General features: G+C 48.7%; 51 protein-coding genes, 5 long non-coding RNA genes and 2 other non-coding genes across 133 annotated transcripts in view; 33 read left to right on the top strand and 25 right to left on the bottom strand.

The window, feature by feature from the left end:
* UBC (ubiquitin C) overlaps nt 1-846 on the bottom strand; it is a 3,165-nt gene extending 2,319 nt beyond the window's left edge. For 2 of the 3 annotated variants that reach the window (XM_032707909.1, XM_032707911.1), the window contains exon 1: nt 494-628. The gene's annotated coding sequence lies outside the window, so the exon portion shown is untranslated. Of the gene's footprint in view, nt 1-493; nt 629-684 lie in introns of those variants that run through there. The other variant, XM_032707910.1, reaches the window with a different exon arrangement.
* Nucleotides 847-7,583: 6,737 nt separating this feature from the next.
* CENPV (centromere protein V) lies at nt 7,584-10,844 on the top strand. Its single transcript, XM_032707917.1, has 5 exons — nt 7,584-7,810; nt 8,763-8,861; nt 9,654-9,723; nt 10,122-10,236; nt 10,580-10,844. The coding sequence occupies exons 1-5, from the start codon at nt 7,587-7,589 to the stop codon at nt 10,702-10,704; spliced, it is 633 nt and encodes a 210-aa protein (XP_032563808.1). The 5' UTR covers nt 7,584-7,586; the 3' UTR covers nt 10,705-10,844.
* Nucleotides 10,845-11,546: 702 nt separating this feature from the next.
* Nucleotides 11,547-68,425, bottom strand: PIGL (phosphatidylinositol glycan anchor biosynthesis class L). Of its 2 annotated transcripts, XM_032707914.1 has the most exons (7): nt 68,145-68,403; nt 64,030-64,129; nt 31,874-31,964; nt 26,403-26,470; nt 18,690-18,721; nt 12,852-12,985; nt 11,547-11,762 (listed from the first exon to the last, which is right to left on the bottom strand). In XM_032707914.1, the coding sequence occupies exons 1-7, from the start codon at nt 68,386-68,388 to the stop codon at nt 11,664-11,666; spliced, it is 768 nt and encodes a 255-aa protein (XP_032563805.1). In that variant the 5' UTR covers nt 68,389-68,403; the 3' UTR covers nt 11,547-11,663. The 2 variants fall into 2 exon arrangements, with proteins under 2 accessions (XP_032563805.1, XP_032563806.1); XM_032707915.1 differs by lacking the exons at nt 11,547-11,762; nt 12,852-12,985 and adding an exon at nt 14,903-16,183 and having other exon boundaries at nt 68,145-68,425.
* On the top strand, nt 68,352-69,168 carry LOC116796911. Its single transcript, XR_004360524.1, has 2 exons — nt 68,352-68,901; nt 69,049-69,168. It is a non-coding gene; the product is annotated as an uncharacterized LOC116796911 (long non-coding RNA).
* A 1,192-nt stretch (nt 69,169-70,360) lies between these two features.
* NCOR1 (nuclear receptor corepressor 1) lies at nt 70,361-130,943 on the top strand. 3 transcript variants are annotated; one of them, XM_032707892.1, is made up of 47 exons: nt 70,361-70,375; nt 83,927-84,104; nt 85,531-85,670; nt 87,855-88,050; nt 89,041-89,223; nt 91,074-91,187; nt 92,423-92,479; nt 92,919-92,971; nt 93,704-93,770; nt 93,865-94,037; nt 95,998-96,088; nt 96,613-96,791; nt 97,257-97,311; nt 98,148-98,249; nt 102,949-103,079; nt 103,584-103,801; nt 105,467-105,529; nt 106,213-106,352; nt 107,087-107,213; nt 107,882-108,437; nt 109,338-109,467; nt 109,736-109,931; nt 111,205-111,375; nt 112,097-112,257; nt 112,636-112,756; nt 112,857-112,958; nt 113,499-113,596; nt 114,421-114,589; nt 115,133-115,273; nt 116,597-116,680; nt 117,206-117,462; nt 117,601-117,961; nt 118,471-118,695; nt 119,606-119,815; nt 120,455-120,604; nt 121,137-121,310; nt 121,763-121,928; nt 122,199-122,695; nt 123,131-123,256; nt 123,828-123,985; nt 124,227-124,450; nt 124,884-125,021; nt 126,108-126,250; nt 126,823-126,876; nt 127,216-127,437; nt 127,744-127,926; nt 128,134-130,943. In XM_032707892.1, exons 2-47 carry the CDS (start codon nt 83,997-83,999, stop codon nt 128,319-128,321), a joined length of 7,602 nt encoding a protein of 2,533 aa, XP_032563783.1. In that variant the 5' UTR covers nt 70,361-70,375; nt 83,927-83,996; the 3' UTR covers nt 128,322-130,943. The 3 variants fall into 3 exon arrangements, with proteins under 3 accessions (XP_032563783.1, XP_032563782.1, XP_032563784.1); XM_032707891.1 differs by lacking the exon at nt 70,361-70,375 and adding an exon at nt 70,404-70,453; XM_032707893.1 differs by lacking the exons at nt 70,361-70,375; nt 83,927-84,104; nt 85,531-85,670; ... (9 more) ...; nt 97,257-97,311; nt 98,148-98,249 and adding an exon at nt 101,348-101,464.
* Nucleotides 130,944-132,077: 1,134 nt separating this feature from the next.
* Nucleotides 132,078-136,159, bottom strand: TTC19 (tetratricopeptide repeat domain 19). 3 transcript variants are annotated; one of them, XM_032707895.1, is made up of 10 exons: nt 135,976-136,159; nt 135,803-135,879; nt 135,624-135,734; nt 134,962-135,000; nt 134,437-134,493; nt 134,251-134,312; nt 133,638-133,732; nt 133,196-133,438; nt 132,846-133,094; nt 132,078-132,403 (listed from the first exon to the last, which is right to left on the bottom strand). In XM_032707895.1, the coding sequence occupies exons 1-10, from the start codon at nt 136,157-136,159 to the stop codon at nt 132,270-132,272; spliced, it is 1,251 nt and encodes a 416-aa protein (XP_032563786.1). In that variant the 3' UTR covers nt 132,078-132,269. The 3 variants fall into 3 exon arrangements, with proteins under 3 accessions (XP_032563786.1, XP_032563787.1, XP_032563788.1); XM_032707896.1 differs by having other exon boundaries at nt 132,078-132,400; XM_032707897.1 differs by having other exon boundaries at nt 132,846-133,008; nt 133,284-133,438.
* ZSWIM7 (zinc finger SWIM-type containing 7) lies at nt 136,159-147,307 on the top strand. 3 transcript variants are annotated; one of them, XM_032707901.1, is made up of 6 exons: nt 136,159-136,263; nt 137,198-137,295; nt 139,053-139,074; nt 141,823-141,925; nt 146,333-146,437; nt 147,001-147,307. In XM_032707901.1, the coding sequence occupies exons 2-6, from the start codon at nt 137,220-137,222 to the stop codon at nt 147,115-147,117; spliced, it is 423 nt and encodes a 140-aa protein (XP_032563792.1). In that variant the 5' UTR covers nt 136,159-136,263; nt 137,198-137,219; the 3' UTR covers nt 147,118-147,307. The 3 variants fall into 3 exon arrangements, with proteins under 3 accessions (XP_032563792.1, XP_032563791.1, XP_032563790.1); XM_032707900.1 differs by lacking the exon at nt 136,159-136,263 and adding an exon at nt 136,305-136,413; XM_032707899.1 differs by lacking the exon at nt 136,159-136,263 and adding an exon at nt 136,312-136,418 and having other exon boundaries at nt 137,197-137,295.
* A 539-nt stretch (nt 147,308-147,846) lies between these two features.
* ADORA2B (adenosine A2b receptor) lies at nt 147,847-162,960 on the bottom strand. The gene is made up of 2 exons (XM_032707898.1): nt 162,348-162,960; nt 147,847-151,517 (listed from the first exon to the last, which is right to left on the bottom strand). The coding sequence occupies exons 1-2, from the start codon at nt 162,674-162,676 to the stop codon at nt 150,824-150,826; spliced, it is 1,023 nt and encodes a 340-aa protein (XP_032563789.1). The 5' UTR covers nt 162,677-162,960; the 3' UTR covers nt 147,847-150,823.
* Nucleotides 162,961-171,298: 8,338 nt separating this feature from the next.
* SPECC1 (sperm antigen with calponin homology and coiled-coil domains 1) lies at nt 171,299-263,569 on the bottom strand. Of its 7 annotated transcripts, XM_032707400.1 has the most exons (16): nt 263,461-263,531; nt 252,197-252,300; nt 242,451-242,627; nt 239,452-239,587; nt 207,799-209,366; nt 205,754-205,961; nt 205,030-205,103; nt 204,513-204,691; nt 196,463-196,608; nt 196,165-196,265; nt 195,389-195,470; nt 192,687-192,837; nt 191,804-191,906; nt 177,760-177,876; nt 177,059-177,118; nt 171,299-176,292 (listed from the first exon to the last, which is right to left on the bottom strand). In XM_032707400.1, exons 3-16 carry the CDS (start codon nt 242,595-242,597, stop codon nt 176,203-176,205), a joined length of 3,162 nt encoding a protein of 1,053 aa, XP_032563291.1. In that variant the 5' UTR covers nt 242,598-242,627; nt 252,197-252,300; nt 263,461-263,531; the 3' UTR covers nt 171,299-176,202. The 7 variants fall into 7 exon arrangements, with proteins under 7 accessions (XP_032563291.1, XP_032563290.1, XP_032563293.1 ...); XM_032707399.1 differs by lacking the exon at nt 252,197-252,300 and having other exon boundaries at nt 263,461-263,569; XM_032707402.1 differs by lacking the exons at nt 252,197-252,300; nt 263,461-263,531 and adding an exon at nt 262,872-263,108.
* A 174-nt stretch (nt 263,570-263,743) lies between these two features.
* On the top strand, nt 263,744-267,201 carry TIMM22 (translocase of inner mitochondrial membrane 22). The gene is made up of 4 exons (XM_032707227.1): nt 263,744-264,010; nt 264,404-264,600; nt 265,503-265,575; nt 266,615-267,201. The coding sequence occupies exons 1-4, from the start codon at nt 263,785-263,787 to the stop codon at nt 266,689-266,691; spliced, it is 573 nt and encodes a 190-aa protein (XP_032563118.1). The 5' UTR covers nt 263,744-263,784; the 3' UTR covers nt 266,692-267,201.
* Nucleotides 267,202-268,331: 1,130 nt separating this feature from the next.
* ABR (ABR activator of RhoGEF and GTPase) lies at nt 268,332-307,614 on the bottom strand. Its single transcript, XM_032707869.1, is given in 29 exon segments — nt 268,332-270,659; nt 270,809-270,956; nt 272,590-272,695; nt 272,957-272,992; nt 272,995-273,090; nt 273,578-273,717; nt 273,996-274,029; nt 274,032-274,104; nt 274,200-274,259; nt 281,861-281,992; nt 282,105-282,202; nt 282,339-282,380; nt 282,383-282,412; nt 282,825-282,929; nt 283,080-283,152; nt 283,228-283,262; nt 283,265-283,351; nt 283,462-283,618; nt 283,661-283,667; nt 283,738-283,859; nt 284,197-284,365; nt 284,509-284,536; nt 286,686-286,746; nt 287,440-287,547; nt 287,987-288,172; nt 288,630-288,728; nt 292,575-292,580; nt 293,343-293,527; nt 307,318-307,614. Coding segments are annotated over 29 exon segments (2,745 nt in total). The 5' UTR covers nt 307,550-307,614; the 3' UTR covers nt 268,332-270,569.
* A 2,092-nt stretch (nt 307,615-309,706) lies between these two features.
* BHLHA9 (basic helix-loop-helix family member a9) lies at nt 309,707-312,383 on the top strand. Its single transcript, XM_032707226.1, has one exon. It carries the CDS (start codon nt 311,591-311,593, stop codon nt 312,335-312,337), a length of 747 nt encoding a protein of 248 aa, XP_032563117.1. The 5' UTR covers nt 309,707-311,590; the 3' UTR covers nt 312,338-312,383.
* A 2,201-nt stretch (nt 312,384-314,584) lies between these two features.
* Nucleotides 314,585-328,293, top strand: TRARG1 (trafficking regulator of GLUT4 (SLC2A4) 1). The gene is made up of 3 exons (XM_032707228.1): nt 314,585-315,069; nt 322,032-322,164; nt 322,757-328,293. The coding sequence occupies exons 1-3, from the start codon at nt 314,662-314,664 to the stop codon at nt 322,762-322,764; spliced, it is 549 nt and encodes a 182-aa protein (XP_032563119.1). The 5' UTR covers nt 314,585-314,661; the 3' UTR covers nt 322,765-328,293.
* A 900-nt stretch (nt 328,294-329,193) lies between these two features.
* On the bottom strand, nt 329,194-333,342 carry LOC116796547. Its single transcript, XR_004360411.1, has 2 exons — nt 333,017-333,342; nt 329,194-329,350 (listed from the first exon to the last, which is right to left on the bottom strand). It is a non-coding gene; the product is annotated as an uncharacterized LOC116796547 (long non-coding RNA).
* Nucleotides 333,343-337,868: 4,526 nt separating this feature from the next.
* On the bottom strand, nt 337,869-365,778 carry GOSR1 (golgi SNAP receptor complex member 1). Of its 3 annotated transcripts, none has more exons than XM_032707223.1 (9): nt 365,690-365,778; nt 365,202-365,316; nt 363,517-363,604; nt 363,210-363,317; nt 362,689-362,780; nt 362,426-362,500; nt 347,828-347,857; nt 341,779-341,861; nt 337,869-340,526 (listed from the first exon to the last, which is right to left on the bottom strand). In XM_032707223.1, the coding sequence occupies exons 1-9, from the start codon at nt 365,718-365,720 to the stop codon at nt 340,402-340,404; spliced, it is 747 nt and encodes a 248-aa protein (XP_032563114.1). In that variant the 5' UTR covers nt 365,721-365,778; the 3' UTR covers nt 337,869-340,401. The 3 variants fall into 3 exon arrangements, with proteins under 3 accessions (XP_032563114.1, XP_032563115.1, XP_032563116.1); XM_032707224.1 differs by having other exon boundaries at nt 365,208-365,316; XM_032707225.1 differs by lacking the exons at nt 337,869-340,526; nt 341,779-341,861 and adding an exon at nt 346,720-346,876.
* A 465-nt stretch (nt 365,779-366,243) lies between these two features.
* CPD (carboxypeptidase D) lies at nt 366,244-404,244 on the bottom strand. Of its 5 annotated transcripts, none has more exons than XM_032707217.1 (23): nt 403,028-404,244; nt 402,089-402,227; nt 397,120-397,276; nt 389,083-389,330; nt 381,274-381,416; nt 380,772-380,941; nt 379,838-380,205; nt 379,240-379,431; nt 378,254-378,421; nt 377,135-377,244; nt 376,602-376,704; nt 376,032-376,174; nt 375,306-375,475; nt 374,412-374,723; nt 373,026-373,221; nt 372,623-372,779; nt 371,717-371,866; nt 371,235-371,330; nt 371,078-371,142; nt 370,788-370,919; nt 370,240-370,425; nt 369,854-369,953; nt 368,992-369,218 (listed from the first exon to the last, which is right to left on the bottom strand). In XM_032707217.1, exons 4-23 carry the CDS (start codon nt 389,171-389,173, stop codon nt 368,992-368,994), a joined length of 3,279 nt encoding a protein of 1,092 aa, XP_032563108.1. In that variant the 5' UTR covers nt 389,174-389,330; nt 397,120-397,276; nt 402,089-402,227; nt 403,028-404,244. The 5 variants fall into 5 exon arrangements, with proteins under 5 accessions (XP_032563105.1, XP_032563106.1, XP_032563108.1 ...); XM_032707216.1 differs by having other exon boundaries at nt 397,120-397,273; XM_032707218.1 differs by having other exon boundaries at nt 397,120-397,273; nt 403,244-404,244.
* Nucleotides 398,447-403,195, top strand: TMIGD1 (transmembrane and immunoglobulin domain containing 1). Of its 2 annotated transcripts, XM_032707220.1 has the most exons (7): nt 398,449-398,887; nt 399,150-399,250; nt 400,203-400,481; nt 401,281-401,559; nt 402,359-402,462; nt 402,725-402,756; nt 403,087-403,195. In XM_032707220.1, exons 2-7 carry the CDS (start codon nt 399,172-399,174, stop codon nt 403,088-403,090), a joined length of 777 nt encoding a protein of 258 aa, XP_032563111.1. In that variant the 5' UTR covers nt 398,449-398,887; nt 399,150-399,171; the 3' UTR covers nt 403,091-403,195. The 2 variants fall into 2 exon arrangements, with proteins under 2 accessions (XP_032563113.1, XP_032563111.1); XM_032707222.1 differs by lacking the exon at nt 403,087-403,195 and having other exon boundaries at nt 398,447-398,887; nt 402,725-402,760.
* Nucleotides 404,245-404,697: 453 nt separating the features above from the next.
* Nucleotides 404,698-422,883, top strand: BLMH (bleomycin hydrolase). Its single transcript, XM_032707219.1, has 12 exons — nt 404,698-404,790; nt 405,270-405,467; nt 405,815-405,924; nt 406,560-406,701; nt 407,933-408,021; nt 409,330-409,422; nt 413,091-413,246; nt 413,730-413,888; nt 413,986-414,053; nt 414,473-414,590; nt 416,560-416,629; nt 421,883-422,883. The coding sequence occupies exons 1-12, from the start codon at nt 404,778-404,780 to the stop codon at nt 422,032-422,034; spliced, it is 1,368 nt and encodes a 455-aa protein (XP_032563110.1). The 5' UTR covers nt 404,698-404,777; the 3' UTR covers nt 422,035-422,883.
* Nucleotides 422,884-428,018: 5,135 nt separating this feature from the next.
* SLC6A4 (solute carrier family 6 member 4) lies at nt 428,019-447,474 on the top strand. The gene is made up of 14 exons (XM_032707679.1): nt 428,019-428,363; nt 435,171-435,778; nt 436,524-436,658; nt 437,272-437,491; nt 437,877-438,015; nt 438,396-438,530; nt 440,050-440,153; nt 440,821-440,948; nt 441,273-441,385; nt 442,144-442,275; nt 443,320-443,419; nt 443,770-443,870; nt 445,249-445,416; nt 446,190-447,474. Exons 2-14 carry the CDS (start codon nt 435,316-435,318, stop codon nt 446,262-446,264), a joined length of 2,013 nt encoding a protein of 670 aa, XP_032563570.1. The 5' UTR covers nt 428,019-428,363; nt 435,171-435,315; the 3' UTR covers nt 446,265-447,474.
* A 709-nt stretch (nt 447,475-448,183) lies between these two features.
* Nucleotides 448,184-463,290, bottom strand: NSRP1 (nuclear speckle splicing regulatory protein 1). The gene is made up of 7 exons (XM_032707680.1): nt 463,044-463,290; nt 461,925-462,012; nt 453,929-453,985; nt 453,637-453,768; nt 452,480-452,687; nt 451,776-451,884; nt 448,184-449,825 (listed from the first exon to the last, which is right to left on the bottom strand). The coding sequence occupies exons 1-7, from the start codon at nt 463,094-463,096 to the stop codon at nt 448,784-448,786; spliced, it is 1,689 nt and encodes a 562-aa protein (XP_032563571.1). The 5' UTR covers nt 463,097-463,290; the 3' UTR covers nt 448,184-448,783.
* A 560-nt stretch (nt 463,291-463,850) lies between these two features.
* EFCAB5 (EF-hand calcium binding domain 5) lies at nt 463,851-500,578 on the bottom strand. Of its 7 annotated transcripts, XM_032707675.1 has the most exons (21): nt 500,487-500,578; nt 499,464-499,532; nt 494,516-494,635; nt 492,654-493,229; nt 488,440-488,596; nt 488,101-488,164; nt 486,251-486,321; nt 482,889-483,044; nt 478,121-478,220; nt 476,868-477,422; nt 475,562-475,776; nt 474,223-474,379; nt 471,879-472,168; nt 470,878-471,050; nt 469,909-470,137; nt 469,069-469,221; nt 467,814-467,905; nt 466,787-467,040; nt 466,010-466,239; nt 465,725-465,818; nt 463,851-464,268 (listed from the first exon to the last, which is right to left on the bottom strand). In XM_032707675.1, the coding sequence occupies exons 4-21, from the start codon at nt 493,217-493,219 to the stop codon at nt 464,141-464,143; spliced, it is 3,684 nt and encodes a 1,227-aa protein (XP_032563566.1). In that variant the 5' UTR covers nt 493,220-493,229; nt 494,516-494,635; nt 499,464-499,532; nt 500,487-500,578; the 3' UTR covers nt 463,851-464,140. The 7 variants fall into 7 exon arrangements, with proteins under 7 accessions (XP_032563566.1, XP_032563567.1, XP_032563563.1 ...); XM_032707676.1 differs by lacking the exons at nt 494,516-494,635; nt 500,487-500,578 and adding an exon at nt 500,034-500,181; XM_032707672.1 differs by lacking the exons at nt 494,516-494,635; nt 499,464-499,532.
* Nucleotides 500,389-595,599, top strand: SSH2 (slingshot protein phosphatase 2). Of its 3 annotated transcripts, none has more exons than XM_032707669.1 (15): nt 500,389-500,517; nt 530,550-530,593; nt 561,764-561,867; nt 566,541-566,605; nt 570,768-570,889; nt 573,543-573,611; nt 574,397-574,462; nt 575,517-575,711; nt 577,493-577,586; nt 577,714-577,842; nt 580,566-580,612; nt 582,013-582,159; nt 582,788-582,988; nt 587,340-588,183; nt 589,465-595,599. In XM_032707669.1, exons 1-15 carry the CDS (start codon nt 500,455-500,457, stop codon nt 591,418-591,420), a joined length of 4,146 nt encoding a protein of 1,381 aa, XP_032563560.1. In that variant the 5' UTR covers nt 500,389-500,454; the 3' UTR covers nt 591,421-595,599. The 3 variants fall into 3 exon arrangements, with proteins under 3 accessions (XP_032563560.1, XP_032563562.1, XP_032563561.1); XM_032707671.1 differs by lacking the exon at nt 500,389-500,517 and adding an exon at nt 525,565-525,585; XM_032707670.1 differs by lacking the exons at nt 500,389-500,517; nt 530,550-530,593 and adding an exon at nt 542,966-543,060.
* A 1,781-nt stretch (nt 595,600-597,380) lies between these two features.
* On the top strand, nt 597,381-603,684 carry CORO6 (coronin 6). Of its 6 annotated transcripts, none has more exons than XM_032707742.1 (11): nt 597,381-597,443; nt 599,426-599,625; nt 600,269-600,391; nt 600,831-600,960; nt 601,042-601,223; nt 601,346-601,465; nt 602,208-602,312; nt 602,389-602,534; nt 602,613-602,670; nt 602,752-602,982; nt 603,093-603,684. In XM_032707742.1, the coding sequence occupies exons 2-11, from the start codon at nt 599,428-599,430 to the stop codon at nt 603,213-603,215; spliced, it is 1,416 nt and encodes a 471-aa protein (XP_032563633.1). In that variant the 5' UTR covers nt 597,381-597,443; nt 599,426-599,427; the 3' UTR covers nt 603,216-603,684. The 6 variants fall into 6 exon arrangements, with proteins under 6 accessions (XP_032563633.1, XP_032563637.1, XP_032563634.1 ...); XM_032707746.1 differs by lacking the exon at nt 597,381-597,443 and adding an exon at nt 601,691-601,810 and having other exon boundaries at nt 599,413-599,625; XM_032707743.1 differs by lacking the exons at nt 597,381-597,443; nt 601,346-601,465 and adding an exon at nt 601,691-601,810 and having other exon boundaries at nt 599,413-599,625; nt 603,096-603,684.
* A 119-nt stretch (nt 603,685-603,803) lies between these two features.
* ANKRD13B (ankyrin repeat domain 13B) lies at nt 603,804-612,137 on the bottom strand. Its single transcript, XM_032707740.1, is given in 16 exon segments — nt 603,804-604,985; nt 605,074-605,150; nt 605,338-605,498; nt 605,746-605,898; nt 605,978-606,135; nt 606,229-606,359; nt 606,440-606,504; nt 606,573-606,654; nt 606,745-606,811; nt 606,910-607,099; nt 607,222-607,365; nt 607,616-607,661; nt 607,740-607,864; nt 608,109-608,244; nt 611,635-611,799; nt 611,801-612,137. Coding segments are annotated over 16 exon segments (2,229 nt in total). The 5' UTR covers nt 612,119-612,137; the 3' UTR covers nt 603,804-604,774.
* A 1,552-nt stretch (nt 612,138-613,689) lies between these two features.
* Nucleotides 613,690-622,350, top strand: GIT1 (GIT ArfGAP 1). 4 transcript variants are annotated; one of them, XM_032707736.1, is made up of 22 exons: nt 613,690-613,806; nt 616,754-616,887; nt 616,969-617,081; nt 617,165-617,270; nt 617,347-617,433; nt 617,542-617,672; nt 617,751-617,845; nt 617,932-617,974; nt 618,159-618,185; nt 618,483-618,531; nt 618,612-618,684; nt 619,295-619,392; nt 619,500-619,611; nt 619,690-619,817; nt 619,889-620,041; nt 620,124-620,348; nt 620,457-620,510; nt 620,782-620,868; nt 620,971-621,044; nt 621,138-621,320; nt 621,466-621,529; nt 621,630-622,350. In XM_032707736.1, the coding sequence occupies exons 1-22, from the start codon at nt 613,755-613,757 to the stop codon at nt 621,840-621,842; spliced, it is 2,301 nt and encodes a 766-aa protein (XP_032563627.1). In that variant the 5' UTR covers nt 613,690-613,754; the 3' UTR covers nt 621,843-622,350. The 4 variants fall into 4 exon arrangements, with proteins under 4 accessions (XP_032563627.1, XP_032563628.1, XP_032563629.1 ...); XM_032707737.1 differs by lacking the exon at nt 618,159-618,185 and having other exon boundaries at nt 613,711-613,806; XM_032707738.1 differs by lacking the exon at nt 620,457-620,510 and having other exon boundaries at nt 613,711-613,806.
* A 171-nt stretch (nt 622,351-622,521) lies between these two features.
* On the top strand, nt 622,522-626,256 carry ABHD15 (abhydrolase domain containing 15). The gene is made up of 2 exons (XM_032707747.1): nt 622,522-623,445; nt 624,601-626,256. Exons 1-2 carry the CDS (start codon nt 622,613-622,615, stop codon nt 625,076-625,078), a joined length of 1,311 nt encoding a protein of 436 aa, XP_032563638.1. The 5' UTR covers nt 622,522-622,612; the 3' UTR covers nt 625,079-626,256.
* Nucleotides 626,257-631,144: 4,888 nt separating this feature from the next.
* Nucleotides 631,145-696,464, bottom strand: TAOK1 (TAO kinase 1). 3 transcript variants are annotated; one of them, XM_032707733.1, is made up of 20 exons: nt 696,369-696,464; nt 666,283-666,509; nt 662,263-662,334; nt 659,224-659,325; nt 658,388-658,433; nt 657,404-657,500; nt 656,478-656,591; nt 655,617-655,708; nt 653,030-653,123; nt 651,556-651,637; nt 649,435-649,602; nt 648,398-648,601; nt 647,075-647,209; nt 646,263-646,499; nt 645,370-645,498; nt 643,676-643,879; nt 642,923-643,162; nt 639,164-639,376; nt 637,910-638,092; nt 631,145-634,281 (listed from the first exon to the last, which is right to left on the bottom strand). In XM_032707733.1, the coding sequence occupies exons 2-20, from the start codon at nt 666,412-666,414 to the stop codon at nt 633,820-633,822; spliced, it is 3,006 nt and encodes a 1,001-aa protein (XP_032563624.1). In that variant the 5' UTR covers nt 666,415-666,509; nt 696,369-696,464; the 3' UTR covers nt 631,145-633,819. The 3 variants fall into 3 exon arrangements, with proteins under 3 accessions (XP_032563624.1, XP_032563626.1, XP_032563625.1); XM_032707734.1 differs by lacking the exon at nt 696,369-696,464 and adding an exon at nt 676,037-676,142 and having other exon boundaries at nt 633,820-634,281; XM_032707735.1 differs by lacking the exon at nt 639,164-639,376.
* A 1,070-nt stretch (nt 696,465-697,534) lies between these two features.
* LOC116796663 lies at nt 697,535-715,254 on the top strand. Of its 7 annotated transcripts, XR_004360461.1 has the most exons (4): nt 697,535-697,812; nt 698,089-698,180; nt 703,750-703,964; nt 704,632-707,681. It is a non-coding gene; the product is annotated as an uncharacterized LOC116796663 (long non-coding RNA). The 7 variants fall into 7 exon arrangements; XR_004360465.1 differs by lacking the exons at nt 703,750-703,964; nt 704,632-707,681 and adding an exon at nt 714,629-715,254; XR_004360459.1 differs by lacking the exons at nt 703,750-703,964; nt 704,632-707,681 and adding an exon at nt 712,437-712,832.
* On the bottom strand, nt 698,055-717,348 carry LOC116796664. Its single transcript, XR_004360466.1, has 4 exons — nt 717,267-717,348; nt 704,670-704,837; nt 702,822-702,912; nt 698,055-698,266 (listed from the first exon to the last, which is right to left on the bottom strand). It is a non-coding gene; the product is annotated as an uncharacterized LOC116796664 (long non-coding RNA).
* On the top strand, nt 717,160-740,476 carry NUFIP2 (nuclear FMR1 interacting protein 2). Of its 3 annotated transcripts, none has more exons than XM_032707441.1 (5): nt 717,160-717,366; nt 720,293-722,005; nt 729,670-729,702; nt 730,250-730,304; nt 730,913-740,476. In XM_032707441.1, exons 1-4 carry the CDS (start codon nt 717,183-717,185, stop codon nt 730,300-730,302), a joined length of 1,983 nt encoding a protein of 660 aa, XP_032563332.1. In that variant the 5' UTR covers nt 717,160-717,182; the 3' UTR covers nt 730,303-730,304; nt 730,913-740,476. The 3 variants fall into 3 exon arrangements, with proteins under 3 accessions (XP_032563332.1, XP_032563331.1, XP_032563330.1); XM_032707440.1 differs by having other exon boundaries at nt 730,604-740,476; XM_032707439.1 differs by having other exon boundaries at nt 730,250-740,476.
* Nucleotides 740,477-740,881: 405 nt separating this feature from the next.
* Nucleotides 740,882-747,061, bottom strand: CRYBA1 (crystallin beta A1). Of its 4 annotated transcripts, none has more exons than XM_032707446.1 (8): nt 747,027-747,061; nt 745,457-745,647; nt 744,622-744,686; nt 743,946-744,065; nt 743,582-743,700; nt 741,864-742,005; nt 741,327-741,469; nt 740,903-741,203 (listed from the first exon to the last, which is right to left on the bottom strand). In XM_032707446.1, the coding sequence occupies exons 3-8, from the start codon at nt 744,664-744,666 to the stop codon at nt 741,056-741,058; spliced, it is 717 nt and encodes a 238-aa protein (XP_032563337.1). In that variant the 5' UTR covers nt 744,667-744,686; nt 745,457-745,647; nt 747,027-747,061; the 3' UTR covers nt 740,903-741,055. The 4 variants fall into 4 exon arrangements, with proteins under 4 accessions (XP_032563338.1, XP_032563337.1, XP_032563336.1 ...); XM_032707445.1 differs by lacking the exon at nt 747,027-747,061 and adding an exon at nt 746,789-746,887; XM_032707444.1 differs by lacking the exon at nt 747,027-747,061 and adding an exon at nt 745,899-746,183.
* A 2,518-nt stretch (nt 747,062-749,579) lies between these two features.
* Nucleotides 749,580-787,118, top strand: MYO18A (myosin XVIIIA). Of its 6 annotated transcripts, none has more exons than XM_032707433.1 (49): nt 749,580-749,616; nt 754,529-755,611; nt 760,856-760,912; nt 761,305-761,985; nt 762,190-762,252; nt 762,450-762,527; nt 762,927-762,962; nt 763,591-763,647; nt 764,189-764,276; nt 764,396-764,505; nt 764,582-764,758; nt 764,884-765,094; nt 765,357-765,499; nt 766,196-766,296; nt 766,386-766,449; nt 766,558-766,702; nt 767,076-767,096; nt 768,284-768,295; nt 768,801-768,977; nt 769,056-769,146; nt 769,234-769,426; nt 769,776-769,862; nt 770,467-770,608; nt 770,824-770,983; nt 771,063-771,249; nt 771,339-771,576; nt 772,458-772,567; nt 772,662-772,727; nt 772,984-773,112; nt 773,569-773,712; nt 774,741-774,830; nt 774,916-775,035; nt 775,115-775,226; nt 775,337-775,464; nt 775,607-775,761; nt 776,892-777,015; nt 777,093-777,293; nt 777,572-777,682; nt 778,007-778,111; nt 778,222-778,368; nt 778,458-778,571; nt 778,726-778,842; nt 778,944-779,027; nt 779,247-779,384; nt 780,080-780,265; nt 780,348-780,487; nt 783,104-783,226; nt 784,158-785,324; nt 786,476-786,579. In XM_032707433.1, the coding sequence occupies exons 2-48, from the start codon at nt 754,604-754,606 to the stop codon at nt 785,314-785,316; spliced, it is 8,130 nt and encodes a 2,709-aa protein (XP_032563324.1). In that variant the 5' UTR covers nt 749,580-749,616; nt 754,529-754,603; the 3' UTR covers nt 785,317-785,324; nt 786,476-786,579. The 6 variants fall into 6 exon arrangements, with proteins under 6 accessions (XP_032563324.1, XP_032563327.1, XP_032563329.1 ...); XM_032707436.1 differs by lacking the exon at nt 784,158-785,324 and adding an exon at nt 781,543-781,587 and having other exon boundaries at nt 749,584-749,616; nt 786,476-787,118; XM_032707438.1 differs by lacking the exon at nt 784,158-785,324 and having other exon boundaries at nt 749,584-749,616; nt 786,476-787,117.
* Nucleotides 787,119-787,632: 514 nt separating this feature from the next.
* On the bottom strand, nt 787,633-790,684 carry PIPOX (pipecolic acid and sarcosine oxidase). Its single transcript, XM_032707442.1, has 8 exons — nt 790,487-790,684; nt 790,023-790,171; nt 789,396-789,597; nt 789,095-789,277; nt 788,880-789,032; nt 788,653-788,811; nt 788,428-788,503; nt 787,633-788,343 (listed from the first exon to the last, which is right to left on the bottom strand). Exons 1-8 carry the CDS (start codon nt 790,622-790,624, stop codon nt 788,213-788,215), a joined length of 1,191 nt encoding a protein of 396 aa, XP_032563333.1. The 5' UTR covers nt 790,625-790,684; the 3' UTR covers nt 787,633-788,212.
* A 3,232-nt stretch (nt 790,685-793,916) lies between these two features.
* SEZ6 (seizure related 6 homolog) lies at nt 793,917-809,054 on the top strand. 2 transcript variants are annotated; one of them, XM_032707781.1, is made up of 17 exons: nt 793,917-794,332; nt 801,843-802,412; nt 802,485-802,618; nt 803,530-803,722; nt 804,045-804,230; nt 804,305-804,473; nt 804,862-805,028; nt 805,111-805,305; nt 805,696-805,834; nt 805,918-806,114; nt 806,192-806,386; nt 806,464-806,655; nt 806,735-806,932; nt 807,038-807,076; nt 807,178-807,298; nt 807,383-807,485; nt 808,142-809,054. In XM_032707781.1, the coding sequence occupies exons 1-17, from the start codon at nt 794,269-794,271 to the stop codon at nt 808,169-808,171; spliced, it is 2,892 nt and encodes a 963-aa protein (XP_032563672.1). In that variant the 5' UTR covers nt 793,917-794,268; the 3' UTR covers nt 808,172-809,054. The 2 variants fall into 2 exon arrangements, with proteins under 2 accessions (XP_032563672.1, XP_032563671.1); XM_032707780.1 differs by having other exon boundaries at nt 808,126-809,054.
* Nucleotides 809,055-809,947: 893 nt separating this feature from the next.
* On the top strand, nt 809,948-841,920 carry PHF12 (PHD finger protein 12). Its single transcript, XM_032707541.1, has 15 exons — nt 809,948-810,105; nt 810,390-810,571; nt 824,632-824,704; nt 826,269-826,656; nt 827,209-827,329; nt 828,306-828,438; nt 829,138-829,302; nt 829,915-830,076; nt 831,105-831,921; nt 833,929-834,045; nt 835,359-835,502; nt 837,455-837,553; nt 838,098-838,180; nt 840,028-840,166; nt 840,756-841,920. The coding sequence occupies exons 1-15, from the start codon at nt 810,040-810,042 to the stop codon at nt 841,088-841,090; spliced, it is 3,024 nt and encodes a 1,007-aa protein (XP_032563432.1). The 5' UTR covers nt 809,948-810,039; the 3' UTR covers nt 841,091-841,920.
* A 1,047-nt stretch (nt 841,921-842,967) lies between these two features.
* DHRS13 (dehydrogenase/reductase 13) lies at nt 842,968-845,668 on the top strand. 2 transcript variants are annotated; one of them, XM_032707398.1, is made up of 6 exons: nt 842,968-843,152; nt 843,230-843,348; nt 844,084-844,207; nt 844,282-844,331; nt 844,497-844,593; nt 845,346-845,668. In XM_032707398.1, the coding sequence occupies exons 1-6, from the start codon at nt 843,026-843,028 to the stop codon at nt 845,651-845,653; spliced, it is 825 nt and encodes a 274-aa protein (XP_032563289.1). In that variant the 5' UTR covers nt 842,968-843,025; the 3' UTR covers nt 845,654-845,668. The 2 variants fall into 2 exon arrangements, with proteins under 2 accessions (XP_032563289.1, XP_032563288.1); XM_032707397.1 differs by having other exon boundaries at nt 844,282-844,593.
* Nucleotides 845,669-846,404: 736 nt separating this feature from the next.
* FLOT2 (flotillin 2) lies at nt 846,405-867,571 on the top strand. Its single transcript, XM_032707396.1, is given in 12 exon segments — nt 846,405-846,453; nt 854,618-854,643; nt 854,645-854,700; nt 858,838-858,928; nt 863,222-863,345; nt 863,750-863,868; nt 864,300-864,413; nt 864,506-864,625; nt 865,040-865,260; nt 865,352-865,535; nt 865,712-865,861; nt 866,039-867,571. Coding segments are annotated over 12 exon segments (1,293 nt in total). The 3' UTR covers nt 866,078-867,571.
* A 4,293-nt stretch (nt 867,572-871,864) lies between these two features.
* Nucleotides 871,865-877,127, top strand: ERAL1 (Era like 12S mitochondrial rRNA chaperone 1). Of its 2 annotated transcripts, XM_032707765.1 has the most exons (12): nt 871,896-871,989; nt 872,212-872,275; nt 872,327-872,451; nt 872,541-872,668; nt 872,769-872,846; nt 873,015-873,061; nt 873,402-873,463; nt 873,868-873,980; nt 874,409-874,801; nt 875,280-875,429; nt 875,651-875,731; nt 876,019-877,127. In XM_032707765.1, exons 1-12 carry the CDS (start codon nt 871,905-871,907, stop codon nt 876,139-876,141), a joined length of 1,449 nt encoding a protein of 482 aa, XP_032563656.1. In that variant the 5' UTR covers nt 871,896-871,904; the 3' UTR covers nt 876,142-877,127. The 2 variants fall into 2 exon arrangements, with proteins under 2 accessions (XP_032563653.1, XP_032563656.1); XM_032707762.1 differs by having other exon boundaries at nt 871,865-871,989; nt 872,212-872,451.
* A 1,234-nt stretch (nt 877,128-878,361) lies between these two features.
* FAM222B (family with sequence similarity 222 member B) lies at nt 878,362-914,854 on the top strand. 4 transcript variants are annotated; one of them, XM_032707505.1, is made up of 2 exons: nt 878,362-878,416; nt 910,641-914,854. In XM_032707505.1, the coding sequence occupies exons 1-2, from the start codon at nt 878,392-878,394 to the stop codon at nt 912,203-912,205; spliced, it is 1,590 nt and encodes a 529-aa protein (XP_032563396.1). In that variant the 5' UTR covers nt 878,362-878,391; the 3' UTR covers nt 912,206-914,854. The 4 variants fall into 4 exon arrangements, 3 of the variants coding, with proteins under 3 accessions (XP_032563396.1, XP_032563394.1, XP_032563393.1); XR_004360478.1 differs by lacking the exon at nt 910,641-914,854 and adding an exon at nt 882,849-888,294 and having other exon boundaries at nt 878,390-878,416; XM_032707503.1 differs by lacking the exon at nt 878,362-878,416 and adding an exon at nt 878,681-879,154.
* Nucleotides 914,855-920,651: 5,797 nt separating this feature from the next.
* Nucleotides 920,652-926,488, bottom strand: TRAF4 (TNF receptor associated factor 4). 2 transcript variants are annotated; one of them, XM_032707552.1, is made up of 7 exons: nt 926,308-926,488; nt 923,446-923,497; nt 923,033-923,137; nt 922,796-922,957; nt 922,312-922,473; nt 922,083-922,238; nt 920,657-921,721 (listed from the first exon to the last, which is right to left on the bottom strand). In XM_032707552.1, exons 1-7 carry the CDS (start codon nt 926,448-926,450, stop codon nt 921,089-921,091), a joined length of 1,413 nt encoding a protein of 470 aa, XP_032563443.1. In that variant the 5' UTR covers nt 926,451-926,488; the 3' UTR covers nt 920,657-921,088. The 2 variants fall into 2 exon arrangements, with proteins under 2 accessions (XP_032563442.1, XP_032563443.1); XM_032707551.1 differs by lacking the exon at nt 926,308-926,488 and having other exon boundaries at nt 920,652-921,721; nt 923,446-925,107.
* Nucleotides 926,489-930,627: 4,139 nt separating this feature from the next.
* Nucleotides 930,628-942,068, bottom strand: NEK8 (NIMA related kinase 8). 3 transcript variants are annotated; one of them, XM_032707547.1, is made up of 15 exons: nt 941,911-942,068; nt 941,357-941,562; nt 940,139-940,371; nt 939,324-939,455; nt 938,931-939,139; nt 938,428-938,507; nt 937,710-937,891; nt 937,334-937,484; nt 936,171-936,247; nt 934,893-935,010; nt 934,451-934,601; nt 934,064-934,227; nt 933,700-933,858; nt 933,428-933,586; nt 930,628-931,782 (listed from the first exon to the last, which is right to left on the bottom strand). In XM_032707547.1, the coding sequence occupies exons 1-15, from the start codon at nt 942,051-942,053 to the stop codon at nt 931,754-931,756; spliced, it is 2,193 nt and encodes a 730-aa protein (XP_032563438.1). In that variant the 5' UTR covers nt 942,054-942,068; the 3' UTR covers nt 930,628-931,753. The 3 variants fall into 3 exon arrangements, with proteins under 3 accessions (XP_032563438.1, XP_032563440.1, XP_032563441.1); XM_032707549.1 differs by having other exon boundaries at nt 941,891-942,011; XM_032707550.1 differs by lacking the exon at nt 941,911-942,068 and adding an exon at nt 941,798-941,903.
* Nucleotides 942,069-943,316: 1,248 nt separating this feature from the next.
* On the top strand, nt 943,317-945,384 carry TLCD1 (TLC domain containing 1). The gene is made up of 4 exons (XM_032707554.1): nt 943,317-943,548; nt 943,708-943,790; nt 944,117-944,199; nt 944,616-945,384. The coding sequence occupies exons 1-4, from the start codon at nt 943,352-943,354 to the stop codon at nt 945,009-945,011; spliced, it is 759 nt and encodes a 252-aa protein (XP_032563445.1). The 5' UTR covers nt 943,317-943,351; the 3' UTR covers nt 945,012-945,384.
* A 2,640-nt stretch (nt 945,385-948,024) lies between these two features.
* On the bottom strand, nt 948,025-950,387 carry RPL23A (ribosomal protein L23a). Its single transcript, XM_032707256.1, has 5 exons — nt 950,248-950,387; nt 949,698-949,878; nt 949,229-949,405; nt 948,506-948,575; nt 948,025-948,091 (listed from the first exon to the last, which is right to left on the bottom strand). Exons 1-5 carry the CDS (start codon nt 950,363-950,365, stop codon nt 948,077-948,079), a joined length of 561 nt encoding a protein of 186 aa, XP_032563147.1. The 5' UTR covers nt 950,366-950,387; the 3' UTR covers nt 948,025-948,076.
* LOC116796922 lies at nt 948,647-948,713 on the bottom strand. The gene has a single exon (XR_004360535.1). It is a non-coding gene; the product is annotated as a small nucleolar RNA SNORD42 (small nucleolar RNA).
* LOC116796923 lies at nt 949,476-949,548 on the bottom strand. The gene has a single exon (XR_004360536.1). It is a non-coding gene; the product is annotated as a small nucleolar RNA Z17 (small nucleolar RNA).
* A 244-nt stretch (nt 950,388-950,631) lies between the features above and the next one.
* RAB34 (RAB34, member RAS oncogene family) lies at nt 950,632-953,719 on the top strand. Of its 4 annotated transcripts, none has more exons than XM_032707253.1 (11): nt 950,632-950,698; nt 951,404-951,508; nt 951,592-951,683; nt 952,073-952,138; nt 952,342-952,443; nt 952,516-952,580; nt 952,655-952,706; nt 952,877-952,958; nt 953,047-953,137; nt 953,225-953,332; nt 953,411-953,719. In XM_032707253.1, the coding sequence occupies exons 2-11, from the start codon at nt 951,455-951,457 to the stop codon at nt 953,476-953,478; spliced, it is 780 nt and encodes a 259-aa protein (XP_032563144.1). In that variant the 5' UTR covers nt 950,632-950,698; nt 951,404-951,454; the 3' UTR covers nt 953,479-953,719. The 4 variants fall into 4 exon arrangements, with proteins under 4 accessions (XP_032563144.1, XP_032563142.1, XP_032563140.1 ...); XM_032707251.1 differs by having other exon boundaries at nt 950,645-950,698; nt 951,422-951,508; XM_032707249.1 differs by having other exon boundaries at nt 950,645-950,698; nt 951,422-951,508; nt 953,225-953,328; nt 953,411-953,718.
* On the bottom strand, nt 953,681-955,144 carry LOC116796561 (adenine phosphoribosyltransferase-like). The gene is made up of 6 exons (XM_032707255.1): nt 955,108-955,144; nt 954,803-954,952; nt 954,548-954,641; nt 954,319-954,465; nt 954,149-954,244; nt 953,681-954,049 (listed from the first exon to the last, which is right to left on the bottom strand). Exons 2-6 carry the CDS (start codon nt 954,923-954,925, stop codon nt 953,922-953,924), a joined length of 588 nt encoding a protein of 195 aa, XP_032563146.1. The 5' UTR covers nt 954,926-954,952; nt 955,108-955,144; the 3' UTR covers nt 953,681-953,921.
* Nucleotides 955,145-956,142: 998 nt separating this feature from the next.
* PROCA1 (protein interacting with cyclin A1) lies at nt 956,143-958,128 on the top strand. Its single transcript, XM_032707248.1, has 3 exons — nt 956,143-956,414; nt 957,208-957,475; nt 957,552-958,128. The coding sequence occupies exons 1-3, from the start codon at nt 956,243-956,245 to the stop codon at nt 958,072-958,074; spliced, it is 963 nt and encodes a 320-aa protein (XP_032563139.1). The 5' UTR covers nt 956,143-956,242; the 3' UTR covers nt 958,075-958,128.
* Nucleotides 958,129-959,161: 1,033 nt separating this feature from the next.
* Nucleotides 959,162-986,825, bottom strand: SUPT6H (SPT6 homolog, histone chaperone and transcription elongation factor). Of its 4 annotated transcripts, none has more exons than XM_032707245.1 (38): nt 986,762-986,793; nt 985,225-985,376; nt 981,347-981,466; nt 980,725-980,877; nt 980,475-980,545; nt 979,715-979,910; nt 978,927-979,011; nt 978,266-978,539; nt 976,979-977,080; nt 976,393-976,506; nt 975,851-975,940; nt 975,223-975,365; nt 974,805-974,956; nt 974,220-974,318; nt 973,932-974,061; nt 973,673-973,823; nt 973,118-973,272; nt 972,397-972,592; nt 972,002-972,141; nt 971,805-971,922; nt 971,630-971,706; nt 971,326-971,461; nt 970,762-970,899; nt 970,274-970,441; nt 969,487-969,614; nt 968,244-968,451; nt 967,640-967,787; nt 967,252-967,394; nt 966,348-966,488; nt 965,088-965,283; nt 964,715-964,953; nt 964,316-964,429; nt 964,078-964,202; nt 963,506-963,618; nt 963,023-963,100; nt 962,771-962,937; nt 961,254-961,435; nt 959,162-961,073 (listed from the first exon to the last, which is right to left on the bottom strand). In XM_032707245.1, the coding sequence occupies exons 3-38, from the start codon at nt 981,453-981,455 to the stop codon at nt 960,887-960,889; spliced, it is 5,166 nt and encodes a 1,721-aa protein (XP_032563136.1). In that variant the 5' UTR covers nt 981,456-981,466; nt 985,225-985,376; nt 986,762-986,793; the 3' UTR covers nt 959,162-960,886. The 4 variants fall into 4 exon arrangements, with proteins under 4 accessions (XP_032563136.1, XP_032563137.1, XP_032563135.1 ...); XM_032707246.1 differs by having other exon boundaries at nt 985,225-985,291; nt 986,762-986,782; XM_032707244.1 differs by lacking the exon at nt 985,225-985,376 and having other exon boundaries at nt 986,762-986,825.
* Nucleotides 986,826-986,857: 32 nt separating this feature from the next.
* SDF2 (stromal cell derived factor 2) lies at nt 986,858-988,865 on the top strand. Its single transcript, XM_032707254.1, has 3 exons — nt 986,858-987,034; nt 987,119-987,315; nt 988,125-988,865. The coding sequence occupies exons 1-3, from the start codon at nt 986,875-986,877 to the stop codon at nt 988,410-988,412; spliced, it is 645 nt and encodes a 214-aa protein (XP_032563145.1). The 5' UTR covers nt 986,858-986,874; the 3' UTR covers nt 988,413-988,865.
* Nucleotides 988,866-989,522: 657 nt separating this feature from the next.
* Nucleotides 989,523-1,004,666, top strand: KIAA0100 (KIAA0100 ortholog). The gene is made up of 39 exons (XM_032707508.1): nt 989,523-989,598; nt 990,316-990,445; nt 990,710-990,756; nt 991,037-991,199; nt 991,279-991,397; nt 991,746-991,806; nt 991,988-992,186; nt 992,345-992,468; nt 992,842-992,966; nt 993,052-993,119; nt 993,214-993,362; nt 993,610-993,728; nt 993,935-994,098; nt 994,207-994,471; nt 994,590-994,795; nt 994,961-996,056; nt 996,295-996,486; nt 996,564-996,766; nt 996,846-996,964; nt 997,038-997,258; nt 997,398-997,588; nt 997,673-997,772; nt 997,847-998,049; nt 998,382-998,676; nt 998,797-998,954; nt 999,035-999,241; nt 999,356-999,455; nt 999,651-999,833; nt 1,000,087-1,000,208; nt 1,001,093-1,001,248; nt 1,001,331-1,001,452; nt 1,001,790-1,001,970; nt 1,002,050-1,002,136; nt 1,002,254-1,002,364; nt 1,002,440-1,002,575; nt 1,002,789-1,002,913; nt 1,003,582-1,003,683; nt 1,003,763-1,003,897; nt 1,004,097-1,004,666. Exons 1-39 carry the CDS (start codon nt 989,528-989,530, stop codon nt 1,004,277-1,004,279), a joined length of 6,738 nt encoding a protein of 2,245 aa, XP_032563399.1. The 5' UTR covers nt 989,523-989,527; the 3' UTR covers nt 1,004,280-1,004,666.
* A 593-nt stretch (nt 1,004,667-1,005,259) lies between these two features.
* Nucleotides 1,005,260-1,008,889, top strand: RSKR (ribosomal protein S6 kinase related). The gene is made up of 12 exons (XM_032707868.1): nt 1,005,260-1,005,316; nt 1,005,404-1,005,613; nt 1,006,284-1,006,367; nt 1,006,445-1,006,513; nt 1,006,685-1,006,754; nt 1,007,442-1,007,549; nt 1,007,723-1,007,763; nt 1,007,860-1,007,887; nt 1,007,972-1,008,061; nt 1,008,132-1,008,220; nt 1,008,296-1,008,406; nt 1,008,487-1,008,889. The coding sequence occupies exons 1-12, from the start codon at nt 1,005,260-1,005,262 to the stop codon at nt 1,008,706-1,008,708; spliced, it is 1,179 nt and encodes a 392-aa protein (XP_032563759.1). The 3' UTR covers nt 1,008,709-1,008,889.
* A 321-nt stretch (nt 1,008,890-1,009,210) lies between these two features.
* Nucleotides 1,009,211-1,018,096, top strand: SPAG5 (sperm associated antigen 5). 4 transcript variants are annotated; one of them, XM_032707800.1, is made up of 25 exons: nt 1,009,211-1,009,405; nt 1,009,603-1,009,704; nt 1,010,295-1,011,520; nt 1,011,557-1,011,835; nt 1,011,918-1,012,110; nt 1,012,451-1,012,570; nt 1,012,702-1,012,794; nt 1,012,910-1,013,044; nt 1,013,342-1,013,461; nt 1,013,716-1,013,808; nt 1,013,970-1,014,104; nt 1,014,204-1,014,297; nt 1,014,382-1,014,475; nt 1,014,562-1,014,643; nt 1,015,065-1,015,198; nt 1,015,508-1,015,673; nt 1,015,804-1,015,978; nt 1,016,089-1,016,160; nt 1,016,304-1,016,427; nt 1,016,703-1,016,814; nt 1,017,027-1,017,107; nt 1,017,193-1,017,336; nt 1,017,482-1,017,556; nt 1,017,742-1,017,822; nt 1,017,915-1,018,096. In XM_032707800.1, the coding sequence occupies exons 1-25, from the start codon at nt 1,009,382-1,009,384 to the stop codon at nt 1,018,032-1,018,034; spliced, it is 4,074 nt and encodes a 1,357-aa protein (XP_032563691.1). In that variant the 5' UTR covers nt 1,009,211-1,009,381; the 3' UTR covers nt 1,018,035-1,018,096. The 4 variants fall into 4 exon arrangements, with proteins under 4 accessions (XP_032563691.1, XP_032563693.1, XP_032563690.1 ...); XM_032707799.1 differs by having other exon boundaries at nt 1,009,212-1,009,405; nt 1,010,295-1,011,835; XM_032707801.1 differs by lacking the exons at nt 1,009,211-1,009,405; nt 1,009,603-1,009,704 and adding an exon at nt 1,009,735-1,009,831 and having other exon boundaries at nt 1,010,295-1,011,835.
* A 1,926-nt stretch (nt 1,018,097-1,020,022) lies between these two features.
* On the top strand, nt 1,020,023-1,024,036 carry ALDOC (aldolase, fructose-bisphosphate C). Its single transcript, XM_032707562.1, has 9 exons — nt 1,020,023-1,020,160; nt 1,021,084-1,021,206; nt 1,021,289-1,021,500; nt 1,021,593-1,021,647; nt 1,021,736-1,021,896; nt 1,022,405-1,022,488; nt 1,022,572-1,022,746; nt 1,022,830-1,023,029; nt 1,023,525-1,024,036. The coding sequence occupies exons 2-9, from the start codon at nt 1,021,095-1,021,097 to the stop codon at nt 1,023,618-1,023,620; spliced, it is 1,095 nt and encodes a 364-aa protein (XP_032563453.1). The 5' UTR covers nt 1,020,023-1,020,160; nt 1,021,084-1,021,094; the 3' UTR covers nt 1,023,621-1,024,036.
* Nucleotides 1,024,037-1,024,537: 501 nt separating this feature from the next.
* On the top strand, nt 1,024,538-1,028,649 carry PIGS (phosphatidylinositol glycan anchor biosynthesis class S). The gene is made up of 12 exons (XM_032707560.1): nt 1,024,538-1,024,602; nt 1,024,714-1,024,853; nt 1,024,930-1,025,041; nt 1,025,512-1,025,601; nt 1,025,736-1,025,827; nt 1,025,929-1,026,127; nt 1,026,408-1,026,550; nt 1,026,652-1,026,766; nt 1,027,016-1,027,161; nt 1,027,280-1,027,380; nt 1,027,739-1,027,949; nt 1,028,048-1,028,649. The coding sequence occupies exons 1-12, from the start codon at nt 1,024,569-1,024,571 to the stop codon at nt 1,028,321-1,028,323; spliced, it is 1,659 nt and encodes a 552-aa protein (XP_032563451.1). The 5' UTR covers nt 1,024,538-1,024,568; the 3' UTR covers nt 1,028,324-1,028,649.
* Nucleotides 1,028,650-1,029,236: 587 nt separating this feature from the next.
* Nucleotides 1,029,237-1,048,247, top strand: UNC119 (unc-119 lipid binding chaperone). Its single transcript, XM_032707688.1, has 5 exons — nt 1,029,237-1,029,437; nt 1,039,287-1,039,400; nt 1,040,334-1,040,436; nt 1,041,505-1,041,677; nt 1,042,712-1,048,247. Exons 1-5 carry the CDS (start codon nt 1,029,320-1,029,322, stop codon nt 1,042,822-1,042,824), a joined length of 621 nt encoding a protein of 206 aa, XP_032563579.1. The 5' UTR covers nt 1,029,237-1,029,319; the 3' UTR covers nt 1,042,825-1,048,247.
* On the bottom strand, nt 1,045,861-1,051,951 carry LOC116796786. Of its 2 annotated transcripts, none has more exons than XR_004360504.1 (6): nt 1,051,655-1,051,951; nt 1,049,181-1,049,218; nt 1,049,032-1,049,094; nt 1,048,139-1,048,190; nt 1,047,717-1,047,959; nt 1,045,861-1,046,761 (listed from the first exon to the last, which is right to left on the bottom strand). It is a non-coding gene; the product is annotated as an uncharacterized LOC116796786 (long non-coding RNA). The 2 variants fall into 2 exon arrangements; XR_004360505.1 differs by having other exon boundaries at nt 1,045,861-1,046,743.
* Nucleotides 1,051,952-1,057,263: 5,312 nt separating this feature from the next.
* On the bottom strand, nt 1,057,264-1,075,944 carry FOXN1 (forkhead box N1). The gene is made up of 8 exons (XM_032707539.1): nt 1,075,825-1,075,944; nt 1,073,431-1,073,934; nt 1,071,475-1,071,585; nt 1,066,680-1,066,807; nt 1,065,785-1,065,881; nt 1,061,083-1,061,290; nt 1,059,906-1,060,433; nt 1,057,264-1,058,221 (listed from the first exon to the last, which is right to left on the bottom strand). Exons 1-8 carry the CDS (start codon nt 1,075,942-1,075,944, stop codon nt 1,057,959-1,057,961), a joined length of 1,959 nt encoding a protein of 652 aa, XP_032563430.1. The 3' UTR covers nt 1,057,264-1,057,958.
* Nucleotides 1,075,945-1,110,309: the final 34,365 nt, after the last annotated feature.

The raw sequence follows: 1,110,309 nt of genomic DNA, 5'->3' as shown, positions 1-1,110,309 counted from the left end.
GCACTGCGGCACCAGAGCCCCCGGACCCCCCTTACACACCCCCTTCTCAAAGCAGCCCTGCGGCACCGGAGGCCCCGGACACCCCTTACACACCCCCTTCTCAAAGCAGCCCTGCGGCACCGGAGGCCCCGGACACCCCTGGGCCCCGCCCTGCGGCGGCGGGGCCGCTCCCCCGCCCCGGCCGTGACTCACAACCGCCTTCCGGCCGAGGCGACTCAACCCCCGCCATCTTCCCCACAGCGACACCGCCCGCCCGCCCGGCAGTGATTCTGATTCCCCCCCCCACCTCCCCTCAGCTCTCACTGACGCGCTTCAGACCAACACACAACACTGCGCAGTTCTGCCCGCCCCTCCCTCCCCAACCGCTCGCTCCACAGACACCCCCAACCCGCCCAGCAGCGCCCACCCCGCCTCGTTCGCTCCTGCCCAGCAAAACCGCCCCCCTTCTCACGTTCCACCCCTCCTCTCCCCGATCTCTCCCCCGTGCACTCACGTCTCCGGCCCCGAACGCTAATCACTCTGAAAAAATCTCTTTATCGCTGCAGCTCTGCTCTGCTGAATGACGCACACCCGCCCCTATTTATCGGGTAACAGACACACAGTCCCCGCCCACCCATACCAACGTGTCCATCCGCCTCGCAAAGTAGTCCCCATGAAAACACCGCTGTTATGGAAAATACTCGCCTCCTTTCCGCTCCAATCTCTCTTCTAGGCAAAAAGGGGGTCCCGGAGTCTCAGTGAGGGGGCTCAGACCCATAAAAATCCGTAAATTTCTGAGGGTGCGGATGGATCTGGAAGCGTCCTCCCCCCAGGCGCTGCAGTGAGACGACGTAGGGCGACCGGGAAGTCCGTCGGTGATTGGTGCGGCGTGACGCAGGGCGGGCGCTGATTGGTTGACGCGAGGGGCAGTTGGCGAGGGGCGGGGGCGGCTGTTGCAGGGAAAGCTCTCGAAGCTTCGCCGCCGCTTGGCGCTGATTGGTGCGCGGTGAGGTCACGCTGTTGCTAAGGGGGCGCCGCCTGGCGGGGCAGATTTCGGGGATCGGCGGGGGGGAGAGGGGGGTTCAGGAGGAGGGGAAGCCCGGACTCTGAAGGGACAGAGAGGGGGACAGGGGTTGTAATTGTGTGGCACTGTGGCTTTTTAACCTCTGCCTTAACCCTAGCAGTGCTCAGGGAAGAGCCTGAAAGGGACTTGAGCAAAGGTGCCCCCAAAAAAGGGGGGGCGACCCTTGGTGCCAGCGATTTGTGACCCCCAGCGCCTCTGCCAGACCCCTTCCCTGAGGCGGCTGAGAATTCACGGGAAAGCCCAGAACAGTCTGTAGGGCTGGTCCTGTCCTATGAGGCTGAGAGGAAAAGCTGGGAAAAGCAGGACTGAGTTGGCAAAGCTGGTGAAATACATAATTTAGGAGTTTGGGGAGCGCTGGAGGCTCCCGGTGCGTCACACGAGTGGCCCCAGTCACGCGGCCCAGCTCCTGAGCTGCCCTTGGAACTGGCTGGAACCGGGCTGACCGGTTAATTCTCTGATGTGAGCCTGCAAAACAAGCCCCGTGATGAAATGCTGACATTTGTAATTCAAATGCTTGTTTACTCGCCTCCAGAACAGGAAGCTTTGATCAGTTATGGAGCAACTTCCTTCTGTGAGCTGATTTGGAAATGTGCCCCCAGTTAATTAAGCTTCATCATCCCTTTCAGTCTGTCTCTTAACTCATTTTATGTCATATTAAAGCTGGATACGCAAAATCCAAGACGGTTTTAATGTGTTTTTTAGCAGCTTTACCTGCTGCTCCTTCAGTGAAGGCAGATGACCTTGTTCAATCCTCCCCTCACAAAGCATCAGCACTTGTGTGACTGGCAAGATTCAGCACAGAGCTGCTCTATTTCCCCCTAAACAAAACCTCAAACCTAGACAAAAATACAAAACCACCAAAAAACCTCAACAAAAACAAAACCCTTTTGCTTTCCTTTCTCCTAACGGGGTTTCTAGAACCTCCTGGTTTACAGTAAAAAGGAAATAAATCATCCTACCAGTAATTACTTGCACTGTAGAAACAGGAAGAGGGAAAAATGGTAACTGGAATGTTCAGAGACAGCTCCATGGCAATAGCCAACCTTGGAAATATTATTTGGCTGCATAAATTTAGGGCAAAAGGCAGAGTTGGGCAATTTCCCATTTGTATGCTTTGTGCTGCCAGTTTTGCTCAGTTTTTCCACCAGGCTGGTTTTGTTTGGTGGTGCCAGGGGGACTGAATGTTTGCTCCAAGGCTGGCCTGGGCATGCTGTACATCCCAGGCTCTGCTCCAGGGACAGATTCTGCCATGGAGTCCGGAGAGGATACGAAGAACTAATATTTACAAATGTGAAATGCCACATCTGTAAAGCTGGAGATGAACCACAGGCAGTGGTAAAGCCTGGGCAGTGTTTGAGCACATCAGACTTGTATTAAGGATTTCACTGTGCACGTCTCTCTTTTTAATGTCCTTGTAGGTAGAGAAGAAGAAATTTCTGTCACTTTTTCCTTTCTGTATAAACCAAAAAGCAGAGGAGCCTTCCCTTGTGTTTTTTTTTTCCTAAGAATGGCTAAATATTGTACTGCTGTGCTTGTACAAAGCACATGTATTTAACAAACATTCCACTCTTCCTCCAGTAGCTCTTGGTGAATAAAAGTCGTCAAGCAGCTGACTCTGAACTGTATATAAATAAATGCAAAGCTGATAAAATCCAGAAATCTGTATCTTGTGACTGGCCTGGCTGCACAGGTGGCTCCAGCCTTCGCCAGGGCACGGGGCCTGCAGTTGGGAACACATATTTCTTTCCAAGTGGTTTCAAAAGTAGGTCACTGGGCAGCAGTACAAAGCAACCTACTTTCAGGAGAAGAATCTGGGGTCAGGGAAATGTTTCCAACGAATCTGTACATTCTGGAGCACAAGCTGGGGCTGCTTTTCATGTAGGCTCATGTCCTAGCAACGAGGGATCATTTTTCCATGAGCACTGGGGACTGAAGCAATCTGTTTATCTTTAGTTACAGGGTTTAGCTTGGGACAGCCAGTCAGGCCTTCTGAGGGTGTGTAGCAAGTCCAGTTACTGTTCTTTGTTCAGACAAAAATAGGGCTACGTGCCACAGGGAAAAAAACAACATATATAAACTATATATATATATTCTTATCTCATAACATTACTCATACCTACCTCAGATCTCTCTCACTGTGTATAACACTGGATAATTATATTTACTTATTTACGGTTGTGGAGATAAATATATTCTCCCCAAGCCTGTAACACTGCAATAAGACCCAGACTTTGCTGAAGTTCCACCCACGAGACAAACAAACTCGTGGCATGTTACTGCTTGTCCCTGTGCTGCCAAGTTCAAGGGTTACAAAAATAGTGAGTCATAACTCTAAGTACTGTGAGATTGACTGTAATATTATGAGATTACCAAAAAAAGACAACTCTCTGAGTTTTGTTTGTAAAGCCTTGTGCTAAAAAAACCTTCAATAAACAAAGTTTTTAATAAGCTTCCAACTTCAGGAACTGAAAGCTTAAGAAAAACAAATAGATTGGTAGTAAAAAGAGGGAAATGAGGGATACTCCTCTGTCTCCCTGTTTGTTTAAAGAATATTTTAACTTTGCAGGACACATGGGATTCAGCTGTAAGATCTGTGCTGCCCTGATAAACAGGCTTGGGCACGTCTCTCTCTGCAGGTCTGAATGACCCAGAGGAACACGTGCCAGTTCACTCTGCTCTGATGGAAGGAGACTTAGAGAAGGCATTTTATAAAGCCACCGTTGGGCTAAAATCACAGGCTTGTGTCTGCATGTTGTGCCAGTGAAAGCAACAGCTAATAACTAGGTCTATTCTAAAAATTACTTGTCTGCATGTCTCCAGTCTGCCTCCTGCCCGTGAGCGTTTTGGATCCGATCCAAGCTGCAGTGCAGGGAGGGAGCTCTTTGTTCACGTCCTCTCTGCTGCCTCGGAGCCCTTTGAGCTTGTGGTTTCTGGGGTGAGGAATTTCAGCAGGATAGCAAAGAAGCACCTTGAAAAACAGACAGACAGACAGACAGAAGTAAGTCCTAAAATGTGTTAATCATTGTTGATATGTTCAATAGAACCCCTGTGACAGTGAACAAAACCAAACACTGCCAAGGCTGTTCTGACCAGGCTTTATCCATTGGTCCAGGGGTGATACCTCCTGCACTTTGTTTTCAGATCCAGCTTGGATCCCTTGATGGTGAGGAGAATGTCCAGAGTGCTTCCCCTTCTACCAGAAGACTAAAATCCAAGCACTGACATTTTTCTCCCCTGAACAAACCACATAGTTTTAACAACCTGTTCTTTTCGGTGTGGTGTCAGCTACACACAATTCCTAGTCCTCTGCTTATTAGATAAAAAACATCACACTTCCTAATTCCCCTTCACCCACAAACATGTAGCTGCTTTCAGTGTTGCTTTGGGGATGAAAATGCTCCTACAGACAGAATTTCAATGTGGGCTGTGAGCCAGAGCTGCAGAGCTGAGTCATTGTTATACAAGCAGAGCTGAGATGGCACAGAAAAACCCCTTTGTACTTTAACACTGGAACACATCAACTGTTGGACTTTGAGTATCACAAGCCACCTACACAGAGAACCAACTGTCATTTACTGGACTTTTCCTCTTGTCTATCCCATCATCTGTCTGGATAATTCTTCCTTCTCCATTTTGCTTCACAAGCTTAAGAGCAAATACATTTTTCATCAAGCTATTGGCCACTACTAAAGTCTGGCAAACACTGCATCAGCTTTGGAATAATGAAATGAAAGCTGTTAACTCTCTGGACAGTAGGAAGCACCTGCTGCCCAGGTACACTGACCATACCCTATGTGATCATTGAAATTTAGGGCTTTCAACTCAGAATACCTGTGAAATTTGTCATCGTCCAGAGCTCCACTGTAAAGCTCTTGAACTGATTATTTATGTGAGAACCAATTTTGAGCTCTGAGAATCCTCTGTAATAAAATAAGGAACAAACGAAAAAGGAGGAAGAATTTCTTCACTGTGGCCTTAGGAAACCAAACTGCATTTTGTTCTTCCATTTTTGTCTTCCAGTTCTTCTTTTTGTCTTCCCTGTATCACAGGGGAACAGAATTCAGCTTCTCAAAATGCTTTCTACATTTAAAATAAGCTGAATTAATTGTGGAGGGGCACAGAGTGTCACAGATTTGCAGATATTACAAGGACTGCAAACTCAGTAGAACTGAGTAGGAACTGCTTTTTGAACATGTACGAGTGCAAGTGGCTCCTGTCTTACAGAGAGAAGGTCATTTCTGTGAACTGATCACTAACAAGCTCCTACAATACATTCTGGATTTGGGTAGAGCAGTTCAGTGGTTTTAGGACAGGACAGACCATGTAGGCTGAAACCTGTGCCTGCTGCTGGCTGTCTCTGTGCCAAAGGGAACTGAACCCCTGCTGCAACCTGCACAGGCTCAGTTTCAGTGCGTTTCCAGTTTCACGTCAGCGACTTTTTCCTCCCAAAATATAAAGTGACTAACACGAAATCTAGCGTGACTAAAGGTCTGGGAGTGGCTCAGATCAGGAGCTGCAGATGAACACGCTGGCATAGGTCAGAATTTGTCACACAGGGTGTATTAAAATGGTTCCATTAGAATGAGTAACCAGTGCAGAGGTTCAGAGGGATAACAGGAAATTGCAGCTCGGTGCCCTTTCCTATCATCGGAGAAGTGCTGAGCCACAGGATTGTTATGCAAATCCTGGCATGTGCCATCTCAGGAGGCAGCCTGCACACTGTGGTAGCATGTTTTTAAAGCTCTTTTCCAGACCAGAGAGTGCTGATAGATGTTTCATTCATCATTGTCCTGTTGCTTTGACATATTCCTGGCTGAGACCTGACCTTCTGCCTCTCCACAAACTGTCAGCTCAGTTGTTTACATCTTTCCCCGTTCCCCTTCTTGGAAAGGGCAAGACATTAAGTCCTGTTGAATACAACTCCTTGATTAGAAGTCAAACAAAATAAACGTCCACTCCTGCAACACGGGACACAAAGTTCATCCTTGGAGTGATTTTTTCCCCCCCAACCAAATGTGACTTGGACACCTCCAAAATTTGGACTTTTCCCTGCATTGAATAGTTTTACTTGAGAAACAGCATTGGCTTTCAGATGTTCAGGAATAGCTTTTTGTGAGATATTTACCACTAGTGGAGTGATTTCACATTTTCCTAAGTTTTTTTCTTTGTTGGTTTGATTTGGGCTTTTGATTATTTGTTTTTTGGTTGGTTTTGGTTTGGTTGTTTTTTGTTTTTCAAGCTATGTACTTTCTGGATTGTTTTCCTTTTTGAGACTTTGGTGACAGAATATGTGAAAAGCTGTCCAGCGGGAATCCTGTTAGAAGCCATTTCTCTACAAGGCTGCCACAATGACTTCAAACCTCAGGAAGGACTAAACACTCTTCCAAAGGCACATCCTGATCCCGGGCCTGTTGTCACACAGTGATCTTGTGTCTAAATGAGGGTTGTGCATAGCAGAGATGTGAAACAACAGCAGCCCCTCAGGTCTGCAGAGCACCTTCACATCCTTGAACAGGTGAGGCATCATATGTTCAGAATGAGAGGGAAAACCTCGGGCTCATGCTTGTGGATAACTGGCATGCCTGGCCTAAGCAGGGATTGAGGTGGGAGAAGTGAGCCCTCTGTCCCCCGGGAACACACCATGAGCAGCACGGGCCTTGAACTTCCTGTGACTTCCAGCTTTGCTCGCTCACGGTGCCCACCTGCCCCCGGCCCTGCTGTGCCTGAGACCCTGGAATCATGGAATCATAGAACTGTTAAGGTTGGAAAAAACCTTTAAGATCATCAGGTCCAACCAGTCCCCCAGCACTGCCACGTCTGCCACTGAACTATGTCCCCAAGTGCCACATCCAGTCGTTTCTTGAACATTTCCAGGGATGGTGACTCAACCACTTCCTTGGGCAGCCTGTTCCAGCACCTGAACACCCTCTCAGTTACCAATTGTTTTCTTAACATCCAACTTAAACCTCCTCTGGTGCAACTTCAGACCCTTTCCTCTCATCCTTTCTTGTTCCCTGGGAGCACAGCCCGACTGTCCCCCCCTGCTCCGCCCTCCTTTCAGAGAGTTGTAGAGAGCAATCAGGACCCTGCTGAGCCTCCTTTCCTGCAGGCTGAGCCCCCCCAGCTCCCTCAGCCCTCCTCATCACACTTGTGCTGCAGCCCCTTCCCCAGCTCCCTGGACACACTCCAGCCCCTCAGTGTTCCTCCTTGTCGTCAGGGCCCCAAAACCGAACCCAGGATTCGAGGTGCGGCCTCACCAGCGCCGAGTACAGGGGAGTCAATCACTGCTATGCTCTTGCTGGCCACACTATTGCCGATACAAGCCATGACGCCTTTGGCCTCGCTGGCCTCCTGGGCACACACCGCCCCTCGGCGACCCAGCTCCGCCCCCCTGTCCCGCCGCGTCCCAGCCCCTTTCCCGTTCCCGTTCCCGTTCCCGTTCCCGTCCCCGCTCCCGCCGTGTCCGCGCGCTCTGCCCGAGCTCTCCCAGCACCGGCGGCGGCGCGGGGGCGCCCCCTGGCGGATGGGTCGGCGCATGGGGCGCTGCCGTCAGGGCGGCGCGGCCGCGGGCGGGACCCGCCGGGCCCGGGGCAGGAGCGCGGGGGGATCCTCGCCCAGAGTGAAGGCTGAGCCCCCCTGGTCCCCCGGCCCCTTCGATCTGGGGGCGCAGAGCGGCCGCTGGGCCGCCTTCCAGAAGCGGCACGGGCTGAGCTGCGAGGAGGCGGCGCGGCTGCTGCTGGACGCGTAGTGAGTAGCGGGGCCGCGGTCCGGCCCCGGCCCGCGGGAGCATCGTTCTCCCGGCCGCACCTGCACAGCGGTGCGCGGGCTTCGGGAGATCCGGGGGGATCCGGGGGGCGGGGAGGGGGCGCAGGCACCACGGAGAAAGTTGCTTTTTCTGCTAAAGCTTCCCCTGATTTACGGCTCTCCGGGCAAAAATGCCCTTGGGGGGCACCGCGAGGCTCAGCCTCCAAATCCCCACCCAGTTTCCTGTGCCCGCTCTTTGCAGAGCGCTGCACATCATCGCCGCGCTGTAATCAGTAAGTGTCCGTGGCAGGGAAAATCTGAAAGGAAAATGTTTTTCCTTTGCGTTTTGCGATTGACCCGGCACGGTGAGTCTTGCCCAGCTGCTGAGGAGGCAACTCAGAGAGAGGGAGAGGCACAGGCTGAGAAATTCCCTGATCATAAAGTTCCCCTGCAATTACAATCTGAAATAAAACACGTTTCAAATATTATGTAAAATCCAGCTATCTCTGCTTTTTCCAGCTTTTAAATGGAGCAATATTAGTGGTGCTGGAGGAGTTGTGGGGAAAATTGTGGGAAATTTCGGTTCTCAGTTCCAAGCAGGTTGTCCTGTGGTAATAACCCTGGTTTCTGTAGGGTTGTGCAGGACACAGCTGCAGCCTGGGTGACACTGTGACCCGAACTGTGGTGGGGAGCTCTCTTGTACAGAGTCCTCGAACTGCTGTTCTTCTTTCCTTTTCAACATTTTAATTAAACCACAAAAGAAATTGCTGTCAGGACAAAAGCCATTCCCTACCTCACTCTGACACATGGTATTAAAATACATTTGAATGGATACATTTCCTGGTGTTCTGCAATTGCTCAAGGCAGACCTGAATAATGTTGTGTATAGCCTTACTGCTCTCTTGGCCAAAAAAAGAGAGTATGATCACAAGAGCTCTGTTGTTTCTCTCTCCAGTGAACACAGAGGTTTGGTCAAGCACACAGGAGGCTGTCACTGTGGAGCTGTGCGCTTTGAGGTCTGGGCTTCACCACATCTGCACGTGTTCAACTGCAAGTGAGTTGTTTTGTTTCCCTGTTCTCATACATGAATGTCAGCTTGTCTGCTTTTGCAGCCTCAGAGCTAAAAGATGAGACAGCTGCAGAACACCCTCTGAGCTGTTTCCATTGGATTTACCCTTAATTACGTCCTGATCCAATGTGAGATCAACACCAGGGATTTCAGGTGCTGCTTCTCTGGGCAGGACTTCAGGTCTCACAGCCATGCTCATGCAGAAAGTGTCAGGAGAGATCTAGTGAGTGCAGGTGCTCAGCCATCTGCTTTATATTTCCTCTCAGTCAGTGGGCTCAGAGCACATTGATCCTTTTTTAACTTGGTCTTCTCAAGTGACATTACATCTCTGACCACATGTGCCTCAAACTAAAACACTCTCTGATTTCATTAGTGATCTCCCTTTGCCCGCAAGCAGTTTGCTCAGGGGTGAACTTCTGAACTTTGCTTTCTTGTTTGCAAAGTAATTAACGTTGGCAAACTTGGCCAAGCATGGTCTGAAAGATTTTTCAGGGCTAGAGTATGCCCTTAAAGAGCTGTGTATGTGAAGAATATAATGTTTGGTGCAGGAAGACACCTTATGGGGGTACCTGTGTAGGGTCAGTCTGTTCCATGGGTGTGCTCAGCCAAACACTACTGACACCACGAGTCCACTTTCACCACTTACCTCTGTGAAGCCACCCAGGAGCCATTCTAACTATCAGTGGAGTTTCTGTTGTCAAGAGGTCCCTGCTAGATCTGACTGCTGCACTACAACTTGTCCACTGCTTCCAGAAAGGTCTGCTTTTTCTTTTACAGTTGCAGCATTTGCACAAAGAAACAGAACAGACACTTCATTGTCCCAGCGTCGCGTTTCAAGCTGCTGCAGGTAGAGTAAAACACAGTAAGAGCGTGGCCATGAGCTTGAGCAGTATAACCCAGGGTTAGCCTGGATCCAAGCAACACCCAGTTTTCTATCTTAAGTTCGTGTGTGGCTGTTGGGGGGAAATGGCTGAATTTTGTCCTGTCTGGGGTGGGTGTGTTAGTGCATCTTATTTGGTGAGGTGATGTTGGAGCTCTTGGAGTTCTGAGGCTTGACTGTTATGGACATGTTTACATACAGAGCACAGGGGCTCAGAAAAGGAGCATGAATGCAGAACTCTGTGTATCAAGATAGGAAGGTGGTATTTTAAATTTTACATTTCTTAGCTATAGGCCTAAAGTAATTTATCCATGTATTTATATAGAAAACTTATTTATATAGAAAACTGCTTTTCATTGGCTTAGGGTGCTGATAATTTGACAACATACACCTTCAACACACACCGTGCCCAGCACACGTTCTGCAAGACCTGTGGTGTCCAGAGCTTTTATACTCCTCGTTCCAACCCAGATGGTTATGGTAGGTACAAAGAGGAAGCTGTGGTAACCAAACTTAACCACCAAGCAGCCCTTGGGTAAAGCCTCCATTGGATGCCAGCATGACAGCAGGGAGCAGAATGTGTCTTAAGAGTTTGTCCCTAAAGTGTTAAACATCTGGAACTGCAGCCTGAATCTGTAGCTCCTCCATAAGAAAGTCTTACCTGTGATGTGTGGGCTCGTGCCTGGGACAGGATTCTCATCCAGGCTCCTCATCCTTACAGCAATAGCATTTATATTCCCTGAGATGCCCCATCCATGGAGTGGTGCAGGAATCTCCCTCATTTTCTGAGAAGCAGGTTTCTATGTGCTCTGTCTTTCTTCAGGAATAGCTCCCCATTGCCTGGATGATGGCACCGTGCAGACCATTGTCACAGAGGATATCAATGGCAAGGAATGGGAGAAAGCAGTGGGGGAGCATAAGACCATCAGAGACATGTCAAAACCTTGACACAGCCTTCCAGCAACTGAACTTGGAGCAGTGGAAGTGCAGTCTGGGATTTCCTGGGTGATGGATGGTGAAATCAATTTCTACACTACTGTTATCTGTTCTCTGTTTCTTAAATAAATCTTTCTATGTTGATTGTCTCATTCCTTTGTGACTTTCAGTTGACAAACTGCCTCTGCTCTGTAAACCACTCCAGGGTTGCTAGTTTGGTACTTTGCCTCTAGCTGTGCTGAAGTTTAAGACCTAGTTACATAAAAGACCTAGTTACAGTCTGGGTCTCTTGCACCTCATTCCTACGTCCTGCTGAGACTCTTGTGAGCTGATCTTGAGCCCCATGTTCTGAAGCAAGAAAAAATGCTCATGTTTCGTGAGGGACACTGAGAAGGTGGAGCCTGCAACACAATATGTATAAAAGAAGCAGCAGCAGCAGCAAAGATCAGTGCAATTAGAGAAATTTGTATTATTTCTGATGTTTTATTCAAAAGCTTTGGCTTTTTAAAGTTCTGACTGAATAAGATAGGTCTTTGTAGATCTGGTATCTGTGGAGATAGTGTGTTCTTTGAAAAGTTCCTCCTGATATCTCGATTTTATAAAAGCACCAAGAGATAGTTGCCAAGCAGTCCTTGCAGCTGTATCTTTTTGGGGAAGTAGTTTGTGCCATATCTTCTCCAATGCAGAATGCATTCAACTCCTAATTAAGTTAATCCAAATTTCTCATCCTACTTAAGCTTCTACAGTGAGAAAACAGAGTAGCTGTTAAACCCTGTTCATCTCAAGGTATTGGGCAACCATATACTCAGAAGGAAGTTCACATGCCTGGTTTCTGTAGCCTGGAGAATGCTACGCAAAGAGCATCCCGTCCTCTCCAGCACATAACACAGGAGTTTCCTTTAGTCCTGAGCCTGGCATGGTCCTTTTTTTTTTGGTCATTCTTTTCTCCTGGAGTTGTGAGCCACGTCCTGCTACAGGAGGCGCAGTGAATTGACCACCATGTACCGTGAGAAGAGCACGTAGAGGCGGCGGAACCAGAGGAGTTGGCTGTGATGGCACCGCATGGCCCTCTAGAAGGAAAAAGAGTGGAGAGAGCATTACAAGAACCTTCCAGGCCTTGTGTGATGGCAGTTTCCTAGGCCTCCTGTGAGGATCACTGCCAATTTATAGGACAGCCTGTTTTCAGTGAGCAGTGCAAGGTGGGAGGCTGCCTAATCCACGGGGCCTCTCTGCCCCTGTGTTGCTGGTGTTGTGCTGGCTGATGTTCAGAGGGTCCTGCTAGAAAGGACATTATCAGCTGCAGATTGGTGCTGAGACAGTGTGTTTATCACTTATAACTCCTCCTCCCCACGTGATCTCATGCCTGAGTGTTCACATGCTGGGGAAGCAGGAACCTGATAGGTGAGTATCTGGGAACATCCCTGCATTTGCTTTTGACCACACACTGCCAGCTGAAACCGAATATTTACAGTGCATCAGCAGAGAAAAGTCAGGTTTCAGAAACAAAAAACACATGGGAATAATGAACACCACCTCTATCTAAGCAGTTTCCATGTGTAACTCTCCCTTTTAGCAGCCTCAAAAGCAGGAAAGTTCTGCAATTTGTGAATTAACAGCACTGTTTTCTGGGCAAACATTTTCATGCTATGGAAGGGGAGCTAATCAGATTCTGATACAGGGAACTGTGGAAAAATGTGAGAGATCTCATGCAGCAAAATAAAAAATGCATAGCAAAGAAGGGAACTCTTTGGACCACAAGCTGACAGGCTGTTTCTGTCTTTAGTTAGAGCTGTGGTCCAAGGATGCTGTTCCTGACATGGAGTCATGCCAATCTTTGACAGGCCACTCATATATTGGGAATATTACGTTGGATCCAGTCTCCTCTGAAATGTATCCTGCATCCTGGATGCAGTGTAAAAACTCAGTGCTCTGTGACTACTGGACACCTCTGAGCTGGAAATCAGCTCAGCCCCATCCTGTCACACAGCACACGAGGTCACCTGTCTTGTCTGTTCATGTTTTACAAGTCACTGCAGACATTCCTTAGTGACATTTATAACCCACTTATGAAATTCCCCGTGAATGTGACACTTCTGACTAAAGTCTTCACAGTGATGACGAGCCATTCAAGCAGGTTAAGCAGGTGCCACACGTCTCACCTTGGCTTGCTCAGTCTCCTCCTCTGTGAGGATGAACAGGGCATCCCTGGGCAGGAGGCAGGAAATGGGCACATCCAGGAAGGAAATGTACTTCCTCAAGAGATTCACTGACTCGAGCACGAGCACACGGCACCCTGCACAGAGAAAAGGGGAATTATTTCAAAACAACAGTACTGTAAGGTGCCCTTCTCTCCAGGCTCAGCAGGTCTTTGCAGGCTCCCATGTGCTGCTGGATTTGGGATCCTGTTGCAAAAGAGGAGCAACTTTTCCTGATCTCTTTGTGCCCAGTGCATGTTTATGACCATTTGTACCGGTTCTTATTCAGTATATGACTATTTGTACTGGTTCTTGTTTTGTACAGTCTGTTGAAAGCAAAACTAGCTTTGACTACCACAAAAACTGGGGGGTTTTTTCTGCTTATAATTAAATTCTTCCTACATAATGATGATTCTCTGAATGCTGGCACTATATCACATAATAGAAATTTTAAAACAGCAGTCTCTGGTTCAGCTACCAAAATGAAATTTCACCTTTCTGCTCCAATTCTTAGCTACAGAATAAATATTTACATGTCTCGGGAATGGCAGTATCAAATATTAACTCAGGCAAGCAGTTACACTTTAACAGAGTTCCAGAATACAGTGCTCAGATGTTTGTGATGAAGCAGAGGAAGGTAAAATGTATAAAGATTCTGCTGGTTTGGAAGCTTTTTTTTTTTTTCTGTTTTAAAGATCCCCTTGAACTCGAAAGTTAATTGCTATTTTTTTTACTATGGCTAAATTGTCTTTACTGATGAGCTCAGAGCTACTGATGGTCCCATTTAGAGCCTGTAGCTCTCAAAGGAGCTGCTTTGGGATTTCCTGGGGCTTGGAAGCTGCTGTGATTATGCTCCACACTTCACAAATTGTATTAAAGTTTGACAGAAGAGGCCAAAGTAACAGTTTACACAGGTGGTCAGAGACACAATTTGATTCACAATTAGATTTTCTTCAGTGTGCCCTGAAACAGTGACATTACTCAAAGGAGACACAAGACAAAGCTGAGCTGCTGCAAGGCTCCTGATGCACCATTTCAGTGTGTGAAGCCTGTGCTCAAGTCTAATAACTGCTTGAGCTGGTGGTGCTCAAATGCCTTTCAGCCCTACAATGTCACCAGGACTTGTGTCCCTCTAAGGGCAAAGATTCTTCAGGACAGGAGCAGGAACAAAGAACTTTTACCTACTTTGGACATTTGGTAGATCCCTCAGTTTAACCTCTACCAAGCCTGAGATAGGAAGGGAAAACTTGTTGCTCTACAATTTCCTGGAGACACAGGGGAAGCTCCCACAAGTCTCCAGGGTAGAGTCTGGCACTCCAAGATGTCCCACCAGCACCATTCCTTTCCCAGCCAGGGGGCTGTGACACACTGAACCCAGGGACAAACAGCACACACGGGACCATCCTGACAAATCCCCTCATAAGTGATTTGTGTCCCAGCCTCTTCCTGACTTATTTCACTGCAAAGAAAAGACTTGCTTTTACTCCAGTCAAAGCCTGCAAGGGCAGGACATGGCAGCCCCCATAGACTCCCTCCAGCACATCTCTGAGATCTTTAAATTCCTTTCTTTCTTTTCTCTCCTTCAAGAGAAGGTTGTTCCAAAGAAAAACCGGTAACTCCTTATTTCAGCGTCTCAGAGGGTTCCAGGGCCATGCTCCCTTTCCATTGATCCTGGGACGTGACTCCCCAGCAGGACGGACACAGCACTCAAAGGAGTTCTTTTCTCCCGCTGTGGGCAGCGATGGACAGGGGTAGAGGCCTCAAGGGAAACCACTGGCATTTCTATCCAGATAGAAGCTGACAGGAGTCTGTGCTGTGCCAGGACCTGGAGGAAAAGCCCTCCTGGAACTCCCGGCGTCGCTCAGGGAGCCGCCGGGAGATGGCGGTGTCCGCCGGCTGCGGGAGCGGGACCCGCAGCGCTGCCCGCGGCGCTGCCCGGCCCGGTCGGCTCAGACCCCTCCTGGCACCCTCTGCCTCGAACACCCTCCTGCCTTGACTGTGCCACTGCCGTGTGCCCACCCCGTCCTCCCGCAGCCTCAGCCCCCAGCCCTGCAAGGTCACGGTGCTCCTGTGAGCAGCAGCTGTGCGATGAGCTCTGCCAAGCTCCCCGCGGGGTCCCCCGGACGTGCGGGAATGCAGGGAGCTGTGGGACCAGCACGGATGGCTTGTGCCACTTCCTGACCGCGAGCCTGAGCCCCCGTCTCGCTCCCGGCCCACCCGGACAAGTGACAGCAGAGCAGTTGCTGTTTGGCTGCCATCGGTCTCAGCTGCTCCTGCAAAGGATGCTCTGCAGGGACAAGTGCTGCACTTGCTCACAAACAGAAGTGCCCTGAGGGTTCTTCTACTCCCACTACAGAATTTTTTGTTTCCAAACTTGGAAGGAAACCTGTGATGTGCCACGAGTGGGGGAACTCCTCTTCCCCCTTCTCTGCAGAGACCTTCTGGGCTGCTGCTGTGGATAGTTTGAGAGAGAAGAATTAGTGCTGCACTGTGGCAGAGGAAAGGAATAGATATGGATCCTCTTGCTCTTGTTCTCGGCATTCCCACTGGCCACCTGTTTGCTTTTCAAACAAGGGAAGACAAGGCTAGAGCAAGCACAGGGAAATGGATCTTTCCTTTCCTGGATGGTTGTTAAGGGACTCTGGCAATATCATGTGAATTCCTACTCGCAATGATGGGAAGAGAGGCCTGACACAGGGTTACCCACAACTGCCCTCTGAAGCCTGGACTGCTCTGTTAACAAAACATGCTCTCCCTTTCCTAATTTTTTTTTCCCTGAGAAATATTAATTCATGCAGCAATTACACCTTTTGTTCCCCAAAGCTCAGCAATAGGGGATAAAAACCACTGCAAATGATTTCTGTGTGGATCTATCTGACCTGCTGCACCCTCCTCGGTCAGATCAGGCAAAGTGGTGGCATGGTGGCATTCAGCCTCCCAAAAAAAGGGCACTCTAAGAGCCTTCTGTGCCAGTGATATCACAAGGATATCCATGTGCTGACAGCAAAGCCTGTTCTGCATGGGAAAGTGAGATGAAATGAAGCAGGGAAGGAATGTACAGTCCAGGGAGAGATGAAAAAGGGTTCAGAGAAACTGGCTGCTCCCTGCCAAGCAGGGTGGGAGCAGTGCTGCCATTGAGGAGTCCACTCCTGTGACACCAGCAGGTGAAGCTTTTCAGAGCCTGTTGTGACTGTGTTAGGGAGCCAAACAGGTGTTCCAGCTGGAGGCCCTGAAACAGCAACTTAGCCAGAGGCCTCTGAGATAACGCTGGAATCCACTAAGCGACCTTGGGCAGCCTGGGAAAGAGAGAAAGGAAGCTGCTAATTCCAGTGGAGGAATACCTGTGATGAGTACCTACACCCAAAGATAAAAATAAGAAAGAGAAAACTGTTTTAGGCTAACACCACTTATCAAATATATACCGGTATCTATTTAACTATAGTAGTGTGTTATTAAAAGGTTTGAAAGAAGTGTGTAAATTTTAAAAATGTGTGTAACAGTGCAAAAGGCAGATCCCTGTGTGCCTCCTTTTCTGTATGTAGAGATCATTGTGCTAAGTGTGATGAAAGTATGTTAATGTAAACATTGCGTGACCTTTTCTGCCATTTATCTGGGGACGACGAGGACGAAGAATAAAGCCTCAAACTTATACTGCAATCAGATTGTCTTGCTTAACAACTAAAAGACGTTTCAAAAAGTGCAAAACTGCATTAGACAGATTTTCAGGCGCTGGCAACTGTGACCTGGGCAGGAGGGGATTAGCAGTGTAATACAACCTCTCTAGGTTGGCAGAAAGGGCAGGATCAATATAGCTCATGGATTAGGCCTGGAATAGAAGTGTGTGAAGCCTGCAGCTTGCTCGGCTTGGCTTTCTGCTTCCAAATCACTGAGGCAGCAGGTCTGCCTAGAATGAGGAGCTTCTGGGCAGATCTGTGCGTGCTGCAGGCCTGCACTGCTCCTGAGGGATGGAAGCACACCAGCTCTTTTGGAAGAGCACTGGTTATAGCTGGAAGGGGCCAGTGGCAGGGGTGGGAGCATATCCAGCAGCCGTCTTGACTTCCTGAGACAAGCCCAAGTATCTTGTGCCCAGGCTGGAGAACTTGATTACAGATTATAAAAAGCCTGTTGTGTTTATGCTGGCTAAAGGCATTAGAAAGCAAAGCAGGATATTTAGGGTGCTCATTTGCATATCACTGAGGCAATGCAAGGCTTAGCTGGCTTTTGCATTTGCAGAGAGATTTTCTGTGGATTCCCTGATCACATGGGCTTACACAGGTTCACCCACACATAGTTCCCTCTTACCAACAGCAGAGCAGCAAATTTCCATGGCCTGAACATGCCTTTCAGCTCTATCCAGACAGCCTCAATCCCAGCATCACTCTTGTTTCATTAAGCCCCTCTGATGCACAGCCCTGCACGCCTGCCAGATCAAATTATAAATACTGGGAATTTCAATGAGACTGGAACTATATTTGGAAAGGCTTAGCGTAAGCAGCAGCATGGGAGCTCCCCGTTCCTTTGGTGTTTGTAGGTCATGTCAGATGTGATGTAATCAGAGCAGCAAGGCTTTCACACAGCTCCAGGAGTCTCTTGATGCTGCTGGAGAAATGGAAGTGTTCTCTATACATGAGTTCTGTTTCAAACCTGAATGAATTTGAGGCTCAGCCCATATTCAGGACCATAGTGAATCTAACAGACCTGCATGAATAGCACATGAAAGTGGCTCAGTGTAGATGGGGCCTGACAGCCAGCAGTGACATCAACCACTGCAGGTCCTTGTCCTTTGTGCTGCACACAGAGCTCTGCTGCATCCCAAAGCTGAACAAAGAAAAGGTCCCAGGAAAGAAGTTGGCATTATACTGCTCTTTTATAAATTGGGGAGCTGAAGAGACTGGAGTCAGAACTCAGCTAAAGGGCATTCTGCCATCTTGGCTCACACTCTCTCATTAGGTCTGCAACTTCCTGCTAGCAGAGAATTAAAACTGATTTGCTGTGACTCATTCAAATCCTACAATGATTTGGGAATTAGCATTAAAGGAACACAGCCCAGATGGCTGCTGAGGGAACAGGAGGTTGACTGGGTGGGCCTGGTTGAGCCACCTTCCCATGGTCTGTCCAAAGAGCTGATTGACAGCTTTGTGCCTAAACTAGTTCCTCACATTTGTCCCTGAGTCAGGCACTGTTTGCTGGAGATAAGGGCTGCAGCTCTGCTCTGGGACAGCAGCTCTGCTCTGAGACAGCAACTAGAAAATGGGTCAGAAGCAACCTGCTTCTGTAATTTGTTTCTTTCCTTTACCTACTTGTACAGAGGGTTTCTCAGGGATTCTTGCTCATTTGTAGATGAAAGAAGCCATTACAAAACTTGCTGTGCCACTGCAGATTTCAGGTACCTTTCCTGAGCACATTTTGATGGAAGCTTAACTTGGTACACACAAACATTCTTGGCTAAGCTGGTAATGGTTTCTGAGGCCTTTGTCACAGAAAAGAATAACAGGTTTGTAAGTAAGACGTGACCAAAACCTCTGTGATTAAGCTGAGAAACCTGGAAATAACACTCATATTCACCCAAGACAGCAAAAGGCACAGGGCAGACACTGAATCACAGAACCCCTAAGGACAGAAAAGTGATTGTAGAGAAGTTTGAGTGGGTAAAAACTGCAGGGAGATAAAAGGGCAAGGAAGAGTTGAGCTGCAGGTTTCATTTGCATTGCAGGGGTGAGTTGGGCAGCTGGAACCCTGGACAGAACATTGATGTAAACAATTGCCCAGCGCCTGCAAGGGCAGGGATGTGAGGTGACTTACCTTCAGGTAACTTCCCCTCTGAATGCAGGTACCTGTGAAAGGAGAGATAACATGTGGGTGAACACTCAGTGGAGTTATCCAAACCCTTATTTTACAGGTATAAACTCTGTACACTAAACCAACCCTTTTCTCTTCACACACACACATTTACAATGGCCAGTCTTATGAGAACCTTCAGGAGCCCACTGGATGCACACCTCAGGCAGGGATAAGCCTCACTGCCCACACTGTTCTGCCATTACTTTCCTCATCCTGGCTGCTGGGACACATCACAAATAAGCTCTATAAATCCAATTCACTCTCAAACTTCTCAAGTTGCACTAAGGGAAACTGCAAGAGGCTGCCAAAGGCTATTCACCTCTGGGAGCACTGGCTGTTTAAAGCCCAGGGTCTGCTGGCCAGGGACATTGCCTCAGCAGCTCTTCTTTGGGACCAGCTTCTTGTTTTCGAACTCACACTGGCACTGGGACATCTGAGAAGCTGCTCTGGCTTTTTGCTCACTTTGATCCCTTCATGACTTTGTCCTGGATAGTCTCTGCAACAAAAGTGCTTCCCTTGGAAACAGGATGAGGGGACCAGTGTGGGAGATGTGAACAGTGAAGGCACTTCCATCAAGAAGTGTAAGCAAATGATCCCGGTATGCTGAAAGCATCAGAGGGCATTAGCTTCAATTCCTTGTTAATTCTCTTTTTTTCCTGCTCTAGCCTGTGGCTCATGGCTTTGGAGCAATTGTGCTGACATTCCCATCTGCATCATCCTGGATTTGGCCCATGGCAGGGCTGGGAGGCAGCAGGTCTCCAGCAGATGGCACTCAGGGCTGTCCCAGGCGTGCTCTTCCATGAGGAAAAAAATTCCAAACAATGGAACATTTGCCAAAAGGAGAAAGGAAATATAAAAAAAAAGTTATTTAACCCTGAGTAATATGTAAAGAGATTGTTATCACCTTACAGTGGTGTATTAAACGAAGAACAATGTGCCAGTTCATGTGTAAATCAACCAGGATCAAACATGCATTATATGTAAACTGCTGTGTTTCTCCAGTCACTTCAAACTAGGATTATCTCTGGCTATTGGTTAAGTTCAAGGAAAAGGATTAACTACACAGGCATAGACAAAATAGGAAGCACGGAGTAATGAATATCCAACACAATTCAAAGCAAAAGTCAAGCCAGAAATGCAGGTCATGGCAGAACTCAAACAGCAATCAGAAAACATATGCCTTACACAGATTCTCCTGCCAGTGCTCTCCTCTGCTCCAGGGCCAAAGCTCTGCAAGCAATACCATTTCCTACTAAACAATGGCCTTGGAATACTGACTTGGCCACCTTCTACCCCACCACTCAAGTCTTACTGCTCTGACAAAGATCGTTAAATGTTGCCTTGTAAACGCTACCAGCAATTTTTTGTGGGCAGTGGTGGGGGGAGGAAGGTTTAAGTATCGCCATTAATATCTGCTCTGCTCTTCTGCCAGAGGTTTCTTCCCCCACAAGTAGAATCTGGCCACCCAAAGAAGTGATTCAGCACTTGGTACAGCAGGCGGGGTGGGAACTTTATAGAACAAGCTTGGAGAGATAAAGCAGTGAGTGGTTGTGAAATCTGGCAACTATCTGAAGGCCCAGTGTCTGTTCTGGGTGTGCTGCTCTGCCATGGAGGCACCTTCAAAGCACTTACTGAGCTGCTCCCAGAGGGAACTAATAATAACCATTCCTGCCAACAGAAACAGGAGCGAGAGATCCACTTCATATGGAAACGTTTCAGCAGGAACAGGCAGCATCTTCAGCAGGGAAGGAGAGTTTCATTCAGCAGCAAATTAAGGAGTTTGTGCTGTATAAGGGTTCAGGCAGACACAAACTGTATTTTGGTTACTGAAAGGTCCTCAAAGCTGCTGCCAGCAGACCTGCCACTCATCTGGAAGAACAGGCATGAAGAAACTACTTCTCCGCTCATCCTTTTTGTCCTGATCCAAATGCTTCAGGACTCAGCAAGGCTCAGTGCAGAGCTCTGGGAATGGGCTCCACCCAGCTCTATGTGCAGAGGAATTGCAGCCTTGCTCATTTGTATTTCTCAGGCAAGAGATACTCTGTGGTTACAGAGAAAGAGAGAGAGAGAAACACAAAACTCTACCTCCTGCACACGTTCACAAAATGAGCCAATCCTCTCCCAAATCCATCGTCTCGCTCCCATCTCCACCCTGCTGGAGTGTCTCCATGGGACACTTCCAAGTAGGGGAGAGGTTGTAGCTCTCAGTCGTTGCCATTTTGGGAATGTTGTTTTACAGACTGGACTTGCTGTGGTTTGGGTGAAATGAAAGAGTTTGGCATAAAATCCCCAAAAGTCAAACACAAACATGCTCTTTTTCAGGAGCTTTTTCCATGTGGGTGTTTTTTTTTATTTCCCCCAGAGACACTTTTTATAATTCTTTTTAAACATGAAGTGACCTAAGGTGGCTTGTTCCCACCCACCCACCCACCCACCAAGTGCCAGAGGCTGGTGATTACAGGGCACCTCTCACTGCACCCTCTCTGTTGTGCCTGTGGTAGGTTCAGATCCCCATGGGAGACCCTCTGCAATGAAAAATTTCAAAAGGCCACGAGACATCTGAAGGCTCCAACCATTTCTGCACTGCAAGAGCTCAGCCCCGACTCCTCCCTCAAGGACCAGCTGCTTTGAAGGCTGTTGCTGTCTGCAGCCATCAGCTGCATCTCAGCAGAACCACTGAAATGGCCCAACAGCCCTGACCCTGCAAATTCAGGACTGAGCTCCTCCCAAATTCCCTGCCTTTATTCAGTCATCCTCAAGGAAAGATGTGAGCAAAGTGAGTGGATCAGCCCCTGTGTGGCATCAATCAGTGAAACCTCCACTTGGTGGAAAGAAGAAACGAGTCAAGATAGAGCTGAAAACTTGGTCTTGGGGAACACAGAGCTCCTCTGGGGAACACAGAACTCTGGGGCTGATCCCCTGGTGGGTGTGTTATGGTTTTGGCCATGTTCTATTTGATGAGAAGTTGTTCACTGAATTCAATGACTTCACTCTCCAAACACTCTCCTGTGCCAAAGGCAAAACCCTTCGCTGAACTGACTGTGCTGGCTGCTGTGGAGCACTGGGGAAATACAATTCTGGAGAGCATGGAAAGAATGGATGTCTTAAAGCTGTGCTGGGGCTCCATTTAGAATCCCAAACTCTAATCTGCCTGATTAATCTGATGAAACAGATGTGAAGGAGGAAGAACAGCCAGTCTCCTCGGAGTCACAGAGATATTAGAAGGATATACTTGCCAGATGTTGAATGTTTGCTATCTGGAATGCCTCCTCCCTCCCTAACTGGACTTTCTGGCTCCATTTCCATGCACCCTGAACTACACCAGGTAGCAACATGCAGTTTGTAAAACGCTGCCCAAGCTCTCTGTACTCAGGTGTAGCAGTGGCAAAAGATGGTTCTGCCAGTGGCAATTCAGAGATGTTCCAGCTGCCAGAGCTGTTCCCTGGCTCTGTGCTTTGGGCCCTGCACTGCCTGGGAGAAGAATGTGCAGTGTCACTGCTCCACTCACTGCCTAATGATGCTGGAAGGACATCCCCTGAGGCGGTTTCTTGGGAATAAAAACCTACTTTGGGGGGAATCCCTTCAATGCTGGTGCCCTGTGCTCAACTTTAATCCTAATGGCTCTCAGCAGTGTCATGGAAGGGGGCTGGGATGAATGAATTTAGTCAAATTAAGGAATGAGGGGGTAAATGACGGAATGAGATAAAATCTAGGATAACATACCCAGCCAATGGGATATTACCAGACACAGGGCAGAGTCCTCTGAGGGAAGTCTCCAAGGATAAACAGTAGAGGACCTTATGGGGGCAGTCTGGGTGCAACCACAGCCACCACTCCTAAGATCCCCAGGGACATCTAAGATCAATAGAATGCATGGGACAGCTGCTGAAAGGAGGGAGAGATTAGAGTCCCATTCCAGCCCCACACTGTAAGAAGGCATCAAATAAAACGGTAAATGGGATATCATTCACTATTATCAAGCTAATCACCCAAAAACCAGCTTCCTCCCTGCTCAACACATCCTTTAAGGCCTTGGAAACCCCACACAAGCAGAACTGTGCTTTGTTGGGATGTGATGCAGTTGGTGGCTTTCGGGAACAGTACCCACCGAGTCTGTGGGATTGGCTGGACAGTTCATTGTTTCAATATACAGATTTGAAAACTGGCACTTAACCAACCCTCCTCTTTCAGGGAACCTCAGTGCAGCCCTTCTGCACAATGCCCATGGCATTCAGAAATGGGGCATTCAAGAGCCAGGCTGTGACATGTCAGTGCAACAAGGCATCGGTGGCACTCGGGCTGCATCATAATCAGCTCCAGAGTGATAAAGCACTAAGCTCCCAAATATTACCTCTGCACAGCCTCTTTTACAACCTACCACTGAGCTGGTGAATGTTAAAAAACATCCTGCAGGACTGAGAGGTGTTTTTCCAAATGGAATTGACGAGAATAGGCTCGACTAATGATTCCTTGATGTAGCTTTTTATATGGCATCATTGATAGAAGTTTTATGGATGCAGTTGCTATAACAACATAATGCACAGTAGTTAAATATAGCAGCTCCTATTTTCCACTCAGTTTGCTCTGCCCTAAGCAGACAAGACTATTTTTTTTTCTGTTCTAGCTGGGATGAAATGGATTTGATAGCTCACTGAAGAAAACAAGTGGTACAGTCCTTCCTCCTCCTCACAAAGATGATTCCTTTCCATCCTAAGCAATCAAGCAAACAACAAACCCAACAGCCCCCCATTTGCCAGGTTTCTGGGTAAGAGGGGTTGTTTAAAATCAAAATGCACAGTGACTCATGCAAAACTAAACCCCCTTGATATTCCATGTGATCTCAGTGCAAACACCGTCATTTCAAAGTGCAGGAAAAGAGAGGTTCTCCAATATTCCTGTCACAGAGTATTTACCAAGGTTATTACCACAGTGCCTACAGACTGGCCAAACACTGAGGGAGCAGTAAAGTGACCTGGATGTCACTCAAACCCTGCTCTTCCTTGTGGATGAGTGTAAAGGATCCAGCCTCTCTTGGCCACAGGGAAAGCTCCTGTTTTGGGGAAAAGAGAGAATGATGTTGCCAAATCAAGGTGACAAAGAAAGAAGCAGAGCTACAGAGGATTGCTTCCAATTCCCTCTGTTTTGCTACTGTGGGTTTTTCTTGGGTTTGGGTTGGGTCTCTTTTTCCATTTGGAAGCCAGAACTGAAATAGTCCCAGGGGAGACCGAAATCAAACAGCAATTTATGTTCCTCTCCCACCCTGTTTTTTCTTATTTTTCCCTTGCAGAAGAACAAATCCACCCTCGAACCCTGGCATTTCCCAGTTCCTCCCAGATCTGAAGGCCAGGCAGGCACACACAGCAGCTGGACTCCTGCAAGCTGTCAGGAGGAAGGTTGCTGCAAGGGAAAGGGCTCATTTTTTCTGAATAGTTCCTGCTCCTTTGAACATAACCTCTGCTCCAGACACTGGAAAGAATATTTATGCCCTTAGCAGACAATACTGAGCATCTGCTCAGCTATGACCATTGCTTGAACTGTTTTATTCCTTGAAGCTGTTCAATAATTTGCACCTCCTAAAGTGAGGAGTTGTGGGAGGGGTCACACAGCCTGTTCTCCCCCTGCTCTTACAGAAATAATCCCAAGGGTGGTGGACACAAGTCTATCTCCCAGGGACTGGGAGAATCCAAAAGAGCCAAGGATCACTGCACCAGCCCTCTGCTTCATCTTTTCCACTCAGAGCCACAGTGGAGGCAGAACCTTGCACACCTTGTTTAAAGATGGTTAATAAACACATTGCCCATGATACCTGGAGGGGAGAGTTCATTTGCCTTTTTCTTGCCATGTAGCACTGGGGCCCCTGGGGCACTGCAGAGCTCTGCTGGCACAGGGGGATGGGAGAAGGCTCAGTTTGTGCTCCCAGTGCTGCCTGTACTGGCCAACATGTGAGACCTCATCAGGGCACAGCGAGTCAGGAGTGATACAGTCACGCTCTACTTCCTCCATAACACAAACTGAAAAATAATGAGGGCAAACAAGCCACTAAAAATAAACTTAACCTTTCGGTGGCCACAGCGTCACTCCTGCCACATGCAGATGACAGGGCTACCATGGTTATTTCTGCTGATTCAGGACTGGAACAGAGACAAGACACAAAGCAGCCCTTAGTTAATGAGAACTGCTCGTGCTCTGGTGTCCCTATCAGCATGGATCTCATCAGCCCAGGACTGCTGTAGCTAAGGACTAATGCAAAGGTCTGAGTTCAAGGGGCTTTCAGACAATGAATATTTCCAGTAACATGCTCTGAGATGAGAAGAGGGTTAAATCCCCCCCACACCCACAGGAAACCTAAAGCACAAAGGTAGGAAAGTAATTTCTCCACAACCACAAAGTAGGACAAGATCAAAATCAAGAGTTTTCCTTAACTTTCTCCTACATAACTCAGCTGCCAGCTGGTTTTCCCATGATCTCTTCAGGATGTAAGGGGGACACACAAACAACAACCCGCCCTCTATTCCTATTTGCAGGTCCTACAGCAATGGACTGAGCAAACAGAAGCCCAGGCAGCTGGAAGCTCTTCGGTCCCTCTGTGCCAATAGTATGAGCATCAACCTCTGCACCTGGGTCATCAACCTCTGCTCCTCACTCACTCCTCAATTAGCTGTGCCAGAAAGCATCTCCCAACTCAGCCCAAACAAACATAGTTTGCTTTAACTCTACCCCCTCTCCTTCTTTTAGGCTATTCCAGAAGTTGCTGGGAGCAGCCATGATCCCCTCTAATGCTGAATTCCAGCATCAAATGCTTTCAGCATCTTCCCAGAGGAGCTCAGTAAGTCCCAGTACAGGTTCTGTGGCACTGCAGCTTTTTCTAGGCAAGTGAGAAAGGGAAATCACTGGGATGTTGTCAGCACAGAGAGCCAGAAGAGTTATTTGAATGGCACAGATGATTTGGAAAACAAATGGGTGCTATAAATACAACCTATACTTGCAAAGAGTTCTTCTCATGCCTGGGAAAGGCAGGGGCAGCTCTGGAGGAGATCTCTCTAGGACACAGTGAGGTCTGAATGAGCAGAAGGTTAAAGTAAAATAGAGTAGCTGTCTTGCCAGCAAAATTTGGGTGATTTTAATACAGGGCCTTCTGTCTAGTAACCTTCCCACAGCACAGGGACAGAGGGTCCCATAATGTAAGGAATAAAATGGTGAAGGAACTAATTGGCTCTTCCTAAGAGTGGTAAACAGGGACAGCTCCAGTGAAAGAGCAACGTCCTTGGGTCAGAGAGGTAAATTCAGGGACCTGGACAGGATGGCAACATCCTCTGGAATGGTGGTGCAGAACTTTCCAAAACCCAACTACCGACAGCTCAGGCATCAGCTATTCACACACCCTTCTCAAACCAGAAGTGCAAAGTGATCTGTGGCATATTTTAGTGGGATCAAGGACAGGAAGAGCAAAGAGGGCCCAGTGAAAAGGAGCCTGGCAAAGCACCAGCTGATGGAATACTAAAAGATGCTTTGGTTATTCACAGAGCTGTGGCAGTTTCTCCAAACAGCCTGTGTCCCACAGCCTGGCACTCAATTACAGCAGTGAAATCAATGCTGGTTTTGGTTCTGCTCACACACAAGCACCTCGTTCACTGTGTAACTCCCAGGTGAGGATGCAGTCAGAGCACACTGTACCTGACAGCAGAGTAAAGAGAGATGTGGTTTGTGTGGCCACTCACTCCTCCCGCATCAAAGGTCACCACCTGCAATAAACCACAGAACAAGAACCATTTAGGAGAAGGAGGAGACTGTGCAGTTCCCAGCTTTGACATCTAACACAGCACTGCCCCAGCCCATTGTAACTAACGAGTTGTTTTTGTGTTGCACAAAGAGGCCTTGTGTGTGAACTCATCATGCCACAGAAATACAACTAAACAAACAAGCCACTCTGGAACTAGATGACTACACAGTCTAACAGCTTGAACAACAGAAAGATGACAAAGATCATGTTCCCACTGGCAGGATGCACTTGTTACTTATTACCAGGCCAAAAGGTCACTTTCAAAATGATCTGTTGCAAACATGTTCCTGACCCGAGAGGTCCAGCTCTATGAATCACTCTCTCCTGGATCTGAGAACATCCTAGAATGACAGGGTGAAACTATACTTTGCTGTGCTGTGGATCAGGACACATTGCTGTAAGAAGAGCCCCATGATCATGTACGACTGTCCTGGTTGTAAAGAGGCTTCACCAGAGGATAACACAGTGATAAAATAATCTGATATGAGAATAAGCCTTTTTAAAGAATCAGCTGACTGCACTTTTGTACAAATGGGAACTTCATAATGCAGAAGTAATGTGTGAACACAGCACTAACCACTGTCCAGAACACAGAACACCCCTGGCTGCCTGCCCTCAGACCAGCCAATGATGTGTCAGGGGTGAAGCACCACCCTAAGGGCTCACTCACTCTGTGGTGCTGGGCAGTGGGTATTTAAAGGCTCCCACTTCCAACCTGGCAACCAAACAGGCAGCACAAAGTGTAGAGCAGACAGGGAATGTGTGCTGGTTCTCCTTCTGAGTGGTGACAGTGACAGTCCCTGGCCAGTCCAAAGTTCAGTCTTTGCTCTGAGAGAGGCCCAGCAGCAGAGCCCTCCACAGCTCCCTTCTCTGGGACCAGGGAGAAATGATAAACTCCCCACATTTCAACCAATGTCTGCTCCCTTGCCAGCTTGTTCTCTCTTCAGGGAAGGAGAAGAAGAATGGCACTGCCTGGCTCACTCAGCACAGCTCCCTTCTCAAAATCTATTTTATGTGCAGGGCCTGGGGCACTGGGTTAGAGATCAAGGGAAGGCCAAAAGTCACCGCGCCCTATCCTGCAACTTGCTCCTCCACCCTCCCCACACAGGGGACATTGCTAAAGAGGGAGAGGAAACACAGAGACAGGGATCAGGAACACTTCAAAACCCACAACCTTCAGACAAGCCTGCTTTAAACCCATCCACACAGAACATGTCCACGGTCAGACTTTCCACGTTGCCCAGTGGCTGTAAAGATGCTGCCACCAAGCAGCCCGGGTTGCTCTTGGCTGGCAGGAAGTGGTGGGACCGAATTCGGTTTCATTCAGGTACAAAGAAGCATTTTCTGGCCAACCCTTATTTCATAAAGAGAAACAGGATGTCTTCAGCTTTGGCTGCTGTACATCAGCGTCACCCAGGAGCTCTGCAGGGCCTGCCCTGGTGCTCAGCCCTCCCTATGGATACCAGCTTTTGGAGCAGCTCATCTGGGAAAATCATTAATAAATTCAGCTCAGGGAATGAGCATAGCACCCTGTATTTTGCAGATAAGAAAAAACATGCTCTGAAGTCACTCCTACCTAGAGTGGCACTTTCCTGAGATGACAACGTCCCCCACTCACTGCAGGCAGAATAAATTTCTATTCAGGTGAATAATAGCATGAGTCTGATAAGGGCTGGACTTGCACTAAACCTTTTCACTAAATAAGGATGGATAAAGGGTCTGTCTCTTCTGCCTGGTCATTGATTTTCACGTAACCTGTACAAGCAGAACATTTTTAAGACCGGTACCCTGCGGTTGGAATTGGCCAATGGGCTCTGAAGTCTTTTGAAACTTGCATGTGCACACACGTATAAATACCATTGCATTATTCCTGTTTCCTTAGGAAACCAAGCTAAAAACCCAGGCAAGCCAAAACACACATTTTTTCCTTCTGTGGAGGGCACAAGGGAACAAACCAGAAGACTGAGATAAGAGACTACAGTGAGCAGACTAAATAAATAAAATCGTTGTTTTGACAAAACTGGCTCAGACCAACTGTGGGAGCACAAGGCTGGGTTAGGAAATATTCTTGACATGGAAATTTTCTGTTCAGAAACACCTTTGGAGGTTTTTCTTCTCCACATCTGTTTTGAAACAGAAGCTGCTGTTCTTAGTGCTGCTGAGCTTACATAACATCTGAACTATCTGAAGAGATTGCACAGAGTTCATTTTCTGTTGCTGTTGTCCAGTTTACTGTTGGGACATTTGCACCTGAATTGCCTGTCTCTTCAAATAAACAAATGTGTAAGTACAATTCCCAAGGTATGTGCACACAGACCTGGCCACGGTGGCATTTGCTTTGTCTGCAAAGAGATCACCATTGAAATCCTGGTTCTTCCCTTCAGAGATCCCTCTGAGCACACAGCAGAGATGTTCCCCCGGCCCAGAGTGCAGCTTCTAAGTGTGCTGTCTATACAGGGCACTGTTTCCACAGCACCACTGTGCTGCTCGTGCCTTCAAGCAGGCAGCAATCACATGTAAATATATTCCTCTGGTTTCAGGGATTCATTTCACTGATAATGGATCTGAATTTCTTTCTCACATGCTGCAGATATTTTCACACGGGAGCATTTGCTCCTTCCACACGGTGCAGCTCAGTGCTGTGCTGGCTTTAACTCCTAACCTGAACCAGGCTGATGAGGAAATCAAGCAAACAATCAGGACAGGATGAGAAAACCTGAATATCTTGAAACTGTCTGGGTTAAAAACAGGCTTAGCCAGTTCTGGGATAATAAATATACTCCATGTAGAAATTGTTGCTCAATGAAATCTTTAGGGCAAGAGGGAGTTCCCTCCCCACACCTGTTCTGAAATGGGAGCCACTGCCGTTGGTGTTGCTGGTTTTTCTTCTGGGTGACCTTGGTATTCAGGAAATGGAGCTTTCACTAGTGGAAGCCAGAGCAGCAGCCAAGACAAACAGGTCCAGAAATCCCTTCCGGAGAGGGGAGAGCACAGAGGAAATTACTCAATTACCAGCAGAAGAGAAAACTCCTGAGAGGTCTGGAGTCCATGATCCCTCCTCACACCATGTGCACTGGAGGAAAAAAGCACTCAAAGCTGTGGGTCTCCCTCCTCTTCCTGGTGTCACACAGTGCTTCCAACAGAGCAAACATCTGCTGGGGGGGAGAGAAAGGTCTCTTTCCTTTTTAAGAAGGACCATCCTCTAAAATGCCATAGTAAGCAATTCCATTTCTCATGGCCTTCCTCTGAGCATCATTCTATGGGCCCTTACAGTCACAGAGGCCAGTGATATTCAAACTCCCTTTAAATCTCTCGTGTGTTTGGAAATGTCTCTTTTTAGGAGATTTGGGAGCAACAAGAGCCTGCCTGGGGCTCACACAATACTATGTAACATTTTTTACACACCAAATACTTTCTAATCTGGATGGAGACAGAGGAGCCTTGGCTGCCTCTCCGTGCAACACTGACTTTTGCTTGTAAATCCAGCAGGCAGGAAATAATTTCCAAAGTCTATAAATTAGTTTTGGCTTTGAATGCACCAACCGTTAATTTCTGTGTGTGCACTATTTAATGCAGAGCTTGGATGAAATATGTCCCTGTAGCTCTCAAAAAGATTGAGCCACTCGTGGACTTCCAGGGCAATTGAGCAAATTAACTATGCAATGGAACAACAGTACCCCCACAAGGTGGGACTCCTTGCTTTGTAATCCTTCCTTTTGGATACGCTGGAAGTGCAGCCCCCTCTCCACTGTCACATACTGGTGACCCACATATTCTGCAAATAAAGATACCACTGTTGATATTATGACTACTCAGAGAACTGGTGGAAGTTTTCCCACTGGGATAGCTACAACAACACACGTTTTTTCAATCATGTTGATTCCACTGAGTTGGTCTGTTGTGATGGAAACGCCATCAGTTTATGTTTTGACAAAGCTCTTTGAACATGTTTAGCCAATTTTATCAATTTCAACATTAGTGAAAAATGGGCTCAGTTTACCTTTCAAGGCAAGGCCGTTGTTTTAGGATAGCAGGTGTTCCAAGAGGAGCTCACAGATAGCAAGCTCTGAAGTTTTTAAATTGCAGAGTGTTCAGCAAAGGTAATTAGGTGCTTCTCTTGCTGTTGTTGGCAAACTAGGTCTGCTCCTAAATGAACGGTATTGCAGCAAACATCTGAGACCTTTGTGATTACTTGGGACACTCGAAATAATCTGTGTTTCATTACCACTAGCCCTGAGAAGCTGCTTCAGCTGCCTGTGGTACTGCTGATGTCCTGCTGCAGTAATTTATCCTCTGTGCTGCTCAGGGAAGAGCTGATGGGAATCAGCTCCCATCCTCCCCCTTCCTCCAGCTGGAGCTGCAGCACAGCAGGGACAGCACCGTGATCAGGAATGTTTCATGTTTGCTTTGCAAACCCCACATTTCAGTGTTCATCTCATGCTCTGTTAGTGGCAAACTGCTGCCTCCCCCAGCACAAACAGCTGGAGTTTAATTTTCCCTGAGGCAAAGATCTAATCCTTCCCAACCATCCAGAGGAGTTCTAGTGTTTTCAGAATTTCTACTGGGATTCTGGTGCACTTGTTTTAGTGCTCCTGAGAGTCACAAACATGCAATACAAACCCTCCTGTGTTAGGAGCTTTCAGATCAGATTAAAACCTATCTATTCACGGGGCCAAAAGGCACAAAAGGAGTCCAGGAAAACTGCATTTGCCTCTGTGCACAGCAGTGAATTTCATGGAAAATTAGCCTCAGAATCAATATAAAGCTGGGTGCATGATGCTGGGGTTTGTGCTCATTGGGGCTTTCATGCTACAGGAGATGTGGTTTCTTGTTTTCTGAAGTGCTGAAAGGTTTTAAGAGTTTTGTGATTTTGCTGCTAATCTGTGTTTCAGTGCCTGATCAAAGTAAGGTTCAACAGAGAAGAACAGAACACGACCTTTTCCATGCTTAGGCCTTTATTCCTGTTCTGTGGGGAAAAAACCCCAGTGCTAGGAAATCTCCCCAGTTTAATATTCTTCAATCTCAACCTATAACCCTGCTAATCGAGCTCTCTAACACACACCTGCCAGTGGGCTTCAAAGCTAAGCCTAAACATAAGCCTTAACCCCAGAGGGGCTCCCTTCATCAATTAAACCCAGCAAAAGGGGCAACATGGTTACTTTAAAATACAGAAACCACTTGAGGAGCTAGAAAAGCGAAATTCCACTACTGTTCATTTCTCATTGGGAAGCAAGGAAAGATCTCCAGAGAGAAAAGACACATCCTGAACTCAAAGACTCCAGAGAAAGCTTCCAGAGGGAAGGGAAAAGCCCAGAACAGCAGCTCAAAAGTGATGTGGCTTGTGCTGTAGGAAGTTTCACGTTACCAGGTTGATGTTCTTGGCCTCTATGTGCTCCAGCACAATGGTGGCGAGGAGATGTGTGTCCCATTCCACAGTAGGATTATCTGGAAGATCCCTGAAAATGAGAAGTGCAATTAGTCACTTCACTGCTGAGAACTTTGTACAGGCCATACTAGAAAAGAGAGATCCCCTTATCAGAGAACGAAATCATGATACATTTATTTACCATAAAAACCCTCTGAACCTTATGTCTTACAACACTGGATATTGGAGAGTTGAAAGGAAAACAGCAGTTCCAACACCCTCCTCATGGATTTGCCAAGGTCTCCCTTTTCTCTTACCATTAAGGCAGACTTTCCAACTGCTTTACTTCAAGCGACATCTATTCTGTCAACTCTTGTTCCTGATTCATCCCAAACATATTTCTTTATTTTCAACTTTATTTTAAAAATTATCTCTTTATTCAAAACCCCTTTTAAGTCATACTTTTCATAAAGACTTCACAACCATAATCTACTAGTGAATTACACAGGAAAAGTACCAATCAAACTCCTGCTCTCCTTTATTCAGGAAAAGTCCATTAACCACAACCAGAGGACAACAGAGACATAATTATAGGGCTTGGATTTGATAGTAGTTCTTCATCTGTTTATTTTGTGCTTTGCATACCCAGTTGGTATGCAGAGCATACTGTGACTGAACTCCCTGCTTGGGTATTTTGAATTGCAGGATTCTAGGGGCAGGAACCATGAGCCAAATGCAAAATAGCACCAGACAGCCAAGAGAACATTCCATATTTACACAACTGAGAGCTGAATTTGACCCCCCAGTCATTATGTCTGAACGATGCCAAGAAAACATTGCTCGCAAAGTTACAAAGGTTATTAGTAACAATAGGAGAACACACAGCTGTTAAAGACCAATAATGACATGTTAAACGGGTCTTTTTCTCAGACCTTTCCCTCCTCTGGAAGTCTGGTAATTGCTGTGAGGTGGTTTAGCAGAAAAGTGACTACACAGCATTCTCCCAGACACACGGGCCGGGAACTGAACCGATCCAGCTGTTTGCAGCACGGAGCAGGGGAGGTACATCCCAATTCCTCAGGCCCTGCTGACTCCCCAGACAGCAGGGACGGCAACATCTGCAGGAAAACAACGGGAAAATGTCTCCTTGGCAAATTCCACAGTAAAGCTCAGCCTGGGTCTTCATGAGAGGTTTTCTGGGCACAAATTTTCCCACTGCTGTTAACAGTAGTAGGAGAAGAAGGAAGATCCTAAAGTACAAACTCACCATTGGCTTTTCCCTGTTGTGTTATGTGCTCCTGTTCAGCTCAGGCCAAAATAATGTGAATTAGAAACCCCAGCAGAAGGGAAGGTGTTCCTACACCTGAGCACATGTTCCAGCTCTGGGTCCTGTAGCAATATTACAGCTACAGAAAGCTCCGTGTTGTTCACAATTCCCTCTTGTAAAGACAACACCTTTGACTGATGTACACAACACCTGAGTGTCATCACTGGAAACATTCCCTGGTCCATCTGGTGGCTGTCTCATCAGCTTAACAAACCTGCATCTCATCTGCTCACACACAAACTTTTACATCTCCTGTTTGAAGATGAAGTGGCCCTGTTGACCCCGAAGATATGACAAGTCCCAGCATGTCACAGCAAGCCCTGAACAGAGCACATTTAAAAATACGCTTCAAGTAAAACATCCCAAGGAACACACACACAGAGCAGAGTCCAAGTGCAAGTCAACAGGGCTTCAGTTCTTCAAATGGCACCTTCAAGGTATGTCAGGGCTTAATCTGATAATATGAAAGCAGTAAATTAGTCTAAAGGGGATTCTGCACTGGTTATTTACAATGCAAATATCGTTGCCCTTTCTGGATGGGGGTTAAATGGAGCCGAGGAGGAAGTGAAGGGTCTCATTAAAACAGGAGGGCTGCTCCAACAGGGAGAGGTCAGGAAAAAAAAGCAGGGCTTGGAATTTATGATGTCCAGGAGGCTTTGGTGTCATAGCCACCGTACTCAGCTTTATTGGGCTGTCTCCAAAAAGGCTGCTGGGTAGTGGAGCAGGTTTTAACTAGTTTAGACAGATAAAGATCATCCTCGTCAATGGAAATGAACAGCTGGAGGCAACGGTTTAGAATCCCTGGAAACAAAACAATCTGAAGGCATGAGCAAATTAACTCCATGAACACTGCACTGATTAAGCAGGAATATTCCACAAAAAATCCTGCTTCTACCCACTTTCCTTACCCCCAGTAAGGAAGAGGAAATATTTTTCTTGCCTAATATTTGTCAGGTACAGAAGAGAAGCCGATCTTGCCAAACAAGACACACATGTACACAAGCACATTCATAACTCATTAGTAGCCACGATGGCCCATGGAAGTATTTTCAGCTCATTTTGCAAACAGGAAAAGTTACTCACAGTTAAATGACAAACCCAGAGTCACCCCAAGGAGTCAGCAGCAGAACTGGCAATACATTCATCCAGACTGCTCCAGGAAATGACTTTTTTTTTTTTATGGTAAGAGTTTGTATAATACTTTATAAAGTTGAAGGTGTGTTACCATGATAGTAGGGACCCACAGGAAGCAGGAGACCAGTAATACTCCACCTGTGCTCTGTATATCAATAATTGGGTCCAGGTAAGGATGAAAAGGAGACAAAGAAACCCAAGTCCCTTCACCCCATGCAGCAATGCTCACAGGACACAGTCTTACAGGAGGTCTCTACACGCCCAAGGAACTTTGTAGGGACATACAAACTTTGAAAACTGCTGTAGTTCAAAAAGCATCTATTCAGTTTAAAGTATTATTCCTAACATCATAAACCAGTTCTCAGCAGACCTGAACAACGGTCCACTGACAGTGCTGCACTACTGAAACACGCTGCATTCATTGTGGTTTTACCTTCAGGGCTTCGTATCAGAAACATCAGCACTTAAATGGTTAACTCCCCCCTGCCTTCCCCGCTAAGGCTGATAAAGCCTCTGAGCTCAAGGTCGAAGGGCTGAGATAAAGGACTGTAAAGGAGTGAAAATTAGCACATTCCCTGGAGCAGACTGGAGCTCCTCCCAGGAGACACAGCTCCCCACGGCCCTCCCCATCCTCTGCCCCAGAGAGCTCCTTGTTGCTGCTGTCAGTCACTGCCACAGATCAAGATACAAATCCTGCACCGGAGGCCTCCCAGGTCACGCTGCTGGAGGGGGTTGGTGGCAAGGGCAGAGGGGTTTGGGCACTTGGCTTCATCTCCACCAAGCTGTTCCAGTCTGGAAGGAAACTTTATGGGCATTCCATGTGCCTGATACTGAAGGCAGGTGGCTGTTTGGATGCAGGGGAAAATGGGGAGATGCATAGAAGAAGCAAAAAAGAAAAAAAATGTACTTTCAATGGAGTAAAGCTCCAGAAGAGTTGTTTTCCCAGCAATTTTCAGTAAAAGCCATGCTGTGCACTGTACAGGGAATTTACAGCTGTGCCAGGAGATCTGTAGCCTCAGGAGAGGGAAATGGAGAACTGTGGTGCTGCAGTTGCTGCAATCTGGAGAAGGGTCCGTCTCTGCTCACCAATTCCAGCAGGACCAGTTGTTGGAAACATCGTGTTTGGAAAACAAAACTTTGTACCTTTCTATTTATCCATCCACTCCTGGTAGCAAGAACCAGACAGGACTCCTGGTTTTCTCCATCTCACTCCTTTGCTTTCCCCCTTGCCACGCTGAGCACACAGAGCAGACAGTGGCATCTGCAGTTCCCCTTCCCTAGGTTTGCACAGGAAGAATGCAGTGGGTGTCCTGGATATTCTGGCCTTTGTAGGGAGCTACAAGGGGGCCCCAGCAAATCATATCAGCACATTAAACCACAGTTCACCTTGTGCAGGTCTTGCCCAGCAGCCTTAGAGCTGAATGGGAGACGTCAAAAATCACTGCCTGCTGCCAGCTCCTCTCCAGGCCCCTTCCTCTGCTCCTCTTACACCTCAGCCTGGCCCTTAAAACACTGTGCCTGTTGCCAGCAGTGCTATCCCTGCCAGCAGCCAGGACAACTTTGTAGGGTCGTCTTTCTAGGAACATTTGGGCTCAAGATGGCCAGATTCCTGTCATTTGGAAGGTCGCTTTTGGCCGAGGTAGAGATTTAAAAAACTTCACAGATATACATTGCCAAGTTATACCCTCCTTACATGATATACTGCCCAATCCCTGTCCAATTTTCCACTGCTCATCTTCCACAGGCCTTTCAGCAACAGCCAGTGCCTTCATTCGCACAATCTTCCTTCAAAGCCTGGCACATAATTCATCCTGCTCATGAACTAAGCTCTCATGACTGCTCTAAAGGTTAAGTTAAACCAAACAGTCAGTCTGTGTGATGTCCACGTGGCTCAACGAACAGCAAATGGGCTGCACTTTATGGGATAACCTTGAGATCCACCTCTCCTGGAATCTGTGAGCCAGGAAATCCCCAGGTCCTGGTGCCTCTGGATAGTCTGACAGTCACCCCCATGAGACCATCAGGCTCCATCTCTGCCTTGACATGAAGCCTCTATGGGAGTGGGCAATAGGGTTCCTTCTTGGAGATGTTTAGGTCTCCATCAATTCATTCCAAGACAGCAGAGCAAAACTTTCAAGGTGCTGATGTGATTTTCCACCCCACTACACACCAGAAGGGTCAAAATTAAAGGGTTTTCCCATTTCTTACTGTCTTTTCATCCTGCAGCACGACCCTAATCAGTCCAAGGCTAAGGACCAGGAAACATTTTTGCATATTTTCTCCTCCTTATCCCCAATGAATGATTTTACATCAAATCAGCCCAAAGGTCAGTAGGTTGATGGTGGAAGCAGGTGAGCTGCTGTGCACGAGTTCCCAGCTGGAACAACCATCAGTGTGTTTGCTGGAACAGAGGATGCCCTTTGTATAAAGTTGTAACTGTATAAAATGAACATCTGGGCAATGAAACTGGATCAAAAAGTGAAACATCCCACAGAACAAAATGACGTGAGTGCACAATTAGTGAAAAAGCCATGTGATGACTAGAGGCAATCAGTGACCTTTATATCACAGCATCAAAGTAATTGAAAAAACTGTGTAAACACAAATGATTTCATGCTCTCCAAAGTAGAGCACAGAATTTTTATTTTGGAGATTATTCTGAGATAAGTTAAGACCGGAGAGCCCCAGGTCTCGAAGCAGAGCCTCTAAATCCTGACATTTATAACTATTCATAAATTTCTCTTCCTATAATGGGCAGTTACAGACAGGAGGGAAATATTGCTGTGAGGCTGCACGGACGTCTCTGATTCAATTGAAAATAGCCCACTTAGATAAATGATCAGCATCTTGCAACATCATGTTCTACAGAGAACAGATGCTGTGTGCTTATTGGAATGTAACAACCTACAATTTAGGAAAGAGATGGACTCAAGCAGGATGTTAACTGTCAAATGAAAAGCCACCTACGATAGAGAAGCTCAAGCTGAAATTTTTACACCGGCAGCTTCCTCCCTCTCCTCATAGTAAAGAAACACAGGCTATTCTGAGAGTTGTATTTTAAGACTGGAAATTAAAATCTTAGGGTTTGGTGTAGGTAGGAGGTAAAGGAAGTGGTGAAAATGTTAATGACTGGAATATTATCAATAAAATGCACTTCAGATATTTCACAAAAGGAAAAAACAGAATCGACGTAATCTTTTTCTCCCATCCTCAATGTCTAAGTATGGACCTACTTTATACAAGTTTCAAAGGTAAATTAGGTAAGTTTAAATGCCAGGGAAGTGCTGAGGTCACTGCTGTGGCCATGCCAAGCAGAAGTTGTGGGTAAAGGGAAAGGACACAAAGACAGGCTCCGTTCAGACTGCTCAGCACTCCAGGAGAGTTCTCCACTGAGCTATGGACAGACCCAGCACACCTCTAACAGGTAATATTCCAAGTTCCTCCATAACTCCCAAAGGGTAAATGGTAATTAGGTCTCAAGGGAACACACTCTTTGACTTGGGCATGATCACGTGATCCTGTTTGAGAAATAAGCATCTTTTGGGTTTAAATTCAAAGGAATTATTACAGCACACAGGGCTGGTTGTTTGCAAAGATCTATCCAAATGTCCCTGTACTCTTTTTTTTTTTCAAATGAATTATTGATGATTTCTCAGCAGAGACTGATGTCTATTCACAGAGATAACACAATTGCTTATCATAATTTGAAATCTGGTATTCATTTGACGTCTGTGCTTCAGCGCCTTGTTGATAAATTACAGCACAAAGCTCTGTAGGAACAAGTTCATATTCAATGTCTTCAAACAAAAACAATTGATGGTTCCTTTCAAGACCAGAAATGCATAGAAACTACAGTGGCTAAAGCTAGTTTTAAAAAGTGAGGTTTTAAAGAAGGAGAAGGCATCAGGCCCCGCTGTGTAAGACAGGAACCAAAATTCAACTCATCTAATTCTGAACTGATATTTAGTCACAGCTTTTGTAACTTCTGGTCTTCACACCTGTGAAACGGAAATAATTCTATGTTCACCCCTATGTAAAGAAGTTTGGGATCCTTCTAAGAAAAGTGCTAAGTTCTCTGATTTCTAGAAGGAAATGTAAAACATATGTCTTGGCAATCCTGTGTACTGGGAACCCCATAAACCTGTCCTTTACTCATTGCATTGTCTTCCCATGGGATACTGAATCATGTTCAGTATCTTAGTCCTGGCTTGAAGGTCTAGCCCAAAATATACAAAATACTGCATAAAGCTCCAAAAGTATGACTACAGTGAACAGTTGTGTCCATATGGAGCAGAGGAACTCTGCAACAAGGATAACATCTCCAACAGTCAGGACTTCCTTAGGAGCTGGTGCCAAACAGTGAAAGGGCTCCCAAATCACGTCATCACAAACCACTTTGCTTTCAGCTGCAAACAGCAGGAATACTCCTTGGAACATGTCTTTTTTAGCAGAAACACTGCAATATTTAAAGTTAAATTCCCCAGGCTCTGCAGAGCACGTAAGAAAGCTGAGACATCTGGGCCAAGTGTTATCCCAACAACGGAGACCCCGTTTGCCAAGGCACAAGGCAGGGGTTGGGTGTGTCACTGGGCACCTTGCTGTGGTCACACAGGTGTCACCATGAGATGCTGAAGCTCAGAAGTGTGATTTCTAGGAGGGACACACCACTGGAGAACAATATTCCTGGCATATGTCTACAACTCCTTGTCTGATCCTCGGTCTCACCCACCTGTGGGTGACATGCCCTCAGTCACCAGCACTGCCCCAAAGCTGTGCTGCCAACACAGGACCTGCAAGAGGAGAAACGAGACCTGGGAGTCTCACGTGCAGGTGTCACACTCTGTGGTGTCACACTCCATGAGTGACACTCCTGTTATACCTGTGCTGCTGGCACGTGCTCAGGAATTGGTGTGCAGAACACATCTGACGTGTGCAGTCCTTATCACTGACCAATCAATCACACAGGGCCATGAGCACTGAGTACCTTGCTGCCACACACAGCTTGGAGTCCAGCTGCCAGAGCAAGGACAGGGCTCCAGTTCAGTCTCTCCAAGCTCTGCTGAGAGGCCCCAGCCCCAATTTAAGCAGAAGTCTGCAAAACCACACAGTGCCACGGAGTGTGTCTGAATCCCTGGTGAGACTGGTAGTAACAAAACAACTAAGTTCAAGTCCCTCAAGAGAGTTCTTTAAAAAGTGAAGCAGTTTCCCTCCCGTTACCTTTCACTCTCAAGTTGGGTGCTGTGTATTATGCTACTTAATCCCAACTTTCATTCATGTTTGAGCTGCAGTCATTTTGCACATGCACTACGCCCCAAGCCAAGGCAGTGACAGCCCTTTGTCTCTGATGGCCATTCTGGGACCAGAACACATTCTGTGTCCATTGGCTGAGTGGGGCCTGCAGATCCCACGTCGGTGACACATTTCCAGCCAACATTTAGCCTCTTTCCAGCGCTAACAGGCTGCCAGCAGTGACTTGCCAAGTGCTGGGCAAGAGGCCTCCCTTTCATTTTATAGAAGCTGGACTTGTGTGTGATCTGTTGGGGGCCATTAACAGAGGTCACTGAAGACATCAGTCAGAGGCAGACTTAGCAGTTTGAGGAGATTTGGGGCTGCCATGCTGAATTAGGAGGCAGCAGTTCCTCCTCTGGCCCACTGCAGTGTGGTTTGGGCAGCAGACAACAGGGCAGTGTGAGATGACGTCAATTCCTCTGGCACCTTGGAGAGGTATCCAGGAAAGGAGAGCATTGAAGACCCTACCTAGTTCAGGAAAGCAAGAATACATCAACCTTTTCCTAATTATCTGTTGGCAAAGTGCATTTTTAGCATTTGTCCTAAACAACAGATCCATTAGCAACAACTGGCAATTTCCTGTGCAGCCCTCTAATAAGAGAAACATCTTCAAACACACAGCTGTCAGGGATCTTGGAGCACAGTTGCTGGGCAAAGGGATGTGGAACAGACTCAGTTCAACACCTTCCTAAGGCCAGAAAGATGGGTGGAACTGCTCAGTGGAAAGCCTGAACAGCAGACACAGACTACAGCAGTTGGTGGCCTCTGGGAATTTTGGTCCACATTCCTAGAACAATCTGCTCTTGTCTGTGTCAGCTCCCAGAGCAGGGATAGACTGACCCAAATCCAGAAAAAGGTGGAGTGGTCTCTACTAACACCCAACTCCCTGGGCTCCATCATGTACCACTTCAGGATGTCGCTGGCCACTCTGGTATTTTGGACAGTAACAGGGGAAGAACACAGACCATATATCTCCCAAAGCACCATCTGTACTATAAGGAATGAGCATCACCAGACCTGTATGAGGTGATCAGGCAGATCCCAGAATAGCTCACAGCCATGTTCACTTCCTCATTGTCATTGTTGGCTTTGCCATAGTGTCTAGGAATTCCTCTGGGGCCTGACAGTCTAAGTTGTCCTGAGAACAGAAAGCCCAGCAATCCCACAGTCACAACTGATGTTTTAAAACTGAAATACAAATGACCTGCAAAACCAGGACTCCAAGGAGCAGACCACAGGACTTCACTCCTCCCTTACTTGTTTCTTTTGTTTTGTAAAATGCTTTGGAAAAAAGAACAGCTCAGCAGGGGAGAGCTTGGGACAGGGTATGTTAACCCATACACCAGGAAGCCATGTCTAACTTAGACCAGTCCTGGGACCACTGGACCAAGGACAGACATCCAGTTTCAAAGTGCTGGGCAGGAGGTCTCACTGGACAAGTGGAAAGGGAATACAGAGTGCTCTTAGCCAGGTTTGTACATTGGTATTGTCACACATGCACCATAACATGCCCAGGACCCCGCAGCAGAAAGGATTCAAACCCAAGGAGAAGGAACAGAAAGTCTCTCACAGCAGCCAGCAAAATTTTTCAGAGGCAAATTACTGAAATACCACAACCTGCACATGCCAAATAAACCTGGTGACCCTTCACCACAGCCTCAATATTAAATCTGTTTACTCTTGGAATGATAAATACACCACAGTGTATAGCCAAAACCAGTTCTGACTCTGGCCCAGGTAAGTCAAACAGGACTTTGCCACTGACTCAATGGCCAGACCCTCAAAGAGCAGGGCAGCCAAAAGCATAATCACTTCGACCAAAGAGAGATAGACCTTGGTCTATTCCACATAACAAATAAACTACAGTCAGAAACCCCAGGAGACAGCTTGTAGCCAAATCAATCCGTCAGCCACTTTAATTAATCATCTAGAAAGGGAAAGCACAGAATAGTCACTTCATGGACATTGATTTCTCATGCCAAAACTTATGTAAATGCAGATGCAACTTTAGCAGAGATCTCAAGAGGATGATGGCCTGATTCCAAATGCAGCTTCCCATGTCACAACATTCCAGCTTCCCTCTACCAGTTCCATCCAAAAAAAGTTTCGTGGTTTCTCAGCCTCCCACAAACTACCATCTCCTGCAATCCATTTGATCTGTGCAATGATATGGGAGCTTTACTTCTTGAACTCACGGGGTACCCACCTCTCTAACACCGAGGTTCTGATGCCCTGAGCTCTCCAGCTGGGTGCAAATTTCATTACTACCATCAAATCACTTCTTTCTATAAGACACTGTCTCAGAAGTGAAACACCTATCTGAACTGCGAGCTTGATCCCAGCAAACTTCACTGACATGCAAAGTTTCTGCTCATGCAAACAAGGCTCTTGTAGGCACCGTCTTGCCGGCCCCACTCATGTGAGTGCCCCAATTACATGACCCAGCTCCGGGCCGGCCCCGCTCTCCCTCGGCTGCCAGTGAACCCCCCGCCCCGGCTTCCAGCGCAGCCGGCCAGGAACTACGCCTGGAACTCCATTTGCGACAGCTAAGTGGGACTCGGCAACAATGAACAAAAACGAGCACAAACGCATCGACCTTTATCGCTGAGCCTCGTCTGAGCGCTGGTTCGATGCCAGCGTTATGCAATGGCTTTGCTATGGCAACAGCCGGGCTGCTCGGCAGTAACCCCGGCCCGCAGCCACTGAACTCTGCCCCACTGCGAGCGAGCCTCCCGCTCGCCCGGCCGGGCTGTTTACGCTGCTCACATGACGGCCGGAGGGAGGCTCCTGGCAGCCGCCCGCATCCAGCCGGATTTCGAGGACCAGGCCAAGACCGCCAAAGGCTGGGAGCGATTAACTCTTGCGAGCGGGGGCTTCCCGCTCCGGCAGCTGGAGAAAGGACGGTGAGCGGAGCTTCGTCCCCCCGACATCGCTGCGGGAATTAAGGCGTTCATCGAGGGGATAAGGAAATCAATAAGCTCTAAAGAAGGAACAGTATCTTTTTTTTTCTTAATGAGTGAGGATAATGAACAGGAGCTGGGACATAACACCTTCACCACGAGCTGCACGTACCTGGGTTATATTAGACTGCACAAACCCCAGCAGAGGCACCAGCCCCATGGCCCAGCCCTGAGCTCTGGAGCACTTACAAGTTCCAGAGGCACAGGGGAAGCTTTGGAGACAGGGACTGTGCTCTACTGTGCCTTGCTGAAATGGTTATTTAGCCTTACGGCACAACTCCATAAGAAAAAGCTGCAGATTCCCAACCCGCTGCTGTGCCATCGCTGTGTGAGCAGGACGGCTCCTGCTTCAGCACTTCCACAGCATTTCTTTCCACACATTAACAGATGTTCATTAACTCACCCCCCTGTGAGGCTGGTATAGGGAAGTAAGCGAGTAATAACCTCCACATTTTATAATGAGAGAATTAAGAGCTCAGGGAACTCTCCCTGGAGAGCCCCAGGCACCAGAGCTGAGTCAGGGGCAGAGCCTGGAATGGAGCCTGTGAGCTCCCAGCGCTGCAGCACCCACACACTCCAGGAATATGTTGCACTGCCTGGGGCAAACAACAATCCATTTTTCAACGGGCATTTTATAGGTGCTCTGCAGAGCCTCATGTATTCCTGGCCCTTGGACTGAGCAGAAAACACATTAACAGTCGCACATTATCCACCATTACACCAACATCAAAGGAGCTGCTTAAAAGTCCCCCCCAAAACCTGCCCAGGGCTGAAGTGTTGACCCCTGCATCACCTATTTGTGCTCTGCTATGACACAGCCCTGGATCACTCATTCTGTCAATGCTCTTGGCTACTTTTCCTTGTACTTGTTACTTAGGAATAGTCTAAATAAACTTACGTCTTGCCCTAAAATATTATATTTTTCAGTGAAACCCTGTTATTCCCAGTAAGAGGTTGTATGGATTTCTCTTCTTTGCTACCATGACATTGTAACAAGAATAGACCCTGCAGATACAGCACTGAAAAGCAGTGCCTTGACATCAGAACTTCCTTTGACAGCTTCATCCCCAGTTATCCCTACATCCAAATATAAAAGTGTCATTAAAAACATGGAGAGGAAGTTCGTTAGGTCTGGCTAAAAATTTAAACACTCACAAATTTCAATTTAAGCCAGTGGTTCAGTCTCATTTCTGCAGAAACAGGCTCGCTGCAGTAACCTGTTCTTTGACCCTCCACTGGTAAGACCAGCTGAACTCTGACATTCCTGTACCAGTTCTCATTCAAGCCTCGGTCTATTGGCACCAACCCTGCAAACCCCTCACCTCTCTTCCCCACAGGTCAAACCTCTGTCTGCCAATGTTTTATCCTGCAATATTTACACAATGTCTTTTCCAAGGCAAATGATAAACCAGCCTTGGCAGCCCATCGTGTGGCTACTTACAAGAAGAGAAATGTTGAGTATTTGGCTTATGAAAAAGAAATACAGGAAGAAAATATTTATAACAATGCTACTGTTGAAATAAGGGAGACCATAATTTATTACAGATGTGACCCTTCTAAACTGAAGGGTTTAAATCTTGTTGCTGCTATGCAGTGATATGAAGCAGAATGGACTTGATGAAGAATACATCTAACTTCAGTTGTAAATTGCCCCCTTTTATCCCCTGCCATTTTGTACCCCAAAATATGCACAAAATTTGCTTCTTTCAAGCACTGTTTGGCAGACTATTCAGTGCTCAGAAGATTTAAAAAATGACTGACAGGAAAACATTCATCCTTCATCTGAAAACAGACTGAACACTTTTACATTTAACAAAATTCAGTTACTTATTAACTGAATTAATTATTAAAGAAGAGAAAATGGCACGTAACTCAAACAAGGTTTGTTAAGATTACAGTCACATATAAAGAATGTAGAATGTCTGTGAATGGAGAAAGGATATGTAATGAATTGAATTATTCCAGTGCAAATAGCAGTTGCAGAGAAACAGTCTGCAACACTGACGTGAGAAAGTACTGAAATTACTGAGCCAGGAGTTTGCAGGTACAGTGAGATGGTTTAGACGTGACTGGTTGGAAGAGGTGGCATGACTTGGCATGGAACTGCAATCAAACCATTTTCATTTACTGCTTCACTTGGTACAGAAGTATCAGATAACAAAATATTCACCCTAAATCCCATTTCAGTTTCTGAAAAGGTGTCTCAGTTTCCTGCACTGCAGTAAAAAGTATTTTTTTTTCATTTTAACCAAAATTGATTGAAGAAGCTGCAAGAGGCAAAAGCTGCTTGATGATATCCAGCAAAGCATTCATTTCCCTCCCTCCCGATCTCTCGTGCAATGAAACTGAGATATAAAACACCTCCCACATTTGCAAAATCTCGTGCACATCAGGAAAAAGGTGAATATGTGACAGATGAAAACATTCACTTCCTATTTGCTTCACCACGTTCTGGTTTCTCCTTTTTAAAAGGTTGGTGTTGCATCATCCGGACAGTTTCCTACAGAACAAATTACCAAAAGTGCCCCAAATTGGTCTTCAGTATCTCTGCCAAGAGCAACAGTAGAACTCCATGAGCAAACCAGGAAAACCCATCCCACTACTTTGAGATATTGATTATCTTCTACGGTGTTTTATTCACAATATGAAAATATATGTGTGTTTAACAATTTGCCAGCATGACTTACCTCCTAACAGAATATCTGATTCTTTTGATAGTTGCTCTATGTTGGGAATTCTGCATTGCTGGCACTCTTTGTTGGTGGGTTGGGTTCTCTTAAACAATATTTCTCCTTGGTAGTGGGGTTATGTTAAATGCACTCCCAACCCAGCAAATGTCCCTTTAAGGAATTTATTCTTTTTACTAGTTTGCTCTAATCTGAAGTACCACACCCACCAACTTCTAATTCAAGTTTACACTGAAAAACTTTGTAATTTCATGTATACTGACTGAACTAAGGCCAGGGGGAATAAAACCATTAAGATTTCACGTGAACTCAAAGAAGAAAGGCTTCTTGGGTAATGTAATTACAGAGCACAGACCTCGTAAGAGGAAATGAACTGCAGGGATTCATTTGATTAGACCTTTTTTTCCTTTCCTTTTTAATGACAGCAAGGGCTCTCTTTCCCTCACCCCTCCCAGTCTAACAGTATACATTAAGGAAATTCTTAGCAGGCAGGAACTGGGACTGTTACAGACAGATGTTTCAGTGGGACACTGAAATGGGGTGGAGTGTGTCCATGATTTTTTCACAAGTCCCACCTACCTGCAGCCCTGACATCTTCCTGGAAGTGATTAAAGAAGTAACCAGTACCTGTGCTCCTGACTTTTTGTGGCATGTTAGAGAGATTATGGCTAAGCCCATCCTGTGCTGTTTGGACTCTCTGTGTGGTCCCATCCAGTCCAGTTTTGAGTATCTCATCCATTGTTGCTGGTGAGGAGACCAGAACAACATTCCAGCTGCCTGAAGAGTTTGCACAAGGAACTGAGGCTGTGTCCCATCACATCACCTTTCCAACACCAGGACAAAGCTGGAGAAGGGATCTGGGAGCCACTTCATGCTGCCATATTCAAACACCGGCAGTGCTCTGGGCTGTGCAATCCTCACGGGCAGGGACTGGTTTATTTAGTTGTCTTGGTAACATTGTGGTTGACCTGGGTTGACCAGATCAGTGTGACTTAATCATCCCAAGGAGAAGGAAACAATTGCAACAAGTGCAGAGCTAATTACTGTGGGTTCCCTCCCTGAAGGGACTTCCTCAAGCTTGTGTCTCACGTTCACAACCTTTGCCCTGCCCAAGCATTCCAACAATTCTGACTGTGCATCTACCTGTGACAACCAGGTCACCTACAGCCCTTTGCTGTGCACTCTGCACCATGGATCTGTACATATTGACTACCTGTGCACTCTCTATGGCTCACAGGCTGGTTATCAACACATATTTACGCTGTGTCAATACTCCAGGATCTTATTGACAGCCTGTTAGGTACAAGGTACAATGTAAAGTGCATGTTTGACCTATTAAGTGTGTTTAAACCCTCTTTTTTCTCTCTCTGTGCAATAATGCAGCTGTGGAAATCATCTGAGACAAATGGTCCCCTGATGTAATCATAACAGAGCTGGAGGAAAGGCAATTTCAGCAAAAATCTTGAGAGCAGAATCTGCTCCTGTTTTAGTCTGACCTGTTCTCCTTGCAGAAGCAGCACCACAGAATGTTTTGCAAAGGGATTTGTATTTACATGCTTGGCTGTCAGTTCTAAATGTTGCTCCTTGTCTGTATAATAATTACATGGAATGCTCAGTGGAGATGTTTTCTAAATTGAAATAAATAGAATCAATACAGACTTGAGTTAACTGCATTGTCACATTGCATGAATAAAACACACTGATGGATACTCTTGGCTAGTATTCAATAGGGATTTGGTCATTGCTATTGCTATGCAAACTGCATTTTAAAAGATGTGCTAGCAGTTTAAAAATTGCATTTCTGTCTAAATTTTACCTCCTATTGTTATCAGTAACTCCTAGGATTCCTCAAATAAAAAGAGTCACCTCTACCACACAGTCCAATGGAAGAAAAAGAAACATTTCAGAAAATAGGTATGCACAGCTGTAAAACCATAACACTGGGTAGGGAACTAGGGGATGGACATTATATAAAAATTACTCAGCATATTTTTACAAGTTAACTTCAAAACCTCTGCATTTCTTGCATGTATTTCTCCAACATCAGACCATGCTGCCTGATGAACTGCTACAGTAAAACAGACTCCTGGACCTTCATTTTGCAGTTTATACATCCTTTAGAGGATCTCACAAAATGACTGCCAAACTCTAAACATGGTCCCTTCCTTTATCATCCCAAACAGACCAAGGTTGTTTCAGTTCACTGCTAAGGCACTGAAGCATGTACAGGTCTCATCTGATTACAGAGAGCTATAATGCCCTGAGGCTGTAGGGACTGTCAACACAGCTGTCCCTGTGTGCTAAGACAAAAGTCCTGCCAGGCAATCCCTGAGTCAAAATGGAAACACATCTTCTGAAATGGATTAGGGGTAAGGACAAGGACTGTAAATAGGCCAGGCAGCCAGGAAAGTTTATTTAGGTATTACTAAGGAGATTCTATTGAGCTGTTAGAAAGTACCTTGACCCTGGAGCTGTTTTGCAAATCTAAGTTTCAGTGTTTTATTTCTCTGGTCGCCTGTTGCCAACAGAAGAACATCCAAATGAACATTTTCTGAGTGGGTTTTGCTTTAGACACACAAGATCACACACAATGTGTATAAAGCTCACCAAGAAGGGAAGTGCAGAGACCTGCACAATAACGGCATAATTAGCTCTTGGGAGAAAAGCAGTTCTGCTGCATCAGCACCAAGTGGCTCCCACCCTCAACCCATCCCACACCCTCATCCATCCCACACCCTCATCCAACACACCCTCAACCCATCCCACACCCTCACCCATCCCATACCCTCACCATCCTACAACCTCACCATCCCACACTTCACCCATCCCACACCCTCACCCATCCCACACCCTCACCCATCCCACACCCTCACCCATCCCACACCCTCACCCATCCCACTCTTCACCCATCCCACACCCTCACCCATCCCATGAGAAGCAGCTCTCACTTATCCTGGCACAGGGATGTCCCAACACAGCTTGGGGACCCTGAAGAGTTATCCCTGCACAGCAATGTACACACTCCCCCTTCTCATCCCAGGAAGGACAAACCTTTCTGGAATTTCTCACTGTCTCTGCTGAGTGAGAGGTAAGCAGAGAATTCTTTAATAAAAATGTGCCACTCCATCAAATTTTTCACTGAATGATCTCTTAGTCTTCCCTAAAGGGAAGGAGATCCAGGAGCCACCTTGTCCTAACTTTGAGGTGTGACAGACACAGAGGATGTCCACATCTGTATGGGGATAATAGGACATGGAGAGGATGGAAAACCCTGGCACAGCTGCAGTCAATGGCAAAAATTCTGTTCCCTGACACTCTGCAGCAGAAGCAAACTGGAGCAATCCTGTCTCCCAGTCGTGTCAACCACTGAACAACACTATCTCCTGAATTTAAATCCTCAGGGTTAAACATTCCCAAATAAATTACTGTTAATGCAGATCACTTTAAGGCCAAACTAGTCTGGACTACATTGTTTATTTTTCTAATACCATTTTTTTCTTTCTTTTTAATTAATTTTCTGGTCATCCGTGGCTTAGAAAATGATTGATTCAGTAGATATGTGCTCCCACATCTGGGCTTTCTTTAAACAAAGTCACAGAACTGATAAATCTTCTCCTACATGATACTTTATTGCTTCCTATGTTCATGGTTCCAGTGTTTTAATCATAACTAGAGGCTCAGACACTCCCATCTCAGCATGTACAGTAGGCTGGATGAGCAAAAAAACCATTTTAAGTTGAAGGCTTGCCCAGGCATCTGATATCTTATCACAAAAATCTGAAATTTTCTTTCGCTCTGAGTCACTGATAAAAAATTTAATTCATGAAACATTTGAAGAGGGGGAAAAAAATAAAGCATAAAAGCCCTGTAAATCAGGACTTCAAGCCCCAGCAGGAGCATTCCCGACCCTGGGCCTTGGTGCTTTCAATTCAGCTGCTCCTGTTTTAAATAAGTGATTTAGTTCTTTTTAAAACAACTCTGTATCTAAGGATAGAATTTAATTTTCCAGTTTATTGTATTAAAAAACATGGAGTGATGCATTTTTCCCCACTAAATGCACTTTTAGTCATGGTTTGTGCAATTTTAAGTTGAGGTGGAAGCTGGAGCTCCAAGTCATTTACAATGACTCCAGTCTTTTATAATTGTTTCCTAACAACTGTGTAAATTATATTAGAATTTCTAGAAATACATGGAAAAGCTTATCAAAACACAGCATTAAAAACTAACACATCCAGCAAACAAAGAGAGTGTTAACTGCAGTTAAGGAGATAAAGCAGTTGGTTTTGGATCACACATGCTCTTCAGGCACCTAAAAAATTAGCAGAACAGCTTTCACATCTATTTTTATTCACAGACCACAAGATGAAAAAAGATTTCCTCCTTCAGTTTTGAATGAGCTTCTCAAGCCTGAATTACTGAGTGTCTGAATTAGGTAAGATAACACAACTAAAAAGGAGTCTCTCACTCTAAAAAAGTCTAGTGCTAAGTCAGAGACCTCCATCAATTGTGTGGTTTTACTTTCTCTTAAACATTGGCAGGAAAAAGCACCCTGCCTGCCTCTTTAATTTCATGTAACTTATCTTATTAGACTACTTGAAGCTTAGTTCTTGGCACAGATGGTCATAAAGGCACATTAAATCACAATGCTTTATTTTAAACCATTTAACATAATAAAGTATTCATAATTGCAATAAATTTTGATCCATGCTGCTCCAGTGGCTTTTGGTTTTACAGTGGAAAATCAGACTTGCCAGCTAATTAATTCTTGTGATTGATTGTAGTTATTATCAGTGTCATACATAGATTTTTAAAGCCAGCAGGACCTCGATGGTCACTCTTCTCACACAAAATGCTACATAACATCGCAACAGACCTCATCCACCAAATCTCTTCTCCATGTTGTTCCTCCTGTATGACCATCAAGTCATCTCATGGATAAAGCAAACAGCTCAAGCATTTTTAACATCCATTATTAGGCCCGTTTTTCACTTCTTTCATCACTCTGGTGACAGTTTCCCAGGTATTTTCCAAACAGCAATATCTGGATTCTATACCAAGATACTGAACTAGAACAAGAGACTCTCAAGCAATAACAGCTCCTCACTCCTGCCTGCTATTCCCTTACTCACAGGGCCCCATTCACATTCTGTGTGAGAGCTCTGGCACTGGGAGCTGCTGTTTAACTGCTCCCCTGAGTCAGTCCCTCAGAGTTCCTCAGTGCCACTTCACACACCTGGGAATACCTCAGTGACTAAGTTTTAGCAAAGAATGAGTGACTTTTTACAAGACTGTAAGTGGCTCTACACATTTGTTGATGCAGCCACTTTCCCATAAGAGTTTTTGCTATTTGTAATTCACCAGGTTGCTAATAGGTTCCCACTTTCAAAAACTGGGAAATGCATATGAACATTTGAAGAGATCAGTCCAAGTGACACAGTGCAGTATTCCTTGGGCTGGGCTGGCTTAAAAGAAAGGACTCTTGGCTCCCATTTGCACGTTCAGGTTACTGAATACACTGCCCCAGGCAAATGAGTGTGTAATAATATGTGTAGGAATCACTTCAACCCCTTCATCTGTTCACATGCAGATGGAGAAGAGGAAAGAGCACAAAGCTGCAGCATCAGCAAATTGGGCTGGTACCTCCTGCAGCCATTTAACTGGGACAATAAAGAACTGAGCTTGTACTTGTGCTTGTCCTCAGGTTCTGCTGAGAGGGCAAAAAGAGCCTCTGGTCCTTCCCACGACTGAACTGAGCATGTGGACTCACTCGTACGGGTTCAGTATTCGCCCTTGAACCGGTGGGGGCTGCATTTGGCACTCTGCTTTTAGATCAATATATAACCCAGGAGTAATCTTATCTGGCAGGAACAGGGATATTGGGGGGAGGGGGAGGAACACAGCCCCAGAAGTGAGGAGAGCAGCTCTTCTAAATGTTAATGGGTTAAGAATAGAAAGGTCAAATGCCTGCCTTATCAGAAGGCCCCATGTGCAAACAGGCAGCGAGCTCGGCAATCAGAGCACCAGCTGGGTATAAATGTCAGAGTTAGTTACTGCAGCTGTAAACACCAAAAGCACAATGGTGGAACTGGGAAACCTCTCAAGACACATATGGTTAATATGGATCACTGGGAAGGTCCAACTGCCAAGACTGGCTGGAGATGACTCCAGTCTTAGAGCTGCTGTGGAACCAGAGAGCACTTGTGAGCCGTGTGAGGGCCCCACGGTGAGCCAGTGCAGGAGGGGTATTGAAGTGTTGTGTATCAAACATCCTGTGCTGGCTCCAGATTGCTCTTGCCAGAACACACCTGTTCCCCTGGAATAGGGATACATGAAGATGGAGACAAAAAGTCCTTCCTTACCTCCTTGTAGGTGCAGAGGGCACTAAACAGCAGAAGCTGCATGAAGACTCTACCAAGAGTCCCTCTGAGCACAACACATAAAGGATTGGGATGGAATAAGAGATGAGGCAGGACAGTAAAAATACATCTCCCTTAAATACTAATACATTTTTAGCCCTGTTCTAATTAATCTTCTTATTGGCACCCACGGAAAGAGGCCAGAAGTTGTATTGCATTGGGCAGTAATCTTCTTGCAGATACCAGCAATCGATTTGCAGGAACAGTAAAGAGCACCAGCACACACTGCTGTGCAGAGCTACTGTGAGAAACACTGGGTGGGACCTTTGTCAGCCATTCACTAGTGCTTCCAGTCCAGCACCTTTTGCCTGGAATCAGATTAATCAGCCAACTGATTCCCATTCCCTGAAAAGATGAGCATCCATGTTTAAAAAAACTGCTGTTCCCTCTCTCCTGGCACTGGGGTTGCCCCAGGAGACAGTTACCTGAGTTTGGGATACACACAGGATACAGGATAGGTACCTGGCACAGCTCCCTCCTTACAGCAGAACAAAGAGCACCGTTCTTGTCAGTCTGTTCCCTGCTGTAAACAACTATCAAAGGAGAGGGTTAATTATGGGTAAAACACTAGGAAGGAATAGTAACTACAAATCCAGCAAGGCTAAATATATTTTATCCCACAAAAGGGATAAACAGGATTTGTGCCCATAGCTCGGAGATCATATTCTAACCATTAAATAGCTACTTTAATTGGTAAAGATAGGGTTACATTTAAAAACAAAAAAAGAATGCACCCATGTGAAGCCATTGCTCTCTGAAAGATGATTTTAGTTTAGATCCTTGATGTTTGTACCACAAAGTGACACTCTGCAGTAACTGGACAGGCCTCTAACCCCAGCCATAGGGGAGAACACCATAACCTACTTAAATCTGCAGGCTGCATCCCTTCTGCTGCAGAGCTCCAAATGGGCACAAATGGCTTATTTCGTACACAGCATTACTCGGCATCTGTTTATCCCCCAGTCTCCTGCCAGCATCTGTTCCCTCTCTGACACACAGGCACTGCTCTGCTGCACTACCACCCTCAGCTTCAGTCTAGAAACTGGAGTTCATTCATTTGGAAGAGCACAAATATGCAGCAGCAGACATGTTTCATGCACATGGCATTACTGAGCGCTATTAACAGTTGCTGTTCAACCCTGAAGCTACTGTATTTTCAGTGACAGCTCCAACATGTTAATGACTTGTGATGTTTCCTGAACTCTTTTGGGGAAGAAAAAGCCTTTATAAAAATGCAGGATTTTACCTTTTTTTTTCTTCACAGCAGGAATGACCAAACTTATTTATTCTATGAGTCACATCCCGAAAGCTTCACGCGGCTGACAGCCTGAAGAGATATAATATACATTTTGGAGAGCCACTACAGGAGAGAGAGAGTCTTTTCATCTCTCATTTCTTGAGCTGAGAGTTCAATTTAACTTGGTTCAATTTAGGGATGGGGAAATACAACCCAAGGCTTCCAACAACACAGCGACATTTTCCGAGTCGCTACAAATTCGAACGAAATAATTTGCCGCTGCTGAATGAAGCCACGGGGGTTCTCCCACAGCCCCTCTGTTTCATTATGCAGTGGAGATTCTCCCACAGCCCCTCTGTTTCATTATGCAATTTTCAAAGTGCTGCCTCAGCTCTGCTGGTTGTTGTGTGTACGTGTCTGCCTGCTACGAGTCCTGTCGCTGCCTCTCCCGACGCGCGCTGGCGTTTTCTTGGCTCTCGCTCACAGATGCCAACAGGGGAAGAGCACGAGGGTATTACAGAAACACCTCCTTTCCTCCTCCCTGTTTATTTCACATGTTCATATTTCAAAAGATGGTTCTGTGAGCGTATTTTTTGCAGCCGAAACCGTTCAGAGATTCAAAACCATTGGACAACTAAAATGTAGAGTCTAACGTGACATTAAAAGCAAGTCCAGGAGAGACCATATGCAATTTTCTGACCTGAGTTATTTCTGTGCTGTCATCATTCTGAGGCATTTGATATGCTGCTCATTGGTTTCAACCTAAGGATGGCATTTGAATTTTTACCATAATAAACTTTCTCCACAGACTTTGCATTTTCATTATTCTGTCCAAGCAAGCCACAAGGATATTTTTCCTCCTTAAATGTCCAATCTGCAGGCAATGGTTGTGAAACTCCATTATTTCCAGGAATTGCTGGCAACCTCCTGCTGTCTGTCTTCTCAGTATTGCCTGTATTTTCCTTGTTCAGCCTTAAAAGCCAAACTTGGTTTGCAAAAATGTCTGGGTTTCTTGATGCCAGAACTGAATAAAGACTAGAACGGGACAGAATTAGATGGTTTTATTATGCCGAAAATCCATTAACTCACAATAAAGTCTGCAAAACAACAAGAGCATAAAACTGGAAATAGAGGCTCAGCCTTAAATCCTGTTAGTCAGAAATTTTCCTAGACGTGAGCAATCTTCTTGTAACGTCTTTTTAAGCTCCACCTTAAGTCTTTTTAAGCTCCACCACCTTCATCTGATTCCTACAATCAAAACAAGGTAGATTTTTTTTTTTAAAAGTTATAACTGCTTGGATTTTCATCATTCAGTCAAGTCAAACTAATCTATAAAACCCAGCAGCCTGAATTATGCAACATGCATGATATCTGCCACGCAGAGGTAAAGGACAGACATCTATTCTCTGTTGCCCAGGAAGAGAATACACGCCAGGGAATATGGCCAAGACAGCTGGAAGACGTGAAAAAGATTCTGGATTATTCAAATCTTTCATCAGTCATGATGGTCCAAAAGTTATAATGGAAAACTCCCCAGCTAAAGGTTATCTGCAGGACCACACAGTGATCTCAGCCACACACAGCAGCAGCTTCACAGAAAGCAAGGGAATTACTCCAAATTTACATTGGCAGGGCCAAGATCAGAATCTGACCAGATCCAAAGAAAAACCAAACAATGCCACAGGCTGTAAGAACAATCATCAGTCGATGGGGTGTAAAAACAATGGAGATCTCTGTGATTCCAGTGCACTTCAGTGACTGAAAATATTCCAGCCCTATTGTTCCTGCTCTCCAAAATATCTTGGAGCTCATTCTGTGTTCCTGAGGCACTCATGACTCTGAAAACATAACTAACAAACCCACAAGGGCCTGAGCTTCTAGGGCTGAACATCCATCCTCTTGCAGTGGATTTGGGAAAGCTGGGATGTATGGAGCACTGTCTGGGGCTGCTTTCTGGGAAGGGGAACTCGACCATCCTCGATGTCAACCGAGTTCATTCCTAAATGCAAACCACATTGGGCTGTCGAGCACGATAATAAAAACCTGCTGACCCAGTTTCCTGCAGAACAAAATCCTCTGTCTCCCCTCCTCCTATGCCAAACCTAAATCAGATCTCCTTCTTTGGAGAAAGAAATTAACCCTTTGACTAGCAAGGAAAACTCTCATAATGATCCTCAACACTCATACAGCATCTCACAATGTGAGAACAGTATGTAAACAGCAACTGGTCCATCCCCACAGCTCTGAAAAAAGGGAGGGTTTATTACAGGGTTAAAGGAAGACACAGAGAAGGTCAGAGACATTAGCAGAGTTCAGCAGAAATCTTAAAATTTCTCTTCCTTCCAAAGGATTTTGAAGTGTGAAGCTCTGTGCTCCAACCACTTTGCCTGGTAACAGTTCTTCTATGCAAATATAAAACCTTCATTCATGATGTGGCAGAAAAAATAACAGCACAGCTCAGCTTTTTGAAAAACTGCATCAAACCACTCAAGAAAGGACTATTGTTCTCCCCAAATTTTGCAATGTCAACTTGCAAGTCCATTTCTGGAAGATGAGAGCTGATTGTATTTGCTCCAAGTGTTTGGCGAAAGCGTTCACTTTTAATGGCTTCACTTCCTCAGTGATGCAATGCTGCGTTTGAAGGGATGCCTGGGGGAGCTTCAGAATGGACCCAGAATGCAAAAATAACAGGGTATGTCACAACAAACTCAGCCAAGAAAATACAAGTGGGAATTCTCTTGCTGTAGGATGCTTCCAAAGGCAGCCCTGGGTGATGCTGCTGCAGAGCAGCCCCTCACTGCAGTCAGGTAGGAGCACTTAGGGAGCCTCAGAGTCCAGACTGCTGAGAACACCTTTGCTGGCTCACAGGACACCACTCAATCAGGGCTCAAATAGGGTTTTATTAACAGAAGAGTGGAGATAACAACTGCTGTGCCTTTGCTGTAGAGCTTTACAAGTGGGTTTTTTGCAACAAGGTGGCCAAAGTGCAACCTGCAAGTGAAACTGCTGCCAGAGCCCTGCCCTGCAGCCACAGCTTTCCCTGCTGTGAGAAAGACCCTGCACTAAATACAGTTTCATCATCATTGCTCCTCATGAACTGAGACAGCTTTGCCAACGTCCAGACAGCACCCAGGGCCTGAAGTCTCTCCATCACCAGAAGCTCCACAGGCTCCTGTGCCACACAGTGCAGCTCACAAGTTCCTGACAAGCTGCCAACCTGAAACCTCTACAGCGAAGTGTGAGAGGCTCTGCCACACAAAGCAGCCGAGTTTACTACAACAGGAGTTGAGAAATGACTGAAACAGGGAAGTGACAACTCAAAGGCATGTCAGCAACACCAGTTCACCTGAGAAGAAGTTACTGTCTCTGTCACTTTGTCATTCTGCAGGAAAGCTGTTAGGGATTACAGAGCAAAGACAGCACTTAATATATTGTAACCTCCAGGGAGTTTGAAAGTGAAGAACAAAGAACCTGGATTAGAGAGCACTGCAAAGGTTGTTGTAACTGTGTCTGTGCTCTGGATGCTGCATCTTCACAGGTAAACTCCACAAAAGCTTCTGCTCTTGAAAAGACAAAAGTCTGAGTTCCCACAGACTTACTACTAACATTGGTCAGGGTTAGAAATGTGATGATGGAAAAAGAGCATCTTATTCATCATATCTGGTCCCTGAGGGGTTAAGAGTTGTATATGCTTATTTTATTGATACAAACAAGCTTTAACTTCTATTGTGTTGCAGAGGAAGAGAAGGCTGAATTCAATTCTGGCTCACACATCATCTGCAATTCCAGCCAAATCCCAGCCACACAACTTTTATTACTGGGAGGATGTCAGAGGCAAAAGACACAGCTGGATACTCAGATCCCAGACTGAGCTTTGCTGTGCTGGCAGCTGGACAAACCAGCTTTTGATTTGTATGTAAACAGAGCCAATCTGAATTGGAAGGTCATTAAGAGAAAACACATTTTACACAACATCCATTGTACAGTTGCTCTTCCAACTTTCCCCATACTAACATTTTTTTCTAAAAAAGACTTTGTCTTCTCTTGTTGACTGTTTCAGTGACAATTCCCGGTCCTGCTGAAGTCAATGGCCAACCCCTGCTGGAACTGATGGAACTGCACTTCTTTAGATTGAATCCCAAAGAGGAGTTTGACCAAGAGCAGCTGCAAATCCCTTCCACTCTTTTCCAGCACAGTAATTACCTGACATGCAGAAAATGCAAGTCCATTGCAGATGCAACAGGATGATGTTTCCAGACAGCCTCAGATCTCACAGCTTTATTTTAACTGAGGCACTCGACATTTTGTACTTCAATTAAACACTGTAGCTACAATTAAAATAAGATTATGAGAAGACACAAAGAAACCACACAGTTCTTGTGAACAAGGCGTTAACGCCCAATCCCTTATTGTGAGAAGGCTTTTAAGAGCATTCCCAGTAGAAATAGGGATATATTTTCCCTGAGTAAGCTGGGAGGAATGCAGAGATTCAAAAGCTTAAGCTGAAATCCTGTTAGATTTTTTCCTGCGTGTTCCTCCTCTTTGATTAACTTAGTGTGGACTATTTGATACAATCATTACTCTTTCAGGGAAAGAGTTGAGCATTTTCTCCTCTCTGATAAAAACCTCGGTCTGCCTACAATTACCAGCAAGGGTTTGCAGCTGCAGGTTAAAATGAGGGACTAACAGAGATGTTGCTGGGCTATCAAAGCAGGGAATCTTCGGGGAGCAAAGGGAAAACTCCTGTCATTCTCCATTAGTTCCTCAGGGTCAGTGTTGGCAAAACACACTGTATTGTTCCACGTGTAACCAGCAACATACAGAGACTGTTACAGCTCAAAGGGGACTCCTGGGTGAAACTGTGGAAAACAGCATTAACCTCTCTTTCTAGAGCTTCCCAGCACCATCAAGAAAGTCCATTCAAAATGTTTTAATAGGAAACCAGCAAATCCAAAGGCACTTCCTTCTGCTTGGACACAAGTGGTCTAGTGAGAGAAAGGCTCCAGTCAGCAAATCTCTCTGTGTTCCCAGAACACAACAAAGCTGGGCCACAAAATCTGGGATGGGTCATTGGATGCCTGTTTTAATATCTGTGGAGGACTTTTAAAAACCATTAAGGAAAGAATAATAAAAGACAGTGCTGAAGGTATGAACTAAGAAAGAACAAAAGAAAAATTCCTTGTAATGGATTTCCCTGTTCTCCTGCATTTCCCTTTCTTCAGCCCCAGTCAGTTTTCCCAGACTCCTGAAACACAGTTTTATGCACAGCCTTATTTCTTTCCTGACTATCAGCTTACTGGTGCTGATGGTTTTTAAGTTGAATCAAACTTGCTTCAGGGCATGGCTGGGATCCCCATTCTCATCTTTCATGCTTTAAGATCAGTATTTCATAGTTTTTATTCTGCTAAAATCATCTTGAGCATTAAAAGTATAAATCTCAATGCACAGTACTTTGATTTGATTTCCATAAAACATTTGGTTCTTCAGCTGTACTCCTTCACTTCCCCCCACATTTATTCTGAGCCTTTGGCTTCTCTGGCCAGGCTCTTCCTCTCAATCAAACCCTGCTGTGATTTCCCTGACGTGGTTTGACAGGTCTCTGTTGACATCTGAGGGAGAATCCTTGAATGTTTGCAAAAGTGCCACTGCTCATTGCCCTACAGAGGGAATGTGGGGGACATTTCAGTGCCCCTTTGGCACTGAAAGGATGGATTTCCCTTTCACCACAGACCCTTCCCCCTTTGTGTAGGCCAAGGGAGTTAATTATGCTGGAAAGCTGAGAAAGGACCTGGTTCAGGGAAGCCCCAGGGAAGCAAAAGGGCAGATTTCCTTATTGAGGAAAATACCTAACATGGGACAAAACAGCCAAACCTAACTCACTGCAACACAAGCCTTTGTTTCAGAAAGCAGCTTTCCTGGAGGGCTCAGAGACAGCTCAATCCCCAGAAAAATTTCCTCTTAAATTATTGCATAGAGCAACACTTATAAAAGCAGAAGCCTGAAGGCAGACTTTGATATAATCCTTTTTATAAAGTGTTCTGAGGTCCTAAAATGTCAGCACGAGCTGCCACGTGGTAAAGCATTTTGAACAAATTATCTATTTAGAAATGTAAATAAAAATAGGTGGCCAAATTTCTCAGAAAGAAAACAATTTAAATTTCCAGGATTATACTAAACAGAAGTGAAATCTGGCTACAGTGATTACATGAATATCAAGATCCCCATCTGACTGACAAAGGCTCTGTGCCTTCCTGTCATGGTGAAGCCTGTTACTATTCAGGATGATTTTGAGTATGTTTGGCTGATTCCAGAGATGTAGGTTGATTTCCCTGTAATACACACTGAGCTTGTTGCCAATTTATATCTCAGATTTCTGGTCCCACAGATGCCGTTCTTAATTAAAGAAAATTCTGCAAAAAAAAAAAAAAAAAAGACCTTTACAGCCTTGCTGGGATAAGAAAGATTAAGAAAATCCCATCACTCACTACTGAAATATGCAGCTCTTCCAGAATAAAGCATGGCAGCAATTTTAATCAGCACATAGATCAGCTCTTTAGAATTAGCAATAAAATAAAATGTCAAACTATAATACCACAGGGAACTGACAAAGCCAAAATGTAACTCATTGCCACAATTATTTCACCAGAATCAAAACTATTAAATACTGATCCCAAATAGGACATATGAGAAGAGGAAAGAGGAAATATTGGGGAATAATATCAGCTTTCTGATCAGAAACATGTAGTAAGATAAGTACATTTTTAAAGAATCCCATTCAGCGAGATGACACAGGCCTGCACTCAGAAAGTGGTTTGAAATCACCCAAATTTGACTGAGGCCAGGATTTTATCTCTGCACTTCTCCTGGTGCCCTCAATTCTCATCCTAATTGCAGCTCTGTGCACCCAGCACCCTGCACTCACATCAATAACTCAGCAGTGAACCAGCCAAGCACAGCAAACCCAAACTGGATCGATAGGTTGGACTTCACAACTCTGTGTGTGTGTGTGTGTTTCTAAATTCTAATTAAAAGGCTCAAATTTCCAGTCATATATTTCATTCTCTGAAGGGTCTGAGTGTTTTCATAGCTTTCTGATCATCACAACCAGACACACACACACACACTATTTACTTAGGGGTATATTTTTCCCATGACCTTACAGACTCACTTCTCTGTCATAGGGAGTTCATGGAAGGAAGTTCGTTAGAAGTTAAACATGAGGAAGTGCAATAAAGCCCATTTATCTCACAGGAGTTAAAAAATTAGTCCAACAGCACGGAACTATTATAGGGGAAAAAACTGGTTTTGAGCCTCTCTGCAGCCTCATAAAAATAGCCTGTGATTGTGCAGGGCAGATGTCCTCTCTCCTGTGCAGTGTCTGATCAGAGCCCTTTTGGACTTCAGTGAAATAATAATAATAAAAAAGCAAATGGAGGGCAATTTCCATGGAAACTTGGAAAGAGATGTAACGTTATTTGCCATAAGCCTCAGACTGTGAATGGAAAATTTTCTAGTTTACACAGATCTCAGCTATTATTTTCTTTGCAGTGCAAACTTGGGCCAAATATTTTCTGTCATATTAAAGATGCAAACAGTCAGTTTTATTTTCTGTCCAGAACAACTGTGCACAAAAGCTTCAGAAGCTGCAGTAAAATGCCTGATATTCATCTTTCCATTAATCCAAAACACATATTAGAAAAAAAGAATAATCTGGGCTTCTTTTTTGCTGCTTCTCTTCAGAAAGTGAAAACAGCTTAGAAAACATCTCCTGTTTATGTGTAATGTTACAGACAGCAGACAGCCAGAGCATTGGCAGATGTGCCCAATGTTAATGGGAGCTTAACTTACAAGAAAGTCCATTATTGAAGCACATAAGATGACAGAAACGTACCAAAAGCACAGAGTTTACATTTTCATTTATATCATTAATGAAGTGGCTTTTATCTTACATGAGTTTCAGAACTCACTGTCTTGCTACTCTTCCCTCATCCAGCAGCAGGAAGAATTGTGACACTGCAGAAATTAACTTTGAGCAATACAAGACCAAATTCTGGAATTAAGCCTTGTGTGGGAATGAGAACAAAAGAGGACTGTGAAACTTTCCTCCCCTAAAATCAGCTGTTGAGTTGGTATAGTGTTGGAGCCCTGACAATGACGAGCCAGCTCAGGGGACACCTCTGCAAATCTGGTGCCTCACCTGTACTAGTCACAAGTAGGAAGAGTCCAGAGCTCTAATCTAAGCTAGTCTGGAGCATCTCTGCATGCCCAGACACGGGCACTGCATGGCCATTCCTGCCCCTTCCCACTCCAGGACATGTCCCCTGTAGCAAAGAACTTTTCTGTAGGAGATTCGTGTGGACTTCAGATCTTCAGGGCTGAAATGTGGGTACAGTTTGGGACCATATCTGTGCACATTTGAGTTGTCTTTAACTGAGATAATAAACACAGTGACAACATCAAACACACTCCTGAAGGATCAGTGCAGAGCAGTTGTGTGATAGAGACTGAGCTGGTCCTGCCCTGGGAATCCTGGCTATGCTTGAGAGAGTCATTGTTCAAGGCAAGGACTGCTTAATAAGGATTTGGTCTTTAACAGAGATTTCATCACAGGCTGACTGACTAAAGCCTTCTCTTCACACATTCACAAATGTCATTCAAAATGTCATGTTGATTTTATACCTGCCTGGCTGAGTGAGATGACAGAGCAAGTCAATCACCTGGCTTTGCAGACCTATTTCCCCTTTGACATCTTGAAAATTCTATTCACTCACTTGTAGGTCATGCAAAGAAAGAGGAAGCAGCATGACTCAGCTCCACACTACAATGGCTGGAGCAGATCCAGACCCAGCAATCCTTTGGGCTTTCCTTACCAAAACACAAAGCTGCAGCTGGGATAATGTAAAGCATGCAGTGTTTGTGTAAGCAATGTTAGGTGGGCAGCAGGCCAGCAGCACTCCTTAAGCAATGTGCTAGTTCTTTACATTGATGGCAAATTATCTTCTCAAGAGTTCAGAAGGGAACCAAAAAAAGCCAAAGGGCTCTGATTTAAAACAGTGCCTTACAGAACACAAAATGCTAAGGAGGAACAGCCTCCTGAGCTGTGTTCTGTAGATGTGAATTTACATTGAAATCTAGTGGTTAATAATGTATTGATTTAGTTTTGCATCATGCCATACTGCCAAATATTTTTGTATAATCTGTAGATCATGTAAGCCTTAAGAGACATAGGAATGCTACTGACCTTAAGGAATCCAGGAACTTTGAGTAAGTTTCAAGAACCCTGAGTCTCAGTGTTTTGTCTAAACTCCACCTAAAAATTAGCTACTCTAAAAATCCAGTGTCCTCTAGAAATTAATCCTGATCCTCTACCAGTTTGTTAACACCTGATCCACAGATATCTTTCATAAAGAGCATCCCCATAGTGAGTTACAGCACAGTAAATAATGCACTGCAAACACACTTCACTGTGTAAACTCTGAGCAAAATTCATCAAGAACTTCAGTTCACTCCCCAGCTGTTCAACAAAGGATTTGATGGTTATCTCAAAGCAATCTAACTCAGAAGTAAAGACCTCAAATCTAAACCTGTCTCTCAGAACAATGATGTACATTCTAGCCCAGCTCTGGGCAGAGGGATGGATCTGTCATTTCAGGCACTGCATTCACTGGGGGGAATCACATATCAGTCATTACTTACAGAAATGTGAGATGAACGTGAGAAAGAGGCACCATCCCAGACATTTCTCTGAAATGGCCCTCACCTTCCTACCAAAGGAGGGCAAACCAAAGATTTACTTGCCAAAAGCAGCTCTCTGGGCTGTGTTTGTGAGGGGGGTGACAGAGCAGTGTCAGAACCTGCCTCACACACCAACCAACCTCATGTCGTATTACAGGATGAAAGGCCAAGTGGCTTCTGGGCTCTGTTAACTTCAAAAGATGGTTCATTGAGCAGAATTCATGCTTAACAGCTTTTTTCCTTATTCCTCCCCAAAATGTTTTGGGCATTATCCTATGTTTGTACTACAAAACTTGCAGTTATCCAAAACCAGTTCATGTGAAATGAACGGAAACATCTCTTTTCACTCCAAAGGAAAAACAACTCCTATGCTGTTTTCCTAAGTGAGCTGAAAACTTGGAGAGAAAACTAAAGCTAAAAAAAGCAAAGAACTCAAAAAGATTCATATTCTGGACTGTGGTTTCTGTTGCCTTAGCTCAAGGGAAAATACGTTCATGGGAAAAGGCCCTGCCTGGAGCCAGATTTTTTCAGCTCTGACTCTTCTAGTTGGAGTGGCTTTAAATCAACATGTTGTTATTATTTCCTCATAAACAGATATATTCTTTATGGACTGTGTGATAGCTGTTTACAGGTGAAACAACCACTTGTATCTTGCTTCCTAGCAATCAGTATCTAGTTCAGCTCCTACAGACAGACAAGGCAATTTAAGAGGACTTTATAACACTAGTGCCAAGTTTCACTGATGATTCAAAGTGTTAAATCACCTTCCCAGAAGAGAGTTCCTGAACAAAGAAGTGTCAGCTTTGTCACCTACCTCTGTAGCTACACACAACTCAAGGAAACAACACCACACTTTAGAAAAACAGGAATCTTGCATGGTTTAATTTTGAAGAATCTTACTGTGGACTGTCCTTAGTTCTGCAATTCACTTTTGTCTTTAGCCAGGACTAAGGCAGATTATAAATATAATAGATTTCCACACTAACCCTACAAAGAACAGCCTACAGACAAACCTGCCACAGGCAATTCAGAGAATCTGTAACCGCCTGTATAACACTGCAACAAGTTGTTATACAACGAAATGTGATCATGCTGCCCAAACACATCATGCCAGACCCCAAATGTGGTTGTTATTATTATTGCAGATGCTGGACGAACAGACCTTAACTTAGGAATTATGATCCCCATTACACACTTGAATTGTCTTTTGCATTAATTAATGTGAAGAATTAACAAAATATCTAAAATGGTCTTTCTGGAGATTCCTCAAGGCTTTTTTAGAACGACATAGTCAGCTTTACTGAATGTTGAATGAACTTCATCCCTCTTTAAACCTGCAGTGGAATTATGCTGGAAATGGAAACCAGTTACCTGTGATCAATGACTGTGACATCGGATGCAGGAATCCCCAGGACACAACAACTCTGCTCCAGCTCTTTCTTACGGATCTCTCCTTGATTGTAATAATCTCCTGAAAACAGCAAACACAGCAACACCACCTTAGTTTAGGTTTGCTTGGAAAGAATTCCTCTCTTCTTTCTCAAAGCACAGAACGTGACCATCTCACATTAAATAAAGGGGCCTCAGTTCAGGAACAGACACGTTGCAGGGGACAAACCCAGGGAAATGTAACTGAGGCAGCTGGGAAAAGTTGTAACAGAGACCAACTACTAGCAGGGAAATGGGATTCATCATATTAAAACATTGCCTCCTTCTTCACTGAATTATTTTCTTCTCATCTTGCCCTGACATTCCCTTATTTTTTCTTGGCATGAGCCATGCAAAGTCCATGCCAGAGCTCTGATGCCCCTTCCAGAATGTTGCTCTATGCAGGGCAGTATTCGCAAACCAATTTTAACTTTCAGGCAATAAAATAAAATAAAAATTCCAGTTGAGTATTAATGTGTGATTCAAGTCTGTAGTCAGCTGTCTTGAATTACACGAGAACTTTTTATTGTTGTGGCTGTGAGTCATCTAAATGTAGCATTTCTCTGGAGCAATGTTGCAATCTGAGCCATCACTAGCAAGCTTTGTAAAATTTTCAAAGGGGGAAAGAGTAACTAGAAAAAAAAAAAAAAAGCCTCTTCCTGCAGCCTGTGAGTGAATGGCTTTGGGAGACTGACTGAGTGACTGTGGGTTTGCTGAGGAACACGTGAGCTCAGCACTGGGAACCTGGGATTGCAAGTTCCAGCTTCCAGAATGAATCAAAGTGCACCTTCACTGGGAGGACTGAATGAGTACAGCAGGATTTATGGCAGGCTGGTGTTGTACCAGGCCATTAAAAACAGGAGTGTTTTAAGGTACAGCTTTTGCTGCAATGCAGTGGAATAACTGACTGCAGGTGATGTTTTATCCAAATAGTACCACTGCTCTCAAAATACCTGACTTCTACTGAACTCAGGGGAACAGTTCCACAGCTTGAGAAATGTGTCAGGACATCAGGAATATATAAATGCTAACAAGAAAAGATGGGAAGCTATTGAGAGCAAAACCAGCTGAATAGCTGATGCTGCTGGACCTCATCCATGGAGCACTCACCACAGAGAGTCAGCTACTACAGAGAGCAAAGCACATTTATACTGAGTTATTAATTTAATCTAAGGTTATTCAGTGTGTAAAGACAGATTTTTTTTCACAGTGCTGTAATTCTAATTCATTTCTAAGTCATTTTGATTGATATCTGAAAACTGCAAGTACAATGGTTTTTAAGGAACGATTTTGTCTCGGTGTTGCAATTTGCAGAGTCTTTGATCAACTCACTTGTCATCATCAATCACACAAACAATGAGAGGATGAACCATCTGAATCACCCAAAAGACGAATAAGAGGCTTTTTAAGGAAAAATCTATTAACTCATGAAGGTGCTCTCCTACATGGGCTGCTCATTCCCTCACAGACACGTGAGAGAGTCGACAGAAAGCAACGTCAAACACAATTAATGCTTCGTGTCACTGAATCAGGAGTAAAGAAAAGAGAAAATTCAACAAAACAAACAGGAACACAACACTTCTTTGGGGAGCTCTCTAACAGCAGCAGTGTATGAGTGCCCAAAACTGAAATGGCAGAGTTGCACTTCAGTAATCTTCCCACAGCTGTGGAAAAGCCCAACGGGATCCACAGACCTTTGTCCCTCAGCAGAAGCAACGGAAAGCTTTGCACTAAACCTGGAATGGGAGGTGCAGAGTGATCAGTGAAGCCACCACACCACTGGATTCAACAATAGCTTCATCCCTGTCTTCTCACCTACATGGTCTGCCATGACAGAAAGCTTTGGAAGCAACAGAAAAGCTGGAAGTGAACTAGCTGGAGCTTCCAAAGGCACAGGGGGGGTGTTTTCAGGGTAAGATGTGTTTGTAGCCCAAGATACTCATCTGAACAAACACAAAAAATGTCTTCACTGTGAATTTCACTCATCAATTCTGGTACACAAATAAGGTCTCAAAGATCAGTGCAAATGGGATTGTTTCTTATGCACAAAACCCTAAACAATGGAATAACTGATTAGGTGTCAGTTCTGCAGGAAAAAATCTGGAGCTTTAGCGGATCACAAGAAGAGCACATTAGTGTCATGTGCTGTGAAAAATTCTTGTCCTGGGCAGACAGTGGAGCCTGTAAGAATCTTTCCACTCTGTTCAGCCCCAGCAAGGCCTCAGCAGGAGTGCTGCTTCCAGTTTTTGATCACTGCCCCTCAAAAAAAGATGTGAACCAACTGGAGGAGTCCAAAGGAGAATGATCAGAGGTTTAGAAAACATGATCTATGAGGAAAGATTGCAAGAAATCAGGTTGTTTAGTCTGGAGAAGATAAGGCAAAAAAGGCAGATAACAGTCTTAAAATATGTAAGAGGCTGCTACAAAGGGACACAGCGATTTCCATGTTCCTGGCAGACAGCAAAAAAATAAACAAACAAGCTTAAATTACACCAATGACTCAGGAAAAAGGGATTTGAAGGGAAGCTGATGCAGCTCAGACAGAGACCCCACAGGCTGAGGCACCTCCCCGGGCATTCAGGGGAACGAAGGTTTGTCTGCAGCAGGGTCGGTGCTGCCTCCAGGTCACCTGAGGGACAACACGGCCCCATTCCCTTCCGGCCCATTGTTCCCTGATGGGATTGTTATGCAATGGCTATTTTTAGGAGAGTTACAGGGAATGTATCACGATATTAAACCTGGATCATCCAAGTAGGTCCTCTGCAAGATGACAGAATTACAAGGAGATGGCAAAGGGCTGTGCCAGGCAGCACCTTTTACAGCCCCCTGATACATCCACACGGTTTGAAAGTGCCTCAGCTCTGCCACAGGGGATGGATTGTGAAACCTCTGTGTAGATATTGAGGGGGATTTTGCTACTGCTGAAGCCAGAGCCATGGAATCATGGAATGGTTTGGGTTGGAAGGGACCTCTAAAATCATCTCGTTTCAACCCCCTGCAGAAAGTCACAGTGCCTGACCACCGTCTGAGGGAAGAACCTTTTCCTAATATCCAACATAAACCTCCCCTGGTGCAGCTTCACACTGTTCCCTCAGGTCCTGAGTTCTTAAATTGGCCATAAATTTGGTAAAACCTTTAGTAAATCCCATCTTTGCTGCGGATATTTCCACATACAGACAGGTGGGAAGAAAAAGTCTCACTCTGTAGAGAGTCAGTAATGAATGGAATCAATGCTGAAACATGCCCACCAGTTCCATGGTGAGGAACCAACCTAAAGCTTCCCTGGCACAGCTTCAGGCCTTTCACAGAATCACAGAATCAATCAGGTTGGAAAAGACCTCCGAGATCAAGTCCAACCTTTGGCCAATCACCACCTTGTCCCCCAGCCCAGAGCACTCAGTGCCACATCCAGTCCTTCCTTAAACACCTCCAGGGATGGTGACTCCACCAGCTCCCTGGGCATCCCATTCCAATATCTAATTACTCTGTGAAGAAATTCTTTCTAATGGCCAACCTAAATCTTCCCTGGCACAGAAAGACTGTGCCCTCTTGTCCTTGAGTAATGATCATGGATGGAGGAAGGAAGGATGGAAGAGGAATGGATGGAAAATCATAGAATGGTTTGGGCTGAAAGGGACCTTGAAGATCATCCAGTCCCACCCCCTGCCATGGGCAGGGGCACCTTCCACTATCCCAGGTTGCTCCAAGCCCCATCCACCCTGGCCTTGGACACTTCCAGGGATGAGGTAGCCACAACTTCCCGGGGCAGCCTATTCCAGTGGCTCACCACTCTCACAGGGAAGAATTTTTTCCTAATATCTAAGATCTAAACCTCTCGTCATTCGATTTGAACCCATTGCCCCTTGTCCTGTCACCACATGCTCTTGTAAAGGAAAGGGGCGGGAGGAGGGCGGGCACGGCCGCTCCGCGCCTCAGTTTCCCCACAGCCGGTGTGGGGGGGGTCCTTCCACCCCGCGATGCTACACACGGTAGGGTGGAGGATGGGGAGGGGGAGCATCCCGGCGGGCTCCCCGTGCCGGGGGGGTGTCCCCGCTCACCTGCGGAGCAGCAGAGCACGGCGGGGGCGGCCCCGGCCCTGCGCAGGCCGAGCAGGGCGGGGGCGAAGAACAGCGACTCGTCATCGGGGTGCGCCGTCACCACGAGCGCGCGCACGCCCCGCGGGAGCGCGCGGGACCCCCCCGGGCGAGAGCGCGCTCGGCGCAGGCGGCGCGCGCCCCCGAAGAGGAGGAGGAGGAGCAGGAGCGGCCCCGCCAGCAGCGCCAGCAGCGCCGCCGCTGCCATAGCGACCGCCCGTCGGGCCCGCCGCGCCGGCGGGAAACGGCGGCGACGGCACCAAGGTTCCGGCGCACGAAAGGGTCCCACCCCCCCCCCCCACAGAGCCCCTCCCCTCCGGTCCCGCCCCGAGGCGGGGCCGCTCGGCCGCGGAAACGGGGCTCGGTTGTCCCGCTCGCGGCTCTGCTGATCTAGGGCTGCTCGGGGAACGTGTCCTGGCCGTGCGGTTCCAGGGCTGTCCGAAAAACGGGCCCGGTTCCACCGCTCCCGGGGAAACGGGTCCCGGCTGTGCCGCTCCTGCGTTTCCCGGGAAACAGGCCTCGTCTGTGCTTCCTGGGCTTCCCAGGAAACAGACCCCGGCACTGCCGCTCCAGGGGAAGCGTGTCCCAGCTGTGCCGCTCCAGGGCGGCCAGGCAGGAGCAGGAAGGACCTGCCCTGGCCCGGTCCCAGCCGGGGCGGTGTACGGGGGCTGTTCCCGTGGGGAGGTCGGCGGGGAAAGGCGTCACTGCCCTGACCGTGCTGGTACGTCCAGGGTGACCAATGGTGACTAAAGTTGGGCTTTTCAGCTGTAGTACCTTTTATCGCTGCTGTGGAAGAGCCGTGGGTTAAGGGGAAGCTCAAAAGCAGGGCAGGAGGAGCTTATCTTCAGGCTCGTCGTGCTGTCTGCAGGTCTGTGGGCTATCCCGACTGGAAAACGTTCGGATATGGCTTAGAAGTGAAGACAAGCACTGGAGAAGGCTGCAGAGCAGGAGGAGACAGGAAGTGTTAAAATAAACATGAAAAGGGCAATCGGATGCAATTGGAAAATTTGCTTTTCCAGGCAAACAGGCAACATGGAAGACAAGTGTCCGGAGCAATGGTGGAGTGTGGGAGCTGGGTGGGTTAAAGCATAAATGGTGAAAATAATTCAGAGTTCAGTGTCTGAGGAGCAGCTCAGCCCTCACCAGGTGTGTGTCTGACTGGTCTTCACTGACTCTTAATTGGACACCTTTAACATCCAAGTGAACAGAGGGAGTCACTGGCTTGTGCTGGGATTGGAGACTACAAACAACAGCCTGGAGATGGGCCATGTCACCTTAATTTGGCACTTTAACCACTGTGATAACACAGTCCTTAGTGCAACACGTGTTTTCTGAGGGATCCCGTTTGCCGCAGGCTGAGCCCCTGCTTTAATAGTGGTGTGGGCACCCATCCTGCTTCTCATATTTAATGGCAGTTGTGACAACGTGATAATTTAATCTTGCCTAATGGTATGTTTTTTCCCATGGTAAATCTGAATAGTGATTTATTTGTTATTTTAGCACATCCTGTGATACACGTTTGTAGGTAGGACACAGTGCAGAAACTCTTTACTGAGGATGCAGGGAACGAGTTACACACTCTTCATTCTGGGGTAGGAATAAACGAACATTTAATGAGACTTAAACCTCTCTCACATGTTTCGGAAGTCATTCGTCGCCAGAGAAGGAGCGCGACCTCGGGGACAGCGCGGGAGGCTGTGGCGGAACCGGACGATGCTCCGGGCCTGGGACGGGCTCCTGAAGACGCATTCATGGGCACGGGGCCCGTTATGGGTTATTATCGATTTATATCGAGGCACAGCGGGGCGCTGCGGCTCCCGCCTCGCGGCCGGTCCGTGAAGCCCCTCACGGGCCGGGCCCCGCTCGCCTCATGGCGGCCGCGCCCCCCCCCGGCCCCTCAGCGCGGGGGGGCAGCCCCGCCCCGCCGCACCGGCCCGCGGTCCTGGAAGGGGCATAGCACCCCGTCCTCTCACCGTCGCGCTCCGTGGTGACTTTTCTCAGCCTGTCTCTTCCTGTGCACCGCCACACTCCGGCACGACGAGAGGAAAGGGAGGACCCGCCGCGGCCGGTGAAAGGCACCGGGCGGCGGCGGCGCGGTTTGTTTGGTACCTGCCAGGACCCGGCGGGAGGGGGCGGAGCGCGCGGGGCCGGGGGAGGGGAGGCAAGATGGCGGCGGCGGCGGCGCTGAGGGTGAGGTGAGATCGCCGCGCCCGCCCAGCCCCGCCGGGACCCGCCGACACCCGCCGCCCGGGCCGCCCCTGCGCCGCGCCTCGGTAAGCGCGGGGGGCCCCGCGGGGCGGCGCGGGGGGCAGCGGGCCGGGCGGCTCCGCTGCGAGCAGCAGGAGGAGGAGGAGGTGGAGGAGGAGGAGGAGGAGGGGGAAGAGGCGGGGGCCCGGCCATCCCGTCCTCCTCACGGGCAGCCCTGTGGTCCCCGGGGGGAGCGCGCTGGGGCCGGAGGGGGCCGTGAGGGAGCGGCCGGAGGTGCGAGGGGTGGGCGGGTCAGGGGCGCGGTGCCCGCGGGGGTTCCCCCCATTGAGGCGGTGGGAGCGCAGGGAGGCCCCGGGGGGGGAGACGCGGGGCACGGAGGGGCGGCCCCGGCGGGGGAATTCTTGGAGAAATCCCGGAGCGTCGGTGGTGCTGGGTGTGCATCCTTGAGCTGTGAGGGGAGGAGAAGTGCGAGTTAAAAAAAAAAAAAAATTAAAAAAAAATTAAAGAAAAGGGTCAGTTCTTCAAAACCGGCCCCTCGGAGCGCGGTGGTTCCCGAGGATGTGCTGCGGCCACTGCTCCGTGTCCGGGGAGCATCGCGGCCGCTGTCAGTGCTGGGGAGTTGTTGCTGATGCTGACGCTGAATTATTCATATGGGACCTGTAAACATCCCCGGCTTCTGTCATCTCCGGGCTGCTGCGGGGCACAATGGAAGTGGCTTTTTGCTAGAATTGGTCTGACTTGATGGTAAAGAACTTGCTGATTTTATCCTGTACTTAACAAACCTGTGGGTATCAAGTTGGTTGCAGTTAGACCAGGTTCTAGATGGATGGATGAGCTGTCAGTGTTGGGCTCAAGTGAGCGAGTAGATAGTCTGAACAATCTGTTGTTGTGCAAAACCTGCTTCTTCGTATTTCACAGATATGGTTTTAACCAGTGTGTTTCCTTTTCATGGCTCTAAATATTGGTGTAACCTAACACAACTTATTACAATGGGGATGTCTAGTCCTGAAGACTTGGGTTTGTGGCAGCATTATTGTATTATGCATTAATTTTAGGCACGGCACTATGATTATGAACTGTTAGAGCTCAGATGGGGGTATTTATCCTATACAGCATGATTTGAGAGGGAGAAAACAGTGCTGTTGTAAAAAACCCATTACTGTTGTGATAAGTGGGGTGCCCATGGGCACAGTGTAAGTGCCTGGATAAGTGGACACAGTTATGCCACTGCACACGAGGACTGTGCAGATCTGTTGCAGTTTTGCACTGGAATTTTGTCCTGCAGAATGTTGTTATTCCTGATTAACTAAACAACCTTGATACTTGGAAAGAAAGTGTGTGATATTTCAAGTGAATCTCTAGTTAGCTGAAATCTGGTGTCTCACATTGGGGGATGAGAGACCTTCGTGCTTGTCCCAAGAATTCAGAAGTTCAGGGGAAACAAGCCAACAGCAGGGACCCTTTTTGCCAAAGCAGGCTTAATTTTTTTCTTGATGTGGCTTTTCTTTGTGATATAGGATATAGGCTGCCGAGGAAGAAAAGTTATGCTGTGATTTATGTGCAGTATAATTTGCCTATTTGAAATATGCTCTTTGATACTGGTCGCTAAAATAACTCAATTTATTGCTGAAACATGGGAATGAGCAGTATTTTGGAATCTTCTTTCTAAGAGTTACCATGAGCATTTTTCAACATGTGGAGAGTGTTTGCTTCCACAAGTGTTACTTTTCTCTAGGTTGTTAATCATTGCATGAATCAATTAAAGTAACTCCTCAGACTGAAATTATAAACACAGAGTCAGAGTATATTCACTTTTCTACATTGTGCTGCTGCTGTTTTATTTTACGTACAGTTTGTCTCCTACAACCACTCGTTTTAGTTGCCTCTTCTGTGCAGACACGTTTTTCATTGTGATCAAAAAGGATCTGCAGAGTGCTCTCAAAAACTGTGGTGAAAGTAGGAACAGACCCTAAAGCTTTTTCAGTTTCCCCCCTCGAGTGCCTTCCCCAGTTCTTGTGCCTCTCCAACTTCATCTTTAGAGTTATTTCATTTCTCAGTTACAGAATGAATGAGGGATGCTGCTCACAGGGAGGGAAAGCTGCCTCTGCTTGTGCTACTGTTAAATGCATGAAAGCAACTGAAAGTCATCTCCTGAACAATATTTTCTATTTTTTATCTGTATTACAATCTTAATATTGGCATTTAATTTACTCATTCAAGGCTCTCAGCCAAAGTTTTGGTGAAATGTCTTACTCCTCTTCCTTTAAAATTGCCTACAAAATGATTTGAATGAAGGTTTTCTTGCAGGATTGAAAATACTATTTGGAGTTCTAGTGTGTGTAGCTACTTACATTTAGGATTTTAACAATTGTTGGAGGTGGAAGGGATCTGTTCCTCCTGCAGGTGCAGGGCAACACAGAACGATCTCGAAAACAGACTTGTAACCAGACAGTGGTTTCATAATGCAAACAACTGTTTCCTGGATGCCACTCCTGAACTCTTCAAGTCATTTATGGTTTTTAGTTAAATCTGAATCAGTGTTGTGGATGTCAGGTTGTTAACTGGCTGTGGTACCTTCCCCCTCGACTGTAACTGGCCCAGATGAAATTTGTGACCTGTGCAGGACTGCTGGCTGTAAATATTTACTTTGTGATATTTCTAAATTATGCAAATAGCCAGGGGCGTGCTGAATGTGCCTTCCATTTCAGTTTCTCTCTCCTTCAACCATTCTCCATCTAGTAATGGTTTGGGGTGAGGTTCCCTTTCCCTTCTGTGCTGGTTCAGTGCTTACCCACCATCTGTTAAATCACTGCCACAGCCTGGGCCTGCTGGGGCTCAGCTCACAGAGGGCTCAGTCTTACCCTGGGCTATGTTTCTTCCCAGTATCCTAAGGGAGATTCCTACATCCTTGCACAGCTCCAGAGCTAATCCACTCTGTAATGTTGCCACTCCCAGACTGATTTGATAGGCAGGTTTTTTTCTTCATGCTCTAGGAAGATGTTGGTCTCTGTGGTTTTGATGTCAGTGACTTCACCTGCTTATGATTGCAAAGGTTATTGCAAAATTAAGATACTGTGTTGGTACAAAGATGCATCAGCCATCTCTGAAAAATCTTGTTGTTCATAACTTTCAGCAGCAGAAAACTTAGAAACGAATTTTTTATGCAAACAGATTACCTGGACAAACTGTTGGCCAGGACTTGAAAATTCTGTGCATGTTGAGTGACTACTCATGGGTAAAACTGAAAATGAAAATACAGTCACAGTGATGGGAGGGAAAGAACACCTAAAAATGATCAAGGATGAGGTTAAGTATAAAATATGCTTAAACTAATATGATGTTTCTTTAAAGCCTCCCCTTGTGCCTTGTGCTGTGCTGCAGGGAAGGAGCATTTGGGTAATTCTCCTTTACATCCTCGTGATGTCAGAGGACTCTTGTCCCATCCAGAGCTGGAAACAGGCACAGCATTCCCTGCTCCATGTAAACCCCAGCTGGGCTTCCTGGGCAGAACCCGGGGCTGTTTGAAAAGCAAATGCTCTCCTGAATGGATTAAAATACGTGCAGGTTTCAAGGAACATGTCTAACAAATGTGAATATCAATCAGATTCCTGTCCTGTTTGTCAATGGGAGAGAGTTAAGCACACGTAAGTTCATGACAAGTTCAAGTGCTGCTCAGCGAACCAGACAGGTGTATTGTTACAGCCCAGCTGCACTCTTCACCTCATGAATGGTATTTTGGGGAAAGAAAAAAGAAGGTGAATTAGTTTAAATCAAAAAATGGTATGTGCACTGTAGGGTTTTGTCTCAGGTTCACGTTTTTCAGCTTTTGCTCTGTTTTTATGCTGTCTGAAATACTGGATTGACAGAGAAGGGGTGTCTGGAAGGTGGGGATAATCAGTGTAACTCCATGGTTTAGCTTTCTTGGAATGCTCTTCCCAAAACCTGTCCTGTGTTTTCAGTTGCCTGTTCCATTATGGACATTATTTGTGTGGGTGCTGATGTTTCAAAGATCACAGGTAAACATGTCTAAAACCTTGAAGTTCTGGGTTGGTTTTTTTCACTCCAGATCTAAAGGATTCCTTATATCATTCCTAGTGCAAGACCTCTTCCATTCTATGTCTTTTTCTGTGACCTGGAGGCCGTTGTGTGAGTCCCAGCTGGAGTAACATTTTTATATATTGGTGCATTCCCTATGAAGTAGAACATCCCAGTCAGAAAGGTGGTAACAATCAACTTCATCTCCAGAAGGCCCTGGTGCTTTTCCTGTGGAATATCAGAATGCACTGTCTTAGGTGCAATTAAAAAAATGTTATTTTAACCTTACTGTATTTTTAGTTAAAAATCTAGACTTGATTTTATCTGAACCCAGTCAAGTGAGGAGAATTATGAGGCTGACCCTTTTTTTATAGAATGTTTTCTCCTGCAATACATCACAGTTTGTGGAGCTGTGGATTTAGTCAGCATGGATTAGCCAAGTTGTATTTCCTTTTCCAAACCAAAGCTGCTTTTAAAAGCTGCCATTACAGAGATGCTTTTGATAATCAATGAACTACAAGAAGAGGCTGGAAACTTAAAATGACCACATAATTTCTTGCATGTTAGGTGATGTCAAAAGCAGTTTTACCTGCAGATGGATCAACAGTGGAGGAATAATTCACGTGCAGAAGCTGGTTTTGATGTGCCCGTGCTTTCAGTCCAAAAAGGAGAAGAAAACTTGTTGTTTTGAGAGAATATTTTATGCCCAGTGTGTGATATATCTGAAGTGTGAGACATCATGATTGTTTCTGAATCACAGATGAAATGGGAGAAAAAAGGTGAATTGGAGTGAACCTCAGTGAGTTGTTGGACACTGAGTGGGGAGTGAGGGTGAGGTGCTGGGGAAGGTTGTTGCAGTTTTTATCACTGAGGTTTGTGTAGCATCTCTTGAGCCTCTTGCCTGCTGCCAACAGGGACACTGGAGGTGCCTGGGTTGGTTTCTGTTTCACTGTAAAGGTTTGAGGGTGAAGTTTGAGTGCTCCAGTTGATGTTTCATAACCAGTTGAATCACCTGTGGCAAGGATAGGACCCTTCAAAAGAAGTAAGGTAGATATCTGGCATTGGGAACTGCTGGAATTACCTCAGAAAAAAGATGTCTGCCCTTGGGAATGAGAGTCCTGTGTTTTTTTCCTATTTGGGCTTTGTAGGGTTTGGTTTGGACAGTCAGTTCTGGAGATTTGGTTTCTTTGGCTCATGAATTTTTCTTGTGGTGCACATTAACTGTGTGCTATTTGCCATATTGGGACAACCAGGAATCTGGTGTTCCTTGGAAAACCAAAATATGTTCTAAATGTCTTTAGGAAATAAGCTATCTGTGTTTCTATGATATACTTTTAGAAACACAAAACCTTGTAAGGTTTGTACCCTCCTTGGGTTTAAGTCATCACTCAGTGGTATTTTTAGTCAAGGAAATGTCTACATCCTTGATTTCCATTTCTGAATGGAGAACTTCCTCCTACCTCCTTTGGCTGGTTTTGGTGTTATTGTGACCCTCCTTGGCAGAAGGGAGCTGGGTAGGCTCCTTGGCAGGCAGTGAGAGCTGTTCCTCCATGAAACCCAGAGGAGATTTCCTCCCCCAGGAATCTCATGTATCCCAGTGTGTTATCTGGTGATGGAAATACGTGCTCTGACTGGAAATGGATGTGCTCAGCACCCCTCTTTTTTTTGGGTGAGGCAAGTGGGTGATTAGAAACTTCCTAAAATGTCAGTGTGATCTGAGCTTTTCCTGTGATGTTCCCCCATCTAGTGCAGCAGAGCTGTGTGTGGTGGATTGCCTGGGTCTTGATATCATGTATTAGCTACTTTTCTTCAAGATCATAAATTACAGGAGGGATTAAAATAGAATTTCCTGGAGAAGAGTCTCTTGTCAGCTGAATTTGATCGACCCCGTTTTGGTAGAGCACAAATTCTGTTTGTATTTGTAGTTACAGGAGAGGGAGCAAATTGTTACTTAAAGGTGAGACACAACAATGTGATCCTGAGATTTGGCAACAGTTTGGTCATAAATTACATATTTAAATATACAACCAATATTCACCTTTGGAATGGCAACAAAAATAGTTTTAAATGACTCTTCAATACTTAATATTTAATGTTCCAAAAGCTATTACTTAAGTACTTTAAGGACTTGGTAGTCTGTTAATAGGAATTCTTTTCCTATTAAAATATGAAGTATAAAATAATAGTTTGGGGTTTTGGCTCTTTTGATGGAGATGGAAAAGAGTAAATGTGACATCTTGAACTGACAGCTGTAAAGCTCCTTGACTTCTGTCATGTCTGTAATGGGCTAAATTAAAGTTTACTGTGCTTCCATGTCATGTAGAATATGTCAGACACTGTAGAGCATTGTGAGGCAATGCTTTGGATGTTCAGAAATAAGATTATATTCTACACTAATGGAAATTTCAGGGTGTGAAAAGGGTCAAATTCAGATGTTTGGGGCTTTTCTTAATATTTTTTTCTAATGCTCCCATTTTTGTATTTATGTCTTCAAATATATTAATTATTAATGGAAAGAATATTGTTTAATGTTGGTAGTAAAACACGGTCTTATAGATGTAAGTTTTTTACTGTATTTTTAGCAGGGATAGAAATAGAAATTTTTACCTCAATAACCTTGTGAGCAGAGGAAGTGCAACTGTGTGAGATTAAAGTTCTTGGGAATTTATGGTGTATTTTACATGTCTGTCACAGGAAAAGAAAAGGCATTTGTACATGTGGAATTGTCATGGAAAATTCAGTAGTTTTAGTTGTTCTCGACTTGGAGAAAATATGTTCATTGTTTCCATTCATTCCATATGCTCATGTGCTTTGACTGCAAGCTTTTGAGTATTCTGCAACATAAATCTGAGTGAACAAAGAGTGAAAAAAACGATTAAAGAAAGTGTGCAAGAGGTCCTGAGCTTTGAGGATGATGTCTGTGTTCTGCAAAAATCGGAAGCACAGTGTTCTGGAACCTATTTAAGTGGCCTTTATTAAATTGTCTTTAATTTTAGTGTTGACCTATTAACATTTTTTTTGTACCATGCAAAGAATTTTTCATCTTTTGCAGGGTATGCCCAACAGATTTTCATACTTTGAAGCTCATCTGTAAGCTTGGGTATTGTAGCTGGAATACACTTCCTTCAGTTCTTGTTTTAAAGCACAGAATTATCTTAAATCTGCTCAGGCATCAACCTTCTGGTAGGCTCTTGAATGAAAACCCTCTCTCTTTTAGGATTGTCCTACCTATTGATCTTGAAGCTGATTTTCTCACTTACCCTTCCATCCCACAATACTTTGCAGAGTTTTGTACAGTCAGACTCGAAGGGTTGTCACAGATCAGGTTGAACCCAAACTTCTTTTCTTTGTCACTAGATTTTGTCCTCTGAATAACTGTCATGTGACTTTGCTGAGAACTGGACAGGGAGGAGTGACTGAAGGACTGATAACTGCTCTGGAAGTGTCTGGTGCTTTTTTAGGGAAGGCTTTTCAGCTGCTTAGTCAGTGTGAGCTTGCAGAAGTGCCATTAATGTTCTGGCCATTGGAGTTCTAGATGTTAAGTGATACTTAGCCTTGTACTGTGTCTATTAGTTTGAATAAATAATTTTTATGTGGAAGTTGGGCCCATTAACCTATTTTTAGCAATCTGCCAGTATTTACTTGTCTAAGGCATATCCCCAGGATGCAAAGTTGATGTTTTCGCTCCAGCGTTTGAACAGATTAATGATTATCTGGTAAAATAAAAATATTACTAGGAAGATTTGTTTTGCAAATCTGGCAATACACTGAAGAGTTTTACTTATGTGACTCTGGACTTGTAATTTTGTGTTGTGTCTTGGAGGAACAGACACAGTTCTGTAATGAAATCAAGTGGTTTAATAGGGTTGGTCCTTAAGTACGGCCTGGTTTTGTTTTTTTCCATGAGGTAGTTTCATTACCTTTTTATGAAGTGAAATCACAGAAATAATTATTCACAAGTATTGTTATCATGCTTTGGATAAAGCCTTTCCTACCACTGCTGAAACACTCCCTCCACTCCTCGTTTTCTCACCAGAGTAAACTTTGAATAAATATCCCGGAATTAATTTTGTGCTTCATTGTCGATCCCCTGCGTAAGGCAGAGCCTTCCTTGCTCTGCCACAGGTTAGATACATCACAGCTCAATTTACTAAAGCTGCTGATTTAAAAACAAAATCCCCCAACTCTGTTTAGACTGTAATCTCATTCTTTGCACTCTTTTTATCACACTTAGTTTGCTCAAAAACAAGACGAGGAAAATTCCCAGAAGGATGTGAAATTTAATTAGCGAGCGTTGGTTAAGTACTTCAAGATGGCACGAAAATTACTGTGAATGCAAAAGTGTCAGCTTGTTTTGGATAGCTGGAGAAAAATCGAGGCTGCCCATGAGACTGATCTTTTATCCGTGAGGGTGAGTGGAGGAGTTGGAGACAGGATATTCCAGGGAGCAGGGCGTGGTTCCACGGACACGGGGTAGGTGAGTCCCCTCCCACCAGGGCTCCTGACCCCGGCCCTCCAGCTGCCGTCGGATCTGTGGCCACGCCTTGAACGTTTTTGGGGAACTGGCCTGCTAAAAATAGTCAGGGTTTGTAACCTGCTGTGTTTTTCCAAGTGAAGAGCTGCTTTTCTCTGGCTTTTGCCTCCTCACACTGCTGCAAGACTTGAGTCTGATTTCTGATTCAGACATTAACTGTTTCCTGGGGAGTCTCTGACAGATTTCTTAACCTTTCTGTGACTCATTTTCCCACGTGTCTGCTGAAGATAGTACGGACTTCTGCTTCTTTCTGAAGCGTTCTGAGTTCTGGAGATGGAGCTGAAATTACGCTCTGATTGTTGCCATTATAATATCCAGTTCCAAATTATTTCTGACTTGTTCAAAACTCCCTGCATATGGTAAATGTAAGTGGGAACAGTAGCTTTTAAGGGGAATTCTGAATTGGATCTGTTCAGTAGTTTGAACCAAAGAGAGAAGTATCCTCATACCTTTAGAAATAAATATTGTTAAATCATTTCCTTGCCTGAGAAGCTCAAATTAACACAAGGCCAAGCATCTCTTCACAGTTCTTGAAACTTTTACTCTTGTCACTGCTTTTTCTCAGTGAGGTATCTTCAGACCTAGCTGTTTGTTTTTTGATTCTTTGCTCCTACTTGTCCTGTAGTTTTTATTTTCTTTTTAGTATTACCCATTTGATGCTGCTGGGTTTCCCCATCTCTTACGTGTTTTACCAGAGTCTGTGAATGTCAGTGAAATGGGACATTAGTGCACAGTGTCTGGGTTCTGAACTGCAAACCAAGAAATATTTCTTTCTGCCCTTTCTAATTACCAGTATTTGGTGAGACAGACAATTTACCAGCCTGGTTGGCAGCTGTATGAAAGTATTCACGACCCATCTTTATCTTTGGGAGACATGTAAGGCAGAATTCCAAAGCTTGTAACAGCTCCTGTAAATGTTTATATGAGAAACCTCTGAAATTTGCAGAGTAACATGAAAAGGTATAAAAATACTTGTCTGAAAAATAGGACCTTGCTGTCATTGACTGAGCAGAGCTGGAAGCTGATTTCTAATGTTGTAGGGGTGCTGAAAAGGAAGGTGAGCAGCCTCTGTTCTGGCAGAGGAGAGGGAACCAGTGCGAGGATCAGAGAGGCAGAGAGAGTTAATAACCAGTGAGGAACTTTAAAGGAGGATTCTGGTTGGATTTGGGTAGAGCAGGACGAGGTTTGTCATGACCAATGAAAGGATACAGCCGGGAGGAAAGCCCGGATGAGGTTGTTTACAGTCTACACACACAGTTCCAGTTTTATGCAAAAGGATGGCTGTATTTAAACATGATCAGGATGTATGGAACTTGGAGAGGTTACAGCAGGAAGCTGGCACTGCCCTCACTGACCAAGGAGTGGATTGATGAAGAATAATCTGTGTCTGCTGCAGACATGGGAGCAGATGCTGAAGGGAGAGGCAGATGCTTTTACATGTCAGGTCATGAGGTTGCCTGCAGAGAAATGAGAGCTGAAGTCAAGTACTTACATCCACAATTGCAGAATTAAGGCAGTAAGACAGGGAGAGATGAGCAGAATATTGATGGTAATTCTATTGGCAGATATCAGCAAAAAATTCAACCCCCCTCCCTCCAGTATGGCAGAGAGGATAAACAAGCTCCTGCTGTAGGAGCCTGGGAGATAAAGGGGGGACTGCAGGGGCATGTAGGGAGGTCAAATCAGGAGAGTGGGCAGGCACGTGGATGTGTCTGTAGCAGGAAAAGGAGGCTTAGAGGGAGGGAATATTGTACTTCGGTGTCATTTTACGTGCTGTACTACAGTGGGGATTTTGTCTTGAAAGGAATGAGATCCTACACAGGATCCCCAGCCTTCAGTTCCCTCCACACCTTGTAATTGCCAATATGTGACCACATGTTTTCCTCTACTGATACCCCCTTATCTCTGCTGCCGTTGTGCCAGTTCCTTCAGGGAGGAAGAAGAATGCACCTCCACCATTGATAACTTCATGTTTTCTTTTTTTTTCTCTCTGCATTTCTCACCTCTCATACTGACCACGATTATAATCTCGAATTCTGCTTGTTGCCTTCCTCTATTGGCAACTTTTCTTTGCTTCCCTTTAAAAAAAAAATTCAGTTATGGTGCTTTGAATGTGACCACACTTGCAGTTCTCAGGAGGAAGGTCATTAGACTCAGTGTTTTCCTGTGTATTTGTGTAAAACTTTTTGGTTATGAGGGGGTTTAAGTTGTAATGAGGGGGTTTAAGTTAACAATGGTGGATGGATGAAGGATATTCTTGCTTGTGTTCCATTGCCCCTTCATCCCCCTCATCTTTCCACCTCCAGCACAGAATCTGGAGAGATGGACAGGATCTCTCATTGCAGTTGGTTGTGGAAGCTTCTGTATCAATGAAGATTTCAAGATGAACAGTTGTAACACAAACCCAACACCCTGCACACTTAAGTTCTTGTGAATGGAGAAATGGCCTTTATAGCACCATAGGAAGTGAGAGTGGATTGAACTTTCAGCACCTGGGTTAATGATCAACTTGTGGGTTTGACTGAATGTTGAGAAAATAAGGAGCAGATGTAACTTGACTGAGAGAAACTAGAAAGGACCTTGAATCGTGCAGTACTCGGCCTGTATTTGTGTGTGGTTTTCAAGTGGTTGCTTTCCTGATCCCCTCTGCATCCATTAAGAAATCTTAAACAAAAAAGCTCTGACTCAGGGAATCTCTGAGCCACAAGCTGTGTCTTGGAAGCCACTAGAAGGAAGGCTGGAGAATTTGTTGGAAAAATACTGGTATGTGCTCCCTGAATGCCTTCTGCTGGCCTGTCAGGAACAGCAGAGTGGGCTGGAGGAGCTTTGCTCACATCCAGCATTACTGTCTTTATTCCTCACTAAAGCTTTTGAGGTGGAGCAGATATATATAAATATATTATATATACACGTCTGTATATATATATAATATTTATAAATATATATGAGTGTACATATATATGTATGCATATAAAAAAAGGTATAAAATCCAGTTAGTCACCTTCCATGTATTTATGAAAACTGCACATGAAGCTGGTGAGGGAGCACAGGTTGGGGCGTCAGGAGTTCATCAAACTAAGATTTGTACTTTAATAACCTCAAATTCTTTGAGCATCTCTATACCATGGAGCCAGTTGTTCAGTTAATGATAAATGTTCACCAGCCTGTGACAGGAGTAGTTGTCACATCAATAAACACTTGATTGAACTGACAGCTTTATGCCATAGTATTAATTTCTGTGAAAGTCCATGTAAGAAAGAAAAATCCAATGTTTTCTTCTTGCTGTAGCTGTGCCTTAGGAGTCCACTGGAGTGTTCAGGGGTACCTTGCAGCTCTCACAACGTGTGTTGGCTTTCTGACACTGCTCCTTGATTAAATGGAAAGCACATGACTCAGACCCATCAGACCATCACACAGTAGAGCTGCACTCTAACTGAGGCAGTGTGAATGATGAAGCATAATAAATGTTAATGGGGAAGAATTCTGTGAGAACTTGTCACTTGGATATGAATTATAGGTACTCTAATAGATGTGTGGGTACTATAAAGCACACAACTAGTGATCTGTAGTATTGCTTTGATAGAGAAATTGTTGTTTTTTCTTTGATTTTTCATATCTGAAAATCAGGTTAAAGAGTTAAATTTGTCTCATTATTCTGATAGCTCAACATGTAAAGCTTTGTTTGATGGAGAATTAGGGGGGGGGAAGCCCCAACCAGAACAGGAATGATAAAGTATGTCAGGTAGACTTTAAGATCTGTATGTGTAGCTTGCTGTGTCTGATCCTTTCCTGAGCTGATTTTTGTCTGTTGACTGTTGATGGAAAATGCAGTTCAGAAGTGTAAGTTTACAGGTGATATTTGTGAAAGGCTGCAGATTTATGTGCTTTGAAACATAGCCATTGAGGAGGGGGGTCAACAGTGACTTATTTGAAGGTCTGATGTATCTGCTGGGCTCTGGACAAGAGCTTGAGAATTTGCTCCAGGTCTGATAGGATTCTGTATTTAATACATAGGCTCCCAGGATCACATCTTTTGAGCTATCAGAGAGAAATACTTTCTGTTCAAAATATATTTATGTCCCACGTTTTGCTTAGAGCCATAATTTACCTGCTCAAAGCACTGATGGGGTTGCAGGGTTGAATCAATGTATTCTGATCTTCAGCGGCTGAAAGGACAGCCTCAGGCACACTCTGACTTTGCTAATGAACTTGTCTGGATTTTTGCAGTGTTTAAAATCTTCCCCAGTCAATTTGCAGTTCAGTGTTTGCTCACCTGTAGCTGGACAATGCAGGAGAGGCAAAGTAGTCATTGATTGTCAACAAAGCAGGATTGTTTTAAGACTTCATAGTGTATTCAGTGACATCTGTATGAGACAAACTATGCTGGCAGTAGAAGCAGAGCTGGTTTTCTGCTTTGTAATTGCCTTTTTTACCAACTCCTTCAGTGATGCTGCTGTTAGATGGTGATGGTGTGTAGGGCCTGACTAATCCACTGTGGTTTAGTGAGCCACAGGTGACACTGAGTGAAGCAGCCCTAAGATTACCTGGAAGTAAGAAACTGTTCATAGAATCCAAAAACTCTGTAGAAGAAATGAAAGTGAACTTCATGTTGTGACAAAGAAATTTACTGTAAATGAAGAGTCCAACTGTAGACTATTAAAACCTCTTGAACATTTATTTAAAGTGACCTACTTTTCTTTTAAAATCCTCCTAATTCAACTGGTAACTGGTAAAGTGATGTATTGACAATATAATCCTCAAATCTTTGTGTAGACAATGCTGACATGTCTCATTTTGAGCCCATTTAAGACCCGTTAACATGTTTCAGACTGGAGTAACCTATTAAATAAATACATCGGGGGAAAAAGCTTTTACTGGTAATGGTTGTTTTGCTTAGGTGACTATGGCTGTAATGTATTGTGAGTACATCTGGTACTTCAGTGCTTATCAGTGATCTTTTTTCCTTTAGGCGGTTTCCTAGAAACATGGTCGCTTGCTGGGCTTGATCTCACAGCTTTGTGGAGACTTCTTCCCTGATAATGTCAAGTTCAGGCTACCCTCCGAACCAAGGAGCATTCAGCACGGAGCAGAGCCGCTACCCCGCTCACTCTGTGCAGTACACCTTCCCCAGCACCCGGCACCAGCAGGTAAGGGAGGGGACACGAGGCTCACACACTCGGCAGGGGGATAATTCAGGTGTTTGCTGGGCCAAATGGCGTTATTTTTGTTTTTTTTAATCTGATGTAACACAAGTCGCCTGCCTTCGAGAACAGTGGAGTGGCACATCAGTGTGCCCCGCTGGGGAGAGCTGCTGCCAGGGTTCTTCATAAATACTTATGGGCTGGTTTGCTTTGCTTTGCTCTCCTTTTTTTCCTGAAGCACTGCATTTTGCTTCTTCAAGATTACATATGTGTCTGCTTTTTTACCTTTTTTTTTTTTTTTTTTTTTTTGGGACAGAAAACTGAGTTTTATCATTCCATGATCTTCATCACAGCGAATTAATACAAACTTCCTGGTTTCATCATCTACTTTCTCATGGTTTTATCATTACTTTCTCACCTTTGAATAAATTCAGTAGGGATTCTGTTCATAAACTTTTGTTGCAGTATTGGTCTGGATTCTCTGTGAGTTAAATCTGTTACTTGTCAAAATTGTGTGCAAGGTGGAGAATGTGCAAAAACTTGTGTTACGCTGATTTTTTTTTTTAAATTTTTTTTGTGTGAAGCAGCTGCACTGGTGCTTCCAGCTGTGTTCTGCTGGCCAGAATGGGAGTAATGGATTTTTCAGAGTATCCTACTTGGTCATTTCTGCTGAGCATTTATTCTCCCATCCTGTGCTCTGTGGCATGGTGGGCTGCAGAGGACCAGCTGTTGGCTTTACAACAGTTCAGGTTTCCCTTGTTTTAATGAAATCCTCCTGCTACAGACACTTTAGATGGTTTGTTCTACTTACATGTTTGCAAAAGGAAATTCAAGAATTGCAGCTTTTTGGCTTCATGTTTATTTTTAGATAAACATAAATTTTATGGGTAATGATCTATTATGTGTTATAGAGCTTCTCTTTGTTAATGCCAGCTGCATGTAACTTTTAAAAGTGAGTATATACATATATACAAGTAAATTGTCCTGTACCTCACTCTGTATGTTACATCAATGGAAGATGCATGTCATTTGACTCTTAATCCTAATTAATAATGTCTGATGTAAAAATGTCTTGAGGTGATAACACAAGAAATTGCCTCGAGGTTGCTGAAATATATTCCCGTTTTACCACGTTGCAGTTGGATGTGCAAAACTGATTTTAAAGGGTATTTTTTAGAGGATATTCATCTGCTGCTGACTCATTTGTGTTTTGTTAGAAGTTGTTGATGGGTTGGGTGGAATTCTTAGTGTAAGTATTTAGTCTGTTTAAAACATTCAAAACTTTAGAACTGCCATGCGCAAACATTATTTTTTGAGCTGGAATAAGACTTGGTCGATCTGGTGTTGGTCTGTGTTTAACATCTTTGGAAACGATCATGGTCCTGTCTCCTCACCTTTGTTCTCACTAACCCCGGGAGTGTGTTTCCTTTAGGAATTCGCGGTTCCCGATTACCGTTCCTCCCACCTGGAAGTCAGTCAGGCCACCCAGCTCCTGCAGCAGCAGCAGCAACAGCAGCAGCAGCTTCGGCGCAGGCCTTCCCTGCTCTCGGAGTTCCACCCGGGCTCTGACAGGTGAGGCTGCTTGGGAAGCGTGTGAACACCAGTCTGTGTGTGAACACAGAGCCAGGGCTTTCTGTGGAGTTGGCTCTGATTTTTAAATGCAAAGGTTTGTTGACTTTCACAGTTTTTATCTAAATGCCTGACCCTCATTGGTGCTCCCCTGTTGTGGGAGTGGTGGAGCTGTTGTGTAATTCGGTCCCTCTGGTTTAACTAATACCTTTGTTTCTCGGGCAGGAAGTGACAGTGCTTCACTTTCCCACACCTCTCCTGACAGCACTGTCTGGAAACTGCCGAGAATCCGAGTGCACACTGCAAATGTTTCAATGCTGCTTGGGCTAAAAGTGTGTCCAGTTTGTACCTTTGGATAATTTAATTTTGCCGAGCAGGAGCAACGAGTGCAGGAGTTGTTGCACTGTGATTATTGCCTGTTCTGTTTCTTAAATTAGTCCTGGTTGTTCAACAGATGGTGTCTGTGTGGCTGGACAAGTAAGGAACAACAGAGCTAATGGGGTACTGGAGTTGTAAGAATTGTGAAGCACTGAGATGTGGCACCAAATGGACTTCTAGGCACAGAGAAGTAAATCAGTGTACACTGCTTTTAGCAGGACACTTGAGTGTCAGATCATTTGTTCTCAATGCCCTTTCTGTCAGTCTCATGTACCATTCCTGTCTCATGTAAGGAGAAGCGACTGATCTGGGGCCAGCAGGTTAACTGAGGACATGTGGAGTGGGCAGCTACAGTCAATCATATGTTGTAATTTGCTTTCACTTTGGTAATATCTTCCCTCTCAGTGCAGTGGGTCATTTCACAGTGGATATTGAGGAATATTCAGTGTGCATCATCATTACTGTACTGTTGGTAGGTTCAAGAAAGTTTTCAGACAGAGTGAGTATGTGCTTGAAGAATATTGAATGTACTCTGAACATCAAATTTGAAGAGTAAAAACCCACTACAGATTAGAATTATATTAACTGGATTGTAGTAAATTAGCAATATGTTAGGAATATGCTTCTGTTTAGGGGAGAGGTGAAAATGTGATTTATGCACTCAGTTCTTAAGCGTATTAGTCTGCTGATGTACAGTTGTAAGCAAGTGTTACTGCCTGTAACAACCTCTTTTTTTCTTGCACTCACTGCTTGTAAAAACCTCTTTTTACCTTGGACTCTTAGTAAGTGTATCTGTAGGAGCAACTTTATATGCTGGATTATTGCTCACAGTTTATTTTGGCTATAACTGACTGATCTGGTTCTGAACGAATACCCATGATGAATGTTATGTAAATACTGGTCTGGCTTAAAATCTCATTAGGATATTCCCAGAAATAACTCGATGATAGTGAAATCTGGGGCTTGCATGTTGCCTTCATCTCGTGTCAGCAAAATGTCAGTAAGGCTCTGTTTTAATGCTGAGAGTCGTAGCGGCTTTTAAAGTTCTCAAAACTCGAGTTTATAGCAGTAGTAAATCACCTCCCCAGACTGTAAATTTGTAAAAGCTTATTTGGGCTGCAGGAAGCTGCTGTCATCTCTTCAGTGGCACTTCATAGGAAGACGTGGAAGCATATGAGGCTCTTTTGTGGCCATCCTGTGCATTGCACTGGGAAGCAGCGAGGGATGCTGTTCTTGTGCATTTTTCTGAGAAGGAGGAGCCTTTAAATGACTCATGACTTGAATCAATGACTGTTTCTGTCATATAGTAGCATTTTAGTAGAGCTCAAATTCCAAATAGACTCACGGCTCATCCCAAACGTTCTGTGTATATTTAAAAATTATTTGACTGCAAAGTTGAAATAATGGGGCTGTTGTGGCCATCTTCAGTGGAATATAGTGCTGAATTTTTCTCATGGATTTTTTTTTTTCTGGTGTTTGTTATTTGAATCAGAGCTTTGATTTGAACAATCTCGTAGCAGTGCTGAGTTCTTTAAGGATTTGTAATCTGGGTACGAATTCCTATCATTGTAATGATAGGAGTGCCTTTAAACAAGATCTTTTAAGATTCAAGTTCACTTCCTCTTTTCCAGTGGATCTGAACTGTTGTATTTTTGAAGGTCATACTTAAAAACATTTATCTGCCCTACTGTTTAGAAGGAGCATCACTAAACTGAGTCTCCTTTATATGTCAAAAGGGCTGAGGATCACCAAATACTTTTCTTGTATCAAAAATATATATTTTATTGGTTTATCTCTTCTGTATATTAGGCCTCAGGAAAGGAGAACTGGATATGAACAGCAATTTCATCCAGGTCCATCTCAGACAGATCATGATTCACTGGAATCTAAGCGACCACGTCTTGAACAAGTCTCTGATTCCCATTTTCAGCGTGTCAGTGCAACTGCTGTCTTGCCTTTAGTACATCCTCTGCAGGAAGGGTTGAGATCTGCAGATATTAAGAAGGTAAAGCCACTTTCTGTGTTGATGGTGAAGGTGTAATTTTCTGTGCTGCAGTGAGCTAAGCAATTTTTTCTGTGAGGTGATTTTTTTATTTGTTTAGGTTCTTTCTTTAACCCCAGAAATTTGCTTTTATAAATTATCGGAAGCTGTGATTGTGAGTCACTGTTACTGTTTTTGTACAGTCTGCATCAAACACATTACAAAGACTGGAATTCTGAGTTGCCACTACTCTGTTAAGTCACTCAAACCTCAGTTGTAAAATGATTATAGCATAGTGCATGAGATATTTCTGTTTTTCAGTTGAAAGCTGCTGGCAAATGCATACAAGTCCATTTTTTCTGTGATTAACATTTGTATTGAATAGTCAAAATATTTCCTTCCACCCCCTTTCCCCTTTTAAGCATTTGAAATGAATCTGCTTATTTACATAACACTAATTATGCTTGTCACTGTCTCATTTTGGGTAAATCTAGGACAATCTAGTTTGGGGTGGATATTTTCTAGTGTAGATACTGCATATTAGAGCTAAGTTCAGGAGAACTTCACGTTTATAACCACAACTAACTCCAGATGTGCTTTATCAAGCTGGTCATGGTTATCTTCAAGAATATCCTCATCAGTTTATGAGATTATTGAGGGTGGCTCTTAAGTAACCCTTTCTTTAAAAGCAAAAGTTACTGTTTTCATTTATGAAGTTATATTTTAAAGAGGGAGACGTTTTAATCTTATTTTGCTTCCAAGGTAAATGTTGCAGTGTGGTGGTTTTTTTTAAAAGGTGGACTTTGAAATCACAGTATCATAAATGGGCTGTCAGTTAATTCTAAGGTGTTTAGTGCATTGTTAAAACTTTCACTTGGCTTCTCAACAGAGATATAGATAACTGAAAGTTGTTGTTATTTCCTGGGTGCGGGTTTGGTTACTGAGCACTCATTCCCATGTTATCATGTGACTGATTTTTCCCAATCTCCTCCCTTGTCTCCTGTCCCATGGAAGGACCCAGCTTTTGGAGGAAAGCATGAGGGACCATCTTCTCCAATTTCTGGTCAGCCTTGTGGGGAGGACCAAAATGCTTCACCTTCTAAGCTGTCAAAGGAAGAATTGATCCAGAGCATGGACCGCGTGGATCGTGAAATTGCGAAGGTTGAACAGCAAATCCTTAAACTGAAGAAAAAACAAGTAAGCATAGCAAAGCTGACAACTGCTGTTGGTATCTGCCAGTGCAAAAGGTGTGGAAGAACTTCATTTGGTGGTGGTGAATTTTGTGGTTACATGAACCAAGGGAAGGAGTTAAAAAGAGAAGGTTATGTGCACGATTTTGCCGTTTTAAAGAAGTTGGACATCGTGCAGTTTTAAACATTTTTGAAAGTAGGAGAAAGCCACACAGGAACACCAGCAATAGATGGTTTTATATTTGAAACTGCTGTTAGGTGACTGGTGAAACAAGGGCACTGTGACTGTAATTTCAGCTTTAGAGCTGCCTGCTGGCCGAGGGGAGGGTATCACCTTTCTTCTTTCGCAGTCTGCGCAAGGGGAGAATCCCTTGCCTGCATCTGCAAAACCAGAGCTTGTACATAAGTCCCTGGATCAGCTGCTTTCACAGGAGCAAGAGATCCTAACATCTGGAGCTAAGGTCAGCCTTGGGGGAAGTGTAGTAGGAGGGCTGTGAATAAACACAGAGAGCAGAGAAATAAAGGAGGAAATACCACTTTTTTTTTTTTTTTGTATGGTCCTGACTATGATTGGCATCAGAGAACTGCACTTCAACCATTGGAAGCAAAGGAAATATTTGCTGGCAGCAGTTGTTGCCTTCCCAGTAGTGTTGTGGCCAAGTAAACCCACCCTTCAATCAAGGCATCTGTTATTCATTGACAAAAACAAAGTCCTATTTTCCTTTTCCTTTTCTGACTTTCAAAGATCCAGATAGAAATAGTGCCAGCTTTACTTTTTTTCCTTTGTGTGAACTCTGGAGGAAATGAGAGTTATGCTGTAGGATTTGTTAACTTGTATGTTTTTATGGTCTGGAAGCATTTAATTATGTCTGAATTGTAATGACCTGTAAAGTGACCTCCAGCAGCAAACCAAAAAAGGATGTCACTGAGTACCTGTCTGTGTGTTAATGATGCTTATCTTTTTGTTTGTTCACTTTTCCACAAAATCAGCAAGTGTATCTCATCTCTGAAGGTTCATTTGTGCACATTTGTACGTGATTTGACTTTAAAAAAATTACAAAGTTGCTGTTGCAATAATTGAGCCCGTGTCTTGTGGCATTCTGCTAAAATGTTAGGGTCTGAATTCTTATGCAGCCTTAGAGCACAATCTTGCCAGGACTGTGGCAGAAGTTCTTTGCTGTATGTTTGTGGCAGGTATGGATGAAGGATATTTAAAAAATGGAGGTATTGCTGAACCAGATTTATTTGATGTGGAAGTAAATCACAGCAGTGTAGGAGCTGGGAAAGTATTACAGGGTGGGTTTTTGCTGTTGGTCTTTTTTTGCTTGTTTGATATTGTGACAGTCTTGGAACTTTAATACATGTGGAGTGGTTTATTTTTGCTGTGAAGTACATTTAGAATTATGTTCTCTGTGGAGTGTTAGAAGGACTTTTGTACCTTTTTAAACAATAAGACAGTAGTAATGATGGCACTTGAACATCTGCAATGTAGAAAGGCAGCTCTGTGACTTATTTTCCCTGTGAGAAGGCAGGTCTGGTGTAGCCATTCTCCAAAGGTCATATTTTTGTTTCAAGTTAATCATGATAAATTATGAAGTGACGGTGGCTTTAAATGTCAGGCTGAAACAAGTCTGGTGAGTCTTGTAAACAGTTAATTTGAGTTACCAACAGTACAAAAAATAGCCTTGTTATCATCCCTATGGGCATTTAAACCATTTCATTCATTCCTTGTGAGTGAAAGACCGAAGTAGGAGGCCGTGCTAACTGTTGATCAGATGCATGTTTTATCTCTGGTGACTAATTACTGGTGGGGGTGATGGGGTTTGGATGGCTGATTCTCTTTCTTTGGTCTCTTAGCAACAACTTGAAGAAGAAGCTGCTAAGCCTCCCGAGCCAGAGAGGCCCGTGTCCCCTCCTCCAGTGGAACAGAAGCACCGCAGTATTGTCCAGATCATTTACGATGAGAACCGGGTGAGTGGCCTTTGCAGTTCCCTGAGCGGGGCTGGGACTGACCCCGTGGGCTGCAGTTCATTGGGCCTTCATTTACTTCCCTGGGGCAAGTTCTGCTTCTTGTGTTTTATTGACTTGCCCACCCTTCTTTTAACGTTCATTTACTTCTTTAAATGAAAGACACTTGCATGACATTTTGATTCTTGATCGCAGGATCCTTCTATTTTCTAAGACCCACAGCTGTGGGTCTCATCCTTAGACCCCTGTGCTGAGATAGATATATATAGATACATACACATATATATATGTTTCTACATGTGTGTATGTGTGTAGATATGAAAAATGGTTCAGAAATTTATCCTGAATTCCCTATTCCTCACATCAAGCTCACAAGCTTGGCTGAAGACTCTATGTTTAAATGAGCTGAAGGGAAAAAACTGCACATGTTGTAAGATTCTGTGCCTTCTTTATAAACTCTGACTTCTGGCACTTCAGGTTTGGATAAATGGACAGATAGGCAGAAGTAGTTTAAGTGGTGAGAAAACACACATATTGCCAACAGTAGCAAAGTGCTTCCTACCTCTTTTCCCCATGGTAGTTTGAGATGAGGGAGTTGGGTATCTGGGGGTTTTGAAAGTATTGTGATCTTCTGTGAGAGTGGTACATGTTTGTTTAAGTTCCCAATTTTATTTTGTAGTTTAGAGGAACAGCTAATTTCTATTACAATAGACTACTTTCTAAAATTTGAGGAGGATTTTGTACAGTAGAACTGTGTCCCAAATGTTCCATACAACGTGTTCCCCCCTTCCCCCAGGAAGGGTCGGAATCATTTTGGGGCCTTTCCCTATTTTGTGTCTATATGTACACATGGATTCACACTCCCAGATTTGGCAGCTGGATAATTTTAGTCCCTTAATTCCATTTTTCAAAACTAACTATACTTAGTTTTACTGGATACCTTTCTTCCTCTTTGGCATTATTTGCTGTATTACTTATTAAGTGCATGTTCTTTTTGAGCTGCAGAGGTCAGGTTCTGCTTTTATGCTCTCTCAGCTTCCAGACATGGAGATCAGAGCAGGAACTGCACAATTCAAGTGCAAGTTTCTTTATTTGCTGAGGCAACATTGCAGAATTAGGTTAAGAAGGATCTCATATGGTCAGGCAGGGGTTTAGCAGCAGGCACAGAGTTCTGATACACATTTGACATTAACTTCAGAGGATTTACTCAGACCATACAAAAAAAATCTTATTTGCAGAAAAAAGCAGAAGAAGCTCACAAGATTTTTGAAGGGCTTGGTCCAAAAGTCGAACTGGTAAGTTGTGAACTTCTGGGTTTTTTTCTTTTTTTCTATTTTCTGTGTTGCCAGTTGCTCTAATTCTGTTGTGGTGAACAGCTGTAGTTCTGTGATTATGTATAAAGGAAGTGTGTGTTCAAATACACGGGTGAAATGTTGAGTGAGTTCATTGGCTGCATAAGTGTCATTTTTAAAGTAGATTTGAATCTGTTTGAGAGAATAGTTTGAAACAAAAAAAATTATATACAGAAGACTGCTATATACAGAAGTAGTTATAATCTAATTTTAAATAATGAATCTATGCTTTGTGTTGAATATCTTGTAGTCCCTTCAGATTGCTGCATCTCAGATTGAGTGCACTGTTGAATAGTAAAATACTGTTAAATGTATTGTACATACTTATAAATTTACATGCATTGAAAAGTACTAAGTGTATCTTTCTAATCCAAAATTGCAGCCACTTTACAACCAACCATCAGACACAAAGGTCTACCATGAAAACATCAAAACGTGAGTGCTTTAATATCTTGTCATTGTGCCATTTAAGGGATCTAAACTTAAACATTCACTCACATTTTTCATCCTTGTGTTTTCCAAATAGGATGTGTGAGCTTTAACCATAGTTAAAAGCTTCCAGTCCGTGTAACTGATTTCTTTGCTGTAAAGCAGTTCTGCAGGACATGAATTATATGTACTGAAGGGAGAGGGAGACACTAACTTTTCTTCTTGATTTAAAGACAAAAATAAATCATAAAAGTTGGCTTTAACTTTTTTAAGTCCTTTAAAAACTTCTCTTAAAAAAATTATTCTTGCTCCACTCCATCAAATAGATTTGTTCCAAAGTACTTATTTCTTGAATAATGTATTGTGAAACTCTTAACTTTAGGGCTGAATTGCAAATACTTTTTTCCCCCTAAAAGCATAGCAGCTTCAACCAAATTTACTCATTTTAGCATATTATCTCTCTCGAGGCAAAGGAGAGTAGCTGGCTTGAAATTGGAATCTTTTATGTCTCAATTGCTTATTCCAGCCATCTTCAAGAATCTCCTCTATGAAAAAATACAGTATTAGGTGATTTAGATAACGAGACTTCACTGGGAATTTGCCCTGTTTTCTACTCCTGAAAATACTATTCATAATAATGATCCCCCATCTAAAATTGATAGGGCTTTTGTTGAGGAGTTTTGAAGTGCTTGATCCTCATGAATAGTTCACTTTTTTCCCCCTAAATTTGTTTTCCAGAAACCAGGTGATGAGGAAAAAGCTGATATTATTCTTTAAAAGAAGAAACCATGCGAGAAAACAGCGGGTAAGGCCACCATTCCAGCAGCCTGCCCAGGTTCCATGGACTCATCACTTGGGGTGTTTTGCTTAGTTCAAGGTTTACTTTTGGAATTTAACAGGAACAGAAGATCTGTCAACGTTATGATCAGCTGATGGAGGCATGGGAGAAAAAAGTGGACAGGATAGAAAACAATCCCCGCAGGAAAGCCAAGGAGAGCAAAACACGGGAGTACTATGAGAAACAATTCCCAGAAATCCGGAAGCAAAGGGAACAGCAAGAACGATTCCAAAGGTATTGTCATGGATTTGAAATATTCCTGCGAAGTATCCCTTGGGTGTTAAGTTTTAGAATTATTTATAGTAATATTGTTTCAGTTTAATAGTGAAGTTTTATGCTCATCACTGTGTTCCTTAAAACAGAATATTAGTGGATCATCCAGGATCAAGTCAAATGTTCTTCCATTTGCTCACTCTGTTTCGTGGCATTGAGTTCAAGTTTCACCTCACATCCCAAGGATCTTCATGGCTTTATCTGCCCACTGTTCTACATCTGCCCTTCCCTGTCCCTCCCCATCAGCAGTGGCAGCCCCATCAGTTGGTGTCCTCTTGGGCTGCCACAGTGATGTCCACATTGTCCCTTTCCTATCTCCCTTTTTATATCTTTAAAAGTTTATAGAAGCCCCATATTTTCCAAAAGAAACACAGGAAAAGGGCTAATTAGCAGAGACTAGTTAGGTAGTGGTGCTCAAGAAGAGGTTTGTGGAGTTGGAATGAAGATAACTGGAGCACCAGCTTCACACGAGCCTGTTCATTTCGGGCAGACACCCTAATTTATACTTAATATTTTTCTGTCACTGGGTGTCTGTGTTACTCCTGTATTCCATGATCCCTGTATTCATTAGCCTACACACTCAAACCCCATTTGTCTTCTAAATTAACAGTTTGACTGATCTTTTGTTGTACTTGCCAGGTAATTTTATTCCAGACATTTTTTGCATTTTGAAATATGCAAGCTATGACAATTAAGTCCTTATTACTTAATTTTAATCTATCAGACATTTGTTAGATGGGAACTGTACAAGAAATCTAAAAAGGAATGAAGTGCAATTCATTTGAGAGTTCACTCTATCTGCAGTTCTGTAGGCAGTGCTTTAAATCAGAATTAGGTCAAGTTTGATTCGGTTGTGTTGAAATCTGTTTATCTAATGTTTGAAATCATTTTGATACACCTTGGAGAGTTCAAGCCCCATGAAGATTTAATCTCATCTCTTGTAACCATCTGCCTACAATACTTTATTTCATAAAACATGGGGAAAACAGAGAGTTTGCAATATATTGTGAAGGCTGCAAGATTTGAGGAATTCAGAAAAGAAAGAAGGAAACTGTTAGAATGGGAACAGCATCCTACACACAAGGAGCTTTCACTTCAAGAATATTATCATGTCTTTGTAATTGCAAACTCTTTACATTGTATTTCTGTTCTCTGATGTAATGGCATCTTTGTCTGTAGCTGTGCTGTAATACCATGGCTGTGTAAATACCAAGGGCTTTTTTATCAGGTTTTGTGCAAATGGATTAATTCCATAAAATCTTTGAGCAAATGCTGCAGATGTTTTGTCTCTCCAGTTAGCAGCGATTTTCATCTCTGAAATGCTTTTTTGATCCACATACTGTGATCTACCATTATGATGTTCCTTAAGTGTAAAGATCACAAGCTGAAAAATTCTTCCAAATTACGGCTCTCCCCGTTAATTCAAAATTTTCCTTTGTTGTAACAAGCCTCAGTGCTGTATTAGTAACTTGACCAAACTGATGAAAGGCAACTTTAGTGCGATTTCTTTTAAAAAATAAAAGATAGGCTCCTTCACAGTGTATGAGTTGTACTAATTAAGGTGATTAAGGTGATTTCTGTGCCACCGATGAATGTTTCTCATACTCAGCAGAAGAGCATTAATTTATCTAAAACACCTCCTTGCAGTGGAATTGGTGGTAACACCTTTTTTTTTTGTGTTGACTCAAGCAAGTCCTTCCTGCTGAGCTTTGCAAATTCACCTGTAAAACCGAGCAGTTGTTTGAGATGGCAGGACATGACAGAGTCTGTACTCTGAGACTGAGAAAGAACAGTCCTGCCTGATTTAAGAGAGTGGGAGCAGGATTTTAAGGAATTTTGGAGGTTGTCATGGTGTACAAAATCTGCAGATATAGCTCATATCCACTTTATCCTTACTCTTTCTGTTTTCCCCTCATTCCAGAGTTGGCCAAAGAGGGGCTGGCCTTTCAGCAACTATTGCTAGAAGTGAACACGAGATTTCGGAAATCATTGATGGACTCTCGGAGCAGGAGGTGAGGCTGTTGTCTGTTCTTTGCTATAGAAGCAAAGCCAATAAATATCTTTTTATTGGCAGTGAAAAGTTTCTTGCAGAGGATTTGTTTTTTTGATAAGAGAAACCTCTTGAGGATGGTTTGATAGAATCTGCGTGAAGTTTGGCTTGAAACAGGTCTTAGAAATACTTTTCTTTTGAGGGTTTTGCTTTCTAATTGTATCTGCCCTAGATTTTTCTCATTGCAGGCTTGCTGCAACCTAGTTTTTTTACAGCTGTAACAAACATGTGAAAACCCTTCCTTTCTAAAACCCTGCACCATTTTAGTTTTTCATCATTTGTGACACTGTTCCCTGTAGCTGATTGTGGGAATGTTCATAGCGACAACTTCTACAAGAGTAGTTAAACCGTGTACAAAAAGCAGTTTCAAACTGACTGTGAGTGTGTCCTGTGGGGGAGCTTGAAGAGTTGTGTAATTGAAGAACTGTAAACATCAGTAGCAACTTCTTGTTGTTCTTTACTTTGTCTTTTATTCTTTGCCTGTAGAATAATGAGAAGCAAATGCGTCAGCTCTCGGTCATCCCTCCCATGATGTTCGACGCAGAACAAAGACGAGTGAAGTTTATTAATATGAATGGTCTGATGGAGGATCCCATGAAAGTTTATAAAGACAGACAGTTCATGAATGTCTGGACCGACCACGAGAAAGAGATTTTTAAGGAAAAGTAATGACCTTTCTTATCTTTTATTTTTATTGCATCGTGATGACGATTAAGTGCTGAACCCCACAGTAAATATCAGCCAAATGCTGAAGCTTTTGTGCAGTAATATTGATAATATTTGATAATGTTCTTGGTTGGATGTAAGAAATACTGCAAAAGTTTTTAGACTTTTCAGCAGAAAAAAGCTCACATGTATTTAATCCTTAAAAACAAAATTCTCTCGAAAGTCCTTTAGTTCTGTGGAAAGATTAAAATGAGAAGAGTAGATCCATGATCTCATTACATCAGCTAATGAGTAATTTTAAATGCTTAGTTCTAAATCTGCACAATTTGAGAAGTGGGATTTTTAGACTAATTTCAGCCATGCAAATGAAAGGCTTGTGATGGAACAGATTGTTTGGAAGATTGCTTTGCTTATTTGATCGTGGATTATGTTGTTAAACTGAAATAATTTCTGATTTGTGAAAGGTTTGTCCAACATCCCAAGAACTTTGGTCTAATTGCTTCCTACCTGGAACGAAAGGTAAGACAGTTTTGAATATAAGTAGAGCCTAGGGTGGGATCCCTAATGTTCCAAATGTAAGTCATTCACCCCAGCATCATTTTCTCTTTCTGGAAAAAAAATATAATCCAAAAAAAGTTACTCCTTTGACAGCATTTTATAACCCCTGATCAGTAACACAATCAGTGTATGCAAACATTTAACAGAAGTTGGTGAAATTCCACTATTGGCAAGGAAAAAGGAAAATGGCCCTTTGGAAAAATCCAAAATTGGTGTAGTTTGGATGTTCTCTTGTTGAAGCAGGTAAAACTTTAATTGTCTCACTGCTTAGGGAGGACTTCACTGCCTCTGCTGAGCTGCTGTGCTGACCCAAGGAAATCTTCCCACCACCTTCTCAGTCAGTGGGATTCTACTGCTGGCTCAGTTAGTCTTGGAACTAACTTTGATCTTTAGGACTTGATTTTGATCTTTAGGACATGATTTTGCAGAATTCGTGTCAGAAGTAACGGAGAATTAGGATTTTTTAAGACTTACAGCAGAATCTCAAATGCCTACAGCTGCAGTGGCAAATAGAAGCTTTTAAACTTGCAGATTATCTGGTATGGATTAAATCATGCAGGCAGAAGTAGCTGAGGGATATTGTAAATACATGAGACTTGTGTTTAACACTGTAATTTTATGCACAGTTATGTTGTTATATTTGTGCATGAATTCACTTCCCTGCTGAGAAATCAAATCTAATAGTTATATCTTAGTCTGGGGGCTGAATATTGTAAGTGTTCAGAGAAATTAAAAGCTAACAACTTCCTTTTTCAATAGGAGTAAACCCCTTTTTTCTCCTGCTTTTTTTGCTTCAGAATGTTCCCGACTGTGTATTATATTATTATTTGACCAAGAAAAATGAAAATTATAAAGCCCTTGTGCGAAGGAATTATGGGAAACGCAGAGGAAGAAACCAGGTATCTTGAATTTATTCATCACTTGGGTTTTGCTATTTTATTGTTTCATATTTACAACTGTTTCCCTATCTGATATAGCAATATATTATATACATGGGAGGGAAATAATTATTTTTCCTTTACTGCATTCTTGCCCTTTTAAAATTTAAAGTAATCCTGACTTCAGGGGTGATCTTGGTTAGTTTGGTTTTAATTCTGTGAGGTATCTTCTTCCTTTGCACATTTGTTACTTGTTTTAATATGACAGTTCATTTTCTTTGAGGACCCTGCCATAGACACTGAAGTTGAATCCATCATTAAATCCTATTTGGAGCCGACAGAAATTAGGTTTAGCATGTGACTTGCAGTGGAAAATATATAATCACTTCATAATGTCAGTGTTTGTCAAAAGGCAGAAATTAATAGTGATCTTTATTTGGTGGTCAGGCTCAAAGTCAAACTGGAACTTCACAGGGAGAAGAAAGAGCCCAATTTAATGCATACAAGTAAAAAATTCTGCTGATTCAGGAATTATTCGTTTGGAAGCCTTTGGAGAGGAAAAGAGAAGCATATTATGTACCAAAACCTTATAAATACATGTGCTGGGCTACCAGGGTTAATGTGGATGTTGGAAAACACACACACACACACACACAAAAAGAGACTTTGGGACTGCACAGATCTGCACTGCAAAACAGCAAATGCAGTAAATATTACACCTCAGGGTATGTGAATCCTCTGTTCAGATACTGGAAGTTTTTTGAGTGTCCCAGTAAATGTGTTTTTTTTCATAAAATAGCTGCAAAGAGCTTCAACTGATCAGTTGATCCTGTTCAGTAGAAACAGCCCCTGGGTTGTGCCCCTGTGGTGCTGTTGTACATAAACCTTTTGGATTATGGGCTGATGTTCTACCAGAAGAGTCACCTCATGGGAGACTGACTTGTCTGTACTCACAAATTATGGATTGCTTGGGATAAGGTCACTGTCTCTGTGCACAGGATTTAGTTGGAGCTTCTGCTCTGGCTAATTTGAACTGCTGTGATGGGAGAAATTACTGGAAATAACCTGTATTTTGCCAGGACTTCTGTTAGGTTTTCTAAGCCTTGTAATGCTTTTTAGTAGGAGAAGGGAGTAGTTTGACTAGTGATGGGGCAGGACTGCAGCTAGAGTCTGGATGTTTGGCAAATGCAGAGAATATGGAAATAAAGAAGATTGTCCAGATGTGGACAATCCCTGTGGACCTTTGACACGGGTAGTGCTGCCACTTGAAGTGACTCTGTGTCTTATTCCATTGTGAAGTGAGATTGGTGTGATCACAGGAAATGTCACATGTTGAGTGAGATCTTTACTGGGTGCTGTTCTGCAGCTGTTCTGAGGGTGAGGAGACACAGCTGGCTCAGCTGTAGTGCAGTGTAACTGTAAGTTTTGAGACACTCAGAAGACCACACTGTATATTTAAATGTCTTTTCCACATTATTAAACTTTAGAATATTGGAACTGGTAGAATTCAAAATTTGGTTGGACTTTTCAATCCGTAAGTGGTTGCTTTCCTTGGACAACAAATATAAACCAGAAAGATTTTATTTCCAGCCTCAGACACAAGGGCAGGGATTTGTGAACTTAGCTCATTATAAAGGGAGGCCCAAGGTGCTCTGCCTGACTTTGTGAATGCTGATTTATGTGTGAGTAACTAAATACATGAGTTGGAACACTGAAGGTTCCTTCAGCTCAATTTACTTGCTCTCTGAATTTTAGCAGAGTTGTACTTCTTAATTGCTGGTTGTTGAAGCACATTAAGCACCACAGCAGATCACTAAACTTTGGGCAACTGCAGCAGGCTTAATGTGTGCTCTGCTGAGGGTGCAGGGGAGTGCCAGGCTTTTAGCTCTGAAGAGGGTTGGGGGATACTTCCTAACTCAAGGAAATACCCTCAGTGCTCTGAGTGGGAAATTTAATTGAAATTCAGAAGTCTTGTAGTTGGCATGTTTGTATTTCTTAATTTTATTAATGATTAGTTAGCAAGATCTATAACAGCTAGTAAAAAAGCACTTGAACTGCCTTGCTGGGCAGAACTTTATCTTACAGCTGCAGAATGCAGCTCACCCCCTTCCCCCTCCCATGCCCCAGCTTTGTTTGAAGCTGATATTTTTCATATCTCTCAGTAGCGACTTGAAACTTTCTTGCTGATTGGCAAACTCAAGTCGTGTAAGATTTATGAGGTGCTCCAGGATGGGCTTATGCCAATAACAGGTGCTTCAGCTTAAACTCTTTAAGAGTTCATATATTTTTGTAAATTAGCAAGTGGAATATTGAAGTGGAGAAAAGATTAATCACAGTGATGATGGTGAAATCCTTCAGAGAATGTAGTGAGCACAGCTTGACTCGGGTTTCAGTGTGGGGGCTTTCACTTGAGAGAAGCTGAATGCTGGACTGAGGATGTGAGGAGATGTAAAGCTAATTGAATTCTGATGCATTTTTGTCCTCAAATAGGTCTAGGAAATAGTTTTTATAAAATGCTGCCTGAACTGTTCTAGAATGTCACAGAATTGATTAAACAAGCATGTCTTAACCCAAAATTTGTCAAATGAAGAGCAAGTTTTTAACCTAGAATTGAGAGAAAGCATGACTGTGTGATGGTTTCACTGCCCCATCCCTAGAAGGACTCAAGGCCAGGTTGGACAGGGCTTGAAGCAACCTGCTCTAGTGGAAGGTGTCCCTACACCTGGCAAGCAGCTGGAATTAGATGATCCTTTGGGTGCCTTCAAACCCGAACCGTCCCGTGATTCTGTGATTATGGAGAATTCCTTAAATAACTCACTGGAAGGAGGTTTCTTTTAAGTAAAATTTTGTCTTTAATTTGGTAGGCGAGATGTGCAGGATGTGTTTGGGTGGCTGTGCAGAGCACAGCGTGTGAGGCTCAGCCCTGTCCGCGGGCAGCAGGTGCCGCGGGGCGCTGATGTGAGCAGACAGAAATTCGCCGCGTGTGTGTGACGGGGATCACCTCCGGTGACTCCGGGAGGATTAGAAGGGTGTATGTGAGAGGGGCAGCGCTGCTGGAGGCAGCTTAAGCGGCAGAATGACACCATTTCCTGGAATAAACACGTTGCTGGGTCGGGCAGCCTGCGCTGCAGAGCTGGGTGATGTCGCTGCTGGGGTGGGTTTTGTCCCCGTGCCCCGAGTTCAAGCCCGTCCCCTCGGGTGGCCGGTGGGAGTTTGAACAGCAGATGAATGTGCAGGTACGTCGCTGAGCGAGGCCTCCACTGCCTGAAGGTTTGTGTTTAACCTGCACTAGACCTGTTGATTCTGCATGTTCAATAAATTCACTGCGAAACAGAGAGCCGAGTTATTTTTAAGTGGGATGTTAAGTTAGCCAGGCAAGAGCAGGATTTGCAACAACTTATGTGTTTTGTAAGTGGATTGAATATAAAATACATTTTTACATTTTTTTGAATTAAAATGCATATTTTATGTTTCTTTTTTAAAATTAAAATACATATTTTATTTTTAAAATTTTTAGAATTTGCTTCTGAAAATGCAGGTTTTTTAACTCCCTGCTTTCCAGACCAATCTATCCAGCACAATGGGATTTATTTTAGCCTGTCTCTGACATCTTGCTTGAAGGAAATTTTTGCATTATCAAGTAATGCCACCATCCTAAATGCTATTAATTTGTAACAAAATTATAGTGGTTAGTGTTTGGGGTTTCTGCTCCAGTTCACATTATTAAAATGTCAAAAACAAGTCAGTTTTGTGACTATTTCCAGCCTCATTTTTGTCAGGGAAACAGTGACACCTGCTGCTGCACTCATTGGAAGGTTGATTCCTCTGTGAAAATGAAAAGCCTATTTGGAGGAATTTTTCAGTGGATTGTAAATTCTGAGTTAATGAAGTTCTAGAACAGCAATCTTGTAGTTCTGTCCTTTTCTTTCCATGAATTGCCACGTGTACTCTGGGTATCTGATACAAGCACAGTGCTTGCCGTGCCTGTAAAACTGTCATCCCAATAGAGACGTTTTTGTTTGGTGTTTTAATAATTCTAGGCTATAACTTTCTTTCTGTAAATTCACGGGAAATGTAAGTCTTAAATTCCTCACCCAATATTTTTAACAATTATATTCCTTAATTACTAATGACAGTTTTGAGAAGGTGACTTAGAGCTGGTCATAATTTTCGTGCTACAAGACCTTCTGCTCCCAAGTTGTAAGAGATCATGTTTCACTATTTTAAAATGCACAAAGTTAAAAATAAAATTTGAGAGGAGCGACACCGTTAACTACGTTGTCAGACCTCCCTGAGCACTTTTAAAACGTTCATTTTTAGTGTGGCACAACAGCCAGTGTATTCCTTGTACATGGTCACCTCTGTGCTCATGCTGCAGAAGCAGCCTGTACTTCCAGGGAATTTATAACATAAAATATCATATCTGAGTGGAGCAGAAGACACATAAGAGAAAATAAATGGAGAGGATGTATAGTTAATACATAGAAACTGGACATTCTGTGGCTGAGGGGACTTCTGAAGTCTGTGAGACAGTGCCTTGTGTTTGTTCTGTTTGAGGGTGCAGAGAGGTGTGATGGGTTTTGGCAGAGATATTCCACTGTTACACTGACCACTGTGCAGTGACTGTAACCAGATTATCAAGTGGGAGGTGAGGCAGCATCAGAGTTTGTGCTGCACCTTTCTGTGATCGAGTTACCACCTAAATCCCATTTTGTTTCAGCAACAGATTGCTCGTCCTTCTCAAGAAGAAAAGGTAGAAGAAAAGGTAGAAGAGGAAAAATCAGACAAATCAGAGAAAAAAGAGGAGGAAAAGAAAGATGAGGAGGAGAAGGATGAGAAGGAGGAATCTAAGTAAGTGTATATGTACTGAAATACAATCGTTCCCCCCTAGAATGTAGTTTTTTGCCAAGATCAGAACAGGATTTGCATTAGCCTGATAGTGAAATCTGGACTGAAAACTATTTCTGTTTAGGTTGGGTTTTGTGCATTAAACAATATTTTTTTGGACATACACATTTCTCTGTCTTGTTGACCTAATCAGACTGGTGGAAAAAGCAATGGGCTTATATTTTTTGTGCATGTAATAATCTCTGCATCTTGTTGGTTTGGGCTTTTTTGATATGTTCTATCACAGTGTTCATGTTTTCTTTGAAGTTGATAATATCACGTATCTCTGTTACTCTCCAGCAACTCAAAGTTGTGGGCAGTAAGTGAATTCTCTTTCACTGAAGGCATCTTTTGGGTTCGTGGAGTTTTGCTGGAGGTAGTTTGGGGTATTTTGTACATTGATATTCAGGAATATCGGCCCACAGTGGCTCTCTGAATTTGACTGAATCATATTGTAACTACTCCCAGAGAGAATACCAAAGAAAAGGACAAAACTGAAGTTGCACCAGAGGAAACTGAGGAAAGGGAGCAGGCGGCTCCTCGGGGCCGAAAAACCGCCAACAGCCAAGGTCGGCGTAAGGGCAGAATCACCAGATCAATGACAAATGAAGCTGCACAAGCAAATGCTGCTGCAGCTGCAGCCACTGAAGAACCACCTCCGCCTCTCCCACCCCCACCAGAACCCTGTGAGTAGCATTTACAGGACACGGGGACCCATCTGCTCGTCAGGCTCTTCCCTGGCACGGGGCTGTTTGCCGGGCACGCAGTGCACTTCTTTTTTGCTGTTCAGAGTGACATCTTTATTCTTAGCCCTGTTTATAATTTTGTGACTGTGCAGAACTGTTGAACTTCACGAGCGTGACTTCATGAATAGTGTATGTGTGATCAGATGACTGTCAGAACCGTGTGAGGGGGAGCAAAGGCAGTTCAGCCTTTCTGTGGTAACCACCTTTTCTCTCTGTGCGGGTTCGTGACGGGTCTGTAGAGCTCCAGGTGCCTGTGGCACAGATTGACTTACAGGCTGTAGCTCACAGAGAATATTGTTGAATAAGTAGGTCTGATATTTGAGCACTTCAGGGAGTTTCATAAGCTGAAATAGAGCTTAGCAAGTCGTTGGTTTTGCATTGGATGGCAAAAGGCTTTTTTAGAATAAAATGTTACTTTCTTGGCTCATATGCTTAAAAAAACACAATGCAGTCTCTGGCTGTATTTTGGAAAAGGCTGACTTAATTTGTGGTGGTGCAGAAATACCAGAATACCTTGTGGTTGGTAAATAATTATCCAGGATGGCAGAGCAGTTTTTTTTTTTTTCTTGCAGTGCTCTACTGTGGCAAAGTTTGTTACTCCTTGTGCTTCAGCTGGGTAGTTACAGGCCAGGGCTGTTCTAGAGCTTGTAACAAATCTTTTGTTGCTCAGATATTCAGGATATCCTAAAGAACAGAGTAAGTGGGCAAATGAGTTCTTGTATAACTAAACACCAGAGATTGTGGTGGGCATTCTTGCTCAGTTGGTACAGTGGGTTTTGTCAGCAGCTAGACTGAGGCAGTAGGAGGTTTTGCTTTTAGTTTGTTTCATTTTATAACCATTTTTGCAGGGTTTTCTGGAAAATCCAAAATAGCTTTTTGGTGGATCAGATACTTTATAGTGCCCCACTTTTGCTGTTTGTTAATGGAAGTTGTTGCAGGGTCTGTGTTCCATGTTGTGTGTAATGGTAGATTTTATGGAAAGGAAATGGAGGCTGGTGCAGGTCAGTGCTGTTCAGAAATTTAAACAGGATGATATAAAATCCAGAGGAATGAATGAAAAGCACTTTGCACTGCATCATTGTTAGTTTCCTGCTTGTTTTTACTTACTGGGGTTTTTTGTTTTCTTTTATTTTTCTCCATTTGTCCAACTGGGGACTCAGTGAATACAAGAACAGTAGATTTCTTGACACCCACTCACCAATAAATAACCATTCCAGTCCTTTCTGCAGCAGTCAGTGAAACAGGATTGAACTAGCTTAGAGCATGTTGGATTGCTGCTTTTAATAGTTGATGGTAATTATTGACATTTTAAATAAAATTGTAGTGATAAATACAGCTAAGTCACTTACTTGACAGACAATTAATCATAGTTTTGTAGACAGAACAGTTTTGAACAGTTTTCTCTGCTGAGATTGTGGTAGTTCCTCCTATATCTCTAACTTGGTTTAATGGAGATTTACTGCTTCCCTCTGACAAGAGCAGCTTTCCCAAGTGACTTGAGCAAGCCATAATGTGAATAGATTTGTTGACTATGGGATGCATAATTGGTGCTATAATAGTGAATCCTGTTCTTTTCTCTGCTCAGTGTCTTTGTTTCTCTTTCAGCTTCTGCAGAGCCTGTGGAGACATCCCGCTGGACAGAAGAAGAAATGGAAGTTGCTAAGAAAGGTAAAGCTTGTAAAGCTTTTGGCTTCCTTCTGGATACTTGTATTTACAAAATTTCGAGAATTTACTGAATTACTGAATACAGTCGCTGTGATTTTTGCCAACATTAGGCTGAATAAATGATTTGAAAATTGCTGTTGATTTTTTTCTAAAGAAAAAAGGAAAATCAAACATCTTTAACAGACAAAATAATCTTTTGAGACTCATGTTGACTCTCTTCATGTGGGCTACTTAGAACTGTCTGATATTGTACTTGGTCCACAGAAGACTTTGGAACAGATGTGCAGGTATTTGTCATATGACAATTTTCAAGGTAACAAGTTTGTAAGATACAAAAGAAATTTTTGTAAAAGACATTCTTTTAACAGGGAAGCTATAATGTAGTTTAAAACTTGACTACGCATTTAGCAGACACTGTTACCTGTGAATTTTATGCATAAAATCAGAATTTTTGCAGAAGTGTCACATGTTGGCAACAGCAAAGACAAAAAAGCAGACATCCAGGTTGACACAGCTTTTCTTCACCCCATAAGTCCTTATCAAATACATTATCATGGTGTTGTTCTCTTAAGGACAGCAGTTCTTCTTAATCTTACCTCCCCACAGGCATTGTTGTTCCATTGATTTGGGTTTGGATAGCTGAGTTATTTATCATAGTAACTGTTGGTTCTTATATGTTTGAACAGGTCTAGTGGAACATGGGCGAAACTGGGCAGCAATTGCCAAAATGGTTGGGACAAAAAGCGAAGCTCAGTGTAAGAACTTCTACTTCAACTATAAAAGGAGACACAACCTGGACAGCCTCCTCCAACAGCACAAACAGAAGGTGAGTGCAGTGGGCACTGAATGATTTGCAGGGGAAAACTTGGCACCTTTCTGAAGTCTTTCATCACACTTCACTAACACTGTTCTGCAGTCGCCACTTGTTTCCTTTTCTACTTGTTTTTGTGTTGTGACATAAATCTCGTAGAAAGGGCAGCTGGTGCTCACTGACCTGTGATACTCATCATTTCTTGCTTTAAAATGCAATAGAAAGTTTTCTGTCAGATAAAACAGTCAAGCCTGAAGAGTTCTTTGGTGCCCTGAAATCCACATTCCTCATCAGTACATCAGCAGCTGTAGATGTTCAGGTCATCGCTGCAGAACAGTTCCTTGACACACAGTAATCACTGACCTTATAAAACAGAGCAGGAGAGTTGATAGAAGTCCAGAAACTGAAAGTTTTGGGGCATCTGAAGTAGAATCCTGTGTGTTGGAGTCCTCTAAACTGCAGTGTTATCCTGTTCTTCTCTTACTGAAGTGAAGAGCATCAGTGTCTGCTGCAGCAGTTCTGTTGTCCCCTAGACACACCATGGGACAGTGATTTCTTCCCAAACTTGTTTTTGATCAGGAGCAGCAAAAGCTGGCCTGAAGTTGAAAGAGTTTCCCCTTGTGAATGACTGTGCTAAATAGAGATTCTCTGTCTTTCGTTGCAACCTCAGACTGGTAGATGAGAATGCCTGTAAAAGGCAGTAACACTGGCAAATTCTCAGTACCTTGTCAATGCTGTGTCTTGCTCAGTCTTCGCGAAGGCCCCGTGAGGAGCGAGATGTGTCACAGTGCGAGAGTGTGGCTTCGACTGTGTCAGCTCAGGAGGATGAAGATATTGAAGCATCTAATGAAGAAGAGAACCCAGAAGACAGTGAAGGTAACTTTTCTGGGAAGGAAACTTGTGTGTGCACAGAAAGGAACCTAAACTTTGTGCCCGTTACATGCTCAGAACTCTGGGTTCCACTGCATGATGTGCTGTTCAAATGTTACCTTTCAGTTGGATTTCAGCTACTGGAACTCGCTCAGGGGGAAAAAGCATTCTTAGTATTGAGCAGCCTAAAGATGTTACTCTTTATTGTTTTGAGATGCTTTGATTATGCTGTCATCTAGAGTGTTGAAACAAGGTGAATCAAATGTGTGTAACCTTTGGTAGCTGATAGTCTCAGTAAAGCATCAGACAAGCAAATTCAAGTGGTGTTTTTTTGTTGTGGTTTTTTTATAGATATTTGTTGGCTGCAACTGCTAATAATTATAGGCACTCAACATCAGTCAGTCTTGGCTGATCTTTTGTAGAGCAATAGGCAATAGAATTCGTAAACAAGGAATGAGAGAATATGACTAAGTGTTGGGATTTTGGTTTTCAATTGTTGGTATTTTTTAGTTGCAGTGGGGGTGAGTGTAACTCAGCAAATTGTCCATTTCTTTAAGAAGTCAAAATGAATTGTTTTGCAGATGGGTAGGTTAGAATTGATGGATCCTTATTGCACCCAGTTTGTTAGATCTCACTGACCTTGGATCTTTATACCAAAACATTTTTTTCCCCAGGTGCTGAAAATAGTTCTGATACAGAAAGTGCTCCATCTCCAACTCCAGCAGAACCTGCTAAACCAAGTGAAGAAGCTCCATCTGAAGGTGCTGCTCCGAAGGTAACCACTGAGGCCCCAGCAGAGCAAGAATCTGCCATTAAACCTGCAGCCAGCACATCTCCCTCCTTAACAGCCCAAAGTGTATCAACAGCTGAAACTCAGAACCCTGAGCCACAGGTTAAGGAAGAAATAAACAATGAGGCAGAAGAGCCCATGGAGGTTGACAGTAGAAGCCACACAGCTGAAGCCAAGCCTGTGATTACTCTTCCTGTTCATACCAAAGTAGAACCTGTAGAGACTGAAATGAGGCTACCAGAGAACATTCAAGTGAAAATAGAGAGTGATACCAAAGAGAGAGAGATGGAGAAACCCAAGGAAAAGTCCGAACCGGAGGAGATGGATTACAGTCTGTCACAACAAGTTAACACAGCAAGGCAAGAATCCCATTCTGACAACGATTCGAGTGCCACCTGTAGTGCTGATGAGGAGGTTGATGGAGAACCTGACAGACAGGGGTGAGTTCAACTGTTTAGTGTTCAAATACTGACATCTTTAAGAAATTGTTTAAAAAGTGGTTTTACTTGATAGTGATCCAAAAACTGTCATCGGTAGAGAAAGGGAAAGAATTTCTAAGGGGTCTTTGCTGGAAGTGCAGCAGAGGGAAATACTGATTTACAATTTTAAGGAAAAGGTGAAAGAAGGGTCTGCTAAGGCAGGTAAGGCAAAAGTCTGTGGTGACAGAGTTTTGGAACCATTTATCTTTTGGGAATGGCTGTCACCACAAAGGATATTTGAAGTCTTCTCAATATTCTGTTGGTGCAGTTCCTGTGTATCCCCAGTGCAGCTTTGGAGCCAATGCCCCCTCCCTCTTACTGGTCTTAATATACACCCAGTACTAGGGAGAGATGTTAAATGTCAAAAGTATCCAGTGTCATGTAGTACATGTGGTCTTTGGAAGAGTGCAGGTTTTCTGCGCTCTCTTGCCTCTTCAGACATCATCTTTCCACAAATGTCTTAGCCCTCCATGTGAAATTATTCTGTTGTAGACTGCTGTAGACTGCTTTATTTTCTGTGGACTAAATATATCTAGAGCTTCCTGACTGTAGTGATTTTCCAAAGCATTCTTTATAAAAAAGGTTGCACTGTTGTAGTACTGCATACATAAATTGCTGATTAGGGAGATTCTAACACTTATTTTGGTATTTCTGTGTATTATGAAAATATAGCCACATCTGTTGCCTATTCTACCAGATGTGCTATGGGACAAAACACAACAATCTGATTTTTTTTCAGCTATTTATCCAGCATGTTAAATATGTTGTTTTTTTGAAGTTGAGAGCTGTGCCTGAAATTTTTTTAACGTGTTTAATCTTGGTCCTTTTGGTGATATTTTTCCCATCTATCCCTTTCTCCAGTATCTTCAGCAGAGAGTCAAAGCCCTCACTGTTAAATCCCACTGGGTCAATACTGGTATCATCCACAATAAAACAGGGGCAGATGGACCTGCAACAGCTTCACCACCGAGCTGCCGTCATCCCACCCATGGTACGGGAGTGTTTGTTGTCCCTAAAACTGGAGCAAAAAAAACCCCAAAAAAACCCCATGAAACAAATGAAGAAATATATAATTTGCTTTATTATCATAATGTTGAGGGTAAATTAGGTTAAGTACAACCGAATATGAAAGGAATAGCTTAAAAACAGGGGTGGGCTGTTGGAAACACTCAGACTGCAGCTGCTGCAGTGGGGGAATTGAGCTCCACAGTTGCTCCTGTGTTGATGTGCCTGATGTTAACACCTTCCCATCCCTGCAGGTCTCCTGCAGCCCCTGCCCTGTCCCTGTTGGCACCCCAGTGAGTGGTTATGCTCTGTACCAGCGGCACATCAAAGCCATGCACGAGTCAGCGCTGCTGGAGGAGCAGCGCCAGCGCCAGGAGCAGCTGGATATGGAATATCGGAGCGCTGTGAGCCCCTGTGGCCCTTCCAAGAGCCCTAGTGTTGAGTGGGAAGGTGGGTGTTCTCACACCTGTCCTGGGATAACCCCGTGTTTTATGTACATGTGTTACCCTGGTGCCTCACAGGAGAATGAAAGTTTAGTGTACTGATAATTAACTGTTCCTTTCTGGTGGCTCTTGGCTGAAGGAACCTGTACAATGTCACAGGGAAATAAACTGAGTAAGATTCATGTGCTGAATGTTACAGTGTTAGAGATACCACAGTTGCATAATTCTGCACTTTTAGATTTTATATTCTCACGTGTTGCTGCTGTTGCCCACACAATATATGAACTTAAACCATTGTGCTCTTTGAAACTCAAATATTCTGTATTTAAATGCGTAATGATTTTAAATTATGTTATGAAAATGCTTCACCTTAATTACTTTTACCAAAGTAAAATGAAAGAAAGATAACCCTTTTTTTTTTTTGCCTTTTAAAATAGTGAGAAGGGAGCTTGTAGATTTGTGGAGAGGAGGGTAAGATTGTGGGTTTTGGAAGGTGTTTCTTTAGGTGGAAAGTTTGGAGTTGCTCAGAAGTATCATTTACTGCATGAATAACTCTTGGCATTGGCAGGAGGGTGTTATGAAGTGTGGGAAAGTTCTGGGAAGAAGTTGAATTGGCTTATGACAACCTACACAGGGCTTTACCATGATTAAAATAGTCAAGATCCTTTAGAAGGCTGTTATGGAGTGATTAGTGCCACCTTTCTTTGACTATGGAGGTTAAAGGTGTAACTTTACAGCTGGAGCAGACTTGTTCTGGCTTGTTATTTTGAATTCTTCAATTGTCCATTACCAAATAGAAGAAATTTCTGTAGTTCTGGTACAGGATTTTTAACTTCCTACATTCAAAAAAGAAATGGTTTTTTTCCCTTTATGGGCAATATCGGTATTTGAAATTTGATTTCAAATTTCTCTGGGCAAGCAAACAAAGAAAGGAGGAGTTCTGTCTGGTGGGACTGGCATGTAAGTCTGGCTTACCTTGCATGTAAACCTGGTTGATACACAGGATTTGGAAAGGAATCTTCTTTAAATGAAGTCTTTTTCAACAGTAGAGCCTTCATTTACTGTTTTTCACAGTAGTATGAGAAAGCTTTGGATATAGAAGTATAGACAGAAGAACACATTAAGTTAAATTTAATACTACTTTTTAATGGAAACATTTGTACCTGATGAGTGTCTCTGGCACTGGAGTAGGCCCTGTGTTAAAACTGCTGTAAATTTGACCTTTTGACTCCCAATTTCTAACACAGGGTTCTTCTCTCCTATAACTTCAACCTTCACAGGAAAACCAGTGGCCTACATGCCTTATGCTGAGGTCAAGCGAATAGAGCAGGAAGCACAAGTGCAAAATACAGCAACGAGGTCGGCATCACCCTACAGGTTGTCTCCAAGAGAAGTCAACAAAGCCTCTCCCCAACCTGAGATGAACACAGCCCGTTACAGTGTCCCACCAGGTAAAGATTGTCACGTACCAGAGCAAAGCATCCTCCTCCTTTGGAAGCTGGACTTGATGTAGGATCAGATTGTTCTCCAAACTCTTTGGGAATTAACACAAGAAAACTCATTGTTTTCTGTGCATGTAAATAGGTGCTCAGTATTTTTTTAGCTCCAATGAGGTATTTTTGTTCTGTATTGCTGCCTGAGCTGCGTGACATGTGTTTCATTAAAGGATGATCTGAAAAGTGTTAAACAGCATAAACAGTTTTTTCATCTTAATACAAATACTGTCATATTCCTGGATGACCTTTCTTGTGAAGTTGAGGAAAAGAGAAAGCTGCTGATATCCTTGGCATTAGTGTCTGACTGTAATTGCTCTATATTATAGTCTGAATGTTTTATGAAACAGTGAAATAACTGACAAATCTTAATTCTGAAACTTGGATTATTGCTTTTCCCTTCAGAGTATAATGTCATGACCAGATGAGAGAAGCTTAGATTATATGTTACTCAAGTACCTTCCATTTAGAGAATAAGAACTTTCTTTAAAAATGGGAAAACAACAAAAAACTTGGACATAATGGATTTCAGAGTGTAAATACAGCTTTTGGGTATTGTGAGCCAATTCCACATAGAAACTGTCAGATGAACTGTGCTGTTTCTGTTCTTCTTGCCTCTCTGACAGCTCACAGAACATAAATACACTGTAATATTTAATGTACACTTTTCCTCCCCAAGTTCTCCAGCCAGCACCTCACCAGGTGATAACCAACATACCTGAAGGAGTCCGCCTTCCCACAACCAGACCCACCAGACCTCCACCACCCCTCATTCCATCCTCCAAAACAAGTGTGCCATCAGAAAAACCTTCCTTCATCATGGGAGGCTCGATCTCACAAGTAAGAGAATTATTATTTGAAGATCTGTCTTACATCAACTTTTTTGCCCTTTCTCCAACCTTTAACTTCTTGTACTCTGTTATGGATTCACAGCATTAACCCTTCAGACCTACCTATACATTCCACTATTGAAAGTCCAGGAATTACATATGCCTTAGAAAATAGAACATGTTGCAGTTATTTATATTTAGGGGCATGGTCAGGGATGTCCAGTTTAGGTGACCACTGGCACTGCACTCCTGGTGCTCTGTGCTTTGAGACTTTGCAGTGGGGTGCTGTAACATTTCAAGATAGGATCGTAGTAGTCTTAGCATTCTCTAAACAGAGATGTGAATCTTCATTCCAGAAACAAGAATTAACATATATTTGTTGTTCCAGGGAACACCTGGCACTTACTTAACGTCCCACAGTCAAGCTTCCTACGCCCAAGAAACTGCCAAGCCATCAGTGGGTTCTATATCTCTTGGGCTGCCAAGGCAGCAGGACTCGGCCAAATCTGGTAAGAAAAACAGACATGTGTTTTATATAGACTGTTTAATGACTCATAATTAAAGGAAAATAAAAAACCCCAACCTTTTACTTTTTATTCTCCTGAATAGCTTCCCTGCCCTATATTAAACAAGAAGAATTCTCTCCCAGAAGCCAGAATTCCCAACCCGAGGGGCTCCTGGTCCGGGCACAGCATGAAAGTGTGGTGAGAGGTAAAGGAAGTCACACAGATTAGGAAACTCTGTCAGAGCCTGAGAGAACCAAGAGAATCAACTTCTAGAGCTCAAACTGCTGGAAGTGTTATTTTAAAGTATTCTATGATTATATAAGTATCATAAAATTATAGGATTAATCTGTTCCCAGTTTTCCAAGGCCGTGTGTATTTGTAGCTGGCTCCTCCTCTCTGCATGGCTCGCTTAAAAATATTTGTTTCAAGACATACCAGTTTCAAAAGTAAGTTGTTCACTGGAGCATATGCAGAGCAACACATGGGAAACATCCAAATACATCAAAAGAACAGAAACTAAATAGCATTCATTAATCCTGTAAAATTACCTGAATTAATACTGTAAAGGACTATGTTAAAAGAGGAAATAGCCTATCCGCCTTAAATGCATGTTCTTAAGCTGAAATTTCCCCTATATTTTAGTGTAAACTAACAGTTTCTCACTAGAGTTTTTAATTATTTCAAGTCGAGTGGCCTTTTTTTTTTTTTCTCTTATTTATCAGGATATCTTATTATTTCAAATCAGGTACCACAACGATTCAGGAGGGAAGTATAACGAGAGGAACTCCAACCAATAAAGTTTCTGTTGAGACCATTCCTTCTTTGAGAGGCTCCATAACTCAGGTATTTTTCCCTTTGCTGAGAAGGCTGTAGCAAAAACAGCATCTTTAAACTATCACCGTGAATGTGTTTGCATGTCTGAAAAAGTAAATTGGTATCACAGAGTAGGAGCTGCCTTGAAAAAAGGACTTTAATACCATCAGATGTTCAAATCCCACTGTTGCTGAAATCAGCATTACCATGATTTCATCTTCATACATATGAGTCTTTAAACTTTTTAAATACAAACACCAGAGCCTTTGGTAAATCTAACTGAAGGCTCATTGGCACCTTTCATGAAAACAGCATCACACCTGAGTTCAGATATTAAAATCAACTATAGCCAGTCCTGTGCAGATGCTATTTAAAGCCAGAAAGGTAAATTCAAGCCTTTTGTCTCATCATTTTTTAAATGCTACTGTTTTGGTTGGTTTGGGGTCCTTACTTACAGAGATAATAGTATCAGTTCTGCTCTGAGAAAGAGGGATTTCATTTCTTTGGACAGAAATAAAACCTAATGGCACCATTAAGAATGTGGTATATGTTATCTACCCCCCTAATGGTATTTATAGGGTAAATGTTCTAGGTTGTGGAATACTTTGGTAATATTGTCCTTCTTATTCTTCTTTCTGTATTTTGTAAGAGGGTAGCAGATTGCTTACGAATAATCTTGCTCATATGGAGGTAATAATAGAAGCAGAAGTTTAAGCCATACTGCTTGATAGTAGTTGGTTTTATAGATCTAAAATTTGTTTGGTTTTGGGTTTGTTTTTTTTTCCCTTCACTGCTCCCTGTTTTCTTAAATAAACCCCCATGTTCTGAGTCACATGTGCTGGGTTTGCACACAGGGTACCCCAGCTCTGTCCCAGTCTGGCATCGCAGCCGACGCGTTGCTGAAGGGAACCATCACCCGCCTGGCCACAGAGGACACCAGCCCAGAGAAGTGCAGGGAGGAGGCTTCAGCCAAAGGCCACGTTATTTATGAAGGCAAAAGTGGGCATATTTTATCTTATGATGGTGAGTGTTTGTATCCTGTACCTGATCAAAGTCAAGGCTGCAGCAGGTTCTGCTTTGATGATCCCTGTCTGAAGTGTTTCTGCTTCCGAGTGGGTTGGTGTGAACCTCAGTCACTGGGGTGCTGGTTTTGAGAATTAGTGATCCAGAAATTGTGCCTGTGTTCTGAAGAATCTTCTGCATTCTGTGTTTAAAATATAGTTAAATTATTTAATTTTTTTGCCATTTATTTCCAGTTTGTCATGGAATATTTTTATTGTGAAAGGTTAAACAACCGAGTTTAAAATTGCCTGTATTAAAATAAAAATAGATGTAACATTTAACTTTGAACTTCAATTGAAATACTGATAAATCAGTAACCAAACAAATATATATTTTTTGACAAACTGTAAGGGATCTTTTCAAGACTGAGCTTTAATGTTACAGTATTATATTGAAGTTGTGTTGTTAAAGTATTCATGACCTGTGGTCTCATTAATGTAATATTCATGTGTCCTTTCTTTTATTGTCCACATTTCCTAACCACACTCTTGTACATTTTACCAGCTATTAAAAATGTCCGTGAAGGAACAAGGAGTCCAAGAACTGCTCATGAAATTGGTTTAAAGAGAACTTATGACACCATGGAAGGAAATATAAAACAAGGGATGTCACTGCGGGAGTCTCCGGTGTCTGCGCCGCTGGAAGGTAAAAACAGCTGCTTCCAAGGTGTTTTATCTTTTATCCAAACCTTTTGCATTGATGTAAGAGTATTTAGATTATCCTACTGAGCAGATAAAAGAGAAGTTAGATTTAAATCTTACATTACTAACCAAATCCACGCAGCAGCGCTGCAATTAAAGTGTGCTGGGAACAGGACTGAAGCAGATAGTAGTTTTCCTTTTAGTTTTTCTGGTGTGTTACCACAACTGGAGGTCCAGGTGGCACTTCCTCCTCTCAGCACATGTGACTGACTCTCCACAGTCCCAGTGGGTCACATAGAGCTCAAACTCTGGGTCACACCAGCACAGACTCTGTGACACACCCCTTAGTTCAATATTGGCAGAGTCCCTCGGTATCACACTGGCCTGACCTTTTGCATTCCTGCAATAAACCTCTTTGACTTGCACAGCTGCCCTGTCCTGCTCCAGGGCATCCCTACTACCACTGTGTTTTAATAAACTGTGATCAAACAAAGCCTGCAGAGGTCAAGTCAGGCCATTATATAACTTCTCTGATCGTTTTGTAAAAATACAAATGCAGGAAAATGTTTCATGCCTCAACCATGGAGTCTCACTCTTTAAGTGCATTTTGTCCCATCTTTGGGTAGCCTTAAAGGCTGTTTTGTTTAAATGTTCATCAGATAGAACAATATGAATAAGAGGTTTGTAGACTGTCTACAGAAATTCACTGTGGCCTTTAAGTTGCAGATGCATTTGGCTCATTTTCAGGCTTTTCTGGCACATGAGAAGCTGCTCTGATACTTTTGTGCTGTATCTCATCACTGACACATTTTCTGTCCTCAAACTGTGTAAAATTATGAGGTTTTGAGGGTTTGGTTTGGATTCTTACTGTAGGAACAGTAAATTCAACTCCTCACAGATGATTTAATATGAACTTTGATTAATTTGGAGGATGCTGAGCTATATATTTTTTTTTTCTTATTGTTCCACTTCCCATCATGAACCCCTTTCTTTTTAGGCACAGAAAGTGGAGCGTGAGGAAAGCAGTGACTGCTTTTGGAACAAAGGCTAAGCTTAATTGTAAAAAACACTTTGTGTTTTCTAAATATGTTAAAACTTGCAACAATGCAATAGCACAAATACTTGAACTGAAAGATTTATTTTTTGGGGGCAGGAGGTGTTTATAACATGTTGCTACAATGCCTGACATACTGAGGCTTGGCCCTCTGGGCACTGCCGTGATAGAGATCTCACAATCTCTAAGGTGTGAGAAGGAGGGGTTTTGTTGGTTTGGAGTGGTTTTTTAACACTTTTTTAATTCTCTAAATGATGTTCATTTTAATTTTAGGTTTAATATGCCGTGCACTGCCTCGGGGGAGCCCACACGCTGAACTAAAGGAGAGAACAGTGTTGTCTGGCTCTATAATGCAAGGTAAGGTGTTGCAAGTTTAGAAGCAAACATTAATTACATCCTCAAAAATCTGGATTTCTGAACCTTAAAACTGTTACTACCAGTGGTAGCTGTGTTAAAGGTCAAGATTATTTTATGAAACACGTTATCAGAGTGTAAATCAGCAACTTTCTGATATTATGTGTTCAAAACTAGTGTGTAAATATAGCTTTTCATTTCTTTTTTGAAAATAGACCTTTTTAATATGAATCCTTGGTAATTGGCACTTTTTCCAGCTAACACTAGCAGTTCCCTAGATGTCTGAAGATGTATGCTATTTCTTTTATTTCAGCATTTGAAATAGCTTGGGGTGCTTTCAGTAATATATTGAATGTTTGTTCAGTATTATTTTTGTGGTGATTTCTTTATTCTTCAGGGTATATTGTCACAGACTATAGGAAACCAAAATTCCAGTTTTATGACATGTAGTTAGTTACTCTGCTTGTGGAAAAAAAGAGACTTAGTAGCTGTTAACACCATTAATGTGACCCTTTCTTTTTATAAAAGGCACACCAAGAGCAACAGCTGAAAGTTTTGAAGAAGGTTTGAAGTACCCTAAACAGATAAAGAGAGAGTCACCTCCCATAAGGACATTTGAAGGAGCCATTACTAAGGGGAAACCATATGATGGGGTCACCACTATAAAAGAAATGGGTCGTTCCATCCATGAAATCCCAAGACAGGACCTGTTAAGCCAAGAGAGTCGCAAGACTCCTGAAATGGTGCAGACAACCAGGCCAATCATAGAAGGCTCCATATCTCAGGTAAGTCCAAAAAGCACTGGTGGACTCGTGCAGTTACTCACAGACTCAGTGGTGAGTCGGCTCTGGCCATGAGGGTTTTTTAGCACAAGTGAAACATTGACAGGATAACTTTACCTGACCTTTTTCTCCTCTTTTCAGGGCACACCCATAAAATATGAAAGCAACTCTGGCCAGTCTGCCATCAAACACAACGTAAAATCTTTAATCACTGGACCAAGCAAGCTCCCCCGTGGAATGCCCCAGCTGGAAATGGTGCCAGAGAACGTGAAGGTGGTGGAGCGAGGAAAATACGAAGATGTGAAGAGCGGGGACGCCGTCCGCTCCCGGCACACGTCGGTCGTCAGCTCTGGTCCCTCTGTCCTCAGGTCAACTCTTCATGAAACTCCCAAATCACAGCTGAGCCCTGGGATTTATGATGATACAAATGCACGGAGGACACCTGTGAACTATCAGAGTCCAATGTCCAGGAGTTCACCTATGATGAATAGAGTTAGTGAGGGTATGTTCTTCCTATCCAGAGTAAGACAAAAAGTTTTATTATTTTAATTTAAAACTGCTTTATGAGGTCTGTTCTTCTTTCTTTTATTCTAATGGCTTCTCTCAATTTGTAAGGTGTTAATTAAAGCTGTTAATTAAAATAAAATTAAAATCTACCTTACTGTAATGCAGTACAGTACAGTGGGAAGGCAATTCGCTCTCAATTTTCATTTGATTATGCATCACTGTGAAAGTGTTACCTACAAGGGTAATGTTTTAAGAGCAGAAGCTGTTCCTGAATTACAGAGGTGTCTACATGATGAAGATAATATGATCAAGTGTAAGCAATCTGAGTTTTATAACATAGTTTTTTTCACCAGAAATATTTTGTGATATAAAATATTCTCTGTGCTTTATTGTAGCTGATTGCAGGGTACTCGAGAATGTTCCTTGGGAGCCAGTGTATACTTACAGCTGAATTTTCAGTGGGAAAATAGACATTTTAATAATTTGAATTTTTCATTCTTTTAGCTGGAATATCTTCTGGGAAGCCAGCAAATCACGAAAGGAAGAACACACTCACTCCAACACAGAGGGAGAGTGTGCCAGCAAAATCTCCAGTCCCAGGGGTTGATCCTGTAGTGGCTCACAGTCCTTTTGACCCTCATCACAGAGGAGCAACTCCTGAAGTCTATAGGGGTCACCTCCCTCCTCATTTAGATCCTGCTATGCCATTTCACAGGGCTCTGGATCCTGGTAAGTCCATTTGTGTTGGTTTTTTTAGTTTTAGAAATATTGTGAGCTTTGATGCCTTTAAAAGGCAATTATCAATGGCCAGATATCATTTATGAGGTTATAAATATATATTGTTGTGGTTTGGTATCTAACCAGGAAACTTAGTATTGTATAATACTGTAACTTCCTTTCAGAGCTGCCAACTTGCTTCTGTGTTGTTAAAAAGTTCAGGCATTATTTTTAGTTAAGTACTTGTGAAATATATTAAAAGCTCTCAGGAAAGCTATGCAAAGAAGCATATGGAAGAGGCTACAGAAGTAAAGAATAGAATTATATAGAATTATAGTAGAATTCTATATAATTATATATAGACATGTATTCTGTGTAAGTCTTCTGTTCATGACTGTGATTCATTCTCACAGAGGAATTATCACGTTATTCCTGTTGATGTTAAATACAATAGACTTCCTTTTAACCTATCCATCAGTCTACTTCTGTGAGGTATTTTAACCTTCTTTAGGTATTTCAGCCCTTTATATCTTCAGAATGTCAGGATTTACGTTTTAAATAAAATCTCTTCTCTAATGCATCTCTCCAATCTGGATTATGTAGCATTTTCTGTCTGTGCATAAATTCACTAAAACATCAGTATTAAAATGCTGTTTTAATTTACTTGGCGCTGGCTAGAGAGACTTGACAGCACTTCTCATTGAAGCTTTATAAACACCTGAAAGTTTCATTTGATAGAGAATGACACGAGATGAGCTCAGTTTGTTAGGGCTTGGTGCTAATAACGCCAAGGTCACAGTTCAGTCCCCTGTACGGTCCATTCACTTAAGAGTTGGACTCAATCCTTGTGGGCCCCTTCTAACTCAGACTATTCTGTGATACTGCTTCCTAAATCTTCTCTTCTCCCCTCTGTCACCCCCAGCTGCTGCTGCTTACCTGTTCCAAAGGCAGCTCTCGCCCACCCCGGGCTACCCGAGCCAGTACCAGCTGTACGCGATGGAGAACACGCGGCAGACCATCCTCAACGACTACATCACCTCCCAGCAGATGCAGGTCAACCTTCGCCCCGACGTCACCAGGGGCTTGTCTCCCAGAGAGCAAACTTTAGCTCTGCCCTATGCAGGAGCGAGAGGTGGGCCTGTCTTTTGCTGTAATGCTCTTTCAGAGGGGTTTGGGATGTGCTCTGCGGTGGGCTGAATGCACGCACAGAAGTGCAGATGTGTAGATGTGTTCCGTGTATGACAACTCATTTGCAAACTGCCTTTTGTGGATATAAAGGAAAACTATGTCTGTAATCACTGTTGTTAAGGGGAAGGCTGTAAGACTTTAAGAGTGTTCAAGATCCAGTGATCAGAAGCATATTTAGCTCATCTTCAGACTTCAGAAAAGAGAATTATATCAAAATGAGAACTTCAAAAAGAAAACAAAAGCAACAGCCTAAAGGTTAATGTTTGTGAAAACTATGCTCATTGTTGTATTTTTGGGTAATACCCAAAACTGGTAAAATAGGGAATTATTGAGTAGAGCTGAAGCATATTTTCTTAAAGGGCAATTAAAGGGAGTACTACAAATGCAAATTCTGACTTAGTGTGTTCCTTAATTGCTGATTGCCAGATCCATAACCAGCTGGAGTATAGTTCTACAATTGCCTTATTCTTATATTTTTTCACTAATACTCATTGCTGACTGTTACCAATGAACAGAACATAAAATGTGTAGACCTTTGGTCTGTCCTTGAGCGGCCATTCTTACGTGTGTCACCTCCTAACAGGAATTATTGACCTGAACAATATGGCTCCCACTATCTTAGTGCCTCATCCTGGAGGAACAAGCACCCCACCCATGGAGAGAATCACATATATCCCTGGCACTCAGCTTACCTTCCCCCCCAGGCCTTACAATCCTGCTTCTCTGTCACCAGGTAAGAGCCCTCATGGTTTGGTGATTTCTCTCATTGTCTGACATGCTGAGATAATTGACCATCTTTATTCAGCTTTCATTAATGGCCATGTTTTGTTGTTTTCTCAGGCAATGCTTTTTGCATGCACTTCTGATAGCAAAGGTTTTTTGGTGATATCCTGTATAGTTACAGTAGGAGAGCTGTCAAATTCAGAATTTGCCTCGTTCTGTCAGGTCCTTATTTATAGTAATTTGAATATGATTTCATTAACCTCATTTCACATATGTTGAAGGGTGGAATTTGGATTTAAAAGTTGTCTAGTTTCTAATAGTAGAGAAACTACTTCAGTAAATATCTGTTGAGCCTTCCACTGTTGCTGTATGTTAAGCTTTTGTCTTCCTAGATAAGGGATGGTCTTGAGTGGAATGAAAATGTATGTGGGAAATTTTGCTGTAGGTGGATGGCAGAATATGCTGGCAAATGTTAACATCAAATTATGCTTCACTCATGTATCTCTGTTTTGCTACTTCATTTTACCTTGTGGACCTTCCAGGACACCCCACACACCTGGCAGCTTCTGCAGCTGCAAGTGCTGAAAGGGAAAGGGAAAGGGAGAGGGAGAAGGAACGGGAAAGGGAGAGGGAACGTGAGCGAGAGCGGGAACGAGAACGAGAACGTGAGAGGGAGAGAATAACTTCAGTCCCTGCTGAACTTTATCTCCGACCAGGTCAGTGCACATGGGATCAGTTGTCTTGTAGAACTGCAACTGCTCATTTTCTGTAGCTACTCTTGTGAACAGCAGCTTTCTAACACGTTGCTCACTTCGGTTTCAGTCTGCACTTCAGGCAGGTTCCTGTTACCCAGCAGTTCTGGTCTTTATTGCAACTTCTACAAGTACCAGGCTTGATCTTTCTCTCAGAGCTTTCCCTAGTACCTCAGGTACTCCCCTAGTACCTAGGGAAGGAATGAATCCCAGTTATCACTGGCACAGCATGTAATTTAGAGCATTGTAAACACAGTGCTCTAAACATTTAAACCTTCATACATTCCACCACATCCAGAGTGGTGGAGCTGCCTGGGAAAGGATGTGGAGGATACAGCATTGATACATAGTTCTGCACTGTTATAAGAATAATCCATATATTTTTTGTTTGTTCCCCTCCACTCTGTGTTCTGCAGGTACAGAGCAGCCTGGCAGACCTGGCAGTCACGGATACGTCCGGTCCCCATCCCCGTCAGTCAGAACCCAGGAAAACATCCTGCAGCAAAGGCCCAGTATTTTTCAAGGAACCAATGGGACAAGTGTAATCACACCTCTGGATCCTGCTGCTCAGCTACGTATCATGTATGTTTTATAAGTTACTGTTGCAGAGATACCTGTTCTAATATTTGAGCTTATTAAAAGCTGCATTTAGCCTGAGGAAAATACTACAGGGTTAAGGATATCCCACTCTCTGATTGCTCTTGGATTTATCAGAAGTGATCCAGTGCATTTTTACCAGTCCATTTGGGAGAGAAAGGAGGGTCACTAAAGCTTTGTTTCACTGTATGCACGATCTGGCTCTAGTTCTTTGTTCCTTGTGATATAATTCAGACTATTCAATGTTTCCAACAGGCAGCTCACCCCCGGGGCTCCCTCTATCACTCAAGGCTTACCAGCTTCCCGTTACAACACTGCTGCTGATGCCCTGGCAGCTCTGGTAGATGCTGCAGCCTCTGCTCCTCAGATGGAAGTTGCCAAAGCAAAAGAGAACAAGCACGAAGGAACCAGGATAGAAGAGAACATGGGCCGCCGGTCAGCTGTGGTTACTGACCAGCAGCAGCTGGAACAGAAGACACTGGAGGTAGAAAAGAGGCCTGTCCAGTGCCCCTATACATCTGCAAATTATTCTGGTGGCAAGTCCCAGGGACAGTCTTCATCAGTAGTCTATTCAGAGGCTGGTAAAGAGAAAGGACCTCCTCCTAAATCCAGGTACGAGGAAGAGCTGAGAACTCGAGGAAAGACCACAATTACTGCTGCTAACTTCATAGATGTGATCATCACTCGACAGATTGCTTCAGACAAGGATGCACGAGATAGGGGCTCTCAAAGTTCAGATTCTTCCAGTAGTTGTACGTATCTTAGTCACTATCTACTTCTTTGCTGTCTGTCTTAGCCCTTCAGGGAAATAAGATGTGAAATGATGTGGATGTTTAATGATAAAATATTCAGCCCTGCACAGTAGAAACACTTCATAGACAAACAGTTTTTGCAAATAGTGACTCAAGACTCTTGCAAAATCAGAGTTGTTTGCTTTATTCAGATTCCATGCTACAGCATGAAATGCAGGATCGTAAGAGTAACCTTATCAGAAGTCAGGCAACTGAAAATTATTTGGTTTATGTTGAAACACTGTTTTATGGAAGTGTTTGTGTCACCATGGTTATCATGAGAAAAAGACAGTGTTTTGACTTTCATTCACTGATGCCATTTCAGTGGAAGCTGTGGGCAACAAAAAATTTCTGTGATATTTACCCCTTATTCCACAACCTTTGCTTGACATTCAGTATCCTCCCACCGGTATGAAGCTCCTGGAGATGCCATTGAGGTGATTAGCCCTGCAAATTCCCCTGTACCTGCTCAAGAAAAGCTACAGCCCTATCAAGAGACACCTAAACCAAGCCAGGCAGAGAGTAAGTTTATCTGCATATGCAAATACTCTCTCAGTTACCTTTCTTATATTTACCAGCTCCACAAATTCATAAAAAATTAAAATATCTTTTATCTATTATTCAACATTATCTATAATTATATATCTTATTATCTATTATTTTATCTATTTAAAATATCAAAGTGACTGTATACCATATTTTTCTTGTTGGAAGTATGTTGTTGCAGTGAAAAACTAGAGCAGATGTCTTAGAACTGACACATTAAACACAGTTTCTTTACAGCATCGCTGAATTAATTAGAAATTTTCAATATATTCTTTAAAATCAATGCATGGTGGTGTTGATGCCCACAATTTTTTACCTGTTGGTGATGCTCAAAGTATTGCAGTTGAGAAATGAGCTGAAATTCACCTGCATTGTGGAATGAAGTTTTATTTTATAAATTGTAGAGCCTGTGTATGAAGGTGGAAAAGGTGGTCATCACACAGGATACCTACAGTCTAATGCAGAAACTCTTCATCTTTTACGTTTTGTAAGCACAGAAGTTTCAAACCTTGCAGCTTAACAGACTGGCCTTCTCTTTTTCAACCAGCTGACCCAAACAGGCCCTATGAGGGGCCGATTCACCGCTACAGGACGCAGCAGGAACCCCCTTCACCCCAACAACCTCCACCTCCCTCTTCCCAGGCAGAAGGGATGGCACACGTGCCCAGGACCCATCGGCTCATCACCCTTGCTGATCACATCTGTGTAGGTTTATTTGCTTGCATCTTGTCAGATGTGACAAGTGTTGTATTCTGATTATGTAAACACATGTTTTGGAACTTAATTCTCTAATTATTGGTTTTACTTGAGGATATTATAAAACGTTGTATCTGGATTTATAATCCCGTTTGTTGCAGTCAGTCTCATGTTCATCTAGTTCATGAATACCTACAGTCTGGCCAATATCTGACCAAGATCTGTTTTCTGTCTTTTTGATGACATTCAGCAAATTATTACACAAGACTTTGCAAGAAACCAAGCAGCTTCTCAGGCCTCTTTGCAGCCTCCCACCACTACATTCCAGAATTCCACCCCTGCTCCAACACCTGTTTCCAGCCGGGCAAAGACATCAAATCGCTACAGCCCCGAGGCACAGTCACAGCCTGTCCACCACCAGCGGCCAGGTGCCAGAGTGTCACCTGAAAACCTGTCTGACAAGGCCAGGGGAAGGTAATGCATGTATTCAGTTTGACTGCAACTTTAATTAATGCCCAGATATGGTATTTCTGTAAAAAAGTGCATTAATCTTGATGTAGATCGGAAGTGAAGGTACCTTTTCGTATTATTTTTAGACAACATCTGTCTCATACTGTTTTTGACAATTGCTTGGCTCCAAAACATAACTTAAAACTGTTTTCCCTTCACTATTTCTGCTTAATTTCCAGTCTTTAGAGAGGTGAAGATGTTTAATTCCTTAAAACTTACCGGAGTCATTATGGGTCTTTATTCATAGTCTTTTTTTTGAGGTCACCAAGCAGACTAAAGGCATGTAACATATAACTAGACATAAGTAGTTATGGAGCAACTGGAAAACAATTACATGAATTAACTATTGCTGTCCATGCATTAAGAGTACTTACCTGTCTCTGAATTATGGATGTAGGCCTGGAAAATCTCCAGAGAGGAGTCACGTCTCTTCAGAGCCCTACGAGCCAATCTCACCACCTCAGGTCCCGGTTGTACATGAGAAACAGGAAAATGTTCTTCTGCTTTCCCAAAGAACTGAGCCTACTGAACAGAGGTAGGTGTAAAGCTGACTTTAAAAATATTATTTGGGATCTTTGTGCTGCAAACAGTGTCTTTATTGAAGAGCACTTTAAGTGATCTTCCTCTGGTACCACAGGGAAAGCTGTTAATCACAGGTGATCCTTTTGCACTAACATCCAAAACTTGCTATTGGGAGGTGCCTTGGGAAGGCTGAGTGAAAGGGCATCTGTTCGTGTTCTGTCTTCAGTTTCAGTGTTATATCTGTTATATCTGGTAGAAAATGTTAGAACAAAGTTCCTCATGGGTACCAGTTCTATAAAACTGAGGTGGTTTTTGAGAAAGGTGCATTTTCTACAGTATTTATTAAATAATTCTGTATTCTCCTGCCTGATTGGCTTTTTGGATACTGTCCTGGTGGAGAGGGGAGGAACCCTGGCTTCCAGCACTCATGATTCTGGAGCAGTTAATCAGTTGAAACATCACTAAGCTAAGGAGCTTCACTTCTGGGAGGTGTGAAGGTGGGGTGTCAGGAGGTCCCTGGATCAGGCAGCCCTGTCCCAGAGCTGTTTGTCACTCTGCCACATCTGCAGCATCAAACTGCCCAGGATCCCTGGCACACTGGCAGTGCTGGTGTCTGCAGACCTGTGGCAGATGTTGCAGTGGGTGCTCCTGCCATTTGCTTTGCTGAGGAAGGAGTAGCACCCAATGTACTTATTTAAGGCTCTTCTGGTGACATTGATTCAGTTTTTCTTGGGTTTTTTCCCCCCTCCACTCTGCAGTTGCTGGCAGGGTTGTTACAGTCCATGGTGGAGGTTAGCTAGATCTCAGGGATTTTTGGGAACAGGACTGCACTTTTAGAAATGTAAGGATTTTGGGCTAGGAAACCTTTAGAGTCTTTTTTGCTTTATTTTAGATTATTTTTTAATTTAAGTATGGATTGTTTCTTGGGGATTTTAATTAAGGCTTTTTTGCCAGATTACTGCTGCTTAAACAAACTCAGTTTTTATTGAGCCACCACAGTGTTCATACAACGTTAGTGGTTTCTGCCTGACTGCTTTTGGAAAGATTTAAATGTACATCTTGGATGTTCTGTCTCTTTGACACGTGTTGGTCTTGGCAGGACTGACTCTCGCTCTCCAGGCAGTATCAGTTACCTGCCTTCGTTTTTCACCAAACTTGAGAACACTTCACCAATGGTAAAATCCAAGAAACAGGAGATATTTCGAAAGCTGAACTCATCTGGTGGAGGTGACTCTGACATGGGTATGCAGGACTTGCCTTTTCACTCAATTTTTCCAGCTTGTGCTTTCTGTGACTGCCATCCACAGATGTCCTGACCTAAATATGTTTCAAATAATATGAATTAATCTAAATCTATGAACATAAAACACATATAATAATTTGTGACCAGTAGAATCAGAATATTATTAGATTTTTTTTTTAAATGCTGCTGTATGTAGGACTGTCACATTTAATCTTTTTAACACTTAATCTGAGAGATAAAAACCACACAATTAATGAGAAAGATGTTAAAACCTGACATTATTCTAATTAACTTTGTGTCTGTAGTTTGCTTCATATCAACATTAACTGTTATACATGTTCCTTTTTGGAAAGGTGTCTGGAAACTGAATGGTTTGTGTTTTCTTGGCCCTTATGATTATGTCTGTTAAATGAAATTTTAGTATAGTTTCAGGAATGAACACTGACATGGTGGAATATGATACTAGAACTATATTTTTGGGGTTTTTTTCTTGTGCAGTAGAGCTAGGAGTGATAACTTGAGTGATCATCAGTACTGAAAAATTCAGTGAAATGTTGTGTTTTGATTGCAGCAACTGCTCAGCCAGGGACTGAAATATTCAATTTGCCAGCAGTCACTACCTCAGGTAAGTTTTCAGGTAAAGGAAACAATATGTGTTTCAGAAAAAGTAAACTAATGTAATATCTTAAATTTATACTCTTTGGGGAGTCCGGTAAATGAGGAAGATGACAAAAATGTAAAAGTTAATATCCTACATGAAAATTGGTTTCCTGCATTGTAGAGAAAAGCAAAATGACCAAAGTTTCAGAAAATATTTAAATGGCAACTTAAGCAAGAATGCTTTATTTGTTATTTCCCCACTTTTCTGTCTCTCTCTAAAATGCTTCCCCACATCCCTTTGTAATTTCTCTGAGACGTTTTTTGCCTCTCTTCCCACCTTTCCCTGTTTTCTTTTCTCTCCCAGGTGCAGTCAGTTCGAGGGGTCATTCCTTTGCAGATCCTGCCAGTAATCTGGGTCTGGAAGACATTATTAGGAAAGCATTGATGGGAAACTTTGATGACAAGAGTGAGGAACACGGAGTTGTAATGTCACAGTCCCTTGCGGTCGCACCGGGCGGTTCCGGGGCCGCGGTACCGGCGAGTAACGAGACACGTAGGGAAGAAGCCAATCCATCACCAAATTCAGGTGAGGTATTATTGCAACTCCTAAGTATCCCATGGTCTTAAAATAAATAAATCAAGGGTTTGAATAAATTCAGTGTCACCAGAAATCACTGTCTTTTCTCTGGGAGTGATAGAGGTGGTGTTTGCATTCCCTCCGCGGTCCTGGGTTTTCAGGAGGATTAACCTGTGACAACACTGATGGAATGGGGAAGAGAGAAGAGGGTGTGTTGGATGCCTGAAGCTTCTCAGTGCTGCATGGTAACTTAGAGAAACAAACACACAGAGGCTAAAATGCAGTTTTTGTGAAATCTGTCCCTTCTGTTCCCAGGAGGGGGAGTCAGCAAGCAGAAGCTCATCGGCAAGTCGAACAGTAGGAAATCGAAGTCTCCGATTCCTGGACAGGGATATTTGGGAACTGAAAGACCTTCTTCTGTCTCATCTGTACATTCAGAAGGGGACTACCACAGACAGACGCCAGTGTGGGCCTGGGAAGACAGGCCTTCATCAACAGGTGAGGAATGGGGTTCTTTCAAACTTCACAAATGAGATTAAGTGTCTGTAGAAAGCTGAGATGCCGACACACTGTAACACTGGATATCAGCTTACACAGTGTATGAGGATTTTCTGAAATGGATTTTCTGATAGTTGTCACAACCAAAACCAGCCTGGCTTTACACAGATCTCTCAGAACAGCTCCTGTTTTTGCCTTTTGATCCAGGTTCCACCCAGTTTCCCTACAACCCGCTGACGATGAGGATGCTCAGCAGCACCCCCCCGACATCCATCGCCTGTGCCCCCCCGTCCATGAGCCAAGCAACCACTCACCCACAGAACAGGATATGGGAGCGAGAGCCTGCACCACTGCTTTCAGCACAATATGAGACTCTGTCTGACAGTGATGACTGAACTATGCAGATTATTATTTTTTTTTTAATTTGCGGGTCAAAAAAAGAAATCTATTTTTGACTTGTGCCCACAGAGACTTTCCAAGAGAGCAAGGGCCACACAATGAAGAATTGCTGGAGAGTCTGTTCAATGCCTTCTGCACAGGCTGTGCGTTGGAGGATTGTGGTTGAGAAGGTTGACTTACTAAAGATAAATATGTAAAGAGTTTTTAAAAATGTGGACTATTCCTGCTCTACATCTATTTGTAAAGAAAACCATAATGTCTTTTAAATCATTCTTCTGTAAATAGAGAGTACTTTTTGCAGTGTTTTTTCCCTTGCTATAGTATCTGGTGTACTTATGTTCAAATCATTGCCTAAACTTTGGGGGTCATTTTGTAATTTTTTTTAAGCATTTTCTCCAGTGTAGAATACTCTTCATAACCCTAGCCTCCCTCTCAGCCTAGCCTAACCAGAACCCCAGCCTCCCAACCATCATTGCCCGTTTAATGCCGTGCCACTTCCTGCAGGCATTGTGCTTTTATATAATTTTTTTTTTTCTCCCTAGACACACTCTTTCAGTGGTGTTCAAGCTCTTGTGAAAATGTTGATTTTTAAGACTGACCCCTTAGTGAATTCTGTACATTAACATAGTCCGGTTCGCTGGAATAAGATGATATATTTCTTTGAATTTGAAATTCTGCCACATTGTAAATTTTTGGTGCAGTTGGTTTTATTTAGCAACACTGCAGAAATATTATTGCATGGGTATGTTATGGCTCATTTTTTGAAAGGTTAAAGAAACAAAAAGAACAGCTTCTGGAGGCATACCTCACTGTTATGCACACTGGGAATTTTGACTGTGCCCCAAAAGCCTATCTTAGTGTTTTCTGTTTCTGCATTGTATGCAGTCAAAACAGGCTACTAAATTTTCCTGTCATATTTAACCACAGCAAATGGTTTTTCTGAAGAGGCTCTGGGTGGGTTGATAAATCCTTTAAGAAGAAAAACCTCTACATCCCGAGTTTAAATAAAACAAAGTGCTTTTATAGAATAATTGAGCAACACACGAGTCAGCTACTTGGCTTCTGTTACAACCAGTTTGAAATAGGTACTGTGATTTTTACCTTCCTCCAATCTGATTTTTGTAATAATTATTTTGAAGTCTGTGTCCCAGTCCCTGTAAGCAAGCTTTTGGTGGAAGTCCTTACAAATGCTTGGCTTAACTCCCGAAGTGTGCAATACTTGTTAGGGTGATTTTTATTTTTAAATTGTATATGGTACTAGGAGAGTCTCCTTAATCATTCAGTGCTTGCTATGGTATGCTTGTAGCTCATGTACACACACATCTGGTTAGTGATATCACAGGGTGCCCTGACATCCATCTCCAGAAGCATCTTATTTTATGCTGCACTGACCTCAGGAAGTGAATTTGACTCTTCTGGGGTAGAAGGACTGATTTACAGATAGCACTGAGCTGGGGGGGTGGCGTGGTCTGTCAGATTCCAAACTGCTTTTGCATCTCATTGATCAACAGAGTCTTTGCCTTGAAGTTATTTTCCAGTGAAAATATTTGGACTTTACCGCTGTGTTTGTGATCGTTGTATGGAAGGTGTAATGCAGTGTGTAACCTTAAGCCATGTGAGCTCTGCAGCCAATGGAAGGACTGTGATGGTCCAGTTACAAACAGGAAGAAGCACAGAACTATTTATCAACAGCAAATTTGCTTTCAGTCCTTTAAGAAAAGCCTTTTTGCCCCAAGTGTGGGAAACAAAAAAAATCCAAAGGAACTCATTTGGAAACTTGACACTGTGTTGAAAATACAGAATTATTTTGCTACTTTCTTTAAACACTGCATCAGAGTAGATCCTTTGGCAGTCTTAAATCTCCTTGCAGTCTAAGAAAGATTTCTCTCATCCTCCCATCCTTTACCCTTCTGGCTTGAAGCAGTTTTCATCCTGTTTGTAGACCTGTGCTCTTATTTTAACTCTCTTTTTTGTTCCCACAGCAACATATACTGGAAAACGAGTTGATCTGCCCTTTTTGTAGATTTAAATTTGGAGTGGAGAGTTAAGTTCCATTCTTAAGCTCACTTGTTCTCACTTTCTTAGTGTAACAAATACAATGTGAAAGAGGCATGTACAGACAAATGTCTTTGCTACCTGTACAGTAAGTATAGCATGTTCATTGCAGAGCTTCATGTTACTGCTGCAGCAGCAGCAAGATATCCAAAGTAGGATAGTCACCTTCTCCTAAGATACAGCTTGAGTGGCATTTGCACATAAAATGTTGCTGCTTTTTTGTTTGTTATCTGAGTTTTAACTTCTCCAGTGTAAAAAACCTCTCCAGAGCCTAAGTTAGGGTTTACCACAATTCCAGTAATCTTCAAGTATGGAATTACATCTGCCCTGTTTCAAACAGGAAGGTGTTTGTAAGTCATGTTTACAAAGTTTAGTTTACTACAAATTTTTACCTGATTTCTGATCAGCGCTTTCACAATGCTTTCATCTTGATATGGTTCGTGATTCTGATATTGAAATCATTTAAGACTTGAAAAACCCATGCATCATAATTTCCACACAATGTCTTCAGTAGACAGTGACTTCTGGATTCAGACCAATCAATAAAGGGGATCAGTTCTCCACTTGCTTTTCCTGTGTCTCCCTCTTGTTTTGCAGCATCAAGCCAGACCCTGCCCTCCGGGGCTCTGCAGGGCTCCCAGTTAACACTGCTGCTGTCCAAGGGCTCCCACTTCAGAACTAAAACCAGAACTTTAAAGGTTGGCTTTAATGTCAGAGCTTTTCTGTAGTACAGTCACATTTTTACTTCCTAGAGCTTGCTGAGAACAAAGATGTACATGATTTAAGTTTTTTCAGCTTCAGTGAACTTCTACTCCAGAAAACTCACATGCCTTAGCTCTAAGTTCAGCAGAGCTGAAGCTGCTACTGGAAGTGAACTAATAATGATGCATTTAACATTTCAGCTGGTTGGGACAACTCTCAGTTCTGACAACTGAGAGGTTAAAATTATGCTTGGTTATTGACAGAACTAGTTAATTCTGCTACCCTAACGAAATAGGGATTTGATAATTTCTGGTTTAATTCTCCTCTGTCTTTAACATTAGGCTTCCTGGCAGGGCAGAACTGAAAAATTCTGTTGTATAAAGCAGCTGTTCGTACTTGATTCACATGAAGGGATGTAGCTGACAAAGCTGGGTTTGTACATACCATCTTTTCCAACAGGAAGCCTCAGCATTCTATCACTGACCTATCCAAGGAAGGAGGACAGCTTTGGCACTCCGTGTGCTCTCCACTGGGGTAAGGGAGCCAAGTGTTGTATTTCTGACAACAGCTCTGTTTTGGTAACAGTCTCACCCCTCCCCTGAGAGGGCATGTTCTATCTTTGGATGCTCAATGCTTTGAAGAAATACCCTTGATCTTCAGGCAACCTGTTTGACAAGGACACAGGGCTACAGCTCTGTCACAGTGCAGGTATAGCCTGGGAAACGCTCTCCTGAAGTTCAAACACACTGCACTGTAGCACTGATGAAAGTGTAGCCCCTGTTGTGCTGTCCAGCACGTAAAGAGTGAGACAGTTCCTGCCTGTTCCTTTTCATGACTTGCTCTAGTACAGCCATGTTTTGAAATGGAATACTTCTGCAACAGGCAGGAGGAGCAAACAACTACTCCTTAACTGCAAGTATTAATACCAGGCCAGGCCTGCCCTTTGCTGACCTACTAGCACAGTAGGTCACTCTAACCACACACTGCACCACAAATTCACATAGTTAAGATTTCACACCTTTATTTTAGGATAAGTTGTTGGGCAGTAGCAGCCCTTCCTGTTTAGCAGTCCTTGAACTCCTCCTTGCTGCTCCCCTGGAGAATTGCACTGAGCTGGTCCCAGGCTGCTTGTGCTGACCAGCCCTTGTTGCCCTGGGCCACCTCAAGGTTGGACTCTGTAGCCAAACTTATTTGGAGCCCTTTCTCCTCTTGGCCAGCTCGGCTAATTCTTCCTGGATATGCTGGACAGAAGCAACATCCCCCTTCTGTTGTGCCTGCTTGAGAGCTTCTTTGTACACTAGTTTTGCTTGCAGAAAGTCTTCTGTAGCAAAAGGGAAAAGAGGGATGGCTACCCAGGTGCATCAGCCGTTTTCACAGTCCCCTCCTGAACCTGACCACGTGCAAAGGACAAGGACTGCTTGGAGCACATCAAGAACTAGGGAGATTCAGAAAATATCCTGCTGGGCTGTCACCTGTGATAGCTGGACAGCAACAATGACTGGACACGGTGCTGCATCAGCATTAATATCTTGCGGAAACAAATCTCATGCATGTCTTCTGTCCTTTTGGAGCCAGTTACTGTACACAGAGGACAAGGCAAACAAGACTCCCTGGCAACCTTCTGGGTCAGCAGTTGAATTCAGTTTGAATTGCCTTCACAAAGTCAGACCTACTGCTTAAACTAAAACTAGTCAAGCAAAGCCAACACTATAGTTGACAATACAGTCAAGCACAGCGACAAGCTTGGGCATTGATTTACTGACCTTTGTGCATCAGAATTGCTGCCAGGTTATTCAGCACCATGTGCTCCTCGGGGTGCTGAGTCTCCCTTGCCAGCTCTGCCGCCCTCTTCACGTAGGAATAGGCCTCGTCGTGGTGCCCCTGAGCATCCAGCACAGTCGCCAAGTCGTTCAGCAGGACCACAGTCTGCACCAGGATGGAAAGGGGAAGCCTCAGAGCAAGACTTGTGCAGCAGTCTGAGGCAGCAGAAGCATCACATTCATCCCCTGACACTCTAATAAAAGCAGCATTTCCCAGAGAAGCTTTCAGTAAGAAAGTGCTTTATATTTCTACATTTGCATGCTCGTCCTTCCTGGCAGGAAAACAGCCTTACTTAGTGCTGGGCATGTTGGATGTCGGCAAAGCTCCCTAGAGATCAGCCTTTCTTTCTTTAGTGGTCCAACCACTGTAGTACAAGTCACCTGAGGATGAGTCTCTCCCTGAACATCATTTGCTATCTGCAGAGCCTTCTCATACATTTTCTGGGCCGCTGGGAGCTGGTTCACGCTCAGGAGGTACCGAGCATAGGAGTCCAGGCTCATCCCGAGCAGGAGACGGGTGTTGGCCTTTTCTTCAGCTGCAAACAGAGAGGAGTGAAGTGGTCACTTGTCCAGGATCAAGCACAAGTCTCCATCCTACAAGAGCAGGAAGCTCATGCAGTGTCAAGATAACGGACCGACATGAAGGCGGTGCTTAGGTAATATGGAAAGCAACAACAAGGATATGAAAATGGAGAAAGGATAACGAGGAGCCTTTGGCAGACAAGGCAGTCCCACCTGGTAAGACATCCTCAGGCAAGTCCTTTTGCTTGGCAATCTTCTCCTCTAAGGTCAGGATGCAGAACTGGTATCCAGCTATGGCTAATTTGTCCCTGCAAAGTGCAAAGCAAAGCTCCTTCCATCCCTGAAGGGACAAATGTGAACACCTTCAACCCCTCATTCTAGAGGGCCTGCAAGGCTAATTTTCTCCTTCTGCAGCCCCTCAGTGCTCTCTTTATCATGGCCTGAACCCTTCTCTTGACCCATGGGCAAGGGGATCCAGGGGGTGGATAGGACCCCCTCCCCCCCACCAGGGCTGACTCAGGCCACCCATGCTGAGGCTTCTCTGAAAAATGAGGCTACAAGTCACCGGCCACCAACTGCTCTGCCCAGGGAGGTGTGGATTTCAGTTCTCCATGGCTGCTTCTGCCCTGAGCTGGGCTGGTCCTTACACCCCTTGCTGTGCTACACAACAGTGGGCAGGCAAATATGTGTGTGGGAACCTCTGAGCTGATGGTGTCTTGTCACAAAGCTTCCTCAGGCACTCTGTTCTTAAATAGCCTCTGCTTGGCCACCCCTGCCACTATGAAGCTGAGATGAAAGCCAAAGATGCCTTTAGCAGGGAACTCACTGTTTCTGAGCAGCGTAGATACTGGCCAGCTTGAGGGACATCTCAAGGATTGCATTGTCATCCTGCCAGGAGGACACACAATGCAACTGTCATTCTTCCTGCACCTCCTCAACAGAAACATTACTTTCTCAGAGTGTTTAAGAAATTAAAAATCCCCATCTTGTTGCCTTTCTCAGAAGAACATACCTCCTTCATGTCCCCTGCAAGCAAATAGCTCATACTTGCTTTGTAGAGCTTTTCTGCCTGAAACGAGAATTTTGAAGAGGATACCAAGGAATGATGGCACTTAAAACAGAGGCAGAGAGACTTGTCTCAAAGTGGTGGCATTTACACTGTGCATCAAGTTAGAAGTGAAAGGCTGACCAGAGCCCAGTGGACTGCTATACCAGCCAGGCATTTACCATGTCTGTGTGTGCTCAGGGCTTTCCCAGATTCTCCTCGGGAGAGCCACCTAAATGCTCAGCTGTGGCATTTGACAGTAAGAGGTATTCCTTCCCTTGCACACCATGTTGGAGCTCAAAATTTAACTGTGAGAGCATCTTTCTCAGCATCACGTGGGACTGGCAGTTCTAAGGCAGATTGTTCTGCTTTGCACTGGGGAGTCTCTGCCTCACAGCCCTCAGCCTGCAGCTTGTCCCAGCACACCACAGCTTCGAGATCCTGCATGAGATGCCAACATCTTAAAATTCAGGGGGAAAACCAGTTACTCACATTGTCCAGCTGTCCCTGCATGAAGGCCACATTTGCCATCTGGAAGAGACAAACAGCGCTGAAGCTTCACAAAGGTAGTGATGTCGGGGTTTAGAGATGTAACAAGAACTGGCAGTGCTTAGAAACTACAGATAACTGAGCCAAGAGATTTAAAGAAACAACAAAGAGGGGAGCTTAGGCAGCCAGCAAGGCAACACCCAGTTACTTCTTAACCAGGTGCACTGTCCTGAAGGCAGTTACTTAGAACTTTGGGGGGGCTCCAGACAGACAAGACCACCAAGACCCTCAATGAAGACCCTCAGAGATCTTGTAAGTATATGCATATATGCTAAGAAGTGTTGGGAAGTGTCATGAATATGTAACAGGAGCGCAGGAAAGAAAAAATGAATAATTACATAATGCTGACATATGAGCTGTAGTGGAGATACCTCGGTGTGCCCTTTGGTGAAACAATGACCCTTGGCACCGATTAAAGAATGCCTGATTTCTAAAACTCACAAGTTCAGTTTTAGAAGTTTCTTCCAAGTGCTGCTTTTAGGCAACAGTAGAAGGGACGAGCCTCAACTCAGCTGCTTTTGCTTCTCCCTCCAGCTGCACCGCAGCCCCGGAATCCGGCACAACCCCTCCCTGCCCGGGGGCACCTGTGTCCCGCAGGCCCTTACCACGCTGTAGGTGTAGGCGATGGCCTGCCTGTTGTCCTCCTGGTGCGACAGCCGCAGGGCCTGGTGCAGGAGCCGCTCGGCCTCCGCCAGCTCCCCCTTCATGACGCTGAGCTGGGGGGACCCGGGGCCGGTCAGCGCCGGGCCCCAAGCCCCGACCGCCCGCGGGCCCCGCGCCTCACCTTGGCCTTCTTCAGCAGCAGGATGATCGCGTCCTCGCCCTCCTCCTCCTCGGCGTCCCGGGGGAACAGCGACAGCCCTGCGGGGACAGGGCAACAGGGGATGGAGTCACCGAGGATGGAGTCACCGGGGATGGGTGATGGTCACCGGCGATGGGTGACCGCGGCCTCCTCACCTCCCAGGAAGGCCAGTGCAGCGCCGGCCGGCCGGGCCCAGCGCTGCCGCGCCAACGCCGTGGTGGTGCCGGTGGTGCCGCCGCGCTGCCCCCGGTGGCCGCGGGGCCCGGCGGGGCAGGGCCGGAGCACGGCGGGGCAGCGCCGGGGCCGCAGCCGGGACAGGACCCGCGGCACCGCCGCCATCCCGCGCGGGCCCTTTAAGAGCGCGCGCCGACAGTGACGTCACCGGGAGCGGGACCCGGAGCGGGAGCGGGATCTGCTCCCGCTGGGAAGAGCAGCGGCGGCCGGTCAGGGAGGGGTTCCAGCCCCCCTGCCCAGCCCCGGAGAGGGTCACCTGGAGAGCCGCGCTCCTCAGGGCAGGAGGGACACGGAGCGCCTGGAGCGGGAACCGCGCGGGGCAGCGAGGGGATGGAGAGCTGGAGCGTCTCTCCAACGAGGAAAGGCTGGGGGAGCCGGGGGAGTTCAGCCTCGAGGAGAGACGGCTGAGAGGGGGCCTCATTGATGTGTATAAATATCTAAAGGAGGGGTGTCAGAGGATGGGCCGGGCTCTGCTCGGGAGTGCCGAGCAATGGGACAGGAACATGCTCAGGAAGCTGCCCCTGAACATGAGGAAGAACTTTTTCACTGTGCAGTGACCGAGCACTGAACAGAGACCAGAGAGGCTGTGGAGTCTCCCTCACTGGAGATACTCCAGAACCATCTGGGCACAATCCTGTGCCATGTTCTCTGGGATGGCCCTGCCGGAGCAGGGGGTGGGACCAGACAAGCCACTGGCCCCTTCCAGCCTGACCCATCCTGTGGCTCTGTGACCCGGGGTCGCTGTCCCAGCACGGGTGGCTCTAAATAGCCCCGGGAGCCCCTAGGGACCACAGTGCAGAGCAGCCATTCCCTGAGGGATCCTCCGGGGCAGCCAAGGCCGGGAGGGCTGTGCAGGGAACCGGGACACTCCAGGCACAGCCTCCCCCTGTCCCCATCCCTGTGCCCCCGGTCCCCTCCATGGGACCTGTGTGTGCTTGTGGGCATCTGAGAGAGACCCACGTGTTTGTGAGGAATCCCGTGTTCCCAGAACGTGTGAAAAACACATTTTACAAGTTGCTGAGGATGCCCTTCCTTGGCCTTGTTGCTGGATTGGGGTAGAGCACTGCCTGGATACACCCTCCTGGTTTATGGGATCCACAGTGACCTTAATGATTTCCCACTGTCTCCTGTTCTCACTTCCAGGGATGAGTCCAGTGCCAGTGAGATGGGCAGTACCTTGCCAGCAGTAGCAGAAGAGCTTCTGAAAGAGATCAAAAAGGCTTTTCAGGAGACCTCACACGGTATGTAAAGGAAAAGCAGGATGATCCCAGCAGGCAGTGGCCAGTAATGCCGCTGTCAGACTCAGGCAGTGATGAGGGTCTTTGGCCACCCCTTGTTTGCATCCTCTGCAGACCCCGTTGCCTCAGGGATGGGCTTCACCTTGGTATCCTTCTGTGGAGACAGCACAAAGGGGTGTGAAGCACAGATAATGGGGAGCAGCCCCTTCTCAAAGTCAAATTCAAAAATTAGACTGGTTGGAGCACTTCTTTTGAATGTGGTACTTAAAGTAATGCTGCTTCTTAGAGCTTCTGGTGGATGTGGTTGCACTTGAGGGATGATTATTTACGTCCCTCTATGCAGGAATTTTGCTGTGCCTTCTGTAATGCTGCTTTTAATTTTAATTTCAAAACTGGAGTTGAAAGGGAAGTCTTCATAAACCTGATCCCATTACCTGACTGACCAGCAGAGGGGGATGTGTTGGTGATCCCAGGGCAAGGAACAAACTTCCCATTGCTTGAATGAAACAAGCATAAGCCAACAGTGAAATCCTGGCCAATTCCAGCAGCTAGTTAAGAACAATTACCTTCCCTGCACTTTGGAGCACTGACTGTTTCTGTAATCTGTGCTAAGAGAGTATTAATGTTTGTGTTTACTTGATAAGTAGCACAGAATGGCTCTGATGAAAGTGTCTGTTGAAGGAATATTTTTAACTGCACTAAAACCAACCAAATAAGCCTTCAGAGAAGTCTGTCTGAGCACTACGTGAGAGTGAGGAATGGGCAGAGACTTACTGTCTAAACTGTCAGAGTGACCCCAGTGACAGCTTTTTGGAACACTTGCAGCATGGCTCCTATCAGGTTAGAGCAGATCCAAAATCTACATGTGACTTTTAAAAGAGCTTTTTAAATCCTGTTGTAAATTAAGGGAAAAAAAAAAAGTCAACGTTCCTTTAAAGGTGTATTTCTCCTTAAAGCACAATGGTACCAAGGCACACACACTGAGACAGAGCTGTGGAAACAAACTGATCAATCACTTTGGAGAATTAAAATAAAGTTGGAAAACTCAAACTGACAGTGCAAGTCATAGAGGATATTTTTAATTGTTGGAACAAAAGATTTTAAAGTAAAAAAATCCAGATCTTCCAGTGGGATATGGAGACATAGTACATTGTGTCCCATGGGTGATAACAGAAAGATCATATTGGACAAGCAGAACCTGAGCTGTTAGTACAACAAACAGACTGGGTTTTTTAAGTGTAACTTTCCAGCTTAACAAGAAGTTCCAATAATTGAAGACATGATGTTTCTGTGTGCTGCATTAAAAGCCATAAACTAGTGGCGCCCTGCAAGTCTGTGCTGGGAAAAGAACAACATTTTTAAAGTTGAGTTCTCAGCTCTTGCCAAGAGAATTTCAGGGGAAACAATATATATATATATTTTTAACCAACTCCTTAAAGTGACAGAGTAAGTTGTTGAGGCCCCATGGCTTTTATTGTGTGCTTTTAAAAGTAGGATATCATAAAAGAAAGTACATGTGGGCTTCTGCATTTCTTTTTAAAATTAATCCCTGGGGTGGTGATTGCTGTACTTGGTAAGTGCCTTAGCACTACCATAGCAATAGTTTTGCTGCTCCCTGTTGCTTTCTTGGTGGCTAGAGAGGATGGTTAGAGCCCTGCAGTCCTGTGTGGCCTCTGGGGGTACCTTAGGGAGGCACTGGCCTCCCTGTGATGCTGTAGGGAAATTCAGCAAAATCACGTTTCCTTTTCTTTTTCTTGCAGTCCCTGATGAGCTGCTGCTGAGGTGAGTTAACTTTTGCTTCAGTTCCTGTCCCAGGTATCCTGAAAGGGCAGTTGGTGATCAGCTCTCATCACAGCACTGCTGGTTTTCTCCTGTGTTTGACCACGTGCTGCATGAAACGTGTAACCGCTGCGTGGTTTTGCTGGTGCTGGAAATGCAGGTTCAGAGAGACCATCTCAAGGGTTTTTCCAGAAATTCATGGAATTCCCTCTGTGTCACTGCATCTCCTGTGACAACCTGCTCTAATTTAAACCCAGGATGATTTAACCTGAGCTCTGAGTCCACCCTCAGATGTGGAATGAGTTTTCTGTGAGAGTGGACTGTGTTTCAGGGTGACTCAGGCCGCTGCATCTCACTGTGTCCCCATCACTGTGAGCACAGCAGCACCCTGAGATCACTTGTTCTGAGTCATGGGCACGTGTGATAGAAAGGGAGAAGTGAATGTATCATCTCCCTGCACGAGGGAATTGTTAACCTGAAGATTACCCTGAGAGGTTTCTGCTGTTTGGGGGAAGTCTCAGGTCAGTGTAATCACCCTTGTGTTGATTGAAGCTTGTGAACATTTCAGTCATTCCCAAGCAGTCTCCTAAGAGATCCAAGTTTCACAACATCAGCCCTCACTAATTGGTGTTGAAGGTGGAGAAAAGGCAGTGTCACAGTGAAAAGAGACTTTTCAGATTTATCTTTAAGTGTGTGTTCCTGCCTACCAGGAGAAGAGATCACCAGGAACCCTTTCAGGCCTTAATCCCTTTGTGTTAAAGTTGTCTAAGGTAACACTTGTGAAAGGTGTGCTGGCTCCCCCTCCTGGGACCAAAATGGCCTTTGAAGGGTGGGATTAGATTTGACAAGTCTCTTTTTGTTTCCTTCTCATCACAAAAGAGAAGGAAAGAAATTCCCATGTTAAGTTTAATAAGGGTCAGGTGGTAACTCTTGGCAGTCAGATTTCCATCAATCCCCTGTAACCACCAGATCTGAAGTATTCTGATTTAATTTCTGAACCTCTTCCAAATCTCTGAAGTCCTTGAATTTCTGTTGAGCATTTCCTGTTAAACTGATCAAATTATATACATGAGAAAAGAACTCCCTAAATTTGAAAGAGTTACTGAAACTCATTAAACTCAGCCCCCTTCTAGTCCCAGGCCTAATCATTAAGGAATGTCTTACGTTAAGCGTTCCCCCACCCACCTCCTCAGCCCTCAGATGAAGCCAGTCCTTATTGCCTTGAGTTTGTGCAACTGGAGTTTTGGGTCTTCCTGGAATCAGTCTGTCTGCTTGGCTTGTTATCAGTGAGCTTGACTCAGAGGTGTAGGTCAGCCTTGCTGGGCTGCCAGGGCTCTGCCTTGGTGTGTCCTCACTGGAGCTGGAAACGTTCCTCCTTCTCCTGCTCATGTTTTGTGCTATCTTTTCATCACTGCTGATTTTCTTCTTGTTTACCCTTGTAACTAATCCAGACTACACAGATTTTTCTCAGCAGATGAAAGGTCTGCAAAGTTAACTGAGTTGCCCCTGAGCAATTTGGAACACGCTCAGAGCAGCTGGATTTGCGGGTCTAGAGTTACTTTTAAGCCCACAAGCTGTCTGGACAATAGGCTAGAGGTGCAGATGTCCATATTTAACATACAGCTTATCATATACCCATGCAGGGCATCAGCAGGAGATAAATCCTCCTTGCAGAGATGTGCAGGGAGTGTGCAGATGGAAGTTGCTGTGCCTTAAGGACTCACAGCTCTTTATTTTCCACTTGCTGGTGTGGAATTTTACAGCAGGGAGCACAGCAGTGGCCAGACAGAGGTGAGTGCCTCTGTGGGGCTGCCCCACAGCACTGAAGTCAAGGAGAGTCGTGTGCCTGAGCAAACCTGGCTTAGCCTTGACTGTGCCCCATCCCAGGCACTCTCTGATCCATAAATGCTGTGCAGTAGTGCATTCCTGCCTGGAAGGAAGGGGAAAGGGGTTTTAGGGAGAGTGGAGGGACATGAGCACATGCTGCCCCTGGGTGTTTATCTGGGATAACTTTGCTGTCTCTGAGCCCTGCTTGTAGCTGGATTAGAGATGTAAAACTGCTGCTGTCTGGTGGCTCCACGTGCAGTGGAGTGTCTTACGTCATTCCTTGATAGTTTCCTGCTTCCTCTTGATGCAGTTTGGTGGGTAGAGAAAGAATAATTTATCCCTCAGTTGTGACTGTGATAGAGGAGGCTCCATCACTACAAAATGACTCATTCATCCTCCAGGGTTTAAACCAATTTCCCTGGGATGAGGAAGGAGCCCCATTGCTGCACTTCCTATTGCTCCAGGAGCTCTGTGTCATCCTGGCTCTCTCCTTGCTCCAAGGCATGATGTGTGGACCATGACTGGAGGTGGGATTCAAGGCCAACTGATCAATCACCTGATCCAGGACAATGCATCCAGGATGTACAGTTAAGCTGTCCCAGAGCACAAGCCCCTTTTCCCTTTAGCAAGTCTGGCTCCCTGTGCTCCAGTGCTGCTCCCAGTAAAATCCCTGTTTATGCTTGTTGTGCTCAAGTGACAGTTTCACAGTTACTGCAGCAAGGATAATTGGGCTCTGTGTGTGACACTCCTGTTGTCTGTAACCTCAGCTACATCCCCTGGGATTTCCTTCCTTCTGCTTCTCTTTGCCAGCATGTCTTATTTTGCTTTGGCTGCAGGCTCTGTAGGGCCACATCCATGGACTAGGGCTAAGCCAGGTGGCCTCTTTTTGTGGTGTGACCTAACTAGAGACACATTCTCTTTCAGGCTGAAGTTCATATTTGGCCCATGTGCTGTCCCAGCTTTGGATTTGGTGGATCACTGTTCTGTCACCCGAGTCACGTCCCCCAGTGGAAGGACCCTGTACCAGGTACACACTCCTCTCCAGCCTTGCTTTCTGATGCTTTCCAGCTGGCATGTGAGCCAATACTTTCCTGACTTTGCAGAACATGGAAGGGCACTTGGATAAACACAGAGAGAATGTCAGTATTTTACAAACTCCGAAAGTGATAGTGGAGAGCAGCAGCCACGGACTAGAATTAGAACAGCACAGTACACTGCCATCTTCTTTGTGGCTCCCAGCCAGTCAGAGATAATTTATGTGTTTGTGGGTGTCACAGTCAGAAGGAAGTTTTCCAGGGATTGCTAATTTTGCTTTATTACTCTCATCCTATGCAACAAAGGAAGTTCTTCCTCTTGACCAGTTGTACACAACAGTGTTATCTGCCATCACTGCGTTGCTTTCCCTGTTGCACACCAAACCTCTTGACCTCTGCTTGGCAGGAGGATCCTTGCTGCCTGGGAGGAAGTGATGCAGGCCAAATTCCGTGGGTTTCATTCTAGTTCACTTGTAGCCAAATCTGTGAATCACAGAAACATCTTAATAAAATGGCATTTTAGGGAGAAGAGCTCACCTTAGCCCTGAAGATCAAACTCCTCTTACAGCACAGGATGGGAGGTGGAGCTGAGGCTCATTAGGTGAAAAGAGGAGCCTTTGAGAGATTTGGTGGAGCACCCAATTCCCACTTAGCACTCCTGACCCCCTCAGGTAGCACAGCCCCTCCACTGCTGAACCTGGGGCTGTGCTTTTCACACACCACAGAAGGGGAATCTCTTTGCTCACTGTTATAGCAGCCAAAAGGAACATTTCTAAATATCCTTCTCTCCTCCAATGGAGGTCCTGAGATGCTCTGGGGTCATTTAGGGTGAGAGAAGAGCTGTGAAGTCAAGCCTGGGTAATGACACAAACATTTCTCACATGTTGAGGGCTTGCATTGCTTCATTTGCACATCGAGTCTTTATCGCTTCTGGGGCCCTGGAGAGAGCACAGCCCCTCCAGAGAGTCATGAATCATATACAGTGCTCAAGAACACAGCCTGAGATTTTAATTGAGGGCTTGCCTGTGGGTATTTGATAAAGCCTAAGAAGCTCTGCTTCCAGCACCCTTAGACAGCAGCTGCCTCAATAATTAATTGAATGCTCAAAGGCTTTTCCTTTTTTACTGTTGCCTGTCTGAATATGCCACTGGGCAGAGAATGGTCACATTCCCTTTGCAGAGCTTTGTCAGGCCGTGCAGGCTAAGGCAGAGCTTTGCAGGGCATTGATTAATAGCTACTGATGGCCCCAACAGCTGGATCAACACACTGAAAGAGAGCAAGTGTCAGAACTGCTCTCCTCCTGCCTCTGCAGGGAGAGGGAGCCACGGGCTCCTCTGTGGAGAAGGAACCCCGGGACAGGTAGGTCAGGGCTGGTCACCAGGAGTTAATGCAGGACAAAGCTGTAGGAAGCAGCCCCTGCCTGCAGGTTCCTGTGTGCTTCCCAACAGCATTCCTCTTTGGTGGAGCCTGATTGCTGATTAAGGCCACACTGATGAGTTCATTAGCAGAGGAATCCGGAGAGATATTTTCTCTGGGGGTGTGAGGTTGGTCCCATTGTGAAATTCTTCCTCAGCAGCAGCTGTCTGAGATGCAGAAACAAAGAGCAGAGCCTCCCTTGAGGCCAGTGGCTGGAGCAGTGACAGGAACACAATCTGGGGTCGAAGGAACTGAAACTCTGGGTGGGACACTGCACTGGAGAGCCACTTCATTTGTGTGTGTGGTGGAAACATGTAGCCCAACTCTGTGCACTTGGGGAGAGGGGGGCACCCATGGCTGCCTGGACACATCCACAGTCATCCCTTTTAATTACTCCCCAGAAAGTCATCTCTGCCTTTTGCACCCAGATGTGGTTGAGCTGGAATGTGAGGTGGTGCTTTCACTTGCAGCTGGATCTGGAGAACCGTGCTCTTTGAGGCTGGTCCTGTTGTGAAACTCCTTTGGGTCATTACAGCCAAATCTGAAATGTTGATACTTCCATATCACCCAGCACATCTAGGTAAAGCTTCAGGGGAAGAAGACTCTGCTCAGACAGGCCCTAGGACTGCAGCCTGTAGTGTAGGCAGCTCTTGCCCTCAGGAGCTGAGATGGGAGAAGAAAGACCTCTCAGTCAAGTGAAAGCTATGATTTGTGCTTTAATGCCTGGGCATTAATGCCCTTGCTGCTTAATAGAGGAGTAACACTGATGGAGTGTTCAGGGGCTGATGTTACCTCAGAGTTGTGAGCATCCCAGGAGAGCCTGTGTGACACCTGCCTGTGCTGCAGACTGAATCCAACCCGTGTAACTCCAGCTCAGGGATAAATAACCCTGACCTGCTGCAGAGATGGTGGGTCTGGCTGATGGTGGAGCTGTGCTGGATTTGGCAGAAGTGCAGAGTGGTGACCAGGCAGCATTTGGGGCTCCCTTTAGCTCTGCCCAAGTTGCAGGAATGCTGAGCTGTGGAGTGAAGCCAATGAGCAGGGGGAGAGGCAGTGCTTTAGCCCTCCTGCCAACTGCCACTTGCATTGCTCACATCCTGCACTTTCATGAGGTTCTTCTCTTTCATGTCTTTTTCCATTCGTTTCCTAGAACTGTGTGGGATCTGAGCATCAGGCCCTGGCACAGACTGTGGTGCTGCCTGTCTCTGTGTGTGCTGGTGGCAGCAGGAGCTGCCACGGTGCCTCAGCTGACCCTCCTGTGTCCCCACATGCTGGCAGGGACACCACCAAGGGGATTTTTCCTCATTGTGCAGCCAGCAAATGCCTGGAGATGAGGGCGGCGGAAGGAAATCTCGTGGCATCTCAAGGCCAGGAGAGCACCCCCGTGCCTGGCTGGGCTGCAGCTGGCCAGGAACAGAGGCACCTTTTTCTCTTAGTCTTTGGATTTTAGATTCTGCCTTATTAGGCAGAAGCTGTGTTCTGTTCTTGCCATCTAGGTCAGGATGGGGGAACGCTAAACTCAGCCCAAATCTGGCAGTGTCTGTCTGTGGCTTCCCCCCCTCCTCAAAGGAAAACACTTCTGAAGGAAAGGCACCATTGGAATACTTCATCTTGGAAAAAACAATCAAAGGGGCTAGAGGAAAACAAACTTATCAGAAGTGAAACAAACTCAGCCTGGACTACAGGGTAAAGGCCAGACTGAAAAAAGAATGGTTTCCACTGAAATGGGAATGTGTCCCGGATCTGCTGGGACTAAGAGGGATTTTGAGGCATAGAAACTTTTGTGGGAGAGCCTAAACTGGATGTTACCTATTGGGCAAAGAGCTTCAGGGGGCAGGAGAAGGCTCCCCTTGCAAGTGCAGCTCTGGACTGGGAGGGACAATGTTCCTCTGGAGGGGCTTGGAGTGCCAGGGATGTCCTGGAGGGGAGCAGCACACTGCAGAGCCCCACTGGCTTTGCACTTTTTTGTGTTTTTCTTTGGATTTAGGTGTATGTGAGCCACAGATCCTGCCAGAGTCTAAAGCCTGGTGTGGGAGAGGGGTGTGTTGTGCCCTCAGAGCCCGGGATGTGCAGTGTGCAGATCCTTCCCCTGCCACAGGAGAGGGCAGTTGGCCCTTAAAGTAGCTTTCTAAAAGCAATTTTCCAGTCTTGAAGAAACCAAAAGAGAAATAATAATCCATAGGCTGGCTTTCCTATATCCTGCAGTCAGCTCCAGCAGCTCACAGTTTACTTGTCTGTTTATCTGTGCTGGAACACATTTGCCTGCACCCCATGCCCCTGGTGCAGCAGGAATATGCCTCAGGACCAACCTGGCAGGGGAACAGCATGTGGGAAAAGGAGGCAGTGCTGTTCCCAAACCAGAGATGGAGCAGGGAAGCTTCTTCTCTGGAGACTTCAACTTTGTTTATTCAGACAAATCTGGATTCCAGTAGCTGCAGCTGGTTTTGGGAGCAGAACAGCAAGAGCCTTCGCAGCCTCCAGCCACTGGAGGTGGTTAGAAAAGGAAAGGCTTCACTGCAAGTGCTCCCTGCTGCTCTCCTTCCATCCCCAGGCCCGTGGTGGTTCTGGATCCACAACTGGGCTTTGTGTGACAAGGGAGTCTTTGTCATCTTCACCAGTCTGCCAGTACTGGGGCAGGGAGCTCACTGGAGGGGCTGGCAGCTCACAGGGAGATCAGGGATGGTGCCACTGCCCTTCTCCTGGTCCCTTGGCAGCAGACAAGTCACTGGAGCTGGGGTCTGCAAGCAGAGGTGCAGGAGCACTTCCTTACCTGTCTGTGGGGAGAGAAGCTTGTAGAGGGCATGGGGAACCTGAGGAGTCTCAAGGTTAGCTGGGTCACTGCAGTGTTTGGGGACACTTGTACTGTGACACCTGCCAGCTGTGAGCTGGGAATCATTGGTGGGAGGGCTCAGTCCAGGTCCAGGTTGAGCGAGACAATTTAAAAGGGAATGCTGCCTCTGACCCCTTGGCTGCCTTTGTTTCAGGTCCTTGGGAGCTCAGGCAAACTCTACACCTGCTACAGCTCCTGCCACTTCTGCACATGTCCTTCTTTCGGGTTCTCTGTGCTGCAGAAGAGTGTGAGCCTTCTGGTGAGTTCTCTGCCTCAGCCTGGGGCCAGGACAGGGAGCAGAGGAGAAGGCTGTGCTCTGCTCCATGAGCAGCCTGAAAGTTCCAAGGGAGCAAACACGAATGTTGAGTTGACCATGCAGGCTGAGCCTGACCCACTGTATGACTGGCCTCTGAGAGCTGCAGCCGGTGGGGGGACTAGGGCTGGGGAGGGCTTTTGTTGTTCATGATGCACTCCTGTTCTGACTTTCAAGAGATTTATAATCCCCAATCTCCTGGGACAAGGGCTTGTGCCACGAATGGAACTGCCACATGGAATCTGGCTGATGGAGGGGTGCAGTTCACCTGGTGCCAGTGAGGGAGGGCTCAGCTGGCTGCAGTTGTGGGGAGGGTGTCAGGAGCCAGGACACATTTCTGTGTCACATCCCTGCGTTACATTATCCTAGTGGCAGAACTGGGGCAAACAGAGCCCTGTGCCAGGGCTTGGCATGGCACCATGGAGGGGACCATGTGGTTTATTAGACCCATTCTGGCCAGGATGGATCCCTGGTCCAGGCAGATCACGACATTCCCGTTAACTTTGCAGTGCAAACACATACTCGCTGTCTACCTCAGCCAGGCCATGGGAGCCTGCCAGGAACTCACTGTCTCTGAGGAGCAGCTCACAAGCATCTTGCTGGCTGAGGAAGAGGAGGAAGGATGAAGGATTTGGATCACATGGGGTTGTACTTTCTGTGTACCCTCCTGGAGGTGTAGCTGGCATTTTTCGTATCTGCAAGGCTGTCAAATGCTCGTGGTGGCTGGCAGGTTTCTTACTGTGCTGCCAAGCATGACATTAATTAGCAGCTTTGCACTGATAAATTAATTAATAAATGTTAAGAAACCTGTGTTGACTTCTGTTTCATTAATTAGGCTGTTCTTGGGATTTCTGAAGATGTTTTAACTAATCTGTGATATCCTGTGCCTGTGATGTGGGGATGCAAACGCTCCAGCAGGTCTCTTAGTGATCCTCAAATTAAGGAGCTGCTGTGGCTCTTTGCAGGTGGCTGCTCAGAGCAATTTCTGATCCATCACTGTCAAACCTGTACCAGGGACTAGGGCAGGGGGCCCCCAGCACCTCGAGACTGATGACAGGTCTGTACTTCTGCTGTAACACAGGATCTTTGGAAGCATCACCCTGGTTGCTGTGCTTTAAATTGATCCTTTCCAGACAAGTTGACCACCTCGTGCTGGTGGGCAAGGCAAGGCATGTCAGGCACGGGAGGAAGGACACTGCTGCTTCCCAATCCGCACACCAACCAGGGAGCTGGGAACCAGCTCCTTCCAGCTCTGGGTCCCTGCCCACACCCTGTCCTCCTCGAGTGCAGTGTGGCCTCGTGTGAGACACCGTGTGAACGCGTCACAACGAGAAATAATGGGGCACAGGCTGAGCCAGGTTGTGTGGGTGGTAAATTAAGCATTCTGTATGTAAATAACAGTTACTGCAAATACAAAATCTGAGCAACATGAGGAAAACACATCCATCTATGTACATCAGAGCAGTGAGGAGTGACAGCTGAATGGCTTCAGCTGCACTCGCTACAGAAAGTTCCTCGGCCATTTTTACTTCACATTTTTATAGAAACCTTCAGAGCTTTTTTTATTTTGGGGGGGGGGAGCAAGGGAAGTGTCCTATTTGTATTTTGCCTTGAAATGTCTTTGGCTCAGATCCACAAAGACACTTACTGTGCCTAATGACCGTGGTGACCTGGGCCACAGTTAATGCCCGACACCCCGACGACACAGTTGGATACACCGCACCCGTCTGCAGGAATCCTGGCTCATAAGAGGCAGATGAAGGTAGCAGTCGTGGATGCTGAGCTGCAGTGCAAGCTGTCACATACAACAAGTGTCCTGGGGCCTCCTCTTTTGGTTTTACAGCACTGTGAGTTTCAGTCTGTTCGTGCTGTCCAGAGTTTGGTTCGTTTTCAGCCAGCAGAAGGGAGAGATTACGTCCTTTGTTGTAAGAATAAATGTGGCTCGCATCCACTGTGCAACACTGCCAGACCTGCAGGTGAAACCCTGCTTGTTTCCAGCCGTGATTAACAGGAGGAACACGGCCAAAGATAATACAGAAGGGAAGGAATGAGCAGAGGAGAGAGTCAGACCCTGCCCAAATGGCAGGAGGTGGCTACATGTATCAGCTGGACTGTGACCAAGGCAGATGCAGCAAAGCTGAATGGGGCTGTTAAAGGAAAAGCACTTGGGACAGTAACTTTAACTGTTCAGATTCTTCTTGGAAATGCATATATCTAAGATACTGAGCTGTAGCTAAATTTGGACATTGCATAAACATGTACAAACCCATTCAGAGCTTACTGGTGATTCACCCAGGTTTGGGGTTGGCTCTCAGGGCCGAGCTGCTACACACGGTATTGAAATCCATCACTCCCAGGGAACCATTCCCTGTGCATGGTGGGCCCTAAGTCATTCCTGCAGCTGCTGCCTGCAGGTCTTGCCAGCTGGCAGAGCAGATGCTATGGGAACAAGATTTCATCAGATCAGCTTTTCAACTGATTTTACACCGTATTTGTCATTATATTTGCCAGAGAAGTTAAATTCTTGGGGTCTTGTATTAACCCCCTTTTAGTGCAACACAGTTAAAAAGAAATATATGATTCAAGTACAATTTTTCAGGGACAAACTGCCCATCACACATCACAGTCTGTCCACTGGACCTGTTCTTCAGGAACTGGCTGTGTTTAAACTTCCTTCCCTGCAACCTGGCTCCAGAAGTCCTGCTCCCTCTCTCTCCCTGCGTGAGTTACTGCTGGAACCCACATTTAATACCAGTCCTTGCACTCCAGTTCCTCACCAGTCACATGGTGGTGCTGCTGGCACCGAGTGCTTCGGAGGGAGATGGAACCTTCAGACAAACTCCCATTTGTGAGAGGGCCACAACGTGATGGCAGGTCTGAGCTAGTCAGGAGCAGCTGCATCTCTGCACCACGATCAGCTTGTTCTTCAGAAATTACTGCACTGCTCTCTCTGCCTTTTGTCTAGTTTTGGATATCACAGTTACACGTTAAATTGGTGCAGTAATTACTGAGCTGTGGTTGCAGAGAGTTATTAACCTGCAGTATAATTAAGACTGCTCTGCTGCTGAGTGGGCTTTGGACTCACTCAGAGTGAGGGCCAGGACACCTGGCCAACTACAGAGGCCAGGCTAGACAACCTGTGAGAGCTTTGCCAAAATCAGGTCACAAGCCACAACAATCTAGCTTCTCACACACATTAGCACTTTAGCTCCCTTCCTGTCTCTTTTTTGTTACTGATGCAGGCCAGCATTAGAAAAAAAATAAAAATATAAAAATTACTATTAAAACAAACAAACAAAAAAGTATTCACAGCTTCTGGGGGTTACAGGGCTGCAGAGGATGCCCAGCTTTAGGGACCAGGTGAGCTGCACATCCAGCTCCCACAGCTAAAACCTGCACTTCTGGAAGCACTGCAAGCATGGCAAGTTTTGACTTGGGAGCAAAAATCTGATTGTAGAGGTCATGTCACCAAGTCAGAGTGGCACTGCCTCAGTGACTCTGGATCAGACCAGCCAAGATCACTGGGGCACCTCTGCCTTCTGCATTTTGACATCTGGAAACAGACCTGAAAGCAAACCTGAAGCTTTGGGCTGCACAATCCTGTAGACAGACCAAAGTGATTTAAAGGCCATGAGACTGCTGTTCTAAAACCTTGGTCAAGTCTTTTCTCAACTCTTTCAGTAAGTAGGGTTTTCATGCTGGGGCCAGAAATAGCTGGCCAGTTCTGATCTGGTTTTCCCATCCACACAGTCCCTCCCCTCAGAGCCTGGAACACAGATTCCATTTCACACCAGCAATTGGGCTAAGTAAGACTTTTTCCCATCGGAGAATACTAGCTGCATCAAACAATTGATGGAATAATTAGGGTATCACCAAAGAGCTGTCAAGTATGGACTTAGAGAACAACTCAAAAACAGACACAAAATTATTACTCCTAAATGAATCAAAATATTAAAAAATAATAATAATAATAACAATAATAATAATTAAAATAAAGATCCTATGACTTGACATGAGCAGCACAATTAGGGGAAACACCCCCAGCAGGTGAGTCTTTCCCCAGTCAATGTCCAACCTGGAAAGGAAACACAACATGATCACCGGCACTCCCACCCTGGGGTGATGGTGGAGGGTGAGCTGCACTCAGTGTCCCCCGTCAGGTTACTCCTCCACGAGGCACTGTGTTAATTACAAAAATAAAATAAAAAAGACAGCTGCACAACTGCATAGTGGTCATCTCCGAGCACCCCCTCGGAGCCCGCCGTGACCACTCACACGGGGACGGGGAGCGCTGGGCACGGGCTGGGAACCCCAGGAGCAGGACCTGCAGGGTCAGATGGTCACCGAGGCCATTGGGCAGTTAATGTTGGTGACAGTCAAGTGCTGGTTGTTGTCAGTGGTGCCCTTGGGGAAGTCGTCCGTCTTGCAGAGGATCTTGGAAATGATCTTGCGGAAGGTGTAGCGGAAGTCCCTGATCCTGTAGGCGTAGATGATGGGATTGATGACGGAGTTGGCATGGGAGAGGATGATGGCCATATACATCACCCACTCGGGCTTGGATTTGGAGAAATCCTCGTGGAAGAGCGTGATGCAGTTCAAGATGTGCAGGGGCAGCCAGCAGAAGGCAAAAAGTCCTACAATGATGGCCAGAGACTTGGCCGCGTGCACCTCCTTCTGCAGCGTGGTCCTGGAGTTGCCCATCAGTTCGATCTGGTGCAACTGTTTGCAGGCCACCATGAATATCTTGATGTAGATCCCCAGCATGATGACAAGTGGCAGCAGCACGCAGCCGAAGAAGTTGAAGTACACCATGTAGCTCATCGTGACCACGTTCTCAAAGAGGCAGGAGATGAAGCAGCCATGGTGCTTTGTCCCCGTGTCAGCCCCTGTCTCGTTGGTGGTGTTGGGACAACCACTCATGGCTTTATTCCAGCCCATAAGTGGAGTAAGTCCAATTCCAAAGGACAGGAGCCACAGCACGGCGATGAGTCCTCTCGCCCTCTTGCCAGTCACCAGGCTGTTATACCTACAGCACCCAGAGCAAAACCAGGATAGAGACATTAAATAAATGAGCACTGGTGACTTCTCTGCTGTTAAAGTCATCAGCACTTTGGCTAATGAGACAAAAGCCACACCCACACCCTCACAGGAGCCTCACCTCTGTGATCACCGGAGGGGGTAAAAAATCTCACCTGTGCTCTCCACCTCCGCAAAGTGATTTGGGGGGTTGACTCATTTACTATTCCTGAGAGGCACCAGGCTCTGCCCCAGCCCACAAAGAGCCTTCAATAGGAGGGAAAGGTCTTGGAGTCTTAAAAAAGGCTTTATCATTGCATGAGCCTGAACCACCAATTGCCAGGAGGGCACGAACAGGGGAAGGCTCACTCTCTAGCTGATGTCCTCTCCTGCCCTAAGCTGCCACTGCTCGCATGCCAGGACACGCTGCTGGGCTACACCAACACCTGGGCTGTCCTCGTCCAGCTGAGGCAATGCTGGTGCTCAGATCTGCACTGCAGTACCACATGTGTTGTGGAGAAGCTCTGCTGTGGCCCAGGGACAAGTTGATGCAGAGCTGAGGGGTGCAGTCACACACTGCCCCACACCTTCCCTAACCCCACAGACAGGGTGTCCTCATGGCCCCTCCAGCCCCCAAGATGCTCAGAGACACAGAGGTGGAACCTAAAGCAGCAAAATCAAGCTGGTTTGGGTGCAACCAGAGCAGATGCCAACATCAAAGCATCAGTGGGATCACTCTTTGGAGAGGGGAAGGAGCAGTGGCTGCCAGAAAGACAACATGAGAAACCCATCCCTGTGCCCTGCACAGCCAGTCAGTGTCTGCTGGCTCACACACGTCCCCTCCTTCCCACACCCTTCTCTCAGTGCTTGTTTACTCTGGCTTGGCTACCCTGCTCCTCCTTTGCTAAGAACGTTTGTTCTGATTTTCTTCCGGCCCGTGAGGCAGGAGGGGAGGGTTTTATTCCCACAGAACCACAGCTGTGCCTGTGAATCACAACTGCAGTCGGCTCCGTGTGAGCCAAGCATCCTGCTCCTCCTGGAGATACAGAGACAGGAGGGTAAAGGGAGGGGTCTGCCAGGACATACCAGGGGGCAAAGAGGGGCTGGGGAAGCCCTTGAGTCCTTCTTCAGGCACAGCCAGGGCTGGCTGGGAGGATGCAGGAGCAGCAGCCACATTTAGGCATTACTGAATTGTGACCACACTCCGTGGATAGATGTCTAAAGGGCAGGTCCAGCCACCGAGGGGGCTTCTCCTGCACTTTTCTCTCATTATTACTAAGTTTCACTACTTCAGAAGATGCGAAGATATCAGATAGGGCATCAGTGAGGCCAAGCCTGTTGCTTTTGAAACCTTGTGTTAAGTTTTCAGAAACTGGAGCCAGTTCGGGGTTGTGGGGCCTGAAAACATTAAGAGCTGATTCAGAGCAACTTCCCAGAAATCCAATCTCTTGGCAAAGTCTGAGTCTCGAGCTACAATATTGGCCAGGCTCAGTCAGTGCTGTAGAGGCACCAGGAGCTGCTGCTGTCCTGCAACTCTGCACGTGGAAAGGGAAAACAGCAGCTCCTTGGCTTGTCTGGCTAAGCCATGCTTAGTTGATCTCTTCAGTTGTTCCTCTGCTCCATCCCAAAAACTATTGTAGTGAGACTGGAAAATGTGAAAGGACTATTGTCAGAAACAGAAACTGAGTCCAGGGTTTTGTGTTCTCAGGAACAGAAGGGAAGCCTCAGTGTGCCATGCTGAGGTCGGTGTCCACCGTGTCACTCCAGGCTGGTGACATTCAGTGCTGCCTCTTCCTGACAACATATGACCCCAGATAAGGCTTCTTCCATCTGCTCTTCTCCTGGACTCTTCTGCACGAATGAGTTGGCTTGAAGGTTTACAAAACTGGTTAAGTAGGCACTTAATTTTTCAGTGGCTGTGACAGTGGCCTGTTTATTTTAGTGCCACTCACCGTTCCTGGCACACACAGCAGAGCCAGGATCACATTCAAGCAGGGGCCCCTCTGTGACAGGATGTAAAAATATTCTGGGCTCCCAGTCTGCAGCAGCCAGAGCTGAGCAGTGGGGAGAGCTGGAGGGCTCTCAGCACAGGGCAGAGATGGTGTTCACCTCAGTGGAGATATTCACAGTGAACAACTGCACTCCTCAGATTAGCTCATTATTTTCACGGAATTTGCATTGCAAATTCCTCCCGGCATCTCTCCATTCAGCTGATGGCAGGGACTGAGGGTGGTCACTGCTGTGGCCTCCCAGAAGGGTCTGTGCAAACCCCTGGTGGCTGAGGTGCCAGCCAGAAAAGGCCAAGGTGGGAATAGCCTGATGTTCTAGAATTGCTCACTAGTCACCTTGTTATTACCTTTTACACTTATTTGGTAGGACATTACCTTAAGTGAACAGAAGTTAAGCATGTGCTTAAAATAAAGTGCATGACTGTCACCAGATCCAGGTATGAAGAGTCTCACAAGCCACACAACAGAGTAACCCCATCATAAACCTTCATCAGCAGTGGGCAGGAGCTGTGAGATAGCTGAGCTGGGACTCAGCTCCTCCCTAAGCACTATAAGCATGGTCAGACAGTGAGGAACCAACAGATTTTCACACCTCTGAATGCTCCAGCAAACCTCTCCTTCATTCTCTTTCAGGCTTAATATTATTATGTAAAATACTGCTAAAGTAAATTTGCTCACCTAAGTCTGCTCAACTAATGTATAACAAATATTGAATCACCTCTGTGTTTCTGCCTAGAGGCATCAAATGCTGCTTTAATGTAAATAACAGCTGAATATTTTAAAATGATTTATTGAGATTAAATAACTTGGCAATGCATTAGTTCCTTTTACATCGCCAGGCAAAGCCTCTTTACTGGCTTAATCACCATGAAGGTGCTAATTACGTCCTTGTGACAGGAAGAACTGTACCTTGGCCACCAGTGTCACAGGCACAGAAGCCCCCCTTCAGTCACCCTGGGAAGGTCACCCAAGCAGAGGCCCTGCTGCCCCTGAGCTCCATCAAGCGAGGAGTGAAAGCACCAGCCCAGGAGGAATTTGGCATTTGGGGTGACGGACTTGGGGCAGAAAACAACAACAGCCTGGAATGGGACTGTTATTCCCACATTATTTATCTCAGAGAGCAGGAATGGGGGGCCATCCTGCCTGTCCACAGAAGGGTGAACAGGTCAAAACACTGTGGTGCCACACAGCCACTCTCCTGCCCATCCTTGTCCCTGTGCCCCAGCTGGAGCAGGAGTTGCTGTGCTGCTCAAGGACTTGGGGCTGATTCTCCTGCTGCCAAACCCCAGAGCAGGATCAGCCTCCAGTGGGCAATTTCGGAGCTTTAACTCCCAGCTCACACATGGTTTGTGCTGGGGCCACATTCCATGGGATGGGTGGGGAGACACAGGTGTGAGGGCTGTGCCAGGGGTGCTGCAGTGGGTGCAGGTCCTCCCTTCACTCCCAGTGCCCAGAGCTGTGGAGAGATCCCTGGGACTGGTGCTCCCCACTGCTCTCCCCACCTCCCTCCCCGCTCTGCCCAGGCCTCTGGACACAGGGAGGTGAGCAGATGGAGTTGGCAGAACTCGGACCACGCAGGTGCTCTGATATGATCAGTGACAATTCATACACTTCTATTTTAAGTGTGAAGGGAAATACACAGACACCTCCATTCAAACGGGGTGAGAGCAGCTCGGCTGCCAAGCATTGTGTCCTTGTCACCTCCTCGCAGCTGTACTTTGCATCTTGCTCTTTTTTTTTTTTTTTTTTTTTTTGACCTATAACAGCACGAAATAAGCTGTGCTCTGCTCCACGGAATGGAGATCACACACCGGCTGAAATCTGAATCAAATGAATCGTGAATTGCACCGGGGGGGGGGGGGGGAAGGAAAGAAAAAGCAAAAGCTGTGGAAGGAGTTGGCAGGGAGAGATGTGATTAGCGGTCACGGTATCAGCCCAGGAAGCAGGACATCTGTGTCTGTCCCGGCGCAGACAAATCACTTCCTCCCGCATCTGTCCCTATTGTCACAGGGACAGCAGCAGCACTCCCGGCCTTCCGCCGGGACGGTCACTGTCACCACCCCGCCGGCACCCAGGTGAGCACACAGGGCTCTGTGGAGGGGCAGGAGCAGCGCCTGGGGACAGAACAGCCAGAACCCGGCCGTGCTTCACGCTCAGCCTGCAGGACGAGGAATGCGGGAAGGAGGAACACGGGAGAGCCAAAGCACGCTGCAAACGGCGCCTGGCTGGGTAATGCGGAGAATTAATTAGGGAAAATGCAGCTCAGGCTGCTGCGAGGTGAGGAGCGGCAGGAGGGGACTCGCAGCCCTGCACTTGTTGAACGCTTGACAGCACCCGCGAGGTGGGGGTGTGAGTGTCGTTCTCGCACTCACAGCAGCCCAGCCCCAGGGGTTTGCATTCGCCACCTCGGTTACCGTTTGTAGAAGCCGCCCCCAGGCAGTTCTGGCCCCGGCAGGGTGAGAAAAGGTGACTGAAAACTGAGCTCAGACACCGGGGGTGTGAGCAGGGCGGGCTGGGGGCTGGTGCTGGGGGGCTGCCAGAGGCACACGGAGCCCCGGAGCACAGGAAGGAATGAGCTTTGCTGCCTGCACGTGTGATAGTGGTGTGATACCAGTGTGATACTGGTCTGAAGTCAGTGTGACACCCTCGTGCTCCAATAGGGTGTCTCTGGGTCCTAGAACACAAACCCCCAGTTTTCTCTATTTGAGAGCTGAGCTCTTCCTCAGCATCACCCTCCTCCAGGGCTCAGCAGCCCAACGTTATCTGCCTGGTGGTGCCTGGGGCTGAGAATTTTTGTCACTCCAAAACCTCCCAGGCAGTCAGACCTCAGCTATGCAGCACCAGGCAGCTGAGTTAAAGGCGGCTGTAGGGGTGAGATGGGGACTAGGATTCAGGGCCAGGTGTTTGGGTGTGATCCCCTCTACAGAGCAGTGGTGACCACTGCCCCTCCCAGGCACCCAGTGCCCTGCTCACTCAGGTGACAGGTAAGGGTGGGGAGGTGGCAGATTTCTGCTGGATCACCCTTTCTGCAGTGAAACAGGTGTCAAGCCCTTTCCCAAAGGCTCCAAACTGCAGCCTTTCCATCCGCCAGCCCCAGCAAGCTGCTCCTCATCTGCCCTCGCTGCAGAGTCCTGAGCAGGGGCTGGTGGACATGGCATGGACAGCACTGAGCTCAGCACCACCCACCCACCTACCAATGCCTTATCCCAGCTCTGGGAGCCCATCCCATCCTTTCCTCCCTGCCCCTGCACTGCCAGGTTTGACAGAGCATCCAGCCCACACTCCCACTGATGTACTCCAGGTTATTTGTGGCTCCTGCCCAGGCCTGATGTCATCCATTGGATTAGGAGATAATCCGCTCTTTGGCGTGTACAAATTCCCTGAGTTTGTCATCTTGGACTTTGGGGGGAGGACTGACACATCTGTAGGCACAGCTGGCGTCACTGATTCCTGGCATCTTGTGGGTCAAATACAGTAACAGGAGTCCCCAAACCCCCCCCAGAGTCACTGCCCGAGGGCCGGGGCAAAACACTCCTAAAATACTCAGTTTTGTGCTCTGTGCTCCTTGCTCTGACAAACAGCAAATTTGTAAAAATCCCGAGCAGCAGCTCCATAATTAACAAAGCAAAAACTCGTAACTGCAAAATAAAACAGTTTCTGTCAAAACATTTTGGTTTCATACGTTCTTTTACAGAGAGGTCGGAAGATCTTCTGGATAAAAATTCTGCCAGGTTGCAAAAGCTGCCCTTTTTTTTTTTTTTGGTCTAAAAATTAACTTGTGTTTTTATAGATTGAGTTGGCCAAAATGGAAACAAGCTCCTAAACTTAAAGCTCTGGGTTCTGGCTCAGCCTGGAGACGGGTGCCCTCGGCCAACAGCCCGGAACTGAGGCTTTTGGCTGCTGCTCCCCAGCATCCCTGCTGCTCCTGGCATTCCTGCTGCCCCCCAGCTTCTGCAGGAGCTGCATCAGGGCAGAGGTCTCAAGGACAACTCCTTTTCCTGTCAGGATTTTTGTTTTTTTGGGAGGGAAGTGACCTCTGAGCTGCGGGGAAAAATATAAAGATCTGGGACATGCATTTTTAAGGAAACGAGGCTGCTCACAACTAAAAATAGCCGTGATTTCCCCTCTCCACTTCGTGGCCATGAGGGCACATGTGATTATTCCTGATGTTGTTGTTGTGCTCTGGCTGCATCCAAAGGCCGTGGCAGCCCCTGGCTGAGCACAGCCCCCCACGTTCTGGGTGACACAAAGTTCCCTAAAGCTGTGACAGCTCCACTGCTCGAGTGAACACACCACCCCTCCTGCCCTCCCTGAGTGTGTGACACTTTTAAGTTCATAAATCACTGATAACCTTGGCCGGGCACAGCGTTCCGATGGATGGGGAGGCAGAGCATCCCCTGCTCTGGATTCAGGAATCAGGACTGAGGAATCAGGGCGGATCCCTCCCGCGCTGCCCGGGCGCAGGATCGGGGCTGTGCGAGCCACACACGAACGGCGGGACACGCCCGGCAGTTCAGATAAAGGGCAGTGAGAGGATTAAAGGAAATGAGGCGAGGGCAGAAGAAGAGCAGCTGCAGTTCTCTGTGTTCTGATGGCACAGCGAGTGGCAGGTGAAGACCAAGGGGATTTTCTCTCCTCCCCAGTGACTCCAGTCCTCCCACCTGCCGTAAAAACCGACCGGTTTGCTTTGCTGAGGAAAAAGCTGGGAGTTGAAAGGGATCTGGGAATTCTTTGCTGGGGAACACAGAGGGAACCCCTCCTCTGCAGCAGCAGGGCGCAGTGAGGGCAGGCAGACCCCCAGCATCAGCCAACCCACCTCTGGAAAGGATGAGAAAAGAGCAGCAACAATCCAAACACAATTTGTCCCCATGAGGACAGCAGGAAGGAGCTGGATTGTTGCCTTCACCACGTCAAGCATAAGAGGGGCAGCAGCTCCTGTGGGAGACTGGCAGGAGCAGAGACAGACCAGGGCAGCACCATTAACAGATCCTGATCCCATTAACAGATCCTGATCCCATTAACAGATTGTGAATCTACACATGGATGTTCTGGCTTCAGGGGGGCAGCGAGGTGCAGAAAGGGAGAGGACATGGCCATGGATACCCTGTTCCAGTTCATGGCAAAGCTTCCCTGGAACATCCCTTCACTCCTGCTAGGGATAAAGTTGAAGATGGGAGAGATATAAATCCAGGGAGGAAGGACAAGCACGAGATCAGCTCAAATCACAGGGAACTGGGGATAATTTTCCCTCCACAGGTCCGAGCTGGGATGTTTGCCAGAGAGGCAGCAACAGCAGCACCACACTCACTGTCCTGCAGGAGTTACCAGCAGACAAGGGCGAACACAGGGTGAGGTTGTTCAGCATTTCACTCTCCTGTTGCTCTCTAAATATGCAGATACTCTTCTCCCTCCCTAATTCCTGACACATTTGTTCCAGGCATCCACCCATACCTACAGTTATTAGCCATGCCAAGGGATTTTGGTTAATGCAAATAGAAGGAAACTGTTTTATTCCACCTACAAATCTTCTTTGGCTCGGAGCTATGGGACTGTGGGGTGAAATCCAGCCCCAGAGGAAGCCAGAGAGCAAAAGCCTCGCGTTGCTCCAGTGCCAAGCGCTCTGCAGGACGGATTTGCTGCTGCTGAGAGATGCTCCATCCCCTGGCTTGGATATTCTGCTTGGAGGAAGTGCTGTGGGGGAGTGAGCTTTTGGGGGCTCAGGCTGGCAGAGGAGAGCAGGGATGGTGCTGTGTACCTGGGCAGCACAGGGACGGGCAAACACAGGCGCCAGCACTGCCAGGTTGGAAGCACTGGAGTCCAGGAGGGTGCAGGAAGCAAGGCAGGGGCAGAGCATGTTTGAGGACAAGGAGCTGCATCCTGGTGTGATGGCCAGGGAGAAGGGACCCAGGGAAGGGCTCGGAGCTGCAGCTGCACAGAGTGGGCAGCGTGGGCGGGGGCTTCTCCACAAACAGTAAATTCGTCGAAAACAAACAAACAAAATACGAGTTTCAAGGGACAGAAGGAATTCGTGGCTTCAGGTCAAATTCAGCAAATATTTTTAGCCAGAAGAGGGAGGGTTCTAAACCACCGTTTTTAAATAAGATTTTTGTTCTGCAATTCTCCAGATGAGTTCCTTCCCCAGCGAGGGTGTCCCCATCTCAAAGAGCAGCACAGCCACATCAGAAGGGTTAAACAACTCAACCCAAAATCTGCCGGGTTGGTCAGGATCACTTTGTTTCACTGAAACCTCCAAACATTGTTGTTCCAGTTTGACTGAAACAATTTTCCTCTTCCCCGTGGGATTTTTTGGTTCAGCCACAGAACTGAAAAATCCATTATTAGCCTGGCTGTAATGCAAGTTCTGCTGCTCACCCCTGCCCAGCCTCTCAGCAGCCTCAAACAGCTCTGAAAGAGCATTAAATAATATGGCACAGACAGTTCTTAATGTCTCTGCTGAGGTTTCCATGGGGAGCTGGTGATGCTCTGGATGTGACAGGGACACTTATCTGCTCTGCAACAACCACATTATTTATTGCAATTGCTGGATAGGGCTGGGCACAAATAATTTTCTTAAACGTTTAATACTTCATGGACTGGTATCAGCCTCTGCACTGGCCTCCAGAGTGAGTGTTTGAATGAGAAAAACTTTTCTGACCAGTTTTCCCTTCCCACAGCACAAACCTCCTTCCAGAAATGCCACGTGCATCTACCTGGAGCAGGTGGTGGGACAAGTTCCTCCCCCCTCACTGCCAGCAGTACCATGGAGCATCTCAGGAATAACAGTGCTGATGAGAGCTCTAACCAAGCCTTGGTTGGAAAACCCTGGTGGAGAAGAAAAGTGCTTTGCCTGTGTAGTTTTAGAACCTCTTCTATCCTCTTTTGATCTTGGCTATACAGCTAAAAACAGCCTTTCAGTACCAGTCCCTAAATCTCCTGTTGCCAAAGCAGTGGCCTGTCCACTGCCCCATGTTCCTCACAGGGAGAACCCCCCTCCTTTGAAAGGAGTTTTACTTGCTGGTCCCCTCTGAGAGCAATGAAATGGGCCTCAATGCCAAGACCAAGTTTAATCCAAACTTCACACTTCAGACAGCCTAGGATGGGACTGCTTGGTCTCCATTTGTGTCCAGCTAGAAAGCACTCATAGGAATAAAGATGTTTGTGCAAATGGAATAAAAGATTTGGTGTGAGATGGGGTGAGAAAGTGATGCTGGGAAAGGATCCCAAAGCAAGGCAGAGCTGCCCTGGGATGAACTGCCCTCGTGGAGAGTGAGCAAACCCGCTCGAGATCAGGACTGGGGAAAGAAAAAGGAGAGTGGAGGAAATCCTTGCCATTTTGTCAGCTGGCAAAACCACTTTCCTTCTGCAAACCCATGAACGATCCCCTCAGAGCGTTCCTGATCTGCTGCTTCCCCTCGGATCCCAGCGGAGCACAAACCCCTCTCACAACATTCCGTTTCCTCAGCTGCACAAAGTGCTTGTGGTACAGAGGCAGAGCTGTGGCCGTGCCTGACAGCTTGTGGTACAAAAATAGAGTTACAGCCGAGCCTGACAGCTTGTGGCCAGGGCTATGACTAAACAAACTTGGAAAACCCTGACCTGCTCCCACAGCTGCTGCTGTGCTGCTGCCCCCCATCCCGAGAAAGCCCCAAACTAACTAAAGGAAGAGGCACCAAAGCATTATCCGGTGCCAAGGTGGGTCTACAAGCCCAGTCAGGTGGCTGGGAAGGTCAGAGCCAGGGTTGGGGGTGCTGGAAACAACCTGCCCTGCTCCGTACTCGGCTGCAGATCTGCCCCCATTTACTCTACGTGCCCCGGAATTTCCACACGCCGTGCTCCAGTGACACACCCAGCACACACTTCCACTACCAGTTCTGATCATCTGCCTGGTGACTAATTCATATTTGCTCAGTGTATGGGAGGTCTCAGATGCAAAGTGCCAGAACAGGTGAAGGGGTTTTTTTTAAAGCCATTTTAAGGTGAACCCATCGCTTGTGCAAGGGAGGTGCCAGAGACGAGCGGAATTCAGGAAAGCTGCAGCTAACAGAGTTCAGCTGAGGTCCCCACGCCACATCTGCCCTGCTCCCCCACAGCCTCTGCTCCTGACCAGTCCCTGGAGCCATTCTGGACTCCCCAGGGAGTCCATCAATGTCTTATTCTCAGGGAGGGACAGATGAGGCACCAAGGAGACTGAGACTAACCAACTCGGGTCACTTATAATGCAAAGCTGGGGTTTTGATGCACTTAAGCTTAAGGCAGCTGCTGCACCAGCTCACTGGTGGGGTGCCTGTAAGTTATATTCCATACAGTTTTCCCCATTATAATTCAATTTCCCACGAATTAGAAGGAAACCAATTAATGTCTTTGATGCTGCACTTGGATGGGAGTCTGAACTGCAAAATTCTGAGATCTGACATGTGAATCCTTTCTCTTACCCTTTCACAGTGGGAAGTAGGAGAAAGAGTGGCTGCTCTTGTATTTAATTACCTGGCAGATGCCTGCACACCACAATAAAGGGGGCTGTATGAATACCTACATAGATGAACTACAACTATCCCAAATGCACCATTAAAACACTCCACGGCTCCCCCAGGAAACCACTGGCCCTCCCAAGAAAAACACCCTCAAGAAACTGAGCTTCCAGGTGTATTCTGAGGTAAGAGGCGGGATACTGATCCCAATCCTGAAGCAGCTGAGTGCAAAAACTCTTATTTTCATCACCACCTGTGAGCAGCAAAATTCTTGAGACTAGAAGTTCCTGAACACTAAAACAAGGAAGATCAGACCCTGGGCTGTCAGGGAGTGGGGCTGCTGCATCCACTCCAGTCTCTTACCTCAGTGGGATCTTAATAGCCAGGTACCTGTCGATGGCCACCGCCAGCAAGCTGAAAATGGAGCTCTGTGTCAGCACCAGCACGAAGCAGGCGAAGAAGAGGCAGCTGTGAAAATCCACCTGGAACCCAATGCTGATAGTGATGGCAAAAGGGATGGCCAACAACCCCACAGCGATATCAGCCACCGCCAGGGACACCAGGAAATAGTTGGTGGCGTTCTTCAAGGTGCTGTTGATGGCCACAGCCCAGCAGACCAGGACGTTGCCAGCGATGGACAGCACGGCGATGATGAGCTCCAGCACGATGTAGGTGGTTTGCATAGTGTCCATGGCGAGAGCCGGGGCGAGGAGCAGGAGCTGCTCATGAAGGGAAGGGACTTTCCACCGGGCGCCCTCCCGCAGGTACCAACAAGCCACGGGGCAGCCAAACGCCCATCTCCGGGGCCGTGGGGGGCCGGAGGGGCGCGGTGAGCCCCGGGTCGCGGCCCCCCGCTGCCCGCACCGCCCGGCCCCCGCCCGGCATCCGCCCGCGGGGCTCCGCTCAGCGCCCGCCCGCCGGGACCCGCCGCGGGGCCATCCGGGACGGGACGGGCCCGGGGACGCTGCTCCCGGGGACGGTCCTCCCGGGGATGCTCCGGCCGGGGATGGTCCTCCCGGGGATGCTCCTCCCGGGGATGCTCCGCCGCTGCCGCCGCTCCCCGCGGAAAAGCCGCTGCCGGCGGCGGCGGGGCTATTTCTGCACATGGGGCGAGCGGGGCGGGGAGTGCGCGGAGCGGAGCCATTGGCCGGGAACCCGCGGGACCGGGACGGCGCCCCCGCATCGCCCGGCCCCGGGACGGCTCCTCCGCACCCCCCGGCCCCGCACCCCATCCGGCGGTGCCGTCCCGGGGCCGTGCGTGGGCGGCTCCCCGGTGTTTTCGGGCACACTTTGATAATTTAGGAGTAAAACTTTGCGCTCGCTGTCGCCAAACACGGGGGGGTTCGGGTGCTGCTGCTGCTGCGGCCGAGGGGGACAGCGCAGTTGCCACACCAAAAAAAGTCCCCATCCCCCAGCAGCGCGCTGCCCCAAAGTGAGGGATTTCACAAAAACCCTGACAGCGCTCGGTCTGAGGACGGTTATCGCGCAACGGGACATTTCCTGATGTAAGAAATGGCAAAATACCACGGATTAGGAAATGCTGTTACTCACAGGGCTGCAGTGTTTGAGTTTTGGTCTAAGGAGCTGAGAAAAAATTCAAACCTGATGCAATCACCAAAGAAAAGGGTTGGCTGCACTGGTGGATCTTAGACCAACAGGGAATATGAAGATAAATATAATTTAATAACTGCTTACCTTTCCATCACAGGTTTCACACTTTATATTGTTTGCCATCAAAACACAGAGCAGAAGTTGAACTTCACACCAGTGCTGTAGCATCCAGCAGCACTGAAAAATTCAGGACAGAAACTGGAAAAAAATCCAAACAATTAAAGAAAATAAACTTTCCTCTAGCAAATAGAGAGTAAAGAAATTGTCACTGATTTCTTTTTTTTTTCTTTTTTCTTTTTTTTTTTTTAAGCAAAGCTGGAAACTTCCCTGTGGAAGAGAATACTTTCTGGGGATCCAAAGTTAAGGCAGAGCAAAAACACATGGGAAAAACAGGGACAAAATGATTCCTATGGATGTAGTGCAAATGGAAACACTCCCATTGACTAGCAATGCTTTGGGTCAGACAGACACAAAGGGGAACTCTCAATTTATATTGAACAAAGTCATTTTTATGAAGTTGGACATCTCAGGAGCAGGGTGTTTAAGGTTGACCAGGATGCTGAAGGAAAGTGTCTGGGGTATATTTAACTCGATGGGGACACACAGAAGGTTCCCTTTGCTCCCTTCAGGTATAAGGATCTCCCTTTGCCCTCCCATCAACACCTTTGCACTTTGGATCCCCCAGCACTCTGCTGTCACAGAGAAGGACCAATTCTCATGATGGCACTAGCAGGGAAGCACATAATTCCTGTGATTCAAACCTCAGTGTCCACCTGGGACTGTGCTGAAAGAGCCTTGAGGTGAGCTCAAGGCTGCTGGCTCACAGCCCCTGTGTCAGGCTGCTCCATCAGCACTGGCTGGATCCTACACTTGACCACACCAGTTTGGTTTTATTTATTATTTTGGGATGAGTAGAGCTTCCCCCCTGCAGAGCCTGTTATAATCACTTAAATGAAGGCAAACTATCATGGAAAAGCACTTTTCCCCCCAAAGCAATGGATTTACATCAGGGTTTTTACACATGTTGTTTTCCTAGTGCTGAAACATGTGCCAACATCCACCTTCTGCTGCTTTACAGCACCTCAGGAAGACCAGAATTAACTTTCTGCAGTGGATACAACTTATTAGAAAAAGATCTGCTTTTGTGATCATGGAAGCACTTTTTACAGGCTGAGCCAAGGGAAATTGTGGTTTATCAAGTCAGACACGGACAGAGAAACCATTATTTCAGGTTCTGATGAATACGTTGTTTGGGCAAGGTCTCTGTGAGGCAGGTAGTAAGGCACTGTGAATATGGTGGATTTTGCATTACCCAGAGATTCATGGCTCTCCAAAGCAGCAAAGCCTTTGCCAAGGTCCAGTGGTTTATTCTGGCATTAACCAGTGCAACTGAACTTACTCCCAACACAACTTCTGCAAGTGGAGCCAAGGACAAGCTCAGCTCTGTTGTACCAAACGTGGTTAAATCCTGCTGGCAGCAAGAGCAGGATGAGCCCATTTCCAGACAGAGACACCAATCCTGCCCTCCAGCTGTGCTCTCAGAGCCCTCTTCTAAAACACAAGGCATCACACACCCTACCATGAAACACCAGTGAACGTGCTGGCCTTGTGAAATAACCACCTGAGCGGGCACTGTGAAATCCTGCAGCTCCTGGGGCTCAGAGGATGATGAATCCACGGGTGAGAGAGGGTGCACAGTTATGTTCTGGAGTCTGTAAAGGAGCAAGGAATTCACACAACTATCGAGGTGAACACAGCCCAGAGCCTGCAGCCTGTGGAATCCATTCAAGCACTGGAGTGCAGTAATACCATGGCAGCAGGTCACTGGAGCACCGCTGGATGCTCAGATGTCAGACACAGATGAATCACCATTACTATTATTTTCCTGGATTCCGTTTTACTCCGGGGATTTGCCTCTCAACACTCACGTAGGAAGCAGCACCAGCCCCAATCTGCTGCTTTCAAGTGCGAGGGATAATCTGGCTCTTTTGTTCGGAGGGAAACCGACTTAAACAGATCCCACGTTCTGAATGGCAGTGCAGTGGGAGACAGGAGCAGCCCCCTGGGGTGGCCACAGCCCGTGTCTCCGTGGCTTGGCAGGAGCCCACCGGCCTCGTACGTGCTGTTCCTTCTGTCGCCGCCGTCCCGGGGGAGCGGAGCTGCCGCTTCGGAGGCCGAGCTCTTCCTGCAGCCTCTGTGATCTCTCCTGAGCGAGGCCTCTGCGCAGCCTCAGCCTCGCCGAGGACTTCCCGAGCAGCCTCTGCCTTGACACCTCCAGTGCTCTTGGCCCGGCCACAAAGAGCTGGAGAGGAGCCCCACTAACACACATCTCTCCACACACACCCAAGGAGGGGCCCGGACAGCCGCGGGGGCACGGCTACAGACACAAAGAGAAGCTCCTGAGTCAGTGACAGCCGAGATGTTCTTGCTGGCCCTGCACCCAGATTTGCCATCTCAGGCACTTCTGAGACAACAGCAACCTCAACAGCTTTTGTTCCTCTCTTAAGCCCATAAAGAACAAGCACTGAAGTGGGAGTGTCTCTGCTGCAAAGGGACACAGACATATCCCAGATATCAAAAATAGGGGGGAAAAAAAAGATGGATGCCAGGCAAAAAGTTCATCCGTATTGTTGCTACAGGCACATCCCTCATATTGGCTTTGGCAGCCCTGGGAGCGCTGCAGCAGTGAGCAGAACTGGCTCTTGGGTGGTGGAGGGCATTAGCCCAGCACTTGGTGGCTTTGCAAGCAAAGCATCTGCCAACCATCCCTTCCCAGGAAGGGGCAGCTCCATCCCAAAACCGCCCATGAGAGGGGACACTGGGAAATCAGGAGGGGAGAGAGAGGCCGTTCCCAGGGCTTCCTGAGCAAGCCCTGGTGTGGAGCACAGGCTGTGGCACAGTCCCATGACATGGTGTGTGCCCTTCTATGCCCAGAGGGGCTCGGAGGGTCTCTCTCTCTCTCCAGACCTTGCCAGCACACCCTGAAAAAGCCTCAACACTCATGTCTCCTCAGGAGACACTTGCAGTTACAACCTCCCTTCACTGCTTGTTCCCTCTGCAAGGACTGTGGGCTGAGGGAAGGACTGGTGGCAGAGGTGACAGCAGGGATTGGCAAGGTGGATGTGAGGAGCTGTTCTAAGACCAGCCCCGAGTGCCAGGAACAGACCTCAGCCACAACGTGCTGGAGGAGCTGCCGGCCTGGCAGAGCTGGCACAGCCTCGTGAGCCACATCCCCATTCCCACTCAAGTCTTCACTAGCACTTTTCAGTTGTTTTGCAGGGCAAGACACAGCCTGTCCTGAACCTGACTCCATGAAAGGATTCCCAAGGCACAAATACAACCTCTCCACTACGGAGCAGGTACAAAAACCCTCTTCAAAGTGGGGCTGCCCCTGACGGGCTGAGCTACACACAGTCTGCCCAAGGGAGGCGAAGGGAACAAACTTTTTTCGATAACTTGGTTATTCAAAGGCAGTGACACAAATACTCACCTCTGCCTGCTTGTTGCCCATGTGGCTGTGCTGAGCATTAGCACTTCAAAGGCTCCAGATGAGCTCTGAATGAAAAGATGAATGGCCAAAGGTGAGGTTTGTAGCTCTAAGGCTGTAGGAGTTTTGCTGGAGGAGGAGACTGTGAAAGGAAAGTAGAGAGTGAAATTCCAGGGAAAGCTATTTCCATACTGGAGATTTCAGTCGGTCTGCAAAACCCTTGGAAAACAAAACAGAAAAACTACAGTAAGATCATAAACTGCAGATGACCAAACTTGGATTTTCCATATCCCCAGGGTCATTGCCAGATAATAAGAGTATATTAACCTGGAATCTTAAACTGGTGTTTAAATTATCTGCAAGAACTCATCTTGTAACAATGCAGGTGTGTGAATTCTTTATAAATGGTTTCATTAGAAAACAAAAAAGCCACCACAAGTTTGAAAAAAAAAACCCCCAAACATAAACAGCGGTGGAATTAAAAAGGAAGGATTTGGGCTGAGGGGAGGCCAGGGTATGAGAACATAATTTTGAAGAAATTTTTCATTTACCTCTGTGTTTGATTTTATGTACTAACCAGCTTCTGTGATGAAAAGCCAAGTCCCTCTTCCAGCAGGATTTGTAAAGGAAAGCTGCTGCTCAAGCTCCACGGTGCCGAGCCCTCACTGTAAACTCTCCCAGCAAGCCCTGGGCCCAGTGTCTCCTTTATGTTGGTGAAGCTGGTCCAGCCAATTTCCCCCGAGAAATCAATAGCAAGTGTTGTGTTTCCAGGCCAACACCAGGAGGGGAAAGCCCCGGTGAAGCTGGACTGGCAGTGATGCCCTTTGCAATTCAAACAACCTGTGATCACCTCGTCACTGGGTTCACAGCTGAGCTGCTTCCTGGGCAGAGCCTTCAGACAAGTTCATACCCTCAGAAAGCCAACCTGCTAAGTGCCCTCTCCACTCCCAATCAACACTCCACAGCAACGAGAAGTGATTCTGCTCCCTGCCAAACCCTGACAGCAGGGAAACGTGCTCTCACCCCGAGCCTTTAAAGCCACTCTGCTTTATGCAAAGACGTGACATTTGGAGCTCCAAATGACTGCAATGAGAGGACTTGGACTGCTGCAATACTTCTCTGAATACAGAATTATGCTCAAATTAGAGAGAAAAGCAGGATTTAATTCAAATACTTCAGCCTGCTTTCTCTGTGCAAGATGAGATCAGGATTTATAAATATCTGTTATTACTATTACTGTGATTATCTGCAGCTGTCACAGGACAGCCATAGCATGGAGAGAAACCTGTGGTGTCCCAGGTCCCACCTAGAGCTCTGAAAACCACCCCTGACCTCTAACAACCAGGCTCCTGTCACAGGCAGGGCCATGCAGGTCACTCAGGGGTTAAAGAGCAGCTTAGCTGTGGTGAAGGGAAACTGTAGAATACACACAAAAAATTCAAATCAGCCAATGCAGAGGCAGGACCAGCCTTCCTGTCCACAGGCAGCTGCCAGCAAATACTGAATTTGCACTCAAAACCTGTTGGAACCCAAATATCATTATTACACAGCCCCTATTGTATTGCTGCAGCACAGAAATGAGATTTTTGTTTGGTCCAGGCTCCATAACTACTGGCAAAAATAAACCTGGTGCTGTTAAAGCCCAAGAACTTGGTTCGTGTGGTTTCCATCCTTGCAACACTGTCAGAAACCCTCCTAGGTCAGTCCCTTTGAAAGCAATGTCTAATCACAGCTGAAGGGAAGAACCTGGCCTGCACTGTCCCAGGGCATATTAATTATTATTAATATTACTAACCCCTCTGCAAGCTTCAGACAGAACTCTCCCTTCCCAGAACGGCTCTCCAGGGCCCTGGCAGTGCAATTGCTCTCCAGGGCTGAACTGTGCAGAGGTTGTTTTTAATGCTTTGCTATTCAGACCCGTTGGGCTGCCTGGACTGGAACACTTGAGCAAGAGACCATGCTCACAGCTTTCCCTGTAACTGCCCTGGATGTAGTTTTAATCTGGGCAAGGAAAATAACAGATGTTTTGTAACTGAAAAAAACAAACAGAGTCATGGTTGCAGCCTCGCTTCCCAGGAGCTTGCTCCTGTTGGGAGAATGTTGGGAATGTTGTGAGGAATCACTCACCTGGAGGAGTTCCTTCGCCTCCCCATTAGAGCATGGGAGTGGTTTGCTGGGAGAAAAAGAATGAGCTGACCGAGAAGACAAAAGTTACAGGGCATCAAGGTGGAACAAGGGTTTGAGCTGCTATATATTCTTTTTTTTAAGCCAAGAGAAGTGGTAACATGGACCTTTGCACAGAAGGTGTACAGCTGTCTGCGTGGAGCGGGTTAGGAAAAACACTGGCTCCCACGTTAAGTCTCTTAATCCTGTTACTTTCTCTTTAACCAGCTTAAACTCTTGCTGTGTGGGCAAGGATGAAGCCTCAGTTATTGCTGTGTACTTAAGAAAGGACAGCAGTTCACTTTCTGGATATATGAATAATGTTTACCCACATTGGCATTTTACAGCTTCATTTTCTCCCTGCTCTGCTCAACAAACCCAGTGATTGCCCCCATTACCTGACTCTCTTCTTCCCTGGGTGACATTTAGTCCAGGGTCCTGCTCCCCACAGCTCGTGTCTGTAGTTTTCCAGCACTGAATTCTGAAATACTGTACCTGTGAGACTTCAGCCACCTGGTTCTGACCTTTGCAGCCCATCGAGTTTCCATCTGGAAGACTCTTTATTCTACTCATACTGCTTATGCTTCTCTATCATCTGTTATGGCTTCTCTCTTTCACCAGTCAGGAAGGGAATCATTCTTTCCATGCCAATCCACGTTCTCTAAGCATCAGGAGACACTTGGCACTAAAAGCACACTGAGCCACAAAGCAGCCCTGAATCTTGTCATCTCATCCCATCTAAAACCACCCACAAATCATCCCCGGAAAATACCGGCCTCAAACTTCATTTTCAGTCTCTTACTGAACCACTTGCAATCATATCCATGGATATGTCCACAGAGAATCCAGCTTTCCACAACAAATAAATCAAAGCATTAGGGGTGGATTCTTGAGACAGCAGAGGCTGAGAACATCATTTAATGCCCAGCACTAAAAATCCAAGGCTGAAACACAATACTTAGGTGGGGAAAGGCAAAGTAGTTTGGATTATGCAAATGAGGACTTTTTCCCATAAAGTTTCACCTCCACAGCTGGACACAAAGATCAAACCTGAGAGGCTTGAAGAGATTCAAATGACCACTTCCTTTATCAGCTTGTTTGCTTTGCTGACTCAGTGATTTGATTGCTCTGGTATTGCCCCCACCTTCCTGAGACAAAAGCAGCCTCTGTGAAAGTATTCTGGAATTTGATCTCAGCACCTCCGAAAGCTCTGTACAAAGACTGGATGGTGGCTGGGGCACAGCCTCCAGGGGATCGCACTCCATGAAATCACTGGCATGAAATCCCGTGGGATTTCAGTCCCTGGGGTCTGCAGGAGCACAGGGATCCCTTTCTGTCCCTGTGCACATGCTGTGCTCACCCTCTGCACCCCGTGGGCTGTCCTGCTGCTGCTACCAGGTGGCTTGAGCTCTGTGACCTGTAACTCATCTGCCTCTTCACTTACTGGTGACTCATTTTTACAATTACTCAAGTCACAAGTCCTTCCTTCCAGTTTTTGACGACTCTTTCCTAATCCTCTAGTCCTTTAAGAGCCCCTAGTGCAGAAGACACACGGGTCTCTTCTGTGCCCTTTCCTTCCTTTGCACTTGGATGATTTCCTACTGTCTCGCCAGCACTACTTATTTCACAAACTGAGAGATCTCTTGCACTCCTTTATCCCCAAAACAATCTTCTGAGAGCCATCCAAATGCATGTAAATTAAAAAATGAAACATGATGTATTTGTGAAAAGAAGATTCTGAGCAAAATTTTCTTTGCTACCAGTGCAGGAGAATCAGTGAACCACAGACATCTTAAAAACTCTCCTGGGAGTCCTTCTTCCCAGCAGACTGAGGAAGAATCTGTTTTCATAGACTCAAGAGAATCCCAGAATGGTTTGGGTTGGAAGGGACCTTTAAGATCATTCAGTTCCAACCCCCATGCCCTGTGCAGGGACACCTTCCACTAGAGCAGGTTGCTCAGGGCCCTATTCAAACTGACCTTAACACTTCCAAGGATGGAAAATATCTTGGATTTTGTATTGTATGTAGATAACTGAAACATTACAATGAACATCAGAAACAGAAAAAGATTTATTAGAAATATTACACAGATTTTTGCATCATACATTTTAATAATGTTAATATTTAAATATTAGCATGTCCAAATCTGGCAATGCCTAGTATGTACATTCTAATGTGCTCTTTGTATAAATTAGGTTACGATGTAACATCTGTACCCAACAGGGAAAGCTAAAACTGTCAGAGGTGATTATCCCACATGGCAAACTCAAGCCCGGACCAACAGTCAATAAAAACATTGTGTGCAGCACTGCCCAGAGGGACTTGGCACACGTGCAAGTCAAAAATGCAGAGACCATCAGCTAAGAAAAAAATGTTAATTGCAGTTCAGTGAGAAGCTGTTTCTACACCGCATCAGTGAGTGAGTGTAGATGGCACTGGAGTTGGTACAAACCAACGGCTGAGCATAGTACAAGTTATTGCTGGGTTCAAAAATGCCTTAATGCTCCATGCCCTGAGTCTTTTTAGGCAATAGCCCTCTTCTGACAGGAAAATGCATAATCTCATCCCATACAGACCCTGCCTGTGATCAGATGCACAAGGCTCAGCTTTGCCAAGAGCTGGCCCTGTCAGATCCTTCCTGCTGGAATACCCGGTCCCCCCAGCGCAGCAGGATGAGGGAGGTATGAACAAACCAACAAGCCCAGGCTCATGAGGTCATTGCCAAGGAAGGGGGAAAGTCAGGGAGGCAAGAAGGTAGATTTTGAAGAGTTGCAGGTCAGGAATCAAACAAGGAAGAACCAACTGTTCTGCCTGTGTGCACACACACGGTCTGGCCAGAAAGCTCGCACGTAACTGAACACACAAAACAAGATAAATCATAGAGCAAACCTGTAAAAAACAAACTTAAAATCACAAAAATAAAACTGCCAAAACTCAAAGGGGATGTGCACAAGCCAAAAATCCCTCTGCTTAGCACAGCTGCCTTGCTGCAGCACAGGAAGAACTGGGAAATCTTTGTCCCCTTTGCATTTCCGTGACTGTCACAGGCACAGGAAGGGGAACACAGCAAAGGCAGCTGTGCTGTCTCCCTTCCTTATCTTCTGAGATCCACCCCAGGCTGCACTCTGAGGAGAAATATTCCTCAAGCTGACAATCCATTTGGAGTCTCTGATGTCCTTTGCTATCCACAAAGGCCCAGGTGTGTCTGTCCCACATTCCCTGCTCCTCACATGCTGGACTCTCACTCTACTCAGTCTCCCCACGTACCTTCTGAAACAGCTCTTCAGCCTTCCTAGAAAACCTTCTCAGAGGGCTGACTCTGGGCTGGCTCCTCCACACCTCTGTACCTTCCCAAGCCATGAAACAATTTGTACCTTCTATGTCTCACCCGAAATTCCAGGAGCCAGACTGTACACTTTTCACACTGTAATCTCCTTTCCCCTCTAACAGCTACAGCACAACAGTCACACGCTGCAATATCCCTCCATGGAATGTCACTGAAATCCCCATTCCAACCATCCTTCTCACATGCTCATCCAAAATCAGCTGTTTGGTTTCCTGCAGTCCAGCAGACTTCCCAAGTACACACCCAGGCACGTGCAGGTGCCTACGAGTGAGGGTGCATTCAGGGAGCATATGGTGACATGGGAAGAGATTCCATCTGCCTGCACCAGGGAAAGATCCATTACTCCTAAGAGGCAAAGACAGAAAGGATTTAGGCAGTTTAGGCAAACTTACTGCTCCAGCAGTATCTGTGCTCCTAAACACCATCCCCATCATTCCATCACGTGTTCCACTCCAGGACATCTTCAGAGGATTCTCAAAACTCCTATAAAGACTCTCCATAGCTTACCTTGACTAAACTCCCTAAAATTTAAAGGTGGCTTGAACTTTTGCATTTCAAATTCGACATGTCCTACAAAGGCCTGTAGATTCTGAAAATCAGGCCAGTCTGCAGCACCTTATATAGGATAAATTTAAATTCAAATTGAAATTTTAAGGTAGCATGAAAAAACAGCAGTAATTTGTGAAAATGCAGGTCTAGAAATGTAATTTTGCAAAGTTCAAAGGGAAGAAAAATACACAATATTGTAACAGAAAAATGATCAGATAAACAGTATTCCTAATCTCAAAAAATAATCTGGAAAACCATCTCTCAATCTTGAAGTATCAGCCTTTCAAAATGAGATGTTTTTCAGGTTTGAGGACTGAGCAAAAGGTGAAACTGAGTATCTTTTTCCCTGTTACAGCTCTGTGCTCTTAACTCCTGGATAAGTAAAAAACTTTAAGAATATACCACTCTAACTGGGTAGAATTAGTGTTTGGTCTATGCTACTGGGGGGCACGGGAGACCAAACTGCAAAGAGATGACAGAAACTTTGCTTTGCACAAATCATCTGGGGGGAAAAAAAAAGCTGTTAGATCCCCCAAATGGTCTGGAAGGTCGGAGTGAGCCTTGGAGACATAGATCAGGGCTTGGAGCAAACGATGCTGACACAGGGATAACACACATTCCGTGTGCACTGAGTCACATGGGACACACTTCCAGTGACCACAGGGTTAAGATTATCCTTTTTACATCAAGTGGAGCCCTCTGACTTTGAAATTTTTACCAGAGGCTGGGAATTAAAACAGTTTTTCTCATCCCTGCAAGTGCCCGATCCAAAGCCCACTGAGAATATGGAATTTTCTGTGCTGACTTCACTACGGCTCTGAACTACAGCCCGTTGGAGAGAGTTGGGATCCCTGCCAAGGGACACCTCCAGGGAAAAGAGCTGCTGCATCCACGAGGCAGTGGAGCTCTGCAAGTGGGACTGCCTGGCTAAATGAACTCTGCTTAGCAGAGTTCTCCTCTTCCACCTTACCCCATAAGAGGAGACCTGTATCTGAGAACACGGAGAGCAGCTCATCCCAGGTTCTCCAGGGATGGAAGAGTGTGTGCTGAGAAATTCTGGAGAGCTCATTCCATCTGGAAAGCACTCTCTTGCAAAGATCTAACTCTGGCCAGCATTCACAGCTGCTTTCTCACACTATAGGATGACACCAAGCGTGTAAGGGCACTGTGAGTGCGTGCCACTGTCCTCTTCTATCACACAGGCTCTCAAAAGATTGGAATCAGACCTTCCCACATAATAAATGTCAGACTAAAACTAAGAGCAAGTGATGCTTTTCTCCTTCTGCAGAACAGGCACACACGTCCTTTCTGTTCAATACACTCACTGGCCTTGGGCTCTACCATCTATCCCTGAATCCAGCATTTTGCTGTGAGAAAACCAAGTCTGAACTAGGTTGTTTACTAATTAAATAGTATTAAAAAATAAAATCAAAAAACAAAACCAGAGGTTGAGATCAGCCACCTGCAAAGCCCCAGAAACCCCAAAACCAAGTTTCTTCTGTGAAATCTTGTTTCTGTTTAATGAGCCTTTTTTCAGGAGTTAGGAGCAGTGAGTACCAGTATTTTTTGTAAGAGAGAAACAATCCCTAGCTCCCTAACACTAATGTTCACAAACCATCAGGTCTGGTCAGAGCCTTAAACACAGTAACTAAACACCAGCTTTCTCCTACCAGCGTAACCTGGAGCAGCCAGGCAGCCTTCTACCAGATCCTGCACATGGATGCTCTCCCAGACCTGCTCCAGGAGCAAATCAAGTGGCCTGTCTGATCCTGCCACCCTTGGAGACAAACAGAAAAAATTAACTTCATGAGGTGAAATAAGAGAAACAGTATAATGGAAGTGAACAGTATCTTTCAGACGTTCTGCTAACAGCATTACTGAGGTGGAAAGCTGCTCGCTGGCGCCTTGTGTCCGTGACACAGAGATGGGTTCCAGTTACATTCTTTGTAATTTGTGGAGTGAAGATGCAACTTCCACTGGTACTAATATATCACTGTGTTCATTTACAGGGTAACATCACTTCCAAGCATGTAACAGTGCCCTGTGGACTGTATTTTATTGGACAGGGCACAGGCTGTCTCTAGATTCATGACTCTATGCTGCAATTACATATCTGTGCTGACTAGACAGGAGCAACACAGAAAAAAAGAAGTTACTGCACTCAATCCACATAAAATATGAACTACTGAGATGTCACTGTATTGCTCAGAGTCATCACCTGATTACTGGCACCTTCCAGACTAAAGCTATTAAATTGCATTTGCAAGGTTCCTGTGATAACTGTGCCTGCACAGTCAGCTGGGAAACCGAGCTCTGGCTTCCCGGAGTCACCAAGTAACAAAGTTGTAGTAGTAAATCTACTTTTCCTCAGAGAGATTACTTCTGTTTGAGCTGAAATGAAGTCCCAGCACCTAACAGGATCTTGTAGAGTTCTTTCACTAACTGGTGATGGAACAGAGGGTCACAAATGGTCCTGTTATTGTCCTGCTGATTACGCTATGAGGAGCAAACTAGTGCAGTTATTGGGTGAGGTGTGTGAGTAACTCAGGCTAAGGTTCTACACACTTAGTGCACCTGTCCTGGTCTTCTAGAAAATACATGGAGGCAAGAAAACAACACGTATTTGGGATGAGTTAAGCATGTTTTGGCAAGAAGAGCATTTTGTGAGCTTTTGTATTAATATTAATATTAATCTCCCAGCCTCCCTTGAGTGCCAGCATAGTCCACATTAACTTAGAACTTCATTCTGTAGCAGGTCTCCTGTTGAGGCAAACATTGTTAGCCCAAGGGAATCTCCAGGAATATCCCACGTGTGCTCAGAAATGCTCTGTGATTTCCACGTGGGAATAAAATTACAGATGAATTTGGCTTGTAAAGGTGGACAACAGGTATTTATTTGGTTGCAGTCCCAGATGTAATCAAAGTTACGGAAGAGCTTTCTTTCCCACTAAGAGCTTCAGTTGGTTGTGGAAGAGGAGCAAGCGGGTTTTTAAAGTGATCGAGTGCATCTGTAGCATTCTTTGTTCTCTTCCTCACTTCTGTCCAGCTCTTGCTCTGCACCTCAGGTCTCGAAGTACTTGTAAATCTGGGCGACGTACTGCATCACGCTCTGCCAGTCCGGCCGGTCCGTGTACATCATCTCACTGAGCTCCTGCACAGGACACACAGAGCAGAGCTCAGACAAGCACCACCAGGGTTCCCTGAGGAGCTGAGGCCACTGAACACTTCTGCTTCCACCCCAGAGCTCCCTAAAAAGCCACACACACTGCAGTGATCTACTGGCCAAGTGCAATTCTGAAACTTGTAAACAAACTGGTTAAACAGCCACACAGAGCCTACAGGCTGAAAAGATTTCTTCCACCTGCAAGGACCAATCCTCTATATAACCTCACTTACAATTTCATTTATAACTTCATTTAAGTTGCTGCTTCTTTGCATGTCTTTGCTTCCGTATTTAGCTCATGAACCCCATAATATTTTTCCCTTCATATTAAACTTATCTTGCCCTTGTTACATTGTTGATTTTGGAAAAGGCTTTTTGAACAGTTTAAAAAGCGAATTATCTTTCTGTTTCTTCAAACACAAAACCAAAAGGAAACAAAATGCTCTAACAGGCAAGTCTTTGCCCATGAAAGTATGAATAATCTGGAGTTGGCATCCCAGAGGAGGACATAATCAATATCCTCTTTTCAATATTAGATGACCTTCATAAGTTCCTTCAAATTATATTAATTCTGTGATTCTTCAAGTTCTTTCTGGAAGTTTTCCTAGCACTATGAGCTTTCAAATGATAGCAGAGCCTTCCCCAGCACTATGTGAACACTTTCAGAGCAAGGTCACAGACTGGCCACATGGCAACAAAGGCACTGGAACAGGGTATGAAGCAAATCCTCCCTTGCTAAAAGAAGGCCACTCACCAGACTGGGTTTGATGCCCACACTTTCAGCAGCTTGAAATGCTAACAGCAGATTTCTCTTCTGTAAAAGTAAAAGTTCAAGAGGATTAACACCAAGGTATGATTCCTGAACCCTTCTGGGTAATCAGTAAGTTTAAATGAGCAGGTATATTTGAAAACTGTAAACCACTAGATTCCACACTTGCACACAGATTACTAAGGTACACTCACAAGTTCTTTGTCTTTGAATAGCTCATCTACTTTTGCCCAAGCTACAGCCTTCTGTTTCTTACAGAAAGGTTCTTGTGGAACTGATAACTTGGAAAAAAAACCCACTGAGCTTCTGTCTTTATTATGAGTGACAGGTTTCTGCAGAGGTGTTAAATAATGTAAGGCATTCCTTTATACAGTATAATTTTTGTTGTAATAGGTACTAACTGTCTGAGGTAAATCCAGATTCCCCCCCTTTGTGAGGATCCAGACTAGTGTAATCCAGCATGTGTGATGTGTGCTGCTGCCTCAGGAGTCCAAGAATGCTTTAGCCTTCCAAAAGGGATGCTGCCCACAGCCCTCACTGGATTCAGCCAACCTGTCACTGACTCTTTATCCAGTAGTCCCTGCATTTCCCTCTGGGAACTCACTGTTGGTTTCCTTCCCATGTTCATCCATTCCATTCACTGTGAATTCTGCAAATGCTGTAGGAGCAGGTACAACACAACTTACCTTGTCCTGGCTGTTGAGCTCCTGGTAAGGAATATGTGCAGGCAAATAGGTGTGCAGGAGAGCACAGAAGGCCAGCCCATCACTCCAGCTGCTGCTGAAGTTGGTAATATCAATATTCTGTAAGACAAAACATGAACCATTCCTGAACAGTGCTACATAACACACACAAAAAAATCTCCAAACCAAAGATTTTATGCAGTCATGGAACAAAAACCCCAAAGCTGAGCTAAACCCCAGAGCTGAGCTAGGAAAATCTGTAGTGACACTCCCACCGCCGCCAGCTCCAAAAGGAAGGAGGTGAAAAAGAAACATCTGGAATAGTCTTAATATAGTTGCGAGTTTAAATGGTAAAAAAACATCTTCCTTCCCCTTGTTGCTGGACAGTGGGACTGTTCTTTGCTGGGCAAATAACTCACTACAAGGGTGCACAGAGGAAGCCCAGTTTCCCTGCTCGTGACAGCTGAACTCCAGAACCTGGATTACAGTGAAATAGAAAATGGTATTTTAAAGTCAGCCCATCTGTAGAGAACCCCTTTAAGAAACAGAGACTTCTGGGGGTACAGAGTGCACTCAGGGTTCTTCACAGGGACTCTCTCAAGAGGCACAGCTGTATTTAAATCAGGCTGGTGGCCCAGTTCTGCTCCTGTGAACAAGGTGACCTTTCCAGTGCTCCTGTGGGCACTGACTGGCCATACCAGCACACTAAGGAATTCTCAGGGCTAAGTTTTGCTGCTGTAGCAGCAGCTGTGGTTCCAAATACCAGCTAAAAACAAAACAGTGAAGTAAGTGATACAACTGCTGGAGTGGGGATGCTCCAGGACACGATGGAACCGCCCCATCTCTCACACCACGGCAGGTGTGGAGCCACCCCCCAATCGTTCTCACCAGCCACATCATCCTGTGTGCTGAACCTCACATCAGGCAACCTGCCACTTCACTTTTCTTTAGCTAGTTTGTGGTTTCTCTCAAGATTCCCCAAAAGGCAAGGTTTTTACTGCATCTCTCATACAATAGCTAATGCAGACACAAGAAAATCCAGACAGGAATTATTTTAGCATGTGCTTTTTGCTTATGATGATTAGTTGTCCAACCTGGACTTTGTCCAGTCAGACAAGATTTCAAATTACTAATAAATGTCCATAATCAAACATGACTCAAACTGAAGCAGTACAGAGTATTTCAGGTTGGAATATCTGGCTGTAATAAATCTACAAACCTAATGGGTTCAGAAAGCAGCCAACACCACCACACTGCACCAGCCACCACATTGTGCTGGGCCCTACTAACATCTGTCAGTGGAGATAAAAGAAAAATGAGGCACTGGCTGAACACCATCATAAGAAAAAAATGATTTTGCTCTGAAAGCTGCCTGGGCTTTGCCTGTTCCATAAAGTCACACCGTGGAAACCCAAAGTTTGTGTGTGTGGAATTGGCAGAAGTTGGATTACTCTCCTTTCTTTAAGTTGCAGACAAACAAGTTCCTTTCTATTTATCAATCTGCAGTTAGTGGGAAAGGACTCACTGCCAAGTTATAGAAGTGTTTTTACTGAGGCCAGTATGTTTTATCAGCAAATAGCCTATCATCAAATGCCAATATTCTCATTTTATATTGTATGATAGAAATGGAAAATGGAGGTCGTTCCTCCCCTCTGCCAAAGGCCATGGAAACAGGAACAAACAAAGCCTTAGCTGAGCAACAGGACTAGACAAAAAGGCAAGTCTTGTTTGTGTGGGAACATTATATCTATCCTTGTTTTCATGATGCTATAATGAGACATGAGATCCCAAACTGCTCCTTCTTCCTCCTTTCACTATCCCAGCATCAGTTTGAAAATTTTACTCCTCCTTGTAGTTCTAGCTATAATTAAAAATGTTCTCCTCCTCCCATCTACCAATATCTACAGATAAGAAGCACTAATGTCTACAACAATCAGAAATAAGTTCAAAAATCTTCACATCCCCCAACAGCATTGTCCAGCCAGTCAGCTTCAGTAACTCTTGGATCCAAGTCTTACAAACAAGCAAAAGTTCAAGGATGGGGTTCTGCTGACCATATTTAAACCACAGATGAAATCTACTGCAAAGTGGTATGCCTTGACCAATAGAGAAAACCAACTCAAATCTGAATTTTTGTCCTCTATGCAAAACCAAAACGAATGCTCAAAGATTCAGCTCAACTGTTCAGTTAATAGTGCACAAGCAAACACTCAGACATACTCAAAACCACTTAGCTCCATTTTTACCTCCAACAAACAAGCATCAATGAATTTTGGTTATTTTCCTCTAAACAAAGGCATTTCCACTTCATATATGGCATAACCCCTCTGTGGCATTTCATCTTGGCTTCTGTGTTAACTAGTTTTGAATTTGGGATATAAGGTCATGGTAAATGGAAAGTGATCTGTGTTTTGCTACACTGCAGCTTTATTTGTAATACCTCCTCCACTACACCACACCAAGAGGAATTAAGTCAAAACAGAGACAACTCTTGATTTCTCGGAAGATCTCTGGCTCCCCTGAAGCCATTTGAAAAAAAAAAAATAAAAAAAAGGAAAACAATTTAGGGAATGAACACCTCGGAAACTATTCACTTCTCTTGATTGTTTTGGCAGCATAACCCGTCTGTCTTTCTGCCCCACCTCTCTGCTCCTCAGCACACAGCCCATGAATATCTGGGAGCTATTTGTGTTGATGCTGATAATGTACAGTCCCAAAATCAGCATGGAGGGCTTGGTGATTTCTGTCTCCCAGTGTGTTTACAGCAGAACCCCCACCCTAAGGTCTGAAAAACTGCATGTGGCTTCTCATGAGACCCCTGGAAGTTAATCTGGAAAGGATGGCATCATTTAGGAAGAAGATGCAGAATGAGTATAAGGAGAAATATGAAAGTGGAGTAGGGACTGCAGACCAAACTGAGCTTTAGCATGAAAAATTTGGCATCGCATCGTCCCAGTACATCTCGTGGTCACTGGTACCCAAGGTCTTGAGCACAACATCAGAGGATCCACACTGCTAAAGACACCTGCAGTGCCACTGTCAGTGAAAATAGTTCATTCTTTTCAAATGAAAGCTCACCAGTGAGCTACTACACATACACTGAGAATAATAAGAGACTGGGATCTGGAAGCACAGCTACCAAAGTACCAAAGTACCCAGTATGGTTTGTTTCTATGAACATTAAAGTACCTCACATTAGGCAAAATTAAAAAAAAAAATCCAAGCAATGTTATTTAGAGAGCAAATGTATTATCTATGATATAGTGGCAGGTCAAGTCTAAAAGACACTAAACACCTGCAAGTGATTAAACTCAGCCCCCTGCCCTGGGAACATGACCTTTGCTTGCAGATAACAGAGACCTCTGAGAGCCACAGGAAAGACACACAGGGAAACCTGTCTGATCTGTTCTCACTAAAAACAACTTTTTGTTTATCTGAAAAAACACCACCCCATTAGGTTTCACTACATTTTTGACTCCAAGCAAAAAGCAACAATGACATCACACGCTCTTCCTTACAGGCCGAACATGTTAAAATACTGATACAAGATATTCCCACTGTGCAGATGTTACTGTGCCCACAGCAGTGGCTCTCTTGAGTCAGAATCTTCTCTCTAGGACCCAGAATTATCAATTATAGACATGAATCAGCTTGAAGATAGCCTGGAACTCTGTAGAAGGAAGCCTGCAATAAATACAACCTGAGCATCATTTTCCCCACCCTCCTGCCTCTACCATGTCATGGGTATGGAATGGAACACCAGGAACATGCCAGAGTGGCATGTTCAGCCCATACAGAGGTTCAGAGGTTCAGCCCATACAGAATATAAACTTAAATACTGAAAGCAGAACAGGTTAAAATAAATATATTGGACAAGTCAAAGCCTTGTTTTTAATAGCAGCTCCCCCTTAGGAGGCTCAGTTTTCTGCTGTCCTTCCAGCTCATCCCTACCCAGACCCACATCTCCTCACAGGCCAAGTCCTGAACAGCTCAGTGTTTTCACCTGGTTATATTTAAACACACATGTCTGAGCAGGAACCTCCTTTTCGTGAGCCACATCTCTGCACATCTGAACCCTGACCTTTCTAATGTAAAATGGATCAAGGCACTTGGAAAGGCAACCTCCAAAGATGACCTAAACCTGCCCATCTTTAACAACAGCTGCATGAAACTGCCAATCTAATTTGATTTATTACACCCCAATTGGTTGGGGCCATGTCAGCAGGACTCAGACAAAGAAGTTCTATCAAAGGAAGTGTACAAACTTCGGGCTCTGACCAGGCAAGTTCTAAACACTTCCTAAGTAGTAACATGAGTGAAGAATGGCTCCTTTTAGCATGACCAATCTTCTGAGCAAATAAAACACTCCAGTTCATCTGAAATGCTCCAGCAAAGATATGAAACATTTGGGCAATCTGCTGGAAATAGGGGTGAATGAGAAATGTGGTCAGGTCCAGTTAACACGGATGAAAGGCATAAATACCTGAAATTAAAGGCTGCCTGGATTCTTCTGTAATTACAGGGTGCACCCAGATGAGTTGGACAATTGCACACAGCTATTTTCAGTGGGTAGCTGCAAGTCTGAAGTGATTTACATATCACATTTAGTCAATCTACTACCAGGAACCTTTCTGAATTCTCTTACAAATCTTTTTCTGCTAAGATGAATACATAATAAAGTAATGCCTTTTGGTAAAAAAAAAATAAAATCCAGAATAACTTCAGGAACAGCAATACTGTGTACTGTATAGAGATTAAGTGGGTAGCCAAGACTGGGAAGGAAGCCAAATGACCTTCTATCCTCCAGGCTGTATTAATATCCCTGGTTCAAATGGTGCAGGCAACTGCAGTCTCCATAAGAATTGTTTTAACCTTTCTTAGAAACACCAAGTTTCAGTCCCATAATCCGTATTTCCAGTGTTTCTCCCAGCATGTCAGTCAGCCAAGCATCTTATTGCTGGTGACACATGTATGGAACAACAGAGCTCAGATAACAAAATGCTCTGTGAAGATGCTGTTAAATCATGTAATAACAGCACTGTGAGCTGACAGGAAACTCGTGCTAGCTCTTTAAAAGTTCTCTCATTTACTTTTTATAAAGAATCCCTACTTCCCATCATTCCTAGGTTCTGTTTGCTCCACTGCTGCCACAGGTGTTGCCTCAGGTTTACCATTTAACATTTGCTTCAGTAAGTGTGAATAAATGAGCCTTTTAGCAAAGACAAGACATTACAGGGTTTATGGCTATATTTTTTGCAAAAGCATCAAACATGAATTTGCTACAGTAGTCACCTAGAGTGGGGACACTTACAAAGAGGAAATTTAACAAGGTTATTATCATGCATCTTACACAAAGATTTTTCAGCTCCCAACTGTTTTAGTCTCAAAAGCTAGAGAAGATACCAAGAAGTCAGGCAGGTCCAATTTTCTTTATTACTTTTCCTAGTTGAGGCAGAGGTAACAATTGGTGGAATGATGCTCCCCAAAGTTCTGTGCTCAAAACAAGCTCATCTGAACAGGAGTTGTCCCAGAGACATCATTCAGAGTAAATTGTAAAGCCATTCTCAAATGATCTGTGCAGTCTTCCAGTTCAGCTTCATGAGGTACCGAGGAGGTCCAGGACCTCTACAAGGCAGCTTAGTTCTGGTATTTTGATTACAAAAGAGGAGTGGTGCCGAAATGAAGTTGTCACAATAATAAAAAATGAAAGTAGTAGGAAATGGGAGACATTTAAGGTACTAGTGATAAAGTAATTATGTACCCTCACATTTCCTCTGCCTGCAAGGTGAGTTACTTCTGACACTGAAGCCATCCCTGCAACCTTACATGAGTAACCTCCCTTAAATGAACCAAACAGCCCCTGTTTTTGCCCTTCAGGTCTATTGTTCCCAGGACTGTGTGTGGACTGGCAAACATGTCACTATATTTTTGGTCATGTTTTTCAGGTTCTATTTACATTTCAATATGTAAAAACTGACTTCTTATAAAAAAGACACATTCTGGTGAACAAGGGTTGAGAGTAGCTGCTGGCACAGTGCACATAACACACAGTGAACATATCTGAACGTTTCCTAGCAAATAATAAGAGTTGTTTTGAGTGCAAATAACCCCATAACAACATCCTCATTACTAAAAGTCACCTACTTCAAAGATCTCACTAAAGGCTGATGAAGTTATATATTCCTTATTTGGGATCTTAGTTTATATTGCTTTGCACAAGAGAGGGAGAAAATGTCTAAAGCTGAGTTCAGCAGGAGCTGGCTGTTACACAAACACACAGGGCCAAGCAAGAGCTGGTCTAAACAGAAGCAATTTTGTCAATGCCTCTGGGTCATTTCAGAGATGAGGTAATGGTGACAAAAGATATTTATCAAGTGTGACTTGATAAATTACAGTACTTGTGTAATTTAAACCACTGTCATATTGCATGAGAGGGCAAAGTAAGTGTTAGCTGTGTCTGGAGAGGCAGAAGTGGATTACCCAGCAAGACCAGGGACTAACAAATTCTCCCTATTGTAGTAATCCCATTAGATACTGGTGAGTCCTTACTTCTGCTCTGCACTTCTCTTCAGTCTAAATCACCCTTGTTCAATGCTCACTTGCTGAAAACCAACTCCCTGCTTGCCACACAACTAACACTTCCATCAGCTTTCTCAGCCACTCCTATAAATGACACCACTGGTGAGTGCCACAGGGAAACAGGCTGGGCTGTGTCCCCTCATCCCCAAGGCTGCAGGAGTGAAGATGCAGCAGCACAGCTCCAAGGACCACACAGATACTCTGGGGACGGGGGGAGGGAGAGAGGGGGAGGAATTAGATCCACTCTGCGTCCAAGACAGCAGCACAGCTACTTCCTGCCTGGAGCCCTGGTGCAGAATTGCTAATGACCACACTGGCTGCTCCCACAGCTCTTTCTAATTATCTGTATTGAGAGTTCAGAGATTAGGCATGTCCTGGAATTCCTGGGCAGAGGGGCAGGCTGCAGGCTGCAGCAGGCTCACGGTAAAGGATGGAGACAAGGTGGGGAGAGGTCCCAAAACCAAAGGTTATGAATGGATCAGGCTGCAGGGCTCAGCTGTCTCCCAGTTAAACTCCCAGGCTGGAGCTGTTCCAGGTGGTGCCCAATCAATTCAGGGTTTTCAGTGATTGTCAGTGCATCCAGGCAACACAAGGAAAGTGTCTTGGACTTTGGGATGGATAGAATGCAAATGCTATTTTTAAAATTACCCAGCAGGATAGAAAGTTATGCATGAGAGAGCTGCATGGGCGTCTATTTTATCCCTCCAATCAAGAGACTTGTATTTGTTTACAGGATAAAGCCCTTTATGTGAAAAAAGGTTGGCTCAAGTTATTTGGCTACAGTGGAGAAGCAAGTTTAGGCACTGGCATCACAGAGAACAGGGCCTACACACTGGTAATCATCCTGATTATTCCCAAAATGCCATGATTTGGCTGCTGCATGTATTTTCCAGACCCAAGCCCTGGGTCCAGCTTGGACATACAGAGAAATTGCACGTACACATTCAGCTGTAAGTATTTTTACTTAGGAAAGGAAAACATTTATTCTGGAAAAAAAAATTGGGAATCCCTTGAAATTTTCAGCCTGTATTTTCATGAATTAAAACATTCTCCAGATTGACCTTTTTATCAGAGCATCTTTCTAAATATTAATAAACTTATCACAATCCAATTATATGATTCTGTGATCTGTATTTTAACTGCTGGGGAAATCAATGCAATGTTATAATGTAAAACTACCAAGGTCACAAAGATGGTCCACAGTAGACTTGGGAGCAAAATTCCTGACCAATGTACTGTCAATTTTTATTAAAACACTGGATAAACTCTCCTATCTCAACAGTTATTACCAAAACTCCTTTCAACTTTTGTATAGATAAGAGAGGTCAACATCCTCCTCTTCGTCAAAGATCAGAGAAACACAGAGACGGTCAGAAATTTCACCCATTTCTCAGAAACTCACAGAATATGCTAATATGACTTCCTGGGAAAAACCCATTGCTCATATATCCCACTTCTGAATGTCAAAATGCAACAAGTGCTGAGGAGACACAGAGCTCTCAGGAAACACGAGCGGCCTCTCCGAGCGCAAGGGCTACGCTGGCACCGGCACTTCAGGGGACGTGTCTTTGTGCCCCAGCTGAACCTCCTCGAGTTCCTGGTGAGTCAGGGCTTTTTCCTGCTGGCTCAGCAGGCTCTGGCTGATCCCAGCACACAGGTTGGTGTAGCAAAGGGGACATAAGATAGAAATCTGGTTAGTTTAGATAGAAACCTGAGAGAGAGAGAGAGATTGATTCATTTTGGAAACGTCCTGAAACAGTTTTAGGCTACACAAACACAAAAAGCAACGTTAAAAAGGGTAAGAGAATCACTCCTGTACCCAAGTGCACATCTGGTGATTAAGAAACAAGTGGGTTCTTTTCTGTATTTCCTTAGGACAGTGCATAGCTGTGCTGAGATTCCCAAGGATCTCAAACTAAGCTCCATTATATTGGTGTCAAAGGAAGTGTTTGACCAAGCCAAGTCCCAGGAATTATATTCTGCCCAGGTTCAGAGGGTCGATCCTGGGGTTTGTGCCATTCAGCTCTAATTCTGGTAAAGAATCAGCTTTACTAGAATTGCCTGCCTGAGCACCAACCCTGAGGACTGTGGTAGCATTTATTTGTATACATATATAGATATATAAATTTATATAAATATATATATATATTATTTACATAGCTCTGTTCACTCTCTGTGGTCCAAGCTGATGCATAACTCAAGTGCAGAGTGAGTCAAAGTGCTCAGCTGACACTTAAAAAAAAGATTAATGCTTAAGTAGACAGTTAATGTCAACTACTCACACTGATGACGTACGAATAAGTAAAACTGACTTCTTGTTTCTAAATATAACCCTTAGTTTCCAGAATAAGGAAGAAACCTTTAGAGAGGGACATGTTAAGGTACAACTGGCCATGAAGGAGTTTTTCAATGTTCTATAAAGCAGGTCCTCACAAAGTGCAGCCCCAGGAAAACAACTGCTTGATGCATCAGCAGTCCAAAAATAGTCATCCTGCCTGTCTGTCCAGGCAGAGTCCACCTCCCTAAGGAGAATGCACTGGATCCATGACTACCTGACCAAAGGGAATACACTACCTCCCCATCCCCAGCTATCTGCACCTAAACATCTTTGAGTCACACTTACTCTGCCCTGGATCTCATCCAGCCAGCAAAACAGTCAAAAAAGTATCAGGAAAAGCAAGCGGATAACGACGTGGAATAGAGCTTGAGAACAAGGAGGTTATGGAGGAAATACTGTCCAGCATAAAAAGAAAAGGAATGTGAATTCCCGTGAGAGAAAGAAAGCCACAAATTCATAAACAAAAAGCTAGTATTGGTCTGAGTTTAAACTGAACACAAAAGGATAAAAAGCTTTATATTTTATCCACTGCCAAACCACTAGTTGACCAGTCTCTTGCTATAATTACTTGATAAACAGCAAATACTGCAACAGCTCTGTTTTTCTCTCCTTTTGCATCTTTGCTCAATGAAGAACTGTCTTTAAGTTCTTCATAAGCTGGTGTACTGACACTGCCACAGTCAGGGAGGTAATGTAATGCAATGGCTTGAATGCACAGGTCAAGAATATATGAAACATAAACATCTCCAGAGGTATAGCTGCCATTTCCCTTTGTCAGTTCTAGAACATTCCTCATCTCCTCCTACTTGGCATTCTTCTACTTAGGACAACCACACAGACAGCTTTGTTGTAAGAGATGGTGGTTCTTCAACAAGTGGATCCCAAATGGGACCTGTTAAACCAAACATAACTTGGATAAAAAGAATAACCACAATTTTACATTGGTGAAAAGAGCCAGTTTCAGGTTCTCTTTGCACAGGATGGGTGTGTAGTGGTTGCAAAGAACAGGAAAACAGTTCTTTTAAGCAAACCATATTCATTAACATGGTAGCAATTTCCCTCCCCTCTCTGGAGAGAGTATGTGTGGCAGAAACAATAATCCTCAATTCTAATGATCACAGGTTAAGTGCCTCTTGAAGTTCTGTGCTTTCACAATACATCTGTGGGTAGCAATAGACTTAATCTAGAGAGGTTTGGCCCCTTGACAAATGGTCTCCATAGAGAGCAAACAGAATCAGGGCACTTAAATAACACCACAGTCACTAATGATGATTATGGAAGGTGATAATGCAACAAGAATGACTCTCAGCAGCTTCCAGGAGTTACAACTTGTAGGAGCAGAGACTGTTAGAAAAGAAGCACCCAACTCCTACTTCACACTGCTGCTGTGATGCACCATCTTTTTAAACAGATGAAAAAAACCCGCAAGACAACAGAGAAAAAGCTATTTTAACAGAAATAGCTTCCTCTCTGCAGGCTTTGTGGTTCAAAGGACTCGTGGTAAATGAGTTTCAGAGCCACAAAAGCAGTTCTCACGTCTGGTCACCTCATCCCTCTGCATTATACACCATGATGTCAATGAATGCAGAAAGGCAGAAGGAACAGTCTGTGTATGCCTGGCAAAAGAGATCCTGTGCCAGTGCACAATTCTTATAGGGAACCATACATTACATTAAGGTTAGTTTTTTTTAAGGTGGAAATTTTCCATGAGGACGTTTTACATAAAGACACTGAGCCCAAAGCCTGATCTCACTGCAATTCTTCTTACTGCTGAGACTTTTTAGCACCTCCCCTGCATAGTTATTCAGAATCAATGGCCAAAATGCCAGATAACATTCATCTGTGCATCAAAACATAACAATTAAAATAATATGACCGATCATGCCACAGTTTATACAATTCCACTTTCATATTCTTACCCCGTAGTCATTAAACTGAACTTCCACTTTATTTTCATTCTAGTGATTCTGTTTTCATGTTCTAAATATTCTCTCCCCTTAGTGTTCATCTCTTTTTGATATCAAATCACTGTTTAAATAGGGATCTTAGAACTGAGAGAGCAGACAACAGAAACATACATGCTTTCATGTTTCCCCTCAGTTACTGTAAACTCATACAATTTATTTCTTTAAAAAACAAACAAAAGCCTCCAGGCCACTACTAATTTGTGCTGCACTTCTCTCAGCTCCCCACAGTGTTCCCTGTTTTGTTTTATGAGATTGCCTCCTGGGGAACACACTGAAGTTCAAAGCCAGGGAATGTTCCCACTGTAGTCCATGGAAGGATAGTTTATGGTTGGATTCAATCCTAAAGATCTTTTCCAAACTAAATGATTCTATGATATATGCCAGGAGCAGGATGCCAATTTCTATCTATAGTATAAGTTTTGTATGGATTAAAGCATTTAAAAAGTGCAGTCTTGTGTACTGATCTCTAGGTCTTATCCCCAGATACCTTCCCAGGTCACTAATCCAACTTTCCTCAGGGAATCTGGGACATGGGGAGTAGCTGCTACTGAGAGTATCAGTTATTTTAATCCACTTTGCTCATACTGTTTAACGAAATCATAATTTAAACAGAAAGGAATCTCCCTCTTTCTCCCCAGCTCAGATGGGGAACTGTTATCACACATTTTGCCACTGAAAACAGAAGTTAGGCAGCCAAGCAGCTTTTTATTTTTATTCTCTCGTTCTACTGTGACAGGGCTGAAAACAGTTTGCATCCAAAGTTCTCTGTGTTTCTGGGCTTCAAGTTAGAAACTACATGACAGATTATCCTGGAATTTGCACAGATGATGCCTCACAGACACGGATATTATCTATGGAAAAGAAGTCATGCACGTCACCAGGGTTCTGCTCCGTGGAGTCCATTACCTCATTCCCACCCTTGCAGTGGCTGAGGCAGGAAGGAGGATGACGTTCTTTACTCCATTCCAGTTCTTGTACTCAAGAATGATAAAAACTCCCTGTGGAGCTTCACATCAGCCTTATTGTGAGAGTGCAAGGGTCTGGGAAAGGCAAGTTCAAGAGGAGTTAGTGAATGCACTGCAAAGAGTGCAGCGGGAATGAGAATCTGAGGAAGAATGCCCAAGAGGGAATGCCTCCAAATGAAGCAGTGAAGGTAGAGAGGGAAAACTCTCACCATAAATCAATACTGTGACTGTCCTTTGGTTCATCTGACTTTAATTTCTGTCCTGAGATCTTACACCTACACTCTGGGTAATAAGGCCCCCATCACATCACAATCTGAACTGCTCAGACTCTCCTGGATTACACAGAGTTTTTCAGGGCTCCACCTGCTTGTTCTCAAACACTGCTGACAACTCACAACAGAGAACAGCCACGAACAGAACAAGAGCATCACCAGAGCAGGAACCAAAACGACAAAGCTTTTTCTGAAACATCAGCTGGACACTCACGTAGCAACAACACTCCAGCAGCCCTCTAAGAAGCAAAGACTTCCACCCTCCTCCAAAGCATGGACACACTTTCCTCCAGAGACCGATACTTGAGGAAAAACAAATAGACCCAGACTGCCTTGCATCCCTCCTGGGTGGCCTGCTGTCCCAGGCACAGGGAGCTCCACTGCGTGGGTTCTGCACAGGAAAACACAACTCTGTTTTATTCTATCCCTGAGGAAATACTTGCCACTCTTGGTGCCAGGTTTGTACCTACAGAATCGAGACAGGCCTCTCTATTTTCAAAGCCATATAATTTCTAAAAGCAATACATTTAGTCCAACTTGAGTGTAAATCAGAGAAAGTGGACCTACAGGCTGATGCTCAGAGAACACTTCTAACAGCAAACTCATTAGAGCTAAACTGATTTAAGAGTTAAGGGAGCTCATCATATGTGTCATTTCAAACAGAAAAGGGAAAAACTACTAGGAGAAAGTGTTACTCAGGAGATGGGTTTAACAGAAGTTAGACTTGGAAAAGTTGTATTTCATTAATTGTTTTCTGAGGATTGGATGGGAATGTTCCCTCACACCTTCATATCCAAGACCAGGAGAAATGTAGTAGATGAGATATAAAATAAACCAACACAGCACAGAACATACAATTTCAGGGGACAGCACTGTAGCCTTTCAGACTAAACACTAACCCTGGCTTTATTCTTTCTAAGGTGTGTCTGAAGTCAGGAGCTTTCTCTGATCGTTGTCCTTCTATGAAACCTTGCTGCAAATCAGATGAACAAACCAGTGCTAAGAAATTAGTGAAACTTTCACATAGATCAGTTTACTAAAAGGGACAGCTGCTGTCTTTTCTCCCAAACTCCTGCACCCTGCAGCTAATGCTTCATAAAGAGTTGGTTGTGAAGAAAAAAATATTTCATTATTTACTTTAAAAGATGGACTCTGCTTTTATTAAAGACTTGCTCCAGGGTGCATATCATGTGGTGAAAACTGCTTTTGTCTTCTGCTCCAAGTAACAAACAATATTATTCTTAAGAAAGAAAAATCCCAACACTATATCAAACCAGGACTATCCTGCACACCCAGCATCTATCCCAGGATGGAATATTGTCTGTAATTGCCTTCTTTGCAGAATCAAAGGCCTAATTTAACTGCACACCAACACTGGCCAGAGAACACAGCAATGGCCATGCAAGACCTGGACAAATGATTATCCCTGTGAAAATCACTCTGCAAAGAAATGAGACAGTCTCAAGCAGTCAAAGCTTGCTTTGTAAAATCAAGCTGCAAACTTCACTTGGTCAAGGCCACACAATGAAATATGTCTTTGGTCTTGCAGAAAAAGGACCAAAATAAAAACTTACATGGTAGTGTACTGATGAGAGAGGCCTGTAGAAAAAATATTAGAATGTAATTTCAAAAACTGATGCCAAATTGAAGCTGCTGTGCACATACACTCTGTTTCTCACCATCAACAACCTCTGATGCAGTAAATATTTTGGGGGTTGTATACAAATTACTTTTGACAATGCAATATTGGGGACTGCAGTGCTAAACAAATCTGAAGGAAGAGGATGGAAATACCCAGTAGAAGTAAACAAAAATCAACTGGCTGTAATATACATATTTCTTTGAAGTGACATTGCTTCCTGCACACCTATTGGAAAGTGATTAATCACTTCTCAGATTAAAGTAAAAATGTACCTATTCCCTTACCTGGTAACCTTCAGTCTTCTTTTGGCACCATTTCAACAAAGCATTCCTCTTGGAACCCCCATATTCCCGAGCCAGGGCTGCCAGGGGGTCCTTTCTCTCCACACTAAACCAGGGAAGCAAAAGGGAGAAGACAATAAATGTGCTTGAAATCTCATTTTTTACCAGTGTGTAAGTAATATCTGTACCCAGCATTTCTGTTATTAATTTCATCAGCTTTACTTACAAAATTTTCAAGTAACCTCTTTGTTTTACATATGAAAAACTAGGATTTAGGGTGTAGAATTAAAAGAAACTATCTAAAAGGATCTGTAACAGCAAATTCACACCCAGCTGAGCTGCTGCAGAACGAGTTGTTGAATAAAATGAAAAATGAAGCTGTATTGCAGTTCAAGGCCCTGAGGACAGTTAAAGGCCAGCAATCAAAACACCCGCCTCGTCTCCACTCTACTGGTGGAAATAATGGTGGAGATCAGAGGAAAATATATATGCTTTTTTTCTCAGGAGAGAAGCAAATTATGTGTCCAATTTCCTTCAGCCCTCAGAGCTTTTGGTTTTTAACTCACCATGACATGCAAAGCTACAGTAGGATAATGAGGGCTGACCTCATTATCCTGTACACAGGATGGAATTCTTGCATGCAACTGAAAGCTTGTCATCCTCATTTCCACTGTGATTGCTCATCTTACAGATAACTGTGGTTATTACAATCTGAATTTTGATATCTGGATCTCACTCAGTCTGGAAATTCCAAACTGGACAGGCCAGCCAGCAGGGACTGCACTGGAGACCGGGGTCCTCCAGATTAAAACATTCATCCTGGGGCCAGGTAATGCTGTCAGTCTTTCCAATGTGCTATTTTTTTCCCAGGAAACTGGAGCTCTACCTGAGTTTGCTTTGGGGTTTCAAGCTGCTGGGGGTAGAGGTAAGCATCCTGCTGCTGAAGGCCATGGGGGGTTTGCTCAGGGATTCCAGGGAGGGGCTTTTGCGGAGGTAATGGTCTGGTTTCAGCTCTTCAGTTCTCCCCTTCAGAAGGTCTGTGGGAATTAAAAGAAAAAGCTGTCAGTTCACAGCCTGAGGAATTTGATTAATCACTGTCCTGCCACCCAGCACACAATATGCAGTCTGTTGTTTTGATTCTAAACAAATGTACTCATTTGTTCATTAAACACACATGGGGCTAGGAAACCTTGAGCAGATTAGAGGTGATCACAACAAGGAATGGCTTTGATGATTTCAACAGTCCAAGCTGCCTGGTTTCCTGTGATTGATACTCCTGCTGGGGGGTAGGGGCCCCAGGTGAATGAAGGGAAATACCAAAATCTACAGTCTGAAAGGTTCAAAAGCTGATCACCAGATATCTTCACCAGAGGACTGACCAGCCCTAGTACAGTACTTTCTTTTCTGCCATTAGCAGAACTGTAAAAAGAAAGCTCCTTGTCTCCTGAATACAACCCAGCTCAAGGCAGCAGGAAAAGGCACTTATTACCACATGATACATGGCACCCCCTCTGACAGAACTTTGGGAAGTCTTAATATATTCACAGCAGATGCACCTATATTTTATTACACATATTATTTATTTTTATATCATGCAGTTAAGATATATATTTATATATGTGTACACACACACACATATAAGTGCATACAAATTTTCAGACACATAAAAGAAAACCAACAAAATTAGTAGCCAGAGAATCCAATACTGATAGGTTTTTGAAGAGAAGCCAAAGAGATTATAGAAATTAAATAACTGCATATCAGTACATGAGGTGATATAACAGGCCAGGACTATGGCTTGCATATCATGTTATCAGAAATTAATTGCATGTGGAACACAACTTTTTCTCCTCCTTTCTGGCTAACTCCCTATAATTATCAATTAATGCCACATCACCTAGAGGTGTGAATTCCTTCTTACCTCAGCTTCAGCCTCCTCTGACTTATTTCTGGGTGCTAGAAAGTCCAGCATGGAACCAGTAAACCTTTGACTCTAAGTGAAAAGATCACAACCAGCTCTCTGGGTGAAGTAATCCATTCTCCTCTCCAACTATGTAACATTTGGGTCACATTAAGGACATCACAGAACCCTGCTGTGATACTGGTCAGATGGAATCAGCCAGAAGATTATTATTATGGAGACTACTTCACTCTGAATTTCCTTGGGGATGATTTTTAATTCAGTGTTGTTTGCACAGGGCTTGGATCAACTGCCTTCTAGGATTATTTAGATTGGAACCAGAGCTATTACAACTTTACAGTGAGTAAGCCTTTGCTATGGATTATTGAAACTAAATTAAACCCAGGTACAAAGAGAAGCTGTAAATACAGGAACTTGCTAAATAAGCAACCATTAATTTTTACCATACAATGGCTAATAAAGTATCTGTTCATTTCAACAAATTTTCACAGAACAACTGTCCAGAGGTAATAAGAGAAATTATCCATGGCCTGAAGTGGGATATTTACTGTTAAGGACTGTCAGGATATTACACAGTTGACAGATCACTTCACGCTGCAGTGGATGGGTAGAGATTAGAAAAGTCCTATATTCTGTTTGGGATCATTGCATATTTTCATGCAAGACACTTTCTGGAAACCAACTGATACAAGTAAGTAAACTCTGGCCATTCCACTAGATAGAAGAAGACATTTCTGCTTGCTTAGCATTTACTCCTGCAGGAGAAACCAAAAGCATGGACAAGATGTTACTTGTTTATGCTGCCACCTACCCTGTAACCTGTTTTGCTGTTCTCCTCCACCTTTTAGTGACAGAAGGGGAATCTTAGAAAAATATCTGAAGAGTCTAAAAATGAACAGAGGTTCTAACTTCTCTATTAGCAAACTACTGCAGAAAACCCAGCCTACCAATGAAGAAATTGCAATGGATATTTTTTGTCCCTCCCTGCAGTTTAACTACAGGAATATAATATTTCATCTGTCCTTAAAAATTCAAGAATCTGTTGTTAATAGTTTTGATTCCAATGCAGCAACTACATCAGGAGTAGATAATCAAAATAAAGGGCCCTAGAGAAAATGGGAAACAAACACTGGTAGAAAAGAATATTAAATGACAAGAGAACAAAAGCAAAGTGTGAAATAAAAACAAACTCATCTCTTGAGAACTCTCAAAACAAACTATTTCAAGCCCAAATATGACTGGTCCTAAAACACTCACATTGGTATTTGAAATGTTTGATGTATTTCAAATGAAGCTCAATTTAAAAACAAATAAAGCCTCAAAAGACAGTGCTCTGGACTTGTTCCAGATACATACATGTTGAGCAAAATCCAGTCCTCTCCAGTTCCACAGCATGGATTAGAGAGGTGCCATGGATACTTTGGAATAAAGAAGGCAAGTTTGTGTTGGCAAACCACAATAAATCAGCTATTTTTTAGTTATGATCAAGATGCGAATGCAAACACAACAAAATTAATAAGCTCTCTAAAACAAAGACACTGAAGACCCTTTTTCATGTTTTCTTTGACCATATGAGAAGAGGAAAAATATCCTGGCAGAGGCCAAGAGTTAATGACAAGCTTTAGCTGATAAAAAGAGGTGACATCTATATATTTACTACAACTTACCTGCAAGAGGAAGGTCTGACAGATCTGCATGTCTGGCAATGCCCTTGCTGGCTGGCTTGGCATTGTTATAAACAGAATGTCTCTGTGAAATAAAGGTGCAAAAGATTACTAAAAAAATACTTGCCATCAAGCTTAAATAGGAGAGCAGAAAGAAGAAATTTCTGCCATCTCAAGATCACAAAGCAGGTGAAGGGATACAGAAACCTTTCATCAGGGTATCAGCTGTACCTAGAGCTGGAGAAATAACTGTGAAAAATAAAAGGACAAAGGGACAGTATTTTTAGCTGGTAATATACTGGTCTCTGAACTATTTCCCACTTCTATTTGCACTATTTTTTTCTCTTGTTAAACACAACCTAGTGTCACAAACCAGAAGTAAGGATGCTTGTTCCTAATCCTAACTCTGTTCCCAGCACCCTGAATCGTATGTCAGAAAGAAACTCACTATCCCATTTCTCTCAACTCATGTGCCAGCTCCTTAGTTTAATGTGATGTTCCTTGTAACTCACTCCCAATAACTGAAACCTGTTTTCTGGTCAAGGGTGATAAAAGTTCAGAATTGTATCCCAAAGAGTTCACATCCGTCCACTGAGACCTCTAAGCTGAGGTCAAGACAAACTCACTTTGATCCTTTTTGTTAGTGCTACAGCATTTGATGTTTCACAGCAAACAAACAGATGGGTTTCCCCTTCCTCCTGTCAGTGCTGAAACCAGGTCACGTTGGAGCAACACTGTGTCCACCTCTTTTAAAACTATGAGGATGGAAAGGATTGTACCTGCATTGGGGACACAGCAGCTGCTGGGGCTGTCCTCACTGGAATTCCACTGAGAGGGCTCCTGGGGACCTTGTGAACTGTGATATTTTGTCCAGTGCTACCTGCAAGGAAAAGACATGGAAACACTAGGATTTCAAACCCAACTATCTCGTCAGAACAGGGAACCACAGCGTAGTGACACCCCCGAGAGAGTATTTACGTACCAAGCACTGACAGAAAACATCCATTCAGAAGCAAGAAGCAGTCACCTGCTCACTGCTAGAAATTTTTTTTAATGCAAGACACAGTGTTCAAATACCTGAGCATCCCAAGTCAAATGACTTTATCAGTGACTTCACAGTGGCTGCAGACTCTGGCGGGGTGGGAGATGCTCTGCTAAGGCAGACTCCTTGCCAGCGGTTGGCTGTCTCTGACTCCAGAGATTCCACCTCTTCAGCTGTCAGCCTGCAAGGCAGAAACCACATCCAAGTCAGGGGCAACAGGAAGTGCAAGCAGAGATCAGAGATCTTCATAGTGAGGCAAATCCAACGATGTGCATCTCTTACTGCAGTGCCCAGAACCTGGACCACTCCTTGGAATATCCACGTCCTTGTCTTGCAGTGCCTGGCAAATGTTACATCACTGAGTCTAACAAACCTTTCTGCATTGCTGACCATTTCATCCCCCTTCCAAATCCTCACACAGGATGGAGGATTATCATAGAAAAAAAGCAGTTTGTTTAGTAATCACTGATAATTACCTGAAAATGGGCTTTCAGTAGAGTACAGGTGCCAAGGGGCCACTGTGGTCCTCAGTTTGTAATGAGGAAAATCACCAAAGAGGAAGATGTTATTTTATACTGGTTTTAACTGGTGTGACCACTGCTGGAGTAACTGTTACCAGTTAAAATACCATAATTGAAAATAAAATAAGAAATTGTACAGAGTTCAGATAAAAGGCATAAAATATACTTCAGAATAAAAGCTCTGACTTATCAACAACTACATCCGCTGAATAAATGAACCTTCAGTCACAACCTGTAAGCAGTTACATGGGGAAGAGAACTGTTAAGTGCTTCATACTAGTAGATACAAGAATGCCAAAATCCCATGGCTGGAATGAAGAAAGAAAAACTCAAAATAAAAATAAGTTTTATAATTTAACAGGAAAGATAATTAAGTTACTTCATTGAAAAGACATTCTGAAGTCGAGATTAGGTGTTGGACTTACAGGAGTTCATCCAGGAAAGACCACAGCTGTGTTAAATAGCAAATACAATCACAGAGGGAAAGTGTTACTTCTAGTCCTGTATTTTACAGATCCAACTGACATTGCTCAGTGTTGACACTGTACTTACCTGGTAGCTCTCAGGTAAACTTTGAGTGTAATTACCTAGCTTTAGTTTAGGAAAGCTGCAAGCAGGTAACAAAGTCTGGTCATGTAAAGAGAGATTATTTGTACTTTACTTTCCCCATCTCCCACCTGCTCAGAACCTGCACGTGAGCTGCTGATCTGCAGGTTCTGAGGTATCACCACATTGCCCTGTTTTTATGTTACACACCAAGAGCTACGTGAACACAAAGCCAGAAATGACTCCATAAGAAGGCTGGAGGAGTCCATCCATAAAGTGCATATGGGGCTGAATAACTCCTGGGAGCTAAAAATAGAAGCCAGAGCTTTATTCTTTCCCTTTAGCCATCAGAGTCTATAAAATGCAAAGGGCTAAAGGGTGTCAATGAATAAGAGAATAAGAGTGACTCAAGTTTCTATTTCTGGCAGAGCTTAAGGAGGTGCTGTCTTTAAGCAGACATTGGCTATTTCTTTGCTAATTCATTCAAGCTCCTTGTGTGCCAGGAGAGCCTGCAGAGGCAGATGGCCAGAGAAAAAGCCATTTCAATTCCATTCTCCATTTAATCCAATAAGGAGGAAAGGCAGATTGGATAAGACTCACGGAGCTCTGAGGGAGCCAGTGTTTTGCTTTTAAGTTTCAGCCTTTAAATTTTGTCCTGTTGCTTCATAAAGCATAACCAACAAATCAGCGGGTGACAGCTTAGTTACACAAGCCACAAAAGCTAAAGGAGTCCTGCTTCTAGTAAAGTGTGGAGGAAGGATAAATTTCTGCCTCAAGATTCCAAACCACCCAATGCCATCTATTACACTTTCAAGAATTATATAGGTCACTGTACAAGAGTTCTAATTATCCAGGTAAAAAGGGTATGCACAAGGTTTGTGGAGCATATGAGTAAGAAACAAATGGTAAATGCCTGTAGGCCAAGTGGTAAACCTCAAGAATAAAGCAAGGCAGAGGTATGCTCTAGGCAGCCATCACTGGTTAGGACTGAACTCTGAAAACAGCTCAGACATCACAGATCAGCCTCCTCAGTCTAGCCTTTGACTACAAAAGGATGCAAAGATGTTAAATAAACTTAGAGTAACCAGACCAGTCCCTGTGCTGTGCCACAGAAGAGTCCACTGAGAATTCACGTGCCATTATTCTGCCATTGTACAGAGAAATTGTGGAAATTTGAGTGCTGGAACTACAAGCAGTTTCTATTTTGTCAGGATGCTTCCTGTAATCTTCAGTCTGTATATTTGTAATAGGCAGCCTGAAACAACCTCCTTGATTAAACACAATCACGACAGAAAACTGAGGCCTCTGCAAACCTTGCAATCTGTAAACCTTGGCAGAGAAGGCAGGAAATATAGTGCTGAGATCCATTTGCTGCAAGTAAAACCACACAAGCCAGCCAACAAGCAACGGAGAGCTATGAAATTTGGTGAGCACCTTTCAACTTTAAAAAGAAATCTGTATGGTAAGGGGATGCATGTATGTGTACAGATATGGGTTTCTTAATAGAGAGGCAGAAGAGTAAGAGCTTAACTTGCAGTAGGAAACTAATTCAGGGGGACAGTATAGGAGAACACAAATTAGAAAGATTAATGACAAGCCATGACTTCAAACCCAAAATGACTCCTCCTTATACACAGAATTTATTCAGCTTAGCAGAGCTTCGGCCACCCAAGGGGACTACACAAGCTCTGCTACAAAAGTGACAGATTTGAGCTAAATGTCATTTACTGCTGTATGCTTCCCTTGAAACAAGAATGAATGGTTCACACAGACAAATGCTGCAAGTGCAGCTGGCTGGAGTGGAGCAGCTCCAGGAGGAAGCAGAGCACTGGGGCCACAAAGGAATTCAAACGTGCATCCCTTTCACAAAACCACTGCTGAGTTCCCTTCATTCACTGGTGAGAGAAGTAGATGCAGGGAGCTTTTCTCTATTAGCAAGAGTTAGTCTCCTTGTTTTCTGTTTGAAATATGTGGACAACTGACTAACAACAAGGTGAAAGTCCTTCTGTGTTTAATGTACAGATTTTTGGCAAACTCAGCCTTCACGTGTTTGTGAAATTTCTAAACTACTCAATGACTTTGCTACAGGTGCCCAAGGACCACAGGACCATATCTGCAGAAATAATTACTCCACAATCTAGTCTTTGTCACAGTTCCTGTCATTCTTGTGATTCCTCCTGAACTCCAAGGGACACAAAGTAGAGACACACAGCTACTGATGCACGGAAGAGAGGCCAAGGGCAGGCAGCAGACAATTCCAGATACTTAAACATTTATTTGGCACTTCAATATATATTTCTTAAACATAAAAACCAACATTCAACAGCTGCCAGCACAGAAAAGAAAGAAAGGCAACACAAGTGTGCATGTAGGCATACACTCCAGCAGCACGGCACAAAGGTGGAGGCCACACCAAAGCCAGGACATCCCACAGGATTCTCTACTAGCTCAGCCTGCTCCAAGACCAGGCCCTTGCTAGGTCTTCACATCCAGAAGGAAAGGAAAGAAATCCCACAGCCAAAACGTGAAATTCCAGTCCTGGAATGAATCCTGATAGTCTCCTGATAGGGATGGTGACTTCTGAGTTTTTCCTTAGCGTCCAAAGAAAGCTCTCTCCAGATGTCTCCAGTTGCAAAGCTGAACTTCAAGTTCTCCCTGATCATCATATACTTCACCTGAGTTAAAGGCATGAGAACAACTCCCTTCTGAGAAGGTATTTACTAGGGGCTTGATATGTTCGATTCTTTTCCTTCTGATCTCTCCGTCTGCAGATCTTATGGCCAGGACAAACCTCTCACGGAACATTCTCTGTGAAGGTCAGAGCAGGACACGCTCCGTGGGCACCACCCCTCCCTAACACACCACCGGGTCAGATGTGCCACCCAGTGGCGAGTGCCTTGTCAATACAAGAGTAAATATCTGAAACCGTCAAAGCAGCTGATACTGAGCAACTTCATGTTTCTCTTCGGTTTTCCTGCTGGATTTCAGTGACCTGTCGCCGAGTTTGTGTGCCTGTACATGTGATCTGTACTCGTACATGTATTTAGGCACACAGAGACAGATCACAGAATATAACACTATATGGAGAACTCGTGGTATGCCCATTAAATTTTACAAATCAGACATACGCACTCAGTTTTATTTTTGCTTAAGCTTAAAACTGCACGTTCAAATGTCTGTTTCAAGGAAAACAGCTCCAAAAAAAGCTCTCAGTTATTTCAGATCCCCAAATCTCTGTGATTACTTCTTATGGCTTAGTTGGCTTTAGACTAATTCAAAACTTCTTCTGCCTCATGGAGTCTTCTGGAGAGAGAAGCCTTCTGAAACAAAGAGAGAGGCTCTTGCCCATGGGGAAGAGGTGGACCTGAGCATTCACACTTTGCAATACACTTGACTTTTGCAGGGTAATAAAAAAACCAGAGGTGCTTTCTCGAATTGAAACTTCCCTTTTTCAGCTGCGAGTTGAAGGTAAGTCCTGCAGTGTCTCACAGGCCTGGCTGTGCATCCCTTCAGGGCTGTGTTAGCTGGTAGAGATCAGGCACCTATGGAGAGACAGACAACATTTGGGGAGGTCATAAACCAACACAGTGCCCACCTTGAGGTACAGTTCTCCATTTTACATCATCCCATAAATAAAGGGGAGAGGGGAAAATGCCCATGGTGTTGATAGAACAGCTACAGGAGTGCCTTAACACCCCATTAACTTGGCTTTGGGACGTGATGAGCAACAATAATACAAAATAGAAAACAAAAAACCCCCAATCTATGTTGGTCAGAAAGGAAGAAATAAATTATTTAAAGCCAGGGAATCAGTTTTGAAGGACAGTGTGTTCCTGGCTTTCTCTCCTCTAGTCAGTTAGGACTATTCATTCAAAATGGGTACATGAACTCATCCCAGGCAACTAGAGTTTCTCTACCTCAGCCACAGTTTCTGTTTCAGAAACACTGAAGGGGATGGAATAATCTCATCCAGTGGAAAAAAAACCACCAAGAACTCCCTAACAAACCCCAAAATCCCCCACCAAACAACTCTTGAGTCACTAACTAGAGCAAACCAATGCTCCTTCAAGGACCCTGCTCTGAAGTTCTCCTTACTCTGAGTGAGAGCAGAATGAACTATCAAATCTCTGTAAGACAGAACAGCTGCAAACACAGGCACAAATGAGCAGCACATCAGCACATACAGACTGACAGCAGGGTTTAATACACAGAGTACAAGCTCATTTCCAGGAGAAAAGCATGTGACACTGCCATGCTGTGGCATTTGAGACTTCAGGAAGAAAAACAGAAGCAAATTAGTGGGATACATCACAACCTTCAGTTTAGGCTTCCGTTTGAAGATCTGGTTAATTTTTTTATTAGAAATTCTAAGAAGTCACTCATTTAATTACAGATTTAACTTCTCTGTTTTCTAAGTACTACTCCCAGCCCAACTGTTCTCCCTCCATGTTCTTGGTTTGAGGCACAATGTTCTAGTGCCAAAATCATTTTGAAAACTTGAAGGGAAAGAGTCAAAGCAAGACCTTGAAACTTTTACTCAGGATCTTATCCTGTCTGGTCTTGAAAACCTCCAAGGATGGAGACAAACTTCAATTTCCACTACCTGTGAGAAGATGGTTACACAACAGTGGATTGTTTTACATTTTACTGTAGAGAAATAATATTAATTAGGATATAAAGTATCACAGAAGGCTGTCTGAAGCATAGGTGAAACAATTTTTAGGTTTCAATCAATATTAACTTGGGATAAGCTAACTCTTTTCTTCCTTATTCCATTTGGCTGATGCTGGTCCAACCTCCCCCCCAACATTCTTAGTCATAGAATTAGACATTTAATCTGTGTTAGAGATGCCTTTGGGAGGCTCTTACCTTCATTCAGATGAACATTGATGACCTCATCAGGATTTTTTCTGCAAGTTCTTTGGCTGTTCCTAAACCAAAAATGACTTTTTGTCTGATTAGAAGAATGTAACGGTGAAATCAAACTTGGAGGCAGGAACTCAGGCAGCCACAGGCAAACATTAAAATGGCAGGATGTCATAGGAGATAAATTGGCTTCAAGATGAATTTATGAGGTGGAGTCTAATGACCCTCAAGAGATGGCTGAGATTTTGCCAAAAACCTTTGAGTAGCAAGCTCTTTGGAAGGTATGTTTTCCAATAAGAGCTTAAAAATCAGACAGGAAACTTTCACTAGGGACTGTCAGACACTCAGCTGAGCGTGCAGCTGCTCAGCATTAGCAAACAGGAGGGATACTTTGCAGACTGTGTTAAGGTATCATGCTACAAACTGTTTCCACCAGTGCTGAGCATGCATCAAAATCACCACAGGTACCAAAATCGACTGCTGATTCTGAGCAGTGGCATTTGAGGAAGCTGATTAAAAAGCAATGATGAGAATATCCCCAGACCTTCCTGGGCGACAGAAGCTGAGGTGCTGGGGAAGACAGTGACCTCAGGAATGCAAAAATATGTGGGAGTGTAGAACTGGCTCTCAGCAGGAGCTTTGGTGACTTCAGGAATTTGTTTCATAAGTCAGTAGAGCTTTAAAATGTCAGTGCTTAGCTGCTGATCACTGCTTTGTTTAGACAATGACTTACATAGGCTTCATTTTGTTCTCCATACCACTCAGTACAGAAATTTTGCACACTCCGAGTCAAATTAGTTTTACTGACAGATGCAAAATTTGGTTTGAATACCTGTCTTTGAAAGAGAATAAACATTGCCCACTGCAGACAGCATATCCAGCTCCATGACCAATGCAATACTCAAAGCAAGCTATACAGAGAGTCAACATGACACAGAGACAGACAGATCTGTGTGTGTGACAGAGAGGGACACACAAATGCCAAAACTGACATAATTAAATACATGTCTGCATATCTCCTTCTGGAACTACCTATGGATTCCATGTTTCCAATTTAAAAAGCAATATTTGAAGCTGAGGCTTCCAGTGCAGCCACGTTCCTTAAACATGGAAGATGAACATCCCAGTTTGCAAATTAGCAAGTCATTTTCTATTCTTTCTAACTACTATCAAATACATCTTCAGATTAAAAACTAAAAGAATAAAGATGGGAAGCTATATGAATGTGACTCCCCATCCTCATATAGGGACCCTGCTTTAAACAAGAGAAATTTCATTAGGAACAAATTAGGAATGGAAACAGCCCAGAACTCAAGTACTGTCTGGTAATCATTTTGTCTGAACACATAGTCTGTAATAGCTTTTTTTTGCATCCACTTGGGACTCTGATAATGAAACTGGAGCTTAAATACATTCCTTTATTTTCTGAAATGAAGTATTTCTGTTTCTTCGATCCAGGAATTCTGATCCATACCCCTCCACACAAAAGCTCTCCCACGTTTTTAGTCACATCTACTGCACGGCTGCTGTGGAAACTCCTGAATGGAAAACAGTGAGCAAATATGTGCAACATAAAGCTGGACTGCTACTCCATCTGAAAGAAATGACAGGATTCACTATGTTCTTGTGGCCATTCTGCCAGTGGCCATAAATTTACCAGGAGAGAGATTAAATGGAAAAATCTAAAGGATTAGAATTGACTTGGCACACATTTCTGATACACAGGACGACTGCTTGTGTTATTTTGTCTTTCTTCATTGACTTCTCTCAGGTCAAGTTGTTCTCTTCTGGATGTTCCATGGAATATCTGTGCCCAACCCATCTTTCCACAGATGCTTTAATACAGCTGCACAGAGAGCTACGAAGGCAACAAAACACAGGGCAGTACCAGACTGAGAACAAAACTATCAGAGGCAATTGTTATTAATTAGTATTCGCTGATTAAAACCTTCACAGCCCTTGTTGACAGAACTAGGTTGTCAGATAGAAAAAGAACAGAAACATCTTAGAATAAGAGACAACAAAATCTGCCAGAAGAGTTACAGACAGACAACATGCACGTCCAAGCCAAGGACTAGTTATTGACAAAGCACTGTTTGCATGCGTGTTAGCACTCACAGAGATCACATCTCAGCCTTGGTAAACAACCAACCTGTTGCTGCCCTTCACTTCATCCAGCTCCTTTTGCAGCCTGGCACTCTTCTCCTCTTCCTCCTGCAGCTTCCTCTTCACCACACGGAGCTCCTGCTGAGCTTCACACTTAATGTCGTTGGCCACAACCACTGCAGTCTGCAGGTCAGCCTGGAAACGCCTCCACTCCTCTGCATCTTCCTACAAAGAGCAGTTACAACCCCAAAGTGTTTGCTGTGAAAATGCACCCACTTGAGCTGAGCACTTTAGTTATTGATCTCTCTTTCAGTCATCACAAGCGACCAGGATTTCACCACAACTCAAGAATGGTGCTGAGGTCAAACTAAACATTTGCCTCTTTATAGTACTGCAAACACTGCCACAGAAGCTGATTCTAAGCCTTCCACTCCAATGGAAGTACAAAGAGAAGAGAATGTAGAAAGAAATTTCTACACTTGTTCTAGGAAAACACAACACTTCTCATATCTGGTACTGCAATAAAAGCTCAGCTTAGCTTTGTCCTGGAGCTTAAGCCTTACCTTCATTTGCTTAGTCAGAGCCTTCAGCTGCCTCTCTGTATCCTGTTTTTGTTCTTCCAGCTTCATTGCTTTACCTAAGACAGTAAAAAGGGAAAATATTATTAAACACATAAGGGTAACAGTGAAAGTGAAAAAGGGAGGGCAGAACAGCTGATTTGGTTTTGTTTCTAGTAATGCCACTAAATAGACTAAACTGAGATTAGGATACTGTGTCAACAGATCAGGAAAGGAATCAATAGTAGATTTGTTACTCAAACATCTCTGAACTACGTTGTTATTTTCAGGTATTAAACCAGACTCTAAAATTTAGAGAATCCCACGTGGATTCACTTACTCAGCACACACACATCCCTCAGGCACTTGAGGGAACACTAAAATATGGGAACAGGCCACTCGTTCCACCAGGTGGCAGCTCCTCATCCACCACAGCAACCTCGACTTTACTGCTCTTCCCTGTGTTTTTCTCTAAAAGCTCTTTAAAAGGCCAATAATTCCAATTTCTAGAATGGGCAACACTTTCTTCACTGAAGAACAGGGCTTGGAGACCGTCTCTAATATTACATCTACCTAACTAACTGTTAAAATAGTACTTTTGTGCATGAACAGAAGGGAACAGCCAAAATTGGAATACTTGTAAAGGACATGCTTCCTCCTCCCTGTTGCAGCCATAACTGAGCCCCCTGAATAAGTTAATTTAAATCCTTTTTTTTTGAGCTCCACCTACTTTCTAAGTCACTGATGAGCTGGTTATTGTGAAGTTTTATAGCACGATGTTGTTCCACCTGGTCTTCCAGCTCGAAAATGGTCTCCTTCAGGTTTTTTATGTCTGCTTCATTCTCTGATGTTTTTTCCTGCAGCTTCTGGCTGGTTCTGCTCAGTTGCTCAGCCTGCCGGTCACACACCTCCTTCAGCTGACCACACTCATTCTCAGCCTGGAAGGGAGGAAACAAAGCTGCAAGTCTGTCTTTATTCCTTAAGAGATATCACTCATTAGAGGCTTTACTGGGCATCTCATGGACTTCAGAACTAAGCATTGTGTACATGAAACAGCCTCAGGAAACACAGATGAGCTGTGAATGTCAGTTTTCTCCCCCGGTAATGAAGATGATAAAACGAGATGCCGCAAAGGAAATTAAATTTTCTATATGATGACCATAATTCCAAACCAGTCTCTGTACTTAATGAACAGAGAGGAATTATATTCCCGGAAAGTTCCACATCTATTTACGTATCACATTATGAAAGCGATATCACTGCCTTAGGGCCAAGATCATGATCAGTTCATCCACACCAACAGTTTGCTGCTTCTACCATGTGCGTTTTCAATGGACTGTGAAAACATACACAGCAGAGCCAGCTACTGCAGATAAGTATATTTCTGGATATAGGACATCTGGAATTACTGAAGGGGGAATCTGCTGCACTTCAGTTTGTTGGCTCAGGCCCACGGATCAATGCTTCCAGGTTTGGGGGGAGCTCTCTGAGTATGAAAAAGGTGCAGGCTGCCAATTCAGTGAGCAGCACTGGCACAGCCTGAGTGAAGGGCAGCCTTACAGAAGCCTGTGGTCTTGTCTGGGTGTCACAAGTAGCCAATGATTCAAAACAGCTTAATTCGAGGGAAAGGAAGAGTAAAAAGGAGGAAATCTGTGGTTTCCAAACCAAGCAATAAAAGTTTGGTCCAGAGTCTGAGCACTCAGCAGTTTTTCATTTATTCTTCATGAGCTGCAGCTCCAGAAAGCACTTGGGAGCTTCCTCTACTAACTCTATTTGCTGTGGTCACCTATTTAAGCTGAAAGGACATCTGGATTTTCTAAATCACTCACATCATGGAGGTGCTTTTTGGCAATGCTCTCTTCCTCTGCAGTCAATTTTATCATTCTTCTCATGATCCCTTCCCCATACAGGAAGGACTGCACACACTATCACTCTTTCTGCAGCAGTGGGACACAATCACTGGCTTGTGCTTTATTAACACTTGTTGTATGATGCCTCACATTGCAGCTCCCTTCTGAATATCCACAGAAAATGAGAACAATAACTGGGGTAAACCTGTTTGGAGCAAAGCTATGAGCTACTAAATGAGGTAGAGGAAAATTGTTCTAAAATCAATCTTTTTAAAATTTTTTTTTGCCATTATTTTACCTATCCCAAAATAGAGTATTTCTCAGTTTTGTAAAAGTATTTTAGTTTTATAATCTCATCTGGAGCTTGATGCTGCAACATTAGTCATACTGCTGTAACTACCAGCTTCTCTAAGCATTAACTCAGAAGTTAATTAACTCAGATCCTTGTGTTCTCATGATCAATGACATCCACAGTTCACTGCTAATTAATTATGATTAATTATTCAGAATTTAATATTCACTGCTAACTACTCATGCCCTTCTCTCCATCTAATTAGCAAGTGATTTACACTAACATTTGTTCACACAATATCAAAGTAATTTTTTATTGACCTGTTCTTTGCTCCAATTTTGATAAACACAACTCTACTTATTAAAAGAGTCAATTCTGCAGAAGATATTAGGACAAAATAGTTTTGAATTTATAAATACAGCTACGTTAACAGTTACTCCTGGGAAAATATGCACACAGCAGCAGCAACTGAGACAACACCATACGACCCCAGTTTCCACTCAAAACTAATTCATGTAATTTAAATCCTGGAAGCTTATAATCCATGGCTCGACAGCAATCTAAAGACCAATAATTACCCATTTATGGAAGGACAGAAACAATCATTCTGTTTCACAGCTGTTACTGCTTTACCTTAGACAGCAGCCCCTGCACGTGCTTTAGTTCACTGTTTGCCTTCAGCAGCTCTTGTTTAAGCTCAGTGCAAGAGGCTTCTAACTGAGCCTTTTCTGCGTGGGCCACTTTGAGCATCTCCTGCACCTCCGAGTCATCAGGGGCACAGCCCATCACGTTGATTTCTGCTGCCTTTTGTTTCTCATTCTCCAGCTGAGTTTTGAGAGAGCCATTCTCAATTTTCAGACCTTCCAAGGCAATTTTACAGTCCTCCAGACTTTTTGTCGCTGTGCTGTTGCTCTGCTGTTCCACCTCTAGAAGTTTAAGCAGCTTCTCGTTTTCTTCTCTCAGGCTTTTAATCACCTGCTGGGCATCCTGATGTTCCCTTTCCAGGCTTCGCAGGCTGCTGGTTAACTGCTGCTGAATGTTGAGCAGTTTCTCTCTTTCAAATTGTGCTTTTTCAAGAACTTCTGCACATTTCTGTTCCAGTTCGAGGACCTTCCCCTCCTGAGCTCTGCTTTCTTCATTCTTGGATCGCTCTTGGAGGAGAGTCATCAGCTTTTCGTTCTCCTGGCTCAGCTGTTCTGCTCTATCTCTGTGCTGACGGAAGGAAGTCTCCAGGAGAGCCTTCTCTTCCACTAACTTCTCATTTTCTGTTGTCAGCTCCTGCACCATTTGCTGTTGATCTGACAGCTCCTGCAAAGTGGCTTGTAATTCTTCTGCTGTGCTGTGGTGATTCTCCTCCATTTTTTGTATTCTCTCTGTAAGGGACGCAACAGAGAGGTCGCTAATATTGTTTGGAGAACTTCCTGCAGTGGAGCATTTGGAACCTTTCAAGTGGTTGCTGTTGGCAGATGTTGGCCTGGAAGGTACATCTGCTATGTGCTCAAAATCAGATGCGTCAGGGGACAGGGAAGCTTTAGTTACATCACTGCTGGAAGAACCAGAATTGCGCAGGGCACCCCCGTTCACGTGCTGCCTGCGCTCCTCCACTTCGCCTCTCGATGCATTTTTGGATGGGCTTCCAAAACTGGACTCCTGGGTAGTTGGGGTCGGGAGGCTGCTGTCACCTCCACTGCTTGTTGTTGTGTCTGACAGAGGGGAGTTCTCCAGATAAAGCAATTTCTCTTTTAAGACGCGGTTTTCCTCTCCCAGGCTAGCAAGCTCTTTTTGGAAAGTCCTGTTTTTCTCCTGAAGAGACCGTATCAGTGGATCTATGTCAACAGGTGACACTGTTTCTAAATTTGGGCTGGAAGCACCCATTCCTTCAGCGTTAAGGGACCCTTTCTCTTTGCATTTCTTCAACTCACAGCGAAGTTTGGTAATTTCAGAATCTTTTGTCTTTGCTTCTGCCAGGAGCTCTTTAACCTGAGATTCCAGAACAGCCTTGTCACCACTTTCATTCTCTTGCTTGGACTTGCTGGTGGGGCGCACGTGTTTGGTAGGAGTTGGTGCACCAGAAGAGGTGGGGCTGGGTTGTGTTTTCCTGGCATTGGCTTGACCACGCAGCACAGCTCTCTCCCTGGAGACAGAGGATGAGATTTCCCGGGGTGCTGGGATCCCTGTGCGCTTTGCAGCTGAAACTGTGCCTTCAAGAAGAAGAAGAGATGAAGCAAATTGAGCTGGTGCATAAAGAAAACAAGTCACACAACAACAATGCTAAAGCCTAGAGCAGTCTTGGAAAAAAACCACCTGAGTGGTTGAATAGGTTTAGTCATGACTGTGTGGATTCATGTTTCAAAGGCTCCTATTATTCTGCATTTCTTCCTTTCCTACCCCCTGCAAAGGAACACAGCCTGCTTAACTTTTTCCCAGTGTAATAATATAATGCATAGATGCTGCAATACATGAACTACAATCCCCAATATCAGGATATTAATTACTTGAAAGTAAAGATTCTTTACAGTACTTTGTAAAATGCTTAATCTAATTCTACTGATTTCTGGGGAAAATGTCAGTTAATTTAAGAAAAGATAACGTATCTGGGAAAAAAAAAAAGTATTTTTACCACACATAAAACTATTTGCATTTAGGCAGATCATAATATAAAAAAGGGCTGAAACATTTATGCTGACCACAGACTCAGTGAAATATAAAACTCTCTATGGTAATTCCAACACTAAGACAATTGTGATGCTGCAGCTTCTCTTCTGTCTCTTCACAGAGATATTTTCCATGTTATACATTCCCATCCTCTTACAGAGGAAGAGCAAAAGGAGGTTAGAGAGTTGACACTGTTATGTTTAGTTGTTGGTTGGGGTTCTCTTTCCCACCAACCAACAGTGCAAAGCACTGTGTGATTATAAAGGAAATAAAGTTTATGAGTTGCTGATCTTCATTTTTCAAAGCCCTCTTGAAAAGTGGGACCATGGGCACTGAAGACATAGGAGCCATCCAAACCATGGAAGTTTTAACAAGCTGGTTAAAGAAAAGAAGCTGGTTCAAAGGGAAGGTATCATATGCCACTGCAAGTGGCAACTGTGAATTAAGAAAATCCTGCTTTCAGTACCTTATTCAAAAGGCAAAGCCATAAAGCACAGGGCCATAAAGTTTGGGGATATGGTACAATGAAGAGATATTGTCCAATGTAGCCACATAAACAGGATGCAAGGGAGAGTTCTACAAACAGAAGGGGTCAGAGAGCCAGTGTTTGCAATAAAAACAAGTTCCAGAAGGACTCCCAGAATCAATTCCATCTCTCCTGATTTGGGAGGGTCTTTGCCTGGTGCACATGTGCACCATCCACAGAAAATCAAAGGCATTAAGACCAGAGGGGAAGCAGCCTCCCTGCCCTACACAGCAACTTCATAACCCTCCCACAGCATTTTTCTCGCTGCAGCAATGCAGGGCACTGAGGGGTTAATATTAACACCACCCCGTTTGCTCAGCATCTCTTTTGAAGAATGCACTGGGTTTATAAAGCCCACACAAACAGGAGCCCCTCCTCCTCCCTCCCAAACACACACACTCTGCAGCAGCACAATAAACACCCGGAGACAAAGAGCAGCTGAAGAAAAGCCCCCTGAACCCAGCGCAGCGCTGGCAGGAGAGCACAGAGAGGCTCTGTCAGGGCAGGGGCACGATAAGGCCAGAGACAAAGGCTCCAGTGTTTAGGGGAAGAGATACAGGGACAGCCAGCGGCCCACACAGCTTCAGTTAGTCATCTACAGCTGGAGGGGACGGCTCAGCTCCGGGATGGGAGTTCTCCCACTGCAGCTCCAGTGGCTGCTGGGGCAACTCCAGACCTTGCCAGAGCTGGAGGCCCCTCCGGCTCACCACTCATCACATTCCCAAACCCCACTGCCAGGATCTGGCACCCGTAAACCGTATTCCAGCCGAGCTCAGCACACGAGCAAAACTCGTGCTGTTGGTGCAGCAAACACTGTGAGATGAAGGACAAGAGGAAAATTGAAAGGACCCTGATGTGACCTGTCACTTCCAGTGGAGAAATCCCAGCTCAGCACAGCTCCTTCCCGCTGAGAGGCTCAGGGGAACCCCGGGCACCAGAGCATCTGAGGGCACCCTGACCACAGACTAGGATGAGGGTCCAGTGTAGAGCACCAGTACTCACACAAGCTGTAGTCATACTACAGATTTAATACATAAAATACACATTATAAATGGCCATAGATGGAGCCTAAGGCGTGATCTGAAGCGTTCTGTAGGTGTCCTGTACTTGTATTCCATCTGAGAGGGTTTTCTATTGTAAAAAAAAAAAATCACGACAAAACAAGTGCTTCAAAGAACTCTTCTTTTTTTCAGTGCTCAAACCAGTGCAATAACATGACTCTCATCTGGCCAGCACATGACTGACTAGTATTTTATAATAGTGGACAGTGCTGACTGGGCAGCATCCTATACATTACAAGAAATAATGATGCTATTACACACTGGTGCAAATTTCATGGCACTGGGAAAACCACCTTTTCCTAACAGAAATGAAGCACTTCTGGTAGCCACACCAGCGTGCTTCTAATCATCACCAGATGACAACTGCAACATGATCCTGAGCAATGGAAAACATATATAAAGGGATAACAATTAATGATATTTAACTGGGATTATCTGTACTTCACCAGTTGACCAACCAGTGCAGGCTCTGAGCTTACTCAACGTGCCTCATGTGTTTTGCAAGACTCTACGCTCTGCTGACTTGTTCTGCCATAAATCACAAAGCATTTGCTATCCATCAATAACCATTAACCAACCTGTTTTTTTCATGCCATAGAAGGGCTTAGGTATTTTCCTCACTCCACTCTCCACAAGTGCCATGCAATACTAAAAAGGATCCCGGAAAAGAAATAGTTCTAAATGCATAGGTTGATCACAAAACACCAAATTAAGTATAAACACTACTTTAATGTCTATTTTATGGGCAACTCCTGCTCTGAACGACCTTGGAGTTGAGCAGTGTAGCAGTCACCAGTGAAGCTGCCAACCCCACAGCCTGGGGCATCCATATGCAGGAACTGCATTTAGGGCTGTGCCAGTCACCCTGGTGACCTGATTAACTCGGCCCCCAGCCTGGTGATGGTCTGTGGGAGACCCCAGACAGACGTGTGCCTACCAGGCTGCAGAGCTCAATACAGCCTTGATTTATGCTGCTGCTGCCTAAAGTGGCTGGAATCACACAGATCTTCACTTCCTGGAAAGTGCTGCTGGTTTTGAGCAAGGAAGAGAAAAACAAAGAGCTCTGCACCTTGATAGAGACATTCCAGAAAAAAAAAAAAAAAAACCAAATCATTGAATACCTTTCTGTTTGGTCAAAATGGTGCTTTGGCACCTCATTCCTGTTTACACTGCTCATCCACCCTGCCCAAGGTTTTAGCTTAACTCTGTTCTTGCCAACTTTGAGCACAACCTCTGTCCCATCATTCCAGATATCCAAGCCCAGGCTACCTCCAACCATCAAATGTATCTCTCATTCCCTCTGCACCACACCAAACCTCCTGTGCTCCCAGTCCCACGACCACTCTGCTAATGGGCTCAGCTTGTGTTCCCCCACTTCGGGAGTAATTTTGGGAATTACTCCTGAATTACTCCATTGAGAGTGACTGCCTGAAAAGCTGTTTTGTTCAGGCTGAGGTCACCTCATCACCCTGTTCCTCATCTTGGCACCCAGGAAGAACTGCTCCATTTTCAGCATCAGCCAGACTACTCACATGTGAGGCATTACAGTGAAACACATATATACAGCTTATAATTTTCCAAGTACTTTAAAATTAACAGCTATTTAATTCAAATCCTCTGAAACACATAATTAAGTTTAGGTTACAAGACAGGAAAGCAGAGAGAAATTAAATACCTCACCCAAGGTCACGGGAAGTCAGGATTAGGACTGGGAGCCCATGGCCACTTGCTGCCAGGGAGCACTCCCTGACTTTCCACCGGTGTCAAAAGCCAGAGTATTACTTTAATGAGATAAAAGTTGAGCCCTCTTGATGACCTTTCACCATGTTAATCCCATTTTCAGCACGCCTACAATGTTTTTCACAGAAGGAAGGATCGGGATTACTCTTCAGTTTTTCCACATTATGATCTATTTTTGTCCTGAGCTCTCAGCACCTCCCGCGTCAGCTCCCACAGGAACATCCGCAACCCGGAGAAACGGACTATGGAACGGAGAAAAACACTTCCCAATCCTCCAAGGTGAAACACCTGGGATTGTTGTTCAGAAGTGACACCCCTGCAGTGCAGCCAAAGTAATTACAGTGAGAGCAGGAGACCAACGTTTCACCAGTCCCAGGGGGGACACGCGTGACACGGTGGAATGAAGATTCAATGTTTACCTGCCTTCCCATTCCATGGACTCTGATAGCACATATCACTGCAGTAAAACACTGGCCTTGACGTTAATATAATTAAGAGTCAAGTAAATTAAATAGTTCAAGTACCTGCTTCTCCAGTCCCAGAGCAGAGGAATAATCTCAGTTGGAAGACTACGTTTGACTGCAGAAACACCTTTGTAAATGTTCTGATTTCTGCTTCCAATCTATTTTTTACAGCTGGGGTCAATACAAAATTATTTGCCTCTGGCCTTTGTGCCATTTGTGTCCCACAGCCTGCTCTTTTCTTAATCCTTCCCTCCATCAACATATTAATAACCCAAAGGTTAATGCCATGGCCTTCTGCTGTTCCACAGACAGAACTAACAGGGAATGTTCCATTTTAAACGTTCTTCCTCAATTTTAATCCTGTCAACTCTTAAGCAATGAACAGTAAAAACACATTTTGTTCTTACACATATTTAGAATTCCAGGTTAGTAATTCACTGTTTCATAGTTTAAGCAGGTACTAAGCCTCCTGCATGTAGAGCCCATCTACGTAATTTAAGCACCGATCACCGAGTCACCTCAGAAAGCATTTCAGTCATGTAAGACTAAAGCATAGAGACAGATGCAGCTTTGCTGTGATGTTTTTCAACAATGGATACCTTATCTGAACTGCAAGGGCAGGATAACAAGAAATAAAAGAAAGCTATTCATAGGACTCTGCAATGTTCAAGTCATACATCTCAGAAAGGCAAACTGTTGCCTGCAGACAAGTTTGTCCTCTCGTGATGATCTGCTGCTCCAGGAGGGCTGTTACAGCTCTCTCATTCCCAATCCTGCACTTCCAACACATCAGCAAATTCACTGCCTTGTGTCTTTTGTCACCCTTAAATCCACCTTAGAAAAGGACAGTGAAACAAAAAAGATCACAACAAATTACGGGCTAACAGCCTCCCTGCCAACAGGAGAGTGCGGTTCTTCCTTTATTCTGGAATTCTGTTTCCATGTGCCAAGATGTTTTAATAAATTTTGTCACCTGAACAGAACTTCCAAGGCTCAGACAGAAAAGTGGTTCCTGCAATACCTTGAGGGAAAGGTCAGTATAAATAAAGTGGGCTGGAGGCATTTAGCAGCCTGGCTCAGCAAAGGGAATACTCTGAACAGCCCACACTTGTACAGCAAATTAAAAAAATTATTAAACCGCCCCATACAATTTTACTGTGCTCCAGCACCTGTGGTTTAGCTGAAACATGTTTTATCAGTTTGGGTTTTCAGCTTATCCTCTGGCTGGGACTTTGGTAGACCCTGGATTCGGCACGACTGCACTTCCTCGAGCTTTGCCAAGATTTGCTGAGGATCCACAGGAGCACTGGTAACATCCAGCAACAGCCAGGCAAGGCAGGCACGTACTCCTGGGCTCAGTCTTGCCTGGGGAAGGTCCTGTTAATAGTTTTAGCCAACTCTGAGGTTCTCAGCAAAACAAACCTGGGTCACAGATGCATCTTAATTCCACCAGGTTTATGACACTTGGTCTAGGACAGGGAAATACAGATGTCTGGTGCCATTTCAGATGACCTTTAGGTGTATTTAAAATACCTTCACTGCGCTGAAAGATTTGACAGCACCTGTGAGGGACCAGTCCTCTGCTTCAGAGACAGACAGAACAACTGGGATGTCTGAAGACACCTAAAATGCCACTAGACATCGAACTGAACAGTCAGACTTTCACAACACATTTACAAGCTGGTGTTACAAGGCAGGTAATAGCAGCTTCTTTGTGCCATATTCAAAATCACTCCAGTACCCAAGTACCTTTTAGGTGATTTTCAGCCACACAATGAACAACTTAACCCACTGGATTAATATGGGCCTCTGTGACATCATTGATCCAAATTTAGGCACAGCCAAGTCACAAAAAATGGCCTTAGCTTAGGGACATCACACTCTCCCTGAGATAAAGAAGCACAGGCATGACATGTTTTCTGACTTCTTTTGTCAACTCAGAGTAATGTTTTTAAGAACCTAATTAACTTGGTGCTTAAAATCCATTTTCCAAAGGCAGATAAGACACTAAGAGCTCAAAGCTTAACTGAAAGCCCAGGGGACTGGGCAGATCATCTTCACCCTGCTCCAACATTGATCCTGAGATTGATTCCGAGACTGATTAAGAGTGAGCTAGGAATGTCTTTTGGGAAATGATGACTGTACAGCAGAGGAAGGAGTGGTGTACACTTTACTCCTTTGAAGTACTTTTTCATTAAAAGCTTTCAGAGCACACATCTGCTTTATTGAAACACCCTATTTTCCCCTGCCCCTTTTTTTCCTTTGATTAAGCAAATGAAACAGTTAAAAAACAACTTCCCTGCTGACCAGAGATCTTCTGATATCCTATTTAACAGGAACCACACTGTTTTCATGGTGGCATGGAGAAAAAGCAAACCTGACTGCTGAGAAGGAGGGCAGATACAACAACCCTTACCTGTTAGTAAGGGCTGGGCTACTTCATACAAAACCTACACAGAGCCAAAATCCCCACACACATTGTACTGTGCACATTAGTGCTCCTATCCTTAAACTTCCAGCCATGCCAACAGTAACAGAGCTCGGTAACAAATACTGAACAGATGCAGATAACTAAATCAACTCATGAGGAAGGTCTGAATCAGCTTCTTGGGGGTTGAACTGAGAGTGGGACTGGATGCAGAAGGCTGGATTTTCAGAGATACAAGTGGCAAGAGACACAGATCAGCAACTACCGTGATTTTCAAAACTGCTTAAGCTGTTTAGAACTTCATATCTGAGAGTGAAATGTGTAAAACCTCTGCTCAATCATCAGCTTAGGTAAAAGTCAGGATAAAGAATGAATCTGTTATACTGTGACAAGTTATTATGGCTTGATCTGCTTGATACACAGAGGGAATGAGCTGAACAGTTTAGTTGTCAGCATTCTTCTGTGACCACAGCATTGGATACTCCTTTGGATAATCCTCAAAAACAGGAGAACACACCATTTTCCATCTCTTTTAGAGTTGTCCTACAGAAAGCCAATACTCTCTGCTACCTGGTCTTTATGCAACAGCAAGCAAAGCAAACCAAGGCTTGGCCAGTCAGAGTTCTTCTGAATTAATTAGTCTGTTTGCAGAGTGTTAGTCATAGAGCCAACACCTTTACAGGTCAGCAACTCTTTGGGAAGGTTCACTTGTACTCCACCTAGCTTTAAGAAAAGACAAGGAGATGGCTGCAGAACAACAAATGTGGTTTTGATAATCTAGCACTAATTATATAGAAACATCTGCTCAAATAAGGCCTTTTACTCATTTAGCAAACACAGACTAAAAGTAATTAAAACATGAACTTTTTTCCTGAATCATTTTAATGGCCTGTTGGACTGTCTGGACTGCCTGACTACAGTGCCTGTGGAATGGGTACAATATGCACCAGAAGGAAAAACCTAAAAGGCTTAGTGCAAAGATTTTGATCTGTGTAATCATTGTGGAAAGTGTAAAGAAGTAACTCAGGTGCTAATACTTGACATGGAGTGAAAGAGACCAAAGAGAAATAAAATTATATTACAAAGTATTAGAGAACCACAAACACCTGTATTTGAAAAGCTGTACTACCAGAGGTTCCAAATAAAAAGCAGCAATAAGCATCTAGATCTGAGCAATTCCTAATGTAAGACTATAGAGACAACTGACATTTGATCTGAACACTTGGTAAAGGTTGGCTGATTCTTCGTTTTAATTAGAAGATAAAAAAATAGAGATCTGGGGTGCAAGAAGCACAAAAGAGAAGGCCCTGTTTTGATAACTCAAAGACTAAGTCATGACATAACTACCTGTCATCAATTTAAATCTGCAGATGAACTACTGGTAGGAAATTCTTTTGAAGGGTGGCCACTAGAAGGGACTCTCCCATGGCAGGAATGCAACCCAAAAGTAGAGACGACCTTATAGTTGAAGCATCTCCATTTAGTGCAGATTTTAGCATCTAAACAAGTACTCTCAGAATCCACAAAAGGCCCTAGCAAGTTAAGTACTTGTTTTAGAAGAGAAGGTACCCAGGGAATCTCTGCTGCACAATTAAGGAGTTCCTTAAGGATTGCAAATATTTTATTTTCAGCTTTTCAGATTCACCCTGATCAGTAACTTTGTCATCTTGTCCTTCTTATACATTTAACTTTTCCAAAAACATGTTAAAATGCAAATAGAAAAAGATCAGCTCTACTCAGTGTCTGGTGGTTCCAAGCTCTTAGCACAGCCACAAGAACAAGAACTGAATTTCAAGCTCACATTGTCCCAGCTCAGGGCTATTACAGTGGAAACAAGGTCGCATTCAGAAGGTAAATGAGATGAGATCTGATCAAAACCCTGTTCACAAAGTCTCACTGTGAATTTCAGCTGACTTTCTCTGCTCTTTATGGCCCTGTTCACATACAATTCCTCTCCGAATAACAGCAGGAGTAGTTAAAATCTCTTTACCCTGAGAGACTTGCCAGTGCCCATACAAAAGAGTTCCTCCGAGCATTTCTTACACTGTTTACTTGAGTTTCCTGAAGGTTTGTTAAGTCTCAATTGAAAACTCAAGCCTGGATATGCCTGTCTTGAATAAAATTTTATACCCAGCACAAATGCAGTGGAGGCTGTACCGTGAGAGGGAAGTTTTGCTCAGAAGTCTAAGGCTCAAAGATGCATCTGCAAAGTCTGTTGAGGCAAGAACTGCTCTAGGCACGAGTCCCTCACTGGCATGGCCAGTCTTGGCTTCACAAACACAGGACTCTGCTCAAGAGTCAAGAAGCATGCAAGGGGCTTCACTGTTCCATAAAACCCTGGCATCAAGAGTTCACCTCTGAAAAGAGGGATACAAACCCCCATGGAATGACCACGTCTGCCAACACGGGTGCAGATGACGAGTGTCATGGCAATCCACCCCTGGCTGCTTCGGATTTCTGGAGTACCCAGCAACCTGGCATAACAAACACCGAGCCATCCAAAGCAAATGTTCAGAGAAACCCTATATCCTACACTTGCTGGAATGGTAAACTCAACACTACTTTTTTTTGGAACTGTTAATGCCAGTGGGCCTGCCAAAACCTTTACTCACCTACAAACTATACCCCTTGTCTAATCCCCACCAAAGAATGACTAAAACTTTCAGTGTGCAGTATTATCTCAAAATTAATCTGATGAAAGTTACAGAAAAAGAGAATTTTCCCTTTCAAAAATAAAATATCCCTACTTGCTGCTTTAATTCAAATTTATGATTTCCACAGCCATCACAGTTCATTATTTAAAAAAATATATAATTTTTATATTCCTTAAGAGGGCCTTGGCTCTATATACTTGTGACATTAGGACACCACAATTATTGGGATTTCTGTGTACTCTGATATTTCCTGATTTTGTTTGTTCTGGAACATTTCCTGCCCATGCACCTGTAAAAACGAGATGAGATCAGGTATAATCATCTCATACCTCCAGCAAAATGAGTTTTAAGCCAAACTCTATTCTGGTGGTTTTTTAGACAAAAGCCTGAGAAAAATATCCACAAATGTCAATCTTTCTGTGAACAGAGACAAAACCACTGGTGTTTCACAGAAATAAGGGATTTTCAGTTTGATCTGGTTGCTGGTCTCCAAACTTACCAAGTTTGGAGCTTCCTTTGTTTTCCTATCTGCTAGTTCTGAGGCTTCTGCTGTCCAGAAGGTGGTTATCTATCCTCTGCTTTGGGGGACATCCTTGGAGTTTACTAACACATTCCCACAGAGGCTGTTGATCAGGAAAAGCAGTGGATTTGCTTTGAGAGAAAGGCAGAAAACTAATGTGTCAACTCATATGGCTGTACTAGGAATATTCCTGAGATAAATGACCACTAGCTAGAGTAAGAATCCCAGGATTTTCCTTGATTCTAGCTTGCAGACAAGCAGATAATTCTCTTCAGCTCAGAAAGCAGCTTCCCAGCTAATCTAGCCCAGAACTTCAGCACTCAGCCCTTACTGGGTTCACAGTGGTGACAGAACAGCTGTACTGCCATTTCTGGAAAATACAATTATAATAGATAGAATACCAGTGTTGAGTGTTTTGAGAAGTACAGGAAACTAAAAAGCAAACAAACAAAAAATCAGCTCTAAATCTAACCATATAAACCCAGCTAATAATGGCCATCAGCAAGTACATGTAGATGTGACAACCACTGTATCTGCCCTGTGGAGGAACACAACTAAATATGATCTGTGGTTGGAAGTTAATGAAGGAGTTTCCTAAAATCTCCTAGTCCAAGAATCCAATTGGAAAGAAAAGTATGAAGAATCCTGCTCCTTCCAGACACATTATGTGCTGTGGATCAGATCACTCCTCTAACCATCAAAATCTATATGACATCTCTTTATAAGCATGAAGGATTACCAAAAAGCAATTTTACAGTGGGGAAATGCTTAATATCAACATTTTCACAAGTAGAAGGCTAATTTATTCAACCTGTAACTTTGAGGGCACACTGTGGATTGAATCATGGAACTATAAAGATATCATGGTTATAAAGATATCTTCATGGGGCTTTATCCCCCTTTTGCTTTCTTTGTTCGAGGTGGGTCATGATTTAATTCACTGTCCTTCCCACAAACACTTCAGCAAGTACCACAGAGGGAGCTGAGCCACACAGAGGAACAGAGTAGTAGAAAATGCCTTTACACAGCACTGCTGTGGAGGGAATGCATGAGGAATCCATGACCTGAGCCCTCCCATGCAGGAATGCTGCCCCACACTCCCAAAAGGCCAGGGCTGACTGAGCCAAAGTAACTTCTTCCCTCACAAATTCTCAAACCCTACTAAACCAGTAAGAATGGGGAAAAGGGCTAAAAAATGGAAACATGAAAGGAGGTTCTTAAAATCTAGAGGCCTTTTCCCCCCCCCCCCCCAAATTGTTTGCTTAATGCTTAACAACCAGTTTGCATTGCACTGGTGTTACAACTGACTTTTGTTTACTGAAACGTGATGGCCACTTAATAAACCCAGTTTTATGGTCATTTCCAGCCTGCTTCTGTGAGGGGGTGGGGAGAAGATTGCAGTTTAATTTCCACAGCTCATCCAGAGCTTCAGCCCTGCCCAGCACAGCACCAAGGAGCCGATCAGCACTGTCCTGATACTGGGAATGGCGCTGAAATCATTAAAACTATCAACACAGAAGGAGACACATCAAGAAAAGAAATGAGACAGAAGGGGAGAGAAGAAAGCTCGTAACATAATGAGATGTTTATCTATAAAACATTGCCCACTTCAAAGCAGGAAGAGCTTCGACTCCTCACTAAAAAAAAAAAGAGCTTTTAATTAAAAGATCAGTCAAAGATTTTCCACAGTCAAGCAGCCTCAAAGAAACTATGTGTGGAGGAGGCTGAGAGTAATTTCTAACATGATTAGTCCATTCTTCAAACTCAACAAGGTTTTATGAAAGCAGCATTTCTCAAGATCCAGAAGATAAAGATTGCGGAAATATCCTCAGCCCCTCAAAGAGGACTGTCCCTTCCCTTCTGATGCCTCCATCCTCATCAGCTTTTGCTCTGGAAAAGCCTGGAGAAATACTATGAGAGCTCTGTGCCTCCCCCCTTGGGGTAAGATAGATTGTAAGCCTAGGACAGAGGGATCAGCACATGGATACTCAGCTTAGGCTTAAGCAAAGTTACTGCCATGTACTTCAGCAGGTCTGGAAACAGAACTTGAAATATTTCTATACATTGCTTTATTCAGCTGAAAACAGACTGTCTTGAGCACACAGCCTTCCATTAGACAAAAGTTTAAAAAACTCTGAAGATTTAAATGAATGGCACCACTTTCTGGAACACTCTTTCCATCTAAGGAATATTTGCAGACCGGGATGGACACAACACCAGCACCTTGTCCCCTTCCAGCAGCAGAACACCAGCGTTAGGGCTGACATTACATGCTCTGGGGAACAAGACTTAGACCCACTTCTCCTTGGTCATCTAATTTTTTTACGCTTTTCTTTTTCTCTTCTAAAAAAAACCCCAAACAACAGGATTCTGAGAATTCATCCTTAAACAGGCAAAATTCAACGCTTTCTCTACAGGCTGCAATTTAGCAACTATTTTACATTATTGCAGATAGACAACACCAGGGCTATTGCACTCTGGAGGAGCTTTCTCAGAGCAGAGAATACCAGTCCCTGGAATGACTTGTGTTCATGGAAACTCAGCCTCATCCCCACTTACCAGCTGGTAATTGTGACTAATGGACCTTATTGCTGAGCTGGTTCTGTTTTGCACAAGCACAGGGAATTACCTCTGGTTTATTCAGGAATCATATGCATTTCTGTCTACAAGAGTAAGTATTCAGTAATACTTTTGACAGTCTTTCTCTCCCCTGTCCTGCAGAGAACTCAGCTCCTGCCAACAAATTTATCATCATCCACACCCTTGTAGAAACAACCCCTATTAAACTGATATGAGGCATCATTATTTGGTATTATAAGGATTTCCACATCTCCAGTATAAATGCTGCAATGGCAAAATGCAGAATTTTAGGGTGTGAAAAATACAAAAGAATATCCTTCAAATGCAGGGAAGAAACCACCTTTGCATTCTGCCTTATTCATACTAATTAAACCAGCTTTCTATCCTTAGTACAGGATGGGATTCCTCCAGTCAGTTGTATCATCCTGGTTTAGAAATGAGACAGACCATGGAAAGCAATCAAAACACATTTAACTACCATTCATCAAATTATTCTGAATATTGGTCGCCAATCCATGGAAAAGAAAGGTTAAGGATAAACTACAGTTCAGTATGGGAAGAAAGAAAAGTCAGCCAACATAAGTACAGTATGTCAAAGGATTAACTGCACCCTGTCCCTAAGGCCCTTTCCATATTTCATACATTAATAAAAATGACTTCATTGAAGTTGCTGGTGAAATTCTTCCTTGCTTGAGTAGCAATGATTTTAACACTTTGCACCAAAGCATCCATCAGGACAAGAATATGAGAGGCACATTAAGTCTGCTCATGGGATATGGGCACATTTACTTAATCCCTAGAAGCTTTCCTACGCAACTGAACCAATTCCAATCAAGATACAAAACCTACAGAGCTGGTAATGAGTGGAAAAAATATATGTCCCTGTTTCAGCCAACACATCCCCTACGTGTGCTCAGAACCAGACCCTGCAAACTCATGTTATCCTTGCACTTTCCCAAGGGTATATTTTTCCAGTGGTAAATATCAAATTTTCCAGTAAGAGCTTCACATTTAAATTTCGCTGTTGATAAAAACATGGAGCTTGTTCGTTGTGTGCTCCACAGCCTGATTAAAAGGGCAGAAAACTGCAGCCCTGATGGAATTTATGGCCTGAGAGAACTGACTGATGATCCCAGATCACACGAGGACAGAGCGCTCTGCCTCAGAACATGCAATCCATATCTATCGATGCTTGTGGAAAAACATTACTGCTCCACGAAATATAATGGATGGAACATTCCAAAAGAGATCTGTGAACACACGTCTACTTTGGATTGCACTAAGAAAAAAGTTGATGCATGGAAAATCTAACGGTGTCTATTATCAGAAATCCTCAGTCTTGTATCATCTTTAATCACTGTGTTCAAATTGCCTGGAGATACGGCATGGGAAAGTTTCAGAAAATAATGAAAATATCAAATATTTGTCAATCTTCTATTGTCAGCCTGTGAGAATCAGAGAAAAATCAAATTAAGTCCTACACAAGCAATGCAGTGCCAAGGAAATCAGAGAAGTACTCTGCTTCGGTTTTACAATTTTGTGTTGTTTTGAAAGCTGCATTCCCTGTGGAAATCAGGAGATTTTATGAAGAGTAAATTAGCAAAATAGGGGAGGAATTGAAACAAGGAAACAAAAATAAGAGAAATTACTTTGCTGAAATACTAGTAGCTCCAAAACACAGGACTGCTTCCAAATAAACTCCTCAGCACCTCCAGGGCTCTGGCAGGTGTCAGTGGGAAGACCAAGGGGTAACACTTGCTTAAATTTCTTTGGCCAGCTTTACAACTTTAAGATCTTGAGGAGCCAAATATTACCCAAACAAAAAGAAGCAAGCTTTCCTTTTCCTCCAAAGCCAGCATTATTCCCTCCTCTGTTCACCCTTTCTCCTCTTTCGAGTCATTTAATACTGTGTCAGAACCAACAAAATCACAACCATCCCCTGGCTGTTTCCTCGTCACTCTGCCACTGTCAAGCCAATTGTAGCATATTAACTAAACTAATGAAACAGTCAGCAAGAAAATTACTTTTAGATTTACTAGCATGTTAAATCTACTATTGATAGATCCTAGAACTCCACCAGCACTGGGGCAAAAGCAACATCTGCAGAGATCTAACCATAGGACAAGCTCCTCCTGACAGCTCATTCAGCAGGATTCCCAGCAGCTCCCTGCCCTCATCCAAGAATGGCTTTAATTTTCATCAGCAAAAAAAGCTAACACAAAACAAAATGCATAAACCACATCCTGCTGCTTGCCATGCCCTGAAAGTTCTTCTTGTAAAAGCCCATGGAGAAAGCACTCCCACTCAGCACATCCTCCCAGCCAACGCTGAAAACTGTTGGGAAGATCCTTTAGTGTAAGAGAACTTACTGACGATCTCTTCCATTAATTTAGCATTCAACTTGGAATCAGGGGAACTCAGATTATCACTTCACTCTGCCTCAAACAGATAATTTCAGAGGCAGCAAGTTACTCATACTCGTGACTAAATTCCTCTAAGAGGCCATTCCAAACTGTGACATAGTCTCTGGCTGTTCCCCTTTCCCTGGCCTGGGAGCAGAGGAGACGCTGCCACTGACATCTGTTTGTCGGTAACTCCTGAACCCATTTATCAGTGTCAGCCCGGTCAAGCCACCTCACAAGACTAACCAACAGAGCTGGCCCTAACTGGCCTTGGAAGAGAAGCTTAAGTCAAGTAAAAATTACCCTCCAGGGGAAAATAAACTTCTTCAATACCAGTTTAATCAGCAGTGTGTTACTACGCTGAAAAATGAGAGCATTTGTAAACCCCCCCATGCAAGAATGACTTGTGGGAGGGAGAGGTGACTAAGGAATTAAACTATCCACTGGAGAGCAAATTGTGGTTTGTTGGCTCCACTGGGAACAAAAGGTCTGTGGCTCAGTGCCCGAGCTCCAAGAGGACATGACTTGCTGTCGGTATTTCCATGAAAGCTGTTATGTGATTCATTAGCTTTGCTGGCCCCTCTCTCCTCCCTCCCTTCCCCCCACACCATCATTAAACTCATCTGGTCTCTTGAGCTCTTGCTTGGCAGAAATGGTGTTCTGACACACAGCAGAGTTAAAATGAACGGCTCCCATGTTTAGGAGAAAGAAAGGGAGAGAAGCAGATGAGGGAGAGTAAAGAGAGCACTCAGAAAAGATGTGACTACCCCAGAAACAAAAAACAGAAACCACAAGAAATAATACATTGCTACGATACTCTTTATCTTGAAAGTCTCCTACGTTTTACAAACTATATACCCTACACTGAAGAATCTCCTCAAGCCCCTGGGCCAGGACAAAACAGACATAAGAAAGCAGATCAATACTGGTTCAGTGTATGCACTGACACTTGATATCCTCAGCCAAGCCATGTAAGCATCTTTTACAAATAAACACAGTCCCAAAAAAAGTCTAACCCTTGGATAACCCCACCCGTCACCTTGTTCCAACTAGAGAAGTTAACATTTCCCATTCAAGTGACTCTTTCAAGAAAGTTTTTGTGTGTGGAGTCATTTTTTTTCCACCTCTTCCCAAACATATTAATCATCACATCACCTGCAGATGTTTAGAGGATAAACAAACCCCACCATCACCGTGTCAACCAGTGTCAAAGAATGTTAGAGCTCCTGTTCAGAAATAACAGGAGGCCTCACTGTTTCCAAGGCAAACTATGTTTGAAAGGCTTTCTCCCAATAAACACAGCACTGGATAACACTGGATTCTTCCGTACAACTCCCAGGAAATGTTCCAGCTATTCCACAGGTGCTCTGGCCTGTGTTTATATACCAATGGTTCCTTCAGCTTGGGGTAGCCAGTTTCAAAAGCACAAAACTACTCTACTGACAAACTGCAGCAACATTCACTGTTGTTTTACATCTCTTTCTGTACTACTTTATAGGTGTTTTCATCCTAAAACCTCCACAGGCTTTAGAAAAATGAATATTCAGAGCACTCAGGTATAGCCAAGGAAAGCCAACTGCTTGCAAATAGCAGAGTTTTGGCAAACAAGTGATGCAAACTTGGGTCACACACACCACACAGGTTCCTACAAATGACTGTGAAAGAGGTTTATAATAAGTTTTAAATTAGAAGCCAGGAAAAGCCTATAGAATCTAACATTACTACAGGCAATGCTCTCAAATCCTTGTTAGACACTGTAGGCTCTTAGCAAGATGGAGATTAATTTGGGATTATATTGGGCTGTTACAGAGTCTTTAAAGTTTTCTGTTCAAAACACTCCCATCAAGCACCAGCAGTGGATTACTTTTCCCTGTCTTTCCCCCTCCACAGTCCCTTCCTCAGGTAGTCCCATTTTTTTCTGATTCCCTTGTATTAACATGTTAACTTCCATCTGCTCAGCTTGGGGGCAGTTGCTTCCCTCCTGTTCCTTGACAGCACTGACCAGCCCATCCAGAACTTACACTTAACAGGAAAACCTGTTAAAGTACATAACACTCTCATAAATCTATGAAAATAAGTATTTTACTGGAGGTTATAACCTGTATCATAGCAGGATCAGATTTTTCAAGAATTCATTGTCCACTGACACCAAGAGGAGGAGCAAGTGTTTTACAAATCTGCTCCCAGTACCCCAAGATGGTTAAGTTTGGTGTCAAAGACTTAGAGATGAGCCATACCATGTCCATAAAGTTTCCTGAAAAGGTAAATAAACAAGATTACTGTGAATATCACACTCAGGGAAACGGGTCACAGCTTGGGTGTTTGTAGTTAAAGCCTCAATAAAGAGGCCCATTCCTGGGGTTTATTTTGGTTATTCTAAAAGCCTGAATTTAAAGAATAAGACAGTTATTCAAGGTGCAGGTATTCCTGAATGAGAGCTGAATTAAGTCCATCCAAGCAGAAACTAAACTCAGAAGTACTTCCACGTATTACATTCTAATGTGAGAAACAAGTTTTTACATCCTACCTGTCAAAAACCCAACACAAACTCTGCTTTAAATGCCTTCGTGTTATCTTGAGTTCCAAAGCCAGAGCTCTCACACACAAGGAGTACGTTGTCAGAAATTTTTTGTCAGCAGAAACGTTCCTGAAAGTCTTTTCACCATTGAACACAGCTTTGAGCACGTAATTCAATACAAACCACTGTTTTTCAATCCTATTCATACTTACAAACGGTGAGGACATATTAAAACAAGGCATAGTACAGCCTACACTTAAAAACTGAGAATAGTTTTAAAACTGCTTGAGTGCAACAGTAGTATAACTGTTCTGTTGTCCCATCAGTAACAAAAATAAAATAAATCACAGGACAAGAGAAAACAAAGGATGAAAGAGATTTTCCAAAACCACGGGGGGTCTCCATGCTCATTTATCATCTCTGTTAATAATAATAAGCTGTTCAAATCCCACCTCTGTAAAATCAGAGTTGGTTTTCTCAGACTGACCAGAAGTCAGCAGTGTCCCTCCCCCTGCCATTATCCAGGTCTCCCCTAGTTTATTGTCAATATTATCCCTCCTAAATGACAGAAACATGTTTAACTCCAGCAAAACTTCTATAGCTGGCCAGAGAAATATAGTTTTGGGGGACTGAGGATGTAGGCAGCCATACTTTCCAGCCTGAAGTTTAACTTTCCCTTAGGGCAGCATTTCTTCTGGTGACTGGATACTGGCAGCTTTTGTGTTCTTCATTAGCCTGCTGATTAACATAGTGCCAGAGAGTTCTCACTACACCTCACTGCTGTTCCAGCACTGCTGGCAGATCTATTGTGAGAGATCCCCGAGCAGCAATGCAGTCTTGTCTGCTTTCCCTGACAATACTAGAGATCAGGTATATTTGTATTTGCTTTTAAAACAATACCTACATATCTAATCCGAAGTTATAAAAAACCCTGATCAAGCAATAACAACTTAAATGGAATTTTGTGAATGAAATTCCCATGGCAACAGCAAGAAACAGGAGTGCCAGGAAATACAACCGATTGTGGGTTTTATGTGCTTTAGGGGGTTCTGAATTCGAACAGAAACTAAGAAATAAGCAGCAGAGATCAGTGGGTCTACTGGGTTTTACCCCTCATTCAGCATTTGAGAAACAAGCAAAATAAAAAGGCAACGAAAGCAGCTCCGCGGCATCAGGAACAAATTACCAGCCGTGCTGTGCACAGTGCAGACATTTGGCACAAGGGGAACGAGATCTACCTGATACCAGCTCTTGGCTTTCTATGAAATCTGCTCCTGATTAACATGCAGAGCACTACACTTCTGAAAGGACAATGGTGGGAAGACCTTCCACAAAGGCATCATTTTAAATTCTAAGGCCTGGAAAATTTCAGGCCTCAGGCCACGAACAATGGGTGAAGGCTAACACAGCCAAGCTGCAGATCCTGACAAGTTGCGTGCACATCACTACATCAGCCTCGTAACTTTTTAGCTGCATCATGCAGGCTGTGTAAAATAATCTGTCAGCCAGCGGGGTCCCTCCCTTGCAGGGCGTTCTGCTCCAAAGGATCCCTTCCAGAGAAGCTTCCCCTGAGCGCGGTGCTGCGATCGCAGGTACGGGGAGCGGCAATAAAGAGCATTTACAAGGCGCAAGGCAAACAGCAGCGGTGTCCCCAGCAGGCTGGAAGCCACCGGCATTAGCTGTGACAACAGCCCTGTGCCGGCTCAGCGGGACGCCGCGGTCCAGCCCCCGAGAACAAAACCCCGTCCCCGCGTTCGCCGCCCCTACAGACCTTGCTCGTGCTCCTCCGCTCGCCCCGGCTGGTTGCCCATCTCCGCTGGCCGCCGGGCTCCTCCCGAGCTCCTCTATGGCCCCGGCTGGGCGCTCATGCCCGGGCTCGGCGCGGACCTGCCCCTGCCCTGCGCTCCAGCCAACTCCGGCGGGCAGAGCCAGCCAGCGCCTTCCTAGTTCCTGGCGGCGGAGCCGCGCTGCGGCTCCCGCCGAGGCAGCTGTGGTGGCTCTCCCTCCTCCCTCATTCCAATATTGCGCTCCGCGGGCCGGGCTGGGCAGGGAATGAGCCGCGGGAGCCGCGCGGGGCAGCGCCGGGGACACCCCGCGGCCGCCGCGGGAACTGCAGCGGCTCCGAGCGGGGTCGGGGGGGCAGCCGCACCTCGGGAGCCGGGATCCGAGCTCCACCAGGGAGCCGGGATCGCCCAGGGGAGCTGCGATCCGCGGCCCCAGGGAGCCGGGATCGCCCAGGGAGCCGGGATCCGAGCTCCCCCGGGGAGCCGGGATCCGAGCTCCACCACCGCCCAGGACATCACCTGGAAGCTCGAGCCGAGCTTCCCTGCCCCGAAGCAGCCGTGGTGACTGGCCAGAGGGCCGGCTCCAGGCCGTACAGCGGGATTATTTCGGAGCAAAACGCTGAAACGCAGCTGGGGGCGAAGGAAGGCAGACCCTCGGCGAAGACCTGAGCAGCCAAAAGCAGCGTAAATTTTCCCCAATTCACGACACCCGAAGCGTGCTTGGAGCAAACAGACACTGCCCACAGATGTAACTACACCGCTGAGCACAGCACTGACATGTCTGGGCAAGGGCGGCTCTAAACCGTCACAAGAATTAGGGGACCAAGTTTCAGAAATGCTCAGCATCTTTTGAAAACACAGATATCTATGACACTGAAATGGAGACTGAACTCCTCAGAAAACCTGACCGTGATTGTGAGCACAAGCCCTTGGTGACAAGTCCCATCCATCAGATCTGCTCCGATATCCTCTGGGGCTATTCCTGGGTCAGGCAAGAACCCCCAGCTGCTCTCAGCCTCCACTGGTGCTGAGAACAGTCAGCACATTGCAAGTTCACATCCATATCATGAAAGAAAACCACAACAATATACAGGATACACTGAATAATATTAAAACCTAATTCTCTTTATCAAAGTAAAGATAACTACAATTATTTCCAAATTTCCCCTCATGCTACTTCTTTCAAGCACTAAAAAAAGCCAACAACCAAACCTGACCGACACTCTAACCACAAACATGATCTACATGCCCTATCTCTATCAGTACTTTTGTCTGTGACTGGTACTGCAAGAGCAGCTGCACAAGGCAGGCCTACCCAGGGCTTGGCCAACAGCCCATCTTCCAAAGAAATCAAGATGCTCCTCAATAATGGGAGTCCTGACATACATGGGAAACACGGATACTGAATGACTCCGGTGATCAGTTCCCATTGTGTGGATAATCAACAATCATTTTAAGTCTTGGTTTCACCAAAAGAGTTAAAAATAAATTCAGAAATAATAAATGTGTCTCCTAGGCTCAAAATAGATTAATTGTGTGTGGTTTATTTTCAGGCTAGCTAGTTGTGAATCCATTGTTTCAAATAAAATACCTGGAGATCCTTCATTATGATAGAAAGAATCTTGCTAATGTTTCAGTGTAACAGGGTGAATTAGTTGTCAGTCACAGATTTTCCATTGTTCTTCCTTTGACACTTTATGGATGAAGTGAAAAGTTTTCATACAGCTGTCTGTATTTGGATGACATTAAACAACTCCTGTCTACTTCTGTCTTATGACATGCCAAGTACAAAACGTTTTGTTTAATGAATAAGCATCTAAGTTCCATAAAAAGGGATCAGTGATAGCACATTCTTTTTCTAAGAAGTCATCTTACAACCTCAGGTCTTGTATCTTATTAGGATGGGCACTTGCCCTTTCCAAGGTACAACCAACCTCCAGCTGCTGTTGAAATGTATTTCCCAGACAAAGATATTTTCTTCTATGACAGACTAAAGAGTGACTTCTGGTTTTCTTCAACAGGACTCACCCAAGGGGTTACATTAGCTGAGAGTCCCTGTTGGGTTGATAAATCCTGAAGCTGAGCATTTTATTATTTCATCACCTGCTTTCTGTTTCTGTAACCACAAAAGGGAATAGTGTACCAGGGTCCCAGTGCAGCACGGGTGCAAGCCTGGAGTAATTATAAGATGTAATCACAGAGTCAGAGCAAACACACCTGAAATCTGAGCACTGTAGAAGAGTCAGGGCTGGGAGAACCAATCTGTTATTTTTGTCAGTGGCACGAAACTAAGTCAGAACATTCTAACACTGAGATAGGGAGAATGATGTCAGGCAAAAGACTTCTAGCCCAGGCCCATAGTGAAAGGTAAGGCATGAGTTTTAAAATACGGCTACAGCCTGAACAGAAGTCATGGATAAGAGATTATTGTTTATGGAGCTTGAAGTTCAAACTGGGGGAAAAGAAAAAGGAGTATGACTTCTAGCATGGTGATTAGGTAATAAACTACAACAGACACATGGCTAAATCCTAGGCAACTATTGGTTATCTGAACATTTTACATTACTTTCCCTTCCTCTTCAGTAAGAATGGTATAAAAATGAATTAATGAATTTCATCTCTATTAAGCAGATTAGCTGGTTTCTTCCCTGGCATGAAGTTTGACTCATCCCTTTGCACTTTGTTGAACTGCCAATAAAACCTCAGAAACACTCCTTTCCTTTATAGTGAGAAGGGGAACGAATTACTCAAGGTGTGACATACATGATTCCTTCAACTCACCACTCAAGTGACAGGACTTACTTGCCAGGCATAACCTTTCTTCACATCCTAATCTCACAACACAGCAGATGAATTAATGTAACTTCTGATCAAATTGGAATCCCTGCTCTAAAGAAAAAGTGGGAAGATGCCACAGAATGATCTCAGATTTGCAGGGGCCAGGTAGCCTCCAGAAGACTGAGATCTAAAGAAGTTGCTCACATTCTACTTTTTCCATTAATGCTAAAGATTTTATGAGCACCAAGTACTTAAGTAGCAGGGAAAATAAATCTACAGAATGTGTATATCATGCACAGTAGTGGACCCCAAAGGGTAAGGAATATAACACATCTACAGTCAAAACCCAGAGGAGGAAAAGCTTTTTTTAACCATGCTAAAACCAATTTTTTGGTGGTGAGGATACTTGGTGAGATCATAGTTCATGGCACAGAACTACAGCCTTCCAGGAACCCATCTGAGATGTGGCTGTAAATCCCTCCCCTCTTACTTTACAGTATTGAGATCCAATGTAAGCCAAAAGCTGCTAAAAAAACCCCACACCAAACTACCAAACAGTGGGGAAAAAAAATAATACAAGGAATGCCAAGCCCTCCCCTGATATGCAATACTTGTCAGACCAGGCCAGCTCTGCGTTCCTTTCCTTGCTCCCTCCCATTCTTGAAGTGCAAACACCGTGGCACCCTGCCAAGGCACTCGGGCTGCGAGACATTCAGGCCCAGGGAATTTGTGTTAAGGATCGTTTCTCTCCAAACCAGCTGAGGGAAAGCTGATAATTAACCCAGGGCAGGTAGTCAGCACAAGGTTGTGTTGAACTTTGCTGAACAACTTCAGTAAAGAAGCCTGAAAAGAAATGAAAACAAGCTGAGAGATCATAGATTTATGCTATTCCTGGACCATCCAGGCATGTTCCCCTTTCTGTTTAGGAGTCCCCAGCAAGGCTTTTGTGATCACCACAGTTTTGCTTACAGCTGTAATGGATCTCCCCTATAAATGCTGGCTTGAGCCAATTAACTGTCAACAATTTAATGAATCAAGTCATTACAGCCTTTAAGATTTAGCATTTCAGTATCCCTACCACACACTGAATCCTCTTAACTGGCTCAAGTCCCAGAGGGGTGTGCATGTGCCAGCAAAGTCATTCTCAGGGGAATATACACTGAGAAAAGAGTCTCTTTGACAGGTGGTTTTAACCAGAAGTTGCATCAGAATCTCAGAATGTGTTAATAGAGATTCAGTGCAGGAAATGTGAATTGTGCAGCAGATTAGGACAGCAAGAATACTGAAAAGGGTACATTCTGCAGTGTTGTCAGCAGAAGTTAATTCCTACTTGTTTAATAATGCAAGATGACTGCAGACAGCCTGTGAATGCCTCTCAAAAAAACTGTTATCCGTAACAGGATCAGGTATCAGAAAACCTCCCAGAAAGCCTCTAAATTGCCTTGTTCTCACTCCATTCCCAGTTACCAAGGGCAAAAAGAAGCCTGAAGAACAGTCTTGTGAAGCAGCATCCATCCCCAGCCATTTCAAGATGCAGAACTATCCACGGGTTACAGAAAGAAAGAGCAAAGCTTAGAGGAACATGAAAATTTAACGTGGCAACAAACATTGCACAGGAACATTTTCAGCAAGGGCATCAGCAGTCAACAACTGTATTTACAGGCTATCACAAGAAAAAGAATCCTTGTAAGAAAAAGTGAGAGAAACTTGACAGGTAGCTGCCATAATCTAAATCTGGAATGCCAAATTTGATCTACCTCAATTCATGAGCCTTCTCTTTAGAGGTTAGTGGATAAATCACACTAGGGGAAATCACACACGGAGGAAATATTTGGCTAAGGAATGTCAGGGAGGTTAAGGTTCAGGTTCATATTTGTACCAATATGTTAAACATCTTTGCAGATATTTAGAGGTGTGTGTAGATGTCAATTTGCATATCCAGCTGCATGTGGATGCAAATGCAGACACATTTCCATTGCTTTGCATGTTAAAACCCTGCAGTACTCTTTGCCAATTTGAATGACAGCCTGACAAAGCAATATTTTGAGTCTTCCTTTCCTTTTTATAGCAGTTCTGGAGCTAGACTCAATTTTTTTTTTGTAAGAAAGAATAATTATGCAAGAGCTGTGTCTTGTACCTGGAAGGGGTAGAAAAATGCAACTGGCTTTCCAGATGAGGTTTTAAAGCATATTTACGGTTCCTGGGAAACCCCAGATGAGCTCAGAGATTTGGTTTCCAGTGAAGCCTCGTGGAACAGAACATACCGATCTCATTAGTGTCTCTCACACTTGGCACTATCGTTCACGAGAAAAATGAGACAGTAACGAGCCTGAATGCAAAGTGCAGCAACCTTTCACAAACCTATAGCAGCCCTTTGATGTGACAGATCACAAAAAGCAGGCACTGTCAAAAACTGATGTATGGGAGAGTAAAAGGGCCCCAAGGTCAGAGAGCTGTCCTTCAAAAGAAATCACTTTCCTTTTTCCTGTCCTAATTGGGGTGCATTAGCATCTTATGAACTACTAAAATGTCAATTAGATATTTCCAAGGATTTTTTTCTTTTTTTAAAGAAAGCTTTTCTTAAAAAAAAAAAAAAAAATACTTTCTTGAATTTTTTGGCCACGTAAAGAAGGCTTCTGGTCTAGATTAGCTTCACATGAACCTAAATTTTTACCCCACATCAGAAAGTGGCAAACACTCGCCAGGCAGAGAAGTTGGCTGAAAGAAGGCAGTAAATTTGATAGAGTCCACACATTATTCTCAAATAGCAAGCTCGAAATGACAATTCTATAAAACATCAGGAAGCTTTGAAACCTATAGTCTGTCACATTTTCAATTTTGCTGGGAAAGAAGTGTATCTAATGACTGATATGTGCCATAACACCACAGACCAGGGTCCCCTCTGAAACCCAGCCCTGGTGACCAAGTTTCACAAGTGAAGCTCATTCTTTCCCAACACTAACACCAGTGCTGGCAGGGACCACTCCACTTGCCCTCACTCAGTTAAAGCCTTTTTTCTGAGTATCTTCACTATTTGCACAGAAAAGCTGCAAGCAACTGTTTCAGAGAAAAATCAAAAACTGTTCTTTTCACATAAACTACATGACAAGCAAACAGCGATGGGCAAATGGACTAATGGTATGTGCTCTGCCAGCACTAGGATGGGATGGAAGATATACAGTTATCACATCCAGACAGTGGGATATTAACTCTGACAACTGGGCAGGAATGTGGGTGACATTTCACAGAAAAACTCATCAAAACAGATGGAGCTGAACAGCTTATTGGAGCTGAACACTGTTCATCCTAAACTGTGCCACAAGGGAATGTAACGTTCAGGCCCTTGTAGAGCTTTCACTGATTATGCCAAATTTCTTGGTATTTTTATTTCCCTGTTTAATTTACTGGGTTTATAAACAACAGCCTGTGTTGTACAGCAGCTTCATTTCTAATGCTGGCAGAGTTCCATTCTGGGATTAGCTGTAGCTTTTGTCCAGGTAACCTGCAGAGTTCAGAGCCTCAACACTAAATGCTGAGGAGATAATTGAAACTCTTAATTTCTTTGAGTTTGCCTCCTCTGTACTTCTGCACTGGCACCATCTCCAACCTTGGATGTTGATCAACTCTGCAGGAACACACAAAGCAACACACTTTTGTTGTTTTGGCTGAAAACTCATGCCAAGTATTGAATTTCTCGTTCTGTACATAAAAATAAACGGCCATTTCTGATGGAGCAAGGGATGACACAGCAGGCCATCCCTCACAGTCCTGCTGGCATCTTGGCTTCTTCCCAGCCTCCAAAGAAATAACACATCCCACAGTCATTGTGAGAAGTTATAGCACCTGTCTTCTGCTTTGGGCTTTTGAGAGATCCTGAGCTTGTCAGTAAAATACCCAGGACGTCTATAAATAGTAAATTAGGTGATAATAGCATTGTTTTTTGACAGGTTCCTGCTGTTTCCAAGGCAAATTCAATAGGCCTAGAGAGGTTTAGCCTTTATGTGGGAAAAAATAAATGATCTGATGAAGCAGCCTGAGAAAACAAAGTACAGCTACATATTACTTGTATTTCAAGGATAACTGATACTTCATATTGGAGCTGGCTGAGCTTGATATAAAAATCAATATATTTGTGAGAAATGGGAATACCTGAAGTATTCCCAATGCTTTTGGGTGACGTGGCCAGGCACAGCCCAGTCACACATCCTGGCTGTCCCTGCTCTCTGATGTCCAGCATCAGACTCTTTTTGGTTCCTGCTCAACCTGGCAGATTATAGCTGCTGTCACTGAAACAACATCAAGGAAGCACAGGAACATGATTAAACTAGGCAGCCTTGAGGGAAGTCTTCAGAAAGTGCTTGAACTGAGAGTTTGTAGGGACTGAGTGACAGAACTGAGAGCAAGGATTTGGAATGACTTCTGGACTCCACTGAGAAAGTAATTTCACCTGTCTGAACCTCACAATTTTCCATTTGCATACCACTCCTACCATGCAATGCTCTTCCTGAGAGGTATATGATCACATAAGAAGCTTTTGAAATTCTCTGTGAAATTGCATTTTTTAAGGTTATTTGGCTTGCAAACCTCAAAGGAGCAGAATCTGAAAAGGCATTGATTTCCTACAGTCCTGAACCTTAAAAGAGAGTCCTAGTTTCTCATGAATATATACATTTCTCTTTTTAAACATTTTACAATCATTTATTTGCTATATGGCTTCTTAAACTGGATGGCTTTACAGGTACATGCATTAAAATCAACATTTTTCAAGATTAGTGACCTCTTCCTCCTGTTTTGCAATTTTTCCAGCTCTTTTTCATCTACTGAGACATTAAAAACAACACCAGAGCTCTGTAAGCTTGGTTTTAACATAAACCCAAGCTGCTGCTGCAGGACAGCACACAGAAAAACATAACACTTTGGATTTTGGATAAGGAAGCTGAATACAAGACATTTATTTCTCCCTGCATGTCATTTCCCATCACTCGGGATTTCGAAACTGCCAAGCAGCTACAAAGCCAAACATCAGAGTAGAGAACTTCCAACCAGAATCAGCCTCCACTTCCCTTGGCTCAACTCCACTTGCCAAGGATGGATACATGGGATTGGCCTCATCCCCCTTTAAAATTGGTTATGATTTACTGTGTCAGCTCCCAACGAGGCAGATGGGGGTAGTTCTGTCAACAAAAGGTTGGGATGAACAACTAAACCTCCGCCAAGGGCAGCACACAAACAACTCTATTTAAGCAAACAACTCTATATCCTGAGGTCAGTTATTTATTACCTACAGCATCTGGAACATGTGCTGTTGCTCAAGGTCAACACACAAATGATGGACAGTCACACCCAAAGAAGAAAGAAACCTAAGCTTTTTTTATTTCCATACCCTGTTGCCTTTAGTTGCTCTCACACAATGCTATAACACCAACTGAGTACCACCAGAGTGCAGCTGGAACTAATATGTCATTTCAGTAAAATAATCAAATCACTCACTTGAATAACAGACAAAGAAGGCCCAACCTAAGAAGCACAACCAAGGGGGAGAGATAATGCCTGCAGTCAAGACATGAAAGGCAAACACAGAACAGATGAAGGCCATCAAAGAACCCAAAGAGAGTGGTTTCAGGACAAAACTTCAAGATTTACACAGTTGGCTATGTACACAAACATCTGCATTCCCCAGCTACTGGAACATTATCACTTGGATTAGCTCCACAGTCAGTCAGCATTGCATCTTGATCACAGACTATTTGGGATACCATTTCAATAAAAAATATAGCAGCTGAAAATGTTCTCTCCCTTTCTGCTTATGTTGTCTGGAACGTGTTGTGCTCTGTGTCATACTGATCCTTAGTTCTCCCCAGCAACAATACACTGTATTTCAGGGTGCCAATTGGTATTTTTTCCACAGTCTGACAATCTAAAAGCAGCATTCAGCTTTTTTACCTTGCTCACTAATATCAAGTACCTTTCAGTGGGCACGACAGTGACACATTCTCAGCACACAGCTGGATTTCTAACCACCCTTTTGAACTATGAAACCACTCTAAAAACAGACATTTAAGATACAGATCTCTCCATACACATACCTGTAATAGGGACAGTTCTGTCTGGGTTAAAAAAATTTTTAGAGGGGTAGCACATAACATTTATGTACACAGTACACATAGATCCACACTTGCACTCTCTGCATTTAGCACTAATATTCCCATTCTTACTTCTACAAATGCTGATGCAAAGCAGCAATATATGAGATTAGACCCAGTGATGTAATTTAAACTGGCAAAGCAGTACGCAGACATAACCTGACCTCCATAAACCATTTTATCCTTTGTATTTAAAGTAGTCATCATCATAAATCTTATCCCTCCTCCAATCCCAGTTATTATAGCTGCATGCAGAAGAGGGCTCTCTATTCCAGTGCTGATATTTTTTTATCTGACAAACGTATTCCATTCTGGACTCCCTGCAGTGTTGTTTCCCTGGCTGCATTCCCAGAATCCCATGCTGCATCATCTGTACAGGTTTTCTCCCTTTACTCCTCCCAAGCATCATGCCTCTTTTATTGGCTCATGAATCTCAAATTCCTTTGGATACCACTCGTCACTATTAAATTTGAGGATTTACACACCGATTAACTGCAGAACAGGATCTGTTTTTTGGTTACTGGGAAGCATTTGTGCTGTTTCAAAACCCACGGTTTTCTTCCAGGGGTATAAAAAGTTGTTGGGGGGGGGGGGTTGGTTGGTTGGGGGGTTTTTGTGTTTTCTTTTTGGTTTTTTGCTGTTGTTGTTGGGGGTTTTTTTAACAGAAATCTCTTTCTGGTCAGTAACATTGTTCTGTCACGTAGCCAAAACCTGCAGAGGCTGTGACAAATAGGGAGGTCACGGTCAAATTTAATAAGATCTCACATTCCCTTGGAAATGCCACCAGGGAGCAGACAAAAGCAAGCGTTTGCTGAGCTCCTGGGGGAAAGCAAAGCGTTTGCACAGAAGCCCTTGGTATGCAGATGGTGTCGCTGCCTTTAGAAACAGGCTGAGGTTTGAAAGCAATGGGAACAAGCTCCCGGGGCTAAGGCTGAGGGGAGAGCTCCGGAGCACAAGCTCTACATGAGGGTGCGCAGGGCTGGCTCTTTGTTCTCACGCCTGCTGCGTCCCAGGAACAGCGGGATAACCACTCCGCTCATTCAGCGGAGGGAGAAGAGAGAGAACGCTATTGATGGATGGTGAAAACCCAAGAAAGAAAGCTCTCCACGGGATGCGCTCTCGGGAAGCGCTGGGCTGTGTGTCCGTGCGCCCCGACGGGACGGGCGCGGGCCACCGGCGCCACCGCCTGGCTGCTGTGGGGTGCCCTGACGGCTCCCGAAACCCGCAGCTTCTCCCTTTTAAGCTTCATTGTGCTGGCTCGTGGGGTGTGGGATGCAAGGCGCAGCGTGTGCCTATTACAGCAGGTAAGTTATGGCTCTGCCGCCAAGGGGTGACAGGGAACACTCCGCTGGGATCTCACTCGCAGCACGTGGCACAGACTGTCCTCCAGAACCTTTGTACGTTGTCAGAGACTGAAACGGTTAATGATTTGTGCATTCTAGGATTGCCGAGGGACTTTTGCAGACTTCTGCAGAACTTTTGCATTATACCTCTGATGGCCCATCAAAGCCCATCTCCCCCCCTCCACCACCAATCTTGAAAGGTGGGAAAAACCCTTTTGCCAGGCCCCTCATGAAAACTCAGCACACTCCCAGGAGATTTTGGAAGCTCGTGGCATGCCCTGTGACACTAACCATAGATACAGTAACTCATAACTTCTTTGAGTGTGGGGGCTTCCCTCCTTCACCCCCAATGGATCAAGGCCACCACTTCAACTGACAGACATGGAAGCTGCAACTACCAAGGTCCATCGCTGGACCCCTCTCAGCTTTTCTTTCCCTTACTCTCCCTTACCCTTATCCTGTCTTTCCTTACTCTCCCTTATGCATTTTCCCCCCAGGGGTTATCCCTGTGATAGATAATACAGATGACAACACCCCAAATGCTAACATACCTGTTAAAACAAAATTGTTAAAATAAACCCTACCTATATATGTCTTCAGACACCGATTATTCAGTGTCGTTTCACTCTAATCCACTCCAAGGGAAATATTGATAAGAACCTGGGTTACCCCCCTCCCCTTTTTCTGTACCTGTGCAGGGCTTCAGTCGACTCTCAGCAAGCTCAGAAATGGCTCCTGTTGTGATGGTCTTCTTCAGCCTCGAGACTCCAGAAGCTGCTGCTGCCCCGGGCTTCGTGAGCGTGTCCTCGCTGCTCGCCCGCTTCAGCTGCAACACAGACGGGGAGCAACCACATCAGGACCTCGAATGTCCCCATCAAGTAGTTCAAAATGCAGGGTTCCTTGGAGAAAAGGAACATTTCCATAAAGGAACCCCCATGGGAAGAGTGCTTTGATAACCGTACTACGTAATTTTTGTTTTGCGTTCTAGATTTCTGTGGAGTCGGTGAAGAGATAACGCTGTTCATCAGTGAGGAGTGAAAATGGGAAAGAGTGTTCAAATAGGCAAATAATTGAAAGCAAGGAGAAAATATTTTACAATAGTAGTTTACTGGGCAGCTCTGGCTTCTCAGATCTCACTCTGAACAGCATTCATCACATTTCCTCACCAGTTTATGTTTAGTTGGGTACTTGGGCCTGTGCAGAGAAGTGCCAGTTATAGAGCCTGACACGCTATGGCAAAGCTGCAAATAACTGGTCCTTAATCTATCTATCAAAAAAAACACAAAACCTAAAGGGATCTGCTGGTTCACAAAGTTTTGCCCCAAGAGTGACTTTAGATCCCCTGAAGAGACTTCTGAGCTATTCCAACAAGCAACTGCCAGTTCCTTCTGCGTTTGACAAACAGGAGTCACCAAACTTCGTGGCATCATAAACTAGGTGATGTGAGCAAAGAACAGGAGGGAGAGCAAGCTGAAATCTGGAAAAATCAATTAGCTGAGAAGCTCAGGCTTATGATAAAATACAAGAGCAAGATCTAATGCAATTTCCAGTTGGAAATCCATTGTCTTACACATGACAATTGCAGCTCTTTACCTCATTGTTTACTGAAAAGTCATGAGCAAAGATGGCTGATGATCTCATGGCAGGACCTAATACTGTTTGTTCTACTGGGGACTGAAGGACTCAGTAGAAGAGAAATGGAAAAGTCTGCTCACAAGAAATGATTTGTTTCTCATTTCCTTTCATTAAGGAAATAATTCAGAGCAAAAATAAAAAATCCATTGGTTTTCAGAACGGATAAGTTGCAGAATTCTAAAGATTAATACTGATTACTTTCATAGGCTCAGAAGAAGCCTATTTGATTTACAGGGTATTTTACAGTATTATTAAAAAAAAAAATATCAGCAGATATCACTATAACTTACCCAGCTTTATTATACATGAGAATACAATGAACCATTGCTGCTGTGTGGTCTTTTTTGGGAAGGGATTTCTGGTAATGCAAGTCTGCTCTAAGTGCCTGCTCAAGGAACCCATGCAACACAAGCACCAGGCAGATAAGATTCAAGCAGAAACACTGAAATTATGTTGCTTCAGCAAGTAGTAGTTTATCTCAGAACTTTTTTTATCTCAGCTGACTTCTCAGCCTCTAATTAATTTTGGGAAAAATACTTTAAGCATTTTAAGACCAAAGCTTTGGAGAGCCTCCCTAGAGCAGTACATTTTCCTATCCTTTTCAGTTTGTGGACCCCCAAGCTGTTTCCACAAATGAAAACCCACTTCCTTTGAAGCTGTCCAGTGACACCCAGGGGGTCCCTGAAGCACAGGCTGAAAACCACTGCTCGGGTTAAAAGCAAAGAGAGCACACAACAAGCACTGTCCCTGTTTAAGTGGTTCCTGAATGTGAAACACTTCAACAAAATGAAATCTCTCAACTCCAATTCTTTCCCCCTTTCATCTCTTCCTTTGACTCAGAGTCTGTGGTTTCCTGGACCCTGTGAGCACATAAGTTTCCATAGCTGAAGTGTTGACGTGCTCCAGGATACCAAACAGGGAACATTTTGCCTCCTGGCCGAGGTTTTGTCAGCTCACTCTTAGGAGGAGAATGGAACAACCTGACTCTCTGACCTTCAGAGACTTCTGCAGTTTCTCTAAAATAATTTCTTCAATGTGTCCTCTCCTACAGCAGTAACTATGGTGCCTTTTCTATTCCCTTTCCTCGAGGAAACCACTTTGATCTTGCATTTGCAGACGAACAACAATTTGAAGGTATTAGCAGTCATTAGGAAGAAATCTCTCTACATTTAACACTAAATTGAACAAATTAATCATATCAGATTTCCTGATTAGTCTCTTCAGTAGCATTCCTTCAGAGATGTGTGCCTCAGCCACACAGCACATACTCCAGTGCTGGACATAACCTGCCTGGAGCTCTGGACTGAAATATCCAATTGATAAGTGCATTTAGGAGTCTATACAGCAAGTTAAATAAATTAATCCTTTGCTCAAGAAACTGTGACAATGCAGTTTAAAGCTCCTCTCAATTAAAATACTGTACCCTGTTACATATTGTTCACTAAACTTTACTACTGGAAACAGTTTTAAGCAGGAAACCCGTGGTCTATTTTCATTACTTGCACTTTGGTCTGTATTTATATGACCAGATTATTTCTGTTTGCTGGCTGCAAAGCATTTCAGGTGTATTACTGCATTTTCTTGAAAACATTACTTTACCGGAAGTATATTTTAAAATATATTTGTACAGAAAGATAGGATTCATAAAAAAAACATCTGTTCCATTGCAAGTAATAACTTTTGTTAATATATTTTGCCTTGCAGGGAGAGGCACAGGTTTTTAGGAATTCTGGAAATTCATTAATAAATCTCTTTGAATTTCTTTACACATGTAACCATCAGCTGAACTAAGAATTTGCCTTTTATCTTCTTCTGTCTTCAAAGTTTAGGCAATTCCCTCACACAGAGTGTAGAGATACAGTGTCCTCCCCATCACATGCAAAATACTCCCAGAAACGTGCATTAGTCTAATACACAACATAACTGTGATCTCCCTACACTTGATAAAGCAGTTGAGCCCACTCCAAGTCTCAGGGTGTATTATTCCAGGACTAAACCTAAGCTTTAACCTGGAACAGGGCTGGAATGCTTGCACAGTCCCTGTGGGTCAGTACCTTGCTGAGCCGAGATTCAAAGGCCAGGGAAGTGGAGGACTTGGATGTCTTCATTCCTGTTGAGGTGGTGGAAAGAGATTTTCCTCTGTCAATCCCATGGCTCCCTTGCTTTGCCATTGCACTCCAAGGCCTGGCACTGCTCTTCATTTTCTTCCCAAATAACTCAGTCTACAGACCCTAAAAAAAAAAAAAAAAAAAGTTTATATAAAAAATATATATACATTCACACAAAAATATAAGTTGTCTTTCTGTTACCTGAAAGAGAGCAACTGAGATATCTGGCACCAGTTTGAAGGGCTGAAAAGGTTGTGGTAAACTTGATTCCTCTCTTAACCACACCAAAACTCAGCCTAGAGAGTCCTTCAGAGCAGGCTGCAGCCACTTATATTTTTCAAACCAGCTGATAACATGAAGGAACACTGACTTTTGTTGTGACTGTCTAAGTCAGAGACTTCTATCAGGCACAGCAGAACACCTGAGAATGCTGAAGCACAATGAAAGAGTGAGAACACTGAAGTCCACAGCAATTGAAAACAACCTTGGGATAAAGAGAAAATTATTTCTTTTACTGTTATATCCAGCATCTTCAACTGAATGAATACTCACTATTTAAAAGTCACATGAGAAGCGAGTTTCCTCAGTTAGATGGAAAATATAGAATCTGTAACTTATCAGAGTCTTCTAGAGAAGCAGCAGTTGATGTTGCCACAGTGATAAAAAGATGTTTCACAATACTAAGATTTACAAAATATGGTGAGAAATAATCAACTTCTTTGCAAACAAAAATCCAGATCCACTATTCCTCAGAGATGTGCTTATGCAAGAGAGAAATCCTGCCAGGAATCAGCAAATAGACGCAATTTCCTTTTTTTGGATATAGCTGAACACATTTAATGTGCCAGCAGGAACAACTAGCCTGTTTCTCTCAGCAGGCTGACAGCTGCCAATTAAACAGCTCCCTCAACTCCTGGAGATCTAAAGCCATAAATTTTCACCAGCCGTAACCCAATCCAAACCACGAGCAGAATAAAAGAATTATATGGATATTTTTTAAAAGTCCCAGCAGCCTGCTGGGCTGGGAGTGGGAGGGAGGGGAGATTGCTTGATAACTCCTGCCCTCCTCCACTTCAGGATGAGCAACACTTTTCCTCATTTTCCAAAATAGACACAGGATGTAGCCGTGGATCAGTCTCGTGTAGGCAGAGGCCAACCTGCATCTTGGCTGTTAAACAGGTAACCAGAATATCTGCACAGACCAGCCCAGTGCTCAGAGGAGGAGTCCAGCTGGGCTGGTGGGGGCTTGGGCAGTGAACCCCTTCCACGGAGGGGCTGGAACAGTTTATTCCTGGTTGAGTCAGCAGGAGGGCTTTGGTCACGTTTTACATCTCGTAATTTGCTCTGTGCTTCATTTCCCATTCACAGATGAGAACACTCCTTGAACTCCCAGGACACAAACCTGTCTGGGGCCAAGGTGTGTTTGGCAGTGACAGCCCCGTGCAGGTGCCAGCACAGCCTATTCAGGGAGCGTTTGCTGCACAGAGGCAGAAGGGGATGTCAAGAGCTCTGCTGCTGTTTTACTGAGAACAAAGCCAGCAAGTGACATTCCCTCTATTTGTCCTTGGTGCCTCTCACAGGGGGGGCTGTCTCCTCTCTCCACAGCAATAACCTCTCAGCTCCTAAATAAAGAAATAAAAAAGTTGGTAGTTATTGCTAAGTATAGTCATTACTCCATTAAAATTCTTAACACATCCAGCGTGGAGCCATCCCCTGATCTCATTAGAGTCTTTGTTGGTGATTATGCTGATCACTTGGCTCTTTTAAAGCCCTGGCAGATACGTAAACTATTCTACAATAGATAATAATGTTTAGTGTTCCCACAGCTCACGAGCCACCCTAGCAAACTCTGCTGCTTTACAGTATTTAAAAACCTATCATTTAATAGGCTTTTCATCTTTTTAACTGGCTTTTAACATCCACTGTATTTATATGGGCGAGCGAGCAACTACACAAGCAAATTCTCTTCCTGATGAGATCTCCAAATTATGCAGATTTTGGGGTTTTTTTTCAGATCCAGTGGTTGCTCATGCATTTTGCTTTGTTATACCCTCTGGATTTCTTCATAACTATACCTCTCATTTTCCTGCCTTAAGCTGTACAGATGCTTTCTTGGTATCCAAAAGAATTTAATTTTGAGTCATCCATAACATCTAAAAGTTGCAGTGGAGTGATATGCTCTTTAGACCATGATGTTAGAAGTAGAAGAAATAGGTACTTAAAAAAAAAAAAGCACACCACAACTCAAGAAATCCAGCCAGTAGCCTGAGGCAAACTGGCTTTTTCATGTAAAAATACCTGAATTATGTTCCATGTGGATTTAATAATATTTTACTACACCAAGCAGATGAAACTAAAATTGAGAAGAAATACCTGGATTTACTGGTGTTTATTATTAGTTTCCTATGTATTTCTGTGACAACTGGCATTTGTAAAAGATGGAGGTAAGACTTCTCAGGTATTTGGCTAAGCTGAATTTGCCTTGTAGATAAAGATTTCCATCTCTGAAGTGGGATTCCAAGACTTTCCACAGGCCTTATACGTACTTCAAAGAATCAAACCAGGTTGCACACATCCTAAGCTGCTTTCATTCCTAAGTAGGTGACACATATTTGAGTTATTAGAAGTACTGCTTCAGGAGTAGTACTAAATAAAACTACTTCCAAAGGAAAAAAAAAAAAGAGGGGGGAAAAGTCCTGCTGCTCTTTGATGAGAGCAGGAAACCCATTCTCAGAGTCAACATCAGCTTTCCCTCTCCTCCAAATTCAATTTATTCCTTTAGAGTAAAACAAACAAAATAAAAAAGCTCCATGGAAGTGGTGAGCAGTTGGGACAATGGGAAACCCACAAGTTCAGCATTATGAAAAGGCTCATGGCAGGTAAATAACAGAGAACTGGCAACCAAAATACAACTTAGATACTCCAAATGCCTGCAGCCACTTAGCAATTGGGAAACCCAATGCTGGCAAAGGGGTTTCTCTAATTCTGGTGTAGAAACAGCACACACAGGGACAGCTTATAGTAGATTATACTAAAAACATCAGATACAGCTCTTATCTACTTGTCTTAGAAGTAACTCTACTGTATTTTAACCAAATATCAGCATTTCCTTCCCCAAGGGCCACAGAGGGATTATGACTTATCTCCAGGCTACCCTGAGAGAAACTTGAAAGAGAAGCATCTTTCCACAAGGGACACAACCAAGCTGCTTCTGCAGAGTGACAAAAATCACTGGGTTTACACCCATTCTGTCACAGGAGGTTTCAGATGAGACACGTTTCTGTCCACTCTCACAGAAAAGGACTCGCTCCAAGCAACACCTGGACCTCTATGATCTTATTTTTCATTCCTTCACATTTCACAGGGAACTTTTCCTTAGGAAGCAAACAGAATCCCGAGATTCAAAAAAGTCTTTCTCTGGCATCAGCCAGAGCAGGTCACAATCATTACCTGGCCACAATTAAATCCCTGTAGCATTCCTCTGAAAACACGAGGAAGCAACTCCATGCTGAAATAAATGATGGCTCACGGCAACGTGTTGCTTCAGAGCAGCAAAATCAGTTCTATTGCCACTCACTTCCAAACTGCAGAGTTTTTGGGGGGTTTTTCTAAATCTTTTACACTCAAAAAAGTGGTGTCTGAATAAACGCTCTCCTCTGAAACAGGTGCTGCAAATGAGATAATCAGAGGGTTTACCAAAATGTAAAGCTGGTCCTGACAGAGCTTTTTCTCTCAGTAATCCTCTGAATTCCCTGCAGCCATCAGTGTTTAAAAATTCAAGCCATGCTCTGCACTTCATCTTTCTTACTGGTATTTTTAAAGGGTGTTTGGAATATTTTAATGTGGACTGTTTTGGCAGTTGGCAGAGGTTTTACAGTCCATTTTACTTGAAATTTTACTGCTTTATTAAAGACTGGGAACCTAGACATTTCTTTATTAATCAGTCTACATGCATTTATTAATAAAAATTTTTGGAACCAGTCTAGAATAATCCCCATTTTATGGCTAGAAAACCTGGATTAAGACTTTATCCTAACTCACAGGCAGGCAGCATCAGCAGAAACAACACCAGGTCTCTGGGATCTTTAGACTTGGCTGTCCATCAAAGGAGGAATTCACCAGTTCTGCAGAACAAACTTACAGGACACACATTCTGCTGACTATTAAATGCTATTTTATTCTGAATAACTAAAAGGAACAGACAGGTTGATTTGAGTGATGATGAGCAATGTTATTTCACAGTCAAGAAACCTTAGGAGTTACACTATTAAATAAATAAAAATCATTAGCATATCTGCAGAAATTAAATTACATAGCAAAAGCCCTTTTGAGGGGCTAGAGATGGAAATTATCTGTATCTCATGTCCTTTACACAGTTTAGGTTTGGTGCCCATGTCTGTGTGTGAGAACAGAACAGCCAAACTACAGCAGAGCCACGCAGGAAGCTGCCTGGGGAACATGAATGAAACAGAGAAGCCTGAAAAGCCATTACTAAATCTGGAGAGTGATGTGCCAGATGGCAGGTTCACAGAGAGCTGGGGATGCCCAGCACTTCTGAAGAATGAGGCCAGAAGGACCAGCTTTGCAGCTAAGACCCTCAAAGGACAGGAGTCTAACTTTGGTGGGTTAAACCCCACAGTCCCCTGTGCCACTTTCCTGTAATTCAGTTACTTTTCATTACAGCAAAAGGTCAGACTCTTCCAGAAGCTTTCAGAGTCTTTATCACACTTTTTGAAATCAAAGCACAATTTTTTTTTTTTAATGTAAAATCTGCATCATGCTTATATGATTTTCCTTCTAATCAACTTCTGCTATTTTCAGACAAACTATCAACTGGAACATAGAAATATCTAACAAGTTCAGTAAACTGTAAAGCATTTTCTGGCGGCACGTAGGAAGCTCTATGGCAGGAGAGACAGCTGGGCTAAAATAGAATTCTTTTCTGCCTTTCACATCAATTAACTTTAAACAACAATTTTTAGGCCTGACAGATGCTTCCATATGACTCATCTTGATTTCTTAACTGATATTAGGAATCAAACCAGGGAAGCTGATAGTCCAAATACAGTCACTGGTAACTTGCAGAGAGATGGCACAGATAAAAATCCAGTTGGAAATAAGATCAGGCTAACAAAGAAAAACAAACTGTTTATTCTTTTGGTCATCTTTAGCAGCTTTCCTCACACATCTGCTCCTTTCACCCCAGTGTGAAATATTTCTGTAACTATCCACCCTCCCTTTTCTCTAATTTCTTTTACCTTGTTTTTAGTGTCTTTGAGGCTCTCAGTACAACCTTCCTCCATTGCTCCTCCAAGCAGAGACACTTGCTGGATTTTTGCTGGTACAAAGCTTAGTTTTCATTAGAATTAGATTTAAAAACCCACAAAAAAAACCCAAACAAACAAGCCAGATCACCTTCCTACACCCAAACACAACTCAAACAGAGAAAAAAAAATACCCATTTCCCAAAACCTCATCTCTAAGGCTTTTGCTGCCCAAAGAAAGGGAATCAATCACAAACCTGATCCCAAACACAGAGCAGTTTTCTCAGGTTCTACCTCAGCAGACCTCCTTTCCAATCTCATTTGCAGCTGAATTTTCATGGTTTGCTGGTGGAGTACCAGGAGACAAGATATCACTTGGAAATTTTCATGTCCAGACAGCAGGGCAGATTCTGCTGGTTTTATGCATGCCTCAAGCAAAGGTGGTTTTAGAGGGGTTATTATTATTTTTTAACTTTTAAGAGTGAAAAAAAAAGTGCTATAATAATACAGCAAGGCAGCTGTAGAATCCATGTGATTTTGCAAGGAGTGAAAAATGTTGATAAAACAACCACACAGAAATTAAGACACGTACATGCCCAAGGTCACCCATCTAGTCATTGGGAAAATACAAACCAAATACCACTCCCAGGATTTGACCATCAGGGGCTCTAATACAGCTAAAGAGTCCTGTCTTCAAAGTCTTCACTGTGCTAAGGCTGCCTGAAGGTTGTATCCTCACATGAAAGCTACTCTTTTGGGTTGTAGTTTGCTTTGCCTTTTTGCTTTAATTGTGCTTCTGTAGAACTCTCAAACCTCAAAAGAGCACTTTAAAAGTGGCATCAGATGAGAATTGTCTTCACAGGGCACATGGCTCTACCTCTACTGTATAATGAGCTCCTGCAGAGCCAGTTCCTTCCCTTGCCCCCATGGTACCAGATGGAAACACACAGATAATGGAAACTCCCTTGGAATCTCCCAAAGACAAAGTTACTTTATCTGTGGTTAGGTTGGTAAGAGACCAGGCTGTTCTTGCTTATTTCTTCACTGTGTGTTTGGTAAATCTCTAAAATTGGTATTTACTAAGTAGTATACAAATATACTGAAAGGTTACAAGGATGTGTAAACTCCATCAGAGATGGCCAAGGTGAGGACAGTCCCAGCTGGCCACACGTGACAGGTTTCCAGACCATCCCAAACTGCCAGAGGCCAGGTCAGCAACTGCAAAACCCCCTGTCTCAACACTGCTCAAAATAAAATCCTCTTCCCACAGCACCATTAGAGTCATTGATGAATTTTCCAGACACAGAGAGCAGTGCAAAAACCTCCTGCCTGTCCTCCTCCACAGAAGTTCTCCCTGGGGTTTTGGATTTGTCCGTCTTTCACTCATAGTTCGGTCACATGAGAAAAATGCAGAAATTACAAGAAGATCCCCATGTGTGCAAATGGACAAAGAAAGGTTTTAGCTGCATTGCTCTTGTCTCTGTTCCACACTACTGGTCATTTATAAGACAGGAAAATACAGATGTCTTTGCTACTTCTCTGAAACTGTCATCAGCCCAGTGACCAATACTTGAAACCCAAGCCAAAGCTGCTCTTGGAGATGTCTGGGAACATGTTCTTCCTGCAGTTTAAATTACCCTGTTTGAACATGGATTCTGAATCTCCTCCTCCTCCTTCCTCACACTGATTATCTAACCACTCACCAATACACAGCTCAGAAGAGAAACTATGCCACCACCTCCTAATGACCCCTGATCTTATAAACGGGAGGATAATGAGACAGAAATCCCAAGCTATCTGTAATTTTCTACACATTAGCAACGATGTGGCAATTCTGAATCATGTTCATCACATTCCTGATGGATGCACACAAGGAAGAACACAACTGGAAGGGTTGGGTGGCAACAGGCATTTGTAGAAAGACAGGCAAGGGCAGCACATTCTCATACTGGGAAAGGGCACGTGAAAGCATCTGGTGGTGGAATGAATACACAGAGGTTCTGCAAGGAATTCCAAATTTTATCAAATCACATCAAAACTATATCCAGGAAGTGATTCCACGCCACAGAATTTGGAGAATGCATTTTTTTGAGTTGTAGTTCCTGCGGTACTTTGATGTATGGCAGGCAGGGAAAATGTATCAGTTTACACAGTGTTAAAATCCACCCTTTGGAGACTGAAATCAAAGGAAAGATTCAGGAAGGCTAAAAATGATGCATTGATTCCAAACTCCCTTTTTGAAGTTACAAGCATGTTGTAAGTGTTATAAAGAATTAGGTCACTCAGGGCTTTCCCCAATATGACTCTGTCCCAAATAGATGGATTTAATTTATGTTCAGTATACTGCAGGTTGAGAACGAAACATTTTAGAACCATTTCAAGGCAGCTATTGCTCATTAATCCAGTTTCTTTGAACTACTGTCCCAGTGAACACAGCACAAAGCAAGTGACACATATGGTCACTTCATGTTTTGCCAACCCACAAGAAGGAAGAAAAGAAGGTTTCATTTCAGATAGAGCAAGAGCTACATAATTGCTGAAGAAATTAAGAATAATTACAAGTGGTTTGCCTAATAATTACCTGTCATTACATTTTTTTTTTTTCTGTAGCAGAGAGGGTAGATCCATCTACAAGGAAGAAAAGGAATGATTGTGTTCTTTGGAAGGGCAGAGATGCCCAGCATGTGGCTACATGATTATCCTGACTGGTACCTGCACAGACTGGCACCTTCCCTGTCCCCTCAAAGCACAGAGGGATGATAATGCAGGCAACATGTTGTCTTGGAATTCCACCTGATTCTACCCCTCAGCTTCAGCACAAGGTCATTGTCCCCCCTCAGCCATGTAATCTTCCTACATGCCTTAGTTTTTCTTTCCATTTGTAAAAATGGGGTAATAATTGTTCACTAAACAGAATATTTATGAAGATACACTCACTCATTTGTCTTAGAAAGGAACCCCACAGAAAAAAAAAAGTAGAAATGAGATAAATCAACATCTGTTCCACAGCAGCAAGTGAGCAGCCTCACAGATTGCCACATGCTGGGATGTTTCCCTGGCTCCTGCTTTCCATCCATCACAACGCAGAGAAATAATTGAGATCCAGAAGCTATCCCTTGAGGAGATATTTATCTTCCATTAAAGTGCAGAACAGCTCACTTGAAGTTAATAAACTGGGAACTTCTGAGCGTTTCTATGAGTGACAGTGTGAACCCACAACAGCAAGGGCTCTTTGCAAAGATGAGGACACAACCCCAGAGCTGCAGGAGAAACCAGAGGACTTCTGCATTTTAAAAATATTCATAACGAACAGGAACAGAACAGATTTAAGAAACAGCATCAACAGTTTACAACTGGGACTCTTGGTGACCACTGGTGGACTGAATGACCCACCTTGGTGGGCTACATAATGCAATGAAATTGGTTTAAACTGAACAAGAAAGGGAAGGGGTAGCACCTGCCTCTGTGCATGTTAGGATGGGGTATTCATGTGTTAGTTACCTGCCAAATTGTGCAAAGAACACCATTTCAGAAAATCAAGTATCCTCTCTCCTGCTCAGGTTACAGTGTCCTGCAGAGAACACTTTATAATTTAGAAAGAGAATCATCCAAAACAGAAAGGATTAGTAGGGGACATGTAGAAGTTAGACTGTGTACACGAGAAAGGGGTAGAGAATCCCTGTTTTCAAACCAGTTCTACCAGTAGTCCTTTACTGCTACACATACAGGGCTTAATTAACATCTCTACAACTTTGCCATATTACCTGCTATATAAATGCTGTTATTATTACAATTGTTATTATGATCAAGCTTCAGTCCACAGCACAATTTTAAGGACAACTGTTAAACTGCTGTAATTGAAGGGTCCTGCTGAGAACCTGAGCAGGTCTTTGGTGGTGCTATAAGAGGGTACCTGTGCTCCCCAGGGCTTCACTGACCCCTGCAGAGGCACGAGCTGCCAAACCCATTCACTTGGCAGCTTATTCCTTTCTGCCCTTTCCCGACTGGACTGTGTGCACATGCAACACCACAGGAGAGTCTGCTCGTGCTGCTGCTTCACTTAAGTGTCTGAGAACGACCGTAAATTGCCAGAGGAGAAAGCAGAAACAGGCACAGAAACAGCTTCAACCCTTCTGTCACTAAATCTGTGTGGCTGAGCAGCAGTGAAATACAGTAGCCACCTCTCATGGAGGGATTTTTTCTTGTGGTTGTAATGGCTTTCACCCCCCCATCTCATTTTCAGCTAACACTGACTGTTTACACCGTACATTTTTTGATTCAATTTAGTTTTAGAGTGAGATACTATGAAAAAAGTGTTGTTGAGCAAAGCAGGTCCATTCACTCCAAGAACACATCACTGACCCAAGAGTCCTTCTAGACATAATACAGTTCCCACTTTAAAAAAAAAAAAAATATTAAAATACTTACAGTAAAAGCTTGTCCTCTTTTCTGCATTAAAAAGAAAACTGTCTCCCACTAGCTTCTGACAGCATGTGCAAGCCAGACTGAAAATTCAGAGCTTGAGTGCTTCCCTGAGAGGAAAACCACATTGCAGTGAGACCCAGAGAGCTGCTTGAGAAATGATTCACATACGGAAGCAGGCTGGCTGCACCGGCGCCTCGGCATTCAGCACACACACACACACACACACATATGCACACTTGCTTACTCAGGGGAATGACAAATATTACATTTTCATCAAAGCAAGGAGGATTTATGCAAGAAAGTAATTTGTATCCTACGTACAAAGCACTGAGATGCTTCAATCCTGAGAGCAGATGAAGAGTTTTCTTTTGGGATCCCGTCATTGCCAAGGGCAGAGCTGGACACTGGGCAGAGCACAAACCCCGGGCTGGGCTGTGGGATCCAATCAGGCAAAAACATGCAGCACATACCCGGGGAGGAAGGGCAAGGAGGTGGCACAGAGAGAAGGCATTTTTCAGAGGAAAACACAGAAGCAGCTTCCAGAGGCTTTTATATTCCACAATAATAATCTCTCCCCCAGAGTGCCAGCAATCAGGGCCAGGACACCTTACAACATTTCCCTCAAAAAAGTGGAAAAGTGTGTGTGTGTGTGTGTGTGTGTGTGTGTGTGTGTGTGTGTGTGTGCAGGGAAGGAAGATACATTAAGACAGAAGCTTTTACACGAGTAACTAGAATCAGTCTTGAGTGACTTCTCTGAGCTGTCCAAAAAGGGTCGACCTGTTCTTTATTTAGAAGAGAGCAAATAAGGGACAGGAGTGAACAATACTCAAGAACATTCCTCTTTCTTAAGCTTTCTGAAGAGAATTTAGTGTTTGAAAACAGGAAGAAAAAGGCCAGAGATCTTAAGAGACTTAAAGAAGGCAAAAGATAGTATCAAGTTGAAGGAGACAGAGGGGATGCAAAGATAAATCAAATCCAAATTTCAAGGACAGAAACCTAAAGTGTTTAGAACTGGGCTCTTTGTCTGACTGCCCAGAGAGGGGACTGGTCACACTCTGGTGTCTCTGACCAAATACATTCACAGACTGTGACTACAGATCAGGAATTCTGTCCTGAATTGGAGAGAGGGATCTCTCCCAGCAGCATGAATCTGGTATATAAACCATGCTGATGTGACAGTAGTAACCTCTAGTAGAGAAACAGGGAAGATTTACAATATTAAAAAAGTGTTGCTGGATCTGAGTAGTCCAACCTTACCTCATCCCCTGGAGCTCCTTATTCCGGGTGCCAAAGGGGCCTGAAGGGAGCTAATGTTATGCCAAGAGTAAATTTATGTTTCAGTTCAGCATTGGCACTACTCCTATTATCCCAGAGTAACCAAACCTTAAGACTGAGGCCAAGCCAAATCCCCTCCGAAGATTATGGATTTGGGATCCAACTTTCTGATATTCTTAAGAGTGAGGAACTCTTGCCTTCAGATCTCAAAACACCAGAACAAGAAACAGAGCACACCATGATTTATTTATCTCTATGTTTGGCAGGTCTCAAGCAAACATTACTAGTTGTTAGTCTCTGAACATTCAACCAGGTGCTATTCCAAGTTTGCCAACATCTAAAGCACCAATCCTTCTATCCAGCCTACTTTGCCAGTTTCCTCAGTACCCCAGGCCAGACTGCAGAACTTACCCATTCTGTATTTTTACACATTTAACATGTAGAGTTTTTGAGATTATTCTCAGCTCAGATAAGGAGGAAGTTCTTGTAGATACTTGATCTGCATGCCCTGTGTTTCTCCTCCCTGAGGAAGTGACCCTACATTCCCTAACACATGCATAGGCAATGAGGTCACTTAGGTGGTGCAGAGACTGCAAGTCACTCCCTCTGCTGGGATCATGGACCACCTTCCAAACTGAACTGATGCAGCTGAAAGACACTGGCTCGGGGGCAAACAACTGCAGGTGCCTGGACACAGAACTCACAAACAGGAGGGACATCAGTTGCAGAAACCTTGCCGAAAAGCTTCTTTGTCTGAAGGAAAAAACCCTTTTTGGACTGCAGCACGGTGCCTCTGCCACTGCTGGTGAGTTGGGATGGGCTCAGAGGGACAGCAGCCTTGGCAGCTCCATAGGGTTTCCTGTCCTTCGGCCAAGAGAAATAAAGAACTGAAAGGAGGGGAATGAGGAGGGAGGATGAGCTACTGTATTTCTCTCTCAAATATATTTTTTGCTAGATTTGATAAATATAACTTGACCCAAACCTAAAAATGAAATGCTTGGGCATAAGTAGACAGTCACAGCATTTACATACTTCAGTTTGGGTAGACAGCCTGGAATAGCGGTGGAGAATTTCCCCAAACCCAAGAAGACCAGACAGTATATTTGTTTATTTAGAGGTTTTCTGGTAGCACTTATGGCTATAATTATCTGATCTCTTTACTTAGACCAAAGATTTATTCAGCACAAAACCTTCTGAATTGAAAAACTGCCTTTCTGTTTAATGAACAAACAGCCCAGAAAACAAACAGCTCAAATGAGTTGCCAGGCTCATCAAGAAAGCCTGTGGCCTGTCCAGGGCCTGAACTATAATTACTTTCACACAGCCAGGGTGAGAAAACAATTTCAAGTAGCAATACAAACTTCTTTAAAGTATCTGCCAGGTTCTCACCCAGCTGGTGAATTCGGTTGACAGACGAAGTAACAGTGAACATATTGCTTGCATTCTGCTCAATCCACTTGCTCCCACAGTTCTGCAACAAGGTATGGGAGAATAAGATCAAGCCTCATTAATCAATACACCTCTAAAATACTGCATTTGAGGAGTTTAAAGGCTTTATGTTGCAAACTGCATTACCTGTGCAATTTCACAAGAACAAATACGGATGAGACAACTTAATGAAATGGGCAAAGGGCAGAATTTTGAGTGGCACAGCTCATTTGAGAGGCAAATGCACAGTGTGGAAAAAAGGCCTGCACAAGGAACAAGATTTTAAATATATCTTTGCATTTACAGATATTTATGCCATATTTAACTGCTTTTGTGCATGAAACAAAATTACAAAGGATAGAAATTCCATAAACAAGGCCATTATGTCAATAACAATGTCTTTCTAAAGCAAGTCTCTAATTCAGTTATGAGGCTTGGAACGCTGCTGTCTGGAGTTATAAACCCAAAAGTAATTACAAAGGAAAGTCTGCATCAGACAGTGGGTATTAGTGGAGTCAGGCCATGGCTTTGGGACAGCATTTACTCACTGCTTTCCTCCTTTTTGGACATAACTGATACAAACTTCTCTGTTTTCTCAGTTGCAGTGCAGATGTCGGGAAGTTGATGCCGTTAGTGGACATTTGCAGGATGAATCATGGGGCACCACTTTCCATTTTGACAAAAACAACTGCTGTTCAGTCAACAAGATGATGCTGATCAAGTGGGTGGATGCAACGAGTTGAACTCCTGCAACTGCTGCCAAAAAGGCTCCACCAGCACAAGAAATCTGTGTGTGCTGACTCGAAGAACTTGGATTTATTTTTATTTCCCTGTTCTTAAGAGACTTCTCACAGTTTCATGTTCCCACTCCTACACCTGAGGGGCTCAGCCTGGCCACCAGCTTTGACCTGCCACCAGAGGAAATATTTGTTGCTGGAAAAGAGTAGATTAAATAAACTGGGGAGGAAAAGGCAGATATGTTTTATGGAACATGAAGTGCTATAGGAGACAAGAAAAACAGCTTCTTCTGGTGCCTATTGCCAAAATTTCAGAAGACCAGACAACAACTTTAAAATTTCCAAGGGAACAGCCACTAAGACAGTCAAAAATAGAATTAGGAAACTGCCTGTTTCAAAAGTAAGAGTCTGCAAGATGTGCCAGCATTTTTCAGTATTTCTGTCATTTCTGAGAAGAACACTGAAGAGTTAACGCACATCTATCTGAGGAAAAAAAAATAGCCAACCCACAGAAAAAGGCAAAATGAGAAAGGAAATCTATGTAGTGAAGGAATGCTCATCATATTCCATGTATTTAAAATAAAAGTCTCTGATCACTTCTGTGCACATTCATCCAGTGCTTATTTTTCTCCGCAATTTTCAAGTGTCTGCACTTCCTTAGGCATCAGATACAGCAGCAAACCAAGGACAGCTTCACTGCAGTCACCCTGCTGTTCAAAATGTGGATAAATCTACACATGCAAAAAAGGTAACACTCAATGCTCTTCCCTGAAAGAGTAAAGTAAAATTTATGTGTTCTTTTTTATTTAACTGAATTTTTTTTATTTCAGTGACTAAATGTAAGACTTAAAGGGAGTATCTTTATATTTTATTATTCCTCACAGTTAGTTTTCTGATATATAGGTTATAACGTGGCATTCATTAACAATTCATAGAGAATTACCATATTCAAGTAGCACAGCAAGTTTTTACTACCTACACAGGCAAAACACTGCACAGCCCTACTTGTTCCCCTTACTTATTGGCCCAGAGGGATCACATGCTGGAAAACCTTGCATTTTATCACCTAACAGGGAAGGAATTCCAACAGGTATCCATTAGAACCTCTAAGGAACCCTGAACAGAAGAGCACTTCATTAAATTTTTGCTGATCACTGACAATGCAGAGCTGCACAGGAAAATTAAGGACTAGAGAGGATGTGTGCTGGAGGCTGCCTTAGAATTAACAACCCCAACGGGATGGTGGAGGAATGTCCCACTGCTTTGAACTTTTTGGTAGGTTTGAGGGTGATGCAAATAAAAGACCTGAGGTATCAGCTTTGTTTCCAAAGGACTCACACTGGAAGTGCCTGAATGGAAGCAGAGCTGCAGGGTCTGCCCAGATGCAGGGGGAGCACCATGGGGAGCCCAGCAGCAACAAATCTGGGACAAACTCACACAGGGAGCTGATGAAGCACAAGGAGTTCAAGTCTCAGGTGGTCTACAAGCCCTCTAATGTAGATCAGGATTTCAGGGAAAAAAAGGCTGTTGGTAAGGTTTCATTCCCCACACTTAGAGTTTCCATCTCGTTCTTCCTCCCTGCATCTTTTACAGCTACTTGAACAGAATCAGTTGATCATTGCAGTACCTTAATAACTCATCTATTTTACAGGTCAGGAAATGAATGCATCTAAATTACTGACTGAATATCACAAGTTAATAAGGGTCTAGAGTGCCCATTGATTTTAACTGCCATATGGTAAGCACTTTTGAAAAAGTCATGCACGTTGTTATACGGAGGCACCCAGAAAACGCAGCATAAAAGTTTGGCTTTGATGATGTAATCAAATCCAGAAAAAAGGGAGAACCTAAATTAATGTTCAGCAATTCCTTCCTTCTAGACAGCTTGTATGAACAGACATGTTTGCTGCTGCTTGAACTTTTAAATCAGCTTAGCAGACTTGAGAAATTTAAAGCATACAGCTGAAGCTGGAAGTACCCAAACACTGAGATCCTTCCAGCATTAACCACAGTGCTACAGAAGAACCATTAAGAAAGGAGTAGTGGTATAATGCAAGCAAATTCCCTGTTGAGACCCAGGTTCTGCTTTCAACACTTCTTATGAAATTGTTTCCTTGGATTTCTTGGTTAGTAACCACAACCGCTTCAGATTTCAAACGCTCAGTGCAAATTTGGCATGGAATAAACCTGATAACTGAAATCAATTATAAGCATCTTTAAACTCAGCAAAAAAAAAAAAAAAAAAAAAAGAAAAATCTCACTGTGTGGCTCAAAAGGCAAGTGAGGACAAATATCAACCCTTTATCAGCATGAGCTCATCCTGCAGCAGAACTCTGACATGAGAGGTGCACAGTACCTCTGGCTCTGCCATGGCAGTTGTCCCCACACACAGAAGAGAAAGTGGATGCAAATTGCTCCTCTCCTCGAGGTCCCATTTCCTTGTGCAGAACAGCCCGTTATGGGAATGGGATCCTCCCTCACCAAAAGGCAGAAGGCCTAAATGCCAAAAGCAGGAGGCACAGCAAGTGGGAGAGCAGCAGGAATAGGTGCTCAGCTTTCCGTGTTTCTACAAAAGCAAGTGATAATTTTACATCTCCAGCAGATATTCAAGTAGGAGAGTAATGAAGCAAGAGAACAGATTGCATGAAAAGGAAGAAGTGCCCTATGGAGTTTGTGACCTGTTTACCATAAGTAAATAAATAAATGAAAGCAAAACAGCCCCCTGGAGAGACACAGTTTGCATGAGGGACATCAGTGAATCTGTCGTGTGGAAGCCGATAGAAACAACTGCCATTACAGAGCAAAGGAGGATTGATTGGCCACACAACAGGAACTTGGGAAGAAAGCAGATGTGAGAGAAGGAAAGAGGAAGACTTGGAAATCTAGGACAGCAGGAAAGTCACTGTATTACCCAACTAACACCACTGGCCTGAAGGCAGCTGAAGGTCTGGAGAGAGAAGCAGCAGTTTGGCAACGCAGAGAAATGAGAACACACAAACCAGCTCAATTTTATCTACTCCACACTGAATCACTCAGCAACTCTGCCTGATGCTGTGGCAAGTGGAATATCACGATTTTGGATCCTTCATTAGGAATAATTAGTTCACTTGTTGACAGTATCAAAAGAAAAGCCAAGGGAGAGACATTTTTCTATTCCTGCAGGAGCCTGCACACTGTCCAGGGAAAGTTTGGGCTGTCCCTGCCTGTGTAACTCTCCCCTGTTCTCTTATCTGAGGACAGACTTCAACATCAATCTTACTCCTTTCAGTGCCACTAACATCCACTGTTATTAAAAATCAGAAATGTTATTTTTTACTCCCTCTTTGATCCCATTCAAACCGTGAAAACAACAGCCTAAGCATTTTGCCCTGTTGTATCTCGGGGAGCTGGAAACCTTCTACCAGCAAGAAACTCTTCCAGCAGTTACCATGGTGACACTGGTAATAGATATTTAAAGGCAGCTCACTCATAATCACATCTATTAGATACCAGGAGGCTTTAGTAAGAGAGGCACAAAAAAGCTTGAAACCAGGGAACCAAAGAGGCTTGGTGATGGTATAGGTGGACAAGAAATTCATGGAGAGGGATCTGCTTATACCATCATTTAGCTGAACACAAAGGGCTCCTGTTCAAAGCTGAAATGGCACTGAAGCCTGCAGAACAAACTATTTTTAGTCAATCTTTTAAAAATTGGTTCTGAAAGCCTCATTTCAATAGTGGCAGCTCTATAAATCCTTTCAGAGTGGTCATTGCCAGAAATACAATAAAAAGCTGTGCTACAGCTCGTCCCCCATTAGAACCAGGCTGCTGGAAATCCCCTGGCCTGCCAAAGTCACCTGGAAGGGGTTTCCTCCAGCAGAGAAACCAGACTGGCTGCAGATAATGCTGCTCTCTGTGCCCACCCCAATGTCCTGACACCACGAGCCCCAAAACAAAGCCCCAAACTCAGCTCCAAAGGGACCCTGCCTTCCACCTGGAGGGTTAAGTAGCCCAAGGAATAGTGCCACACTCCTTTTTAGACATTATTATGCAGTGAGGAAACCTGAATCTGGACAAAGCTGACCAAGTTGAAGAGGTGTGTTTGGTTATACAAGTGTTAAACCATTTATTTCTGTCGGTTCTAGTTCTGTAGTTCCAGCCCACTGGAATGCAACGAAGGGAATCTGCAGATTCAGATCTCCAGATATGAAGCCACCTCAAGTTGGCTGAGCCTGTGTAACAGTCATCAAATTGAGATTTCCTTTCTCTTTTTGCTGCATATTTCCATGACAACTTTCCTGCAGTATCAACTTCTTTATAATGGAAAGGTCTCTCAGAGAGAATTTAGGCTTCTATAGCAACAGCTTAAATCTCTGGGAGATGATGATGCCTGAAACTTTACACAGAGCTTTTTTTAGACCACACAAGTGCATTTCAAATTTCACAGGTGAAAACAAAAGTCATGTGTAATATTAGGGAAACTGTGAAGAGGAGAAGGAGTAACTTGCTGAAGTGGAACAAACACAAAGAAACCACCTCACTTTCAAAAGGGACGAACACTTTGAGATCTCAGATGTTAAAAGAGAGCAGACAGGATCAAACACTCATCTCAAAAAGCCACATCCTGTTCCTCCTCTCTGAGCTACAGAAGACAGTCACAAGGAACAAGTCTGCTGATCCTAAAAGGAGATTTTATTGAAAGACCTCTCTCTGCAGTCTATTTTATATTGACCTAAAGAAAAAAAAATACAAAAAATATCTGTGACTCAGGATGCCTTTTAACTCCCATATACCTGCCATTTAGTTGCAATCTAACCTTTTTTTTCTCCAGTACTTTAGCTGTTTGCCATGGTAGTGACAGTATCCTCCAACACTGAAAGCCTTGCTGCCTTAGAAGAAAAAAATAACTGCACTCTCAAACAAATAAATTGGTTAAACTCAAAAGCAAAGGGAAGTACAGAAGCTAAACCAGCTTTCCTTCACTGAATTTAATATATTTCACAAAACACTCCTCCAATGTGTTTTAAAACCCAAAATCTTTTAAAGAAAAAAGATAAAATACTACATTCACAACCTGGATGAGAAGCAGGAAAGGATCATGTTTAATGTATAGGATGGAAATGAAGCCCAGCAGGACCCAGCACCCTTCCTTTTGTAGCCACTGGAAACATCTTTGCTACACAAGAAGTGAGGTTGGCAGTGGGATCACCTGAAAAACAGCCACACTTTCTTCTGCTTGTTGTGATTGAAAGCTTTTCCTTTTTTCCTTAAAATATCCATTAATTTGCCCCCTTTTCCTCTCATTCCCCTACATCATCACAGTTCTGGTAAGGGGAAAAAGGTGCCCACAAGTAGGAACTAATGAAAGAGGCTGGATCTGATCTAATTCTTGTGGACTTCCACCTTCATCCACTTTGCTGCCCACTTCAGAAAAGGCTCTGGAACTGGCAGTTTGACAAAATAATGTTGAGTGCTGTGAAAACTTACTTTAATTTTTTTAATAGCAATGCCAAAAATGACAGCTAGAGCCTGTTCAAAGCCTGGGAACTCTGCAGCTAAGACAGATGCAAGACCAGGATTTCAGACAAACCCCGCATTATTTCCAAGGGTTATCCTGTCTGGAAGAATGCTGAAGTGTGGGAGAAAGACTGAGTCACTGTAAAGGTCAAGTGAAACGCAATTATTTGGTGTCTCCATGTGCTGCCCTCTGCTGAAACAGACGCCGAGCTCGTTGGAGCAGCACAAAAACTCGGGATCATCCGCGCCCACTGCTGCCACGGCACAGGGAAGGGACACGCTCGCCCGAAATGAAAATGTTCCATTTCATGGCACCAGGAAAGGATAAAAATAACTTAAGCCCTTGTGCTAGACTGAACAGCTCCAGGATGAAAGAGTGGCTTCAGGGACAGCAGTCCTGGAGAGGGAAGAGCACTGGATGCATCACGACTGCAGTGATGAAGGTTCACAGGCTTATAAGAAAGAAACAGCTGAAAGTTTCATTTGAACAACTTATTTATCGAAGATGTGTTGAACTCTCATATTCCCTCTCAAATCCTTAATCCTCCATCTGATTTCACCCACGCAAAAAAATCTGTTCAGGCAGATGAGATTATTCAAATACTCAAGCACAAGTATTTGTTCGTAAGTAGAACATGGAGCAGCATGAATGGGAAAAGGAGAAAACTATGCAATATCTAAGGGTGGAAATATAACACATAAATATAAGAGTATTTATAAACATATTTTATATAATCTTATTTGCAAAAATATTTACAAAAATATTATATTTAAAAACAAACAGTAACCCAGCATTTCCTCCAAAATCCAGGAACTGAGAAAAGCAAGTCAAAGCAATATTCCAACTATACATATAAACTTTCAGTGCTGAAAATTCAAATCCAACATACCCTGTTTTCCCTTCATGCCTTTGGAAATTAGACTTTGCCGTGTGACTCCGAGATCAGCCCAACAAGGTTATTTTGGATCAAGGAGAAGATTGAAATCTGAAGTTGAGGGCTCCTTAGGGAGATCATCCTGCCTGCAACCTCCTCTACCTTGTAAAGATCCCGCTGTAGCAGATTGTAACAGCGTGCTTTTCCGGGGTTTCTGACCTTAAAAAAGAGCTTAAAACCCGCCCCAAACCTCAATAAACAAGCAAAAAAAGATTAAAAAAGAGTGAGAGGGGAGAGCAGCGGGCAGGTGGCCCCGCTGGTGCAGCCAGTAGAGGGCAGTGGAATTTAGAGGAAAGTTGTTGAACTTCGTGGAATTAAACATCTGAAGTGATAAAACCACCAGTTTACATCGTTATTTGAACCTACCTGTTCTGGCCTAAACTAAGAAATAAGCAGGACAGAGAGCAAAGGGTAATAGAAAAGAAAGAAAATTTATTACTTTGGGACCTTTAAAGAGTTGCACTTTGGGCTATGATGAAGATTTCAGACTTAAAGCATCATTTAAAAGTAATTATTTAATCTTTTAAATAGCTTCCAATTATTGCAATACACTAATTCAACGCATCCTATTGAAACCAACACAGCTGTTTCTCATGGGTTTAAAAACCACAGATAACTTAAAACAGGAAAAATATCAATTAAGAAGAAAGGTGTTTGCAAGACAGTCCCATCACCACTTGTGAAGATGAAAACTGGTTCTAGTCCACAAGAACGAGAAAGTAAAACAGGTTAAGCAAAACGCAACACAAGAAGATTTTTAATGCTCACAGCACCTCGTTTAGGAAGGGGAAAAGCAACATTTCTCGCCTCATCGCCAAACAGCACAAGCACCCCAGAGCCAAGGCTCCTGCGTGATTTGACACGAGCCCAGTTCGCATTTTGTGATGGAAAGACAGATTTTGGTTACTGTTCTGAGCCCTTTTAAGATACGCAGGTTCTGAAGTAACAGCGCTGCTCCACACCAGGGGAAACCAAGGTTTGCCCGGAAAGGCTTCCGAGGACACCGCGGTGCCCCGGCGCGTTCGCCCCCGCCGCGGGGACACGGGCAGGGAGCAGCTCAGGTGCCTCGGGCTCAGGTGACGCTGCGGGGCCGAACCGCCCGCGGAGGGTCCGGGCTCGGCACCGGCACCGTCCGCCCGCCCGTGCGGGACCTGTTGCCCTCACACACCGGACCAGCCGCGCGGGAGGACGCGGCGGCCACACCGCGACACCTCCGCGCCTCCCGAGCCCTCCCCGCACCTCAACCCGGGCACGGGGACTCGGTCCCGCACTGCGGCACCTCAGCCCTCCCTCAGCCCGGCGGTGCCCCGGGGGACCTTGCCGGTCCCTCGCCAGCCCTGCCGGTCCTCCGCAGCCCGAGCGGGGCTCTCAGCTCCCGTTACCCCCCCGCGCTCACCTGCCGCCGCTCCCTGGGATGCTCCCGCAGCCGGAGCCGGAGCGCAGCGCTCACTCACCTGCAGCGGCCGCACCGACCGCCAGGGGGCCTCCGCGCGGCGCGCCGGGTAATGTAGTCCCCGCGCTACCCGGCACATCCAATCACGCTCCGCGCCGCGGAGCATGCCGGGAGTTGTAGTACCTCCCCCGCCATGCACGCTGGGAGGTGTAGTCCAGCGCGGCGGCGCGGCGGCGGCGCCTCCCGGCAGCGGAACTACAACTCCCGCGACACAACGCGCGCGGCGCCGGCGCGGCGCCGAACCCCGGCGGGTGTCCCAGGGCCGTCATGGCGGCCCCGCCGCCCTCAGTGCCGGGAGAGCCTCCGCCGCCCTCGCCGCCGCTGCAGTACAGCGTCTTGCTGGAGCACCTGGTGGGCGACAAGAGGCGGCCCCGCGCGTGGGATCCCGCCGTCTTCGGCGGCATCCCCTGCCCGCCCAAGAGCGAGGAGCAGAAGATGGTGGAGCGGGTCATGGAGAGCTGCCCCTTCAAGGCGGCGCTGGCCTGTGTGGGAGGTGCGGCGGCTGAGGGGGCCGGGGTCGGCTGGAGGGACAGGACAGCCGCTGTGGGGTGGTTCGGGAGTGGGGTATCCCTGTGGAATCGGGAAAGGCTGATGGAGAAGAGGCTGCAGCCCCCGCCTTTGGTTTTCCTCCTTTTAAGCCTCCGCCGGTGCCTGTCACAGGTCCCGGGGAGGGATCGCTGCCTGTCTGCCTTCCTTGGAGAGGCGGAGGTGCTTTCCCCAGCACAGCACAGGCTGTCAGCGGGTGTCCGCGGTACCCACAGACCGGCCACTCGTGCTCCCGCACTGCCCCCGTGGCGCTCCAGGGCTGCTCTGGAGCCCGCAGGGAATGTGCCACTCCAGGGAATGTGCCGCTCCAATCCCTGCTCACTGTTACACTGTTTGACAGGGTTTGTCCTGGGAGGCGCGTTCGGGATCTTCACGGCTGGGATCGACACCAACGTGGGGTTTGATCCCAAGGATCCCTATCGCACGCCCACGGCCAAGGAGGTGCTCAAGGACATGGGGCAGAGGGGCATCTCCTATGCCAAGAACTTCGCCATCGTGGGTGCCATGTTCTCCTGCACGGAGTGCGTGGTGGAATCTGTGAGTAATAACCTCTTCAGCACTGAGAAATGTTTTATTGTATACTTACTTGTACTAGATGCACGTAAGCATGTATATCCCCTTTGAAAAGTCCTTTTCAGTTTAAGTCCTGAATGTATTGGCAAGTGTAGGCGTTGCTTTTTTAAACCCTGGCTACAAGTAGTTTTTACTTTAAAACTCAAACAGTGAGTTGTAGCATGGTAATTTGAGTGCCTAAAAATTCCATATGTAGAGTGGGATCCTTTGATTAGGGTTCTTAAGTAACAGTTAGCCTGTTTTCATCTGGCCCCTACAGCAAGAAATGAACTTGTGCAGCTCAGCAATAATCCAGTTTCTTAAATAGGAAAATTACCCTGTTATGAATTTGAGTCCTGCCTTTTAATTGAAAGACACAGCTATTTCTTAACTCATCTAAAGAAAAGTGTATCTGCTTGCACAGTGGAGCAGAACAAATTGGTCTCTGCACTGATGAAAATCCAGCGTGTCCTGGCTATGGAAATAGTGCATCTTTGTCAGCAGGTGCTGTGGCTCTCACCTGTGCCAAGAACCAGCAGCTTGGCTGAGCTCAGGGCTGCACTCAGGTAGTCACAGCACTTTTAAACCCTCTAAGCAAGTACTCATGTTCAGTGCTATGTTCTGGGGATGTAGCAGCTCACCTGAGAATCCTTCCTGTAGCACTGCATTGCACCATATGGATTTGTCTTACCTCTCCCAGCGACCTGTTCCTTCCTCCTCTCCTGGCCCTGCAAGTTTGGGAGTGCAGGGCCATCTGCTGAGAACAGAGGGAAAAACATCCTCAGCTGAGAAGGGGCTGGAAGGTCGTTTAATCTTCCTTGCTGTCAGTGCAGATACTGAGTGTTTATTCCGTATTTACTTGTTGACTCTGATTTTTAATTCCACAGTATCGTGGGAAGTCAGACTGGAAGAACAGTGTTATCAGTGGCTGCATCACGGGAGGAGCCATCGGCTTCAGAGGTTGGTGGTGCCTGCTGGGAACTGTTTCTGTGATAAGACTCAAATTTGGTTACAGAGCACACAGTGTTCTGTGTGGAACACACACTGCAGACCTCTTTGCATGGGGACTGTAGTGAAGCCCAAATGAGGATGTGCTCCATTCTGACAGGACTGCGCCCTCATCTTCCTGTCAGCTCCAAAGATAAGTGGGGGTAGGGAAAGCTTGGTCATACAAGACAGTGAGATTGGAGGAAAATCAACAGAATTCACAAGAAGAATGAGGAGATGCTGTTGGCTACCTAACATTCTTCTGTGGTGTAGTGAGGAGGAAGCCAAAAATATACAACTCCAAAGCTACAGCTCTTGTGTTAACAGAGCTTTATTTATATCTGCTATTTCACGGGCAGTAACACTTAATTTGCTTTCCTCCTTTCTTACGTATCAAACATATGTATGGAGTAGGAGCACTGGGGTTTTAGTCCAGCAGCACTAGTGGGGACTTTGGGAAGCCTTGAGTGGTAATAACATCTGGAAAAAACCCCAAGTAGGAAGAGACGTGGTCTGCTCATCAGAAATATCAAACTTCTCACACCTCTCCTAAAGTAAAAAGCCTGTCCACAGAGCATAAAAGAGAAGAAAGCTCTCTTGAAAGTGCTTCTAATTGAGCTTGTTAAGTTGTGTCTGTCCTCAACCTAATCCTTTTAGAGCTTTTAGAGCCGTAGCTGCTCTTCCTGTCCCTCCCTAGTCCCACAAAGCCACTTGCAGTGCTGAGATCAGAGCACACCAAAATCAGCAGTGGCCAGTGACGTGTTCTCTTCTGTCCCTTTGTGGAGACTGAGCAACACAGGACCCAGCCAGGGTGTCCTGCTGGTCCCACTGCGGGGGTTGTACATCAGGCTCCCCCTGACCTTGGGCAGTGGCAGTGCCGGTGTTCCCTGGAGCTGCACTGCCACGTTCCTGCAGGTGTGACCCCTTTGAGCCAGCACAGCATAAGCGAGTTACTGGGAGGAGAAGTATTTTTCTTATTTTACCTCATTTTCCCCCCCTCCTTGCCTTGCAGCCGGGTTGAAGGCCGGGGTGATCGGCTGCGGGGGATTCGCCGCTTTCTCCGCTGCGGTCGATTACTACCTGCGGTAACGGCCGGATCCCTCGGGAGCAGCCTTCCCTTTAGCTCCAGTGCTGCTGCTGAGAGCCTGCACCACGCCACAACCACCAGGCTTACCTTTCCACTGCCTCTGGAGTCCCGATGAGCGCGAGCGGGACGGCGTTGGCCGCTTTTCTGAATGACTAACGACGCTCTGGCTCCCAGCCCGGGCGAGCTGCTCCGGGCAGACTCGCGGGAGTACGCGAGGATGGAGCCAGGGACAGAGCAGCATCTCCAGGATGGATCAGCTGACTGTCAGTTTCCAGGAAACATGCCTGGACTCTGAGCTTTTTCAATCTGATTTTGATTAAGTCTGTTGCTGGCATCAAAAGAGGCAGGAGGACAATCTCCGAACAGAAATGCACCGATTTAGGTTACCGGGTGTTCGAACGTGCTGCAAGTGTTTCAGTTACCAGTTTGCAGCTTGTTGGGGAGAGGTAAGATCCTGTGGAGAAATAAGTTTGTTCCAGGCTTTTCTTAAAATACCATTTGAAGACAAACCACCATCTGTACAACTTGTCTTATTTCATAAGTACAGAGATGAGCGCCAGATTTCTTTACCATGTCTTAAAGGGAAAAGCAGAAAGGAATCCTTAGCCTTAGAGCCATGTGGTTACTGGCAGATGAACAAAACAGTTTAAGGGGAAAGAAAAGAGGTTATTGCTGAAGTATAATTCTCTGTAGCCACTTGGCTAGCCTGATTTAACCTCGCTGCGGGAGTACAAAGAATTTTGCTACTGCTTTAACTGCCCCAGGCTCGCCCCATTAGTTCCAGCAGTTTGATAGTGAGACTAGAAAGCAGAGCTGTGAGACTAAACCACTGTTTGACAGATAACTGGGCATTCACTCAGCACACAGTCTGCTTCCTGTCACATCCCTGTGCCACCTCAGAGTGCCCCAGTGCTACACTGGGGGGAGTGAAGTGTTATTCTGCTGAACATTGGTGCTGAAGGCAAAATATGTTTGTTAGCCCAAAGAGCTGCTGCCTTTGTGATTTGTGCTCCTGCTCTTCTAACTAACCTCTGTTCTCAGACTTCAGACCTTCATTGAGCCACTCCAAAAAGGCAAACACCCACCACCATCCTTTTGAGGCAGTGGGATTTCAGATGCAGTGCACACACCTAATAGGGGTTCTCCCACCCACTTCCCCTCCTTTGCATCCACAGTTTGACATCCCAGAACAGTGACAGCACGTGCTTACCTGGAGGAGCAATCCTAGCAGGGTGGTTTGGCTGATGCAGTGGTCAGTTTGGAGGCACATTGTCTCCCATTCCCACACAGAAGTGGGGAGACAGCACCATGTGATCTATCAGATGAGTTTTCCAGATCTCCTGATGTCCCTTGCTGTGCCTGTTCAGTATCCTCAGGCCAGAAGCTGTGCAAGTCAGCTGAATTTTAAGCTTGAGTAATTCTAGGCTGATTAAACAGGCTGGCTCCAGACAGTCCAGGTTGTTTTCCTCCAAAATGCAAGGATGTAACCCAAACCATAGGAAATCTCTTCAAATATTGCCTGGCACACTGCCTGTGCTTATACCACTGGCTTGAAGTGCAGCTAGCAAGAATTCCGTGACAGAAAGAGTAGAAGCTGTGATGCCAAGGTGATCAGTTAGTGCAAACAGCAACACCACAGGGCTTCTTTTGTGCAAATATCAGGGCTTTGCATTTTTATTAACATTTTTTTTTCTCCTCACATGGTTTTACAGCCATTTAAAGTTTATAATCTACAGAAATTGAAACAGAACACAAACAAAAATATATCCTTAACAACTTTTGAAAGTCAAATATTAATTAACAGTTCTATTCTACCTGTAGCTGCAAGAGTCCACCCCCCCCTCTTTTTCCTTCCTGTAGGAACAAGCAAAAGCCAGTCATGGGGACCAGGCCTCCAGCCACTGTCGCACGGGGGGAGATTTGGCTGTACAGAGTCTCCATCTGGAATGACGGTGTCGTGGACAGAGACTTGGACACATGTAACAAATCAGACACACACGGGGGTCTGTTGTGCAGTCAGATCTAAAGCTCGGCCTCCTTGCTGGGTCCAGGGCCAAGACAGACGCCTGGTTATTTTCTGCAATGCTGTTTCCCTTCTGTTTAGCTGGTAGTCAAGAGGAGCAGGGTCTGGAGTGTGAGCCCTTTGGAGGGGGACAGAGACCTCCCCTCCTTAGTTGCTTTGCTGGTGCAGGGCTGGCAGGTGCTGCCTTCCCCAGGGAGGTGGGCTGAGGACATACCTGGTGCTTCGGGGCAGGGGCCGGGCTCTACCTGGAACAGTCCGTTAGTGGGGAGGGGAAAGGCAACGCTGCTGTCGGGGAAACGCTTGGTCACTTCTCATCCATCTCCATTTGGCACAGGAGAGCACAGGGCCAACGCAGTCGGGCAGGCGGGGGGGGGCTTTTCCCACAAGAACACGGACTCAGCTCACAGAGCGAAAGGTTTCATGTCCCATCAGGTACCAACACCTACCTGGGGGGGTGGGAGGGTTGGGGACATCTCGGGAGCCAGGCACTGGGTGGCCGGAGCACAGCCTGGCAGCGAGTGCAGGCACGTGGCTGTCCTGCCTTGGGACATGGCCTGACAACTCCAGTCATCAGCCTGGGAGGGGACAAGAACAGGAGTCACTGAGACAGACCTGAGCTGGCCAGGCATGGCTAATCCAGCGGCAGAGGAAGCACTTCTGCCTTCGGATGGGAAGGCCATGAAGGCTTTCCTCCTCCTGGTCCCTCTGTGCTGCCTTCCAGGCTGGGTGGCCATCCAGTTGCTCCACAGCACTTGGCTCTGGCAGCCTGGCTGCCTCCAAGGCAGGGCCATGTGCTGCCATGTGCCCAGTGCAGTGGGGAAGGCCAAGGAGGGAAACAAAAACCTCCTCATTCCCGTGGCCACAGCAGGAATGCTGCTGCCCTGGCAGGCTCTGCCCCAGGGTGCATTCAATGCTCATGGCAGTGCTGGGCTGGCAGGGGCGTGAGCGCCTCACAGGTATACAGTGGGGACCCCGTGCCCTGCCAAATTTCCACATTGGGAAAATTTGGGATCCACGTGCCCTGATGGGACCCCATTGATGCCAGAGCACAGACATGGGGTCAGCCCATGGCACAGGAAGCAGACCTGCCTGGCTGGCCATCCCTCCAGCCTGCCGTGGGTTGAGACCAGCACAGCACCTCTCGCTCCAGCCTTGTGTGAGGGGTTATCCCAAAATGAGGCGAGATCCAGCGAGGGAAGTAACCGCCATGCTACACACACACAGGCAAAGCACGGGATTAGGGCTGTAGAGGGGACTGGCCTGAAAACACCCAGAAGAGCCGAGGCGAGGAGGAAGCAGCACCTGCCCCTCTGCTCTCGTGGTCACAGGTTTGCTTGGGCCAGAGCGGGATCCAGGCACGGGGTCCAACGATTGCGCAGGCAGCAAGTCAAAGCAGAGCTGGTCGTCACCATCACCGGGGAGGGAGGCCCGTGAGCTCCCAGGCCCTGGGCGAGCCAGTGCTGCACATGCAGGCGTGGGGCAAAGGGAGCTGGGCGGCAAAACAGGCACTCGTGGGGCACTGCAGGCGTCAGGGGTGCCTGGTAGGAGTGAGCGGGTGGAAAGGAGTCCAGGAGAAAACTAGCCAAGGGGGAAGCCTGTGTCCACAGCCCTTGTCAGTCACTACCTCTTCCGTTGAGCAAATATACATAAAAACAATTCTTGAACACAAGGAGGGACATAAGACACGACTACTTTACAGAGAGGCACGGTGGGACCGGGCCCCTGGAACGCGATTGTACAGGAGCTGCAGGAGGCACCGTCCTGGGTCCGGGCTGGGCTCCCTGGGGGCTGCGATCCAGTCCGTGTCCCCCAGCAGGGAGCTGGGAGTGTTTGCAGCTGGTGCCTTGTCCCTGCAGGCTACACGTCTGTGGAGAAGTAAAGTGTGTTGCGCTTCAGCTCAGTGAAGGAGATGGGAGGATGCTGCAGGTAGTAGAGAAGGACTTGGACCTGCAGAAGGCAAGTGGGGGGTGTTAGTCCAGAAAGGGGAAGAGCTGCCACCTCCCAGCTTGTCTCTGTGCAGCAAAGAGTGACAAAGCTACCCAGACAGGCAGGTGAACCCCTCCATTCCCACCCAGCACTGCCAGCACTGCTCTTACCTGGGCCATCACATCGTGGGACCAGATGTCGGAGGCCAAGGTGAGGTGTGCCTTGCTCTCCCCCTCTGAGGGTCTCAGCAGTGTCGGCCCAAAGACCGTGGCCAGATTGTGGAGAGACATTTTGTTGATAGGCTCCTTTTCAGCCACCCTGTGGGGTACGGGGAGAGAGGGGGTGTCAGCCCCTAACGCTGCTCTGGAGCAGGGCAGCCATGGGGTGATGTGGGGGGCGAGGGCTGCTCTCCCTTCTCCCAGCCCCAGGGAGGCACCTCCAGCTTGCCACTGGCAACTTCACAGCCCTCAGAAACCCAGGTGCAGGGCAGGGAGCTCTGCCCCCTTCACGGCCTCCTCCAGAGCCGCCGGCCTGGCCGAGAGCCCCGGGTGTGATGTGGCAGCAACCGAGCCCTTCGCTGCTGTGCTGCGGGGCCTCCGCCCTCCCCATCCCGGCAGGGTAACGGGAGCTCCTCACCAGCCTGTGCCCCCTGCACCCACTCCCCACAAGGCTCCCTGCCCCAAGATCCCTGTGGGATCCCTGCCAGCACTGAGGGAAGCAGGACCACAACTTGCCATGTTAGGAGGCAGCTGTGCTCCCCGGCACAGGCTGCTCGCTTGAGCCCTGGCCAGGGAGCAGATGTGGGAACTGGCTGTGCCCGGTTTCTCAGGATGGAAAAGGATTTTTCCTTCCCCATCCCCCAGCATCAATCACTTTTTCTGTTGGTTTTAGCCAAACCAGAGGAAAAAAAAAAAAAAAAAGACTTCATGATGCAAGTAACATGAGCCGTGAGCCCCAGTCCCAAGCCCGTGGCCAGCTCTGGCCAGGCTCTGTGTGCTGCTCTGCTGCCCTCCTCACAGCCCCATGCCCTCTGCATTTTTCAGGCCCCCAGTGGCCCCCAGAACTGCCAATCCCTAGGTTTGGATGGGCTTCATCTGGGACAAGATGAAGCCTGTCAAACCAAGCACTGCTGACGCTCACAGGGTGTCACCTGCACCTCTGGGACATGTCCCCAGAGCTGACTGTCTCTGGGTCTTGGCCACCCACTGCTGACAGGTGACAGGGATTATTGCACCTTGTTTTGCAAGGGCTACTGCTGGAGAGGTGGCAAGGGACACAGCACTGCTTTCCCACTCAGGGGGACACTGCACTGCTCCAAATTGATTCCCTGCCCTGTGCCAAGGCCAGCTGCTCCCCACAGAGCTCACCCAACCAGCTGCACACCGGCTGCAGCAGCCAAGAGTTCCATGTTGCCAGAGGACATGTGCTCCTTGCAGAGCTGACCCACATGAGTGGGTCAGGCCCCAGTGGCACTGTGGCTGGTGGTCCTGGGGCACCAGAGGCTGCTCTGGGGGGGCAGAACAGCTCCAGGATCCCTCCAGCATCCTATGGGACCCACAGAGAAAAGATGTGGAAAACCAACACTGACATCAGCCAAAGGGTCTAAACAGGCTGCAGCCTGGCCAGGACCCTGGTGAATATGTCAGAGCCCAGAGAGATGGGGCAGGTGGGACACATCTGGGGCTGCACCCTCTTGGAAGGGTAGGGAGAGGGAAGGGACCCTCCATGCCTGCCCAACACCGAGCTGCTGTTGCTGGCCCAGGTTGCTGCCCACAGCCCTGCTCTGCACCAGCACTGCACCATCTGCTTCCACTTTGGGACCAGCCTGTGCAGGCAGCACAGGAATCAAACAGCAGCTCTAACTCCTTTCATGTCCCATCCCCACAGCAAAGCAGTGAGACAGACCCATCCTGCACCTCCCACCGGCCCCAGGCAGCCCCCGAGCCGTTACCTTTTCAAGTGCTCCAGCAGGAAGAGGAAGGTGATGAGGTTGGGGTCAGGCAGAGAGCGGAGAAGGTGCATCATGCAGTTCTCCTTGGCAGCAGGATCTGAGAGGGCTGTAGACAAGGAAGGAGAGGGCTCAGGACAGGGTCTGGTGCAGCAGCAGGACCCACTATGGCCAGATGCCCCCCAGGAATCAGTGTGTGGGCACTGGGGAGCAGCACCACGAGCCCTGAGCTGCCTGGAGCAGCAAGAACAAGCCAGGACCAAGTGGGTCGAGCTGGGAAGGACCCTTGGGAGTCTTCCAGCCCAGAGCAGGCAATGCCAAACAGAGCCACATTTGGACACCAACCCCTTCCCCATCCCCAAGGCCTTACCAATCCCCTCCATGAAGGCGGGGTAGAGTCTGTCGTGAGGAGGGGCTCGGGCAGCTCACGGAAGTACAGCTTCAGCGTGCCAGCGATGGCATTGATGTCCATGTCACTCAGCATGACCAGGATGTCCTTGTTATCTGTCCAGAGAGCACCCACACGTGATGCCTCCTGCCCTCCTTCCCCTCTGGCTCTCATCACTCCAGCTCTCCAGGCAGGCTGCCAGCTGGAGGGCAGGGATAGCACTGCTGGGTTCACAGCCCCTTTAGCCAGGCTGAGGCTGGGAAAAACCCAAGTGGTTCCCGCCTGGCTGGGCAACAGGATGCGGAATAATTTGCAAGTCCATGTGCAACATTTCCCTGACTCAATGTCTCCCAGGAGCCAGCCAGGAGCGGCAGCAGCTCAGAGGCATCGAGGCACAAACAAGGGCTGGGATCTCTGGGTGTTTGCTTTCCCAGCAACACCCTCCTCCTCACGCCCAGCCCCTCCCCGGGCCCAGCAGCACATTTTGCCCACGTGCAATGCAATAACCAGACCCTGGGCTTGCAGGGCAGGGGGGTCTTGGTGCCTGTGAACCCTCCCACGAGAATAAGGCACAAAGGGCAGCTGTTCCCCCAGGACACTCACTTGCATCAAAGACAGCTTTCAAGGCCTGGATGTCAGTGGCGACGCCAGAGATCCTGTAGATGCCGACCTCCTCGATGCCCCTCTTCTCCACCTCCTCGATGCACTGGCGCACGATGTAAGGCACCTTGGAGCGCTCACGCCTGGCTCGGGAAGCAGATCCATGAGCAAAGATTCCCAGGGGACCCCACAGCGATCGGCCCAGCCCTGCAAACCCTGGCCAGGGGCAGGATGGGCCGCTGGGCAGGAAGGATTGGGGTGGTGAAGGGAATGGGCAAGTCTCCAGCAAGAGCAAAAGCTGAGCTCCCCGGTGTTGGTGGGAGCAAGGGGACAACAGGGTGCAAGGATGAGCAAGGGGACCTGGTGCAACCCCAGACCCAACGGGGACCAAAGCACATCAGCCCACCAGCTCTGCATTTACTTTGTCACGACGCTGATTTTGACCCCGAAGACACGGTCTGCTTTTTGGATGGGGTCCTCTTCAGGCTCATGTCCCTGCTTGTGAACTTCATGTAGAACTCCACCTTGATCTGTGGAGACACGGGGGTGAGTCCTGGCTGGCATGAAGGCACAGGGAAGGGGCTGAAATCCCAGAGAGGGACTTGGGTCCCCCAGCCCCACTTACCCCATTCATCTCAATCACATCCATGTGCCAGTTTTTCGTCTGCACGGCCTGAGGGTCTAGCTGCAGGGAGAGATGGTGTGTGAGCTCCACAGAGACACAGCCCCATGCCAGCCTGGTGTCCCCAAAAACCCTTGGTCCACAGATGGTGTAGGGCACAGGACATGCTCTTCCTGGGCAACATGCTGCTCATGACAAGAGGATGGAGAGGTTCCCCTCTGGGGTCCCTCTGGCCATGCCCTGAAGCCAGGTGGGCTCAGCCTCCCCATCCTGCTCTCCCTGGAGCCCCTGCAAGGCAGTGCTTTAACACACACCCAAGCAGCAAGAAATTTCCAAGAAATTAGGACGATTCTAGCGGCAGAAACAGATGAAACAGAACTAGGGCAGCGTTTTTCCATACAGAAAAACAACATCTCCCCATAGCCAAGGCTATTTATAACCCCTGGGAATGACAGGCTCCGCTATTTCTAGCTTTGGGGCTAGCGGGGGACTCGGTGACGCTGCCCCGGCCCCCGGCTGCTGTGAAGAGGTGACGGCATTCCCAAGGCCCCAGCACGTGCCATGGTGGGTTCCAGGCCCCAGGGCTGGGCAGAGACGGGTGCAGTTGCCTTTTGGGGCTTTTTGGTCCCCAGCTGGTGGTATCGACTGGGCCCCATCGATCCCTGTAATGCACAGGGCGGGCAGCAGGGCAGAGCCCGGCACTAATGTCCCCTTGGGGAAGGGGATGGGATGTGGGAGCTGGCAGGGGCTCCCAGGGCTGGGGGCACACAGCTGCCAGGAGACACTCACACCAAGCACACGAGGTCACTCTGCAAGGACACAGGAGTTTCCCACAGCTGCTGGGTTGGGAGATGCTCCGGGCAAGTGCAAAGATGTCCATAGCTGCTGCTGCAGCCACAGAGCTGCTGTTCCCCTGCCCATGAAGTCACTGCATGTCATGATGGGGGGACTCTGGGGTCACTCATGTCCCTTCTGGCACACCAAGACCCCACGGTCCCAAGGACAGGCTCAAGCTGCCCTGGCTCTCAGCACAGACCCAGCACAGTGGCATCATCCCATGTCCAGTCCTGTGTCATAGTGAGCTTGAGCAGCTCCTCAGCGACCACAGTGCCACGGGAAACACTGTCATCTCCAGCAAGGCAGAAATGCTACTGTCTCCAGCATGGCCCAGGAATAGCTGCTGACACAGAGCCCTCCCTGGTCATGGAAGCCCAGCCTGGCACATGGAGGAGCCCAGCGAGTGCCACGCTGCTTCCTCTGTGCCAGCCCTGCGGCTGCTGGGAACGGCAGCGGGGGGAGTGGAAGGAGGAGGAGGAAGGCTGCAGCTGCCCTGGGCTCCCATGGGACCCTACAGCAGGTCTGGACACCAAGATCACGAGACTGCAGCCAACCACTGCCAGCTCCAGCCCTGCTGCTCCAGATCCTCTGTGCACATCCACAGCACCAGATCCCCCTGCACCCACCACAGTCAACACCAACCCAACACCACCTGTCCCAGGGGCTTTCATCCCTTCTCCCCACACATCCTCAAAAGGGCGAAGCCCTTTGCCCCCCAACCATGTCAGGAAGCCGTGGGCCTCCCTGCTCTGCAACACGATTTTAACTGCAAACCACCACACACGCCTTCCCCATCCCCATGCCCCAGGCCCCTCCGGCCCCAGTGGCCCTGGCAGCTCACATCTGGAAGGGCTTTAGCAGGGCTCTGAGAAAAACTAATAAAGCCAGGTTGGCTGCTGCCAGTGCTGCAGACCTACCCTGAGCACGTCACCCCCCCGCAGCCCTTCCCCCTGGACGGGCAGAATCATCCCCATCCAGCTCTCCACAGCGGCCAGCATGGCCCCAAATTCGGCTACTTCTGTTGGCCCCACCAGCCCAAGCTCCCTTGCAGCTGGGGTAGGCCCCTGAGCACCCCTGGGGCACTGTTTGTGGCCTGGCCCTGGTGCTCCTCTAACCTTTCCCCCGGCACTCTGCACAGCAGGCAGCCCACCACGCTGCCCAATCCCCAAGGGAAGCAAAGCCACGTCCAATGCTTTGTCTCTAGGTGTGGGAGGATGGATGGGAGCATCCACCCACAGAGCCAGAGGCAGCTCCTGCCCACACAGTGCTGGCAAACACCCCATCTCAGCTACCACCACCATCTCCTTCTCCTCCAAAGCGAGCTGCCTTGCTCCAGCATGATGAAGAGACATCCCAGGTCAGTGGGGAACTGCTGGGCTGGGAGCCCTGGGGAGCAGCCTCCGTGCCAGCGCTGTGCAGGATGAGGTGTCAGCTCCTCTAGGACGGGTCAGATGGCTTCAAACACCAGCCTACCCTTGGTGAAACACCTCAGCCAGCTCACCAGCACCTCTCAGGCCACTCCCTCCTGCATCTCAGGCACTCTCAGCCGTGGTGGTATCTGTGCCAAGCCAGCATCCACTGCAGTGCTGCTCTCATCCGTGGTGAGGTGAAACAACCCTTGCTCCTGGCACAAGGATTGCTATCATTTTGGTTTCCCAAATTATCCAAAGATGTTTCCTTGTAGGACAAGGCCCCAGGTTGAGGAGGAACAGGTGGCAGCGTGGCAGGCAATGAACATCCCGACAGCTCAGCAGCACTTGGTGTGTCCTGGGGAGGTTCCAGTGGCAGAGGGACCCGTGGTCCTGCTGGTGCTGACCCCACTGCCTGCTGCTTGTCTTGTGCATGGGGCAACTATGGACTTGAGGGGATGAGGTCACATCTTGGAATTCTGTCCTCAAGACACCTCCAGGCTGTGGCACCGTGGATACAGTTCCTACGTGGGCAGTGGCAGCCAGACAGACTCAGGCAGTGCGGGTCCCAGAGCTCCCAGGTAAGGAACTGGGAGGGCTCCAAGCCCTCATGGTGGCTTTTCCAGGGCCCCAAGTGCCAGGCTGCTGCAGCAGGCAAGGGCTGCCAGGTGGGCATGTCCCTTCCTCACACCTCACGCCCATGAGGTCACCCAACTGTCAGCCTGGGGTGAAGCAATCGGAAGCAAACTGTGACTTCAGTGAGCCAGGTCATCTCTGCCACAAGCCCTGGGGAGCAGGATCCCAAGGAGCTGCTACAGCCAGCATTGCTTCCCATCAGCGCTGCATCTATGAACACCCAGGGACACCCTGGCTCCAGCAAGCATTTCCTCCACCAGACCTCCAGACCAGCAGCTCCCTCCTCAGGGAACAGACAGTTTCTGAGCCTACTGGTTGCTGTGGGCAGAGCAGCCCCCCACCAGCAAAGGCTGCCAGTGGCAAAGCACAGCCTCCCAAAAAGCAGCGATTCACAGCCCCATCTGAGAGCGACCTGAGAAGCAGCACATCGGGACCACGCCGGGGTCACATCCTGCTCTGCAGCCCCAGCGCTCCCGGGCAGCAGCCAGCAGGGAAGCTGGCGGGCACAATGGGGACGTGTGGGGTTGAGAAACTAAACCCCTTCTTGTTTTGACCCAGCAACAGCCGCGGCAGCCCCCGGGGCAGCCTCCCCACACAGGCCCTCGCTGCCCTTAATCCCTCTGCGGGAGCAGCGGCACAGAATCGAGGTTAATGCCGCTGCGTCACAGGCGGCCCCGCTGCTGCCAAACCGAACCCCCACGGGCCCAGGCAGCTCCTGCCCGTGGTCACAGCTGAGACCCGGGCCAGCATCTCCCTGCACAGGGGGACCCCACGCAGGGAAATCCCCAGGGGTTCCCACGGGGCTTTTGGGACAGCCTGTGAGGGTGCTGTCCCCCTCCCCTGCCCATCCCTGTCCTCCCACAAAGACGGACAACACTGGCTGATGTGGCTGCGACACAGCTGCGAGCTGAGGGAAGCCTGGATGGACCAGGAGGAGGGTTTGCAAATCAAGGAAGAGGGGATACACAGGCACCGGGTGCTGTAGCACCCCAAGAGCCCACCCCTGGTCAGCCCACAAGCATCTCTACCTCCTGGGCAAGCCCCGGGGCTGAGCAGTGGGACTCCCTGCCCGTCCTCTGCAGGACCCCTCTGTGTAAACAGCTCAGCCCTCCCAGCTCCCCAGCACACAGAGGGACAGGGAAGGAGGAAAACAAGCACCTCACAGGCTGCCAGCTGCATCTAAGAGCTCCCAAAGCACCCAAACAGCTCCATCCACGGACCACACAGCACTCACTCTCCCTACAAGCCCCCATGGCAGAGCCCTCACCCACAAACTACCCACCAAAAATCCATGCACAGCAGAGCCCACAACACCCAGAGCCCACCGCGGTCCCCTCCAGCCATTTCCCCCTTCCCCCCCGAGAAGCACCTTCTGCCGGAGCAGTTGCTGCGCACTCTGCCCCAGAGGCGGGCGCCCGTGTTGGGGGGTCGCTTCCCCTCGGGCTCCTCCACGCCGCGCTCCGGCTGCTCGCCCACGGGGCCGGGACTGCCCTCCGGCTGAACCAGCACCTCCGTCATCGCGATTCGGCTCCGGGCAGGCGAGACGAGCGTGGCCGGGAAAGGGTGCCCGGGCGGGTTGGAGAGCCACCCGCATCACTTTTCTTGCTGCGGGGGGGGAGTCAGCGGGGGCCGGCGAGGGGAGCCCGGCTGGGCGGCGGGGGAGGCGAGAGGGCAGGGCTCATATTCAGGGTTGTGGCGCCAGGCTGTTCGAAGGCAGCTCGGCCAGCCCCAACAAGCCTCCCTACCCCTGCGAGAGGAAGTGACTCCAAGGCAGCCCCCCCCCCCCCCCCCCACCGGCAGGCCCCCACGCGTTTAACTTCTCGCCCTGCCGCCCCGCCGCCCCCCCCCCGCTCGGAAGGCTGGGGGGGCTGACTGGGCTCCCCGCCGCCGTTATCCGTCGTTATCCGCTGTTATCCCTTCCCTGTTATCCGCTTCGCAGCGCCAGCGGCAGTCGCGGCCCCGGAGGCATCGCCGCTGGTGGCTGCAGCATTCCCGGCTCCGAGAAGGAGCCAGGCTGGCTCTCCTGCTCCCAGTAAGTGGCACAGGGATGGGACTTTTGGGGTCTCCTGTCAGGCCTAGGGATAGGTGGGGACCCACCATGGCTCTCAGAGTACCCTGGCCCTTGTCAGCCCCACTGCCAGGGGGTGATGTGGGCAGGGGGATGGAAGCCCTGAAGAGTCCCTGCCTGCTGCTTCTCCTGATAGGCAGGAACATGGGGAGGTGCAGTCTTGGGGGGGGACTCGCACTGCCCCTCAGTTCATCCCTCAGCAGCCCCAGGAGTCCATATGGGTCACCCCATGGATCCCTGCAGGTCTGGGGAGCCCCAACACCACAAATCTCCCCCTCCAGAGCCTCCGCCAGTGACAGACAGACGGACAGGCAGCAATTCCCTGAGGGTACAGCAGGCACCGTGCCCATGACAACACAGACTCTGCTCCAACAGCCACATCCCCCTGTGCATCAAACGGGCTGAGAAAAGCGCTGCCCCATCACCCTGAGACCTTCCCTTCACGCACCCATTGCCCACCTCCTCACACGTCCCAGCCTCTCTCCTCTGCAATATGGGCACAAGCACTCACAGCCTGCTTTGCCCACCCCAACATCCGTCTGCCACCCTGCCACAGCACCACACACCCCTGCCAGCACCCACCAGACACAGCCCAGCTGCTGGGAGCAACTGGGACAACTCAGAGCAAGGCCGAGCCCTGCAGCACAGGGGACACAAGCCCCCCACGGCAGCTCTGCCTCGACCACAGCATGTTCCAACCTTAGAAACCCCAAACAAAACAGGGTTAACAACAACTAAGCAGGGTTAATGCCAACCAGGAGTCATGCCTTTCCACCCTACAGCCAGTGGCACAGCACGGGTGCCCACCCTCCACCAGCAACAGGAACAAGGCTCAGGTAGGGGTCCAAGGCTCACCACACTGCAGACCCCTCAGGGCTCATTGCCAGGATGCTTGAGAGGAGGTTGGTGTCAACCTCAGCCACTCCATGGACCCAGCCACGTCCTCTGTGTTGGCAGGACCTGACTCCCACCCATGGCATCTCTGCAGCCTTGGGAGACCCCCACTGCCCACACAGAGGGGCTGCAGCAACCCCCTCACACACTGACCCACTCCCACCAGTCCATGGTGCTGATAAGCTGCTTTTGTGACCAACCCATGTGCCTGCATGGCCAGATTAGAGCTGGGCAGTGGGTACAGGGCTGGCTGCTGGGGGGGGTGCAGCCATCCTGGCAACCCTCAAAACACCACAGACCTTTGCCAAGCTCCTGATGCCAGTGCTGGTATTTGGAACCAGCAGCAGCTCATGATGAGCCCAGAGACCAGACAGGGTAAGGACCACCCAGGGCAGCACCTCTACCTGAACAGCTCAGGGAGAGGGCAGGGGTCAGCACTGGGGTTTGGCCACAGCCCACAGACCCAGTAGTGCTGCCCATTCTGCTCGTAGCTGTCCTGCCCTGCCACCCACTCCACCCCTGAGGCAGAGACCAAGCTGTGGCTCTGGGTGACAGCAGGACAGCCCCAACCCTGAGACTGCTCCATTCAGCCAGGCCCTCCTCGGGATAAGCAGCCCCAGGGCCCTCTCTCTCCCTTCCTTCCCCCACGACTTCTGCACAGCGGTACGAGCTGTGCTGTCCCTGGCCCGACCCCCGCATCTCCCAGCATGACTCATGTTTGTTGATCCAGGCTATTTCCGAGAGCACAGCTGGACTGATCCCCGTGGGACATCGAGCCCCTTCCCTGCCCCAGCCCTCCTGCTTGGCCCAGTGCCACCCCCATGCCACTTGTTTCCCAGAGGGGGGGCAACAGATGGGTGATTTCAGGTAAGAACAAGCTGCTGGTGAAGCCAAGCCCCCATCTCCCACCCTGCTGGTGCTGTCCCCCACAGCACCCCCTTCCCAGCAGTTTCCATGCTGCTTCCCCACTCCCCTGGGACCTACCCTCAGTTGCTTTCCCACGGCAGGCAGCCACACTGGGCCCTTTGAAGTGGCCTGGGGTTGAGGGCTGTGTCCCAAGCTTGACACTGTCCCCAGCACAGCTGGGAAGGCAGCCAGCCCGGTGGTCCCCACCAGGAAAACACAGGGGCACCCCCATCCCAAACCATCCTCTGCTGCCCTGGGCGTCCCTGCAGCCTGGCCAAGGTGAGTGCTGGGGGAATGAGGGCTCTGGGGGCTGCCTGGCCCTCACTCCATCCTCCCAGACCTGCTCACCTGGGAGCATCTCAGGGCAGCCCAGGCCTCCATCCTTCCCTGCCTGGCAACCACCAATCAGAAGCAGCTCAGTCGTTGCCCTGGAAACCCCCGTTGCTATAACAGCAGCTGATGGAGGCACAGGGAAGGCAGATGGTGGCAGAGGGGGACAAGGGAGGGATGGGGGGCTGCACGCTCAAAGCCCTCTCTGGGGCAGCTGCCAACCCCCTCTCCACAGCCCCCCAGGACCACAGCACAGGAGGCAGTGGAACAGAAACACTTGAGCCCAGCTGGGACTGGATGCACATCTTGGGGGCAGGTCTGGCTTTGCCACCTCTGCAGGATCCCTTCTCATTTTGCTCAACCTCTCCTGCAACCACTGTGCCCCGGACCTTCAATCCTACAATCCCTGTACCCCATTCCCAAAAGCAGAGCTGCCTGTCCATGCTGCCAGGCATAACTCTCTCATCCCAGGCATAACTCTCTCATCCCAGGCATAACTCCAGAGCAGTCCTCCCAGCTCCGGTGCCTGGCCTCAAGAGGTTCACTGCTGGGTGAGAAAATGCCTCAAAAGCCCCAGCACATACCTGGATCTGCCCTTTGCCCATGATCTTGTCCACGATTTCGTTGTTGTCCTTGTTGAGTTTGGTCTTGTCGTAGCACTTCTCGTAGCAGAGGATGCGCAGGGACTGGGAGCCCTCCAGCTCGATCTCAAACTCCTGGGGTGCAGAGTGAGGGTGGCTCAACCCCAGCACCCCAGAGCAGCTCCAAACTGGGGCTGAAGGGAAATGGGGAGTGCAATCCCCTGCCTGCATCCCCCACCCTCCTCACCTCGTTCCACTGCGGCTCCGTGGTGTCCCGGAAAACCCTGGTCTTGGCTTTGCTGACAAAGTAGCCGAAGGAGTCCACCTCCAGCGTGCAGTAAAGGTCTGGGGGAGCAGACACGCTCAGCACCTGAGAAACACCCCCACCAGCTCCCCGGGGACCACAGAGCGGGGCCCGTGCTGGACCCCAACTCTTCCGATCACACCGGCCCCTCGGAGCAGGGAGGGCACCCACACTTACTGGCAGACTGCTTGAAGCCCTTGGCAGAGTGGACAATGACTGCAGGAACCCGTAGAGCCCGGGGGACTCATCATCTATGATGGGAGGGCAGAGGCTGTGTCAGGGCTCAGCTGACACCTCGTGTGCCCCAGGGCTGTCCCCAAGGCAGCCTTGGCCACAGGAAGTACTGGGTACCTGCAGTGACATCCAAATGTCCCCAACCCCCTTGAAGGCTGTCCCTAAGTTCTGTATTCCCTGCTGACATCCCAAGCTCTCCTGCTGCTGGACAGCCCTGGGGGAGGTTCCCAGTAGTGCTGGCTGGGTCTCACCCTGGGGACACTCTGGTCTTGCCCAGCCCACTGGGGTTCTGGAGAGACCCCAAAAGCAGCCTCGTGCTGCAGCTGGGATGGCTCTGCCTGGGAACCCGACTCTGCTCCAGCAGTGCCACCTGGTGGGAAGCTGTCCCCTGCACACCACGGTCCCCAGCAGGACCCAGTGGATACTCACCATCCTTGTTGCTGGTGACTGGGATGTTGTGGACAGTGCGTAGCTTGAAGCAGGATCCTGTGAGCACCTGGAGCTCCACTGAGCTCAGGACAAAGGCCTGGAGGTCTGTGAGAGGACAGGAGAGGAGCTTCAGAGGGATACAGCCAGCGTTGGCCATGGGAACTGGTAAGCAGCAGGCTGGGATCCTGTGGGACCTCCCTGTGGCCCCTGGTGGAGCCAGGAACCCCATGAAGGCCTCAGCAGCCCCAAATTTACCCTTTTTCTGCAGTTTCTGGATGGCCTCCCTCCACTCAGACCGCTCGTAGTCGGAGGACAGCAGGAAGAGTAGCTCTGTAAGAGACGGGGGATGTGTCAGTCTGTGTGCAGGCAGGGCTGAGCCCGGCCCCCAGCCCACCCTCCTCACCTTCCCGTTGCGGTTGTGGATGCGGAAGGGGATGGCGGCGAGTTGAGGAGCAGCCAGAATTCGTTCTCAAACATCTTCTTCTTGAGGCGCTCGATGGCCCGGCTCTGCCCCTTGTTGGCCTTCTGCAGACAGGGAGCAGAGAGAAGCTTTCACAGGTGCCCCTGGTCCCCGTGTCCCATCCCTGACCCCAAGGAAGGCACCCACCCCAGCAGCAGCTCCCACCCCTCTCTCCCTCCTTCTGCACCTCGCTCTTGATGGCTGAGATCTTCATCTTCATGTCCTCCAGCTCGTGGTCAGGGATGACGTGGACCTGCGGGCAGTGCTCCGACTCCTCTGGCGAGGGGAACACCAGGTCGGCCAGGGGCACGTACCACTTGCAGTCATACTGCTGCTGCTCCTGTGGACAGGGCACGGATACTGACCGATGCCTGACCCCCTCCCTGGCACATCCTCCAGCCCACTGGGGGACAGATTGTGACACATTCCCCCTGTGCCCAGCACCCTCCTTACCCCACCGCCGTCTTCTTCAGCTTGGCACAGAGCAGCACGTCGGTGAAGAGGAAGACGTGCCGCAGCTTCCGCGAGCCCTCCGACAGCTCCACCAAGAAGCCATCCTTGACAAGCTGCCGGGTCTGTGGGGCAGTGGGGCTGCTCTGAGAGCAGGCAGGGAGCAAAGGGCAACCAACTGTGCGAGTGGGTGCTCATGTCCCTCTCTGCGGCTCAGCCACCAGGAGTATGGGAAGGTCTGTGTCCTCTGGGTGCTATTTTGAGTCAATAGGGTGCCAGCAAGCAGCAAGGACCAGGTAGAGCCCTAACACTGTACCCAGAACTGCTCTGGGGGTTTAGAGGAACCCCTCCATCTCCTGGCCAAGCACCATGGAGCTCCTCAGGGTGGAGACACCAGCCAGGGGCTGGCAGAGGGCTCAGCTCTCACCCTGTGCCCTGCCACTGCCCACCCCACTGGCTCACCTCGCCCTTGGGGGTGGTGACTGCTGTCCTCCGGGGATCAATGTCCTCATTGATGCTGGACAGGAAGTTCTGAGAGATGCGGAGGGCGTCCTGGAGCAGTGGGTAGTCAGGGTGGTTGGCTGGGGTGTGCTTGAGGAGGTCCTGGAAGGGGATAGGCACAGATGAGCAGCTGGAGAGCACCCACCCTGGCGAACCCCCATCAGCACTCCCCATGGCTGCAGGTCCCCCGGAGCAACAGAGACAGAGCCTCCCACACACCCCTACCCCAGGACTGGTGTCACACTCACGTGCGGACTAGGTGCTCCGCTTCACCGTCGACCCGTCATGGTTTTACAGCATGCTGAGGGGAGAAAGGTGTCAACAGCCACCCCTCCTGGAGCCCTGACCCCTGGCCCCTCTCCCACCCTGGTCTGCACAGAGCCCTGGGTGAGCATCTGGGATCCATTCTGCAGAGAGCCAGTAGCAGAAGGACCATCATGTCACTGCCAGGGGCAGGGTGAGCCACCAGTGCCACAGCCCCCCGCTCCCTGCTGCACTGAGGGCATGGGGAACCACGGCCAGGCTGGTGTGTGGTCACAGCCACGGTGACACCACTCCACCTTGACTGCTGGATGGGATGTCCCACCACAACTGTGTCAGCACATCCCCCACGCCACCATGGCAAAGGACCCCCCCGTGCGTGGTGCACCAACACTGCCGGTGGCTGTGGAGCGGAAGAGCTGCTCGTCACCCACAGCAGCTTTTTCAGTTTCCCTTTTGGCTTGGCAGTGGGTCCTGTCCCTGCTCTGCCCACTCTGCCAACCCATGGGACACCCTGTACCCACCACCCCAGCCAGCCCTGGGTGCCAGGAAAACCCCCACCTACAGAGAATGCCTGGGCCAAGGCATCATCCCAATGCCACTGCCCTGTGTCCCCTCCCCACAGCCTCCCATGACTGCATGTGAGGCTCCATCTGGGGCAGGGCAGCAGAGCTGCCTCAAACATGGGGCACAGACACCCCCTTTCTCCTGCCATTCAACCTCCCAGCAGAAACTAGCCCTAGAGCTTTTCAGAGGCACATTTCACTGGACAGCCAGACCCTCCTTCTCCTCCCTGACTCTTTGGGCAGGCAAAGGCACAGAGCCCACTCACAGTGCTGCTCCCCATGCCTGGCCACTGATGTGTCTCCTCGGGCTGGTTCCAGACAGGCCAATGCCTCTGGGTTTTCCCTTCACTTTGGAGCACTTCCCCAAACTGCCAGTGCCAAGAGGGGCCAAGTTTCGAGCCGTGGGAGAGGAAGAAAAGCTGCCACCTCCTCACCCTGTGCTGAGTTGTGGGGGGCTCCCATCCCCTTTACACCGAGGTGCTGCCTTGTGATGCCCAGTCCTGAGAGGGACCCCCATCCTGGTGAACTGAGGGGCTCTGCTCAGGAGGTGAGGATGTCAGCCTGGACCCTAAACAGAGGCTGCATCCCCCACAACTCCGTGCCAGCAGGCAAAGCCAGAGCCCCACTCCCTGCAACAGCCAGCAATCCTGCTCAGGGATAGAGGGGACAGGCAGGGCATCCCCCCCCTTTCCACCACCCTACACCCACGGTAGGATGGACCCTCGCGCTGCCATCGCTACAGGCACACTCAGAGCACTGGGGGCACTGGGAGGGGCTGTCCCGGCTCAACGGAGAGCCGACACGTCCCACCAGCCTGGACCCAGACACGGCAGCAGCAGGCGGGGATGCCCGGTGCCTCTCCTCCCAGCCACGGAGAGACGGACATTCCAGCCCCACGACGCTCACAGCCTCCGGCAGGCAAATGGGGACCCCTCCCTGTCCCCATCCGCGCGGCACAGCTCAGGCAAGGGGGGATCCCCCAGCCCAGGATCCCCCGCCCATCCAAGCTCCTCCATCCCGCTGCCGGCACGAGCCCCTGCCCGGCGGGCACGGCGAGCGCGTGGCCGCGTGTGCCGGAGCCAAGATGATTCAATCCAGCCTGGAACAAAGACGCTCCCAACTTCAGGCTGCAGACACGACGCAGCCTCCAGCCCCCCGCCCCGGGCGGCACAGCCACCCCGGCCAGCATCCCCGCAGCATCGCTCCCCAGCGGCACCCCCAATTCGGAGCCGCCCCCCTCGCCTCACCATAGGTGCAGTTACAGCAGAGCCGACAATGACGAGGATTTCCATGGCAGCCCCGTCTCCGCGCAGCCATCGCTGCCGCCCCGCAGCTCAGCCCGGCTGCGACACAGCATCGGCCCCTCCGCACGGCTCTGGGCACGGCCGGCGGGCGGGAGGAGGGGTGGGCAGGGGGTGGGGGGCTGCTGCACACGCCCACAGCATCCTAAAGAGCTGCGACACCCCCCCCCCCGCCTCCGCTTTCTTCGCACACGGGCACACAAAGGGCTCCGCTCACGGAGCCGCTCGGTAATTCCCGCTCGGTAATTCCTGCTCGCTAATTCATCCCCGCCTCCCTCCCGCGGGCGGACAAAAGGCTGCGTCCCCCTCCCCGCGCCCGTACCCTCCATGGTGACGGACGTGTGGCTCTCCTTCGAGTCCTTGGGGCCCTTCACCTTCAGCTCCTAGGAAGGAAAGGGCCATCAGTGCAGCCCGCAGGGGCTGGGGGTGGGGGAAGGTCATTGCTCAAGATCATGGGGTCCCCCCAACCCTTTCTGCACCCTGATATCTCCCCCCGCCCCAGCCTGGCCACACTGGGGGCCACACGTGGGTGCTGGGTGGAGGTGTGGGCTGTACAGGATGCTGCCTGGCTGGGAGCAGCTCTGGCTGGTGCCCAGCAGTTGGGACGTGGTGATGATCCCACTTAGATGAACAGCTTGCTGTGGAGGGGCTGGAAAGAGCAGGGAGCCGTTGCAGCCACAGAGCTCTCTGTTTCTATAGGGGAGCCAGGCACAGAGCTGCAGCCAGCAGGAGACAGGAGATGAGCCACAGGTGCCCAGCACCCACGGTCACTGGATGGGGTGAGCTGGTGCAGGCTGCCCTGGCACCCCTGACATGGTGACAACGAGGGCTGAGCCCAACCTGAGCTTGCACAAGGTGAGGGACAAACTCCTGCAACACGCAGAGATCACAAGCCCCCAGCAGGGCCACCGATGGCTCAGCCCTCGGGGACAGCCACTGGGAGCCCCCAGGGCAGGGAGAACATCTCCACAGGGCAGTCGCAGTCAGCTCAGCCACAGGGACAACATTCTCTGCCCTGTGCTGGGACAGCCTGGGAAACACCCTTGTCCCACTGGCACAGCCCTATCCCAGCTTACCTCAGAGATCTTCTGGAACTGGTAGTTGCTCTGGCTGCACTTCTCTGCCGTTTCCAGGGCAATTTTGTAGTTATCCACAAAGGCCTTGTAGACGCCCAGCTGGCTGGCCTGTGGGGAGCAGGGGTTAGCTGGGCACCCAGCAGGATGCTGAAGCCCCCCTGCAGCACAAGGAGCCTGGCAGCCCCTGAGGGCACTCTGGGCAGAGTTGTCCCCTCCTGGCAGGACACTGCCACACCACAGCCATCTGGGCAGCCACCATTTGGCTCTGCGGGAAAGCTCTTGCCCAGGGCAGGACGGTGGGGCCCCTGTCCAGTCCTGTGCCCCCACAAAGCTCCAAAATCCAACAGAGAGATAACAAGTGCCTAGAGAGTGGAATCTGAAGCCACAACCACTTTCTAGTGCCCTTCAACCCACCCTCTCCTCCTCCTCTCCCCAGCATGGCCACAGCACCCATGGGCACAGCCCATGCTCCCACTGTACATCCAAAGCAGCAGCAGGACCCAGCCCTCCTCTTCCAAGTGGAGCAAGACCTGAGGAAGGTGCATACCAGCTTCTGGAAGAGGTGGCCCATGGTGACGTTGCTGTCCCACTGCTGCACCTTTGGGCACAGGCTGTCATAGAACTCCTTGTGGATCTCATAGATGTCCTGGATCTTGTAGAAAATCGTCTCGATCTGCTGCAGGGTGAGGACAGGCTGCGACGTGGTGGCCGTGGCCTTCAGTGGCTTCATGGGCTGCCGAAGGAGAAGGGAGAGCATTTGAGATGAGGGCTGGGAGGGGAACACTGGGGACGAGGAGGATCTGAGTCAGCAGCAAGGGCTGCCCAGGACAGGTCCCAGCCAGCAGCTGCACCAAGGGGTACTCTGGGCTTGTGCATCCCCCCAGACTTCCCCGTGGTGGTGACCCCGCATTGTGCAGCCATTTCTCGGCCACGAAGGTCAGTGAGTCCACAAGAGGAAGCAGGGCTATAAATACCTCCCCAATGGGCAGCGGGGAAGGCAAGATGGGGCAGCCAGGCCAGCAAGGCTGGCTCCAGTGTGGCTCCTGAAGCTTTGCCCCCACCCAGACAGCACCCAGGCCAGACCTGCCTGGGGAAAGCTGTCCAGGAAGAAATTACTCCATCCATCCATCCACCCAGGCCTGCTGGGGACCATCCCTGGAGGGGCTGTCCAGTCTGGGGGCTGTGCTCACCAACAAGAGGGCCTCCAGCTGGTTGATGTAGATCTCCTCACTGGCCAGGAAACCCGAGAGCACCAGCTTCCGCATCTCCAGGCCTTTGCCAGCCTCTCGCTCACCCATATGGAACCACAGCAAGGAGCCTGGCTGAGCCAGCAAGTGGCACAGGAAGAGATAGACACCCCATCCACCAACCCATCCCTGGCATCCCACGTGGGCACATGTCCCTGCCAGTGCTGGGAAAGCTCTGTGGAAAGGCCCGGGCATGTGCCTGAGGGGCAGCAGAGCCCAGCTGGAGCCAGCTGGGAAGCCACGAGCTGTGCTGGCTTCTCTCCCCTCCCTGCTCCTGGCTGGCCAGGAGCCCGGCACGGCTGGCAGCGCTCCAGGATGGCGCACAGCATGGCAGGACTCTCCAGGGCAGAGTCCAGAGAAGCCCAGTGAAATCATGCTTGGCGTGGATGGTGCTGCCACGTGATCCGGCACCACCCTTTCCCTCGGCTGAGGTTTTCCCAGGAAAGTGCCACCCAGCAGTCACTGCCTGATGGCACCGGGGCAGCTCCAGCACCCAGGTCTGCTGCACACTGATGCTCTGGTGGCATGACTCTCATGGCAGGGAGATGGCTGGGCTGGGGGGCTCTGTGACCCTCAGCGAGGCTCTCCCCTATTTCCAGACATGGGTGCCCCAGCCCCATGGACCATCCTGTCATGCTTTAGCCTCCCCCCCTTAAAATCACACTTGAGGACCAGGCTTCTGCCACCCAGACAGGAGCCAAGCACAGCCATGGGGGCATCAGTCACTCTGGGGCCATCAGCCATTCAGAATGGTCGGGGGGGGACATTGGTCCTGCCTCACCTCTGACCACACCAGCCCTGGCCGTTGTGCCAGGAGAGGTGACAGCTGCAAACCCCAGAGGGCACAGCCCGAGGTGGGCATGGCTGTGAAGCAGCACCTCCCTGTCCCATTCTTAGTGTCCATCGGCTGGCCCTGGGGGCTGCTGTGCCAACCATGGTGCCCAACCTGCCAGGCTGCACCATTAAGGCTGGGCCACAGTGACTGGTGCAGCAGGAGGGTGCACAGGGCAGCCACTTTTATTCACTGGGAGTTCGTGGGCTCTTTGCCACATATTAGTCACGGGCTCTTCCTGCTTCCCCCAGCCTGGGCCCTGCGCAGGAGCTCAAGAGATAAGGGGCCCACCCACGCCTGGGGCCCACAGCTCCCCACGAGGACGATGCCAACTGGACCCCCATGACCCAGAGGAGCAACCCTTAATCAGGGTCCTGTGACTGCCTCGTGCAGGAGACCCCAGGCAGAGCAGCGGCAGAGCCCTCCTCCAGCACCCAGGCACCCCTGGCAGGGTGGGTATGAGAAGGGTGCTGGGCTGCACCTGCCAGCACAGGGGTCGCCCCAGCTCCGGGCTTTGGGACTGTTTAGGCACTGCTGGTGGCTGCGTGGTGGGGCACAGTGTTAACCAGCCCCTTCCAGAGCACCCAGCTGAGCCACACAGCCCCTCCAGCAGCATGCGTGGCCCTACTTCCCCCTAGGAGGATGACTGGGTGGTAACCCCACTCTGAGCCCTTTGCACCCGATCCCTGGCACAGCCCTGCCCCGTGCCCCGGCCACAGGCAGTCCTGGGGTTGTGGTGGGGCTGCAGTGATGCTCCTGCTGCCCCCAAGCTCTGCCCTCCACCAGCACCCACCATATCGACCCAGGAGCTGCCCCGTCACCTGGGCATCACCAGCACCAGCAAGATGTCCCTTGTCCCCCCACCCCCTGCCCAGCACGGGAGCAGGGTGCCCCCGCCGCCCACCTTCTCTCCGGCCGAAAACGGAGACCCAGGGCTGGTGGGGGTTCCTGGCTCAGAGTCATCTTCATCCTCCAGTACTTTATCCAGGTACCCTATGGCCTCCTCTTCCTCCTCCATGGCCGGGCGGGCAGCGGGGGAGCAGAGGGGACCCCACAAAGCTCCGGGCAAAGGGGCTCACACGGCTGAGCTGTCCCAGTCTGACTCAGCTCTGGACGCCGGCCACCACCGCGGGATGAAAGGAACCATTATGGGATTCCCCGGTGCTCCCGCCTGCCCCGAGCTCCGGCCTTCGTCCGCGGCGTCCCGGCCGCTCCCGGGGCGGCTGCTCGGCCACCTCCGAGCGGCGGCAGCGGCACCTCCGGGCTCAGCAGCGGCGCGACCCGAGCGCCAGCCCGGCCGTCCGCCGGCCTCCGCTCGGCCCCGGGGGGCCGCCGGCGGTGGAGGGGCCGCTGCCCGGCGCTCCGAGCCTAGCCGGCCCCAGCTCCGCCCTGCTCGCTACAGGAAATGCATCTCTCTCGGCGCTGGAGGTGGGGCTGCTCCGCCGCCGGAGTGTGGTCAAGGCTGGGGCGCGCAGAGCAGCCGCCTTCCCCAACGCTGGCACAGCCTGGCGGGTCCAGCACGGGGAGGGGTCCCCTGCACCCTGCCAGGCCACTCGCCCGGCAATGCGAGAGCACCATCCCGCCTGCTGCGGCCCCTTGGATCCCTTCCTTGGGTCCCGGCAGAACTGGACCATGGGGACTGCCACCAGCGAGAAGTGACCTCGCAGGGCAGCAGCATCACCAGGTCCCATAGGGGGACCTGACTCTGCACCCCCAGAAAGCACCAGACCTCTCCCAGGCCAGAGGGGATGCGGGGCAGGGTCATGCAGCTGAGCCACCTGCCTTCCCACATATCTGCCCCACATTCCATAGGAATCAGCACTGGCACCTCCCTGCTGCTACAGCCTGACCACAACCCCTGGCCAGCTGGGACACGGGGACACGAGCAGCGGTGTGACACTTCTGAGGGACACTGTGGGCCTTGGCAAATGGGGCAAGATCAGGCTGGAGAAGGGGACACCAACACAAGAGCTATTTCAGCAGCTTTCCCCCTTGCTCCTCAGAAGCAAAAGGGGAACCTGTGGCCGCATGTGCTCTGCCCACAGGAGCCATCTCTCCTGCTTGCACCCGCCTGAGCCTGGAACAAACTCCTGCTGTGAGAAGTGGGCAGGGATACAGACACAGGGACTTTCCAGAGCCTATGTCCAACCCTCTATCCATGACACAGCTCAGGCTTTGCCCAGACTTTGCTAAGAGGGAACTGTGCCAGGACAACATGACCCTGCCTGCCACAGCTGGGTCCCCAGAGTGGGGAATGGTCCCTGTCCAGGGAAATGCTACCCACAGTGCCAAACCCAGCAGCACCCAAGCAGGGGCTGGGGCAACACCCAACATCATTTCCATGGCGCTCATGTTTCCCAGGTGGGAGAGGGAGGGTCAAGACGTGTCTGCATCAGCAGTCACAGGCCTCAAACGTGGCCACAGCTGCCCCAGGAGCTTGCAAGATGAAATGCCCCACCAGAAACCTCCTCCAGCCCTCTCAAAGGCAGTCCTGCCTCACCAGAGAAGAGCAATGGAGTGAACCTGGCACTCTGTGCCACCAGCCACAGTGGGACCCCCATGAAACCCTGTGCCCCTGGCAGGGCTGGACACACAGGGACAGAATTTGGAGGGTGCTCTGCCAAACCCTGGCACAAGCAGCTCTAGAGATGGAGGCAGAGGCAGCACTGAGCTCCAGCGCTTCCAATCCTGTTAGTAACAACCAAGTCATCATCCCTGCCTATGCCCAGACCCACTGTGCCCCACCAGCCCCCAAGGTCACCCCTTTTCCAGCACCTCCCCTCCTGCTCCCCAGGGTCAGTCTCTGCTATCCCTGATGGTCCTGATGACAGAGCCCAGCACTCACAGACCCGGCACCGGAGTGTCAGGGCTGGGGCTCGAAGGGCTGTGCTGGAGGACAAGGAGCCCTAAGCCCGAGTTTGGAGCCAGCCCCGGGAGAGGGTCCCTCCCACAGCGGCGAAGGGCAGGACCCCCCTCTCCCTCCCCGGGGGCTGCCCGGAGCGCTGGGTGCCTGGAGGACGATGCTGCTCAGAGAGACTCAGGGGAGGAAGCCACACCTCTCCCTCTTTTGCCTCAGCATCCGGGTCAGGAGCTTAACTCTTTCCACGACAAAAAAAAAAAGCCCCTTAACTTTTCCCAGCCCGGGCAGCGGCAGCACCGAGGGATCCCCCAGCCTGGGGCCAGGCAGATGCTCCTCGCAACAGCCCCGCGAGGCCAAGGCCAAGGCCTGCCTGGACCCCGCAGCTCCCGGGCTTTATGGAAGCTTTTATTCTGGAAAAAATAAAATCCTTTTTTTCCCTTTGCAGCTCTTCAGGCATCCCTCCTGTGAAACACCCTGGGAAACCCAAGGGCTTCGCGGGGATGCGCTCGGAAGAGCAGGGGTTAAATCTAAGTTCTCCAGGAGGGAGGGGCACTTTGTGTCGTCGTCCCCCCCCCCCCCCGGGCTGGTGACTGAGTCCCCGAGTGCCGCTAGATGGAGCCGGCAGCCCGGCGGAGCGGCTGCGCCCCGTCCCAAGGGCTCCCGGAGCTGGACACACCGGGAACCTCCCGCTTCCAGCAGGCCCGGCTGGGCTCCAGCCCCGGGACCCCTCTCTCCGTCCATCGCGCGTCCTTCCAGCTCTGCCACCGGCGTGGCACGGCGGGGCAGGGACACAGCGTGTCCCACAGGCACGGCATCCCCGGAACTGCTGCTCCCCAAACGGTCAGCAGGTTTTAGGATACCAGGAATACTCCCTCGGGTCACAGCAGCACCAGACCAACACTGACACACCGAGCCGGACACCCGCATCCCCCAACTCACCCGCCCCGGTGCCCCGAGCACCTACCCCTGTGCCGAGGCCGTCGGTGGGTGTGGGCGAGACGCCGTCCCCGCTCTCCTGGCCGCGGGCGCTGAGCTGCGGGGACATGGTGGGCGACTCATCGATGTAGGGCATGGTTTCCGAGCCCTCTGGCAGCGCCTTGGGCTCCTCGTTGCCCTCGGCGTCGTACTCGTCCGCACCATAGTTGAAGTCTGACGGGGAAGAGAGGGTGGCCGTGAGCATCCAGGCACTGGCATGGCCGAGGGTCACCACAACCACCCCGGCCTGTGGTCACCTGCGGGCAGCTGACCCCGTGTCCCATACCCAGGGCCACGTACAGACACACATGCCCATACCCACAGCCCAGCCCAGCCGTGCTGTGTGCTCAGCCGAGCAGGCAGGGCATCACATATCACACGGAGCATCCCTGCCCCGCAGGCATCCTCTGCTCGACACACTTCCCTATATTTGAATAATTAACAGAACCGAGAGGCCGAGGGGCTCGTCTGTGCAGGGACAGCTGCTCTGCCAGACGCTCCAGCCCCATGCAAGCAGCTCTGCCCTCCCTGCCTGCCCGCTGGCCACTACCCCTGTGCCATCCCCGGGCAGGGATGGAGCTGGGCTGGCAGCCACAGCCGCCGTCCTCCCTGCTTCCCTGCGCCCACACTCCTCGGAGCGTGGGAATGGGTGCCAGGACGCCTGGATCTGCAGCACGGAGGACAGAGCCACCCCCCTGGAAGAAGGGGAATGGTGGCAGCTCCACAGTGGGTGGGCAGCTCAGCTCATGATGGGGGACCAAAGGGGGCTGCTTTTCCCAGCACAGGATGAGGCCCCCAACACACCAGGACACCACCCATTTTTGGATGCCCTACACTGACCCACAACCCCACCACCACCCACACACAGACCAGGGGAAGCCAATTTGGGGAGCCAGAGCCCCAAGGGGTAGTGGGGGGACTCCAGGGTCTGCAGTGGGTCCCTGGGGCGCAGCAGGGGACCGGGGTACATCCTAACCTGTTACCATGGGAACGGCAGCGGCTCGGTGGCAGCGGGAAGAGGTGGCTGCAGCAGCCCCGAGATGCTGACAAAGGGGAGGGGGAAGGGAGCCCGGCTGCGGCAGGGGTGGCTGTGAGGTGCAGCCAGGACCCCCACCCTGAGCTGCAGCCAAGACCCCCTCAGCATCCCCCAAAGAGGCAGGGGATATGGCTCAGCTAACAAGACCCTGATCCCACAGCAGCCCCCAATCCCCTCCCATCCAGCAACCCCATGGATCTCTGGACCACACATCCCCACAGGTTTCCTGGGCACAGACAGCACGGAGACCCCAGCTAAGAGCCTGGCTGATAACCTGGCCAAAGGAGGGTGCATTGGGGCTGGAGCAGCCATCCCAGACCAAACCCCACACCGTTGCCACTTCATGCCCCCACGGCCCTGCCATCCTGGCCAAGGACTCCCCTGGCTCCCACCAACACTGCTCAGTGCATTAATATTGCATTCAGCTTCCTAGTGGAAGTGGATAAATCTTTAAATCAAAGAGTGTTGCAAAGCACTCAGGCCAGGAGCCCTGCCAGTGCCAGTAGGGAGGGATGGAGGTTCCCACCCTGCACCTGAGGGGGATGAAGGAGAGTCCTGACAGGGGCCAGATGCATCCCATCTCTGCCAGAACACCACAGCCCCTCTCAGCCCTTGCTTCATTAGCAATTAGCTGCTAATAATCATTAGCACATGGGGCCATCTCACCAGGCCACCACAGCCCAGGTTCAACCCAGGAGCTGACTACATGGGCAGAGGAGAGGAAGCCCATGATTCCTCAGCTTCCAGAGAAGCAGGATCCCTGGCTCTAACCTGTCCTGCCTCCTCATGGTGGGATGTCCTCAGTCTCTTCTGCCTTTGACAGGTGCCAGCTGTGGTGCTTTCAGCACCATCCAGGAGCACGGCAGCATGAGGTTCATTAGCAGTGGTGTCCCCCATGATGGCCACCTCTCCAGTACACCCACCCCACGCAGCTCCCCTGAGTCCCCTAAGCTGAGCACTGTCCCCAGGCTGGGGATGTCCTGGAGAATCCCAAACCTCTCACCCAAGTGCCCTTGCCCATCACGTGGGGCCAAGAGAGGAGCCAAGGTAGCAGAGAGGGGACAAAGCTGATGGTCCCCATCAGAAACACCAGCTCAGAGGCCACCAGGCTCCCCCGCCCTCCCTCCACCATGGCCAAGGTTCTGTGGCTCCAGGGTTAACCACGGGGCAGGCAACAGGGACACCCAGCGTGGCATCGGCACTGCGGGCGTCCTGGCAACCCAGGGGTGGTGGCTCAGCAGCCAGGTAACGAGAACACAGCGTTAATGAGGCAGCTGGGGACCCTGGGAGGTGACACCCACAGCAGTGCCGGGGAGAAGTTGGCATTGATGGCACAGAGGGGGAAGGGACTTGCCTGCGGGGACACAGCAATGACCCAGCTCTCCCACTGCTACCAGTTGGAGCAGATCTACATCCCAGTCCTAGACTAGAGCTGGGGATGAGAGCTACAGGCAGTGCCCCAAAGAGAGGGACTCTGCCTTGCCTGCAGGATGGAGAACAAAGCCATGTCCTCGTGACTCCAGCTGTGCCACCCGTGGCTGTGTATTATTTATGGGGCTCTCACCTGGGGAGCTCAGGAAGAGGAACCTCCCCAGCACTCCCAGAAGCCACTACAGGGAGGGAACCAAGCACCACCAAGCAGCCAGGATGGGCAAAGGGGACGTTGCTGGGTGAGGGGACACAGAGGGTCTGGCCCTGTGTCTCCCTGCCTGTGGGGTGCTCGTGCCACCCAGGCAGCCCAAACCCAGCACATCCCTCCCTCCTCCCCCACAGCTGCATTGCCCCTGCAGCCTGTTCCTGTGCTCGTGCCAAAACCCAGAGCTATTTTTGCTCCTGCTTTTTAGCAGCAGTGGAAATCCTCCTGCTCCACCCCAGGGATGGGGACCAAGGAGAGGGAGGCAGCCTGGACCAGGGGAGCCACTCTGGGGGGCAAAGACACCCCAACCTGAAACAGCCTTGTAACCCTCACCCTGCACACAGCCCTGGGGCGCTGAGCTGGATCCAACCCCACAGTGCACCAAGGGCTGACACCCATGGGATGCTGACACCCATCAGGGCAGGGCCCTGTGGACTGGTACATGGACACAGCAGGGTGACAGGGCCAGGAATGAATCCCCATGGGGGATTATTTTCCCCAGGAAATTGTTTCTCCTTCGCCACATCTTCCCAGGACTGACCCAGGCTAATGCCAGCACGATGGTCCCCAACAGGGAGCTCAGCCAACAGCAGCAGCCAGCTCCTGCCCAGCCCAGAGAGCAGCTCAAGGTGGCGTTTCCTTCACTTTCCAGCTGGACACGTGCTATTCCCTGACACCTCGGCAGTGCACCAGCACACCCCAATGCTCACCCATTCTATCCCATTTCCAGGAGAAGCCCAACATCCACAGGGAGCCTGGGAGATTTTGGGGAAGCGCCATGGTTTCCCTGTGCCTGGGTGAAAATTCACCATGACAACACAGATGCGTGAGCTGGCCTCGGACCTGCCTCCATGGGCCTCCTCCAAAGGGTGGCTCAACACAAACAGCACCTCCTCCACACCACCACTGCTTTGCCCAGTGTGATGAAGGCTGGACCCTGCCCTGCATCCCCCAAAACGTGGGCACCCCAAGCAGCCTCTCCCACGCCTTGGCAAGGGCAGCTGGAGGAGGATTTGGGATGGTAGAGCCGTGGCTTTGCAGAGATGCCGTGGCTGGGAAGGAGGGTGCAGTGGCTGGGGCTGGATGTGGTGCCCGGGCTCCAGCCCACACACCTGCACAGGCTGCACAGCCACGCCAGACCCCGGCACTGCCACAGCCTCTGGCTGTGGACATCAGAGGCTTTGGGCTGGAAAACTTGGGGAGGGGGCTCAGCCCTATGCAATGTGCCCCTCGGTGGCCCCTGCTCCCTCTAGGGCATGACAGATGCCAGATCCACGCATGGGCATGCTCCAGAGCATCCCACCTTCCCACGCACCCGCGCCAAACCTCGCTGCCCTGCAAGCACCAGGCTCCGAGCTCAACACTGCACCCCAAAACACACCCCCAGGGTGCCCACGCAGCTCAACGCTCCCCCAGAATGAACAACGGGGACCCCGTGACCAAGCCCCCTCATCCCCAAGCCATGTCCCTGGAACCCTCAGCCGCCGCTGCGACAGCTGCCGTGGGATCAGGACCGCCACTGCTCCGGGGTTCATTCCTCCCTGCTGCCCGTCCGTGGGACCGGGGGGATTCGCACCCCCCCGGCTGCTGCAGGACGCCCCCGGCCCCGCCGGCCGCCAGCCCCCGGGTACCGGCACCGCGTTGCCAGAGCATCCTCGGCACAGCGCCTCGGAGCTCGCTGAGAAAATCACGGCTGGGGGAGATGTGCCTTCCCACCACCACGGAGGGACGGGAATGGGACCTGGGGCAAAAAGCACCCACATCCCCAAGGACCCCTGTGGGCAGTGCCAGCTGTCAGGCTGCTGCAGCCCCCGTGAGCCCCACCGCGCCGGGGCCACCGTCACCGTCACCCATCCTGCTCGCAGCCCCCGGAGCGGGCAGCAGGTCCCCAGTCCCCAGAGCGTGGGGGATGCTGGACAGATTCCGGCCAGCGCCGTCCTGCCACTGGGGCACACGGGATGCTCACGGAAGGGAGCACAAGCCCCTGCCACTATAACCAGCCCCCTGCCTGGTCTCGGCCCAGCACGGGACCCCCAGCACAGCATCCCCGGCACAGCACCCCCGGCACAGCATCCCTGCCACAGCATCTCCGGCACACCATCCCTCACCAGCGCGACGCAGCGTTACACAACAGGTAGGGGGGACCCAGCCCGCCGCCCCCCTCGCCCACCCCGCAGCCCAGGCCACGTACTGCTGTAGAGGGTGTCGATCCAGGAGAGGCGAGGCAGGCCGCGGTGGCTCAGCGGCTCCATGCTCGGAGGGCTGTGCCGGCGCTCAGCCCCGCCAGCCCACTCTCATCGCACAACAAAGGCGGCGGGCGAGGGCGGGAGGCGGGGGGCCGCGGGCCCAGGCGGGGGCTGGATGGCAGAGCCGGCCACAGCCGCCTGCCCGGGCACACGGCCGCTCTTCTGCCAAGGGTGCCCAGGGAAGGAGGTGCCGCCTGGCAATGGAAGCGCGTCCCGCCTCCCGCCCCTGCCTTGCCGGGGGGAGCCGAGCTCCGCATCCCCCCCGCACGCAGCCACGCCGACCCTCCGCAGGGGTCTGGGGACCACGCAGGAGGAGGAGGAGGAGAGGATGTTGGTGGCACAGCGGCCTATGCAGCTGCTCCCCGGGCCACCCCAAGGAGAATGGGGGGAAGGGGGAGCTGGCTCCATCACCCCTTCTACCACGGTCTCATCTTCTTCCTATAACCTGGGGATACTGTGCCCACTTCCCAGAAAAGCCTCCCCAGCCCCCCAAGCCACAAAGGCTGAAGGACACAGGCTCCTCCTGGTCCCGCTCCCCCTGGTTCTGGGAACCAGGGCCTCCGGGTGCCGGGAGCAGCCCTGCCCCGTTCAGCCGGGGTCGGCAGAGCGGGACGTGGGCAGGCAGGGGTTAAACCGCCCTCCCCAGCCGCATGTAGCCAAAGGAAATACAAAGTGCCAGAGTCATCAACCCCAATATGTCAGGGCGCCAGCCAAGCGTTCAAGTGCAGAGACTGCCCTGGTTCAGCCTGTGCCCGCACCGCTGCCCCGGCCCAGAGGATTGGGCAGCATCCCCTGCCAGTGCCCTCAGCCGCATCCTGCCCGTGGGCTCAGTGTGAAGGGAAGGGCCTGGACCAGGCACTGGGGCCAGATGGGAACGGGGCAGGAGGGATAATGCTCTGTCAGGCACAAGGGCAAGGTAGAGCCATTGGAGCATGAAGTGCCAGGACGCGGGTGGCATCGGTAACCAGCTGGGAGACCTGAGAGGACCCTGTCAAGGCACTGCCATCACCTGATCCCCACTCTCAGGGATGTCCACAGATGCAGCATTTTGGGGGAGTGCAGCAATGCCAATGCTGTGATTTCGCATGGCTGGAGCACATGGAACCATTGGCACCTGGCATTCAGGATGAGGAGCCACTGCTGTCCCTGGCAGGGGCTGCATCCAGCCCCGGTGTGGCAAGGACCCACATCCACAGCCCACTGCACCCACGGGCTCTGAGTCACCGGGTGCTGAGTCAGTGGCGCAGGGTGCAGCCCTACAGCTGCCATTTCCCACCCCTTGCCTGACCCACTCCCATCTATTCTGAGGAGTTGACACTCCCCTTGCCCCCAAGCCGTTACCATGGGTAGTGCCCAAGGGTGGCCACAACGTGACAGTCTTTGCTGCTGTCCATCTCCCACCAACTCCCCCATTCACTTCTGCCTTGGCTCCGGCTCAGCATGTCCTCACTCCATCCCTTAAAGGTTTCAACTGAGAGTCCTCTCCATATTCCAAAGCAAACACTACGCCACTGCAGCCCCCCCAGCCCCTCACAGCAAGAGGCCCTGCCAGGAAGGTGGCAGTGGTTCAGCAGAGCACATAACCCTGTTCACTAACCCTGTTCACGGCAGGAAACCGCGCTCCCTTTGTGCCCTGGGGAGCCCCCGCAGCAGCACCAGCACAGGGTGCAGCTGCTCCCCCCCCGGGTGCAGTGGCTGCAGGGCCACGGGGGCAGCAGGAAGCTGGTTTTCCATGCACAGCTCCCTGCATACATGTAGGGTTTCTTCCACATGCTTTTCCCAGCCAGACACACCTCCTGGACACTCCTGCCCATGGCACCAGCCTCTCTACACCACCATGCCCCCTTTGCACATCTTCCTCTTTATCCAACAGAGGGCATGAGCTGAGCACTTGAAAGAGCTGTCAGACCCCATGGAGTCCTCTGCCAACTGGCCACCCTTGGCCTGATAACACAGAGCAGCTCCTGGCAGAGCCATGGCCGGGAGGACCAGGGTAGCAAGTGCCTCACAGACCCAGGGCCACTATGTGCTGCACCCGATGGCAGCACACATCAACCCAGGCAGGTGCCCTTGCACAGCCCACACAAAACAGCCCCACCAAACCACTGGGCTTTATTTTTACTTTGCCTTTTTTCACCTTTGCAAAAACAACAAAACCTCAAAACCTGCAAAGCAGCTGAACCTTCCTCCTCTCCCCAGGAGAGCTGGAGGGAGCACCCACTCACACCCTGGCACCCATCACCCTGGCACCCATCTCCCCGCAGTGATACAGACCAGTCCTGGGTGAGGAGATGCTGCCAACCATGTTCTCAACCCCCGTCAACCACCCCCAGCTCCAGCTGGGAGCATCCCTGCGGCAGAGCCGAAGCCTCAGCTCCACAGTTCCTCCCCACCACCAACCAGCCCTGCACAGCCTGCCTGGTGTCTGGCTGTCTGCCTGGCATCTGCCCAGCCCCTGCCCGCCAGCCCACGCATCGCTATTTCTGGGCTCTTGTGCAAGAGTCCTCCAGTCACAGCCACAGGAGCTGCAGGAGCCTCGGCGCTTGGCCAGGGCCGGGCAGGGGCTGCTGGTGGGAACCCAGGGCTGACAGCAACCAGAGAGCAGCTCCAGAGCCACCTGCACCTCCAACACTGGCACAGGGCGGTCTTTTCCTGGAGGAAGACTGGAATGGGAGAGGGTGGTTGGGGAGGACCATGCAAGTGTTAAGAGCAGCCGGAGTGCTTTAATTAGGAGAGGCGAAACCTCTGTGTCCTGGAGCCATGGCAGGGACACAGCCAGGGCTGCGGAGCCCGGGGCTGCGGTGGGAGATGCCAGCCAAGAGCCTGGCTGTCCCAGCTCCTCCAGTGCCTGCTCTGCCGGGCTCTCCAGGAGGTCCAGGCTCTCCCTCGCTGGTGCAGAGCAGCAGCTACCCCCTTGCCAGAGGCTGCAGAGAGAGACGAGAGGAACAAATGAAAATGTTTCCACCCTCCCCGCCAAGGAGCACAGCAAGTTCTTCCTGCTGGGTGTCCTGAACATGCTGCTCCTCAGTCCAGCATTAAACTTTTCCCCCCGTATCACTTCCCTGTGGGATGGGAGCCCTGAGGTCTGCGCTGCATCGGCCCCATCTGCACTCACAGACCTGGGGCATGGCTGAGCAGGCTGCCTGCCTGGAGCACAGGGCAGCTCAGCCAGGTTTGCTTCCCACCACAGGAGCTTCGAAGGAGAAGGAAAAGGTGTTAGTTTGCAGCCTTGGAACAAAAACCGCCCATGGAACAAAAACCCGCCATGGCAGAAAGCCCCATCCCAGCACAAAGGTCTCCCTATCTGCTGGATCTTCAAACAATCCCTGAACTTTGCAGCTGGGACTTATCTCAAGGCAGATCTGCAGGAGTCCTCTGGGATTCTGCTTAGGCTGGCCAGGCTCCACTCAGGCTACAGCCAAGGGAGCCAAGAAATGCTGCTGCTACTGATCTACGTATGCCGATTATCCTGCTTAGCAAACACTGAAGAAGTAACTTGGAGTGGGAAATCTTCCATTTGGAGATGTCTGTTGGGGATGAGGTGAGTTCTATGTGCTCTCTCCTGATGGCCCCCGGTGCCTGCTCCAGGTGACCTCAGCAATGCCACGAACCAAGGGCATAGGTGCCATTTTCCTGGGAGGGATGCACACGTAGTGAGCTGCCCTGGCTAAGCCAGGCTCCCCTCTCTAAGAGAAGGAAATAGAGCACAGAGGAAAGCCTCTCCCTCTGATCCCTGCTGCAGGGTTGGCCCCAGCAGACAGCATCCAGCAAAACACAGAGCAGAGCCATCCGCTGGGATCCCAACGGGCGGCATCGCTGGGCAGGAGGGGAGGAGGAACCGGTGGAACAAAGAGCCCCGCTGCACAGAAGTGTCTTTCCAGGGAAAAAAAACCAACAAACCCAAACCAGATTTCAATAGACTTACAATGCAAATGTATTCAGGCCCCGCAGGGCACTTCAGGCTCTATCCAGCCACCTAATGAGGGCTCCTTGCCTGCCCTGCTGCTGCTCCTGCCTGGGGCCACCGATCACCAGCCACCTGCACCAAACCTGGGGGCCATCTCTGTGCTGGTCACCTCATGATGGGCACAGCCTGTGGCACTGCTGGCACTGGAAGACAAACTCCATCCCCTCCTGCCTTTCTGCAGAGCACCAGGGCAGACTGTGCAGCCCAGGAAATGCTGCCAAGCTGGGGGAGCTCAGCACTGTCTCTGCCCCAAATTATGGGGGACAAAACCCAGCCGGTGGGACTGTGCTCAGCTGATGGAACACAAGGATATGCATCCACAAGGGGATGCACAGGGATGCTGCAGCCAAGCCCACCTCCTCCAGCTGAGATGTTGGCATCTCTGTGCCAAGGAGAGCAGGGACTCCAGCTGTGCTGGGGGAGTGCCCCCGCCCAGTAAGAGGGTCAAGGACTCCCAACCCACCGAGCATCCATCCTGCTTGGTGGTCAGAGGGTGCTGGCACCAGGAAGGGCTCTTTCCTCACCCAGCAGATGCTGCCAGCTCTGCCCCAGAGCACAGATCCTGGTGGTGCCTGTGGGCAGAGCTGGTCACAGGTTTCCCCTTTGCTCTTCCAGCTCCTTTACAAGCCCTCCATTATGTGCCCATCACAGGGCAAACTCCAACAGCCAGCACGTACTGCTTTCACCTAAAGCTATGCTTTAAACAGCAGCTCTTCTACTCCAAGGCTTTTTAACCTCATAAACCTTGCATTTATTTATGGCTTTCTTTAACAGCACCAACCTGCCCCAGCACTAAACCCGCCATCCCCATCTCAGGCAGCACCACCCTTCGGGGAGGCAGCCCCACATCACACAGGGGTTGCTGTCACAATGCCATCAGGGGGGTTTGTGGAGAGAAACCACCTCCCGAAACGCCACCGGGCCCCAGAGCAGATGGAGACGGTTCAAAGGTCCCCAGCAGGCGCACAGACACACACACGCTGCGGTTTTGTCCTCGCCTGAGCAGTTAAAATCAAACACTGAGACTCTGCCTGGCTTTCCCCGGCCAGAGGAGGAACTTCCAGCATCTTCAGAGCCAAATAAGCACTTTCCAGTGGGGAAATATGATGAAGTAAAAATTTAAGAAGTAGATATGAGGACGTAGAAGTGGCAGATGGGCTCTCGGGGAGAAACAACTCCCCCCACCGCACCTCCCCACTTGGGCACCGACCCCCAGATGCTCCCCTAAAGGAGGTGCCAAAGAGGGGAGATGGATGCATAGACCATGCAACACTTCACCTTTCTCTGGGAGCTCCTTTGCCTCATGCACACTGTGACCTACCCCAAGTAGAAAGAGATGCACCAGGATAAACTCTGGACTTTGGTCACTATTTTCTGTTCTTTTCTTTTGCTTAGGTTTTAGGGAATATTCCAAGAAAGGGATGAGGAACCAGCAGGGTCCAAGGGTGGCTCAGGACAGTAAGACAGAGTCCTGCCTGCAGCACTGCCCCATCACCTCCCTGACTGCAGGGAGTTTCTCCAGGACAGAGATGCCACTTTTGCAGTATCATTTATTTGCCAGGAGTAGCACAAGCTGAAAGCAGGGATGGAGCAGCAAGAACAAGCCCTGTCTTTACCCAAACCATTCCAGAAGCCCCCAGCACGACACCCATAGGAATCCAGCCCCAAGCTGGGCATGCAGGGATGAGGCAGCCAATGCCCCAGGGACTCCAGATGCCCCAGGGCCCCTTCCCCATCTCAGCCCTTTGGTGCACACCCCGACACCGCTGCCCTTCTGTGCTCACCGCCCTCCGAGGCAGGGACCCCACTGCTGCCGGCAGCTCCCTTCCCATTTCCCAAGGTACCAGGGAAGGCAGTGCAGTGGGGCAAGAAGAAGAGCCCACGTGACTCCAGAATATTTCCTTGGGAGAAACTGTAATTCCAGCTAAACAGAGGGCTGGGGATTCATTTACAGCACAGCTTGCAGCCGCAGCATCCTGCTGTAACCAGATCCATCAGCCAACGCCATCATGGGCTATTCCAGCTATGCCAGTGCTCCCCACCCCAGAGCTCACATTTCTGGGGTGCAGGGCACTGCACAGGGCAGGTCAGGGGCTCCCAAACCACGCAGCCTTCACGAGGAGCTTCAGGAGCTCCCGCAGCATCCCAGTTCCGTGGCAAGGCCAGCCTCTTCCTCTGCTTCCCAAGGACAAAGCGAGGAAACCCAGCACCGAGTTCGTTCCACCTCCGCACGCGCTACCTGGCTGCCGGGCACAAAGCATCTCCGACGGGCACCGCCGCATCCCTCCTCTCGGCCGCCAGCACAGCCACCTCCCTCCTGCTCAGCTCACCCTCTCCTGGCCGGTACCAACCCGCAGCACTGGACCCCTCATCCCTTCCATGGGAAAAGGGAGGCGATGGAAGCAGCGCCCAGCCCAGGCACCGCCGCGCCCCGGCACACCCCGACCACCTCCCGGCACGGCACCGCGCATACTCAGCTGCGAGGCCAGCTGCGTGTTTGGCCACAGGGACAGGTGACAGCCAGGATGAAGGGAATTTTAGTCCTTTCCACGCTTCGTTTTTAGCCATCTGCTCGCTGACGCTCAGATTTTGTTGGTCCCGGGTGAGCTGGCACAGGCGTTATCTCAGATGCCAGGATCGAGTATCTGGCTGTCACATGCGCTGCTCTCGTGCAATGGCCGCAGACAGGGGCATCTTGCGGATTTCCTCGCTTTAAATCAGATTAATCACAAGCTACTTAAAGGAAACCACTGGTAATTCCCATAAAGACGATATTCAACGCTCCTTCACTTGCTGTCCAGATAGTGCTTCCATAGGTTATGGTGATACAGCTGGGGACTGACACGTTCAACCACAGCCACAGCACCATTACGCTCCAAAACTCACATTAAAATACTGAGGGACCCAGGCAGAGCAGCACTAACTGAGTTACACACCACCAGCGTGCTGGCAGGAGAAGCAAACAGCACCACGATCAGGAATTTTCAATTATATCTGAAAAATAGAGAGAAGTGAGAAGAAAACAACAGGAGCACTAAGTTAACCAACTGCCCATGAAAAGGGGATCCAGGCAGTGACCTCACACGTCTTACTGGACTCTCAAATCTTGCTTTTAAATGTCAGCGCCGTCAGCGCACACAGGCGCCCTTATAACACCCAACAAAGAAAAGTGCTGATGCTTGGGAAAGGCTCGGGACAGGCTCAGGACAAGGCTGGGGAGGGCTCATCAACACCGCTGCCATCAGCTGACCTCCGTGCAGAGCCCGGCCGTGTCATGGGACAAGGAGCTGGGAGCTTGGCAGAGGGGATGCTTCCTCCTCTGATGAGCGCTGGAGCTGGTGATTCTGATGAAGACCCATTTAGGGAAAGAGGAAGAGGCCACATTTAACCACAGCAGATGCAGCCTTGGACTTCAAGGTCTTGTCCGAAAGACTCGCCAGGACCAGCTGCAAAGGTCTTGCAGGGTGGTACTGGGCTGGAGGATCCCTCTGACTTATGAAGCTGGGACCCCTGGAGGTTTATGCCGTGCTCCAGGGAAGGCCCTTTAAGAACACTCCCTGGCCTGAGAGCAGCCTTGCACAGTCCTGGGTTTGGAAACATTCAGGAACATTACCCAGATATAAATACAATGCAGATCCAAGCGTAAATCAGAAGGATTTGTGCTTGGTCACTCCAACGCACTTGAGCCACTTCAGCCACTGAGCAGCTCTCCAAGAAGTACAGCCAGTGCCTGCTGACGGGAGCTGGAGAAGGGCTTGGAGCAGCCCTTTGAAGGCAGCACATGGAATGCCCTTGATCCTCACCACAGGGCTGGGACCAGGCTCCCACAGCCAGTCCCTGCCAACTAGGGAGCAGCACAAACACTCACACGTGTGAGCCTGGCACAGCACAGCAACAACACCAGGAGCAGCCATGCACTTGGGACATTTCACCTCCAGACAGCCCGGGAAGGTGAAGTGGAAACCGAGCTGTTCTCCAGCACTGCAGACTAGTGCAATAAATATAAATTAACTAAATATTAAGCACAATTTGACATCAGAGCACTTACTACCCAGGCAATCTTAAACCAGCACGATACAGCCTTGGGGGAAAACCACCACCCCAAACAATCAAGCAAGAACAAAATTAACTCAAGTCAGCTGCAGAATTAGCAGCATTAAAAGTGACATTCCCTAGCTGCCGGGACTGTGTTTGAACTGGGTTTAAAGCTGATGCAATAACAACTTCCAGGCCGCTGGAAGTAGGACAGCGTGACGGGTGACAGCGCTAGCTGGCTGCACCTTCAGTGCCACAAAACAGCCAGGCAAAATAGCAGTGTCCTCAATCTGCCCAGAAAAACGCCCCAGGACATCTCACCACCCCGGGAAGCTTCTGCTTTAGCACCTCCAGGATTTCCCCACATGAGGTCACAGGGTGTCACCTGAGCAGAGGTGTCCCCGTGAGCGAGGTCACAGCACGAGGAAGTGAGTCCTCCACAGTGTCCCAGCCCCAGAGGTGGCTTCTGGGCCACCACCACATCGCCAAAACCCAATTGAGAGGACCAGCAGCCACCCTCCCTCCTTGCACACCTAATGGTGGGGCCTTGGCATGGGATGTCCTTGGAAATCAGACAGGGAGGAGACAGAGCTTGGGGTGGCCTTAGTGGTGGGACAGCACAAGGGCTGGGGGTGGCATTAGCTGTTTGATGGGGATGGCACAAGGAGTTGGGGCATACTCTGCTCTGTGGCGACATGGGGTGCTCCTGGGTGCACGATGGGGACAGCCTGGGGAGACCATCAGATCCCCTGCTGTGCCACAGGACGGGGTGCATCAGCTGTGTAGCAGGGATGGCACAGGGGCTTGGGATTGCCTTAGCAGTGGTACGGCATGGGGACACGGGGACGGAGTGGCACGGGATGCCATGGGCATGGCACAGAAGCGCAGGACAGGCAGCGCGAGGGCTGGGGATGCCCTCGGCCGCGAAGCGGCTCAGGACGCCCTTGACCATGCGATGGGGACAGCGCAGGGGGTCTCGGGGCACCCTCGCCGCTGGGGCGCGGGGTGGGGACGGCTCCCCCTCGGCCGCCCCGCGGCACCCACCTGCCGAGGAAGCGTCCTCCGCGTCGGAGCTGCCGCCGCTGCCTCGCTCGGGGGAGCTGCCGGCGGGGCGGGGGGCGGCGGGCGGCGGCGGCGGGAGGGGGGCGCGGGCCAGCGCCGCCTCCAGGTAGCCCACCTTGAACCGCTCCTCGGCCAGCGCCCGCTGCAGGCGGCGCAGGTGGCGGCGGCAGCGCTCCAGCTCCCGCTCCATGGCCCGCACCGAGCCCAGCTCCATGCGGGGCGCCGGCTCCCCCGGGAACTCCGCCTGCCAGTGCCGCGCGAAGTCCGCCCGAGCCGCCTCGCCCGCCGCCATCCCCCGCCCCGCACCCGAGATTTTCCCCCTTCCCTCCCTCCCTCCGGCACCGCCACCGCCGCCGCCTTCCGCCCCCCGCCGCCGCCGCGGGGCCTGACGTCGCTGCCCGCCCCCGGCCCGCCCCGCCTCGGCTCGGCCCCGCCGGGGCGGGGTCAGCGCTGCCACCGCCCCCCGGCCCCGCGCGGCTGCGGCCCGCGGCGGGAGCTGCGGGATGGGATGGGATGGGATGGGATGGGATGGGATGGGATGGGATGGGATGGAGGGACACGCACCCCACTGCTCCGACCCTCGGTCCCTCCGCCCCCGGCTCTCCCCGAGAAGCTGCGGGCCGGGGGATGCGGACGAGGGAGCGCCCGATGCCGGCAGCGTCAGAGCAGTAACAACATGATAGCTAGTGCCAGAATCCATCCCACGCGCTGCGAGGGATCCCTGAGCCAGGAACAACGGAGCCTTGAAGGCACGGGGTGGCTACTGTGCTGTGGGGTGGCTACTGTGCCACCACCAAGCTGCCCTTCCCCATCCACCGTGTGCTCTGGCCCTCACTGTGGAGCTCTGCCCAGTCTCCTGGCCACCCTCGTCCTCTGGCCAGTGAAACTCTGCCTGCCCTGTTGGTCTCAGGATGGATGGGCCATTCCCAGCAGATGGAGGGGCAGGCACAAGCTCCTGTGGTGGGCAACAGAGTTCTACAACTCCCTGAAAGGAGAGCGTAGCCAGGTGGGGTTGGTCTCTACTCACAAGTAGCAAGTGATAGGACAAGAGAAAATGGCCTAAACTTGTGTCAGTGGAGGTTTAAATTGGATACACTGAACTATTCTGTGATTCCGTGAAGGCCCACGTAAAGCCTTTGTGCCCACTCTGCCACACACGCTGTGTTTAAGCTGCCAGGGCAGCACGTGCCCATGGCTCACTCACACCTAAACAGACAGGGCTTTCCAACTTCTGCCCTGGGCAGGGCTGTTTCCCTGTGCCATGCAAGGTACTGGAGGACAGGACCTCCCCAAGGTGGAGGCAGGAGCCTCCAGGCAGCATGGCCTCAGGGCACTGCCTTTCCCTGCCTCCTGTGCCCTGCTGGATGTCGGGCTGTGGATGGATGACTCACCAGCCGTGTCCCTTGTGCCACCTGGCCATGCCCCAGCAGGAACAAAGCGCCCTATTTATTTACCCACGGGGCCCAGACTGTGTCACAACAGCCACCTCCTCCTTCCCCTCTGTCACCAGGGGCGGGCACCTCTCTGCACCCGATCCCTGGCTCTCATGCTGCCCTGCTGCAGGATCCCTTGCTTCACTCTGGCACATCCATGCCTCCCAGTGCAGCCTTCCCAAGGAAGATGAATGGTGCTGGGACACTGCCAGGAGCTGGGCAGCCCCCCCAGGCCGTCGGCTGCCTCCTCACCCCATCAGGGTTTTACCTCCAGTGAGGGCTGTGCTCCCAGATGGCCCCGGCAGCTCTCACCTGGAAGCAGCAGTGTTTTGGGGGTGCTGGATGGGTGTGGGTGAGGGGCAGCCAGTCCAGAGCTCTTTGCAGGAGTTAAGGCCTGGCTCAGCAGCAGTGTTGGGGCAAAAACACCGAGAACACACCTTTGGGCTGCGGGACCCATGAGAGCTGTGACAATACTGGAAGGTGCCCAGCACTCAGCAGTGCCCCAGTCCAGTGTGACACAGGTGGGGTGTCCCTGGGGGCCAAACCACTTCTTAGAGGCTGGGGAGGAGGACAGGGGTGCCACGAGTGGCCTGATTTATGTGTGGCGACAGATAATTATGGCTCTTTCATCATCTGTCAGGCAAACGGGCCCAGCAGAGCCCTACAACACGTTTCTGGCTCCCCATCTCAGCCCATAAATCTCGCCAGCACGTGGTGATAAATCAGCAGGAACCAGGGGAGCAGGGCCTGGGTGGGCGTTCCTGCTGACCTCCCACCCTGTAATGGGCACCTAGGTAGGAAGCAACCAGGATGAGGTGGGGATGGCCCAGTGGGATGCACTAATTACAGGTGGCAGGTGGCATCCGGTGCCCCGTGATTTATACTCTGGTCTTACCTGCTTCCAGGAGCTGGGCCTGGATCCCTGCAGCCAGGGCTGCCCAGAGCTGAGACACTGAGAACCCCTGGCAGCTCTCCCCAGCCAGCTCCTGGGGGCTGGGGGCAGGATGGGGGCAGCTTTGGGACTGTTCCTTCTATCCCTCCCTCTGCCCAAGCATCACCCAGCTGGGACTGGCTTTGTGCCCAGCTCAGCCTCCTCCATGTCTGTTCTGTACTGCACCTCCTGACCTCCCACACCAGCAAAAACATTCCCATGGCAAGGATCTGTGCTGCTTAGCTGGGTTTTAGACAGGCACGTCTCTAAGTGGGTCTGACACCCATGTCCTGCTGGCATTCAAGCATCCTGAAGATCCCCTTGCTCCTGAGCTGAGCTCACCGGGTAAGTCAGTGGCCGGGGAGCCTCCACTCCTGGGCAGAACAAGACTGGGTGGTGAGAAGGATGCTGGGGAGAACAAGAGGGCCATAGTGAGCACAGGTGAGTGCTCAAAAATATTTGCAAGCTTCACCTCCCTTTGAAGTCCTGGTGCCTCAACCTCCCCTCTCCCTGAGGCCCTGGCTCCTGATTTATTGGGTTCCTGGAGGAGAGGCACCTAAATTAGCTCAGGCTTCAAAGAGCCAAGAGAGGAGACGGGCAATAGACAAATAACCCCCCACTAATTGTGGCTATTGATCAAACATGGGCCAGGACAATCAGATAGGAAGGGATGGATCAAGGGGGGCACATTCTCCAGGGGCTCTGCTTTCGCACCAGTTACCCCAACAATTTGTCAGACCCGCTCCTGGGCTGTTTTTCAAAGCATTACCTGTCACACAGGAAGGCATTTAGTGACTGGTTGCTAATGAGATGATGGGCAAACACACGTGGTTGTCCCTCAGTGCTCTGAGGGTGGGGACCTGGCTCTGCCCATGGCCTCCGGACCTGCTGCACCTGGGAAGTCCCTCGTCCCACCAGCTTATGGATTCAGGAAACAAGGAGCTGCTTTCAGCATCGTTTTCCCCAAGTAAGTGCCGGTCAGGCACGTCAGCCCAGACAGCTCTGCCCCCAGGCTCCTGCTCTGCTCCGAAGGGACAGGAAGGCTCTGGATGCAGGTAGCACTTTAGCTCTTTTATCACCTGCCCCAATCCCCCCTGACACATTCCTGCTTCCTGCTCCGCAGGGCAGAGGCATGCCAAGCCCTGCACATTCCTGTACCGACCCCTGACTCCCCGGGGCTGCTCCTTCCCAGGCACTCACCTACCTCAGTGCCCACAGATTCTCCCGGCTCACTGGGGTGCAGCTGTGTGGAGCCTCCAGCCCAATCCTGGGGCAGGAGTAATTTTGCCTTCTCCTGCACTCAGCCACAGGACTTGCTCCTCTCTCAGCAGTGTCATCATTCCATGCCTCGGTTTCTCTTAGCTGGGAAGTAACAGAGCAGCTCATGCTGCAGCACCCATGAGCTGGGGGTAAAGAAGAGCCAGGGTGGTGATGCCCCACGGGGTTCTGCGTCACAGCACCGCATAAAACCCAGGCGTGACCTGGCCCAGGCTGAGCCACCAGCCCACCCAGCGGAGGAGAGAGCAGAGCAGCACAGGGGAACTCCTGCAGCGCCCAAATTCTTAGCAGAGACTAAAGCAACCACTGCAACACGTGCTGGGGCCTGTGAGCATCTCACTGCAAGCTCCGGGCACCCCAGCACTGATGCCCCATGCTCCAGCCTGGTACCACATGCTCAGGAGCATCCCTAGGGATAGGAACCAGGCAGGACTTGCCCTGTGACTCTCTGCAAAGCCACACCTGCGGCAGGTGAGGAGGGTCGGGGGAGCCACGTGACGAGCCCTGTAGTGGGGTTTTTAGAGGCGGCTGTGTGTCCCTGGAGGAGTGTCTCCCACACCTCGCAGGAGGCAGGACCACAGCAGCACCTCTCCCGCTCCCCCTCGCCGCTGCCATGACCGGAGTAGCCGTGGGGAAAGGCACAGAGCCAGAGCCAGACAGCTCGGAGGAGGAGCTGGAAGCGGGGGGCACACCCCAGGCGTGCTGTGGGCAGAGCCTGTGGGTCCCCCAGGGCAGGGAAGCAGCCGCCTGCCTGGGGGACATTGAAGGGATGAAGGTGAGGAAGAGGAGCAGGCCAGTGCGCTCCAAGGCCAGGAGGATGGCTGCCAACGTCAGAGAGCGTAAGAGGATTCTGGACTACAACCAAGCCTTCAACGCCCTGCGCCTGGCCCTCAAGCATGACCTCGGTGGCAAAAGGCTTTCTAAAATCGCCACCCTCCGGCGAGCCATCAACAGGATCACGGCTCTGTCCCTGTCCCTGCATGGCGCCGGGTGCTGCTGGCCCTGCGCCCACTCCGAGTGCCACGGCCGGGCTGGGGTCCCCACACAGGAGCCAGGGGTGAAGGGCAGCCGCCCCCAGCTCCCCTGGGAGCCCGGTTCTGCAGGCACACGCTGCCCTCCGTCTCCTCTCTGCGCTGAGTTCTCCCCTCAGAGGCAGCTCCATCACTACGAGAGCCCGAAGGAGGATCACTCCATGCCCAGCCCTGCCTGTTGCTCCAGTGGGACCCCCCACCCTGCGCTCTGGGGCACCCGCCAGCAGCGACACATGGGCAGCCTGCAGGACCCCCTGGCCGGGGCACTCCCCTGGCAGCTGGGCTACTGCCAGAGCTGGGGACACCAGCAGTGCCTCCCCATCCACTGACCTGCAGGGCCGGGGTGGCAAGATGGTACCAGGAAGGTAATGGATCCATGGGACAAGTGGGGGGAGCGGGAAAGGAGTGTTGGGTGAGAGAGAAATGCTGCAGGATGTGGAGCTTGGCTGCAATGCTGCTGAGAGCTGGGAACCCCCAACAAGCTGTACTGGACCCCAGCGCTGCCCAGGTCTCTGCTCTGTGGGAAAGCTGTGGAATGTAGGAAGTCCTCTAGAAGTCTCTGTTTCTTGTTGTGAGTTCTCACTGTTGCTGATTGCCACTGTTATTTATTCTCTCTTGCTTGCTCTGTGAGAAAATACAAATTACAAACCCAGCACCAGGGCACTGGCTCTTAATATGTGTGGGATGGACAGATGGGCCGTGGGGATCATGCTAAAGCCCCTGGCTGGCTGGTCACTCTGGCTCCCATCGGTGAAGGAGGGGAACAGGAGCAGGGAAAGGTTAGTGCCCTGGGACTTTTGATGCTAAGCTCATTGGTACAGACGTTTGTGCCTGGCAGATTTGCGAGGCCGTGAGGGGAGACAGATGTCAGCTTTCATAAAACCCACCCATCCGATTGCAGTTTCCTCCTGATCACAGAGAAGTGGCTCTGGTGGGACAGGCTGGTAGCACGTTCCTGGCCAGCCCCCATGGCAGGGAGGAAGGGGGAATTTTACTGGAAAGGTCCCTTTTGTCCCTTCCCTCTGGCTTAGAGAGCTTGGACCAGCTGGGAGGGCTCCCTTCCACCCGAGGCTCAGCAAACTGGAATTGCTGCAGGAATCAGGCAGGGATTTACAGCCACACTCACCACAACCGGCAGATTTTTGGATTGGGCCAATTGCACTGTGCGATTCCCGCAGTGCTGAGCCCCACAGGGCTCCCCCAGCCCCACTGCTCCCACCCCAGTGCTCCCAGCATGGCTGCCAACATAAAAGGGCAGTCTGAGCTCTTTCCCTGCTGAGGGGCACATGCTGGAACAACCATCTCAACCCTCTGCTGTGTGTGCCAGGCCCTCCCCAGGGTCTCCTCCTCTTTCCTTAGTCCCCAGTGGGACAAGGGAGCTGGGCTGGGAGCAGGGGAAAGCTGGCAGCAGCCAGGAGAGAGAGCTCTTTGCTCAACAAAAGAGCCTCTTTAAAGTGCTGATGATATGAGGCATCTTGGCTTCAGCCTCTGACAGGTGTTCCCTTTGCCAGAAGGCGGCCTGCAGCCCTGTCCATGGAAGGAATTCTGCTTCTCCCAACAGCATCCCTGCTCTGGGTGCTCTCCCTGCTCTGGCTCTCCATGGAGCAGCACACGGCCCTGCTCTGCCCTGTCAGCAGCCATCACCCGGGGGGTGAGAGCCCAGCAACACCAGCATTCAAGGAAGGTTTAAGTGACACCCTAACTCAGGCAGGAACCCCTCCCTCCTCACAGATTTGCATCTCCATGTTTTTCCCCCACCAGATTTGGTGACCGGCTGAAGTGAGAGATGGAAATAGCTGGTCACAGAGGCAGGAGGGAGGGGGATGCATAACCCCACAAGACCCCCCAAGAGCTGGGTCACCCCACTGCTCTCAGGTTCACATTTACAAAACGTAAGTCCTAATTCTACCTGGAGGCTGCAGGATGGAATAAGGCTCTGGGCAGGGCTGGGCAGCAGGTCTTGGCTGGCACGAGGCTCTTTGGGCACATCTCAGGGAGGCAGAAGGTGCTGGGTGTGCCCCGTAGATGGCACTGACCCAGGGCAGCCCCAGCCCAGCTCTGCAGCGATGAGGGGCATTGTGAGGGTCTGCTCTGTGCCGCACGCCGCCCACCTGCCTGGGGAAGGGCTTTCAGCCAGGAGGGAGGCAGGGGCAGCAGGGCTGTGTGTACCCAGCACGGACCCACCCTCGGCATCCCCCGCGCCGCCGGGGCTGGAGGCGGCCCCGACCCCGCCGGCACAGGCGGAGCCCGGCCGGGGCTGGGCTCTCACGTACCGCTGCAGCGGAGCGGAGCCCGTGGGAGCCCCCGGGAAGAGCGGGGGGTCGGTGGGGCGGGACAGAGCCCGGGGCTGGGCGGGTCGGAGGCGGCGGGGACACCCCTGCTCTCCCACCGCTCCGCTCCGCCCCGCCGCATCCCCGCCAGCATCTCGGGGGGGCCGCGGCGCCGCCCGCACCGGGACGGGCGGAGGCTGAGCGCGGCTCGGGGGTGAGGAGCGGGGAGCACGGGGACACCCCGGGGGCGGGCCGCGGCCCCGATCCTGCCCCGGGGGCCGAGCCGGGCTGGCCCCTCCTCCGGCTCGGCCTCCCGGGGGGCGGCGGGCCCCGAGCGCAGAGCGGCGGCGGCGGGGCGCTGCCGGAGCCCGCTCCGCCGGGCCATGGCCAGCACCGGCTCCGCGCCCGGGGGCGCGGGCGCGGGCTCGGGCTCCGGCTCGGGCTCGGGCACGGTGCTGCCCACCCGCTTCCAGGAGACCGAGAAGCTGCTGTCGGCGACGGAGGGCCGGGAGGAGAAGGGCCTCCGCGGCTCCAAATCCTTCACGGCAGCCTTGCCCGGCGAGACGGAGCGCAACGGGCACGGGCTCGGCTACAAGTCGGTGTCGGTCGGGCACCTGGAGGCGCCGCCGCTCTCGCCGTCCCGGCTGAGCCTGGGCAGAGCCTCTTCCACGGCCACCAGCACGGCGGCCCCGGAGCAGGGCCGCCCGCGGGACTACCTGGTGCTCGCCATCTTCTCCTGCTTCTGCCCCGTCTGGCCCCTCAACATCGTGGGCCTCGTCTTCTCCATCATGGTGAGTGCGGGACCCGCCGGGCTCACAGACCCGCCCGTTCCCCCCCGGTTCTCCCGCCGCCCCCGACGGCCGCCCCGGAGCTGTCCGCGGTGCTGCACCGCCGGGACCGGGGCGCGGCGGGGCGGGAGGCGCCCGCACCGCTCCCGCAGCGCTCAGCCCGGGGCGCGGGGGCTCGGCCGGGCTGTGCCGCCGCTCGGCTCCCGCAGGGTGCTCCGGGTGGTCCGGGGAACGGAGGCGGGAGGAGGCGGGCGGGGAGCGGCGCCGAGCCCGGGGCAGCGCGCGGGGAGGCGGCGGGATGGATGTGGAAAGGGAGGCGGTGGGATGGAGATGGAGATGCGGGGAGGCAGCGGGACGTAGATGGAGATGGGTGGGGGATCCCAGGGCAGGGCTCCGGGAAGCCCGTTGGCTCCGGGAAGCGCGGTAGCTCCGGGAAGCCCGATCCCTGCTGCCAGGCAGCGGTCCAGAACGACTCGCCGGGCTTTCCCGGGAAGGAGCTGCGAGGCGAAGCAATGACAAGGGATCTCCCTCCGCCCCTCCTAGCCCAGCCCTGCAGCACCGGGGAGACCCCTGGCTGGAGGCTGGTTCCTGTCCCTCAGGCACTTCAAAGGGTCAGGTGCACCTGCAGCTCTTTTAGCTGCCCCGGAGAAGCAATTTTCGCCATTAAACATCCCCCAAACCTCAGCAAATACACCAACAGCCAAGCAGGGCAGAATGAAGCCAGCCAGCCTCCCACCCGTCTCGGGTACAGGTGGCTCAGTCAGCACAGCCCGACAGGCACGGCCACCCCCTTACCCATCAGACGCTGCTCTCTTGTACAGCCCCCCCAGCACCTTCTGTGCCTTTGATTTGCAACAAAGGCAAATCTTTTCTTTGAAAAATCATCTCAGCTACCTGCTTAGCACACAGAAACACACCGAGGGGCACCTGCAGCCAGCACTTCCCCAAAAACCACCAACAACTTGGAGGCAGACACTGGCAGTTGCCACAGAAAGCCCTCTAGAGAGACCCATTTCCATTTTGAGGAGGAATCATCGTTTCTCCCAGTGCCAGCTGTCATCTGCGTAGTACAGTTGTGTGGCAGAGCCTGTTTAGGCAGCATACAGGGAAGCCAGCCAGCCTTGTTTGGCTTTGCACTGCAACGAGAGGGAAAGCAGCTGGGTATTGCATATCCATGGTAATAAACAAGGTCTCTCACGGGGATTTTCCAACCACATTAGCCTTCATGCAAAATAGATTCTCACACTCTCCCTCGCAGGCGTTAGAGCCTCCAGGGCAGTGGGGATGTGCCTTGGGCCACACGGGCCCCACGGAGTAGAAGAGTAAGCGGTGAAAAAGGAGCAGGAGTTAGTTAATCCTGCCAGACAGTGAGGGACTGGGTGTAGTGACTGTGTCACACCCAAAGGCAAGCAAGGCCAACAAAGCAACAAGACTGTTTGGCTGCCCTCTGCTTCCAAGGCACATTGACCAGAGCTCATCCACAGCTGGAGAAGGGGAAGTTCAACCCCAAAGGCAGAGGTGCACTCAGATGAGCTTCTTCTCCAGGACAAGGTTTATAGTACACACAGTTCACTTAATTTATTATTGCCCTTTCTAGTCCTGGCCCTGCCTACACCATCACCTCCTCCACACACCCCCACCTGACAGCCAGGGAGCTCCACACAGCACCGGCGGAGCAGGATGAGGAGTGATCCTTCCTCTGTGCTGACCCTGGGGAAACAGGAAACATCTGTCTGGGTCCTTCTGCCAGCAGGAACAGCTCTCAGGGCATTGGCTGATGTTTTACCTGCTTAAATTTAGGAATTTAGCTCCCAGTGACCCCCCAGGTTCCCACAGGCTTAGTTTTTCTCACAGAGTAAAACCCAGGAGTGCCTGATCATGCACAAATCTGAGCAGGAACCAGGTTTTTGTGATTCCTGTCACTTGGGGGAACAGGAGGACCTTTCCACGATGTGCTGACATTCCTTTAGCTCTGCAATTGTGCCTATCTTTCCTAAGTCAATGCTTTTGCACATGAAAGCTTTTTTTCTGGGTAATAAGCATCCGGAGAGGAAAGCAAATGAAGGCTTCTGAGTTTAGTGTCTCATAAATCATTTTCCAAAAGCTGCTCTCAGATCCCAGCAGGGCCTATAGCCAGAGGTGGAAAAAAACACCCTGCTTTAGCCTCCAGCCTGTTCCTGCTAATGCTGGTCTTGTGGAAATGAGTTACCTGGAGGCTCCTCCACTGATCCTTGGATGCATTTTCTTGGCCAAGTGAGGTTCTGGCTGCACTGAGGGGTTCAGGTCATTCCCCAAGCCAGAGAGTGGGACTAGTGGACACAAGGACAGTGCAGCCCCATGGGACCCATCTCAGAGGAGTGAAGGGCAGAGCTGGGTACCACACACCCACCCACACACACACACACACACTGCATTTCTACTGTGAATCCCTTTCCCTTCCCACCAAAGTGCAGCCACATCGGGGGAAGGAGCAGAGAGGTCACAATATACAAAACTCTGAACAAATGAAGGGAAGTGAAAATATCCAGCCAGAAGAACCATATATGAACATCAAGGGCAACCCTGCGAAGTACTTGGTGTCCAAAATAAGTAGTGTCATCCCCAAAAGATGTGGGAGAAGTCGGACTATCCCTACTCATTTTAAATGCCACAGTCATCTATCTGAGCCTGGAGCTGACTTATACTCCTCTCGGAATGTTTCCTTCAACAAAACACAAGTGTTGAGGATTAGTGATTTATTTTGAGTCATTGGTAGAAGGCAGCAAAGAGCACCCAAAGCCAGTTCATAAAGTGGGAAAGATTGCAGGGAAGAGGACGTGATGATTTGTCTTCCCCATCCCTGGGACTAGCACAGAAAAATAATTGCCTTCATTTGCAACAGGGCCACTTAGGGAAAAAAAACATTTTGAACAGTAACTGGAACAGATAACAGTGGGAAACAGGTAATATTAATAACTTCTGCAACAGCAGCCTTACCTGGCTCCACAGGTGCTGCAGTACAGCACCCACTTCCAAGGCCCTGGGCTCTAATAGGAATCCCTTGGCTCACACACAGTGACTCACTCCCCCGTCGCCCTCGGGCCTTTCTGAGATGTTCTGCCTCGGCGAGTCTCCATTAATAAACAAGATGTTAATGTTTTTATGTGGAAAGCAAAACACAGGATTAGTGATACTAGAGAACTACAATCAAACTGTTCCACGCCAGTGAATAATATATGTACAGTACCAACTGCTTGCTAAACACCCCATGCCAATGCTGATGTGTTTTTTTGTAATTGTTCAGGATAAATGAGCAATAAACACTTGCAGAAAGCTGTAGTGATAAATACATTGAATTCGTTAGCCTATATATTTTCCCTAGAAGACAGCTAAAACTGCATATTTCACTGCAGTCTAACCAACACCCTGCCAAAATATTACACTTGTTACAAAAACCAGAGCCTAAAGAGATAAATCCCCAGTGTTGGAGCTTTTGGTGAGCAGGGTAGGGATTCTGTCAATCCCTGGGCTACTGCATCCTCCCCATCTCTTGCCACCAACCCATGAGGCTTCATTTTGTCACCTCCTGTTCTGCAATGAAAATAGCTCTTGGCTGCATCCCATCGCTCTTAGAGCCAGTCTGGCAAACCTGCTGTTGGGACCAGGAGGAACGAGGTCCTGAGCTCTGCCGGTGTCACTGTTGATGTACAGGGTGACACTGAGTGGAGCAGGACGTTTGCAGGGATGCAGTGGAAGCAGTGGCCCGCCTGTTTGAGGCTCTGCTGTGTTATTTAGGTGGTGATACAAACTAAAATGAGTACATGGAAACCTCCAAAGCTGCATTTTTCCTATGGAGCAGCTGCCTGGGCTGGGCATGTTTTGGTCGCGGTGCTGCCAAGGAGCAGTGGCATTAAAGTAAGATTAATTGGAAATGGGAGAGTAACATCACATATTTGTTTGTTCAGACTCTCAGTGATGTTTCATGGTTAGTGCTGGAGCACGACTAGGCCTCCTAACCCTTAATTAATTAATTTAAAAAACATGTGGCAGGGGACCCTTTCCAGCACAGTTATTTCCGAGATACACATTTTTTGAAAGGCAAGTGGGATTGCTTTGATCCCCTTCCACCTTTAACTGTTTTTAACTCACACATTTATTTTCTTAACTCAGAGTTTCCCCATTTTTAGCAGGCACACCCCAAAGGGAGGAGCTGGCAGATGGCACAGGGAGATGCTGGCCCCACAGCCTGCCCCAGATCCCCTTCTCCTGACCCCTGGCTCAGCCAAGGCAGCACAGTTGGAGATGGATGGGGCAGGGAAAGAAGCCTTTAACCCATGTTAAAATGTTAAACACTTAAAAGCATCTCTAACTGCTCAAGGCAGTTGAAGTATCTAAAAAACCCTGTTCCCAGTGAAGTCGAGGGGGGTTTTGCCTGATTCCTCCACTGGATTAAGGCTGCTGGGCTCCCTTCTCCCCCCATCCTGCCTTGCTTCCCTTTCCCCTCACTCCAAACCTTCCCAACCACGTATAAATATCACCAACGGTCCTTAAAACCCCTTCACCCAGTTTTCCTCCTTCCAAACTCCCTTCCCAATGGGCTTCACGGGAGGCAGGAGGGCACTGCACGAATTTGGGAAGGCTTTTCAGCCCAGAGAGCCGGGCTGGTCACAGCCCATCTGCCTCTGGCCGAGCAGGGAGCTCCTGTTCCACCGACGGAGGGGCTCCGGCCTCTCTACTGCACAGGCAGCAAATGCTGACGCACGGTGAGTAATTCCACCACAATATCCTCGCGTGGGGCTGCACAGCTGCCCTTTGCTAAGTGCTGGGAGCTCCCTCAGCCAAGGGCAGGACGCCCAGCACACCCTCTCCGGCAGGATCAGGAGCGCTCTGGGCTCTTCTCTCAGCAGCAACGCTTCTCCCTCACCAGGAATTCTTATTTACAGTGGTTTTTTCACTCGGGAACCAAATGATTTGCCAATTAGAAGAGCAAGAAAGAAGATGGGTAATCACTTCCTCTGAGAGTTTATGATGCCTCTGTGTGTGATGTTTGTTGATGAGCTGTGCTTGGCCTTCAGGATGCTCTGTGTGGTTGGTGAGGGTGGAGGCTTCTCTAGCCCAGCAGGTCAGCAGTGCTGCTGAGCCCAGGGCTGTGAGCTCAGAGGGCTCAGGCCACAGCATCACCCTTGCTGCCCTGTCAGGTACCAGGCAAGGTTTTGCTCATCCAGTCTTACATCTTTCCCCTTTGGGTGGGACCCCCAAATCCTGCTCAACCCACCCAGCCCCAGCAGCACTGCTGGGCAGATCCAGGGGAAACTTCCCTAACCCCCCAGAGATGCTCCCAGGGTCTGGATCTCAGCCAAGCTCATGGGTGGCCATCCCTGAGTGAGCAGTGAAAAGCAAAATTTTGAAGGGAACCTCCAAATTTTCTATTCCATCCCCCTGGGTGGCCACTTGAAGACTGCCATAAAAATGCTGGTGCCCACCAACATCATGGAATCACAGAATCATTTAGGTTGGAAAAGCCCTCTAGGATCATCAAGTCCAACCATTAACTTAACACTTCCATGTTACCACTAAACCACGTCCCCAGCTGCCACATTTACACATTTTTTTGAACACTTCTAAGGATGGTGACTCTACCACTTCCCTGGGCAGCCTGACCACCCTTTCAGTGAAGACATTTTTCCTAATATCCAACCTAAACCTCCCCTGGTACAACTTGATGCCATTTCCTCTTGTCCTATCACTTGTTACCTGGGAGAAGGAACTGGCTCCCACCTGGCTCCACCCTCCTTTCAGGGAGCTGTAGAGAGTGAGAAGGTCCCCCCTGAGCCCCCCCAGCTCCCTCGGTTGCTCCTCATCAGACCTGTGCTCCAGATCCTTCCCCAGCTCCGTTACCTTTCTCTGGATGTGTTTCAGCATCCATTGGCACCAGGCAAATCCTGTTCTAGCTCCAGCTTTTGGGGATCTCTGTTCATCCCTTAATGACTCCACACAAAATGATTTCCAGCCACCTACTCGTGCCTTCCCCCATCCCACTCCTTAGCCCTGCCACAGCCAGGGAAACCCTGCTTTTCCTTACAGTGCAGGGGAGAGCTCTCACTGAGCTGCCTGAGGAAATCAATAGAGCAGCAGGGGAATTCACAATGAAACCAGGACCAGAATAGAGAAGCTCTATGGACTATTCCTCCCCTCCCTACAGTGCACACGAGAGCAGGAATTCACTGTAGGAGGGCTGCATTTAAAAAGAGAGATGGAGAACACAACCCGTCTGTGTTGAAGCAGAAATTCAGGGTGACGCAGAGGCACCGAAGCACATCCCATCATGAGGGGAAAGCCATTGGTTGCCACTTGTTTTATCAAAGCCTGTTCCTCTCACACACACATCCAGCTCCAAAGGCACAGCAGCCTCATGCTGCTTTGGAAATGTCACTGCTTTTTTGTCCAGTTTGTCAGTGCTGGTTAAACTCACAACATACATTGCTGCTCAACACATATGTTTGCAGAAGAAGAGGGAAGCAGGATGCTTGTCTGTACAAAAGCTGCAGAGGGTTGGTGGTACCCCATGAAGATGCAATTCCCCTGCACAGTCCCATAGAATTGAGCTGCTCCAGGGACTGCAGTCAAAAATTTCAGAGTTTTCCATGAAAGACTCAGAGAGGGGCTGGTGCTGGCTGGGGCTCTGCTGTTCGTGCTGTCCCATGCCAGGGTTATTTCTTAGTCACTCCAGCAAAAGACAAGCTTGAGTCAGTCCAGCTCCTACCCAGGGAAGCAGAGCAGCTTCCCAAATGGATTGTCCAGGCATATCAGTTTATCAGGACCATGGGCTGTCAAAGCCGTGGGCTCACCGAGGGGATTTGTGTGTCATCCTGTGAGAGCTCGGGGTGGCAGGTCCAGCCCCCGGGGACACAGAGCTCTCAGTGTGGGGAGGTACAGCCAGGGAGCCACTCTGCCATTCTCAGGAGCCTCTCTCTGTGTCCCCCCAGTCGAGGAACAGTGGGCAGCAAGGGGACACGGACGGAGCCCGGCGGCTCGGACGCATGGCCAGGCTGCTCAGCATCGTCTCCATCGTCCTGGGGACCATCATCATCGTGCTCTACATTTCACTCAGCGTCAGAGGTAACACTTCCCTCTCTTTTCCACAGCCCAGCTAGAGCAGGAACCTCACCTGGCTCCAACCCAGTGGACAGGACACACCTGCCCACACCCACCACCCTCGGGTAGGTGGAGCTCCATTCCCATCCTAACTGAACTGGGAGAGCACTAAACCCCTGCAGTCCAGGCTGGTTTGACCATCACCAGCTGCACAAACACATGCAGAACAGCTCAGAGAATGGGCTCCTGGTAGTAACCACATACACTGTCCAAATGACCAGCACGGAAAGCCCTCCCTGGGCTGTCCATAGTGCTGTGGTGACCACACAAGATCCCCCTGGTGAAAGCTTTTGCCCTGGCAAAAGCCATGGTGGGTTTAGAAGAGTGGAGTGGGGTATAAAAACAGAAGGGTTTCAGGTCACAAATCAACCTTCCCAGAAACACAATCCGAAAATGTTTGGGGAACCTCCCAAACACAAACCCACCTGCCAAACCAGAATGACCAGCATAGCTCAGGCAAGCAGGGGCCTCAGAAACACCCAAAGCCCAAACCAGGAGCGTAAGGGAAACATCTGTGACCACCGGAAGCTGCCCTAATACTCTCTTTCTCTTCCAGTTTCCTAGAAGACGTTTCAGCATGCAAATACCTTGAAGAGGAGGAAGACAACTTTCCTTTTGGGGTTTTTACTTTCAGCCTTGCAACAAAAAAAAAATTGTCACAGTGTAGGTGGGCAGCCCTAGACAGCCTGCTCTGGAGCGCCGTCGGAAGGAACGCATGCTTCTATTCACTCTTGGAAATGAGTCTGTACAGGTGATGGGATAAAAAAACACCGGGAGAAGGAATGGGAAAGGCCATTGGACACCAAGCGGAGAGGAGAAGGGGGAAATCCACTACCTCATTCCCCTCCAGCAAAACTCACGGAGTGGGGAGACAACTAAAGTACAAGAGGAGGAGAGAGTTTCAAGAACGAAGCTTGTTTTAAAAGAAAAATCTAAAGGCGAGAACGGGACATTTCGAGGAATCCTCCTAAGGATTTTGGCACAAGTCACTGGACTTTTGGGGGGTTGTTGGTTTTTAAATCGTCAAATTCTCTGTCTCTACAAAACAAAACAAAGCTCAAACTGCCATCAGGAGCTGAGAGCTGTTCCACGGAGGAGGAGGAGGGAGGGCAGAGCTGCAGCAGGACCACGGCTCTGCTCCGCACGGAACGCAACCGCAAAAGCTGGAGGATGTGGTGGGTGCTTTTGTATTTTTGATGAAAAAAAAAAAAAAAGAGACAATGACCATTTGCATGCCTTTGGGAATGTTCTCCATGTCTGTTCCTACGAGCTCTTTCATCACTTAGGGCAGATCTCAGAGCTGGCAGAGCAGGATGTTGCTGCATGAGAACCCCAGGCTCCTCCTCACCCCGACCCCATGGTGGGCTTTTTAATGGAAGGAAAGATAACATGTTCCCTGTGAATCCACACATTTCCCTCTGTGCACCCAAAGGAAGGTGCTCATGGCACCCAGACAAGAGCCTGGTTAACCTGTAGCAGCAGCACCAAGGCACAGAGAGCACATTCCATCCACTTACCCCTTGATGTCACATCATGATGCCCATGCAGAAGCTTCAGCGTGATCCAGCCCCTGCCACTGCCAGTGCTCATCTCCCTGACCCTTTAGGGCTTCAGCTTAAGGCCTTCCAGGGGATTTTCAGGGGCATGGAGGAGTTTTAGATCCTTGTTCCTCTCCCTGCACCCCTCATGTGCTCCTCTGCATCTCTGGAAATCTCCGGTGTCCCTGGAGCTGTCTGGGGTCAGTTCCACAAGCTGTATTATTTTGTAATGTTTTGTATTTAACATAACAAGAACATAGACATTGCTCCTCCCACTCTGCCTATAGGTACCACAGGCCCCACCATGTCTTCCACACCACACAGCTCCCTTGGCCATTTCCCGTGGGATGCAACCATGACACCCCCTGAAGCCTCCTTCCAGCCCCATCCCTTCTCCTTCCTGCTCACCCCATCCTTGCTGTGGGTTGTTCCTGGGGTTGGCCCTCTACCCATCCACCCAGACTATGCAAAGTTTCATTGCCTGTTGTTTTAGTCAGGCTTTGTAGATGACTTCTGGCCACGTCCACTGGCTCCCTATTACCTGAGTCTCTTTTATCCAAACTTTGCTGACACGAATACATGACCAAGAGCTGCACTCCCTGGCCTTTCTGCCAACCTGGGACCCAGAAATATGGACTGCCTGAGAAATGTGGTCCCTCAGGGCACTTCTGCTCCCTAACATCCTGAAAAACACCCCAAACCTTCGACCAAATTTAATGCTTCCGAGGGCTTGTCTACATGGAGAATCCACTACACACCATAGGAAACTTCACAATATGGCAACTGCTTGGCACTGACTTCTTCTCTGGGCTGTGAATGGGCACAGGGGGTTAGCACAGGGTAGGGGTGAACTGTAAACCCACGCTGTAGTTACTCTGTAGTAACTAATGTGCAAAGCCACAGGCACGGCTGTGAAAATTCTCTTGTCCCCTGTTTGCTTGCTCCTCTTTAAAGCGTTTTCTTTCGCTAGACATTATTTGAATCCAGGGGGTGAGAAAGCCAAATCCCCCAGACATGCTGTTAACAATTTTCTCGACACTAAAAGGGATTCCAGGGACTCACAGCAATAGCACTTCACTACAGCACTTTCTCGGGCTCCATTCCCATCCACCCCTTTGCCAGCACTTTATTACAAGCAACTGGCTGCTAAAATGGACCAAATCCGCAATTTTTCTTTTCCAATTTATCTCTTGTGAGTTCAGCAAACAGGAGACCACTGAAGGCTGCTGGGTGGGAGCTCCCACCTGCATCCTCTGTCCAGGTGCCCCTTGGCACCAGCTTAGTTCCTCCCAAGCTTTTCAGAAACCCTCCCTCGGACATTCCAACTTTAATCTTACGGCTGCCGAAATCCCACCGAATCCCCCACACCTTTCCTTCTTTGACTCTTGAACCCAAAAGCTGCTTGCTGGCAAACAGGTGTCATTCTTTTGGGGCTACACAAAGGCAGTGCTGCCTTGCCCATGCATCCTCTCCCTTTACCCGCTGAGCTGCTGGAATTCAGCTGATGGGAAGAGCTGGGCAAGCTCCTCCTCAGGCAGGAAGGGCCGACGGTCAGGGAAAAGTGAGTTATTGGACTTGAGAGCACCAAGTGTTTATTAAGTAAGAATTTAAATGCTCTTTTATCATTATATAAAGCCTTTCATCTAAAGTGCTTTCCCTCACCCAAAGGATTAATCCCTGCCACCCCCCACGAGGTGGGTTCACATTACGCTGCTCTAATTGCCCGGATGGCAAATGCTCAGTCACAGGCACTGAACAGCTCCAGAAACAACCACCTTTTTCCTTCTCCTCCTTAATAGAACCATGTATGAACACGGATTTGCTTTGAACCTGATTTTTCCAAAGGGATCTAGACAAACTAAACCCCACTACAGTTCAAAATGGACTGGGATGCCTGCAGTCATAGGAAGGAGGGGGGGCTCTGTGAGGCAGCTGCAGTGGTCCTTGCTAGGGGAAGTCCCAAGCCAGGGGAGCACAGAGCAGTGGAGGTACCAGGATTCCCCTAAATGCAGGAGAAGGCAGAAACATTCCCCCAAAACCCCATGGTGATGATTTGTTGCGTGCACCCAGACAGGGTTTGTTCCTCCTGTCTCACCAGGCAGCTGAGGGAACGCTTCTCACCTCACTATTAAGTATAAAAAAAAAAAAAGAAAAACTAAAACACTTAAATCCCTTTCATTCTAAAATCTTCTTTCTGATTCGATACAACTGTACTGCGCTCTTGAACATAGCTTTTTTTTCTTATCCTGCATTTAAATCCAGAGAAAAGCCTCTACAGTTATCCCTGATAAAATATTTCCTCTGCTTGTAACCTGGCTTTCCAGTGCTGGAGAAATAAACCCTCCAGGGATATCTGGAAAGTCCCTTTTCTCTGCCAGCTTCTCCACACCTTTTCCAGCCTATTTTGCAAAGGTTTTGCCACTTTGCTCTTCTCCACATCACACACGTTTTTATCCCAGCTCAGCTGCCTCTTTGGCTCTTTTGGGGTGGAATTGTCTTATATTCATGAAGGAAGAGGTTGCAGAGCCCCTTGCCCTTAGCATACACCTCACCTGTGCTGTCCTACAAGGAGGTAGATGAAAGCAGAACTCTGAGGCCACCAGCAGGCACAGTCACTCCTTTGGTCTACATCCAGGGAACAACAGCATTCCTTGTGATTATTTGCTGCTTTAGTGCTCATCTTAATGCAAGCATCTCTTTTTCCATATCCAGGTACAGCCACTTCTCTCCTTAACTTGGCTTTTAGCACAGAAGGGCAATCACAAAAACTATGTCACAAGACCTTCCCTCTCCATCCCCACAACCAAACCCTGTTACTTATCCCCCCAGCTCTTTGCCACCTGCTGCAGCCTCCTCTAAGCACACACACAGTTTTCTGTGTCTGCAACTCTGACAGTCACGAAATCCTCAGGACCTGCCCAACTTGCACCCCCTGGTAAAGGAGACGTAAGAGATCGAGTAGTGTGGTGGCAATCCAGCCTTACCTGACAGCAAAGCTGAGCTGGTGGGAGGAGAGCTCTCTGAAGGGCTGGAGAAGGTGGGAAACGTCTCTAAATGTAAGCTGAAGTAGGAGTTACAATCGACAAGTGTGAGGTCCTGGTGGGATATAAATACACAGTTTGCACTGCTCAGGAAAGAGCCTCCGAGCAGAGCACGTGGCTCTGGCACCTCTCTGGCACTGGTGGCCCTGGGCTCCTTTCCCGGGGTTTGGGGCAGAGCTGGGCTCTGTGGGGAGGCCCAGAAGGGCCCTTGCTGGGTGCAGCAAGGCTGGATCAAAGCCTTAAGCTGAACCAGCAGTTTGCTGCTGCTGAGCAGATGAACCTGCCTGGCTTCATAGCAGCTCCTCATAGGATGCAACAGCCGAGGGTCAGGAAAGGTCTGGCACAAGTCAGTGGGTCACAGCAACACGCTGGCTGGTGCCTGCAGAGGAGACCAAAGGGATCTGAGCAGCAAGGGAGGAAAGAAAGCAACAAAGGAGTTCAAAGTTTGCTGTGCTCATGATGGGTTTGCTTTTTCCGGTTGGTATTTCACCCTGTTCCAGTTTACCCCTCTGCCCCCATCTCTGCTGGTTCACTGTGCTTTCCCCTCAGCATTTCTATCCCTGGAGCAATGTGTGAGTCCCCCAGGCTCTTTCCTCCCATCCTCTGCCTCTCTTTTAACCAGGACAGGTCTTGCTGGCAATGACATGTCATGGCTGGGCTCCTCTGGAAGGGGTTAGCGAGGGCAGGGAACCTCTGACCTGGGCTCCCTGCAGAGCCCAGCACGTAGTACCTGACCTTCCCAACACACTCTTCTCCATGTAGACAAGGGAAGCAGGTCCTGCCTTTTACAGAAAATTAAAACCCCACTTCTGTTCATTCTGAGCCCAGGAATAGGCTGCAGAAATGCACCCACTAGGCTGCCCCCATGACTTCTTCTTTCCCCCCCCCAATACCCTCACCCTTGCCCTGTCGCTTTGTTACTTATCACAGAACCACAGCCAGGGTTGCACTGTCAAGCTCAAATAATTCAGATTTAAGATTGTTTTTCATCCTTTAATTTCGGCAAAACCAGTTAGGTTTGGACTGAAAAAACTCCCCTGCTTGAGCACAAGCCAAGGGGTGGGGGGGGGAAAGCAGCCTTTTCAAAGTGGGAATATTTGTAAAGCATTTGCTGACACCAGTAGATAGCGAAATTCAAACCTATAAATACCCATCCAGGATAAGAAACATCAGAAAGGGAACGTGTGCAGGATTCAGCAAGGCAACCCTGATCCCACCTGGGAGCAGGGGCCCTTGTTAGATGGTGCCAGGACATGATCCTTGGTGTGGAAGTGCAGGGTCCATCCCCCCACTGCCACAGCCACCGTCCATGCACCAGCTCCTCCTGTTCCAAATCCAAAAGGGAAGAGCCACCATCCACACACAGCATGAACACACCAGGAACTGCAGCTGGGTGCTTCTCTTTGCTGATAAATGTTTCTTTTTCTGCAGGATGGTATGGTATATCTTATATACTTTCTTTGTATTTCTTGGCATGAGAAAAAAAAAATTAAAATGTAACATGCATGGTCAAAGCTGAACTGGTTTCTTCTGTCTAAATGAGAAAAAAAAAATTATCCAAACTACTCATTTAACTGTTGCTTCACACTCCAAGAGCAACCAGTTGGTATTTTGGGTGCAGTGGGCTGCAAATAATATGTACAGGCAAAGAGTAGAAGAAAACAGCACAAGTCAGAGCAGAGAGAGGTGCAGAGGGATCAGCCTCGTGCTGCAGAGACAGGCAGCACCTCAGGAAGCACAGACTGTGGGAGGTCTCTGCCAGCCAGGGCACAGGGAAGGAAATCAACCCTCCTTCCTTGCAGGGCACAAGGATGGGATGGGGAGCAGTCCCTGGAACTGCTTCTCACCACAGCCCTGCCACTGCAGGTCAACAGCCTGGTGCACAGCCAAGAACAAATTCCTAATCTGCTGGAAAACCAAAATTATTGAGCAAAAGCCTAGATTTCAGGGTTGCACAGCAATATTTGGTCTCCTCTCACAGAGTCTAAATGCAAGCAGCTCCCAGGAAACAGGCCCTTGCAAAGTTTCATAAGCCAAGGCTTGAAATTCAGCCATTACCAAAACCACTGGCTGTGGTCTTTTCCCAGGAGGAGTTTCTCCAAGCAGACTGGAAGGCTGTTGACTGTGTATCACACCCACCTGAGGTCACTACCAGAGTTTATTTGTGTGTAACAGCACACTGGTCAGTCAAGGCTGCTGGTCCTTATTGAAGCTGAGGGACACAACGTTTCATTCAGCTGAACTCCAACACTCTCCTCTCGCTGTGCATCTCTGGCATCCTCTGGGAACAAATGGCAACACAGCTCCCAACCCAGCCCAGCCTGGAGAGAAGACTTACCAAGTCTGCAATGGATTAGTTGTAGCACACAGCTCTCTGCAGCAAACACTCAAGCTGTCCAGACTTCAGGACTTACCAGAGGTAACACAGTCTCACAGCTTCCCGAGGACAATTCCTTCGCTCTCCCAGCAAAGCAGGACACACATGGGGAGGAGGTGCCACCAGCAGCAGCAGGGATCAAAAGTGAAGCTTTGTGGGCCCTGGCATCAGGCACAGCACTTCCACTTTCATCCCTGTCCTCGATGGAGAAAGATGGATGTAAATCCTCTGTGAGGTTGGCAGGCACAGAGTGATTCAGCAACAAACAGATTTAATGGCCCTGCCTGGAGCACATCCTGCCCATGGAGCACATCCTGCCCATGGAATTCCCTCCAAGGCAGGGGCAGGTCGCTTCCCACTGAACCAGCCAGAGGCATGGAGGAGCACTGAGCCACCAACACCTACAGGGGCTCTGACAGAGCCCACCAAATAAGTCATCAGCAAACACTGCAGGGGAACAGATCCAGCTGTGGGATTTGCTGTGCCCACATTTTGGAAGTGGTTACAGCCATGTTGGCAAGGCAGAGAGTGAACAGACCCACCTCTGTGGTCCAAACCCCCCTGATGTGACACAGTCAAGCTCTGGCGTGCCTGTCATTTTGATAAACGCCTCTTTGTCCTTCTTAAGGATGCAAACTGTAGGGGTTTTGGGGCATTGAAAAATGAATAAATAGGAAAAACCTGCAGGTACTCAGAGAGGATGGAGATTAAATTTTAGTGAGCTCACAAACCCCAGATCTGTTATCCTCACATCCAGCTCAGAAGCTGACCAAAGGAACAGTAATTAGTCCTTCTAGATCAGCTGCTGCCCACAACACAAAGCCCAGCCCCTATAAGCCAGGCTAGACGCTGGATCTGTCCCAAAGGTTTCCTATGGATCAGGCAGCCCTGGTACATCACTGCCCAAGCAACCAGTGAGACAGAGCTGCTCCACAGCCTCCAAAACACCAGCAACGTGCTCAGCCTTCCTGTTTATCCCACAGCCCTTTTCTTACACTACATTAGCCCCCCTCCCCAGCTCTGCAGCTCACTAGGGCATTTTTAACAAATTAAGACTATTCCTTTGGTGTGTCCATTCCCCATTGCTTTGAAAACCACAAGTCTAATTAGATCTGCTGGGTCTTACCCCTAAGCACCCTCCCCTTGTAACACCACCTAAATCAGTGCTCTTGATGTTTAGTTTCCCACCCCAGGGCTCAGATAGCAGCTGCTCAAACCTCTAAGCACCATCAGCCAAGATTAATTACTCACAGCCATGCAGGTCCAAACTTACAGCACTCTACAGCTACTCCTGTTTTACACCAAGGCTGGGCTATGCACAAAGCTCGTGTTACTCAACTGCAGCATCTCCCCACTGCCTCTGCTCACCCAGCAGGGCAAGAGGCATCGCTGTCTGCACAAGGGCTTTGGCAACACAACTGGGATTACAGGGCAGGTCTAAAGAGCCACATTCATTTGTCCTGATGAAGAGACAAAATGTAGATGTTTAGGAAGTCCAGTGTAATTTCCTTCCCACTATCCAGCAAAGCAAAGGGGGTTGTGGTACCTGTGCATAACAAAAGGCTGGGATGGAGGGGTCGTGGTGGGGAAAGCTTTCGAGGAACAAAAGCCATTTAGATCCCAGCAGATGTCTGAGGTTGCTTTAAAGCATCTTTAGCCTTCTTTGTGTATTGCTTAAAGAATTCAGCAGGCGAGGAGATTGAGCAGAAAAAAAAGCAATGGTTTTGTTCTGGAGGAGGAGGATTTGACTCACATAAACCTCCCCCACCACGGAGAGATTCCCCTTCAGTGGCGAGATTCCCCTCGGAGCATCCTGAGCATGTCACCGAAGCAGCCGGGCAGATGCAAGTTCCAGACTTCAAAGGCAGCCTGGGCTCTGATGTTTTGCTAAAGAGGAGGCAGAGCCAAGTGCTTTAGCTCCTGTTTTATTAATACCCTGCTCTGATGGGCTCATGTATAATAGATTCGCAGAGGAACAGCAAGAGGTTTACATCCAATTTCCATGTTGCATACGTTTTCTGCTAAACATTGTAGGCTCTCCCTTTACCTCTCAATGTTTGCCTTCACTAATGAATTTGCATGAGTTTGTGGTTCAAGCAGAGGACAAAAAGTTGGCCACCAGTTCTTCAACTGGTTTCCATGACTTTGCTCCAGTCAGGAGCTACGAATTAAAAGCACAGGGAAAATATTTCCATTTTCTCTCTCACTCCCAACACTGGCTGCTGTTGACAGAGAGCAGCTCAGGGATTCCTTGGGCTCGCTGAAAGCCATGCAGAGCCTCTTGGGAAGTCATTTGGGAAGTGCTGGAGCCAGAGCCCTGGGGCAGCAGTGTGGTGCAGTAGCAGTGGGAGAGCTCAGGGCTGCAGAGGTGCAGCAGCAAGTCCTTGTGATGAGCAGCACAAAAACATCCTGGCTCTGGTGCAGCTCACCCTGGTCTGCAGAGATGCAATACCCAACACCGGGCCAAAAAAGAATGGATTGCACCCCAAACTCCCCCCTCTGCTCACAGAACAGCTTCTTAGCTGCAGAGATTTAAAAAAAGATGAAATGTAGATACAAGGTTCCCTGAACACACTCCTGGTAGACTCCAGTAAAAGAGCAGAGAAAAAATGAATTTGACTTTGTGAGGGTGCCAAAAGACTCTGTTTTCCTATTTTCCTACCCAGATCAAGCAGATCCCACCCCTTTACAGATGAAGACTCTGCATGTTGCCTCCAGTTCAAAGCTGTCACCGCTCCCCTGCAAACGCAGTCGGAGCAACGCAGCCACAGCTCCTGCATCCACACAGAGAGACATGGAATCAGGAGTGAGGCTGATCACAGAATCATTGGAGTTGGAAAACACCTCTAAGATCATCCAGTCCAACCCAGCACTGCCATGTTCACCACTAAACCATGCCCCCAAGTGCCACATCCACACACCTTTTGAACACTTCCAGGGACGGGGATTCCTCGTGATCTTACTTGGTAGATGTTTCTATCACGTCTCAGACTCATCTTTTTAATCAGACAAGACATATTTGACAGACTTTGCAGAAGTTTGGATTAAATGGTGAGGATCTAGGATTTATATAACAGAGGAGAGCCTGGGAATTGCATCAGCAGATCAGGGTACTGCTCTAAACAAGGACCTTTCCTTTATGGTGGTTACTGCTGGATCCTTCAGAAGATGAAACCTCCTAGAACACCAAAAATAGAGAAATGGGGATTTCTCCACGAGCTAAGCTACCTAGTTTACATGCTAAAAAAACCCAACCAACCGACAACTGCTGGCCCTCATTGTTTCCAGCTTAGCTGTGATGTGAGATGCTATTCTTGGTCAAGAGCTGCAGAAAGCTTCTGAAGCTTGCAAAGTTGTTTGCTTTAATAGCACACAGCGTGAAACAAAGCAAAGGCTTCCCAGCAAAATGCCTCTTTCTGCTGAGCTCACTGCACCTCGCTGCCGCTTGGAAATGTTTAATTATAGGCTATGGATTCCAAAGCATTTTATTCCAGTTATTTGGTCTCAGGTACAATTTTATAAAACCTGTGTTTTATCTTCCTTCCCAGCAAGGTTTAATGCAAACAGATCACTTTGCCAATTCCAGATGGGCAGAAAAACAAATCAGCACCTCATGCCCTGCACTGTTATTTGTTACTGGTCTGCAGAGGTACACAGGTACACAGCAAGCAGCAACAAAACAAAAGAAACGTTGGTAAGACCTGCTATCCTTAAAGCAATGCTCGATTTTTACCTTGATGCTTGACTGCAAAGCACAGAGTGGGCATAAGCTGAAGTGTCCCAAAAAACGAGTGAACAGCTGAGGAACAGCACTTCCTCCCCTGCCCAGAACTCCCAACCACAGTGAGCCCAGCACTCACCTCCCAAGAGCATTAAGAGCACAACTGCAGGAGGAATTTGGCTGCTGAGTTAAGGAATATCTTTCCCTGAGGAAGCACAGGAGAAGCTCACTCCCCTGGGATGTGGTTGTGGTTAGACACACACATGCTGGTGGTTGTTCAGGGTGGCCAACACCTGCCATGGCAAAGGCACAGAGATGCTCTGCTGGCACAGACTCAGCTGACTCCAGGACCTCAGGTGTTCAAGACCACACAGACACGGGCACCTGAATGAATGAAATGAGATCCAAATACCAAAATCCCCACAGCAACATCCCTCCCACCCCTCCTTTCCCCTCCCAGAGGCACTGCAGCACAACTCCACCTGAAGCAACCCTGAAGCATCAAGAATTGATCATCCCCCAGTGTTTTTTATTTTAAAACAATTTCATCTAAGCCAGAGCGTGGGCTTGAAAAATTATCTACATTTCCTGAGATGTTTGGAAGCAGAAGAAGAGCTGGCCAGCAGATCCCTCAGTCCTGCTGTAAGGAACACACACAACCTGAAGGCACAGTCGCTACATGAATACAAAGACCTATTTAAGTTGAGAAGGCACAGACACACCAGGAATGGTCTCACTGCAGCCCAAGCCCCTCCTGCCTCTTTCCAAGCTGTATTTCTTTACATAAGCAGTGCATGCTTTTATAGACCTGACTCACAAACCTCCCCACCTCAGTAATATTTTGAAGTAAATTTAGCACTGGTGATACACGCCTGACCCAGAGGGAACTTCATTTAAAGCACGGCAAGGAAATATCCACCTATCCCCCCTTCTGCACTTGGATGTTCTCCTGCATCCAGGAGACAGGCTGGTGAAGCCCCAAGGTCAATCCAGCCTCCCCTGACACTGGAAAGTGGGGGGAAACTTATGGAATCCCCCACTGATTCAGCACCACAACACAGGTACCCACCAGTGCCCAGTGGGGACAAGGACCTTGCACGGTCCAGTTACTTTTTAATGTAATAAATTACAGTTTGTGTTAAAGCTGGACCTGCCAGGGACACCTGATCAGCACTTTCCCAGCTACTCACAATTTCTTTTTACACCTGCAATATTCCTGAGCATCCTGCAGAGTCCTAAGAAAAGGCTCCCTTAAAAATTTGACGTTTCAGCAGCATTTCACCCTGAAAGCAGCCAGCTCAGCACTGGTCTGGAGGAAGAGGGATCTGTAGGAGATGACATGCCCAGGGCACAGGTATCAGCAAACATCTCAGGGAAGTTTCCACTGTACAGCTGGCAGCTCAATGGGACTTTGCAACCTGCAGCGAGGAGCTTCTATTTTCAGTGCAGCTTTAGAATGACTAAAAGAAGAATAATATTGTTCCCACTTCCAAGAATTCCGCATCATATGGATGGGTATGGGCAAGGAAGATAAGAAAAGAAACAGAACAACACCTAAACCCTACCTATTTACAGCATTTGTGGGAGAGCACCACGCTGTGCTCGTGCACCAAAGTGGTTACCAGTGATTTTTCTGCAGGTGTGGCTTTGATTGATAAGCTTCAAGTCACCCTGGACAGCCTGTGTGGACTTTAAAGTAAGGATGGATTTTTTTTTTTTTTAAAAAAGAAAGGAAAAATCGTGAAACCGAAAATAAATTCGTGTGTTTGAAATGTCCGGTTGAAGACAAACACCCAGGAGGGAAGTGAGGAGAACTGGATGGGCAGTGAGCAGACAGAGCAAGGCACAGCAACACGGGATGTAAAAGATCTAAATGGCCACAATCACAGGAGATCTCTCAAAATCACACCCCTGGCTGACAGAGGGCTCACAGGGTGCAAGAGTCAAGACAACCAGAAAATAACCCACGATGAGAGAATTGCAAATGCCCTTTCAGAGGCACAGACACTCTGATTGCAGCCAGGCTCCTCCTGCCTTACTCGCAGCGCTCTCAAAACTGGGTTAGCAAAGCCTCAGGGTCCCATTAGGAACAAAGAACACGGAGGGCTGCGACAGGGAAGGGCTGAGCCAGGGATGAGCAGCAGCACACACGCTCCAACAGCCTCAGCAGCTTGCAAGGAAGAGGAAGATGAAGGCAACAGCAGGCTCTGAGTGTTTAATGAGCACAGCCCAGATGCCAAGGCACGAGCGCTGGCAGCACAGCTTCTGTACCTGGAGATGGTGGATAAAGGGCTGGCATTCAGGAAATGGGAATGCCCACTGTAAGCACTGAGGGTTTGCTATTAAAACAGTCAAAAATCGAGTCCAAGGAGCTGCACATCACCCACATTCAGCGAAAGGGGGAAAACAAAGACACTCCTGTCTCTCCCTATGAATTTCTAATGGAGCGCTCGGGCTCCCTTTCAGCAGGAAATCTGCTCGTGGAATGGCACCAGGACTGAAGGAGCAGAGCAGGGCTCATCCATAATGCAGGAACACCCACTGTGCCGGAGCCTGTCAGGAAGGACAGCAGTTTTCAATAGGAACAACAGGATTCTGGGAGGCGGATGGTTAAAAATATATATCGTACGCCTGTGCCACCATAAATTATTGACTGCACAGGGAACTGGAAAAAAGGATTCAGTGCCATTAATAATTTATTTTCTAATCCAAACGAAGATGGAATTTTATACACCACTTATTACCAGCGCCACAACTGGAGAAACCAACTGCACTTCCCACCGTCTGAAACCAGAACTGCCTTTCCATCTCCAGAAGTTTTTTTGAAGTTTCTTCTTTAGCTTGAAACATGCAGGCAAAGCTTTCCCTTGGGAAAGCATCTGGTCACTCCTGAATATTTAGCAGGCACTAAGGATACAGAAATGTATCTCTGCTCACAGCTCTGCCACGAGAAATCCCTGTCTCCTCTCAGGGGCTCACGCAGACAGACGGGTATCACCTGCCAGGCAGCTTCGCTGGTTTGAGAAAATAAATTTGAGTGACACTGAAAGACTGAGCATTGAAATATTCAGATCTTTACAGAGATTGCAAGACCCCCAGGTACAGATGGATCCTTCAGGCACGACACTGCCTGGTTTGAACACCTGAGGAGGGAGGTGGAGCAGACCACAGCAGTGCTGGAAAACCACAGGGTAACAGGCTCCTGTCTGTTCTGAACACAGAACTTCACAGAGAGAGATTTTTAACACTTACCTCTAAAGAAAACCATCCTTGTTCCACCTGTCAAAGAACAGCAAGAATAAACATCATGACTAGAATCAACCCCTTCACAGGCAGGAGAAGATGAGTCCAGGTTCCATCACACCAAGCATTTTGGGTCAGGAAATGCTCCATCACCTCTGATATTTGGTATAAAACTGCAGAACACACTAATTGATATGTTCAGGGACAACTCTCAAGTGGTAAAATGAATCTTCTCTACATCTTCCCTAAAGTTTACCTTTAAGCAGATTGTCAGTGGGGGAAAGAACCAAGCACCTTGTTTAGAATTCTAATTTATTATTAAATTACATATCAAAGCCTTTTTGTTTAATACAGATAGAGAATGCACAATAGGTGAGAACAAAAATAGTTACAGTTACAATAGAAGTTCCAAGAAGGTATATGAAAAGAAAAAAATCAGAAAGTGCAATCAGAAACTCACAAGGTCTGGGATATTTTGTGAGAAAGGGCTTTGTTTTGGGTCTAGAGTGTTTATTTAATTGCTTTCCTCACTCAGTACCAGACAGACCAACAGCTGCTTCTGTACTCAGAGCTGAAAGCATCACCACTGGTTCAGATATGCAGTGACAGGGGAGGTGCAGGGCACAGAGATGTCACCTAGAACGTGGTTCAGTTTTGGCTCAGTGTGTCTCTCACTGCAGTCTCCTGTCCTGCACATTGCTCTGAAGGATTTCATAATTCAATAATGACAAAAGGAGTTTCAGAATTATTTCCTCCTTCAGCAGGGACACAGCTGTTACCTCTCCTTCCTGTTTCTAATGAAAGCTTTGGGACAAAAAGTAAAAATAGGAAGATTATGCATCAAGTGATCTTGGGAAACAAGTTGCTACATTTAGGGTTAAAACAGTTGTGATTAAAGGAGCTGCACCATCACAAGTGGTGGACCAGCCTTGGCTCCCTGCGCAGCAGTTTTGGGAATGCAACACCTCAGAGGACACAGCCCTGGGGGACAGGCTGCCAACAATTTATCTGACACTTTCACACCACTTAAAAATCCACTTTTGCTCTTTCATTTTCAACAACCAGCAAGGAACTGACTCTTCTCACAGTAATCGTAAGACCATTCAAAGAAAGGACTTCTAAACTACAAATGAGAACTCTGGCTGATATGAGAATCCAGCAGGAATTCATCCCCCACTTCCATATGCAATACTCCTGAAATCAACACTGGTTAAGAAAAGATGTTGTGGTTTCCCAGGAAGGGCAAACTCACCTCCCCAGCAGTGCCTGGTCAAAGTCCTGCCTGCCCCGAGGAGAAGCCACAGCTGCACCCCAGGCTATGGACACACAGAGCTGCTGCCTCAACACAGGGGTCTGGGGGCTGCCCAAATGCCCCTGCCCTGCTCCAGCAACCAGAGACTGAGGATCAGACAAACACACAGAGAAACAGCCTAAAGAACACAGGTAAAAACATTCCCACCCATGTGAAGCGTGGCAAAGTTATCAATACCATCCCTTGTGTTCCAGTGCCTGGCCAGCTTGGAAGTAGCTGCTTGTGTACTAGGAAGAATAAAGCAGAAATTTAAAAACAGTGTGTGTGTGTGTGTAAAATGTGCCCTGTGGAGATATTATGGATTTTCTCCCTTCGTTTCAATGCTCAGCAATAATTTTCTTAGCACGGTTCTAACTGGTTGAGTTACGAAACTGCCGCTCTGCCAGGAATTGCAGAAATGAGAATTCTTTAACCACATCTTTTTTTTTTTTTTTTCCCTTAGAGCAAGAGGAACCACACAGAATGAAAAAAACTTGGAGGACATATTTAGCAACAGGAGACACACAAACCTATATTTTGGGATTTGAGATTAAATACTACAATCCACTGTTTTCATTTTCCAGCCCATTGCTCCGACCACAGGTCCAGGATATTAGAGATGAGTTATTAGGCTGATCCTCCTGAATTAGCAAGTCTTTGCCTCGGCCAGATGCAAACACACACTCCAGGGAGCACAGCACAACACCCGCTCACACTGCCAGGGGACTACAACATGATGATGAAGGGAAAACTCCAAGGGTAATTAAAAGTCTTTTCAACACAAAACTGACTCAGAACCAACACAAATAAAAACCATGGAGGGGCTGCCAACACCGAAACCATTTCCAGTAAAGCTTTATCAGAGATAATTCAGCACATTTCCATTATTTTATACTAAAATATATCAGTTCCTCCATAACAGTTTCATAACATGAAAAATCAATTATGTTTACATATTTATTATAATCTACATATTTCCCATAGCAGCTTTTTCACACAATAAGATTAAATATATGCACCAAATAATCAGTTAAGTCCAGTAAAAAGACTTGTTATAAGATTAAATAAATGAACTTATTTACGGTACTGCAGATCTTATATTGCCAACTGTACAGCAACCAAATCCTACAAATCCTAAACAGATGCACAAGTGCTGATCAGGGTCCCTTGGGGTGGAGGAGGAATCAAAGAAAAGGCATCAGGGAGAAAAGATTTGATCTCCCAACACGCAGATCCAGTAATAAACCTCCTTTATCCATCGAGCTCTTTCATAAACCCCTTTAATAAACACTTCAGCTCCAAGCAGGAACATTCCCAAATCAACCAAATAATCACCCTTTATTTAAAATACAAGCCCCACAGTTTTACATGTATTAATTCCAAATGCTTCCTAATCCCAACGATGGGATGACTGATTAGAAGCCTTTGTTGACTTTTTAGCACGGAGTTATTAGTCTGCAAAGAAGCCTCCAAATCCAGACAAACATTCTGGGTGTAACAGTGTGGTTTTACACACTACACAGGTACAAGTCTCTACTCCCCCCAACAGGTACTCACTGACACTATAAAATGCAGTAAAAAATTGCATCTGTCCCGCTGGACTCTATTCCAGAGGAGAACCCAGACACTGTGTGACGTTTGTGGCAAACATGGAATCTGTTAGGAGCACTGCCAGTGGACTGTGAAAAGAGTTAATCAAGTCCTTAGAAAGATATTTCAGTGCCTTGGCTTGAATTCATTGGGTTATGATATGAGAGATGGAAAAGTGCTGTTGAAAGAGCAGAAAAATCCGTTAACTGGGGAATCTGCAACATCAAAGCCACTCCTGATGTCAGCTTTCTTTAGGGACACGAACACAGCAGGAATCTTTTTGCATGTCTGGACCAAAAAAAAGTGTTTTCCCCCCCAGGTAACGGTAAGTAATACTTGTTTCACTGTTCATACATTCAACTCTTTACTAGGAGGAGCTATGTCCAAACCCTTTGCACAAAGATATGTTTGCCTCAGGTATAACCATCATAATTTTCATTTCCAATTGACAGTTCAGATTATATCCTTCTTACAGTGTAAAAATATCAGCGCTATCAGAACAACTTTACCTAAATTACAATATAGACTTTGCATCGTGTCTTTATAAAGACCTTTATGACACCAGCCAAAATCAAAGTGTTTACACCCAAAAGATCCCTTCAGGTGAACTCATGTTTGGTCACTTTTCAGATGACTGAACACCAGGGTAAACAGCTGCTTGGACACTGTGCTCCCTTTTCACAAAGGGGGACTTGTCAGTCCCTTTAAAGCCACAAGAAACCTTATGATCTCCCCTCAGAGGGTACTTTATTCATATTCTGTGCAAAAAGAAAAAAAAAAAAAAAGAATGTAACAACCCTTCTTTTTTAACTTTGAGGAATTTGTGTGAAGCACAGTTCTCACAGCACAGATTATGCAGAAATAACCAGAATCTCAACCGGGAGTTATAAAGAATTACAGAGCACGTATTTAGTAGTAAAGCAACCTGACGGCTTAAAGCTGCAATATTCTTCTCTCAGGGTGATAGTGTTCAGTACTGGGATTGGATTTCAGGGAAACAGGCTTCCTGCTGTTTCCACCCAAGGCAAATTTAACAGCAATCCTTTTCCACTCACCAGCCAGCACCGGTTCTCCTCAGCACCGCTGAGCACTGAAACTGTTCTACCAGTTCTGGTGAGCGTCCTGTACTTACTTACCTTGCAGGGAGAAAGGGAACTAAAGACAAACAAATCCCACCAAATTTAACCAAAGATGTGTGTGGCAGGGAAGGAGAAACACTGCAGCTTCAGCCCAAACCCAGTGTCACAGTCTACCATCATAAGCTCTAGACATCATGCTGACAGTCCCAGCCACGGAGAGCAGGCTGTGGAAGTCTGTCGCTTCCCCCACTCACTTTTCCTTGACTGGGAGGAGGGAAGGTGGTGATAAGTTTTAGCAGAGTCCAGGGGGGGAAACATCCATCAATGGAAAGCATATAAGAGCAGTAGGATGGTACAGACACCAATAACGCTGCCCAAAATGAGGGAATCTCGTCGTTTCCGAAGGTTGATCCTTTGAATCAGGCTGTTCACTGCTGGAAACCGGTCTGGGAGGAGTCTGAGTCAAGGTCATACCCAGCAAACAGCAAATTCACTAACAAGCCTTAAAAACCTGGATCTGGAAACGTGCAAGAAATGCAGAACTACTCCCAAGCTGGAGAAAGCAGGAGCAGTAAAACCTGATGGATAGTGAGCAGGATTACAACTGTATTCACTGATTACAGAGCAGCAGAGAAAAGGGAGCAGCTCAGAGTTCACATTTACACAGAATTCATCACCTGATCACCTAAATCACCAGTGTTTAATGTATTTAATCTCCAATACGTGAGGTTTAGTTACTTTTAATAATTGTGTTTAAATGAGAATGAAAAAAAAATGGGGCAGTTACATAAAACATCTGTGGAATTTCTTTAATGGAATTCTGCTACTGGTGAAGGGAACAACCAAAGGCATTTGACTGAGAAAATCCTGCACTTTTCATGGCCACACACTGTGCAAGTACAGCATACATAAGGAAGAATTCCTACTGTAAAACCACGAGGATGTAAATCTATTTTTTAATGTACAAAATACAGTTGAGAACAAGACAATCAGCTTCAGAGCTTCATGTCTTTAGAAGCAAGAATCTTTTAAGGTCAAAACTTATTTAACTCTTTCTGGTGTTCTTGTCAATTGCTAACAACTGTAATGAAATTTATGGGTTACCAAGATTCATCTCTCCAGGACGTGATGAGTCTGATCAAACGATGCCCTTATGACAGAAAGGAAGGAATAAGTGGGAAAACAACAAACATGCATGACTTGACAACCTGGTACATTCTTTAGCCATGGCACAGAATATGAAGAGAAACCAACACCACAAAATTTTCATATCTGAAGGACTGTGACAGACAAGAGAAATCTCAGGTCCTGGATACTCTTGGCTGTGAACCACAGCAAGCAGTGATGCACACCAGGCTTCAGCTTTTCTGAAAGCAAAAAACAAGAACTGAAATGAAATTACACTTCTGCAGAAAAATGCAGTAGGGAAGGCCATAAAATGCTGTTGCAGATCTCTACCTGAAAATTAAGCTCCGTTCTGCAGTGCCCAAATCTGAGCAAAACCAACTTATTCACCACATTCCCCATTAAGAAGCTCCAGGTGGGTTATCAAATGAGACTGGTGAAAAATGGGCCTGTTTGCCACTCATGGCAGGACAGGTTACACAGCCACTGACATCCCTGATCCCCAGGTGACAGAGTGAAAAATTGTACCATAACTCTTCTGCACTGGCAGCACAAATTTTTAGGAAAGGATACTAGCCAAGGTATTCATCTTGCTTTGTATTGACTTCAACATCCCCCTCTGCGAAGTCATATTTTCTTTAGTTGCCATGGCAATGCTGGAGAAAGAAAAAGAGGATCAAGTTGTTGGTGCTAAGAATAATCCACAGCTCAAACAAGAGGAGAGCAAGCAGGCAACGCTTCTTTGGAGGACAATGAATGAGGTGAAGCAACATGAATGAAAGCACAATTTTTCCATTAATCTCGATCTTTTACACTTAAATGATTTCTCTTTTATATAAGCCATTAACAAAGGAAAACACTGAGATTTCTTGAAACAGGCAGGTTTGGCAGATCTCCTCCAGCCCCAATGAAAACTGGTACAACCTTATAAGCAATATAAGAATATTGCTTAACTCTTAAGCAATATTCTTAAAATATTCTTAAGAATATTAACTCTTCTGGCTTAAGTTTTAAATTTAGAAGTTTGTTTCACCCCAGAAGCCCCATACTCACCTTCACTCTAGAGAGCACATGAGATTTGTGTGCCATCAGGATACGATGGCCACACAAGTATTAAGCAAATAAGAGCTGCCTCACAACTAAAAATCAATTTGCAAAGCGAATGTGCTGCTTGAGGAAAAGCAAGAGCAGACTGAGAGCCAACACAGCTCATGGAGCCTCCCTCCAAAGGTTTCTGGACAACCAAGCTGGGACATGCAGTCACCAGGTCTTTGAACATGTTCAAACACAATGAAGTGTTGGGATGTACTTGCTTTGTCTCAAGATTGATGCTGTTCCTTGTTTGCAGGTGAGTGGGCAAAGCTTGGATTCTCCTGCATTGTCTCTTCCCAGCCTGACTGTTTTCCATAAGGTGGAGCTGAGGGAGCTGATGTGAGGTCATAGCAAATGATGCTTCCACCACAGCACAGATTTGGTCCCATTTCTGAGATTTGGTCCCAATTACAAATATTCTCCATGGGTATATAAGTTTCCATTCTCTGTTTCTTTACCAATACATGCCCTAGCTGTACATATTTTATCCAAATACAAGAACACAACACAGGTGGAACATGAACACAGAATTTTCCATTTCAAATTTAACACATTTGAGAAGCCAGAAAAAAGCAGCTGTGCTCTTAAAAATAAGATATTAAATGAAGATTAGAAGGAAGTGCTCAGCTGACAAGTTTATGCTCTGGATACAGTGATTAAGGAGGAAAAATATGGCAAATACTGCTCTCCTTGCTGGCATGTGTTTCAAAACCACACAAAGTAGGACATAAATACAACAAGGCTGGATCATAACTCAGAAAAGTCACCTCTACTGCTGTTGAGTTTATCTACAGTAATAACAATGATTAAAACAAGTTCTTGGACAAGTTTGTGAGCCTTAAATATGGAGGGGAAAGGTTCTGGAAGAATAAAAGTAAAGTGGAACAACATAACTCAACAGATATAAATACAAGAAAAGGGAATTAAAGTTGTAATTTCAGAGAACAGGCAGGAAAATGCAAAATGCTGCTTTTACCCAATAGAGATACACAGGTTTTTAATTACAGGTATTTTAGTTCTCTAATGTAAAAAGCAACAAACTCACAAAACCACTACACAGCACACAGGGAATTTGGAATTACTAGGAATCAGGATGGAAAAAAGAAAATTCCCCATGTGCACCCAGGAAAGTTTGTTCAGTAACCTACAGCTTCTTAACTCCCACCCCCACACTGACTTGATGCTTGCCCAGATGAGGTTTTAATACAGTGTCTCTCAAAGCACTCCTGGATTGAGCCCCCTATTTTTATAAGATGCATCCAATGACTCATTGAGACATCCATTCATTTACAGAAGTGAAAATACAAGATGATTGTATATAAAGTGATCCTGAGCCACCTCCAAAATGCCTTCGGAAATAATTGTTATAGATTATCATGGAACACAAGGTTCCTGCTTTAACATCTGAGGAGTGAGACTGTTCATCTCACAGAAGAAGACAGGATGGAATGGCTTAAGTTTATATATTACAAGACTGAAACCATTTTCATTCCTTTCATCCAAAATTTTGAAGTATTTAGCTCAAAGGGTTGGGTCTTACTGAAGAGTTCTGAAGAAAAAAAAAATTGGAGTAATTACCATTTTTATTATGACACGGTCTAGTAATGAAATGTAATTTTGATATCCATGAACAAGGGTTTAACTGGATTCTAGCTACTATTAACAAGCCAAAATTCAAGTAAAAAGCACTGCTGTTCATGTGTAATTTGATTACTCAAAACATGAGCTGGTTTACCTCTGGATTTGTGAAGGAGATTATTAAATTTAAGAACCAGCAAACACAGAGACTAGTCCAGCAATTGGTCTTGTACAGTCTCAAGCACTGCAGCTCCCTCATATCCTTCATCAGAGAGTTTTGGTTTCATTCCCATCCCTAACATATGTTCACTGACTTGCTGCTGAAGCCATTGCTTCACTGACAAATGCATGTTTTAAAAAATTCATCCTGTTCTTCCCATTCTCAATACTGGCCCCACTTGGTCTCTCAGCACCGGGATCTCCCCAGATCACCACGACCTTCTTGGGGTGTTTTGTAACTCGCACGCGACATTTACGATAAAAGATTAAACGTTTCTTCCCGGAATCGAGATGACCCTGATTTAACATTTCACTTGGAAACCAGCATGAACTGTTCTCAGAGCTGCACTGGCTGGAACCACTAGAGCTGGGTGTAAACCAAGTTCCTAAAACCAGATGGTATCTGTGCTGCTCTCCATATTTGATATTAAAGCACGGCTCAAATACAACATTTGAGGCTGCTGCACTACTGGAGAAACCTCCTGTAGGTAACCCCAAAGCCACAGCCATAAAACACCCACCTATCTCTTCCCCAGATCAGCAGCAAGATCTCAAATTCCTGTGCTTGCAGCCATATTTCCTCAAAATTTCACTCCCATTTCAGGTTTGCCCTCGATTGTTCAGCAGTGCTGTGGGTATGTGAGCAACCACATTTCTCTCCAGAAGTAAAATAACTGGTATTTGTACATAGTTTGCTCTTTTCACTGGCATAAAAACACAGAGTAATAAACACCTCCAGCCATTATCCCAGTTGGAGAAGTCTAACATGGAGAGATGCACTTTTAATGCTGCCTCACTTGGAAGAGAAGTGTTTTGACTTAGAGAAATGTTGGAGCTGTCAGTGTTTCACCCCACACAGCCACATCCATCCCGTGTGTCACCGAGGCAAACGTACCACAAAAATCAGCTCCTTGCTTCCTTCACCCGTGGAGACACATCAGTCACATCTACACCAGTGAAAAACTAAAACAAAAGCTCTAGGGGAAGGAGCCATGTTATTAAAAATCAAATAATTCATATATTACTGAAACTTCTGCTTCATTTGGTATGCCATGAATCATACTTGCTTATTGAAATTCATGACAAGGTCTATGATTAAGGGAATGGACTCTGTGACTGTGCATAGAAATGCAAGCTCGAGCTTTAAATTGGTAAAAATTCTGATTGCATCACTTATTCTTTGAATAGAGCTATATATATATATATTCATGTCTTTAAATTTGCACATGTGTGCGTGCATCACACACACAATCTTTCAAATTAGTTTAAAGACTATTGTGCCTTTTGATGAAGCCTGAGATGAAAACAAAAGGGCAAAATGCAAGTGATTTTGCCTGGACACTCTGACAAGGTGCTCCTGAAAAGAGAGAAGACTCAAGAGAGAGAAGAAAAAAGGTTCAAGCCTCTCCATTCCGAAAATTCAATGCAAGTGAATTTTTTTCTTTTATTAAATCCTAATTATAACCTAAAGAAATACTACCAATACATGAGGAAAAGACTTTTTAAAAATTAAATCTATGGTTTTGGTCTGGTTTCAGTCCAATCTGTTAATATACAAACACTGACAAATCAGTGAATGAGGCCTCAGAAACAATATTACAATAAAACCCTAAGAACTTGTCAAAACTGTACATGCAAACCCATAAAAATTCCAACTGAGCCAACATAAAAATACAAGTTGTTAGAAAACAAGAAATAAATCGTTTGCTATTTTGGAGAAGTGATAATGTTTGAAAATGAAAACCTGAGAACACCAAACATATTAAGCAAAATCTATGCTTATATTTAAATCTGGCCAAGAGAAGTGAACGCTGTTCCAAAAGAACTGCAGTACAAAGTATCACATCCCACTCGCTTCTGGGAGGAAAATATGTTGCAGTAAGAACCCAGGCCACGTAATTCATTTAAAAAATTGATTAAAAGTTTAGTAATGACAACACATCTGGAGCGACAGCCCTGCTCATTGCTTTAGGTGCTGCACCATTTCAGCTCAGGTGCCCATTTATTCCCTTGCAAGGACGTTTGCTCCGTGGAGGAACCACCCAGAGGACGAAAAAGGCTCCTCAGTTCTCTTCTCCACAGAAAATCAGAGCAAGGGGGTCACAATTAGTGGCTGTGGCTTGTCAACAAAAGCTTCTGCATGCACCAAAATATGCTTTCCAGTGTTTAGAATCGCTGCTTAATAACAACCCCTGAAGAAATAAATGTGATTTCTTGACTTGCTCAATTAAAAACTAAGTAATGAGCTGCAGTAGATGTAAACCTTGAAGACAGAGCAGTATGAGTAGCCAGAATTAGCTAATTACATCTCACTTACTCAAGGAATCTGCACTCAAACAGCTTCTCCTGTACAATTCCCTCTTTTATTTGGGTTACAACAGACAAAGCAGTTGGGTAAACTTCCATCTGGTAAATTCACTTAAAACCAGCAGGATTTGCCCCCAATTAATGTCATACCCTAACACTTCCAATTACAGGGGGGGCACAAGAAAAAGAGTAAAAGAAAAAAACTCACCCTGTTTTCAGCAGGGGTGGAATTGAATTAAGATGATATAAATGGAACTACATTTCCTGCTCAGTGGAGTTGCTAAACAGGCTCTTTTTGTACCAAAAGAAAAAAGTGGAATATTTTTGGCAACAACTAGAGCAAGAAGTTCATTTACTGCAGATAACAAATGATGCAAGGGTGACAGCAGCAAATAAGAAATCCAACAAACTTTGTGCATTTTCGAGATGGAATAGCAGGGACACAAGCAAGGAGAAGTTTTTAATGAGGAAAAGACTAGAACACAAAGTAAAACAAATACAGCTGTGCTGTTTGACAAACATCTTTATGAGGCTGTGGTGGGATTGTATCCACATTTTCAGACATAATTGTACTGACCACTTCTGGTTCACCACTGCACACTAATGTGGTTTAACACATTCTTCCACCACGTTAATTATCCTGAGCCCACTGTGTGTACTTAAGCCAGTCAGCCCCTAATGGACACAGAGCCTTGCTGCACCTCTAATTACTCTTTTTGATCACTTATGCCAGTACATGCATTATCTGAAAGCATATCTTGCTTTTTTTTCTTCCCTTTTTTGTTTTGGTTTTAAAGCAGTAATCTAAAATTTAAAACCATTAAGTTGACATTATTATTACAGTCTGAATTATTGGTTTGCAAAATTGCAGAGTTCAATGAAGATTGGGAAGGGCACAGATAATTTATGATGTTCCAGTTCTAAACTTCCTATTTCAGTTCAGGGAAGCTATCACTCAAATATTGGAACCATTTGAAAAACCCAAAAGATAAATAACTATGTAACAGCAATAACCTCTCAAGCACTTGTGGTAAAAGCCACATTACCTGTCTCAGCTGCACACTAAGGTGCTGGATACATGGAAGGATTACAGAAAATCAGGTTGTAGATGAGTGTCACTGTGAGAAGAAGCATCTTCACTACTGGAATAGCCCTCAACAGCCCAACCTGAGACCCACTCTGCTCCAAAGGTTATTCACCTTTGCACAGAAACATAGATTTTCTAAACTAGGATCGATAAAATATTTAAGCCACACCATTAAGTCAATATCAAATATAAAAAACCCAACCCAAACCCTCCACCAATTCATTGTAATACTGCTGAGGAGTTATAAATAGTTACTGTATAAATACAGTGACTGATATATTTAGACACAATTCAATTGATTGTACAGAAAATAATGAAAATTTTTAAGTTAATTCCTACCTTATTGTTTCTTCTATCAGTCGATCTGAGCTGAAAGCCAAACAAAAAAAGTGAGGTTAAAAAAAGCAACAAGCACTAAATACCATTTTAGATTACTAATCAATGATCGTCATCATACAAACCTTAATAAATTTGCCCTTAAAACGTTTTATTTTTGGATGTTGTCACATTTTGCTACTACATAGATTTGGGTTATATATAGCCTTTGGAGGAGATGCTCCTACTGTTCTCTGGAGCAGCATTTCCTAAGTGTGTGCAAGAGCAGGTGCCCAGGAGAACACGTAAAGCACTGAGGAGACAGGGAAAAGGGAATGGGCACCATGATTGATGGGAGGCTGCTTGGAAAGGAGTATTAGAGAAAGCAGTACCTAATGTTATTGCTTTTTAATCCTGGCCATTCATTTCCAACCCTTCAAAAAATGTAATTAATGATAGAAGCTGAGACTTGGATCCAGGTAATACCATCTCAGAACCCCGTTTCAGGGGTGGTTCAACAAACACTGGTTTATGCTGGTTAACGAGGCAAATTCTTCCTACAGCACCACCAGTCTGATGAGAACTGAGTGATGCTCATGGGAAGCAGAACACACACCATGGGTAAGAGAAAGACCTTGATAACCCGTGCCCTGCCCTTGTTTCCCATCGAGTTTCTGTGCAGCATCACTGGGAAAAGGGCAGCTCAAAACACAGTCCCAGAGGGAACATTTCATTTACAGAGCGGACGTGCACGACAAAGATGACAAACAAGATCCTCACAAGACTAGAGCTGTTTCTCTTTTTTCTGTACTCAACTTATAGGCAGGGTTTTAATCACTGTTTTGCAGCCAGTTGTGGAATGCCAGAGACACACATCTCTTGTCAGAGCAAACAATATCTCCAATGCAACCCTGACACAGAAGAGGTGGCTGCATCCCTGTTTCCCATAGTGTGTAAACAATGATTCTTCCCCACAACTGCTCTGTTTACCCCACAGATTTATACAAATTCTTGGAGAATAACTGAAAAAAAAAAAAAAGAGAGTTTGCAGCTTGAGAAGGAAACCAACCTGACATAAAGCAGTTCAATGTTGTACTGGATAGTTCTTCCAGTATTAAAGCAGAATTTACTGTTTTCAAACTAAAAAATACTCCAAGAGCATGACTGCCTTCCTCTCCCACCCTCCTCATTCCAAGTGTTTTCCACCTCAGAAGGGAAGGTACCAACAGGCACAGCACAGTCCTGCCTCTGACTCAGCCAGAGATTTGGAGCTTTCCTTCTACCCCCAGGAATTCTGGGGATCCCCCTCCAGCTCCAGCTGGACGGGGTGGAAAACTGCCCCAGGGGGTGGGGAGACACAACCAGAGTCCCTGTTTGTCTGTGGGGAGGAGTGAAAACACGAAGGCTGCTATTTCAGTGCACCCGTGGCTTGAAACACGGGGACAGAACAGAGCACTAAAAATAATTTTGCCCAATTTTAAGTTGAGAGGGCAGCAAAGAACAGAACACACCTTTCTGCTCCCCAAACAGAGCCACAGATCCAAAGATTTTCACATCAGCTGCGAGCACATTGGGTTGACCAAATAAAAGCCACTTTTATTCACTGTGTGGTGTTTATTACACTGGCACAGAGAAGTAAAACACCATAGCTGTGTACACAGAAGGATGTGAGCAGTCTCACAGCATCTCCTGATGTCCCCAAGGCAAGGAGAACACAAAAGTAATGCATTAAAGATTTCTGTAATCGCTGAGCCTCCAAGATACACAATTCAGCTGAGAACGTGCCTTTCATAGATAGTCTCTAACAGACAAGTGTGTTAAGTGGGCAGTGCATAATAAGAATAAACTGCAAAACCATCAGGAAACAGCCTGAAAAGCAAGAGCAGAGCACAAGAATTCGTCATTTTAAAAAAGCTCTGATTTTTTTTTATTTATTTATTTATTACCAATGAAAAGGTATCTGAAGCTTTGCTGGAAATAAGTTACAATTAAAAAAAAAATCCGTGGAACAAAACATTGCTAGAACAGCCCTATCAAAAAAACCTGCCTTAGAAAAACCATTACCAGTTCTTTGACCATTTAACTGATGAAATTAGAGAACTTTCATGCTGATGAACTGAAGATGACAGGGAAGTTGAACAGTTTTACAGACCTCAAGCGAATTAGGATGTTCTCCAAGGTTTTTAGAGCACAAAAATTAGGATTGCCAGTTTGCAGCAGAGACACTCATTGCTTTTTATGTTGGAGAAAGCTGCAGTTGGGCAGTTTTATTGCTTAATCAGAGACATAAAGAGTTATTTAAAAGCTTCAGATTAAATTACACTGCATTATTTTTATATGTGTGTGTGTGTACCTTTATAGACATATAAAATTAAGTCCTGGAAATATAACTACCTGCAAAATGATGACAGAAGTTAATAAAAATGTATAAACCCAGACATCAGATGCAAATGCCAACACAAGGCATTTAACAGGCATCTGAAGCCACAAGATTGATGTTTCTCAACTTACTGGACATCACCCCAACTATTTGAAAGGATGAGATGCACATGAATTTTCTTCACAATGACTGACATGTAGGTAAGGGCAGACTAAATTAATTTTTAGAGTCTTAAATAAATAGCTGGGAAGCACACACATTTCCTAGACACAGTTCCCAGTGTTCTTCCCACCCTGAGAAGTACCAGCTCTTGAGGGGATCTCCAAACACACCTCTCCTTGCAGGCCTCCAGCAGGTGAACAAACTCTGCTGAAAATGGCAATGACATTCACTGACATTTTGGTAAAGGTTGTCAGTGTGAGCAGGAACATTTTAGGGATTCTGATGTGTGGATTTTTACCATCAGAGTTCTGTTAAGTTTAGTTCTTCCTGCGAATCAGTTCAGGGAGATGTCAGAGGCTTTTCCAACGTGCACTCACACAGCATCCCTTAAAGTCTTTAAGTCTCCTCGGCAAACACAGACTGTAAAGTTCACTTACAGTGATACCCAAACAGAAGCAGCTGTTTCATCATTTTACAGCTCATAACCATAAAAATAAGTCAGATTTAAGGAAGATCAGGAACACGAAGTACAACAGAGCACAGGGACCCAAGGGAAGTTGGCAGCTCTCCAGCTATTAATAAACTGTTTTACACAAACAGAAACTGTTCTCACAATTACAAATGTTCATTCCAACTGTTTGTCAGAATGAAGAAAATACCACTGAAAGAAGTAATTTTGCTTAACTTACTCATTCAAAACACTACAAAAAGAGGTTCTAAGGAAAAAAAAAATAAAATTAAAACCTCCTGACTTTGTTCTTCTGTTGTCCAAGCAAAGACATCAAATCCAGTGGCCATCCCCTCCTGAACATCTAAGCAAGCAAACAATGGTTCTGGGTACTATTAATCTGACTTGCCATCTGTTTCAATAAGCTCTGCATTTCTGCCTGTCCAGACAGATGGCACTTTGACAGAGCCATTTAAAAATACTACAGGAAAGAAACTCTGGAAGATGCTGAGGCAATCAGCTCCTGTAATGAATGGCACAAACCCAAGAGCAGCAGCAGCAGCCACGCACATGAAATAATCAGGCCTCTGTGCAACTGCTGCCTGTGAAAGATTGCACAGTTTGTCATTTAAATATGCAGACAGGTAAAAGAAGCCCAAGGAGAAATTAAGTGAAATGTGCCCCCAGGATGGAAAAGAATCCTGCCCACCACATCAGGTTTTTACAATTAGAGGAAGTTTTTTATGTTCTTGGGTTTTTTTTAAAGCAAACATCTACGTCAGTTAAATATAATAAACAGACAAAAGTTAAATAAAATTCATTAATATAGATGAATACTTAGATGAGGACTGGTTTCTCCCATATCCATAGATTTTGCTGCTGACTTACCAGCTGGATACCCAAAGAAAGCACTTGTCAGAGGAACAAGATACAGCAGCAAGACTCATCTGCAAATAACTCATTTCACAACGCACTTTAAACCCTTCAGATGAAATTAAGGGCAATATTATCACATAGAATAATTTAAAAGGAATAGGGAAAACCCTGTAGAATAAACTAATATAGCACTTGATAACTATTTTCCTCCTTTCATAAAGAGTAACTACAGAAATAATAATTTTACTTTGTTCTTTCTCTAACTGCAAGATCAATCACCAGTCTCTGCTCTCTCAAACTGCCTGCAATAAATCTTTCATATTTTCACAGTCCTGGATCACCAGGCAACGTGGAGCTTCCAGGAATGCAAATCCTGCAAGACATACTTGATTCTCTAATACACATAATACAGGCTGTGATGAAGCAAATCTGACACATACAGGCAGTTATTTCCACCATCACAATCACAATAACAGAAGAATAATAATGAAAGAAACCCTGTGCACACACACACAAAAACCCACCTCCAACTCATTTTTTCTGCTTGCCGTCAGCGTTCCTTATCATATAAAAATTCAGATCATTAAGCTCTTAAAAAACTTAATTAGAAGAAGGTAATGAAGAACACTTTTTTCCCCCCTGGGATAACAAATAAGATATTCCAGATTTTATAAGACTCATCTCAAACTTGATTTAATTTAACGTGAACGAGAGAATTCCACTGGAGCTGCTTTTCTAATTTGGAAAGGAATCAAACCGAAAACACAGCACAAACGTGAGCATTAAGTCAATTTATAAATTTGCTCCGAAGGAACAATGTTATTGACAACATCACCCCTGCAAGCTCTAAACACCTAAGTAAGCTTATTTCTGCAAATCACTGTACTGGGGAGTCCAACACTCAGTAATCACTTCCAATAAGAATGGGGAATAGGTGTAAAAGTGGGAAAGAAAGAAGCACAGTACCACATTGCTTTTAATCAATGCAAGCAGTTTGTTAAATCTAGAATGAAAGGCACTGGAATATAATCCACTGCTCCAGGCAAGAGTAAACCAACGTTATCTGGTGACAAGTTTCTTTCCAGATGGTTCACATGTACCTTGTGCAGGAGGAAATAAAATACACAGAAGGGAAGGATCTGCCAAAGGATTTCCAGGAAAATAACATGGTGAAACCTGCTCCCTCCAACTGCAATCCTGTGACTCAGAATTCACTAAAAATTGGACTTCTAGCTACATCCCTCAGTCCGTGTCTCAAAAGCTTATAAATTTCAACAATTTGGGATTAAGATACACTATCATAAGTACTTTCTTTGCAGCTGTCTAACATCTGTAAAAATATCTATGAGAAAACAATGAAAACATTAGTTGTTCTAACTCAGTTTAAAGAACAGCTTAAGGGATGCAAACAAATACCAAGGGATCCCCTCCCTTTGCAGGGAGATCGCTGAACACACAGATCCACCTTTACAGGTCTGAGAACACAAACAGGTTGTTTCTCCTGGATTTCTAAAGTGTACAGCCTGTTCCTCCTGGATTTCCAAAGGGTACAGTCTGCACCTCCACTGAACTCCGTGGATTTGTGTGGGAATTATCAACAGAGTGAAAGAAATGTTTCTCTAGAAGAGGAGACAGCCAAGAAAGCTCTTTGGCACAGAGGACTGGGGAGAGTGCCTGATGCCTGAGAGCCCCAGGAGGGGGAGCAGCAGCAATGCCACTTCCTTTAAAGCAAATCTAGGAGGAATTTAAGAGCCTTCTCAATAACCTGCAAGTGCACAGTCTACCCAAAAGGCACAGTCAAAAACTTGAAAACAGCTCCTGTTGTGTAAATGAAGCTGCTGCACAACCCCAGTGCCAGGATGGCACCACCAGCCACATTACAAGTTCTCCATGAGGCTCTCCATTCACGGCTGGGAAAGTTCCTGGAGAGATTGCCCCTCCCCTATAATTGCTCCATATTACCCATAGGAATGAAGTGAAATGAACTGAGAAGGGCAGGTCTTACTGTAAGTCATTATCAGCAACCACAACTGTCAGAACAATTCCAGTAACTTACTAATGGACTCTATCGGCATTTCCTCAAATTTTACATCTGCACACACAACCAGCAGTCAGTGGAAGTGCTGTTTTTCATTATTTCCTCTGGTTTAAAACATATAATTTAAATGAAACCTTTAACTAAAGGGAAAAGCCCTCAAAACCAAGCAACACAGCCTTCAATATGCAACACTGACCTGACAAAAAACAAGCTCGAGCAGCATAACCTGTCATTACTGATTTGTTGGGCACACACAGACAAGAGAGATGCTCAACTTATAACAAACACAAGCTGTTGGTAATCTGTGCTGTAACAAAATAGATTGTATCACTTTTCCAGATCAGTGTTTTCTGACTAAAGTTTGGCAAAGCTAAAAAACTGGTCTACCGTTCACACACTCCTAAGTAACCAAGAGAACAGCAGGGGAAACTCCTTTCCAGAAGAGCCCCATCATACAAACAACTTCATAATTAATACCTTTTTAATTTCCAGTGAAGCTAACACAGAAATGAAGTGAGAGTTATCCCTAGGATGACAACCCAACTGTAATGTGGTATGAAACCCTAAAATACACACTGACAGACGTGTATTCAGCTTCCTAACTGCCTTTTCACCTGCTGTGGTTTTGAGGGTTTGCTGGTAGATGCAGAAAGCTCTGTGGCTTTCAGCCAGGACTTGGCTGAGGTACCTAATTTACAACTATCTACCTATATGTTTATTAAGCTTCAGAAAACGATTCTTAAAGCTGCATAGTCAACTCTGCAACATAACAAATGCTTGTGGTTCAAAATTTTGAAGTGCACGCTGCTTTTAAAACATCTGCAAGCCAAATTAAGGATGCAATTCAACGGGGAAAGATCTCAACATTTTTCTTCTGACCCAATTTCCCCCTGTTCTTAGGCCTGTCTTTTTATCTGAGACTGTACAAGATGCATTCTTCCAGAACTGCAACTAATACTCAGTATAAACAAGCCTCTCAAAGGAGAGGAAGGCACTCTGCATCTTTCAATTCACAACAAAACCAAGGTCCTTGAAAAGTTCTAAACAAAACTGTACTATCAGGATAAAATAGAGATGCTTTATGGGGAATTTGGATCTAGTTCTGCTTACCATCGTGGATTTGATAGGACACTAAGATATCTGCATAGCAACCATTCAGCCAAGAATGAGGAGAACCTAATTCTGATGCATTAGTAGAGGCTGAAATTAAATAAACTCAAGAATGACATTTATGCAGCAATGTGGTAACTTTCCAGAGGTACACTCTGTATTTGAGAAAATGGAAATAGTCGCTATTTAACGTATCCATACACATCAAATTGAGTTCAACAGCTTGTTTCTACTGGAGGATCTAATAGCAAATAATGAGCAAGCAGTTGTGGCCCTAAAGAATAATGAACAGCCACAATAATAAAAAAAAAGTAAAATGATATGCTGCATTAGAATAATAAGTGATTCTCATATTGCACAAAAGAAACTCTATAAAACTTCACTACTGTTGATTCTGTTCAAAAGCTGCAACTACTTTTCAGAACCAACCCATGTAGGAATGATTTCAGCTCTGTCAAAGCCCTAATTTCAATACCAGACTTTGGGGGGGGGGGGAGAGAAGCTGTCCTAGTTAAGAAACCGTGTTGAAAGGAAAGCTAAAAACAAATAAAACGTGCATCACCGACTTGTTTATTTCTGAAAGGAGCAACAAACTTCAGAAGCAAACAGAGCTCTGAAGTTTGAAGTATGGGTTTATATCCTTCCCTCTCCCCAAATTAAGAACAAAGTGCTGTTTCGAAGGTGAAGCCCAGAATGGAGAAGCAGAGCCTAGTTTTAGTCCCAAACACTTTCTTCCCCATGATGTATTCAGGTAATTTTTCACTCTGAGGGTTTTGCCCTTTAGTTTCTTCAGTCAGTCATAAAGACCTAAGGGAGTTTCTGTCGCCTCTTTCCCAGGGGAACATGGAAGTTCAGGCACAAACATGTCACACAGATAAAAAGCAGCAATGAGTTTGAAGTTCTCAATGCTCAATGTGTGGCTGCATCCTTTGTCACCTGCATAATTTAATTTTGTTCTGGAAGTTACAAAGGAAATCCCCAAATTACGTTTTGTGCTCTGTGTGTGATGAGTTTGTTGGTTTTTTCATTTGATGTTCCCCTCCCCTCCTCCCCTTTCTTTAAAAATCATTTGTTTTAGACATACTGAAGTTATAAAAAGTCTCAATAGCCACCGCTGTCAGGGAAATTATTGATTACAGAACTTTTTAAACCAACCCAACTACAAGGAAAGTATGCAAATAAATGCTATGAAACAAATTCAATCTTTTGCTTAGGTAGGTTTGGTTTTTTCAGTCCTAAATACAGCCCAGGAAGATGAAAAGCAGCAGTAGATTTTACTCTAATGAAGCTCAGGCTATTTTTAAACAAAAAACCTCTTAAATCCTGAAGTGCTTGGCTGATTTTCATGTTCTTTTATTAAGTTATTTATAAATAATAATAATACCCAGAAGAGCAACTTCCTTCATTGCCTGCAAGCTTTGAACCTCCCCAAATTCTCATTAAACTACTTCATTAACTTGCTCACACAGTAATTATTACACGTAATAAACAGTGAAGTTTCTCCTTTTCCAGAAGACATGAACTGTCTCCCTCTCTGAGCAGTATTTACTACTAAAATAAAAATACAGCAAGTTATGCTCAGTCTGGTGCTGCAGTTGATCTGCTCAAGTGTCACATTAGTCTGGGGCTGTTACAGGGGAAGCTGATCCAGCCACTTACAGAGTGGCCTCATGTCCCTCTGCCATGGATCTTCAGGAGACAGAGGCTTGGAGATAAAACCCATTCAATCCAGACAGAGATAAGGCTAAAGGAAGGAATCACTGATGCAATCAAGAAAACTCTGCAGCAATGGGAGACAGAGCAGAGAGAGAGAATAGAATCGTATTTTGAAACAGGATTACAGTACAAGTCATTGTGCATCTCTAAGTAAGCCTTTGCAACACTAAAAATCCTCCTGTGCCCAAATCCCTTCTTTGAAAACCATTTCATTTGTGCTGCTGCTCAGACAGAGCACAGAGCCCTGCCCCAAAAGTCTGTGTGGTGGATATTCAGTGGTAAGTCAGGAAGGGAATTGCCACAGCCATCCTGGCTGGCACTGGCAGGCACTTTTAATGCAGTAATTTCTCAAACTGCCCTATTCCAGAAATGAAGAAAACAAGTCAATGGCTTTTGGGAAAACAGGGACAGACTCTTGCCAGAGCTCCTGCAATTAATGGCCAGCAGAGAAACGTTTTAACCCAGATTCCTCAATCCCTCCTTGCACTCTGTCTTCCAGTTCAATGGACAAAGTGCTGCAGCACCTTCCACTCCCCCTGCACAGCAGGTCTGCAGCCAAACTGCACCAGATCTGGTGCCTCTTGGCAAACCCTCCAAACCACAGCCATGGGGAGCATGTCTGTCCTGCCAGGGCAGAGCTGTTTGGTTTTTTTCATAACTGCTACACAGCAAACAAGATTATTCATTACCAAGGGCTGTTTCAGTTAAATCTACATTAAAATTGAGAGAATGGAACCACAAAACCACCACATTCTGCTCTGACACAAACAAAAAAATAAGTTTAATTAAGAGGCAGGTTTGGCAATTAAAAAAACCCTTACTGGGCCTGACTAAAGTGGAGCTCAGCAGTTCTGAGGCTGCAGAGCAGGCAGCCAGCAGGCACCCACAGGGGAGAGACTCATCACACTCCTCCCTCCCTGCTGCTTCCCCAACCACCTTGGGAATGAAAAAGGAATTGGTGAATTAGCTGTTTCTCCTACAGTGTCTCTCTGTCCAAGAGAAATCGAAGGAGATGCAGTGGTGAACTGTGTGTCAGCTGGAGCAGTTACTGCTCAGGCATCTGTGTGTCCTCCCCTCCAAGTGGAGGTGAGGGAGGGGATGGAAGGGAGGTAACAGCATTTCTCTGGTTTCAATCCAGTCCTGAAGGTCCCACTCAAATCCACAGGAACCTGAGCAGCAACAGCACAGTGAGTGGAAATCAGGATGTGCAGAGCAGAGAGCAGAGATAACAAAAGAAAAGGAAATTAAATTAAGGTAGAAAACTGGCAGCTTCTTCCCAAAAGGTCAACGCACCTGTAATCAAAAACCCTGTGTCTCTGCATCTCATTAAGCTGATTTCTCTGTGCAAATCAGTGCTCAAGTGAAAATTGGTAAGCAAAGGCAATATTTAGAGGAAAAACTGTCAGTCAGTCACTCCCTCCACTAGGACCTGGCCTGTATCACGGACAAAGTTTGGGAGCAGTTTCCTGGTGATTATTCTCTACTGAATGTGCCCATTTCTGCCCAAACAACAACAGGAAATTTCAAATAGCCCTGCTATTGAAAAATGAAATGCCATAATCAAAGTAACAAAAATATTTAGTACTCCAGAGTACTCCACACACGTGAAGAGCTGCACAAACACTAATTTCCCCTAATCATCCCAGGTATGTATTATTAATACACCATTACGCAACTGCTGCAGATTCCCATCAGTTCCTTTGCTCACTTCCCTTATTCCTCTTTCCCCTTTCACATGTAGAACACGTCCCTCTGATTTGTTTGCTCTCCTCCTTCAAAGTTTCTTACCCACCTCCTGTGGCCTTCTCTGTCCCAGTGCTAAACATTTTAAGACAGACAGGGCTGCCTGAACACAGGTTCATCCCATCTACCTGCATCATTCACACATGGTTTTCCAGCTAAGATGAATTTTTTTTTTTTTACTGGATAGATTCATAAGCTGCATAGCAACACCCACCAGAACCATGCAGTCACCTGACAACAACTAAAAACACAGCTAATGATACCTGCACCTGCTTCCCCACCAGCCACTTCTTTTGGAAAGGGATAAATGACAAATTTCTGAGCGCTGGAGCTGAGAAATAAAGCAACAGTCACAGAGTGGCCCTATAATGACAGAATAAATCTACCACAGCAAATGCTGGTGACTACTAAGTGGTCTGTATCCATCTAGTTTTACAAGGAATTCATCACAGGTAATACAATCTGTAGTTTCTATCCAAACTTTGGAAGCCTGCACTGATTTTAACACAAATTCAGCAGCATCACCTGACACCACTCACAGAACAACCCAAGCACCAACACGAGGGAAATTTTCACTTGCATACACACACAATATTGCAAATTTAATCAAGCACATCAGGCCCCTCTTCGCTGACTTAGACTATAACTCATCAATAACTGCAGAATTTCTCAGGGCAGACACTAAGTTGACAGAATTCTTTCCTCTGAGGCAGCACATTTCAGAGCAGATTTTAAAATGCTAAGCTACATCTATTCATCAAAATTGCTTCCTTTAGATGGAAAACAGCATCACAAGAAAAAGGATGACTTGTTTGCATCCCTGGCCAAAAGCACACAAACAGAAAAGATTAAACACCTTCAGGGAATGGCACAGACCCAAGAAGTATTTCTTCAAGCATCTGACATGGCAAAAAGTCTGAGGTATTAAGTAAAAACATTAAGAGGGCATCAATATTCAACAAGATCTGCCAGCCTTATTTTAATTAAGGGGGGGGGGGCTAAAGTTTTTATTAAAAAATGTAGGCATTATTGTTTGTCTCTCCAGAGGCAGGTAAAGCTCTCCTTGAATTACCTGTATAGAACTTAAGTAGGAAACGGAGTGACCTGTCCACAGGCAACAGAATTTCTGGACGAACCTCCTTTCCCAATAAAACTCACAATCAGATGATTTCTAAAGTGAACTGAGGCAGCAGTGAAGCTTTCAAAGAGAGAAGAACACTATATGTGCTCTCTAACCCTCCCAGAAGTGGGATGCAGCAGCACAGAGCCCTTTGTGCCCCGGCAGCACCGTGATCCCAATGTGGAAGTGCTCCACACACCGTGCCAGCAGCACTGACACAGCAGCCAGCCCCACCCTGGGAAAGGGACTCCAAATGGATCCAGGATCCTCACAGCTTAATGGAAAGGCAGGCACAGCCAGGGTTTGCACAGAGCTTCAGCTGCTGTCATTCTCTTGGTGCTTAATGTACGTCGGGTCCTTTTATTCATCAACGTTTTTCACTCGCGGATTTTTAACTTCCCTTCCTTTTTAAGGTTCACCTACACATACAACATTAACACACAGATTCTCCTTCAGTTCCCTTCCAGAAGAGATGATGTTCAAAATGTGACACAAAAATAAAAAAAGGCAGATTCGGGTAAAAAGCAGAGATCCAGCTTCTGTCCAAAGTCCATCCCAGAAAAAAGGCTTCCTGGTTCTCCTCCTCTTCCTCCCCACGAACAATCCCGCCCAGGGCTGCCAGCAGCTCTTTAAGAGCACTCAGGGAAAACAGAGCCAAGAGAAAATTCCAGTGGCCATTTATCCTGTCTCACACGGTTGTGCATAAAGAAAAGGGCCAGAACTCTGCACTGGGGCAACAGCTCAGCATCCTCCATCATCAGATAATGGGATAAATATGTAACAGGTCAAGGTACTTAACGGCATAAATTAAGCAGGGCCAAGACTAGGTGAACACTCCAATATCTGATAGGAATATATCATTCCTGGGGCATTAGTACATTCCTCTGCAGCATGTAATAACACACTCGTAAAGTTTGTGCTGCCACGTCCATTTCTCACGCTCTTTTCATTGGTTTAACTTCCCTTAAAAACACGTTTGGATTTTTCCTGTTGTGTCTTTGTGACAACGTAAATATATTCCCCGTGTAGTTCTGTCAATTAGTCTGGCACCAGGGTTTACTGCACTGCAAATATTCGGCATCATGACTCACACAAAGCCTGTCAGTTTATCCTAGGAGCATGTCTGGTGTAATCTGCCAGCTCCTGGTGATTTCTTGGGACCTTTTCCTCGCTTTTACAGCTTTTTGGCACGAATAGCTCATTAACTGTTTTCTTTGAAGACAAATATGTTGAAGCTCTCTAACAATTTTCCTCTGCCAGTATCTCTTTCTGAGCTTACTGATTCTCAGTTCAAAAGTTTTGAACATCCTGCAAGCTTTGATTTCTTGCCAATGTTGTATTCTGCTTCTGCACTGGATTTCTTCACAGTCCTTCCAGTTATCTCCACCTTGCAGTGGTATTCCACGATTAGTTTTGGCCCTGTTTCCTGAAGACCCCCAACTCACACTTATTTCTTGCTTTCTTTTTCTCAGTGTCATGGTAGAGACTTTTTTTTAAAGTCTTGATATTTTCAAATAATCACCCAGAAGATGGTTTAACTGTTTCTAAACTGCCTTATTTCACTCTATTTTTCATGGATTTTAATTGTAAAAACATACTGGAGATTATTATCAAAATAATCAATGCCTCAACAAATGTTAGGCTCAAATGCTGAAGACATCTGCCAGATAACATTTACAAAATGGTTTATGTTTTCCTCTCTTAATTGTTGCAAACTTTCCAAAATAGTGCACTCAGAGCAAAGTCAGTTTCTCAGAAGTTGTATTTTACAATTCCAGAAATATTTAATTTGTGGCCTTCTTTAACAAAATGCCAAATGTCTGAAAGTATTTACCACCTCTCCAATAAAAACAACAAAGCAAAACAAAAAATCCCAAACACAGCATCTGGGTGGAATCAGGTTTACTCAGATTAACTGAGACTGATTCTTCAAAGTACAACATTTCAGGTAAGATTCACCTCTGGAATATTAATATTGGGGTTTTTTTCCTGGAGACTTTCTATTTCATCACCAAGCATGTTTAGTAATAAATTCAACCTATCAGAACTCAAAATTCAAGCTTTAAATCAATTAATTTCTAAGTCTTAAAAATATTAAACTGACAATGAAGTGGTGTTAAGCCACAATGGAGAAAAAATTGTTTAAATTCCCTGTAAAAGTTTTTTGTGCAGTTCTGGCTACAAGTTTAAGTTATCTATAGGAAAGCACATTTGAGAAAGCCACAGGTAATTTTTTTATTTATTTTGGTTTTTTCTAAATGCAAGCCTGCCCCCTCGTGTGAGACTGAGGTTTAGCACCACTACAGGCAAGGAGAGAGGCAGGAAAATCAGAGCTACCTCTGGACTCTCCAAAGAACACAAACCCTGCAGTGCTCTGCTCTTGGCTCTGCTGCTTTTGCTGCACAGAGGACGCTCAAAGCAGCTGCTCACAACCTAATGCCCTCTCTGCAACAGGAATAAAGTGCTTTCTATTTTGCTTGTTATCTGGGTGAATAAAGTGGACCAAATTTGCAATATTTAAGTGCACAGGTAACTTTGGAATTAGTCTCCTCCGTCACCTTTTCTACATGTTCAGTAGAGACAAAAGGCAAAAATGTTCTTCTCTGTCTGACTCTGACAAAGAAACAAAGACCAAAACCAGCCAAATCATGGGAGTTTGTTTCTTAACCCTTATCCTAGTCAGCGTGTAAAGGCATCTACTCCCTTAGGAGGAGGAGGTCTGAGTCACAAGTGATTTGTGAAAGCCCACTGAAGACAACACAGAAGTCACTGACAAGATCCTAAAGCCAAAATCACTGACAAATACCCTGATTATTACCTACCACACTTCACACTCAGCATGACCCACAAATGTTCATCCAGCTGCAAAAGCAGCAGCACTGTCACAGAATACACAGTACAAGGCATTCCTTGTGCACATGCTATTGTCCCAATGGACACAGCTTTCACATACACTTGAAATTCACAATGTTTCATCCCCCAGGAAAGTCAGGCACCTCCAACATAAGTAAACAGGAAACAACACCTACTTTCGAAGGTGTTCGTGCTCCTTCAGGAACAGTTCTGTTCTTCTGTTGTTCACGCCAGACCCGCTTTTATATGACCTAAAACCCAACAAAACAGAACCTTGTCAGAACCTGAATAAAAATTGTGAATTCAAGTAACTTCTTTTGCTTTACTCAGAGCACGGACAAGTGAGCTATGCCAAGTATTCTCCTCCAGAAGGAGGGTTTCCACCTTCTCCCTCCGAGGACAGTCCCATTCCACTGCTGTAACCAACAACACAACTTACTCGATATCTTTCCGTACCGACCCCAACAGATTCTCCCTTTCTCTTATTGCCAAGAAGTTCGCTTTGGTTTTGTGGAATTCGTGTGTATAATCCTGTAATAAAACAAGTTATTCCAAAATTAGGATCCTGAGGTTTAACAACACAACATACCCACGGGAGATCCGACCACCTTTTCAACTGCCAAATGTTCTCCAATACAAAGTGCAAGACCAGCTTATGAAATGAACAGCAAAAATGGCCAGAAGCTAATGCAAAGTATTTTTAAAACTCACTGCTCTTACAGTAGTTGCTAAATTTGATAGCTACAGACAAGGTCATGCAGGGAAATCCACTGTAATTCTTTGTCCCAGTGTCACATATCCTCGCCTCTCTGATGAACTGGTTTGTGTTGGAATTTCTCCTTACTGGTGATGGTGCCGTGATATCAGCACTGATAATAATTATTTCAAACTATTACAATTAAAGGATTAAATTATTTTTAAGAACCAACCCAAAGGCAGGGGGGAGGCCCGTTCTGTTACCTGCAGGATGTCTCTGTGGCGCTGCAGCGTGTGCATCAGCGCCGCGTTCAGGGACGGCACGCCCGCACTGTTGGTGTACTCTGCCATTTTGTCATTTATCCCAGTGAGCTACAGGAGGGAAAACAACCCCAAAAAAACATGAAATGGCTCGTTCTTGTATGAAAAATACAATGCACAAGCTGAAGGAGCTGGCTGGACAGGCACACCTTGTCCAACACCCACACTTACATTTCCAAACGTCCCTCACACAAATCCGGAACGTGACATTTCCTAAACGCCCCAGTAAAGCCACAGTAACTCCAGTTACCTTTCCCAGAAGTTGTTCAATCTCCACGGCCATGGTCTCAAACATTCTGTCCTGGCTTGATCCATTTAAGAGAGGAGTTGTGTCAGAGCTAGGGAAAAGGGGAGGAGCAGTTACTGAAAAGCACATTGTTCCACGAATGCAAGAAATAAGGAAACACTGGGGACAGGGGTTGGAAAGTTCCACTACCCAGGTTTCCTAGAGGTGAATTAAGCTCAGGAAAACTACATTTTCTTATCACACATGCCTTTAATTCTTATCTGAATGGATGACACAGCATCACCTGGGGGAAATGCAACCTCTCCTTGGAAGACATGCCTGACACACCTTTGTCTGGTACCAATGTCCTTCTCTCCCCAACTTTTAAATTTGATTTATTTATTTACTGGCAGAAGGGAGCACTGCACTGTTACAGCAACATAATCACACCTTAATAACGTGGTGTTAGGACAACCCACTGACTTATTAAGCAATCAGTGCTCTACAGAACAACACACACAATTACAGTTTCACACACCTTCCCTATTTGCTTTTTAAGATAAACTAAAACCACAAGGAAAACTTACATTGAAGACCTGCCTGTAAAAGTGTGACAACTAAGAACCCTCAGAGACAACTCGTGGCTTTGGTAATCTGCCTTAACCTTAGTAAGAGAAGTTTTGCATTGGACAACAAAAATAATGAAAACAATCAGATTACACTTCAAGTATCAGCACAGAGCCAGAAACAAAAGTGAAACTCAGGGATCTGGTGCTCTCAGGCTTCCACAACCAGAAATTCAAGGAAAGGTTCAAAATGGATTAATTCATCAAATTAAAAAAAAAAATCAATACACACAGCCCTACAGTAATCACTGATACAGTTAATAAGCAAAGAATGGCATTTTTAAAGGCTGCACTCAGACAGAGAAGTTCGTAATTCCTGCTGTGGAACTGCAGGGAAGAGCTCACCTTTGGCCCTCAATATAGAAAGACTGAAAGAGTTTTATCAAAGTAATTCTTCAGTCAAACTTGAGTCTGCCTAAAGCAAACAGAAGCTACTCATGCACATGCACAAGTACCTACTTATCTGGTTCATATATATATATATACATACATATAAAAATATATGTACAGCTCTCATCATTCCCATTAACACTGTCCCTGCCCATGGCAGGAGGTTGGAACGAGATAACCTTTAAGGTACCTTCCAGCCCAAACCATTCCTTGGTTCTGTGATTATCACTCAGCTTAGGAGAAAGCCAGGAAGAAACAGCCACCCCTGTGGAGAGAGGGCTTGTTCCCTGCCAGCCTTGCACCAGCTGCTCAGTGCTCCAGTTCCCTTAAAATTGGGATTACGAATAGCACACCTGGGAGGTGTAAGGCTAAATTTCCCTAATGATAAGGTCCTAAAAACCTCCTGCTGGTTCAATACAATAGAAACTGGGAAACAAGATGATGTAATGAGCATTAAAAACTTCTATCAGCAGTTCCCAGTGACCCCACACAGATTGAACTTTAAACTCAGCTCTCCCCAGGGACATATGTCACCCACAGCCCTTCCTGACTCACACCCCGAAATCACACCAAGGCCAACACCAGCAGCAAGTGCTGAAATGAGCCACAGGTGGGACCAGCATTCTGCAAACGATACAAACGAACCCAGCACCAGGGGCAGCGTTTAAAACATAAAGAAACGGGCTTTAGTACCTATACCTGTCGCGCCTTCCGTCTCGGCCGCTGCTGTAGCTGGTGCAGAGCTTGCTGAAGGAGACCAGCTTCAGGTCCAGCTCGTTCTCCAGCTGCCTCGCCTGTTTCCTGAGATCTGCGCGGGGCGAGGGGACAGTCACGGACCCGCCCGGGGCCCCCGCCCCTCGGGGGGTCCCGGTCCCACAGACCGCCCGGGAGCCCCGGGGAGGGGAACCCACAGGGGAAGGAGGGACCCTCATGGCTGGGGGAGCGCCCCACGCCCAAAGGGGGTCACGGCTGAGCACCCTCAGCCCTGCCCCACAGCCGCGGGGCTCCGCGGGCACCGGCGCCTCATGGCTGACGTGCCGGCACCGCCCGCGCCCGCCGGCCCCCCGGAGGCGAGCAGAGGGGCCCCGGCGGCGGTCCCGCCGCGCCGTGCCCGGGCCGTACCCCGGGGGAGCCCCATGGGGCGCGGCCGCCCCGGTCCCGCCGCCCCCGGCCCCACTCGCCTTCCCAGTAGTTGCTGCTCCCCGCCGCCATCTTTGTTGTCCAACGTCAGCTGCGGGCCAGCGCCGCCGAGACGGGTGGGACAGAGCGGCCCCCGGCACGGGCGGGCCTCCCACCGCAGCGCCGCCCAGCGGCCGGGCGGACACAGCGCCTACGCCGGGCGGGACGCGCCGCTCCTGCTCCCGGCCCCGATCCCATCCCGATCTCCCGGTGCAGATCCTGCTCCCCCCGCTCCCGATGTCCCGGTGTAGATCCCCCTGCGCTGATCCAGATCCTGCTGCCCCTGACCCTGATCTCCCGGTCCAGGTCCTGCTCCCTAGGTCCAGCTCTCACTCCGCCGGTCCTGGTCCCGGTCCCCCAGTCCCCGTCACCGTCCCGGTCTCGGTCCCGCTCTTCTCCTCGGTCCCTGTCCAGATCCACTGATCCCGGTCCCCCAGCTCCTCTGCCTGTCCCCCGTTCCCGATCCCCCGGTCCCCCTTCTCCAGTCCCGCCCAGCGCCCTCCTCACAACCTCGAGTCCCCCCTGTCCCGCAGCAGCAAGAACGAGAGAACCCACGTGGACATCAAAATAGTTTTATACAGATTATTGATCTCAGTATAACAGGTAAAAAACAGGCGGTGCCCGAGGGCAGAGCCGGGCCCGGCCCCGCGCCGCCCCCTCCCCTCCCGCTGCCAGGAATCGGCGATTCAAGTCCCTTTTAAAATTACATTTGAAGGCACAAGTGCACGGAGCGACAGCGACAGAGGGGACCGGCTCCTCGGCCCGGGGCACGGGCGGGCGCACGGACGGACAGACGGACCGAGGGCTCGGGGGAGCCGCTCCTGCCTTCCCAAAACGCTCAGGAACAGCCCCAGCGCTTGCGAAGCTCTGAGCACGGAGCCGGGGCCAGAGCCAGGCACCCCCACCTGGTCCTGCTACGTAGGAAAAGTCTCTCAACGTTTGCAAAACATCTCAAATCCACTCACCTTAAATATACACACCTACTCCAAGCTAACTGCGAAATTCACTCTGAAGGAAAGGGCCAGGACTTATTGCTGGAGGGACAAAGCACGGCCAGCTCTGCCTCTTACCTGCTGCCAGAGCAAACAAAGCCCGAACAGAGCCCTAAGAGCCATTTGCAAACCCGACTTTAAATAAAACCTACTGTGTCTCTTGTTAAAGGAGGAACAGTTCAGAGATGAGGCAGGATTAATGCTTTTGTGTGCTGGTGTCCTGCAGCCTGGTACACATGGAAAAGGGACATGGCCCAGGACTAAAACTAATCCCCTGCTCAGCACAATAAGCTGGCAACAGGCTCAGAGATGTTCATGATTCCTGCAGAATCAACAGGACAGGGGGGACAGGAGTGTCCCTGTTCCCAGCACACCACCTCAGCCACATTTGCAGTAGAATTCCCTGTGGAACAGGGAAGAAGGTACACTTGTGACTAAGGGTTATCTCTGTGCCCCCAGACAGCTGCACAAAACCAGATGAGATGATGAGAATGACAGCACAGCCACGTGGTTCTGGCAGGGCATCACCACAGGCAGAGGTGAGGAACAGCCTCTTCCCCAGGTGACACAGCCCAACAGCCTTAAAAGGGGAACACACTGTGCTGTTCCCCCAGAGGAGAGCAGGTCAGAGCCCTGCAGAGCAGACCCCATCATATATTTGGGTGCAAACACCCCCACCATGGACACCACGTGCAGGTTTCTCTAGTGGACATCCCCAGGCTGCTGGAGGACAGAGCAGCTCAGGGCAAACTAGAGGCCTAAGGCTCCTGCACCCCAGAAATCAGATCAGTGGGGCAAGAATTAAAAAAGAAAATGAGCAGCTAGAAAATAAGTGCCTATTCTAACCCCAGCCTTCTGCCCAGAAAGCACAGGAACATCAGAGATGCATAAAGGCTTTAGAAATCAAACATTTCAGCCATTCCTCCCTTCTGGACATCCCTTCTATTCCCCACAAATCCTACATGTCCTGGGGATGTGGGCTGCAGCTCCTCTTTACAACTTCCTGCCAAGTGCTACACAACAGAATTTGGCTGCTTTTCCCTCCTCCTTCAGCACAATTCAGCCCTTCCTCACATCTTGCCCCCAGGACCCACAGCAGCCTCAGCTGCAGCCACACACACAGGTGGAGCTCCTGCTCTACACTTCAGGGATGCTGCAGGAGCAGAACAGAACCAAGCCAGCAGCTAATTTGCTGCCTGCCATCACCAGAGCTTGGTGACTGAAATGGTATTATGTGGAAATTGGCAAATGGTGCAGCTTTTCTTCAAAATTTAGTGCCAAAGTTGGGCCATGGATACTCCCATGACCTCTCCCTGCTGCTCCAATACAAAGCAGTGGTATACAGATTTCACTGTTTCCTCCTGAACAGAGGTGGATTTGAGCAAAGCTGATCAGGTGGAGCAGTAACTGACTGCTCTTCTACAAATCAGTGAATCCATTCCCTTAGAACAATCTTCAGCTGCTCTTGCAGACACTGAGCTGTGGTGACATTAAGATGAGACCCCCACAGCCAAGCCTCTTACACAAACAAAACACAACCAGGGGTGACGGGGATAAAGTTTCTTTCTTCCCCAGAAGTCAGGAGCAGCCCTGTGGCAGAGCTGGCAGGCAATGGAACTCTGTCAGAGTGCACTGAGGCTCTGACTTTCTCCAGCTCACATCAAGAATGATGTCATGTCCTCCAGCTTTCAGGATGCCAAGTCACTCCCTGAAACTAATGACACATAAGAGATGCTCCACAACCACTGCAGATCAGACCAGGCCACAGCATCCCATGGCAGGAAAAGCTCCAAGGGAACAGCTGAGAATCAAAGGCTTTTTTTTTTTTTTTGGTCTTTTTCCAAGGGCAGCCCTGTGGAACATTGATTCACGTGAAGGATTTGGCTTCCCCCAAGCACAGAGTGGAAAATATCAAATCAAAACAGGTAGAGAAACCTTTTTGGAGTGTTGTAGCCATGACTCGAGGCAGGTCTTGGGGCACTTCCCCACCATCTATTCCCTGTGCTGAGATGCTGGGGAAGTGCTAAAAGCTCTGCTGGCCACCCTATTAAATTGCCTTTCAAACCACGTCATGTGACCCTCCAGATCTCGACCCAAAAATGTAACAAAACCATGTCATTATCCCAGAAACAGCCTCCAACACCCACCGATTTGCAGGTACGTAAGGACAGAGCAAACAGAGGGAAGTTGGGAGCTGCCACCTGCCCCTCTGGAGGACACACCCTGAAGTTAATGTTTCAAAACTGAACCACAGGGACCGCCCCCCCCACCGGCTCTGGTCCATGGCAACCTCCTTTCCTGCCCGGGAGGTGTCAGTGTTTGCTGGAGTACAGTGTTTCCTCTTCAGTGTCTGTTTCATCCTGGAATTCGTGGCTCAGCAGGGACTTCTTGGAGCCAGTGGACATCATCCGGATTTCGTCCTCGTAGTCGTCGTGGTGCTGCCGGAGGCGGTGGAAGCCATCCTTGTGTCTGTTGGACTTGATTGAGCACACACACCAGATGATGCAGGCAGTGAGGACCAGAGCAGACATACTTGCACCTGCCAGAGAGGGGACACTAATGTTAATGCCATGTTCCCTCACCACAGAGGCTCCCAGGCTTGATCCATCTTCCCTCCTACAGTTATAAGCACTTTCCTCACCTCACTGTGACCCTGCTCCTTCCTCCCAGGCCATGGAAGATGGGAGGGCTGATCCCAGAACAGAACAGCACTCACTTTATTTTCTGTGCCTGCAATCTAGGAGAGCATCACCGAGCTCCTCTGCAGACCACTGGATCTGAACTCTCACCCCTCCAGCTGCTTCCACCTTGATAACATAAAATAATCTCTTAATGCTCACCTAGTGCCACACCACCCAAAGAAACCTTGGGGAAGCAAAAAGATCTCCTAGCTCCCAGCTCTACACACAAGCTCTCCCCATTCCAGGCATCTCAAAGTACATTGTGGACCCCTCAAATCCCTGCAACACACTTCCACCCTCCCTCCTGCTAGCCCAGCATCACTGGACACAAGGGCCATTGGACCAGTTTGCATGGAAAAGTGTGTGTTCAAAAGGGAAAGCTGGAGATGGTTTAAGTCTGAAGGCTGCTTTCCCAGCTCAGTGGAGGGTCAGCATCAGTATGAACTAGTACAGAAAGCAAAGCTCAAAGCTTTGATGAAAAGTGTCACTTCACCTGCAACAGTTATAACCAGCTCCCTTGGCAGTCCAAAAATCCTGTTTTCTGTGTCAAATATTATGAACACAGAGCTGGGTGCATCATCACGTACAAAGACCTGCAGAAAGACAGGAGAGATTAGATCATCTCAGAGTTTTCACCTGTGTTGGGTGTCCAGACAAGAGAGACACTTGTCATCTGCCCAGTCCTGCCTCAGTCAGCAAAAACAAGTGCAATGAAAAGGGAAGTTACTGCTCAAACAACCCTGCTGTGCTTGGAAGTTGTTCTCCATCCATTGTATCAAGGCAGAAAACAGCTCCTGATGGCACATAATCAGCAGCTAAAGAGAGAAGTCTGTATGTGCAGGGAGTGGGGGAAGAGCTCTGACATGGACATTCACGTACCTTGACATGTTTCTGCTGGTACCCGTTGGCTATTGCGTCGATGCTGTGAAAACCTGGAGCCAGGAGCACGTGGAAATAGCCCCCTTCTTTAGTATAGACCCTCAAACCTTCATTCAGAACAATGGTAGCTTTAGAAATTGGCTTGCCACTCTTGTCTTGGACAATCCCATGCACTCCCTTATGAACCTGAAATGAAGCATTACAGATACTTCACGGTCAGATCTAAGCATACAGTGCACTTGGAACTAAAATAGGATCTAATCTTCCCCCCAAAATACAGCCCCCTCCCCAGCCCTGACCCCCACAATAAATAACAGTGCACGACACTGCAAAGCAACACAGCACAGATGTTTAACTCTTGTGTCAACACATGTCCTGGTCACTTGCTGCCTCTGTTCAATCCATTCCTCAAACAGTCTAAATTGTGACCGTCTGTAATTACACAGCACCAACAAAACCACAAAGACTCTCCGTGCTGCTCTCTTCCTTTCCCCCTCCCCACTACCTTCACTCCTTGCCAGAATTTCCTCCCACAGACTGCAGCTCACCTCCACAAGCATGCTAAGGAGAGATTTCCTGTGGTCTGCCCACAAGCCAGGAAGCTGTCCAGCGCTCGGGAAGTAGCAGCAGCTGGTATAAACAGTGATCTCAGGACAATGACCAAATGTCACGCTGAAATCCTGCAAAAAACACCGTCACAGTTACAAAAAAAGAGGTATTAAAAAAGCTTTGCCAAAAGCAGCCAAAGGAGGGGAAGTTTAGCCCAGACATCAGAAAAAAATATGCTTTTTATTGGTCGTTTAGCAGATGGGGAAAGCCTTGTGCCATGCAGCAGTACCTTCATACTTCCCAAGTGACTGTGCCATTCCGAGCCACGGATCACACCACCAGGAATATTCTCATCTGTGAGAGCAAGAACACAGCTGTCAGACAGAGCTGCTCCAGCAGAGTCTGCCACAAGCTGACAGGGGGCTAAAAGATTCAATCAAACATACCTGACTTATTTGGACAGCCTGGCTGGCCCAAGTGCATCATTGGGTGGTTGTTTGCATATAGAGATGCTAAATGCTTCAGTGTTTCTTTGTTCTCCACTACAACGAGAAAAGTGAGACTTTGAGAGTGCAACTCCCATTCCCTGGAGGGGCAGATTCCCATTCTAACCCCATGATCCTGTACTAAACAGGGGCATTCCTGATTTCCTCTAATACAGAGGGGTTGTATTAAGAGTAGACTTTATACTGGCTTTGGCAGAGGAAAGGTTGAAATATTGTTGTAGGAACAGAAGTTGTAAGTGTTCTAATCCCTAGCTGAACCCTGAGAGGTTTTATAGCTTTACTTACAGACTGTCAACTCCACATACAAAGGGCTGAAAACAAAGGAGGTTACAGAACACCAGCAGCACAAAAAGCTCTTACACCACGAGGTCACATGAACTTCTGGAGAGACAGCCCAAGGGTAACTGTGCACTCAGTCATACCTGACTGGGTTGGCTTATCATAGGGGTAAGTGACAAGAAGGGATCCTCCATCCAGGGCAACAGAGAGGCTGAAATCCTGCTTCAGTATCAAGTTCTCCATGATGGCTTTGGTCTCAGGCTCCCGTGTCCCAGAGTACCGGGTGTAATTGCCTGTAAATCAGAACAACAAATAGAACCACTTTCCTCAGCTGTTTCAGAGGCCGGAAGTACATCCTTTATGTCTGAAATCAAGTCTGCTGCATGTATTAAAAAGCATCTGTTAGATCTCAGCAGATGCAGCTGACTGACCAAGTAAAGCACCCAGTCCTCACTACCCACGGGTGGAATTCATCTGCAAAGCTAAACAGATGTGAAACATCACTACTTCCCCAGGCTATTTAGTTTTGTGTTGCAGAGGGTATTTCATGTGTGTCTGCTCACAACAATGTCACAGTACTGACATTTTGTTAAGAAAGCATTTGGAATGATCCCAGCTCAACTTGGGCACAGAACACTTACTCCTCAGGGAGAGTAGGCATAACACTGATACAGTGCTATGGATACAGTTACATGGAAACCAGAAAAGCATGAAAAAAGGAGACTGTTTCTGGGAAGCATGAACAGAGAGCATTTTTTCAGAGACTGAAGAAATCAATGAAGAGTAAAAATATATTAGGTGTTATCTGACCTCTGGACTATTCCTAAAGAACTCTGCTTCGTCTCTTGCACATAAGAGACTGCAAATTGCTGTCTGTAAGAGGGATTCAAGCTTTGGAAGCTTCCCAGCAGCTGTGCTGCCTGGTGTCCAGGGCAGGAATGCTGCCCTCTTTACAGGCAGGCCCTGTAACAGAACAACTCCACCCAACTCCAGAGCAGTCAGCAGGAGACTCCTGCAGCAGCCTGCATTTCTGCAGGGACACTACACATCACTGCTCTGGTCTGCTTTACTTGTGAAGTCTGTGTCCAGATCTCTGCCGTGAGCATTAGTCCGGCCTATGTTTGACGTGCAGCCCCTCTCCTGGGCGATCTCGCGTCCGTCTGGGTTCAGGGAAGGGACAATCACAATTCGTGTCCGGTCAATCAGCTGAGCAAAAGGGGAAACAGTACATAAAGTGCAATTAGTAGGGTTCATTCTCTGTACAGCTCATTTCCCTGGAGCTCACCCTAGGAACAGCAGTTTGAGGTTCCCATTCACTCCACGGATCGCACACCTCCCTATTACACACGGGATCACTGCAAGCCCCAAGCCAGGGTTAGCGAGACAAGTCCCTCCCAGTGAGTACTGCCATCTCAGGAAGGCTCAAGGTGGTCCCTTGCATTGGTCCCTCACCTTTGTAACAGCAGCGTTCTTCTTGTAGTTCATGCAAAGGAATTCTGCCAGTGTCAGGAGCAGCTCTGTCCCAACAGGAGCATTGCCATGAATACCAGCAACAAAGCGGATCTTGGGCTCCTCAGGCTCAGACTGGTTGGGCTTGTTGGAGATTTCAAGGGACCAGATCTGACGGAACTCGACACTCTGACCCAAACTGCCGAGAGATGAGAAATGGGAGTGTCAGCTCAGGAACAGAGCTGCAACTCTAGCCTGAGCTCAGGGAGAAATCCCACTGTGGAAAGGAATCTCCTTGAGGAGGCTGCAAAAGCAAGTGAAACACAACCACATCCTGAGGGCAGATTTGCAGCAGCACTGAACAGAATTCACCAGGAACATCAGTTTGAACAGCAGAACCTGTGGAAGAGCGTATCCAGGACACCCAGTGCTCCATACATCTCCATATAGCCCATGGGATCATGATAAATGTGGAACTGCTGGATACCTCTGTGCTGCCAATGGTGGTTTTTGGTTTGTTTGTGGGGTTGTTTTTTTTCCTTCAGACCAGGATACACCTGGACATCAAACTAATTTATCAAGCACCCAGTGTGGAGGATAAAAGAGGCCTGTTCCCAGTAATGCAGGAGCTGTTGCTACAGTCATGCCATTAAGCTGGCAAATTGAATGCAGGGAAAGCAGGGAACAGACTCAGGGCTGATGCAACTGCAGGGACAATAGAGGCTACAGATCAGCAAAGCAGCCTTGGCACCAGTGGGGACAGCACATGAGCACATTGTGCCTGGTGACAACAAGCAAATGAGGTCCTGGGACAAAGGGGTTTGTGCTTTCTAAAGCTGACAGAGGGTAAGGTTACAAAGGAAAGCAGAGGATGGCAGCAGCTGGTCTCCTGCAGGAGGGCAGAGACCTTGGCTCAGGGCAAGCTCACTCAAACATCTCACACTACTGAAATAAAATCTGGAGGCAGACAATGAAAAAAGGCCATCTGAGATTTTTAAGTCAAACCAGATCATTTTTGATGGGTGCTCTTTAGCAGGGTGGATGTCAGAAAGGATTTAGAAAAGAAATGGAGAGCATGGAACAGAGATATTTGCAGAAGCCTGGGATATCAACACTGGGAATACTGCCAGTCCCAGGCACACCCGAGGAACCAAGAGCACTCCAGGTTTAAGTCAACAGAATGATGTCTCAGGAAAAAGCACACAAATACAGTCCCTGCAGCCACTGCCCTGCCACCATGTCCTTACACAGGGGGCTCCCTCCATCTCAGGGAGCACAGGAAAGGGGAGGGATGAGCTCCCCCTCTGTGTTCACAGCTCACAATTGCACAACATCCCTACCCCAGGCTGCTGCTCAGGGAGGAGCTGAGCACTGCTGCTTTGTTTTCACCTGGTGAGATTTGTGATGTGTGGGTAGTTCAGATAGAGGCCTCGGAGGAACTCGGAGAGGTCCTTGTACGGGCGGTACCGATACGGAGCCACATCCCGGGAGGAGGTGAGCAGGAGCCGCTCCAGACCATTCTCAGCAGAGAGATCTTTGATCAGGGTCTCAAACTCCTTCTCGTTGGGGTTGCTGGTGTCTGGGGTGTTCAAGACCAGCACCTTTCCCTCCTCCACTTTGCTGTCTGTCCGTGAAAGAGTGAAGTTGACCTGCACCCCACCTTTGCTGCCAACTTCCACTATCTTAGTGACTGGATCATACCTGCCCAGGGAAAAGAAGGTACAAGGAAACATCAGGCATTTGAGATCTCAGACAACGGGCCATCCCTATCCTTACTACATGGGACTGCTATTGCTCTCCAGCCCTAAGTGAGAAGGGTAGAAACGAGGAGCAAGAGCAGTTCAAAAGGACATGGGAGCGGCAGGAGGACAGGGAACAGCTCAGGGCCCAACATGGCGTTGAGCTGCTTTTGGCTCAGGTGTTGCAGGGTTACGTGGCAGACTGGCAAGACAGCAAGTCAGGCTGCTTTAATACAGAGTTTTGGCAGCAGTTGAAGTGATGAAGTCATTTCTGTGGGCAGCTGCCTGGAAGAGAATTTCCCCTAAGGACACTGAGTTAGCCACTCCTTCACCAGATCACCTCCAAACGAGGGAAGACTGGCACTGTACACCAGAGCCAGGTGAGCAGTCTCTGACATCAGGGTAGCCTCACACTGCTCTCTCTGCAGAGGCCAGAGGGCAGGAGAAAGGCCCATTCCTACATCTGCTGTAGGCAGAGGGGATGGGATGCTCCTGACGGGGCAGTCAGTCACGCGCCATCTGCCCTCGTGCCGTGCTTGCTCACCCTCGGGCAGACGCTGTGATTTTGTACGTCCCCGGGACCAAGAGGCGCCAGTAGTCTCCGTCCTTGTAGGTGGTCACGGGGTGGTTGATGTCGGCCACGCTGATGGTGGCGTTGAGAATGCCCCTCTTGTCCACAGCATCCAGCACAAAGCCCCAGACGCCGAGATGAACCTGCACACAGACCCAAGCCCTGCTGAGAGACGGCCCTCACTGACACCCACACCCCACCACATCCCAGCCCGGGACTTCCAGCGTTCCCAGAGGAGCAAGATGTTCCAAAAGGGTTCAGGTTAGACTGGCCAGTAGCTGGCGTGGCCACAGATCATCTGATGAGTACAATGAGCAATTGTTTGGCTCAGGGTGCCAGCACAGCACTCTCTGCTCCACACCTTTGTTTGCACGCCCCAGGTGTGCAGCAGCCCTGGCTCAGGTAGGAACAGCATGTAAGGACCACTCCAGCCTAGGGAAAGCCAAAGTAGTGGTACATAAAAAGCCCACACCTGCATCACCTGGCGGCTATTTCCATACAGATTTTTGGTATGTTGAGAAGGAGGGGAGAGAAGGAGCTGTGACAGGTTCTGATGGGGATGATTTCTGCAGAGCAAGTACCTGGCCCGGCCGGGAAGCAGCACTTGCTTCAGCCCACAGATCAGCCTGTTCATTGTGGCATGTCTAAAACAAACCCCAGAAGCAGCTCACATGATTGCCTGAGGTCCAAGCATCCCACCTGTTTCATGAACTGCAGCAGCGATCGGCGGTTCTGGGCCCAGTACTTGGGCAGCTCCTCAGCTCTTGGGTATTTCACACAGCCCAGCTCAATGGTCAGCTCAAAGCAGTTTGTATGCAAGTAATTCCAGTCTTGCATCCCACCTACAACAGGAACGTAAAAAGAATTTTGACAAAGTCTTCTGAAGTATCACAGTTAAAACAAAATATCAGACAGTAGAGAAAGATGAAGTACAAACTTGAAGGGAAAAGGCTTTTACACAGGGCAGGATTCAAGCTTCAAAGGGATGCCAAAAGAGCAGACAAATAACCTTTTCTTGTAAATACCTTTCATGCTAATAAAGTGCTGTAAAATTTTATGAAACCATTTTGCTAATAGCTGGGAAAACTACACTATAAATTCCTTCCCCCAGGAATAACTTTATCGGGGTACATTATTTAAGAGGTTATAAAAGAAGCCCATTAATCTGGGCTGACCAATGCAGAGCTCCTGACTGATCAGACTAAATTATTTAAGCTGCACATGTATTAACTTGGAGACAAAGTGCAGGAGATTTAATGTGTACTTTACCTGGAACATTGTACCACTGAGCCCCATTAGTGATGCCATGTGGGAAGTACTCAGTGGGGTACATATCCTTACAAGGGCTTCCCTGGTACATCTGTGCATTTTCCTATAAAACAAGATGCAACATGTGAAGCTGAGTCTGCACTCCACAGCCACTGGCACTTTTGTTCTACCATGAGTCACATGCTTGGTGTTACCAAACAGAGGTTCACGTAGAGGTGTGTCTGTATGGCTGCAGCACCAACTGCATCCACACCCAAACACTACCCAGAGATATCCCTGCCCTCCTCCCAGCCAGTTAACAGCATTTTCCAACACCCTTCAACGTGTTGTTCCCTGAGCCTGCACAGAGCTCTCCTCCCTCAGTGCCCGCAGACGGAGCATGCTGGACATCACTCATGGAACAAGAGTCTCCTGTGGGACCTTTCTGCTGTGCCTGCAACACCAGGCACCCACAGTACCTGTGCCCACCTGTACCAGCTGCTCAGGAGGGTCCCTGGAGTTCACCCCTCAGGATGATCCTGTTAGAGCCTTACCCTGGAGTAGGCAAGTGCCAGCTTCTGGAACACAGCATCGTCTGGGGATTTACTGTATATGGCTATTCCTTGCTCATCATCATCGAAGGGGTAATTAACCACCAGAGAACCTGCAGGCAAAACAAGCTTTGGCTCATACTTGTGTGCTTTCCCAGTCTTCCTCAGCATAGTAAGGGAAATTATTCTCCAGTAAGTGCCAAGTCTTCTGTTTCTCAGGACTTGGCATCAAACAAAGCATTAAGCCCAGTGGATAGAAAAGACAACAGAAGCACAGGAAGAGATAACACCACATCTAGATGGGAAGGTGAACCAAAGCCACGACACATCAAAGCTTTGGCTCCTACACAAAGGAGGGCTGAGCACAACCACATAATAATTGCTTTCACAGGGAAGTGAAAGCAAGGGGAGGAATTTCCTAGAACATACATGATGCTTTTGACCCAAATGATGCAGTTTTTCAGCCTTCTGGAGTTTGTTACCGAAGGTTTTCCCTATGGAAGCTGTACTGATAGCACCATGAAGCCCTCGACACCACTGCTGCTGGAGACCTGCCAGCCCCCTCATCCCCACACACAGTACTTCTGCACTCCAAACAAAACATGCTGGCAACAAAGAAACCACCTGCAAGTTACCACAGCTACAAGCCAGCAGACAAACTGTCTAGGGAATAAGCTGTAATACACAGAGACTTAATTTAGATTATTCCAAAAAAGATAATTAAATTACAGCAAATTTCATAGTTCCGCCATGCAATTCAAGGCATGGAACCCTCAGGATTGCATTCACTTTATAAACATTGTGAAGCCTTTAACAGCCACAGCTCTACATCCCATTCCAGACCAGCTGCTGAGCAAGTGCTGACAAGAGTCCATCCCCATCTGCCATGATCATTCCCATCTGCTCCCTTCAGAGAAGTGGTTGGGATCTTCCCAGCAGCCTCTTCAACTCCCCACAAACATGTTTGGGGACATGGTTTTTCACCCTGTGTTTCCACCTTCTCCTCCATCTTGCAGCAGGAGAGCTCCTCAGTGCACACCTAGAACACTGTGGAGATATCCCTGCAAACTCCCATCCCACAAACCCCAGCACAGAGGAAGGAGCTCGGATTGGTCGTGGTACCTCCATGCAAGTTTGCCGAGAGCACAAACGGGTAAGACTTCAACCAGGCCATGACAGCAAGAGTTTCTGGCTGTGGAGGGTCTGTCACGTGGACAAACTGATCTGGGAAGTTCCGGTTCAGGTCATAGTTGTTGCTGTTGTTTCTGCCAACGGTACCTCCTTTGTCTCCTGAAAATTAAACACAAGTTCAAGCTCGTGCCTAGTGAAGCTCCCACTTCAGCACAGAGGCTTCACCGAGAGAGGGGCACCCACAGTCTCCTTCAGGGAGTGACCTGCTCTGCACAGCAGTGCCTGGGGGCCCTTCCAGTGGATGTTTGCTCAGGCTCTCAGTGCCACTGACACCTCAGCCAGCAGAGAGGCACCGAACCATGAACAATCTCTGCAGCCGGATGTCGCGACCACAGAAACCGCAGAGCTCCCCTTCTCAAACCAGCTGGACAAGTTCTGTGTTAGACCCGAGCAGAGCTCTGCTTCCAGAAAGTGATTCTGTGGACAGACTTTGTTCCACCAATCTGCAAGAGCCACGTAGTTTTAAGACTTCCCTGAAGGATGTTTTTGCCAATTTCAACCTCATGGTAAAAGTCTACGTTATCCATGGACAAGTGCTCTGCAGACAGCCTGGCTCCCACAGCACATTTACTGAGAGAATGGACCAAAGCAACAGCAAGGCAAGAGCTGCGTCAAAGAAATGTCTTTTTTTAAAATAAGCCCTGGATTACCATAAGGGGGCCCAAAGAGGGACAGCATATAGCTCTGTTGAAGCATAAGAGCTCTCTCCAACAGCTTCCAGCATCCATCAAGCACCTACATCCTGCAGTGTGTGTCCACCCACTCATCCCACAGCACCAAGTCCCTTCCCAGCCTCCCTGTGCAGAGAGCACATCTGCTCCAGCACAGCTTCCAGATTTCCCAGAGGTGCCGTGAACCCAAAAGGCTTATTCTCAGAGCTAGAAACCCCACAGATATTTCAGCACAGACAGCAATACCTTCCTGGGATCTCTCATAGCCATCAGGGTTCATAGACGGCATGATGTGGATCCGTGTGCTCTGGACCAACTCAGTCACTTCAGGATCTGTACCAAAGTTCTTGCAGAGGTACTCGATGAGGTTCAGGAGAAGCTCTCGCCCCACAACCTCATTCCCATGCATGTTCCCGATGTACTTGAACTCCGGCTCACCTGCAGACACACGGTGACACCAAAGAGACAATTACAGCCACTACATTACAGCCTGGAGACACCTCACCAACCAGAGCATTGCTCTTGCAGGTTTTGCTGCAGGGTATTTACCTAAAATTTACCCTTCTGCTCCCACACCACCAAAAAGAACAATGTCTTAGGGAAGCCCCGTGCTCCTTCTGTCCCCAGAGCTTCATGACCAGCACAGATGTCCCCAGCAATGCTCTTTAACACACAAGTCCCACCCACTGCACTTGCACTTTTTACACAGGATATGTAAGGAGCAGCTCAAACTCTATTGAGACAGGGGCCAGCTCTACTCTCATTTCTGCTCTGCCCACACTTTCCCACACAAGGGGTCTGTCACTTGCATTTGTGCCTCGCTGCAAAGGATTTCCCACATCACCTGCTTCGTGGACGCCGGGGTTGTCAGAGATCTCCATCACGTAGAGCTCCCGCAGCTCCGCGGACTTGCCGACAGAGTAGAGCCGGGTTATGTTGGGATACTCGTTGGCATAACGCCGCAGGAAGATCTCCATGTCCGAGAAGTGATGGTGGCGAAAGTCCACGGGCTGGATGGGTTCATGGAGAGAGGTTGGATTTGGGGCCTCTGCCTGCACAGGGGTGGGGGTGATGGTAGTGGCAGGAGCCGGTGCCGTCATGAACTGTGTGACATTAAGAGCTGGTGGCATCACAGTTGGCTGCAAGGAGAAATTCACTTCTGTTGCATCTCCCTCCTTCACCTCGACGTTCTCTTTGGTCACTGGTGTGTAACTGTGAAAAAAACAACTGGCTTCAGCAAGGAGGCTCTGCAAACAGAGGGAAAAAAACCCCTGCAGTCCCTCCACCCCACCAGCCGAAACACACTGGGATATTAAAGACCTTGTGAGAGATTCACCAGGAACAAGCTGATGGGACATATCCCACTACCACTGAACCCAGCTTCACTGCTGTCCTTGCTGTGTCAGAGGCATGAGTTCCTGTTTACAGGCTCAGCAGGGAGGTGTATCACAGAACTAGCCAAGAGGCAAGTTACACATTCACACCCAGGCTTGGGACAACACAAACTCCTACTGGGGTGACCCTACTCCGCTTTCTCCCTTTGCACAAAAGTAAGATGCAGTTTGATATAAGCAGTCAAACAAAGGTGACAAAAATTCTGTGTATTCAACAGCACCCCCCTGCAACAGGGCACAGGGTGAGCAAACACAGCTGCAGCTCTGAGCTGGAGTCCTTTACAGTCAAGCCCCTTAAACACATAAGGTGCTTTGGGGGAGGAAAACAAGTGAAGGAAGAGGAGCAGTTGGCAGTGTGGACACAGGCTGCCACAGAGACATTACCCCATGACAACTGCAGTCACGTTGTAGGTCCCAGGCACAAGCAGTCGGTGGTAATCCCCATATTTGCCCGCTGTGATGTTGTGAGCGATACCGGCAACAGCGATGGTCGCGTTGTCCAGGCCAACTCCAGTGATTGCATCCTTGACAAAGCCTTTCACACCAATGTGGACCTGAGGAAAAAAATGCAAGGGCCTGGCTGACAACAGACAACATCAGGGGAACCGTGTCCTCGGCCAGCACCCATCGGTCCCTGTAACACTGCACCCCACAAGGCCCTTCTCAGCAGAGCTCTGCTATTGTGGGGGTTGTGGGAGCTGTGGCAGGACCACAGAGATACACAACAGCTTTGTAGCCACCGACCTCCACACAACAGCTGCTGCAGCTGTGTTACCTCACACAGCAAACAAAGCCACAGGAGCACCCGAGCACTGTGCTCCCAGCCCATCACAGGTACACGGGTTTCCCAGCTGCTGCCCCCACGCCCATCCCAGCCCACACTTACCTTCTCAATGAAAGAAAGGAGAGATTCCCTGTTGTTCTCCCACTCCTTCTGAAGCTCAGAGGTTGGAGGATATTTGCAGCAAGACAGCTCCAACGTGATCTCAAAGCAGTTGGCCCACACGTAGTTGTAATCCTGCATCCCACCTGAGAAAGGGAGGCAGAGACATGTCCCAAGGGTAATGCACAGACATCCCACCACGGGATGCACATTTCTCCTTGTCCTTCAGCCCCCCTCAGCCTCTCCCCAGGATGCTGCCCCAGCTCCAGAGGGAGCAACCTAAGGAGAAAAATCAGGTCAGATTATCATGACAGCCAGGGAAGATCGAGCTCCATTTCTCCCAATAACCAGCACACAGGGCCACAGGTCAAAGTGACAGTCCCTTTGGTCTCACTGCTCCATCAGCTGAGCCTGGCAACATAGCATTGGAAATTCATATGGATTCATTTTACATTTCCAGACACAACAAACCCAGTATGCCAGGGCAGGCACACCAGACTCTGAACATTCCCACTGCTGAGTCCTTCACTGCGCATTCCAAAACACCAACATATTTGTGAGGTCTGCCTGCAGGAGAAGTTACTTCACCCGAAATGAGCTTGAGGTCTCTGATACAAAAGAACATAATGGACTATCAACTTGGGAGATGTCAGCTCAAATCTGCATGCTGAAATCACTTTAAAGGACCACAAGATTGATCTCCCAAAAGCCTCTTAGCAAAACTCCAGACAAGATGAGAGCAATGCTTCCCCTTCTCTACTTCCTCAGCTGCAATTTTCCTCCAACTCCTTATTAGAAGATCTGCATTTACTTGATATTTAGAGCAGCCCTGGCAGAAAGTCTGACAAGGTCTGACATGGTCAGAGTGTGCAGAGAACTGCAGTAAGTCCCCTTCAGGAAACTCTTCTCAGTTTGGGAAGGCAGCAGTGCCTCCCTCATTGCCGACCTGGCTGCAACCCCACAGCAGCCAGGTCCTGCAAGAGGAGTACAGGACAGATTTATGCACCTGAGAAAGGCTGAGAAACTTGTTCTTGGCCAAGTCACCAGCTTCCTCCCACATTTCCTCTTTAGGGCAGCAGTCTCAAATCAATTTAAGGATGTTGCAGCACCTGGAGACAGTTTGTTAGCTTAGCGCTAAACCAGCCAAACCTCTGTGAGCACCACGAAACAGGAGTGCACGGAGCTGTTTCCCTGTGTTAAGTTCACCTTGTTATCCTCACCCTTCAGAGAAACCACAGGCACTGCTACGAATCAAAAAGGTCACCTTGTCCCAGCAAGTGTCCTGACCCCATTTGCTGAAGCTTACATCCAACCCTCAGCAAGCAAACCTGTTCCTCAAACAGGAATGAATCATGTACTGGCAGGACCCAAGGTCTACAGGTATCACCACTCATGATCTGGAGCCCAGACCTGAGCATGCTGCTGGACACTGCAAGTGTTCAGCCCTCTAAACATTTATGGGAGCTTTCAACAGCAAAAAGGACATTCCAAAACCACCACAAGTCTGTGAAACAGGTTTCAGAGTCAGCCTGACAAATCCCACCACATGACTGTAGCCAGACGTCATGACCACATGAGAGGATTGTTCCCACCACCCACTCAGGCAGTTGGGTCAGTAGGAAAGACACCCCACACTACGTTTTATGCGTGCTGATGATGTCTTCTGGGTTACACAACCTTATCCAGTTACAACCCAGTCAGACTGGCCTGTCAGACTGCAACCACTGAGCCCAGAGACCTCCATACCCCAATAGAACAACTCCCAGTGTCAGCTGGACACAGCAGCCTGGGCAATGGGCCTCTTCTGGATGAGTTGAGGAAGTCAAACTGGCTCTCAGAAGCCCATCTCTCAGGGAACAGCTATACATTTTGTCCACAGGAGGCAGATGCCAAGTCCAGGAGAAGGAAAGCAGAAGGCCTGTGGCAGGTGTCCTGCAGAACCCCAGCAGGCAGGTCTGTGAGAAATGCAGGCTCTGTACTCCCATCCTCAGCCTGGGCCACCGAAGTGCTACGTTAGTGCTGTGCCAACAAACCTCACTTGCTTTGTCTGAGCAGTTTCCTAATCATTCCCAAGCCCCTTCACAAGCGAGGGACCCTCTGTGGTACCGGTCAATTAACTGCCCAGAACGGATCAATATCCCAGTGCAAATGCATTACCTGGCACTGGCAGAGCCTGTGTTGATGCACAGCCAAGAAAAGCCATCGGCAGCACTCTGCCAAGCAGGGGAGGCTCACAGCACGTGTGACGGCCCAAAAAGTCAGGGACCACCGCTCTGAATTCAACAGCCCCACTGCAGTCCAGTAAAGCAGGGAGGAACTGACAGCATGAAGTAGGATTTAGAACAGACCCCTGGGAAGATTTGCAGGATGGTACCACAACAAAGATGTCCCAGTTCCTCTCAGTTCCCCTGGGAGTCTGCTGCTAAGGGAACGTGAAGCTTTTATTGTAACAAATTAAATGTCACTGGCGGCCAGAAGGAGAGCACTGCAGCTCCTGCACGGGCTGACAGCAAAACAGGAAGAGACTTTTCTGTCCAGCACGAGGGGCCAGAAAGTGTTTGAGGGCTTTATAACTCTCCAACTCAGTTCAAGGGGTTAGAGAAACAAGGCCTGTGAATCTGATCCCCCCTCAGCTCTGTTCAGCTCCTGTTACCGGGCTCAGAACAACAAAGCACACCAGGCTCCTCTCTCGCCAGTAAACACCACACGAGTGAAACAATTTGCCAGCCCATAACCATCTGCTCATAGCAGGATGCTAATGCATTTGAAAACATCCATACGTAAACCAGAGCCATTATGAAACATATTTAGTGCTTCATCTGCCATTCAAGCAAATTTAGGACAGATGCTCACCCATAATAGAGCAGCAATGGACTAAATTAGAGCTTGCTACACCGATTTTGGTAAAACTGTCTCTTGGAGAAAGTAGTCCACTGCATTCTTGAAAATTTGGATTGCATCCATTGCACATATTTGGCCTTCACATGGCTCTATTGCAGAGCAGGACAGTTATTTTTACAGCATGTGGAATTACGTATTTTCCCCACATACCATCTGCACAACCTCTCTTGGCTCTGCAGAGATCTGGAGGGGTAAAGAGAGACCTGTGCTCAGGCAGGAGTAGAGCAGAAAAAACACACTTGAAGCAGAGAACTGTCAGACTAGAGGACAGCACTTCTACTCTGCTTGAGTAATAGCTGGGATAACCTGATGGATTTATTTCAGCACTTTTAATCACAGAGTGTCTTTTAGCAAAGACACTGCAAAAAGCTGGGGTTTTTTTAACACTGCAAAAAGTTCCAGCCTCCCCATGAAGCACTATACCCATGCTGTCAGTGAGGAAAGAAAAGGGAAAATGAGCAGCTTAGTGTCACAGCAAGCCAGCCCCTGGCTAGCAGTAGGTCACAAATACACTCAGAACAAACCTCTCTCCTGCTCTGTCCCACTCCCTGAGCATCAGAACTGTGCTTTAGGCAGGGATCCCAGACCTCCTGCAGCACAAGCACTGCAGAGCTCACACTGACAGGCAGGGCTGCCTCTGCTCCCTGCCAAGCTCAAACCAGGGGAATGCAGCTCTCTAGAGTCAAGCCTGGGGATCCAGATACCATAAATACTCCACGTGCCAGGAGAAGCCTTCCAGGCCAGCCAAGAAGGACTCTATTTTCAAAATGCACCATGCAGAAAACTAATTCCAGCTCTCACTGGAGCTGACATCAGGAGATAAGAAACCTGCAGCTAAGTTAAAGCAGAGCCACAGGTCGTGTCTGCTCTGCAGAGAGAGCAGATGGCACCAGGCAAGCTGGAGACGTGATTCAATATGTGGCATAAGTTGCTGACTCTGTGGATAGAACCAATTGTCTCACAGCAGGAGATCAGGGGAGCACCAGGAGCAGCACCAAAGAGGCAGAGGAATGTTCTGGTCTATTAGTCTGCAACCATTAAAGCTCAGAGGAGGTAAGGTTTTAGCCTCCAACTGAAAAAGCTGCATCACAGCCCAGAGCAGCAAAGCCCTGCAACCTTCTCTCAAAGAAAAGGGCAGAGTCTTCCCAAGAGCTGCACCAGCACAGCACTGCCCAGCAGTTCATGACAGACATGAAAAGAGGCATCAGACACTCAAACCATCAAGCCAATGTTTTTCTCAAAAAGAAAAAGAATTTCAGTAAGAATGTTATGATAACACAAACACAGAAGTGCAGCAAATTGTGCACAACTCAGAAAGATGTGTCTGAGAGCTTCTACCAGAGCTCACTCTGGGCACTCCTTGCCATGCCCAGGAAACAGAGGCCACCACAGCACTGCCATGAGCACTCTTTTCAGTGAGTGTTACCAGCACTCATTTTAACTGCTCTGAGTTTGATGCCACCAAAATCTGTTTGGAAGCTCAGTGTGGCTGGTAACCACAGACAAAGCAACCCAGTCAGCACTCAGGTAACCTAAATCCACTTTCAACCTGAGATGTGCCTTCCAGTAGAGGTCAGAAACATCTCAAACACTTGGGCATCAAAGAACCCAACTAGCAAGAAAATAACTTTTAGGAAGGGACTGCACATAACAAACTTTCCAAGGCTGCCCACAAAATACACTGCTGAACTTCATGATGAGTTCAGTTTCTGAACTGGGTTCTTAACAACAAAAAGGCAAACCACATCCTGCCCACAGGTAACACCAGAGAGGTTTCTTAACTGCTTTCTATACCCCAGTCCATGGGGGTAAATGCATGCATTTACTTGATCTGAACCAGCCACTTGGTAGTTAAAACCCTTTAAGGTTAAAAAGGAAGGAAGAGAAAGAGCATGCACACCAGAGATAGCCTCTGAGAAGCATCCCAGTCACAGACACGCTTATCTACAGCAGCTGGAATGCAGGAGCCAAATTCAGCTGTTTGGCAGAGATCCATCTTTCTCTGTGCACACTTGACCTTAGCAATTACTCCCATGGTTTGTACTTGCCACCTCGATTTGACACACATAAGACGTTGTTTTGCAAACTCAAGTCAAAGTTAATGGGGACTGGCACCAGCACAGCCCTGTACTGGTAACTCCAGGACAATGAATCCCGTGGCAGTTTGCTCTCCAGCATGTTTGATTTCACACAATAAAATGTGGCAGGAAAATTTCCACCTGTTGAAACACCATGTTCTCATTCCTTTGTTTTTCCTGGCTTTAGTTCACTTGGAGCCTGCAGGAGTCTCTCCTGGCACAACCTGGTCTGGAGGCCATGAGCACATGCCCTGCACTGTTCAGTGAACCATGTACTCTGGTTATCCATCTCTAGAGCTCAGCCCAGGAAGCTCCTGCAGGGGATTGGGATTTCCCCATCCTCATTTCATTGCACATTTAAATTCTGGAATCACTGGGAAAGGCCTCCTGGTCCAAGCATGAGCCTCCACAGTCCTTGGCACAGAGCTGAGCAACTTAGATGGCTCAAAACAGCCCCTCTGGTGGTTTTGCTCCTTCTGTCACACCACTTACAACTGACTGCCCTTTGCCTGCTCTTTATCCACTACTAAAAATAAACGTTAAAACCTACAACCCCAAAGGGACACAATAAATTCACACAACATCAAATTACACGTGTACTGGCCTGGGTACCAGTCAGTTCATCCACGCTCTCCCCGGGTTACACTTTACATGAACTCCTCGGCTGGGGAGCTGCTCCAAGGGCTGCTGGCACCCTCCACAGGGGCATCTTTAACAGCAGTGAGATGTAAACTACTGCTTAGGGAGAGACCACACAGATGCCAAGTGGATCCTGTCTGCAGCCTCAGCAACATTCCACTCAGTTCGTGTCGGTGCATCCTCCCTGTAATCTCAGCCCGTGAGTTGCCCACAGCTGCCAACGCTGAGCCTGAGGCTGTGACTTGTCACAGTGAAAGGGTTTATTTCTGCACATGCTGGAGGCTATTGGACACAAAATAAACCACAGTGATGGCAGCACAGAGCAAACTGGTCTGCAGTTCACACCTTCACACTTCTTGTGAAACGAAAGTAGGTGAAACCTCTGCTCGCTGGCAGGGCAAAGGCAGCCTGAAAGGCTCACACGCCAGCCACTAATGCCACAGCCTCTAACCAGCTGCCTCACATCGAAGCTGGAGGATGAAACCAGCCCTGCAGCAAATAATACCGCTCTCTGGGGGCAGAGGAACGTAAGCCCAAAGCTCTGGAATCACTTTCCCTTCAGAGTCCACCCATCCCATTTCATCACAAGGGTAGAAAAGCTCAGGGCTGCAGTTAACAAACCTCCTGCCCGAGGTGTCTGCCGGTAACAAAAGCCACCAGAACACACAGCACAGACCGTCCAGGATATCCTGTTCCCTCCTAAGCCAAGTCACCAGATTACACAAACCTTCCTCCTGCTGGACTTCTCACAGCAGCAGAGTGAACCTTGAGCAAGCAAACACCAGGGCTGGTGTGCTCAGCAGGGTGGAGGGAAGGAGACAGGTGGTAGGGAAAGAGATCAAACTGCATCTTATTTGAACACAACATCTTATTTGGTCAGTGAAATCCTGGGGAATGATTCAGCCACTGCTAAAAATCAAGACTTCCTCTTCCAGCACAGAGCTGATGTGTTCAGGTCCAGTAATGGATCCCTCTCCCTCATTCCCAAGCAAGCTGGATGCAGGGTTAGCACAGGATTCTGCTCCAAAGCCCATGTTTCAGAAAGACAGTCTTATTAGAAATTGTTAAGCTGTAAGCTCTGAGGGATAAACAGCACTGGATGTCACTGCTTGCTCAGCACTCCTGCCATCATCCCTCAGCCCCAGCATGAGGAAAAGCAGAGCAGTCAGAGTCCAGCAAAGCAACACAACTTCTTGGGATCCTTTCTGCAAGGTTTTTGTTGTTTCCTCACCACAGAAGTTCCTGCCCTGTCTGGTGAGGCTGAGGTACAACATCCGCCGAGGGGGCACAGCAATGGGGTAACTGCTTCTAATGACACAGCCAAAATTTCTCTTCCCCCCCAGCCCACAGAGTCTCTTCCATGAGAGCCTCTCATCACATAAACTATCATTTAAATTCCATTTTCAACAAAACCAACACACACACAGCAGCCCACTGAGGTGGCTGAGCCAGCCCAGCCACCTCCACCCAGGTAGAGTGGTGGCACCAGGAGGTCACTTTCTCCTATTCAGATCACTTCCCAGTGATTCAGATTCCCTAAGGGAGGGATTAGGAGCTCTCCTAGAGGCTCCAGCAGAGAATTTCAGATCCCTTCTAGATCCCCCATACAGTGGATGAGAACAGGTCATACAGGCTGTCACCTTCCACACAGGTCTAGGAGCAGAGCAGTCCATGGAAAAACTGCCAACCCCACTTGGCTAGCTCAGATCATCTATCTAAATTTTACATAGTCTTCCAGCAGGCTATTCTATAACCACAAAATCACAAGTTCAGAGATTAAAAAACCTCACAGGATGCTGGCATTGGTTTAATACCATTAAAAATAATTTCTTCTTTCCTGTATCAAAATTTAGTAACCATCGAGAGACCTAAGGAGAATTCATTTGGCAAATGAAGCCTCCCATATGCAGGACAACTCTCCACCACCTAACAGGGTCAGGAAGAATCCTCCAGTTTGCTGTGATTTCTTCTCTAAAAACACCTCCCAAGCCGTGACTCATCAGGTGCCTATTGGTGTGCCCATGATGCCACCTCTCTTCATCTCGAGCTGCTAGAACGCATTCAAAGCTAAAAATATCACTTCACTCACCGTCCCTTCCTCTGTGGTAATCACCACTGGTCTGGGTGTCAGTTCTCAGAAGCTATTCCTAGAAGATCCTGTGTCAGGTGAGCCAGCAGAGCCAGCACAGCTTACCTTCTACGTCGTACCACTGGGCACCGTTCGTGATCCCGTCTTGGAAGGTCTCTCCCTCCTCGCCAGGGCAATTGGGTTTGCCAGTTCTCATTACGGGGTGATGAGATGCATAAGCTTTTGCCAAATATTTGAAGACTTCATCATCAGCTGATTTACTGTAGACTCCTGTGGGCCTATGTGTGGGAGAGTCATCGTAGGGATAGCTTGCCACCACGGAGCCACCATGGAGATTGCCAGAGAGCAGAAACCTGCGGTTGGGAAGGAGAGTCATGCTGGAACAATTTCAACAAGAAGCAGGCTACAGCCACCCAACCAGTTATTCTGCTGCTTTCCCACCCAAACCAGGCTCTCAGGAGCCTCCATGCTCTGTTTGAGATCAATGAGGCAAAATGCACTCATTGGACGAGGTGCCCAGCAGTAAGTTGGGCACTTTGGAAGTGGAAGCGATCGGACCCTGCTCCACCAGCCCTGGGCAGAGAGAACACCTGTGGAGCTGCAGCTACACCAAGGTTATGTTAACAGACAGGCACTCGTTCAACACCCAGTCAGCTACTGCTGGACATGACACACCATCCTGGGAGACGTATCCCAACCTCCAACACAGCGAGCAGGATCATCAGAGGGTCTGAACAGCGTCCCAGTGGGAGCACAGTGGGGAAATCTCCAGATTTTCTGCAATAACCAACTCTCAGGACTGGCTGATTGCCTCCCCAAACTGACATCTGGCATTACTGGAGATGGAACAAGTTCCTTGCTGCAGCCTAAGACCCAGCCCTCAAACTTTGTGACAGATGAGCAGTGCCCTGCACATGAACCGATGTACACGGCTCTTCGTCAAGCTCTGAGCAACTCCTGGTAGGTACAACAGAACCAACTCACTCAAATAAAATCTGGATGAGAGACAGAGCTCTTAAAATCTCAACTCAAAAAACATAGGCCCTATATCACCCTTCAGTTTGATCACAGGCAGCACAAGCATTTCAATGAATACCAAAGGTAATTGTCCCTGCTTTTCCTCTTCCCACCAAACACAGCACTGAGGGAAAAAGAGCTCTCCCCTGCACTCAGTCAAATGGGATTTGGTTTCCAAGCAAAGGTAACGTGACTGATACTTTTACCCTGCTTAAAATAGTGCCCATGAATTGCATTACACCCACTATCTCCGTTTTTAATCAAACAGTTCTGTTTACCCATTCATTTTTCTATCAGCAGTTATGTTAGTCTAACAATCACACCACTATTAACTGGTGCTGCCAGGCAGAGGGACGCACAAAGCACCACGTTTTTCCTGTTTCACCCTGGCTGACAGCAAATCCCACCTCAAATACTCACAGAAAAAATAAAATAAAAAGCTCAAGGTGTTTTCAAAACGATATCAAGAATGCACAAGTTTCCCTAGTAACCCATTTTGAGCTGAACCAAATCTGGGGAGATTTTAGTGGAAAGTGCTGCATCAGAGCTTTCCTAAAGGATCCTTTGGACAAGCAATTCTGGTGAAGTTCATTAAATTTCTCTGGAGCAGCATCCCCATGGACACTGCCATCCATCAAGGTTTAATAAAGATACTTAATAAATCCACCAAGATTTAATAGAGTTCAAGCAAATTTTGTTTCCTAAAGCTGAGGAAACATTATACAACGCTGAACGTTGTGTCTGTTGGTTGGAGTCAACCAACAGCACACTGTGGCCATCAGCCACCCCCTCTCCATCTCTCTCTATCCCTGTTTTGGGAAGAGGGCCATAATTTGTTCAAGTGTGTTGCCTGTATTCGATCACACTTTGCATTCCTGCTTTCTCTGCACAACTTCCCACGGTTGGTTGCACTGACCTTTGTGGTTTGGACCTTCCACAGTTCTCCAAAGTAGAACACACAGCAGATGAAAAGCCACTGCCCACCCCGGCCACTGAGCTTTCCAGGGCTGCCCCAGACCCTCAAAGCAGGGCTGGGCTTCAAAAGTGCCATCTCCTCTCCTGGGCTGCCCCATTCCAAGCACAGCAGCTTCCCACTGCTCCCCTCCTTGGAAGGGGAGAGCCAAACAGCTCAGCCCTGTGTGCTTCCACAGGACAGACGGGGAAGAGGACTGTGCGAGTAGGGCCTGTATTTGGAAACGCTGCTGCACAGAGCATTATTGCTAAATCCAAGGAATTATCCATGAAACACAAAGATAGGGGGAAAAGCCCAGTTCAGTGTAATTCTGTTAACATGGTCGCACACAGACTAGCTGCTCACTTAACCCCGGATATTTTCAGCATCCCACAGTTCATAGTGAAAGCACTGTCAGCCCCAAGAGCACGGCACACCGACAAGCTCAAGGCGAGGCGGGAGGGAAGTTTCCAGTCACAATCTCCGGGAGGTGGGACACGCGCAGATGGCCATGGAGGCCGGGAACACCTGGGCGTGTGCGCACAGGCTATGCCCTGCGGGGCTGGTGCAGCTTCTTTGCAAGTGCACAGAAACTGGGGCCACCAAACGCTCTCCCCAGGGCCAGCCCAGCGCAGGATGGTACCGGCTACGATGAAAGGCCCACGCGTGGAGGCAGGCTGGGGAAAAACAGGTGGAGAACGAGCTTTTCCTTCCCGCCAGGCCCTCCTGGGAAGCACCGGGGAGGCTGGACCCGGCTGACACCTCCGGGGAAGCGGTGCCGAGGTGCGGGGCGTCGGGCGAGGGGGGGACCGCGCTGCACTCACTTGTTGCGGCGCATCCAGTCGATGAGCGCTTGCACCTCGGGCACGGGCTCCAGGTCGGGCTCGGCGGCGCCGAACTGGTCGGGGAAGCTGCGGTTGAGGTCGCGGCCGCGGCTGTTCTCCCGCCCGCCCTCCCCGCCGCCGCCGCCGCCGCAGTCGCCCTCGCGGGCGCGCTCGAAGCCGTCGGGGTTGAGGCTGGGCAGCAGGTACAGGTCGGTGGTGTTGAGCAGGCGGACGATGCGCGCGTCGCCGCCGTCCCAGCCCCGCACCAGCTCCCGCGCCAGGCGCAGCAGCAGCGGCCGCGCCAGCGGCTCGTCTCCGTGCATGTTCCCCACCAGCTTCACCTGCGGCCGCCCGGGCAGAGCCGCGCCGCCGGCCGGCTCGCCGGGCCGCTCGGGGCCCAGCCCGGCCGTGAGCCGCAGCACCCACAGCGGCCGCTTCTCCACCGACTGCCCGATGCTGAAGAGCCGCGCCAGGCCCGGCGGGGCCGCGTCCGCCAGAGCCCGCAGCGCCTCGCCCAGCTCGGCCGAGTGCAGGTAGCGCAGCGCCTCGCCGGGCTCCGCCGCCGCCGCCGCCTCCGCTTTCTTGATGTGGCGGGCGCGGGCCGGGCTCGGCAGCGGCAGCAGCAGCGGCAGCAGCGCGCAGAGGAGCGGCAGCAGCCGCGGCATCGCCCGGCCGGGCCCCCGCGCCGCGCTCCCCGCGGCCATGGCCCCGCGCGCGCCCCGGTCCCGCCGCGCCGCTCCGGGACCCGCCGGGGGGGCGGAGCCAGCCGGGGGGGCGGGATTTGCTGCCGCGCCCGCTAATCAGCGGTGGGGGAGGGGGAGGAGCCGCCCGAAAGAGGCGGTGGGGGACCAATGAGGGGCGGCGGGAGCGGCGCGTCACTGCAGGGGGTGGGTGGTAACGAGCCCTGCGGCGCCCCCTGGCGGCCCCTGGGCCCGACCCCGCTGCGGGGCTGAACTGGGGCTGGAGCTGGAGCGGGAGCGGGGCTCAGTCGCGCTCCCTGGAGAGGTGTTTCCGTCCCCCATCCTTGGCTTTCCGCGCTCGCTATCTGCCCTCCCGCAAGCCTAAGCGGAGCCGCTGCACGGTGCGGCTGAGATGGATAATAATCCAAGAGCGAGTTGTTGCACCCAGAGAGACAAACAGACACCCTGAGTCCTTCGGAGGGGTCACGACAGGCCGCCCCAGCAGCCTCCTCTCTGGAGGATAAAGCCTGGACATAAACCAGAGCCTGGAGTGGAAGGATGGGGTGGCCTTTGCCTGGGCACAGTGACAGGCTGCAGGTCAGAGGGCACAAAGTGGAGCTCCTGGGGCCTCCATCTTCCTGGCGGGAAGGGCATGTGACCAGCCCTGGCCACGCTACCTGCTCAGATCAGACCTCTAGGGATTAAACACATTTTAACATGGTGTTTGTGTGTTGTGTTGCTGTGCTGCGAGCAACTGCAGAACTGTGGGCCTCAGAAGAGATAAAAATTGTACTTTTGGGTTTCCTTCATCTAATTCCCTTTGGGAGGCAGGTGAGATGACACCTTACTCTGCAAAAATCACCTCACGGTCCATAAAACATTGAAAATGTCCATCTCCAACAGCAGATTCCTGTCAATTCCTGTTTAACTTTTCAGTAGTATCTCGTGAACACATCTGCTTCCCAGCTCTGGCATTTCCTGTTAGAGGCACAAGCTGCAAGTCCAGCACATAAAACTGATGTTCAGGGGAACCATCAGTGGTGTGACGTCACGGCATTCTGGGATCCTTTGCACAAGAGATCAGATGATGCAAACTCCTGTGTGAGCATCAAAAGGGCCCTGAGGAAAGGGAGAGTAAATTGGCTTATCTTTCTTGGGGCTCATTAGGAGAGGGACAAGCAGGGAACAGGGATTATCCATCAAAAAGATGCCCCAAATCTAATTAAACTGGAAAAGCCAAAAGACCTCGGTCATCAGGATGTTCTTAAGCCAAAGGGAGGAAGGAACATCAAGAGGCAATTTGACTGTCTCAGAAGTGATCACCGTTACTGAGGCTTTAAGTCCTCAGTCTACAAACAAATTGCTCTGGATTTACCCAGAGTAACTGAGCTCATTTCCCTTTTTAGCTGATAAAAGCCCCGTTGTCTGGAACTCCAACAGACCAATTGTAAAAGCAGCATGTGGCAAAGGCTGATGAGTCACCCGCTCATTTGCTCAGCAGCCAGTAACAATAAATCCTTCACATTTCCTTGGAGAGCTCTGCCTTCCACATCCCTGAGTGAGCAAATCCTCAGGATAGGGATCAATCTGCAAGAAGTCACCTCCTCCTGCTCTTCCTCCTTCTCTTCCTCCTCCTCCTCATCTCTGCCCTGTGCCAGTGCTTGCCTTGAGCTTCAGCCCTGGCACTCGACAAGGTGGTTACTCAGGAGCTGTGGCTTTTGCCTCATGACACTCTGCAGTGATTGCAACCTTGGAACAGGAATGTGGTTCCATCCTGAAGGTTGGCTGCAAATGGTTTCCCATGAACTGGAAAGATGGAGCAGCTCAGTCTTTGCAGACTCCTCGCAGAGGGAATGAAAGGTGACGCCACAGCGGGGAAGTTAAAGCTGCTAATATTGTCTGGCAGCACTTCACAAGATCAAATCAGCACTTGGTTTTCCAGCAGAGCACTTCCAAGAAATCCCACTGGTGATGAAAGTTCCTAGGTAGACAAAAATATCTGACATCCAGGCTGCTCAGCAGCCACAGTGGAATACAGTCTTAAAGAGAAGCAGATCTAGGAATACTGCTAGGTAATGTCCTGTACTGGCCACCAGCATGAAACAGGAACTAAGTTTAGCATCCTACCTAGTAATTTTTGTTTCCCAGAGGAAACCCTTGAAGCCCAGCCCACCCGTTCCAGAGCTGTGTTTTCTGTCCATAAGACTAACAAAGTCATGGGAACCTGGCAGGTAATCACAGCTACGACACACCCTGACCCCTGGCTGAGGCAGGAGCCCACCTGGAAAATTGGGTCAGTCAGGTAGAAAATGGAGTTTCATGAGTGGATGGCACAAAGCAAAGAATAACAGCATTGATTTCCCTCAGTGCTGCTGGGTATGAGGGCTCCAGGCTGCCAACCAAGGCTCCCAAGGTGGGAAAACTACAAGGGCCAACATTTAGGTGGAATTTCATACAGACAAGTCACTTTTATCTCCTGCAGGGGACCTATATTGCTAATTTAATGCCAAGCTCCTTTCACATTTCCTTTTATTTGGGACCACATGTGCCAGGGTAGGACAGCAGCAGCCCCACTAATGCATTGTCTTTAGTCATGATTGGTGACTGCAGCACCCACCAATGCTGGATGTGACCCAGAGCAGGTGGGAAAGAGGGGCACCAGTGCTGACTGAAGGTAAGAGAAGCTGTGCCTACTGCAGTGCTTTCTTCTCAGCATGGGAAACATTGGCAAGTGCCTTGATGCTCCCAATTCAAGGTTGGACTTGCCCTCCTGGAATGTGGTTCTATTCCTTGCACTCATTTCAGAAAGGGAGAGTTTAAACTATCCAGGAGCAGTTGTTTGAAATGATGACTGAAGTTCTTCAAGCCTAATTTACTCACACTTCTGGAAGAAGTACATGAGTACAGCAATATATATATATATCTCAGTAGAAGCCCAGGATAAGCTTCCATATTGCATCAGAAGGAGCACAGACTCCACAGGACACTTCCTACAGCACAGATGAAAAACACCAGTGGAATTACCATCCCAGAGATGCCTCCTCCTCCTCTGAGCCCAGAGGTTTGAGCAGACCTGCCCATGAGCGTGGCTTTAGCCTTCTACAGGGTTTACTGTCTCTGAGCTTGTGCCAAGGTGTTCACAGGGATCTTGTCCAGTTTCCAGCACTCCCAGGTGACTTTGCTCCCTACCAGCTCTCGTGGGTGGGTACCCAGCAGGTGGCATTCACATCCAACACTTGTGCTGGAGCCTCACCTTCCTGAAGGCTTCTCTTCCACCATATTTATCCCAGGATCTGTTTGTTAATTAATTAATGCCTATTTTTCATTTGAATGTTTAATGCCCTCTAAGCAATTTATTTTAAAATTACACAATATTCACTGGTTTGGTGCTTCTTTTGCTATTCTTATTCCTTCCCAAGAATAAAATTCACTTATCATCCCTCTGCATTCAAGGGCACAGTATGTGACCTTTATATAAGGACCATCAGAAAACAGAATGATTAATAAAATCATGAAAAAGTACTTGAGATCAGTCCTTCTCAGCAGTGGGAAATACGTGGGGTATAGGCTGGGAGTCTGGGAAATCAGGGCACATCACAGCTCCATAATCTTGGGAAAAATAGGCTTTGTGGGAGGGAACAGGAGTGCTGAGTAAGTTCAAGCAGCGTTCCCTGACAGCCTTGCTTTCCATCCCTGATATCTGGCAAGCGGAGGCAGCAGATTTGGGTGTTACAGTCATCCTCCAACAATGGAAATGTTGCAAAATATGTAGCACCACGTATTAAGAAAGGATTAGGAGTGGGGAACCACAAGGAGTAGGAAGACAGGAGCAGCCTTGGAGCAAGCCTCAGGCACTGTTGCAGAAACATGTTTTCTGGAGCGGGATTACAGCCGTGTTACAGGCATTGTTTGCTTGACAAACCAACCCATGGATACGATCCCAGGCTTCCACACATCTGTGCAGATCCTGCCATGCCCCTGACTCCAAGAGCAACCATCAGCCCTCACAACTCTGCTGGATATAAACTGGGCTCTCATCTGCCAGTGAGACTGCGGGGGAATAAGAGTTGTGTCCCTGAAGGCACTGAGGAGATCTGTGCTGGGAGAAACTACTGGGAAGTTTGAAATCAGAGGTTAAGAGGTTCCACCCAGTGGAGAAGAAATTTCTGCCCAATCTCTATCATGGTCTAAATCTTCTCAGGTTTCTAAGGCTTGGATTACACCCAGGAATAGACTGGTGTTTATTAATTAATTCCCTTTGAGGCTGCTCAGAGTTATATTTGACACCAGTCTTATTCTGGGTTTGTTGGTCCAGCGTTGCCATAAGGATGACAAGCAGGAGCTGGTGTGGTGGATTACTCTGGCTTTAGCTCATGGTCTGTCTAATCCAGCCTTGGCAGTGCCTGATCCAAGTGCCTCAAACGTGAGGGTTGGATCCTCTGCTGTGGAGATTTACAGTATCTGCCTCACTGAGGAGGTTCCTCCAATCCAAGTCATTAGTGGCTGCTTTACATTCTGGAACGTGAGGTTTACGTCCCTCCAAAACGTAATGGAAAGGTGGAGAATGCAACCCACAAAACTCTAGACCTCAGTAATTAGACACCCACAAGTTAATTACACCCTGTATAAAAAGAAAAGTGTAAAAAGTCATTGCGAAAGTAATTCTTACCAGTTCCAAAAAGCTGCCTTTCGGTGCCTTGGGCCAGAAACACCTGGATTTTCTAGTCCCTCTTCCCTCAGCAGATCTCAAAGCCCATTGCAAAAGAGGACGCTGCCATTGCACCAGACGAACCTGAGCTCACCTTGCTGCCTGTGTCATGGACCTGCTGGGACAGAATTTTACCCAGGTCCTACTTGATTCTGTGCCCAACGTCGTGACACACACCCCCCCAGAACAGCTGACCACCTTTTCCCCTGCTCTCATTTTTAGACTCAGAATGTGCCCCCAAACTCCTTCTTTACATCCTCACCTACTCTAATCACATCCTTCTTCTCCCAGAGTACCACTGCAACGCAGTGACCAGAGGGATCACAGAGCTCCCCATGCTCTCCTGCCTTTGGCAGGAGCACAGGAGCCATTTCCCAGCCCCTTCCTTTGCATCCCTTTGCAACTCAGCTCAATTCCAAACCACAAAGATCACTTCACTCTTAGGAAGAACATTTGGGTTGAAGTTTGTACTGCACCACAAGCCAACATTTTACAGTTAGTTGAATACTACAAGCACAGGACATAAAACGTCCTAAAAATGTTGGAAGAAGCTAAATTTATTTCTTAAACTGAGTTTGAGGGTAAAAAGTACACTAAAAGGCTGGACACTCATTTCTAAGTTTTATGAAAGGCAGACTGAGAACTGTCTCTTTAAGGGACTTTTGTATCCATTTACTTTTTAACTGAAAACTATTCCCTGTTAGTTTTAAGGGTAAACCAATAAACAGAAAGAGATATATTAAGAAACACTCAGAGGTGCTCCTTGTTTGCAACAGCCCCACAAATGACTGTGTGGTCCTGTGCTGTGTGTACAGGCAGCCCTGGAGCAGGAGCCCTCCCTGCCCACCTCTGTGCTACGAAGAAAACACCAAGGACATGTCCCAGGCTCCTCCTGCTCATGAAATGCACTTTATGGCTCTGATGAGCCCATTGCTGATGAGTGCTGTGCCCTGTGCCTGCAGGGACACTGAGAGCAGTGAGAACACATTCCAGGGATTGCAAGGTCCCTGTGCTTTGCAACCACGTCACTGTCATCCTGCTGAGGTGTAAGCAGCATTTTCAGGCAGTTTTCCACGTAGCCAAGTGCTTCGGTTGTGCCCTGGGCATGCACAGGCCATGCACAGCTGTCCCAGCAGCAGGGACAGCTGGGACAGACCCCCTCACTCCGTCCTGGGGGGGACCAGGGCTGAGCTAAGCACAAGAGCAGCCTGGGGGCACACACACTGGTGAGCAGGACAGTGTCTCTGACCTCTCCTCTGCCAACACACAGCTCAGAGTCTGAATCTGTGCATTTTCTTATTTTCCACTCAAAGGAGGACATGGCGACAGCACTTTGGGCAGAGAGGGGCAAACTGGAGTCTGCTCCTGCTCTAGGATAACGAGGATAAACTTCCTATGGCTTGAAACAGTGTTGTGAACACCCAGAAAACTGAGAGGTAAACATATTGGTTTTGGCTGAAAGTATTTATGGCTGATGCAGGAACTCTCTTGTTAGTTATTCATTGCCTTGGCAAGTCTCATAAAACAGCCAGCAGAGCCCAGCAAGTGCTTTTCTTCAGTGTTCTGGGAGCTCAGAAATCCAGGAATTGAACGAGGCCTTGAACCCATTTTATGGGTTCACTTCTTACCGAACTACCATAAAATATTGAAATTCAGACCCTATAAATAAGGAGGGGAAGGAGCTGTGCATTTCTCAGCAGAATCAGCCTCTCCAGAGACTCTTCCCAAGGTAAGTCTGGTGCTATATGGCCCAGAGATGGGTTCCCCTGACAGATGATTAGGGACAACAAACTCATGTAATGGAGATTAGAGATATCCAACCCCCTTCAATCTGCTCTTAACTGGAAAATGCCCTGCAACAATCAGCTCAGTTTGTTCCCTGGTGACCCTGTCCCTGCTGTGAGGACTCTCCCCAGGGTGTCTGATGGCAGCAGGGATTAACCCCTTCGAGCCCCAGCAGGGGCAGCAGCGCTGTGACCCTCTCTCCACAGACACCAGCTGGGCCCCTCCGAGATGGCACAGAGACACAGCCTCACCATTCCCTACGGAGCACCCGTCCTTGCCATTTCCTTCCTGGCATGTGTAGCCACAGGTAAGCAACAGAAAAAAATCTCTGGTGGCTTTGTTCGAGCCCCGTCACGCTGACAGTCGAAACTGCCCAGGGGTGGGTGATGTGCCACAGCAACATCCCAGTTTTAGGGTGTTCTAGAGGTCATGCCCAGAGGACTGTCTGAAAACCAGCCTCTGATTTTGAGAGTAGCAGAGAAGGGAATGAGGGAGTTTCAGCATTTTGCAATGGTATTGTGGCAGCTGCACAGGACTGATGAGGGCACAGTTTCCAAACCTGCTCTAAGCAGTGAGAAGTGGTGATAGCTTTGGCCACCTGGGAACACCAGGGAAGAGACAGCTTCAGAATTCTTTATGTTCACAAGATTTTATATTCTGAGCTATATTTATAGTTCATTAATCCATGACCCAGGCTACAGTAGTGAGTTTCAGCCCATTACAAAAAGTTATTTCCCGTACTTCTTTCATTTAGTATGTCCTGAGGTTTTTACAACTCTCAGCCTGTCCAGGATAAAGCTGAGGGGCTGATTAACTAATTTATACTTCCAAGGACATCCAGCTCCAGCTAAAAAACAGAGTATCAAACAGTGAGCAGAAAACCCGAGGGCACAGTGGTACTGCAACAGTGATTGGTGGCAGGAGGGTGAGCAAGACCAGCAGGATGGGGATGATCTTTTGCTGTGTGTTATGTGGTCACTGCTGGTTTTGAGACATTTTGTTGTCACAGGTCAGGCCTCGGTGTTCTGTTGGTCAGCTGCAAAAGCCTGACTTTTGTTTTAAATAACTGTAAAGGGAGCTTTGTGATGAAGACTTCTTGTCTCAAAAACTAACACCCCACCTGAGAACAGCTGTTATGCTGAAGACTGAAAGTCTCAGTCCCTCCTCCAAGGCTGAGGCATGGACAAGTGAGCAGGGCAGCTTTTGTGGGAAGGGTATGGCTTAGGAAGTTTACTGTCCTTGTCCTCCTCCTTCTGCAGGTTTGGAGCTGTCCATAAATAACCACGCTGCCGACTTCCCCCTGTCTACAACGCGTGGCAGCTCAGTCTCCCTCTCCTGCCTCGTCCACAACAGCAGCCAGGCTGAGAACCTGCTCTGGTACCGGGGAGATGGGCAAGTGGGTCTGAAAGATGGGAATAAAGTGAACATCAGCCACATCTGCATACACCCAGTCAACGAGTCTGACAACGGAGTCACCTTCACGTGCAGGCTGGCGCGGGACAAGTCCGTGCAGGTGTCTGTGATCCTGGATGTCAAGTGTGAGTCGCCGGGGTGGATTTCTGTGCGGAATGGCCGGGGTGGGATGGAGCCCTGGGCTGAGCAGCACAGTGTCTGGGCGGTGTTTTACACCCTTGTGTGCTGCCTTCACCAAGAAAAAATGTGTTTAGGAGGAGATAACTCACATTGTAAGACACTCCCTTTCCACAGTGGTGCTTATGGCCTGATCCAAGGCCTCTTTTATAGGGAGTGGGTGGGTCCTTAAGAAAGAGGTCCTGGATAAGTCCCTGACTCCACCTAGATTCTTTCCCAGGGGTACAAGCCAGGGCACAAGAGATACAGGAGTGACAGTCTCTGCCACTGATTTCCCTGCTGATTCCTGGGATCAGGAAAGGCTGTGCAACTGTGATGTGTTAGACCACTGAACAAGGAGTACAAGGGATGTGTGAAGGGAACCTATGTTTAATGGTGGCCATTCTACAAGTACCTGAAATTGGAGCAAGGTGGGGTCAGTCTCTTCTTCCAGGTAACAAGTTACAAGAGGAAATGGCCTCAAGTTACACCAGGGGAGGTTTAGATTGGATATTAGGGGAAATTTCTTCACTTGAAGGGGTTATCAATCAATGGAACTGCTCAGTGCAGTGGTGGAATCACCATCCGTGGAGGGATTTAAAAGATCTGTAGATGTGACACCTGGGGACATGGTTAAGGGGTGGCCTTGGCAGTGCTGAGTTAACAGCTGGACTCAATCTTAGAGGGCTTTTCCAACCTAAATGGTGATTTCTGTGATTCTACGAGCAGCATTATTAATGGCCCATTGAACTGCATTGCTGTGAACAGTTCCTCCCCAGCTGAGCGGAGAAGAGACCCTCCAAATCGAAGAAGAGAAAGATGTTACTCTGACCTGCAACTCCAAATCCAACCCTCAAGCCCAAACAACTTGGTATAAGGACAACAACAACTTGACCCTACAGCAGGGTCGTTATGAGATCCACCAGACGAGTGAGGTCTTTCAGCTCTCTATCACAAAAGTACAGAAGTCTGACAATGGGACCTACACCTGTGTGGTGGAATCTTCCTTGGGAAAGGGGACAAAGGATTTCCACCTGATAATTGAAGGTAACAAGGCTGCTGTTAGACAGTAAGCTTTACAATTAATTCTCCATTCTCTTTTATGATGGCAGCAATCCATTTATATTAAGACGTGTAAGTGGAATGTGGTAAATTCCCTGTGTTAACTTCTGAGGGCACAGCAACAGAAGGAGCCCTCCTGCTCCTGTGCCTGGCACCACAGCACCAGGAAGGGCTTGTCCTGCTCTACCTGTTATTCAGAGGTGTTTGGCAAGTGTGACCCAGGGCAGGCTCATCCCACTGTCACACCTCCCACGCTGACAGGGCACACTCGAGCCCTGTGGTTCGAAGCAGCTCAGGTCTTACTTGAAGTGTCTTACTCTGGCCACAGTATTCTGTCAAGCCCAAAGAGCTGCTTAAGGTTCTTAAGAGAAGTTGTGCTCCAGAAATGGGGCTGGGTGCTCAGGTCTCAGACAGGTGACACCAGGTGAGGTGACCCACAGGCATTTATTTCCCACCCCCCATCCAGGCCCCTTTCATTTCTATACTCCTGGCACAAGATAAAAAGCAATGTTACCTGTGTCATGTTATTCCTGAGCATAACAGTGCCTGGGGGACAGACTCTTCTTCTGGAGCTGATGTTTCAATTCTTCTTCAGTTGGCTAAAACACGAGCTCAGCTCCCTTCTTTCCAGGGGACTAACGCACACAGTCAGTCTGCAAACGGCAGAGAGAGCAACAGTGACAGCTGTGGGAAAAGAAGTAGGTCTTTCTGCAGTCCTGTGAAATGTTCTGGGTTATATGACTGCACTAACCTATCACATATCCAACCTGCTCTTTCCTGGCAGACAAAAAAGCTGTTTTTCCCAAAGAGGCAGTTATTACTGCTGTCGTGGTGGTTGCAATCGCGATATTTTTTGGAATTGCGGCTCGAAGAGATAAATTATGTAAGGTAAGGAAAGCTCTGGTTTCATAGGGAAAAAATAGCTTGTTGCAATGCCCTGGGGTTTTTTCTGCCTTTTCTATTCTACTTCATAGTGTTGCTTTTCACTGTAAGAGAACTGCTACATACTTCCTCCTGCATTAGAATTACCAGTAGATAAATCAAATATTAGATATTTTAAAGAAGGCATCACATACTTGCAAGATATTTGTAACAATATCCCTTTGGTCAGGAAATGTGAAAGATAACAAGACTGTTTCTTTCTTTTCAGTGCTTCAAGAAATCAAACAGCGAAACAGCCCTGTAAGTATTTGACTGCTGATTTATGCTTATTCCAAGTGAACTTCCTTCTTTAAAATTGCCAGAACCTGGAAAAGAGCACTCAGCATGACCCACACCTTCTCTCCCAGTGGAGAGTGGTCCCTGGGAATATGGCAGGACACACACAGATCCTGCCCCAGGCTCCTGCCCTTGCCCTGGCCATCCCAGCACCCTGGCTATGTATGGAGGCACCGGGGATAAAAGTTAATGGTGCTTTCTGGAGCTGAACTCAGCCCAGGTGAATTCAACTCACTTATGAGGAGGTTTTTCCCAGTAGGTGATTTTTCATTTCTTCTGTTCATTTTGCTGCAGGTGAAGAACACAAGGTTCCTGTGCACGCCCAGAAAACATCATTTCTAGGGGTGGAACTAAGGCCTTGCTTGAGATGATGAGATAAAGCACTGAAACAAGTTTTTCGGGGTCAAGTTTATATGGTGTTTTTTTCCAAAATATAACTGGTTCTTCGCACCTGTTGATTCTAACCTGCTGCTTAGAGCACTGCTGTGGAAGGGAGGTTGCCTGAGATGATGCCATTTCTTCCCCTCCATGCTTATTCCAACGAGGAATGCACATGCAGCATGTGGGTTGTGGATCAGTCCACAGAGGAATCTGCACCGGATTGCCACAGATTGTGATGCTGATGCACACAAATGAAGTGAGGTGCTGAGCCGGCAGCTGCTTTCTGTCCTGCAGTGCCATTCCACAGGGTGCTGGGGTGGTGGCCGCCCAACTTCCTGCCCCTTCCCAGTGATCCTCTGGGCATCTCAGCTCCTGTTGTGAGGGTGAAAGCTGCCTGGCACTTCAGCACTGCCACTGCACGTCCTGTCTCCGTGGCTGAGACCAGACCCCAGGGCTTGGGGCAGCCCCAACCACTTGATAGCACACAGTGAGGTTCCAGTGTGGTTGCTCCAGCACTGCAATGGCAGGAAAACCTCTCCATCCACCCCTTCTCCCAACAAATGTGCCACTCAGGCACTTTTCTCAAGGTCCTGGCAAGCTGTGGAGGCCTCATCATGCCTTGGATGGTACATTACTAATACTGCAAATAAACACGGTGTGCTGTAAATCAATTTGCGACTGCAGTGCGCCAACACTCTTCTCGGAGGAGCAGGGCTGTTACTCATCAGGGAGACTCCGCAGCCTGATCCGGAGCGTGATCCAGAGCGTGTCCTTGACTGACGTTCCCCAGGGCTCAGGGAGGACCATGTCGGTGCCACCTCATGCTCCTGAGTGCCTGGTGTCAACACTGCCGTTGTGCCAAACTCAGCAGAGTTCAGGATGACTTTGCAGGGGTGGAGCTGGGAACAGTGGGATGGGGATGTTCCAGTTGGGTGTCCCTTGCCCAGGGTGACACCGGCCCTGAGGGAATGTGGCTGCCTGAAGCCACACACAGCCCCTGCCACTGCTGCTCCTCGGGCGGGGGTGAGGGGTCAGTGTGAAGGGTTAATGTGAGGGTCAGTGTGAGGGGTCGCTATGGGGGTCAGTGTGAGGAGTCTGTGTGAAGGTCAGTGTGAGGGTCTGTGTGAGAGGTCTGTGTGAGGAGTCGGTGTGAGGGATCTGTGTGAGGATCGCTGTGAAGGGTCGGTATGAGAGGCGGCTGTGAGGGTTGGTGTGAGGGGTTGCTGTGGGGGTCGGTGTGAGGGGTCAATGTGAGGGGCAGATGTGAGGGATCTGTGTGAGGGTCTCTGTGGGGGGTCGCTGTGAGGGATCTGTGTGAGGGGCCGCTATGAGGGGTCAGAGTGAGGGTCAGTGTGAGGGGTCGCTGTGAAGGGTCGGTAACGGGGGTCGCTGTGAAGGGTCGGTAACGGGGGTCGCTATGAGGGGCAGGAGCGGCACCCCCACACCAATCCTGTCCCTCACCGCGCTCCGTCCCCCCTCCCATCCCCACTCGCCCCCCGCCCCCGGCCGCGGCCCCAGGCCCCTCTTCCGGCTTCCGGTGCCGGCGCTATAAGAGCCGCTTCCGCCTCGGGCCCGTGCCGGGAGCGCGCGCCGCCGGTGCCGCCATGAACGCCCGCGGTGAGCGGGGGGAGGGAGCCGGGGGGGTCTGTCCGGGAGGGGCCGCGACCGCTGGTGGGGGGGAAGGGGGTGCACGGCGGTACCTCAGCCATGGCGGGGGCGGTTAATGGGGTGAGGGGTGTGGGCGGAGGGGGGGGGCAACCGTTACCGGGGCTACGCGCGGAGGAGCCCTGTTACCTCGCCGTTACCTCGGGGTGGGGAAGGACGATTACCGGCCCTTAGCGGGGCTACGGGCGGGGGGGATCCAGTCCGTGGGGTGGGAGACTGGCCGTGCCCTCAGCAGTGGGTCTGGGGTGGGGTTACCCGGGCAGGGGTGGTGGGAGAGGGAGGGGGAAGCGTTACCGGGGCTGTGGGTGAGGGGGGGCCGGGAGACCCTGCGATGGGCCAGGAGGGGAGGGGGGCGGTGAAGGAGGGGGTTTCTCGGCGGGTGTTGGTGGTGCGGGGCCGGCCGCGACCGTGTCCCCGTGTCCCCTCGGCAGGGCTGAGCACGGAGAAGGCCGTCGCCTTCAGCCGGCGGCTGCGGGCCGAGCCGCAGTTCCTGCTGGCCCAGAACGTGGCGACATGCAACGACCCGCTGGAGGTGTGCCTGCAGCGCCAGGTGGTGCAGGACACCGTGCAGGTGTTCCAGCACGCCGTGCCCGCCGAGGGCAAGCCCGTCACCAACCAGAAGAACTCCGGTGAGAAGGGGTCGGGCCCGGGGTGGTGTTTGGGGATTGACTGGTAACACTGACTGTGCTTCTGGGAGCCCTTTGTCCGGGCTCCGGAGCAAAGTTGAATCCCTGCAGCATCTCCTGAGTTAATAACAGACTTCAGGCTTGCAGCGTTTCCCTCTCCTTCCTCCTGTAACTGAGACCGGTGCTCGCAGTGGAAGATTTCAGAAGTCCTTCAGAGCTTTTTGGTGTGGTACAGCCCTGGCCAAAGGCTGGAGGCAGAACTGTGTCATGAATCTCGTGGTAAAAGGAATTGTTGTGCAGCTCTTGAGTACAGGCGTTCCACTTTAATCCTTGTTCCTTTGATCTCTCAGGGAGATGCTGGATCTTTTCCTGTCTCAACGCGATGCGTCTCCCTTTCATGAAGAAATACAACATTGAAGAGTTTGAGTTCAGCCAGTCCTATCTCTTTTTCTGGGATAAGGTACAGTCGTGCAGGTTGTGCTAGGGTGGCTTATGCAATCAGGTGTTAGTGTTGGGACAGGACTTCTTTTAGGCTTGGTTGTTTTAACAACACATCTGGAAAACACACGTGGGATGAAACTTCAAAAGTTCTTTAAAAATGCATTTTAAATGCAGGTCGAGCAAAGTGTGGCTTTCAGCTTGAGAAGAAAGTTGTCAACATGTTGATGTTTTGGAATAGTAAAAGTCTTTTTTCAAGTGTTACTTGATACTTCAGGAGTTACTTGATATTTCATAAGTTACTTGTTGGAGGCTCAGGGGAAACATGATTGTCACTCATGCTTGTCACCTGCTGTGTGTCTGCTCGTCCCCCTAAGGGAAATCAAGTGAATCTAGTGCTAGTTTGGGCCAGGCTTCATTGCATAACTTCTGCTTCACATTTCCTGTTCCTCTACCCTCAAGCTCTGAGCTAACTCACTCCTAAATATTTGGTCTGTAACAAAGAGGTAGCCCCTGGAATGCTAGAGGGGGGAAAATAAGGATTTCAGTGGATGAGCAGGAAGTAGCTTTATCTATTTTGTACTTCCAAACAACTTGAATATTCAGCAATTAATTATATGTCAGATTTAAAAGGGTTTTTTTCCCCGTGTGTTTCAGGTTGAGCGTTGTTACTACTTTTTAAATGCTTTTGTGGAAACAGCCCAGAAAAAGGAGCCAGTGGAAGGAAGACTGGTCCAATTCCTGCTGTCCAACCCCACCAATGATGGAGGACAGTGGGATATGCTGGTTAACATTATTGGTAAGAGAATTGGTCATTAGGAGCCCTTCCTGAATTTGCACACTGGTTTGAGATGGGGAATGGAACAGAAGAAGAAACTGAGTTTGGGACCTGGGAATTTGCCAAGGAACAGGATGCCATTAACCACTACCTTTTCTAACCAAGGACCTCTTTCATGTTGGGCTTAAATTGTCTTGCATTGCTTTAGCATATTGCTGCTGATGATAAGAGCTCAGAAAATCAACAGAAATGATCAGATATCTCAGACTTCCCATTTAGTAAAAAGGTTCAATCCCTTTTTACTCCAGTTGTCAACTCAACATTATTTATTTATATCCCTGTGTACAATTTTTAGGGTACAAGGTAAGGAAAAAACGTGGCTACACTTGGGTGTGTCTACCAGGCAGGAGCAAAACTACTTGGAGTTGCAGCCTGAAGTTGGTACAAAGACCAGTGAGAGGGAATTGATGTGGAATGTGGCAGTGCTGGTCTTACAAAGATCCAGCATAAACGGGATCCTACGCTGATGGAGAGACTTAATTACACCCGCACTTGCTTTCATTTCTGTTGTGAAACAATGTGATACCTTTTGTAAATCAACAAACCAATAACAGATATTTAGAATCACAAAAGGAATTTGTTTCTTTGAAGCCTGGAGGTTCCTTTTTTCCCCCTCACCCATTCGTTATTAATACTTAATCAGGGCAAAGAAGACTTTTGCTGCTGCAGTTACATCCAGAGCCTTGCATGGTGTGATCTGTTATTGGTACTACAACGTAGGAAACAGTTGAGCTGCTGCTGGTATTTTATAAGTATTGAGGAGGAAAGGAGACCAGGAAGTTAGTCAGTTAACTGTGGATAAACTACATGGAATGATTCATAGGAGGCCCAGTTCTTTAGAAGGTTTTTCAGGAGCTTAATTTTAAAGTAATCAAGTTGGTTTTCTTTTTTCTGGTGAAAGGAACTTAAAGCACTAATTAGTTTAGAACTTTCAAGTGTTGAGTTAAATGATACTGAGCAGTTCAGGGATTCCACATTCTGGGACCCCTGTGGAATGTGGTTCAGAGGTGAAGATTCAGTCACAAATTAAAATGTAAACTTGGAGTACTTGTAACCTTTTCAGTAAAAGACTTTCCCTTATAATCTCTGCACAAATCCAAACTCTCTTTAGCTTTTACATGGGTACAAGCAAAGTATGGGCATCTGTTGTGTGGAAAAGCCAGTTGTTGACCTGTAGTTTTATGTCTTTTAGAAAAGTACGGTGTTGTCCCTAAGAAATACTTCCCAGAGTCTCACACCACAGAGGCTACTAGGAGGATGAATGAGATCTTGAATCATAAGGTAAAATTGATTTAGATGATATAGTGACTGGGAGGGGATGGGAATGAACCTGCTCCAAATATTCCCGGCCACCTTATCTTTACTGACCAAAGTGTTAAGTGCATCTCAGCAACTTAAACTTATTTACAAGCAGCCTAAAGTCTCACCAAAGTCTGATGTTAATCTTGAAACACAGAGCAGGAAAGTGAGATTGTTGAAGATGCCCACTGCCAGGCTTCAGTAACTGGTAGGTACCCCATGTGGTTTTAATAGCAGTTCTTTCTAATCCTCAGATTTCCAAAAGAGTTGATTCTTGACATGTGGCTGCTTAAATCTGTTTCTGCAAAACTAGCACATGCTGTCTAGGTGACTTTTTTCCACCCCCTCGATATTTCATCTACCAGTTTGCCAAGACTTCTGGCAATGGCTGTCAGATTTGATAAAAAAGATGAAAAAATGTATTTTCAAAACAGTGAGTCTTAAAAATCAGCTTTCACTCTAGAAGTGCCCAGCTTGGTCTGAAGGAAGGTGTTAACTGATTCCCTGAACTACAGTAATTAATTAACCTGGGAAGGTGCTAGTGTGGGTAGCTAGATAAAAAAGGTGATTAAAATATTTTTTTTTTTACAATGGGATTTGATTATTTTTTTTCCAGTTCATATGCTACGTGCTCAGGGAAAACTGCCTGCTGAAATCCACATAAAAAATGCAAAGTATGTGCTGAAATGAGCTTAGTGTGTTGTTAATGTTATTTTAGTCCTGAGCACAGCAAAGCAGCTGGTCCTGAGGGAGCCCCACTCACTGTTCCCAGCCTTATGGATGGTGACAGTAATGGGAGGTGTGTGCTGCTCTTGCTGCAGTTGTGCATGCAGTGGGGAAATGCTGCTTGCTTTTTATCAACCAGGAGATCAATTATGCATTAGAATTGCAAAATAAATGTTACAGTATGAAGACAGTGTGTTCTGTGAGTCACAGAGGTGCTGATGTTGTGTGGATGTTGCAGCACCAGTCATGGAACCGAGAGAAATCAAACCTTAAGAGCTTAATGGCTGCAAGCCTCACATCAGTGGTTGGAAAACTGTAATTGAATTGTGACTATTTGTTAATTTTTCATTATATTTTGCTGATATTTTAAAGCATTCAATTATCTTGTTATTTTTTTAATGAATCAGTCTCAAACTGAGCCTTCTGAAGGGTGTTTTCTTTTCATTTTGAAAACATGATGTGAAGAGTAAAATAGGTGCTTGAAACAACCAGATAGGAAGTCCTGGAACTGATTAGGTGACACCTTTCCTACCCTTGTAATCAAACGACTTTCTTTTCAAACAGATGAGGGAATATTGTTTGCGGTTAAGAAACATGGTGGAGAGTGGAGGAAGCAAAGGAGAACTTTGTTCTGCCATGGACATGATGATAGAAGAGGTAAATAAACTTGTAGAAGAGGTAAATAATTAAAAAGACACGTATCTTTTTGGAACACAGGGCCAGAGTGGAAGGGATTTCTTCCTTTTGTTCAGCCAAAACAAGTGCCTTTTTTTGCCCAACTACAAGTGTGATTGGAGCTATTCAAGTGAATTTGTTTTGCAGTGGCTTGTTGCTCACCTCATTCTGAGATTTTTTTCTCATACTTCCAGACAAAGATCTTGAATCTATAGATTTCAGGATGATGACATTTGACAGACATCTGCCCCTTGCTGCATGAAAACAGCATTTTGTGTCTTGAGAGGTCAAAATAGCAGCCTGTCAGGCTCTTATAAATAGCAGGAAAGAGGTTGAAAATCACGTTCCGATGGCTTTGAATGCAAATCTTGCAGCATGAGTGTTGTGCAAAGATTCCCCACAAGAGAGCAGAAAAGAACCACAGAAGGGAGGTCTCTGCACAAGGCTGAGTCCAGCCGTGGGCTGATGCTGGGGGGCAGCAGAGGAAGGAATCACAGCATCTGTTTTCTGGCTGTGAATTAACTCGACCTGCAAGTGCAGTGTCTGCAGAGCCTGAACCTCCATCTGCTCACTCAGAACAGGAGTGACCCGTGTCATTTTTCTCATTCTGTACTGCTCATACTTGGTTCTTTAACTGCCAAAAATAACTTTAGAAGTTGAGCCTGTTTTAGTTTGACCTAGTCCGTGCACTTTAAAAAAAGTACATATTTCATTTATTTCTCAAACATACAGTGCCAAGTGGTTTAATGTTTGTTTTTAGATGAATCATTAAATCAGAGGTTTTGGTGTTGTGTGTTAGTTTTTCTGCAGTCCAGTCAACATCAGTATTAGTCAGAACCTACCTTGGGCTATTTCTGTGAAGTTTTAGGCAGTTCCACTAATATGCAAATATTGATTAATGTGCTGGTTTGAGTTTTCAAAATTCATCTTTGCACTTCATGTAAAAACCTGTAGCTTCTTTTTATCTAATTTTAAGGTTAGATTAAAAGAAAACTGATTCATGTTCCTTGGATTTCACCTAAACTGTTGTGAAATGCATTTGTGCCTTAAGATGAACAGAATTCTGTGCTCTGAGCCTACCCCAGCATGTTGCCAGTCAGCTCTTAGCTGAAAGGTGAATTAATGTAACTTGCATTCATGTGAGTGTCCAAAAGCCCTTGGAGGATTTTACAGCAGACATCAAAAGCTTCCTGGAGATGGTCATTTTTAAGGCAGGGACACTGCAAAATGTCTCTTTTGTTTAGAGCCTCTTGCCCTCTGACAAGGGGTCCTGGAGCTGACCTTAAAGGGTTATTATTAACTGATTGCAGTTTGTCTGTTCTGTAAATGCTTAATCCTCTGATGTTAGCACAGCATTTTTTCCTGCAGTAGTAACAGTGGTTTGCATGTGTTTATATGTATGTAAGTGGTGTTGCCTCTGGTTTTTTTCTTTTTATGTGGCAAAGCAGATCTTGGTTTTCTTCTGTGAGGTTTTATTTGCATAGCAAATCTCAGTTTGCTCCTGCTGGGAGCAGCACTCAAGCTGAAATGGGGGAGTTATACTGGAACACACAATTAAATATTCACTCCAAAACTGTATAAACATTCTTCTTATCAAACCAGTGCACAGCAAGTTGGAAGTTGAAATCAGTGCAGTTCATGCAACTGAATTTTTCTCCTTTGCTGTTCTTCTTTACAGACACTCTTCCTTATCAGGAGTGTCCTTTTCCCCTCCTTACTCATTTTGGGTTGTACCACAAGCCCCTATATCTTTGCCTTATCTTGGTTCTAGTTGTCACTGGGTTGATATAAGTCACCTTTTAATTAAAATATGCTTATTATATTTATTGATGGAGGAAGCTGGTGAGATACAAAGAGATGGCCTGTGTTGGGTGTGGTGGCAAAACAATTGAGGGAGGCCATTCCCAGGCTGCACTGCCTCTGTTCCCTGGAGACTTCTGTCTCCATCACTTTCCTTCCTCCATGCCTGGAGCCCATGTGATTGCAGCTCTCCTTTTAGGCATTTTTCTTGCTTATTTTGTTTCCACAGCCTCATCTCTCACCACTTGTGGTTATCTGAGGTAATGTGGGTGTAGCCACAGCAAATGGTACCTTTCGTGCAGTATGTGCAAAATTAAATATTTATAGTAGTTCAGGGATTTACACTTGCTCTTTAACATATTTATTGAGAAATAAACGTGTGAGTTCCTACAGTAAAAACCTCATGCCCACACCCTTGTTTCAACCTGTAATTAATCTTTTTGCTTGTTTTCTTAAATTGCTTGGAGCAAGAACACCTTTATTTGTATTTTGTGCACAGCCAGGTCTGTGTTACTTAACATGAACAGTGCATTCCTTTTGCTGTCAGCACAAAGAGCACAAAAGCACAAAGGCAGTTCTTATAGAGCCTTAGGATCCATATAAATCAGCTCAACCAGCTCCAGGAAGAGTAAGTCAGCTTTGGGAAAGGTAAGAAGAGGGGAAAGTGTGAGGACTGCCAGCCTGGGAAAGCTGGCACAGACCACAGGAGCTGGATCCCAGTGGAGAAGGTGCAGTTGAGATTTGACTCCCCCTCCTCTTGTTTTAAATAACCTGTTGGTTCCTTGCAAGGAAGAGACTTTGTGCTCAAGACATGGACAGAGCTGAAGACCAGAGTCAGCTGAAGTAAAACAGATTCAAACCTGTTTAACTATGATTAAATTCTCTGTCCCCAGAGTACCTGTGGCAGGTCCTGCTCAGTGTCCCTAAAGACACTCATCTGGTTACACTGCCAGTGTCAGCACGTTCCCTGATAAGCCCTGTGAGAAAGTACAGTAGTAGTTCTGAAGTGCAGTTTCATGTTCTGATTTATAAGGGGGCTGACTTGAAATCTGGTCAACTTTTTGTGTTAAAAATCCAAAGAAAGCTGCCAGTTGTAAAGGATGTCACAGCCAGCAGGCAGGGATCTGGAATTAAATTAGATAACCTGCCAGCTCAGCCCTGAACAGAGATGTTGTTAAATGTTATTAAAACAGATGAGGAGGTTATTCTGGGCTTTTGAAAAGAAACAAAGGCCCATCTTTGAAATCCAAATGAACATTATGGTTAAAAAAAGGGATTAGTGCAGTGGAAACACTGGGATAAAATGCCCATATTAGAAGGTCTGATTTGTCCCTGCATGGGGCAAACACCTGGTGGAACAGGTGATGCTGAATGTTTAAGCCTTTCTAGAATCAATTTTGGTAACGTTTCTCTTGCACTGGGGGAGTATCTTGATGGAGGAACTTCAGAATTATTTAGGAAATGTTGGAATGAGACTGGGCAGCGTCCTGGCTTTTGCTTTTGGCTGCTGCATTCCTTGAATAACCTGAAATTTGTAGGTTCAGCCTTAAGCTTCTGTTTTGCCTGATGGTTTACCTGAGAACATGGAGTATGAGAATGGAGAGAGATGCTGTTGATTTTCCTGTGGCCTTTCAGATTGGTTTTGAACTGCTGAAACACCCAGATTTCAAGGGATAAATGCAAATAATTCATGTGTGTGTTTATTCACCTTGTTCAAAGGTGACCGTTAAGATCCCGTTTCTCCAGCTGGTTCTCACCTGGGGAGATCTGTCCTGCAGTGGCATTGCTGTGGTAGGAGAGGCAGACCTGCATGTTCCATCAGGCTCACAGCTGTTTGCTTCTCTGGGCAGGTGTTCAGAATAGTGAGTACTTGCCTGGGCAGCCCTCCGGAGACCTTCTGCTGGGAATTCCGGGATAAGGAGAAGAACTACCACAAATACGGCCCCATGACACCGGTGCAGTTCTACAACGAGCATGTGAAGCCTTACTTCAACATGGAGGACAAGGTGGGGGATGCTGAAAGGCTTTCCAAGACCTCTGTTTGCTGCTAAGCCACTTATTTTCCACTGTCTGTCCCCCCTGTAACTGCAGCACATGGGGTGGGTTCTGCTCCCCCAAGGCAGAGGGCCCCGTGTTTATTCTCCCTGTTGTGCTGTTTGTGCTCTGCCCTTCAATCATCTGTGATCTCACGTTGCAGCTCCACGATGATTTTGTAATGATTAAATATGCAGTGATCTCACCAGTCATAACAGGTCATAAGGCAGCCATTAGAGCAGGAATAACATGCAGAGCTGCTCTGCCACAGTTAGGAGCTGAACTTGTTAAAACAAAACAACAAACAAACCCATAAAAATGCTATTTCAGTTAAGTGGCTTGTTTGCTATGGGACAGGCAGGTATCTGGGACAAAAGCCATTCCCTGAAATCCTTCTAGATCCACTGCTCAGAGATTTCAGTTGCACCTCTTTATGACATCTTGGGTTTTGGCAGATTTGTCTAGTGAACGATCCTCGACCCCAGAATCCCTACAACAGGCTGTACACAGTGGAGTACCTGGGCAACATGGCTGGGGGCAGGAAAACACTCTACAACAACCAGCCCGTGGAGGTCCTGAAGAAATTGGCTGCAGCATCTATTAAGGATGGAGAGGTGGGTTTGGCTTCTCTTCATGGATGGCACAGTGCAGCCCATGCCATGGAAAACCCCTGGGATATGGCCCAGACATGACCCTTCCCTCTGTTTGCAGGCTGTGTGGTTTGGCTGTGACGTGGCAAAGCACTTCTATGGCAAACTGGGAATCAATGACCTGAATATGTGAGTAGAGAATCAAACCAGGATGCCATTTGGGATCCTTGGTGAGGACACGAACAGTCCTTTGGCTGCTTAAGAAACTAATTTGTGCATACTTTGGTTTATATACCCCAAAAGATTATATTTAAGTAATTCAGCAGCACAGAAATGTTTTCACTTGTTAGTTAAATCTGAATCCTTTAAAGATGCACTACAAGTAGTTGTTAAATATTCTCACTTATTTAAATTGTCTAATATCTGGTGAGAGAAACTCCTAAAGGGATCAGTTTTTGCATTTATTCTGACATTAAAATTAGTTGAACTCTGTTCAGTGCCAGTCTGTGCACTGGCTCCTGGGACAGGGCAGTCTCCTAAATCCCTGATTTACTAGTCAGAACTCTCCCTGCATCCTTTTTGATGTGGCTTATTTGGCTTTCTGATAGATTTAATCATGAGCTGGTGTTTGGTGTCTCCATCAAGAACATGAACAAAGCAGAGCGACTGATCTTTGGAGAATCCCTGATGACCCATGCCATGGTCCTGACAGCTGTCACTGAGAAGGTAGAGTCTCCTTCCTGAACTTCTGATGCTGGCAGGGATTTATTGGAATATCCTGGGTGCTTGTTTGTGCTCTGGGCTCGGTGTGTAAGCTGTTCTGCCACAAGGCCTTGTTGTTTGTTCTCCTTGTGTTTGTTTGTCTGAGCGTTCAGAACTATAAATATTTAAGAAGAAGGGAAGAATTTTAGACATGCTAAGGGGCTTGTTTCCTTTTGCCCACAGACTTTTATTGGAGAACCACTGCATGGTTAGTTCAGTCTGTTTTAGAGCATGAAGCTCCTGGTAAAATGCTGTAGGAGGCTCTTTGTAACAGTGTTAAAACCTCCTGCAGCTCCCTGGCTTGGGATCTCTCTGACCTCTAATTAGAGGAGGAAAACAGTGTCCAAAATAGCTCCGTGGCTGAGATGAGTCCACAACTAAATCAGCTCCTAGCAGTATAACAAAGCACATAATGCAGTAAAAAGAACCATGTAAAAACTTACAACTCAGGGTTATCTGCAATGTTGATGTTTCCATTTATTTCCAGAAGTTGTCTTTAATAAAGTTTCTTTGAAGTGATCTCTTCCTGTCCAACATGACCTTGGCTTGAGAAATAACAGCTTGCACAGCACAGAACAAGTTTGCTTGAGCTCTGGAGTTTGGGGACTTGAGATGGGACTGCTGAGTCATAATAATTTTTCCAAGTTACTTTTTACAACTCGATATAACTTTTCCTGTTTTCTGCACTCTGAGCTCTAAACACTTCCATTGTGTATCAGATTGCATGAGCACTTCTTAAAAATCTAACTAAAAACCAAGGAAAATTTGTTTTATAGTGGTACTTTTTAAAAACTTATTTATCTGTTCATCACTGAAGCCTGTGTGTTTGCACTGATGGTGTGAGTGACTGGCAGCTCCAGTCTATGGTCTGTATTTTTAAATTAATTTTTGCATACTTAAATACAGTTGCAGAAGATGTGACTAAATGTGACCTGAATTCTTTAACAAAGGGAGTAGAAGATCAGTAGATGATGGATAGTGTGTCTGAAATCAAAAGATGATTTAAAAGAAGTTATCCTGCAGGAAGTTCAGAATTCAGAAGCTTTTACACTTTCAAAATGGGCAAAGTTGTTTCTACTTCTTGTTTGTAAATGCCTTAACATTAAACATTTACTTAAGCTAAAGGAGCTTTGATAAACTGAGTTGAAAATGTAATACTTTGGATTTACCTGCTTTATAAAAAAGGCTTTGAAGATTTAAGAAATCCTATTACAATTTTACAACATCAAAAATTGATTTGTGTTAAATGCACCTTTTGGTTAAAAACTTACTGTACATGAACATGCTCATCCCAGTTCCTGTCTGGGAGCTCTCAAGTGTCTCATCTTAAGGACTGTCCTATATTTTTGAGTGAGAACAGAAGCATTGCAACAATATTCCATTGGATGTTAAAAATGGATTTATGAGGTGTTTTTTCAGGTTACTTTTTTATATTAAAAGATATTAGTAGCAATGCACCAGACTTGGGGCTGTGTCCTTCAGCTGAATTCTTCAAGGGTTTGCACTTGCTCTTACTGATGCTGTTCTGAATTATGGGAGTTGCTTTGCTGTCCTTGTTCTTTTCCTCTGATTCCCAGTTCAGGCAAGTTGTGCATCCTGCACTTCAGAAGGCCCCAAGCCCTGCTGGGGGATAGGGATGGCTGCTTAAATTCTGTGAGTCAGTTAAGGCCAAATTTGAATTTAGTTAAATTCAAGTGTTTTTCTGGTAAAAATAGGTATTTATTGCAGGCTCTCTTCCTGACCACATTTCCTCAGATTTTATGCAAGTGGGTAGACAGGTATTTTAGCATTGTGTGGAACTCTGTGGTGCCTGCAGACTGTTGGGAGGAGAGCTCTGTGGTTGCTGGTGCTGGATTTGGACATGGAGGGGATTGGCTGCTCTTCCCTGGCCTGTCCTGCACTTACTGAATGCCATTGACTTGTTTTGTCACAGGATGGGCAAGAAGATGCATTTGAGAAATGGAGAGTGGAAAACTCCTGGGGTGAAGACCGTGGCAATAAAGGTAATTTATGGTCATGGGAACAGAGGGCTGAACATAGTGTTTGGGAATAAGGACTGGTTTGTGTGTGGAAGGCATGGGAAGATACTGGTAGACTTTATATAAAGCTCATATTTTATCAAAGTTTAAATCCTTCATTATCACTTTCTTAAGGTTGTTTAGTTCATTGCTGTGAGGCTGCTGATTTTTTTAATCCTTGATACCAGTTTGCTGTTGACCACAAGTAAATTCCCAGACATAATAAATTCCCCTTATCCCTTCCTAAAATCCCCAGCAGCTGTAGGAGTTTGCTCTCCCTCTGTCACACTGGTCAGAACCTTGGCTGTTTGTTCTCAGTCCTTTGCTGCAGAACACAAGTGTGAAAAATCTGGTAGCATTAGTCCAAAACTATGATGGTACCTCTGCTGTGAGATACCAGGAATTTTTGTGGGTGTGTAATGGATCTGTTCATAAGGGGACAGTAGCTAAATGCTTGGCAGCATCAATAAGACAGGATCACTTCCAAGGACTGCATTGTATAGGAATGCTTTTTCCTTCAGGTATGAAAGCAGAAATGAAGAGTTCACTGCAACACTTCTGAATGTACTAAAGCTTTTGGTAGCAGAGCTAAGCTCGAGTCTGTCACTACAGCTGTCCCCTCTGTGGGATCTTGTGCTGCCTGTGGCTGGTGTTACTGAATAACCTTCCTGAGCCATGTGTGACACTGAAGTGGTTTGTGTTTTCTTTTAAAGCACTGTTTATCAATCTGCAAGATTTTGCTTACTGATTTTGTAAATGAGGAAATGAGGGCATGGCTGGTCCCAGTTTGTGCTGTGAACAGCTGCGGTGCAAACTGTTCTAGCTCCAACAGCTGGCTGTGGAAAAAACAATGAAAAAATGATAGTTCTGGTTGCCTTTTGGAAGCTGTGCCAAAGACAGGGTGTGCAGCACCCCTGCAGTGTTGCTCTCTGGTGTGACAGACAGTGGGGGCACAACATCGAGTCCTTACTGGACTTGTTCTCCTGTCCTGGCCTGCCCTGGTGTTCCTTTGGAAAGGCACTGGCACGTGGCAGCAGCATGGACAGAACCCTGAGTCACAGCAGTGGTTTAGGAAATTGCTTCCAGTTACTTCCATGCTCATGGAAAATGGGAATGACTCGAAGGTGTTTCTCTGCTGGGCTGGGGGGCAGCTCTGACCTCCCAGGCCCTGGTGAGTGGGGCTGGTGGTGTGAGAGCCGTCCCTGCTTTGCCCTGCCAAGGTCACTCAGCTTTTCCTAATGGAGGGGAGGGAAAGCCCATGGCTTTTGTCATCTCCTCTGTGGGACAGGTCGGATGTGGGCTCAGCTGTGGCACAGCCTCCCTGCTGGGTGTGCCAGGCTGGGCAGTGTCCCAGGGCACAACAGTCACTGCTGACCACATTTTTCTGCTGCACATTAATCCCAAATGTTGTGCTTGTAAGATTTGGTATGGCAGAACTTTCCCAGGACGTCTTAGGTTTTCTTCTGGGAATAGACTATTTCTGGAGAACTGTTTTAGGATGTGGTCTTACTCATAAGCTTTTGATAACATGAACAACTAACTAAAACGTAGAATGTTCTTGGAAAAGTGTCTTAATTTATTTTGTGACCTGTTGGTCTTGCAGTAGTGTCTGTTCTGAGTTAGCTGTATCAATTCACAGCAAAGTATCCCAATAAAAATCTTCAGTCTTGACAAAACAATGGAACTGTTGACATTCAGCCTTCAAGGCTCATCCATGTGACAGTAGTAAAATGTACTTTGGGATGTTGGATTAAGCAAAAAAAGCCAAATCCATACTGAAGGAACATCAAAACTTTTTATTGTCTCCAAGTAAAACTATTTTGTTGAGCATTTCTGTGCATAATAGAGAATGTAAAATATAAAAATGTGCTGAGATTGTCAAACACTTTGCTTTGGGACACTCCAGATGCTTGGTTTGTGATGTCAGATGCTGCTGGTGTGAGAGGAATGCTTCCAGGAAGGAAGGGCCTTACTCAGCTGCCTTACAGCACCAGTGGACTTGGGTTAGTTCTGCAATCACTGAAGTTAAAAAGTGTCTGTCAGCAATTTGTGTGGGTTGTATATGCTCCTTGGCCAGTTGTTCTTTATTAGAACTGGATGAAGACTGGGTTCAATTTCAGAATATTGGCTGTTATTCCCAAATCACAGGGCAATAACTGAACCCTGACACTGCTACAAGTGGTACCTGTTGAGCTGTGACTGAGCAGTGGCATTTCTGGGCTGGAACATCCAAATACACTGATATTTTTTTTTTTTTTTCCCAAGAATGAGCTCTTCTAGAGCTGTTTAAGAGGAACTACTTGTCCTTTGAAATAAAATAGGACCCCAAAGTGACCTGAATAAACCCTGCCCAGCCTTGTCCACATGCCATCTGTGTGGACTTTGCAGGGTGAGTCACTGTCCCTTATCTGCTTTGCACTGGTGGAGACCACTGTCTCTGGAAAGTCTTGCTCGCTGTCTATACCTTGTTTTGCTTAGGGAGTTGCCAGGAAAAGTGCCTTGACAGAAAATCCCATCAGAACTAGGAAGCTTGGCTCTATCTCAGACTGTGTTATCTCAGGGAGGTGAATCCCTGAATTGATTTTCGTGGGTATGACCACCCAACCTGCAGTGGAACTAAGGGCAGTTGGACAAATCCCTCAGAGCCTCTTCTCAAACACCAGAAGAGGTGACTTAGAGTCATAGAATCATTTAGGTTGGAAAAAACCTTTTAAGGGCAAACAGAGTCCAACTGTTAACCCAGCACTGCAAAGCCCACACTGAGCCATGTCCCCAAGTGCCACATCTGCACATCACTCACATCCCTCCAGGGATGGTGACTCAAATTGACAGGGTTTCCTTCTTCCTGCCCTGACTTTTTTCACTCAGTGTCCATTAGTAGCTGGTGTGGGAGGGTGAGGACTCATAGTTTGAGCTCTCTTGCTCTGTCACTCTCGCTGTGATAAGATAAGGTGTAAGATTTTTATCTTATCTGCCTTATCTGGGAAGCAGTGCTTGGGTAAGTCAAGCACAAGAATCCACATCAGCAAAGAGGCAGCCAAAGGATGATGATAAACTTGGCACATCCCAGCTGGGTGTGGGGGACACCAGTAAGCCCCAACTCCCAATATTTCTTGGACAGGGTGCTAAAGGGTCCAGCCTACAACAAAACACCGGGGACTGGACTTGGCTCACTAAACACCGAGCAAACAAATGACTATTTGTTGGGAGAGAAGGAAAGTGTTTTTCCTTGCTGTCCCTCTTGCTTTGCTGCAAACACATTCTGAGGTGCCAGGTAACACTTGTTTTCCCTGACTTGCCTGGGACAGGAGTGGAAAGACTGTGACCCCTGGTTTGGGGATCATGGGATGGAGTCAGTTATGTGCCCACACTCTGGAGTGGGCAGGACTGAAATCTTGTGGTAGTGCTTGTCCTGGAGAAAAGGAAGCCCTGGGAACAGCAGCCTAGCATTGCCTCTCCTGCATATTTAGTAGTTACATTTATATCTGTTGTAAAAGTGTTTCTTGGAACCCTCTCTGTTTTTCCTCAAGGAATGAACACAGCTGCTGACAAACATTGCTTGTTTTTTGAGGTAAAAAAGTCACTTCCCAGTCAAATATTTCCTTTTTGGTTTATTGGCACTTCTTCAGCCATCCAGGCAAGTTTAATTATTCTGAGTACTCTTTTGTTCTGGAGACACAGGACATTATTACCTAACTTTGACTTCAGCTTATCCCATAGGATATCTTTTTTTAAAAGCAAGCAAGAGGGCAATACTAAATCACACTATCACATCCCTTGGGATAGGGGTCCATCTGCTTGTTTTGGCACGAAAAGAACTTTCCTGTGATACATCTCCAGCTACAAGTCAGCTCCCTTTAGGGCTTTTCATCTCTTGCCCTGGCTGTTGCTCACATGCTCTTCTGCACGAGGGCATTCCAAGGATTTAAGTGCAGCCATCCAGTGGCAGCACCTGCCCTCCCCTCCTGCCCACAGTGCCCTGTGCCAGGCACTGTCCCTTCGCTCTCCCTGGGGGGGAGTCACGGCACGGGCACAGAGGGGCTTGTGCCGAGTCCTTCGGGCACTTCCAGGGGCTTTATTTTCAGGTGTCTGCAGGAGGTGTCTCCTGTGGTTAATAGTGGTTTTCATTGCTCTAAAAGCCACCTGACTTATTTGCATGTCCTGAGGTTCTGCTCGACGCTTCCTCCTTCTCAGACGCCGCGATCCCAATCGGCACCGTCGGCTCCGAGATACGGGATGTCAGAGGCACAGTTCATTATCCTCTCAGGGTGCAATTACTTGTTGGCTCTTGGGAGTGAGAGGTTTTTGTGTGTCCCAAGAACTCATATCCTGAAGAGAGAATAATCAAGGCAGCTCCCTTTGGCAGTGTTTCCAAAATGGCTTCTAGCTCGGGTTACAATTGATAGGGGTTTTAATTTATAGGAATTATCTGATCTCTTGCTTTAGAAACAAGATGGTGTAGATAAATGTGTTTATTGTCCACATTCTTTGGACGTTTTCTTGTTTCATTTGATTGTGTGATGATACTGTTTAAGGACATGAGGAACTTTATTACATAAAGCCTTCTCATCTGTCTGCTAAATGCTTCCTTTCTCCCAGCCACTCTCATTTTCAGCTCACCTGGAAGAGTTTGTTTCCAATGGTGGCTCTGCTCGAACCTGTGATCCTCTAAATGTGACTTCCCCCACACCAGTTTAAAGGGTGTTCACTGAAGTTCTCAGTAAGAGTTGTATTAGGGGAGAAAATTAAGATGTGGTTCAGCCTAAGTGTGATTTAGGTGGCTTTATGTTTGAGGAAAGCAGGCAGCTGCCTGCAGTAGCAGGAACTAAACCAGCAAAGCTTTCTTAAACCAGAGCTGGTTTGGATATTCATTTGGAAAATTGCCTTTTACACAAAATCCTGAATACTTCATAAGCCAGATACTCAATTTTACATTCTACCTTAAATGCCTTTTTTTTTTTTTTTTTTTAAGGCTTTTTAATTCCCTTGAGTATTCTCAATGCCTTTCTAACAGAGGAAACATAAATTACGGATATTCTGGGACTTGTTTTTCCTAGTGGGCTTCTCGCTTGGCCTTTCAGGGCACACGAAGAACATCCTGTCAGTCCGTATGTTAAATTCCTCGTGAGTTTTCTTTTGTTTGGTTTGATTGATTTGAGAGAGAAGCAGGTCCTGTTTGATGCCCTGTTCACAGGTGAGACTTGGCTCTGTGCTGTGATGGTCTGTTTTCACCCCCAGGTTACCTGATCATGACGGACGACTGGTTCTCCGAGTACGTGTACGAGGTGGTGGTGGACAAGAAGCACGTGCCAGAGGAAATCCTGGCAGTGATGCAGCAGGAGCCCATTGTCCTGCCAGCCTGGGACCCCATGGGGGCTTTAGCCAAGTGAACTCCAGAGCATTTGCCTCTCCACGGTCATCAGAAGTAGATGCAATAGAGAATTCCAGTGGTCGGAAGCCATAGCCAAATGATGATGTGACCAAGCACTCGGCGTGGTCCGTATTCCTGAAATTAAGTTAAGGATCCTTGGGAAATAGCGCTTTACTGCCTTGGCTGATCAAAGCTCTCAGACTGGCTACTCCAAAACTCAAAAGGGAAAAGGAAAAAAACTCCTCATGAAAACACAAGTGACAAGTGCTGTCAATGGCAGTTTGATTTTACCTTAAATTTTTAATGCAAATCAGAGTAGTAATGTAGTGGAATTATTTTGACCAGTGTTTTCCCTAGAAAAAATGGGCATGAAAGGCCCTTTAAAATGAATAGCTAGATGATAGGACAAACACATAGAGATACTTAATTAACTAATTATGCTCTGACTTGTTCCATAAAAGAATGCCCAAAAATATTTTATATATATTTGCATTTTTAGTTTTGCTGAAGTTTTGGAGGGGAACATATGAATTGAAACTGGTAAAAATTACCTTTAGAAAACTTTTCTCTTCCTGCAGAACTGGGGAGGGGGAACTGTTTCCTGGAGGTATCCAGTTTCTCTTGGTTTTATTCTTCCATTATTGAGCTGGGACTGGATAACCCACCCCAAGGCCCAGTGCTGTGTCTGTGTGCACAGGAGCGCTATTTTTCACTTATATTAGCAAGAACAACCATAAATATGTTCACAGGTGGAGTTAGTGTCATGCTCAACAGAAAAACCAATGTTTTAATTGCTGCATTTTATTTGGTTGTTTTAAAAAACAAAGATGGTGCTATGAAGCTTTTGAATAAACACTTTCTAAAGTGACTGGCACAGTTCTGGTTTCTTTATTTTTTTAAATGAGACACATGTAACCCATGAGATGGGAAGACATTAATGACCTGCAAATAATTCTGAGTGAGCCAAAATGTGAACATATCTCACATGCTACAGGCACTCAAATAGTTTGAGAGCAGGACTAATCCTGTGATTTAAATAGTCCAGAATGTCTGTGTGTCCCCTGCCAACCTCCCTGCTCTGCACTGGGTTTAGTCCAAGGCAAACGAGGGTAAGTAAGGATGAACAACCACCCTGGAACACGAGTGGGGTGGCACAGAGATGTTGTTCAAGTCAAGTGCAAGCTAAAAAAGGATGTTTGGTATGGCCATGGTGCTCTGCAATGTGGTTTGACTTTTCTTCCCTTTGGACAACAGAGGGAGGAAGTTATTAAATGATTCTGCAAGTGTATCTTGTGCTGGTTACCCAGATGTGTCTCCATGTAGGTACATATGTCAGAAATCCCAAGCTGAATCCTGCCTGCTCAACTAAATCCAGGTTAGGGCTTGTCTAGGAGTCATCCAAAATGATTCAACCTGCTGGGATTGATGTATTCTGGATTAACATTCTAACAGGACTGCTGCTTGGCCAACAGAACTTGGTGTGGAGCAGCAGCAAGAGGCTGTTACTGTCCTTGAATTATGTGTTTTACAGTCCATGCCCTTCACAGGCTTTTCTGCAGAAGTAACAAAGCTGTGCTGGAGATATTGCTGAATATTGATTTGTCAAATAGATTTAATTATCAGGTGACTATCACATATTTTGTAACCATTTCTGATTTATACTCTTTGCTCATCAAAATGTGATCTCTGTCAAACCATGCAAATGTGAGTTGTTTAAGGAACAGTAGCCAGGAGTAACTGGGCAAGAACAAGAATGAACTCAGTTTGAGTGGGGTGGAAAGAAAAATTTAAAAATGTCATGGTTGACCTCATAGTCTTGTAGAAAAAAATGTCACATTGGGGTATATGAACAGAAATAAGCCGAAATAGATGTCAAATTACCCAGGTTTGCTTAGGACTGTTGGGTGTGAGCTGAGGGCAGGATCTGGTTTAGGGCCCTGCAGCTCAGGGAAGATGAAAACTGAAAGGAGCGTAGAGAGGAGGGGTAAGAATGACCAGAGGATGTGAAATCACTACTAGTAGAAGGCGGAAAGAAACATGTTTAGTCAGAGGGGGAGACATCATGTTCCATGAGTTCATAAGTGGATGCCTTTAGGAAGGGAATTTTGTTCCCACTGCTCATGATAAATTGATGAAAACATCAGAGGTTTCAACTGCAGCAAGATTTAGGGAGCTTAGGGAAAGCTTTCTGGTGACAAGAACTGGAGCAGATTGTTGAGGATGTGGTGCCTCCATTGTTACAGATCGTGGAGATCACGTTACAGAACCATGTTAGGAATGGCCCTGGTGCAGCTGATCCCCCTTTGGGTGGGGGGATGGACCAGATGATCTTTTGGGGTCCCTTTTGGTGCTGGGGGTCTGGTACTCAGTCTCCACCTCGTGCTGTTTCTTGCATCAGGGCAAGTAAACAGTCTTGTGCTTGCTGCTGAACCCTGGTGGCTTTGAAACAGAGCCAGGTCCCTTGGAGAGCTGTATTATGCACGATATTTTGATTATGACTAATGCATGTGTTGTTTTGGGGGCTTTTTCCTCTTCCAAAAGGTCAGTAATTTTAGTCCTTCAAGATCTTTCTACTTATGACTTTAACACCAGTTCTTCAGTTTCCTCTGTGCTATCTATGAGTGTGACAGCAGCCAAAGAGAATTAACTTTTTCTCTGGAGTTTAACTGACATATCTGTTGCCCATGGCAGCACTGATGAGGATTGAATTTGATAAATGAAAAACTGATTCCAGGCCAGTTTTTGCTAATTTAGGTATTTAGAAGTATTGTCCAGCATGTGCTTATCTCCCCAGCTCTTGCCCAGATATTTCCCTGTACAGCTGATACAATAGTATGTTGTTTCTCTCCCTTTCCTTCAAGTAAGCACAGAAAATCCACATGGCTGAAACACGTCACGGGAAACGAAGCCAATCTGGCAGCAACACTTTTGCCTCTATTTGCCCAGCAATTTTATAAGTTCTTTGCAGGGTGGAATTGGGAAAACTCACTGATGTGATCAGCAGCCCTCAGCTGGAGAAATGAGACTGGAGACAGCCATGACTGAGATGCCATGTGCTCCCTACGGAACCTGGGGAAGTTCTCAGTGGCACGGCTGGATCCACAAGAGCCTCGGTGTCTTCTCAGGTGTGTGGAAGGCAGTTCACAGCACAGAGGTTACAGTGAGTTGGCCCAGCCCCTCTCCAGCACACATGGGGTATTGTGATCAAGGAACAGGCCACTTAACCCCTGCTGGTTTGCAGGAAGTAGTTCAGAGATGATGAAAAATTAAACTCTTTCCAGCTGGTGGAAGGGAAATAACGTGGCAGTGAGCCTGGCTTGCTGCAGGTTATGAAGTGTAAACCCAGACTACAAAAAAAATTAACAGCCAACTGATAAAAAGATGCTTTGGTTAGAATAAAAAAAGAATTCATGCCCACTGTATTTCAATGCTGATTCGTCCTTTAGTTTATATCCTTTGCAAAGCCTTGACCTTTGGATTGTTGAGGAACCACCCAATTAACAGTTTCCTTTTCCAGTTCGTCTACAAACCCACGTTGTTTTCATGTGAAAATTCAAGGGCAGTTCCTCTGACAGGTGGCAAATATTGACAGATAATGTTATAAAAGTCCGTTGTCTCAGGTTCAATCAAAAGCCAAAAAATAACTATTCCTAATGAAGACAAGGAAGAGGTAGGAGGAGAGGTTACATGTAGTGGCAGTTTGTGGGTTCTCAGAGTCAGATTTCTCCATTGGAATGTGCTCTTAAAACAGTTGTAGTGGAAACAGCAAAACCTCTCCAAACCCCATCCAACTCCCAGATGTGAATCCCAGCACTTTCTGTGTGGAAAATAGCAGGGAAGGGCAATAAGAATGTCTTTTATCCCAAAGCCAGTTGTAACAGCTTCTAATGTAGTCTGATTGCTAACCAAGCAAAAGATGGGAACAAATAAATACTTTAGGATTTATTTGTTTTATGTTATTTGGAAAATTGTTCCTACCCTTTTATAGGCAGTGAATCAGAGACACTTGCAGAATTATTACCAATCTCTTCGTACAGCTGGTACTACAATTATTAGGTAATTTGATCGATGCTTCCCATCCTTTTGCTGGAATCTACAGCTGCTGTATCTGTGGAGAAGGGTGGAAGTATCTCAAGTTATGTCTTAAGTGCATTTTCTTCCTCTTTTTTTTTATACTTTCCCTAAATCATTAGGATTTGCCCACCAATGCACAGAAGATTTAATGAGATTCTGGAACTGACTCAGAGGAGCACCTGAAAGGTTTTCACATATGAGGTAAATAAGTGTCATAAAGTTGAAGGATTTGCCTGAAATCTCCAATCTGTTATTTCTATGATGCTCCAAAGGTTCCACATTGCTTGGCAAGAAATTAAAGGAAAAAAACCAACAACTGTGCTGCTGTAGAAAACATTAATGAAAAAACCCAACTGAACAAAAAGGCCAGGATAAGGCTTGAAAGGTGGTTTTGTGTTCTTAGCATGCTGGTTTTCACATTAGAGCTTTGTGTGCCCTACCAAAATAACTGAGCAGTGACACTGGTGCTGCTGAGAAAGCAACTGCATTGACTAAGATGAATTATATGCAACAGTGTTTTAGACTTCTTGAAAGAACCTACTCTAAGCAGAGACTGAGATGGAGAAAAACCTCAGGCAAAGGTCATGATCCCTCTAAAACTAGAAGAAACCCCAAAGATATAATTAAGTAAAAGGCAGAAGGGCTCTAAGTAGAGAGAATTTATTTCTTGTAAGAGGGTAGAAAAAGTGAGTTTGGAAAATAATTCCAGTCTCCCAGCAGTAGCGAGCTGGAAATCTGTATGAAAGGGAAAGCACAGATTCCTTGTACCATCTGTCATCCCACCTCCCAAGAAAAAATCCTGCTGTCCAGAGCAAGGGGTCTAATCCAAAGACAGATATTTATGCACTAAAACACTGTGCTTTGACTTCCATAAAGGTTTAGTGAGTGAGGCACAACAGATCCTGTCCTGGTAAACCCTTTGGAATGAGACAAAACAGGGGGAAGGCTGGGGATGCAAGGACAGTAACTTGTGGGGTTTTTCCTGTCTGCAGGGAAGTGAAGATTGTCAGGACCAAACCTGATTACTTTGGAAAGCAGAGTACAGGAGAGGAATTCAGCACATATTGCTATTTTCACTAAAAGATCAACGAATTTCTAAAACAGCTGAAGGTAAGAAGCTTCACTTGACAAAACAGTCGTAATCCACTGCCCACAGGAGTCAATGGGAAAGCAAAAATGGTTTTAATCCCTCGTGTCTGTAACTGCAATGCCCGAGCTCTCCTTGAGGTGGTGCAGGTGACTCGCCCTGACCGGCTGCTGCTCTGTCAGGGACCAGGGACAGCAAAGGAAAGTGCTAATTACAGCCCTCGGCTCCTCAGTTTGCTGTTTATTTTCTTTTCAATTGTTTGGAACAAGTCTCTGAAAACTGGCAGCCGCTTCCAGCAAAGTGTTGCTGCTCTAACAATCAGCTTTTCTTATTTGTCCCAATTCTGCTTTTCCACATTTTTTCCCCCCTCCAAATCTGCCACCTCCACTATGGCACTATTTTGTTGACCTGTGATTTATGACTTTTTATTAAAAAATTGTGAAAGGCAGGAATGAAGAAATCCTGGATTGAAAAAAGCTGAAGAAAAAGCATATCAGAGGTGGAGTGAGGTATTTGGAGTAGTAGTAGGAAGAAAGGAAATTACTTGTTGAGCTTACTGAGGCAGCAAAACGCTTGGGAAGAATTTGTGCTCCAAGCTTTAAAACAAAGCTAAACCTTATTTCTTTATTAAAATAATGCAAATATTCAGCAGTAGAAATTATTCTTTTCAAGTCCTTTTATTGTGATAATATCCCAGTCCTTCCTATGCTTCTGTAAACTACAGACCCACCTGTAAACTTGTAATTTACTGACTCCCTCAAAACTTCCATCCTGTTTGTTGCCTCCATCCTCATCACCATCCTGTTATTTATAGCTGTAACAACATCCAACAAAACTGCCCCTTACCAGGAAAGCTTCCCTCCTTCTCCCTCTGCCTTCATTGGATCCTGCTCTGAACGGATCAGAGCAGACAAATGTAGCCACCCACCTCTAGGAGGAAAACTGAGCTGCAGCCCTGGTGAAACATAAAGTTTATGTGGGTAAAGTGACGCAAAAATTCTTAAAGAGCTCTTTGGCAGCAGATTATCTGGAAATCAGACCATGTGAGGGGGGCTGGTGTACAAAAACCTCACCAAGGTGCTGAGTTGCCCACAGGCTGAGTTCCCGAGGCTGAAGTAAATGTGGGTGAAGGTCCCTCGGGCTTGGATAACTCCAAGGGAAGCGCTTCGGACCGACCCCAAACACAGGTATTTTATAATTTTGTCTCTAACACAGTGATGTCTAAAGTACTTTAGGAAATTCAGACAGACTCTGAGACGGCTTCTCCTCAGAGCCGACCTCCTGCAGCAGCAGACGCTGGAGTTTCATTAACTTTCCTTCCTCGTTGCCTCTTTCAACTTCAGCTATAAAATCTGAAATACTAATGACAGGCTGAAACCTGAACTGTAGATTTTGTTCCTTTTTAAGGCAACTTTCAGGTCTGATTAATTTTTAAAACATCGGGAAAATTGCATCTAACAAAGCTTTGGGGGGTGGAAAAAGATACACTGATTTTTGGTGAAAGTTTGCTTTGATTTTTTAAAACTTTTAATGCTTTCTCTTGCTTTTCTGCTGTGACATGCTCTACTCTGTCATGTTCAGGCACTTGTCCAGCAGTTATGAATGTTGGGAGTCAAATGCTTGTAAGCAGAAAATGTTCCAACAATTTGAAATTAGGAGTTCTGGCAGTTCACATAACTGCATTACAGATGTAAAGCTATTCAAAATTTACAAAAAAAGAATTAAACTCTAAGGAAAAATGAGATAAAGCAGCAGAATCTGAAGGGGGGAGAAAAAGAAAAAAGTCAATGCAAGTTGTTATTTATTTTGAAAGGGTAAAGTGAGGTTTGTTAACCATACGAAGTTATATTTTAAAAGGTAAACTGTTCTGGCACAATAAATTATTGAACTCAATGGGACAGATTTATTGTAAGTAATAAATCTGAGGAGCATGTCCTATGTATTTATAGTCAACCACGTTTACTGAGACCAACTGGCTTGCTGGGTTAGTTTGCTCAAAAATGTGGAAGTTTAAGTAAGGAATGTAATGTAACTGAATATAGGCAAGGACAACATGTTTTGACGTGTTAAGAAAGCCTGGGGGGAAAAGGATCATGCATTTAATGGATGTGGGTTCTTGAAAATGTTGTGGTATTTTTGTAATGTGGGTTGTCAGTTGTCAGACTTTTACCAGGGAAGGGCTCAAACACTTGGGCTGCATCTTCTGGTGCTTTTGATGGTGAATTGACCATAATTTTCTTGGAGAGTTCTTTGCAAAGTTGTCGAATAGCAAGGGACAGCTGTGGGTCCATTTTCTAACTGTACAGGGTGTGATGAATTTCAGACGGTCAAAGTAAGAAAAAATGCCCTAAGAATAGAATTTAATAACCCCTCTAAATTATTCCCACACATGGAAAGAGCTTAAGTACACTGCACATTTCCTGCTTTCCTCCATGGAAATATAAACTGCTGAGTTTTCACTGGTAACAGTATTAGAGCCTGAAAAGTTCTTTCTGTGTCCTGGTCTCCTTTCTGCTGCTCAGGTTTGAGCTCTTTTCCCAGCCTGTGTGTTTGCAGCTCTGTTGATCTGCATCTTGTAGAACTGTTACAACATAATTACAACATAACGAAGCCCATCTGTGGGACAAGTGTTTCATAAAGAACTTAAGGAGAACTTGGAGCCTGAATAAAGGGCTGTAACTTGGAGATAGCCATTAACAAGCCACCTTCAAAGAAACATCATCTGTTACTCAGGAATGGTGCTGTATTTATTTGGTGATGTTTGCTGTGTTACTACTCTTCTTTCAAGCTTATATAAATAATTTGAGGAAGAATACAAAAGCAATATCTTCCCTCTAAGCTTATCTGTTTCCTTGCACTACACACAGACACTCTCAAGCCACAAAATGCATTTCCCCCTTCCTCTTCTTTAAATGACTGTCACCAATTTGGCAGCATTCCCACTAAAATACAATGTCTGCCTTCTCAACGAATTTTTAAAGGTAAAAATCTCTCTTTCCTGCAGACTTTTTAATTTCAGACTGAAACATGGATAAAATTGTGACATAAAACTCACAGCACAGGTTTCTATTTCCCCAATACTGTTGCTTTCAGAAGCACTGTTTTCCCATCTTACCTATATTTAGCCTTATCTGGGAATACATGAGTTAACTAGAGAGAGCCCCCTCCTTATGCCACTCTTTGGGAAACACTTTTGTTCACCCAGGAGGGCCATTGTCTCACCAGCACTACTTGCTGAGTACACTTGGACTCTGCTTTAGTGTGTGAGCAAGCCCTTGGAGACCTGCAAATATTCATATACAGGATCCATGGTCACCTACATACTGCAAATCTCCTGTGAAACACTCACATGTTAGTGCTGTGACGAAGCACCCAATGCAGTAACATTTAAAATCACCAGCACTGGGATCAGACCTGTTACAACTCACTGCAACATAAACTTCAGTGGGTTTTGATCACTCTATCAGAACTCAGTTCAACTAGAGAAGAATATCTCAAAAAAACCCCCTGAACAAATCAATGTTCAGTTGTTGAGGGATGTTCTAGATATCAGCTTAAATCTTAAACCCCAATTCTGTGGCTATCAATTATATATGAACATCAGGCTTTGAAATCTGAAATGCAAACTGTCACACTTTCTGTGAGCTCGCCTAATGGAAACAAGATAATGGAAAAGGATATTTTAGGTATTAATTTTTTAATTAAATCAGTGTAACTGACCCACTCAAAATCAAAAAGCACTAATTTTTTTTGCATGATGAACCTGAATATGACTCGTGTATGACATGAGTCCAGCACCTGGAAACACCCAGGTATGAGTCTGTCAGAGGGTCACAGCTCATATTTTGGCTCAGAGGTGAGAATGGTGCCTCCAGGTAAACAGCACAGCCTTCTCCTGCGTGGGATAAATGAGTTCTATCTCATTCGTAGTCATACAAACTTCTTGTTTGATATTCCAGATAAAAGTAATTTCCTTGGACTCTTTCCATTTATGTACAAGCCCGTGTGAACCGCAAGGTGTAACTGCAGTCAGGCAGATATGGAACTTCAACCATCTGAAATACTTAGTGATAAAAGAGAGATTTAGTTCAAGTTAACAGTTTGATTCTGTTTGCCAACGCCCTGGGCTCGCTCTTTGTCTTGAGGTTCCAAGTGCTTTAATTCCCTGCAGGTCCCTGCCTGTGAGCGGCCGGAGCAGTGGGAGGGACGGTGGGACCGTGAGTTCTGCTGCAGGAATGCGGCTGTAACCCGGTCAGTGGCTGCTTCTCCACAAGCTTTGCTTTGTAAAATCAGCACATGGAATAAGAACATAATTCACATGAAGCGAAATACACACAAATCTGTGAATTTTGTGACTGTCGTGACTTGTGCAGTCAGGCACAGGGGGCTGGACAAGCCCTGGGAGCTGCCCAGGCACTGCAGCCACACCTCAAACACAGAAACCTCCAGGTGACTCGAGGCTTTAAGATTTGCCTCCTTGAAGCATCTGCTGTTTGCTGTATCTCAACCTCATTGCTTTACTCTCCCAGACACACTAAAAGTCATTTTCTCCTTTAAAAAAAAAACAGCCGGAGAATCACTTTGTTTTAAAGTGCTGGAAGGATTTGTTTACTCTGTGGCAGAGCATTAAAGGCAAGGGATTCCCACACCTCCAGGAGAGGTCACTGCGTGCTCCAGAAATAAACAGGAGATGAGCCACCAGTTGTGCAAAAGGAAGCAGACCCCAGGCCAGGGATGCTCCTCGAGGAGGCAAAGGAGCCGAATTTGTGCATCAAGGCTTTTACATCATTTGTGTCATGCAGGGCTTTTACATCTACAGTGCTGGTTCAAGTTTAGCTCTGTGTGGGAGATAAATAAATATAATTTAATTAATATTTGGCTGATGTGAACTGCGTTGGTGGCTCCAGCCAAGCATGTACAAACACATGTCTTCAATTATCCATCTGGGTGTTTTCAACAAACAAGCAAAGCAGGGAATAGTTGTGGCGGACACGCTACATGTTCCAGGGTCACTCCTCTTTAGTCACTCTTTGCACAGGGAGGGTGCCATTCCCAGCCTGGCACCTTCCACGTGCTCTTGCATGGCACGGAAATACTGAGGTGAAAACTGCCCTGCAGAATAATCTCTGGGCAGAGCTACTGCAGGGAGACAAAGCACTCGGGGCCTCCCAAAGGAGCAAAGTCACGTCCACCAAACACAGATCAAACTGAAATGAAGGCAGAGATATCTGTCCTCTTTCTCTTTCTATCTTTGCTTTCTCTCCTGTAGCTAATTATGGGTGATAAGAAGCCAAGGTGCAGTTATGTAAGAGCAACCTTTGCAACAGCTCAGACTGAAAATAGGTAATAAACTGCCATTTCTGAGATCGTTCACTGTCATCAGTCAAGCACCTGAGAGATCAGCACAGAGAAATGGAGGCTGAAGTCAGCAAAATCCTTCACTATTACAGAAAATTTCCCTGGATGTCCTCCCTGCTGTCCTAGCATACTTCCCAACCCCAAGAGCTCCAGTTCTGCAGCTGTTCACTGTTTGTAGCTGTTACAGTTCATTCAAGTATTTTTTTTCTTGAGCTGTAACAAATCAGGGGGAAAAGTACATTCTCCCGCAGTTTTTTACAGCGTAACAAAACCTTCTGATTCTGTAACTGTTCTGTTTTCATGTGCCAACCATGCCCCCCTGAACACCACTGCATAGCCCTGGAGTCTGTCACTCCAGAGATTTCCCAGGATAACTGAAAAGCTGTAGTTCTGTTTCAGGAAACAAAATAGTTTCATCTCAAGCCCCTGAAAATTCACATGCCATTTTGCATCTTTGAGGCTCAAACTACTGAAAATTCTACAAAAATACTTCAAATAATGTTCCATTTTATTTCCTGTGGTCAGCAGAAGACCAGAAGGAGCTCAGATCTGGATAGACAATGATCCTGATTGTCACAGATGTTGTGACAAGAGCACCTCCCCTCAGTGAAGAAAGCACAGAGAAATATCTTTGTGCAGAAACAAAGGGCTTTGCAAACACAGTAAGCGTTTAAGCCTCAGGTATGGGAAAATCAGTCCCAAAAGATAATGCAGTTAAATCAACATCCTTTACTGCTTTCCCATTTATGGATCAGAGGTGTAAAGTCCAGAAGGGTTCAGGTTACTTTTCCATATTTCTACCTTATATTTCATATGCTCTATACAAGGGGAGGATTGGCTGTGGCCTTTCCAAGGAGTTCTGTGTTGACACCAGTGGTGGTAGGACTGTTGCCATCTACATAAGCTCTTCTGGGACATTTGGAACGTTTTGGACTCCAAAGACATTCAGGTTTTCTGGTCCTGCAGGTAAAATGGAAACTCCTGTTCTTGATGTTTCAATCTCTGTGGATGATTAACTAATGGTAGCAAACTACATGCTCCTGTAAAAATTCACATTAATGATGCATTCTTGCTTTGTGATGAAAAGGACATTATTTGGGTAAGGACAGAAGGTAAGCCTGGAGAATTAGAGATTTCTGCAAGTTATAAACAACACCTTCAAGTGACTTTTATCTCAAGAACATCCTCCTGTTTGCTCTGCAATTTGATAACTTTCCTTCTCTTTCTACTTGAACTGAGAAATGTTTAGAAGAGGTTTAACAAGTTGTCTTAGCAAAAGGCTCAAAGCTGGGAAAAACTTGAGTTTTAATAGCACCGGTAATCAGCAAATTCTAGAAATAAGCAAGTAATATCCCTTCTCTGCTTTAGTTTTTCCTCCAGTTAAAAATGAAATAATGCTTATTGTTCTGCTAGGATGTGACAGTAGTAGTTACTGTTGTAAAATGCTCTGAAAAGTTAAAAATAGATGTAATTGTAATAATTTAATCTGTGGTGGCATTTAATCTGTGGTGTAGATTGTGTGACTCTTTGCTGGTTATAAAGCAGGGTTACTACCCTGGGGAATTTACAGCACAGAGGATCAACTCCTGTGCCAAGGTTTTGTTGGGTAAAGGCAGTTGAGTATTTACATTATCTGAACGAATGAGTAGAAAACAAAGCGTAACCTGCTGAATCACAACTCTTTTTCTGTTCTCTCTGTTCTGAAGGAAAAGTTATTTGTGTCACATTTTTTCTTTATTTCAGGATGGTTTATTTCCCTTGGATTCTGTTTTTAGCACATATGAAGAGGGCAGGTAAAGCCAGGGATTCTCCCAGTGCCTGTTTTTTTGCCCACTACCCTTCCTGGGGCTGGAACCACAGTGTCAGCAGATCCAAACAGAAGGAAAGATGTTTTTATCTGCCCAAGGAGTCAAATAAAACCGGGGACAGGTTTTGTCCTTTAGACTCACGTGTTAGTTCTTAATCAAAAGAATCAAATTGAAGTTTATGATCTTTTCTTCTTGCTATTAGTGTTGACTAAGTGTTGACTGAGCCTCAAGTGTTAATTGATGCAAAACCAGTGAGATTTAAATACTTTTCTTAAGTTTCATTCAAGTCTTCTGGGTCTGCTGCTAAACATAGCAGACACTGTGGGATTCTCAAGAAAGGTAGTCATGAAATGTAATTTTTATATCCATGGTTCTCTCATATTTCTTTAAATAATTCTTTTCCCTTCATACTGGGTGAATCTAGAAATTGCCACAGGATGAGTGGATCAGTCACAGCTTATGAAAATGAATGTCCAAGTCACACTAAACTCTGACCTCAGTTTGCAAGCTGGGAGTCCCACAAGCTCCCTGGGTGTGAATCCAGTGTTCAGAGAACAGAAGACAGCAGGACTGTGACTGCCCGTGAGGTGTCCAACCCTCACCTGCCTGAGAGGGTGTAATGCAGGTACACCGACCTCTGCTGTGGAAGAGGATGACTGTTTCCTTCCTTTCTCTGGACAAAATCCTGAATGGATTATCAGCTCTGTGATTCACACTGCATGCTGTGATGGCTAATTACTTCCAACGGTATTTTAATCACAGAATCTGTCAGCTGTAACTTGAAAGTTACCAGAATCATGGATTTGTAACTCTCTTTTAATTTCTTAGATGGTGCCTGTGCCTTCAATCTGATGGATTTAAGTACGGAAGAGGAATTCTAAAAGTGGTGGGAATAAAAGTGTGGGAAGACAAGCCACGAGGGGACTCTGTGCTGCTGCCTGTCTGCAAGTGATCAGAACAAATCCCAGAAAAAATGGAAAACCAGGCAACAAGCAATGAGACTGAGCCACTGACTTCCAAGACAGATGTCTCAGACTGTAACAAAGGAGAAGATTGTAAAGAGAACAGACTTCTGGTCAGGAACCCTAAATCTGCCCTCCGGCTGGTGGAGGATGGCAACAAAGTCCATCCCAGCCAGGGGGGTAAAGGGGAGGCCGCTCAGATCTCAAATGGTTATTCAGCAGTTCAGAGCTCGGCCCCCTGCAATGGGATGGGAGAGGTGGAGGATACCCAGGGCACGGCCCCAGCAGCCACAACCACCACCACAACCACCACGTCCACCACCTGTGGAGCTGAAGGGCAGCAGCAGCTGATGGAGCTGGAAGACAGAGAGACGTGGAGTAAAAAAATTGACTTTCTCCTCTCTGTCATTGGATATGCAGTGGATCTGGGAAATGTGTGGAGATTTCCCTATATATGCTACCAAAACGGAGGAGGTCAGTGCCCAGCCCTGTTGGGTGTTTCTTAATGCTGAACTTCCTTGCTTATAAATGGATGACTCAGTGGCTTTTAAATTATCATGTGTACCAAATAACCAGAGGGAAATTACTTATTTTTTAAGCAGATTGGAAAACTTAAACATTGGGATAGGATAACATTAAGACGAAAGAAAAACTAGTCAGCAGGATTTAAAAAATCAGTATACAATTAGAAGCTGAGAGCAAGCTATGTGCACAATCACCCTCCAACAGGAAACACTCAATCCCTGTCCAAAGGAGTATTTTAAAGTCAGATAAACCAACATGTCAAAACCAACTCATGAGGAGGGTGAGGTCTTAGACTGGCATAAGAGACAAAATATAAATCTAAAATCTACTCAAGGAGATCTTGGAAAGGACTTTTGTCTCCTTGATGTAACAAAGGCATTTTACTGGCTAAATAAATTATTTTATCTGCAGCCCATCTCACAGCTGTACCCATTGTAGCCAGTGGAGTCTTGGTGAATCCTACATGTACTCACTACAGAAATGTGAGAAATTTGGCCTGAGTGCTGCTTCTTGTTCACACAGCTAAGTAGTTACTCTCACAAGAAATCCCACAGCAATTCAGTGTGGTGCCCTGGCTATAGAGGGTATATGCATTTTCCCTGTGGGATAAAAGGAACTCCTGATTATGGAGTGCTGGTACTGTTGGAAGAGAAGTCCTATGAAGAGTTACAATCATGTGCTTTCTCTCTTGCAGGAGCATTCCTCATTCCTTACACAATCATGGCCATCTTTGGAGGGATTCCCCTCTTCTATATGGAATTAGCACTAGGACAGTACCACAGGAATGGGTGTATTTCCATTTGGAGAAAAATATGTCCTATATTCAAAGGTAAAGAAGGGAAATGGAACTTTATGAACAACTGGAAAATTTTCCTATAAAGATGAAATTTCTGGGAAAAAAAGGAAAATCTCATAAAACTCATAAGGCTTGTTCTACACAATATTTTGGTTTTACAAAGAAAGCTTTCCTAAAACTCTATGTACATCTGCACGTGTGTGTACTGTTGTATACACCTATAATATGCAACTCTCAAATTGATTAGAGGCCAGTCCACTTCTCTGACCCAAGCCTGAAAATATAAATAAAAGATAGGAAAAGGAGGTGTTCTATATGCTCATTTACTGTTGTTCCCAGTGTTATAGCTCTGGTCTTGTCTTTTTTGAGACTGCAAGATGTCTATTTCTAAATTCCAGAAATTTAGGAACAGTTAAAAAAAATCTCTATAAGCATGTTCTGTCTTGTCTAATGATGTTTTAGTGGAATCAGAGCCTGAGTGTTTCTGAAGTCACATGAAATTCCAGCATTGTAAACACCTGGGAAGGTATGGTTAAGTCCTGCAGAGCTGCCCTAGAAAGTCACTAATGGTAGTTGATGTGATAACCAATTCATTTTTGGCCTAAACTTTACACTGACTGCATGTAATTATTTCCTGCCTCACTAGGAATTGGCTTTGCCATCTGTATAGTAGATCTTTATGTAGCCTCCTACTACAACACCATCATGGCTTGGGCCTTTTACTACCTCATATCCTCCTTCACGGCGGAGCTGCCGTGGACCAGCTGCACAAACCCCTGGAACACAGGCAACTGCACCAACTACTTCAGCAAGGACAACGTCAGCTGGTCCGTGCACTCCGTGTCTCCCGCAGAAGAATTTTATACGTAAGTGCATGTAAGTGAGGATGGTGATAGGAGACAGTCTGGTGGAGCAGGGAGCAAGCTCCTCCTCGGAGGAGAGCAGGGCTTAATGTTAATGGTGCCTTATTCTGAACATTCAAATCACTGAATATTTGTAGGTTATGTAAGCTTAGGGTGTATGGGGGGAACTCAGCTGTCATCACTTATTATCCCTGACGTACCATCAACATCAAACTTTTAGCTAAAATAAAATAAATCTGAGATTACATGACTCCCAAGGCTACTGATCAAGGCCTCAGGATTCCTTGTAACGCTCACACCATGGTATGGGACTGTTCAAAGCAAACTTAGTGTAAGCATTTGTTAAAAAAAAAAAATATCTCTACCGTGTTTTTCTTTCCTCTTTCAGCCGCCAAGTTCTACAGGTGCACAGGTCTGAGGGGCTGGATGACCTGGGGGGCATCAGCTGGCAACTGACCCTCTGCTTGTTGTTAATCTTCACCATTGTGTACTTCAGCATCTGGAAAGGGGTCAAAACATCTGGCAAGGTGAATGCAAAAGCAGGATAAATCAATTTGGTATAGGACAGTCTAGAGGCAGTTCTAAATGAGCCAATTAACTGTCAGGGAATTGTCTCAGTGTTCATGACAGGGATTATAGGCTGATTATTTGGGAATGCTGTAGAGTGATTGCTATTGTTATCCAAGTAATACATGACACCAGTAAGTTACACCTCTGTTCTCTGGGCAAGAACAGCCTTGCCAAGGAAAGCGGGTACAGATGTGCACACTGCCTGTCTGCAGACCTTCAGAGCAGCTCATGTGAAGATGTTATAAATCCTAAGAGATATAATACAAATATCTCATTCTTATTACCCCTGTTAAATTTCTACCCGTGGCAAATGCTGTGTTACCATTTTCCCTCACAGGTGGTTTGGGTGACTGCCACGTTCCCTTACATCATCCTCTTTATCCTGCTAGTGAGAGGTGCAACTCTGCCTGGGGCTTGGAGAGGTGTCCTCTACTACTTGAAACCCGACTGGCAGAAACTCCTGGCCACTGAGGTAAGAAACAGGATCAAAGGGCAGAGATTTGCTTTTAGCCTATCTGTGTATATCAGCACATACATACTTCAGTGTCCAAAAGAGCATGATTGAACAGATGTCTCAGCATGGACTTAAAAGCCTGACTCCATGTTCTTGTTTAAACAGTCCTGCTATTCCTTCCATAATTATGAAGAATTTTAAAGATGAGAGTTCACCATCAGTAGCAGAACTCCCATACAGTGTGTGAATAGAATTAGCAATATGATTAGAAAGAAAACAAATGACCAAACAGTTTTTCATTAGAAAAATGGTGAACAGGCTGTGGAGGAGGAATAAATCAGACAGGCCTGCATACACCTCCAAAATCTGGAAGGAAAGGAGGAATGAGGACAAGACTGAGTGAACCAACAAACCCCAGGCACTCCAGTATCTGATTCAGCCTTGAACTCCATGGATGACAAATAGTCCATCAGGCTCAAGGCTGCACTTACTTCACTGCCTGTGAAAGTGTCTAGTGAGGAGGGTGATGGAAAAAACCCCAAAGCAATAAATACTACAAACACATAGATTAAAAATTTCTAATGTTTGCAAGTCTGGTGCTGCCCAGCTGATATGGAGAGTTTTGAATGAAGAGGAAATGAAAAGACACCAGTCTCTGATAAAGCAGCATCTCCAATAAGGACCCACATCTTCTGAAAAAGCAATAAAGGGCATTGATATTGTATTGGATGTATCTGGAGTGAGGACAGCAGATTGCAATCTGTGTGCTGGACGATGACAGAGCTCTGTCTGGGTGATACAGGATGGCCTCACACGATGGAAGAGAATATTAGAAATGAGTTGTAATGAACTCCATGTTTCAATCAAAAGAGGATAAATGAATGAGGACTTTCACCTTCAGAAAGAGAACTGATATTGTACTTTAGAACATTACTCATTAGGGCTGTGGCCACTTCTCAAGTACAACAGGCTTTTCATAACAAGATCATCACACTTGCATCTGTCACGGCTACAACAAAGCTGAATTGAGTCCTAAGGACCAGAACTGCACCCACACTGTCAAACGTATTTCCACAAATCTAGGAAAAATCTGGACAATGTTCAGCTACTACTTACCCTGGAGGACACAAAGCCAAACACGGGACTACTCCACAGCACACAGAGTTTGGAGGAAGACTGCAAAATCATGGATAGAAAGTTCTCTATACACGTATGCAAAACTCGTGTTAAGCTGATTATGAGGCAAATCACTGAATTAATCTAAAATGCTGCCAGAAGTGAAACTGCCACAACCAGTGTAGAGATAAAAGAAGCACCCATAGACACCAAAATTAGAGTAGGTATTTACAGCTCCCACAGATCTATAATAATCATTCATATTTCAACATCTCTCTTAACAAAGTGTCAGTTAGACCAGGACTAGGACATAGGCAGAGCACTGAAAAGCCCTTTTGGGGCCCTAAGTGATATTCTGAATATGCCAAACTCATTCAATCTGTTAAATGTCATTTTTTTCTTGATTTTCAATATTTTTCAGGTTTGGGTGGATGCAGCAGCTCAGATTTTTTTCTCCCTGGGACCAGGTTTTGGGGTCCTATTGGCTTATGCCAGCTACAACAAATTTCATAACAACTGCTACCAGTGAGTTCTACCTTATTCTAAAAGTAAAATCGAGTTTAAAAATGTAACTGTGGGTATTGATGAAATAGAAACACGGTGCTGGTGAAAGGCACTGAAATGTCAGACCTGTGTACATACAAATGAGACAGAAGTGTAACAGAACAGAAATCCTAATTGCAAGAACCTGCAACCTAAAGCATTTCTCCTCTGTTGTGCCCACCTTAAATCATTTTCACCAATTACAGCAGAGGTCTAAAGTGTAGAAAACTGTGGCAACAAAATGGACTAAACCCCTGCCAAACCATCACACTGTAATTACTTAATCTTAGGAAATGACTTCATGTTCTTGAGCTGAAAGGCAATTTATAGTTGTTTCCTTGTTAAATTGAAAAAATTCTATTTCTAACTTGTGAAATAAAATAGTAATTCCTATTCTTTTAAAACAGCCAGCATTCAATCTAGTGTCAAACTAATGTTACAGCACTTGTTTGAATTTGAAGAAGGAAAAGTAGTCATGGGTTGTTTTTTTTTTTTTTGCTTTCTTTCAAACCTGCTGCTTGTTTTTTTCCCTGTATTCTCCTAGTTTTTCTAGGAATCTGTCCAGACTGTTAACTCACCCCATCTGGCTGTAAATGACCCTTTGCAGCAGATGCACATTCCCTGATGTGAGTTAGGTCTTCTGTTGCAGAGATGCTCTGGTTACCAGCACCGTGAACTGCGTGACCAGTTTCGTGTCTGGATTTGTCATCTTCACTGTGCTGGGATACATGGCTGAGATGAGGAACGAGGATGTGTCAGAGGTTGCCAAAGACACCGGTGGGTTAATGCTCTTACACACCTCAAACTGCTTCTAAGAAAGGATATATTTGTGTGTCACCTTCTAGATTGAGAACAGCCCAAGTGATGAGAAATATTTAGTATTGATTCAGGATACTGACTTTATGATAAGGGCACTGTTACCCAGTAGAGCTAAAAAATTAGCCCATAAATACAGCACATAAAAGTCATATTGCAGCTTCACACACGTGGTGGTAACAGCCTGTGGGGAGTTCTCTCCTGGGAGATAACATGTTTCAGTGACCCAGCCTGCCCTCCCTGCAGCAGCACTGGCTGACAATTATCCCAATTCTCTGACACCAGGACCCAGCCTGCTCTTCATCACGTACGCCGAGGCCATTGCCAACATGCCAGCTTCCACCTTCTTCGCCATCATCTTCTTCCTGATGCTGCTCACGCTGGGATTAGACAGCACGGTGAGTAGTGGGGCTCCCAGACCCTCCATGTATGGCCTCACCCCCCCCCAGACAGCACAGAAGCAGAACTGCAAACATTGCACTGTCACTGGGGGGTTTACAGCAGGATTGGCAACTCCCGGTGCCTTCTGTAAGACAGCAACTATGACACCAATTTTTGCCTAAATATAATTAAATGATCTGTCACTGTCATACTGTGACAACTCCTAACAGACCCAGAAACACAACCAAAGCACTTGATTCACAAACCCTGGTTGAATGCAGCCTTCCAGGCTTCTTCTTGCTTGTAAACCTACAAAGCAATTATTAAATTCTGGAAGTTTTTCTCACAAATTGGATTTAAAAGGTGGGAACTGGAGGTGGGAACTCTCAGTGGCCCTATGAGGAGGAGATACACTAAAAGCTTATCACGTGAGCCTGGTTTTACAGATGGAGAATCAGCTTCTTCCAGCAAGGCTGAGCTCAGCTGATTTAACGATCTTGGTTCTACTGAATCACCTCCCACTTGTCCCCACCCGAGTGCCTGTAACACAGAACTGCCTCTGGATGACAGTCCATTCCTGAAGACTAAATCCCTACCCTAAAGAGCTGTAAAGAGCTTTCTGAGGAGAGACTTGTCTAAACAGCAGCCACACCACCTCTACAGCAGAACAAAGCCCCAGTGTTTCTGTGCTGTAAAGCTCCTCTAAGTACTGAAACACACTTTCAAGTAGGTAACACTGCCCTCTATTTTCCAGTGATTTTTCCATGCTTTTCAGTTTGCAGGACTAGAGGGAGTGATTACTGGAGTACTGGATGAATTCCCACATGTCTGGGGCAAACGCAGGGAATTGTTCGTCCTTGGCCTGATCATTGTTTGCTTTTTGGGGTCACTGGCAACCCTGACATTTGTGAGTATTTCACCCACTCCCAGCCCTCCTCACTGGCAGTTTCCTGCAAATGACATCTTGGAGAGGGTGGTAGTTTTTCAAGAGAGTTTCAAGACATCAGATTAAATCTCCAGCCTGTGATCTTTATGCATTAGAAATCTGTTACTTGGAATAAATATGAACACTATTTCACTAGGAAATGTGTTGCAAAATGATCCTACTGCAACACATCATAAATGACACAGCTGCTCCAGCTGCTGCATCAGTCAGCAGACAGCCCTCCACATTTTGTATGTGGTTTACTTCTTGTTCCCAGAAACTCCATGTTTAAAAATAACACGAATTTTTATAATTTCCCTAATGTTTAAAATGTATTTTGAATTTAAAAAATTATCAAAAATGATCTGCTAGAAAATGCTGTAGCTGACTGTTGCAGTTCTCCAAAAACTTCTAGTAATGAATTTCCTGGATATCCCAGAAATCATTAGTCACACCAGAGAGTCCCTGTGGGGCTTGTGGATTTCATTCTCACAATAAGAATTTTTTGAATAATGAGTGTAATGACCATAAGGGAAAAAGAAAAAAAATACTTGGCTTTCCTGTCATGTTTCGCTCCACTTGCTCATTTATGTGTAACTTCCTTCTCATTTAAAGTGTTTGCTCTACAAGGATGATTAGTCCCTCCCCAAGGAGTCTCCTCCTTCATGATTCTAGACCCCAAATGGGAAGAAAGCAGAGCAACACTTTATTTATTTCCTGTTCAGTTGCTATAACTCATGCTGGAGAAAGATGCCATCATAGAAGGCAGGCAAAAGCCATCCTGCCAACCACCACCAAACCCCATTTTGTTCAGCAAAATCCAGGTAGAACTCTCAGCAGGTTTTAGCTTTTCTGCATGGCAACACCACTGGTGAGGGATGTCCACAGAGAGCGAGCAGATCACCAAGGATTTCCCTGGCAGGAACTGCCACAAAGGGACAGAACTGAGTGAATTTCCCATCTGAGAATAAGCAGGATTTCCATCCCTGGATCCTTGGGACACTGACAATTCGATGTCCTTTCCAGGGGGGAGCGTATGTGGTAAAGCTGTTTGAGGAATATGCCACTGGTCCAGCTGTCCTGACCGTCGTGTTCCTGGAAGCAATTGCTGTGTCCTGGTTCTATGGTAGGTCTACAAACACTCCTGAGCTTCTGCAGTGCAGCATTTCCTCAGTTTCTGCAGACAAAGATCAATGGTGTCTCCAGAAAAAGTTCACAAAACCTTTTTACAAACTCACTGATTATTAAATCTGTGAGAATTAATATTGTTCTCTGAGAGAAGTACAGAGACATCTAAAAGTAACAGGAGACAGAATTCAGACCAATGAAGGATTTAATATAATTAAGAGTTATAGGAACAAAACAGTCTTTGGTGCTGGATTCTGGATTTACTTGCTTGGCATAAAAAATGCTGAACATCTACTTAGGGAAAACTTAGATCTGCTGTCACCCCTCTCCTCCCACTTGTCTCCACAGGCATCACCCAGTTCTGCAATGATGTGAAGGAAATGCTGGGCTCTGCCCCAGGCTGGTACTGGCGAGTTTGCTGGGTCGCAATTAGTCCCCTCTTCCTTCTGGTGAGTTTTCTTTGGAGCTTTTTCTCTCCAGCACAAGAAAATTACCACTGAGCAAAGCAGTTCCTTAGACTCCTAAAAGCTAAATTCTGGAATTTTCTTGTGATATTCTTCAGTAATACTTTTCATTGAACCAAAAAGGCTCAATTAATGATAAAGCCAATGCAATGCTGCAAGGTCTTGTTACTAAATCAAGATTTTAAGGACTTCTGCAGGTGAGTTAGCTAAGTACGTCTGGGTTCTGAATAACTTCCCTCCTTCCCTCTGCTGAGCAAACTTACTTTGTTTTGTTGCTTTATGTTTATCTCAGCAAAATGAAGTAATAAAAGCTGATGAAACACGCTGTCAGAGGAGGAAAACCAAGATCAGTAAATACACTGTCTCAGCAACCGCTGACCGACAACTTCAGAATATTCCACTTAAATTTTACAGCAGTTAATTACAACCCTTATAAATCTATAATTCAGAATGGGAAATACTGCCCACATATTTGACTTGGCAGTATTATTGATAACATTTGAACATAAAGTGTTCATTTCCTGATTCAAAATTAGTTCACGCTGTCTTTTATTCTGACTGGCCTTAGTGGGAGCAGAGCAGGTCAAGATGGAGTTTATGAAGCACAGAATGTAGATTTAAGACCTGCAGAGTGAATTCAAAGCACTTGTAATGATCAAGGCATAATTAACAGACTTTCATTTTATTACTCCTAGAAAAAGAAGGGATGAAAAGGCTATAAATAGAAATGTGACACCACGGTAATTTTTATAGAACTGTTCTCTTTGTGATCCTAAACCAGCAAAATAAACAGAGGCACAGAGCTCTGGGGATGTGGTTACCAGGCAGAGCTATCTGCATTCCCTGTGGGAACTAACCCAAAATAAGGAAAGCTCAGAAGGAATGATGTAATTTCTATATGGAAATTTTCCTCGTAATCTTGAGCTTCTGATGATACTCTGGAAAAAACAAAGTCAGAGATCCTTCTGAAGATATTCACAAATATTATTCCTGTGATATTCAACTATAAGTATTTGTTGCTTTATAGGACATTTTTCAGCCATGAATGATATGCTCAGGAAAATGATGCAACAGCATTAACCAAGCTGACATTTCTTTCTTTTCCTATATTGACAGAGAGCAGTGCAGTGTGGAGAGAATCTGCTTTGGAAAGCATCACTTTGGTCTTTGTTTTGTGGTTTGTTGTTGGCTTTTTGTTTCTTTTTAAAATCCATACTAATGTAATTCAGGATTTTTTCAGTGCCAACATGCGTTGAGTCCTACTAACTTATTTATTTCAATGCTAGGCAGGAACACAGAATTCCCCAGTGTGTGTGTGCCACCAAAATCCACTCATTCATACTTCATTCTTTCTCTTTTTCAGTTTGTCACTTGCAGCTTTCTGTCCAACCCTCCTGAGCTGAGGCTTTTTGAATATGATTATCCCTACTGGACCACAGTGGTGGGTTATTGCATAGGCACCTCCTCCGTCATCTTCATTCCAATCTACATGGTTTATCGGCTGATCATCACTCCAGGAACACTTAAGGAGGTATCCAAGATGCTCTGTCACTTCTATTTGCTGTTAGAAAGGAGGTGATTCCCATAAATATTATGAGTAGGTTTTTCTAGGGACTGATGACCTGGGATTTGGCTGTTCTGTTCCTGGCCAGCTGAATGCTAATTGACTTCTGCCATTCTGAGGGATTCAAAAGTCGCCCCAGGTCTTACTGAGGCTACTGAGATATTCTTATAAATATTATATCATGTAATTTTTTTAAGCTCTGCTGAATTAGAGGCTCTTCCTAGAAATCACACCAGACACTGTCACATAAAGAGGCAGTGAAAGGCTGGTTCCCTTGGGTATATCTGTAAGAAAGGCTTCTTTTTCTCTCCCATAAGATTTCTCTGCCATAAACCTGTGGCAGCCTGTGATGACAATTTTGGGATTTACTGTAAGTTCAAATAAATACCAGTTCATAAAGAACATGTTCAGTTGACTCAGGGTATCCAAGTAAACTGCAAAGTCCTAAAGCACCAATACAACAACTGCTAAGCTTTGATTTCAATTATGTTACAAATAATTAAAAAACCCCACTGTGTACTTCTATAGCACTTTACACCTTCATAGTGCTGAAATAACAGAGGCCTGAAGTAATAAGTGGTAATAGTTCAAGAGCAGTTCAAGTAGTTAAGTAGTTCAGTAGTTTAGGAGTTCAAGAGGTGTAACTCAAAGTCATATTTTATTATAAATCCCTTTCTAAATGGCTGTCATGTTTTACCTCTAAAATGAATCAATTTCTAATATTGATTGCTTTCCAACAGCGTATTCTGAAAAGCATCACTCCGGAAACAGCTACAGAAATTCCCTTTGGAGACATCCGCATGAATGCAGTATAAACCACCCTGGGTTTGGGGGGACAGAGGGGAGCACAAGATGTCACTTTCCCCACACTCCCCCCGCCGAAGAATCCCCTTTCCAGCTGAGACAACAGAGGAGTTTTCCATGGAGGCTGCAGCACTGACAACAGGCATTTGGGAACGTGACGCCTCCAGCAATTCAACGAAACCTCCTGGGCACTTCCAACCAGGCTGAACTGAGAACTGCCTCCCTCTGGAGCAGGAGGACGCCTGTGTGCCTGGGAACATCCCTGCTCCACGTGTGGGCACCGGGTGACTGCAGCAGCCCCTCCAGGACGGGTGGGATTAGGTGTGAACCCCAGTCTGTGGCAGTGCTCCCGTACCTTCCTCAGTGTGGTCGTTCGTCCTGGGCAATGTCGTATTCGCTTTAAGGTCCTAATTGCTTCAACTACATGGAAAACCGCAGAACTACTTCTGACAGCCATACATCACTCGAGCAACACAGGGTTTTATAAACTAAGAATAAAATAACAGTTAATCCCCGAGGTTTGTAGTGGAGGAGACAGAGGGAGAGGAAACAATCCTGAGCAGCACTGCATACAGCTCTGCACACATCAGCACTGGCCTCCTTCTCATTTCCTGCGTTTTGTAGGTGGTAACAATTTCTACTGTTTCTTGCATCACAAGTACTGCAAAAGCAATTTTTGTGATGTTTTAGGCTTCGCTTTCCTTTAGACCAAGTGGTTGAAATACTGAGAAACTGATTTCATTTACTTGTATCATTGCTTTTTTTCTTCCTTTCACATATCTGCCTGAAAACATGTAAAATAACCAATATTTATCAGGTAGCTCAACAAGTAGCCATAAATTAAATATCAGTTTTGTACAAAACCCACTTATATTGATACCAAATGGGCTGCACTGCAATTACAAATGTCTGAGGCAAAAATTTCCTTCTCTTCAGCTCACCTTCCACTCATCTATCACATGAGTATATCCTACCCTCTGTTCTGAACAGTGAAAGGAAGTTATGAAACTGGTAAATTAGGACCATCTTTGCCTTTTAAAGAGAATTAAACTGGAGTTTTAGCTGTACAGAACTAAGTATTCCCTCCAACTTGTACATGATGCGCCTGTATTAATTTATGCAGCTGTTTAGTTACAAGTGTTGCAAGCTGATTGTAAGTCATCAGTATGTGCCTTGTACTGTAAACTGTTATTGTAATAAATTTAACATTCATAAACCATCTGTAGACGTCTCTTGTGCCTCTCTCTTATGGGAAGAACAAAGATAAAATCTCACTTGTAAGTAAAAGCAGAATATGTAGTCCAGTTTACAATATCAACAAGGCCTCTGACAAAAAGCAGAGGATTCCCTGCAGTGTTTGAACCCTGGCCCACAGCTGAACACTCTTTCATTCCACTCCAGCAGAAGAACCAATGCTCATTACATTTGTTTAGACAAAAGAGCAAAACCAAACTCCTCCACACTTGGAGCAAGTGCTCAGCTGCTTGATTAGCTTACATATGAAACTCATTCAAGTCTCTGTAAACTGGCAGGATTTGCATTTCATTTTACTCACATTTTGTCTCATTACTAAGTTAGCTGAGCAAATTATTAGGGAAACACCCATCTCAAAACCTTTTTATGGAAGTTCACCTCACTCCAGCATGAAAGTGATGATTTTACTACAAAACAAAGCAAAAGAAACCTTTGTGGAAAGTGCTGAAAATATATTCTAAAAGCTACAGCCACTGTCAGATATCCTGCTTACCCGGTTTGGAAGTAACTTTAAGCTCAATTCTGAACCTTTGAACAGAAGATTGACAAATCTGTAACGTCACTTCCAGCAGAACAAGCAAATACAGCCATAACACATGAAAAAAGACTCACAGACCTTATTTCATGCAAAAAAAGATGCAGTAAAATAACTCACACATTAAAAAAGACCCATACATTAGATCCAACACATATCTTACACTTTATTGTTTCTGTACATCAGGCTCCCAAACTAAAGCCCACACATAAATACAAAATTCATGTATCAATTTAGCTTACAAAACCACACTACATACAGAAATCTCCTAGATTATTATTCAGGCTGTTTTTCTTGCTTTTCCCCCTACACTTTTACAGGTTTGCTTCCCATTTTTGTGACCATCATTTGGCAACAATGACTCCTGCTGAGGGCTGAGAGCACCTTTGTTTCAGCAGAGCTCAGTTTCAGCCGGTGGAAGGAGCAGGGGCTGCCAGGGGGATGTTTTCTCACCTTACGTTTAACACTCCCAGGTCTGTCCAAAATCTTTAAGTACCAAGGACTGAAGGGCAAGGTGAACAGAATCAGCCACATTTAATATTCCAACTGCATAAACAGACTAAGGGTGTATCAAGTGATCCAGTAATCCATTCCAGAAATTTTTCTATTCAGGGACAATTTCTCAAAGGAAAACCAGGAATAAATAGCTGGGATACCCTTTTACTTCTGTACAAGAGTCCACACAGAGGTGGCTTTTCCTTCTGGTTGACAGCCCAGGTGTCTTTGTCCACCAGAGGGACATTAATCCTCCTCCTTCTCGATGTAGGGTTTGCTGGTGACACGTGCCATCTGCCGTGCCAGATACCGGTCCCGTGCTGACATCACTGTCTCCTCGTTGCTCCGTTTGGCAAATTTGCTCATGCCCTCAGGAGGTTTCTGGCCTTGTTCTTTCTCCTCTTTCTCCTCTTCTTCTCCGGCTTTACGTTTCTGCTCACATGAAATCCCAGAGCTGGAGCTGCCCTTCTCATCCACCTGTCTGTCTTTTCCCTTTCTCTCTTTTTCCAGATCAGTCTCTCCATCTTTTTCTAGAGATGCAGGAGTACTTTCCTTCCTCTCTCTGTATTTCTTTTCATCACTACCATACTTGTCTCTCCTCTCCTTCGCATGATCTTCCTTTTCTCTGTATTTCTCCCCTCTCTCCTTCTCTCTGTCATTATATCTGTCTTTATCATTTCTTCTTTCTTTCTCTCGCTCCTTCTCTGACCCCTTCTCCTCTCTCTCCTTTGCCCTCCTCTCTCCTCTTTCTCTGCCATGTCCCTCCCTCTCCTTTCTTTCCTTCCCCCTTTGCTTATCATCTTGCTCTTCCCTCCTTCTGTAGTGATCCTTACTAGTGTGATCCCCGTGCCTGTGTCGCTCTTCCCTTTCCCTTTGGTGATCCTTTTCGTGGGTCCTACTTCTCTCATAATCTTTTTCCCTGTACAGTTCATCACTCCCCCTTCTGCTTGGTCTGCTCTCCCCCCTCTTTGCCAGGTGACTTGTTTGGGCTTTGGTGCGTGGCTCCTCCTCCACACTGGATGAACTCGGTGACCTGGAATGCCTCTGGCTCTTGTGATGTTTGGCCTCCTCTTCGCTGCTCACCGAGCTCTCTCTCCTTTTCTTCTTTTTCAAATCTACTTTACTGTGTTTGTGTCTCTTGTCATCATCACTGCTGTCAGTTCCCAAGTCGGTATCAGCATCTGGATTACTCTCTTTCTTGACAGAGGGTTTCACTTTTTGTCTCTCAGATGGGCATTTGTTCCTTTCGGTGGATTCATCCTGACTGTCAGGTTTTTCTTCCTTTATCCTACATTTTTTTATGTTAGAAAAGAAAAACAACATTAAAAAGCCTGAAGTCTTGGACTTTTCTACAAAGTGACTTCTGGTCAGGACTTAAGCAAAAGATGCTGCTGAAAAGTCTAAGAAAGCAAATCTGTCTGTGGCTCAGGTTCCAGGAATCCAGCACAAAGGATTTCTGCTAAGTATCTTTATCTGGTTCACTGGTGAATGTGAGCTGATGAATTTATCTAAAAGAATGACTTTGGTTAAGTATCTGCAGGCTCCATCTAAGGAAAAAGACATCCACTTGTATTCCTGTGTAAGCCTGTTGGCAAGTTACAGGTTTCCCTATGTGCTTATTCCTCTATTCATGTCAAATAATTATCCAGAGAAGCAGCAGATTGCATGTTTTGTTGACTGAGGTAGGAACATGGTTTCCATTAGCAGTAAGGTTTTTTTTAATCCAATATTTCTGAAGATCTCACTAGTGGCTAGATAGAAGTCAGTATCTTTTAACAGCTCAAAGATTCTTAAATGCAAAAAGCTGACCCCTGGAGGACTAAATTGGGCAGTAGAGCAGAAAGGTTCTGCTTTGTCATTCTCTTCTGGTTGATGAGGAAATACATGTTACTCACAGGAGCCACACCTCTTCTTTTTAATCACACAGCTCCAGGAACAGCCTGTGGTGACTCTCATGAATCAGCACACCAGCTCCTTAGTTTGAATGTTTGCTGCATGCTTGAGAGCATGGATAGTCTATGAACAACGACTAAAAAATACGCTGAAAAGTTTGGTAATTTATTTAGTAATCCCATTAATTAAACTCACAAGTCAAAGGTGAATCACTTGAGGCACAATTCTGAGATCCAAAAATGGAGCTGTTTTTTCTCTGTATCCTGGTGTACCACCGTAAGTAAAACCAAAGTTAAAATACACACCTGAGCTCATCTGAAAGCCTTGCTGGGAGCACCATCTGCAGCACTACTTGTTTCCCCCTGGAATTAATTTTATGTGCCACAAAAGGAACATTTCCTTAATTTGCAAGACTTAGAAACCACCATTTCAACTGATCTCTATGCAGAACAAAACCACACCATCCTGAAGACACAATGGAGAATTTCCTTATTTCTGATGGCTGAGTAACTTCAGTGATCATATTCTTTATTTAAGCTAAGAATTTACTTCCTAATAATCCAATCTCAGATCCAGATGATCTCTTAGTGAAAGCTGTATTTTCCTTGTAATGGCAAGCATTTAACTAGTGACATTCATGCTTAAGGCCTGTATTAAGTGAAGTTTAACCTGAGTTAATTGTTTCAAATGATCAGTTGTTGCACACCAGAAACATGTTCCCTTCATCACATTTATCCACAGGGCAGAAGTTTAGCACCTCAGCTATCTAAATAATTCAGCCTCATCTTATTACTTAGCTTTGGAATGTGCAAATATTAAGATTTTAAAATATTCCCACTGGATTTCCTATATATTTGATTAATTTCCTTTTACCACAGCATCATCACTCAATTAATTTTATATGAAACTGTAGATGTGGAATAAGTACAAAGTTAGAGACTCACATTCTTTTCAGGAAATTCATAGCCCAACATCATTTCCTATGACTTACCTCTCTTTTACCTTCTGTCTCCCTCATGATTCAAAATGTGTAACTTAATACAGATTTGGTAAATATTATGGAGGCTGAATCACATGTAGGTTAGAATAATACCAAGTAGTATTACAAGCATGACTGTCCTCTTGATACTTTTTAAACAGCATCCCTCTCCTGTTTGTTTCATTTCTGTATCATTGACCATCCCATCATTTTACCAAAATAATTCAGTTAATCACATGTATGAAATAACCAGCTTAACCTACCAAGTGTTTTAGTGCTCTCTGTCTAACTCTCCAGTGAGTCTGGAATCCCAAACAGCCAGACGCTGGTTTTTATATCCAAAAGCCTGTTGGAATCACATCCTACCTGGCTTCATGGAAGCTGCATTTAGGCATTTCTTCTTCCCCTACCCTCTGGTTTAAAAGGTGTCTGTAAAATCCACTGAGATCCCTCTGTTTGGTCACATCCAGGTACGCTGAGAGAAAGGAAGGAAGGTTGGATTTACTGTGCCACAAATACTCATCACACACAACACAACTCACAATTGGTAGAAACCACCAAGACTGCAATCTCCATCCTGGAGGTTTTCAAGTCCAAAGTGGAAAAAGCTCAGAGCAACCTGATCTGACCTCTCAGCAGACCATGCTTTGAGCAGGAGATTGAACAGATGACCTTCAGAGGTCCACTCCAAGCCAGTTTATGTTATGATCCTCTATCCTGTGCTTTACATCTACTCCTGGGACACTGCATGGAATGCCTGAGGTAAGGACTGTAAACATCATTGTACCCCAGGCTTACGAGTCTTCCTTCAACAGCTGACCCTCCCTCAAAAATTAAAAGTATCAATCTAAATAGTACTGACACACAAACAGAGGAGCTTCCTCTGTTCCTTTTGTAACCTCTACAGAGGAATATAAGAGACCAAGTAGGATCTGATTCAGGATCTGCTAATCTGGTCCTCTTTGATTTTATTTATCCCAAGCCTCAGAAAGAGACCAGATGACAACGTTGTAAATCATGCCCAAGGTCATACTTCTTTTTAAGGACAATTATTTTAGTGTCACTCTCACCCTCAAGAGCTGACTGCCTTCGTTCTCTTTCCTCCTCCTCAGCCCTTTCTTGCAGCTTCTTCTTATAGGCTGAAGTCACAAAAGCCTCTTTGTGTGCGAACTCTTCTCCTTCCATTTCACGCTCTTTCTGAATTTTTCTTTCCATTCTTTTTTCTTGTTCCTTCTTTCTAATCTCAGCTGCTTTGAGGATATTATGGATGTACCTGGGCTAAAACAGAAGGGAAAAAAGTTACTGTGCTGAGAAGTAATTGAGGTGGCTGAGAAAATACAAATTGGGATCGATGGAGATGTTGAAGAAAGTTGGTAATGGAAGAAAATGGACCAAAGCAAGTCTAACGTGTTCTCACCCTGTTGGACAGCTGTCCAAACTAAACTGCCATTCCCTTTTAGATCCCTAACTTGCTGTATTCAATCAAAACAGTCATCCCATCTTTGACTAGGAAGATTTTTACTCTAAATGAAATTAAATGTTTTTCAATTTCTCATCCCTCTGTCTTCTGTAACAGTCTTGCCTTTCTATTGCTGTAGAGGAGTGGGAAGCTTCTTTTTTTTACCCACAGAACCTGACAAGAGCTTTCAAATGAAAAAGAATAAGTAACAATGAAAATATAATTTGTCAGGCTAATTCAGCAATGCTTTGAAACAAGGCATTGGGCTGTGCAAATGGGCTCACATTTCACCAATGGAAGTTAATCACTTTAGTCTTCTGACAGTCCTCCAGTAGCTCACTGATGGGGCAGGAGGGACAATTTATATCCACTGGCTTAGAAACAGAAGTCTTTATCACCAGCAGCAGTGTTGTTGTGCAGGGCCCATTGCCCCTAATCCTATTATCCCACTGTAACATTCTGTTCAGAAACATCCAGAAAGATACACCCCATATACACCAGAAACTGGGTGGGAAACTTGTGGTAACTGGGTGAGAAACGTGTGGTCTCCTGCCCTCGAGAACATCCCAGCCTGGGACTCTGAAGCACCTGATGAATTAACGGCTTTGCCACGATTCTTGCAAATTCTTGCCTTATGTAACAGCATTTGAGCCTAATCTTATATGAAATTTAAAGGAAACGCCTGTGGCAAAGCTTACAAGTTGACCAATCATGGTTGTTCCAAGCAGACAGAGGTAAGACAGATGGCACACACTGCCAGGTATTGACCTTTTTGTCCTCTTGTCCAGATAACATTTTGGCACTACTTTCTTTCTTCTTCTGCTGCATTTCATCATAAATACTGTCATATTCATACACTGTAGCATCTTCCTCCAAAGCCTTCTGAATCTCCAATTTAGTCTAAAAGAAGAAACAGGGGAGGAGAAGAAAAGATATCAAAAAACAATAATGAAATCTTTACTATTTTCAAATATTTCTTTCCTATATTGTAACTTAAACAGATCTATAGCATAAAGCTACCCATCAGAACACTGAGAGTAAATGAAAACCAGTCCCTTACCTGTTTCATCGCTTGCTTTTTCAATGCTTCTTTCTGAAGACTTTCCCCAACAGATGGCTGTGAGAAGGAAGCATTGCAGAAATAAAATTCATTACATTGACACAGATAATATTATTTTTCTACCATTCTAACAAACAACTATAAAATAGTCCAATTACATAAGTCAGTCTCTCGCTTCAACAGTATTTTCTGCAAGCAGGAACAACTGTAAGTTCATTCACCAGCATACAAAGAATTAACATTTTCCACATGCAAACAGTCTGTGAAACAGGTGTGAGTCAGAAAATACTGAATTCTTCCCTCATGGACTTGTCACCAGAGATGCAGCAGTCATGAGCAGATCCTTACTGATAATCACATGAAAAAACCTCCACCTGTACTCATAGTAAAACCCAAATATTCTAAAAGATTTGGTATTTATTTCAAGTTTGAGCTGTATCATTAGCTCTGTGTTTTCAGAAATAAGAACAGTGCTGAACAGCATGTACTTCAAATGTTACTATTTAATTTCTCAAGATTCACATGCTAGAAAATAGCAAAGCTAATCTTCCCTAAGAAGAAACAGATCCTTACTGAAAATGTTTCCTAATCATAGTCTTTTAAATAAAAACTTTGCATTTTATTTAGTTTTTTCTTTTAATTAGTCTTGAACTAACTAAATATCTATCTTTTCTCAGCCAATAGATAATAGTGTTTATTAAACAGATCCACTATAATGACAGGACTTGTACTTGTTTATGTAATTAAATATCTCTTAATCTTAAAGAGCAGAAATAGGAAGGAAAAATCCTTTTGCATTCTGGCAGCTTCCCAAGTTTTGCAGCTTTGACTAAGACATGCTCTGTATCACATTTTAAAAAGACAAAGAGATTCTGTAATTTGCTCTTAATAAAATTAAAAAATGAAAACCAACTGGCAGAGAGCTTGGCAGCAGGGATTAAGATCTTCTGAAATCAATCAGAATTAGCACCATCTAAATTCAAACAGATCCCCTGAACAAGAAGGCTTTTGAATTCATTTGCTGCTTAAAATAAAATAATAACATGTTGTGACCCCTCCTTCTTATCCTATTAACATTTTAACAGATCTCTCAAGAAGGAAAAACAACCAAGTGCTTTTCCACAATTCCCTCCAGGACAGACTGTAAACAGTACAAATCCTCTTTTCACTGGGTGATTTCAGAACAGGCAATGAGTGGTGCCAGGATGGAGTTCCATTATAAGTGACTCTGTGCACTCTCCCTGTGTCCCCTCTCACCTCCCCAGAGGTGCCTGCTGATTTGGCAGGTGGGCAGAGCAGACCCTGGCCCTGTGCTGAGCCAACAGCTCCCCCCCAGCTCTGGGGAAGACTAAAATCACACATTCTCCCCTCTATCTGTCCCTTTACCCAGCTGGTATTTTAACATGACCACAGGAACACTGTACCTTTGGGGCCTGTCACCCACCCAGGATGGGACTAAGCAACAGATACAGACAGAGATCACCTCTAACAGATTTTTATTCTGCTGTGCAAACCGTGAATAATAAAAAGACTTGCAAACTTCCGAGATACTACCTTCAAAAAAGCAGTATCTCAGAAGAGTACTAAGTAATTCTAAATTCAGCAAGAGAAGGTGCTAAGACAACACCCAATATTTGGAGAGGTACATATGGTATCAGACAATAGCATTCACTGCACTCTAGACCTGTGCTCACCTCCCATAGTACTGACATTTATAAGGAATACTACAGTCAGAGAAACCTGAGACACAGAATATTCAAAATATTCCTTCCTAGCTCCCTCAAAGCAAAGGACTCAGACCAGTAAAAACGGGAATTTGAAAAGGGCACATACTCCCACTTTTCCTGGTGCTTTAGCTCCTACCTGCAAACTCAGATAAATTCCATGTCTGCTTTCAAAACGTTAAACCTTGTGGTTAAACTACAGTGACAAAGGGAAAGCATGATGTGCACTTGCCTGGAAGAAAAACCCTGCACTGATTCTGTGCTCATCATCAGACAGCAGCTTCTCTTTCCCTCTCCCTTACCTGGCTGCAGGTAACCAGGTAAGGAAGCAGGGCACACTCAGACTTTAGGAATCCGAGCTCAGCAAACATTAGGAACACACAAAGTCCTCTGTGGTCTCGGGGACTGCACCCTGTCTGCTGCAGCTTGCTGATTGTTTGGACTAGAACTGGATATAGTCTCTTATTTATTTATGTAGCCGGTTGGTTGGCTGACTGGGGGAAGTAGATAGTGGATTATTTAGTTTAAAACAACCTATAGAATCCTGGCTTCACTCATTCAGTATTTACCTCTGGCTTTCTAGACTGAAAAACTGAGAATAGTTTACAATAATGTACTCAATTTTATGACACATACTTTCTTTTGAAAATGCCATAAATGAGTCAGTATAAGCTATAAAGACCCATTTTAAATTGGCATAGCACACATAACAGCTTTACACAGAGGAACTTGACTTCCAGAAGACTTGGCTCTTGGGAAAGAAAACGGTCCTTTGCTTGACACATTGAGGGTCATCACTGAAGGTTTCCTTTATGGAAAACTCTTATAGTGGTTTAACAGAAAGGTGCCTCAACAACAAAGGATCTCCCCTGTGCTAGTCCAGAAAGCAGGGGCTCAGTAAAACACAAACCAGATTCTGCAGCTGTATTTACAGAATAAGCTTTATTCCACCAAAATATCTGAAACACAGCTTAGAATGTTTTCCTTGTCTTGCCTACATGAAATAAATGCATTGATCCAAAGACTGCACAAACACAAAAGCAATACATAATCCTCACTGCTGGACATATGATGGTAAAGGAGTCCATCTGCCATTTGTCTGGAGTGGCAGTGAGTGTACAGAAAACAAACACCTTCCCCAGTGGTTTATGGGGGACAATTTCCTGTCATGCTGTGAGCTCTGACAGATGAGAACTTCCCGTCCCTTTGTATTGTTTTTACTTATCAACTGCCCGTTTATTAAAGGCCCTACAAGCTCAGCAATCTGCCTCATACTTTCCCTGTAGCCAAGCCATTCTTCTGAAGCACAAAGCTTATAGTTCAGTATTTTATGGAAGGAGAAAATGTTTTAACCCTATCCTGTGAAACAACACAGAATCCATGCAAAGCAAGGGACTCTTAGAAATGAGGCTCTCCAGTCTACCACTGCTCTGAGACCACGGGAGACAGCTTGTACACAACTGAAAAGGTTATTAAAAAAAAAAAAAGGCAATAAATTCCCCCAACCTGCTAACACTTCTCATTGTTCTCTCCATTTCTTATCTCCTCCGGGTGTCTATAGCTTGTTTCAGCTTTAGTGCTTGTGCTACCTTCTTATTTTTATCCCAAAGGCAGAACACCCCTTGTAAATTTTTTCTTAAAATACTTTCTTTACGTTGCTCCCAAACGACCAAAGAAGAACAGACATTCAAACTGGTGGTTTCTAGGAAGCTACATCCTTAAATCTAAAGCTGAGGATGCCTTGTAAAAATTGTCACAACTATTTTAAGAGATGCTCTCAAAGTGTATGTGAGGTGTCTCATTTGTTTTTCCCCACTGACTGCCACAGGAATTATGGGACCAACAAATTCTAACATAATAGCTATTATTAATGGGATATCTCCTATTAGCTGCCTAACCTGCCTCCTAAGGAAAAGCATTTCTGGTTGCTCCAAAACCCCAGGCATGGTACTTATTGATAGACAACATAAGACATCACTCCACTCCTTCTTTAAAGCCAGAAGATGCTTCTGCTGTAATATAATAGGTTATGAAAGATCCATAAGGAGGCTTTGCCCTTTAACACTGCCCTTTTGAATTCTCCACGTGCTGCTTTGCAGTAGACATGTAAAATAAATTACCTCTGTTTAAAGTGAAATCCATTTTAAAGAGAAATGAAATGCTTCAGTGATGTCAGCTACACTACATGCAGTTTGATTTTAATCTCTCACTACAACCATCCAGTTTCAACTGAATGCACAGAAAAATATTTGACCAAACAGGAACAACAAAACTTGCAGTGAAAGAAGCACAGACAATCAGCCAGTTCACAAAAAACAAAGCTCACATCTAAACTGAGCTAGTCATCCCAGAACACTGCACTGTTAAAGACCGAGAAAGAGGCACTTTGAGAGAAAAATTCATCACACTGATTTTAGATGTCTGCTTTAGAATGAGGCAAGTTGTGCCTCAGAAGTATCTGCATCTTTGCAGGGAGCTGAGGGACTCAAGTGCAGCCACCTGCATGTGCCCACATCTCTGACAGGCTGGGATCTGGCTCTGCTCACTTCATCCTTCTCACATCTCAGGCTCTGAGATCGTTGGGTTCGTGACACTTTGGTACCAAAAGGTCTTAAAATGAGCAACTTACATCCTCATGTATATGTGTTTAGGAGGGAATCCTTAATGCTTGCCCTCCCAGGGATCTGGACTATCCAACTACAGCCTGCACATGGATGATCCCTCAGTGCACATGAGACTCCAGTCTTCATGAGGGAAAAAATAAAAATCACATCAGGCAACAGATTCCTCTCAATTCACACACAAGTCATAGCTACTACCAGAAGATTAAGGGAATGAACATGAAAAACAAGTCACATACACAGAATTAGCTTTCCTCAGAACTCCCTCCTAGCTTCCAGAAACCAGGAGATCAGGGACTTCCTGAACTTGAGGATGCATCTGGTCCATTGTTTGACACCAAGAGCATCCCTTGATTTGACTAATCCATTTTTAAATCCATATATATTTTTGGCCATGCCACAATATCCTGTGGCAAGGAGTTCCACACTGTGCACAGAAGAATCCCCAACTTCCTCTTGTTTAGATTAAACCAGTTACTTGGTAATTCTGTAATATAACCTGTTGCTCATATTATGAGAAATGGCAACATGACCTCAGTTCCTCTGAATCATTCTTCATTCTACATACATCCTCTTGAGTTACTCCTGTCCACTTCCTCCTCCTCAGAACACTCTTTTCTAAGAGCCCCTTTAGTCTACTTAGTCTTACTGTGCCTGGAACTGTTGCACAAACTCTGGTCAGCACCAATCCTCATAACTTAGAGAATCCTTTTTTCAGTCATACTGTTCCTTTGCAAAACTGCAAAGGGAATGGAAGGATCTGTAAGCAAACCCAAAAATCTGAGTCTACAATTTTCTGCTTATTTTCAGCTTCTGCCTGCTTAAATACTTCATTTATCTTTTAGATGGTCACTAAAAAAGCCACTAAATCCAGCTATACATTCACATCCACACTGACTCCATGGTCTTTCTCCTGAATTTAGCACCTACTGAGGTCTATGTGCAGTTATTTTCTGAGCAACACTTTTCAATCTGCAGGAACAAATCAGTTTTGAAAGGCTGGTAAGGTACAGGAATATGCTGAATAATTCTGATAAAATTTCTGTTCCTTGATTGTATCTGCTGTACCACAGAGATAATTTCAACTAAACTCCAGAGGTAAAACAGAACAATGAACAACACACTGGGAACATTGACAAGCCACCTCTGAAAACACAATGCATGAATAAGGGAATAATCTCTTTGGAGAAAATGAAAAGATCACAAATAACAGTAAGTCAGAATGGAAACTCATTTCTATATTACAGTTTGTTGTTGTAGCATCTACTCTCTACAACAGGTTTTCCTAGGGGCAACAACCTTTTCCTCAACAACTCCTCATTATGAAGACAAATAATTCAGAAGTATATTGGCTACAAGTGACTGTAACCATCTGATTTACTTTTTCCCATTGTATTTCAAGAAAATTTCCACCCTAGATATTCTGTTTCCTATGAACTAAACCAAAGATCACCTTCATTAGCAACACCCATTAATGTACTTAGCTACAGGGGGAAAAAGAATCCTAATTCCTTCAGCAAAGATACAGGCAAAATCTTAATGAAATATGCATAGTAACATTAAAAAAAAAAAAGGGGAGCAAAAGTTTGGTATCTAATATATAATCACAGACCAAGTCAGGTGTGCAGATTCCCCAGCACAAACTTTATTAGAGTTCAGTTAAAAATACATGATCTCCAGACATTTGAGATGTAGTTCTGACTGATAAGGTAGCAGACAGGAAATGAAACCCCTCCCAAATGCTGCTCCTTATCTGGAAAAGCTCTGAAATTATTATAGAACTAATAAAGTAATGTTGCTTTTTTTTTTTTAAAAAAACCCCAATCTTCTTTGATAAAGGCAGTTATGAGATTATTACTTTTTGCTGGATATGTACCATACTGAGCATGACAACTTTTAAGAGTCTTTATAAGACTCTGGCAGTGAATCTGTCAGCCTTTCTGAAAGGGAGGATACTTGAGCTGTTAAGCTAAAAGTTGGCAGACAGCATCATACATTATTTTTACTAGAATTATTAGCATTCATTCTTTTTGCTTTAATATTTAGATATTGAGAGAAAATGAAAAAATACGAGACAGTCGGGAAGGTTCCCACTCCTACTGTGGACAGATTAATGACAACAGATTAAATCCAGCTTATTCCTGGAACCTGGAAAATGTGGGGTCAGATCCTTAACGTAGAGAAAGACACCAAATCCCAGCTGACAGGGGAGGTGCTCCTGCCACTGAGGAGACAGGATCCACTGCCATCTCCATGAGCTGCAGTTAAAGGAAAGCCTCCAGAGCCACAGAGCCAGCTGTGAGCCCAGGGGAAGCACCTCTGAGGACCACAGCTAGGTGAGGAAGGAGATGGGATTTAAAACACATCCCTGTTGTCTCTGTCCACTGTGAGCTGCACTGAGGCAGTTTCATGTCGAGGGTTGAGTGGGTATCACTAGGAAGGCCCTAAGCCCTTTCATGCCCTGTGTAACAGGAGCTCAGACACCTTCCCCAGCAACACTCTGGATGCTGTGATGGAACCAGGTACACAGAGGCTGGGAATCGCTGGATTCAGGCTTTGACATTAAAAATGCAACTGCTAGTTTATTAAAAAAGATTTTAAAAACAAATATTTCATGAGTCAGAAACTGACCAAAATTATTTGAAGCTTTATTAGCCTTGTTTTTTTCAACCACACAAAAGAATGAGCACGGAGTAAAGCTCTAGGAAAATAAGAACGCCTTTATAACAAAGGTTCTGTTTCTAAAGTTCAAATTATACAAAAGTTCAACTTCTTAAATGTTAAAATTCTACACTATAGGTATAGGTAAAATTTATTTTCTGGGGTTTGTGGAAAAAAAACCCTAAGTATGCACATAATGACATTATGACTAAATTACCACAAGTAATTCCAGATCGATAAAGCCCAGAAAATTGTAACATTACGTTCAGAGGGCTCCATCCATGGCTTCAAATCCTTCACAAATTCTGTTTTAGCAGATGGGTTTCCTAAGGGCCCCAGACCAGCTCGTTCCACAGCCCGTTCCTGGATGCTTCCCGTGTTCCCAGAGGCATATCCAGGTAGGATTTACAGCACACACTGCCCTCTACTGGGGCAGGTAGGGAGCGACTATTTTGAAGGTAATACTTAAAAAATTAAAGATTATAGAAAAGAACACTATCGTGTAATATCACACATCTCCTTTTGCTTTAAAACTTTTGGGGTTGTACAGCCTTGCTTTTGTTCACAGTGAGTGTGAACATCATAAATCAGTCACAACAAATTTGGGTGGAATGAGCTAAAGGATAAAATGCAGTTAATAATATCCTTAAAGGGTAAAATACACTTAATTACCACATTTTAGATTAATATCTCAGGAAGACCTGTTGATTGGTCTTTCTATTTCCAAATGTATTCACCAGTGACATCCAACAAATCTTATTACAAGCTACAGCTAACTCCAGCCAACAGGTTGCACAGAGAGTGACAATCAACTCATCAGTTCCATGTAACTCACCCTAAAGACAACACAGATCATGTTTCACACCCAAATCCAAAATGATGACACAAATCCTAGTGACACTGCCATAACCTGATGCAGGCATTAAGAACGGGACACAAACAATTTGCAAAATACAGGGCAGAATTTCAGAAGAAAACTGTTGAACTGACCTCTTCATCTGATTCATCTGCAAACACCGAGAGCTTCTTTGAAACAAGATTTTTCTGTGGTAATTTTTTTGGCATAATAAGCCCATATCTAGAGAAAAGAAAAAAAAAAAAGTTAGTTACAACAAAACACGTGGCACGTTCCAAAGCAAAAATCTGTCACTCACTATTTCAGAAGGAAAAGCTCAGTATCAATATAATGTATCAAAGTTAGATGTGAGCTGCCTTTGCAGCAGAGTGCTCGGCCCTGACACACACCTGCCAGATACTCCCAGAGCTATTGCTGTCTTCTTCCATGTAAAGTTTCTGGATGTAAATTTGTGTCCTAAATTAGGCACAAACCCCTCCTGCCCAGAATTCTCCATGGGGTTTTCTTTTCTCCCTCAGAGAAGTAAGAAATTACTGTTTAACCTGAAGGGATTTAGCCTTAATCTATACCACAGTATTGTGTAGCTACGTTTGCAGTGCAATAAGAAGTTCACCTGTTTTGCGGGCGATGTAAACCTCAGGTTTACAAAGGCCAAAGGATAAGACTTACAGTCTGCTTATGTCACGCAGAGATTGATTAACCAAATGTAGACAACTCTTCCGCTGACACGGCCCACCTCTGTTAAAAACACCTCCTTTTCGTACTGAGCAAACTCTAAATGAGGAATTTCTCCCCCACCTGCCTTTCCCTGAGTCCATCACTGAGTGAATGGTTCGTCAGAGGGTATCTCTGAGCTGGAGCACCGCACCATCGTGGGGGTACAACCCCATCTCTGTGACCGCCCTGAACCCTCCCCTCAGCTCCCTCCGACCCGGCTGCCCCCGGGGCCGGCGCTCGGGGGTGGGTAGCGTAGCTCTGTGTGAGGGAAAACTGAGGAAATTCTCTTTCCTAAGAGTACAAAACACCGCCGGGCAACACCGCCACTGCCTCAAGCGCCTGCCCGCTTTTTGGGGTTCGTTTGCTTTTAATAAACACAGGTTTAAATTCAGGCCAACACAGCGGGGCTATGCCGCGGACACCCGTGACGAGCGAGTCCACGGGCGGGAGTTGTGCCAGAGCTCGTCCTCACCCTCAGCACCGGCCCCAAAAACCCCCCGGCGGGGCCCGCCCGCCCCTTTCCCCTCCGCACTCACTGCTTCCCCAACGCCGCCATCTTGCCCGGCCGCCCCTGCGCAGCCGCCGCCATTCCCCGGCCGCAGATTCCTCTCGGCCGGGTCGCCCCCTCACACTTTTCCTCGCCCTCCCCGGAGACCCCCACGGCACCGCGCCGCCGTCCCGCTCCAGGAAGGGAGCGGAGAGCGGGTGGAGGGGGCTGGAGGCGGCGGGTGATTTTTTTTCAGCGGCCCGCTGGTGGGTGGCGAAAGTGCCGATGCGGGAAGGGGCTGTCTCGGACGGCGCGCGACGCCCTGAGGGGAGCAGGGGGCGCCTCAGGGCAGTGGCGGGAAAAGCCCCTGAGGCGAGAAAGGAAAGCCCCTGATGGAGTGAAACCCTTGAAGGGAAAAGGTCCTTGAAGGGAAAAGCCCCTGAGGCACCCCCGACTATACCCCTCGTGGTCGCCTCGGGGTGCAGAGCCGTCCTGCCCCCCCAGTCATCACAGACCTGTCACTTGTTGCCCACTAAAGACTGAAAGAGGAGTTTTAATTTCCCAAAATATTATTAAAAAAGTGATTCTGCCAAAAGGGACGTTATTGGAAAGATGAAATCTCACTGCCGACAGTGCAGTTGCTGTAATATCAAGCTTTATCCCAATAAGAAAGCTTTTTGTGTTATATTAACAGCGTTGGGCTTTTCCGCAGCGTGTTCAGAAGAACGTTACAAAATGCTGATTAATAACTTCTGTTTAAAATTATTCCTAAAAAGTCATTTAAGGTGACTGAATCTTGAAAATTTTTGCTGTATCATTTATGAGCGTTGTAGCTGGGGCGTCATAAAGTCACCACTTAAAAACATCCAAAACTTTATTCAAGCCTTTAAAATTCAGTAGCTATATTAGAAAAATTGTTTCCTTTAACGTTTTTATTGCTTTTTCTTAATAATCCTTAACAGACTTCCTATCATTTAACAAACATCAACCATCTTAATAACAAATACTTAGTGGCTATGCATAAAAAAATAGAAAAACAACAGTTAATTTAAATTTTAAAATTTGTGAAATACTAGAATCACAAGGGTTAGACGAGGAATTAAGAGATTTAATTGGAGGCACACAACAACTGGATGCCAAAAGGAACTAAGGATGGGGTTTTTCACTGTGTTGGCTCCCTGTGATCTCTGCAAGTGCCAGGCAGGTGTGAACCCAGTGGTACAGGAACTCGGCTGGAGCACAGCCCTGCTGCCACACCGCCGCTCGAGGGACACCTGCAACAAAAAAAGAGCTGTAACTACAAGAGGGAAAGTCAAAACCATGAGCAGTGTTGCCACAAAATCAAAGAGAGGTCATCCCATCAGCAGTGCTTTCCCTGAGTCCAGTAATTCCACCCTGCAGGATGGTGATGCTTTGAAAGGCACTGAACATTATCGTGACAGTGACCTGTCAGTGCTGACTTTTTATTATAATTCATCCTGTATTGTGGTAGGTCCCCTATTGTACAAAGTGCTCTGCTATATTTTAATGCTAAAATTTGATAATCAAAAATACAATGAGAAAAGTGCTTTTTTTAATCCAAGTTCAGATTTGTTTTAAGAGTAATATCATTCAAAGCTTTTACTAAGTGCTATTAAAAGTTACCACATAATCATGCCGTAAAGGTTGCTCTGTCCGTAGAATAGAGGTTGTTTTGTGCTCTGTTCTATATTACAGCACAAACATATGGAACATATGTGTATTACCTGATGTTCATTTTAAAGGAATTCCTGTAACTGTGAGTTATACCTGCATTTCATTCTGGGAAACCAACCTTTCCTAGCATACCAGCAATTGGCCAAAGCTGTATTCTTTAATCTAGTTACATCTTTGTCCATAGCTGTAGGAACATCAGATGCTGTAGGCCTGCCTTGTTCTTTCCAGTGAATTAGTTTAATATATATGAGGAGAACACATGAAAAGGAGCCATGACAGCCTCAAGTGTTTACTCTTTATCAGCAGGCAAGGTACTGTTGATAAATATCTCCAGCTAAATTAATAACTCTTGTCCAGGTTTGTTTTTTAACAGGCCTCTCAGATCATCAAGGGAGAGATCTCAACAAGAACAAGTAATTTCTCTTGCAGAGATATTGCAAATAATAATAATAATAATAGCCTCTTGAGTGCCCTGGCACCAAAAAAGCCTATGTTTATTAAAGGAGAGAAAGACAGACTGAAAACCAGCTCCTGTTTGTGGCCAGTGAGTACATTAAGCTCTTGGCAGATGGTGTTTACAAAGAGGAGGGCTCACGCTGTCCTCCCACAGTCATGTTCCTGTTTGGAGCTGGGTCAGTCCCTAGGGCAGGGCACAGAGGTCTGAAGTAGATTTGCTTGCCAAAAGAACCATCATTCATTCTTCATATGTCTTCACATATTACTTGCCAAAAGAACTCTCATTCTTCATATGTTTATCTGGAGGTGTACAATGAGATCACTTGTTCTGGAAGCTTTCAAAGCTGATCTGCTCCCCTTTCTTTCAGGCCGTGAATTTTGAGTCTAAATTTAACAGGTTGACTTCTAGTGACCAAAAAAGATTGCAGATATTTAGGAACCTTTATCTGTTGTTTAATCTCTTGTGAAATCAAAGTTAATTTGTGAAGTAAGGACCTTAAAAGTACTCAGCTGAAGGTGGCCACTGACACTGTTTCTGGGCTGTGCCTGGGAACCTCACAAGGAGTTTATGATATTTACCAGTGATGCAGTCCAGCAGCTCTGCTTGAATTTGCACAGATGCAGCAGTTGGATCAAAGCAATAAATCTCCTGAATCAAATTGTCATCAAGTTTCTGCAATGCAAAGAACAGAAAGAGTCGGGTCGTGATGAAAAGGTTACAGAATCAAAGATGGCAGAGAGAAGCATACAGGAAATCTATAGGTAATTAATTATTTCACTGCCAATTCCCCCTTGGCAAATTCCACTGAGTCTTCTTGAGGGAGTAATAATAGAAAACAAACTCTCAGCAATTTGAAGTCTCACCAGTTTACACTGACTCCAGTTCTCGATCTCCTCTGAGCCCTTCCAGTCTGGATGCAGAAGCAACAGCACAGCCTTAATTATGCCGTGTAGCAGAGCTGGGGGTTCTGCACAGCTCTTTACTCCAGCAAAGCTCTCAGCACCGAGTTTCCGGACACACTCACGCAGGTCCTGCAGCATGAACCACTGGAACAGAAACCCTGGGTGCCTCACGTTTGCCACCTGTTCTGCCTCTGCAGTCAAAAACAACCCCCCAAGAAGTTGCTCAGAAACATCTGCTACTCAAGACTTACATTATTAACTGATGGGCTCTGCCCTCTTTGTGATTAACTCTTTGCCTCCTTGAGTGATTTGTTTACAGCCCAAGTATCCTACCAAGCTTTAAAAATGGATATGTGCTTGAGAAGGGGACAACACAGGGGAAGCAGAGGTCCTGAGACCATGAAGGGTTCAGGCCTGCAGACAATTCTGTGACATTCAAATTCTTTTGCTCTTAGAGCAGTTCTGAGGAGGACACGCTAGATCCCTGAGGGTGACAAGGCACCTTGCTTCACACCTCTGATTTGAGCACAAAGTACCCTGTGAACCAGAGTTAAAATCTAACCATTCTGTTTAACTGTGCTCCACTATGCTCTTAGGCTTACTCAGAAGTTGTTTACATATACCAAAGACTTGTATTTGTCTTTCCATACTTGTAGGAAAGATACCTTAGATGTGATTTTACTGAGATTCCTAATTTCACTCCTAAAAAACCCTATCTTGTCTCTGTATGCACAATACCCAGCTCATAGGTTGGTTCTGTTTCCTCTAGAGACCTCCACAGGATCTCCAAGCAGGCAACTTGGACCATCTTTAGCATTTTCTGCAGGTCTTTCTGTTCCTGAGGTGGTAATTTCTTGTGGTGTCCAATGCTGATATCAAATATGCCAAGAGCTTGTCTTGACAGGTCATGGAGAGGTACTGCAATGTGCTGTTCTCCACGGACAGGAGTGAGAGCGGCCTCTAAACTGTCTGTGCACCTAAACAGGTAATCCCTGAAATAAAATGTACTAGATTTTATCATTCTGGTTTCTTTTGGTAATTTACTTAGCATATTTTAATAAGATGCCATTCATCTCTCACTGTTATGGGTATTACATTACTAAATCACAGTTTATTTCCTTGAGCTGAAATATGCACAGCTCTAAGTATCATTCCAGCCATGTACACAAAGGAGAAAATAGCACTGGGAACACATATTGCTTAGCCAAGGTGACTGCTGAAAATCCTAAATATTTAACAAACCTTGCTTTAAAAACAGTTTTCTGTTTATAAATGCAGTGACATATAAATCTATGGAGTTTTATAAAAAGTAAAAACAGCTGCTGGAACAGCAAATAGCTGTTCAAGCAACTTTGACCACAGGGATGATATGCTTGAAAGACAAGTCTGTGAGGATCTTGACAGTGGAAGGAAACAGCCAGCTGAAGGAAATGAGACTAATGTGGCCAGGAAAGGGGACAGATTAATCTAAAGAGCAAAATGGTTCAGTGTAGGCTTTAATCCTGCAAACCTTGGCAGCTCAGCTACTAAGTATTAAATCAGAAGTTGTTTTTGGAAGCCTAAACTCAAAGAGAAAATACCCCTCACCCCTTCACAGTTCAGTGTCACGTGCATACGCACCAGGAGCCTTGATAGAGACAGAGCTACAGCCAGACACTGTCACAGGGTTGCACTGCCAGGGGCTTTGTGTAACATGGATCATGCCTGATGTAGGCTGAGTCTAAGAGCAGAGGGGACTATTCCAGCTCTGGCCACTGGAGCCTACCTTAGCAGGTTTTCTTCTCTGGGGAGAAGAGCAGGAGAGCTATGGATTTCTTTTTGTCCTGTGTTATCTGAAGTGATCATCTTGCACAGAGCCTGCCAGAGAGAAGAGAGAGGTTTAGCTGCATCCGAGAAAGGAACAGATATTTTGAAGTTTGGAGGGAGAGGAAATGGCTTATTTCTTATAGGAAACTCCTATGTACGTTCAAGGGGTGGTTTAAAGACATCTCCCAACAATGCTTGGTTTTATTCCCACACTGTATCACTCAAGATACATGAAGAATGTGCCCTGAACCTCCCTCAGCCAGACTATTTAATCCACCCCCAGGCTCCACACTGAGGAACACCCACAGACCCAGAGGCTTCCATTCTTTTTCCCATCCTTTCTCATGTCATGTTTGTGTCAGTGTGCCTTGGCACGTGAAAAGCACAGAGGGGAGTGAGTGACCTGGCTATCAAGAAGCTAACAAGGGAACAGTGCCGAGCCTGGAATGACAACAGAACACTGCCAACATAAACCATGCTTATCAGAGGAAGCAGCTGAATTATGGCTACAGCAGATGTCATACAGACTTTGGGATGACATGGGATCGGTCCTAAATATTGCATACACTTTTCATCTTCTTAACTCGCTGGTACATGAAGTGACAAGCTTCCCAGGGCCCGAGTGCCTGCTGAACAACTGGAATCTGACCTGCATGGAGTGGGGGCTGCCTTTACAAGCTGCCTAATTGGGAAACAGCCACTTCCTGAGCTGTATTTACATCTTGGCTGCTGACATTAGTTCAGAACAAAGAGCTAATACATTAGCTGAAACGTTCTTTTTTCCCTATAAAGTACCATAACTTTGACATGCAGAGAATCTCCACAGAAGAGCATCTCCCTTTGTGGAGGTTCCAGACAGCAAAGCTATGGATGGATGGATGGGTGTGGGGTTTTGCTCTATTGGTTGCTATGCAGCAGTGAGCACTGAAGTAGGAGAATATTCCCTTTTCCCATGGAGAAGGGTCTATACTAGCACTGCTCTTGAATTGTTTAACATGGGAAGATGGAAAGAATGAAGAGGGATCTCCTTTACAGAGGGAAACTTCCTTCTCTACCTTTGTAGCCCGTTTGTTGCATGGGCAGGCACAAGAATCTTGGGCAGGCTTCAGTTTTAACAATAAAACCATTGGGAAGACACAGGCACTAGAGCTGGCACATCTTCCCTAAAGCAGCCTTTCAGCCCCTGACAATTACAGACCTTTTCCCTGCAGTACCTTGTCTTTGGCAGGCTCCACCAGGTACATTGTGACGGTGTGGATGCTGGGTGTCCTGGGATACAACCAGCCCAGAGCATAAACAGCCATTTGTAGGACATGTTCCCGTGTGCAGATATGGTGGTAGGCTTTGCTGAATGCATGGGAAACTCCCTGTGAAAGCAGAATCCTCCAAATGAGCCAGACAATTCCACAAGATTTGGGGGAAAAAAGCGGGGGAAGTGTTCATGAAGCAAAATGGTTGTAAGAAGTTACTTTAATCAGAACTCGTAGAGCTGAAAAGCGACTGTGTCCCTTATCAAATAATGCTCTAAAGTTCCCCATTACCAGGTCACAGCCAAGTCCTAAACTAGATTAGCTGGTTTTAAGTGGAAACAGCCAAATGGACTGGTAAGGCTGGCTTGCTGCGCTCCCTGCTGTCCAGATGAGGCACCCACACTGAGGCTGATTCCAAAGAGCATCCCAAAGAAATCCGGGCTGCTGTTGTTTACTGTTATTCCACCACGTAAAAAGTAAAGTTTCATGCCACTTTATGGAAATGAACACAAAAACGAGGTCGAGAGCTTCAAGAAATAAAAGCTGCTACCTTTGGGCTTTGCACAAAAAGGACAATTAATTTATGGTTAGGAGAAGATTAAATAAATTCCTGATGAAGTGATACCTCAGTTTCAGGTAAGACACTATTAAGGTATCCTGCCCACACCACTTTCCCCCTATACTGCAGAAAGGGACCAATAGATCTTTTCTTAGTTGTACATCTTATGTTTACTCAGAACAAACATGTAAAAATCACACGTTTTTGCAGATTGGACCAAGAAACTGCTTTCTGATGGCGCCCACCTGGTAGAAAATGATCTCATGGGTCAGAAAGATGGTTTTCTCACACTGGTCCCGAAGAGTGTCAAGTCCTAGAATGCCAAAGACTCTCCAGCGAGCATCATACAAGGGCAGCACCAGGAGGGAACCTTTCCTCTCCTCCACTGGGCGCTCAGAGTTCCAGAAATGGATATTTCCATGGAGCTGAACTCTTGGGACATGGATTGGCTTTCCTTCATCAACAGCTGCAAAGCTGAAAAATAAATTTATGAGGAGGTTTGTTGGGAGGAGCAGAAAGCCTCTTGTGAAACAGTAAATACTGCAGAGCTTTGATCTCTCCCTGCTTTTCGGCATCAGAGGAGGAAGGTGTGAGCTCTGCACTCTGACCACACCCAACAATACCACATTTACCACTTGTATCCCAAAGATAGTGGTAATAAACAAGTCACTCTTCATCCTTAGGACATTTTAAAACATCAGCTAATGAATGGAATGAAAAGGAACACAGAGGCAAGCAGCAGTTACATTTAATAGGTTAGAAGCAGCAATATTTAAAGAGCCAAGTATATCTGGCTTTTGGAAATGACAAGTGAAGAGGCATGAAAGCTGTTTATAGCATAAACACTAGGGAGGGAAAAGCATTGTTCTAAAAAAATATCCTGTAGATATAAAATTGTGTATGGGAATTAATTTTTAAAGAAGGAAATGTAGGCCCAATGCCACAGACATTTGCTAAAGGATGAGATTCATTAGACTGTGAGCTAATATCCCCAAGGAAAGGAGTGAAATCCCAAACAGAGCAGTTCTAAGAAGACCGTGCAGAGTATAGGACATTTATAGGATATTGGATCCTTCCACAACAGTCTCTCAGGAGATTTCCTCTCTGGAGTACTCCATGAACCTCAGTTTCCAGTGTATCCCAAACACTGCCCAGTACCCCTACACTCCAGATAGTTTTGAGAAAAAGGAACAGTTTTTTGCAGCTTATCTTACCTTATTCCTTTCATGTGTCTGTGAAGTGTCTGGTTCAGGACATACGGAGCATCGTCCGCAGTACAGGCCACATAGCGCAGGAGAACCTGGCCCTGCTCTGCTGAGAGCTGGCTCTCTTCCAAAAGGGCAATGTAGGCACTGATCTTCTTGTTACCCCCATGGGCTTCTGCATCCTAGCAACCAAATGTTTCCCATTACATTATGGGCATTAGCCACTGACCACTGCACTTATTTCATGTCCTTGCACTTGTCTCTTTTGTGCTGAGATGCTGCTCTGGGTCACTGAGTTTGTGTGTCACACACCCCCAGTGTGACGTGGCTGTGTCTGCCCAGAGCACTCAGTATTTTGATTGGCAAGGAAAATGGATTTCTCGTTTCCTGCTCTTAATGGGGAGAAGTAAATAATATAAAAATAATCCCTAACTATAATCCCTAAGCAAAAGTCCTGTGGATTTCTTCCCTAATAGGAGATTTCTTTGGGAAAAAAACACAAACAAGTGCCAGAGTTGCCACATTTACAAACCTGGACAATACTAGAAGAGTACTTCAGAGAGAAGTTTGGCTTTGAGGGAGGCTTTAATAGTGAGGACAAACAGCTAAAGTTGCAGCTGTAAGTTAAAAATGAAAATATTTCCACTACAAATTAACCATCTTTGTCCCAAACTGACTCTGGTGTGTTTCATTTCAGAAGCTCCAAAACTATAACTATGGATTTCCAGATCTGATCTGAGTCAGTTCTTCCAAAAGTGAGATATAAGTTTCCATGAGATTCCTTCTGTATTGGCATAGCAAGGACAAGAATCCTTGCATTGTTGATCTATCAGTGACTCTTTCTGTGCATAACCACGGGCTCTCCTGAACATCAGCTAAGTACAGGAAAGCACAAGGAAACAGCCTCAGAGCAGCTTCCCAGGCTACCTGCAAGTTCCACTCAATTCCAGGGTTTGGAATCAGTGTCCTGACTGAACACAAGCACCTCTTGTGCTCCTTGGGATGCCCACCTGGGAGATGGCCTTAAACACTGCTTTGTACACCAATTCCATCCTTGCTCCGCCGCTCTCAGCCACTTGCTGGATATCCTGCAGCCATTTCCTCCTGGTTAAGCTTTGCAAGGACTCCCTATGACTTTGCTCCACACTTGTGGTCAGAAATCTCACCAAGTTATCAATAGCTTCATCCTCATTGCCAGTCAACTCAGAAGCAATTAACTCAAGGAAGGTCTGGAATACCTTTGGGGATACCATCTCCACTCTGCTGAGCTGGGGGTATCGGGAGCAAAGGTGTGCCTTTGCTAGTAGAAAAAAAAAACAAAACAGAAAATAAGACAGAGACAATCTAGTTGATTAATCAGTTTTGCAGAATATGAATCAAACCCTAAACTGTCTTTGGGTGGAGTGTTTCTAGTCCATTGTTCTGGGTTTCTTTCAGCTATCTCCTAAATGGAAGTTGTCACAATGACAGGTAATCTCCAGCTTCCACACTGGATTCCTCCTTTCCTCTGGACGCCTGCTTTCCCTCCTAGTGAGAAGGAACCCTGCACAGCACTGGTTTCTACCCAGGTGTTGGTTAAATCAGCGGCCGGTCTGTCCGAGCTGTCCCAGCCCTGCGCAGGCTCTCCCCAGCCCCGGCTCTGGGCTCACGGGGGTGCTCTTGCACAGCCTGAGGAAGGTGCAGGCGCCTGCCTGGCTTCGGGATTCACGGGAGCTCTGTGATTAACGCTTCCATCATTTTTTCTGCATCCTGATTTCAAATCCTGTTGGACCCGAAGATGTCCCTAGTCATGGCAGGGGTTTGGACTAGATGACCTTTGAAGGTCCTTTCCAACCCAAACCATTCTTTCGTTATTATCACCGATTTCAGCTGTAGAAGTAGCAAGTACTAACTGGCCCAGTCGTGGTGGAGCTGCCTGTTAGTGCTGTCTTATCCAGCTCATCATCTAAAGAACATTCAGTATTCTTAATTTAATTTCTGATTTTCTGACAGAACTAGGATGGAGAATTTTTTGATGGTATAAAAATATTTGGATATTAACCTCTTCTTTCTCCTCTCTTTACAGAAAAGATGAAGAAAGAAATATGCATGAAGTTGAATGCAGTATGACCACTTCCTTCACTACCGAGCCACAGCATAATGCATAGTTTTCCCCATTATATCTAATGTTACACTTTTCATTTACAAGGAAATTTAAATAATTCTACTCACTCTTCACTCTATTTCCATCCAGGAGCAGTGCAACATCTGTGAACCCTCCCCCCAGACCTGCTTGTTCCATGTCTTTGAGAGATTAGGTTGAAGCTGCTAGAAATAGTTTTATGTTGCTGCTATTGATTTTGCTATGCTCTCTTTCTATTTATTTGTCCTTTAGTTTATGAGCCCTTCATGGAAGGGACTATGTCCTTCCACATTTCCATAGTCTGTTCTGGCATGCTTTGAATACAAGAGAGCAGTAAAGTGCCAGTTTTCCTGGCTGGACAGACAGTCATCAAACATGACAGGTCGGTGTGCTCCCCACCCCACCAGCTGCCTCCAGTGAGCTAAACGAGAAACAGGTTTTGGTGCTTGCCAAAACAAGCCATTTTTAGTGATCTGCAGCAGAACAAGCAGCATGAAGATGAGCATGGAGATGAAAAAAACAGTCCTCTCCACCCAAGCACACATGCAGACATGTTCTTAATTGCTAACACAGTATTTCAGAACACCTTATACCCACTTGTTAATATGCATGAGGCTGCCAGACAGGTTCAGGTGAACCTGCAGTGCTTCTGTCTGACCCAAGTCTATTTTGTCAAGGACCAAATGTGCTAAGTTTATTCAGAGAAATGAACCAACAGAGAAGCGAGACTTGAAGCTGCTAATTCATGAGAGCTGTGTGACAGTGTGGATTACTATGAGCTATTTGAGACTCATGAGGAAAGCTGTTCTCTCCTATGAGGTACATTCCTGCAGCAAGCACAGGAAAATGTATCTATTAAAAATAGCTGGATAACACAGATGGATTAGACTAAAAGTGCAAACGTGTCCTCAGGCTTTACGTGTGTTTTTTCACTGCCATATCACATATATACATTGCACGTTACAGCTGAAATAAGTGTTCAACACATCCCAATGTCATGAAAGCACTGAGCTACTTCTCTGCCTGGGAGTCTTGCACAGAAGGAGGAGATGGATCTGTGCATTAAAAAGCAGGGCTGGGTAACTGTTCCTTTTCATTTTACAGCTCATACCATGTATGCTTACGACTGCTTGCAAAACCAAACTGGTGCTTGCCAACAACCTCACTAGCACCGTCATTGAATGGTTGAAGGTCTACTGGGTTGTTCTCCCAGAGCAGAGCTGTCTCCTTACCCTTCATCAAGGCCTCTTTTTTCATGCCTCCCATGAATTTGCTCAGAACAGCATCCACCTCTTCCAGGTCCAGAAACCCATGTCCATTGCTGTCCCACTTTTCAAAAAGTGCCTCCAAAAGCAGTTTCCGTTGGGCCGCCCGAGCCATGTGGTGAACCTGCAACAGAGGAACAGCTGGTCTTGGGTAACTCCTGGGTAACTCCTGGGCACTGATGCTGGGTGTCTACACAGTGTGGGCACTGCAGTGCTGTGCCACTCACAGCATTCCTATGGGCCAGGCCAAATCTGTACATACACGGCTCAGGCCTGCAGATGAATCATTAAACCTGGGAGATACTTAGAAACACTAAACACAGGTGACAGTTCAGTTTACCAGGCTGGACCAGCACTGCAGAGAGTTATTTCACAGGGAACAAATGAAGCCTGTGCTGGATTTAAGGTAAGGTCAACTGAGGTAAATGCAAGTTTCCCAGAATACAAATGTCTCCCTAGCAAGAACTAACCACAGCCTTGTCAGTGACACCCAGAGATGTGACAGTTTGTATTTCTGTACATTGTTATTTTGCTGGTGCTGCCCTGAAGTATGTGGGCTACAAGCAAATGCATGTACCATTTGTCCTCTAAACTCAGCACAGAGAGATAACTGGCTGGAGTGTGCTGTGTTCAGTGAGGACTGGAGAGCCGTCAGATCCAATATCTCTTTCAAATTAGGTCAGCAGCACAGAGGGAAACCAGAAAGAGGTCTGAGGAAAACACAGCTAGAAAGACCCACAGAGAGACACACAACAGACCTGAAGTGATATGGGGCACCCTGATGCTGTGCAGGAGGAAGGGGAATTTTTTTTTCAATGCATGGCAAGAGCACCTTGTAACTTAAGCACAGAGAAGCATATGCACACTAACATCCAGCCATGCACATAGCAGACCCAAACACACTTGTTTTAAAATCCTCCCCAAACATTCACAACCTCCTGTGTACATGCCAGTGCAGTAGGTCAGAGATCAGGTTCTTGGCTATTATAAAGGTGAATAAGCAGAATGGAATGTTTTGGGCTCTTTCACAATTAACTATCAACTGTTGTCTCACTGAGTCCGGCTCTAGGACAGACAGACAGCCTCTTACAGGATGAGTCTGTCATCACTTCCAGAGCTGAGGGCTAAGGAGGGAGCATCTGTATGAAAACAAAGGGGTCAAAGGTTTCCTGAAGAAATAGGGGATACAAGACTGCAAGCAGAGAGCTCTGCCAGTGTGAGATTAACAGTTGACTTTGTAAGTGTCTGTAGGCATTTGCTTGTTTTTTGTTTGGACACGGGATCAGCAAAACTTATCAATATTTACTTTTTCTAGTTGTTCCATTTTTTCCTCTTCTGTCTGCTTGTACTCTTCTTTGATAAATGCAATAAGCCTCTTCACAGTAGGCAGAGAACTGTCTTGACCAACAAATGTCTCCATGAGCTGTACAAACTGTGGCTGGGTGAGGCAGCTTGCACCAAAGGAACTCTGAGTACAAGAAGCCCGATGGTTCTGAATCTGTGCCATGCTGGGACCTGAGTCTGAAAGGCAGAAAGCACAGTGTGTCACAGAAAGCCAAACGCTGCCCTAAAGCCAGGCACGTGGCAGCTATCAACTCACTCCTCAATCCTGCACTTCCTATCCAGGGAAATTACAGCTCAATCCAGACTGACTCCATGCTGAGTAAAGGCCTTAATCTGCTTATACTGTTCTAATAGTAGCTCTTCAGAGCCAGTCTGGCATGGATGCCAATGTACAGCCAGGTCAACCTCTGAACACAGGTGAGCTGAAATTCCTGTTACTCAGCAAGGGGCTGTCTGAGACAAAGATTGTCTGAGGTACTGCATGTCCCAAACAATGCAGGATGTACATCCTGCATAACACTGGAAGTTAACTCAGAAAGCTGTAGGTACCAGTGGGCTGTACCATCAGATTTACAACCCTTTACATAATAAGTCTGTCACTAGATTGCTTGGGCAATGTAGACCCAGTTCTTGCAGTTTTCTAAACTGTGAGACATAAGAGAGTGTTCACAGAGCACTGGCAAGGAGGTTGGTCCTTCTCGGATGTTTAAGAAAGTACCTCTTTGAAACACACAGCTGTCTGATCACAGCCTTCCTGGAACAAGGGCCCTTGTACACAATGAAGTATGATCATCCTTTGGAAACACAGTGAGAGATTAAAATAAAAGGTTTCTGCTATATGATCTCATATCACATCTCCCTATGGGCAATAACAGGCTAAAAATTATTAAAGGCATTTCTAGATTTAACATGCTCAGGTTCCTGTCTTGCTACAGTAATATTACAGAGTGAAACAGAACATAAAGTTTCTCCTTATTATAAAAATGCTGCTGCTTCACAAAGTCCCTACTTGAATTAAAGTGTCTGCTCAGTGCCTTGAATACAGATCACCAGCAAAGTGACTCACCTACCATCCTGTGAGAGGAACAAGCTCTGAAACCTTGGCAGAAAACACCACGCTGAGAAGATATCAAAGCTTATGGTCTTCTCTACTCAGAAAGCACTCACATGGTTTTGAAATGGATTTAAAATAGCCTATAGTTAAACTAGTCCAAATATATACATTGAAAAAGATTAAGGTCTGCCAGAATAAAGGAAAATATCTTTACCCTGCTCATGCAGAAGGTTGTCATCCTGCAGCCTTGTCTCAGAGCTTGTCTGTTGGTCAAACTGGCTGCTGTGCTGCCTTGAAAAACTCCCCTTTCCTGCAGGGGTTTCTTCCACAGCCTCTGCAGCTGGAGCATCCTGTTCTGAGCCAGTGACATCCATGTCTGCCACATCTGTGTCTCCTTCACTTTTTGTTTCTGTCTCAGGCTCTCTACCCAGGCTGGATTCCTCTTCCTCCACCTGTTTTTCAGATCCAGGTTCTCCATCCCTACTGAGATTGTATCCATCAGAGGCTGATCCTGGGAAAGCTTCATCCTGTCTCTCTGCACTTTCAGGCTCAGCTTCCTTCTCAGTCTTGATGTCTTCCTGGGAGCTAGGTTCCTCACTGTGTGTGGCATCTCCATCCAAATCACCAGCCTCAAATCCAGAGCCTTTCACCTCTGACACAGCATCCTCACCTTCCTTGCTCACTTCAGCATCACTCGGCTCTGCTGCTTGGTCACCAAGGCCTCCCCATAAATCCACAAGATCAATCTCTTGCAACTTAATTATTGGCCCTAGAATAGAAAAAAATATGGGTAAGTTGATAGTTTGCATTGGTTTTGTGTTCTCTAGTATTGCACAAGAAAATTGAAACAAGAAAGATACTTCCAAGCAAATACAAACTATCAGAAGGTACCTTCTGCAAACACACATCTCTGAAACACAAAACTTCAGAATAATGTCTTTGCCTGCAGAGATCTGCACTTCTCACTGTTTATTACACCACATTTCTTTTGAAATAAATGTTTCATAATTCTCCCTCTTAAGAAGGAGACCTGTAACTTGCCCTGCATTTGATCTTAGCAGTTAATTAATGTCCAATATGTTTAAAATATTTTACTTTCATGCAGATGATCCCCCGTGTTTTTTCTTTATCTTTCCATGTGCCTGGAGGAACTTTAGTGCAAACACAAAATTAACTTCTAACATTGCCCAGTAAGAGAGAACATTTGTTTCAGGAAAAGTCTCTCTTTAATCCTGAAGTACTTCTGACTTTTGTAGGAAGGAAAACTCTTGGATGCTGAAGCATTTCTGAACGTTGCATCACAGTTTGCAAAACATGTTTGCAAATTATGGCGGGTCACAGCATTCATTTGGGTCCTTTTTTAGGCTCTGTTCACTTCCAGTAACACTTTTAAAACATATATGAACTATCCAGCCCTGTGTGACCTCCTAGTGTTTTAACCACAATCAGAACTTCCCAGGTACTCACATTGTCTGGGGTTCCACAATTCCCTCTTGTCAGCCACGGGGCTTCTGTCATAGAACTCCCTCAGCAGGGCCAGTATTTTTTGTCTATCCAAGACACCAACCTAGACAAAAAGATTATAATTATTGGGTTTTTCCTGTGGTTCTTGGGTCTTACATCAACATTTGCAGCACTACAAAGGCACCATTAGCTAAGAATTACCTGTGACTGAAAATTACCCATTACCAGAACACGACTACAGATTTCAAAGAAGCGAATTTATTTCATAGAGGCAAAAACTTCTTCTCTGGGCTCAGCTGGAACTCCCTCCCCACACATATTACTTTGCAGGCACTTCCTTGACAAATTACAGTTAGATAATTGTAGCTGTTCTGCCAAAGGGGTTCTTCATGTAAAGATCAAAGCTTCAACATTTCATACTCTCAGGACAGATATTGATTGCCTGACAGCACCATGGCAGAATTTTCACCTATTATGGGCTGTATTACCTTAGTGACTGCACACTGTAGTTTGCCTTTATGCCCCATCATCTCCTTTGAAGATTGATGTATTGGCAGCTGCCTGGGAACATAATTAGTCCAAAAATCCGAGCTATTATGACAACCTCCCTAATTTCCTTTAAAAATTCATAGACGTTTGACCACAGAGGTGAGAGAGGCATCAGCAGTTCCAGTGCAGAGGAACGTGCAGAGTTTATTAAGTCCTTGTTGCTCAGAGTGAGTGTACACAGACGATAAACCCAGGAAAAGGCAATGAAATGGGTCATTTCCAATCAGGAAATTGTGGGTTTACAAAAGTAAAGCAAATCTAAGCGATTGCAAGTTTTCCATTTTATGATGAATTCCTGTTGTCATTGTTTAAGTCCTGCCACCTTTGTAATCTCCCTCCCATTAAGTGAAATAAAGTAGTTAATTAGGGAACAGATTTACTTAAGTTCATTATTTGTAGTGAGTAGCTTTCCATCTGAATTATTGATTTCCTTTTCACGTTTTGTTCTTAGATTAAAAACTGCAAAATGGAAAATTCACCAGGCTTTTAATTCCTTGTGAACTTTACCTGCCCTTAGGCTGAAGAAATAAAGGAAGAACTTTGCTGTTCTTTTCTGGAAATGAGCTCCAGATGACTGCATTGTTTATAACCTAAATCTGTAATTAATGGCACCAAAAGTTAGAAACAGAAGGTTTGGAAATAACTGAGAGATACACATCACCTACTGGTGAAGTTAATACTGGAACTAAACAATTACATCACATTTGCTGGTACTGCAGGACCTTCCTCTACAGGGAACTGAAAGTTTATTGCCAATTCTGAAGAAAGGACCTGAACTGAAATGTAAGAAGCCATTGAGTCCAGTTTTTGTGTTCCAGACTCTGCTAATTTCATTCCTGCTGGTAAAAAAATACTGGAAATTAGGGTTGAATTTCAGCCATCAGTGGGTTTGGAACAACAAATGTCATCACAGAATTCTGTCCCTAAACTTACAAGATGTAGGCCCTGATTCCCAGTATCTTCATCTTCCTGACATTAACATACAAATACCTTGCACGCCCCCATGCAAACATTTCTTCATGCTATTTGTCTTTCAATTGAATATATCAGATCTGGTTCTGATCCATTTAGTAGCCATATGAACACAGCACATGTTTTTGAAGACGTTACCAGATCACTGTGGAATATTTGGATTCTCCATGCAGTATTTCCATTACACACACTTAATTTTCCATTCAAATTTTCTCAGCTATTACTTGTCACAATCATCTGCTGGTTGCCTTGAAGTTGGCAGCACTAATGCAAAACTTTATATTATGAAAAAGGGGAATCAATAAATGAAGTATTATTCTTGTTAAGAATATAACAAATATTAAGAAAACTATGAAGTACTATTAAGATGAAAATAAGGATGTTGTCTTGGGATTCAGATGCACTTTTTTGTTATATTAAAATAATACACTTGAAGGATTTAGATAACTCAGATTTTTGAAGAGTTTTTTTGTAATTTGGATCAAATAACTTTATTTTAATATATTGTTTAAAAGAGATATAAAAATAGATAAACCAGCATAAATTACCAAATATGAATTAGGCAATATTTCCTTGTTTTAGCATTCACAATTTATACAGATTTGCCACTCTGTCAGAGGTCCCTGTTATTTCAGGACACTTTTCCTTACAACTCACCCTGGGAGGAAGATGCCACAGTATCTCTATAGAAGAGAGAAGCATTTCAACAGGAAAGCTCCTCTCCCCAGCTGTGCTGTCATTCTGAGTTCCTGTATTTACTAGCAAAGGTGACTTTTCTTTGCAATTCTTGTGTGACTGGGGAGGCTGATTGAAGGTTCCTGCCTGTCCACCCTTTGTACTGCACCTCGTGAGCAGGACAGGTCCAGCCTCCCCTCTCAGCACCAGAGGAACATCTGTGTTTGTACAGCCACCCAAAACTTGGGGCAGCTTTAGTGCCCAGGGAGTTGAAACATGTTGGCCTCATTTTCTTGTCACCCAGATATTGGCAGGTGATGATTCTCAGTTGTTTTCAGCAATGTTCTGTGACCTATGAGTAATTCCTTTAGCAACACAGACTAAACCAGACTTGCCATTTAATCAGGGATAGGTCAGTGTTTAACCACTTGATTGTTTTTCTGGAAATGTGATGTGTGTATCCTGATCCCCACACTGTGCTTGTTCGTGAGCAAGCTGGGAAGAGCAGACAGAAAAGGTCATGAGAAAGCAGACTTTGTTGTTGTTGTACTGAAAGAAAGGTAATCAGGAGTGTCTCAGACGTCATTAGCTTGAAAACTAATCTCTGACCAAATTCAGTTTCATTTAAAGGTCCCAGGCTTAAAACATCCCTGAAAATTAATGTAGATTCTGTTATAATACATAAAAGAGACTATACCTGATACGAGTGAGCACAGATACAATAAGCTTAAAATTCACAGAGCCATTGCCTTTTGGGGTATTACAGCAGTGATCCAACTGTGTTGTGGGATTGTCTGGGGAAGTTTCTGCCTCAGTGTATAGTCCAGGCTGTCCTTGTTGAGCTGCCATCCTTCTGGATGCACTCGTTTGAAATCATAATAATGATCATGTGGATACCTTCTAATTTGACTGTAATTTAAACGCTGCTTTCTCAGCTCCCTGGCCCTAATTGCAGCTCATTGAGGCAGCCAGCCACACTCCCCGTGCAGACTGGAATAACTGCCTGCTACCAAACAAATGGAAATTAGGAACTGAAACAACTGCTTTGCTGTGCTTTGCAGAATGGGCTCTACAGGTAATGGATCCCATTCAAGTGGTAGAAGTCCTTGGGTTACTTTGCATTTTTATCTCCCCTGTGGGTACAGTAGAGCCATACAAAAGAAACCAGGCCAGGTTTAAAAGAACTGCGTGGCCTACACCACACTTCAGTGAACTCAATTTGCAGAGCAAGGCTACCTTGGAGTCTGGGAAGAACAACTCTGTGCTCTGACCAGGTTTTTTTGGGCAGAGATGGTGTTGGTGCTGATAGCTGCTCTCTCGTGTTGTGTTAGTATTTTTGGCTCTTTGCCTCTGAGATTCCACTGGGATTAGTAGCATGGAGATGGTGATTACTGCCACAGAAATAATAGGAAGAAAGTCACATTAAAAGATGAAAGGAAAGAAGGGGTCTTTTCAAAATGCATGGCAAGGATAGGACTGGGCTTTATGTATCACTGTAGCCAGGAGGATTCATCACAGTCATTCTGACGGAGCTGTAGGAAAATGAAATGTCTTCTAGCTGGGAAGCAGACACATTTCTTTCCTCATGCCTGAAACAGCAGCTTGCCTGCTATTCTCTAAAACACTCCATTGGTGTTGAAACGAGCTCTGTAATTCCTTTCTCTTGGCAGTAATGACATTATTAGCATGACATTGTAGAGCACAGTTCACTCTGGGTAGCTCTCTGCAAGCATCACTAGAGGAGTGCTGGGTGGAATATATAATTTATGTAGGGGAGGAAACTGTAAGATTATGGCATCTGCTTGCTCTGTAGTAGCCAGCAACTGGCAAGCTGAGGCTACTTATAACAAGTACCACACTTTTTGGATGAAGCCCAAGTTTTTAGCAATAGTTTATGCCATTGATTCTTCAGTTTCTACAATTTACTGATTTTCTAACAAGTCTAGCTTTTTTGTTTGTTTTTTTTAATGGGGATGCAGGTGTACTCAGAGGATGACAGAGATTAGAGCTGCTGAAAACTAAATTATGGCTTTTGAGTTCCATTTCCAGCTCTGTAACTGACTTACTGTATTTTAATTTCCTGTCCATAAACTGTGGCTGAAGTTCACAGCACTGTTCTCAGAGAGGTTGTAAAGGTGGATTATTTTGCACTTTAAATTTAAACTATGAGATTTATTGATAGAAGCCCTAAAGATCTATAAAGTTAGGCAACATAATGAATGCAATATATGTTATAATTGAAGTAATGTGCACATTTGTTAAGGTCAATCTACATCAGGTTATCTTTGCTGAAACATGGCTGAATAGATAAATTAGACCCAGTTCTGAACTGTGCTGTAGGAGCAGGTAATCCCATTAGGTCATTCAGTTTCTAATTAGCCATCAGCTTATAGGCAATTGGATGTTTCTATGTCTAAAGTATGAATTTGAAGACAATGCTGCAGCTATTGTCCTCCAAAATACTGCTGAATAAGCACAAAGAGAGTATCTAGAGTTGGGAAGATGAAAAAGCAAGCAGTGACCCAGAGAAATACCAGACTGGAAGCATCCCCACATTGAGAGCTGCTCTGCCTACCTTTCCATAATCACAGTCTTGGAAGAGATCAGTAAAATTTTGCCTCCACATAGCTCGTTCTGTTGCTTCCTGGAAGTCCTCACCACACTGCTGGAGATATTTCATGACTTCTTGGAATGTGTCACTTGAAACATGCTCCGTGTAGGAAAGGACAAACTGTGGAGAGAAAGCAGCAGTGTACATGGTTAGCTTTTCTTCAAGTATTTTCACCTTTATTTGAACTCCTAAAAACCTATTGCATGCAATGAAATATTTAAGAACTTGCAGTTTAATCTACCAACATAACACAGACTTGGTGCCTACTTTGTTCTTCCTTTCAGAAGAAACAATATTCTCCTAACCAGCCTGGGACACTGCACAAATGACTCCTCAATAGCTCCTTTCCTGGCCCAGAGGTCACTTATTATGCTCAGCATTCAGAGATGCTGGATCAGATCCCTCCTATGGAATGCCATGGCTTAAGCTTGGTTTTCTCAGGGAGGATTTAAGTTCTCCATGTTTTTTTGCAGCATTTAGTATTCTTGACTTTACTCCCAAGGAGGCATTTTGAGCCATTAGATTTTGCAGAACTGACAGTCACTCAACTCTCAAATGCCACAAAATGAGCATTGCCCACAATTTCAGTGTTTAGAGAACCAGTCTGGATACAATAAAAACATGAAAAATCCTTTTGAAAATGAGCCTGCTGTCACCTAAGTCCTCTGACACTGGGAATACTACTGACTGGAGATTGATTTTAAGTTCCAGCCTTGGAGACACTTTAACACTTTGGATTTATAGCCATGTGGCTTTTATGAGCAAAAGCAATATGGTTCTAAAAATGTGGTGTGCATGACATAAATAATAATGGCCATCAGAACAAACCACAATCCCAAAGCCTGGGCTGAATTATTATAGCAGGTTTCTGGAGCCAGCCACACTAACAGGGAACTCATACAGTTAAAAGGAGGAATTTCCAAAACACAGCCCATTTTTAGAGTATGGATATCTAACATAAGTGCTACAACATCTTGGACTTGTTGAAGTGCCTCACAGGCATTAACAAACTGAAATATTAATATAAGTTATAATTATTCATGTCTATATTGCATAATTTCCAAATATATGGGACAAGTGGAAAAGAGGAAGAGCAGAAAAAAAAGCAATGGCCTGAGGGGTGGCTGGTGGGAAAGCAGAACTCCTACACAATGTGGGGGGTTTCTGCTTGCAGCATAAAAAGACAGGATGTAGGTGGTTGGAGAGAAGGTGGGGCCGTGGGCATCCACCAGCTTTCCAGAGCTGTTACAACCCAAAGCCCTGTGACAGAGGAACCTTGAAGGTGACAGCTGATGGGAGGAGGCAGGTTGGACAAGCAGCTTGTTATTTTGGATGTCATGCTGATGACACATCCAAAGGCTCCTGCACTAACACTGCTGTCTAACAGCATCACAGGACATTGTTTACAAGTGCCATGTGGGCAGCAGGCACTATCATAGTCTTAAGCTTTTCTTAGCTGATGTGCAAAGTACTGTACACATAATAAACATACATTTATTTATTATTAACTGAGAGATTTTGACACCTCTCTGAAGAAAGCTGGCACAATTCCTTCTTGCTATCCAGAGACTTTGCTGTAGTTTGTGAACATGTTGTCATCAATAACAATGGATCTTTGCTTCTCGTTCCTACTGATCTCACTAGAAAATCATGGAAAATAATCTCACCTTTAAGGCCTGATTCTGACCCTGCAAAGGCAGTGTGAGTTTTTCCCTTGGTGTCAGTAGCTTTGTGCCAGACTGCTGGGGGTTTGTGTGTTATAGAGTACGAAGCCTGTGAAATAAACTATTAAGGGCTGGTCTCTGGGATTTAAATGCTTTTAATATAAAAGACCCCACGAGCTTGTCATGAAGGATGTAAAAATAAAACAGCCACTGTTTTAAATGTCTGAAAAAAAAAACCCAAGCCCAACACAAACAATGTGTGAGGTCTCTCTACTGAGTTTCTAATGGCCTTGAAGTAGCCTAAAGCTGCACTGAATTCAAGAAAGAAGAAAAAAAAAAAAGACTATTTAATTTTAAGGTCCATTAAAAGCAATGCTTTCCACATGGGGAAAGGCCCGGACCAGTGTGGAGAAAGATCATCTCTCTTTCTGGGTTTGGTAGATGATGCAAAGGGAGGAACAAAGGTAAATTGTAGCTGAGGATTAGAAGCAGCCCTGTCCTAATGATGGAACAGTTCCCCAGGGAAGTGATGAAAGCCTCATCATTTGATTCAATTAAAACCGGACTGGAAGAAGCATCAGAGAATATATTCTGAGAGAACGTTGCTGGTAAATCAGACAGCTTGACAATCCATGTCTTTTGTGCTTCTCATCTCCGTTGTCATATCTTTAATTGAGTTAAAATAAAGAGTACACAAAACATATTTTAAACAGTTTTCTAATGCTAATGGAGCATGAATTCATTCAGAGATTATATACATGTACCATAGGGGTTATGGATTGATGCTTCATCGCAGTGACAAAAGCAATTCTCTGGGCTCTCATTATCCACAATCGCTTTCTTAATTAGATGCAGTAATTCTGAGGTTAAATTCAAAAATTCCTCATTTCATGCTTAAAAAACCTTCAACAAGTTATCATAAAAATGCATCTCCGTGCAAAATATTGAACATGTGAGTCTCCTGAGAGGGAAGAAGGCACAAAAATCACACATGGTTTCTTGGAAATAGTCTCTGCACAGCTGCTTTATACTCTGGTTTTAATTATTATAACAGCACCCACTAGCACTGCTGCAATGAGGGTCTGTCATTATTTCTGTTCTAAACACCCCTTTTCACAGGTTCAATTACTCAGCCATAAAATTCAGCTCTGCTGCAGGTAGATATGGTTGGCAAAGCCTTGGCCTGGAGAATTTTCTATAAATACAGTTTGAACTGATTTGGTTATTTTCAACTTGAGGAACAGTAGAGTACATTTATGATTTTGGTGAGTTAAAACCACACTTCTGATATTTCTCAATGACAATGAGTTTAAAACTGCCTGGTTATGGTTCCTGTACATTTGTAATTCAGGGCTTTGGCATTTCAGAAAGGGACTGGGAGGGATGTCCTAAAAACCACTGCTCCCAGAGCAACTTCCCAGAGAGCAGCACAGGCTGCAGCTCTGAGGAAAGCAAAACACTTCCCCTTTGCTGGCCAGAATGGAAATGTGGCAGCAGAGGATGGAGATGGATATGGAATGTGAAATGTCCTGATACAACCAGTTCCCTGGGATGCTGGAGAAGGGCAGCCCTTCTTACTCCTCTGGGCTGTCCCCAGGGAAATGCTGCTACTTTGTGATAAACATCATATTCTGAACCAGATGCTCTTATTTCATTTCTCACCTCTGTGAACTCATCTAGCTTTAAAGTTTCTTCCAATGTGTTTAAGATTTCCAGCTTCCTGTCCTGAATTGCTGGTAAAAAAATGAAGGGATATTGGTTTAGAAAGCAACAGTTGTGATTTTGCATATTGTACACAATATTGTACACACTTTTTTGCACACTGTGCTGTTACATTAACTTTCTTCTCATCTTCTCAAACATGTTTTTGAGGTTATCCCACAGTAGCTGAAGCATCTAACTGTACAGAGACCAACCAAATCTGCTCCTTACATGTATCTCTTGCTGAGAATCTGCATTTAGCTATTCAGAACTGTAGAGTCATATTTATTCTTGACATAAGCTGGTGCAAATTGCAATGATTTTAACGGTACTTAAAACTAATTATGTGAGGGAGGAAATGAATTTTGATTTAACAAACAGATAAAACTGCCTTAGAACACTGGAGACACGGGTTCTGCTTTGCAAGAGTGGAATCTGAAAATCATAGTAATTTTCTCAAGAATATCTGTGGGAATATTTTTACTGATGATGATATTCAAAAGTATGTTTTGGTCAGCTTCTGAGCTCCTATAATGGAACTGAGAAGAGAAATCAAACATCTACATAGATTTCTGAAAGAGGTCTTCGAGCACAGACATGCTATTTCTGTTGGCATCATTTTTCTGTTCTTTCTTCTACAATATATCAGCAGTAATGAGAAAATTCACCATAGAATGCATTTATCTCTTGTTGGTTAAGACATTCCTAAACTGTACATTATCTTTATTAAACTATAAACAGAGCTTAATGTTCTGTTAATGTACATTGGATGCTATTAGACGAAATGAATTAAGAAATGGAGCCACACTATTAGTGAAATAGGACAGAGAGCACCTCCAGCATCTGGAGAGCAAACATTTGGGGAGGCATTTCCTTCACAGTCTCATGTCCCAGGGTCTGTTTGCACTGTCCCACAGCAGGAGCACAGCAGGGGCTGTGTTGGCAGTCACAACATCCTACCAAGACCAGAGGAGCAGATCTGTAACACGGACAGGGCTGAGCAAGGGAGCTCCAGGCAGAGGTGACTCCAGCAGAAATGCACTCTGGAGTGCCCTGTTTATCATCCCAAACCAGTGAAGGCAGATCTGTTTTCACTGATGATCATTACAGGCTCAGGAAAGCCTGGCAGCAGGCTCGTGGTGCCACTTCAGTGTTCCCAGCTCTATTCAATTTTCATCATTCAGGGAGGTCAAGTGTGAGCTGTATAAAGTGATAGGAATTATGGAAATGTTACTGAGCCAAGTGTTCCCATCCAGAGGCCCTGGGCTGTCACTGGGATGGTCTGGGACTGGCTAAAGGAATGGCTCAATGACTTGGGCTATTTTGTGGAGCATTAGGGAAACTTCAGCATTTCCCCTGAAACCATAAAAGGTAACAACTCTGTTAATATTGTTGATCCTACCTTTGCTCCATACCTCCCAGTATGCCAGTATTTCCAAGACCTCCCATGAGACAAACACTGCCTGATAGGGCAGGTGAAGGAGGAGGTTGGTACAGTGATTCTTAAAAACAGTGATAAGCACATGGCAACGTCTGGCTAATGCAGGATGTAAGTGGGAATGGCCTGAATCTGGTCTTTCTATCTCCTGAAAGATTTTGTAAACTTCTTTCCACTCTTTTCAAGATCATGTTAATGAGCCACAGGGTGGTTCAGACCCTCCAATCTGTCTGTAGATTTGTGTTTCATATCCTGATGTAACTACCCTTAGAGATTCTCCCTCTGTTATGAAATCCATTTGCTGTTTGCCCACAGCTCAGACCAGAATTCAGATCACAGCAATAAAACTGAGGAAGACACATCGAAAACTTACCTTTTCTCAGTTTTTCAGGAATAGAATCAGTGACATCTGGAAAAGACCTCAGGGCACTCTGAACCTACAAATCAGGGTAATAGTCAAAGGCCTGTGTCATGCAGACAGCAGTGGGCAATTACCAAAATAAATCACCTGGAATAATCAGACATATGGGCCAGTCATGAGTCTTACACATAGGTAAGATTTGTGGGGAATCAGGGCTTGGTGAGCCTGAGGCAGACAACGACCTGTACCCTGACCCTAAGGGCAGCAGAGCCATCACCCACCCACAAATGTCCTTTTCCTCCTGTCTGGAACAACCACAGCAGTGTTTTACCAAGGATCTTTCCTAGTTACCAGTGCCATTGGTATTCTGTGCTTGCCATCCACTGTCCACTCTTTGAACAGAGCTGCCAGTGTCTCCTTCCTCATCTCTCTCTCCTCAGCCTTCTTTCTTTCCATCTCCTCCCTGGCCTCACGTTTGTCCTTTGCCTCAGCCTTCATCTTGACCAGCCTGTAGGACATGGGAATATGGATTGAAAAGATATCATCATAAACATACTTAAGCTTGATAAGCCTACCCTGAAGAACAAAAGGAAAGGAAGGAACTTTTTACTGAAATTCTTTTCCATGTGGTAGACATTTAAGGGAAAATCATCTGTGCAGCTCTTCTATTTTGTGTAATTTCAACAGCGATAAATTTTACCTTCACATTTATAATGGCATTCATCATTTATTGTGTAGATGTCCTTCAATTTCCTTTCAATTTTAGCAAGAAGACAGGTGCATAATTTTGCTACACTTGATTTACCAACAGAATTGCATCAGTCTCCTTTGTCTCCAAGCCCAAGTACCTTTTCACACAAGTACTTCACTGGCAAAGAACAACGTTTGATGAAATTTCTGAAGCAGCCTCACACAATAGAGCCCTCACTGCCTTAGGACATGGAAAATACCCCAACCTCTCCATCATTCTGAACACACAGAGTTTGCAGGTTTGGACTAAAAGTAGCTCCCTTTCTTCCTTCTTTTGTTTTCTCTGCTTCCCTGATCACCCAGCCATGTTCTTCCCAATCCTCTCTTTCACACGACAAAAGAACTGAATAAAATTGATCCTGTAGAACTGTGATAATTTTGACTTTTTTAATTTATGAAGTGGAAAAAAAAGCCTTTAGGAAGGTCAAAATGCTTAAAGCCAAAGAATTGGTTCACATGGGGAGAACAGCTCCTGCTCATGGAAGCTGCTGGAATCTCTCTGCACTGAGGCAGCTGCTCACCTTCGTGGCCTTCACACCCTCTGTAGCTACTCAGAGAAAGGGAAATTGCTCCTCTTTTGTACCTGAGAACTCCAAAACGTGTATTTTAGCTAACAATTCCTGCTCCCTTCTTCCCCCTGTGTTTCACATGCTGTGAAATGGGCTGATCCTATCCCTGCTCTCTTCTGTTGCTCTGGGATCATCCCAGAAATTATAACCCAGCAGTATCTTCTTTAATGAACAGAGAGGCCTGTTTTACATGTCACAGCAATACTCTTTGATCACAGTCAGTTTTATCACCAGGTACTTGTTCTTCATGGCCATTTATCACAGAGGTTTCTTAATGAATCACTGGGTTCCTCAATCAATGGTGGGCATTGCACAAGTCCTGCTGAGGCAGCTCAGCCTCCAGCACTTTGATACCAGGGGAAGGGGAAAATAATTTCCCATCTTCTGATTCCTTCCCCGAGCCAGCAAAGGGGAGGAATGCAGCAGGTACCAACCCAAATGGACTAGCAGATTCTCCTCCAATATGTGCTGCAGACAGAAAGAGAAAACAGACCATTTGTAGATGCAGCTCCTCCTCCAGAGCTGTCTGCAAGCCTCAAGCAGAGAGGGGGCTGTGCCTGGAGCTGCCAAGGTGCTCTGTGATTAATTTGGGCAGTGTCCAGCACAAGTTACATTCTGTGCTGCACCTGCACTGGGCTGCAGTTTTGCATTAATTTCTAGGGTCCTAAACTACTGTGCAGTTGTATCCTCTGCCTGGTGTCCCTGAGGTGGGACAGAATGTTTCCCTCCAGACTATAGCAGCAAAACAGGGATAACAGCGCTGATCACCCATCGTGAAGTGAGCTTGTTTCATATCAGACATTTCCAGAAAAGATGAGATGGCAGCGAGGTGACTTCTCCCTGCAGAACCAAACAAGTCTCCTCAGGAAGGGAGCTGCCTGCCTCCCACACAGGGATGGGTGACTCAGCCTGAAGGACTGCCATCCCTGGACAAACACATCTGTTACAGGTATCAGTCCCTGTGGATAAGGAATTTCTCCCATCTGTTCTCCTGCATGCCTTGACTCCCAGTCAGGTGGCAGTTCAGAAGAAACTGGAGGAAGCCCAAGTGAGCTCACTGAGGATGGGTAAGCATTAAATGGGAACCTGTGGTGATCCTGCCTTTCCTGAAGGTAATGCCAAGGCTCCCAGGAGCTTCATTTGGGCCAGAATTCAATTCCTCACCCTTCTGGTGCTTATGTGGGAGATGTTGAGCACGGACTGGCACTGCTCCTGTTACACTTCTTTCCTGTTTGGAAAGCCAGTGACTCACATGAAGAGTCTCAGTGCTGCATGGTGCTGGTAAAATCCTCTGTGTTGCTGTGATTTGAGAATCTCATGCAAATCCCACAATACAGCCATCACAAATATGTAAATCCTGAGCTGTGGTGAATGCAAATCCCATGAGAGTACTACCAGTGGATATGCAAAACCTGCTACAGCCATGAGATTACAGAAACCCCCGTGGCAATGCTGTCTATGGAGATATTTATTTCTACAAGTCTTGATAGTCACTTCTTTTGCATCAGCTCTGAGAGCTACAAATTGAGAACCTGCCTCCAAATGTAAACATGGGCTTAACAGCCAAGGTCAGGATCACAGGTCATGGGTAGCCAACACTTTGCATTCTACAGGAAAATCTGCCTTCTCCACAAATAAGCTGTGATTCACACTGAAAGCCAAGAGTATTTTAGCAGAGAAAAAAACCCCAAACCAACCACAAAATCAAACCAAACAAAAATCCAACTGAAAACCCCAGGAAATTTTTGTATTTTAATTCAATTTCCTTTGCAAAATCAACTGAGATATGGTTCTGAACTTCCTATATGCAGGTGTCCCTCTGTGAAGCAATATAAGTGATGAAACAGTCCTAAAGCAAAGATGTCGCAAGGCTGGCATCCTAAACATCCCCCCAGCCTGTGCTTGAGTGAAAACTCACTGAAAGAGGTGTTTCCCCAGCTCATTTGTTCAGTGGACCAACACTTGAAAAATAGAAAATAAAACTGGAATTCTTTTACCAGCTCTATTTTTACCACTGTATGTCTGCTTATGAAGAAAACCCAAAAGCTGAGCTCTTGCACACTGACCACACCAGTCAGTTATGATTATTTTTATCTATGTTGAGAAAGGAGGTGACTGTATGAAATTCACTTCTCACTCTGCTTTATTGAATTCACACCAGGCATGTTCCAGTGATCTGCAACAGTATGTGGCATGGAAATGTAGAGAGAAGCTCAGAGTGGTAGAGAGAGATTTAACATATCCTTTTATGCATTATAATGCTGAGAACTTCAATTATCTTCATTTAGGGTTTATGCATAAGACATGTCAACATTTTACTTCCCTAATTCCTGACACTGAAACCCTGAAACCAATTTTCAAGCTGTATGCACTATTTATGCAAATAGTCAGGCATTCAAATAGAAGTCATTATTCTACAAACACAGACACAGAATGAAGTGATCTAGTAGCAAATGAGTAATTTTGACATCAATCACAATCACGTCTGGATCATCTGCAAACTCAGAAGTTCACTTCTATATTTTTCTGAATAGAGCAATGAAAATAAAGCATTACTGCTCACCTAATGCTCTCACATTCTAAGCTCTGCATATTGTAAGGTGACATGGAACCCCCTTCCAATATTCATTAAATATTATACTAAAGCAAGCAGCCTAGAAATAAGCAACAGAATAAAATACAAAACAGTTCCTACTTTAAAGGGAAAAATAGAATCTGAAAGGAAAGCCTAAGTAGAAATCACAGGAGAATGAGTTTCTACAATGCGCCAGGACAATGTTGTTGGTGATTTGGTCAAGAGAAATCATCCTGAAAGGGAAAAAAAAGGTTATATGTTTATTATGTTTGGAAGAATAGAGAAGAAATGATCTGAGGAGTCTCTTAGACCTTTGATAGTAACACTTGTCCCAAAGAACTGCTGTCACTAAGCTAGACCAGTTTGGAAGCAGTTTGCATTGCACATATGTAATTAAGATAGAGTCTAAGGAGGAATTATATACTTGTAAAGGGCAGAATATTGCCTTAAACAGGAATAACTAGTGTTTCATTTTGTGTGACATGTTCTGGCATTTGTCCTGCTTCTCAAGTTTTGATGAGAGACAAATACCCCCCCGGCACTGCACTCCACAAGGTGTGTTTTGTTCAACACCCCCCCAGCCAGGCTGCAGTGACACCATTCCTTTTGTAAAGGAGAGACCAGGACACCAGCTCTGGCCTCGTGACCAGCCACACTGTCACCGTTCTCACCTCTCTGATGTTGTACCTTGCATCAAAGATTTGAGCTCCTCCACCACCATCCTCATTCCTCTCACGTACGGGCCTGGCTTGGTAGAAACACTGTACAGAGGGTTATGTCGCATCAGATATTCTGCAAGATAATTAATGGGGTCAAATGTGCTTGGGTCTTTGTCTGATACAAGCACATGCTTTCTTTCCACTTCCATTAACAGATTTTCTACTCCTGGGATTAATGTAGGTAGGAGTTTGTCAAGCAAATAGATGCGAGTATTGAGTGTCTCTCTCTCTTCGCTGTACCACTCTCTGGCCAGTGAGTCACAGGGTTCTCTCTTCTCTGTCTTTTTTTCTTCTGCCTTTTGTGCTCCAATCACACTTGCCTTTGTCTCCTGCAGACTCAGACACCTTTCTTGCACCTTTTCATAAAAACACTCTCTCCATGAAGCATAATTACTAAGACATGGCAGTTCATCATTGCCCTGATTGCTTCCCATTTCTGTGGCAGCTCCAGCCTCATGTCCAGCTTTGGGATATTGCAGACCTGCAGACTCTGCTGATTCTTCTGGATGAGCAGCCATACCTCAATCACTGTGACACAGAAAAAAAGCAGCTTGTTATATAATGCCAAAAGATGCAGCAGGGCCCTAACAGGTGACACAGCAATAAAGTCTATTGTTAGGAATTAACTAATATTTTTTCTGTGTTCCTTTTTTATTCTGTTACTGCTGCTTTGTACTCTTAAATAAATACAGCCCCTTTGCTCCAAAGAGCAGTAAATGATTTATAAAGATTAATTATGTATCACAACAGCCCTTGGAGACAGAGCAACTTACTGTGTTCCTTTCTTACAAGAGAAGAAACTGAGAACAAAGGGGGAATGATTAATTGCAGGTCACTTGGAGACTCAGAAACCAAGTGGTGAACAGTGCTCAGAACTTGTTCCCCAGTTCCAACCAGTGGAATCCTCTTACCCCCAGTGCCATTATTTCTGTTTAGGTCCATTCCCTGCCTCCAGGAAATCCAGTGGAAATGAGACAAAGGAAGTAAGTAATGGAAAATACCCAGATACCCAGCAGCAAGATTCCTCTATATGCTGCCTCTGCTTCAGCTTTTCGGTAGCTGTGAAGAACAGTGAGGAAGCTTGTCCCACAAACTACTTAACTTCAACTTTGGCAACTATTTTTTCCTCTGGATGTTTTGTTAAGGTAACAAGGACACAGGTGTGTGGATCAGCAGAGCTTCTATGGAAAGGGAAACTCTATACCATGAACTCTGTAATCAAGTTGTTCACAAGCACTTAATGTTGTAGATTATTGTGTAAAAGAGGTATCTCCCTTTACAATTTCATGAACCTTGCTGTTTTCTTCTCAAAATGTTCTTTCTGTGAAACATTAGGAAGAAACTGAGCTGCTTACAAGGCACAATTTGAAAAATGTTTCTGTGTGTCTGCAGGCATAACTGTCTGCATCTGCAGTGGGATTTACACACACAGGAGGGAGCAGAGGGCTGGCTACTACTTGATTCAAAGCATGAAAACACAGCACATGCTGCCAAACCCCAGCTCAGCGCTAAACAACAGCAAGAAAGGGTGATATTAATAAATAACCTAACACCTTTCCAAATTAAAGATGAAACTCCACTCAGAACTTGCTGCTGCACTAACCTTTTCAAGTTTTTATTTAAAAGAGCTTTTCACTGAGGCCTCTCAGTATCCATAGCAATACTGCTGCTTTTGACATGTATTGCTCTTGCTGTTTAAGCATTTGTAGCTGTTCTGAAGTGAGTTCAACCTTCCAGGAAATGCATAAATGTGATCTACAGCCCTCCTGGCACACAAATGTAATTACTAATATGTTGACCTTCTGGTTCATTACCACTGTTGGAGTGCAAATACTGCTGGATGGGTGGGATGCTTCACAGCATTGCATTTCTGGGTCTGTTTTCTCGATGGGCTTGTTGGCATCTTCTGGTAATTTGATTTCAAAGATGATTACCTGCCAGGGAATGGGATGAATTTATGGCTCAAACTGCCTGCCTCACCCACACAGAGGGTTTTAAGCTGGTAGCTGGTTTTGCCACTGAAGGACATGAGCTGTAAAGGAGTCTGAATTTGTAGTGGTAAAAAGGGAAACCTGTCCACCCTGTTGAATTGTTCCTTGCTTAGGTGAGTTCCTTTCAATGAGCTGTAAAACCAGACTCCTTGGTTCAAAGAAGGGTGTTAACCAAATGTTCTGGTCACATTCCCAATCAGCTGGTTTTGTTGTGCCAAAATAAACTGTTCTTGCAGTTTCAAATACTTATGTTATTTTTTAAACACCCTTTACGAAACCCTCTGCAGTTTCTGTGCAATGTTAAAGTGACAACTGGCCTCTGCTTCGTGAGGTGGCTGATTCTGAGAGATGATGAATACATTTTCTATGCTGCTCTCAACCTTTTGTTAGGATGGTTTTGAGGATTAGTAAATGTTTATAAAGTATCTCTGTGTCCAAAACAAAACATAAAACAACTAGTGCAACTGTTCTATCTCAATTCCAGGGCATTCACATAACTCCAGGAATGGAAGCAGAGCTCAGAGAACTGTTCCCACTGCTTTAATGCAGTACAGATGGAGGAGACTAAGAGGGTATGGAAGAACACACAAACAACACATAACTGTTCAAATAAACAACAAAGGAGTGCTAGAATCAGGCCCTGAAGCTCGGAATTTGTTGAGGATAACAGCGACACACCTCCAGTTTGGCTCATAAACTTCAGTGCTGATTTACATTAGTTCAGAACTTGGCCCATAAGGGGAAAATCCTTAACTGAAAGGGTGGTCAGGCACTGGAATGGCTGCCCAGGGAAGTGGTGGAGTCCCCATCCCTGGAGGTGTTCAAGAAATGACTGGACATGGCACTCAGTGCCAGGCCTAGTTGACAACGTGGTGTTTGGTCAAAAGTTGGACTTGATGATCTTGGAGATCTTTTCCATTCTTAATGATTCTATGAGTCTGTGATTCTATAAAAATACAGAGAGCTCTCATGGCCTGTGGCATTCCCAAATGGAGCCCAAATAACAGTAAGCATGGAGCACAGAAGCAAAGTTTAGAAACACCCAGGAAGTTTGAAATGTCATATAAAGTTTCCTGTAAGCCTTTGTTCAAGCTGAAGGCAAGATAAGCTTTCCATTATTTAGTAGGATGCCACTTTCCTGGCTCCTTTTCTGTGAGAAAAATATCCTTGCTGGAATTCCTGCAGTTACAAAAAAATTATCTCTGTGTTTTCTGTACAAAACCCAAATCTGCTCATAAATAAGATTCTTATGGTTTCACTGTTATTCTGTTAGGGAATTTTGATGGGTGGGATAGGGCCAGGAAACACTAAAGTTTGTTTAGGTAAGTATTTTGGAGATGTCTGAGTTACAAAATCTTTTCAAAAACACAGTCCAATGTGTTTTTGATCACTCTAATGTGTTCCACAGAGCATGTTTATCACATCAATCACAAAGAGCCCAATACCCTTTTCATACATGACCTTTTCAATACAATTAAAATTTTAAAACATTTTTCCTTTTGCTTTCTGAAGCTTTGAAGAACTGTTTTTCTTACCTTTGGAGCAGGTATCAAAACAGATCTTACTCCTCCTGCATTCAAAGTGGCTTTGCAAATCAAGAGGAATTTAATACATGCCCATCTGTTCTCCACCATTAAAAATCTTGAAGTGAATTAGGGATTTCTCAGACCTGCTGTGGAGCTGGGCTGTGAGTTTTACTCCTCTGTGTGTTTGCAGTTGCTAAGCAATAATCCCAAAGGTTGCTATGTCTTTGCACGATCAGAATTGCTGTAGGTTGTCTTTTGGCTTTGGCACAGCCCAACAGACTCTTCTGTACTGAACTTAGATCATTGCACCACATGACTGAAAATAAAACCCAAAAAGGACTAGGAATAGCAACAGACAACATTAGGGGCACAAGTAGAGAATCTGCAGGTGCCCAGTGACAGGTTTACCCTCAGATTCGAGGATCACGAAGTCCAGAACTGTCACAAGCCCATTACCAGCTGAAGGGAGGACTGTGTTATCCAGGTGGGAGAATCTGAGACATAAAATTAATTCCAAACTCAAATTTAAACGTTTTCAGGCTTTCTTTCTTGTGAAGAACTGCGATGCTTTGAAGCAGCCTTGCAGGAAAGGCACACACAGCACTAAATAGGGGGGAGTGCACAGTGCCATTTTGTTAGACTGCTTTTAAACCTGAATCTAAAGGAATTTGATGAACCTCCTTTCATAATTTCTCCTACATTCTTTGAAGAACAATATGCAACACAGGGAAAGGAGAAGGGAAAAGACAAACACATCTTCAACAGCCATCCTGCACTCATTTACTCTAATGCAAATCAGGTGCCTCTTCAGCAACTTCCTTGGGTTAGGCAGGACTTCCAGCTGAGAAATTTATGGCAATTTCTGCCAGGAAACAAGGTTTGTCTAATGCTGGTTTTAATTTGTATTTTGTGCTGGAAGTGGCATAATCTTTGGATTTCCTACCTGCAGGAAAACTGAATTGTGAATTTATCTACAGTATTTGTCATTGGAACAGCTGCCCTCTGGCACAGTATTAGTCTCCATTTTGTGGGACAACTTGTAAGAAACCTTGAAATAGAGGAGGTCAACTTTCATGTGAAAAATAGCTGTAATAAATTACCATTTCTTTGCTATTTATTTGGAAAAGATGTATCAGAAGGAAATGCAGTGTATTTCCAAGACGTGTTGAAGTCTGGCATCAATTATGTTAACAAAATGAAGCAGAAAATTAGTGCACAGGACTAATTTAAAATGAGGCTTTAAACTGGATTGTGCACTTTTTTCCTCAAAGCAGGTTGCACATGATTAATTCCTGTTATCTCTTCTCCCAGGTGTGCTTGGTTTTCCCCCTCTGCAATCCAGAATTCTGTTGCTATTATGATTAACTTACAAAACTTTTTTCAGTGTGAAACATAAATTAAGAAGATATTCTCCTTTTGCTAAGTGATTTTTTTTTTCAATCCCCAAACAAGAGTATACAAATAGAACATGGAAGGAGGGATCAAAATGGCTCTATTTTTGTTTTTCTGGAAGTGGAATCCCGTGGGTTAAGCAAACCTTTAATTGTACCCTATTTAACTTGGCTGTTATCCCTTAATGTTTTTGCTAAGCAAAGTGTATCTTTTTATTATGCCATCAAATACTTGCACTGTTGACAAAATAATGGGCTGAATATGTCATCACAGATGTTTTGCTGGAATTGCCTCTTCTATCTTTTTTTGTTTTTCTGTGTAAGATACATTTTGGGAGCACTCTGATGTCTTTTGCAGCCAAGATTATGCAATAAAAGCCCTAACATGTAGTAATAACAAGTTGTGTTAGCCAGAGAAATGTTTGCAGTGTATTAAATAGTCAGTTTTGGAAATGTTTACAAAACCAGCACATGTACAGCCCCACATCCTTTAAATGCTGCACTGGGCTGAAGCTGCAGGTGCTGACCACACAGGAAAGAATAAGGCCACAGGCTTCCAGTCTCCTTTTTGTACCAACCCTGATGCTGTGACCACAACCTGCCCTCTAATTGCTCTTTTCAATCCCAATACATCTGCCTTTTAGCTTCCCCCTCCACATTTAAATTCTGCTGCTAAAAGACACTGCATGTGCAAATTATACCTTTCTAAGGGCTGGAGAACCATCCCAATCTGTGATTATTGTAGTTAACAACTGATATGTTGGACTGTAGATAGCAACTCTATTATTTACTTGTGGTAAATGTTTCCTATAAGGGTTTGCTGCTCAAATACCTGGAAGAGCTACAGGGTATGTAAAAATTACACAAAAGTAATCTTGGAAGTTGGTGTAAATAATCATTTCTCGATAGTAATCCCTGCATGACTTGATCAAAAACCAAAATGAAACCAGTCCCAGGTGAGGGAACTGCTACAACACTCTGGGAACTTCAGTCATCCATCCTCTGTACCAGTGCAGAGGTATCTGAAGATGAGCTACGTGCCTTGAAGCAGCACTACATTTGCAGGAATGAAACCAAAAAACCTCAAATTATACTTTAGAGAAAGGTGAACAGTCATATGCCAGAAGAGGAAAAAACTTTCCCATCCTCAAATGGAACTCCTGCCTCTGCAGAAAATCATGGGAAAAACTTTACAGCATCATGGCCTCATCCCTGGCTGCCACCTCAACATGCAGTTTAGTTACTTAATTTAAAAGGAGTCTGGAAGGCACTTTCTTGACCTCTTTGCCATAAATCAGTGTGCTGCAAGCACACCATCCGTGTTTCAAAAAACCAACATCTTGGCTGTAAAACGCAGGACAAGGGCTCTTCATTTCCCAGTGGGTTTTGCTTATTCTCCCCATGTGCTCAGATCCCTCTGCGGAGTCTTTCGGATGTGCAGCCCACCCTACAAACTCACTTTGGTCCAGTTCAGGGAGCCTGTCCTCAATCCCTATCCTCCACCCCTGTCCTCCATCCTCGCCTGTCCACCAGGAGGCAAAATGCTTCATTAGCGATCCTCACTTCTCCATCGCAGCAAAGCCCAGCCACAGGAGCCTCCCTGATCCTTATTTTAACTGGGGAATAACCTTAAGAGCGACCATGTGGCTTCTCCGGCACTTAAATTTACAGGGGCAAAGTGCAGTCAGCCTGAGGAGCAGATCAAAGCCATATCAGCCATATGCTTAAAAGGAAACTATGGGTTAATACACGCTCTTGACAAAAAATTTCCTCTGTTTAATATTTAGAACAGCTTCTGGTTATCATTTGTGGTGGTGTCATTCAATACTCAAGACAATTCTTGATCCCAGTTACCTCCTTCCCATGAATTTGGTGGATTCTTGATCCAAATTACCTCCCTCCCATGAATTCGGTAGCACCAGGCTGAAAATGCAAGGCCAATGAAGTTTAACAGCACTTGACCCTTCGCCTCAGACCCCAAAGCACTGAGCAGTTCTGCATCTGTGGATGTCTGAGTGCCTAAAATGTCTCGTGTACTCATCAGACTCGTTTTTTGCTGTTTGGGCTTGTGCATTGATGTACGAAGAGGTGTTATATGCTGTTTTCATTATGGAAAGAGCTACTATTGCTACCACAGCTGAGGAAAAGCTACATTATTTGAGCACTAATGCCAACTTTCGCCAGCGGGTGCCAAGCCCGCTGTCACGGATCCCAGTGGGATGGGACTCCACAAACCATCACCAGCCACGAGTCACCCTGAGGGTGCCCAGCTGACACACATTCATAAAAGCCACCTCTGGGGCTGAGAGACAGGAGGGGCGACGCCGGGACCCCCTACTCCACTGCCGTTCCCTCAGGGACCAGGGGTGGATGCCGGGACCCTCCAGCCCCCTCAGGGACCGGGGGTGCGATGTTGGGACCCACCTCACGTCCCCAGGGACCAGGGATGGATGACGGAACCTCCAGCCCGCTCAGAGACCAGGGGCGCGATGCCGGGACCCCCCACCCCCGTCGTGCCCTCAGGGACCGGGGGGCGATGCCGGGACCCCCCTCAGGAGCCGCCGGCGCCGCGGGGGTTAACGCGGCGCGGCCGCCAGGGGGCGGCGCCGCGCGCGCGCTGACAGCCGGCGCGTGCGCGCTGGCGCCTCATTGTGCCCGGCCGGCCCGGCCCCGCCGCGCCTCAGTCGGCGAGAGGCCGCGGGCGCGCGCGGAGCTGCTGCCGCTGCCGCCCCCTGCGGCCGCCGCCGCCACCTCCGCATCCCCCCCCCCTTCCCCCGCCCGCACGCCCGCCATGGAGTGACGGCCCCCGCCGGACGGCCGGACGGGGGGGCCCCGCCGCGCCTCGATGGCTCTGGTCACGGTGCAGCGCTCGCCTACCCCCAGCGCCACCTCCAGCCCCTGCGCCTCGGTGAGTCCCCGGCGGGCGCTGAGGGGGCAGCGCAGCGCTCGGCGGCCGTTGGGGTCCGGCGCGCGGCGCTGCGCATGCGCTCCCCACCCCCCCACCCCTCTCCTCAGTCGCCCCCCGGTGCCGGCGGGGTCCGGGTCGGGGGCGAGGGGGGCCCGCGGTCCGCCGGGAACGGGGGTCACACACCCTGCGCTGTGGCCTGGTGACAACCCGGGGGACGGGCGGGGGGTCCCGCTGCCCCTCAGCAGGCCCGCAGTTCCCTACCGGCCCTCGGGGCACCGCGGGGCCCCGGTCAGACCCAGCCCCGCTGTGAAGGATGGGGCAGCGCGGGGCTGTTTCTGTAAATCCGCCTGGTTTAGTCCGTGCTCATTGTGTGCGGTGGGAGAGGCGGGAAGCGTGTGTGGAAGAGATCTGACATGGTTGGGGCTCCGGCCGTGCTCAGCTGATCTCATCTGACAGCACCTCTGGGTATCCCCAGCGCCCTGCCTTGGCCAACACATAAGGGTGTTTTTTCTGCCCCTTATTCACAGTGGTGAATATAATTTTCACGGGGCTGTGTCAAGCCCAGGACAGGCACAGAACGGCGGATTCCAAATCCCCGGGTGAGATGTGCAGCAGGACAGATGTTCCCATCGCTGCCCTGGGTCAGGCTTCTGGCTTTCCATGCTCTTTACACTTAGGACAGACTGTTGTTTTAGTACTTCTGTGTTGTAAAATCCTGCTTGTTAACCCCTTCAGCTGCTGCCAACCCTGTTTCCTATGTAACCAAGGATGAGAATGAAAATAGCTTTGCTTTCACGTCTGTATGCTCAGTTCTAAGTTAGCTTTTATCCTTAAAAAACCTCATGCATTATCACACTGGCGTTATGTCTGGTTTGCAAATGTTTGGAGGGAGGGAAGAATTGAAATCCCAGTTGCTTCCGTCATGGGGGGGGGGAGGGGGATGAAAAAGCCAAGTACTCTGAAAATATTTCTTGTTGTGTTAGGTAATCTCTTCAGAAACTAGATCAGCTACTTGACAGGTCCTGCCTGCCCTGACAGCATTTTAACTGTCAGAACACTTATTTTTTTCCCCCCTCTTTCATTCCCATACCTCTCCTAAGGTATGTTTATTTAGCAACACAGATTAATTTCACTTACATTTCTCTGCTATAAATATAAATGTGCTGCCTTACTCAGAGATTGCTTCCCCCTTTGACTTCTTTACCTTTTCCACTATTCCTTTTCCCATACAGTTATTATATTTAAGATGCCTTGTGAGAACAGATAGAGCTCTCTTGGCATCTTCCTTCTTTCTCCCACTTGGATGCATAACCCCTCCCTTTCTTAAATATTTTATATATATATGAACAATTAGTTGTGTTCTTTAAAGCTTTTCCATCTGGAACAGCCAGGCTGTTTCCCAACCAATTAAATTAAATTGGAGCTGTGCTGATTTTTGGACACTACTTAGTTTTTAAATATAAAAACAACTCCCTGTGGAGCCTGATAAACCCAGGGGGTGCAGCTTTCAGTGTATGTATCTATATTCTCTTTCTTCCATCCCACAGTTCAGAGTGTATTCTGTGCCAGCGGGGTTTGTGCAGCCTTGGTGCCCTATCCAAAAATAAGTGTGTGGCATGTTCCTGGCCTGGTTTTGGTTCTCATAATTGCTTCTACTTTCTCACATTTCTCTTGCAGTATAGAGTGCAAATGATTTTCATCACATTCTGCCCTTAACTGCTGTTGTTTGAGCACTTCTGCATTTCCTGTTGCAGCTTCCTAACCACACTTCAGGGCTCTGGCTGCCCTTTTAGCCTCTCCTTAGATAGCTGGGCTTGTTTCTCCATCCTTCCGCCAGGGTTTTGCTGAGCTCGTGTGTGTTCCTCCTCTGCCACAAACTTCTTGTTTCTTACTCAGAACTTTTGGTATCATTTCAGATGATGTTCCCTCCTTGCCTGCTGAGGACTCGTGAACAAGGGCAGACACATTTTTAGTCCTTAAGAGAGCTTTGGGCCTACCACACTTGCTGTTGTGATGGATCCCTGTCAGCTTCAGCAGGAGGACTTGATTCTTTGAGTTTTAATTGAAATTGTTTCAACCATTCTGTTGTAACCTGGCGGTAGCTTCCTTCTAGACCAAGTAACTATCTCCAAGTTACTACTTTAAAAGAAAGCTTGTCTTGCTGAGTAATTCTTATGAGTAGTATAAGGGTCTGTCCTGCAGCGTGGAACACTCTGCTTTGGAGCAAAGATTTTCTGGTGCTGCTGGAACTTTGCTGTTCCAGCTTGTGGGCAAGGGAGAAGCGTGTTGGTGTGCAAGCATATGGCTCTGTCTAATTCTGTTTCCAGGTCACTAAGAATTTTGAGGACAGAAATGGATTCTCTTTAAAATTGCTCAGTGTCTTTTTACTTTAGAGATAAACTTCTCAGGCAAGGAGAAAGGGTGAAATTGGTGTCCTCAGACTGAATTTTTTGCATTAAGTATGCCCTATAAACTGTTATAATGGGCTCTTGTGGATTCAGGGGAGTAGCTGATCTCAATCACTCTGAAATTGGATGGCTTTTATTTATAGGTTTTTATCTTGTTCTCATTGCCATAGAGCATCTCATGAGCATTCATTTCAGGGTAGTTCATGCAAAGTGTTGATTATACATTTACAGCCCTCTGGTTGCTTGATGACTTGTAAAATTCCTTTAATTGTCGGTCCAGACTTTTGCTGTTTGTTTTGACCTTTGGTTATGCAGTCACTCTTGAGAAATCAGACTGCAGTCTTCACTTCTTAAAGCAGAGCAGTTGTCTTCTGACATGCCCTGTTGGCAGAAAGTGGTCCAAGGCAGGGCTGTCCTTCATTAAAATGTAAAGGTACCACGAGCCAGAGAGGGGCTCCCTTGGTGCTCATGCCGATGCATTATTGTTCAAGGCAGTTGTTGACTAATAAATCTGTATCAGAAAATAATCTGTTGAAACTTGCTCTTTTATATTATTTATATGCACAGTTAAAAAAGAAAAAATCTGTAGTTTCTTTAAGGTGCAGTTTTCTTTTTGTCTATTATATCTCTTTCCTGAGAGGTGAAGAAGCTGGGCAGGCAATCTGGCCCTGGCTGCTCTCACAGTTCACTTGCCTTCCCTACCCTCAGGGACACAATATGCTTTCATTGGAAGGGACCGACTGACCCAAAAAGAGAGGCCATGCTGTACATGTGTTGTTCTAAAATGCACAGTTTTGGAAAAAAAATATGCTAAAGCAAATAAAAACCTAAGCCACTGAACTTCCCCTCATTAATCCCAGGAGAACAGCTTGAGCAGGAAGCAGAGTCCTGCAAATGTCTTGGGGAGTCTCTATCATGTTGTGCTTGGGAGCTCCTTTCTGGTGGAACTTACAGGAAACACTTTTCCCACTTATTTATGGGGAAGCTAAATATAACATTTCTCTACCCCTGGTCCTGTAATTGCTGTTAAACAATGTGGTAATTGTGAGTTTACTTAATCATTGGTAAATCTGGTCTACCTCACATACAACTTATTTTTCTTTTTTCCTTTTTTTTTCTAATTAATTAAGATCTTGATAGCTGCTGAGTTTATAGCGTTATGGAGAGTTGATTTTTGGAGGGGACTACAATGTAGCTGGGAGATCAGAAGCTTCTTATGAAATACTTAGTAGATTTAGGAATGCCTGTTATTTGAAAATGGTGTCATCTGTTGTTCGTTGGTTTTCCTCAGCTGATGTTTTCCAGATATAGCCAGAGCTCATTCTGGAAACTGAAGTTTTTGGAGGCAGTGGCCCAGAAGGATGAGCTGATTCCTGCTTGAGGCAAACCTTGTGCTGTACAGATACCCCAATTTCCTATGGTGCCAGCTGTCACCATTTGGGAGATAAAACTGTTTCAGTGAGGTGACCTGTTACTTCTTCCCTGTCTTTCAAACTTCTGTTGAAACTTCTGTCAGGGAACCAGAAGACCTCTGTCTCTTGCTGGGCTTGATGCTGTGTTGTTAAAAGATGAAGATTTCTCTCCAGCAGCACAGATAACTTTTGTGTGTGTAAATGGATTCACGTGTGGTGATATTCTCATGTTCCTAAAGCAGCTTGATGGTCAAACTTTGACAAAAGACCTGTCCCTTCTCTGGAAGGTCTGCTGCCTGTGTGTACACACTGAGCAGGCTCTTGTAGGGATCTGCATGAAATCAGATCCTTAGAGGATCTGATCTCCTTAGGGGTCAGAACAGCATTTGGAGCTGAGAGGGAGGATGGTGACAGTTGAATTGGAGCATCATAGAGAAACATTGTTAAAACTTTCAAACTACAAGAAAAAAGTCTTTACCTTTTTTTTTTTTAAGGGATCTGAGTGTCCCTTTGTAGCACATCTCAGCAATAGGCTTGATTTCTATTTTGTCTTATTTCTTCTTGAAGCAGCCTAAGGTTTCTTTACAGGGTCGGCATTTGCTTCTCCCACATTCTTCACCTTCTCTTTGTTTCGTTCCTGAGGTGTTGCTTTACCAGTTGTCAATTCTGGACTATTTGTGTCTTGACCAGTGAAGTCCAGCCCACAGAAGCTCTGGTAGTTGGCCTAGAGACTGAAGCCTACTTTTTTTGGGATATAAGAAGTCAGACTTCTTGTAGTACTGTGTCAATGTTGGCCTAAAATGGCCATTTTTAGGTTGAGAGGGAAATTTTGTCTTTTTACTTATTTCACCCTTTTTTCAATCCACCAACTATGATGCAACTGCTGCATTTTAGATAAAAAAACTCTTCAGCTCAGTTGTTTCTTTGGAACTATGAACTTGCATTGAAACAAACTGAGTGCAATACACAGTTAAGTTCTAACCTCTTGAGTTCCAGCAGCACATAAATTCTTGTGTTTTGAAAAGGAGCTTGTAATTCAAAAATGAAAATAACCTGTGATGCTGTAATGAGTCATTATCTGACCAGTATTGATTCTTGCTGTTTTAAGAAATGAAAGTAAGTTGAAAAGGGCAGGGTACAGTAGAATCCACAGTTATTTTGGGAGCCAATGACACATTTATTTGAGTGGAAAATGCTATTTTGAGTGGAGAGTACCATTCACAAAGCAGTCTACTGGAAATATTTTAGTGTAAGAGGGCTGCCCTCATGCAGGGGTAATGCCTGAGGATTTCCAGTTACTGGAAAAAATTCTGAAGGATCTGTAGCTGCAACTCTGCTGTCTTGGGAAATGGGGAAAAAAAATAGCCTTTGGGCAGCTTAGCTCAGTGTAGCTGCTCCCTGATCACAGGCTGCAGCTCAAGGTTTCATTCTGCAGTCACAACAAACCACATCCTCCCAGGAGCAGAAGCAAGAGGGCTGTTCACAGACTCCCGGGAATCCTGTGCACTGGGAGCTCCTGCCATCCCTGCAAGAATGTACTGGAAGGGAAGACTTCAAACATGCCCTTGTCCTTTCAGAGTTCAACTGACAGAAAGCTTTTACTGTCTTCATGTCTGACTGTTGCTGGTGCCAGAAGCAAGAAGTATGAACTGAGCTGCTGGTCTGTGACCGATGCTTCGTTCCTAAGGACTGGCCTTGCAACATGAGGGCACTGGGCTGCTCAGCTGCCTGCTCCAAGTGTTCCAGTTGTTTAGTTCAGACTGTGAATTTAAGAAATCTCCTGTCTGTGCCATTGATTTGCCTGAGCATTCTTTTAATTTGATTATTACTGACAGTGAAGCTCATATCTTTTGTATAAATGGGGACTCTTGGAAGCAGGAGAAGAAAGAGCTGATGTCTATTGGAAGTAGTGATTTAAACAAGGCAGACGGTGTTTCTTACCTTTTGGCTGGAAGCTCTTCCTCCAGAGTGCTCTGTTTAAAGGGATAAAAAATTATGAAGGCCAGAAGCCATTTTTGCATTTCTGAGTTGGGCCGTATAAACTGATTAAATTACTGTCAACCATCTGCAGAATATCTTATCGCAATACTCCAGTGCTGCAGCGCGCGTGTTCCCGGGGTTTAGTCAGCATTTGGGCAGGCCCCTGTACGGCCGGGTCTGAGTGTGTCAATAGCTTTTTGCCCAAACAGAATGACTCTGAATATGCATCTTATCAGCGTTGCTCACTGCAGGCTGATCTCCTCTGGAAGGCAGAGGACGTTGCTGTAAGATGAGTCACACAGTTAAACAGCTCGTTGCTTCCCTGCTGAGACGCGCCCTTACTGAGCACCCAGCGCTGGCAGTGCCCTGTGAACTCCCTATGGCCCCGCTGAACAGAACGCCCGTGGCACTCACAAAATGCCTTTGGCTTGTGGCTGCTCCCTGCTTTTTTTGGGTGCACTGGTCCTCTTCCTTCTCCCAAGGAACTCCTCAGCTAGGGCTTTGCAGCAATAATGGAGTTACTGCATCGGTGTGGGCTGTTTCAGGGTGAAGTTAGTGGGGAACTTGAGGCCACGGTGTAAACTACTTGTATTGAGGTAATCAAAGACATTAGGTTATTTCATCTAACCTATTTGGAAAGAACTCTTTTATCACAGATCACGCTGTCCCTCTACTAAGTTCGTACCAGAGCTCAGCAGGTGGCTTGGATGCTTGAGCTTTTCACTGCTCTGCAAGTAGAGCAGTGAAGGAGACCTTGGAGAAGTAAATTCCAGAGATGTTGTCTCAGGAGTTGATCTTCAACTTTTAACTGGATTAAATATCTGAGAAGTGGATTTTAATGTGGAGAGCTGGTCCTGTCACAGGGGACTGTGCCTGTCCTATTATTCTCACTTGCTGCTATTGTGTCCCTTCTGTTTTGATGTACAGAACTATCATATTTAAGACTGCAGCAAGAACTTTTAAGACTTGTTCAACTGGCTTGGTTTAGCTTCAGTGTCTGACATCTGAGAAATGTGCATATTAGGATTCTTCAGGAAAAAACCAAAACCTGTTAGGCTTTTCATCTCTCAGCCTTTTAGTGGTGATGAGAGGGAGGGATAAGGCATATGTCTTCCATGTGTAAAATACTTTGCTTTCCAAAGGAGAGCTTTGTTGGTAGTTTGAGGTCTTCTGAGTGTTGCAGGACCAACCCTTTGGCTCAGTCCATCTGAAGATGGAGTTTCCCATGGGTCTCTGAAGCTACTGAAAGGACTGCAGAGAGTCAGCAGGTGTCTGTGAGCTTCTTGTGTGGTAGCAGGTATCCTTTTGAGCCTGCTGTTCCCTTGCAGCAGTCCCAAGTTCTGGAGTGTCTTCTGTAGGAAACAGGGTGTCACACTGAAAATTTAGCTCATGAGTAGCTGTGGGGCAGGCAGGGAAATGACTCAGCTCTCTGACCTACAGACAGGAGCTAAACCTAGTTACAAGAGGAAATGCTAGGTGACGAGATAAAGGTGTTTCTGGAATAAGGATTGATTCTTTTTTTGTTTTTCTTTGTTTCTGTTGTTGTCTTTGGTTTTGTTTTCCTTTCCACAGTCCTCCTCAACAGTTTAAAATAGTTTAAAGACAAACAGCTCTGGGCATGTTCTTCAGAGGTGCTGTAACCACATATTTAAGTGCAGTGCTTCAAAATGTGGTATGGAACAGCTACTTAGGTTTTGTATTATATTGTCTTCCTGAGTGAAGTGCAAACCTTGAAATGACAGCCCTCCCGTTTGCCCTTTAACATTGCAGAATGGTTGACAAAGATTTAATTCACTTTCTCAACAAATATTTTTCTTATGTAACATCTCTAGTGAGTTTCGTTACTGGGAGTTTCCTCTGTTTTTGTTTTCAGCCGAGTTGTGCTTATGTGGGAGAGCGAGCTTGTGACTTCAAAAAGTGAAGTGAAACAGGACAACTTAGACTTTTTTGTTCTTTGTGGCATTTCTTCCTCCGTGGTAGTATTTTGGTTCTGCAGCAGTTAATAGAATGTCTAAGCCTGAATTCCAGCTCTTAATGAATCTTCAGACAGCAGCTACCCCTGTAGTGTGGGTCGAGTCTAATTTTGCATGAACTTGTCAGTACAGTTGCACATGGGAATCAAATTTTAATATATTTTCTGTTGCTTTTTGTGTCCACCCGTCATCGTGTCCCTCAGCACTTCCCTGTGTCACTGCCTCAGTGGTGTCCTGGGAATGAATTGTCCTGTGCAGCTTCTCTCTGCTCCTGAATCTCAAATAAAGGAGTGTCAGGGCAAACCAATATGAAGAGAGCATATTTTCAAATGCCTTCCCAAGAGTTGGGCATGGTTATATAAACTTTAAGGCAAGGGAGGCATTGCAAGTTAACGTTCATAGTATCACTGGAATAGAGTTTGCATCGTCTCAGTAGGTGAAATGAATATTTTTCACAAACATTTTACAGATCCCTGATCTCTACATGTGCTTCACGCTGCAAAGATAAGAACTGTGCCACAGGCTTCTGCAACCCACACTTCTGGTCTTTGAAGTGGAATTTTTTTTTTCTTTTACACATACACCAGAAACTGCTCTTGTAGGGAGGAAGCTCTGTTTAACTTAGATCTGTTCATGTTGACTGTAGATGGCTGTGATGGTTATTTTGGGGCAGTTTCTGTCTGGTTCTCTTATGAGTGAGAAAGTTCAGACTTGACTTTGCCTTGAGGAGAAGGGAGAAGTTTTATGACTTTTTTTTAGTATTTGAGAAGATGGCATGAGCCAAAATAAATTTTTAAGCTTGAGTACTTGTTCACATCTTGATCCTAAAGTTGAGAAGTGCCTCATTTAAAAAGTAAAGTATTAAAAACCCCAATAAAACCAAAATTAAACAACCCCCTCCCTACAAACATCCCCGCAAAACCTCGGAACAAAACCCAAAGCAAAACTACTCAGCTTGTTTAGAGTTTAAACTTGCAAAGGTTTGGTTTTAGGACAGATGAGCAGAGAACACCTCGAGCTGAAGGGAGTAAGTGCAGAGACAGCTTGAGGTGAGAAGTGATCTGGATGTGTCAGAACTTCATGTACTCGCTGTGATGTGGGACATCCCGGACACTGAAACGTCGCTCTGGTGGTGAACATTCTCTGCACATGCTGTGGGAGATGCTGAGGAGCCCTGAAGCAGTGAGAGATATCAACAGGGCATTAGTGAAGAGTCTTTTCTGGGGGCAGATGGGGAGCGATCTCCCAGCCGAGCGTTGCTCGCGGGCGCTTTGGCTGACGCGCGGCATCGCCCTCCGTGCCTTGGCGTGGGTTCAGTGCTCTGTGTGCTGGGGAAGCTCGCTGTGCAAAACGTGAGAACTTCCTGCTGTGATAGGGAGCCAACAGCTCTTCCAACAGGTGCAGCCTTTAGCTGCAGTCCTGAAGATGTCACAGAAATGTTTGCTGTCATGGGCCTTTGATATCGTCAGACCCAAACTGAGGAGTTCCTTGTGACAGGAAAAGGCCTGAGTCTGGCCTGAACATTTCAGAAGGCACAGCTTTGCCTCCTGCCTTGCACTGCTATGATAAGAGAATTAGGAGGGGAAGCGATGTTCAAGAATCTCTCGTGATGGTGGCTCGGACTGAAATGGAATAATGTTATTTTAAAGGGTGCTCTAAAGCACTAAAGCTTTATAAATATTAATTTTGTTCATTTGTTTCCTAATAAAAGGCTTTTATTCGTGAAATCGCTATTTATTTATTAACCTGACAAACTAATAGCAAGCTCTCTTCTTTCAGTGTATGCATGTGCCATATCACAATTCTGCTTGTCACCGTAATAAGAACTTCATTCATCTGCCTTAAAATGTCATTGATAACAACCTGGCAGTGGCCCAGCTTGGAGCAAGTTAACTACAAAAGGCTGCATTGTAAACCTTTCTGAGAGTACATGCTACATTAAGTCTAAAATTAAAAAAAAAAAAAAAGAAATGTGCAGGCTGGTCCGAGCTGCACATAACTGCCAAAGAGCTTCAAACCTCTGAAAAAAAAAATTGAGCCCTGTGGAGAGGAGTTCTGGCTGTAAATGGGATAGTTTGGAATGAAGGATGCATTCTGCTCACTCTAAAACCTTTGAGGTGCCCTGAATTTATAAACCTCCTCTTAAAATGAGAGGGATTGTCTTGCTGAACCACAAGCAGCTAAATGAGAGCTTGTACATGTAAGGATCTTGTTATTTCCTTTGGTCTCTCCTTTCTTCGAGTGGCTGCCCGGGATAAAAACTACAGTCTGAAAATAGTCACAGGCCTCTGGGACTTAACTGCTGGAACACTGTGAGGGAGTTTGTCTTGGTTATAAAAACCTTCCCTGACCCCAGCTGCAGCCTGTGCACCAAATGCATTTATGCTCCCATAGGGTCACAATGCCAGGAGGGTCTTCACAGTGAAGTTCAAGTGCCTGGTCTTTGTGCCAGTTCCTCTGGAGGTACCTCAGCTGCTCGTTGCTGTGTAATTCTGTATATGGGCTTCACATTGATGGAGATTTAGAGCTTCTTGCCTTGGACTCTCCTTAAAACTATTACAAAGGCAGCTTGTAGCCTGGGTGAGGGTGAACTGAACTGCTCATGGAACAGGGGCGGAGTCTGTGAACTTTATGGAGGGAAGCTCCCAGGGAATCTCCCTGTGTGGCATGTGAGGGCTGTGGGTTTTGGTACAGCCCCTGACTAACCCAGCCAGCCTCACTGAACAATTTAACAGCTGAGCAGAACGAGAAGCTTTAAGGCAACTTCATCCAAGGTCTTCTGGGAGCACTGTAAGCATGCAGTAAAATACCATGGTTCTCATCCTACGCTCCAGAGGTGGAAAAGGCTCCGATGGTGTGGGGAAGGGCTTGCTCACAACTGTTATAGTCTGATTTCTTGACTGGAACAGGGAGTCTTTAAAAAAAAAAAAAAACCACAAACCAAAACCTGCAATTTCAAACTGCTTCACTTGTGTGGTTTTTGTTTTGTCTCTTTCTTAAGTATAGTGTATGGACAGCGCCATGGGTTAGGGAACACTTCAGCTTCATCTTCAGAGACTTTTCGTATGTAGCCTTCTGCTGAAGTCAATGGGTGTGGAGGTAAGTGGTGCTTTCTGACAACATCACTGCCACCCACTCTGCAGCCTGATGCACACAGCACTCCTTGTATTTCAGCATTGTTTTTCTCCAAAAAAGTCGCATGTGGTTGCACAATGAAGACACTGCTTATTTGTGTAATGCAAATCTGTTCCTGCTTGTTGGTACAAAGTGCAAGCAGAGAGCATCAAAGTGTGGAGACCTCACAGATCCTGCATGAACACTTGCCACTGAGCCTCAGTGACATCCTGCATTATGTCAGAATAAAAGATGACATCACAGTTGGTCTGTGAGTGAATGGGATTTGAACTCAGGGTTGAATGTTGCTGCCTGAACCGTTTGTGCTACTGATGCTCAGCATCCTTTGCCCTGCTATTGTTTGTTTGTGTATTTTTACAACTGCTGAGTTTAGTCTCTCAAAAGTTAATTATTTTATCAGGAGGCAGTCAGAATCAGCAAGAGTTTCCTGTTTCCATGTCTTTCTGTTGATTTCCTTTTTTCTTGAAACACAACTTTCTCTGTTGAAACACAACTCAGTTGCTGCACTCTTGAGTTTCCCTCTAGTGCCTTAAAGTGGAGGGAGGGGGAACTGTCTGAAATATCCTGATATTCTCACAGAGATATTGACAGTGGGGTCTGGTGGCTAAATTGTTATGATAAGACACAAATTCTTCAGCTGATGCTGTTGAAATCTGCTGACTTTTCTGTGCTCCTAATAGAAGGCTTTAAAATATCCAGCTGCAGACTGATCCTCTCCAAGCATGTGACAGTGACATCAGTCCTAGAAGTGAGGCGTTGAACTGCCTCCAAAAATGAGCTCATTGGGTAATATTCAATGCACTGATTTAGCAAGATATTGGTTAATTTGATTACATGGTCACCTGTACATACTGTTTGGAAGATGGGAATTCATTCCAAATTTAGTTGCTCCAGATACCGATGTTATAAAAGTCCTTGGGCTTGGCAGAGCCTATCTCTAATTGCCACTAATTTACTCCAAGACTTGCCAGTTTCTTGGCTTTTCTTCTCCCTGCACCCTTCCCAATAAGCTGTAGGGAATAAGAGTGGGATTCTGTCATTAAGCCATCCCTCTAAAGCCACTCATAAAACTCGCTTGATTTTCTTACAGCTCTCTTGACTTTTTTAAATGGCTGCATTAAAACACAGCCGTGGCCTTTCCCAGGAGTTTGGGTAGTGGTCCATCTTCAGCCTCACCCACCATCCAAAGCAGAGGGACCAGTATGAAATTAAACCCTGGCAGAAGGGCCCTGGAGGCTTCCTCCCCTGATGTAGCTTGAGGTCAGCAGTAACTGCAGCCTTCCTGTTACAACCCACACAAAGAGCATGGATTCGGGCAGCACAGGAGAGATGCTGACCCCAAATAAACATACTTGACCTTTATTTTGTAAACTTGAAGATATTCTTTATTTGCCTTTAGTTACAGCAGGAGTATGTTCTAAATGCTGCTGTCTGAGCACCTCAACATACGTGTGATTATTTATTTGAAACATGAGCATAAGAGAAACAGCGTGTTAGAAGAAAGGTTCATGTGAATTTGTGCAGGAGCAGTTTTGTCTCCCTCACCCCGCCCAGGATTTTCTGCCTGTTACTGCACATTGCAGGATTGTTAGTTTTGGATGCTGTTTCCTCCTGAATACAAGTCTTTATGAAGCTGCCCATAGTGTGGCTCTTTTCTCTCAAGAAACGCTGCTGCTGACCTAAGACAGAGGAAGATGCTGTGTGTTACAGGGCTGTAACAATGTCTGCATTTGCAAGCTGTTGTGCAACTGAAGAACTACATTGTGCAAAACAGAGTGGAAAAACTGCTGCTGAAGTGCACAGGAAGTTGAGGCGATGGGAAGCCCTATGTTTAGAGCAAGAAGAGAAGCTGGGTTTGAAGAGCAAGATAGGAAAACTCTGGTCCTGCAAGAGTAAATGATCCCTTAGAGCAGCCAAGGAGGCTGGTTGGTGTGAACTCTGTGCAAAGTTCAGTGGAGAGTGTGCTCCAGTGTCCCGGGCAGTGCTGCCTCTTCCTCCTTCTTGTTTACAGGAAGCTGGCATGATTTCAGAATAAACTGCTGAAACATCCTTGGTGGGGAGGAGGATTGGGATGACAAAATACCTCTTTGAGTGTAGGAAGTTACTGCTACAGCAGTAACTGTTCAAGTTGGCTGAATGGCTACTGCCTGGTTTTGGTTAATGTCAGGAATTGTGCTGGTGGGAAGCGAATCCCGGGGTGGGAATGTGCAGTCCCTGCGGTGCCTCAGCAGTTCATAGCGTTCTTCAGATGCTGCCTCTGCAAAAGGAGGGAATAAACTTCCACTTTTCCCAGTAAAATGCCTGTGGTTCACGCATCACAGAGTTGGTTTGGTCCATCTTTATTTAACAATAACAAGAGTTGTGCAGCAGACACGCAGGGCACGGAAATGGAGAGCTGAGCCCCATCTATCCTCTGCTGTTGGAGGGCGGGAGGAGGTGGGGAAAGATGGAAAAGTGGAAAACAGCTTTGCCTGAGCCTGTTTTGATACTGAAGAGCTCTTTGCAGTGATTTGAGAAGGGGGTGGGGAGAGAACCAGATGCTCTTAGGAAGTTCATACCATTGTTAATAATGTAATTCACAGATGGTGGTGAAGGCCTTGAAGAGGCTTTCATGCAGTACTTATGCTCTGTAACAGATCATCACATAAGGGCTCACAAATAGAGATGACTTAATCCCAAGGATGAGTCTACAGTGATCTGTTTGATGGTGGCTCTGCAGATCACTGCAACCTTTTTAAACAGCTGAGAGCCTTCAGGATCTCTAAATGTTGAGCGCTAGAACTGGATCAATCCCTAATTAAATTGTCAGGATAAAATGTTAGTATAGCTTTGAGACTTTTCCAATGAAAGTAACTCTCATGAAATTAAAAGAAAAACAAAAAACAAACCACGTTCCTTTGTCCTGGTACAGAAATGAGTACAGATAAAGTGTACTGATCATCAGTTTGTACAGTGCCATCTTGTTAACAGGTAGTTCTGCTTTTATTTCCATTTGTCTGGTTGGAGCTGGAAGCAAAGCTTGTGTGTGCTCTTGAATAGCTGTCAGTACTTTGTGACAGCTAAGGAGGAGGAACATCCTTGCTTGTCCTGGATTGCATGTCCTCTTTTTGAAAAAGAAGTCACTCTTACCTATTAGCTTTATAGTAAATGAACAGGCTGCTGGTTTTCAAACATGTAGAATCAGAAGGGATTTAGCTCAAGTCTGTGCAATTGAATTCAAATATTTGTATGTTTGTGAGAGGCTTATTGATAAGGTCTTCACTGGCTGCTGGTCAACTTTTTTGTTTGCTGTAGGCTGTATAACTACAAGTATATATCAGGGACTAGTAAGCAATAGTAGCTTGTGTATGTAGCACTAGAAATCAAAAGTTTCAAATAACATGAGAACTAATCTTGGCTTTGTTGTTTATTTTTCTCTTTCAAATGCAGCTTCTCCCTTCCTAAGAGACGTTTCCAGTGTGGGTTTTGTTATTATTATTATTGTTAACTTCTTCAAGTTTAAATTGAGTTTAGTAAATTGACTTCTTGTGATGTTTGTCATGTGATGGTTCATGAGCCCTGAAGAATGTGCTCCTGTGACTTCAGCCATGTATTTGCCCCTACCAATGCAGCTCTATCATGTGTTCTTGTTGGTCTTGCATTTTGAGCTAAGTAGTGGAGGGGGTTGGGAGGGGAAAAAAGGGGAACTATTTCAGGGCTAAGCTACCAGAAATTCTCAGACTACTTAATTTGTGACCTTGCTCACTAGTTAAATGCAATCCAGGATTTTCTACCTCTTTCATAGTTTCACAGAAATGTTTTCTGCATTAAAAGCCTGGTTTTATTCTTACTATCCTAGTTAAAAATCCAGGAAAACCCAATGCTTTGGTAAAAGAAATACTTTGACATCTTGGGGGAAGAGATTTTTTTAATCCTTGGTGGGCGGGAGGGTGTGTTTTAACTGAGAAAGTTAGAAACTATCTGTTCCACGTTTTTTGCACATATCAGCTGTGGCATCTGTAAAGCAATATCTTTATTGCTGCAGTAAAATGAACAAAGTTGAAATGTCTGTATTTGTGCCAAGAATTTACTGTTTCTCCACAATGGCCAAAGTTTTGGAGCACTATAAGTGCTGTTAGTGAGCCTGTACAGCTCCTTGTCCTGCCTGTGTGTGATGTCTGTGTCCATTCCCCCTCTGTGCAGTGGAAGTGGAGCCCTCCCAGGACTGAGGACTCACAAGGTCAGACTTCATATTAGGTTTGTTTAAAGCAGTGCTTTCAAACATTTGGGCATCCTTCTATTTAATTTCCTGACACCATATAATGCTGTTTTGCAGAGATATATATATTATATATATGTATGTGCTGCTACTACTGCATTTCCACCTCTGCATTTGGTACAGCAACTGCTGTTGGGTGTAAATCATGTTGCAGCAGAGCTGTACTCTGGAGTTCACATACTATTAGTTGTTGTTTTTATTTGTAGTTTTTATGTGTGTGTGGGCTAATGCATTTCTTCAGATTTGAATCCAACATCAAAGTAACATCAGTTAATGTTTTTATACCACCTTTTTTCCTCCAAGTTGGATTTTATTTTCAGCTCTATTATTTTTGCTGCATAATTTGAGGCTTTTTGCTTGCTCTTCACATTGTTTAAAAAAAAAAAGAAAACCAACCCACACACAAAACTCTGTTTTGCTTAGCTCATACAGTATTTCCACTTGGCTCAGAAGATGTGGATTTGTGAGCTGAGGGAATCCTCATTTGGCTGGTCACCCGAGCTTTCTTCAAGAGCATTAGAAGGATCTACAGCTTAAGTTCATCAGAGGGCTGACCTGTTCTGGTTTTAATGAGATTTATTATACCTGTACCTGTTAGATTTTGTGGCTTTGATCTTCAAAATGATCTGAATAAACTTGTTAGTAAAAGCAAAGCTGTTGACAGAAAATTGACTCTTTACCGAATCTGCCCTGTGTTAAGAGTATTGATTTTTGGAGTTAAAATAACTTCCCTTGTGGCATTGGCATGGAACTTCTCTGTGGTGTTTGGCAAAGTGCTTGTGTCCATGTTTGTCCTCTTAGCTCCTCCAGTCCCCCCTCTCAGAAAACCACACTGATCAAACCCTGATATCGCAGCCCAGGCTTGGAGAGGGTAAAGGAAACAAATCTGGAAGTTAGGAGTGGATGGGTGGTTGTGTGTGAATGTTATGGATACAGCTGCATTCCTAACACACACAGGAGAGCTTGGGAGGGGTTGGTCTTGGCCAAACATAAATGTGTATTTTCCTAAAATTACCTCTGTTTTGCATAAAATTTTGACAGCGTTTAGTGATTTTCGTTAGCTTAAAAAACCTGAGAGTTCTCAGTTTGCTCCAAAATAAGTTCCTGTGAACTTTCAGCTTGTCCAATATCTGTGGACTCCAAGGGGCTCCAGAGGCACCGGAGTGGTGTAGATGTGCACTGGTTATGGTTGAGTGAAGGCAGCACTGGGGAGCATGGGCAACATGAGCAGGGAAACTGGTGTCTGGAATGAGAGTATCTGGGTCAGCCTCCTCGGGAGCTGCAGGACACGTGAGATGCTGCACTCGTCTGCTTTAACTTCCCTCAGTTTGGTGACTTCCACGGAGGTTTAACAGGGCCACAGAAGATGCAGCTTGACAGGCCTGCAGCAGAGGTGGCCGCCGAGCACAGTGATTTGACTTGTTCCATCAAGATTTGGCAAGCCTGGTGACTGGTGAGCTCTGGGACTGTGAAGAAGAATGTGGCCTGTCAATAACACAACTCATCAGCTTTCCCCTGCTGGCACTGGGAGCCTGGACATGCAGCTCTCGGGTCTGAGACAAATGCATCGCTGGGTGTAACGCCTTTCCCTTTTTTTATTATAGATGTACCTATTAATGGAAGCAGAGAGCATAATGTAATCTTAAAATAGCTGCTCCGTGAATGCAGAAACATTCCACTTCTGACTAATCGGCCATTCAGAATGAGCATTTAAATGTGCACCAGAGACCGAGCGGCGGCTCCGTATCCGCGCGAACGGAGTCAGAAACGTGCTGCAGAGCAGAGCTGGGCAGGCACCCGGCTCCCTGCGCTGTCCTCTTACCCCACACCTCCTCACCTCAGTGAGTTCTACCCTGGGAGGCAGAATGCATATCCTGCTTGCTATCTCTCTGGTTAGGCAGCAAGCTGAGGGGGCTGTTCATTCTCACTGCTCTCAAGACTGAGGATCTTGGAAGCATGAGGCTGATAAACAGTCCTCAAAACCAGATTTCTCTTTCTCTTGGTTGTGAATGACCAGGAACACAAAGAGCTTATGGTCCGAGTCCTGGCTCTAGTGCATAGATTGGAGAGCTTGGCAAGCACCAGGGAGCCCATGTGCAGTGTTTTGACTCTGGCAGGCAATGCCTGCTGCTCCAGAGCCTCTGGCCCAGCTTCACAATGAGAATAAGATACACAGATACATGCAGGGGCTGCAGGGGCGGGATCCGTGTGGTCTGTCCTAAAACCTGTCCCAGTTTAAGGATTTCTCCAGCAACTGCTCACTGTGCAGGGGAGGATGCCAGGTTACCCAGGGCCTCCTCCCAGGGGACAAGTGCCATTGGAAGTCACTATGGTCTCACCCATCAGAAAAGTTCAGGCTTTCACACAGCCACTTGTCCTGGCTTTCTGTGCACTGTTTCTCTGCATGGGAGGGAATGGGCAAGGCTCTTCTTGGGATTCCTCTGTGCCTTTACTGGGTGTGTTTTCTTCACTGGGTCAGGCTGTTGATGCTTTGTGTGTAATGAGACAGTCCTCGTGGTCTGCATGTGCTGGGTTGTGTATGGCACTGGCCTCTCCTGGCAGGCTGAGGGTGAGGACTGGCTCCCTGCTCCTAGTGCTGCCTTCGCTCTCCTGCCCACGGGCTCGGTGCCAAGGGAGCTGCCTGGGCCAGACCAGCCAGGCAAAGTCTACAGAGGTGATTTTCTTTTGCTGATCAGTGTTGCTTTTCCAAATCCCACATGGCCTATCTGGCTGTAATAGTATCTCATTTAGAGCTGACCTCAAAGGCAAGTTCTCCTCTACTCCCAAAAAAGGGAGATTTTCACATAAGGGCTTACACTGGTTTAAGGCAGCTTTATCTTAGTATAGCATAAACCTGTTTCTAGTTATCTTTAGGCAGAAAGCAACTGGGGGATTTGGATTGGACTGGATGATTGATTCCTGCTGATTTAAGCAATCCATAAGGAGTGCCTTTTGCCCTTACCTAGCTAATCTTGATTTCCCTTTCTGGCACAGGCAGCAACAAGTATTTATGCTGTATTGTCTCTTGCAGTGGGACAAAGTTCTGGGAAGTGCTGTACTCTGAGCATTGGCTTCTGCAGCTCTGCTCTTCAGGTGGTTATTTATGCAAGGCACTAGCCAAAGGGAAAGGGGAGTTTTAACTGGATTAACCTCAAGAAGAGAGTGTGGGGATTTAAGGATTAATGAACCAAAAGCAGCCAGCAATCACTGACTTAAAACCTGCTGTAAAAGAGCCAGTCCCTACAGACAGAAATACAGTCCTTCCTTACCTGCACAGCGTTGAGATCAGCAGTGTTTTTACCTTCGAGGTATTAAAGAAGATGGTCTTGAGGGTGCAGGGTAGGTGTAGAGTGTTTTCTCTCAAGACTGGTGTGTTAATGGGAAACAGTTCGTAATTGGCAACTCTTTAACAAAAAACTAGTGAACCACTGAGTGCTCAGATGAGATCTTAAACCTGGCACTCAGGAGGTATGTTGGTGGCTTGCTCCAGTATAATGAGAACATCTGGTTTCCATAGACTTATAACTCTTCTGACTTCGTGCACTCCCCTTTTACACCTTCTTCCCTTGCCTTCAAGTGCTTCTATCATCCCATATATTTTTTTTTCCACTGATGCTGTTATGTATCCCCTGCAGGGAAAATCCTGGTAGATTACCGGATTGATAGAAAGATTGGGAGGCGTGGGAGAGATCAACAAAAACCTGTTACTAAGGAGACACGAGTTTTAGCATTGAGTCTCTAATGGCCAGTCTGCCGAAGGGGAAACAGATGGCACAAAGGAGGCTGGGATTATACAGACAACTACTGCAGGGCCACAAATCTGATACATCCACTGAACTTCCTGGGGTCAGGCAAATCCAGGCTTGTGCCAAGACTAATGTGGTTCCTTTGCCTTTGGCACAATGTTTCTGTCCTTCTGTCGTTAAAGGCTGTCCTGGACAGTGGGCTTCTGCCTCAAACATTCCTGCTCCAGGGAACAGCCACGTTTGGCACAGAGTGAGGGCAGGTGGCTGTGTGGAAGCATGTCCCTTTGACAGGTCAAGCTGTACCCACTGCCAGTGGTACTTGCATCCTGAGAGGGGGAAATAACCAAACATAACCCTGAATTCTGGTTTAGTACAGCTTTCCTCCTATTACTGATGCACTCGTGTAGGAAAGTGACTTCTGTGCTGGGAGAATGGGAGGATGGATGGCAGCCCTGATCGCTCCTGGCTTTGGACACAGCCTGGCCTTTATTGCAATATAATGTTTCGCAGGGGCTTAAGTTTCAGGAGTGATGCTCCCAGCTGTGCTGCTCGCCCGACGCCTGCTTCCCTGGCTCCTGCCTGCTCTCCAGAGGGACGTGACACCACACTGCAGGTCTGGACTGAGCAGTGGGCAAATAAGCAAAGGCAGAATTCATCCTGGCCGAGGAGAAACAGTGCTGGAGTCACTTTTGCAAGAGGCTAATTAAGATCTGGTTTTGTATTTAACTTTCAGGCTCTAGAGAGTGTTGCAGTAAACAGGACACTGATTCGTTAATAGTGGGAGAGTGCTGGATGACTACAGTACTAGAATTAATAGCTTGACAGCATTTCCTTTCCTCCTTTTCTCTCCTCCCACAGCAATTTGGACTGATACCCAAATAAACAATAACAAATAGATTTTTGGAGGAGCTGGCTGGGAGAAATAACAAAAGTCAAGGGTCACTCATTATGCAAGTTTGTTCTGCTCATATTTGACTCATCCAGAATACCCTGTTCTACTCCTCTGCTTCATGTTCCTTTTTCTTTTTTTTTTTTTTTCTTCAACCCCTGTTGACAAGGTGTCATTATATTTGCTGCCTTACTTTAGTCCCTCAGAAACTCCTTAGACCCTTGGATCTCCAGCTGCTGTAGGCGTGCAGTGCTGGAAGAGCGTAGGCAGAACTCTACTGTGGAGGAACAGCGTACAAGAGCCTAAAAACCAGCTCCTGTCAGGCAAGACAATGGCTCTGGCTTAAGCTCCAACTACATGTGACTAATACCTGGGTGTATTTGGTAAAGAAGTGAGTGATTCTGAGCAGTTTATAACCGTTGTGTCCCAGTTCCAGCAGCAGTGGTCCCCTGCCAGAAGTGGGGCAGCTGGGAGGCTGTTGTGCACCCCGGGGACGGCGGAGGTGAACAAGGAGAACACTTTGTACCTTGTGATTCTCTCTGCAGTGTCTTGCCAGGGAATATCTTCAGGCATTCCTTTCCCTCTGCTCTCCACAGGCTCTGCTTTTTGTCCTGCATGCACAGAAAGCTGTCCCAGCTATTCCTTTTGAAGTTTCTCCTGAAACACTTGGGGTTTTTCCCTACCCAAATGGAGGCTAGAGGTGAAGAGGCGTTGCTGCCAATGCCTCTTCTGGTATGGAGTCTAAACTCCTGCTGTTAAAGCTCTACCAGCCACTTCTGTTCTAGATATGCCACTGCAATAGAGCAGAGCCTCCCTGGCTGTGCTCCTGCTTGAATCCAGGGTTATGCAATAGCAGCCTGTGAGTGCCAACGCAGATGCTGCTGCATCCAGACACGCTGTACAGTGTAGTTGCTTGGATACCTCTTTTTTGTTGTTATTTTTCTCACAAATGCTAGGTAATAATTTGCAACTTGTACCGTTGAACACAGTTTCAGGTTAAGCAGTGTAAAGAATCTGAAATATTGATGACTTCCTCTCCACAATGCTTCTTACAGGTTGAGCATCGTGGAATTTGAAAAGATTGAGTGTTGCTCTGCTGCCTTTTCAGAATCTTTATTTCCTCTTCATAAGTGTTAAATAACTTCTCCCTTTGAGAATATCTTTCATCCAGAAAATCATCTCTTAATTACTGATGCAATATGCCGAGGGCCCTGAGTGGCCTGGCTGCCAGGGCTTATATTTTGGGTTGGTCACGAAGATTTCTGTGCTGCTCCTAATTCTCTGTGTTGTGTGTTTGTTACGTCAAGAGGAGATTTGACAGGGACTTGCAGGGATTGGATCTCGGAGGAGCTGAGTGGGTGAGAGTCTCCTGTAGCATTCTGGCAGAGAGAAGGATGCTTATGTGTTACAGGCAGCCCTGGGCTCTTAAGAGCATCCTGCAGAGCCAGTGTGGGGTGAAGGTGCAGCTGAACTGTGCCTCAGAGATGGCTGTGTGTGATTTCAGTGGTAGAGTTTGAGGCAAGCTGTCAAAATGAAAAACCTATGCCTGGTTATGCTGCTGCTACCACTGAGGAATTGGACTTTTAGCAAGAGGCTGTGCTGGCACAGCTTTATTCTGTGGACACAACTATGACATAACTAAGAGTGGTATTCATTTCTTATCCCATTATGGGAATAATGTATTTTATATATGTTGCAGGTGGATCAGCATTGCTTTAGTGATCCTGCTGTACACTCTGGAAAAAGTCAAAGCTCTGGAGTTATAGCTCAGAGCCCAGAATAACTCCCTGGTTTTTAATGGAGATAACTGCAGCAGGGATACAAACGAGCGTGCACCAAGGTAAACTAGATGCTAACAGGAAAATGGCTGATTGCAAGACAAAGACCCTTCCCTTTGCAGTGTACCTCCCTTCCTTCCACCCTCCTCCTCCTAAAATAGCCCTTCAGCATGAGGAGTGAAAACCAAATATTTCCCTCTTTAAAAAACACGTTTAATGTTTGTTCATGTCAATGGGAAGGTGACTTAAACCAGAAGCTGGTGTTGTGCATCTGCCATGTCTGATCTACCTCCTTGTTCCTTGTAATGCTTTAGTGTTGCTCATGGATGATAAGAGATTATCAGCTGCTGTTCCAGGTCTCCGACTTCTCTGCATCTGGCTCATTAGCCAGTTTGCTTTTCTGGCTCCTTCAATCTTGTTTAATTCTAGCTGCCACTTTTTTAATGCAGCAGTTGAGGAGACTCTCTCTCTCCAGCTGGAAACAGGCCCAGCTTCTGAGGTGAAGATGTCAGCCCTGTGGGTGAGGAGGTGCGTGGCCACGCTGCCCTGGAAGCTCCCGAGGGCACCGGGAGGTTGAGCAAGGTCTGTGTGTTAACAGGTAGTGACTGGAGAGGGTCTGAGGTGTGAATGTCCATCCTGCATAATTGCAGAGGGACAATTTCATGCATGCAGATGTGTCAGCCTGCATGAGTGGATAATGAAGGGCTGCTCGTTGTGGTAACCTGTGGAGCTGGGATTTCATTTTAATCACAGCCTGGTGGTGGTGTGGAAGCCCTGCCCTGAGATTCACCAGTGTACACATGCATATCTTTGGTTTGGTCTTAGTCAAACTATACCCTTGACGTCAGCGACAGTTCCCAGTATGAAAACTGGAGTTCCACTGCCTGTGTTTATACAGTGAGTGAGTTTTCTCACACTTGGCCCATCACCATAAGCATTTGTGATTGTTCTAGGGAAACAAATGCTCCTAGATTTTAAGATTTCTAGTGGACAGTGTCATTAACTTTGCCTAAAAGGAGATTAGACAGGTACCTTTAGGGTTCCAAGAGGCTTTAAATCCAGCAAAGCATCATAATTATGGTAAATACCTGCCTTTTCTGTCATGCTCAGGCAGTGCTGAAAGTCCTTCTGAAAGTCAGAGGAAAGGTCCATTCAGGGAGACAATAGTTTTGCTGGTTTTTCTTTTCCCTAGTGTCTGTAAATGGCTAGGGGTGATATGCTGCTACAGTTTTAGAGAGAAGTTATATTAATACACCTTTAGTGTAGGAATATTTAATGTGAATATGTCTGTACAATGTTTGTATTCTTTTTTTTTTCCCATTGGGTGCGTCTCTGATTAAGGCAAAAGCTGTTGTACTGCCCATCAGGCAGGCTGATTTCACTGCAGAAATGCAGTTGACAGTAATCTGCTTTTTAATCTGTTCTTGTGGTGTAGTGTAGCAGGCTGTGTCACACTGTATTTCTCATCCTGACTCTTGTTGTACCAGTTGGAGGCTTGTAATTTTTGCCTTCAAGTGTTTGAGTTTTAGTTCTGCAGTTTTTAGTGAGGCCTGTTCTAAACAGGGTTTGCATAAATCCCTTCGCTCCAGCGGGAAGATGAAAGCTTTGATAAGGAACTTGTTTTTTTCTCTCTCCCGAGCAGGAGCACAATGTCTTTGACCTAAATATACCAATTACTGGCACAGCAAAGTGATACAGAAAACAATCCGGAAGGAATGCCAACCTCTGAATGAACACTTGGCTGCAGAAAGCTGCTGCTTGTGTGGAACCTCAAACCCAGAAGAAATGTGAGGCGGAAAACAGCACCCATTCAAAATATTCCATGCAAATAGTGAGGGGTGAGAGAGAAACGGCTGGAGAAAGCTGCTCATTTACCCCTTACCCCTACAGCTTTGGAGAGCTAAAAGCACTATGCAAAACACAGCACAGTTCTCCCCTTTCCCGTTTGTGGCCTCCTTAGCTCAGTGTTTTGAAGAACTTTTAAGTCAAACTTAAAGGCTTCCTGGTAGCAGCTTCTATTTTAAAATGTGTTTGATGGCAAATGTAAGTATTTCAAAAAGTAGCAATGAGCTAGCTCTCTAGAGCGTGCTGGGTGACTTCATTAATTAGTTTCATAATTTTTATTAATGGTTAAGGTTAACCATCTCAAGAGACTGCAGGATTCTGCAGTGAACTGGTTTTCAGTTCAGCTCTGAGACCTGTCCTCTATCAATGAGTATCTTCACATCACTACCATGTTGATGGTTTCCAAATTACACTGAATCAATTGGTTCACACAAACTGCTGCAGATTTCGAGTTGTTTTTTTTCTCCATGTTTCAGCTGTGGAACTTGCAAACTCTGGCTGCCCATTATTTTTGTGATCAAATCACCCTTTTTAGTACCAAACTGCTACTAGACATGGTCAGACTGGAAATGGTACCTGTTAGGGTTCTGTATCTCCCTTCCAACCCCAGAAGTTCTAGCTGGTGAATTTATATGTAATCTTGAGCTTTTTGCAGGAAGAAAGGGAACCTTTTATCAACCCAGCTTTTGGAGTCAGCCCTCGTTTCACTTTCCCAGCCAGTGTTGTTGCTGGCGCTCCAGCCATACTGCAAATGCAGCATGTGTGGGCTTTTTGCTAACACAGTTTATTTAAGAGATTGATACAACTCAGACTTCTGCAGGGAAGTCCCTCTGCCACAGAAATGTGTAATAGATATTTGGCAATCTGACTCAAACATTTGTCTTGCTTTGTTCCAGTAGGAGATTTGAGATTATTGATAGGACCAGCATCTGTGAAATATTTCATCTTGGAAGGCGCTGAACTTCATTTCTGTGTGATGTCCACACACAGATCCTGGTCCCTTGGACTTCAAGGGCCTCCATTCAGTTGGGCATCTAGTGCCAGTTTGGTGCAGATGTTGGATACCCCAGGGCATCTCCACTGTCACCACGTGTCCGTCAGGAGTTGAGCTGAGCCCTAAGGAATCTGATCGTCCGGTGGATGCTCTTATCTCTGTGTGCCTTGTATTGCATTAGAGGAGAGGCTGTGGCTGCAGCAGTGGCACCCTCTGCAATACTCGACCAGACTGGGTTATCCATGCATTGGGAAATACTTGTGGGAGGGTGGCTTTTGTACTGACTTGCTTAATACTTGCTGGCACACAAGGAGAGCTCCCGTATGGAGCAGTGTGCAGGGCTCTGTGTGGCTGTAGCCCAGACAAAGGGACACTGGGACACTGGTGAACACTGTGAAGAGGAGCATTTGCATGGTTTAACAGCTGGATCAGTGCCTGCATGCACAGCCTCTGATTCGACTGAAGCAGCTGCCTTCTTCCCAGCAAAGGTCACGTTCGGCTCAGAGGCACTTGGTGTGCTTCTGAACAACTGGACAGGATCTATCCAAGGAAAGAGCAGGCAGGGAACTAAGAAACTGCTCATTAATTACAGTCCTTTCCTTTGTAGTGCCTCCTTTGAGCCTGGGTCTAGAGCTGCCTGCAAGATGGAGGTTTGGCTATATTAAGTGGAAAGCCTCTCTGAGGCATGGCTACATCTGAGTGTTGCTGTGGGTTTGGGGGATCTGTATTAACTAATCTTCTGTTGCATGAATAAGAAGTCAAAATTTAGAAAATGGAGAAGGGGAGAGAAGTTCTGTAATGTCTGAAGTGTTCACAGCTACGAGCAATGTGTTGACTTATGGTGAAAACTGTCTAAATTGTCAGTGCTCTCTTGATATTGGTGGCCGTGACCACTCACTCCTGATGAAAACACTTCCCAGGCATTGTCTATACAGTCAGGTATGTTGGCATAAAATCACACACAGCAAGCAGTTATTAAATGGGAATTCTTTTAAGGTTTGGAAGATGTATTTTTAGGGTGTAGTCTGTGTGAAATGTTCCTTGGTTAAGAGAAATGTAGTGATTGTGAGGCGCATGACTTAGGCTAATAATCACATCTTACAGTACAGGAACTTGCTGTGATGTTCCTAATGTTAAATCCAGGCAGACAGCTCCAGTCCCTGTACGTAAGAATGGAGATTGAATCTTGTTTATCATTACATCAGTCTGCAAAAAGGAGATTTATAAGAGCAGAATTGTTTGCGTGACATGGAGTGACTCCCATTGTATAGAACAGAAGAGCACTCCAAAATTTCTCTCCTCTCCCTTGCCCTTTTGATGACAGATAGTTGGCAGTGGATCAAAGCACAAACAGGATTAATGTTTTGCATATTCTGTCCTACATGGCCTGAAAGGAGCAGAGATGGAATTTTTCATCTTTCACTTTAAACTGCATTTAATATCGTGGCCTAGTTTAGAGCTACGCGACTCATTCCTTCCATTTCCCCTGAGGCCTCTGTTTCTGGTCAAGGAAAGCAGGGCATGACTCCCTCTGGAGCTCATCAGTGCTGCTCAGCTTCCTCCTCCATGCAGGCTGGTGGAGGAGGCTGCTTTGAGGCTGGAGCAATCCAGCATCAGGAATCTTCAAGAAGCATTTGTGGAAGCTGCCCTCTCTTGAATCTGTCGCTGTGGTCACAGCGTGGGTGCTGCAGGAGCACGGGGAACCTGGGAGTGAGGCAGGATCCAAGGTTCCTGCCGCCACCTGTGGCAGCTGTGAAGGTGGGAGTGGATCAGTGTCACAGTTCACACCTCCAGATGGCTGGATTTGGTGTCCAAGGATGATGTCCAAGCATGTTCCTTCTCAGAGATGTCCTCAGAAAGGAATGTTTTTATGTGCTTTTTGGCTAGTGAATTGTCGCACTGGCAGCAGTACTCCTTCTTCTTTGGAAATACGCTGGAAATGGCAAGAAAACATGAAGGTGCTGGTTTTAGGGGTCGTGTCAGTGCTGGAGTCTTGTTATATTGGAGTCATTTCCTCCCTGGTGCTGCACCCGAGCGGACACATCCCTGTCCTGCCCTCCCCTCTAGCGGGATGACGAGTCATTGCAGCCCGTTGGGACTCCAGTCACAGATTACGGGGATGTTTTGTCCCTGCAGAATTTTATAGTGACCAGAGCACAGCACAGAGATCTGTAGGATGGGAATGGCAGCATGGACTGGTGGTGGGATATATGAAATATAGGAGCATTGGCTGTATCTTCTTTCACACCCTCTATCCGTGTTCTCATGGATACATGTGCAGAGGAGACAGTTGATGGGCTGAGGATGATTCAGAAATCTGAATCTGACCACTCTGTAAGTCCAGATCAAATCATGAGGCACAGGGAAGGAGTGGGCTGCAGCTGGTCAGAGTTGCTGAGGAGAAGAGAAGGAGGTTGCTGAAGGTTAGTGTTGCTCCAGACAGCATCCCAGGTACTGTCACTTGTCTACAGTTCTGTTTTTGTAGACAGTCAACTATATTCTGAGTAAATGTGTTCCTCGCACAAATCTGCTACATTTGTGTCTGATATCAAAGAGACGTGAGATGTAAGAGCTTCAGCAGAGACAGATGGTGACTAATTGGGCCATGTCTGGCCTCCTCCACACTGAGCTCTTGAGGGCTGAATTTTGAGTGGAGGTAAGATAATGATCTGCATATTTCAGGATCTTCTCCTCTCATTTGTGGGACTTTTGGCTATGGCATACCAGGCTTGCCAGTTGCTGTGACCAGGATTTTTCTTGGCATGTGGAAATGGCCATTCATTATAATACTAAAAATGTTTGCATAGCTTGGGTTCCTGAGCAGCACAGTGGAGATTTCAAGTGCTCTTTCAGTTGTTTTGCTTTACTGTGGGTTTGAGGAACTTGTTCTCTAGTCAAATACACACTTTTGATCTGCTTTGGCTTATTCACAAACCCCATCGTGTCTTTAGCTAACCTCTTTCCCTCCCCTGACCTCTTCCTCTTGCTCCCACAAGTCAACTTGTTGTCAGCCCACAAGGAACTCAGTTGGAGCTTGTGCTCTGGGAGCCTTGCCTGCACTTCCCATAATGGGGGCGAGAAATTAATATACACTCTCCTGGGAAATGCCAGTAATTAGGATTACAAATTTAGGAGAAGAGGAGCAAGGCAAGGAGGTATGAGAAGTATTTGGGACTGAAGTAGACTTTGTTTGCTTGCTCTAGAAATGCAGGTACTTACTGCCTCCATGCATGCAAGATAATTTAGCACTATCAAACTGCTTGGAAGTACTTGATGTCTTACTTCTAAAACACTGCTGTTACCATCTGTCAGGCCAAAGTAGGCCAAAAGGGAGAATGAGCAGCATGATCCATTGAATATCTGCTGCCCCTGGGTGTCAGTTAAGCAACACAGATGAAATGTATGGAGAGTTTGGCTGTGTGGGGAGCACGGGTGGCCAGGACAGCTGTCCAGTGTCTGGAGCTGTGGACAGCAGTCTGACCCAGAGAGGTCCTGAGCCAGTGTGATTATTGCAAAAGCTGGAATAATGGGAAGTGACTCCATACCATGGGATTCTTCTTCAGCAAGGCCAGCCTTGGGTCTGGATGCAGAGGGTGTCCTGGAGTGTCCTACCAGTGAATGCTGGTGCTTCATCTCAGGAGCAGGGGCTTGGCTCCTTGCTCTGAAGGAGCTGCTGCTGCTCTGGTGGCTGCTCTTCATCTGCACCCTTGTGAATGATGTGACAGCTGCTTCTCTGTTGGCTGTGGAGTTCATTGGTGTTTTCACCTCGAAGGGGTCAGGAATGCTGCCTCCCTTATTGAGTGGCTGAGCTAATGCTAAGGTATGATGAGTAGAAGGTATTCCTGCCAGCTCTTGCTTGTTGTAGATGGTCTGCAGGTTTTAGCTTGAATTTGTGGTTGCAGGTGGCTCCAAGTGAACAGCTTCATGGTGCAGTGGGGCTCTAGTTCTGTTCTTAGATGAGCAGTAGCAAGCAGTATTTTCTAGTCATTCTTATATCTCATAGACCCAGATCATTTAAGTAAGAGTGAAATAGAACATCCAGCAGGAGCACCTGCATTTAACTGTATTAAAAAGTGAACTGAATGGGACCTTTGTCTCCAGTAAGCACAAAAAATGTAGTTCAAAAGATTCTCAGGAAAAAAGCACCTGCTGATACCATTATCTTGCGGAAACTGAACTTTTCCACTCCTCCCCTTTTCTGAGCTTGACGCTTCTATGTGTTAGTTTCTGTAGGTTTTTTTCAATGTGTCTATTCCAGAATCTTTCCCTCTCCTGGTGCTTCCCTTCCCCTCCTGCCCTGGGCAGCAGGTCCTCTTTGGTGGGGCTGAAACACTGGCTGAGGGACATGCAGTTTCTCATTTCCTTTTTCCACTGACTGCAGTTGGAATTGACATTTATCTCATTCCACAGCCTTCCCCTAGTCCATGAGATCCCTTACACTCCTTTCCTTAGTTTCTGTCTGTGTGCCATGGTACATAAAACAGAAAGCAGCGTATGCGTGTGGAGCATCTTCCAAACCGCCCTCCTGAAGCAAACTGAAGAGGAAGAAAAGGATAGTTTCCCTTCTCAAAAGAGCTGTATAGTCTCCCCTGGAGTTGTTCATTGGAGAAGGTTATCAGAGCCCACTGAGGAGGAGTCTGCAGGGGCAGTTCTGGGGAGGAGAGCACTGTCACCGTGTCGGTGTAAATCCAGCTCCATCCTTGTGTCAAACACCATCGTTGTGACACAGGTCTCTTGCAACCACCTGCTTGCTGGTTCGTGGCTTGAAAAGCTGATCACTCCACTGGAGAGGAGACCTGTGGGAGGGAAGCCCAGAGCAACCAGGAGGAGCAAAATTCTCTCTTTGCTTCCTGTGTCACCCTGTGCTGAACTCTGGTTTCCATGGGATGCCCCTGCCCTGATTGAACCCTTGGTGTGTTTTAAAATGGTTTTGTTCTGCAGACCTGCACATACATAGTAAGTTCTCACTAATAAAATCGATCCTGTACCCCATCTCCTGTGCCTGGCAGTGCATATGTAAATGTGCTGTGAAGCAGAATTAATTGCTGAGATCTCTCTGCTGAGGTATTGCTTTGGGCTAGGTAGGCCTAGTAAAATTCCACAGCACATTAGAGATTATGCATATTAATTTCTCATCTAAAGCAGCATAATGTGTCAAATTTCGCCTTTCTAGTCTATCTGTGCTCAGCCAGTCCTATTTGTCAGGTTTATTACTTGCTGGTTTTGTGGATTTTTACACTTGATTGCTGACACTGGACTATGAATTAATATGATCTCCATAAAGGTAATAAGAAACCCAGAGTTTTTGCCCAGAAGTGAACTATGTGTTTGGCTCTTGGCTCGCCTTGTTTGGCAGGGGTCACTGGAAGTCCATGCAAAAACAGGCAAAATCCTGCAGGGGCAAAAATTCCTGTAGAGTTGAGTTTTTAAAAGGGTTTTGAAAGAACATGAAGTGACAGCTGAGCTGAAAGTGAGTTCTTCTCTAGTGACAGCTGCATGCAGAGGCAGGGAGAGTTTCCCTTGCCTTATACAATCAAACCAGTGAAATGCAAGTCTTTGTTTCCTGCATATATTAAAGCATATTAATGACTTTCTCCTTTCCTTGTGTGTGCAGGAGGCAGACAGTGGGGAAGAAGAATGCCGGTCCCAGCCCAGAAGGTAAGATTGTCACTTGAGGTTCACGAGAGTCCTCGAGGATACCTCCCTGTGTGAAATGTTCCACAGGGGGTTTTGTGGTTTTCTGGCATGTTCTGCAAACACCCATCGTTTTCTGCCTGATGTTGATGTTGCACAACTGTCCTGTGTGAACACTGAAAAACAGATTTGGCTGTGGCCTGAATGATGCTCCCAGTAAGGAGGTTGCTGCAGCAGGAAATGGAAGAAGTCAGATTACACACACACACACACACACATATATATATATATTTATATATATACAGAACAGCTTTCAAAGATGTCATTGAACATATTCTCCAGACTGTTGTTTCCATTCAGAAAAGGGGTGTTTGCCTGCAGACATGCTCTGAATAGAACAGTGATACTCCACTTCTCTGTGCATGGGGAGACTTTGCTTCTATCCTGGTTGTGGTGTTCCTTAGCTCCCTCCAGTGTCCTGTGTTGTTTCTCAGGATTTGGTCCATCATCAGAATATTCTGAGAGGCATAACCACACTACTGAACTCTTGTTCTCTGGTTAAAAAGTCCCTGTTGCCCTCAAGGGGGATCCAGTGCCACATGGGCACCTGCTGCTTAAATACCATGTGGATATTTGCTACTGATGCAGGTAGTCCAACATCTGCTCCAAATTTAGGACAACACTGAGAATTTGCAGGGATTTATTTTTAAATGGGGTTGTTTTGCAGGGAGATGTTCACCTTTTGTAAACACTGATTTCAGTTGCTTCAGGAAAAACCAACATTGAAACTCAGCTGACTGAAGGGTGACAAGTATTAATGCTGATTTTTATAACGTAATTACAGTTTGAAGAGTAAGATTTCTTGGAGTCTTGTAAGCTTTGTCTCCTTTCCTCTAAGCCTTCAAAAGAATTATTTCAGCTAAACTTAATAAAAGTAAAAATTGTATATATCAAGTGACTTCTCCAATGGCAGGAGCACTTTCTTGGCTTAAAATGTTGCAGTCAGATTTTATGAAAGGCTTAAGATTCCCTCCAGAGGGAGTAAAGGGGAAGTGAAGGTGAAATGGTTTTCCCTTTATGAGCTCTCTGGCTGTTACATTTCTTTGCTTAATGTTGTTTGTGTGAGTAGGTAGTAACAGAAGCCATAATATCTAGCATTTAAAATACTTAAACAAGATTTGGGCTTTGGGTTTGGGGCCAACTTGGATGAATCTACAAAAGAAAAAGCTGTCCTGGTTGCACATTCCCATGATTTCACTGTAGTTCTGTGATTGTGTGGCTCAGGGAAGGTGACTGCTCTGTTTACTTCAGTCTTATACCCTTAAATGATGATTTAAGAATTGCTGTTTCTTCATTTTACAGCTTTCATGACTGAGAGGAAAGCTGGAAAGCACAATTCCCGAAGGCTCAAATTGAACTCGGCTAAACTCCGATTTTTCATTTCACTCTTGGCCTTCCAGCAGTCACAAGATCAACTCATGACTTGATCTCAGTATACATAATGTATTGGAAGGGATGGGAGCTATTTAATTGTTGTGGGCACTTAGCAACAATTGTAGGTTAGGTCTGAAAAGAGCTTTTTTTTTTTAATATATTTGAAATAACTTCCTGCGGTAGGAAATGACAACCTGCTGTTGATGTGGTGATCTGAACTCCCTGACTTCTGTTACTGGGGTCAGAAAGCTCACTGAAACCAAGCTCCTTCTTGGGCAAAACAAGGGGGTGGGTGTTAAATGTGTTTGATTACAGTAGGATAAAAATAATAGAGTCAAACGGGGTAAGCAGTGAACCTGGAGTCCTGCTGTGGAGGAGCAGCAGATGCCTATAAACAGCTCTTGAGTATATCTAATCCCCAGGAACATAGCAAGTAGAAGCTATTAAAAATCCAGACAGTAAAAAGGCAATGGAGTGAGTTGGGCTTTAAAGGAAAGGTGCTGCAGTGTCTCCAAGGCAGAGCTCTGCAGCAGCCTGACATTCCTCACTGCCTGCCTGGGCAAGGCTGGGCTGGTGAAGTTCTCCTGAGGTGACCTGGCTGCAGCTACAGTCAGTGGTCAGTGTTTGGGGTGGGATCTTTGCTATGGGTAAAATTCTTCTGACGAGAGACCTTTAGTCTCCTGCAGTCCCATAAAATGTGCTCACACGCTGCCTCGGTGTAGCGGGTCGGCAGCAGGCACGTCCAGACTCACCCTGTTAACTGGACACTGAATGCAGGAGTGCTGCTGTGGTAGTGCTGAAAGTGTGTTTGGGTTAATAAAATCACTTCTCAATAGGATGCTGGTGCACAGAGGTGTTAAGGCTTGAAAGGGAGTGAGCTGGAGACCAAAGCATAGAGCCTTCATTTCCATTCCTGAGTCCCCACATCTCTGCAGAGTCTAGGGATTGCTGTTTCAAAAGAAATGTTCCACTAGTCCTGTGGTTAGCAACTTCTGGATAGCTTCTGGTGTTAGTTTTCTGCTGTATATCTTTTCTTCCTGATGAGATATGGGATATATTTTGAGATGAAGAGGAACACACAGAAAAGCCTGGCAGCAGGACAGCAGGAGTGACCAGTGCTTGTTGAGCTGAGGCTCTGAAGAGCAGCAGTCTAAAATGTCCTCCAGAGAGGCAGAGAAATGAATTCCAAACAGGAGCTTAAACATGTAGGAAGTACATCAACATCATCATGCCTAAATGAAATGATCTGTCTAGTTGCTGATGTGCTGGAGCTGTTTAAGATCTGACACCACAGAGGCCTGTGGTTGCATGGACTTGGGTCTTGCAGACTAGGGAGGACTGTGTGAAAATGTTGTTTGAACTTAAACCTGCTCTACAGAGCAGTCAAATGACCTAACAAGTCTGCACTTGCCAGCACCATTATGGAGCGAGGAGCTTTCTGCTTTGGGATTCAGCAGAATCTGCCTAAAGCTTTTCTTCAAAAGATGGAAAGAGCTATCAGAGTGCAGAAAGAGGGTTCTGAAAGTGTGCTCTGCAATCATCCTTGGAAGATGCTTGAAATGGCACTTCCTGGCAAACTCTTTTGTGTTGATGCAAAGAGGGATGGTTTGCTTTCCTAATGAGGAAAGTACTTATGTACAGTGAACATGGACCTAATTTCTACAAAGATTTTTATCTGCTAATAAAAATCCCAGTAAATTAATGCTGCCAATACCTGAAGCTGAACAAATAGGTGAAAACCAGCTTGGCTGCTGGAATATTTTTTATCCAGGCCCTGCTCTGGGGGAAGCCCAGGAGGGTCTCCATGCCTGGCTGTAGCTGTGACCATTCCTGCAGTTTATGGGTGAGATGCCCAAAGCCCTGACAGGGATCCAAGTTCTTGCTCTGGAGTCCCTGATCAAGCCAGTCCTTGTTGGGTGTCTAACTCTTGGCTAACGGGACTAAGACAGAGTGCTGCATAAGCAGATGTCTTCAACAATCTATTTATTACATTTATTACCTTCATAGCTATCTTCTGACATTTTTATTAGGCTGTCTGGAGGCTGTAGAGCTGCCTGGCCTGCACATCTCTCTTGTCCCCAGACATGCTGCTGCCAGGCTGAATACACTCTTAATGGAGCATCTGTGTTACAGTCTCTTTGCAGCATCCCAGTGTTGTTAAAATTTACCTAAAATGCACATGTATTGAGCTGTGAGTTGTGTTTACACCCACTGAGGTATTGACATTCAGGTTTTGCGTGCTCTGTGCCCAGGTTTTAAGGATTCAGCATCTTTGTTTTGCTGACAAACGACATCTCCGGGCCCAAAGCAGCAGCGATGCTGCAGCCTCTGTTGGATTTGCTGTCAGGATCTGCCGGTTGCTTTTTGGGTTTATGTTTTAAATGGTGCCTCTGTTTTCCACACCATCACGATTTTACCACTTCTGTGTGCCTTGAAACCGCTCTGGTTGCTGAAATGTGGTGTTGAGGCTGCTCAGTAACTGCTACATATAAAACTGGGTGAGCTGTACTGCCTAGTGAGGCTGCTGGGGACTTCAGAGGGATTCTTTGAACTTTTATGGCCTGGCACTGGGTTGGACTAAAGTCCATTTGCTCAGGTAAAGGTGAAGAGCCTGTCGTTCTCTTCAGGTGCCATAGAAAGCAATTAGGTCCTGCTTGAAATCTGGGGCTTGTTAACTGAAAATATTCTCAAAAGGTGCTTGTCCTCCCCTCTTTTAGTGGGGGCAAGAGCGTGGTGTTAAAATACAATTTATAAAGAAAACCACACCTTTTGCAGCCCAAGTATTCTTACCTTCTGGTTTGTTTTTTTTAGTCAAAATAGTTCCTTCCAGGAGTGAACTGGGAAGGAAAGCAAATCAGATTATTGCCATGATAACAGTGGGATGTGCCAAGATGCCTCAAGGTCTCAAGCTGTGAGTAAATACCTTTGTTGCAGGAGCGGAAGACCACAGTCTGATGCAGGAGCTTATAGTTTATAACAGCATAAAAATTGTTTTTCAGATAGTAAGTGGAATGGGTGCATGCGTTTCCTTGTACAGGGTAACAACTCAATAAATTCTAAGCCAACCTGTTGGATTTTTAAACTGAGACCTGGTGTAAGATGTGTGTGAGTCCCCGTGAGGAAGAGGGGGGTGATTCTGTGGTACCGAATTGACTGCACTTCAGAAGGCTCATTTACACTCCACACTGAGACGTGTGGAACTGCAGCACCCTGCGACTGCTGTGACTTTTGGAGATGTGTATCATCACCATTTGGTGCTCCTGACACTCCTGGTTGTCCTTAAAGCCTATCTGGTGTTACAAGAGGCACTTCCCAAAACCATGCGCTGTGAGTTCTGGCAACCAAACCTTCCTTGTGGTGCCTTTGCTTGCTGCTGCAGCTGCCAAACGTTTACTCTGTTGGTACTTGAACAGTAGCTGAGTCTTCTAATGGGTGTGCAAGACAGTTTGATAACTCCAGATCTTGAGTAAGAGGGGACCGTGTGCGGTGTACAGGAAAGAGTGTGTTTATCCATGCTGGAGATTACTAAGCTCCTGTAGTATGAACCTTATCTTTAGAATGTGTTTCCTGAATCCATCTTCCTGTCTTTCCTTTCAGTGACAGCTCAGCCTCTCTGTGGCATTTACTACAGCTGCTTGGGGAGAGTGTAATACTGAGATAAAGAAGGGTTCTGGTAATCTGCCAGCTCTGCTGACCACCAGAAAAAGTTCTGTGGGCCACACAGCACGATTATTACAGCGGGTCTGTGGCCTTCGTTTTTGAATACCAGCTCTTTTATCACCAAACTTGTGAGCAAAGCTATAGAACTGGCAGTAAAATTTGGGTTTATTGGATTAGTAAGAGGTATCTGCAGGGCTAGTTCACTGCAAGGTCTGTGCAATTGTGCTTGCAACAGGTTCAGTCCAGTCCGATTACATACCTGTGGATCACGATAATGTGTGAGATGACTTCAGGTGTGATCTTCAGGCTGAAGGATCGAGCAGACTCGTATTGTTGAGTTACCAAAATACCAGATAAACATAGAGAGCTCGCTCCAAACGGGAATGCTTATGAAAAGTTTTATTTTAATTTGTCTTTCTAAGTGCACGAACGGAGGAGAATGAGGAACAAGGCAAAGACAAATTGGGAAGTAAAAGAAGTGAAGGTGGGTCTGATCCTTCCGCTGCCAAAAGGGTCTGGTTGGCACAGAGAAAGTTCAGAACAGCTGCTCCCCTGCACTTGTGCTCCTTCTTCCAAGGTTAACAAAGGAGGGGCTGACCAGGAGGTGCCATAAAGGATTCCGTACATGCTTGTGTCTCCTGCTGAGCATGAGCCAGGTGCTCTACCCTAAAGGGATCTTAAGATTCCCGTTGCAAATAGAAAGGGAAACTCCAAAATTCCCTTTCCTGATCTTTCCTGGTAGGGCACCTTCACGAGACTTCAAAGTTAAACAGGAATCTTCAGAGTTTTCAGTGTTTCGTGGATTTCAGACACTTAAATGTATTTTGATAATCTGAGCCAGAGTTTCTGGGCTTACTGCTGTTCAGCTCTTTGGTATCTTTGCATCAGAAACATTCCTTTATAAAATTAGAGGGGGGTTCTTTTCCATAGGTCACTGAAATAATACGTTACCTATTTTACGGTTTCAGAAGTCCTTCAGACATGTTTCCTTCATGCTGGACTTAGAGCAGTGCTGTAGCAGTTTGCAAGGGTCTGGATTAATTTTTTAGTAGCAAGGTGATTGCAGGGAGTTTACATTGTAGTTTTTTTTCATCTGAAGAGCTGGTTTCTTAAAGCGCCTCTGGAGTTGGTTGAATACACGTGGAAGGCAGCTCTCCAGAAAGCAGGAGAAGGTGGCTGTGGCACAAGGTGTTTCAGCAAAAGATGTGTCTCAGCATGTTACCCCTGTCCAACACTGGTGTTGCTTGTTGAGACCAGCGGTTGCTGCTTGTGTCCCTTTCCCTGCCCCTGGTGGCACCGCTCGGGTCTCTTCAGTCGTCTTTGCTCCAGGCTCTGTAAAAGTGGTGTAATTGAGCATTGACCTCTTTGTGTCAGACCCTCTAAGATTTATTGATAAGTAAACTATACAATGATTGGATGTGGGGTTGGTGAGGGAAGGGTTTAATGAAGTGATAATATTGCAAAATAGGTGTTGAATTCTCAACTAAGGAGCCTAATCATCGATCCTGATGGGCAGCTGACCAAACGGGCTTTAAAAGCAGGGGTTTGTTCTTTCAGTGATGCTTATCACCCTACCCCTGTACTTGTCTGATTTCTTTGCTCAGGAACTGGAAACAGAAATACTCTTTGACAGCTTAAATAACCAAATTTAGAATGTGGCTTCCTGTTCTGACTGGTTCTTCAGGATTTGAGTACAGTTTTGCGTGCTTTCCCTGTTCCTGCCTCCCCCTGCCTTTTTTTTTTTTTTCATTTATTTTAACTAGATATGGGCTCCTTTATAATTACTTGGTTAAGTTCCCCTGGCTCTGTGCAATACAGCTGGTGGATGTAAGCCCTGCCTTGGTGGGTGGTATGTCTCTTAATCACTGGGAAAGCTTTGTTTCTGTACTGTACTCAATCTCGCTGTGCCCTGCATGCATTGGCTTGTTTATGATCGCTGCTACTGAAATGGCTTCATGTTGTCCTGATAAATTGGACTGCACAGTACATGAGGCTTTGTCTCCCATGCTAAAAACATCCAGAAGACTTTTGACAGATTTCCCTCCGAGGCGGGGAGGCAGCAGGCAAGACAGGAGCACAGGAGGTGTTACTCTCAGCCCATCGGTCTCTACCTATTTACAGGTTTGCTGCACTAATTTAAGGCTCTGCCCAGATCAATCATCTGTTTGGACCTTAATCCACTCAGACTCATCCGTGGACTCTTCATTGCTGAAAGCCACGTGTCCTCAGAGCAAAAGGATGAATTAACCTCCCACCAAAAAAGCAGCGGCATCGGGTCGTTTGACCCTCAAGCAGCTCAGTGTGGCACCAGATTTTTCAAAGCTACCCCTTAGGACCTTTTTTTCCCCATCAGAGCTGATACCAAGACAGCTGCCTTTGTGGGCAAAGCTTGAGTGTGGCTCCGGTGAGGAAAACAAAGCCCCACCTCTGCACACGGAAATGAACTTGCTACCTCTGCTCCCCGGCGGTGCCTGTGCGAGACTCCAGTGCTCGGCTGCGGGCAGAGATGGGTTGTTTTCAAAATTCTGTAACTTTTCACAAACGCGGCCGGAAACAGCTGCTGAACAGTAAAGAACAAACTTTCCATGTGTGCAGTAAAGGTGGCTGAGCAGGCACGGCCGTAGCACCTCTGTCGGTAGGGAGAGGATGTGCTGGAGATGAGGGGGAGGTTTGTTTGCCTATCGCAGCAGCTTCACAAGTTTTTGTCACAATCCCCTGAAAACATGGGTCTGGGTTTTGCATTGCCTTATCTGTGACACTGATGCAAATGATCGAGGGCAAAATTCCTATGTCTGACAGCCTCCCACTGTCCCTTTTACGTAAACTTGAACATGACAAATGTTACTACTGTAGTACCTCCCACAGCTGGAAGAAGAGGAGAACATTCCTTGGTTTTGCAGAGAGTACCTGGACTTCAGTCAAAACAGATTTAAAATAATGCCCAACCTTTCATATCCACTGGAGTAAGTTTTTAGGGAGACTAAGGACAGTATATTGTGTTCATTAGAGCTCTTCAAAAGGAGAGAACTGACAGGACCAGAGAAAGTCTTGCTGGTAGACATACTCTGAAATGAAAAGAGGTCACCAGGCCCCAGTGTAGACTAAGAATTGAACATGCCTAATAAGACAATCATGCTCCAGATTTACTCATTTTAACACGTGAGCAGACACTCAGCAAGCCCCTGTGGGATAGGAGTGGGTGGAACACGGTGACACCCACACCTTTGTGTGGTCTGACAAGAAGCAGCAATTCAGCCTTAAGCTGTTGATCTTGGATGGAAACAGAAGCTTGATTAATGCCCTCTTTGCATGTGGACTATGTGCACTGACAGGACTGGGTGTCCATCTGTGAGCATGCCTCCTGCAAGTGTCAAATCTGTGCATGCCAGTGCCAAACCTGACCACAGCCTTTCCTCGTGACCTGTGGACTGAGGCCTGGGCTGTACGAGGAGAATGCCATTAGCAAGCTGCCAGTCCTGTGCAGAACACAGAACACTGTTACATCACTGCAAGATCAAAATGTGCTAGGATGCACATGAAAAGTGGAGTAGCTGAACTTGCCAGTGCAAGCTGCTGTGACTCTGTAGCTTTGGGATGCAGACACCGGGGGAGATGACGATTGTATGAATAAACAGTATATTGTCAGCCTTGGTGTCTGCCAGACCAAACACTACAAGTCAACAGGAGAGGTTTGTGCATGTGTTCTCCTTCACTCCCTTAAACTTCTCTCCAGAGGCAGCTCGGGTGGCTTTTCCTCTGCTCCCTCCTCCTGAAGTGCCTGCTCAGACATCCCTAACACTCTTCATTGTAGTTTTTTTCCATACTGCTTCCATAACTGGTTCTAGCTGCTGGAGTAGCTGTTAGTGTTACAAAGGTTTGGGGATGGGTGTTTTTACAGCGAGTGTGCTGTATGGAGCTGTAGTTTATTAGTGTGTGGTGTTCAAAGGTTAAATGGAATCCTGCTGCCCCACAAGCCTTGTGAATCCTGTGCTGTGTGTTCGCCGCTTGCTCCGCACGGCCCTGCTGATCCTGTGACCTCCTGGGGAGCGTGAGACGCCGACAGAACTCGGACAGGCAGTGCCCTTTTCCCTGCAGCAAAGTGTAATTTCGTGCACTGGGCTGGGAAGCACTTGAGACCCCAGACAGGCGTATTTACAACTTGTCATACAGTGATTAATGGCTCTGCTCACATGCTCTGTTGCGGCACCACGGTGATTTAGGCTGCTACCTGTCATCGCTGCAATTTCGTGCACTTTAAATTCTTCATGTATGTGTCCCAGCAGAGTGCACCTGCTTCCAGCAAGAAGCAGTTTCTTGTCTGTCTTGTGACCTGCTGCCTTCAACTCCCATCTTGTTCATCCCCTCGAAGCCCCTTCATTCTGCCTGCTCCTTGCTCCTGTGTGCTGGGAGATCAAATTTTGGGTCAGTATTTTTGCTCACGTCTAAATGTAAGATGGAGCTTTGACAAAGAAATAGCGTTGTTCCTTAAGTCTGATTCTGAAAAGCAAAATACGAAAATAACACAGGCTTTGAGGTGCTGGAGCATGTCCAGACAAGGGCAACAAAGGTGGGGAAGGGTCTAGAGAGTAAGTCATGTGAGGAGTGGCTGAGGGAGCTGGAGGTGTTTAATCTGGAGAAAAGGAGACTCAGGGGAGACCTTCTTGCTCACTACAACTGCCTGAAAGGAGGTTAGAGCAAGGTAGGGGTTGTCCTCTTATCTCACGTAAAGAGCAACAGGACCAGAGGAAATGGTCTCAAGCTGTGCCAGGGTTGGACATCAGGAAGAATTTCTTCTCAGAAGGGGTTGTCAGGCATTGGAACAGGCTGCCCAGGGATGTGGTGGAATGGTGGATATGATGAACACCTCCCTGGAGGTGTTCAAGAAATGACTGGACGTGACACTTAGTGCCATGGTCTGGTTGACAAGGTGGTGATCGGTCAAAGGCTGGAGTTGTTTTCCAGCCTTAATGAATCTGTGATTCTACACAGATGGGCAGTGGGAACTGAAATGTTAATCTCACTAACATACACCTGAAGGCAGTGCCAGTCTCAGGCTGTTTTTTCAATCTTTATGGCAATAAAACCAGGTTCAAATACCTTTTATTAGTGCAGATTTCTATATATTAATTTCTTTGAGGATTTCCTTCTTCTGATTTCCAAAAGTTCATAAAGAAAAAAGCTGGTGATATTTCTATCATGTGGTCTCTTGGCATATGGGCATGCAGTGTGTGATTGTATTAATCCAGGACTAATTAATTTACAAATCTATTATCCATATGTTATGAGTAGCTGCTTGTAGTTAATCACTGCACTTGTTTTCAGCAGTTTTTAAGGGCTTGCCTTGTAATGTTGCGTGTAAGAAATCTGACGTGTCTGGACAGTATCTAAGTACATTTAGTCTTCTGCAATGCTTGAATAAAGCCCTTAAGTTATTAATTAGAATAGAATAGAGGTTCTGGGCTTGTTTTTCAGTCTGTGAATGTGTGGTATGTGTTACTACTGAATATGAGGTTCTTGCCAGTCTCTTGACCCCTGGAAGGATTGAGTTACCCTCCATTTCTCTAATGTCCCGATTTTTCCATTGCTTCTTGCAACTGACTTCATTTCTGCCTAACAAACTGATTTTTTTTGGCACTGCAGCAAGCTGGCACTGCGTTTTCTTTACAGCTGTGAGGCACCATTACCAGAGCTGTGCTCTTGGCTATATAAGATGACGTTGCTTAAATTAATGCAACCAAACCATATCTTAGCAAAACTTGCAGAATCACCAGTTCCACTGCTTTGCCCTTTTCCTGTGAGTCTCTGAAGTGGGGATGGTCAAGACCTTTCAGACAAGTGTCTGTCCTGCTTCTGCCAAGTCTTAGACCCAAAACAGTTGCCATCACACTGTGTTGCTTTTTTCAACCCCTCTCTGCTTCTCTGATAGTTAATAGTTGGAAATAAAGCTGATGAAGCTTTCGGGCTTCCAGTTCTGCTGCCTGATCACAGGGGCAGCTCTGCAGTGATGCCTTGGTATTTTCTTGCTCTTCGGTAGATGTCATTAACAAGTACATGTGTTTAAACTGTCATCTTCCCTTGCCAGCTCACTTGTGCCTCCTTACTGGGCTTGTGCCACCCGTAGCAGATGACTTAAGGCTGGTGTATCGTGTTCCTCTGTGCTGGGATGTCCTGCATTCCTATGGGAAACAGAAAACTGAGCTTGCTTCCAAGGCTTCTCGGCTGTTCTCCTGCACTGTGGGTGTAGGGGCTGGAGATGCCAATGTGGGATGGGCAGTGCAGGGTGGGATCGAGTGCACTGCCCCCGGCTCTCCCCAGTGGAAAACTGTATTAAGTTTCCCTCGTGCTGCAAGATCTGAATTCCCAGCAGCCAGAGGACAAGATTTTTGTTCTAAATATCTTCCTTTCTTCCTTTTCTCTTGAGGGGTGATGAAGCTAAAGATTAAACAGCACTAAAAGGCAGCTGCTTCTCTTCTCCTTTGGCAGAAACTGAGTTGTCGAGTCTCTGCATACGAAAGTTACTGCCAAGAACTCTTCCCTCCGTCTCTTGCAGGAGAGAAATTAAGGTCGTTTCCTAAGCACCCGAGTTGTCACTGACTGCCTTTCGCAAAACACCTTTTGATGTGCTGCCGCTACGAACCTGATTTCGGAACGTGCAGCCTCCCCGGCCTAGATCTGGGGGGAGAAAACGAGGGGGGAAAAGGGAACGGAAAACAAAAAAACCAGCACACCCGCCACGCGAACCCCCACCCCTGAGCGGAGCGGACCGCCCGCGTGTCCCTGTCCCGCCTGTCCCCGTCCCGCGTGTCCCTGCTCCCTGTTCCCATTCCGGCTGTCCCTGTCCCCCGTGTCCCCATCCCGCGTGTCCCTGCTCCCTGTTCCCATTCCGGCTGTCCCTGTCCCCCGTGTCCCCATCCCGCGTGTCCCTGCTCCCTGTTCCCATTCCGGCTGTCCCTGTCCCCCGTGTCCCCATCCCGCGTGTCCCTGCTCCCTGTTCCCATTCCGGCTGTCCCCGTCCTGCGTGTCCCCGTCCTGCGTGTCCCTGTTTCTTGTCCCCGTCCCGCGTGTCTCTGCTCCCTGTCCCCGTTCCCTGTCCCGCGTGTCCCTGTTCTGGGTGCCCCTGATTCCTGTCCGTGTCCCGCGTGTCCCCTGTCCCGGTCCCTCCCGTCCCCGCAGCCGCCACGTGCGGGCCGTGGGTGTGTCTGTGGGCGTGTCCCGGCCCCGCCCCGCCCCTCGTGGCCGCGCCTGCGCGCTGGGCGGGGCGGGGGCGGCGCGGCGGGCGCGGGGCAGAGCGGGCGCGGGGCCGATGCCGCGGGGCAGGGGCGGCCGCCGCGCCGGGGAGCGATGATCCCCTACTTCTCCGACAACGCCGTCATCTCGCAGGGCGCCATCGCCCAGATGTGAGTACCGGGCACACGCCGCCGAGCCTCCCCTCTGCTCCCCTCCCCGGTGCCGCCCCGCCTGCCCCGGCTCCCCGGGCGTGCGGGGTTGCCGCCTGCTCTGCGCTCTCCCCGCTCACCCCTCTCTCCTCTCTCCTCACTCTCCCCTCTCCTCACTCTCCCGTCTTCTCGCTCTCCCCGCTCTCCGTACTTCTCTCAGCCGCACGTTGCCTCCGGGCAAACTTTCCGCTGCCCGCGGAGCCGGCACCGCTGCCGGGAGGCGGCGAGAGGCACCGGCACCGCGGGGCGGCCGCTGCTCGCTCCCCGCTCGCTCCCCTGATTTCTTTTTTTTCACTGCAAGTACTGCGGGTCCCGTCCGAGCGCCTCGACAAGTGTTTCACGGGAGCTGCCCGGGAGCTCGGGGCTGCGCTTCCTGTCGCCGGAACCGCCGGTTCCCCGTGCGGGGCCGGTGCGGGACCCTCAGCCGGGCTGGGCGCTGAGAGCGGGGTGCTGCCTTCCCCTGCCCGTGTGCCCTGGCCGTCTTTTGGGCTTAAAGCAGAGATTAGCCCCTTTATTTGATCTCTTGGCTTATCTCAAGGCGACAGAGAGGGACTGCGGGGCTGGGGTGTTGCAGGTCTGAGACCTGACGCGCAGCACCTGCGGGTCACAAGGCAGAGACATGAGCTGGTGCCAGTTTTTAAGTGCTGTCAGTCTTGGGCAGTTCTGAAGTGCAGAGTGTCTCTGTGCCCCACACTAAGCCGCTTGGAAAAATCAGTCTCCCCAGCTGCACACCCCCCTTTGAAATGCAGATACGAATAATCATTTAATTTATAGACAATTAACAGCGACTGCCTGAGTCGTGGGGTTTGGCTGGAAGGATTAAGGAGGGAAATGGCAGCTATAGGGTGGTAGATAAGGCGTTCAGAGAGATAATCGCTGTGGTCTAGCCATGCTTGATATTTCTTTAAAGAAGCTAGCAGACTGTTTTATCTCTTGGAAACATCATGAAAGACTTCAAGATAGTAGGATAAATGCTGGGTCCCACCTGGAACTGTGTTCTTGTCGCAAGAAGCTCCTGCTAGAATTGCAGCTGCCTTGCACTTACGAGGTCTTTAGTGGATATCTCTGCTTAGGCTTGATATGGAAATGAGTCCCCGGACTCTGTGGCCTCCTTTGTGAGCATTAGCAATCACTGCTGTAGTTGGTAATCAGTTTAGTTAAGTCTCTCTGAGCCTTTCATACTCAGCCCAAAATGTTTGTAGTTAGTAATTTTTTTTCCGCTCGCACTGTTGCCTGTAAACACCATGGATTTCCCTGTGATTGCTGATAACGTGGGTTTAACAGGGATGTACCTGAAGTGTTCTGTGGAGGCAAGAATGCAAGCTGGATATACCCTGGGCATTGGGAAGTATCAGTAATTCTGGAATTGTGGAGAAAAACTCAACACACACTCTGGGCCGGAAGATTTCCTTAGAGCTCTGGATGATTTACCGAGCTAGAGCAGGTAGCCAGGTAACAGTTTAAGTGCTTTTAAGGTGTTTGTTTTATACACCACTCAAACACTTAACCCACAGTTGGTGACTGTACAGAAAGGGATCAAAAGAAAGGGGAAATACTGCTTGTCTCTGCTCCCTCCATCGCGCGTATCCCTGTGGTGGAGGATCTTGTGGTAGTTTAAATGGCGCTGGGTTGGAAGGACCACCCTTTCCTTTTCTGGGGAGAGAGATAACAGAGTTATCACAGGAGCTTACGCTGTCCTTTGCCTTCTGGAAGGGAAGATTAATAAGCATGAGAATGACAGAGCTTTTGGCCCACACATAAGTGTTCTCACAGGCTGAACACTGGATTAATATTTTGCTGGTGTTCTCAGTCAGGATGGTGCTGTGGCTTTCAGGCTGGTGTAATAAAGGCCAATTTTTAAAGTTTATGCTCCTAGTTACAAGTTCACAGAGGCTGATTAATATTGGATGTCCTTATTTCATCGTGGGCAAGGCCTAAAAATCCAGATTTAGTCATTTGCTATGCCAAAAATGTGTTCTCTGTGGAATGGGAAGGGCAGTGGTGACCCAAACATTATCAGAAACTTCTGTTTCAGTGTATTCTTTAGTAGATGTATTTGGCTGATCAGCTCTGACTTTCAGAGATCAGCAGAAATTACTCTTGTGTTGACGCTTTTAGACAGTAATGTAGTCAGCTGGTCTGGGTCTAATTCATTTCAGGTTCACAAGGATTCAAATAATGTCCGGGAGACTTGTGTTTATCAAAATGCTCAGAATTTATAGTTGTAACCCATTCCAGAAAGTCTTGCTGCTCTCACTGAACCTAGGGGGAATTCTGCTGATTTACCAGTTTGCTTGTGTGTAGGATTCAAAATTTAATTTGGTCTACTAAAACTCTAAGGCAGCTGATGGAAAAAATAGAAGGAAAAAAGCAAATCTTTAGGCAGTCTGCAAATATCAAAGAATTTTTAACAAGAAACATGGAGAAATTGCCATGGATCAGTCCTTCCTGCCTAGAGTTGCTTCCTCTGCTTCTGGCCAAGTTTTAGTTATTTAATTCATTGCTGGTGTCCCTGAAGTGGTTTTTCCATGTCCCTCTGATAATGCCGGATTCCTCTGTCACCCAGTTTTCCTCTTTTATCTCAGTGGCAAAGCAGGATTACACAGCAGCCAGGACACTCACTTGGGATTTGGGAAGGCTCGGCTCTTGCTCCCACTGCACCACATCCTTCCTGAGACACCATGGCCGAGTTCCACCAGGCTGTGTCCAGCCAGGGAACGGAGCCTGGAGGCGCAGAGGCATGTTTTGAACCTGAGGATTAACCACCTCACTCTGGTGCCCTCATCCCCCTGGCATTTTTGGGCGTCTTTTGTTGTGTTTAAATACTTCTGTCTCTGCCTGGGCTCCCTTTCTGCCAACCTGAGCCCTCCCTGGGTGCACATCGAGCACATGTTAAAGGTTTCCTGTACTGTTTACTCCTCCATCCTCCAACACTCGGGAGCCAGATGGATCTAAAAACTCAACTATGCTCACTGCTCTCCATGGTTCTCGTGCTTGCAACATACCAGTCTGTTTTCTATTATAAGCTGTTAACTCATAGTTTTTATAAGTATTTTAAACTTTAGGGGAGGAAAAAAGAAGAGAGAGAGAGAGTAGGCAGTTTCTTCGCAGTGTTGTGGGTTTATCGTGGAAAAAAAACACGATAAGGTTTTTTTAGGGAAAAAAAATAAACCCCACAAGTTGAACAGAATTATTTTCAGCAGTAGGTAGCCACAAAATGTCCTTGCAGACTTGGCTTAGCAGCCTGTTGCTCCCTCCCATAATCAGTTTTCTTCTAAGTGACAACCCTTCAGCGTAGTGTGAAGAAACCACACTTTACAGTGTAAGAGGAAGTTCCAGGCTGTGCAGGTAATTACAAACTGTGCAGCAAATTACAACACCTGGTAATTCGGGCTCATTGTGTTGCCACCTCAGTGTTGTAACTTGTCTTTGTGCCCAGCCTGCTTGGCCCTTGTCCTTCCCCACCCCTTTCATTTACCTCTGTCATGCAGCCGTGGCCTCTATGTTAGAAAATTTCATGACCACCTAATCTTGAATTACGCCAAGTGCCGAGTCAGGAACTTAGATAGGTGTGTGGCTGCTGCTGCCATTGTTTGGAGAGCTGTATATTTATTTATTTCTCATATGGGAAACCTTTTTATCTCCTTACAATGTTATTACTGCCAAAAACCTTGACCGCTCAGCAATTAGACCGCAATCCTCCGAGCAGCGTGTTATTGGAAATCTTTAATTGCTTCTGTGCCGTTGTAAAGCGCTGTAGCTTTGTGAGTGTTTTACCATTGTGCTGAGAGTCAATGATATTTAAGAGCTGAGCTTGGAAACTGCTGCTGAAAGGACTGGAAGATCAGCAGAGTGATTCCAGTTACCGCTATCAGTTCTTGCTGAAGTTGCCTTAAGAGCTGAGGGTCGCTCTGGTTGGAGGTGCTTGCAATACAGAAAGCAGTTGATTAGCTCTTCGTCTCATGGAGAGGCCGGTAGGATCAGGATGGACTACAGCAGTTGTGTTCTCCATTTAAGCGTGCATTGTGTGCTGAGGGTTTGTCTGGCTGCAGAAGGCAGCCTCATGCTCCATAAGGGATGTGATGGGAATGTGCAGGCAGGGGAACCTGACCCCTTACCCTTCCTGCCCACCCCTCCACGCAGCTGAGCTCACCCGGCACACTGGATGGGCTTCCTGTTGACAGAGCAGAGTCGTCGGGGATTTCTCATCTTTTTTATTTCTTTGCTACTTTGTGATAACACAAATGCAACACTTAAGAGGCCTCTTAACTACCCACTGATTACTAAAAACTCTATTCAAATAGGTTGTGGTATTTGGGGAGAAGTAGTATGGTGTGTGCAGAGTTGATCATTAACTGAGCCAGGGCTGTATTGTTCATAACTCCTTTTCCTGTTTGGCTTTTCCTTTTATTCCCCTGGAAGCTGTGGGTATTTGTCTCACCGATCCTTCCTGGTAGGGGTTGGAAGAGAGACAAGAGATGGTTATCGGACATAAAATCAAAACCAGTGTTCCAAGGACAAACCCCCCACACCACCACCCGTTTTCGAGCAATATGTTTTAGTTAGGAAGCCCACGCTGCTGGGCTGCCAAATTAATGTTTTAAAAGGCTGTGAGTGGTAGAGTTGCCTCTGAGGTTCTGTGTTGTCTGGAAACATCTGCAGATGTTCCTGTCTCTGGAAATGCTTGGGATTTTTCTAAAGACCTCAAAGCAGAAGGACCCCAGTGAGATTATCAGCAGAAAAAGACCTTTCGGGGCTAGTGAGTGGGCTGGCTGGGATTTTTTTGCAGGACTGTACTTCCTCGTACCTTTATCACAGAGCCCCTGGTTAAAATATTGCTTCATTGTTTTTTAAATAACTTCAGGCTAACTTTCTTGAAATGTTTCTTCTAACTAGTGTTTGTGGGGTCAGAGAAAGTTTAAAATTCTGCATCCCGTTCTGCAGTAGGCTCTGAAGAACTGTTGTCTCCTCTGCATTGGTCTGATAAACAGCATTTAAATTATCAGCCTGTATGGGCTTAAAACTAGTTCAGCAAATATTTTTCCCCAGTGTAATGGATGTAATGTGTACAGAGCAAATCTGCAACTTGAGTTTCCAGCCATGCTGTTTCATAGCAGCTGGTTGAATGCTCTTATTTTCACAAACACATGGAACAAAACTCATTCCTGTCCTTAATTCTGAATGCTTGTGCCTTTACTGAAGTATTTTGAAGACACCCCTTCGCTTTTCATGTGCACCTGGGCCAGAGCTTGAATTGAGCAGCTTGGGAAGGAGTTGGAGACTGGCAGTAGTTGTTCTGTAGCCACCTGCTGCTGGGTTGTGTGGGATTAACCAAGTGTTTTGTGACAAACAGGAGTTTTCTGGTTCAGGAACATCAGCCTGTGAAGGAGGGAGGCTGGGGAGGAGAAAAGCCTGTAGAGGTAAATGATAAGACAAACTTCAGAGTTGGTGAAGGCTGGGGGTGACACAGGAATCCAGCTGGGGAGATCTCTGTGTAGAGTTGGGACTCCTTGGCCTTGGCAGTTGTCTAAATTTGGGCATTTCTAGGTACATTGAGCCATAGGCTCCTCATTCAGTGCATATTCCTGTTTATCCAGTACTTATCTGCCCCTCATCAACATCGAATTCAGCCCTTTGGGCTCGCTGGGTTTACTTGCAATAAGCCATTTAAGCAGTATGCTTTTGCTCAAAACACCGTTGTTACAAGTAGGCTAAACCCAGACTGCCCAACCAGAAATGATTTAGTCCTTTCTTTTAAACAAATGATCTTTGTCACTTATTAGCAAAGTCCTTCCTTTGTTCACACACTTCTCACAAAGGCTCAATGAGCTCCACACTGTCCCACCTCCGGGGCTGCCTCCTGCCTGGGATCTCCTCGGGAGTGCCGTGGGTCGGCAGCTGGGTCACACTGTTAAACTTCCAGCTTTTCACTGGAAGAGTGTAGATCTGTTACATCTGGCTGTGGCAGGATGGCTCTTGTGGAGGCACCCAGCTGGATCGGAGTAAGTTCATCCCTGGGTCCAGAATTGTGTCGAGGTGCCCAGCGTGGGTGGGGACTTGTCTGTACTGGGGTGTTATTGTGTATAATGGACTGTGTGGGATTTCCTCTCTCCCTGTGATTTGTTTGCCAGTGTGGAGAGAATGAATTTGCTCACCTGAGCCTCTTGTTGCCCTGCAGCCTCTGTTCTTACAGCACCCCATAGGGTTGCTTTGGAGTGGGCTGTTACCTGTGTCTTGGCTCAGCCACCTATAGGTGACAGATGGGCATGGGAGGCCCTGCTCTGGGTGTGTTGCTGATGTTTTGTGAGACTCCAAATGGCAGGTGGGACAGGAGTAGGGTCACTTTTATTAGCAAATGATAAATTACCTTTGTCAGGTCATAATTTAAGGGGGTGCCTCATTTGCACAACGCTCCAGATGGGAAGAGCTATCATTAGTCTTACCTTTGTCTTCCTGTAAATCTCCTGCTTGCTTTCTGCAACTCGATGCTGAATTAAAATGAACCCAGAATTGGGTGGGGGGGCGAGTTCACTGGGAATTTTTGGTTGTTTGGTTTGTTTGGGTTTCTTTAGGGCTGGTGTCCTGGTGGTGTGTGAAGAGTTTGTCACCAGCTTTGTTATTGTTAGTGTTGGTTTGTTTGTTTTTAGGTTTTGGTTTTTTTCCCCTTTATTTGCTTTGTAAAAGAGACAGAGAAATCAAAAAAAAAACAAATGCAAAGTGGAACAGCTGCATTCCTTTGTGGTGCAAAGACCAAAAGCCAGTTAGTCTAAATAAAAACAAATCATTTGTCAGCACCATTTCTACCCCTCCTGTTGGTTTGGGACAACCAGAAAGTTGCAAGAAAGCAAAGGAGGATTATCTGTGTGCCTCCATGGCAAGCAGAGGTGATACCAACGTCCATCCCAGGGGTGAGTGATGCTGCTTTCAGCGTTTCAGAGGGCAGGGTCTGCTCAGCAGGACATCAAGGAGATGGAACAGGCCACCACCCAGGTTCCCAGCACAGTCACCAGAGCAAAACCTTGACACCACTGTAATCTTCCTGACTTTTTTGTCCTTAGTTCCTTCAAGTACATCATGATATGTTTTATGAGAGGCTCTCTAGCTTGAAATTCAGCAAATATCTATTCTGGAGCCTCTTTAAAAGCTGTTTAAAAACCTGTTCCCTAAAGTACACTGTGTTCTTGTTAGAGACTTCTCTGGATCTGTGTTACACAGCAGCATTTAGTATTCTGTTGGTCTTTCTACTTTAATGTGTGGTTTTTAAAGGGGTTTCCATGCTTTTAGGAAATATGAAGACCTGAGTTAACCACAGAAAATTGGCTGCCAAACTGCTTAAAGTGCTAATTCTGCTGAAATTTAGCACCTGACTTTTGCAGGGATAAACACATCTGGAATCTCTACTCTTCGGAGTTCAAACTCCTGTAAAATAAAACTTTAAATAATGTGTTTTCAATCTGAGTCTTAGTCAGCAAAACTGTGCAGAGTTTTTATGTTGAAACTCCTTAAAATGCATTTTGAAGTAAAGCACCGACATCTCCTTTAACTGAAAGTCGCATTAAGGTGCTAAAAGAGTTGGTTAATTTGCAGCTGTGCTGAGGAATCACAAATGCAAAACTGTAGGGTGATGTTTCAAAATGGTGCACGTTGCTGTGTTTCCTTTAATTTACTTTTTTTGTGAGCATATACCATGAAGAGTGGATGGTTCAAACAGTACTGCTTCCCTGCTTTTATTTAAAGTAGCTGTATAAAAACATTGCAATTCTCAAGAGTGGTTTGAAGAAGTTTCCTTGTCTGCTGCATAGAAATCTCCCAGTTCCTTTTGCCTCTTGGGCTGCCCTTCATTTCAGCCTTTATTTAAGTTGGGAGATGCTGTGCTGCTGTTAGACATCCCCCAGTCTGTCAGCTTCTGTTTAAAGTGGTGTATGGTGAGTGATTAATGGAAATTATTTCAGGAATAAAGGACTCCTGGTAAGCTGATCCCTATTCAGAGCACCAAAAGAAAAAGCAGAGTCACAAGGGATGTTGTCTCCAGGAAGAACTTGTAACATCCGTGGGGGGGAAGAGTTGGATTGGGAAGTGATGCTGAGTTTGCATTTTGAAAGGCATCATAATTATATCTCATGATCTGATTTGGAGAGCTTTTCCTGATGGCTCTGGAGGCTGATTGTCACTGTTTCTTGTGGCTGCTGCTGGGGTAGGTGTGCTGTGCTGGGGGGGGGGTGTGCTCTGAGCCCCCAGAACAGGCAGCCTCTCACCTGGGGAGCAGCCTGTCCTTAAAGGATGAGGGACCTCATCCCCTGTGGTGCTGGGTTATTTAACCCAAAGGGATACTGTGTTTGTTCTTTGGTTTGCAACTTTAAATTGAGTCTGAAGTTTGTACTGACCTTGCTTGTGCGAAGAACTGTCCCTAGTGTTGCCTTGAAGACACAGAATCCATTAAACTATTCCAGCTATAAAGTTGGATCCTTTGTCTTTGATGTTTTCTCACTTCTGAGTGATTAAAATTACAAGTTATTATTTACATCCTTGTTAAATTTTGTATTCCATTAATTGCAGCTTCCCTGTTCCATAAAATGAAGTCTCTGGTGTATTTGCCAGGGGCAGCAGATCAATAGCCCAATTAAGGGCTGTATCAGCACAACAGGTAGAGCTCCCTGTGACTTCCAATTTCAAATCAAAAGCTATTGAAAGAAACCTGGGACGTGGCAGTTCTCTCTGAAACAGTTCACAAACCATCTCACATCACTGGCTACTGCTGACTGTCCTTTTTGCTAATCTAAAGGGACAGTCGTTCCTAAACCGATTTTACTGTTCCTGCTGGAAACTGTCATTCAGGGATCAAATACCCCTCGTGCATGGAGAGGATGCAGTAAAAAATGAGAGAAAATTGAAAGTGCTGAGTGCAGCAGAAGTTAAAATACTGAACAAATAACTTCCTTCTATATTTTTATGAGTCAAATCCAACAGCCTCTTGATGATTTTTGATGCTTTTGGTAAACAAGCATCTGCTTCTTTTTAGCACAGAGGAAAAGGCTTATTATTCAGCATTGATTTCTTTGTGTAGAGACAGAGTGGTCCTTGTTTTGGTGCTCTATTTACAGGGGTCTGTTAATGTATTTACTGAGGGCAGGCAGCAAGGCTGTGATCAGAGCCAGGCAGCTTCCCCAGCATAATTCCTCCATCCCATGCCCTGGTTGGGGTGGCTGCAGAGCCGAGTCCTGGCACAGTTCTGCTCCAAGGGCCAGCACTGGCCATGGTTCAGGCAAGTCAGTGATCCCCTTCCATCTGTAAAGTGCTGGGCATACTTTGTCTAAATATAGGGGACGCTGGACTTGGCCACAGTGGGGAGGGACAGTATGTTGACCTCAGAGTGTCTCCTGTGACTTGTGTTACAGTCGTATTTAAAGCTGAGGGGTCCTTCTTGCAGGGCACTGCCAGTCAGGCCAAACATGGTCAGGTCTGTGACAGTGATGTGCAGGGAGATGGGAGTAAAAATTAGTTATAAAATATCCTGTCTTAAACATATTTCAGTGTAGTGGGTAGAGACCTGTTTGCTAACCAGCTGCTCAAGGGTCTGGCAGCTGTTGTTTAAGGTTTAAAAAGAAATGTGCTGTGTATGAAGGCAACACTTTCAAACTTTGGTGGCAGGGGAGATTACCGTGTGGTTTAGAGATAATCAACATGGACTGTGTTAATTTGGAGGGAAAAAAGATAAGTACATGTCAATCAGAGGGCTGTTCTTCCTGAGGACAGCTAATCAAAAAGTTGGCGGTTATTTTTCTCTGATCCTTGATGCGATAGATTCCCCCTATGAAGTTTTCTCACATCGATTAAAGTGTTTTTAAGAATATATTTGTGAAAGCATTTTGTTGGTACACGGCAGCCGGCTTGCTTTGGACAGACTGAGGTGGCAGGAGTGTGGCACGTGGTGGTAAAACACTGTGGAGTGTTCTCCTGGGTATCGCTGTCCTGCTCTGTGAACCCAGTGGTATGCATTAAAAATGCCCAAGAATGTTTAAACAGTATATAGCACAACAAGAATGTCATGCAGAGCTTTAATCTGGGAATGTCTTGACTTGGAGACCTGGAAGCCTTTGGGGACTATCATGTAAAACAAATTCCTTTCATGGTCTCGCTTCCGGTCTGGGTCTCTTGCTTTAAAAAGTGCACAGAATCAGATTTCTGCTGTAAACACCCAGTGCCTGGATTTCTTAATCAGCATCCGAACTGTGTGAGCCACCCCCTCTCTAGTCCATGAGCTGCCGTGGTCGGACTGCAGGAAGGACGATTTTGCGCGTATCTTCAGTCTTGAATTCCAGAGACATCAGAGCTTTGTTTGCACAACTTGTTTTGCTGTTGCTTTTTGGAATCTTTTTTCCTTCTCTCTGGGTAGATTATCTGAAGCCAACTGGGAGGCTGAACGTGGGCCACCAACACGTGGCTTGCTGGGCCTCCCTCGGTGTTGCACAGCCAGAGAGATGGGCAATAAAACTTCTTGTTATTAGTGTCCTGCCTGGAAAATGCTCTGTGATACCTTCCATCCGTCCTTGCTTAACTCTGTTCCTCATTGCCATGGTGACTCATACAGCCTGTTCCCAGGTTCTTATTCCCTGAAATAAATCATTACCTGATGATTTGGCGTCAGCGGAGTGTCCCAGCCCGTGCTGCGTTTCGCCGTTACCGACAATTGAAATTCAACTCGGCACATCTCCCCCACCCCCAGAGCTGCCCAACCTCGGCAGGTTGGTCCCTTCTGAGGCTGCTGAGCGCTGGCAGGAAGCGACAGGGATGGACTCGGCATGAAGTGACTCGGGGGGGGGGGGTTGTGTGAGAGTTACTGTATGAGCACGCGCTCAGCAGCAGCCCAGTGAAACCTAATCCAGAGCTGTTGGCACAGGCATGGGCCCCAGGGCTGGGGGGGAAGCAGCACTGAGCTCTGCCAGGTGGGATGGAGAGGAGACAGCTGGTGCCCGTGCTTTGCCTTTGCTTTAGGAGTTTATATGTTGAGCTGGTTCATCCATAGGCCAGGAGTACGTGAGGGGAACAGGAAACCCATGTGGACTTTGAGTTTTATCAGAAACTATAAAATGTTGTCCGGCTTAAAACCCAATCTGCTTTCTTTTGCCTGTAACAAATCAATCCCAGCCCTGCCTGCGAGGGAATACATTTGGTAGGAAGGTCAGCTCAGCCCTGCAGAGCGAGGCTGGGGGCACTGGGAGGCAGAGGAATGCTGCAGGTGGTTGGGTTTGTCTCGGCACTGTGCAGCTGCGTGGGCTGAACACTTCGCCTGCAAACAGCAGCTGTTGTTGCTCCCCTTGCTGGCAGCAAGGCAGGGATGAGTTTCTGGCAGGGATAAGTTTCTCAGCCCAGAGCTGTCGTCGCGGTCTCCAGAGGACACCGCTGCTCTCTCCAGCATACCCAGGCTGCCCAGGCTCTGACTGAAGTTTGCAAAGTGGGTTCTGGAGCTCAGTAATTGTTCCTGGTGGCAGAAGAGCCCTGATGGCATGTGCATGATGGTTTGTTCCAGCAGAGGGCTTGACTTGTAAGGCTGGTAACACATTCGGGTGTTGAGTGGGTATCAGTGCTCCCCCCAACCTGGCGAGATGACCTGAGGCTGGTTAGATTCCGTCTCTGAAATTTTCTGACTGTGGTTGTTTCATGTATCTGAAGCAGGCACAGACACACTTCACTTGCAGACACAGCCATGCTCATCAGCATTCCCTTTGGCAAGTTGGCAAATTCTCTCTGAATTTACCAGAAATTCTCTCCTCACTTGGAGCAAGTAAAAGGCCTTTGGGAGTTCAGATTCACACCCATCATCCTTGCCTTTGGCTGTCTTCTAGCAAACTCTGAGTTTTTCCTATTGTCTTAGTTTGGCTTCAGAATATGCCCATATTGAAGCCCAAAACAAAAGAAAAGGGGACTTGGTGATGGTGAGAAGGGATCAGTACATCAGTTCATGCAGATGAGTAACGGTTGGCATTGCAGATCTTTCTGTGATGATGCCTGCCTGTGTCATTGCAGCTGAGTTCTCTCTCCAGGGAGCCCCACCTTGGAACAGAGGAAGTGCCTGCAGACAGTTCCTTCTTAAAAAAAAGAAAAAGGCACAAATGCAGATGTTGTTAAAAATGCAGTTTGCGTCAAGCCTCCGAGCCCGAGTAGGTTCCCACGCTTGCTTTGTTTTTCTCCTCTGGCTGTTTCTTAAGTTGCAAAAGTGCTGAGTGGCAAGAGATGGCCTTTGGTGGAGAACCACTTCCCCTTTCGCTCCCTGCCCTCGGTGGTGTCACCTCTGCTGAATCCTTTTTCGGTAAGTCGTGGCCCTTGTTTTGCTCAGCACTGGGTTTGTTTCTGTTTTGGATATCAGAGAAGCCTGGACATGTCTGTGTGTGCTGCCAGCTGACCCTGTTAATAGAAATGTCACTGTAGGGCAGTCCTGAGTTATCTTTGCCTTTTCCATTTCCCTGTTGTTGTGGTAGGGTTTTGGTGAGGTTTTTTATTAGTATGTGGTACTGTGCTTTACACAGCTCTAGATCTGGCCTCTGTGTGAAGAGAAACGGTGCCTTCAGCACTTGTCTGGGAGCAAAGGCTTAAACTGGAAGCCAAACATTGCTTCCCTCTATTTAATTCATTAATGCTGTTGGCAGTTATTAAACAGTGCTTTAAAAAGTAAACAAGGGAAGTAGGGGTGTTGTTTGTTGAAAAACAAACTACAGTGAAGGTGAAAGAGGTGCTTCTCAGGGGAGGGATGCTGGAGGAGTGCAGTGCTCTTGTCTAGTGGTTTGATGGAGAAGTGCCCTGGGCTGCCAGGCTGCACATAATCCAGCTGTGCACCCAGCTGCTGTTGCACCCTTGGCTGGGGGACTGCTGGGTTATTAACTAGGACTTTTCTTGTGGGCAGGGGAGGTGAGTGGGAGGCTGGCAGTGAGAGCCGCTCCTGCAGCAGGTGTGATGCCAGGCCCTGGGCCTGCCTGTGGAGGAAGGGAAACAGCCAGTTTGGGAGGGAGAGCAGGAAGAGGGAGGGAAATGGCTTGAGGTGCTGAAAAAGCCAGCAGGCTGCTTGGCCTGCCCTCCTGTAACTTCTTCCACAGCAGGCACAGCAAGCTGTGGGGGAATTGCTGCCCATGCAGGGAGCGTCCTGGCTGCTCCAGAGCTCACTGTCATGTCCCCAGATGCCCTCTCTCCCTCCTTCCACTCCTGGCTCCACAGCCTCGGGAATGAGCTCGATATTGACGCCTGCTGTGCGCTCCTGCCAGCCTTGGAATTCTGGTGTTCTTCTTGCTTTTGTGTTTTGCAGCCCGTGGATTAAAGGAGGATGATAGAGCTGAGCTGGCAGTGAAGATGTGCAAGGCAGCATCGGCTGCTCGTGTTAGGGCAGAATGTTGGGGAACTCTTGAGTGAGCACCCTGGCTCAAAAATGACAGAAGGGAGTTGGGTACACGATTTTGTTTCACTTCCTGATAGACACCTTCTGTACTGCATCTCTTCCCTGTCCTGTTTAGCTGCTGGCTCTTCAGTCAGGGGCCACCTTTCCCTGCATACGTGAGCAGCATTTGGTAGCGTGGGGTCCTGACTGATTTCCCCGGTGCTTTAGTCTGCATTGACACTTCCCATTTTGAGGACTTGGGCTGCTGATGATTGCAGTTAGTCAACACCAGGGTTAACTTGTGTGATTCCTTACTGTCAGGCCTGTCTGCTTTCGTCAGTGCAGTGCTTTTCTTTCATTTGCCTTTGGTCTGAGCAGCTGCTAAGGGGGAAAGGTATGTCCTGCAAATGGATTGGAGACTGGAAGCCCTTCCTGTTGGTGCCCAATTCTGCCAGGCAGTGTCTTGTGTTTGTAGAGCTTGTGCTGGATGGTGGTTGTGTTCCAAGAGATGCCCTTTAGGGAAATCTCTTTTCACTCTGGAGTTGGAAGTGTCTGTGGTAACTGCACAACTCTCTTGTCATGGGGAGCTGCAGCTCGAGCTAGGGTTGGCATTGAAATCCCAGAGTAGTCTCTCAGCTGTGTTAGGATGCTGCTTCAGAGCACGTTTCTGCAGGATTCTGCTTAATAAATACCTACAGCTGACAGAAATCATATTCATATTTCTATAAATAAGACAGACTTCTGTTAAAATGTGAAGTACCTTGAAATCTTCATTTCCCCTACCATCACTTTTTAACGTCCCTGTTTCTTCTATGGACAAAGGGGAACAGGGCAGGAGTTCATGACCTCCCTGCAGTGCCTGTGTGCCATGGGCATGGCTGTGAGGAGGTGACAGCACAGGGAGCTTTGCTCCTCACTGCACTGACCAATTCCTGTGCGCTGTGCAGGGGGACATGGTGAAAGAACTTCTCCTCTCAGGGAATGGTGCCAGCTCTCTGGTTGTGCTACTTGGCAAGTGCCTGACTAAGGGCTGGGCTGGACAGGACAGAGCCTGCTGTAAAGGAGCTGCTCTGATGAGTATGTAGAGCCAACTTTTGGAAAGTCGTCCTCAGGCTCGCAATAACTTAATTAAATGTTTATTAGGATAAAACATTGCCAGCAGCTGCTCAGGTGCCTCCTTGCTTTCCTTGCTGTGCTCTTAAAAAGGTTTTATCTTCTTCCTCTATGCAACAGATTCAAAAAAAACCTATGAGGTTCCTTTTTGAGTAATTTACACTGAGGACTGAAAATTTCTCATCGAAATTGGTGGGTGGTGCAGATTCACCTGGCTCCTGGCAGGTGGGGCAGCTCCCCAGCCAAGCAGCCCCTCCAATGGAAGGCATTATCCAGGACAGTCATGGCAAAGCTTCCAGTGATTCCTGTTGTTGCATCACTTTGGCATAGTCCCTAAACCAGTAACACTTTTGTGTCTTCAAACCAGTTTATTGGTGTTTGTCCTTGCAGTTCACGAATGGAGCTGTGCAGGGTAGCAACTGGGAAGGTATTTACTGTTTGTTTGCCATCTGTAAGTTCTATGTGGATCCCATTTTGTAGCATAATGAGAATTTGGTACAAACTGTGCAGTGTTTTCCTCGTGCACGAGGAGCTCAGCCCCTGGGCAGCAAGTCAGGCAGCGCGGGAATCACTTCTGTTTCCTGCTGTTAATGCTTGTTAGAAATGGAGTCTTCTGAGGGGAATGTCCGTGCTTTTTGTGCAAAGGGCTTTAAATAATCTGATGTGACTTGTACAGTTTCTACAAAATCTTTTCTGCCTGAGAGTAAAATCAGTACAAGAAGCGATTTCCGTAGGAGTTCCTTAAATTTTCCGCTTTGTGTTGGTTCTCTTCCCAGTGAACAGGGAATTACAAATAGCACATCCCTGGTGGCCTTGGGCTTGCTGCTTCACTGCAGAAGTGAGCAGGCTGAACATGGAAGAAAAGGGGGTTTTTCCCCCCAGCAGTAGTGCTGAGGAGTGCTTATGGATTTAATCACTCCTTTGTAGGCATGTCCCGAGTAAATCTGCTCCAGAAGAAAGCCCTGTGCAGTCCAGAGGACTGATGACGAGCCTGGTGCGCTGATAAAACACAGCTCAGCTTTGTTACCTCTGCCAAGTTGGCTCTTTGTCTTCTGCTGTCCTGGGCTCAACTTCTCCCACGTTGAGTGTCTTTTAACAGCCAGTCTGTCCCAGGAGATAGTTTCAAAGAGCATTGAAGCTCCTGTAGGCTTTGGCAAACCAGATTTTGTGGAGTACTTCAAAGCCCAGGTTACACTTGGGAGCCGCTGAGCTGTCAGCAGGGTGAAATCAGTAGTGGATGGCAGCACAGCTCTGCTGGTATGGTGAGCACAGTCCCACATCATGAGGGTTGTTTTGAGTCCTAATTGCCCTTTTCACACACATCTTTTCTACCTTCTGTGTTTCTGAAGCATCTCGGGGTGGAGCCTGTTAGCATCCCACCCAAGGAATCCTCTCTCCTTTTGTAGCAGGGGTAGTATCCAAAGGTGATCTTGCCCTGAAAGATGGAGTTTTTGGGAAAGGTCATGGTGGGGACTGTCCAAACAGGATGGACCCAAATTGAGCAGCCATCTCTGTGTGGCACAGAGGATGTCAGGCCGGTGATTGATTGCCTTTTTTCCCCTTGTTGTGCACCAAAATAAGCATCTCCTGAAAGAACAGTGTTAAACTTTGCTGGTAGTTATTATTAGAGCTCCTTGGACTTTCCTATAAATTTGTGGCCTTTCCTCCCAAGATTTTCTGTGCTGCTTGAATCTCAGGGCAAGGGCTTGGTGTTGTGTGTGTGTATTGTTGGGTTTTTTTGCTGAGATGCTGTGCTGGATATCGATGTGTGTTTGGTGTTGGGAGTCCAGGGTGGGTGATGCCAAGGGTGTGCCGTGCCCTCCTCTGCACAGTGAGTGTCCCCAGAGCTGGATTTGGCAGAAGGACCAGGGCTCTTGTGTCTGTAGATTTGCCCTTGTCCCAGCAGTGCTGATGACCATCTCCTGCCCTCGCTCCTGCCCTGGGGGAGGTGCTGCCCTCCCTGCTTGACCTCCCCGTTCCACAAGAACGATCTGCTTTGCCACATTCTTCAGCTCTTCCAGTCCTTTGTATGGGAAATCACATTCCCTTTCCCTAGTCTTACCAAGTCAAACTTAGTGCTTGTGGTTAATGGCCCAAAACAAGGCTGTCCTGGCTTTAGAAGAGCAGGTGGCCTCCTGGAAGGATGCACCTGATGGGAATCTCTTCAGTTCTGCTGCTGGTTCCTTTCCAGGCCAGTGGTTGAGAGCTGGTGATAAGAGAGAGTGATGGAATTGAGAAGATTTTTAACCTCCCAGCCCTCCAGCTACGTACTGCTGTATCCACTAAAAATAGTTTCTAATTCCACCTTCTGAGGGAACCTCAGGCACAGGCTAAAGGATTGCTAATATTAGTTGTTGGCTTTGCTGATAAACTGTGTGAAAAGTGGCTGTGAGTGCTGAGTTCTTTCTCCTCCTGTGCAGACTAACATCTTTTAACAGTTTTCTTCTATGGTGAGGTTATAAAGGGAGGAGAAGAATTTATTTTTATCATTAATAATAATATTACTATTTTTTTTAAGTATCTTCGAGATAACTCAGTGTTTCTCCAGTTTGGGCTGTAGGAAATTGTGCAGCTTGAGAGCTTTCAGAGGATTTATTTGTCACCAAAAGCTAGAAAGGCTGAGTCAAATTTTTTAATATGAGTCTGAGGAAACATCTGTTCTTGGTGTGCCAATGAATTTATTATGTTTTGTTTTTAATTTTAGTACAGGTAAAGATCTCTGATCCATTTTACCTTGGGATGAGTGATTTTCTCCTTTTTGAAATTCTGTTTTGTTGAAACATCCAGAGCATGTTTGACATCTGGTTCAATTTCAGAAAGAAATTTCTGGGAGAAACTTTGTCAGTGAGGAATGCTGAGGGTATGACAGCACGGTCTAAACATTGGGATATGCTGCAGGCTTTAGAAAGGTCTCTTTGAATCTGTGCATCTGCTTTGCTGGAGCTTGGAAAACTTCATTTTTTCATATCCCCAGCAGCAAAATGGAGAGGTGCCCAGAAATGTGCCTGAGCTTAGAGGGAAATCCAACTTTTTAACACAAGCTTGTGTAATTCTTGTGCCTATGAAAGTGCAGTTGGCAAAGCCTTTGCTAAAGCAGTCAACCCCAAATAATGAAAATACGTGGCAGGGCTTTTTACTCTATTAATAATTTCCCAGTCCTGGTCTCTTAAAGGAAGGGAATAAATAATTGGGTTTGATATTTGTTTAAGGAGCGAAAGGAATTAAGTTCCTAAGCTTTACTCAGCTGAAGGACAAGCCAACATCTTTTTCAAGGCACAGAGCTGCTGGAATGCACAATGCCAGGGACTCTCCCATTCTGTCTTACCATATTCATCAACCATCCTGTTGACTAGAGAATTGCTTCTGGCTTTCTTCAAAGCCTGTATGACTGTCTTATCAATTCTGAGAAAAGCAGGATCCCTCAAGTATGCAACAGGATGGCTGAATTGCAAAACCTGGAGTGTGTCTTGCTTTTTCCACGAACCACAGCATCTCTAAGAAAGCTACTGGAAGATGTGCTTAAAATACCAGCTGTTCCTCAGAATCTGGGAGTTCTTTACTGTCCCTTTTTTACAAACTTCTCTCCTCATGTGACTTCAGAAAGGGCAAAAATCAGGGCAGTAAGTGGTGTCTGATCTCAACAGCATTACAGTTTTGCTTTTAATTTATAAGTCATTGAGAGTTAATTATCATGCAACTCATAGACAGTAGTTTCATGATTTCTTAAACTGTTGTGCACACTAATTTTCTTTTGGCTAACTGCAGAAGGGAGACATTTGTTTCTGCAGGGCATCAGCTGTGTCTGAGCCACAAAGCTCGGGGTTAACGGAGTCCATAATTACCGAGGTGCGTGGGCTCACTCTGCTCATCACCGTTCAGAAATGTGGATGTCTCATCTTGACTTCCAAATCCAGAGTGTAGCCATAGGTTCCACCTCTGCAGGCAGAGTGGCACCAGGCATATGTTCTGCTTTTCGGTGTTTCTCTTTTTGTGGTGTTCTCAGTTATGCTTTGAGTGTTTGCAAGCACTTATATGAGGGGGAAAGTTCTTTACCAACAGAATAATTTGGTCTAAATCACTTCCTTGCAAAAGAACAGAGCATACCTTGAACTTCTCTTGTTCATTGCTTTTTTTCCTTTTAAATACAAGACAGTTTTCCTCACTCTCTGTTTGTCTCTCCCCTTGCAGTATCAGCGAAAGCTTCCTCACTGTGAAAGGTGCAGCTCTTTTCCTGCCACGTGGAAATGGGTCATCCACTCCCAGGATCAGTCACAGGCGCAACAAACATGCAGGTAAAGTGGTGTGTCGATGACTGGGGCTTGTCTGTTCCCCCTCATTTCAAAGTCCACTTTTCTTGAGTTCATTTTCACCTCATGACACACATTTCTGTCTGCTCCTGGTGTTTGTTAAAGCCTGACCTGCCAGTCACAAGACTGTGCTGTTTGATGCTGATTAGATGGACAGGTTTCAGAACTCTTGTTTCTCCTGCAAAAATGAGGGACATCAAGGCAGTAGTCATGACATCGTGGAGACTTCAGAATAACTGCCCCCCAAAATACCATCCTGTAATTTTTGTATGAGAGGGGGGATGGGAGGATTGCCGTGAAAACCTTCAGGCATTGCACTGGGAAACCTGAGGTTGTGATATGGGATGAGTAATTGTTCTTCCTAATCTGAAAGTAACCGGTTATGATGGAGGGAAGGGAGGATATTTACCTCTGTGTGGGGGTGAGGAAACCTCTGAGCAAAGTCAGTGTGACTTCTCAGAGGTGTGAGCAGAGTGAGTAATACAGAGTCGGTTATAATTCCTCCTCCTTTATCTGCTCCAAGTTTGATTTGTGTTTTTGCTTTGATTCTCTTTGAAAAGTTGACCTGAATAATGGAACTCAAACACTTCAGGGTAGGTTGTTTTTCATTGGCTATGGTGCTTAATCAGTGGTGGTGTTTTACAGGGATCAGATAGTGTGGGGATTTTCCCTTGCATTGAGCAATTGACAGGAAAAAAAAACACATGGAAACCTTCAGACTTTTGCATATGGGACAGAAATAGAAACAGAGAGGAGGAGTCAATGTGCTTTGCCAGGAAGTGACCAGCAAAACGTGATTTGATTTGATTCCAGGTGTAGATCACTTTGTACTTTGAGACCAGCAGACTTGTCATCCAGGTCTACATCTGGCAGAGTTCTGTACCTGATGTCTGGCCACCTAAAAATCTGTTTACAAGTATATTTATAGAAAAGGTTTAAGTCAGAAGGCAGTTAATCACCTACTTGGATTCAAACTACTTTGGTGAGATGCATTAATTACCAGTTGTCAAAAGAAAATGCTCTGACACTTAATTTAAAGCTGGCCTTTCTGGTCGAGAATGAAGTGAAATTGTCTTTAGTGTGAAAGTAGTCGGCAGTCTTTTAAAAGTTTCTCTTGGCCTGTCTTGATTTTTGGTCTCTCCAAAAGACCATTGCTGAAGCCCAGGTCTCCCCCTGGCAGCTGCTGCCTTGGCTTTACCTCGCTGAGGAGACCCACTGGATGGTTTTCCTTGTGAACCTCTGCAAGGCAGCACAAACAGCTGTTGAGTCTCTCTCCTTCCCTCATCTGCTTGCTCCGGCTGACTTGCATGAGGTCTGGAGACCTTGGTGGAAAAATAGTTGCTTGTCTAATCAGCCCAGAGCTCTTGGAAGCCAGATTGCCAAGGAAGCAAATCCAGTGTGTTGTAATTGCTTACAGCAAGATGTTTGGTACTGGAGAGGCTGGCTTGCCTAAGGGGTGGGATTTTTGTTTTTAGAAGGTGTATTTTATTCCTGTCCTGAGATTTAATGAGGCATCAGCACTGTCCTTTCCTCAGTTTCCCTGCTTGTCAAGTGATGGGAACGCTGTAGTGATTTTTATGGTGCTTAGAGGTTTCACTGCAGAGGGTCCCTTGTCTGCGTGTGCATCAGCTTTCTTTTCTGTGGATTTTTCTAATAATCAGCAGACCGAGGGATCAATGTGTCTCCTTCTTGAGCAAAAACATCTGTGCCACCAAAATTAAATCAGTGATGTAGAGAGCGTGGCTGTGAGCGGTGAACTGGCCGCTGGCACTGAGCTGGCACAGTGTGTGCAGCTGCCTCCTCTCTGGGACACTGATATTCCATGCTCAGCTTCCATTCCCATGTATGTCGTTATCTCTGGCACACAAAATTAGAAGAGGGTAGAGAGCGGACATAACTTTCCAGTATGGAATTGCTGCCTATGGATGCAATAGTATTTCAAGTGACTCCAAGAGCATTTTCTAGGAAGCTTCACTAACCTTCCTGACCTGCTTTTTTAATTCATCAGAGGCGCTTGAATCCAGTGGGAAGAGTAAATGGGTAACAGGAAGTAATTAATGCTCCCACCCGTTTCTTTAATCGCATCTCCAGCGATGGAATCATTGGCAGATTGACTAGATATGGCACCACCTGTCCACACTCCTCTTGCTGGGCGGTCCTGTGCCACCTGGAAAACTGATCTGTGGGATGGTGGGCTTGCTTTTCCACAACAAACTACGCAGGCCAGAAAACAGTGTAACTTCCCTGGGGCTTTTGCCATCTCTGGAACGCTGTGAATCACTTTTCAGATCCCACTCTGATGCTTTGCACCTATCCTGCCAGCTCAGGGAAACAAAAGCATCTGCTCAGTGCAGGACAATGTGATAGGAAGCAGCAGCCCTGCCGTGAATGCCAGCAAAGCTGACAGCTCTTCACAGGACAGGATGTGGTATCTTTGTGCTGATTCTGGCGTGTTAAAACCTTCCCTTTGGTTTTTCTTAATCCAGGAAGCTTACAAAATGCCTTGTGTGTTTGGGGCTGAAAACGTTGCAAGTCGATTAAAGCTGGCCAAGGAAGCAATCCTTCACTTTCCAGCTCTGGAGCTCCCAAGGCTGGCAGGGGAACAGGGAGGAGTGTGGTAAACTTTCTGAGGATGAAGGATAATGGAGCTCCTGGACTGGGCCTTGCAGAAAGGGTTGTCGTAGAAACTTTGTCTCGTTTTTAAGTATGGAGATAATCCAGTATTCCTGGTTTGTTTTTTTTTTTAAACTCTGGAGGCTTTGGCTCTTAAACTGGTTCCTGAATTACTGGCAGCAATAGGTGGGAACTGTTACATTTTGGGGAGGGAAAAGCTGAGGTGAAACATCTTTCATTTCAAGCTACCTAAGATGTGGATGCTTCATGAGAGAGACACTTGCAGGGCTCTTCCAGGCAGTGGGCAGGAGGTGCAGAGGGACTTTCACCTGTTGAGTCAACTGTTCTCAGCAATTCCCGCTGTGGGAGCAGCTGAAACTTGCTGGAACTGGGCGGTGTTGCCAGGATTTTGCACTGGTGATGACGTGGGGAAGTGCTGTCGCTGCACCCCTGGGATGACAAGCACCTGATGGAGGAGTTGGCCTTTCCTGAGTTACCTATCTCCATAAATAGTTGTTATTTATGGAGGCACGTGCCAGCCACTCCTGCATTGGGAACAATGTCCTTGGGCAGGAAGCGGCTTCAGCCGCTGGTACTTTGTATGTGACTTCCCCAGCGGTGCAGAGTGCCTCAGTTTTTCCCACCCCCAGTTGAAAATGCAATCCCAGAGCATTGACTCATTCTCCATGTGCTAAAATATGTTTCAAGGAGGAAGGAAGAGAGCAGGGAATGCTGTGTCCTGTGTAGCCCACTCCACACTAGCTTGCCTCTGTCCCATCCAGAGAGGGGCTGCTCTTCCACCAGCTGTAAAAGTTATTAGGAAACTGGGTACTGTGCTCTTGCTGGGCAGCTTTTCCTTTCTTTCCCTCCCCTTTTGGGGCATTTCTGGATGCTGCTCCATGTCCAAGATTTCCTGGTTTCTGAGAGTCTGTGAAATAGCATGGATTGTAGCACCACTGATGAATTAGGAAGGGAGGTCAGGGAGATTAACCAGCCTTCCTAGAAAATGCTCTTGTAACCACTCCTGCTGAATATTTGCTCCTGCTTCATGGTCTTCCCTGCAGTGTTACCTAAACTCAGCTTCCTGGCTGTGGGGGAGTGGGAGAGGGTGGGAGACTAAAGGCTCCTCTTGTTGCTGATCTGTGCCACCCACCTGGCAGCCTTGCACTCTCCTTTCTGGGAATGCAGATTAATTTTCCATACAATGATGGCAAAAACAGGAGATGCTGCTGCTGACTGACACTCAGGGGGTGATGTTGGCTCTCTGCAGGCCAGGGAGTAGTGCTGAGAAGTCAGTGCAGCAGTGCTGGCAGAAAGGAGCTCAGTTGTCTTTCAAATACTTGATGCTTTAGGAACCTGGGACACTTGACGCTTTTTAATAAGACTCAAAATCATGGTCATGCAGTAAATTTAATTTTCTTTTATTTTTCCTCAGCCTCACCAGTGAAAGTGTTGCAAGTGTTTTCTAAGAAAAAAATTGCAGGTGTTTGATTTTTCAGGTGGCAATTCTTAGCTGCTTTTGGGAGGGGTTGGTACACAACCATACGTGGGCACGTGCTGCTCTAAGGTGGGACTAAATCTCACTTCATAGGGGATACTTTTGTCTGGGTAGTAGTTCTGCACTGGGTAATAAAAGTTGAGTATAAAAGAAGTTAGTATAAAAAGAAGTTGGTATAAAAGAAGTGGCAGATTTCTGGTTTGAAGAGTGTGGTAGAATGAGATGTTGAACCATGGGGTGGGGTCCATTTCTACCTAGTTTGCCTTGTCTATTAAAAGAACAAAGAATACTGAAACACTGTTAATTTCTGTTAAAAAAGATAACAGGATTTAGCAGGAGAGAGCATAGTAACTGAGGAACAGGTGAGCACACGGAGCAAAGAGCAGCTGACGCAGAGATGACAGCTCATCTCTGAGGAGGTGGGAGTGACGACACTCACGGTGACGTGTCGAGTTTCTCAGTGGACATTTGCTCTGGCTGGAGAGCCAGGAACTTGCATATGATTTAAAACTATTTTCGTGCACTCACCTTTCCCTCTTGCCTGCAGGGGATCTCCAGCAGCACCTGCAGGCCATGTTCATCCTGCTCCGCCCAGAAGACAACATCAGACTGGTAGGTCGGCTTTGTGCTTATCTGCTGGGAACCAATGTAAAGGTTAAGTGCCACTTGACAAATACACCTGTGGAACTCATGAAAGCAGTGCTGTGTGTGTGTCTGAGTGGTTTCGTCAGCAGGTCTGGGGAGTCTTTGCAACCACAAAGGTAGAAAAGCAGCTAATTGTGAAAGGCCTGCTTATTTGGTTGTTCAGTGAGACAAATTGTATGTCTGGAAGATTGTCTTTGAACCAAGCACTGAGTACCTGTGCTCTTAAAGTCCTGTAACAATTGCCAGAGAAGAATTTATCTTGGTGCCCTCTTTAAATCAAGAGTAGATGACTTATGTCTGACCAGTGTGAGCACCTGCCTTCCTACAGTAGTTCAGTTGTGTAGCTCACTCTTCTCTCCTCACTTGTGGCATCCTAAAAAGCCATGGCTTATCAGGAAGGAGCAGGTAGGACCTCATGTAGCCATGCACCTACACTGAACCTTGGCCTTCTGCTTTTTTGGGCTGTTGCCTCCTACAGTGATGCAATCAGGTATTGCTGTTCATAGCATTGTCGTGCAGTCCTGAAGAGCTCCAGAAGCCAAACGTGAGCAGTGAGGAATTTGTCTGGGACATGTTGAAGTGCTCTACAAGGCCAGGCATGACTGCAAGTGTATCTGCACCTCTCATCACTCAGGAGCCTGAAGTTTCTTTCCTGTGTTGTCTTGGTGCATCTTAGCAACATCTGCCCAAAGAAGGACTGCCAGCACCACAAGTGTTATCTGGCACCTCTGGTTTGCTGAATCCTCCTGAGCCGTGCTGAGGATGGACTGGTTGTATGAGTACAGCTAGGAAACAGCCAAGATTAATATGGAATGCTTAAACTTCCAAAATGACCACTGAAAATAATTTGCCATAAGCCAACTAAAGGACCTGCTCCTAAACTTTTTCAGGCACACCTTACTGTCACTGAAATTTCGCTCAAAGTGATGGGAATGGGGGTTCTCAATGCTTTTCAGAATCTGAGCTGGGGTTAGAACATTGGAAGCCATTGAACAAGGCATTGTTCAGCAATATCACTGGCTACATTGTGTGATTTGGGACAAATTAGCCTTAACAGCTGAATGAGGACTTTGTGGGCTGAGACATAAACCCTTTTGTTCTGAGCTACATTTGGAATGCTGAAATCTAGCATGAGGTTAAGTTCGATAGTCTACTTGAATTTAATTGATTCTTGACGAACGAAGGGTGTGCAGAGCTGCAGTGGAGTCTCTCACAAGACAGTAGATACATAATGAGATTTGAAATATAAACAGCAGTGAGAGAAATGCATTCTCTTCATTTCGTTGGCTGCTGTCATTCAGAGGGCAGCAGAGGAATCTAATCCTCTAAAAACCTACACTTAAAATTTGGAACAACCCTTGTCTCTGTTGGAGCTGTTGGCAGAGGTTTTTAGCCCTCCATGAGAGCAGGATTAGAGCAACAGTACCAGTGTAAAATCAGTAGAAAGGAGGAAAAGGAGTTAAGAGTGCAAAGTGATTGAACACGTTTCTGTAGCTTAGCAGAGCTGTGGACTTGAAAGTTGGACTTACTTTTTTTGTCTTCAAATCAAGTAACTCAATGAGAAATGTCTTCCTGGATGAAACACTATCAGAGAGAATGAAAAAGATGAAAGGTCAGTATTAACTTCTTGGAATGTGCTGTTCATAAGGGCTGGTGAAATATCAAATCATACTTCTGATGAAACAAGAATGCAGCAGAAGATAAAGTTGGCTTGTGTTTAGGTGAGCCTGAAAGTAAAAAAAATGTATCTGGCCCTGAAAGCACTACAGGGGATGATTTGTTCTTGAACAGACCACAAATAACCTTCCCAAATTGAGAAAGCTAGCTCTATGTAGGTGAGCTGTTGAGAAAGAACTTCCCATCTCATCACAGTCCCTGTAGCCAGGCCATCCTCTCTAAAGTGACTGGGATTTCAAATACCTTCATTTAAAAGGCGTCAGAGCACTTGGTGTGCTCCTGCTGTCAGGTGAGCGTATGAACCAGCACTTAATGGCAAGGTTGGAGACTCATTTGTGATTTGTTGGGCATGTTGGAGCTCTAGCAGTAATCTTTGAGGGTGGCTGATTTACAGTGTCAAATTTGCGGGTTTATTATTCCAGTAAATGTAGCAAAACACATTATCTGCCCCAGTCGTGGTTCTTTGCTTTGTGCTAAGGGTGTAAGTGTTGAGCCCAGAGAGCCACACTAATCCATGCCCTGTTCCTCTTAAGTGGCCTCTGAAAATCCCACCCCACCGACGTGTAGCTACGTGACCTTTGCTCACTGTTTGTCTCGCCTTGTTCTAAAGGGTCTTGCATTAAGACTTCCCATTCCTGCCGGCCAAATTGGTTTAGCAAAGTAAGTTAGATTATGTTAATCCTCTTGCTTATGGACTGTCCTCAAGAGAAGCAGAACAGAACTTGTGTGTGGATGCCCCGGACATGGAGCAGCTGCGTCCATCTGCTCCCGTTTTAGGCAAGTCTGTGCTTCTTGTTGAGGTTTGGTTCCTAATGTAGATAATAACTTTAACCACCAAGCCCTTGGTGATTACTTGCTCTTCTAGGTGGAAGAGCACCTTTCTGTTTTCCCACAAGTGGTTAGTGGTAGAAACAGCTGTCTTTGGCAGAATTCACACCTTGAAGGACTGACCGCTTTGATCTTCCGTGTTTCCAAAGGAATCCCAGTGACTCAAGAAGCAAGAAGGAAAATAAGGCTGGTTTTAGCATGACTTATCCTAAGGAGATGGGGTGGGGCACAGTCTCTGTACAGAGCACGGCTGTCTGCTGGCATCAGCATTTGGGTAGTTTCTGTTGGTCTTTGGTCCCATTGGACAAGTCTAGAAGACTCCATCAACACTGTCTCCTGCCTGCACTTGCTGTTCTGCCCCATCACTAGAGCTGCTGCTCCCTGCAATTCCACTGGGAAGCTTTCCCTGCTGAGCACGGGGCAAGGCTGGACTGGGACGGCTCCTTCTCGCCCGTGTTTGCTCTCTGCAGGCCCCGCTCAAAGTTCAAGGAGCAGTTTAACAGTGTGGTAAACACTGAGGCCAGGCAGGGTCTTGGGGTTGGATTAGGCTGTCCAAAGTTAAGGCTCAGTATACAGAATTAAGACACTTCCTTTCTAGGGGTGTCCTAATTTCTCTACTTGGTATCCTGTGACTAAAATAACTGTAAATGGCTTGGAACAGAGTCCAGAAAGTGTTGCAAGTACAGGCTGCCTGCTGCAGATGTTTATAGGCAGTGCAGGGCTCCCTTTCCCAGGCTCCTCGCTAACCAGCAGCCTGTCCATAAGATTTACTGGAGTCACTTCAGTTCTCACTTCCTTGTGGCTTCTGGAGGAGCAGCACAGCTCAGTGCAGCCTTTCAGGAGCTTCAGTGTTGGTCTGACATTCACAGCTGAAGTTCCACAGCTGCTCTCTGAATGCTGTCAGTAGTATTTGATCTGGGGGAGTTTGGGCTGAACTGCAGTCCTGCTAGAGCTCTCTTTTGGCACTGGGGTAAATGTGGTTGTGGCAGGAGCAATGAGGCACAATGACTTTCACCTTTTCTGGGCAATCTGAATCCAGTGGTGGATACAGCTTAGTCATCTTTTCCTGCCGGGTGTAGGGCAGCAAGGTTGCATCTGCACTGGGGAAGTTGCCAGAAGAATTCAAAGGACCAGCAGGAAACCACATATGAATTAGGTCCTATGAATTAGATCTTGGTTGTCTGGTGGTGGTGGAAAGGGTCTTGTTGGAGCTGTTGTAGCACACGGTAGTTCAAAGGAAAGTTCTAGTTCTTTGGGCAAAGTCCTCGGGGAGGTGAAGAGCATGTTCAACACCCTTCTGTCTTGCTGAACGTGTGATGGTCCACGAAGCTCACAGGGCTGGGACCAGTCAGAGGGCTGTAGGTTATTCAGAACCAACCCTAGTGGACCAGAGCAGGCCTGGAGCCAGGCGTGCAGAGGGCACCAGGAGCATCCCAGCTGTTGAGGAAGGCACTGTGGGAGAGTGAGACCCTTCTTACCCAGCTGAGGAGCGTGGGACGTCTGTACTAGTCCAAACTGCATCACTGCTTCTGCGCCTGTCACTCAGCATGAAAAAGTGGCTTGTGAAGGTAATAATGTGTGTTTTGCTGAGTGCACTGCTGATCTCTCCCCTTCTTTTCTTCAGGCTGTAAGACTGGAAAGTACCTACCAGAACCGCACTAGATACATGGTGGTGGTGTCCACCAATGGCAGACAAGACACCGAAGAGAGCATTGTCCTAGGAATGGATTTCTCTTCCAATGACAGGTACTCAGAGGGTCCAGGTGGGGGAAGTCCTTGTGTTCACCCACACATCGTGTTAAGTGCAGAAATCACTGTCTGGTGTCTTTGTTTTCTGGGGATAGACTGCTTCAGATTTTCCAGTCTAAGACCTTTTTTGAGATCCAGAATTCCCTTTTTATTTTTTTAAAGGAGATGGCAAATGGAAAGGCAACAGTGCAGATCAGCATTTTGTTGATTCCTCTGAGCCTCAGGCTTGTGTGAGGGTGTTCAGTGCCCTTAAATGCCTCTTAGGTCCTTTAAGTCCTGCATCTGCACACCGGGGACAGGGACAATTTGCATGCAAAGAAAGAAAAAGCTGCAGTTAGAGAAGCTGTCAGGGTTCAGGAGAGCAGGTAATAAGACAGTGACTGTGAGGCAGCCCCTTGCCAAGGTCAGGGCAAAAAAGGCCTGATGGGAATGTCAGGGTTGGAGATGGCAGATCTTGCACAGTGTGTGCTCTCCCCAGACAGCAGTGTGTCACCAGGGTTTAGTGCTTCTGCTTCATTCATTTAAATTCCTGCTGACCTTTCCACAAGGCTGCAGAATGTGGCTGGGAAGCAGCTTTTGCTGCTGGAGGGCCTGTAAGCCGGGAGGCAGCACCCCTGCAGCTTCAGGGGCAGAAGCTTCACATTTAGAAGGGGACATTGGGCACTTTGAAGAGGGCTTGGAAGCACATGAGCTCTAAGTAAATTTTGGCCTATATGGGGAGAAAATCACCTGGATATTTAACCTATTTTGGAAGCTTTCGTACTCATGCTTACTTCTAGCGCAGCTGTTCCAGGAATGAGTCTTGACAGTAGTTGGAATAAATTACTTTAGGTAGTTAGCAGGGTCACTAGGAAACAATTTTGAACTGTTTCATGCTTAGTCTCAGGTGGCTTAGTTTGGATGCTTGGCTTGGGTGATTGCTGCTAAAACAGGGGACCAGCTTGATGCTGCCCCTGGCTCCTGTCTCCCTGCGCGGGTGTGCACAGCTGTGGCTCAGGGATGCTCTTGCTGTGGGGTAAGAATAACTTGTCCTTGCACAGGTTGCTGAGAGCTTGGAGCAGCTCACTGTTGGCTGTGAAGTAGCAGCACAACCACCTTTGATAACTGAGAGCTCACTGGTATTCAGTCTCTAATAACATACCGGGGTCGTTTCAGCTTTCTGCTGGAGTTACTGAGGTTCTGGATGGTCACTCTGATACGCCCTCCCCGAGCCCACTCGGTATTTATAACCCAGTGTAGACTTGTTGCTATGGTCTCTGATAAGCGCTCGCTGCACAGTATCACTAAAAATACCCCGGCCACCTTGGGAAGCCTTTTAAAAACACATCTTTCCATGAGCTCATCCCGTGTTGTCAACAGAAATAGCTGTGTGCTGCAGTGTTGTCTCCTTGTGCGGGGCACCAGGCGCTCCGAGGCGTGTGCACGGCCGGGGCTCCATGTCTGCTGACCCTCCAAAGCCTGGTCTCACCCTCTTCCCCCGCTTCTCATGAGCTGGAGACTGGCGGGGGCGTTGGAGCTGGTGGAAATTTGAGAGCACCCTGTGCAAAGCATAGGAGCAGGAGGCAGTTGAATTCAGTTCTTCTTCAAGATGCTGCTTTGATTATGGAGCGATTTTTGCAGCTTTATGAGATTCAGAGGAGCGGCAGGCACTGATCTCTTCTCTGTGGGGAACAGTGACAGGACCCAAGGGAATGATCTGAAGTTATGTCAGGGGAGGTTTAGGTTGGATATTAGTAAAAGTTTCTTCTCACAGAGGGTGGTTGGGTGCTGAACAAGCTCCCCAGGGCAGTGGTCACAGCACCAAGGCTGACAGAGCTCAAGAAGTGTTTGGATGATACTCTCAGGCCCATGGTGTGACTCTTAGGGATAGTCTTGTGCAGGGTTAAGAGTTGGACTCGATCATCCTTCTGGGTCCCTTCCAACTTGGCGTATTCTGTGATTCTATAACCTGGTGCAGGTTGTGTTGGGTTCCCCTGCCTTTTTTCCATTGCTTGATTTCTGCTTTTAACTTGGCTTTTTGCTCAGCCCTACAGAAAGCAGGTGACTGTGAGGGCAAAGAGGGCAAAGCAGCTGAGAGAGGAGTGGGATTGCCAAGAGGTGTCTGTCTGGGCTGGCTGTTGGACTCATTCTCAAGGTGTGGGAGGGTGAAGAAGGGTCAGGAGTCAACCACAGGTGATAGGCAGTGATTGCTAACCTGCCGTGCTGCCAGTCACCCTGTGATTGCACTGCACTGCTGTGGCTGGGGAACAAACAGGAAAGCAAAGCTGGGGATTGCAAAATCAGAGCTAGAACCAAACCACTTGAGCCTGAGAGGGACTAATCTGTAAAGAAAGCCTCAAGCTGACCAAAGGCTGAAAGCCCCCTCTGACCTTCTGCACAGAGCTCAATGCTCCTGGATCCTGTTTGCTCTTCCTCTTGGTGTGTGTTAACCCTTTAAGCTTGTTTAAAGGATACTGCTGTACCCTGAATCTGATCAGTGATCCTTGTCAGACCCCTGTAGAACAACACTGGCATTGTTTTTCCCTGAAGCAACAGTGGGATTTTTCCTTTTCATTCCTGATGAGTACAAAAATACACAACTATTGCCATGAAATTAGAATAACAGCATGGTGCCATAGTAAACAGACTGACCTGCTCTTTCTTACTGCAGTAGCACTTGTACGATGGGCTTGGTGCTGCCACTGTGGAGTGACACCTTGATCCACCTGGACGGGGACGGGTGAGTGTCTTTTGTATGTTGTAGGTCGATAGCAGAGGGTCAGTCTCTGTGTGTGAGCTTGCAGCATGATGTGTGGGGAAGGATTCCAGTGATTGCAGAGCCCTTACAGGTCCAGCAGACCTCTTCTGTTGACCTGTATAGGGTGAGTAGGCTCAAAAGCCCTAAATCATGGTGGTTGTGGCAGGGAACACCAATAATTGACTTATCTGTGAATAAACATGCACTGAGACCGTGGCTTATGTGTGTGTTTAAGCTGGAGTAAAGGAGCTTTTACTGGCGAGTGGGTGTGTAGTGAAAGCTCCTTAAAGGGATCCTATTATGTGTTCCTCCATCACACTTGCAGCAGGCAGCACTCAGCAGAACATAAAACAAGAATGATGTTTCTCTGCCAAATAGACACCTGACTTGCAGACTCCTGTTTGTGCCAGTTACACAGGCTGTCCAGTGCAGTGCGTGGAATGACTTTTCTTTCCTTGGTAGCTGCCCCAGGATCACTTTAGCTGGACTCTGTTGCTCCCAGCTGTGGCACTGAATTTGTGTTGCCAAGGTAAACAGCACAGCCCAGCACTGTCCCACTGTCTTAGTTTCGTTCCCAAACAGCAGCTGCTTTAAAAAGTTATCTTAGAGCTTTTAGTGTGCTATTTTGATCTGTTTGCTAGCTGAACTCAGCAGTGTATGCATAGGGCTAGACCTTTGCTGTTCTAATGTGCTGCAGACTATAAGTTATTAACTAAAAAGTGACTTTTGGGATGCATTTTTACTGTGCCTTTTTTTCTTCTCACCAGAGGGTTCAGCGTATCAACAGATAACAGGGTGCACATATTCAAGCCCGTGTCTGTACAAGCAATGTGGTAAGTACTTACTATCAGCTGGCCCAGTGATCCTTTTTCCAGGTGTTTTGGCTGCTTGAGCTTTTAAAAAGCAGGTGCTACTTTAGGGTACTGGTGTCTTGAAACCTACTCCAGCAGCCAGAAGTTTCCTTCAGGGACAAGGAAGGAAGTTTGATACCAAAAGAAAAAAACCCTGCGTGAGTGCTGCTCTACAGCAGCTTTGTCTCAGCTGGGGGCAGGAAGGAATAGGGCAATTTTCCTTGCAAAGGGCTGCTGCTTTGAGTCTCCCCAAAGTAAAATTGCTTTGAGTATATGTTTTGAAATATTCTGAGACATGTTCATTGTGATAGCAAGAAGGACAGAGAAGCTGCCTGCGTTTCTCTTCCCTTTTAGGGTGGTTCATGTAGTGGTCATGTAAGTATTTCTGGCTTGAGCTTCTTTGCATTGCAGAAATACATTGCCTGTCAGGGTGTCATGCTACTGTCACCCCAGTGATTTTGACCTGGATCCTTCTGATCACAGTCAAAGATTTAAAATAAGCTAAAAATAGGAGAAGGGGATTTGTTTCCCAGCAGCAGCTGAAGAAACTTCTGACATCCCTCATGCAGTGAGAGAGAGCAGACACTTAAACACCTCGGTACAGTCCTAAGCCCTTGGTTGCCCAGCTCTGAGTCCTGGGTGTCCCTGCCCTGCACCAGGGGAGTTGGTGGCACAGCAGGAGCTGTCAGCACCCTGTCTTGGACACAAACTCTGTGTGTCTTATTTAGGGCTTGGGTATACATTGCAGCACATTTTGGAGCCAGAGACACGGGTGCCTCTGCCCTCTGAATTGTGGGCACCTTCACCACTATCCAGGCTTGCCTTGGCATACTCCAGTTAAGACATGCAAGCTCTGGCAGCTTGTAGCTATCCACACTCCTGCAGAACAGCCTCCTGCTCGGTGCCGGGGCTCTTGCGCTGGGGTTTGTACCAACTGATGGAACACGAGCAGCATCGTGGATTTGGCGGCTGCTTTGTGCTTCAATACCAGCCTGAGGAAGAAATTACAAACCTGCAGGTATTGTTCCCTCCCCAGGTCTGCCCTGCAGAGTTTACATAAGGCTTGTGAAGTGGCACGGAGCAACAATTACTATCCAGGGAGCCTCTTCCTCACGTGGGTCAGTTACTATGAGAGCCATATCAACTCGGACCAGTCGTCGGTCAACGAGTGGAATGCCATGCAAGATGTCCAGTCCCACCGGCCCGACTCGCCTGCCCTCTTCACAGACGTGTGAGTTGGTTTGGCTCTGCTGAGACAAAGTGTTTGACTGTCAAGCACTTCGCTCTCCAAATGAGGACACAGTTTCCACAAGAGATTGCTCTTAATTAGGTGTTAATAAGGAGAGGTTTCCTGTTCCAGAGGTAATAAGCACACTCATGGTTAGGTAAACCCCAGCACTGAAAGTTTAGCCCTCCTGGGGCTCCCTTGCTTCTTCTCCAGCCTCTGTTTTCAGTTTAGTTGTTTACTTTGGGCTTTAGGCTTCCAGACCTTTGTTTCTACAGCTTAAATCCTGTGTTCCAAGTGAGAGAGGTGTGTGTACCTAGGCCTTCCTCTCTGCTGGATTTGTCTTCTGATATCCAGGCCTGGAAGGAACCGGTTTCTCTTGACTTTGCTCATGTTTAGACTAACATGGTCTTTTTATCTTTACTCAGGTAATTTTGCTGTAAAGTGAAGTGTTTGTGTATTAACTTCTGAGCCTGTGAGCTCAAAAACATCCTCGTGGCATCCATCTGGTACACCTAAGAATGGGGATAAAGAGCAATGCAGTTTTTTGTGATTCTGAGGAGCTCAGCAAGTGTGGAACAGGACAGCGTATAGGTCCCAAGATGCCTCCAGCTAAATGCTTGGATATCTGCTGATAGATGGTCCAAACAGTGGCTGAGGTAGATGGGTAGGCAATTTGGAAAGGCAAAATTTGTAGACATTCAAGGTTTACCACCCGTGTCATTAGTCATTCCTGATGGTACTGATACCATATAACCTCAAAAGTAGTCGGTGTCCAGATGTTATGCCAGGTTTAGGGCTTAAGTTGCCCAGTTTGTAGAAGAAATGACTTTGCTGGCCCCAGCTGCTTTCCCAGCATAATTGTGCCTTTGGTTGATTTATGCTCACAGATATTTCCTGTTGCTGGAGTTCAGTGAGTGAATAATGATGCTAAGCAGTTGTTCAGCTGTGAACGAGTCTTCACACTTGATTGTTTTTTAATGTGCAAGGAGGGTGGCTGAAAAGCTTTGGCAGGCTGTCAGATTAATATTTTCTTGTAGCTTTTCATATATAAATTTTATCTAACCCACCCTTTCCCTGGTGGCAGCAGTTGAATGATTTCCTGGGGACACTTAAACAGCATTCTGTTAATTGAGTCCTGAAATAGTGAGTGAGGTTAAAAGGACCAGGAACTTTGGTTTTTATTTGTGAACCACCAGTTGAACACTTCTGTAGTGCCTGTGCCATCTCCAGCCTGGCAGCCTTCCAGAGAAAGGGAAAGGTGGTGCAAGATGTCACTGCTGGGTCTCTTCTAGAGATGCTGGGTGAGCCAGCCCTGTGCTGCTGCTCTGCTGCAGCTTCCCCTGGTGTTAGTCAGGCTATTTTTGCAGCTGGTGATAAGGCCCTGGCAGCAGGGGCGGGAGGAATGCAGAGGCTTAGCTGCCCTCATCTCTCCATGTAAGGAGTTTTGGAGCTGTTACCTTTCCAAGAAAGGTAGGGAGAGGCTTAGATATTGCTCCAGAGGGTATAATGCAGCCTTCCCAATTTAAATTTTACCAAATACCAGAGGTTCTCTGGATGACTACAATGGATTAGGGGCATTCAGTTGGTGTCTTTCATACACAACTGGGAATCTAAACCGGGCTTTACAGTCACCTGAATTCCCTGCAGCTGAGAACATGGTGGGGGGAAGTAGAGTGGGAATCTGAGACTCCACAGAGCATCCAGCCTGTACATACCTATTTTATAAGTTCCATGAGTCCAGTTTGTTTCCCCTCGCACTGACTCTGTTGCTTTCTTCTGATTAGCCCAACTGAGCGGGAACGCACGGAACGGCTAATTAAGACCAAGTTAAGGGAAATCATGATGCAGAAGGATTTGGAGAACATCACATCAAAAGAGGTGAGTGGTGAGAGAGCAGCACTGGAAGTGCTGTTGTGCAAACTAGAGAGCTCTGTGCTTCATGCCACGGGGAAAGGTCAGAACAAAAGCTTCACGTGGCTTCCTTGTGTCCCTCCTCCCCATCCAGATACGCACCGAGCTGGAGATGCAGATGGTGTGTAACCTGCGGGAGTTCAAAGAGTTCATTGACAATGAAATGATAGTGATCCTCGGGCAGATGGACAGCCCCACACAGATATTTGATCATGTCTTTTTGGTAAGTCTAACAGTGAATTCAACACTCCTGACACTTCTCTCTGTGTCTTGGTTGGCACAGGGGCCTCTGGAGGAAGTTAAAGGACTCTTGAAGGAGAGATGGTAGATCCTGGGGTCACATTGTCTTAAACAAGACACTAGTGCTGCTGAACAAGAGCAGCCTGGCTTTTTGGCTGTACTAAACTTTGCCAAGCTGTAGACCCTGTCACTAGAGGATGGAAGGGAAAAAATCTTAAATCTAACTATTTTTCAGAGCTGTTTCCATTGATCTAAGACCAGTTGTGTGGCTTTAACTCTCCAGGGTACCCACACCCCTGGTTCTTGCATTATATGTGTGTGACATTCAGGTGGAATGATGACATTCAGGTGGAATGATGCTCTTGTAACATGGAAAACTCTTGAGTTCGTGTGATCCAGGAAGAACAGAGGAGCCTAACAAAGAATCCTGGAGATAAGTCACTTAAGGAAACATAAACATTTTGCTGTTTAATGTTTTGCTTGCCTAGTTGCCTTTCATTGCTGCTGGGGCCTGTCTAATTGCTGCAGCTCCTTCTGGTGAGTCAGCGCTCCACTGGATTTCCCAGCCCCGGAGCGACGGACGCGGGTTTGGTTGGGCTGTCTAGCCTATGAGGTTGGCTCAGCTTTACACAAAGCCATTCCTCTTGGACCAGCTGGTCTTTCCAAGTGGAGAGGGCCTCTCCCAGTCTCCAGCTCAGAAGGGATGGTGTGTGTTAACGTGAGCACTCCCAGGATATCACGCTGGGGTAGAGCCAGGAAACTTTAAGTACCTGCGATGTAATGGATTTTTATTTTTTGCAGACTATGTGTTATAAGGAGAGAGAGACTTGTTACAGGCTTATGGTGCTGTTCAAAAGCTGTACAGGCAGTTTGGTCCCCTGCAGGGCTTGGAGTCTTGGCTCTGAGTGCATTTAATGGGAAGAAGACCTTAAAACAAGGCTTGGAGGCAGCACCAAGGAGAAGAGCTGTGGCTAATGTGTGGAGCAGAAGTATTTGCAAAGCAGCTGCTGCAGTGAGGAGCAGTGCTGCTGGGGCTGGGCACCACCTTCACTCAGGAGCGTGTCTGCTGCCTGTGAGGGCTCTGGAAGGCAAGGAGCTGTTCCTTTCCAAGTGGAGGCAAGAGCCCTGTGGGATCCCGCTTTGGGAGTGCTGAAATAACTAAGCAGGAAATAAGAGACCTGATGATGTTGGTAATTGTGGATCAAAGGACGGGAGAAAAGGCTTTCACCCCTAAAGCACTATTCTCCTTACCTGTGGGAACTGGTGGTTCCCAGGCCTGAATTAAAGTATTCTTGCTAGTCTAGAAAGAGATAACATGAAGTCTGGGGGGCTTGGGTAAATGTGATCAAAATATGTTGGCAGATAGCAAGAACCCATATAGTCCTTCTTCAGATCAAGCACAGCTCTGGACTGTGCTGGGATTGACCTGATCTGTGGCTGAAGGCAATGGATTCTGTTGAAATCTGGGCTACCATGGCATGTAATATTTGCCCCTTTGTTCTGCTCAAATCTGTGCTGAACCCTTGAATGGTGTCTTCATTACGATGATTTCTCTTAGGAAGTAGTTCAGTTTTGGAAGAACCAGTTGCTTTTTGTTTGCTGTATTCCTTAAATGCCAAGAAAAAGCCATAGACTTGTCCCCCGTAGCTACCAGAACAGTACCATGGCCCTTTCCTGTGTGTGTTCTCCTGAACAGACTGTGAGTGCTTGGAATTGCCTGCAAGGGCTGCCCGGGGTGTGAGTGTGTGTCTGTGACTCAGAGCTCTTGGAGCTCCCCCATCTCAGACTTGGGGTGCCTGTGCAGACTTTCTGGGCAAGCAGCAACTCATCCTTTGGGTGGACACTGCTGCTGCTGCAAGCCTGGGACGTTCTCGCTCTCAGGCTGATGGTGGGTGTGCTCCAAGGGCCTGGCCGTGCCTCTCCTGGCCCTGGGGCAATGTGGAAGCCTGTGCCGTGGGAGCAGCCATGAGCAGGGCTGTTCTGCACTGATGGTATTGTTGCCTGGATCCCTGTTGCTTGCTCTATCTGAACCGTTTTTCCATTTGGGAGCCATTTTAAAGCTGGGAAAGCAGATGCTTGTGCACCTTAAATTTTGAAGGAAGAGTGGTTTTGTCCTCAGTCAGGTTTGTGTTTGAGCGGGAAGCAAGCAGCTTGGAGGCCCTGTGTGTGCTGCAGAGAAGAGGGGTTAGCTAGCCAGGGTTAAATGTGTTCATCTCTCTGCTCACACAGCCTTTGAAACGTGGAGAGGTGTAACCCAAGTGAGCTTATGGTGTTGCTGCCTTTGATGTGCAAGATGGGTGTTTCATCTATAAAGAGCACCTGGATGGCTTTTAAATGCAGGCAGTTTCTCTTCTGTGGGGCAGAGCTGGCAGCAGCCTCCAGGGAAAGGGTGGAGTGTGTCTTGTCTTGCCGAGGTTGATTAGTCAGCAGTTTGCAGGAAGTGCCAGCAAATGGTGCTGGGCTCCTGCTTTGCAGAGCTGCTTCTTGTTTCAGAAGAGGTCTGGTTAATGGGGCGAGGGAAGGTGCTGAACATCAGCCCTGTTACCACTCTTCTGTGTACCCCTGTACTCAAAACACGCCCAGTTATCCAACACTTGGCTGGCCAGCTTCCTCCTCCAATTCAGTGGTGGCAATCTCTCCCTCCACCAGTTGCCTGGCCATGCCTTCTTGCTGCCTGATGTATCCCTTTGCATCTTTTCCCTGCAGGGCTCAGAATGGAACGCCTCCAATTTGGAAGACTTGCAGAACAGAGGGTAAGTAGCTTCAAGCCATCAGCTTAAAAGCAAGAGCCTGGCCTTAACACTTGTCTAAGCAACAAGCTCTGTTCCATACCTGCTGTGTGTAACCTCAGTCTTACTGAGGGGTTTACAGATCCAAACAGGCTCTTGCTTCCTGCAATCTCCATGTCCCACAAACAGGCACCCTTAAAGTACAAAAACCTTCCTCCCTGACCTTGACTAATGTCCCCAAGGAGAACAAAGGAAGGCAGCAATCTCACAGCTATAAGTAGTAAAAAGCTACAATTACTGAACATAGTTGGCTCCATGCCCTCGGCCCCAGCCCGTTGTTCTGGACTGATTATGGAGGCGCTTCGGAGTCTGGACCTCCGGACTGTGGCAGGAAGGAAAATATGGAAAAGAGCATTCCTTGCTTTGAGTGGGGCCCAGTGGGAAGTAAAGTCCTGTAACTCTCAAGCTGAGCACTGATGGGTTCCTCTGGCCCCTACCCATTCTACCTTTCAAGCTTAAGCTTAGAGTGTGCTTCTCTAGGGCCAGGTGGAATAAGCACCAAGATTTTGCAATTAAACTGTTATTTATGGGTTTGGCTTATTTGTGCCAATCCAGTGGAAAAAAGTAATCGTGCTGCTGAGTTGATAACATACTTCTGTACCTCAGAAATTCAGCCTGGCAAAAGTGACTCCTCTTGTTGAGCTCAGGGTCTGCTGCTGTTTCTTTGAGTCCAGCTGGTCCTACTTGGCTGCCAGCAATCTCATACCTGCTTGGGAAAAAGGGATGTCACTCCCTTGCAGTGCCCTTGTTCTGTCTGATATCCCAGCATGAGTGCATTTCATAAGCATCTTACGAGTAACCCTCAGGGCTCAAAATACTGAGTGTAGTGTACGTAAATACCATGTGCTTTCTCAAGCAGTTTCCTTTCCAGAAAATTTAGGGATAAGAAATAAATCCTCCCCAGGGGCTTATTGTCTGTTACATCTCTCTGTAGTTATTTTATGCATTTGTTTAGCTGTGGTGTTACTTAAGAGTTTATGTCTTCCATCTTCCTGTGTTTTTGATGGAGCAGAAGGAGAGATTCACAAAGGGGCTTTAAGAAAATGTGATTGAAGAGTCTGTGCAGGGGCTCCTGTGACACAAGTGTTGCTGACATGGAGAATAGAGGTGGTGGGCAGTGTTACCTGACATAGTGCAGAGGAAGTTTCTGCCATCCAGCATGGATGGCAGCCCTGTTATCAGGCTCTAAACTGCTCAGCAAAACCTTTTGTCTGTGTTAGTTGCTGCTTCTTTACAGTAATTCCTGGTTTCCCAGGAAGTTGGTTCAAGACTGCTTTCAAATGTGCCTTGCAAAGCCAGGCAGGGCAGTGGAGCAGTGTGACATCTCTCTGAACTTGCTGTGTTTCTCTCTCTCTTCCATGCAGGGTGAGGTATATTTTGAATGTGACTCGAGAGATAGACAACTTCTTCCCTGGGCTCTTCGAATACCACAATATTCGGGTTTATGATGAAGAAGCAACAGATCTTCTGGCTTATTGGAATGACACCTACAAGTTCATCTCCAAGGCAAAGTAAGTCTTTTCAGGACAGAACCCACACATTTAGGAGATGTACACTAAGCATTTTGTATTTTCCTGCCAGTTTTCATAACTACTTTTCCTTCTTGCCTACCTAGAATCAAAACATTTTCATTTTGTAGTTTTCTGTCTGCTAGCTAGGTGAGGGTTAAGGCAATGTTGGTCTCATTCAGCCACTTGACAAACCTAATAATATGCTGTCAGAAGTTTGCAGTAGAAGAACATGTCTGTGCTAGAGGCTGCCTTGAACTGCTCAGTAGCTTCCAGGGATGTGTTTCTAAACTGTGACACCATGTTTGTGGTATAGGTGCTCTTTTTATTTGGAATAATTAGAGGTCTTCATAAATCTATGATTGTCCACTTGGCAATAACAGCTTCAGAAGAGCTGTTGTAAAAAAAAACCTGTTAAGAATATTAATAAGACCTTGTTCTTCACTGTCTCTGTGGGTCTTGCTCTAGTTTGTAAACTGGATTATCAGATCACATCCCAGACTTCATCTGTGGCCAGAGAGTTAAAAATGCATTTGATAATGCTCTGACAAAGAAGCTTCTGTTTTTTTAAGCTTCTCAGAAGCCACGTTTTCTGTTTAATGATCCTCTTTTTGTCCTTCTTCTGCTTCAGGAAAAATGGTTCTAAGTGCCTGGTGCACTGCAAGATGGGCGTGAGCCGCTCAGCATCCACGGTGATCGCCTATGCCATGAAGGAATACGGCTGGAACCTGGACAGGGCCTACGACTACGTGAAGGAACGACGCACCGTCACCAAGCCCAACCCCAGCTTCATGCGGCAGCTGGAGGAATACCAAGGGATCCTGCTGGCCAGGTGAGTGGAAGGAGTGATCCTGATTATCCACGTTAAGGCATAACGCTTAAATGGCCGACTCCGTTATTTTAATTAGAGATTCCATCGCGGTGTTACGTAAGCTCGGGATCGCCTTGGGAATTACAGTGTTCTGTTTTCATGGGTTGTCTCAGCTGAGCCTGGGAAAACAGGTGTAATAAAGAGCCTTTAGGAGGCTCTCTGGCTTCTGGGATGTCGGTTTTTTGGAGAGTAGCATCCTATGAAGTGCCATTCGAGTGCAGCATTCAGAGCTGTGCAGACTCCAGCAGAGATAAATGATGTCCCTATTGCTTGTAACATCACTTGGCAGGGAACTCGCTTTGTCTCCATCGCAGCCTCGCAGTTCCCTGTTGAACATGGCCCTCCTCAGCAGCTGGTCTGGTTTTATTTAGATCCCTTTGGTAAGTGTTGGTGTGAGGGGAGGGGACAGGATGTTCTGTGCATTGCAACAGTGGTGTTTATTCCTGCCTAGAGTCCTGAGGCTGGTCTGGAGTTGGGCCTGGGTATGGGCAAGTGTGTTGTAATCCCAAGCCTATCACCTGACTAGCAAAAAGACATAAATACAGCATGTTTCTAAGCTGTGTTAAGCAATGTCTTCACGTGATCAGCTGGAAGGAGGTAGTGATACTCTGTTCTGCCAGATTACGGTATTTTGTTTGGGATCCTGGTGTGCTTTTCCAGGGAGCAGATCTGCAGCAAGCAGAATTACCCAAGCTGAGCCTCTTGCCACGGTGGGTGGCTCTTGTCAGGTTTGGACCAAAGTAAATAGTAAATTTTGAAGCTTCATGGTGCTGTTGGAAGGTGCCTGCTTGTTGTAGAATCATTTAGATTGGAAAAGAGCTTTAAGATCATGAAGTCCAACCAATCCCCTACCACTGCCAAGCCCACCACTAAACCCTGTCATCAAGTGCCACATCTACACATCTTATATGCTGTTCTTTGCAGCAGCTCGGGCACTCAGGTGCTCCCTTTAGGGCATGCTTCTCACCTCTGTCCCCTGCTTGGTTTTGTCCCTTCATGTCTGTACACCCACTTACAAATACCTCTTTTCACTTCCATTCTAATGACATATCCTTCCTTCTTTGCTCTCCACCTGCTCCCAGCAATCCAACTGTCTTTTTCTGCTGAGGCAGGTTTGGATTCCAAATTTTTACACCAAACCTTTGGTGTAATCTCCCCCATCACTGAAGTGTGCTTCCTCTTTCCCCCTCTGCACAGACTAGCCACCTGAGAGCTCCTCCCAGCTTATTCCCTGACCAGGTGCATCCACAGGATCTTCATTCCCCACCTCTTCCTGTGCCCGTCTTCTTCTCTCCCTGCTCCTCAAACACTGACTGCAATAATGACCCTCTTTCTCTCTAAAAGCAGCCAAGTATTATCAAGTCTCAGGATAGATGACAGTGGAATAGATATTTTTAAAAATCATGCTCTTCTGTACTGAAACCCTTTGAGACAGACACTACACCTGCCTTTGGTGCCTTGTGACACCAGACATGCTGCTGGCACCAGTCACTAAAGGTCAGTGCTAACTCTGAGCTAGGGATGACCTGACCAGCACTGAGCAGACTTGGAAATTAGATCTCACTGGGATGGACTGGATGGAGAAAAAGAACCTTTTTAGATGTGAAAAACACACCAATAACAGGTTGGTGAACACCTATGAGGAGCCCTGGGCTGGGAGCAGGTGGTGTCTCACATGCATGACCTGAGACTGGCTCAGTTGGTTAGAGCCTGGTGCTAATAGTGCCAGGGTTGTAGCTTCAATGCCTGGAGGGGCCATTCACTGAAGAGTTGGACTTGAAGATCCTTGTGGGCCCCTTCCAAGTCACAATGTTCTGTGATCTTTAAAGACCTCAGCCCTGCTAGGGTTGGTTTAGGTAATCTGCCAGTCTGGCATACCTGCAAAGCCACACTGTTACAAACATTTTGATTAAGGATTATTGTTTTTCCTGTTTTCTAGTATTTTTCAGAGGTAAATCTTTCTTGCTGCCATCATTTATATGGTGTGTGGCTCCCCTCCCACTGAAGCACACCACTGCTCCTGACCTACTCAGCAGGTCCCTGTACAATGGCACAAACAGGATTACTTGTGAGGCTTTAAAAAATGCAAGAGCAGTGCATTACATCTGTGTAGGACAAAAAAGCCTGCAGTAAATGAAGCTTCACTGAAGCAAGGAATGGCCCCTACGTGCTGCAGGAATGATCCCTCTTTATTTCCTCTCTCAGCTCCAAACTGCTTTTTTTTTCGTCTTTCTTCTCTGTGTTATTTATCTTTGGCCTCTGGCTGCCTTGTTTATTGCTGTGGTATTCCAGGACAGGTAAAGAAAAAAACAAAAACAAAAAAAACAACAGATTGACACTCATGTGACTGCTCCGATTTCAGGGGGAAGGTATGTGAGGGCAGCCATGTGCTCGCACTATCTAGTTACGGTTTTGTGTTGGGGTTACAGCAACTGGGATATGTTTTCCAGCTGTAAAATGAAAACCCCCTGCCTGCTTTTAGTCACAACAACAAGCATGTTTTGCTCTTTGAGACTGTCATACTTCCTGGGGTTAGTTAAACTGTCCCCTCCCTCTGTTGATAAACACAGCAAGGCTGAGCCAAGCCTGTTTCTGTTATTAGTTATGGATAAGTTACAGGAAAACAGTGTCTGTGATCTCCCGTGCCTTGTGCAGCTTGTGAATCAACAGCAGTTTTATATCTGAGCCTGGAGAGCTGGTGGGAGGTGGGGGGGGGGGCTCCTGGTCCAAAGCTGGTGTGGGCACAAGCACCAGGAATGTTGCCCAGGAAAGTCAAGAGGTGGCTGTGGCCTCTAGGAAGGGATGTGGGCTCCTGGTCTCTGACCCTGCTTCAGGCACCTCCTGCACTGTGTAAGACTGGAGGAAGTGTGAGGTTGGAAGTTAACACAGCACACCTCTCCTAGTGGTGCTTGACATCTCTTTTGATTCTCAGATTAGTGCCAGGCAAGTTTGGTTTGCTCACACACAAGGGCACTTTTGACTTCTGAAATCAGATGTGCTGCAGGGAGCTGGGTTTGAGCACTGAAGGGCCCTGTAAAAACATCAGCAGCTCCTGGGGTTATATGAGCAGAAATCTTTGACACCCCATACAGAGCCCCAGCAAGAATCTGCCTCAGGGAGAAGCCTGTTCCTGCTGCCAGTGTCAAACTGTGCTCCAAAACCCAATAGAGAGCGAACTCGTGCACCCCAGAGCAGTGTATTTGGCCTCTGATCTTGACCCTCTTCTCCTCTGAAAGGACCTGTTTCTGCCCTGTGTCACACGTGAAGGTTGTCACTGATTATGGGGTTGGAAAGCTAAATCTGCAATGATTATTCTCCTTAGCTGTTGGGCACCCACAACTACACTGACACATTTTAATTAGCTCAATAGCATCTGTTAATTAACTTACTGCAGCCAGTGGATGTGTCTGGGAGCGCCTGCTCACACTAGTAAGGTACTGAGGGGTTTTGCAAGGTCTCCTGCAGATCCAAGGAGGTTTCTGTGGTTTCTGTGTTCCTCCTAGGGGCAGTGGGCGGAAGCACATCCCTGTGGCCGTGGCCACTCGGCAAACCCTGGCAGACTGGGGTAGCTCTGGGGTTTCAGGGCGAGAAGTTGCCTCTGGGGCTCTCTGAAAGCCTGGGTGCGTGGGCTGGGGTTTTTGGCAGGTGGAGATGAAGAGGGTGATGCAATGCCACTGGCAGTTGCTCAGGCCTTCCTAAAGGGGCTTTCCAAGAGCGGGAGAACTCTTGAGCTTCCTTCCTGTAGAAGGTGGGTGGTGGTTTGGGCTGTTTGTTTGCTGTTGAGGATATCTTGTGCGTTTTACACACACCCACACCCACTCACTCCACCCTAGCCCTTGGTCACCAGAGCCAGTTATTTATCACTGAAGCTACTGAAAAGAAGGAACCATAAGAGAAATTGGACTTTATTCAGTGTCCACCACCCACTTGCATCCAGGACAAGGGATCCTGTCTCTTCTGCTCATGGCTCACCTACTAGAAAATGGGAAGTGCTTGCTGGCTGAGAAGGGACCAAATAGTTGATTAAACATTGCATTTGTAGAATGGACTGATCCAACACTGCTGAGGAATAGGTGTGTGTGGAACAGAATAGAGCCATGGGATTTAGCTCCTGGAAAGTGACTCGTTATCGGACCAACTTCTCCAGCAGCAGGTTTGGCCCTGAACCGTTGTGGTGAAGCTGCAGTTGTGGTTAATGACTCCAGTACTTGGCACAGCTTTTCCTGTAGGTTGTATGCCCTTAGAACAAGGTGGGTCTGGGTCTGGTACGTGAAAACTACTCAGTGTTTTCATTTGCTTTCCCTGCCCACAGCAAACAGCGGCACAACAAACTGTGGCGCTCGCACTCCGACAGCGACCTCTCGGATCACCATGAGCCCATCTGCAAGTCTGGGCTGGAGCTGAACAAAAAGGAGATCACCACCTCAGCAGACCAGATCTCGGAGGCAAAGACCAACGACAACCAGCAGCCCATGTCTCCCATCTACTCAGCTGAGCTGGACAGGGAGCAGCAGCCTCCAGAGGACACAAACATGATCGAGGACGTGTGTGCAAAGGAGAGAAGGATCCACTTAGAGTTTACGTGCCGAGACTTCCACGCTGAGCAGATGGAGGACAAGCTGAACCTGAACAATATCAATGGTTGTACGGCGGGGTGTTGTGTAGACTCTGTCCCCCCTGATAACTGCCATACTTCTGAGGCCTTAATGCAGCTCCAGCACCCCTTGGAAATAACGGAGTTTCCTGATTTGACAGTGGACGATCTAGAAAAAGATGCCCTTAAGCCTGATATGAACGTGCACTTGGTTCCCATGGAAGAATTCACTTCGTGCTTAAAAGACTCTCCTCAATCCCCAAACCAAAATTCCCCGAGTCTCCAGCAGAATCCTCAGCCCGAAGGGACAGACCTCAGTACAGACAGGATCGATTTCTTCAGCGCTTTGGAGAAATTCGTGGAGCTTTCCCAGGAGAGCCGGTCACGCACCTGCTCCCATTCCAGGCCGGAGGAGCAAGGGAGTGGAAGGAACGGGGTCTCCAGGGTGCCTGTGCTGGAAGTGCCACCTGCTGCTGATGGGGGTGCAGATGCTCGAAGGAACAGCCATGGAAACTCTCCTCAGGCATCAGATGACTCTTCCACAGATGAAGAACAACAAAAGGTTAAAATAACGTGCTTGGTTTTTTTAGGAACTGCTGTTCAAACCTATCCCTGGGCAGTTCTCCTGTTGTAGGGGGTGCTGTGGATAGGATTTTCTAGCCCTGCTTTCACTGGACAGGGTGGCTGTTTGAGAAAGGATTGCTGGATGCTTCACTCTTCCTTCACTTTTAGATACTTGCCCTTTTCTGCACTTTTTCCTTAAACATCAGTTTGCTGGCATTGGCAGGGCACTGGCTGAGCTGACCTTGACCTGACCTGCTGTGCTGTTCTCGTGAGAAACTTATTTTTGAATTTTGCATCAGGAGAGCAGAAAGGTGGGATTTGACCCACTAATACAGCTGGACCCTGCACAGCCAAACCCAGCTAATGTCCCAAACCTGCACAGATATTTATCTGACTTGAGAAATCCACCAAAGAATGGGGCAAAACTGGTGCCTTTCCCTGGTTGGGAAGCACCAGCACTGGGGTAGTAAATCAAGGCAGATGTACAGCTTCCACTGCTGGAGGAAGAAATGAGCCTGTCCAGATCTAGAGTGATGGCATTGGGCATGTCATGGCTCACTTCTCTCCTGGATAGAGAGATGGTCCTGAACAAAATTTAGTAACCTCTAAATTTAGGTAATTGCTTTTCAGCCTCCAGGACTTTCACAGGGATTGATGATGTCCGGGGCCATCGTTTTCTGGGAGCCTCTCTTATTTAAATTCCATGCTGCATTGCTTGAATCCTTTCCATCTCCATGTGAGGCAATAAGGCTCTTCCAAATATAATAGGGCAACGCTCTCTCCAGTGATTTGGCAGTGTCTGTGGGGATGGGGAGCCTCTCAGGCCATTTTCCTCCAGGAAACCAGAGCGTTTCAGCACTTTGTCATTCTTTTTGCTGTACTTCTGTTTGCTCTGTACATGAGCAGAATCTCTCTCATATTTTCAGTTCAGAGCTGCACTTTTAGCAGCATTAGGATTCTTCTTGTTAGCTGGATTTTTCTTTATTAAAAAAAGAAAAGGCTAAATTTTCCTTGGAGTTTGTGACGATTAAATAGAAGTTCTTAAATCTCAGTGTAAGTGAAATTAGTGGAAATCCAGCCTAGAATATGTTAAATTCAATCCCAGAGACACTAACGCCTCTACATTAGTGATCACTGCTCTTGTGATCCATCTCCACACACTGGCACATGCTTTTTTCTTCCTTTGGGATGTGTACCCCTGTCTCCTTTAAGCTGCTGCTGTTTGCGCTGTGTTAGCAGAGCTGATCCACTTTGTAATTTTCCCATTTGTGTGTTGCAGGAGGTCCCTGAGCTGCCTAGTGCAGGTCATCTCACGAGATCCCACTCGGAAAATGCCATTTCTGTGAAGGAAATTATCACAGAGATCGAGTCAATCAACCAGGGAGCAGGACCTGCCCAGCAGAAAGAGGGCTCAGCCAACCTCAGCCAGACACCAAAGAGGAACACGGTGCATGACCTGCCAGTGGAGGCCATTTGGGCATTGGAAAGGGTGGAACAGAGTGAAGGAGCCTGTGCTGGACACCAGGAAAAGGAGAAGGACCCTCTGCTGGCTGAAGAAGAAGCTGCCCCCTCTCTGCAGCCATCCGGTAAATCAGAGCTGGAGGAAAGTGGCTCTGCGGGGGAGCAGCAAGAGCCTCGTGGCTCCACCAACCCTGAGCCCAAGTGGTGCCCCGGCTCCGTCCGGCGAGCCACGCTGGAGTTCGAGGAGCGCTTGAGACAGGAGCAGGAGCACCAGCACACATCCCCCGTCTGCACCTTACCCACCCGCAAGAACTCCAGGAACGACTCTCCTGCTGCCGAGCTCCTGCCACGGGGGAAGAGCGAGGAGCCGCCCCTGGAGCTGGCTCCGGAGGGTGACAGGGCACAGGTACCGGGCACTGAGGAGCCTCTGCTGCCTCCTGGGGCAGAGCTGCCTGCGCCCCTCACCCCCCCTGCTGCAGAGCCCGGCCTGGGGCAGGAGGGAGCGGTGCAGGAGCACAGGACAGTGGTCTTGTTTGATGGGACGGAGGAGCCACCCCTGCCCTCCCTCCTCCCAAAGAGAGTCGAAATCATCGAATACACTCCCATGGTCAAGTCTGCAGAGCAGCACCCTGACACAAGCTGTGAGCAGGGCGGGCTGGCCACGGCCATCCCATCTTTAGATGAAAACTTGAACCCTTCAGTGTGCTTGGAGGAGGCTCCAACCTGTCTCAGAGCTCTGGCAGATCTCCCCCCGCCGGAGCATGCGGTACACGAGCAGGCCACCCTCACTGTGGGCAGCCCTAGCGTGGAAGTTGGTGGGTTATCTGTTCACCTCGGTGCTGCCCCTCCCTCTGCCCAGGTGACCTCTACACCTTCAACCAGCCTCGACCGCTCTCCTTATCCCTATGTAATCCACCTGGAAGGTGTCACTGAGCAGAGCACGGGTACAGACGATGAGCCAGTCACGCCATGTGGCATCGAGGGAGACACGACTCTGCTGTTCAGGGACAGACCCAAACCTCTCTGCGGGGGCGGTGACAGCATCTCAAGGCAGCTGAGCAGGGAGGACTTCACCAGCCAGCATGCCGAAAACATGGACCTTCTGGACATCTCGTTCCTGTGTTACAGCCTCCCGCACAGCCCCAGCAGCCGCAGTGTGGAGGAGCGCAGCAGCAGCCCCGGGCTGGTCAAGCAGCGAGCGAAGGAAATAGAGGCTCGGATCCGGCACGCAGGGCTCACCACACCCTCCCACATGAAACGCTCGGCATCCTTGGCCAAACTGGACTGCTTGGACCTCTCCAAGGACGACTTGTGCGAGAGGGAGTCTGCCTCAGCCTCTTCCCATGCCAACCCGGTGCTTCTCACCTGCGTTGCCCTCGGTCGAGGCTTTTGCGAGGGAAAGTTGGAGAGGGGCTCGGAAAGCACGTGTGGAAAGCATCGCCTTTCCTCCCCAGAGCCCACTAAGCATTTTGTGGAACAGCTCAGAACAGCCGAGTGCATTGCCCAGAGCAAGCCGGTGGAGAGGCCGCTGGCTCAGTACGCCAAAGAGTGCGGCTCCAGCCAGCAGAGTTTGTGTTCCAGCACGGATCCGACGTGGACTAGCTCTGAGGAGGGTCCTCCGCTGCTCCAGGTGCAGGTCCTGGACTCCTTGTCTCCAGCTCAAGGTCTGGCTGTCGCACCTCGGCAGCAGCACGGGAGAACTCACCCTCTGAGGAGGCTCAAAAAGACCAATGAGAAAAAGCGGACAACCAATCCCCTCTACAACACGATGTGATCCCGGGCCCTTGGCTGTGATTTCTTACTCAGAACCCGTGGTGTTGCTTTCACGCAAGGGGAAGGTGTAATATAAGGAACATGCACTTTACTGGTTAATTTTATATATATTGTCATTTTACTGTTCCTGGCGCATGTAGGTGTGGGTTGGTTCTTCTGTGTGTGACTCTGACTGCAGGACTGTTTGGGTTTTTTTAAGTTTTTTAACTCAGATAACCTCAAATGTTCTTTTTTTTTTTTTTTTTGTTAGTTTGTTTTAAAAGAACACCTTTATCATGCGAAAGTTGATGTTGGCTAGCTTTGGCAAGGTGGAGTTTTGCTTAGAACCAGATCCTAGTTCCTAACTTGAATTCTCCCCATGCCTTGAAATGGTGCTGGGCAGTTGGTGGGGTGGGAGCCCCTGTAAATGTGAAGGCTGTGCCAAGGTCCCTTTGTTTGGCCTTTTATTTCTGCAAACTGGAACTCCACCATGCTGGCAGGTCCCTCACAAAGCTGCTTCAGGACAAACCCCCCCCCGGGCTCAGTTCAGCTGGTGCTTCCCAAAAAGGAGCACATGGGGGTAAATCCTCCCAAGGGATGGGCAGCACTGAGACCTGCACTGCTCACCTGCCATGGGGCACAGAGCCCTGTTCTGTGGTGAGGTGGGGCAGAGCTCCTCCATGAGCTGCCAAGCTCACCTCTACCCCCAAAGCCAGCGTGTTCTTTTAAAACAAACACCTCATTAGGGTTTTAACCCTCCCATTACTTGAATACTGCTGTGGGCCTTCTAAGTTCATGGCCATATCATCTGTCCTCTGCCCTCCTGCTGCCTCCCCTCTGCCCAAAAGCTGTTCTCGTGCTGCCTGAGTTTTCCTCTCCCCTCTGCTGTGCTCACAGGCATTTCTGGTTGCTCCCAAACCTCGACCTGTTACCATTGTTACACAGCAATTGTTGCCCTTAATGCAAAGCTTTGTCCTCTCTGCTGTCACTCCTAACTCTTGACCCAGAGGGAAGATGTTTTCTGGAATTTTTCTCTTTTTTTTTTTTTTGCCTAAATTGTATATATGATATTTATATGAGGGGGGGGGTTTTTGTTGTTGTTTCTATGGGTTTTTTTTAAAAAAAAAAAGGGCAAGACTGCATTCTGTAAACTGGAAAACAAACCCACCTGACTCAAACTCAGTGCTGTTCATTGTGATCTGCACAGACATGGGAGTGGATTTGACATTGTAAGCTGTCTTCCCTTTCCAAAAGTGAGCCTCGATGCCAGCCTTTGCCAAATGTGTCCCTTCTCCTTTGGTCCTGTGTGAACCCCCTTTACCCCACTGTGGGAGGAGCACTGTGTCTCTGCCTGTCTCCCTCCTGCTGGAAGCTGGGTTACAGAAGTGCCAGGCAGATGTGGAAAGCTGTCAGCAGGTTCCAAGCCATTCTGCAGGTTCTTGCTTCCCTGGAGAAACTGTGTTTGAAGGGTCTGCTCCAAATTCTAGCAAACTGTTTAGTGATTTCTGAGCAGTTTGGCTAAATCAAAGGTCCTCCTTTCCAGCTATGTGTATCAGCAAGTTGTCCCTGTGCTGTAGGAGCAGAGGGAAAGGCACTTGGCCATGGCAGGGGAGCTCTGGGTCCTGTTTGCAGTCCCATGGCAGGTCCTGTCTGAGCTGGTGCTTGGCTTGGGCCCAGACCTGCCCTCCGGGGAGGAACAAAGCACAGGGATGATGCAGAATGGCTCCAGCTGCTGAAGCCCAGCATGGAGAGGACACAGTGTGGGAGGAGCAGCAGCCAAGGGCCGTGCCTAGAAAGCAGCACTGATGCTGCAGAGCCTTGTAGACTCTGATGGGACAAACTCATCTTGAGCTGGAGAGGAGTGCCCGGCACCAGAGTGCTGGGGAGTATTGGGAAGCAGCATGTGCCTGCCCTGGGAGAGGGGTGTCTGTGACACCCCAGCTGGCAGCAGAGGAGAGCCTGGCAGTTGGCAAGGTAATCCCACCTTGCTACCCTGCTGTAGCTCCCAGGGATCCTCCTGTGCTGCTTTGCAGCCCAGGCACGGGTCTGTGAGTTGGTCTGTGCTCCAGCAGCCACGAGCACTGTCCCTCCCTTTCCAAGGAGCTTGAGCTCTGGGAGGATGTTGCTGCCCGTGCTCACTGCAGGCTGGAGCACAGCCCTGTCTGGGGTCAAATACCACGTCGCCCCAGGCCATTTCAGTCATTAGAAGTCACCTAAGCCCCTGGCCTGGGAAGCCAGTTACTTCTTTGGGACACTGAAAGACATGTGGCTTCTCCTAGCCTGCTCCAGCTGGCTCCAGAGCTGGGCAGACACTGTGGAAAGGCCAAGTGGCTCATGTCATCTGGTGAAGGACAGATTCAGTCCTTGCCTCCCCCACAAACATCACCAGGCCCTGCTGCCCACTGTTCCTGGCCCCAGGGACATGCCTGCCTGCCCCTCCGCAGGCGGAAGGGATGGGTTGCCACAAGCCTGCCCTGCGTTGGAGGGAGCAAGCTTGGCTGTCAGCGTGTCCTGGTGACAAGGATCTGCTGGGGAGGGGAAAGCCCTGTGTAAAATTTGTTCCCTTAAGAAGGCAGGAGGAGGAGGAAGAGGATTGGGTTTCTTTGCCCAGCTTGATCTCAGGAGAAATGCCCTCTAGGAAGGGTCTTCCATGCAGACCAGAAATGCTGCTTCCTTCCAATACTCAGCTGCTCTCCGGGTGCTTCAGCTGGGGAGAGCAGCGAAGGGGCAGAGGCCCCTGCAGGGAGGTGCTTTGCTGTCCCCTTGTCCTGGGCTCTGGCCCAGCACAACTGGTTTTTCTCTGGGAAGGCTGTGGACAGGCAGAGGGAGTCAGGGATGGTGGTTCTCTTGCAGAGTGATGAAGGCCTTGGAGGTCTGGAGGCTCTGAGCAGGATGGCAGGAAGGGGGCAGACTGGAGGGGCCTGAACCTCCTTGACCAGTGTCTGGGAAACGAAGCCACCAAGCCCCTGGCATCAGAGGTCTCTGCCTGGGGACAGTTGTCCCTTTCTCCATGCTGGTGGCTCATGGGAGGGTGATGACTCACTCCTGCTTCCCGTGACCACCCCATGAGAGCTGCTTGTGCCCCGCTGAGCACCACGGGGAGCTGCACCTCCGGGGTGCTCAGCAGCCGCCAAGCCTCGCGGATGGAGGGGTTTTAGGAGAAAACGCGTTTTAAGGGCATTTTTGTACAAAGCAACTGTTCTTTGGTCTCTTGCGAAGCCTCTCGGAGGACGCTTTATTGTTTACATTGACTCCTGTACAAAATCCCAGCCATCGCCTCCCGTCTCGGCCGTACTGTAACGTGTGAGCCTTGCACAAACGGACTGCGTGTGCGTGAAACTGGTTCTACACTGCGTTCTGTTGCACTCGGTGGTGTGTGCGTGTGTGTGCGTGTGTCTGGTCTGCTTGAGAAGTTGTGACATGTACAAATCTCCCCCCTTTCGGCCCTTTCCTGGGGCACGGTCCCAGCGGGTGGCAGGAGGTGACGCCGCTTCGGGGTCACTTGGATGTTGAACGGAGCAGGGATTAGCTCCGTGTCCCTCTGCCAGCAAAGGCCTGGTGGAAGGGAACCCGCCCCAGCTCCAGCTGCTCCGGGGACCTCCTGGAAGGAGTGAGCTGCCTGGAATCCGTGGGCACCGGTGCACTGCACCTGCCCGGGGGGCTCCAAGAGCCTCGCAGCTCTCCCGGCCCGCTGGCAGGAGGAAGCCATACCCGCTGCAGGTCCCTGCTCCCCGCACGGTGCATCCTGCCTTAATCTGGTCCTGGCTCCACGCAAGGCCCCCCCGCTTCTCCCTAAGGGAGGGACCCCCAAGCCCTTGCTGGCGCGGGGCAGAGGCTCTGGCCTGGCGCAGGAGTGTCCGGCAGTGCTGCCAGAGGTGCTGCCAGCCCGTGCTGCAGACATCTCTGTTGGCACAAGAGAAGGTGCCAGTGCCTTTTATTTTCCTTTATGGAGATGTGACGTCCGTGCGCTGGTTTGTAGGGATCGCCCAGGGCCGGGCAGCTGGCGGTGGGGTTGCAAACCAGGGAGGGGAGCGCTTCTGTCTACCCCTCCTGGATCTTCCTTGGTGGCTGGGATCGTCCCCTTTTCCCCTAAAGACTCTATGACCGATGTGCTCAGCTGTTTTTAAATGTGAACTTGTGCACTGATGTGCAGATTCAATGTTATTGTTACCGAATGAATAAAACTTTATTTTGAAGATGATGTGGGCGTGTGGCCTTGTTTGGGGGGATCAGGGCTGGGGGTGAGGAGTGATCTGTGCTACTCTCAGAGCACAGGGCAGCGGTGGGAAGCTGGGGAGTCAGAGTGGAGTTGTTCACTCACATCCCCTGACGGAAGGGAGGATGGGTCTGTCCTGTCCCAAGTGATGGAGCCGTGCTTCCAAGCAAGATGTACCTCCAGATCCTGCTGCAGTTGCAGGACAGGTGCTGGGGGTTGTGTATGTAAAGCTGTTTGGGATGCAGTGGGTGACCTCCCTGCACAAGGGAGGATGTGAGGTTTTAGCCGGACACCGAACCAGACCCATCATGGTCAGCCAAGGAGCTGAGCCAAATCCAAGCACCTAATAACCATGGCATGAGTGGATCTTTGCATTGGGAAACAGCCCATCTTGGGTGAGTTGGTTTTGCACACTGTTCTGTCCCATTGTGGTAAGAAAGTGGCGCAAGGGTCTCTGTGGGCTCCCACTACCTTTGCTGTGAGCAAGGGAATGCTGAGAGCACCAAATCCCTCAGGCTCAGACTCATCTTCCAGGAAGCTTCCCACTGGGCCAGGGCATCAGGGTGTGGGGCCAGGGGTGCAGGGCCATTGCTGTGGGGCTGGCAGTGTCTCCAGGGTGCCCAATTCCTTCCTGCTCCCCGCAGCACCAGCTGGGGAAAGGCTTCCCATGGCCTTTTCTCCAGTTGCTGAGGATGTGGCTTGGAGCTGGGGACACAGGGCTCACTCCATCCCCAAAGGCAGAATGAGCCAGGGCCATGGTGGGGCGGGGCAGGTAAGGGGTGCCTCTGCACCTCCATCCCTCTCTGCCACCCCTTTGGCCGGGTGAACAAGGATGTCACATTTTCCCTGCCTTTTTGCCAGCTGCCCCCTCCTGCCCGCTCAGCCAATGCTCGTCCAGCTCCACATGGTGCCCTTGTAGGGTCCAGGGCTTTGCTGCCTTTCCAGGAACCACCGCTCCCCTCCCTCCGGTCCCTGAGCCCTACAATCCCTTAATCCCCTTGGGCCAGGGCATCCCTCCGGGGCTGAGCTTCACTAAATCCCAAATCTGGCTCCTGGATGTGCCTGTACAACCATCCTGCTGTCCTGGGCTGGGGCTGACGTGGGCTCACTCCGTGGATTTGCAGATCCCTTTCTCCCGGGGGAGGTGGGAACGCTGTGGGGTGCCGTGGGTGTTGGGAGCCCCAGGGGCAGCCCATGGTCATGGTCCCTGTGGGGCTGGACTGGCTGTGGGGTGCGGGGGGACCCATGGCAGGGTCACAGCCCTGGGCAGAGGTGACCCCCGGGGTTTTGGCAGCCTGGGACTGTCGAAGCTGACCCTCCCCTCGTTTTCCCCCAGTGCTTTAGGAGGACTCAGGGGGTTTCTCCTGCCCCACCAGACCCCCGCAGCGCTGGGCAGAGGGGCTCCCACGCACCGCGCCGGGGGGTCTGCGGGCACCCTTGGTCCCCCCGCTTTTGGGGCGGAAGTGTGGGGTGGCTGTGCGGGGGCTGCCCCCATCCCCGCGGGCAGAGCGGGGGGCCGGGCAGGGTGCGGGGGCAGGCGGGGCCGGGCCGGGCCCCCCCTCCCCTCCCCTCCGGTGCCCGCCGCGGGGGGGCTGTGCCGGCCCCGCGCCCGGCTCGGCTCAGCTGTTCTCTGCGGCAGCGGCACCGCGCGGGGCCGAGCCGAGCCCAGCCGAGCCGAGCCCAGCCGGGCGGAGCGGAGCCGAGCGGGGCCGGGCCGGGCTGGGGGGAGCGGAGCGGGGCTGAGCGGGGCCGGAGCGGGCGGAGCGGAGCCGAGCGGGGCGCGGAGCGGAGCCGGGCGCGCCCGGGCGCGGAGGAGCCGCCGAGCGCAGGTGGGAGCCGGGCGGGGAGGGGGCGGCGGGACCGCGGTGGGAAGGGACGGGGGGACGCGGGGAGCGGGGCTGAGCCCCCCGGGCCCCGGCCCCTCGCCGCCCGCCGGCGGAGATGGCTATATTTGGACAGTGACCTCTGGTCGTTCCCGAGCAGCCGCTGCGGATTCAATTGTGGCAACGTAATGGCACGGCCGGGAGCGGGGAGCGGGGCTGTCCTGCCTGTATCCTGCCTGCACCCTGCCTGTATCCTGCCTGCACGCCGCCTGCACCCCACCCGTACCCCGCCTGACCCCACTTTCATGCTGCCTGCACCCCACCTGCACCCCATCTCTCTCTGCCAGCACCTCATCCAACCCCACCCGCACCCTGCCTGCACCCCACCCAATTCTCATGCCTGCAGCCTGCTAGCACCCTGCCTGCACCCCACCTACACCCCACTCAGCCCTGCCTGCACCTCACCTGCACCCCACCCAACCCAGCCTGCCGGCACCCTGCTCAACTCTGCCTGCTCCACATCCGCCCCTCACCTGCACCCCACACCCTGCCTGCACCCTGCCCTGCTAACCAGGCTGGCCCCCCTTAGCCTACATGCTGACACCCCAAACTCTGCTCCCACTGGCAGTGTTTGACGTGCTGCAAAATCCCCGGAGAGCTCCTCCCCAGGGCCGGAGACCGTCTCAAGACCATGGGGGTGACACCAGCGGTGCCAGTGTCCAGCCCCCTTTGGTAGCTGGGCTCCGGGCCCCTTAGCACCCAGCTCCAACCCGTTCAGCCAGGCCAGGGATGATGCTGAAGTGCCATGAGGACTCCGGGAACACCCAGGGACTGGGCAGATGTAGCTTGGCTGGGCACTGCATGTGCCCTGTCCAAAAGCTACCTCCTGGAACAAGGAGGAGCAGATCTGCTCCTGCCTCTGCCCACACCGGCCCTGTGGGCTGGGAACGGCGGTGCCTGGCCCTCCAGCTGCATTTTGGTGGCTGGATGTGGCCTCTGGCAATGGCTGTGGACCCAAAAGAATCAGGGCAGTCCCCAAGGCAGCCAGTGGCGAGTGCTGCAGAGCCCCAGCTCCAGTGGTTTTGGGATCCTGAGTGTCTCAGTGCCCACCCTGGGCAGGTCCCTGGAGCAGCAGAGCTGTGGAGAGAGATGGGTGACTATGGGCAGCGTGCCTGGCTGTGGCTGAGGGCTGGAGACCCCACGAGAGCCATGCTGAGAATGGGGGGCTCCTCCACGCCCCGGTGTGCCCAGGGGCTGTGTGGCTATGCCAGGTCCAGCCCTTGCCCAGGTGGGGGTGCAGAGTGGGTGGCACATGTGGAGCCGCGGGACAGGGGCCCATGGAGGGACGCGTGAGCCACCAGCAGGCAACGCTGGAGGCACAGCCTCCCTCCTGGGCGCTGGGTCAGGCCAGGCAGCCTCACTGGTGCAGGATGGGATACAAGGGGACAAGCTGTGAGCCGGTGCATGGTCACAGGTCCACCCCAAAGTCCCCTCAAGCCTGCTTCTCTACTGCAGCTGCTCGTGCCAAACCCAGTGCCAGCCATGGGGCACAGCACAGCTGAGGGACGTGGCACAGCCATGGGGCATGACACAGCTGTGGGTTATGGCACAGCCATGGGTTATGGCACAGCTGTGGGTTATGGCACAGCCGTGGCACATGGCACAGCGGTAGCACATGGCACACCTGCACATTGTGGCACAGCTGTGTCTCTGCTCAGTATCAAGTGGCTTTGGCCACCAGCTGCCCACCCTCAGCACCTGCAGCACCCCCACATCCCTGCACAAGGGCTGCCTCCAGTCCCTGCCATGGGGTCGGGGCCACATCAGGCACCATCCTGCATCCTCACCCCCAGCCACCTCGGTGTTCCCAGGCTTCCTGCTGTGCCCAGGGCAGAGGGTGTAACTCAGAGCATGAGGTCTGAGGGGATCAAAACCCCTCCATGCTGTGCCAGGGTGGGGAGGTGGTGGCCTGACCCTGTGCCCCCCAGCCATGAGCCGCCGCGTGGTGCGCCAGAGCAAGTTCCGCCACGTCTTCGGGCAGCCGGTGAAGGCCGACCAGATGTACGAGGACATCCGTGTCTCCAAGGTGACATGTGACAGCTCCTTCTGCGCCGTCAACCCCAAGTTTGTGGCCATCATCGTGGAGTCTGGTGGCGGGGGGGCCTTCATTGTCCTGCCCCTTGCCAAGGTGAGTGGGGAGGATGCTGAGGTCTGGCTGCCTCCCCGGGATATCTTAGGGGGGACATGCTGGTGGGGTGTTGCTTTTGAGGGGTTGCATGATGGGTGTTGCTTTTGGGTGACCCCAGAGCCCCCCAGCTTTGCCCCAACAGCCCCTCCTCACGTGGGGGCTCAGGGCAGAAACAGCCTGGCTGATCATCAGCCGCTGTGAAAAGTAACATCCCGGGGTAACTGAGGTGATGTGGGAAATCCCCAGGTGCTTTCTCCCCAGTTCCTCAATTCCTCGGGGACACATGATGCCCATGGAGCAGCACCCAGTGGGGTGGGGTCTGCCCTGCCAACCCTGGCTGAGAGACTGGAAGGGGGGTCCCCAGCCCCTCCGTGCCATCAGAAGGGACACAAACCAGTCTCTCAGGGGCACATTGTTCCCCTCTGTGTTCCTATGGGGCTGTACGCCAAGTGAACCCCATTCTCCCTCCGTGCCTCGGTTTCCCCCTTTCAAGGCAGGTGCAAATCTCTGGCCACCGCCAGGGATCCCCTGCATGTCCCCACTTGCGCCACAACCCCTGGCTGGGCTGGGCTTGGCTTCCCAGGGCACCTGGCAGGATTGCCCCCAGCCTCTGGAGATTCATTCTGACACCTCAACGTTGCAGACAGGACGGGTGGACAAGAACCACCCGCTGGTGACGGGACACACGGCGCCCGTGCTGGACATCGACTGGTGTCCCCACAACGACAACGTCATCGCCAGTGCCTCGGAGGACACCACCGTCATGGTGAGGGGCTGGACCCCGAAGGGGGGGGGGCAGCGGGCGCTGGGGGAGCGGTGCAGAGCATTCCCCCCCCCCTTCGCTGCCTGCGGAGTGTCACTGGCCTATTTTTAGCCCCGGTGCCATGCGTTCGCGCTGGCGGCGGCTGCTCGCTCCATGATGCAGCAGTTTGTGCTAAATATACCTGCCCTGGCGACTCAGCACCCAGGAATAGCTGGGGGGAGCTGGGGGCTGCTCCCCGGCCATGCCCCCCGCCCTATGCCCACCAGCACCCTGAATGCTGAGGATGCACCCCAGGATGGAGGCGCTTCTGGAGCCCCCTCGCCACCCTCCCTGCAGGCTGAGCCGAGATTAACGATGAGGTTAATTGGCTCCGAGGCCCTCATCCGCTTAGCCCTCACATGCGGGGTGATCCCCAACATCCTGCTCTCTGTCCCTCCCCCAGGTGTGGCAGATCCCCGACTATGTCCCTGTGCGCAACATCACGGAGCCAGTGGTGACACTGGAGGGACACTCCAAGCGGGTGAGCATCATCTCCTGGCACCCCACCGCCCGCAACGTCCTGCTCAGCGCAGGTAAGGGGGTCCCGGGTTGCCCTCCCCGGGGTCAGAGGGGATCTGTGGGGTGACAGCACCTGCCCCCTCGGTCCTCTGCAGGCTGTGACAACCTGGTGATCCTCTGGAACGTGGGGACGGGGGAGATGCTGCTGGCGCTGGATGACATGCACACTGACCTCATCTACAACGTGGGCTGGAACCGCAACGGCAGCCTCCTCGTCACCACCTGCAAGGACAAGAAGGTCCGTGTCATCGACCCCCGCAAGCAGCAGATCATAGCGGTGAGTGCTCCTGCCGTGTCCCCCCCCAGCCCGTGGCGAGGTCCCCCCGGTGCCTGCCTGACCCTACTAACCCCCGCACCGCGCGTCTCTGTGTTTGGTTTAACCCGCTAACGCCGGCGCAGGAGAAAACCAAACCGCACGACGGCACCCGCCCCATCCGCGCCATCTTCGTGGCCGATGGCAAGATCTTCACCACTGGCTTCAGCAAGATGAGTGAGCGGCAGCTGGGCCTCTGGGACCTGGTACGAGATGGTGGCTCCCGCCCAGCCAGCACCGACTTTGCAGAGCTCAGCCCAGCCAGGAATGCTTTGGGTGCTGGGGATACTCTCTGGCAGCACGTGTACCCCGGGAGCATCGTGTGCTCCCCTGGAGTAGGACTCAACAGCTGTTTTAGGGGACAGATCCGGACCCCCTCCGTTTTCCCCCCCTTCCCATGCCCCATGCTGACTGTCCTCCCTCCCCCCCAGGAGAGGTTTGCCCCCCACGAAGGGCTGAGGCCCGTGCGGGCCATCTTCACACGGGAAGGACACATCTTTACCACGGGCTTTACCAGAATGAGCCAGCGGGAGCTGGGCTTGTGGGACCCGGTAACGAGGCCGCATGGAGTGCTGCCCCGGGAACTTGGCCCCCCCAACCCCCTGCCACCCTCCCCCACCGCAAGATGGGGTGCCTGCAGCATCCCCCCTCCAAAAGATGCCAAGTTCCCAAGTGTGCCGTGCTGTGCTGGGGTGGGGAGGGGGCTGGGAGGCAGGGAGTGCTGGGGGAGGCGGGTACAGCCAGGCTGGGGGGTACCCAGCCATGCAGGTAAACAGGAGTGGGGCAAGGGTCTGGGGGGGGCATGCCAAGCTGCCTGCCCGGGGGTTGTGTACCCCAGGGAGGGGGACAAGCCCTGTCCCCCAGTGTGCCGTGGCTAATGTGTGTGACTAACCAGGGTGGAGGTTTTGTGGCCACCGCTCACACCCCTCCACCACTGCGGCCCTGCAGAATAACTTTGAGGAGCCCATCGCCCTGCAGGAGATGGACACGAGCAACGGGGTCCTGCTACCCTTCTACGACGCCGACTCCAGCATTGTCTACCTCTGCGGGAAGGTAACCCCCCACCCAGGGTGCACCTCCATGCCACTCCCCCCGGGGGGCTGGCTGACACCTGTCCCCACACCCGCAGGGTGACAGCAGCATCCGGTACTTTGAGATCACAGACGAGGCACCCTATGTGCACTACCTGAACACCTACAGCAGCAAGGAGCCCCAGCGGGGCATGGGCTTCATGCCCAAGCGTGGGCTGGATGTCAGCAAGTGCGAGATTGCCAGGTGAGAGCAAAGGAGCCTGGTGGGAGGCCAGAGGGGTCATGGGGGCAGCTGGACCCTGACTGCCTCTGCCCCACTCAGGTTCTTCAAGCTCCATGAGCGCAAGTGTGAGCCCATCGTCATGACGGTGCCACGCAAGGTGAGCTCGGGGGGGCCCAGGGGAGATGGGAGGTCTGGGGGGGGACACTCCATGTCTCACTCTGGTCTCTCCCTCCCGCAGTCAGACCTCTTCCAGGATGACCTGTACCCCGACACACCAGGCCCCGAGCCGGCCCTGGAGGCAGATGAGTGGCTGTCGGGGAAGGATGCAGAGCCCATCCTCATCTCGCTGCGGGACGGGTACGTCCCCATCAAGAACCGAGAGCTGAAGGTGGTCAAGAAGAACATCCTGGACAGCAAACCTCCCCCAGGCCCCCGCCGCAGCCACTCCACCTGCGAGTCTGACTTCTCTGTGAGTGTCCTGAGGACAGGGACATGGCAGTAGGGCTGTCCCCCTGTCCAGGGTGGGTTGGAGGGGCCAAAGGGGACTCCTTGGTGACCCTGTGTCTCCCCTCCCTGCAGCAGCCAGCCTTGGAGGAGGTGTTGGAGGAGATCCGTGCCCTGAAGGAGATGGTCCAAGCACAGGAGAAGCGCATCTCCGACCTGGAGAACAAACTCTGCCAGTTCACCAACGGCACGGACTAGCGCGGTGGCCAAGGCCACGGGCAGGGCAAGGACTGCCCCGGCCTGCCGGGGATTAAAGCCGAGTCCCCACAGTGGGCAGGAGCCCAGAGCCATGTTCTTTCCCCAGGAGACGAAGGGGCAGGGAGGAGGTCGGACCCTGACACCCCCCCTCCACTAGCATCAGTTGCATCTTGCTCCTGGGGTGCCCCAGCACATGGGCACCCCACTGCAGCACCCAAGGGGGTCCCGCTTCAGTGCCCACAGGCTGGGGCTGCCAAGCATCCTTCCATGGGGACCTGCACAGTGGGCACCAGCATCCTCCCACGATGGGGAGCTGCCAGGCACTCCTGGCCAGGATGTGCTTGGGTACGGTGCTACATCCCCATCCCATCACCCCTCACCTCCCCCTGCCCCATCGCCCCCTCGGCAGGTGCTCCCAACCAGCTCTTTGCTCCTGGACCCCTTTAATAAAGGGCTCAGCCACCCTTGGCCACGTGGCAGGTACTGGGGATGAGGGACCACCATGCCAGAGGGTCCTGCCTGCACCCCATTGCCAGCACCTGCTGCCCACACACCCCTTGCACAGGTGGAGGGAGGCCAAGAGAGACAAACATTAAAGAGCATTTATTGGTGTTGGCCGCGGTCGGAGCTGCTCGGGCTCCCCCGGCCCTGGCCCAGATGTTGCTGTGGGGTGCGTGGGTGGGGGGGGGGGGCGCCGGCTTTGAAAAGTCCCAGGGGAGCGAGCCCAGCCCCCCACCCCGCAGCCCCCAGCCCCCCGTGTGCAAAGGGGGAGCAGCCGGGGCGGGGGGCCGGGGTTAGCACCATTTGACGTAAGGTTTCTCTCGGGGTCAGTGCCCGGGACGAGGGGGTGCAGCGCTGCCAAGGGGGGGCATCTGAGCAGGGTGGAGGGGTGTGAGCAGGGGGTAAGGGGGGTGACACCGGGCGGCCTCTCACAGGCACCCCCTTAGCTGCCCCAGCAGACCCCCCGCACTGTGGTGGAGGGCGGCTGTGCAGCCCCACACTGGCTATGGGGTGCCATGGGGCTGAGCCCCCCCCACCCCCTGGCAGGCAGAGCAGCTCCTGGGTAAGTGCACTTGGTAGCGCCTGGGCAAGGGGTGGAAGAGGGGACTGGGCAGAGCCCCCCCGGCTCTGGGGGCACCCCGGAACCCCACGCAACTGGCAGCCCCACCCATCTGGGGCAGGATGTGCCCCCACCACCTTCCTGGGGTGAGGTGCTGAGCAGCACCCCATAGGGCAGTTGTGGGGGGCCAGGGCTGTCCTGGGGAGGGGATACAGTCTGTGCAGTTGCCCTCCCTGGTTCCTGCCACCCCAGGTGCGGGGTTGACACCCACCCCCAACCTGTCCTGCTGTGGGGTGCCCCCACCCCACCCAGTGCTGCCCCAGCTCTGGCGACATTCTCCCCCATACCAGGGCCAAATCCTGCCCCGCCTCCCCATTTGCCCTCTGCAGTTCTTGGACTGGCTCCCCCCAACCCACTCCCCCTCTGTGGCCCCAGACACAGCACTGGCCGTGTCCCCATCCCCACTGGGATGGGTGAGGGGCTCAGCGGGGGCGCGGGGTCACTTCTCCGTCAGCGAGAGCTGCAGGATCCGTTGCAGATCCTCTTCCTCCTGCCGTGTCCGGCGCTCCGCTTCCTCCTGCTCCCGCGCCGACAGGGCCATGGCCAGACGCAGCTGCTCTGCGTAGCTGGGGAACAGGGCGCTGGGCCCCCTGCCCCCCCCCGGGGACGGGGCGACGGGGGGCCGGGGGGCCACCGTGTGCTGGGGAGTCCTGGGGGGCGGCAGGAGCTCAGCGGGGGTCCCTGTGGAGCTGGTGCCCACTCCCACTCCCCCAGGGGGACTGGCCGGACCTTACCAACCTGTCTCCCCGGCGGCCTTCATGCGACATGGGGTGGGTGCCCGGCTTGCTGTTGGTCAGTGCTTCCCAAATGGTCACCTGCGGTCAGCGGCAGAGGGGTGCTTGGAGAGTGGTACCCCAAAACCCAGCCCCCTAGGGTGAGCTCTGACCCCACCACCAGGGATGGGGAAATGTGGAGTGAACACCCCGGGAAACACCAGGATGGGATGAGCAAGAGTCCCCCAGGCAAGGCAGGCAGGAGGAGGTAGAGGGTGGCAGTGCCCACCTGGTCGTACTCGCTGCCAGCTTCCAGCAGGCTCTGCTGGATGGCAAACTGCAGCAGGTCATCCTCATCCTCCCTCAGGGCATCCTGGTGGGTGCCCACCACGCTGTACCCCCGCGGCACCTCAAACAGTGCCGGGTCCATCTCGCACGCTCGGCACGAGGCTGTGGGGAGACAGGAGCCGGCACGGCTGGGCACTCCAAGGGACCCTCTCCCACCCCAACAGTCACGTGTCTCTCACCCTGCTGTGACCCACTCCTGCCCCACCAGCCGTGTTCCCCTCATCTCACTGGGACCTCTTCCCTCTCAACCAGCCGTGTCCCCCTGACCCCACTGGGACCTGTTCCCACCCCGCCTCACCAACCACGTCTGACTCATCCTGCTGGGACCCCTCCCTCCCACCCCACATACTGAGGGAGCTGGAGCTGCTGACGCTGGAGGAGTCACTGCTGGGTGAGGGCGCCTCACTGCTGGGGCTGTGCCGCAGGGAACTGACGGGCTCGTCACACCCGTTGAGGTTGCCGAAGGTGATGCGGGCGTTGAGGATATGGAAGATGGGGATTTCTGCAGGAAGGGGAAGAAAAAAAAGCAGGGAGGGAAGCTGGCTGTGCCAGCTGAGCCAGCAGCAGAGCCCCCCCCATACCGATCTTGACGGGGAAGCCGGGCGGGAGACGCAGGGTGATGAAGTCCCGCAGTTTGGCGAAGAGCGCGTTGCTTATTGCCATGAGGTCGATGATGGGGGCAACCTGCTCACAGAGGGACAGCGGGTGGTCCTCGCACAGCCACAGCTTCGCCTTGAACCTGACGGGCACAGGCGTTGGGCTGCAGATCCCTGCCTGTCTCCCGGGGCGGGGGGGACACAAGGGGGTCCCCATCTGCTCCTTCCCCTCTCACTTCTGTGTCTTGGTGGTGAGCTCCATGGGCCGTCCCATGTCCCGGTTGCCCAGCTCGAAGTTGGGGTTGAAATATTCCTCAGGGGTGATGGCGGTGGGGTTGGCGTGGCTCAGCGTCTGCGTGATCAGTGTCTGCGTGGGGGAACAGCCCGGTGGGGTCAGGAGGGGAGGTCTGACTGCAGGGCCACCTCCCAGACCTCCGGGACACTCACCCCGTTGTTGGGCCCCACGTGCTGCTCAGCGATGCCCAGGAAGGATTGCAGGGGGGTCTTACAGCCTGCGGGACAGGAGGGGGTGAGGGCAGAGCCAAGGGGGCCCTGCCCACCCAGCCCGTGCCAGCTGCACCTTTGCTTTTGCCCTTGTGCTGGTCCGAGAGGTGCTCAGTCCGCGTCCGCGTGATCAGCTCCACGTTGGATGCGCCATAGACCTGGATGAGGAGGGGGATGGCAGAGGTGGGTAACCCCCACTTGCAACTGGCCATACCCCTCTGGGCGGCTCAACCCCCGCTGCCCCTCACCTTGGCCTCGTACCCATTCACCATTTCTGTCTTCTCGCTCCTCCAGCCCAGGATCCCGGACTTGTTCCTGGAGCGACACAGCACCGTGAGCAATGGATGGGCTTGCTTGGACAGCCCAGGGTGCTCCACACCCCTGGGGGTGGGCTCGGTGCCACCCCTGCCCACCTCTCAAAGGCGATGTTCTTGGTGTCGAGCTGGGTGGTGACAACGGGGGCCGTCAGCCGCCCCATCACCTGCTCCTCCGTGGGCTGCACAGCAGCCAGCAGCACCTCCTGGTCGTGGCCGGCCAGGGCCAGTGTCTCCGAGTAGACCACCCGCCGGTCGTGGTCAATCTCCATCACCACCGCGCTGGTGTCTGCAGGGAGCAGGGTCAGGACAACCACGGTCCCCATCACATTATCTGGCCCTGCTGCAGCACCACAAGAATCTGCCAGCGCTCCCCGCTGAGGGTGGGGGGATGCCCTGGGGCCACCTCACCTTGTCCTCGGAAGACAAAGCTGCGGTTGCCCCGCTGCCAGGTCATATGGTCGAAGCCCAGCAGCGTGGTGTCCACCCGCAGGTTCTGGCCACTCTTCCACACCTTGTAGGTGTCACTGGGGCAGATCTTGGACACCAGTGGCACTGGGGAGAGATGCCGATAGCCCAGCCAGGGATGGGGCCACCTGCACCCCTGAGTGGGCTGCCAGCACTAAGCTGGGTGGTGGATGCAGCTGGGGAACCCAACGCCTTGGTGGGATGGGGGTCTGCAAGCTTGGGGTGTCTGGGGGGTAAAGGGGCAAGGGACCCCGGACCTGGGGATGGGTGCCAGGGCTGGGGGACTCTGCTGGGAAACTCCCGCTCCTCCCACAGCCACGCTCTGCCCTGAGCTCACCCCAGCTGGTGAACTCCCACTTCATTTCCACGTAGAAGTCCTGGGCCTGTGGAGCACACAGAGGGGTCGGGAGGAGCCCGTGGCTGGCAGCCCCCCCGCAGCCCCTGCGGAAGGAGGGAGGTACCTTGCGCAGCTTCTCCAGCAGGACGGGGATCCCGGCCAGGCGCTTGATGGCTCTCTGGTAGTCGCGGTAGCGCAGGACCAGCTGCACCAGCTCCAGGTCACGGGTGCTCACGGCCTCCTGCAGGACTGTGGGGCAGAGGGGCAGTGCCCAGGGCCATGCCATGGCACACATGGCACTGCAGAGCTGGGCACTGCGCTGGAGCCACAGGCACAGACCACCATGTGAATGGTCCCCTGGGGAGCTGCAGCACCAAGGTGAGCACGACCATGCCTGTGCCTGTGCTCGTGCCCATGTCCGTCCCTATGCCCATTTCTGTGCCTGTGCCAGGGGAGCCTGAGGGAGGACAGAAACAATGAGCCACCTGCTCACCTGTCCATCCACTGCGGTTCTCCTTGCCCACGTCGGCTCCATGCTTCAGCAGCACCCTGGCACACTCGAGGTGGCCCAGTGTGGTGGCCAGATGCAGCGGGGTGCGTCCTCGGGGGTCCAGCTGCTCAATGTCGGCCTGCCAGGAGGGAATGGGGCTCTGGAATCACCAGGGTGGCCACACCTTGCTCCCAGCAGCCTCCCACAGATGTGCAGCTCCCAGACAGAGAAAGCAGCCAACATTTGATGCTATCCCAGAGAACATCCCCACCCCTGAGCTCCCCCCAAGAAATGCACCTCAAAAGCCTCTTCCTGCTCCCTGCAGCCACTGCCATACAGTGGTGGCTGCCAGCACCCAGCACAGCTCGGCAGGGTCAGGCCGGACTGCACCCCCGATGCAGGCACGGAGCAGGGGCATGGCATGGCAGCAGGGGCACGGATGCCCCTGGCGCAGTGCACACAGCTCTGCACATCTTGATGCAGCTGCAAGCTCGGGAAAAGCCCGCACCTCTGGGATTTGGGGGGGGCTGTGCCCAGTTGCCAGGCAGCAGCTGCCGGCAGCCCCCCTCCACCGGGGCCGGGAGCGCGGCGGGCGATGTGGGCTGCGGCGGGCGCCGGCGTGGGCTGCGGCGGGCGCACGTGTTCCCCTGCCTGAGCCTGAGCCGGGGGCGGGCGGCTGCGGGAGCGGAGCGGCTGCTCGGAGGATCCCCGGGGCCCCGGGGAGCCGCCGCTGGGGCTGCCGTTGTTTGTGCCAAACCCGGAGCCTGGCATCCAGCCAGCCCCGAGGAATCCCTTGAGCGGTGGCGGTGGGCACCCCCAACACCCATGGGCCCCGCTCCCCATGTGAGGAGCAGCATCACATCCGTGCCCAGGGCAGGGGACACAGCTCAGGGGGGCCTGGCCCACCCTCTGCATCCCCAGCACCCAGCTGGTGTAGAAGCCTTGTGCCCAGAGAGGGGCACTCCGATGTTGCCAGGGCGGGAGGTTGTGAGACAAACCCCAAATCATGGGTTTTTGGGAGGCCACGTCCAGGAGAACAAACTGGGGGCGCAGGACCCAAAGAGGTCAGCTGAGACTGGGCAGACAGAAGTGTTTTGGCATGGGCAGAGATGGGGTGTGGGCTCCCCACTTCCCAGGGTCTCACCCGCAGCATGTCCCTGCCTCTCTCCAGGCATGTCCTGCTGTCCCAGGGATGTCCCCATCCCTGTCCATGCTGGGCATTCCCATGGGCTGCATCCCCAGGGACCCACCAGGCAGGGGGACCCCCCAGTGTGTCCACACTGCCAGAGCAAAACAGCCCCCCAGTTTCCCGGGAGTCAATGTGCTGCTCCATCGCTCTCCAGGCGACTGCTGCTTCTTAATTGTGCTAATGAAATGACTCTAATTAAAGCTATCGCCCCCCAGCTGGGGGCGGGTGCTGCAGGCTCAGCAGGGCTCCCCAGCTGCAGCCTGGCCCCAGCGCCGGGTGGGATGAGGGTCCCCACTCTGGGGACACGGTGCTGGAGCCACCCCAGGGGACACGGTGTGACCCAGTTTTTGCCAGCAAGAGCTCAGTCCTGGGTCCTGGTGCTGGGGTGGCTCCAGCTTGGGGGCTGCGGCACAAACCTCCAGGTGCTGCCCATCATGGGGGTGTGACACCCCCTGGGGATGAGGACAGGGATGTCGGTGGCTTTGGGGTGGCAGCGGAGCAGCGCAGGATGGCAGCTTGGCCACTCCTCCTGTGCCAGCTGGGCACGTGGCACAGCACGTCCCATCTGCTGGGGTTGTCCCTGGGTTGGAGGACCCCAGTGCCTGCTCCCGGGTGAGAGTGAGGGACATGGGCCAGCATGGGGAGGTGGTGCCAGGCACTGCTGTCCCTGTGCAGCTTCAGGTCCCTGTCACGCATTATGGGGCAGGCTGTGGCGTGGAGTGTCCTGACACAACAGGCTCTGTGTCACTGCCTGCCACATCCTCGTGATGTCCCTGCCCTGGAGACCTGCTGACCCTCAGAGAGGGTCCTCCACCCTGGTGGAGGAAACTGTGGATGAGAGCTCATGGTGACAATTTGGGGGTGACCCACACAGGGCTCTTATGGGAAGAGAGGAGCAATGCTGCCCCAGTGCTTCCCAACCCCTAACACCTGCACTTCGACTGGAGGGATGTGGAGCCACTGCCCTGCGCGGGTCTCTGGGGTGGCAGAGAAGGGCAGAGCTCTAAGACAGGGGGACTTCCAGCCCCCAGGATCACACACAGCCCCAGCCCCAGCCACTTACCCAGGGGATGCTCTGGCAGTAAGAAGGGCTGAGCTGCGTCCCTGGATGCCCTGGAGAGAGCAGGGGGCCTGGGCTGGCCCCCACCTCCTTCCCCCAAGCCCCCACCTGCCACAGAGTCTGGCCTGCAGCACCCATGGCCCCCCCCCGTGCACCCCTGCGGTGCACACAGGGTTGGCTTTGCTCTGACCCTGCAAATGCCAACGGGGGCCATGGCAGAGCCCCTCCACTGGCCAGGCTGGGGGTTAGAAAGCCTCTCTGCAGGTGAGCGGGTCAGAGCCCCCCTTGCAGCCCCTCCATCTCCCCGGGTCTGCTGAGCCCTGCTTTGATCTCTGCCGCGCCGGGCTCCTGGGAAAACTGACCCCACATTACCACGGAAATGAAACCACTGGCCATGGGGTGGGGGACCGGGGCGATGCTGGCGCAGCCTCCGGCTGGACCCCACAATGGAGGCGGGTGTGGCGGGAGCCATCGCCTGCATCCCGGCGGGAGCATCGCGGCACAATGACCCCCGTTTCCTGCACCACCAGAGTCCACCCAGCATGGCCCTCAGTGCCTTGGGGTGCAAGGACCTGGGCCGAGGGAGTGGGGATGCTCAGCACAGCCCGCCGCCAGCCTCCCTCCAGTGCCTGCGGTTTCCTGCATCTTCAGGGTTGGGTTTTAATTACCTGAATTGCAACGCCATGGGGGAGAGGGAGGCTGGGAACCTGCCGGGGATGCACCCGCACCCTGCTCCATGACCAGGCGGCTGGGAGGTTCCCGGGCTGAGGGACACAGTGGGTCCCTTCACGCTGAGAAGAGCCTGCCTGGCCTCGTGGGGATGGGGGGCTGCACCCCAGCAGCATCAGGGTCCTTGTCCCCCCCCTCAGAGGGGCTCAACCTGACGGTGGCAAGCTGGTGACTGCACCCCAGGGAGGTGGCAGTACCCTGAGAAGTGGGGTGCAGGTTGGGGTTCGGGGGGTTTGCAGAGGCCTAGCAGGGAGCTGGGGACACGTGTGGAGGGATGCTCGGGGCTGCGTGTGCCGGAGGATGCAGGGGAGCCGCGGGTGGTACCCACTGCTCCGTGCCAGCCCCGGGGGCAGCAGACACAGTCGCGGGGTGCAGGTGGGGACACACCCCACACTCCCGGAGCTCTGCCAGCGCAGAGAGCGACGCCATCCCTATCACCCCCCCTCATCTCCATCCTCATCCTCATCCCGGCTCCGAGCATTGCATCAGCCCGAGCCGAGCGGAGCCGGGCCGGGCCGTGCCGTGCCGGGAGTGTCCCCGCGCCGCCCCACCTGCTTGGCGCTGAGCTCTCGGTCCAGGTCACGGGCGCGGTTGTGCCAGACGAGGTAGTGCAGCGGGTACCTGCCCTCCGGCCCCTTCCTGCCCGAGCAAGACGCGAGCATCCTCCGTGCATGCTGGAGCGGCGCGGCGGGCGCGGCGCGGGGCGGCGCGGGGCGGGGGGGGCGCGGGGCGGGGCGGGCCGCCACCTCCCGCCCGGTGCTTCCCCGGCCCCCCCGCACCGCCCGGCCTCATGGGACTTGTAGTCGCCCTGCCCGGCATCGCCCCCTTCTTCTTCCTCATCTTCATCCTCCTCCTTTGTGGCCCCTCTCCCGCACCGCTCAGCCCATCACCGCGGCCTCCGACCCCGCAGAGGGGCTGCAAAGGGACACCCCGCTGGCAATCAGCATCCTCCCCAAATTCCCCCGCTTCCCAGGCTGATCTTCCCTGTCCCAGCTGACCCGCACTCGCCCCGTGGGGCAGCGGGCACGAGCACATGGTGGGACAGGGGCGAAGGTGGCAGGTGGGGATCAGGTGGGGGCCGTGCGGGGGTCGTGGGGGGACCCCGATTCTCGCCCCCGCAGCACCAGGCACGGGCCCCCAGCCCCGTTTCCTTTTCCGCCTGCGTCTCTCCCGGGCGGGCGTCGCGTTTTCCGGCTGCCGCCCGAGAACAATGCGAGGCTGGGCCTCCGCGGCCGCCTCAGCCTCCGCCGGCGCCACGCTCCCGGCCCCCCCCGCCCCGCTGCTCCCCACTCTCCCACGGGGGGAACCCCCCTCGGCATCATTATTCTCCGTTCTGCCACGGCGGTGGCAGTGGTCGCGTCCCCCCACCCCCGGTCCCCGCACAGCATCCCCCACCCCCTGCCAGCCCCGCTGCCCCATGACGTCATGAGCCATCTCCTCGGTCACCCACGGTGAGGTCACCCCGCCTGCCCCACCGTGCTGGGGGGGCAGGATCTGACCCCACTCCCCTGGCTCCCGCAGGGCTCTGACCCCCGCACACCTGTTTGGGGGGCCCCCATGGTACTGGGGTGTCCCCCCTGCTCCAAGTGCTTATAGGGTCACAGTTAGGGAACAGACCCCAAATGGTCCCCAGTTTCCACCCCCACCCCCAAAATCCCCTGCTGAACAGCCCAGGGCTGTGGACCAACGCACACATCCCCACTGCAGTGTCCTGGGGAGCACACAGGTAACCCCCGTGTTCTGGGATCCCTGGTCTGCCCCTGGCTGCCCATGTTGCACCCCGGGGTGCATCCGGGATGGGGCAACAAGGAGGGAGGGGTGCACAGGATTGGGTGCACAGTGCCAGAGGTGGCTTTGGGAAGAGGGCTGGAGGTGCCCAGGGGTGTGCTGGATCTAGGACGAGTGCCCAGAGCAGGACTGAAGCAAGTGGGGGGGGGGGGGGGAGGGGGGACAGGGCTGAGACTGGAGTGCACAGGACCCGGACTAGGACTAGGACCAGGACCAGAACCATCCATCCGGGATGAACAGGACCAGGGCCGGGAGCAGGACCAGTACAGTGCCCTGGACTGAAAAGGGGAGCGGGAAGGCACTGAGGACGGGGATTGGCGTCAGGACTAATGGATGGCCGGGACCAGAAACAGGACCAGGGTGATGCCCAGCAGCAGGTGCAGTGTACCCGGGAGCGGGACCGGGAGCGGGCTGTCCTGGGGGCGTATGCAGGTGCGGGTGCGGGGCGGGGGCGGTGCCGGTGCGGAGCGGTGCCGGTGACCGTGTGGATTCGGGTGCGGGCTCCGGGCGCGATTGCGAGTGCAGGTTCGGGTGCGGGTCTGGCTGCGGGGCGGCGCCGGTGCGGGTTCGGGTGCGGATCCGGGTGCGGGGCGGTGCCGGTGCCGGTGCGGGGCGGCCGCGACGGCGCTGCCGGTGGCGGGGCGGGGGCGGTGCGGCCCCTCCTCCGCCGGGGCCGGGCCTGCGCCGCTTCCTGCGGAGCCGCCGGGCGCTGGGAGCAGCCGGCAGCCCCCGGCCCCGCCGCCCCGGGCCCCGCCGTCCCCGCCCCGCCCCGCCGCCCGGCCCCCCCCCTTCCCCGCCGCCGCTCCCCCGGCGGGCCCGGGGGCGCCGCCGCCGCCCCACGCTGGCGCAGAGGCCCGGGCCCGGGCCCGCCTCGCCGCTGAGGATGTCCCGGAAGGCGCCGCGGGCAGAGGTGTGCGCCGACTGCAGCGCCCCAGGTAAGGGCCCCCCCCCGCACTGGCCCCACCACGGCCCCGCCAGCCCCCCCGCGCCTCCTGCTGCACCCCCCCGGAGCCTGCCCTGCGCCCCCCCGGTGCATTCCCTCACCCTCGTGAGCCCCCTCTGCGCCCCAAGGCACCCCCCGGTGCGTCCCCGCACCCCGGTCAGCCCCCTCTGCGCCCCGAGGTGCTTCCCCCCGGTCTGCTCCCCATGAACCCTTTTGCCTCGCCTTCTGCACCCCACATCGAGGGCCCTTTGTGCCCCTCTGGGTGCCCCCAGGACCGTCCCCGGTGATCCCCCTCTGCACCCCGCGCTGCACATCTAAGGGACCCCCATGGAGCCCCTGCTCTGTCCCCCAGGAACCCTCTGATGAGCCCCCAGTGCAACGCCCCTGCCGAAGCCCGTGACCCCCTTGGTGCACCCCCTTTACCGCTTTGGAATCTCCTAGTACGCCCCAAACATGACCCCGATGCCCCCCAACGCCCTCCTCCGTGCCGCTCCAGTGCACCCCGCGTTCACCCACCGCCCCCCTGCACCACCCACGGCGCTCACACCCCAGCGCGGGGGCTGCTGGCACAGGCTGGAGACGCGCCGGTCGGTGCTAGAGGCACCGATGACCCTGAAAACGGCAGGATGAGAGGGGGAAACCCTCCTACTCCCCCCAGCACCCCGCAGCCAGCACCCACCCCAGCTGGATCCGGACTTGGCGGTGCTGGCTGGATGTGCCGGGCGGCCGCCGCGCTGCAAGCCAGAGCCGAGCCTGGGCAAGACCATTCCCATTCCCATTCCCCGGCGGTGCCGGTGCCCGCAGCCCCCACGCTGGGCACGCGCCCGTGGGCGTCACGGCGGGGTTGGCCCCCCCCCCGCAAACCCTGCCCGCGGTAGGGCTGGACCCCAAACCTGCCCGTGGCCAGTGCAGGTGGCCCCACGGCAATGAATGAACGGGTCTCTGAGCCGGCCCCGGAAAGCTGCCCGCGGGCCAAGGCTGTGCCGAAATTATTCCGGCCACGTGCCAATGGCCGGATCCTGCCAGGAAAGCTGTCGGCACGCGTGGGCACGAGGCTGCCCTGCCTCCGGGCGTCCCCCGTGCCGGCGGGTAAGCGGGGGGCCAGGGGTTCCCGGGGCGATGCCGGGGCTCCCTGCCGCGGCCGAGGGGAAATGGAAACCAGTTTCTTCCAATCTCTTATCGCCTGGCAGCCATGGGAGGAAATGAGTTATAAAGTCCAGAGGCCATTTCCTACCACACCGGGAGCACCCGCTGTCGCTGCCAGGGATGTGCTGCCCTGCCCTGCGTGTTGGGGTGCCCGTGGGGTGCCCTGATCCCTGTGGCCGAGATCCCTTGGCCCCCTGCAGGGATGCTGCCCGGCCCCAGCCCTACCATCATCACTGCGGGGCTGAGTGCTGGGGGTCCCACTGTCAGCCCACATTGCAGTGCAGGGGTGGAGGTGCCAGGAGCTCCCTTCAACTCCAGGATCTCCCCAGGGTTTGGGGTGTCCCCATGCCAGCACTCCCCCAGCTGCTGCAATGCCCACCCACATCCCACCACATCCCACCCCGGAGCGGGAGGGGGTGTTCCCTCAGGGGTGCTCTGGACCCGCCTGGATGGGGGGCCGCGGGCCGGCTCCCCCCGCACGGAGCGTCCTGTTCCCGGCGGTGCCCGTGGGCAGCGGGTGTGAAGGCACAGATGCCGCCGCACCGGCTGCCAAGGCGCTGCCATCTGTGTGCGCAGGGCTGCCAGGCTGGGGGGGCCACCTCTCCCCTCCCCCGGCCACCCCACCCCGGCCCCAGGGCACTGCAGCATGGCAGGGTGCCGTGCCCCCCTAAAACGGTGTCCTCAGAGCTCTGGGGGGTGTGTGGGGAGGGGTCCAGGACTCCGCAGGGAGGAAGGAAGTGGAGGAGGCTTGGCTGCCTGCCTGCCTGCCTTCCTCTGGGGGGTCGTGGGGCCGCTGTCACCCCTCAGGGCCATCGCGCCGGCCACCGCTGCCATCCCCTCCAGGCCCTGTAAGCCCCGGGCTTGGGGTGTCTCCCTCCTATGGGGTAGCATGGTGTTTGTGTATGACCTACAGAAACAAGGGGTGGTGGGGCTGGGCACTGGGTTTCAGGGCTCCCCCGTGGTGTCCCGCAGAGGGGACACCCGGGAGCGATTCGGCATCGTCACCCCGTGCCTGGCTGCGTTTCACGGGAGGGGAGTGCTGTGACCCAACAGGGGGGACCCCAAATCCTACCCTCATGCTGCTGTGGACAGCTGCAGCTCCACAACCACCCCATGGGGTGAGATCCTGCCGTCCCCAGGACCCATTTTTGGGGTGCGGGTGTGGGGAGCTGTCGCCTGGCCGGGAGCAGTGCCCCCGCGAGTGCCGGGGTTGGTGCCAGCGCGGGGCCAGCGCGGCTGCTCAAACGGTCCTTTGTTCCCGGCGGGGACACAAAGGGCTCCAGTCCGGCCGGCCGGGGCCAGCGGCGGGGCTGGGGTGGCATGGCAGTGTGGGGGGCCGTGGCACCTGCCCTGGAGCCAGGGTGCCCTGGGGGACTGGTCTGCACCGGGGTGCCGAGGTTGCAGATCCGGTGACCATCCTGTGTGGGAACCCACGAACTGGGGGTGCCCACCTACTGGGGAGGCACACTGCCCCCGTCCAGGACCCCCCCAACAGCCAGCCAGGGGCTGAGGGGTGTGTGGCATCGCAGTGAGCCAGAGGGCTCCTGCTCAGGGTATGTTGGCATCGTCCCTGCCACTGGCCGCCCTCCTGATGGTGGGGGGCCAAACCCTGCCCCCCTTTTGGCTGGTGGTTGCTATGGGAAACCTGTGGGTTTCCCCTGGTGATGGGCTGAGCCCCTCTCCATCTGCGGGGAAATGGTTGCTGTGGCAACACATCCCCCCTGCGGGATAGATGGATGAGGAGGGGACTGCTTGGAGAGGGGACACCCGCTGACACCCCATGCCACCCTCAGACCCTGGCTGGGCGTCGATCAACCGTGGGGTGCTCATCTGTGACGAGTGCTGCAGCGTGCACCGCAGCCTGGGCCGCCACATCTCCATCGTCAAGCACCTGCGCCACAGCCCCTGGCCCGCCACCCTTCTCCAGGTGGGTTCTGGGGACACAGGAACGTGGGGAGATGCACAGTGGGACCCCCCGTGCCCACTGGGCCCTGCCTGTCCCCCGCAGATGGTGCACACCTTGGCGAGCAATGGGGCCAACTCCATCTGGGAGCACTCGCTGCTGGATCCGGCGCAGGTGCAGAGCGGGCGCCGGAAGGCAAACCCCCAGGACAAAGTGCAGTGAGTGCCCCCTGTACTGTGGGGAGGGGGTCAGCACTGTCTGGGACCCCACTCCTCACCTTAAAACCTGCTGCCCCCCTCAGCCCCACCAAGTCGGAGTTCATCCGTGCCAAGTACCAGATGCTGGCCTTCGTCCACAAGCTGCCCTGCCGGGATGACGACGGCGTCACTGCCAAGGACCTCAGCAAGGTGGGGTGGGGGCTCAGGGACCCCCTTCCTTGGCCGGGGGGATAGACTGCCCCGTTACCAGCTCTCTCCTCCACAGCAATTGCACTCGAGCGTGCGGACGGGCAACCTGGAGACCTGCCTGCGCCTGCTCTCGCTGGGCGCCCAGGCCAACTTCTTCCACCCGGTGAGCGCTGGTGGGGCTTGGGGGCTCTGGAGGCAGTGCAGGGCTTGGGGGTCCCCAGAGCCCTATCCCACAGGCAGGCTGTGGGTCTGAGGCTGCCCATGCCCACAGGAGAAGGGCACCACACCACTGCATGTGGCCGCCAAGGCCGGGCAGATCCTACAGGCAGAGCTGCTGGTGGTCTACGGCGCCGACCCCGGGGCACCTGACGTGAACGGCCGGACCCCCATTGACTATGCCAGGTGAGGGTGGGGAAGGGGGGTCACCCCTGCTTACACCCCCACCTAGGGTGGGCGTTACCCCTGCCCGCCCTCCCACAGGCAGGCAGCCCAGCACGAGCTGGCAGAGCGGCTGGTGGAGTGCCAGTACGAGCTGACCGACCGGCTGGCCTTCTACCTCTGCGGCAGGAAGCCGGGTGAGTGTGCGAGTCCTGGGGTGGGGAGGTTACCCTGGGGGCAAGGGGGGCACGAGGCCCTGCTCAACACCCCTCTCTTTGCACAGACCACAAGAATGGGCACTACATCATCCCACAGATGGCTGACAGGTGAGTGCCGGTGCCTGCGGCCCTACCACCCTGTCCCATGTCCCCCCCGGCGTCCCCGCTGGGCTTGAGGGGGGGACCCCTGTCACTGGAGCATCCCTGGTGGGGTGGGGGGGGTCAGCGTGCCCGCGCGTTTAACGTCCACCTTTATCCTGTTCTTCCCTCCGCTGCCTTCTCCGGAGCGCAGGGTGCGCCCAAAGTGCATGGCACAGAGGTATTGTCTGCTCGGCTCTTGGCTCCGGGGGCCCCCCATGCCACTGGCATGGGCCCCCCCTGCAGCCCCGGCCGCTCGGCCCAGCCCAGCACCTGGGGGACACTCGGGGAGGGGGGTCCCGCTCGCCTTCTACCACCTCGTCCCCCTGTGCCTGCCCGCCAGCCCTGCTTGGTGAAGCCCCCAGTGCCTGAAGGGGGGGGTCCTTGTCCTGGTGGGGTACAGTTGGGGACTGTTTTGGTGGGAATGGGACAGGAATAACCCCCACTTCGTGTCTCCCCCCCTCCCTGCACCCCACAGCCTGGACCTCTCTGAGCTGGCCAAGGCAGCCAAGAAGAAGCTGCAGGCGGTGAGTGGGGGCCGGGGCAGAGCTGGGGGTCCCGCCTGCTCCCCCCATCCTGCCTGACGCCGTCCCCTGTCCTGCTGCAGCTCAGCAACCGCCTCTTTGAGGAGCTGGCCATGGACGTCTACGACGAGGTGGACCGTCGGGAGAACGACGCGGGTGAGCGGCGGGCTCGGGGTGCAGCCCCCCAGGGCTGGAGCGGGCGTCACTGGCGCGGGGAGGAGCAGTCGGCGGGGCCGTGGCTGAGCCCTTCGCTCCCCCCTCCCTGGATGCGTCCGCCGGGACCGCAGGCCCCTCCTTCTTCATTCCTCTGGCCAGGGAGGTTTGCTCAGCGCGAGGGGCCGCCGCTGGGTGCTGGGGCTGGGGTGCTGCCAGAGGTGGGTGCTGGGACCCCCAGGGATGGGAACTCAGCCTGGAGGGGTGCCCTTGGTCTGGGGGATGGCGGGGGGGGGCCCACCCCGTTTCCATGACGAGGTGGGTGCCAACAGAAACGACAAACCCTCTCCCCACTGGCTCGGGGTGGCAAGCTGGTGCCCCAAGGAGTGAGGAGCAGGGGGTCCCTGCTGGGGGGCGCAGGGAGGACCCCAGCTGTGTGGGGTGGCTGAGGGAGGCAATTCCTGTCAGCCCGGCTGGGCTCCGCTCCCAGCCCCAGCAGGCTGGCCCCGCGCCTGCGCCTGCGTCCTGCCAGCTCAGGCCCCGCAGCCTGCTCGTCCAGGGGGGTCCAGCCCCTGTAGCCCCCCGGAATCTGACACCAGGTGCCTTCCTGCAGTCTGGCTGACGACGCAGAACCACAGCACGCTGGTGACAGAGCGCAGTGCCGTCCCCTTCCTCCCTGTCAACCCTGAGTACTCAGCCACACGAAACCAGGTGAGCCCTTCCCCCCAGGCCTCATGGTTTCCCCCCTGCAAGGCCTTGTGACCCCCCTGTGCACCCAGACCTCTGCTCACCCCCTTTTCCCCGCCTCCTACCCCCAGGGCCGGCAGAAGCTGGCCAGGTTCAATGCCAGGGAGTTTGCCACCTTGCTCATTGACATCCTTGGGGAAGCCAAGCGCCGACAGCAAGGGAAGAGTCTGTTGAGCCCCACAGGTGAGGGACAGAGGGCAACGAGGGGGAGCTGAGCATCCCTCCCCGCCCTATGCTCAACACCCCCTTGCCTTCCCCCAGACGCCCTCGACTACTCGCTGCGGAGCCAGAGTGACCTGGACGACCAGCACGACTACGACAGCGTCGCGTCCGACGAGGACACGGACCAGGAGCTGCTGCGCAACGCCTCCCGCAACAACCGTGCCAGGGTGAGCCCTGGACCCCACCTGGACCCCCGACCTGGCTGTGGGATCCCGATGCTGAGCCCCTTTCCCCACAGAGCATGGACTCCTCCGACCTGTCGGATGGCCCCATCACGCTGCAGGAATACCTGGAGGTGAAGAAGGCTCTGGCTGCCTCTGAAGCCAAGGTGCAGCAGCTGATGAAGGTGAACAACAGCCTGAGTGATGAGCTGCGCCGGCTGCAGCGTGAGGTGGGTGTGGGGCCGGCAGGACCCCCCCCTTCCTTGTATTCCACTCCTTGCTGAAACCTCTCCCTGCTCCTCCTGGCTGCAGATCCACAAGCTGCAGGCAGAGAACACGCAGATCCGGCAGCAGAGTGGTCCCGCACACCCAACCCCAGCCCCCACCGAGCGGCCAGAGCACGGGCACCCCCCTGGCACGGCCCCCACCCACCGCCGGGACCGTCAGGCCTTCTCCATGTACGAGCCGGGCTCGGTGCTGAAGCCCTTTGGGCAGCCGGTGGAGGAGCTGGTGACACGGCTGCCCTTCGGCCCTGGCGTGAGTGTACTGGGGCGGGCGGGTGGGTTTGGGGTGCAGCTGCCTCCCCAGCCCTGCAGGGTGCTGGGTCCTGTCCCCACGGGGCCGTAACCTTTCGTGTGTCACCAGGAGGTGGAGGACGAGGCTCTGTACTCCATGCACATCCCGGCCAGCGTGTACCGGGTAAGGGGGCCGCAGCGGGGGCGGCTCCTGCATGGGATGTGGTGCCTGTCGCCTGCCCAGGATGTGGCCTTTGGGATGTCCTGTCCCCCCCACCGCCCTGAACCCTGCTGGGTCAGGCCGGGGACCTCCCCAAGGGACGGTGGCTGTGGGATGTTCCTGCATGCAGGGTGGCGGTGTCCCCTGTGCTCGTCCTCCCCTGCACGTCACCGAGGTCGGCTCCAAACCCTTCTGCACCCTGTTCAGCACAGCTTCCCCTCTGTTCCCCCTCCAGATCCGGAAAGGTCCATCTGCCTCCTCGATGCCCTTTCCCCCATCCTCCCCGCTGCTCTCCTGCCAACCGGATGGTGCCCGGCACATGGTGATGTACTGGGGAGGGGGGGTAACTCTTGGGGTGGGGAGACCCCTGGCCCTGCGTGGGTTTGGGCTGGGCAGGGCTTGACGCTGTTCCTCTGCCCTGCAGAGCAAGCTGGACCGGCACGGCAGCGGCACCGACAGCGACTACGACAACACGCAGGGGGGTGAGGTCCTGATCAGGTCAGTGCTGGGGCTGGGGGCTGCGCCAGGGAACATGGGGACACACGGAAATGCAGTTGACACTGACCTCAGGGGGTTGGTCGGTCCCTGCAGCATGGAGGGCAAGCGGTTTGTGGAGCTGAGCAAGGATGAGGACTTCCCCCATGAGCTGGACCCGCTGGACGGGGAGCTGGACCCTGGACTGCCCAGCACAGAGGATGTCATCCTCAAAACTGAGCAGGTCACCAAGAACATCCAGGAGCTGCTGCGGGCGGCACAGGAGTCCAAACATGACAGGTGGGACTGGTGCACAGCCTTGGGGTCCCTCTGGACCCCCAGACCAAGGGGCTGTGGTCACACAGGGCCATCCCTGCCACGCTCTATGGTCGGGAGCCATGGTCTCCTGCAATGCTCACTGCTTACCCTTTCTCCTTGCCCCCAGTTTCGTGCCCTGCTCAGAGAAGATCCACTCAGCTGTGACAGAGATGGCATCGCTATTCCCTAAGGTAAGAGGGGTGATGTGTCCCTGGGTTGGGGATGGTCCCCACCAGACACTGTCAGCTTCCTGGGCATGGGTTCTGATGCTGGTGCTGTGCCCTGCTGCAGAAGCCGGCTCTGGAGACGGTGCGGAGCTCCCTGCGGCTGCTCAACGCCAGCGCCTACCGGCTGCAGAGCGAGTGCCGCAAGACCGTGCCCCCCGAGCCGGGCGCCACCGTGGACTACCAGCTCCTGACCCAGCAGGTCATCCAGTGTGCCTACGACATCGCCAAGGCCGCCAAGCAGCTGGTCACCATCACCACTCGTGAGAAGAAGCAGTGAGCGCCAGCCCGCGCCTCCCCCCCCGCGTGTCCCCCGGCCCCCACGCTCTCTGTCTCTCCCTTCCCTCCGGCAGCAGCCACCACCTGGGGCGAGCGTGGCTGCAAGTGGCCTTTTTGGGGAGCTGGGGCGCGGGGCGAGCTCACCATGCCCCCTGCGCTGTCAAGGAGCTGGTGCTCGGCCTGCGGGGTAGGTGCCTGCGTCCCCCTGTACAGCCCCCTGCCCACCCCGTGGCACGCGCCTAACTTATCCTGTACAGTACATAGCCTGTGTAGCTGTCCATGGCGGCGGTGGCCTTGTACCCTCACCCCCCACAAAGCCCCTCTCTGGGTGGCCGGTACCCCCGGGGCCACCCACGGCATTACACTGGACTGGGACGCCCGTGGGCCCCCCCTTCCCGGGCGTCCTGAACCCCTCCCCGGGTGTCCTGCCCCTCGCCGGGGCTGCGCTCCCCACTGTAAGATGTGTCCTTGTAAATTTGTATCAATAAAGTTGTGAGCATTGCACGGGCCCCCTGACCCGCTCCCGTGCCCATGGAGGGTCCCTTCCCCCTGGACCGTGGGTTCACCCCTCCCCAGCGCCAGGCAGGGCTTGGCCACGTGTCCCTCCCGTTTCACCCAGTCCCCTTGGCCCCGCTGGCAGCTGCTCACGCCACCCCCAGCACAGCCCTGCTGTTTGCCCAGCCCCGGGGCTGGGCTTTCCCAGCACGGCCCCGCCATCGCTCTGCGAACCCGCAGAGCACCGGGGCTGCCGGCTGGGGCTCTGCTGCCTCCATGCTGTCCCCAGAGGGTTTGGTGGCCGCAGCCACAGTGCTCGTGGTACTGGGCCTCCTGGCTTGGTGCCTTTGGGAAGGGAGGCTGGAGGTGCCTGGAGACTTGGCAGAGGAGGAGGAGGAAGAGGAGGGGATCCCCTTCATGGCCGAGGAGGGCTCAGGGCGCTGCCGGCTGCTGTGCAAACCCTCGGCTCTGGCCCAGCACCTGGTGCGGAGCTTGGGGCGGTCGGCGGCGCTGCGGGGGGGACGGTGGCCATGGCCACGCTGGCCTCAGCTCCAGATGCTGCAGCAGCTCCTGCAGCCACCTGAGCCGGAGCCAGTGGTGGCCCGGGAGCTCCTGCAGCTCTCTGACGCTGGGCTGGTGGCCCTGGACTGGCTGGTGGGACCGTGGGGGGCTGTGGGTGGCAGTGGGGGGGTCTCCAGCCCGGTGCTGCTACTAATCCCCAACGCTGCTGGGAAGGTGACGGGGGGGCTGTTGCAGCTGGGACTGCGGGCGCTGGAGCGGGGCTTCATCCCCGTCATCTTCAACCGCCGGGGCCACAACGGCTGCCCCCTCACCACCCCCCGGCTCCAGCCCTTTGGAGACCCCGGGGACCTGAGGGAGGCCGTGACCTACCTGCAGTGCCGGCACCCCACTGCCTCGCTGCTGGCTGTCAGCGAGGGCTCAGGCTCGGGGCTGCTGCTCGCCTACCTGGGGGAGAGTGGCTCCTCCAGCTGCCTGGCTGCCGCCGCCTGCCTCTCCCCCATCTTCCGTGGCCGGGACTGGTTTGAGGCTGCGATGCCCTGGCTCTACGAGTGGCCGCTGCTCCTCCACCTCAAGCAGGGATTAAGCAGGTCAGTGAGGTCCCTTGGGCTTGGGAAGGTGGAGGGGGGTATCCCGGGAACCCCTCATTTATCTTTAGGGGTGTGCATGCAGTTCAGCACCCAGAGCCCCAGCGCCAGGGCAGAGGTGCTGAGGGCAGCAAAACGTGCTGGTTAATGAACACCAACCTGGAGGCAGCTGCCATGGGGCCAACCGGGCCACCACCTGTGTCCCCAGCCCTTCTGAGGCTGAGGCAGCATCTCAGCGTCCCTGGGCTGGGAAATCTGTCACCGCTGTGGGGGTGGGGGGTGGTGAAGCCCCTGTGTGGTGCTGGACCCCGGTGAGTGGGGCTGGCCACTCTCCCTGCGCTGTCGCTTCTCCCCAGCCACTGACACCGCGTTATTGGCCCTGCAGGGCTTTGGGAGGGACCGTGATGTCAACCCACAGCTGGATAGGGGGCTGTGACCGCTGCCCTCCCTTCCTAAGGCGTCTAGGTCCCCTGTTGCCCAACACAGCCAGGCTGGAGCAGCCCAAGGACGGGAGACACATCACCCTGGGCCAAGGCCTTGAGCAAGTGGCACCTCCCTGGGTGGTGCTGAGACCTTTGTGGGGGCAACAGGGTCCTGCTGGTGGGCAAATGGGAACCAAAAAAAATGCAGGTAAACTCTGAAACGCTGGGGCAAACAGGTGGCAGGTCAAGCTGTGGCAAGGCTCAGATGGGTGCAGAAGGCACAGTGCTTACTGTGGGGATGGAGTATTGGGGGGTGGGCAGTAGGGTGTCTGCCCCCCCTCCCCATTTCCCAATACCCATTGCAAATGCTGCTGTCACGGCAACGGAGCAGAGTGCTGGCTGTCTCCCGTTGCCATGGCACCCGGGCTGCGCTGTGGGGACCCTCCAGCATCTTCGGCAAGGTGCCGGAATGGGACCCCCAAACCACCTCTGGGGTAGGGGGTGGTGGGGTGTGCTTGAGATCACCCCCAGTTCCTATGTGCAGGGCCGCGGCTGGCGCACAGCCTATGGCAGCACCCCCGCAGCTCCCAGCCCCCGGGTGCATCCCTGGGGCCCTCAGCAGTGTCAGCCAGCCCCTGCGGCATCCCCGTGTCCCCCCAGCCCACGGCAACATCCCCACACTCCCCCACGGCATCCCCTCAGCCCCCAGCCCACGGCGGCCGCCCCGTCCCCGCAGGTACGCGGGGTCCCTGGCCGAAGCGGTGGACATGGACAGGCTGCTGGGCAGCCGCTCGCTGCGGGAGCTGGAGGAATCCCTCTTCTGCCGGACCCGGAGCCGCCCCACGAGCTGGGAGGTCTACTGGGAACGCAACGAGCCCCTGCGCGACGCGGACGAGGCGGCCGTGCCGGTGCTGTGCCTGTGCAGCGCCGACGACCCCGTGCGCGGCCCCCCGGCCCGCAGCCTGCCCATGGAGCTCTTCCGCAGCAGCCCCTACTTCTTCCTGCTGCTGACCCCGCGCGGGGGGCACTGCGGCTTCCCCCGCCGGGCACCGGGGCGCTGCTGGGGCCACGAGGCCGTGCTGGAGTATTTCAGGGCCATGGCCGAGTTCCTCCGGACGGAGGAGCGCAGGAAGGGGCAGCCGCGGCCCCGCAGGTGGGGGGGCCCCGCCGTCGAGCCCCCCGTGTTCACCTGGCAGAGGTCCTACACGCGGTAGACCCCCTTCCCCGGGGGGCTCAGAAAGGCAGGCAGACACTCCGTGTACTAAAATTACTTTATTACAGTTGATTTTTTTTTTTTAACATTTCCTTTGCTATGATACAAAGGATACTTACAAACAAAATATTACATATGACCTTATTTTTTTTTTTCTCTTCTCTTATTTTCTGACAACTTGGTAACAGCTTTAAATGCACAATCTATACAATTAATACAGGTTATATATGAGCTATAATGTATGTTGAACCAGAAGAATACCAGAATACTGACAATATACTGTACATTAAGCCTTACCAGTTAGTGCTCGTGGCATTTTCTACAAGAAGGAAAACGCACACCTGTAGATTCACTCATACCAGCTGGTGCTACCAGACACGGAAGCAGGAAGGAGTTTTAATTCCCCTGGTTAAATCCTTCGTGGCCCATCACCGTGGTGCTGGGCATGGAAACCTCAGACCAGTGTTCATAGTAAAACAGCAGATATGTGTGTGTTTTTTCTAACTAATGCTCTGTGGCACAGCACGGCGGGGCCGGGCGCCTTCCCCCGGCATGGCCTTGGCCATACCTGGATGATGCCCCAGAGCAGACGGCCACGGCGCTGGGGCCGGGCGCTGGGCGAGCTCTTGTTGGGGAGCTGGACCTCCTCAGGGAGGGGAGAGGGAGAGGAGGAGGAGGAGGAGAGGAAAAGCAGCAACAGCTTTGCTGTCATCAGCAGGCAGCTCTTGGGTTTGTGCACATGGACAGGCGGGCGCCGAGGGGGGAAGAGCAAGCCCAAGGCACGGCGCTCCTCGGCACGGCTCCGAGCCCGGCCGCACACGGAGCTGGTGCCCGGCAAACCCTCCACGGGGTCGGGCAGGAGCTGCCCTGTGGTCACCTCCTCGCCAGGAAAGGTTTGCTTTTGTTTTGCAGCCAAAGCCAGAGGTGTGTGGCTACAGGTGTGCACTTCCCCTCCTCCTGCCGGGGTCTACAACGCACTGATAAGGTTACATTTTTGTGTTTTTTTATTTTATTTTTTTTCTTTTTAAAGCAACCAGCAAGTGAAGCTTTTTTTTTTTTTTAGTTGACTGGCAAAAAGACCTGGCATTTGCACAAAAGCTGCAAATGGAAAAGAGCCATCCCCTCCTCCCACCCGCTGCATCCTAGCCCAGAAAAATCCCAAACTGTTGGCGGAAGAAAGGAAAAAAAAAAAAAAACACAACAGGGGTGGAGGAGAGGAAAGGGAGGGGGAAACAGGTTGGAAAATACCAGGTTAGAGTTAACATTTCCTTGACTTCACACAATTCTTGTGCAAAAAGAAACAACTCCCCCCCAAACAAACAAAAAACCCAAACCCAGAAACATGCTGGAAATAATGAAAACAAATTGAAAGTAATATATAAAATTAAAAATATAAATAGGATGTCTGGCTGACTGGTAGAAGAATAGGTCATTTAGGTTACAAAAAGGAATATACATTCAAGAGGCTCTGAACCCAGTGGGGTAACTGATGTTAAACTTGTGTTAATAGTTAGGCTAGAATTCTCAAGTTTGTCTTTAAAATCTTCACAATACAAGCAAGCTATTTTTAAAAAATATACACTATACACACCTCACACAGCTTCTCCTATCCGTATTACACACGTTACGCTACCCTCCCATCCACTACACCGAGGGGGGGGTCCCATGGCCGAGGGGCACAGGGTGGTCCCCCCATCCCATCCTGCCGGCCCCGCGGTGGCGGTGGGGCAGCAATGGCTGCAGGGCCGGGCAGGTCCTTGGCCCCTCCACATCTTTACCACAACCTTCTCAAGCATTTACAAGTCACCAAAGGGCTGTAGACTTTTTATGTTATACACACTTCACTTTGTAACGTTAATTATTTACAATCAGGGCTGCCCCCCCATCTTTTAGCTGTTTCTAGGCAGGTAAAAAAAAATGATCCTGTTCCAAGCAAGCAGGGGGAAGAGCTGTGGGGGGTTAGGAGGGAAGAAAAGCTGAAGAAAGAAAGCGGGTGGTTTGCTTGCCAGAAGCCAAACCCGTACGTGCACGTCTGCCTCTCCTTCTCTGATCCTTGAATCCTTACAAGCTCCCATCCCCTACAACCTCCAGGACAACCAGACCCGGAGAGCACGGCCTCACCGGCGCTCAAACTCCTCTGCTCGCAGCTTCCTGGGATGTTCAGCACAGCTATTCTCAACTCACAGGCTTGCCTCTGCTACCTGACACAGAGCACAGGTCCTGACCATTTCTAGGAGCCCACCCCTCACTCAGCAGCAGCTCTTGCAGTGTAAGCCAACTGCAGCAGGGCAGGGACATTGGGACCCCCACAAGCCACCACACTGCACCCCCAAACTTGCCCTTGGCGGCTGCCACTGGCCACAGTTGGGCTCTGACAGAGCTGTGCAGAGGCAGCGGCCACTGACTTCAGCTCATCAACAACCCTGCACTGATTTCTGCACTCTGCTGAGCTCAGAGTTGCCATAGAAATGTGTGATACTGGCACTAAAAGCAGGCAACGATCTCAAATTAAAGTCTTTTTTTGTTTTGTTTTTTTCCTCCAGTAGACTTAGATGAACTCAGGTTAAAGACAAAAGCAGTCGGAAGGGGAAAACATCATTTCTAGAGAGGTTGAAAAATATAGTCAACAAGCCGGTATTAAACTGCAGCAAAGAACCTGAACTCGGTTCCTGTTGAGTTCAGCTCCAGAGCAAGCTCCAAGCCACCGCTCTGTCCCTCGCACTGCCCTCCGTACGGCACACGACGCCCAAGGGAAGGAGATTCCACACAGCCAACACGGAAAACCCGGCCGAAGGCTGGAAGCCGAAAGCCCTGGTTGTTGGCCTCCCCAGCTCGAAATATTTAAGCACAAATTCCTTACAGCATCACTGGACAAGTCTCAGGGATTAGGTGCATGCTGAACTACGACTGGCAATTACAGTAGCTTTCTGCTAGCTGGCACATACTGTATCTATAAATTTTAGTACAAAAACTTAAAAAATACAGAAACTAGGTCAATTTGTTAACTACATATTTACAGATAATTACAATTCTTTTCACTGACAATAATTAAACTAATTGTCCGTGAAAATTCAAACTGTGCATGTTCTGAGGTACCCGTACTCAAGGGTGGGGAGCGGGGCAGGGGCCGGAGGGGTGAGGTGGGGGGAAGATCCCCCTGGGTTTGTTCACATCCGTGGGGGCAACGCTCAGCCCTCCTGGTTACTGGTTCCTGGACTCAGTGTGTGTACTCAGAGAAAGCAAGGAGAGCAGGAGCTGATATTGGGGTCTGTTTTCCCTAGGACATGGCTTTAGGATGTTTTGAGGATGCCAGGCAGGTGCAGAGCCAATGGTCACGTACCAAACTGCCTTCCTCCCCCCGGGGAGCCTTCAGGTGAAGTGCAAGTATCAAGACCCACAGCTCGGTGGTTAAGGTGCTTGTTTGCCGGCAAATCCGATTTACTAAGTCCCTCTCTAGCTGACAAAAGGTTCTCCTTCCCCCAAAGAAGGGAGCAGGGATGCAGCAGGCAGCATCATCACAGCTCAGCTGGCTGAACTGTGTTGTGCAACAGGAATCCAGGTTATCTGCCACCATCACTCCCCGGTGGGGCGATGCTTACTAGAACCACTAGATCTATCAGATTTTTTTATTTTCTGGCTGTAAACAGTGACCCACAACCCTCCAAGGTGCCTTGCACGTATTTCTCAACAGACTCCGGACTCCAGCTCAATCGACTCGTAAAAGTGCAAACTGAAACAAACACAGCAGAGGGACAGCAACCGGCATCCCTGTCGGGGCATCCAGCGCTCCTCCATCCTTGGCACGTGGCTCTGGGCTCGCTGCCGGCCAGCACAGGGGTGGGAACATCCCACAGGCAGGAGCACAGCTAAAGACAACACTACTTCTTGGGAAAGCATAAGGTTGGCCCAACCAAACCTGAGCCTCTCCTAAAAAACTCGCAAGAGACCTTCCAGAAGGGACAGAGGGGAAAATTGCTCCAAATTTTCTGGTAGCACAAAGAGAGCCCGGGGTTGGCATGTTGCTGAGCTGGCAGGGCATCCCTGGGGGTAAATACGTGACCTGACACCTGCAAGAACCACCTATCCTGCAAACTGCCAGATGCCTCCCTAAGATGGGGTCTGCAGAGGACAAAGGAGAGGGTCAGAAGGGTCTTCACAGCTTGAGGAGCTGGTGGTGTCCAGCATGGCACTCACCCCTCTACTATACGAAAGATCAGAGCCAAGATTTACTAGAACTGCAGAGCAAGCACCCAGGAGAGGAACAAGGCCATCCACTGCTGGCTGGACTCAAGTGACAGAGCACACAGGCCTAAGCAGAATAAAGAAAGGACCAAGAGCATCTGTGTGTCTATATATGCACGTGCATATTGTACACACAGATGTATTTTAAATCTTCCAATTTAGCTTCTCTTTCGCCCCTCCACATAACCAAACAACCTCTAGGTATCAGACACAGGCAAAGGTAGACGGTGTTCAGAGCTGGCGGCGGCTCGAACTCAGGAATGCCAAAAGCCAGTGCCGGTGCAGTGTGCCAAGACCGTGCCGGGCTTGTGATCTTTCATGGCGAGACGCAGTTGGGGACTCTGAGCTCAGCCTGCTGAGCACTTCACCGGCCCACTCGCCGCCTCCCCAGCAGATCCATACAGTGCCTCCACTGCTTGCCTATCGCTAAACCCTCTTGTTTTCTTCTCTGCTGCCTTCTGACTTTCTGGTACCCTCTGGGAGCTCCCTCCTCTCCTTCACAGCACACCCGCAGCAGCCACCTACCCTCCCGTACCCCAGAAAAAAGCAAGCTGCAATTAGCAGGGCTGTATCTCAGCGAGGGTGTTGGGCTGTGCTCAGCCCCAGCACAGCCTCTGCACATGTCCGTGCCCTCGCCCTGAGAGCCCTGCTGAGGGGTTGCTTTTGCTCACGAACAGGAGCGCTAAGGAACAGCAGAACTGAAGTGCCCTGACAGAAATGCACAGCATGAGGTGTGTGTGCACCTATATCCACACACACGTACGTACAGAGTATATAAATATATACAAATGAGATACCATATATATATCCAGAGAGATGTGCGTATTCAACAGAGTAATGGTAGACAGTGGTACGATAGGATTTATTGCCTCTCAAGAAATGGCACGTAAGCAGGGTCGAGGGGTGGGGAGCCTGGATGCGAGGGGCCCTGGGGGGGTTAAAACAACACAGCATCACCCCGGGATCGCCCAGGCTGCACCCCCGCGCAGGTCACAGCGAGTGTGCAACGCACGTTCTTCTGGCGTGGGAGGGCTGGGTGGGACACAGAGCGATGCCAGCCTGGCCCCAAGCCAGGCAAGGAATGGCTGCAGGGAATTTTTCTGTGGAAAGTTTGGTATCACACCACATTTAGTTCTTCAACCTCTTTGAAGCTCGCAGGCTTGGAGGGAATGCAGGTGAAACAGGGCTGTGGCCTCCATTTCAGTGCTGCATCCGAGGAAGAAAGCATGTAAAGTTCAACATGGAAGGGAGAGGTGGCTGCTGGCTCCCTGGGACCATGGAGAACAAGGAAAATGTGGTCCCTTTCACTGATTTTAAATAAAATCAAAGAAAATTCAAATCAGAAAAGAGGTAAAAATGCTGGCTGCTCTGTTTTTTCCATCTCTGGGGTAAACTACACCAGAACCTTAGATCTTTGCAAAGGGGAGAGAAAAATAACCACAGGAAAGAGATTTCAGGGGTCAAGCTGGTGATTTGAAAATACTGCAATAAAGTTTGCAAAGTAGTCCACACAGAAGAGTTTCCCCAGTGTTAAATACAAACATAAAAGACGCAAGAGAACATCTTTGCTGAGGTACTGGAGTAGCTTCCACAATTTACAGATTACAGTAATTTTAAAACCAAAGTTAGGGCATGACTGCAACAAGTATAATATGGAGTAATTTGTCTTTTAAAAATAGAGTTTGCAAACTGATTCAGAGAGTGTTTGCATTTCTCTAGTGCACAGTTGTTCACGTATCTCAGAAATAAGCCCGAGATACATTAAAATTCTCAACACCAAGGGCCTCCTAAAATACCTTCAAGGCACAGCCTGACCCTGAGTCCCTCTGGTTACAGCTACGTAATGGGGTGTTTTCTCTTGAGATCAGGCTTTTTTTTTGGACAGCTTTTCTTCCCCCACGTACACACAGGGACACACACATTTAGACCAGTTGATCTGAATCAGTTTTTGCAAACTATTTTAATTAAAATCTTAACTTGTTGGAATAGTCCAGGTCTGCACATGATATACATGTAAAAATGGTTACTACACAGTTCTTTTTGAATACAAAAAAGCCAATATGGGATAGCCATCATTTGGATTCAGCATTCAGTCATGCTTGACATTACACAAAGAGATGGGCTGAGAGAATTCTGTTAAGTAGTTCAATTTAAGCCAGAGACTTTGACCAAATTCAAACCATAACAGAAGCAAGAATGAACCCACTGAACTTGCAGGTATAGCCTGTCCCCGCTGTTGCTGCTGCTGTTTGGGATAGAGGAGCTGAACTCAAAATGCTGTGTTAGCACCATGCTCTGGGCACACCCTCCACACTCACACAGTGAACCCCAAAACAGTTTTGGCCTCTCATTTCGGTTCTGTCTTTCTAACACCAGGAAAACACAGGTACCTTTCCTAAATCAGTTTTGTTGCATTTCAACAACACTGCAATGCAAAAGAATGACCCCAAAACATCCAATTCCACATAAAAACATAGCAGAGGAAAGGACAGGACAATTCACAGCCACCACTTGCCCTAGGGGGTGACCAGAGGGTACCTCCATGGAACCCCTGCCTCATCCCAGGCTTCCATCAACTGTTAGTACTACAGAGTTCCTTACCGAGGGGCTGCTCAAACATCTTGGTAGAGTTTCCATCTTCAGTTAGAGTGATATGCTACGTCAAGATGCTAGAAATCCCAGCTGGATTCACCGGACACTGGCAGAGAGTTAAGGATTGGGAGTGGATGGTAACTCAGCTAACGAAAGAACGTCGCCCTGTCGAGTACTGAACAGCAGCGAGACACCGGAGTATTTACTATATAAATATGTCACATGGACAAACACATTCGGAAAACCTCGCTTTTGAGCCCTATAAACATATTAAAGGCAAATCCTAGAGTTAGCAGCTAGTGTTTTCTTCAAGATGATTAGTGTGCAAGGAGAAACATTTACAAAGAACCCTGGCTGGTCAGTCCCCAAGACGGAAATCTTTGCCCCAAGCCAAATTTCATCTACCTGCTCTTCCCACAGTCCTATCTGACCCAGACCACCCTGGCACTGGCACGAGAGCATGGGGGCATCTCTGGTTCCCAGTACGAAGGGATGACACGATGCCACGAAGTCATTCAGTTATGAGACTCCCTGACCCCTTATCACTGTATGGATTTCACAACCTCCTTTGCTTTCTTTCAGTAGTACAGCAGCTCCAACGAGCCCTCTGGAAGTAGTGCCTTCTCACATGGTGTGATACGCTGCCAAAATATCACAGCATCTCAAGGGAGTGTAAAAGTTGTGAAGTATTGCAGCAATGAAAATAATAAAAAGGAGCCTCACATGCAGCAAGATCTACAGTGGTGATGTGGGTTAGTCATCAGCTGGGAAAGAGTCATTGGCTCAGCTCCTCCTGGTACGCCGTGGCAACTAAACATTTCAACAGTTGGCTACACACCACATGTAAACAGGAAATTGCAACAAGCCAAAAAGGTAATAAATTGGTGGATGTAGTGTAATAATGAAAAACCCGATCAATGGCATTTTGTGACTATGGCATCCTTCAAAATACCTCTGGCATTTGAGACTGATTGGTTGAAAGTCTAAACATTTCTGAATGGAGCAAAAAGGACTACGCTGGGCTCCAAGAATTATTCTGATGCTTAGCTAAAATGAGATGTCACAGTATTAGCTGTACAAGTGCATTACTTACGCTCCTCTGCCCAACCTCATCTGAGCTACCAGCAGCACAGTCAGGGAGTGCCAAAGCAGATTTACAGTTTCAAACATTCCTAGCCTGTTCCTTCCAGACAGGTTTACCTACAGAGTTCTCGGGAAGCTGACCAGTGCCTTCTGAGAGAACATCACTTCTTTCATGACACCGAGCGGGCACTTGGGTAGAAGGGCCCTGATGAGCCCTGATGTCTCTTGGCCTCTCTTCTCACCCTTCTTCCTCATCTACAATTCTTTAAAAATGCCTCTTGGCAGAGGCAATACCCTAGAAATTTATCCAATTCGATGACAAATAAAAATGGAACAGAAGATCCAGCTGTTCCTCCCCTGGATGTTGGTTTAAAGGCAGCTTGCCTGGTTTTTGCAGGGTGGCAGTTCGAAATTTATGGACATGGGAGGAGGTCTCCATTCTCCCTCAGACTTCCTACATGGATGGCATGATGAGGGCAGTCTGAGGCCCTTCTGTCCTGTCAGTGTGACGACCACCAGCCAACTCTTCTGACTAATTGCATATATTTCTCAGATGCCCTCCCAAGACCCCTCCAAAAAGTAAAAAAAAACCAACAACAAAACAAAAAACCAAAAACCACCCCCCCAAACCCTGCAGCCAAATACTATGACATCCCAGTTAGTAAACACAAAACGTAATGCTTTACAAAATGAATACAATATTCCATGTGCACCCAGCTTCCACACGTCAGCACCGCACTGAGGAGGCTGCTGGGCTGGTGTCTGTAGGCAGTTTCTGTTGGCAGACAGCTCCAGTGGAATTGCCACCCTCAGTTATTGTTTAAGTTATGTATAAGACATGTGTGAACCATTGGATATTTGTGAAGTAACACTTGTGCTCCTGCTCATGCCCTGCTCCGTCCGTCCCCCAGAAGCTGTCCGCCTCAGAGCCTGGGGGCTGTTGCGGACCCCTATAGCACTACTTCGAGGTACCCCCTGCATGGGCCCCGAGGGGTGACCCCATGGCTGGGGTCCACCTTGCATTGGATGGCCCCAAGCTTGTGGTGGGCCACCCATGGGATGACCCCAGTGAGGTCCTGCACCCCCAGTAGGATTGTGGGACCAGCCAGAAGCTCCCGGGTAGCTGTGGCTGAACGCCTCGGGGGAGAGATTAGAAAGAACCATATTACTAAAACCTAGCCTCATGCTTTCTGAGTCAAAGGCTTCGATCTCGCGAGCTTGACGCTCCAGCAGGCTTCGTATCCGCTCAGTACGCTCGTTCTGCAATGCCAGCATCTCCTCCTCAATCTAGGAAGGAAAAAAAGAGACAGTCTGTAGCAGCAGGACAGGCACAGCCTCCGGAGGACCTGTAACAGCTACTGAGGGACCTTCTTCCTGTGTTTGTCATTGAGACTGGCTCTAGATCAGATGTCCATGGGCATGCGACCCGTTCTGAACACAGAAGGGTTCAGTCCCACAGATCTGCACAGCCCAAAGCGTGTTGAACACCAGTTGGAGGGTGTTGGTCTCCATTCCCTGGTGAATATACAAGTTTTAGGGAGGTGAATACAAAAAGTTTGCACTCATACCAACAGCTTGACATAGATTAATCTTTTAAGATACAGCAAAGTCTACAGCTTCCATAGAAGCCTACTGGGAAAGCACCTTCAGGTGCAGCCAAACACTTGCCAATGCCCTAACGTGACCTTCACCATTTGTAGCTGAATCTGATGATGATGACTACTGTTTTCTCCAGGATGCACAAGCCCACGTTCAGCTTCCTCTCTAATGTTCACTGACCAGATTTTCTTAGCTCATGTATTTATCACCTCCTATCCACCCCTTTCCTAATTTGGCTTCTCATATTTCACTACCCTGGTACTTTCTTCAGGGTGTGTGGCTGAAGGACGTAGGCAGTGCTGTTTGAGTTGTGTGGCAGGTTATTAGCTAGATGATATGCAAGCTGGCAACTCCAATTTCTTCCCCATAACACTGTTCCAAATTGGTTTCCAAGAGTACTTTGGTCGAGGCACTGGCATCAGCACTCTAAGTACCAAAAACACGGGGTTATGGCCTCTTGACACCCACCAGACAGGGATGAAAGCCTTTCTTATTAGAAGTTTTGCAGTCAGGTGGAAAACCAAAGAACCATTATCTTCTTGCCAGCACTGAAAAAGCTACTTTTGGCCTTGTTGAAAAAGAGCAAATGGGTAAAAAGCAGCAGCCAAGACTTTCAGCACAGCTTACTGGCATCTCCCTGCTGTCAGCAGCAATGTGGCCAAGAGGTGTTATCTTGGTCTGCGCTGAAGGTACTGGGCAGAGCCTTGTACTTGTAAGCCCTCTCTTGCCTGAGTCAGGGAATATGCAAAGTGATTTCATCTGGAATTTCGGAAACAATCTGCTCCAGCATGAGTCATCTCCTGAGCCATTTGGGGCTTTCAGAAACTCCTTCTCCACTTGCCTGTTTCTTAGCTCTAGGTGAATGACAGACTCTGCATGGAGCAGCCTTGCTCACTATTCCCGCTGAAAGCCATGAAGGCAGAAGAGGAAGAAGGTGCCTTCTCTAACATTAGCTCTTTAAAATGCTCCACTTGTTTTTTTCCCCACTCCTGCTATCTAAGCAGAATTCTCCTTTTTCAATGTCTTCAGCATGTCACTGTTTTCAGGCTCTGTGACAGGGTAACACACAGGACTTGGTGCAACTGAACTTCACTGAAAGGCCTGACACCGTGCTAAAATGACATCCCTCAAATGGCCTCGGGATGCAGGACTCTGAAGATGAAGTGTCTGAGGCATGTGGGAAGGAAAGGAGTAAATCTGAAGTCTTTTAAAGACACTCTTGGGACATGCTCATTACTGGTGCAACACAAACAACAATGCATCAGGGTATGGCTTGTACAGTGCCTCAGCCTCTGGCACTCGGAGGCTGCACATGGATGGGGTTTGGCTACTCCCTCTTTGTTCCAGGCCTGGACACTTATGCTCTGGTGAGTTATGGGGATGGGCACCACTAAAAATTAAGAGTAGCCTGCTGAGAAAGAAGCAGAGTCCTATGCACACACTAACTTCTGGAATCTGGTTTATTATTGAACACCAGGGACTGACTTTGCCACAGGCTACACATTTATTTGCGCATATAAATGCAGACACTCATCTTGTGCACATACCTGCCCTTTCTCTGGCTGCCAGCTTCAGTTAGTACATGCCAGCAAATACCAGGTGACATCGCTGAGGGACCCACACCAGAATACTCTCAACTCTTAATTCTTACAAAAACAGAACACCACCTCTCCTCCCAAAAAACACCCCTGCAAAAGAAGGATGTGTCTGCCTTTGCACCCACATGTTTTCCCCTGAGTTGCTGCCAAGTGACTGTAACCCCACCAAGGTCTCACTGCTGGTCCATGACTTTGTGATTTGCATGTGCCAGGACTGCATGTACTGCCAAATGAACCTATGGAAGTTGAAGCCCCATCAAATTTTTTGCTACTCTAAGGCAATACAGGAATACAAACACACAAAAGATCATGCTAGGTCTTATTTTTATCCTTTTTTTCCTCTCTATGCAATAGCATTGCCAAGCTTCCTACCACCATTACTGATGCCAAATGCTCCACATGGGCTTTCCATGCACAGAGACTTCAATCCTGGTCCACAATGAAAGACGTCTACAACTTTATTACTGGTTGATGTGAGTTTCCTTAAGTCACTGGCCTCACTGCAACTTTTAACATAACACTATCTGCAACACACTCTGCTCCCACAGAACAAGCACTGGCTCACTGTGGCACACTTCTTTCCCAGAGCAGCTCATGCCACCAGAGGGCAATGCACCTCCAGCATAAATCCATGCTCAAATGCCAGGCTGTGACGGGAGCTGGGACCAAAATAACTAGCGATGGTGTCTAAAGACAGCTATTGCACACGTCAGTGTCACACGGGAACTCTTCTTTCACAAATTCAGCTGTTTTCAGAGTCGTGTCCACTTGCAGGAGACCAAAGCTGAACAGGACTGTGCTGTATCCTTGGGGATGCTCCCTCGGCTGGCCATGAGGTGGAGCAGTGTTATGTGGACTACCCCAGTATCCATCCATTAGCCTCTGGGAGAACTGATGTGTAAAGAACCTCCAGGCCACAGAGTAATTGCCCTAATTTAATAATCGCTGGTCAACAAACTTGGGAACTGTAGTGTGAATGGTGATGGCTGGCACCCACAGGGCAAATCCAAGGGGAAAGGGACTGCAGGAGGAAGGGTGATTGTGTATTTCCTTTCACTGACTGATGCATTTCCCTTCCCTTAGTTTGTCTAGGCCACTTACGCTTCCATACACACCACATGTCTGACACTGCATAGAAAAACAAACTTCAACAAGGAGCAACTGTCCCCCATGCTTGTGGTTCTGGCTGCGTCAGTTTGCTCCAGAGACACAAAATTTCATAGGGAAGCTGCAGCCTGGTCTCCACAGACTGACAAATGGAGTAGATCTGCAGTAAAATATTATTACCACAAAACACACAGTCTCAAATACATTTTAGCTTTTGTTCCCTCTCCTCAAAGACCTACTACTGATATTATGCTAATTCCCAAAGCCCCCGCCCCAGCTTTAGGTTGTTACTGTCTGTTCTCTGTTGAGCCAGGGAAGCTAATCTGCAGCTCAGAGAGAACAGTTCACTTTCCCTTCTGCCCAGAGAGGCACAGCTCCCTCTGGCACACTTCAGGCAGTTCTATCCTAGCCAGAAGTTGCTCACGAAGGAGGGCTGAGCTGGCAAAAAGTTTAGTCTATGTGTCACTGAGCTTTCACCCCAGAGAGACAAATACCCAAATGATCTGTGTTACTATATACAGCAAGGTAAAAGCAGTTTCTCTCTCACTGATAAGTGCAATTTAAGATCTGAAATATGGAGCATGCTAAGGATGCTCACATGCCCATTTTACCTTCTGCTCAAGGAGGGCCCGACGGAGGGATACCCTCTGTTCAAGATCACGCAGCTCCCGATCATGCTGGGCTTCTGCCTGCATCTTGATTTTACTCTGATATGCGTTCAGCAGCTCCAATTCTTGCTGCAGCTGCATCTTCAAAACCTGGCACTCTGCTTCCTGCGCCTCATCCAAACGCAGCTGGGAAGGACAGACAATAGAGACGTTTCACCATGGGGTAACCACTGCTGACACTCCAGGGAAGGACCGCGGGGAGGGGGAGAATGGGATGGGACATTGTTTTCTCAGCAATACAATTGGTCTCTATTGTACTTCGCTTCGCTGAACAGAGGACCTATAGTGACAAAGACTGGTGACAGTGAGCCCACAGCACTGATGCAAGTGATGCTGATGAGCAGTGGCGCCTCAGGAACCGAGATCCACACTGCAGAGACCAGACTGCTGGAGGTGCAAACATCCTCAGCTCTCCTTTTGCTAGAGGCAAAGAGAAGCTCTCTTGCTCTGTTCAACTGGATTAACCAATTACCTGTACACAGGAGACTTAAGACCACAGTCCCGCCAATGCAGGACTTGGGCAAAAGAATATAATGAAATAAACCTAAAAGCAATAGGACACTGAACTTTTAACCTTCCCATCATAAATGAAGCCAGCTACCCTGCCTCACAGCATCAAATTGATGTAGAAAGCAGCGTGAGCAGGATGCAATATGCAGGAAGTGCAAAGAAAAGTGCACATTCAGTTGTAGCAAGGACTTGAAGCATTGCTCATGTGGTCATTCCTTAAAGAAGGAATCACAGAACTTTCACAACATTTTGCCGTCAGATTTACAGCCAAAACTCTGGACTCCTCCATGACTCACAATGAGCATCTTCCACCAGTGGGACATGTTTTGGTTGGTAATATCAACAAATCAAAAGCTAAATGACTTATGACAGCCAGATGCACACTATTTAATGATGCTCTAACAGGGATGTTTATGTTGCCACATTTCATGCAAAAGCAGTCCTCTGGCCACACAGATGCATCACTTTGCATCTCTGCAACAGCAGCTTCAGCTTCAGCCTGCCTGGGGAGGGTAGTGTGTCTTTCCTCTGCGTTTGAATGCTGCTTTTTAAACACAGAGGAAGGACTGTGCAGGGTATGGCATGTGCAGCAAGGAAGCAGAAAGCCTGCTGTCAGGATACAGAGCCGTTAAAATGCAAACATCCCTCTTTGGCTGAGGAACCCTGGGTCCCTCGGAGGCGACTCACAGCTTGTGTAGAGAGCATTTCATTAATGCTGTGATCATACTGCTCAGCCAGGATAGCCAGCTTCCGGGTCTGCTCCTCCTTGAGCCGTTTGAGGACAGCTTTATGTTCACTCTTTGGCGTGGTCTCCAGCAGATGGTTTCTCAGTGCTTTGTACTGTCTGGTTTGGATCTTGCATGTATCCTGAAACTGCTTCTTTATCTGTAGTTCTTTTGACTGGAAAGATGGAGGGGACACAAAGAAAAAACCAGCATGTTTCAAATGAGCGAAATATCCATTCAAATGGATATTTAGGATTACATTAAGGATATGAGTTCAAGAATCCACAAATGTATATTAACATCTACAGTGCAAGGAGGGAAGCAAAATACACAAGAGGCAATGACTATTGCTGCAGCTGCTTTGACATTGCTACTGTGTGAAACAATTACAATACAGACACTTTTATAACAAAGCTCCAGCCTAAATACAGCTGTCTCTGCACAAAGAGCCTCACATTTGTCACTGGACTGGATCCAGTCCTGGGTGTTGCTTTTCAAGAAAAGTTCTTGAGGGACAGGACTAATATTTATTAGCACCAAAAGCCATACTTACACATGACTGTGCTTGTATGGCACATATATATGAACAGCATTTAATGTTATGAAAAGCAGCAGATCTGGTGCATGGGAAGGGACAGGGAAAAAGAATGACACTTTTTCCACTGAGGATTTGATGAAATTAAGATGTATTCTAACCCTTGATATTAAGAGTCTGGTTTTCATAAACTCAAAAATGGTTGGGAAATATTAGATGCTTAAAAATGTACACCACAAGAACATTAGTATTGTGTGAGTCTAGCAAACAAAACAATTCCCCAGTCCCACTGGAGGCTTACTGGAGATGGAGTTTTCCTCCCTTTGCACTTGCTACCACCTCTGTATTGTTTAGATACTTAACTGTGATTGCACACAGGGTTAACAAACACCAGTCCTGGAAAAGGTATCAGGATCTGATTTTGCTGTAGGACCTTGAGGAAATTAATTACTTTTTTCCTTTTACCTGCCTCCCGAGCAGCTCGTGAGGGTTAACATCTACTAAGATGTTAAGACCCTGGAAAGGAGGGTGTTCTGGGGTTCTCTGTATGTTTCTGCAGGAGGGCTGGCAAGGATACTTCTAACTAAGCAAAACCCAGAAGTGATGAGCAATGGTGGTTAACTGACAAATGGTCAAGTTCACCATGGTAAGAATAAATAAATAAATAACCCCCAATTACTAAAATCAGACACCAGGCAGTCAGTATACACTATGGGCCTTCCCCTTAGCCACCATGGCCAAATCCTGAAGCACTGGAGACAGGAATAGAATACACAACCAGATTCCTGTCCTTCAAGGAAGCTGGAGGAGCTCTGGGATATGAACCTGTGTATGCCTCACATCAGCTCCTCCACTGCTTCTCCTGGCATTAACTCAAGACTCAGCAGGGCAGGTGGAAAGCACAGCACTTGAAGCCACCTCGAAAGGTATCCAGCCCAATTTAGATACCAGCACACTTTGCTGCATAAAAGAACAATAACACTTTGCTAGCCTGATGCAGAAAACAGGACAGACACGGGTTTCATTCAAACCAAAACACGTATCACAGAGAGGAATGCATTGCTTTTAACCTTTCTAAATTTCACAGGAAGATATTTCCCTCCAGGAAACCTTTAAGGTTATTTCTCCCTGCCCTTAAGGGAAGTGTCAGCAGGTTACACATTCCCATCAGGGACCTGGTCACAGCAAAACACTATCAACCTATTTTGTCCTCATTTTCTGTGAAGTCTTGCTTGGACACCAGACTCTGTTTACAGGCTTCCAATCCAAAGGCTTTAACAACAGGAAACAGAAGGGAGGGGTAAGATTTCCAGTCAGACTTCTGACAAGATCATTTTGACCTATTATTGTGAAATACCAGCAAGAGGGTATTTGCATCACAATTAACACACTCAAAATAATAACAGCCGTTTTCACTGAAGGGTGAATTCTAGCTATGGGTCCTTCTGGTGCTGTCACAGAACAGACACTGACCGTTAAAAACCTGCTTCCAGGACAAAGGGCCTCACTAAATAACAAAGGGAAAGCCTGAAACGTGCCCTTGAGGGAAAACGTTGCTGGAGAGAGAAACTGAACAAATGGTCAAATTATCTATTCAATTAAGAATACTTGCCTGCATTAGTCAGAAGCAGGAGAAGGAGTTAATGCTAGAGAACAGCCTCAATAAAGAGGGGATTGTGCTACAAACCCAACGGTTGTCCACAGGCTGCATTATTAGCACTGTGTGTACGCAAAGGTGCAGGATTGACAGCTCAAGCCTGAAATCCTTCACTAATCACAGAACAGCCATGCAAAGCAAAGTGCAAGCTTTCCATGCTCCCTGCAAAACGCTCCAGCCCTGTCCTCCCTGGAAAAGGGAAGAGGTTGGAGAGTCTGCAGAGGTGAGAGGGTAGCCAAGTCCCTGCAGCCCAGAGAGACCACGGATCCTGCTGTCCTGACTGCAGCCAGGGAAGGAGAACGGACATGCTGCCCACTCGTGTTTGCACCGCATCACCTTGGGGAGGCAGAACCCATTCATGCTAATCTCAGAAGGATCAACCTAATACAGCTGCTTCAGTTTTATTCAGCTCAGAGTGCAGCACAGCTTCCCTGTGAAGTCATCAGCTATTTATACACTATATCCTTGGAGATTCTCAACAGCGATCAGATGGTCCCTTGTTCTTACAAGCCAGGTTTTCACTATTTAATATTATTCTAATATTGACAAATCAGGTGTAATTTTTTCTCTTCTGAAGTTTTATTTTCAAGTTGGTTATTTTCTCTGTAAAAAGGGTAATTTGCAGGTGGTGAAAAACTAAATCAGATGGGAAATATGAAGAGGAAAGACCTAGAACAAAAAAGAAACCCCATGTTCAGTATGCCATACACTCGTTTTTTTACTGGCACAGCTGAACACTGGGTGGAGAGAAGAAGTCTGCCTCCTCAAAGGAATGTACCAGGCAGCTTTGTGAAAGGCCTTATACTCCCTTCTCAGACACTTCAGAATAAACCACTGGACTTCTTTGGATGAAGTGAAGGCTTACAATGAAAACACTAAAAGCCTCAATTACAGAGGCCTCATAGTTCTGGTCAGCCACCACAGCTACAAGGGCAGCATGAGAAACCCAGGAGAGACAACACAGCAAAGGTCAGTACCAGGAGCTTCCTGAGGACACTGCACTTGGCTGGTGTCTCTCTCTTCCCCCTCCCCCCCACTTGCTACTATGTCAGCCTTAATATAAAAACAGTAACCAGGTGAGTTAGCCAAGCCTGATAGTGCAGTTCATTTTGATGCACACAGCAACACAAAAGCTTTTGGGTTTTGTTTTTAAATTACACTGCTTCATTACAGAAAAATAAAGATTTTATTCCTGTCTATGGGGGAGAAGAGGATCAGAAAATGGTGTAGGAGGAAGAAAGGGGGGGAAAGGGTAGTGCAAAGATTAAATGCATTTTAAATACCCCAAAAAGGGAGGGACATTGCTGAGAAGAGCTTTCCAAATAAACGGAAGGAATAGTGCTGCTGTGGCCTGCTTGCAATACACTGCAACCCTGATCACCCCTGCTGTGGTGCTTGCAGACACCTTTCAAACTAACCAGCTTCCAAGTACCTTGGCCCTGCCCACAGTGCAAACAAGAACTGAGCTGTAACAGACCCCTCTTCCACCACCACCAGCTCGCACCCAGAGTTCCCACATCCCTTAGTACCTTCAGGCTCTTGGGCTGCTGCCGGACCTCCATGACGTGCTTACGCCTCAGCTCCCGCTCCCGGCGCTTGTTGTATTCCAGCTGGTTGGTGAGCTCGGTCTGGTGCTGGAGTCGGATCAGCTCACAGCGCATCTTCTGGATGGTACTGAGATGGCGGAACTCCAGCTCCTGCATGGACTCGTGCTGACGCAGCAGCATGGCATGCTCCAGGTCCTTCTGTGTCTGCCTTTTGTTTAGCTCCTAACAGGAGGACAGAGGGAATTATTAGATTCTTTGTACTTACTTGGATTTCCGTTCACAAAGTGACATTTCGCTTTGTTCACAAGGGCATTTCTCTCCTTCCAAGGCATTTGAGGACAGAGCACAGAGTTTCTTCGTCTTATCAGCAGCAGACAGCAACGCCACCGGTAATTTTTCCTTCCTCATTTCACTTTTCTTCTTCCTGTTCTAGATGCTCAACAGGATTCACAGTAAGCATTTTCTGGAAAGGACTGTAACTGTTGTGTCTGATAACTTTTTGGATCTAACAATTCTCCTGCAATAGGGCACTAATCTGAACATTTGATGCCGCGTGATCCCTAAATGTCACAGGGATTACCAGATGGCATTTCAAAGCATCGAACCATTGTTTTACCAAAACACTTTGGATGTGGAAACTAACACTTCCGTTTGATTGGAGCTGGACTGCAGGTGCTCCTGTGAGATGCACTTCACACACATGATTCCAGGTCTCATCTCTGCCTGTTCTCTTACCTCCCGAACCAGGTCCTGCTCCAGGTTATGGCGTCCAAGGAGCATCCGTCTCTTGAAGCGGCGACACTCCAGCTCCAAGTATTGCCTCTGACGCCTCAGTAAGTTGGCCTCTTCCTCTGCCTGGAAATGCTGGATGTTCTCCTTCTGCTTGGAGAGCCACTCCTGCTTCTCCTTCTTTGGAGTGCTCTGGTTTTCATTCAGCTCCTGATAACAGCAAGGGAATCAATTGTGAAACAGTCACACAAACCTCCTTGGTCGTGAGCAACTAGACAGACCTGACTAATAAACAATGCCTCAAAGCTGTTCTACTCTCTCTTCTCCAAAGCTGGTTGGAGAAACATCCCAGCCTCTACAAAATGCTTTGTATCACATTCTAAGGGTGTTCCAGGAGACAATTCACAGAGAAGCAAATTTAAACTACAACTTTTTTTTTGCACTGGTCGTTTTAACTGGCCAAAATGCTGGTTTGTATCCACAGTTTTCAGGCATATATATTAGCTCAAAACATCAAAATGATGGCTTGCCACTGAAAACACTTGGAGGTCCTGCCATACTGCCCAACAGACATTTTTACAGGCTCCCAAAGGACTTAAAGGAGGAGGAAAGCATTGACATCCTGTTGTTCAAACATAACTCCAGCCACATGAAGCAGATCTGAAAATTTGTGTCTTGCTTGATCAGAACACATATCCATTTTACAGTAACTCACTGAGGCAGAGACACTCACTGAGATGCCATAACTTACGAAAACAATATAATGAAGTTCACAGGTGAAACTCCACATCTGTACTGCACTCAGTACATAGCTTAAAGTATCTTTGGCAAAAGACTCTGCTTGCTTGAATTGCATACTAGAGATATCCATGCAGTAATTAAGACTTGTTGTGATACATTTCAACTGAAGTATGAGACAGAACTCCTCTGTATTTCTTCAGTGTTTCTTGGTGCTCTGTGATCTACTGCCCACTTAGAAAAAGATTCTATGTTATTATAAAGAGCCCACACTACTATGGGCTTTGTTAGATCTTTCTTGGCTCTGCTGTTCTTTAGCCTTTTTTTTCTCCTGGGAAATGTCTATGTTTGGGAATATTCCCCTTTGGAGCAAGTTCCAAAGTTGCATCACACAAGTCGATGGTTGAGCACTAAATGGTTCTTTCAAAAAAATTATTTATAGTCCTTACAGTTTCAGTCCACAAAAAGAATCAGGAAGTTTGATTCTACAGTTTCTCTTCATTTCACAGAGATCTTGATTTTCACTACAATGCAGTGATTATTAAATAATTACACAACTTTCTACATTAAAATTAAATAGTGTTTTTCAGGTATTTTCCCTAAAAAAAATGCAGGTCATGTATGAGAAAAATGCTCATGACCTTTCATAGACTACATCCTTTCATTCCTTAAGATTGCCAAATTTGCATGTTTTGGGCTAAAAAGCAACATTAAACAATGGAGAGGTAAGTGCTTTCACGATAAACATGTAAGAGCCAATAAATAAATAAACTCTCTTATTCTAAGGTCAAAGATATGAAACAAATACAGTATGAACAAGACTCTGCTCGTGAAATGCAGAACTTGCTGCAATCCTGTGAAAGATCTCTGGTGCACAGTGTTATCTTTATTTCTGAATGTTCACCACTCACACTGTATCACACGCTGCACTATATTCACATTTGTCATTACAGATGAGTTACCTCTTTCAGTTGCTCTTTACGGAGTTTATATTCTCTCTTCTGGGACTCCAGGAAACTGTTCAATTCTTTTTTCTGTTGGGCCTGAATATGCTGTTGAAACTTCTTTTCTTCATTGGCCATCACTTTAGCCTACAACAAAGCCAGCAGCAAATCAGTCTGAGTCCCAATGGATTACAGCTTGTGTTCCATTTCAGCACCAAGACCCAGAATTCATGGTACAGTCAGCACGATACTCACCATGACTCTGGATAAGTGAAAATCCCAGGAGCTTGCCCTCACTCTCTCCTCATTCCCCATCCCATCAAAGCATCCAGCAGAGTCCCTTTCCAGTGCCTCATTCCCTCAGCCCTATTGTTCAGCTAGTCTTGTCTAACGAAGTCAACACCTTATGATAAACTATATCCTCAGCCCTCCACTGAGAGACTCGAGATGAAAAAAGAATCAATAATAACTGCTGTAGGCAGCACCACTTCATTATCAATTATTTAAAAGCATAAAACTCCCATATCCATACACAACTAGACAGTGAACATTTAAGTGTAGCTGGCACATTTCTCCGCAGGCTAATCTGCCTCCACAACACTCGATGGAGTCAGTTATTGACAGCACATCCATGGCAAGGGAGGGGAAAACCCTCACAGTGTTTCTTCTGGGGTCGGTATTCTAATATTCAGTGTTAACACACTGTGGTGAAGGACATACCTGTCCTCTAGTTACATCACCCCTTAGTGTAAGGAGGTGATTTATCAGCCTTTTTCTAATTAGCAATTTGCTTGGCTCCTGAACACAAGACATGTAAGAGACTCTGCTCACTGCCATCACTGGTGAGGGGAAGTGGACAATTCAACATAACTGACAAACACAGGCTGGTCTGATAAGCAGTAACCTCCTACCTCTTTCTCCATGGCTGCTTGGTGCTTTTTAATTAGCTTTTCCATTTCTGCAGCAAAATTGTTACGCTGTGTTTCAAGATCTTTGTCCAACCTGAGGCGATGCTCGTCCATCTCTGCCTTCAGTTTATTCTCTAATGCCATCAGTTGCTTCTGGTGCTGCCGTCTCATACGTTTATAGCCAGACATCTGCTCTCGGAGCTCAGAGTCTTGTTCATGTTCCTGCATTTGCCTTGTCACCTAGGAAGATAACCACATCGGGCCAAAGGAAGTTAATGCTGCCTAATCTGCTTTTCAGCAGTCTTCAAACCACAAAAGAAAACGATTCAGTAAAGAAATATGATTTTGTTGTAAAGAAAAGCACACATCCTAATGGCAGCAGAGCAGATTAAAAACTCAATTCTGCTGTAGAAGATAAGCTCACATGGGCTCCAGCAGAAAAACAGTACAATTGTTATAAAGCTAGTACTAAATAATGGCCTTTTAGCCTAATGCAATGAGGGTGGATATATAGACACACACAAATATTCATAATACGCACATGAAAATAAAAGCCAGCTTATTATTATAAATTCTTTCCTACATTCTACCGGGCACATTGGGTTTGAAACTATTTAATATACACAAATTACATTGGCCAAGGTGTCTCATTTATGCTTTATTAGCTGACACTAAACTATTTCAGTGATAGTATCTCAGTCAACGAGGATAGCTCACATGCTGATGAAATCCTGCAAGCTCTAAGTAGTTGCACAGAGCTGTGGTTCAGAGCATCCCTCCCTACACAACTCCATCCAAATCAAACCTCCACGTACCAGCGATGCTGTGCGTATGGTAGCAAAGTGCTCTCGGTTGCGATAATGAGACTTGTGGCGAGATACTTGGGGAGGAGACTGGGGTTCTGATGCCCTTGTTCGAGGATCCGACTCCTCTCTGTAGTTTTCTTCCTCCTTACCAGCAAATGTGAACGTCAGGGAATAAAAAGAATCTGCGTTACTAAAGATTTAGGGGTTTTTTTTTCCGAAACACATTACAAAAGGAAGGAAAAACATTTTACGTTCTTCAGCCCTGAAACATCCTCCTGCCAATAAGATGGGTGAAGGAATACACTGCGACAAGAGCTCTGATCTAGGATCTTCGCTCTTGGAAATTTCACTGTGAATTTTTATTACTAAGAGGAAAATTACTAATTAGAGCTGAAAATGAGAAAAATAAATGGAAAACTGAAAGACGAGTTAAACAGTTTACTTCAACAAAACATGAAAAGTATAAAGTAGATTTTATCAAGTCTGAAAGACAAAACCAACATCTTTGTAACTCTGAAAGACAGAAGATTTTCATTACACCCACTGCAGAAACACCTCAAAGCAAATTTTAGAATTTGTCATGGTGTATTCCACATTCTTATTTTGAGTTTGTCATTCATCACAGCGCGATTACTAGTTAGATATGATACACTAATTAACTCCCCGAGGAAATACCTGTGTCTTTGTTGCATATCTGGGTAAAGAACAAGACATTCTAACCACACCTATCATTAGCCAGGGAAATGGTGGTGCTTTGAGCTAACGAGTGGTAACCCCTCCATGGCAGCATGGTTCCGAGGAACTCTAGCCCAGTTACCCTTCATCGGGCAGAGGGAAAGCAGGGAAGTGGTTTCCACTTCATTTCTTTTTCCATGCACCTTTATTCACTAACCAAATAGTCAAATCAAGTGCTGGGAAGCTGCAGAACAGATTTCAGCTACTATTGTGGGTCTTGAATTTAAGAATTCACTAACGAGGAGGTAAGAAGGTGGAACTCTCACATCCTGTTGTCTGACAAAACAGTGCTCTGCAAATTAAGGGCATCCACTAAACAAGCCTATTTACAACCTGCCATTCCAACTCCTCCCAATAAAGTAAACTGCTTTCAAAACAATTCAATTAGTAAAATAATTTTAGTGAATTAACAAAAATAAACGACTTTCACAGCAACCTTCCCAAGTTTCCAGTGCACATTCATACATTCGGGGCACAATAACAGAACCTGCAGATAATGACTCGGGATTGGAAGCAGTTGACTTTTTGCCGTTGTGCCAACCGAATCCTCTCCCATTTTACACCTTCAAAGTTCACTGGTGAAAATCCAGAGCTTACCGGCTTTAAATGAATGACAGAGCTATTTGACATCACGGTGTGGTCCCCCTCCATCATATCCAGCTCGCTCTTATCATCCGAGGCATCTGGAAGACTGTTAACACTACTGCTTTGGCTACTGGCACTGATAGACATACTAGGAATGGACTGATTACTTCCGACACTATTCACCGTTCCCGTCCTGCCGACACCATGATCTTGTTCCTGCGAGAAAGGAATTATTATGAAAATTCAGACCCATCCCAGTTGTATCTGTGGACATCACCAAATGGAACATTCATTCCATTTCTTTCTAAAGGCATCCACCTGCCATGTCATGGCAGCTTCCACCCTCCAGGCACTGCCATCAAACGTTTTTCTTGTGGGATGTTGGGGAGAGGAAGGAATCAGCCTTGTCAAGATTAACTGGTTGATGTCAGATCCTTTTCAACAGCAAGCCTGTTAACAAGCTGAACTCTATCATGTATCAGCTACAGTGTGTCACCAGAAACTGTTCTGACACCAGCATCACGGGAGTGCTCAGCTGGGACCCTGCACCTTGCAGGTTTCTTTCTGTACTGCAGAACTGCAGTACTGGAGAACTGCAATTCAGAGTCTCCATCACTGCATGGTGACTGCAGCACTCAACTCAAAAAAGATAAATTACTTTCCTTGATGACTTTTTTTTTTTAATAAATCAAGTACAAATTTCTGTGTCTCAGAGAAAACTATAAGATTTTCAAGGCCTTGTAGATATGGTTAAATAGAGATTAACTGCAATTGCTAAAGAGTCCTCATGAAGCCTCATAAACAGGCAAAGAAAGTGAGGATTTACAGAACTGGAAGCTGACTGTTCAAGCATGAACACATGGCACAGCTTCTTGCCAGCACTAGGCATCTACCCTGTTTGTCCTTGTTTGTGCCTTGAGGTAGCTTTATTCCAAGCATCACAGGTGTATAAACAGCCTCCCTTTGTTTTAGCAGTATCTGAGTTGTGGTTATTTAAATGACAGCCTCATTTTCTCTGGTTCAGTGATGAAATCCAACATTTCTCTCACCTCCTCCTCCTCCTGTGTTTCCACTGCAGGGCCATTGTGGGCCTCCTGGAAGAGGAGCTTCTTCATTTTACGATACTGTAGGTTGTCCAGTTCTCTCACTGCATCCTTTGTTCTCTGAATCAGGTCTATTAACACTGTTTCGGGCCGCTCTCGAAGAACAAACATGTGCTATAGAACACACAAACAGGTGAGTGACCTCTCGTGCCTCCAACACACAGGCTTTGAGGATACAACAATGAGCTGTAGTTGGGCTTATTAGCCCTCTTCCCTGCACAGGAGAAGAACACCTTCCCACCTTATGCTGGCACTGGTTTTGAGACTATCTTATGATCCAGATAAATTTCAGAATAATTGCTTTCTGATGGCAGACTTCCACCAAAAAATAAAGATGCAAAAAACCTAGAAATGGTATTTCACATACCACGAAAACGTGCTCAGTATATACCTAGACTTTAGAGACGTTACCTGCTTGTGGTTTAGTGAGGGAAGAGCAACAAGCATCATGTAAAAGCTTAAGATGTAAGGCTGGCTAGTATCTTTAACCAAATGTTAATTAACTCATGAGCTAACCCTCACTATAAAACCCTTTCCCTTGTTTAGAAAAGCCTGAGAATCAAATATTCATCATACAACTCTGAGTCATAAAATAGGCTGTGAACCTTAGAGCCCAGTTCTCGAACAGCTCACCATGTTCTGCTCTTTTTTTTTTTTTTTGGGGAAGATAATCACCACATTTCTCTGCAAAGGTGGCTACATTTTGCCAATAGGTAAAACAAGTCCTGTCTATGTATGTCAGAAGCAGCTTTTGCAGTCTCCAGATGCAATGTGCTGTGCAAGCATGAGTCATTATTAACACCACCGCTACTTTCATTTTGTTCCTTTGGAGAACTGCATTGCTGTTTCCAACATGTCACATTCCCTACCTGTCCCTGTGAAGTGGCATTGCAGCTGTTTCAGACTATAGATATGGAAGGAATACATTCCCAAACATTTCATTTCCATCAATGTTCTCTTTAATTGCAGCACATTGCTCAAAATAAAACCAATCTGCAGAATTCTGAAATGGCAGGACTACACACCCACACCGAAACCTTTCCTGGATAATTGCATTTACTTTCTGAATAGACAGTTTTCAAAGAGGCACAAGTCCTCCGAGCCATTTTTAGGTAAAACCATTCAAAAAAGTGCTGATAAAACCTTCATAAATAGCATCTATTTCCCTGTAATGCAAAAAATTTGGAAAAACACTGTTTAGCAGAAAAAGGGCCAGGATAAAAAGAAACCCAAAATGTCACGACCACTGAAAAGAGAATGACAAGTTAGCAAAATTCTGAATGCCACCTGATGCCACAAAGGAAATCCACCAAAGTCACCCAATAAAGCAGCTCTAACACCCAACTTCTATGCGAGTTCTGTTCACTCAGGAACACGTCAGCTTTTTGCAACAATCTACCCCACTGGCTTTGTCTCCAGACCAGAATGAGGAAAGCCAAGTACCTGCAGCATTCAGGAGCACAAATGAAATAAAAAAAATATCTAAGAAATAAAGCAAAAGAAAACCTGCAGATTGCTAATGCTTCTTCATATCAAGGAAAAATATGGTGAGGAAAAACTGCTTTCCTCTGCCCCCTTTCCCCCAAGGATACTATTAGAACAGCAGATTTCAGGTCTCTGCAAAGCACATAGGTGATGGGAGGGGCTACAAAGCCTTGGAGTGTATACAGAAGAGAATAAAGAGGGAAGTAACAAAATGTATTTGTTAGCTAATGCATGGCAGTTCTGTTGGGATTAATTATAATCACTGCAATGACAGACCGAGTTCAAGAAACAAACTCTCAACAAGTTGATGGTCACCCACTGTCACCTGATGGAGTGACCTTTCATGGTGAGAACTCCAAGGTTGACTTGGACAGTCAGCTGGGAACACTGGGATACTGCAGAGAGGCAGTAAAGCTGGGACTGCCAGCTCAGTACACCCCAGAGCACTCCCAGCTCAAAGGTGTTCAGGCAGAGAGAGCATCACTAAACCATAACCTTGTTCAGCAGATGAGAAAGAACACCATCACAGGGCACAGCCCCTTTTAAGACCATATGGAAAGCAAAAAGGACAAGCAAGCCAACCTTCAGAAGCTCCTCTGATGTAGGCCTGTCTTGAGGAATTTTCTGGAGGCAAGAATCTACGAAGTTTCGAAAATAATCAGACCTGTGTCAAGGAGAGGAAAGAAAAAAATCCATCTGAGTTAACGACCCAGTTTAATTCATTAAGCAATCAAGATACTCACATTTGGGTGCTCTTAGCAGAAAAAGTGGGGAGAAACCACACAGACCCAGTACTTCATCCTACAGCCTCTGACATCCCTAGTCAAGCCAAAGCCCACCACTATGAGCAGGTAGATCCCTTTAACTTACAGACAGAATGTTTTGGTTTAAGAATGCAAAAATACGGCTCAATTCAAGAGGAAGGAGAGTTCTATATAAAAGCAGACAACCAAATAGTTCAGTGTGAGCATCAACTCTGTCAAGTTCTACACTGCACAAATTCTCAAGCTCTAGTAAGAGCCCCTGTCCCATCCCACCTCTGCACAGGTGTTTTATCCAAAACCGGTATTGAAGTACGATTCCTGAAATGCCTCTGGCCCCTCTGACACGACTTTACACTGTTGTGCAATCTGTCACCAGTAAGAATTAAAGTCAGGATCTGTTAAGTAACTTCTCTCCTTCTGTAAGCTAAAAGTCTGTATTTTGCCCCTTCTTTCTTTGAACACAGGTCGTCAGAAGGTCAGGATTATACCTCAAAAACAGCAGTACATCAGTTGAACAGGCTTTATTTCTTTCCACCCTCATTACTCCCCCCATCCCATCCTGTAATGGGAGGGTTTGCTACTGCAAATTTTCAATAAATTAAATTACTGCATTTTTTTGGTCAGAAAAATGCATAAAGAAATTCGAATGTTTAGTCAATCACCAGGGCATGAAATAGCTTAACCAGAAAAATCTCAAAAGTAGAAAAATATTTCTAAAAACAAGGGACAATGTATTATGTTGGAGGCCTAGTACTATGGCTCAGTAAACCACAGTTAGGAAGTTTTTAACTTTTGAAATTAGTTGACTGTGTTTGCTGTTTCAAAAGACAGTTGTTGAGGCTGGAAGGCACAAAATGTTACTACTGTGCTTTATTCTTCTGAAGTTTATGCAACAGACACTTGCCACACACAAGCTGTGTCTTCATCTTGCAGAGCAACACTTCAACAAAACAAGATTTAGGAATTGACAGTGTGGTTTGTGATTAAAAAAACACTAAAAACCACACTTTTGGCAGGCTTGGGAGCTTCAGAAGTTTAGTGACCCACGAATGGAGTTTTTTACAGGGTCTTGTGTTCTTCCAGCAGCATGTCCTGTTTCTGCTACACTGCAGAGTCTCAAATGTATATTTAGTAATTGGTCAACTTTGTGTATAAAATGTATAGTGAATCTAATGAGAAACCTTCCAGCTCACATCCTCCCAACAGGAATCCAGCCATTTCAAGAACTCAGCATGACAAAGCACTCCATTTACAGCAGTTCCCTACAACATTCCTCCCTCAGCAATACTCACCATTCATTAGACTGTAGTGTAGGGGATTCATTCTGCGCTATGTGATATAAGGCACTCATTGCGTTCATGTTAAACAAAGGAGGCTTCCTTTCCGCTGCACACAAGAGAAAAGATGTTTTATACAGGGAGATAGTCCCATGGTTTTGCCCAGAGATTTTTTTTTTTTTAGTTTACATCCCTTTAAACAGAAAACCACATCAGCAAAATCCCTACTGCCTGAACATGGAACCCCAAACCAACCCTACCCTGCAATCAGACAGATATGTTGGCATAAGTCCTGTGCCATTGCAGAAGATGAAAGCCCTTTGAAGATCAAATGCCTTGTCCTCTCAAGCTTTTAAATTACGTGGTTTATCATAGTTGAGTTCTCTGACTCACTGTAATGTACTAAAATAGGAATAAGTTAACAGTAAGCTCTATACTCGGTGTTTAGCCACTAAGCATTCTTGGTTTCATACACTCCCCCCTTCTTTTTTTTTTAATCTACAGTTGCTAAAAAGCTAAGAAATATTTATTTCTAGCAGGACAGCAGTGATGAAGAAAAGGCTGGTTACAAGAACCATCAAATCACACTTAACTGACTAAGCACACGGGCAGGAAGTCAGCAACAGGCCAACTCTTTATACTATTTTGAGAGTTGCATTCTCTTTGGCTCTTCTCTCTTTCAAGCCTGTGTTACTCTTATAGACTGACACAGCATGAAAGCTTAATGAGGAAGGAGATGATCTCACTGTAACAACAAAATTGAAGCTTCACCAGAATATTTATGGGGTAAACTTATAAAGCTCAGCCTCGCCGTAAACATTCCAGAGAAGGTGGTCAGGCCATGAGGACGTTCCTACACCAGTCAAAATGCAACAAAAAACTTTCCTTCCTCAAAAAAAACCAAAAAACCCCCCAAAAACCCAAACAAACAAACAAGGGAAAAAAAATAATGCTGGTTTTCTTATTCTGCTCCTCAGTTTTGAGTCAAATAGTAGCAGTGAGGTATGAATCAGAGATCATAGTTCACTCATGACTATGGCAGGATGGACTAAGCTCTACAAATTCCTCAGAAGGAGAAAATTGAGGAGCTAAATCTTTCCTCAAATGTAGCACTTTATGTTCTCTGATCTGTCAGGTAACTAGCTGCTGCTATCAACGATCAGACTGCTTATTCATTAAACTATTTTAACTGACTGTTCTCCATAGCTTTTTTGCTCTTAACTCACCTGAATGAATAGAAATCTTCAGGAAACCCTGAAACTGAGCCCTCAGTGAGGCCATTTTTAAGACTTAAGTGATAATTTGAGAAGACTACCAGACATGCTGTTTTTCTGCTGCCTTCCCAGGCTTACTCAAACCAACACAACCGAGCCAGCCACACCGACCCAGCCTACAACACTCTGCTGTCCTGACCTAGTCTCACCTCCCACCACGCCAGCAGCCGTAGACGAAGCCAAACGCTTCATCCCGCAAGAACGCGGCGTGCAGGAGGCTCCCGGGGGTGTGGTGGCCATGAGCTCACTGCATTCCTGGAGCCCTGCAGCCAGCCAAGTCTCCTTACTCCACTCGGAGCAGGGTTCTGTCATGACAGTCACACCCCTTAAACTTGCTTTATATTGGCAACCAAAAAAAAAAAAAACCAAAAAAAACCCACCACACAACAACTCTGCTCTGAAGAAAGAATCTATTTCATGTCCTGGAAGAAAATGAAGTTGACAGTTTGGAATGCCAGACAGCATTTTTAGCTAAACTGTGCAGTTCACATGGATTAGTGTGTTCCTGAGAGCTCTCACTGCCCGGCTGGGCTGCTGCTCCAACTGAGGTCGGGTTGGAGTCTGAGCAATCAGATCTGACAAGGATGGGAGGACAGCCCCAGGTGCACTGCAGTAGTGTGCACGGTGTTGTGCTTCAGTGAGGGTATTTTTGTTCCAAGAAAACATTATGTGTTAAATTGAAATACAATGCCATACTAACAATGTCCTTTTAAACCGACATTCTGCTTTAAAGACTCTGTTGTAATGGCAATGCCATCCTTTCTTTAGGCTTTGACTTACAAGTTACCACTTCAAAATTGGATTATTCCCTATCCTTCTGTCTAAAGAAAAGAAAATAAATCTATTCACAAGTGACAACATACACTGCATATAGCTTTGAAAGTGCCCACTTACCCAAAACTTCATTACTGCAGGACTTGTTAATGCATCTTAAATTTTCAAGTAAACAGTATCAACTCATAGCATTAAATACATTTCCACACTGGTAGTTTTAATGGTTCATTTCTAAAGCTGTTCAGCAGTTTTTCAGTTCAGAAGTTAACTGCCTCTCCCACAGAACGTGAACACCCTTAGTGATATCACTTGGCTACTGTCTTTGTCTATATAACTCTTTTTCTTCAGGTAATGAAAACACCAGCTCAATAAACATTAAATTGGAGACTTGTCTTGACTTTTAGAGAGTACATTTAGCCCTTTTCTCCAAAACTCAAGTCCCAGAAAAACTAGGACAATGAAAGAAGCACAGATCTTCTGCACTGTGATTCAGCTGAATTAGTTCTAGGTATTAAATATCTACATTTTACAATTTGTCAAAGGAAATAACTTACCTAACTCAATACAGGTAATTCCAAGAGACCAAACATCTACTTTGCCATCATACTGCCCTTCATCCATGGCTAAAATCACTTCTGGGGCCATCCTAAAATAGGAAATTGGTTCTCATAAATGGGCAATGGAACACCTTATCTTCATCAGTGTGAAACGGGCTATTTCACTGATTTCAGCTACCATAAACAAATCATTCCCCAAGCCATCAGGCATGACCATGGGATACTGGGAACAAAGACCAGGCACCCACACTAGTGCATGCCTGCAGAGGCTGCACGATGTTCTCCTGTGCTTTGCCCAGCTCTCCATTTCTGAGTATCGCCACCTTCTCACCCTCCCACATTTCCAATAGTTTAGCTGGCTGACCAACTCTGGTGAAATAATTATAGCATGCAGTTGTGTAAACACCACAGATTAGGTGTAAGAGATCAAAAGCATACAAGGGATCTGCAAAGGGGTTTGTTCAATGAACCTGGCCTTTCCTATGAAAGAAAAAACACTTCAGTTATTTCAACAACCAGACGCGGTAAGAACATAGGAATTGTTTAAGCCACTGGGGGGAGTGATTAAAATATATTACAGATGATTCAATCCCACCTCTACCACTTAAGGTCAGTGTAAGCAGAACAACAAAACACTTTTATTACTTTTTGTGAACTACAAATACAAGGATTCACCATTTCTTGGAACCCAGAGCCTAGTTACTATTAAATTTTATTTTTTTTGGTACAAAGTACATTTTATCACTACCGCAACCAGAAGATTACTAAGCTAGCTCCACTAAGCCCAAATATATTAAATAGCCAGTAAATTATCTTTTCACTTCACAAAGCCAGAAATAAGTCAAACTCTTGGCTTACCAATATGGCGTCCCCACAAATGAGTTGGCAGGAGATGCTATGGAAGCAGACCCAAAGTCAGCAAGTTTCACCTGTCCTGGCTCTGTCAGCAGGATGTTTCCTGCCTTGATATCTCTGGTTATAGAATACAAGTGTCAGTATTACTCCTCTCCAAAGAAGAAAACTTTCTATTGGACAGACTACAAAACACACCAGTATTCACTTGTTCAAGCTGTAAAATACTCACATTTCCTCCAAAAGCCACAAAATACCCATTTTTCTTCCAAATACAAAGTCTTTAACCATTAGGTTAATTGTTTAATGTGGCCCTTGATTTTGGAATCTTTTGTCTTAAATGTCAGTCTTAATGTTTGTCTTAAAAATCAACTTAAAATGGCACAGCAGGATAAACTTCACATACAGTTCAGCAAAATCTTCTGAATCAAATATATTATCAATGATTTTCAAAATGTAACTATTCAAATTCTTCATCCCACTAAAAGGCAGCACGTTAAACACAAAGAACATCTGCATCCCAAACTTACTGTGTGCTACTCAACATGTTCATGTAAAACTAATTTTTCAAGAATCAGTGCTCCCCCTCACCCCAGCAATCTTGGCCTTGCAGCTCCTACAAGTTATTTGGGTGAACTCAGCCTGACTTGCACTGCTTCAGGGACAATCAGCATCGGATCAAGGATTGAAAAGCTTAGCAGATTCAAAGGAATTCTACAGAAATTATGAACAACTGCTGTAAGACACAGTGCATGTGCAGATACACAGCTTGCTACTGTTTAGACTGCTGTAAATCACTTGTTTGGGAGCATATGGACACCGTGAAAAGAAAATCTCTGCTTACAATATTAAATTTGGGATGAAGGCAATACCATCATCAATAAAATAAATTACCTGTAAGTGTGTGAGACAGCAGAAGTATAACCACTTACCTATGGATCATATTGTGAGAATGCAAGTATGCTAATCCCTGGAGAGCACCATGGGTAATTGCTGCTATTTCCACTTCTTGCAATGGCTTTTTATGAACTTAAGGAAAGAATTTATGTGAAATTCAATATTACAGAAAACAATACAGTTTGCAGCATGCAAGTGAGTACTCTTAACAATGTAAACAGAAATACTAAAAGTTTATTTTCACTAGGTTCAGCATGAGAAGCCAATGTAAAATTAGTTCACAATCTATAATCAGATGTAATCTTCTAACTGTAAAACAGCAGCTATTTACTACCAAAGAGACTACTCTGCATCCATAAACTACATTCCTGTCAGTTCTGTGACCATTCTCCCAAGTAACTATTTGAGACTCAGTATCCAGTTTTCCATTAATGAAGCTAAACTCTAAACCCTAGACCTTTACAACAATTCACACGCAAATAAACTGTAGCAATACAGATGAGACTCTGGCAGCTCAGAGTCCTGAAATGCTTTTGTCCTGAAATGCTTCTGGCAAGGAAAGTAGCTGAACAACTTACTGGCCGAACATATATCTTCAAAGAAAGTTCACTAGGAGAAGTCTGGTAGAAAAACGACCATTTAACAAACGGCCTCATCAAGCAAAACCCTAATACTGCTGCAGTGCTATTTTAGCCAACAGGCCTACAGTTGTTTGTAAGCATTAGGATCAACAGCAAGGGTTTTCAGGAATAAATCTTGAACTGCCATGACAGGAGAACCTAAAACTCAGAAGAAAACAAATAGCTGACTGACGACTTTAACACGAACCAAGGAGAAAACAGAGCACCTAGGAAAGCCAATATTCTACAGAAAACCCACTACAGACATGCAAAAATTGGACAGGCTGTGCCTGTTCACACACTCTCTGTCCCCAGATAAAACTATATACTCAAGGACAATTCTGTGATGCTGTAACCTCCTACTTCAGTATTATACTTCTGACTTTCCACCAAACTTACCTTCTAGTAAGTCTGATGCTGATCCTAAACAATATTCCATAACAAGCTGTATGGGAAGAAATCAAAGTAGTTGTTAGAGAATCTCTAATAGTAAATGTATGTTTCCTAGACTTCTATGGAGAAATCTGGAACTGACCCTTGGAGCACACAGTGCAAACTGCCATTACAAAGCAAGTATTGCTTGGAACATAACCCCCATCCCAGCACTGTCACACTGGTCCCTCCCATAAGTACAGCTCTAACTGGCATTAGCATAACCCTTTTGTGTAAGATACCAAGCAACAACACTTGTGGGGAAAGCAAAAGCACATTCATAACCAGTTATGTATTGTATTACATATCGTATTTTATATGCACATACTTAACAGGAATCTTAAATTGCACTTAACAAGCTTATCAGAGTATTAAAGGGCTATTTAGGGATTTACTTAAGATTCTGTTCCAGTCAGATTTGCAAAAGAGAAACTAAAACTTTGTCCTACAGATTTATTGCAGCTAATACATGAACAGTACTTACAACTGAAACTATTAGTTCAACAATATGATTTCTTTAGTATATTGTACTGCAAAACTTGGTCAATGATGGGTGTGCATTGTTTCAAATGCTCATTTACATGAAGCTAAATACACTAGAACAGCAGCACATTCACCTTGTTCTGTAAGTGAAAGTTTCCCTAGATCTTGATTCCAAAAACTGCATTCAGTTTTACTGATCCCCTGTAAGCTCCTCTGAGTCTGTGCAATGCCAGTGCTCAGGTGGCTCCCAAAAGCCAGCTGGAGAGATTTTAAAGCTTCCTTAACCAAGGCAAGTGAAGTGCAGAGCAGCAGATGCTTACCCATGCTGTATGCTCCCGCAGATAGCAGCCTTTGTATTCTATACTGTTAGGGTGTTTTATTCTTTGGAGGAACTTGACTTCCTTAATAATATCCTGCCATTTCTGTAGGGAATAAAACGAATAGAATGACTTTATACAACTGTTACCTTTGGTTTTTTTGGTTGTTGTTATTATGTCACTTAATTATTTTAAGAGGCAAAACTATCTCAAGGTTTCAAATCAAAATAAATTTGCATCAACACTGTGATGTTCACTGTTTAACTCCTCAATAGACCTACAAAACAAGTTGTTGATTAATTAGGCTGTATGCAAGGATCTCTCATCAGTGTAATACTTTATATTTTATGTGTGCATATGATATACTGGTAAACACTTAATATCTGAGCAAGTCCTCAAAAAAGAAGAGATCCTCTTTAAACAGATACCATTTCAGTTGTCAAATCAAACATACACTCCAATCTGAAAGAGATGTGGGTGATAAGTGTCCTCCAGCAGGATCAGCTGTCTCCCTCTTAACTCTTGTAGCTATAAAGACCTACCCCTACTAGTCACTATATTACACTGGATGAGGTCCCATTCATCACCCACCAAATATCTGATCATGTTCTTGATAACGTTTCTCTATTACTAGTTTAGTTTTTACAAGGACCAATTTGAAATGAGTTACCTACTAGACAAGGGATTGGTTTTCAGGGAAAAAAAAAAAAAAAACAGATAAAACAAGGCCCAGGCTTATAATAAGGGGAGCTCTGCCAGTGCAAGTTAGAAGTACAGAAGAGACCTAAATGTCAAGTTCCAATGTCTGCCTTGACACTGCCACTGCTCCCCTCAGAGACATCCAAGTTCTCCCACTTGCTGCACATCCACATCTCCTCAGGCAAGGAAGGCAAAAGCTTGTGAGTGCAATGGCAAAACTACAACTGCCAGGAAAGATTTTCAAAACCAAATGCAGTAGCTGAAACCATTTAAGTATGCAGGAGTCAACACAAAGAGTGTTGACACTGCAAATGTTTTTGAGCAAGAGTATCAGTTCTGAAGTTAACCAGAGGTAGAAAAACCTTACCTAACATCCAAAAGTTCAAAAGCTGTTTTCCAGGTCCTGTTAATCTCTCAGCACACTCTACCTCAGGCACAGGTATGTGGCTGGAATTCACAGAGGGACAGAGGGCTCATCTACCCTAATGCTTTGGAAAACATGTGCAAACCCCAAATCCTCCTCAATAAAAATTTTAGGGTTAGAGAAACACACGAAACCAGGGAACATGGAAGCCACAACTGAGGCAGCTGATTGACTAAGTTAAGCATTTCTCAACACCAGAAACGTCACGAGAATGACACAATGCAGTTATACTAACATAAACTCTCTCACTGACACTGGAATGACCTCGCTGCCTTTTACCTTCAGCCTCAAAGGCTTTGAGGTACTAAGCAATAAAAGCCAAATCAAGAAAGCACCATGTTAAACTTCTGCATTGGGAGAGAGAGGTGATATACTAGTCAAGAAGTAGTCACGATTTCCTGCATAAAAAAAGCCCCAAGATCACATTAAGAGCACAGTAATACATTTTTCAAAGGTTTTAAACTTATTTTTAGTATAAAATATGAACTTATTTCAGGGAATTATTGTTCCCAGCAATGATAAAATCTTATTATGAAACCAAAGTAAATACAAATGATACCAGAATACCCTTAATCAATTTTCTTTACATAGGCTGGATACTCCAGCAAACTTCTGAACAAAACAAATAAATATGGAAGTAAAATAGAAAGTTTTAATCCTCCTCTTATTACTTTCTTCAAAATAAAGAAACATACGCATTGAAGACAAACAAAAGCTATTTCTGAAGCATGCACAGTTTGTTTCATTCATGTGAATAGAGTATTTATAGCTCACAGTAATTAAAACAGTAGGACAAGTAGCAAGTACAAATTATTCTTTCATCAGTACACAGTTAAACAAGACACTGCAGTGACAAAACAGAAACAGGCATAGCAAATTTAACTATGAAGCTGGAATTTAGGACTGCTGGAGAGACACTGCCACCTCTACCTCCTACACAGACCTACACACACAGAGAGGAAGGAATAGTTCAGCTCCTGGGAGTGCAGATGATCAATACACAAAAGGCACAGAAAGCAATGAGCTGTTAGTCAAACTCATCGGAGCAAAGCTGCTTCTAAGATTGGAATACAGAGAATGGAGGGAGGGAACCATAAATGCCTGGAACAACATGCTTACAATAAATACTTCTGTTGAAAAATCATGCCACGATTTGATACATGTTATTTACCAGAAATAATACCAAATCAGCTGCTCGTGTCATGTTGGGCTTTTCAAGAATCTGTATTAGCACTTAAACATTTCAAGTATAAAATCAACTATCTCTACTAAATGTCCTAGGGAAAATAGACACATCTGGGGTGGCCATAAAAACACAATGTCTAAATCTCAGAGGCCCACTTTTGCAGACCTCTCTGCAAAGAGTGCCTTAATCCCTGGCTCTGGCAGTTCTTCTGGAATTATGCTGCTGTTCAGATTTTCACACTCATTCATTCACTGCTGGTTTGCCTTTGTTTCAGCTGCTCATGAACACAGTCATTCCAAGGAAGGCTGTGTTCTGCCTCACTACTTTGTACAAGCAAGGCTCCCTCTGAAATTCTCAGTGCTATTATTCCTTTGTCCAGGAATTAACATGGTTTTTTTGAAAGGTATTTAAAATGAAACATTTAAGGGCAATAAGACACTAACATACAACCCGATCATTTTTAATTTTCTTTTTTCCTTTCTACACATTTATGTGGTCCCAAAGGGAGCCCTTTGAGTCTGGAAGAAGAGACTCCTACCCATCTTTTCCAGGAGCAGATTAGGCAGAAATAAACTGAGAACAGTAAACTGATTTGTTTTGTTTACACAGTACCCTCAATCACCTTTACAGTTATAGAAGAGATTTCTCTACAGGAACCCAAGATAATTAAAATCATCCCATATAATAAGTATTTCCAATGGTCAAGGTTTAATGTACAACATGCTCTACGTACCTCATTGGACTGCTTCCCACTATATGACATTTTCTTGATGGCCACCACTTCATTGGTGCGCACATCACGTGCCTGGAACAGGAAAACACGGTGCATCAGTTTCTTCAGGTCCCCATTTCCCATAAGATGCAAACCAAACAAAACATCTTTATCCCTTAGTTAACTTTTGCAGAGAGTTAAACTAAAATATCTTCCAAGATATGCAATATCTGCTGCATCTATTGGAAATTTCTTTCCAAAGTGAAAGATCATCCTCCTGTCTGTGAGACAAGGTGTGACATTTCTCCATGCTCAGCAATCCAGCAAGTCTCTGCAGGAGTTGAGCACTGTGACTTCTAAACTAAAAATCACAGTTTTACAAAAGCAGCTCTGATTCAAGTAGAAGGGATTTTCCCTAAATCAACTTCCCTCCCTGCTCAGGTCCATTACAAACAAAACAGAAGCGAGGCTCAGCCCCCATGTTCCATTCAAACCATAAGGAAAGATGTCTCAGGATGCACAGGAGATACTTGCTCCAGACACTGCTGGCTTTCTCCCCAGTGCTCCCCAAAATTAGCTTTTGTGTCTTAGAGGAATATACACGATATAGAGAAAGATGGCAGTGATCTAAGAGACCATCTTCAGATTGGACTTTCACTTTCCGTGTCCCACATTACTGTTATTTACACTGCACAATAAATGTATGTGTTTTTCCACACTTCAAAGGCAAACTTCATGACTTCAGACAGTAACAATCCAATGTAACAACCAGACAGGAAGTTTTCTTTTAATTCAGCACCAAAGCAAGGATTCATTCCCCCTGGCAGGAGAAGAGGTAGCACCTCACAGGAAGGATGGCTCCACACAAGACCCCAGATTTCCTCTGCTAAGGATTTCAGCAGCATGGGAGGGTGGTGGAGGAAAAGACCTCAGAGTCTCCCTGATAAGAATAATCAACTTGAACACGAAGCCAAATGATATAAATCAGAGTAATGTGCACCTCAGCATTCATTAATGACTGATGAAAATGCTGATTTTTAATATATTTGTACTATCAAGCACAGCCTATCAGAAAATGGATTACTAAAGTATCAGGGCTCCGCCTTTTGTAAAAAGATTTTTTAGTCATGTTTTAATTCATTAAAAGAGATTCCCAGAATTCCCTGTCAGTCTTTATTTCAACCAGTTATGATAAGCTTGAACCAATACTATTTTTAATTTTTAACTTTCTTTTTTCAGAGGATCCTCTGACATTACCTGTGAAGTTGGGCTGGGGGTGACTATTTTTGTTGTTTGAGACAAAAAAGGGAAGAATAAAATTCTTACTCCTAGATCTTTACTAATTAGAGACAATCACTGAAACATTTAAATCAGCGAAGAACTGCAATAAAACAGGCAAGCAAAATACTAGAGTAGAGCAGAAGGAACCCAGCTCTTAACAAAAGAGAGTGGGTTATTCTTCTGCTCCATCTGCAGTGTTCCAGTGTAGTAGGTTTCCTGTGTCAAGCAAAAGCTATTATTACACTGCAAAGCAGGGAGTAGGGTAAGGATAATACCAAAAATGATTCAGAGGTGCCAGACTTGCAGTTTCTAAGAAACTAAAACCATGAGGTGAACCAGCAAAATTCATGTCAATTATGAAAGAAAGAAAAAAAAAAAAGAAACTTTCTGCCACTGCAGGATGCAACAGAAACAAAGAAAGAGACACAAGTAAACACTCAGCCAATTATCAGGTAAGATAAATGTATCACCCCTTGTTGGGATGACTGTTGAAAGGGAAGGAAGGTAGGTACAACTAACAGTGAAACACTAAAATCTATTTTAAAAAAGGCAGGGGAGATTTCAGTATTGTATGGATTTTTCTATTTGTTAATTACCCACGCATCTATTTATCAACAGAATTTTTTGGTGCAGGTTGTATGCAATGAAAGCAGCCTGGTGAGAGGGTGCTGTGCATCAGAAAACCCAAGTAAGCAACTCTATTTCCAGAACACCTACAGTCCTACAAGGCTGAGAGAGGGAGAACCATCCCAGCTGACACCTCGGGAACATTAAAATAATGGAGTTTCATTTGCTTTTTTAGTTTCCACGCGATCCTGAACAATCGAAAAAAGACCATTCCCAGACAAAAGCCAGGAAGATGTACAAGGTCGGTTCACTTAAACCATCCAAATGAACAAGGCTCGTTTCATGGCAGGCATGTATGCACATATATATCCTGCTTTCCTCCAAAACCTCCACACAAAGGACCAACATCTGGTGACCAGAGTAACTTCAGCACTGAAACATGCACAAAGAAAAAGTAGAGTATGTCACCGGCTTCAGTAATACCATTTTAAGCAGTTATTAACTACAATCCAATATTATATTAATTAGAGAAAGTTTAATTGTTTGCAGTAGCAGAACCAAAATCTTGTTAAAGAAACTTTAGAGGAATAAAGTACCCAAGACATAGACTCCCCTACGTTTTCCTTCTTCATGCTTAATTAATTCACACTAAATTTCCCTCTCCATGGTGTCTTTCTCATGTCTTTGGTTTCAGTTTGAGATATGGGGTACATTGCAAGAAACAGTTTCATGTTCAAAATCTCAGAACTGCTAGCAGTAAAAAAAGTCCAAGACAAGACTTATAGGCTAAAACTTCCTAACACAAAACTAGCAAGAACCTGTCTTTATCAGAAACTTTCTCTTGACAAAAATAAAGCCCGAAAATGGGCTGGAGCTGTGTGATGCACGGCTTACACTTGTCTTTTTTCCAGTGCCAAATCAGACGTGCTTTCTGTCAAAGAAGCACAGTCCTAATACCAGGAAGTAATTGGACTCAACAGTGAGTAAATACTGACTTACAATGAACCGATAATTTTAAATGGTGGGGGAAAAAGAGAAAGAAGGCCTCTGATTTTCAATCTCTTTGTAGAAGGAGGTGGTAATGGGCCATCAGCTCTTATCAAAACAACAAAGCTCAAGCAGCTACAAATGCCTTCTTGTTGGTGTTTGGGAATGCTGTTTGCATCCAGCTCACAGGTGTGTTATGGGTTTCCTCTCTAACATACAGTGTTCCCAAAAAACTTCAATAATATTTCTTTAACAATATTTCCACAGAGTAGGAAGACATATTTGTCAGTTCCCTCCTTTTATATTCACTCTTTAACCACACGGAGTAAACGAGGTGAATTTAAGGCTGCAGGTGAGTTCTGTTTCATCAGAAAACAGTTCCTCCCCCAGATCTGTTCCCAGACAGTGGTGGCTCATAGTTTTAAGCCGGGAACAAAATTAAGAAGCTTTTCCTAATTAGTTCATCTGTGCTGCATTAAATTTGTGCTGGAAGGTTCCCAACATGGTCTGCTGCAATTATTAACACTGAATAGGCATCTCAAAAAATAGTGACACAAATGGCTTTCTGAAGGAAAACTGGTAGGTTTGGCCACACCTCCTACAATTATAAATTTGAAAAGGTTTTCTGAGGAAAATGTATTTTTCATGAAGGCCTCACAGTATTTGGATAACACACAGCGACCTGCATGGAGGTTACCAAGAGGATCCCGCTGCTGGTTCAGCTACACAAGCAGTCTGGGAAAAATTCTGCTGTCCAGACGTTCATGTCAAGTAAGTTTTATGCAGATGGATATTGGGATTCTTGCCTGCAGTAGGAAAGGATGTGACAGGACAAATGACAATAAAAGCACCAACACTCAGGTGTCAAACACAAAGAATGGCTGTAAGGGAGCCTGGGGGGATGAATGAAGGGAGAGAAAACTCAATTTCTCTCAAGGAACAAGAGGTGATAAGGAGGTGATCAGACTAAGAGAACTGCATTGCCAGTCAGAATTGATGGAGCAGAAGTCCATGCTTTCTATTTGCAGTTAAATCCCTGCTTGCAACATAACAATACAAGTAAAAGCACCAGGCAAGGACCACATTTCCAGGTTTTCTTTTCAGTTTGTATGCAAACGCCTTCCAAGCCCCGAACATCATATAAAAGGAGTCACAGCAGTTTAAAGAGAGACACAGCAAAAATTCACAAGTCATGGAGCTACTTACAAAATAAACTGCTCCGAAGCTTCCATGGCCAATCTCTCGGAGATCTGTGAAGAGCTTTTCTGGATCTTCTTTGAAGAAGAGCTCTGCAATTTCGGGGTCCTTCAGGCTGCCCGCTCGGCTGGTTGATGGCATCCTGCTGGGCAGTGAGCCGACCGACTATCTGGGTTTAAAGTGCTGCTTCAACCCTTGGCTCATCTGTATGAATGGAGCCTCTTCAGCATGGATTACTGCAAGAAAAAGATTGCAATCCTTCACTGATTATCCTTTCCTCAAAGAGCCCGAAACGAGCTACACAGCAAAGCAGCTTCCACTTCCTCCAGAGCAAGCAGCCCTGGTGAGTGAAGCAACACAACCTGTGTGCCCGGATAATGTCACAGCCCCACTGTGACACCAGTCAAGCATTTCTCCAGAGCACAGATTAAAACCAAAACACAAAACAGGACTCATTCCATGCTCCAGCATCTGCTCAATCACCTGCAGAGCAGTCACAGAATCTCTGACCCACAGCAATAAGCAGTTTGTCACTAGAGAGCCCATGTTACTGTAACACCCTCCCTCTGAAGAGTTACACCCACTGTCTTAGAGAATTGTCAGGACTTTGTGATGTCTATCACAAATTGCCTGTTCTTCTGAGGCTTACTTGCAAACCCCCTCCTTCAGAGGAACAGCATCCAGGACAGGAGATACCCAGTTCCACACACAACGCACGTCCTTCTGCTCTGCTTCGGCAGAGGCAAACACACGTCGTAATTGTGGCAGCTCATTTTAATTGTGATAGCACATGAGACAATGGACAACAGTGCATTGGCAAACGCTTTCTTCAGAGGAACTTGTAACTTCAGACACAACTGGGAATGTATGAAATCCCTTCTGTCTGCACCATAAGTTTGCTTTCACTTACTCCAAGTTTTGTACCTTGGAATCTATCCAGAATAAAAGTATACTGTCAAGTTGTGCTAAAATCATATTGTTTCTTGACAACAGGTGATGCCAAACAACCACTACAAGTAAAATGTACCTTTTTTTTTTTTCTATTAAAGGAAGGTATTTGGATTTCCTCTCAAATCCCTCTAAATTGTCATCAATAAAAACAATTCTGTTACTGGCAAACAGTCAATCACACATCTCACTTCTTTCCAAAAATCCCTGTTTGGTCAAGACTTGTGCTTTTTTTATTCATATTTTGTATCTTGAATTTGTTTTTTGAAAAAGTTGGGGTTTTCTTTCCACTGTGAAGATGTAAAAGACAACAAACCCGAGTTTAACCAACATATCAGAAAGCCCTATCCCTGTCCATTTCTCCTCCATTTCTGGATGTTATAAACTCCACCTCTCTCCAAGCCTCTAGACCATCAATGAATCATTTGTTTTCCACTCCCTGTAGAGCAATTTCTACAGGGATGGAAAAAGACATACTCCTTCATGTTTGTGATCAGTGGTTCTCTTCTCTAGACAGTTGCAGCACATGAAAGTGCCAAACTCTGCCTGCTCCTTGCTAGTTCAGAGACCTGCCAGCATTGCTGCACAGAGAGCAGGGCTGTGAGACACAGCCAGGATGTACCTAGTTGTAAACTCCACGAGAGTGTTTAGTTTTTAGGATGAAGACATGCGTGGGAGAGAGAACACAGGGAAGGGAAGCAAAATCCAGCTTTTTCATAGTTTTCCTCCAAGCAATCAGCATTCAAAAGCATTTACGATGCAACCCAGAATGTGTTTCTGTGATAGCTCGTTCTCAGGGGCTAAGGAAAACCCAGCACTCAAATCCCAGTGGTGGACCAAGTATAAAAACAGATATATATATATATATATATATACATATATATATATACATACACACAGAAAATCTGCAGCTGCTCACAACTCTGCCACACTGCACTGGTGAGCACACACAGATTTCCTGTGGATGCAGGATCACTGCAGGAGCCTTGGAAGCAGGCGGTACCCGCACACAACATATCCAACTGCCAATGAGGCCGAGTGGGATGCACAGGAACCTTCCCTTCCACCTTCCCTTGCATAATGCAGTAACTAATACCGTGTGGGAAGGGAAATAATTAGCTCCAGCTCAGCCCGTACCTGAAGCACACTACATTTATGAAAGCTGGAGGAAAAGTGGGATTTTTGGTATTTTTCTTTCTCTCTCTCTTATAAATCAACAATATTCCACTTGATTCCAGCTCTAACAAGCACATAACACTGAAAGACAACTGTTTCACATTTACAGCCCCCGACGAAACAATAGACAAAAAGCATGTCAGAAAAGCAAGAGAAAGGAGCTGGGGGAAGGGAGCTGATAACCAGAGCACACTCAGTATTATTGAAGGAATGTTTCTTGGATCGACGGTAATGATGTCATGTTCCATCTTTTAAGAAGCATCAGATTCTTACAAAAAGGACATTGTTGTTCAAAAGCAACTGCTGCAATCCCAGAATGCCCTTTTCCCTACATCTGTTAGTCAGAGGGGCTAGGCTTGGATAAACCTGCTAATATGGCCAAAAGTCACATGTCCCCGCGAGCGAGCGTGTGAGAGCCAGCGCGAGGGGAAAACCCTGCGCTCACAGCTGACATGGATTACAGCTTTTCCCCCTCCCCACCGACCCCCGATGCCAAACCAGCCACCAGACTCCTTCTTGGCGTCCTTTCTGAGCATGCCTCTGAAATGTCATCAACAGGAACACTGCTTACTGCAGCTAAAACTCCGACCAGGCCCACTGACAACACACACAGACGTGGGACAGGACGGAGTAGAAGTTCTCAGCTGCTGTGGTACACCTTAAAATATAGCCTTTTTTCCCTTTTTAATCCTGAGAGCATCAAGACAAATCTCATTACCTTTATTCTTGGAAATAATTGCTGCTTTGAAATGCATGAGAACAAAAATATTAAGTATTAAAATCTATTTAACAGAGTAGTCACAAACGTGTACATGACACTGCGCTTATCATTTGATCTGCTTAGATGGAAAAAGAAAATGCATTAATGTAAATTCCATCCATAAGAAAGCTTTACACAGTCTCACCTAATATTAAGTGCTCCCATTTTTATGGATACTACAATATTAAATTCCCTGAGTCTTCTTTTTAGCCAGACAACAGGCACTGCCTGCCAAAGCCCAGCAGTGCCAGGAGCTGAGCTCTGCCTCCTGTCTTGCAGTAGTGACACCTGAACGCTGTGGGGAAATGGAAGGGAAGGCAGAAGTGACATGCAAACAGTTACTGCATTATTTTAAGTGCATTAAAAATACAGATGAGTCTTAAGATAAAAAAGAAAAAATCAACCCTACAACTAAACTGCACTGAAAATTACATCATATAGCAGCAGGCAGCTGGTTTTTTAAAGTACAGTCAAGTTGCACTCGGGTATTTTACATTCTTCCACCAGTGCAGTCTCTTCACTACAGGTTTTTTGGATCCGTGGAGCTACACCATCAAACACAGTTGTTACCAGTGGATGGGACTGATCATCTCACCTTAGGCAGCTCAGACCAGGTGGATCCTGCCCTGGCCAAAAGACAGGCACTGCAAACAGGATATGGCACCCTCTGACTGTGCCTATCTCTAACTCCAAGCCGCTTTGCAGGCTGCTAAAATTAGATAAATAAATTCACATTTTTTCCTAGTTGTCAGTCATACAAAAACAGAATATTGTATTGCATAATCACAACTACTGGTACTTAGATCAACTCCACTCCTAACCAACAAGGTGATGTAGGAACATGAGAAAGATTCAAAGCAAACCACAGAATGACCAAGACACAGGACTGGCCCAACTCTATTTCCACACAGTAGGCTGAACTCACTGTGTTTAGTTAGTGGCATCCATTACTGGTGTAAATGACACTGAATACAGGCCAAAATGTTTTATCAAATTACTTTCATCTGAACAACTATCAGTTAGCAGAAACCGCACGCACACATCCACAAAAGTCTGTGAATCAATAAGATGTTTCATCCCTGTAATTATGGCTACATTAAATGTACACACACACCCCTTGAACCTCTGGCATAAGGAAGCTGAAGATGAGGACGGGATAAGACCTGTTCTCTGTGGAGTTTTCTGCCTCCTGCTCAAGCTGAAGTAAGACCCACCCCTGTGACTAAGATCCCCTGGGATGCTGCAGAGCAGAACAAGCAAAGCTCAAAATGGTCAGTTGCCATATTTAAAGTGCATATTTAGGTCTTATGCTGCAGAGACCTCAGAGACATTAAAATCTGTCCACACTACACTTGAACTCTGATGGCTGTCGGTGTCACAGATAACTGTTTTCACGTAATAAACCAATGCACTAAGAGGAGAATGTGCTTGGCCTTCCCTGCAGAGGAAAAGGGAACCTACTTGCTGAGATTTTCACCTGTCCATCATATTATTTCTCAAGTTCCCACACAGACCAACTCAGTGAGAGTGAGGTGCTCAGTTACACTAATCATGACATACAGTAAAGCATCTGTAGTCCCTTAATGTGGTTCAAAAGTTTGTAGAAACCAAATTACCCCACAGACTCGCTTGTAGATGATTAGCAGTAAAAAGCAGCACACTTTGTCCATACAGATGACGTTTCAAGGAATTAACATACCCAGCATCCTTCAGCTTCTATACACAAGAATATTAGAGCCAGAGCTAAACAAATACCACGTGAGCCCAAAATGGAAACAAACAAACAGATTTCTGCATCCACCATCCTGTGCCTCCCCTTTTCACCGGGCACAAGAGGCACAACACGCGGCCTCCGACGATGGCCAGGGAACCTGACAGGAGAGTTGTCCTCCATTACTGAGTTACAAATAAAGTTATTTGCAATTTGAGACATGTTTTATGTTATAGCCATCTGCTAGCCCATACACTGAGCATAGTAACATCTATAAAAACTTATGTTTAGCATCAAACATAGCTCCAACTGTGTATTTTTGCCTGGTAGAATGAATACACACTACACTTTAAAAACAAACAGGAGATCAGTTATAGCCTCTATGCACTTTAGAGTTGACACACTATAAAGTGAATATTCAGTACAGAAAACTACTGGTCCTTTGCAGATCTTCTTACTCAAAGTAATAAAACAACCAACAAAAAAACCAGCATCCCACCACAGCATAACTTCATTTGGAAACAGATATTTAGACTTTTTTTTTAAGAATCTGCATTGCATGCAGTGCAAACTGTTGCTAAATTTTAGTGTAATTTCTTCTGGCAGGGTCTAATGCAAAAGCATCAAATAGATGGGGAAGGAGTGTCATCATGCAACTGTCAAAAATGGGAAAAGGGATTTTCTCTTACTTGCATATGGGTCAGATCTGGGGAGTGTATGAAGCTGAGACTAAATTATCCTCTCAACACACGATTAAAAATTTCCTGAATGGCTTCCAGCTGACACTGAAAATCTCCACAACTATAATAAATATGATGAACTGGAATTACTGAAAGAACTGACTTCTCAATTTTTTTCTTTTACTTACAATTATGTCTAAAGTAAGAGTTAGATGGTAAGAATGTCTACAGAATGATTAGATGGTAATAATGCATAAAATTTTTAAAAATGTCTGTGTAGCACTGAACACTTGACCTGAAAGCATAGTTGTGGGGTTTTTTTGAAGTAGCAGACAAAACCCCATTTTTATAAACTCTTAATAAAAGATCTGATAAAAGGTAAAAAGAAGTAAGCACTCTCAGAAAAGACTAACCTGGAATGGGAAGTGGAAGGGCTGTACAGCTCGTGGGGACACAGCAGAAAAGCTGATGAAGGTCCAGCATCAGAAGAAATGAACACTTGTCACATCAGGCAGTGCTGATATATGTGACCTTAGGAATGATGCTACTACCCTTGACTTAATTTTGTGATCTGCATATAAATCAGCCTTTAAAATTTTAGCCTGACAAATTCTATGCATGGAGTTACCTTATCCAGAAAGACAAAAGGCAGATATTACCCACTACAGGTCCTGTAACTTCATCTGCTGTTCCCAAAAACCAGGTGCCAGCCAGCCTGCAACGGTGGGGCCTTTCCATAAGGGCACAGACAGAAGGAATTCTGTTGGCTTCTCTGAAATTCAAGGGATCTGCAGCCATTGTGATACTGTCAGATTCAGGACTGTCTTCTACCCACTCTTCTGCACATCTCAGCAAACACAGGGACACACAGTTATCAGGTCCTCCATGATTCTTGATCACCGCACCAAATTTCTCCTTCCAGCAAGTCTGTGAAAACTATATATAATGGTTTTTATTGCTTTCCATTTCTTCAAACCTCTTTTAACCCAGGCTCTGGTCCACCCAGTCAACTCTCTTTTTCCTGTTCTGACAAAAGCAGAGCAGCCCTCAAGTGCCTTAACATGTTCTGAACACATGGAAGAAGAGTTACTGTGCTCACAGCAGAAAGGGGTTGTTTCCCTGAACAGCTAAAAATGAGCTTCCTGTCCATGCTCCATGACCCTATGGCAGATGGTATCAAGACAGTTGTGTTCCAGGTGACTGACATGATAAAAAGTCTATCAGCACCTCCAAGCCTCTCAGAATGGACAGCAATTGTAGTCCCTGGACTCAGGTGAAACCCCGTACAACAGACCCCTCTGTGGGTTTCCCTCAACAAACTAACTACAGGTTACTTTTTCTCATCCTACTTCTGCAATTTGGAAATCTTCCTAGAGTGGCAATTAAGGAAGAAAAAAAACCCCAGAAAATGAAGCAAGGAAAGCCTGAAGATGCAGCAAGTAGCATTTAGCTTCTCCCATGCCCTGCAAAAGGGGCAAGGGGCACTCAGGAACATCTCCCTCCTAACTTACTTTTACCACTTAGCAGTGAGTTGCAGCTCAGAGGAAAAATTGCTGACAAAGTAATGAACTTGCCTTTCTCCTAATGATCTTAAAATCATTCTTTGCAGTACATTTGTTCTCCACACTGAATCCACCAGGACTGTCTGTCATTAAGGAAAAGGGAGGTGCAGATGAATGACATTCTACAAGAAACTGTTAGAAAAAAGTTAAATAGGAAAAAGAAATCAAAAATACTATCACAAAACTGATCAAAAAAAGAACCATCCTGAAATAGTGCCAACTACTAGCAGAACAAAACCACCTGGAATGAGTTGAGCAAACTGAATTGTGGAAGGTACCTGTGGACCATGGGAAGCCCCACTGAGACATTGCTCTTTTCCACCCTGTTTTTCAGACCAAGCTCATGTACAAATGCTTTCTGCCAGTCCCCAGGGGCAGGAAAATCCCCAGGGTGATTACTCCACCTCAGGAGTCAGGAGAGCCTTCTGCTGCCAAAGGCTGAAGAAGGTGAGATCTTACAGCCATGCTGGACACTTTCATAACCTGTCTTATGGCACTAAGGGCACTTCACATGGTCTCTGACCCCACATACACCTGTGGAACAACAGTTCTGCTTCCTGCACAGGAACTGAGATCCTCCTCTGTAGAAGGACTTCACAGCAAGGAACAGTCATGAAATGCTGACCCCTTCATATCTTTCACATTCCCTCATCTATGTATTTCTAGAAGGAATAGATTATAATGAGAAGATGAATCTGTACCTGGATATTACGGTGAATTCTGGCAGGTTTTTTTGTCTGTGTGAGCACTGATGTTCAAACAGGCTTTTCTTCCCAACTCAGTACATCTTTCTTCATCTGACAAGGAGCAAGCCTACCATTCCAGTATTCCTTATTCAATTTCTTTTTAAAAGATTTTTGAGGAATGGTTCTATCCTGAAAAAACCTCTTTGCAGATATTTTTTCCTTTCTCTCTCTGCTTCCCTACCTCTTTTTTCTTGTATTATACTTCTTCACAGAATAGCCTCGGGAAGACACTTTTATGTTCGAGCACTGCTTGCATTTCTCTTATACGTGCACTTGTAGACTCTGTGCCTTACTTTGATTTCCTCTCAAGATTCTGACACTAAAATGTCCATCATCAACTCCTTGAATTACTTACCCCAGCACACTCTCTGATCCGGCTGAGCTGTTCTGCTTGGGTGTTTACTTTCCAGGAATGTCACTAGCAAAAGGGTCAGAAAGTTGCATTTCCCAAACCTCCACTGACAAGCCCAGGATCTGTGTTTCTTGCTTGGATGTAAATATTTGTTAGGATGATCCACACCAGCACCAAAGCCAACAGTGCAGTAATCATCATGTGCTTTCCACTTCAAACAGAATGGAAACAGTTTTCTGTATTTCTAATTATTTCCCCAATCTTTCGAGTTTTCTAAGTAGTGCAAAAGATAACTAACTGGGGAAGCCTGTTTCTGTGTTAAAGACAGATATTCTGAACAAACTGTATCTATTTTGACAGGTTATATATGGCAGTTATAAGCAAACACAAATATACCTAAAATATCAGTACTCCTGAAAAGACTAGTTTTGCTCACTGGTAATTTTTACAATGTCACTCACACCAAATCTACCACTTAAATAACATAAATAAAAGACATTACTGATGCAGTTGAAAAAAATTAATGCAAAAAAGCATCTTGTATTTTTTCTCCTATTTAAAATAAAACATTCCATGGGATCAAAAATTAGACTTACAGAACAGCTGAAGAATAGCCTACATTAATTTTTCAAAGACCAATGCCATGAAAGTTCAAAAAGTGCTCACCATTCCCTGACATATTCAACATGAACATCTCCTGGATGTCTTTGCTTGTGATAGTTCTGGTACATTTATTAAGAAGGTCAGTTCTAAATTTAGTGATTCCTTAGGCTAGCAAAGCTATGAGGAAGGCAACTGGAAAAAATGAAATCTTCTGTCCCCCTTCTTTTGCAATTCATTAAGTTCACAGTCCTTGCCAACTCTTCTCCTTTACTACGTGAAGCATCACATTAGTAAACATCCTGTGAGTGCATCACCTACAGCCAACTCTCCATGGCCACCTCTCTTGGAACAAGGGGCACATGTTATAACAATTCCAGTGTGGGAGATGCTGTGCTGGCAGCACACTGGCCAGGAAGAGGTTAGCAAGCAGCCAGCTGATGAGAGTCAATTAAGTCTAGAGGCAAAAATACTGGGAAACTCCAGCTGCCCATAAAAAAAAATTAGTCAGATATCCTAATGGGACTTGAGTTTAAAGAAACCTTTTCTTGACCCCTAAGCAATTTTGCACCAGAACAATAAATAAGAGTAAATGTAAGCAAATTAGCTATTTTGGATTCAGCATAAATAACTCAGAAATAAGCTACTAAAGCTCACAACATAGATAATTACCCTTGAGAAAAGAAGTAATTAAAAAGTAGCAGTATCACCCATAGTTTTAGAAAAGAGGCCTGAAAGGAAGCAGTTCAAAGTCTTTCTGGTCAATCAGTAAATAAAGAAAAAAGAGAAAATGTTTAAATTGAGCTTGCAATTGAATTCCCTGGAGTACAGAACTCCAGGACACTCCCACTCCAGCCAGAGGCTGTGTCCAACCTCCCATTTCGCAGGTCAGACTCTTATTTGAGCAAGTATGAACCTGGCAAAACTGAAGCCAGCAGGAAGGACCTAAGGTAGAAAATGAAGTCAAACACAAACAGAAAAATCCAAGAGAAAACCGTGAGATTCTGTAGGAATAATCCTACAAACCAAGCTGTGACAGTGAGAAGCCCCGGGGGGTCACCCAACCTGACCCACTACCAGGCTGGAAAAAAAGCCACCTGGGAGAACAAGGGAACAGGAGAGATGGTAAATCACCTGCACAAAGAAGATGACTGAGTATAAGGTAAGGTGCTCTCACAGACCAGGACAGCTGGTCCTTCCATAATCATGTAAATTAAACATTACTGACCTATGCAGACGAGTAAGCAGCTGCACTAAAGTCTGAGGTAGCTCCAGAGTGACGAACACTTTTGTCACAACTGCTGTCCCCTTCCAGCAGCTGCCACTCCAGAGAAGCTCCCAACAACGGCTGCAGCCAAACCGAACAGAAGAATAATTGAACTATTAATTAGTGGCAGCAACGTGCTAATCACTTGGTGACTGTGATGCACTAAGAACTAGCAAGCCAACCATTTATGCACTAGACTATATGTCATTAAGAGAACTCAAAAGGATATTCACAAAGAAGTGGTAATAGCCTTCCACACAAAATTATTGTGAGAATTAATCACAGGTGGAGAACAGAAACATCACGTCTGAACTGACACAAAACTCAAAAGAAGCAAGAGGTCAGATACATAATTACATATTTTGAGCAAGGGAAAAGGCTCTTGCCACCAGAGTGGCCACAGATACTGTGCAGATCCAGTATAATATTTGCATTTAAGATCTGGAATGGGAGGGAAAGGTACATGACAAGTTTTATTTAGAGTAGCTGACAGCATCGAAAAGTACACAGGAACCTTAAAAAAGTATGAATGAGCAACAAGGCAGGAGATGAAAGGTCAAAACGTAAAGAACCATCAAGCACATATCTACTCTTAAACTAAACATAACTCAGGAGCTCAGACAGCTCAATGAAAATAATTGCACAATTATGCCAAAGACAACGTCAGACTGGTTCTTCCTTAAAAAAAAACAACATGAAGAATCAATCAGAAAAATAATACAGAATTCCTGACAATATATTAAGAAGTCTCTGCCATGGTTTGCTCCTGGAGATTATTCTTCATTCACACCTAGCAATAAAACAGAAGTACAGTACAAAAAAGGTCTCAGAAATGGGAGGTTGTAAATCCCCAAGAAAACAAACTAAGCTTGAGGAGAAAAGGTGCAAGAGTTAAAAATCATACATAATAAGGCTCTGACAAGTGCTCAGACTTCAAAAACAAGGGGAGAGGCCACAAAATATAAGAGAAGCGTGTTTATAACAGAGTGAAGGAATTTGACCAATCAAGGCATAAACAACAAAATTAACCTGCAGAAATGACTGTGAGTCACCGAGCCCAAGAGATAAAAACACTGCTTTTTAAACCAGACATCTACACGAGTAGGAACATCCCCAGCCAGGTCAAGTAAGGTATCCCTGGATGTTCTTGGCACCATTCTGAAGCATCCAGGTGTCACCACTGCCAGAGACAGCACATAGGACCAGACAGGTGAGGTATGAGAACCTGGATGGCAATTTTTATATTGCTACTCCTCCAGTGTCAAACAGGCATCATCAAACACACCTTGTTACGAAAAAGGTAATTTTTGTTTAAACACAGGAGTTTATTAAATACAGGACTACTATCATAAACAGCAAAAAGGTTTATTGAAAGGCTGCAGGGAAATAAGGAGAGTTCCTTATTAGGTCCTAGCAAGGTGCATGTATGTGCTGGCCCTTCAGCACTGGCAGAGAAGCTCATTTCCCAACAGATAACCAGTGAAAGATTATTCTGTTCGTTGGAAGTGACCAACCCATCAGAGCACACAGGGTTACTGGCAGTACAACAAGGGTCTACAGCTGCTTGCACAAGTTTGTAACTTAAAGCAGGTTCAAAAAGGGGTTTAAACATATTTCAGCATCAAAAGAGTTTAAAACCTTTTATAACTGTTAACTTTGTTCTACCAGATTATCTGTACCAATAAATGGGGTAGCTTTGGTCAGCAATTATGTCACACGTTTCCAGAGCCCATGAGCACCTCCCTTCCTGCTGGAATTCCCCAAAGTCATGGCAATTTGTCCAGTTTTACTCCAGCTCAGGTTGAGTATTTATTCTTCTGGTTTCCACATGACTGAGCAGAATCATTTTTACACAGCACACAACAAAGGGAGGAGGCAAACAACCAAAACCAAACAACAACAAATTAAAACCCACCTTTTTCACTATTCTACCTACTTAAAGAAATGCTTCTCCAGTGGTTTCTGCAAGGTCTAGATCCCTTCCCTTTATGTTTTTCACTTGAAGCAAAAAATATTTTCAGTATGTATTAAGATAACAAGCATAACCTTTTAATTTGATGAGTTTTATCTGCTTTCATGGGGAAAATGCTCATTTCAACCAATACACAAAACAATTTGTGTAGCAGTGGCTGAGATACACAGAATATGTCTCAATTGGATTGTTACAATCATAGGACTGAAGGTCCAATTAAGTCCTGTTGCTGCTATTTTAAGCAACTTTATAATAGAATCCAATCATCAAATAATAACCAACTCCTGAGAACTTCTCAAAGCCACTACTCTGATTACAAGGCTGCTCCAGAACCCCTCTCATATTTTGATTAGGAACCAATTAAGATTAAGAGCTAGTTAAGACCTGATTTACAGATTTATTATTTTAAGTTTACACTGACTTACTCTTTTTCCCACACTAGCCTTAGCATTTAAACAGTTTTCTTCCCTTTTCAATATTGAGAGATAAACACACGTAGATATAATACTGTTGCCTTAGCCTGTTAACTGAAAAAAGCCATTTTTTCCTCCCTTTATGACGCAGGAAAGAGAACTGACCTCCCAGACCATCCTACCAGCCCTTCCTCACATCTGTCCCAAAATAAGCTTTTTTTTTTTTTTTTAAAGTATCCCTGACCAGAATTCTCCACATCTGCTTATTCCCTAGATATACAGCACTCAAGTTTTAAAATCACCATGGTATCAAGTGATATACTCAAGCCTTTCACATTTTTCCATTTCTAATTGATAAACCATACTTTTATATCTCATATGTACTTAATATATAATAATATATCTTTATAGACACTATGTGTTAAGTGTATATTTGTTGTTATTACATGACCATGCACTCTGTACTATTTCATTTAGGTATCCATATTGTAAATCCTCCAGCTCATTCAGTCCTTCCAGAGAGACTTGAGTCCTCCCCTGTATTGACAACGTCCCCCAAATTGCCCCAGCAGATTCCATTAAGGCAGTCCTTTCATAAGTACATCAAGACCAAAACACCATTTTAAATTGTCTCTAGATTGATTCTTGAAAACTTATCGGCAGCTTCCCTCCAACCCACACGTCCTCAGCACTAACTCATCATTACACCATTACACCAACTTGACTCTAGGCAATCTCCAACACGTGCTCTACTGACCCTCACTTTGGTGGGGTGAACTGTACTTGCAGTGCTGCTCCAGCCTGGACACTGCTTGCTCCATCAGCTCTCCAGCAACCCCCTCCCGTTGAGGATAATCCCCCCAACAACACTGTGCAAGTGGTTTTCAAATTAGAAGGTGGGGGTGGGCATACAAAATATATCCTTGCTGCAGATGGGGCAAGGGAAGGGATAAAAAGTATGCAAGAACCACCATCCTTTCCACTCCTGTATCAAGAGCTGCCCCACATTCCTGCCTCACACCCCCCAGGAGCACCTCCCTTGCTCCCCATCACCTTCCCCAACTGCTCTGGCTGGGCAGGACCTCGCCATCACCAAACTGCTGTAATGAACACAATGGCTTCTGGCAAGGACTGTAACAGGTACCAGCTGCACTACCCCAAATCCACCTAGACAGGGACACCAACAGTGGGGAGGGGGAAACTGGTTGTGTGACCCTGGGAACGAGTCATGGCTCAGGCAGCCCAGGCCTCCGAGCAAGGAGGGAGGCAGGTGCCAGAGCAGAAGGCAACAGCAGCAGCCCACTCCCATCCTGCACACTCGTGGTCTGTCCAGTCAGCACCATTCCTGCACTTCCAGTAGCTGGGTGAGAACAGAGACCTTCTAGTCCTGGCACAGGAGGGAGGTACGTGGTCTGTTTACCCAGAGATTTCAGGCTGGTTTGCTGAAATTCCATAAACCCCAAGGATTTATTGTAGAAGCTCTGACGTCACTTTCACACAACAACAGACATCCTGGTAGTGAGAAATGAGACTGAAGCAGAAGTTTGTGAGGGCCTGCTTCCCAAATTCCGGCAGTCACAGGTTTGTGTGCTACATTACAGCTGTTCCGACTGCTGACATCTCATCTCTTATGTACTTATATACCCATTACCATAGTAACCAAATTCCTCAGAACATATAATGCAATTTTTGTATCTACTGTATTAGAACAAAATTATTAAGGTTACAAAGGCAAGCACTCCAAAATTAGAAAGTGTCAGAATTCAGACTGCCATCTCCCTTGCCAACCCATCTTCTCTTGCTGCCTCCCTCTCCATCTCCCAGGTTCCCAAGTCACCTCTCCTGCAAACCTCCAGCTCCAGCTCTCCATCAGCTATAGCTCCTTCCTCTCCAACCCCTCCACAGTTCCAGTTTCACTGTACTTCTGTCCTGACATATTCCTATCTCTCCCCTCTCATCTGACTTTTATACCCCCTGTAGTCACAGCAGGCATTTTTCTCCTCCACACTGCCCGAGTGCTCTCCAGGAATGATTCACTGAACACAGGACAGATATTCCAGGAACTGGAAACAAGAGGAGCCTCTCTTGTAGGGAAAAGTCCTTCTGATTTCCCATGCTGGAGCATCTTCTGCTGCTCTCCAAGGATAACTGCCTGCTCAGCACCAGGAGCTGCAAAATGCCCCAGCAACACATGGTGCTGGTTCACTCTCTTACTACCATTGCACTGCAATTACAGGTCCCACTAAGGAACAGGCCCCCGTTCCAGGAGGTGCTTTGCAAATACAAAGTCTCCATCTTGATGGAACTTACATAAACAAATTAACCTTTATGCTTTACCTGCCTATAGCATCGCTTTGTGTGTATATATAAATATTTATATATATATCACTAGGAGGAAGACACTGTTCCGATCCGCTTAGATGCAGAGGAGAACCAGGTTCTAAAACATTCCCATAAGCGAGATTAAGGCACAAAAGAGGCCAGATGCTTGATCCCAAAATGATAATTCAACTTTATTTTGTAACACAAAAGAGCAGAGAGAAAGAAGGGAGACAGAAAAGTAGGAAAAGCTAAGGGTAACTGTTAAAAGCACAGGACAGGAGTTACCACCACCATGAAGTGCCACTGGTGTGCAAGCTGGTAAATCTCTGCTGGGCTTCTTCCCTGGTCCACCTGCAGCCTCCCAGGAAGGAACTGGCAGGCAGGGTAACAGAGTGGCAGCAGCTCCCTCAGCAGACCTCCAACAGCCCCCCGGGTACGGCCTTAAATATCTTCATATTTAATACCTGGTAGTCCCTGGATGCCCACTGGCCAGTTCACCAGTATCCAAGCAAAGGTCACCTGGTACCAAGAAGGGCTCTGAGTGTCCATTGGCTGGTTCCCGGTATCCAAAGTGAGATCTGCCTGGCACACTTATTTGGGAGAGTAAGTCCTTGCCATAACAACTTTTTATCTTCTTTGCTCCTCTACCTGCCTCTGATGGCTTGCTAGGTACCTCCTGGAGCTTCTGCAAGTAGCTCAGCTCCTGCAGCAGCCTAGCTGTGGCATCGAGGCTTTTTAGCTCCATCCCTTGAGGCAATGGAGAAGGAGACTCCATCTTTTAATCAGTCTGTTACAGACACAAGCATGGAATGCTGTGTCTTCTCTGAACACCAGCACCTGCAGGCACTGCACAGTCAAGAGTTGAATACACTGCAGTGGAACACACCCAGCACATTCAGCACACCTCTACATACAGGTGGTTTCCTAAAAAATCTATCAAATCACAGACTTAGACCTCCTGTTGCTTGATTGCCTCTCCACTAGAAAGACAGGTTGAGTCGATACATCATTCTGCACGCACAGAAGGTAAACGACTACATTTCTTCTCCAAAACACTGCTTTAAAAAATTATCTGGCTCTTTTCTGGTTTTGTCATTATTACTAATTGTCCTGAACATAAGGGATGAAAGAGGTAGGTCAGCATCTATACCTAAAGCTAGTACTTGGAACAACTCAGAAACAAGGCCCACAAAGCAGGTTCAATGTTCAAGCTCCATCCTACCTGGGCTAACTCTTACTGGGAGTATTTAAACATTTTTTTTTCATGTACATCAACTCTTCAGCTCCCAAGCAAGAAATACAACACTTTCTTCTGGCCTGAAGAGATGAGGAAAGAGCTTAAGTTGCTTGAAGGTACCTAGTAAGCATTACAGCACTTTAAGGTTGAAATGGCAATTTCAACTCAAGTAGGAACACATCCATCCTGAATTTGACAGAAAACTGTAATCAGAAATTGGTCTATTCCAACAGCACAGATCCAAACACCCTTATATTTCATGAGTTCTTTGTGTGCTCACACACAAAGCCATTTAATCCAGCTGTTCTCAGCAATCATTCACAAAAGCAAATGAACGAAAAAGAAATAATCAGCAACCATTTCCACTCCTACCCTCTGGCTGAGGGGGACAATAATTTGACTGCTCCAGTCGATAGACAAAACTATTTCCTGTGCCTTTAAAGAGAAGGTTATTTGAGAGAATGTGCTTTCACACTTGGGCTTTCTGAAAACAAGGTTGTCCTGCCTGTCTCAAGGGCCCTGGCCTCAGCTTTTGCATGAGGTGAGGCCGGGAGCTGCCAACAGGTGATTGATCTGATTTCCAAGATTGATCTGATCTTCGTGAGGTGTAGTAAAGGAATAGTGTTGCAAAGAAAAAGCCAATTAAAATAATCTTATTTTTCTCCTTAAGCAGTCACGCTGGCAGGGACTGAGCTCCCAGGCCTGTGTCTTGGCCTGCACCATGCTGGATGGCAGCGAGTCGCTGATCTGAAGGCAATCAGTGATTTGGTCAAAGCAAAACTAAAAGCACTCAATCATGCCATCTAATGAAGGATGGGAATGGGAGATGATTAAAGCTACTACTCAGGGCTATAACCACATGACACAGCTGGAGCAGGACTGAGCTCTATGGTCTGAAGGGCTTCCTTAAGGTGGTCTGGAATTATGTGACACAGGGGCCTGGTTCCATCAGGACATGAAGTAAAGCACCAGGGAATGAGGACAGGCACAAGAACAGTCCAAAAGAGCAGTAGGACAAGGGAGTTGGCATGGGGACATCAGAAATTTTCAAAAATCAATCACCTGCTGGTTTGTTTTAGTGTTGGGTTTGTGCTCTTTGCTCTTTTTTCCAGAAGCAGGGCTTGGTATTCTCTCTCCATATTCATTTCAGCAAATGGAAGACTAACACAAGAACATAACACTTTTCGTACATGACACCTCCCAGAGACCCTCCCATTTCCCTGGAGAGTTTACCAAACATTTTTAGACAAAGCAGGACAAGTTGACTGCCTTAATTTCAATACTGGAGTGCTAAACCTTTGCAGAAGAACAGCTAAGTCAGTCAGTAACAGAATCATGACCACCAACATCTTCTGCCTCAAGACTACCAGCCTGCACAGAGCTGGAGAACATGGGGGCTGAAGGCTGTTTCTGCTCCAGTGGCTGTTTAGAGGTAGATGTTATCAAATTCCTTTCACATCTGCTTAGATTTCAGGAGACAAGCATCTCCACATCACATACAGAAAAACCACCCTCACATCCTTTTGGCAGCCAGCCTTTTGAAGGGGAGCAGAGGAGGAGGAGCTCCTCGCCCCAAGAGGCTGCCTGTGAAGGGCACGAGCAGGGTGCAACAGCAGAATAATACAGGAAATTTTTGCACTACTGCAGTCTGCACTGCACCTACTCTAGGGATAAATAAAATTCCGATCTCCACAATCTCCACCGCTGTCAATCTGACACCTTTTGTGAATACTAAATTCAAACATACAAAGAACTTTCTCCTTTGTAGGTTTTGAAACATCTCACATGCCGTTTCCTACTGGTAACGGAACAAGCAGCATAATTTCATACCTGGCAATTTGAAGCCTCTTTTTCAGCAGTTTGGAATAATGGATTATGCCTTTTGTTTGTCAGTAGGAACAGGCAAATAGAGAGGGGGAAAAAAAAACTCAACCAAATGCAAAGTTTCAAACAACAGTTCCTGTACTAAAAGAAGATCTATTTGCTGCCTGCTCCTGTTGGCTAACAAACAAAGGGAACATCAGGTGTCCGTTTTAAAAATTCTAAGGATCTTGGATTTTTGAGCTGGGAAAGTAGGACGACCTCCTGATACCTTGGGCAGATACACCCCTAACAACCGACCGGCAAAAAGCAAGAACTGCTCCCTCATCATGCATGCAGCTCACCCGAGCAGCCCAGCTGGACAGGGAGCTACTGAGAGCTCAACAGGCCATGCCAGAAAACACTATTTACTTTTTGGACACAAGCTATAAAGAGCAACCAAGACGTAATTAAGGTTCCTGAACACAACAGGACAAAGAATATCAGCTCCAGTGTTGGTCAACTCCAAGAAGTTTTTAGTACATCTGGACAGCTTCTCGGAGACCACCAGCTCAACCTCTCACTACCAGTACTCAGTTTAGAGCCTCCAAATGCCTCTCTGCAGATTATTTTGCAAAGTCATTCTGAATGAAGGAATATGTAAAGCTCTGGCCTGAAAAAGAATGAACCTGCCCATGTTTACATGAACCATATTGCTCAGTATAGCCAACGAGCTGCATGAGAGCCAGTTGCTGCCAAGCCACAAAAGGGGTCCCAGAAAGAAGAACTCCAGTACATTCCTATATTAATAATAATTTCAAAGGCTTGAATAAAAATCAGTCTGGTTATATCAGCACAGCAGTTGGTTTTGGCTACTCCCCTGACCCTGGCCAGGGCCCAAAGGTAATCTTGGTGGAAGGCTGCTGCTGGTACTGCCATGACATATATACAAACACCTGAAGTGTATGGGACAGTTCTCTGGTAGAAACCAATACAAGCATGGCAAGAAGACACTGTGCAGTGCTCATTTAAATATCTCCAAAACGATCAAAAACTGAGAAAGGTTACATTAAAAGATAAAAAAACCCTTGGATATTTATAAAACACCCTGTATTTGCTTCTGGCACACAACACACATCCCATTCTCCAGCCAGGCAGGAAAGAGTTATTTTTGAGAACTTGATAGTAAGAACTGAAAAGAAATAACTGTGCTTCTCTCACTCTCTTTTTTTCTATTAAGCTAATTCCTGTTGTATAAAGTCAGCTTGAAAGCTCCTTTCAAAGAAAGGGGGGAGGGAGGGAGGAGAGGAAGAATCAGATCTGCTTGTTTTTTGCATTTGACATTCAGGTCTCGTCGCCCTGTTTTGTTTTCCTGGAGGACGCGGCGGCGCAGACCTCGCAGAATGATGACATCACACCCACAAAAAAACCAAAACCCAAACAGGAGGGAAGCAGCTCTCCCTCCAAGGAGAGCTCAGAACAGTACCTCTGCTTCTGGCTGGTACCTTCTGGGCAACTCAAAACTCAGTGTGTCCAGGGGTGATGGAACATTCCCTTCAGACCCTGACCCATGGCAGCAGCACATCAAAATGGGGAATGCAACAGTCTTGCTGCTTTCCAGGCCAGGCAGAATCAAGTTAAAAGGTGTTTAGTTACTGTTCCCCTTTAGAAATACCTTGAACGCTACATTGTTTTATGCTTGTTTATGCCTGTTTTATTGTTGGTTTGGAGTTATACAGGCAAGAGGTTTTTACCACCATGAAACAAAGCAAAGTATAGCATGTTTAATCACTGTAAATTGGAAACTGCTCTTATTGGAAGGCTTTACAAACTTATTTCTTCCATATGAGGTAAATGTTCTGAGCAGCATCTTTGCTGCAGAGCAAGAAGCCGTACTACTCTGGGGACAGAGGAACTGCTAGGTGTGTATGCATGCAGAGTGCAGCACCTGTAGAGGGAAAAGACACACCTCTTGCAGGGAAGAAGTGTTCATACCTCATCTGTATTTATTAAAACTCAAGAGAGGCCCGTGCTACAACATGTACACTGACTACTCTACGTCACCAGGAGATTTACCCTTCATATAACACCTGAACTCAACACACTGACATGACTGGCAAGCTCACAAATCTCCGTTCAAGACACCAAACTAGATGGTACACAGTCTCCTTGCTCCTAACAATTTGTGACTTAATTTTACACAGCAACAACAAAAACCAAGAAAGAAACAAAAAGGGAATTACAGAAATGTAAGATATTAAACATCCAGTGGTCACATGGTTCCAGTGATAACTATTGAACAGCACAATGGTGACAAAGCATTTGATATCCTTTTGCTGTGATTTCGCAGTAGTTAAATATGAAATTAAGCAGACTGCCACCTCCACCTTATTCACAAGCTCAATTCAACAGAATACTAATAATTTCTCAAAGCAGTAAAATAAACTTAGCCTTGTTATTAACTTAGGGACAATGCTCCAACAGGAACATCAACTAACTAGGTATCATTCTCAGACTTTGTCCAGAAAAAGTATTTTTAAAATATGCCATCCCAGAGAATCTCCCACTCCTCCCCAGAACTTACAAGTCCTGTTATTACTATTCATTAGATACAAGAAAAAGGTTCTTTCCCTCAGAGGTTGTTTGGGTGCTGGAACAGGCTCCCCAGGGAAGTGGTTACAGCCCCAAGCCTGACAGAGTTCGAGAAGTGTTTGGACAACACTCTCAGGTACATGGTGGGATTCTTGGGGCTGTCCTGTGCAGGGCCAGGAGCTGGACTTCGATAATCCTTGAGGGTCCCTTCCAACTCAGAATATTCTGTGATTCTGTGATCACCTACCTTGAGAAATTCCAGCACAACAAATGGTTGACTTCAGAACAACAAACGGTTGATTTCAGATCAAATGCAATCACAGATTTCTGTGACGCAGCTGACATTCTCCATGGAGTTTGACTTTAAACAGTTAAACAGTAAGACAGTGGAACGCACTATCTAAAGATCTCAATCTCCTGCCCCAGTGATTAAAAAGAAGGAAAATGAGACAAGCAACTGCTATTAAGGAAGCATCAAAGGCAGGTGGTAAGTTCAATACAAGAAGGAATTCTACTTGTAAGTCTGAAGTTCAAGATCTGTTGTCTCGGATGGGCCCAATGGAGCGTGCCGAGTCCTGCTGGGTTGACTCCGGAGACCAGTCAGGACAGTCGGACAGTGACCATCTCTGTAATTTTCTCTTTACATATTTACAGAATGTATTTTAGTGGTGAGACCGTATGTGTCATGTCCTTAGAAATGCTAATCACAGGCATGAAATCACATACAGAAAACCCCTAAATCAGCAGGTGCTCGGTGCCTCCAAACCAGAAAATAAGCAGACAAGTAGAATCACAACTCACACCATCCCCTCCTTCCACTCATGCTGCTCCATATCATCCCTGTTTCCCCAACACCTATGTAAATAGGGAGGTAGATTTTGCAACAGGCATGATAAACAGGTAGGAACTACCTCAAACCAGCACAGGGAACATTAGTTCTGAAGCTGAAAGCAATTCTTGGAGAAAACTTGCTAAATTTCATACTCTGTGGCTGTGGCAACATCAAACAGAAATCCCTCAGAAAAACAAAATATTGAGCACTTTCACACAGGTACTCAGATTACAAGGCTTTTATGTTTTTTTGGGTTCTTGTAGTTTAAAAGAATGACTGAAGCAACAGAATTCTTAGTTTTATCATTTCCAAGTAAGCCCCAGCTATTTTACCACATAGGTATGCTTGAAATGAATACCCACACTGGAAACCTCTCTGCAGAGACAGTTATAGCAGAATCCAGAACAGATGAGAGTTACTTGTGATGAGCTGAGCAATGGCTCATCATGGAGCTCACAGATTCCCAGAAGGCACAGGGGCTTGAAGGTCTTCCTCCCTTCCAGGGTATCAGGTGAGAACACACTCAGCTTTTTACAGCAGTGTGCACTTGCATTACACAATAATTAGACCCTGAAGAAGATGTGAGATTCAGCTGTATTAGGCACTGCACAAACAGGATGAAAAGATACCCTCTGCCTCCACAGATCTCCATAAAAATATCCAGACAATACCCAAGTATTGCAATTTTATATGCACAGGCATATTTTTCACTTAGATGGGCAGTTCCCAGTTATCCTTGTGCGTGACCAACTCCCAAAATGAAACAACTTAGTTTGTTATTTATCAAGTTCAGGGACTGATTTACAATGCATTAAAAGCCCTTTTCAGATTTATATAAAGATAAAAATCAGCAAAAAGTCACAGAAAACACATAAACCCACAGAATATTACAGAATTCAAGCTTTAGCCAGCTCATTCATGACCAGCATTAAATTGCTATTATGATAAGAAAACTCTACATAGTATGATAAAATGAGAAAACCCATCCCCTGCATTATCAGTAGGTCAGGCAGACTTTCACAAGGAGATCTGGGACAGTGGTGCTGCTGAACTTTAAGGTCTGTGCTGCTCCACCACACCCTACAGGCAATGCAGCATCTCCTACACTTCTGCTTCTCCCTTACAACCTGCAGTCCTGAAGTTAACTGGGGACCAAGAAGACAAATTCTTCTACCCCACCATCAGCTACACTGGGCAAATTGCTCACTTCTCCACCTGTACTTCAGTATCCCCACTTTATAAATGTGAACAAAAATACACATTTATCATCCATTTAAAATACCTTAAGATTTATGAATGAAATTCAGAACAGGGAATTACTATTATTATCCTGCCAATTCAGAGAAAAGTATAAAACCATCACGTATGTAAGATAATCTTTCTTTGTTATAGCTTAGATTTTTATTTGTGTATTAATATTTCATTTCTCATCACATTAATATTAATTACAGTTGTTTCTATTTAAACATAAAATATTTGTAATACCTACAAAAAACACTGATTATACCAATTTATAGTCACTACAGTAATTAATTTTTAATACCAGAGTGCAATGGGAAGACTATTCAAATGAGGATGACACACCCTGGTGCTGGACCAGCCACTGCAGAGATTCCAGAGCCCCATGTGATGGCCAACCTGCACAGTGGCCCACAATCACCAATTCCTGCAGCATGGGAAAATGAGAGACCTAAAATAATGTGTGAATTAATACTTTCAAGAGACAGAGGATATTTAAGAAAAAGAATCTATCACTGAAACATTTTGAAAAATTCAGGGGCTTTTCCAAAATATTTTTAAAAATTGTGCATCGAAAATTCCATGTAAATTTTTTTCAACAGATTAGCAAATAATCTTTAAATGTTCTTTATGTTTTTGTGACTAATTACGAGCTACTGAAGATAAAACATGTTCATTATACGTAAACTATTTTCACGTTAGTCTAGTATTCAAAGCACTCTGCTTGTTATTGTCAAATCAGGAATGAATCTTTTGCCCAGTCTTGTTTTTGCAAATAAATTTACATCAGCAGTATTGCAATGAAATCAAAGGTAATGGTGAAGATGAGGACTTCCTTCTGCCACAACACTTTGGATAAAAAAGCATATATATGGACCTCTTCTTTAGTACAGATTATTTTAGTGTTTGGGTCCCTGCACTCTGTCCTCCCAGTCAGCAAGAGAGAAATTTTGAAGACTCTGGTCAGTTCAGGACTGCTGAGTAGGTTGATCTGGTGAGAATGTGGTCAACTTCTGAGCTAGCAGCTCACAGCAACATCTTCTGAGAGTGGGGGAAGGAAATATCTCGTGATTGCCATGCAAACATCTAAACTCAGCCTCATTAAGCCCTCTTCTCCCACCCTCCATGGGCACTCCAGCTTCTACAGCTCTGGCCATCTGAGGTGGCTTTTGGAATGGAGATGTTATAGGATTCCTTTGCCCATGTATTGTGTCAAATGAAGGGAAAAATAATCTTCCATCATTCACAAAGGACAGATGATCAGCATTCAGATGGGTTCGCCTGCATTCTTGCTGCAAAACGGGCAGGTCCCAGCAAGAATTAACAGGAGGTTCTACCACACACCTCCAGCCAGAGACTAACCTAGTTTTGAACACTTCAAAGCATGGGTTAGAGGGGGGTTTGTGTGGAAAGGGAAGAAGGAAAATTAAGCCAAAAGCACAGGTAAGAGTTCGAGGTTTGCCTATATGGCAATTAACCTATAATAAAAATGGAGCTTGGCATTCTTAGCAAGGCAATGCTTCTGAAACATATCATTATTTCCTTCCCAACTTTGATACGCACTTCTAGGAGCCAGCAGGAATTTTTGTGAAGGCCTAGGTTACCCTCTTTTTTAACAAAGTTGCAAACCTTCATAAGAACCCCAATCTGTGAGCCTGGCTGCATACTGGGATGTACCGAGCAAGCATAAAGTGGGGTTTGTACCTGCTCAGCTGATGCCAAGGAAAATCATATCACTGCATCACAGTCTTTATGGGTGGTGAAGCCACATTACTTCAGTTAGTCCAGTACATAATTTTCAAGACAAGACTTTAATATGCACAGAGTAATAAAAAATCCCCAAGGAAATGTGGGAGGGCAGTGGATTTAGAGGCAGAAGATCATGTGCTGTGCACAGACCCCATGTTCCATTTGACCCTGAAGAGGTAGGTAGCTTACCTAGGGGCACAGGGCCAAATCACAGCAAAACAGATTCCAAACCCAGGGTTTAACTAGTTTGCCATCTAGGCCAGGAAACAGTTCTGGAACACATTTAACACAGTTGAATCGCATCAAATCACAGCTGGCCCAGAACTGATTTTAACAACTGTCAACTGCTCCTTGGACCAGGCAAAGCCAAAAAGAAGATCACAGTATACAGTTTATGAAAAGCACAGAGACAACCCAAACACCCAGAGCAGCAGCAGCAGCAAAGCAAGGCACATTCAAATCCCATGATCTTTATTCAGATTGGGTTACAAGGAAGTGGGAACTGGGAGGAGTTAATGTTAGTGACAACTGCAAGTGAGAACTAAAGGAGAAACATGTTGCACTGCCACCAAAGGAGAAACATGTTGCACCGCCACTGCTACACAGCTTGAGAAATCCTCATAACTGATGGAGAAAGTTACTGCACTACTTACTGGATACCCGTGGCCTATTTGAGAAATAGCACTAGCAAAAATAACCTCTCATCTCGGCTGGGGAGGGAGGGACAGTCACCAATTAAAAGGGGACTCTGGTAGGAAATGAGAATTGCATATTAAGAAGGGGGAGGGAAGCAAAAATAACAAACATGTGCAACAGCACATGAGATTCTTTCCAAGAAATCTCAGTACAACATTTCTCTGGGCATGGGCTCATGGGTCTGTTATTGGCCTTGAGCACTGGTACGTCAGGGAAGAGGAAGGATTGCTGGATGCTTGGAAAACAGACTGAACACATGGATGGGGAACAAGCCAAAAACTGTTATAAGAAACGTTCCCTACCCTTTCGACATACTTGCACTTGCATATTCCACTTTCCCATGCTCCTGGATCCCAAAGCTTTCCACAGGTTAGAAATCAGCCAGACTAGAACAAACTGAAGCTGAACCAGCAACGCAAAGGCAAGGACTGATCCTAAAGGACCGAACCCCTCAAAATCTGTGTCTAGTGATGCTCAGTCAATGGCAGCAGGCTAAAGAAAAAGAGGTTTTTAAGTTCAGATGAACTAAGTGAAAGGCTGAAAGCAACTTTATTCACATTTAAAGAATTCAGGTGTAATACACATTGGCTATAAGCAAAAATCTCCAAGATTAACGTTAAACATCAAAATTTCCTTTTCAGATATGGATTGGCACAAGTGACACACAGCAAAAGCTTCCAGTAAAACTCACAGGCACTGCTCCCCCACATTCTAATAGGAGACTGCCCTGTAAACATGCTGCACTCAATGAGTGTAGGAGAAAACTGTTTTTATAAAATTACACCTCACTCTAAAGAAAATATTTGCATGGCTGTAGCCAGGAGTGTAATAAGGGTCAGTGGAAGATCACAGGCACAGAAAAATGCAGAGCCTGCCAGCTTTAGAGTTCCATGATTCTCACTTCTTTCCTCAAGATATAACTTTTCCCCCAAACAAAACATTTCTAGTCTTTTCTATTCTAAGGACAATATTCAATATGTAAATCTCATGCTGTCACCCCATCCTGACCCCTAGAGAAAAATCAAAACTGTTTCTAGCCAAGCAATACAACAGGCAAAACTACAAGCTACTGTCCACTTGTATTAAGAAGCCATCATCACTTTAACTCATGTTGGACTGTCTTCACTAAACCCTAAGAAAAGGAAAACCTCATCTCAAAGCTACAGTGTAGGTGCAGATCTGGGTTCAGCAAGCTCTGATTAAACTGGAGAAACTTCTCTGTTTAGGCAAAACTTATCGCTGCTTTGGCAATTTCATGATATGTTTACAGTGGCTACCTTGCCTTTTCTTCTGGCAAAGAAACCAAGATATAGCAGGATGTAAAAAAAAAAAACAAACAACAAAACAAACTAATAATAAAAGAAATCTAGAGTAACAATGCACTGATTTCTGACCAGGTATTAAAAGTTCCCAATGGCTTCCCTTTGGTAACTAAAAAAAAAATACTGTAATTCCAGTGATCACCAAATATTTGTTTAAAAACAGCTTCAAGAAGCCAGGTTTGGAGCCCCCATTGTGCTGGCTAATGTCCATTGTGTTTCTAAGGGCCTGCAGAAAGTATTCCCTCCTCCATGTTCTGTACTGTAAATGAGCACTTAGACAAGGAGAGCACACAGTGTGTAAAAGCCAACTCTGCTTTTAAACAGCTCTCCATCCTTTCCTCCTGTTTTGTGCACACTTCTTCCCCTCAGACACTTTGCACTTCACCTCTGATTTCATGTTTTCATATTTTAAGTTCTTTTTTCACAGGAAGGACTCTCCCTCTGGAACTTCACAGGAGGGGATTAGTAGTTTTCTGACCCTTTATCCATTGGATTTTTTTTTCAGTCTCTTCTCCATGGAGAAATCAATGTATTTTCAGCAACTCCTCAGCATGTTAAAGGACAATAAAAACAAAGAATCCTGAAACCTAACCACTACAAATATAGCAAAAAGTGCCACCAACCTCTGTCTCCCAGTCTCATGGTTGGCTGTGGTGGCACAGCCCAGTCCCTGGGGCTGTCTCCAGCCTCACCTAACTGTGCATGGAGCCATTTCAGATCACCAAGCTGACACAAAACTCTCTGTATTTTCACTTAGCTTAGCTTTCTGCTGGTGCAGGATCAAAGACCAGAGCCAATGGAATGACATGCAAGGAGAAGCAGGCGGAGGACAGCATCACACACCTCAATAAACTTCTAGAGTAAGGGGAACTTGCCAGAGAGCACCAGACTGCACAGACCAGGATTTCATCCTGCACCGTGTCCGTCAAGAATGATGGAGAATGTGAGAAGAGTAAGACACGTTCTAGAGCTATAAAAGAAAGGGTAGACGTTGGTCTCAGAAGGTATTAAACCACCCCTCTCTGGGGTGCTGTAGGCAAGCTTCTCCCAAACCTAGTTAACCCAGGGAGGACGTGTGTCACCCATAACTGAAACCCTGCTGTCAGACCCAGGAGACTTTCCAATTCAGTCATGATTCTAGCCCAGGGTTGAAGTTCAGCTCTTCCCTTTGTCCAGGTTCACAAAAGGAAATAAAACTGAAATCCTTCCCACTACATAGCATACTTGGACAGGAAAAATGTAATGGCCTTGCAGAAGCAGTCATTCAGAAGACAAGAGCCTGGGTCACTCCTGATAACACCAAAGGCTTTTATAGTTTCTAGTGTGGCTTCAATGTAAGAGCATGTTGTTTACATGATTTTAATATGAACAGGAACAAAACAGAAAATGCTTCTAAGATAGGATCTTAGTGATTATGCAAGTGTTCCCCAAAATACACTAAGAATGGAATAAGACAAGTGGTATTTACCATAGCTTCCTTACCACTTCTGGATCACAGAGAGAACCAAATCAACCCTAAATATTTTCTTATTTCAAAAAACATCTATAGCATCAAATAACTTCTATGAGGCATATTTTGTAAACAATCTTAGTCTCTACTAAGTTAGATCAAAAGTATATCCTTGCAGAAGCAACAGACATGAGAAGTAACAGCAGTAGTACATCCAGTCTGTCTTTGCTAGAAAGAGAATTACACCTGAAAAAGAAGTGCCTGGAAACCATCTAATGTTCCTGTTGAGCATGCAAGGGTTGTGTCAAAGTGGAACTCACTACTGCAGAGTCAGCTACCTACAACATCTTTAAAACAAATCTCTGAATTTGCTGCCATATCTATTGTTCTCCACAAAACATCCTCATTACAGGAAATCCACTACTAGGATACATCTGAAGATGTAATTATTACTGTGATATTTGCTTCTCTTCCAATGTATCTCACCAAGCATAAAACCTGAGGCTGTCTTACAAATCATTAAAAATATGTTATTCTGGTGACAAAACCTGATGAATATAGACAGAGATGAAAACCATACAAATGGAAATGTTATTTAGCTGGAAGTAAACATTTAAAATTTTCCAGCTTAGCTTACACCAGAATTTAACAGCAGGACACAGATAACTTTTTCAAATAGTCTAACTTGAGGCCTAAGCCAACTTATCTGTATATAATTTTAATGCCAACATCTGGTCCTGTACAGGCAACACTTAATTCAGTCTAGTTAAAAAGAAAAATAATATCAAACTATCCAAGGAGTTTTTACTTCAGGCAGTTGTGCTTCAACTGGATTAAACTTAAATTAAGCTGTTCTACCAGAATCACTTTCTCTTCAGTGAGGTATTCTTAACAGAGGAGAAAAACATTCTCTCAAGTTCAAAGGACAAATTAAGGTTCAAGTTTATCAATGTATTTCAGTCTACGGGTAAAAGGAAGAGGAGTCCTAAAAATGGCAAACATACCAGTCAGAACTAGGCCAATGTTGTGGAGAATCTAATATGAAGGCTCAAACCAATCGTTGATTAGGTTTGCCCTTGGACATAAGTAGCAAAAACTATGACATGCTCACTATGAGCAGGCACAAAGGTAAGGAAAATGTAGGCCCAAAGTAGGGTCAAGAAAAATGTACCCAAAATTGTATTTATTGCTACAGAATTTGTTATTCTGTAATCCTGAAATAGGAAAACAAACCTTCACTAGTATCAAAATGTATGATATTTTCACTGTTTTCACCATTATGGGCTATCTGCTAAAGCTATTTTTCAGACACTGAAGACCTGAGTTATATTGTTCAATAATATATATGTGTGTGTGTGTGTGTGTCAGGGGTGGTATTTTGGGAACATTTCATCCGAAGCACTTCAAGCTGATAACCTTTATCCAAATACATAAAACAAGAGCCATGGCAAATGCACTATAAATAGCATTAATAGTAAGGAATCAATAGCATCCAAACCTTTAGGTAACATCTTATTAATCCGCCCTTGGCATGCATGGGCACACTGCTGTAAGGGCTCTCAAAATGCAACAGTCAAAGGTGAAGGATACAATTTGTTCAACTAGTTAATGCAACTGCTATTTAACCAACACAGCCACTAAAATGCCACCTAATGAAATACTCCCTACCATGATAAGCAGCAGAGACAAGCGTGATAAACACAAAACGTTTTTCTAACAAAATAAATTAAAAGTCCTCAGTGCTGATACCGTTGTCTTATTTTTTTTTCCTGAAGATATGTACGGATCTACAGTTGACAACAACCATTTTAATCCCTGATTCTTCTGCACCCCCCACCCCATTTCTTGTACCGCGCCCAACACAATGGTACAACTGCATCTCCCAGGTATCGCCTCGATATTTATTTCTGCTTTCACAGTGACAAAGGTGAACTCTGATGCTCCGAAGATGCTTGCAGCAAAGCAGGGTGAAAGATATTTCTAAAGACATACCCACACGCGGGTTACAGAAATCCAGCCTCCATGAGATGTTTTAATCTGACAAATTAAAATGGTTGGGAAACGCTATTTGGGTAACGGAATCGGCCGCCACATGCATTGCTGATGGGGGGAGCAATAAAAGGTCTTTAAAATAGGTCACTTTCAGCCAAATCCCACACCAGCACCGAACAAAATGGTATATACACTGAAAACTCACCGCTTGGGGAGGAGCGAGGGGCAGGGAGGGGGAAAAAAAATAAAAAAGGGGAAAAAAAATAAAGGGCAGGAATCAGGAATCCACGCGGGTCTCCCAGGGACCCCCAAGCCCCCCGGGGGTTCCGGGCTCTGCCGGCGAAGCCCCCTGTGGTGGGGTGGGGGGGTGGGGGCCGCAGACAAAAAGGGCCGCGGCTCCGGGCACGCCTGGCCCCGGCCCCGGCCCCAGCCCTGGGCCTCCGGCGGCCCTGACAGCGGGGAACACCCCTCCGCCCGCGGCCGCCCCTCCGCGGGAAGCGCCATTTCGCCGCCCGCTCCCCCGCCGGTGCTCGGCGGCGGCCGCGGCCCCGACCCTGCGGCAGTGCCGCAGAGCGAGGCGGGGGAGGCGCCGGCCCCACCGGGCCGCCCCCCCCAACCACCATCAACCTCCTCCCTCACCCTCCCCGGGGCCGCCCCGGCCGAGCCGCTCGCCTTACCCTCCGCCGCAGCCGGGCTGGGAGCGCCGGTCGGCCCCCCGCGGAGGAGGAGGAGGACGAGGAGGAGGAGGAGAAGAAGGAGGAGGAGCGGGGCAAGGGGCGGCGGCCCCGCGGGGGGAGGCGCCCCCGGAGGGGCGTCGGGCCCGGCCCCCGCGGGTGCCCGGGCGCGGCGGGCACAAAGGCGGCGGGGCACGGCACCTAAGATGGCAGGGCGGGCGCGGCGGAGCGCTCAGCCACCGCCACCACCGCCGCCGCCGCCACCGCCTGGGCCCCGCTCGCCGAGCCGCGGCCAGGCCGCGCCGCGGAGGCGCGGCGTGCGGGAGGGCGGGCGGCTCCGGCCGTGCCGCCGCGGCGGAGCGGGTCCGTGTGCCGGGCCGCGATCGCTGCCGCCGCCCCGCCGCCGCCGCCTCCCCTCAGCGCCGCCCGGGCTCCGGCTGCGCCGCCGCCGCCGCTCCGCGCTGCCCGCAGCCAGCGGCCCCCGCCCGCCCCTCTCGCGAGACTTCGCCGCCCTCTCCCCCCCCACCAGCACCGCCGCGGCCGGCGGGAGGGGCGGGGGGCAGCGGGGGGGGCAGGGGCGGGGCCGGGCGGCGGAGGGGCAGCTGTGGTGCGGGGGCGGGAGGGGCTGTTGGGGTTGGTGTGAGGGGTCACTAGGAAGGGGGCAGCCGCCTGTGAGGGGCTCTGTAAGGAGGGGGTGGTGGTGTCAGGGGCTTTCGGTGTGAGGGGATTGTGAGGGGGGGTGTTCTTGTGAGGGGTCGTTGATACAAGAGGTCGTTGGTGTGAGGGGTCTGTGAGGAGGGGGACAGCCGGCTGTGAGAGGTTGTGTGGGGAGGGGGCGTCGGTGTCAGGGGCTGTTGGTGTGAGAGGACTCTGAGGGGGGTGTTGGTGTGAGGGCTCTGTGAGGAGGGCACAGCTGGCCACAGGGGGTTGTGTGAGGAGGGGTTTTTGTGAGGGGCAGTTTGAGGGGGTAGGTTGGGCAGTGTGAGGGGTAATTAGGGTGAGGAGTCACTGAGGGACAGGAGGGAACCGGCACCTGGGGGTGGTAAGGGGAGTTTTGGGGAGAGAGTTGTGGGGACCCTGAGGGGGGAAAGGGGCCTGATGGTGGTGGGCTGCTGCTGAGGCCATAGGAGCTCAGCAGGGTTGTGGGGGGACAGGAGGCATGAGGGGGAATGGGGAAACTGAGCAAAGGCGTGGGGCAGCTTGGCTGGGGGCTCTGGGAGGGAGCAGAGAGAAGGGAGGCTCAGCGATGGGGCAGATGGGGCCTGGACGTTGGTGGGGAGATGAAGTGTGAGGGCAGTGGAGAGGCCTGGGGCATGTGGGTGCTTTAGAGGGGCAGGTGTGGGAGAGTAGGGTGGTTTGGGGGCAGGTTGGCTGGGGTAAGGCTGAGTGGAGCTGCCTCTCCAGTCAGGAGCAGCTCAGCTACCAGCAGTAAGGATCCCAGGAGGTGGTAGGTGCTAACTCTTGTGCAACTGCCCTCACCGAATGGGTACATTTCAGCCTGCCCTTGGCCAAAAGGAAAAAAAAAAAAAAATCTCATGGACTGAGCACATGGCCTCCCAAGCTGTAGTCTTGGCTCTCAGTCTTGGTGTTGAACTTGGTAGGTTGTTGAGCCTTTGTGTGCTTTGGTATCTCCATCTATGAAGCAGAGATAACAGTTGGCTTCATGCAGGGATTAATTATCGCATCTTGTAGTCACGTATTTGTTTATTTGTTTTTACTATAGATTACAGCTGGAGGAATTCTAAACAGTCCACTTCTCCTTGTCTTGGTGTTTGAGCGCATTGTGCTCCCGCCTGAACAGAGGAAATCACTGAGGTCAGTCTCCCTTGTGTTTACAGTTGCTTTCCCTTTCAGAAGTATGGGGGTAAGGAATCATCAAAATAACAATTCGTACTGACATCCTGATAATAAATGAATAGAAACAGTTACACAAGACACAAACTTTGCCAAAGGTGTGTTTGTAGGGATGGCTTCCACTTTTGAATTCAGGCTTATACTGAAGGGACAGTGCACTCGGTTATAAAGTACCCTGCAAATATTCAGTTTTGAAGTGTCCCCAGTATGAAATAATCCAATTCCATAAATCCAGTATTACTGCTCCTGCTGAAATAAAACAAGCAAAACAAACTTCCTTCCTATTTTCCCCTAATCTAATAGGTATTTTGTATCATAAGGCTTTGTGTCCAGCAGGCGTTTGAGGGTGATGCTGGATACTATGTATGTAAACTTGGCATTTACCTTTAGACAAGCAGAGCTACTGGGGACTATTCAACCTGGGATGGGGGAAAGTTGAGACCAGAGATTGGCTGAAACAACTGTGGACCACACCTAGAGTTTTGTGAACTTGGCACATAGTGGTCTGACACTTTGCCTTTTGAAATCCCAATAGGAAAAGTAAGACAGATGTGGATCACTTCGAACACGTGTAGTTTAGGTATTGGGAGAAGCAAACTAAAGGTTTATCTGATTATCTCAACCTCGAAGTTGGCAGCTATGACAGGAAACTTGGTTTCATTCATCTGCCAAAGATATTTGTAGTGTATCATTTGACAAGTTAAAAGGCATTTTTGTAATGACAGAAAAATAAAACCATTCACTTTCTGAAAATACGGTTTCTGTCTTCTAAAATAAAATGGGTTTGGAGACATGCTTCTGGGGAAATTAGGGACATGCTTGAAAGGTAAATATTTGTATTTTCAAATATTAGAACAATGGTGTTTAAGGCAAAACCGCTCAGCATGGCCTGTCAGTATAAATTTGATTTTGTACTTGTTTTGTCAAATTAGTGGGTATCATTTGCTTTTGGAGGTGGGAGAACAAAATGGAGCAGTGAGGGAGTGATCCGCCCACGGGGTCATAAGGTAGAATTGAAAATTGGATTCTTCTGAATCTTGATCTTGTACTTCTTCCTGCAGACAAATTGCCTTTAAAGCTCATGAATTATGAGAGTTAGCAAGGTCTGTGGAGCTAACCCGGCAAATGCCAGCAGAGAGTCTGGGCCTCAGCTCTTTGTGTTACACACATAAAAAGATAATGAGAGCACTAGGTAAAAATCCTTAGAGTCTAACAGTGGCTGCAGAAAAATGTGAATAATGCTTTTGCATTAACAGTCAAGTATTTTACTTAAAATACTAGATCTGTATTTGGTAGGAATTCAGTGACTGCTTCAAAAACATACAGCATCGTCTGTGAACAGTTTAGAAAAAGTCCACTGAAATTCTGAAGGAACAGCCAGTGTGAAAACTACCTTGATTGTTGTCAGCTAAACTAAACAGCACATTTAGCTTTCCTAGTCTTGTGCATGAGGCATGTTCTTGCTGCCTTCTCAGATGACCATAGCAGGCACCTAGAAAGTTAGTTTAGCTTCATTTGCTAATTTCCTGATGCAAATTTAGTCCATTTAAAGAACTTTATTACGTAAAAGAGTATGTCTGTATCTGGGATTTGCACCAGTCTATCTATCAGTTAGCCATACTCAAAGTTAATTCCATCTGGAGGACGTGCCAGAACATCAATAAATAAATATTACAAATTGCCTAGCGGTTCAGCTGACAGGCAGAACTGGTTTCAACACATTGTTCCCAATGTGCTGCTGCAGAGCTGGTCCTGGGGTAGACCTGTAGGACATTCCAGCACGGACAGTGCCTTTAAGAGCATGCATCAGCACTCCATAATATTGTAGGAGAGGAAGTAGAGAACAATACTGTGTCCAAAGGAAACTGTGGCAAGAATTTATTCAAGGCACGTTGTAATTACTTGAGCTGGGAGTTGGGCCAGGACATTGGGGTTAACACCCCTACTCCTTTAGAGGTGTCATAGTTTATTTTTTTTTAATGACTTTAAGTGATGAGAAGCTTGGCTTTCTGTCTCAGCAAAATGACACCAGCTCCAGCATTGTGAACTTCTTACAGCAACACGAAGGTGCTGGTTCAGAACAAACTCAGAGCAGTGATGTGGCCTAGTACAGTAATCATTGTTTTATAAATACTTGCAGTAGATAAGAAAGATAAGAGTGTGATTAGGGCACGGTTTCAGCTGTGGTAATCACAGCCATGCCTTCCTCAGCCTTCTGTCCACATGCTGCTTGAATCTGGCCATTTCTGAGCAAAGGATTTTAAACTTTAGAATAAGTCACAGAACTTGAAGCAAAGAAATTTGTTTATTAATTATAGAGCAGTTATGAACAGCATTTGTCAATGCTTTTTTTTTTAGGAAATTTGTCATCAGACAAGCAGAATGTAATTTAGCCAAATTAGGGAGTTCTTTTAATTCTTTCTTGGCACTGAGATTTTTTAAAAAGTATTCTGTGTGTGTATGATGTGCAGGTTTAGAAACTAACTTTCAGGTTGTTGTCTGCTTACAAAGAAGAGAAGCACTCGTGTGCTTTAGTGTGTGAGCAGTTGTGCAATGCACAAGTGAGGAATTGTTCTCCTTTTACTGGCTCGTGAAACCTGCCATCATTCCTGTAGTGCAGTTTGGGCCATTATTATGGGTTATGAGGTTATACAGGAAAAACATGTTCTAGATGGTCAAAATAAACGAGGTAGAGTCTTCTAGATCGTTGTAATCTGGTTTTGTATCAATGAAGTAAACACTTGGGTACATCCACTGGGATGAAGATATCATGTCAGGCAGTGTCCCTCTGACAGTTTGTGTTGTAATGACAAAAATGAAGCAATACTGATGTTATTACGTAACTGCTTTTGTATTGTATGACAACAATAACACCACTTTGCTCTTCTCTTACCTTTTATTAGAGGAACGAACATGCTCCTTGCTGGGCAATTCTGATTGACCCATGAGTCAAGTGGTTTTAGGTATTAAGAAGTGGGAAAATGGTGGCACAAGAAGTACATGCAAGGGTCATATGGATAATCAGTTTCGGAGACATAAACAAAATCTCAGCCTTCTGACTGTCCCACTCTACCCTCTGGGCAACCAGGCAGAAGTGGAAAAGTGGCTTGCAGTGTGACTCAATAGCTTTTCCTTCCTCAGCCACTGCCATGCTGGGCAATTACAAATAAATGCCAGTAGGTCATTTCCACTTGAGTCAAACAGGTTTCCAAGGGACTCTAGGTAGGATGTCTCCTGCTGGTGAAGGCTCTTCGATGAATCTTTGCAATGGTTTTGGCTTTGAAATATTTGCACAATTTCAGGACTAACTGCTTTTCCAGGCCATGACAAATGAGTATAAGGAGGGTCTATTCAGGTGCCTCGAATCTTTTCCCAACAGCAGGGCTGAAGGGGGTTTTACTCTGGCATTGGTTCAGAATGCCTGGAATGGGCACAGTGATCAGTATTGTGGAGGCCTTGACCTTGAAGAATGGCTGATGGAAAGAAGTAGCACAGGAAAGGCTTGTGCCTTGGCTCTGGTCCTTGGATGGATGGGTAAGAAGAGGCCTTTGGCAGAGAAGGGTGAAAGGTGACTAATAATGTGAAACTGGGAGGAAACTCATTATCAATTATGCAATCTGCTGGTGGCTTTCTTTCTCTGAGAGAAGACACATTTTGTTAGTTGTCCACTGGCAATTGCTGCTCATGCTGTTTTCTGAACAGAATTCTAAAGCACTTATTTCTCTGCTTGACTTAGGAAGCTTAATTTAGCTTTGCAGCAATGAAAATACAACAGCACCTCATTTCTTTGTTGTCTGTCTGCAGAATTTCTTTTAGATTTACTTTGCCTCTTCCCTTTATTATTGGTTCTTTCTCTGACTGTTCAGTAGTTCAGCCAAGATTATGTAACTTTTTTCTGCTGTCATGCACTCAGTCCCCCTATCTCACTTGTTCCATGTTTTTCTGTGTCCTTGCCACACTTCCAAAGCTTCCACGGAGAATTTTCCTGTGGCAGATCAGGAAATGGTCTGGTCTAATCCTTCTCCACAGGTTTCCCCCCACAGCAGAGCCAGCAGAAGAGAGTTTGCTCTCTGCCTGACCCTGCTGGGTTAGGGCTGGATGTCTTAGCTCAGACCCAAGCCTAACAGTGCTGTGACTGCACTGGCCTTTGTCCTAGACTGGCTGGTGTATGGATGTGTACCTACACCTGCTCTCCTGGTACAGGGATGTAGCTTCTGGAAGAGCAGTTTGCTGGAGATGATGACTGGAACTGCTGGAGCAAGAGCAGGTGGAACTTAGATTCTGTATTAGCATGGTGGCTTTTCCAGTGATCTGCAATGAACATTGTTGACCCCATCTGGATCTTGATCTCCTGTTTTATAGGTTTTATAGCTAAAGCAACATTTTACATTATTGTAAACATGCTCCCAGGAACTGATTCTTATTATAATCTGTAAAATAGTTGTGAAAATGCGGCCTTGCTCTTCAGCAATTCTGCAGTCACCTATCTCCAAGACATTGTATTTCACCCTTGAATAAGATCCTAGACCAGAAAAAGGGTTAGACTGCATACAGATTAACAAATCTGTTGCTAGTATCTCTGGCTACTGCAGCATGACTCACCCATCAGTGCTTGTCAGTGTCTGGCGTGACCTCATTGAAAGCTTCAACATCTCATATGTGAAGGCAGGTTGTAAAATCCAGTGTGGGAATCCTAAATAGGTGGAGAATGAAGTTCTGAGAGTGTGATAATGCATACATCATGAACATCCCCCTAGAAATCAATTATGCCCTCACCAAAAATATTCTTACAGATTTCTGAGGTTCTCTTGATGCTAAACTTGCCTTACCTTGCTTCTACTAAAAAAATACCTGTAACTCAAGACAGCAGTAGAAATTAATGCTGGTGGGAAAATTTAAGAGTGGATGGGACAGGTCAGGAAGAATACACTGTCGTTTGCAAGGGCAAGAAAGAGCTGATGGTTCTTTTTTTATTTATCAGTTTCTACAGGTTTTGCTCTTTCTTTTCCTCCTGTGTCATTATGGGGGGGCTTCTGGTATGGTGTTTGAGGGAGACAGGTGAACAATGAGCAACAGGGGCTGTAATAAAGGGAGTGTATGAGCAAATTAGTTTGTGATATATGTGGCTTAGATATGTAGTGTGATGATGAGAGAAAAAGTGGGAGGCAACAGGAGTTTAGAAATCAGATGGTTCTCTTCAGCTGGTGCTTGCTGAGTAAACATGAAGCTTGTGCTCAGTGCCTGTACCTCCTTCCCCTGGGTTGTCACACACTAGCAGATACAAGCAATGCTGCTCATTCTAAACTGAGCCAGCTGCTGGCAGTTTAATTGCAGAGCCCACATCTAGAAACAGAAGCTCTTGTCTTCTCACCTGCTACTGAGGGAACTTTTAGTCTCTAAAATCACAAGACTGGCCTTGTCCCACAGGTATCTGCTGCCACTTAAATGCCTGGCTGAAAGTGAAGTCCCTGGCTGCTGGTCTGGTTGCTGTCCTTAGGATATGTGAATGTCTGTTCCTGTTTTGCTGTAGGTGATTTCTGTATGTGGCAAGTTGTCTGTGTCAGCCTGGCAGCTTTGTCCATAAGCAGCAGTGGTTATTGTCTCTTGGTTTCCCAACCCCACTGTCCTCAAAGCTGCAGCTCTTCACTGGTTCCACAGACCTGCTTTGTCACAAAGTATCAGTAACTTTGCAGAAGTCACTGCACCCTCTGCTGTGGATCAACCCTGGCACCTCTCTGAATGTAGGTATGTACCTCCTGCAGACCTGCTTTTCTGTCCAAACTCTTACCTGGCAAATTTGTTCTCTTACCTTTTGCCTTAGGTAGATGATATTATGACTTCTGCATTCCTTAATATTTTTTTTCTTGAGACTGGGAACATGGATTATTATTTTTTTGGGGGGGGGGGGAAAGAGGGCAAAGATCTGGTTTTATGTTCATTTTGTGTTCTGGTTCTTCTTTAAAGGTGTAGAAGGTCATAGAATCGAGGCATGCATGTGATTTGTAAGGAGAAAATAGGCAACCTTATGCCTTTTCATCCATGATTCCTTACCATGGAGATCAGCCAGATACTATTTGCTTGGCTGTTTCATGAATCCAGGGTGAAATAAGTTGATGGCTCTGCCCGGTTTCTAGTACACTGTGCACATACACTCAAAATACATCTAGTTCTAGAATTAACATCTCTGATGTTCTTTGCACAGAGACCAAGGCCTAGATGATGTTTTGAGACTGAGCATGCCTTCCCTGGATGATCTGATGGATGTGCATCATGATATACTTGGGTGAAAGAGATGGAAGCCCCAAGTGCTGCCCATGCTCCATTCAGCTGTGGGGGCGTTGGCTTAAACGATTGATCCACTATTTGAAGCCCTATTTACATTTACATCCTTGATTTACATCTTGAATTTTAGTATCTTGGCAGACCTGTCTTTCACATACTAAGGCATACCTCGGGTTCGAGTAGAATCCTGCTCTTACGTCAAGCTCAAACCTCATCGCTGCTCCCTGCGTTCAGCTGGAAAGGGACGGACACCATTTATGACTGAATATCCTGAGTCACCGATTCCCAGCTGGCGTGTGCGCTGCAGTTCCGTCTCTTCCTTTCCGACTGCACTCCCTAGAGGAGATCGGGAACAATTGCAGTTGTCAGCTCCAGCGTGGTGTGTGCGCTTGTCAGGAACCACACAATTGGTGGACGACCCCTGACTACGTCTATGGGGTGAGCTGCCTGTGATTTGTTACTGTAAGCCTGATGTTTCCATACTGGAAAATAGAACAGGTGTAGGCATATTAAAATAAATCAGTTTCTTTATATTTACTAGTAAAATATCTACATTGTGGAGATGGTGATAGAATGTCTTCATTAAATAATTGGTGAAGACCGGTGATTCCAGTAATGCTCTCACAGTAAGATAAATTGTGTGAAAGTGGATGAAAACTAAGAATCTAGAGAGGTGATGAAAGGTGAAGTAGTTACTCCCTACACTGGCAAAGCTCTGCTAGCAGGGTCCACCATGCAGGAGCCAACAGGTTATTTGTCAGCCACTCTTGTCGTGCTGTGTTTGTTATCGTGCTTGTGCAGTGTCCCAAAGAAAGGCTGCTGAAGCTCAGTGGGGAAATAATGCAACATGTTGCTTTGTTATTTGGTCTGACCAAAACATTTTCACCATGTAATGCTTGATGCTAGTGTTGTTTGTGGCTCTGGGGGAAGCTGAAACACAAAGCACTTCATTGAGCTTTTTGATCCAACAGGTCTTGACATATTGCTGCTGGACACGTCTCTGTGTCTGATCTGAACTGCGACAGTTCCATTCTGTCCTGCTAAAATAACAACATATTAAACAATACTTTCTGTCCATGCTGTTTCCACCTATTGACTAAAAAGTTAAATTCTTACTAAGCTAGTTTTAATTTTCATGTCATAAAATATTAGTTAATGGTCAGCTGATTTCCCTGGCATGAAGACTGTAAAGTATATAACACAGATTAATGCTTGCCTGGGACCAAATGAGTTGAAGCAGCTCCTTCTGCTGAAACACGGAGATGAAATACAGTGAAATATAGAGATGCTCTGCAAACCAAATCTTCGTTTACAACAGGTCACCAGTGTTTGCCTGGGACGGTCCATCCTGTTAGCAGGCACTGATCCTGCTATGGAGGAGATATGTGGCTTGTGCTGACTCACGAAAGCAGGTGCAAGTTGCATCAGTGAAATAAGAAGTGTCTCACCTTAGAAGCAGGATGTAGGTTTTGGTGTAAGAACTGTTAAAGAACCACCTTTAGAAGAAAGCTGGAGGAGAAAATATATGAGAGACTCTGAAGCCTAACTTGATGAAATTCTGATTCTTCTTGTTGCATCAGAGGCTTGTTCCAAATGAAATAGGTGCACAGCTGTTAATACCACTGCCTGAAGGGTCTTGGGAAAACATGCACTGTAGCTGAAGACAGCAGTAGTCCTAAGGGGACTTTTCTGGGGTGGGTTGGCTGACAGCTGCTAAAAAACTTTCATACTTGTTCCTCCTTTATAGATCTGACTCATCTGTCCTAAATACAGCAGTTTCAGTATTTTCTTTTCTCTCCTATCATTTACCTTGTATTTCATATCCTCCAAGCTTCTTTTTGTGTCTCTGGGCTTAATTCTGTTAAATCCAGTTGCTTTGGCTTCTACTCTGCCTGTGCTTTGCACCTGCTACAGAACCCCAGCAAACTTGGCAACCAACCCTTGGGCACTCCAGAGAAAACAACTGTCTAGACCAGGCACCTTCTGCCCAATGCCCTGGATGTACCCCAGAGCTCCCAGGCATTACTCTGTATTCAGAACAATGTGTTGCTATGCAAATGGTTCCTTTCTGCTCTTCCTTTTACTTCCACAGAGATATGTGCACCGGACTTCTCAGCAGGCACTCGACTAATGTTTATTGATCTTTTACAAAGTTCTGATGCAAAGGAAGATTGATAAAATCTTGCCCGGTGTTTTTGTGAACTCATAATTGCACCTGCCTCCTCCTAGGGAGTGAGGCAAATGGGAGTGAGGGAACCAACAGAATAAACAGCACCTTCTGCAGAGGCCTTAAAAGAGCCTCTAGTATCCAGCAGAATTCAGGAAGGTGTATTACTCTTTCCTAAAAGGAGAAATCAAATCTTGGTGTGAAGAGTCCTATGGCATGAGCAGGGCAGAGAAGCCTTAATGCAAAGTCACAAGCCATTCCAGTTAAAGCCCCTGTTGCCCTAGGCAAACACAGAGCCTGTCAGCGTCCTGCAGCTTTCATACAGAGATGTGACCAAAATAGCTTCACAACTTTACAATGTGGCTAAAAATAGCTTGCAGGTCAGCTTTTTTCTCAAAGGTAGTGGTGACAATAGGGAGAGAGCACTCTTGCTGCTGTTCAGTGCAGGTAGAACTGGGGTAAACAAAGCAGGGACAGCAGCAGTTTAATTAGCTAAGTAGCCTTGAGGAAAGAGAGAGGAGGGGTAAGAAAGGACTAAGGAGGTGCAGTGGAGAGATGGACTAAAGTGTTAAAGGTGTGGTTAGACCCGCTGCCACTGGCCAAGTTAGTGTGATTATACACAAACAACTTCTCCCTGGGTTTTGTTTCCATGATGTTTAAGAGTTATCAGTCTGTTCCTGTCTCCTTGTGGCCTGTGTCAGGATGTGTCACTGGACTGGCTGGCCAGCCAGCACAGCGTGTTTCTTGCTCCTCATTTCCAGACAGTGAACACAGCCCATGACATCACCTCTGGCCAGTGGCAGATCAGAGGCCAGGCCATGGCAATGTCAAGTGTGTTTTGCTGTAGCCATTCAGCCAGAGAGTTGATCTTTTACAGTGCAATTTGCATGTGGAGAAATCTGGACGGCCCTTCATTCTAGGGGGATTTCAGTATTTGTTCTTGGGCCAAAAATAGACTGTTTTTGTGGGGCTGAACTGTCTGTTTTTGTAGAGCATTAAATTTTACCAAAGGAGCAAAGCTGTTCGTCATGATCCTCAGAGTTTTAGTCTCTGCTGTGTATACTAAGTCTGGCCATGGAGATGAGTCTCAGCCAAGTCTGGGAGTTAAGTGCCTGATTTGGAACGTTGCAGGAATCTAATGTAGGTTATGTGAGGTTTGCCATGCCTGCAGCCCCTGTGCTGCTGAGGTAAGTGTACTGCAGCAGGCTGTGCTAGTGAGAATTTCCTTTGTGCTGCAGGTTTCATGCCCAGTGCTTTTATGGTGCTGAAAGAGGGGAAGGAGGCAACAAGAATGTGAAAAATCAAGGCCAGGTCATTACTGTCAGGTGAGGACAGAGTCCTGTAGCCAGTCAGATGTGACAGAACACACTTGCTGATGCTGCTACCAGGAAGCTTGAGAGAAATGTGGCTGAGTGAGAGCAGTGCGCATGTGCCTTTGGAGAAAGGAGGCTATCTGTGAGCTCTTGCAATGCTTTTCTCTGCCCAGCAACATCATTGCTTCTATTCCTTGCGTTCTGCTTAAGCAGCTGTTCTGCTTTTATGATCCAATCTATTCTTCATACAGGGCCATCTTCACACTGAGCACCTTCACTGTCATAGCAGTTACCGGAGAAGAAGGACTGACACAACCTCAGGTTTGCTTTGAGGGCAAGAGCACCATAGTTACTGTTCTCTTAAACTAGCATGAGAGCCTTGTAGGGCCAGCCTCTGTCCCCACCTGTGTAAAATGGCTCCTGTTGCCTCAGAAGAGGGAGACTTCAGGCAAATGCATCTACATATTGACAACTATAGAATTATGCACATGATCAGCTTGCTAAGGATTTCATTTGATGTGCAGCTGAAAATCAGCTGCCAATAAAAAAGGAAGCTCTGCATCCCTACTTGTGTGCTTCTAGTGCATTTAGAAGCCACAGGCCATGTTGATTGCACACTGCAGTTAGAATAGCTTATAGGTAAAATCAACTCAATACCACCACCATGACCATTTAGCACAGTCATTTCTGAGCACTGCAATACAGCTCTCACCACTGCCTGCTCCTTCCCTTCAGTGAGAGCTGCTCTCTGGTCTGCCCTGCCCAGCTTGTAAATGTAGCTCATCACCCTCTGCTTCGTTGCAAATGAGCTGCGTAGGTAAGGGGAGGAGGAGGAGGAGGCAATCCCACTGCAACCTACCCATCCCAGCCAGTCATAAATGCTCGTGCTCCTTAGGCTTTCTGAAGGTATTTGCCACGTGAACCGTGTGCCTATAAAACTTTGCTGTTTCCTTAAATGCTCTGCCTTTTGCAACAGGAGGTCATTTCCCAGTGGGGAAAAACAGGCTGTTGATGTGGTAGGCGCTCAGCTTGTAGTTTGGATAAAATCCAGGGCCGATTAGTTTGGGTGCAGCACTGTGCTAACACGGGTAGAATGCACCCAGACTGGCTCCCGTCGGGACAGTGCCGCTCTCCCCGCACTGCTGTCCACGGCCCCTGGTTCAGTGTGAGCACCAGTCCCGTCCCTACCTGCACTGACATGCCCACAGGGAACCAGAATTTGCACCCAGTGCTGCTTGCCCGTGTCTTTATCGGTGTCAGCCCTCCCAAAGCAAATAGTGATTTGCCTGTCTGCACTGACTCAGCTGTGCAGTAAGTCCATAGCTAAGGAACTGCCTTCCATAGAAGATACTGAGGTATTTTAGAGGAACTTCACTCTGTCCCAGGAAGTGCACTGAAGTGAGCAGTGCTGCAGTGGGCAAGAAAACCTACCCAGGAGCCATTAATCTCTCAACATCTGTAGCCCTGTGGTTGTAAGCACTGGGGGTTTTCTTCCCCTGTCTGCAATTAATAGCTAGCAACTGGGAATTCAAAGGAATCTGGGATATCTTTAGGAAGCAAGTACCTACTCTTTGCCTTCTCTCAGGAAGCAAGGTCCTTCATTACAGCATGTTGTGGCAAGGGGCTTGCAGATAAGGAAGAAGGGCAGGAAACCTTCTGGGCTTTGCTTCTTTAGCAACTCTAAATATTTTCCATAGTCTTAGCACTGTGAGTCAGCATTTCTAGAGCCTTGACTTGTTTATAGCAGCAATCAGTGAGATGGTACAAGGTAGGTGGGGTGTGTGTGTCTAAAAGGAGAAACCCTTTGCCCAGGCACAAATGGGGAAGGTACCAACTGTACTTCCAAGATGTGACTAATGGGAAGCAAAGGACTGAACAGTAACTGCAGTGGAGCCATTTGCAGGGTAAGGAGTTTCCTAGTGTGAGTAAGGGAATAGGTACTTTGCAAAGCTGTATATTTCGTATTGTCATAGTAAGGACACTGCAAATATTTGTGATGATCAGAATAGTGGGGTAAAGGTAACACTTCCTGTCTGCAGTGGTTATGGATTCATTTTGCACTGGCCTGGCCAGATGGGCTGTGGGGCAGGAAGACCCCCAAAAGCTTACAGGTTACAGACCAAACACTGAGATTTCCATTCAGAGCCTATACCTGCACTGGAATAAGGAACATCAGTCATGGGATATCTTCTGTCACCACATTCTTCCCTATGCCTGTCTGGTCAGCCTGACTGGATTTCATGGCAAAGGGAGGTGACACCAAAACCAGTACATGTTTTAGATCTTCAATGTCACTTCTGCAAAGGTATTTATTTTGAAAATTCTAGTTTCCATAGCAATGTAGTGCTGTTCTCTCTCATCTTTCTCCTATTACTCCAGTCTTAGCAGCCATTAGATAAATTATCAGAGAGGCAAACCTTAGCATTTTTTTATCTTAAGTGATTTTATATATGTTGGTTCCTTAGTGAATCAGAGGCATTTAGTCAGGGATTGACTCATATCCTTTCCTGGGGCTGACATGAGGTCTGTTGCAGTGCAAAGATGATAATGAAGAATGAATATTCTTAATTAGACTTGGTGAATGAATTCCTAGGCTACTTCCCTGTAGAGTGGGGGGTCTTATATCTAGAATTCTGGTTCAATTCTAGATGAGTTGTTTATGTTATGTCTTTAGATTTTACTTGTGTTTTGCTATAGCTTCATTAGGACATCATGTTTTTGTTTCATACATGTAGTAAATAAATTCTTTTGTAAGGGTTGCACTGCTGTTCAGCTGCTGTTCTCCACCCCAGAGGTGACTTTTGGACACAGCTCCCCTTCCTGTTGTTAGCAGAGCCAGAGCTCATGGCTCCTTCCTTCATTCATTTCAATATCAAGATAAAAGAAGCAGTTAAGAAAATAAGGCAAGATCTTTTTTATTGGTGGTTTGGCTTGTTTGTTTGTGTTGTTGGTTTTTTTCTTCTTGTTTTGTTTTGTTTCCTGCTGCATCTTGTCTTTCCTGGTCAAGGAACTACTAGTCTTGCCAAAATAGTTATGCAGGTTGGAATGTAAAAATCCCAGACTTAACCCTGCAGCAGTGATGGCATGCAAAAAGCAAAGATGTGGAGATGACTTATTCTGATGGTGTAGTTTGCCTTTTAAGGAGATGGTTTAGTGAGTTCTTTTGCCTATATGAACTGTATCTCCACCTGGGGAGCTATGCCAGAATAGCTGTTCCACAAACCCTTTGCTGCAAACAATAGCCTTTGTCCTGGAATTCAGTCCTCATGAGTAGGTAAGCAGTGAAGTACAGAAACTGTGTGGGAGAACGAGAGTGGCACTGTGGACCAGATTCCAAGATAAGGAAGTAGGGCTAAAGACGGGGCGAGGATTAGCCTTTGACTTCTGCACTGTCGTCACTCAGTAACAAAAATACCTGAATTATATAAATTGGAGCACAGATCCAGTAATTTGAGGGTGCAGGAACTCCTCTGTGGAATGTAGATGTTAGCAGGCATCTGCTGCACAGTGCCCATTGCTTGCTGTGCCAGTGAGTCCTGGTCTCCGGTGCCTCATGTTTTCCTCCCTAACTAAAGCCATCAGCTGTATCATTTGTATTCAGCACATGAGTTCTTCGGAGGAGATGGTTTTAGAGAAGTAACTTCTTCCCCTTGCTTCTGTTCGAGCTCCCCAGGTGCTGGATACCTGGCAGAAATAGCCTTTTAAATCTCATGAGGTAGAGGCTCACTTGTGCTCCAAAGAATAGCAAGCCTTCCAAAATCTCTATTTTAGTTGTCAAATATTTACTTTCAGCTGAATTATGCTCATTCATTGAGAAAACCAATAACACTTTGCTCTTCACAATGTGGCCTATCAGTGAATCCCATATATATTTTATGCAAAGCATTTAAAGGTGGTTGCTTATCTTTTCATTTACTTTTTTTTTTCCCCTTTGTGTTCTTGTGTTCCTATGTTTTGAGATAAGGTTAACAAAAGTTCTCCCAACTGTTATCTCTAGGCTATGAATTCTCTAATACCTTCACTGTGGACTTTCTGATTCACTCCCTTAGAGGTGAATGGTCACAGTCTTTTTAAATTTCCTTTAGACAAGGGCTCTTCTCAATCCCTAATCTTGGAGTCAACCATCATTGCCCTGTGTCACACAATGAAACAGCAATCGCAGTAATAACTCAAATAATAACCCCTCCAGATTTTGGTTGTCAGTGCTGGGTATTGTTAGGTTGGAGACCCTGAGTGCAAACAAGCAATGGAGCCCCCACGTGCCAGATGCAGACGTACCCAACACACATTTAAAAACTAATAATTAAAAAAAAATCCCTGTTTCAAAATAACTGCTTGGTATCCAAATGGAATGAGAATGAAATGTGACTAGCGGCCTTGTGACTGTTGTGTTGTATAACAAGATAAAAAGTGCTTGGGATTTGTGGATTGAGCTTTTTCTCATTTGTCTCCTAGAGGTCAAAGTCTACTGCAAGCAGTGACGGATACAATCCCCCGTGTAAGTCAGGCTGGACTGCCTGTGCCTCAGGTCCTAACTGCAGGGTGGTTTGTGCAAGAGCATTTTTGGAAGGTGTTTGTGAAGATTTCTCTGTGTCCCTATGATGGTCCTAGGGAACAGGAGGAGATCCAGAACTGTCTGAAAGGCCAGAGCCAGGATGCTTTGCAATCCCAGAGAAGTAACGATGAGAGATTTGGCTGAGGCCATCCTGCTAGCCTGCCTCCCGTGCTGCTTCTCATATGTGTCCAAGAAGCTGCCTCCACTTTATACAATTGCACTCTAGTAAACAATTTTTCATGCAGATATGGGCAGCAGATGTTACTCATGCCTGTGTGAACACTTCAATGTCTTTACAACAGGGATGATCCTCAGATCCGGTGCTGTTAAACAATGGATGTACCCACCAGAAGTCCCACTGGTAACAGCCATTCCATTACAGCTTGCTCAAAACCCTTTGAAGGATGGTCACGCCATCCCTCTTCAGGCACTCGAGGGGATTGACTCACAAATATGAAAATATGAGCAAAATAAAATTAGATGGCTTAAGTGGCTGCAACCCCAGCTGTGCCCCACTGCCCGATTCCCAGAAGGTCATCCCTGCAGCCAGGCTGACTGTGGAAGGCAACTCCTGAGCTGCTGTACTGACAGCCCATTCTTAAGGGCATTAATATTTGTCTGGCTCCTCTGTGAAACAGTTCAGGAAGCCTAACCAGAATAAAAATGTGCACCTTTTCATCTGAAGAATTGTCTTTTAGTTAATTTCTCAAATGGGCTCCGAGGAGCAGCAGTGCTGCTGTGAGGGCAGGGCAGAGGGAGAGAGATGACCTTCCCTTTTGGGTGCAGCCATTACGTCAGTTTTGCTGCCTCACAAAACTATGCCCTACAGTTATTTTTGGTGCTGGACTGCCTTAATTTTCTGGAGAGTGAGTGAAGGATTAACATAGTGTGCTTATGGCATTTGGAAACTAAGTTTTTAGGAAAAAAAAATCATAATTCAGCATGTGCTCAGGTGCAAATGCTTAAATTGTTAGGGATCGGAAAGACGGATGTCCATGGTATCCATTCCTACAATTCAGTTAGGGGTTAAATCCTTTTTAATTTTTCTGGCTTTGCTGCTTTTTAAGACCTCTAACCCAATGTCTACTATCAGGCTGCCTCCAGAGAGAGAAGCCTTTAAAGAGACCAGCTTTGTACCTATAAATAATGTACACGGCAGAGTACAAAAATGGAGCCAAGGAGAGGCTCCTCCTTACCTGACCGTGGTTGCGACAGCTCAGTGAGGATGGCTGTGGTCAGGCAGGAGGCTGCAAGGAGCACACTCACCCCATCATCCATCTTGACTAAACTGCTGCTGAGATCTGAGATTTCCAACACTTGAATACTCACTGGTAAATCACGACTGCATTGTACTGAAGTACATAAGATTTCAGGGGCCAAACGTGGCAAGGTTTTGAACAGCGTGGTTATAATCCTACTTGGAACTAAAGGTCTGCTTGAGCGCTTTGTTAGGTTGGATGTGTTGGAATATGGAGAATTTCGCAAGTCTGAACCCTTTCTATAAATGAAAACACTGTGGCAAAAAAATGTAAATAAATGCCATACATACTTTGTATAAGAGCCCTTCCCAATATCTATAAATATGGTAATTTTGATGTTTCCCAAGTTTGAGTTTTAAACAGGGGACAGACACGAGACTTTGTCTGTTACAAAGACAGCATTTTTCTTATCCTGGATTAGTTTTATAGTTTCAGTTTCCACTTACCTGAAAACACTTAGTGGAAATTAAATGTAGCATCTTAAAGAGAATTGCCTTTGAAAGGAAATTATTTGTTCTTTAAAAATCACTTCAATAGCTTCTCAGTTTAACTGGATTTTAATATGAACACAAAACTCATCCCCGGTCAGACTCTCCAGGAAAATTTTCTTATGATTCCTGTAGCAGTTGTTTCATTCCTTGCTGCCTTAATTTTGCAGCTTTAAATGGCAGGTTCTCTCCAAAGCCATCCACTTCAAAGCTTCATAAAATAGAGCTTTAAATAAATTACTGAGCTAGAAATTATACTGGCTGTGCCCAGCTTTGTGCCTGGATGTGGGAATACTTGGCACTGGGTGTGGAATTCCAAGGAAAATTACCTCTTTCCTTTGCCAGCTTGCCAAAGAGCAGTCAGAAGGAAAACTGCTGCAGCTGGGAAGACACGGAAATCTCCGGTTTCCCTTTTCCAGAGAACACAGCCTGGACAACTGCTGAATATTAACGCGCAGTGTAACCGGTGCAACGCTGGGCTAATGCTGGGATTAACACAAAGTACAGCCTCTGGAGGGGACATGTCCCAGCGTGGCAGGGAGGAGACACCAGGCCACAGGGCAGCAGTGCCTGCTGGAACTGCTCATACCTTTAAAATGCATCGCTGTGGATGCCATGTGGAGTTAGTGGGAAGTGGGGAAGGTGTGGGATACCTGTGCTTTGTGAGCCAGGTGTGCTTCTGAGGGTAGAGGACTCCAAGCTGTATTTAGATTTTTTTAATCTGTTTATGCAAGCTTCAGATAATATAATACTGACAACATGACACTTCTAAGCAGTGAAATAGTTTGTCTTTCACAAAGAGACGACCCATCTCCCTCTGTATTCAGATTTCTGGTCTGTGTGTGTGCAGAGCTGACTTGTCCATAATTGTTTGCTTTCTTCAGTCTTTTGAAGTTTAAATCTTAAAGCCAGTTCCTTATATTAAAAATAAATTCTTCCAAGCCACCAATAAAATGTCAACTGTGATTAAAGCCTGACTCCTCATTTTAAGACTTGTCTCCTAAGAACTGTGAGGTCACTCCATGAGTCAGCATTTGAAAGGACCGTTATTCCTGAGAACATGGATAAAGCACAAAGTTCATGGTTGCTTGCTTAAATGGTTTCATCGTGTTTTAAACTGCTTTGCATTGTGCTGAAAGAAATGCAAACTGCAGGAATGGTTTGGCACAGAACTTGTGATATTTCAGGCACCTCAAGTCTTGAAAAAACCTCCCTGTATTAATGTAGAACTTGGTATTTCTAGTAGGAAAAGCTTTACCTCCTATGTAGTAAAGAGGAAAGTGGAAGGGGAAGCTGTGTTTGAGGCATAAACTTTCAACTGTGTGCTGTTGAAATAAAACTTGGGAACTGTAAAATCTCTGGGCAAGGGCTCTGTCCTTTGTACAGTGCCAAAGGCTGACAGGGCTTTCTAGACACAGGAACTTTATTAATTTTGTTTATTAAAATACTGAAAAATACAGCAGAGCATTAAGCTGCAAGGACAACCCTGACAAGCGAGTCAATACTATTTTGAAGATTATGTGTGCAGCCTGCTTATTCTTTTTGTGTATGTTAATTATAACAGTCTTTAATTACATGATCAGATTTTGTCACTTTTCCTCCCTGTTTGCTGCAGTGCACACTGTCACGAGTATTTGGAGGTAATTAATCACAGCAGAGCAGCGAATAACTTGGAGCAGAATTCTGCCTCCAACTTCAGCCTGTGTCGATCTCGGGTCTCCCCATCCTCTCTGTCTTTTTCTGTGTTCCTAATTAACTCCTGCCTCAGTTCCTCGCTGCTCTGCATTCAAACCATGTTTGTTTTGAAACCGTTTGTTTCGAAATCATGCTGTCTGTGCAGAATTGGGCCTTGGTATTTGAGCAGGGAACCTGGAGCAGCAGTTGAAGGGGAAAGTCTTGCTGGCCTTTCCCTCCTACAGTGGAGCCTGGTCAGAGCAGGGGCAGAAGTTCAGGTCATTTAGCTGGATAATTCAGGTCATTTAGCGGGGGTAATCAGAGATTTGAAATGGTATAAGATCTGTTGAAAATGAGATCTCCTCTTTCCATTCTCGGGCTTCCCCAACAACCTGTGTTTTTTTGTTAAGCATCACTTAAACCTCCGGTGCTTCTCGGAAGCGGGCAGGAGCGTCTGTTGTAGCGACCTTTCCCTCTTAGGGTGGGTGCCGAGCACGCCCGGGGAGCGGCGGGTCCGCCCGGGCGGCTGCGGGTGGAGCCCTGGAGCCGGGCGGGCTCCTGCTGCTGCGGGAGCGCTGCAGCTCAGCCCGGCGGCGTTCCGGGGCGCTGCTGCTGCCGCTCCGGCTCTCCGCGGCTGGGAGCCCGGCAGCTCACGGTGTTCACATCCCTGCCCAGATCCCCTCCGCGTGGCCCTGGCTGGGGCTGTTCCAACCTCCCCCGCCTGCCTCGGGGCGCGGTTCACCCGCTCCTTGGCGGTAAAACGCGGCTTTGCTGCCTCCCGGGCCGTCCTCCTCCCGGTGACCCCGCGGTGAAACCCCCCTGGGGCCGCACGGCGCTCATGGAACACCGGGGGGCGCGGGGGTGGCCCAGCGGCGAGGGACAGAGGCATCTCCGCCACGGGCCCTCGCTCCGGCTTGGCCGCGCTTGCACGGGGAGGGGGCGAAGCGCGGCCGCCTCGAAGCAACCCCATCCCTGACAGCCTCACCTGCCGCGGCCCCGGGCGGGGGGCGGCCGGGCCGGGCGGGCCCGCGCTGGCCGGGCCGGCTCTCCCTCGGCCGCGGCGCGGCGGGGCGGGGCGGGGGGCGGTCGCGGCGGCGCCGCTCGCTGATTGCAGGGCGGGCGCTGCCAGTCCGCCGCCTCCCCCGCGCCAGCCGCGTCCCCGCGCCGGAGCCGCACGGCCCAGCAGCGAGCGCCCAGCCCGGCCCGGCCCCGCCAGCCGCCCCCCATGGAGGAGCAGCCCCACCACCACCATCACCACCACCATTACTACTACTACGGGCACCACCACCACCACCCGCAGAGCGCCTACCTGCCGCCGCCCGACGGCCGAGCCCAGCCCAAGCCGCCGCTCCGCCACGAGCACAAGCACGGCGGCCCGCAGCACACGGAGGCGCCGAAGCGGAGACCAGGTCGGGGCGGGCGGCGGGACGGGGCCTGTGACCTTCGCGGGGCGGCGGCGGGGCCCCCCCTTCCCCTCCTCCTCCGCCGCCGCCGCCTCCCCCGGCCCGGCTCGAAGCTTCTCCGCCGCGCTGGGGCCGCTTCCTGTCCGCCATGTTGGGGCTGCGGGAGCCGCGGGCCCGCCGGCTCCGCCGCCCGCCGGCACGTGGGGCCGGGCCGCTGCCCCCGCCGCGCCGGGGCCGGGGCCGCGGGGGGCGCGGGGGGCGGGCAAGCGATTGATGAGCGCCAAGATCAATGAGTCACATCGGGCGGAGCGGCCCGGCCCGGCCCGGCCCCGCCGGTGGCGGCGGGAGGCGGTGAGGCCCAGCCCGGCCCAGCCCAGGGCCCTCGGCCGCCTTCTCCTCGCCGGGTCTGGGGCTGCGGTGCCCGGGCCGGGCCGAGCCCCGCGGGCCGGGCGGCAGCGCCGCAGAGGCGGTGGCCGGGCACTGGGCCGGGGGGGCCGCTCCCGGGCAGGGCCGGAGTCCCCGCTGCGCTCCTGGGGGCCTCCCCGGCTCCCCGTTTTGGGGGCTTGTGTGGGGTCAGAGCCAGTGCGTGGTCACCAGCCCGGCAGGAATACCGCGTGCATTTATCTTTTTTTTTTTTTTTTTTCCTCCCCTTGAAATTCCCTTTTACGTAACGAGGCGGGAGGTGGGAGGGGGCCTGGCAGCAGCGGAGCGGGGTCGGCGGTGCCCCGTGTGCTGCCCGGGCAGACAGGGAGGGACCTGATCCGGCACACGCTAAAATAAGTTACTGAGCAAAAATAAGTTGAGTAGTCATTTCACTGTTTGCAGCGTGCCCAGGGTTTTAATATGCGCTTAGGCTGGCACCCCTCCCTTCCCGGCTCCGAAATGGTTTGTGAGGTTGCTAAATTCTCTTCACCTGTTCGTCTTATTATCCTGTGGTTTTTTTTTCCTCTCCCCTAAATTTTGGTTGCTGCACCTCAGTGTCCAGGCAAGGGCCAGCTGTGCCAAATGTTGATTTGGAGAAAACTCAGGCAGCTGAGCTGTGAATACTTGAGAATTGGAACTAGAAACTGCTGACACACTGACTTACTGAAATGGATTTTGTTCTTCATTTTATTCTTTTGCTCCTCATCTGCAATGGTCTTATGACCACTCTTATTGTTTTGTTTCATTAACAAGTGGTGTCAGAAGTCTTGAGTCATACAAGGTCAGCTGTAACACGCTGCTCTTGAGAAGGCTTCCTCTCCATGTTATTCTGAAACGCTTAATTTTTAGTTATTGGCTCAGCTGAGAATCCCACCCTACCAGTTCTCTCTGAGATGAAGTATTTATGGTTAATTTTTTTTAACAGCATATTAGAAAGTTATAGTGGAAGTTGTGGTGGTTGCAGATACTTGCACGTAGTAAAATCCTTTTTGATCCCCCTTGGCAAACTTAGTTGTGGAATTTCTGTAAAGATTCCTACAAGGATTCTTGTGTTCCAGGCTCGCAGAGAGCTTGAGCAGTTACATCTGCCAGACATCTGAGGCTCCAGGATGTGAGAGTAACAATGATTTTCAGTTATAGCAGTTAATTTCAGCAACATCAGCAACAACAAAAACATTCTTTTTCAAGCTGGAGTCTTGCCTGCTCCTGTTGTTGAGGGACTCCCTTGCTGTGCTGACTCCGTGCCACCGTGGCTGCAGATGGAGCCTTAGGTGGGTCAGTGGTTGCAGAAGATGTGAGGCTTTCCAGCCTCGGGAAGGAGGACGGATGAGTCAGAGGAGGAGCGGGTGCAGTAGGAGGGATCCCTCTGCTCAGTCCACAGCTGGACTGGATTTGTTGAGCTGGGCACAGTGTGCTCTCCCTGTCTCCCAGTGGGGCTCCAGGGATTCTCTTGGGGCATTGTAGCCAGGGTCCTCGAAAGCAACAGGCCTCTGGCCAGGGGTTTTTAAAAAGGAAAAAAACAAAGAGGAAGATGAGGTGGCTCAGTGTGGACTGTCCTGAGCTTCCAGCTTTGCTTGAACTGCACTTCCAAGATTCATTTCACAACCATGAGGCCTAAAACTGACCTTCAGAAGGAAAAAGGAAAGCTGAGTGTGCAGTATAATCTCGTGGTATGATCAGTTGGAGCCCTCAGCAAATACTTTATTTCTTGGGTCTCAAGCTCATACTATCTCTCCCAGGGACTCTGAAATACCAGTTTTTCGGTGGACAAGAGACCAGTTGCTGGTAGCAGCAGAAAGGCTCTTGCAGGGATGCATTTCCTCCCAGTTTTATCACCTTTTCAATGCTGAAGAGCACGTGTAGGGAGGTCTTGGTTGCTATCTTGAAACGCAGAGAGAAGATGCAGTCACACTCTCCCTCCACCTTTCAAGTGGACTTGCACATGTCCCTTTTGAAAAACTGCTTTTTTATTTTTTCTCCCCCACTCCCACCCCCCCCATTTACTGAGATGGCATTTGGGACAAGGGTGGGAATGAGGGCTGCTGGTGTTGCAGGCCCAAGAGCTGATGGAGATGGCAGGAGTTGTCCCTTGCTCACAGTGTGGATTCTGAACCTCCACAGATCCTGTCAGTGGATCCCTCTGTCTCGAAGCATCCTGGGAATTAATTTTTTTCCTTTCTGTGACCTGGAAATAGTAGCTGATGAAATAGCTCTCCAACCTGCCAGAGATCTTTAGTACAGTGTATTTTCCTGAAATAGTGTCTGTATTTTCTTTTGCTTTGTTATAGTATCTATATGTCACCCAGTTATGTGAGAGTCAGTCACTGCTGGTACTTTCTGCTTAACCCTTCTTGCCGTGGGTTCCAGCAAATAAGTTCGTGCTATTGTACCTCAGAGACTGGACGTTTTCCTATTTTAAAATGTCTGCTTGAGGAAACGATATGTTTGGGGCTGATTACAGCTTTGTGCAACAAAGAGTTTAACATTTCACATTCTGGCTTTTTTCTAGGCTACGGAGAGCTAAATGGTAACGCAGGAGAAAGAGAAGTGTCACTGAAGGGCCTGTGCTCTGATGAAGCCACCGCCCCAGGATCCAGGGTACCCAATGGCAGCCAGCAGCTCGTAGATTCTAATGTCCCCCCAAAGCAGTCTGTGAAGGCCAGTGCTTTGGGGAAAGCTGGAGTCAAAACCAAGAACTTCATTCAGAAAAATAGCATGGACAAAAAGAATGAGAAGTCCTATGAAAATAAACTTAGAGAAGGCCAGTCCTCGGACAAGCCAGAGGGAGTGTCTATTCCAAACGGCGTGGTAACCAATAATTCCAGCTATATCACCAATGGCTACGTAGGCAAAGGGGCCGATAACGATGGTAGTGGCTCCGAGAGTGGATATACTACGCCTAAAAAAAGGAAAGGCAGGCGCAACAGTGCCAAGGGTTGTGAGAACCTGAATCTAGTACAGGACAAAATAATGCAGCAGGAGGTCAGTGCACCAACCTTGAAACAGGAACTTGAGAGTTTCAAGCCTGATTATAGTGAACAAAAGGGGAACCGAATTGAAAATACTAAGCCTGTTTGGAAGTACGAGGCTGGGGCTGGTGGAGCAGGCCGGGGAAAGCCTGGGCTCGGGGATGTACCCCGGAAAAACTCTGATGCCAAACCTGGGATTAGCAGCAAGAAGTTTGATGACCGGCCCAAAGGGAAGCACGCATCGTCGACTACGTCTAAAGAGGACTCATGGACCTTATTTAAACCACCCCCAGTTTTTCCAGTGGACAATAGCAGTGCTAAAATTGTTCCCAAAATTAGTTATGCAAGTAAAGTTAAAGAAAACCTCAACAAAGCAGCTCAAACCCCATCCACTTCGTCGTCTTCGTCATCTTCGTCATCTGCCGGGGAAGCTCAGGCCCAAACATCGAGTCGACTGTCCCAGGTCCCCATGTCTGCTATGAAATCTGTCACCTCTGCCAGCTTCTCAAATGGGCCGATCCTCGCGGGGACCGATGGAAGTGTGTATTCCCCAGGGACCCAGCCACTGCTCTCAACTGCTGCTAGTACTGTACCATCGACCTCCTCCGAGTCAGTAGCCCAGGACATGAGTACAACTTCGACAGCTCTAGAACAAAAGAAATCTGGCCTTTTTATCTACCCTTCAAATATGCAAACTGTGCTCCTGGGTGCAGCGCAAGTCGATTTCCCTTCGCAGACGAATCAGCAGAACCTGGGCGATATCTTCCAGAATCAGTGGGGCTTGTCTTTCATAAACGAGCCCAGTGCTGGACCCGAAACTGTTGTGGGGAAATCTGCCGATAATCAGTTAATGGAAGTGACATTTCAAGGGGAATATCCTGCCACTTTGGTTTCACAGTGTGCTGAAATCACTCCCTCAGGAACTGAACAACCTGTGTTTCCTAAGGCTTATGAGCTGGATAAACGGACTAGCCCTCAAATTCTTAGTGCTATTCTTAAGCCTGGGACTGCTGTTGAGGGTGGTGTCTTAGCTTTGGAGTCGCATCACACAGGTGACCTACAAAAGGCAGACACCGGTAGCCAAGGTGCTTTAGTGTTTCTTTCAAAAGACTATGAAGTAGAGAATCCTCTGGCCTCTCCTACGAACAATTTGCTATCCTCCGCCAAAGAACAGAGGTACCAGAGAGGCCTAGAAAGGAAAGATAGCTGGGGTTCTTTTGACCTGAGGGCTGCTATTCTATATCACACTAAAGGTAATGGCTTAACTTGCTCTCTAAGGGCATTCTTTTCTTTTCTTTTTTTTTTTTTTTACTTCTATTTTTATAAGTGCAATATTCTAACGTGATATATTCCTTCCAGCAATTCTGATTGTTTTAAAAATGAGCTTTTCTTTTTTGCTTGCATATCTCTCATGGCTATAACGGTTTGGGAAGCTCCGCAAACCGTTGTTTAATTAATGTTAAGGGGTATTTGTTTCCCTGTTCCTGTGGACAAGCATGAGTGATGTTGATAGGGATGATACTTAGCAGGCCCTCCTAAACCTCTCTGCATTGGAAGGAGTTAAATGTGTAGGTTCACCCGCTCTGTTCCAGCTTTACCAGGTGATATTCTGTCATTGAAAAAGCTTCATAGTCTGTGCTCACACCTCTACCACCAAAGTGTTGCAGCTTCTCCCCTGGGCAGATCAGACCATGAAATCATGGCTTTGAAGGAAGAAAAAATTATTCCTACAGCCCTAGGTGTGATTTATTTTTCTGAGCGTGACCCACACACACTTTTCCCCTGCCCTTCTTGAATATTACAGCAACAGCAAGACCAATCTTTTCTTATCAGCTCCTCTGTAAGCTGCAGATTGAATTCTCTCCTTGTCTTTGTAAGCCACATCTTTCAGGTGATTTTATTGCTTTCATGGAGTCCTTTGTAGTCCAGCTCCTTTTTTTTCTCCCTGGTTTTTTTGAGATTGAAATGACTCAAACATGATACAGACACTTTAAAATGGGAACGAGGAGAGGGAAGCCTGTGGGATGGCTTGCTTTCTGCTTTAGCCTCAGCCCCAGAAGCTCTGAGGTCTTGTGGCAGTTCTTGGCTTCTGGTGCTGGCTCGGTGTTGACAGGAGCCTGGCTGTGTGTTTCCCTTTTGGGATGGCATTACTTACCCACCCCTGACCAACACAGAGGCAATTCCTTTTTTATTTGACCCCCTTCCCTCTCCCTGCATCCTCTGAAGGGAACAATCCAATTTTTGTTTACTGTTCCACATACAAATGTGGATAATGTCTTCCTCCCCTCTGCAGAGAGTTGGTATTTGGCTGGCTTTGGCAAATTTGCTGTGTTTTGACCCACTGCAAAGTTCTTAAATTACCAGTTTGCAAACTCAGATGCCTGTCTTTAGTAATAACAAGCCCAATCATTTAAAAATAATAACTCCAAATATTTTTTTCAGGTCATCTCCCTCTTATGATGTTAACATTTCAAGCTCTAGTATTCTTGAGAACAGCATTCATCAATTGATTTTATTTGGGTCCTCTCCTTTCAGCTCAGTCTATACCAGCATTAAAGCAGGCTTTCTGTTTCCATTCTTATGTCTGCCTGCAGCCTAAATCCCAATTTCCTATCAGAAAACGGGGGTACCAGGGAGCATAGCATGGAGAGAAATCCTAGGTGATCTTAAATTTGCAAATATTCCCTTCGGTTTGTCCCTTTGTTTTTGTCAGCCTGAACTTGTAGAAAAGCAACTGTTCAGCCAGCAAGGCTGATCAGCTCTCCCTTTCTCACTTGCTGTGGAAGACAGATCCCAGTAAAACAATAGGAACAACAGGAAAATAAAGAACACTCCCTTCCCTTGTCCTCTCAAGGAGGTGTTAACTTCAAAGCCTGGCTGTGTTTAGCTCTTCTAAACACAGGAGTTAATTACATTTAATGGCAAGAATGACGACCTGAAGCACCCGTGAAATACTGTTCTCTGCTCTTCTTCTAGGGCTGTTGCTCTGAAGCATCTTGCTTTGAGCATCCAGAACAAACGACCTGGGGTTCCTGCCCCACCACTCCTCTCTGCTGATTTCTTTAGGGGTAAAAGACCATGAATGTTTCTACTCAGTGTTGTCATTAATGCAGTGATGGGGTGCTCCAAAGAGCTTAGGCTTGTCTTTCTCCTATTTAGTCCCCAAACGTGATTGCTGGTTCACAAAGCAGGAGATCAGTCCAGTTCTTAGTACTTCTGATGATGTTGGGTGTTGCATTTCATTCACTTTTGGGGTGAGTTGAGTTAAGGAGTATTTGGAGGAACGGTGCCTCCTGTCTCCTCTTCATGGCCGTGGTCCTACAGCCAGAGCCCAGAGTGTGCTGGGAAATGCCTCCAACCCAGAGCTGCCAGGGTGTGTTTGCAGGACAGCAGTGCGGTGGTTAATTCCCACACCGTTTGCTCCGTTTATCTTGGGCTGTTTTCCTGAGGTCCTACTCCAAGCCAACCAGTTTCCCTGCAGTAGGAAAGGAATGATTTCACTCAGTTGCTTTTTGCAAACTGCCTTCCCCTCCTCCCTGCTTGGGAGAGTGTGTGGGTTTGCCTGGGTCAGTGTTAGGGCATCCCGGGCAGTTGGGTCCTCGTGTTGTTTGGTTTTGATTTCGAGAGGAGGGTGAACTTCTCCCTCTTGGATTGATCTGTTTGCTTTTGAGCAAAGTCTCGACAGTTTGATCTTCACATCTGCCCTCCCCCTGGGGTTATGAACACAAAGAAAAACGATCATGGGGCAAGGACAGGAGTGAGTGTGGAGCACTGGTGGGATCCTGGTGTCTTCCTGCCCTGAGCTCCTCCAAGTGCAGTAGTTTAGTGCAGGGATGAAGCTCTGGGTGCTGCAGTGAGAGATGGGCTGTAATGTGAGTGCTTTGACCTGTCTGTCACAAATGTGCACCCTTTTCTGCACTGTTTGTCCCTGTAGCTGTGACCACGTTGTGTGGATCCTCATCCTGGACTGTAAATAGGCTATGGGAAAGTCTCCAGCTTACTCGGTAGCTTTGTTCCAGCAAACCAGGCTTTCCTATGTGTGATTTGCCCAGTGACTGCATGGGACATTATGGATTGTAATTGCTTCACAGCTTCCTTGTAGAAAGATGGATGGAGGAGGTAGCACACAGAGAGGACTGGCTCTGGCGCAGGGATCCCATTTACCCCACCACAGCACCCTGGGTGCTGGCAGGGCTCTACTGGGGTGTGAGACTTGGTGGTTGCAGAGCACAGTGAGGTCTTAGTGGAGGATTCCTGTGCTCCTTTGCATGTGTCTGGATTGCTTTTTCCCCCAGAAGTCAAAGCACTGGGAACGTTCAGGCAAGGCTGATGGTGCACCCTCTTCTTGTTCTCTTGGAAGCTTCTCCTGTTGTTTTCCTTGTGCCCCTGCTTCTTTCTTTTTTTTTTTTTTCTCTGTTTAAAGGGCAGAAAGACTCCCTTGATCATCTGATCTGCTTGAGTGTAAAACACGATCCCTCAATTTGGCTGCCTTCACTGACAGCCCGCGCCGCTCGGGGTTTGTGATGGTGCCTTGAAACACTCACAGGTGACAAATCTGATTTGCCAAGGGAGATCTGATTTAGCTGAGCACTTGTGGGTCTGCTGTGGATATGCTTGGAGACAGAGACAGTAGCTTAGTATGGCAGACTAGAAGGACCAGGAAGAAGTGATGCTCTGGCTTGCGGTCACTGTCCCTATCTAGGTTGGAGTTGAACTTCTGCCTTGGTGTGGCATTGCCAAAATCCTTATCTTTTTGAGGTAAAACTGGTCCTTGCAGATTTTTTTGTTCCTTCAGAAGAGAAGGTTGTATCTCAGCTTTGCTTCTGTTGAAACCAGCATCTTCTTACTGCTTTATTCCTTCTTTTAGAGACAGCTGGAAGAAAGGGTTCGTATCGGAATAATTGTCAACGCTGTGCAGAATTCTGTCACGTTTGGGCAGTTGCAGTCTTCCAGGCCAGGCTGTCACTGACACTGGGCTCTAGATGGCAAGCTTTGTGGTGGGAAGCTCAATAATTTGCTTGTCCTGAGCTAAAAAGCAAATAATTGAGGCCTCCAGCTCAGCTGCACAGCAGCGAAGACCACATGGGTGGAGGAGAGGAAGCTGCAGTGTTTCCCTCTTCTGACTTGCCCCCGAGTTTCTGCCTGTGCTGCTGCTTTGTTCCTTCTCAGCATCTCTGCTCGCGTGAAGAAGCAGAAGAGCAGCGTGGAAAATAGAGCAAGGCAGCGTGGGCCAGCCAGGAGTGGCGTTCACTGGAATGGTGAACTGGGTCAGAAGAAATAGCAGAGCTGTGAATTCAGCAATTTTCATCCTTTACATTGGGAGGGGGGGTGGGGAAGAGCCTTGGTTTTCCATCCCCATTGGTGGGAAGGGGTTAGGTCTCACTCTGTTGCTTATGGCCTTGTAGGGCCTGAGCTGTGGGGCAAAAGCTGATTTAATTCTCCTTTGAGTCTCTGCTCTTTCCAGTTGTCAGGATGAGTACAGTGTATTCAGTACAGCCATGAGTCTCCACAGCATGGAAGTTTTAATCTTTACTTCATTTCTTGGGCAATCCCCTAAACTTAATCATTATGTTCTGCAGGTAGAAGCAGAAAAATCAGATGAGAATGGTCCCTTTTTGTTATGTTTTTAGTGTTTTATTTTAGGGACAATAGTGAGATTTATAAGAACAAAGAAGTAGTTCCCTGGCATTGTGCAGACACTTCTGTTTGCAGGGGCTACCTCTCTAGCAAGGAAAAAGTGTGTAAAAGTGCCTGTCTTAACAAGTTATCACAGAAACACTTCTTTCCCCTCCAAGATTATGTACCAGTCCTGCTATAAAGTTTATTGACCTATGAGGAATCCCAGCACAATTCACTGGAGTGTGCCTTAGTCTGTTCCTGACATCAAAGCCTTCCTCCACCACCCCTTTGTTTCAGTGATAGTCCCCAGAAAAAGTGGTTTAGGTGGATGTGACTGGGGCTGTCTACCCCGGGCAGTTCCTCAGGAAACCTGAGCCAGAGGGCTGTGGAGAGGCCAGCTAATTGTAAAAAATCCTGGAAAACCAGAGGTTGGAAGGGGTGCAGGAGGTGACCTAGTTCTGCCCCTGGCTTGGGGCAGGGCTGGCTTTGATGCTGGGTTGTGCAAGGGTTTATTGGTGGCATTTTATCCAGCTGGGTTTGGAGTCCACTGAGAGGGAAGTGTGCCATTTCCCTGGCTGCCTGTCCTGTTTTGGGAATGGTGGCTCTTGTCTGTTGGTCAGGTCTTTGGAAAGGGCAGCAATGGGTTTGGGGTCAGTATCGGAGAGAGGTGGGCTTGGGCTGATGGTGCCTTTTCCCAGCAGGGTGAGCAACTGTAAGAGTCCTTTGCTTAAACCTGCTCTGAAAGCTTTATCCAGGGAAGACAGGCTCAAGAAAAGAGCTCTTTGAGCCCAAGGAAGGAGGACTGAAAGCAGGCTTAGGGCCTCTTGCATGCCCAGCTCATGGGTATTGTCTTTTATTCCACCCTGCATCCCTGAGCTCACTGCTCTGCTTGGCTGGACCCAGGCATTGGGCAGTGGTGGCTCTGCTGAGCTGCCTGTCCCCCAGGTCAGTCCAACCTCTGTGACAGTGGCCATGGCACTTGTCACAGCACCTTGTGTCAGTTGTAGGTGACCATAGCCTGGAACTGGGAGGAAAACACACGTTAGTGTATTACCAAGTAAAGCAGAATAAATCATTAAATTTTATTTTAAGATGGAAGAAAACCCTTTTTTTTCCCTAGTTTGGCATTGCAGTTAACCTAAGTCTTATTTTTTTTCCTCTGTCAAGTTGTTTCAGTTGGTCAGTGTGCTCAACCTGTACTATCCTGTGTCCCTGTGCTGCTGGACAGGTGAAAGGGAGCACCTTGCTCTGCTGATGGCAGATGATATTCAGCAAGAGCTGTTACTGCATTGTTTCCCCATGGTCTTTGATTTTGTAGCTTTATGAGGTTGAGCATCTGCCAGCCAGTGTGTCCAGGTATCTGGGATTTACAGGACACTCTACAACACCCTCTTTTTCTGAAGAAGGAGAAAGAAAATTTGAATCTGAGAAGGTTGGAGAGTTTAGTTGTTGGTTTGTTAGTTTTTTTATCTAAACAGAATTTTAACAACTTAAAAGTTTTTTGGTGTGTCCTTAATAGTATCTCACCATCTGTCTTGTTGTCAGACATGTCTTAATACAAGCAGTTCACATCCTTGTGGTGTCCAGGGAAGTTACAACCAAATGAACAGCACAAGAAGGTGTGATCTATACGTGGGATACAGTAGTGGGGCAATGCTTCAGCTCTGCCTTGTATTTGATGCTCAAACATTGCTCTAATGTGGAGCAACCAACAACTCGAGAGTAGTTTTCTGTCCCCAGCCTTTGGGGAAAGCTGTTAAAACAGGAGATGCTCTTTAGCTGTTAGGAAATGATGCATCTAACTGCGCTGAATGGAAAACTTGCTCTGCGGGAGGTAATTTTAGTAGCTGGTTCATTTTACTTCGGGGGAATCTGCATCTGGCAGATGAGGGAGGCAGTCCCTCACCAGGCTGCTTATATCCCTGGGGGTGTTAGAGGCTGCCTACTATTCCCAAAGCACTTAAGGTTCCCTCCCCCCCCCCCCCGAAAGTGCAAAATGTTGCCGTTGTTGTCGTGACGCAAAAATAACAGACCTCGTAAAATTTTGCCGGGACCTTCCCTACAAAAGGCTTAATTGTGCAGGGAGGGCTGGCAATATTTATTTGCATGCAATTTCCTGCCCTGGGGAGCTGGAGATTGTAGAGGACAAAGGACAGATGAAGGGTTGGAAAAGGGACGCGATTGATGGAGGTGACACTTGGCACACATCGTGCTGAGGCCATGAGTTTTGTAGGGCTTTTTCTTCTTCCTTTCCCATGCCGGATAGTTCACTTATTGCCTTGTTTTGTGCTTTACTGCACATCCCCTGTAGCCTGATAATCCCGTGCTATTCTCTGTTCCAACCCCCACCAAGGTCCTGTCACCCTCCTTTGTGGCAGAAGGGAGACTTGAAAGGTGGTTCTTGCAGGTCGTGTTCCTACTAAATGCTCCTTTTTTAAAAATTTTGTCTCTTAAACTTGGACGCAGGGTACAGTTAGTGTGTCTTCATAAATATTCTAGCTCACAAAATTCCATCTCCGTAGTGGCTAAATGAGGTTATTTTGAATGGATCTCTAAAGATGTGACTTGATTTGTGGGACATTTTAAAGGGAAGAGCCTTCTGTTTCTCAGTGTGGATGAAAAGAGCATTTAACTTTTTTATTTCTGAGGTAAACTAAAGCATATGCTTTTTCAGGGAGAACTGGGGAGGATTTGTATTCAGCCTGCAAACATGTTGTAGAGGTAAACTGGGGAAAGAACCTCAAGCCAAGCAGGCAGCCGGGTGTCTGAGAGCATCACACCTTGCTCTCGGGTGGTGTGTTGGCAGCAGCTTTGCAGTGATGTTGGCACAGCAGTCCTTGCCTGGTGTGCTTCAGCACATGCACACTGTGAGCCATGTGAAACTTGCCGTGTCCTGCGGTTCTGGTTTCACACACAGTAAACATCAACTCGTAAAAATCATCTCTTCAGACTCCTTGTCGAGGCTGTAACACACGAAGCAGCGTTGGAGTCAGATTAGTAAAGCCTGAAGTCAAATTGTGATTTGTAGGACTGGGGAACAGTGGTGACATTTCTGATGCTCATCTTGGCCCTCTGACCCTTAAGACCATGTTACAGCCATCCCTTTGCCTTTTGTTGCTGGATTATTCATGTCAAATTCAGGATGGGCTGGGGCTGTGCTGCTGGACTGGATGGGGTGGACTCTGAAAGCCTTGGCACAGCCGCAGCCGTGTTGGGAAATTAAAGTGTGTTTAAAGTTGTCTCTAATGGTAACATCAATCTGCATAATAACAGTGGTCTTCTCCTTTTGCCTTCACAGAAATGGAAGCGGTTTGGAATTTGCAGAAGCAAGGTAAGGGTGTTGGAAAGAATAAATAAACCAAATTGCACTGTCCTGCTCTGTCTGTTGGGATGGGGGATGAATGAGAGTGGATTGTCTGCGTGTCTGGAGATGCCTAGTTTAGTTCTTCAGTGCCTGCAGTTTGTAGTCTGGATTTATCTGTGTTTCATGTCACTGAAATTCAGGACAGTAAGCTGTGCCATAATGGTGGGGTGTTCAGAGAGAAGCAGAGTCTCTACAAGAGCAATAAAACCAGAATTAGATTTAATGACTCTTCCCTATGCGTATACAAAATTGCTTTCTATTTCTGGTGCTGGGTGTCACATCCAGTAATAACTTTTATTCTGGTGTATCCCCACAAATCACCTGAGAAGAGATTCTGTGTGGGAAGAGCTGCATATGGAGACTCATGTGCTGCTCTGGGGGAGCCAGCCCAGGCTTGGGGTGCGTTGGCAGGAGGGGGGTCCAAAGGAAAAGTCTGTTAAGGTACAAGTACCACGCAGATCTCTTGTGTTTATCTTCAGCTTGTCAAAAACTTAGAATTCTGCTTTCTTTCCAGATCCCAAAAGGATAATCACTTATGATGAAGCCATGGATCGCCCGGATCAATGAAGGTAGCAAGACAAGACTGCCTGTTATAACCTTTCTGCAGCATTTGTGCTGTTCGTGGGGGACAAAAAGGCTTTTATGCTCCTTCTAAATCTTCAGTGCAGCAGAGGAACCATAACTAGAATCACAGGATAATATATACAAATATATATATAGTTATTTAAAAGTGGCAACTGAAAGTAATTAGACTTCTTAAGGAATCTGAAAATTTATTTCAACGAGACTACACACGTGATTATTTAATCTCCGGTACTGAATAGATTTTTTTTTTTTCATTTTTGTTTTGTTTTGTTTTTGTTTAAAGAGTGAATGCAAGTGATTAAGGAATACAGACTCAATTACAAGCCCGGTTTCAAAGTTCCTGCTGTCGTCTACATGGGCAACAGCAACCCACTGGAGAGGCATTTCCACTTGACAAGGTTTCTGTTTCTTGTTCTGTGACTGTAGTGACACACTAATCACAGGGAAATCAGGATGATTCACCATCCTTCATCTCCCCTTTCCCTTTCACCTCCCCCATTTAGGTTCTTTTTTTTTTTTTTTTCTCTGGTTTGTTTTCCATTGAATGCTGGAGAAACGCCTTGAAGTTTGCAGAGTTTCTTTTTTTTTCCAGAGAATTATAAGCCGCATGTTTTGCCAGGAGTAAAGCAGCAATCCTATGCGGGGGATATTGTCTAAACCGGCTCGTTCTGCTGAGGGAAAGATGGTAATACTGCAGTTCTAGGATGCATGGTGAAGTCACACAGTTGACCTGGCTCCTGTTACACATTGGACTATTGCAACTGAAGAGTTATTTCATTTTAAAAGACAACGTGGAAAAATAAGCAATCTGTTTAGGCATTTAATATGGGGAAAAAAAACCAAACCCACAACAAAACCCCCTGCTGTTCCCACAGTTTAATGCCATTGTATTACTGGGAGCAAGAAAAAAAAAAAAAAAAGACAAAAAAAAAGTATCTTCTGCTTTCAACTGTAGGTGCTTCATATTTGCTCTGTCTGTCTCCTAACACTAAATGTGCTGGATTTTTTTCCCATTTTCAATGGAAAACTGAAGAGGAATTGAGTTCTGCTAACTTTCATCCTTCTTGAATTATTTTTTTCTCTTAAAAAAAAAAAAATTCAAAATAACAAAAAAAAGAAAAAAGTTTAAAAAAAAAAAAAAAAGAAAAAAAAAAAGAAAAATGGGAATTTGAATCCTTTTCAATTTGTCCATAGAACGCCAATGGCTGGGCTTCCTGCCCCTTGGAAATGCTCTTTTATATTTTAATGCAGTCTGTGTATTTCCGGGCTCTGCTTCTAATTATCTCTTAATAAAAATATATTTTATTACAAAAAAATGGAGGACTTAGGAATGAAAATAATAATTTAAAAAATAATTAAAAAAAAAATCCCAGGGAAAGGAAGGCTTCCTAGCAGTGGTAGGGAAGGCTGAGCAGAGTGCAGGCTCCAGCTGTGTAACCCACTCTGTCCCATTGCAGCTTGTGTCGAGTGTCCAAATCATCTGGGGATTGGGTAGTTTTTCTGGGTTTTTTTTAAAAGATGGGAAGGTCACAGGGTCCAGTGTAAGAGGGAGAAGTGAATAAGGCAGAAATGGGTTTGCTGACCAGCCCCAGCTCCACACATGCCCAGTGCTCATTGTGGGTGTCTGTGGCCAAATCCTGGCTCCTGGTTATCAAGGTCAGCAGCAGTTGGTGTGTCCTAAAATTAGTCTGGACCCTGTGGGGCATTACAGGAAGCAGATAAACCCAAAACTTTTGCATACCCCTTGTGCTTAGATTTATCCATCAGGTTGGTGTCCAGTCACTAGTGGGGTTCCACAGGGCTCCATCCTTGGCCCAGCTCTCTCCAAAGTCTTCATTAACAACCTGGACACAGGACTCGAAGGGATACTAAGTGAGTTTGCTGACCACACTAAAGTGGGAGGATCTGTCACCTCCTAAGGGCGCAGAGGCCCTGCAGAGAGACCTGGATAAATCAGAGAGATGGGCAGTCACCAACTATATGGAGTTTAGCAAAGGCAAGTGCTGAATTCTGCACCTGGGACGAGGCAACCCTGGCTGTGTGTCTAGACTGGGGAATGAGATGCTGGAAAGCAGCACTGTGGAAAGGGACCTGGGGGTGCTGGTCCATGGCCAGTTGGCCATGAGTCAGCAGTGCCCTGGCAGCCAGGAGGGCCAACTGTGTCCTGGGGGGCATCAGGCCCAGCATTGCTGGCCCGGTGAGGGAGGGGGTTGTCCCGCTCTGCTCTGCCCTGGGGCAGCCTCACCTTGAGCCCTGGGGACAGTTTTGGGCACCACAATATAAAAAAGATATTAAGTTGTTAGAGAGCATCCAAAGGAGGCCCTGAGGATGGGGAAGGGTCTGGAGGGGAAGCCATATGAGGAGCAGCTGTGATCACTTGGTTTGTTCAGCCTGGAGGACACAGGGGAAAAGCTCACTGTGGTCTTTGCTCTCCTCATAGAGGCAGAAGAAGGGCAAGTACTGATCTCTTCACTCTTGTTACCAGTGACAGGACCCAAGGAGAGGGCCTGAAGCTGAGTCAGGGGAGGTTTAGGATGGATATCAAAAGAAGGTTTTTCACCCAGAGGGTGGTTGAGGACTGGAACAGGCTCCCCAGGGAAGTGATCACAGCACCAAACCTGTCTGAGTTCAGGAAACATCTGGACAACGCTCTCGGGCACATGGTGGGATTGTTGGACTGTCCTGTGCAGGGCCAGGAGTTGGAATCACTGGTCCTGATGGGTCTTTTCCAACTCAGCATATTCAATGATTCTATGATCTGCTTTTTTGTTTTGTTTTGTTTTGTTTTGTTAATTAGGAGTATGTAGCATGTGTTTATTTAATTGTTTTTATACTTTTAATAAGATTGTTCCTGAATGAGACACTTGGGTTCATGGTGGGACGATGAAACTGAGTTCTGTACCTTGTGTAAGACGCTTAGCTTTCTGCCACGCTTAGTTTTAAAGGTATGACTATGGATTGCCTACTCCATTTGATGTATCAACCACTATATAGTATAATACTGAGTGTGATACTATATAGTCATCATGTATTGTATCAGTCCAGGTTCAGAAAGTGTGGTTGGCCAGTCGCAAATAGTTCTGTTTCACCTATAAACTGTACCACCTTTACAGGTGTGTGTAACTTTGAGATGTATAACATGTTTACAGATGTGCCCGACATCTAGTCCTCCGACATCCCTATTTTAATTCTGTCGAGTCTCCCAACTGCTTGCCAAAAGTCGGAATTGCCTCCGGCTCCACCGCCGAAGAGCTGGGGCATTCCTGAGCTTTAAAGTGTTGAACAAACTGGATGGGGGGGACTGGGAATATTAAGGTGGAAGAAGTGTTCTTTTTCCTTTTTATTATTATTTTCAAAAAGTTGAAGGCTAGTAGCAAAGTTTCCAGTTTGTTTTACTGGCTTTAAGGCTCTGCTGTGTATTTATTTGCCTTGTGTAGTCACTTGTCGCCTTAAGGGCTAGGTTCCATTAAAAAAAAAAAACAAAAAAAAAAGAAAAAAATTACAAAAATACCCTGTTTTGCTTCCCTGGGGTCTGTGCTGTCCTGTACTCCTATCCCAGATCTGCACTGGGGGCCGGGGGGATGCAGGAACTGAGCAGCACTAACTGGTGCTGAGGACCCTGCGCCTTTAGAACGATCTGAGTCTTGCTGAATATTGGAGGACTCTCATCTTGACCTAGTCCAGTCTTTCATTTAACTAGCAAAAGAAATGCTGAGAGAAACATGGTTCAAGCGATGGGTTGGGTTGGTTTATCCCTGATCCTCATCCCTGTGGCTTTGCCTCGCTGTGTGGCCCCTCGCCGGCGGGACCCATCCAGAAACACCCCCGGCAGCACCTTCCCTGCTGTATTTTTGACCATCCTCTGTTCAGATGTCTGTCCTTCTGTCTCCATGAGCCCCATGGTGTGTGCTCAGCGCTAAGCAGTTAGGAATTCCTCTCTCTCAGCTCCTGTAGCTCCGGCTCCCCAGGATTTCTGGGATAGACTATTGCCTAGAGCCAGGCAGGACCGTGGAATGAACTTCCTCGTGCTGTCGTGTAACTCGCCCTGTGCTGTCTGCAGTCCTCCCCAAGTCCTCACACAATTCTTAACTGAGCACTTATTAAAAATATCTTAAGATTTAATCTGTTTTCTGATTATTTTTGTGTAAACTTATTAAAAAAAAAAAAAGAAAAAAGAAAAAAACCTGAAATTGAGCTGTGACTAATTTAGCACATTGAAATAACGATAAGGTGTTACCGATAAGTCTCATGTTTTGTTTTTGTTTGACTCAGAGTATTAGTACTGTAGCATAAACCAAATACAGCCTGGGAAGGGGAGCAGCAGCCTCCTGTCCTGGGTCTGCACCCGAGGGTGTCTGCGGGGGCGAGGAGCCGGCGGTGCATGTGAGCATCTGATGTGTAAGGAGAGCGAGCGTGTATTTATTTGTGCCATTGTTTTCATTACACTGAGTAAAGTAAGTTTTAAAACAAAACCCCCCTAAGTATGTGTAGTATTGGAAAGTGGCACTAAGGGTGAGATCATGACCTATTTTTTTATTAGCTATGAAGATACTAATTCAGGTTAAGGATTCTCTCTCATTTCTGTTCCTGTTGTGAGTTTCCTTGGCAAGCTGTGTGTTTACTGGAGTGAGGATTCCTGTGAGGACAGGGGCTGTCTCCTTTCTCCTCTGGTCATTCCCAACCATTCCTCCTCCACCAGCAGGTTCTTCTGGGCATTTCCTGTACAGGGTCTTGTGTAACAGAGGCTGAAGTGCCAGCCAGATCCAGCTCAGAATCTGCATGCTCTTTGGTGGATCAGGGGGCATTTCATCTGCTCCAAGAGGTAATTTAAAAATTGCTCTCTGTTCCTGGTGACAGTGGTTTGGGGCCTTCAGCCTCTGCTCTCTCCCACTTCACCCATCTGGTAGATTGGCAGTGTGTTTTCTTTCAAGATTTGGTTGGAGTTTGGTTTTGGTTTAAACCCACCATGATCCTCTGTGAAACCTGTTAGAAGTCTCTTTTCTCTTTGACCAGTGGGTAACTCCAGGGCATGGATTCTGCCACTAACCTTCTTCAAACCTTTCAGAACCATTAAATCCCACTGTTTGCCTTCGGTAGCTGCTGTGACCTTCTTCAAAATGTGGAAAGAAACCCCAGTTCTCATTAGGTTGCAAGTCCACCGGCTGTTCGGTGGCTGGGAGCGGTGATGGGTGAACCAGCCAACTAAAGGGAAAGGAAAATTGCTTCCTGCTAGGAAAAAGAAAGAAAGAAAGAGAGATGAAAGTTGTCCTCCCAGTTGTGCTTGTAATTAGTGCTTCCACCTTCAGGAGAGTGTTACTGTAGCACCATCACATCCTTTCCCAAGTGGCCAGTGGGTGACCCTGGGGACATCTGGGAACAATGGCATTCACAGCCATGTTTCAGAGCTGCTGGTGGTTTTCCTGTGCATTGTTTTTGATCTTGATTCAGCATCTTCAGTAAATTGCTATGGTGTCCCACGCTTTCAGGAGTCTTATCCTCTCATCCCTAGAAGATTTTTCTTCCGTCCATCCGTTGTGATTTGTTTTCGTTACAGAGGCTGTTTACAAGGGAGATGGTCGAGGTCAGGAGGAAAGAGAGCAAGGATTCACTCAATTTAAAGCTTCTACACATTTTCACAGTGGTGCAGAAGGCAGGAGAAGGGCTGGTGTCGTGGAATAGCCGAAAAAGCCAGAGTAATTTTAGCTTTGGCCACCACCAGAGCATTTTTCCATGTGGAAAAGCCCTAGTGCAAGCAGTTGGGAAGCAGGAACCTGGGCTGGTGGGAAGGAGGAGATCTCGGTGTGCACTGTGGATGTGCTGCCTCCCAGGGATTACAGAGCTTTAGAGGTTTGCCCAGTGCATGTTACACCCAAGGGTCAGGCTGGCTGCCTCTGTCCTATCTGAGATCCTCAAAAGTGGCATTGCAGAGCCGTGGATGTCTGGGGAGATACAAGAACCCTGTGGTGGCCTCACGTCCAGGGCATGAGCCTGCTCCCTGTCCCAGGACAGGAGCAGGAGTCCTGCCTGTGCCCTCACTGGGGGATGCTGAGCTGGATTTGTCTTGACTGTTAATGAGAAAGCTTCATATAACGTGTCCAGAGCTCTAAAGCCATTTTGTAAGATAGCAGTGTCCCTTTTCTACAGCCTTATTAATGAGTAGAGTATCTTTAAAAAGAAAACAACAACAAAAAAAATTGCTCATTTCTTTCTGTGGTATGAAACTCATGTACTGCGAACTTCTGTTTAGTAAAAAGACAACTTACAGTTTTCTTAAAAAACAAAAAACCAACAAAAAAACCCAACCTGTCTGCTTTCCATATGGTCTTTCCTCAGGTGCTAAATAAGGGTTCCAAAAATGGATACTGCTTTAGGAGTTTCTGCTTTATTCTTAAAATACATATTTTTTTGCTTAGGTGTTGTAAAGATATTTTAACAAGAATGTTTGGGGTTTTTTTTAATGTAAATAAGATTGTGTCTTTAATTTTTGTTGTATCTCCTTTTTGTCCACATTGAATAGTCTAATTTTCATTTTTTATCCTTTTGAGAAGGACCCTCTTATGCCCTTCCCCGAAGACATTTCATTGAGTGTTGCTGCATTTTAAGAACGAATCTACAACTGTTCATTGTCTCGGATTAATGCTGCTGCTGCTATAAGTATAACCCTGAAAATCAAGAATGTGTGATGCACTTTTGTTTTCGTTTTTGTGTTTTGTTTTGTGTTTTTTTTTTAACATGACCATGTAGTTCCTCTGCGGATAGTTGAACCCTCCTGTAACACAGCCACTGACTGCGGGGAGCGTCGGACCTGGGGGAGCGGGGGTGTAGGACAGGGGTGTGTGTACCTGATCTTGGTGCTGACCTACGGGAATTTCTATGCAAACGCAAGCAAAGGAGAACTCTTTTAACTTGAGAGAACACTGTGCATTTTTTTGGTTCGGTTTTTTTTTGGTTTTTTTTTTTTACCCCCCCCTCCTTCCTTTTCTCAAGCTGCTATTGGAAGGGTAGTGCAAATCCCTGAGGTTTTCAACTTCTCCTTCCTCCGTGGCTGGTGGTGCGGGAAAGGTGCCTGAGTAGCTTGTAAGGTAGAAAAATCTCAGTCAGCTCTTGTCTCGTCTCTGGTTTTAATATATTTGTTTTCTATTTGAATTTATCTTTGGAAGGAAATTGCTCATCTCTACAAAAAGATCTTTTGAATGCTTTATCTCAATGTGAAGTTAACCAGCAGTATTAAAGATTGCGTGGCCTCCATCCTGTCTGCACCCCCAGTTCCTTTTCCAGCTGCCCTTGGGTGCTGGAGAGCACTTGGGATCGGATGTTTTCCAAGAAAAAAGCAAAGTGAAGCCATCCACCCAGCCAAAACCTGTCAGCAAAAGGCTTAGGGAGTAGTGGAGGGAGGTCTCGCTGCATCAAGGCACTGCTGTGGGGCACAGGCAGGTCCACAACCTCTTCTTAGCATGGGTCACACCTGGACCACAGTGGGGGATGTGTACCCTGAAGGAGGAGTTTACTGAAGGGGAAAAAAAGGGAATTTACTTGATTATTTATAGAAGATCCTTTAGGAAAATAAAAGTGAGGGAAGAGTAAGGAAGGTCTAAAGTCGTGTAGGAAAAACACCTGGGGATTACAACTGCCTGGAAAATAGTCTATAAATACATAGGCCAGAGCTCTCTGCCTGTTTAAGTACTTTGTTCAGCATCAATTTTTTATTTTTTTGGCCAGCGTTTGCTCTTTTACACACCCGTGTGTGTGTGTACATCTGACTCAATGTGCCTTGCATGTGTGCTTAGTCTTTCTGAAGAGATTTGGTGGTGTGTGAGCTGGGGGGACGTGGCTGGAAGGGCTGGGCTCCCGCCGGCAGCACGATGGCCGTGCCCCATCAACAGGTTCCTTAGTGTCCTGGTGACCCTCTGGATCGAAATGAGACCTGGAATCCAGCCTGTGTTAGTGGCTGTCTTAGAGTTTTGGGATGATGTCCTGTGGGGTGGCACCTGTGACTTTGGAGGCGAGTGGGAGGGAGAGAAAGAGGAGCTGCTTCGCTCTTCTCCTGTGGACAAAAATCAGCATTGCCATGGTTTGCCTGCAGAGCCAAAACAAGCCAAGGTCTGGAACCGGCTTTGCTGGAGTTCAAGCCTCTCTGCGGCACCAGGATCCCATTATCCAAGGGATTTATTCCCTACCAGGTTGTGGCTCTTGTTCCTGTGGGGGTTTTGAGTTTTTTTGTAAAGGAGAAGTAAACACAGCTTGCTTAAAGTTCGCGAAATCGAAATGCTTGTGTTTGCAGTCAGTGACTCAGAACTCCAAGCTGTGCAATTCTGGGTTCTCCATCTCCCGCCCCAGCGTGTGATTCTGTCCGAGTCTTTCTGTACTTCTGCCACAGTAAATGTGAAAGCTTGCTTGCATTATTTTTTAGAAATGCATTTTGCACACTCGAGTTTCGCTGAAGCTCCGTGAAAAGGTTAGTTTGAAGCAGATGAATAAAGCTATGCACATGTTTTGAAAGTTTAATTTGTGTCTCATTACCAGAAGTGACTTATCTGCCCTCTTTTGCATTCCTGTGCTGTCATTGCCTGCATTCTCTTCACCATCTTGGAGGGTATGATGTAAGGTGACAGTTCTTTGCTGACAGCTATAGCAGAAAACTGGCACTTCTTGATTATTTTAGTAGCCTCTCTCTCTCTCTCCCCCCTTTGCTTTCTCTGTATCTCTCTGTATAGCTATATAAATATATATATTATTTTTTTATTTTAAAGAGCCTACTTTAGTAATTGAATCGGAGGGAGCGGGGTGTGCTGGCTTGTGTTTCAGATACACTTTGTACTGTCGGATGAACCGGTGCCCTTCTTGTTTCTGGTGAGAGTGTGGTGTGGTACCCACCGGTGTCCCCACGGGGACAGGGAGTGCGGGCTCAGCCCCACGCAAAGCAGCTTTGGGGAGGGAGTGGAGACCAGTCCACTGCGCTGCAGGCTGGTGGTGTGGGCAAACTTGAGGCTTCTAATGACAGAATAAACCAAGAGGAACGCTACTGCTGTGTATTCCCACTGTGAGGCGGGAGGGACAGCCTTCCTCACTATCCTGCTGCAGGGCTGGAGCAAAGGGTGGGCTCCCTTCGGCCTTGGGGCTGAGAGCTTTATTTTGGTTTTGTTTTCATGCGTTGGGTTGCAGGTACCACCTTTGGAAACATGTTGCTTAGCCCAGAGCCTGTGTGCGGGAGAGTCAGGATTTGGTGACGGGAGAAGGGCCCTGAGAGCTTTCTCCTCCTGTTCCCTTCGCCGTGGCAGAAATTTGTACTAACTTGACAGCTTTTTTTCATACAGAACAGGGCTGCTTTTCTATCTACCATCACACGTGTACTTACACACCTTCAGCGGCTTCCTAGCCTCTGAAGGTCCTCGACTTGTTTACTGGGGGGATGGATGCCCCTCTCTCCCCCTTCCCTGAATATTTCAGTGTTAAGGGCGGCGCGAAACAACCGCGTGCTTCGACTGCGAGCTGGGGCCGGAGAGATCCCTGCAGGCGGAGCCGCTGGGGCGTCTCCTCTCCTGCCCCCCCTTCCCCGTCGATAAGTTCTCATTTTGTTCCTGGTTTGTATTAAAATCGCTGCGAGGGGTTGTGCTCTACGTGCTCAGAAGCTGAATTACCTCTGACCTGCAGAGAGGGGCAGCCCCTCTTTGGTGTCGATGTTGTAGTGTGCGACCACACCGATCGGTAAAGGTAGTCTTTGTTTCCTTCTCCCTCCCTGGTGATTTCTGATTAGGTTAATGCACTCTGTGTGCCCAGCTGGAAAAGCGTAGGCGTTTTCCTGGTGGTGAGAGGGTGGCTAGAGGAGTTAGTGTAAAACCTGCTGTAGCTGTGTCTGGCGCAGCCCCTTGCGCTGGTGTGGGTGATGTCACGGACTGTAAGGATAGGTAATGTCCATGAGCTGTAATGGCATGATGTATCTTTACCAATGATGTCATAATTCACACTAAATGTTTAAAAAAAGAAAAAAAAGGAAAAAAAAAAAACCTGAAATTTTGTTTATTCTGCACCAACAGGTCTTCAAAATTTATCCAAATTTTATTATTTTATCAGGAAAAAAAGAAGAAATTTGTGTAGATCGAATACGTTAAGACAGACAATAAGTGATGTAAATTGTTGAATAAAAATTTTAAAGTTTGTGGGTGTCAGTGTGACTTTCTTCTTTGCGTTTTCGGGGAGCAGCCCTTGTCCCCAGGGATGCTGCTTGGGTTTTGGTCCCCAAGGCCTGGCAGTGCCAGCTGCAGAGCCCACGAGCTGTGAGTATGTGGGTACCAGGTGCCAGCATGGCTCCGTTGGGTGGGGGTCCAGATGTCCTTTACCTTGTCAGGGGAAGGAGAGAGGGAAGGAAGCCACGTGGCTGCAGAGTTGCAGCAACCAAGGGTTTGTGTGTGTGAGACAGTGGGGCAACGAACCTCCCTCGGTGTGAGCCCCACTAGGCTTCAGCCCTGCTTAAAATGGGCAGGAAAGAGTCTGGTCCCTGCTCACATGGGGATGTGCAACCTCAGCCCCAAACACCCAAGAGCAAACACACACCAAGCTGGTTTATCTTTTTCTTTCAGTCACATTTATTGGCAATTGTGGCAGTCGGTACCGTTTGGGAGTGTTGTTCCATAAGCAGTGGCAGTACGAGAGGGGGTGGTTATTTCGGGAGGGGAGTATTAGCACCAAGAGGGAGCCGGTGAGCTTTTGAAACCTTGCAGAGATGGAAGGTGGGGAGCTACTGCTGGACACGCCTGATGGATTGGATCTGGGAGGTCTGGGCGTGTGAACCCCACTCTCTCCAGTGCTTGTAGTCTCCACCGTGGTGGTCAGCCTCCAGGACGTACTGGTAGCCACGGTACCCAGGATACTGGTAGCACACCCAGCTGGAAGAAAAGGACAAGAGGTAAGCAGGGGGTTTACAGGGTGTGTCCCCCTCCCCTGCTGTGGTAGCACAGCAGTGGCAGCGGATTGTCCCTGCTGCTCCCGGTCCTTTGCCCATCGCTTACGCGCCGCACTGGATCTTCATGGAGCCCACTTCATTGTTGGCCCAGCCCATGGCCTGCAGCGAGGGGTAGTCATCACTGATCTCCCACTGGCGGCCAATGAAGTTGTCTTTCTCGAAAATGGTGATCTTGGATTCCTTGTGATTCTGGGAGGGGAGAGCAGGGGCTGAGGGGGAGGCAGTGCTCCCTCCCCAGCATGGGTGGTAATGCCCCTCCCTATGGCATTGCTGGGAGGGTTTCCTGGAGAGGGAGATGTTCAGACCCTCTCTGGGTTTTTATTTTGGGGGCGGTGGGAAGTGTTGGAGACAGCTCTGCCACAACTACTGTCTCAGGCTGGCTGTCCCCCAGCTCTGGCCATGTACATCTGGCCCGGAAGTTCCCTTAAAAGCTTTAAAAAACAGGACAGAAAGAGCAAATCCTGCTGGGAGCGGGGGAGAAGAGCTGAGCCTGCCCCTGGCATAGCTGTGTTTGCCCTTCGTAATCTCACTGCTGTAGCTTGGGACGCTTTACCGGGATCAGAGCAGGAGGCGGGACACTCACAGCAGAGCAGACGGGGCGGAAGGACATCAGGCGCTCGATGTGGTAGGCGTTGCTGCCGCTCCAGGCGTCCCAGCGCGGGTACTCTCCCCTCTCCAGGATGAACTGCTGCCCGCAGAAGCCGGTGTGCTCATAACCGACCCAGCTGCAAAAACAGAGCGAGGGCTGCCAGGGCTTCCTGCGGCAACTCAGGGCCTCCTGCTTGGAGCTGGCACCGGGGCAGGATGTAGGTGCCAGGAGGAGGTTGGGGGCTGCCCACAGGTCGGGAGGAGAGGAAGCGATGATGGATGTGGGGAGAGAACCTGGGGAGTGTGTGACCACATCTGGTGCTGGGGAGGCACCCGCCCAGCTGTGGTGGGAGATGGGGTCCCCCCTCCAGGGGCCCACCCTGCACAGGTGGCTCTTCCCCCTGACTGCTCTGTCGTTATCTATGCAGACCAACATCGCTTCCGGATGCCCTGACTGCCCTTCTCTCCCAAAGGCCTCATTTCTTACTTGTTTCCCAATTACAACCTGACATGGCTGGAAAGACCTGAATTCCTGATGCCCAAAGCAGGCAGCGCCCATCTGGCTCTGGGCAGGGCAGGGAGCTGTGACCTTTCCCTCTCTGGGTGTCCCTCTTCACTGAAAACAAGGAGAGGTGAGCAGGATGCCTCCACCCTGTAGGACACATTTTGCAAGTCTTGGTGCTGCCCACATGGCACCTGCCTGTCCCCAGGATGGGGACATCTGGGAACATCCCCTTAAAGAGACTGGGGACGAGACAGCTGCAGTGGAAGAGGGAGGCCAGGGCTGGGGGCAGGAAGGTGGGTACCACAGGCTCTGCAGTCCATGGAGCCCCTGCTGATGGGGTATGCAGGGTGCTGAGGGGCACGCTGAGCTGGGGGGGGGTCAAGGGCTTCCTGCCACTGACCCAAACTGAGCCCCAAACCCATGTCCTGCAGTCAGCCCACTCTGTGCAAGGTGAACAGCCTGATTAGGAACACGTCAACTGGAGCAGAGAGCTGATTACAGCGTGAGCACGCACGCTGCTGTAATCCCATTAGCATTACACATCCTAAATATAGCAGCACAAATCTATCTCGTCTGCTGCTGGCCCCGGCGGGATGCTCGCTGTGGGGACCGATCCCGACACGCTCTTTCCAAGCTGCTCGGGAGATGCCTCGCGTGTGCCAGGGAAGATTCCCGTGTGCAGGGAGTAGCCTGACTCCATTCCCTAACCCTCTCAGGGCTGGGGAGGCTGTGGGAAGGTTCTGCCTCGGCCCTGGGGAGCTGTGCAGTGCAGGGAAAGCCTGAGGCAGAGCAGGGCTGGGCCCTAGGGCAAGAGAGGTGGCTCTCTAGTGGTGTTTCACAGGGTTACACAGGCAGAATGGGGAGCAGGCCGAGCTCAAGAGCCACTCACTGAGCACTGATCCTCACTACATCCTTGGGCAGCAACCCTGCTCCAAACCTGGCTGCTCCAACACCGTGGGTGGCAGTTTTGAATGATGCCAAAGGCATTCTCACTGTTCTCCGGCCCTCTCTCTGTGTCAGTGCTGCCTGGGGCTGGCTGCTCTACTCTGGCAGGGTGGGATTCCCCCATGCCTGGCTTCCCCTGGCTGTGGTCCTTGGCTCCAGCCAAGCGGAGCGAGGACAGCCGGTCCTGCTCCACCCTTGGGCACCCCTCACCCAGCCAGCCTGCCTTGGGAAAGCATCCCTGCCACTGGCAGCTGGGTACTCACGCGCCACATTCCACCTTCAGGGAGCGGATGTTGTCGAAGCCACATTCCATGATGTTTGGACAGGCCGAAGTGAACTCCATCCTCTTGCCCTGGAAGTTTTCTTGGTCGTACACGGTGATCTGGAACGGAGAGTGAGCTGCCGAGTTGGAAACTGCCCAGCTGTGGCCCCAGGCGATTCAGCGCCTCTTGGAGACGGAGGGTCACACTCCGTCAGGGAGAGCCAGCGGAGGCTGCACCAGGCACCCCTCTGGGCTGGGACACAGCCCCGCACACGCCTCCGCGTCCCTGCACTGCTGGCCCCGCGACGCCCTGCCTTGGTGTCGGGGGAGCCGCAGGCTGGCCCCCGCTCCACTCTCCTGCTCACCCCTGCGGAGATCAGTTCCCGGGGCAGCGGTGCCGTCCGGAGAGAGGAGCGGAGCCGTTCTGGGACGGGCGGGTGGCAGGGCTGTGGCTGGCGGTTCTCCCGGCCTCTGCTCCGAACGCTCTAGGGCAAAGAGGATTAACGGGGGAAAGGGCGAGCGGGACCTCCCCGGGGGGCTGCGGTTGACGGAATCTCCCGTGACAGCTCCAGGCTTCGACAGGATGTGCCTCTCTTGTGCACGTGTTTCTCCTCTCCCTCTCAGCTCCCTCCTAGACCTGTGGCCCTGGAGCTACTGCCAGACCCTTTGGGGCTGCTCCCCACCTTGCTCCACAGTGCCCATGGCCCCTGCTCACCCTGTCTGCATGGACAGGGTAGGACAAACAACAGCCTGTGGCTTTCAGGGACTCTGTGACTGCCTGGCACGGGACAGCTGGTAAGAGCAGGGCACAGCTGGGCCAGGATACTGTGAAGACCCTTATGAAAAACACCTGGGAGGTTTTTGAACAGGCAGGAGTCACATTCTCATGGGTAGAGGACAGGAGTAACTGTTTCCTGTGCTTGTCCCTGCCTCACTGCCCACTGTGCAGCTTTCCTGGCCCCGGAGGACACGCTTTGCCCTTCTCCCTGTCCCCCACCTACATGCAGGGAAAGGCGAGATACAGGAGGTGTGAGGACGTACCTTCCACGGGCCCATGGGGACAGGCAGAGGGTTTGTCTGAGCCATCTTTGCTGCTGGATCGGTGTCTGGAGAAGGAAGAAAAAATGTTTTTACTGCAGCACGTCCCTGTGCATCCTTGCTGCCTGCTCACAAGGCTGGGAGACAGCTCTGTGCCCACCACCCACAGCGCCTGTTCGAGGACAGCTTGTCCCCACTGCTGGGGACAAGCCATACCAGTCGCAATGAAACCCTCTTGCTGGCCACAGGATGGGGTAGGGGGCACAGCAGGGGGGGCTGTGGGGCACATCTAAAGCAAGGTGCTCCCATCTCACCGCTGCGGTGCCCCTTCCCTCCTCCCGGCCATGGCACGGAGCCTGCGTGCCCGTCGGGGCATGGTGCCTGATTCCCCTTTCTCCTTCCCTGGGGCCAGACCATCGCTAGGAAAAACACCCCTGAGCCGGAGCTGGGAGCTGCAGCGGGGGGCACAGGCTGCCCTTTGCCTGACGGTGTCCAACAGATCCGCCTGCTCCCCTTTCCCTGCCCGGTGCCCCAGCCTTGCCTCCTTTGGGAGGTGCGGTGGGTTCCCATGGACGGCCCAGGCTAATGGTGGGAGATGCCAACCAGTGTGCCGTGCCGGTGGGTGCCAGGAGTGGGGTGCCCTGCGGTAGAGGGGCTCTCAGCCCCTCTGGCTGCCAGTGGGGATGTGTGAGCCTGTCTTATGCCATGGGAAATGGCGATGGTCCCTCTGGGTGTCTTTTGCCACCAGGCAGGAGGAAGGGTGTCTGCCTGGCCAGCTGGCAGCAAAGGGGTGAGCAGGGGCGAGGTGGGAGAGGTGCGCATCGGTCCCAGGACTCACCTAGCTCAGGCGGTTACTGCTGCTTCGCCCATGTAATGTTTGCCTACTTCAGCGGCTCAGCTTTTATAGGGTGCTGCTGGCCGGGAACCGGTGCCAGCGTTTGCAGAGCCGTCAGCACAATGCTTGCTCTGGCATTGTCCTGCTGATCCCCGGAGATTTCAGCTGCTCATCCCCATGGTCTGAGCCACATTCTTAGGGAAAAAGAAAAAAATTTGATAATAAAAAAAAAAAATAATCAGGGCGGCTGTTTGCACAGATAATCTTGGTCACAAATGACTCAACGATTTGACCGCGCTGGCATTTTCCAGGGCCAATGTCACGGGGCGAGCCTGGGGGCTGGCCTGGCCCTGGCGCCAGTTGGCACCGTGGGGACAGCGGGGACACCTCCCCGTGAGACCCTGCGGGTGGTGGGCTCGGCTGGGTGTCTACCAGGCACAGTCACCTTGCTCCTCCAGCCAAGGTGGGTTCCATTCACCGTGTCAGTGCAGACACCCTCCTCCCATGGCAGGCAAGGGGGGCTGGAGGTGAGGGCTGCTGTGGGCCTGGCAGACATGTCCCCACGGCCACGCAGAGCCACAGCGCTCCACACAGCCCTGCCACCGCCACAGCCCTGCACCGGGGGACCCGCCACGGGTCTGGGGAGGCCTCATCCCTGTGGCGACCACAGCCACCAGCCCCACGGGCCCTTCCCGTGTGGGGCTCCTGTGGGGCAGGCCCCGCGGGCCCCGGGGCGCCATGGCGGGCACAGCCCGGGCCGTCGGGGGTCACGAGGCGAGCGTGGCGGCGCGGGCTGCTGCCTCAGCGCATGGCTGCCGGCACAATGCCCGCGTCTGACTGCCCCTTTTGTCTCCCCGCTGGGCAGCCGCGGCCGCACAAAACAAAGCGCCCCGTCAGCGCTGCCTGCGGCATGGGCCTGGCGCCCGGCCCGGGGGACCCTGCGGGGACGCGCGGCGGGGTGGCACCCGACCAGACGGGCCTCGGGGGGCTCAGCGCTGTCCTGCGGGACCCCTCCTGCGGGCAGGGCACCGCCATGACGAGGGGAAAGCTGGAGCTTGCGGGGGCCCTTCACCTCGCTGGTTGCTGTGGGATAAGGACAGGGATGGGGACGGTGTCGCCCTGATGGGGATCATTGTGACACAGAGCTGTGGGGCTGCACCCCCAAGGTCTGACGCTGGCTCCTGGGGCGCGCTGGCTGATCGTACTGCCACATCCCAGCAAATGTGAGGTCAGAGAATGGGAGGAGCAGGACCACTTGCCCCCTGCACTTGCCCCAGAACAGGGGTCTGGAGGTGGGACGCTCCTGTGAAGCCCCCCGGCGCCCTCCCTGTGCACCTGCCAAGGGCACCCGGCCTGAGGGAGAAGGTCAGGTTGGAGTTCGCCCTCCAGCTCGCTCCAGCCCCTCGGACATGCCCTGGCCGTGGCTCCTGCCACCCCATGTGTATAGAGGCTTTGCCAGGAGTCTGGTGCCACTAGAGGGAGAGCTCAGCCCGAGCAGGCTGGGACACCTCCGGCGCATGCGGCTGCACGGTGGGTGTGCGGCTCTGCACACCCCCTGCCCCCGCACAGGCACCTGCCTCTCCTTGCGAAGGGAAAACACTGGCTCTGGCTAAAAACCACCCCAGGGCAAAGCCTGGAGCTGGCAGCCACCCCAAGCCAGGGGCAGGGTGGGAGGAGGAAAGCCCCCCCTGCAGACTCCACACTGGGCACAGCCAGGGACGGGTCGCCCTCAGCATAGAACAGGACCTCCAGCACAGCTCAGGCTGCTGCGAGCCCCCCAACCCCTCCTGCTGCTCACACTGCTGGTGGGGCAGGTGTCCTCGCCCCCCCCCGTGAGGACCTGGGGGCACGACAGGGAGCACCCAGGGAGCCACTGCTGCGACGATGCTGGCAGGTCCACAGGTTGTCCGGAACAACTGGTTTTTCTAGATCCAAGAGACTATAAAAACGCAGTGACCTATTTAGGGAACCCCGCGGTGCTGCAAAACAGATGCTTCCCCTCCCAGCCCGGCTCCAGGCACTGGCTCTGGCCAGCCATCTGCGTCTGCCAGGAGCACCCGAAATGCCAGTGGCACTGGAGCTCTGTCCTGCTTCTCCATAGAAAACTTCAGGCAACACAGAGACTTCCCTTGGATGTGGGATTTGCTGGTGCCTGGGGAACCACCTGCCAGGAAGATCTGCTCAAGGCAGCCTAACCTGTGACTGGCAAGGCCAGATGGGATCATGTGGACATGAGCAGCTGGCTGTCTCGCTGGGAAGCATGGGGTGTTTATCCCTGGGGAGGTGGCAGGAGGGTGGCCCCACTGGGTGGCTGGTGGCAGGGCTGTGTGACACCGGGGAGCCTGCACTGTCCCACAGCTTGGCGGTTCCAACCAGCATCAGCCCACAGCCGCCTGCTCAGTGCGATAAGGAAGCAGGAGCTGCCACAGGCTGTAACTGGCTGTTCACCCACCTGTGCCAGGGAGCAGGGCAGAGGTACAGTCACACAATGTGGCCCCTCATCACTGCATCCGGAAAACCCTCCTGGCAGCTGAGATGGGGCTTCGCCACCCTTCCAGCTCACCCGTCTCCATCCCAGCTCTTCAGATGGCTGCGGCTCCCTGTGCTTGGTGCCACGTGCCTGGGACAAAGGAGAGTGTGACAAAAGCAGGCGGCTGCGCTCGCTGCCGCCGTCCTCCGCCACTGCAAGGGCTGCATCTCCTCCACTGCCCCATCCCTCGGGCCAGGGTCCAGCGCAGGGCTCCTTGCTTGGCTGCCAGCTCACTCCCACCATGCCCCATACGTGTCCTGCTCTGCTGCTGCGGTGGGACTGTGTCCTGGGCACATGCCATGGGCTGGAAATCAAAGCCAGCCTTACTGTTGTGAGGGAGCGAGGCTTGTGACACCCAGGCAGGCGTATCCCAAGAGACAGGTTCACAGGCCAATGGCAGGAGAGACAAGACCACGCAGTTCAGCCTGTGGTGGATGGTAGTAGGGGTTTGGAGTGAGTCCTCTGGGGTACCTTGGGACAGGACAGGAGCCATTGGAGGATGAAGGGATGGTGCTGGGGGCAGACACCTGTCCTTGTCATTCCTCTGTCTGTCCTGAGCTTCCCAGCAGAGATGGAGCTCTCCCTGAAAAATGCTTTTGGAAAGAACTCATGGATGCCTCTCCCCATGGTCCCTGTTCCCCAAGCCACCCACGTCCTGTGAAGTGCCGGACCCAGTTGCTCCCACACCTGATGGCTGACCCAGCACAGAGATGGTGGGGCTTGTCCTGAAACCATCTGTCCCAGGATTCTCACTATATGTGACCAACTCTGGCATGACGTCTCAAAGCTGGACACAGTGGAAAGGGTGTAACAAAGGCTGTGCGGCTTTTGCTGCTGGGTGTGCTGGAAAATGCTTATTATTAACCACAGGCTGCCTCCTCACAGCCGGGCACTGCCCTCACAGTCAGTCCCTGCAGGCTGACAGCCCTCCCTGGGGACAGGTGCAGGGGGAGAAGCACCAGCTGTAAAACGGCTCTGCAGGCAACTCTGCATGTCCAGCTTTGTATTCCCTACGCTCCGGCTCCACCCGGCATCCCGGAACCTTCCCTGTGCCGGATCCGGTGTTGCTCCTGATGAGATCCTTCCGCAAAGGGGAATCCCAGCAGTTCGTTTGTGTGCACCGGTGCGATGCTCGGAGCTGTGCTTGCAGCAGTGTGAGAACACGACGTGTGTGTTTCCCAGCGTGTGTGTGTTGCACGGCGAGGACCGGTGTGTCATCGTGTCACACCAGGGTGTGCGCACACCGCGTGTGCACCGGTGCACACGGGCTGTGCGCGCGCGGGGGGGTGCGGGGTCACCCCGCTTCGTGGGCAGGTTACGGGTGTGCGGCGCGGGGGTTGCACCGGTCCCGGGCGCGCACCGGGCTGCGGGCACCGGTCCGTACGGTGGTTATATCGCCGTGGGGGCGGTGCGGGGCGCACCGGGGCTGAGCGCCCGCAGGTTCGCGGGTGGGCAGGGCCGCCGTTCCGAGCAGACCGGAGCCGCGCCCGGCGCGGCGGGCGGCGCGCGCACAGCCGGCAGTGCCCGCCCCGGTGCGGGGCCGCCCCGCCCCGCCCCGCCCCGCGCTGCCGCCGCCGGGGCCCGGCACCACCGCCGCCGCCAGCACCGGGCCCCGCTCCGCCGCCGCCGCTGGGTGAGTAACCCCCGCCATCCCAGCGGGACTGGGAACCGGGGAGCGGGGACCGAGGACCGGCACCGCGGCCGGGGCACCGGCGCGCACCTCCCGGCGCGGGGCGGGCCGCGGCTGCGGCTGCATCGCCCCCCGCGGCGGGCCGGGCCGGGCCGGGCCGTGCACCGTGCTCGTGCCCGCTGCTCGCGCCCGCGCCTCCGCGGCGCTGCAGAACCACCGTGGGTGGGTGGGTGTGTGGGTCTGGGTGAGTGTGTGCGGGCCCCCCGGTGTCACCCCCCCCGGTTGCGGGATGCGGGTGTGCGCATGACCCGCACTTGTCGTGCAGCGCCTGTGGGTGTGCAGCCCCCGGAGTCACGCGTGTGCGTGTCTGCATGTGTGTGTCACCTTGTGCGTCCCCCTGCTGCGCTGTGGGGCGTGTTTTGTGTGTTGTGTCCCTCTGTGTCCCCATGCCCACAGCCCCACCCCCTCGTTGTTTTGCGGCACCTGTGCGTGTCCCACCCGTGCCGGGGGTGCTGGAGGTGTGTGCACCCAGCTGTGGGTACTGTGGGGGCGGCTGTGCCCCTCCAGAGTGGGCAGGGACCCTCCGTGGGTACAGCCAGCCTGTCCCTGCAGGATTATTCATGTCAGGTGCCTCGTGTTGGGAGACCTCAGCACCCACTGCAGGGCTCCCCAGGGCCAGTCCTGCTTCCAGGCAGAACCCGCTGGCCAGGGCCTTTCCCACACTGCCAGGGAATTGTATCCAAAGCCATTAGCGCAGCTCACCATTAACCACATCAGTGCTGGGGCCGCAGGCACTGGCACCTGGGCACCTTTTTGGGGTGACAGGGGTGGGTGGCCCCTCAGCAGACTGCTGTGCTGAGGACAGGGGGTCTCACAGGTCTGTGGCCACCCCGGCGCCTGTTAATTTTCCCAGAGAGGAATATATGGAGCGTCGGGCGAGGGCTAGGACGCGTATCCCTAAATTGTGTGGTTTCCAGCCGGCCTGTGAGATGCAAATTGTCTGGTCAATGAGTGCCAAAGCTAAACTTAGGTCAATTACAGGAAAGTGTGGGTGCAGGGCAGTGTGTTCCTGCACCCCGAGGCTGGCCCTGGCACCCTGGCACTGGGGGATCCCCACCCACCACCCTGTCCCTGTTGGGAACCGAGCATTCCCATAGCGCTTGCACCAGCCCTGGACTTTGCCCGCTGACGAGCCGGGGCTCAGCCCTTCACCTTTGCTGTGGGCTGGGCTGTGCTGGCTGTCAGGCTGTGAATTTGGGGCCAGAAACAGGTGGTGGTGGAGACCTGTGCAAGGTGGTGTGGGGGCAGCTAACCCACCTAACCCCTGGCTGCTCTTTGAACTGTCTCCCACCTGTCAGCACAGCTGGGATCCTACCCCACCACCTTTGCCCTGTAAGGCCTCTTGAGCTGTGTCATTGCCCAGCTTCAGGGCAAGGCGGGTGCTTGAATCCCTCTCACACACCCTGTGCACCCTCCTGGCCCATGGGGACACCTCACAGCTGGTCTGGGTCCCCTTTGCTGTTGGACACTGGGTTCCTGTGGCAGGAGGGCCCAATATCCCACTTTGGTGACAGCCTGGTGGCACATCCTGGCTGTGACTCAGGTATATCTGGTATTGTTTTCCTCCTGACACATCCCAGCGTTGTCTGTAAGGGCAGGCAGTGCAGAGGGATTTGGAAACTCCCTAAATTTCCTTGTTCTGTGGAAAACTTGTGTCCAGCAAGGAGCCATCAGGCAGATCAGCCCCCTTTCCTCTGTGTGGGAGCTGGCCTGGCTGCTTGGCAGCGATGCCAGCAGCTCCTGCTCCCTGGCACAGCGTTGTCCCTGCCCAACCGGGCGCAGCGGGGATGTGGGACACCCCAACACGGTGTGTCCAAGGAGGTGATGGCCACCAGCTCCTGTGCTGAAGCAGTGGGTGAGCAGGGCCCTACAGCCAACACTGCGTCGAGGAGCAGAGTGGGGAGGGCAGGCGACTGTGAAACTTGCAGTGCAGGTCCCTGCGCGGGAGCGTGTCGGATGAGATTGCGTCTCGGGGAGGGAAGGAGTGGCCTGGAGTTTCAGTGAACGCCTTCCTCCCTGCCTGGAACTCCCCAACGCCCTGGCAGGGATGTGGGGGCTCATGGTCATGGTGGGGGGACAAGGGAGAAGGTGCATCCCCCCTGAGCTTCTGCTTGAGAGGCTCAGGGAGGGCTACTGGGTTGGGGAACCTCAAACTGGTCTCCTTTTTCTCCTCTTGGCCCTTCTGAAGTGACATCCAGAATCCCTTGCCAGCCTGGGTGTCACAGCAGCATCCTCGCGTGCGATACCAGAGCACAGCTGGCGCCGGCGGGTGCCTCTCCCTCCCCTGTCATGGCTCATACACGCTGCCCCAAACACGCCTGGCCATGAAGAGTCCCAGAGCGAGCCTGGGCTGAGTCAGGGAAGGTGTGTTGGGTCTGAATCAGGAGCAAGGAGACGCTCAGCAGCCACCTCCTGCTCACGGCATTGGGCTGCACCCATCCAGCATCCCCATGGCGGGAGCCTCCTTGGGGAAAAGGGGACAAACCACAAGGGCATTCTACATGGACTGGGGGCACCAGTGCAGGGGGGGTGCCGGGGTTCCTGTCCCCCTTGCCCTGCTCCTGCCCATTGTGGCCCTGTGTGGGGCACACGTGGCTGCGCCAGTGGCTGCCGGTGCTGCCTGATTAGTGATGCGACTGGGAAGGCTGTTCCCCCTTTTTGTTGAGCATACAAAGGCTGGGAGGCAGCGTGTGTGCTGGGAGAGAAACCGCCGAGGACAAAGAGCGCGCTGGCCGCCTGTCTCCCAGCTCTAAGCAGCACCTGCCTGGTGAGCAGCTCTGCTCCCAGGGGATCCCTGGGAAGGGTCTCAGCAGCCCCCTCCCTGCCATGGGGTGAGCTCAGGGTGCTCCTGGGGGTACAGCCCTTTCTACAGCTTCAGGGATGTCCAGGCAACTGTGGCACCAGTGGCACGTGTCACGGTGTGGGGACAGGGACAGGCGCAGGTGGTTCCCTCCCTGCCATTGTCTGCCCTGAGGCCCTGGCAGAGCCATGGAGGAGCTGGTGGGGAGCAGCCCCTGTGATGGCAGAGCCACAGGGCCCTTCACAGCAGCACCTGCTGTGGGTCATGGGAAGGAGCTGTGCTGTCCCCTGACTCGGGTCAGTGGTCACCTTGCAGCCAGCAGTTCTGGGAGAGGAGAAAGGAACTGGGTTGTTTTTATGAATTTTGTGGTCCTGCTCTGGCCAGGTCCTGCTCTTTGTCTGGGTAAAGCCCCAGGTGCTGCAGGGAGGGCAGAACAATCAGAGCTCCGGGGCTGGGTGGTGTCATGGCAGCTGCTCTGGACACGACCAGGAGCCTCAGAGCTACATACTCGACTTTGTCCCTCCAGCTGCTTCCCCTCACTGCCTCGGCGGCATCACATGCTCAGGGCCAGCACTGTGCCATGGCTTGCAGAGCTCTGTCTTCACCTGCCCTGTGGCCAGGCCTCTCCTGAGCTTGTGTGCTCCTGCCCCAGCCCCGAGGAGCAGCAGTGTTCAGGCAGTTTCCTGCCATCCCCATGTGGCTTTGCCAAGGGGAAACTGAGTTCCCCAGTGTCCCACTGAGTGCATTCAAGGGCAATGGGGACCGTGTGCCCTTGCAGGGAGATGGTCCAGGCAGTGATGGTGATGCAGTACTGATGCTGTGCTGGAGCCAAGGTGCAGCTTGGCACGGCACAGCACATCCATGCACCCCAGGATGCCTGCAGAGCCTGGGCTGCCATCATGGGCAGTGCTATCTATCCCTGTGGCCACCCAAACCTCACCCCCACACCCGTCAGAGAGCTGTAAAGCAGATGCTTCAAACGTGGGGAGTTTTCCTGTTGTCCTTTGTGCTGAGGTTAAGTTCCTGTGCGGCTTCCTGACCCGTTATATATAGCTGTCAGCCCATCCCGTGGGCGCTGCCAGCCGCTCGCTCCACTTTGGAATTGTTTATCCTCATCCCGAGCACTAGATGGAGGTTGGGGGAGGGAGGGGCTACCAGTTATCCCAGGGGCAGACAGGTCCCATAGCACCCCGTGTGGGGTGAGGCTGTGGGTGCTCCCAGGCACTGGGTGCACATGGGGTTTTCCGGGAAGGAGCTGGGTTTTCTGCCCAACCACAGTTTTCCCACTGGCTGGGTGCTGCCCCCGCCCTGCGCGGGATGCCCGAATGAAAGAGCGACTGTTCCTGGAGGTCGCTGTCGGCGTCACAAGTTTCTACGTCGCCCTGGCTAAAATTAGACACTTATCAGTGTTGGGAGGGATGTGATTTTACAGGTTCCTGTTTATTAGAGCAACCTTCGCTCCGGGCCATGTTTCCGGCTCCCTCCCTGCCCGCGGCTCTCCCTTGCGGTTTGCGGTGGCCAGGGCCAGGATGAGCAGCAGAGGAGCCTCTGTTTCCTCAACAAGGGGCTTTTGAACGGCAGGCAGGATGGTGGTGGTGCTGTGGCTGGCTGGGATGGGGGGGTTTACCCTGGGGAATATCCGTGCTGGCAGGAAAAGCAATCAGAATGTGTTCCTTGCTGCTCACCCATGCTGCTCTGAAACGGCTCCTGAGCTGCGGGAGGTGCTGGGGGTCTTGCCTACAGTCAACCCTGGTGCTGGCAGGGGGATGCACAGGGATGCAAGGCTTTTGGGCTTCTTTTGGGACATCCCTGTGGGTGCAGGGCCACCCTTGTTGCATCCCTGGGACTTTGTGCCTAACTGGGGTGAGAACTCAATGACTGGGGCAGTCTCAGCCCTGTGGTGCTGCTGTCCCCAAGGAGGGTGGAAACGCTGGGACATGACCCCGTGGGCTTGGGATGGCAGCTGGGGTGACCAGTGGGGTGGATTGAGGGGTGATGAGTGGGTGTTGGCCATGCTACTGTCTGATGGCACCCTTACCTCTCTGTCCTGTGCAGGCGGCTGTGCCGTGACCAGCACCCTGACCCAGCATCCTGCCACGGGGGCAAGAGTGCCCCAAGCCCCCCTCCACCATGTTCAACCTGATGAAGAAAGACAAAGAGAAGGATGGGGCCCGGAAGGAGAAAAAGAAGGAGAAGAAGGAGCGAATGTCAGCAGCTGAGCTCAAGAGCCTGGAAGAGATGAGTATGCGCAGGGGCTTCTTCAACCTTAACCGTGCCTCCAAGCGGGACTCCAAGACCCGCCTGGAGATCTCCAACCCCATCCCCATCAAGGTGGCCAGTGGCTCTGAACTGCACCTCACGGACATTGACTCCGACAGCAACCGGGGCAGTGTCATCTTGGACTCGGGCCACCTGAGCACGGCCAGCTCCAGTGACGATCTCAAGGTGGACGACGGCAACTTCAAGGGCTCGGTGCTGCAGCGGGCGGCCAAGTTTGGCTCCTTGGCCAAGCAGAACTCCCAGGTGATTGTCAAACGCTTCTCCTTCTCCCAGAAAAGCCGGGATGAGAGCACCTCGGAGACCTCCACCCCCTCTGAGCACTCGGCAGCCCCCTCCCCGCAGGTGGAGGTGCGCACGCTGGAGACCCCGCTTGACAAGCAAGGGGCTCCCCCTGGACAACCCTGCACCCCTCCCACCACCTCCTTGCGTGCCAGGGTGCCGGAGCTCATCGGCAAGAGGTTCCCCACCGAGCTGCGGCTGCCCGCCTTGGTGCCCCCCCAGCCCCCCACCCCACGGCAGCTGGAGCTGCAGAGGCGCAACACCGGCGATTTCGGCTTCTCCCTGCGCCGCACCACCATGCTGGACCGGGGGCCCGACGGGCAGGTGTACCGGCGCGTCGTGCACTTCGCCGAGCCCGGAGCCGGCACCAAAGACTTGGCGTTGGGATTGGTGCCGGGGGACCGGCTGGTGGAAATCAACGGGCTAAACGTGGAGAACAAATCCCGGGATGAGATCGTGGAGATGATCCGGCAGTCGGGGGAGACGGTGCAGCTGAAGGTGCAGCCCATCCTGGAGCTGAGCGAGCTGAGCCGGTGCTGGCTGCGGGGCGGCCAGGGGACACGCCGTGCTGCCTGGGATGTGAGTAACGCTGTCCTTGCTGTGGGTGCTGCTGGGGCCTGGGTTCTGCCAGTGCCAGCATCCTTGTGGGGGTGTTTGGGTTGGCAGGAGCTGTGGGAACCAGCGAGTGCTGAGGCTGCTCTGGACGGGAGCAATGCACAGAGGAGTGGGAGGCTGTGGCTGGGGTGCAGCCTAATCAGGTCTTACAAACCATCACTGGTGGATTTTGCCCCTCAAAATGCTCAGTGTGCTGTTGGGTTTGGTCTTTCTCCTGCCAGAGGGGCTGCAGGAAAGCCCCACTCTGCATTGCCGGGGAAAGTCTGTCCCCATCTCTTTGCTGAGGAAGCACTGTCCAGCAGGGAAGGGAGCTTTGCTCCTCACTACCAGGAAGTTCCAAATGCTGCTTTGCAGGACGACATTGCCTGCTCCATTGCCCACATTGACCTCCCTCAACTGGGATCCTCCCCGGGGACTGGGGCAGGCACACAGTGTGCCAGGGGCCGGGAGCTGCTGCCGGCGAGCGCAGCTCTGCGTGCGCGGCTGCTGCTGCTGCTGCTGTGGTATAAATAGAAACTTAATGGCTGGGTGACCCACATCCCTCACTCCTGCTGCCCGGCACTACTGACCCTGCCGCGGGCTAGTCAGTGTCCCGGCCAGCCAGCACCCTGGCAGAGGCCCCCAAACACCGACAGCCTGCGAAGCTGAGCCCCCTCTGTGGTGGCAGGGGGTGCAGCAGTGTGACGTGTTTAAGTGTGTGTAACTGGGCTCGTTTAGTGTATTTTTAGGCCTTCCTTAAGGTAGGAGGGTGTGGAGCAGGTTGCCCGCACCGGGGAGGGCTATGCTGAGCATGGCAGGGCCCCGTGCCCACAGGATGGTGGCCAGGATGGAGTAAGGGTGGCCAAGGGGCTCCATGTGCTCCTCGAGCAGATGCCGGCACTGCGGGGTGGAGTCTGAGCCAAGCTGGAGCAGTGGCTTTCCGACAGCTCCTCCCCGGAGCCCGGCAGGCGTCACCGGGCAGTGCCGGCGGTGCTGCAGGGATAACCCCTGGCCGGATAACCCCGCGGGGCCGACGGGGCACGGCTGTGCCCGTGCTGCAGACCTTGGTGTGGAGGCAGGTGTGCGTTGGATGCCGGCACACGGGGGCCAGCGAGGCACTTGCGCCTGCCAGGAGTGTGGTGTTGGGCTGGGAAGGGGAAGAGGAGATGCCGGCGCCCTTGGGGCTGCAGGGAAGAGGCTGCAGTGTGCGGCCTTGTGCCGGGACACGGTGTGGTTTGACGGCATCAGCCGGTGGGAGCTGACTGGAGGGCTGGCATTGACTGTGTTGTGGGGCATCGTTGGTTGCCACTGCAGCTTGGGCACGTCCTGGTGCAGGATGCTGTTCTCCTCCTGCGTGATGCATCAGAGGGGTGCACCACACCTTTGCCGGTGCTGGGGAGCACAGGTAGGGGTGCTGGGTACGGTTGGGGGTCCCTCATGCAAGGTGCCGGCACACAGGGAGGCCCAGCTCTCCCCCAGGCTCCACTAAGCTCCCTGGAATGTTTCTGGTCCTAATTTAAATAAAAATGATCCTTTTTGAAACAGGAAATTATAGACATATTTTGGGCTGTTGCTGTGGAAGCCCCTCCCTGGCTGGAGTGGGACGGTGCCGGGTTCTCTGTGTACCATGGGGGGTTTAACCCCCTCACTGGGTCTGTGCTGAGTCACCCTTGTCCCCACGAACCTGGCTGGGCAAGGGGAGCACCCGCCGTGTCCTGGGGGGTTGTTGGTCCTGTGAGGTGCATGGGGGGCCAGCCGGTGGCACGGTGTGGCTGGGCATCGGGGACCGGGTGTAACTCCCTCCATGTCCCAGCCTTGCTCCCGGTGTAGAGGAGCCAGGCTGGCTCAGCTCCACGCCTGTATTTATTTATTTACCAGTGAAATTCCTCAGGCAGGGCCCAGGCATGCGCCGGCCCAGCAGAAATATTCCAGAAATGCCTCTGACCACTCCAGTGCTTCAGCAGGACCACAGGCATTCAGCGGCTGCGGTGGTGGACCCTGCGTACCATGCGTGCCCACTGTCCTTGGGCACCCAGGTCCCTGGAGTTTGCTGTCCCCAGAGTGCAAGACCACTCTGCTATGGCATGGCTGGGTGCCCCATGTTGCACTGGGGTGGGGATGTGGGACTCTTGTTGTGCTGGAGGCGCTGTCTCCATTTTTCCATGCTTGGGAAGTTCTTGGTTTGGCTCTTTTTCTGTCCTCACTGCAGGGTTGGTGCTGCTGGGGTGCCCCAATGTGGGGGGGGTCCCAAGGGGTCCTGGGGAGGGGGCTTGTATCCAGTGGGCTCAGCTATAGACCAGTGCGTCTCTGACAAATTTCCTAAAGGAGAATGAGAGGAATATCCTGGCCAGGCAGAAATGCCTCATCACCAAACGCCCGGGCTGGGCATCCTGGTGGAGGTGGTCTGTGGGAGATGGGCTCCTCCCTGCTGGTGCCTCCTTGCCCACACTACCTAGGGACATTGGTATCACTACAGGCACTCTCAGCTGTGCTGTGCCAAGGGTGTTTGCTGTGGCCTGTCCCTTGTGGAGCACGGCGTGCCAGTCCTGTGGGCCAGGAGGGATATGGCCTAGTGCTGGCATTCCCAGCATGGGGATTTCCAACCTGCCATTGGCACAGCTGTCCCAGTCAGGCCAGGACCTCCTGCTTCTCCGGGGAATGTTTTTTGGCTCAGGGCACATCTGTGTTGGTTTGGTTTGTCCTGGACCTGCCCATTGTGCCCGTGCCCAAACGGTCACCGCTGCCCCTCCATGCCGGCGTGCCTGGCTCCCTGCCGCCGGCCTCCTCCCGGCAACCCCCGCGCAGGGAGGCCCCCGACCCCTGGCCCCTTGCCCGCCGCCCCGCTCCTGCTCTTTCCAGGGACACCTTGGACTTCCAGAGGCGGCTTTGCCATGAAAGTGTCTTTACCATGGACTGCTGCGCCGTGCTGGGGTGCTCTCCATCTCCAGCAGCATTTTGGGGGGGGCTGTTGTGTTCATGGGAAAGGCAAAGGAGGAGCAGAAGTGTCAGGGCTGCGCCGCCTGGCACGACACCAGGCACACTGCTCCAACACTGGGCACCCTGCCACGGCACCCCGGGCTGCAGGAGCGTGCAACCCTGTCCCTTGTGGCACAGAACTCTCCCTGGCTCCTCCAGCTCCACAGCTGCAGTCAGTCCGGGGGTGTCTTCCCCCACTCCCTCCGGGAGGACAGTGGACGGAGGCTGGGCAGTTCCCCCCCGCGGCAGAGCCCACATCACTTCCTCTGGCAGTGGCGGCGGTGACGGTGGTGGTGGTGAGGCCCCACTGCCCGCGTGTCCCCCCCAGCTCTCCCTCCGGCTGCTGCGTGCGCCGGCGGGGCCCTCGCATTCCTCGGCTATTTTTAGGGTGGCCCTATCAGCCCAGCTGTCCCCGTGCTGCGGCTGCCGCCCCGCTAGTGCCTCTCCCACCGTGCTGTACTGCGCTCGCCCCGGCGGAAACCCCGCTCCTGGCTCCCTCTGGTAAGGTGGGGACCCCCAGCGTGTCCAGCACAGCTTGGGGGAGCACGAGGGGGGCACGTGGGAGACAGTCCTGCCACTGGGATTGGGGGCTGCGAGGCCAAACCCACCCCCGGGGCGCTTTGGTGGCCGGGGGTTGTTTGTTTTGGGGACTCCAGCATTGGTGCTCTCTGGGGATCTTTGGGGTGCCAGGCTGCCTGGAAGTGGAAGCAGAGGGTTTGGGAGCTCTGGCCCATAGGCAGGTTTGTTTCTGGACCCCCGTGTTCAGCCTGTGCTCCTGGCACTGGTGTATCACTATGGTGAGGGGGATGGGGTACAGGGGATCCCTCAGGGACAAGTTGGTGTGTGCCCAGACAGGCCGGTTGGTTTGGCGGCCGGGTGCTCCTCCACACGGTGCCTGGCCCTGGGAGGGGGATTTCTCCCCGATGGCCCCAGGCACAACCCCTTTGGGTTGGAGAGCGGGTGCCAGCCAGGGCAGTGGGTCCCATCAGGGCTACCCGGCTATTGGCACGGGGTCAGGCTCAGAATAAACCCTGACTGTCAGGGCAAGCAGAGAGCTGGGGTAGAAAATATCCCTTCTCTCACCCTGGCATTTGCTTACTACAGCAGGCTGGCCTGCTCAGGGGAATGGGGGCATGATCCTGAGGCCTGACTGAAGGGGCTTTTTTTGCAGAATGAGTTTTGTCAGGTGTCAGATTGGTCACCTGCCTGTCCCCAGAGCCCCTCCTGTGGGCGCTGTTTGTACGCTGAGCAAGGCCAGGTGGGCTCAGACCCCCATTCCTGAGGATCCCAAGTGGGGAAGGACACATCCCTGTAGACTGTGCCATGGTTTGGCTTTCTGTGTGCTGTCCCCAGCCCATCTCACCTCTGCCTCTCTCCCCAGCCAGGGCTGCAGCTCCATGAGACATCACCATGGCGTTCTCATCCCGGTTTGCGTTCTGGGAGCAGAAGGGAAGTCTCTCTCGCATGTTTGCCTGCGCCCCACATTCGGGTCACGCTGCTGACCAGTTCCCTCAGTTTGCCCAGCGCTGGCACCGTGTTTGGAACAGCACTCCTGGCCTCACTGTGCTGCTGTGCCAGGGGCCGTGCTGAGCAAACGGGGAGCTTGGAGCGGAGTCACCGACGCGGCCACGCATGCGATCACTAACACCATCACTAACCGCTTTGCGAGTGGCTGGTGCAGCCCCTAACACGGCATGAGCCACCCCAGTGCCACCAGCCACCCAGGAGCTGTGTGATGGCAATCCCACGGGATGCACCGCAGTGTGAAGCTGAGTCCTGGCACTCAGAGACAAGGCTCAGGACAGGGTTTGACCATCCACCCCCCAGAGCCCCTTGGTCACCCCGCTCGGCAGGGAGCTGGCACACCCCATGTGCGGCTGCTGCAGAGATTAGCTGGTGACACTTAAAATGTGCTGTGACGCCTGGGGAGTGACTTGCAGAAGGACAGAGCCCTGTGGGAGCAGTAATGGGCCTCTGTACCAACTCACTCACTGACTGCACGTGATGAGGCGGCCCAGGCCAGGCAGGCAGAGCATGTACCTCTCCCACTTTTGGGGTTTGCCATAACTGGGGCGCATCTCTGCGCTTCCTCCTGCTTTTTTGGCTGATGGGAAGCCTGGAAGGACGTGCATCCTTTTCCCTGCAATGGGCTGCAGATTGGGGCTGGCATGGAGTGATGGTCCTGGTGAGTTTTCTGGCAGCAAGGCCTCACAGTGGGCTGAAACGTGCTCCTCTTGTTTGTCTGACCCTCAGGTCAAGGACGAGGACAAATCTTTAGCTGTGAAAAGACCCGTGAAGGAGGACGGGCCTGTAAGTGTCACAGGGCATGGGCAGGGTGGAGCTGTGTTAGGGATGGGGCTCACCCTTGGTGGGAACAGACCCCATGCCAGGGTTGGGGACACCATGGAGGGTCATGGGTTCAGTGATGCCCTGAGCACTGAGTTTTACCCCTGTGCTGGCAGCCTGAGGGTTGATGGGTCCCTGTGTGTGGGGAAGGTAGGTCACCACTGCTCCCTGCTCTGGGATCTGGTGGGGAGCTGTAGGTTGGCTGGGGAAGGGGACTGGAAGCTGTGTCCCCCAGTACCGGGGTCTGGCCAGGAGTTGTGCTCTGTGGCAGGGCACAGAGCCTTGGGCACCACCATGTCCCAAGCAGAGGGTCCGTGGCTGGACCTCCACTCACACCAGTGTCGTTGTGGCTGCAGTCAGAGAGCCCGAAGGATGTGGCATCTGCACCCCTGAAACCTGAGCCCTCAAAACCTGAACCCCCGAAATCTGAGCCCCCAAAACCTCCGCCTGCGAAGAGCCCTGAGCCACCTGCTGGGAAAGGGAAGAGCCCAGAGCCGGTGCTGAACGGGGCGGCCATGAATGGGCTGGAGGGCCCGGCTGCTGAGGCACAGGAGGACGACGGCCAGGGCCTGTCCCGCCGCAGGGTGGTCCGGGTGGTGCGCAAGGTGGTCCGCAAAGTCCTGCCAGGGGAGGACACTGGCAGTGCCAAGGAGCCAGGGCAAGATGCCAAGTCTCCCGAGCCAGTGCCACCCCCCAGGAAGGAGGAGACAGGCCGTGCGGGTGTCCTGGCTCCCCCGGCCCCACCACCACCTCCCCCCGCTGTGGTGCCGGCAGCCCCTGCCAGGCCGGAACCCAAGGATGAGATCTCAGCAGGGCTCAAAACCCTCATGGCAAAGGGCAAAACCAAGGAGCACCGGCCGCGGCTCCGGCCGGGGGACAGGCAGGAGAAGTCCCCCGAGCCGGCCGGTGGGGACGCGAAGCCGTCCCTGTCCCCGGGCACTGAAGCCAAGCCAGAGCCGCTGGTGCAGCCTTCGGGAGGGAAAGCGGAGCCAACAAAGGCATCTGCTCTGAAACCCACCGCCCTGGAGAGGCACAAGGTACCGGTGTGTGCACGACGGGGGATGCTCTAACCCGGCAGTGGGTTGTACCCCCAGCTCAGCATGGTGTGAGCTCACCTGCATGGTTTGCAGTGGTTTTGGGGTGTGTGGTGTGGGTGGGGGTCACTTTTTTGGGGCAGTGGTGTGTGCTGTGGCAACCCCATCACACTGGCCCTTGTCTCCCCTCCATTTCATATGGAGAAGAAGCAGCAGACCAGCGAGAAGCGGCCGACCCCTGTGAAAACTGCCCCGACGCCCCCTAAGCAGGTGTGTAGGAGTGGGGACCCAGGTCCCCAGGCACTGTGGGTACCTGCTGGTACCCCAGCTGTGCCAGTGTCAGCACCTTCACCCTGCTGGGCTGCAGGGCTGGGGAAGCCTTTGCAATGGCTGTGCTGATGCCCGCGTACCAGGGCTGCAGGGGCTGTGGGGTGGCCGACCTGGGGCTAATGGTGCTCTGCCTCCAGGCTGCCCCCGGCCCTGCGTCCCAGCTGAGCCCATCTGAGGAAGCGCAGCTCCGACTGGAGAGGATCTTCACTACTTCTGTAATTCCAGGGGTGTTGGTGCTTGTGTGTTGCCTTCCCAAGGATGGGCAGGCATGGGCACCGTGTGGCTGTCCTGGGCATGCCGTGTGCTCTGCACATGGTGACTGTACCCCTGTGCCTGGCTGCCAACCCCATGATCTGAGTGGCAGCAGGGGATGGATAACTAGGGCTGTTGGTGGGTTTGGAGATCACTGCCCAGACCAGTGTACCCGGGCGTGGGGAAATGCTGGCATCCCCGTGGGAGCCCAGGCACACTGTGGTGGCTGGGATGGATGATGTCCTGGTGGTGCCATATGAATCGTGGCTGTGCCAGGGCCCTATGGCCTGTCAGGGTGCTGCTTCTGCTCTCTGCCTCTCACCCCTTCTCTTCTTTCTCTCCTGCTTCCTTGCTGCCGTTAGCTGGACCCCGCCGCCTCCGCCTCGGCACCCAGCCAGGTACTGTACCCCCGTCCTCAGGAACCCTCTGCCTCCACCAGCGACCCCCCGCCATCCTCTGTGTCCCACTGGGCTGGCATCTGCGCCCGCGCCTCGTGCTGGAGCGTAAGGCTTTCCCATCCCACCCTGCTCTGTGGGCTGCCACGGCACCCACGGGGCTGGAGGGTGCCAGGGCAGCCGGGGCTGGGTGCCTCTCCCCAGCAGGGCCATGCTGGGAAGCTGGGCATCCTGGGGGGGTGCTCTTGGTGGAGGTGGCACAGCTGGGGCGGGCAGGGGCACGGAGCAGGATGTGAAGGGGCAGAGCACCGGCACAGGCAGGACGCATGGCTTGTGGCGAAGCAGCGCAGTGCTGGCAGAGCTCAGAGCGGGTCAATGCAGTGACCTCCAGCCCCCAGGGCTTTGGCAGCATGGCCTCATGGCCAACATCCTTCCCGGCTCCATGCGTCTCCAGCACAGCGCTGGACATGCCACCCTGCTGTCCACAGCAGTGGCCATGGCACCAGGAGTGCTCACAGGGTGTGGCAAGGTGGCGCTTTGCCCCTGCTCGCTCCCCTCGCCGCTTTCCGTGCTGTTTGCGGGGCAGGGCTGAGCCCTTCTCACCTTCAGCCCTGTCTCTCGGCCTTGCCAGGGTCCAGTGGACGATGCGCCGGCAGCTCCCCTTGGCCCCGTCCCTGCCGCAGCTCAGGTTTGGCTTTAGGGCTTATCCTGCTCTCGGGTGCTGGCTACGCCAGCCCGGCATTTTCCATGCTGTGGTCCTGTACCATGTCCTGTGTCCCCACGTTATGTGCCTGCAGTGTGTCCTTTGTGTCCTACAGCATGTCCCTGCAGCATGTCCCGTGTCCCCACAGCATACTCAGTGTCCCTGCATCCTGACACGTGGCTGGAATGGGTGCCCTGTCTCAGGGCTGCGGTTTGGGAGCTCAGGCTCTCCAGGCTTGCCCGAGGTGGCTGTGGTGAATGAGCCTGTGGGTCACTTGGCTTTATGTCTGCCCTGAGCTGTAGCAGGGCCCTGGTGGTCTCTGCAGCCCCAATCCCACTGGGGTCCCTGGAGACAGTGGGCAAATGGGAACTGGGGCTGGGAACGCTTGTGAAGAATGGCTGTGGCTGGCCAGCATGAGGCCCCGTGGCCAGTCAGCCTGCTCCCTCCAGCCCCAGGGATGTGGGGAGGGGGAAAGACAGAGCAGGGGCAGGTGACCACAACCACTCCACATCCTGCTGTTCCACAGGCCAAATCAGAGGAGCAGATAGCGGCTGAGGAGGCCTGGTACGAGACTGAGAAGGTGTGGCTGGTGCACAGGGATGGCTTCTCCTTGGGTGAGTCAGGGGCACTGCTGGGACATGGCATGCCCTGTCCTTCCTACGGCACATCCCCCATGCAGTGTCCCCAGGGGGCTGCCAGCACGGCCCCACTGAGTGCCCTGTGCCCCTTGCAGGCAGCCAGCTGCGGCCGGAGGCGGGCAGTCTGCTGCCCGAGGGCAAGGTGAAGGTGAAACTGGACCACGATGGAGCCATCCTGGAGGTGGAGGAGGATGACGTGGAGAAGGTAGGGCTGCGGGGCGGGGGGACGGTGGGGCAGATCCCCGTTCCCAGCCTGACGCCCCCCTCGACCTCGCTGCCAGGCGAACCCCCCATCGTGCGACCGCGTGGAGGACCTCGCCAGCCTCCTCTACCTCAACGAGTCCAGCGTGCTGCACACGCTGCGGCAGCGCTACGGCGGCAACCTCCTGCACACCTACGCCGGGCCCACCATGGTCATCATCAACCCGCTGAGCTCCCCCTCCATGTACTCTGAGAAGGTGACCCGTGCTGTGGGGGGCACACCAGAGGGGACAGGCAGCTGAGAGCTGTGGCATCGTGCAGAGGGAGCTGTGGGGTGGCAGGGTGCTGACCCTCGCCCGCTCACCTGCCCTGTCCCCACCAGGTCATGCACATGTTCAAGGGGTGCCGCAGGGAGGACACGTCCCCGCACATCTACGCGGTGGCCCAGGCCGCGTACCGCAGCATGCTGATGAGCCGTCAGGACCAGGCCGTCGTGCTGCTGGGCGCCAGCGGCAGCGGCAAGACCACCAACTGCCAGCACCTGGTCCAGTACCTCGCCACCATCGCCGGCAGCACCGGCAAGGTCTTCTCCGGTGAGTCCCCAGCAGGTTGCGGGGTCCCCGTGTGCCGCCTGCACACGCCCCTTGCTTTGCACTCACAGCCCCCCGCACGTGGCAGCGGCTGGACACGCACCACATGGGCTGTCACTGCCTCACGCTGGTGCCTTTGCCGCACTCTTGAGGGCTGCCATGGTGTGGAGCATGGCATGGGAGCAGCAGCACCGGCAGTGCCGGCTCCAGCTGCCCGCCCGCCGCACAACCCCTGCACCCCACCGCCCTGCTTCTCTTCCTGCAGCGGAGAAGTGGCAGGCTCTCTACACCATCCTGGAGGCTTTTGGCAATAGCAGCACCAGCATGAACGGCAACGCCACCCGCTTCTCCCAGATCATCTCTCTGGACTTCGACCAGGCTGGGCAGGTGGCATCTGCCTCCGTACAGGTGAGGGGGCCGGGATGGCCCCCCCCGGCATGGGAGCCAGCAGTGTGGCTTCCCTCAGTGCGGGAGTCGGTCTGTCCTCACCGGGATGTTGCCCAAAGAAGCTGTGGATGCCCCTGTCACCCCTGGAAAGTGTTCAAGGCCAGGTTGGACAGGACGTGGAGGAACCTGGTTTAGTGGATGGTGTTCCTGCCCATGGCGGGGGGTTGGAACTTGTTGAACTTTAGGGTCCCTTCCAACCCAAACCATTCCAGGACTCTATGATTCTCATGGTGTTTACTATGCTGCAAGCTCTGCTGCAGACCTCCACCAGCTGCCCAGCCATGCTTGCAGCACTCAGCAGCCTGGCATCCTTCTCTTGTCCTTGTTCACACCTAGGTCAGATGGGCTCTCTGTCCCTGCTGAGTTAGTCCCAAAATCGGGGGGACTGTCTTCCAGATGCCTCTCTGGTGTGATGACAGCAGAGCCCTTAAAGTCCAAGAGAGCTGGTCCATGCTACTATAGTAGTATTCACCAGAGAGCAGATGCTTGTGAGCTATTTGAAGGTTACATTCACGTGGTGCCCCGTGGTGGGAGGGAGACCCTCACATCTCTGTGAGAACCCTGGGCAGGCAGCAAGGATGAGACCAGGGTGGGCTGGAGGGTCTCAGTGGGAGCGGGGCACTTGGGGACAGTTCCCGTCTCTCCCACCTCCTCCAGACACTGCTGCTGGAGAAGCTGCGTGTGGCCAGGCGCCCGGCCAAAGAGGCCACCTTCAATGTCTTCTACTACCTGCTGGCCTGCTCCGACAGCACCCTGCGGTGAGCTGGGGGGCGAGGGCACAGCCCCCAGCTCATGGGGGTCTCTGGGGTCTTCCACATGGAGCCAATCATGGTGTTTATCCCCGCAGGACTGAGCTTCACTTCAACCACCTCGCAGAGAACAATGTCTTCGGCATCGTGCCCCCCTCCAAGGTCGCTGCCACAGGGGACTGTGGGAGGGACGGGGATCTCTGGCCCGTTTGAGTGCAGGGGGAGGCAGAACCGGGCTCCCAGACTGATGGCTCCTGTTGTTTCCCACAGCCAGAGGAAAAGCAGAAGGCGACCCAGCAGTTCAGCAAGCTCCTGGCAGCCATGAAGGTGATGGGCATCTCGGGTGATGAGCAGAAAGCCTTCTGGCTCGTTCTGGGGGCCATTTACCACCTGGGAGCTGCTGGGGCCACCAAAGGTAATGAGCTTCTCCAGGCTGGGAGCCATTAATGGGTGGAGGTTTGGGACTGATGAATGCAAGGGGGCCCAGAACCATTGCTGGCACCTGGGCACCTTGCAAACAGCCCCCCCCAGTGCAGCCGAGTCCTGGGGGTATGTGGGGGGCTGTGTCAGCTCAGGGACAGTACCCTGCCACCCTGAGTGTTCTGTGGCACTCAGCTTTGTCCCCATGGCTGGGGTGGTCCCATTAACTGGTGGGAATTGAACACCCCAGTCTCTGGGTTGGCTCCTGCCAACGTGAATGAGAGGGGACCTGGCTGGGGTTGAGGAAGTTGGGGGGGGGGGTGTCCCCCATTCCCAGTGTAACACCTCTCCCTCCATCCTCCTCGCAGAGCCGCTGGCAGACGGAGCTGGTAATGGGGGGGGGGCTCTGCTCTGGTAATGGGGGGGTCTCTGCTCTGGGGGGTGCCACGCGGTGCTGGTTTTGGGGCTGAAACGGGGGCTTGGGATGCTGCTGGTGTGCTGGGACCAACCCTGACCCCCAGCTGGTTCCTGATGCCTATGAGCACCCCTAACCCAGTCCTGTCAGTATATTGGTGGGGTGGGGCAGAGCTGCCCTGGCACCCAGAGTACACCGTGGGTGCTTGGTCTGGCTCCAACAGCACCAGCTTCACTCTCCATCCCTGGGGGTGGCAAATTAGGCTTTGGGGGCTGCTCTTCTCCCCCTGTGGCTTCCTTTTCTCCCCATGGTGCTGGAAACCCCAGTGGTGCTGCACACTGGCAGGAGGGCTGGGGCATGGCAACCCCAAAACGAGCACCTGGAGCTGGTGGCTGCACCTAGGGAATTTTCAGCCCTGGGGGAAGAGATGTGTTGGGGATGAGGAGGGAGAGACTGGAGTGGTCTGAGTGTGCCCTGGGGTGCAGGGTTGGCGCATGTGGTGCTCTTGGGGTGTAGTGGGGGGCAGTGCTGACCCATGGGGTGCTCTTGGGGCACAGTGGGGTGCAATCCTGGCCCATGGGGTGCTCTCAGGGTGCAGTGCTGGCCTACGGCGTGCTCTCAGCGTGCAGTCCTGGCCCATGGGGTGCTCTCAGGGCACTAGAGGGCAGCAGGGCCCCGCCACAGCCACCACAGCGGGATGCTCGGGCAGCTCTGGAGTCTCTTTATAACGGGGGCCCTGCTGGAAGGAACCCCAGATCGTGCTGGGGGGGAGCATCCCAGCCCTGGCTCTGTGCTGCTGCTGAAGCCTCCCCTGCACCTCGTGGACACCGGGGGTGCTCAGAGCCAGCTCAGTCACACCAGCCCTCCCGATTTCCTCATCCTCTTGACACTTGCACCGAGCTGGATCTGACAGCAGCTCTCTGCGCTCTGGGGCAGAGCTGAACTGCTCCCCACCAGTGCCCACAGAGCAGGGGGGCTCACAGAGGAAAGACCTCACACACTTCAGCAATGCCCGGGGAGGGGCAGGCTTGGCATGTGCGTGGCGTGGCGGCGCGTTTTGGCAGGAGGGCCCCCCGTGCCGCGTGTCCCCGCGCCGTCACGCGCCGTTGTTTCTAACCCCTGTCTCTGTTCGCATGGTGCATGCTGCCCTTTGCAATGCAGACGCCGACGAAGGTAAAGTCTTGTTCTCCGCCCGTGTCTCTGGCTTCCCTTCCCACTGCCATCCTGCTGTCGTGTCCCTGCATGTCACCATTAACCTGTTCCCACCTCCATCAGCATCCATGACTTTGTCTGTCCACCACGGTCTGTCCTGCTGTGCTGCAGCTGGGCTGCTCAGTGTGTCATAGAGCAGGGAGATGTCCCTGTGTGTAGGGTGACTCAGAGCCCCAGAGGTCCCCAAGTAGTGATGGCAAGGGGACCCTCACTTCCACACACCGTGGTGTGGCTGTGGGCTCAGCCCTGAAGTGGCATGAAGCCATTCACCCCCCATCTCCTCTGCACCCCAAACATGTCTGTCTCCTCACACCTCAAAACATGCTTCCTGGCCATGTACTCCCACTGTGCCCAGCACCCCCAGCATACTCTGGGGGTCCTTGAGACCATCTAAGCCTGTCTGGAAATGCTCCCCATTTTTGGGGATGCCCTGCCTGGCTCTGAAGCCCCCTTCTCCACCCTCCAGCCGGGAGGAAGCAGTTTGCCCGTCACGAGTGGGCTCAGAAAGCTGCGTACCTGCTGGGCTGCAGCCTGGAGGAGCTCTCCTCTGCCATCTTCAAGCACCAGCCCAAGGCCACTCTGCAGCGCTCCACCTCCTTCCGGCAGGGCCCCGATGAGTCCCCCCTGGGGGATGGTGGAACAGGTAGGGTGAGGTTTGGGGGGACAGCGGGTGGGCCTCAGGGGATGACAGGCTGAGGACACTCAGGGTTACCTTGGCCAGGTCCCAAGCTGACGGCGCTGGAGTGCCTGGAGGGCATGGCATCTGGTTTGTACTCCGAGCTCTTCACCCTCCTCATCTCCCTCCTCAACAGGTATGTGCTGGGAGGGCTGGGGGCAGAGCTGGGGGGTGCATGGCAGCATCCACTCACCCCGCTGAGTCCCTTTTGTGTCCCCCCCAGGGCGCTGAAGTCGAGCCAGCACTCAGTGTGCTCGGTGACAGTTGTGGACACCCCCGGGGCGCAGAACCCTGAGCTGGCAGGGCAGAGCCGGGGGGCCACCTTCGAGGAGCTCTGCCACAACTATGCCCAGGAGCGCCTGCAGCTCCTTTTCCACCAGCGCACCTTCGCCCGCGAGCTGGAGCGATACAAGGAGGTACTGGGGACACCCAGGGCTGCCATTGCCTCCTCCCTTCCTGCCCTCCTGTCCCCACATGAACATCTCCTCTGTGTCCCCCCTGATTTCTTTGGCTGTGGAGCACGGCAGAGGAGAGCTGGGCTGGGAGGTGATGGGGTGGCTGTGAGTGGTGGTGGTGGTGAGATCACTGCTGCTGCTCCATCTTGGCACTGACAGCCTGAGGGGACCCTTCTATGTGTCCTGGTCCCCCCTTGGCATGTGGCATCATCCTAAACCTCATTGAGACCAACATCCTGACCAGCTCCTGGTCCCAATCACTGCTACTCCGTGGTGTGGGCATTCACTTGCCTCTGTTCCCCCTCACCAGGAGAACATAGAGCTCACCCTGGCTGATGCTGAGCCCGGCTCCTCTGGCTCCGTAGCTGCTGTAGACCAGTCCTCACACCAGGCACTGGTAAGCACCCACTGCACTTCCTCCCAGCCACAGCACGGCAGCGGATGGGTGGAATTTTGGCACTCAGGTGGTAGTGAGGGGAAGGAAAGGGGTTGTCCTGAATGGCTGTGAGAGCACGGGTGCAAGTATGTGTGCAGCCCACATCCTTGGTGCATCCCCCAGCATGGTTTTCCCTGCTTGCCCTGGAAGCTACCTGTGCTGCAGGCAGGGGACCTGGAGACTGTGTGTGATCCCTGGGGTGCTCCAGTCCTTGAGATCCCTTGAGTGATCTGGTCCCCAAGGTGCTCAGGTCCCCAGGGTGCACAGGTTCCCAAGGTTCTCTAATTCCTGAGGTCCTCCAGTCCCTTTTGGAGGTGGCTGCAGAGACCAGGAGGGCTTCTGGCTCCAGCCCTCGGGTGCCTGAGCACTGCATTTCCCGGCGAGATGCGCTGCTGGAGTGTCCCATATGGGCTCTTTTCCTGCTGGGTCTCCATTAAGCAGGAGGCCTCTTGCACGGTGTGAGGTTGCATGCTCCCTGGGTGGCCTGGGTCCCCTGGGTCACCCCATGTCCCTGCCCTGGGGGACAGTGGTATGCTGGACAGCTGCCAGCGCGGTGTCCCTGCAGGTCCGGTCGCTGGCCCGCACAGACGAGGCGCGGGGGCTGCTGTGGCTGCTGGAGGAGGAGGCACTGCAGCCGGGCGGCAACGAGGACACCTTGTTGGAGCGGCTCTTCTCCTACTACGGCCCACAGGAAGGAGGCAAGAAAGGTATGGGGAAGCCTGGCACTGTGGGAATATGTCCTCTAGACCAGGAGCAACTTTTCTAGTGGAAGGTGTCCCTGCCCATGGAGTGAGGGTTGGAACTCGATGACCTTTAAGCTCCCTTCCAACCCAAACCATTTACCATTCTGTGACTCTGTGACATGCACCAGTAAAGTGTTGGTCCCTGGGGCTGTGCCCAGTGGTTCTGTGTCTTCCCACAGGGCACAACCCTCTGCTCCCCAGTGACAAACCCCGACACTTCCTCCTGGGCCACAGCTCGGGGACTAACTGGGTGGAGTACGATGCCACCGGATGGCTCAACTATGTCAAGCACAACCCAGCCTCCCAAAATGCCTCCGTCCTGCTGCAGGAGTCCCAGAAGTGAGTGGGGTCCTGGGTTGGGAGCATGGCAGGGGGAAGAGGTGGTGTTGGGGGGTGACATCATCTCTGTGCCCTGCAGGAAGGTGATCAGCAGCCTCTTTGCCGGCCGTGGTGGGTCGGCACTGGTGCTGTCGGGCTCGGTGGCGGGGCTGGAGGGGGGCTCCCAGCTGGCCTTGCGCCGGGCCACCAGCATGCGCAAGACCTTCACCACCGGCGTGGCCGCCGTCAAGAAGAAATCCCTCTGCATCCAGATCAAGCTGCAAGTGGTGAGTGAGAGGGTGCCAAGTGGGGGTCCCCACATCTGGCTGGGGCACTGCTGCACATCACCACTCACCCTGCTCTGCCGTGCCTACAGGATGCCCTCATCGACAGCATCAAGAAGTCCAAGCTCCACTTCGTGCACTGCTTCCTGCCCAAGGCAGCGGGGGGCGGTGGGGACCCCCAGGCTCTACCGTGCCGGCGGGTGAGCGGCAGTGAGCTGGAGCTGCCGGCGGAGCACTGCGAGGCCGGGCTCATGCAGCTGGACGTGCCCCTCCTGCGCGCACAACTCCGCGGCTCCCGCCTGCTCGACGCCCTCCGCATGTACCGCCAAGGTGAGCCGTGGCACCGGCACCAGGGTGAGGGGAAGGATGCCGCGGAGGTCCTGGATGTATCTTCTTACTGGGGAGCCAAAGGCCCTCGAGAACCCATTCATCACATGCCCTTGCTCTGAGCCCTGCAGCTTCCAGTTGTCTCCCCACGGCAGTCCTGTCCCTGTCACCCCTCCCCTGGGGGGGCCGTTATCTATGCTGGGGACAGGCATGGCCTTAATTGGGTGTCTCCACTGGTGCCGCTGGTTCCTGGCAGGAATCCCATTGGCATCCAGCCCCTGTCCCACTGGAACGAGGGCCTCTGAGTTGTGCTCAGCAAAGCATTTATCGATACGCATGGCTGGCTGCCTGGCCGAGGGTTTATTGCTTGGAGGCCGAACCCGTCCTGCCGCGATTGGAAATCGATGCCACCCACACACCTCCTGGATTGGTGGCCGTGGCCAGCCGGCCGTGCTGGGGTCAGAGTTCCCGTCAATACCTCGTCGTTAATTAAGATGTGAAGGCTCAGTGCTGGAGCCTGATGCAGGAGTTGGCTGCAGCTCAAAGTGAAGCCGGAGCAGGACTTGCACAGGCAGCATATGTGTTCCTGCTCTACCCCCAAGATGGGATCTGGCCACTTTCTCCCTAGATCCCAGCCAAAATTGCTGGAGGACCCAGCCAAGGAAAACCTCCCGGGGAGGCTCAGGGCATTCCAGCTGTGTTTGGCCCCATGGGGAGCTTGTTCCACGTGGGGTGACCCTGTCAGCTCTCCCAGAAGTTGGGCCTCAGCATGTCAGGGCACACAGGGCTGTCCCTGGCCATCCCCCAGGCATCCTGGCTGTCCCCGACCATCCCCCCAGGCATCCTGGCTGTCCCCACAGCCCCACTCTCCCTTGCTCCCCCAGGTTACCCCGACCACATGGTGTTTGCGGAGTTCAGGCGGCGCTTCGATGTCCTGGCCCCACACCTGACCAAGAAACACGGGCGCAACTACATCGTGGTGGATGAGAAGCGGGTGCGTGTCCTGTGTCAGGGCCAGTGTGTGGTCCAAGGTCCCCTGCGCCCCAGGGTGCCACCATCCCAGTCCTGACACTCCTCCCTCCCCACAGGCAGTGGAGGAGCTCCTGGAGTCACTGGACCTGGAGAAGAGCAGCTACCACATGGGCTTGAGCCGGGTATGGTGCCTGATGCTGGGTGTGGGCAGGGGTGTGCGTCATGGCTGGGCACAGCACGGTGGGCCAGCACAAGGGCATCACTGTTTGCTCCCACCCCCGGCATTCCTTGTGCCTGGGGAATAAAACCCCATGGCAGGACAGGACCAGTGGCTGGGACAGGAGGGGAGAGCTGCATCCCTACCAGCAGGCGGGTGGCACGGTGTGGCTGGTGGGATGCCGGCACCCATCGCCATCCCATCCCCTTCCCCTCCCACAGGTGTTTTTCCGGGCTGGATCACTGGCCAAGCTGGAGGAGCAACGGGACACACAAACCAGCAGGAACATCACCCTCTTCCAGGCAGCGTGCAGGGGCTTCCTGGCACGGCAGCACTTCAAGAAGAGAAAGGTTCGTCCCAGCAACTCTCCCCTCCCCGCTCTGCTGCACAATTTCGCCTAAAATGGGCAGCACAGTCTTTCTGCGCCTCCTGGGCCAGCACCTCCTCCTCCCGCCTCCCCGGGAGCCGTGGGGGGCCAGGGGGAACCGGGGGGCCAGGGGGAGCCGGCAGGGAGGCTGCTGGGCATCGCCACAGCAGGATGAAGCGACGCATCGGCTCCTACTTTTATCATTAGAGAAGGCGTAAAATAGGCGTCTCGGCAGCGCCTCGCCTTCCCAGGATTAGCATTTAGAGGGGCTGGAGAGGATCAAACAGAAGATAGGCCAGTGCAATTAGCCCAAATGCTAACGAAGGGGAGCATGCTGGGGTGCTGGTGGGAGTGCTGAGTGCCCACCCACCCCACTTTGCCCTGCTGGCAGCACCCCGTGCTGACCCTATACCCTGTGCTGACCCTGTGCCCTGCACAGATCCAGGATTTGGCCATCCGGTGCGTGCAGAAGAATATCAAGAAGAACAAGGGGGTGAAGGATTGGCCGTGGTGGAAGCTCTTCACCACTGTGCGGCCCCTCATCGAGGTGCAGCTCACCGAGGACCAGATCCGTGGCAAAGACGTGGGTATCTGTGCTGGGAGATGTTGGATGGAGCAGGGAGGGCTTGGGGGAGCGTTGGCCCTGGGCCCCGCAGTGGGGTGGGATGCAGGACCCCATGGTGGGGTCAGATGCAGGAGCTAACAGTGGGGTGGAATGCAGGATCCCATGGTGGGATGGGAGGCAGTATTCTGCAGTGAGGTGGGATGCAGAACCCAGGGAAGGGTGGGATGCAGGATCCTGTGGTGGATTGGGATACAGGACTCCACAGTGGGGTGGGATGCAGGAGCCCATGATGGGGTGAGATGCAGGACCGTGTCTGCCTGCACCCAGTCAGCGCCAGGCTCGAATTACTCCCTAATTTGCGAATCAGCATGTCATTAGCATCCCGAGAGCCGGCTGTTGCATGAGCCCAATTACAAGCGTGGAGAATGGAAATGAAACCGTGTGCCGAGAGGCATATGCAGGGGCTCCGCTTGCGCTGGCAACCAGACACTGGTGCACCCGCCGAGCCCGCTCGGCACGGAGCCGCTGCCTGTCTCAGCTTTCACCCCGACCTGCTAAGGACGGGTGCCTGAATGGGGGCACTTGGGGTCCCTCCTGCCCCTCTCCAGCCTGTACTAGGACCAGAGGAGGGATGAGGAAGATACTGACAGCCAGACACACCTCCTCAGAATTGGCTGATGGGCCCCAGGCATCCTGGTGGGCCCCTTCTATCCTCACCTGGGCTGGGTGCACCCAAATCCTTCAGTGAGCTGTTGATGAGTGGGTTTGCTCCCACCCCCCTCCCAGGGGATGGGGGGACCCCTCTCCAGCTTTTCTGGGACTGCCTGGCATTTCGACACCATTTATGGGGTTGGAATCAGCTCAGCGGAGGAGCGGGTTGGGGAAAGTCCCTGCCCAGCCTTGGCAGGGGAGAGCAGCCTCGGAGAGCCCCCACCCTGCCCATCCTGTGTTGGGGGGGTGCTGTGGGGGGCGGAGAGCTGCCAAGCTCCTGCCCACCAACCTCTTCCCTGTGCCTGCCCCCTCCCTCACCGCCCGCTCTGTTGCAGGAAGAGATCCAGCAGCTGAAGAGCAAACTCGAGAAGGTGGAGAAGGAGCGTAACGAGCTGAGGCTCAACAGCGACCGCCTGGAGAGCAGGGTAGGTCCTTGCTGGTGCCAAGATGGGGTATGGTGCTCTTCTGGCCTGCCCCAGCCCATGATCCCGTTTTTCCTGCTACCCCCAGATCACAGAGCTGACATCAGAGCTGACGGACGAGCGGAACACCGGCGAGTCAGCCTCCCAGCTGCTGGACGCAGAGACAGCCGAGAGGCTGCGGGCTGAGAAGGAGATGAAGGACCTGCAGGTAAAAACACCTCTCCTCAGCCTCACAGCGTTTCCTGTCCCCCACCCCCAGCACTCACAAAAGCCGTGTTCCCTCCCAGGCAAAGTACGATGCCCTGAAGAAGCAGATGGAGTCAATGGAGATGGAGGTGATGGAGGCTCGGCTCATCCGGGCGGCCGAGCTCAACGGGGAGCTCGATGATGATGATTCAGGTACTGTCCTGCCTCCGGTGCTGGCTGCTGGCACACACTGAGTGTCCCCCTCTCCACAATGGCCCCACACCACCCCCACAACCCCTTGGTGCCCCCATTTCCCTGCACAGGTGGCGAATGGCGGATGAAATACGAGCGGGCAGTGCGGGAGATCGACTTCACCAAGAAACGGATGCAGCAGGAACTGGAGGACAAGCTGGAGGTGGAGCAGCAGGGCAAGAGGCAGCTGGAGCGGAAGGTGAGTGGGGCTCAGCCCTGGGGAACCCCTGGTGCCCTCAGCATGGGGTGGGCTGCTTGGAGCTGGGGGAGCCCATGGCCAGGACATCAGGGATATGGTGGGATCCTGGAGCCCTCACCTCCCTACCTGGTCCTGCCTGCAGCTGGCCGACCTGCAAGCAGACAGCGAGGAGAGCCAGCGCGCGCTGCAGCAGCTGAAGAAGAAGTGCCAGCGCCTGGCTGCTGAGCTCCAGGACACCAAGCTGCACCTCGAGGGACAGCAGGGACGCAACCATGACCTGGAGAAGAAGCAGAGAAGGTGGGGACTGCACGCTGGAGCCAGAGGGTCATCCTTACTGCGCAGCAAGCCCCTGGCGAAGTGGCATTACCATTTTAGCAGGGATTTGGGCACTTCACCAGCTCCTACTTGGCTGGGGTGTCTCCAGCAGGATGGAGTTGCCAAGGTTGGATGTGTTAGTTGTGAGGGGGTCCCTCATACCCTTTTGGGGGACCTGGTGCTGAGTGATCCCCCCTCCATGGGGGCATGCCCCATAGTGGAGGCTGCTGGTACCCTGCATCTCGGCTCGGCACGCGCTGCCACCCCGTCCCCGCTCCCAGCCCCAAAGTTTGCTAACGTTATTAAGCAGCAGGGACGCTTTCATCTCATTATGGTAATGATCACACACACAAATACAGCGAGAGAATCCAATCTAATTAATTTCAATTTCCGTGGATTGGTGTCTGTGCTAATGCAGCTGTTTATTACCCAGCGCGAGGAAAAATGGGGATTAGCTGCTGAGGTGTTTAACTCAGGTCACAAACTCAAGCGTAGGGTTGTTTTCCAAGCCCCAAAGGCAGTGATTTCGGAGCAAACCCGGCTGATCCCATCCCGGGGGCACTGGGAGAGCTGCCACGGCACTTCCTGGCTACAGACTGTGCTGAGCACTCCCCCACCAGGGGTTTGTGTCCCCTCCAGGGGCTCGTGTCCGCTCTGGGGATGGGACCTGTGCCACGTGGGGCCGTGGCACTGGGATGCAGCTGGGGGAGCTGCTCTGCCGCAAGATCCTGTCTCTCCTGGAGACCCCTCAATGTCCTGAAGCCCCTCTGAGTCCTGCTTGGAGGGTTTGGTGTCCCTGACTGCCTCGGTGTATCAAGCCCCTGCCATTAGCAGCCGGCCCCACAGAGCAGCTGATGGTTCTACGGGAGTCGGCACTGTGCTCTCATTAGCACTGAGTAAAGGCATCGGGAGGAGTTTCTCGGAGTGACTCGTGCCACCGTGCTAGCAATTAAAGGCTCATCAACAGGCTGTTTCAAACAAGCACTGGACGCCATTCCGCCCTTCCCGAAGCCTGCTGCCATGGGAAGGGGATGCTTGGCACAGTGTCCCTAGCACAGGGCTGAGGACTGGCCCCTGGGGTGCTGAGTGTTCGCCCTGCTCTCCCCATGTAGGTTTGACAGCGAGCTCTCTCAGGCACATGAGGAGGCACAGAGGGAACGGCTGCAGCGGGAGAAGCTGAGTCGTGAGAAGGATGTGCTGGTGGCCGAGGTCTTTGGCCTCAAGCAGCTGCTGGAGGTGAGTGGATCCCAGCCCCTGACCCAGTCCCCCAGTCACCAGGTGCCCCGGGCTCATGGTGACCCTGTCTCTCACAGGACAAGGACTTGGACATCGCAGGGCTGACGCAGAAGGCAGAGGCACTGGAGGCAGAGCTGCAGGACATCTCCTCCCAGGAGTCAAAGGACGAAGCCTCCCTGGCCAAGGTGAAGAAACAGCTGAGGGACCTGGAGGCGAAGGTCAAAGACCAGGAGGAGGAACTGGATGAGCAGGCTGGGACCATCCAGATGCTGGAGCAGGTACAGCGGGGAGGGGCGAGGTTTCTGGGTGGGGTGGTTTCATGCAGGGCTGTTATTACCTGGGCTGGGCTTGCCCAGGAAGAGGAGGCGGTCGCTCTGAGCCCGGTGTTGGGCTGACACGGCTCCTGGCCCTCCGTGCCATGGCCTGGCAGGTCACCATGGGGCGAGCGACCCGGCCGGCCTCGGACCGGGGCATTTTCTGTGTGAGTGGTGCCTGGGGAGTGGCATGGGGGGTCCCCACATCCCCTTTACTCTGACCACATCCCCACCATTTGTAGGCGAAGCTGCGGCTGGAGATGGAGATGGAGCGGCTGCGGCAGACCCACGCCAAGGAGGTGGAGAGCCGTGACGAGGAGGTGGAGGAGATCCGGCAGTCGTGCCAGAAGAAGGTAGGGCTCAGCTGCAGCCCCTCTGCCCAGGAGGGCCTGGGATGTATCCCCACGCCCCGGCTGGGTGCCGGGAGCTGCCAGCTGGGCACCGTCACGCAGCACCCGGCTCCCACGCAGCCGACCACAGCCCGGCTCCACTGGCCCGGCGGGTCCGACCAGTCCTTCTGCCGCCCGGGCCAGCGCACGCCGGGCTTTGTGCCTCTGGTTGCGCAAACACTCATCCGGTGGGGTCACCCAGTGTCCCCAGTGTGTGGGGACATGCAAGGAGGGGGGTCATGACCCCTCCCCACCTCCCTGACCAGCTGCCCCCTGTCTGTCCCACAGCTGAAGCAGATGGAAGTGCAGCTGGAGGAAGAGTATGAGGACAAGCAGAAGGTGCTGAGAGAGAAACGGGAGCTGGAGAGCAAGTTATCTGCTGTCAGCGAGCAGGTGGGGTGAAGGGCAGCTGGGCATGTGCCTTGCTTTGGGGACCCTGAGATGGCCATAGTGGGTGGGCACCCCTGCAGCACAGAGCCCTGGCATGGTTCCCCCTGCCACAGGCCAACCAGCGGGACTTCGAGACAGAAAAGCGCCTGCGCCGGGACCTGAAGAGAACGAAGGCACTGCTGGCTGATGCTCAGATCATGCTGGACCACCTGAAGAACAACGCACCCAGCAAGAGGGAGATCACCCAGCTCAAGAACCAGGTGTGCATCCAGACCCCTCCAAACCGCAGCCTTTCAGGGACACAGGGCGTCCCTGTCCTCTGGCCAGGTGCTGAGCTATATCCCTGCAGCTGGAGGAGTCGGAGTTCACCTGCGCAGCCGCTGTCAAGGCCCGCAAATCCATGGAAGTGGAGATCGAGGACCTCCATCTGCAGATCGATGACCTCTCCAAGGCCAAGGCAGCGGTGAGTGGTTTTGGGGTGTGATGTGCCATGGTGGGGCCATGCCCCACTTGCTCCCAGGGTGCCAGCAGGGTGACCCCATGCTGTTTGGGGTGCTTTGGGGGGGTGAGTGCCCCACTCCTGCGCTGCAGCAGGAGACAGGTGTTGCTCCCTGCAGCTGGAGGAGCAGCTGAGCCGACTGCAGCGGGAAAAGAATGAGGTGCAGAGTCGGCTGGAGGAGGACCAGGAGGACATGAATGAGCTGATGAAGAAGCACAAGGCAGCTGTAGCCCAGGTGAGGGAGAGCAGCAGCTGTGCCCACTCCACCCCCCCAAAAAACCCCTCTTGGAGCCAGCACAGTGGGATCCCTGTTGACGGCCCCGGTGTGTCCCACAGGCGTCCCGAGACCTGGCACAGATGAATGACCTCCAGGCACAGCTGGAGGAGGTCAGCAAGGAGAAGCAGGAGCTACAGGAGAAGGTGGGGAGCACCAACATCAGACAGGGGATGCACCCCGAGTGAAGCCGGGGGGGTGGGAGTCACCCAGAGACCTGCTGCCCATACCAGGCACCGTGGGGGCACAGAGCAGTCCTGGGGGATGGGAGCAGAATGGTCAGCAGCTCTGCTCCAGGACAGCGTGTCAGGGGGGCAGGGAGGTCGTGGTCGAGGCTGAGGCTGTGCCCCCACCACCCCCCACAGCTACAAGGCCTGCAGAGCCAGCTGGAGTTCCTGGAGCAATCCATGGTGGACAAGTCACTGGTGAGCCGGCAAGAAGCCAAGATCCGCGAGCTGGAGACCAGGCTGGAGTTCGAGCGGACGCAAGTCAAGCGCCTGGAGGTAGGCACTGGGCTCTCCCTCCGCTCTTCCTGGGACAAGGATGCAACAAGAGCATAATGAAGCTGCCTGAGAGGTTTACTGAGTGCATCCACTCCCCAGGACCCCCCACGCTGCAGCCCTCCCCCTCTGGCAGCCCATCCCTGTCTCCGCAGGGAAGGCTCCCTGCAAGCACCGATAACAGTAATCCACCGCCCGGCCCGGCAAAGTGCTGCTCTTTGCCTGCATCGACTTAGGGAAATTATAGACTCCCGGCCCCACGAACACAGCCTGTTTTATATTCTGCCTCCGCAGCTCTGCCAGGGAGCGCGGCAGCTTAGCTCTCCTCTTCATATTTTCCAAGCTATTATTTCCTTCCCCGCTCTCTCTGCCGGGGCCATAAATATGCAGCGGCTGGCTCAGTGGATGGGGGGAGAACGGGAGCTATTTTTTCCTTATGTTACATGTTTTAATTACTTCACACACAGTTAAATCTATTTTTCCAATTCAACAAAGCCCTTGCTGTTGTTCTGCCCCTTCCCTGGCCCTGGGAGGGGATGGTTTCTCCTTCACCTTCTTGTGTAAATTCATGGGGATGGGGTCATGGGGAGGTCATCTCATCAGCCCTTGGTGGGTGTTGGGTGGATCTGCAGGATGAGGGTGGACCTGTAGGATGAGGGGTCCATGGGGGGATCTGGGATGACCCCACTGCTCTGCAGAGCCTGGCCACGCGGCTGAAGGAGAACATGGAGAAGCTGACGGAGGAGCGGGATCAGCGCGCAGCCGCCGAGAACCGGGAGAAGGAGCAGAACAAGCGGCTGCAGCGACAGCTCCGTGATGTCAAGGAGGAGATGGGCGAGCTGGCCAAGAAGGAGGCAGAGGCCAGCCGCAAGAAGCACGAGCTGGTGAGGCACCTGTGATAGGGCTAGGCAGGGAGCAGGGGGTTGTTCCCTGAGGCACTTGGGTCATCCCTCTCCCTCCCTGCAGGAGATGGACCTGGAGAGCCTGGAAGCTGCCAACCAGAGCCTGCAGTCAGACCTGAAGCTGGCCTTCAAGCGCATCGGGGACCTGCAGGCGGCCATCGAGGATGAGATGGAGAGCGACAGCAACGAGGACCTTATCAACAGGTGAGAACACCTGGGCCTGGCTCCCACGCGAGGCACATCCCCGGGGGTCACTGCTTCCCCTTGCCACTTCAGAAATGCCACAGGGACCCCTCGGCTCTGCCTGGCCTTGGCAGGATGCTGTCCCTCCATCCGTCCATGCATCGTGCACCTGTGTCTGTGCCAGCCGTGCATTGGGCACCTGTGCACACGGGCATCAGTCCCTGCACCTCTGCATCCATCCCTCCGTCCACCCACAGCCCCGGGGAGCTTCACCTGCTTGTGGAGGTGCCTGAAATGCATTCAGGGCTGTGTCAGCTGGCTGGAAACAGCCCAGGGAGCCCCAGGAGCCAGGACAGCGCAAGCTGGCAGGAGGTTTGAGATGCTGGGATCCAGCCCAGCCCAGAGATAGAATTATAGAATCCTACAGTTGTTTAGGTTGGGAAAGACCTCTGAGATCACCGACTCCAACCATTAACCCATCACTGCCATGTTACCACTAGATCATGGTCCCAAGTGCCTCATACACATGTTTTTTGAACACTTCCAGGGATGGTGACTCCACCGCTTCCCTGGGAAGCCTGTTCCAATGCCTGACCACCCTTTTGGTGAAGAAATTTTCCCTAGTATCCAATCTAAACACAACTTGAGGCCATGTCCTCTTGTCCTATCGCTTGTTCCTTGGGAACAGAGCCTGACCCCCACATGGCTACAACCTCCTTCTAGGGAGTTGTAGAAAGCAAAAGTGTTGCCCCTGAGCCTCCTTTTCTCCAGGCTGAGCCCCTCCAGCTCCCTCAGTCAATCCTTATCAGACTTGTGCTCCAGACCCTTCCTCAACTCCGTTACCTTTCTTTGAACATGCTCTGGCAACCATCCTGGAATGCTGGAATCCAACCTGGGTGCAACCCCACTCCAGGGTTGCAGGGCAGCCTCACCTCCCTCCCCTGGCCCTTCCCCTCCATTTAATTTGTCCCCGTCCATTCTCCACCCACTTGGTCTTATTTTTTTTTTTAATTTTCATTTGATTTCTTTTCTGTTGTGTTTCTCCCCCCTCCTACCCTCCCTCCAACCCCTCCCAGTTTGCAGGACATGGTGGCAAAGTATCAGAAAAGAAAGAGTAAACTGTGAGGAGCATCTCTTTCCTTCCTCCCCTCCCCTAACCCCCACCTCACCCCCGAGGGCCGGGGTCCCGCATGCCACTGGCCCAGCTCCGCATGCCCTAACATCACCCACGGCACGGCACGGCATGGCACGGCACATAACTGTGTCCCACGCAGGGGGATGGGATGAGCCCCTGGGATAGGGTGGGGAATGATGTCCTGCCATGGCTGATGATGAACATGGGGCAGCGATGGAGCCCCGCTAATTAATATCCCCATCCATGGTCGTTCCCACGACCCGGGTCCTGCTTGACTAACGGCACGTTCGCCTGGACATAAACTGCATTTGATGTGGAGTTTAATTCTGCTGGTTATAAAACCTTAGCTGCCCCCAGAGCTTGTCTCTGGGGCTTGCTGGGGGTTTTTTTTAGTGTCGTTCTGTGGGATTTTTTGTTGTGGGTTTTTTTTGTTTTTTTTTCCCAAGCCCAGCGTTGCCTGGATGTATTGCAGGGGAGGGAGATGTGCAGGATGGAGTGTGGCTCGTTGCTTTGAATTTGACAAGGAGGATTCATATACAGGGTCTATCCCAACCTGTCCCTTGTGCTGTTTGCCATCATTCCCAGGCAGGGAATAAGCCCAAAACCAGGCGGATAAAAGGCCATTAAAGATGCTACGATATATCCCTTCCCTGGAGCAGCCCAGTGGGAGCCCTCGTTTGGTGGGAGTGGGGTGGGGAGAGGGGACCACACCACTTCGATTTCCGTATAGATCCCGCCAGTGCCGCCGTAACCCTAATGAAAGCAGTGAGCGGTGAGGTATTAAGAGAGATTTATTCGGGGATGCTTTTAACGTGGAGGAATGGATTTTGCAATGCAGGCAGCACCTTCTCTCTAAAGGCAATCAATATGGTTACGAAGGGCCGTTATAAATTAGATGGTTTAAGCCAGATAGGACTTTTTTTACGCGGGGACGTAAATCAGGGGCTCTCGGGCACGGCAGGGCTGTAAATCTGCCCACCGCGCTCCTGCGCCCGCCGTGCCGGAGTCGTTCCTGTTCCGCCTGCTAAACTCCTGTTTACCCGGGGCCATCAGCATCGCTCTTCCTCGCTGTAATTCTGCACTCGACGGCGACCTATAAAATGAACCCACTTATTTCCTTCCAAGTTCCGGAGCTGGAAATCTCCTGGGTTTCTGCCTGCTGCCCCAACTGTCTCCAACGCCATGCAATGGCGAGGGGGGACATTGGGGGCATTGGGCAGAGGATGCAGGAGCTCTTTGGGCAGGCAGGGAGGTGGTTTAGGGGTTTGGGGGATGCTTCAGGGAGACCCTGAAATGCAGGCTGAGCTCTGTGCATGCAGGTTACACCCCAGTGATGGAGCAGAATCACGGGATGGGGTTTCACCCATGCCAGGGTACACAGGCAGTGGGTGCCGGGGATGCTATGGTGCCTTCCAGTGCACTTTCACCTCTCCAGCACCCAAAATCTCACTGCCCCATGCTCACCTCTTGCTTTCTTCCACCCTGACCCACTCCTCCAACAGCGACGGTGACTCAGATGTGGACTCAGAGCTGGAGGAGCGTGTGGATGGGGTGAAGTCTTGGCTCTCCAAGAACAAAGGCTCCTCCAAAGCTCTCTCGGATGACGGCAGCCTGAAGGGCAGCAGGTGGGTGCAGGGCTGGGTGTGGGGCAGAGGACAGGCTGAGCTGTGCTGGGACACGGCTGGGGGTGGCTGGGCACTCATGGGATGTGGCGCTCGGTGCCGTGTTCCCGCCTGGTGCTTGTGTGGTTGGCCAGGGAAGGGTTAATGCTGGTGAGCAGCTTGGTCTCCACTGGGGACACATGTCCCCCCAGCTAAGGGGACCTCTCTGGTCCCCCTTCCCTCATCCCATCCTGGAGGCACAAGGGCATCCACACCTCCCACCCCATTTGCCTTCCCAGGGCTCACAGTGGTGGGCTCTAGCTCTGTGCAGCGTTCCATCACTATGCAGCCTTCCATCACTCCAGGACTGATTCCCTGCTCCATTCTGCCCTCCTCTGCAGCCCCACCACATCCCTCCCCACACCTCTCAGAAAATGACATAGAGGTGGGAGACATGCCCAGGTGCCCCCACAGTGTGGGGCTGGGGCACACATCCCCACTTCCATTCTCCATGAAAATTGCTTGCCTGCTGAGCACAGATTGCTTTTATCCAAACCCAATTTCCTAGCAGGGCTCCAGGAGTCCCGAGGGACTCCCTCCCTCTGCCGAGCAGGGGGGAAAGATCTGAGCTGGTTTCTGTTAATTGGTTTAATTTATTCAGCGGTGCAGATGTAAAACATTTTGTTATTGGAGATAATTCCACCTTTTCTGAAGTCAGGAATCAAACACAGCGGCTCCAGGTAGCTGACAATGAAATAAATTGGAGGCAACACTTTAAAGGGGAATCAAAGTGCTGGGCTAGAACAATTCCCACATTTACATGACATTTTTCCACGATGCCATTTCCCGCTGACGCAAATTGCCGAGGCCACCTCGTTGGTCCCCCCCTCGCCCACTCATCTCCATCTCTCTCTTGTCTCCCCGGTGCGTGCGGGGCTGCGGTGCCGTGGCACAGGTCAGCCCCCCCAGATGGTCCCGAGGCTGAGGAGCGACCGGTGTCAGTGTTGAGCTCCCTCAGCTACAGGAAGCGACCGGGCCTCAAGGACTCCATAGGCGGCCGTGGGGATGAGCAGACGCTGTTTAATGCTCTGGGCGAGCGGCCGCCGTCCCCCGAGCGCCCGGCGCGCAGGAAGGCCCGCGGCGGCGAGCCCGAGGACCGGGCGACCGTCATCGCCCGCGCCTTCGCCGACGCCAGCGGTCGGGCTCGGCAAGGGCTGGACAAGCGGTGGTCCCTCTCAGCCACCGACGTTGAGAAAGCTTCCGTTGCCTCTGCTCCAGTGAGCCGAGTGTCTTCCACCTCCTGGCGCGGGCTGGAGGATGGGGATGATGGGGATGAGGGGTGCTCAGTGCTGAGCTTCGCCCTCTCCAGCCCCGGCAGCTTGCGGAGCAGGCGTGGGGGGCCTGAGGGTCGTCCTGAATCGCGGCTCTCCCTGGCCCGCAGCCGCCTGGATGAGGCGGACGACGGCTCCCGCGGGCAGCCCCTCTTGGGGCGCAGCTTCTCTGTGCCCCCACGGCCCCGCAGTGCAGCCTCAGAGGAGGAGGGCCCTGGGGACGCCCGCCCCGTGGGGCGCCGCTCCTACCTTGACCCCGACCTGGAAGCTGCCATCCAGGAGGTGCTGAGCTACCGCCCGCTGAGGTCCAGGGGCTGCTCCAGCCCTGATGCCGACTCAGGGGATGACGACCGGAGCGTGCGGAGTGTCCGGAGCGCGGCCCCCCTGGGCGCTGCCGATCGCCCCTCTGGCAGCCTGCGCCGCTCCGCATCCGCCCTCGACTTCTCCCGGCACACCTGCCGGTGCCGCAGCAGCTCGGGCTCCTCTGAGGAAGAGGAGGAGCGGAAGAAGAAGAGCGCCAAGAAGCGTGCCAAGAAATCCAAGAAAAAATCCAAAAAGAAGAAGAAGAAGCAGGAGTCATCGTCTGACTCCAGTTCCTCCTCCGAGTCCTCCTCTGGCTCCACCGGCTCCTACCGCAGCACTTCCAGTGTCAAGAAGGGCCCGCGGGCAGTGGGAGGCGAGGAGCCGACACGTCCTGCCCGGGGCAAGAAGGAGGAGAAGCAGCGGAAGAAGCAGGTGGACAGCCTGATGATGAAGTACCTGTACCGGCCCGAGAGTGACTGAGGCAGGAGGTGGGAGCGGTGTGTGCCGTGCAGCATGAACCTCCCTGTGTGCCACTAACCGCTCGCCCTAACCCTCTCCTGACTCCGGACATGGAGTCCACCTCCGCCAGCATGGGGCACCTCTCTGTGCCTGCAGCAGCCCTGCTTTTGGGGTGCTGCAGGGCATCCCCAACTCATCTCCATCTATGGGGAGATTCCCAGTGTGGCTGCAGTGGGACTGGCACTGCCCAGGCTGCCAGGATGCAGCGTGTTCAGGATTATTGGCTGTGGGGCACCGGGAAGTGCTAATGCCTTCCTGGCTCCCCAGCCACCAGCCAGGACACAACTGGATTTATTCCTTCAGGAAATTTAGGGAGTTTTGGGCAGCACAGCATCCTGCTCATCCTGGGAGTGGGCAGGAGTGTGACGGATACTAACACGCACCGACTGCAGTGTGTGACAGTGGGGGGAGGCAGCACCTGGGAAGGTGACCCAGGGTGGGCAGTTGGAGCTCAGAGTTGCTGTCCTGTGTCCTGTCAGGTGCCTGTGGTGGGAATTTGGGGTGTGAACAGCCTCAGCCTGCAGGACTTTGGGTCTCCACACCCTGTTTGATGTAGAAGAGTGGATGTGCTGGGGCTCACTGGCAGCGATTTCCAAGCAGATTCCATCCTTTCTGATGGCTTGAATGGGAGAATGACTGAAGGAAGGGAAGGAAGCCTTTTGGAAATGTGGTTGCCATTGGGCTGCCTTTCCTAGGGCTAGGGAAGGCATCACGTGGGCAAAGGGGAGAAACACCCCCAGCACCCAGCCCTGGGCTCAGGTACAACCAGGTTCCTCAGGCAGGGGTGTCCATGAGTGCTGGTGTCAGCATCCAGGGTGGATGCTTGAGTACAGGATTCTGGGTGCCCATGGGAGTGGCAGCCCACGGGCAGGCTCAGCTCAGCCCCACCTCAGAGCAGGGGCTCAGCTCAGCACAGCGAAGAGCTGGTTGCAGTGGAGCATGCCACAAATATCTCGGAAATAATAAAAAAGGAGGCAATCAGGGCTCCATTCAGCTGGCTGCCAGTGTGCTGGCTCACCACAGCTCCTGCTGCAGCCGGAGGGGAGTTGTGCTCAGCAGCCAAGCCATGCTGAGCCATGGAGCCCCCCAGGACCCTCACTAACCCTGCTCTCTCCCACAGCCCCACGAGCTCCCGGCACACCTTCACCTATGACAGATGGGACGAGGAGCAGGACGCCGGGGACAGCACACGCCACTCCTCCCGCAGCTCCCCCAGTGCCAGCGAGGCGGAGAGCAGGGCTGCTGAGACCCCTGCCTAGCCCCCCATCACCACTTCCCACCGCCCCAGCTGAGGAACACTCAGCTCCACGGGGCCGCCCCGGGCAGCCGGTATTTCTTCTGTGCGGGGTGGGGGGGACACACTCAGCCGTCCCCCGGCCTTGGGGGGAGCAGCCCGGCCGGCTCGCTGGCTGCACCCCCCACCTTCCCACCTCCTGTCTGTCCTTGGCGGTGGAGTCGGCTGCTCCGGCACCCTGGATTCATTCCTCAGTGCCTGCTGGCTCCTTATTTTATAACTTAAACTCCCCCCCCCCTTGCACCCCTTTTAGTTGAGCCAAAGACGTCTCTCGCTGGCCGGGTCCTGGGAGCAGCCGCCTGGCAGCTGGGAAGGGGACGTGGGGACGGGGTCCCAGGTGTCCACCTGGGTTTTCAACAGCTCTCCAGCCCCCCACTCCTGCCTGGCTGTTTTGCACTAGCCCAGCTGTGCATCCCACCACACCCCCTTTACTTTCAGTATGAAAATAAACGTCATTTCTGGCTGGTGACACCGGCTGCTGCCTGCTCCATGTGCCAAGGGGGTCTCCCTGTTTTGCAGGGGTGTTTGCATGGTGGCAAGGTCTGGTGGAATGGATCCAGCCCTGGCAAGGATGCGGGGCTGTATGGAAGGGCCAAGCCTGGCCCCTTCCCTGAGTCTGCTGCACCCATGGGTGCTGGGGAGGGAGGGGGGGGGACAGCCCTTGTGGGTGCCAGCACTGAATCATTTATCAATCTTCATAAATATGCAGATGAGCAGCGGGACAGAGCTGCTGCCTGCCGGCGTTAATTATTTAACGCGGAGGAGATGATGATGATGTGCATTGCTGGCTGCCTGCACAGCTTGGCCCTGGCACCTGCTGGCCTGTGCTGTCCCCTGCACCCGGCCCCAGGGACCCTCTGAGACACCCCCACTCCTGGGACCTTGGCAAACCAGGTTATTTGATCCCTTTTCCCAGCATCTCTTGGTAAAACATGGGCCAAGCTCAGCGCTCGCTGCCATAAAGCCACGCTGCGCTAATGCGCTTTCATTAAGTGGGAGCGATCTAATGATAATAAAATGGCACATTTAACATTAAAACATTTAACTTGACTCCTAAGCGAGTGTGTCTCTCTGCGCTGCTCCAGCTCCATCTTCATGAGGCTGACAAAGCTTCTTAATTTGTTCCCAGGGAGCGGGTGCTTGGTAGAGGCAGCTTGGCACCGCATGGCATGGGGGATGCTGGGATACAGGGAGACGGGGATGCTGGGATGTGGGGAGGCAGGGTATAGGGATGCAGGGCTGCTGGGATGCAGGTAGCAGGGATGCAGGGGTATGGGGATACCCAGGTTCTGGGATGTGGAGGTGCAGTGGTGCTGGGATGCACAGATGGAGGGCTGCTGGCATGGATCGGTGCCAGGATGCTGGGTGATGTGGTGGTGGAATATAGGGATGTGGGGATGAAGGACAGCTAGAGCTGGAGAAGTGTAGCATATTGGGACACCAGGGTGCAAGGAGATGGAGACGGGTATTGATGCAGGCCTACTGAAGTATAAGGTCACTGGAATGCAGGGACACAGCTGCAGTCTGGTGCAGTGCCATGGGGGCACAGCTGGAGCCTCACACCTACAGCACAGACTGGAGCACATCACGGAAGCGGGTGATGGCAAAGGGGGCCATGTTGTGGGATGGCTCCTCGCCCAGGCTCAGCTCACACAGCAACTTCCCCACCACTGGTGCCAGCTTGAACCCATGGCCTGTGGGAAGGAGAGGGAAGGTGGGGGACATAGCCACCCTCACCTCTGGGATGCTGGGTTGGGGGGGTGGGTGCCCTCACCTACCTGAGAAGCCAGCACCAATGATGATGTTGCTGAACTTGGGGTGCCGGTCCAGGATGAAGTCTTCATCTGGAGTGTTCTGGGGGAGCCATGGTGTGAGGGTGAGGGGCCAAGGGTCCAATCCTAGACCCAAGGTGTGGGGGGCGAAGGGATGGCAAGGTCCACCTTGGGGTGGGGGTGGACTCAGGACCCCACAGGCTTGGATCCATGCCCTAGGAGGGGCCTCACCGTGTAGAGGCAGGTCTCCATCACGGCTGGCTGGGTCTCCAGCCCGGGCAGATAGCTGCTGATGAAGCTGCTCAGGAGGCTGATGTCAGGGCGGTCGGCACCCGAGGGGGCCTGATCCCGCTTCTCAGGGTCAGTGGGGCTGCCATGGTGGTGGCACAGCTGGGGGACAACTGGTCAGGGTGGACTGGTTAAGGGATCCCCCCCAACCACCACTGTGACCCGCTCACCTTGACCATCCCTGGGTACTCGAGGGCGGGCAGCCCGTAGATGCCATGGGGGGCTTGGCTCAGCCCCACGGTCAGGAAGCAGGGACTGACACTGCCCATGTTGGTGCTCTTAGGCTCCTTCTCCCTCCAGTAGCACACGTCAATGCGCAGGGGCTGCAGTCACTGCATTAGCTCTGGCTGTGTCTGTGCCACCCCACCCTGCCACCGGCCCTTACCTGCAGCGGCAGGCGGAGACCCAGGGGTTTCACGAGGGGACCCGTCCAGGCTCCGGCCGTGATGATGAGCCGGGGGGCTTGGTACACCCCACCCGTGGTGGTGACAGTGACCATGGCCCCAGGTTCAATGCGCAGCACCTTCTCCCCGTCCCGCACGGTGCCCCCGTGTCGGCGAAAGACCTCCTGAGTGGGAATGGTAACAGGAGGTGGCTGCAGGGATGGAGCCAAGGGACCCCCAGCCCAGCTCAGCCCAGCCCATCCTGTCCCACTTATCCCATCCCATCCCCTTGGCAGCGCTCACCTGCACTGCCCTCAGTGCCCGGTCAGCGAAGAGCACCCCGCCGGTGCTGTCCAACACGGCCACCTGGCCAGCCTGGAGCCGGCAGCCAGGGAAGTGCCGGGCCAGCGCCGTGGCGTCAAGGACTTGACTGTCACCCAGGCTGCGCCGACAGGCCTCCAGCTTCTCGTTTCCCGCCGGCCCCAGCACCACCAGTCCCGTCTGCCTGCACCCCACCAGTCAAGTCAGCTCTCACTACTCCCCCTTCCTGTGCAGCCCCCCTGCTTGCTTTGCCCCTGGAGGAAACTGAGGCACGGTGGCACCAGTGATGCTTGAGACATACTGGGGCATCCCATGGTGGGAAGCTGGGAGATACAGGCTGGGTGCATGAGGTGACGCATGAGGAGGGTCTGGGTGCCAGCATCGTGCTTCCCCCCTCAAATACAGCGAGTGCCATCAGCCCTGACCCCGGCACTGGAGGACCATTTGGAAGCTCATTTCCTTAATGACATTATCTTTATGGAGCCCCATAAATTACCCAGAGCCGGCAGCTGCCTGCCAGGATGGCCACATGCCACCCAGTGGCCACAGACCCCAGTCCAGCAGGGAGGGGATGGTGCCCAGTGGGGGCTGCATCCCCGTCCCTGTCACCTGTAGAGGCGGATGCCAGCCTCAGCCTCCAGCTGCTGCCAGAGGCGGAAGCTGTCGGGCATCATGCGGGAGTAGTACTCCTCGGGGTAGACGCTGCGGATGATGCGGCTCTGCCCGTGCGAGCTGCCCCTCGAGTGGGGTAGGATGAACTGTGGGGGAGAGGGGACATGGGAGTGATCACAGACACCACCCCACCCCCAACCCCACCATCCCCACATGCACTGGTGCTGTGCTGCGGTGGGAACCTGGGGACACAGACTGTCCTGTCATCCACGGCACCAGGAAACAGCAGGAGATGGGGGTCTTGGCAGTGGGGACATGCGGGTCCTGGCGCTGGGGGCTGTGGTGCCTGCAGCAGCTCCACTCTGTGCCATGGCAGAGGGCAGCCAGAGGGCAGCCAGGTTTGCAGGCAGCCGCCCCAGCCTGTGGGGACTGGGGACGTGGCAGAATGGGGTCACCTGTACCTGCTCCAGCAGCAGAGTGTCCCTGCGGCGCTGGGCCAGGTGGTAGGCAGTGAAAGAGCCCTGGATGCCAGCCCCGATGACGATGGCATCGTAGGTGGCCTTCTGGGGCTGGCCTGGGGCAGCCATGTCCGTCCTCATCCCTGTTCCTCTTCCTGTCCGCTCCAGCAGCCAGGAGTTGATCCAAGGGGAGGAACGGGGCAGAGTCCAGCCAAGCCGAGCGGGTGGTGGAGCCATGGCAACCCTCCAGCCCTATGGGATCACAGGTCCCAAATCCCTCCCACCCCTTGGGGCTGGCCAGGCAGAAGCATTCCCATTCCCCCACCAACACCAGCATCCGGTCCTACCACTGCAGGGAGATCACCTGATCAGAGCAAGTGGGTGAGATAAATGTGATAGAAAATTCCTTCTAATAAATCCCCCTTTCCCTCTCCACTGGTCACTGCTGGCTCTGGCTGCAGTGGGACATGGGACGTGGGCCTTGGTAACGCTCCCGTTTGAGTGCCAATGGGAAACCCCTCGCTTGATTCCAGGCAAACAGATTTTTTTTTCCCTCAGCACAATTTCTTACAGCCATAAACCATTTTGTTGCCATCTTTTGTTGGTTTTTTTGTTGTTTTTATTTTTTTTTTTAACAGGAGATAGGAGTTATTTAGGGCTCACCAGAGCTGCCAGGAAGTGGCACAGAGCCTCATGTCCCACTGGCAGTGGTGGATTTTGCAAGTCTGCAAAATTTTAGGGTGTGATTTGGGGTTTGGGGACATTCAGTGATGCCTCAGGGTGGGGGATAACACAGGCAAGGACTGCCAGCTTTGTCCGCTGCTGACACTGCCCCGTGCTGCCTGACAGCTAATTAGGGGAATTAATTTACTCTGGCTTCTGTGGTGTAAAAGGCATTATTTACTGGTTAATCGTCGTTATTACAAAACGCTAAATATCATTATTTTTTTGCCACTCGCCTCTGGTGATGAATGAAGATTTGGAAAGTGCTGGAGGCCCCCAACAGGTTATGGGGACACCCAGGCATCATGCAAAGGCAGAACTGGCAGCTCACAGAGATGGGGAGGTGAGAGGAGGAGGATGGGGAGCATGGGCAAGGGTCGGGGTGCCCCCCAGGCCCCTCATCTGCCCTGTTGCCTACAACCACTGCAGCAATGAGCGTGTCCCAGTCTCAGCACCACCGCAATGCCTGGGGCTCTGTATTGTGCAGGGTGCTGTTAAATCAGCACATCCTCACTCTCCTTTGATGTTACGAATAATTCACCAATTTCCCAAGGTTTCAGCTCACTTTATTCGTTTTGAATAGCCCCTCTACCTGCTCTTGCTTTTTTGCTGGAAAGATGAGGAATAATTAATTATCCGTGAAACGTTAAATAGTAAAAATGAACTCCTCTCCCGTTAGTGGTGTGTTAATAGAACGGATGGAAAAGCCTCGCTCATGATGCTACAGAGCTGGGAAGACCATGGATGTGATGCTGATGACCATTCCCATGGCTCTGTGGGACCCCTCAAGCCATTGCTTTCATTCCATGAGTGACCCAACCAGGGCTGATCCCAGGCATCAGGGAAATCTGTGCCCCCAGACCCCAAAAACCAGCTGCATGACCTCATCTTGCCTGAATTTTTGTGGTGTCCCCCCAGCCCTGTGCCAAGGTCTCCATCTTCCCTGCCATGTCCTCTTCACCTGTGTTTATATTAACTGGAAGCAATGCTCGTGGCAGCAAGAAATCCATTTCCCTAAGCAGCTGGTGTGGGTCAGGAGAGCTCAATAAAAATGAAATATTCCCTGTGTGGGCTGGGTAGATGGATGGGAAAACTCGAGACTGGCAATGGCATGGGAAGGGGGAGATAGGGGTTTGGGGAACTGCCACAGGCTGCAGGAGCCACCTGATCCACGTGGAGCTGGGGAAATGTGGAATGAGGAACTTTGGCAAAGGTCAGAATGTGGCTTCATAGGTGCTGGACTCTGCACCCACTGAACCCATTGCACCTGGTGTATCCTGGAATGGCAGCTGAAGCTTCTCAAAGTCCCATCATCCAGCTGCGCTGGCCTTATACTCTATCAAGCACAAATCAGCACTTAAAAAAGAATTAGGGAGCAATATCATTCCCCAAGGAGCTGAGGAAACCATGGCATCCTTCCTACCCGGCCACAGCACGCTGGCTCCAGGCACATTTGCCCCCATTTTCGGCCCCATTTTCCTCCCCAGTCCTCGCCATTCCTGATGCTTTGATGTCACCTGCAAAGAATTGTTTGTTTTTTGTCAAAACCAACAGCCTCTGAAGGAAGCCCCTCATTAGCAGTCCAGGTACGTGCCTGGGGAAGCATCGGGTGGATTAAAATTATTTGAATATCATAATATTAGAAACTTCAATTTGGCCTCAAAATGCTCGTCTTCCGAGCCCTACCAGGGCTTTGCTGCATTAAACATTAATGGAGCTACCGGCGGATCAAAGTTTTGGGTTTAGAGCTGAAAGTGCTTTGTGGGAGAGCCAGCAGCACCCCTGGGATGAGAAGGATCCTGGCATCACTGCCAGTTCCGTTCCCACTGCAGCTGTGGGGCTGGCGGCACACAGCCCACGCCGTGGGCCTGGCCCCTGCCCTTTCCTCCCCATGTCAATCTGTGTGGCACGTGGTTTGCCGTTCTCCGTGACAGGAATGATGTGTGTCAGCAAAGCAGGACCTGGGATTAAAAATAAACCCGCACCGGTGCTGGCTGCGTGGGCCGTGTGTGCGGTGGGGCTGGCCAGGCTGCGGGGGGATCCAGCGAGGCGAAGCCATCTGGGCTTTTGCAGGGATGGGGAGGGGGGTTATTAAACAAAGAGCTGGTTTTTCATATTTTTAACACCCGCAAGAGCCATCCATCAGCCAGCGTGGAGCCGCTTGGTGCCGGTGCCAATGCCATCTGCCCATCGCAGGGCTGGCTGTCCCCCGGGTCCTCGAGGCAGGGGGCTGGGGAGGGGGTGTTGCACTCCCCCCCATGAGGAAAAGGGTTCCCCCTCTGTGCTGTGGGGGCTGCCCCGCATCCAGGTGTCTCTGCTTGGGGGGAATGATTAGCCCAGCCCAAATTTGGGCTATTTAGGGATGGGGAAGAGCAGCTGAGGGGGGTTGTGATGAGTGTCCTGGAGGGTGCAGCATGGCGGGGAGGCAGGATATGATGGGGTGGGCACCGAGGACCATTCCCACAGCCCTGGGTGGCTCCCAGCCAGGGATTCGGGGCGGGGGGGAGTAGGAGGTCCCCCTCCCCCATCCTTCATCTTCCAGCATTTTGAGGCGCCGTACTCGGAGAGTTACGGCGTGGGGGTGGGGTGGCAGGGAGGAGCACCCCCCCCTCCCAGACTGTGGGATTGGAGGGCGCCGCGCTCGGAGAGTTACGGCGGTGGGGGGAGGTGGAGAGGCCCCCCCGCTCCCTGCCTTGTCCGTGAGATTGGCGAGCGCCTCACTTGGAACATTACGGCCGCCCCCCCTCCCTGTCCTCGGGATTGGCGAGCGCCGCTCTCGGAGCATTACGGCGGGGGGGGCTGAGAGAGAGGCGGGAGGAGCTTCCCCCCCCCCTCCATCGGCGAGATTGGTGTGCGCCGCTCTCGGAGAACTACGGCGGGGCGGCGGGGGGGTGAGGGAGAGGCGGGGAGAGCCCCCCCTCCATCGGCGGGATTGGCGTGCGCCGCGCTCGGAGCGTTACGGCCGCCCCGCCGTCCCCGGTATCGGCGGGCGCCGCTCAGGGCGCCGCCGCCGCCGCGCCCGCAGCGGAGCTGTCCGCGGTGCTGACCGACCGCCGCCGGCCATGGGCCCGCCGCCCGCCCTGCTCCTGCCGCTCCTCGCCGCGCTGCTCCGCGCCCCGGCACACGGTAAGCGCCGGCCGACACCCCCCACCCGCCCCGGTCGCCCCCCGCCGTACACACGGACCACCTCCCCGGTACCGATGGCTCCAATCCACCTCCGTCGCCGCCAAACTTTGCCAACTCGTGCTCGCCCCCGGTGCGGCGGGGGCGCTCCGCGAGCCCCCCCCCCCCGTGAACCGAGAATCTCAGCCCCCCCACCCCCGCCCCCATTCCCGTTATCCGCCCCATCACCCGCACCGGGGACGCGCAGAGCGGTTTGCAGCCGGGCTGGTGCAACGCCGCCCCCGGTATTACCGGCGATGGGGAGGGCACCGCGGCACCGGGGGCTTGGCAGGCACGGCAGCGCCCGGCGGGACCCGTGCCCGCGGTCAACGAGCCCTTCGAGCCGCCCTTCGTCTGTCTGCGCCGTGATCCGGTCCCTCCGTGCAGTCCCCACCGCGGGGCACCGGGGGCGTTTGGCTCTTCCCCCCTTCCTCTGTTGGGGTGACACCTCCGTCTCCGGGAGGGGCGTGGGGAACGTGGGGATGGCTGGTGTTGGTCCTTCCTAAGGAGAGCAGCCAACACCCAGCTCGGCTCACTGGCTCTGCCACCCATGGGGCACCGGCAGCCTCGATGCCTCATGGCTCCACTGCCCCAAAAATAGGATTGGGGACCCTCTGAGTCTCGGGGAGACTTGTCAGGGTGCCCCGGACCACTGTGGCCATGCACAGGGCGATGGGCGGGTCATGGTCCAGCCCCGCTGGCCCCGGTGGGATGCGGGATGCTGGATGCAGGATGCAGGCACCGGCTGCAGGCAGCAGCCGTGCGGGGAGTTACATAAACTCCCCATCTGGCAGCCGAGCCCAGCCGGGGAAGGGCGCCGTGGCCCTGCGCCCGCTGCTATTCCCAGCTCGCTCTGCCGCCTGGGACTGCTGCCACAGCCTTCTTCCTTGTGAGAGGGGGTGAATGCAGGCAGCAAGTGAGGCAATGCCACAGCACCCCCATCTCCTGCCCTGCCAGAGGGGCGGTGAGACTGGAGGGAGTCTGTGTCACTGGCTCTGTCCTGGGGGGAGAACCCTGGGTAGGGCAGGTTTCCCCCAAGGCAGGTTGGTGCTTACTGTGTCAGTTTAATGATTTCTAATGAGCAATTACCTCTAGTCAGTCCCCTAATTTCTGAATATCAATAAAGTTAATTAAACTCTGCATGTGCATTTCCCGGCGTCTTAGAAGTAGGGATACCCTGGGAGGTGCTTAGATTTTTCCTAGGGCTGGGACCCATGGAGTCCTGTCCACACTGTGCCCCCTGTCACGTAGTGGGAGCTGCCTGTGGGCCCCAGCTCCCTGTCCCCCATCAGGCAGGGCTTCCACAGAGCACCCCAATTTCCAGGCAGCACCACCATGCTCAGTGTTACTGTGGCCTTGGCTTGGCATTGATGGGCTGGTGCATGATTGGGATGAGCCATGGGTCTGGAGGACATGGGCACAGGGGATCCTGGACCCCTCAGTCAGGCTGGGGGCTTGGTGATGCCCTCTGAGTGATGGCAATGCAGGGTCTGATCCTGCATCTCTCCTCCCCAAGCCATGGGGCAGCACCAGCCCCTGGTGCCCACAGGGATTTTCCCCAGCAGAGAGTGGATTCTGGCCCCTGCAGCACTGTTGCAGCTGGGTGGTATGGTGCCAGGCAAGTCTCCATTCACCCTGCCCCACTGCAGCCCCTCTCCTCAACTCTCCAAAGCCATGGTAGACCGGACATTTTTTGAGGGGGTCGTCTTAGCCACACTGAAGGGAGCTCCTTGTAATTTGGCGTCCTGGCAGCTTGGGGGTAATGAGAAGCAGTGTGGGTTGTGGCAGGGGGTAAGGCCTGGCTGTGCCCCCTTGAGCTGTGCTACAGCATCTACCATCAGCCAGATGCACTGTGGGGAAGATGTATTATGGGGACATGGTGTCTCTGGGGATGTGGGTGCAGGCTGGGGTCTCGGTGTGAGGAAGGGGCTGGGGGAGGAGGCAGGCGTCTGCTACAGTAATTAACGGCGTGTGTGCCCGTGCCCTGCATGCCTCGGAGGAGTTCGTCACCGCCACGCTGCCGTGCCGCCAGGCCAGGATTATCTGGATAATGCTCTTAAGCCAGAGAGCAGGAGGGCAGGGCTGTCCCGCAGGGATGTGGGGCGCAGGCTGAGCCAACCACCCCCACCATCCTCCGGGAGCCTGATTGCCGCAGGGATCGTCTGTGGGTTTGCGGTGGTGGGAACGACTTCAGCACAGGGTGCTGTGCCAGGCAGGGCTGCCAGGCAGAGTCAGGGCAGCAGAAATGGGGGGGAAAATGGGGCGCAAAGAAGCTTGGGCAAGGACGTGACAAGGGCACCCCCAGGCCCGGTGCGGAGCAGTGGGGAGATGCCCCCCCTGTGCTGCCAGTGGGACCCCCAGGCTGGCATGGGGCTCTCTAGGGCTGTTTCCCCATATGGAGCCCCATGCCAGGGTGGGGGCTGGGGCTGACCCTGACTGCGGGGTCCCCTGGGAGCACCAACAGCCCCCGGGGGAAGCGGATGAAGTTGTGTCTCCACTGGCTCTGACGGGAGAGGATAATTTCACTTCCAATCAATTCTTTAAATGCGCACAATTGAAAGATTGCCTCTGAAAGCTGCCTATAACCAGGGAGGTAATGGATTCCCTCCAGTTGCAGGCAGGGAGCTCGGGAACAGCAGCATCCCTTCCTCCTGCTGCCAGGGTGATGGGGTGAACCAGAGGACCAGCACTGCTCCCACCACAACCATCCTTGGGTGGGTGAAGAGGCTGCCTGGACCTGCCAGAGGCAGCTGGGGATGCCTCTATCTGCCTGGCTTACTGCCAGCCTGCCCTGTGCTGAGACCTGGCACTGCTCATCACATCTTCCGAGGTGCCAGGGGGGTCCCCAGCCTGCAGGAGAAGCGTCAGGAGCCAATCCGCACGCTCGCTGTGCCAGTAGGAATTATTACATATATAATTTAAATGCAGTAACGAGCTGTGCTGAAGGGATCAAATATTAATCAGCCGCAAGAATGCTGCTCTGACCCTGCGAAAATGGAGAGAGGTGCTTGAAATGCCAGATCAGCCGATGCTGGGCGATGTGTGGGGTGATGCTCAGGCAGGGTGGGCTCCGGTGGTCCCCAGCTGCCCTGGGAGATGGCAGCAAGGGGGAATGTGGCCATGGCATCAGCCCCTGGTGGCTTCTAGAAATGGATGGTTCATCCTATAGGAAGAGCAGTGATGGGGCAGGGTGTGGGGTTGGCTGGAAGGGAGCCGGTGCCGGAGGCAGCTGGGATGCTGGCTCCGGCGGGAGCAGGCGGTGATGGGAGGGAATGGTGTCTGCGAGACGGATGACATGGCTGAGCAGCCCAACGCAGAGCCCGACAAGCAGCTCTCGCTCGCCTCCTGCAACCGATTTCAATTACTGTCACTGGCAGCGGGCAGGGAAGGGGACATAGGAGCTGGGAGGGCAGCGTGGCTCTGCTCTCCCTGCCTGACTCCCACCCGTGCTGGGCAGGCACCTCCAGGACCCAGGAGTGCTCCGAGAGCTGGGTGCTCCTCTGTCACGCAGCGGGGTGAGCTGTGATGGATGCTGGGGGGGTCCAGAGCTTGCACCGAGCCCCATGGAGGACTGCTGTCCACACCGTGGGCACTACGGGGTGGCATAGCAGTGAAGTCTCTGTCACAGGGGATCCTGATGTGGAGCTGAAGGGGCTGATCAGCACAGAGAGGGGGGATGTGGCACCACACAGTGCTTGGGTCCGAAATAGCAGCAGACATACAATTTATCCCCACTGCTGCCGTGCAGGGAAATTGCTGTACAAACCCATTAGCTCCACAGGGAGAGCGGGGAACTGGGATTACATGGGCCGTGGGTGACAGGGAGGGGATGAGGGCACCACTGGCATCCGCCGGGTGGGGAGGGAGGAAAGCCCCAGGGATGGGCACCCTGGTGCTCGCCGCGCTCTGCCCTCATGCCCACCCGGTGTCGGTGACGCTCGGGGTGTTCGGTGTGTCAGCCGGCGCTCGGCCGCCGCGATGCTCCAGGGAACCGGTTGCGGTGACGTGACATGTGTCAGCGGGTAAATGACTGTTCAATTCAAGGAGAATCGCAAAACATACAAGGTCAAACGCTTCCCCACCAGCGCTGCCATGAATATTAAAGCAGAGCTCCTCTGGTAGCTGCCAGGGCTGGCGGCCATACTCGCTGGCAGTGTCCCCGGCCACCGGGACACCCCTTGGGCCGCCTCCCCAGCTGCTCTAACAGTCTCAGCTTGGCCATGGGCATCTGGGGTCACTGGCAGTGCCAGGATAGAGGTGGTCACGGGGTGGCAGGACATGGATGCCAGCATAGGTGCCAAAGGCGTTCCCAGCTCACCAAGCTGGGTGCCAGTGGTTTGGCTGCATGGCAGTGGTGTCAGCTGGATGTCAGGGGAGCTGGCTGCACAGCCCTGCCTGTGCCCACCCACCCCTGCCTGTCCCCTCAAGCCATCTGTGTGCTCCTGCCTGTGCACACCCATCCCTGCCTGCATCCTTATACTGCCTGCCCACGCCTGCCTGCATCCCGACGCTGCCTGTATTCGCATGCTGCCTACACCTGCCCACCCACCACCTGCACCCACCTGTATTCCCTGCCTTCTCCTGCCCACATTGCCTCCCCGCTGAAAGCAAGCCTTGCTCCCTGCTAGGGGTCTGCAGAGACACCAGGATGGGACAGATGGGGATCTGGCATCAACAGTGCACGTTCCGTCTCCTGTGCCTGCTTTGGGATCTGGGAGCAGTTCAGGGGGCTGGGGGCTGTGGGTGACGGAGTGTGGAGGCTGTGGGTGGGGGAGCGTGGCATTGGCTGCCTGACAGCTCATTAATCACGACTGCCGGCCCTGGCCATGGGGGTAAAGCCAGATTGGATTTTAAATTGGAAAATAAACCTGGAATCCTGTGAGGCCCTCCCCACTGCGCCCAAGATGCCTCCTGCCTGCCCACTCCTACAGAAGGGGAAACCGAGGCAAGGAATACTACCATGCCATGGCACTGTGATGCTCCTGGGGCCACCAAGGGCCCTGTCCTGTCCCCTCCCTGAGCTGGGCACTCTGTTATTGCTTTCTTGGCGGGCAGCATCGATCGGTGCTCCCCAGGCGGCCGCGTGCTGCCTTATTTATTTATTTGTGACAGCAGGCAGCATCGATTCCCGTTGGGGGGGCAGCCGCCCGCCACAGCCGGATTAGTCTCTGGCATCTCCCGGCTGCCATTAATAAACTCCCGCCCAGCAAAGCCAATGTGAGGGATTAGGACCCCGTCCTGGCTGCAGCCACGGGCACGTGGCAGCCGTGCCCAGGGATACCGGCAGGCACATGGCCAGTGGGGACCTGACAGCCCCTTTGCAAGGGTCTGTGCCCACTCTGAGCTCTGGAGGGTCCCTGTGGGTGCCAGGGGCCGGAGGAGTGGCTGATGGATAGCTGGTCCCATGTCAGAGGTCCCTGGTCACCTTGGGGGCGTGGGAGGGGCATAGTTGTGGCACTGGAGATAAGCTGCTTAGAGACATCTGTGGAGGTGGAGGCTCTAATCCTGTGGTGTTCACGGGGCATGAGTGGCAGCAGCTGGGCATCCGGTGCCTTCCACAGTGGGCTGAGCATCCTGCATCCCTTGAGGGTCAAGACAGTCCTGGGTCCTGAGCATCCCCTGGTGCCAGGACCATCTCACGGTACCCAGAGCAATCCACAAAGCCCAGGGCAGTGTTTGGTGCCTACACACTCCCCAGGCCGGGGTGCACAGTATCTGGATGGGACCTGCTTTAGGATCCTTGCTGTAGGGTCTGGCCTCACCCTGTAGCCTCAATGGGGACCACTGTGCCTCCCAGCACTCTGGGCAGGTGAGATGCCCATGGGCAGGGGTGTCCAGGAAGGTGAGATGGGCATCTCTACCCCAGCCTTCACTGTGTGGGGCAGCCGTGGCAGCGTGGGGCCCAGCCCTGAGCACTAATCTGCTATTAAAGCCTAGCGGAGATTTTGGCGCCCTTCAGCATAAACTCATTAACTTTTATGTTCAAATAAATGGATCCTATTAAAATATAATTCTGGCCTTGCTGGGGGGCAAGTGAACCTTTCAGAACCAGTGTGGGCAGGTGTTCACTTCCCTGCTGTGCCCAGGGCATTATCACCATCCCAGGGCCATGGCAGTGGGGGAGTGGGGACACAGGGTGGGTGGCAGGGGGGTGTGAGGATGCCTCCCAGTATCCAGTGTCTCCCCACCACGCTGCACACCCAAGATAATGTCTCTTAATAGTCCCTTAAAAGCAGCAGTAGCAGAGTAATTAATCTTCACGGGGCCCTGCCCTGCTACGGATCGGGATAATTACCCAGTAATTGGCAGTATCGTGTCATCAGTGCCTGTGCACGGCAGCGAGACGTGCCCACGAGCTGCTGTGGCCTCGTGCCCCGCATCAGGCCTCAGAGGGATGCTGGGTGCCACCGTGGCATCCCCCCTGCTGCAGCACGGAGGGGCTGGGGAGCCGCGCCCGGCGGGAGAGGGGACAGCGTCGTGCCGGATCCAGGAGGGGGAGATGCTGGGTGACTCATTAGGACTGATGAAATTCCCTTTTGATTTTTGGTCTGAAGGCTGTAAGCGGCTGGGCTGGGCATGCTACAGGTTTGCTCATGGACTAATGCTCGGGAAGGGACATGGGGCTGTGGTGGGGGGATCCCTGTGGCTGTGGGTGAGAGGTGGTAAGCATAGGTGGAGGTGGTCCCCTGCAGATTGACTTTGCTCAGAGACAGCATGGCTGGAGAGGAGTTGTCACAGACTCATTGCACTGGTGGCCTGGAGCAGGGTCCCAGGCTCCAGTGACATTCCTTGTGCAGCTGGTCATGGCAGTCATGTTAATCACCTGTGTGCCTGCACCACAGGGATGTGGGGGCCTGGGGGGCCCTTGGCACAGCATGGCCACCTCTGTGTAGAAGGACAATCTGTGACTAGGAACACCAACCCCAGGGCTGTCCCCAGAAGAGCTGGCTCATGGCAGGGGTGGGCACCCCTTCACGTGGTACAAGCTGCAGCTGTGTATTAATTAGCCAGGGCTTAATTGCCAGGACTGCCCCTGTGAAGGGTATGCTGGGAGAAGGTTGGCGGGGTCCCACTGCATGTGCTCGATGTACTTGCTTGCCATTCTGATTTTGAAGGAATATTGGTGTGCAGGAAAGCATTAAACCTCAGAGAGGCACTGGCCTGTGGTCAAAGATTAGTTCGTGGGGAAATGTTGATCCCTGGTGCAGCATCAGTTTCTAGCGCAGCACAGGTCTGCCCTGGTACTGCCCCAGCATCATTCCCCAGTGAGGTACCTGTCCCCAGAGCTGCATCCATACCTGACACAGCATCAGTCCATGGTCAAGGGTTGGTCCCAGGTGCCACATCGAGCACACTGTTGGTCCATGCTGAAGTATCAGTCCCTCGTTCATCACCAGTTCCCTGTTCCCTGTCAGTCCCCAGTACAGCTTCAGTCCACCTGTTCCCAGCATTCCATGTTCTTTCTTTCCTCCAGGCTTCAACGGGCTGGCGAGGAAGACCGGGGAGAGTGCAGAAGTTGAGCCGACGGCACTGCCCACCCCGGCGGAGCGGGAGACAGAGGCTCACTTTGTGAGCACGGCACCCACACTGAAGATCCTCAACCACCACCCGCTGCTGGAGGACCTGCTGCATGAAGCCTTCCTGAAGAAGGACTACCTGGCCCAGGCACCATTCCTGCCCGCTGGTGCTGGCCCCCTCCTCCCCTCCGGTGCCCTCCAGCCGGCCCCTGGCCCCCCAGCCCCCAAGCCCTCACCTCACACCCCTGCCCTGCCCCGACCTGCCTTCCCCACTGACCCACTGACCACGCCAGCAGGGCGCTCCGGGCCATGGGGGGAGGCGTGGGGGGCTGTACCAGATGCTGACCCCTCGTGGTCCCCCCCTGGGGTGTCAGAGTCAGGCACTGCATCCCCCAGCCAGGCACCCACCACTGCCGGTACATCCCTGGCACCCCGCACCAGGGCTGCTGTGGTGCCTGGGGATGAGGAGGGAACCACAACCACCTCCACCATCACCACCACCACTGTCACCACACTGCAGGGGCCAGGTGAGTACTGGGGAGGAAGCTGGGGGGAACTGGAGTGAAGTGCAACTGAGCTGGGATCTTGTTTGCCACTAGCTCCCTGTAACCGGACGCTGGCGGGTCCTGAGGGTTGGTTGGTGTCCCCGGAGCCAGCTGGTGCCCCCTATGATGGCAGCCTGGACTGCACCTACACCATCTCTGTTTACCCTGGCTATGGTGTGGAGCTCAAGGTGAGCTGAGGGCTGTGGGTGGGACAGGGTGCCAAGTGCCTGCAGACAAGTGTGGGATGTCCCCTGCTCCCTGCCATGGCTGTGTGGCTGTGCAGGGTGCAGCAAGCACATGGCCTTGTCCATGTCCTTGTTCCCATTCCTGTATCCCTAAGCCAGCAGAGTGGCTCAGGGCATTGCCCATCCTCAGGCTCCAGCGCAGAAATGTGAGTGCATGAGTTGATGGGATGCCCCAGGACGCTCCGCGCCCACCAGCTGCCGTGGCTGGCACCCATCACAAAGAAGTGCTGTGAGATTTAATTAACGAAGCCCTGATGGAAAAGGTGTAAGCAATGCCGGCAGGTGCCGTGCTGTGGTGCAGAGCCAGGAACGCCCAGAGCCCATCTGCCAGGAGCAGAGGCTGACAGCAAATCCTGCTGTGCTGAGGGCACATGCTACTGCCGTCAGCAGCACGTGGCCATGTGTCCCTGTCTCTGCTGGACCCACTGCTGAAGGTGCCGCGGAGCAGTGCCGTGGCTTGCTGAAAGCTGGTGGTGAGCCAAAGGCAGCATCTCCACCATCAGCCTCACTCCAGCCCACACTCACCAGTGCTGCTGCTCCTCACCATGCAGCACAGCTTAATTAAGATCATTAATAGCAAATTGCTCCAAGGGGCTGGAACACACACACACCTGGCTGTGGACAAGGCTGTCGGTGTGGGTCTGGCTGTGTCATGGTGCTCTGGCAGGGCTGCTGGCTGGTCCCAGCCTCTCTTGGCATGGGGGATGATTTATGGTGCTGCTAACCATGTTTGAAAGGTGCTGCTCCATGCAGACAAGCTCCAGTGCACTATCGGCCATGAGAAGCCACTCAAGGACCAGCTCCGAGCTGGATGTGGGGTGATGCTGTGGTGGTGACACTTGTGTCCCCTGCAGGTGGAGAACATCAGCCTGGCAGAGGGGGAGACGCTGACAGTGGAGAGTGCAGGGGGCCTGGAGCCCATCCTCCTGGCCAATGAGTCCTTCCTGCTGCGGGGCCAGGTCATCCGCAGCCCAGCCAACCTCCTCACCCTCCGCTTCCAGAGTTCCCGGCCCCCCAGCCCTGGATCCTACCACTTTCACTACCAAGGTATAGGAACACAGACTCCCCTGTACCCCCTGGGGGCCTTCCCTACTGACATGGCACTAACTTGGAGTGTGGTCATGCACCACGAGTTTATCTGTGCCGCTGGCAGGTTTAAGGGGGCACTGACCGGGTGAAGAACGCTCACGGAGAGCTAATTGGTGTGAGCAATTACAGGCTCATTTGGCATAATTCCTGGCAGCCATAGCACCATGTCACCCAGTCCTGCAGCACCCAGGCATTTTGGGGGGGGCTGGGGAAGTGGGTGCTGGGATCTGGAGGGGTATGTTGCCCCCCTGCCCTTGGTAACATCACCATCTGCCCCCAGCCTACCTGCTGAGCTGCCCCTTCCCGGCACGGCCGGCTTTCGGGGAGGTCTCCGTCAGCAGCCTGCACCCCGGTGGGGACGCCCGCTTCCGCTGCACCACGGGGTACCAGCTGCAGGGTGCCCGCCGGCTGCTCTGCCGCAATGCCACCCGCCCCTTCTGGAGTGCCCGTGAGCCCCTCTGCCTCGGTAAGCACCGGCACCGTAGGGACATGGCACAGCCGGCACGGCGCAGTCGGCCACTGATGGTCCCTCTCCCACAGCCGCGTGCGGCGGGGTAGTCCGGAACGCCACAGTGGGACGCATCGTCTCGCCCGGCTTCCCTGGGAACTACAGCAACAACCTGACATGCCACTGGCTACTGGAGGCGCCCGATGGCCACCGCCTGCACCTCCACTTTGAGAAGGTGTCACTGGCAGAGGACGATGACAGGTTTGGCCCTGAGGCTGGGGGCTTGAGGGGTGGGGGCACTCTGGGGCAGCCCCGCACAGGGCTGTGTTCAAGGATGAGTGTTGTTGGCCATATTCAAGGATGGGGGATGCTGGTCATGCCTGTGGATGGGTATCACTGACCATATCCCGGGATGGAATCCATCAGCCATGACCAGGGATGGGTACCATTGGTCATATTCAAAGATAGCTGTAGTTGGCCAAGTGTGGCCACTGTTGGCCATTGGCCACAGTCAAGGATGGGTGCTGTTGGCCATATTCAAGGAAGATACCACTGGCCATGCCCAAGGGTGGGTGCTATTCACCATGCCCAAGGATGGTGCTGTTGGCCATGGCCACCACAGCACCCTGCCCCTGTCATGCCTTGGCAGGCTCATCATCCGCAATGGCAACAATGTGGAGGCACCACCAGTGTACGACTCCTACGAGGTGGAGTACCTGCCCATCGAGGGGCTGCTCAGCACTGGGCGCCACTTCTTCGTGGAGCTCACCACCGACAGCAGCGGGGCTGCTGCGGGCATGGCACTGCGCTATGAGGGTATGGGGCTGGGGCATAGGGGGGCACCCAAACATCCCTCTGTCTGCCTGGCCCCTGCAGACCTTTGCTCCTGTGCCCACAGCCTTCGAGCAGGGGCATTGCTATGAGCCCTTCGTCAAGTATGGGAACTTCACGGCCAGCGACCCCCGGTACCCCGTGGGCACCACAGTGGAGTTCAGCTGTGACCCTGGCTACACGCTGGAGCAGGGCTCCACCATCATCGAGTGCGTCGACCCCAGTGACCCCCAGTGGAACGAGACAGAACCAGCTTGCCGTGGTGGGTGCCAGTACTGGGGGGTCAGGGGGGCTGAAACTGGGGGTTTGGTGGGTGTCGGGGCTGGAGGGTGCCACAGGTGCTGGGGGTTGCTGTGGACACTGGAGCTGAGGATGGGACAGGAGAGATGCTGGAGCCACTGTGTTATTGTGTGTGCTGGAGCTGAGGGACATGGTGGCAGCTGGAGACAATGGTGGGTGCTGGAGCTGGGATCCTGGAGTGGGTGCTGGAGACAGGGATGAGCTACAATGGGTGCTGGAACCGCCATATCGTGGTGCATGCTTGAGCTGGAGCCAGTGGGGATGGTAGATGCTGGACTAGGTCCTGGGCACTGGGTGGAGGGTGCTGTGGTGGGTGCCCCGTGGCAGTGCCAAGCCCGGTGTCTGCCCACAGCGGTGTGCAGTGGGGAGCTGACAGACACAGCTGGTGTGGTGCTGTCACCCAACTGGCCAGAGGCGTATGGTAAGGGCCAGGACTGCATCTGGGGGCTGCACGTGGAGGAGGACAAGCGCATCATGCTGGATGTCCGCGTGTGAGTGTGGGGATGGCCTGGGATGGGGATGGTGGGATGGGGGGGTCCGTACACTTCCCGCCCTCATGGCCCCAATGCCCCAGGCTGCGGCTCGGCTCGGGGGACATGCTGACCTTCTACGATGGGGACGACCTGACGGCGCGAATCCTGGGCCAGTACACGGGTGCCCGTGGACGCTTCAAGCTTTACGCCTCCACCGCTGATGTCACCGTCCAGTTCCAGTCTGACCCCGGTGCCGGCCCCTTCGCCTATCGACAGGGCTTTGTCATCCACTTTTCTGGTGAGCCCCACTGGCAGGACAGTGTCACGAGTGTCCCTGCTGTTACCGCTGCCCTGCTCACCCTTCCATCCCCACAGAGGTCCCCCGCAATGACACCTGCCCCGAGCTGCCAGAAATTGCCAATGGCTGGAAGACATCCTCGCAGCCAGAGCTTCTCCATGGCACCGTGGTCACCTTCCATTGCTACCCCGGCTTCCAGCTGACCGGCACTGACCTCCTGATGTGCCACTGGGACCTGACATGGAGCGGTGACCTGCCCTCCTGCGAGCGGGGTGAGTGGCCTGCCAGTGTCCCCCTGCCCTGCGGTGTGTCCCCGGCCACTGTCACCATTAGTCAATCCCTCCTGCAGTGACAACCTGCCGGGACCCCGGGGATGCCGAGCACAGTCGCAGGGTGGTCTCCAACCCTAAATTCCCTGTGGGAGCCACCGTGCAGTACGTCTGTGACAAAGGCTATGTCCTGGCGGGTGCTGGGACTCTCACCTGCCATGACCGTGCCGCGGGGGGGCCCAAGTGGAGCGACCGTCTCCCCAAGTGCATCCGTGAGTTGGGTACCCCCTCCCTGGGCATGTCACCCAAGCTGATGGCGAGCGCTGATGCCACCATACCACTACCCTGCAGCAGAGACATATGAGCCCTGCCACAACCCCGGTGTGCCAGCGGGCGGGAGGCAGAACCCAGAGCGGCGGCTGTACCCGGCAGGAGCCACCTTACACTTCTCCTGCACCGCCGGCCGGGCGCTGCTGGGCGAGGGCAGCCTGCGCTGCCTGCCCGGACACCCCTCGCGCTGGAGCGGCCCCCCTCCCATCTGCAAGGCAGGTGAGAGGACCCCCACACACACCCCAGCACCCTGCTGGCACTGCTTGGCATCCCACTTCTCACTCCACCCTTTCTTTCTTTCTTTCTTTCTTTCACCCTCTGCAGCCTCTTATGATGAGTTTTACAGCAACCGCAACCTGGATGGTAAGGGCAAGGGGGTGTTGGGGTGCCGGGGTGCAGAGGGGCACCCAGGTTGCAGCTGTTGTGGGGTGTCCCTTCAGTGAGCCCCCAACTTTCCCGCACAGCCGTAGCCAAGGCCGTGCCCTCGGGGACGGCGCTGGAGGGCACCAACGTTGCCATCGCTGTCTTCCTGCCCGTGCTGGTGGTGGCCCTGCTCATCGGGGGCATTTATCTCTACTTCTCCAAGTGAGTGGCCCACTGGCCCCTGTCGCTCCGTGGGGTACTCATGGCCCCCCAGCTGCCTGCCCCAGCTGCCCTCTCTCCCCACAGGCTCCAGGGGAAGCCGGCCCTGCAGCTGCCCCTTGCTGGCTCCCACCCCTACGACCATATCACCGTGGAGTCAGCTTTCGACAATCCCACCTATGAGACAGGAGTAAGTACTGGCCCCCACACCCCTTGACTGGGGCTGGGCACCCTAGGGACCCCACATCTCACAGGCACCTGGGCCAGGGGCTGTGCATGGGGTGGGGCAGGTGTGGGATGGGGTCTTGTGTTCCAGGGACAGCGCATTAGATAGGACATCCATCCAGGGACCACACATGGGATGGGACAACCATCCCAGGACCATTTACAGGATGGACATCAATCTAGGAACCACACGTGGGGTGGGACATGCATCCAGAGAACACACATCAGCTGGGATGTCCATCCAGGGACCATGCACAGGGACAACACATGGGATGGAATGCCTATCCAGGGGCTGTTCACAGGATGGGATGTCCATCTAGGCACCACACATCAGTCTGGGATATCCAACTGGGATATCCATTAAGGGCCCACGTACAGCACATCAGCTGAAACATTCATCCCAGGGACTATGCATTAGATTGGACATCCATCCAGGAGCTACACACAGGATTGAGTATCTGTCCAGGGACCACACATGGGATGGTACCTGCATCCCCAGGGCCATCTGTGGTCTGGGATGTGCCCCCAGGTCCCTACGGGGTGGGAGATGCCCTGTCCCCGCCCAAGGCACCCCGTCACGCTGCCGAGTGTCCAACCCCTTGCAGTCTGTTTCCTTTGCAGGACACGAGGGAGTATGAGGTGTCCATCTAGGCGTGGGCAGTGTGGAGCTGGGCACCGCAGCCACCCCTCCCGGGCCCCCCCGTGCCCACCGGCCCCCGGCACGGGCCGGGAACACCTCTCCCGAGGAGACTCAAGCCAAGCGCTTGGCGGGACCCACCTGGGCACCGGCCACCCCCCTGCCACCTCATGCCCACCCAGACCCCTGTGGGGTCTGTCCGAGCCCCACTGTCACCCAGCCCCCCACACCGGGCTCATGGGGGGCTGAGCCAGTGGGGGTCCCTGGACCCCATCCTGCTCCCCCCTCTGAGCCAGTGAGAGTCCCCGCCTCCCATTCTGCCCCCCCCGGGCTCCACCCTTCCCCCGGACTCCCCCCGCAGGGGCACAGCAGCCCCCCCAGCCCCCGCGATGGAGGAGGGACCCAGGCAGGGGGAGCAGCGCTGTGGAGACCTCCAGGTAAGGACAGGGCTCCCCGGGGCTGCAGCGGGGAGGGGATAAAGCCCTGGGGGGTGGGCGAGAGGCTTGGGTGGCCATGTGGGTACCATGTGGGTGCCCCCCCGCCCTCGCCCCCCCTCGCCGCCCCCAGCAAAGGGCTGGTCCCCCCGCACCCCCGTGTCTCCCACCGCCGCCACGCAGGGACGTGTCCCCCCCGTGCCCCCCAGCATGCTGCGTGTGCTCCCGGCCCCCCGCTTGCTTCGCCCTCCCGGGGGGGTCCCCTCCGCCACCAGCGCGTCCTCCCCCGTGCGTCCCGGGGGTGACGGGGTGGGCAGGGGCACCGGGCATGGCTATGCCCCCCCACCCCACCGCCGCGTCCCGCCCGGGCTGGTGACCCCGGCCCCCGGTCTGGAGGGGACACCGCCCCCCTCCCCATCTTTTGGTTGTTTCATTAATAAAAAAAACTGGTGTTTTAGAAGAAGCGATGGGAGTCTTCTTCAGCGGGGCCGGTTAGCCCCCATTGGGGGTGCACCCTCACCCCCCTAGGACCCCCATGACACCTCGAGCCCCCGTGTTCCCCTAAAGGGGGGGCGCTGCCGCTTTAAGAGGCGTGGCCTCTGTCTGGGTGACGTCACGCAGGGAAACCGCGCCCCCTGCTGCCCCGCGCGCCGCGCGCAGGGCGCCCCCTGCCGGCGCTGGCGCGCTCCCCGCCTTGCGTCTTTACGTCACCGGCGTCCGCGCGCTACCCCCCCCACACCCCGCCCTACTCCGGCCCTGGAACGTGACGGTAGCCACGCGCCTGCGCGAGAAAGAGGCGGAGCCAGGCGGAAAAAGCGGGCGGAGCCAGGAGAGGAAAAGGGTGGAGCCAGACTGGGTGAAGAGAGGCTTCGCGCCTGCGCGGTGGCGCCGCGTGAGTCGCGTTCCGTCTCCCCCCCTCCTCGCCCCCCGCCCTCCGCCGCCGCCGCCGCGCCAGGTCCGCGCGCGCGGCGCGGGGCGGGCGGGGGGACCGCGCATGCGCGCGCGGCGGGCGGGGCGGGGCGGGGTGCGCGTGCGCGCGGGGCCCGGAGCGTCGGCGCCGCCGCTCTGAGCGCGGGGCGTGCGCGGAGCCAGAGCGGCCGCGGCGGGCGCGGGGCCGCCGCCCCCTCCCTCTCTCCCTCCCTCCCTCCCTCTCTCACACGCACACCCACACCCGCTACGCGGCCATGGCAGCGGGCGCCGGGCCCCCTGCGGCCGCCCCCGGACAGGGCTGGAGGAGGAGGAGGACGGCGCGCAAGCCGCAGCGGCCCGTGGGATAAGGCCCCGCCGCCCGCCCGCCCCCGCCGCGCCGCGTCCCCTCCCCCCCTCCCCACCATCCCCACAACGCCGCCGCCTCGTCGCGGAGCCGCCGCTGAGGGGCCGCCGCGCGTCCCCCGCCTCGCTCCCTCTCGCCCGGGGGGGGCTCTCGGGGCCGCTCCCGGGCTGGATGAATGTGGGAGAAGATGGAGACCAAGACGATCGTCTACGACCTGGACACCTCTGGGGGGCTCATGGAGGTGAGGCCCGCGGCGCGGCGGGGCTGGGCCGGGGAGGCCGCGGGGCTGCAAGATGGCGAGGGACCCCCCCCGGAGCCCCCGTGGCCTTACAAGGAAGTGCGGAGGGACGGAGGCGGCCCCCGGAGAGGCCCTGCCGGACACGGGACAGGCTCGGCCGGGGCTCTGTGTGTTCCCCGGCGGGCCCGGGACTGCTGTCTCCGCGCTGGGCACGGGGAGGAGGGCGCTGGGCCGGGGTCGGTGCAGCCCCTCAGAGCCCGCTCTGTCTGTTGTGTGTGCATGTGCAGCAAATCCAGGCCCTCCTGGCTCCCCCCAAGAGCGAAGATGGGGAGAAGAAGAGCAGGAGGCCCGAGAAGGAGCCCAGGCGAAGTGGCAGGGCCACTAACCACGATAGCTGCGATAGCTGCAAGGAAGGAGGGGATCTGCTGTGCTGCGATCACTGCCCTGCCGCTTTCCACCTCCAGTGCTGGTAAGGCTCGGCGCTGTCTCCCTCCGGGTCTGCCCGGAGCACCTTCCCTCCCAGCCGCTCCCGCTTCCCGTTAGGTCTCGGGGAGGGGGGGACGCGGGGCCGGGCGGAGCAGGCAGGAACAAAAAAGGAGGCGCAAACCCCACTTGGGTCCATCCTCCCCCCCAGGCTAATCCCCAGCGGCCGAGGTGAAACCTCCCCCTCCCTCACTGCTTTCTGTGGGGCTGGAGGGGATCCGTCCCTCTCCTTTCTTTTTGTGCTGAGCAGCGGGCGAGAGGCCTGGAGGAGGAGCGAGGCCGCTGCCTGCGCGGCCTGGCTGCTTTGGTGCTGCCCCTGCCTGGCCTTCCACCCCCCCGCCAGCGGGTAACTTCCCTTCTTCACCCCTTTCCAGGGGTACCTGGCCTGGGGGGGACCCTCCGGAGGGCCCTGGCTGGAGAGGGAGAGGCAGTGGTGGCGTCTCTGCACCAGGCCTGACGTTCCCAGCGCTTCCGTGCTGCTGCAGCTGCTGGGAATAATGGAGGTTGCTGTCTCTGTGTCTCCCTGCCTCACTGTTTACAATATGGCGACCTTCCTTTAAATTATATTTTTATTCTCAGCGCCATTTTGGCTGCATATATGACTCCCAAACCCTCGCAGCGCTCCCCACAGTATCTCGAACGTGAAAAATACCTTCCTTGTGGAAATCCAGGCCTCCAGACTTTAGCACTGGCCGGGTTTATTCCTTTCCCTCCTTTTTTCCCCCGTCCCTCCTGACTCTTCCGACCTGCCTGTCTCATCCATGGGGGTGTCCGCCGTGAGCTGGGGGGGGCTGTCGGGTGCTCTTGCTGGGAGTTGTGTGGCTTTGTTGATGAAGGCAGAGCTTTCTGCATGCAAATCCGGGTGCCGGGGTGGGAGCCGAGGCGCGTGTGGAGGCGGTGGCAGAGCTCGAGGCGGTGGAGGCTGCAACGGGAATGTCTCTTGCTGGCTTTCCCTCGCAGCTTCCCGAGCTCTTGGCACAAAGCGACCCGCCAAAGGCGGCCTCAACTTTCCGCCCCAAAGTTTCTCCCTCCCTGCACCCGAAGCCTGGGCGCATCCGAGGCCTCTTTGCCGAAATCCCCCCCCTTTCAACAGTTGACACAGGCGGGCAGTTTGTGTTAAATTAGCGCAGCCAGAGTGGATAATGGAGTGGAGGAGGGAGCAGGGCAAGTCAAACAGCTGGAGCTCGGGTGTACAGAGTATTCTTCCTTAGGGGAGATTTTTTAACCACATTCCTTTCTCTCTTTCATGCTTTGGAGCTTTGTTTGCCACCCTGTTACAGCTGTCTCCTCTGTTTTTTTTTTTTTAATTATTATTCTGTTGGGTTTTTCTTTCTGATTTCGATTTGCTCGATGGTTATCCTGTGTTTCTGTGCTAATTGCAGGTCTGTGAACACTTATTGAACTGGTTGCTGATACCAGGAAAGCTGAGTGTGTGGTCACAGTTGTGTAGGGAGTGTCCCGTTAGCAGCGTGTAGCCAGGCGAACCTGACAATGCTGTAGTGTGCAGCCATGACATCATCCCTCCTACCCTGAGGAAGTGCTACTGGTGGTAGTGCAGGTCCTCTAATATTTACTAGGAGGATACTAATTATCATTGTTTTTTTGCCCAGTGTTTTTGATGAGCTTTAATTTGAGGGTGGTTTTATTCTTCTGCCGGGCACGGTTGACACATCCCAAGCCTTCTCTTAGTGAGGCTGGAGCGATGGCTAAAACTTCACTTTGGAAGTGGAAGAGCTGTGACTAAGGCTGTAGAGTGACTCTGAGTCCTGATTAAACCTGACCACAGGTGAGACCACTTTGTGCATGGCTGAATTTCATGGCTTAATTTGGTGAATTTTGTGTAGTTAGCGAGTGGGAAACAATCCTGTGAATCGGATACCTGTAAAGCTTTGGCTGTACCCGAGTTAGTTATGTCGTAATTATTTAAAAAAATATATCTTTGGCTACCTAATCACTGTTCAGAACAGAAATGAAAGAGGCAATTCTGTTCATTGCCTTTCCTGGGGGGTGTCTCAGGCAGTCCTTTCGACAGTAGCCCAGACCCTGCTGTGTGAGGTGGCACAGTGTGGAAAGGCTTCACTTAAAGGCCTCCAGCTTGAGCTTGGTTCTACCTCCTTCCCTCTGGACCTCTGTCCAACCCTCAGCCATGGCCTTCAGGTGACCCAGGTAGTCTCAAAGGGATGCTCTGGTTTTGGTTTTGTGTTTTCTTCTCTTTACCTCCTACATCTTGCTTAAAGTAAACTTCCGTTCTGGATATAAACTCGGGCATAAAGGCAACACTTGCCATTTCCTTTCTGCCTCCTTTTTTTAGTTGAAGAATAGCAGCTGTAATGCAAGGCTTCATTTTAAGTCATTTGGATAGCAGTGCTGGAGCACACTAACTGATTTGTGTTGACAGCTTACCTGTTCTTTAAATGCTTATTGTAAGCTTTAGTGCCAGGTTGCATTTATTATCAGTATAGCATAAAAGAAAACAAAAAAGCAGCTCTTAATTGGTCTAGGATTGGTAATAAGTTGATTAAAGCTGTATAGGAGAGACCATATTATAAAAGAAAAGGGGTAACAGGGGTGTAATCAGCCCAGCTCAGTGGCCCAGGAGGTACTTTTACTCCTTCCTGCATAGAGAAGGTTCTTCTGTGTCATGCCGTTTAAACCTGTAGCAAGTAAGTTGACTTTATTAGGTAAGTGTGTGGCCCTCAAACTTCAGCAGTTTGCCTTAACAGGTTTAGTACCTAAACCTGTTGTCTTCTGTGGAAAACAGAAGGCACTTGGCCAAAACTCCCAAAACTTTCCGAGTCTGGTAGTATTACACACCTCTGATGGTAAATAACAAGTTTTGTTGATACACTGTGGAAGGACTGCTCTCCTGAATTAATGTAGGTGGAAGTGACTTCCCAATTCATCTGTTGGGGTGTCAGCTCTTCCCACAACTCTGTTTTGTAATCAGTAGTTCAGGATGAAGCTGCTACAGGTACTGTGAGAGTCCATGTGTCGGGAGGGTTCCCACCCTGGCTGCAGATAAACTGACCTGGTGGGAGGGATACGGGAAAGTGTAAAATCCCTTCCAGATACTTAGTTTCAACATACTTGGATTATTATCATAGTCAGATGACTCTCTTCAGGTTTGAATTTACAGAGAGAGGTTTTTTGGGTTCTTAATAGTTGTTGGAAACAGAACGTGGCATCTTTGGCTCTGGAGTCAATGTTTGGTTCTGCTGTTTGCCCGTAATCTGCTGCTTTGGGTAATGGCTTAGTGTGTATTTCCATCCTGATGTTCTGCCTTAGCCCAGGCCCCTGGGGATGGTGCACGGCTCCTTCTTTACATGATTGAAAACGAATTTTCCAGTAGTACTTCTATTCTTTCCCATTTATATCCTCCTCCTGGCTATGTGATTGTTAGAATTCCCTGTGTTTTCTTGAGCTTGTAGTAAACTTGATTCACGTTGAAGCGGGTTTGCAAAGTGACTGATGTTGCAAATTCATTACGGCTTCACTGAAGGATTAGAAAGATCCCCGGGAGAGGAAAAGTTTAGTTAACAAGTTGGGGGAGGGGAGTGACAACAGGAGGGAGAACCAACACAGAACAGTTTTGTGTTTGTTTTTTTTTTTTTTTTTGTTTTGTGTATTTTTATTTTTTTTTAAGTCTCCCTGCCCGGGTTTCTGGTTGGAGGAGCCCAAAAGCGCCAACCTCTCTGAATGCTGCGGTTCAAGTCCCTCTTGTAAATCTCAACGCCGCTGGCTGTGCAGCTCTGCTGGCTTGGCAGAGTGACCTCAGTCGCCTAAAGCTGACCAGTTATGTAAACAGACAGTACCAATTTTGTGGCACTGCCCAGCAAAAAGGTTCCTCGTAGCTGCTGGGTTCACCCCACGGCTGCGCTGGGAGAGGCCGCGTCCGTACCAGGGCCTGCAGCCTCCCTCAAACCTTCTGCAACACCTCCTCGTGTTTATGTTTCCAGTGTTTGGCTCATTTCCCCTCTGATTTGGCAGTCTTCACCGAAGTGCTGGTGTCGAAGACAGGAGTAACAGAAGCTGCAAGAGCAGCAGAGGAAGCTAAACTGGAGTTTTGCATATTTCTATGAGTCACATTGTTTTAGTGCTTCTAACAAAGAATGGAAAAAAGTTGTGTTTGGCTGGTAGGACATCTGATAACTCTTTCCCCACCTTGTTCATATTCTGCTTTATCTTTGGCATTTGGTCTGGCTTTGGTTTTTCACATGAATATTTGTTCTGTGTGAGAGGAGCAAAACAATGGCTTGTCTATTGTCTCAGCTAATCCTTCTCTTAATGGTCATCTTGGGCTGCCTCAGGGGGTTCAGGTGAATCTTAGAGTGATCTGAAACATCTCTTGCTTCAAGGAGTAGCAGGATGTCTGTGAAGGTGCTGGAGAGGTGAACTTCATGCCTAATGGTGACTAGGAGCGGGCTTTCAGTACATCGAATTATGTAACAGCTTCAGAAGAGCTTGTAGTTTAAATGCAGAAAGTTTTTATTATGAGGCTTTCTGTTTGTTTGGGTTTTTTTTTTTACAGTAAATGACTGGCAAAACCCTACTTTAGTGTTTGTATAATTGCTTTTGAAGGCAGAGTAAGCTGTTCTGTCCCAGTAGTCATTTAATGTATCTGTCTTAACTGATACTTTGTTAAAACAATGTTGGTTTAAGTATGTGCTTAAAAAAAAACAAACCACCAACTTTTTGTTTTTATTATATCTGTCTGATATTTGTAGCAGTGGGGCCAGAGTAGATCTTGAAGCAGAAGGAAGCGATTGCACAGAGGGTCACTACGCGTGCGCCTGCAGATGTGGTAACGTGATCAGTCTTGGCAGCTCTGCTCTGCAAAGTTGTGCCAATGAGATTTTTCACTCTCCTTATTTTGTCCTAAATCTCCTGATGCAAAGGCAGATAAGGTCAGCCCAAATCTTATGGACTTGAGCTGAGGGCACCAGAAAACCATTCGCGGTAATAATTTGATGAACTCGTGATTTTGGGGATTTGCAAACCACCATTCTCACCTGTGCGTGTGGATGTTGCTTGCATTAAACTGAGTGTGAGCAGATTTTGCAGTGTGGGCAGGAGCTGGGCATTCAGACTGAGCCGTGGATCCCTGCTACCACTCCCAACATCAGTGTGGAGTGGTAGAAGCCGTGCATTGGGATTCTAAAGTCGAGGATTCAAAGTTGAGGAGGGCGATGTTTAACTACTTCATTTAAGCTTTACCTTCAGATGTGGCTGCTGCCTGGGCTGGTGTTATGTCAAACACCTGCATTGATCTGGAGCTGTTTTAAAGGGCACAGTACAACACTGGATAAGGAAAGTTCTCCATTGTTTTGTCCCTTGGCTTGGGAAAGTGCCAATTTTATGTTGACCAGGACTTGTGGAACTGAAAAATCTTTTTTTTTTTTTGTGCTGCTATGGGGTCCGTTGACTCCTCGGGATTAGGAGGATGCAGCAGCTTGCTTGAGGTAGGGTTCACTGCTTTGTTCCTGCTGCTCCAGAGCTGGTCTTTCCTGGTATGTCAGCCTGCAGGCATGACTCATGGGAGCCTTTCACAACAAGGAAAGGTCTTCCCAGAGGAATTCCAGCTCCTCCAGGCATTTGCAAAGGAAATTCTTAATTGGATTAGATTCATAACACTAATCTGCTAATGACTGTTTGTTATGGAGATCTTGGAATTATCTTGTAAATATATTCACCTTCTTTTAGCTCGCCTTCTGTCTTTTTATCACATACAAGCTCAGTGTTGTTAAGATTGTACAGCCGCCAGCGGATCTGATAGTTGGAAATGGGAGGACTCCTGTGTTTATTACACAAGATCATATAATGCTCGTAATTATTCCCTCTTTCTCCATTTCTCAGTGTTGTTTTAGGTGGGGTAGTAAAAGGGAAACAGAGATGATTGGCACGCCTGACATCCGGCTGTACTTCTCTTACCGCGGGTGTGAAGGACATCCCGGGTGGGGAGTGCCCCTGTACAGCTGTCAGTGACAGAACTGCATATTTATAGCAAGAATTGGGCCTAAACGTGCATTTCCCCCCTAAAACGGACCTTTTTGGGTTGTAGGTGCTGTTGTTGTGGTGTGGGGAGCACCTGGAGGAAGGCAGGGCTCCTGCGTGTCTTAATGTAGGACAGACTGAGTCAATTCGAGATTTCGTTGTAGCGCTGATGCTGAAATAGTTTTTCAACACCAACATCAATTCTTCCGTTTATTGACCCACACCAGTGGATGTTAAAGTGTTTTTGTTGCTAGACTGACTCACTGATATGTGTCAGATTCTCGAGTTTTTCCTGTGCTCTGGAGCCCTTAATACTTGAATCAGTAGCAAATAGCAGGAATCTACTGTGAAGAAAGGGAACGTTTACTTCCAGAGTAGGAAAGAGGTGCATCTCCCTAAAAGCAAGTGTGACAGTCTGATTATTTAGGGAGTGCTGTCTGTTGGAATATAAATCATGTGAGAAGGATGTACCCATTTTGGTTTTGTTTTTTTTTAAACCAGTCAGGAAGTAAGCTTGGACTTGTGAAAATGCAAATGTATGCGGGGATATAACATGGCTTTGTTACAAGTGAGTGTAGGCAAAAATGTCTTGCCACGTCAGGTTACTGGCTAAACTTGTGATTTTTGTGACACAGATTGTCAGAGTTGGCTTTTCCTTCTTATAGCAATCGATCTATGCTGTGTCCAACTCCATTGCTCGCTAGATGTCTGCCCAGCTTCCTCGAAGGAATGCTGCAGTATCCAGTAACTCTGTAAGCTGAGTAAAAATAGTGTTGTAGCTTCCCTTTAATAAAGGGGTTGACAGATACCGGTTGTAATGCACTCACATACCTTTTTAGGGTATGGACTAAATGCTAGAGCCAAAAATGAAGAAAAAAAATGTGTATAAATCATTGTTCCTGTTGATGTATCAGATCTTGAGCACAAAAGGCAAAGAGCAGCTGGGGGGAATTGAGCACCTGAACCCAACTCTAACCCATTTCTGCTGACGTGTGCTCTGCACGAGTCACTTGAAGCAAACTAGATGGAGCTGGAGATTACCGACTTTGAACCCTGCAGAAAGCAGTGGCCTGAGGATACAATTTAGCAAGCTGAAAACCCCATGCTGAATTTCTGGCAAGCGCTAGTGATTGGTGTGAAACACCTGCCTGTATAGCCTCTGACTTTGGGCACGGCATCATGTGAACTTCCCAGTGATCTCTGTCTAGAATAGCAACAGGAGCAAGATATGAAGGTGATCTGGAAAAGGCAGAAAAGAATGTATACCCTGCTCTAAGGCTTTTTTTTTTGGTGGATATTTCTGTCTCTGCTCTTTTTTCTCTCTCCCCCAGTGTTCTTGGGAAAGCCTAGTCCACATGTAGATGTCAGAATTACACTTCACTTGTGCCTGTGTGAAGACAAATTCATGCTTTTGCTTTTATGGGTCTGTCCTTCATCCTCTTCTAATGTGCTGCTTTCCTTTTTTCCACCTTATTGCTTCTGTCCTTTCACCCCTGTCTCCTTTGAACACATTCAGCATGGCTGGGGCTGAATGTGTTCACTTCTCAGAAACCTCTCAGACCTGTGTTTTGATTATTTTTTTCCCACCAGAGATGTCTCTTCATTTATTGTTCTTTAAAGACAAAATTGGATGAAGTGATTCTCAACAGGGCTGTGTTGTTCCTCAGCCTTCTTTCTTTTCCCTGATGCTGCCCTATGTGTCATCCTGCTTTGAGAAGATGACTTCTAATCTGTTAAGAAGATGGTGCTGTAAAGATCTGAACACTTAATAATGAACCTGGACACTGAATTCAGGCTATTGTTACTATTGTCTGCAGCACAGGCATGAGTGATGCCTCGGAAAGAAACAGGAGTCAGAATGTGCAGAATGTCTGAATTTCTGTGTCTGACCCACATTTTTTGAAGTCAACAATTCTTCCTATAGGCTTCCATGATTTCTGCTTATAGATACAAAGCTGGATGGTTCCCTAAGCAGATATGTCTCAAATATCAAACTAATTAAAAAATAATAATCAAAACCCCCTCACTGCAGTACAGGTGGTATTACACACTTCTTTAATGAATATTTATTTTTTTTAGATGTGTATTTGTTTTTATATGTATGTGGAAATTTAATACCTTAAAAAACAATACTTCCTTTAATTTTTTGTCAGCTGTTAGTGAGGGTAATAACTAACAGGTTGTCTAGGGAATGGTCAGGTTCTTTCTATTTATAGAAGTAACTAATTACATCAGGTGATCACATGTTTACATGCAGCTTATCCAGTTTATTGGACTCTCCTGCTTGTCAGGTTGGAGGCAAAAAAAGTTCTTCTTCATGCCTTTGGAGGAAACTTTTCTGATTCCCCATGAACCTCAGGATTGTCTGCGCATGAGGGCACAGGGAGGAGGCGGGACCCCAGTGAAGGTAGGAAGGGAGCTGAGGTAAGGTGGATAACACCTGCTTCCATGAGGTTGTACTTTCTCTTCCCAGGATGAGAGTAGCAGGAGGGATTTGATGAAGGATACCAGTAAATAAGTCCACTGGCTTCGAAATTTACAGAATACTCCCAAAATTCACAACACACTAGTGAAATGGTACCTGGTTTTTAGGAACACAGTAGTACTGCTGCCAGAGGCTGGAACTGCTGGCCAAGCCCTTGCAGTGTTGAACACTGGCTGGTGTGGAAGGCAGAAATAAGCAAACAGTGAATGAAATTTCAGTGTCTGGAATAGCCAGCGATGCTGCTTCTTAAACTTTTAAGAGCTTGGGTCTTCCTCCACTCTTGTAGCATCATGTAGACAGATTATGTTAGTGTACCTTTATTTTTTCCTTGCATGCATCTTGTTTCTCTCTGTCTGCCCATATAATGGTGTTTTAATCCTGGCTTCTGTTCTCTGTCTGTTGCTGAACCCTTATTTCCAGCTCTGACCATGCTGTTGGAAAGATGCATGCTAAGCAGATGCAGTGTTCCAGATGATGGGATAATTGGTGACCTGTGAAACAGTCATTTCTGTTCCCTTCCTTGCATAGTGGCAGCCAAAATAATCATGTTCCGACCTGTTTGGTGGTGTCCAGGTCTCCTTGCTGGATGTTACTAATTTAGAACTTTTTATATGCATACTCAAGTTCACTTCAGTGTAAACAAAGTTGTGCTGGCTGCTGTCAAGCTTTTTTCACCAGTTCCCTCAGGACTTGTTGCACCACAGGTAGAAGTATAGTGGCTGATGCTCTGTGTTTAATGTGAATTGCACTGCTGGCTTCAAATAGGTATAACTTATAAAATATGTGAGCCTAATTGAGACCAGAAAGTTCCTGAAACTCTGTTACTTTTGATGTGATCAGGTCACACTTAGAGGTCTGTAAAGACCAAAATTATGCTGGGTTTATCTGAAGTTTGGTCTCTGCATTGGTGCTTGAGAAATCTTTGACTTCTTCAGGAAGATTGTTCCTCGTACAGCTGAGTGTCATAGTTTATCTGTGTTAGCGAGCAGAACTTGGAGACTTTGCTGAATAATTTGCACTAAGGAATAATCCTGACACTAGTGGAAGAGAGGAGAGATCTGACAGTGTTCCTATTAACCATGTTTGAGGTAATTGAAGTCTGACTTTTGTCTTCAGAAAAGAGTAAACTCTGCGTTGATCGAAGAGTACAGGAGGAAGGTAAGGGAGTTGCAGTGGGGAGGAACTCAAAGGGAGCTGCAGCTGTTGGCTTGTTTGGTGTGGTTTTATTCTGTATAAGTTGGAGGCTCGTGGTGCTGGGTTCCAGGTGTCCTCCTCCAGCCGGGTTTTGGAGCAGCTGTGAGCAGAAATGTGTAACTTGGGCGCAGTAGAAATGTTCCAAAGAGCTGAATTTGTAAATGATGCAACTTTCCCTGTTTCTCAATGGGGCTCTTGTAATGCACTGACAGCGAGGTTGGTTTCCTGGTTTGTTTTAGCTGCCATTGAGGCCCTGCTGTAGGAAGCCAGGGAGCCTTGTTCTTTATGAAGCTGGTAGAACAGCTGTAGCTCTATCCATCATAGGGATAAATAGGAGTCCGATAGAAGAGCTGAAAGCCTTCTTCCTTTAACTGGCAAACATAACCAGCATCCTTCATTATCAGCCTGTCATTGAGTCTTGGTAAGTTAATGAAAAGTTTTCTGAGAAGGAAAAATGTGTTTGCCTGCATATTTTCGTAGGGTCACTATTTTCCCCACACACAGAAGAAAATATTTAAGTCCGATTGTTGAAAACAACTGACATGAAAGAGAAGTTATTGAAGAAAGCTTCACCAGACACTGGTTTGTTTTCTTGCCACCATTATCCCAGCTGGTAGCTGGCTGTATCCTGGTGGGTCCAGAGCATGCTTTCCATAGTGTCAGCGTGCCTTTGACGCAAGATGACCTGGAATGCTGTGTGTAAATAACCTCAGGTCTGCTTATAACTGGTTCCTTTGAGAGCTGCGGCCCAGTTTGTATTGGAGAAGGTGCCATTCCTTGGAGCATTTGTTTACCTATTTATTGAGGTCAGCAAAGTGAGGAGTAATTACGGGATTTAGACTAACAACAGGCATCTGATCTATGAGAGCTCCAGAGTGTGAAATTGAAAAGCTAAGTGGCTTCATGCTATCATTTGCTTGATAAAAACTCCTAATATACTCTTGAAGATTTTTTTTATTTCATCATAGCCATTTAAATTTTATTTAAGGGAGGATTTGCATAGCGTCCTGATGATGGCAGAGTAATGCTTGACAACACATCTGATAGGAATTTCAGAAGATACTAAACTTATTTAGAAAAAGCCATGAGACTGGTATTATGGCAAGTGACTCTGTGTCATTGTAATGGTTTTGACTAGGCAGTGATAAACATCTCCTTTAGTTTTCAGAGGCTTTGTATGAGTTGATCTTCCAGGTGTTTTTGAGTCAGCGTGTGTTTTTCAGGGCTGTCTTTGTCTTGAATCTAGAAACATGTTCTGCTGAGCAGATTTGATTTGGGTCACATCAAACCTTTCAGATAAAACAGCCCTGGGCACCAGTATTGCCTGTGATGACAGAAGAGGGAACTTTCTGAAATGAAGATTTAGTGAAATTGTACCGAAAAGCACAACTGACTGGTGTGTAGTTGAAAGGAGATGTGTTGTAACTGAAGATAAAGTTGGTGCTGTACAATTCCAGGTCCTGTTGGCAGCAAACACTGACGGCTGGAGCTGTGCATGCTAATGAACCTATGAAAGATAGAGAGAAAAGGGCCGTGCTGCTCCTGCCAAAGTGCTAATTCTTACCTTGCTTATGAAGATCAAGTATCTTTTTCAGATTTAAAACTCAGTTTCTTTTATGCTTACAGTAAAAGGTTGAAGAATGTGGTCATACCTAGTCAATTAAAACAGCATTCTTTAGCGCTTCCCTGGCTTTCTGCTGAGACCCAGGCAATGCTCTGTGCTTGCTGCGAGGCCAGCAGTGCAGGAGCAGCCTTCATCAGTCTTTGTTAGCACGGCGAGCTGCCTTGATGAACAGTTCATTAACCAGGAGAGGCAGAATCAGTCTTTTAATACACTTGCCCTAGCAGCTAGGCCCTGACAGTGAGCAGAAAACCTCAGGAGGCTTGTCTGAGCTCTAAAACCTTGCTGCTGGTCTGAAACAAATCTTTCCCCTCCTTCCACAGGCCTTTGGGTAGCAGCGTTCATTAAAATGCTTCTTTAATAGTACCGCGTACGTAGGATTTCATGGTTGTGGAACAGATAGTTCAAACACAACAAATGGGACAATAACATCCACATTTGAGAAGAAACCTGTTCTGACTCTTCCAGGCATCTCTCAAGGTTCACCGTGGTATTAATTGTTTCATTGTAAAATGAGTAAGATTGAGGTAACAGTTAAAACAAATAACCGGAGGCATCTGGCAGCGCGTGGATCCCTGGCACTCCGCAGGCGGCGGGATGGGGCAGACGTGTTCCCAGCAGTTCAGGCACGCTCATCAGGAGCTTCAGAGGGTAAAAATTTGCTAGGAACGAATCAAAGTCTGTGGTTTTTCTTCCCCTCGGGTGCTGGGAGGGGAGAGGGGAATGGGCCAGATGAATCCGTACTTGGCTCTAGCTGCAGATCTAAGAACTCGGTTTCTAGCAGGAGTAAAACCTGAGCTATTGCAGGATCCACCTTAGGACTCAGCATGGATTTATGCTGCAGCAAGCACACGGGGATCATTTGTTACTCTCCTCCTTCTACCCCCCTTCCCTGCTTCTGTCAGCAAAAGATTAGTTTGGGGCAGGGGGGAGTTACAGCTTCAGCCAAGCATTTGAGACTCTGTGTGAAGCAGCCAGTAGTGGAGGCTTTGGTGCTCTCATCTAGAGCCTGATCCCTTGTTCATCCAAGTCCTCCAGGAAATGAGAAACATAAGCTGCAGGTATGTTAGTGCATATATGCAGAGCACTGCGCTTCTGGAGCGCCTGGAACACGGAGGCCTCTGAAACCCTGCACTCCTCCTCAAAATGGCTGCCAGATGTGTTGGCTCTACTGAATTCCCTGGAGCCCGACACCAGAAATGCTGAGGTTATTACCAGCTTGGTTCTTGCAGTGTTCTTCCTTCAGTCTTCCAGGCGCGGTGTTGCAAGAGCGAGCGTGACCCCGGATGGCTGCAGTACCTGCGGAGGCTGTCGCTGGCAGGCTGGCGAGCTCGGGGCAAGGCTCGCCGGGACTCTGTTTAAACAAAGGAAGCGTGTTTGTTTTTACAGTTCAGGCTTGGGAGCCTGGGCTGGGATCCTGTGCCATTTCCCTGTGCTAGGAGCAAGATTCTCGAGGAAGATAGTCTCTGCCTTTGCCGCGAAGCACAGCTCTTCCTGGCCGACAAATACTCATCCTCTCTGGTTTGTTGGGGATGGAGACTTGGGAAAGCTGAACTCAGGTTTGATACCTGTCTGTAGGTGCAATAAACTGTATAGAGACTCCTGAACTACAGTCTGACTGTCCAGTGTGGCTCCTTGGGCCAGTCTTGTAAGCCCCTTGCTGGTGTGGCTGCACTACTGCTTGATCCCCTTGTGACCCTGTCAGTCCCAGTGGATCCCTTGTAACCCATTTCCCAGTCAGTGGGAAATGGAGCTTCCAGATCTTGCAGCAGTGCATCTATCTGAGTGTTCAGCACAAGAGAGCAGACTTGCTATGCAGCTACCTCTAGCAAAAGAAGGCAGAACTTTTAAAAGTATTATCTTAGGCCACAATGTGTGGTAACTGGCTGTTTTTCTGCCAGCAGGTACACTTTCCCTGCCACAGTCAGCAGTTTGTTCAAATAACAAATCTTAATGATAAAGAGGTGTTGGAAAGTACTTGAGTTAGTAGTAGGATCTGTAAGGAAAGTGTATCATATAACATATGCTGCTCTGCCTTTTACTGAGGAAAAGTGTTTCTCAAAATAGTCCTCCTTACTCCTTCGTCTAGTTTGCTTTGGTTTATTTCTAGCATCAAAAAGAGAATGTCATTTCACTGTGATACAGCTTTTATAGTAAGTGCAGATCCATATGAGTAGGATGTATCCTGTGCTTCGTAGCCAAGGCAGGCTGTATATGGTGACACTTTTAAGACTATTTGGGTTGTCTTAAGATAGCAAGTGGTTTCCACCATTAACTGAGTGTGCCCAGGGATGGAGTGCATCGGAATCAGTGGGCAGGCTTCATGGCAGCTTGTTCAGTTGGACTCACTGCAAATCCAAGGGATGGAAATGCCTGGATTTATGACTGTGCTTGCTGCACAGGAATCTGTGCAGTCTTACATGGAGTAATCAAGTTATTTAAGGATGCGTGGTGTTGCGGGGGGAGGTATGTGTGTTGAACACTAGTGAATCTTCCATTTATCTTTGCTGTTCAATTCTAAGAGTGTTCTGAAACCGTGGAGCTGAAATGGGTGTCATGGAAGAATGGCTTCTTGGAGGTGTCTGGCTAAGTGGATGTATGGGCGAGCAAATCCAGGGAGCTTCACCATAAATAAAAGGAAGTGCCTGGGAGCGGAACCTGCAGAGCTGCCCTGACTGGGGCTGTGTGTACGTGAGAAGAGTTCCAGAAATAACAGTAAATAACAGTAAAGCCTTGCTTTGTGCTTCTCTTGTAGCAACCCTCCACTCAGCGAGGAAATGCTACCGCCGGGGGAGTGGATGTGCCACCGCTGCACCGTGCGCCGCAAGGTAAAGCCTCTCCTGACAGACATGATCCCTGCCCTTCTGACTGTCCATTTGAAACCTGAATCCTCTGGTTCATACCTGCCTCTCCCCTCAATGTGTACATACACTGCCAGAGTTGCTCTTTGTGCTTGCAGATGTAAAGGGCTTTGTTAAGAACAGGCTCAAAGAAAACTGAGGGGTCTTGATGAGACCCTAGTGATATTTTTTACCTTGCTGCTAGGAGCTAAAACTGAAGTGCCTGATACATTCTTGCCAAGCTGTGCCTTTTAAACTGTTTTCCTTACCCCCATTTCTGGAAAGGAGGGAGAGCTGAGGTGCAAAGGAAATCAGAATGGCTCCCCTGCTCAAGGAGGTGAGCTGTCTAAAGGCAGACCAAGAATCACGTTAATGCAGCTTTGGCATCAGGGCTGTGATTCTGGTTAATGTGTGTCTTTTAGAAATGTGACTTCACAGCATTTGCACATCAGCAGAGGGTGAAATCACAGTGAGTTATGATTTCCTGGGCTGTTGAACAGGATGGGGAGTAGATGATTGGGCAAGATTGTGGCTTGTCTTTTTTTTTGCCTTGATGCTCCTTCTCCAGGAAGCTGTCTTGTACAATGTAAACATCTTATTGCTGTGACCACGTAAGGCTGCATAGCAGAGGGTTTAGAAATTGCACCAAGCTCTCTAGCAACTGTTGTTCCCTTGAAGTGACACCCAAAACAGATTGGAAGAAAACTCTGTGCTCAGCCTTTTGTTCCTGAAGCGATTGCCTTGTTATGTTTCCAGGGTACTGTTCAGCCATCTGCCAGCAGTAAAAATGAAGGTCACAAATCAAAAAACAAATAATAAAATAAAAAAAAAGAGAGGTAAAAGAAAAAAATCCCGAACTTTTCTGTATTAAAAATTGCCTGACAACACTTTGCTCCTTTTGCAGACTGTGTTAGTGATACAGTAGATTGGTTCCTCCACATGGGTGATGCTGTCAGGCACTGGAGCAGTGCACAGTTGCCCATCCTGGGCCATGCAGCTTCCCCTCCTGTTGCAAAATGGATCTCATGGCGATGGCAATGTGTAGTTTTCCTCTGCTGCAGCTCTCCCTGCCCACCTTGTTCAAGATTCCTGTCGTCAGGAGATAGCAGAATGTTGTTTGTATATTGTGCTTGTATTCTCAAGCTGACCCTCTCGGTCCATAATGGGTTTGGATGCGGTGCCAGAGTTAATAGACTGCATCAACAATGAACAGTCTGCTGTGGAGTTTCTCAGTGTTGGTAGCAAATTAAACAGTTGTCTGATTTATCAAGCATTCAGGACTAGATGCTGTGAAATGTTGTCCTGATCTGGATTCAAACATGGCTATCCCATGCTAACGTTCTTCCCCATGCTTGGTTCTCTTCAGCTGTTCTGTCACCTCTACCTTAGCTGCAATCAAACTGTTCTTGCTAGGTCAAGGCTTGAATGACTTCAGTTGTAGTGAGTGGCTCGAGCGTTTTCAGATGCTGTTTGTCTTCAATCACGTATTTGTCAAGGTTGATGTGCTTTGTTTGTGGCCTCCATGATAAGCCTGCCTATTCATGTCGTGCAGAAGCGAGAACAGAAGAAAGAGCTGGGGCAGGTAAATGGATTGGTGGACAAATCTGGGAAAAGGACCACCTCCCCCACCAGTGACGCAGACCTGTTGGACAGGTCTAGCAGCAGCATCAGGGCTAATGCGCATGCCAGGATCTTGGAAAGGAGAGCAAGCCGGCCTGGCACTCCCACATCCAATGCCAGCACCGAGACCCCCAACTCAGAACAGAATGATGTCGATGAGGACATAATTGACGTGGATGATGACTCTGCCATTGCAGAAATGGACTGTGGGCAGCCCCAGCTGAAGCGACCCTTTGAGCTTCTTATTGCTGCTGCCATGGAAAGGAACCCAACGCAGTTCCAGTTGCCGAATGAACTGACCTGCACCACAGCACTTCCAGGTGAGCGGTGGCTTGTCTGGTGTTGGTGAAGATGTCTGCAGTTGTGTCCTGCTGCCATCTAGCCTCACTTCCCTCTTGGTCCCATGGTAGCTGTGGCTCCAGAGATGCTCGCTGGTTAAAGCAGAGGGCACAGAATTACCCCTGGCTCTCCTGCATCTGTCCAACAGCAGGTGCCCTTCAGATGTGAGTTGTGGGGACACTGCTACTGCACACCATCCATCAGCACTTGTGATGGGTGCTTCTTGTTGTCACCTTGGTCTGGGTCATCAATCTGAAAAAAAAAATCCAGTTGTCAAAATACTTGATTTGTGATGCAATAATACAGTAGCAAAGTGGTAACTAAGTATATAGGATGTCACTGAAATGATTACATTAAAATATACCTGTCTTTAAAGACTGTCTCTGTCACTTAAGGCTAGGTTTAGTGGTTGATAAAGGTTCCTTAGGCAGCAATATTTCCGTTTGCCTCTGCCCAAGATTATTATATGTATCTACCAGAAATCAAATCTCTGCTATGTGGATAACCCAAAGCCTTTTAAAATTTACTTTCAGGTACTAGTAAGAGGAGGAGAAAGGAAGAAACCACAGGAAAGAATGTCAAGAAAGCACAACACGAGTTAGACCACAATGGTTTGGTTCCCTTGCCGGTGAAAGTCTGCTTCACATGCAACAGGTACTTGACTCTTCCAGGGAAGCTGTTTGGTGTAGCTGCAGCCTTCACAAGAGCAAAGTTCTTGCTGAAAAAAGTTGATGACCTCCATTCTCCTTCATTACTTGCTTACCATCCTCTAAACAAATGAGGGAATAAACATCTTTGCTAAATAACAGGTGTTTAACCATGTCACGTGTAGGTGTGTGGCTTCTGCAACCCTGCATGTTTTAAGATGTAGCCTGAAGACTGACAAGATTAAACCATCTTGTCTTCAGTATTAAGAAAAAATTCTAAAATTATGGTGGTTTAGTAAATGGAGATGTTTGTTTATGGTTCATGAAGGAAGTATATGAGGAGGTGACCTTTAGGAAATAGAAACCTACTGAGAGATTTATAAGCCCAAGGCAAATAGGAATATTGTGCTGAAATTGTAAATCTGAAAACCAGTACAAAATACTGATGGTTTTTATAGCTGCATAAAAAAATGCACACATCAATCCCGATTCAAAATGTCAGTGAAAATGAAACTTTTATTTCAGGAACTCAGAGTGAGTTTCTCAAAGTGGGATGGAGACTCAGGTGGGCTTTTGTGGAGAACTGAGAACTTTGTCATAGAGCAAAGACTTATTTAAAGCCTGAGGATTCAGATGTAGTCATTTTCTGGAGTTTGAGACTTGTTCGGAGAACATCTTGAATTGCATGTCCCAACTTCACATGTGATTCCTCTGAGGAAACTTGTAATAACCTAAATCTGAGATTCCTTTTGATCTCTGAAATTTGCTGTTTTGCTCTAAATGAATGCTTTTGCCTTGAGTTGGTCTTGCAGAAGGTCCACATGGATCAAGTTACAAATCAGAATCCTAATTTTTGGTGCAAGCAGCAGTGTAGGGTAATCGGTGGGGACAGATAAGCTGAAGTGGCTAGCCAAGCTTGCCTGAATGTTCTGTTTATACCCTATATTCTATACAGAGAATAAGATTTGTCTCTCTCTTTGCAGGAGTTGCAGAGTGGCACCTCTAATCCAGTGTGATTATTGCCCACTCCTGTTCCACATGGATTGTCTGGAACCACCGCTTACTGCCATGCCTCTGGGTAGATGGATGTGCCCAAATCACATAGAACACGTGGTGGTAAGCAGGACTATGATTGCAGTATGGTAACCGGATGCTGGAGTGGAACCTGGCAGGTCCATTAAAGGACAAAGTACAACAAATGTAAAACAGCTTCTGAGCTCTTATTGCTCCCTGTAACGCTTGTAAAGCTCCTGCTGCAAGCAACGCGCTCTCCAAAGGAATATGATGCTGCTCTCTGCAATAAGATATAAAGATGGGGGAACTCCTTCCTGTAACTGAAGCTCACAGCTCAGATTGTGGCTCACTGACAGCTTGTTTAGTTTTTGACTGGACTCCTTAAGATCTAGATGAGCTTCCAGAACTGGGATACAAAGCAGCACAGTGCTACAAATAGGGGAAGTAATTCTTTGCATGCTTAACCCAAAAAACTTTCATTCCAAGAGGGCGTTTTCATTTGTGGAAAAGCAGTATACTTGAGACTTAAATACTCAGGAAACAGGGGGCTGAAACAAAGGGCTTGTGCCCAGACAAACTGCTTCTTGAGAGCACTGATGCTGCTTAGCCAGCCTCTAAATGCTTTTGTATTCATCTCCAGCAATGTGCCCTTTAACAGAAATGGTTAGTGCTGCAGGAAACAAATAGTCTAAAGCTGAGCTGATGCTGTACTGCCAGTGCTACGAGGCGTTATGAAAGTCTTAGGGTGCATTAGAGTGACCTGCAGATCCCTAACTCCTGTGGCATTATCTGATCACCCAGCTGAACCAGAAGAACTTGACCCTGAGTAATCGGTGCCGAGTATTTGACCGGTTCCAGGACACCATATCTCAGCACGTTGTCAAAGTGGATTTCTTAAACCGAATCCATAAGAAACATCCTCCGAATCGCAGAGTTCTTCAGTCAGTGAAGAGAAAAGGTTTGAAGGTACGTGTAAACTAGTAGTTCTTGGTGAAAATCCCTGTGTATATGTTCTGGTTTGGAAAGGGAAACCAGCACACCCCTTGGGGAAGGAGGAAGAGGGTGGGGTCTGAATGAATGTGTTTTTGAGAGGTCTGGGAGTCAGCAGTTACTTTTCACTACCTGTAGGATTTAAGAAGCTCTTTTTCCTTCAACAGTAAGGCTCAACTACTACAAGTAAGCCTTTAAATCTAGCACAACCATAGAAGGTACAACACTAAACCTCCCAAAGGTGGCCCTACAGTGAGATTTGGGCTGCTATGTTTGCTGCCAGGGTGCCTGAAAACTGTCATACAGGGTTCTCTTCTTACTTGGCTTTTTTTGCATGACTTCTCTAATGCTGCAGTCACCATGTTGTACTGCAGTCATGCCTGACCTAAGGGAATAAAACCTATTAATTTCAGCATGGCTACATCAATTTAAAGTACTCAGTCCTTGATACTTCTAATGTGCTGTCTGCAGGGCTCCTTTGGGTGAGAAAGCAGCAAACAGGAAGCGTAGTGCTGATGAGGCACTTTGTTTAAGTAGTCATTCTTGAGTAATTGTTCTCATGTGTGATCTTCTTTCTCTGCAATGTAGGTTCCTGATGCTATAAAGTCCCAGTACCGGCTTCCACCCCCGTTACTTGCGCCTGCAGCAATTCGAGATGGAGAGCTGATCTGTAACGGGATCCCCGAGGAACCCTTGCAGAAGCACCTTTTGAACACTGAGCACTTAGCCAGCCAGACAGAACAACAGGAGGTAAATGAAGTCAAATGCCTGGACTCTGTGTTTGTAGCTGCTTTGGTACAAAGATCCTCTTCCATTTCAGTCATGATGGCGCAGTTGTCTAGGAAACCAGTCTCAAACTCATGTCTGAAGGTGATAGCTTGTCTTCTCTCTGACACCCTTGCCCATTAAAACTTCACTTTGGCTTTCCAGGTGAGATGTAAAACTCCTCATTTGACACTTCAGGGAAGTGGTGAAATAGTCTTCTGGCCTTAAGAGTAGAGTTGAGGGTTTTCCGTCTAGATGTCATCTTTATTTCCTGGTTGAGGGGAAATACTTTCCACTTTGATTATGTAAGGCTGCTCTCTGACACGTTTATTTATATGTTAATGTCACATTTCTGGGCCGCTTTTTATTGTGGATGGAATTGGACATGTAAATCAAGGTCAAATGAGTGTTTAAATCTTGTATGAAACTTCTGGCCAGATTCCAGTGTGAAGGCATGTTGCATTGCAATCAGTGATGAAGTCCTTCTGTTAGCTCAGATAGGATTCTTCTGTGTGGCAGGTGCACATCTACCGTGGAACTTATAAATGTGTTGCTCTCCCTCCACCCTGTGTAAATGCAAAGGTGCTCTCCACCCCAGCTTTGGCAGGTCACTCCCTATACCTGAGGTAGAGCAGCATTTCTTTCCAACATGCTGCAGAATAAGTTGGAGGATTGTGTTTGGATAGAAGCCCAAATTAGTGAAAGATATGTTTGTAACTAGCTGAAAAGTTGCAGCACTTAACAAGTGAAGAGGAAGAGGAGTTTGGGAGCGAGGAAGTAGGTCTCAGCCCCTCTCTATCCTGTCCCCAGCATGGAGATAAACAGTACATAATTTTGGTTGCACTTTTGTACCTTTGGACAAAACTTTCTCCTGATTGTAGATGAGCACCAGAGCAGTCAGCAGCACAGTGAGGCAGCTGAATTTCCTTGAGCTGGGTGAACGATGGAGTAACTGTTGAGGTTTGGAGCACTGCTACCTCCTGAGCTAACCTGCACGTTTTTCTTCCTTCCAGTGGCTCTGTAGTGTTGTTGCGCTCCAGTGCAGCATATTGAAACATTTATCTGCTAAGCAGATGACTTCGCTTTGGGACTCTGAACAAACAGAGAAGGCTGATATTAAGCCTGTTATTGTGGCAGACGGTTCACTCGCCAACCCTTACCAGGCAGCTGACAAGGCACCCACACCTTCCCTCTATTCCATGTCATCCTGCACCTCAGGGATTACCACCCAGAATTCCTTGAGCTCCTCGCAATCCCAGCAGACTTTGTCACAGGAAGATGTCAACTGCAGCTCTTGTATAGATAAATCCAAGAAGGTGTCTTCTTGTGGGACTTCGAATGGGCCGACAGCCTCCGACGTTAAAGTGAACGGGCCTAATTTCTATGGTGTTTCTTCTGAATCTTCAGCACAGTTGACTGACTCCCAGAGGCTAATGGGATCTGGGAACACAATACCTGTTTTGTCTCACCGGCAAACGTGGCCTCGGCCCCTCACGCCCCCGGCGAGTTGCGGACTTCTGAATCACACCATTGGAACTATTGTCAAAACAGAGAACGTAGCAGGACCCGTTTCTTGTGCACAAAGGGGTTCTGCGCCGGTCACGAGTTTGCCTACGTCCATATCGAGCTCCTGTGCCAGCCTGGAGACCACCAGCACTTTGCAAAGGAAGAATGTGCAGACGCAGATCGGGCCACCGCTGTCGGCAGAGCTGCGGGCCGGGGGCTCCCCGCTCACCGCCACCTGGGCTCTCACCCCTCCCCAGGCTGCAGGAGATGGGATCTCGGCAGTTGGGTCCACAAACAGATTCTGTTCACCAGCACCACCTTCAGGTAGGTGCTGAACTGCTGACCTCGGCCCCCGGGTGAGAAATGTTCGGACTAAGCCTCATTCAGAGCCTCAAGGCTGTAGCAGTGTGTTCTTGTTTAACTGGGAATTGGGCTTTCTCTGGAGAGCCAGGAGAAGTTTATCAGGTCTTCTCTGTCTTAGGTCCCTTTATGGGAGCCACAGGATGTATTTTTGCTGGCAGCATATACCTGAGAGGGGAGCTCTGTCCTGAGAAGCAGGATAGTAGGTCAGTTTAATTCTGGAAAGCAGTAACTTTAAATCATTTGGCTGCTGCCTCGCTATTTCAACAACAGCTGCTTTAAAACCCCAGTGCTGCTGTAAAACTACTGATTTGTTTCAAATGGCCACTTGGATTGCAAGGTAGTCAGTCCCTCTCACAAGAGCAGCTCTCTGGGATCTAATCCAGAGTTCAGGCAGTGGTTGTGTCCCCTTGTACAGGTGTAGTTGGAGTCTTCAGCTGCACAGCCTTGTTGTTGGAAAAATGTGGGCTTGGGATCTGTTGGTGTGATACAGGGTAGTTATGGACTTGGATATGCCAGAGATCTGAATTGTCCCCAAAAAATATACAATAAAGTGTATATACCCATTTTTCAATGTAAAAACATGAAGTCAAAGATGTTGATCGATGTTGAAGTCAGAGTAAGTGCCCATAGCTCAGATTTTGCTAGAAGCAGCTTTCACTTTCAGCATTCTCTTCTTCTGCCCTTTCCCCACACCGGCTTAATACTCAAACTAGCAAACCTTTTGTCCAGGTTGGGTGGAAAAAGTCACTGAAAAACATGCAACAGAGCTGTCTGCCACTTCTCATGCAGTTCCAAGCTGCTCAGTGTCAGGCTTGTGTGGAGTGGCTCAGGTCTGGTGATTGCAAAGCAACAGAGGCACCATGTTTTTATAATTCTGTTTAAAATTCCTCAGTGAGTAATTTCTGAGCTTTGCCTCATGTTTGCAAGCAGTCCCCAGGGTACTTGGCCTTCTCACTTATTGCTGAATAAACTTGGTTACTCTGAGGCTACTGCTTTGACCATGCCCTGCTTAGAAATGCAAGGCTGGGAGAAGTTCTGGTAGAGGAAATTAGACCATATTATAGAACACTTCTTCCCCGTGGTTTGAAGAGCTCTGCAAACCCTACATAATTTTGCAGTTACTTAAGATGTTAAATAATTGCCTTTGGTGCAAAGCTTGTGTTCTACAAAGTGCAGGTTAAATCATTACTTGGTGCAGTGTCTCTTGGGAAAGGTGTAGATATGTAGGTTTTCCATCTAACACAATGCATATACATGTTTATAACAAAAATTATGGTGTGCAAATTTTGTTGCCAAATATAAATCACTCATGGCTTTTTTTTTTTTTTTTTGCCACAAATTTCAGGCTTATAGTAGTTATAAGCAAACCAAGTCAAGAAGATCCAGTATCAGCAACACATGAGAGGGATTTTATTTCCTGGTGTTTGCCATTGTTTCTTTCAGCTGTGTGGCCACTGCCAAAGCAGAAGGATTTTATTTTGTAAATAATAAAATCTGCTTATGACTGTCACATTCCTTCTGGACAATGATGTGCACCCTAGACTTTAGTGTAGAAATATGAATAGGGCAGTTGTAGTTTTTGTGCATGTTCACACCTTGTCAAGCTACTTGGCCAATGTCTCTTAGGTTTAATAAGTTCTTCAAGCTCCTGGGGAATTGGTGCTCATCTTTCCAGCATCTGCAGGACATCACAGGGGGTAGGAGCTTAAATGTATAGGTCTAGAATTCCTCTAGCAATTGGAGGTGGGGCAGAAGCTGAAGTTGGCTCTGTGTTGGAGGCACACACAAGCCCTCCTGTCAGCAGAAGAAGAAAGCTCCTGGCTGCTAGTTCAGGCCTTTTTCAAAGCATAACTATGAGCAAAATGAGTCATTCCGAGCAGCTTGGCAGCCAAGGGCAGCCCGAGGGCTGGGTGCATGTCTGGCGAACGTCACAGTGACATATCTTCTCTACACCATCTCTCCCTGTAGATGGTAAGGTCAGTCCCAGCACCTTATCCATAGGAAGCGCTTTACCCTCATCACTCACGTCAAACTCCGCAGCTATGTTGGACTTCACCAGTTCCCTGAAGGCGTTTATGGATGGTGGTGAGTATTTAATTCATTATCAGCCTCTACTAGCCCTGTGTGTTTGCTTCCCTAAAGCATTCCATCCCTGCTTGAGGAGAAGCCCCAGAGATAAAGGGTTGCAGTCAGGTGAGGGAGGGGCTGGGTGTACATTACCTTAAATATGTCACATGCTTCCCTGCTCATAGTGTTGCCAAGGCAGCAAGGCCAATGAAGTGTTTCTGCCTGAAGCTTTTCTGGGGAAGGATAACAACTGGGCTGCTTTCCAGGTGGAATTCACATGCAGAAACCTGCAGCCCTGCCATGTCGTGGTGCTCGCTGCAATCCAGAGCTGTTCCCAGCGGGTGTCAAGTCCAGCGGCAATAGATCTTGTAGTGGAGCAGTCACCTGAGTGGTGATGCTCTAATGGGTCCGTTAATTTCTGATTTATTTCTGCTTCTGTCAGTCTCCTAGACTGGCCTGGGTTTTATTTCCTTTTGTTGCACTTGGCAAGAGATGCCAAATGTTAGCAAAGTGCCTTCGGGAAGAGATTGCTGAGCAGCAAACATCAGTAGAACAGCGAGGCTGTTGCCAGAGATGACTTCTACATCTTGAAGAACAGCCTTTCTGGCATTGCCAGTGTAACCCTCTTTTCTTGGGTGAACCCCACTGCCCAGACTTCCCTCTCTGCTATTGGGAAAAGCTGTTACAGCTCTTCCTCCTCTCCTTGCCATTTTAACTGTTGCTGATGTGGCGAATGCTCTTGGAAGAAGAGGTTACCCAGCCTCCTTGCTGCAGGAAAACAGACCTCTGTAGGGCTTTACAAATATAAATACTTCAGAGCTATCAGAAGATCTGCTTTAAAGCTCATTAATAATATTGTCTGAATTGCCCTGTTTGGTTTAACTGACCCTGCTATGAGTGGGTGACTCGAGCATGAGCCTATAGCAGCTTCAAAGGTGGTTACAGCTCTGCTGGGGTGTGGGGCTGGACTTTCTAACCAGATAACAGGGCTTCACAGGAAGGACCCAACATGCTGCCCAAAGGGGTGCGATGGCCACCTCTACAGACCTGTTGATTCTGAGCCAAAACAGCAGATTTTCAACTTTTATCAGTCCTTGTTCCCCCAGACTTCTGCTTGCTGCCTCACTTGTAGCTCTCCAGCCATGTCTGGCACTCTACTCACAGGAGATATATGAAGAAATAGTTCACCTATGTGTAAGAGTCTTGATATTGCAGAATTGGTCAAGATTTTGCTGTTGAAGCAACTGGCAAGTTTAAAAGTTAAATCCACTGCAGCTCAGATTGCACCCTTTCCATGAATAACTTACTAATTGCTTTTTGTTTATTAACAGAGATTGAGATAAATATGCTGGATGAGCAGCTGATCAAGTTTCTGGCCTTGCAGAGAATACATCAGCTCTTTCCTCCCAAAGCTCAGTCTCTAGCAAGCAGTGTCAATTCCCATCAGCAGTCTCCTGTGGGAAACCACACTGAAGGTAAGAGCAGCCCCAGAATAGTTGGGTTATGTTGAGCCATAGCTTTCTGATGCTCCCTTGCCTATTCCTTGAAGGAGATCTCCCTCTTCTTCTGGTATCTGTCTGATGCTGCCTTTCACTTTTTTTTCCTCTCATACCCCCGACTCTGGATATCCAGTGGCCAGAAACTCCTTCAGGTTCCTCTCCTTAATTGTTTACAAGTTTCAGCAGTGGGAATACTTTCAGATTTTCTGTTTCAGTAGCTTCAGATTTTCTGCTGGAAATCTTAAGTGAAGTTGTGTTTTATTCATCTTGGAATTAGTAAGAAATGAGAAGGTTCAGCCGAGGAGCTTGTCCGAGTTTTTTTGTCCTCACCTTTGAGATGGGCAAGAGAAATCTGTGAATTCCTGCTCTGTCTTTCTGGAGAAGTGAGACAAGCACAAGAACAGTAGGAAGAGGGGGGAAAAAATATATATGTGATGTTGTCATTTTCTATTCAGAATAATGTCACTGTCAAGCTGAAACCACTAAATATGACTAATGCAAATAATGGAAAACAACTTGTGTGTCTGTTGGAAATCTCCAGATTCCTGAGTTCAGCTTTGGCTTTGTTTATGATCATTGTTATCACCTAAAGCTGCAGGGCAAACATGACTTCGTGTTCCTCTGCATGCAGCCAGTCAGTTTAATCTGCTTTCAAGCACTAACTGGACACCCTTGCTGTGGAAGCAATTCTCTGCTCCCCCTCTGCTATGCCTGGGGGTAAATATCCCAGATAAGATCTTTGGAAGTCAGTCAGTAATCTTTTTCTGAAGCTCTGTGCTTGCCTGCTGTAGCATCACAACATTCCCTAAATGCTTGTCAATCTTCTTGTGATCTGCTGTAGGACACAGCAGCAGGCTGTGGTATGAGCTGCCTTCCTGGTCTGGAATTCTTCAGCAGTCTGCCTTTCTCGAGGCAGATTGGTGCTGTCTTAACCCATCACCCTTTTTGGGCAGGAATGATGCATCCAGCTGACTGTTCAGCATTGCTGATGAAATGTTAGACCCAAAGCCTTTAGTGAGCCCTGCAGAGCCAGACAGCTGAAAGGACTCAGGGCAGCTGGGCAGAGGTGGAACCTGCACGTCCAGCGATGCCACTCGGTGTGGCCGGTGTTCTCGACGTAGGTGCCTCTGCAAACAGTCTTTCATAATCCTCATCTTCTGTTCTTTGATTTCACACTCTTGGTGTAACGCTGTCCTGCAGATGTGGTATCAGGAGAGGCCTAAACTCGGTGTATAAGGGCTTTACCTCCAAAAGACAGTGCTGAAATCGTGGCTAGGTCTGTGTGGCCCACTGGAGTTCAATGTCTGTTCCACAGAAGATTTTCTGTCCAGTTAACATGGGCATGAGAGTGTGTGATTTGAACTTGGAGCTGCTCTGGGGGGCTCAACCCTGGGCCAGCTGTTGTCCAGTGAGCCATAGGGACCAACCTGAGGGTGAAGGAGTCCACTCAGTAAGTCATCCTGTCCTGGGAACTGGGTTGGTCCCTGGCCAAGCCCAGTTCAACCAGTGTGTTTTTCCTGCAGCTTCACTAGGAGTGAAATCACAGCTGTTAAGTTGGTGACATTCACCAGCACCAGTTTTTTTTACGTGGCACTTTGACAGGAAAGACTGAGCTCTTTGATTAACCAGAGTGGAAGAGATTAAGCAAGAAGCCAGTGGTAGGAGGCTTGTGTGTTCCTCAGCGTGGCTCCATTGTATTAATGCTCTCCCATTTGCATGGCTTCTGTGGGTTATTGGAGAGAGCAGTTTTCTCTGACTGGCAAAAAGATGTTTAGTGGACAAACATTCCTAGAGGGTTGGGAATTGGTGTTTAGGCCAAAGCTGACTTTGTCCTCCTTAGGATCTGTGCTTTCTGGGCTGGGGAAGCTGAGGTCAAGCAGCTTTCCCAGCTGATAACATTGTTCAAGTAATTTCTTTTTATCTTGCAGCGCAAAGAAAGGAAGTGCAAGCCCGGGCGGTGTTCTATCCTCTGATGGGCTTGGGGGGTGCAGTCAACATGTGCTATCGAACCCTCTACATTGGGACAGGTGAGTGGCTTTTTCCTGCACTGACCTTTCAGAATCAGGGTGGTTCTCCCTGGCCCTCCCTAAGGTGTTTGCCAAGTGGGTGTCAAAGGAAACAGACACATTGTGGCCTCTTGTCCGGGGATTCTGCACTGCCAAGAAACCTGGAAATCCCCCATCTGCTTGAACCTGAGGTGGCACCTTTGTAACCTGGTGTCAAAACTAGAACAGCTGTCCTGGAGATTCAGTGCCTGATTGATGGAGAGAAGAGTTATGGTTTGCTTGCAGATTTCGTTTCTTGCTGCTTAGATTCTTCTGGTGCTCTGGGTAGACCCAGTAGCAGTGAAATGCTCTTCAACCTTCATGGAGCTGCTCTCTCCCTTCCCCCACTGAAACTTTGTTTGGTGGCTTATCGCAGCATTATTCATGCAGTCCTGGGAGCAGGACAAAGGCAGTTGCTCCCCTGTTGTTTTGCTAATTGAAGTTTAATTCTGTCTGTTGTTCTCTACTGCCTGACAGTTTTTTTTTCCCAAAGCAACTGAGCCTGTTTTGTCCTCTCCCATGACAGGAGCTGATATGGATGTGTGCCTTACAAGCTATGGTCACTGTAACTATGTGTCTGGCAAACATGCCTGCATATTCTATGATGAGGTGAGTGCCTGCCTGAGGGGTTTTTTTTTATTATTTTTATTATTTGGCATGCATGGCAGTGGGAGCTGGAGATGCAGGCAGCAGGTTGTCTTTGTGTGGTGCTCCTTTGTGGACTGCAAAGTAAGAGCCAGGGCTCAGTGTGTTTCACTCCAGTGAAGGCTGTGTCAGCCTTTTCTGTCAAACCTTTTTCTGAAGCACAGAGCTCTGCCAGCACGATTTCTCTGAACTTACTGCCCATGGGCAAAGACTGACCACAAGTCAGCACTGTCACTGCTGGTGCCTAGGGAAAGAAAAAGTCATAGGAATGGTCTGATACTTTTTGATCCAGACGTGTTGTTAATAAAAGCTCAACTTTACATGTCAACATCGAACCTCAGCTGCAACAAATCAGGGAATTGCTCTGAGTCCCTTGTTTTCAGGTGTGATGAGGGAGCAAAGCATTCATACCATCTGCAGTACTCTGTATAAATTATTTATTTAGCTAAAATTTTGCTGAAGCTCACAGCATAGACAGAAATCTACAATTTGTCCCTAACTACAGAGATTAGTTTGTTCTTGAAGTAAACAGACCAGCAGGCCTGCCAATAGTAGCACTGCTGGAGATGTCTCCTAGCATGGGAACAGTCTTTGAAGCAAGATCGAGTCTTTTATATCACCATTTGTCAACCAGCTCCTGAGCAGGATCCAGGATTAACCCACAGCCAGCTTTAGCCATTGCTCCAGTGCACTACAAGCTACAGAACACAGTTGGTAATGGGATCCAGACCATAAATCTGTGTAGAAGCATCTACAGTGGTCAGTCCTATATCGGGCTCTAGGCACTGAGCTTCCACACTCCAGCAGGTTTTCTGTGGCTGTGGTATCTCTGGAAAGGGAGAATTCCCCTTCCTTGAGCTCCTGTCTGCTGGTTCTCCTTCTGCAGTCTAGCAGCTTACTTCAAAACTTACTCCCCTGTGCATGGGGAGTTTTTGTAACTTGATTAAAGCCCTGTGGTCCCTGGGGGACGAGGTCTTCAGCTCTCAGATGATTCCTGTGAGCTAACCTGAAATCTCCTCCTCTCTGTCAACATCCTCTGCAAAGCTCAGCTGAGCGTGACGCTGCTTGTGTAACGCTGCGTGTCATGGTAATGTCTCCTGGCATTTCAGCGTCTGCACAAGGCCTGTAAACCCCAGACTGCCTCTATCCTGTGGCTGCTGCAGCACGTGGCATCCCCTTTGCCAGCTTGTGCCTGCTTTCCAAAGCACGTCTCTTCCTGCCAGGCACAGGTATTGGGCCAAGTTTGCATCAGGTGTGCCCGTAAAGTGGTGTGCTTGCTTTGTGAGCATCAGCTTGAATAGCCTGTTTCCAAAAGATGTGTTGGTCCAAGTGCACTAGGGAAAACCCACTTCCCTTTGGCCCTCCTTCCCTGCCAGGAAGCAGATGAAAAGCTGGTTGTTGTGTGAGCATGAGCCATGCATGGGGGTCGGGTTTGTGGTCTCTGAAGCTAGAGGATATTTACAGCTCTCATTTAACCATCAACAGTGGTAGGGAGGGGTTGTGATTCAATGCTCAAAAGGGGTGCATGGGCAGAAGCCCTTCTGACTGATAGAGGGCAAGTTTGGACTGGATATTAGGAAGAAATTCTTCCCAGTGATGGTGGTGAGGCCCTGGCACAGGTTGCCCAGAGAAGCTGTAGCTGCCCCATCCCCTGGATGTGTCCAAGGCCAGGTTGGACAGGGCTTGGAGCAATCTGGTCTGGTGAAAGGTCTCCCTGCCCATGGCAGGGGGCTGGAAGAAGATGAGCTTTAAGGTCCCTTCCAACCCAAACCATTCTGTGACTCAATGCCTTGATTCCCTTTTTTTTTCAGAATACAAAGCATTACGAGCTGTTGAACTACAGTGAGCATGGGACGACCGTGGACAATGTTCTGTATTCGTGTGACTTCTCCGAGAAGATGACGCCCACTCCTCCCAGCAGTATTGTTGCCAAAGTGCAGAGTGTGATAAGTGAGTGTTGAGGCAGAGCCAGCCCCATGTACCACCACAGGGAGTTTTTGGAGGGGGACGGGAGCACATGGAAATCGATTCCTTGTTGGTGCCCATTGTTCCGCAGTGGCTGGTGCACCCTTTGCAAAAAGGGGAGCCTCACCACAGGTCATGTGGGGTTACACAAGACCTTCCTCTGCAGCCTGGGGAGCGCTCTGTTCTGCTGTTAACACCACTCCAGCCTCCGGTGCTGGAGTTACCAAGCTCCAGGTCCAACCCTGAGGCCTTTCCCCATGCATGTCCTCCCTTCCCAGGCTGTGAGAAGATCTGGGCTGTCCTGCAGGCATTCTGTCCCCACGTGGCTCACTCCTCTTCTCCACCTGATCAGCTTCCTCTTTTTGGGCTGCCAAAATAGATATGTAAATGCCTCTAACTCTCTGGGACTTTGAGGAGATTCCTGTTTCCCTTAGATCAGCTGCTCACTGCAAACTGAAATACCTCATGGCTGAAGGATTTTACCCCTGAGGCACCTCAGCAGCAACCCCTGTTGATGAAAACAAGCTGCCGCTGACCTGCCTAAATCTTACCATTTTTTTTCATTCTTTTGCAGAACGACATAAAAGCAGAAAACAAGAAGAGGAGCCGCATGAAGAAGCTGCTGTGATGAATTCACAGGCACAAGGGCAGCATCGGAAACCTTGTAACTGCAAAGCCAGCAGCTCCAGTCTGATCGGGGGCAGCGGGGCTGGCTGGGAGGGTACAGCCCTGCTCCACCACGGCAGTTACATCAAGCTGGGCTGCCTGCAGTTCGTTTTCAGCATCACTGAATTTGCGACCAAACAGCCCAAGGGGGATACTGCCTTAGTACAAGACATAGACTTGGAGGAGAAGCTTTCTCTGAAACCCCACCAGGTGCCCGTGCTGCGGTCCAACTCAGTTCCCTAGGAATTTTTAGGAAGAGAGCTTTTGGATTAAGGAAAACGCCCTCAGACTCTTGCAATGCAAAAATGTACAAACCGAGGTGGGATTTTTCTGTGTCGGCCCAGAGACTGTTCACACGCCGTTTGCATGATATGAAGAACGTTTAACTTTTTTTAATTTTTCTTTTTTGCTCAAGTTTTAGGGGCATTTGCACATATATTTGTACTATACATTTCATTTTAAAAGGAAAACTGCAGTGAGAGCAGGACGCGTCAGAGCGAGGGGCGACCGCTGTCTGACTCGAGGACTCTCTCTGACAGACAGTTCCCATGCAGTTGTAAAATAATCAGAAACTTGTTCTATTTTGTGCCAGTGACAATAGTTTTATATTAAAAGAGAAATACAGTTTTCATACAGCAAATCTATACAATATCATTGTTTTATTTAATGTAAAGAAGCGCTCTTCTTCCCACAGTTATTTTTTCCCATCCCTCCCTGCTATGGTTGCACTACAAGTAGCTACTGTGTATTATGGGCAGTGAGAAATGAGTTCTTTTCCTGGTGTCCATCCTATTTTTTATTTCAAATAAGGAAAAGTGTTGGATTCTGTGTAAATACATCAGTGATGGCATTTTTCAATGTTTTAAAGCTGTGTACAGTGCTACATGTGGTATGACGTTCCTCAAATTGTCTATTGTAGCAGATCGTTTGTCGTAACCTGTCTGTCTCTTTTGTTTCTCTGCCACCTCCCCGCAGCAGAACAGCTAGTTCCACTGTACATAGTAATTGTAACGTTTTAGACTTTACAGAAACTTTCCTGTATTCTGTATATAAAAAAAAAATACTTCACATTCTGTTTTCTCGACTGTCTGTCTTCACTCGTGTCACCACAACCTGGAGCTTCCCCCCGAGTGTCTGACCACAGAAGAGGAGCCTGAGGTGGGGGACAAGGCTGGGATGGGATGGAAGGAGCCTGATGTCCTGTAAGGGGGATGTGGTGGGATGCTGGTGGTGTGGGAGGGAAGAAAGTGAGGACTGGAAGGTGATAAAATCACAAAAACGGGTTGAGGTAGAAGGGACTTTTGAAGGTCATCTAGTCCAACCCCCTGCAGTAAGTAGGGAAGTCTTCAACTCAGTCAGGTCCAACCTCACCTGAAATGTTTCCAGGGATATGTTTTACATCCAGCTCTGGGCTTCTCAAGACAGGAGAGAGATGGAGTGCCTGGAAGCAACCTGGAAGATGAGGGGACTGAAGCACCTCATTTAGAAGGGAAAGCTGAAGGAGTTGGGCCTAATTAGCCTGGAGAAGAGCAGACTGAGGGGATCTTACCCATGTATTTGAGAAGCTGAAGGGGGTGTGTCAGAGGATGGAGCCAGGCTCTACTCAGGGGTACTGAGCAATAGAATGAGAGGCGGTGGGCAGAAATGGGAACAAGGGACATTTCACCTCAACGTGAAAAGGAACTTCTTTACTGTGCAGGTACCTAGGCACTACACTAGGCTCCAGGGGGAGTGGTGGACTCCCTTTCCCTGGAGATATTCACAAACTGTTTGGTCACAGTCCCAAGTGCGCTCCAGGGGCTGGACTAGATGACCTCCGGTGTGGTTCCGTCCTACCTGAACCATCCTGTGATTCTGTGATCTCCCGCCCCTTGGGGCAGGAGCGGTGGAGTCTGGCCCGGGGAGAAAGCGGGTGCCCCTTGCCCTGTCCCCCGGGGCATCGATGGGAGCGGGGGGCTGCGCTGACCCGCACTCACCCTCTCCTCGGGACCACGACTTGACCTCGCTTACCCTCCCCTCGAGCCGAGTGTACTTTACCCATCCGTCCGTCGGTCCGTCCCGCCGCCGCGGGGAGGCGGGGGCGACTGCGGGGCGGCCCCAGCGCGGCGGGGCGGGACCGGGAGGTGCCGGGCGGGGAGAGGGGTGGAAAGGGATCTGCCCCGTAGCGGCGGCGGCGGAATGGGGTGGGCGCTGCTGTGCGTGGGGCTGCTCCTGGCGCTGTACACGCTGCTCCGGCACGGGCTGCGCAGCGTCCCGCGGCCCCGCGCCCGCCCCGCGCTGCGCGGCCGCACCGCCATCGTCACCGGTGAGCGCCGGGAGGGGCCGGGAGGGACCCGGGGCAGGCCCGGCCCCCGCTCATCCCAGCTCACCTCCGCTCCGCAGGGGGAAGCAGCGGCATCGGGGCGGCCACGGCGCTGGAGCTCGCCCGGTGCGGGGCCCGAGTGATCCTGGCGACCCGCAACGCCCTGCGGGGAGAGGCCGCCGCCAGCCGCATCCGCACGGTGAGCGCCCGCACCGACACCCACCCCCCCGGGGGACCTCTGGGCACCCTCCTGGGCACTCCCATCCATGTGATATCCCAAGGCAGCACGCGGGCATCCGCAGACACCCCCAGGACACTCCCGGCACCCCACAGGCAACTCCAGGAGACACCTGGGATATCCCCATTGCACACCTCCCCTGGCACCTCAGGGTGCGACATCCCTGAATATCACATGGGCACCCCCAGACAACCCCATGGGCACCCTGAGGACACTGCCATGGCATTCCCTCAGCCCACTAACGTTACCCCCAAGAAACCCACAGGTACCCCCAGGAGACATCCCAGAAACCCTTCACCATCCCGGCACCACTAGGACACTCAAGGGGACATCTCTGGGCATCACATGAGCAACTCCCTAAACACCCCTGTGGGTATACCAGGGAAACCCCTAGGCCGTCCCAGGAGAACCCCATGGCACACCCCAGGGACACCTTCAACAGGCACACAGAAACACCCCAAGGCATGGGCACCCTGTACCATGGGGGGAGCTGCATGGGCACTCCCTTCATGCTGAGGGTCCTGGCACATTGCAGCCCCTGAGCATGCTGCAGCCCTTTCACCCTGGGCCAGAACCAGCCCCCAAAGCATTCCCTCTGTTCCCAGCTGGATCCACCTCCACCCTACTTAGGGTACCCCCACCCAGGGCAGGGTACCCCCACCCCAGGCTGCCCCCCAGCCCTTCCCCTGCCCACAGGAGACAGGGAATGAAGAGGTGCGGTTCATGCACCTGGACCTCGCCAGCCTGCGCTCAGTGCGAGCCTTTGTCAGCACCTTCCTGCACCAGGAGCCCCACCTGCACCTCCTCATCAACAACGCAGGTGAGTGCCAGGACTCCAAATGCCCCCTGCACCCTTGAGGCACCAGCCGTGGGCTGCCATTGCCTTCTTCGCAGGGGTGAGCGCCGGGGGCACAACAGAGGATGGCTTCAGCCTCCCCTTCCAGGTGAACCACCTGGGCCACTTCCTGCTGACCCAGCTGCTGCTGGAGCGGCTGCGGAGCTGCGGGCCCAGCCGGGTGGTCATCGTCGCCTCCAGCGCCCACTGCGCTGGCCGCCTGCGCCCCGAGTCCCTGGGCCGCCCGCCCCCAGGGCTGTTCTCTGCCTTCCAGGACTACTGTGACAGCAAGCTGGCCAACGTGCTGCACGCCCGTGAGCTGGCCACACGGGAGCAGGACACACAGGTCACCTGCTACGCTGTGCACCCAGGTAGGACCTGCACTGGGTGGGCTCACCATCGGCATCTGCCGGGGGTGTGCTCTGCACACCTTTGTGTCCCTGTGTGTCCTGACCTCGTGCTTTGCACGGTGAAGTCACGTGCACAGGGCTGCTGTTGCAAAGGGAGTGTTTTGCATGGTGCAGCCTTTGCATAGGGAATTCCTGGATGTGGAGCATTGTCCCCTTGCATGGTTGTTACTCTTTGCACGGGGTGTCCTTTTGCACATGTGTGTCCCTCTGCATGGAGTGTCCCTTTTATATAAGTGTGTCCCTTTGCAGTGTCCCTTTGAAGAGCATATCCCTTTATACAATGTGTCCCTTTGCACGTGTCCCTTTGCATGGCATGTCTATTTATATGGTGTGTCTCTTAGCAGTGTCCCTGTGTACAGTGTCCCTTTTCACAGTGTGTCCCTTTGCATGGCGTGTCCCTTTTCACAGCGTCACTTTATACAGCATGTGTCCCTTTGCACAGGTATCCCTTCATACAATGTATCCCTGTGCACACATTCCTGTGCACAGCATGTCCCTTTTCACAGTGTGTCCCCTTGCACAGTGGACCCTTACACAAGTATCCTATCACAGAGCACTGTGCACCACTGACCCCACCACACACCCCTTGCACGGCCAGGGCAGGTGTGGCAGTGCCAGCAGACATTCACAGCCACACTACCTGTGCCAAGGCCACCACGGCCATCTCCCTCATATGCTCAGGGGACGCTCCACATCTGCTGTCCCTCGTGCAGGGTTTGTCAACACAGCGCTGTTCCGACACGCGCCGCTGTGGCTGAAGCCGCTGCTGCTGCCACTGGCCTGGCTGCTGTTCCTGGACCCGTCTGAGGGTGCACAGGTGGTCCTGGACTGTGCCACGCGGGATGGCCTTGAGCCCCTCAGTGGCCGCTACTTCACCGACAGTGGCCCCCAGCAGCCATGGCCACGGGGGCGCGATGACCGGCTGGCACGGGCGCTCTGGGAGAGCAGCGAGCGCCTGGTGGGGCTGGGGGGGGACGAGGTGGGACCCTCCCCAGCCGCCCCCACTGCTCCTGCACAATAAAGGTGATGGTGGTGATGGGGGAGCCTCTCAAGTTCTGTGTGGGGTGAAATGGGGATGCACGAAGGGCTGTGGCACCGTGGGGTCAGGTGGGCACGTGAGGGGGACCGGCCCTTGCACAGGTGCTCACCAGGCCCTGCTCCGCCTGAGCGTGTGTGTGACACAGAATGAGTGTGCAAAGGGATGTGTGTGCACTGCAGTGTGTGCATGGGCGTGTAAGGCAGGGGTGCTGCATGCACACACAGGCAGAGCAGCACACACATCCCACCTTGTACATTTGTGTACACACTGCAGCACGCACAGACCTCCCTCCCTTGCACACGCTGCAGCACACCCCCCTGAACCCTCGCATACCCGTGCAGTGTCACCCTCCCTTGCGCACACACCTCTTGCAGTCACATACCCTTCTCCCCTTGCACACCCACACAACGACTCTCTCACACCTCCTTGAACAGCCATGAAGTCAAACTCCCTTCTAACCCTAAGCCTATCGCAACCTATTGCGGTCTGTCACTCACACACACCCCCTGCACACCCATGCAGTGCCACCCACCCTTGCACACCCCAACATGGCGGCGCCCACAGGCCTCCCCCGGCAGGAGGCGCCGACCTTCCCAACATGGCGGCAGGTCCCGGTCCCGCCCCCAGGGGTGCGGCAGCGACCTCCCCAAGATGGCGGCGCCCGCGGGCCGCGCCCCCGCCGAGCGAGGCGCGGGGGGTTATGGGGGCGGGCGGTGGCGGCGGCGGGGGCGTCATGGGGAATTGCTACACGGTGGGGCCCAACGAGGCGCTGGTGGTGTCAGGTACGGCCCCGGATGAGCGGCGGGAGAGGGGCTGAGGGGTCCCTGTCGGAGTGGGGGGAAGCACTGAGGTAGTTGGGTGTCTTGGCTGTGAGGGGGCTGTCAGGGGTTCGAGGGGTCCCTGTCATGAAGGGACCATGAGGGAGTTGCGGGGGGTCTCTGTAATGGGGTCTACTGGGAGCGAGGGATTGGGGGGTCTTGGCTGTGAGGAGCTCTTAGTGCTTTGAGGAGGGGGACGGGGACCCTGAGGGAGTTGGGAATAAACAGGGAGGGGGGAGATGCTGTAGTGGAACTGCGGGGCATCTCTGTAATAGGATGTGATAGACGGGGCTCCTGATGGGAACTGGGGGGTCTTGGCTGTGACGGGACTGTCAGGAGTTCGAGGGATCCCTGTCGTGAGGGGATCCTGAGGGAATTGTGGGGGTATCTATAATAGAATTGGGGAGCATCTCTGTAATGGGGTCTGCTAGGAGGGTCCCTGGTGAGAACTGGGAGGTCCTGACTGTGAGGGAAGTCTCAGGGGTTTGAGGGGTCCCTATCATGGGATCTGGTGCTGAGGGGGGAGCTGACCTGAGGGTTTTTTTGGGCAAGGAGTCTGGGTGGTGCAATGGGGATCTGTCCTTGTCAGGGAGGGGCTCTGAGGCACTAGGGAGAATCCCTGCTGTGGGGGGACCCAGGAAGCTGGTGGGGTCTGCCTGGGGGGGTGTGTGGGGTCCTGGGGGGGTGTTTGGCAGTACCTGCTGGAGGATGCCCTGTGATTTGGGTGGGGGCATCCCCAGAGGGAGCACTGGGATGCTGTGGGGGGAAATCCTTCCTTGAGGGGACATTGAGTGGGGGTTCGTGTCATGATGGGACCTTACAGTGTTGTTCCAGGGCTGTCCTGTTGTGTGTGGGCACTGAGGTGCTGGGGGCATCCCTGTGAAGTGGGGACGGGGGGCAGCTCCTGCTGTGTGGACCCCTGGGCTCCAGGGTGGGGTCCCTACAGCACAGAGCAGTGGGCGAGGTCTGGTGCCAGCGACACCCCCGATGCTGCTGATTTTGGATGATGTCAGGCAGTGGCACCGGCAAAGCTCTGGGTCCCCTGCCAACAGCAAGTTGGCTTTGCTGGGGAAGGGGAGCTGGGTGTGAGCACCCCCCTGGGGCAGTGCACTGCAGGCTTGTCCATGGGCTGCCCATCTCATCCATCACGTCCTGCTGCTGCTTCCTTACCAGCACGTCACCTGGACTCTTGGTGGTGCTGACACTGGATGCAGGTGATGCCCATCAGGTGTGTGGAATGTTACCAGCAGCTGAGCTGGTGGCTGAGGTTGGGGTTAAATAAACCCCAAGTGAAATCCCCAGCGTCTGACTCAACCTGTAGCTGCTCCAACACTGCCAAAGCTCCCAACTGCACTTTCACATGGACCAGGCTGTGGCTGGACAGGACTTAATTAATTATTGTTAGGTTAATTAGTTATTCTTAGGTGATGTAAGGGCTGGGAGCTTCACTCTGTGACAGACTGGGGCCAACTGCAAGGTAGCAACCAGCTTAGATACAGATGTTGATCACTTCAGGTGTCCTCCATCATGTCACATCCCCTTTGTCAGTGCTGGCCCAGCTTTGGGGTGGTTGCTGTGATGTTCAGACCTAAACTTACCCATGTGAACATCAAGGATGTGCCTCAGTCATGACTCCACTGCGCCTGTGGAACTACATTGTTGTGTTTTTGAAGCCAAAGTCTCCAGTGGACTGTGGCTGGTCTGTTATCAGTTCATCTCTCTCAGATGACAGACCTGTTACGGGAATTTCTGAGGAGATGCCAGGAGCAGGCTGCAGTCCTGGAAACAAATATGTCTGCTGTGGGCATATTACAAACCACATCTGCCAGATTCCCGGAGCAGCAGTATTCCTTTTGGTTTCCTGGTCTCATGCACATCTCTACAGTTCCCAGTGGAATCTAGAGCTGATGTTGTGCTTCCCTCCAAAGAGACACCCATCAAAATTGGCACCGCTTGGTGAAATGCCACATTTGCGGGAAGATTGGGAAGCTGTGCTCCAGGTGTGCCCTCAAGTCTTAAAGCTCGGGTTTGCTTCTGTTCACTTGTGGAGTTTACAAGACACAGCTTGCAGGATGAGCCAGCAGGAATTTGTGGCATCTACTGGCAGTTCCAAGTATTGTGCATTCCCAAAGCCTGGAGCAGCGAGCCAAGGACACTCCTGGACGTACAGCCGTGTTCTGGGAAGGGTGCAGAGATCACCCCAGGCTCTGCCAGTCGGAATGGGGTTTGGAGCTGCCACCAGACGTGGTTTTCCTCTGCTCCTGCACAACTCAGTCTGCAGACACTTGCTGTCTCCTGAGGGCACCAGCTGGGAGCTTCAGGGGCACATGAGAGGTTGTGGGAGCTCTGCAGCTCTTGTGCAGAGCGACTGCCAGGGCATTAGTGGGAGGGTGTTGCTGCAAGCAGTTGTAGTTCCAGGAACTTGAGTCATGTTCCTCCAAGGAAAACAGAGAGGACCTTGAGGGCCAGCATTAATTTGTATGATGCTAAGTTGGATTTGAGGAGAGAGGAGAAGGGAAGAAGAAACCAATAATAATTACCGATAAACTAAAATAATATTAAATACATTTAAATTAATTTAAATCAAATATTACTAAAAACAGGCTTTTGCCTTGCAGTCTTGAATTGTCATACAGTTGTTATTTGGAAGTCTGCACTTTGTGGGAAGGCACCTCCAAATCATGAAGCCAGTTGAAAGTTTTCTTTATTATAAATTTAGCCTGTGCCCCTTGCCCTTAAGTCCTGGGCCTCCCCTGGCATGTGGGTGTTTTCTGGGGAGGGGTGTTCTTTCTTTTCACTTTCTTGTGAGATACTTGAGTTCCTCCAGTGTTCAAGGAGCAGCCAGCTGTGCCTTGGGAAAGTGGAGCTTCATAGCCTTATTTGGGAAGCTGCTTCCCGGGCAGGGCTCGGCTCTCTCCACTGGCACTCACGTCCTTCCCCTGTTGAGCAACATCCATCTCCTCCTAAGAAACTGCACTCAGCTAAGTGATCCACCGGTGAATTGTGGAGCCCAGGCTTTGTAAGGATGCCCCACAGAGCCCTGTGGAGGCAATGATGATCTTCTCAAATTTTGGCTCTGTCTCTGCTGGGTGATGTTTGGTGCAAGCTCTGAGGAGGCGTTGGCAGGTGCCTGGCGCATCACTGAGCCCGCTGCAAGCACAGCTGGAGCCAGTTGAGTTTTCAGGGAGATACACAAAGTACCTCTTCATCCTAATACCTAAATATTCCCACCAGCCAAATAGGCTGTGAAATGCTGGTTTTGGGTTACAGTCTAGTTGAATGCAGCTTTCATGGATCGATCTGCTGATTTTGAAATATAACGCTGTAATATTTCCACAGAGTTTCATAATAAGGAAATATAATTTCTAGTGGCCACGTTCATCTTGCAGTTACCAAACAGTGTTGCCCAAATCTCTGCAGTTGGGGCACTTTCCTTCTGGCTGTGGTGGGCTGCAGGATGGCACTGTGTGGGAGCAGTCCAGCAGCAGAGGAGCTCTGAGGGGAACACCTGGAGATACATGACAGGGAAAGGTTGGCCCAGCCCTCTGTGTTGCTGCGTGAGAAAAAGCTACTGCGTCAGCAAAAATTCAGGGTGTGAAAGAAGGAGAAAGATGAAGGGAATGCAAGCCAGCTAACCCAGCTGTATTTCCTAGGAGAACGCTGCAACACAACTGTACATAATTGCCATGTCCAGCTAATCTGTGTCCCCCTTGGGTGAGCAGAAGTCAGCCTGAGAAATACACTCCAATCTAGTTTCTCAAACTTTACTTTAGTGCACACCCTTTGGGGCTCCTTGGTGTCTGTCAAAGTAAAAAGAGAACTAGCAGTTAATTCTAGTTTTGTGTAGACATTTCCTGCTGCACCCCAGCAGTCAGGGGTAGTCAGCCTTTCCAGAACCACCCTAAACTCTCCCATCCTGGTGCTGCATCCCTCTTATCCCTGCAAGAACTGATTGTGATTTTGAGACTGGTATTTTCATGGTACTGCTCTAAGTTGAAATAAAGATTTTTAGAGGCTTTGAAATCCCTTCCTGCAAGAGACCTACAGTCCACAGTGCAAGGAGGAACTGGTTTCTCAGATACTATAAAATGAATATGAAACTGTCTGGAAAACCATTGCCAGGGAACTTGACAGTAGCTCACTGTTCAGCTGAAAGAATTTATCAAGTAAGTCCCTTGTTTTGGCTTGGATAATGGAATCGAGAATGTGCTTATTGAATTTGCAGAGAGTACTGAGCTGGGAATGGGTTTGAGAGCTTTGAAGAGCTGGATTAGAGTCAAAACAAACTCAGCAGATTGACCCAATGGGCTGAACGAAATCTGATGCAGTTCTGTAAGGAGAAATGCAGAGATTACACTGAGGTGAGAACAGTTGAGTGCATGAAAATGGAACGAGAAGGTCCAGGCTGTGTCCTGTGGAAAGATGAGGTGAGCAGCAAGAGCCACCTGAGCCCTAAAGCTGGTGCAGTTCCAGTTCTTCAGCCTCAAAAATAATAGGAGTTTGTGGGAAGGAGCAGGCAGCTTCAGCTGGGTCTCGTGTGAGGTTTTGCCCTGTCTGTGTTCATGCCTTCAGTTCAAACTGTCCTCCAGGGTTGAGGTCGAGGTGTTCTACCTCTTGCACCAGACAAGCTGTGTGCAGGAAACTTGTAGTGGCACTACAGATGGTTTTCTGCCAGGTTTAACTGAGCGCTCCTGCAGGTTTCAGTTTGTCATTTTGGCAAGCCAAAAATCTTTCCCCACAGCCGGTTTCTCACTCCTTGTGATGCTCAGTGGTTGCTGACAGAGTGCAGCATCACAACTGGTCTCAAGTCATGAGGTTACCAGTGCTCCAAAGGGCCCCTATGCAGCTCCTCTGTGATGTTTCATTCTCAGGAGGTAATTCTTCACCTTTTGCAGGTGGTGGAGCTCAAGGTTTCCTTGTCAGGTGCTTGTTAAATCTCCAGGGCTTGCAGATTACTCTTTGGAAAGCATGGTAGGAGAGGGAGGTGGACAATAGCCTCAGGCCTTTCCTTTTAGCTTCCAAGAGGAATTCTGGGTAGTATCTCTGTGGTATTGTTTTGTAGCTTCATTGTGGTTTGTGTTCTTTGAGTTTCTATTTACAAGATAAGTTGCTAAATGTGTTTTTAAACTCTAGCATTGATACTCATTTAGTCATTTTGATATAGATTACATCCAAAACAAGATAACCAGCATAATCTGCTTTCATCTGCTGCAGTGACCAGCAAAGGCTTTTATGGATTCAACTCAGAACCCTGCATCTTTCTAAATTAATTTTTGTTAACCTTGTGCCATTTCTGCATGTGAACAAAGCCTAATTTATATGCACAGCGTGGCCTAAGAGCCAGACAGTGACTTTAGTCTGGGCCCTGCTTTAGGACATGATTTTCTTTATGTATGCCTTTGCTTTCCTCTCTCTATGCATTATCTCTTTTGTCAGTAACTGTTTTCAATTATCAGTTTTTTCCTTGTCTGTCTGCACTCAGCAGCCTGTTTACCACGACCCAGTTTCGGAATGCTCACCACTTCCTGCCAGAGCGGTAACTCAGTGCCCAAGTTACCTGGGGAGAGCAAACAACACAGAGCTTGTTCAGATTGTCCCAACTTGGATGTTTGGAGCCCTGTGTCCCTGTGACAGTTGGGGCTCACGTTCTTCCTTGCCTGCCATCCATCGGGGCAGCAGCTTCCTGCATCTGCTGAGAGCTCCTTTTATCCACCAACTCCCAAGCGATTAATCTTATTTCATAAGAAAAAAAAAAAAAAAAAGCCCAAACAAACGGACAACATACTTTCTCCTGGCTCTGGGAATTCTTGCTTGAACATGGATCCCCTTTGGGAAGAGGCCAAGCTGGCTGGCAGCTCCCTGGCTATGAATCCTCCGTTTGTGGCCCCACAACACTGCCCCGGAAGAGCACGGTGGATGTTTGTGGAAGTGGCCAAGCGACTGTGAGACCCAGGCTGCTGGAACAGTGGGCATATTATAGCTGAAAAGGCAATTTCTCTGCCAAATCTTATTGTGCAAGAGGGTTTATTCTTTAGCCTTGCAAAGATTTCGCTTTGCTGGTTCCTTTTTCACTTGCTCTCTGAGAATTGAGAAAGAGGTGGCAGTGCTGCCATGGAAAATGAGCCCTCAGCTCCTTGCCTTACCAGAACAGAGCTCTGCTGCGCTCAGATGTCCAACGTGCATGAAAGCAACCAGCTGGCATCCTGCTCCTCATTAATGTGTTAGATTTCCCTGCTTTTTCTTATGCTTTGCACACTTTTTGACATGTAATCTAGCTCAGTAGACCGTGTTGTGTAGCACCAGGAAGCAAATGTGGAGCTCGCTTTGGGTGTGATGCTAAATAAGGTATTCCTTGCATTTCCTGCGGAAGAAAAAGAACATCTGTATGAAAAGACATGTTCCTGTAGCAATGGTGGGTTTAGGGTGCAGAGCTTTCTCAGATTATTAAGAAATTATTAACAGAGTTCGGTAAAGACCACACAGACCCTGTGAAATAAAATACCCTTCTGTGTGGAGCTGCTTTTCCTGACTGCCAGGAACACCTCCCTTCCTGTTCTTGGAAAACAAGGGCCTGGCTGAAAGGCTGAGCTAACTGGGCTGACGTCCTCCAAGAAATGTTAAAGGCCTTGTGGTTGCTGCAGGATATTGTATCATCAGCTACTGTAACACTTGCCTGGCTGAAATAGCCTTCCAGCTACAGGAAGAAGCCATCCAAAGGCTGGCTCAGAGGTGACGGGAGAGAATATTCCTCTAGGCTGGGAAGAACAGGAGAGCTGAAAAAGTCTGTAAATCGTTTTCCCATTTGTGTTTAATTCCTACTGAAAAAGAAGGATGAAGATTTGTAGATGGGGCTGATCTGCTGGTTTGTCAACCATCACATGGAAGCCAGTGAAGCAGACAGTATCTGGCCAGCATCTGGTAGCAGGCAGCATCTGGTAGCAGGCAGTAGCTGGCTGACAGCAGAAGATGGACAGACACTGGAGGATCAGTAGGAAGAGGAGGATGTGGAGGGCAGTCCCCTCTTGCCGGCGCACTGGCCTGGATGTGTGCTGCCTTTCCTTCTTCATTGTGACCTATTGCAGCAAACTTAGTAATGGTCACTTCTCTTGAAAGGTCTGCTGGCTTCCTGCTTCTCCCTTTCCCCTCCCACAACCCAAAGCTGCCACAGCCATGCTGTTTTCCATGTTCCTGCTCTTCCCCTGTGCTGGCTCTGTCTTGCCTGCCCAGATCCATCCCACAGGGCTGGATCTTCTGTTGCTCGTTGGTACAGTGCTCCTTCCTGGAGCCCTGGGGCACTGCTGTAGTAAGTGTGATTATGGATAGCTGAGGAGGGAGGGAATTCTGGCTTAATCCTCCCAACCTGCCTCCTAACTGGGGAGCTGCAGAGCTCCTCTCTTCCCCAGGCTGGTCACTGGCAGGGTGCCTCTCTTGAAAGACAGGCTAGGTGTCTTGCTCCTTAAATCAAAGGCATGGAAACCCAGACAGCATCTTCCAGGCTTCACTGGGATCATTCTTAATTGTTGTCAGAGGAGTTCTGGAGGCTAACCTGAACCCTGAGGCTACAGCCAGCTCTGAGATGGACCATCAAAGCATCAGCACAACTACTACTTGCACAAGCCAGAACTAGGAGGTATTTTGGTGGAGGTCAAGGGTTCTTCCCTACTCCGGTGCTGGGAGCTTCTCTGGGAATTTAAGGGTGGTTTGTCAGTGGTGTGGGGAGGGAAAGGAAATGGATTCTTATGTGGCTTTCCATAACAATTGACATCACAGTTGAAGATGCTGGAACATTTCCAACATTGATTCTGATTGCTAAAAGTGCTTAAACTGCTTAACAAAACTAAAATAAAATCCTGATTTGACATACAGTCAGTTTCTGTGTGTTACTGTTCTTCATACTGAATTATTACAAATACTGTTTTCCAGTTTTATAAGACAATTCCAAAAAAGGTTGCCTTGGGAAAACTGTCATGTGAAGCCCGGGGAGGTGAGGAGAGCATTGGGTTCCTAAGTGGGCAGACTTATTGTGAAGTTGTTCTGCTCATGACTCATTCTGGATGCAGTTTTCCCTGCACAAGAGCAATGTGCATGTGTGAATCCCAGTGTCTCTGTGCTCTCTGCTGTGCTGCAGGTGGCTGCTGTGGCTCTGATCAGAAGGCAGTATGTGTATGGAGGCTGGGCTTGGGCTTGGTGGTGCATTACTGACACTCAGAGGTAAGGAGACCCCTGTTATTTGTGGGTTTTTTTGGAGTAGGAATTAGGCAAAGCAATCCCAATGGGGCTGTCAGCAGTATCTTTAGGAACATGGGACTGGGTATGAAACCATGGATGAGCATCAGAGTTCTCTGCTGACTGTTTGCATGGGTACAGCTGTGTGTACTCAGTGCAAAAGACACAGAAAAAAGAAATCCCATGCTTTCAGCTGAAGTACTTTTCAAAATGGCCTCTCTGTCCACACCTCTCCTCAAACCCAGGGCAATCATGTTTGCTTGGGTTTTTTTTCCTTTTTAGTTGTGGTTTTTTGTTGAATTTTTTTTTTTTTTACATAAAACCCATCAAGCTGAGAGAGCCATAGCCTGACTGGTCAGTGTGTTTCTTCCTATGCTGGTGCAGTGAGTGCTGAAGAGGGAAAGAGCTTTGCTGACCTTCCCAGCTCCGAGGCTCTGGCAGAGGTGCTGGCAAGGGCACTGGGCTGGCTCATCCACGAGCTCACAAGAGGAGCCAAGTTCTGCCCAGTATGGCCCAACCCCTCACCCAGTAACAAACTGTTTGTGGCCTGCAGGTGCCCCCTCCTGCTCCTCAAGTCTCTCTTTCTAAAGATCTGCTGACTGCTCTCACCTTGGGAGCAGATTTGTTCCGATTTAAACCCTGGGACTGCCTTTCTCTCCCTTTTCTCAGTCATGGATTGTGCTGCTGCTGCTTCAGTCTGGTCTCTGAGCTAACATGCTGTGGGTAGTGCTCCTGTCCTGCTAATACAGCTCTTTGTCTCTAGGATCGTAGGAATGCTAACTCTCTCCCAACACATCCCTCATGCTCACCAATACAGGCTTCCTCCCATCTGTGTAAAAAAAATAACAGGGCAAAGGATAAAGATGTGACTTTCGGGGTTTTGCACTGAGTGATGGGCAGAGGTTGTAGTTAACCCTTCTGCTGGTCTTCCAACCTCTTTTCCCTGTTCATGTGTTGCCACCAGCAGACAATTGAGCATGTTGCTGCCCTCACTCTGCAGCTGGTACACTGCTCACCTGGGGGTCATGCACCTTCTCTTGCTCCAGGGGGTCTTGGCTGCTGCTGTGTTTAATCCAGACAAGCTTCATTCCCGAATTTTGTGAGACATCTTGCTGGGAGAGCTGTCAATTGAACAAATGGTTCCTGCTCCTACTCTTCTTATTGAGAAGTGCAGAGAATGATGCGGGACCTTGACCTGCTGAGTGCAGGAGGTAACAGATATATTTGGGAGGCTGATTTATTAAGTTAAGGATAGGCTGAATCCAGGGCCAAAACTGCTTGCCAGGAATGAGCTGTTATGTGGGAGAGATCTGGGCATTATTTAGCAAATGGGGCTCTTGACAGGTAGTCCAGCACCCAGACAAATCTTTTACCTTTAAAATCTATACCCCCGGTTCACACCACGGGATATGGGGCTTAATTCTCCCTTCAAAAACAGAGCCTTTCCCAAATGCCATAAGCTGTGCCCCAGATGGAGCCCACTGCATTAACATGAAGAGTGAGGCAGATTTTCTCCTCTGAAATTAGGACATTTTTTCTGGAACTGCCAGTGCTGCAAGCAAGAGAGACAGCAGCAATTGTGTTGCTGTCAGCGGCGGTCACGCCAGGTAGCACTAACCTGGGAACAAAAGGAACAGTTAGAGCTGGCAGGGTGCTGGGCACTTATCTGCTGCAACCTTGAGCACTGGGGAAAAAACAAGGAAAACAAAACGCTGTCCTTGTTTTAGGGATCAGAAATAAAAGCAGGGAGAGAGACAGCATGGTCTAATATGCCTCTGGGGGAGCCAAATGGTGTTAATTCAGCTTCCCAGGACAGCACTTGGAAGCAGATTGTCTCCTCAATGCCTTAGCCAGGGGTGGGTAGCCAGGTCTCTGCCACTTCATTTTTTCTGGCCTCTCTTAAATATTGACATAGAAGCATCTAAATTATTACGTAAAGGAATTTTCTGTGTGCAAAGATTACTTCAACAGAGAATTCCAGCTGACTCCAGGCTGGCTGTCCAGGTGGGATAGATGGTTCAGTTTTGTGTGCAGGGTGGAGATGAGACCCCAGCCTGCCTATCCTCATTAAAAGAGGCAAGTGGGATGGTGTAAACTCCCCACCAGAACTAGGGAAGCTGATCTACCCCATCATTATGGAGCCCTGGGAGTGGGCAGTGGGAGAAAGGCCAAACTGAGCAGGGAAAAGCTGAAACCTGAAAGTCTCGTCTGTCCTTTGCAACGAGTGTCTTACTCTCTGGTAACTGCTTTGTGTATTTGCTGTCCTACCCTTATTCCTCGCTGCTCAGAGTGTCTTTGGAGGTTATGACCATCCTCTGTCGCTGGCGAGAATGTTGAGACGTCGGAGGGGGTCCCACTGTACGTAACAGGGGTTGCACAGGTAATAATCCACCAGCTTCCTAACATCCTGTCTAACTGTTTGTCCCTCTGTTTTGAGCAGCAGCAGCAGCAGCAGCAGCAGATAACATAAACCTAATGGTTTTCTAACAGGACAGAAATCTCAATACCCTCCTCTCCTTCCCCTTCTCCAGCACTTGCCCTGAGGCACTCCACAGTTTATAGGTAATGCAGACAGGTGCATCCTTGGCAAATTCCAAATTCAGCATTGCTGTACCTAAGATTTGCTCCTGCTGTAACCCTTTCCTTGCGAGCACGGTTTCCATTGTGTGCTTGGTGGAGAGCAGAAGGGCATCTGCTTTTGTATGGAGGCACAGGCCAGGCCAGGTTGGATTCTGTGCAGGATTTGGGGAAGGCAGGTTTTGTGCCGTTTCAAAAGGAAACGTGTACACGTGTAGGAAAATTGCAGCTGTACCTGGCTCTGCAGTTTTGGCTAGGATTTCCACCAGCCCTTCTTCCTCCACATGGAGACAGTTCCATTTTGGATGTCGTCACGTTTGAAAGGACAGCACGGAAGACCTCGGATGAGCAGCAGCACACAGGACTGGCGTTGGCACTGTGGGCAGTTATGAGCCAGCAATGACCCAACATCCCTGCAAACTGCCAGCTAAGCAGCAGCACAGCTTGGAAATCAAATTCAAAGTGTAGATTAGGTTTTCAGAAGGCTGAAATCCTGCAGTATCTGATTAAAGCTCTGAATGCACATGGCAAAAAATGCCCGATGCACGTCTGGACCAGTGGGATCTGTTTATCAGCTCCCGGTTTGCGTGCCAGTTTAATTAGGACAGTGGCCAAGGCAGGCATGAACTTGCAGGGATAGGTTTCGGCACTTCCAGCCAATCTGGAGCGACTCAGCTTGCACGCAGCAGCCCAGGGCAGCCCCTTCATGGTTCAGATGTTTGACCTAATGTTCACGACACAAGCTCTCTGCCCTGTGGCTCCCTGTCCTGACTCCCACGCCTTTCCGGCTCGTTATGGCTGACACGGAGCTTCCTGAAACAGACCCTGCCATATCCAGGCATGTCTCTTGTTTTACAGATTGTGACCTGCAGACTGCTGGGTCTGACCAAGTACCTCATGCCCACCTTGGGTGACTGAGAAAGCTCTGGAGCTGCAGGATCTGTTCCTAGGTGCCTGATGCTCTAGAGGCCTGGCCTTAAAGAGCTGGAGACTCATTTCCATTTGCCTTTGGGTCACAGAACACTGGAAAAATAGAGAGAGAGATGAACCAGATCAGGGGGTAGGTCTGTGGTAATGCTAATCCAGGGCTACTTCTTGCAGCATCAGTGCCAGGTTCTGCCAAACACAGGGCTCCTGTGCAGCGAGTGGGCATCTCAGTTCCGTGCTGTGCTTTTAAACCAGTGACACCATCCTGCACTGCTGCGGCATTGGGCAGTGCAGCACAGCGAGCCTCTGACTGAGGGCCCTTTGGAATCCCAAAGCTGCCAGCTTCTGGCCCTTCACCTAGCCCAGCAGGAGGCAAAGGGTCACAGGATCATTTCCAGCCTTTGCTGATAAATTACCTTAAGCATTATGTGAAAATCTACTTCTTAGCCAAAGTGCCGTGTCTGTCTCCAATCACAGATATGCTCCCTCGGCTGCATTCTGTGCCTGTCTTGCATTACCTGTGAGGAGTGTGGCAGGTAGCCCGGGGCAGGAGATGCAAAGGGAAGAGGTGAGTGTGTGTAACCTGGAAACGTGCAAATATTTTACGTTTTTTGGCAGGATTTCCCTAGAGATAATGACGTTACAGCCCAGGTGTGAGGACGTAGAGACGGCGGAGGGGGTAGCTATAACTGTCACAGGTGTGGCACAGGTACAGTAACTCCAAAACATCATTTCAGGAATGCATGTCTCTAACTTACCTCTGGTTTTGCCCCTTAAGAGGTTGCTGTTGTCCAGGCAGAGAAGCCAACTGCTCTGAAACAAATCCTTGTGCAAAACCATGCTATCCTTGTTGGTTCAAACACACTCCAGCATGTCCCGTGTGGTGATGGGGGTTGTGACCTCTTCTTCTCTCCCTGTAATCATTTTTTTCTGGTATCTCATTTGTCCCTGTGGCAAATGAGGCGTGTGGGGGTGACTTGGTGTGTTTGTGGAACGCTGATGTGCCACGGTGCCCTTGGAGCCATGTGTGACCCCACAGGACTGAGCTGTTCCCTCCAGAGATGGCATCGAGCGTTATATTGCTTTGTATTATTATTGTTAGCACATGGACCTTGTAATTCTTCACGGTGAGTTAAAGCTTAAAAAAAATAACTTAGTCCCTCCAGGCACTGAGATTTGTGTGTGAAATTTCTGGCTTGAATTGAATTTTGATTCTCTCCAGCCTTCTTCAAATGCAGGCACCAGCTCTTGCTGCTTGTGACAGCACACTGAACCCTGCTCTTCTGGGAGTCTGAGGTCTGCTGCCCTGGTACAGTCTGTCCTTGTGCCCAAGTCATGCCCTGGGGAGGATGCTGGGAGGGAAATGTTAGCTTTTGAGGGAATTTGGCTCCATGAATAGGCAGCTGCATGGTTTGATTGAGAATTGCTCCTGACAGCTCATTCTGGGTGTATAAACCAAGAGTGGCTCTCAGTGCACGCAGGGCTGTGGTCACCGTGTGTCCGAGGCATGTCCAGGTGTGTTATCACAGGAGAGGTGGCTGCCACATTCCCTGTGGGGAGCTCTGGAGCTGAGGGTAGCTGCTGAGTGACACAGTGATGTGACCAAAATCCCTCGTGGCTCAGAAGGCTCCCCCAGGGAACACCACTATGGTGCTGCTGCAGCCCTTTTGAGACCGAGCGCTCGACAGATTTCCCCCAGTGCTCCCAGAGCAGCAGGTTCCTCCTGAGTTCATTGGTTTGCTCTGAGCTGATGCTGCAGGGGAGCTGTGTTTGTATGTATGTGAGGGTTTGAATTCAGCCAGGAGCAGTTTCTGGATTGTCACACGTGACAGAAGGGCTGGGCATGACTGTGACTCAACAGCAGATAATCCATCATCCTCCTGCTGTTGAGAAACAGGGATACATGCAGGAGCACCAGCATGGGAGCCAGAATCTTGGGCAAGTCCTGACACTGATGATGTGAGCCAGCATCCTTGGTTTCATCTTATCAGTACTGTATATCCACCTTTCAGTTGTTTTCCAGTTCTTTATATCCATTTAGCTGCTAAGGTGTCACATAATCCCAGTGATCTTTGCATGGTTGGCAAAATATGTGCACCCATGTCTCACTTCACACTTATTTCCCAAATCTGTAGGCTTTTCCTTCTGTTTCTGTGAAGGCAGCATTCCCTTTTATCCTAGTTTTGGGACATCCCTCCATTACCTGCCTAGGCTGGGTGGTGTGTAGTAGCAGAGAGCTGGATCACCGGGTGCCTTGATTCAAAAATGCAACTCTCAGTTCATCTCATTGATATTACTCTCTCTTCCCACTGTTCATTTTTTTCACTGTCAGTTAATTTTAAAGGTGAGAGGCAAGGAATTGCCTCACAGAAAGCAGGCTTGAGGCTGTTGGGGATGCACATGGCACAGGTTACCTTAATTTTGCAGAAGTACTTTTGAGGCAAACATTTTTTCTTTTAGAGCTTGAGCAAAAAAGGAAAACAAATTATTTCTAGAGAAAGAGTTTTAGAGTTTTTGCTGTAATTAGAAGTGGTTAATGTGCATATGGATGCTGTTCTTTTCTTGAAGAGGGATGTAATGAGTGCTCACCAGTAGCCTCCTTTCTGCATTGGCTGGGTGCTGGGATGTGCTGGGATGCTGCTGCCTTAGGCCAATGCTGGGCTCCACATCCTTCTGTGCCATTTTCCTGAGCCTCAGGCTAATTGGATTGTCTCGACTGGCCCCTCACTGCGAGTGCAGCTGGCTGGAGCTGGAGCGGGGTGCGGCGGTATCGATCCTCCACACCGGATTGTTGGATGGAGGCTCTGATTCCCTGCCAGCTGAATCCTCTCCCTCTGATGGGAATGACATTTGAAGAAGCGCCGAGTGTCGCAGTGCCCTGCCTGAAATCCTGCAAACACGCTGAGCGCAAATTGCTCAACCCCGGTTTCTTTTGTGCAGCCTTTGCTGTGGAGGTTGGTGTCCATATTCTGCACAGAGTCAAGCTCTGAGCTGTCCAGGGCTCAACAGTGTAAACTGACTGGCTTTATTCAGAGGCTAAACCATTCCTTGCTCCTAAGTACCCCAGGGGTCCTCCTAACAAACATCCCACTCCGTGCTCTGTCCTCCCCGCAGCTCCCGAGGGTGGGGATTGTTTAGAGAAGTGGAATTGCTGGCAGATGCACACCATAAATGTTGCTGCTGAGTCTAATTGGTTTTGATACATGCAAAAACCTTGTGGAGGGCTCACACTCCCAGGTGCAGCTCCACAGCAGCTCTCCCAACTCCCCCTTGTGTGGCAAGAGCACACTGCTGGGTGCAGGGATGAGAAACCGCTGAGGCTTGACCTCAAAAGGATCCCAGAGGTTTTGGGACAATGCAGAAGAGGATTGCTGTGCTTAGCTGTGATTCAGTCTGGCATTTTGACCGAGAGATCCCACCTGGGAAGCAGCATTAGGAAATAGGGTCAGCCCAGGTTGATGTTTCTTCATGTTGTGAGGGACAGGGTTGTGGCAGGTGAGTCTTGGCCAGCTCACCACATCTAATAAGGTCCACCTCCTGCCCCCCTAGAAGGTGATGGTCCATCCCAGTTGTCCTACTCTTTGGCAGTGTGGGGGCCAGGTGCTGCTGTTTGGCTCCAGAGGGATCATTTTGGGGGTGTGGGCTGTCAAACAAAGCTTTCTCAAGAAATAGTTGTGTTGCTTTTGCCAGCTGGAAGTGCTCTTCTAGGTGTCAGGATGAGGTCTGTAGGCTGTGAACCCCTCAAGAGTGTGCACTGGGACCCTCGGAGGGCCCCTGTGATGCACCTGAGGCTTTGGAAGTCTCTGAGCCAGGTCCAGCCTTGGGGCAGGACATGGGGTGCCACCATCCCCTTGTGGGACAGGAAGCACTGCCCAGCCCAGCTGTTTCCATGAGAGGGTGCTGTGGGACTTGGAGATCTGTGTGGCTGCAGTTGGCACTGCTCCCTTCTCTGGTGCTGTGGGACCTGGAGGTCTGTGTGGCTGCAGTGGTATTGCTCCCTTCTCTGTTGTTGCCAGGCACAGGGACACCTCTATGTCCAGGCTTTGCCTGAGCCCTCACACTGGACATGGCCACCAGGAGCTGTCACCTTAGTGGGTTGTAGCTACTTGTAGTTGTGTGCTGTAGAGGTCTGTGAGCACAGATCTCTGCTACCTAACACACCCCACAGGGGTTTGTAACCCACTTTGCCTTTAAAAAGCAGCCCCGTGACCAGCAGGACCCTGGCTTGTCTGGAATGGGGATGTTTTTACACCTGGCTCTGACAGTGGGAGGTGAAAGAGGTGGCTGTGTCCCATCTCTAGGGATCGCCACCAGACTGACCATATGGAGCAGAACAGCCAAGTCCTGGCCGTGACACACTGGGGACACCTCAAAGGACAGCCAGGAGCTCCTTGCCCCAGGCAGGACAAGCCTGTGTGCTGTGGCCATATTGTCTCATCTCTCCTTCCAGGGAACACTGAATGGAGCCCCTGTTTTAAGCTGCTCCTTGGGCACATCAGACTCTTTCTCGTTCTCTGCCTTTCCTGGCTCAGAAAAATTAATTCTAGTGAAGGAGGAGGAAGAGAAGGTAACGAAATGGGCTTTGGCCAGGAGTGGTAATAGCAAACCCTCTCCTGGCGCTGGTGTTGGTGCAGTGACTGAACTGGTAGTTCAGGGCTCTTGATAGGGTTTCCATCAGATGGGACAGGTAGAGCCAGGCTCTGTCCCCACTGCTATGGGACAGATGGCTGCAGGGAGCACCTCTCCACGCTGAGGTGCCGTCAGGGTGCCCTGGCTGCTGGTGTGTGCCTGCAGCAGGGCTGTCCCCCGCAGCAGCGAGCAGGGGCTCACTGGCTGGTCCAGTGGCCTGGCTCAGTGTGGTGGCAGCTCAGCGTGATCCCTTGAAGCATCAGTAGCACGGGGGCCTGGCAGCCTGGTGGTGGTACTGCTGCTTCTGCTGCTGCTGCTGTAGGGTGCCTGGACAGGCACCTTCAGTCCCTTTGGTTTTGTCTCCTGTCTGTAGGTGAAGATAATGACAGAGAAGGAGCTCCTGGCTGTGGCCTGTGAGCAGTTCTTGGGGAAGAACGTGCAGGATGTGAAGAACGTGGTCCTTCAGACGCTGGAGGGACACCTGCGCTCCATCCTAGGTGCGGAGGCACTCGTGCCCTGAAGGCAGCTCGAGTGGCTTTGTCCCTCAGCTGGCTGGCCCCAGCGGTATCGCTGCCACTGCAGCTGCCACACAGGACCTGCCTCTGCCGATTGCAGAGGTGGCATCTCCCCTCCAGCAGCTCCTGCTGCGCATTGTGATAAATGACTTTTCAGTGCCTGCAGTAAGAGATGTCTGAGTCCCTCGTGGGTTACAGGTAGCATGTGTGGGTGGTGGTTGCACTTGTGAGACTGAGATGTTGGTGCCACTGCAGGGGCAGGGGATTACGGCCTTGTGCCCAGGCCTCAAGAGATAAGGGACAACAAGGATGTTGCTGAGCTTAGACCCACGTCGTTGTGTGTTACCTGTTCCAAATAAAGTGCTTCACCTTCCTTCCCCCTGCAGGGACCCTGACAGTGGAGCAGATCTACCAGGACAGGGACCAGTTTGCCAAGCTGGTGCGGGAGGTGGCAGCCCCCGATGTGGGTCGCATGGGGATCGAGATCCTGAGTTTCACCATCAAGGTACACCCAGACATCGGGCGCTGCACTATGGGCAGAGCTGTAGGAGCAGCAGGGCAGAGCCTGGCTCCGGCTCCTCCGTCGCAGCCGGCTGGAAGGCTCCAGCTGACAGCCTGCCCCAGCCCTCCGGGAGTTTCCATGACAGCCGCCGCAGCATGTCCTGTATCCAGGCAGCTGGGCCAAGAGCACCGGGTTAGCTGCCTCTGTAAACAGGCTCGTGGAGAGAGCTGGCTGATAACCCAGCCTCCAGGGAGTCGAGGGAAGATGTCGGGAGAGCCTGCCTCTCCCTGGCCTCCCTGTTTGTGTGGATCAGCTGACATGGCACGTTCTGACCTCGGCCTGACCGCATGAGTGGCTGCCCAGAGCTTCAGCAGGGAGGGAGCAAGATGGAGTCGCTCGTTTGAAGTGGTTGTGACTTATTCTCTCCTCCCCAGGATGTCTATGATAAAGTGGATTACCTGAGCTCCCTGGGGAAGACTCAGATTGCAGCTGTCCAAAGGGATGCAGACATTGGAGTGGCAGAAGCCGAGCGAGATGCTGGCATTCGGGTGAGTCCGGAGATGTGCCAGCCTTCCCCGGAGCAGCCTGTTTAGCTCCAACTGCACACCCTGAAGCTCTGCTTTCTTTTCCCTCTCCGCAGGAGGCAGAGTGCAAGAAAGAAATGATGGATGTCAAGTTCATGGCAGATACCAAAATAGCAGATTCCAAACGGGCTTTTGAATTGCAGAAAGCTGCCTTCACTGAGGAGGTCAACATTAAGGTGAGAGTGTCCCACAGCCCACCGCTGGAGGGTTTGTGATGGTGTTGGTGGCTCTGGGGCTTGTCAGCTTCTTTCTTCTACATCTGTTAGGAGAGTTGGAAGTGGAGAACCCAGGACTGTGTGTCACTGTGTGAGCTCTTGCAGCAGATTCCTCTCCTGTTTGCAGAAATTTGGTGGGACTAGGAGGAGAGGAAGGGTTGGGGAGGGTCATCCAGGCTGAACCTGGAGCTGGTTGGGCTCAAGTGGTGTGGGAAAAGTGCACGGGGAAGGACAGCACCGAATATTGGGATGTCACCCCTGGGAAGAGGTTCAGTAGCAGGAGCCGTGTTTGGTTTTAGGTCCTGCCAAGGGTCCTTATGTCTGCGCACAGGAGCTCGTGGCCCAGACCCCTCTTCTCCTCTCCCCCCTGTGCAGACTGCAGAGGCCCAGCTGGCCTATGAGCTCCAGAGCGCCCGGGAGCAGCAGAAGATCCGTCAGGAGGAAATCGAAATCGAGGTGGTGCAGCGCAAGAAGCAGATCGATGTGGAGGAGAAGGAGGTGATCCGGATGGAGAAGGAGCTGATGGCCACCGTGAGGCAGCCGGCCGAGGCCGAGGCCTATCGCATCCAGCAGATCGCCGAGGGAGAGATGAGTGAGCCCGTGACCTGAGCTGGGAGCAGTGCTGCCCCAGCTCATGGGCTCTCTGCAGAGATCTGGGCTGCTACAGCACTGGATTTCCTTTTCCAGGGTGAAGCAAATCCTCCTTGCTCAGGCGGAGGCAGAAAAGATCCGCAAGATCGGAGAAGCAGAGGCTTTTGTGATTGAGGCCATGGGGATGGCGGAGGCTGAGGGGCTGAAGCTGAAAGCAGAAGCGCTCCAGCAGTATGGAGAAGCTGCCAGGCTGGCCCTAGTGCTGGATGCACTGCCTGAGGTGAGGAGGGAGCAGCTTTCCCCTGCCCTGGGCAAGCACTGGGGAGCTCCCAGGCTGGGCCGCGTCTCCTGCGGGCACAGCAAGGCCCTGTGTGATGTGTAGGGATCTTGCCCAGTGGGCTGCTGACCAGTTCCTTGACTCTCTGCTCATTCCACCCTCCTTCCCTGCTTCCCTAGATCGCTGCCAAAGTGTCTGCTCCCCTCTCCAAAGTGGATGAGATTGTTATTCTCAGCGGAGACAATAACAACACCATGTCCGAGGTGAACCGTCTGCTGGCTGAGATTCCCACCTCCGTGCGCGCCCTCACTGGTGTGGATCTCACAAAGGTGAGCTGGGCACCGGCAGCTGGCAATGCCAACAGCTCCTAGGGCACAGGACTTACCTGGAAGCTTTCAACCTCTCAGGGAGCCTCTCCTTCCCCAGCCCTGCCCACCGCAGAGTGCAGGCAGCTCCCTGCCTCCCTCTCCTCCAGCCCTAACAGCTTCTCTCTTCCCCTCCTGCAGCTTCCCCTGTTCCAGAAAGCCACCGTGGCCAAGGAATGAGGTTGGCCAACCCAAAGCTAGTGAAGATCACTCCCTGTTATGCACTCAGACATCAACTGCCTTCGACACGTGGGAATTCCTTTTATATCAAAGACAATCTGGTTTTCATTTGTAACTGGTGCCTTATTTTGTAGGGCCAGAAAGATGCATGTCCTGTCTGCTGCTCTTTTTATTCCAAGGGTGGGAGGGGATTTATTTTGTAATTAACTATGTATTGTCTCAGGCCAATCCCTCCCCAGATACGACTGGCAGCTTGTCTGGTGTTGCAGTCCCGGTGCCTTGCTGTTCTCTGCCCTCAGGTGAGCGCCCAGAGCTCGGGACAAAGGCTTGGTGGAATGTGGAGCTGTAGGAAGAGAACAGCCAGGACCCCCCTGCTCTCCTTCAGTGACCCTCCTGGGCACTGCCCCAGCCCTGTCTCCCACAGCTGTCCCTGTGGCTGGCTCTCCCTGTCCCAGTGTCTCACCCCCAGTGCCCCTGCAGTGCCAGCAGCCCTGCCCAGGCTGGGCTTCCCAGAGATGGCAGTCACCCCCCAGGAGAGTGACAATCCAGCACTGCCAGTGGTGCTGCCCACTCCCATGCTACTTCCCCTTGAGGAAGTTTCCTTGTGGGATCTGGAGCGGGGAAAGCTCTGAGGGGCAGAGGGAGCCCAGCTCAGCCGTGGTGAGATCCCACCACCGGGAATACCAAAAAGTAGTGCTGTGCCAAAGCCACCTGTCCCCTAAGAGGGCAGGGACACTGCAGCTGCTGTCCCTGGGTGCTGTGGTACATCCTGACCCCACAACCACTAAAACTGTGGGTCAGAGGTGGGGGGGACCAGCAGGACACTTGAGTGGGGACAGGCTCCTCCTGTACAGCTGCCTGGGGACCAGTGGCCCTGTGGCTGGGTGCTGACCAGGAGCTGCCCCAGCAGCCAGTGCAGGAACCCCTACCTCACTCCCTCCCCCTGCCTCTTATGGCCAGTGGCTTTGCTGCCTTGTGACAATGTGAAAGGGGTTGTCCCCTGTGTGTGTCCGTCCTCCCCGCAGTGCCACCAGGGCCCTGCGCTGGCCCGCGTCCCTTCCCTGCCTGTCTTGATGCCTGTGCTCAATGTGGCTGTTACAGCCAGACCCGTGTGTGAGGTCAGCCTGGCGCTGCTGGTGAGGTCAGCCTGCGCTGTGGTGGGGTTTAGGGGGTCCCTCCACTGGCTCCTGCACCCCCAGCTCGGTGCTGGTTGCCATAGAGTGGGGGAAGATCCCTCTCCACTGTCCCGGGGGACAGCCAGTCCCTTTGCCGGGAGTGACCCACTGCAGAGGGGTGGGTGCTGCGGGGCCCCCCATCCCCTCCCTGCGGCCGGGGCGGGGGGACCGGCGTTATCAGCCCCCGGCTGGTGCCGGCCCGCGGGCGGTGGGTGCAGATCTGGCGCTGGCCAGCAGGCGTGCCGGGCCGGGCCCTGTATCTGCATGTGCCTGCGCCTGCCGCCCGCTGCTGTGAGATAATAAACCCGTGTCACCTCCCGCCTGGGCTCCGTCTCGTGCCTCGCGCCCGTCTCTCCCACCCCAGCACCCCCAGGATTGGGCTGGCCGGGGGCTGCTGGTGTTCCTGGGCAGATGTTCCCGCTGGGATGGGGGAATAATGGTGTGTGGAGGTGAGGTCCTGGCTCACACTGCTCCTGCAAACCCGGGAACTGGTGACTTCCCCGCGGTCACTGTGCCCCCATGGGCTCCCTACCCCAGACCTTAGTGGGTGTAGAGCCTTGTCCTGCTCCCACAGGGACAAACATGCAGCCAGGAGCCACCAAGGGTGCTGGTGAGCTCCACTGCATGGCCCCTGTTATGCTGGGGGTGCTGACCACTGCAGGGGCACCCCAAAAGATTGGCACCCAGGGGTTGGAGCAGGGCTGACATGGATGGAAGGCTCTGTCTGTCCCAGCAGCCAGGTTGGTGGCAGCAGCTCATCTCCCCCTGTTCTGCCACAGGAACCCTGTCCCAGCCCCACACACCCTTCCCTGTGCTGGGGGCCAGCTGGGTGGCTCTGGGGGTACCTGTCCTGCTCGGGGTCACCCAGTGAGCAGGAGCAGTGACAGCCAGCATGAGGTCATCATGGGGGACTTTGCTGCAATGATCTCCCAGAGGTAAAGATGGTTTCTCATGCTTTCCAGACCCTCCACGTCCCCCCCAGACAAAGGGCAAGACAACAGGCCTTGTCCTATGTGTCCTGCAGGGTGGCCCTGCAGATAGGCTGGGTGGGGACAGCTTGGCAGCCCCCAACACGTCCTTATCTGGAGCCAGACATGCTGCCCTGGGCCAGCACGGCTGGTGGGAGGGCTGTGGCACACAGGGGTCTCCTGTGGCACCCAGGGGTCCCCTCACCATCTCTGCAAAACCAGCCTGGGGGGACACTTGGGGCCCCTCTCTCCTGAAGGGCGCCAGGCCACAGGGCAGGGGTACCCTCAAGTGCTGTGTGTGTGCAGAGTGGGCAGTGGGGCTGGTGGGCACTGGCTGGGATGGGGACAATCCCATGGGGCTGGCAGGGCTTGAGGGACTCAGGGACACTTTGCCTGTGTTACTGCCACAGTTTGGGGAGCGCTACGGGCTCCAGGACACCTCTGGGTCACCTCAGGGACCAAAACCAGGAGGGAACAATCCCTCGCAGCCCCCGAGTCCCCCACATCCTCATGTCTGGTGCCAGGGTGGCACCAAGGCTTGACCTTGTGCCACCTCCTACCAGGGTCTGGCCAGGCTGGGGTGATGCTGCCCTTGTTCCTGTCACCCAGAGGTGACAGCAGGTCTGGGGACACCTTGTGTGGCAGGGCAGGTCCCCGATAGCTGGACAGTGCTGCTTATCGGGACCCCCACGCAGACAGTCCCAGCGGGGGGTTATCACCTCCCCACAGCCGACTTCCAGGAATGCCGGCGTGTCCTGGCACAAACAACCCAGCACAATGGCACAACACCTGCTGCAGGATGTGGCCCTGTGGGGACAGACAGAGCTGGGGGACACAAATGACCAGGGTCATGCACAGGCAGGTGACACTCATGGTCAGGGGGTGCAGCCACTTGGGAACATGTGGCCAGGGGACAAGTATGACCAGGGTCCTGCGCAATGAGGGGACAGAGCCCTTGGGGACACGTGTGGTCAGGGGGGCATGTCCTTGGGGACACACAGCTGGGGGATACCTCTCTGCAGGGGACACATACCCCTGGGAGGAGGGTGCATTCACACAGGGGACATGAACTCCCAGGATACTTGTTCCTGCAGGGAGCACATCTTATTTGGGGACGTGTCCCTCAGGGGACACAGCACTTTGGAGGTCACCCACCCCAGGGGGACACAGGCTCCTCACCTGGCAATGCCTGTGCAGAGTGACCCCCTGAACCCACATGTCCCACCACCACCATCCCAGGCCCCATCCCCATGGATTGCCACCCTGCCCTGTCCAACACCACTGTCCAGCAAGTGGGAGCCAGTTTGCAATGGATAGCTCCCCATTTGGGTTCCCCACAGCTATGGGAAGGGATAATCCTGGTGACCACAGGGGTCAAGGCAGGAGGGTGGGGGATTTGTGGGGGCCACTCCCATATGCTGAATGCACAGGGGGTGACCCCCTGCAAGCCCCTCATTCCCAATCCCCCCCGTGGGCAATTGCAGGCTGGCAGGAGCTGCTTGGGACTGTACCCCCCCGGGCACGAAGGGGTTAAGGGCCCTGTCCAGCTGTGCAGTGCAGATGTGAGATATGCAGATGAGGCAGAGCAGGTTTTATAAGGCGGGTACAGACCCAGCACCCCACAAAACCCCAATGCCACCCCTATAGGTAGGTGCCACCACCTGGGGAGCTGCTCTCCTGCTCTGGAGTGATGGGATTTGGAATACCCCAGGAGGGGTTAGGGAATGTTAGAGTGGGGATGCAATTGGGAGCCTTCACCCCACTCTGGAACAGTGGGACTGGAGGGCAGAGGTGAGATAGGGAATTGTTGGGGTCAGGAGACTGTTGGGAGCCTCTGCTCTTCTCCGGGTGGTGGGAATGGGGAGACAAAGAGGGTGTAGGGGGGATGCCTGAATGGGTAAGCCACTGAGAGCCTCCATCCTGCTTTAGGGCTGTGGGATTGGGAGGGATAATGGGGAGGGGGGGGGGAGGCCCTTGAGAGCCTCTGCCCTGCTGTGGTGCAGCAGGACCAGGGTGACAGGGATGGGGTGAGCAGGACAGCGAGGTGGGGATGGGGTGATCCTGGTGCTGTGCTCCCTAACTAAGTTCTCCCCGCGCAGGCTCCGCTCCCTGCTCCCTGTGCTGCCGCCGCTCCGAGCAGGATATCATCGTATACTGTAAGTTGGCTATGAGACACTACAGTATAGATGATGTACTCCCCGGGCTGCACCGACCACCCCCGCCAGGACACGGCGTGGGACAGCGACAGGGGGGCACCGGGGGCGGGGGGAGGCGGGCTGGGATGTGGGACAAGTGTGCGGGGCGGGGAGGGTGGTGGGATGGGGCACCGCGAGGTGTGAGAAGCTCGGGGCACCTCCAGGGATCCGCGGCCGGCGGGGAAACCGTTACCATTACTGAGTTTAGTAATGGTAACGGTTCTGCCGACGGCCGGGCACACGGCACGGACCGGAATGGCACGGCACGGACACGGAGATGGAGCTCCGGGATCGGGCACGGGACAATAAAAGGGGGTTACAGCACTGTGTCTGTCTCTGCTTCTTCGCCACGTCCCCCGGGGGCTCCAGGCCCGGTGGAACTGGGTCACTGGGGTGGACTGTGGAGCTCTGGGGTGCACTGGGTCGCAGGGTGGGAGAGGGAATTTGGGTGCATTTGGGTGCAATGGGGCACGGGGGTACCTTGGGGTGTGGTGTGGGCAGGGCGTTGGAGTGCAAGGGACACTGGAGTGCGTTGGGGTGCGTTGCAGGGAGCACTGGGGAGAACTGGGAGGCACTGGGGGGTGTTGGGAGAGACTGGGGAGACCCAGGGAGCGTTGGGGTGTAAGGGGAGCACTGGGAGGCACAGGGTTGCATTGAAGAGGGAAACTGGGAGCGCTGTGGCTCACTGGGGAGCACAGAGGAGTACTCAGATACATGGGGTGTGTTGTGGGGGGCACTGGGCATCCTGGGGTGCACTGGGATGGAGTGGGGAGGGTTTAAGGGAGAACTGGGACACGCTGTATGTTGTAAAGGGCACTGGGGCTCACTGGACTGTGTGGTGGGAACACTGGGAGCACTGGGGGCACGGGAAGCACAGAGGGCAATGGAGGCATTGGGAGCACCGGGAACATCGGGAGCATTGACGTCACTGGGGACACTGGGAGCACTGGGGGGGGCACTGGAGGCCCTAGGAGCACTGGGGACACTGGGAGCACTGGGAGGGTCACTGGGAGCACTGGGGCAGATGGAGCACTGGGGGGATCACTGGGAGCACTGGAGCACTGGGGGCACTGGGAGCACTGAGGAAGCACTGGGAACACTGGGGGGTCACTGCGGTCACTGGGAGCACTGGGGGGATTACTTGGAGCACTGGGGGCGTCACTGGTGTCACTGGGGGCACTGGGAGCTCTGGGAGGGTCACTGGGGGAACTGGGAGCTCTGGGAGCACTGGGGAGGGGTCACTGGGGGCAGTGGCAGCACTGGGGGGATCGCTGGGAGCACTGAGGGAGCACTGGGAGCACTGCTCGGCGGGGCCGGCAGGGGGCGCTCCCCGCTCCCACTATCTCGCCCAGTCCGCTTCCTTCCCATAACCCCCTGCGGCAGAGCGGCGCGCTGGCCCCGCCCTCCCCTCGTCTCTATGCTCCCGTGCTGGCGCGCCAATGGGGAGGGGCACTGGTGGCGCTCCCGGCGTGCTCCGCGGCGGGGCAATATGGCGGCTCCCATGGCCGCGGCCGTCGCCCGCGCCCTGCGCTGGGGCAACGGGGCCGCGACGGGGCCGCTCCTGCTGCGAATAGGTGTGGCGGGGCCGCGGGATGCTCCCGGGGGCGGCCGGGGACGTGAGGCGGCGGGCAGGAGTGGGGCGGGCGCTCTGAGGCTGGCCCAGAGGCCTTGTGGAGGCTGCGGGGGAGCAGCGCTGCCTGGGCGCTGCTGCGCGGGGAGGGAGGGAACAGCGCGATTTTGGGAGGTTTTCGGTACGTTTTCGGTATATGCAGTGTTTGCTGGTGGTGTCCTTCCAGGCTGCCTCCCGGGGAGCCGCTGGAGCGGGAACTGGGAGCTGGGAACTGGAGCAGCGCTGGGCAGGATCCTGAGCGTCCCTGCCCGCTGGAACGGGAGCAGCTCTGCGCTGGGCAGGATCCTGAGCGTCCCTGCCCGCTGGAACGGGAGCAGCTCTGCGCTGGGCAGCTTCCTGGGCATTCCCGCCGAGGCACCGCCCGCCCCCCTGGGCCAGCACCCGCCACCCGTGGCCACCAGCAAAGGTGAGATGGTGCCCGGTGCTGCTCCTCCTGGACAATCTCGACCCACCCAGGGGGTTTAGCAGCTCTCAAGTCCTTCCTTTCCCCCGCAGAGGAGCAGAAGCGGCTGTTGCAGCACCGGCCCGACCAGCCCAAGAACCCCAAGGTGCTGAGGATCGCCATCATCGGCGCCCCCAACGCCGGGAAATCCACACTCTCCAACCAGCTCCTGGGCAGGAAGGTGAGGCTGGGCTGGAGCAACAAGTTCAGGCTGATATATTGCCTTTTTTTTTTTTTTTTTTGCCATATTCTGGCTGTGTAACATGTTTAATTTCCTGCAGGTTTTCCCAGTCTCCAAGAAGGTTCACACGACCCGGTGCAAAGCCAGGGGTGTCATCACACACGAGGACACACAGCTGGTGAGCTCCCAGAGCTGCTCCTGCCTGGGGCACTGGGCAGTGTGAGCCAGAAAGGGCAGGGTTTGCTCATCTCTGTCCTGTGGGATCACTCCTCGTTGCACAAATATGAGTTTTACCCTGACCACTAACCACAGGCAAACTTACAGGATCTGTCTTTCCTCTTTCTAGATCATTCTGGACACACCTGGCCTTACTAATCCATTAAAAGTCAAAAGGTATCACCACTGGAGTGGGGAGAGGGAGGCTCCTGCCTGTCAAGGGTTGATAAAACCAGAATGTGATTTTTCACTGTGCAGAGTTTGTAAAATAGGAGCAACAGGAATGTGTATTTTTAGCCTTATTTTGCCTCATTTATGGTTGCAATTTCAGTAGCACACAGAGCCTGTGACATCCCTGTTGAGTTTGCTTCTGCATATGGGACAAGGGATGTCACAGCCCCTAAAACAGCTTTGTGGCATCTGGGATGAGGGAAAACTCTGGTTTTTTCCCCCACTTTGAGGGGAAGGAGCACAATTGTAACTGTGTCTGGTTGACTCATTTTCATGTATCTTTCAGACATAATTTAGAGAAAGCCATGCTGACAGACCCGTGGGACAGCATGAAACATGCAGATTTAGGTGGGTTCTCAACTCCTCTTGGAACAAACCAAACCCTTTTCTGCCACACAGGTTTACAGGTGTGGTGTATGGGTGTTTGCTGGGCAGCCCTGGGACTGTGAGCTAGGAGGGAAGGACAGAGAAAAGATTTGGAATGTTGAGCTGTGGAGTGGATAAGGACTGCCTGGTACTGAGGGGGGGCAGCTTGGTTTAATAATTGGGCTTGGATGTTAAGTTTTAGCACGTATGATGTCATTTTGATGGCAGCATTTTAGTGTTTTACTAATTAAAACTCTTCTTTTTGTGATCTCCTGTGGAAGAGAGAGAAGGAGCAGCAGGAGGGGGGTGACCACAGACTCTAAAGCTGCAAGTGAACATTCTGGAAAAGGCAGGTTCATCCTATTTCCCTCCCTCTCTCCTGGCAGTTCTGGTTTTGGTGGACGTGTCAGATCACTGGACGAGGAACGCTCTGAGCAAGGAGGTGCTGAAGTGTCTGTCACGGTTTCCCCACATCCCCAGTGTCCTGGTCCTGAACAAGGTAAATCCTGCTCATTCTTTCTGCCTTCTTCAGACACCACCTGACAACAGCAGCCATGGTTTTTTGGGTCCCTGGTGTGTTAAAGGACACTGGTTTCCCCCTCTGCTCCAGCATATTGCAGTGTGTGTGTGTACATGTTGCATGCACTGGTGCTGTGCTGCAGTCTGGGGTTTAAATCCACCTGGGAAGAGGAGCTGGAGTGGAGTTGGCCAGACAGAATCTCAGCAGAGCTGACAGGTTCTCAGCGTTTGGACAAACTGTGCTGGCACTGGTGACACACTCCTGGTCACCAAACTGTCCTGTCTTATTGCAGGAGCCTTGTCCTGCAGCAGCTGCTTCCCTGAGTGGTTTATTCTGGCTCCTTTAGATCCAGGGCCCAGCTGCTCAGCTCATTTAGGACAAATCCTGACACCTTTCCCTGACTTTAGGTGGACATACTAAAGAAGAAGTATCTCCTGCTGGACATAGTAACTGACCTAACAGAGGGAATTGTAAATGGAAAGAAACTGGAAGTGAAATCTGCATTTAAAGCTGATTCCATTTCTTCAGCCAAGCCTCCTCTTCAAATCACTCGGGCTTTTCCTCCTGGGAAGCAGGGCCCAGAGTCTCCCTGTCGGCAGGAAACGGATCAGGCCCGGGAAGGCTCTGGTTTGGACAACAGCAGTGGTGTGAGGGATGCTAAATCCAGCCCTATCACAGAGGAAGCCCAAGGGCCAAAGCACTATGGACACAAGGATCTAAAAGATATGAAAGGCTGGCCAAACTTCCGGGAGATCTTCATGCTGGCAGCTCGCAGTGGGGAGGAGGTGGATACACTCAAGGTAACTCAGAGCTTGTGTCACACCTTGAGACTGGTGTGGGACCCCAGCACTTCATCCTGAGCTTAATCTGTGAGGAAGTAGCAGAGCTGCTGTTCCTGGCCTGGGATGGGGAGAAAGTGTTGTGTGTCAACATGGGGATATGTCTGTATTGCATTTCCAGAGTTTTCTGTACAAAACTCTCATTTGGGGCTCTCCAAAAAGCAGCTTGCTCAGAACAATGACCACCCACCATTCATTATTCAGCTCCAGGGGTGCTGTGGCCTTCTGTAACTCACACAGACGGCTCTAGGGAGGGGTGACCCTTTGGCAGGGCAGGAGTTTCAGAGCTTCGTTTTCTCCTTTCACTGCCAAAAATACCAAACTCCTGCTCTGGTACCAGGCCAGCAGCAGTGCCCTCACTGCAGAACGAGCACAGGGGTGTTGGCACCTGACAAGTGGTACCTGACAGCTGACAGGGGGGTGTGTGTTGTGCCCACAGCAGTACCTCCTGATGCAAGCCAAGCCAGGCCCCTGGGAGTTCCACAGCGATGTCCTGACCAGCCAGTCACCTCAGGAAGTCTGTGACAACATCATCAGGGAGAAGGTCCTGGAGTACCTGCCCTTGGAGGTGCCCTATGGCGTGACTCAGGTGGGAAGTGTGCACAGGCAGATCTGCCCACGAGCTGTTTAACTGGAAACATTGGGCTGTGTGATGAGAATCCCTTCATTTGGATCTGTGGAATCTGGGGTGACTCAGTATTTGCACTTCAGGTGCTGTGAGGCCCTCTGTGTGCTGGTGTCTCCAAGGGAGTGGTCTTTGTGGTTCCTGAGGGTTTTCCAGGATTGCTAAGTGCACTCTTGCTGTTGCAGGTGACAGAGATGTGGGAGGAAGGAGAATGTGGGGAGCTCCTCATCGTGCAGAACCTCTTGGTCCCAAGGAAGGCTCATATGGTGAGCGATGGAAGAGAGTTGGGGCACTGGGGAGGGTGAAGGGAGGTTCCCTTATTCCAGCACATGTGCATCCTTGCTGTGATCCCCTCTCCCCCTCCTTTGGGAAGAGCCACATGCCTGACACAGACTATTCAATAGTAGCTTACACCTCCCTGGAGTAGCCCGTGGTTTTTTCTTGGAATTTCCCTTGCTGCTTGTGGCCCTGCTGTCCTCCTTGGGTGATTCCTCCCTGCAGCTGGGCAATGTAAGGATGAATCTGATGATGTCTTCTCTGGGTTTTAATGCAGAGGATGTTGATTGGAAGAGGAGGGAAAGTCATCAGCAGGATTGCTCAGGAGGCTGGGCAGGATCTGATGAATGCTTTCCTGTGTGACGTCCGTTTGAAGCTCAGGGTGGAGGTGAAGAGTTGAGTGTTTTAAGAGCCCCTGAACTCTCTGATCATCTGGAGAAACAGATCCTATATTCCCCTGTGGATATCTTGGCACCTCTGTTCAGTCCAGAAACAGAGGATAATGGACTTAATATAGTGGGCTGAAGTGGAATATATTATTCTTTGAGAGAATGGCCCAAACTGCAATAGATCTTCAGATTCTCTACTGCACCTGGCCTTGTGGAAGCTGGGATGGACATCAGAGAACCAACTGCACCCATGGTTCTGCATTTACAGAGCTGCCATCCACCTCTTTTGGGCTGTGTCCTGCATTCTTACTCACAGGTTTTTATACCTGGAAGTTCAGGAGCATCTCCTGTCTTTTAGCGGACACAGGGTTGTAGTGAAGGATGATTAGCACACATTTGTCTTCTCCTCTGAAGGCTGAACCACTCCAGTGTGATCACACAGGAGGAACACCCTACCCCAGCCCCCACTATGGTCTTACATTGGCTTTGCTCCCTGCCCTGTTGAAGTTCATGCGTGTAGGGGATCAGTTTAAGGGATTTGCTGGCAGCTGAAACATCTGTAATGCCTAAAGGGCTTGTCTGTCATGCAAAACCAGCACGGACCCCCTTTTTAGGAATTTGAATACTTTATTGCACCGGAGTTATTTCAAAGCCCTATTCTTTGCACCAAGGCTGCAGATAGACAAACATAGAAACTGTTGCAGCTAAAGAAAAGCCCAAGTGGGAACAGCAGCAGGTTCTGCAGCTCGGGGTAACCGGTTGGGGATGGAGAGTAACTGGCACGGATAAGGCTGGAGGAGCAGGGCGGACCAGTGAAGAGATGCTGTTACCATTCTGAGCTGCTGAAGGATTCGGGAGTGTGAGATATCTCAAAACCGGGTTGGGAAGCCTCCAGGAGTGTCTTCCTGTTTCCAGGATGTAGGGGCTGCTGTGGTCCCTTGGACGCTGCTCTCCAACTTTTGTTATTTTCCTTGCAATAAAATGTGGTCCAGCACAAGTCATTGTTCTCTCCTTTCTTCCTCCCTGCATCGAGACCTCACAGCCATCACCTTCCCTCCGTTTTATTCCACCCAAAGGCTTTTATGTCATTCCTCTCCCCCGCTGAGCTTAGATCCATATCCTGAGCTGTGGCATCTGAAGGTTACACCCTGTAGGGGAAAAAAGTGGGTAAGTGCGGTTGGAGGTGTCTCAAGGGCTGGGGTACAAGAGCCAAGGCTGTCCCCTCTGTGTGGCCACATCATGGGAGTCTCAGGATTTCACTGTGCTGCCGCAGAGCATTCCAGGCTGCTTCCAGGCAGGAGAAGGGATGGATCCGAGTGCCCAGAGCAACAGCCAGTCCTAGGGGCAATGGAAATGTGCCCAGCAGTGGAAGGGGTGAAGTTTTGTGCCTTCCCCACTTGCAGCTCCTTAACGAGCTTTGATTGTTAGGTTAATTATCCATTGCAGACAATCGGGAGTGCAAACTCCCCTTTCCCCAAGGGGAACAAACCTTTCCAGAGCACAGGGTACTCTGACTGACCCGGCTATGGCAAGGACACTGCTGAGGCCCCCTCGGTGTGGGCAGCGTTGGGGCCGTGGTGGAGCCCCCTGTGTCCCCCCCCCTCTTCGTGATCCTCCCGTGTCCCCTCAGTCCCTTTTATGTCTCTCATGTCCCCCCATATGTCCCTCCCGTGCTCTCTGTATGTCCCTATCAATCCCCACTATGTCCCCCTGCGTCCCCTCCATGTTACCCCTTCCCCCCGTATATTCCCCTTTGTCCCCCCATGTCCTCCCTATGTCCCCTTCATGTCCCGCATGTTCCTCTCTGCGTATCCCCCCGATGTCCCCCACATGTCCCTTCTGTGTCCCTCCCATGCTCCTACTATGTCCCCTGTGGTCCCCCCGTATGTCCCTCCCTGTCCCCTCTATGTACCCTCTGTGTCCCCCCGTATGTCCCTCCCATGTCCCCTCTAGTGTCCCCTCTATGTACCCCTCTGTGTCCCCCCGATGTCCCTCCACTACATGTCCCATCTATGTCCCCACCCGTGTCCCCCCTTCCCCCTGCGCTGCGCTCACGCAATCTCGCCAGGGGGCGCCGCGGCGCGCCCCCCTCTCCCCCCCCTCCCTCCCCTGTCCGCCGTGCCCGTGGCCGCGCGTGCGCGGGGCGGGGCGGGCGGGGCGGCTGCGCAGCCAGGAGGGTCGGCCCGGGCGGCGGCGGCAGCGGCGGCAGCAGCGCGGCGGCGGCGGCGGCGGGGCCGGGCGGGCACAGCGGCGGCGGCGCCATGAGGCCGGGCAGGGGCTCCGAGAGTAAGTGCGGCCACGGCGGGAGGGCGCCGGCCACGCCGACACCTTCTCCTGCTTCTCTTCCTCCGCCGCTTCTCCCTCGCAGCGCGGCGGGACCGGCGCGGCGCTGCTCCCCCCCCCCTCCTCCGCCCTGCTCCCCATTGTCCTTCCCGGGTGTCCCCCTCCCCCCTGCCGCTGAGGATCACCAGTGTCGCGACCCGCGTCCGTGTCGCGACCCGCCCCCCCCCTCTGTCGCGACATCCACCTCCCCGGGTGTCCCCTGCTCAGCGCCCAGGCCCCTCGGCAGCCCCTGAATACCTGCCCCTGGGTACCACACACGCGGCCCGGATCGCGATAGTGCGCCAGCCATCGCGATAGAAGTGCCGTCAGGGGAGAGGGGGGATTGCGGTCGCAGTGCGAGCACATCCTTTGTGTGATTCTTTCCCCAAGAAAAGTGTCCTTTTGCGAGAGAATCGCAAGCTGGTCTGGGTTGGAAGGGACCTTAAAGACCATCTCTCGTCCCAGCCCCCCCGCCATGGGCAGGGCACAGATATCGTCAGTAAATCATCCGTCGTTTTTATTCCCTACCAACCGATTTTCAAGCGTCTTAAGAAGAAGAAGAAGAAGGAGAAACTGCAGAGCTGGACTCCTCTGTTCTCAGTCCACTCGTGCAGCAAAGTGTTGAAATGGTTTTGGTTCTGCAGTGTGTGAACCTCTCCGAGCAGCACCTGCGAGAGCTCACGGATGCCTCACCCTCCCTTGGTATCACCTCTCATCACTTGATACAAGTTTAGGGTAATCACAGGTGCAGGTTAATTAGTTCAGCCATAATTTGTTCTGCTCACTTCTTAGCACGGTCCTTAATTTTCTCTCTAACCACAGTCTCAAGAAACATAAGTTCCTTGGGAAAACTTTTGCAGCAATACTTTTTATCCGCTCTTTATTGCACAAACACGGTTCTTTGTTGCCCGGGTCGCTGTGGGAGAGGAGGGAGCTGGGAGCTCTCAGGAGGATGAGGTTGGGTTCCTGAGTGATGTCATTTGTGCTGGAGCAATGGTGGTGACTTTGTGATGGAGTAAATCCTCCTGGACGTCTCAGGGCTTCCTGACTGTGTCTGTATGTGTGTGTGTGTGTGTGTGTGCGTGTGCAGCGGAAACTTCATCTGATTCAGCAGCTGACTGAGAAAATCCCGTGCTCGGTGCTACACAGGCATTGAGGGAACAGAGTGATGATAGTTGCATTTTCCTTTCAGTGTGTGTATCTCTGGTCAGGGTTTTTTTCAGCCTAAGAATTTGAACTTGCTGGAGTCTGTTCATTTAAGTAGGTACATAAGCAGTAGGTAAAGATGCTCTTGAAGGGTCTTACAGATATTAGAGGTGGAGAGAGCAGGGAGTGAAGGATGCAGGGAGAGTGTTGAGATGCTTCTGGTGTCCTGTAAAGTCATTCCAGAGGGTCTGGAAACTTGGGGGAGGGAAAGCAATGATAAAGAAAGGAAACTTGAAAGCAGATGAACTCACTATTAATTTTTAGCAGGGGAAGGTTTGGATCAAAAGCAAGTAAGAGAGCAAACAGAGGTCAAGATTTGAAATTAACACAGGATCTAAGCTTTCATGGAAAAATGTTCCCATAAAAGAGAGGGTGTACATTTCCTAAATGATATTTAGTCTGGTTAGACTTTCTGAGGTGAAGAAATCAGAATTGACCCTTGTCTGGGGAGCTGGAGGATCAGTTGATGAATTGGCTGTAATTTACAGGCATCACTTCAAGTATTTTCAATATTTCTCAACTATTTTAAGAAGCTGTATTGAGTTCCAGCCCAAGCAGCCTGATAGTCTGGAGAGAGGAAGGATGCGTATTGCTGGAGCAAGAATTAAGCAAAAATAGATAAATCTGACATAATGGATGACAAGGGAAAGCTGATTGCTGAAAGATGCTGGCATGCTCTGTTCCTGCATGCTTGGCATGTATTCTGTTGTGTTACATGGCTTTTGAAGTGTAAAAAAAAAAAAAGAAAGAAATCTCATTTTGTGCTGAGATAAAAGAAAAGGCAGGTGCTTAAATTCTGCTCGGGATCAGCTTTGATACTGACATGAAGTGGTGACCTCGCTTGTGTTTACGCCTCTGTCACTTTGTGAACTTCTCAATTGAATAAATAATTCACTTAGCACCAAATAAATGCCATTTTATGAGATGGTATTTTTGATCCCCTTTTCACTCCACATTGCAAACAATTTCACACTTTTTCTGCTTGAGCACAGCCCGGGGTGCTATTTCTGTTAATAGCATTAAAAATGTGTTGGAGAATGTCCATGTAGTATTGGTTTTTTCTCCAAATGCAAAATTAAGGAACCTTTGTGTTCTCTGCAGCTTGGATATTTGCCTTCGTTTAAGTCTTATTTGTATTTGTTTCAAGTTGTCCTCTGATAGATGAGCTTTTATATCTGTGCTTCTGGGAGCTGTTACCAGATCAAGAGGAGAAGTAAGGATTTTTGTCAAGGACTGAAGTATCTGTGTTTCCCAGAAGCTCAGACTGCTGTGTCACGTGCAGGAGCCTCAGCTTGTGTCCTCTCCAGCACCTGCTGAAATGCCTGGGTGTGGGATAGAAACTTTTATAGCTGTCTCCAGTGCAACACTTTTCCACATTGGTTTGTCCATTCATCTCTATTCTTCTTCATTTTTGACCTTGACTCATTACTGGCCAGCACATGGAAATGGGAGGGAAGGAGGTAGAGGTGTTGCTCTGGCTGCCCCCGCCCCAAAACCTTCATCACCAAAACATTTTATATCCTATATGCTGCTACCTCTTCAGTGAGGTAACAGTGAGGGGAGTCACTGATCTGTGAAGTGTGAGATGCAGTAATGTCCATTCTGTATTTCTCTAAAGCTTGGTAACTTCCAGGATTCTGGGATTTATGGGGTTGCTAAATACACCACTGAGCACATAGCCACAGCCTGACTTGTTCGAGTTATTTAACAGATGATCAGCACTTTTAAATAATTGCTTTAAGAACATGTAGTTCAGTGAAATGCTACACCCAGCAGGTGAGTAACAGGTCACTCCATTGTGCTGTACACTGTAACCAGGACCTGCTGACTCCTCTGAGGCTGTTTTTTGGGTAAGATACTCCTAAGGATGAGTAAAGGTTTTGCAGTTTTCTCCATCTGCAAGGGGCGTATCCCCCATTTTTCAGTATTTTAAATACTTTCGAACTGGGGATTGAAGTGAATAATTGAGATTTTTATTCCTTGTGTGGTATGCCACATTCCCATTTTCCCGTTGTATTTTGTGACTCCTATGACTGTGAATGCTAAAATGAGTTTGTCGCACTATTCATCATTTTTCTTTCTAAAATAAAATTGCTTTCCAAGTACTGACAGAACTCCTGAACAACCTTTCTGCTGATGGACATCCAGAAAAGTTGTTTTGAACTTCACCCAAAGGTATTTTTCCAAGGAGTTATATATCTTCAAAAGCTGATCTTGCTATCCAAACTAGGCATAGCTTGGCCTCAGTTTGCCTGCACCTGGAGCTGACAGAGACTGCTGTGTTCATCAGCTGCTGGTTTCAATGGTTTTATTAATTTGGTTTAAAGGGACACTTAAAAAAACAGTGACTGTAGCCTATGGATGATCTGTGGCTGGTCTTACTTTGTAGACCCTGCAGACCCCTTTTCCTTAATTTGGGACATTCTGTCTGGGTGTCTCTCCATGCCACCCTGTTCATTTTTTATTTGTTACATTGTTGCTATAATTATTCCCCCATTGTGCTCAGGAATTATGCTTCATTTACATATTCTCATCGCTTGACTTGTTTATGCCGTGTTTGAAGATCAGTCCAAGTTTCCAGGGTTTGTGAAGAAAACGGTGATATTTTGCTATTGGAATAATTTCTCAGGAATGTATTTGGCTGCAGCATGGCCCTGGTAGGGAATAGTGGGGGTGTAGCAGTCAGGGGGTGTGCGGGAATGAAAACTGGGAGGGATTTTTAATGTGAATTTCCAAGTCCCGTGCAGCGATTCTGGAGTGCTTGAAATGCGCGGAGCAGTGGAATGTCTGGTTTGTTGATGTATTTAGAGATAACTGAGCTGCTCCAGGCTTTTAAATAGATGCACTGATGGGTGTACTACGGGGAAACGTGTTAGAAAACAGGTTCTCCGTAAATGCAACACATTTGAGACAAACCCTTAAGTATAATTCTGCTGAATTAGGTGTCAGATCCTGCCTCCAGCAGGAGTGGGCTCTGCAGCACCCTCGACGTGCAACGAGTGCGAATGTTTAATTTTTTACGATGCCTGTAGTAACGTGAGGTAGAAAAGGTGAACCGTGAAAGTGAAGCTATTTTTAGGATTTAAAAAAAAAAAAAAAGGCAGTCAAAAAAATGATCTACTAAGTGATACATTGCTGACGTCTGTAGCGCAGCCAACCCAATTAAGGTGCCGTATATTGTTTCCAGCAGGATTCTGATTGTTTCTAATTTGGGAACCACGCGAGAGCAAGTGGAAATAGGTGAAACGCAGTGCTCTGCTCTTCAGGGTGGATCCAGCATCCAGTTGTGCTCTCTAATTTCACTTCTCCTACTGGGACAATCTCCCTGGCCTGGCTAAGATGGAGCCACGGGCAAAAAAAAATTCCTACCTGTTTTTATTGGTAAAACATCACGTAAGTCAGTGTTGAGCGCTGTGGATTCTTCTTTCATTTCCTGACCCCAGCGTATCCTTTGCTGTATCCTGCTATCCCTCTCCTTGCCTTGATGTTAAACTTGGAGCGTGCATGTTGGAGGATGTGAGTCTCACAGTCCTGCCCTTTCCTGTGGCTTTCCCTCGCCACTCATTTTGTTCCCTCTCTGTTGGCAGTTCCTGCACACAAAATGCTCTGAAAAATGTCATACAGTGAATGTCTTGAGCCAATACTGTGTATATATATATATATATATATATAAAATGTATTGGATGGAAATAGCATAGTATGAACCTTTTTCAAGAAAGAAATTATGCAGGTGCTCCCACTCTCCAAAGTAAACTTCCTCCTCTGCTAATCTTTTTTTAAACCTGGAATGAAAAAAACACGTGTTTTTAACATCTGGAAAGGGGAGCCCTTCATGCCTCCTTTATTATTCTTTTATCCAGCATTGTTCTTCATTCACCCTTCTCTTCAGGCACTGTTTTTCTCAATTTTTTTGTCTTATAAGCTTGAGGAATGTCGTGTGCTTTGGCTTTGTTGTGGACAGGGAAAATTAGGGATTTGCTTGCCCTTCACTTCCAGCTCATTAGTCTATTTTGATTCTGGGTTGGTTTTATTTCTTCAGCTACAGCAAAGCCCTCAGCTTTTGCCTGGAACGGGTGATGTATTCCTGGAGCCGGTAATTTGTGCATCCTTTGACTTTAAACTGTTCACAACTCTGCTGAGCCTTTGTGAATGAGCGTGGAGGAAAATCAATATGTGAAAAAGCTGGAGCAGGGGAGGGAAAACAGCTTTTTCCTGGTCACACCATCGCCTGATTTAGTTTTCGTGTCTGTGAACTCTTCAGTGTTTAAATTTAGAAATGGATTGTTTTGGAACAAGTCACTTTTAGATCGTTTCCAGGAGATTTGTGTGTAATTTAATCCCATTCAGGTTTGCTGCTCTGATCTGCTTGTTCCACTAGACTTCAGGTTCTCTCTCTCCCTGTACCTCTCCCACTATTTCTACAAATCTGCTGGGGTTTTTCCAGTCAAACTTCAGCAGCATTTATGAATCCTGTTGTATCCTTCTCAGTTCCCTGTTCTAGTCATTAACAAGGTGATGTTTGTTAAAATAACCTGAACGTTTGAAAACTGTAACTTCAATGTCTCTGAAGTATTTTCATAAGTGATTGTTATTTAAACACTCTAGAAATGGAATGTGTGTACTTCAGGAATGTAACCTGAATAATATCTTTAATATTTCTGCTGTATATCTCTTGTATTTACTGTGAATTTCCAACACGCTTAGTTTAATATTTCAGGGTGTCTTTTAGTTACAACTTATCAATGAAGTTGCTGATTAAGAACCAAAAGAAGTCTCAAAATGTGACAGTCCGACATAACACTTCAACCAGTTAAATTTACAGTCGAGACAGGAAAGAATTAAGATTTTTCCATACTTCCATCTAGTGTGCATGAGGGAAATTGCATCCACGGTTTAAAATCCCAGATATTCTCTGCTGGCAGTTCCAGTTGGGCAAGGATCCTCTCATCCATGGTCTTTGTTAAGCGGTAACTGCTGATAAACTGTGTGGCAATCCCAGGGCTGACAGGTTTTAGTTCCATGTATTTATGTGGTGGTACCTCTGCGATGTCCATAAAATGGCGACGCCTGAAGTTTAAGAAAATCACCTTTCACCATGTGGTGTTCGTGCTCTCCTTCAGTGTGTTCTGCTCTATTACTTGTCACACTGTGCTAGAATTCAGCTGCTTGATTTATGAATTATTGCTATTGAAATAAAATTAAAGTGGCTGTTCAGTTATTTAAGAGCCAATTAAATCTGATTTTATTCTGATGTAACAATTCCAGTGAAATGGCATAAAAGCAGTCTGTGGAGGAAAGTTAGGTCTAAAAATGGTTAGTGTTTATTTTTATAATCTGTGCCTTTCGACAGCTTGTCTTGCCCCAATGAAATCCATTGCAATCTCACAGCAGTGAGTGTAGATGTTAGAAGTTGCTCTGTATAAGGAAATAAACAGGTTTGGGTGTTTCCATGATCCTGTATAAACCTTTAGTCGTGGCTGCTGGTTGGAGAACGCATCCATCCAGAAGAAAGAATTCCCTTGTTTGCAGTGCTTTTGGACAATAGAATTTATATTACCAGCCTTTGGTGACTTTGAAAGGTAGAAAAACAAGGGTCTTACTGGGACGGACTCAAATCATGGGCTGTGCTGTCTTGAGGCTTCGGGGCGTTAATATTAGTTGAGTTTGCAGTATCAGATTGTGCTAATTACGCGAGGTCCCCGCTCACAGGGGACGCTCAGGACTAGGTGCTTTGAGAGTGCAGCCAAGGACCTCGTTCATGCGTGACGGGCAGAGAATGGGTTCGGTTTGTTGCGTGGTATTGGGAACCAAGTTCATTCTTAAAAGATTGCTGGGGCGTGGACGTGCCAAAAAGCACCAGAAAATACCTGCCAAGCCTTACCGTCCTGTATTTTGTTAGCAGTAAATACACCAAGGGAGAATGACAGGTAGCCTTCATTATGTGTGTGCCATTAAAACATATCTCTTGATAGTGGTATTTCTTCTTAGGGGAAATGGCAGTGCCAATCCCAGTTTTATTTTGACAATTTCACACCATGCATTATGTCTTCTGTGGGCTGGGGAGAGCGCTGGCTGAGCTATTTCGATATGAGGAGTCTGGTTTGCCTTATTTTTTATTAAAATAAATCATATTGAGTGCGGATCTATTTTATTTTGGGACTAGACAAGCCTGCACTAGCCAGCTCTCAGGTTTGTGCGTCTGTCTCCGACAAGATCACAGATACAGAGACAATGATTTATTTTAGTATCCAATGCTTAGATAAAACTCTGGTTTTGTGCAGATGGCATTGAAAGGATACACCATAGCTCAGACGAATTTGATAAAGCACTATCTATTTGTACCAGAATCCAAATCTTCAGTACATCAGTAATATTGAGATTTATATTATTATTCTAGTCTTGGGTTTTTTTTGTCCTTAGAATTAATTGCTGCATGTAGAGGTTGGTGTAGTCTAGTTGGCTGCTCCCTGCATCTTGGTGGGGTGCTTCCAGCTTCACCCCAAAGAGGTTGGGAATTGTCTGGTTGATACTGGAGAATGCTTTGGGGTTTTGGGATGGAGGATATTCAGAGCAGTGCAGAGCAGGAGCATGAGGATGCTCAGCTCTTTGGAGAGAGTTGGAGACGTTGCAGGTGTTTGGGAGGTACCTGCTCCTCCCTCAAAGGCTTTTAGAAAACACTTTAGTAGAGCACGATCAAATCCAGACAGTGGCACTAATTCTAAATAATGTTTGCTAAACACATTAATGGATTTAAATGTTTTTAGGAATAGTTATTAGTCCTTCAGTCTCGTATGGTGAAGGGAGTTTTGTCTCAATGGGGGGCTGCCATTTTAATGCTTCCTGGCAGGAGGCCTATTTTGATCATGCAAATTAGGTTGGAAAAAGTAGGTAAGCCATTAAAAAGTAGGAGAGATCATGAAATTTTAAATTTTTAAGGTGACTGTTTTTCTAATTATTAACATTTTTGTTATCATCGTTTACGTATGTCCACTTCATTTTTCCTTAATTCTCATGTCCTCATCCCTTAACTCTGACAACCTCAGTGCCAGTTGCTCCTGTATCCACTGCTCAAAATGGAAGCTGTAGTCCATTGGCTATTATATTCCCAGCAAGGTGCTTGGAAATATTGCCACACGATGGGTTTTGTTGTATAATTAGAAATGTGGATACAGACTTTTTTCTTGCGCCGTGATTAATTTTTTTCCTATTCCGTTAACATTAATAGGGACTGAAGGTTAAACTTGGCTTACATAAACTCTGGGTATTTGCAGGATGCTCGTTGGCAAGGGGATTCATTCTGGAAGTGGGAAAGGGGCACATGTGCACATGGGTGAGGGTTGGAGCTGGTGTCCAGAAGACTGGATCTCAGGTGGGAAGATGCTGGGATTTTCACCAGGATCTCTTCAGAGGCTCCACCTTTCCCACCAGTTCCTGGCCGGGGGGGGGGCAGAGTAACACGACACTGATGGAATGACATCCCACTCTCATGTGGGGAAGAGCCCCCTGCAGCCTCTGAGGCACATGGATCCTGTGACCACCATCCTGCAGGAGCACTGCAACCCATCCCTCACATCCTGCTCCTCTGGGCAACGAGTGCATCCGCAAAATAAGTGTCTTGGTGCCCGCCGGCTTGTGAGCTTCATTTAATCCTATTAATTTTTAATAGAAAATGAATATTAAGCCAGCACATTTCGAACATGACTTTGCCTGTGCGCGGAAGGACCTCGATTTCTGTTTGCGTTGAAGGAAGAGTGTTGGATCCTGCAGGAGCGAGACCCTCCTGGAGCAATGTGGGACCTAGAGCGAGGGACGCGTCTTGGTAGGGCTGTCACCTTCAGCAAGCACAGCAGCAGTGCCCTGTTCCACCCCAGTGATCACAAGTGTTGGTTGGATTTCAGATGCCTGTCTCCAGAAGGGGTGTTGGTGTGCCGTGCTGCTTGGATAAACGGAGAGGAACTGGGGATTTCCAGCTGAAAGTCTGCAACAGGTGTATTTGTGTGACCCAACCGGACTCTGGTGGAAAACGCCAACAGTTGAATGCCAATTTTACAAGGACTTCAGTAAATATTAATTTAAGTGATTTAGGGGTCCTGTTGTGCAAATAAAACGTATTTTTAATCACCATCTTGAGTAGGAGCTAATAGAAGAGAGTTGTGCTGGGGATGGAGAGCTCATACCCCACCACCCAACCGTGGCTTTGCTACAGTTGATGTTCTGCAGCCTCCAAAACAGTAAACTCGAAACAGGAAGGTCGGCTCTGCGAGCTGATGGTATCTTTGTCGTTAAGAGAGGTTCTGGGAAAGTAAGCTGCATTCCTTAGCTCTTGCAACCCTTTTTAATTGTTTTTTCTCACAACCTTAGCCTGATCTTATCACCTAAGTAATTGTTGCATCATATTTGCTTTATTCTCTCTACTGGGAAGTCAGATAATTGCTTTATACTTTTAATGGAAAGTGTTTGGGAAGCCTCTTACCTCTGGGATGTAGATGAGCAGTGCAGCAACTATTGCAAGGCTTGCATTCCTCCCCTTTTTCTGGAGCTGGATGGGAATCCAGTAGGAGAAGGCCTAGACGGCTGGCACCTTCTCTAGAATTGAGTAGCAGCCATGAAGTTACTCAGTGGTTTAGACCCCATCATAAAAGTAAAGCTGCCAGCTCTGCTGTGCCTCGTGTTTGGGTATATCTCATCTGCGGGAATATTCAGCCAGACTTTCCTTATGAAGTAGTATTGTAGGGTATTAATTATTCATAGTCAGTTTAATTCTTCTTTCTTGCATATTTAATTGTAATAGCATGCTGTATGTCACAGTGATTTCCCAGAAGAACTGTACACCAAAGGAAAACCATTCAGGTATATAGTCTTAAATACGCCCGTGCTAATCTTTGTTGTTTAATTTTGGAGCAGAATGGGATATTATCAGATGTTTCTTGCAGGGAAACAATTATGCAAACCCATGATTTGGCTTAATCTTTTCAGCTAAAGTTTTCAAGCTGAAATAGCTGGTTTGATTTTTCACTGATGACGTTTACGTTGTCTTCCTTATTTTATGAGGAAAAAATGCTTAATGGGAGGGAGGACGTGACTTTTGTTTTCTTCACTGAAGGGGGGGGAGCCTCTATCAGAGACTTTGGAAGTGTCAATCGATTCTTTGCAGAAGATGAAGGAAGGGAATAAGATTTTTATTGAGTTTTTTTCAGTGATCAGAATAGCAATGCCAAATGCCTGTGTGATTAAGATTTTTTAAAATTTTTTATTTTAACGACTAGAATGGGCTCTTAGTGCTCGACGTGAGAAAATATTGGAGGCACAGGAACTGCAAATGCATTCACAATTTGATTTGCATTACCCTCCTTCCAGAGCTGTTTCACGCTTGTAAGGCATTTGGTGAAACCGAATCCCTCGAGTTTGGAGAGCAGGATTGTTCTCAGAGATTTACCGTAGGAGTTTAAACTTCTGAAAAATCTGTTTACAATGTGTCTGAACTGGAGGATAGAGGACACAGTAGAGACTGTTATCTGTTTACTGCTCAGATAAGGAGGTGGAATAGATTGCTGGCCTGTTTCTGAACTCTGCTTAATGAATGGTTGCTAGGCAAATTGCATCTCAATCAGCTTAATCCTCAAGATGTCATTTACAGGTCTGCTCTTTGTGAGGGCCAGAACCGTGCGCTTTCAAACTGCACAGGCCAGAAATTGCTAGCAAAGCAGCTTAGAATAGCTTGTTCAAAAATTCAGCGTACATGTGTTGCTGAGCTGCCCAATTTAAAGTGCCTGTTGTCGCAGGGCCGTCACTGCCTGGCCATGCGCGAGATGAGGCGCTCAGTGATAGACAGGAGGCAGCAGCATCCTTAGCACCCTTTCTGGATCAGCACAGCCCACACCACCACGTTTGGCACTGGATTAACGTGAAGGAAAACGTTTCTAAATGGGGACTGCACTGCTGACGTGATGAAAGGTATTTCTGCTTTGGCTGAGTTTGCTCAGAGCTGGGTGTGATTTTGGGGTGTATATGTGGGACATGATTAACAGGTGGAAAAGGGGAGGGGGTGTTACGTGGCACGGGACAGGAAACTGGGGCCGGCCTTGGTGAGAGAGCTGTTAGCAGGAGAGGGCACGGGCTGGTTGTGTGAAGGTTTTATCCTACCTCTGGAACATTGGACTTTCTCCTGCAGCATCAGGCGAGAGCCAATTAATTGCATATGCTGGCATGTGTGATGCCCACATGCATTAGGCTCATGGTTTAATCCAAAGGAAAAAGTTTCCTAACATAGTTAAGCTTTAACAGTCTCTTTGTAAAGAAAGATAACAAGATTCTTGTTTTTATTGGTTTCCCATGACAGCGATTAATCTTCTTGTGGGCAGTGCATTGTTCTTTGCATGGCTACACCTTCCTTTCCTTTGAAACACATCCTCTGAGTGCTGTGTGTCATGACACCAAACACTGTAAAGGCAAACTGGAAAGGACTGGACTTGTTGAATGCAAAAGACATTTTAGAACTGTTCATGGTCACCGTGTGCTGATGTGAAATGTCCTTCACGTGACACGGTTGTTAAAAGTACAGGTGTAAGCCCAGTGTGTGAACTTTGCAGTGCTTGCATGGTTGGGATGTGTGCAGCTTTTGTGTTAGTTCAAAAATACTGTTTTTCAGGAAACATTAAAACGTTGAGAGCCTCTCCAAATAAACCATAAATAAAATATTCCACCTTAGTCACCAGCAAAATGACAGTGGTGCCTGCGACTTTACACTGTGGATGGGAAGAGGGCTGTTGAACAGAAGACTTTGTGATCAGAGAGTGCTTTTCATGCAAATGAAGATTTTATTACATGCTGCTGAATCAGGGGCTTGTGTAGCGAGAACAGCACAGAAGTGATAAGATCACTTTGTCATAGCTTGAAATTTTGCCCAGCGTGTCTTTCAGATTGCTGAAACGGGCAAGAAACACTCTTGTTAAGGGCGCAGCAGTAGCTGATACAATATTAGGGGGTGCAGGGCCCTTGTTTCGTGGTATGGTCTGCCTGCAGTGATCTGCCACGTGTCCACAGCCCTGATTTCAAAGCAAGGAGGAACTGCAACCTGTAGGTGACTCTGAGTAGCAGCAAAGTTATAAACGTGCCCATTTCTGATGGGATCCTGGTTCTGCTCTTGGCAAATGGGTCTGGAATCTCCTCTCTGCTGCAAGCCAGGAGCTATTAGCATTGGTCAGAACAGAGTTGTCCGTCCTTTTGGCTGGGATAACCTGTTGGCTGTTCCTGGGTCATGCAGGAGCTCTGCACATGCTGTGGAGCTGTGTTTTACTGCAGAGGGCACCCATCCAGGACTGACTGCCTCTGCTGGCTTTCCTTTTGTATTCACTAGCTGATATCATCTTCCCGATGTCCTCCTTTCACGGTGAGAACCGGCTTGGTTTAATGAGGACTGTTGTTGCCAACAAGTGAATGGATATGTGTAGTGGGATAGGCACCCACATCTTCCCCTGCACATGGGTAGTGTTCAGCATCCTGACGTGACCTTGGTGAAAGTTCTCCAGCATGTTGCTTTCCCTCTTTATTTATCTCCTTTGCTGTGTAGCAGCTTTCCTTACAGGGGAGTGTCTGAGCTATTGGAAATCTGTCCTCTCTTCTCTTCCTCTCTCCGGAGACCATTGTCAGCATAACACCCAAACTACTCAGATTGACGCCTGAATACTCTGCTTTTGCACAATCAGGAGGCATTCAGTGAAGTAGCAAGAGGAGAAGAAGTTTAAGATTTAGGACTGACATTTTCAATCCGTAATCTTGAACAGTCTTGGTAAGGAAGGTCAGAGACTTTCTTCATATGGGATGCCCCTGTATGTGTGTGTTTGACGTCCATCAGAATGTATAGCACAGAGAAGAAACATTCTTAACAGCCATTGGATTTCAGAATGGGGCTGTTCATATTTCAGATTCTTATCTGAAGAGTCTAGGAGCAAAATCTAACCCTGCATGTTCCCGGAGAGTTTCAGAGCAGTAGGATGGAACCTTTTGCCTGTGTTTCTCATGCAAATTATGGTAAGGATTATTCAGTGTTTAAAATCTGGTTTATACTGGCTTCTGAATTTCATTTAAAATAAACATCTGGAGAGCTTTTTTATCTCCTGTGCAAGACTGTTGTCTACCTCACTCGTTAAAATGACTTCTGCTTAATTTTTAGTGAAAGGCAAAGACCTAGATGGTTTAAGCCCAGAGGCAATCTAAATGGTTCACCTTCTGCAGTTAGAAATTTCCATGAGCCTGTCCAGCATATACTTGAAATCCATGCTTTTAGGGAATGTGGCAGCAATAGGTACCTGTTTCTTCCATGCTGCAGTTTGGGATCTGCAGGTCTGCTACCTGTAGTGCCATTTGTACTTCTGCAGAGCCTTGTTCTCCTGGTGCCGAGCAGGTGTTGGACCGGATGCTCCAGTCAAGAATTATGGTCTTGTCCCTTTGCAGTTTGCAGTCCAAAGCCCTCCTTGGGAAGATTGCCACGGTTTGCCAGTATCCCGCAGTCAGAGCGCTGGAACAGTGTCTCACAGGGGGTAATCAAGTTATTTATTCAAATAGTCATTACATTTGGGGTCTGTTTTCTGTGATTTGACAGGAGCTCACTCCTCACCACTGGAGACTGGAACCCTGTGCCCATGGGGAGTGCTGGGTGCTGCTTCCTCCAGCTTTCTGGCTTTGAAACAGATTCCTGTTGCTCTTTGCAGAGCCTGAAGCAGCGGTCTGTGGAGGCAGTGTCTGCAGAGCAGCAGTGACTTTACCTCTTTGTTTTCTCTCTCTATTTATGTCTGTATGGGATCAGCTGGTCCCACATCATGTGTGAAGTAGTTAAATTTTACCCTCCATCTGTAAGATGTGATTTTTTCCCCCCCTCCTTTCTAGTCTCTTTGATCAAATCAAACAAAAACGCAGCGCTTTCATTTCTAGTTTTATAGTTTCAAAGACAATCCCTTGACATGCTCGAGCAGTCTGGACCCGAGTCTTTTTTTTTTCCTTAGTCCAAAGGCTCACTGTGTCTTGTGCCTTTCTCTGTATCAGCAGTTGCAATCTGCATTAGCTTTTATCTGCATCAAAAGACAAATGGAAGAGAGCAAGACCCTGCAGGAATGGGAAACAGACTCACATGTGCAATGGAAATATGTAATCCTTACGTTCAGTCTGCCACATGGAGTACAGGCCAGTTTCTATACTGGAAATCTGTAGCCTATACTCCCAGAAATGTGAGTTTAGATTTTAGGCTTTGAAGGTTGGTTAATCCCCTCCAGTGGTTAATACCAACATAAAATGCTCTCTGATGTCAAACTTTTCCTCCCGAATGCTTTCTTTTTTTTTTTTTTCCCCCTCCTTTTTTTTTTTGCATATGTCAACTATACAAAGCAGCGCTCAATTTGAGAAATTAGCATTCAAACCCTCTGTAAGCACTTTATTTTTGTCCGCTTTGTGAGCAGCTGAACACATGTCCAGGCTGAAATACGCTGAGCTGCTGCTTCCCGGCGCGCGTGCCAGCGCCGCCCGGCACGAGGAGCTCCCGGCCACGCAGGCGTGGGAGAATCTGGAACTTTGTCCGGTGTCCTGAAGAGGCACTCCCGACCTCCGTCCCGCAAAAGCACATCTGCAGATCTCCTGCTCGACTGCATCCCAGGGGAGAAGATCCCAGTTAAACCATACTGAATCATACCCAACGAGACGAGCGCTCTGGTCGCTGTCATCCCTATCAAAATCCGAGCCGCGTCTGATGGCGTTGGGAATGTCGCGGTGCGCGTTCCTCTTTCAGAGGAGCGGTGCTTAAAGCAGAGTGTGTTTTCTCTCTGCATTAAGGAGCCGGATTCAGCTGCTCAAAGCAAGTTGATAAATTGCTTTTCATTAAGTGTCTGAGCGCCAAGGGGTTCGGTGTGTGTTCCAAGGAAAAAATACATTAATTACAGCTTCTGTAGAGCATTTATCAATCACGTAGTTATAAACACTACTAATGCAGTTAATTGAAGGTGGAAGAATTTACCTTTTTGAATTTGTTGACTGTAGCAATTCCGTGACTGGAAAGACAAATTGGAAATGAAAATCAGGGGATACTTTTAGCGGGAGCTGCTCAGTGGAGGTCAGGGCTGTTAGAGGTGGGTTACTGGGAGCTCGGTACTCCTGCTGGCAGGTTTGTGCTGTGTCTGCTGTTGAGGTACAGGTTGCAGTAGCAGTGTTTGTTCTCCTCTCACCCACGCAGCCACGTTGTGTTTGCCATGCAGAGGGATGTCTCACTGCCTGTGGTACAGTTACAGCTGCCTCTCTGTCCTGCTTGTACAATTTATTTATTGCTCTCTGTGTGTTGACTTTTTTTTTTTAAAGAAAAAAGCAAGTGCAAAGGAGGAAAGATGTACAAAAGCAGACAAAAATGTCCTGCTCACCTGTAGTCAGTAGAACTTACCATGAAAAAAGAAATCTTTTGTGGATGTAAACTTTGGGTAAAGGTGATGTGCTGGCAGCTGCTGGAGGAGTCAGGTGAGGTAGTGCTGAAGTGTTTTATCAGGTCTGCACACAAAAACCTGTGGCGCTTGTGGTGTGAAGAGGTTTTGAAGGCATCTTGCACACTCGTGTTGCTTCCCTTGTGGCTGTTTTGAACTGCCAGCTGGGAGACTGGCTGTTTTTCATGCTTCTCAGGAAAGCCCTGAGAGTAGCAGAGACTTTTTACAGTAGCTGATACTAATGCATTTCTTGTCCTTTCTTCTGTTGAGCTGTTACGAGGTGGCCTTTGAGTTTACCAGGAGATTGATAAGCACACTAGGTCTGTGTCAGGACAAGCCAGCGGGACACCAGCACCTCGTTATGAAGGTTGACAGGAAAACACCACCCCAAGTGTCTGGTCCAGCTCTTTAGTATTCACCTGATGGCTTCTATTTTCAGCTGGTGGGTGTTTTGTAAGTGTGTTGCAGCTTCTGTTTGAGGTTCTTAGAATGCTTTTCATCTTTGCAGCTGGCTGCACAGTATCTCCAGCTACAGAAGGAGGTCTTATCTTGCCCTTACAAAAGGTAAAATGTGTATCCAAGAGCTGATGTGTTCATGGTCTGGCAGGAAGCTCTGGCACTGTGCACAATCAGACAAATCTCCAATTTTGGATCTTAAATCTATTTTTCACCCCTTGCTTTGTTAATGGACCGTTAAAATTTCACCATAGGTGGGACTGTAATTCAGTAGCTAGAGAGCTAAATACTAAACCAAACTATCAGTGTGATTGTACAGGTCAAAATGGTTCACATGCATGACCAGTGCAAACCAGAATCAACCCCCATGAGCCCATGTTCACACACCACTGGCACACCTGGTCCAAAAGTGAGTCACTTCTGATTTTTATTCCTTAATATACAAGTTCAGTTCTTGTCTTATGTGAAGTCTAATGCATTCTGCCTCATCTTATTTGCAAATATTTCTCATTTTCAGGTGAATCTATTTTTAAAACAGGACTCCAAACATATTTTTCAATATGTAACAAATGTCTGGTTTGTTGTTTGTCTGTTGAATAGAGGTAAAATTTGTTCAAAGTTAGCTCTGAATTTATTTTTTTTTTTTTTATAATCAGCTTGTAATAAACAGAGGAAGATAGCTGCTTTCCTACCCGGGAACTGTCGTAATCTGTAACTTCTAACGATATTTTAGGAGGAAAAACTGTCATCCTTCTGTCATGTGCAGCCACAGGATTTCTGTAAGTCATGATTAAGACTTTAATTCTGGGCTTTTACAGAGTAAGTGTGGAATGAGAGAAGATAATGAAAATGGTGATCTCTGTGAAGCAGCCACTGGAGAGGGAACTGTTTCATGTTTCCTTTCCCCTTGGCCTAGGCAGCTGTTTACTGAACCTAAGAAAAACTTCCTTTTCAGATCTGGGAAGGCAAGAAAGCCGAGAGGGAGGAATTCTGCCCAAGAGTGGCATGAGGAAGCTCACAACTCTTACATGTCCTTTGTGGTGAAGTAAAGCCCAGAATTACAACCTTGTGCTTCTCCCACACATCGAACACGTAGGAAAGCTGCACATAACCCTGTTCCTGCTGAGGATGTTGAGGTTATAACTGCAGGCTCTCTGCTATGGGAAAGGGGTCAGTGTGTATTTTGGTTTCTTATCACTTGAAGGCAGAAGGAAGTTGTATAGGAGGATGGAGAATGTCTGTTGGTGGGAATGTGTGGTGCCTCCATTGGGGTATGTGTGAGCAGCATCCTGTAGTTTGGTAGAGGCTGGGCTGTTCTGGGTTTGCCTTGGATGCAAGTCATCTCAGCTAACCTTAATTTTCCATCATGTTCACATGAGAACATGCACACTCGTGTCTGTAAGTCTGTTCCATATTTTATAGCAGCTGCTGTGATGTTATAGATGTTGCTCGAGCATGTAGGAAGAAATTTGGTTTAGTTTGCCCCGAGGATAATGGATGCTTTGGAGGGAGGAATATTTGTTTGTGCCTGACAGTATCTTGTTGAGGAAAATGGGATCTTTTGTGAATGTTACAGTGGTGGGTAGGGAGTCTGTTTAGCATTCTGAAAATAGAAATGTAAGCCTGATATCCTGGACAAGTTATGATTTTAATGACAACACTGCGTTTACCTGACCTGTGCTCTTAACTGCTGTTGTTCGTCTGTAGCATCCTTTGCTCCCTTCCCAAAATGTCCGTGGAACCATATGCACTCTGAAACACAGCTAAGATACATGCCAGGCTGCTTCTTCATCCTTGTTTCCCACCAGTACAGCATTAAAAATTTGAAGTTGGAAGTTACCATATAAAAGGAGAAAGAAAATTAATTAAAGGTCAGAGTGCTTTAGTGTAGTGAAAATTGAGAGGAGGCAGATACAAAGTTATTCAAATTGCTTTTGACTTCAGGCAGGTCGATTTTCCTATTTCTTGCACGAGTTCCCATGGTAAAAGTAGTATCTCATCGGTCTCATAACTGACCACTGGTATATGTGTTTCAAGCACAGCCAGAAATCCTCCTTTGAAGCTTTGGCCAGGCCCTACAACCGTCCTGACTTGTCTTTTCTCCATCTTTCCTTCACCTCTGAAGTGGCCTGTGCCACCTGGCAAGACCTACTTACGCCTGTATTGTCTGTCAGCTCCTGCCACGTTGCAGAATACAGAGTTAAATCTAAAAATACGCTTAAAAAGAGGTGAGGGCTTTGAGCAAAGTAAAGTAAGCCACTGATTTGGGTCATGAAAGGGAATTGATGTCACTGGTTCTCCGTTGCAGCTTTCTTGAGCTGCGAAGTTCTGTTCTGAGCCGTGAAAATGCAGAGGTGCGGTGGTGAGCAAAGTAGTGCTCCGGACAGGGAAGGGTGGTCTGGCTCCAGTTCTCCCCAGGAGACTGCCCAGATCGTGACCTTGTAAGCCTGATGAGAGAAGTCAAGGTGGTATTGAATGCCGTGCAGTTTCGTTTGTCTTCACAGTCTTCAGTGGTAGAAAACTGTCACCCGCTGCTGTCCTTTAAACAAAGAGCGACTGCGGCATCGGGTGATTAAATGCTTCATCCAAAATTCCGTCAGGAACCTGTGGTGAGCTGGATACTTCCCTCCATCTCTTCTGTCATAGGCTAGTCCATCATCAGGAGACCACTGTTCTAACATAAATCTGGTCAAAAAACCTTAAGCCCCTGTGAAAGGAGTCGTGTGCAATTTTTTGCCTGTTACAGAGTGGTTATGTGGCTTCGGTAATGTTTGTTAAGTGCTTTGATATGCTTTGGTGAAGGACAGAGTGTTAATAATTAAAATCGTAAAGAAGTTCTAACGTAGTATGGGGGATGACAAGCGCTTTCTGGTCTGTTAGTTAACAAAAATGCAAAATATAAATGGGCGAATCAGCAGGAATGGAGTTGAACGCTCCCTTCCCCCAGCCACCTGCATGGGCTGAGCACAGAAAGCAGCTAATTGTCTGCTCTGCTGCGGAGATGAAAGAAGCTGGTCCTACAACAGGAAAGGCTATTGAACTGCATGAAGGTGGTAAATTATCAGCACTGAAAACCTTTTGAGTTGGTATCTTTACGTGCTCAGAAAGTATGTTACTTGTTCTGGTATTGACAGCGCTGATGAAACCGGCATCTCGTGACACGAGTCTTATGTTTCAGTCCCTGTAATTAAGAGGTCAGTAAAACTGAAACGTGTTTTATAAAACTACGCCATCGCCCTGTTTGGGTATAGTCGAAGGGTGTGTTTGGTGAGGACAGGCCCTGTTAATGGCTTTATCTTGGCCCAGCTAACGAGCTGTTTGCAGAACTGCTCTGATTTGCAATGGGCAGACTGTAAAGCAGCCTCGTGTTTGTCCATTTTCCTGCTAGCAGTTCCATTTGCAGAGTGCAGGCAGGAGCAGGCTTCTTGCCAGCAACAGCTTCATTCAGATTAGGGCTTTAGTTCAATTATGTCCAATTAACTTTTATTGCAGATAGCAGTGATAATTACTTGCAAGTCAATTTTTTGGCTGTGGTTATCCCAAGGCTAAAGTCTGAGCTTGATGGATTTTAATAACTGAAGTGACGTGTAGCTTTTCCTTCTTTTTTTCTTCTCCAGGCCTCAATTAGATGAAAGGTCAGAAGCTATGTAAAAATCCATCTTATGATTAAGGCCAACTGTTCTACTCTTCAGCAGATGCATAGTACTGTGTTTTAAAATAATCTCTTGGGACAGACCTAAAAAAGGCTTTTTAAACTCTCCAGATCATAACCTTGAGCTCACTGCTGCTTTATCTGAAGAGTCAATTTGATGGAACTGATGCCACACGTGGCAATACCTGGAGCTGAGAGCCACTACCTTGCCTTTTTTTACTGCACTGCATCCTGTTCCAAATTGCTCACCTGGAAACCTTTAGTGGTAGCCCTTGGGCATGAGGAGTGTGATATGAACAATATTCCATTTAAGTGCTGTTATCCCAAAGCTGCTTCATTTTCTTCCCTGTTGAGCGTTGCCATCCCAGCTCCGAGAGAGGAGCAGAGCTGCATTTAAATTCTCTCTGCCTTCCCCACCAAACTAATTTTGTTGCCTGAGTAACATTATAAATGGAGGTCAGCCTAAAAGGTGACATGGTGTACAAGCAAAATCATAGTTAATTAAACGGCAAGAAGCAAAAATTGATTTTGATCGAAACTGTTGCAGGGCTCTACAAAAGGTCCACCTGAATGCAGAAAGCCAAAGGTCCTGGGCTGGCAGGTGCTGACAGTGCACTCCCCGTGCTACAAAAAAATGACTTTCCATTGTTCAGTTTCCTATTTATTTATCCCCAAGTACACTCCATGCTGTTGTGATTTATTGCCATTTCAGAGGACAACCTCTCTGCCCACTATTTTGCAGTTTTCCATTTATAAAGCATTAAGAGGATGTGATACCAGCTGGTGATGAATACAGTGCTAGTTTGGTAATTTTCTTCCAGGAAACGGTAAGATTTATCTCTGGCTCCTCAGCAGCCCTGGGAAAGGGCCATTCTGGTAAGTGCCCAAGAATAAAGGGGAGGTTTAGGGCTGGAAAAAGGCAGGAAACCTGCAGGATCAGTCTAGACACTGTCAAGCAAGGCATGGCTGACTGGAAGGAGTTGTATTGAATGCTGAGGTTGGCAGGGGGGTTCAGTGTCTGCAGTTGACACGAACAAATCTTTGAAACCCCTAGATTTTAGGTTACTTTGGGAGAAGGAAAAGGAATGAGTCTCCTTGGTGTCGAGCAACCTGCCGGGGGGTAAATGAGACACTGAGTTTCCCTCGGAGCATGAAAATTGGCCCGGATTCAATTATGTTTCCTGGCAAGCTCTTGCAGACATTTGTACCAAAGAAACTTCACAACCCCGAGTTAGTTTTTGTTGTTGCTTGCAGCATTTATAAGTGCTGAACTTGGCATGTGCCTCGTGCGCCCGGGGGGGGGTTGCCGTAAATCCTGCCGGCGGCAATGGAACTGTGGCTGTGGAACTTCACGGGGCTACCGTGGAACAAGGAGCAGAGGAGAAGCGAAGCGTATCAGCCAGCCACAAGCCTTTAACAACCCTCACACGGCTTAGGGGGACCCCAGGGTGCTGGAAACTTGGAATAGTTTGGAGCTTTTCTTTTGTGTGTGGGTGGATGCTCCCGCTTCCTCCTGGCCTCAGGCTTTGTGAAGGAGCCCGCAGTTAATCGTGGAATTTCAAACATGCGTGTTTACTTTCAGGAACCTAACTTTAGACTTCACCAGCTTGCTTTCGTCTAAACCAGCTCAGTTTCCCATATTTCACTGGCCAGGGATGGTTTGTGGGGAGTGTTTCCTTTGAGTTCTCACCCTGGAAGGCCTCTTGGGAGCTTCAGAGGCTGGCGTATCTAAAAACTTGGCAATAACTACATATGTGGGCTGTTTATATAATGATAAAGCTGTGTTAGAGTGTTAGAAATTTCCTAGTAGTACTGAGCTGCTTTACACCTAGGTTTTACTCTAGGTTATAAAAGTAACCCCTGGCCTGAGAAGCACTGGCTCTGGCAGAGGCAGTAAATACTAAAATGTTGAATATGAGTCAGAATATAATACATTTTTTCAAGTACAGAAAGGCAGTATCATGGTAAATTTTACTGGAACTGATTCCTGCAGGGAGGATGTCCCTGGGCAGTGGGTGGAGGTGAGTCCTTCCATCCTACCTGGTGAACCTTGTGGTGTGACACACTGTGCTGCCAGGACCAAAAAACACCCTGATGTGCAGGTAAGGCTGAACATAACAGTCATCATGAAATGTGCCAATTACCCCCAGATCCCAAGCACTGCAAATCCCTCTTAAGCTTAACATACTTTGATTTAATTATTAATAAATCTTTGGAGAAAAAAAATCTGTTCACGTGTCTAAACCTGCTATTTTGTAGAGCGTCCTACGTGTGCTGTTAAGATTATATCCCGCAGCCATATTAGATTAAAATCACTTCAAAGAGGGGTATTTATTTATTTATTCCTATCTAATAATTGTTTTCCTCTGGAAATATACTTTATCTTTCTATATGCATATATATTTTCAAGGCAGAGCTCGTTGTGCTGTGTTTGGCAGTGTACAGAATCAGTTTAGAAACTTTTCTAAGGTTTTCACAGTTCACAGCCCTCCGTTGCTGGGTGCCACAGACTTGTTGGTCAGCTGTTGGCAGCTGATGGTTTAGATGATATGTTGGAGTTGTCTGTGCCAACTTGTGCTCAGAGTCAGGTCAGAAAGTAGTACTCGGGTGCTGAGCATCTCAGGGAATAAATGCTAATTAATTTCTAACCAAAAAAATGAATAAGGGACTTGTGAAGATATTTCAAATGCCTTTGTTTTCAAATACTGAGATCTCGATTTTGAAAACCTATATTGATTTCATAGAGAACAAAATTTGAAGCAGGATTTTATTTATAATATGAAATTCAGCGATGGAGTTATGGTCAGCACTTCTATATAAGTCTGAATTTCTTTCTTTAATGCTCAGCAGCGACCTAGATGTCATCAATTTGGTTACTGCAAATCAAGCTAAAAGAGCGATTTTATGCTTCTACTTAAAATTATTTTTGTAAGTCCAGTATTTCATTTAAAATTATTATTGCCACCCTAGTCTTTTATGAACCTTTGGCATTACCTAAAATGATTATCCGCCTGCGGGAACAACTTGCCTTTATAGCTCTCTCTAAAACATTGCTCTCAGTATTGGAGCTAAAGCTTCTGTAAATACATGTTTTGACCTTCAAGGAAAGGCTGCTGTCATAGAACAGGAGCCTGGCTATTCTGAGGTGAATGCTATGACCACTCTTAATCACTTGTTCTCTCTCCTAATGTGCCATTATCCTGTTTATTGCTGTGTGCGCCTCGCTGGGGCACTTCAGCAAGAGGCTTTCTCAAAGTGTCACAGTGTTCAGGCTCTAATGAGCGTTAATGATGGAGCAGGTGAGCAAACCCTCCCCACATCTTGCTGTCAGAAATGCTGCTCCTTCAGTCAGAGAGCAGCGGTGCTCTGTCAGGGCTGCGCACAAACTTGCCATCAATCAAATAACGTTTTAGACACCGACCTCCCTTGCTCGTGCAGGGACGGGAAGGGATCCTGGGCTGGCGTCAGACGTTGCTGGAGTAAAAGGTGGATGCTCAGGTGAATATGGGAATAGTGTGATCTGTTTTTCTGTCTACAGTGAATGCTCTTTAATTTTGTTTGTCTGCTTTTCACTGAGAAATAGGTCTTGTTTTTTTGCCAGTCTTCTGAAGTTGATGAAATGAGGAAAAAAGGAAAACACAATTATTATTTTTTTTCTTGCTGACTGTGGGTGTTTCTGTTGCTTACTCAGGTAAAGCTCTGACAACTCACAGTGGTTTTGTCTTCTGATTAAAAGGAGCTGGATTCTTGTTTTGTCTTTTTGGTCTTGCTGGGCACAATTTGGGATGAGAAACTGCTGCCCACGGGCTGTTTGCAAAGTTTCACTGAACGTTGCATACTTACAGTCACGAATGAATCTCATCTATAAAGGTCGAGCAACTTTTCAGTCCCTCAAGCAATTCCTTGATGTTGTGGATGTGACAGGTCTTCAGTCATCGTTTCTGAGCATCTTCTGAAAGACTCCAAGAATTCCACCTCCTTCAGAGAGTCAGAAAAAGATCTAGATTTAGATTTATTTTACAAGGGTTTACAGCTGCATATTTTGGACTTCTGGCAGTGCAGATTGTTGCTGTCTCCTAGGAGTGAAGTGGAGACTGATACAAACTCGTTCTGTTGGTGGTTGCACTGTTGGGCCCTGCACCTTGGTGAGGTGGTTGTGAGTTTCTCACAGGACTGAGTTGGTGTTACTCTGTGTGGGTGAATGGGCAACAGCATGGAGTTGTCAAGCTGACATTCAGTGCCCAAGACTACTTTTGTTAGTCACAGTGGCACCCAACAGGCTCTCTCAGCCGCACTCAGTCAGCTTTTAAGAGCACTCGCTCAGTGAAGGTGCAGAACTTTTCATAAATTAATATTTGAATGAGATTTCTTGGCTGTTGGTTTAATCAACCTTTGCGTGTTGAACCGAGGAGATGCATAAACATGGAGCTAATGAACTGTACACAGTGAGTAATTGCTGTGCTGCAGGAAAGCTTTAAGTCCTTGCTGTTCACTCCATTGGTGCAAGTGTTCCACGGCTGGGCTGACTCGTGGTGGTGGTCTGAGGTGAGGTTTCAAATTAAAGCCTTCAAAATTTCCCTGCAGAACTCTGCTGTTGGAGGTTTCTGGAGCAGGAAGGTGGTGGTGCTGTCCAGGACGCAGCGCTGATGGTGTTGTGTCAGTGTCATCCAAAGGCTTCGCATTGTTTGTGTCATCCTTGGCAGTGAGACTCTTTCAGAAGTGGCCTCTGAGAGATTTTGGCAGCCGTGCCTTCTCATGTCAGGCTCGAACTTTCTGCTTTGCCCCTTTAGATCTTTGAATGCCTCCCCAGTTGTGTTTTAATTGTGAAACTATGACTGAAATTAAATCAGCTTACAATTCTTGAATCTTTCAACTCTTCCCATGCTTTGGAGGTCATATAACAAGTCCCAGCACCTTTCTAGGTGCTCCTTGGGTGTTTTGCTTCTGTATAGCAGCACTGATGGTTGTGGAGATCAGGACAAGGAGAAATCAACTGATTTCCCCCGTGGCTCTGCCACCCTGTTTCCCAGAACTTTTGTGTTGTGGCTGGCTGAGGCCAGGGGGATTTGAGCAGGGGTTTGGACCAGGTGGCCTCTAGAGGCCTTGTTCCAACTTAAATCTCTATCTATAATTGCAGTAATGTTGGGACACTTAGAGCCCCAGTTAGCTTTGTTGCTGGGATCCCCCCTTTGTACAGCGATGGTGGGATTTGAAGGGAGTTGTGCAGTGTTTCTGTATAAAGAGCTTTAGTGCTCCATGTGTTCATTTTGATGTTTGATTTCCTAAATGCTGAACCAAGCAGCAGAGGATGGTGGCACCTCTGCAGCCCCTTTGTGCAGGAGGCACATCTTGCCATTGTCTGCCCCAGAGCCGTGCGGGTTATTGAGTCTCCGCTGAAATGAAGGAAGTTGTAGCCATTCATCTTTCAGCCTAATGGACCACAGAAATTACAAGCTGTAGCATGCAGCTTAATCTTGCCACAAGGCAGAGTGCTGCATACTTTGCCTTCAATTTATGCATGCCATGCCTTTTTATTAAATGTGAAAGAGCAGTTGACAGGGTTTCTCCAGAGGACTTGCCTTGGCTGTACCTGGTGGACAGCCAGTGCGTTTCAGCAATAGTGAAATGAATGATGGTGGTTTTTTTACCGTTCATAACAACCACCTTTGAAATTTGAGGACAGACTTATGGATTATTCTCTGTGTGTCAAGCAGCAGAGGAGAGCAAGACAGCTATTTTGGTTTTAACCCTGCAGATGACCCACTTCTTGAAGTGTTTCCGTTGCCGTTACGAGATGCAGTAAGGACTGGAGCAGCGGTTTCATCTGTGCTTGGTCAGGCCTTCACCCAGGGATGGCTCTTTGCCGCTTTCTTTTCTCTGTTCCTCCTTGTATTATAACTTTGAATTGTCTCTCTGTTGTTGCAGTGTGCAGAGGAGTGAATGCCCCATGTTGTGTTAGTGCCTGTCTGCCATGCTGGCCTGTCTGCCAGGACCAGGCGACCTCTCCTTTCAGCTTCTTTCTTACACGCAGATGAACACTGGACTTCAGAAATGTGAGTGACGTTTTGTCTGCAGGATGTGGTTAACTGTTAAATCTGGCTCTGGGACAGCTGTGACATAAACATTTAGGATACAGTGGAAAAACTATTTAATGTAGAGTCTTTCTTTTGTTATGCCTTCAAGGCATCCATCAGTAATGGCTCTGAGAAATGGCTGTGGAGGTTCACGTGTGTGCAGCAAGCTTTCCCCTGTTCCTGGCTCTATAAAGGTTAATTTTAACCACAGCAGGATGCAATGCAAGTGAGGTTCCTGTGAGATTTGTGCCTCTTTGCTGAAAATGTTTTGTGCTAAAAGTGTGCCAGCTGATTTGCTTCTTAACACAACTTTTTCCTCATTCTTTTTCACTTCCCTTCGTGTAATTACTCATAGACACCGATAAAAGTTGGATCAGTCTAACGCAAAGCTTTTGAGGTCAGCAGCTCTTGCTCTGCATACCTGGGGCTTATACTACAAATATTAGTGAGCTATTCCAAATTACTAAAGTTCAAAGTTTCCGTCTTCTTTCAGATGTCTCTTTGGTGCCTCTGAAAATATGTCTGCAGAGTGCTCTGATAATTCTTTTTTGATAACTTCAGTCATTTTTTTCATAGTTGTACTGGTGTTTTTAAGAACAACTTATACTTGGGAATGTAAGTTTATGGGCTAGATGTTTTTTTAACTCTTACTCTGTCTCTCCTCTTTATCACTGAAGTTGCACCTTGATTGTTCAGCTAAAAATTCAGAATTACCAAGGTTTCAGCGTAAGATCTGTGTACTTGGTCCTTAGGGCTGCGACCTGTCTCTTCCATTTGAAATGTGTGTTGGGTGATCTCTGTACCCTCAGCTTGCTGATGGACTCGTTGCTCTTTAAAACCAAGTGATTTACAGTCCAGTTGTAGCTAAATTGTTTTCATATAGTGATGCTACTGAAAATAAGTAAGATAATTTTGCAATTAATTAAGGGCGACATGCTCCTGGTCCTGCCAGAAGTGACTGGCTGTGTTCATGTACTTGTGTGCTCCCCCACAGCACTTGCACAGCATTTCTGCTGACTCTATGGGCTTGTAATGACACTCAGTAGTAGTAATACTCTTTGCTCACCAAAGGACTGGTGATGCCATGAAACTGGGCATCCCCCTCCTTTCTCTTCCCCGTTTCCAGTGTGAGCGTTGCTGACTTGCCTATTCTGAAGGCCGTGGGATAAGAATGTGCCCAGGTCTGTACATTACAAGAAGTCTCTTTGGCAAAGCTTAGTTCTGAGAGCAGATCATCCAGGTTCATGTGAGGGCAGCTGTGCATAAATCAGGTATTTGCTAATTACAGCTTTACAAGATGACATGCTGGTGTGTTGGGCAGTTTCCTCACCTGATAGTACCTGATGCTGTTCTGGAGATCTGCCGATCCCCGTGCTGAAAGCATTGCTGTGTCCTGCTCAGTGAAGAGCTCTGGGAACTGCATTTAGAAGAATTTAGGACATAAAGTAGCTGGCAGGCACGGGCTGGCAGTGGTAATGCTCAGCTGTTGGGTTTGTTCTGATTTAGACAGAAGATGAAACTGCTGGTGCAGACCTCGCTCACCCCCGCTGCAGATGTGGGTACGATTAATTGGTGTGTTTCTCTCCTGCCTTATATGCATGAGTAGCCCAGCCCCTGGCCAGGGGAAAGCTGAGTTAATGAGCATTTTTTAATGAACAGTGACTTGTGACTTTTGATGGGGGGTGGAAACAGGCTGTAATAATAGTGCTGTTGCTTTTATAAAAGGCACAGAACTCCACAAGATTGCTTTTCTTCAGACTTACAGTGTTTGTATTAATAATTTTTAAGTGTAGTTTTCTGGATCAGACTTTTTATTAGTGCCTTAAAATCCACATTAGCTCAATTACCTTCTTTTTCCGTATTCACTCTCAAACAAGAGGCTTTTTCTGAAAGGTGGCCTGTGCAGTAGGAGTTTGGTAGATCAATATGCACATATTTTTTCCTTCAGAAACCGATGACTACAGGACTGCCAATTTCAGTATTTTTTGTTGAATTTCAGCCTGAATTCAGGCTAATTTCATTTATCCTTATCCACCCAGGGGATTTCTCACTGACTCCATACCGATATTTTTTCCTTCTTCCCAGTGATTCCAGTGTTAACCTGACTAGTCAATTGGGATACTTGAGGCAGGAATTTTGGAGCTGTGTCTGCAGCTGCTGTTGGATACAAAGACATTGCCACATGATCTGGGAGAAAAAGGGTCATTTTTTGTGACAGTGGTGCAAAATAAAGCAAAAGATGCTTCTTGGAGAGCATTTTGTTGGGGGGGAACATGACAGAGAAGAGCAGATTGGGACTGAACACGTAATCTTCAGCTAAATTGAGGGTTTTGGGAGGGCTCTTTCTGTAAAGCCTGTAGAGAAACTGCTGAAATTGAGATTTTTATGCAAAAGATGGACACAGCTGTTTTTGGCTTGTCCCAAACCTAGTGCTCTCATTAGGGTAGGAATCCTGGAGGCCTCTTTGTATTTTGTTTAATGTTAATGAAAATTTAACCACGGACAGCTTTAAAAGCAGTGGATTTTAAAGCCTTAATGTGAAATGCACTTAAAAGATATTACATTAGTGCTGAGGTGAGGCAGGGAAGTCTGTCTCATTCCATGGCAAAAATAGCTCCAGCGGTGAGACGTGCAGGAATGTGACCAGAGGAATTGGTTGCCACAGGATTAGCGGGAGTGTGGACTTGCAGCTCACCAATTTATTGGGGTAATTGCTCATAGGCACAGCTTTGTCATATAACAAACGTGAAATAATTACTTTTCAATAAAAGTATTCTGCCTTGCATTCACCACTAGGGAGCTTCCCGGAGCTCATCCCATTGTTTTCCTAATGAAGCTTCTTCATCCGCCATTGCCTCATTATTTTATTATGTCCTGATCTGGAATTCTTGCACACAAGTGATGATATTCTAATACCAGCATTTTCTTTCGGACTGTTCTTGCAGGTTTTCCATGCACCAGAACTAATTGTTCTTTACTGGTTTGTAGGATATTTATATGGGATATTCAGACTCTTGCTCACCCCATAATGCCTTTCTCCTGTAATATTTTACTACCTTAATTATTAAAGTCATGGAATCTTGCCTATGAAACTACCAACAAAGCACATTTTAAGCAGCACATTGGGGCACTCAGAAATACATCACCTTCAGGCCTGAGTAGCACGGCTGAGTTAGTCTGTAGTAAAAGGAGCATCATCTTACCTGTATGTAAACCAGGCCCTGTTTGAAATGGTGGTTGGGTTCAGGAAATCCCATCCAAGGGATTCAAAAGATGGTTTGCCTTCTGTAAGATGCCAGATTTGTTGTTGGGATGTCATTTAAGTTTAACTGAGGGGTTATTTTCTCTCGTCAGAGGAAGGAGTTCTTCCAGATTTGGGATTAGTGGCGTGTCTAACTAAAAGGTGCAGCCTGTTGAAACATCCGTGTTTTAGCTGCTTCCTAACAGTTTCCATCACAATTTCTGTAGAACAGAAAAACAGATGCTTGTATAAGAGAATATTTAGTGTGTCTGTTCAGTATTTGTATTTGCCACCTAATTTTCTGATTTGCTTATGGAAATGTAAACCAGGATGGGAAATTTTGATGGCAGAGCTGTCTTAAAGTATCTACTTAATTTTTTGTCTGAAAATAGAATGTGACAATGGCTATAAGTGTAATATAAACCACAACACAGACAGGTTCCTTTGTCCTTTTCTTCTTCTCTAGTTCATGGTGGGTTGCCAGGGTCACCTCTTGGGGAAGGAACAGACCTTGATGAGTGTGGGCAATGCTAAAAATAAAGGTTGGGAGTTCATGAAGGCCTTGGCTGTTGAGGCAAGGCAGTGCTGGCAGATGCCATTTGGAGGCTCTTCTCTCCGTTAGGAGCGCAGCAGCTCACTCAAAAGGGCAGATATGAACCACCTGCCTGCAGGGGCAGGTACAGGGATGTGAACAGAGAGGATGTTTGGGTTAATATTTCCTTTGATTAAGAGAAAGGGATGATATGTCCCAGAGTCTGGACAGCACAGGGAGTACGAGTATAATCAGTGCTGTGGTACGTGCTGTGCTAGAGATATAAGACAAACTGCTCTTAAGCTTCTTATTTCACAAAAGATATTTTTAATATTTCTATAATTACCCTTCCTTCTGGTTTCCATCCTATTTTCCATTTTCTGACCTTTTCTTTCTGAAAGTGAGAGCTCTTAGAGCAGAGCTGCTCTCCCTCACCTGTGACGACTGGAAACTGCAAGGATGCAAAGAGAGAGGTGGCTGGTACTCATGTATCCAAGAGTCTTTTGGAGGCAATTTGCTTAAAAGAATGAGAGATGGATTTTCAAGAGGAAAGGCTGTTTGCCTGGGAGCAGCAAGCTCTTTGCTGGAGCATTAGATTTCTTTGGGTCAGAGGGCCAGATGTGGGGCTGGAGTGCTCTTGGGCTCTGGAGGAACTGGCTGCCACATTCCCCGTTCTCTCAGCACAGCAGCAGAAGCCACGGGGATGCTGAAAATTGTAGCAAAAAGGATGGGCGTTTTTTTCCCAGTAAATTTGTTTACAAGGTGAGGGGGTAGAAAAGTCAAGCAAAAGCAAAGTGGGATTGTCAAAGCTGCAAGCCATTATTTGAAAATTATAAAATCAGCAGTAGTCCCATAGGAGTTAGGCAGCAGAGCTGTGGTAAGAAACAGCCCAGCTCTCTGCTTGGCATAAGATTATGGGAGAAGAGGCACAAGCATTTCCCTAGATTTCTGAAGTTCTTTGCAGAAGCAGTTTGAGCTTATGGGCCAGGTAGGTGTCTGGTAAGTCAGAGGAAGTGAAACCACACCTCTGTCTCCAGAAGCCTCTTGTCTGTGTCTGAGGAGTAGCATGTGTTTAATTTTGTGAGGTAATCACATTTTGCCATGTGATATGGGCATGTGCTTAGCAAGGTGCCACCCTGAAAAGTCAGCTGAAGAAATAATTGCAAACCATAAATTAATGAGCCTCCTTCCATTTGCTGAGCATGGAACAACAAGGGCTTCCTAATGGACAGCAAGACACTCAAAGTGCTTTCCAATGTCAGCACCTAGGAAAGGACTCAGGTGTAAATGGAGGCTTCAGCTGAAGCTTTGATGTGTGTTGAGTTTGCAGGGCAAGATTTTGGTGATGGGGAACTACAGGAGTGGCTTCTGTGAGAAGCTGCTTAGAAAATTCCCCCATGTCCAAAGGAGCCAGTGCCAGCTGGCTCCAGGACAGACCTGCTGCTGGCCAAGGCTCTGGGATAACAGATTTAAGAAGGGAGAAAAACCTGCACAACTGCAGCTGGAGAGAGAAGTGAGAATATGTGAGAGGAACAGCTCTGCAGACCCCCAGGGCACTGAAGAAGGAGGGGGAGGAGGTGCTCCAGGTGCAGGAGCAGAGATTCCCATGCAGCCTGTGGGGAAGACCATGGTGAGGCACGTTTGCCCCTGCAGCCCATGGAGGTCCACAGGGGAGCAAAGGTCCATCTGCAGCCCATGGAAGACCCCATGCTGGAGTAGGTGGATGCCTGAAGGAGGCTGTAACCCCATGGGAAGCCCATGCTCGAGCCTCCATTCCCTGTCTCCCTGCACCGCAGAAATGGAGAAAGTTGGGAGTGAAGTTGAGCCCAGGAAGAAGGGAGGGGTGGAGGGACGGGGTTTTAGGATTTGGTTTTATTTCTCATTACCCTACTCTTACTGGATTGGTAATAAACTAAACTAATTCTCCCTAAGTCAAGTCTGTTTTGCTCATGACAGTAGTTGGTGAGTGATCTCTCCCTGACTTTATCCTGACCCACAAGCCTTTTGCTGTGTTTCCTCTTCCCTGCCCAGCTGAGGAAGGGAGTGAAAGAATGGCTTTGGAGGGCACCTGGTGCCCAGCCAGGGTCAGCCAACCACAGTCTGGTTCTCACCTCAGGATTACAGGGGGTTCACGTTTAATTCGTAACTTTCTGATTTTGAATCACACCGTAAAAATACTGAGAATGGCTTGAAGAACCGTGGGGAGGCAGCCTTAAATTAAGGGAATAGAAACCAGCCCACCACCACAAGCTGTGAGAAATATTTCAGCTGGATACAATCCAATGTTTATAGCATGTACCTGTTTTTGTCCAACTGTACACATACTCTGATGAGAACATTGGTTTTTGTTTTGCTCCCCTGGGCAGGTCTTGCCTTAAGCTGAACTGGGGCTTGTGTTGGTCACCAGGTAATAAAGGGAATGAGGTATCTGGTACGTGACCCGCTGGTCTGGGAAGATGAAGTTTTCTTGCCTCTTGATTCCTTGGAGATTTTCTGCCCTTGTTGTGTGACTGTCTTGCCCTGGGGTTGATACCTTGCTTACCAGAATTGACAAATTTCCTTTCTCCACAGGGGACACTACACAGAAAATGAGATCTGCACAGTATCCTACCCCAGCAGAATTGGATGCTTATGCTAAGAAGGTCGCCAACAATCCACTGACTATAAAAATTTTTCCAAACAGCGTCAAGGTTCCCCAGAGGAAACACATACGCCGTACTGTGAACGGACTTGATACTTCGGGCCAGAGGTACAGTCCCTACCCATCTCAGGCCACCACGAAAACGGGCCTCCTGGCCATAGTCAAATCTCCAGCAAAAGGAATTATCAAAGACTTTGACGGGACACGCACGCGCCTGCTGCCGGAAGCGATGATGAACCCCCCTTCCACGCCCTACGTTGCACCAAGCACTTTAACCCACCCCCAGGCGCTTGCTCGCCAGCAGGCTCTCCAGCATGCACAGACTTTGCCGCACCCCCAGGGCATCCCGCAGCACCCTCAGGGTATTCCACAGCCACAAAGCGTACCGCACCCTCAGGGGATCCCGCAGGCGCTGCCGCACCCGCAGAACATGCAGCAGCCGCAGGGCTTGCAGCACCCTCAGACCATGGCACACCAGACTCTGCAGCACCCCCCGAATCCTCTGCTGCAGCCGGGTTTACATGGAAGCAGAAAGATGCCGGATGCAGATGCGCCGCCGAATGTGACCGTGTCTACCTCAACCATTCCCCTCTCTATGGCTGCCACCCTGCAGCAGAACCAGCCACCGGACCTGAGCAGCATTGTGCACCAGATTAACCAGTTCTGCCAGGCCAGAGCTGGCATTAGCACTACCTCAGTGTGTGAGGGACAGATTGCAAACCCCAGCCCTATAAGTCGCAACCTGCTTATCAATGCAAGTACCAGGGTATCTACTCACAATGTCCCTGCACCCATGCCTTCCTGTGTAGTAAACCCTGTCGATCATGCTGCTGCTGCTATTCCTCCTGCCTCTGTTAACGTGCCCATGGTGAATATTAACAGGGTGCCGCCCGCCTACCAGAACGAAATCAAATCGGTTGCGTGGAACCAGCACCAGCTTGCACATCTGCAGCAAATGTGTGGGGATGCTGCTGGGCCTGCTGGACTCGCAGGGAAGCACCCTCAGAGAGAGATCGCAGGGCAGAGTTTTCCTGGCAAAACTTCCAACTACCCTCAAGAACTGTGCATGGGCCAGTCCTTCAGCTTGAAACCCCCCATCGAGAAGCCTACGCCTTCTCCGCCTGTGAACGGGTTGCAGGGACCCTTGCCATATACCAATGGGCACTATTTCCAGCCCATCTGGAATAACATTCTGCCCACGCCCAACAGTGACAGCTCTGGGTCCCAGGACCTCGCCATGCCTTTCCACGGGGGACAGCCAGCGGGAGCACCGCTGGATTGTGCAGGAGGAACTCATTACAGAGCTGGAGCTGGCCCATCCAGCCAGAATAATGTGATGCAGACCATGGATTACCTAAGCGGGGACTTCCAGCAGTCCTGCTTCCGAGACCAGAGCATGGCCGTGCTGGGAAAAGTCCATCGGCCTCCCATGAACCGAGCACCTGAACCAACCGATAGTCGAAATCTTCATATTCAACACCCAGGGTATAGATAGGCTGCAGTCACTTTCACAGACAAAAATTATAGGTTTTAGTCTTAATTTTAATTAATAAGCAAGGCGTTTTTAACTTGCAAACTTGTGTGATCATTATAGTAACCATTGGAAGAAGACATACTGTATATTTAAGAGCTTTGCTTACGTGTTATCTCTCTCTCTCCTTTATGCATCAAATATTTAACATGCCTTTTGTGTCAAAGAATTTCATTACACTACTTCACACCACAGCTGTTTCCTCACCGCAGAATCCCCTTTGTGCAGCTTTTGCCTTCTGCTGAGCAGCTCCTCGCTGGACTGAGGTTGAGTTGCTGCAGGGTTTCGCAGTTGCATCTGTTCACCAGCTCCAGTGAGAGCAAGGTAGTGTAGCTGCTTCCATTTCCATCTCAGTTTCCTCCAAGATTAAGAGCAACAGAATTTTGTCAGGGAGCAGGGCTTATTTTCAACTCGAAAGCCCATTTCATTAATGCATTAAACGTTGACCATTTGCACTGTCTAGAAGCCTGTGTAATTGAAAAAGAGCCTACATCTGAAAAGAGCCAGCTAGGGGTATGTACTTAGGCATTAATATAGGAAGAAGCTTTCCAGCTGTTTCTTGCCCATGTTTATCATTTAGACTTTGTCCAAAGTCAAAAGTCTCTGGCAGATTTTTCTGACACTTTTGTTTTCTGGACAGGGTGTGGAGGAGGGGGAATGATGAGTTAAGGACACAGGCAGCAAGGCTGCCACAGGGAACTGCCTTTCTTTTGCATCATGTTTCCCCTCCCCACTCCCCTTCTCCAGTGTCAAAGCTAACCTTGTCTGAACCCCTCGCTGCTAGGAGTCTGACTGTCCTGATGTGAAGGGAGTCCAGACCCACTGACAACTCCAAAAAGGGTTCAGCCATTTCTCTGGGAGCTGGAATTAATGTCAGGGTGAGGAGATGCAGCTCCATCCTGTCCCCGTGGCGGCAGCGGGATGGGGGGTGGTTGATTTTGAAGCAAAGCTCCTCTCACGAGCCACTGTGGGACCAACAGTCCCATGTTCCTCTCCATCAAAACACCCCAGCGGATTTAATGGAACAATTCTCCTCTCTGGGAATTAGCGAAGCTATTTATAACATCCCTTTTTCCCAGGGTCTCGGTGCCTAACTCCTTCTGTTCCTTTCCCACGTCACTTCCAGCAGCTAGTCGAGTGACTGTAGGACACTAACTACTGGGTAACCTCAGCATTGTGTTCTCCTCAGTGTACCAAAACATCCCTTTCCTTTCTAACAGCCGAATTTATTGTAAGTAGAAAATTCCTCATCTCTGTTAACGAGACTAATACTTGAACATAATGATCACAGTCAAGTTTGGAAATTAAAACAAACAAAAAAAAATTAAAAAAAAAAAAAAGCATTGATTCTTTCTATGTACACTGGCTAAAAATATTGCTCTACACTGTAACTTTTAAGTGTAATATTTCTGTATGAATGTCGCCTGGTAGTGTGGGTTTGAGTAGCATTGTGTATGGGTGAACCCACTGGCCTCTGCCATCCACTGGCCTCCCTCACAGCCCTTGGAAAAACAAAGCCTTAAGTATTTGCTCCTTGAACTTTCCTTAACGAGCATGGTTTAAAAATCTTAAAAGACATCATACAAAATTTAAAAAAAAAAAAAAAAAATTAAAAAAAAATAAGTTTTGAAGTGACGTCATAGTTGGCTAGAGATTCTTAAAAGTTTTTCGTAAATGGGAAAATTAGAAAACATTTATTTGTATTTTTTTAATTTAGACGTGTAGTCCTGGGCTGTAACAAATATTTAGGTTTCAAAGCTTAGCAGAGTACGTTTCTGACTCCTTGCGTAAGTTAGTACACTTATATCATGTCATTATTTAAATTCTTTTAAGTGTACTATAACCCGTTCTTTAGTGGTAACTCCTTAGCAAAGTTAAGCAATTTGACTAAAGACGGATTAAATTATGTGTTGGCTTGTGTTGCCTTATATTTAAAAAGGAAAAATTGCCTGATTGTGTTATGCCAAATGATAGCAACATGAAGTCCTAATTTATTGTTTATAATCGTATTCCTGCAGTCTTTGTGAAAACTGGTAAATATACATCTATGAAAGAAAGAAAATCCTGAGGCTTTTCATGCAATATTTTTCTGAATCCATTCTGTTGGAGCCAGAGTTTGAGTCTGAAGCTGCTTCCCTTACAGTCACCCCGTCGTCTTCCCCGTCCCTTCCCCAAACCCAGCGAGGGCTGTGCTCTGACCTCACCCCTCCCTGCCCACTCAGTCCCTGTAAGGTGTTCTGCTACCTGAGTACGTACCTTTTTACTAAATAAAACCTTGGCATCTCCTCTGTTCTGTAGCCTGCTCCAAATCTCAACCCAGACTGTTATTAAAGGCTAATTTTTAACTCCTGCTCTTCTCCTGAGAGCCTGAGCAGAGTCCTGTGCTGTGGTGGTGGTGGTTGCGATGCCCGGGAGGTGTTTGTTGGTGTTGGCAGCACGTTGTGAGTTTTTGGGGACTGTTCTGCACGGGCAGTCACAGGTACAGCCACGACCTCCGAGGCTTTGCCCCGGTGCAGCAGGACCGGGAAGCAAAAATCCTGCTGAGACTCATCCAGGTGGGACATTGCTTGAAAAATAAGAATCATTTTACTATTAAAATATACTGAAACCTTTCCTATTGGTCTGGGAGTGAGATTTTTCTTTAAACCAACCCTTTTCACCTCTGCAGCAGCCCTTGTTGCTGATGGACTCTCCATCCTCCTCCTTCCCCACTGCATCCCTGAGGAGAAACAAGTGCTGATCAGCCTCATTCCGGGGTACAATATTGGGAGCAAAGGGGATGAGCTGTGTGGGGGTCTGGCCGTGTCACTGGCACTCACCAGGGTCAGGAAGGCATGAGCAGAGGCTGGTGGTGCCGTGTGTGGTAGGAGCTGTGCTGTGCTCTCCTAGAAACGGGGAGAAACCTCCCATGGTTTTGTTTCACACTGTGCCCAGAGCAGAACTAAGAGTAACCAAAAGACCAGGGGTGCACCTTCCCCTGGGCTGTCCCGGGACCCCCATGCTGGTGGTCACCAACCTTTGGGGCTCACACCGCTGCTCCACTTGTCCATCTGTCCATCCATGGGTGCCTTCCTGACCTCTGGCTCCAGCACAAGGCTCCGTGCCCTGCTGGATCCTGGGTGCTTGCAGACAGTGGCTCTGCTCCCTGAGGAATGCGAAGGCTCAGGTGTTTCCTGAGATATTCACCCTCCCTCAGCACTGACACCTCTCCTTCCCAGTCCCACACTGATTCGGAATATTGAGGTGCACATCAGATAGATCCTAGGAGGGATAAACATGAACATGGTGTGAACCCTTCCACGGGGAATCTTCTGCCTCCACCATGTCCTGTGTTTCGAGCAGAAGCTTTGAAGCTGTTCGCTCTCAAGCCCAGTTTGTTACAGCCCAAAGTTAACATTTTATAAAGACACTTGTGAATTTTCTTAAACTCTTTCAATGTGGGATGTCTCCAGGGGCCTCGGCTGCTCCCGTGGAAACCAAACAGAGATGTTTCCTGGAGAGAACTGGGAATTGCTGCTGTATTTCATTAAACTACAGACTGATGATAAATGCTGCTGCTTATGTGCTACGGGTATCAACTAGGAATTTTTTATTATTATTTTGTCCACATTAAAAAAAAAAATAAAAAAAAAAAGACCTGATCCCTCTGCCCCTTCTGCTGGTTTTATGCAGTGGGAGTGTGTGGGGCTTACATGGCCTTGGAGCCACAGGGTCCCAAAGGGAATTTGGGGAGGGATCTCCATGGGTTTCTTGGGTAGGAATGCATCAGGCGAAGCCTGGCTGCCCTATCTAATAAGCATCAGGAAGGTCTGGGACAACAGAAGAGATGAAAGAATCTCAGAGCCAGAAAGGTGCTGAAATAATGATTAAAATAGAAGAGAAGGAGTGGAGGAGGGGGATTAAGTCCTTAAAAGGTGAGTTTGGATATTTTTGATGGCTGTGAGAGTTGAGGCTATCTCATACCCCGAAGTTCTGGGTTTTTTTGATGGTGGGAAAGGTCTTGTGTGGCTGCTCCAAAAGCTGGGCTAGAAGCGACTGCCCTGCCAAGTGCTGACCAAACAGTTTGTATAACAAACTCATTATTTACGTAATCCTAAATACAAAATTTTAAGGGGGTTTGTAGCACTTGCAGACCCCTTCTGGAAAAGAGGCTGTGAGGGCTTTTTTTCCCCTTTCCCATGATCATATATCATTTAATCTACACTTTCATCTCCCAGAAGGACACAACTCAAACCCCATCTCCTGCACTCGCCACAAACCTGCGCATCAAAATCCATCTGATGCCAAACTAAAACTTTTCCCACTGTTCCCAGTGTTCCCCAGATACTATGGATATTTGGTTTCCACATGCCTTTCACAGAATTTGGGCTAAACCTGTCAGCTTAGCCCAGCTAAACTGATCTGGGAAGAGCTGTTTACCCACAAATGCTGACACATCCTGCTCCAGCATCCAGAAACGCTGAGAGCAGCTGCTCCATCCATTGGAGCTTCAGGATCCTCCTCTCCTTTGACTTGGAGTTTCTTCGGTATCTGGTTTCTTCATCCATCCCCCTAACAGGAAGAATCCTTTCTGCAAGGAGTTTTTAGGAGACTTTCTCATCATCTCTGCAGCCAGTTGGACCTGTTGACTGGAGCAAAAATCTGTGGACAATGAGCCAGCAGGGACTTGGTGTGAGCAGCTGCTGCTTCCGCTGAGGATTCACCTACAGCCACAGCCGAGCTGGAGGCTTCAAGTAAGATCCGGCCTTTTAAAACTTCTTCTTTAGGGCCAAGTATTCCAAAAATTTTGACCCAAGTTGGGCTACACCCCGATGTTCTTTGAGAGCACCAGCAGCTCTGTCATCTCGTGATGAGGCTGTTTAGAAAGGAACAATGCTGTGGATGCTGCAAAAAAAATCAGAGCTGGAAAATGTCCTGCTCAGTGTACGGTCCTGGGGGGTCCCAGGGGTGGAGGAGCCAAAGGAAAGGGTCATGTTGCTGTCAGCTCCTCAGGTCTGAGCTGGAGGAGCACGTGTTGGACATATTCCAGCAAGAGCCGCCTTTCGGGTGCTCCTCAGTGCTCAGTAGAGCCAAATTGCAATGAAATTACTGGAGTATTTTATCTGCTTAGTTTCAGTTAATTTCAAAGCAATTGGGTACAGCCCATTGACTCTGCTGGGGTGGCTGCAAGCCTGAGAAATGCACTGACATTGAAGTGAAATAGCACCAAAAACCTGCTGTAAATCCTTGTAAACCTTTGCTGCCCTCAAACCCCTCAGTCCTGGGGGGGCAAAGGGCTGGAGAGGGAGGGAACCTGGACCGGTCTTTAATAAAGGATGTTCAAAGCAAATTTGACTCACATTTTTGTCCCTATACTGTATCAATGTCTGGTTTTGCTGCCTTGGTGAAGAGGCCTCAAGGATCAGCACAAATCGAGGCTCTATGGTGTGAGCAGGTGAAGCGGTTTTGCCAAAAATCCTCCCTGTCTGCATCCCAAAGGTGTCAAAAAGATTTGATGGTTAGTTAGATAAGGGCATCTCCACTGTGGTTGGGGTCTTAGACAAGCAAAAGTCCAACCTCTGCCCTCCAGGTGGGGTCTCCCTCAATATTTGGGGTATTTAATATGGTTTTCCCCTCTGGCTTGAGCACCTTTTGAAATACCTTCACGAATAAACCTTCAAACCAACAAGTTTCCAGGAAGTTTATTTTAAACTCGATACATGAGGCTAAATTTAGTAGCAAATCAATTTGTCTTCCTCTCCTCCTTGAGCATTAAGAGCATCTCCTCCTCCCGCTCTGCAGCCCAGGCTTTGATGGGGATTCGCTCCCCCGTTCCCTGGGAACACATGAAGGTTAAGAGGTGCTCGAAGATCAGGCTGACATTTCCAGACGTGCCCAGGTACGTGGAGCTGGAGTGCGGTGCCCACCGGGGTCTGTGCCAGCGCTGCCAGAGCGGCACCCAACGGCAAATCCCACAGTTATGGCTGGAGATGGAAGGAAAAGGGAAAAATCAACCCCCAAAAAACCCTGGAGGGTTGGAAGTAGGTCCATGAGGTGGGAGCCCCGAGCTCCTGGGTTTGGTTTTGTCCTCCTTGGCTTCCTGGCACTGGGCTTTCCCTGAGCTAATCCAGGAGCTGCTGCCCAGGCTTCCTCCAGCATTGCTTCCCATGGCAGCCGGAACTTTCAGTTATTAAATAATACATGGAATTTTATTTTATTTTATTTATTTTAAGGTAAATGGTGTGACACAAGGGGCTGCCAGTACCCTACATGTGGCCTGGCAGGAGGGACAGGGCAGACCCTGTAGTCTGTGTGTGCACATGTGGATATGTATATATATATATATATATATATACGCACAAATAAAAATATATAAATAAAATTAACGTAATAAATACAAAATATAAAAATAGGAATATAAAATAAAATAATAAAATTTATGAATAGGTATCAAAGATGAATAAAATGTATAATAAACGTAAAATATATGTAACTAGATAAATAAAATTTATATAATATAAAAGTTATATAATATAAAATTTATATAATATAAAAGTTATAAATACTGACACATTCTATAATGCCATTGTATTTATATAGTTATATGTAATTTATTACATAATATTAATATAATATATTAACATGGTATTATATAATATAATACATAACGTATTAACATTTTAAAATATTTTAAACGTATTATATATCAAATGTATATGTTAACGATGAAATAAAATATAAGCATAAAATACATAAGAAGAAAACGTATATGATTAATATACATTATAAGACTATAAATCTCTATAAACACTATGTCATACGGATGCTCCCCTCCCCTTCCCTTCCCCTCGCTCATCGCTCGGTCCCCGCGGTGCAACCTCCGGTACCGGAGCGGCTCCTGCACTCACCGCGCGGCGGAGCCACCGAGCCGAGCACGGGGCACCGGGACGGGCTGGAACTGAGCACTGGGATGGACTGGAACTGGGCACCAGTATAGGCTGATATGGGCACCGGGATGGGCTGGAACTGGGCACCAGTATGGGCGGATACTGGGCACCAGGACAGACTGGAACTAGGCACTGGGATGGGCTGGAACTGGATACAGGGATGAGCTGGCACTGGGCACCAGTTTGGGTTGGCACTGGGCAGTAATATAGGGATAGCACTGGGCACCAGTACAGCCTGATACTGGGCACCAGTTTGGGCTGGCAGTGGGCACCAATGTGGGCTGATACTGGGCACCAGAAAGGGCTGGCATTGAGCACCAGTTTGGGCTGGCACCCAGCAGTGGACACTGATACAGGGATGGCACTGGGCACCACTACGGGCTGATACTGGGCACCAGAATGGGCTGGCGGAGGACTGGCAATAGCCACCAGTTTGGTCTGGCACTGGGCACCAATACAGGCTAGCATGGGTCACCAGTACGGGCTGGCATGGGCCATCAATTTGAGCTGGCACCAGTATGGGCACTGGGCACCAGTAAGGGCTGGCACTGAACACCAGTACAGGCTGATACTGGGCACCAGTTTGGGCACCATTATGAGAGAACTGTCCATCATTAGGAGTTGGCACTGGGCACCAGTTTGGGCTGGCACTGGGCACCAATACAGGCTGATTATAGGCACCAGTTTGGGCACCAGTACGGGTAAGAACCACCCATGATTATGGGCTGGCACTGGGCAGTGATGTGGGCTCATACTGGGCACCACTATGGGCAAAAACTGGGCACCAGTACAGGCTGGTACTGGGTACCAGCATGGGCAGGAGTATCGTCCAGTTCCCCAGGGTCACACTGCGCTGGGACCTGCCCAGGGGACATTCCCGAGGGGATAACGGTGTGTGGGGACACCCGTCAATGCTGCCCCCCCAGCCCAGCCAGGGCCGCGGGGTGCAGCTAATTAGGGGCTAATTGTGTTAAGCCGGGGCTGCACTAATGCAATTGTGGGATTATCCTGCAGAGACAGCGACCCCCCCATTGTTGCCAGGGTGATTTGGGGGGGTTCAGAGACATGCACCTGGGCCATGATCCAGCCAGACCCCCCCCAGGCCTGCCCTGGTGCCCCCACCCATTGCTCACCCACCCTGCTGGGGATCCTGGCCTTTCCAGGGGCTTTAATTGCCCCAGGGCTAACGAGGGGCTGGTGGGGCTGGGAGGGGGCGTGGGCTCTGCAGGTAAACAGCACCCCGGGGCTGGCGACCCCCCCACCCCCGGCACATCCCCGCTGATGGTGATTACCGAATTAACCGGCTCCATCTGAGCCCGTCTGCTGCCGGGATGTGGGTCAGGGATTACCCCCCTCTGTGCCCCCCAGCCCAGTCCCTGCTCTCCCTGTCCCCTGCACCCACGGCTGCACTGGGAGCACCCTGGTGCTGGGGATGGGGGTCCTGCCATCTCGATCCTGGTAGGCAGAGGAAGGAGGTTCAAGCGGCCATAATAAATACAAGAAAACTTTATTGAAAAAAAAAAGAGGTGGGAAGGGGGCAACGGCCCCGGCTCGGGGAAATAAATAACAACCTGGGGAGCACCAGCTTACAAAATATGGCTCTGGGCAGTGGGGTCCTGCAGGGTCCCCAGTGAGGCTGGTGGGGGCTGCTGGGTGCCCCAGTGAGAGGCTTGGGGGGCCCAGCCCCCCGGCACCCCCGGGCACCTGAGAAAGGGCTGCCCCAGGGGGCAGCTGGGGCTGCCAGAGCATCCCAGCCCCAGCAGGGACATGGGAGCAGCCCCATCCCTGCCTATCCTGAGAACCACCACTGCACCACAGCAGTGTCCCCAAGCCGGGAGCACTGACTGTGGGCAGGGGCTCAGCACCACTTGGGGCACCCCTGGGTGGGCGCCCCACTCACATCCTGTCCCTTCTCAAGGGCTCAGGCCAGGATCTTCTGGGGGATCTCCACCGAGGCTTTGATGAAGATGGCATTATCCCGCACGTAGTTCCGTTTCCTGATGTCCTCGTGGGAGATGAACTTGGGGTAGCCGAAGCCCAGGGTGCTCTCGTCCAGGGAGCTGCGCGAGGCTCCCGGCTTCTGGAAGTTTTTCCAGTTGGGATCGGGATGGAAGGTCTCGGTGATGTGCTGGGGCTTGGAGAGCGAGGGGTCGCTCTGGTCCAGCAGGGAGAAGGTGACGCGGTAGGAGAAGGGCCACTCCAGCAGGTTGTCGTACTCGCCCGGCAGCACGCGGATGTAGACGGAGAGGTGGCTGCTCTCCCCGCTCCCGTTGCCATTGAGGAAAGCCGAGACCTGGAGCTTGTAGCCATACTTGTGGGTGTAGAAGGGGGGGCTGAAGAACTCGTAGTTGCTGCGGGCTTTGGCCTCCTGCAGCTTGCGGGCGTAGTCGGCGATCTTCCAGATGAGGGTCCCGTCGCTGCTCACCGACAGCTCCTCCATGTCGCGCCGCAGCTCCAGGATCTCCTGCCGCTGCCGGCTCACCAGGGCACACACCATGCCCAGGTGTGCCTTGGTGCTCTCCTCCAGGTGCCGACCCATGGCCAGCTTGGGGCACTGTGGGGACAGCGGGATTGTCAGCAGGGACATTGGGAGACGGCATGAGACAGGAGGGAAGGGTGCCATGGAGATGGGGGTGCTGGAGCAGGAATTTGTAGGGACACAAGGGGTGGCTCAGGGACACCTGGTTGGGATGGCATAGGGACACTTGGGTGGCAAAGTGACACGGGGTGAGGCAGGACGAGGATGGGGACACCATGGAGCCACATGGATGGGACAGAAGAGAACCAGCTCAGAGGATGGGACAGATAGGGCAGGAGTGGTGTGGGGATGTTGTGGAGCACAGGCACAATATGGTAGGGAACGACACCCCATACTGAAGGATGCCAAGGCAGGTTGGTCACAGGGACACACTCACCCGGTGCTTGCAGCCAGCCTCCTTGAAGGGGCACAGCAGCATGGCAGTGTTGCAGCTCTCCTTGAGGTGGGTGGGCACATCCTCCCGGGGGATGCTGGGTGTCCCACACTGGTTGGGGCACGGCACAGGGTACCGGGGACATTGGTACTGGTGGTTCTGGGGAGGCAGAGTGGCTGTCAGCCAGGGCTGGGAGCCAGTGGGGTGAGGGTCCCCATCGGCCCCATCTCACCTGGATGGTGTCAAAGACGAACTCCTTGGAGCAGTAGGTGCAGGGCTGGGTGCGCTTGGGGCACTCAGCCAGGGCGTGCTGGGACAGCAGGCGCCGCATCATGCGGGCCCCACACTTGTTCTCGCAGTACACGCTCTCCTGGGGACACGTGCCCTGGTGGCCCTGGGGACCGTGACAGCATCGTCACCCTCTGTCTGCCCTCGCCAGCCAGCCCTGCCAGGGATGGGGCCAAGTGGTGCCCCCATGGCCAGGGGCACAGGGACCAGGAGCCCACATGTCCATGTCCCCACAAGGCTGTTACACTCATGATGTGCCCCCCATCCAGGCTCTGTCCCCATGCCCAGGTTGTATCCTCCATGGTTTCCCTCACAAGGCTGTGTCCCCCATGGCCAGGCTGTTCTTTCCACAGTGTTCCTGCCAGGCCAACCCCGTGGCTGTGTCTCCCATAGTGTCCCCCCCTGCATGGTACTCTCCCATTGCCCACCTCGAAGGCCTCTCCAGTGAAGTCACTGGCACAGAACTCGCACTTGACCCGGCGCTTGGGGCAGCCGTGCTGGACGTGCTCGGGCAGGTCACGGCGGCTCAGTTTGGCGCTGCACCGGTTGGGGCAGGGGATCACGTTGAAGCCACAGGTGCTGAGATGGGCCTGTGAGGCATAGGGATGATGAAGGAGGGCCATGGGACAGAACCTCGACCCTCACCCCATCCTGCCGGACCCTACCTGGAGGTGCTTGATGAGCCCGCTCCAGCGGCAGCCCTCCTCGCTGTGGATGCAGCGGATGGCCAGGCTCAGCACCTGCGCCTCCAGCTCCGGGTCGGGGTAGATCTGGGGGGGTAACACAGCGGCTTGAGCTTCCTGCACCAGGCTGTGGGCACACAGACCCCCAGCACAGCCTGGCTGGGAGCCGTGGGCACTCAGCCCAGGGCCGGATCCCCCACTGGCACAGCAACAAGCACCCTTTGTCGGGAGCGGGTTTCCGCTCCCCGGCCCCGCGGCACAAAGGGCTCTTGCTTCCGCCTGAGTGCCTGTGCCAGCCCGGCGTGGCCGTGCCAGGCGCTGTGTAGAGCCTGGGGACGGCGCCTTGGCGGGGATGTCACCTTGGAGGGAGGTACCCATCCATGTGCCAGGCTCACCTTGGCGTAGTCCAGGGGCAGCTGGTCCTCCGGGCACTTGAAGACACCTTCGCTGCAAGACACAGAAGGGTCAGGATCACTTGGGGATGGGGAAGAGCACCAGTGACACAGCCACAATATCCCATTGGGTCCCCGCCATCCCATCCCAGGACATTGGCACTGTCCCTCCACCGCTGAGCACTCACCCCGTACCAAATCCAGCCGCGACCCTGGGGGAGCTGCGGCTCTAATCCTGCTCCATCTGTCTGAGCTGGGAAATGCTATGGCCAGACACCCCCCCGAAGACAACCCCTGCCCCCCCGGCTGGGCACGGCGGCCCCTGTCCCCAGGGGCCCGGGCCAGCCGCCGCGAGCAGCGTGGCACCATCTGGAGCCCCGGCAGCCCCTCGCCTGCCCCGGCCCCTGGGATTAAGGAGGGTGCCGGCGGCTGGCCAGGATGGGGCCGGTAGGGGACGGGGCTCCCACAGCCCCAGGTGCTGGGGCCCAGGGGAGGTGGGGGAGAGCAACAGCTGGGCACCAGATGTGCAGCCCGGATGTGTGGCCCTGGGGCTCCCGCTCCACAGGAAACGGCCCCATCAGCCATCATGGTGAGCCAGGACAGGGACAGGCAGCCACCCCGGAGGGGTCCCCATCGTGCTGGGCCCCAGGATGGGGTGCTCCTCCAGAAGGCTGTCCCTCAGCTGGGAAGGGCCCTGCTCAGCCCTGAGCTGCGGAGTGGCGGTGTGAGGTAGAGATGGGGATGGAGCCAAAAAGGCAGCCTGGCCTGTGACACCGTTCACCAGGAGCCACCATCACCTCTGGTCCCCAAAACACCATGCCTGGGAACAGGTGAGGGTGTCCACGTGCCATCCCTGATGGACACTGGGGTGGGAGACCACAAGTGCTGCCTACAGGAACACGCAGCAGGGATACACAGGGACCCTGTGGCTCTTGTGTCCCTGGATGAGGTTGCTTTGCCTGCACAGCTCCTGGCCGTCTAATGACCAAGTGCCCTTGGCAGGCGTCGGCGTGGCCTCGACCGGGGCTGCCAAGCGGATGTGAGACCTCGGGACGGAGCCAGCTGTGCTGCCTGGCACACGCTGGCCTGGGATGGCCTGGGCATGGCACTGTCATGTCCCCTGCAGCCACCAGCCCTGTGCTGGGGGTGCAAGTGACCCCCCCAGGAGCCCCAGCTCAATGCCGTGGGATGTGATTCATGCAGGGCACGGCTGCATTCAGCCACGCCACATGTCTGCTCTGTTTACTGCAGGTGGTTCCGTGGGAGTCATCAGGCATCCACCAAGATAAGGTGCCCTAGGACAGGGTCGGGCACCCAGCCCTTTCCAGGGAGCCCGTGGGTGGCATTGCCCAGCAGCTGGTATTGCTTTGGAGCTGGTATCACACCTTTCCGGGGCAGTCAGCCGTGTCTGCACCCTGTGCATGGTGTTGGGGTGCTGGGGCTGGGGGGGAAGTGGGACAATGACCCGAAGCCAGCGCCTAATCCTCGACAAAGCCTCTCCATTCCTCATGCTTGGCCGGGCAGGGAATGTGCTGAGGCAGCACCCAGGAGGACCGTCCTTGCCTCTGACCTTCACGGTGTGTTGGGGTACAGCGAGGTGACAGGGTGGGGAACCCCGGCACCCCCCTCCCGGCACCGCGGCGGGGCTGGACGGCTCAGCCCAAGAGATGCCCAAACCTGATCCGGTGAAAACGGGGGGTGCTCGGTGGGGGGGCCCTGTGTCTGGCTGTCCCGGTAGAACGGAGGTGCCGGTGGAAGGGGTGCGGAGGGGGGCAGGGAGCAGATGCGTTCTGACACGTGCCCCGGGGAACGCCCGGTTTCGTAGAAACTGGCCACAGTGTCTTTGGCTCCCGGGGACCGTCCCGGGCGAAGGTCGCCCCGGCGGGGAAAGGCGCAGCCGGAGGCGGCAGCGGAAACCGGGGCCCAGAGTGACGCTGGTTATCGCCCCGGGGGAGCGCGAGCATCCCCTCGCCGAGCCCTGGGGGGACCCCCGGCACCGCAGCGAGTGCGGCGGCCCCGAACCGGGGCAGCACCGGCCTCGCACGTGCCCCCGGGCTGCCGGTACCGGGGGTCCCAAACCGCGCGGGTGGGAAGAGGCCCCGGCTCCTCGCTCCCAGCGAGCGCACACGGCCGGGTCGGGCTCCCTCCTGGGCGCGGGGGCACCGGGGTGGCCGGACCCCTCAACACACACACACACACACACACACACACACACACACACACACACACACACACACACACCCCGGTCGCTTCCTCCGGCGGGGCCGGGGCAGGAAGGGGTTAAGCTCGAATCTCGAAACTCGCCGCTCCGGGCTTTACCGGGCCCTCTTCTTCCTCCTCCTCCTCACCGAAAGGGGCCACGGGCCGCTGCACCCCGCGGGCGGCTGTCACAGCCTGGGCGCGCCCCGCACCCCCTCCCTGGCTCGGGGCACCACCACGCAACCCGCACCTTTCCCCGGCCCGGGGCATCTTGGGGCGCCCTGCACCTTTCTCGGGGCACCACGCACCCCCGAGCACCCCGCACCTTTTTCCAGGGCACGCCGCAGCCGTTCCCTGGCCCGGGACACCCCTCCCCGGGGCACCCGCATCCCCTCCCGGGCCCGGGACATCCGCACCCCCGTCCTCCCCTCACTCCGGCCCCGCCCGGGGCCCCCCGCACCCCTCTTTGGAACACCCCGCACCCGCGGGCACCGCACCCCCGAGGCCGGCGGCGAATGGGGGGGTGGAAAGCACCCGTCCCCCCCCGGGGTGTGGGACGCCGCATCCGGCGGTGCGGGGACGGGCGGCCAGGGTGCCCCCACGGTGGGAAGGGGTGCGCGGCGCGACGTCAGGTCGGGTCGTCCATGACGTGCTGCGGGGTCTCACCTGAGGAACTCCTGCAGGCAGGTGTCGCAGAAGCGGTGGCCGCAGGTGGAGACGCGGACGGGCTCCCGCATGGGCTTCCCGCAGAGCGGGCACAGCACCCGCCGCCGCGGCCGCTCCAGCAGCTTGTAGTCGTAGCCCGGCATCCCGCCGCCCCGCGCCCGCCGCCGCCCCGCGCCCGCTCGGCTCCGCGCTCCGCGCCCGGCTCCGCCCGGGGGCCGGACGGGGCCGGACGGGGCGGTGGGATCGGCCTGAGCCCGCCCCTGCGCCCCGGGCCGGGGGACGGCACCGCCACCACCTCCCGCCCGCGCCCCGCCTCCCCGCCGCAACGGGGGGGATGGAGCGGTCCTGGCACCCCCGGGGGCTCGGGGAGCATCACACCGGGAACAGACGAGGACTGGGGGAGCGTCACATCGAGGGCAGCCCCTCCAAGGGGCTTGGGGACCATCACGCTGGGGACAGCCACCCTGGGGGCTTGGGGAGCACCCCACCGGGCACAGCCCCCCCAGGTGGTTTGGTACCCACCACGTTGGGAACAGTCATCTCAAGGGCCTGTGACCCACTGCACTGGGGACAGCCACCCCAGGAGGTTGGGGAGCATCAACATCACATCGCACACGGCCACCCTGGGGGCTTGTGCACAACCTGCAGAGCCCCCCCTCAACACTGTAGCCTCCCCTGGCCCAGAGCTGGGCTCCTGGAGCACACACTGTGCTGTCCTCACTAGCCCTGTGTCTCTTTCTTTACTCGGGGGTGCCCCAGGGGTTTCACATTCCTGCAGGCAGCCCGGGGCCACAGTTGGGCCCCTGAGCAAGGCTGGAGGTGAGATACAGCTCCCAAACACACTCCTGCCACAGAGAGCTACTTGTGTCCAGCCATCACCCACAGCAGGATATGGAGGGGCTGCCCTGAGCCCCCCACTCTACAGGCACGGGGGGACACACAAGCTCCTGTGGCTTTGTCTTGCTGGGAGCTCATGCCCCAGGCTGCAGCCATCAGCAACCCTCCAGCCACAGTTTGTAACGGAGCAAGAGCCTGGAGGAGGGAGAATAAAAGCAAATCTGTCTAGCTCTAGCCCCCTCATCACTCTTTCAGAAATCAGAGCAGCATATGGGAGTATTTGCCCCTTTCCCCAGAGATGGAGCTGAGCAGATGACAGGCTGTGAGCATGTGTTAGTCCCACCAACGCTCACTCCAGCCAGCTTCCCATTAAGGGCAGCAGTTGCTCCAGACCCAAATGTTAGCAGTTTTCAATTAGCAAATGGCAGAGGAGAGGGATTCCTGGGGGACACACTGAGCAACTCGAGCTCTATCACTTGTCACTCAAGGAGCTCACGTTACCCTTCTCCCTGAGAGGCTCTGCTTAAAATAAAATCCTCCAGCAGCCCGAGGGGAAGCAGGCAGCCCGCCTGCTTGCTGCCAGAGCTGCCAAGGAGGGGATGGGGGGCTGATTTCTGTGGTTACCCTGGGGGATGGCAGGTTGTCCTGCCACAGCCTGAGCTGCAACGGGGTTTTAGCTCCCAAATATCAGGGAAGCTTGTGCTGGTGTACACTGAGCATGAACAGTCATGGCAGGGGATTTTCTGAGGGAGGTGAGTAGCTGGCAGCCTGCTTGGATGGTGGAGAACACTGAGCTAAACTTTAACCAGCTCCCAGCGAGCCTGGAAACCCAACATGTAAAAACAAGTGACGGTGGGCAACTATACAGGGAGCAGTGGGGTGCAGCAGGTACCTCGAGCTGGGGTTGAAGCGCTCCCCAGCCAGGTTTGCTCAGGGCTGTGACCCCCCAGGGGCAGGATCTACCAGCAGCCACATGGTCCAGCTGGTTCTGCCACTATGTGCCAGCATGCCCTGGAGCCAGGCTGCCTCCAACAAGAGATAGGCACTATCCCAGACACTGTCCCTGACGTACTGTGACCTGGCCCTGACTAAAAACTGTCCCTGGACACAGTTATGAGACAAGGTTCAGGCCAAAAGGACAAGGCCCTTGGCATCCCGGGGGGTGATGAAACTCCTGGTGTTTCCACCACCAAAGACAGGACACATCAGTCCTGTAAGCTTAGACAGCCTGTGCCTCCGATGACAGGCATGAAACAGCCGACTTTTATAATTATTTACTGCTTCTCTTTGATGTTTTTAAAATTATTCTTCCCTAACCTCACTGAAGAGCATCTCTGCTAATTAGCCAGGAGCTGACAAAGCCATCAGAAGGTGCTGGCTGTGCCAGCAGGGCGGCTGGGAGGTGTCAGACCCTGCAAACAAAGATCCCTCCTTTTCCCCTCTCCCTAAGGAAAGCCCTCCCCGCACTCAGCATCACAGCCAGGCATTTGTCTCACACAAAGGCGACACTCGGGGCAATTCCCTTTGTGGAGGCGATATGTTCCCTGTCCCCTATGATGGGTCACTCCTTGAACCCATCTGGGCTTGGAGAGGCCTCTTGTCCTCTTCCCCAGCCTCTCCCTGGCCTGCACTCCTGCTCCATCCCTCCTCCTTGTATTTAACTTAAACTGGAGGGACAGAAAACTGACGCTCTGGCTTCTAAAGAAGTTAAGGTGGAGTGTTTCGCCCCAGGGAAAGGAGTGGGGAGAGTCCTCTCCCTGCTTCTGGGGCCTCGTGCCCAGGGAGGGCGGGGGGGTAAGGGAGCAAGGCGGCTGGACAGACGGACGGCAGCCGCACCTTCTGCCAATTCTGCCAAGCCTCGTGGGAATGAGGATACGACCTCGACAGAGGTGCTGGAATCAAAACAAATCAGCTCCGGGATCAGCAGGCGGTTTGGGCTGTTTCCTGCTGACAGCAACAGCCCCAGGTCAGCAGGATCTTACTGGGAACGGGGACAGCTTTTCCCTGGGTGACAATGGCCAGAGGGGACCCGCACCAGGATGCACAAAAGGGGACAGGCAGCCTCATCCCACACCACCTCCCCTTCTTGCTCCCCTCTGGCTCTGCCTTCCTTAGCAGGAAGAGCCACAGGGACATGGCTGATCCAGCACCAGCTCCACAGAACACAGGAACAAAGCAAGGATAAAGGGAGAAGCCCTGAGACCTGCAGATTTCACCGGGAGCTTCTGCAGGGAAACAAAGCAGCAGACGTGAGGAATGCAACTGGCCTATTTGCCCAGGCTGCTCTCTGCCTCCGGCAGTGCGGACATGCCTCGGCTTGTCGTTTCAGGAGCTTTTGTTGCTCGGGGCTGGGGGCCTCTTTGTTTCCTTTACCCTTTCGCCAGGCTTGGTCACAGCCCGGTATTAAATTATTCAAATCATCTCGCTGGGCTTCACAGCTGAACTCCTGCAAGGAGCACAGGCTGTGAAATCCCGAGGGCTCCAGCCCTCGCTGTGAGCCCCCGGCCCAGCACAAAGCACACTGGTCCACACTGGTTTCCCTGCTCGGAGTAAAAGGTCCTGATATTTGAGCTGGTGACACCTCCAGTCCCAGCACTGCAATGCAAAGGTGTCATTAAGCCATAAAACAAACCACCTAACACTATCACATTGATGGGAACAGGGGGGCTGCACCCCTGGATCTGGCAGCCCAGATGGAGCAGGAAGAGCCTGGCTCCTGAAACAGGGACATTTTGGTGGCATCACTGACAAGACAAAGGATATCAGGCCTCTGTCCTGCCTGCTGCTGTCCCAGTAAGCCCTCAGCCCTGCCGAGGCTGTAGCAGGAGCACCAGCCCCTTCCTATGGGATGTGTTTGGATGCGGTGTGGGGTGAGGGGAGCTGTGAGAGCCCAGCTAAACACAGCCAAGAGAAATCTGTTGCTGTAGGAGCTGGTGCTGCTGCCAGCTCAACACAGGGAGGAGAGGTAGTGGCCCAGAGGGGCTTTGAGGCAATTTAACCCAGCCCTGTAATTACCCCAGTGCCCAGGTTGGTCTGGGAGGGGAGAACACCTTTCCCTCTGTCGACACCGGGCTGCAGGAGTCGTCCCTGTAACCTGCAGCACAAAGAAAGTGCCAAAGGACTGGCAGAGCCTTTGAATTCCAGTCAGCTTCCTGGGATAGCAGGGTGTAACCGCCTGAAAAGGCAGCTCCACAAGAAACAAAAACGGCAGGGAAAAACCCATGCACCCACCCTGCCAGGAGCCAAACAGGGAGGCTGTGTCTGCAGCCAGGGCTGCACACGCCTCTCCCGGCCGGACAGGACCTGCTCCCTTCCCCAGCTGGAGCCTGGAAGGCGAGGGAAGAAAGAGCAGGAGACCTGCAGAAATTCATTACCTTTCACATGACAGAGAGATCGGTTGGCTTTTACCAGAGCCCAGTGAGGTTTCCCTCATTGAAAACAGGAAAGAATCACAAAAAATAATTAGAGAGATTTCATCTCAGCCAGCTTATGAAAGCACCGACTTTATACACAACAGATTGGCAACAGCACAAAGATGGATGTGAAAGGCAAGAGCATTTGCAATGTCAGACAGATCAGAGACAGAAGCTCATCAAAAAATGGCCCAGGGCAGATGTAAGTTGAAAAAAGAAAGGAGGAGGGAAAAAAAATGGAAAGGAAACGACCCTTCTGGAGATAAAAAACGTGACTCCTGTCCATGACACACGGATGTGCCCCTCCTGCCCGCAGAAAGGACCCCTGGTGAAAACTCATCATCTCCCTGGAAAGATCTGGGTTAAAAAACTTCAAGTACAGACAATCACTCGCTGTGTTTTGCTCCTCAGCTGGGAGTCAGCGAGCTGGTCAGCGCCAGGACTGAGGGGCCTGAGGACAAATGTCAGCTCAAGAATCCTCCAGCGAGCTCCTGGGGCAGGGGAGGCTGTAAGTGGAAAGCTCCAAGTGGCATTTCGGGAGAGCGAGCAGGGCTGTGCCACACAGAGAGGCTGCTCACACCGGGCTCAGCCAGCTGAGCAGGCAGGACCCCCGAGAGTGTGCTGAGCAGCTCAACAAATGGGTGAAACGTTTTAAGGGGGGATGGGAAAGGACAGACTTCTCTAATTAGCAAAGAGGTTTGCATTTAGTCACCCAGCACAGCGCCTGGGGCCCTGACTCCAGACACTGCTGTGCAAAGGCTGACAGCTCTCCCAGACACGGAGCTGTCAGCCTGGGCTTTGTAACCAGAGACTGCTTCCACAGAGGAAAACAACCTCTGTGCTCCTCACCCTTCTACACAGGCACTTCCAGCAGGGAGAGGAAGAGTTGTGCTGTGACCCCCTGAAGGCAGCACTGGAGCTCTGGGGACATCCACCCCATGGCACATGCAGGGCAGCAGCTCTCAGGCACTGGAGGTTCACAGTTGATTCGATAAGTGAGACCAGCTCCGGTTCCGTGGGAACCATCGTTAAGAGCTCCCTGTTTCCAGACTGCTGCCTTTGGAGTGCAGCTGGGGAGCTCTGGAGCCTGGAGTGTGTCCGAGGCAGGCAGCAGGAAGAGGCCAGGCCATGCCAGTAGCTGTGGGAGCCCCAGCATGTGTACGACGAGGCTGGATGTGGTCCCTCTCAACTCACACTCACTGGGGAGGCGACTCCTCCATGGCAGCTGAAACATAAAGGGCAAAGACCAAGATTTAGCTATGAGCCCCACCTCAGTGAAGCTACAGGGAGCAGTCTCCTGCCTCACACAGGCCTGATACCCAACAGATGGACACCACAATTCCTGTCCCACTATCCCAGGAAGCCACTGCAAGGCCTCAGTAGTGGCACAAGTGAGGCAACACCCAGTACACAGAGCCCAAGCAGGAGGAAACGCAGTCTTTTGAGGCTTGTGCCCTCCTCTCCAGCACACCTGGCTTCTCCCAGTTATTCTGTGTTTGCAGTGGGATTGAGAGAAGGGCGCAGCAGTGGCTCATGATAAAGTGGGCAGCAGCCCAAGCCAGTCAAAAACGGTGTTGGCCCCATGGGAGGAACCTCCGAGTGGTGCAGAACGGCCGCCCCAAAGGTGGAGCGCGGCTCGCCTGTGCCAGCACCCTCTCCGGGCCAGATCACAGCCAGAGCTGACAGCAGCAATGACATCACATGTGTCAATGGATCTCGTGTTCTCTCTGGAGAAATTTCCAGGCAGACTGAGCTGTGTGAAAGCCCAAAGTCAGATCTCAGCTCTTTACAGAGCTCTTGCTGCTTTTTCCACGCTGGTTGCTGAGGGATGCTGGGGCAGGCGAGGCTGCTGCCCTCACACCACTGAGTTTGCACTTCCAGTACTGGGACAGGAGGGATGAGGTTTTGGACAGAGGGACAGCACTGGGGCTACACACTAAGTCCCTGCTCTTACAGTGCTGCAGGTGGGAGCCCACAAACCAGCTGCCACGGAGCGTGGGGTGACTCCGGCAGCGGAAGGGGAGAGCAGCCTGCAGCCTTCCTGTGGAGACAAAACCCTTTTACTCCCATGACAAATGCCCTACTTGTTCCCGAGCCTGGGGACTCAGCCATTCCCTCTCCCCTTCACGTGGCAGAGCACATCACATGAGAGCTCGGCACTTGCAGGGGAGGAATGGGAGCCAGGGCCGATTCCGCTGTGCCGGGGCAGTCAGCTGGGCCTCCTCCCCTCAGGGCTGTAATTAGCCTCCTTGAAGTGGGCTGGGACTGGAATCCCTCAGCCCAGGCTGAGGCCATAATCAACCCAGCAGAGGAGGAAGAAAGGCCCCTCCAGCAGTCTGGGCCAGGCTCCCATTGTACATCCAGGCAACGGAAGGGCAGGTCATGCCACGGGCACGTTTTAACCACGCAAAGATGCTGCCTTTGGCCCAAGCAGAGAGGAACCACAAAACCATTGCTATCTTTTCCAAACCACAATGGAAAGGCAGCAGCCAAAATGACGCCTCAAATCTCAGCTTCTATTTCAGCAGCATCAATTAGAGAGCTGCTCTTTTTGGATACTCGGTGGACCGCTGGCACGCCAGCTCCCCACCGGCCGCAGCTTGGCCAGCCCACCTGTCTGGGAGTGCACCAGACAGCCTCTGCCATCCCTTTACTCCCTTGGCCCAGTGGGAGTGGCAGCATCACAGAGATGCAGAGCAGAAAGGGTATTTTTAAGGGCTTGAAGTTATTTCTATTCATCTGCAGTTCGAGAGGGACTAGAATAACACAGAGCTTATGTGCCAGGGTTACTCGGTACATCTCCGATCACAAAGCATTGTGTCTGGCTGGGCCCTCATGGCAGGAATCACAGGAACAAAGCCTTTACTCACGCTTTACTGCCAGCAGCGTGTTCCCGTGGCAGCAGGCTACGGAGGTCACCAGGTATGGATGTGTCTCCTCCAGCTGCACCGGCCTCGGCACTCCCGTTTCCTCGTCCTTCCTGCCCAGGCGTCCCCTGGCTCCTTTCCCCCACGTGCACACCTCACCATCTGCAGAGGGACAGATACACCTTGCTGCACACCTGCATTGGCCACAGCATGGACTGCAGGCAGAGGGCAGCCAGGGCCTGCTGCAGCCCAGGACACAGGGGCTTCAGCCTCACCTGCTCCGATGGCCACAGTGAAGGCATCCCCACAAGCCACCACGGTGACCTTCATCGCCTGGAGCCCCACAACCAGGTGGGGCACGCGGCTGTTGCGGCAGGAGTTGGTGCCCAGCTGCCCATGCTGGTTGCTCCCAAAGGTGTAACAGTGGCCAGAGGCTACAACAGAGAGGAGAGACACAACTGGGTGTCACTCAGGGATGCACTGAAGCCCCCTCTTTGCTGTCTCCCATGCTGAGCCTCCAGCACTGGGTGTCTCTTGAGCCTCCATGAGGCCTCTGCCTACAGGAAGTGGAGGCAGGAGGAAGACAGGGAAAATGCAGGTGTCCTCCCCCCTCTCAGGGATCTGGGCACACACCCTCACCTGTGACTGCAGCCGAATGTGCTGTACCGATGTCAGCACACACAACGGGCTCTTGGTTCAAGGGGGCTGACTGGGCACACACAAACACTGTGGCCTCCTCCACCTGGTCCTCTGGGGAAGGCTCCTCTGCTGAGCTGATCCGGTCTAGGCCCAGCTTGTTACACCTGCACAAGGAAAAGCTCAGTTCAGAGCTGGCTGAATGCAGCCTGGCACAGACACCCTGGATACAAACCCTGCCCTGGCATAACCATACCACCAGCAGCACGATGCTGGGGGCAAAATCACATAGGAGCATCTTCTGGAGCTCCTTGCTCCCTCTTCCCAGGTAGGACAGATGGACAGGGCCAGGAAGGTGAAATGTGGAGCACAGACCCTCACCCCTCTTACCTGTTGCTCCCACAAGCAAGAATCTGGTTCTTCACTGTGAGGACCATGGAGGAATCGATGCCACAGATGACCCTCTGAGCCTCATGCTCTGGTGGGACTGTGACCTGCTGGGGGGAGTTGTGGCACTCCAGCGTACCCAGCCCAAGCCGACCTGGCAGGAGGAACAGAGCAGGGAACAGCTGATGGAACTACAAACTCAGCACAGCCCCACAAAGAACAGCATTGACACAGCTCAGCTGCTGTCAGAGCCCAGCCTGGCACTCAGAAAGCAGCAAAACCCAAAGCATGGAGGCCCTGGTATGTGGTGAAACAGCTGCAACTCTTCCACACCCACCTACCCTGGCACATCTGGAGGGGACTGTCGACAAGCAAGGCCAGCGAGGGGAGCAGGAACAGGCAATGGAAAGCACAAGCCCTGTTTTGCCAAACAGGCATCTCTTACCATTATCCCCCCTGCCCCAGGCAAACACTTCCCGTTCGTTGGAAACCGCCAGGACGTGAGATGCACCACAGGCCACCTGCACCATCTCGTAGCCCAGCAGGGCCTCCACAATCTTGGGCTGGCAGGGGAAAGAGCAGCAGCCGTCAGCCGAGACCTCCCAGCCTGCCCGGCTGCTCCCATCCCTCCCACCCGGCCCCCCCAGACTCAACACAGAGCTGGCAGCATCCCAGTTTTCATCCAACACAAACAACAGAGAAAATTTTTTTTTTTGTTCCAAACAGTCTTCAAAGGGTTTAGAGACTACGTGCGCACAGCACAGAAGATAACGCAAACATCTCTGGGGCGGAAGAAAGCAGCCAGCACGAGAGTTTGGAGAGGGAAGAGGTTCGGCAAGGGTTGGGATTTGCCCCCCTGCCCATGTGGGGAGTGCCAGGGGCTGTGAACGCCCGCTCCGAGCAGGCAGGGGCTTGGTGTAGGATGCGTTGGCTCAAAGGCTCTTGTGCAGAGGAGGTGTGAGTTAACGGCTCAGATTCATTAGGGTGTGGAGGGACCAAGATCTCCACATTTCACCCAGCCCCTGCTGTGACCTGCTGTTAGATCTGACACCTCACCGCTGTGAGCCTCATTCTCATTATCGTCCTCAAGTGAAAAGCACCATTTGTTGGGATCTGGCTGCTGCTTCCAACCGGTCTCCCCTCCCCAGCCATAAGCACTGAGCAGCTCAGCTCCGGACAGAGCAGGAACAAACGAGCCAGCTGACCACAGTGACAAATGGCACCAGTCCCCGGGCTCGGCTGGAAGCCATCGGCTGCTGCCACATCCGAGGGCAGGCGAGGAAGAAGCTTGAAGAGCAATGAGCCCTCAGCTCCAGTGCTCTGAGCCAATCGGAAACACACAGCTCTTCTTTAAATACTGGCTCTTTTGAAAAATAACTTTTCTCAGTGAACCTTGGCAGCTGCAGGCCAAGAGTGAAGCAGGCAGGTGTGTGATTGGAGGCAGGCTCCAAGCTGGGAGCCTGCCAACAGCAACCACAAGGCAGCTCTTGACTTCCCCCACGCTCAAAGGGATCATTGTGTAGGGGGGGGAGAGAAAGAGAGAAGCAGGTTGGGTCTTTTAAAACCCGCAGTGACAGGGAGAGGAGGGGGAGGGGGTCGGATGCCAGAGCATGCCTGGGATGTACATCCCTGGAGCTGGGATGAGCCCCGCTCACGTGGCACAGAAGTCACAATCCCTCCTCTCCCCTGGGGGAGCAGCAGGCCCAGCACCCTCACCACCAACCTGGCTCACATCCGTGAAGTTCCCGTGCCCCAAACAGCCATTGCTGCCGCTGCCGAAAGTCATGATTATCCCCCTGTCTGGAGCAGCAGAAAGAAGTCGTGTCAGTGGCACACGTGAGGCCCTGCAGGGCACACGTGAGGCCCTGAGAGGCGCACGCAGCCGAGGGGACGTGGCTCCCAGGACAGTGGCTCTGCTCGGCCCCACTCTGACTCATGACTTGCTGCAGGGGCCACAAGCCTTCAGTGAGCTTTTAGGGAGCAGCAGGAGCTTCCAGATAGCTGCAGCCTCTCTGTGCTGCAACAGCTCAACAAACAAACAGCAGTGATAAGAGAGTGCTGAGATAACACTGGTGCAGCTGTGTACGCAGGAGCTGTGAACCCCACAATCTGTCAAGGTGTTAAAGTCACAGAGGCACTCCCTGAGCAGTTGCCCTGCAGAGGGGTGGCAGGAAATGCCATGGAGAGGTAGGACAAACACATGCCCACAGTGTTTGCCAGTTGCATATCTGTAGTTTGCTGCCCTGACCCCCAGCAGAAGAACAAACAGAGCTTCCAAAGGACCACTGGGAGGGCTTTGCTCCACAAACACGGCCTTGGGCTGGTGTGTGTGCTCTCCTCCTACCCAGAACACCTCCTAGCCTGCTCTGAGGGGGCTTCAGATCCTGCCTTCTTGCTGCTTGAGGAGGACCAGCCCTGCAGCAGCTCACACTGACTCTTCACTGCAACACCACCTGCCTATGCCTGTGTTATGCTCACAGAGTATGTGACAGAAAGGCTGAGCTTCCCACACACTCCTCACGCTGTAGTCCCCACTGTACAGGTCACTTCTGGCTTCAGGTGACACCAATGCAGCCAGAACAAAAAACAGAGGAAATTTCATAGAATCATTTAGGTTGAAAATGACCCTTAGGATCATCAAGTTTAACTGTTTGAGGCCCTCCCCACCCCAGACAGACCTTTGGGGCTGAACTGACCAGTGTGGCATTATGCCTGCCATTTCTGACCCCCACCTGCTGTTACATGAGAGGCCACAAAGGCCTCCATGTCACCCCAGCTCAGTGCATCTCTTGTGTTCCTCTCTGAGCAGGCTCCCCAGGCAGTCCCTGCTGGCTTTGCAGAGGGATCTAGGGCTCAGGAAGGGGAAGGCAGGAGGCAGCAGCTCACCTGTGAGGCAGGCTGTGAAGAGATCACCGCAGGACACGTGTTTGATGGTCACTCCAGACTGGCCTTCCAGAAAGCGGGACACAAACTGAGGCTGGAGCTGCTCAGTGGATCCTGGGAGAGAAGGGCCTCCAGCAGCCCCCATTGGAGGAGCCTGATAGAGAGAAGCCATGTCAGCTGCTGTACCTCAGAGCAGCAAGAGCTGGGATGGGGAACTCAGATGGGAGCCTCTTCCCACCAACGTAGCAGTGCTATCCACACTCTGGATGGGATAGTGGTCCTGGAGAAGGTAGTGCCAGGGCAGAAATGTCTCCTCCTCAGAAATCACACATCCGAGGCCTCCACAGCCACTGCCTGCCCCAGGTTCCCTGTCACTCACCTCCCACAGGATGAGCCGCCCTGATTTGGTGACCCCGGCCTTCTGTGTCCTGCCAGCAGAGACCTGCACCACCTCGGTGTTCAGCATGGGCAGGCGGAGCGGGGTGGTGATCCCGCTGCCCCACGTGTAGATGGATGACAGTGGAGGTGGGATTCCTGTCCTGGCTGAACCACCTCGGACACCTGTGGGTCACACAGAAGTCACTAATGTGGATTCCTGACTCTGCTCCCACAGGAAAAGTGGGTGGGTCCCACAGCCAGTCTGGGTGCCAGCAAAGCTGCCTGCCAGCTGCCAGAGCCACACCAGTGCTTGTCCAAGGGGCTGCAGGGGAGCTCCCAGCCAGGGAACATGGGAACAGCTTCATGTATTTTATCCCAGAATTCAGGGAAGTGGTACCACAGCTCTAGCCTAATTGTTACCAGTGCCAGCTGCATCACCCTGCACTGGGACATCCCCCCTCAGCACCCCTGGCTGGTTCCCAGGCTTTTGCTGGGAACAGCAGGAACTTATTTCAAGGGTTCAAACCTAGAAGAGGCAGCTGGAGAAAGAACTCTGCTTGGTCCCCAGAGCTGAGGTGCCCGCGGGCTCCTCCTGGGCTCAGGGAAGGTGACATCTCTTAAATTCCTCTCTCCAGAAGTTTGAGTGCCTTTCTGACCTGCGCCATCCAAAGGAAAGCTTCTGAATGGAGCTGAATGGAACACACCATGCCAGGACTCACCTCTCGGTCTGGCACTGCTTGCCCGTCCCCCTGTCCGGCTGTGGGTCACTGTTGGCACTGGAGCCAAGGGCTTTTCAGGCCTGCCAAACCAAAACCCAGCCTTTAATGTCAGCTCAGCCCCAGAGGTCCTGCAGAGCCCTGGATCACAGGTCTGGGCAGAGCTACAGTATAAGCCATGGCTGAATAGCTCACAGCACTGCCTTGCTGGTGCGTTAAACCACCTGAGAAAAAGGAGTTGGCACCAGTTTGCTTCCCCCTGTGCTCACAACTCTCTGTTCAGTGTCACTGTGATGACAAGCCCACACCTGCCATGGCACCTGCCTGGCCCTGAGCCCCTGGGCCAGGCTCAGCCAGCAGCAGCTGCACACTGGGCAGCACAGGAGAGCTGTGGGACAGAGAAAACGCTCTCTTTGGAGCTTGTATCAGAGGCAGTGAGCTGGTCAGACATGCAGTGGGCTGTGGCAGCCCCTCCCAAGGGACACTAAAGCGGCAGTGCCACTTGCCTTCTCATTTTGACACTGCCCACGTCAGTGTAGAGGTTCAGGAGGGGCCGGATGCAGATGGCCTGGGCCATGATCTCGTTCAGCTGGGGCCGCTTGGAAGGATCCAGGTTCAGCATGCTGAGGATGAGCTGGCGCAGGTCGGGGCTGTATCTGTCTGATATTGGGGCAAACGTCCCACTCATGATCTTCAGCACTAAGGCAGGAAGGTTCTGGAGAGAAAATAAGAGACATACAGTGGCTGGGCAGTCAGGGGCGAGGCCGAGGAAGGAGGTCTCAGCACTGCCCTCTGCCTTCACACTTCCCAGCTCAGCGAGAAGTGATCCCAGTGTACATTTTCACCTCTGTGAGAGCCCACGGCTCCCTGTGCTACTGTATACACCACATGCCTCTTACCGCAGCTTCAAAAGCCCTCTTGAGGCTGGCGAGCTCGTACAGCACACAGCCCAGAGCCCAGATGTCACTCTTCTGGTTGTAAGGCTTCCCTTCACAGAGCTCTGGGGAGATGTAGCACGGAGTTCCCACCACCTAGGAGAGACAAAAAGGTTTACTGCAATGGTGTGAAACTGGGGCAGTGAGGTGGAAAGAGGAAGGGCTCAGTGTAGAGCCCAGTGCTCGGGCTGGCAGGAACACCACCACACAAAGCTCTGTGGAGCTGGGCTTTTGTTCCCTGGCATCAACAGCTGCCTGACAATCTCAGTGAGGATTTGCCTTTCCAGTGACACATACAGTGATTGCCTCTAATTTTGCTCCTATTCACTTGAGAGAATCAGAGCCCAGAGCACTGAGCATGATGCAAATGTCTGGTCAGATTAACCCAGGTGGGGAAAGACTCAAATGTCAAGCAGAGAGAGGAGATTAAGGCAAGGCAGGACGTCAGCACACAGGTAGGAGTGTAGTTGCCAAGGATGCGTCAGACAAGCCTGCAGACACCACCTCCACCACTGTTACAGCAGTGTCTGCCCTCACCAGTGGGCCCAGACACCCCATCCTCACCCAGCTTCGGGCAGGCAGGTCTTTCTCACCTCTCTGCAGCCCCCAGAGCCACAGCAAACTTGGGTGTGAAGACATCAGCCTGTACAAACTCCAAGGAACAAAGCAGCATTGCTTAGAGATGCTGCCAAAAGACTATTGTGAGCCAAGTCCCCCGCCAAGTCCCCCAGAGTCTCCAGCCTGGTGCCACAGGATAAAGTAGCTCTCCTGCCACTCACTGTGTAGGCTTTGCTCTTGCTGCTCAGGATTTTGGAGATGCCAAAGTCTCCGATCTTGACGATCATGCGGTGTTTGTCCAGGAGGATGTTCTGGGTCTTCAGGTCGCGGTGCAGGATTTGCTTGGTGTGCACGTGGTGCAGAGCCAGGAGGATCTGCACGAAAAAGTGCAGGATGGTGTCCTCATCCAGCAAGGAATTGCAGCGTTTGTGGATGAACTCCGCCAGTGTGCCCCCTGCAAGGAACAACAAAGGGCTGTGGGCAAGGGGGGCTGCACAGGGCAGCACAAGCCTGGCCTAAAATCAGGGGGGATTTAGCCATGGCATCCTAACGAGCCAAGCATGTGGGAAAAACACATCCTGGTGGGACACACAGCGTGTCCTCCAACGCTCCCGGACAATGGCAGCACAGCTGGTGGGACAAAGAAACAGCCTGAGAGAAGTTACTGTTGACACATTATCAAAAGCAGCAGGAAAAGAAACACTAAAATTACAGCTCTTGGAGGAGGACATAAACCTCGATGGCAGAACAAGATCAGCCTGTTCTGCAGAGGAGAATTCTTGCAGTCCAAGAGGCCACGTGGCACAGAGAGGCCCCTGTTGGGAAGGGGAGGTCCAGATTCAGGGCTCACACACAGCTTTTAACAAACCCACATGCAAATGTTGATTTCATCTGGAATTCCACAGCAAATCTCCTTGGGAATCACAGAGCTGCGGGACCAAACAGAGCTGACACAGGGAAATGTACCTGAAACCTGAGCCAGAGGCAGATGGTAGCACGCTGATCAGGGACAAAGGTGTTTGAAATGTCCTTGTTTTGGATATGATTAGCAGGTGTAAGGCTAACAAAATGGCTGAGGTTGGAAAGGACTTCGGGAGGTTGCTGGTCCAGTCCCCTGCTCAAGCAGGAACACTGACAGCTGGTTGTTCAGGACCAGGACCTCTCTTTTGTGCATCTCCAAGAATGGGGACTCCACAACCTCTGGGCAACCTCTACCAGTGTTGGGTCAGTTGGCTCACTGTCAACCTGGTGTCCACCAGGACCCCCCAGAAGCTTTTCTACAAAACTGTCTGCTCAACAGGGACATGCTTGCACTCTCTGGGAGTCCAAAGCACAGGGTCTTTACAAGGTGCACAACATGCAGCAGCTCGACTCAAGGAGAGCTGAGTGCTTGGCATCTCCTGGACCTGCCACAGGCACTGGGAGAGGTCAGGGCGCACCTGGGGCATATTCCATGGCGATCATGAGTGCCTTGTCCTCCAGGAAGTTCTCGTAGTACTCGATGACGTTGGGGTGGCTGAGCAGCTTGAGAACCTGGCACTCGTTCTGCGCCGCCAGCCGCTCGTCCTTGCTCATCTGCTCCACCGGGATCTGTTTCAGGATCACCAGCTTCTGGTCGGCCTTGCGCAGGCACAGGTGCACGATGCTGCAGGGGCGGAGATGGGGCCTCAGTGCAAGGACAGGGGACAAAACACAGGGCCTGGCCACCACCCTGGGGTGACACAGGGCCTCTGCAATCCCCCCGCCCCGGGGTGTCACACACCCTCTGCCACGTCTCCAGGGTGTCCCACACCCTCTGTCGTGTCCCCCCGCGTGTTACATACCCCGTGAGGTGCCCCCCCGGGTGCCACACCCCGGCTGACCCCCGCATGGACAAGCACCGCCCCGTCCTGGAAGTGAGGGCTGTGGCCTCCTACCCCGCGGTACAAACGCCTGGAGACCCCTATATCGCTCACCCCCGGCGCCCCCCTCACCCGAAAGCCCCTCTCCCCACCACCCGGATCCGCTCGTATTTCTCCATCCCTGGGCCCGACTCCTCCCGTCTCCATGGAAACACTTCCGCGCCGCTACGGCGGCCGCGGCCGGACAAACCCCGTCGCGTGTGTGAGGCCTGGGAGGGGGCTCCCAGGGAGGCATGGCGGGTAACGCCACCGCACCGCGGATTTGGGGACCCCCTGGTTGGGTGGGCACCCCAGTGCCGCGGGGAGCCTTGGGCAACACCCAGGGAGAGGGGCTTGAGGAGCGCTGGGCTGCCCGCCCCCGGTCTGGGGGGTGCCAGGAGGACCCCCCCGCACCCCTAGAGAGTGGCGGTGCCCTCGGCAGACTCCGGGCCCCAGTCTGGGGGGGGCATCCATGGCGGGGGCTGTGCTGCTGCAGAGCCAGCACGGGACCCCTCTGTCCCCCCCAAACCGGCATGAGACCTCCAGGACCACGACCATCCCTGGGGCGGCCGTGATGGCGGGTATAGAGCGCGGAAGGGGGTCCTGCCCTGCTCCCGAGGGTGGGTGCCCGTGCACTGGAATGGGGACAGAGACAGAGGTGGCACTGCCACGTGGCCATGCTGCCATCTAGCGACAGCCAGCCCAGCTCACCGGGGCCAGCCAGCGCCCAGTGCCCTGCACCGGGGGGGAGTGATGGGGCAGGACCCCCACTCAGCAACCAGCCACGCCCTGGGCCCACAGAGCTGGCCTCACCCTGCTGCCACGCTGGTACTAGGGGGCACCTGTGTGTCCCCCTACCTAGGGTCTCCCTGTCCGGGTTCTATGTCTTCAGGTGAGCGATTGTGGGTGCTCCCACTACTTTTCCAGGGCACGATGGTTTCCTCCCCCCGCACCACGTGCTGCAGCTACCGGGGACAGCCACACCGTGACCGGGACACGCGCACACATGGTGCCCAGAGGAGACAGATGTGGCGGGGCCCACGCCAGCTGTGCAGCACTTGGGACAGATGCGCAGGGCGCAGCACAGATGTGCGGCAACATCTGCCACCCACACGCTGCACCCCCCCCAACCCTCCCGCGCTGCCCGGGACAGGCGGGCAGTGCCCTGGCACACCCACGCGTTCTCTGCCTCGCACACGCGTGCAGGAACACGCAGCGCACAGCAGGAACGAGTCCAGCGCCCCTCGCAAACACCTGCGATCCCCGCACAGGTGACACACCTGGCGGCATATGTGACACACCTGGCAGCCACGCGCGCCAGCAACCAAATGTAGGGCGTGGCCAGTGGAGGGAGGCGTGGCCAGTGGGGGAGGCGTGGCCAGCTCGCTCCCGCCCCTCAGCGCGCGAGGGGAGAGAGAGGGCGCGTCCAATGGGAGGGGCGGCCTGCAGCCGCCGGGGGCGTGGCCACAGGGGGCGGGTGTGTGTGTAGGGGGCGTGTCCCGCCCGGCCCCCCGCCCCTCCCGCCGCGGCCGCGCGCCGCCGGCACTGGGCGCGATGGGCCCGGGCGGGCGGGCTGCCTCGGCGGCGCTGGTGGGCGGCAGCGTGGCGATCTTCGGGGCGCTGCGCCGCCTGGCCCTGGCCCTGCCCCGGCCCGCCGCCGTGAGGAGCCGCCCCGGCCGCGTTTGGCGCTGGAGGAACCTCCTGGTGTCTTTCGCGCACTCCGTGCTGGCCGGGCTGTGGGCCCTCTTCAGGTACCGGGCGCCGCGCGCGGGGAGGGTGGGCACGGCGCGCCCCGTGGGAGCGCGACCCCCGGCGGTGCCCCCAGGGGAGGGGATAGTGGGTCCTCTGCCCCGCCGTGTCCCTCATCCCGGCGCCCAGGCTGATCCCCTTCCTTCCCTTCTCACCACCAGCCTCTGGCACTCCCCGGAGCTGCTCTCGGACATCCAGGACGGTTACAGCGTCTCAGGGCACCTGCTGGTCTGCTTCTCCTCAGGTAAGGACCCAAGCAGGGCAATGGCCGCAGCCACCCCACTGGGCTCTGCCCTCTCCCTGCTCAGCCTCGCCCGGCATGCAGGCTCGGGACGAGCCCCCGGCTCAAGGGCTGGGCAGCTCTCCGTGCCTCCTGCCTGAATCACAAGCGTGGGGCCCGCAGGCTGCCAACCCCCTGGGGAACAGCCGCGTCTCCGTGCCCAGGCGGGTGGGAGGTGCTTCTGACACCTGGAGCACAATCACACCACTCTCCTCTTTGCTGCTCCTCCTTACCACAGCGGGTCATGGTGCACAAGCCAGACCCCCTCAATGCTCTCCTTCATCCCACAGGCTACTTCATCCATGACACCCTTGACATCATCTTCAACCATCAGTCCCGCTCGTCCTGGGAGTACCTGGTGCACCATGCCATGGTGAGTACAGCCAGCATGGGGGGGCTATGCACCGCGGGGCTCAGCCCACCCAGGTTTCCTATGCTATGGCCGGGCAAGCCAGAGCCCTTCCCTCTGCCTCGCCCTGGCTGCCAGGTAGGCTCTGCATCAACAAGGCAAGGGCGCCTGGCGGGGCAGGATACATGCCAGCATCAGCTCCAAGTGCCAGGAGCCAGACAGGCTGCTGTGCCGGGAGAGGGAAGAGGCTGGAGTCTCGTCCCAGCTCCCCAGCCCAGGGAGGTGTAACTGGTCTTGGAGGATCTGGCTCTCCAGGCTGGTTTTCCCTGGGGGGCTGCTGGGATCTCTGGCTGGGGGGAAGAGCACTGCATGTGCCCAGACCCTGGTGGGGAAGAACTCGCCTCTGCCAGGGCTGACCCTGCTCTGTGTGTGTGTCCCAGGCCATCTCTGCCTTCGTCTCACTCATCATCACAGGCCGCTTCCTGGTGGCAGCGGTGCTGCTGCTGCTGGTGGAGGTGAGCAACATCTTCCTCACCGTCCGCATGCTGCTGAAGATGAGCAACGTGCCTTCCCCGGCACTCTACGAGGCCAACAAGTACATCAACCTGGTGATGTACTTCGCCTTCCGCCTGGCGCCCCAGGCTTACCTCACCTGGTACTTCCTCCGCTACGTGGAGGTGCAGGGCCAGGGTGCCTTCCTCACTGCCAACCTCCTGCTGCTCGATGCCATGATCCTCATGTACTTCTCCCGCCTCCTCCGCTCCGATTTTTTCCCCTCCCTGCGCAAGGGCTCTGCGGGGAGAGATGTGGACGGTGAGAAGTTTCTGATAGACTGAGATGTGTGCACCGAGGGGGAACCTGGGCTCCAGCTCCCGGAGGTTTTTGGGCTCTCCAAACCTGCTCTGATGTGCCTTAGGGCTCGCTCCCAGGCCCCAGGCCCTGCCTTCACCTGCTCTGCTGCCTAAAAGCACTTCCCTGCTGGACCAGCCCGACAGCTTCGCCAAGCCATGGGGATGCTGCCAAAGCCAGGGGCATGGCCGATGGAGAAGCAGCCCAAGCCAGTTTCCTCATGGGCAGCTGGAAGGCCAGGGGTGGCTGCACTTGACAGCTGATGGCCTGGGAGGGTTGTGAGGGAAGGGATGAGTCCCTCCCGTGGTGATGTTGGGTGTTATGTGCATTAAAATCAGTCTGTTAACTGCTGCCGCAGCACACCTGGGCTGGCTCTTCTGTGGGGCAGAGCAGGCCAGGGACTCCCTGGGGGGACAGGGCTGTGGGAAAGGACATGCCCCATTCCCAGCAGAGGGCTGGCAGTCCTCAGGGGCAAAGACGGCACATTTCTGCAGTCCTCTATTCTAGGGACCCTCCAGGGATGAACTCCAGCCCCCGTGGGTCCTACCAGCCCAGCTGAGCCTTAAACAGAAAGACCCCATCCCTCTCATGGATGGTTCCCCTCCTCTTCCTTACTCCAGAGACCCAGGGCTGTGCAGGGAAGAGCTGAAGGGAGCCAGGAGAGGTACCAAGCCTTGTGGCGGCAAGGAGCCTGTCTGGGCTGCGTGACTCACCCGGCAGCCACGTGAAGTGGAGCTGGCATGGAAAAGCCGTCTGAGGCCATGGGCTCTTCCTGGAAGACTGCTGCATGCTCGCATCCCCCCAGAGCAATCTTCACCAGCACAGCGCAGCTGCAGCCCCGTGAGTGTGCTGAGCCCTCTCCTGCAGCCACAGGACCAGGATGGCTCCAGCAGCTCCCCCAGAAGAGTGGGAAGAGAGGAGAGGGTTCAGCTCCCCAGGGGAGTGGGGCCAGAACTGGCCCAGCCGGTCCTGTGGAGCACGGGAGCATCAGGGAGGCAAATCCTGGTGACGAGACAGCTCCAGGATCGCACTGGATCGGCATTAGCAGTGGGGGTTAGAGGGACTCCTGTCCAGCCCCTGCTCCAGGCAGGATCTGTCCCACACACCCCCTCACCAGCCCAGCTGAGGCAGACAGGCGCTGTGGCTGAAATAAGCTGGTGAAGGGGAAGCAGTGGGGGAATCACCCTTCCCTCCAGAGAGCTGGGAGACACCTCACAGGATCAGGATCCTGCTGGGACTCCCTGGTGTGTACTGGCACGGTGGCAGGGGGTGTGTGCCAGGAACAGCCTGGCAGCTGGGACAGGGACATGATACCCAGGACTCTGTGTGGGCAGGGACCTCTGCCAGCTCTAAATCCACTGCCTCGTTCCCTCCTTGCTCAAAGCAGGAGCTCAGCAGCCCTGGCAGGGCACAGCCTTACGCTCGGCAGCATATCCTGACAGCTATGTGTCTTCCAGCTGCAGCTTAAGCCCTGTGGCCTCTCTGCACCAATTCCATCTGCAAATACCCTGCAGTCAAGCCCAGATCTTAGTTTCCCCTCACCCTGATTGCTGCCCCTTTCCCCTTGGCTCTCCACATGGAGCAGACACAGCCCTGCCCCAGCAGTTTACAGGCTCAGATGACCAGCCCACGCTTCCACTGTCCTTAAAGCAGTGTGGAAGGGCCAGGCATGACAGTTTCCCAAAGCAGGGAGTAGGGACCCCCACTGTTTCCTGGCTTCCAACAGGAGCATCTCCCAGCACTGCAGTGCTGTCCAGGCTGGGGCAGCTGTGGATCAGGCCAGCAGCCAGCCAGGAGCAAAAGGCAAGTGACGTGCCAGGGCAGCAGCCACTGGGCTGAGTTGAGGCAAGGTCAGGGCTAAATGCAAGTCATGCTGATGTGGAACCCCTGCCAGCCTCCTGCTGCTGCACATCCTGGCTCTCCATACCCACTCCCCACCCAGCAGTGACACCAAGCGTTGCTACAAGAGGGGCACCTCTCCCCTTGCATCTTTCTTGGGGTGACTACACATAAAGAGGTGGCCTGGGGCTCAAGGGATCCTGTTGCTGCCCATCCACAGCATCCACTCCCCTTTTCCATCCACCACCATCCCTCACACTGCAAACCACCGCCGCGGGAATCCAACACTCTCCACAAGAGGCCAGAAGGAACTCTGTGTCCCACTGCTCAAGAGCTCAATTAGCCCCAATCAATATTTGGTCATAGCTTTCATCATCTGTCTCAGTCAAGTCTAACTATGTACTTAAGCTCAAGTACTCCTAAAGGCTTTTCCGTAACTCCCCTGTTCCCTGCTCACCCAGTGCTCCACGTCCTCCTGACTCCAAGCACTCTAAAAGCCGGTTCCACCTACAAACTTAAAGCCAAACACTGCAGAGGCAGCAACAGCAGCATTTGGAAACAGCCCAGAGGATGGTGAACCCTGTGAGGAACAGCATCAGGGAAACTCACACGCTGCAGCACACGGAGCAGGGATTGTGCCAGAAAAAAACACAAAGCCTCTGCTGCTGGATTAGTTGTGAGGGTTTCAAGTGAACCTGCAGCATAAGCAGAGAGCTGATACACTCGTAAAATGGTGTCAGAGGTCACTTGTGCCAGATCTGAGCCACTGACAGGTTTTTGCTGTGGTCACCGCCTACCTCCCATGGTCTGCTCCACAAGGAAGTGACGCAGGACACCAAAAGCACTGATTACAAACACATCCTAATTACACTGTGCAAGGAAATCCTGGAGAACACCAGAGGTCTTGGGGTAAATATAGAGATATTTGAGATTTAGGGGAGGTTTCACCTCATGTTCACCCACAGCAGAGATGAGTGATCTTGGAGACCCCCTGAGCAGGACAGCGCTGCCCCCTGCAAGATCCTCTCGTGGAGCAGTTGGCTCTGCCCACCCACTGCCAGGAACAGAGGGAGGAACCCCCTTCACCAAAACGAAGCCCCAAAGTTTGCTGAATGCTCTCTTTCACACTGGTTATGCTGTCACAAAACACAAGAGCCCTCTGTGGTGTAAGAAGGTTTATTATCATGTCTGTACAGTCCTCGGCAGATGCAGTTTAGATGATTCCAATCTGGAAAGAAGCAAAGGATGTTAAAACAGATGTTATGGTGGCAAAAAGGCAGAGCCTCCACCTCAGACATTTTTGCCACAGCTGGATCTCCCCAGGATGCCTGTCCTCCAAGGACAACTTCTTCCTCCCAGATCTGCCCAAAAGCCTTACACATCTGCTTTGTACGTTTATTCCAGAGTGATCCTCGTACATTCTCCTACTCCAATTTGTACCACCACTGCCTCCTGCTACCTTGAGGACTGAACTGACATGGAATGTGGCTGTGCTCCCGAACACTCAGATCCTGGCTACAGGGACACAGAAGTGCCACCACGCTTGAAGCACAAGTACCTCACATGCACAGCAGGAAGAACAATCAGCGAGGGAGACACAAGACAACCAACAGGGAGTAGTAAAGCTTCAAAGATGTCTCACCTTGTTGGCCACATCCAGTGCATCATAATCCGGAGCCAGTCGGACATAAGCCTTCTTCTCTCCGTCAGGCCTAGAGAGGAACACGAGGCATCAGAACAGAGCCAACTCCTCTCACCTGCTCTGCTTTCCCACTGTTCCCATGTGCATCAGTGGTTCCTTTGGAAACATCACTGTTACTCAGTAGAATTGAAGTTTACATCATTTGCACAGGACTCCCTGGGTGCTGGAAGAGACCCCTGACAAAGCTGACCCTCTGGTCTGCCAACACCTCCCACTTCCACCAAGCTGTGCTCCCTCACAACTTGCATGTCTCAGAACTTTTAACACTGAAATCACAGAATTATTTAGGTTGGAAAAGACCTCTGAGATCATCAAGTCTAACCTTAGACCAATCACCAACTTATCAACTAGACTATGGCACTAAGTCATTTCTTAAACACCTCCAGGGATGGCAATTCCACCACCTCCCTGGGCAGCCCATTCCAATGTTTAAAAACCCTTTCTGTGAAGAAATTCCTCCTGATGTCCCACCTGAATATCCTCTGGCAGAGATGGAAGCCATTTCCTCTTGTCCTGGAGAGGCCATTGCTACACAGCTTTGTCCCTCTCCTCCTGAGAGTTCCCTCAGCTGCTGAAACTCACACACTCCCACTTTCAGCTGAAAAATGCTTCTTTTGAAGCACCTCACACCCACCAGTGACATGTTTTTATCCCACTTCTCACCTAATCAATGTGTTGACCTTGGCCACATCAATATCATACAACTTCTTCACAGCCTGTTTGATCTGGTGCTTGTTTGCCTTGACATCGACAATGAAAACCAGGGTGTTGTTATCCTCGATCTTCTTCATGGCCGATTCTGTGGTCAGAGGGAACTTGATAATGGCGTAATGGTCCAACCTGCAGGAGAGACCCTGTGCTTAGCAGAGGGATGGCAGGTGCTTCTCTGCACTTTGGGGGCTTTTTCTGGGGTGCATCAGTCGCCAAAAAAGTTATAATCACAAACTCTCAGGCTTTGGTCGCTTGAAATCATCACCTGCACCCCAAACATCCCTCCAGTGCTCTGCCACCAACATGTGGCTGAGCACACTGACAAAGTGTGACCAGGTGACAGGGAGGTCCCCATACCAGCCCACCCCCGGGGCTGCTCCCAAACCCCGCAGCAGGGCAGAGCCCAACCACCCACACGTACTTGTTCCTCCGTGGGGCGCTCTTCCGGGGGTACTTGGGCTGCCTCCGCAGCCGCAGGGTCTTGGGCCTGCGGAAGGTGGGCGACGTGCGGATCTTCTTCTTCTTGTGGCTGTGGACCCCCTTGAGAACGGCCTTCTTGGCCTTCAGCGCCTTTGCCTTCGCCTCTGTCTTCGGAGGCACAGCTATGGAGATATCTCAGTGAGCCGGGCACGGCTTCCCTTCGTCAATGAGCAGGACCTCACCCAACCAAAATGAACCACAAAACGCCCAGTGGCGTTAGTATTTCCCCCCTCCCCCCCAGAACAAACCAATTCCCGAGAAGAAAGAGGCATTTAGTCCTTCCCTCACCAAGATGGGGACACCCCCCTCAGAGAACCGGGCAGGCCTATCCCGCCACCTCCACGTGCCCGCACCCAGCACTGCACCGCAACCCTGTCTCACCCGCCCCGCCCCGCTCAGCCTGCCTCCCTCCGTATACACCCGCACCCCGTGGGGTCCCTCACACCGTCCCGCACCCCCCCACACACGGACCGTTCGCCCCGCGCCCTCACCCTCCTTCTTCGCCTTGGGCGCCATCTTGGCCGGGCGGAAGCCGAAAGGGGCCTCCCGCGCCGCGCCGCACGGGCTTATAGCGCAAAATCTCGCGAGAGCAAGACTGACCCCACCCATTACACCATTGCACCAACTCTCGCGACAAACTTCAAAGCATGCTGGGAATAATAGTACTTACATATGATACATCTGCGCATGCGTCTCGCTGTGGGGCATCACGGGAGTTGTAGTCCGGTGCACCACCCGCCGTCGTGGCGGGGTGTACCGGAATGAACCCCGGGGTGGCGGGGGGTTACTGGTGTCCCACCGCGCGGGTGGCAGCGCAATGGCCCAGCCCCGGAGGAACCGGCGTCCTGGTCCCTCCCACGAAGGGGGGCGTGGGAGGGGCCAGGACGCCGGTTCCTCCGGGGCTGGGCGTGCAGCGCCGGGCACCGCTATCGGATTTGGGAGGTTCGCGGTAACGGGGACGCCCCGCTTTATCCCCTCCGCCGTGGGGACACAGACGAGACGGGGAGGGCTTGGTCTTGCGCTGGGATGTGGCGGTGGGACGGTGGTGGCTGTGCAGGGGCGACACGGGATGGGAGGGGACAGGAGACGCGGAGATGGGAATGGGGGGGGGCGGCACGGAGACGGCCAGGCTGCGGGAGGTGGGACACGGGGACAGCGGTGAGCCTGGGATGGCACTGTGGGGATGTGAGGGTGGCTGGGACACGGGGATAGGTGCAGTGTGGGGTCAGTGGTACGCGGGTATGTAGGGGTGTAGGGATAGTGGGACATGGGAACAGCTATATGCCGGGATGTGGGATAGCCACAGCTCAGGGCAGGAGCACAGTGATACCCTGGGATGGCACACTTGGGATGGGGGGTTGGTTGGTTGGGACACGGAGACAGCGGAGACACGCGGGACAGCTGCGCCCAGGGTGTAGGGACAACCACAGACAGGGGGCTCGAGGTGACTGGGTCTGGGGGACAGCCATCCTTGGGGATGCAGGGAGAGTCAGGACATGAGGATTACCACATCCTGGGAAAGTGGGAGACTATTGGGATAAGGGGACAACCCTGCTTGGGGACACGGACAACGCTATTCTGGAATGCTGTGCACGGGGACAGCCGTGACACGGGGACGTCGCCACTCCCTTCTCTCTCTGTCCCCAGGCCTCACAGTGATCCTTGCCACCCACCCCACCTCGGAGACCCCACGGGACGATGAACGTGCTGGCTCCGGTCCGCAGGGACCGGGTCATCGCCGACCTGCCCTCGGTGAGCGGAGGGGACGCAACGGCCCAGGGGCGGCCTCGCCGAGCCCCGTGGTCACATCGGTGCCCCCCTTTATCCCCCCACAGTGTTTTCGGAAGGAGGCCGCCCTGCAAACCCGCCCCGCCTTCCACCCCACAGTGGCCAGCGCCTGCCAGGAGCAGCGGACGGGCACTGTGGGGTGAGTCCGGGGTGGTTTGGGGTACCCACCGCGGGGCTGGGAGGGAGTGGGGACGAGGGACCCCACGGTCCTGCCCGCCACGGGTGGGGGTCCCCGGCGTGGGCGCCGCGTGGCTGCCGGCGCTGCCCGTGTGCCGAGCCCTGCGTCACGATCCTGGAATGCGGCGCGGGGGGAACACGGGGGGAAGACGGGGTGGGGGAACTCGGGAGTCCGGACTCGACTGTGGCAGGAGAGCCGGGATGCAGGGAGCTGCGGACACGGGGGGGCTGTGGGGTGATGTCTCCCCACCCCATGAGCCCCTCTACCCCCAGTGATCAGTCAGCGGGACGCGGGGGGGGGGAGCTCTCCCCCCCACCCTGCTGAGCCGTGCGTCCCCCTCCTCGCTGCAGGTTCAAGATCTCCAAGATCATCGTGGTGGGCGACCTGTCGGTGGGGAAGACGTGCCTGATCAACCGGTAACAGGACCCCTGGAGAGGGGAGGGAGGAGGGGGGAAAGGGGAAGCGACTCCCCTCCCCCAAAGGGCGGCAGCGCCTTGGGCTGAGTCCAGCTCTGTCCAGACTCTGGTGCTGAGCATCCCCAAGATGGGGGGGCACTGAGGCCCCAGGGGTTGGAGTGGGGGGGCTGGGGGCTGCTGACCCGTCCTCACTCCCACCCCAGCTTTTGCAAGGACACATTCGACAAGAACTACAAGGCGACCATCGGGGTGGATTTCGAGATGGAGCGGTTTGAGGTGCTGGGGGTGCCCTTCAGCCTTCAGCTGTGAGTAGGCACTGGCCCAGCCCCCTCCCCACACACCCCTGTGGGCCCCTCTCACCTCCCACACTCCCCCAGGTGGGACACGGCCGGCCAGGAGCGCTTCAAGTGCATCGCCTCCACTTACTACAGGGGAGCACAAGGTGAGGTGCCCACCCTGTCTGACCTCTCTGTCGCACTGTCCCTGTCCCCATCTCACCCCTCCTTCCCACCCCAGCCATTGTGATCGTCTTCGATGTCAATGATGTGGCGTCCCTGGAGCACACACGGTAGGTGACACATGGCCAAAGGGCCCAGATGGGACTGAGAATGAGCATGAGGGGGCTCTGAGGCTGGATAGAGAGGGAAGACCTGGGCAGGGGCCACAGGACTGCTGGAAACACTGTACTGTGGTGTGCCAGCAAGCTTGGCCACTGGCTGGTGACAGTGGCCCCCACAGGCAGTGGTTGGCTGACGCTCTGAAGGAGAACGACCCCTCCAACGTGATCCTCTTCTTGGTGGGCTCCAAGAAGGATCTGAGTGTGAGTGTGTCCCCCTCCCCGTGGGCAAACTGCACCCTGGCTCAGCAGGGCTGTCCCTGTCACCCACTCCCCCCGGCTCTGTTGTCAGACACCAGCACAGTACAGCCTGATGGAGAAGGACGCTCTCAAGGTGGCCCAGGAGATGCAGGCGGAGTACTGGGCTGTCTCCTCGCTCACTGGTGGGTTCCAGGACGAGTGAGGGGAATGCAGATCCCGGCGTCCAGCCGGGTGAGGGGGCACTCAGGGGGTCTCATCCTGCGGGGCAGGGGAGAACGTGCGGGATTTCTTCTTCCGTGTGGCGGCCCTGACCTTCGAGAGCAGCGTGCTGGCCGAGCTGGAGCGCAGCCACACCCGCAGGATCGGCGACACCGTGCGTGAGTACCCCCGGCTGGCCCCACGTGGGTGCCTCCCCTTATCCCCTACACACCCACCCTCCTTTCTCTGTCCTGCAGGGATCAGCAGCAATGAGAGCGACCTGTACCTGTCGACACCCCGCAAAAAACCCAAGTGCTGCCAGTGAGGGGGCACCCCCTGCGCCCGCCATGCTCACACCTATGGACCAAAGAGGGGCAACCCTGGCCGGCCCCGAGGAGCCGTCCCTGCCACTTCCCAGCCCCCCTGGCCCCTTGCCTGCCCAGGCATCCCCCTGGCCAGGGTGGGCAGGAGCACCCATGCGGCTCCTGTAGCTATGCAAACCCAGGTACTGCTCACAGGGGGAGATGCCCTTTTGTCTTAATAAAACGTTTTTTATGCTTTTTAAGAAAAATGTGGGGCAGAGGGCTGGGGCTGCAACCCCCAGACTCATGGGCAGGTGGGAGGACAGAGGCAGGGAGGATGGATGGCTGCCACCGAGGAGGAGTTCCATCTCCAGTGGATGTCTGGGGCATCCTGCCCTGCAGAGCCAGCAGCCCTGCACTCCTCAGGGGGGTGCAGGGGACACATGAGGTGCCAGCCCCCTGTCAGTCAGTCCCAGCCAAACTGGTGGTGGTCGAAGCGGGGCTGCAGGTGGGGGGGGACACAGTGGGAGCACTTGTAGCGCTCCCGGATCCACCGCCCGCCCTCACTGTCCTCGATGCAGATGGCAGCGACACCTGCGGGGACAGGGAGGGGCTCAGCACCAGGGTGTGAGGATGGTGGTCCCACTGCACCAAAAGGTGCACCCAATGGTGCCCTGGTGCCCCCAGTCCTACCTGCCACGACCCCCCCCAGCCGCTCCACCAGCCCGATGGCCGCTTGCATGGTGCCCCCAGTTTCAACCCACTGGTCCACAAGAAGGATGCGCAGACCTGGAGGGGGCAGAGGCTGTGGATAAGTGCCCAGTGCCCACACTGGCAGCCCCCCCCAGAATGGGAGCACTCACCTGGCGAGATGGCATCAGTGCGGACCTCCATCACCTTCTCCCGGCCCGAGTAGTCGGTGTAGGGCTGTGCCACTGTCTGCACGCAGAGGTGCCCGGCTTTGCGGATGGCCAGGAAGCCTTTCTGCAGCACGGCCGCAGCGGAAGCACCTGGGGGTGGGCACGGCACCATCAGGCCCCACGTGGACAGGGCATGGGGGGGAACCCTGCGCTCACTCGTGTCCCCACTCACCCAGGATGAAGCCCATGGCATCGATGCCAGCCACCATGTCGATGGGATCTCCCTGGAAGGGCTGCAGCAGGTCGGCCACACAGTCCTGCAAGCCCTGGGGGGAGATCAGAGGTGCTGGGTGCCCACAGCCCACCACGGGCACCTGCAGCCCTGGCGCCGGTGCTCGTGGGCAGGGCTGGGTGCCACGGCAGCCCTGCAGAGGTGCAGCCCACCCCGGCACCCCCACGGGGGCCACCCGCCCCGGGCACTGGGTACTTGCGGGTGGCAGTAGAGCCGTGAGGGGTCCAGCCAGGCGTAGTTGGGACCCTTGACGTTGGGGGCCATGAGCGCCAGGTACCAGCCCTTCTCCCGGGCAGCAGGGACGTGACACAGGTCCATGTGTGGGGACTGCTGGCGCTGCGAGTACTGAGCATGTAATGGGGGTGAGACTCCCCACCTGCAGCCCCCGCAGGGCTCCCCGTGGCGTGGTGTCCCCCACCCTCCCCACCCACACCCACACCCACACCCACACCCACACGTGGGCACCCTGAGGGCCCAGTGTGCCTTTTTCAGCTCCGTACCTGGGTGCTGGTGGCGAAGCTGAGCCGAGTGGGACCGTCACAGACAGCGACAGCTGAGCAGGGGCAGCCCCTGCCCTGCAGCACTGGGCCCCCGCCAGCGCCCTTGGCCAGCTGGGCCCTGGGCTGCTGCCAGGCAGGAGCCCTTCCCATGGGCTGGGGATGTGTCCCAGCCAGGCAGTGTTGTGGTTGGGAGCACCAGGGTTGGCTGTTTGCACCCCACAGGAGTGTCCCCAGCACCGGCCGCCTGTGCCAGCGGTGACAGGGCATGGTGTGGGTGGCACAGTGCTCGAGGTACCCCGTGGGTGCAAGGGTCAGCGAGCCAGGGTGATGCTCAGGGTGCTGCCCGTGCACTCCCCTGCACTCCCGAGGGATCTCAGTCAGCTCAGGGACTTTCTGAGACCACCATTTTGGGGTGTCCAGGCACGGTCCTCCCTGGCTGAACGCTGGCTCCCGCTGCATCCCAGCTTGCCAGGGCTGTGTCTGGATTGTCAATGGGCTCCAAGGCCGGGAGCTGGCCAAGAGGGACAGACCTGGCAGCGTGCTGGGAATGCCGGTGCCTTGTGGGCTGCCAGCCCGGCTGGGCGTGAGGCACTGGGCTGTCCTGTGAAAGGAACAGTGGGATGGGATGCAGGGCCGCAAGGAACATCCATGGGATGGGATGTGGGGATGCCATAAGCATTCATGGGATGGGATGTGGAGAGCATCTGCAGGATCGGGCATGGGGACGTGGAGAGCATCTATGGGCTGGGATACAGGGCTGCAGGAAGCATCCGTGGAATGGGACTTAGGGATGCAGGGAGAGCATCGTTCTCCTGTCGGGGCCGCTCCGGGGCCGGGGGCTGTGCAGGGGCGGGTGCGTCACGGGGCGGGGGTTTGGGGACGGCTCGTTACCGGCCCCAGCACATCACCCCACCGGCTGCCACAGCAACGGGGCCGGTCCCACCGGGAGGGGTGAGCCCTTCCCCGCGGGCTGCCGGCGCGGGACGTGCCGCGGCTCCGGGAGCGGCTCCAGCACCGCGGCTCTGCGGGACCCTCCGCACGGTGCCGGGCCGTGCCAAGCCGTGCTGGGCCGCCCCGCGTGGGCGGGCTGCGCGACTCTATAAGGCGGCCCCACGGCAGTGAACGGCGCGGTGCCATGTGCGCCCCGGGGCTGCTCTGCCGCCTCCGCCTCCTCCTTCTCCTCCTCCCGCTGGCAGTCGCCCCCGGAGCGGCCCCGCCGGGACGGCCCCGCGCCCGCCGCGGGCTCACCTACCCCGGGACACTGTGGTGTGGCGCGGGCAGCAACGCGGATACCTACGAAGAGCTGGGTAAGGGCAGCGGGGCAGCTGCTACCCGTATCTTCCCATCCCATCCCTACCACCCCATCCCATCCCATCCCTCCCAGCTCTTCCTATTCCACTCCATTCCATCCACTCCCTTTCTTTCCTTCCCATCCTATCTTTTCCCATCCCATCCCATCTCTTCCCATTCCATTCCCATCCCATTCCCAGTTCCCAGTGCAGTGCTGGGTAAGTCCCCACCAATCCTGATCCAGTTGCATCCCAGTGCTGATCTACTCCAGTTCCCACCCCCGTGCTAGTTCAATCCCTGTCTGCCCCAGTTCAGTCCCCAGCCAAGCACCAGTCCAGTCCCAGTTTCTCTCTGCCTAGTCCCTCTCACAAGACTAATCCATCTTTGTGCTTGTCTAGTCTTGATCCACTCTTTGTCTCCAGCCTCATCTGTGGTCTATCCCACTCCCATTCTGGTCCCCATCCCAGTGCTGGTGCACTCCCAGTTGCTATCCTGATCCCAGCCTAGACCATCTCCTGGTCCTGATCCAATCCCAGTCCCCTTCCTGACCCCAGCCTAGTCCTAGTCTCATCCCCACTGTGATGCTGGTGCAGCTCCAGTCCCCATCCCAGTGCTAGCCTTGTCCACACCCAAGCACCAGTCCAGTCGCAGTCCCTACCCCTCCCACTACGATTCCAAGCCCAGCTCAGTCCAACCTAACCCCGCTCCCAATCCCAGCGCAGCTCAGCCCCACTCCAGCCCTGATCCCAACCCTATCTAGCCCCAGCCCACGCGTGCAGGACCCTCAGCTCTGCCTGCACCTCCCTGCAGGGGAGCACCGGGACACAGACCGGTGCTGCCGGGACCATGACCACTGCCAGCACGTCATCCACCCCTTCACTGCGCGCTACGGGTACCGCAACCTGCGCTGGCACACCATCAGCCACTGCGACTGCGACCGCAGGCTGAAGGAGTGCCTGCGGCGGGTGAACGACACGGCCTCCCGGGCGGTGGGCCAGGCCTTCTTCAACGTCATCCAGGTGCCCTGCTTTGAGTTCACCTACAGGGAGGAGTGTGTGGAGCCCTACCTCTACGTCTGGTGAGTGCCTCCCACTACTGTCCCCCCGCCTGGCCCCACTGGAGGTCACCTCACCTGGTGCCTCCTCTCTCTGCAGGTGCAAGGCGTACAACACGGTGGCCGTCGCGGTGCCCAGGGAGCCGGTGCTGTACGAGTTTGGTGGGGAGCTCATCGACCGGGCAGCGAGGCCCAGGGGGGTCCCTCTGAGCCCCCCTTGGAACCGTGTGGGTGGAGGAACCCTCCCTGTGGACCATCACACTGAGACAGCCCTCAAGTCAGCCAAGAAAGAGAGGAAGGGGAAGAAGAAAGAAAAGAAAAAGAAAGGAAAAGGTCTGAAAAAGAAAGGCCCTTCTGAGAAGGGGGCACAGAGCCGTCCTGCACCTGCTACCCCCGCTGATCCCTCTGCGGGCCAGGACCCCTGGGCTCTGTTGCCATCCTGGGAGGAAGCATCCAACACCATCCTGAATGATGCCCCAGTGCAGAAGGGCTTGGGCAGGGAGCCAACACCAGCCACTCCATCCCCGGTCCCTACTGCCAGTGGGAAGGGGAAGAGGAAAGAGAGGAACAGAAAGAAGAGGCTGAAAAGCAAAGCTGAGTCCAAGCCCACACGAGAGTCCTGAGCCCCCCTTGTCCCATGCGGGTCTTGGCTGTGAAATAAAGTTACATCTGCTCGAGCAGATGGTGCTGCCTCAGCCCTGTCTGTGGGGGAAAGGATGGCACTGGGGGTGGCATCCAGGGGGAATCCCGGGGCTGATCCCACAGGAGGGAAACACCCGGAGCTGGGTGGGTATTGAGGGGTTTGAGCTGTTCCTCACAGCTCCCACCATTGTCCTGGGCAGTTGGGACATGAGTCACTGCTCTGGCTGGGACACAGCTCCCAGACCCACACTGGCACAGGGTTAAGCCCCAATTTTAGCTACCCTGCTATAAAGGGTTAAATTCCAGCTCCCTAGGCATGTTTTTCTCTGGAATTTCTCTGAATTGCACCACCCCAGCTCTCTCATCTTCTTAACCTGCTGCCCTTCCAGTGCTCCCACACCAGCACCGACTTCTTTTCTGCAGCCCCCAGCAATGGCTGATCTGGGAGGAACAGGGCCTTGGCCCTCCCTGAAGGCTCCTCAAACGCCTACAAAAGCTCCTTAGCCTGGGACAATAGAAGCTTTTCCAGCCCTAGGACAAAGGCAGATACTGCCTGGGAAGAGCTGGGGCAGGGAATGCTGCCTGTGCCTCTGCCTCGTGGATGGGGATTGTGCCTGGGCTCCTCTAGTGAGGAATCTGAGGGCCCAAGGACCCAAGGGCATTGCCTCCATTCCTCCAAAGTGCTTCCCAAGGAGGAGCATGGCTCAGCCCAGAGTCCTGGTGAGGTGGCAGAAAGATCCTCCCGCACTAGCATCAAATATCAGGACCAGAAAAAGCTGGAATTACAGGAGCTGAGCCCTGTCTCCTGTTTTGCCTCAGGAGATCAGACAGCACAGGGGTCAGAGAGCAGAGCTGCCTCATGCAAACCCTGCTGCTCCTGGAGGAGTGAACGGAGCAATCCCAAATCCCTGACCAAATCCCTGACCTAAGCGGATCACAGGAGCCCAGGGGGGAATACCAAGGTTGTAGGGAGGCATCACTCTCTGTCCAGTGCTGCTAATGGGAGCAAAGCCCCTGTGGCAGCCACAGCATCACAGCAGGAAGCACAGATCTGTGCACGTGGGCAGCTTCCCAAAAGTAGAGGTTTTATTAATGGCAAGGGAAAACTAAAAACAAAGACAGTCCAAAAGAAACCAACCATACACAACCAGGCCCCTCCCACTTACAGGTCCAACTGGTAAGAAGCTGCTCCCAGTCAAATTCCCAGCATACAGTTTCATAAATAAAGAAAACAGTGCCAGGTTAGTCCACCTGCAACCTCGGAGCTGCAGGTCCCAGCCCATGGTTCTCTGGTCCAGCCTGGGTGGTTCTGTGAGGAACAGGACCCTGTCAGCCCCCCAGCACTGCAGAGGGGGTGGAAATGAAGCCAGGACCTGCATTTCTCTGTGGAAAGAGCTTTGCTTTGTCTCCCGGGTTGCTGCCATTCTTCAGGAGCATTTACATGCAAAAAAGACCTTTGTTTCCTAAGATCTGCTGTTCCTGCTCATTTCCTAGCAAAGGAGGCTGACCAGGAGCACTTGGAAGGAACAAAGACTCTGCTTCCATAGAAAATCCCTACTAACAAAGCAGGAGAGGGGAGAATTCCTGCAGCAGGAACTTTCCCTCTCAGAAATGTCTCTCCCCATCACTGGCAGTCCCTCTGGGACACTGCACTGGGCTGTTTCTGACACGACTGAAGTTATCTACGTTATCCACCCCCCTCCCAGCACCTCTCCCAGCCCAACAGCCATCCGCCTCCGGGAGCTCCTGGTACGACACATCCGAAACAAAACGTTTTTTTAACAACAGAAATCAGCTTCTCTGTGACAGTTTCAGCACATAGAAGGCAACGCCAAGCACCAAAAGGAAGAAGGAGCATCGGCTTCCACCACGGAACTCTGCTCTGAGCAAATCCTAAGGGAAAGGGCAGGGTGCAGGCAGTAAACCTCTCAACTAGCATTCAGTAAAAACACTATTTATTCACCCCTCTTGGTTACAGTCGGGCAGGGTAAGCGGGTATGGAGGAGGATGCCATGCACTCCGGGCTGCTCTGCCGCAGCAGTTTAGCCCCCGTGTCTGCCCCGCGCTCGGGGAAGCTGCCGTTACTTCGCAGTCTGATTAAAAAAAAAAAAAAATAATCAAAACTAAATAAATATTGTTCCAAAAGAAGCCAGAGGAGAGAGCAAGCCTTTGGTACAACAGCTGCATCTCCGGCAAGACCCCGAGCTGCTGTGCTGGACCCCTCCGGACACAGCTGGGGGTTGGCACAGGCTCCGCTGAGCCTGTCACACACGGAAACAAGGAGCAAACAACAACAGGAACTTTTTGAGAACTCCGGTTCGCTTGTCACAACCCCCCGTGGCTTTGCTTTGTGGTCTTGGGACAAGGAGAGGTGACAGTCAAGGGTTTAGGAGAATCCAAAGGAGACAGGCTCACTCCAGGCCGATGGTCTGCACTTTCAGCTATGTTTGCTTCCCAGTCTTTGGGGTGAAAGCAGACTGAGCATGTATAAGGACAGATTCCTTTGACCTCATGTCTGCTAAGCTTCCAAGGTGCTTGGAACCAGAGCCTGGAACGCAGAGGCCGATGCAGTGTTCCTTTCTATGATATATTTTTCTTATATATAGTATATATTTTTAAACCAGCCCTGCCAAGTCTGTTCATTCGCTCAGGTGCACGTCACCAAGAGTCATTTCCCACCATCCCACGACGTATAAAACAGGAGTTACATGTCTAAGGGAAGGGAAGTTGTTTCCAATTGTTCCCTCTCCTTTCCCCTTCCTGGAGAAGAGAGTGGAGGTTCCGGGTCAGGTCCTATCGATCCATCTCATCCAGGAGCGGCGTGGCGTCCCCCGCGATGGACATGGGCGTGCTCTCGATCATGGGGCTGGGGGACGGGCGAGGGGTCAACCTCTGCTTCTGTTTCCTCCGCTCAGCCTCCTTCTCCTGCAGCCACTGCTCGGCCATCTTGCGCCAGTCGATGGCAGCGTGGCTGTTGGTCCTGCAAGGACACGGGTAGAAGGTGAGATGTGCCACCAGGAAAGCCTCCCTGCCCTCCTTCCCTCCCCAAGGGTTCCACGCAGGAAGGTACAAGGTAACCCCACCATGCTGTTTTCCACAAAAATCAACAAAAGACAAGGAGACAGGACACAGATGGATACATGCACCCGGAGCTACTCACTTTGGCTGCTGCCTCTGCCTGGAGCTGGACGATGCCTGTGCCTGGGACTGGGTGGACTGGGGTGTGGTGTTGGCCTGGAGCTGGTACTGGGGCGTGGTGATCGGCTGACTGGGAGTAGTGTAGGAGTAACTGGGGGTCATCAGAGGGGTGGCCACCGGCTGCTGTGCTGGAGTTGTGAAGACCTGCAGAGAGCAGAGGCTGTTAGGGGACAGAGGGTGAACCCTGCTAGGTTGTGGGGGGCTCTGCACTGCCCTGCTCGCCCTTTCTGCACACTCCCAGCCCTGCCAGGCCCCTCACCTGGGCAAGGAGAGGGTGGCAGTGGGCACTGCCCAGGGAATGGGTAGCTGCAGAGCAGGAGAAGCAACACCTTGCTGAGCATAGGACATTTGTTCCCCTGAGAGTCTTTGATCTCCCACCCAACCTGGGCCAGCAGGGCCAGTACAGCCTACCCTCATTGTTCACCCCACACAGGCTGCAAGGGGAGATGTTAGAGCCAAGCAAAGGCAAGGGGCACAGGAGACAGTTGGAGCAAGCCAACAGCAGTGACATTCTGCAGTGGGCACAAAGAACAGATGAATTCTTCCCCTGCAGGCTGCAGAGAAAATGCAGCAGCTCCCGAGATGGCTCCTTCCCACATCCCAAGCCAGTTGGCTGCTTGTCCCGTAGAGCACTTAGTTTCTTTGCTTCCCAGTGTTCACCTCCCTTTTTCTTCAGATGTCTTGATGATTAATACATTGAGTTATCCACAGTCTCTGCCTATCCCCAGCTCAGCGTTCACTGTGCCAAATTCCCTGAAAGCCTCCCAAGGTGCTCCAAAGGAGGATCACTCCTCTCTGCAAGCCTTGTCTTGCAGCATCTCTTCTTCTGGTCTAACAGTTGGGTGTGTTTCTTGTACCCAGGCTCCTCAGTCCTTCTGCAGCTGGAATCAGCCTCGCTGTCAGCTGGGAGCATGGGCTGGGAGGAGGCAGGCACCAGCACACATGAGGAAAGGCTTCAGCACGAGCCAAAACTGTCCAATTCCATCTTACTCCCTGCAAAGCCTCTGGGTGGTGGGTCAGGCTGAAGTGTTCGCCCGCCGGTGCAGGTCGGAGATTAGTGTGCTGAGCTGAAAAGCCCTGCAAACTCAGCGCATAGTTTCACAGCTAATCTCCTCCACTGGCAGCTCACGTTGCCAATTCAGGGGCACAATCAGAAGGTTGTGTGCCCTCACCGCTGGATCCTACCTCTCCACCCTGCCACATTCCTTGAGGGCCAGACCAGCTTGCTACTTGCTTCAACTCCCCCCCGGAGCAGGGTTGTCTTACACGCCTCATTTCTTCAGTCACGGGAGGCAAGAGGAAACCTGGTCCAAGAATCCAGCCAGGCTCCTCTGTGCAGCACCATGGGTACAAAACTAGGACTGGGTGATCCCAGGCAATGAGGGACTCCTTAGGCTCTCAGCAGAGCCCCCATGGGATCGTTTCTAGCAGCAAGGAGAAGGTAGCAGCACCTCCTCTCAAAATTTAAGTGACACCTACGTGGTACGCGCTGCTGCCGCCTCCACTGCCTCCGTAGCCATACTGGCTGGATCCCCACTGGGCAGGGGTGGCATTTGGGTTCTGTCCCTGGCCTGTCACAGCAGCGATGGCACTGAACATCTGGGAGGTCATGTTCTGTGGTAGAGCGTTCACCGCACGTGTCAGGTCTGCAAGAAAGACACGTTGTGTGAGACAAAGAGCCCGGAGAAGGAGCTCACGTCCCAGTTGCAACCAGGAATGGCCTGCACTGACCTGCCAGGTTAATGTTAGCTGGAGTAGCATTGATGGAGGCTGGAGTCCTGGTCCTACTGCTACTGCTGGGGGTAATACCTGTATAAAACACAAACCAAGAGAGGCAGATTAGTTCTCCCAGAAGAGTGGCCATTGGCCTTAAACTCAGAATTTGACAAAAATTGAGGCAATATTTGTTCTGGCACAATGGTTTGTTACCAGGGAATGGTGTGTGTGCTGCAGTGCATGGTGGGGGAGACAAGGGAGAGGAAAGGGACTGATCCAGCCTTTGCTGTACAGCCCATCTGGCTGAAGGATTAACTCTCAGGAGAGCTCTCAGTGGGTCTAGAGAAGGCAAACACTTGGGGTGTTGCTTTGGAACCTCCCACATATAGAAAATCCTGGGTCATTTTAGGGACAAAGAACAGGAAACTGTCCTTTAATAACTGTCCCTATTGCATGACATCCAGGAAACAAACAGCACTCGAGTTGTGGGGTGCTCACCTGGAACAGGGTCCTGATAATGATCCTTAAACCATCGGAAAAGTCCATTTACAGTAGGGAAGACTTGGCCCCGGTAGCGGAATCCTTCTGGTGTCACTGTCACATACTCTATCCTGTGAGGAGCAGTGAGAGCACAAGAGATCACAGGCTGCTTTAGAGCCATACCTGTCACTAACAGCTCAGTCAGAACTGTCATGGCCTAAAAACTCAGGTGATGGCTGTACTGATAATGAACTGACAGACCTACCCAAGACACTTCATTTTCAAACAATTGCTCCAAAATACCCTTCCTTTCCATGCAAAATCCATTAATCCTTGCCTACGCTTCCGTGACATCCACTGCACAGGGCAGTGCTGCCTGTGGCAACCCAGCGGGTTAAGAAATAGAGAAGTCTCCTGGGTGAGATTTACTGTTAGACTTGGGTCCTCTACTGCCAGGAGGCCAAATTCTGGGAAAGGGGAGGCATGACTCACAAGGATACTGACAGAGCTGGAAGAAAAACTGGCAGCAATCAGCTGAGGTGTGGTACTGGCAGTACTCAGTGCAGATGCTGGGCTTGATTCTGACTTACCTTGGTTTGCCTCGAGGCTGATATCCCAAGAGGAATTTACCAGGTAGATCTTTACAGGCACTGATAAAGTATGGAATAAATGTTGGCTTCTCTTTCTTGGTCTTTATCAGCAGCTCTTCCAGCTTCTAATTGTAGAGAGAAAGAAGATAAATGCTCCAGGGGAGCCTACATTTTCAGCAACATACAGAGTCTATGGATATCTTCCTACAGAAGCTACCACATCCCAGGACAGGCCTACCTTCTTGTCTCCACCATTGCAGTCCTGATAGTATTTGTGATTTAACAGGTCTCTGGCAAAAGAAGCCATTGGCTGGACATAGCGAGCAACAATTTCATCCAGGTCTTCAAATTCCTTTGAACAAACACATTTAAAGAGGTATTTAGGGTGCATGATGATGAACTCTTATTCTACTAAACAGCTCTTAGTCATACATTCTGCACAGCAAGGCTGGATACTTTGAGAAAAAAAAAAAAAGAGCTGAGTATTGTCTAAGGATCTGGAGAACTGCACTGGGTTAGGGTTAGGCTTAGTCTGAAAGCAGCTGCAAGGACAGAAAGGCTGTACCAACCTGTTCCTGTCAAATAGGTACTTCTTCCCAACCAACTCCTTCCCAGGCATGCTCTGGAGAGCTCTTACCTCTGTGTTAATCCAAAGCATGGAGCCCAGGCTGAAGGCATTCTCCTTGCCCTCTTCCCGGACATCCACATGCTGGTAAATCCCATCATTGACCTTCCAGGTGACAGTCAGGTGGTTCTCCCCTTTGCTACTTGGTCGGATAATCACGTCCCCTTGGTCCATGGTTTCCATCATCTTCTCTGCTTGCTTGAAGCTAATGTTGTGGAATGATGGGTGAGCAATTACTCTCTTGATGTACGCTAGGGAACAAAGCAGAGTGTTCAGGCTTCCAAGAGGAACTGCTTTAATGCAGCTATATATCTAATGTGCTGATTCTCCTGGAAGCATTCTGGGAAGACTGGAGATACAGTGGAGTTAAAGACTGGAGACTCACTTGTCCGCTGCTGCTTTCTTTTCATGTCTTCTTCCTGTTTGTGATCTGCTGCTTCAGAGTCAAAGTCATAGTAGGTGTCTTTAGGCAGCTTCCACTCATTGTTTTTATCCATGAGGTCTGAGGTCCTGCAGGTCAGGTCTGCACTGAACTTCTCAATGTCAATCTTCATGATCCTGCAGTGAACCGTCATTCCCACCTGCAGAGGAGGTGCAGGGAAAGGTGAGCAGCAGGTTTGACAGCTACACCAGCCTCCCTTCACCACCGAGCGATCCGTGTGGGATCACACTGACAACCTGGAGGTACAAATTACCTCACCTCCTTCAGACTCACACAACCTTTAAAAGTGATCTTTCTATGAAATCAGCTAATCCCCAACACAACCAGAATCAAAAGAGATTAAAGGAAAAATGTGCAGTTCTCCAGCATATCTACTACCTATGTCCCATACCACACAGAAAACTGCACGTCTGGAGGATGAGGACAATTACCTTTTCTATTTTAAATATCTTTATCAATAGGAGCAACAAAACTGGACTTCAAGATGTGCAAGAAAGCAGTTAAGTCTGTTCAGAAGCAGATACCCAAAGGACTCCCCTAGTAAACTGGGAGACATAAAATACCCCCATAAAAACTGTAATGTCTTAGTTCACTTAACCATAATGAAGTTAATTAATAACTCTTTAAAGAAATGCTGAGACCTCTGAGCTTACAGGATTATCCATCAGCTGCATGGACTGTTGGGGACCCCAACGGACAGCAAAAATGTTAAACCTCTATTTTATCACGTGGTAAAAATGTCTTATTCTGTTCCTTTCAGAACCCCAACCCATGTCCTGAGCAAGACCAGTAAGTGATGAGCTCCATTAATTAATTGAGAGAGGAGAAAAGCTATGAGAGGGGAAAATGACCCTTGCCTATGCAAAAGCAGTTCTCTGAGCTCTTTAGAAAGCCAGAAACAAAGGGCAGCTCTGCATTAGAATGCCTTCTGGTCTCCTAAACCCAGACTTCAGCCAGACGACAATAAATCCTCCCAAAGCACAACGTGTTAACTGATTAACCAGCTGCCAAGGGAGATCTGCACTGTGGGAAAAGGACACTAACCAGAACCTGAACTTCCTGCTGATTTAAAGACCTTAAATGAAAATAAGGTTGGAAAAGTCATTTAAGGAACAGTGTTATTAACCAAACTCTGACTCTTTGGTATTGGGTCCACGGTCTTCCAGCTCTTGCTGGATATGGGAAAATCCACTGCTTTCATACCTTCACCCTTTCTTCTGGCCGCTTGACCACCTTATCACTAAGAAATTTTGTTGGGATGAAGCCAGCAACACCATTATCCAGACGTGTCTTCACTCCAATGGCCTGACCTGGGCAGGAACCGCTGTCAAAATGGTTCCACACCTTGAGCAAGGCAACAGGAAAAAGTCATTCAGCATGGAAACAAAACAGCCCCGGCAGTTCACACTCAAACAAGTCCAAAAGCTGTGTCAGCAAAGCGGTACAGCCAGTAAGGACTTGTAGAAGGGTAGGGGACAGAGGACTTCAACAAATGCTACCCAGTAACGCAATCTTCCTACTCCAGTTCTGCTCAGCCTATGGGACATTGCAACCGGGAAGGTCAGAACATTTTTAGACCCTGAACACCAGCCTGCAGCCAGGGCTGCTGCTTAATGAATGCTATAGGGGTTTAGAGTCACAGATTACCCAGGCTGGAACTCACAGTGTTTAGAAGAGACCTAAAGTACAGCTGCATTAAGCAGCAGGGGGTCCACATAAGTTCTTAAAATTAAGAAGGTGGCAAAACCTTCTGTTCTCAGTGTCACGGGCAATTTCTCTGCATAAAACAATCCCAGAGCACAAACAAACATGTTTTATGTATCTGCAGAGCACTGGTCAGCTTAGCCCCAGACACATTTCACTCAGCCCAGTTCACTAAAATCCATAATGTAGCCATAAAGGACCTGTCAAATCTATACTGAAGCAATTAGTCAAAAGTGGAACAGATTATATTTGCAGCCAAAGGTCACATCAGGTTGGGATCCTGGGGCACTGCAGACACAATCTTGGCTCCGATACCTCGTCTCCCAAGAACCCAAAACAAGGCTCAAGCCTGCTGACAGCAGACTCCTGACAAAGGCAGGCCTGGTAGGAGAAGCAGCCCCACCTCGCTGAGCTCTGGGAAGTTATCCTGCTGACAGAAAGGGCACTGCCAAAGGCCAGTTTCATCGTTCCGTATGGCCTGGTCGTAGCTTTCTCCTTGCGGGCGCCTGTGGGCTATCCCAGTCACGTTGCAGATGATCATTTTACCTGTGGTGTGATGGGAGAGTAGAAGGAAAGACTGAAAAACTGCAGGGCTGGGCAGTTCCTTCCACCTAAAGTAGTTATTCAGGCATGAAGGTGATAGGAGACTACCCAGGTACATCTGAAAAGCTGCTTCACATACATGCAACCGCAACACCGTCCCAACATCACGCTCACCAACATCCCTCTGCCCCACTTTTACACATCCATGTCAACTTATGACAAAAGCAGGGATGTAAACAGGGATGTACCTATATAAAATGTCTCTGGAGTTTCTTTAGTCAGCATATTGAAAACCTCTTCTGTGTTTGGAGAACGGTACGGTGTTCTCAGGTCCTTGTATCTGCAGCTTAGTTCAGCTCGAATGTCATATAAAGTGATGTGCTTGTCACCGTAGCCCTGTGTGGGATTAAAAGGTTATAAAGGCATGAGCAGCAGGAAGAAGGTCAATAGTGAATCCAGTGTAAGTTATTGAAGAACTCAAGGAACTTATCAAACAGCAAAAGAGGAACGTGCTGGGTACCATCAACCTGTGGTAACAGGATATTAATGAGGTCAAAAATACCAACATATTAATAAAAAAAGTTAGATAATTTTGGGGAGAACAGCTTAAATGGTTTAATTACTGTCTACTGCCTCCCTCCTCTCTCTGCTCCAAGTGTACTTTCTGCAAGCATTTACCACATGCCACTGTCAGACACCGAATTCTCATCATGGCTGTTTATACAATTTACAACAGCACAGATAATGCTCAGCTCCTAAAAAGGATAAGTGTCATCAGCAATAGAACAAGAGAATCCAAGCTGGGCAGCAAAGCTTCTTCTCTGTTCTCAGCATCAAGAACCCCCAGCACACCTGTCTTTCCAGTTCTTCAGCAAAGGCATCGAGATCCAGGTCTTTCAGGCGCTCAGGGTTTTCCAAGATCTCTTCCAGAGCTCCTGCAGGATTAGCATCCTCAGCTGATTCATCATATTCCAAGGCATCCACTGCCATTTTCCTTGCCCATTCATAGGTTTCAGGATGGACCCTGGACCCATCTAGGACCTCGATGTAGGAATCAGTGCTGAAATAAAACCAAAGCAATGTTCAGACAGGGGGTTCTGAGGGTTCCAGCTGTTCCTGCAGCTCAATAATCAAGCACACTCTTGAGCACCATCACTTGCTCTCCACAGAACAAACTACTCTAAAAAGGACATGATGAATTATTCATTGCTAAATCAACAGGAGCCAAGGCAAGACCTGGCAAACTCCAGTCTGCAGCTCCTGCACTGCAAAGATACAGCCAGGCATTTTGGATGCTGGGTGGATTTGATCCCTGTGTACTACAGCTGCTCCTTGAGCACACAGCTCTCTGCAGTTTCCCTCCTCATATAAATTCAACGTTGCCAAGTGGCAGCACAGCCATCTGCATTGAGCTCTTTGGCAACACTTTGCCCCCTGCATCTCTGGGATTTGTATCCTGCAAGAACCAAGGGTTCTAGCACTGTTGGATCACTCATTGTAGGTATTCAGCCAGGTGTCCTTCCTCAGACTGCTTTTCCAAAGCAAAAAACCCTGGAGAAAGCACGTTTCCAGCAAGTGAGCCTTCTGTGCAAAGCAGTGAGTCAGAGGTTCAGAAACCAGGTTACAGCTGTCCTCAAAACACCTCTTGTGTAGTTACCAGTTACTTAATGCTCTACAGACTTCCCAGTATTGCTACTGGTTTAAGAGGAAGCCAAATTGCTGAGTTATTACTCAAGTTTGAAACTTTAGAAAAATAAAGTACTGTTAGTAGGACCAGGAAGAAACTAAGCTGAAGAGCACATGGGCTACTGACAACTGGGAGAGAATAACTGGCTTTAGTTTAGCTCCTCTTGATCACAAAGGGTCTTTCACACAAGAGCAAACTATATAATTCATATTCTGCAGCTCACACTGCTGCTGTGCAAGTTTAGGTGCCCCTAAGAATCAGATTAATAACCAGCAATATCTGAACTTGGCCAGAAATCAGAGGGGCCACACAGAAAGTCCAGGGAACTTGAACTCCAGGGAACAAGTCAGTCTGCTGCTCATGCAAACTTCATACCCTAAACTGCATCAAATACATCCCAATACCCACCTATCACCCAGTGATGCTGTGTCAATTTTGATGAAGCCAGCACAGTTGATAAACACCTTGGGTCCCATGTGACACATCGTAACCAGCTGGGTCCTGTTCTCCAGACGTGTGTTGTTTTGTTTTAAGATCTGGGAGAGAGAGGTAAGAGTATAAACCCTGCTATTCAAACACAAGATTGCCCAAGGTTGTGGACTACCCATCCCTGGAATTGTTCAACATCAGGCTGGATGGGGCTCTGAGTAACCTGGTCTAGTGGAAGGTGTCTGTGCCAATGGCAGGGGGGTTGGAACAAGATGATCTTTAAGGTCCTTTCCAATCCAAACTATTCTGTGATTCTCTGGGAAAAGCAGAGAACTCACACTGGACACTGCTGTGTTCAAAGCATCTGACACACACCCATCACAACTCATAAGTTGTTGCTCCCTGCCTGTGTCTCAACATCGTATGAAAGAAGATGATTCTGCATGGAAACAGCTCCAACGCTCAGGAAAAGCGTTGGCTTTTTGCCTGGTGTTTTCCACACTACGGAGGTGTCTTGACGCTGTAACAGCACATCCACTCCTGTGGGTTCGGGAGCTGTCTAGGACTGACAGATCTGCTGAGCTGTTTGGGTCTATCAAGGACATAAGTCCATGTATAGCTTCAGGGAGAGGCGCAGTGAGGCAACACATGGTAAAACACATGCCAACAGAGCTGTCAGCTGCATCTGGCACAAGGGACCCTGACTCATCTCCTACCACTGTTGGTGATGTACTGTTTTTGCAGGCAGGGACAGAAGCCTCCTTACCTTTAGCAGGTGAGTGCCTTTGCGTGGTCCCAGGCCACACACGTACTGCAGCAAAGCCTGGCTGTGGGGGTGAGCGATGGCCCGGTTGACATCCACCCCCACCTCGTTCACACGGTTTATGAACTCGCAGTAGAGGGCATTCAGCAGCTCCTCCTTCACCACGTGCTCCTGGCAGAGAGAAGAGGCGTTAGCCTTGGAGGAGATGGATATGTGCAACACTTTGCCATAGAAAGCTGAGGCAAACACAACACACTGGCTCCCAGGAGCTGTGTTGCACCTCAGAGTTACCCCTGAGAACAGTGTAAAGGCTCATGAGCTAAAAGAAGCAACAGCAAAAAGGTGCTGTGTAGCCTGAATATGGCACAGAACAGTTCAACTTGCACCAGTTCAACTTGGAAACCTTTCCTTTGACAGCAAACCCTCACAAGCCACCTTCTCTTTGCAGAGAAGGATCTTCCTTGCCCAAGGATCTCACAAGGGAAGTTTACCTGCAGAGGGTGAAGTTTCAGGCAGAGAATATCCTCATCAGAGCTGCAGACCTGGGCAAACTCTATGAGGGGGTCCTGAATGCGGCGAGCAAGGGAGACGGCTTGACGCAGCAGAGGTGGGTAATCCCGGAATTCATTCTGCAACAGGACAGAGAACCAGGGAAAACCCTGAAGCTATTTTCACACTCTGCAGCACAAGTAGCAAAACCACGTCAGACAGGGATTAGAGCAAGGGAGGCATCTGGTGCTCAGAGCAAAGAAGGCTGAGGTCAAAGGCTCCCAGGAGCTTTGCTGCAATTAGGAATGAAACAATCTCACTCACTCAGCTGAGCAAGATTCATTTCAGACCATATCAATATCCACTTTGTACATCTGCTGGTGCTGATCTCTTCAGAGAAGCCTAAGTAAGATGTTCTGCCTTGATCCAAAGATCAGTACGTGACTGACTGGATGGATCATATGAGGCACACGATGACGTAAGGCAGGACCAGCACAACAAATGGAGGATGACACAGCATGAACTAGCAACAGACTAAGGGACAGCTGGAGTAACAGAAGGCTCACCTCAGACTTCTTGCTGTTCATGTAGAGGATGGCCAATTCATTGTCCACCAGCTCCACTCCGACAGAGGACAGCTGCTGCCCTTGGTCCAGCTCATGAACAATTCTCTTTACATCCTCCATCAGCATCTGAGCATCCCTAGGGAGAGACAGCAAGGGGATTGAGAGGAGAGCACAAAGTTGGGTCCTGGAATCACTTAGGGATACAACCCCAATGGGTTACCATGGACACAAACAGTGAAATGTGGACAGGCATGAGGAAAGGACTGCAAAGAGACTGGGAAATGGAAGGAACACAAAGACTGACCTGTTCTCGCCTGCAATTGTCACCACATGAGGCTTCTTGTTCAGGAGGAATTTTTTCAAGGTTTCAATATCCTGGGCCTGGAAATGAAAGCAAGACAGATCAAGGTAGAACAGCTAGAGGGTTTCTGTCCTGAGCTGCCTACATTCATCTCAATGATGGCTGCACCGAGGCTCACCTTCTTTTCCCTCTCTTCCTCACGCCAGGCATTCCTTCTCTTTGTGAAATGTGGCAATCGTAGGAAGTCTGTAACCTCACCCTCTCCGTTAACAAGGGCACAAAACACTGGGTGGTCCCTGTAAAACAGAGACAACTCAGACATGGGAAAACTGCTAAAGCTGGACATGCATCCAGAGGCCATTCCCTCCCTCCTACCTGGCTGATGAAAATGCAATGCCCAGCACACGAATCCCCTTCCCTTGGTTTTCATCCATGAAATCATCGTCCTCCTCCACTTGCTGATCAGGTCGGTAAGGAGCGACTTTGAGCCAGTTGTACAGTTTGCGGCTGCACGCCTGGCAGAGCAGAGGAAGGGGAGAGAGGAGTGAGGAAATCCACTGCACATGCCTTGGCATAGCCCTTCTCTGGAGGCAAGGTCATGGACTGCTCAAGGCAGCAGAAGAACCAGACTCAATCCCTGCCTGCCTCCTCCTTCTCCTCCTCCCCAAGGACCTGTGTATGGTCTGTCAGCAGCTATCCCCACCACGCTGCAGGACTGTTGGTGTTTGTAACCCCAGCTCTGACTCAAATCCACCTCTGTCCCATCTCACCTTTAGGACATACTCCTTGGCCTCCACCAACAGCTTGTTCTTCAATTCTTTGGCCATCTGCACGTAGAGGAACTGGTTGAGGGACCGCTCAATGGCCATCGTGCGCTGCCGATTCCACTCCTGCACCTGGTGGCTGAACTCATCCCGGTAATAGAACTGTTTGATTTCCTCAAAGTACGTCTGGTCACTCCCATAACTGCAAGAAAGGAGAGGAAAGGCTCCAGATGCCTGCACTGACACCCTCACTGATAGATTCCTGTGCAGGGATGTAACAGCAACACCTCAGATTCAGGAAGCTGCTTGGAAAAATTAGGGAGGAGCCAACCCTCCCATCAAATTGCTTGAGCTGCAAAAGCAATGCTGTAGACAGATCACAGCCACTCCAACTCATCCATATTGCATAGAGTGGCCACCCAGATGTGCAGAGAAGGAACCAAGGAGCACTCCACGAGGATTGTAGGGAAACAAACATCACCTCACACAAAAATCCTAAAGGCTTCAGAGTTTGCCTTCACATGAGTAAGACAGATGTCTGCTTAAGTTCACACTAAGATGATGGAAAAAGCAAGAGCTTAAGAGGCTGTTTGACATTAAAGTGCAGAAAACTACCAGGTCATGACTTTCAGGAGCAGTTTGGGTTACAGAGGAGCTCTAAGAGCACAGCAGCACTGGATGAACGAGGTCTGCCACGGCATGGATGGCATGGCCAGTGGGAACTCACCCCTCCACTCCTTTCATGTCAATGCTGATATCTATAGTGAGCAGTCCTTCATCCTCTGCCAGGCTCATTTTCAGGAACTGGTCATCTCGCAGCTCCTTCACAGGTTTGTTCTTCATGTATTTAAAGGAATAGGCATAGTGGGCTTCATCAATATCCTGGGAAAGAGGAGAGACAGTCAGCATGCATATAGGGCATTCATGAAGAAAGACCCTTCTGTATACCATAGCAGACAATGGATTTTATTCAATACCCCCTCAGCCCTATGCCTGCCAGTCTGCATTTCCTTCCCCAGCAGGACACAGTGGAATTTCTGCCCAGTCTCAGAGAAACAGAGACTGTTCCAATAATTTAAGGCAACATCTCAACAGCAAGAATCAGGCATGGTGAAATGCTGAGACTAAAAATGCAGCACGCTGCTGAGCCTCTGCAACAGCCCAGCTCACATGCTGCTCTGAGATTTATTCAGAGCTGACACTGACACAGGAGAACAAGCATTTGTACGTTATTTAGATCCTTCCCTGAACTGACCCACAGAGTCAAGGCTTGCTTTCTTACCTTCTTCCCCTTTTTGGTTGGTGAGATGTTGATTTTAGCTCGCTCTTGGAAAGTCTGTCTCAGGACCTGTCTGACCAAAGGTTCCCTGGCTATCTGCAAAGCCACCATGTACCTCGCTCCTTCCAGCACAGCTTCAGGGCTTGGGAATTGACTACAAGCAAAAAAAGGCAGCATGAAGGCTTAGGGCTTGAGAATGTCCCCAGATCCCCTTGCTTTTGTCACGTCCACAGGACCTCCACAAAGATCCCCCCACACTGACCTACACACATAATCCTTGGCCAGCTCCAGGGGCTCTGCAGGGAACTGCTCTGTCTCGTGACGCTGGTAACTGTCTCTGAGATTCTCTCCAAACTGCTCAGGTGTCAGACCAAATTTCTTAGCCAGGCCATCTAGGAAAAGAAAAACAACAAAAACCCAATGAGGACAAGGGTACTGTAGCTTATAGCGAGCAAAACCATCAGTCCTCCTTCTACAGGTAAGTCACAGCACCCAGCAGAGCACGTGGGCCAGGCCACTGCACAGTCAGCCCAACAGAGCACAGCCTTACCCAGCCCAGCTGCCTGGCAGATGGTGTACATATCCCGACGGGAAGCCTGCTTCAGCTCAGGCCCTTTCTGCTCATCATCTTCGGCATCCTCCCCTTCACCTGTAGGAAGGACACGTTACAGAGGCATCCAGACAGCTGGAGCATGTCAGAAGCACAGCAAAGGGATTAAACACAACCTACATTCTGCAACAAAGTCCCCAATTCCACAAACACATCTCAAAGGTCACAGTAGCCTTAAAATTATTTAGGGTTAGAAAAGACAGTGAAAATGCTATCTTCAGCTTCACTCTTTGGCAGTTTTAACAGCACTGTGACTGGGTTGCACATTAAGACACACATCAAGGTGGGTAATCCTTGCTTTGGCCCCTGCCATGAGGGGTGCTATTCATATTCCATTGGAAAGAGCACCTTGTGTGGCAAACATTTTCAGAGGTGCCTGAAAGACCAAGGATTAAATTGAGACAAAAGCAAACAGCAGAGATGCTCTGTGCAAACATATGGGCTTTTCAACAGACTTTCTCATAGGTTTCTTCTGATTTTGAAGCAGCCCAGAATTAGGAAACTATGAAATCTGGGAAGACAAACCTTCCTCCTCTTCGCCATCCTCTCGGATACGCTTTTGCTTCTTGCGAGCGGCCTTGGCAGCGTTCTGCATCCTGGGGATGTCTCGCCCATAGTAGAGCAGGAAGTGATTGTACACGTCCTTCAGCTCGTCCATGGATTGCACATCCTTCAGCCTACGGCACACACAGCCAGCACGTTACACCCTGCCTGCAGCTGAGCCATGGGCAGAGCACTCAAGGAACCTGCTCTGGCACAGGTCAGGCAGAAGGAGTCCTTGGGCTCATCCTCCAAAAGAATTTTAAGTATTTCTCATTACTGGCTTTGTGGGGAGGCTAAAATCAGTGCTTTAACAGTGGCCAGAGAGCCTGTGCTGTTTGGGCAAGTCAACGCACATTTTAAGTCATTTTGGAATGAATATAAGGAAGCCATGGCACCATACCTCTCCATGTCAGTAGTATCCAGGGCCCTTATTCCATCAGCCAAGGGCTTGTCTGGATCAGCAGAGATTTGTTCATACTGATAGGCCTGCATCTTCTCAAACAGTCGTGTCAGGTTCTGCTTGCGGATCTTCAGCTGCGTCCACTGACATGAGAATAAAAGAATTCCAGTGAAACACACCATTGCAGTGGGTCAACTTTCTCCTCCCTTCCCAAGCAAGAGCTCCAAGGATCTTGGGATATTTGTCATATAAAAATAATTATCAAAATCTTCAAGACTGGCCAAGCCCAAATGTCACATGTGGCAGGTCTCATCTCAGAGATGGATTATATTAACAGAAAAAAAGAATCTAGGTTTGGATCTACCTCATAGTAGAGAAAGAACTTGCACTGCTGACAGGAAAGATCACTATACAAAAAGAATTCAGTGAAGGGGAAGGACAGGTTTAAATCCTATTTTGTTGGATATCCCCTACTACTACATGACAGCAAACATGCAAAAAGACATGGGTAAAAACATCAAACACACAAGGTCTCCATGGCCAAACCAAAATCTGTAGAAAGTATCAGGCTAGGTAGAAAGACACATTAAATGCTGATGGGACAACCTGTAGGGAAAACACTTCTCACCTTCTCATCCCACTGCCAGACCCTCCACAGGTCATTGATGTGCAGCTCTGGCTCCACATACTCCTTTCTGTAGAAGGCGATGAATGGGACCTGGGTCAGAAATGAGACTCATCACCACTGTGCAGGAGACTGGCCTGTTCCTGGCAGCCAGGACCCCAGAAAAAGCTCCTGTTCCATGTGGGAGAACAAACTAATGGGGCAGCAGTGTAGGACACATACCATGTCATGTCTGAGATCTTACTCACTGAAGAATATACCACATCAGACACAAAACTTTGTAACATCAGGCAATACCTCAGAGAACAGGTTGGAGGGACTGAGCAAGGCTCAAGAGACTGAAGTTCCCCACCTTATTTAGCATCAATTTGTCCAGAATCAGGGAAAGACAATGACAGCAGCCCCATCAAACAGGCCTTAAAATCCTGCATTGCCACAGCCCCTTCTAATGTGCTGCCCTAAATGCTTCCAGCAGCCCTGCTGATCCTGTTAGGATAAGGAGACAGCAACCCAGACCTTGGTAACAAAGCAGAGTTGCAAATTACCTCAAAATGCTGATTTCTCATGAAATTCAAGGCTTCTTTAATCTTCTGGATGGTGCTGGGTCCCTTGCGGCTGAAGCTGCTGGCTTGTCCACGGTCAAGGTAGTCAGAACTCTCCTAAAGAGGAGAAACACACATTGTGTTCTATTCCTGAGCTGACCCCTTAAAAGAGCAGCCTCAGGCTACAGATGTGGTTCTTTTGTTAGTCGGGAATGCAGACTTAGATACACACTTTGATTTAGATCCTAGCCCTGAGAGGCTTTAAAGAAAAAGGGAAAAGCAGCACCTGGCCAAGGTAACTGATGGCCAAAAGCAGATCATGGCTAATACTAATTCAGCCCTAAGTGTGCAGAGGCTCAAGGATTTCTCAAGCATTCTTTACAATTATTCTTTCAATTTCATTGTGTTCCTTTTTGTCCTGTTTCATGGACACGAAAATGAAGATGTGCATGTTAAATGACCTGCTCAAAATCAGAAAGGAAGGGCATTACATTCCTCTCAGCAGACTCCTGGACCAATGTCTCCAGGCTGGAAATCTGCAGTGCCTTCAAGCCCTCTTGGGACAAAAGTCCCAGGCATAGCTCTTTACCTGCAAGGAGATGGTGGGAGTTGCAAATGCATTCCTGTAAATCCAGTCAGCTTCTTCCTCCAGCTCATCATCTTCAGCACTCTTCACCGGGATGGATCGCAGCTGTGAAGAGACAACAGCATGAGCAGAGGTACATGCAACACCAGGGCTTGCACTGCTTTCAAGAGGCCTGGAAATTATTGTTTTGAGTGGTAGGTTGCCTGTGGGTCCCTCAGCCATGGGGTGCCAAGGATAGCACTTCAATGTCTGCACCTTCTGAGCACACAGGAAACCTGCACCAGTTTTACACCAGATAAAGGCAACAACAATTTTGTCAAAGGCTTGTGGAATGGCCTGCAATGGTGCAAAATCTGTGAAGATCAAATCAGGGTATCTCCACTTCCTACCAGTCTCCCAAACTCTCTGCAGTTACATCCTGTTCCAGTCTATCTTTTCTTGCTGCGGTCACGGAGTAACAAAACACAAAGCAGCTCCAAACCCTCTCTGGGCACTTGGTCTCAGCCACTTCTCTTTCAGGGGGCCTGCTCTAATCACCACTGACATCCGTGAAGATGACAAAACATGTGAACAGGCCACATACAGCCAGGAGACACCACAGACAGCATTCCCTTGTGCTGCACAGACTGGCATGGGAAAAAAAGGTCCTTTGGAAAACTGGCAGCTTCACACATCCCATTTAACAGAGCAGGGTAACAAATCTCTGCACAGAATTACATTAACATACACTAAAGGGAGATTGACTGTTCAGTGAAAATCTGAATACAGGCTAAAATTAAGACCAAAATATGAAACACCAGAGTGATTCCTTGCAGCACAAGGAGAGCAGTGTAAGTCCTGGTCATTTCGAATAAAGTGGGTTGCAGCAGTTTTGTGTTGGCTGGGATACAGGTAGGCTAGGAACCTTCTCAAACCTTCTCTGGCACTGCATCTCTTGCTATCCAGAGGTCCAGCTCAAGGGATTTCTAACAGCATCCAGCACAAAGCCATCTCAGCACAGCCCAAGCCCTGTGCCACTCCCAGCAGTACAACACTGGCACCCAGTGGCCACAGGGAAACTGTCACAGGGTTAAAACAGAGCTCACACAGGTACCACAGTTCCCATGCCACTGACAGGCCTGAATGCAGTTTTAGCCTATAATTTGACAGGGAGGATCCTCAAAGAGGGAAGAAGAGATGTCAAAATCCATTCAGCAGCCAGGTGGCTCGTGGCCTGCAGGTCCCAGTCCTGCTGCACTCAGTGGGAGCTGAAATGCTTCCCGCCTGCACACCTTCAACCCCTTCCCTCACCTGGAATCTCTCAGGCATGTCTGTCATGCGGATCTCGTTGTCCTGGTCCGTTAGGTGACTGCTCTCCAGCTCACTGGGCTCGTACATCTCAAAGATGCTACGCCGACTGACGCGTTTCTTGGTGGTCTTTTTGGGTCGTACACGGGTCTCCCCTTCGGTTTCTTCATCCTCGTACTCATATTCCTCCTCCATCTCCTCATCGTACTCGTTGTACTTCTCAAACTCATCATAATCAAAGTCCACACCAAAGATTTCCTGGGCTTCCTGCAAAGCACTGGAAGGAAAAAAAAACAACCTATCATTCAGCCCCAGGGTGCAGTTCACAGACCATCCTTCCAGGCACACAGAAGAGGCCAGGGGTACCTAAGTCTAAGCTTTAGCTTTCCACTCTGCCTAAAAAATCACGGGTAGGTACACGATTCTGAGCTTTACATGCAAATACTTCTCCTAAGGGCATGGTTTTGGTATCCTTTTAAAAAATCCAGGAGTCACGTGTTTCATAAATTAAACACTAAAAGCTCTATGTTTAAATTTACCAGGTTCCCTTTGGGAAAGAGACCAGTGGTATCCAACCACAAGCTGAATCACTCTCCAGTTGCAAGAACCAAGTAAGCTGAGCACTGTTTTCGAGGCTCCAGGCCAACTTCCAATCAATACTTACGCATCTGTGTATCCTGGAAGCTTCTTTCTCCATTTTGGCTTCTTCAGAGGTTGTCCATCATCATCCACAATGAAGTCATCAATGTCTGGACACGGAGAAACAATTCAGTGGTCAGGACACTTGGATAATTAACTGGTACCTCTGACAAAGCTCAGCTCAGACAGACTGTGCAGCAACTATTGCTGCCCAATAACTATGAGCCTCCACCACAGACTTAGTTTGCTGCTGGCTGTCAGTCTGCCCAGCTCCCCACAGCATCTTCTACACCAACCTCAGACATTCCAGGAGCCTAAACCACAGTAACAAGCTAGAACAAACTTCCAGACACAGGCAAAGCCATTTGGCAATTAGCTGCAAAGCAGTGCACTGGAAATACAGTCAGAAGAGGCATGGCTGCTTTGGACAGTAGGTAGAAAGAATTCCTGAAACTTTTTGGGTATGGTAGTAGCAGCGGTGACAGTCTGATGCTGAAGAGAAGGAGGGCAGGCATGCACTAGGTACTAAACAGTGCCTTGACCCCCTTTCTTTGAAGCATTTTCATTTTTGAGGCATCTTAGGGAAGATGTTCAAGATCTCAGCACACATAATGTGCTCCTGCACAAAGTGGTTTAGACAGACAAACTAAACCTGTTACCCAGAAATGTTTAATTCTAGGGATTGTACTAATCAGACCAACAAGAGCTTTACCACAAAGGGTCACAGCCTTTGGTTACTTATAGCTCAGAGAAAGTCTGAACTTTGTTCCTGTGCTTTAATCCTACAACAAACTTCAGACCATCCATACGCACCAGATTCATCTTCCTCCTCCTCTTCTTCTTCTTCTTGTGCAGCAACAGGAGCTTCAACAGCTTCCCCTCCTTCCTCGCCTTCACCGTCCTGAAAGATTTCTTCAGCAATGGCTTCCTTCTCATGTTCTTCCTTTCCATAGTCTTCTGCTTCATCATCCTCATCATCAGACATTTTTCGCACACGTCTGAATTTTTGCTGCAAGGAAAACGCCTTGTTAATGCCCACAGTCCCTGGCACAGCACTCGAGCTCAGTGTGGGCTCTGCCAGGCCAGCACTGCACTTCCTCTGCAGGCACCTGAGAGGGAGCAGGATGGAGCCCAGTGCAGGCCTGCAGGGGACAAGAGCCACCCCCTCAGGAGCCTGTGCCTGTGTCACTTGTGTGCTGTCACCACCAGTGTTGGCCTGGCTTGATGTGCCTCTAGTGTTACACAAAGAGCTTTAGAGCCCATAATAGCCTGTGCTGACTTTGAGGTTAGCAACACACAGGAGAAAGTTACTGGAACATGAGATGGTCTCGCAGAGGTGGGAAAGGAGGAGTATAGCAGACTTTAGGAACCAAAGTGTTTTGCAAACTCCAGGAAGCCAGTTCCCAGTTGCCTGGGCAAGGAGAGATCCTGATGCCTTCAAGCACTCAGCTCTCTCTTTCCAAGAGGGCAGGAGCAGAGGAGAGGCACTGCTTGCTCACTCCAGGCCAGAGCCCACCCTCCTTCACACTAAGACACACCACACCATTAACAGCAGCATGGCAACACAACTCACTCTTTTGACTTTAACGCCCAAGTTCTCTTCAATGAGGTCAAAATCATCATCCTCCAGGCGGTCATCAAAAGCTAGAGAAGTGACCAGAGATGAGTTACTATCTCTCTTTACTAATCTGGGAAAGCACTAAACCATGAAGGGTACAGCTTACCCAACCCATGCAGACACCCAGGGCAGAGGGAGAGCTCTGCTCCCTTGCAGGTCAGTGTCAGAGCATTCTACTGATATGAACAATCATCATAAAACTTACTGCGCTTTCTTTTCTTGTGGCCAACATCATCCTCAGAGTCTCCAGAGTCACTAGCTTCTTCCTCCTCTTCCTCATCGTCATCATCATTAATGAATCCTTTCAGGTTCCCCTGCTCATCTTGATCATCGAGATTCAGCTCCTCCTCTTCCTCATCTGGGATGGAGAGCAGCATGTGTTAGACATTTATTCATTGGTTATCCACGGAGACTTGGCTCTGGGCAAGGAGCATCTTCCTTCACACCATCCACAGAATTTTAACTGAACACTTTTACTGACACAGAACCCAGCCAGCTGCTCATGCCAGAACCCCACTTCTTGTCTCATGGTCTCATGCTCTCTCTGCAGAGGGAACAGGTGGAGTGGTCACACTGGGAGAATTCCTCTGCTTTTATTGTTTACTATCAAATTGTGTGACTGCAAGTCCCACAGGGGTGAAGCAGAGTATTTTTTTATTGCCAAACATAAAAACCACCTGAGTGCTTGGGAGGAAGGGCAGCACTTAAACAGCAGAGATTATCGACTACAGATGGCCCTGCTATTAGAGCACAGTTATTGCTCCATCTGCAGAGTCACAGGATGCAGAATAGAGCAGCGAGGAACACAGATAATCCAGCAAACTCACCATCCTCATCTTCCTCTACAAACTTCTTGGTTACTCTGGGTACAACCTCCCCATCCTGGTTGTACTCCTCCTCTGACTCCTCCGCTTCGCTTTCCACAAAGTCAGACATGGCTACAGCAACTGGGGAAAGAGGAAACATCCCTGGCATCAGCTGAGCAAGCAAAACACAGGCACTTCCCCTTTCAGGTTTTGGAGAGAAGACAGCTAAGGCAAGAGCGTTTAAAATTAGCTATCAGGGCCCTGAATTACCCAGTGTCCACCTTGCCTGGCCATCCCTGTCACTAGAGATTAGGGAAGCGAAGCCAGCAGCCAAGAGCTGCCAGCTCCTGCTACCCTGTGTCTGGGTGAGCAGGACAGGAGCTGTCACAGCAGTGCTTGTAACACAGCCCAGCTCTGGCTGCAGCTGAAATGTGCACACAGCCAGAGCCCTCCATCCCATCCATACCCTCCCACACGGCTGGGAAAGCTCCCACTGATGCTGCACAGTGTCATTTAGGATCTTAATATGATTAATCCTTGCTCAGTTAATGAAATCAGGATGACCCTGAAAACGGTCTTGACTGAGCTGAGGCTGCCAGCTGTTGGCAAGGCATTGCAGAGCCCATGGAGAAACCAGGAGAGAGGTCTGGGGTCCAGGACTGGGGGCTTGTGGCTGCCCAACTCCACAATCCCACACAGCTGGAGCTGCTGCCACGGTGTTCCATGCCAGAGACCTCTGTCCAGAGATGAGGAAGCAAGAAGAAACTACAAAACCAGGGCATTTTCTATATCCAGAACCTTTTGTTTGATGTTTTTTGCCAAACAGGGTTTCTGGAAACAATATAAATGATGCTTAGCACAACAGAAAGTCTGTGTCCATGAAGACAGGGCTCAAGTTCTGTCTCTCTGAGCCTTCCACTTCTTGTGGTTACAAACTTGCTGACATTTTAAAGTTTTCAAAGGAAACTTGGGGTTTTTTTTAAATACATCAAAACAACAGAAGCTTACAAGAGTCAGCTATATGGAAAAACAAAACAATTCCTCAAATGGCTGTGAAGATGAAAACGCCAGCCCAGGAAGAAATACCAGCCTTTGGGAGGGTACAAAAAGAAGCTCAGAGGTGTCAGATCTAAAGCCAAAACTTCCATGTTAAATTACATCAGATGTAATTTAACACACATACACACACACACAAAACAACAGAGAAAGAAAGATGAGAAAATAATTCCATATGCCAGGGAATGATACCTAAACAAACATGCTTCAAAATATTCCCATAATCATTTCCCCATTGCAAACAACCAGCTGAAGGAAATCAGTCCCACATGGGACAACCTGATCAAGGCTTTGCCCCGACACTTCTTGTGTGCAGGATTTCATGTTCTGCCCCGAGATCCACACATCTGGTGCACAAACACAACAACTTCGAGAAAACCAGGGACTTACTGCTCAGCTAAAGTTAAATGGTCCAAGGCTGATCTTGGATGATCTTTTAAGTCTCAAAATACGAACAGCTCCAAATGAATGTGTCATCCGGATCTCATTAAAGAAAAGCCACAACAAAGACTAGGGAAAGACCTCTGCCAGATTTCAGACATGAGCACACAGCAGCTTACACTCCTTGGCTGCAGAGTATGTGGCCATGGCCAGTATCTATCTAGGATGGTCCAGACAGGAAGAAAATGCAGCAGGCCAAGGCTTCTGCTCTGCACCCAGAGAGGACATGGCTGCTCTGGTTCAGTGCGTAGGCACAGGGTGATCCCTGTCCTTGAGAAGTCACACACATGTATTTAAGCACCCCTGTCAGAAATAATATCTCAGAGGGTAGCACAGACGACAGTTAAATGCATGTTCCTGAAGCAAATGCCAATGATGAACTGTGTAACTACACCTAGTAAAGGAAGAGGGTTTATATTTAGCAGCCTGTGTATGAATATTATGTCAACTTTGTGCTTTGTCACCAATGCTTCTGCTCCAGGTATTCACCAGGGTGTATTAACATATATAAAACTGTAGGATGAGTGGCTTTTCCTAGAGCATTTCCAAGTCTAATAACCTCATTTATCTCCTGCTCATGATCAACACAAAAATCCAACCAGAAAAAAAAATCCTCATCACAGCACCACACAGAGTTTCACTGTTCTCTGCCAGTGAAGTGTTTCACTCACAATTCCAACTTGCTTCCTCATCACTTGTTCTACCATTTCCTGGCAATTTCAGTCCACATCAAATCCAATTTGTCTGGACACAGAGAACAACTAGGACTTAGGAAAACCATCTTATTTAATAATCCAGCCAAGCAGGTTCCACACAAGCCAACCACTCACAAAACTGGGTGCTTTCAGCTCCAGTGAAATCCACCTCAGGACAGCAGGGATGTCACTCAGCATGGAAAACAGAAACAAGATGTTGAATCAGATATGGACTTAGGGTGTCTCTCCCACCCTCTGTGCCAGAAAGGCTGCTCAGGACTGCAAAACATCACAGTACGGGAAGCAGACACGGCTTTGTACATCAAACACCAGCAAGAGAAAACTCATTAGGGTTTAGAAATGGAGATACACTTCAAAATATCAGAACTTACAGGGAAAATTCCTGCACCTGGTACTCTGGCAAGGCAGAGGGACACAGCCACGTGATGCAGGATGGCATCAGGAATGGCAGTGTCCCACAGGAGCTTCACAGCCTCAGCAGGTGTGGGGTGAGGGAAAGCAGAAGCACCAGATGCTCTCCAGGCACTGAGATGCCCACTAAAGCAGGAGACCACAGTGGTGCTCACAGAATAACCAAGGAGTGTCCTCCCAGCGAGATGTATTTATTATTCAGCAATCAACCTCAGGACAGCAGTGACAATGCACAAAACAGCAAACCCGAGTGCTCATTTAGGCTTCACGACAGCCCAGGCACAGTCCTTGACTCCCCCCATCTTCTGTGGGAGAAGCGACACCAGGGCCCTGATCCATGCTAACACTGGTTTTGTGGGGTTTTTTTTAAGGGGGAGAGGGTTTAGACAGGGATGGTTCTAATCTCTGCCATTTCATAGTTCAACTAAGAGTTCACTTAAGATCACGAGCCCATGGAACCACATTGCCAAAGCCACCACTGAACAGCCTCTCTCAGTTCTCATGTCTACACTTCAAAAAAATCAAACCAGAGAGGATTCAGAAATCTCTGGGAAACTCCACTCAAAACACAGAGCCTAAGGAAGCCAAATCTATTAATTTTTGTCAATTAAATGGTCATGAAATTAATTTCGGCACGGTCCAAGTACATTCAAAGGATTAAAAAACTGTGATAACAAAGGCTGACTAGAAAAAACACAAATGAACTGCAAAGAGAGAGCGCCACTGTTCCACCACCTGAAGCTCCCAATGGAACCAATGTCATTTTCCTTAAAAAAAAAAAAAAAAAAAAAAGAAAAAAGCAAGCCATGGTTGAGCTGGAATGTGTGGATTTAACATTAATAACTACACCACGATCTTCAAGCTGTGTCCCATCACAGAATCCAGACAAAAATCATCTTGGCATCTTTTAATTTGAAGCTTAAGAGCCTAACAAAAACTATCCCTGTGAAGCACTACAAGGCACTCCCACCACAACAAACAACCCTCACGGGCACCTCGTCAGTGCTGAGCTCTTCCTCAGGGCCATTCCCTAGTACCCACATGAACTTCTGCAGGGCTGATGTCACCTGCTAACCCTGACATCACCAATATATACATTTATATATTTAGCTTTTATAGCTGTTTTACAGATTTCTGAAGTCGGCACCTGAACCAGACACTCCCACCCTGCTGAGTAGTGGCTGTGCCGAGGGGGAAGCGATGACTGGAGACCAACAACGCCACGACAGGGAAAGTCCAGCCAAGCAGACACCGCAGCTCAGGAACTTCCCATACCTGCTTTGTTGGTTTTAATGCTCCTGCTGGTCCCACGGCCCCTGATGCTATCGGGTGGCAGCACGTCCTGTGGCAGAGTGACACATTTAATAGCACGTTGTGTGAAACAGCACTTCCGCCTGTTTATTTTGGCCCTGCTGCATCATACTTTCCTGCAAGAAACAGAAAACTGACGCTCCCTCCTCGCTTTCTCTGACCTGCCCATGACTTCACGCACCTGTATCATATCTCCTGTCAGCAAGTCTCCTCCCTAAGGTGAGGAAACAAGGCTTTGCTTGCCCCAAAACTTGCTCATCCGTGCTGCTCCTACCTTTTCCAGCGCCCCCCTTTTGGGATGGTCTAACCATAACTGCCAGGGCACAAACTGCCAACCATTTAAGCAGCAGCATAATGATGTTTTCTATCTCATTCTCTGCTCCTTTAAAGTAATTCCAAAACATCCTTTTTAGGACACAGTGAGCTGTTGAAGTTGTTTAAAAAAACCCAATTGCTAAGACACCAACAGCTCTTCCCTGAACAGTAAGAGTTGCTGTAGAGTCAATTACTGTAGTGTTTGTTGCCTTCATTACACACCTGTTGCCATCATATCTCGTTTACCACACCACCACTCCCACCCAGTATTATCTCGTCTCTGCAACTCCACAGTCTGGTTTAGCTATCCTAAATAATTTCGGATTAAATTTTCCTTCTCCACATCGCCATACTCAGGAAAACAAAACAAAAAAAAAAGAGCAGCGAGAAAAAAAAAAAAAAAAGCGCACTGAAAATGACAGGGAAACTCCACAATAACCTCACTCCACCGTGAGCACCAATCACCTACCATTTTTTGCCACCTTTTAGTCATTTATTAAACCCAAAAAGGGCCTTCCTAGGCTGCCAGCCCTCTGCTTTTCAGGGAGGGCCTTGGCAGAAGCTTCGAAAGCCTAATGCAGCGGTCTGGGAATCACACCTGCAGACCAGCGTGATCCAGGAATCCCACCTGCGGAGCAGGGGGATTCAGGACCACCGGTGGACCTGAGAAACCAAGGTCAGACCCTTTCCTTCCCTCGCCTCCAAGGACAGCATCCCGCTGTTCCCCAATGCCACATCTCCTCACATCCACCAGCTCCCCCCACCGTGTCAGCGATGTCCCGCAGCTCCAGGCCCGCTGCGCTCTGTGCCGCGGGGGCCCCGGGCCGCTGCTGCGGCACCTCCCGACCCCGGCGGAGCCGCCCCGCACTGCGGCCCCCGCCCCGCCTGCCCCGGGAGGCTCCTGCCGCCGCCAGCCCCACCCACGGCCGACACCGGGGCCCGACCGGGGCGGCTGCCGCCGCTCCACCCGCACCGGGGCCCGACACCAACCTCCAGGATGTCCCTGCCGCCCTCACCGGGGCCCGGCGCCGCCGCGGAGCCGGGCCGGGACTGACCCGCGGGCCGGGACTGACGCGGCCGCGCCGCTCCCCCGGTGAATGACCCGCGGGCCGGGGCTGACGCGGCCGCGCCGCTCCCCCCGGTAAATGACCCCCCCCGTTCCCCACCGGGCCCAGCGCGGCCTTACCCGAGGGGCCGAGGGAAAATGGAGGCGGCGGCGGCGGCGAGCGCGGGGGGCGGAGCGGGGCGAGCCGCGACCTCCCGGCGGGCGGAGCGGCGGCGCTTCCGCTTCCTGCGGGGATGGGGCTGCTCCCGCTGCTGCTCCCGGTGCTGGCGGCGGCGGCGCTGGGCGCGGCGGGGCGCGGCGGCCCCGGGCCGGTCACCTGCGGCTCCGTGGTGAAGCTGCTCAATGTGCGGCACAACGTGCGGCTGCACTCGCACGATGTGCGCTACGGCTCCGGTAATGGGACGCGCACCCCCCATCCCCCCCACCCCCGCTTTTTCCCTGCTCCTGGGTGTGATGGCGGGTCTCCCTCCTCCGCAGGCAGCGAGCAGCAGTCGGTGACCGGAGTGTCGGCGGCGGATGACGAGAACAGCTACTGGCGGGTGCGGGGCCGCACGGCCGCCGTGTGCCATCGGGGCACCCCGGTGCGGTGCGGGCAGGCCATCCGCCTCACGCACCTGGGCACCGGCCGCAACCTCCACAGCCACCGCTTCGCCTCCCCGCTCTCCGGCAACCAGGTACCCACCGCGGATCACCCCCGAGCCCCGGGCTCAGCGCCTTTCCCCGGGCACGACCAGGCACCCTTTGTCACTGCCCTTGCCCGGTCCCCTGAGTGCCGAGCCCCCTGAGTCCCTGCTGGGTTCGCCCTGGCCCTACCAGTTCCGATTGGGTCCCCCTTGTCCCTGGCAGTCCCACCTTGTTTCCTAGTTCAAAGTGGGTTCCTCTTGTCCTCCATGTCCCTAATCAGCCCTGCCTCGTTCCCCAGGCCCTATCAGGTTCTTTCTCCCTGTCCCTACCAGTCTCTCCTTTTCCCCCAGTTCTCCTTGTGCCTACCAGTCCCAACTGAGTCCCCCTTGTCCCCCATCTCCCTACCAGTTCTGTCTTGTTCTGCAGTCCAGACTGGGTCCCCCTTGTCCCCCGTGTCACTGCCAGCCCCATCTTATTCCCCAGTCTCTCCTGGATTCTCCCTGTCCCAACCAGGTCTCTCATTTCCCTTCCTTGTGCCCTGGCCCCAGTCATGTCCCGTATGCCCTCACCAGTCCCACCTTGTGATTCAGTTCAGATTGGGTCCCTCTTGTCTTCCATGTCCCTACCAGCACTGCTTTTTCCCCTGGTCCCAGCTGGGTCCCTACCACTCCCACCTTGTTCCCCGGTCTGTACTGGTTCCCCCTTGCCCTGCCAGTGCCTGAATCCCAACCAGACCCTTCAAGTCCCAATAACCACGTCCTTCCCACCCCTAGGCCCAGCCCCTTCTTCTGCCCACCCCAACCTGCGAGTCCCCCCCACCTTCATCCTGGCCCCAAAATGAGCTGTTCTTCACCCCCAGGAGGTGAGTGCATTTGGGGAGGCCGGCGAGGGCGACTACCTGGACGACTGGACAGTGGTGTGCAGCGGGACCTACTGGGTGCGGGACGACGAGGTTCGCTTCCAGCACACCTCCACCGACGTCTTCCTCTCAGTGACGGGGGAGCAGTATGGGCGGCCCATCCATGGGCAGAAGGAGGTGCATGGCATGGCCACATCCAGCCAGAATAACTACTGGAAGGTGATGGAGGGCATCTTCATGCAGCCTGGCGAGGCCTTCAAAGCAGAGCAATACCACGCTGAGTTGTGAGGGACAGACAGACTGATGCTGAGACTGGGTGCTGCCCTGCCATGTTTGGGACCACTGAACCCAGGGGATGGCTTCTATACCCACCTGGGACTGACACACACCAGGACAGAACTCCAACACAAAGCAGATCCCAGTGTCCTGAATTCAATGTGGAGCAGATTCCAGTGTCCCTAATCTGAGAAGAAGCAGGTCCCAGGATCTAGACCTGACACAAAGCAGAGCCCAACACAAAGCCCTGACACAAAGCAGGTCCCAACATCCCAAATCCAGCACAAAGCCAAGCCTGACATCCAGACCCAACCCCAGAGCAGATTGACAAACTCTCACCCTGTCCCTTGCAGCCCCCTTATCCGTCTGAGGACTGCTGTCCCCAGGAACTGTACAACCCTGCTGTACCCCAAACCACTCTCTGTATCCTGCGGGGACCTGGGACCATAAAAGTGCTGAACCCTGCCCTGTGGTGTGACTGTTTGTGTGGGGGATGCAGAGAATAGCCCGGGGCTGGGAGCCAAACCTGGTGTCACCCCCTCGCCCCATTTTGGTACCTAGACCCAGTGTCACCTCTCTGGCCCCATCCAGTGCTGAACCCAATGTCACTCGCCCCCTCTCCCCATCCCGGTGTCACCCCCTTCACCTCATCCCAGCACCAGCCCTAGTGTCACCCCCTGCCCCATCGTGGTGCTGGACCGGGTGTCATTGCCTCACTGCATGCCGGTGCTGCCCCAATGTCACCCCCTCGCTCCATCCTGGCGCCAGACCCGGTGTGTCACACCCCCTCGCCCCACCGCGGTGCGGCCGCGGTGTCACCCGCTCTCTCCATCCCAGCGCAGGACCCGGTGTCGCTTCCCTTCTCCCCCCATCCCGGTGCCGGTCCCAGTCACCCCCCCTTTCGCCCCATCCCGGTGCCGGTCCCGGTGTCACCGCTCGGCCCCAGCGGGGCGCTGCAGCGCCCGCACTCTCCGGGAAGGCGCCGCTCGGCCCCGCCCCGTCCCGCCCCTCCCAGCGGCCACTCGGGGTGCGCGGGCGGCCCCTCGGGCGGCGGCGGCGGGGCCGGGGCGGGCGGGAGGGAGGGGGTCGCACCGGGGCCGTGGGCCCGCACCGGGGCCGGGCCCGCCATGCCGCCGCCGCTGCCCGCCGCGCTCCTCGGCATCGTCCTCATCGCGCTGCTCGCCGGGCTGCTGGCGCGGTCAGGGCCTGGGGGGCGGGTTTGGGGTCGTGGGGGAGCCCGCGGGGGCTCGAGGGGGGGGTGTGACAGGGGTGGGGAGTGGGCGCGGAGCTGGCAGAGGGGTGATAGGGGGCTGGAGGGTGACAACGCGGCGGGTGGGGCTGTCCTGGGATGGGAGGAGCTCGGAAGGGTCAAGGGGTGGCCCGTGGGGCTGGCAGTGGGGTGTCAGGGGGTTTTGGGGGCCCACGGGGGTTTTGGGGGGTGATAAGGGTGGTTGGGGTAGTGTCAGGGGTGGAGGGGGCCCACGAGGCTGAGGGTGAGGTGTTGGGGGTCTAGGAGGGGAGAAGCAGGGGTTAAAGGGGACAAAGAGGGCTCTGGGGGGTTTGGGGAATTTGGGGGGCTCACAGGACTTGGGGGGAGCCTGCAGGGGATTGGGGGCTCCTAGAGCTAGGAGGGTGGGGATGTCAGTGGCTTGGGGGCATACAGAAGTTCACGGGAGCCTGCAGGGGTGGGCACGGGGTTGTCAGGGGGGTGTGGGGGTCAAAGGGACCCCTCAGGGCTTGGAGGATGTGTCAGAAATTGTTGGGGGTGACCCTGCAGGGTCTCTGCCCCGGCCTGGGTCCCTGGGAGCTCCTGTCCAGCTCTGGGTGCTGGAGCTGGTGCTTGAAGGGCAAAGAGGGTCCCTGGTCCCCAGCCCCAGTGGGGAGGCTGACCCTGGCCTTCCCCCTGTCCCCACAGGTGGCTGGCATGTCGCCTCGCTGTCACTTGGTGCCGGCAGAAGCTTCATGCGGAGCTGAAGATTGGCTCCTTCGGCTTCTTCTGGGCCCAGAACATCAGCCTCAAGTTTCAGCGGGAGCAGCAGACTGTGGTGGGTACCCGGGCAAGGAGTGGTCACGGGCAGACAGGCAGAGAGGGTGGTTACAGTCACTTACAGGCTGGCAGCAAATCTGTGTAGCCGTGCTCCTGTTGGGCATCCCTATGGCTGGTGCCAGACCCTTCCTCTAAGGGCCACACTTGGGGCTTTAGCTGCTCCTTGAATGATCCCAGGCATTGGGAGTAGAGCGGGAATGTCAGGATGAGCACCATAAGGCTCAGGTTGTTTCTTCTCTGACCTGCCCGTGTGTCCTTGCAGGAGATTGATAACATCTGGATCTCCAGTAAACTGAGCCGGGAGCTACCGTATGTACCCCCATGCCAACTCCCTGCCTGCTCGCTTGGGGGGTCTGGCTCACCCCTGGCCCCACTGACTGTGGTCCTGCTACCTTTACACCTTCCTGACATCCCTATTTCCCCATGATCTGCTCTGTGAGAGAGTGAACCTCTTTTTGAGGTGGCAGTGTCTTGTGGGTGCCCTTGTGCCGGTCCTGCACATCCCTGGGGTGGGGGACATCAGTGGTGGTGGGGCTGGCTGTGCCAAGTGTGAGCTCTTGTAAGAGCTACCTGTGCTGTTCTCCCACAGGCGCTACTTCGAGCTGTGTTTTGGCGAGGTGCGAATCCGCACGGATCTCCAGAAGGGCCCTGGATTCCAGCCGTCCGTCCCGGAGGCTCCCAGAGAAGCTGACGGAAATGAAAACAGAGCAGACCTGACTCTTAAACCCTCCCTGCTAAGGCTACTTAGCCAGGTGAGGCATTGGTTTGATGAGAGGCTGTTGTGGGCTGCGCTGCTGTCGGATATCCCTCACTGTAGCACCTTCCTCCCAGCTCTTTTCCATCCACATGGATTCCATCAACATCATGGTTCTGCACGTGGCCACCTCAGAGTCTCTCTGGCACATCCAGGCCAGCCAGACGCGTCTCCTCCTGAATGGCAACGGGAAGAGGTAACACTGTGCTTGTGTGCGCTCTGCTTCAGGGGCAGGGAGGCTCCTCTGACCCCAGCCTGGTGCCTTCTCTCTCTGTTCCGCTCAGCAGCATCTCATGTCACCTGTGATGTGACACATTAACCTCCTCCAGGCTGGCCTGGTTCCTTTTTGCATCACTGGAAACTTGAGTTGTGTGTTCTCCAAATAATGTGTTGCTGGTGTGCATGGACTTAGGGCATGATCTGCTTTGGGGAGCACTTGAAGCAGGGACTTGGGATTCCCCGTATCCCACAGAAAAGAGAGGACAGGGACTTGGTTTGGTAGTAGCAAGGCCCACATCCTCCCTCTCTTTTCTGCTTTCCCCAGCCTGACCTGCGAGGTGAGCCTGACAAAGGTGAACAGCAAAGTCCTCCGGAGCAGCCAGCTGGTGAGTGCTGGAGAATTCCACACTTGGAGCCTGGGCACCAGCTCTGTGGGATGCCCTGAGGACCCACTCCAGCATGTCCCTGAGGCTGGGCAATGCTGTGAGGCTCTAAGCCCAATGCTGGGCACCTGCAGCATCCGCTAGCAGGACATTGGGTGTCACTCCTTGCTGTGTCCCCACACAGGATGACACGTGCCTGGCAGAGCTGGCCCTGGCACTCTCCCTCTCGCTGGAGATCAGCAGCAAGCGGCGGCTGGTGGGCGTCCGGCTGTGCATCCGGACACTGCAGGCAGAGCTGCACGAGGGGCTTTTCTGCAGCCCCCTCCTGCACCACGTCACTGCCGGGGCCCAGCACAGCAGCACAGGGGAACAGCCCAGCACAGGTCAGGACAGGGACAGGGACAAGCTCCAGACAGGGCAGGGGCTGGCAGCCCCCATGCTTGCACTGGAGCCAGAGGGATTTGGCTGTGCTGTCGCTCCCTCCTGCTGCAGAGTGTGGGGCTTTGGGCAAGAGCCTTCCCATGACTGTGTTCTTCTCCAGGCCCTGAGGAGCCCCCAAAGTCCCTGTCTGTGCTGAGCAGGGACACTCTGCAGCTTATCCCCAGAAGGGTGGAGATGAAGCTGGAGAACACCAGCATGGTGCTGTCCATGAACAGCCAGAAGAGGTAAGGAGGCAGGTGGAGGCAAGAGGCTGTCCTAAACCAAATTAGTGCTTGGGACATGGACCTGGAAACAGCTGTGCCATTCCCTGCTCATCCAGACTACAGAGAGTGAGTCCTAGAGCCCACCCCAGTGGGAAGGACTGAGCTTGGCCAGGGGCTGGGCTCTTGGGGAGGGAAGAAGGACATGAGCTGGTTCTCTAGCTGGACAGCCTGATGGGATGCTCTGCTGATGGGATGAGCACTGGGCTGGGCTTCAGCTGGGCACTGGCTGGTGTCTGTCCATGCCAGCATGCTGGTCAGCTGGTGATGAGAAATAGGGAGATGAAGGACATGATAGTGTGGTTCCCTTCTGACAGTGTTTCCCCGCTTCTTACAGGCACCTCACCTGGAGCCTGAAGCTGCTGCAGTTTCTATATCAGCGTGAAGACGAGCAGATCCCGCTGCGCAACTTCACGCCCACCTCAGACCTGGACCAAATGAGTGTAGACCTCCAGCTGGAGGGCAAGTAGCCAGGAGGGTGCCCACAGGAGAGGGCTGCCGCCACTGCTCTCTGCCACCCCTGACTTCTGCTCCTCTCTCTCCACAGATGGCCTTCTCCTGTCCCAGAGCCGCCAACGCATCGTGTGCCTCAACTCCCTGAAGACCAGCCTACAGGTAAGCGATTGCTGGGCACAGTCCTTTCTCCTGGGGATGACTGGTTTGGCTCCTGGCATGAGTTTTTTGCCACCTGGCCCTCTCCCTGCTCTAGGTCACAGCCATTGACCTCTCGGCTGCTGTTCTGCTCAACACCTGCATCATCCACTACCGTCACCAAGAGTTTTCACACTGGCTGGGCCTGTTGGCACAAGAGTACAGGTGCCAGGCGGTGCCTGTCCCCAGCCAAGGGCATAAAGGAAGGTAAACTTGGCCTCAGTACAGCTGCTGGTATCACAGCTTGTTTGCTCTTGCCACACTCTGGCAGGGTGCCTGGGCACTCAGCACCTTCTCTGCCCTGCACACGGCCTGTGGGATAGGGTGGCTGGTACAGAGAGTGGGAGGTGATCAGGGAGCTCCTGAAGAGAAGGTGTCCCTCTGGGCCTATTCCCTACCAGGCTCTATGGCCTACAGCTCCCAGTAAAAGACCATCCCTGCTTGTCCCATGCAGGAGCTATCCCCAAATCATAGCACCCATCATCCTGAGTGCCTCGCTGTCCAACGTCAGTGTGTCCGTGCAGCTGGGGGACACACCACCCTTCGCCTTGGGCTTCAACTCCATCTCTGCAGGTACGGGCTGGCATCAGGGTGGCTGCTGGACTCTTCTTGGGGGTTTATGGCTGTGCCAGAGAGGCACTAGGAGGGGAACAGGGGCAGCCGTGCTGCCACTGTGCTTGCCCATGTCTGCATGTGGCCAGGGGCTGTGGATCCCTGACTGGTTGTGCCTGTGTTTGGGCAAGCCCTGCCCACACTCACCCTCTCCTCTCTGCTCACAGACTACCAGCACCTGCGGCCGCAGAGTGTGCACCAGCGAGCGGTGCTGGCCGTGGACCACCTGTGCTGGCGTGTGGGCAACGACTCGCACATCCAGCGTGCCCCACATCCCCCCAACATGCACGTGTGGGGAGAAGCCCTCATCCTCGACTCCTTCAACCTCCAGGTGAGGGGCAAGCCAAGGGGGCAAGGGTGGCTTTCAGGAGAGAGATGTCATGTGGGTGGTACAGGGACATCCTGCAGCCTGAGGGTGATCATCCTGTTTGTCCTACAGGGCAGCTACAACCAGCCCCTGGGCATGTCCAGCGCCCAGTCGGATACGCTTTTCCTGGACTGCACCATCCGGGGGTTGCAAGTGGAGTCGTCAGACACCTGCACTGAGTGCCTGGCCAGGGTCCTGCCCCTGTTCTGCCCCCAGCCCAGCGGAGCTGAGCTTGCCAAACAGCCCCCCTCTGCCTCCAGCGAGCCCTGGCGGCTGCTCTGGAAGGTGGATCTGAAGGTGGAGGACGTGAACCTTTTCACACTGTCGGCCCTGGTGGGTAAGTAGCATCCAGGCTGATCCCAGGTGGCTGTCTTGGAATAACCCCATAGTTGGGAGTCTGGCATGCTGTGGTGTGCCTCCTCCATGCTTGCAGCACTGATGTGCTGTCTCTCTAGGTGCCTTGGAGCTGCGGCTGGACACGCTGACTGTCCTGGGAAGTGCTGAGAGCTGCACAGTCAGCGTGCAGGGCATGGTGCTGGCCTTGGTGAAGAGCATCACTGAGAAGATGCAGCCGTGCTGCAAAGCTCCTGCCATCCCCAACCCGGTGGCCAACCTCTCCATGCTCTCTGTCACCTACCACAGCAGCATCCGCTCCCTGGAGGTTGGTTTGGGTGTCGGGCCACTGCTTTATCCTGTAGTAGTGGGACTGGGATGGATGGGGCAGGGGGAGGACTGGCTGGCACTGAAAGGTGCTGGGGAGGAGAACGGGGCTGTGCTGTGCTGGCCCTGGCAGTGACGTGCTGCCTGCTTGCTCTCTCTGGCACAGGTGCAGTGCGGTGAGGGGCTGGCAGTGCTGTGGAGCCCTCCTGACCATATGCACCTCTACCATCACATCCTGGCCACCCTGCAGTGCCACGAAGCCTTGTGGAACGCCCTTGGCCACAGGACGCTTCCCTCCCTACCCCCAGAGAGCCCCACATCCCACCCAACCACCCCTACTGAGTCACTGGGGCCCCTCCAGCCAAAAGGGCCCTCCTCCAAAAGACTTTTGTCCCTGTCCCTAGAGCTGAGCTCCGCCAAGGTCACAGCCTTTGTCTCCGAGGCCAACTACATCAGCCTGGCTGCCGAGCGGACCTCGGTGAGCTGGCATGGTGGTGCCCTGCACGGCTACTGCCCCGAGCTGGCTGCTGGCTTTGACGGGCACAGCATCTTCAGCTTCAAGGAGGTGGAGGTGAAACTGCTGCCAGAGCTGGAGGAGGTCATCCGGCACCGTGACGCCTTCCCCACCCTGCGCACTCTCCGCAACCGCGGCTGGGCCTTCTCCTTTGCCAGTGTGACCATCGAGTTCCCCTACCAGTACGACTTCTCCCGCACACTGGACGCTGCTGTGGGCGTGCAGAAGTGGCTGAAAGGCCTTCACCGGCCTGGGCGCCCCACCAGCACGGCGCTGCCCCCAGACCTCCTGCTTAAAGTGACCCACTTCTCCTGGGTCTTCTTGGACGATGTCTTTGAGGTCAAGTTACGAGACAACTACGAGCTGATGAAGGACGAGAGCAAGGAGAGCGCCAAGCGCCTGCAGCTGCTGGACGCCAAGGTGGCTGCGCTGCGCAAGCAGCACGGGGAGCTGCTGCCTGCCCGCAAGATTGAGGAGCTCTACGCCTCACTGGAGAAGAAGAACATCGAGATCTACATCCAGCGCTCGCGGCGCCTCTACGCCAACACACCCATGCGGAGGGCCCTTCTCACCTGGACTCTGGCCCACCTGGAGCTGGTGGCCATGGCTGACGAGTCCTTCCATGGCACAGAACGCGTATTGGAGCAGATGAGGGACCTGGATGATGTTAGCCCGTTCCCCTCCGAGGGTCTGGAGATGGTCACCCAGTGGTGCCGCATGATGAAGGGCAGAGTTGGCAGCTTCTTTGGTGAGTTGCTTTGCGTGAGGGTGCCCTTGGAGGACAGCACAATGGCTGCGTGGGCTGGGCTTCCAGGACAGGGACCTGCTGACACCATGCAAGCAGGGAAAATGATTTTCGGAGGTTCAAAGGAGTGGGAAGGGAGTAGAGATGTGACAGGAGAGTAGTTCCTTGTGTGGCTGAGAGTGGGGGACTGGGGCAATGTCCCTTTGCTGCCAAATGTCTCAGTGCTTCCTCCGCCCCACAGTGCGGATCCGTGACTACCCTCGCTACCTCTTTGAGATCCGGAACTGGCAGCTCTCTGGCCGGCTGATCGGAGCCGAGCAGTGCGGCCAGGCCTGCTCCCGGCGCCGCCAGGTCCTGAAGCTGGGGCTGCCCTGGGGGGATGCCACGGTGGAGAGGAACATGCCACCCTTGAAGTTCTACCACGACTTTCACTGTAAGAGGAATGGGGGGCTCTGTGCTGGGGCAGCAGATGGGATGTGCAAATGGCTGAGCCAACCTCTGCGTTCCCAGCTGTGATCTCCCAGTATACCATCGTGTGGGGGCCCTGCTGGGACCCGGCCTGGACCCTGATTGGCCAGTGTGTGGATCTTCTCACGAAGCCCTCAGAGGATCCCAGCGCCCCGTTGCCCTGGTGGGACAAGAGCCGCCTTCTTTTCCACGGAGACTGGCACATGGACATTGAACAGGCCAACCTGCACCAGCTGGCCACTGAGGTGGGTGCTGCTGGGCTGGGGAATAGAGCATGGCACGGGGTCAGCTCACACCTCCCTCTCCTCACGCTTGTCCTTGCAGGACCCCTACAACACCACAGAGAACATGCACTGGGAGTGGAGCCAACTCTCCTTCCACTGGAAGCCCGGGCAGTTTGTCTTCAAGGGCAACCTGGATATCAACGTCCGGACAGCCTCCAAGTGAGTGTGGGCCCTGGAGCACAGAGGCCTCCACCAGTGCCAGGGAATGACTGGGGTCTCTTTCTGCATTCAGGTATGACGACTGCTGCTTCCTGCACCTGCCTGACCTGTGCATGACACTGGACCTGCAGTGGCTGTGCCACGGGAACCCCCATGACCACCACGGTGTGGTGCTGCGCTCCCCCGAATTCCTGCCCGAGGTGCCAGTAGGGCAGCAGTATGACTCCTACCGTGCCTTCCGCTCCGAGAACCTCAACCTCTCCATCCGAATGGACCTGACACGGCCCAGTAAAGGTGGGTGATAGTGTCCTGGGGATCCCTTTGGGACAAGGGGGATGGGGCAGAGCGTGCTGGTTTGAGCAATCCTTATGTGTCCTGAGTTGGGTGCTGCCATGTCCCTGCCCCAGGGTGCTGACAGTGGGTATATTCTCAGAGCACTCCCAGCCCCGGATCCTGCTCTACAGCAGCACCCTCCGCTGGATGCAGAATTTTTGGGCCACGTGGACCAGCGTGACACGGCCCATCTGCCGTGGGAAGCTCTTCAACAACATGAAACCCAGCAAGAAGAAGCTGGGGCAGCATTACAAGCAGTTGTCCTATACTGCACTCTTCCCTCGGCTGCAGGCAAGTCCCAGGGGTGGGGGGCTGGTATTACCTCCCTGCTGTGCCTGCGCTGGGCTCTCAGCTGGGCTCTCTGCTCTCTCACAGGTGCATTACTGGGCCTCCTTTGCCCAGCAGCGGGGGATCCAGGTGGAATGCTGCCAGGGACACATCTTCACTCGCGGCACCCAACGGCTCATCCCACAAGGTGAGTGGGAATCCTGCCAGCAGCACTTCCTTGTATGGCAGGGCCCTGGCTGACCCTCTCCCTCTGTCCCCCAGCTGGCACAGTGATGCGACGCCTCATTTCCGAGTGGAGCATCACGCAGATGGTGAGTGACCTGAGCCAGGTCACCGTGCACCTCATGGCCTCCACTTGTGATGAGAATGCCGACCACCAGCTCGACACTCTGGTGAAGAAAACCCACCTGCTGAGCCTGTCCTCCCTCACCTACCAGCGGCACAGCAACCGCACAGCTGAGGAGGTAGCGCTGTAAACACAGGGCACGGCAGCCTGTGCTGGCCTGGTGGCATCCCCAGGACAAGGGGACCTTGGTTGTTGAGTGCAGTGGGGGAGGGATTCGGCTTCAGAGGAGACAGGTCTTCAGGGCCTCTGATCTCCCAAGCACCTGGCCTTGTTCCACCCACAGCATCCCTGGCATGGGCCCGTGCTGGGGACTCTGGGGTGTCCCCCAGGCTCTGGCCCCCACATTCTGCCTGTAGGGCCTGGCAGGGCTCCCAGCCCCTGTGTGTGAGGCCCGTGGTCACAGGCTGGAGGTAGCTTTGCCATGCTGAGGCTCTTGCCCTCCGTGCCCAGGAGCTGCCCCTGCGCGATGGGGACGATGGTTTCCACACGCACCAGCTGCACTTGGTGGACCTGCGGGCGTCCTGGACCACCACGAACCGGGACATCGCCTTCGGCCTCTACGACGGCTACAAGAAAGCGGCTGTGCTCAAGCGCAACCTGTCCACCGAGGCCCTGAAGGGGCTGAAGATCGACACACAGCTGCAGGCCAAGAAGCTGAAGCGGGGCCCGCTCTCTGCTCACTCCATCCCTGCCAGAGTGACTGCTCCCATCACCAGCGGCCGACCCGAGAGAGCCTCCTCGGGGGGTGAGCACGGTGGGGAGGGGAGCAAGGGGCAGCCCACAGCTGAAAGCCATGCTTCCCTTCACCCTGTACGCCCCCAGCCAGCCCTCTGCAGCCTTGCACTGACTTTTTCTCCCTCCCCAGGGGCTTACATGCTGCAGAAGCTCATTGAGGAGACAGACAAGTTCGTGGTATTCACGGAGGAGGAGTCGGGGGCCAGTGAGCAGCTCTGCGGCATCGCCGCCTGTCAGACCGACGACATCTACAACCGCAACTGCCTCATCGAGCTGGTGAACTGCCAGGTGCCTGCCTGTCCCCACGACCTGGCTGTGAGAGGGCCCCAGAAAGGCTGGTCTGACCCCCGGGGTCCCTCCTCCCACAGATGGTTCTGCGCGGCGCGGAGACGGAGGGCTGTGTGATTGTGTCCGCTGCCAAAGCCCAGCTGCTGCAGTGCCAGCACCACCCTGCCTGGTACGGGGACACACTGAAGCAGAAGACGTCCTGGACATGCCTGCTGGACGGCATGCAGTACTTTGCCACGACGGAGAGCAGCCCCTCTGAGGGGGAGCACGGGCAGCTCTGGCTGGAGGTGAGTGTCTGGGGGGTTGTGATAGGTGAGCTGTGTGGGGGACGGGCAGTGCTGTCTGACCTGGCCAAGGCAGGGAGAATGGGGACAGCCAATGGTGCCTTCTTGCCTCCCCAGGTGAAAAATATTGAGGAGCATCGGCAACGGAGCCTGGACTCGGTGCAGGAGCTGATGGAGAGCGGGCAGGCAGTGGGGGGCATGGTCAGCACCACCACAGGTACTGTCTACAGCGCTGGCTGCTGTGCCTCCCCCAGTCCTGCTTGTGTGTGACCCCAAGGCTGGTGGAGCTGAGAGCATCTGACCTGTCCGTGCATGGCTCCAGGAGCTGGCTGATGCTCTGAGCCCTGCACTGTGAGGTTCCCAATGTACCAGGACATGGTGCTCTGACCATGGTGCCTCTGCCTGTCCCCAGACTGGAACCAGCCCTCGGAAGCCCAGCAGACCCAGCAGGTACAGAGGATCATCTCTCGCTGCAGCTGCCGCATGTACTACATCAGCTACAGCCACGACATTGACCCTGAGCTGGCCACGCAGATAAAGCCACCCGAGACTCCTGCCAACCAGGAGAAGGAGGATCTGCTGAAGAAGCAGGAGGGTCAGTATGTCCAGGCACTGTGCCTTGGGGTAGAGCTCTGGGCTGACCCACAGGTGCTTGCTTACTCCAGGGGTGGTCTGTGTTGGCCCTGCTGAGATCAGAGGGTGCACACAGCCCCTGCAGTGCACCAGATGATGCTGAGTATGCTGTGCCTGCTGGAACCAGTGTAACCCCCATCCGTCTCTGGCTGGTCACCATTTGCATCCTGTTTCTGGCCGTGCTGAGGCCCCACTTGCCTTTTGTGTTGCTGCAGGAGCTGTGGATACCTTCACACTGATCCACCACGACCTGGAGATCTCCACCAACCCGGCGCAGTATGCCATGATCCTTGACATAGTCAACAACCTGCTGCTGCACGTGGAGCCCAAACGCAAGGTACCCACCTGTATGCTCCAAATATGCACACAGGTGACCAGAGAGCTAAGCCATGGGCTTTCAGGTACTGAAGGAAGTTTATTTTGGAAACACTATACAACTGTGAAACTCACAGCTGGGTGGAAAGAAACAGCACACACACCAAGCAGGGCTCCTTGTCCATACATACCAAAGGCCCAGGCATGCCCATATTGCCCTGTGGGCTGCCTTTTCGCAGTTTTTTCCCTTTTTCTTCTCCTCTTTCCTTCCCCCATCTGTGGGAAAGAATGCTTTTATGTACCTTGCAAACACCTTTTTTGATAAGGGTTTGCCTGTTCTGTCTGTCCTGGCAAAAAGTCGTCCAGCCTGAGGGAAAGACAGAATATCAGCTGATCTCATACATTCTTCCAAACTTAGTTTTTTTCAGCCACCAAATGTGTCTTGAGCAAAGAGAAATTCTCAAAAAGAGAAATTCTCCTCACGCTTTTCTTGCACAGGGTCCCCTTGACGACGGACAGTAATGCACTCAGACTGCATTTTGCATCCAAGGATTTTATTATAAACAAACTTGTTCTTTTTACCTACTTTTCCTCTGTCCACGTGCTTGTATCTCATCTCTAATTGGTCTCTAACTTCTGTTCACGCGCCCCATCTCGTCTCTTGACAGGTCGCTGGTATCTCTTCTCATGTCCAAACACATTCCTCTATTTGCAGCTGTTTTTCTTCTCTTTCTCACGTTTTCTTCCTTAATGATGTTTTACTTGTTCCTTTGCCGGGCCACAGCTGTAGCTCAGGGTCAAAGCTGGTTGCTACATCCCCTCAACCCCCTGCACCACAGGACTTCAGGTCACTGTGTCACTCACTGCACCCAGACACTCCTAACCTTCCCCTGTCCCCGTGTCCAGGAGCACAGCGAGAAGAAACAGCGGGTGCGCTTCCAGCTGGAAATCTCCAGCAACCCCGAGGAGCAGCGCAGCAGTATCCTACACCTGCAAGAGGCCGTGCGGCAGCACGTGGCCCAGATCCGGCAGCTGGAGAAGCAGATGTACTCCAACATGAAGGTGAGCCCACATACAGGCAGTGCCCGGCTCCCCAGGATCCCCACTCCAGGGCAGAGGGTGCTGAGGGTTGTCTGTCCTTCAGTCCTTGAAGGATGACAGCAAAAACGAGATCCTGCTCGACCTGAACCACAGGCTGCAGCAGCAGCTAAGCCAGGAGAAAGCTGACCTGCAGCTGGAGAGCGAGGAGCTGAACATACTCATCAGGTAGGTCGGGGGGAATGGCTTGAAACTGAAAGCAGGTTTGGATTGGGTATTAGGAAGAAATTATTCCCTGTGAGGGTGGCGAGGCCCTGGCACAGGTTGCCCAGAGAAGCTGTGGCTGCCCCAGCCCTGGAAGTGTCCAAGGCCTGGTTGGACAGGGCTTGGAGCAACCTGGTCTAGTGGAAGGTGTCCCTGCCTGTAACAGGGGGTTGGAAATAGATGAAATTTAAGGTCCCTTCCAACCCAAACCATTGTATGATACTATGATCTCTGGCTTCCTTAACATTGTGTCCCTCTTACTGAGGGCTCCCACATCCCAGTGCTCTCCTCTCTGCTGCAGGTGCTTCAAGGACTTCCAGCTGCAGCGAGCCAACAAGATGGAGCTGCGAAAGCAGCCGGAGGATGTGAGCGTGGCACGGCGCACGGAGTTCTACTTTGCCCAGGCCCGCTGGCGCCTGACCGAGGAGGACGGGCAGCTGGGCATAGCTGAGCTGGAGCTCCAGCGCTTCCTCTACAGCAAGGTGTGGAGCTAGCCAGTGATACCCACAGCCCCCGAGCTGGGGACAGGGACATGGAGGGCTGACAGGTTTGTCTGTGCAGGTCAACAAGTCTGATGACACGGCCGAGCATCTGCTGGAGCTGGGCTGGGTGACGATGAACAACCTTCTGCCCAACGCTGTGTACAAGGCAAGTGGCAGCCTGGGGGAGCAGCCCTGTGTCCTGGAGACACGTAGGTGGCCTGGCCAGAGTGGCCTGGCCAGAGTGGCCTGTCCTCACCCCAGCCAGCCATCCTCTTCCCTGCAGGTGGTGCTGCGTCCCCAGAGTTCCTGCCAGTCTGGCCGGCAGCTGGCACTGAGGATTTTCAGCAAGGTCCGGCCACCCGTGGGAGGCATCTCCATCAAGGAGCATTTTGAGGTGCCAGGACTGGACTGAGTCTCTGTGGGGCATAGGCAGCATGTGCCTGGCTCTGACATGTCTCTCTCCCCACAGGTGAACGTGGTACCCCTCACCATCCAGCTCACCCACCAGTTCTTTCATAGGATGATGGGTTTCTTCTTCCCTGGTCGTAATGTGGAGGAGGAGGAGGTGGGGGATGAGGAAGATAAGTCCAAGCTGGTGACGACAGGTGAGAGGCTCATGATCACCCTCCTTCTTGGATGTCCTTGGGCAGCTCTGTCTGCATGTCCAGGTTATATTTGTGGGCAGCTGCTGGCAAGCCCTGTGTTGAGGAACAGGGATTTTTGGTCTCCCCTGTGGACAGGGAGCCGGTGGGAGGGTCTGGGTCGTGGCTAAGCCCCAGCTGGACACCAGCCACCACCTCCCACCCTGTTTGCCCCAGGGATCCCCGTGGTGAAGCCGCGGCAGCTGATCGTGGCCGATGACTCACTGGGCCCAGGCAAAGGAGTTGCTCAGGGACTGAATCGGACATCAGGGGTCAGAAGATCATTCCGAAAAGCACCCGAGGTACCTGCTGCTGCCTTGAGGGGGGAATCTGGGAGAGCCCTGCTGTAGTGTCAGTCTGTTTTTCCTTGGCTTCAGGGCTGGCCAGCCATGTCCTCCCCCACTTGCCTGTCTGTTCTCTTCTGCTCCCTCCCACCTTGAGGATTTGCATCCTTTACAACCAGGCGCCTGCATGCTTGATGTGATCCCTGCAGCATCTCATTTTTCTACCACTATGCCAGAGCAGCTCTCACCTCTCCCTGGTGAAGCAATGCCTTGGCCTAGTGCCCAGCTGTCCCTTTCCTGCTGGTTCCTGGCTGTGTCCCCTCTCCTTCTGTTGCCTTAAGAGACCGCAGAAAAACAGGACTCCGAGACAACTTAGTGGATAAGATAAGATAAAGAGGGTAGATCCTGTGCCTGCATGTTATCTTCTTGTCCAGGCCAGAGTACAGATGTTCTTAAACAGAATGAAGGCCTACCTTGAGGGAAGTCTAAACAAGCTAACAGAATTTTGAGGGAGCGATATGGGACGGGGTTTGGTATGTGAACCCTTAAGCTACTGCCATTACTTTTACTGGAAAATACTGCTAAGGCATATAATACAGCTACTTCTAAAATCTAGAAAAAGCTAAAAATCCAAAAATCCATACGCATCACTTCCTTTCTGCTCATGGTTCCTGCTCTGTCTCCAGCATCCCGTGGATGACATCGACAAGATGAAGGAGCGTGCAGCCATGAACAACTCCTTCATCTACATCAAGATCCCGCAGGTGCCACTCTGTGTCAGCTACAAGGTGCGGGGCTGGAGGGACGGGCCATGCTGGGGGTGATCTGGGGCATCGTCCCACACTACCTGACACCCCCATCACTCAGGGTGAGAAGAACAGCGTGGACTGGGGTGACCTGAACCTGGTGCTGCCGTGCCTGGAGTACCACAACAACACGTGGACGTGGCTGGACTTTGCCATGGCGGTGAAGAGGGACAGCCGCAAAGCCTTGGTAGCACAGGTATGTGGGACCCCATCCCACTTCCCGCCCTGGAGGCTGCCAGAGCTGCTCTGCCCAGATTGGAGATGGTAATCCCAGGCAGGTGGCATGTCCTGCAGAGTAGGAAGCAGCCACACTGGCTCAGCAACTCAGGCTCTCCCCCATGCCGAGGGGCCTGGGTGTGGCCACGGAGTGCTGAGCCCCCTAAATCCTGGGGCAGGTGATCAAAGAGAAGCTACGCCTGAAGCCAGCAGCGGGCGCAGAAGCCCGGGGGAAGCTGGAGAGCAAATCAGACGGGACCATCCAGCAGCAGGAGGAGGACGAGAAGGCGCGTCTGCTCATCGGGCTGAGCGTGGGCGAGAAGAACCCCAGCAAGAAGTCGATCTTCGGCAGGCGCAAATGACAGCAGCACCCGGCAGGCCGGGAAGGGACTGGGGTGCCCCGTGCTCCCCCCTTGGGGGGGCACCCCTAAGGCGGAGGGGGGGCTGCGCTGCTCGGCACAGTGATGCCCGAGGCAGGGAGGCAGGAATTAGCCACGCGCAGGCCCTCGGCAGCCCCATCGCTGCGGGGCAGGGGTGCAGCAGCACGGGGATGTGGGGGCACAAGGTGCTCCGGAGCTGCTTTGTGGGGCGCAGGCTCTCATGCCAAGGGCTCCCACGAGCTTCACCCCCTCCCTGCTGTGCGGGTGCTGGGCCCAGCCCCTGGGCCTGGTGAAGCAGCAGGATCGCTCCAGGCTGGGAGAAAGGGGAACGGGAGAGAGTTTAAATAAAAGAGTTTTTAATTTGGAACAGTTTTGAGCCAGTGGCTTGTTTCTCACCTCCCTGCAGTGTCAGGCTCAGTGCTGTCCCCTCCCTCAGCCTGGCAGCACCCTGTCTGTGGGGGCTTCATCCCTTGCCCTTCCCCAGGAGTTGCTCAGGGAGCCCACTTTGGGGGCTCAGCCCTCTCAGATCTTCTCCATGAGCCCATCGGTGCCTGGGGCCATGCCAGGGCTCAGTGTGGGCTGTACGCACACCCTGGTGGCCGCAGCAAGTGGGGTGCAAAGGAAAGGTTGAAGGGGGAGCCCCAAAGTGTGCAAGGAGGGGTCCTGGAGTGAGGGCAGGATCAGTTATGGGAAGCGCTGGCAGCCCTAATGTGTGTGGGGGGGATCCTGGATCAGGGTCGGGATCAGTCACGGGTGAGTGAGCAACCCCAAAGTGGTAGTGGTGGGGGTCCCGGAGGGTGGGGGGTCGGTCACGGGTGGGTGTCGCGGTGCAAGGGGCAGCACCGCCGCCGTGCCCCGGGGCGGGGGGTGGTCGCGGCGGGCGGGGCGGGGCGGGGCGGCGGGGTTATGTAAGGCGGCGATTACCGGGGACCGGGCCCGGGGCGCGGCCGGGCGGCGCCGCGATGGGAGCAACGAGCAGCGGCCCCGGCCCGGCCCCGGCCCCGGTGCGGCCCCCCCAGGTGCGTGCGGCGGCATCATCCCGGGGGGTCCCCCCGGGCATCCCCCGCCCCGGGATCCCCCGGGTGACGCTGTCCCCGGTTCCGCAGGGCCGCGCCGTGGGGTCGTGGGTGCGGGCGCTGCTGAGCCGCGCTGGGTCGATGCCGGTATCGGTACCGGTGCCGGTACCGGGGCTCGCCCTGGCCCCGCGGGGCCCCGCCGAGGAGCCGCCTCTGCCCGGGTGGCCGCTGCCGCAGCTCGTCTCGTTGTTCCTGCCGGAGTTCCCCGTCCGCCCCTCCGCCCGCCAGGAGCAGCTCAAGGTGCCGTCCCGGGGCCCCCACCCTCCGAACGGGGTCCCGGTGTATCCGAACGGGGTCCCCGAACGTCCTCCTGGGGCGCCCGCGATCCCACATCCTTCCCCGGAAGCCCCGGGCGCCCTAACGGGTCCCCTCGCACCCTGTACTGGGATTCCTGCTCGTCCTATCGGGGTTCCTGCACGTCCTACCGGGGTTCCCCAGCGCCCCGAGCATCCTCCTGCGCCGTCCGTGTATTCCGTGCCACCATCCCGGCACCGCCGACCGCCTTACCGAGCTCTCCCCGCACGCTGTACGGGTCCCTGTGCATCCTTAGCGGCGTCCCCGGTCGTCCCGCCGGGTCCCCTTCTATCCCCGCCACGTCCTCGTGCTCCGTGTCGAGCCTCTCTGTGTTCCACCGGGGTTCCTCTGCACCCCACCCGGATCCCGCGTGTAGTACCGGGGTCCTGTGCATTCTGTCAACATCCACCACTGTCCCGGTCCTCCGTGTCCCTGTGCCCCACACTGGGTCCCCATGTATCCTGCTGGGGTCCCTATTGGGTCCTCCTGGTCCCCATGTGTCCCCACCGTGCTCTGTGCCCACACCCTCCCCCCCCGCACCACCCCTTTCCTAAGCACCCCAAGCCCATCTCCATGGAGTGCTCAGACCCCGTTCCTTTACCTCCCTCCCCCCCAGATCCTGGGCTTTGTGGCCAAAGGCTCCTTCGGGACCATCCTCAAAGTGCTGGACTGTGGGAAGGAGAAGGTCTGCGCTGTGAAGGTGGGTGCTGCCCCCGGGGCCCATGGGGTGCCCTCAGCTGCCCCTGTCCCCCTCTGACAGCCCCTCATGCCCCCCAGGTCGTGCCCAAAGTGGAGGTGCTGCGCCGCGACACCCTCAAGCAGTGCAAGGAAGAAGTCAGCATACAGGTTAAGGGGGGAGCCAGGAGGGACCTCAGTCCGTAGAGGGGTTCAGGGTGGCCATGGGGACATGAGGAGGCTGTGGGGGCTGCGGATGGAAGGTGGCAGAAGCGGGGTCCCCGGTCCCCCCTTGGCCCCCCACCCCGGGGGCCGCTCACCCTCTCTGCTTTGTATCCCCAGAGACAGGTCAGGCACCCGTTTGTCCACGGGCTGGGGGACAGCTGGCAGGGCCAGCGCCACCTCTTCATCAGTGAGTGACCATCTGCCTGCGGGCTCGCCCCGGCCCCCCCTGCCCGTGCACGTGTCCCTGCCGCCCGCACACGTGTCCCCGCACACGCGCGCGCTCCCCCCGCGCAGCCGCTGCCCCGTGGGGATCCAGGCGCTTGGCTGCCGGCTCCCATCTCCCACCCCGCACCCACCACACGCATAGGGATGGGGGGATAGGGATGGAAACAAGCCACAGCAGCGCAGGGACCGGTGTGGGCATGAACAAAGTACCCCAGCCCTAGTGCCTCCATGGCCCCGGCGGCCCTGGTGGCTGTGCCACCTCAGTCCCTGCAGTTTGCATGTTGCCAGTGCCTGTGTGACCCCAAGGAACATGTCACTTTGGTACCTGTGTGGCCACAGTGCTGCCCACCTGGCTCTGGAGCCCATGTCACCATGGGACACGGCCCCAGTACTCACATGCTCCCATGTTACCTTAGTCATGCCTTTGTCACCTTAGTGTCCATATTGCCCTGGTGCTTGTGCCACCTCACTGCCCTCATAACCCCAGCGCTTCCATCACCTTGGTGCACGACCATGGTGCCCGTGTCACCTGGGTGCATGGCCACAGTTACCCCTGTGGAGTCCTGTGCCCATGCCTCCGTGGTGTCCCTCATGCCTGCCTGGCCCCATGGTACAGCCCGTCGGTAAGGCACGTCCCCTGTCCCGACAGTGTGCACCTACTGCAGCACTGGGGACCTGCACGCGCTCTGGCGCGCCGCCGGCTGCTTCGCCGAGGCCACCGTCCGCCTGTTCGCCGCCGAACTGGTGCTGGTGCTGGGTGAGTGACCTGCCATGCCAGGGGCAGTCACCACTGTCCCCACCAACGGGGACCCGCAGGTAGGGTCAGCCATCCCCCAGTGTGGGCAGCTGCCTGCTGGGTGCACTGGGGGTGGCAGTGGGCACCGTGCTGGGAGGGGTCATGTGGCACTGATGGCTCTGTCTTCTCCCCAGTGTACCTCCACGACCTGGGCATCATGCACAGAGATGTGAAGGTGGGTGGCAGCAGTGCTGGGGGGCTGGAGGAGGGGGTGGGGGGGTTTCTGAACCCCTGGTATGGAGAAGCCACCTCAGTGCCTCTCTCATTTCAGATGGAGAACATCCTCCTGGATGAGAGAGGTAAGAGATTGGTGGCACCGCCTTGGGGACATCCTATCCAGGGCGACACCCTCTCCATGGGGACAACTTCTCCTGCCCCTGCAGGGCACCTCAAGCTCACAGACTTTGGCCTCTCCCGGTACCTGCAGTGGGGCGAGCGAGCCCACACAATCTGTGGCACCCTGCAGTACATGGGTAAGGGGGCAGAGGGGGGCTACGGTGGGGGGCATGGCCCCTCCAGGTGCTTACCCACTCATCCCCATAGCCCCGGAGGTGCTGAGCGGGGGGCCCTACAGCCATGCGGCCGACTGGTGGTCCCTGGGAGTCCTGCTCTTCGCCCTGGCCAGCGGCGAGGTAAGGACCACAGCGTGGTGGGGGAATCAGGGACACCCCAGGGAGAGCCAGAATTCATTCCATGCCCCCCCCCAGTTCCCTGTGGCGCCGGCGGGGGACCATGTGGCCATGCTGGAACGTGTCAAACAGAGCAGCTATGAGAGCCCACCTGCGTTCAGCCCTGAGCTGGCCCGACTGCTTGCCGAGGTAACCTTCCTGCCTTGATTTTGAGGCTCCCTCTGGATGCTGGGATCCCCACCACTCACTGTCCTCCCTCTGTTCCCCAGTTGCTGTGCCACAACCCCCTGTACCGCCTGCGCTACCTCCACCACTTCCAGGGCCACCCGTTCTTCCGTGGAGTGGCCTTCGACGCTGACCTGCTGCAGAAGGACCCGGTGGTGGTGGCAGTGGCCCCGCAACCCCGCGAGCAGTCCCCGCCCGACCCCGCCACCTTCGCCGACTTTGACTACGACCTCGCCGCCCCCCCGGACCGGCCCTGGCCTGGCTGAGCCACCATGGCTGGGACCCTCGGCATCGCTCAGGGACATCCCCCCACCCCGGCAGCGGGTCGGACCCTGCTGGGCCGGGTCCCCCACGGGCTACCCGGGTACCCCCAACCTCACCCCCGGGTACCTCAACTCTGTACCTCTCCCCGCGGGAGCAATAAACCCGAGAGCCGCGGGTACTGCTGAAGGTGCTGCCCTGACTCCTGCGGGACGTCCGGGGGGAAAGCGCGACCACCGCGGCGGGTCGCGGGACTGGAGCCCCGATCCCTCGGGTCGGGGTTGGGGCAGATCTGGGGGGGGGGGCGTGTAAAGCTGGTTCTCCAGGGGCGGGCGCTGGGGGAGCCCCAGGGTCGGGAAGGAGTTGGGTCCGTGCCCCCGTCCGTCTGTCCGTCTGTCCGCGCCCGGAGCCGTGCAGGGCGGTGTGGGCGGGGCTTCCCGGGAGTGGGCGCGGCCTCCGCGCAGGCCCCGCCCTCGCGGTGACGCGCGCGCGGCGCAGTCAATCAGAGGCACGTCTGGTTTTCAAACCGGCGGCGCGCGGGCGGCGGGGCTGGGCCGAGAACCGGCACGCGAGACCACCCGGGCGGGGCACGGCACACACCGACACCGAGAACGGGCCCGAGAGCGAGAGTGAGGGCGAGGCCGAGAGCGTGAGCAGGGCCGGCACCGTTCCCGGGCCATGCAGGCCGCCAAGACTCCCGCCGTGAGTGCGGGCCGGGGCTGGCGGGCGGTTTGGATGATCCGGTGGGGCGGGGAGGGGCGAGGGGGCGGTGGCGGTTTCAGGGCGGCCCGGAGCGCTCCCGGTATCTGTGTGTGCGTGTATGTGTGAGTATGTATGTGTGTGTGTGTAGGCGGCGGCACTGCCCGTGCTGCTGCCGGTGACCCCCGGTGTCCGCCCAGGCGCAGAAGCGGCCCCCGCGCATCGCGCTGCAGGAGCTGCAGCTGCAACCGAGCGCCGACCGGACCGGGCTGACCCCGCTGTTCCACCGGCTGCGGCTCAAGGTCGGTGTGCGGCGGGTAACGAACGGGTAACGGGGAGGGCTGCTGGGGTGCACTGGAACTGGGGACGCTGCGGGGCATAGGGGGTACGGGGGCACTGGGCGGGAGTGTGAAGTGAGATAACGCGCAGGTACCCTCGAAATGCCAGGCAGTGGAAGGATTGTAGGAAAAATTATTGCCGAAGTCGAGAACGCTAGACTTAAAAGAACATTAACCTTATCGGCGTTTCAAACACCGGGCCCTGGGAAAAGGCACTCCCCCCTGTTCTTCTTAGGGCTTTTATCATCCCTGCCTGCCCCCCGCTCTGTGGGGGCCTTCGACATGTCTGTAGAACTTATCTTTTCTCATACTAGGGACCTTTTCTCTGGAATGGAGGAGGAGAAAACATTAAAACTGCCTGTGGGGAAAGATCCCTCTTATAGGCAGGAAAGGTTTCTTAAGTGAAAAACTCTAGTCTCATAAAATCTTTCAGAAGGGTCTTCTACCCTTACAGGGCAGTGGGGTGGGGGGAAATGGGGAGGCTGGGGAAACGGCTGCTGGGTGCAGGGGGGAACAGCTGCCCTGACATCCCCTTCCCCCCAAATGTCCTGTAGGACCATGACTGTGCCACCCCAGTGTCCCGTGCCTGGGGCTCCTGCAGCAGAGTCACCAAGGTGCCTTGCACCCCTGGACCCCTGCGAAGTGCTACCCTACTCCCCCCCAGCAGCACCACCTCAATGCCTTGCACCCCAGGGCCCCAGAACAGCACCACTTTGGAGCCCTCCAGGACTTCTACCCTGGGCCCCCACACCTCGGAGCTCCCCAGGACTCCCACCCTTAAGCCTGGTGCCTCTGAGGCCCCCAGCAATCCCACCCTTATGCCTGGTGCCTTGGAGCCCACCAGCAGCACCAGCCCAGAAGCCCCTGGCAGTCCTATTCCAAAGGTCAGCATCCCAAAGCACCCCGACAACACTGTGCCAGCACCTCTGTGCAGCCTGGTCCAGAGGCTCAGCAACACGGAGCCCTCCAGCATCACTGTGCCAGCCTCCATGTGCAGCTCCATCCCAGACCCCAGCACCCTGGAGCCCTCTGGAAACACTGTGTCAGCTCCCCCATGCAACTCCATCCCTGTACCCAGCACCCTGGAGTCCCCTGGAAACACTGTGCCAGCTCCCCTGTGCAACTCCATCCCTGTGCCCAGCACCCTGGAGTCCCCTGGAAACACTGTGCCAGCTCCCCTGTGCAACTCCATCCCTGTGCCCAGCACCCTGGAGTCCCCTGGAAACACTGTGCCAGCTCCCCTGTGCAACTCCATCCCTGTGCCCAGCACCCCTAAGTCCCCTAGCAGTGCCATGAAAGCCCCCCTGTGCAGCTCCATCATAGGACCCTGCACCCCAGGGCCTCCTGGCACCAGCTCCACCCCACAGAATATTTCTTTCCATGGGTGGCAAGTGGCACACCCAGACTTTTCCTGCAGCCCTGTGGCCTCTGAGTCCCCAGCTGGAGATAGGAGTACTGGTCCTCTGCCTTGCCAAGGCACCCCTGAGGGAGCCGAGTCCCCTGCCCCTGCCCCTCCAGAGCAGAGCCCACCTGGACTTGCTTCCACTGGGACAAGTGTGTTGGAGCCTGCTGGGTCAGAGGCAGCCATTGCCCCTGTCACCTCTCCTGAGTCAGCCCCGGGTGCTGTGTCCTGGATGTTACCACTGGAGTGGCTGGAGAAGACCCTCAATGTCCCATCCCTGATGGAATCCCTGCAGCACAACCTGCTCCTCCACATGCCACAGCAAGATGCCAATTGCAGTGTCACTCCTGTGTCCACCATGGTCACTGGCACCAGCAAGACTCCAGTGGCTAGCGTGGATGCTGGCACCAGCATGACCCCAGTGGCTAACGTGGATGCTGGCACCAGCACGACCCCTGTGGCCAGCGTGGTGACTGGCACCAGCACGACCCCTGTGGCCAGCGTGGTGACTGGCACCAGCACGACCCCTGTGGCCAGCGTGGTGACTGGCACCAGCACGACCCCTGTGGCCAGCGGGGTTGCCAGCACCTTCATGACCATCCAGGACCTGTGGGAAAGGAGCATAAACAGATCTGGGGGAGGCCTGCTCTGTGCCAAGGACAGTGCTACTGAAACAGACTCCTTGCTCTGGCGGTAAGTATGAGGACATACCCCCCTGGCTGGGGCTGTGGCACCTGTGGGCTGTCTCTGCCCTAAGCCCTCTCTCTGTCCCCAGCTGTCCCCGGGAGGAGCTGAAGACCCTGCCACGGGCAGAGCTGGAAGGGCGGCTGGAGAGCACCCTCATCATCATCGAAGCCCTGGCACTCCAGCTGCGTGGCTTGCAGGGGAGCCAGCGGCTGCTGCCTGGTGTGGGGCCGGCTGAGCAGAGGGACGTGATCACACAGACAGACATCACCCGCCCTGAAGGGGTAAGAGTCCTCTCTGAGGTGATGCCACCCTGTTCCCTGCAGCCTCGGTGCCGTGACAGTGCCCATGTGCCGCTGGCGAGACGGTGACCCCGGCTGGGCTTCAGCCCAGTGGAGTGGAAGTAAAGCAGGGCTGCTGCAGCACAGCATCACATGCCTGGTTGCTGCATTATCACGCCCAGATCAACCCGCTGAGTTTGCTGGATTTGAACCCTTGTGGGGGGAAACATCCCTGGCACATGCAGAGGGAGGATGGAAGATGTCATGGCCGACCAGCTCTTGCTGGACCCAGGGTGGAGTGGGGCTGGTGCTAAGCCCTCTCTGCTCTGCTGGATGCCCTTAGGAGGAGGAGATTTACCACCACCTCTACCTCGAGCAGTGGAAGAAAACAGCGGCCCTGCAGCGGCAGCGGGGAGCAGAGCAGGATCTGCAGCAGGAGCTGGAGCTGGCTGCCAAGAACGTGGTGTGTCTCACTGGCTGCATGCAATGAGTGTGCTGGGTCTCAGCTGGGCAGGGCACACGTATGTGCCTGGCACTGTCTGTGCCAGCTACAGGAGTGCTGCTGGAACTCCAGTGTCCTTGTCCCTTCCCTAGACCGCCTGGAGGAGCCAGTGCCTCCTGTTCCGGGGCCTCGTGGATGCCGCCTTTCAGAGACTGCAGGATGAGAAGGGAGCCCTCACACAGGAGGTGAGCCCTGACACTTCAGTCTGGTTCCCCTTTCCCCTGGGTTTGGGAGATGATGGTGCTGCCAGCACCCACGGCAGCTGTCCCCAGTGTCTCACAGTGCTGTCTCCTCCTGTAGCAGGAGCAGGTGAGGGCCCTGGTGTCCCGGTGCAAGGCGGTGCTGGAAAGAGTGCCCAGCAAGCTGAAGAGCTGCCTGGAGGAGCGGGATGCCATGAGGCAGCGAGCAGACGAAGCCCTACGAGCTAAGGAGGAGGTAAAGGGGGAGTGTTGGGAGCAGTCTCTCCTGTGTTTGTGCCTTTGCTAAGGCATCCTGTGTCTCTGCCCCTCTCTGGGGGGTGAGGGTCTCCTGGCATCCCAAGGGAAAAACCCATTATGGAAGGCCAAGGGTGCTGTGGCCGTGTGGGGAGATGGAGCTCTCTGGATGGGTTTTTGGTGCGGTCTGTGTCTCGCTGGGAGCAGGAATCCTAGGCTTGCACAGCATGCAGAGATGGCTCCCGGGAGTTGCCCCTCATGCAGCAGCATGCCTGGGGCAGCATCCTCTCCTTTGCAGGGCTGTCGCTTCCTGGAGGCCTTCCGCACCCACGCCAGCGCCCAGATCAGTGCCCGTGACCAGAGCTTGGCCTCCCAGAGAGAGCTGTGCACCCTGCTGGCAGAGGCCATCGACCTGCAGGTACTGAGTGGGGTGGTACCCCCAGCTGCCCCCCACCTGGGTGATCGGGGGCTGGAAGGGCATCCCCATGTCCTGAGCCTGGATGGTGCTCTGCGATGGGCTTGGATGGGCTTGGGTGCACCGGAGGTTTCCTGGTGCTGCTGCTGGGAAGCTACTGCAAATTTGGCCTCAGGGCTGTCACTTGCCTCCTCACGTGGCCATTAAATGTTGCTTCTCCACCATGGCACCGCTGACTCATCTCTCCTACCCCACAGAAATCCCTGTCTGCTGAGGCTCAGGCTTTCCGGAAAATCAGAGATGTCACCTTTGAAAATCTGCAGAAGGAAAGGAAAGCCATGAATGTGGAGGTGAGGGGTGTCCCGGGGGGGCTCAGCCCCTTGCTGCCCTGACAGTGCTCTGTGCCATGAGCAGCCTGACTGCAGACCTGTCCCTGGTCACACAGCAGGGCAGTGCCACCAGTGCCATGGCAGTGCCATGCTGAGCTGCCCGGTGCTGTCTCCCTTCCCAGCGGGAGCAGGTGAGGGCCCTGATGTCCCGGTGCAAGGCCGTGCTGGAGCGTGTGCCCAGCAAGCTGCGGAGCTGCCTGGAGGAGCGGGATGCCAAGAGGCAGCAAGCAGACGAAGCTCTTCAAGCCAAGGAGGAGGTAGGGAGGTGCCTGGTGCTGAGTGATGTCCGAGGTACAGGGTGATTTGGGGCACCCCATGGGGAAGAGCAGCCTAAAACAAGCACTGTGCCCCCACAGGTGTCCCACCAACTGCAGGAGACCTCGATGGCCCTGCAGAACGCGGAGGCTCAGCTGGAGCAGCTGACGGTGGCCAACTCACACCTTACAACAGGTAGGGGTGGGTGACATGGGGGTTTGTAGCTACCCCCTCCCAACTGCCCCTGTCCTTCTGCACTGACTGCTCTGTCCCTTGCAGACCTGAGCTCTGCAATGACAAATCATGCCAGTGTGGAACAGGAGCGGGATGCACTGCAGCAGGATAACAAGAAGCAGCAAGAGAAGATGGACGAGTGGGTTTGAGCCCTGGGGTCCTGAGCCCCTTCTCACCCCTTGCCCCCAAAATGCAGCACCCCCTGACTCCATCCCCTCCCCATAGGCTGGCACGGGAGAACAAGACCCTGAAGGGGAGGTGTGATGAGCTGTGCCAGGAGCTGCTGGAGGCCACCGAGTGGCGGGAGGTAGGAGCTGCCTGACCCTGCCCGCACTGCAAGTGCTGCTGGCCCCCATGATGGCCTCTCTAGAATGCTGGCAACCGGCCAGGAGCGGGATTAGCCCTCCTGCAGAGGGGGGATGAGCCCTCGAGGGCGGGTTGACATCCCGCACGTAGCACAGCTTTTCATCCTGCCCATCGGGTGATTCCCCGGGAGGGGGCTGGGCAGCTCTTGGAGATAATTTTCCCCTGCAGGCATGGAGCCATCTCCCAGCCTGTCCTATGTCCCCAATAAACTGTTAGTTTCCAGGAGTTATCTGCTGGGATAAAGCTGCCCTTGATTGGAAACAGCACCCTGAGGCAGGGGAGGGTCTGTGCTGGGGGTCCCAATGGGCCCCCCTGGGTCTCCCTTTGGCTGTTCATGGCCATGTCCCTCCACTCTCTTGCAGTTCCTTGATCAGGAGAACAACATGTCCCGCATGCAGCTGCAGGAGGTGGAGGCCAGGCTGAAGTCCACACAGGCCGCTCTGCAGGAGCGTACCCTGCAGCACGAGAAGCTGATGGATTCCCACCAACGCCTGCGGTACTGCCCCACTCACCACCTCCACTTGAACCCCTCTATTTTTGGGAAATCAAGCCCTTCCTGAGGGGTGGGGGAGACAGAGGGGACCATGGCTATGGTCATTTCTGCCCCAGCCAAGTGTGGTTGTCCAGGTGGGTGGGAGACACTTGGAGAAGCCCAGCAGAGACCCCATCTTGGGGTAAGCTTCCCAAATCTGTAGGATTTGCACCATGGCTGGTTCATGGTGAGAGGCTGGCATGGGAAATGTCCCAATCCCACATCAAGGAGGGGGAATATGCTGCTCCTGCTGAGGCTGATGCCATCCCATAGGGAAGAGCAGGCTACCCTGAGCAAGGAGGTAGAGAGCACCAAGGCCGAGCTCCTCAATGTGCAGATGAAGAGGAGCAAAGTTTCCTGGTGCTCCAAGGACATTGCAGAGTGCCACACGCGGCTGCAGGAGCTTGCTGACTGCCTCAAGGCCGCTCTAGAAGAGCAGGTAGGAACCTTGTGCTGGGGACAAAGGGCAGTCACACACCCGTGCCTCTCCATGGCGTGGCTTCCAGACCCCTGTGCTTGCTGGGGCAGTCACAAGCTGCACTCTGCTGTGCTCTCCTTCCCCTCTGAAGGATAATGATGATGCCCCATCGAGAAGCAAAGCCTGGACCCCAGCAGGGCGGGCCACAGGCTGGCAGACACCCCGGCGTGCCTGGACCCCTGCCTTCCGCACGCCAGCACACCGCACCCCACACTGCACCGGCAGCTCCTTCGTGGGCAGCGTCCTGAAAGCCATGTCAGGGAAAGGTGAGCTGGCACCCCCTGCCTGGGTTTTGGGGCATGAGGATGGAGATGGCTCCCTCCCGTGCTGGGGGATGTGCAGGGCTGGGCACAGCCTCTGTCCTCTCCTCTCGCAGATGCCAGTGAAGCCACCAGAGGTGGGAGTGCTGTTACCAAGGACAAACTCACATCCACACCAAAGCCAGAAGGTATTGGGGCTGTCACTGTGCCCTGGACCCTGCTGCAAAACTGCAGTGCTGCTGCACAGAGTGATGAGCAGGGATGCCTTCCTCTGTGTCCCCTGTGGCTGATGTCCCTCTGTGCCGCTCATGAGGCTCTTCCCTGCCTCCAGATCCTGAGGAGAGTCTGCTGGAGAGCGTGAAAGAGCTGAAAGCTGTGGTCTCCAACCTTGCCATGCTGAGCTTCCGCATCCAAGAGCTGGAGCAGAGCGAGTTCAAGGCACTGCAGATGGAGATGTGAGTTCAGCAGGGGCTCACATCAAAGGCCAGACAGGGGCATCACTCTCCTGGGCATGACCTCTCCTGCAGGCAGCATGCTTGTGTCTGCCTCTTGCCCCAGCTCTGGATTAGACCTCTCGTGCCATGGCTAGATGGGCTTTTTCCAGATGGCTGGGTTTGGACAGTTGTCTTCTCACACCATGGGGCTGATGGGATGGCCAGAAAGGGGTTTGGTACTTGGTGCTGTGCTCTGCTGTGATCCCCAGCCGCTCACCACCACTGTCCTCTCCCAGTTCCGACTTGCAGCTCCGTCTGGAGACGGTGACAGAGGAGAACCAGGAGAAGATGGATGCCCAGGCTGCCACCATTGCCAAGCTGAACAAGGCACTGAGGACCAAGATCGAGGTGAGCTGTGCCAGAAGTGGGCCAGCGCTCACCCCAGGGCAGAGCCGAACTGGGACGGGCGCTGATCTAGGACACAGAGAAATCTGGTGATGCCCCATGGGTGCTCCTGGCTTGTCTGACCTTCTTGAACACGAGAAAACCCTCTTCCCCACAGGGTGCTGGGGGTGTCCAGGGCCGGGCACTGCCTGACACTGCTTCTTCCTCCCTTGCAGAGTGAGAAGGAGCTGCAGGACGTGGTGAAACAGCAGGAAGAGAAGATGTTGAAACTCATTGACAAGAGTGGGGAAGTCACGGTGTGTGATGGGGGCACAGCTGGGCTGCATGCTGGAGGGGCTGCTGGTCCCAGGACCCCTCTCAGCAACTCCTCTCCCCCCACAGATGCTGAAGGAAGAGGTCTCCCAGCTGAAGCGCTCGCTCCAGCGTGCAGAGACGGAGGCCAAGGTGCTGTGGGAGGAGATGCGGGAGAAGGAGCCCAAAGTGGACACTGCCCACGTCCAGGACCGGGTCTGGCTGCGGCAGGAGGTGAGACCAGGGGGCTGCTGAGGACTCCTCGTGTCACCAACCCCGCCCTGGACAAGAAGAGCTCTCCAAACCTTGCTCCCTGCAACACCCCCTTATCCCAGGGCTCTTTCCCCACAGTGATCTCAGCAGTGCTCACTCCTTGCAGGTGGATAAACTGCGGCTGCTGCTCCTGGAAAAAAGGGATGAGAAACGGCTGCTCTATGACAAGTGCCTGGCGCAGGTATGGAGAGCCCCAAGGGGCTGCCTTGGTGCCAGTCATAGAATCAGAATGGTTTGTGTTGGAAGGGACCTTTTGAAGATCATTTAGTTCCAACCCCCCTGACATGGACAGGGCTCCCCTCTCCCTTTTGGGCTCATCCCTGCCCAGGTTTGGAGCAGGCTCCTGACAGGCATCTCCTACTGCAGGAAGCGATGCTCCGTGATGTCCAGAAGGAGCACATGAAAGAGCTGAGGACCCACGAGGAGATGAAGGAGAAGATGAAAGAAGTGAGGTTTATGGTTCATTGCTCACCCTTATTGTGACTGCAGTAAAATCACCTCCCATCCCAAACACTCACTAATGCTTCTGCTGTCCCCAGGTCCTGTCAGCCGTCCCTGAGGTGGTGGTGGTCTGCCAGGAGTTCCAAAGCCTGCTGCGGTACCTGGGCCTGAAGCCAGACAGCAAGGAAGCTGCTGAGCCGCTACCCCAAAACCCCTAGCTTGAAACCTTTCTGTTCCTAATGTTATAATTGTTTATTGAATAAAGTTTTGTTGGCGTTTACCCTGCCTGGTGCGTGGATTCAGGAAGCTCCTGGTGCTCTGGGTGGGGACAAATTGTCCAGCCTGTGCCGGCTGCTCCTGTTCCGTCACGGGGCTGTGGGCACAGCTCCTTGCCACTCCAGGGCCTCTCCTTCTTGGTAGGGACCACATCCCCCACTGCCAGTGCTTGCTCTCAATGAGGCACTGCATTCCCCAGGCTCCCACCCCGCAGCCTCGGCAGCAGCCGGACTGTCCGGGCTGAGCCAGCTTCCCTCCCCAGCCCCCCCCTCCTCCTCCTGCCCTAGATTCCCTCTGCGACACCCCTTCTCCTTCCCCCTCCACCGGGATCATCTGGATCCTGCACACCCCCATCTTGGGGTTGTGGGCACATGCCTGTCGTGTCAGGATGGTTCTAGAGGCTGGATCCTGCTCCTCATAACGGGGCTGTGGGCACACGCCTGTTGCACAGGGATGTTTCCCCCACCCAGCATGGTTCTAGCAGGCAGCATCCCATGGCTCAGCCAGTGCTGGGAGCTCTGCCAGCTCCTGCTCCCAACCCCCCCCTTGGCCCCCGCTGCTGCATGGAGGGGGGCTCCCTTTAGGGGCTCCCCTGCTCCCAGCACAGCTCCAACCTCACCTCCCTCTTTCCCTGCTAGGGCAGCTCCTGCGGGATCCCCATCCCGGTGTTCCCGACCCCAAGGATGCTCCCCACCACCGTGGGGACCACATGGCGCCTCCCTCCCCTGCGATGGCTCAAAATAGCAGCACTCAAACAAGTGCTCTGGTTTTTAATGGCCTGTTTCTCCTGCCCAAGGGGGGGGGGGAATCACCTTCCCCTGCCCTCTGCCACAGCCCTGATGCTCTGTGTGAGGCAGGGACTGTGATACCCTCGGTGCTGGCACCCTGATTTCCCCAGGGAATGGAGGTGTTTTCCCTGGGAAATGGAGGTGTTTGGGACTGTGCCTCTGCTTCCCGGGTGTGCGGGTGGCCCTTGGAGAAGCAGCACTCGCTTCTCCCTGGCATCACCTCCCTCCCTGCTCTGGCTGTAACCCCGCTGGTTGCGGGGATGGCGGGTATGGCCCCCCAAGATGAGAGGCTGGCAGTGGGGGCTCCCGGTTCTGTGATGCAGGGAGAAATGTGCTCCTTTCCCTGGATTAGGGCCACGCGGGGCAGCTGAGCCCTCCTTTTACGGCGGGATTCAGCACAGCGGGGCCCTGGCAGCTGTCCCTGTGGGGTGAGTGGGGACACTGGTATTGTCCCTGTGCTGGTTCCAGGCGGTTGTTTAGGGGGGCTGGTCTCCAGTGAGTGCCTCCACCCTGTCCTGGGGGCTCTGAGGCTCAGTACTGCTGGGGTTTGGCCCCTGGTCGCAGAGGTGACCCAGCCGGGGGGTCTGGAGCATTAACAGTGGGGTGGCACAGCGACCCCAGCCTGAGGGTGGTACAGGGGGTCCCTAGCCCAGAGGTGATGAGGGGAAGGTCTCTGTTCCGAGCTGGTAGTGGAAATAGGGGGGCACAGTGGTTTCCCCAGCCTGGCGGATGGCACAGGAGGTCGCTGTCCCTAGTTGGCAGTGGCACAAGGGGGGCACAGTGGGTCCCCAGCAGTAGCAAGGGGGTGGCAGGCAAGGTCCCTGCCCATAACCGGGCAGGGGTCTGTGGGACAGAAGGGTCTCCAGCAGCAACTGGTGGTGGCACAGCGGGGTGCCTGTGTGACACGGGGGGCTCTGCCCATGGCAGGGGGTGACTCAGCTGTGTCCCCGGACTATGTGTGTGTGGGGGGAGCACAGAGGGGTCCCCAACATCAGCGAGGGGCTGCAAAGTGGAGGTACAACAGGGTCCCCAGCCCGGAGTTGTCACCCTGGGGTCCCAACCAGCGCGGGGGTTGTCGCCGGCCAGGGGGGGGAAGAAGGCACGACACTGGCGGGGGGATTGTGGTCGCCGGGGGCGGGGGCGGCGGGGGGCGGGCCCGGGGGCCGGTCCTGCCCGGTGCCGCCCCGCCGGTCACGTAGCTCTGCGGCATCGCAGCCACATTTACCGGGGGGCCGGAGCTCGCAGCCCGCAGTTCGCGCCCGCCGCCGCCGCCCTACACGGTACGGGGGAGCCGGGGGTCAGATGGAGCCGGGGGACTGGGGGGAGCTGCCGGGGGGCTGGGGGGAGCTGCCGGGGGGCAGCCGGGGGACGCCGGCGGCGGGAGGTGGCAGCCCCGCTGAGCCTCCGGGATGTCTCCGTGCGGCATCCGGGGGTCGTGCAGGGCTGGGGGTCTCCAGGGCAGAGGGACCCCCGAACATGGGGGTGTTGGGGGGTCAGGGAGACCCCCCGGTGCGCTGGCGGAGCTCGAGCCCCGATGGTGCCGGCCGGGGAATGCGCTGCCCCGAGGGGCATCACTGGCCCCGCGACGGCGCCAGCCGCGGGGTATTGCCGTCCCTGGGGTACCCCAAACTCCGAGTACCCCCATCCCCGGCTTGTTCCCCCCGGCGTCTCCCCGTTCCCCATTCCCGGGGTATTTCCGTTCTTCCGGGTTATCGCCATGCCCCGCGTACTTCTCCGCGGGGTATCCCCGGCCCTGGGGTATCACCATCTCCGGCGTCCCCCAAGCCCCGGGTACCGCCAAACGCAGGTAGTGCCTCCCTGGGGTCTCTTCTTCCCTCTTTCCCAGGGTATTTCCGGCCCCCTGGTATCCCCATCCCCGGGCTGTTTCTGTCCTCCGCGGGATATTCCCGGCCCCAGGGTACTCTCATCCCCATCCCCGTGCGCTCGGGGCCCTGCCCCGGTCCCCGCGGAGCTGCGCTCCCTCAAGATGGCTGGGCTGGGGGCGGGCTGGCAAGGCAGCAAAATGGCTGGGAACTGCCCGGCATCCTCCACTAATGCCCGCCACGAGGCTTACACAACACCCCTGACCGGTGGGGTGGTGGTCCCAGCCCCGTGGAGGGTCCCGGGACCCCGTAGGAGGGGGGTACGTGTGGTTTTGGGAGCCGCCCCGGTGGTGCGTGACTCAGTCCCCGTGCGCTCGCAGCCACCGCCACCATGACGCACCAACACCCCGCGCTCACGGCCGAGCAGAAGAAGGAGCTGTCGGACATCGCGCTGCGGATCGTGGCCCCCGGGAAGGGCATCCTGGCAGCCGATGAGTCCGTAGGTCAGTTTGGGGGAAGGGGGGATCTGCCCCACCACCCCTTTTCCCCACTCTGGAGGCTGATGAGGTTGTTGGGTGCCCTCAGGGAGCATGGCAAAGCGCCTCAACCAGATTGGGGTGGAGAACACGGAGGAGAACCGCCGGCTGTACCGCCAGATCCTCTTCAGCGCCGACAGCCGGGTGAAGAAATGCATCGGGGGGGTCATCTTCTTCCACGAGACCATGTACCAGAAGGCTGATGATGGCACCCCCTTTGTCCAGATGATCAAGGACAAGGGCATCGTTGTGGGCATCAAGGTGTGGGGGGATGTCCGGTGGGTTTGTGGGGTGCTGAGGGTGTGTGGAGGGTGCTGGTGGGGGCTCAGCACCGCCTTCCCCTCACTCCACAGGTGGACAAGGGTGTTGTGCCACTGGCTGGGACAGATGGCGAGACCACCACGCAGGGTAGGTAGAGCGGGCAGGGGATGGGGCTGGAGCCAGGAGGTTTGGGGCCATGGGTTTGGGGCTGTGGGGCTGACGCACTGCCCAGCAGGTCTGGATGGGCTGTGGGAGCGCTGTGCCCAGTACAAGAAGGATGGGGCTGACTTTGCCAAGTGGCGCTGCGTGCTGAAGATCAGCGAGCACACCCCCTCTGCGCTCGCCATCATGGAGAACGCCAACGTCCTGGCCCGCTACGCCAGCATCTGCCAGCAGGTCTGTGTGTGGGGCCAGGCATCGTCCCACCGGGTGGGCAGTGACCTGTAGGATGGGTATTAGCCTGCGTGGGTGGGTATTGCTCCATGGAGGCGGGCACAGATCTGTGAGGCTCAGCATTGACCCTGTGCATTGATGACCCCTGGGGATCATCCCATGGGTGGGGCGGGACATGACCCGTGTGCTAGGTAACACCTCACGTGGGTTATTGGGCATTGCCCCGTGGGGTGGTCATCACTCATGGGATCAGGCATCAGTCCGTGGGGCCAGACATTGCTCTGTGGGGCTGGGCATCACCTCACAGAAAGAGACATTGCTCCATGGGGTCAAGAATTGACCCTCCCAGGCTGGGCATCCCCCTGTGGGGCTGGGCATCGCTGGCAAGGGTTTTGGTGTTGAGCCTTAGGGGTGAGCATCGCTCTCTGGGTGTGGGCATTGTCCCACACAGCCATGGGGCTGGGGGATGCCCAGGGACATCACCGTGACAGCATCTGCCTGCTGTTTCCAGAACGGCATCGTGCCCATCGTGGAACCAGAGATCCTGCCTGATGGTGACCACGATCTCAAGCGGTGCCAGTATGTGACGGAGAAGGTGAGTGGTGGGGTGGCAGCAGGGTGGGCACTATGCTGTGCTGTGTCGTGCTGGGGGGACTCCACACTGCCCATCCTCTCCAGGTGCTGGCAGCTGTCTACAAGGCACTGAGCGATCACCATGTCTACCTGGAGGGGACCCTGCTGAAGCCCAACATGGTGACCCCTGGGCACTCCTGCCCCACCAAGTACAGCCCTGAGGAGATTGCCATGGCCACTGTCACCGCTCTGCGCCGCACTGTGCCCCCAGCCGTGCCAGGTACCAGCCCTGGGATGTGGCAGGGACCAGGAGGGGGATGGCCTGTGTCCCCCCGCCCAGTGCCATAACCCTGCTCTCTGCAGGTGTCACTTTCCTGTCTGGGGGTCAGAGTGAGGAGGAGGCTTCCATCAACCTCAATGCCATCAACACGTGCCCACTGGTGCGGCCATGGGCCCTCACCTTCTCCTACGGGCGGGCGCTGCAGGCGTCGGCGCTCAACGCCTGGCGTGGGCAGAGGGACAACGCCGACGCCGCCACCGAGGAGTTTGTCAAGCGTGCAGAGGTGATGGAGGTGGCCCTCCTGGGAGGGGGTGCTGAGGGCTGTGTCCCCTGGGGTGGTGGGGACACCAAGGGCTGTGCCACCATGGGGTGGTGGAGAGATAGAGGGGGCTGTATCCCCCAGGATGGCGGGTATGCCGAGGGCTGTGAACCCATGGAGGGGGGGATGCTGAGGACCGTGTCCCACAGGGTGATAGGACTGTGCCTCATGGGACAAGGGATGCCAAGGACCATAGTCCCTGAGGAGGTCACACAGTACTGTCTCCATGGGGCACAGTGAGGGCTGTGTCCCCAGTAGGGGAGTGGGGGGTGCCAAGGACCAGATCAGCTGTGGGATGATGGGGGAAACCAAGGGTTGTGCCCAGTGAGATGAGGGACACCAAGAGCCCTGTCCCTGTGGGAGGGGGATGCCAAAGGCTGTGACCCCAGGGGCTGGAAGACCCCAAGGACCACACCCCAAGAGGTGGGGGGAAACCACTCACCTTTCCTTTCCCCGCAGGTGAACGGGCTGGCGGCGCTGGGCAAGTACGAGGGCAGCGGGGACGACTCGGGGGCCGCCGGGCAGTCCCTCTACGTGGCCAACCACGCGTACTGAGCCCCGGCCGGGCACCCCGCCGGCCCCCGCCCCGGCCCCATCCCCACCACCGCTCACACCCCGCTTCCACCCCAGCCACCCAGGGGAGCCACCACGCGGGGAGGGGAAGGGGAGCGCGCCCCGCGGGCCGGCCCCACGCCGCCGCACCCGCGCTTGGAGTGGGGGGTCCGGGTTCCTCCGGGTCCTGCAGGGAGCCACCCGGGTGCCCCTTTGGCAGGGGGCTCCGGCCGGGCAGTGAGGGGGGATTAGGGCAAGGCCGCGTGGGGGGGCAGGAGGGGAGGCCTGGGGGTGCCCCTGCCCTGCCGTAGCTTTGCAGTCCTGGTCGCCGCCGCCCTTGGGGGCGCCTGTGTTGTGTTCGCCGTGTGTGCACCCCGTGTACCAAATAGCCTAACAACGAATAAATGGTAGAGACAGCGCTGCGCTGCGTTCTTCCTCGCCGCAGGGCACCCGGGAACCACGAGCTGCCCCATTCCGGGCTGTCCAGTACCTCCGCCCGCTCCGGGCACTTCCCGCAGCCTGTTGTGCTCACTGGTGCAATGAGCTGTGCCCAGTCTCAGCCCACCCACAGCCATCGGGAGGCTCTGTGAGCTCGGCTCTGTGAGTTAGGCTGTCCCTATGGGCCACGGGGCGGGTGAGGAGCCCTCCAGCAGCCCTTCTCCTCCCCAGTCCCTGTGTCCTCCCATTTCCCAGTCCCGCTGCTTGACGTTGCACCGGAGAGTCCCCCCCGACCGCCGCGCACGCGGCAATACCGCGTGTCCCTCCGCGGCACTCGTAGAGCACAAGGCCCGCCTCTTCAGGGCCGGGACATGGTCTGATTGGATTTTCTGCCCGCCCGTCTGTGCCGCAGAGCGGCGCACTCCGCGCCTATTGGCTGCCTTGGGCATAGCGAGCGTTGAGTGGCTTTGGCTGCGCGCAGGCCACGCCCCCCGGCCGGACCAGGAAGTGAAAATGGCGGCGGCGGCGATAGCGGCGGATGAAGCAGGTACTGGCGGGGTTGGCGGTCCGGCGCTCGTTCGCTCGCTGTCTCCCGGCCCCGGTCCCCCGGCTCCGGTCCGCAGGGAGCCGGGCCGGTGCTGAAGTGCTGTCCCTGCAGAGCGGGCGCGGGGCCGGCGCGCCGCCCTGTCCTTCGCGGCCATCGCCGTGGTGCTGGGGCTGCCGCTGTGGTGGAGAACGACCGAGACCTACCGCGCCGCGCTGCCCTACGCGGACATCGACGGACTGGGCCAGCAGCCGGTGAGCGCCGGGAGGGGCCGGGGTCGGTGGGAGCTCGAGGGGCTCGTGGGCCCGCGCTGACGCTGCCACTGTGCAGGTTCAGCTGGTCGTGCCCGTCGCCGTGGTCTTCAGCTCGGGGTCCGTGCCCGGGGACCTGCCGAGCCCGCTGCCGTTCAGGGACGTGCAGGAGAAGAAGATTTCCGTGAACCGTGAGAGACACCCCCGCCCCCCTTGGCTGTCCCTGCATCATCTGTCCCTCCTGGGTACCCTCGTTCTTCCCCGAGGGGTTCGAGCCTGCTCATAGCTTCTCTCCCGGGCAGTCCGGAGCTCCCCAGACCCCAAACCCACGTTCACCAGCACGATTCTGCCCTGAGCCAGCAGTGCAGGGAGCAGAGGGGACAGTAAGGTCTCCATTGTGCTGCAGGGAAGGAACCAGCTTCTCTCCCTGGGGATATAGATGAGGGAGCCCTGGGAGGGTGGGATGTGCCTGGGTGATGAGGGGCTGCCCTGCTGCCTGCACTGACCAGCTGATGCCACCTGCCATGATGGGTCACCAGGCTGGTGCCCAAAGGACTTTGCGGCATGTGTCCTCCTGGGGTTGCACCTTGTCCCTCTGAGCCACCTCTGAGGTGCCCAGGGACCAGGATTAGCAGATTCATTCAGCTTTATCCCCCTGTAGTGAGAACCAGCGTCACATCCCGCTACGAGATGGCCTATCGGGGCACCACGGCCCAGGAGGAGGCAGCTCTGGCTGCGGCCACTGCACGAGGTACTGGAGCAAGGGACTGGTGAGGAGAGGTGCTGAGCACCTCGTCATTGCTGAGCAGAGGGCACAGTTTGCTGTGTCTCAGAGTGAGGATTGGAGTGAAATTCCCACCCTGCTGATGACTCTGTGTTCCCCAGAGGCTGACGCTGCTCTGCGCCCACTGCAGGACGTCTCGATGGGCTCCCTGACCGTGTACGTGGTCCCCGAAACCTCTTCTCTCCTGCCTCAGGTAGGGAGGTGCTTCACCCCTCAGAGGTGCCCTGGGGGAAGGGACATGTCACAGGTGGCTGTCACAGGTGGCACTGAGGTGTTCTCCTGCCCCTTCCCCAGGGCACCAGCGTCTACGTGGGGAGGCACCGCAGCGCCCTGGTGAGGGCCGAGGGGGGCCTGGCTGCCCTCCACGCCTGCCTCCGGCAGGTGACACAGCTGATGTCCTTCACGGCCACCTCCATCGCTGCTGCCCTCTCGGACCGTGTGCCCAACAGCCGGCTCAGCCCTGACGCACGGCGCTCCCTGAAATCCAGCCTGGGTATGGACCTGACCTGGGGAAAGCCCGCTGTTCCTGGGGGAGATCCTCTCCCTGCTCCACTTGTAGCATCCCTGTGTGTCTTCTGGGCTAACAAACCCTGGGGTCTTCCCTTTGCAGTGTCTCTGGGGCAGGGTTTGTGCTGTGATTGCTGTGATGGGGCACTGGTGTGTGACCCTGCATTGGGGCAGGCCAGGGAGGAGGGGTCAGATCCTGCTGCTCTGGGGAGCTCTGTGATGGTGCTGGCTGTGCTGGTGCCTCACAGGCCGTGGGTCCTTGGCAGGATATGAGATCACCTTCAGCCTGCTGAATCCCGACCCCAAGTCCCACGCCGTGGACTGGGACATCGAGGGGGCCGTGAACCGCTACGTGAAGCCTGTCCTGGACAAACTGAGCTTGGTGGCCAACTTCTCTGTGGACTCACAGGTGAGGCCTGGGAGAGGCAGTGGGGAGAGCCCAGCCCTGGGCTCCCCAGGTGTCCTGGGACGCACTTCTCTGCCAGCAACGTGTCCCTTGTGTGCCCGCAGATCCTGTACTACGCTGTCCTAGGAGTGACACCACGGTATGACAAGGAATCTTCCAGCTTTCTCCTGAGTGCTCACAGCCTCCCACACGTCATCAACCCCGTGGAGGCTCGCCTGGGTGAGCAGCATGCTCGTGTGGCTCACTGAGATCTGCCTCATGGGACCTGGCTCTGCTGAGGGAGAGGGGACAGCTGTGCCTGTGGCCTGTGCCCTTTTTCCCTGCCAGCTCTGGATGGGAGCAAGGGTGACTGAGACCTGCCAGTGTGGCAGTTCTGCTTGGGGCTGGCTGTGAAGGAGGAGCTGGGCTCAGGGCTGCTCTTGCTGTCTCTGCTGGCTAGGAGAGTTCTTTGACTCTGTCCCACTGCAGGCTCCAGTGCTGCCTCACTCTACCCTGTGCTGAACTTCCTGCTATATGTGCCAGAGCGCTCCCACTCCCCCCTGTACATCCACGACAAGGACGGAGCACCAGTGAGCACCAACGCCTTCCACAGCCCCCGCTGGGGCGGCATCATGGTACGGGACCATGGGGGTGCTGGCAGTGCTCGGACGAGGTGGTGGCTCCCCGTTCCCAGCTGGTGACCTTGCCAGTCCCGAGGCTCCAGCTGTGTCTCACTGACATGCTCTCCTGCAGGTTTACAATGTTGAACCCCCTGCTTCCCCCCAAGTCTCTCTCCCGCTGCACGTGGACGTGGACATGGCACGAGTGATGGAGGTTTTCCTGGCCCAGCTCCGGTGAGGATGCTCTCTTCTCTCCCTGTACCTCTCTGTGCTCTCCTGGCCCATGTGGAAATCAGTGGGGTCAGAGCAGGCTGGACCCAAGCAGCTCATTTGCTTCTCACACTGTGGGCTCTAGAAGGCTGAAGGTGGCTTTTCGTGGCCTTTGAGGTGCTGGCTACTGGCCATCACTGCTCCATGGCCAGGAGTGCTGGCACATCTCCCATCTCTTAAGGTAGGAGGGTTTGCTTGTCCTGCCCCAAATCCAGGAGGCAATTAAGCAGGATGGGTACTGAACATAGCAGGGAATAAGAGCAGGGAGCTTGTGGAAATGCAAGTTTGTGATGTGGGCTGGGACCTTCCCCTCTACTTCTAGGTTACTCTTTGGACTGTCTCGGGAAGAGCTGCCCCCCGAGTTCTTGCTGGAAAGCCCAGGGAATGAGGGGCTGACCGACTGGGAACTGGACCACCTGCTCTGGGCCCACACTGTGGAGAACATTGCCACTGTGTCCACCACACTGACCTCGCTGGCCCAGCTCTTGGACAAGATCGGGAACATCGTCATCAAGGATGATGTTGCCTCTGAGGTAGGGCTGGGACACCCTGAGGTGTGCAGTGGAGGGGACTGGGTGTCCCTGTGATCCTCCATGGCCAGGGACTGACCCTTGGCATTATTCCCTCACAGGTGTACCGAGCAGTGGCCTCAGTGCAGACTGCTGTGGCCAAGCTGGCTGTGGGCCACCTGCACTCGGCTTTCCAGGCCAGCAAGGAGGCCGTCACCTCCTCGGAGCGGGCTTTCTTTGACCCATCTCTCCTCCATCTCCTCTACTTCCCTGACGATCAGAAATTTGCCATCTACATCCCACTCTTCCTACCCATGGCTGTCCCCATTCTCCTGTCACTGGCCAAGATTGTCCGGGAGACCAGGCAGCGTAAGAAGGAGCCCACCAAGATGGACTGAGCCCATGGCACTGGTGCCCTGCCTTGGGGCTGTCCCCACCTCATGGGACGTGTTGTCACAGACTCATGGCCCAGGAAAGTGCCTCAGAACAGTGTCAAGGCCAGGCCTGGCAGCTTGGCTTGGGTCTGCTGTGGCCAGAGTGCAGAAGTGGGAAAAGAGGCTGTTTTGGGGAGTGGGAGATGGTCTCAGTTGGGGTGCCCTTCCCCAGAAAGGCAGAGAAGAGAGGGAGGGGGCTCCCTGTGTGCACCCCCAGCCCTGTACTGTGTTCAGAACAAGCTGCTGTGTAAATAAATAACCCCCTGTTGTGTGGGGGGGCTGGTGTGGGGCTTTGTGAACCTCCATGAGCCATCTGGGGAGGGGGGGAATACCTATTGCCCTGCCTTCCCCTGGCCCAGCTTTCCTGCCCCCACGAATTTCTTTGTAGGGTTACTCCTGCCTTGTGGGTATTATTTTGTGGGGTTACTCCTGTCTTATGGGTATTATATTACGAGACAGCTTTACTCCTGTCTTATGGGTTTTTGGCCAAAAATACTCAGTTGTGGAGGGGCTGGGGGGCAGGTAATGCAGTCTGTGTCCTGTTGAGGGGTACAGAGCCCCTGGGGGCTGCCACACCTTAGCGGGGTCCAGCTCCTCCGCTGTGTGTCAGCCTGAGGGTCAGGGGGTGGGTTATGGGGGGGTGCCCCTGTGCTCTCCGCGGCAGGTGGGGGGGTCTGTCCTCACCACACCTGCGTTCCTGGGGGGCTGTCCCCCCCCATGCAGGGGCGCTGGCGTGGGGGAACGGCATCTTCTCCAACAGAAGCCCTCCTGAGCCCCTGGGAGCAGCGAGGGGGGCTGTGTTGCCCCTTTCCCCTCCTTTCCCCCCGCCTTCCCGCGGACCGGGCGGCGCTGTGCCGGCGGGGGCGGGCCGGGGGCGGTGATGGCGATGCCCCTCCCGGTGCGGCGGCGCGCAGCGGGGCCGGGGCCGGGGCCGCTCACACCGGCGGCGGCGGCGGGGCCATGAAGGTGAAGAAGAGCGGCGGGGCCGGGGCGGCGGCGGCGAGGACCGAGGAGGAGCTGGGCCGAAAGGCGCTCATCGGGCCCGACGACGTGCTGGGGCTGCAGCGGGTCACCAGCGGTGCGTACCGGGGATGGAGCGGGGGGGGGGGCTGTACCGGGGAGCCGAGGGGTGTGCAGGGGATGGGGACCGTGTCCTCGTGGGGCTGGCGAGGGGGTTAACCCCGGGGGGAAAGAGAGAGCTGGTCCCCCTCTCCCCGGGGGACAAGGAGTTGGGGATGCACCACCTCAGGGGAAAGGGTCTGTGCCGGGGATCTGAGTACCACCGGAGGACCAGGGATGCCCGGAGCTGGGGATGCAACCCCTCGCCCCAGGGATGCGGTCCCTCAGCTCTGGTCATAGGTCGATGCTCCTCGCTGCTCTCCCCATCACCCCTTTCTTGTGTCTGTGCCCTAAGTGAAGCCCCCCCACCCTGTGCCCGCAGCAGTGGAGCAGGCTGGATCCCTGGCCACAGCATGGGGGGCTTCACTGCAGCCCATCCTTCAGCCCCTCTCCTCCAGTATCTCCCTCCCCAGTTTAGTACCTCTGGTCTTAAGAGCATCCTGGGGGCTGGTGGGTGGGAGTGTGTGACTGGAGGGTCTGTTGTGCTTGGCAGAACAGCTCAGTTGGGACTGTGCTGCCATGGACCTGCCGGGGTAGGAGCATGCGGGGCTGGGGGAAGGCTGGGACAAGGGGGAATGGCTTCATACTGACAGAGGGCAGGTTTAGATATTAGGGAGAAATTCTTCCCTGTGAGAGTGGTGAGGAACTGGCACAGGTTGCCTAGAGAAGCTGTGGCTGCCCCATCCCTGGAAGTGTTCAAGGCCAGATTGGATGGAGCTTGGAGCAACCTGGTCTAGTGGAAGGTGACCCTGCCCATGGCAGGGGGTTGGAACTACTTCTTTAAAGTCCCTTTCAACCGAATCCATTCCATAGTAACACATGTGCCTGAGGTCAGCCTGGTCTTGGTGATGCCCAGGAATGATTTGCCCTGGTGCCCCAAAAAGACCTTTTTGTGTGTCCTGGGACCTTTGGGTTGTTTCTCAGTAGTGGCAGGTTGGGCAGGAGGAGGGGGGCTAGGGGTCTGGCCGTGGTCCCCTGTGTCTCACAGCGCTCTGTGATGTGGTGTCAGAGCAGGTTTTGTGTCACAGGCCAGGACTGTGGGGTGTGACGAGCCCCAGAGAGGAAGGATGTGGCTGTGGGTGCTGGTGCGTGCAGGCAACCCTGTGGGGCTGTGTGTGTGAGCAGGATGGGAGGGGACGTGGTGTCAGCCCTCAGGAAGGGGTTACAGAGGCTCCTCTGAGAGAGGGGCTGCTGGTGCTGCGGGGTCCTTGGGTCCCCTTCTCCGAGCCAAGCTGCTGTGCTGGGCTGCAGCAGCGTGATTCACTGCCCAGGCCTAGAAATCCCCTGCCTGTAGCAGGGAGAGCCATGCAGCAGGCACTGAAGCATCCTGCCAGCATCCCTGGAGGTGCTGCTGTTGGATGGTGAATCCAAGCTGTGTTAAGCGCTGTGTGCTCACTTCATGGCAGCCTGTGTGTCCCTGCCCTCACCAGTGCTGTCTGGAGAGGACAGGGCCACCCTGCACCCTTGCTCCTGGGGTGTGCAGACCTCACGTGGCATCAGTGTGCATGGTGCATGGCTCTTGGTAAGCATCTGCATTCCCAGGGCACAGGGAAGGCTGATCTGGTCAACCTGACTTCTGAGCCAGGCTGGGAGCAGAGGCTGGTTGTTGTCTGCATCTTCCAACCCTGGGGAAGCACGCTCTGGAGCACAGGGAAGATGTGAAATGCATGAAAATGTTTTGTTCCCCTCCTGCTGTGAGAGTTGCTGGTACCAGGGTAGTGCAGGAGTGCAGATGGGTCATGTCAAACAACAGCCAGGCACTGTGAGGATGTCCCATGGTTCCCAGGGGAAATGCTTTCTGTCCTGCTGAGTACATGGGAGCCAGCAAACTGCACCTGAAATCTTCCATGTGGATTTGGGGATACAGGTAAACAACACATCTGCGTTGAGCATATGGTATCTTATCACCTGGGAATGCTTTGCAACTCCCCTTCTCAAGCTCACTTTTCCACCTGGTGGGTTTAACAGGGAGCAAAGATACCAGAATATTTTTCAGGTCTTTAACACCTAATGATTATTTGGGGCATTTTGTGACCTTTTCTCATTTCCACGCTCTTAAAAACAGATGGCCAAAAACACCAATGTGAAACTGTTCCACTCTTCTGCTCTGAGCAGCAGGGAAGAGGAAGGACCGGCTGTGAGAGAGCTCATGGTTGCCCCAGGCCCAACCTCTCCCCTTGGAGATGCTGAGTCGGAGCAGACACCACACCCTGTTGCAACAATTCTGGCTTTGATGCTCAAAATTGTGGTGCTTCACACAGTTTGAAGTTGAAGGAGGAGTTGGTGGTGGGGCTGCAGCAGAAATGTCCTGGTGCCCTGGGTGTCCTCTCTTTTTCCAGATAGAGGATAATCCATCTTTATCCAAACTCATGGGCCAGTGGCACGGCAGCTCGCGCTGTCGAGGGACTGTGTAGTTAAGCTGTGTCCTGCCCAGGGTCCTGGGGTGGCCTGGCCGTGTTTTAACATTGCTTCAGGAGGGCTTGGTACCACAGGAACATGTGTTTTAAGGATGCTTATGCCATGAGTAGCCTGTGTGTTTCTGAAAGGCCTGCCAGCCTGTGTGAGGGGAGGTGGAATGCTAGCTACAGCATAGAATGGTTTGGGTTGGAAGGGACCTTAAAGACCATCTCATTCCAACCCCCTGCCCTGGGGACACCTTCCACTAGACCAGGTTGCTCCTAGCCCCATCCAACCTGGCCTTGGAGACTTCCAGGGATGGGGCAGCCACAACTTCTCTGGCCAACCTGTGCCAGTTCCTCACCATTCTCACAGGGAAGAATTTCTTCCTAATAATCTTTCCATCAGGAAGCACAGCTGGTCTTTCCTTTCCCACTAGGTACAGCTGACAAATGACCAAATGTGAGATGGCTGGGGCTGGGAGGGTGGTGATGCAGGATGTGGCTCTGTGGCAGGACACCCTGTCTGTGGGCAGCCAGGGGAGCCAGCTGGGCTCTGCTCTTAATGTGCCTCTAATAAGCTTAAAGGAGGAGTTGTGCAAACTGCCCTGCATTTGCTATGTCCTTTCAATGTTAAATTCTCCAGCATTTCCAGGCCCGTAATTTTTCTGGGTATGTGGGGGGTCCAGCCTGACAGATCTGGGATGCTGCCCTGGGATATCTGGGCTTTTTGGCTGGGCTGGCTCTGGCGCTGCTCCAGCTGGATCAGGTGTAAGGCAAGCAGAGCATTTCCTTTGCAATTAGCAAGATTTGTTACTCACTCACACAACTGTGGTCAGAAAAAGCGGAAAAGCCTTATGACGTGATTAATTTAAGATTAGTAAGGGAGTGGGGCAGAGCTCAGTTCAAATTGTAATTAATTACTGAAGCAACCAGAGGATCAGAGGAGTCAGATACGTAACAAAAGACAAGCTCTATCCTCTGAGGCTGCCCTGCTTATCACCTGCACACTTTGTCTGTAATACAAGATTAAATCGTGCATTTTAGGTTTTATTCTAAAGCTGATTTTATTTTAGTGAACCAAGGGGTTAAATAATGGATTATATACTTGGAAACAATTTCAAAACAAACCTTATTTTTAAATAAGGAACACGTACATAATCATTTCTGAAAGTAATCTCTTCCTCGAGCTGTCATTGGGGATTTCTTTGAGACTTCTCTAGGCAGCTTTAGCTAAAGGCCAGCCTTGGCTGCCTCAGTGGGTTGGGCAGAGTAGACCTTTCCTGTGTGACTTTCATACCAGTTTCCCTGTAGTCAAATAACCAAAAAGCTAAATAAACTATTTCCCTGCCCTCTGCCTCAGCAGTTCAAGTCCTGTAAAGCTGAACCAGCCAGGATCAAATCCATTTTTAAAGCCATAGGGTTTGGGTAAGCAAGGACCAGGAGGGTACACAGGGAGAGAGGCATTAACAGGAATGTGAGGCAGATGTGCATGAATCAATCTTCAAAGCCACTCCTGGACCATGACTTCCCTCTCCAGTTAATTGGGAGAATGTATTTTATTAGGAGCTCTGACAAGCTGCGGGTGTTTGTGAGGATGTTAATGAATCACTGTTCTGACTTGTCCAGGGCTGTGATGTGTTGATGTGTTTTGATGTGCTGATTTCTTGTCTCAGAGTGATATCCCAGAGCTGTGCCAAGCTGCTCTCTCCATGACTCTTCCCTCAGCACCCCCACATAGGCTGTGAACCTTTCCAAGGCTGTGTGATGCTGCGTGGCTTGGGGTGTTGTGTAGATGAAGGGTGTTTTTGGAAGTCTCACAGTACAATATGGGCTGTTAAGATTCTCAGGGGCAGCACACATGGTGTGTGTGTGTCACAGGATTCCTCCTTCTGCCGGGGTCATGGGTTTGGGCCATCCCTGGTGGAAATGGCAAAGGTGAGAGGGAAGCTCTGGCATCCACCAGGGGAGTCTGGGCAGAACTGGATGGCTTTGGCTCAGCCCTGTGTAAGAGCAAAAATAGCTGATTTTGTTAATGTTGTGCACGTGGTTTCAGACTTTGAGTGCAATCAGCATGAAAAGGGGGCAGGAAAAAGTGTTTGGATGCTTTGGAGGTGGGGGAAGAACAGCTCCATCCTTCCTTAACAAGGCCTGCAGGGCTGTGATCAAATTAATTGTGAGAGGGTGAAGTCTGGAAAGCTCTAGCTAAAAAAAAAGAAAAAAAAAAGAGATGAGCAGGCTGCCATAAAAAGCAGAACCTGGTGAGCTGTGCAGTAGGACTCAGCACTTGAGGGGCTCTGGGGACCTTGGAAAGTGCCTCAGCTCAGAGCCTGCTGGGCTGCACCCCTCTGCTTCATTCACAGTGTTGGTCAGTAGATGTGCTTCTGTGGAAAAACTCCTGTGGGATCCTTCTAGTCCAGGATTTTTTCCTCTGGGGCATCGCAGCAGCCTAATTCCAGAACTAGATGGGAGGGCAGCTGCCTCTCTCCCTAATAACACCCCCAGGCTTTGGTTACCAAACCCCATGGCTCTAGAAATGGAGTGGATTCTGGATCCTGGATGGCTTAGTTTTACAGGACTTGAACTGCTAAGGTAAAGGACAAGGAAGTAGTTTATTTTTTTCTTTAATTGACCTCCTGTTGTCTGGGCAGGTGTGTCAACACCACCTGGAACCTGCCCTGCCTTCCCCTCGAGGTCCTGCACTGTGTCCTGCGTCACTGCTTGGCATCTTCACGGGGTTCGGGCTATTTTTGCTCGCTTCCTTCTGAGACTCTTCAATCTGATAATCTCCTAATCTCCAGCTCCTGGCAATTCCTCTGCAGTTGTCTTTGCCTTATACCTGGCTTAGGTCTTGGGAGTTGTCTTCAAAATAGCTCCTGACCTTGTTGGTTAATGCATGTTAAGAAATAGACCTGCATAGCTGCGGGAGCCTTCTCATTCATTCCCTGAATTCTTGTTGTTGCCTGTGTTGGGGAGAGAAATTCCTGTTTCAAGTCACTACCCTTCCATCAGTCTCTTGTACAGCATCTCCTGGTTTACACCCATTTTCAAGACCAGATTTTGAGTTCTTTCTTACCCCAGGTGCACTCTGCTTTCCTTTGTGGGCTCTTGAGGTCTTAAAATAGGAGCTGCCCAATCTGGGCTTAGACTCTGATGAGCACCACAGAAATATCCATGGTGTCTGTGAGAGGGGACACGTGCTTTCTCCTGATTGCAGAGAAGGAGAAGGGATCTTGAAAAGAGCACAACAAGGAGTGTGAACCCTATTGCCCATAAACTCCTCTTGATAAAACGTGCCTAGTGGGGTGGTTGCAAAGGAAATTTGAAAATATAGGATTGATTTTAGCTTTCTCTGATGAGGATCAAAGACCTAATCTTATCCATTGGGTAACTGGAACAATAGGAAGAAGGCCAGAGGAGAAAGTGCCTTTGTTAGCTTTCTTTTTGTATTATCTAGCCCTGTGTTATCCCTCACCTTTTGTGCTCCTCTGTAACACCAGCTATTAAAATACATGCCTAGAAATATGCACCAGGGCTCAGGATGTGCCAGTGTTCACAGGCAGTGCCTGCTGGCATTGTCTAGGCTGTTTTGCTGGTTTAGTTTGCAATTTTGGTTGGATTTGGGGTGGAAGAAAGGTTTCCTGAATGAGAGCTGGCTCTTCTCTGGATTAGGCAGTGGAGGTACCACCTTAGAACTGGAACAGGGAAGGAGCACCCACTGGGTCTGAGAAAAAAGCTAGAGTCCTCTGAACTGTTTGGGGTGGTTTTGGAATAATTTTTTCCTATTAAGGGAGTAGGAGAATTCATGAAGGAACTCATCGAGCCAGGCTCAGGAAGTCAATCACCTCTGCTGCTTCCTCAGACCACCATGGTGTTGTTAGTTGTGATCCAAACTTTTCAAAACCACGGTAGGCATTAAGATAGAAAACATCTCTAATAGTGGGGAGTTGCAGATCTTTGGGCAGGATCCAGAGATTATGGGAAAGAAGCTGGAGAGGCACCAGCAGGAGTAGTGATGTGAGAAGTGGCTGCTAATGCCAGGCTTGGGCAGGTTTCAAGGCTTTGCTGTTTCCTTTGAGATCAAGTTCAACTTGGTGAACGATTTCCAGGAAGAGTTTGGGGATGGAGGTCTGGGATATGGCAATTCCCTGGACTTTAGGAAGGAGTAGGAAATGCTCCTCTTTTGTGACCTGCTTTTGCAGTGGGTACTTTGAGACAAAAGCCAATCTGATGGGTTTCCTAGGGCAGTGCTGCTGTGTCTGTCCCTTTATCCCTTGCTCAGAGCGTGCTCTGTCATCCCTAAATCAGGTGAGTACTGAAGGCTTGGTCAGGAACATACCATGATTACTTGGTTATTAGTAGGGAAACAACACAACCTGCTCCAGGGGAAGTGGAAGAAATGAGAAAATATTCTGTCCTGAGAAACCAACCCACCGTTCTTGTAACGATCCCCTCCACAGGGGTTTGAGCTGCCTCATGCCTAACTAAAATAACCATGGATGCTGCCTTCTTTCCCTGAATTGTGGCCATGGTGAATTAGGATAAGGAAAGCAAATGATACATTTAAGTGAGTCACGAAAGTGTGGGCAACTGGGCCCTACAGTAATTTAAAAATAAGTATGGGATGAGATTAGCAAATCTGACAGTGCTCAGCTAAGCAGAAGGATCTGCCAATTGCAAGCAGCCCATTCCCAATAAGACCTTCCAGTGTAGCCGCAGGCTCCTGTTATGTGTGGGGAAAAAACCAGCACATGGCTACTTTGATTGATTTTTGAACAGGAATAGCAGAAACAAATATAATACAGACTGAGAGGAATAGATATTCCTCTGGTTTTTTTTCCCTTCTAGGAGACTGGGCACTGCCAGGGGAGGAAAAAACACTTGATTGCAGTATGCTGGCAGCTGAGCTTCCTGAATGTCATCCAGTTGTATCCTGACACGTTGATTTAAAAAAAAAAAAAAAAGGTTTTTAAAAAATATTTTCGGGGCAAAAAGGGTTGAAAAATGCAGTGTAGGGGTGCAAACATCAATGAGCAGGAGCCTGGTGGGGATTCTACCCGGGGTTTACTCTTCTTTGGAGGCTCTGCTTGGCTCTCCTCTGCTCCAGATGAGTCATGGACACTGTTACTGCAGCAACGCTGCTGCCAAGGAGGGGGATAAAGCTGTTGCCATGGTGCTGGATGGGCAGGAATTCTGCAGGAGTAAAAACGCTTAATAATTAACTTGAAGACAAACGTGGCTTCAGATTTGCCCGCGTGCTCTAGGGAAGGTGTCCCGGGCTCCCAGGCGACTGCCCCCTCTTCTGTACAGCCCCTTGCCTTCCCGGGAAGCAGCCTGTGGCCATGGGCCCAGGGAGGCAAAGCTGGACTGTGGGAAGCTGTGCCTGCTTCCATCAATTTGTATTTTGCATGTGGCTGCCCAGAGCTGGGAAGTTGTGGGACGGGTTAAGAATTTGGGTGGCTGATGTGTCAGAGCCTAAAATCCCAGTGTAATTGCAGGACATCTCCCTGAGGAATGCTAAACATCAGGGCTTAAGGCAAGGGCTTGGTTTAAATGCCTGTCCCATCTTCTTGGCTACTGGTAAAGACAGAAAAGACAATTCTGTGCAGTTCTTGGGCTATTTGGCCAAAAACCAGCATGGTGTTTTCTTGTGGTAGTAGAAAAGTTGAGCTTTTAGCTTGTTTTGCCTGATAGTGTGGGTGCTGGTGTTAGTTCTTCCTTGTGCTGTGTTGATAGGGAAGGGAAAATCCCTGCCAAATGCCAGGGATGCTTTGAACACTGTCCTCTCTCTTAAAGCCCATTTATAGAATTGTAGAATCTCAGAGTGGTTTGGGTTGGAAGGGACCTTAAAGGTCATCTCGTTCCACCCCTGTGCCATGGGCAGGGACACCTCCCACTGGACCAGGTTGCTCCAAGCCCCAGCCAACCTGGCTTTGAAGACTTTCAGGGATGGGGCATCCGTAACTTCTCTGGGGATTCTTTTGAACATTCACCATATGGGGATGTTGGTGAGCAGTAAAACTGTCCAGAGAGGACATTTAACACCTCTGTTCCTTGTACCGAGTGTACTTGGAGAGTTCCCCAAGTTATGGAGATTTGGAAGGAATAAAAGGCTTCTAGGAAAATGTTCACGCTCAGCAGCCCAGGAGCAGTTGCTCAGAGCAGTCCAGGATTTGTTATACCTGTGCTGAAGTTGGGTTGTTATGGGCAGATCTGAGCTCTGGGCACTTGTATCTTGTTTTTATGTAGTCAGTGACTAAGCCTAAGGTGCATGGATGTATTTGAATTTCAGAAATAGGAAAGCAGACAGAAATAAGTGATTAGCTCAGATTAACAGCAGGAATTAGTAGCTGAGAAAGTGCTAAGAATTAGAATGTTAAAGTGTTATTTTCACCTTGGAACCTCCAAAACCAGTCTCTTACATCAAGCAGATGTGCAGCTGTTTGAAAGCTGACCTGACTTGTCTACATACAGCATTTATTTAGGTTTGTCAGGATAAAGTAAGTTATTGGAGCTATTTTCAATCTGTGCTGTATGTGCAGTGGAAATGAGGCACCACTGCTCCTTCCCCAGGGAGGAGGCTGATTCCCGTGCCAGGAGCTGGCTCAGGGCACAGCAAGGCTGAAGGCTAAATCCATGGGGGTTTAGTAGTGGAATCCTCATCACTGGAAGTGTTCAGAAGCCATGTGGATGTAGCAGTTGGGGACATGGTTTAGTGGCGGACATGGCTGGGTTAATGGTCGGATTTGGTGACCTTAGAGGGCTTTTCCAACCTCAACAACTACGTGATTCTGTAATGATTTTCTCCCAAAGACACTGACTCTGCTGGAAGTGGGGATGGGCTCTGCTCCCTGTTTTCCTAATACAGGGAAAGGCTTCAGTGCCATTTTCAGTGCTGAGGAAAACAAGTCCTTATGTGGAATGAGTATCAGTGGAGAGCAGAGGCCACCCTTTGTCTGCAGAGGGCTGGAGCAGGGAGGTGGCACAAGGGAGGACACTCCTGTTCCAGTTAAGTGCAGTCGGCTTAACGCTCCCAAAGCTGCTTAGCACTTGCATTCTGCCATAGGGCAGTTTTTAAAACAGGCAAAGCCTCTTACATTGGAAAGGCTGGGATTTGATGGAGGTGCTGACTAGTCTGAGTACCCTGGGAGTAAATGGATGCAGAAGTTGCTGGCAGACGGTTGGGAAAAGGTGATGACCTCTGGGTCTATGGGGGAGAGAGGCCTTTTCCCTGTCCTGTCCGAGTAGGGCATTCAGAAATTAGATTCTTCAGAGACATCAGTTTTGAATTAAAATGGGCAGTAGTGGGGATGCATTTGGACTGCTTTCCCTGCTTGTGTGGCCTCCAGAGAACAGCTAGAAATTTCTGGTATTTCAGGGCAGCCTTCATTCAAATTTTTTTTCCTCTGCAGATTATTTGTGCACTCCAGAGGAAAATGTTTACAAGATAGACTTCACCAGGTTTAAAATCCGGGACATGGAGTCTGGCACAGTCTTGTTTGAAATCACCAAACCAGCAGCTTCAGGTGAGTGCACACACAAAATAACATTTTCATGAACAAACACATGCTGGTGTCTGCTTCCCTTTGCCTTTTTCCACTCCTTTTACTCTGTACATTTCCCAGAAACAGGAGATGCTCTTGCCTGCAGGAGGACTGGAGTCCCAGCTTGCAGCAGAAATGTTTTTCAGGTGTCTCTTTGTACCAACACGGTGAGCAGAGCTCACTGCTGCTGTGCTCTCACGGTTGCCATCTGTGACGGGAAAGGACAGATGGATGTTGTAAACAGAAGCAGAGGAGGAGGAGCAGGAGATCACCGTGTGGTTGTTTCTTGGCTGTTCATCAGCTTGTGCCTGCCCCCCCCCCCCCCCCTCCCCGTGCATAGTTTTGCTGTTAAATTAACATCTTTCACTAAGGACCCAGGAAAATGGTATTTCCAAAAGGGAGAAACTTTGTCAATTGGGCAAATTAGACAAACTGAAAATTTGCCTTTTTTTTTTTTTCCTGAATTTTTAGATGGTACTTGTAACCATCCAAGTGTTACCTGTTGCCAGTGGCAATAAAAACCCAGGGCAACTGTTTTTTTCCTGATTATGCTCTTATAACCCTTCCCCACCTTCCTGCAGGTGAGAGGAAGTTTTCTGTAGCTTATGGGTAGCAAACCAGCCATGCTAAGGGGAGATGGCTTGTTCAGAGTCACTCTGCAGTCGTGATCTGAGGTAGGAGCAGTGAATCACTTCAGAAGGTGAGCAGTGACTCAAACTAAAGGTCCATCTTCCAGTACTCCATCTCCAAGTGACCAGCAGTGGATGCCTCAGGACAGGAGGAGGGTGAGCTCACCATCAGGCTTCCTCAGAGTGGTTTCCTGGCTTTTGTTACTCAATAACATGATCACGAGTATTTTCGCCGGGTTTCTGTGTCTGAGATGACTCTGACAGGGTTTGCTTTGCCCTTTTCCAGAGCGTGAGCACAATGACAGGAAGGACGTGGACCCCAACGCCGGACGCTTCGTTCGCTATCAGTTCACCCCGGCCTTTCTCAGGCTGCGGCAAGTGGGAGCCACGTGAGTAACTCCCCTCTGCTGCTTGTGCTAGCACAGGAAGCAACTGAAATCCCAGAGAAAACGGCTGTTCCATTTTGATCCTGCCAGGAAGTTGATGTAATAGGGATCTTTTGTTGTCGCGAGGGTCTCCGGGTCTCTTTGCCGGACGCCTCGCTTTCTCCATCCCTGTAGCTTGTTTGTTTACCTCAGGAATGGTGTGGAAGAGATTGATGCTAAAAGGGGCAAAATAAGGTGAGGAGAGTACCCAGAGAAGAGAAGGCCCTGGAGAGACCTTAGAGCGCTTTGCCATGCCTAAAGGGGTTCCCAAGAGAGCTGGAGGGGGACTTTGGACAAGGGCCTGGAGTGACAGGACAAGGGGAAATGGCTTCACACTGACAAGGCAGGGTTAAATGGGATATTGGGAAGAAATTCTTCCCTGTGAGAGTGGTGAGGCCCTGGCACAGGTTGTCCAGAGAAGCTATGGCTGCCCCATCCCTGAAAATGTTCAAGGCCAGGTTGGATGGGGATTGGAACAACCTGATCTAGTGGAAGGTGTCCCTGCCCATGGCAGGGGGGATTGGAATTATATGGTCTTTTAAGGTCCTTTCCCACCCAAACCATTCCGTGATTTTATATTCCAGCTCTTTTCTGTGCATTATAAGTTTATTTGTCAGAGGCTCCTGCCAGCTTCAGAAGATTTGTCTTCAGCTTCCACATTGCACTCCCCAAAAAACATCGATCCACAGACACACGTGAAATGATGAGGTCATGTTTGACCTTTGCCATGTCTGGCAGTGCTGCTTGCATCCTTCAGTAAACCACCACAAAATCCGACACCTAAAGAATTGTTTTGCTTGTCTCTATTTTGAGTAAAAAGGAAAATATAGTATAAACTATGGTTTGTAATGCTGTGTTTGTGTCCCTGTAGAAGGCTTTAATGAAAAGAGGAAATGATAATTTAGTTAGTGACGTGGATTTATATCTTTAGCTTTTTTTTTTTTTTTTTCAGAGCTCTCTTCTACCTTTCGGGAATGGCGCAAATCTTATTTAGGCAAGAAAGCTCACATCAATCTTACCCTTCTTTTTCAGGGTGGAATTCACAGTAGGGGACAAACCCATTAATAATTTCCGTATGATTGAGAGGCACTACTTCCGCGATCAGCTGCTGAAAAGCTTTGACTTTGAATTTGGCTTCTGCATCCCCAGCAGTAAAAATACTTGTGAGCACATCTATGAATTCCCCCAGCTCTCGGAGGATCTCAGTAAGCTCTCTTTCATTTCTGGGTTATCACACTGTGATGTTCATCTGAGGTGGTTTGGGGGAGCCCTTTCTTAAAAGCTGTCTGTAAAGAGTATGTTGGGTAGAATAATTCATACTTTTAGATCTGTGTTAACACTGATTTTTATTTTTTGGTAACTTGCATCTCATCACCCACCAGAGTTGCTTTTTTAGTGTGTTTTTTTAATTCGTAAAAAGGAAGCTTCATATCCGAGAGAAAAAAAGATAATTGTGTTATAAAACAACCAAAAAATGGGATTAAAAAGGCATCCAATAAATGGATGAGTTAAATGTTATGTTCTGTTTTAATGTTTGATGTGCTATATTGAGAGCGTGAGAGGTTTTAGTATGAACATAACTTTTATTGTCTCTCCTCTCTCCCAAGACACAACAGCACAAGCACTAAATCTGTGTGATCTTATTCTTTACAACCCCTAATTGTGTATGTCAGCACTAATATTACAGTCTGTAGAAAATACAGTGAGACACTTGCTGCCTGCTTATTATCAGACCAGAACAAATTTCTTTTGAGTTCACTGTTAATCATGTTTTTCTTTTAAAAAAACCCCAGCAAAATAAACCCTGGAAACTGTAGCGTGATCTCGTTTTGAGGTTAGGTGGAGCAGTTACCCTTTTATGGTGCCTTGATGTATTTGGATTATGAACATTTTTTTGTCCCTGAAAGTGTTCAAAAAAAATGTCTGGATGTGGCGCTCGGGGACGTGGTTCAGTGGTGAACATGGCAGTGCTGGGTTAGTGGTTGGACTTGATGATCTTAGAAGGCTTTTCCAACATAAATGATTCCATGGTTCTATGATTCCGTGATTATGTTTGAGTTGTCTCAAAGATACTGTCAGCAAATGCTTTGGGTTGGTTCCCATTTGGGTTTTTCTCCTGAAGAGTTTGCTGCTGCCTGAGCGACGCCGCGACACCTGCCTGAAACCCTGTGTTTCCTGAGCATATCTGCAGTGTGACACTGTTAATTTTGCTTGTTTTGTCCTTTTTTACCCCCTGCAGTTCGAGAGATGATCCTTCATCCCTACGAGACACAGTCGGACAGTTTCTACTTTGTAGACAACAAGCTCGTGATGCACAACAAGGCAGATTATTCATACAGTGGAGGACCTTGAGCGCAGGATGGGCTGCGCTGGCCTCCCCTTTCCTATGGAAGTCGTCAGGGATACCAACACCTTCAGTTCTGCTGCCTGCAGTGTCAACTGGACAAAGGATCCACAAAACCAAGGACTCTTTGCCACAGTAGGAGTTTCATGACTAAATTTGCCGGTCTCATCTCTTTTGAGCTTTGAAGCAGACCCAGTTCTTCAGAACTTTAGGCTGAATGATCTTTGGATACCACTTCCCTAAGTTCTTTAAGTGTCTGCTTCGAAAATGGCCTTGTGGGACCTGGGGGATTTTGCCCTAATTCTGTGAATTTGTGTTCTTGCCCTCAAGTATCTTTTAGGACATGATTGCTTTCCCAAAGAATGTAATCAGAGAAACCACGTGAGTGGGTGGATGCAGAGGTAGAGGTTTGGTTGGTTGTTTCTCTTTGTCAGTGCTTCAAAGGCCAATTTAACTTGTCCATCCCATCAAAAGTGTCAAGCATAGCATCTCACAAAGGCAAGTTTCATCTTTAGATTGGCTCTCTCCATAAGTATTTCATCCTTTAGTTTTGGTCCTTCTATTTAATGTTCTGTTTAATCCTGGAAATGCCGAAACTCACAATGAAGACCAGTAGTTTAATGACAGAGCTGTTTTAATTGGGTACTGTCCTTTCACATTTCAGATGAAGGTAAAATTAGCATTGTGGGTCTATGAACCTCCGTAAGTACCTTCCATTCATTTCAGGTTTTGCAGAATAATCAGGAAAAATGGAAGGATTTTAGCTTTATTTAACATTTTCACGTAGCTAACATTCAGCCTATTCATGCTACACATTTCCATGTCTGTTTTTTTTTCATCTCTGCTCAATACCAAGATAAGGGCTTCAGCACTGCTTGTTAGAGCAACACTTCCATTTGTCTATGGCAGCTGGAGTATGTGGAATTTCCAATTTGCTATTTGTATCTGCATTTAAAGAATGTTATGACAGTGCTTTCCCTTTGTTAAAAATGTTTCACATCGATAATTAGTACAAGTGAAACAGTCTAATAATGTACAACTTAAAGGCACAGGAAAAAATTTAGCAAGAGCTCTCTCTTCAGACTCTAGAAGAAGTTTAAGACCAATTTTGCCCAAGAAGTAGCAACACCAAGAATAAACCAGTATGGGGTGGCCTGTTGTCATGAAACCCCTACCCTAAAGGTCAGTTCACTGATACTTAAAAAAAAAAAAAAAAAAAGGCAGTTGAAGTTTGTAGATATTTCTATAAATACTTGATGTCTCCATGTCTAATTCTGTGAGTTGAAGTGGAACATTCTATGTTAGCCTCGGATAGGTGTGATTGTAATAATTTTTATAAAATACCATTTCCAGTTGTGCTGAGCATCTTTTTAGTCGCAGCCTACGTCAGACAGGACTACAAGTGGTTCCAAGTGTAGCCATCTGCCCAAGAACAGGGAGGTTTTTGTGCTCTTGCTGGGGTTGTGGTCACTGTTAAATGTGTCACAGGTTGTATTTGGCTTGGCTTTCTTGAATTCTGAGAGAGGATTCAGTTTTCTAAAGAAAACACAGTGGGTTTAGGTTACAGCACAGAGTTTTTACTAAGCTTGGTAGCTACAAAAGTATGTAAAATTCACTGATTTTACACAACTAGTAGTTGTAGTAATTCTTATCACAATGGGACTTGTATTTATCACTATTTTTTGTCTCTACTGTATTAAATCATACAGCTAGCCTATGGCTGACTGATCTGTTTGAGAGATACAAAGAATTTCCTCATTATTTGTATAATGCTCTGAGCTACTGATCGTTGATTTTACAGCACAATAATTACTAAAGGTGAAAATAGTTTCAAAAATTTTGTCATTCCTCCCCCCCCTTTTCTTTTCGCATCAAGGCTGTTAAACTAGCCATATATACAGTGACATTTTGCAAGTTTAAGTATTTCTGAATTTCGTTTCAACTCTTGAAGGAGAAAATATGTTGACTTAGAGACAGAAGAGAGTATGTGTGTTTATAATTAGCACCCTGCACAGAGGTTTTTTGGTGGTATTTTTCACCTGCTGTTCATAATAGTCACTTCTGTGCATAAGATTTTTAAAAGGCTGTTAGGAATGGTACTTGCCCAGAATAACCAGCCATATATTTAATATGGAAATATACATCTCAGTGTGTCTTGGTGAGATTAGTTGTGCTTTGGTGTGGACCCTTGGGTCATTGTACAGAGTTTCCTCTCTGTACAGCACATTGTTGCAACCTGCAATAGTCATGTTCTGCTCCTTTTAAGACTTTGGACTTCAAAACCAAAATAATTCCATGAAAATATTACTGTAGTCAATGGAAACTTGAGTGGTAGACATGCCCCTTATAAAAGCACCATGAGAAAACCACCCTGTCCCCAAGAGGGCAGTGTGTTGTTGGATGGACCTTCTGACACTGTATTTTAGGGTAGGTTTGAGGTTAAACACAACAATATGAATTATCTACTGCTGATCTCCTGACATCTGGTAATTCAGATTCCATGGGTAGTAATTCCAGGCTAACAGAAAATTTGGTGTGACTCATATAGGAGATACTTTACTGAGTCAATTTGTTGTCTAGTATTATTAGGAATATTTTAAACCAGAAACAATAAAATTAATTTCAACCTATTGTAGCTTTAGGCAAAGTTGGAGGAATTTTAAAAGTCCCCAGAATTTGCTACAAATAACAAATTCTGATTCTTAAACCATGACAAATAACAAAACTTTCTGTGGGAAGTGTAATGAAGGTTCTTTTTTTCTGTGTTCCACTGGAGCAGTTATCACTGTTATCTCCCTATTTTACTTGGAAACGCCTTGTTAGCATTTCTTTAAGGTCATCTGCATCCACAGTCTTTACAAACTTGTGGGAATCAGATAAGCTGGAAAGTGAAACCCACATTTTTTTCCCCTTAAATTGGCAGTTGATTCTTACTATAAACTGGTTGAAAAATTAAATCTTAGCAGCATTGTTCACAGAAGAATTTGTTAATCTCCTGGTCTAGTTAATTATTTGGTATTTTAATATTAATTATTTGGGGTTTACTTTGGAATTTCATTGCGAAATCACCAAGCAATGGCTCTGGAAAAAAAGAATTCTTTTATTTTCTTCCTTGGGCCCATTTTAAACGTTGCTTTAATTAGCACTGCAGCTCTATTTTAACAAGCCAGCCTGGCAATTCAGGATGTGACTTTCCGAAAGTGAAAGAAAACATCTAAGAGCTAACCAAGATTATCTGCTAATAATGCCCGGCTGTTTCCTGTCATAAAATGGGATTATGTGTGTGCTTTACAGAGTGACTTAATCTTGGAAAAAGAAACTAAGTCTCTGTGAGTGCTAATAGTGACATAATTTTTCTGAGAGACAGGGAAATTATAGCTCAACACGTTCTTTCAAGGAAATTATAACTCGACACATTTTTTTCACTTTGTCAGCCTTGGATCCCTTGAAATGTCAGGGTTTTTTTAAGAAAAGCAGCAGTAATATATTGGTGGTGAGCTGCCATGCTGCATGCTCTATTTATTCACACTTCCATGGCAGGAAGAGAACAATTTATTTTTAAAATTAACACATCAACTGGGGTTTAAATTCTAGAAACTTTTTGTGGCAAAATCCAAAATCGTTTCTGTGAATTATCCTCTGTGTGTGACATTTATGAAATAACTGAATGATCCACTCTCCCTGACTCCGAAGAATTTATTTATTTATTTTATTTAATGTAGGAAGTCTCTGTAGGTTTGAAAACAATGTGTTGGGGTTTAGTTCTTGCTCACAATCTCTCTCTATGTCTTGTTTTTGAGCAGGTCAGTAAGATCCTCTATTTTCCATCTCTGTCCTCTGTTTGAGTTTCATTCCAAAATCCTGTGTAGAGTGTCACAGTGATGGCTGGCTGTGTGTGAAACATGCAGGCTATCAGCTTCCAAATACCTTCAGTTTGAGAAAAGACTGTTAAGGTATATTGAGAAATAGTGCTACATATCGACCCATAAAAAATAAATTCCAATCTTCCTAACAAAAATTATAGAGAACTCAGTCATGCAAAGATGGGAGGCTATTTAAGGTAAGAAAATGCTAATATCCAACAGCCACATTTAATAAGTATTATAAAAATGCTGTATTAATTATTCATAACCTGCAAAAGATGGTTAACAATTTTAATTAGATCTGGTTAGGAAGGAAACTATGGAGATGATTGCTATTGTTAATAGGGGTGTGGGGGAGCAGCTAGAAATGTGTATGTATGGCACAAAAGCTGGGCAGATTTATGTGCATTGACTCTTTGTGGGGGGAAAAAAATGAGGGGAGAGGGGGACAAGGACAGAAAAAGAATTAATTTCAGCTATTTGGACCCAAGAGATTCAAGGCCATGGTAAGTGTAAAGGAGTTTTCTCTTGGGTCTGAGTCAACTGGGAGCCTCATTTCGTGGTTCTTCTCTATACCCCCAGCATAAGCACTACCTAAATTTGTAGAAGTGTTTCAATACTAACATTAAATGTCATTCACAGTTCGTATCGTTTTCTATACATGGAAGTATTTGAAGTATTTGGAGAGTGTGATGCTCTAGGTCTCAACGCTGCAGCTCAGTTGTTTTCTATGTCACTGGTCAGTGTGACCCAGCGGGTGAAATGGTGTTTGTGTGTCTGTAGCCTCCCTCCAAGCCCTGTGTTCATGCCTGCTGTGACGTCTGCTTGTATCTTAATACACCCAGCAAACCTGTTTGAATGTGACATTGACTTTTTTTGGCATAGCAGCAGAGTTGTCTGTATTAAAATGTATTTATAAAAAAAAATATATCTATTTTTTGTGGAACGAAAGTAGGATTCTAGTTAATACACCACTGGGAAAATGTTAGAAGCATTTTTACCAAGTTAATTTCTAATTCTTTGTACTTGTTAGTTACCTGATTTGTTTGCTAGGAGAACATCCACTGTGGCCCATCCTGTGGCAATGCAATGCACTGTCGTGCAGAGAATCTGGTTTTCAGAAAACTGGGAGTCTTTTGTTTCCCTTTGGGACAGTAAGGAACTGAGTAGATCACCAGGAATAAAAGGAACCTTGGCACGGAATCCACTTCTGTGGCTTTGGCTTCAGTCCCTAAACTGACTTATTGCAGATAGATATGTAGAGAGGGCAAAGATTGAGACTTCAGGATAAAAAAAAAAAATTAGATGCTACAATTTAGTCTTCCTGTAGGAGAAGGAGAGTCCTAAAATTAATTTATACAAGGATTAAATAGGGACTGCACTTGCTTAAATTGATTTCATATTGGCAGCTTAGTCATCAATGTGCATACTAGGGAATATGCTTAACTTTTTCCATTACCTTGGAAAATGGTTCAAAAACATGTCACATTCATTAGCAAGTGTTTCTTCTCCTGTAACAAATTGCAAAATGTAAAAAAAAAAAAAAAAGGAATAAATTATTGATCCTAGAAATGAGGGTGATTGTCTGTTTTGTTTAATTATTTATATTAGCACGCGAAAAACATTCAAACTTTCATTTCAGATCCCTTCCATCAATATCTGAAGTCCAGCTTTGTGCAAATGTATGTAACCAGCTTCACTTTTTGCTGGTTGTAAACACGGGGAAACTCTGCACTGGTTTGGGTTGTTATGTGAGTAAAACCATCACATTAAGAGTGTTTAAGTGGGATTCAGCTTTCAGATTGGGAAAATGTCTTGGGGTGTAATTAAAAGAAATTAATATTGATTACATTAATGAAACTAGCTGCTCAGGCTGTAATGAGGTGTATTGGGGTAATTCCACCTTGATGGCTTTGATATTTCAGTCAGAAATTCCTGGGAATATCTCTGTATTTCTCTGGGAGCAGAACAATTTACCAACTCTCAGAGGAAAAGAAGTAGAATGTTTTTGTTTGAAAACATCTTCTATAATTAATTTTGATTCCACAGGATTACTGGGGACTCCTTAATAACACAGGATCCTGCAGTCTGTGCTGAAATTTGAGGAAGAAATTTGTTAGTACAAAGCTTTACCTTTTGGATTATTACTTGGAGCTGCATGAAACACTTGGACTGAGCTCTGCGATGAGGTGGATACCTGAGCACAGGTTTGTAATGTGACTTTTTGAGCTGAAGATACACTTTGAGTGTGACATCAGTTCTCTTACAAGCTCTCCCAAATCAGAGGCTTTGCCTGTACCTGTTCTCTGTGGTGAGATGTTATCTGCTGATTAAACTTTCTCTCAGAATTACCTGAACAACTGGAAGCATCAGGTCTATTTTCTTAGAATTCTTGATGCTGATTTCACTGAATACCTAAAGAGAAGAGAGAGCAAAATCAGTGCTGGTAACTCTAATAAGGCAGGTTAAACTCTCTGATTTTCGTGCTCAAGTATAATTACTTGGACTTGCTTAGAAATCTTCTGAGATTGAAAAGAACCTTAAAAAAAAATCCAAATTTTATTCCTGTGAAAACTCCCCAGTGTTAAATGTCTGCCAAAAATATACTGCATTACCAATGCTTTTTCTTTTTTTTCCCCCCTCTTTTGCTGGTATGTCAGCCTCATTTATTAATAAATATGCCTAATCATCCTGGAGATGTTTTCTGCTTTTCCTCAGATTCTTATTTCTTTTGACATTTGTAAGCTACTTAGTTATTGTGGCAAATCTTAAGTGTTCAACCTGTGTTTCTATTTTATTTGTCATTGTTCAAGGGCATTCATCTATCTGTGACTTGCTTTCCCTTAACATTTCTTACTTGTAGGAAGAACACTTCTCAGTGATAAAGTACTCCAAGTTCCTCAATTTTTCCCTGTAGAGACAATGTATCTTATTTTAGAGATTACTGAAGTCTCTCATTGCATGCTAGGATAAACCGAAAGTATTTATTCTCCCTATTTAAGTCCACAAAAAGGAGTAATTGCTTTACAGAGATAATTTTTTTTCCCTAACCAGTGCTGTACAAGAACTTAAAATAGGAGGTGAAATCATACTGGATAATGTATTTTAATTAAAACTACAAAGAGAATTTAGGTAGGTAGAGCATAATTGCAGTTGGATGATTCCCAGCCATTATTTTGAAAACTGACATGGGACCTTAAATAACAAAGGCCTGTGTTATTTAAAAATAATTTAATTATTCTAGTGGAGGGCGTAAACCATGTTAATGAAGCTGCATATGAAAGTAGCAAGAAATAAAAACAGGGAAGTTCCAAACAGCAATAGAGAAAACACATAATTAAATTTACTTTATGAAAGGAAGATAACACAGATGGCAGAGAAGAGTTCTAAACATCTTCAGTTCTTCCTGTGGGATGACAGGATGAATCAGAAAAGGGGAATAGCAAACTGGATAGATTAATATAAGGAAGAAATTCTTCCCAGTGAGGGTGGTGAGGCTCTGGCACAGGTTGCCCAGAGAAGCTGTGGCTGCCCCATCCCTGAAAGTGTTCAAGGCCAGGTTGGACAGGGCTTGGAGCAACCTGGTCTAGTGGAAGGTGTCCCTGCCCATGGCAGGGGGTGGAACGAGATGAACTTTAAGGTTTCTTCCAACCCAAACCATTTTTTTTTTCTGTACATATTTTATAATCTTTCTATTTTATCTATAAGAGTAAAACAGTTATTCCAGATGACAAATTATTGGGATTTGCTGGTTTTACTGTATTTGCTGGCACAGTTATGCTCACAGCTCTACTTCTTGCACTTCCTTGGCTGTAAAAGTGTGTGTAGCTTTTGTTTATCCAGTGAAGGAAAGGTGAAAACATCTGGCAGTCAGGGGTAAAGCTTTCTGTAGAATCTCAAACTGGTAAAGTGCGTTTCCTTGCCCATGCAGCCAAGTGGAGAAGGGAGTGTACAAACCCTGTTTCACCTATGAAAGGTGCTAATGTGCCAGACCTGAAAGCTAGAACCTCTTTTTAGTTAAAAAACTCCCAACCACCAAAACCAAAGCTCAACCCCAAACCCTGTTTTTATGAATGATGTGAAGGGCACTGCGCACCATCGTTCTGCCAGTGTTACTCTCCGCACTGGCATTCAACTGGCTTTGAAAATCATGTTTTTATTTCCCAAATGCATTCCTTACCACCCTGATCTATAATTAAGTGTCTAATTAAGCCTGCTGACTGCTTTGATGTCTGTACAGGTTCATAAGTCAGGAGAACAGAGGGTTCACTATAATCCCTAAAATTAAAGTGTGTGCAGAGACCTGAGTGTAAGTTCAGAGGAATCAAACTCTCTGCCCCAGACGCACAAGACTCTCTTAGCACTGAGATGTCACATTTAAAGGATGTTCCCCCACTGGAATTCATCAGCTGGCATTGGTCACAACCTAAATTTGAAATAACAGTGCAGAAATGTTCTTTGCAGCTGACAAACACATGGATATGCTTCCTGTGGTTGGCTGGCAAGATGTCTGGAGGAAACATGAGCACAACTGTTGCCACTCAGATAACTTTAAGAACTATTATTTCAGACAATGTTTAAATTTCTCTAAGATATGTTAAAATGAGAAAGATCATTTCCAGCCGAAGCAAAAATCTGCACTTTTTTTTTGGCTTTTAATGCCAAATAAGCATCACAGTTTTCTCCTTAGATTAACTGGATATTTGGTACAAAATATTTTTTCCATCTGTTTTTTTTTTTTTTTTTTTTTTTGGTATGTCTTAAAGTTGGTCTAGAGGGAAGGGTAAGTATAATTAATGCCTTAAGTAATCCTTTAGGCCTGGTGCCTCCAACAGGCCCAAACACGTTGGTCTTATTCATGTGGTTGAAACTAAATTCTTCAGTTGCTTCCTGAGGAGAAAGATCTTGAATTCTGTGTTCATCCAAATGATGTGAATTCCCTTCTGCAGTGTTTTTGTGACTGATGTGCTTCTACCTGAGCTCTCAACGGGTCTTGGTGCATCCCCTCATGACAGTCACAATCCGTCCGCCCTGCCTGGGCTGCTGCCGCTGTAATTAATTTCCTGGTGCCAATTGCGTGAGTAAGGAATTTGAGTCATGTGACTAATTAAGGTCTTTGCTGCTCAGCCAGGCCTAATTGGTTCTGTCAGGAATAAATCTTTAATGGTTTCAACTGGGCCTCTTCTCTGCCGAGGTCAAAACTGGATCGATTCAGAACGGGATTCTTCCATTCATCTGAGCAGCGAAATGGCTCTGAGGTGAACTTACTGTGGCCTTTCAGTATCTAAGGGAGCTCCAAGAGAGCTGGGGACGGGATTTGGACAAGGGCCTGGAGTGACAGGACAAGAGGAAATGGCTTCAAACTGACAGAGGGCAGGGTTAGATTAGATATGAGGAAGAAATTCTTCCCTGCGAGGGTGGTGAGGCCCTGGCACAGGCTGTCCAGAGAAGCTGTGGCTGCCCCATCCCTGAAAGTGTTCAAGGCCAGGTTGGACAGGGCTTGGAGCAACCTGGCCTGGTGGAAAGTGTTGTAATGAGATGGTCTGTAAGGTCCCTTCCAATCCAAACCAATTTTTTTATTCTGTGATAATAAAAGGCAAAAAAAATCATCATTATAAAATGCTGAAGTTGCTCAGCACTGTGAGGGAGATGGTGTCATGGTGGTGGCTGCTTGATGGGATCTTGCAGTTCATAGTCCTGTTAACGTTTGTTATGTTGATATTTAGTACCTGAGATTTTTCAATGTACTAGCTGAATGAGAGCCCCTAGGGAAATAAATCCCACATGCTGATAATTTTCAGTAATTTCAGTGTTTTCCATGCAAACAAATATTCTTTGTGCCTGTTTGTTTCTTTGAACCAAAAAAAAAAAGGCGGCACTTTTCTGCTTCTTAACAGACTGCATTTAAATTTTGTTCTATGAACTAATTTCATCATTCCTTATTTTAGTAGTTCTACGTTAAATTTTTGCTGTGACCACACATGGGAAATGCTTCCTTAAAGCTTCCTGTTACGTCACTGTAGGGAGGGGATGCATGGTGAACCAGACAGTTCTTCTTCCACTACTGAGTGTTTTGGGTTTGTTTGTGTTAGACTAGGAATGGATTAGTGGGTCAAAAAAAGCTTATGTGAAGTGTTTTTTGTTTTTGATGTTTAATAGTCTAAACACAAACATTTATACACAGATCTGGATGTCTGAAGTATAAAAATGGAGCAGCAGTCTTGGTAAACTAAATTCTGGAATCCAAATATTTGTTCCAGACAGATTTATGTAAAAGTGCCAATAAGTGAGTTGCACTTTTCAAGCTTTGTGTACGAAGTTAGAGACGCAAAGTAAAACTGATGTGATGTTTAGTGGTTTATCTGTTCCATAATTCCTATTAATCACTGTTGGGTTTAAGTAGCTCAGTGCTGTGCCAGTGGTGTGAAAGACTGAGCAGAGAGATGAACAGATCTGAGAACTGTCTCAACAAAAGCAAATGAATGTTCAGGGGTGATGGTTGTATAACAAGAACAGGAAAACAGGGGAGTCAGAAATCTTTACTTTAGCCAGAAGTCTTGTAATGGTCAATTTGGGCTCATGACAAGAGAAAAGAGCTTCAAAACATTGTTCCAATATAAACTGTCATTTGAATTTTTTGAAGTTTAAATTAAACATGTAATAAAAAAAAGGTTAAACTAATAAATTCTAAACTTTAGAATGCAAATTTTTCCTAATCATATGTTGGAGAGGGCAGCAGTGAGCACTTTCTTCTGTTTAGTAATAAGATATTTTTATGGTAATTAGACTTAAGGTTATTTTTTTCTCCTAGACAGGTTTGCATAATGTGTTTAGAAGAGGCTGATTAAGCACACACCATTAGCCTTGGACTGGGAAAACTTCATTCTTTCCTTCCTTTCTCCCCCTGTTTTCAGAGTGCTACTTAAAATGGAATTTAATGCAAATGTGTCTGAAACAGATTTGCAGTGTGTGCAAAATACTTATTTTATGGTAGGTACAAAGTAAGGTGTCACCAGCTCTAGGAGCTATCAGAAGATGTGCTATCAGTCTGTCAAAAGTTATTTTAAAGGTAAAAAATAAGGATTGCACAAGATGAGGGTTGTTCTTGTATATAAAATAAAAGTAGATCAATTAATGTATTTGTTAGCTTCCTCCTTTTTTTTTTTTTTTTAATAATCATTCTAGAATTGTAATGTATGGTATAACTCTTTTCTCATGGACCCATATTTCAATGTTTTGGGTTTTTTTGTCTCTACCTAAACTACTAATGCTAAACTGAAGCAGGACAATAAAATTCCAGATGTAGGAACCTGAAGTGGAGCAGGAAGGGAAACCCAAACCCAGACAATTTATATTATTCAATAACTTGCAGTCTTGTTTGTTTGTTTTAAACATGACTCTTTTTTTAATAAAAGTCATCACAGAATTTTTCTTATAACTTCTGTGAAATGTCTAACCATTAATTTAATTCCATTAAATGTGGAATGCATTGGAGAAAATACTTTAGGGTGCTTAGATAAATAATTTTATAGAGGGAGGACAAGCCTTTCTTGTGTGGATACAGCATGTCAAGAAAGTCAAGCAAAACACAAGAAAAAACGTGTTCTTCCCCATGTCTGATCGTTCTTCAAAGGCTTATTAGCAAGAAAAATATAAAATACCATCTGACACTTAGATTTCTCCTCTATTTCTTCCTCCCCTTCCAGCTTGTGATCATGTGTGTGGTCACAAATGTGGAATATATTGGTGCCTCTGAGGGAGTGGCCGTGCCTGTCAATCATAGGCCGTAGAGGATACGAGTGACACACAGGAATTAACAAATCATGGATGAGTTGCTATGCCCATAAATTATAAATCTTTTAACATGGAAAAAGAAGTTCAGCTTTTCTTGCTTTAAAATCTGCAAGTCTGGAATTCCTTTAGCAGATATTTAGCTCAGCTTGATAACGTGTTGTCCAGATTCGTACTGTGAGTTTTGATGGATTTTTTCACGTGCCATGCATTTGCTTTAATCATAAATGTTTTATTACAATTTTACCATGTTTCTGGAGCAATGAACTATCCCAGTGCTCTTCGTCTGGTGTGTTCTCATGCGTTTTCTTGTTGTCTCCCTCTGCCAAATACAAAACATTGGGAATGTTGTTAATTCTGATGGGAATATCTTGCAAAGGCCTGTATTGTTCTGTACATTGGCCATGGTGTGGTTCATTGTGTGCTACTCAGGATGGGTTTCTATAAGGACTTTAAAAAGGGTTTAACAAGAATTTGATGCAAATAGTGACTGAAAGTCCTCGAGAACTGAGCATCTCGCTCCCTCGGGGTTCTGAAAATGTTGGTCTGTGTCACAACTGTTTGGTGTCTGCAGTGAAAGGTTTCTAAATGGAGACAGTCTTATCCAGAAAAGTCTTGGAGGGTGTAGGTTGTGGAGTGCAGAATTCCCTCTGGCATCAGCATGGCTGTTGGCTGAAGTTGTGTAACTGAGTTTGAGGAGTCTGAGAGGGTCTGGGTGGTCCTGTCCAGCTCTGGGGGGGTCTTGGTGCACCAGTGGGACCTTCTGTTTAAGGAAGTCAGAGCTTAAAAAACACACAGAGTTGATGAAACCAACCCCTCAGTGCAAGCCAGATCTGCCGTGAACAGTCAAATATTTGTAGAGAAACTTATTTACCAATTATTATTATTATTATTATTATTTTTGGCTTAAGGGTGATGTTGACATATTTTAAGGCATCGTAGTAGCTGTGTGCTGCAGGGCCACAGGGGTACAAAACCACTGCCTGAGCACAGGGCATCCTGTATTAGGATGGATATTTATTTGATGCCTTTTTTTTTAAAAAAAAAAAGGTACCTAGGATAATATTATCCCTCTTACAGTTTGTACTTGGTAAGTATTTATTTTTAAGTTGGTAACCCTTAAATTACACTGAATATATTATATATTATATATTATGTATTATATATTATACTATATATATAACACAGTGTGTATGTATATATATGTATTGTATATATAGTATTATATATATACTGTGTTACATATCTAGTGTTATATATATACACTCTGTTGTATATAGTGTTATATACATATTCACTGTGTTATATAGTATTTTATATAAACTATATAATATATAGTATATAGTATATAGTATATATACTATTTTATATTATATACTATATAATATATATACTATATAATATAAAAATATATAGTATATATTTTGTATATACTATATAATAGTATATATACTATATACTATTTGTATATAATACACATATATAGTATATAATACTATATATAAAACATTATATATAGTGTTTTATATACATATCAATACTGTTTAGCAGCTTTACACTTACTATGTGCTTTAAGTTTATCACTTAATATTCACATTTATTTTGACATGGGATACTTCATTTTTTCCTTATTTCTTTACCTAAATGTTAGGATGGTCAAGAACTGATTCCCCAGCTCTAGTGTGTTTGCATAACTCTCATCCTGCTGGTTTTGTTTGTTTTTTTTTTTCATGGACCAGCTTGGCCAACCTGTCTGCTTTTCTTCAGCTGTGTGCTCTCTTTGCAGGAGGCCAAGGAAGAGGAGCTCGAGTCAAGTGGGGATTTCTTGGTAGTTGCGTGAGGGATTACAAAGCTGCATCACATGTGCTCTTCCTAAGTCGTCTTTATCCGTCTGCCCCTAATCTGATTTTAAGTCTGGGCTAGTAGGCACAGAGGAGGGTGTAGATTTGGACCTGGGTTTGGCATTGGTTTGGGCGGGCAGTGCTCCCACCTTGCCGTGGGACAGCGGCTAATTAAACCTGCATGTCTGTATTTTAGCAATTCCATCTCTCTGTTCTGTCCTTGGTAATTCCTCCCCTGCTTTTCCAGAGTGTAAATGACCCAATCTGACCCAAATCTCGACCTCCTTGTTTCAGTTTGAATTAACATAGTCTGTGATTGGAGATCATGGAATCACAGAATGGGTTGGGTTGGAAGGGATCTTAAAAATCATCTCGTTCCACCCCTTGCCATGGGCAGGGGCACCTTCCACTAGGCCAGGTTGCTCCAAGCCCTGTCCAGCCCATCCCCAGGGATGGGGCAGCCACAGCTTCTCTGGGAATCCTGCCATTCAAGACACTGATATTTTTTTGGCTTCTAGACTGTTTTCTTCAGAAGGTTCCTGCTCCAGATCGCTTTGGGTTTAGATTGCATCACTTGAATTAAAACCAGTTTATTTTGTTTCATAAGCAGCACCTTTGGAAAATCAGAGGGAGAAGAGTGTTCCTGAGAAACTGGCTACTGGAATGCCTTACTTTAGTTCATGGTAGGAAGTAGACATTATCCTAATGCAAGGGCTGGTTCAGCTGGTTCAGTATTGTAATAAATCACATTGGATATGTTGGATGCAGCTGGAAGTTAAACTAGAGATGCTCTCTGGATTTGGCTAACTGCAGCAATTATTGTTCTCTCTTTTTTTATTAGCATTTTTAAAAATCTTCATTTAATGGTTGAATAATTCATGTTACTGTTCAGCTTATGAGGCGAAAGAAAGAAGAATGAATAGGAATAATTTCCAGCCAAGTAAAAATTCTACTAAATAGTTTTTTCTTTTTTATTAAAAAAAAGCAGAATTTAAAATTTCTTTTTAAATACAGTAAAACTTACATATTTTTCACTGAAGTATATTTGTTGCTTTGGTTTAGTCTGTCAGCAGCTTGTCCTCTATCTTCTAATACTTACAGAATTTTCAGTTCACATTCTTGTTTACCAAAACCCAGAACTGCTTTCAAGGGGGCTATAACTGTTTTAACATGTAGATTTTTTTTATTTTGAGTGGTCTGTGGTGGATGATGTTGCCGTCATTGGCTCCAAGAAATAAGTTAGATTGTTGTGTGCTGTGAGTTCTGTGTTCATTTGCAAGCAGCTTTCATTAAAGGAAAAAAAGAAAAGGAAAAAAAAGTCAATAATTTGTTTTCCTCTTAGAGTCGTTTGTTTCTGGGAGATGCAGAAGATGAGTGGCTTGATAAAATGGTGTTGACAAGTTCAGCTGTTAACAATATTATCTTTAAATAGTATTTTAAATTTTTTTTTTAGTGTCTGTCTGTAGAAAATTATTATAGTAAAGCTACATATCCTGCGGGCGAGTTCTGGAAAAAAGATTATTCTTATTCCCATGGACACGGTCTCAGCTGACATCAATCAGATAGGGAAGTGTGTGATGGTTAGGACTGGATTTCGACAAAATAATAATAATAATAATAATAATAATAATTAGGTTGGCACGTGGTTCACATCAGTGCTATAGGTTTGGATCCAGGATTACTTAGGTAGGCAGGAGACACTGTATCCAATTCCATAAAGGCAGAGTACAGGGTGGTGAGCTGGAGGTCGGGTACGTTTCCATGTGGAGTTCCATTTGGGATGGGGATGTTGCTGCTGTTCTCCAGCTGGCAGTGAGAGGGGAAACACTGGGAAGACGCTGGGGATGATGAAATGAGGACAAGGGGATCCACAGCAAGGCTGTCGTCTTTTAGCTCCTCCCAAAGATTCCCTACAACAAACCAAAACATGTTGATTAATGGAATGATTCATGTTTCTTCATATGATGTCTGTATACATTTCTATATATTCAGTTTTTTAAATGTTGTGCTGTAGGAGAAGTTGGTAATTAAACAGTTGTGTGTGCTTTATGTGTAGGTGCTCTTAAACCCTTGGGACTGAGGAAGAAAAAAGGTTGTTTAGGTAGTTTTTGTTTGTCTATCTCCATAATAAATTTAAATTTGGGAGAAAACAGCATATATTTAAGAAAATTATTTCACCTGATAATTTGCAATATTCTGTTAGAAATGTATATTTATGAAGAATAAGTTCTATTTTTTAAAGAAAAACATTGATTTTGGATAAGGAAAGTGCCTCTCATCTCTATAACATATGGAAGATACGGGATCATACTTAGCCCTTTCACTGGAAGTAGTGTACTGGCCTTATCTTATGTTTTAGGGCCTCTAATTAGAGATTTGATCATTTTATAAAGAAAGAAAGTAAAAAGCATAGATAAGGTTAAATAATTTAAGATAAAGGGCTAGGCCAGAGGGAAGGTGGAGTGGTACCATACAGATGAAGCACAGAGAATATTCACACTACCAGAGCATGTGCTTCAGATTAATTGAATAAAATGGAAAGAGGTCCCAGGAAACGAGTGGAGTGTGGTGTTAATCTCAGTAAAACAATCTGGGCATGGCAGGACTGGGAAATATTTGTGACAGTGGAATGAATGGCACTGGCATTCGCTGAGTCATGTAGATTATTAAAACTGCATTTTTTTTTTTGCTCTGTCTTTTAGGTTGATTTATGTAACCGCTTTTTGTTTGTGCAGGAAGGAAATTCTGGCATGTTAGTTGGGGCAACAGAAGCTTTATAGTTTGGAACCCACAGGATTTGATTTATATATATATGTGTATATATAAATGTATATATATTCATTATAAATTTACATATATATTTACACACATATATAATGCGTGTATATATATATAAAAATACATGGTGGGTTTTTTCCTTGGTTTTGCATGAAAAGCTGTGTTCTTAATGTTCAAAATCCCATCCAGCCAAGAAGATTCAATTATTTAATATATAAAAAATTACTGTCAGCATTACATGATTAAGTATATGAGAACACACCTCAGGAAGTATAATTGTTCAGGGCACAAGTCATATGATGCCTCAGGAAGGGGGAAATAACATTTGTTGGAGCAGAGATGTGGAAAGGGTTTGAATAAATATTGACAAAAGGAAGTTAACCTGTTAATTTGATAAACATTATTTCTCTTATTTCCCTTCACGTGACAATTCTCTTGTAAGAATCGCACTAAATAGTTGTGCTTGAGTACTTTCCAGTGGAATATATATCTGAATTTAAAAAAATACATTCTAAATACTGTACTGCAATACTTAGTATTGGCAATTGTAGCCAAGAGGAAGCAGGAATGTTTTTTAAACTCTGGATGTAAATAGGTGGCTTTCTTGGGAAACTTTTTAAAGATTTAATGCAATATTGCATGTTGTGTATGTAATGTATCCTAGTTAAGGTGGTTTTTGTAGCAGTTGCAAGAAAAAGTAGTTAAAAAAGAAGGTCACAAAGGGTTGGTAGGTGATGGGTTGGGATGTGATGGGAGGTGACGGGATGGGATGTAACAAGCCTGACTCTACAAGATAAAAATACCTTAGATACCAACCTTGGAGATCAAAATCAGTCAGGGATGGATTAAGAGCATCGATGTCATTGCTGAGGTCTCCCTCCGGCATGAGCGTGTCCTGCACTGTCCTGGCTGTGGAATGCTCCGGCAGCATCTTCATCCCACAGTTTGGGGGGGTCTGCGCCGGCAGCGGGGAGTCCTGAGTGATGCTGGGCTGAGTTCGGAGCTCGCTTTGAGCCTCCCCAGAAGGAAACAGGCTCTGAGCGTCCGGTGTCTGCTGCATCAGTGCATTTGGGATTTGGGGGAAGCCCTGTGGGGATGTGTAGCACGGAGGCTGCTGCCCTCCCAGTAAATTGGGTAAAGCGTTCTTGGCATGCAGAGCTCCCGAGGCGTGGATGCTGTGTAATGGCTGTGGGATCCCGGAGGAGAGGGAGGGCTCGCATAAGGAATGGGGTTGGGCTGCCATCTGCCTGGAAAGTGAGGCACCTGCAACGCCCGTCGGGCTGCAGGACATGAGGGAAGATCTCAGCTTCTCGCTCTTGTCACCTATCAGGGTGTCAAGTTCTTCTGGAAAACAAGAAAAAAGTCCATGACTGACTTATCCCTAACAGAGCCTTGATCTTCGTAGGGTGCAGTAGGAATTTTAGTGTCATTCAGGATGGCAAACAAAAGCACTAGCTCACATATACGATAAGAACTCCAAAGGCTGAAATGTTTTCCTAAATTACCATTGCCAAGTGAGTGTATAATAAATTCCATTTCTGTGTTTAAAGGTTGGATACTTATAAATTAATTTCAGATTTTATTTGATAGTACTTATTTCAGTGTTGTTTTTGTCATAGAATCATAGAATGGTTTGAGTTGGAAGGGACCTTAAAGATATCTCATTTCATCCCCCTGCCACGGGCAGGGACACCTTTCACTAGATCAAGTTGTTCCAAGCCCCATCCAGCCTTTTACCTTAAAGTTTAGTGAGATGTCAAGAGAAAATATTTTCTTGGTGAAACTTCTTTGCTCATTTGGAAATATCTATGAAACGAGGTCTTGTTTAATTCTGCTTTCTAATTTTTGTTTTCTTGTTTTGCCAACCACCTGATAACCAGGAAAAGTCCTTAAATGCTTTCCTAAGTCACATATTAATTCTCTTATACAGTTTGGTACCTGCTACAAAGAAAAGTTCTTGGCAGAACTGTTTGAGAAGTGACACATTACTGACCTGGCTTTGCCATACTCTTCCTTACAGCAACTGGATCTTTCCTCTTCCATTTCTGTAGCTCCTCCTGCATCTTATCAATCTTGGCTGGATTCAGAGCCCACAAACAGCCTTTCCGAGAGGAATTGCCTGACTTGTTTTCGACTTTCTCAAAGCACTTGTTCAAAGATAAGTTGTGGCGCACAGAATTCTTCCAGCCGTCTGGAGCTGTCTGGAGAAACAAATCCAGTGTAAGAATGGGCCTTCAAGGACAAATAAAGAAAATAAATATGTATATCTCTGTTTTGACTGGTGAGGTTGTAAGAAATGCTGTTTAGTTTGTGCCTTCTGCCATGAGAAACTTGTACGTTAGAAGGAAGCCACAAAAATGTTACCGTCGTGTTGTGTGGGAAGAGAGGGATCAGATAGAACACTAACTGATCTTCTGAGCAAAAAGGTTGTCAGAGGCCTGCTGGATTTTTAAGAGTGAATTTGAAAATCACAGGAATTAAGTGTCTAAAGAATTATATTCTAGAGCTGTGAGCTAACAGGATTTCTATTGGAATCTCTTTTGGAACACCGAGAAATATTTCAAACATTTAACTAAAGCACTACGTGCTACCTGGACTCGAATTCAGTGTCCAGGCAGACTTCAAAAGAATCTATCATGCTCCTGTAGGTGTAACTTTGTGAGCTGGCCAATTACATAACCAAATGGTTTAATCACAAGCCCTGCAGACGAGATACAGGTTTCCACATCTGATTGCTGCATCTCTGTGCTTTGCATTTATTTTTAACTCAGCAGTGGCAGCTGGGAGGTTCTTTAAACTGAATCATTAAAATTATTATTTTCTTGTTTTGGAAAAAAATCCTCATCTCTGTGTCATAAGAATTGAAAGAAATTAAACAACTCTCTGAAAGGTGGGTGAAGTTGTCTTTGTCTATTGATTCATATTCATGGATGCAAAATATTTGTCATTGTAAACTGTTTATATCAACCAGAGAATTATTGAACAGAGAGCACAAGAAATAAAGATGGGTTTCCATAGTATTTTTTAAAATGTTAAAAATTAAAATACCCCTTTTATGTGTATTAAATTTTCTTTGCATTCTTATGCTTTATTAGTAGGGATCCATCTTGCATAGAAAGTCGGATTTTGGACAGTTTGATAGTCTCTTTAATTGTTGCCTAGTACAAGAAACTTCCTCTAAGACTATCTTTTGTAAATGGAGTTGTGTCCATTTTTGCTTTCACATGACACACTGTGAACTTTTGAACATACTTTGATAGAAATCCTTTTTTATCAGAATTTTATTTTCTTATCTACTTTTATCAGGAATGTAAAGTCTGTTCTTTTGTAGCTTGTAAAGAACTATCATGTAAGTTAAGGCATTAAAAACCTTATTGAAGGGCTGAGGGTCAAATTTAATATTGAGTTCTTCATTAAAAAAAAAGGTGTGGAATTAAATATGTGTTATTTACTAAAAGAGAAACTATTCTCCTTTCATAGCTGCACAGTTTCTACCCTTTTGGCCCACCTGATGTCAGCATTTCACTATTCTGTCTCACAGGTGAGACAACATAAATTGTATCAAAAAAAAAAAAAAAAGAAAACAAACTCAAACCCTTTAAAACCCTTTCTGCCATAGGGTCATACTAAACATGATGAATCAGTTTTTCTCCCTTGCAGGTCATATTCAAGTTGCTTTCTGCCAATTCCGAAAGTGAATAGAACTGTTCCTCCCAGGTAAGTTGTGTGTTTAGCTACTGAATAAGCTGACCTGAAAGAATATTCATGTTTCTTGCCCTGCACACGAGGCTACACACACCTCTGTCTGTATCTAGACAGGATAATTAGTGTTTCTGCTAAGATGGGAGCGGCACGGGTTTCTCAGAGCTTTTCAGAACATGTGGGGGTGTAAACTGTGAGATGGTTTTAGAAATGTAAGAGCAAAAAGTACATGGATTGATTTTTGGAGGCTGCTCCCAGGAACCCAACAGGTTCTTGCATTAAACTTGGCATTGCAGACCTGCGAAAAGTTTATCCAGGCAAGGCTTGAAGGAACGCTCAGTGTGTTTGTGCTGTGACTCTGACACTGGTTTTTTTAAGTGAATGTGATTGTTCATGAGGGAGCTTTGGTTACTGAAGTTGCTCTTGTGTAGTTGGAATCTCCTTGCTGTGGCTTGGTTTTGATGTTGCTGCGTTTCAGCATAGTGTGGACAAAGCTGTAGAATCATAAATCATAGGATCACAGAACCATTAAGGTTAGAAAAGCCCCCTGAGATTATTGAGTCCAACACTGCCAAGGCTACCACTAACCCAGGTTCCCAAGTGCCACATCTGCAATGCTTGAATACTTGCTGCTCTAGGTTCCATCAGACCACAGACCTTTCTGGCCTCTTGGACCAATGGCACTAATTCCAATTAACAAGATTAAAGCTTTCTTTTAGACCCACTAATCGCTACAAAGAAAAAGATGATAAAAAAATTGTTTTTGTCCAGCCCCATGGATCCTGACCAGCTCTTGAAGTTTAAAGAGTTCAGTGATCTTGCAAAACCCTTTCTCTTTAAATCTAGGTCTCAAGAGAAGGGAGAGGTACATCAAAGAGTAATTCAACTTTAGCTGTGTAAATGTTTTTTTTAGGACGTAGGAGTTGGATTGCTCTGTTTCAACTAGAAATGAAATTGTTGCATCATAGAAACTAAATTTGCTGTGGCAGCGAATACAAGTTAATTTGACTCGGCTTGTATCATCTAATGTCTCCCAGCAAGATTCTGTGCACACTTGCACTCTCTTTCTCTCCAACTTAAATTGCTTCCCCTCTCCCTGTTGTATCCTGCTAGTTAGTGAGTATTGGTAGCAACAACAAAATGTTCTTTGCTGGTCTTTATATTATTTTATCTTGCTGAAGACTCTCCAGAAAAAAAAAAAAGGATGATCGAGGGTATTAGGTTTTGCCATGTATTGATAATTCTGTGGGCTGCTGTAAAGGCCAGAGGTAGACAGGGCTTAATGCCTGTAAGTGTAAAATTTGATTTCTTATTCTCTCTTGGTCATTTTAAGGATGTTACAGTCAAATACTTTTGACTGTATTTGTAAGTAAAATGCAAAAATAAAGCTGTCACAAAATAGTGAATGTTCCCTTTGTACCCCCTGTACCAAGTAGTACCCCCTGCACCATTCTTTCCCTGTAATCCATATGACAACAGCAACCTCATTCTCATCCACTTTAAAATGAATCAAGAAAAAGACAGGAAGCTCTGAAAAACCACGAAGGACCAGGATTGTGACACCTGGCAGAGCCACAGTCCTGAGTCTGAAGGATTCTGTCCATGTTGGCAGCAGCAGCAGCAGCATTTTGCTTGAAGCTGCTGATTAACTTTTATAATCAATTATGTTGTAAGACAACGAAGAATTAATTTCAGTTTGGTCTGATGAATAAACATGAACATGCCTGTAAAAATTATGAATAACATTCCCATCTCTCTCTCTGCTTGAAACTCTAGCTGTTTTTCTGTGGATTCCGTTGGGATTGAGTACTTCTGATTTCTGATGCTAGGCATCTTTATATTTTCTCCCTTCTTTTGCTTGTAACAAATGATGGAGTAATTAGTGATTCTTTTGTGAGGAAATCTGGGAGTACAGAAGTATGATGGATCCTGACAGTTCTTCTTCCATCATAATGTGTATTTTTCTCTGATTACTGACAGATTCAACCTTATTATTTTTTTTTCTTTTGTGCACAAAATTTATCCTCAGTTAGTGCCCAAAAGCATTGCAAAATTGTATCAGAACATTTACTTTTAGCTATTCTCAGTGTTCTTATTGTAAGTGTTTGAATTGCCTTGCTTCAGCTGTTTCGAATTTGGTTGAATTGCTGCAGGGCTATTTGCAAGAGGAAACAGGACAGACTCACTTGCTTTATTTTAATTTTTGGGCCTTGCTAACAGCTGAGGTCACCTGCTCTGGACTTCAGCGAGACGGTTTTGAAGAATCAGCAGAAATAAAGCTCCATGTAGATCAGCAGGTGACGATTCCATTACAGCTCTTTTAAAAATCTCAACTAATCCTCCTGCTCTTGGATCATTTGCTGACTGAGCACTTTCCACTCGCATTCCAAGCCCAAGGAACCATTCCCTTATAGCATGGATTTAAATTTCAATGGTGCTGCTGCAAACCATACACCCTTCCCGTCACCAACGTCATGGTGTAATTATGAGCTTAGTACCATTTATCATATATTAGACTTTTCTTGGTACAGGGCATGCAAGTGATGCTGTTGCCCAAGACGGATATCCCAGCTCCAGAAGGCAGTGAGATAACCTGGAACCTCTGCTTCCACACCAGTCTGGAGGTGCTGCTGATGGCAGAGGAAGCTACAAGACCAGTTCTGCCTGTATTTGAGATCTGAGAGGAAGGAGTGAATGTGTTTTGAAAATTATTCACCCTTTTTATGAGTTGTTAGTGAGGAATGGCCACTGTTATGCACCCAGACTCACAGCTGGAACAGTTCTTAATATCTTTTTGAGTTAAATATTCTCACATTTCTTCCTGCATGTGAAATGCTGGGTAGTTTGTGATCATGAATGTATATAGTGTGTAATTGATTTGATATTATTCTCCTAAGAAATTATCCCTTTTCATAGCTGGAATCCCATCCCTTACTCCCTCTGCTGACAGGTAAGCTTAGAGGGAGATTCCCCCCCCTCCCAGTGGAACTCACCTTGAAGTAAGGAAAGTGTTCCGTCATGAAATTGTAAATCTCACTGACTGGCAAACTCCCTGTCTTGCTGTTTTTGAGAGCCATGAAGATCAGGATGCTTTAGGGAGAGAAAGAAAAGCATTTTAGCCTCTTCTGCTTGACTCCTCAGAACCAAAAATAGACTATTTTCCAAATTGTGTGTAATTACTGTGACTTTCACTGCCATAGCACAAGTACAGTGATGCTTAAAATTTCCACTTAGTTGTTTATAACAATATCCTTACACTATGTAACTCCTGCAGGTAATTCTCAAAGCTCATATAGAAGTTCTAACCTGAGTTTCAAATAAAGTAATATAGAAAGTGAAATCAAGACCTTCAAATCCTGCTGGTGGGTATTTATCTAAGGTGTGTCTGAAAGCTTAAACTGGTGAAGGCCACAAAGAGTATCAAACTGACAGTGACAGATGAGTAATTAAAATTTAACTGTCTGATCTACTTTGTTAGATTATTTGGGGTCCAAAACTATGTGGTGACTGACATATCTGGTATGTTTTCTAGGCATTTCATTGCCTTAGCAACTGGAAAAAGGTAGTTTTAATACAGGTACTGGGAAAGGCAACTAAGTGGGATCAGTCTTGTGCTGATGGCATTTGTAAAATTTTGTATTAAAGAAACATTTAGGGTTTTTTTTTTTTTTTTGGGGGGGGGGTGATCAAGACAATGCTTTGCAACATTTAATTTCTCTGTGCCTTGGCCCCAGAGCCTGGAATATCTTGATTCGTACGAACAGGACAGAACACACCGGGAACAAGACAAATAAGAGTAAGCGTGTTATTGCAAACGATGCTGGAACCAGGCCATGGGTAAACAGTGCATTTCCTGTAACATTAGGGCTTGAAGAAATATTGTATTACCTGTAGGAGTAGATGGGCTTGGGAAACAGAGGCTGCTGGGATTCTTGACTGCTCTGAGGAGCGATTCTTTGGTAAGGGTAGTGTGAAGAAGCAATGTAAGTCACAGGGTAGCTGCCTCCTGAGGGATACTGATGGGACAAGAGAGATGTTATTTGGCTTAGCAACAAGCTCCCAAAAATATTTCCTAATAACAGTATTAAACTATGTATTTCTGAGGATATGGTGTGGGAAAAAAAAAGTACTTTATTCTTTATTGCCTGCCATGCTACTGAGTTCTTGTGAAAAATGTGAGGAACTGTACCCTATTAATTGTCTCCAGATAACTCTTAATTTTATGGATCTAAAGCATGTCTCCTTTCAACCATCTCTTTTGAAGTTGAAGTATCTCAGTCTGCTCAGCCTCCCCTGAACATACAGACAAGTAAATTAATGGTGTAAACTTATTTACATAAAAAACCCCAAAACCACCAGAATAAAATACCAAACAATGTGCAATATGGAAAGATGAGCCCATCAAGTAAAGCTGCTAAAAATATAGGAAGAAACATTGCAGTTTTGACTGAGCCTTGTTTGATTTTTTTGTGCTATTTTATCGTTGTTTTATTTTTTAGGTGGAGAGGGATATAGTAAGGTAAAAATCTGAAGTGTATAATATCTAATCCCAAGGGAATAGCATCCCAAAATCTCTGTTAAAATTGCTGTTATTATGCAAGGCAGGGATAAACCTGGCAAACAACAATGAAAACTTTAGTGGATGCATCAGAATATATAAAAAATGAATGTATTATTATGGAATAAGTTAGTAAGATCATTCCAGGGGTCAGGAGAGCAGCATGTGAGACATTTTTGAGGTGGTTTCATGTTGCCTGTCTCATGCTGAAGCTGTTGGGCTGCTCCCTGTCTGTACCCTCACAGTTAATGCCAAGGGACAGGCATCTCCAAGAGGCCAGGAGTTTGTATGCTCTTCACCACCACCTCAAGTGACTCTTTTTTTCCCCCCCCTCATTTTCTGCATCAGAAAGCTAAAAAGAATAGCCAGGACCCCTAAAACCAGGCATTATTTATACCACCCTCACCCCTCCCAGGGACCAGCAGCAGAAGCTACTGAGATGCTGACCTATCTCTTAAGGAGATCTCTCAGCTTGTCCACCTCCCAAGACACACTAAAGAGATGGGATAGATATATGCCAGTGCCAAAAAGTAGGTAAGAGAGTGGAAATAATCCACATAGATAACCTGGATTGCACCACAGTTTTTGTAGACTTACTCTCAACTTTTTAACACATCAGTTGGTCTTTTTCTTTGCCAAATATTCCATATTTTTCATTTCCAAATTACAGCTTAAGTCTGCTGGCAAGAGATTTTCAAGAACAAAGGAACACTACCCTGCTCAGGTGAGATAGCATCAGTTGGCTCTCTGGGAGGCAAAAGCTCCTGCTGAACTCAGAGCTCCCTGTGAGGGGAATTTCTGACTCTTACAGATGAACCTTTCCAGATGCCAGGGTGAGGGCATGGCCAAAATTAGGAGTCATGTCACATGCTATTAAAAAATCTACCTGCATGCCTGCCCTGGTGCTCAAAGGTTGCTGAGCCCTTTTCTGGTGTTTTACTGCTCAGCTCCAGCAGTTCTGTGTCATGAAGTTTGTGTGGTTCCTCTGAAAAATTATAAGGTAGCTCTTGAGACTTGTTGGGAAAAATCCCTTTTTAATTAATTTATGCACCTCCTTAGTTTCTTATTGTAATCCCTTTTTTCGAATCAAAAAAAAAAGCTTCATTTGCTCTTGGTCTTTGTCCCCTTAAAATGCGCTTGAGAGGTTGTCATGTGCTCGCAAAATATTCATAGTTTATTTATTTATTCTGGATTTTTAATAATTTATTTAAGTTTCTCTGTAATTTTATTCTCATTGCTGGAGTTTTATTGCCTGTTTGCTTTTATCTTTCTAACACTGAACTGCCTGAAATGGAATGTGGAAAACCAGGCTGAATATACTCAGTTGTTTGCACGGTGAAAGAAATGAAATGAACATAATTAATTAATATTTTTGAACTAAATAATAGGCAAAAATAGTCTCCAGAGCATCTGTGAACTAATTTCTATGTGCAGTTCTGTGCTTCCTGCTTTGTGTGTTGGGTGTAGATTTTTCACCAGAGCAGAAAACTGGGCAATTCCTACAATAATTCTGATTTTATTGGTTTTGGTGGCTCTTTGAAAGGAAAGAATACTAAGATGGGACTGGTATTTGATGTCGTCATGAAAGGCAAGACCGGGGTGTTTTAAGGATTATTTCTGTTTTATTGGTTTCATTAGTGCTTTTTGAGGGAGCAGAGGCTGGGGAATGGTCTGGAATGACAGGCTCGAGCTGGTTTTACAGTCGCACAACTGGCATGAAAGGTGTCCGTGTTTTATGGTGGGTGGGTGAGTGACTCCAGTCAATGTCTGCTACTTCACTCGGGTCAATAATAAGTAATTCCTCTCATGATTCATCACTTGTGTTGTGTCCAGCAAAGGGGAAGGTGAGGCCGTTTTATCATTTGGACAAAATTAATGAAGGGGTTGATCTCTCTCATCCCTCTAATGAAAACCGAGGCGTAGTTTGAACATCCTTCACTTCAGGCTAAAGGGCCCGTTCTCTGGAGTGTAACTTCCATGGTGCTTTAACTTGCACTGCTCCATTCCAATTTGAAATGTAAAGCATTAATCACGTTGCTGCTTCATGCAGAAGATGTTATTCCACTCCTTCTCAGTCTTGTATATCCCACGTTCATCCATTTTCCAGTATCTGATTGTGGCACAGGGACAGCAGTTCTACCTGTTGAGACTTTGGCTGCTTATACTTTTTGTTTTGTTTTGTTTTGTTTTTTTTTCCTCTGAGTAGTAGAACACATTGCCAGACTTTTACCATAGTAACATTCAGAAGCACAAGTATTGGAAAGTCCAACAGAAACCTGCTGCACGTAAAGAGATCTGTCACGGTGCCAGCTTGCAGGTGGATGGAAGACTTTCCTCTTAGTGCCTGTCGTATCTTGCCTGGTGGAGGTGTATTTCAGCTTTAATTTTGGAGGTTTTTTGAATGTGGTTAGTGCCAATGTATAGTAACAGCACCGGTATCACATCAGAGGGGACAGGGGAAGGGTGCCTGCCTCGGAATGAATAAAGAAATCAAAACTATTCAGTGAATTAACAAGCTAAGTGGAGTTTCTGCTAAAGCAGCACACAGAAATGGCATTTATATGGTGAGTGAGATGTAGGGTGCTGTGGCATATCCACAATATCTGTCCTGCAATCCCAGTGGGGAATAGTTTATATTTGCAGCAGGGCTTTTTTGGGCAAGTTAATCCTTCATCTGGGACAATTTTCTTCTAAAATAACAATAAGCAAATAACTGGATTTCTAAGTTAGGATGGTAGTGCAACATCACCTTTTCTTTTGTTCTATTTTAATTTTATTATTACCTTTTATTATTTCTATCGAGTTTTGGGCTAACAAGAAAAAAAAACCACACAAGTAAATTAATTATGGTGGTGTAAATAAGAATTTAAAGATAGTTGCCTTTTTACCACTTGATTGTGAACAATAAGGTTCAGTAAATTCTGGCTAGAGGAATGTCAGTGTGGTAGGTAAAAGAAAAAAGCCAGGAGTAATGACTGTTTCAATGACTCAGACATGTAACACCATACAAATTAACAACCCTAATGAAATATCACAGTAACCTGGGTTTTGTTTTCTTTGCCCAGTCTAAATCACTGCTCTGTCAGTCGTATTTTTTATACTTCTTGAGCAAGTTGAATGAGATGGTAGAGCTGATGCCACAATATCTGTCATCAGTCACTGAGATCAAAGGAGATGTAGCTCAAGTGTGAGCTTTTATCCTAAAATAGTTTATATATATGACTTTCCTGTAAGCTCTAATGGTTTAATGTTTCAGGTTTGTGCTGTTTTTATATAAGGATTTCTCCCTATAAGTCTGAAAAATCCTTGTTACCTTAATTTCACCTCAAGTTTTGGGCTTTCTTTTCTTTTTTTTTTTGCTTGTTTTAAATAGGGTGTTTCAAGCATATTTTTATCTTGAAATAAACACTACTGAAAAAATTACTGAAAATTTTATAAGTTGCAGGTAACTGAACATAAAAGAGGAAAAACTGAAAGCATTGAACAGCATCACCGTTTATATCTAAAGGAAATTATTTTTAGTGTTAATAATATAGTTACATGCAGAAGAACAACCTTAATATTGCACACTCTCCTGCATCATCAGCATTACTGTCAATTATGCTTCAGCTGAATAATCTTTCACTGAGGATGATGTAAGAGGCAAAAGATTGTGAAAGAGATGTGTGTACCATCAAGCACAAGGGGAGTGAACATCATTTTGCTGTTCAAATTTTACTTTAAAGTGCTTTCCTGTGTTTGATCTGAATTTTAAGTGTACAGTCACATATATTTAGTTTTTTATTCTGAAGTTAAAGCACAGTTAATTCCTTGGGATCCTGAAATGCCAGCAGTTATGTGAATAATTTATCAGGCTTCAAAACATGTTTTTTTGAGTGAAAATATAAATATGGAGTACCAAGATTGTTTATACATTCTTTTTTTCTTTTTCTGAATGACCATTTTAAAATGCATTTAGCTGTGGTTCTTTTAAGATCTTATTCTCATAAACGTGTATATATAAACATGGCCCTGAAGCCCCACAAATTTAAAGGTATTGTTTAATCTTTTTTTTATATTAATACCAAAACTTGCACCATTAGAGTGGTAGAAATATAGGGATTTTGGTGCACATAGTACACTGACCTGATGGAAAGGGTGTGAGGGGCAATACATTTGCTGCACTTGAGGCTGGTAGCAGTACAAACCAGGCTGCCCTTCCAGTGGGGATGTCCTAAGCTTCATGTCTGAATCCTGCTGGAAAATATTTAAGAAAGGAGTAATTAGAGAAAACACCTTAATTTAAAATAGAGTAATTCTGTTAGTCACTGTTCGGATTTGCCTTCATTATATTGACATTTTTGGACTTCATTCTGTCACAGTAAGTGTTACATAGAAGTTGTTTTATATTCCAATGGTACAAAATGAGGGGTGACCCCCCTTGAAAGTGTTCAAGGCCAGGCTGGATGGGGTTTGGAGCAACCTGGACTAGTGGAAGTTGTCCCTGGCCAGGGCTGGGGGTTGGAACAAGATAATCTTTAAGGTCCCTTCCAACCAAAACATTTCTGTGATTCTATGAAGACCTTAACCAATTCCTGCATTTCTGTAATTACAACTTTAAAAAAGGAAATCCCAGGTCATGTTCAATTCGAAGAGCAATTCAGAAAACATCAGTCTCTGTTTATAGATTGAGATGCAGGGAATGTGTAGGAATAGAGTAAGAATCTTACTGTTTCAAGAACCTAGTAGCACTTATCCTTCTGCTTTAAAGCAAGGCCATAATGATCAGCTTTTATTGTATTTTAGTATGTCTAATATATGTTAATAAGTATATAAATTTTTTTAGTATGTCTACTAAATATTTTTATAATTAGTATTTTTATGGTATATTAGTAGGAGCATGTGTTAGATTTCATTTGATATCCTGACTCCAAGCAAATGCCACATCCAGTATGAATAAATGTCTGTGTTATTTTGGTGACAATCAGATAAGATTTAAAGAAATCCCAGCTTGCCAGAAGTGTGGAAGTGATTTAGGAGTTTGATATCTCTTGCTGACAGAACCGTGGGAGACACTGACAAGCAGCCACTCTGCTCCTGAGTAGTTACACGTACTTGTAAAGGGCTCCTGCAGAGCTGCCTTTACATTTTGCACATCTTGCAGCCCAGGGATTTGGGAAGACAATAGGAATTTTTTTTCATCAACTGCTCACAGGTTTTGCATTAAACTGCTCTGACCTAGATGAGTGTTTATCCAGGAAATAAGAGATTTAGATCAATTTCCTCCTTAACCTGAATGGCTTCAATCCCCAGGTATGTTCCCTGACAACATCTCTCCATTCTCTGGTCTTAATCCAATTAAGAATTTTTTTCTTTAATCCTTTTTTCTTTTGGGAGCCCTGAAATTCTTCATCTCACAGCCATTTAGAACCAGCTTAGGGCCCTCTCCTGGCAGGTGGAGTCATTGTTTTTGGCTGCATTGGATGATGAAGATACACTTTACACCTCAGATCACAGCAGAGGTACTGTGGAGATACTGGAGGGTAATTTAATTTGCTTTTCAGGGATCTCTGCTGCCCTAAATAGACTCTTGCCTCTATCTTGTATTGGAATTCAGTAACTTAGCACTTCACATACCATAAATAGGTCTGATATTTAAATTTTGATAGTACTGATATCTCAGAATTTCTCCTCTATTTGCACCAAGAAAAGTGTAGGTCTGCTGAGGGGTTGTAACAAATCTGATATACGTCCTCATGTTTGAGAAATACTGTTTTGTGAACTTTGTATCTTGAAAATACTACCTGATGACAACTACTGTTGTCAGGAAGAACTTGGGATATTTAGGATTCATGTATCATGTCTAATGGAAAATCATTTGACCTTGTACATCTTTCTGAGGATTATTTTCCAGTAGGGAAAGGCCTTAAATTAGAGACTTGGACAAATGAATATGGATATGTCTAAATATGTTTTTCCTGAGCTCTAGCCTACAACTTGACAGGAGACTAAACGTCCACGTAGTAATGTTAAGATAATAATTTGAAAAGTATATTTTTTTGTCATTGAAAACAGGAAAAAGAAGTATAAAAAAATACTGACCATGACTTGAGAGCTGTGATCCTGACCCGTGGTGCTGTACTGGAGGCTGTTACACCATGGTTGCTCCGTGGAGATGTCCGGGATGTGCGTGGGAAATGACTCTGACTCGTCAGGACCTGTAGATCCTGATGGACCCTCAAAACCATCGATGCTTCTATGATTTTTAAAAGGTGAAGCTTCTGGTGGGAGGGCTTGGTGTGCTTCCTGGAAAACATCTTCGCTGATCTGCCTCTTGTAAGGGTGGAAGGGGTTCCTGCTGCTCTTGAGGAACCGGTCGTAGTTTCCTACAGTGTTTTCCTCGTAACTGTACCTCCTGAATTTTTCAGTACTGAAAGATGCTTTGAATTTGTTCTTGCCGCAGTGAATTCCTTGGTTTGTAGGGTATCTCCCATGAATTTGATCCTGGGCTGGGGAAGCAGGGCTGGGGCTGTGAGAAGACTCTGAACTCTTCCTTTCTGTCCTGACGTCTGACTCATATGGTTGGCAGCTGTAACTGAGATTATCCTGCAATGAAATATTGGCATTTATTTATTTAGGACTCATGTGAACAAATTTTTATTATTTTCATAATTTACTTTATATATTTATATAAAATGTAAATATTTTAATTATATTAAGAATACATCGCTGATAAGTATAATATTATCAGTTCTAGTCACCTTCATGCAGAGAAGCCCTGAAAGATCTAAAGGGTTTTCTGATTGCTTGGTATCCAAACCTGTTCAACAATTAATTAAGAAAAGTAAGGCCAGGTTGGATTGGCCTTTGATCAGCCCAGTTTAGTGAGTGGCATTCCAGCCCATGGCAGGGGGTTGGATAATCATTGAGGTCTTTTCCAATGAAACCATTCTGGTGTTCTATGAGAAAACTGAACTATCCTTGAAAAACAGGGTGTCTTAGGTAGCCATTGACTAGTTGGTCTGACAATTCCAGAGAAAAATGATGCATGATCAAGTGATGGAAGATTAAATGACAGGAAATGTGATAAGTGCAAGTCTTGTTGTATGCAAGTTTAGTCAAATAAGCTTGATCTCATACTCTGGTGGTGTTACATGCTGCCAGATAGGTTGGTGGTTACATCACTTCCCTTCATTAAGGTGGCCACACTCATTCTAAGAGACAAGTAGGCTCTGGGCAGACGTTTTAACCTTCTGCCTGTCTCATCTCCTCCCCTCCCTTTTGCACTTTAGCAAAAAGAAAATAACAGCTACCGAAGTGCTCTTTAATCTAAAGGAGAAAGGCTTAACAAGAACTGGTGTCTGGATCCTGACACTGAAAATATGCATATTTGCCCTGACACCAAGGATGAGTAACTCCTTGGATGCCTTTGAGAAGACGTGCGTCAGTCCAGAGCAGGTTGTTGTGTTCAGGGAAGGGGGAAATGGAATGTTCCGTGTTACAAAAAAACTCAGACCGGATTATCGAGTGCTCCCTTTGCTCCTTCACCCCTCCAAATCCAAATTGGTTTTACAGTGTTTTAGAACAGCTTAAGGAATATATGCCTTTATGGAAGAACCAGCTTTCAAGAAGTCCCACAGGGAAGTCAGCATAAATTCGGTGCTTTCTGCAGTGGAACATGGCCCAGCTTTTCCAGTCATTTGCATGTGTGTTAAAGCCATTGATGTTTTGTTCTCTCATGGATCCCTGCAGAAAAGCAAATCTGACCTCATGGCACTTTTAGCTTCTCACATGAACACAAACTTGCTTAGTTTATGACTTCTTAATTCTTCCTTCCTTGCTCTCCTCTACATTCCTAATACACGTGTTTATGATATCTTTTCTTAGATTAGAATTAAAAAATTCCTCCTTATATTTAGTTCCATTAAGCTGTATGAATGGCAGGGCTGTCAATTCTCCACTTGGAATTTTCATAATAAAAGGATGACAATGGTTATTTTGCTGTTGTCTGATGAGAAACAGTACTCTCAGCTGTACTTTTGTTATGAGACATGATGAATATACAGGCAACAGGACAGAGATCATGTTATTCTAAAAAACTCCCAAGGAATTGTGAAGTCCTTGAAGTCATCCTTTACAGGCAGGGAGGAGACAAAAAGGCTCTGATATCTCTCTGTCTGCCTTTTATTTATTTATTTATTTTAGAAACAGAATGAGAATTAACTTGAAACATAGCATTTTTCCAGGATTAGAATTTGGATAGATAGATTCTCTGTTTTGTTTTTAAAGAAATAGGGGATTTAAGCAATTGAATAAGAAATTTAGCACGGAGCTTAGGATAAGCTAAGGAGGGTAACTCAGGTTTTTACTCTTCAAGAATAAAACTTACTGGTAACAAAGCAAACACTGAAAGTTTGGTGAGATTTTGTACAGCAATAGCTGCATATTGTATTTGAACTTTGAAGAAAGAGAACAGGCCTGGGCCAGCTTACTCACACTTTGCTGAACTGGGGATATTGAATCCCCCTGTGTCTTCATGAAGTCTTGTTGATCTCTTTCCAGAGTGTCCGAAGATGAAAATTTAATATTGGATTGATCTTGGAGTAGCGAAACCATCACCAAATCCACGCCAGACACAAATCCTGTTACGACAAAATCAAATTACAACAAATATTTTTTTAAAAGTTAAAGTGTAAACCAAACTACCCTGTTGGGTGCTGATGACTAGACAGGGCTAGAAATGCAGCTGGACAATAACCCATTCTAAGAAATTCCTGATATAGCTGAATTTTTTGGTTAGCTCTTAAAGAAATGTTCTGTAGGTACAATGACAGTGAAGATGTGATTTGGAGTTACTGTGGATTCACCACATAATTTTTATAAAAATAAGTAACTGCTTTGTTTTATGTAGGAACATAAGTTAATGAAAATGTATTGCTTTGGAGTTAAGACAAGTTTAGCAATATCAGTTTATTTAGAGATTGTGGTATAAACACACCCCAGTTGCTTTCAGAGGCACTATACAAAAAAAAAAAAAGAATCTTTTTCTATCATTAGTCAGACTGATGGTTACAACACATGTATATTTTCACTTTTTCTCTTTTATTAGTCCCAGTCCCTTCAGTTTTTCCACTCTGTTTTACAAGATTAAATGTATCTGAGATATATAAATTACTTCATCATTCCATACTCATTTTTGTTAGTTAGATCTCCTCTCGAGTTCCCAGTCTTTGATCTTTGGATATATGAGACATATCTGATGGTGTTCTTTGGATTAAGAGGAATAAATTTAATCTTCTAATATTTTGTTTTCTACTTTTCTACTGACTTTTTCTCACAGTTCTTGTTCACTGTAGCCATACAGTAAAACAAAGGTAGAACTTGCATCCTCTTTCTAATGTCCTGCACAGAACACTACACCAAGTGTGTGCCTGCTTAAAAGTGTTTGTGCTCACAGTTTAAATTTCAGCTGTACAAGTTGAAAAAAACCCCACTTTAATTCAAGAGTTAATCTGCCAGGTCTTTGCCACGTGTTGAAATAGCTGTTAGGTAAATAACTGAGGGGTTTATTAGGTTTGGTTAACAAAGATATATCACCTAAAAATGTGGAAACCCTCTTTTGCTTTTACAGTTCAAAGAGAAATCTGTAGTTATGATGAGTAAGACTGCACTGCCCGGGGGGATGAAGCACAATGGGGCTTGGAAATCAAGCATGAGACCTTATGGTAGTGTATCAGGAAAAAATGATGTTAGATAAAGTTCAGAAGTGTCTCGGGCACTGACTCTTCTCCCAGTGGCTTAACTGGAAGCTGATGAGGAGATATATTTCTCATCTTGAAAGAAGCAGGTGGGAAAACTGACAACTAGGAAATATATGTGTGTGTCTGTTTGTAATTGTGAGGGATCCACACTGTCTGCCTTCTTAGTGCTGGTTTCCCACTTATTTTCAGGGTATACAAAGCTGTGCCTGACCTCTCTTTTATACTGCAATTTTTCAGCCCCACTGCCTAATTTGTGATCTTAAGAATTAGGATTTTATTAGAAGCTTTTGCACAGGTAGGATTCTTGCCCGGTGGCTTCTGCATTGAGAGAGACACTTGACAAATGGTCACAAACAAAGAAAAAGGAGGAGTTTGTTTTTGAGAAAAGCAGATTCATGAGAATAAAGAAAATATCTAAGTCAGAAAGCTCTGATTGCAGAGCATAATAACGCCTGCAACTTTCCTGTTCTCATTATGTTTACCAGTACAATCTGGGAGGGAATAGGTGGCTCTGCCCATGGCAGGGGGTTGGAAGGAGATGATCTTTAGGGCCCCTCCCAACCCAAACCATTTTGTGATTCTCTGAGAAAAGTAGCATTATCTGAAGGGGTAATTCAACAGGTCAGAAAGGTCTGGGTCTGCTCACTGAAGGCAACCAGTCTTTCTTTCTGAAAGCAAAGGGAGTATGTCATGGTTATTTGGACAGCCAGTACAAAGGGTCCAGGAAAACCAAATTATTCTTGTCCTTCCCCTCTAAGATCTCTCCCAGTTTCTGTTGATGAATTGCATTTTGGTGCCTCATGGAGGCTGGTAGGAAAGGAGGAGTCTTAACTGCCATTTTATCCTATAAAAATTCCCCACCGCGTAGGGAAAGTGTGGGGGTTTTTTGTTTTGTTTTTACTGGCTATTAAATGAGAAGCAGCCTTGTACTAAAACCATGTTGGCCTGATAATCTGCCTTCAGTGGTGGTTGTTTAACGACTTTGTTGAGAATCCACTTCAGAGGATCTCCCATATGGGGATAAATCCCAAGGCTACAATCAAAGCGCTGCTTTCAGGTTTTTTTCACATTAAGGTTGGCACCAGCAGCTCAGTAATAACTGCATCTCCAGGTTATCCTAATCCTGGAAATGGCATGCTGTGGATGTGTCGTGCTGTGAGAGAAAAACCTCTGGCCAGGTACTTCTGACTTTCATTTTTTCTTAGTCCCCAAACTTCTCACTCAAAAAGCCATTTGCAACTTCACTCTCACTGATATGTCTCAAAGAAGGCTACGAACACAGATCAGTAGAAACTGCAAAATCAACATCCTGAAAAATTTTTGCTGTTACTGTTCTTTAAACCTCTTCCTTTTTTTTTTGTTTTGTTTTTAAAATATCCCTTGGAGATGCTTAACTTTATTTTGTAGAAAGAATATATAACAAAAAAAAAAAATCCAACCAACTGCAAACCAATTTGCATTGTTAATAAAGATTTTAGCAAAGAAAAATCAGACCACTTACTGGCAAACCTTCTTTAAGAGAAGAAATTATGGTCAGAGGAGGCTGCCAATAATTCAGCATTCCAATAAATCATTTACAATAAACTGTTCTTGGGAGACAGAGCTTAAGGAAGTTGTGGGTTGCCTGGATATAGGACGTGTTAAAGAAAACAATGATGCTTTGATTTGGAAAGAGGTATCTGATTATCCCAGATGTAGCTGGAACCATTTCATGTCATTTTGACTGTTGTAAATGTTGCATGACAATCCAAGGCTCCTATGATGAGATAACTATCTCTAAAATAAGAAAATAGTGAGAAACTGTAACCTCAGCTGAGTGTTTGGGTAAGCAAGGCAGCAGCAGCTGATCTATTAGCTCTGCATGACTGAGTCCTGTGGCAGCAGTCCATGGTTTAAACAATTCCTGGTTTTGTGTCTCTTGGAGGGCGTTTTGCTGGTGATACACTTCACCAGAGCTCGGTACTGGGCTGCCTGAGCAACCCGAACTGCCCTGAACTCTGCATGTTACTGTCAATGCCCTCTCCATCCCTCGGGGCTGTGATCAGTTTTCCTGAGAGGAAGGTGTGTTTGGATGTTCCCCAATTTGTAATTCATCCCCCAGGCACTGCCTTGAGCAGCTCCCTGAGCCCTGCTCAACGCTGCCTTGTGTTATCTGCTCACTCCTCTGCCCCCTCCCCAAAACACTAAATCATCTTTTTCCTCTCCAGATCACACTGATGTTTTCAAATGCAAGGGAGAAACATCTATCTGGGATTTTCCCCCCACCCCGAGTCTTTTTTTTAGAGAAAGGAGTCAACCCATGAAGTTTCAGAATTCCATTTTTCAGTTTATAGTTAAAAAACTGTCATATGTCTGTCAATTATGTCATGTTCCTGATATTGTAGAGGTGTCCAAAATGTTGTGAATAACACTTGTTGTGTATACAGGAATATTTCTGCACATAATTATTTATGGGAAATGTTTGGAAGAAAAGGAATTTATTAATGAGAATCAGTTTTTCTGTTATGGCTTTCAATGAATTCAAGGCCTTTCTAAGGTTATTCCTGCCAGACTGACATGGAAGGTTTTGCTGGCTCATGGCTGGTGACACCTATTGTTGCACTGTTGATCTCTAATATCCTTGTCACTAAGGCTTGCCCTATTTTTGGGAGACATTTTCAGGAGCAGGATTTTAATCTGCACAGCCCAGCACTAAACTCTGGTTTAGCCACATTAATTTCTTACTGCTGCCTTGCTTCTCTTTACAGGATGTATTGGACCCTGATTACAGGATACTTGAGTAACTTTACAGGTCTTCTAAGGATTGTAATTTCTTCTCTTCTAAATTTAAATCTGGTAGCGAGTTTGTTTAATTCAACTATGCTATTTTTGCTTTCTTATTCAAGGGATCTGAGCTCAATTCTCTCATGGTTAGCTAGTGGTAACTGCCCATATTTCATTACCTCTTGAAATAACTTTTGCATATTTAGTGGAAAATAAGGTTAATTCATCAGGGCTGCGATAATCTCAAATATGAGTGAAGAAAATTAGCAACCAGGAGACTCTTTCTGCATCCAGTTACATGGGATGTGTTTGCTACCTGCTTAATAGTAGCTGTCAGGGAAGAAAGAGGGTTTGGATTCAGCTGGATTACAGCTTTCCTGATGTTACAGCTTTGTGTGAATCAGTTTCTGTGGAATAGTTATTCTGAGAGGGATATAAATAACCTGATTGTTACAACACTGAATGAGTTTATGTGTATGTAATTGGTTTTCAGAACTCCACAGAAGTGTAGATTTGACTCTAGATTTGGGAGGGGAATAATTCCATATGAGTTTGGGTTTGAGACTTCTTGTGTGATCTGGCACTTGACTAGAATGATAATGAGCTTAATTAAACACATTTAACCAGGGTAAATTGTCTAGTGGGGCATTTCAGGGTTTAGGATTAACTCTAATTTCATATATTTTTCTCACCAGAGGTTTGAGAGAAAGTGAATTGGTTGATGGCATTCACACGTAGCAGTAAATTAAGATTGTGTGTTAAGACAGATATTGCAGAAGTGAAATGGCAAAAGACACAATGGCAATTGGAAAAATGATGGAGAGGGGGCCTGGATCTAGCAATTCTCTGAGAAATTGAAGCATGATAGGCAGTGTGGTGGTCTGCAGTGTCATGGGCCGTTAAGAAGCCTACCAAAATTTCAGGTCACCTACATCAAGGTACTGAATTCCCTTAAGAAGATGCCATTTTTAATGATATCACTCCTGAATTGTCAGGGTTTATTTCTATTCATTAAGGGCTACCTGTAAGCAAAGGCTGAATACCAGGTGATCACTGTGTACTCTATGGACTTAGGGTAATTGCCACCATGTCCAAGTGTCCTCTCCAGCAGGAGTGGTTGGGAACTCTGGAACATCCAGGTGCTTCCCGAATGAGAAGGTGGAGAGAGTGTTTGCAGCAGGTGTTTAATCTGCTGTAGGAACACATTTATAAAATACCACAACTATCTGTATAAACAAATTGTTTCCAAAAATAAGAAAGGCATTTGTCCTAAGTCTATTGTATGGAAAAAAACCCCACTTTTAGGAGAAGAACCAAGACATTTTTTGCATGGCTGAAGGTAGTAAAATATAAAAGTGATATTCCTCTCACTGTGGTCTTTGGACGAGGCTCCCATCCTTACATTAATATTCTAACTTTTCTTCCTTACTAATGTTTTATCCTGCATGTGTTACTTCTGACATCAACTGTGAGGATGCAGGAGCACATTTGTCCCTGCAGAGGATTTTGTGATTTGTTAAATCTTTCTAGTATTTTCCTCTTTTCTGGCCTGATACTTAGTCATTTCTCATCCTGAAGCCATTCCACACCTTTTGTTATACCTGAGCCCTTCCTTGAAGGATTTCTAGTTCTGCTAAAACCTTCCTGGGATAGGAAGACAAAACTAGATGTAGGTACACACGATGTTTGCACAGCAGATGCTCTCCAAGTACACGGCAATTCACTCAAAATAGAGGCAAGCAGATCATAGGTCAGCTGCATTCTGGGTCCTATTAATTGTGATTATGTATTTTAACTCTAATTTTAAAGTATTAATTTTTGCAGAAATAGAAAATATGGCAAAAATGCGTGCAGTGGGGCTGATATAACAATGCTATAAGAACTTCCATATTTCTTGTAGACTGCGCAGACCCATCATTTGGGAAACTCTAGACAGAGAAAAGTCCCTCACAGGCATTGAACCTGTATAATTAGCTCAGCAAAAAGGGAACTCAGCACTGAACAGAAACCAAACACGGAAAAATTGAGCTGAGGTGAACGAGCTCGTCACGTGGACTTGGTTTTCCCCACACCTCTTCCTCATCATCCTAAACACTAATACATCTTTCCAACTCCACCAGTTAATCTAATAAAAAAGATGTTAGCTCTCCCTACCGACTTTGCAACTCTGCCAGTGTTTTCAAACCCAATCCTTTGCATACTCTGTCCTGCTTTCTGGATGAATGGTTGTGCTGCTTCCTGAAGGAGGAGTATGAAATTTCATTGCTTTACAGCAGACATCTAAGCATGAAGTCAGACACGGTTCCAAGGGTTGGAGCAGTTAATATGACAGAGAAACTGTGTGATTCTGTCATGAATAACCAAGTTGGTTGGCAGGTCAAACCAGCAGAGGAGATAACGGCGTAGCGCGTTCGCGGGCTGATCGCAGCAAGTGTGTAACTGAATTCTTCGTGCTGAATTCAGAGCAGAGTTTTACTCTGGGTCTGGGGAGTGGCAATGAGTAGATGCAACAAGTATAGCAGAGCTAGCAATACAATCATGTGACTTATCAAAAAAAAAATCATAGGAAGAAGTAAAGATAAAACAGCTCTAGCCACTAAATTGAACGGTAGGTAAGGAAATTGCTCCTTTGGCTCAGAAATTCATTAACTGCAGGTTGCTGAAAGCTAGGAGGATGTACTAGGGATCCTAGTATCACTTGTTCACTAGATTCTGGTATCACTAGGATCACTTTGTTCTTCTCCAGGTATCCTTTGTAGTCCCTGCACCTTCACTCTTACCTTTTTTTTCTAACCATGATTCACATCAGCATTTGTTAACTTCAGTGTCCCTTTCTCCTATAATCATGTGTGCTGTCTCCTGTGTATTTCTTTATCCATCCTCTTTCCTTTCCTCTCACTGCAATGACAGTTCACGTCACTTTACTTTCTTCTATCACATTATAAGCTCTTTTGATTTATTCCAATGTATCTCTTTCCCCTATATGGCTATTCTGGTTCCTAGTTTCCAAAGCAGTCTATGAGCCATCCACAATATTTTCTACATCCCTGATATTTTCTATGAGATCTCATTTTTTTTTTTAGAGTCCACCATGAAATTTGAATGGAAAGGCAAATATCAGTTGGTTTTAAAGACAGGTGCTAAAAGATGAGATGGGTTAATGTTTCAAAAAATGTGAGAACCACTGAATGATATAATAAATAATGTGGGTCAGGGATGGTCAGCTACTCCATAGCCAAAATATAACATATTGTGGCCCTGTTCCTTGCTGCTTGTGTTACTGTAATAATAGATGATTAATAATAAGCTGTTCCCATGAATTACCTATTGATAGCTCTAGGGCTGTATGCATATGTGTACCCTATTAATCCTCTCTGGGGAACATCCTGTAGGGGGAACGTGGGGGACACACGGCTTAGGTCTTCTGGGAGCCTCGTAATTTGCTTTACGTTCCTTTTCTCTCTGGGTGAGTCATGCTCATCTCCCTGTGACTTGAGAGTTCATCTTGGGATCTCATGCCATCTTTCTGTCTTTATGAGAAGGTGTGGATGATGATCCACCCTAATGGTTTCTGTTGCTGGCTGTGGCAGCATGTTTTATGACGGGTGTGGTACATTCCCATTTTCTCTGTTGTGCATGTACAGCCCCACCCGTGGCCACTCCCACCCTCCCACTGGGAATCGCCCACAGTAAGCTCTGTAATTACCTTTATTTGATCTGAGGAATGGATTTGGGAATCTTATTTGCACAGTCGTAAGCTGAGTATGTTAAAAAAAAAAAACCAAAACAACAAACCAACAAAAAAACCACCCCAAAAAACCCTTTGAATGGCTGATTCACCGAGCAGGGATGTGTTAAGTGCAGAAACAGCAGAGACACCAAAAACCAAGCTCAGAGGCTGTTTAACTGAAGGGGTTTTTTAGTTTTTCTTTGGAAATGTCAGACTACAATTCGTGTAGACAGGGAGAATTTCACCTGTTATCACCTGTTTTGAGTTCTTAATGTTAGCAGGCAGAGCTGCCCTAAGTTACAGTTTTCATTTGAACACATTCTGTCGGTTTTAAGTGGAATTAAACTGAATCAGTGCAAACTACAGTTTGTACTTGTTTTCCATATTTACTCTGGGTTATACAGTGTAGTTTGCACAGCCTCTCAATGAAGAAAAGACATTGTATGCAGTCAGTAATGAAGCACTAGTTCAAGCATTTATTTTCTGGGGAAACCTTTGAAAAGGAGAAAGAAAAAAGAAAAAACCAACACGAAAACCCCAAGACTAAAGCTCCTACTCTGACTTCATAAGATCAAAGGTCTTTCAGCATCCACCTAACAACTAGTAGCTAATCCAGCTGGCTCACAGAGGCACAGCTGATGTGGAGTGATGTATTCTGCTGACACCTATTCCTAGGCATGCATGAGAAATGGTGCATATAAAGCAGGAAAGATGGAGGAACAGGTCATGGAGAATGATATTTACTCCTCACCTTCCAGTCCTAGCAATAACCTTTCTGTCCACAAAACTACAGTGTTGTTTCTCTGCCTGCAGTGGTCAATGCTGGCTCATGTTTAAAGATATACTGGGGAAACTGGGCTGATAGTTTGCTTAGGTGACCAGGAAGAGCTTTTGACAAGATGCTTCAGCACAATGTTTTAAGGGAACTAAATATCCACTGAAATCCTGAATATACACGGAAGAAGTCCTTGCATGGATAAATATTTGGTTAAAAGAGCAAATGGAAGGTAAAAGTGAGTGAGGAGGTCACCAAGGTGATCTTTAGGGGTCTGCTGAGACTTTGTGGTGCTTGATGTGCTCACAAAAAAAATGGAAAAAGGGGTGAAAAGCAGCATGACAAAATTTGTGGAAGATGACGTTGATCTAAATAGTTATGATGAAGATTAGGTGGGAGGAAAGACAAAAGCAAAAAGACACGATGAGATTCAGTCATGGGGCATTTGACCTTACAGGCAAACCTAAGGAGAATCACAAAACCATCGTTTACCAAAAAAGGGCTGCAAGTGTGATCCAAGGTCTGGACCAGCTTCCATATGAGGAATGAGTAAGTGGGCTTTGGCCTGGAAAAAAGGGTGATTGGTGATGGTGAAAGAATGGAGGAGATGCATTAAACCACAGGTGGCATGGAGAGGGTGAGCAGGCACTGAAGGCCGTCTCCTTCTGACCCAACTGCTTCCTGGTAGGGAGGAGATTCCAAACCAACAAAATGAGGTGGTTCCTTACACAGGGTGTGGCTGAGCTGTGCAAGCCCCCACCACAGGGTGCTGTAGAGGTGAAAATTGGTATGGATTCAAGGCATGGCTGGACAAGGTCATGGAAAGGAAAATCCATTGCAGGTTATTAACCAGAGGGATACCAGCTCTGATATAAGAGGTCCATGACTTGCAAACTATGTTTGTTTTTCCTAAGCTTTTTCTTTGAGAATTTAGTCTTGTCCATAGCTGGAAATAGGATACTGGGCTAGATGGGCCTTTGCTTTCACCCAGGATGGATGTTTTTCAGTACCATGTCACTGCATCATGCACTAACACATAAACCCAGAGAATATTTCATGTTTCAATGTCATGTGTTCTCTGCAGTGTGAAAGGTGACATATTTCCAGAAGGAGACAGTTATCTGCCTGCAGAAGCAAAATACTGCTTAGAGAAAATATAGAGACAGAAAAAAAAATGGAGGTGAAGAAATAAAAACGCAAATGCCCAATTATCCCAACACTCTTGTCTCCCTGCCCCCAAAATTACAAAGTCATTCCCACCCCAGCATCAAGTTGAGAACTTGGTTTTGTACTTTAAAGCATTGTCTTTGGAATTCCAGGAAAAACATGAGGCAGACAGACTGAAGAATAAATGAGGGACAGTTTGCAGACTAAAGAACCTTATGGGAAAATATGGCCTGACATTGTTTTGCAAAATGAGTAACATACAAATATGGTAATCCTTTAGGGAGGAATAACTGCTGGGAAGAAGATGAGATACAAGTGACTTGAAATTAGGAAGACTAAAAGAAGGGAGTGGGGGGAAGGAAAAGCAAGTCTAATATGGTGAACAAAACTAGAGGTCATGCAGGAAGGCATTAAACTCCCCAGGAAGGATTTTGTTCACTGTTTGTAAGAACTGGAAAACTTTATGTTTGTTTTTAATGTCAGTACAAAGGAAATTCCCAGGGTAAGGGACAAGATCTGAAAATGAGGGGAAAATATGAAATAGGCACAGCTAAAACCATCTGTGTTTACAGTTATGAGATGCAAGACCAGCATAAGGATCTCTAAAAACTGTGAGTATGGCCATATTGTTCCTTCACCCAACTAACCCTCCCTCCCTTCACTGCCAAGTGTCCAGGGCTTGTTCTTCCCCTTTTCCCTGCCCACTTCCCAAGAATTCATGCCTCTGCTACACCCACCTGGTTTCCCAATGCCTAATTTATTCCTCGAGCCTATTTTTGTCTCATAAACACTGTGTCCTTAATGTTAACAGCGAAAGTATCGAGAATACCTATTTGAGTTTTAATTTAATTTAATTTAATTCTTCATCTACTTTAGCTCTTTAGGGAAAATTCTCTGAGCTTTGTGAAAACTGTTTCTTCTTAAAAAATAGCAAAACAAAGCCGAGTTTCTTTCCCCAGTTCTCTGAATTGTGGGTTGTTTAAAAACACATTGTTCAAGCCAGTGTGATTTAAATATTTGATGCAAAATTTTCCCAAAACAGTGGGATTTGTATATCTAGATACATTTTTCAGCCAGGTTCATCTGTCTTGTGAAACCTGAGGGGCTTTTATATTACTTTTAATTTTTGCTCAGCAAAACCAGTGAAAAGAAAGTGCCCAAATTTGTGATGTGCAGACCCCCCTTCAGGGGATACATGAACCTCTTCAGGGTTTCAGTCTCAGAAGGCTTCTATCAACAGGGTAGCTAAGAAATGGAAACCACGATATAAGTATTTTCCATGCTTAAATATCTTGACTTTTTTAGGAATATCTGAAGCAATAGAAAACCTCCTTCAAGAGCTCTGTATGTATTCAAAATGGCATATCTGCTTTCCACTGTTTCCTAACAAATTCCAAGTTTAATGTTTTTGTGTGTCTGCCCCTCTACTGAGTGGTAGCATGTCCACTATATTGATAATTGAAATGACAAATATGCTTTTAGTTTTTTCTGTCCCAAATTACGGTCAATTAAAATATCTTATGGCAAAGTATGAAAAGAAATTTAAAACTAGATTAAATAAACCACAAAAACTAGAAAACACGAAGTTCCCACTTCATAAGGAGGAATTCAGTTCTTTTACACAGCGAGCGGCTCTCACTTACAGAAAGGCCCTGATGACTTTAGAAAACAGAGATTTCTTTCACCACAAAACGTGGGGTAATAACACCCTTGAAATAAAGGACAGGAATTTCACAGAAAGAAGCAAACATCCCAAAACTGTGTGTGCAAAAACAGTTTTGCAATAAACAGCCGGAATAAACAGTCCCTGTTTTGTTGAGGAAGCATCATTTAAGCAAGAGTACTGAATAATGTACAAGTCCTTGATGCTGTTACAAAATCCTTAATAGAGATGAAAATTAGAAGCAAGAAAAAGGCTAAAATTAATTAGGAATCATATAAGTCCTGCATTTCCCCCCTGTACTCCTGTTGCTTTCGATGCACATATATCATTGTGCAGTTTATGAAACCTAAGAGATTCTTCCTGGGAGATTCATTCCTCCTCAAACAGGGATTTTGTCTGTTCTCTCCTTAGTGTGAAAAATGAATTCCTTTATTGAAATGGAATTTTAGATTTTTGGGAGCAGCTGGCTATAAAGAGGTTGAAACTATGCTTATTTCTTCTTTAAAATATTAAATTTCAGTGATACATAAAACATAATTAACTGATCTAAGGGGATTACCACATTAAAGGCCAAGATGCAAAACTAAACCTATTACAAAAGCCATTCTGTTGTCTTATACATAAAAAATAATGCAAATTAAATTTTTTATAGGTGTTTGTTTCCAACACATAAAGCACAGCTGATAAAGAATATTCATTAAGGGACTAGGAATACAGTTTTATATTATTGCTGACTAGGTCCTCTGACTAGTAATTTCAGGAGGAAAAAAAGAGAATTGATATTTTAATATGTATTTAGATTTTGTAAACCCTCATAAATCTGTATCAAGATTGATAATGGTAACAGCTCAACAATTTGCCTCCTTTTACAGACCTCTGTGGGTAATACAATTTTTCACTTGTTCTAGTATTTTAGTTTTCTTAGATTGACTAAACAAGTATGAGACTAAACTTATAATATTATAGTATTCTTGGGAATCTAGAGTGTGATGCAAAACCAGAACACAGTGTTGAGGATTCAGTAGCAATAAAAATCTGTTAACAAGGGAAAGTAGAATCCTGAACAAAGAGCATGTGACTTGGAGACTTTGTAGGTGTTTATTCATGCATTAATGTCTTCAAATTAAAGAACCTGGTTTTATTTTATACTTTTTGCGTTCACATATTTATGCCCTTCGCTTTAATATTTTTCCTATTGAATCCAGAATTTTATATGTGTGTATATATATGTATTTAAATATGCATATATGGCAGCTGTCAGTTTTGAAGTGTGAAACATGTTTTATAGCCAAGGAGATTAGCTTGGGATGAGTTTTATCTGAGTCTATGTTAAAAGAACTCCTGTATGAGAAGTTTTTGTCAGCTTTGGCTATTCTTTGCTGGTGAAAAAGCATAAATTGCTCCTGGAAGCAAACTCCTACTTTGTCTTTTTTGGTCAACTTTTTTTTTTTTTTTTTTTTTGTGACAGAAGCTTCTTATGGGTTCTCTTATTTAGTTTTCTGTGTAGTCTTTCTTTCTTTCTCTCTTTCCAAATTAAATATTCACTGTTATCACTTTTCTTATTATGATCCTTGGCATACCATACATTTTTTTTGAGAAACTCAGTGCTTCTGGAGTGGGGAGAATTGCAATTTTTTGTTTTATCAAGAATGCATAGGTTTGCACTGCTAATCATGACTCTTTCAGGTTTCTTATAGAACCATGGGCAAGTGTTGTAGATCCATCATATGCTTATTTTTCAGAATTCTGTGATGATAAAATTTGATTATCCATACTGTTAAATTCAAGGAGTGAATACCTATTGTCAGTTCCAGTATTTGCAGTTCCCCCACCTTCATTCTCTATTGAATTTCACTTTGTTGTTCTATCTCAATTTTTTTTAGCTTAACAATGTCTTTATATGCGGGAAAATATCCTCTTCCTCTATATCTGATCTTTTATTACTCTTGTTGAATAACTTTTTAGAAAAGGCAGTTTCTTTGGAGGCTTTCAACAAGGAGGAACATCATCAGTTTAAGCCAAATTTTGCAGCCCCTTTTGCAGTCCTGTTGAGCCTTTCTGCACATTGATGCATGGATCTGACTTCTTTCCCCGTTGAAAACAGTTTCCTGTAGTATTTTTATAGAGTCAGAGAGGAAAAAGGAGCAGGTGTGATTGAATTATGCTGGTTTTTAGCTGATCTGCTGAATGCTACTGCTGGCCCATGCATGTCAGACTGAGCTGTAGGACACACACACCTGTGAGGATGGGCAGAAATCTGGAAAACCTTTACTAGATTTCTAGTGAGGCTTAACCTTTAAATGAAAATTCTATGAGGCAGAGAGCTTTTCCATCTGAGTACAAGTATTTTATGCTGTGTACTGAATTGATACATACCCAGAGACAGTGAATTTCCATATATTTAAATAAGTGGTATTATTGCTCAACACCTCAGAAGACTGTGTGCAGACTATCCCTAAAAAATTTACTTTGCATTAATGGCTAATCTTGAAAATGTTGGTCCTAGTATGTAATTTTTCAGTGCTTTGAAAGGTTCTTATTGAAGTTGTTGGACAATAGTGTTTTTTGCGTGTTACCAAAACAGAATTCAGGGGTCACAAAGCTGACCCCAAACCCATATGGCAGGTCAGGTGCTCTCTAGACACTCTGCATTTCAAAGAAAAAAAAGAACCCATCCCACATCTATTCCTGGGTGGAAAAGTAGGGCAAACATTAATTACTGACCTTAAAGCACAATGGAAAACTAACGGGGCAATGCCAAGTCAGAGGATGAGAAATTCTGGAATATTAATGATGTTTGCCTCTGATCTCATACCTGGAAGAATACCTGTGTTCTCACCTCCCAGGAGGACTGGGCTGACGTCTCCAGGTTCAGTGGCCCCAATTAATTTCATTCTAGCAAGTTTAGAGAATCAGCTGAAATTACTGCAGAGCTGCAGGTCTTGGTCTGAGAATTCGCTGAGTCCAAGTGCATATACAAGACTGAAAGGAGGTAAATAGAGTCCCTGTCTTGAAACTAGAAAGTATGAGGGAATTACAGGTGGCAGATTTAACTTTAACTCCTGGAAAAGCACAAAATTTTAAAAAACCCTCCAAACTAAGGGGGAAAAAAAGAGGCAAAAGTAGAAGCCACTATGAGTTTGTTAAAAAAGGAATTGTGCTACCAGTGTAGTTTCCCTGGATACTGGCCTGGAAAGGAGAGAAGGTGTACAGGTAATACAGCTGGACATTAGTGAGGCTTCTATGCTTTTGCTCGTGCTGTTTTCTCATAAGGAAGCTAAGGAAATTTATTTGAGGTAAAACTCTAGCAGAGAGGAGGTAAAGCTGGGTGGAATAGAGCATGAGGAGTAGTTAGTGACTGACTGCTGTAGGAATGAAAGGGTATTTAGAGTGGATTTCTTAAAGAGCCTGATACTACTTGGTATTTTCACTAATGACTTGGGTGATAGACTGGAGAGGAGCACTAATCAAATTTGGAGGCAGCTGAAGATGGGAGGCTTTAACTATGTAGAGGACAGGATTAATATTCAAAAGGAGTCAGGAAAAACCATCTGAAGACAGTAAAATACAGTTCAATAATAACTGAGTTCAGCATCTAGGCAGGAATAACAAACCCTGCAGATAGAGAATGAGGAGAAGTGATGAGGTAAGAAATTCTGCATAGAAAGACCTTGAGGTTTTAATGGGCTGTAGGCTGAGCCTAAATCATGGCATAATGAAACAGGCAGACAGGCTGGCAGGTATGAGGTGCTGACAGAGATATATTCTGTGAGACCTGTGAAGTTAAATCCTCTTGGTAAAGGTTTGTGATTTTTGCCACTGCATTTTGAAGCACTGCACTCCAGTTTGGAGTCTATAGGAGAGGAGGGAGAATGGTCAGAGCCTAGAAATTCTGGCTTATGAGGAAAAATTTACAGAATTAAGGTTGTTTAGTCTGAAAGAGAATTTATACTGCAGGACATTCCAGCTTTTTTTTCCCCCTCTTTCTTGCTCTTCTTTGCTGCAGCTTGGGAGGACAATGCCTGGCTGTTTAATTATTCCAGCTGGGAAAATAGTAAATTATTTCCTTCTATGAATTACTTACATTCCTGGGAGAACAGGTTCCTGTCTAATATTTCTGGCATCCTACCATTTGCCCACAGAGGGGAATGTTGCAGGGACCTGTCCTGGCAGGTCTGTTGAACCAGCAGTTAAGAGTTTGCAGGGCAGGGATACCTACCCATTCCAGGAGTAAAGTAAGGGCTAGGTGTGGAAGTTGTAAGCTGACACTAGATGAGCTCCTTTGAGAGGATCTAACAAACTGGTGAGGCAGCAGTACAGAGGGAAACAAATTGGGTTAAAATGACAGCATGTTTAGCTTCATTACATGACTCTGATGGAACCTCACCCTCTATGCTTCATTCATTTCTGAGCACTTCACCAACAGAAAGATAATAATGCTCTGGATTGCAGTAGCCCTGTCTCATCCAAATGTCTTAAAATGATTTTACATTTATTTACTAAGCCTCAAAAGGCACTGTTGAGATTTGTAAAAGTTGCACAGGAATCACTTTACTAACCACATGTTTATGAGTTCCCTTCAGTACTCAGTAACATTTAACAGGGCATGAAGAATGCAGGTTTCATTTGAAAATGTAAGAAATTTAGATAAAAGACATATTATGACCTTACGTGTTATTATTTTGTTTATATATTGTAAAAAAAAAGTAGCTTTGTTGTTCTGTGGACAACTCTTAAGTTTCTGCATCCTGAGGAAAATAAAGTGTAATATATTCTGTCACAGTTGTTTGGATGGGGCTTGAAGCAACCTGGTGTAGTGGAAGATGTCCCTGCCCATGGCAGGGGATTGGAACAAAATGGTCTTGAAGGTCCCTTTCAACCCAAACCATTTTATAATTCCATGTGGGCTCTTTTAATGGCTATTTGAAGAAAGAATAGTGATATATAAGCCTCTAAGAGAGGAGGTGTTTGCAAGAACTCAACAAGCACCGTGCTCTGGATTCTAGTGAGGGGTCTCAGCTCTCTTGGCATGGTGGAAACAACCACTGGCAGTATCTCATGTGTGACCAGGAAACTTGATTGCACAGGAGAGGTTGTACAGGACTTAATTGATTTAAAAGAAAACCAACAAAAATACAGGATGTTTGTCTGTGGGGTGAGGAGACAGTTGGGGAAGTAGCAGAGAAGCTGGATGTGATTATGAGGGCATGACTTGGATTTATGTTTGCAATGTGGTGAAAGAGTTAATTATTGCCCTAATCTTATTAAAAGTGGCATAGTGTCTTCGATAAATAGAATTGGCCAAGATTTTGCTTTTAGTTTCTAATGTAAGCAGCATCCTGTTGTTAGCACCACATTAAGGTACTGATTCCACAGTGACTAAGAAGGGAGAGCAGTACCTCACAGTTCTGCTTTTGAACCATAAAACCATGGAATGGAAGGTTGGAAGGGATCTTAAAGATCACCTAATTCCAAACCCCTCGTCCCAAATCTTCCACTAGAGCAGGTTGTTCATTCTGTAATGATTTACTCAGGATATTGCAGCCTCTCTGAGCCTTGCAGAGCTCTGAGAACTCCCACCCTGCTTTCAAATACTAACAAAATGAGGAATCACTTTGGGAATATGTGACACTGGCCATATTCACTGATGTAGGAGAGGAGGACTTTGTTTGTACCTCTCTCTTAATCTGCATTATCTCCATAATTAATCTCTTTGTTTTTTGAGCTAATGATTTTTGAGGTGCAGGAGAGCAGAGAGGTCTGTTTGACCCAAATTGTAAAGCTCAGGCTGTCTGAAGAACAATAGAAGGCACGGCCACCAGCTGGGAAGTCATCAACATTTCCTGTGCTCTGGCTTATGGACACTGACCTACCAACTCCTGCTTCACCCGTGCCACATCCAAAACAACACTGTTCCTTACTGTCCAACAGGATTAGTCAGCAAGAGCCACCTCCAAAGCTCCTGCAGGAGCAAGGCTGGAATATTTTGCCTCTGTAGTTGTTTGGTTTATAAGCAGGGCAGAGCAGTACATGTAAAAATTCTTCATTATACATTTCAGAGCTTTAAGTTGCTATTTTTTAATTTTTTTTTTTTTTTTTTACTTTTATTTTGTTTGGATTTATTTGCAACTTTATGCCTTTTAAAGTTTGTTGCGTGCACTAATGCAGAACTTCTGCCTTCAAACCAAGCTGTGGTCACTTTGGGCTGTAACCAAAGGATCATTTTGGTTCTGACATTAATCCATTACCGACACTTTTTGCAGGGCTTGGAAATTTCTGTTTCAGATTTTTTGGAGGCCAGATCACTGTCTCCCTGTCCTTGGTCATATAACAGCTTATGAAACTAGGATATAGGAGTGATTTCATGATTGAAAGTAGTTCTGTATGACAGCGCTTCTTGCGTTAAGTTTCTGGAGTTTTGCGGCCAAAAATATTAGAATATTGTTGTTGTGGTTAATGTTTAGTTTTCAGAAATCTTAAACTATTACATTTTCTTTTAATTTCTGTTTTTACAACATAGATGCTAAAAAAGGTGCACTTTCTGGTTTTTTTTTTTTTTTTTTTTTTTTTAACATTTCTTTCTCATTATCTCCTTCAGAAACTCTATCTGAACTACAAACAATTCTTCCAAAAAGAAAAGCCTGTTGTTACAAGAGATGGATCAGAAGGACTTTGCTCCATGTAGAAGGAGCTTCCCTCTCCCTACACTTTCCTCTTTCAGGTCAGTGTTTTGCAGTAATAACAAGTGTCTTCATGTGTTCCTGGCAGGTTCTTATGTTACACCTACCACAGTGGTTTATGGATATTTCCATTTACTCCCCGAAGTACTCGACTGATTCCTGTCTCAGTAACTGGCACGTGGCTCCAGTAATATCCAGGAACACAGTGATTTTATACCAGTATCTGTGTTCATATACGAGCCACTACTTTCTCACACTATAACATTTGAGGCAACTTTAGGTGCTCAGATTACCAGGATGTAGTCCCTTATTTAATTTACATTAATCCTACTTCTACCCACGTCCATCTCCCTTCACCATGATGTAGGATAAATAATCTATTTTAGTTGTATATTTTCTGGCTGCATATATCACCTGGCTGACAGCAAACTACACAATCCTTTACTTCTTCAAAAATATATTCTCTAGATTTTTAACAATATTTGTTGTTCTAGGCTCATAATCAGTTATTAACAAAATATATACATTTTCAGCCTAAAACTCATCCAGTTCAACGTAGCTCATGTAGCATTCAAATCAGAAACATGTTATTCTAATAAACCAAACTGAAACATTTATAGAATAAAATCCAATTCCCCAGGATTTAATCTGCTGTCCAGCAAGGCAGGAAGGTCAAGAGTTGAATGACAGATTGTTGATATTTATGGGTTTGCTAATTATTGTGTTTGTAACACAAACAGTCCCTTTCTTGCTGGAAATCTAACAGTGAAACTAAGAAGTGAAAAGAAAGTGATGTATTTCCCATGCATATAAAAAAATAAGAAGAAAGTTTCTGTTTGTAGTGCTCAAATTCAGTAATTTCTGCAGTTAACACATCCTGGCTTCTCCCTGGATATCACTACAGTCAACTTTCTTTATAGGAATAAGTCTGAACAAAGTTTTCACCTACTACTACAAAACACACGAGGTAAAAGTACCGGATTTAAAACAGAGCCCATGGTAAAAGCAAGCTTGGTTTCAAAATATAGAAATTCCCAAGGTTTTGATTTAACACTGGAAAGTATGAAATAAATCTGCTAAGGATCAGTGAGACGTGAGCCTTCCCCTTTTTTTTTTTTTTTTTAGAAATACTTTTTTTAGCTTGTCTTTCTGTTGTTTAATTCCCCTGTGGTTTTTGTTTGCTTGTTTGTTTGTTTTCCAGGTGATGGTAAACACTTCCAGCTTTCTTTCTAACTATGGAACAGAAAGTAGCTTAGATTAAACTGGTCTACACCCGAGACAAGAAAAGCTATTTTTTTTTTTTTCCTTTGGGAAATCACCCACAATCTTCATTTCTCCCCATACCAATGGATTTATTAACTTACCTCGTGTTTCCTTGGCTCCTTCTCTTGCTACTCCGAATGCCTATAGGAGTTGCCGAGGAATGGGATGGAGGTGCTGACCTTCCCCTTCCCTCAGCCTGAAGTTCTTCAAAGTCAGCCTCAGGGACTTCACATTAAATAGATGAGCCAAGGCAAGAGAGTTCTGCTCCCCCTTCCGTTTGGCTTTCACGGCTGAGTTCTAAAAAGCTGTATGAAGTTGTCAGAGGTTTCCTCTTACCTTCCTACTGAAGCAAAACGGCGTGCTGCTGCTCCAGGACAGGATTAGGTCATTCAAACAGCCCTGCAGAGAGAGTGGAGGCTCAGCGGTGCAGAGTCTCCAAAGGCTGGAAAGATCTGATCTTACATCAGGTGAGAGAAGGCAGCTGGCTGGGCAAGCCAATAATTATGATATCAGCTCTTGTTCGCCTCAGGCAGTCCTGCATTTAATAAGAATATAAATATGACTAAGCTGCATTTTTTTTTTCCTTGTTCTCTTGGTAATTCTTCAGAGAAGTTGGGCAGGTATTGAGCTCTAACTGTCTGGAAAGAGAGTGCTCCCTCTCCACCTCTCTGTTTTCCTTTTGATTTAAAATACCCATCTGTTACCGTGTTTTGCAAACCTATTATCCACCTGTGGTTATTAAAAACACTCTTTCCTGGCATGGAGTTTGCCAGAGTATCAGAAAGCGTTCACCCACCAGAAATAGGCGTCTTTCTTGCATTTGTTCAGCCTGAGCTCTCAGCATGGAAAGGAGCCGTGGCTCCACACTGGAATGTCAAAACATCTTGTGCTCTTTAACTGTCAGAGGAACACTACGAGACCAGTGTACTCAGGATATTATTCCTTCCCAAAACCAGAGTGCCTTAGCACAGTCATAGAGGACTAGTTTGGAGGAATGGGTTTGTGTGGGCATGTATGTATTACATATATTTATGTGGAGAGTTTTTTTTTGTGTGCAGATCTGTAGAGAGGAATATGAGTTTAAATGTGCAGTTGCAGGAATACGTATTTCTGCTGCCCTTACCTGGCTTTGTGCACACTCTACAGTCCCCTGCACAAACCCGATCACACCTACTGTAATAATACTCACCTACCTCATAGGGTGTTGTGAGGATTAATTAATGTTTGTAAAGTGCTTTGAAGATGAAAAGCCTTGAATGGGTGCTAAATATAATTATCGTCATTCCACAAAACAGTAGAAACATCTTTGTGGCCCCCAGGTCATTGGATAGGTACACCCATGTTTATCTCCCACGATTATGGTAAGATACTGAAGCAGGTATTGAAACTTTGATAAAAACACTCTCTCTGCTTTGGAGGACCTATTTATATTCATGTTAAGTTCATGCTATTCATGAAGTGTTTTTGTGATACCTGTTGCAGAATATTTTATGCTGATTTGTGATAGAAAAGATCTACCATGGCATCCACATGCCATAACAATAGGGCTGGCAGAGGAAAATCTGTGTTTTCACCTGTGATGAATTATTTCCTATCAAGAGTTTGCCAGTGTGATTTTATTAGATCTATCAAGGACTTCTGATACTAGAAATGAAGACTTTCTCAATTTATCTGCTGGATCTTGTAGAGATATGGACATGGAGTGTTGGTGGATATGCTCTTCCTGTCTGGAAGATCTCAAAGATAGTGCTGGATAATTGCTTGTCCTTTCCAATGACTTTCACATTTGATGTTCCTCAGAGATATGTCTCTAAAGCTGGCAGGGAAGGTTCTGAGGTGGTTTGGGCTACACTCAACATCTTTACTTAATTATTCCCAAGTTCTGCACTACCCTGAAATTACAATTCTTACTGTGATGGCTGAGACAGACAAATCTGAGATGGTTTAAGTCAGTAACTCTGTACTAACTGCAGTAGCCCAGAACCAAAGTCTGTTAATGGCCTGACTGTCACCTCAGGCTCCTGAGATCCAGCCTGCTGCAGCCAGGGAGTTACTGGGCCCTAAGCTGGCTGTTTTAACACTAACTTGTTGGGTGTGTTTACTTGAGCTGGCGTCACAGGTCGATTGCAGTGCAGAGATAAGAGCCTGAATGAAAGTGAACCACTGACTGGCAAGCATTATCTCTTCTCTCCTGGGATAACTATCAGGAGGAAATACCTAGAGGAAAATGGGGTGTCAGAATTTGCTGCAGATTTTCCTGTTTCTTGCTGATGTGTGTCACAGTCTTCTATCAACGTCCACTTTTGTGGATACAAGGAGCACAGCCCACCTAACAGCACTGCTTTGTGGGGTTTCTCCTTTTGAGTGGCAAAACAGTTTTGTAGAATTTAAGTTCAGTATTTCTTCTTCCTCACAGAGTTTTGTTAAATTAAAACAGTTTGCTCTTCAGGAGATGAAGCCATATGCCACAAGCAAAGAACAGGAGAGATCAAGAGGCTTCCATCAGAACAACCTTGGTTTTGTCAGATCCAGACTAGACTATTGTAATGTGATAACTTTATATCTCTCCTTGGTCTGGGCTTTTAGTGAAAGACTGAGATGCTGATTTGGTGTACTGGCAGCTATGCTAAACTGTTAAATTCTGTTCCCTAATCTGATATTTAATTTTTTTTTGGAAAAAAAAAATTAAAATTGCAGCCATCAAAGTTGCAAAGTAAATATTCAAAATGCAAGTGAGTGGAACCATTTCATTGATGTCTGACTGTGTCTATAGTCTGAAATAACAATGTCAGCAGATAGAAGTGGTTCCTCTCTACTTCCACAAGGGCTCATCTGCCCAGTGAAGGTGACCAAAGTGGCAGTGCTGTTTGGTGCTTCCATACAGCACTGGAGAAGGAAGAGAAATGACAGTCTGCCTAACTGACATGGCATGAGGTCTCTGTGGTATGTCCAGAATGAGTAACTCAACAGCCTGTTTCCCTCTTTGTTTCCCTCATTTAGGGGGAGTCATCCTGCATGATCTGCTTCCTGTAGTGCTGCATTTTGGCATCTTGGGTATATGAAGTTATTTTGTAATAGGAGTTGGAAAAATATGATTATCTTCATGTTCCATAGTTTGATCTTTGTCTCAAAAGTTTTTTCCTGGACTAAGGCCGTCCAAAGCAGAGCACTAGAACTAGATAAGCTGAGCTCAAGGTTGTGCATGACATTTCATGTCCAACTCAGAATGTTTGATCAACTTTAACATTAAATGTTCCTCGATCCCCTAGCATGGAAAACAACTGCTGACCTCATTATAAACCCCTCCTGCTATTTAGATTTGGCAAGAACGGTCTTGTTGATCTGGAAATTTGTCAGCGAGGAGTTCTCTCTATGAACTTACTTCATTTTTTTTTGCCCAGCCAAAGCATAAATTCAGTCCTTTGATAAAATATTCTTATTTAATTTAGTAGCGGGATAATTGCTTATTTTTAATACATTGTTTATATTTTATTATGCAGTGATGGCAGCAGTATTTGTTATCATAAATAGCTTTGTAGGCTTACAATTTTTCTATCCTAACATTTGGATGATAAGCTTACAAAATGACTTAAGACGTAATCTAACCAGCTATTCTGCCACCATTAAATAGGAAAAGTGGCCTAGCATCTCTCCCTTGGGATCACCTGAGGGAAGACACACCTGGGTGTAACTTTAACCGTCTGCTGTGCTGCCTTTAAATAGTAGTCAGGGCTTGCTTTTTATCTTCTGAGATATCCCTAGGGAATACACACCTTGGCTTAACCTACATACACTTCAGTCCATTTTTGTCCCTCAGAAGTAATCACAAGTGCATTTATCTGGTAGTTTAATGTGTCTAGAAAAACACATTGGCAAACTGAAGTTAGCAGTGTCAGCATTCCAAATATTTAATAAAATCACAGGGTGGTTTGGGTTGGAAGGGGACTTAAACACCATCTCATTCTAACCCCCTTCCACTAGACCAGGTTGCTCAGAGCCCCATCCAACCTGGCCTTGAACACTTCCAGGGATTTAATAGAGTATAATTCTCCTTCCCTTCTGAGCCTCTTCTTTTGGCAAAATATATCTGTCTTTTGCCCTGTTATTGTTACAGCTTAGAGGAGCTGTGAGTTGCAGTGTTGGAAGACTGAAGGATGAAATTCACCAGGGAGATTTGAATTACAGCCTCCAAATCTGGCACACCCATAAGATGCTCTTTTGTTGGCATTTGCAAAACTTTCAGTTTGCTAATTGTTTAATCTTAAATTAAAATACAAAGAACCATCATTATATATGAAATATCATTTCCTGACCAGTGATTTAGTGTTCCCTATAAAGCACAGCATTGGCAGCAATGTGGCAGCCACCATAAGCTATTATTTTGTTATTTTAGAAATGAGGATGAGCTCAAGATGTGGTGTTAGACTTGACTCTGTGCCTTTCTGCTCTAGGTGAAATTCAGGTAGGTGATCTAGACACGTGTTGTAGTCATTGTGTCATCTAGCAATATGTTTTGCTTTGCCTTTTTGACAAGACTGCTATGACTATGCAACTTTCAATGCATGAGGGAGATAATTAATTTAAGAGAGAGATATTGGGCTAATAATTGGAAGTAATAATCTCTGATTCATCTCACAGGTTTGTTTTATCTTGTGCTTAGTTATTTGTTCCTTATAACTATTTGGTATCATGCACCACGTTCAGGACCCTGCATCATTCCAGGGTAGCTGGAACTGGATGCTTCTCCTGTCCCCAGGGAGGAATTCTCAGTCCTCCTTGGAGCTGATCACTGTATATATGCAAAGTTTCAGACTTTGGAATCAGCTTGGAATGACCTGTAACGTGTCATAAACTTTCTTCTCTTCTTGCAGAACGTAATTAGTGAAGAGTTGGCAGCATTCTGTCAACTCTCCCTTTTTTGTTGACATTGCACTTCAGAAAACGTCTTCTATGATTTTCTTCCCTTTTTTTTTTTTGTTACAAGATTAACAGAAAGGGAGCAAGCTTTCCTAGCCTGCAGCTGCTGGATAAGTGGTAGGTTGGCAGGCTGTCTTTGTTTGTTTGGTCTTATGGCTTCTGCATTTTTGGCTGCCAGGCTGTTTCCAACATCACAGAGTTGTGCAGAGTGAGGCGGTTGGGGGAGTTTTGGTGACATGACAATAAAAGGAGAAATTCTGCCTTACATCAGCTTCCAGAGCATAGGAATTTGATGAATGCCAAAGTCAAGGATGTAGAAGAGTGTGGCCAATGTCAGAAGGCAAATGACTGGATCCCAGCAGTGGTATTGATACTGGAGAGAGAGGCTGATCCTCTGCCTAGTCACCTCCAACTCCTCTATCTGAACAGGGCTTTCTAAAGGTCAGACCACGAGAGATACAAAGGGGAATACTGTTACATTCTGGTTTTAAGGCCTTGAGGGACTGTGGGAGTTTCAAGAACATGTGGATCTACTAGTGAGACCTTTGAACCGCATGAGTCTTCCCAACCCAATCCTGTCACACTCCTGACTCTGAATATGTTATGCAGGTTTAGCTACTTAGTGCTGAGGCATGAGTGGGGAAATGATCACTCATACATCATGTCATACTCTTGCTTCTAAGGCTGCTGCCTGTTCTTCTTATTTTCTGTTTATTTTAAGCTCTGTGAGGATTTCAAAGGTGCTGAATAACCCACACCTGCCCCCAGTGATGTTCATCTTTTAGTTCTCAGGACGTCTTTGGTCCATTCCTCCTTGCTGTTGATGTTCTATCATGAACATGCAGCATCATTCCTGGAGCTGTGGCAGAGCTCAGAAAGAGCATTAGTTTGTGAATGGCATGGGATGTTGCTTTGTGATACAGATGAAGCACATTTGCAATTCCCTGCACTTACTCCACAACCCAAGATGAAACACGTTGTGCTCTTGCGCCATTCCTTTACAGCAGCTGAAGAGAATCTGGTTTGAATTGTTGGAGTGTCTGTCCAGATTCTCATCTTGCAGAAGCTCCTAGATCCTTTTCAAAAAAATTACAGATTTCCTAACAACTGGACTATTCCTTTGGAATTTACCTTGCTCATCATATTTTCTGTGGAGGTTGAGGAATACTGCAGCTAGAGATAAAACACAACACCTTCTTGGTACCACAACCTTTAACCAAGTTTCTGACCAGTTAGTGACATGATTGGTTCTAAACAGGATGATTAATATTTAGCTAACTAGAAGACAGCTAACAGTGTTCTACTCCTGCCAGAGGCTTAGGCTAGCACATGATTATCTTCTTATAACTGGCTTGGCAGAAACGTGTGTGTGTTGGTTTGGGATTTTTTTTTTTTTTTTTTTAGCCCCTTAACTATGTCTAATAACCAGTACAACTGGTCTGTCTTCTTTCTTTCTTGGAGTGTGCTTGGATCTTCCTAACTGCAGTGCTCTGTAAGCAGCCAGCACCAACACATGCACACCCTTTTAGCATTTCCCTGCTTCCATAGAATTTTGGGCAGCATTTGTCCCAAGGACCCAAAATTCACTGAGAATGTTAGTGTGAGGAATACAAATGCATTGTCAGGATTGCTAGAGTTGTATTGTGGAAAAACTGGTTTAGGGATGCAACTCAAATTTGGTTCTTGAATCATGGAATCCCAGGGTGGTTTTTGTTGGAAGGGACCTTAAAGATCATCTTGTTCCAAGCCCCTTCCACTAGACCAGGTTGAAATGTGACCTTCTTATGATCTCAGCAAGAGAACATAGTTCTATCTCCAGTATGTATAGTTAAAGCTGAAAGTTGTGTAATATCACCCTTCCAACATGTAGTCTCAAATTCTGCCAGCTGTCATTGTACTGGTTTTGAAACAGAAAGGAAAACTGGGAAGAGCTGAAAAGAACTGGTGTACTTGGGTTTTCCCAACCAACTATAATCCAAATGCAGTCTGGGATGAATTATTTGATGCAGTTTAGGACATTGCTTGGATTTGGGGAAATATGTGGCATGTTCAGCAGGAAGTTCATGGAGCTATATATACCTGACTGTAGTCAGATTCTGAGCTGACCTCACAGCTTCTGCGTGAAAGACTTTAGAGCCATCAGGTCAACAATCAGAACTATGTGAGAGAAGTTCCCCCCACCCTGTCCAAACCATTTTCCCATCTTACTTGAACAATCCTTGGTTCATCTTTATCTTCACACACAGAAGTGGAAAACATAAAACCTGGTGCTTCCGCAAACAGCTGCTGAAATCATCCCAGAGGTATTATCTTAGAAACGAGAAAATGATTCAATGAAAGAAGAAATGAATCATGTAAATACTCAAAGTGTTGTACCTCAGCAATGTCCCTCCCTTCTTAGTACAAAGCAAAGAACAAAAGCAGGCTGCTGCCTGGCATGGGCCCCTCCTAGATGACTTACTGGGACTGTGAAATCATCAGAAGCCTCAGAAAGAAGTGCTTATGCAGCGTTTATGACTTGATTTTCTCCTCTTCAGTTCTCTGTAAGCAAGGACCCGGTCGCTGTGTTCTCTCGAGTGCCTGCATCCAGTTTAGAAGATGGATGAGGAAGGCAAATATTTTATGTTCACAGGTTTCTGGGTGGCTTTTACATTTTAGAAAGTGAAAATGGATTTTTAGAGGTAAAACATACCGCATGCAAGAGGGTGCATAAACATATAAGGTCATGAAAATATGAAACCACATTTTTATTGCTGAGGATGATTTTAAACACGCTCTTAGAAAACAAGCAAAGTAAAATGCTGTGGTCTGTTCAAATGGAGAGTTATAAAGGCAGGTAAAAGTCCTGAACAGGCCATTAATTCCTATCTGGCAGACAAACCAAGATTGCTTTAGCACTTAGAGGAGCTTCAGTGAGAATGAAATATTGATCTCAGATTGTCAGATGTAAAATTAAATGCGAGATACAAGAGTCTGAGTAACCCACTATAAAAGTTATTCAGTACAAAGTACGTTATGAAAGATCCTAATTATTTTATGAAAGATCATCGTACAAAAGATGAAAAGAACTAAGGAGGATAAAAAAGAAGTAATTGCAACCCTGAGGTTTTCATTCTAAATTCAGCTAGAAATGTTTCATCTTAAGCAAGTGTTATGAGTTCATGTGACTCTCCAAAGGCTCTGGTCTGTAAAGTTCCATAGGAAGCAACAGGATCAGTTCTCCCTCATTGTCAGCTCTTTGTAAGTCCTTAGTTTTAATGGTTTATTCAGTAAAACGGGAATAATCTGCAGCTAGTCTACGTTGCTCAAATGTCTTTGTCAGTGGTTGGTTTTTTTTCTTTCTTATTTTCCTCCTCTCTTGTTTTTCTGCGTAGTGTGCTTTTCACTCCTGCTCTTGTGACATCAGTGGCAAATGTCTGTGAGGAATTGCCTGGGGCAAAGAGTGACTTTCAAAGGATAAGACAATTTGTTCCCTTGCCAGTGAACAGTTTATTACATTTCTAATTATTGTTATTAGTCTGGCAGGTGGTGCCATGCATGATATTTTTACAACTGCCGAAGATGCAGGTACTTCTTTCATGACAAAAAATAACCTGAGTAAGATTTAAAGAAAAATCAGGTGTTCTGCTGCAGTATGTGTTGGATAATTCTTTGTGCTAAGATGGTATATACAAACACCTGGCTATTTTTAAATCTTAAGCTGAAACATCCTGACTCCTGAAGATTTTGTTGTGAGACCAATTGTAATTAGAGTGTTGTTAGCAACCTGGGTTAGATATGGAGGTTTCTCTCCCTCCCTCTCAAGTTCTTTCCTCTAATCTTTATTAGTCTACTTGTTGTGTAAATTAAAGACTCATCATATTTATAAACTCTAACTCAGAGTTCATGTTAATCACTGCCTAAGAATACTAAATACCCCTTTCCCAATGAAGATCCGAGTTCCTAAACACAGAGACTTTACTTTCTCTGGTCCATAGGGTTGCATGCAGTCAGATTAAAGAAATAAAAATGATATAAATGCTATGTGGTAATGCAATACCATATTATCCCTCCTGAGCAACCCAGTCCAGTTCCACCCATTGCTACCTGCACAGAGCAGTTGATAAACCTTTGAGCAACCTGAACTAGTGGAAGGTGTCTCTGTCCATGGCAGGGGGGTGGAATGAGGTGGTCTTTAAAGTCCCTTCCAACCCAAACCATTCCATGATTCCATGATAAATCATGTCATGCCTTTTTGCACTGTCCTGTATTGTATGGCAAAACATACTTTCTTAAAATAGTTTCACGTTGGTTATTCTGCTCCGATAAATACTGGATAATTTCATGTCATACTATTACTAAAGAGAAGTGAATTCAAAAGGAATAGAGCTTGGAAATACTTTATTTTTCTCATGGCCAGTAGTGGGGAATTCAATAGCCTAAAAGAAGAAAATTAGAAGGGCCAAAGTCCAGATACAACTTAATCTGACTGCTGCTGTAAACAACAGTAAAAGTGTTCCTATAAATACATCAGCAACAAAAGAACAGCTAAGGAGAATCTCCATCCTTTCTTGGATGTGGAGGGAAGCATAGTGACAACAGATGAGGAAGAAGCTGAGGTACTTAATGCCTTCTTTGCATCAGTTCTTCTCATGGTATCCAATCCTCTGAGCTGAAGACAAGGATGGGGAGCAGAATAAAGCCTCTGTAATCCAAGAGACATGGTCAGCGAACTGTTACAGCACTTGGACATGCAAAAGGCCATGGGACCAGATGGGATCCACCAAGGATACTGGGGGATCTGGTGGAAGGGCTCACTGAGCCACTTTCCATCATTTACCAGCAGCCCTGGCTCACTGGAGAGGTCCCAGCTGGCTGCGGGTTTTCAAATGTGATTCCCATCTACAAGATGGATCAGAAGGGAGATCCAAGGAATGCAAGCCTGTCAGCATGATCCCAGTGCCAGGATAGGTTATGGAACAGATCCTCTGGAGTGCCATCACGTGGCATGTACAGAACAGCCAGGTGATTATGCACAGTTGGCACAGGTTCATGAAAAGCAGGTCCTGCCTGACCAACCTGATCTCCTTCTATGACAGGGTGACCCGCTTAGTGGATGAGGGAAAGGCTGTGATGTGTCTACCTGGACTTTAGGAAAGGCTTTGACACCATTTCCCACAGGATTGTCCTGGAGAAACTGGCTGCTCATGGTTTGGACGGGTGCACTGTTGGCTGGGTAAGAAACTGGCTGGAGCCCAGGGAATGGTGGTGAAAATGGAGTTACACCCAGTTGGTCACCAGTGGTGTTTCTCAGGGCTCAGTCTGGGGCCAGTCCTGCTTAATGTCTTTATCAATGGTCTGGATGGGGGGATTGAGTGCAGCCTCAGTAAGATTGGATCTCAGGAAAAATGTCTTCACTGAAAGTGTCATCAAACCCCAGCACAGGGTGCCCAGGGCAGTGGTGGAGTCACCATCCCTGGAGGGATTTAAAAGCTGCATAGATGTGGCACTTGGGGACGTGGGTTAGTGGTGGGCTTGGCAGTGCTGGGGTAACAGTTAGCCTTGATGATCTTAGAAGTCTTTACCAACCTAAACAATTGTATCATTCCGTGTTTGGATCCATGGAATCAGCATTGCAATAGCACCTACCTTGTTCTTAGTCATGTGGCCACTGTCTTAAACATGAAGCATCTTATTCTCATGATACAAAATCATTTATCCTTAAAAATTCTTTTTATTTAATATATAATACAAGAATTTATATAATATGTAATAATATATTATTTTAAATTTAATATTTATATCCCTCTTTTCTTCTTTTCCATTTGCACAGGAATATCAAGCAGTCGTATTCATGAGAACCAGACACACACACTTGTTGTGGTTAATGCAAAAGGATTTTACTGTGTTGTACTTTAGTTTGAGGAACTAAGGAGATGGGACACTACTCAGCTCTGTCCCTTACCTTGATGTTTTATGATACAGCTGCCTTGTGATATGACAAATTTCCTTAATGCCACATTTATGTCCCATAAAAATGGGACACAAACTGGCAGCAACAGGAAATTGAGTGCTCTGTCTGGTAAGGAAAATGAATTCATACGACTGTTTTGTACAAGATTTAGTGTTTTTATCTTTCTGTGACTTGGAGGAACTGCAGCTGTGCTAGGATGGGCTCAGGGTTTGGCTGACTTATGTATGCACCCGCCAGGGCTCCAGGTAAGAACGGATCTTGCTGGAGCAGAGAGCATGGGCATGTTTTGGAGTCATTCCCTGCAGGGGCTGTTCAGCAGGTACAGTAGGCCAACAGTGGCACTGAGTCAAAATAGTGGCTGGAGAGATATTACAGAGCTGACTGCACCTGGTGCAGAGGAAAATAAAGATGTCAGTCCCCTCCCCTTTCCTCATCTCTTGTCTCATATTTCTGAGATACAGGTGTGTGGTTACTGTGTAAACAGACCAAAGATTTTTCTTCTAGGCTAATAAGCTGCATGTTTGGTTTTTTGGTTTGTTTTTGTTTTGTTTTGTTTTTAACTTTATAGTATCTCTGCCAAAATATAGAAATCTACAGTATGAACTCCTGCACTTCCACAGCGTTTGTGCTCAGTGGGGAGAAGAACTTTATTTTCTGGAGCCAGAACACAGTCAGAACCTGCCCCTCTTGCAGCTCTACTTCAGTCTTTTCTAAATATATTTCAGAAATTTATTTTTCTTCTGTCCATACACCATGTATATTCTATCAACTGCCAGAGCACCTTAAATTAGGGATGATGGATGCATGAGCATGAAAGTGGAGCTTGTTTTTTCTGTGCCATTCACTGACCTTTTGTGGCTATTCAGAAGAAGGGTAATGCTAGCTGTGGTCATTGGCTTTTGCCAATAATTAGAGGAATAAAATATTCTCTCTTCATTCTTAAGTCTCTAAAAGTCATCAGAACAGATTCTGATGACGTTGCTGTCTTCTAGGGAGCCTGGATGCTAAAGCTGTAACACTAAAGGAATGACAAAGCTTATTTAAGATTGGTTAAGTAGTATTATTTCTTCAGTGCCAGTTGTAGCTCTCAATACCACAATGCCACTTGCTTAGTTCTAAGGAGGAAAGCAAAAGCACAGGTGTGAGGAAGCTCACATTGTACAACTGTGTTATCTGCAATGCAGACAAGTGATTTATGATTGCATGTTTCATGTAGCAGGAATGATATTGCCAGAGGTAAGAACAAGGAGGAAAATTCAGACTCCCTTCAGGGTGACAGACATCTCAAAAATAAAGAGGATCCTTTTTCAGTTTTCTGGCAAGTCTCATCAGGAGAGTCCTAGAGCAAAGAGGGAAATGTGATGTTCCCTTTGCAGGCACTACAACTGCCTCAGAATAACCAGTACTCACTGCCTAAGATCCCCTCGATGGGCAACTGGGAAAACTGGTGCTGTAACAGTTAACTGTAACAACACTGTATTCCCCTTCTCCACACACTTTGCTCATCTCACATTGTGCAATTCCATATTAATATAGACATTAGTTTCATGGACAGCTCTGACCACTTCTCCTTTTGCTTTATAGAAAGAAATTACAAGCTCTTTAATCAGTAAAATTACTGAAATTGGGCATCCTAGAGCTTTCCACTCCCTTCCAAAGAATGGAAAGCCCTAGGTCCTAGTGGCAGGTATTGGGAAAACCTGAAGTTGTTCTGCTTCTCATGGACTGGACAGGGATCAAGGGGAGTGAGGAGATTCCTGTAGTGCTGCTAGGTTGGCAGGAGCACCTTAATACTTACCTGAAGTTGGCTGAATGACATAAACTTGAAGCAGAGTAAATTTTTGATGTTTTAGATGACCATAATTATTATTTCAAGTGCAACGCCAACTAAAAGCAGTCATGATTAATGCTGTATCACAGATACCTTGCACAGACATACAAGCTCTGAGCCTTGAAGCAGTTGCATCTGGTCTGATCTAAATCATTCATAACAATATATAAAAGTTGAAACCCTGAATAAGGATTGAACCCTTGAACTAACCATTCCATTCCTTCTCTATTTTCAAACTAGTTTGTACTTTGGGTTGTTGGTTGGGGTTTTTTTCCCCTTTTTGGCAATTTAAATCAATTTTATTTATTTTTCAACTCTGCTGTCCTGTGCTGCCTTTGAAAAGTGCTCACTTGTTCCATTCCTTCCCTCTTAGATATTTAAGGGAGTTTTGCAAGCAAAATCAACACCAGACCAGGTGCTTGGCCGGGATTTGGGGACCCTGGGCATGCCCTGGTGCAGTGTCTGCAGCCACTAAATGACATGTGGTGAGGAAACCTGCACCTCCTGGATGGCACCTGGATGGTTTCGGTCTGTTATTATGATTAAAGGATAAATAATATTAAATGTTTCCTTAATAGGAGAAAATGCACAGCATTGACAGTAGTGATTAAGTTCTATTAAACAGTTGTTAGTTTGGACACCGGGTGATTAGTACATTCAAACCACTTCATTTCCAGACTTTGGCACCTTGGTCACTACTAACTCAAACCATAAAGTTCGATGAATCAAGTTGTAAATAGTTTTATTGGTCCCATGTCGGAAAAAAAATGGAGGGTTGCGAAGTTCCTGGATGATTTCAAGTTACGCATTTCTCAAGTCCCTGTCCTTCTGTTTTCTGTTCTTTAGTTATTCATCACCGCAAAAAGTTAAAACTCTGTTTCTGCCTTTGTGAACACTTAACCCAATGTGTTAATTGAGAGCAAAGAGTTGTATTCCTAGAATAAAATAAGCCAAATGGAGAGAGCTGGAGTTTTGCACTAAGAGTCACACTGCTGCCAACATGCCATAGTTATCCAAGGGAGGAATTTCCTCCAAAGACATGACTGGAACTGCTCTTACAACCCCTGGAGAAAGGTCCATAGCTACACACATACTGCTGACTATTGGATAAAACACAGAAACTTATGTTTCTGTTGGTTTGTATTTGGTTTTCTGAAAATAATTGTCAGCTTTTTGAGAATTAATTATTTTGTGTTCATTTTATGATAAGTTGTCCTTCAATGTAGATTTTATTTATTTATTTTTATTATTAATGAAAGTTTAGGAATTAAATGGTAATATCTGGACATATTTCATAGGTCAGTGCTATACAACAAAAACTTCCTTAAAGTTCATTTTAATACCTTTTAAGTGACTGGGAGCAAATTTTTAGTTTCTCCAAACAAATTTGAGGATTAGAAAGATGTGCTGGCTTTATCCTGGTTTGGCTTTTAAATTGCCATGTGTCCTGTTAAGTCTGTTTATGATTCCAGTGCCCCTTGCATCACTTACGTGCCACTTTACAAATTGCTGCCTAGGTGTTTATGATGAAGTGCCTTTCCCAAGTGGAAGCGGATTTTCATTAGCCTGCTTAAAACTCATCTGGTTTTACGGTGTGGTCGTAGAAATGTGTGTGTTTACCGGGGTAAGTCCTTCATATTCTCTTTGGTGTACATGTATGTGCCTGTAGAAGTTGTGTGTGTGCTCGTGTGCCTGGGCAAGGCAAGGCAAGACAGCACCATAACTCCAGGGAGAATGGAGGAGGTGACTGCGAGTCACCCACTTACTCACTGGCACATACTGTGGGAAACCTGTATTTTGTGGTTTTGTAGAGCACTTGCTTCTTAGACCAGGCAGGCAAAAAGGCAGACATCCCCTTCTCATTACCAAATTTATCACTCACAACTCCTATGTAAAACAAACTTAGTGTCAACTCCGAAATGAAGAGCTGCATTGGAAATCACACCTAAGTACAGCAGGTGCTGAGCTGGCAGTTTCACAGCAGATTGTGAAATTTGATCACACAATGGGAAATGGAGCCACTCCTTGAGGGCAATATCTGGAAACGTAATGGGGAACCACCCTTCAAAGGTGATCTGGGTAATAATGGGGCTTAGAAACACTTTCTACCTGCTTTGCTTAGAAAATTATGAAAATGTTTAATAGTGTTACTGAGTTTTGCACAAGCACACTATATTTAGCTGTACCTCGACTGGTCCTGAGCTCAGACACACCCAAGGCAATAAACTGCCCAGTACCACCATCACTTCAAGGTGGAAACTAGTAGTGAAATTTTCAGTTCTCTTTATGGTATTCTTCTCTTTTTCCCTTCCCTTCCCTTTTTCCCTTCCCTTTTTCCCTTCCCTTTTCCCCTTCCCTTTTTCCCCTTCCCTTTTTCCCCTTCCCTTTTTCCCTTCCCTTTTCCCCTTCCCTTTTCCCCTTCTCTTTTTGCCTTCCCTTTTTCCCTTCCCTTTTTCCCTTCCCTTTTTCCCTTCCCTT

Source organism: Chiroxiphia lanceolata, chromosome 20, assembly GCF_009829145.1.
Source record: "Chiroxiphia lanceolata isolate bChiLan1 chromosome 20, bChiLan1.pri, whole genome shotgun sequence".
NCBI classification, from domain to species: domain Eukaryota; kingdom Metazoa; phylum Chordata; class Aves; order Passeriformes; family Pipridae; genus Chiroxiphia; species Chiroxiphia lanceolata.
The sequence above is the reverse complement of the archived record's forward strand: the minus strand, read 5'-3'. Positions and strand labels throughout refer to the sequence as shown.

Coding starts and splice junctions, on each gene's coding strand:
- TAOK1 (XM_032707733.1), bottom strand. CDS start 666,414: ATGCCATCAACCAGCCGAGCGGGCAGCCTGAAGGACCCCGAAATTGCA. Junction 662,335..666,282: donor GCTTCGGAGCAGTTTATTTT/GTAAGTAGCTCC, acceptor TTCCTGTTCCAG/GCACGTGATGTGCGCACCAA. Junction 643,880..645,369: donor GTAAAGAGCAACTGAAAGAG/GTAACTCATCTG, acceptor TGCTGTTATCAG/GAGCTGAATGAAAACCAGAG.
- NCOR1 (XM_032707892.1), top strand. CDS start 83,997: ATGTCAAGTTCAGGCTACCCTCCGAACCAAGGAGCATTCAGCACGGAG. Junction 109,932..111,204: donor CCCTAGTGTTGAGTGGGAAG/GTGGGTGTTCTC, acceptor CAACCTTCACAG/GAAAACCAGTGGCCTACATG. Junction 125,022..126,107: donor ACTGAGCCTACTGAACAGAG/GTAGGTGTAAAG, acceptor TGGTCTTGGCAG/GACTGACTCTCGCTCTCCAG.
- TRAF4 (XM_032707551.1), bottom strand. CDS start 924,030: ATGATGGCTGATGGGGCCGTTTCCTGTGGAGCGGGAGCCCCAGGGCCA. Junction 923,138..923,445: donor TGCCCCTGGACTACGCCAAG/GTGAGCCTGGCA, acceptor TTACCCCCCCAG/ATCTACCCCGACCCGGAGCT. Junction 922,239..922,311: donor TCGTCTTTGACACCATCCAG/GTGAGATGGGGC, acceptor CTGCCTCCCCAG/AACCACCAGTACCAATGTCC.
- LOC116796561 (XM_032707255.1), bottom strand. CDS start 954,925: ATGGACCTGTGTCACGTCCCTGCTGCCCGGGAGAAGGGCTGGTACCTG. Junction 954,245..954,318: donor CACTGATGCCATCTCGCCAG/GTGAGTGCTCCC, acceptor TGCCCCCTCCAG/GTCTGCGCATCCTTCTTGTG. Junction 954,050..954,148: donor GCTGGGGGGGGTCGTGGCAG/GTAGGACTGGGG, acceptor CTGTCCCCGCAG/GTGTCGCTGCCATCTGCATC.
- CPD (XM_032707215.1), bottom strand. CDS start 392,435: ATGCCGCGGCTGCTGCCGCTCCTCTGCGCGCTGCTGCCGCTGCTGCTG. Junction 373,222..374,411: donor CACATCACAAATCTCACCAG/GTGAAAACAAAG, acceptor ATCTCTCGGCAG/TTTGGGTCAGAGTGTCGAGT. Junction 369,219..369,853: donor GCTGGTTATAACTGTTGCAG/GTGAAGTGACAC, acceptor CCTCTCTGGCAG/GTGCAAGTATGTCTGCTCTG.
- CRYBA1 (XM_032707446.1), bottom strand. CDS start 744,666: ATGGCTCAGACAAACCCTCTGCCTGTCCCCATGGGCCCGTGGAAG. Junction 744,066..744,621: donor TCCCCATGGGCCCGTGGAAG/GTACGTCCTCAC, acceptor TCTTTGCCCTAG/AGCGTTCGGAGCAGAGGCCG. Junction 743,701..743,945: donor GGGAACTGATCTCCGCAGGG/GTGAGCAGGAGA, acceptor TCTCCGTTCCAG/ATCACCGTGTACGACCAAGA.
- TRARG1 (XM_032707228.1), top strand. CDS start 314,662: ATGGCCAGCACCGGCTCCGCGCCCGGGGGCGCGGGCGCGGGCTCGGGC. Junction 315,070..322,031: donor GCCTCGTCTTCTCCATCATG/GTGAGTGCGGGA, acceptor GTGTCCCCCCAG/TCGAGGAACAGTGGGCAGCA.
- TIMM22 (XM_032707227.1), top strand. CDS start 263,785: ATGGCGGCCCCGCCGCCCTCAGTGCCGGGAGAGCCTCCGCCGCCCTCG. Junction 264,011..264,403: donor GGCGCTGGCCTGTGTGGGAG/GTGCGGCGGCTG, acceptor ACTGTTTGACAG/GGTTTGTCCTGGGAGGCGCG. Junction 265,576..266,614: donor AGGAGCCATCGGCTTCAGAG/GTTGGTGGTGCC, acceptor CTTGCCTTGCAG/CCGGGTTGAAGGCCGGGGTG.
- SPECC1 (XM_032707399.1), bottom strand. CDS start 242,597: ATGAAGAGCAGTGCCAGGCCTTGGAGTGCAATGGCAAAGCAAGGGAGC. Junction 205,104..205,753: donor GCTCATCAGTGACTTAGAAA/GTAGGTGGAGCT, acceptor TTACTGTCTTAG/GTAAAGCAATGAAGCTGGAA. Junction 204,692..205,029: donor CTCTGACTAAGCAAATGAAG/GTAAGGCTTAAG, acceptor TGCTCTTTGTAG/GAAGATGCAGAGGAGTGGAG.
- ABHD15 (XM_032707747.1), top strand. CDS start 622,613: ATGCTGTCCCCAGAGGGTTTGGTGGCCGCAGCCACAGTGCTCGTGGTA. Junction 623,446..624,600: donor CTCAAGCAGGGATTAAGCAG/GTCAGTGAGGTC, acceptor CCGTCCCCGCAG/GTACGCGGGGTCCCTGGCCG.
- BHLHA9 (XM_032707226.1), top strand. CDS start 311,591: ATGACCGGAGTAGCCGTGGGGAAAGGCACAGAGCCAGAGCCAGACAGC.
- NEK8 (XM_032707547.1), bottom strand. CDS start 942,053: ATGCCTCCCTGGGAGCCCCCTCCCAGGCCTCACACACGCGACGGGGTT. Junction 941,563..941,910: donor AATACGAGCGGATCCGGGTG/GTGGGGAGAGGG, acceptor CCGCCCCTGCAG/CATCGTGCACCTGTGCCTGC. Junction 937,485..937,709: donor GGCGGCTCATCCTGTGGGAG/GTGAGTGACAGG, acceptor TCTCTCTATCAG/GCTCCTCCAATGGGGGCTGC.
- CORO6 (XM_032707746.1), top strand. CDS start 599,428: ATGAGCCGCCGCGTGGTGCGCCAGAGCAAGTTCCGCCACGTCTTCGGG. Junction 600,392..600,830: donor CGGAGGACACCACCGTCATG/GTGAGGGGCTGG, acceptor TCCCTCCCCCAG/GTGTGGCAGATCCCCGACTA. Junction 602,313..602,388: donor TTGTCTACCTCTGCGGGAAG/GTAACCCCCCAC, acceptor CCACACCCGCAG/GGTGACAGCAGCATCCGGTA.
- PROCA1 (XM_032707248.1), top strand. CDS start 956,243: ATGTGCGCCCCGGGGCTGCTCTGCCGCCTCCGCCTCCTCCTTCTCCTC. Junction 956,415..957,207: donor GGATACCTACGAAGAGCTGG/GTAAGGGCAGCG, acceptor ACCTCCCTGCAG/GGGAGCACCGGGACACAGAC. Junction 957,476..957,551: donor GAGCCCTACCTCTACGTCTG/GTGAGTGCCTCC, acceptor CTCTCTCTGCAG/GTGCAAGGCGTACAACACGG.
- PIGS (XM_032707560.1), top strand. CDS start 1,024,569: ATGGCGGCGGCGGCGATAGCGGCGGATGAAGCAG. Junction 1,025,042..1,025,511: donor GAAGAAGATTTCCGTGAACC/GTGAGAGACACC, acceptor ATCCCCCTGTAG/TGAGAACCAGCGTCACATCC. Junction 1,026,551..1,026,651: donor ACTTCTCTGTGGACTCACAG/GTGAGGCCTGGG, acceptor GTGTGCCCGCAG/ATCCTGTACTACGCTGTCCT.
- TLCD1 (XM_032707554.1), top strand. CDS start 943,352: ATGGGCCCGGGCGGGCGGGCTGCCTCGGCGGCGCTGGTGGGCGGCAGC. Junction 943,791..944,116: donor GCTGGTCTGCTTCTCCTCAG/GTAAGGACCCAA, acceptor TTCATCCCACAG/GCTACTTCATCCATGACACC. Junction 944,200..944,615: donor ACCTGGTGCACCATGCCATG/GTGAGTACAGCC, acceptor TGTGTGTCCCAG/GCCATCTCTGCCTTCGTCTC.
- CENPV (XM_032707917.1), top strand. CDS start 7,587: ATGGGTCGGCGCATGGGGCGCTGCCGTCAGGGCGGCGCGGCCGCGGGC. Junction 7,811..8,762: donor CGGCTGCTGCTGGACGCGTA/GTGAGTAGCGGG, acceptor TTCTCTCTCCAG/TGAACACAGAGGTTTGGTCA. Junction 8,862..9,653: donor CTGCACGTGTTCAACTGCAA/GTGAGTTGTTTT, acceptor TTTCTTTTACAG/TTGCAGCATTTGCACAAAGA.
- SEZ6 (XM_032707780.1), top strand. CDS start 794,269: ATGGGCCCGCCGCCCGCCCTGCTCCTGCCGCTCCTCGCCGCGCTGCTC. Junction 806,115..806,191: donor CTTTGTCATCCACTTTTCTG/GTGAGCCCCACT, acceptor CCATCCCCACAG/AGGTCCCCCGCAATGACACC. Junction 806,387..806,463: donor CCTGCCCTCCTGCGAGCGGG/GTGAGTGGCCTG, acceptor TCCCTCCTGCAG/TGACAACCTGCCGGGACCCC.
- FOXN1 (XM_032707539.1), bottom strand. CDS start 1,075,944: ATGGTTTCGCTACTCCAAGATCAATCCAATATTAAATTTTCATCTTCG. Junction 1,071,586..1,073,430: donor ATCACAGCTCTCAAGTCATG/GTCAGTATTTTT, acceptor AATATTTTCCAG/CAGGATTCAGACATGAAGCT. Junction 1,058,222..1,059,905: donor GACTGATTTTGATCTCCAAG/GTTGGTATCTAA, acceptor GGTTTGTTGTAG/GGAATCTTTGGGAGGAGCTA.
- SUPT6H (XM_032707244.1), bottom strand. CDS start 981,455: ATGTCTGACTTTGTGGAAAGCGAAGCGGAGGAGTCAGAGGAGGAGTAC. Junction 980,546..980,724: donor CCACAAGAAAAGAAAGCGCA/GTAAGTTTTATG, acceptor TCACTTCTCTAG/CTTTTGATGACCGCCTGGAG. Junction 971,462..971,629: donor ACAATTGCAGGCGAGAACAG/GTCAGTCTTTGT, acceptor GTCTCTCCCTAG/GGATGCTCAGATGCTGATGG.
- SLC6A4 (XM_032707679.1), top strand. CDS start 435,316: ATGGAAAACCAGGCAACAAGCAATGAGACTGAGCCACTGACTTCCAAG. Junction 436,659..437,271: donor AATATGTCCTATATTCAAAG/GTAAAGAAGGGA, acceptor CTGCCTCACTAG/GAATTGGCTTTGCCATCTGT. Junction 440,154..440,820: donor TTTCATAACAACTGCTACCA/GTGAGTTCTACC, acceptor CTTCTGTTGCAG/AGATGCTCTGGTTACCAGCA.
- ZSWIM7 (XM_032707899.1), top strand. CDS start 136,385: ATGGAGAGCTGGAGCGTCTCTCCAACGAGGAAAG. Junction 136,419..137,196: donor CGTCTCTCCAACGAGGAAAG/GCTGGGGGAGCC, acceptor TTCTCACTTCCA/GGGATGAGTCCAGTGCCAGT. Junction 137,296..139,052: donor TTTTCAGGAGACCTCACACG/GTATGTAAAGGA, acceptor TTTTTCTTGCAG/TCCCTGATGAGCTGCTGCTG.
- GIT1 (XM_032707736.1), top strand. CDS start 613,755: ATGTCCCGGAAGGCGCCGCGGGCAGAGGTGTGCGCCGACTGCAGCGCC. Junction 620,349..620,456: donor GGCTGCCCTTCGGCCCTGGC/GTGAGTGTACTG, acceptor GTGTGTCACCAG/GAGGTGGAGGACGAGGCTCT. Junction 620,869..620,970: donor CGGATGGTGCCCGGCACATG/GTGATGTACTGG, acceptor TCTGCCCTGCAG/AGCAAGCTGGACCGGCACGG.
- SPAG5 (XM_032707799.1), top strand. CDS start 1,009,382: ATGCAGGCCGCCAAGACTCCCGCC. Junction 1,012,571..1,012,701: donor AGCTGGCTGCCAAGAACGTG/GTGTGTCTCACT, acceptor TCCCTTCCCTAG/ACCGCCTGGAGGAGCCAGTG. Junction 1,013,045..1,013,341: donor CCCTACGAGCTAAGGAGGAG/GTAAAGGGGGAG, acceptor TCTCCTTTGCAG/GGCTGTCGCTTCCTGGAGGC.
- ALDOC (XM_032707562.1), top strand. CDS start 1,021,095: ATGACGCACCAACACCCCGCGCTCACGGCCGAGCAGAAGAAGGAGCTG. Junction 1,021,897..1,022,404: donor ACGCCAGCATCTGCCAGCAG/GTCTGTGTGTGG, acceptor TGCTGTTTCCAG/AACGGCATCGTGCCCATCGT. Junction 1,022,747..1,022,829: donor TGTGCCCCCAGCCGTGCCAG/GTACCAGCCCTG, acceptor TGCTCTCTGCAG/GTGTCACTTTCCTGTCTGGG.
- RSKR (XM_032707868.1), top strand. CDS start 1,005,260: ATGGGAGCAACGAGCAGCGGCCCCGGCCCGGCCCCGGCCCCGGTGCGG. Junction 1,005,317..1,005,403: donor CCCCGGTGCGGCCCCCCCAG/GTGCGTGCGGCG, acceptor CCGGTTCCGCAG/GGCCGCGCCGTGGGGTCGTG. Junction 1,005,614..1,006,283: donor CCCGCCAGGAGCAGCTCAAG/GTGCCGTCCCGG, acceptor CCTCCCCCCCAG/ATCCTGGGCTTTGTGGCCAA.
- PIPOX (XM_032707442.1), bottom strand. CDS start 790,624: ATGAGGACGGACATGGCTGCCCCAGGCCAGCCCCAGAAGGCCACCTAC. Junction 789,033..789,094: donor GTCTCCGCCTGCCGCTGCAG/GTAAGGGCCGGT, acceptor CAGTGACTGCAG/CCCCTGCGCATTGACGTGTG. Junction 788,344..788,427: donor CATTGGTGCTGGCTTCTCAG/GTAGGTGAGGGC, acceptor TCCTTCCCACAG/GCCATGGGTTCAAGCTGGCA.
- NUFIP2 (XM_032707441.1), top strand. CDS start 717,183: ATGGAGGAGCAGCCCCACCACCACCATCACCACCACCATTACTACTAC. Junction 722,006..729,669: donor TATTCTATATCACACTAAAG/GTAATGGCTTAA, acceptor TTGCCTTCACAG/AAATGGAAGCGGTTTGGAAT. Junction 729,703..730,249: donor TTGGAATTTGCAGAAGCAAG/GTAAGGGTGTTG, acceptor CTTTCTTTCCAG/ATCCCAAAAGGATAATCACT.
- EFCAB5 (XM_032707675.1), bottom strand. CDS start 493,219: ATGGCTGCTCATCCAGAAGAATCAGCAGAGTCTGCAGGTCTGCAATAT. Junction 488,165..488,439: donor ACAGAATACCAATGGCACTG/GTAACTAGGAAA, acceptor CCTGATTTGTAG/GTTCAGAGTGCCCTGAGGTC. Junction 467,906..469,068: donor TGGAGCCTGCCAAAGACAAG/GTACTGCAGGGA, acceptor TCTCTCTGGCAG/GCTCTGTGCAAGATGATCAC.
- FAM222B (XM_032707502.1), top strand. CDS start 904,194: ATGCTGGCCTGTCTGCCAGGACCAGGCGACCTCTCCTTTCAGCTTCTT. Junction 904,276..910,640: donor GAACACTGGACTTCAGAAAT/GTGAGTGACGTT, acceptor CTTTCTCCACAG/GGGACACTACACAGAAAATG.
- TMIGD1 (XM_032707220.1), top strand. CDS start 399,172: ATGGCACAGAGACACAGCCTCACCATTCCCTACGGAGCACCCGTCCTT. Junction 400,482..401,280: donor TGTGATCCTGGATGTCAAGT/GTGAGTCGCCGG, acceptor TGCTGTGAACAG/TTCCTCCCCAGCTGAGCGGA. Junction 402,463..402,724: donor GAAGAGATAAATTATGTAAG/GTAAGGAAAGCT, acceptor CTTTCTTTTCAG/TGCTTCAAGAAATCAAACAG.
- NSRP1 (XM_032707680.1), bottom strand. CDS start 463,096: ATGGCGGCGGCTGCGCAGGGGCGGCCGGGCAAGATGGCGGCGTTGGGG. Junction 462,013..463,043: donor ATGGCGGCGTTGGGGAAGCA/GTGAGTGCGGAG, acceptor TCTTTTCTCTAG/ATATGGGCTTATTATGCCAA. Junction 453,769..453,928: donor AAAAGCAAGCGATGAAACAG/GTAAGGGACTGG, acceptor TTCTTCTTTTAG/ACTAAATTGGAGATTCAGAA.
- ADORA2B (XM_032707898.1), bottom strand. CDS start 162,676: ATGGACACTATGCAAACCACCTACATCGTGCTGGAGCTCATCATCGCC. Junction 151,518..162,347: donor GCTATTAAGATCCCACTGAG/GTAAGAGACTGG, acceptor TGGGTGCTGTAG/GTATAACAGCCTGGTGACTG.
- ERAL1 (XM_032707762.1), top strand. CDS start 871,905: ATGGCGGCTCCCATGGCCGCGGCCGTCGCCCGCGCCCTGCGCTGGGGC. Junction 872,452..872,540: donor ACCCGTGGCCACCAGCAAAG/GTGAGATGGTGC, acceptor TTTCCCCCGCAG/AGGAGCAGAAGCGGCTGTTG. Junction 873,062..873,401: donor AATCCATTAAAAGTCAAAAG/GTATCACCACTG, acceptor TGTATCTTTCAG/ACATAATTTAGAGAAAGCCA.
- BLMH (XM_032707219.1), top strand. Junction 414,591..416,559: donor TGACAGCTGTCACTGAGAAG/GTAGAGTCTCCT, acceptor GTTTTGTCACAG/GATGGGCAAGAAGATGCATT. Junction 416,630..421,882: donor TGAAGACCGTGGCAATAAAG/GTAATTTATGGT, acceptor TTTCACCCCCAG/GTTACCTGATCATGACGGAC.
- UNC119 (XM_032707688.1), top strand. CDS start 1,029,320: ATGAAGGTGAAGAAGAGCGGCGGGGCCGGGGCGGCGGCGGCGAGGACC. Junction 1,039,401..1,040,333: donor CACCAAACCAGCAGCTTCAG/GTGAGTGCACAC, acceptor GCCCTTTTCCAG/AGCGTGAGCACAATGACAGG. Junction 1,041,678..1,042,711: donor CCAGCTCTCGGAGGATCTCA/GTAAGCTCTCTT, acceptor TACCCCCTGCAG/TTCGAGAGATGATCCTTCAT.
- RAB34 (XM_032707249.1), top strand. CDS start 951,455: ATGAACGTGCTGGCTCCGGTCCGCAGGGACCGGGTCATCGCCGACCTG. Junction 952,444..952,515: donor GTGCCCTTCAGCCTTCAGCT/GTGAGTAGGCAC, acceptor ACACTCCCCCAG/GTGGGACACGGCCGGCCAGG. Junction 953,138..953,224: donor GGCTGTCTCCTCGCTCACTG/GTGGGTTCCAGG, acceptor CCTGCGGGGCAG/GGGAGAACGTGCGGGATTTC.
- KIAA0100 (XM_032707508.1), top strand. CDS start 989,528: ATGCCGCCGCCGCTGCCCGCCGCGCTCCTCGGCATCGTCCTCATCGCG. Junction 993,120..993,213: donor CCCTGAAGACCAGCCTACAG/GTAAGCGATTGC, acceptor TCCCTGCTCTAG/GTCACAGCCATTGACCTCTC. Junction 998,677..998,796: donor CGAGAGAGCCTCCTCGGGGG/GTGAGCACGGTG, acceptor CTCCCTCCCCAG/GGGCTTACATGCTGCAGAAG.
- GOSR1 (XM_032707223.1), bottom strand. CDS start 365,720: ATGGCGGCGGGGAGCAGCAACTACTGGGAAG. Junction 365,317..365,689: donor GAGCAGCAACTACTGGGAAG/GCGAGTGGGGCC, acceptor CGCCCCGCGCAG/ATCTCAGGAAACAGGCGAGG. Junction 340,527..341,778: donor CAAGATGAATACCTTGGCTA/GTATCCTTTCCT, acceptor GACTCCTCCCAG/ACCGGTTTCCAGCAGTGAAC.
- RPL23A (XM_032707256.1), bottom strand. CDS start 950,365: ATGGGTGGGGTCAGTCTTGCTCTCGCGAGATTTTGCGCTATAAGCCCG. Junction 949,879..950,247: donor GCCCAAGGCGAAGAAGGAGG/GTGAGGGCGCGG, acceptor ATATCTCCATAG/CTGTGCCTCCGAAGACAGAG. Junction 949,406..949,697: donor AGCGCCCCACGGAGGAACAA/GTACGTGTGGGT, acceptor TCTCTCCTGCAG/GTTGGACCATTACGCCATTA.
- SDF2 (XM_032707254.1), top strand. CDS start 986,875: ATGGGGCTGCTCCCGCTGCTGCTCCCGGTGCTGGCGGCGGCGGCGCTG. Junction 987,035..987,118: donor CGATGTGCGCTACGGCTCCG/GTAATGGGACGC, acceptor CCTCCTCCGCAG/GCAGCGAGCAGCAGTCGGTG. Junction 987,316..988,124: donor CCCCGCTCTCCGGCAACCAG/GTACCCACCGCG, acceptor CTTCACCCCCAG/GAGGTGAGTGCATTTGGGGA.
- PHF12 (XM_032707541.1), top strand. CDS start 810,040: ATGTGGGAGAAGATGGAGACCAAGACGATCGTCTACGACCTGGACACC. Junction 835,503..837,454: donor TGTGGGAAACCACACTGAAG/GTAAGAGCAGCC, acceptor TTTATCTTGCAG/CGCAAAGAAAGGAAGTGCAA. Junction 837,554..838,097: donor AACCCTCTACATTGGGACAG/GTGAGTGGCTTT, acceptor CTCCCATGACAG/GAGCTGATATGGATGTGTGC.
- TTC19 (XM_032707895.1), bottom strand. CDS start 136,159: ATGGCGGCGGTGCCGCGGGTCCTGTCCCGGCTGCGGCCCCGGCGCTGC. Junction 133,439..133,637: donor GCCTGAGGATGTCTTACCAG/GTGGGACTGCCT, acceptor CTCTGTTTGCAG/CTGAAGAAAAGGCCAACACC. Junction 132,404..132,845: donor AGCAATTCTGATGCACAAAG/GTCAGTAAATCA, acceptor CTTTTGCTACAG/AAGACTTTCTGCAAGCAAAA.
- PIGL (XM_032707914.1), bottom strand. CDS start 68,388: ATGGCAGCGGCGGCGCTGCTGGCGCTGCTGGCGGGGCCGCTCCTGCTC. Junction 26,471..31,873: donor AGGCCAAGAACATCAACCTG/GTAACGTGAAAC, acceptor GGTTTATTGCAG/GTGGTGACCTTTGATGCGGG. Junction 12,986..18,689: donor AGAGGGGAAGTTACCTGAAG/GTAAGTCACCTC, acceptor TTCTCTGTGCAG/GGTGCCGTGTGCTCGTGCTC.
- DHRS13 (XM_032707397.1), top strand. CDS start 843,026: ATGGGGTGGGCGCTGCTGTGCGTGGGGCTGCTCCTGGCGCTGTACACG. Junction 844,208..844,281: donor CCTCCTCATCAACAACGCAG/GTGAGTGCCAGG, acceptor CCTTCTTCGCAG/GGGTGAGCGCCGGGGGCACA. Junction 844,594..845,345: donor CTGCTACGCTGTGCACCCAG/GTAGGACCTGCA, acceptor TCCCTCGTGCAG/GGTTTGTCAACACAGCGCTG.
- SSH2 (XM_032707669.1), top strand. CDS start 500,455: ATGGCTCTGGTCACGGTGCAGCGCTCGCCTACCCCCAGCGCCACCTCC. Junction 500,518..530,549: donor CCTCCAGCCCCTGCGCCTCG/GTGAGTCCCCGG, acceptor TTGTGTGTGCAG/GAGGCAGACAGTGGGGAAGA. Junction 582,989..587,339: donor CAAGGGATCCTGCTGGCCAG/GTGAGTGGAAGG, acceptor CCCTGCCCACAG/CAAACAGCGGCACAACAAAC.
- MYO18A (XM_032707433.1), top strand. CDS start 754,604: ATGTTCAACCTGATGAAGAAAGACAAAGAGAAGGATGGGGCCCGGAAG. Junction 775,227..775,336: donor GCTCGATGATGATGATTCAG/GTACTGTCCTGC, acceptor TTCCCTGCACAG/GTGGCGAATGGCGGATGAAA. Junction 777,683..778,006: donor GGCAGTCGTGCCAGAAGAAG/GTAGGGCTCAGC, acceptor TCTGTCCCACAG/CTGAAGCAGATGGAAGTGCA.